Source organism: Lepisma saccharinum, chromosome 4, assembly GCF_977018435.1.
Source record: "Lepisma saccharinum chromosome 4, izLepSacc3.1, whole genome shotgun sequence".
Classification (NCBI taxonomy): domain Eukaryota; kingdom Metazoa; phylum Arthropoda; class Insecta; order Zygentoma; family Lepismatidae; genus Lepisma; species Lepisma saccharinum.
This window is the reverse complement of record NC_139232.1, coordinates 5508231-6661663: the sequence shown is the minus strand read 5'-3', so window position 1 is coordinate 6661663 and position 1153433 is coordinate 5508231. Positions and strand designations below refer to the sequence as shown.

Sequence of the window (1153433 nt, the reverse complement as noted above, 5' to 3'; positions counted from 1 at the left end):
AACTTGAGAACTAATTGATGTATTACAATGTAACAAACGCCATTCTTAATGATTTTTTCCGTACTTTCAAATGAACTGAAAATAAAACGGGGTTTCCATTAAAACAACTAAGTTTGTGTTGAAAATCGTACTTCCTTACGTACTTGAACGTATTGTGTCCATTAATTTCATGAGCCCCTCTGATACCTATATATCTGCGAAAGCACTTTTTCAATATTTATTGTTGTTTACGAAATATTTCGGGGTGGTAATTTTAGGTGACTCACCCTGTATATGATTGTTCCCTCTTATGTGCTTGTCAGTTATTCACAATTAAATTTACCATTGGAGAGCTAAATGTTGCTTCCAAGATGACCGTTGCCTGTAGAATACATCATTTGTTTATGTTTGGTTAGTAGTTGTAGCAGTAGTGTGAATTAATGGCTCTTATGGAAGAAATGTTGAAGTTACGCGATATTTTTAAATATTGCGAATGCGATGTGAATTCGAGAAAAGTTTAGGTATAAAAAAATTAAAACGTGATCATTAGAGCTCGGAAGTTTATGACCTTAAAAATGTCAAAAACGACCTTAGAGTTGAAAAAAAAATTTGCCGCAATTAAATATTTAATCCATTGCCAAATATTTCAGTTAAAAATAATATTGTGCTTTCCCATCGACCGTATTTTATATTAATGGGGAATTTGCTAAGAGGACCATCTCAGGAAATTTTAAATTTCACGAAACAACAGGGAAGGAGATAAATGAACCTCAAAAATAAAGAAAATGCAACAAAATAGGCAAAAATACTGACAAATGACCTAGAAGCCAAAAAAAGGCTGAATCATGCAAAAAAAATGAAAATAAGAAATGTTCGCTGGTTCTAACTGAAGGGAAACGGACTGATATCAGGTTTAGCATTGTTTTAAAGGCTCAGAAAAAGATGATTTTTCATCAATTTTCTAGACCTAGTGATTATGAATAACTGCAAAATCTCCCACAGTGAGAGTATCTACGGAGCAAGGAGTGCCACATCCCTTGCACTTTTCTCAAGGTTATGAAGGTATTTAGGTTAACGCCGACCACGGCCGACTGAACGCGTCTCACTCGAATTGCTCTCCTAATATTCATGCTAACTAAATTTCCAGCCTCCATTGACTGCGGTGGATCTGGACCACATCACAGCTTCCCTCGCTGCAGGTTCCGCCAGCCATGCAGAACGCTGCATTACGGTACACTAGCTGCTGCATTCACCGGGGTAAAAGGTACCCGTTACGGGAAAGAAGGGGTCTCACATATACCTTGGGCTTCTCGTATTAGCAGGGGGAAATTTCCAATTAATGTCAAGCCGAGAGAGGGACTGCTTTGTCAGCAAGTGAGAGGAGAGAGCCTTTTTTTAGCAGTTCGGTTTATGCAGAGTGCATAATTTTGAGACTAGTATATGGATATTTGATGGTGTCAAGGACGTATTTAGAAGAGGGGCCAGGGGGTCCAGATTCCCCCAAAAAACTTGCCAAGTATTAAAATCTAATAATCGAAATGTACTTTTTTCTTCTTCTACAATCGAATAACTTTTTTGACATTACACGTTAGTGATGAATGCGTGCTGTTATATCTATATTCTTATACCATCCAAGTGCCATCCTGATGGCGCAGTGGTAGCGTCGTCGCCTTGTAATCAAGGGGTCCCGGTTTCGATAACCGGTGGAGGCACATAGTGGTTCGGATTCCACTTTGAACTGTAGGTCCAGTCCCGATTAGCCTTACTGTGCATAAAGTGGACACCAAAGCAATCAATTATACATTCAAGTTACCTATTCATGTCAACAATGTTAATTAATTTACATGTTTTAATAATTATTATTTTGACCTAGAAATTATATTCACGTATTAATTGTAAACATTTATGTTATTATTATATCTGAAGCAATTGGTTCGGACTCCTCCTGAAATATACGTTTTTCTAGATACGTGCCTGGTTGATGTGCACACACACAGACACATATATTCCAAAATCAACTTCAACAACGGTTGATGTTTATGGTAGATACCATAAAACAAATAAGTTTACATTTTAAACATTACCTCGAAAATACTTAGTTTCTGCGCTATAACGCTGGCAATGTAACCTATGTATGTATGCAACCGAACACTGCAAACGATCGCTCTGACGTAACTTCCAGGCATGCATGGTAGGGTTAGCACTAGACGCACGGCCATGAAATTAGGCGGGTGGCAGATGTTCGCGCTGTTGCCACATCGGAGTACATCCCTGTGTGTTCGGAAGTTTAAGATGATGAAATATATCGTTGTGGAGTTGGTCTTTGTTATCCATGTGATTCATACTGACAGTATTTGCTCGATAGGTCATGGCTGACATAAAAGTGTCCCAGACAGAGGTCGGTCTGACGCTCGAACTAGGCAACGCAGCCCGGTTGACGTTGCCACACAGTGCGCAGGAACCAGCGACTTTTGTCCCGCTCTCGCTTTGTTTTCCCCATATGTAGCATCAGCGCAATTCTGCCCAGCCGCCTGTTTTCATGCCCTTGCGTTTAGCGTATATTGTTAAGAGAGACGATTTGAAAACAGCAACTTGGAGTCTTTTCAGAGCAAAATCCAAAATAGTAATAATACTTGCGATGGCGCCTGCAATGTTTCCCTTCAAATGACATCTGCAAGATTTAGTTCTAGTGTTCACCGCTAGAGTCCAGCACTTCGAAGGCACGTACAGACGGTTCCATTAGGTGGCCTCCAAGAAGTCTCGATTTAACGCCAATGGATTTCTCCTTCTGGGGCTACGTGTATTATAAAAAAAACAGTTCCTTCATCTTCTGGGCCAGCGAATAACGGCAGCAACAGAATAAATCTCTTAGCCGAGTGTGGTCTGAAGTAGAGTACCGATTTGATGTCTCTCGTGCTATTATTGATGCACACATTGGTTTGCACTTATAGGGAATGAAACTTGAGATATTATACTTTCATTTCATATGTGGTGTATGTTTCTGATTCTCAAACTAATCAAAGAAATTACCGAATTTGCCGGTATGTAATAATACTTGCGATGGCGCCTGCAATGTTTCCCTTCATATGACATCTGCAAGATTTAGTTCTAGTGTTCACCGCTAGAGTCCAGCACTTCGAAGGCACGTACAGACGGTTCCATTAGGTGGCCTCCAAGAAGTCTCGATTTAACGCCAATGGTTTTCTCCTTCTGGGGCTACGTGTATTATAAAAAAAACAGTTCCTTCATCTTCTGGGCCAGCGAATAACGGCAGCAACAGAATAAATCTCTTAGCCGAGTGTGGTCTGAAGTAGAGTACCGATTTGATGTCTCTCGTGCTATTATTGATGCACACATTGGTTTGCACTTATAGGGAATGAAACTTGAGATATTATACTTTCATTTCATATGTGGTATATGTTTCTGATTCTCAAACTAATCAAAGAAATTACCGAATTTGCCGGTATGTAAGACGAACTTTTTTCCTCTAAAAATAGGTCTGAAAATCAGGGTGTTCTGATACGCTGATACTCAGGTTACACAGAATTAGGAAGAAGTTTGTGAATTAGTCAACATTTCATGGGATGCTGTGAAAACTCAGGCAATGGTTGAATCATAAAGACGGCCGAGCAGGTTTACGAAACTAACCCCGTTCTGGCCCAGGCTTCTCGGCGGGAATTTTAAATTCGAACACTCTTTGGAGGAAAATTGTTATAACGCGGGCACTATGAAACCAATCTACTTCAAATAGCTTTTGTTTTTCAGCTGAAACATCAGCGCATGCTACCGTCTACAATTCAGAACGTCGAATCGAGGAAGGGGGGCTGGGGGAGGGCACGACCTCCGACTATCAATGGGAAAACATAAATATTCTGGAGTTTGCCCCCTCTTCTCCCGCTATTTTTGTGAGAAACTGTGAACTTTAGTATTTTTTTCAAAGAATGAACGTTTTCAAAGAGAATGAAACATGTTTCATGTTCCTGAGTGCCATACAAGTTGAATAATAAGCCAAAATGTGAAACTCTTGTTTTTTACGAAAAATAGGTATTGCATATTGCTCAAAAATTGTTATAACTCTGCCACTATGGGAGCAATCTACTTCGGATAACGTTTGTTTTGCAGCTAAATCTACAGAGTATGCAACCGTGTACAATTAAGAACGCCAAACCGAAGGAGGGGGATGGTTGGGGGGCTCGACCCCAGAATTTCAATGAAAAAAACATAAAAATCGGGAGTTAGCCCCCTCTTCTTCCGCTATTTTTGGGAGAGGTTGCAAACTTTAGTATTATTTTCAAAGAATGGACGTTTCCAAAGAGTATGAAACATGTTCATGTTCCTGGGTGCCATACAAGTTGAATAATGAGCCAAAATGTGAAACTCTGTTCGGAAATGGGGCATGGATATATTGCGAAGAGGGGGGAGGGGAGAAAGGGAGAGGGGGATGGGGAGGGAGTCATCAAGGTGAATTTCCGAGGCTTGCTCCAGACCTGTGTCAGAGTTTCCACCCAAACATAAGAGTATGAAGGTCCAAAAAACACATTCATTTCGTAATCAGCACCATGATACCATATGGGCCAGTACGACCTTACTGTTGATGATACCGTATGGTATCATCGGGCCAGTAAAGGTTTTAAGAAGTGTGGCATTAGTAACGCACTCGATAGTACAGAGAACAATTTGTTGCATGAGGACTCAGATTCTGATTTAGAAGATGTTTCAAGTGACTTCATTTAGCCGTGGAGATGAATGGCTAAGTTTTGACGAAGAAGATTAAAATGTATTCTTACCTATTTAAATTAGGTAAGTTATTTGTTGAAAGTAGACCTACGTATTACTTTACATTTGAAATACTGTAAATTAATTATAGTCTAATATTCACTGATAAAGCTATTTCCTCAAAAATGTGTACTTATATACGACGGCAAATACGTTAACCTCCAAAACCCTGGATTTTATTTTTCGGACACCCTGTAGAATGGAATAATAATTTACCAGTAATATGAAGATATAAACGGTATTTCTTTTTTTAAATTAAAATTCACGTCAGCACCTAAAGTTGAGATACGTTTTTCGGCTTTGTTAATGAAAATTATAAACTGGATTTGAATCATTCTTAAAATGATTACTGAATAAAAAAATGCAGACTTTCGGCTGATGTTTCTTTCTGAACGCACGCATATTAAGTTTAGTTTCTGGCTGAAATGTACTGAATAATCCCAGCAACCAAAGGCAAGCGTAAGTTTCGTGAAATCTCTATGGAAACAGTATTTTTGTGGGCGAAATCAATATAACTGAACTCGGTTTAAATCCAGCTTTTTGCATAGCAACGACTCTGGGAACGACGAAGCAATAAAGCCAACCGAGGCCCAGTTGGTAGACCATTACGGTCATGATTAGTGAAATTTATACCCTGACTCTTGAAAACTAAACGGTTTGTCTCCGTCCCATACTGGTTCAGAATAGCCACATTCCCAGCACTTTTTCCGGTTCTGATGTACAGGGTGTCCGGCTTAGACCTTTAACATTACAAGACAGTATAACTTTAGTTACATTCAACTTCAAATGAAACTTATTGTTTGTATGGGACTGGCAACTGTGGCCATTTGCAAGAATCGCCAGTACTTCTAGTTGACGTGACGCACATGGGCGTGTAACGCATAAATTCCAAGATGGCGGAGTGGACAGTTCAGCAGAAAGTGTTCTGCGTTCTTTCACTGGCAACAAACAAATCTGCGAAGCTTGTTCAACGTGCTTTTCGGTGTGAATTCAATCTTCAACGTCACGACAATGTTCCTTCCTATTTGAGTATTGCTAAGTGGGATAAACAACTAAGATGAACTGGAAGTGTTGTGTCGGTGCGCGGGAAGTACGCGAAGCGGAAGATGTCAGAGGAAAACATTGAAGTGATTTGCACTGTATTCACAAGAAGTCCAAGAAAATCAATAAGACGTGCACGTTTAGAGCTCAACATTCCTCGGTCTACTATCCATGACGTTGTGCACAAGAGGTTACGTCTACGGGCGTACAAGATCCAGTTAGATCAACGAAATTATCCTGATGATAAACCTAAAAGACAGACGTCTTCGGGCAAACTGTTAACCGAAATTGACAACAACAATGCTTTTCTGGACGTGTGGCAAAGTTAACAAGCAAAATTGCCGTATTTCTGAGACTCGCCAAAAGTTAATGTGTGGTGTGGGTTAATGAAAGAGAAGATAATAGGCCCGTTCTTCTTTGCTGAATTAACAGTGAGAGGAACGAATTATTTAGACATGCTTCAGTATTACGCTGTGCCTCAAATGCCTCCAGAAACCATTTTCCAACAAGACTGAGCCCCGGCACATTTTGCTATCATTGTACGATAATTTCTCGATGAACATTTTCCCAGAAGATGGATAGGAAGAGGCTCTAAACCACTTGCTTGGCCTCCGCGCTCGCCGATCTTCCCCCCCCCCCTAGACTTTTTCTTTTGGGGGTTCATCAAGGACCAAGTCTACAGTATGCCCGTCGAGAACTTGGAAGATCTGTGTAACAGAATTCGTCAGGCGATTAACAATGTGACCTCTCAAATGCTAGTGAATACCTGGACGGAATTGGAATATCGGTTCGGCATCTGCCGTGCCACAGGAGGGGCTCATATCGAGGTTGTGTGAATTGCTGGTGCTGGGACAAAAAAAATGCATGAGTTTTTCTACCAAAATGTAAATTTTGGTAATAAAATTGGGTTTCTCTGCAAAATTATGCTCTTTTGTAATGTTAAAGGTCTAAGCCGGACACCCTGTATAAGGTATTACGGAATGGCATAGTTTCTTAAAAGTTTCTTTGAAGCTCATTTTATGCTCAGATAGGCGAATCCACTGTCCGAATTAAGCTTTTTGCTTTAGGGTGGCACCCAGTGGCGTATTTGTGATTTCATTTCGGGGGAGGAAGGGTATTTTGGAGGGGGCGTGCATATTTGTATAGGTTACCAGGCAGTCATGACCTGGTGGTTCTAAGTACCTTAAAATATTAGTTATAACCTGGGCCAGTGGTTCCCAAAGTGTGCCCCGAGGCACCCGGGGAGCGGTGGCTGCCTTACAGGTGCGGCGTGAAATGTTCCAATATTTTCACTGAGATGATATGATTGTTCAAAATATGTACTTATTTAGTATTTTTTACATATAAAGTATTTCTGAATTTGAAATGTTTGTTTATTTTTTTAACTTAAGGCTAGCAACCTAACCACACTAACTAATCGTTGCAAGTGTTAGATAGGCCCACATTCTGACTTGAGGACCTAGGAAAAATCTTGAAACACCAAGGGTACCGTGAAACGAAATAGTTTTGGGAACCGCTGACCTAGGCCATTAAATCTTATGATAACATTTAAACCTAATTTAGAAACATACATATTATAACAGTGTATACTAATCGGTTCAACGCAATACTTGGTACGAGTGCATTTGTAGCCTTTTTTTTATCAATTGAAAATCAGTTTTTGACATATTTTGACAAATTTTTGTCGACGTTTTAGCGTTTAGCGATGTTTTTGTAAAATTTCCTATTTTTTCCCTTTTTTCCCACTCATACTTGGTACGAATGCCACGATCTTACGTGATATATCTTAACCTATTCATTTTTTTTTCGTGCTAACTACACGAGAGCCTCTACGTGCTTTGACCTACTTTAGAGTAGGACCATAAAGACAGTTCTGCAACCGAAAGTGAGGCTCGAAGTGAGGCTCGGTGAGGCTCGACTTAATGGTTTGCTCTTGTAAGGCATAAGCCTCATTTTCTCGTAGTGTTGCCAACACCTTACTCCAAATAAAACCTTGGTCTAACCTATGTTATTGAACTGCGTCGTCACGTCCAAACCCGCATGACTTCCGGACACTAGTGGTTCTATTCATACTTTTTCTTACGTATAGGTGTACATGATGAATCCCAAAACAGATTTTTCCTAAGTCTTGCCGTTTCCAAGATAATCCCACTTCCGGTCGCCATTTTGGATTTCCGAGCATAGGTTCTTTTCATACTTTTTCTCACGTATAGGTGTACATGATGAATCCCAAAACAGATTTTTCTTAAGTCTCACCGTTTCCAAGATAACCTCACTTCCGGTCGCCATTTTGGATTTCCGAACATAGGTTCTATTCATACTTTACTCACATATAGGCGTACATGATGAATCCTCAAACAGATTTTTCCTAAGTCTTACCGTTTCCAAGATAACCTCACTTCCGGTCGCCATTTTGGATTTCCGAACATAGGTTCTATTCATACTTTACTCACATATAGGCGTACGTGATGAATCCCCAAACAGATTTTTCCTAAGTCTTACCGTTTCCAAGATAACCCACTTCCGGTCGCCATTTTGGATTTCCGAACATAGGTTCTATTCATACTTTACTCACATATAGGCGTACGTGATGAATCCGTAAACAGATTTTTCCTAAGTCTTACTGTTTCCAAGATAACCCCCCTTCCGGTCGCCATTTTGGATTTCCGACCATAGGTTCTATTCATACTTTTTCTCACGTATAGGCGTACGTGATGAATCCGTAAACAGATTTTTCCTAAGTCTCACCGTTTTCAAGATAACTCTAGTAGTGCAGGTGCCCCGGTTGAACGTCATCATTTGGGGTTCAAAAATACCTCAAAAACTCACTTTCTCTCCACGTTCCGCGCCTCATTTATTGCGCTGACGATGTTTCACAGCGATGAAAACAGCATCAAAAAACTTTAAAAAAAACTCACTTTCTCTCCACGTTCCGCGCCTCATTTATTTCGCTGACACAGCGTGATGACTAAATGCACTCTCTCATCCTTGAAGGATGAATGCACCTTATCGTAATTTTTTTCCAAGTCCCGGCCAATGTTTATATATCGTGACCTTTGTAAACCTCTCGGAACGATGTGATCTCTCTGCCACACACACACACGCCTCTCATTATTTCTGTATTGTGACGTGTTTATTTTGGTATGGGAGGACAGAGGACACCTAGACGATGCTAATGCAAGAAATCCCAGCTCTTTATGATCATCCTTTCGAAAGTTACGAGCGATGAAAAAAATATTTTGGCAATTGGCTCTCCCTTGATCCAGGACCTCTAAAAAAAAAACTTTGTACACGTACTCTGCATCACCAATATCGACAAAAGGGTCAACGGGGAGGATTTTTGCACTATCTCTCTCTCACTCACTGTTTTTTGAGACATTAGCAATTTAACGCTGGACTTGGAAAATTTTTCGACAGAGGGGTCAAATTTGGTTCCATGACGACATATGTTTATTTTGGTATGGGAGGACAGAGGACACCGAGACTCGACCGACGCACTAAACCTGACCTCTCTACGACTATTTGTTCAAAAGTTACGAGTGATCAAAAGTTTTGGAGGGTGGTGGGCTAACTTCTTACCCCTTGACCCCAGGACCACCAAAACTTGGTACACGTATTCTACACCTCCAAAATCGACAGGGGGCATCTAACGATGCCGTATGGGGGTGTTTTTCGATATATTTTTTTCGATAACTCTTACCATTTTCGAGATATTTGCAATTTAAGATTTTTTTAACGCTGGACTTAGAAAATTTTCGATACATTTTTTTTTGTTCCATGACGACCTATGATTATTTTGGTATGGGAGGACAGAGGACACCGAGACTCGACCGACACACTAAACCCAACCTCTCTACGCGTACTCTACGTCACCAAAAAAAGGTTAAAGGTTCCAAATAACAATAGTTAGAGTTTCCCCAATCTAGTAAAGTGGATTGGTTGAAATCTCCAAGGCGTATTTAGCATTTTTTTTTCAAATATGAACACGTTAAAACTGAACTGTCTCGGATTTTTGAGTTTTGTATTCGCCCTGAGAAAATTCTATATAAAATAACATACCTGAAAATTATATTCACAGTAGATTGATTTTTTTTGAGTTTTGTAATCACCTGAAGAAATTCTATATAAAATAACATACCTGAAAATTGTATTCACAGTAGATTGAATTCTTGAGTTTTTGTATTCGCACACAAGAAATTCTATATAAATAACATACCTGAAATTCTATTTACAGTAGATTGAATTTTTGAGTTTTGTAATCACTCCAAGAAATTCTATATAAAATAACATACCTGAAAATTGTATCGCTATATACTAGACTTTTTGATTTCTGTGATTTTGGAGAAAGCAATGGCATCCACCACCAGTTTCAATCATAAAAATGATAAAACTGAATGTGTTACTTGCGAAAAATTAATATCTAAAACTAATATTAGCAAGCACAGGGCAAGATGTAGCGAAACAGGTTCGAGAATTAATCGTTCGTTACCTTCTAAGCCTTGTGCTCGATGCGGAAAAATGATCAGCATTGCAAATTTAAGTAAACACCTGAAAATTTGCAAACCATCGACCGGACAAGCATCGAAAAGGAAAATCGATGATCCAGAAACGGAAGCTTCCACTTCCAAGCAAATTAAATTATCCAATGAACGCAAACCAATTAGATCTGCATTCAACGACCAACTCCAGGATTTTTCAATTAAGTCAGAACCAGGCCGTGACATCCTTAGTTTCTTGGATGAAACAAAAACATCTGTACTAAATATTTTGAAAGATAAACTTGAAAACAACTCTATAAAAGTATATGTTGTTCTGTTTTCTGAATACGAGAAAGTTGATGGCACAACGAGTATTTTTTATCATCGTACAAAAAACCAGACTCTTCATTTGGCGGACGTCGAAAATTTAGACAACTTCTATTATAAAGTTTCCAACGAGCTGGTTAAGAAACATGACGATTTCGAGGCTAAAGGGTCGGGATGGTCTCTATGTGGAAGTCCTCACACGTTAACCGTTTACGTGAACCGATTCTCGCCTCTTCGCGCTTCCAGCTACGTTCCTCTTCCACCGAACATTCAACACAAGAGGGCTGTGTTAAATATACAGAACAGCGATAAAAAGTGTTTCCTTTGGTGTGTGTTGGCAGAACTTCATCCGATTCATTGGTCAAATCATCCAGAACAGGTTTATCATTACAAACAATACGAGACCGACTTTCAAAGTGTAATGTCTGGCATCGAATACCCGGTGACATTGTCGGATATAACAAAGTTCGAAAATCGTGCAGGAAAACGCATCGCTATTAATGTATATTCCTTCACGTCAGATAAACATGTCGTGCATCCCGTCAGGATAAGCGATATCGACGATGACGATGCTTGTGTAATAAATCTCCTTCTCATTTCCAACGAGGATGTCTATCATTACACGCTAATTCGTTCTCTATCACGTTTGGTCAGAAGTCAAACTACCAAGTATGAACATTGCATCGAAGTTTGCCCGAGATGCCTAACCACGTTCGACGATCAAAAACAACTCAATTATCGAAAATACACCGGACGTCAAATTGCTATCGAGAAACTTGCCGAACATAAAATTTATTGCGGTGACAACAGACCGGCTAGAATGTTGATGCCCGAAACGAACGAAGTCGAAGAATTCAAAATGCACAAGGCATTGTTGGAACATCCCGCAATCATCGTCGCAGATTTCGAGTCTTTCCTGAAACCACTTTCCTACTGCGAACCGGATCCTGAAATTTCCTCCACAACGCCGTACCAGCTTCATCAACCTAATAGTTTCGGCTATGTTGTTGTGCAACGTGATAAAATAAATGAAGCATATATATACACCGCGGACCAAATGTAATCGAACACTTCCTGGAAAAAATGGTGGAGGAGGTTGAGGTAATTGGTAGCGTACTGCTTACATCAAAACCGATGGCACCTTTAACTGAAAATGAACTTCAAAATTACAATTCCACTGAGGTGTGTCCGGTATGTGATCAAAGTTTCACTGATGAGAACAAAAAAATATTCCACCACGATCATTTCAGCGGAAACTACATAGGTGGAATTTGCAACACGTGCAATCTTAAAATCCAGAAACCTAAATTCATCCCCATATTCTTTCACAACGGAAGCGGATATGATTTTCACCACCTGGTGAGACATCTTGGCTACGATCCGAAACGTATAGGTGTCTTGGCCGAGAATGAAGAACGCTACATTAGTCTCAGCAAGCAAGTGTCGATTCCGGGAACGAAAAATACAATCGAGATGCGCTTCCTGGATTCGTATAGATTTCTCTCTGCAAGTCTGGATGCTTTAGCGAACAAACTCACCGACGATCAATTCAAAATAACTAGAGCTAGTTTTCCCAACGTAGACACAGAACTCGTTAGACGTAAAGGGGTTTATCCTTACGAATATGTTAGTGATGGTTCTAAATTTAACGACGATGCTCTTCCACTTCCAAGAGAATTTTACAGCAGACTCAGAGAGAAAGGAATCACGGACGAAGAATACCAACACGCGCAACTCATGTGGGAGAAATTAGAATGTAGGACACTCGGAGACTACCACGACGCATACTTAAAATTAGACGTGACGATACTCGCGGATGTTTTTCAAGCGTTCAGGAAAACGGCAACGAATATTTATAAATTAGATCCAGCGTATTTCTACAGTCTACCGGGATTAGCGTGGTCGGCAATGTTATTCCAGACAAAGGTCAAGCTGGAACTGATATCGGACGTTGACATGTTACTTTTCATCGAAAGAGGGATACGAGGTGGAATGGTGCAATGCGTACAGAGACATGCAAAAGCTAATAACGTACACATGAAAGAAGATTACGATTCAAATCGAGCATCGAATTACATCTTCTACGCCGACGTTAATAATCTCTACGGACATGCCATGGTTCAGAAACTTCCTTACGGGGGATTCGAATGGTTAGATCCCACTTCGATAGACATTATTCATTTCGACGATAGCGAGTGTGGTTTCTTCGCAGAGGTAGATCTCCAATTCTCCAACCACCTGCACGACACGTTTTCGGATTTGCCTCCGACTCCCGAAATCAAATGTCCACCCGACTCGGTTCAAGACAAGCTTTTGTTAACATTGGACCCTAAACAGAGATACGTCGTCCACTACAAGAATCTCCGGTTTTTGATTGGGAAGGGTGTTCAGATAGTAAATGTTAGAAGAATACTAAAGTTTAAACATTCCACGTGGTTAAGACCTTACATAGAAACTAACACACAACATAGAACAGCTGCCACTTCCGATTTAGACAAGGACTTCTTTAAATTAATGAACAATGCGGTGTACGGAAAGACCATGGAGAATGTTAGAAAGCACGTAGACGTGAAATTAATTTCCGATAAGAATAAATGTCGGAAGTGGATAGCCGATCCTAGATTCAAGTCGAGAAAAATTTACAACGAGAATTTGGCACTTTTTAATCTAGATATAAAATTGATGAAATTCAGAAAACCAATTTACGTTGGCGCAACGGTTCTCGACTTGTCGAAACTTTACATGTTTGAATTTCATTATGACGTGATGAAACCCTTCTACAATGATAAGATATCACTTTTGTACACGGACACCGACAGCTTTATTTACAGCATACAAACACCTAACCTATACGAAGACATAGAAAATCCTTCCATGCTTGAGTATTTCGATACTTCTGCGTATCCTCAACCCAACAGATTTGGAATTCCATCTCGTAACAAAAAAGTCCTAGGTAAACTGAAAGATGAATGTAACGGTGATATTATTGTCGAGTTCGCGGGTTTGCGTTCGAAGATGTATGCCATGAGAACAGAGAGTAGCGTCACGAAGAAAGCAAAGGGTGTGGGCAAAAATACGGTGGAGAACAAACTCACCTTCCACGATTACATCGATTGCCTTTACTCACAATCGACGATACTAAGTATAGAACAAAGAATCCAAAGTGTAGACCACGTGATTACAACAAACAAAGTTAGGAAAGTAGCATTAGATCCGCATGACGATAAAAGATGTATTTTGTCTTGTGGAATCCACACGTTCCCTTGGGGACACTATCGTTTAGAAATTAGTAAAAATTGTAGGCAATGCAAATGAAAAAAAATGAACTTAAATAACTATAACTAAAATAAAAAAAACTTTAACTATCTCACATACACAATAAATAACTAGCAAGGACAATGAATCACTTTGGTTTCCGAAAGCAAACAATGGAGACTGTACACCGCACGGCAGATCATGAATTTCTACCTTCCATGTTATCTAAACTCAACGGCCTGTTGATCAATCGATTTTCGGAACGCTGCTCTTCTGGCTGGAACAGTGACGATTTCGGATTCGCGACGATCGACGTGACGAGGAAACCCAACGACGGAAAATACAGCAACGTTTAGAAAGTCGTTGATTTTTTTTCTGCGAACTCGACAATAATATCACCGTTACATTCATCTTTCAGTTTACCTAGGACTTTTTTGTTACGAGATGGAATTCCAAATCTGTTGGGTTGAGGATACGCAGAAGTATCGAAATACTCAAGCATGGAAGGATTTTCTATGTCTTCGTATAGGTTAGGTGTTTGTATGCTGTAAATAAAGCTGTCGGTGTCCGTGTACAAAAGTGATATCTTATCATTGTAGAAGGGTTTCATCACGTCATAATGAAATTCAAACATGTAAAGTTTCGACAAGTCGAGAACCGTTGCGCCAACGTAAATTGGTTTTCTGAATTTCATCAATTTTATATCTAGATTAAAAAGTGCCAAATTCTCGTTGTAAATTTTTCTCGACTTGAATCTAGGATCGGCTATCCACTTCCGACATTTATTCTTATCGGAAATTAATTTCACGTCTACGTGCTTTCTAACATTCTCCATGGTCTTTCCGTACACCGCATTGTTCATTAATTTAAAGAAGTCCTTGTCTAAATCGGAAGTGGCAGCTGTTCTATGTTGTGTGTTAGTTTCTATGTAAGGTCTTAACCACGTGGAATGTTTAAACTTTAGTATTCTTCTAACATTTACTATCTGAACACCCTTCCCAATCAAAAACCGGAGATTCTTGTAGTGGACGACGTATCTCTGTTTAGGGTCCAATGTTAACAAAAGCTTGTCTTGAACCGAGTCGGGTGGACATTTGATTTCGGGAGTCGGAGGCAAATCCGAAAACGTGTCGTGCAGGTGGTTGGAGAATTGGAGATCTACCTCTGCGAAGAAACCACACTCGCTATCGTCGAAATGAATAATGTCTATCGAAGTGGGATCTAACCATTCGAATCCCCCGTAAGGAAGTTTCTGAACCATGGCATGTCCGTAGAGATTATTAACGTCGGCGTAGAAGATGTAATTCGATGCTCGATTTGAATCGTAATCTTCTTTCATGTGTACGTTATTAGCTTTTGCATGTCTCTGTACGCATTGCACCATTCCACCTCGTATCCCTCTTTCGATGAAAAGTAACATGTCAACGTCCGATATCAGTTCCAGCTTGACCTTTGTCTGGAATAACATTGCCGACCACGCTAATCCCGGTAGACTGTAGAAATACGCTGGATCTAATTTATAAATATTCGTTGCCGTTTTCCTGAACGCTTGAAAAACATCCGCGAGTATCGTCACGTCTAATTTTAAGTATGCGTCGTGGTAGTCTCCGAGTGTCCTACATTCTAATTTCTCCCACATGAGTTGCGCGTGTTGGTATTCTTCGTCCGTGATTCCTTTCTCTCTGAGTCTGCTGTAAAATTCTCTTGGAAGTGGAAGAGCATCGTCGTTAAATTTAGAACCATCACTAACATATTCGTAAGGATAAACCCCTTTACGTCTAACGAGTTCTGTGTCTACGTTGGGAAAACTAGCTCTAGTTATTTTGAATTGATCGTCGGTGAGTTTGTTCGCTAAAGCATCCAGACTTGCAGAGAGAAATCTATACGAATCCAGGAAGCGCATCTCGATTGTATTTTTCGTTCCCGGAATCGACACTTGCTTGCTGAGACTAATGTAGCGTTCTTCATTCTCGGCCAAGACACCTATACGTTTCGGATCGTAGCCAAGATGTCTCACCAGGTGGTGAAAATCATATCCGCTTCCGTTGTGAAAGAATATGGGGATGAATTTAGGTTTCTGGATTTTAAGATTGCACGTGTTGCAAATTCCACCTATGTAGTTTCCGCTGAAATGATCGTGGTGGAATATTTTTTTGTTCTCATCAGTGAAACTTTGATCACATACCGGACACACCTCAGTGGAATTGTAATTTTGAAGTTCATTTTCAGTTAAAGGTGCCATCGGTTTTGATGTAAGCAGTACGCTACCAATTACCTCAACCTCCTCCACCATTTTTTCCAGGAAGTGTTCGATTACATTTGGTCCGCGGTGTATATATATGCTTCATTTATTTTATCACGTTGCCCAACAACATAGCCGAAACTATTAGGTTGATGAAGCTGGTACGGCGTTGTGGAGGAAATTTCAGGATCCGGTTCGCAGTAGGAAAGTGGTTTCAGGAAAGACTCGAAATCTGCGACGATGATTGCGGGATGTTCCAACAATGCCTTGTGCATTTTGAATTCTTCGACTTCGTTCGTTTCGGGCATCAACATTCTAGCCGGTCTGTTGTCACCGCAATAAATTTTATGTTCGGCAAGTTTCTCGATAGCAATTTGACGTCCGGTGTATTTTCGATAATTGAGTTGTTTTTGATCGTCGAACGTGGTTAGGCATCTCGGGCAAACTTCGATGCAATGTTCATACTTGGTAGTTTGACTTCTGACCAAACGTGATAGAGAACGAATTAGCGTGTAATGATAGACATCCTCGTTGGAAATGAGAAGGAGATTTATTACACAAGCATCGTCATCGTCGATATCGCTTATCCTGACGGGATGCACGACATGTTTATCTGACGTGAAGGAATATACATTAATAGCGATGCGTTTTCCTGCACGATTTTCGAACTTTGTTATATCCGACAATGTCACCGGGTATTCGATGCCAGACATTACACTTTGAAAGTCGGTCTCGTATTGTTTGTAATGATAAACCTGTTCTGGATGATTTGACCAATGAATCGGATGAAGTTCTGCCAACACACACCAAAGGAAACACTTTTTATCGCTGTTCTGTATATTTAACACAGCCCTCTTGTGTTGAATGTTCGGTGGAAGAGGAACGTAGCTGGAAGCGCGAAGAGGCGAGAATCGGTTCACGTAAACGGTTAACGTGTGAGGACTTCCACATAGAGACCATCCCGACCCTTTAGCCTCGAAATCGTCATGTTTCTTAACCAGCTCGTTGGAAACTTTATAATAGAAGTTGTCTAAATTTTCGACGTCCGCCAAATGAAGAGTCTGGTTTTTTGTACGATGATAAAAAATACTCGTTGTGCCATCAACTTTCTCGTATTCAGAAAACAGAACAACATATACTTTTATAGAGTTGTTTTCAAGTTTATCTTTCAAAATATTTAGTACAGATGTTTTTGTTTCATCCAAGAAACTAAGGATGTCACGGCCTGGTTCTGACTTAATTGAAAAATCCTGGAGTTGGTCGTTGAATGCAGATCTAATTGGTTTGCGTTCATTGGATAATTTAATTTGCTTGGAAGTGGAAGCTTCCGTTTCTGGATCATCGATTTTCCTTTTCGATGCTTGTCCGGTCGATGGTTTGCAAATTTTCAGGTGTTTACTTAAATTTGCAATGCTGATCATTTTTCCGCATCGAGCACAAGGCTTAGAAGGTAACGAACGATTAATTCTCGAACCTGTTTCGCTACATCTTGCCCTGTGCTTGCTAATATTAGTTTTAGATATTAATTTTTCGCAAGTAACACATTCAGTTTTATCATTTTTATGATTGAAACTGGTGGTGGATGCCATTGCTTTCTCCAAAATCACAGAAATCAAAAAGTCTAGTATATAGCGATACAATTTTCAGGTATGTTATTTTATATAGAATTTCTTGGAGTGATTACAAAACTCAAAAATTCAATCTACTGTAAATAGAATTTCAGGTATGTTATTTATATAGAATTTCTTGTGTGCGAATACAAAAACTCAAGAATTCAATCTACTGTGAATACAATTTTCAGGTATGTTATTTTATATAGAATTTCTTCAGGTGATTACAAAACTCAAAAAAAAAATCAATCTACTGTGAAAATAATTTTCAGGTATGTTATTTTATATAGAATTTTCTCAGGGCGAATACAAAACTCAAAAATCCGAGACAGTTCAGTTTTAACGTGTTCATATTTGAAAAAAAAATGCTAAATACGCCTTGGAGATTTCAACCAATCCACTTTACTAGATTGGGGAAACTCTAACTATTGTTATTTGGAACCTTTAACCTTTTTTTGGTGACGTAGAGTACGCGTAGAGAGGTTGGGTTTAGTGTGTCGGTCGAGTCTCGGTGTCCTCTGTCCTCCCATACCAAAATAAACATATGTCGTCATGGAACCAAATTTGACCCCTCTGTCGAAAAATTTTCCAAGTCCAGCGTTAAATTGCTAATGTCTCAAAAAACAGTGAGAGAGAGAGAGATAGTGCAAAAATCCTCCCCGTTGACCCTTTTGTCGATATTGGTGATGCAGAGTACGTGTACAAAGTTTTTTTTTAGAGGTCCTGGATCAAGGGAGAGCCAATTGCCAAAATATTTTTTTCATCGCTCGTAACTTTCGAAAGGATGATCATAAAGAGCTGGGATTTCTTGCATTAGCATCGTCTAGGTGTCCTCTGTCCTCCCATACCAAAATAAAACACGTCACAATACAGAAATAATGAGAGGCGTGTGTGTGTGTGGCAGAGAGATCACATCGTTCCGAGAGGTTTACAAAGGTCACGATATATAAACATTGGCCGGGACTTGGAAAAAAATTACGATAAGGTGCATTCATCCTTCAAGGATGAGAGAGTGCATTTACTCATCACGCTGTGTCAGCGAAATAAATGAGGCGCGGAACGTGGAGAGAAAGTGAGTTTTTTTTAAAGTTTTTTGATGCTGTTTTCATCGCTGTGAAACATCGTCAGCGCAATGAATGAGGCGCAAAACGTAGAGAGAAGGCGAGTTTTTTTTTTTTTTTTTTTTTTTTTTTTTGAGGTTTTGGTGAACCCCAAATGAGTAAAGTGAGTTTTTGAGGTTTTGGTGCTGTTTTCTTCGCTGCGAAACATCGTCAGCGCAATAAATGAGGCGCGGAACGTGGAGAGAAAGTGAGTTTTTGAGGTATTTTTGAACCCCAAATGATGACGTTCAACCGGGGCACCTGCACTACTAGAGTTATCTTGAAAACGGTGAGACTTAGGAAAAATCTGTTTACGGATTCATCAAGTACGCCTATACGTGAGAAAAAGTATGAAACCTACCTATGGTCGGAAATCCAAAATGGCGACCGGAAGTGGGGTTATCTTGGAAACAGTAAGACTTAGGAAAAATCTGTTTACGGATTCATCACGTACGCCTATATGTGAGTAAAGTATGAATAGAACCTATGTTCGGAAATCCAAAATGGCGACCGGAAGTGGGTTATCTTGGAAACGGTAAGACTTAGGAAAAATCTGTTTGGGGATTCATCACGTACGCCTATATGTGAGTAAAGTATGAATAGAACCTATGTTCGGAAATCCAAAATGGCGACCGGAAGTGAGGTTATCTTGGAAACGGTGAGACTTAAGAAAAATCTGTTTTGGGATTCATCATGTACACCTATACGTGAGAAAAAGTATGAAAAGAACCTATGCTCGGAAATCCAAAATGGCGACCGGAAGTGGGATTATCTTGGAAGCGGCAAGACTTAGGAAAAATCTGTTTTGGGATTCATCATGTACACCTATACGTAAGAAAAAGTATGAATAGAACCACTAGTGTCCGGAAGTCATGCGGGTTTGGACGTGACGACGCAGTTCAATAACATAGGTTAGACCAAGGTTTTATTTGGAGTAAGGTGTTGGCAACACTACGAGAAAATGAGGCTTATGCCTTACAAGAGCAAACCATTAAGTCGAGCCTCACCGAGCCTCACTTCGAGCCTCACTTTCGGTTGCAGAACTGTCTTTATGGTCCTACTCTAAAGTAGGTCAAAGCACGTAGAGGCTCTCGTGTAGTTAGCACGAAAAAAAAAATGAATAGGTTAAGATATATCACGTAAGATCGTGGCATTCGTACCAAGTATGAGTGGGAAAAAAGGGAAAAAATAGGAAATTTTACAAAAACATCGCTAAACGCTAAAACGTCGACAAAAATTTGTCAAAATATGTCAAAAACTGATTTTCAATTGATAAAAAAAAGGCTACAAATGCACTCGTACCAAGTATTGCGTTGAACCGATTAGTATACACTACTTATAACATACATGTATAACATATTATACATTTAAAAACGTACATATACTTACATTCTAAGACAACCCAAACTACACAAAAGCAGCTATCGAACTAGTAAAACCGAAAACTTGACCAAATTCCTATTGTCAACGTACCTACAAGTTTCATGTGAACTTTAATGCACGTAAAATATCAGCACAATGCCATGAAAACTTGAAAAACAGCCTGCTGTTGTCTTGGTGAGGTGAAGTTGGTAAGTTGTAGAATGGTGTACTTCTTTAATCCACAAGACTGCATACTTTTCGGCAGGGAAATCTTTGATGACTGGACCATTAATGGACAGGAATGATTTTTCAATTGTGTTTGTTACATAGTTAAAAAATGGTATACAATATCAATTCCATTTTCTTTAAGGGGGATAAAAATATCCCTGGCAGGGACTTTTTTGCCAGTCATAATTTTTTTGTGAGAGGGAAATCCCCGACACCCCCGCCCCCCGTTAATTCGCACACTGGGCTAATCGGAACTGAGTCTACACTTTGGGCCAAAAGTAACGAACATGTATTATTTATATATTTTATTTGCAAGCGAAATTAACGTAAAAGGTTGTCGTGCTGAGAGGAATGTTTATTTTATGATTTGTAACAAAATAATAATAATAATAAAATATTGGAGTATTTATGACTGAAGAGCAAGATGCCCTTCAGTGCTTGAAGTGGAAGCTCCTGACTATAGCAGGACCAAAGGCAAAAGGACCTACACAGAACCTCTTGTCCTGTGCATCGTACTTCAGCATGCAGGGTTGGGATTTCGTGAAAAAGATGAAAATCCCGCATCTCTCCACCACGTAACGCAATGCTAATACCGCGTTGGGATCGAACTAGATACCTTTAGATTGTATTGGGTGGTGTAGTTATTCATCATTCATCATTCATCTTTCAGATGGTAATCACTCGCTTCACCTAAATGTGATATATGCAAGAGGTTATATTTAAAGGAATGGCAATAGAATTAACTTGTTATACGCGTATATGGGGTTTGTACTCTCCATGACTGAACCGATATGTAGGCTATTTGTCTAGAAAAGGATATTACTTGCCTCACAATTAGATGAAGGTTATTTATACACTTGTCCTCTCAATTGTCACATGTCTAACCTCCCTGTCAGAATTCACTCTGTTCACTCACCATTGTCCAATAATCGTCCCTCACTTCCGTTCTCTCTCACCATCCGCGATCTTTACTCTCTCTCTCGTATCCTCCTATTCCAACTCTCATGCCACATACGCCTCTCAAGTCAATCACCTAACATTTTCCTAATTGCTTATTCCGCATTCCTTTCTCTGTTTCCTGCTATGCTAAGAATGACGGAAGACTTGTCACTTCTACCCAATACCTTGGGTACGATACGATAGACTGAAGCAGGCTTCCTTATGGACAGAGTTGAAGCGATGGAGGGAAAGGTCCACTCAGACTTTTGGCCGAAGGTTTTTTTGTGTGTTTGTGGTCGCTCTAAAGAGGAAGGGATAGCTTGCCAAATTTGTGGAGAGGTGAGGCGATGCTTGTAAGGATCACAATGTAGAAAATGCAGTGGGTAGGGGTTGTCGATGCAAAATATTCTAGTGAGAATTTTTTTAACTAAAGGGATAGCATCCCCCACGACACTCCACTTTCAGCATTGCTTCCCTCCCTGGAAAAAAATCCTGTGGCACCGTTTGATATAATAATAATAAAATGAAGAAAATTTGGTTCATGTTTATTAGATTATAACAACTTTATTGTGTAATACTAATCATAATAATAATAATAATTATTAGTAAATTTATGTTAAATATTATTATTATTTCTACTATTCAAGTTTTTTTTACAGCCGTCCTCCGTGGCAGAGGCACAGCGCGCTACGACTCCAGCGGTAACGGGTTCGAATCCTGGCGTGGACATGGGTGTTCTTTATGAATGTCCCTTCATCAATTTCATCATATCATCATTCATCCTCATCTTCGCGATTAGCCCAAAGTGCGAAAATGCAAAGTAAAATTAACCAAATCAATCAATCAAATTTTTTACCGTGGTCTTCCCCCACTTGCAAAAATTTCTGGCGACGTTCATGTTACCTACCTTTAGTATCAGAACCTCAGCCGCTTTCAAATATACCAGAAGCCGTGTTTAAAGATTGGAACTTCCATTAAACAAAACCTTTTCCTTCCCCGTTCGCATCATTGGTTTCAAGTAAAAGAGGTCGCCGAAGCACCAGTCCGGAAAGTCAACGCGATAAAATATTTAAACGGATGAGCCTCTGCAACGAATCAATATATCATGAGGTTACCAAGGATCATCTGCCTCCAAAATGAACAAGATGGAATCCCCGAGTTTTCATCATGGAGATGGGAGTCCTTGCCTCATCTGTATGCATTGGCCTGCGTTTCTTTCGGCACTCACGGTGTCATTACTTTGCCATCAAATTCTGATTGAGCTGTGACTTCGACCTAACTGTGGCATCGTGAGGTTCATTTTCTTTGTTGTCCAAGTCAGGTCAGGTCTAATTTACATAATTGGACTTGATCTCCTCATGCCTTACCCCGACGTTCCGTAAGGGGGAATTCACACCGAAGAGACAGGCGACAAGTGTCGCTTGAGGATTCACCTGTCGAACGCAGGTTCTTGCGCACCCTGTCATGCCGCTTCGGTGTGAAATTTTTCTAGTGATCAATTCGTTCCCAAGCGACATGTGGGCCTCCTCGAAGGCGCAGTGGTAGCCTTGTAACCAAAGTTCGATACCCGATTGAGACACATAGTGCTTCGGATCCCAATGTAAACAGTAGGTCCAGTCCCGATTAGCCTTACTGTGTATAAAATCGACTTAAACACCCAATCAACCAACCAACCAAGCGACATGTGACAAACAACACGCTACAACGACATGCGTCAAACGACATGTGTCTCTTGGGAACCGATCATCAGTAACCAATGAAGTCGTATCCAAACAATATCAGGTCGTTGAAATTGCGGCGCCTTTCGTAATGCGCAAGGGGAATCCCCAAAGGAAATGGGGAATCCCCACTGCATGTGAGCGCAAAATGGAGAAAGACGACGAGGGAACATGCTGTCACAGGACGGTCGAAAAGTGACACATGGAGGGAGTCCCCAGAGGAGCGCATGAAGTGCGACAAATGGAACATGCTTGGACAGTGACTGTCGCGCATCCCAGATGGTACGCAAAACGGAGTGATGGATGTACACGTGCATGCTACGTGGAACGCAACGTGCAATTACAATTGCGATATGAACCACTACGTGCCCCTCCCACCGGGAATTCGTTGAACCCGGGACCTCGGGAGTACAAGGTCAGCCGGAAGTCAGCTCTCTGAGGAGCAGCACCAAATACCACGTGCCCCACGAATACTGGGACACGTTCGTATTGTTCTGTACTACATTACTGCAGAGCGTGTAGAGGTATCCCATGCGAGTCCGACGTTAGTCATTAACGTTCTCACGTGAAGGACATGGAACGGGAGCGACCAACCCGTACTTACTGACGTTCCTTCCCGTTCGTAGCCTCTGTGATGCATGGAAGGTGTGCGCTGACGTCATACTAGGAGTCACTCGCTATCCCTGGTCGAAGTTGACCCTTGCGCCCTCTGGGTATTGCAAGACTGTATGGAGAGAGCGCTGGACGTGACACATTGGTTGAGTACGTACACACGACGTATCTTCTGGGAACATTACGACGTTGTGGGTGTGTGTGGACGTGAAAACTCTCACGATGGTGCAATACAGTTTCGAGGAGTATGCAGACATGATGCTCATTTACGGGGAAGCGAGATGCAATGGAAGGGCTGCCCGTGCGATGTACCAGGAACGTTTCCCGGAACGTGTGACGCCATCACACACCATATTCGAAAAAGTGAACCGTCGTCTTCGTGAATCTGGAACATTTGTTGTGAGTAGAGTGGACACAGGTGCCCCAAGGACGAGGCGCACGCCTGCGGTGGAGGAGGCAATTCTTCATGCTGTGCACGAAGACCCTGGTACGAGTACCCGAATCGTAGCGCGGGATGTTGGTGTATCTCAGTCTGTAGTGTGGAATGTCCTTCATGATCAACAACTGCACCCATATCACCTCCAGAAGGTGCACGCCATGGGTCCCACAGATTTTGAACCACGTGTTCGCTTCTGCACATGGTTTGTGCGTCGTTGCGTGAATACGCCTCAGTTTCCACAGTTGGTGCTCTTCACGGATGAGGCGAAATTCACCAGAGAGGGTGTTTTTAATTTCCGCAACAGCTTTGTGTGGGATGAAGAGAACCCATTTGCAACGAAAGCTCGTGGGTTCCAGCAGCGAATGGGCATCAACGTCTGGGCAGGAATACTGGCCGGTCGTTTAATTGGCCCATACGTACTTCCCACCAATCTCACAGGTCGTACTTATCTGATTTTTCTCCAAGAGACATTGCCCGAGATGTTGGAAAATGTGCCATTGGCCATTAGGCAAAACATGTGGTTCCAGCATGATGGGGCGCCACCCCACTTTGCACGGGACGTACGGGACCATCTGACCCACAGATATGACAGGCAATGGATAGGGCGTGCCGGGCCCCCACGATCTCCCGACTTAACGCCCCTGGACTTTTTTCTATGGGGCGCATGAAGAGTCTCATTTATGAAACCCCCATCGAGTCTGAGCATGACCTGGTTGCTAGGATTGTGGCAGCAGCGGACTTCATTCGAGAGAATCCACTGGTCTTCAATCGTCTGTATGAGAACATTCTTCGAAGGTACAATGTGTGCATCGATGTTGGTGGTCGTCATATTGAGCCCCTGTTGTGAGTTTCCGTTCTGCACACGCCAAAGGATGTTTTCATACTGTCCTTCGCAGTCTTACGTGCTGCATTCCGAGTTCATCGTCGTTCCTTCATACCATCGGTAATGAACAGAAACATCAAGCAGCAATGATTCAAGATTTAGCACAAGTTGCCTATTTTTCAGGACAAAGGGTCAATATCTGTGTTACTGATTTTTATCTGTTTGTGCTACTCTCTGTTTTCCTTCCGCCAAAGTGATACTGTACATTCCAATGTGAAACCCTTCATACGTACGTGCCAATTTCTTTCCTTTTTTTTTTTTTTTTTTTTTTTTTTGTGGCTGTGCCTTTTAGGGAGGTGTCCCTGCATTCGTGGGGCACGTGGATATTTGGTGCTGCTCCTCAGAGAGCCGACTTCCGGCTGACCTTGTACTCCCGAGGTCCCGGGTTCAACGAATTCCCGGTGGGAGGGGACACGTAGTGGTTCATATCGCAATTGTAATTGCACGTTGCGTTCCACGTAGCATGCACGTGTACATCCATCACTCCGTTTTGCGTACCATCTGGGATGCGCGACAGTCACTGTCCAAGCATGTTCCATTTGTCGCACTTCATGCGCTCCTCTGGGGACTCCCTCCATGTGTCACTTTTCGACCGTCCTGTGACAGCATGTTCCCTCGTCGTCTTTCTCCATTTTGCGCGAGTTTCCGCTCACATGCAGTGGGGATTCCCCATTTCCTTTGGGGATTCCCCTTGCGCATTACGAAAGACGCCGCAATTTCAACGCCCTGATATTGTTTGGATACGACTTCCTCCACTTCCGCCAGAGCCGATCTTGGTATCTTTCGTGGTTCAGACGTTATTGCTCTTTGAAAGAGGTGTGAACCGATTTTCTCACGGCTCTGGCAGCCACACGGTGCCGTTTTCGTAATTTTGCCACATGGCACTTTCGGCTTGTTTTTCCTTCTAGATTCACCCCCCTAAGTTTGTAATGGGAGTTCGAAATCACCCTGTATAATGCTATGAATACTTTGAAGGTCTCACACAAAATTCAGTCTGAAATACCCTTTGCAATGCTTTAAATTAACTAGTTTGTCAGTATTTATGTACGAGGAACACATGCTCTTCGATTGTTTACATTGTAATCCATATACATTCGAGCCAACACTACCCTCTATGTACCTTGAACACTACCGAGATGCATTGTCGCGGAACAAAACAAATGAAGGTCACTGGAAGAATCCAAACCTATTGCGAGGGGTTAGATCCCGTTTTACATTATTCAAGGTATGTGCATACAAAATTTCAAGACGAACTTTAAGTAAATGGCAGTTTCATAGATAAAAGTTTGGGACCTCTAGCGAGGGAATCACCCGATATAATACTTAATCATCCCTTTTGAGAGCTGCACGTTGTCGTATAGCCAATGACCATACTACGTAATGTGCGTTTCAGAAGCAACAGAAAGAGTAAAGGGCAGGGGTGAATCCATTTTCGATATCAGTTTCGCCCTGCAAATCGTTTGTAGCTCATAAAGCTGTTATCTAGTTAACTCGACCATGAGACTAAATATCCGATTCTCTGCGGTTGCCTTTGAGACTGGAACTGCACACAGAGCCATTAATTGCTCGCTCCCATTGTTCTGCTATTTCATTTTCATGGAATCCTTTTGTTTGACCTGTTATCATTGCTCAACGCTCGCTTTCCACGTTGAAAACAGAAATTCGTTACAGACTATGTATGATGCAGTGAACTACGAAAGTTCCCTTTATTAGTTTTTTCAAAGTCAATGCCCCCATTGAAATTTAATATTAAAAACCAAATTATGGTATAATCATAGAGAGTATTGGTTCCATTACTTCCAGACTTGTCGACAAATTTAAAATTTGTTTCAAATTCGATGACAACGACTGAATCTAATGGAATGTTTTAGTTTCCTCTGGCCAATAATATTCAATTAATTGTTCGTAAGTGTTGATTTTCATTCGCATGTTCCTTTTCGAACACCGAAAAATTCCAATTAATTAGAATATTTCCATTTTATTATATTTAGTAATTAATATTGCTGCGCAAACTAAAATGGCCCTTGTGCCCGTCCGTCAACGTCCAAATGTGGAGCCGCAAAGCAACGCACGTCTTGGTTAGATCGTTAGATCGCTCATAGATGGCGCGTTTACTTGGTTAAGGTCCAAAATCTGAAGAGAAGAGAGCTTCCGCCACGATCGTGGGTGGGGATAAACCGAGGGCGAGTTGTTTTCGTCTAATCACAGTCAACTTTCAGCCAATGGGCGCAGCTGTCATTCTGCTCGTCTACTCCAAGTGGAGTCTCATTCACATGACTGTGGATATGCTGTTGCCGTACTTGCAACTTCAATGTGGAGACCGTGGGAAGGCGGAGGGACAAGGTGGCGTAGAGTAGATGTGTGGCAATACTGTGGGTTGAAAGTGAATGTTGCAACTGGTTGGCGCGCTCCTTGGACTTCAAAGCCAGCCAGTCGTTAACGTAGCTAGCGCGTCGACTATAACGAAACTCATAGGCGTGCGCACAAGGGGGCAAGGGGGGGGGGGCAAAGCCCACCCTAATCATAGACGTCCGCAGATTTTTTCTACTGAGGGACAAGTAAGGTATTTTTCCATGGGGCATATTAACCCGATAATATTGTTGCCCCTCAAAAACACCTCTTGAATTTGAAATTAGACTGAAATCAAATTATACGTGTCAAAATGTACTTTTAGGTTGACATTCGGTTTCTAAGGGGGAGATGTGGCCATCTTCGCCCCCCTTACAGACGTCCATGCCCCTAGAAATTTAGGAAGTATTTTCAAACCGATGAAAGTTCAAAGCAACTACGGGGGAAGGGGTTGTAGGTGGCACAACCACAGGGGGGCAGGGAGCGTTACCCCCTACCTTGGACGGAAATACATTTTAGGGGGCAAACATGCAAGGAAAGGAAAGCAAGACTAGCAGAATCTATACGAAATTAGTTTCCACGTCATTCTTGTATTATTTCTTCCAGACGGTCAAGAGCACCTGCAAGGGCGTGGGGGCACAGAGCTGCAATTGCTCCCTCGATTTCAAATTTTATACAAAAAAAAATACATTTCGTAAAATGTTCTTGCGCAATATCTAATTTCTTGAAGTCTTGTTCAGTGCAGAACCGTAGCTGGTGGTCGGCGGGAGTTGGCCCTGGACGCCGAATGATCTAAATGAAGAACATTGTAAAATTGAATGAAAACCGGGAATTATACTTGAATTTTATTATGGTCCTACAGTAGCCACCCTGACTAATCTATAGTGAAACCACGAGCAAAACAACCTGCGCAGACCCGCGACTCCTGTGCACCGTACTCCCGCGAGTAGGAGAAGGGGAGAGTGGGCCATTCTTCCTTACGGCCAGAGGTGGAGGGAAGAAGGGAAAGCTGCGCGGGGACTTTTCGTCCCAACGTTTTTTTCCCTTGTGGTCGATCTATAGCGAACGTCATGAAAAAACTCAACTATCTGTGTGCCATTATTGCATTGAGGACGTTTGAATTACAAGAATACTCAACTCTATGAAAAAACGTCAACTAAATCTACGAGTAAAGAGATGAAATAGGTCACGACAAAATATTTTTTTCTCTGATGACTCATAAATTTATATTATCATTTTTTTCTTTGTTGCGCATCAACAATTTTATTTTTAATGTTTTCTTTATATTATATCACATTTGCTTTAAAATTATTATTGTGATATAATTTAAACGTGCCTCATGTTTGTCACTTCTGACAATTTGTAATACAGTATATGTATCGTATATTTATTTGGTTCATTTCAATAAGGGTTGAATTTGACTTGATCTATTGTATTATATTAAGACACCCATGCGAGGGGGAGCAAGTGCAGGTGACCTGTTCCCCTGACTGATTTATCACCGCACGCCACTGGTATGTAGTATCTATATTATATATATATATATATATATATATATGGAGGGTGTATATATACACACATCCACCAATGCAATAAAACTTAAAGAGTGAGATAAAATTAGGTTTTCTTCCAACGACTGAACTTTCATCATAGCTTTTGCCCCCCCTCCCCCCTAATCAGATGGTCTGCGCACGCCTATGCCGAAACTCCGAGCGAAAGGTCATCTTTGTAGGTGGTTGCCAGCTTGGGCTGCAAGTGGCTTCGCACTTCCGGCTCTAACTCGAGAAAGAACAAAGCGTTAAAATTCCAAGTTGGAGTCTGCGTAACTGACTGTACCTTCTGAGAGGCTTTGATCTCTCACCAGCACTGACACGAAAGGATTTCCTATATCGCTGGTGAACCCCAAACGAAAGATCATCTTTTCACGTGGTTGCCAGCTTGGGCTGCAAGTCTCAAACTTGAGGAGAACCTCTCGCTGTCCGGCGTTTGTGTTTGGCAACTTCATACGTGCTATCAAATCAAATGAACGTTGAACGATCAGATAGACTTTTGTTGAATCTTCTGATCTTTAACACCAGTATTCTTACGTACAGTGGCGTAGCAAGGGGTGTGCGAAGTGGGCGACAGTCCGGGACCTCACATCTGAAGGGACCTCGCATTCCATGGGATTGATATAAAAAATGCAATAATAGAAATCAGAAAAAAGATGAAAAGGCTATTTTTATGGGCAATAAAATTAGAACATTGTTTTAAATTATATTTAAACTTTATAATTTGAATGAATACCTCAAATCAGGGGCATAATATACAGGTGTGCGGATTCTAAGCCTAAGGGTTCCAAGAAAAGTAAAAATGATTGTCGCATTTCTGATGTGAAACATTTACACGAAAATTCAAGATAACTTGATTGAACACTTTTACCCATTTATTATTTTATTAAATAAAAAAAAACACTTTGTGTTGTCTTTTCTTATTTCTCTTCACCTTGCACTCCCGATTATAATATGTTCATAACAAAGCGACTTCAACTTCTATGAAACAAGTGTGAGGCATTTAAATGCTTGCACTGTTTTCAACTTAAGGAGGGCAAAAATAATATTAGCAGTTTTTTCCTTCCTTCCTACAGCTTCAGATTTCTGCTCCAGGAAAAACAGAGAAAGACATTTTTAAGTTGAATAAAATTATTAAATATAATTTCCGTCAGCAATTTATTATTATTATTTAAATACAATAATATGCTGGCGTATCTCTGAAGATTTTGTTGGATTCACATTGATTGATTTGCTTTATTTTACTTCGCTTCTTGTGCCACTTTTGGTTAATTTGCGAAGATGAGGATGAGTGATGATATGATGAAATTGATGAATGGACAGTCACAAACATCCATGCCCAGGCCAGGATTCGAACCTAGGACACCTGACGTCGTAGCGCTATGTGCAAACCACTCCGACATGGGGACCAACGATTCACATTGAGATTTCAAATTTAAAGAACGGATGGGGGCCTCACATTCTAATTTCGCCCAGGGCCTCGCGATATGTTGCTACGCCACTGCTTACGTAGAGTGTCTAGTTGGTTGAACACAATTTCCATGCCCTAGCCTGACACCTAGACTGCACCTTTGTCAAGAAAGTGCAGCGAAGTAGACAGGCTAAAGACAATGGTGTCTCCACCAACTTGCACGCATGGCACCGCGATGACAAAAAAAAAATCACAATCCCCCCGAGATTTCTCGCCCTAATAACAAGTCCTCCAGAAGAGTGTCCACATGAACACCCCAGTCAGTTTCAGGTCAAAATGTTAAAAATATATAATTTCTGATTGATTGAACGGATTTATTTTACTTCACGTATCTGCCATTTTAGGCTAATTGCGAAGATGAGTGAATGGTGATAAGATGAGAGAGATGAAGGGACAATTACAAGCACATATGGACAGTGCACAACATGGATCTCATGGCCATGGTTCCAGACGCCAGAGCCTCGTTGGTCTGCAAAATGTAGTCCAGGGTGTACTACGTGGAAGGGACGTTGACATTTGGGTGCCTTGAAAAAGGACCACCACACCTTACACTCCGCATAATTCCTGCTAAATTGTATTTTATATTGCGTGGTTCAGATAATAGGGTAGACAATGTAATATTTTGTTAGTAAAATTCCGTTCTTATTATTGTGTGGAATTTCCTTATCATTTTGAGTTGCGAGACAACATTCCACGATTCTTACTATCATTATCATCACACGTATATGAAATTAAAGTAGAGAATGAAAACTGTTCAGAAAATCAGCTTTGTATAGTTATCACATCTATCGAGCCTATTATTATTTGCATTCTTCTGGAGTAATGGAAATGTTACGGGAAAAGCTCTCTGCAATGACAAAGCACTAAACTAACCAGATAATTTTTTTAAATTATTTTTTTGTGATGAGGCGAACCTACCTCACAGATCTCTAACCACCGCAGTGTAAACAAGGTGTCACGAGGTACAGGCAAGGCACGTATCTGTTACGGTCATTCAGTCTGCGAAGCTATGCACTGCTCTCAACCGGAAATTTTCTTTTGATGGTGCTTGGGGAATTCCTCCCAACAGTCAGCTCAGTGGTTGGTTTCGTTGTAGCATCGTATATTTTAAGGTTCACGTGAAGTATTATATTTTCTTCAAGATATTTTGATATGATACGAAGTGTAAACTTTTATGGCATCTAGCTACAGAAAATGTGTGAAAGCGAACGAAAGTTTTGGTCAGTGTTACCCCGTCTCTTGAATATAGTAAATTCATCACTGTACAATAACTCACAGAATACAGTAGACTGACAGAACCACGAAGTTATATTTAATACTAGCTGATTACCCGGCGTTGCCCGGGTATTTATTTATCCCACTCATCTATGAAAGTTATCCGTGGGAGAAACATGGCGATCATAAATCCACTCCACAGTAGACTATATAATAGACTGTCCCTGTGACTTGTTGATTGTGATCGAGAAATCAAGTCTCTCTCTCTCTCTCTCTGTCTCAAATGTCATCGTGAATGTCACCAATTAGCTTAGTGACTCCGAAAACTATGGATTCGACGCTAATCTATGTCATTTTTGACATTTTATTTTCACCCCCTCTCCCCTCCCCCCATTCCGATAGGTGATGAACTTGGAGTTGAACGACATTGGGAGTGTCGCTATTCATCTTAACAACCCCGAAAGCTATGGATTTCACACAAATATAGGTCGTTTTAGATTATTTTCACATATCACTCCCTTCCCACCCCACACCTAGGGGTGCAGGGGTGTTTTCCACCCCCCCCCCCCCAGTATTTCTTTCGAGATTGTAAGTCATATGTGTACCAAGTTTGATTGAAATTGCTCCTGGCGTTCGAGAGTTATGATGATACAAACATTCATATACTAGGGACGTTCAATATATAAGTTTCTCTCTGCTATAAAATATTGTATAAAGTAATGCCATTAAAACGAAGCACATGGTTGACAAGCGCATCCTTCGTCTACAAGGAACAACAATCGATTCGTTATCAGACGTGAAGGTGCATGCGCTCAAGTGCGAAAAGTAAATGCTTGTTTGGAAAACGCGGGCTCGCGTCATAAGGAGTTCAGAAGCATGGATGGTGCACGCGTGTTGGAAAGCTGGAGTAGAGAAGAAGGAAGAACAATTAATGCTGACCGTTATTGTTAAACATTGGATAAACTGAAAAACGCAATTCGACATAAGCGACCAGATCCCCCGTCAGCTGGTGTCATTCTTCTTGACGATAACGCTCGCCCCCACTCAGCAGTGCAAACACAACACAAAATTGAAGAATTGGGGTGGAAACGGCTGCCCCACCCTCCATACAGCCCTGATTTAGCACCGAGTTATTTCCATCTTTTTCCGGTGTTAAGTCTGAATTTCAAGGTTACCGTTTCGAAACAGATGAAGAAGTGAAGCAGAATGTGAGAATAATGCTCAATAGCCAGAGCCCTAATTTTCTTGCAAAGGGTATGGGCAAATTGGTGCAACGGTGCGACAAATGCCTGAATCTCTATGGGGATTATGTGGAAAAGTGAGGAAGGATCCTCCTACACATTATGTATAGCTGGACACATACTATGACCTACTTTTGTAGTAGTGTGAAACGGTAGGAGCTGGACACACACTTTGACCTACTTTTGATTTTTACGACCTTTTACGGGCTAAGCTAACCTAAAAGGAGAAAAAATGCACAGTAGAGACTCTGGCCACTCTTTTTAAGCTATTTTTTACCTCTTGCAAATTTTCGCCATGTTTTTTCTTATGCTGACCGCTTCCTTTGACCTACTTTTTTTTTGTTTTTACGACCTCTTACGTGCTAAGCTAAGCTACATGAGAAACAGTTGAGCTATACGTATGCACGTACTTGCTAATTCGAAAACGGTTTTGTTGACCAAGTGTATTCGATACATCCACTTCCGGTCGCCATTTTGAATTTCGGAAATCAGGGAGGACAGACGATGTTAACGCAAAAGACCCATGTTCCTATGATCATTCTTTCGAAAGTTACGAGTTATCGAAAAAAAATCGGCAGTTGGTCCTTGACCCCTTGACCTCAGAGGACCACCAAATTTTGTATGCGTACTCTATGTTACCAAAATCGACGAGATGTCAAAGGGCGGGATTTTTTCGAGTTATTTTTGCGATATCTCTTACCGTTTTCGAGATACGTCCACTTCCGGTCGCCATTTTGAATTTCGGATTTTTTTTCGGAAGGGTCACGGAATTTTGATAGGCGACGACAGAGCAAAACTCGGATGTTGAAATTTTCTGCGAACTTTTTTTTTCAGTAATTCAACTTTTTTTTATCTTTTAAATAATTTAGTATTTTGAATTTTTGACAACTTTTTGCGAATTTTTATGATTTCTAAAGTGGTGATACCTGTTCTTAATATTGAAACTTTTTTCTTATTCTTGGCGTTAGAACTGTTCCGTGACCCTCTCATTTTTTACATCTTGAACGAATGACTTCTCTGCCACCAGGATTACGCTGCACACGGTGTCGTCAGGGAGGGCGTCGTGAAATTCACACACTATTTTTACGTTGTAGCGATCGTTGACCACAACCTGCTTTCTTTTTGACGTGTTGATTACGAACATGGGTCTCTGTGCTGTGAATTCGCTTGGTGTGTAGTACATGTCCACATTACCCGTGGTCACTCTTTTGTACGCGGTGTATGCTTCGTATAGTTTGAGGAAATCGTTGGCGGTAATGTTGAGGTTGTAATTCTTGCGCGGGAAAACTTCGTTTCTTCCGTTTTTGAGGTAGGCGTTCTTGATTTTGCAGTTGTCGAACATGCTGGAATATTTTTCCTGGTTGTTATCGCGTCCGGTCTGAAAAAGCACAACCACGAAATCGGGCATGTCGAACTGTATGTTGTTGAACTGTGTCGTGGCGTCGAATTCGTTATGGTTGCCCAAAGCGGGTTATTTGATTTGATTTGATTTTAAAATTTTGGGTGCGTCAGCACTAAGGCTATTTTGCACCCGTCACACTATACGGGGTCCAGCCCCTTATCTTTACACATAACAACTCTAACGTTGCTTAATTAAAATCATAAAATATTAAAATGTTCTGACTTTCGTTAAAAGCTGAGGCTGCAAAGAACACTCAGCACACATAAGGACAAAGGAACAGGACAATACAAACAAAATTATACTGGCCATAGGGCCAGTCGCCAGAGCCTCGTTAGTCTTCAGTCCAGGGTGTACTAACTTGAAAGTGAGGTTGACATTTGGGTGTACTATGTGGAAGGTCACCCCTTACACCCCCAAAGCGGGTTATTACACGCACTGGTACCTGTAAAACTGAATGGGTACTAGTGGATTTTTCAAGATTTACGCTTTGTACTTGAGGGCGTATTTGGTTTCGTATTCTACTACTGGCATTCTCAACTCCATGCTATAAATGATGCATTTGGCAGCTTCGGGTAGGGTGTTGGGGAGTGGCGTGCCGTCGGCGTTCAAGTTACTGTATCGCATCAAAACATTGTTCTCGTTCGAGGATCTGCGAAAAGTAAATCTCAAAGCTCCGGTTTGATGTATTCTGAATTTGGTTTTAAGGTTGCGATGATTCCCGTTTGTTTGTGAGTGCCGATATTGTCTGCTTTGGTAATCATGCCTTCCGCTACGTTGCAGTGCACGTTCAAAGTCTCGATGATCAGATATTTGGGGATGTTGGCGCCAAAGTGTTTGATGCCTGGTTCGAGTTTGATGTTGTTCTCGAAACCAAAATGTTCTCCGATCGTACCCAGGCCCAAGGTTTCTGTTGCTTATACCAACTCAACTCTGTGGGTCACTTAATTTTGAGAGAGAAGTACTCCTTTTGATAATTTGGCTCGCAAGGTGGGCAAATTGTACTGTCCCGGCATGATGCTGAGTTTTTCGTTTCCGATCTTGATGGTGTTATTGTGTTCGGTGACGTTGGGAATCAGGTACATGCTGTAGAATGCACGAAGAGCTATGGATTTAGGATATACGATATCGTCGTGCAACGTGAGTTTCAGAATCGAAGTTTTGCTTCTGAGTTAAAACACTCCCATGATTATGTTACAGGTTCCACAATGCTTTCTGGAAATCTTTAATTGATGTGTTATTTATTGGAGACAAAAAGGCGAGCATGGAAACGCAAAGATGACCGCAGTTCACTTCCTCGAAACCTTGGATTCTCTCGTCATTGTAGTAGAGGTTAGAAGCTTTGAGATATTTTACTAAACCCGACGGTGGAACACCTCCGAAAGAATCGAAAACGAAATCGTTGTTTAAATGTTTGAGATAACACATCCAATGTTTACCTGGATTTTCGTAATTGTCCAAGTTGACGACTCCACACTCTTTTTTTCTTATGGCGGAGGGTAAAGAATCTGACTTGAAAAACCTTTCAGAAGTGTTTGATTCCCAATGGTATGATCAGAGATTCAATGTCGTGGTTACTGACTGGTTCTTCTTTTTTAAAAACTTTCTCAAAGCGTCGATTTTCTTTCTCTTGATGCCTTTACCTTTTTTCTCCATTTCCAAGTTGTGACGTTTTTGTTCTTAGAAATCCGCCTTGTTCTTTTTCGCGTCGAATACTATGTTTGCTATTAGATCTCTTCTTAACTTTTTAACCCTTACATCTAGCATAAGTATCTCGCTCGCATGATCCACGTTCTTCGTGAGTTCATAAATATCGTTAGGCATTTTTTATTACTATGGTTATTTATTTAATATCTGATACGTGATTCTCAATTCTATGAAGAGAGGAATGAGTTTGTCGTAATCTCAGAAGCTCTACATACAGGCAATCGTCGGCGGAAACGTCGTACGTGGTGGTAGTGTCCATCCTATCGTGTTTCATTCGGTAAATGTTACTCCCTGAGGAAATTTTGAGTTCGCCCACATTCTCCGGATTCACGATTATTTGAAGTTTCCCATCGATCGGAATCTTATAAAAATTTAGATTATTGTTGAAGACGCAAAACCTTTTCCCAACTTCGTCATCGTATTTCGTAGAAATGCTGTTCAGGTGAATAATTAACAGATCGTTGAGTTTTGATAACACGGAAGGCAAGAGGTTATTGAAGGCTGGTGATGCAGTTTGAATAGGCACTTCCATGACGGTTTGCTTTATGAATCCGAACAAATACATAGGCATGGTTATTTATTTATTTTTGTATGTAAAAAAATGAGACTCAAAAGTTTTGTTTTGTATGATGTAATGGCTAATTTTTCTTTTGTTTGTTTGATTATGGACATTAGATACATTTCTTGCCATCTTTCAAACGATAATGACCTCAAGGCAATGTGTGAATTCCACATGACAGGAAGCATTTCTTGTCATCGGGAGGATCCAGGGCCACTATTCGCACCTTGTTGGTCGTGAGGACGTGATCTACGCTTTGGATTCTTTCTTCGGCCCTCAATATCGGCGACCATGTGTTAAAACACTCTACATAGTCTTGAAACGTGAGTTTGTTCGCAACCGTGTTCCTACCAATACCCTTAGCCTTCTTGGTGACGCCACCTTCTGCTCGAATCGCGTACATTTTGGGTCGTAATCCAGCAAACTCAAGAATGATGCGACCATCTTTTTCGTCTTTTACTTTACCAGGTATTTTTTTTGTTACGGGACGGAATGTCGCACCTGTTTTGCTGAGGATATGAAGATGTGTCGAAATATTCAAGCACAGCTGGATTTTTATGTCACCGTATAGGTTAGGTGTTTTTATGTTGTAGATGAAGCCATCGGTGTCCTTGTAGAGCAGAGATATCCGGTTGCCATAGAGAGGTTTCATAATATGATAGTGAAATTCCAACATGTGAAGCTTCAACAAGTCGAGAACCGTAGCTCCAACATAAATAGGCTTATTGAAACAAATGATTTTTTCTCCATGTTGATCAGTGCCAGTTGATCGTGATGAACTTTTTGTGATTTGAATGTTGGGGTTGCTATCAACTTCCTGCACCTATTTGCATCGCACAGCGTTATTCATTAATGTATAAAAATATTTTTCCAAGTCGGAAGTGGCGCTCGTTGTGTGCTCCATGTTGGTCACAATGAAGGATTTCAACCACTCCGAATGTTTAAACATGAGAACTTTTCGTATTAACACCACTCGCACCCCTCTCTCCACCAAGAACCTGGGATTCTTGTAATGAATGGCATATCTCTATTTTGCTTCCAAAGTCATCAGAAGCTTTGGTTGATCGATTCAGCGGGACATTTAAACTCGGATGTTGGTGGTAAATCCGAAAACATGTCGTGCAAGTGATCGGGGAAATCAAGATCCACCTCTGCGAAGAAACCACATTCCCTATCATCGAAATCAAAAACATTTATCGAAGTAGGATCAATCCATTCAAAACCACCATAGGGAAGTTTCTGCATCATGGAGTGTCCGTATAAATTGTTGACATCGATGTAGAAAATATATTTGGAAGTTCGATTTGGATCATATTGCTCCTCACCCATATGCACATTGTTTGCTTTAGCATATCTCTGAGTGCACTGAACCATGCCACCACGTACAGAACTTTCGATAAAGAGAAGCATGTCTACATCCGATATCAATTCGAGTTTAATTTTTGTTTGAAGCAACATGGCCTACCATGCCATACCTGGAAGACTGTAGAAGTATGCAGGGTCCAATTTATAAATATGTATCGATACTTTGCGAAATGCTTGAAACACGTCAGCGAGGATCGCTACATCCAATTTCAGGTACGCGATATGATATTCACCAAGTGTCCTACAGCATAATTTGTTCCACATCAATTGAGCATGTTGGTATTCTTCATCCGTAATATCTGAACCTTTGAGCCGACTGTAAAATTTTGACCGTGGTGGAAGTGATTCATCCTCAAACTTGGAATGGTCGGTCACATATTCATAGGGATACACTCCTTTTCGCCTAACAAGTTCTACGTTCAAATTAGGAAAACTAGCGATCGTGAATATTAATTGATCATCGGTGAGTTTGCTTGCAAGAGCGTCGAGGCTAGCCGAAAGAAATCTATACGAGTGGAGAAAACGCATTTGCATGGTATTTTTCGTCCCAGGAATCGACACTTACTTGCTGAGACTAATATATCACTCCTCATTCTGGGCCAAGACACCTATACGTTTTATGGGCCTCCCTGATGGCGCAGTGGTAGCGTCGCCGCCTTGTAATAAAGGAGTCCCGGGTTCGATACCCAATGGAGTCACAAGTGGTTCGGATCCCACTTTAAACTGTAAGTCCATTCCCTATTAGCCTTACTGTGCATAAAGTGGACTTAAAACACCAACTCAACTCAACAACCTATAAGTTTTCTATCATAGCCGAGATGCTTAACCAGGTGGTGAAAATCATATCCTCTACCACTGTCAAATAATATGGGGGCGAATCTTCTTTTGGGTCTTCGAGTTTTGAGGTTACAGGAATTACATAATGGATTGATATAGTTTCCGGTGAAATGATCGTGGTGGGATATTTTCTTGTTATCAGCCGTGAAACGTGAATTGCAGATCGGACAGACAACGGCAACATTGTGAATTTTCAACTCTGTGGCAGATAAAGGACGCATTGGTTTCGATGTTTGCAGCACGCTTCCAATTTTCTCAACCACCTCGACCATTTTTTTCCAGGAAACGTTTGGCAACATCGCGTCAAAAATATACATAAGGTGTATTTTTTTTAACAGGTGAATCACGCCACACAACCAAATATCCGAAACTGGATGCTTCGTGTAGCTGATAAGATGTGGTGGAAGAAAGTTCGGGGTCCGGTTCGCAATAGGAGAGAGGTTTGAGGAAAGCCTCAAAATCTGCGATAATAATAACGGGATGCTCTAGCATTGCATTGTGCATTTTAAATTCTTCGACCTTAATCGTTTCCGGTAAAATCATACGTACAGGCTTGTTGACATCGCAATGAACGTTATGGTCGGCAAGTTTTTGAGCAGCAATTTGACGTCTGGTGTATTTTTGGTGGTTGAATTGTTTCTGATCGTCGAATACGGTTAAGCACCTTGAACAAACTTCGATATGACTTTTATGCTTGGTTATTTGGCCGCTGACCAACCGGGAAAGTGAACGTATGAGGCAATAATGGAACTTGTCATCGTCAGCAATGAGAAGCAGGTTGATTTCAGTAGTCATTAAAATTGCTTATCCTAAGAGGATATATTATGTATTTGTCCGGTGTGTAACCATACACATTTACGGCTAAGCGATTGCCATCCCGTCTCGCGCCGGGGTTTCAAACTTGACAATATCAGAAATAACAACCGGGTATTTGATACTAGACATTACACTTTCAAACTCTGTCTCATACTGCTTGTAATGTCCAACCCGCTCTGGATGATTTGACGAATGAATCGAATAAGACGCACCAGAGAAAGCATCTGTTGTCATTATTTTGGATATTTAACACGGCTTTCTTATATTGAATGTCCGGTGGAATGGGAATGTAACTAGATGCCGAAAGATGCTTGAATTGGTCCAATTTCACCTGTAATTCGTGAGGGATTTCTGAAAGAGGTGTGAAATAACTCACTCTGAACTCTAAATCATGATGAACTCCGCACAACGTCCAACCTGAACCACTAGCCTCGAACTCTTCATGCTTTTTAACCATTTCGTCAATTAGATTATCGTAAATAACGCTCAGATTACTAATATCGGCCAAATATAGAGTTTGGGTTTTTGAGCGATGATGGAATATGTCTATCTCAACATCGAAATTCCAATATTCAGAAGATAGAATGACATAAAATCTAATCGGACCGTTTTCGAGTTCGTTTTTCAGAAGGTCCACTACAGAAATTTCATTTCACTCAAGGCGCTTCTGATGTCAGAGCATGCTTCTGATTTGAAAATATGGAAGTCTTTGAGTTGTGTACCGAAAGCAGTTCGACATAGTTTGATTTCAATCCGAAACTTACTCTGTTTTGGTTTGGGTGCATCAGTTACAGCATTGACAGATTTTATTTTCTGAGAGGGTTTTGCAATTTGACTAGTCGTTGCTGCTTCGGGAATGCAGAATTAGATGACGCTTTGCACATCTTAATATGCCTTTTTAGGTTGTTAATGCTAATTTTCTTTCCGCACTGAGGACAGGGCTTAGAAGGTAACAAACGATGAATTCGTGAACCTATGTACTGATAAATTGTTTCTTGAGATTAGCTTCCCACAAGTAACGCATTTGGTTTTATCATGTTTACGAGTGAAACTTATCGGTGTCATTTTTTAATACTGTATTTATACGCTTTCTAGGGAATCAGACAAATCAAAGAGAATAAAAAGTCAAGTAAACACCGGTAGAATTTTCAGGTATGTTATTTATAGAGAATTTCTTGGGGGACAACACGTAACGCCCGATTAAGTCAAAATTCAATCTGGTCGACATCACTATGAAACACCTTCAAGAGATTCATTAAACTTGAAATATTTGGTTGAATATAGCTTTCAAACAACTTCAAAGACTATGGTCGCAATTACGATTGAATTTTCAGGTATGTTATTTATAGAAAATTTCTTGGGGACCTCACAAAACACCCGAGGAGGTTGATATTCGAGATAACAGACTAATTCACTATAAAAACACCTAAACACCTTCGAAACACGATTGAAAAAGTTATTGCTCAACTGTTAGAAGGAATGGGAAATTTTCAGGTATGTTAATTATAGAGAATTTTCTCGGGAGACACATTCGAAAAACAAAATGTTGACGTCCTGAAAAAAGTTGTCAGAAAATTCCAACATCCGAGTTTTGTTCATAGATGTCTCTGTCGTCGCCTATCAAAATTCGATCCTTCTTTTTTCAAAATCATAAAAAGTGGGAACCTGAAGTGGACGTATCTCGAAAATGAGAAGAGATAGCGCGAAAATAACTCGAGAAATCCCCCTCGTTGAACCCCCTGTCGATTTCGGCAACATAGAGTACGCGTACGAAATTTGGTGGTCCTGAGATCAAGGGGTTTACCAATTGCCAATTTTTTTTCGATCGCTCGTAACTTTCGAAGGGATGATCGTAGAGACAGGTTTTTTGCGTTAACATCGTCTGTCCTCCCTGATTTACAGTTCCCATGTAGAGTAGTTTAGTCCGTAAAAGAACTAAAAAAAATCCTCGTGACAGGTTACAACTGGAGTGAAAGAGAACGTTACCTAATTCATGAAAGATCGTAAAAAAAGTGAATAGGTTAAGTTATATCACGTAAGATCGTATCATACCTACAAAGGATGAGGTGGAGAAAAACGAGTTGCGGTGAAAATTGTACTGGAACGTCGTCGAACGGCATAAAATGCACAAAAATTCGTCATAATATGATACAACTGAGGCTAAACCCATAGATATACGGGCTACCTACAAAGGCTGGCGTGGAATCCGCTAATATACACTACTCGTGCGATATCTCCGCTATGGAAGAAGCTAGCTTCGAAATGACTTCAAGTTTTCAGAATTATAGTTACAATTACATTCAAAATAAGCAAGTTAATTGTCACAGGGAATGTTGGAAATGTTGTCCTCGTGCGTCTACTCGTTTTTGGAATGTTTTTAGGAAATTTAACGTAGCTTTGGTAACAAGACACGCTAAAAGGGCACTTAAGTTTCCTAACAGCTCGTGGCGCAGAGTGTCATATGAAATACATGGCATTGAGCATAACATTTGGATTTATTTCTTATCCCCATTCCATTTCAGTAACTTCGCAATCTCAGCTCTGTCGTATTTTTAAAGTGGTTACGTGTTACAAGTGGACTTAAAACACCAACTCAATCAATCAATACAACAAAACGTTTTTATGTAGGGTAAGGACGGGGCAAACGGACACTGGGGCAAACGGACAGTCCCTAAGGAAAATTAGAATAATTTGGCGTTGAAGTTTGCAACAGTGCATCGGTTGGAGTTGTGATATGAAGCAGAATATTGGCGAAAAAGTGTGTTGAACATCGGTTGAAATCTTGAAAAAGAACGCCAATCCAGCCCTGAAGCCTGACCAGGTAAGAATAATTGTACTAGCAAAATCCTAAACAGTAAAAATCTGTGTGCCGAACATAAGGATTGGGTGGATTATGATGGTCCCGTCAAATTTGCGCTTTGTAGTGTGGGCACGGCATTGCTTCCTCGACATACACAGCCTGTGTCAACATGCTGATGCCATGTGGTGGGCTTTTTCGAAAATGTAAAGCCCAAGGCTACAGGCGGGGTGAACGGACATACATTAAGTGCATATTTAAATACTATAAGGTATTATGTAATTCAGCAACTAATCTACATTTGACTCAAAATCGAAAAGGCATGTGTTAATTGTATGTAATGCATGTGTTACCCTTCAGATGTATGCTTTTCTAAAATAATGTGTCCTTGTTACAGGATTTGCGACATCGTGAACGAACCACAGACCGCTGTTCCTGGACAGATGAGAATATGGAGAAGGCTTGTAAGGCAGTACAAGATGGCATGCCTCTAGCTACAGCCGAAAGAACATTGTCTGTTCCGCGGAACACGAACATTGTCTGTTCCGCGGAACACTTTACGGAGACGTGCAAATTCCGAAATTTGGCCAGCACACTATGCTTTCAAATGCAGTGGAGGTACAACTGGTGGAGTACCTTCTGAAACTTGATTCTATAGGATATGGTTTGACCTATAAGGAACTCCGCAGTTTGGTATATCGGTATGCATTTACAAATGGTGTGCCACATTCCATTAATGATCTACAAATGGCAGGGAATAACTGAATACAAGGATTTCTAGCTCGTCACAAGGACCTCAGCTTGCGTGTTGCAGAGGCTCTGTCATATGCTCGCGCTAAATGACTGTCTAAGGCAAATGTTAACATATTTTACAATAATTTATCAAAGTTGCTAGACGAACACAATATGTGGGACAAACCTGCCAACATATACAACTGTGACGAGACAGGCTTGCAACTGATCTACAAACCAAAACGAGTCATATCTATGCGGGGCAAAAGAGAAGTCGTGAGCCAAACGAATTGTGAAAAGGGAGAAACAGTAAGTGTTATGGCATGTTTATCTGCAACTCGCCAGTATCTGCCTCCTTTTGTTATCATGAAGGATCATAGATATAATGAGAACTATAAAACTGGCATGTCTCCTGAGACGAAAATAGTTCTTTCGGATAGTGGCTACATGCAATGGGAAGAGTTTGCTCATTTTATGGACCATTTCATTAGTGTCAAACCCCCTGGTCCTGTTGTGCTCATTCTTGATGGACACGGATCGCATTGTTCAGATCCACCAACTCTGGAGGAGGCATTAGCCAATAACATGTACCTTCTGTGTTTACCTCCACACAGCACACACAAACTTCAGTCGCTCGACGTTTCGTTCTTTGGGCCACATAAAACATTTTACAACACGACGGCTGTAGAGTTTACGCGCGAAGAAATAGGGAGAAAGGTATCAATAAAGTGGCCTTTGGTGGCATTTTTGCAGAGGCTTGAAATCGTGCTGCCACAGTGGGGAATTCAGTAAATGGGTTTCATGTGTGTGGGATACATCCATTTAATCCACAACGCCTGCCTGAGCACGCATTTATTCCTGCAACTGTCCATGAAGTGAATGTTCAAGATCAGAGATCACCAGAACCTTTAGCGACAGACGATGATGCCTCATCCCAAATAAGTTTTCAAGAACTCAACCCCTTGCCATCAACTTCTGGGACCTCGAACAGGAAACGAAAAACGGGGGAATTGCACTTATTAACGGATCCTTCTTTCATCGCTCGCCTCAAAGAGAAAAAACTGACTGCAGCAAATCAAACAACAAGAAAGGCAAAGCATGTTAAACGTACCGCAAAAGATGTGTGCCGTGTATGCAACGGTGTGTACAAGCAGGGTCAACACTGGGTTCAATGCTTAGTGTGTTCTGTCAGGTTCCACGTAAAGTGACCAATACTTTGTGTGTTCTTCTTGTGAGAATGATGACAGTTCATAAGTGAGTTAGTGTCCATTTGCCCCTCTCACATGTCCGTTTGTTTACGCCGCAATGGTGGGGCAAACGGACACTGCTACACACACTGATTCATTTAACAATTTGGAAACCAACGTTCATTATTATGAATTATACATTGTACTATTAGTTAACTCAATGTTGACACTTTCTGTATCGACCATAATTGTAATTTTTCAATAAACAGTTTGATAGTTATTTTGCAATATATCCTTAGGGTGTCCGTTTGTCCCGTCCTTACCCTACGAATCGTATCTGATTACAAATTCTTGAAGGGATGTTCGTAGACGATTTTCAACATAATTCCCAGGTGAGCCTGTTCCACACAGAAATACGGTGCGAAACCTTGTGAAGCAATTGAAAACTAGAGTCGTTTAAATTTCTATAAATGAATTATGGGGAACGTTAGTGGTGGGGTAATTGATCCACATTTAATATTCTTCTCTAACGAAGAAAGGTTCCATTTACAGGAAACAATGGAACCTTACTTCTGTTGTTAAAATCTTTTGAATAAGGATATCTAGCCTTTTTTCCAAATTTAATTTTATTTGGAAAAGAACTATTCTTTTATCACATTTTGATAAAAAATTGTGACTTTATCTCTTCTTTGCCACCAACAGTGGGACCTATCGTCCATTGTTGAACTCGTTTTGAATAAAAGGATATCTAGGCTTTTCTAAATTTAATTTTCATTGGAAAAAAACTCACTAAGCTGCAATATTTTTATCCCATTTTGATCACACACCTTGACTTTATTTTTCCTTTCCCAGCAACAATGGGACCTTTTGTTCATTGAACTCGTTATGAAAAGGGATATCTAGCCTTTTCCAAATTTAATTTTCTTTGAAAATAACTCACTATCCTAAATAGAAAACTAAAATTGGTAAACACTGTAAGTGCCAGAATAATTCAAACACCGTTTTCCATGTTAAACTGTGAAATGTACCATGCTTTATAATGTGGTAAACGTGAAATGTGGCTGGTAGCCATGTAAGTAGTTCAAAGGGCGTGTAAAAAGGTCACTAGTATGCACGTTCTTACGGGCTGATGTGCGGAACGATGCGATTTCCCAACACTTTCACTTTTGGCATTTACAACGTTTACCACTTTTAGTCCTCAATACTTTTATCACATTTTGATCACAAGAATTGTCTTCCTTCATCTGTCTTCAACAATGAGAGAGAGAGCTTTTGTTCCATTGTTGTACTTTATAAGTTTCAGATTTGCTGCCTTGTATAAACTTAACTTTCTTTAATAATCTCGCATTTCTGCAATGTTTCTCTCACATTTTTATCGCATGTTGTGCCATTTCCCAGTTTGCCGCCAAATTTAGCGAAATCAACCGATTCAGTGTGTATGGCTACATGGGCGTAAGTGTTTGGCGCTTATCTCGTTACTCGAACCCACGACATCTCAATCTTTAAACTAACGTGGCTTCTTCTCCCGTTGCTCTTTTGTCACCCTGACTTATCTCTTAGTGTTAGTGGGGGAAATTGTAAAAAAAAAAGTCTATACAACAAACCTTCACACATTAGAAAAACTGAAGGAGAATATCAGGAGAGAAAAACTGTATCAATTCCAGAAGCTGAACTGTTGCGTGTAAATTGATATTTCCGGAAAACATGCCAAAAACGTGTGGATGCACGAGGACATTTCCAACATCCCCTGTGACAAGGTACGTGATTATTTTGATTGTAATTGTAACTGTAATTCTGAGAACTTGAAGTCATTTCGAACGGTTTCCATAGCGGAGATATCACACGCGATTTGACGGGAGTCGCCGTCTGGGCGGCCGTGAAGCGGGCAGCCGTCAGTCGCCCAAAGGGCAGAAATAAAGTCTCTGCGATTAAGAAAAGTTTTAATCATTATAGACTGAAATAATTCTCGCAAGTTTAATTACTAACTGTTTTCAAAATGTTACATAATTTTTATGAGACTTTTCAGTGTCCTATATTATTTACACCATCCACGGTCATCACTATTACAAATCTAAGGGAGGTTAAATAAGGGCTTATAAACAGGATGAGGATTGATAGGCACTAAAATCTCGCAAAATAAGCAGGCAAATAAGAACAAAATACAAAATAAGTACTAATCGTTCTGCACATCGCCCTACGACGCCATGGAACCCAGGTTCGATTCCTGCCTTGGGCATGGATGTTTGTGAGTGTCCATTCATCAATTTCATCATATTACTCATGTCCATCTTCGCAAATTAGCCAGAAGTGGCACAAAAATCGAAGTGAAATAAATTAAATCAAATCAAAGTAAACGTGCTGAACATTTTTCATCATTTTCATGGATTAGGCACTGAAAAATCTGTTATCTTCGAAAGAAGCACTTGTGACTAAAACAGTCACAAAATAACACTATACTTGTGAAACATGAATACCACTCACTCAGGCACATAGTGGTTCTGGTAATTTACAATGCATTACAGAGAACAATGATATTTTGCGAGCGAAGCGAAACGAGCAAGAAAATTTTTGGATTCAATTTTTTTGCAGGCTGTAATCAATTTTGATTTAATAAGGCGCAAATAATTTCACTGGACGCAAATACATTCTCTCCTTTACAACTTTTGTGCCTCCCGATAGTCTAGTGTTAACATCGTCGCCTTGTTATCAAGGGGTTCGATACCCGGTGAAGGCACAGTGGTTTGGATCCCACTTTAAACTTTAGGTCCAGTCCCGATTAGCCTTACTGTGCATAAAGTGGACTTAAAACACCAACTCAACCATTAATCAATAAATACCACTCAGAAATGTTTGTTTTTAAACATAAAGGCCTACATTATCTTGCCAAGGAACAAGAAAAGGCATTTTATGGCAAATCGTTAGCCTATTATTGCATAAAATTTAAAGCAAATCTCCGGGATCAGCCCTCATATTTCCTAAAACCGTGCCAAAAATGAGTGGATGCACGATTGTGATTTGATTTGGATTTGATTTATTTTATTTTACTTCGCGTTTTGTGCCTCTTCTTGGCTAATTTGCGAAGATGGGGATGAGTGATGAAATGATGAAAATGATAAATGAACATTCACACACAACCATGCCCGAGCGGGATTCGAAACCGGGACCCTTAGCGTCGCAGCGCGATGTGCTAACAAGTGGATGCACGAGGACAACATTTCCGACATCCCCCGTGACAATTAACATGCTTATTTTGAATGTAATTGTAATTATAATTCTGAGAACTTGAAGTCATTTCGAAGCTAGCGGCTTCCATAGCGGTGATATCGCATGCGATTAGACGGGAGTTGGCGACCGGGCGGTCGCCAAGCGTGCCACCGTCAGGCGCACAAAGGGGAAAGAAAGACCTAGTTTATGCGCATGATTGCGTGTTCTATTTAATTTGAACAATAGTTTTCTTTTATAATTTTATTCAAGTAAACACAGTGAGGAAGTTCTAATCAAGTTTACAAAATGTGTATTAGGTATTACATCCCCAGTTTTCCTCCTAGAGTTTTAAGTTAAAAACTTACATTAAATGCATGAAAAGAAAATATGTTAAAATTAAGGCTAGTCTGGGCCTTTGGCCGTAGCCAGGGCAGCTGTTTTCAAATTTTGCTCTCCTTTCGAAAAAGCACTATGATATACCAAAATCTGAAAAATGACGTCAGCTTAGAATTCCTTCTAGAGCAGTGGTTCTCAACCGTGAAGGATAAGCATGGACGCCGGCAGAATTACTTGTACCCACGTTATAATCATATTTTTGCTAACATCGAGCACTTTAAGAAGCACTCTTTTACGCTTGCGTAAACAAATTACACATGCTTCATTCTAGAAAGGTAATATGAAAATATTTATTTATTCTAGTCTAATACTTAACTAAACACACGCTGAAATTGCAAAAAATTTTTTTTTACTCACGCAAATATGATGTGGAGAACGGCATGAGCAACGTTAACGCCTCATCCAAAAGTTCAGGATACTTACCTCTTGAAGATATCCAAAACTTTGTTAAGTCTGAATCTAAAAATTTAGTTTTAATGCCAGAATAACACCTGGTATCACACAGTTGTTCTCTTAGTTTTACTGGCAATATGTTTGAACTTTCAAACTACGAGAATGGGTCTCGAATCCAATTGAATTCATTGTAATTTTCTGATTTCTTTCAGGAATGCCGAAACGGAAACGACAGGTATTCGATTCCATTGTAAACATCACACAGTAAATAAATTTTGGAGCCCGACTTCGCGACCCACCAAACGCTCCCTCGGGAACCAGCAGTGTGTCGCGCTCCATAGGTTGAGAAACGATGTTCTAGAGCATTGATGTGAATTTTCGTGTGGTTTACTTTTGCTGTTGCCTAGATATTCTCAACAGTTTCGTGATTACGTAAGTCTATTAAACTATTGAGAATATCTACACAACAGCGAAAGAAAACCACATAAAAATTCACATCAATGCTCTAGATTGAATTCTAAGTTGACGTAATTTTTCAGATTTTAGTATATCATCATGGGCGTATATATATATATAGATCACGTAAGGGGGGGGGGACAACTTTTGGTACAATTATGGTCCCTATATTTCATAACTAAAAATCCGGGATACTATTGACAGGAGGTTTGCTAGGGAGCGGGGCGGGGAGGGGGGGGGGGAAGGCCGCTCGACCCGATAAAGTTGTATGTATGTACTACAACATAATTTTCATTTGCATCCCACGTTGTGTGGGTACTTTGGAAACTGCGGACTGAACAGATAGGCACTGCCTCTTTGTAGTAAGCAGGTTACTATACAATGGAAGAGAATCGTAACTGAAATTCAGCACCGCTAGCAGACGGCGGCGCCATTGTGAAGTCAAGGATGTTTGCAGTACCTTCTTGTAACTCGATAACTCTTGTATTATGGAGAGGGAGCGGTGCGGTTCAATGTACACAGAGTTGGATTGGTTTGTGAAACGAGCATTTTAAAATTACGTCCACACATTTAAATATAAAAAAATTCAGGAAAGTACAGTCTTAATCATTTCTTCTTTCCCACCCGATTCCATGACATTTGTGCATCGTGAAGAAATTATTCGGGACACCGGGACACATTATACGAATCCGGGATTGTCCCTGAAAATCCTGAACGTATGCCACCCCTAGGTATCATCTGGCTATCACGTGAAAGGCCACAAATTTATTAAATTAAGTATATCTACGAACTTCAAACTTATCTACATAAAATGAGCAGAAAATGCTTTTGAAAGAGCTAATCTCAGCTGCTGCTCTTTGAAAACGAATTACAATGTTAGAATTAGTCTTTTCTTCCTTGCTACAAATTGAAAACAACATCATGGGTGTTAGTTTAATATTCGTATGTACACTTAACAGTGCAGGGCCCATCAGTAGAGAATTTCCCGTTGAATTGCGAGGACATTAGCTATCGGATGTTGAATATGAAACTGGCAGTGCTGCCAAGATCACCAACAATTTGTGCATATATGAGTACAAAAGCTTGTCACAATTTTCTGCTGCCTAAAATGCAGACCCTGGACATGTCTTTTTAATTACTCTTTGCCACATTTTTCATTCAGATTTGAAAATGTAGAAAAATATAAACCAGGCCATCCAACATTTTGACACTGTTGCAATGAATGAGGAATAGGCATTTCACATTGGAATAAGTTGTTGCAATTTTCAATGTGTTGACTGTATTCAAAGAAACTTGGGTTCATTTCTACTACAAAATGGTCCAAAAATGGACAACAGTAAAGTATCTACATACATTTCACAAGTAACCTTACTTAGTATTCATACTTTTCTGTCCATCTTGTGTCAAACAACTTGAGAACGTTACAGTATTTCCCTAGTTATCTTGCACTGAATTTTTTAAAACCAAATTCCTTTGAGAAAATTGATTGATTGATTTTCTTTGTTACTTCGCTTTTTGTGCAACTTTTGGCTAATTTGCGAAGATGGGGATGAGTGATGACATTATGAAATTGATGAATGGACACCCACAAACGCTCATGCCTAGGCCGGGTTTCGAACCCGGGCGTCATAGCTTGATGTGCTAACTACTCCACCGCGGGTGGCGGCTCCTTTGAGAAGACTCGAGGGGAAAAAAATGTAACCGATTTGACAGTCTCAATATCGCAGAAATTCCACAGAAATGGCCAACAGCCAGGGTTAAAAAATGTGCTGAAATTATCTATCTCTGAAATTCTCTATCTCACTCCCTTAATGCTACCACCCATTACATCAGCACCATCATATTCTTAAGCAACCGTTTCTTTCTAAATCCACACCCACCAAACCCAGAGAGAGTAGAAGTACTAATAGCTTAAGCTAACCCAGATGCAGTTACAATCTCCAATAGGGACAAATCGGAAAGAAAGTTTCCCATTCCGATCTAGACTTTCGGAAATGATTTATCGACTCTTCGGGATTATTCAACAGTTGAGATATTTCAAATTATAAAAAAATTAGAACCTGAGGAATACTTAATTCTTGAATGGTAGCACTCCATATCGGGAATTTATAATGAAATGATAATATTCGCACAATAAGTTCACAAACAGCTATTTCGGTCAGAAATTACATGTAGCATTATAGAATTTGCGAAATGTCAGAAGTTTTCTGAGAATTTTCCAGAGAAATTCCGAAACTATCAGGAAATTGTAGACATTTGCTTTGCATTTCCATCTGGTGTGTCAAATTATTGTCTCTCCCATCGGTATCCCGTTCTATACGCTTGTAATTTAGGAGAGCAAAATAAGTCTGAAGAAATTTTTACGAACAAGTCTCTGTTCATAGCGGATAGAACAGGTAATCTGGTAATTTTACTGAACCTAAAGGGGGTTGGACCCGTTGAACCCCCCCCCCTTAAATACGCCCATGTATATCATAGTGTTGTTTCGAAAGGAGAGGATTAGGTCCATGATGAGCCTTAAGGTGCCTCCACTTTATGCTAAATTAGGCGAATCGGGACAAGACCTACAATTTAAAGTGAGATAAGAAACACTGTGCAACGTGCCTCCACCGAGCATCCTTAGTGGCAAGGCGTCGGCGTTACCACTACGCTATCGGGGAGGTCTTATATGTCCTCTTATGGTAGATATATATTTTTTTCATTTGGCATATGCAAGTTCCTTCCAATTCCAATAACTAGCTATAGTTATCGTAGTTTTGTATTTTCTAGCGTAATCTCGGATTTATAACTTTTTCTTCTAACAGCGACGAATAGAATGAATGGTGACGCTGATCTCCGTGGCGGAGTGGTTAACACAGCGCGCTACGACGCCAGGGTTCCGGGTTCGATTCTCGGTCTGGCGTGGATGTTCTTTGTGAGTGTTCCTTCATCAACTTTATCATATCCACTCAACCTCATCGTCGCGATTAGCCAAACATGACAAAAAAGGGACATTAAATAACAAAATAAAAACATCATAGTGTGGGTTAGACGCAAAATGAAGGGACACTTAGAAAGGCACAGGCTCATGTCCAGCCTGGACCTGAACCCGTAACCTTCGGCGGCTAGAATTCGAGTCGGCCATCTCAACGCCAACGCTCTCGGGTACGGAGGCTGTCCATTAATCAGTGCCAGTATCGATTTAGAGAAAATACAATAGGATGTAGGCCTACGTATGAAATTACTTGTCAATAGAGCCTTTCTGTAAGTTACATGTTCATCGACAACCCTTGTTACGCCCGTCGGACATGGATGTCCATGCCATGATATGAAAGCTTTTGAGCGGTTTCCTTACTTAATTATTTCCCCCCGTTACAAGAAGCCATTGAATTCACTCCCATTTCGCTCCGGACCGGGCAACGAAGGAACATGAAACTGTAAGTCGCTAGGAAGATATTACTTGACCTTTTTGTTCATGTGGCAAAATGTTGCAGATTGGCAGCACAAATATTTTATCATCTCAATAATATATTTTTGAAATTTATTATATTACAGGGTTTTCCTTAAGGTCGTACGAGATTCCATTTATATATATATATATATATATATATATATATATATATAATATATATATATATATATATACAGGGTGGCTTGTAATTAGATGTATTCCCTGAAAGGGGTTAAAGTAGAGACAATTTGCAATAAATTTGACCATATGATACCCCGTCCGAAAATTAGTAGTTTTCGAGATAATCGAATTTCTATTGTATTTTTAAAAATGACAATTGTCCACATAAGAAGATGAATTGAGAAAAAACTGATCATTGTATGGAACATATTTTAGCGTTTTCTGACAGCTAACAAATAAGTGGTTCGTTGAAAAAAAAAGTTTTTCCCAAATAACAACCACATGTAAGTAACGGGTGGGTCTAAACTTACAAGTGATGATAACAAAATGCACTCTTAGTTTACTTGGCAACGTATTAATAACAAAAATGGTATGAGACGAAGCGTACAAATTACTTAAATTACTTCCTTGTGTCATCTGCTATCCAACAAGGTACAAATGTAGCTAACATTCACATTTGTGTACAAGAAATAATACTTCATTCATCTTCATGTGAATGGAATCAATGAACAATAAAATTAAAGAACATTACACGTCTTGCTCAAAGTGGGCACCTCCGTTACGAATGCAGGCACGCAGGTTTTTACGGACATTTGTTCTCTTAACTCGTGATGTGATGGTGTCCTTGATGTGTTGACCAGCTGTTAAGATCCTCTCCCTGAGCTCTTCTTGCTTCTCTACTTTAACCCCTTTTAGGGAATACATCTAAGTACAAGTCACCCTGTGTGTGTGTGTGTGTGTGTGTGTGTGTGTGTATATATATATATATATATATATATATATATATATATATATATACAGGGTGTTGCAAAATACCTGTTACAACGCTTGGGAGGTGGTTCGACAAGTAAAAACGAGGAAAAAATGTCATGTGAAAAAATGTCGAAATCGGCACCGTTTGCGAGTGACAGGCGTGCGAAAATCGCCTCACACCATGCGTAAAGTACAATAACTCAAGAAGGAAGAAAGATATCAATGTCGGAATAAAAGAATACAAACAAAATCGTGCCTGACGAATACAATGGTGCAGCAATTGAGGCCCAGTGTAAATTGCGCAAGGTGACTCTCAAAGAAAGTGGGGAATCCCGATGGAAAATATAGGAAATTTACTACTATTTTCTACATAATGTTGAGATCGGAATGTAGGCAGTAAAAAATGACGACGTATGTCCACATGTCCCACTACTGCTGGGACACCGTCCCACACTCGGGAAATAGGAAATTCACTCGAAAATGACGCTATGCCGTCAAATTACGCTCAGATTGATTTCAGCTAATTGGTACAGAAAGCTCCACTAGAGGCGCTGTGAGTGTAGGTCACCTGTTACGTATTAGTGTTGGTGGATACTACGTAGAGACTGTAGTCGACCGTTGTTTTTCCTGTCTTGTTCTGCGTCTCGCAGCGTGGAGTTTAGTCTGGCGTGTGTGTATGGTTGAATTGCGCTAAGGAATACTGTACGTAGAGTACGTATTCCCGTGTTCTTTCTCGGTTTGCAACAACTGCGTGGACACCTGTGTGACATTACGTGGGTGCTAATCACGGTAGTTGTGATCCGTCACTCGGAGGGAAAGTGCCCCTGTTTCTGGGCAGTTCTCGAACAAGACAATGGTGGAGTACTCTACCCACGAGCTTGCTGATATGCATCTCGTTTATGGAGAGGCAAACCGAAACAGCCGTGAAGCACGTCGTTTGTATCACGAACGTTTTCCCAATAGGCGATTACCAGCACATGCACTCTTTCAAAGACTTGATGCTCGACTGCGTGAAACTGGATCTCTACTACCCCGTAGGTGGGATTGTGGAAGACCCCGCACTGTGCGCACTGTGCAATTTGAAGAGGACGTGTTGGACGCGATACGAGACCGTCCTGACACCAGCACACGTGTCATTGCTCGTACTCAACAAACCCACCATAGCAATGTGTTCCGCGTTCTTCGAGAGGAGGGATTGCACCCATACAAATTGCATAAGGTGCACCACATACTACCCACGGACTTTCCCCTACGCATGGATTTCTGCCAATGGTACGTGCAACAAACTCTTTCCATTCCAGAGTTCCCAACAATAGTTTTGTGGACCGATGAGGCAATGTTCACCAGGGACGGCATGTTCAATAGCCACAACAGCCACGTCTGGGATATGGACAATCCGCATGCAATCATTGTGCGCCATCATCAACATAGGTTCGCAGTGAATGTGTGGTGTGGCGTAGTAGGTGACCACTTGATAGGCCCGTACATTTTGCCATCTACTTTGTGTGGTGGGAATTATCGGGTGTTTCTACATGACGTATTACCTGAACTTTTGGAAAACGTGCCACTGGCAGGTAGACAACGTATCTGGTTTCAACACGACGGCGCCCCCGCACATTTCGACCGGGGAGCCAGAGCCTTACTCAACGATATTTTCGGCGATCGTTGGATTGGCAGGGGTGGACCTTTACCGTGGCCACCTCGTTCCCCCGACCTCACACCACTGGATGTCTTTGTGTGGGGAGAAATGAAAAGGCTCGTGTATGAAACCCCTGTGGAAAGTGCTGAGGATCTCGTTGCTCGTGTTAGTGCCGCTGCTGGGACAATTGGTGACATGCCAGAGGTATTTGCACGTACCAGACAATCAGTGCTTCGCCGATGCCATCTTTGTCTTGAAGTCAATGGCGGACATTTTCAACAACGTCTCTGAGTATACCGGTGTTTGTGTGAGCCCCTATCAGCACCACATAGTGTCCTTTAGTGAAAGGTACGAGTGAAGATGCTGGATATCGCTGTACTTCATACCGTCGATCTGCATGTGCGGAGGTTGTGCGCTTCTCAGTGGAATCTCTTCCAGATGTGCTGTGCCTGGAAATGTTACATGCCATTGTGTGCGTTTTCTCGCCATTCTCCGTCTTCATTCCTTCGAGGATTACCCACTTTCTTTGGGGAGCTCTCTTGTAGTATATGTACAGTCCTAACGACATGTGGCCATTGTTTAACTTTTGTTTTTCGTACTGCAAAGTAGTGTGTCAACATTAAGGGATTGAAAACTTTTTTTTATGATTTTCCAGTATTTTTTTCCATTTGGGATGGTGTCCCAGCAGTAGTGAGACATGCGAGAAATTGGTTTCTTTTCTTCGAACCGCAATGTGAACCGTGTACAACAGGAGATTTGCAGTTATTTTCCTATTTCCCGGGTGTGGGACGGTGTCCCAGCAGTAGTGGGACATGTGGACATACGTCGCCATTTTTTACTGGCTACATTCCGATCTCAACATTATGTAGAAGATAGTAGTAAATTTCTTGTATTTTCCATCAGGGGATTCCCCACTTTCTTTGAGAGTCCCCTTGCGCAATTTACACTGGGCCTCAATTGATGCACCATTGTATTCACCAGGTACGATTTTGTTTGTATTATTTTATTCCGACATTGATATATTTCTTCCTTCTTGAGTTATTGTACTTTACACATGGTGTGAGGCGATTTTCGCACGCCTGTCACTCGAAAACGGTGCCGATTTCGACATTTTTTCACATGACATTTTTTCCTTGTTTTTACTTGTAGAATCACCTCCCAAGCGTTGTAACAGGTATTTTGCAACACCCTGTATATATATATATATATATATATATATATATATATATATATATATACTATATATATATATATATATATATACACAGGGTGTCCGTAGTGGGATTGACAGTTTTTAAAAGTGTGTTGTAATAATATGGTACGGAGTAGCTAGATACAAAAACATACATTTTACAGGTAAACTCACCAAGTTTTATTGGAAGCAGTTACAGCTCAGTATAGCCCGGTATAGTTCCACACGAGCTCCGTTTGTTGCATGTAGAATGTCCAGCCTGTATTCAATCTTCGTTCACGTGTTCTGTAGCATCTGAGGAGTTACAGAAGCAAGAGCATTCCGAATAAGTCCTGCAGTTCTTGTAGACCATTTATCTTTTAAGGAGAATACACCATGTATTTGATGTGTTCCCAACGAAAGAAGTCTAGAGGGGTAACATCAATCTTCTGCAGAATGTCTTTTCAGCTTGTCATCCGACTAAAATTCGTGCAACAACTGGACCCCCTTGTATGCGTACAAACGTAAGATTTTGTGCACGACTTCGTATACAGCGGACCTTGGAATTCCTAGCTGCCTGCAACTCACAAATGTAAGGTTTGGTGCACAGTCTCAACTGTTACCAGGACAGTACCTGTCAAAACGCCGTGGATGTGCAACCGAGTGCGAGTGATCGTGATATTGGGTTTGTGTGGGAAACATGTCGACCTTCAAACCAAATAAGGAGCATGTGCGGCATCTCCTGCTTTTCTTGTTCAATCAAAAGAAAAACGCGAGTGAAAGCCATCGTATCCTTATGGAAAGTACGGTGACAATGTCCTAACGCAAGACGCATGTTTGCGTTGGTTTCGATGATTCAAAAGTGGTGATTTCGACTTGAAAGACAAAGATCGCCCGGGCCAGCCGAAAAAAATCCAAGACCCCGAATTGCAAGCACTGTTGGACGAAGACGATACGCACACGCAACAACAACTGGCAGAGAAGTTAAATGTTGGTCGACAAAGCATATGTGATCGTCTTCATGCCATGGGAAAGATCCAGAAGGCAGCAAAATGGGTTCCACATCATCTGAACGACAGCCAAATGGAAATGCGAAGAGCGGTGTGTGAAGTGTTGCTTTCTCGGCATGGAAGAAAGTCTTTCTTGCATCGGATAGTGAGTGGGGACGAAAAATGGATCTACTTCGAGAACCCAAAACACAAAAAGTCATGGGTTGACCCAGGACAACCTTCAACCTTCATCGACCACAAAATCGAATCGCTTCGTAAGGAAGACAATGCTGTTCATTTGGTGGGATCAGAAGGGTGTGGTGTACCATGAACGTCTGAAACCATATGAAACAGTAAATGCCGTTCGCTACCGCCAATAACTCATAAATTTGAACCATGAATTGATCGAAAAGCACCCAGTTTGGGCGACAAGACACGGAAAAGTGATTTTGCAGCACAACGCCTCATCACACACAGCGAAAGGCGTCAGAGACACCATTTCTGCACTTGGCTGGCAATTCTTACCCCACCCGCCATACTCACCAGACTTAGCACCTTCGGACTACTACTTTTTTTCATCGATGTCTCACTCACTTTCCCAGCAACACTTCAACAATTACGAAAATGTCGAACAATGGCTTGCTGACTGGATCACCTCAAAATGTGAACGATTTTTCTGGAAGGGCATCCATAATTTGACGGACAGATGGGCACAATGTACAGCTAGCGATGGCGCATACTTTGAATAAAGCATTTGTTACCTTTCTCCCCAGATACACTTGTTTTCTTTCGGATCAATTAAGAATTATTAACCGGCACACCTGTATTTCTTTTGCAATGCTTTGTTAACAAAAAGTTGGATTTGTTGAAATTCAACTAAATGTAATAACTATTTAAAACTGCTACTTACAATCCGGTTACCCTGTATATACGTTTATGTATGTATGTATGTATGCATGTATGTATGTATGTATGTATGTATGTATGTATGTGTGTGTGTGTATGTATATAAAACACATACATACATACAGAGTGCTTATTTTAGAAGAAGGATTCCGCTATTCTCAAGTTGTTACAATTGTATGGTGTTCATCATAAGAGCCACTTAAAATATTATGTTATGTTCATAAGTGATCGTATATCTACGCATATTTATTTCGTTAAAATGTAATGTTGTTAGTTTTTTTCTATCCCCTATGAAAAGGTGCCTGAATGGCGTACCATTATACTCATATAAGATTAAATGCTATGCAATGTATTGTTGCCCTACGTAGCAGTAACGGCGATTGGGTGCCAAAACTGGCTCTGAACGACTCGCCTCACAGCCAGTATAATTCTCTGTGGGACTTGCGTTATGTGTATTTGTTACTATCCCTTCATCTCTTTCATCTGTTATCGCCATTCAGCTTCGCGATTAGCCAAAAGTGGAAGAAAAGCGAAGTCATATGAAAGGAATTAATTAATCAATGATGTCTCTCTCTTGATTATCTCGTCCCTTCCATCTGTGCCAGCTTTCAGAAAATAATTTTCAGTTCATAATTCAGTCCTGTTTCATGAATATTGAAGATTCCTTCCTAGAGCACCAATGCACTAAGCACTCGGTGGCAGAACTTTCGCGATTAATTCCGCTTGAACACCCGTGTCAATTGATTGAGGCTTACCAAAACTCCAAGTTTCCCGACAGTTTTTCTGGATTTGGCTCGTTTCTCTCAATGTTCGGTAATCCCCTTCTGATGGAATATTCAAAGAAGTGGTACCAACCAACCACTTCAATTTCTAACAATGTCTAGTGTTACACTTTTTTTAATTTTTTTTTAGATAAAATAGTGTAGAGGCTTAGTGGGAGAGGTTGGAGTTTCATAACCCTTTGATTGGTTTGGTTTATTTTACTTCGCTTTTCTGCCACTTTTTGAGTAATCGCGAAGATGGCGATGATTGATGATATGACGAAATGGACGAAGAAACACTGAAAAAGAACACCCATGCCCAGGCCGGGATTCGAATCGCGATCCCTGGTGTTGCGCTCTGTGCTAACCACTCCGCCACGGAGGACGGCTCAGAGCCCTTTCAACACCTTTTTTAAGAACCTTTTGAATATTCTTGTTCTTTTTGTAAAACTACTGTAAATTATTTGAATTTTACCCAGGATATTACAGTGCAATAGAAATTACTGGCAGTGATATCATGAAATAGAGTGAGTAATATTCTTCAAATCTTGGTAACTACAGTAGAATAGAAATTAATTCAAGTATGAACCTTTGCAGCCATGGGCGTATCCAGCGGGTGGTAAAGGGTGCATGTGATGAAGAATGTATTTTGATTCATTGTGCTCTTTACATTGGAAAGTAAAGTTATTAATGCTAGTCCCTTTTCAAATAATTCAAAATAAAGCATTACCCCAATTTCGAAGTGCATAGTCCTTGCCTTTCCTGAGAAAAGTTGGTAGTGTGTGTGCGTGGCTATTATTTTAAGGTATGTTCAGCTGTAGGCATTTTTCTATATCCTCTTCTTCTCTTCGTTTATTGCGAGTTCACAACTACCACCTTTATTTTATTTTATTTATTTGTTTGCTTTATACTAAATACTCGATATTACGTAAAACTGAAATTATTACACACACACACAAACAGATAAAATGTAGGTGTAGTTAACAATATTTTGAATAAATAGTGGAAATCAATCATACCTATTGGCTCACACCTAATTTTTATTTCTAGATACATCCTTGTTTCCTGGTGATTCCTTGAGCCAATAAGATTCTTACAATTTGAAAGCGTTCTTGAACCGTTGTATTTGCGCACATCAGTTCGTTAGTTTAAAATCGTTGATACCTAGAATTCGAGGAATTCCCGTCTGGCCAGGCATGGTAGCTACTCCATTCCGTGCTCGGATTCAGTCCTGAGTTGGAAACACGAATTCGATGCAGAGCTCTCCGAAATGCTCTTCGGCGGTTGAAAGATCGCACGTCATTTCCATTCCTATTCCCACCAGTGAGCAAGCATAACGTACTTTTCATCTCCCTCCCAGCAATTCATGCAATATTCTGAACCAGAGTGAAATTGCAGATGATGTATGTAAAACCCAAATAAACTACAAAATTTTATTTTTCTGCATTTAAATATACATATTTATTGTTGCCACTAGAGTAGGACTGGACTAACAACATTGTGAGCTCCATTTAATTATATATTTTATACTTTGTTATATCAAATGGATTGCTATATTTTTACCATATTTCAATTCTAATTTCTTTTTTATTATGTGATCCTTCCCGGAGAAATTTTATTCTGCAGATGAATGCCCTGGAATGCCTAGTATTGTTTTGTCGGTATCATTATTTGATGTCTATGACAAACCCCCCACCCCCCACACACACCCCCGGAGGAGAGTGGCTGGATTCAACACTGTCCGGAAGTGAGAACTGACATAAGTACCATTTGAGACTTACTTTAGTTGGTAAAACCAACCTTTGGCATGTTTCGTGTCCATGAGATCGTCCTGCTTTGCCCTCTCACCAGAGCTCTAATGGAGTGCTCTGGGTTTCCCGTAAACAATCTCTACACTGCCAAGTTGGTGACTTGATTGTTATCCTTGCTCCTCGCCCATTTAACTCCCCTCATTGAAACAACAATATATAAACAAAGAAGTCATGTCACGCACTCTGTGTTGGTGACTAAAAGTTTCGTGTCTTGGAGAGTCCTTAAAGTATGTGTGCTGACACTACAACTCGTATCCAATGTCTCCAGTTTTGGGAAAACCAAATTATCTTAATAACATCAAGGCAACATCTAAACGCATTGCAACTCTGGTGAAGTGTGAAAATGAAGGAGTTAATGATGCGGAACCATAACCAACCATAAATCATCAAGGTTTACTCGTGTAAATTCACCGGGAATGGATTTTAAAAATTCAGCATTGTCTTCGGTTTCCTCCTGAAGTAATCAACAATTGCTATCCTCAATTATGGGACTTCTGGTTTAAAGAATATCTTTAATCATATTCAAGTTGTTTGTGAAAGACACGAACAATAAATATTCATCGCCAATGAAGTAGCTAAGTTTACAGAATGTACCAAGAAAAGTTTAGCATTTTTACCTATTTGTTTCGGTATTTATGGTGTTGATTAACAGTGATAGTTGGAATTCCGAATGATGACGAATTATTCTGGATTGAAACTCGAAGTTAGTTTCTTTAAACATGGTTTTCAGTACCTAAGAGAGAATTTCCTAGGATTGAGATTGCACTTCATTTTATATGAGTTACTTTGAATTCTTTCTGTGTTCACACTTAAATGTGACAACGAGGGGAAAAGTTTGAAATAAATAGAATGGAGTTTAGAAAGTCATGCAATTACCTTATAATTCAAATATTCGCGGTATTCGTAATAAGAAAGGAAAAGTAATACAAATGCAAGACAGAGAAAATATGGAAGAAAATGAAGTAGAAAACGGGAAAGAAATTATAGAAATAATAGGTTATTAAAGGAGATGGAAAGTCAGCATGGACTGAAGAAAGGAAGGAAGCCTGAAAGAAGAAATAGGAAGAAGTATACAGGCTAGAGCCTACAAATAATAAAATGGAAGAGGGAAGGATAAGTATCCTACTTATTCTTATTCCAGGGTGCAATTCTCGCCCCTTGATCCTCCCTGTTTACGCCCATGGTCATAGCCATAAATTCCTGCTTTGATTTCATTCCCTTTATATATTACTTTTCAAAAGTCCATTGTTTTTAAATTTATTGCGCGTTTCGTTGTAAAATTCGATTATAATAATGTTCACAATATTCGAATCAAACATGTGTCCACATTTTCATTTTTACAAGAATCAGCACATTTACTGATACAAAACTGCTTGTCCATACAAAGCCGCTGAATAAAACCCTAAGAACATGATGTAGGTATTGTGCCACCCTAATAATATATGTACTGTTATTAAACTCTGATCTCAAATTAGTTTTTAAAAAGCCAAATATTCCAGGGATTGGCGAGCGCCAATTCAACTTCTGTGGGTTGATATTAGTACAATTACCTAGCGATGGTAAGAAGAAAAAGACGTATAGTTTCGGTAAATCCTTTTTTATCACAATATCCTGGTTATTCTTTTGTTACCATGGCAACGTCAATGTTACCAAGATTTAAAAGTTACACAACTAATTACAGATTTTTTTTAAAAAAAAATATTACACATTTTAAGTTTTAAACACATACGTGTATGAATGACATATTTTAAATTTACAATGAAAACATTGCAATAATTGATGTAATAGAGAACAGTCACATTATTCACCTCGTTTTCAGCCACAGTAAACTTGAAATGACTTGAGTCCATTAGTGTTGAGAAGAAGCTGTTCAAGAAAAACGTTCAAAGTAAACGGTTTTCCCAGAATTTCTAGACTCTGATGAACACAGTTGAAAAGAACTGCAGTCCAATCAGGGTAGATTGTTAGGCTTTAACTGGAAGCCGCCGAGCGACATAGTTGAGGACCCAAAGATAAAGCCAGTTTGTGTTGGGTGTCAAGGGCAATGAGCCAACGACATCCATTGTGCCGTGCTCTCCTTTCAGGTACTGTCCCTCTAGAACAGGCAAGTATCTAGAAATATATTTCAGAGGGGTCCGAACCAAGTGTATCAATAATAATAATAATAATAATAATAATCAGAGAAAGGATATTATTGTGCAAAATTATGGTCGGGAAAGGGAGAAAAAGGTCCAGAAAAAGTTTTCAATATGCTATCTTTTCTGCGCCTTCTGTATATTATTCGCGCGGACCGCATAGAGAGCTGTGATTGTGCCGAATAGGCTTTGTTGAAGTTTGTGTTTTCTCCCGTGGGTTTTGATGCATTATCTTAAAAACTATTGGGGTAGCAATGATTATATTCTGCTCTACAAAATGAGACTATAGGATGTTATACAGCTGCTCAAGAAGAGTGAAAATCATTTATTTTTTCTGTCCAAAGAAAAGGAAGGAAGCATCAAATAAGGTGTAAAAAGGGGATAGATGTGCTAATCTCACGAAAACGTGCAGCAAAGTGTGTTCATTTTTATTTTACTTGATTTCATGTCCTAAAATACATAACTCAAACGATCGGTATTAAAACAGCTATATTTTTGGAAAGGAGCTGCACCTTAAAATCCACCCCCTAATAATGATGATTATAATAATCATAATAGTTTAAATTAAAATAATTAAATAATAACTACATTAAATTACATTAAAATATTAATAAAGTATGTAAATTACTTGATATTGTATTATCATTTTTACATGAATAGGTAAAAAGACGGTATAAGAATAAAAATATCACATTATCTATCTTCCGTGTCCTTAATATCGCTAAAATTTGTCTAAAACAACTGCTCTGGCAATCAAATTATGTATGCTATCATAAGTAGTAATGTGCAGAAGTCTGTAGTACTGTCCTTCAAAGCAGTTATGATCATCGTAATCTTTTCCTTCCAATAAGTTCAGAGGAAGCAAATAACATCGATCAATCAATATCTGCTAAACAAGTGAATTTTCGTTATTTAATTTATGTACTTGTTAAGTCTTTTAAAGGGTCCGGATCCACCCCCCCCCCTTAAATACGTCCTTGCTAAGGAACTAACTTTACTTCTATGTTGTCAAAATAGTTATAAAAACATTATTAGAAAATTATCATTATTGTTTATAATGAAGTCGCGTTAAATATATGACCGGAGTTCGATTTTGCAAAGATTGGCAACGTTGATTCTGTTTTGTTTTACAGTAAAAACTGAATCAGGATTTCCCCAGATTTTTAAGATTGGGAGGACGTAACGCAGTTTCTCTGAGTGATGCATATATTTACAGTTTCATCAAACATTGTCATTGTAATTTATATATTTAAAATTAGGTAATTCTCTAAGTTTGTTCTTCTTATCTCTCTTGTCAGGTAAGTGAATGATTCGATGTGCGGGCACCACTAGGAACTACAATGATTTTTGCTATTGTGCGATGAGTGAGACAATGATAATAGCCTACAGGGGAAAGGACAATTAACTCATCCAGTAAACAAAAAGGTGAGTAGACTCACGCTTATAAGAAACGATTGGCATTACAATTTGTATTACTAGACGTGTGTCAACATTAATTCCTGATTGTATGTACACAATGAATGCCAATTCTTGATAAATAAGTATTCGAGGTCAATTATTTGTGAGTAAATATTCCTAAACGAAAATAATCAATGATATCATCCGTGGGGAACTTGAAGAACGATTCATGTCAGTGTGTTGCCTATTTTGTCAACATTAAACATATAGAAAAGATATATCGTTCAGACAGTCTACTAAATAAAATAGTTTCTACAGGGTGCGGCACGTAAAACCAGCCCGCTGTAATCCCGATGTAATTGCTTTGCTAATAAACATGTAAAACATCTAAATGAACATGTCAACAGAAGATGGCGTTGCATGAGTTACTAATTCTGTTTCTCACCAACAGGTGGCTTGTGAACCCGTGGTTGAGTGAAAGCAGTTGAGAATCAGGCCTTGTTGGGTGAAGCCGTGATAATGCGTATTTGATTCCTGAGCGTGTTGCAATTGTTGAAGCTTTTGTGCGCACCGGATCATTTGTGCAAACAAGGAAGTTGTTTCAGGAGAAATTTCCAGGACGTCCTGTCCCAGCAAAACGCACAATACAGGATTTGATTGGGAAATGGAGGCGTACAGGATCTGTTGCAAATGCTCCCAGGGACAGACGACCATCTGTCTGCACACCTGAATTACGGAGGCAGGTGCAGAACATAATGGCGAGAAGTCCTCGTAAATCAACGAGGAAATTAAGTCAACAGGTTCCAGCTAGTGAGCGAAGTTGTAGACGTGTGTTAAGGGCGCTGAAGTTAAAACCTTACCGGATAAGTGTAGTGCAACAATTGAGGGAGCTTGACCCGGGGAAGAGGGTGGATTTTTGTTCATGGCTATTGACGAATGTTGACAGTGGTGTTTTGGATCCATTGATGCTCATCATGAGTGACGAGGCGTGGTTTCACCTGTCGGGATACGTAAATTCCCAAAACAATCGCTATTGGTCGTCACAGAATCCACACGTAATCCACGAGCAGCCATTGCATGACGAAAAGATTGGTGTTTCGTGTGCCATTTCCGCACAACGCGTTATGGGGCCCATATTTTTTGAAACCACAGTAGACAGTAACGTGTATTTGGGAATTCTGGAAGAGTTTTATGAACAATTGACAGAAGAGGAGCGTCAGTTCTGTTACTTTCAGCAGGACGGATCAACAAGCCACACATCAAATGCTTCACTATCCCGTGTGCATGAAATGTTTACTCCAGAGAGAACAATTAGGAAAGGTCTGTGGCCTCCTCGGTCACCCGACTTGTAAACTTGTGACTTTTACTTGTGGGGAATGTTAAAGGGGAAAGTATTCGAAACAAATCCACACACAATTGAAGAACTCAAGACCTCCATCCAGAATATCATGAACAGCATCACCACTCAAGAATTAACAAAGGTGTACATGAATCTCCTGAAACGTGCTCAGACGTGTGTTGAAGTGGGTGGAGGACACTTTCAGCATCTATTGTGAAGGTGAGAAATCTTAACACACAACATTAAATTTCATTTGGTGTATTGCTTTTGTTTGATTTTTTTTTAATTTCACTTAATCATTCAAATTGTTCATCTAATGATATCTTATGAAGGGACGGGCTAGTTTTAAGTGCCGCACCCTGTAGATTGCAACATATTAAAATTGTTGTTCAAGTTTTTTTGCACAATATGCTCCTCTAGAATTACTAGCTTTTGCATATACCGAATCAGCGAATATGAACGTGAAGCATTTGGAAGATATGTCCAGTAAAGATCGAGATTTGATTTGATATTGTTGATAGTTATGGTGATTTGATTGAGAAATGGAAAGAATTATGAAAGGAATATAAGATTTCATGAAGAAAGACACATGTAAATATCTTAATAAAAAATCAATATTTCTACAAAGGGTAATAATTACAACCCCAGGACAGGAACCTTTTTTCTCGCACAATTTTAATTCGGTCCAAGTCGCGTATTATTTCATTTAAACAAGGTTCCTGGACCGAATTTAAATTGATCCGTAAAAAAGGGTTACTGGACCTTATTTAAATTGATCCAGAAAAAGGTTCCTGGACCTTATTTAAATTGATCCGGAAAAGAGGTTTCCGGGCCGAATTGAAATACTTTACAGATAGAAAGGATCTTTACGGTTCAGAACCTACTTACGCTTCCTGATTTTCTCTCCTGGACCGAAATTGAATGTATTTAAAATTCCTGTACCTTTAACAACCTTGCTACAGAGGTAAACGTTTCAACCGACCATAATTCCTGTGCTAAGAAACTTACAATCACCAATGGATAATTAAGATTGGTGTTGTGGCCTTGCACAAAACACATATAAGATATTTAGAAAGAGTGAAAAAAAAATATTTTTTTCTGTCAGAGAAAAAGACGATTGATTTCCAGGGCAGGATTTAAAATACCACCGCCCCTAAGTTAGGGTAAGAAATGTCTCACCTCCCTACTTTCTTTCTGAAGAAGTTGTGAATTGTTGATGCCCTACATTGCTAGCTTTGGAATAATATTTCTCCCCCACGACCTTTCTACACAATACTGCCATATACGTACATATATGTATAATATAAATGCTGCTTACCTGATTCTTCAAATTACCGCATTTTCTGTTTTTCATGTTATTATTTTTAAACGGACTTCCACTCATTGGTCAGCAAAATGCAAAACTTTTACTTGAAACATACGAAGTTTTACGTGAAAATTTAAGCAAAGAATACAGGTTCGACCAGGACTCGAACCGGGACCTCTAACCTATTGTCCCTCTTAAATTTCTACATAGCTAATTTCTTGTGTGTGCCATATTATAAGATAACGTTTTTTCTGTCTCTTACCTATTTGCTGTTTTGACAAGTTCCAAGGCACATTCTCGGTTAGGTAACATAAGTGTCATTTTCTGTTATTAGGAAATTAAAACGTTTTCAACTTTCGTCGAAAACACATTTCTGTATCTTAAAAATATCGAACGCTTGTAAAAACTCTCGGTAACGGGAAGACTCACAGGGCAGGATAATAAGCGGTAAACAGCACACTTTAATATTATTATTATTTCTCTTAGAGTTTACGGTTGTTAGAAGCATTTAAACACGTGTTTTCATGTAATATTTCAGGAGAACAAACGCTCCCGTTATCAAATATTTATTTTTAGTTTGATTGATGTTACAGTTATAACAATGTGGTAATGTAACAAAAAACAAAAAGAAGCAATTATACAATGAATCTTCTCAACGATATTATACTGTTGGAACCTAACAACTCAATTGTATAACAAGCACTGCTCTTTGTGAACATCTTATTAAGTTTTAATTGCGTATCCCAAATGTCATCGACAATTCAAAATTTTATTTTCTGCAAAGCTTCATAATTTCCTCGTTAAATTAAATGTCAAAGGTAGTGGCTTACCTCTCTTGTGAAAAAGACTCCATAGTGAGTCTATATTGCCATTACCGTCATTTTGTTTCTTGCAGTGTTTTTCTCCAATGTAACAAATATGTCTGTCGTCCCTTACAATTTTAATCATATGTTTCTCTCGATGATAAACATCAAATTTGATCGCCCAAAAGCACGGGCCTACTGGGCCTAAATCTAGCGCCGTCGATTAGATATTCACGAATTAATAATGCCGTTTGGGCCAACATCCGTAGCGGAGTGGTTAGCACAGCGCGCTACGACCCCAGGGGCCTGGGTTCAAATCTCGTCCTGGACACGGGTACTCTTTGGGAGTGTCCATTCATCAATTTCATCATATCATCACTCTTCCTAGCGCCTCCCTAATTGCGTAGTAGTAACGTCGTCGCCTTGTAAGCAAGGGGTTCCGGGTTGGATACCCGGTGGAGGCACATAGTGGTTCATATTCCACTTTAAATTGTAGGCCTAGTCCCGATTAGCCTTGCTATGCATAAAGTGGACTTAAAACACCAACTCAATCAATTAATCAATCAGATCACACTTTAACTGTAGGTCCAGTCCAGATTAGCCTTCCTGTACATAAGTGGACTTAAAACCAAAACTAGAAAAACTCATCCTCATCGCGATGAGGCAAAAGTGGGAGAGAAATAAAGCCAAGTTAAAGGAAGCAAATTAAACCAAATTAACAATGCCGTTTGGAGGGCAGCCTACCTTCCAGGCGCACCTGACGGAACAACCGCGTTCGCTTCTTTGGTGGATCCGTGGCCACCGATACAAGCCGTGCTTCATTGAGCCGTCTCGCTTCCGAGGTTCCATCCAGTGGACGCCGTCGCCGCAGGAGTGAACGGTGCCCGGGGAGGGTTGGCATGTTCCGGTCCGAGGAACGGTTGCACGGGAGGGGGGAGGGCGTTCGGAGACTGATTTGCTCGTCCATCAAGGAGGACACTGGCCTCCTCCCACCGCACCTCGCCTAAACGTGAAACAATTGTCACTCGTACCATCCGGTCTCGTTGGACGTCATTGCCGACGCGAGTCATCAACTTCCACATTGGACCTCGGAGACGTACACCGATGAATGTTGTGATACGTGCAGCTTTGGTGATCTTACGGTCAAACTGACCTTGCTACTGGCTAAAAGACAACGATAAGGGCGTAACTTTGCACGACATGCGTTCCTAGTGACCGTTCCTTGCTTTTGGAATCATGTTCTGCACTTTTCGTGATTTCCCATTGACGGACCAAAGTGTCAACATTACCTCGCAGCTTCACAACATCCCTGGAAACCACACGACAGTAACTAGTGTGTCAAACGGGTATTCGTACAATGCGTGGCAAGCGCCGGGCGACGTACTGCAGCGCTTCTGCCAACTCCATCCCGCGTTTACGTCCAGCGTCTTGGAGGATTACATTCGCCCCCAGTACCTCGACGGGGACATCGTTCTTGAAGTGGAGTGCGGGGTCAACAGGGGTCTCCTGTACCTCTCCAGACTGTGCCAGGGGTCGAAGGGACCTTGCATCCTTTTCGAGGGTTCCTGGTTGACCCCGAACGAGTTCCAGTACGTGAGCGGTCGGGAAACGGCCAAAGATTGGAAGCGGTCAATTAGACATTGCGGAAAGAGTATGAAGTTGTTACTCACTAAAGGGATTTTGACTGTGCATTCGCCGATGTGCGAATGTGGAGGCTGTCGGATATCAGCTCCCGTGGTAAGTACTTTAATTTTCATCATGTAACTTTCTTATTACGAGCATTCCACGAAAAGTGTTCATACTCCGTGTAAATAACAAAATGAATTAATCTGGAAGTTATTATTGTTTTTAATTGCATTAACGTTTAAATGTTTGTGAATGCATATTAATTGCATTATTATGTAACCTACATGCTTCACAGACAAAGGAAGTGAAACTTTGCTACATTTTAAAGTGTCACACACGTAACACATTTTCGTTTATACCTTTTATGCATTCAGGCTATGTCATCATACTAAAGTTTTTTTTTCATTTGTTAGCAGACACCCCGAAGTACTTCATAATTCTATGAACGTTAGAATGCACGATTATTATTTTATGCGCTACAGAATATTTACATACAAGCAATTTTCTTGCAAACACCATTTGACGTTGAGAGTATACTGAATGGACAGTTACCATGAAATCCTATTATAAATTAATATGTAGAATTATTTTTCCCTCTTGTTAAATTATTAGTAAAATTATTTTATCTCACTAAATTCTAAAACATTTATAATGAGATATAACTTTTGGACATTACATTGCACTTTGGTGGAAAGCGAATTAGCATGTTATTGTTTCCATGAAGAATGTTTATTACCTTTCTTCCTCCATAATATTATTATGCATGATGATTCTTTTAACTGAAAGAAACATTTATTGTTGTAACGTTGAAATATTTTTTGCATGAAAAGAGGCAAAAATAATACATCACACGAAAGCTAAAGTGTCTTACCACCGCACTTATATATATAGAAAGACACGATTTTACTGGATCATACGCTGACAGAAGTTAGTGTAAAATTTACAATATTTTACCGTCAGAACTTCATAGCATGCCTGTTAATTTACAAAGATGGGAGACAACAGTTTCTTTCGAGAGTGAAGATGTATTCATGTAATGACGTCTATCTGTATTTGCTGCGGCTAGAACGAGAAGCAAACATAGCGTGTAACTGATTGAAAAAATAAACAAGCAAGTGAAGATCTGTCTCTCTCTCTCCTCTCTCTCTCTCTCTCTCTCCCTCTCTCTCTCTCTGTGTGTGTGTGTGTGTGTGTGTGTGTGTGTGTGTGTGTGTGTGTGTGTGTGTGTGTGTGTGTGCAGTACTGTAGTACAGAATTAAGACATAGAGGGAAAACTTTGAAATTTAGATATTATATTATGCATAAAGATAGATGATGATTATAAATTGCAATTGTGTACACCAACTATATTCTTAAAACTCTATCATTATGCTATGAATTACTTATTAATACTTTAAAGAAGACCATGGCTGTCGTTTGATGGCAGTAGAATTTGACAGTCTTAGGTCGTCACTTATCTAGTCTTTTTCAGTGCATCCGCAGAGTAATTGATTGTAGTAAACTACCGAAAAATGCAGTGTATTATAATATACTTCATTTGTAATTGTAATGCATTAAACCACGAGTGTCGTTATTGTTGATTTATTTGGGCGACAATGCTGTAAAATTCAGTTGTATTTTAATACACCAAATATTTTGATTATTCATGAAGGGACTTGTTCCTTGCTCCCTGCCCCATTGCTAAACGATGCCCGTACTTTAAAATACGACTCAACCGTGAACCTAACCTTACATTTTCTCATCACGGAAATTTATCGAACACGTTCAGCTGGTGTGACTTTTTGAAAGTAGCTGAAAGACTCGATATTTCTATAGCAACGGTGACAAGTCATTGATGCATTCGTTTTTTATTCCCCTGTTTTTCCCGTTGTTTTTTTTTTTACGTACACAACCTTCCCTTTTTTATGGTTCGCAGATGTTTGTGGTTTATGCCGTGGTCGATTTTCTGTAATCCGCGGAATGTTTAGTTCCACTTTTGCAAACAGAATTCCATCTGCTATCGATTTGGTGGAGCATATCCGTAGAAAACTTTGCATTTGTTTTGTGATGCCCGCGGCTAGCATTGAAATTCACACTGTTAAAGCTCTAGAAAATTTTAACATACCTAGTATATTATTTAGATCATGGCAGTGTTCGTATTGAAGGAAGAGAAGGAAATCTCACTCTAAATTTCTAAATCCCTTCCCGATTGGGGGAGAATACTCCCCTCATAGAACGTGTATAATTTCATAGTTCTTTCTTTTTATCATTTGTCAATAATTTTCAGTATTGAAAATGTATTTTGAGGTAGAGAAACTCATATACTACCCGCATGTCAAATATTGGTAAAAATAATTTAATTACTCGATATGTAATTGATATTAAGTTATTTTATTAATATAAATTACCTAGGCCTTTTAATTCACAACTAATTACTAATGTTATTTCATGATACAATTTATATTGGCTTGTATTAAGTAAAATTATTACTATTGTATATGAACTTCAAAACGATATCCTTAATTAATGCAGTACTTGTTTATACATTATGCAACTTAATCATTTTCTGAAACTTGTTTCATTTTCAAAGGAAATTATTGTTTTACTTTTCTAATAAATGATTACGAATTAAGTGCATAAAATTCTGAATCAAAGTAACGCGATTAATTTCAATAAAAGAGATCTGCATAATTATGGAAAGTTAATGTTAATTAATAAGTATTGTCCTTCATTGCTATATGTGCAATTATGCATAAAAAATCTATAAAAATACAGTTAGTTTAACATGTAAAACAAAACATAAATATAACGCGTAAGGTACCTGAGATATTCCACAAGTCTATATTCCCTTACCACAAGGAAATAATTAATTTTCAAATATTATACTTATTTCAGAAAGTAGAGAGAGTAACATACTCCCCTTTTAGTCTTAAAGCTAATTCATGATTTTTTTGGGGATATACAAGTGAAAATTAAATTTAAAATTTGACAGTTTGAAGGCAAAGACTAATTAATTCGGAGGCTATGATTGCATGTAAAATATAAACTCGCATTAAATTGATTATTTCTTTTCCCAAGACAACTTCTATATCAGGTAAGCTATTTCATTTACTACTAGCTTTTTTATTTTTTGTAGATGTTAGCAAGCAAATTACTTGTAGTCCCATTTAATATTTGAGGATATCCTAACCAAATTTTCTATGGCTGTGAGTGCACGTCTTTATAACTGTATACTCCATATCTAAGATTAATATATCATTGTCAACCTCAAATGAAAAGTACTTACTTCTTCCTTTAAATTGACGATTTATGGTTGCGAGAAATCAAGGTGCAATTTGTTGATAAATTCTTAACTGTGCTTTCAAGAACATGACTACTAATTGCAAGTTTTTTCAAGCACTATAGCACGACTTACTTCAAGGGAACGTAAGCAAAGAATATATGATTTTATTTTGAAGACGAGATCCGTCACTATGGTAGAAAATCGCAGCGTAAAAAGAGTATAATCAAGTTCCTTAATGCTAGGGGTATATAATCTTACATCTATTTAAAATAAATTTTAATCTTCCTGACATTGTAGTCTCAATAACTTTCCTTAAAAATTATACATGATTCTTGAAGTCATATCAAACTTCAATGAATTTTCTATGCGTAATTGTTGGTGAAATTGGCACATATAAATCTTGTGTCTTTTTAGATAATTTTTTTATTATGAAATCAAGTTTAGTATCTGAAAAGCAAAATGTTTCAGATGATAGAAACTTGTTTATCTGTTGTATTGAGTTTGAGTTTTGATTCCACTTTATGCACAGATTGACAAATCGGGACTGGACCTAAAGTTTAAAGTGGGGTCTGAACTACTGTGTACCTCCACTGAATATCGAACCTGGTACCCCCTTGATTATCAAGCGACGAAGTTACCACTATGCAATCAGGATAAATTGTTTTGAACTATCGTCGATGAGGTTCTTCGTGAATGCGTTTTAAAGCCCTATCAAAAAGTTGAAATTTCGAGTTTAACAGTATGTTTTACAATATTTGTATTATGTAAAATATATTTTTTTCGAAAGTTAAGCCAATAACATAAAATGTTATTTGCCTACCTTTGTGTAGCAGCCTATTAGTTAAGGAAAGAAAATATTTGTTATTTCCTCCCAATCAAAGTAATCAGAAATTGCTATTGAATTGTAATGTCACAGTGATTATAATGTATCGCAGTATGTCATTGGAGCCACTTTCGATGGTTTGCTTTTAGGCTTCTTTCTTTCTTGGTATTCGATTCATGTCTTTACTGGACATCAATGACCAAGTGTATGTGACACAAACACAATGTCTGTTTTAACCAGTGAAAAATTGACACATACTCGCCAATATATATATAAGCTTCAACAATGGAAACGTAGTAGCACTAATAATAATGTCAATATATTTATACATGAACAGCACGAGATTCTACGGTGGTATACAATTGACACCTCTCAGGGCACGGGAGAATATTAAGATTTTCAGCCAAAACAAAACTCAGAACTTTCGTTTAACATATAACTTCGGAATCTATTTTTTACGACTATGCAGTTCATAATAAAAATGTACATAAGGGTACAAAGGCAAAATAATGTACACAAAATATATCAACTCAGTCAGAATAGACACACAATGACAAAATAATACATAGACAATATCACGCCCCGAGACAGCGGTCTCGACAAGGGTTTAGGGTTCGTGACCCGACGACAAGAGATTAAACAAAGTCGTCCGCGCAGAGACCCTCTATAAGTGCCTGAGCAAAAACGAATTGCGTACAAACTAGAGGCCCGTAGGGTGTATTGCACCCCACACTAGTCCTCCACACGAACATCACCCCTACGATCACCAAGGCATCTCGGGACCATGCACATGTCAAAATTCAACATTGAAATAATCACACAAAATGGCAAATATGCAACTACGAACTCCTCGGCGAGTGCCAGGGTACAACGAGTTGTGTATAGCAAGAGAGCCGTAAGGTATATTGCACCCTTCACCGGTCCTCCACACTAGCCTCACCCCAACTAACACCAAGGAGAAACTAAACAAAGCACATTAGACATTTATGCACTTCAAATTACAAATGAAAAATGCAAGGTACCTTTATAAGGTATGCCATTCTCGAGGTTCCGAGATTTTCTCCCATGATTCTGTGCGCGCTATGACGTCATTAAGAGGACAGAATGGAACTTACTTCGTTATCGTATACGAAAGCTTGAGATAAATGGGTCGATTATTTACTTATACACACCTTTTCTTGAATGCCGGTAGAATGAGAACAAATTACCCTGTTTGTGGTCTTGCCACGTGCAATAATAATAGAAGAAAATCGCCTGGAATAAAGTAACCATCGCTTCGCAAAAAAGAAGTTGCTGCAACAGGATTGATTCAATTTGTTCCTCCAAATTTCGGACTTACACAGTGGTGCAACCACGGGGGGGGGGGGGGGGGCATTGCACCCAACCTTCGACGGAAGTCAATTCTAGGAGGGGCAAACATTGATGGCCAAAGGCACCTACAGGGGGCACAAAGGAGCAATTGCCCCTTCTATTTCAAATTTTATACAAATAAAAATACATTTCGTAAAATTTTCTTCCTCGCTTCGCTTGCAGTGCCTGCTTTTCTCAGTCTCGTCAAGTTCAGAGCCGTAGCTAGGGGGCGGCGGGAGTTGGCCATGGGCACCAAATAATCTATTTTTTTAAAAAAAAAAAAAGTTGTGAAAGAGAGAAAGCCTTGGCGCCATGTGATATTATTTGTTCCCTATTAAATCAATATTGTTTTAAATTGCAAAAATTGGATCTAAAAATTTTCTTTCTCGCTTCGCTCGCAATATGATTGTTTTCTGTAATGTGATGTATTTAAATAATATGTTTTGTATATATGTAATGAGTAAACTTTGAATACGTACATAATTTAGTGTTAGCATCTTGCATATGTATTTTCTTATTTTATGTCGCTCCATGTTGCATATATGTAAAACATGAAAGTTATACATGTTATATGTACAAAAAAAATATCCTCAGCATGCATTTAACATTCATTTTCTGCCATTCAAAAATACAGTTTGTGCGCTTGTTTTCAATTATTAGCTAATGTAAAATTTCTGGTGTTAAAAAAAATATTTCAAATAGTTTGTTCCAAATAAATGCTTTAGCACAAACATCTACCTCCCTTTGCGTAATATATGAGGATAATAACGTCTTTGATACTACTACTACTACCACTAGTAATAATAATGCCATTATTAATGTTATTACTATTACTATTATTATTATTAGTACGTTTATCCTGGCACTTGCCCCCTCCAGACAAAAAATCGTGGTTGCGCCTCTGGCCTTACTTCCACACTCGCCTTCCATCATCACGTATGCAACTTTCAAAAACCTTTACACAATCCGAACTCAGTTTCTAAGTATTGCTTCATTGAATATTGAGTGCAAGATAAGATTTATTAGCTTTGAAATTGAAACATCGCCCACGAGAATAATAGGCTACTTTGAACATCTCGTAGGTAGCCAACACTAATTAACAATTGCACTGTGTTACTTTACTTTATGTGCGTTTGTTGAGAAATTGTGCTGAAAATATAATGTACGACTTACAGGACAGATGTTTCTCCCTGCATATCCTTTCAATCTTCTCGTCAATCAAGGAGAAGAGCTGTCATGTAAATAATGCCCAAGGAAGCTATTCAATATAAAGCATACTTATCAAAGCAAGGAAAAAATTATCAATGATTTTTGTATTATCAATATAATGTGTTGTATACACGTCTATTATATTATAATTTAAAGATATCGTACAAATATAATACTATTTTGCTGACTTTAATTAATTTTTTATGTGCTTTAAAAAGCCTCGTTGGTTCAGTCGGTAAATAATCTGACTGTCACGCTGAAGACGAGGATTCTGTTCCCAGGGTGGTTGGTCTCGAGGGGGATTTTCTCAGCAACGTGAGTAGCGTAATGCGTTCATGGAAACTTACAAAAATGACTGGGGGTCGTTGTGCTGACCACACGCCACCTCGTAACAGGTTGGATGATCTCCCGCCTCGGCAGGTTGAAGTGAGGCCGGCAGTCGGTGGGTAGGCCTTAGCGCTGTATTAGTACACATTTGAATACATTCCGCGAGAATACACATTATGAAATTTGTTTGACTCAACTCAAACATACTGCAGAAACTATTTCCATGTAGATTTAATAGCCGGCATCCGTGGGAGAGTGGTTAGCACATCGCGCTACGACGCCAAGGATCCCAGGTTCGAATCCCGGCCTGGGTATGGATGTTTGTGAGTGTCCATTCATCAATTTCATCATCATGACTCATCCTCATCTTCGCAATTAGTCAAAAGTGGCAGAAAAGTGAAGTAAAATAAACCAAATAAAAAAAAACTAGATTTAATATTTGTGTTGCTTGATTGAATTGGCGTTTTAAGTCCAGTTTTTGGACAGAAAGGCTAATTGGGACTGGACCTACAGTTTAAAGTTGGATCCTATCCACTATGTGCCTACACCGGATATCGAACCCGGGACCCCTTGACTACAAGGCGACGGCGCTACCACTAGGCCATCGGGGAAGCCATATTTGTGTTGCTTCACAAGACTTATTTTCTAATTGCGCACTGTATTATTAGTAAAACACATTTTATGTGTGTGTTGGATATGGTATGAGATTTAATTAGGAAAAGCGATGGATAATGTAATATTTATACAAAGTAAATTAATGTATTATGTTCTTACAACAAATGTAACTATTATAGAATAGGAAGCCAGTGCCGAAATTAGCCGTAAGTTTCTTTTAAATTCCTCGCAGTAGTAAATATTGTTACAAATAAAATCTAAAAATTTAGATCCTCAACTCAGGTGGATAAGAGACCAAATTATAATTCTCAGCTTGCATTTACCTCCGATTATTAGAAGCATCATTCGACCGAAAAGCAATCTCAGACTGTTGGCTGATAAATGTGACGTGTCTAAAATACAGGAAAACGTAACAGCATAATCGTTCCATTATTTTTGTTTTGTATTTGTATTGCTTTTGTTTTATTTCAAGTATAATTTACACCTTGGCTAATCGCAAAGATGACAATGAATGGTGAGTAGATGAAATGGATGAAGGGATGATCACAAATCCATGTGGATCACAAACATTACAGAGTAATACACAGATTGTTGGTTGTTGATTGTTGGATTGTTGTCGATCCCTTCGACCCTCGACTCGAACTAGCACTACACTGAGGCTCCGGAAATTCCGCTGTCGTTACCCATACAGCACAACATGGTTTCAGATATGTTACGGATACGTAACTTGTGAAACATTGTAACATTGCAGCAACATTGCGAAACATTACTGTGATGTTTCAGGTATGTTTCAGCAATGTAAAAATGTCCGCGAATCTAACATAACATTCGTAATGTTACAGAAACATATCAGTGCAACATTACAGAAACGTGTCAATGTAACATTGCAGAAACATGTCAATGTAACATTACAAATACATTTCCGTAAGGTTTTGTGATATTTCAGCTACATTACAGTGATATAATTATACATTACGGTTATATTGAATGGAATCAGTACTGTATTCACGAGTGAAATATTTAAGGGGGCCTATTGGTGTTAAGCCCCTTTATTTCAATATTTATTTGTAAGTCATTTCCTGAAAATAAAATTCACAATGTTTGATACCTAATTAGGAATGATATTTAATTATATTTATTTTACCTCTCCTTAAATGACCACGTATCTCAATTGCTACAATTATTCTCGAGGGGAGGAAAAGTGCATAAAATTACGAAATACACATTCATTCAAACCAGACAACAGTTACAACTAAAAAAAAAAGAGAAAAATACTCGTATTCGCCACCAAATCCTAAACTACCTTCAAATGTGTGTAAAGTTTTACATGTAATAATAAGCTCTCCGTGGTTTGTTGCACCCTGTCACAAAGAAGGTGGGGCCTCTCCCATGGCGCAGTTGTAGCGTCATTGCCTTGTAATCCCGGGTTCGATACCCGGTGGAGGCACAAGTGGTTCGGATCCCACTTTAAACTGTAGGTCCTGTCCCGATTAGCCTTACTGTGCATAAAGTGGACTTAAAGCACCAACCAACAAAGAAGGTGGGATTTGAGTGCTGTGATCAGCATAATGCTCCCGTCCCCTCTACTAATAGATGAGAAGCTGGAAGCATTTTAGTGTTGTATGAAATCCATTCATGATTCTATGAGTCACGGTCATCTGAAAATTCTACTCTAATGTGTCGGTATGAATAAAAACATTTTTCCTGGACAGAATACATGTTCCACATGTATGGTTTTCAACCTATATGGTGTTCGAACTTTCAGAATTACACAGCAATATTCCAAATTAATTTCAAACATCACAAATTGAGCACATGTCTTCAAATATAACTTTCGGATACTAAAATTTAGTATGTGACATTCTCACCTTTTACATATCTCAAATAAAAATTCAAAATGAATGTAATAATATCCTATATACTTACATAATGGGAGAAATGTAGATACACTTTGACCACAAAATAAATTCAGTAAATGAACCAGTAACCACAACTGGGAAATAAATATCAATTCACAAGTGCAAAATGGAGACAAGCTAAACTTTAGCAATTTTTAGGCAGTAACAATACGAATAATATAATTGAATAATAACTAAAAATTTATAAATCAATGAAAAGTTTTGACATTCTCTATAATATTAAATGTGCAGTGTGTATCAGAGGTTGTGGTTACTAGTTAGAGAAATTAATTCTCTTAATGTTACTTGTGAGCAATTTCCATTGAATTATTACTTCAAAGATATAATTATATATTCTCATTTCTATTATTTTTTAATCATTTATATTTCACCCACGTTTGACTTTCAACGTTGTTATAGTGGTTAAGATGGGTTGGTCAGTTTCAGAATACACTGAGAAATTGAATTAAGCTCCTTGTAATGAAGGGATTTCTGGTTCGAAACTCTGGTAGAGGCACATTGCAGTGATACGGATCCCATTTTGAATTGTAGGTCCAGTCCCGATTACCCTATTTATGCATAAAGTGGACTTAAAACATCAATTCAAAGAACCAAATAAATATAAATAAGCATACTTTGATACATTTTTTTTACAGCAGCGAGTGATCAGACACTATCCATGTCACCATTGAACTCTAAAATTGGACATGCATTATTATTATACATAAAAATAATATTTTTTCATAAAATATATTCTTTATTTGTCTAAATTTGTCAAAATACAATTGCTTCTGTTCTGTTAAGAAGTATTTCATTGCAGGTTCTCCGCTATAACCTCTTGTTGGAGTGCAGTAACATTCATTTTTTCCTGAAAGGAAATAATGTCATAATATCAATTCTGGTCAGAATTTTCATTTCAAAAAACAATATTTTGCACAAGTAAAATACACATCTTAGCCTTGAACAAAACTGCAAAGCAACGTCAAGAATTTACATTCTTCATGTCAGCACCAATCAGTTTTTTTATAAATGTAACCTCGGAGAATGCCGTAAAACAGATTGAATTTTGGCAAGAAAAATTGCTTTTACTTCATATTATTTGCTCAGAACTAGCATAAAGATTTTTGTGAATGCTCAATATGTTATGTAACATCCAAGTCGTTGATATTAGTGAAAATCAGTGTTTCCATCTACTTTTTTAGAAAACTCCTCGGCATTCCGCAGAAAAAAATGTCATGTTTCATCTTTCTTTAAGCATGCCAAGTTAAATACAACATCTGCAACTTGTGCAATCGTGCAGCATCATAATTTGATTTTAACCTTTTATTTTATTTCTGTCAATAATCCATAATTCTACTTACCTAATTACAAAGAAATGATGATTGAATGGATTTTTAGCATAAAAACAACTAAATATTACCAATTTTTTATCTCTTCAAACTTAATAACAACAATTGAACCACAAATGACCCAAATCTAGTATATTAAACTTGATAGGTAGTCATTTTTTTTATAATATACACTGTCTAGTCATGGCACTGTGACACTACTCGTAGTCATGGCATACTGTCACTTTCAGAGGGCTGTTTTTTTTTTAAGCCAGCATCATGTTTGTTTTGTTTATAATTGCGCTTCATTGTAAACAGAATTTTGATTATGACTGCTATGTTCATTTGAGCTATTATTAAAGGTTTTTTCATAGGATAATTTTATTCTTGATAGCTTGTGCAACCAATCGAGAGCTGATCTAACAAGTATGACCGTGGCTGTGGTAATGCCGTAGACTTACATTACGTAACGATGTCACAGAACAAATCAGTTGATTCGTAATTTGTATTAGATAGAGGCTCTGAACGTAACAACTTACGTGGTATTCTACGCCTCTTCACTACGCACAGGGAAGTGAGAAACAACATTTTTTTAAAAAGAAGAGGACAAACTTTGTGCAAAATTTACGGGGGGGGGAGTCATATATCGTAAACGAGAACTATATAGCTATTTTTAACAGTAAAAACATGCAGGGAAATACTTTGCGTCTCGACCATTCACTTTTTCACTACACACAACGCAGGCAACTTATTTCTCGCGATTATAGTTTCATGAAGTGGAGAAGTTCAGTGCTTCTTTACGTCCACATATTTTAATTAAACAAACAAAACAAAATACTTCTTTAAACACTGGCTTGAACTGTCTTGTTTCCACTCACTTTTTCACACACGTTACACAACACGGATTAAATATATAGCGTGCATAAGTATAACACAATTAAACACACTTTGGCATTAATAATATTCAACTTACCACTCAATAAACAACATTATTCTTCATAAGATGTGCACGACTCCCGGTCAGCGTTGAAGGTAACAACATGGCCGCCGCAGAAAATGTCCCGGATGGCCGCCACGCATGCATGATGACTGAATCCAACGTTGCGGAAATGTCTCTGAAACATTTCTCAGAGATGTAAGAAAAATGAGACGTTACAGAAACTAGACAATGAAACTATAACATTGCAATGTTTCAGAAACAAAACTGGGACTTCATGTGATGCTTTCTGTAATGTCAACGCGAAACCAGAATGTTAGAAACATAAATGAAAGATTGTAATATTTCTGAAATATGTCTGAAACTTTGTGTGCTGTATGGGTAATGTCTTCAGCTTTGGACTCCAACTGAAACTAGTAGTAGACTTCGTTACTTTACGGTATTTAGTCCTTTTCATCTTCGAATCACTAGATCTTATAAAGCCACAAATGGACACTGACATCACTAATCGACGTATGAACTGTCACACTTACCTTTGAATTCTCATTAACCGATTCTGTTGTACAGATCAACTTGGAAATTGAAGCCGCGTATTTTAACCTCATTATATTCTAGAACGTTCCACAGATAAAACGATTCGTTAATGTTGCCAGTAGTTCGACTTCTTCTCCTATTCAAGAATGTTCCCTCTCGCGCTTTACAGAGATTAAAAAAAATACAATGAATCGCCCTACGTGTGGCGCTACGTTTGCAGCTTCCAAATGCTGACAAGTCTTTACATAGTGCAGCGACAACACCGAAAGCTCAAAAAAAGTTTTAATGCAATATTATCAACAACAGGGTTATAGAACATTCTCCGTATGCCTTGGTAAGTATTTCTCTACTTATATTATCGGCACACTATTCAAGAAAACAAAAATCTAATTTTATGTAGTGTAAACTGAAAAAAATTAAGGGGGACTCCAGCCCCCTGATCCCACCTTGGATACGCGCTATTAACAATAACAGGGTTATAGAACATTCCGTGTCTTACCTCGATAATTATTTCTCTCAAATTATCATCACATTATTCAAGAAGCCATGAACCTAATTTTATGTAGCGTAATTTCCTGAAGGGGGTGCTGGAGCCCCCTGATTCCCACCTTGGATACGTGCTTGACTCGATAATTATTTCTCTCCTTAAATTATCGTCACATTATTTTATTTCCCACCACAAGAAACCAAATACCTCATTTTATCTATTGTAAACAGAAAACTTTTTGGGGGGCCTCGAGCCCCCTAAGCTCCCCCTTGGATACGTGCCTGTTGCGAGTGTCCCTTCATCAATTTAAACTAAACATCACTCATCCTGTTCGTCGCTATTAGCCAAAAGTGGAAGATGACGCTAAATAACAAAAACAAATGTATCCTCATCGTGGCGATCAACTGGAGAATCTTAAAAGTAGCGTAAAATTATTAATGGGAAATTCCAGGACATTCAGTAAAATTTCATATCAGAATATGCCCGGACAAGAACTTTCCTTAGAATTAGACATTTAAAATAAATGCAATAGGTTAGCTGGAAAGAAAAGCCGGCAGTGGACTACAGCCTACAGGGACAAGATATCACGCATATAATGTATGAAAAATAAACTATGCATTGTTTCGGAATAAGTGTATTTTTCTATCGCGTATTTGATCTCTTGTTGTCAAATTAAATTAACAGCTTTGGTGTATAATATCAAAAGATGCAAGAAAACACAGCGTTTCATGGGCCATCTGCTACATTCTACGCATAGCTTTCTTCCGCTCGTGTCCGCTTGGTGACGTCTCAAGCTCTAGCCAATAACGTGCAAGTCGCGGAGTGGCCCCCTCTGTAAAAAATTGTTCCGAATCTGGGCCGACTGGCTCGTATTTATACTCTTTTCGTCGCCACAGACGACTACTATCGGAGTAGAAATCCCTATGCAAAAGCGTGAAAAAAACATTAATGCATTATAACAAAATGCACAAAAGACACATGAACATGGTGAACCAAACAAGGCACATCAAGCTTCTTACATTGAGTTAGTGTTCGTGTTAATCACACACAGATACGGCACCAACACAACAGTTCGGCACCATTACAATGTGCAAGGGCAAGCTTCTCCCAACTAAAAAGAACACTGTTCATAATTCTGTAATGGGAAAATGAACTTCCTCTCGATCTCGGCGCAACCACAAGGGGGTCCCAGGGAGGATATGTCAAAATCAAATTTCCCAAATAGTAGCTTGTAGAGAGTGGTAACTAATTGTCCGAATAAGGGACTGTTTCAGGCTTCAGAAGAGAAATTCTACAGCGAATTCCTTGATCGCTTCGAGGTTTCGACCCTGTTTTTTGACACAAAACTATCGATGCAAAACGGGTCTATTTCATGGAGGTTTAAAGAGCTATTAGTTTACCGGCTCCTTATTTCACGAATATTCGAACGAGTAGTTTATTCACCAAAACTTCACTAACATGACATGTGTTTCTCCAATATGGCGACTGTGAGTCTGTGAATTATATTTATGTTTCTTCTTTTCGTAACCGAAAAAAAGAAACATACCGAGTGGCCGCGGTGGCTCAGTCGGTAACGCGTCTGACTACCATGCTCAAGGTCCCGGGTTCGATCCCCGGCCGGTTCAAATCCGGGAACTTTTCTAACGGTGGAAGCGGCCCCGGCGCCCACCCAGCGTCGAATAACATGGGTACCTGGGGGAAACCCTGGGGGGTAAAGGCGGTCAGGGGCGTGATGCTGATCACATCACCCCACTCACGACCGGATCAAGAAAGTGTGGGGCGTTACCCCCACACCCCCTATACGCCTTCATGGCGTGGTGCTATGCACAGGGGAACACTTTACTTTACTTTTTACTTTACTTTTCGTAACCGAAGCCATTTTAATTTTCAGCAAAACTTGTGAACTCAATGTCTCAGTGTTCTTCTTCAACGATTTCAGTGCAGCTTTAAACTTTCATTTCGCTGAGAACATGAGCATTTCAAGCACATTAAAGAAATTAACATGTTATTGATTGAGTTATGAGATAGCCGTCGGTGATGGAAAGTAATTATCATGATGAATATGTGATGTACTAAATCATAACCGTCACCTATACGAGTGAAGGTCCTCGAGCATTCCAATAATATGGATTCAATGGTGATGATAACTACTGTGTAATACTGAAACTTACAATTGACTTTTTTCCCTTTAAAATCATGCCATTCATATTACTTGTTCGAAGCAATGCATTATATCATATGTATGGTTGTATACTTTGAAAGTTTTGAGATTTCAGAAGTACCGTTTGGCCGGCGTATAAGACGCGCCCCATTTTTCGTACACATTTTTAAGGAAAAACCTATATCTCTGAATGTAAATGTAATTTACAGTATTTCAAATATAAAGTAATGTGTAGGTCTAGTTCAATAAATAACTTACCTATAGTCTAACTAGGACAGAAACCATTTCAAGCTGCTTCGTCACACACCGCAAGAAAGCAAGAAAGAAATCGTCTAATTCAGAACAGATAAATTTTCTAGAAATTAAGGTAATCAAAAACCGACTATCGGCGTACAAGATGCACCCTGTTTTACAGATCTATTTTTAAAGGGGAAAAGTGCGTCTTATACGCCGGCAAATACAGTAGTTGAAAATAATGTTGAATCTCTACTATACACTTTAGTTTACATGTTGTACACTCTTACAAATGCAATTTCAACAAAGATCTCAACTGTCTGAAGTGGAACTACCATAAAATCATTATATTTGTAGACTTTGGGTAATGTGCGCGAATTAAACTTTTTGCTGGGTGGGGGGTATGCTACGAAATCTGCTTTGTTTTGTGGGCATGGCATACAAATACATATTATTATTATTATTATTATTATTATTAATAATAATAATAATAATAATAATAATGCTATAATAACTAGCGATATTTAGCTTAAGATGATTAATAACTTGATAATAAATCATTTGTTTTCTCCCACACATCTAATTTTTTGTCTCGAATAATCGTTGTTTCACGTCTTGCTATGAAGAATTTTCATTTTGCATGCACTTTTGCACTTTAGTCTAGAAGTTTCGTTACACAAGAAAGATACGTGTTTTCTTTAAAATTAGTATTTAAATTCCTTGAATATTTACTGGAACTTTACAAACTTAACGAAAATAGCCCGTCAACTTATATGCGTAACAAACAAGTATAGGAATATGGTTTACGATAAAATGTTGATAAGATAACAATTTTATTAGTAATGTCTAGGACTAGGATTTTTATGACCTAAAAATCACCAAAATATGCTCTTATGACCTAAAATTGTACAAAATATGCACTATAATTTGAAAAATATGCCGTTATAACTAGACTGTTTCAAACATCAATATCTAACTTATGCTGAAATATTTTCATATACATATTATTTGTAGTTCACTTTATGGCCCCTAATGAGTTTAAATGCACAATGAATACTGTCTGTAAATTTTCAATTAAAAATAAAAAAAAGATTTGGCTGCAGTCAAAAAAAAAAACCTCTAGTGAACATGGGAGTAAGAACGAATCCACTTGGAAAATGACTGTATATTTTTTATTTTCATTTATTTTACCTAAAGTTTCAGATACAGTACTGAATGACCATTTCACACTGAAACAGTAACAGCAGGAAAATAACAATAACAACAAAATAGAGTACAAAATGGCACTGAAAACAAATCAAAATTATACATACATCGTTAAGAATTTTCTAAAACTTTGTTCTGGTAAGAATATGTCCACATTTGGAGGCAGGTTATTATATGTGCGAGGAAGCCTGTAGTAATTTTCTTGAAAATGCGAAAATATGCTTTATCACGTAGAAATGGTCAAATATGCCAAAATATGCCCTTAAAGAGCACCTTAATTCAATTAATTTTTTCATAATATGAATTTCTATATATTTAGGGAACACATCACCCTTATCAAAAAAAAATATGCTAAGTCATAGAAATCCTAGCCCTAGTTACGTCGATTTGGCAATTATGAGACTATAATTGTTGCCAAGACAACATTTTGTGTAATGGAATTGGGTTGAAATATTATTTAATTTCCATACAAAAATATCCTCATTGGCAGTTAGTTAAAGAAAATCGCCAACCAATAAACTTGGGGATATGCCAATATTCTGATACCCAGGGATCATATTGAGGTTACGTTGTGAATCCAGCCCCAACTTGTTTTCTTAACTGGCTGATAAAGTTGTCTTATAAATCAAAGGACTTAACATGCTTGAAAGCTTGGAATCCACAGTAGTTGCGTAGAATTCGAATCCTTTCTACGGCCTAATTTACCCTTGATTCGCAACATTATGAGCTTTCGGCGCTGCTCCCGTAACTAACCCTTGAGCCACGATGCTGCCACGCTGTGAAGAGATGCTAACGTGGAAATCAGAATCATCACGAATTGGTATCGTTTCCTTCTTTCTTCTGAACTGTAAAAACAAGTATTTATTATTTCCGCTCGCTGGACTGTTCAACTGTTTCGAATCGTCATTCTCCATTCATTTTCTTCCCGAAGTGAAACAATGTGGAAGTTAAGACTGGAAAAAATCTTCTGGCTAATATTAATATTTCTTTCGTAAAACTACTCTCTTTGCAAAACTTTGTCTAGTTTGCGTATAAAGTGGAATACAAAACGTATGACGTGCTTTCCTACCAAGTTTCGGGTAGAAAGGGTGCCATCTGAAATTCGATCTCTGTTCCACATAGTACACCTTAGAATGCATTTTCATACTAACGAGGCTCTGGCGTCTAAACTCACGCCCAGTATATTCCTTCGTGGGAATCATGATGTGTTACATACGTTTGTGACTGTCCTTTCATCCTAGGCTTCCCCGATGGCGCAGTGGTAGCGAGATCGCCTTGTAATCAAGGGGTCCCGGGTTCGATACCCGGTTGAGGCTCAAGTGTTTCGGATCCCACTTTAAACTGTAGATCCAGTCCCGATTAGCCTTTCTGTGCATAAAGTGGACTTAAAACAACAAATCAATCAATCAATCAATTGTCCTTTCATCCATCTCATCTTTTCACCATGCACCCTCATCTCCGCGATTAGCCAAAATTGGAAGAAACGCAAATCAAAATAAATCGAATCAATCAATCCTACCAGGTTTGGTGGAAAAGAAAACCACAGAGCTCGTAAAAACAGATTGATTGATTTGGTGTTTTAAGTCCACTCTATGCCCAATAAGGCTAATCGGGACTGGACCTACAGTTTAAAGTGGTATTCGAACCACTATGTGCCTCCACCGGGTATCGAACCCGGGACCCCTTGATTACAAGGCGACGACGCGCCATCGGGGAGACCTCGCAAGAATTGAAGCACGAGTTCAGGTTATAGGGTAGGCCCCCGGTAGGAGTAAATTGTATTATACGATTTCAATAAGTTATTGTTGAGGTTTGGTTTTTTACTTTGCTTTTTGATACTCGTTCGGTTCTCATTACAATATATATTAAAATTCACGCACACACACATACGCATAATAGAGTTTCCTGTATCTGCCTCAGAAAGATGCCAGACAGAGCTGCTGACCACTTCAGCGACATGAACATCCTTTTAAACTATTTTACCTTGCTTTCAACCTTCCACCACATATTATTTCTCCCATCCTTGCACACAGAAAATAAAATGCATCAGCTAAAAAAATGCATAGCGTCTGTAGATCAGGCAAAATGTTTTAAGTGCATAATTGGGAAAGAAGCAGAAAGGTGCATAAAAAACTCATGAATTGATGTATCAAAGTTGAAGAATTTAATTTTATTACAGAATAACAGAATTTTATACAACAATGATTTATTAATATATGCACGCAATGTACTTTGGATACGTATTACATTGTGCATAACTAACTAACTAACTCTCTAGCCTTCTTAAACCCGAAGGTTCATAGCTGCAGCAATACAGGCCTTCCATATGTCTCTATCTTTAGCAAGATCTATACACTCTTTTCCATCCCTACCGATTTCCTTTAGGTCCATCTCAACGTTATCCCTCCATCTTCGTCTTGGTCTTCCTACAGGTCTCTTACCATCAGGTTTCCCAACAAGAATCCTGTAAACTCTTCTTTCTTCTCCCGTTCGTGTAACATGGCCTGCCCACCTAAGTCTTCTTGATTTAATTATTCTAGTAATATCTGGACATGAATACAAATTATGTACTTCTAAATTATGTAACCTTCTTCATTCACCTGTCTCCTCATTAATTTTAGGTCCAAATATTTTCCTAAGGATCTTATTTTCAAATACTCTCAATTTATGTTCCTCTTTCAATGTAAGGGACCAAGTTTCACACCCATATAATACTACAGGCAAAATTACCGTTTTGTATATTTTAACTTTTAGTTTCTTAGATAATAAACGAGAAGACAAAAGTTTATGAAGAGAAAAGTATTTCATTGTGCATAGAATATATTAATATTTTACCGCAGTTTCCGTAATGTGAATGGATTTATGGTATTAATTTTTAATTTTATTACAATATAACGCTATTTTATACAGTAATTGAAGAATATTTACTTTCATTGCAATGTAAGGCAATTTTATACAAAAATACATTGCACTCGAATCTAATATAATTGATTCTAATGCTTACCTTACTTTTGAAGAAGAAATTTGTCCAAAAGAAATGCTTGTTAAAATGGCGCAAATCCCGTATTTCAAAACAAAATTAACGATAGTAGCTATAATTGAAAAATATGAAAGCTGGTATTAATTTCCCCGAAGAGTCAATTATAATGCATAAAATTCCGTTTTAAAAGTGCACAAGTTATGTCTTTACAATCGATTGATTGATTGATTGAGCTGGTGTTTAAGTTCACTTGATGAACAGTTAGGCTAATCGGGACTGAAGGTACAGTTTAAAGTGGGATCCGAACCACTATGTGCCTCTACCGGGTATCGAACCCGGATCACCTTACTTACAAGATAACGAAGGCCATCGGGGAAAATCATAATAAAATGATTTTTCCTGGTCCCTCTGCTGTGTTCAAATGAACGAATAAACTCTACATCTACATTCATGGACTGTATTGCTATTTTTTTTAAAAAAAAAAAATGCTTCACACAAATCGGGTTTAGCTTCTTCTAATCATTGAGTCTTCGTGTGCCCTATATTAATTTCTTAGGCTCTAGAACCTTAAATATTCTTCAAGAGGTTAAAAAACACTTTTCGTTTGATTTTTCTTAGATGGTGTGAAAGACCATAATTGACCTTGTAATCAAAGTGCTCAGGGCTCGATAACCGGAGCCAGCCTCGGATTCGAACGATTTTCAACACAATTTAACCGAAAAATGCAGGTTTTGAGAGAGACACTCTACACAGGTAAAACATCGACAGAGAATAATCGGGTGAAACTGGGCTGGCCCGGTAGTTCAGTTTGTAGAGCAATGGCATGGTATGTCGGAGACCCAGGTTGGAGTTCTGGTCGAGTCTGCATTTTTCGCTAAAATGTATACTTAACATAGGGTAAGGTGAATCGGGTAAAAAAATCAAACAATGTAAATATTTCCTACCATTTCTTTCAAATTTATAAAAGCAATTCTTTACTACAATTTCCAGTAACTAATACTCCCTCTGTCCCATAATTATTGTCCGGTATACTTTTGTTTGTTGCCACAAAATACTTGTCCGATATTCAAACTGTGACACTTGTGTATACAGAAGAAGAAAATTAAACACGGGAATGAGCCATACAACGTTATTACTCAAGGATCAGTACAAATTGGCCGATCAAGTATCCAAAAGAACATAAGTAAAAAGTTACCATTTTGACATACCGGACTATAATTATGGGACAGAGGGAGTAACTTTTTGTGTTCTCTCATTTTCCCCCACAGCATTTAGAGTTCCTACAACTCTGCATGATCCTATTCTCCCTTCAGAGTTTGGGTGAATCGGGTCACATCTGAGGGTGAAACGGCTCAGTGAAATTGAAATATGCATCAGTCTTCAATTTCCAATAAAAACCTTATGTTTAGAGTGTAGGACCTTATCTTTTGCTCGCACATCTTCCACAAATAAACTTTCTTCTTCCCTGTGCAATCACACATTTCCTGTGATGACCATCTTTAGATTTTCTTGCCACTCTATCCAATCAACCAATTTCACAGAAACAGGGTCGTTGTATTAGTACTTGACATTACAGAACACAGAAACAGTATTGTTTCCTTCATCACTGACGTTTTCCGACTCTGAACATGATGATGATGATGATGATTAGAGCGTGCGGGCGACTTGACAAATTCGAACGCAATCTATCTCACACCACTGGGGTCGAGGCAAAACTACACGAACATAATTGAGGACTGAAAGTGGTAAACGTTGTAAGTGCCTGCAAAGTTAAGCTTGGTTGGCCCACGTTGCCTAGCACACGACACACCGGCTCGGTCCCCTCGAAAGACCAAGACCGGGCGTCGCTGCCTACCAATTTCTCTTTCTGTTATAATATATGCCACAACTAATTCTCAGTTCCTGCAGGGCATGAGAGCCCGCATCCCAAAGTTCGGGTAAGGGTCTGCTTTTGAATAATAATAAAAATAATAATAATTTGTGTTTACTTAACCAAGAACCTTAACTCTAAAGTAGGTAACCTTCCTTACGCTTAAACTTCCATCGTGATCGCACCCGCATCTCACTGACCAGTGAGGATACGCATGCGAGTCGCGAGCGAAATCAGCATAATCTATACTGACTATAAAGCCTCCGCCTCACTGACCAGTGACGGCGGGACACCTCATCAAACCAAAAGGAGGCCAGTTAATTTTTACTTATGAACCAAATTTACTATAAGGAAATACCCATTAACGATTACAAATTTATTTACATCTCAAATTTCCAATAAACTTTCCAAAATTAACATGAAAGAAGGTTTTCCGTTTAAACCTTAATCAACTTATTCACAAATTCAAACATAGTTAAGTGAAAAATATACAAACTTGTGATCAAAAGGAAAACTACAACAATGCCAAAATAAAATTTAGATCAATAACGACATCCGTAACATAGACTGAAACTCGCTATAGAGTAAACATAAAACCCAGAAAGCACTCTCTTATATAACATGTCCATATCCCATCATAGAACTAACACAGCTGTAGCTTGGTTTCAATAAACAGGTGACAATTATTAACTAAAGGTCGACAAAATGACTATTAACCAAAACCAAAGAAAAATTTGCATAACATCTTTCCGTAAATTTCTATTCGTGCTTTAGTCATATTTTCACATCTGCATTATGTTCTCTAGAACTCATGAGGTAAACTACCAACTTCAGGGTCAACCTCCAAAAACATTCATAACAAAATATAAGGGGAGCCTTTCTCTGCCCAATATCAAAGCCATATCTCGGCCACAAATTACAAATGTCCACGTGGAATTCCTTAACATAATAGGGGACTCTATGTCTACCCTTTTGGCTACTCACATTGCAAAAGCAAAACATTAGACTTTTACATTAAATGAATTTCTATAAAAAACATATACTCGACCGGTCACCTATTATAGCTGTTTCAAAATTACATCTAAATAAAACCTAAATAGGAGAAACCATAAACCTTCCTCAACGTTCCGGATACTCAGACTTTAAAACGCACATGAAAACTATATAAGCTATCAGATTTAAAAGACACCCTCTGACCAGAGGTATGCTCTCGGATTAAACTAAAAAAGAATCAAATTTATTTAATTGAACCTCCTTACCAGGAGAATTCAGAATGATTTAGCACAAAAAAAATTTACTCTACGAGAAGGATGTATATCTTTGATGAGCCTAATTTATTTAATTTGAATTTACATCGGAGCCACACTGACCAGTGCCAACTTCGACAGAATTTAAAATTTATGAATAATTTCAAAGTTCAAATTATTAAGATTAAATATTTATATATGAATTAATTATTTATAAGCCTGCCAAAATCGCCTTTAAGGATCATGATGACCAGCACAAATCCTGAAAGGTGGCTTACGGAAAACCTCGGACATTGTGGAAGGGAGAGCTGACCAGCCACTCCCCACACAACGCCCGTATTCTCCCAGTCCTGGACCTCGACAAGCGATTTAATCACCTAAAGATTCCGGAATATACTGATCAACTGATTCCTTTGCCAGCGAAACGGCTGGTATTTATACTCGCGGGATTACGCAATCCTATTCCCTGAACAAAAGATTTAGACATATGGAAAGATATTTTTAGCTTAAACAATTGCCCCTTCCAAAAAGGCATATCGAGAAACACAATGGAGCAAAACTTACTTACAAAACCGCGCAGCGCCGAACGATTGATTGATTTAGTTTATTTTACTTCGCGTTTTGTGCCTCTTGGCTAATTTGCGAAGATGGGGATGAGTGATGAAATGATGAAATTGATGAATGGACATTCACAAACAACCAAGCCCGACCGGGATTCGAACCCGGGACCCTTGGCGTCGCAGCGCCGAACGAAAAAGAACCCATTGTTGATTAGAAAGAAAAAGAATGCAAGCTTCAACTTTCTTTGCGTTCTTTTTCGCTTGGCAGAAACAGCGTTACAAATTTTAACAAGGATAAAATATACATTCAAAAAGATTACACTACAAAAGAATTTATACGAGGGCTATCGAAAAGTAATTTGAATAATAAAGAAATTTACCAAAATTTATCAATCGTTACATGCCAAAAGCGAAAGTGTTCGAAACTCGCATCGTTCCACATCAGCCCGTAAGAACGTGCACACTAGTGACCTCTTTACACGCCCTTTGAACTACTTAGAGGACTCAAAGCCACATTTCACGTTTACCACATTATAAAGCATGGCATATTTCACAGTTTAACGTGGAAAACGGTGTTTGAATTATTGTGACACAGCGTTTACCAATTTTAGTCTTCAATTTTATTTACTTTCTAACCAGTCCATCCTTCTGATCAACGGTCAAAGTAGCTTACCCCCTTTTTTCTCAGGGATTTGTCCTGGTCACTCTGTATTCTTCTCTGAAGATATGAATAAGGAACACCAAACAGCATGTCGTTAGTTCCTACCTTTCCTAAATGCCTTAATCGCTTTCTACATGTCGTCCTCCTTCCAGGAAGTTGACAATTTCTTTGTATATTGTTCCATCTGTAGTAGACAAATTTATTTAGAAGCCTCTTTCAGGGTAAATGGGTACATCATGTGATGACCCTATTCACCCGATTTTTGTGACTCGATTCGCCCAAAAGTGCAAGGTTTTTCTGTTCATCAGTTGGATACACTGTATCAAAGACAAAGATTCAAACAAAAGGGAATTTAAAAAAAAAAACATTGACCCTGTGACCTGTGACCAGTTACCCTATAGCCTGTGTGTGCCAAACAGTAAGACAGGAGTGATGTTTCCACTGAAAAAGAATCAGCTGTAAGAATAATTGAGAATCGGATTTTCCAAATTCCACTTTTTCGAAACTTAAGGGTGAAAAGGGAATTAGAATGCAGTACTACCGTTCGAGTGATACAGAGCCAATTCTTGTGAGTCGGTTGATTAAAGTTTCACAAAGACATCGAAAGGGCACCTCTTCCTGAAAAACCGATCGATCCTCGAAGGCGGTGATGTTCGATGCGTGCTCTCTCGCGTATGACAATTGATTCTGCCCCCTCGGCAACTCCTCCTTTCATCGAAACGCGGCAAGTAGAGCGAGGTGCGAAAGCTCTTCGGCGCCGAACAACCTTATTTCGTGCCTCGGTTGCTTGCGAAAGGATCTTCTGGCAACAAAGGCCGGAGATCAAAGGTACAGGGATGCTCGATTGTAGTTGACTGCTCTCAAGTTCCTCTGCCTTTCTGATCTTGTTATTTCCAACCCGCTCGTGTGGTGAACCGCCGAGGAGCATCTGCTGTTTAGTTCTGTAAGAGAACTTATTATGTGTGTTGTTTTGCGAACATTATTTACCTTTTGTCCTTGTATTCTTCTTTATATTTTTTCAAAAATATGTTTTTCTTTAACAATTTACAAGTGTGAGAAAAGTACAGTAAAACCTCCTTAATACGGACCCCGATAAGCCGGACTTGGCTTAATCCGGACAGGTAAAAGGGAAAAAAGCAGAATGCAAGGTTTTAAATGTGGCTAGAAGTCAACAATCGCGTTCGTCATATTGCTCCGTAACGGCTTTACATTTTACTGTACTGTATAGTGTATTTAGGCCTATGCCCTTTAAATACACCGTAATAAACATGTTTTGTTGCTAGAAACGGAGTTTTAATGCACTTTCTACTGTTATTTTAGGTTATTTCAGTTAATCCGGACTTTCGTTAAACCGGTCAACTTATCCCCCCATTAGTCCGGATTAACGAGGTTTTACTGTAGTGAAGGCTTCGATAGCAGTGCAACAGTTTGTTACATACGCGTAGATACAAAAAATAATTTACGGGTCAGTTTGTCAGTTTTTTTATCGTTGACACTTTGTAATCAAGGGGTCCCGGGTTCGATTCCCGGTGGAGACACAGAGTGGTTCGGATTCCACTTTAAACTGTAGGTCCAGTCCCAATTACCCTTAATGTGCATAAAGTGGACTTAAAACACCAAATCAATCAATTAATCGTTTCTTATACAAAGGGTGTCTACAAAAGGTGTCACACATTTTAATCGGGTATGAAACAGAAATGATTGGAAATCCAACGAATATATACTCTGACCCGGGAATCTGGAGCAAGCGAACGAAAATATATCTCTGCGCAAGTAGGACTCGATAGGGCTCGACCAATGAATGCGTTAGAGGGGAATTGAGCGGATGGAGGGGAAAAGGTGGCTTCTGCTGCCGGCCGTTTGTTTGTAGCAGCGCGCATTACTTTGCTCCGCCCATTTTTCTGCCGTTTTGCACGGCTTTGCTTCACAGATTGCAGAGGCATGGATGGATAAATAAATAAACTAAAAAAAACATCTTTCGTTAGTACACTTGTACGTGTTCCATTTGTCGCACGGATAATATCAAGATGAACGTCTATTTCTTGTCAGGTTCCTGTCAGCATGCCAACATCCACAATAGCTATAGTTTTCTTATTATGTGTTTCAATTTATCAATGTATCTCACTCGCGTCGTATAAACAATATCTTTCACATATCCCCGGATGTAGACACCTGTTTATTTTATTATTTGATTTACATGTCTTCTCTCAATATATCTTATCTGTAAAATATACAGGGTAATTATTCCTCTGCATCTCAATTTCACGCAACAAATCTTTAAAATCAGGTGAATTTTTAGTCGACTGATGATGAAAAAAGTACAGTGGAAAAATATTGGTATCAACTAACACAGAAAACAGTTCTAGGAGGCCCACACAATTTCCTGGTCAATGTTTAACTTCATTGGTGTTAAAATAACGCAGCTAAACGGTTATACTCAACACTACAGAAGTTAAACATTGGTCAAAATGTGGCGTGGAGATCTTGAAATGTTGTTTTCGCACGTTGTGGAGAGACGTAAAAATATCTTACTGGTCCGTATGATTAGGCAAAATGAGAGATCATAGGATATAAAAATAAACTTGTGATTGTTCTCCACAGCACAAATTTATTTTACTTCTTATGTTCGTTTGTAAATGTACAATTACGTATAACTATTATCTATTTTTAACTTCAAATGTTAATGTAAAAGTTGATGTTTTATAAAGTTCGTTTTCTCTTTATGATAAATTGTATTACGTTAATGTGTTTGGCAACATTGTCGTTGCCATGGTAACAGAGATAACAGTCAAGAATTCGATGTAACAGTTGTGAAGTTTGTGAAAAAGTGATTTGCTGCGTTTCTATTTATGCTAATATTCAGGTAATTTAGATATGTAATCGGCCCACAGAAGTTTGGCTTCGCCTTCGCGAATTGTGAAGTATTTTTCATAACAGTACACGAATATTTAATCATCGACGGCAACAGCACAAACTGGAAAATAAATAATGACATAAATTTAAATTTATTAAATTTTAAAAATAAAGTAAATTTAAATTTTAAAAATAAAATAAATTTAAACTTTAAATATAAAATAAATTTAAATTTTGAAAATAAAATAAATTTAAATTTTGAAAATAAAATAAATTTAAATTTTAAAAATAAAATATCCCGGGATATATAAGAGAGTTGGTCATCCAATCCACTACAGATTAGCGCTCGTCCCAACGTGCGGTGAACGGCACGCTCGAGTTGATCGACGAACGGAACTGGTTTTCCGCCGCGAATCTTGGAAACAGGGCTTTGACAATGCTCGTCCTGTGTCTTGTCTCGTGACAGATGGCTAGGTCACCTGTGCTCTGTTACGCTGCTCTCTGCTATTGTTGCGTCAGGGAGCGCGTCAGTGGCCGCGCGCGTGAGTCTTTTCAAGCGACTCTTTCTCCATTTTTTTCTGCTTGGTCTTTTCTCGGATTTGTCCGAATTTTTTGTGCATCTTCAGTGGAAATCCGAACAAAGCAGGATCCTCTTTCCCCGTTGTTTGACAAATTCGAGAAGCGGCGGGGCAACCGGCTGAAGTAAGTGAAATCGTGACGGAAGGGGTGCATGCTTGTTACACCATTCACTCCACTTGCAAACTGCACCAGAACCTTCCCGTTGGTGTAGTGGTAGCGTCGTCGCCTTGTGGTCAAAGGGTCCCGAGTTCGAGCGCACGTTATGGTACGGATACCCCTTGAAGTGTATGCCCGGTCCACATTAACCTATCTAAGCAACAAGTGGATTTAAAACAAACTTCAACTTCGAGTAAAATTTAATACAAAGGGATGTACATTTGTGACGGAGTAGTCAGCGCGCTAAGACGCCATGGATCCCGGGTTCGAATCCTGACCTTAAAGCGAGGAGATACAGTTACGCACCATGTGTGCATTTATTTGAATATCGTCGGAATGGGCAATGCTACTGAAGAAAAACGTGGGGGTACAAGAGAGTATGAATTTCTCCACAAGTGGCAGGTCGAAGCGTTTTTCAAAGTTGATTATTAAGCTAGGTACGACCAGTAGTAGGGAAAATACTTAAGAGCTGACAATAGACCCGTTAATTGACATTAATGGTTTTTTAATTCATTTTCGAGGGGTGACGCTATTGTTATTTAATCTAGCGCCACGTGTCGTGGGTGGAGGAGGAGATGAGTCATCGATGACTCATGCACACGTGTGAGTTTGAAATTAATGGTTTTCCATTAGTGCACAAAAGACACTATTATGTATTCCGTTTTTGACCTAAGCTAACACTATTGTTGTATATTATATATGCGTTTCTGCCGGATATGAGTCACAGATGATTTATACAGACGTTGGAGTTTGGAATTAATGGTTTCTCCATTAAGGTACAAAAGACACTATTGTGGAGTTCGTTTTCGGACTATTCTAACACTATTGTTGTATATTATATATGCGTTTCTGCCGGATATGAGTCAGGGGTGCTTTATGCACACGTGGGAACTTGGAATTAATGGTTTTTCCATTAATGTACAAAAGACATTTTCGGCCTATTCTAAGGCGTCACGTCCGCCCATTTTGGCGTCGGTGGTGAGTCATATTTGGTATAATTAAGGATCCGGATTTACCCGAATTCAACCGGTGTCGACGCGTTCGATCGGAGGTAGAAGATATTATAACACATGTTCGCTTTAAAGGCGAAGAAATTGAACGATGTATCCTATATGCAAACGAAGTATGCGAGCGGAATCCATGTTAATAATATTAACCTGTTACGGAAGAACCTGTTATGTGGTTGCATTCATCGGCGCCCCCAAACCGCGCGCGTTCATGGATACGCGTGGGGAAGAAAGGGTCGCCATTGTTACGGTCCCCTTCGCTTGGTCTTCTTCCGAAGTTGAATGGAAGGCAAGTGTCGCCAAATTTTTACACACGAGTATTGATTTTCTTTGAGGTTCCAATTTTATTTGGCAGAAGTAATCTACGCGGTATTTCTGCCGCCTTTTGTAACATTGCAAAGACTATTTAACCTAAGACGTAACGAATTTGGCTGAACTAGGAACATTCTGTTCCAGTATCTACAGGTTAAAGTGGATGCGATCCACTATTTGCTCTTATTTCTGGGTTGCGAACCACGGCCCATTTGATTATTGGGTTATAAACATCAGGATTCATGTAAAATTGACCAGATGTTTTTACTGTTAGAGACAATATTTCGCATTTTTTGTGTATTACTCAGAAAACGCTATTTGAACGATTCAAGCAACATTTTTTATTAAATTTTGGACTCACAAAGACATTTTTCAACTTTTAACTTGTTATTTTAAAAGTTTATTTCCATTTTTTACTCTAATATCACAATATCAACTATTCTGGCAGGAGTGTTTATTGCAATTTTGGCTTGCAAAGATAATTTTTTCAACTTCTTTTATTAACTTTTCTATTTGTTGCCTTTTGTATCTTATATTTTTTAATTCTTAACTTTGAGTTGTTTTTTATTTAAAAAATTTCTCTATCACTAAGGAAGAAGTACTTTTAAGTAAAACTGTACCCACAAACTTTATTATTACTATTATTATTAGTATTATTATTATTGTTGTTGTTGTTGTTTTTGTTTTGATGTAGTTGTTGAATCTTGTTGTTGTTGTTGTTAGGGTTTATTGACTTCCACTACGCTATTTTTGGTTTGGTTCGTAGGAAAGTTTGCTTATTTTAGAGTTTCCTCGGTATTTTCTTACTGTTAGGGTAGGTATTATTTTTAATACTGCGGTGGTTTATTTACTTTTCAAGTACCTTTTTTAGTAATTCAATACCACTTTTTATAAATGAAACAAATGGTTTCTACACACGAAATTTTTATTTTCACAAACTAGTCTACTACAAAGTATGTAATACATCAAGTTTTTTCAATTGTTACATATCATTCTACTACAAAGTAGCGTTATACTAACGCTTTTTTTATCTCTAATATAATTTCTTCACAAGTGCGATATTCAGGCTGATTGTCTTTTACTGTTCACTCAAAATTCTGCTATCCATGTTCACATTTTACCCAAGTACTCTGAGGCTAATGAACCTCCAGCTACTACAAAGCTCTGTGCCCTGATTAGGGTCTCACAGCATCCACACTGTTGATAAAGTCAAGAAAATGCATTTGTAAATTTTTTTCTCACTATGCGGTCATTCTTTTTCAAATCTTTCCCAAAGAAAGATAGAAAGTATTCCATAGTTAGATTTCTGCTGGCATAATAGAGGAACATAATACAGTACAATCCGCACACACTGGACAATGGATTCTGAATAACTGTTCTGTTTATACACCAACAAAGGCACCTGCGTTTCAAAAACGCTGTCACAGAAGCACTGGGGTTTTCACCAAAACTGTCAAAGTATGTTCCGTGGCAATTCGAATCAATGTACAGGGCAGTCCAATGTATTCCCGGCCCCGAATCTCTGTCTGTATTGATAATCAGGGAAGCTGGAAGCTTGATATTTTTCGGTAATGTATTGTCTGCAAACACTCCAACGAAGCTTTCAGATAGAACACTGTCTTGATGTACTGTCATGGCAATGCTTATGGTATCCATTTTGCAGCCGAATTCAATGAATATAAGTTCTCGTCTGACGACGAGATGCTGCCTTCTTTGTAGTCTGATGACGAGTTGTTCTCGTCTTGGGTTGAGGCACATGCAGGTACAACGTGCTGAATGAAACTGTAGTGGTGTAGAAACTGACCGTACAGGTGCGCGTTTCTCAGAGCACAAGCTATTTTTCTCAGGCGGTGGTTCTTCTCACAGCAGGTATAGGTAGGGAAACTTAGTAGAGCTGATTTAGGGCATCCAAGCTGCTCCAAGTTAATCACAGCGTGTTGAAGTAAGGTAGAAAGGAAATGGCACTTTTCTGCGCCAAAGGAATAAATGCCTGCGGCATTTTCGGTACAGCAGGATAAAATAGTAGACATATTGGTAAAATTCACTTCTCCAGCTTGCCAAGAGAGGCCGTGCACATTTTGAGTTTCCCATAAATTTTCATTTTGTATTCTGATATCGAGATCATCCCATGCGCACGGAGGTTTAAATACCCATGATTGCAAACAATTAGAATCTGGATCCACTACAGCTATTTCTTTCGGAATATATTTTCCATTATTATCTCGAAATCCTATAAAATCGATAACGACTCTCATATTGTGATCCTACTTTGAGGCTGACACTCACTCAACTGAAGGTTTATTTGCTATAATCAGTATATATGGCGCGGTTCTTGTCAATTTGTACCAGAGAATCAAATTCTCCATAAATAACACAAGTGACTGAGGAGGGAAGTGCCGAAGCAAAAGAGACCTTTAATGTCACACTACTGTCGCGAATTAAGTCCCAGGTGGAATCAATTTCCATGGTTGGTGAAAGAATAAAGGCATACAGGGCAAATCCATTATCGTAGTCCTCACGCGATATACCGTTCCCACTATCAGAAAAATAAAGAGAAGTACCAGAGAATAATGAGTAATATGCTTGAACGATATTTTTGTCACTAAAATTGAGTGCCAGAGGCTGACTTGGGATAGACTTATTACCAATTTGAAACTGAAGCGAACTAAGATTGAAATGCTGAAAGTTGAAAGGGTTAGAGTCAAATCTACCATTGAAAGAGCTATTCGATACGAATCCTACTATGATACGTTTAGGTACTGTACCTAAAAAGATGTTATCCAGATTGTAGGAAGTGATATTTTGAGGCAGTGTGATTGATTTTACTTCTACTCGTGTTATAGGGTACTTTGCTGTTGCTTTTTCAAGGGCTTCACTGTGAGCTAAGCCTACATGAGGGCTAATTGTCACACGGCGAACAAATAAGGAGACATCTTGTAACTGAACTCGATATTCTGAATTCCCACTAGTTATTAAAGCAAACGCATCGCTTGTTCTGTGCAATTTAACTCGCATAGACACTTTGTTCATTAGAAGGCGGGGCTGAGAGGTAATATCTGTATGAAGCCGACCATACATTTCGAAACTACGGCTACCTGTTGCAAAAGACATGCGTTTCTCAATTCCTTTGTTTTCTGTTAGATTTTCTAGTTTTCCAGGAGTATCGCGATACCAGAGAGAGGCAGTGAGGTGAGATTTTTTAGCTTCGTTCGAGTAATTCAATAAAGTTTCAATGTAAGCACGGTAGGCATATGATCCAGAGGAGGATGAAATCAATTTGTCGTTCAACATTACGTCAACTTGAGAAAAGAGTGAATGTAGAAAATTGTTCACGGGGGAAACCAAGTTATCTGGAGCCAAATTTGCTCCATCCGGTTTAGTAATTTTACATCTCACATACAAATAAACATGCGAAGGGTCCAAATATTCATCGCCGCCCCCAACTACTGAAAATTCGACTGGAGAATCTGAAGTTAGCGTTGAAAGTGAGCGATATTCAACTAATGCTGAATTCTCTATACTTGTCTGAGTCGGTGGAATTGTAAACAAATCAAGTTCCGAGTTTGTACAATCACAGGAGCCAGGATGTAAGAACGACATGGTGGTTAGCTATCGAAAATATCTCTGTTTCCCCTACGCCTTCTCTTTTTGAACTGAGAAGGTACTAGAGGGATGCCAAATTTTATAGTTGCACCCTTCCGTTTTCTTTTTCCGCTACCAGAGAGAAGTTGAGAAACTTTTTGTTCTGCCTTGCCTCTCAATGTTTCTCCTGCTTCGCCTAACCGAGTTCTAATCGAATGCTTTACCGGCTTATTTTCCAGCACATCCCCCACTACTTGCATCCCAGTTGTCAGTGCTTGTTTTCCTAAAGTTTTAGCGCCTTGTTTGAGTAATGGAATAGCCAGACGGAACAACCCCTTGAAGATAGATCCTAACCCGTGTCCCCTTTGAAAGGGTGGACCTGAGTAATATGGGAGTCCCGAACCGGCCTGTTCGAGATAGTAATTGCGGTACAGTTCGCCTCTGTCGTATTTCATTTTCTCTTAAAATGAAGTTTAACGGTCAACTCCCCAAATGCAAATGAAGGTTTACGACCAGCATTGTCCCTTAAAAGGATTTCAATGGTGTCGAAATAATGCTTTGATGCTGATAAATAATGAACAGGATTGAAAATAATGCTTTGTGAACGTCCATACGGAACAGAAGGTATTGTAAACATTCTGAAAAGTGGAGCTTTAGTATCTCCTACTATCTGGTGACTTACTATGTCGCTGTACACCATAATTTGTTGTGGAACGCCAATACTTAAATTTGGTTGTTTCGAAGCTTGTGATTGCTTCACAATATTTCTATCTGGTTCAAAGCCCAACTGTAATGCTAAGATGGGCGAAAATTTGAGTGTGGATAATTGAGAATCGTAGTTTCCTTCGACAGAGTTTGCGGAGTAATTGCACCTGAAACGAAAAAGCCCTTCTCCTATGTGATTTTCATTCAAAACTTGTAACACAGAGTCTACAGTGGGATAATATCCAGGGGGCACCACCGTTTTTCCACTCTGCCTATTTGCCTGACCTGGCTGTGAGTTTTGAACTGTCCATGCAATCTCATTTTCCCCTTTCATAACATTGTAAAGACTATTAGTAAAGTGGACTTCAGAGAGCCCTACAACCCATTCTCCAGAATTTAAGTTGATTGGATATGCAAGTTTGGTACTAAAATGAGAAGGTGTATTGTTTCTGAAAAGTTTCTTGGACGCATTTGAAACCAAAGTGACGTAATATTCATTGTCACTGCCTTCAGCGATCATTGTTCCGCTTTTTTAAAATGTAATGTTACGCTCGACGCTCCAAACTGAAATGGGAGAGGGGTGCCGTGCTCTGATTTTAATAGTATTTCAATTGTTTCAATATATTGTTTTTCAACTTTTATGTATTGTCGTGGTTCGAAAATATAACTTTTCTTTGCTCCATATTCATAGTCTACAGTGCTGAATGATCTTATCACGGGGCCGATATTTGGTTGAGATTTCACAATATTTGAGCAAATGTGAATCTCGTGTGGAATATGAAAATCCATGTTGCATGGATACGTGGAACAGGTTCGTACTATCCCTGATCCCATATCAGAATGTATAAGTTCCTTTTTCTCTGGAACAGATAACGAATAACCAAACACTGGAACCAAGGAAGGCGACAAAAGTACTTTCATGCTTTCATCATGTTCCAAAGTTGTTTGCACGTAAATTGTGTGTTTATGTGCATCGTATCCTAAAGTTACATGTTGAGCAAGCACTTTTCGTTTTGGAGGAGGAATATTCGAAAGCAACAAAGAAATATTGGAATAAAATCCTTCTCGGACCACACTTTCACTGTAAAACACTTCGTCTCTGTTTTTAGGTTTATATTCATATATAATAATATTGTTATCTCCAGCTATATTATAGAAACTACATGTCATATGTACTTCAGCTACAGCAACGACCCACTTTTGATCCAATTCGATTGACTCACTCAACTTTGTACGAAAGTGAGCAATTGTGTTGTCTGGAAACAAGTCTAAACTTGCATTGGAGGGTAAAGTAAGATAGAAATCGTCTTGTGCCATAGTGTCAACTAACCTAAACTTGAGTAATATCAGAAATAAATACCCATGATCTCATGGCTCTGGGATACCCCCGCCAATGTACAAACGCCTTATTTCCTTTTCGCTTCAATATTTTTTCAATAATAAAAGGTCTATTTGGATCCAAGTTAATTTTCTGTAATTCAGGTTCGTAAAATATCCCTTCTATAATTTCTCCGTTCCAATCTTTGATTCTATACGTGGGGGGAACAGTACTTATTTGTTTGTCAACGACAAAAATTTCCTGTGTCCAATTAGGCAAATAACCTTTTTCGAATTTGAGCTTGTTTTTACTTATTCTTACATAATTACCAATATTAAATTTAAATTTGATATTTTCTTTTGGTTTAACGCGCGAGCGAGACCACACTTGCAAAGCATTATCAAAATTTACTTCTGCAGGCGCCATTTTTATGGATCTATGGTAAGAATGATTGTAGGATTTAACAATTTTAGCTAGAATATCAATATATTTGTAGGTATTATTTGCAGTGAAATGCTTATACAATTTTGATTTCATAGTACGTATAAATCTTTCGACCACGGCTGCTTTCATTTCAGAATTAACACTGTAATGTTGCACATTATACTTGTGAAACACTTTCTTCACATGAGCGTTGTAAAACTCTCTGCCTTTGTCTGTCTGACAATACACGGGAGGATATTCCAACATATTTATAATCTTTGTGATAGCCTTTGCCATAACCTCGCCTGATTTGTTTTTTACTGGGAGACAGTACGCTTGTCTTGAAAACACATCAATTGCACAAAGAATGTATCTAAAACTGTCGTTAAATCGAGCGATATTTTGCATGTCAGCTAAATCCATTTGAACAAGTTCAAGAGGAGTCGTAGCTTCGTAACGTTTACGAGGGAAAATTTTACGCGCAGGAACATGTAAGGTATACGCATCCTGTTCTGACAACCAGTTCTGAATTTGAGTTCTAGATTGTGTTGAAGCCTTAGATATTTTTTCACTATTAGAAAAAGAAGTAGGAAGTTTATGAGTATAGTACAAAGTTTTCAGATCCATGTTACAAGTCTTCCCAAATCAATTCAGTTTTCCTTTTTCTTAAAGGGGGTGGAGGCGTGTGTGTAACAATATATTCGCGAGGGATGTTTAAAGAGTGAAGAATGCGTTCGAACTGATCTTTTCCTATTGGTTCCCTGCTTTTTTTACGTGGGCGTACAACTTTGTTAATCAAATCGACTATATTGGAATTTTGATATAATTTCCCATGCATGGTGACTGTTCCTTGAGAATCCCAGCTTATGTTCCGAGAAGCAAGCAATCTTTTCAATAACAATTCTGTCTTTTTCTGGAGTGTTTTAGGCACCGAAGCAATAATTTCTTCTTTGAGTGTGGCAGTTTGTGGAGGTTCTTTTCGCTCTGTATCTACACGTATTTCTTGTTCTTCTATCACGGGTAAATATATCTGACTGGGACTCGTATGTTGTAAGTATCTTCGAAGAGCCTGTTGGTATAATTTCCATTTTTCGGGTTCACTATAATCTTGCCTTGCCAATATAGCATGAATATCAGAATCTAACCGCGATTCGTGCATTTGTGAACGAGCGGCAGAAGCTTGCATTGCGGCTCCTGCTTCTTCAGGTACCAGTATCATTTTTTTTACACTCATTTGTTAAACAAGGCACTTCCTAAGGCTGCGATAATAGGGCCAATAAGAAAAGGTAGAAATCCAGCTCCTTTTTGTATAAGCAACTTTTTCTTCTTTTTAAGCGAAGTGCTCTTTGCAGCTAGCTTTCGTAGAGTGACTTTAAATTTTTGGAGCTTAGACTTTTGTACTTTTGAAAGTGGAACATTCCCTTTTATTGTATTGGCAGCACATTGACCGAGAACGCGTACTAGATCGGGGGACGCACGGTGCAACAATAGTTTACGCAGCTGAGGGTTGGATTTGCACAAAACTTTGAGCGCTGGAGCGTGTTGGTTCAGTTGTGAGGTCATTCTGAAGTACGCACCAGAAATGACTTGTTTGCGTGCTTTCCTGCCGCATATATAGTTAATTGTTCGTCTGGAAATATATGCGCCCTCATTCTTAATATTTCGGGACTCTGTTGTGTCATATCGAACATTAAATAGCTATGAGGTTTCTCTGTTGCATCTTCGAATGCTTGCAAAACACTTCTACTTTCGTCAGGTTTGAATTGCCGTGCCAAATAATGTATTTGTTGCTTATCTCGAGGGTTCTTGAAATACACAATGTAATGCGCGTTCAAGCTTATATCCCGCATCTTTGCACCTTTATGAAATAAATTTTGTACAATAAATATAACACTCATGTTCTTGTGGTGAGAATACTTGGTAAAAATGTCTGCTACTGAAGAATCTTTTCCACTCTCGTTCATCAGATCGTCAATAATAATTAATCCTGGAGATTCAATATCCATATTAGCAATATCGGGTATTCCTTCAACAAACTGAATATTGGTGTCTTGACACAATTTAAGATTTGGTCTAACAGCACCATACGCCCAGAGTATCGATTTCGGTACTCGAGTAAACATTTCATTTTTATAAAATAGTAACTTATCCACAAATGTAGTCTTCCCGCTCTGAGAAGGGCCGCACACAATCATAGCAAACGGGTGACCAAAGCGAAAATCCATTGTAAAATGAGCTTTGTTCCAACGTGAGCGTTTATTTTATGTTCTCTTGCTTGAACAGCAAACACAAAATGGCTGACCTATGCGATGTAGTCAGTATAGGTGCCAATATTTTCTCTGTTGACTCTATTCGGCGCTTAAAATGCATTTTGTCTACAAAATGCGTATCCTTCCGACATTCACATTCCGGGGGAACATGAAATATAGTTTCTATGTTTATAGCAAAATGTACTTTTGACTTGTTCATTTTTCGTTTCAAAATAAAACTAATGCTTGTTACGTACATGCGGAACATTTTATCTTTACATCTCGTACGGTAAAAAGAGAGATGGGGAACATCTAAGTCTAAAATATACTCGAAAATACTCTGACATAAGGTTGACGGTTATCTGAGATCGAAATTTTCAGCTCATGCATAAAGTGGCTCTAGGACCCACCAAGCCTCAATAAAAATGGAAACATGCAGTAAAAGCCCTTGGAGAGTTGTGGTGATCACATCATATGAAAAACATGCAAAAACAAGAATATATGGAACCCTACTCATATATTTAGGAAACTTTACCTACCCTAACAGTAAGAAAATACCGAGGAAACTCTAAAATAAGCAAACTTTCCTACGAACCAAACCAAAAATAGCGTAGTGGAAGTCAATAAACCCTAACAACAACAACAACAAGATTCAACAACTACATCAAAACAAAAACAACAACAACAACAATAATAATAATACTAATAATAATAGTAATAATAAAGTTTGTGGGTACAGTTTTACTTAAAAGTACTTCTTCCTTAGTGATAGAGAAATTTTTTAAATAAAAAACAACTCAAAGTTAAGAATTAAAAAATATAAGATACAAAAGGCAACAAATAGAAAAGTTAATAAAAGAAGTTGAAAAAATTATCTTTGCAAGCCAAAATTGCAATAAACACTCCTGCCAGAATAGTTGATATTGTGATATTAGAGTAAAAAATGGAAATAAACTTTTAAAATAACAAGTTAAAAGTTGAAAAATGTCTTTGTGAGTCCAAAATTTAATAAAAAATGTTGCTTGAATCGTTCAAATAGCGTTTTCTGAGTAAAAATACACAAAAAATGCGAAATATTGTCTCTAACAGTAAAAACATCTGGTCAATTTTACATGAATCCTGATGTTTATAACCCAATAATCAAATGGGCCGTGGTTCGCAACCCAGAAATAAGAGCAAATAGTGGATCGCATCCACTTTAACCTGTAGATACTGGAACAGAATGTTCCTAGTTCAGCCAAATTCGTTACGTCTTAGGTTAAATAGTCTTTGCAATGTTACAAAAGGCGGCAGAAATACCGCGTAGATTACTTCTGCCAAATAAAATTGGAACCTCAAAGAAAATCAATACTCGTGTGTAAAAATTTGGCGACACTTGCCTTCCATTCAACTTCGGAAGAAGACCAAGCGAAGGGGACCGTAACAATGGCGACCCTTTCTTCCCCACGCGTATCCATGAACGCGCGCGGTTTGGGGGCGCCGATGAATGCAACCACATAACAGGTTCTTCCGTAACAGGTTAATATTATTAACATGGATTCCGCTCGCATACTTCGTTTGCATATAGGATACATCGTTCAATTTCTTCGCCTTTAAAGCGAACATGTGTTATAATATCTTCTACCTCCGATCGAACGCGTCGACACCGGTTGAATTCGGGTAAATCCGGATCCTTAATTATACCAAATATGACTCACCACCGACGCCAAAATGGGCGGACGTGACGCCTTAGAATAGGCCGAAAATGTCTTTTGTACATTAATGGAAAAACCATTAATTCCAAGTTCCCACGTGTGCATAAAGCACCCCTGACTCATATCCGGCAGAAACGCATATATAATATACAACAATAGTGTTAGAATAGTCCGAAAACGAACTCCACAATAGTGTCTTTTGTACCTTAATGGAGAAACCATTAATTCCAAACTCCAACGTCTGTATAAATCATCTGTGACTCATATCCGGCAGAAACGCATATATAATATACAACAATAGTGTTAGCTTAGGTCAAAAACGGAATACATAATAGTGTCTTTTGTGCACTAATGGAAAACCATTAATTTCAAACTCACACGTGTGCATGAGTCATCGATGACTCATCTCCTCCTCCACCCACGACACGTGGCGCTAGATTAAATAACAATAGCGTCACCCCTCGAAAATGAATTAAAAAACCATTAATGTCAATTAACGGGTCTATTGTCAGCTCTTAAGTATTTTCCCTACTACTACGACCTGTAAGAAATATGACGAATAAGAATTTTCTGAATCCCATGTATTCCTTATGGTGAATTAACTTCAACATCAAGTTACGGCTAATCAAATGGGAGTTTCGACTTTTCTGCTGGACAATCACTTCCTCAAACTGCCCTCTTCCCGTTGATATCATTTGCTGTGCCATCGGAAGTTTGATATTCCCAAGATAACAAATCAAAAAATACTCCCATATGGCCAATGCATTTCTCCTTGACTCCTCGCAGTGTTGCCAAAAGTTGGTCTATATGGGCCGGAACCAGTGATGGTACCATAGTGAGGCACGTGGACGGGTGCCCCATTTTACAGGCAAACGAGTGCACGAAAGAGCCAGATCTGGCTCCAAGAGAGCTAAGTTGGCAACACTGACTCGGAGCGAAAAGCCGGGCGGAGACTGTCTCGCATGCCCTTAACACACTTCGCTACAAGGCCAGGGATCCCGGATTCGAATCTCGGCCTGGGCGTGTATGTTCTTTGTGAGTGTTCCTTCCATCATTTTCATCATATCATCACTCATCTATCTCCGTGATTAGCCAAAGGTGGCAGAAGGGCGACGCTAAATAACAACAATCAAATCATGTATTTTCATCAATTCGTTGTGATTTTCCCAGAGATGTGAAAAGAGATGTAATATTTACAAGAAAGAAATACTTTAATTTCTAAGTTCTGAGCCGGACCCTGGGGCGGAGTGGTCAGTTCCTCGGTGGACGCCGTTTGTGTTGGACGTGCTGATATCGTTCTCTGGTAGTGTGTTCCCCGAGTGTAGCTAGTGAGTCAACTACGTCTGAAAAATTGGACTTGTAACATAAGAGACAAATCGATAAACCAGTAAGTACTATAGTGGCAAGTAAGAATAACGAAATGAATAGGTTAAATACGATAAAGATAAGCTTTCCGGTGAATGCTTCTAAACCGAGGGCAACGGATATACATGAATTTATTCACGGACAATTCCGTCTGCATGTTGACGAATTGATGGGTATACAACTCACTACAATTTTGCGTTGTGTGTATATTAAATTTGTGAGAGAAGCGACAATGAGAAAACTATTAGAACAACATGGGCCTGACATGGAGTTTCGTTACGCTGATGGCAATAGCGTGAAAGTATCATTAGAAGATGCGGGAAGGGAAGTGAAATTTGTGCGTGTCTTTAATCTCCCATTGGAAATGGGCGATGATAGCGTGAAAGAAAAACTGCGAGAATTTGGAACTGTCGATAGTGGAGACAAAGAACAATGGTCGGGGAACTTTCGATACCCAGTGTATAATGGAGTGCGAGTGGCTAAAATGGAAGTCACAAAACCAATACCTTCGTTTCTAGTAATACGCTCGTTTCAGTGTCACGTTATCTATGATGAACAGCAACGGACGTGCCAGATTTGTCACCAGCCTGGTCACGAACGTAGGATGTGCGACCTTCGTCAACCCACTGTCCTGAGAGTTCCGCTCAGGCACGGACGAAACTACAGTCAAGTGGCGCAACAACGAGAAGGACCATACCAAGAAGTTCCATCCAGTGAAACACCTTCTACTAGCCTTGAGAATCAGCTGGAATCAACTGAAATACATACAGAAATACACCGTAACCCCCAGAAGGACGGAACACCTACCAACCACGAAGGAAGCAGAAGTGGTAGTAGCGGCTTCAAAGTTCCAAGAGGAAGATGGTACACCATGTTTGGTCACTAAGGAAGAAAACTCCAAACCGGAATCAGTGAGAGAAGTAGTCGTAGAGGATGGCGTGGTACGCATCAATAACATTAAGGATCAGAAGACAGCAGAAAGACAGGAAGAACAACAAAACGCAATGGGAGACGATATGGATAGTGAGTTGATTACTGTTGAAGATAGTGAGAGTAGTAGTGTAAATATGAAAATAGTAGTGGAAAATGTAATTGGTACAAAAAAACGGACTAAAAGTGCGGCGAAAGTGAGCGACATGAACTTAGCGAAAAGAAGATCTAGGCGCAGGGTAGGTGATTTAAGTAAATCAAAACAATAATTTAACAAATAGTTTGGCCTTGATAATTGGCGTGAAATATTGCATATATAGCCAGAATAAGATTAAGGTAAAATGAACTGGAAAATAGTATTTTCTTATAATTCTATATATATTTATATATATATCTACATGTAATCCTTAGTTTTTCATTATACATTCATAATATGTTGACCTATACAGTAGCTACTATTAATTATAATAAGTCGTGTAGTAATGTTAAGCAGGAAGCTTTACTAGACTTCCTTAAAAAAGCATATGTGGATATAGCCTTTTTGCAAGAAATTGGAACTCCATATTTAGAAGACGGTAACATATATGATGTGTATAATAATTTTACTTCACAAAATCATGGTACAGCTCTCTATATTCGTAAAGGAATACCGATACAACAGGTACAATGTTACTATTCAGGAAGAATAATAACAGCAATATTAAATGGAATAAAACTTTGTAATATTTACGCACCTTCTGGCTCACAAAACAGAACACAGCGGAACCACTTCTTTCTAGAAGACGTGGCGGCGGAATTAAGTGGTAATATTACATCTATCATCTTAGGAGGTGATTTTAATTCAGTTCTAAGAACCATTGATCAAAAACCAGGTTACAACTACTTCCCAACTTTAAAAGCATTAATAGATGGATTACAATTAGTTGATACATGGGAATATGTTAAAGGAAATGAAGAAGGTTATACGTACATCAAACCAAATCATGCCTCGCGCATTGATAGAATTTATGTATCTAATAATATTAAGCACCATGTTTCTAATGTGCAAACTTTCCCTATTTGCTTTAGAGACCATTTTGCATATATCGTTAGGATCAAAATAGATTCAGATAATACAGAGTGTCCGAAAAGTCACGCAACCCGGTGTTTACGACCGTATAACGGAATAGCGAAACGGAATGAGAAGAAACGCTTTCTGCCAAGAGAATGCCCTGTATATTGGGAAAATTTAGAGAGACAAACATATGTAAGAACATGCATGTTTTAATAACAAATAAGCAAAGTGTTGCCAAAGTCGGAAAAAAAATATTTGCAAATCGTGTGTATTGATGCACAGAACTCATTGAGGTAAATTATTGCAACATTTCACAATACCAACTAACAATTTGGATGGCCATCTAATGAATTTGACAGAAAAAGAACTTTGACGAAGTTTCAAAAACATTGCAGAAGGGAATAAATGGGCTGGTCCAAAAATAGATGTTTTCACAATATTATGCAGGACACTGGCAACACTGTTGTTGTCACGTGTCACTAACAGATGTGTTTCACCTCAGGCTATCACACTAAGGCACTTTTAACGACAAAGGAGAAAGTTGGTTATTCTCGAACATATGCAATAAATTACATACACCTTGCAACCCTGAAATGTGGGTATCCCTAAATGCTTCTCTTACGCAAGAATATGACGATGTTCGGATATATTCTTCAACAATAAACACTCTTTCCTGTGTAGAATATGGCATTTTAAAAACACACACACGACGTCAGCATAAGTAGACACAATCTGGAATGCCGTTCGCGGCAAACAGCAACCACCTAAGGCACGGAAAACATAACAATTGATACACGTTCTTCTGTACCCACATTTCAGGGTTGCAAGGTGTATGTAATTTATTGCATATGTTCGAGAATAACCAACTTTCTCCTTTGTCGTTAAAAGTGCCTTAGTGTGATAGCCTGAGGTGAAACACATCTGTTAGTGACACGTGACAGCAACAGTGTTGCCAGTGTCCTGCATAATATTGTGAAAACATCGATTTTTGGAACAGCCCATTTATTCCCTTCTGCAATGTTTTTGAAACTTCGTCAAAGTTCTTTTTCTGTCAAATTCATTAGATGGCCATCCAAATTGTTCGTTGGTATTGTGAAATGTTGCAATAATTTACCTCAATGAGTTCTGTGCATCAATACACACGATTTGCAAATATATTTTTTTTCCGCCTTTGGCAACACTTTGCTTATTTGTTATTAAAACATGCATGTTCTTACATATGTTTGTCTCTCTAAATTTTCCCAATATACAGGGCATTCTCTTGGCAGAAAGCGTTTCTTCTCATTCCGTTTCGCTATTCCGTTATACGGTCGTAAACACCGGGTTGCGAGACTTTTCGGACACTCTGTATTTGTAGAGGACCAGGTTTCTGGCATTTGAATAATGCATTGATTCAAGACAAGGAATTCATAGTACGTTTTCAAGAAAAATGGAAGACGTGCTCAACAAAAACTACTTATAAGATAAATCTTGTGGAGTGGTGGGAGAGTTGCTTTAAAGTAGAATTCCAAAAACTTTGTAAAAACTATGGAAAACAAAAATATCAAAACAGAAATAGTATGTACAATTTTTACTATAGTGTATTGCATGAATTAAAATATCAAGTATTGCAAGGTAAGTCAGTATAAGATAAAATTAAGCATGTTCAGGCGATATTATTAGGATTCCATAGAAATAAAATAAAAGGTATTCAAGTAAGAAGTAAGGTACAGCCCTTTGATCATGGAGAAACAACCACATTATATCATGTAAAACAAGAACGAAATAGAGGTCAGAGAAAAATTATAAACAAAATTAAAAACAAACATGAGAAAGAAATTATAATCCAATCTGAAATTCAACAAGTAATAAAGGAAAATTTTCAACAAAAATTTGAAACAGAAACGATCGACATAATAGGTGACAACATAATAATAAATAATATACGCACAATACTTCAGGATGAAGATAGAAATATATTAGAAAAAGAGTTTACTCAGGATGAAATAACTAAAGCGGTTTTCAGTTTACGTGGAAATGTATCACCAGGTATCGATGGTATTACAAGTGAAGGTTATAAAAAGATATGGCCTACTATAGGACCCACAGTAACTAACTCGGTTAAAGAGGTATTTCACAAAATTAAGATAGGAAAAAATTGTAGTACTGGAGTTACTGTTTTAATACCTAAGGTAAAGAAACCGATAACAATTAATGAATACAGACCAATTAATCTAATGAATGTTGAGTATAAAATCTTAACAAAAATAATATCAAATAGGTTAAAACCATATATGTCATTGTTAGTAGGTAACACACAATATGGAATGCCAAGTGTTGGCACCATACACCAAGCATTAATGATAACTAGAGATATAATAGCAAGATGTGAAGAGAAGAATGACAATGACGCAGCTATTTTCACGCTTGACTTTGCATCTGCATATGATTATGTTAGCCATAAATACTTAAAATTAGTTTTACAAAAACTTGGATTTGGTGACAAATTTATTAGTTGGGTACAGCTATTAACTAGAAATATATATATTAAGGTACTTGTTAATGGGTTCCTAACATCGACAATACAGGTGAAAAGGGGAGTCTTACAAGGATCCCCGTTAAGTTCATATCTGTTCATGTTATCGTTATCACCTTTTCTGAACATAATTCAAACAAAATTGTCGTCTCTGAGATATTGTGAGTAGTGGTATTTACGGTGGGGACAGGACCGGAAAGGAAGAGCTCTCATCAAGCAGATTTGCTACACTTAAAACAAGCTCAACATGAGCATATGAGCTTTTTGCTCTAGTGTGGAACTTTGTCTAATCCAAGATTTTTGTAAAAATGCCCTCAAGAATTTTTCGGAAAGGAAGAGCTTTTTCGGAAAAGGAAGAGCCCCCTCAGATTGATTTGTCTATACTTACAAAAGGCACTTCTGTGAGATTGTTGTCCATAAATTTGTTAAAAATATGCCCCTCTTGATATTTTTTTTGCCCACACTTAAAATTAAGCCAAGATGCTTATAAAACCCACACCCACACCCACCTACACACACCCACCCACACCCACCCACACATATTTACTTCCGGTCCACTTCCGGTCTACTTCCGGTCCACTTCCGGTCCACTTCCGGTCCACTTCCGGTTTACTTCCGGTCCACTTCCGGTTTGCCTACTTCCGGTCCACTTGTGGCCAAGTTGTGGCCTATTTCTGCTTTTTTATCCAGCATAGAGTTTTGATTTGAACCCCAAGAAATTGTATATAAATACCAATGCCAAAAATATCAAGTGTATACACACATACACACATACACACACACACAAAGCACAGTGTTGAACCCAACTGATATTTTTATCCAGCATAGAGTTTTGATTTGATTCCCAGGAAATTTTATATAAATACCAAAGCCAAAAATATTAAGTGTATACACACCTACACACATACACACACACACAAAGCACAGTGCTGAACCCAACTGATATTTTTTATTCAGTATAAAGTTTTGAATTGAAACCCAGGAAATTGTATATAATAAACAACAGCAAAAATGCCAAATCAAAAATATTGTAATCAATGCAATAAGAATATATTTAGCTCTAATTGGGCCAGACACCAAAAAATTTGTAACCCGGACAAATACAGAACTCCCACAAAAATTTGCCCCAAATGCAATAGAAAATACAGCATGCAATACTTCACATATACACATAAAGATACTTGCTCTGCACAATCATCAATACAACCATCCACATCTGGTCTGAAAAGAAGACACGAAGCACCTGTTAATGCCAGAGCAGCAAAGCAGCCACGCTATACACCACCCATCCGTAGCAGTTTTAACGGCCAATTAAGGGATCACCGGTTTGAATCAGAGCCAAGATGTGGAATTGAGAATTTTTTGAAGAGTGTAAATTCTAATGTGCAGGCAATTCTAAATGCACAAAATGGCTCTTATAAGCTGTCCCTCAAATTGTTTACACAATATAAGAAACCAAATGGCACAAAATTTACACAGCCCCACATAACAGAAACTGTACCTGTATATTCAAATGCAGACAGAATAATAAGCAGGTTGATGGATCAATTGAATATTAAACACTCTGAATTTGCAGCAAAAGAGTCAGGATGGAGCCTATGTGGCTCTCCGCACAAGTTATATGTTAATATTTCTGAATTCAGCCCATTAAAAGGTTCTACATATCTGCCATTACCTGCCAATATCAAAAACAAAAGAGCCGTGGTTAATATAAAAAATAATGACGCGAAATGCTTTTTGTGGTGTATATTAGCTGCTTTGTATCCAGTTTCAAGGCATCCAGAGAGAATAACTTATTACAAACAACATGAACATGATTTTGACGATGCAATGGAGGGTTTAGAATATCCAATGTCTGTTCAGAATATTGATAAATTTGAAAAAAGGGCCAAGCACATCAATGGCAAACAATTATCTATTAATGTATTTATTTGTTCCACTGGCAATTGCCCGATAGCACCTCTCAGAATCAGTACAATTGATGATGAATCTGCTCTTCCGATCGATCTGCTCTTAATTGAAGGGGATAGCACATATCATTATACTCTGATCCATAATCTTGAAGCTTTAGTGAGAACACAACTAGACAAATATAAAAAAAATATTTAAGTTGTGCAGAAGATGCTTAACTGTATTTGATGGTCAAAAAATGGTGAAGGGGGTTCGGGAAGAGAGTGCAGAAATTGCAAAAAACAAGTTAATTGAGCATCTGAAATACTGTGGCAACCATAAACCTGTTCATATGGTGATGCCCAATCCAAGTGAAAATTGCAAATTCAAAAAGTTTGAAGCCTTGTTGAAACACCCAGCATGTATTGTCTGTGATTTTGAATCGAACCTCAAACCTCTTGCATTCTGTAGCCCAGATCCTGAAGAATCTGCAATTACACCATACCAGCAACATGAACCTTCCAGCTTTTGTTATATGGTTATACGGGATGGTGTTGTTATTAAAGAATATTCATACGTGGGAGAAGATGCCATCAAAATATTTGCACATAGAATAAAAAATGAGTGCCGTGACATAGCATCTAATGTTTCATTAAAATCAAAGCCTATGTTGCCTTTAACAGAGAAACAGATTGAGGATTTCAACAATGCAGAAAAATGCCCGGTATGTGATTGTGAATTTTCAGATACAAATATCAAGGTGAAACACCATTCTCATACAGATGGTCGATATAAACAGGCCCTGTGTAAAAGCTGCAATATTAAGATCAAGAGACCAAGATTTATCCCCATATTTTGCCATGGAGCATCCAATTATGATTTTCATCATCTGATCAGATACGAGGGGTTTGACAAGGAGAATTTAAATATTTTAGCTGAAAATGATGAGAAATATATATCTATTAGCAAGATAATTAAAGTTGATGGTGTTCCTATTCACATAAGATTTCTTGATTCTTACAGATTTTTATCGGCTAGCCTGGCTACACTGGCAAATCAATTATCTGATGATAAATTCAAAATCACACGTGCTATGTTTCCAAATCTGGACCTGAAATTAATTAGGCGGAAGGGTGTATATCCATATGACTATGTTACAGATTTTTCTAAATTTGATGAGTGTTCTTTGCCACCACAAGAAGAGTTTTACAGCAAAATCAGAGGATCTGGAATCACTGATGAAGATTATCACCATGCCCAGTTGATGTGGAACAATTTAAAATGCAAGACATTTGGTGATTATCACATGGCTTATTTAAAACTTGATGTGACCCTCTTAGCTGATATATTGCAAGCATTCAGAAAATCTTCCATGCAAAATTATAAACTGGACCCAATATATTTTTTCAGTGCCCCGGGCCTAGCATGGGCTGCAACGTTTTTGAACACTAAAATGCAATTGGATCTGATCCACGATCAAGATATGTATCTGTTTATGGAGAAATGTATAAGAGGGGGGATGGTGCAATGTTCCCAGAGATATGCCAGAGCAAATAACAAATATATGCCTGATTATGATCCAGCACGGCCATCAAATTATATACTGTATGTGGATGCAAACAGCCTCTATGGTTATGCCATGATGGATAAACTGCCATATGCAGGGCTTGAATGGGTCGAAGATTTCAATATTGAGGATCTTCAGGACTTTGATGACAGTGAATATGGCCTCTTCTTAGAGGTTGATCTGACAATTCCTGATGATTTGCACAATAAATTTTCTGATCTGCCCCCAATTTCCGAGGTTCAGTGCTCACCTGGCTCTAAACAGAAGAAGCTCATGATGACTCTAGAGCCAAAACAGGGTTATGTCACATATTACAAAAACCTCCAGTTCCTGATGCATCATGGTGTCCAAGTGACCAAAGTTGGAAAAGTTTTGAGGTTCAGGCACTCAGAATGGTTGAAACCATACATTGATACAAACACAGAGCTTCGAACATCTGCAAAGAGCCAATTTGATAAGGGCTTGTTTAAATTGATGGTGAATTCAGTGTATGGCAAAACTATTGAAAATGTCAGAAAACATACCGATGTTAAAATAATTACTGACCCCAGCCTGAGCAAAAAATTGGTTGCAAAGTCTAATTTCAATTACAGAAGAATTTATGATGAGCACATGGCACTTTTCAACATGAAGAAAACAAAAATTAAGTTTGATAAACCTATTTATGTAGGGGCTGCGATATTGGAATTGGCTAAATTACATATGTTAATATTGTATTATGATGTGTTGAAACCTTTTTATAAGGATCGTGTAAAATTGATGTACATGGACACGGATAGTTTTATTCTTGATATTAAAACAGAAGATGTTTATCAAGATATGTCACAGCCTGAATTGTTTCAATACTTTGATACCAGTGAACATACAATAATTCAACCCCACAACAAAAAGGTGCCTGGCAAGTTAAAAGATGAGACATGTGGTGATGCTATTGTGGAATTTGCTGGGTTAAGTGCCAAGGTGTATAGTTTTAAAACATGTAGTGGTGTTGCTGCCAAAAAGGCCAAGGGTATTGGCAAAGTAGCTGTGGAAAAAGAGCTTGTATTTGAAGATTATAAAAATTGCATCAAATCCCAGAGTTTAATCAAAACATCAGAATCCAGAATTCAGAGTGAGGATCACTTATTGACTAGCAATATTGTAAGAAAAGTAGCCCTGGACCCACATGATAATAAGAGATGCATTTTATCATGTGGCATACATACTTTACCTTGGGGGCATTGTGATTTGAAAAATGGGAATCAATGCCCAATTACAGAGCATGATTTGAAATAAATAAACATGCCTATGAACTTATTTGGGTTCAAAAAACAGGCTATTATGGACCTGCCAACACCACAACCCTCTTCTGATATGCTGTCTAAACTGAGTGGCTTGTTAATTATTCATCTGAACAGCATATTTACAGATAATGATGATAAAACAGGCAAAACATTGTACATATTTAACAATAATTTAAATCATTACCAATTACCTGTAGGTGGGCAATTACAATTTATTACAACCCCTGAGGGTGATGTCAAGATTTCAGTAGGGAGAAATATTTATAGAATTAAGCACTCAAACATGATTTCTGGCACTGTATCGTGTCATTCTATAGAATGAAGGGATCTGAACCAGTTAACTGATGGGGTGATGTAAACTACTCATCATTCATCCTCTTGATGAGACCACTCGTCATTGACATGACGAGTTATTGCTTGGCATGCGAAAGGTACAAATAACACAAAGGAATTAAACTACTGAAAAGACAATGGCAACTCGTTGGATTTTGTGAACCGTTGAACCTGTATCATGGCTGGGTGTAGGATAATTACCTGTCTAACTGAAGTCTCTGAGGTGAATCGAAAATAGCGAAGTCCTCTGTAAGCTTCTCTCTAAGTGTTGACCAAAGCGTGCTTCCACTATCGACCTCCTGTCTTGCTGACCTCCTCTCTCTACCAACTCAATTCCCAAAGTCCCGTCACTTCCCAGCTTGTCTCACCTCTATATTCCCTGGCCATCGAGCTCTTCCTCGATGCCGAATCGCCGAATCGTGTTTATTATAATTGCTACCATGCAAACCGCTGACACCAAACCCAGAAGTGTTACCTGTTTCCTGAAAGCTCAGGAGGTTTGCATGGCACAACACAACGCATTGTAAACATGCCTAAGAGGCTTGAGACAGCTGAGAAAAACAAGTGAATGCCCTGGTCAACATGAAGCGTTCAGAGAGACTTAATAAAATAAACATACAATCTTAGGGATTGTTACGTTCGCGCCTCCTAGGAAAAATTTTCTCCTTTGAAAATTTAAAAGTCAAATCGCAAAGCTTGACATGACTCAGGTTCGCCAATTCCATATATTTTCTTAAAAAACCCAAATATACAAAAAAAATACACCATAACTGTCTGTTGTTTACTGCATCCTGAAGGAAAGAAATTTTTCATTCCCTAAACTTTATAATGAATAATACCCTTAATACTAACAAATTCGTATGTTTATACGATGTAAAAAACAATAATATATACTATTAGAAGACTAGAAATCACAAAAGTTCATGTCATTAAGCGAGAAAACTCTTAATGTATCACATGTGCGTGTACGTAATGTGTATTATGTATAATTGCTCATCAACGTGCTCCTAGTCAAGAGTCTGTGATACCTCGCCACGCGGTAACGACTCTGTGTGTTCCGCGAGGCCAACGGCTGGAGCGTCTTGCAAGATGGAACGGAATTCACAATGTTTATTTATATTGTCACTTGATATAGACTCTTCAAATAAATAAGAAAAAAAACCTTAAAAAGGTGCACAAGTAAGTACACGTAAGTAAGCATGTAAAACATTGTCACTTCTCACTGTTTTGTCCGTGTGAAAACCTGATCATATCAAAGTGCGTATGTTTTACAAACTACGAAGCACTGCACTCCTAACATCGCCAAATATATAAACTTGCATGGCTGTGTTGCACATTCCAATGTATTATTATACAATATTCAAATGCATATAGTGAGTTACACTGAAAACTGTCGCTGGTAAAACTTAATTATAGCGTTCAATTTTCTTTTCTACGTTTAAACTGTACACTGTATACACATCTATGGCGTGGTGAATACCTTTGTATGACTGCACACAAAATTAATAATCTTCCAAATGACAAAACTATGTGCTTGAATTTAAATATCAAATAAATGTTCTGCGAACAAATGTGTCGCTTTCAATATTCCATGTTGGTGAGAAGAAAAAAAAAAATATATCACACTAATATCTGCATGCAACAAACATATGCATAAAATATTGTCACTAAAGCATGCTTTCTAAAATATTCGAAAGTGCTGGAATTATGTTTTTATTGCTTGCATGTCCGTTTATTATTCAAAGTGCAAAATTTCATCTTAAAAAAATTATGCACTAATTGCACTGGTCAATTGACACCACTGGTGCTTGTCGCTTCCTTGTAGTATGATGTAAACTTGCATGCATATAAAACTAGTTCTTATGCATGACACAAAACTGAAAATGTGTATAAGGGCTATGGAAAAGTATTGTTTCCCATAATGCATGTTGAATAACCAAATAAATACACATGATAGGAGCTCGCATGTGTATGTGTAGAAACACTGTAGCACAATTCTGTAATTATTGTTTGTGACCAGAACTGCTGTTTGTAGAAAGTACGTTTGCTATACTTCTTCTTCTTCTCTGGATTGCTTGTCGTCTTGACTGCATGGGGCAATGTAAAAATTTGTGGTAAATTACCCGTAGAACTTGGGAGATGGGGAAAAATTGTTGTTTGAACTGCAAACAATGTGGAGGGAAATTTTATCTAGCTCCATCACTAGGTGTTGTTGATAATGTGTAGTCCGCTATACTGGGAAATGTATGGTTGACTACATCCTTCCTGTAAAAGGTAGTCTCCGTGCAGTAATAAGTAGAAATGTCTGCATGTCTCCCTCGTAGAATGGTAATCAGTCTTTCTGCCTGGTAATAGACTGCCTGCGGATGTCCGTCATGAAAAATGCCCATGGATGGTGTAGGCATTGCTTGTCCATGGTGCTCCGTATAGACAGGTTAGGTTAAAAGGAAAAATTATGACAAAGAAAGGAAATTGCAATAGGATGGGGATATATAATTCAAGTATGCATGTACACAAAACCAACTTATTTCCACTGCCTTTTCTTTAAAATCAAATTAAATTGTCTCATCAAAATAAAATAAATTAAATAAATAAATAAAATAATTGCCATAACTCTTTGAAAATAAATAAGGAAAATTTAAATAAAATATCCAACCGTAATTAAAATATTAATGTCCATGATTAATGTGTTGCCTTAACCTATTAATTATTACTGCGCTGCTCTGAATTAATCTGATTTGCAAGCTGATGATGCTTATAAAAATAATATCCTAGGGTTGCGGTTAATAACACATTCCAAATAACAAAAACTAATATAGACATAGGCAAAGGGTTTAAAACTAATTCTTTAAATGAAATGTTCTTACTAATTGATTGATTAAGTTGCTTTAAAGCAAGTTCAAGCGAAGTCCATTGGGGAATAGTGAAATCAGATAAATTCTTGGGAATATTAGGTAATAACTCAATTTCCTTCATTTTGACTTGTTCGAAAGTTAAAATTCTTGTGTGTAAAATTTGTTGATCCACAATAATTTGCGAAAAATCCTGATAATTAAAAAATAGAGATTCCCCTTCGTTAAGCTGAATTGATCTGTGCGTATTCAAATTATTATTCAAATTCTAAATAACAATAAATTGACCTGAGCCTGATATTAAAATACCATTACGTGTCCTAATAAACTGAAATAATTTATTGTCAGTAATAGACTTCACTTCAAAATTACAAAATGTAGAATTAATAAACAAAGATAAGTGTTGCAAGCATGTTCTAAATGCTACTTCTGAGTTTCGTTGAAACTCCAGGTGGTAACAAATATAGCATCAGGGAATTAAAAAAAGTGATATTCAAATTTGAAACACAATAAAAATAATGAAAAACTTTCTCAATTTCAAATTTCCTTTAAACAAAAGAAATTTATCCACTCAAAACTTCTTGAGTCCGCCGTATACCTCAAATCACTTGGTCGTGTAAACAGACCCGCCGCGGAAAGGTATACTTGACTCATATAAGAATGGTGTGTCAATCCCTTAGGTATGTCCAAACAAAATAGATAGAGAATAGTTATGCTATATATTAGAATATAAATACAAATTAATAGTTATTACCTACTGTACTAACATTAACATGAAGTTAATCAGTAAGAAGTAATGAATTTATCGCTGCATTGTCGAATAAGGTGCAAATTGGGTAAGTGAGCTAAATTTCCTAATAATAAATATTAATAATATTACTCTAAGTGCATAAAGTGCTAAAATTGCCCTTTTGTAGAAATTTCCCTGATTTTATCAAAATTTCGTTGATCTTTATCCAGATTCAAACCAAATGTACGTCGATTTCCCAAAAAATTTACTTACTATAAATATCTCTATGAAAAACGGGAAAATTTTGCGAGAAAAACGCAAAAAAAATCGTCTTGTTGTTCCTTTGTAAAATTATTGGTCGTGATTAGTCTGAAGTGCATAAATGCGACGTTTTACGGAAATAAATTATCTATATAGAACAAAATATCCCTAACATTGTTTACATGAAGTTCTATCGTGAAAATCAAATTCTAATGGCTATATGCGTAACTAAACTGATTCCCTAAAATTTTAATGGATGAACGCCACTGATGCGAAAAAATATGCAAAGCCTATGGTAAGTGTTTTCTGACTTCCAGCGTGTTCAAAGTACTCGGGAGCTTCCGTGCGGAGAAAGGAATTTGCAAATTCAGCTGCGATGTATTTCTGCTTATCGTTGCATTCCGACGTTGCTTGTAAGGACTGAACTAATTTCTCTACAGCGAGGAAAATCGTAGGCTCGCTTGTCGTGTTCGGTCGACATCTTCGGGTAAGTTCGGGTTCCGTTCGGGATAGCGAACGAAAAAAAATCGTTGCTTTGGGCAACAAGCAAAGGTGCGGAAGAAGAAAATGCAAGGCGATGGTTCGCTGACGCCCCGAATGACGCGTACATGTGTACAAAACTTTAAATTACTACGAACAAAGTGTAGTAACAGCTGCGGGAGTTCGAAATAAAGTCAAGGTCTTTGAAATGACGTAATAAATGGGATGGAAAAAGAAAAAACTTCGTTGTGCTTGCGACAGCGTGTTTACATGAACACTTCCGCGCTCGTAAAATAACAACAGTTGGGAAGCTGTTAGCAAACTAAATGACTAATAAACCTTGCATAAGGTACAATCAAACGTAAAAAATGAATTATACTTAAAATTTAAATCGTAATTAATATAAAATTCTAGGCGAACGTGAAGTCGTAAAACATATGGTCTGTAAACGATACAACAGGTTCGGGAACCTGAAAATTTGGCTTACTTTCTGCTTTTAAAGTAACACTTGAAACTTTCTCGGCTTTTACTGGTGACTGATTCGCAAATAACTCTTTAACTTTTACAACTGGCTGAACACAGTGTGAAATAGGCAATTCACTTTCCATTTTGCGATTGTTTTGAACAAAATTAGGATCCTTGCTTACGGCAAATTTCTGAACTCTATCTTTAACGGATAAAATATTCTTCGGCAAATCTATACTGTCGTCTTTAGTGACTAAACTATTTCTGGATACATCTTGAACTTCTTGTTGTACCCTGGGTTGAATAATAATGGACTGAGGCAGTGGAGGCGGCAGTGGCGGATTTATTGTTTTCAATGGTACCACTTCAACAATCGGTGCAACATCGTCGTAAATCTGATCAATGGACGGTGAATCATTAAGTTTGCTTAACGGTAATTCGTTGGTACACTCATGGTCATAAATAATAGATTTCTTGCGTTGACATTGAAAATAACAGATTATGAAAATTATAAAAATACTAATAATAAATGTTGTTAATAATAAAATTGTAATTATATTATAAGGATAGTCAAAGGACTTGTTCAACAGATAAATAAAATTAGAAGCTTTTACGTATGGAAGAAATCCGTTTAAAATAACTAAAATCGCAATGATTTTCATGTTGCTTAGGCAATCAAAACAAACAGTTCTTCAAAACTAATACGTACTATAAGCCTGCCTAGTTTAATTAGTAGATAGTTTAACTCAACTTTTAATTATTTCTGACTCTAGGCTCAATTTATCTGCGTAATGTATTTATTTATTTATTCTCTAAATTTATTAGCACTGTTTAACTTATCTTATTTTGAATTTTACTGCAATTTATTTAATTTCAGGTGTTAACTTTACGTTTAAATTCTTTGAAATCAATCGAACCGTACTAAGGTACAAGGTAAGGAAAAAATTGAGACTGATTTACTCCTGACTACCTGAAATAAAATAATAACTATTATTTACGCGATCTTTAAATGCATTAAAATACTAACATCACTAAAACTTGAAGAATCTTTAATTCTCTCTACTCATTCTAAAATATGCTTAGCATATTATTGTGGCAAAGCTTTAAACTAAAACCGTTGTGGTTTAATCATTATCATTCTGCGATGGCAGAATGGATTTCCAGGATTATCGGTTGCAATCCATTATCCGAAGGAAAATACTTGTAACTGGAGCGCAAAAAATCTTGACGTCGACGTCTACATATTCATATAATATAAATATTCTCATAACTGGCGCTTAAAAATAAACTTTGCTAATATAATCATATACCTTCTTCTGAAGAGTAACTATAAAATTCTAGTGACGTATTCGCTGAGCTAGTATTGTTACATACTGCAAACACTTTTGTGCCTAAAGCACATTATTAAATAATAAGTCTGCTTTTAATTGTTAATATTATTAGTGCTATTTTATTATAAATTATTATTATGTCACGTGAGTGGATTTAATATATTAAACCTGTTTCACTTTAATAAATGCCGTAACTTGGAGCAAACTTGCAATATTTATATTTTAAGATTTAAAACAATCTGCATTTTAAAGTTTTTAACGTTCGAAGCTACAACGTGCTAAGGATAAATATTCAACTGTCAAACGAAACAATGTTTCGGACAGGAAAAAGAAATATAAATATATACTAACAAAAAAAAATCTCGTTAATATGTGAGAAACGTCCACGCCGTGTGATGCTCTCATAATTCTCTTCTAGTTATTCAAAATAAGTTGGCTGTGCCTAACTTTGCTTAAAGCATATAAGTATATGTATATCTGTGTACGGATTCATTCTCGTCACTACTGCTTACCTGTGAACGGACATCTCTCGTCACTGCAGCCTAATTATACATCTATTACTTCTCAACTAGAACTTTTAATTAATCGGGCGGTTTATACCCTAAATCACGGTACGCCACTCTAACTATATACGCTTGGCGTAATAGCGGACATAATTGTACAGCGTGTCGAGGAATATAATTAGCGTTTCGTTTCTTTACATATTAACATGAATTGAAAATTTTTAGGCAATGTATGCGTAAGTTAAGGTAACGTAAGGCAAGTGACTATCTCGTATAAACTTGACTATCTCCTTAATCTAAGCTCCCTTCATGAGGTGCTAGGAGACTTCAGTCATTAAGAATATAAATGAGTGGTCCTCGGGGCCTTATTCGTTCCCAAAACTATATATGTATAAAATGTAATATCCTCGTTGCAAAAGTCTTAGCAGTCATAGTTTAAGCATTCTAAATCCTTTACAAGTTACGGTCAGTTTTAAACCAAATTTAAATTAAACTTTTTTTAAAAAAATTCAATTAATAATAATAACAAAAACAAAATATTGACTCAAACAAGCATACTCTGTGCCATGACTCGTTAAAATGCACCATAGTGCCGATTGACTCTGACTCGGTGGCACTAATTTATTTTCCTCATTCATAAATAACTTTAAAATCCACTTTTAATCCACGTTATTAATTAATTAAAATGTTAAAGATAAAATCGTTTACTGTTCACTGTAGCTTACTGCATCCTCATAACCAACGTTGTAATAATTTTCGTATTCAAGATTATGTAAAAAAAATTCTAAAATCACTGTCAATGCAAGAAATCTTCAAATCTAAATGCCTTTTCCTTATTCCTTAATTAAAATTCTGGATGGTTAAAATTTTCTCAGGTGGGACTTTGTCGTAACCATGGTACCGGGTTCGTGAGTGAACCACAGAGCTACCAGGAGCAGATTGATAGGAAAACGTCCACGGACGTCCCTGGGCTGGCCACATTTTTGATGAAATGGGCCTCCCTAAAATCCGACATCGAACCTTCCGCCACGCGGAATGCCGGACGCTCCTGATACCAAAGCGCCAGCCCGACGCGGGCAACCGCGACGGAGCTAGGGCGCAGGTTCCTCCGCATTTTACATTTCGCTGATTACCGACCCAAACTTGAAGTCGATAAATTTAATCAAATTCATCCTCATGTTAGACTAAACATCTATCATGGCATATATAAATTCTTCTCCCCCCCATTAATGCAAAAAAACTTTAAGCCCTATGTATTTTCAAAATGAAATATGGCAAGGACATACTAAAAGACTAAATAAATGAGCAAAATTTTGGGGTGGGATTTGAACTAGCACTCCACTACGTGTCAAAATTTGGGGTGGGGTTGAATCCTAAACTGGTTAACAAACTTTTTTCTCATCACATTTCCGAAAAAATGCATGAGAAGCCCTAGCAAATCCACCACGTGTCAAAATTTAGCTAGGGGTTTAAATTTAAACTGGTTAACATTAACTGCAATTCTTTTCATTTCCGAAAAATGAAAAGGCCTCAAGCACTCCACCACGTGTCATGCTATTTTCTCATCGCATTTCCGCAAAAATGGATGAAAGCCCTAAGCACCTCCATCCACGTGTCATTCTATAGAATGAAGGGATCTGAACCAGTTAACTGATGGGGTGATGTAAACTACTCATCATTCATCCTCTTGATGAGACCACTCGTCATTGACATGACGAGTTATTGCTTGGCATGCGAAAGGTACAAATAACACAAAGGAATTAAACTACTGAAAAGACAATGGCAACTCGTTGGATTTTGTGAACCGTTGAACCTGTATCATGGCTGGGTGTAGGATAATTACCTGTCTAACTGAAGTCTCTGAGGTGAATCGAAAATAGCGAAGTCCTCTGTAAGCTTCTCTCTAAGTGTTGACCAAAGCGTGCTTCCACTATCGACCTCCTGTCTTGCTGACCTCCTCTCTCTACCAACTCAATTCCCAAAGTCCCGTCACTTCCCAGCTTGTCTCACCTCTATATTCCCTGGCCATCGAGCTCTTCCTCGATGCCGAATCGCCGAATCGTGTTTATTATAATTGCTACCATGCAAACCGCTGACACCAAACCCAGAAGTGTTACCTGTTTCCTGAAAGCTCAGGAGGTTTGCATGGCACAACACAACGCATTGTAAACATGCCTAAGAGGCTTGAGACAGCTGAGAAAAACAAGTGAATGCCCTGGTCAACATGAAGCGTTCAGAGAGACTTAATAAAATAAACATACAATCTTAGGGATTGTTACGGTATATACTGTTTCTGCTGGTGACTGCTTATATATTGAGGTCCCTGGGTCATATGACAAGCTTATACCCTTTTTTATAGAATTAAGAATCAGATATTCAATAATAAATAACCACTAAAACAAAAATGCCTAATGATATATTTGGCCATACAAGACATGAAGATCACAGTGATGAGATTCTGATGCTTGATGTCAGAGTCAAGAAATTAAGAAGTGATTTACAAGCTTTACAAACCACACTCAATGCCAGTCTTCAACTAGAAATTACAAATTTACAATCACAATGCATGGACCCTCATCTTAAAATTGATTCTGAACTTAAATTATTGCTTCAGAAATATACTGATTTGGCCACATTGGATAATTTTCAAAGTTTGGAAGAAGCTGTAGCAGCTCTTCAAGCCAAATTTAAGACCCAGGCTAACAACTCTGAGCAATTGAAACAACAATTGGAAGAGCAAATAAATAATGTCCAGGCACAGCTCCAAACAATTGTCAAAAGCATAAAATCACAAGAAGATTTTGATCTAGTGATTTCCACTCTAAAAGAACAGATTCAATCACTCCAGATACCTAATCTGGACCCTCTGAACAATGCCATAGCCGAGGTTAAAGAAAAAATTGAGACACTTGAAAATTTTATGAACAATTTGCCATCTTCTGATGCTTTGAATGCAATAACTCGGAGTGTTGCAAATATTAAGCTGCAACTTGAAACATATGAAGATTTTGGAAAAATTCAAAGTACCATAACCCATCTTGAAGGTACAATAGCAGCAGTGCAAAGTGATTTGGCAAATGTACTAGAATCCCGATTGCCTGGGATTGTAGATACACTTGTCAGTGTCCAGCACCAAATCACAAAGCTTGAAAACCTCAACACTGAATCTGAGCTATCTCATTTTCATCACTTGATTGATGATATCCAAACAAAACTTGAAATTTTACAACAATCAACACCCACTCAGGCAGATATAGCCCTGCTCCAAAATGCTATGCAAAATGTGGCTGATGCTTCTGAATTAAACAATGTAAAATTGGCACTTGAATCTTTGCAAAATACAGTATCAAATCTACCTACATCACAGGAACTTAAAAATATTAAGAGGGCAGTGAATAGGATATTGAAATCAGAAGATATCAAGAATATCCAGACAGAGATCAAACAACTCACTCAGACAGTGGCCACTCTACCAACCAATCAACATATTAATGAACTGCATGCCCTGTTTGAGGATATCAGAAGACAGGTCCATGATCTTACTGCTCAAAATTCAAAATTGGCAGTTGTTGAAAATTTGCAACAAATTGTAGCTAATATCAAGCAACAGCTAGGGACCATGGAATCCAATCAAGCAAATGCTTTGTCTGTTTTTGCCACCCAGCTACAAGAGATTGTGCAACAATACAAGAAACTTGTTGTGGACATAAAAATAAAGCCAGGCCATGATGATGTTGTTAGGACCATCAATGAGCACCTTGAATCTGTAATAAGCAGATTGCTTACAGCAGAAAAAGAAATAACAGGCATAATCGAGAATCCAAAACATACAGTAATTCTTGAATTGTACAGCATCCCCAACAAAGAATATGATTCACCATTTACACCAGGTGGCAAAATATATATGCTGTCCCCTGCACAATTTTATTACCAGTTTTTTGTTGGGGGCACACTGAGACCAATCAAGATCAAATATTGGCTTCAACCACAGGCACACCACTACCCCACCTTATCAATAACAAATGCTGACAACAAAGCAAAAATCACCAGTGTAGAGTTAGAGGATTTTACAGACCCCAATACATTAGAAACAGCCTATACTGAAGATGATGGCACTCTGGAATTTAATATACAAATAGGAGACAAATTATATTTAGAAAATCCTGCAGTCTCAGCTGCTGAACACACCATAGTTGCAATATTCTTGTTTACATATTATGTCTAGAAAAATTATTGTTGATGAATTACACAGACAAGCCAGACATAATTTTAAGAGACTCCCAGTAGTCACAAAGGGCATAGATGATTTATGGCAGAGCGACTTGATTGAGTTGGCAAGTGGACAGTTGAAAAACTTAGACAAAATCAACAAGGGCTACAAGTATCTACTCACTGTAATAGACACATTTTCAAAATTTGCCTGGGCTGTGCCACTCAAATCCAAGACTGGAAAATGTGTTACAGAAGCCTTCAGGACAATCATCAATCAGAGTGGAAGATCACCGCGCTATTTGCAAACAGATAATGGCAAAGAATTTTATAATTCAGTGTTCCAACAATTTATTAAAAGCCAGGCAATAAAACATTACTCGAGTTACAGTGACCTCAAAGCCTCAATTGTAGAGAGATTCAACAGAACCCTAAAAAATCTTATGTATAAACAATTTACCCTCCAAGGTAATTATAAATGGATTAATATTCTTCCAGAACTTCTCCATAAATATAACAACTCGGTCCATTCTACAATCAACATGAAACCCTCTGAAGTAACTTCATCTGATGAGCAAAAATTGATCAGGACTGTTTATTATCCTAGATACCAGCCAACAACAAGAAAGGCCAAATACAGGGTGGGCGATCAAGTAAGAATCAGCAAATATAAGCACTTATTCAAGAGAGGCTTTACAAGAAACTGGAGCACTGAATTATTTACAGTGGTTCAAGTTAAACCCGGGACCCTTAACACATATATAATAAAAGATCACCGAGGAGAAATTCTCAAAGGCAGGTTCTATGAACAAGAACTCAGCAAAACTAAACAGCCTGACACATATCTCATAGAAAAAATCATCCGCAGAAAAGGCAACAAGTTACTTGTCAAATGGCTAGGACTTCCAGAACACAGCTGGATCGATGCAAACAAAATAATAATATGAGCACCTGGGATGTTATAAAAAGGCTGCCAGAACCTGAACAACAGAATAAGAGAAATGGCAAATTGTTGCCTGAAAATATTAGGTGTCTTATTGTTGGGCCATCTGCTTGTGGTAAAACTACACTAATGGTTGATAATTTTTTATTGGCACCCAACTGGTTAGACTGGAAAAACAGGCACTTGTATATCTTCTCTAAGAGCTTGGAACAATTAAAATATCAGCAGCTGATGAAGCTTTATGATGGATTGGATATTGCCACTTTTGAACCAGATGTTAAGCCACTTCATGAATGTCTCGATAATTCTGTTGTTGTGTTTGATGACATTATACTGGATAATCAAAACAAGGTTAGAAATTTCTTTACACAGGGCCGACACAAAAACATCGATTGCTTCTACCTGGCACAGACTTTTTCAAAAATACCGAAGCAGCTGATCCGAGACAACAGCAATTTTATATGTGTGTTTCATCAGGATCATACCAACCTCAAACATATGCATGATGAATATGTAGGTGGGGATTTGAGCTATAATGATTTTTCCAAGTTTTGTAGCAGGTGCTGGAACCAGGACAGTTATGGGTTTGTCACAATTGATATGACAAGAACACCCAATAGTGGAAAATATAGAAATAAAATCAACGATTTTCTAGACGTTGAGACATAAATAAATAACCATGAAAAGGCCAATCATTGATGATCTTAAGTTAAGAGATTATCTTGTAAAAAGATTTAAGGGATGGAAATCAGAGAACCGGGGAATTTATGAAAAACACAAACAAACAGAACAGCCTGTAATTGATGCTATTAATAATTTAGGTAAGAATATCAAAACTGTTACAGAGCAGAATCAAAATTTGATCACAGAGCTTGTACCTGTAGCTGCTAGGAACATATTAGATTATCCATTCACCCCACTTTCCAGTATTCATACACCTAGTCCTGTTGCTCCTCGAAGAATTGAAGCTACTCAGGATCCTATTGAATTGGGTCTTCTTGCTCAAAAATATTTAACCACACCTAAAGACAACAAAGATGAGGTGTTTGGCTTATATGCTGACACAGAGCTTGATGGCAGCATCATACATAGAATTGGCAATTTCAGAGTAACTTTTATGGGGGATGATCTGATTGTTTATTCAGAATCTCGTCTCGGAGAAAAAGGTGCTTTTGTTAAGTACCCCGGCACACCTGGATTGTGGGAACTGATGACTCGGAAGAGGCCTGGCAGCTATACAGATCAAGATTATGATTATTACAAAGAAATATTAATAAAATCAGATGCTCTATACCAGAACAATGATCCCACACAAAAAAGAGTCAAGTCTAGCAGTGGAGCAAAATACAATAATTTAATCAAGCCCATATGGTCACAAATTAAGACTGGCAGTGGAATCAAACAATACAACACCCTGCCCAAAGAATTTGTCTGGGTTGATGATGTCAGGAAACTTGTAGATAGGTTATTGGTGATAGCTGGGGAGGAAAATGCTGGCAACCACAATTTTTACAATGAAAAGGTTGGAATTATGGACATGATAAGTACAAAATTGTCTAATTTTATAGTGAATGACACTAAGGGGATTGGATATCTCATAAAAATTATTAATACTCTACCCCCCAAATTTTGGAATATTTCTGAGGGTCGGGGCCTGGTTAATGACATTATAAACAAGCTGCCATTTGAACTACACATTCCAGGCTATCAGTATTGTGGTCCAGGCACAAAATTGGACAATAGATTAAACAGAGGTGATCCTGGTGTTAATCCCCTAGATGCTGCTTGTAGAGACCATGACATAGCATACAACACACATACTGATCTTGACAAGAGACATGTTGCAGACAAGAAATTAGAAGAGGCTGCATTTGGTAGATTTGTAAGCAAAGATGCTTCTTTAAGTGAAAAAATAGCAGCATTGGGGACCACCATAGCTATGAACACCAAACAAAAACTGGGGTGGGGGCTGTGAATATGTATATAATAAACCTACAATGAAGGCCAAGGGTGTTATGTATCAAATACCTTATGCAGGTCTCAAATCTCTTAAAACTATTGACAGTCTTTTGACCAAAAAGCAGCGCAAGAAAAAAAGCTCTTGTATTGCCAAGGGTCATGGTATGAAATTGTTGCTTAGCACCCCCCAATTAAAAAAATTACAGCAATCAAGAAAAAAATCACATGTGGGGGGATTCATATTTACTATCCCTGCCATCTTAGCAGCACTCGGGGCTGTTGGGAGCTTGGCTGGGGGATCAGCTGCCATAGCAAAAACAGTAATAGATGCCAAGAAGAATAAGGCAGAATTAGATGAGCAGAAGCGCCATAACCTGGCCATGGAGAAAAAAGGCAAAGGTGTTAAGAGAGCCATGAATAAGTTTAAAAAAAACAGGAGCCGCTTACAAACCAAGATATTGAAGCTTTAATCAAGCCACTGGGCATCAAAAATTTTAGGGGTGTGTACATGTCTGATTCTTTACCGGAACAACCACTCAACAAAGAGTGTGGCATTGTTAATTTGGATAAGTACAAAAATCAGGGAACTCACTGGATTTGTTATCTTAAATATTTAAACAATGAGGCATTTGTGTTTGATTCATTTGGAGGTGTTCCACCTGAAAATTTAATAAAATATCTAAATTCAGCTAATCTTTATTACAATAATGCCCGTGTTCAAAACTTCAAAGATGTTAATTGCGGACATTTGTGTTTATCTGTTCTCAGATATATGTCTCAAATAAATAAACCATCAATTGAAGATTTTCAAAAGGCCTTGTGGTATCTGAAACATCATGGGGGTATTCCATCTCACCAGCCAAAATTCAGTATTGAAACTCAAATTACATGATGACATAATGTATCCCAAAACAATAGCTCTCAGAGCATTTTATGGCATGTACCTGATCCCTAATATTACGCACCACAACAACAAAATTGCAGTAGGTGATCAAAAAATTGTCATCACTCCAGGGCAATATAATCTGTCCACTCTAAATGCTCAATTACCCAGAGGTATAGTATTAAGTCAAAATTCTGTCACTCACAGAGTAGAGATTGTGTCTGCTACAGAGACAGTGGATCTGGGTACTATAGGAGAGCTGTTAGGATTTGAGAACAACACAAAACTTGAAGCGGCCATCAAACACACTGCTATGAATATACCCAAATTCTTAGCCATAGAGACTCTGAATATTCACTGTAATGTGGCTGAGGGTATAATCACCAAATCAAATGGCATAGGCACTCACAAACAAACCGGCATCATTGCAACATTCAAACCTAATTCCGAATTCATGGAGCCCATCATCTACAATCCATCCCCAACATTATATTTTCCTGTGTGCCATAATAGAATAGATTACATTGAATTGATGGTCACTAATGAAAAAGAAGAATTAGTTGATTTTGCTGGAGCCACAACAACTGCAATCATAGAGATTAACATTTAAATAAAAATACATACAATGGAAAATATCGAGAGTTATGAGCTACAATCATTCCCCCCAAACAGGAGGACATTTGCAAATTTAAATCAACCCAACACAGAAATCGAGGTTGATCTTGATGTAGGGGATGGCTTTATACACCCCCACAGAGCAGATCTATACATCAAATTTGATGTTGTAAAGCTCGATGGAACAGATTATCCGGCAAATTCAAATATAAGATTGGTAGACAATTTTGTGCCGCATCTGTTCTCTGAAATTGAGATCAGAAAGCATGGCGTTGTTATAAACAGAATAGATTATCCCGGCATTACCTCCACAGCTTTGGCCACATTAAAATTATCCAAAACAGAGGCTTCATACTACAAAATAGGTGGATTTGAAGCTGGTGATAAGATATTAACCAAGAACCACACAGTGCTGTTCCCCATGCGCCTGTTGCCAGGATTCTTCTCAGATTACAAAGATATTATGTGGAAGGGTGGTTTAAGAATTACATTTAGAAGAGCTGCCAATGATAATAATGCTTTGATGAGGTACAGTGCAATAAACCCTACAGGAGAAGCTCTGCCTAATACCCTACCTGATGAAGGCAAGTGCATTATTCAGACTATGGAGTTAAGAATCCCGGTTGTTGAATATGAGGCCGGCTATGCTCTTAAATACAAAGCTGATATCCTAAAAAATCCACACATTCCTCTGCAATTTTATACATATCAATCTGTACAGAAGCCCGCATCTGGTACCTATTATGAGTTTGATGCTACAAATTCATTCTCCAGTATACAATACGACATGCCTGATTTTGTGGTGGTACTGTTTCAGACTGGAAGACACAATAATCAGGAAAAAAATTCAAGTAAATTTGATAGCTGCAACATCAAAAACATATATCTTAAAAATGGCAGAAATGAGGTATTCCCTAGAGAAAATTACAATTTAGACATTTCCAAGGGTGATTTCCTCAAATTATATGAGGCTTTTTCGGCTTTCAAAAGGGTCACTACTGGCAATACGGATATGTATTACACACCAGATGAATTCAAAGCACAGAGACCCATGTTTGTAATTAACACTTCAAAAAGGAAACAAGTTGTGGTGAATGACAGGACAAATATTAAAATTATCTGTGAATTCCATGAGGCTTTACCTGATGACACCATATGTAGTGTTATTCTCATATGTGAAAAATCATATGTTTATGATGTAAGAAATGAGAGAGTCACAGAGCAATTCTAGAAGATATTTGCTCTATTATCCTGTTGTACAACAACACACAAACCTCAACTGTATTATCAGCTAGCAGTGAATATCTTATGTGTGGGCAGTTGTATATATTTCAATCTTATATCAGGACTCGAACCCAAAGCCCCTGATCACAATGCAACAATATTAACACTTCTCAATATGGAATATGCCCACATTTTACTGGGTTCTGAGACCTTAATACAGACAAAATTGGATTTTGAACTGCCATAATATTTTCTAAGTCTTTGCCTAGGCTCATATTATCAGAATAGAATTGCTTTCAACATGAAGAGGGGCAGTTCATTGCCACTGTGTGAAAATATGTATTTTTATCTCAATAATCTTTGTTACACTTTTACATGTTGCAGACATGTTACACTTTTTCCCCTGTCGCACAGAAAGATTAATGGCCCCTTCAGTGAATCGTACAGAAAAATCATTAATGCTCCCTTCTAGCGTGTAGATTTTATCTCTTGCGTGCCGGCAAAACATGCAAACAATTAATTATGCTTACCCGCTCTTCTCCTATTGTATGGCTGAGCGGGTGGTTATAAAACATGAAAAAATAAGAAAAACTGAGAAATTCAGTTTTTATACAATATATTGTTGTAAAACACTTTTTACCAGGTTTTCAGATCTGGGAGCTATCAACTAGCAGTAATTATTCTCAAAATCTCACGTATGGAGTGCCACACATATTTCAATCTATCAGGACTCGAACCCAGAGCCCCTTGTTTATCAATTAAACTTAAACTGGAAGTGAATATGTATATATATGGGTGGGTGTGTGTGTGTTTGTGTGTGTATGTATGGGTTTTTGCTTAATTTCTGGTGTGGCCAAAAATATATCAATTTTTGACAAGTTTATGGACAAAAATCTGGCTGATGCAATTTTTGTAAGTATGCACAAATCAATCTGAGGGAGCTCTTCTTTTCTGAAAAATTCCCGAGGGCATTTTTTACAAAAATCTTGGATTAGATAAAGTTCCACACAAGAGCAAAAAGCTCATATGCTCATGTTGAGCTTGTTTTAAGTGTAGCAAATCTGCTTAATAAGAGCTCTTCCTTTCCGGTCCTGTCCCCACCGTAAATTACATGTATGTGGGTATATGGACGATGTAACAGCCTTGATTAACTCGAAGACTGACTATGAGGAAGTTATAGTCTGTCTAAATGAATACATGTAAATATCAGGTGCAAAAATTAATTATAAAAAATCGTATTTGTTGCCACTGGGAAAGCAAACAAACTTAACATATGGACGTGAAATTGTAACTAAAGATAAAGTAAGAATACTGGGGATAGTTTTTCAGAATAAATTACATTCGACGATCAATATAAATTTTGAAACAATAATAAATAACATACAAGGTTTGATTAAAACCAATGTGTTAAGAAATTTATCGCTTATATCACGAGTGCATTATTTAAACAGATACATATTTGCAAAAGTTTGGTTTGTTGCAGAACTCTTCCCATTGTCAAGAATTTTTGCAACACGTTTACGATCGCTAGCTACGTATTTCTTGTGGCAAGGTCAGGTTTTCAGAGTGGCTTATAACACTGCAGTGCAACAGCGAACTGTAGGTGGATTGGGACTAATGCACGTGGAATGGAAAGCAGCGGCATTGTTCAACACGCGTAATACGAGTCACTATTTATATTTTGAGCCTTGGCAACACTGATTAAAGTTAGGCGCGATTTGACGTTTGCACGGAATCGTCTGGCATTATTGACCATAACGTACTTCAAATGTATTGTCAATAGCTTCATTTGTGTTGTTTATGTTGCCTTGGATATTGCGCGACAACAATAAAATGAAATTAACTCGTGAACATTTTCGTGTGATGATTTTTTACGATTTTCGACGTGAATTATCAAGACAAGAGTGCATCGATCAACTTACTTCCACATTTGGCGATGAAGCCCCATCCTTTGCCACTGTGAAACGCTGGTATAACGAATTTAATCGTTGCCGCCATTCGCTCACCGACGAGATTCGCGAAGGTAGTCCAAAATCAGTTGTTCAAGAAAACATTGATGCTGTGCAAAACCTAATACTGCAAGATCGTCATGTGACATACTGTGAGATTGAGGCAACCATAGGCATTAGTTCCACCAGCATATATAAAATATTACATGATCATTTAGCTGTGAGAAAGGTATGTTCTCGTTGGATCCCACACAATTTGACAAAAACTCAAAAAGACGCTCGCGTCAATTGGGGCAAACAAATGCTCAATAAATACAATCGTGGTGCTTCAAAAGACGTATATAAGATTGTAACAGGTGACGAATCATGGATATATGCATAAGAGCCGGAACGTAAACAGCAGTCGACTGTATGGGTGTTTCAAGATGAACCCAATCCAACAAAAGTTGTTCGCGCTCGAAGCACATCGAAACAAATGGTCGCCTGTTTTTTCGGGAAAACTGGTCATGTGGCAACTGTGCCTTTAGAGGAACGTAGAACGGTCAACTCTGAATGGTACACAACAATTTGTTTGCCAGAGGTCTTCGGTCAAATACGAAAAAAAAAACGCCGTCGGATCATTCTTCATCAAGACAATGCCAGCTGTCACACATCTCGTCTAACAACCGACTTTATGAACAGTCAAAAAATCGAATTGATGGGTCATCCGCCGTACAGTCCTGATTTGGCACCCAATGACTTCTTCTTGTTCCCGAATGTCAAGAATAAATTGCGTGGACAACGATTTTCGTCGGCGGAAGACACCGTTGATGCGTTCAAAAACCATATTATGGAGGTGTCTCAAGAAGATTGGAAAAACTGCTTTGACAAATGGATCGAACGAATGCAAAAGTGTATTGACCATAAAGGAGATTACTTCGAAAAACAATAAAGCAGTTTTCAATGCCAAATTCCTGTTTTTTCATTGTTAGGCTCAAAATATAAATAGTGACCCTCGTATACAGATGCTTATACAACAACCAGATAGTTACACAGCGATAGTGCTACGCACGATCCTCAATAAAATTCCCTTGACCTTGCCAATGCACACAGCAGCTATCCCGAAAAACTTTGCTTATCTTTTACCATCTATTGCAGAATGTGTGTACAGACTGGGAGCAGGAAGTACGATAGATAACCTACAAGTCAATGACTTGACCTAAATACGCAGTCATCGAAAGTAGAGCAACAAACTCCCAATAAGGACTGGAACCTAGTATGGACGAATGTTTGGGCGAAACATTTAACTAACAAGGTTCAATCCTTATGGTACATATTAGTACATGATAAATATGATACCAAAAGTAAAAGACATCGACTTCAATTCAGTGACACAGAATATCTAAATGTCGTCACGCAAGTAGCATGTGGCAACAATTACGAAACATGTTAAGTAGAATATGTCGTACATCAACAGCTAATTTATACGATACAGACTGTAATTTTACCAGATTTTAAGTATTATCCTAAAACCAAATGGAATGCAGTACAATGGCTTATTAGCAATTCTATTTACTATACTTTAAACTGCACAAATATTAAGTACGCATGTAATTTTAAAGATTTCTTACAGCAAGAATTAATGCAAAACACTATTGTTTATAACAGAAAGAATTATGCAAATTTCCTAAAGGTTGTATATGAATAAAAAGAAGGTATCTTATTTTTAACCATGTTCATATAAAATGTAATTTGTAATAATAGTAATAAAAAAAGTGGTTAGCACATCGCGCTGAGACGCCAAGGGTCCCGGGTTGGAATTTGCGAGGGCTTGGTTGTTTGTGAATGTCCATTCATCAATTTAATCACTCATCTCCATCTTCGCAAATTAGCCAAGAGGCACAAAACGAGAAGTAAAATAACCTAAATCGATCAATCAATCAATCAATCTAAGTTCTGAGATCGGAAACTATAGTCTTTCCCGGTTATCACTGGAGCAAGGCTGCGCATAGCGGCAGAGAGGTGGGGGTGAATCGAGCGGGCTGATCGAAGCAGTACACGCTGCTGTGAAGGCTGGTAACTGCAGTGACTTCCCCCATCCACGCAATCCCATTCCCTCTAACGAGTCCATTGGTGGAGCCGTCTCGCGTCCCTACTTTCGCAGAGACTTGTTTTCGTTAGTTTGCTCCAGAGATAGCCTGGGACAGAGAATAATATCTAGTTTAAATTATTGATTCATTACTCCATAATTTCTAAACTAACAATTGGATTTTCTTCATTTTAAAATTCTTCCAATTTCTATTTGAAGCTTGATTTCTCCGAGAAACTTAAATAAAGAAAAACGTACTACACAAGATTAACGTTGAGGTCAATGGGAGGTAAAAGATCTGCTTTAAACGGGCGTAACATTGCACTTTCGTCCTACCTTGCAGAAGTTGACAGGCAAGATTAGATCACGTACTTCAACTTTTCGTCTTCCTCGTTCATGTGTAAACGTAAACTTCAACGTTTCGCGAATTTGCATTTGCTTCTTCATAGGGCAAGTGTACCTATAAATAGCATGAACCACAAGTAAATATCTGAAGGTGTAATTCAAGTTAAGTATCATTCAGGCAACATGTCAGCATAGTTTTTCTTGTACCTATGTACGTATTGCTTGCATTATACAGAGCATTCCCTGACATTCGCTACGAGACTCAGCGGCAAGCGGCCCGGCATCAGTGCTTGTCTTTCCTGGTGAACGGGACCGCGACAGTCGCACGCTACAGCCTGTTCTTTTTCGCTCTCCCTGTCTTCGCTCTCTTTCCCTTTCTGTTGACTTTGCAGACTGACGCCAGTATAATCTTCCCTCGGACGTTGTGTTGTGTCGTGTCCGTGTGTTGAAGATTGTGGCTGAATATGGCACAACACAAGTTTACATTACAACAAAGGATTTATCTTGTCGAGTGTTACTTCGGAAAGAGGAATTGTGGACAAGTGCGACGACGTTTTGCAACTAAATTTCCTCGTGTTTCCGTTCCACATAGGACCACTATATTAAACCTCGTAAAAAAGTTTAGAGTAACAGGGTCAGGGTCAGTTCTGAATAAAAGTGGAAAGAAAAATGGGGACATCTAAAAAATAAAGTATACAAAGACAAACCGCACACCATCCGTGAGATTAAAAAAAAAGAGTATTGTACGATTAATCGGGAGAATTACAGTAGACGAACTTGCACGTGTAAATGCCAATTTCCATCGGAGATGCCAGGAATGTGTTGCAGTAGAGAGACATCATTTTCAACACCTTCTGTAGTCAAGGTTAGTACACAATATTAAATCTGTAATTTTAATAGCCGACTCTAGAGACTGACGCGGACCCGTTCACCGGAAAAGACAAGCGCTGATGCCGGGCCGCTTGCCGCCGAGTCTCGTAGCGAATGTCAGGGAATGCTCTGTAGAATTATTTTCTTGTAGCTTACGGTTATTACAAGCATAAGAAAACAGTTTTTCGTTGTGAACTTTCAGTAGAACACACGCTCCCTTATCAGACATTTATATTTAGTTTGACTAAAGATACCGTTATAACAATGGTTAACATTTTTTAAACATTTTTTTTATCTGAAATAAAAATAAAATATACTGATTTTTTTCAGTTAAGTTGCTATATTACAACAATGTAACATTGACAACATCCATTATATAAAGGATTCTTAATGTTTTAAAAAATTGTTAACCATTGTTATAACTCTATCTTTAGTCAAACTAAAATTAAATGTCTGATGAATGACGTTCTCCTGAAACGTCACATCGAAAAACTGTTTTCTTATGCTTGTAATAACCGTAAACTACAGGAAAATAACATGTAAGCATGTGACTGTAACATTGTGTTGGCTGCCTTTACGTCACTTTTCTTTTGATTTTGGTTAACAGTGACGATTAGTGTTGCCCACGGGACGAGACGGGGCAGGCTTTTAAAAATTCGAGACGAGACGAAATTGACCATTTGTCATAAGACAAACGAATATTTACAAGACGAGACAGCATTTCCACGAGACTCTACGAGACGAGACAGGCCAAAGTCTCGTCTCGTGGGCAACACTAGTGACGATGAGAATAAAGGATGAATTCATGAAGAAACATTCACAAGGAACACCCATGCTAAGATTCGTTCTCCAACACGGGAACTTAGTTGACAAGCTTATTGTGCTCGGCCACCTAGTCGGCAGTCAACCTTTGTATAGGTGTGTTTCACCTACGTCACAAACTTCGCATTGTCGCTTCGAGCAGCCATGATTGAGGCGAGTTCTTGTAAGCAAACGGAATTCAAGCGAGCGGACGGAAGATACTAACACAGACATTCGTGATTAAAAAAAAAAACATGCAGGTGGTACAGATGTAACGAACATTACGTGGTGGATATTTCCTAGCAACAACAAGTAAAATTTGCCTTAAACATGGTGGCTGTGCGCATCATGACGTCACATGAAACCCATCTATTGGGATGGCTGGCATGTTGCAATTCTTGTCGAAGTGTTCAATAAATTGGAATCTAGAATATTCCGTAGTTAATTGAGAACAAATATTATCTCACCAGTACTTAAATTGTTTATTTGCTTTATTTTACTTCGCTTCTTGTGGCACTTTTGTCTAATTTGCGAAGATGGGGATGAGTAAAGATATTATGAAATTGATGAATAGACACTCACAAACATCCATGCCTAGGCCAGGATTCGAACCCAGGTACCAGTACTTAAATATAGACGGATAGGCTAATTGACAAATTACATATCTACTTCTATTATAGATTCTTTCTAAAAATGTTTGAAAGTATTGGGCTATACAAATATATTTGTTTTAATATTAAACGCGTGTTTCATGATAGCCAACATGGTTTTGTTAAGAATAAGTCAGTGACAACTAATTTAGCATGACTGACTGATTATACATGTAATTCTCTAAATAGACTTAACCAAGTAGGTGCTACATACAGTAGTACTTGGATGTTTCTAAAGCATTTGATGAAGTGAATCATCAAGCATTGATATGCAAACTTGCTGGATATGGTGTTAATCACCAATTATGCCAATGGTTTTTGGGTTACTAAAATGCTCGAACTTTTATGGAAAGAATGATGAAAGACTTTCTAAGGAAGGTTCGATTGATTTGGTTTATTTTACTCCGCATTTCTGCCGCGTTAGGCTAATGGGAGAAATATGGTAACTCTAACCTTGCACTATTTGCTACTACCACTGCAAAATTGTTTCCTTTTTTACTGTTTGAATTAATACTTTGATTTACGCTCCATGTGAACAACTTTGGGTCTGACGACCAAAGAAGACTTCATTCAAGTAGCACCGTTTTCACATTTCTAATAACTACATTTCGAGAAAAATATCCTCCAAAAAGTTTATGCTTCATCATGTAATTAAGTGAGCTGGAATACCATTTCCCAATAATGGTACAACAAAAACTCGTTTATCTGAATTTGATTTGACGATGCCGCGTCCATTTCGAGTAAGCGAAAATTCTGTATATGAAATCCAGAACTGTGGAAGAGAACTGCAGCTAAATTTTTCCAATCTCCCTGTGGCTACTCAAGTCGGGACCTGGGTTCGCGGGTCAATAGAATAGGGGTCTGCCTCGAGAGCTTCAACTGTATTTGAATTGCAAAAATTTTTCCACTAGGCTTGCTCTTCCGGGAGACCGAGTTTCGGAAATAGGAGAGCAGCACCCCATCCCCTTTCACCCGTAGTGGAAACAGCTGGCTTTCCGCGACGAGCACAGAAGACTTCGGAATGAAGCCTGGCATTTCGCGAAGATGAACACGAAAACCAAAATTTATATCATGAGGCATGTGTTGTCCAGCGAGAACAACGAAGAGTTTCGAATTGAGAACAGTTGCTGGAGATGATACTGTTTCCCCAGGACGTGGAGAGGAAGGGAAAGGTGGTCGGATGGATGGGCAGGAAAATCTAATATTGCAGAATGAAGGAAGCCACGCAATAGGTCAACAGAAAGAGCTCACTATATTCTCAGTAAGGGCCTCCCCTATGGAGCAGTGGTAATCAAGGGGTCTCGGGTTCGATATCTGCTAGAGACACATAGATGTTCGGATCCCACTTTAAACTGTAGGTCCAGTCCCGATTAGCCTTACTGTGCATAAAGTGGACTTAACACCCCAAATCAACCAACCAACTATAAATATTCGTAAAACCTCATAATAGCATTTTCTTGTCAAATATAAATGAGACAACTTGATCCTGAAATGCTCCCTTCGCTGCAAGGCGATACGTGTGTTCGGCTCTACTGCAGAATTTTAATTGTAGATTTTGAATGATAACTTCTACCAACGCCGTAGAGCTAAGCAACACGCATAACGCCTTGCAGGAAAGCTAATATTTCAGGATCTATGTGCTCCATTTTTATTGCCGTTGACTGTACATTCTTACGAATGGGATTTGAAGCAGGGAAAATGATTGGCGAGACAGGGGTTGGGCTGGGGGCGAAATATTTTAAATATTTTCTGGGGACAGTCATATACAATAAAGCATATTTGGACTAAATCAACATGTACTTATCTAGCTTTTAATGCTTGCGGGAGTGGAGCGGTGGTAATGAAGTCTTTCAACCCCTTTGAGGTGTAAGGAGTGACTGTTGTAGATGATACCCAAATGCCAACCTCTCTTCCACGTACTACAGTTCCGGACAGTTCTGGGTTGTCACAGTTCCATTGAAAGTCTTCGGAATCGTTACAACCCAGAACTGTCCGTAACTGTATATCCTGAACTGTATTTGCAGACTACCGAGGCTCTGGCACCTGGATCTGCAGCCAGGATAATCCACTGTAGGAATTGTGTTGCGTCGACCATGTGTTTTGTGTTTGTCCTTCATCCATCTTATCATATATCCATTAATTCCATCGTCGCGGTTAGCCAAAATTGGTAGAAAAGGTACTTAAAATAACCTAAATTTATGCATCAATAAAGTCCAACATCTATGCCCTACTGTGGCGCCCTCACTGATTTCCTGTTGCGTACTGCGTAACCTACCACTTGGAAGTTGATTATGATTATTGCTGTGTAGGATCCTTCTAGCATTTTTAACTTACACGGGAGGTTATCACAGAACTGTAGGATTGTCCGTACCAAACGCAAGTGCTATCGTGAAGGATAGTACTGGCAGATACTAAAGTGGGACACTTGAGATATGAAGTGCACATCACAGGCAAATACAGCTCTATGCTGTATGTGATCCAATTATATGTGCGCGTTCTTCCTATGCCATATTTACGTGGTTTCCGATTCAGATCCCCACTTCAATTTCTCCTCATCTTGACATTTGAGGGTTTCTCCCCCTAAAACAGTTTTTTAGCCGAAATTTTTAAAAAAAACAAGTATTTCTTCCTTTGGGCGCTTCTATACACTTACCAAGTTTCATGGAAATCGGACGGGGACACAAGGGTCAGATCCCAACTTCAATTTGTCCTCATCTTGACATTTGAGGGGTTTTTTGCCCCCTAAAACAGTTTTTAGCCGAAACAAAAAAACACGTATTTCTTCCTTTGGGCCCCTCTATACACCTACCAAGTTTCATTGAAATCGGAGAGGGACACTTAGATAACCTCCCTTGTTAGTCACAACTCACACAATACCACAAAAAGAAATAGCAACTTATATCTTCAATAAGATAACAAAATTAACTATGAGATAAAGTATTTTTCTGTATAATGATACTGAACGATATACTCAGTTACGTTTTAAAAAGGAAAATTAAGAAATTTTAAAAATGGAACTCAATTAGAACGTAGAAGGTACAATTGTAAAGTATTATATTCTCTGGTGCGAACATCAAAATATATGTGTTGGCCCAGATTCGTGATGATCATCTGTAGCTACTTGTCGCTATTCTTACATTTTTTGGATAATCGCGACGATGAGGATAAGTAATGTCTAGATGGAATTGATGTACGGACGCTGGCAAGAAACACCCAGGTCTGGATCTGAACCTGTGATTCTCGGTGACGAGATCGAAATTCAACTACTTCACTGATTTGCCAACGGGCTGGATGTGAGGATAATCAGGAAGGCAGCATGCTCTCGTATCCTGAATACCGAATAACAATGGCGATGGCATTCAACGTGCTGAACAATAGTTATCCATTGAAGAGCTGTATGGAAGGAAGATCTTTGCTCTGAATGCGATATTGCATCGTTTAGTAAGTTAGTAAATGTTGGATAATACTCGTCATTTAATCAACCTTGTTCGAAATTATAACAGATGCAAAATTAATTAATTACATGTATCAAATTTAAAATTATCATTTCTTGGTTAAATCAAGTTTTCAAAACAGGACAGTTATGTTATTTATTAATGCTATCAAACATTTAAAAATATTTTTTTATTATTAATGATAGCTATAGGCTATGTTATATTTTTTGCATACAGGGTTAGCAATAATGGTGTTTCCGATTTGAAATATATATTTGTCATGTTTACTGGAATCACGGTGCACAAAATTGGCAGGGATGAAAACATAAACCCAAATAGACCTACTTTATGTTGGCCTGGAATGCAGCTATATAGTATGCAGCTTCCAGGGTCGACATTACAGAAAATTGCTGTCATCAAAGATAGGATAGCTTGTAACTTGGCACACATCCGGTCTGTAGTCGAATTTCTGCCAGGCACGTTGCAGATTGCAGCATATCATAATCGATCGTTCCGATGGTTACTCTGATATACAGTCACATATCAAACATGGTTTGTGGTAAGGGCGATTTTCGCTTCACCGTTTCTTCCCCTAATTGTGGCCGGTCTGTTGACCTTCTATAACAGATGGACCCCTTCCCTTAAATTCAGAGTATCATTACAAATTGCATGCCCGCTGTATGAACATTCAGCAAGCATGGTTCGGAAATGTGGTTGCACACGAATAACAGACTTGTGGTCCTGGGAAAGTCTCTCCTGCCGTCGACGGAAGACATTTTCTCTACCAGTGCATACTGCGTGGCTGCAAGCTAGACCAACAAAAACTTTATGGTTTATTTTTCCATCCTTACCAATGCTGTGCACCTGGATTCCATTAAATTTGAGTAAGATATGTTTCAAATCGGGAACATCATTTATGTTTGCCCTGTATTGTTGTCTACATTAAATGTATATTTATTTTTAAATAATTGTTGTAGGTTTGATGCTACATTTCAGTGTGATATCATTTTTGTTTCACAATGGTAATGATGTATAAGATGAGTCATGATGTATCTTTGAATCAAGGGAGCATTACATATCAAAGTGTTCCCGAATCTCAATTTGTAAAAATAAATGCAATGCTGTAAGTTTATTACATCTTTTGAGTGAACAATTTAAAATTGATATTTGGATAAAATTTGAAGTATTATACATTATTAAGTTAGAAGGTAGAAAGGTATTTTTACATACACGTAGTTTTCGTTTATTTTAACTTGTTGATTTGCTTTTGTTTTCGATTGTGCCCCACCCGTGACTCCAAATAGCAATTAGTTTCTCCTTTAACTGTTCCATTTCCCCTTCAACTCCACTAGAATATTCAAAGATCAATTACCTTCTCTCTTAATCGTGAATAATTTACATCACTTGAAAATTCACAGAAATTAAAATAAATTTCTTATCAAGTAATAAGGCAGTGTTTATTTTTATCCGACCGTGACACAAAAGTATTGTAAGGGTAATTATGTTTAATCAACAATGTTTAGTTTCATATTTCATTGTACGTACAGAAACTGGAAGAGAAATGTTGCTTAAGTATGAGCAGAATAGTTACTTTAATATAAAAAATGTAATCTGTGCGTTCCATCCGTGACAATGGAATGCTCCCAAGTGAAAGATCATCTCAATAATATGTAGGTAGAATATCATCCAGAATATTTCGTTGAGACATTTGCAAGACAGCATAATTTCTCTGAACAGATGTATAGCTGGTGTCGTGTTGCGGAAGATGTTTTACGAACGATGTATGTATGTATGTACAATGTTATTGATTTTACGAAATCTCCTGTATCTAGTACTCACGAGTTTCTTAAACGTTCACACTTTCTTGTTTGGAAGAATGCTTGTATACCACGTCATCTTCTGACACCAACTGACATCGAACGACATTCTTTATCCAATTAAGCGATAGGTTGTTGCAACCGACCACAATGCAGGTGCCTTTGGGGGACAATACATTGGTCACGATAGACGGAACCTGGTAATTGATCAGCCGCAGTGGTCATCGGATGCTGGGAAGGATGACGCTGGAGAAACGGAGAAGGCTTTTTTTTTTTGCCTGTTCCTCTCTTCTCAGCTATTTGACGGTCGTGTGTTCCGTCGTCAAACACGGCTGGCCATGCAGAGCAACTCCAGTTGGGTGTGTGCGGCGGAACCTGATCAAGCTTAGAATTAAACAGTTAGCGATGGTTTCAGGGATCTTTCCAGCTTTAGCTACATTGCTGGATGGAACAAAAGAGCGTTCCTTGCAGCAAAGATTATCTTACTTGAGATCACTTTTTGGTCTTGTCTCGATGCGTTCTTAAATATGGTGGAAGTTAATTCCACAATGTGCACGCTGCTGATGTGATTCAATAACTTTCTCATCAGCCAAAGCAAAATAAATGCGTCAGCTGAAACAAAAAAAATGCATGAAGTCTGTAGCTCAGACCAAGTGTTGTAGTGCTTCATCCAAAAAGATGCAGCTAGGTCCATCAAAAATGAATTGATGAAACTTGATAGAAAGACTCACTCACTTGCATAACATGATGCATTTTGGCGTCACCTTTTCAAACGATATACATAACTAAATCAAACCTGATTCTTGACCATGTTCAAAAACGAACTTTTGTGCACCAAGTTATGTATTTCTGATGCATCAAATATATTTAATGCATTTAGTTTTCTGTGTGTACGATTCGAGAGCGGAGGTGGTCTAGTCGGTGGGGCGTCTCACTGTCACGCGGGAGGGTCCCGAGGTGGGCGGCCTTGTCCCCGCATAAAGCGGCTCCGGGACTCACCCAGTCTCGAATCAATGGTTGCCTGCGGGTTAAAGGCGGCCGTAGCATTATGCTGTCCACATCCCCTCGAAAATGGTTGAAATCGAGAATGTGTAGGGACCCTACTCCCACATCCCCTAAATGTGCCTTCATGGCACGGGGAACTTTACCCCTTTACCAGTGTGTACGATTCGGGAACAGGATGACCAAATCAGGATGAAATTTTCTCTGGATATCAGAAATAAATTTTTTTCTTGAAATAGTGGATATTTGTATTATCCAGATTATCCCGATGTATAAATTATCCAAATTGACTGGGCAGACTTCCGTAGAGAAGTGGTTAGCACAGAGTGCTACAACGCCAGGGGTCCCAGGTTCGAATCCCGGCCTTGGCATGGGTGTTCATTCGAGTGTCCTTTCATCAATGTCATCATATCATCACTCATTCTCATATACGCGAAAGTGGCAGAAAAGCGAAGTAAACTAAACCAAATTAATCAATCAATCAACCAAATTGTCTAATAATCCTTGCATTTCGATTGCCTGTTCGGATCGTCTGGATAATCTTGATGCCTGAATAACCTTGTTAACGAAGCAAATGTTGGACCCTCTAATTTCATGGCTAAGTAAAGACATCTGTTGATGTTTCCTTTGTTCGTATATTGTAATAGGAGCAGCTTTTGAGCTGACCTACCCAACACAATTCCAGTAAAAGAAAACAACAATTATTTAATTAGCTAATTACCCAACACGCGTAAATCAATCCTTGTGTCCATGGGTTTCGTGAACCAGTAAGGACATGCCACCTGGTGGGATTTTCAATATTTACCAACTAACTCGATACTAAATGCTGGAAGCGTGGCCTCCCCGCTTCAATGGCTCCCGATGGGTTTTTCTGAAGGTTGAGGCGGCGTGGGAACTGGAACAGCCATCATGTTCTCTGATTGTGACGTCACTTTGGACAATTTCCCCGCCTTCTGTGATATCTGGAGTGAAACTTTCCAAAGCAGGCGAAGGAACGAAGGAAAATGTCACACAGAGAAAGAAGCACAACGTCCACCAACCCCAGACCAATGACAATATAATTACACGATAATATACATGTTCTTAGTGGCACTCCAGAAATAATACAAAATTTAAATATTGCATTTATATATGCTAATATTATATGTTGTATGTTATTTTAAGGGTGGATTTTGAAGAGGGATGAGGATGGATGCTATTTTGTACTATTGGGGAGATTATATGCATAATTACATAATATCAAGATATGCTTCCATAGAATTTACTGGTATTTCCTCCACTGGTAAAGGTAAAGTTCCCCGTGCATATAGCACCGTGCCATGAAGGCACATTTATGGGATGTAGGGGTAGAACACCACACAATCTCGATCTCGGCTATTTTGGAGGTGATGTGATAAGCACCACACTCCGACCGCCTTATCCCCAAAGGTTGTCCCCAGGTACCATTGATTTGAGGCTGGGCTAGCCCCAGAGGTGCTTTATGCGTGGACAAGTCCGGAAAATTTTCGACCTTAGATTACCCGTCCCATTATAAACGAAGAGAGAATAGAAGAAGTGAGATCTTTCAAATATCTTGGATCAGTTGTAAATGGCGACAACACAATTGAAGAAGAAATTAGAGAGAGAATTATTCACGAGCAAAACAACTTGCGCAGACCCGCGACTCCTGTGCACCGTACCCCCGCGAGTAGGGGTGGGGGAGAGTGGACCATGCTTCCTTATGGCCCGAGGTGGAGGGAAGAAGGGAAAGCTGCGCGGGGACTTTTCGTCCCAAGTTTTTTTTCCTTGTGGTTCATCTATAGCATATTTCGCCAACTTAGCCCTATTTAAGAGCAAACTAATATCTAAATCTGCGAAACTGAGACTTTATTATAGCATAATAAGACCCATAACCACATATGCATGCGAAACTTGGACCTTCAAAGACTCCTGTAAACAGAAACTCTGAATATTTGAAAGGAAAATCTTAAGAAGAATTTATGGACCTCTGAAAGAACCTGATGGAAATTGGAGAATACAAACCAATGAAGAACTCAATAAGTTAATCAGGAATGAAAATATCATAAATTTCATAAAATCACAAAGACTAAGATGGTTTGGGCACGTAAATAGAATGTCTGATGAAAGATTAATAAGAGAAATATATAAATGGAAACCACTTGGGACACGAGCCGTAGGCAGGCCAAAGAAACGGTGGGAAGATGAAATAATTCAAGATCTGAAAGACATGAAAGTAAAGAATTGGACGAAGAGCATCCAGGATAGGAAAAAGTGGAGAGATGTTGTTGAGAAGGCCAAAACTTTCAATACATGAAGTTGTAGCGCCTCAAGAAGAAGAAGAAGATTACCCGCCCCGGGAATCGAACCCTGGTCTCCCGCGCGGCAGTCACGCACCGATTTCATCACCACAGATCACTGAAAACTTTGAAAATACTACATTGGTCATTTTGTGTAGCACTATATTGCAAACCTGCATGCACTCACTGTACAATCACTCGTTTGATTAAGGTTCTTTACCGAGTGTCCTCGATTAACGATTTAACTTGTGACGCCATATTAAATATTTGATATTCTGTTGTTATTTTTTTATATTAGTGGAATGAAGCTAAGTGTTGGAACTTCAAATTAAGCTTTTATACTGAATACGTTCCATGTAGAAAATGATTTAATTTTCAGTCGTAAACATGGCCCCTGGGAAGGAGAGTGTAAGGCATGCGGAAATAATGTAGAAATGAAAAAAACGAAAAGGGTCTATAGAAGTTCTAAACAATCTGGAGCGGGGAGAGGGTCTAAATTTAAAGAGTTAAATAATGGAAAAGCGGCAAGAAACTTTAGGAATGTGGCTTGGCGAAGAATAGAGCGTGTGAATAGACGGAAAAAGAAGGAACTGTGTTGAAAACTTGGTGAAGGAAGGGCAATGCTGGAAGTGAAGAAAAAAAAAAGATATTAGCTAGGACACTGGTTAAGGACCTGCTAAAAGACTCACTGGAAGAAATGTTTACCGGGACAAGTATCTGAGGAAGAAGAAGATATCAGGTGATGGATAATATTAAATTAAGTGGGCTGACATGAAGCGTAAGGCGTAAGATCTGAGTGCCTGGATGTTGCCGTGAAAACCTGCCTATTAGGGCAATGAATGATGAATGGCTACAAAAACGAGGAAATAATGGAAGAAACAGAGCTGAGGCTTATTTTAATGCAGAAAAATAATGTGGCTAATTGAACATATTTTGAATCTTGCCCCTCAATTACTCTTGTATGATTTTTGTATAATGTTATCTTCATTTGAGTCTCCTAATGTCGCTTTGTAATCAGGAGAAAACACTTCTGCCACAAGGGCATTAGAGAAGGGTTTCAGCAAAGGCCCTCTTCTCCGCAGCGGCTTCGATTACCGTTGCCAACTTAGCTCTTTTGGAGTCAGGTCTGGCTCTTTCGTACACTCGTTTGGCTGTGAACTGTGGCTCCGGCCCACAATGACCAAGTTTTGCCATAAATATATATTTTGTGCACGTGATATTGTTATATTGCCAGCGTCCCCCACCCTGTCTTATCTCCCCAGCTACTTTTTTTTATAGCTCCGTGTCTGAAGTGAAGATGACATAATATTGTTGTCCGGGAATGCTTTACTTTCGATTTCAAACGACCATAGGCGGATTATTGAGGTGGGTGATGCCGCCTGTTCTACACGGCGAAAACTAAAAAAAAAAATGTCATCACTTCAAAGTTAACTTTAATAGCAGCGTCACCCGCCCCCTTTGACAACCTAATATTACCCTAGGAGGCACTTAATCGAGTCTTCGAAAATCTAGCTCCTTGAAAGTTAGTCTTAACTCCAGTTGAGGTAAAATTTAGCTCTTTTATGCGCACCAGGTTTGGCAACACTGCTGCGGAGAGAAGAAGTGCGTCCTGAGAAATATATTGCGCTCGTGGGAGCATTAGTTTTATTTGTTCTCTCGGGAATATCAAACATCCAGGGGCGTAGAAAAGTACACGAACGGAAAAAGAATACGTTGGAAAAGGTTATTGTAGTTGGAAAAGTCGAAACTCCCATTTGATTAATCGTAAATTGATGTTGAAGTTCATTCTCCATAAGGTATACTTGAGATTCTGTAAACACTTATTCATCATATTTTTTTCACATCGTATCTCGCTTAATAAGCAACTTTAAAAAAACGCTTCCACTTACAACATGAGGAGGCATTCATACTCTCTCATACTGCTATCTTCATGCTCTCGAGTGATAAATGCATTAATATCGATTATCTAATTCTATATATAATGAAAATATCGAATTTTAAATTATCTTTATTTGTACAAACACACACTGTTGAAATCTTCTCAATTGTCAAGTAACACACACATAGTTTTATTTCTAATCCCTACATTGTGTTGCTTCTATCTGTCTAGGATAATCAAGAATATTTGGAACTGGTGCATTAATCAGGATGGTTGTAATTTATTCAGAATTTTTTAATTGGTAACGACATGTGGCATTTCCTGTTAGTATTTTCAATTAGCAATCATATATAATGGATTTTCAATTTGGTTGGCATGACAACATACCGCACTTGAACAATACTTCAGCGTTGCTACAACATTGTGTTGTGCCATAACAACGCCAATTTTCCTCGGACTGTGAAAGCCAAATCAAATGTTTATGAGGTCCAGAGTAACTTTTATAAAACCAAACAAAATTTCATGGCGCGACTGCCCTCTGAAGGCCAAAGTTCGCCGAACAGCTAGCTCTCTTAGTTTCATCGTGATCAGCTCATCGAGTCCCATCTTTCTGGCCTTCGAGACCAGAAGAATAAATCTTATATCGACGTTAAATTTTCAATCAAAACTAAAACATTAGATAGTGATTCAGAAGTTCTCGGACACTTATAAATTATAAGCTCTTTATCAAGACAAATCAAACAAACAAGTGTTAATTCTTGAGGGGAAAGGATATGGTCTTGAACCGTCAATTTCCAAAATTCAGATTCCGGAACCAGATCGGACACCAAGAACCAAGTCCTCCATCGAAAATAAGCACCGTTCTAGCAGGAAGTTGACTAGAGGCTGAAAAAGAAAAGTTGATAGTGAGATGACGTGATTTCGGGACTCAAGGCTGGATGTGGTAGAATATCTTCTCTGCTAACTTTGACCTAGGTCACTGTAGTAGCGTGCAATGGAGAGTCGTGATGCTGCAGCGGTGCTCACTTTTGATTGGCCAGTACTGGCTAGTGCACTCGACCGTGAACATCCCCCCTCCTCCCCCTCGAGTGCACAAGAGGACGATTTGTTTAAACTTTCCTCTTCGAACCACCTATTCTACCACTACATTTGAGGTGAAAGAAAAGTTCAAATTTCCATTTACAGCAGCAATCCGCTGTCATATCGTTAGAATTTTACGACAGTTGACTTGTGCATGGGTGTTCTTTGTGACTGTCCATTCATCAATTTCATCGTATCATCACTCATCCTCACCTTCGTGATTATCCAAAAGTGGCAGAAAAGCGAAGTAAAATAAACCAAATCAATCAATCAATCGGCTAATAAAAAACTATTAACATGTTTAATGAAATGAATGAGAAAATAATTATAAATATTTACCCAATAAGAAAATAAACGAGGTAGTTGCACAATATACAACCTCAAATACAAAGATTCTTGTTATTTTGACACAGTTTAGCAATAAGATAACAATACAAATGAATGGCTTATTGCAGAAAGGGACCTGAGTCACATTTTTGAGGTATCGGAGTCACAACTTTTTCATCTCCTCTGTCTCTAGCAGCATACTGCAGGAGGGCGCATTGAGGGTTGCAAAATTAACTATTCATTATGCTAAAAATTTGAGCCAACAACAGCACATTTCTTTCTTACCCTCTATATATTATACGATTTTTCTTGTTTTTCTCAGAATTGTGCAAAAGTGACTCAGGTCCCTTTCTGCAATAAGCCATTCAAATGTAATGTCCGAGAACTCAACGAATCGTCCTCGTAAGATATTTTGTCTTGGGCAGCCCGACACGTTTTGAGAGTATCGGTGTCACACTTTCTGTCCGTTGTCACTTGTTTGTCGGCGTTCGGCTGGACGAAGAAGAACGTCACAGTGTAGTACTATTAGGGCGATCGTGCATGTCGCCCAACGAGCTCCTTTTGTCAGGCTCACTCTGCGGAAATGTTCCCGATGACGAGTCGCCAACAGGCAAGAACAAACAGAGTAGCTGCTGTCTATTCATCCAATTGGAACGGGCATTTGGCCAATTCATTAGTTCTCATATAGCTTTTTTTCTCTCCTCTTAAGTGGTTTAGATGATGTTTCTTAGTTCATCGTTCAGCCTCGTCGCCGCGTTTTACTTAGAGAGGTGAAAAGATTAACCTATTATGAAAGGGCGACTCCAGAAATATGCCCAACCTCCACCCTCATACATTCAGGGGTATGTGCTTATCGCCCTGGTGCCTTTAAATGAAAACCTCTGTATCCTCGGAATTGTGTTTCCTCCGTTTACTTACGTTCTAATGAGTTTTATTTCATTTTGATTTTCAGTAATTGATTCTGTTACAATACAGAGTGTTCCAAAATGAATATCGGGGTTTTAATTAAGTGTATATTCTATTACATATACAGTACAGAAATGAAACATACCTTAAAGGGAAGGGTAACTCAAACAGTTTTTTGTCACAAGTGTTCAATGTGGGATCCCCTTGTGACACGGCACACATCTAGTATGTAGGCAATTTCTTCCCACACTGAAGCTAGCATGTCTGGTGTAACAGACTCTACAACTGCATCAAACCTGCGTCGCAATTCAGGAAGGTCGGCAGGTAGCGGTGGCACGTATACACTATCCTTTACATACCCCCACAAAAAGAAATCGCAAGGGGTGAGGTCGGGAGATCTTGGGGCCATTGCAGAAGAGCCACGTCATCCTCACAATGACGACCGATCTATCGTTGGGGAAAAACAGCAATCAACCAAATCCGTACTTCACGATGAAAGTGAGGGGGCGCGCCGTCTTGTTGCCAGATGATGTTCCTTTTTTGCTCACGATCCAGTTGAGGGTAGAACCATTGCTGGAGCATGTCCAAATAAGCAGTACCAGTGATAGTGTTTTCCACAAAGAAGAAAAGTCCATACACTTGTTCTTTGGATAGAGCACAAAAGACATTCACTTTTGGCGAATCCCTCATGTGCTGCACTGTTTGGTGTGGATTTTCAGACCCCCAAATACTCACATTATGGGTATTCACTCGTCCACTAAGATGAAATTAGGCTTCATCACTAAAGATCACACGTGTAAGAAAATCATCTTTTATGTCCAGCACATTTTCGCAGAAGTTGGCACGGGTCACATTATCTTCAGGCTTTAGGGCCTGTAACAGATGTAGACGGTACGCCTCATGTGCAGTCTCTTTCGTAACACCCTCCAAACAGTCGTGGACGGCACTGACAGTTCTCGACTCGCCCGCCTTACAGATTTCCTGGGATTCCGACCGAAAATGCTCTGACCTGTTCCACTTGTTCATCTGGTAGACGTGGTCTTCGGAGCTCTTCCCTTTGCACAGACATCCCGTATTCTTAAATTGATTGTACTATCTTCGGATGTTGTTATCCGATGGGGGATCACATATTCCCGCCGAAAAGCACGTTGCACTCCAATTGCTGAGTTACACCTTGCGAATTTCAAGACACAGAAGGCTTTACGCTCAGGAGTCATCTCCATCTTTACTACTAGCGCCGTACTGGGGCGGAGTTACGAAACATCACCTGCGAAGTAGAAACAAAAACTGTTTGAGTTACCTTTACTTTTAAGGTATGTTTCATTTCTGTAATGTATATGTAATAGAAGATACACTCCATTGAAACCCTGATATTCATTTTGGAACACCCTGTATATGGTGGTGTGGATTATTTGTTTATGTCTGAAGTGTTCGGCGTATATTCAGATATTTAGTTTGCAAGATAATACGTTTTACAATATATACGTATGTACCTAAGAGACGCATAAAAACAATATATACTATTTTGGAGCCTAATATAAGCTACTTCATAAGTCAACAATATATATCAAAGAGGTAAGGAAGGAGAAGAAGTTTGATGGACCTATATGGTTTGTAGAAAAGAAAGAATTTGTTGAGGATTTCCTGGAAATTCAGTATAGGTTCCTGGAAACGTCAGGAAAGGATGATTGTGTAGTTGTGAATGTATTAGAGTTTGATGCATGGATCAGTGAATTGGGATTCCTAGAGCGTCAGGAATGGATAATGAAGATGAGTTTCCAGAATTCAAGATTATTAGCAAGATATTAATAGGTGTTAGAGTAGTGGTAGAATGCGTAGAGTAAAGGAGGAGTTGATGCTTAAGAAGGTCTTAATCTACTAAATCTAACGAGGTGGTTCTTCTTTTTCTCTGGCCACTCCTCATCTCGTTGACATTGTGTAGACTCTTCTTTACGGGGTTAAGCTACCCCCTGCACATTGCAACGTGCCGTGAAGGGAGGAGGGGCGAGATAAGGTCCCTCACATTCAAGATTTCGGCCATTTGTGGAGGTGATGTGATCAGCACCACTTTCTGATCTTCTTCATCCCCCCCTCCAACTACCCAATTTTTTAGAGGCTGAGTAAACCCCCGGAGTCGCTCCGTATAAGGAGATTAACTGGGGAAATTCCCACCTGAAATTACCCACCCCGAGGATCGAACTCTAGTCTCCGTGTGAAAGTCAGACGCCCTACTGATTTTTACATCTACCACAATATGGAATTTTAACTTTCAAGAATAGTATTAACCCTTAAGTACTATGGATTTTGATAAACACACAGCTACTATGGATAGTGTCTCAGACCGATTTGATTTTGAATTGTGAACTAGCTGTTTTAATAGTTTCAATTTAGCAGTCTTTCCCAATATTTGAAGCCTCTCATTTTTGCATCTACTTCCTCCCAATACTTTCCCATTTCCCTAAGAACCCCGCACGTTGCCGTACCCCTTCCTACCCCCAGAACTTGTTTTAGAAAGTTTGCTTGTACGCAGTTTACCATTTCTGTTGCCCCCCAGATCCACAGTTCTACACCATAGAATAATGTGGCCTTGACTGTAGCTTCGTATACTCCCTCGAGTGTTCTGGTTGGTATATTTGGAACTTTGTACTTTAATTTTTTTAGTTTTACCCAGCGCGTACATAGCTTTTGCTTTGCTTCTTTGTGCCTGTCTCGTCCACTTACCCGACATTGTAATGACCACACCCAAGTAATCGTACTGTTTTGCCCTCTCTAAAGTGCGCGTCAAATCTCCTTCATATGGCGATAGCCAATAGCAGCCCACTGCAGCAGTGCCATGTTCATTATTTCTCTGCCTATTTTTGCCATTTGTGGATTTTTGATCATGGCCTTTGTGATCTCCGGACTTAAATCATGCCCTCCTGCAGCGTATCCGTTTTTTAGTGCTTACTGCCGATGCGTATTCACATTCCGTTATTTCCCCGTCTAAAACTGGGACAAATGTGCCCAGATAATTGCCACCGCCCTCGAGTAAGTTCCTCGGTCTCTTTTTCCCGTTATATTCTCTACCCTGCAGGTTACGAATTATTTTCCATAGTAGTCTGTATTTTTCTGCTGTAAAGCCTCTTTTATCATATTTACCCTTTCTTCCCCCATTTTTCCCTCTCGCCTTGTGGTGTTGCAGCATATAGCTTGCGTTCTGCCACGTAAGTTAATCTATTTGCTAATCTAATCAAGTTGCTGCTTGCTTTGAATTTTTTCAGTCCTTGTGTCATTATCTTTTTCTGCAGTTTACATGCTTCGTTCTACCACCATTTGTTAATTGTTTTCCCCTCCCTTCCCGTCAACTATCATGTGTTTAGCCGCCTCTCCGTGCAGTGATGTATAATTTTACGGCCTCGTGTATGTCCCTCTCTGATAATAATTCAAACAATTTACTTGTCATCAAATCCGATATCCCGTCTGATAACATTTAGGAAAATTGTTGCGAGCATTCATCCTCTCGGAATGATTGCGAGGGCAGTTGTTCCCACGATCTCTCCCAGTTCATATGTTATTCCCCCCCCCCCTCCCTTCGTTTCTCCACTAATTTCATTCCGGCCACCAGAGGAAGGTGTTTGCTCTCCGTCCTAATATCTACCTGAAAATCCGTTATATTTTTGAGTAATATCCCTGGACACTAGAAAATAAATCTATAATGCTTGTGCCATTTTCAGCAACGTAAGTGAAATTTCCCTCTCTGTCCCCCGTACATTTCCCATTTAGGAGAACCAGGATAAATGCTTCCCCAAGATCCAGCAATTTCGTCCCCTCGGCGTTTACAAAAGAGTATTTACTTTGACTGGTGTTATGCAACCACTCACTGCTGAAGATTCCCCCCTGCCCCTATCCTCGTTTCCTGCAACTATGTCGTCCGCGTCTGTTCTTGGGTTGAAATCCCCCGCTATAATGATGCTTGCGTCGGGATGCTTGTCTTCCACATCGTGCAAAAATATTGAAAGATTTCCAAGGAAGTTTTCATCCCTGTATTTAAAAGATAGAGACTGTCCATAGTAGTTAAGGGTTAAGGAAGTTCGCATATAAAGACTTTCGCAAGTATTGGGGTACAATAAAATTCCTGTTTGATATATATCTTGAATTGTTCATGAAAGTTCAGATTGTTATACTTGGAGGCAAACCGTACGCAGTGTTTTATCAGTCACTGTACACTAAGCATTTTCATTCCTGGGTAGTATAGTAGGCAACACAATATTATGCACAGTCAAACTTTGAGGGTGAATTCGGCATATCTTGCCTAGCGTTACGCACAAAAAAGTTTATCTGGTTCTTATACACTCACTTTACCAATGACTTGAGCTTCTTTCATTCACCGCGGCTTCAGAGAGGTGATACGTAGACCTCGGATTTTTAGATTCTAAAAAGTGTGCTTTTAGGTTTCTAAAATGGGCTCTAAAATTCCGAAAATAGGTTCTAAAAACCCCAAAATAGGTTCTAAAAACCTTAAATTAGGCTCGAAAAATCCTGAAATAGGTTGCAAAAGGACTTAATTTGGTACAAAATTTCTGAAAAATACTGATTAGGTACAATCGTTAAAAACAAAATTTCACAAGAACCGTAACAACCAAATATTAATTTTCTAAACAAATTTTCATTTCTTTATATCATTTTCAAAATTGTCTACAAATTATTTTAATATTACACTTGTGCTGTTAGAAAATGTTACTTGTTGATATGAAAAATGAATTACGTATGTATAATTTGCTGCACAATATCAGGGTGGTTACTCACTTGGAATTCTTTGAATTCCGGAAATTACACGTGAATTATTGGCTCCGGAAATTATTCATTATTGGCTCTGGAAATTATTCATGAATTTTGGCAAAACATGAAATAAGATACGTACAAGCGGATGTTTTATCTATTCCGATTTTTTCTCCGTAGGCGTGAAAAATTGCAACTTTAATTAATCCAAATCCCATTTGAATGCTGAAACATTACTTCGCAAGGCGTGAATGCCAAGAAGGACGAAACTGACACGACTGTGGGCAAGGCCACGCAGAACAGAAATTTGCACTTGGGACTGTGCAAGCAGTAGAGACGATTGGGTGCCAAAACTGAGAATGGGGAGAGGAGGGAAGGAGTTTACTTTATCTTAGTAGGCAAGGCTTAGAATTAAGAGTCTAGTGCAGGGGTAAAAAGTAGGGGGAACTGTCCCCTTTCTGACGTCACTGTTACCTGCAGATAACAGTGACGTCAGACATTTTTTGCTTTGTTTAATGCTTTGATAAAGCTCATATACTTGGAGGGAGGGAAATCGACAGAAAACATGTTTCAAACACGCCAGTCATTGCATTATTTCGCCACCAAACCTAGTAAATACCTGTGCGAGATATAAAAATCCTGTAAATCCTAAAAAAAAAGGTTTAATTTAGGCACATAAACCTAAAATTGGTTCTAGCAAGCAAAATAGGTTATTTTAGGCACTATAAATCTTCGTCAGTTATTTAGTTTTTTAATGAAACGCTGATATAACTTGTTATTACCTATTTACCTGTAAAGGAATAAAAATAGGCGAAAAACCTAAAATCCGACATCTAGTGTTAAGAAGACGTCAAATGCACAGAGCAGAGACTTATTCTTACAATTGATGACCAGGTAAGTTAATCCTGGCAGTTCGCTTAGTTTTTTGCATTTTCTCACGTGCTCACTTAAGAAAGGTTAAACATTGTAACATCAATTTGATTTCTTACGAAAATAAATAAATAACTTCGGCGTGCACAAGGGGATAGCGAGTCTTGCAGTGATTGAACACGCGTGATAGTCCTAATCTTTATATCCTTCTCGAAATGTAATCACACTCTTCTTGGCGTGTTTTTCTGCATGGTTTCGACTTCTCAGGTACTACTTTGAGAATTTTCAGTTGATAGTTAATAATTGTGCATAGTTAAGAACTGAGTTTGCCATGGTTGGTTTAGAAATTTCAGTTAAGCGATCGAGCTTACGCATCTAGCTACACATGTTGCAAATGGCATAATTTTAAGAACAATAAAGCCACAGTGTTCGGATTGAATTTACCAGAAATCAGTGGTGGCAATTGAGGGGCGTGGGGGCAGTTGACCCCCATTATTTGCTACTTTCGCTTCCAGTTTTGGCATCAAATAGCCGATACTGCCGGAAATGAAATCAAAGATCAAAGATATCAAGTACCAGGGTATTCTTCTCTTCACAGAAGAAAAGAAACGCTAGATACATGCAGCCAGTTACCCAAAAGATATGATTTCCATTTGGCGCTAGGTCGGGAATGTGTAGCTGATGGTGAAGAATATCGCACTGAGAGATGTAAATGTTTGCAACTGTCCCCAGTGTGGAGCAATTTGTTGCAATATTTTAAATAAAATTAACTTTTCAAATGTTACTTATCACATTAGTATATTAACCAATTTCTACAGTCACTATAGTAACGAGTAACAAACAAAATAACATCAAAATTGAACAGAGTAGCACAACAGAATTTTCTTCATTCTTTTCAGATTATGCTCAAAACTAAATAACAAAATATAATTGTAAAATGTCTTTGAATTAAAGAACTGTTGCAATAGCCTCCTCCTCCGGTTGAAAACCTTGACATCATACTTTGATGTAGAAATACATATATTTTTCAAACGTAACATCTTCAATGTATCATCTTCACTTCTTCTTCTACTACTTCTATGCAGCAATCTCATTCCTTTCACATCTTCTTTACAGCCATCTTCAGTAGATTTCTTTTTTACTGCAATCTCATTACCATTACTATTTCATAACCATCCATTTCAAAAGGTTTTATTCTTCACGAGTGCACTTCTTCCGTTTGAAACTATATGTGCAAATGAAGCCCTTCAATAAAAATGCGAACCACATTACATTCAACTTACATTATATATATTCCTTCTTATCATTCTTCCAGACACACTTTGTATAATTCTCCCTTTTTTTATTCGTGTCAACACTTTTCCTTGATACATTGACATACACCATACTGATGAGAATAGAAGCCAAACATAAGTTCTTACATAAAAGATAATATGATGATCAACAAAACAGAGATAATAAATTCATGCTGGTTTACACATGATAATAAAATACATAATGCAAACAACTGAACTCGGTTTTGCACAAAATTACAACAAATTCAACCCTTATGTACAATTAAAACATAAATCAGTATTTCTTAACAACTCCTTTCTTCTCTCCTCCGAACAATTAAAAGGTTTAATGTTTTCTAGGTTTTGTCTATCTTTTGTTCCCTTTCCATCTAGAGAAACTACAGTCGCACAATTATTTCTTACTTCTATTACCAAGAATGGGCCAATAAACAAATCATACAATTTGTAGATAGTTTTGTTTAAAGCAGAGCTCTTAGCATGATTTTTAATCATGATTAAATCTCCTTTGATGATATTTTTGGTACCAGAGCTTGTTTGAACACTTTTAGAATTTCTTCGTTGTTTAAGTTTTTCTTTTAGCTCCAAGTATTTTGCCTTCCAGGATAATTCTTCAATATTCTCAGGCCAACCGACAATATTAGTTATATTATCTTTAACTTGATCGTGTAAGAATAGTTCCGCAGGTGTAAAACCAATAGATTCAGAATATGAATTGTTCAACAATTTGACAACGTTTGTCAAATATTTAGCCCAAGATTTATGATTATCCTTGCAAAATAACCTCAGTAAACGCACAATCTCTTTATTGTAGCGTTCAATTGGATTAGCGTGTGGTGAATATGGCGAAGTAAAAATATGCTTGATGTTCTTGGAGGTAATAAAACTTCGCCACTCCTTAGATTTAAATTGTGAACCATTATCACTTAATATAATTAGACATGCAGGATAATGATGAAAATACGATTGGTTTAGTTTATTGATAATTTCCATAGATGAAGCTTTACGCAAAGGATAAACCATAATAAACTTACTTGCAAGATCCACTATACTTAGTATATATTGATAACCTTGAGAAGCTGGTAACGGACCAATCAAATCTAATGAAAGGAATTGATGTATTTTAGGAGTTAATATGTGAAGATCTTCTCGTGTGATATGTTGCACTCTCTGCTTTGACTTGGCACATTCAAGACAATTTCTCAGATATAATTTAATGCTGGCTTTCATGTTTGGCCAAAAGAAAAATTTTGAACACTTTCTGAACGTTTTTGAATAACCAAAATGTCCACATAAATCATGATGATCATACAGTACCTTTTCCACAGCTTTTTTAGGTACAAATATTCTCCAGTGTTCAGACGCAATAGATTTATAGAATAAGATATCTTCATGCATTCTAAAATGTCCTCTGATTTCGAACTTAGAATCTCCTTTGTTTATCGCAATTCTTAACTTTTGACACTGTTCATCGTTCTGTTGAGATTGTACCCAATATTGTGGAGTATCTTGGGATAGAAGATCGATATTTGTATTATTAACGTAGAGTTTCGATGTGAATAAATCTCCCTGTGCCCTTGCAGGATATCTGCTTAAGGCATCAGCCACAATATTGGTAGAACCTTGAATATGTTCAACAGTAAAATCAAAACTTTGAAGTTTTAATGCCCAGCGGTTTAGTCTTGAGTTTAAACTTCTAGCCGACTGCAGCCATGAAAGTGACTGATGGTCACAATGAATAACAAATGTTCTTCCACTAAGATAAACACTAAACTTTTCTACTGAAAAGAGGATAGCAAGACATTCAATCTCATGAGTTGAATAAGTTAATTCTGTACCACGCAATACTCTACTAACATATTGTATTACTAACGTTTCATCTTCATCTGATAACTGCCATAAAACTCCTCCAATTCCAACTTTGCTTCCATCAGTGTTAAGATGGAAAATTTTACTAAAATCCGGTTGAGCTAATACATCAGGAGATGTAACTAGTTGTTTCAAATCATTAAAAGCTTGGTGATGATTCTCCTTCCAGTCCCACTTGTTATTTGATTTTAGTAAATCATACAAAGGAGCAGCTATCATTGCAAATTTGTGAACAAATTTTCTCCTCCAATTTACTATTCCTAAAAATTTCCTTAGAGCCTTCTTGTTTTGAGGAACTGGAAAATCCATGATTGCTTGGTTCCTTTCAGGATCAATATGAATGGTTTCTCCAGAAATCACATGGCCTAGGAAATGTATTTCAGTTTGGAAGAACTTGCATTTCGACAATTTAATAGACATATTAGCTGTCTTCAGAGTTGATAAAACATAACGTAAATGTTCTAAGTGGTTTTTAATTGATGGAGAGAAAATTAAAATATCATCAATATAAACAATCAGGAAAGAATTTGTATGATTGCCAAATATTTTATGCATTCTATCAACGAACACACTCACGGCACTTTTGATTCCAAAAGGCAAAAGATGGAACTCCATCAAAATACCTCTATAAGAAAATGCCGTAAACTTAAACGACCTTGGTGTCAAAGGAATCTGAAAATAACCACAACTAAGGTCAATAGATGTGAAGTATTTTGCTCCCTTCAATCTTTGTAGTAATTCCGAGATAGGCTCTACCTGTGTCATCGGAGAAATTACGTGTTGGTTTAATTTACGGAAGTCGACCACTGGTCTCCATAAACCTCCCGCCTTTGGGACTATGTGGAGTGGATTCCTATAGGGAGATGTGCTTTCTTGTATGACGCCCCACTGTTGCCATTTTTGTAACTCTCTTTCCATATCATCCCGTCTAGCATAAGGAACAGGGTAAGTGGGTGCTATTATTGGCACATCAGTATCCAATTGTATATCGTAAGCTTCCACATTTGCTTTTTTAGGTCTGTCAGAAAATAAAACATGGTATTCGAGAAGAAGATGAAATAACTGATCCAAACAATCAGATGGAAGAGTATTGTTCATGTACGCTGCACGCCGAATATCTTCCTCCGAAGCGATGTCAGATGTTCCTTCAATTTGTGAAGTGGTTGAAATTGGTAATTTGCAAGAACGTACTATTCCCTTCATTGACGGAAGACTTTCTTCAGATTGCACTAAAAACGGAGTTATTATTTCCTGATCTAATGAATTCGAAAGTTTGACGGTTGCGTTGCTGTAATTTATAATCGCCTTATATTGCCACAAAAACGGCGAACCCAAAATTAAATCAGCGTGTAACTGTTTGACAATATACAGTCCCATGTGGAAAAATTCATTTGCTATTTGAACTGTTACATATTTGAAACCCATTACCTTTATACGTTGATCTCCTGCAAAGCAAGCCAATTGTATTCCTTCTAATTGTTCCAATTTTGCTCCTGGTATAATTGAACTTAGAATTGTCCAGATTTTATAATCTAATAGATTACACTGACTTCCAGTATCAATTAAACAATTTAAAGACAGATCCGCAATTTTACCTTGCATTTCTGGATTCTCAATTTTTGGTATTGGAGTACCGTTTTCTGACATAATCCACTCTGGTTCAGAATCGTACCATTCTAATAAAAATGCTACAGATAAAACTTTATCTCTGGTAACGCCTAAAGATTTAATTTTATTATAATCCTTCAGACATTCCTTAACATGTACTAAATAAGGGTTATTAACACGACCATCCAGCTCCTTTGCATTTATTTGTGGCAAGGTAAATCGGAGCATATCACCCTGCCTTAGTTGTTTAAGTAGTTAGAAGAATGTGCACTTGTGGTGGTAGTAGTAGTCGAAATTAGGTGTTCCATATTTGCAGAATTACGCTGCAAGTTGGTGCTGCCTACAGTAACACCATTTCCCTGTGAACTATGAGATGTATTACCATACTCTATTGGATGTTCGTTGTAATTTCCAGTTCTACTATATCTTCTGTTATCAGATGTTGGAGTATTGCCAAGTCTGAAATTCGAATTATTTACGTTATTATTAGTTCTTTCAGACCTTACAAACTGCCTTCTTGAGGGATTGCGTTCAAATCTTCTGGGAGATGGGCGATGATTTACATTGATTCCTGCATTTTCAGTCTGTGTTGTAGAATCATAAGAATTCCGCTCAACATTTACTTGCCTGACGAAGTATTTTGTTCTATCGAAACTCCTCTTCTTATTAGCCCTGTCATCAGAATCTGTATTATCACCGGGCAAAGATAAACTTTTATTCTTATCACTCGAATACAAATCAATTTCTGCGTCAGTTGCTTAAGATCTGTAATGTTATGGCAGCCCACATTCTTTGAAATTGACTCAGGTAGCTGTTTCAAAATCATTCGTATTACTTCAACTTTGTTTGGAGTTTCCACAAGGTTACAATAAGCAGAGTACGTTTTTAAAGCGTATGCTTCCAATGACAAACCTGAAGCTGGGTTGTATTTTCTAGATCGTAACAATGTCAACTGACTTTCTAATAACTCATTAGATGCAAACTGATCAAGAAATTTATGTACAAAGTCCTCATAAGAAATGAAACTCTTCTTTTCACTGTTGAACCAGTAAGCGCCTACATTATAAAAACACTTACGAATTATACATAATTTATACTTGGAAGGAACACCAATTATGTTTAACATTGTAGTTAGTTGTTCGATAAATTCTCTAGCAGACTGTTTTGAAACATCTCCTCCAAAACGTGGCAATTGACTGAGTTCACTAACTCGTGAAAATCTATTAGAGCATTTATCAGACTGATTATAAGAATTCCATGTAGAATCATTATTAAGCCACATCGGGTTATAAGTACAGTTTGTTCTAGTACAAGGACAATGATTTACATTTAAGTCATCAGGAAACTGATCATGGATTAAGGAATGACATGTACTTTGACGTTGGCAACCACATACTGAAGTTCCAAGACCTGTGAAATTTTCTTTATTATCACAAGCAACATAAGTTCTAGAAGGTATGGAATTTCTGTTAGATGTAGAACAAATTTGCTTTGATGTGTCTGTAGCACATAAAGAACTAGGTGCATTATTTTCAATATCACAAGTATGTACGTGCTCATTATCATACAGCAAAGAGTTGTTCAACGAAGAAAGACATGAATGGTTATTTAGTGAACATGTACAATGGATTTTGTCAACAGTAGGATTGCTATTAGTAAATTCAGTATTATCTAGAACACAATGCCGCAATGCATATGTATTTTTGCCTTGTGAAGTGGAAGCTTTACCAAATTTATTTCTACTTTTATTGTGAGCAGATTTGCCCTTGCACAATTTGGTTACATTTTCCTTTGCAGAATTCAGTTCAGCATCAGATGTATCATAGCCAGAAGAACCTGTATGAAATGTTTCGCATTTATTGTGTTCACTAAAAACAACATGCTTTAATTTAGAATTTAATCTTGTATCAGTTTGGCATGCTATGTGCCTATGTTCATTAATAAGTGCATCAACATTACTTAATTCTTTATCTGGTTGTGGAACGTCTCTAACCATACTAGTACAAATAACATCGCTTTGCTCTAAGCTAATGCATTTCTCATTTAAATCCTTAAGCACAGAATCAAATTCTTGCAACTTTACCTGCGTAGTATTCATATTTGTTTGTAGTGTACTTATAGAAGTTTCATGTTGGCACAACTGGTTTGATAAGTGTTGTTTTAACTCATCATCATGATGGTCTAGTTTTGATTCCAGATCACTGACTTTCGAATTTAATAACGTTACTTCATCATTTATACGTTCATTTAGTAACCTATTAGCTGATTGACAAGCATCAGAAACCTGCTGCAACTTATTTTCTACATGTTGGAGCCCTTCATTCAGTTTTTCAGTACTTTGCTGCAACCTAACCAATTTTGTGTCCCAAACTTCACAATTTGTTTGTAAACTTTCGCGCAGCGTTTCAGTGTTCTGATCAAGTCTATCTTGTAACCTATTCTCCAAAGCTTCAGTGTTCTGAAGTAACCTATTCTCTAGCGTTTCGGTATTCTGGAGCAACTTCTCTTGCAACCTATTCTCCAGAGTTTCGGTATTCTGGAGCAACTTCTCTTGCAACCTATTCTCCAGAGTTTCCGTATTCTGGAGCAACTTGTCTTGCAACCTATTCTCCAGAGCTTCAGTATTCTGAAGTAACTTATTCTACAGCGTTTCGGTATTCTGGAGCAACTTGTCTTGCAACCTATTCTCATGTTGGGCCAAACTCAAGTGAAAAGCAGATAAAATTTGGTCAATATTGGGATTTACTGTATCCAAGTATGATTTTAAAGTGAATGGATTGAATTTTGGATTGCATGTCTTACAGTAATAGTCTTCTTTCATAGAGCTCAATATTACCCAGTGAATAACTGTAAGAACTCTACAATTTACATGTTCCCATTTCTTGCATGACGTGCATTCAATCATGCGAGTGTCAGAAAATCTGTCCTTACAACAGATTAAATCCTCCATTTGCTTACCAGAAATGTCCTCTTCGTTGATTACTTCAACATCATCACTAAGATCCGGTTGAAGACACACGCTACCAAGGTAACTTAATATACTATAAGGTAGCGCCATCCGAAAATTGCCGATCATGCACGAACGCGTGACGTCATGTGGGAGGATCGGTTATGCTCGGTGCCCCTTCGGTTATGTTCGTTCGGGGCTTGGCAGAAGCAAACGGCCGCTATCATTTCTATGCGAGTTTCAGAGAGGGAAAGTGTTTCATTACTTTGAGGGGTAAATATTAATTATCATACTTCGGGATGGTATTGAGGTATTCCTTTAATGATTAGTAACATAATTAAAACATGCTACTTTTAAAAGAGGGGAAAATTGCACATGCAAAAGTATTGTAAAAATTCATTTTTCTGAAACATGATCGATATATTACAAAGAAGGTTGTCCGTGTTCTAATTAGGATTTCAGATTTCATCATTTCATAAATCGTATTATGATTTTAATAAACGTTGCATGCTAAAGAAGAATTGCATAGTGAAAGAGTTACAAAGAAAGAATTGATTGACAGATTTGGTTTATTTTTGCTTTTCTGTATTTTTTAAATATGAAAGGAAAACCCATAAGAGGTAGTCCCCCCCCCCTTCGATCTCTTTCTTTGTTTCCACAAACCGGCCTCCTTGGCGTAGTGGTTAGCACATCGCACTTCAAGGCCAGAGGTTTGGGTTCGAATCCTGGCTTGGGCATGGATGTTTGTGAGTGTTCATTCATCATTTCATCAGTCATCCCTATCTTCGCAAATTAGCCAAAAGTGGCACAAGAAGCGAAGTAAAATGAAGCAAATCAATCAATCAATATTTGTTTTCACATATACTATCACATTTACTAAATTCTCAATTTTCCCATTCAGGACAAATCAATATCTTGCCCGATTGGATTCGAATCCGGGACCCCTGGCGTCGAAGCGCGATGTGCTAAGCACTACGCCAAGGAGATCGACAGAGGCCTCCGAGGTACTACGGGCTCACAGAAAGTCACAGGAGTACTATCGGATTATAAATTATGGATATTAGAGTTTGGATAATAAATAAATAAATTATATAATATATAATCTATAAATAAAAAAACACCCGTTCTTTATTTATAGAATCTCAAAGAGAGCGATAGTTTGCCAAACTAAAAAATAATCCTATCTTGTTCTCACGATAATAAAAATAGAAGGCATAATAAAAAATAAATTGGTAACTATAGATTGACACAGAATTGAATAAGCTGAATTTTGATGTAACTCGTTTTTATGTGGTTCTACTGATTAACTTTTAATTGGAGTCCAAACTTGAATATCCGTAATTTCTAATCCGATAGTAGTCCGGTATAATCTATTTACAACATTTAACACAACGAACGCAGTACATATGCCTAATATTTAGTTTTCTGACTAAATAGTTCCTTCTTATTCATTCAGAACGTTGCAATCATTTCCAGGAACATTTCAAATTTTACATAACATCAGAAAGTATTAAAATTATACTGATATACTTAAAATCCAATCTTTACCATTCACCATAATGTAACTTTATTTTTGAAGTTATCAAGTGAAAGAAGCAATATACAATCTAGATAAATTTTTACTCTGCATTTGATACTTACTCTAAATTCGAAAGAATTCCCAACCTTCTTCATATATTTATTTACTGTATAATAATTTACGTACGGATCAAAGTTCCACATGCAAAATTTTTTTGAAAAGTTTTATGTGGAGGAAGAATGATGAAATACTTTGTAAGATAGTAGTTTCAGACTTTGAAAACGCAATTCCAGTTTGTAATTTGCAGATATTTTTAATTTTTCTGGTTCAAATTTGGCTGCAAGTTATCGTTGTCATAGTTCTAAAAAGTATTTTTTCGTATTAAGAACTGTACATACAAACGCGTGCAGAAGATGAGTCAAAGTGTACAAGTACTAATTTAACTAAGTTAACCTACTCGAAATACTTGATGAGTACTAGGAACATCAAACTTAAATGTCTTAACCTACTAATTCAAGCCTATAGAAATAGATTTTTGATCACACGGTAAATGAAACGCTTTGAGAATATCGATGAAAATATCTTAGTTTAATTAAACAATAAAGGAGAAAAGTTACATGAACTCACAATGATTGACCGTGCTAATGTACGAATTATTATTCGTTAAGGGACTTTGTCCGCAGATTTTCCATTTCCATTCCCATGTGTGTGTCTGAGTTGTATAACCCGAAAATATACTCCAAGGCTGATATGCGACACACATTTGTACATTAACGAAGTAACTTGCATTACACTAATCTTAGATCTTGCTCTTTTTGACAGAAATGTACTACAAAGAAATAATGTAACATCCCTTGGTTTATATTGAGTACAAGGGTACAAAATTATTCACAATATATTTGTGAAATACCAAAATTGAACAAAGTTGCAATCATTTTAATGATGGGTGTAATATTCACTTATGCAATATTTACCATCGTGCATACAACGCTATGTAACTCGAATTGAAGATGTACTAAGTGAATTTCATTTCGAATAGCGTGAAAGTTAGTACACGATCTTCGAAATGCCCATTTCCGACAACGTTTTTCACAATAATGTGAACATACAAATCACAATCAACATCGGTCTGTGTTAAATGAAATTGTTAATAATTATAAATCCGACTTACATAAAATGTACTTAACAAATCAGTTAGGCTCACTACGTACTTCGCACTAGTTGAACACATTTTCAAGATATTGATGACTTCTCTTGTAGTACTGTCGGTTAGGTTACGTTCTAGATTTTGAACTTTTTTATTTGGTTAAAGCGGTTGAAAGAGGTTGTGTGTAATCTTTTAATTTATTTGCTTCATTATGCAGATGTGTATTTCTCCTTTGTAATAGATCGAATATGTTTTCCAACAACGAAACATTGCTTGCAGTTTGTGTATATACCAACGTCTATATATTTTTCACTTTTTTGGCAGCATAGTCTTTAGCCTGTTTAGGGCACGTTTCCTTATTGCGTGTCTTTCGTAGCGTACAGCTCTGCAAACCTTATCAGCACGTCCTACAAGCGAAGCATATTGTGAAGATAAGTGTTTAGGAGAACTACACCATTTCCTCGATTATTTGGTACTAAAGTAATTGGATGTAATTTTAGCGATGGCACTGCAGTTGGCTTCAGCACGTTCTTTGGTGGAAAATACAGAAATTCTGCTTTTAGATCTCGCACATAGTCTTCTTCACAATAATTGGCACTGCACACTTGCATTTTTTACATTTCGTCTACAAGCATGAATCCACTGTTTACTTACGCAATTATCGACTGGAAATCTATGATATTTTATGTCAGTTCCTTTAGTTTTCTGGTTATAGTTTTCATAGCTTGCTACAGCACAATTAGACATGATTGCAGTCTAGAAGTACAAAAATACAATACAAATAAATCGAACGCTACAAAATCAACAACCTGCTTGTTCCGATTTTTGCGACGTGTTAGTAGCTAAATGTACCCCGCACAAAACTTACTGCACATAGCAATGAGCACCGTCAAACCCGATCCTCCCAGATGACGTAATGCATACGTACTTCACATAGCAACGAGCACCCCCTGACACGCTACTTCGAAGGACGTAAGGCACTTCTCTTTTCTTCATTATTGCATGATCAGTTCAGTTCTTATCAACTCACAATTTTCGAATCCTGGCTCTAGGTCGCCAATTTATTGCAACTGTCCCCAGTGTGGAGCAATTTGTTGCAATATTTTAAATAAAATTAACTTTTCAAATGTTACTTATCACATTAGTATATTAACCAATTTCTACAGTCACTATAGTAACGAGTAACAAACAAAATAACATCAAAATTGAACAGAGTAGCACAACAGAATTTTCTTCATTCTTTTCAGATTATGCTCAAAACTAAATAACAAATTATAATTGTAAAATGTCTTTGAATTAAAGAACTGTTGCATGTTCACAAGCGGCGTTACTGCGTACTTTTTTTTTCACAAACCTCTACCGGTCAATGTAATTGGGCAATACTAACACGTCAATATTTACAAGCCCCGTTGTTTTTTCAATGATATCCAGGTTTTACAAGTACAAGTAAAAAGGCATTACTCGCTTTCCCCTTGAGAAATACATCATTGGTATATGAATGTTTTACTAAAGATAGTATTGCTATTTTATCTGTTGCTCCATTGTTAGAATTGTCTTCTCCGATGGTGTGGTGGCCTTGTAATCAAGGGGGTCGATACCCGATGGAGGCACATTGCACAGTGGTTCGGATTCTGCTTAGCCTTAATGTGCATAAAGTGGACTTAAAACACCAACTCAATCAATCAATCAATTATTCAAATCCATTGTTACAAGGAGAGTTTGATGTTTTTGATTCCACTTTAAGAACAGTTAAAAGTGGAATCCGAACCAATATGTGCCTCTACAGGATGTAGAACCCGATACTCTTGATTACAAGACAACGTCATTACCACTACGCCAACGAGGAGGCCACTGTTATGTGGATAATTTGCAGATTTCGGGCAGAGAAAAAAATTGGATTGTATAGGACTACCCATTAGGGTGGAAGAAAAAAAAAATATTTTTCAAAAAAAATTCTAATAGTGTGGAAAAGTTGCCTTTTGATGTAAAAACGACAAAAATGAAATTTGATGGTAATCGGAACATGTCAAGTACGATAAAGTTTCATAAATTTGAAATTATTTTGCTCTATTTCAACCTTTTTGTCTCTAGTTTTTTTTGCGCTATAAAAGCCCAAAACTAAAACTTCGTACTTTTTATGCAATTTTATTAATAGAAGAAACGTTTCTTGGGGGGTTTACATTTATGGTGAGGATAAAAAAATAATTATTAAAATATTAAATTTAAAACCCCCCAAAAAACGTTTGTTCTATTAATAAAAAGGCATAAAAAGAACGAACTTTTTGATTTGGGCTTTTATAGCGCAAATAAAAAACTAGAGAAAAAGGTTGAAAGAGAGCAAAAAAATTTCAAATTTATGAAACTTTATCGTACTTGCGGCACCTCTAGATATGCTCCGTTTACCATCAAATTTTATTTTGGAAAAGGCAACTTTTCCGCACTATTATATATATATATTTAATATTTTTTTCGTTCCATTCTACTACCCATGTATCAGTGCTGCAGATATATGTAACATGTTCATTATAATTTCGCTTCCTCTGAAATTAATTATTTTAATGTTAACAAATTGCTGTATTTTTTAAAATAAATTAAATTTATTTAACCAGGTTGCACGCTGTAGTTAATCTTCATGTCGTTCGATTTTGATTATTGAAATTGTGCTCTATCGTTGCTTTTCAATCTCAAACGCTTCATGTCTTTAGAGATTGACTTTGTGGCTTTGAACTCACACCTAGTTTTGTTGCTAAGGTCCTTAAGTTCTCAGTTCACAATCTTACCAGAGGTGTTTATTCAATCATGTTTCATCGTCATCGTCGATTTTAACCAAAACACAACTATAATAAACAATTTAACATTTTTAAAAACCCACCGCTTAGGTTGAAAGTTATAAAAAGGTAACTAACGGATGTGCAAATTTCGTTTTTAGAATTAATGCTAGGGTAGCTAAAAGCACTGGTTTTAGAAGGAGGGTGTTCGGTAAATATCGGAAAGTGAAAAGAATGTTACACTGGCAGGCCAAAAAACGGAGTTGGTCCTTAAGAAATTCCTGCGTGTCTTCTAATATAAATACCAAAGAAACAACTGGGTATGACGCAAAAAGCCATCAGACAGCACTGCGTGCGTTGGTAATCAAGTCCATATACTGTATATGCGGATGATCTTCCGACATTTCTTGCCTATCATGTCCGTGACTTCTGCAAGTCACCGTGTTTTGCCCCGCGGCTGCGATTGAGCAAGTGACAATGAAGAATAAATTGCACTTATTTCTCGCTAATATGTATTCCCGCCACGTTGTTTGGACCCATTAGTTATGGAGCCGCCCGCCGCCAATCTTTCTCTGCCTTCAATCAGCTCGTCGAAGGGCGACGCAAAAAGATAATGAGGCATCCTTAGAAAGAACGCGTTTGCTGGTTGTGTCTTCGTGCCTGTAATGAGCCGTTCTTTTATACTTTTTTGGTATTACTACCAATAAATATGTAGACATCCCCGGATTTAGTACATTGACGAAAGCGACATAAAATAATCAAAATAGAGGTGTATACAGGGTGTTTCTATGACCGTGTTACAGACTTGCAGGGATGATGGAAGACAACAAACGCAACATAATGAGATAGTCAAATGTCCCAGTCAAAATTTGCAAGCCAAAACCTTCGAAGGGCACGCAACAACGATCAACGCGGAGGGGAACCATATAAGAAAAGGGAAATAATTAACTGCGCATGCGCTGCGCTCGACGTGTGTAGTCTACGAGGGTCACCATTTATATTTTGAGCCTTGGCAACACTGATTGAAGTTACGCGTGATTTGACGTTTGCACGGAATCGTCTGGCATTATTGACCATAACGTACTTCAAATGTTTTGTCAATAGCTTGATTTGTTTTGTTTATGTTGCCTTGGAGATTGCGCGACAACAATAAAATGGAATTAACTCGTGAACATTTTCGTGCGATGATTTTTTACGATTTTCGACGTGGATTATCAAGACAAGAGTGCATCGATCAACTTACTTCCACATTTGGGGATGAAGCCCCATCCTTTGCCACTGTGAAACGCTGGTATAACGAATTTAATCGTGGCCGCCATTCGCTCACCGACGAGATTCGCGAAGGTCGTCCAAAATCAGTTGTTGCTCAAGAAAACATTGATGCTGTGCAAAACCTAATACTGCAAAATCATCGTGTGACATACTGTGAGATTAAGGCAACCATAGGCATTAGTTCCACCAGCATATATAAAATATTACATGATCATTTAGCTGTGAGAAAGGTATGTTCTCGTTGGATCCCACACAATTTGACAAAAACTCAAAAAGACGCTCGCGTCAATTGGTGCAAACAAATGCTCAATAAATACAATCGTGGTGCTTCAAAAGACGTATATAAGATTGTAACAGGTGACGAATCATGGATATATGCATAAGAGCCGGAACGTAAACAGCAGTCGACTGTATGGGTGTTTCAAGATGAACCCAATCCAACAAAAGTTGTTCGCGCTCGAAGCACATTGAAATTAATGGTCGCCTGTTTTTTTCGGGAAAACTGGTCATGTGGCAACTGTGCCTTTAGAGGAACGTAGAACGGTCAACTCTGAATGGTACACAACAATGTGTTTGCCAGAGGTCTTCGGTCAAATACGGAAAACAAACAAACTCCGTCGGATCATTCTTCATCAAGACAATGCCAGCTGTCACACATCTCGTCTAACAACCGACTTTATGAACAGTCAAAAAATCGAATTGATGGGTCATCCGCCGTACAGTCCTGATTTAGCACCCAATGACTTCTTCTTGTTCCCGAATGTCAAGAATAAATTGCGTGGACAACGATTTTCGTCGGCGGAAGACGCCGTTGATGCGTTCAAAAACCATATTATGGAGGTGTCTCAAGAAGATTGGAAAAACTGCTTTGACAAATGGTTCGAACGAATGCAAAAGTGTATTGACCATAAAGGAGAATACTTCGAAAATCAATAAAGCAATTTTCAATGCCAAATTCCTGTTTTTTCATTGTTAGGCTCAAAATATAAATAGTGACCCTCGTAGAAGCACGAGTGTCGCGGCTGCAATCAGTGCCATGGAGTATATGCTAGAGGAACTGGCTGATATGGTGTTTGTGTATGGACGAGCAAATAGGAACTGTAGGGAAGCAGAAAGGTTGTGTCGGACCACGTATTCACGGCGCAGACATCCAGCGCACACTATGTTTCCCACACTTTTTCAACGATTACGCAAAACGGGGCAAGTGCGACCTTAATTCTACGAGCAAGGAGGACAAAGAACTGCAAGAACACCCGATCTTGAAGAAGCAGTGCTGGATCAGGTGGAAGGACAATCATCCATTAGTACACGGGTCGGGGCACGTAAAATTGGTGGGGCCCATAGTACTGTTTCGAAAGTTCTGAGGGAGTAGCAGCTGCACCCTTACCATCCACAGCGTGTCCATGTCTTGGGTCCAGCTGATTTCACATCCCGCGTCGTGTTTAGTGAATGGTTACTGCAGCGCTGTGTGGTCGACCCCCAGTTCCATGCCTGTGTGCTATTCGGTAATAAGGCCTGTTTCACGAGAGACGGGATGCTGAATAGTCGCAATAGCCATGTATGGGGCGATGAAAATTCCCGTGCCACAATCGTGAAGGGCCATGAAGACAGACTTGCTGTAAACATGTGAGCGGGCATTGTCGGCGAACATTTAAGAAGTCCGTATCTTTTACCGCCACGATTAACTAGACCAGTGTACACTGTGAGAGACACCCTTCCCGAGTTATTGGAACATGTCCCACATTTCGTTCGTCAACGCATGTGGTTTCAGCATGATGGGGCCCCAGCCCACTTCATAGCTGGTGCTCGTGATATTCTGACGCAGACCTTCCCAGAGCGATGAATAGGGAGAGGCGGACCTGTTGATTGGTCTGCCCGTTCACCTGATCTGACCCCACTTGATTTTTGTTTGTGGGGCCATGTCAAAAGTTTTCTCTTCGAGACACCTGTGAATAATGTAGAGGAACTCTTGGCAAGAATCCTTGCAGCCTGTGATCTGGTCCGAACGTCTCCTGGAATATTAGAGAGGATGCGACAGAGCTTATTACGACGCTGTCATGCCTCTATCGAGGCAAGGGACGTCACTTTGAACAACTGCTGTAATGATGGCTGCCGTTACTACTCATTAAAGACACTACAGTGATTCTTCTGTGTTTGTTTTCCACTTCCCCCAGTCATCTTTTATAGTTTCTCTCCGCGTTGTGCGTGGTTGCATGCCCTTCGATGGTTTTGGCTTGTAACTTTTGAGTAGGATATTTCCGGACCAGTGTTCCCTATCTCATTTTGTTGCCTTTGTTCCCTTCCATCATCCTGCAAGTCTGTAACACGGTCACAGGAACACCCTGTATATACACTCTGGACTGATGGTGATCAGCAGAATGTTTTGTGGATTATATCAGGTTGTTGATATAATAATAATAATAATAATAATAATAATAATAATAATAATAATAATAATAATCATGATCATGATGATGATGATGATGATGATGATGATGGAACAATCAAATTATAATTATTCTTATAATCTATGTGTTGTTATTATTAAAAATCATCGTTAAGAAGAAGACTTATTCAATTTTTGTATTTCAAAGCATCAATATACCGAGAAACATAGTTGTAACGTGTACCCATCTCAACCCAGGAAAATTTCTGAATGTTTAGGAAAATTTGATTCAAGAAGTTAGTTTTGAAGCTTTCCTGGCGACGAATGATGAAAAGATTCTCTCGGGCTATCGACCAGGTGAGTTGTGGAAAAGATTCCTAGCTTTCGACAGCTAACGTCACTCTCATCTTCAGGGTATATATACCCTGAAGATGAGACTGACGTTAGCTCTGTTCGATAGCCAGAGATAATCTTTTCATCATTGATTCAAGAAGTTTTTGTTGTCTGATGTTTCAGTTTCACATAGAAATGTCACTTCGTGAACTTGGAATACTCCCTCCATCAAGGAACATGAAAACATCTTGTTCTGGCCTCTCGTCTTCAAGTGAACTCCTCCACTCCCCTCCCCAAATGGTGGGGATCTAGCCCACAACGGTTTTATATAAATGCCCTCTTTCTCACTCTTTATTGTACCGTCACCGCCAATAAAAATGGGACAACTGAAATGCTTGCTTCCCTGCAAGGTGTTGTGTGTGTTGCCTAACTCTACGGTGTGGAATTTATAGCAAATTTTCAATTGCGACTTCTACCACCGCCTTAAGCGGGAAGCAAGTACAGTAATACCTCGTTAATCCGGACAGGCAAAAAAAAGCAGCAGAATGCAATGTTTTAAATGTGGCTAGAAGTCAACAAGAGAACTTCCCAAAGTTTCCCGCAGACTTTGTACTGTACTGTATAGTGTATTTAGGCCAATACCCTTTAAATACACCATAATAAACGTGTTTTGTTGCTATAAACGGAGTTTTAATGCACTTTCTACTGTTCTTTTAGGTTATTTCTGTTAATCCGGACTTTCGTTAAACCGCTTTAACGAGGTTTTACTGTATTTCAGGATCTATGTGTTTTATTTATATTGCTGGTGGCTTATTATTTTTTATCCATCATTCTCTCATGTTACTGTCATGTTTAATGTAGTATTACAAAGAAACGTTAAATTATAATGAACCAACCAACAATGCGACTGCATATCTGATGTACTCAGAAGCCTCACAATACGAACTCAACAGAAAATAGCAATTATTGTGATGTTTTTCAAAATATCATCCATCATACATTATTATGGAGTGATCGGACCAGTAAAAATGTGTCAGTATAGATATTTGCTGATGTTTTTCAGACTGCTTGGCGACGCTCGTGGACGAAGTTCAGGCAACTGTGGACAGATGGCACCCTCATACAGCGATGGTCGTGCCATCTGGAGGCGCTCTTGTCAATTGAATGATAGCGTCTAGCAAGTAAAATTTATAAAACTTTCAGACTTGTAACTCAGTACATATACATACGTATGTCCTTCCTATCTTAGCATCCATCTATCCTAGGGGCAGGCCCGTAGTCAGGAATTCTAATTGGGGGGGGCAAAGTCAATCCTGTAGGGGGCAAATTTTTAATATATTGTGTTGCATTGGCAGATATAGCAGGGTACAGAGGGGCACTTGTCCCCCTCCTCCAAAAGTGATATGTAACAGGAAAGGGATGATATCTTGAAACTCCAATGAGCAATAAAATAAATAATAATGATTACATTACATCTACACTTTGATGAATTGTGTAAAAACTTGTAATACATTTTTTGTATTACAAAAGGTTAAGGCACGTATCTCCGAGCAGATTGTTGTGATATAAGCAGAAAGGGTGTAAGTTTCGAATAAGGGGAGGTTTACGGATTTCAGCTGAGTGGCGGCAGTAGCATGCATGTAATACTCGAAAATTTCGCATACCATACGACATACTGTGTTGTTGTGGCGTGATCACCACCTTTTTGTTACCATGTACATTAATTATTTGAAATTAAAAGTAATTGTTTATCTTTTGTTTGTTGTAACAAAAACTCTCCTCCTCGAAGATTTTTTTTTGGGGGGGGATTTCCCCCCATCAACAATCTTGGCCTCAAAAGAGCCCATAAAGAGCTGTAGCGCCATAGTAGAAGAAGGGCGGTGGACCTATGGGGATTCCGAGCTTGAAAGGGTCAAACGTTTCACCTATCTAGGCATCACGCTGAGTATGGCAGGGGAGTGGACAAAGCACATCGAAGGCAGAAAGGGAAAAGCTTGTTATGGGCTGGGCAAGGTAGAGCGACTGCAACGGAAAGTCCCTACAGTCAGTGTGAGATTGCTGGACCAAATTTATGAAGCAACGGTGAAAGCAACCCTATTTTACGGCGCGGAACTATGGGGGAGGGTAGGGGGGCGAGTAGCAAATCAGATACAAGCGCGGTTTTTAAAACAAATACTGGGAACCAGCACGAGTGCAAGCACGTGTGGCGTCCTGAGGGATATGGGAAAACATAGGGAGGATGTCGAAGCGAGGATGAGATGTTTCAAGTACTGGATGAAGCTGGAACAAGGGGCCGGAGACTCACTGAAAGAACAGTGTCTGCGAGTTCAGATTGAGGAAGGGTTCGCACGCCACTGGGCAAGTGGAATTAAGGACGACTTATACAGAATGGGTCTGGGGGAACTGTGGGAAGAGGTGAGGGGCGGGAGGTGCGAAACTGGGATGTTGCAAATCATAAGGGAGAGGTTGGTGGACGGTAGCAGGCAAGACATCATGGCAGAATGTAGGGAGAAGGTAACGCTCGTCGCCGCACAACCGTCAGGGGTGTGGGTGGAATGGGGGAGAAAACGATATATTGATACGTGTACGTACCAGCAAAGACGTGGATTCGCCTGGTTCCTGCTAGGGGGGTGGAGGCAACACAAACTCAAGGGGCTGGACGGTCGTGCCATCTGCACGAGTGTGTTTGGTCGGCACCCCTCAGACAACGCAAATGGGGGGACAGTGCAAGGGACAACATTGAGCAGACCATCCAGGCTATATGTAGGGAGGAGAGGAGTGGTATAACGAATGTAAATATCAAAGCCCTGGGCTCCTATTTTCATGCAGTTTGGAGGGAGCGCAGGAAACTGCTGCAAGGAGTCAGTGAAAGTGAAGGGTACGGAACAGCAGGGGCTCAAGCATAGGTGAAGAGTGTAATGTAGTGTTGTGAAAATGAACAATCTCAAATGCAAGAAGAGGACCACATTGCTATTTATATATGTACATAGTATGTAATTATTTTCCAAATGTTTCTGTTTATAAATGTTTCTGAATGTATGATAAATGGGGTGCATGTTTAAGGTCGGGGTGTTTATGTAACAATATTGTAAGATACGCACAGCCGAAGGGCTCGTATCAATATCAATAAATATCATATCATTATCGTATTTGGCCTGCTCAATCACATTCTTCCATTCTTCTCTATTGATCCACATTTTTTCCAGTTCTGGATCTTCATGCATCTTATGCCATTTCTAACGTGGTCTATCCATCTGGTCTTGGGCCTTCCTTGTGATCTTCTAGCAATAGGTTTCCAGTTGTAAATTTGTTTGACAATTCTTTCTTCGGACATTCTTTCAATGTGACCCAACCAGCTCAATCTTTGAGCTTTGATGAATCTTCTTATATTCTGTTATATCAAGCTCTTCCTTTGTTTCCATTCGCCATATGTCATTAGACTGCCTTGTTGGGTCATATATTTTTCTCAATATATATCTTCCAAATATCATCAGTTTCAGGTTCGACAGCCATAACTAATGCGCGAGAATACCCAACATTGCAGTGCATCGTTGTTTCTCTCCACCCGTGGTCTTGATTGGTATAGTTTGAATTTTGTTTTCCTTGAAACTAGTTTAGATTGGAATATATTCTTATTTGCATAGTATGCTCTGTTTCCAGCTGCAATCCTTTCTTTAATTTCTTCTTCAATCAAATTGTTTCCAGTTACTATTGACCCGAGATATTTAAATGACTGAACCTGCTCTATTTGTATTGCATCATATTAGCTTTTTGTTCTTGGATTTTTCATCTTGTACACCTCATATATTTTGTCTTATTTTCATTCACTATTAATTAACCATATTTCATTGCCTGTTGCTTTAGTTTCACAAGTGAGTCAATCATTGATTACTTAGTTTTTGCAGTAATTACAGTGTCATCTGCATATGCACAGATCTGTCTTAATCTTGATGAAATGTTGCCTCTAATTTCCAACTTCTGAATCATTGCCTCCATGACTATGCTAAATAATATTGCTGATAATGGATCTCCTTCTTTTACTCCTCTGTTAATCACAAATTTCTCACTTAGATCTTTATTTATCGTTTAAATAACAAGGCCACGGCCACACCATGGAAAATGAATGTCAACATAAAATTATATATTTCACATGCAGGATTTCATTACCGTCACAGTAATTTATGTTCATTATTAGAAGGGTTTTGCAGGGACATAACTTTAAACTGAATGAGTGTTTGAGGGGGACAACATTATTATGGTAGAAAATAAGCCTCGCTTGTCCCCTCTGGATAAAAATCCTTCGGACGTCCATACCCAAAAGGTGTTTGAGAAAACAAGACAATCCATACTTATTCTTAGCCTTTTGTACTCGTTCCGGTACTTTAGTAACAGTGTCGGGACAAGGCAGACATCTCTCGTGATCTTACCAGTGGCGCCCCCCAACCATTGACAGCCAAGTGTACATGCAGGGGGCAGTTAACGCCAATAACTTAAAATTTTATGCAAATAAAAATACTTTTGTAAAATTTTCTTGCTCGATTCGCTCGCAGTACCTGCTTTTCTTAGTCTTCTCAAGTTTAGGGCCGTAGCTAGGGTGCGGCGGGAGTCGGCCCTTGGCGCCGAACGATCTAAATGAAAATAAGTTGTAATGAGGCTTCCCTCATGGTTTCTATGATTTCCCCTGGGCCTAACATGTTTCTATCATGACCAATTGTACCCAGCATAACTCCTTTACATTTTATAGGGGGTGTTAATGGACTTTTGACCAACCCTAATACATTGTAATGAGGCTTTTATCAGTAACATAGCTACACATATTATTTTGTATCTTCTGATCCCATAGCAGTCCGAGATTGATTTTTTAATATGTTTTAGGGAATATCTTGGTGCACCAAATATACTTCTTATACGATTTTTGGCGATGACATGTTTTGAAACTTTCAAGGTCAAAGGTCAAGGTCACGTGACAAAATTTTATTTTTATCTAAATGTTGGCTTGTTACATATCATTGGAAAGGTTGCTCAGTTTTCTGTATAAAAAACTTGATTTGAGCTTCCTAGGCCAAATAGGGGCAAAGTTAAAGCACATTTAGTTTAGTGTAGCTAAACGGGCTCAGAAAGGGCAATTTCTGCGAGCTTTGACGTTGAATAATTTGATAATTCCAAGACGCACGGGGCTCAAAATTTTCACAGTTACTAAGTTCCATGGATAGTTTCAACTACCCAAATTTCATGAAAATCGAAGATGGTCGGGTTGAAAATTGCACATATCTGTGTTGATTTGACGTGGAATGACTATAGCGGAATCGATACAGCAAATTGTTTATATTGAATATGTTATTCGCATTTCACCCACAAAATACATTTTACCATATTCTCGCGTCTATTAGACGAACCCCCTTTTTTGGCCTTAGATTTCAGAAAATAAAATTTCTCGTGTATAAGCCGCACCTCGTGTGTAAGCCGCACGATTGACTTTTTTTTTGCGTAGGTAGCCAATTTCAAGTAAGTATTTAAAAAGTATTTTAACCTTTATTTTAGCGCAATGATCTACATATTAATACCGTATCATTCAGCTTGAATCCTCAAAGCCCTTATTCACTGTCCTTGCTGCTACTCGTTGAAATATTTTCTGCACAAGAGGTATTTGTCATCTTCATCACTAGCATCATCATCCCACAACATTTTATCCTGGGTACCATCTAGGGCATTGGATATGCCGCACTTCAGAAAACCCTTCACAATTGTTTCCGAGTTTACACTTCCCCATGCTGCCAGAATTCATTCACACACTTGCTTGACTGTCGGACGTTTGATCTTTCCTGTTGCTGTAAGCTCGTGGTTTCCTGCACTAATTCAGTCATTATACAGACACCGGAACGCAGCTTTAAACGAGCGAATTACACAAACGTCTAGGGGCTGCAGTACAGACGTTACACCCCCAGAAATCACAGCTACATCCGTTTTCAACTGTTGGAATTTTGTCTGTATTCTGTCTGTTAGGTGACCACGAAAGCTGTCCCACACCAGCAAACTCTTTTGCTTCAGCAATGCACCAGACCTTCTATTCCACACTTTGTCTATCCAGTCCAATACCAGTTCTTCTTCCATCCATCCTTTCTGCTGGGCACGTATGATAATACCCGGCGGAAATGCCTCCTTTGGCACATTCTTACGCTTCAGCACAACATACGGTAGCAGTTTCCTTCCATCCGCGAGAATACCCAACATTGCAGTGCATCGTTGTTTCTCTCCACCCGTGGTCTTGATCGATACGGTGTGCGAGCCTCTCGGTGCAACTGTGCTGGACATAGGCATGTCCCAGTAAATAGGTGTTTCATCCGCGTTGCCGATCTGAGACAAGCTATAATCATTGGACTTTCGCATTCGAATCACGTATTTGTGAAATTTAACAATTTACTGATCAAAGTCTGCAGGGAAACGTTGCGCAACTGTTGTCCTACGGCGAAGCGATAAACTTTTCCTATGTATAAAACGTGAACACCATCCCGCACTAGCTCGGAAAGCTTGACGACTGATGTCTAACTTCGAAGCTACTTCACGAGCTTGAAAACGTATCATGTCTATGGTTACAGCATTTACAAAGGCCAAAACTCCTTCTTCTACCTGTGGAAATTTGTCTCCTTTTCAACGAAATGTCTTTCTCTTGCCACTTGTTGCAGCAAGTTGTTCCTTCTGATTTCTACATCGACGAATGTTGGACTCGTCCACATCGTAATATCGCGCTCCAGATCTGTTGCCGTTTCCTTCAGCATATCGTATCGCTTGAAGTTTAAAATGAGCATCATAGCTGATTCTTCTGCCAGACATCCTCCCTTTGATAGTACCAACCTTGACCTCAGGCCCACAACCTTCTTTATTCATTCATTCCTTTATTTGGAACCTAACAGCTTTTATGCCGTTTTTTGTCCATAACAATACACATATAAAATGTACACAATTGTTTTACAATAAAATTATCAGTCCTTCTCCCCTATTTTACAGATATTAAATATACAGGGTGTCATTTTAATGGCGCCCACGGACCACGGAAACGTATAGAGGACATCAAAACAAACAACTTTTCTCAGTAACATTTTTCTCGTTGGTGCGTCGTTTCGGCGCTACAGTTGTTCAAAAAGGCCTGTTTTGCCGCCTGAATGCTGGCAACAACACACATCATTTGATTGCATTTGTGACGTCATATCCCGTCGTGAAGCGATGCGTTCCAGAGTTGCCAGGAACACACATACTCTGTCAAAAATGGCATAGCTACAATCAGCTACATTATGTACCGTAACACAAAACGAGAAAACACGTTCTGTAACCTAACAGGAAGTAAACAAACGATACGAAAAATAGTAGAAAGAAAATAGAATTCAAGTGGAAGTGGTCATATCGAATTTTGTCTCAGCTTACATGTCAAATAATTGCAAATCTAGTTACAAAGTTGGCATCTACAATTTAGTGTATCCACTTCGTTCTTCTGATACTAGTTGTCTGTGACACACTGAACAGATGACAAAATAGAAATTAAAGAACTCAAAATTCCAAAAGGTAAGCAACAGATAATATAATGTATATTTAGAGCATTATGAGGCAAGTGACAAAAATGGTTGATAATACAGGTGTATAAGTAGTAGTTATAGAAGCTCTAAGACGACGATGTGTTTATCTATGCACCGGATACACATGTAATAGTTTGCAAATGTGAACAGGGCAGTATATTCGTTGCTGATTCATCATTACGTTGTTACTGTGGTTGTACGTGTTTTAGCTCTAATGTAACAACGTGAACCTCGGATACTTCCGTTATCAGCACAAAAGTACCGCATAGCATCTGGACACAAACCTGTAGATATCAACCTTGCAACGAGATTTGCAAATATATTTGACATGTAGTTGGGCGTAAACAGCCACGTGTAAGCTGTAAGTCCAATAACATTTATTTGTTGTTGATATTTTAGATGTAGGTGAGACAAAATCCGACATTGACATTTCATTTTGAATATGTTTTTTTACCATTTCTCATATCGTTGGTTCACTTTCCCCTTCCCCTGAGATGACTGCTGATCTTCTGGCTGGTAGGCTATGATGTTCGGTCTTCTGGACGCGTTTCTCGCTTTGTTTTACAGCTAATAATGTGGTTGGTAGTTTGTCATTTTTCACAAAATTTGTGTGTTCCTTGCAACCCTGCCGTGCGCTGTTTCGCGGCAGGATATGACGTCACAGATACGATCAAATGTTGTGTTGGGTTGCCAGCATCCAGGCGGCAAAACGGTATTTTTTGAACGGCTGTAGCGTCGAATCGACGCACCAACGAGAAAAATGTTACTGGGAAAAGTTGTTTGTTTTGATGTCCTCTATACGAATCTGTGGTCCGTGGGCGCCATTAAAATGACACCCTGTATATTTAGAACATTCCCTTTTACAATTGATAACAAACTATAACCAATCCGCACATCTGGATTAACAACTAAACTTAACAAATTTGTTGGAAACGGAACCTTTAGATTATTTAAAGTTTTATACAAGATATTTCTCTCTATATAATATTTTGAGCATTCCAGTATTATATGTTGTGCATCTGCACATTCCCAGCCACATTCACATTTCTTATTGTTCGTTATTCCAATTTTGTATAAATGTTGCCTAGTACACAAATGGCCCGTTCTCAGTCTATTAATTAATACAATTACATTTCTTGTAGCACTTACATGATGAAACCATGGATTTTGTGTTTTGAATTCAGCAAATGGTATGTATGATTCTCCAACAGTTGTAAGATCATTTCGACACCAATCAAACCATTCATTCAGAATTTTCTTTTTACTCTAGAGAGAAGATCCGTATACGAGTAGTATAATGATAAGTTCGTAATACTTGGAAGACGCACTGTTTTCTTTGCACATTCATCTACATGAGAATTACCTGTATGAGCTTTAACCCAAGAAAACTCAATGGTTTTTCCAGATGTTTGTATTGTTTGAACTAATTGTATACAATTTATAATATAATGGGATAATTTGTAAATACTCTTGTAAGAAGATTTAAGAGCCTGTAATACACTTTGCGAGTCAGTAAGTATTAAGAACTTTCGTAAATTTAATTTTTGGATATATATTAAAGCTTGGTAAATTGCGTAAGATTCTGCTGTAAATATTGAACAGACTTGTGGAAGCCGAAATAATTGGTCTGTTTTATGTTGTTGGTCGTACACTGCACATCCAACTCCTGACTCACTTTTAGATCCATCTGTGTATATGAAATAAAAACTTGGCCATTGAGTAAAATATTCCGATATGTGCGAATAACGAGGGAAATAAATCCAGTGACTGTTGAGGATAATCTAATGAAAAAACAGGCCGTGAACGCATCTGTAAAACATTCTGGTATTCTTGGCAAAACGAATTATACAATTCTATCCACATAGCAGCATTTCTGTTTCTTACTTTTCCTGTTTCATTTAAGTGTATCATATTTGTTAATACATTGTTGAAAGGATGCTCACAATATGATTTCACTTTGAAGAGCATATTTGCTGCTAACATCTTTTGTCTCCATGAAATGGAACATTCACCCACTTCCATGTATACTACTACATTTGGAGTGCTGTTCATAACGCCTAAACATCTTCTCAAGAATTTCCTTTGTATGACATGAATGGAATTCAATTTTCCTTCTGTCAAGTTACACATTGCCAATAGAGAATAATCTATCATAGGCCGAAAATAATTCTTGTAAAATAAAAGCATAACTCGAGGATGACATCCCCACTGAGTATTTGCTATTGCTTTGAACAAATTAAACATTTTTTCTGATTTGACTTGTATTGCTTTAATTTGGTCCTTCCAAGTTAGATTTTCATCCAAGATGACACCTAAATATTTTACTCTGGATGTAATGGGAATTCTTGTTTTTCGAGACATTGAGTGAACTATTGGAGGTGTTCCCTTTTTACTAAAAATTGTAATATTAGATTTTTCCATTGAAATCGAGAGTTTTTTAATTTCAAGCCACTTTTGCACTTCCAATATTTGTTCCTCTAAAACAGGAAAATCAGTATGAATTTGTGTCGTGGACATATAGATACAGATATCATCTGCATATTGAAGATAATTGACTGTTGGAATTAATTTCCTTTTCATCCCAATCATATATATGTTGAATAACAAAGGACTTAAAGGACTTCCTTGAGGTAATCCTTTGCAGGCTGAATACGGTCCTCTACTTTCGCTGAAAAAGTGGAAATATACAGATCTTTTACTCAGTAACTTCCATAATATCAAAACATAGCTGTTGTATTGTTTGGATTAGGATATTAATATCTACATTATCATAAGCTGCGCTTACATCTAAGAATGCAGCTAATACAATTCTGTTTGTTTTCAGTGAGTCGAAAATATACGAGGAAAGAGTGATTAATCCGTCCTGGCATCCTAATCCCTTTCGAAATCCTATTTGTTCGAACTGAAATATGTTTTGGCTTTCTAAAAACCATTGTATTATTTTTTGTATCAGTTTCTCAAATATCTTTCCTATAACTGACGTCAAAGCTATAGGTCTATATGATTTACCTACTTGAGGGTCCTTGCCTGTTTTTAACATTGGAAAAATCAACTGTTTGGACCAATCTTCTGGTACTTTTCCATTATTTAAGAATTTATTAAAAATTGTGCACATCGCCGTTAATGCTACACCTGGAAGGTGATTAATCATCGAATAAGTAATTCCATCCATCCCTGGAACAGATTCTTTAGTGTTGCCGATTATTTCATAGATTTCCTCTTTTGAAATTGGAGTTGCAAAACCTTTCGCCGAATGTAGTTTTGATGTGTAACTACATAATTCAATTACAACCTTCTTTAACAACTTCACTTTACTCAATGGTTTCCAGATCAATACGACAGTAAGGATGATTCGTGTTCAAAGATAAGATATTATCATATTGTTGCAAAAAAACCGTTTAAAGATAAGATATCATATTGTTGCAAAGATTGCTACAGATGCATTGTTGTTGGATTTGCTGTTAATGAATCCGTTATGTGATAAAGATAACAAAACCACGTACGTATTTTAGTATCCTAGCAGTAGCTGCACTTTCTTTCATTCGCGTGTATAAGCCGCAAAATGTTTTCTCATTCGTGTGTATAAGCCGCACATGCTTTTCTTAACATTCGCCTGTATGAGCCGCAAATGTTTTCTCATTCGTGTGTATAAGCCGCACATGCTTTTCTTAACATTCGCCTGTATAAGCCGAAAATGTTTTCTCATTCGTGTGTATAAGCCGCACATGCTTTCCTTAACATTTGCCTGTATAAGCCGCAAATGTTTTCTCATTCTTGTGTATAAGCCGCACATGCTTTTCTTAACATTCGCCTGTATAAGCCGCAAATGTTTTCTCATTCTTGTGTATAAGCCGCCAATGCTTTTCTTAACATTCGCCTGTATAAGCCGAAAATGTTTTCTCATTCGTGTGTATAAGCCGCACATGCTTTTCTTAACATTCGCCTGTATAAACCGCAAATGTTTTCTCATTCGTGTGTATAAGCCGCACATGCTTTTCTTATCATTCGCCTGTATTAGCCGCAAATGTTTTCTCGTTCTTGTGTATAAGCCGCACATGCTTTTCTTATCATTCGTCTGTATAAGCCGCAAATGTTTTCTCATTCGTGTGTATAAGCCGCCAATGCTTTTCTTAACATTCGCCTGTATAAGCCGCAAATGATTTCTCATTCTTGTGTATAAGCCGCACATGCTTTTCTTATCATTCGCCTGTATAAGCCGCAAATGTTTTCTCATTCTTGTGTATAAGCCGCACATGCTTTTCTTAACATTCGCCTGTATAAGCCGCAAATGTTTTCTCATTCTTGTGTATAAGCCGCACATGCTTTTCTTATCATTCGCCTGTATAAACCGCAAATGTTTTCTCATTCTTGTGTATAAGCCGCACATGCTTTTCTTAACATTTGCCTGTATAAGCCGCAAATGTTTTCTCATTCGTGTGTATAAGCCGCACATGCTTTTCTTATCATTCGCCTGTATAAGCCGCAAATGTTTTCTCATTCGTGTGTATAAGCCGCACATGCTTTTCTTAACATTCGCCTGTATAAGCCGCAAATGTTTTCTCATTCTTGTGTATAAGCCGCACATGCTTTTCTTATCATTCGCCTGTATAAGCCGCAAATGTTTTCTCATTCGTGTGTATAAGCCGCACATGCTTTTCTTAACATTCGCCTGTATAAGCCGCAAATGTTTCCTCATTCGTGTGTATAAGCCGCACATGCTTTTCTTATCATTCGCCTGTATAAGCCGAAAATGTTTTCTCATTCGTGTGTATAAGCCGCACATGCTTTTCTTAACATTCGCCTGTATAAGCCGCAAATGTTTTCTCATTCGTGTGTATAAGCTGCACATTCTTTTCTTATCATTCGCCTGTATAAGTCGCAAATGTTTTCTCATTCTTGTGTATAAGCCGCACATGCTTTTCTTATCATTCGCCTGTATAAGCCGCAAATGTTTTCTCATTCGTGTGTATAAGCCGCACATGCTTTTCTTAACATTCGCCTGTATTAGCCGCAAATGTTTTCTCATTCGTGTCTATAAGCCGCACATGCTTTTCTTATCATTCGCCTGTATAAGCCGAAAATGTTTTCTCATTCGTGTGTATAAGCCGCACATGCTTTTCTTATCATTCGCCTGTATGAACCGCAAATGTTTTCTCATTCGTGTGTATAAGCCGCACATGCTTTTCTTATCATTCGCCTGTATAAGCCGCAAATGTTTTCTCATTCTTGTGTATAAGCCGCACATGCTTTTCTTATCATTCGCCTGTATAAGCCGCAAATGTTTTCTCATTCGTGTGTATAAGCCGCCAATGCTTTTCTTAACATTCGCCTGTATAAGCCGCAAATGATTTCTCATTCTTGTGTATAAGCCGCACATGCTTTTCTTATCATTCGCCTGTATAAGCCGCAAATGTTTTCTCATTCTTGTGTATAAGCCGCACATGCTTTTGTTATCATTCGCCTGTATAAGCCGCAAATGTTTTCTCATTCTTGTGTACAAGCCGCACATGCTTTTCTTATCATTCGCCTGTATAAGCCGCAAATGTTTTCTCATTCGTGTGTATAAGCCGCCAATGCTTTTCTTAACATTCGCCTGTATAAGCCGCAAATGATTTCTCATTCTTGTGTATAAGCCGCACATGCTTTTCTTATCATTCGCCTGTATAAGCCGAAAATGTTTTCTCATTCTTGTGTATAAGCCGCACATGCTTTTGTTATCATTCGCCTGTATAAGCCGCAAATGTTTTCTCATTCGTGTGTATAAGCCGCCAATGCTTTTCTTAACATTCGCCTGTATAAGCCGCAAATGATTTCTCATTCTTGTGTATATGCCGCACATGCTTTTCTTATCATTCGCCTGTATAAGCCGCAAATGTTTTCTCATTCTTGTGTATAAGCCGCACATGCTTTTCTTATCATTCGCCTGTATAAGCCGCAAATGTTTTCTCATTCTTGTGTATAAGCCGCCAATGCTTTTCTTAACATTCGCCTGTATAAGCCGCAAATGATTTCTCATTCTTGTGTATAAGCCGCACATGCTTTTCTTATCATTCGCCTGTATAAGCCGGAAATGTTTTCTCATTCTTGTGTATAAGCCGCATATGCTTTTCTTATCATTCGCCTGTATAAGCCGCAAATGTTTTCTCATTCTTGTGTATAAGTCGCACATGCTATTCTTATCATTCGCCTGTATAAGCCGCAAATGTTTTCTCATTCTTGTGTATAAGTCGCACATGCTATTCTTATCATTTGCGTGTATAAGCCGCACCCCATTTTTTGGTGCGGCTTATAGACGCGAGAATTCGGTATATTTATGTGTTATAGGATTCGACTTTAAAGTGTAGGTCTAGTCTCGATTAGTCTATTTGTACATAAAATAGACTTAAAGTAACCTTAAACTTATTTGTTAAAGATTATTAGCTCTAATGGTAGTTAACCCTTGACGTAACAGCCCATTGAGAGTCCGGGCCTACCTGCCGACTGCCGGCCTCACTGCCACCTGATTCTACTCACTCACTCACCCGAGGTGGGAGATCATCCAACCAGATACGGGGTGACGTGTGGTCAGCCCGACGAACGCCCAGTCGTTGTAAATTCACATGACCGGGTTACGCTGCTCATTCGTAGCTCCCCCATTGCAGTTTCTGACTTATGTGCCTTTTCCCGAACACTCTAGAAATATCCCACTATACTGGAACCTTATGTTGCCTTTCACGTGGTCGGGGAATCAGTTTACCATAGAGAAGAATGCAGCAGTGTATTTTTCAAAGGAAAAAGGGACGAACATAATTTAGAGTTTTAGAGTTTATCTCCTACCTTTATCTTATGCCTGTGCAATGAGTGCGTATAATGCTTGGTAAATAGCCTGTCTCTCTTCCACAAGAGATAGTGCCGACACGGCTGTTTTTCCATTCAAATCAGGCGCTTGATTAGTAACCACGACTTCCATTGCGATCACACACACGATACCAACTTTTTCCTGTCCCATTCGACTGGTACAGTGGAACTGTTTAAATTGACCAAGGTTCCGCCCTAACTCCCATGTCTTCCTCCGGCAATACAAGGCCCTCGGAATGTGTCCGACTACAAGACTGCGGGATGAACAAGGTGACCACTTCCTCGAACGAAATGGTTGTTAATTAAAGAGATCCAGATCTACATATCTGTTCATATCTAACGACTCTTCAAATTGATTTAACCTTCCGAATAATTTATTGATACGAGGCCTGTCGCTTAGATAACATTTGATGGTCATTAGTTAATTAAGTTGCCTAAAAGAGCCTGGTGTGGAACGGAATTTGCCCGACGCTCCAGGGATATACTCGTCCAGTTGATGCAGTGCGCACCTACGTATCTACATTTCGTCTACTCCCTAGCAGTAAGTGTTCTTCGTTAGAGATAACGTACCTGCTCCGAAAGCTGATACCAGTGGGAGTAATTTATGTGTTCTGTTTTTGAACGCTTCGAAAGGAAATGATTTTAAACTAGAAATCGCTCTCGACTCATATATTTCAAAGGGCTTTTCGATTTCAAGTTATGTAATTCTTCATTCTGCTTGACACTGGGTACGTGTGGAGGTTCAATACCCTCTTAACCTTTCCGTACTGATGCACTGGGGTTACATGGCAAGTTGATGATAATCAGGGCACACTGGTAATACGTGAATTACCCTTCTGAGTATATTAACCTGCATATATGTTCATTATATATTCACCTATTCATTGTGTACTGTAACTTTCACAACATTTTTGTGACTAAACCTGTAGTCCGAAATGTTTCTAGCTGTAGTTTTGTCTATATACATATTACTATTTATGATATTTTATCATAATTGTATTCTTATATTTTTTCATGTAATATTCACCATTATGTACTGCAAAATTCACAAAATATTTTAACTGTAAACCTGTGAGCTTAAAAATGTTTTAGCTATAGTTTTATGTATACCTAGGTGTATATATACATGTAGGCTACAGTACATATTATGTGTATATGTGTGTACACACACAAATGTGTCAATAGATAAAAGTAATAAGCTGTAACAATTTTTTTAATTGACGTTTTCCATACTTTTTCACTAAGGGTCTACGGAAAAAGGACCAATAAATAAAATAAATTATCAAATTAACAACGCACATCATCATTACATACGTTTTCCAAATAAATAGTGGCGTTAGACGTATTCGTTGATTTGGGGGATGAATTACTAAGAAAAAAATAAGGGTTTATACATTCACTACATGCGGATAAATCCAAATCAACAATATTATATTCAGTGTGTTATTTTTCAGTCAATAGGCTAGTTTGTCATGAGCAGGGAACGAGTTTGTATGTAGTAAAAATGTGCTACATATGTAAATACAAATTTAGTTATTTTCACCAAAATTTGGAGTTAAATATGGGCTTAAAATTGTAAAAAAAATGCCTTTTTAATAGTATAAGATTACACGAGCTAGACAAAATACAGTATGCTTACATTGACATTAATTGTAAAATAACATAAAATGTCTTTGCATTTTCTGTTTCGAAAACAATGAATAACAAAATTTTGTTGCGAGTTTTCGAACGTGAATTTCCTTCTGTTGTCTATTAAAATTGATTTACATTGCCTAAAGTTGCGTTCAATATCGCAAGAAGTAATGGGAGTGTATTTGTCAGTTATTCGCAAGAAATTCACTGAACGCTTTCGGTCACACGGAGACATGTAGTTATTGCGCGAATATGGAGTAAGTATATGCAGAGAAATATTTTGAAATATGGAAATAATATGTAAAATAACTAAAATATGGAAAAAAATATGGAAAATAAAAACTGCATTTTTCAAGTCTACATCCCATGATGCGCAAGGATAATACAAAATATAACTGATATCAGCTTCATACATAAATATGTATTTACATATAACTCCGTTCCCTGCTTATGAGATTAGAGTTTTCTCGATAGAATAGTAGCTAACCCCAACACCTTTCGATTTTAGGTGTTGTCACATTTTAAACTGTACAATCAGCAGCTAAGATAATAGAAGGCAAATTTAGTTTTTTACTGCACATTTTTAAGAAAATGAATTGTTCTTATCTATATCGAAGCACATGTCTCTTGACTGATTGATTACTTTGTTTTCTTCTACTTCGCTTTTCTGCCATTTTTGCCTAATCGCAAATATGATGATGAGTGATGATATGATAAAATTTATGAGGGAACATTCACAAAGAACACCCATGCCCAGGCCGGGATTCGTTTCGAACACGGGACCCCTTGTGTCGTAGCGCTGTGTACTAACCAATCCGCCACAGACGTCCGACCAGATGTCTTCTACTTATTAATGTTTTCTCTTCAAGTCATAACCCTCACACTGTGGAAAAGTAAATTAGTTGATTGATGGACTGATTTGGTTTATATTACTTCGCTTTTCTGCCACTTTTGGCTAATCGCGAAGAGTGATGATGTGAAGAAATGAGCACTCGCAAAGCTTGGATTCGAACCTGTGACTCTTTGTTAACAACTCCGCCACGGTGACGGCCACGAAGTTAGTGAACATTGTAATGGGAATTTCGTATACTATTACTTTTTCCGTCGGTTACTACATCCATGGTCGTACGGAAGGCTATAGAGGTCATAATATTCCCTATGAAGCCTCCCCGATGTGGTAGTGAAAATGTGGTTTGATTTGAGTTTTCAAATCCACTTTGTTCACAGTTATGCCAGTCGAGACTGGATCTACAGTTTAAAGCGGGATCCGAACGTCTACATGCCTTCACCAGGTATCCAACCAGAGACCCCTTGATTACAGGGCACCGACGTTACCAGCTCGCCATTGGCGAGGCCTGGAAATGTAGTGGTATCCTATCGTGCAAGGAGTGGGCTTAAAATATATTTTGAAGAAAACAGGGCATTATAGTGTTTCAGTTTTCCTATTTTTGTAATTGATATTTTTTAGCAGTTCAAACATCCCCCACCCCTTTTCCCTCTTAAAAACTTCTGATGCACCTATGAGTACATCTGTATGTTATGTGAACTTCGTTGCGAGTTCATTTAAGCTTACGATATCGTGAAGTACTGTGTCTGTTGAATGCGTTAGGATATTTTACGATGCACCATCTCTATCTTGCAACCGTTCTTTGAACGATGCAGGTGCTAATAACATGAAATTTCTTGTCCTTCTCTTGCACCGGACAAAACTACTGCCAAATCGTTACCTTTGAAGATAATTACATTATGAACGGGCGATAAGAAAAGCCATTTACCATATGGAGCTAAGTGAGACAAGCCTACAAGCAGCGCGCAACGTGGTATTACAGAATGTAAACGATTCCCCGTTCGGAAGCTTCATTGACATAAATTAGTACCGTGCTCACTTAAAATGTTGTGTATCACCGGCGAGAGAAGTATAATTTCCAGCTGTTTATTTAGACTTCTTAGAAAAATGAAGTTACACTTTGGTCCCAGCGTGGCCAAAGCACCGATGCATCAAACAGAAAGGAAGAACCAGGCCGTATCCAATGCATGTAAAAAGACACCTCTCCGAACCAATATGTTATAAGAAACGTCTTTGTATTAATTAAGCATGTGCGGCACGTATAGAGTGCATAGCTTCACCAAAGAGAAATAAATAACGGCAAAGAGGCAGGACCTAAAAAAAGAATACTGGAGCAAGACCAAAGGCTGTGTAATGAAGACCTGCCGAGCTTCTCGGCCTAAAGATGTAAAGTTACATCAGGGAGTGTCCCCCTCAACACACGCACAGAATGGGGTGGAGATGTTTATAGCAGATACGGGAATTATGGACTGGCTGGGGGGAAATGGACATGAATAACTTCTTGTTCTTACCGCGTGCGGTAAACATAGGTCAACGCCACTCTGGGTCTTCCGAGGGGCCACACCCTGGCCGAGAGGAGTAGCAGGTTGGCGGCGGTGGCTATGGGGCCTTCTCTTCCACCGTTTAAATTGCTGCACATAGTCGGCTACCGTATGATTACTTCTGCATACGTAGGAGGCTGTGAATTAGACCATTAGGTGTACGTCTTCATCGAGATCGCTTCCCTATAGGCGTTTTCATCGGAGGGAGTTTCGTCAATAGGCGATTTCTGTGCAACGTTTCATTAGCGTATTTCTTTAACAGTTTCAACAGTCTACTTCTTTTGTTCTTCTTTGCCTTCCTGCAGCTTAATGTACTCATCTGTGCATTTTCCTTTGAAGTTAAGTCATCTTATTGCAGGACTTGACATGCCTTTTACATACCACCATGCGTGTGGTAAAGATTTTAAATCTGCAAGTCAGCTATCATACATCTTTCAGCATTCAATATAACCAACTCCATCCAAAGGTCCTACAGTTGGCCTCTGTGGCGGAGTTGTTAGCACATCGCGGGTCCCGAATTCCGGACTTAGAATGAGTGTTCTTTGTAAGTGTCATTACATGATTGAACTCGTTGAAAATGATTAATGTTGAAATGATATTTGGGAATTTTCGTATTCAATAATATTCATATTTCTGATGACATCATACTTGCAAGATGCTAATGTTTCACCGCCATATTTGTTTGAATTTTTGTTTCATGTACATTTTATGCACACATAGATTAACCAGGGTTGGACCTACAGTCTACAGTGTGATCATAACCATTCTGTTGTATGCTCCAACGGACTCACTTGCATGTAATTTTTAACTGAAAGTCTGTTGGCAATAATTTTCTCGTTACACAGAAATTTGTTAAAAATGAAACGAATGTTAATATGCTAAGTATATATTCGAATATTTTAAAGTTCCTTTATGTAATTGTGATGAAATATTGAGAGTACGTACAAGATTCAAACAGCGAGAACAAAAACCAAGAGATTTCTGTTTTGGAATTCAGTATAATTCAATTATTTTCATCGTGTACAAAATCGCGTCGCGTTTTCCGTCTCACTTTCAGTTGATAAGGGGCTTGCTTTATGGCGGTTCCTGAGCTATGTCAAGTCCATATAGGTAGCCCTACCAAAGAAAAAAAAATGCTCCCTCCTTCCCTCCGCCGGGTTGAGCTTAGTGTACTAGACGCCCAACGGGTTCAATTATCGCGAATATTTTGCTTTACGCGTGCCTTGTACTCTAATTACCTCACTGTAACTAAGTACCAAAGAAAGTCAACTGTACGAAAAGGGTTTCTGTGTTCGAGTTTCCTTCAGCACTACCCTGAGAAGGCTTTAGCAAAGTTCCTCTTCCAGTAGGAGCATCAGATAACGCAGCACAGAACGCAACAATTCTCTATTTTAGAATAGAATAGAATTTATTTCCAGTATGAGCCTTTACAGCTATACGTACATACGTACGTACATACCATACAAGTGAAAAATTTCCGTGCACTTTCCCTACACCCTTACTCCTTTTAGTCTGCTTCCACCTTCACACTGGTTGGGAGTTCACAAACACTATTTCATTTCAAATCTTTCCCTATACTTGCACTGTTACCTGAGTGATTCCTAAATTTTCTCAAATTTATTGGGAATTCTCTATTTGCTTCTTTAAGTCCATCAGGAGACGATTGTCATGCAAGAAAATACAAGTACTAGGTTCCTGCATGTAGGGTTGCACAAGTCTGCTGCATTGAAAATAGACCCAGTGCTGATCCACGTATTTTTTCAAGTCTGAGTCAGTGCCTGTATACCTCAAGAAGAAGATTATTTGGAATCTATGTGCAGTCACTTATGAGCCACCAACCTGCGTGCGGACTGAGGCCATTGTCGAACTGCCTCCTCTACTTGTAAACTTGCTGGCGTGGTAAGCATGCATAGAGATATTGCATTTTCATTTGTCGTAGAATGTCTATGAGGTTTAGGCTTCCAGAGAGCAAGAAACCACTGCTCTTCGCTGGTGCATGTGTATGAAGGATGCGCCATCTTTAAAATGACAAAAATGGTGTTGTAAAGCTCACTTGATCAGTGTTGCAGTCCGTAAATAACAGTCGATACCTCATGTAAATTTCAACTGTTTACAGCCTGTCCTGTGATTTTTGTTGGACTTTTAAGGTATTCATTTGACTCTCCCTCATACAATATATTTTACAGTTCTTAGAGGGACTGTCATTGGCTGTACCTGGGCCATTGGGTAACAAATAAAACAGTCAGATAGACGGGACATTGAACCTGCAGCCTTCCAGCTACCACTAGGCTGAATGTGGAACAATGAGATTGAGGGATGCTTCCAATAGTAATTAAAATTACATGATTTAAATAATGGTTAATGACATTTCGTCCTTTGATTCAAAGCCCTTATAATACCCTCAGCGACGTGACCCTCAAATCACGTACACAGACTAGAAACGCCATCGACCATCAGGAGTCCATTTTGTTTTTTTAGGCTCCTTTGAGTTTACGAGAGCAATATACTTTACGGTCGTTTGCCGACGAATCGTTATCAGTTCGTACAGCATATATTACCCGCTCCAATCACCCCAGTTTAAAGCAATGCAGCCCCTTTTTTTATTTTCTTTTGTCTCTGGCTGCCAGTACCATTCCGGCAGTAATCGTTCGATAATATCGATGTCGGTTTAATCGTCTCGAGGGGAAGTAGTTGCTCACTAACATTCCTCCGAGTGGCCACGCCTGTTCTACATGACCCCCGAGGCCAGCGGTGCCCGGTCACTGGGAGGGCAGAAGCAAAGTAGTCGGGCACCGTGTGGTTCTGGCCGGACTCCTTCTCTTGCTCGTTATGTCATTGCAACTGATCCCATCTCGGCTGCACCAGAACTCGAAGCTAGTCATCCATGTTGGTTTGCTTATTTCTATGCAACAATTAGAGCCCGAAAGTTCAGGCATTTATTTTCGTTAAAATAGGCATCAAAGAGGCACATATAATGTGAAAAATAGGCACCAAAGCAAAAGAATAGGCACAATAAACCACAAAGTGGCAAATTCCAAGTCACTTATATCTACATTTTTATTCAAAAAATTAAAATGTACATGGAAATTATATTATTACTTTACTTCGTTGTCTGGAGATAAACATTACTCCCTTTTCTTTTTTTAGACATTCAGAAAAAATGCCTTTTCGACAGAAATAATGGGACCATGAAAGAAACACATTGGATTCATATCCTCAAGAAAAGAATTTCCACCTTTAACAATATCACAAATTATTTTCAATGTTTCCAATTTTACATTTGCACTCATTACACGTTTGCACTTTTCTGTAACAGCTAACTTTTCCTCCTGGCACTTCAATCAGCTGTTGCACCGATTCCTCAAAGACTTTCATTGATGCTATAAGAGTTTCACCCATTTTTTTCAGCTTTGCAATTGTGTCTGACAGCACCATAATGTGCTAATAAATAACTTTCTTTGAAAGAAAAATAAATTATATAAATTTATTTTAAAAAATTCTAAAATTTGATTGAAAATGGCAAAAAAAAAGGTATTAAAAATTGGCAAGAGCTTCTAAAGCATTAGCAACAACATAAATAATGTATATAAAGAAACATTTTATCAATATATGCAGCAGGATAAAAAGGCATTTTACCAAACTTCCCGGCTCTGCAGGAAAAATACTTGGGAGAGTACCTAAATTCCTGTTTTCTTCAAAGTTATTTTTGACAATGCCCAATACAAATTTTATTAAGAAAATTTCGTTTATAGAGTCATTCTTCTTAACTACTCCATTGCTGAAGCCACTACTGTATTAATAATGATTATATTGCCATACCTCTTAGAATTTTGTGCTATAAATTGATATATTTATTCCTTGTGCAGGAGGTAGCCATCCATATTGGTTGAACTCGACGACAATAATGCATTGGACCAGGTCTACAAAAATCGCTCATTGATTCGTCTTTGTTTTAAAATTACTCAACTTTAGGCCTTGTACATTTACGTAACATTAAGTGTTCAAAGAGATGTAACATGAAACGTTATTTGTATTTTATACGAACTGCATTTTGAAAACCAACGAAGATCTGGCCCCACAGGCAGTATTATCTTCTGTGTGGTCTGTGTCGTGTACTGTGCATGTTTGTTTTTGATTGTCCCTGCATCAATTTCATCTTAACGCCTTTCTCATCCTCATCTTTGCGATTGCTAAAAGTGACACGAAAACTAAGTAAAAATAAATTAAACCAACAAATCAATCAAAACCACGAGCACATGGAAGTGGTTTTGTGGGAAATACTTAAATACACTATGAAGGTATTTTAACTGGAGTGAAGTTAAAATCACGACAGTTGCGGTTGCTTAGATATTACTCTGGCATAGACTTTTACACTCAGGATGCTTTGTTGCAGTTCTTTTGTCTTTGCGTTGAGGGTGTATTTCTTGTACTTCTTGTTGTATTGAGCACATACAAAAACTAAAGCATGAAATCTATTTGATGCACCAGAAGCGCATTGATTGACGCACTAAAGTGTGTATTTTGGCTCTTGCCAATAATTAATCAGATTTATGTTTGATGCATAAATGTATGTCAATTGAAAAAGGACCAAAGTACACCATGTAATGCAAGAGAGTATTTCTTTGTTATGTTATGTCTTTGTTATGAAGGTGCAGTGGTAGCGTCATTGCCTTGTAATCAAGGGGTCCCGGGTTCGAACCCGGTGGAGACACATGGTGTTTCGGATCCCACCTTACGACTATAGGTCCAGTCCCGATTAGCCTTACTGTGCATAAAGTGAACTTAAAACACCAAATCAATCAATCAAGTCTTTGTTATGTACTTTAATGCATCAGTTGCATTTTCATGCAACTTACTGCATCTTTCTCCATGGTAAACTTAAACACTTGGTCTGGGGTACAGGCTTTATGTATTTTTGTTTGATTTGATGCATTTAGTTTTCTGTGTGTGTAAGCCACTATGAGCCTCTTTCCGTTTCAGTCATTAGTTCCGTCTTGAAATTGTGTTATCAGAATAGATTAGCATTTTGCCGATATTAGCCTAGAAATTAAAGGTTAACATTACAAAAGCTAATGGTTATTTACAATATAAATATATACTTGGAAAACTGGAAGAAGAGTTTACGGGATTCTTCTTGTAAAATCTGATGGTAAGAGACCTGTAGGAAGGCCAAGACAAAGATGGAGGGATAACGTTGAGATCTGCCTAAACGGTAAGGATGGAAAAAATTGGATTGATCTTGCCCAGGATAGGGACAGATGGAAGGCTTGTGTTGCTGCAGCCATACACCTTCCGGTTTAAGAAGGCTAGAGAGTTAGTTACTTGGAAAACGGATAGTTTGTTTTAAGTTGAACCATATTTCAAATTGCATATCATGGGTGCCTATATCTGAAAGCTTGTGGTATAGAAAGTAACAAGATGCGAGTAGAATTAGAAGCTACTGATGTAGACGGTTCAAAAGAGAAGTTTGAATTATGTGATTTTATCGGGAAGACGGAAAGATAAGCCCTCAAATGTTTTAGTTTCTAAATGTAAATTGGTATAAAAAAATGAAGGAAGTGCTTTGCAGTGTATCAATGTTTCAATAACTGCTCTTCTCCATCGCGTGAGTTCATATATTATATCATATTTTTTCGTGTGGGTTGACATTGACTCTCGACCAGTGCGTATTTATATGTTTCAATTCGTGTCTTCATTAGGAGCTTTCATTTTTCAATGGGCACCAACTTTTAATAATGGAGGTGGAGTCATGTAAAATGGCAGTGACCAGCTCACATATATTACCGTTGGATGATACGTGAATAGCCAAAGGAGACCTTATGTAGATCTTCGCCTGATTAGATGGACTCTGAAAGGACATTGTGGTATGATGGAGATGAAAGATTCAAGTCGAAACTTCTGGAACGTTTGCTTAAGTCGTAAATGAAGTAGAGGAGAGAGGCCATGTAGCTGATGATGACGTTGTACGTCGGTGCCTTGGTATATATGACGGAAACGAACTTAAACTTGTACTGAACTAAGTGGCTGGAATATATAATATATTGCTTGCTTAGTCTCCAGTTGTAAATTCTCTTATACCCTTGGCTGCAAGATAATTTATGCGTTACAGTATAATCATTCACTTCATGGTCTTCGTGACAGTCGCGACAAAATATAGATGATTAACAATTACTCGATTTAAAAAGTAACACAGTTACAGTTACTGGTACTTGAAAAGTAACTACAAGATGCTTTTATTGTTACTTTCTGCTGCAAATAAATTACACACAATAATTGCACATAATTGTAATAAAATAAAGATGTGAAAACTTAAATGTATCTTATTTATGTTTCTGGTACATCATACGTCTTCATCTATCCATATTATTAATAAAGTATATATTATTTTATTGTAAAGTAATTGTAAAATGAACTGTTGATGACGTTACTTTTAACCCAAAAAGTAGCGTACTCGAATTTACGCATTTCCGGACCATTTATTGCTTTAACCTTTTTTCTTATCCCTACATACAGCGTGTCCCAAAATTATTATTACGGTTTCAAGTAGTTGGTATATTGCAACAGACAAGTGTGAATGTTTATATCGTACATGTACGACAAGAACGGTTGTGGAAGTTTGCTACGCTGAGCGCTTATCATTTGTTTCGCATCAGTCACAGTGGCGTAGATGTATTACAAGATGGCGACTCTCGTGCAGAAGTCATTGTGATGTGTGTCATTGAATTTGCAAGGTGTGGCTCTGCTGCTTCTGTTCAGCAAGCTTTTCGACGGCAATTTGGAAGTGATCCTCCGTCCGATGTCAACATTCGTCGATGGTTTAATATATTTTAAACAACTGCAAAGGAAAGAGATCTGGTTGCTTGCATTGAACATCTATAAGGTACACTATGTGAACTTGATAAGTTGTTTATTTCCATATAAGCTTTGTCCTTGTACCCAAAGTATAAGGGAAATTAAACGACTATGAAACCCCGATAATTACTTTTCGTATCAAGCGCTGTTATCGTTGAAGGGATTAGTTATATTTTTTACTGTAGTGAACTTTTCGTGAGGCCATCACTGTAGGTTAGGCTTTCTTGGGAGGAGGTGGACTACCTTCAATGATTGCTTCGCACTCGCACAGTGGAAGCCCTGAAGATATCGGGTTGCCTGTTGGAGGAATCCACGGTCTAGTTTATCGCTCTTTGATTATTGAAATCGTAAAAGCGTGCAGCGCAGGGAGCTGTCGTAAATATCCAGTGGCTTCCACACCTAAAAGAAGCGTTGAAAGCTACTGGGAGTGTCCTCACGTGTCGTGAATCGTCTCATAAACCATCCGGGGAGGAAGCAGGGAATCCCGTATTGGCATGAATGCACTCACACGTTCGACTCCCTGCGGCGCGCATTTTCTTTATATGCACGCTGGACCATCGCGCACGAAAGGGCCTCGTACCGAAATGGTTCCATAAACTAATGCAAGAAATTGAACCACTTCAGGCGAAGGCATTGGCAGCATTCGTGTCACACACAAAGAGGACAAAAGCGATTGTGCAACTATGTCGAGGTTTTGGGATCGCCTTCAACTCTGCGATTGGCAAATATTTTTGCCCGTAATGCTGAAGTTAAATTAGCGACGGTTCAAATATTATTGAAAACTATTTACGAAAATCCATATTTATATTCGTATTGGAGTTGTTATTATTTTAGGAAGCTTTTCTGTTCATATGTAGATCTTCGCCTGATTAGATGGACTCTGAAAGGACATTGTGGTATGATGGAGATGAAAGATTCAAGTCGAAACTTCTGGAACGTTTGCTTAAGTCGTAAATGAAGTAGAGGAGAGAGGCCATGTAGCTGATGATGACGTTGTACGTCGGTGCTTTGGTATATGAAGGATACGAACTTAAACTTGTACTGAACTAAGTGGCTGGAATATATAATATATTGCTTGCTTAGTCTCCAGTTGTAAATTCTCTTATACCCTTGGCTGCAAGATAATTTATGCGTTATAATGAGCAGGGCTCGAAAAATCCCGGTCGCAGGTCGCCATGGCGACTAAAAATTTCAGCCTGGCGACTGTGATATTTTGCTATAATATGTACGAAATTTTATGATTCTAAGTTAAAATTGCAGTACAGCGTAAGTTAGCAAATGTTTTTTTTTTTTTTTAATCAACGTTGTGAACATTCCAGAGAATGAGTAATAATTTGTTACTCTTTGTCCCCCAACACCCCATTTCCTATTTTCTAGAATGATTTAGCGATGTTTTGAATATCGTGATGCTCAGCTTCTTATACAGTGTTTCAAAAGTTGCACAACCCAAACTTTGAAAATGTATATCATGAAAACAGTAAGAGATATTTACACCGGGTTTTCTGCATTATAGTCTCATCCATTGAGATATTTTTCAATGCTTAAAATTATCAGTTTTCTCCATACAGAAAATTTAGATGAACTAATAACTTGCTAGCAGTCGAAATATTGTCAACAGACGCACGCCACATGTGTCTAAGTATTGGCTATACATTTACGTGAAAAATCATAAACCAAAAGTTTGTGCCGAAATTGGACTCTTGAGAGAATCGTAGTCTGCCTCTGTCCGAATTTTAAAATCTGCAGCGATATGATACAGTGGGCCATATATTAGAATGTACTTCATAGTTATTCACGCTGTTACCTGTTAAGCCTTCTTTAGGAAGACCACTCCGGCGCAAGAACTCATTACTTTTAATCCAATATTATATTACTTTAGTATATTAAATGTTCTAAGGTCAGATTACATACCTTATTTCAGTTGGATTCATGGCTTTCTTAGCCAGTATTTGAAAATAAAAGTTGACTCCTGAGAAAAAGGGATTTGGCACCTGATTTATAATTGAATTTGTCTATCCTGGTTATGAGTAATAGCGACGATGAATGCCAATTATCTTAAATGCGAGAAGCTACATTCAGAAACGCACATGTGCAGGGCACACACAGAATGCAACACTATTGACCATTAATACAGGCGCCAGAGCCTCGTTAACCTGTACTGCACGAAGTGAATGATACTTTGAAAATAAACTTAATAATTTTAATATTGGCATTAATTTAAATGATGAATTTGCTCTAATCGGATATTAGCGGTGCGCTTTTCGGAAGTCCTTGTAGTACATCTTGGAAAGTATACCGATAATATCCGATTAGAACAAATTCATCATTTAATGTATTTTCATTCACTTCGTACAGTACTGTGTCCTCCGGGTCCGTGCTGTCTAAGGCGCTGTGCTTTGGGCTCCCACTGAGGGACGGCATGGGTTCGAGTCCGCCTGGGTTCAGTCTCTGGGTCTTCGGCCTGTGTATAGGACCGGTGTCAACCCAGCATCGTGAGGAAATTGGGGAGTTACGAATGAGTAGCGTAACCCGGTCTCGGAAATATCCTACTACGGCTGGGGGTTCGACGTGTTGACCCCACGTCACCCCATTACCTGTTGATGAACTCCACACCTCTGTGTAGGATTGTGGGAGGGAGACTGGCAGCCGGGAGATAGGCCCAGGCCCTTTCGAGGGCTGTCGAACCATGGGTTATTATTTATCGTACAGTACTGTAAATTACTTGTTAGTAATCTGTGCTTTTTTCATGAGAGACAACTTGTCATTGCGGTGGATCTTATAACTAAGGAGCAATGAATGATTGAAGAAACTTGATCACGTGATTGTGTGCGCTAGTGTGACGGGGAATCTTGTATTCTAAGCGAAGAAAAAATAGTTATTTGTCGAAGTGAAGGATCACAAAGGGGATGGTGGGGCCAAAGAGAGAACGAGGGGTTGATAGGTCGAAGAAAATCAAAGGAAGAAGAATGAGAAAGAAGAGCAATAAACAAAAAAAAAAAAAAAAAAAAGATAAAATTGGAAGAAGTCAGGAAGAGATTGGAAACGAGTATGGGTTTTCCGTTAGTATGCAAGAGCGTTTGCAAGTGTTTGTACCACATTAATCACCATGGAATAAAGCAAAAACACGCTACGATTGGACCATGTAGAGAAAAAAAACAGGCACAGCTTGTTCCTTAGCCTTTTTATTTACACACCAAACGCAAAGGTAGCAATTTGATCAGAATGGGCGACGTCCCACTTCCTAGTTAGTATGCCCCACTTTGAATTAGCAATGTTTTATTGAACTCGCCATCAAAACCGAACAGCCAAGCGTATTATTAAATTGCCCTTTGTCGCCATTTTTGACAGTTTGATGGTCCAGCATTCAAAGCATCTGCAGAGGATTAATCATGTAATGAAGTTTTTTTCCGATTCTTACAACAGCCTCGCCTTGAGGTCCACGATGAGGCAAAAATTACATTGTGTTCTGCTCTTGTTTGCAAGGTCAAAGGTCGCATTCTTCCTTTCCTTCTGCTAATTAAGAATGCGACTTGAATCTTCGTCTGCCGGGAAAAGGAGGGGAGAGGGCCCGCGCTACCTTCCACTAAATTGGCTACCGTTGGACATGTTTTCATTGTGTGCCAAGTGAATTATGCACCGCGCCTTTTGCAGCAAGTACGTACGCTTCTTGGTTCATTGTTCTTATGCTTTCTTTTTTTACTTGAGAACTAGTTCTTTGTTCTTTCCGCTCAGTGTCGTGTTTTCGGGTACAACTTATTGTAAAAAGGATATACCGGTACTTTTGTTTCGTTGCCAAGTTCTGCAATATATATGATGCAGGTAGGAAGAATGGTTTTTTAACGTGATGTACTGTGCTGCATGCTCGTGCCTTCTGCAGAAGCGTTTAGACGTCCAGCTACTGTGCGGATGGTCGAGCTTCGTTGAAGTATATTTTGATTATGTATTCAACGACTGTCTTCTTGTCATCTTCACACTGTTCCCTACGAGATGAAGGACAGTTTCGGTACTTCATGCTAATAATATGTTACTGTGGGCCTTCGTGGTGGGCTGGTGAGCCCAGACGTGTGTTCCACAAATCAATTCTTCAGTTCGTCATTCATTCTCATCGTCGCGATTAAGCCAAGTGATACAAAGGACGTGAAATAACGAAAATAGAAAGTTAGCATAAGCTACACAGCAAGGTTATCTGGCTCGAATATAGGTTAATGCATGTATAGTATGGCCGGAAATATCGAAAATTCAGAACATGTACTGTTGTATTTTATTTTGTAAGTATGATGAGAATGCTACCTGTATCAACACATTTGAATCTACACAATACACACATTTGAACACAAACAGAACATGATTGTTGGTTGAATTGTTGCTTTAAGTCCACTTTATGCACAGATAGGCTAATCGGGACTGGACCTACAGTTTAAGTTGAATCCGAACCTTTATGTGCCTCCTCCGGGTATCGAACGCGGGACCCCTTGATTTCAAGGCGACGACGTTACCACTACGCCATCGGGGAGGCACAAAGAGAGCAGTCAGCATGCCTGTTCCTTGTGTCGTCCTTCCAACACCAAACATTTCTCATGGCGACCTTGCAAGTTCGTAAAAATTACCGCAATGTATTAATGCATTGGGCAGCACTTGCATGTGTAGTGAACTTTCGATCTCCGTGTTGTAGCTACTGGCACACCACAACAGCCACTTCCATGCCGAAAAAATGCTCTACAACAAACGCCTTCTCTCGAATACTCAAGCCAATTGAGGTTCATCTGAGATCCAACTTCACACTAGAGCTGCACTTCCTCGCTTCCCACACAATACCAACGATGCACAACCAATTTTCAGTATACTTTATTTTCGGTCAAACCGCATGTTTTTGTAGTTCATGCATACTATTCACCCTCTTCGTTGAGGTTGACACACAAAAGCGAGTACATTTCCTTTAAAATTGCAACCTGAATCCAGCAATGAATTCACCCCGTAAGCAAAATGTATTCGTTCACTGAGTACAGCTGCACCGATTCACAGGCCTGCATTTTTTAACTTCGTGTCTGCGGTTTGGAACATTATAGTTGATATTTACTAATTCGACCACGCTGAGTTCGAAAATGGCATCCTTTTCTCTCAATCACGTAAGGTATCTTCAGAATCAACATCATCATCATCATAATCATGAAATTTAGTACATATAAGGTTACTTTCAATGCTGATAAGCAACTTTTATTCACTCTAAAACAGCAACAAACGCACAAGTATCACATATTGAAGTTGCATTTAGTTGCCAGAATCTCAGGAAGTGCTATAACAATAGTCACAGTCATCATCATCTTCAATACTATAGCTGTTCTCTTTCAAATTAGGAAGTGTTCACATAATAACCTTTGTACAAGTGTTCAGTTAAAGTGAAAAGTTTATTTCACAGAAAAGCATACAGTTGAAGAAGTTGGAATGTTGCTTAGTTCTCTTACAGCAAATAAGATCAAAAAGCATCATGGAAAGCAGATAGACACTACATTACAACATATGCACCACATTACAAATAATGACATTATGTTACTGAGTACATTACAAACTATACAACACCATATTGCATTTGACATTATGTTCATGAGATGTGATAAAGTGAGTGAGTTTATTATTATGTCCACTTTATTTACAGATAGGCTAATCGACACTGGACCTACAGTTTAAAGTTTGATCTGAACTACTATGTGCCTCCATAAGATATGGTAATTAAAAAATCACAGTTCACTTGTCAGGTATGTTGCAAGTAAAGTACACTTCAGTTAAAGAGCCCTTTTGTTTTGGAAAATCATTCATCCTTGATTAACATTCTTATATCTGTGCCTAAAATGTAACTTCCTTCACCTTGGCGAAGGATACTGTGTGAAATGTCTTGCAGAGATACTGGAAACATTCACCAGTTCACTGCCAATGTTGTCACCCCTGCTTCTGAAATTCCTGACATAGCAAAACATTGGAAAACGTTGTTGCTACACCTACATATACTTACAACAACAAAACACGGAACTGTATTAAACGGAAAGTTCACAAAACACAATACATTGCAGCAGTGGCGACGATCAGGGGGCAAGGGACGCAGTTGCCCCGCCGCTTTGCCCCCTCACTATGCTAAACCTTATGTACTTGGTGCGTACTGAAAGTCGTGATCAACTTTTTATTTCAGACGTAAATGTTCACGTAGAGCGATGCGCTGTATAAGACAGTTAGAACCATCTATTGTGACAACATACACTTGAAAGTGGGGTGATCGGCGCAGTACGTATGCGCATTAGCGAGTAGCGAGTAATGACTCCGTTTGACACGTCGTTTCGCCAGCGTGCAGTAATTGAATTTCTGTTGAAGGAAGGTGCATCGGCATCAGATATCCACCGCCGATTGCAGGAAGTGTATGGTGATCAGTGTATGGCTGCCAGTAGCATCAGGCGATGGATAAAACATTTTAGAGGTGGAAACACAGACATCAGTAATCTCCCTCGCACAGGCTGCCCGAGAACTGCCTCGAACAACAGGAACGTGGCTCGCGTCCAGGAAATCATCCAGGGGAACAGGCGTGTTTCGGTTAGGGAACTTTCACACATTGTTGGAGTAGGGCACAGTGCTATCCAGGAGATGATTGGTGTACTGGGTTACCGGAAAGTGTGTTGCAGATGGGTGCCAAGGGATTTGAATGCGGCACAAAAACGAAACAGAAAAGATGTTTGCACGGAACTTTTGGCGCGGTACCGAGCAGAGGATGGAGGCGAGGGTTTCTTGAAGTGTTTGGTTACTGGAGACGAAACCATTTTCCACCTCTACGAGCCTGAGAGTAAACGTCAAAGCCTGGAGTGGCGACATCAAACATCACCAAGAAAGAAGAAACCGAGGACAATGTCATCAGCTGGCAAAGTAATGGGAACTGTCTTCTGGGATTCGGAGGGTGTTCTTCTCGTGGACTTTCTCACTCCTGGGGAAACAATCAATGCATCTCACTACGTGCGCACTTTGAGAAAACTTCGTCGTGCTATTCGTGAAAAACGTCCTGGCAGGGATAGTGTTATCCTCCAACACGACAATGCCAAGCCGCACACAGCACAGCTAACGAGGGATGAAGTTGCCAGATTTGGGTGGGAACTCCTTCGACATCCTCCCTACAGTCCAGATCTGGCTCCTTCTGACTTTCACTTGTTTTCTTTTCTGAAAGAACGCATGCGGGAAAACAGATATGACACCAACAAGGAAGTGGAACTCGCCGTTAGGAGAATACTCAGACGTGCCCGAACGGAGTTCTACAACAGAGGAATTTTCAAACTTCCAGAACGTTGGCAAAAATGTGTCGATTTAGATGGTGATTATGTTGAAGACTAATAAAGGTATGTACTTTAACAGGCATATATTAAAAAAGGATCACAACTTCAAACAAGCATCAAAATTATAGAAGACGTTAAAGAGGCCCTCGCCCAGGTTGAAGATCCTGTGTATGTACAGAAATTGGATGCAGTATTGAAAAAGAACAGTGGGTATGCAACAATGGCGAAAGTTTGCAAAATTCTGCATACAAATGGACAGAAAACGTGTGGTCGATCTGAAACTTGATGTGTCCCTACAATACAGTCCACTTGTATCTTGCGTAGTGGAACGTGTGTTTTCTGAATATAAGACTATCCTAGCTGAAAAGAGAAGGAGTTTTAAGTTCGAAAATTTAAGACATCATGTTTTTATCAAATGCAATCATGATCTTGCTGCAATGTATTGTGTTTCATTTAACGCAGAACCATATTAATTGAAAAAAAAATTGTAGCGAATGAGCATTCAGAATAATGCATAACCATTGCCTGACATGTAATCTTTCATAGTTTGTAATATACAGCATTTATAAATTAAACAGGTTTTTAAAGTGCATTTTTAAGTGCATATTTTACACTTTTTTAGTGCATATTTGCATACATATTTTGCGTTTTTTTAGTGCACGTGCCCCTCCTAACCTAACCACATATGCATTACTAGACCTAAGCGGAATGTAGGTTTGGAATTATTAGATTAGTATTAAGAGGGCCAGGTTTAGATCTCTTAGTATTTAGTTTTGACATTTGGTGTAAGTTAGATGTGCCCGCACCAGACCCATTATGAAACCTGAAGGTAATCTCTCTCTCTCACACACACACATCACTTGGAAAAAGCTTGAAATTTAAAGCTGCAAGTCGTGGACGACAAGGTAAATGTTAATTTATTAGATAATAACTCTGTTTTATTGATTCGAGGCAAGCATTACCAAAGCCAATTCAGCCAATTCAGGCTATATCATAAGCTTTTTTAACCCCTTCCTTCTACCACATGGCACATTAATTAGTGTAATTCACTGCTTGTTCTCAAGAAAAGCAAAAAGAACGAATGAGCAGTTCCAGCATTGTAACATTAAAAAAAAGAAGCAACAATGCTTCGCTCGAAATTAACATTAACAAGAGATAAGAAGGAAATGCCAATATTTATGTTCCAGGCATTCAATCTTTGTTCCTTTTGCTGCGAAATAGAAACCTTGACGTTCAATTTTTACCTTGTCGAATTGGCCACTCCGACGCGGGAACTAGTTTTTCCGAAGTCCCTTTCGTAACAACGCTCCAAGTCAGCGATGCCAACCCTAGTATAATAATGATAAACCTAGCACAATTTGATGTTCATTGGCACCTAGCACCTTGTGTTTGCATAATGGGAAAGTTTAGCATAATTTGCAAAGTTGCTTCTCTGGGAGGGAGAAATTCACTTCAAAACACGATTATTTGAGGAATTGTAAATCAAATTATATCCAGATCTTATTTCCGGTCCAATCACCCCCTCTTCTCTTCATCTTTTCTTTATTCTCCCCAGTTTATCTCGCGAGGAACATTTAATGCAAGATTGATTGATTTTTGATTTCATTATTTTACTTTGTTTTGTGCCACTTTTGGCTAATTTTCGAAGATGGGGATGAATGATGATATGATGAAATTGATGAATGCACACTCACGAACATACATGCACAGGCCGGGATTCGAACCCCTGGTGTCATAGCGCGTTGTGCTAACCACTCCGCCACGGGGGCCGGCATTTCATGGCAATAAATCGGTAGTTCAATGGTGAAGTTATCTCAGGAAAAAAGAATTATAATGATGAATTACTATTATTAATTATCAATAAGAGTAACAATTCAGTATTATCATTATAGGTCCTAGCGCAATTTATAAGCGGCCTCCTCGATGGTGCAGTGGTAGCGTCATCGCCTTGTAATCAAAGGGTCCCGGGTTCGATTCCCGCAGGAGCAGCATAATGGTTCGGACCCCACTTTAAACTGTAGGTCAAGTCCCAATTAGCTTTACTGTGCTTGAAATGGACTTTAAAACACCAACTCACAACACAATTTAAAACCATTTTGCACAATTTCACAAATTAAACAGAACCTTTTCATGTCTCGAGGTTGGCAACGCTATTCCAAGTCAATTATCGTATCGATACGTCGTCCAAAGAGGTCTACTGTGGAAGACATCGTCGCGGGTCGTATTCAGATTGTGGGACGCTACAACCTCGTCAATGTCACCAAGGAGGTTTTTCAGGGTGAAATATATTGGGCCCAGAACAAGGTTGTAAAACCATACATGGAGCGCTGAACCGGGGTTTTCTCTTACGAACAGAACGTTTCGAAAGATCGTGCCAGCATTGGTGAACGGTTTTGCACCACTAAACAACATAATTAACTCCTCAGTTCTCGACTTGGTGCTCTCAGCATGTATAAGTCAGCCGCACCTCCTACTAGTCTCTTAATAAAGCTGGCAACCAAGTGGGAAAAAATGGCGCCTTGCTGATCGGGTTCAGGCAGAAGAATAAAAAAAAACGAGGAGATGGGGTGAAGAAAAACTAGCCTCGAATTTCTGCTGCGGTCGAAGATGTTACGAAAATAAGCTCACAAGGAAATGAGTTTAATTCTAGAATTTGTGGTCGTGGATTGACCTGCAAAATGCGAACTCTTCCTGGACTGGAATTTCTCAGAGCAAAAATCGGCACTATTTTTTTTACTTGAAAAATAAATGTGTATAAGATCTTGAACACGGAAGTTCTGAAAATTTCTTCTTCCAGTCAGTGGCGAACAACTCTTCTTTAAAGAGAGGTAAAGTCGAAGCTACAAAACACCCACCCACGCCTTTCATATTTCAAATATAGTTGTTGATCTTTGAAAGAAAGATAATGCGGAAAATTTTTGGCCCTACTAAATTGACAATGAAGTATGGAGAAGAAATACTCGTACAAAAGAAGAGATTGAGTTGTTGATTAAGGGGAGGAGTTACAGTTACGCACCAGTTCTGCATTTATTTCAATATCGTCGGAATGGGCACTACTACTAAAAAATAACCTGGACGTATCCAAGAGTATGAATTTCACCCTATGTTGCAAGTAGAAGCGTCCTTTTATGCTGATTATTAAGCTAGACGCGATGTTTGAAAATTATGATGAATAAGAAGGATTTTTTATGGGGACTCAACTTCAACATCAAGTTACGGCTAATCAAATGGAAGTTTCGAATTTTCCTCTGGTAAAATCCATCTTCAAACTGCCCTTTCCCGTTCATATATTTTTCTATTCCATCGGAAGTTTTATATTCCCAAGAGAACGAATCAAATCATACTCCCATAAGATCAATTCTTTTCTCCTTGCCCCCTGTCAGTGTTGCCAAACCTGATGCGCATAAAAGAGCTAAATTTCACCTTAAATGGAGTTAAAACTCACTTTCAAGGAGTTAGATTTACGAAGGCTGGATATAGTGCCTCCTAGGGTAATGTTAGTTGTCAAAGGGGGCGGCGCTGCTAATATAGTTAACTTTAAATTGATGACAATTTATTCTTAGTTTTCACCATCTAATCCGGCGGCATCACCCATCTCAATAACCCACGTAATGGTCGTATGAAATCGAAAATAATGAATTCCCTGATAACAATATTATGTCAATTTCACGTCAAACACGGCGCTATAAAGAAGTAGCTGGGGAGAGAAGAGGGAATGGGGCGACGCAGTCAATATAACAATATCACGTTACGTGCAAAATGTATAATTATTACAAACGTTGGTCTATGTGGGCCAGAACCAGTGATGGCATCGTAGTGGGGCACGGGAGTGGGCGTCTCAGTTCACAGCGGAACGAGTGCACGGAAGAGCCAGATCTGGCTCTAAGAGAGCTAAGTTGGCACACTGCCACGGAAGAAAGCTTGAGAAGAGTACCGCAAAAATATTGCAAGAGAAATAAAAGCTAGAATTGCATGGCTAGGACACACAGAACGAATGCAGCATAAAAGAGTGACAAAGAAAATAGCTTCCTGTTTAAAAAAAATCTTAACAAGCCCGAAAGTAAGGCCAAAAATGTATTTGAAAATCCGAAAACAATGAAAATAAAGACATGGAAAAGATGTGCCCAAGATAGAAGACAGTGAATGAAAATCAGTCAGCAGGCCAAGACTTACATAGAGTTGTAGAGCCAAATGAAGAAAGAAAGGTGTCTATATACGTATTTAACTTTCTTTTCACATTCACTATGTTGACAAAAATGTTCAACATGAGCTGACAAACCTCCGCTAAAGGCGAATAGCCACACTACCTCTGGGTATATGGAGTGTTCGCTACTGAGGAAATCCAGTGACAGCCTAAGATTTAACACTGATATTCAAGACCGGCAGTTCCCTTGGAAATTCATGATATTCAAGAGCTTGATATTGTCCCCACCAAATTGAATGTTCAGTCCTTCCACCAAAATTCTCGTGACAGTTTAAGATATAATATCCGTACTCCACAATATATTGCTCAATACCTCTGCTAGAATTCCCGTGATAAATATACTTAACATTGTTATTCAAAAATATGATATTGTCGCCCAAAAGTTTAATGCTCAATCCCCAACCAGATTTCACGTAACAATTTATATTTTCTTGCCTTTGACGTTCTTTTTATCTACAAATACTAGGCCAAAGGAAGGACCCCCATCAACCCCCCACCCCCATCAAGTCCCCACTCCACTTGGGCACTTGGTTTGGATCCCACTTTAAACGTTAGGTCCCGTCCCGATTAGCCTATTTTTGCATGAAGTGGGCTTAAAACAAATCCAATTCAATTAAAAAATGGAATAAGATTTAAAAAAACCACACACATAGAAATATTGATGCTTCTTTGTGTTTATTTCCGTTTCTACGTGTATTTTATCATTTATCTTTATCATTACGATTAACTTACAGCAGATCTCCGTGGCGGAGTGGCTATCACAGGGTGCCCGGGTTCGAATCATGGGTCATGGGTGTTTTTTGTGAGAGTCACTTCAATTTCATAACATCACCCTCATCTTCACTAATAGGCCAAAGTGGCATAAAAGCAAAGTAAAATAAATGAAACCAATCAGAAACAACAATTAACATACAGATATACGATAAAACAACGTGACACAATGTAACACAAGGATAAATCTATATTTTTATATATAGAAAAATGGATGTATGTGTGTGTTTAAGTGTGTATATTTGTTCCGGCATAACTCTCGAACGGCTGGAGGAATTTCAACCAAACTTGGTACACGTGTCACTTGCAACCTGGAAATAAATGCTGTGGGTGTAAGACACCCCTGGCACCTCTAGGGGGTGGGAGTGGGAAGGGGTGACATGTAAAAATAATCGAGAAGTACCGATATTAAATTCCTCACAAAGAGACATCCGGGACTCTATGCAATCCGCACAACGATAGTGTTTCTCGGGTTGTCTAACATTCAGGCTGTGTTTGGAATGGAATCCATAGTTTTCGTGACACTCCCAATGCGGTGCAACTCCAAGTTCATTACCTGTCGGCATGGTGGGTGAAAGGGGGTGAAAAATAAAATGCAACAAATGACCGACATTAGTGTTCAATCCATAGTTTTCGCAGAAGCTAAGCTAATTGGTGACATTCACGATCACATTTTAAACTAGTTACATTTTACACTATAGTTAGAATTCATTATTTTCCTGTCTGATACAAGACTTGAATAAGTAAATACCCGGGCAACGCCGGCTAATCAGCTAGTATGCTCACAAAATCTAAACATAAAGTTGGAAAATTCCAGAACTGCACACGACCAATTGATTGATTTTGTTTATTTTACTTCGCCACTTTTGGCTCATCGCGACAATGAAAATGGATGATGATATGATGAGGCATTCACAGAGAACACCCGTGCCCAGACGGGGATTCGAACCCGGCACCCCTGACATCATAGCGCGCTGTGCTAACCACTCCGCCACGGAGGTCGGCAAACTACACACGACCAAGGAAGCAAATGAAGATATAAACCTTGAGGTTATCGAATTCAAAATTCCCTGTCAAACGAAGAATGGGAGAAATCTGGATCAATTTAAAGGAAATTAATGGCCTTCCTTTCCTAACTCTCATAAATTTCCACGTCTGGTGCTTATTTATGTATGGAGATCAAGTGTTCGTCTTTCGCATGCCGCAATATCCACCTGACGACGCCATAAAAAAGATATTATCGCAGGGCGCTGGTTTCATTCCGAGCATTCTCCAACCCGGCGCTACATGATACAGCCACCGCTAGTTCCGGCCGCCTGTATTTATTATCCTACTTAAAGAAAATGCAGTGGTAAAAAAAATTGCAGAAGAACGTCACTCTTCCTACTTGCTTTTCTGCTTTTTTATTATGAGTGTCACCATTTTTTTAATACATTTTGGAAATATTTCTTAAAAGGCATTCTAGAACACGGTATTTTGTTACATTCTTTTTCATTGTAAAATACAAGCACATACAGTACAGTAAACTTATATGAGCCCGTGAGGCTCGACCCCGCCTAATTATTTTCATATCATTATTATTATTAGTTTCTTAACTTTTCAGTTGTTGGCTCAGTGTGCTATTTCATTTTATAGTAAATAAAATTAACTCCCCAGTTTTAAATAAACAAACGCTTTTATAATAATTCCTGTTAATTAAGCCATACACTATTCCGATGATTTAATCATAAGTAATTGTTATTATGTAAACATTTCAATATCATTGCATTCCATTTGCAATATAAAGTTTTAGTATTCCTTATTATTTACATCATCCATGTTCAATATTATGCAAGTTAGTATATAGGGTCAATCCATGTGAAGTGGTTCAGCACTTCTTACTCGAACATTGCAGAAAATAATACCCTTACGTAGTTCAAAATTGATAATATTTATTTTCGTCACGTGTGTCTTAGTCATGGTGCGCAGTGAATTTTTCGTTTGTCAATGTATCAGAAACGGTAAAACCTAGACACTTGAAAAATAATAATCTGCGCATTTTCGAGTACACTTCCTGTTATTGTAATTTCTGTAAATCGCTTTCTGAAATAACAATTCAAGACCGAAATTGGTAAACGCTGTAAGTGCTACAATAATTCAAACAACGTTTTCCACGTTAAACTGTGAAATGTGCCATGCTTTATAATGTGGTAAAGGTGAAAAATGGCTGGTAGTCCTCTAAGTGGTTCAAATGGAGTGGAAAGAGGTCACTAGTGTGGATGATGTGCGGAACGATGCGATTTCCCAACACTTTCGCTTTTGGGACTTACAACGTTTACCACTTTTAGTCCCAATTTAGTTTAAATGTGTGCGTCATTTTTGTTACAAACTTCAATTTTTAGAACATCCTCCTATTCTCAGGGTTCGAATGTTTTTGTCCAAGGAGCACATTTACTACTAGTATTATTGTACTAAATGGAAAATTTGAAATAGAGTTATTTCTATCTTTGTAGATCCATCAATCTTCACATTTTCTCATTTTTTAACCATATTTTCTTTCAATTTTTCTTCTCTAGCTCCACTCTCAGTCGAGTCTCAATGTCTATAAGTTGTTTTTTTTTTTTACAGGATTTTACTACCATAGTGTACTTTAATGTAGAAAAATACGCGTATCAGATTGTTTTAGCAGTTTGCCCATCAGAGCTATTAGGACCAAAACTACCAGTATAGTCTGAAATTTATTTTAGAAAACACACTATACACGTGTCGTTTCAATATATATATAGCAAGGTCTTTTTCAGACTCGAACAAACCTTAAATCTTTAATCTTTAGTGTGTTTTCTAAAATAAATTTCTACCTTGATCAGCATTTTTAGTGTGTTACTAAGCATGGAACAAGGCTTAACAGTGTTATTATCAGACCCTTCATCCATCATCTAATCACCATTCAACCTCATCGTCATAATTAGCAATAAATGGCAAGGAAAGGACGTATAATGAATAAAATTAATCAATTTGAGAAAAAGTACCACACAACCTGAATCGCCATGCTGGGCTGATGGATAGTACAAAATGTCAACAAGTCTATTCTTCTGATCCGTCAAGAATTACAGCGATACAGTGGCAGACATAAGTATTACCAAGCAAATTGTCCATCACCATTTTAATTCACTTTGTGGTATGCAAGGAGAGTTTCAAAAATTAAACAAAGCGCCAAACAAGCCGCTGGCAACCTCTGCACCAGGACAGGTAAGAACACAGTCCTTAGAAACACGTACGATGCAAGAAAAAAATCAATAAAAATAGTCGTGGACAATTTCCTGAGCAATATTTTTGCATCCCACTGTACAATCTGAAATGTAAGGCTACTAGGCTTTCAATACATTTGAGTTTCATGGCGAATCAAATAACTGTAAAGCCGAAGAGAAGATATTTAGTCGCATGTTATTGGATATTAGATTACAATTACAGTAACGGGATACACTGAATTTTTGATTTGATCTTGGAACTTCAGAACATTTTTTCACTACATAACCTGGCCTCGACGAACCATAAGACAACTTTCATTCCTGCACCAATGTTGACTACAGAAAAATCCGTTCCACTCCTTCTCAATGATGAACACTCATTCTTTCCACCTTGTTTGTTCACTTGTAATTGTTGAAGAACCACAACAAAAGGACTACAAAGCTCTATTCATCAGCTATCCAATTGTAGATAGAGGCACGTGTGGAACATTATGTCAGAAGTTTGACAGTTAACGGTTGTTGCTCCACCCTTCCTTTCATCGGACCACGTTAATCACCATCTTCGTTTTCCAACTATCTCCGGGTTTCTTTCACACCATAAATATGAACCGAAAGATGATGGATGGTAAGACGGCAGTGCTGGATCCCAGTAGCTATTTTCACTATTATCTTTTAGTTGCTCTTATTCTGATTATCACAACCACCGGACGTGTTATTAACCATAATGAGGTGCAAGAAATTTCCATGCCTTCATGTTGTGAGTAGCAAGTTTTTTCCAAGGAAAGCATTTGATTATATTTTAACCCATGAAGGCTTTCAATTAAAACACACTTAAGCATAAAACGCATACCGATTAGTGTTGTGAATTTTTAACATGCTACTGGTTCTACATATAATGGGTGCTGAAAAACAAGAACCTGATCAGGTTGCTATAATCGTTCATTTTCCGTGATAGTGAGTTTAAAATTTAACTGTAGGTCAACCTTTTCTGATCTAAAATGCCAGACTGCCAGTTACAGTATATATATTTTCGTCTAAGGACCTTAGCTTTCGTCAAAAAACGTTGTTTTGATTTTGATTTTTTTCTTTGCATTTTCCAATATTTATTTTTTTTACTTTTAGATCATTTTCAGCATTTTTTGCAATTTTTGTTCGATCTCTTTTATCATTTTTAGGTTTTGTTTGCTCTTTCCTGTTGTTTCGTGAATTTTAGATTTACTAGCATACCTTACATATTGAAATTTTCTATCATGGTCTTTTTAGCATGTGTGCCATTAATTGAAATATGGACAATATTATTTTTAGCTGAAATATTTGGCAGTGGCAGTTGTTGTAATTTTATTTTTTCCCCAACAAATCTAAAATACTTTGGGTGAAGCATACTTTGAGGTTCCCTTGCTGGCCACTAGTGTCGCTCTAATCTGTGGTTTTAAAATAAAATAAACGCGAAATACAACTGCATTTTCTGATGCTCACCGACTACTGTATCCTGCAAGGCCCATTCTGAAGGACGTGAATGATTTTTTTTTTAACAAAAAGAAAAACCTTGCTGTGTATTTTATGTAACCTTGAAGTAAAAACCGCCAAACAACTGGTTTTATCAAATTATTTATCTACTATGTTGTAATTTACGGAAAAAATTAAGCTTTCAATTTAAGAGCGAAAATTATTTTTAGGTCAGTTTTTAATAATTTTAAGGACACTTTTTGAGATTTTTTAGGTCATCAACTTTCGAGCCCTAATCATCAAAAAATAGGTTTATTTCCGTGTATTGAAAGGAACAACTACTAAAATTATTTTCGGAATTTTTATGGAAATTTTGAGAAAGTGTGTATTTTGGAACAATTCTGTGCACCAGGAGGGAGGTTCAACTGACTTCAGTGCTCCCGCGTAGACCATGATGTGAAACTGCAAGTCCAAGGCAAACCTTCTAAAAAATTCTTATCAATAGCCCTATATTATAAGAATAAATGCTATACAATTTGCAATATACAGTACAAGTGTGTTCAAATATATTGTGGACAGAGAAGGAGATCTTGAACTCTAATTTGAAATTGTTACATTCATACAAGGTGATAGTGTATTAATGAACGTTTGTGACATGTATACAGGGTGATAATTGCATGTAAATAACAGCCACGAAGTGGATGCCTATGGACGGCACAATGTGGAGAGAGAAGGAGATCTCGAAATAGGAATGCAGGTGCGACTTCCGGTTGGGCAATGCCATTGCTGAGTAATGAAATGTGAGAGACATTGGCCGGGAGGAAGTCGTTGCTGATGAGGGGAGTGGCGTTTGAGAAGTGGCGAGAAAAATAGGTGCCATGAGAGTGGAACGAATTATACTATGGAGAGGAAATTAAGGTAATTGAGGTTGCCCCTATTCCTGTCCATGTTCGCGGTCCGCAATGGTGTTCTCAATAAAGAAAATATTGGGCAATGAAAATCGGGTTTCTATACACGCTGACATCCCCAGGTTACCAATAAGGTAGCTCAACAAATGTATACCCTAGGGCTGGATCTGCCAGTGTGTATGTGAAGAAACTTTCTTTTTTAAAGAAGAGACATGACAGAATGTAACTATTATTCAGTATAAACTTTACCCATAATGATCTGAAAGTTTATTTCCTGCATTTATTTCCTAACTAATTTCAAGCCCTGGACTACGCAAGTCAGTTGTAGATTTACGGTGAGATAATGTCAGAATGAGCAGTGTGTGAGCAGGTTACGTCAGGAGTGCTGGAACTCTGGCTAAATAATTTATACATTTCTGTAAAAAATATCATGCTGCTAGCAATCATGTGGGGTGTCAATCAAGCAAGAGTAATAGCTACATTTCTTTGACCGCCATTTTCTCTCGCTCTGCGCAAATATTATTTTTTATTCTTGAGTCTCGTGTGTATCAGTACGTTTGGAAACTGAATTTTTCGAGGTTTAATAGTAAAATTTGGCATCATGAAAGAGTGACTTTCTACATCGGGGCATTGGGCGAAAAGTTATTGACATGTTCTTCCAACACTGAAAGCTATAATTTTGGAAAAGGTTGTGTTCCAGTCTCCCTCAAGCACATGCTGGTAGTGAATGGCAAGGTGGGCTGATTCAGATAATTCATGTGTGTGTAAAAAAAAATTGAAAAAATAAATAAAAAAAAGTTAAAGAAAAGTTTTTCATGGAGTTGAGGCTTAAATGACCACCAAGTTGCCTGCAAAGTTCTACATACTGTTTCATTTTATCCTTCGGTTGCTTGTGTCAGTATTATTCACACGATCATTTTACTTTGCGTACTCTCGAGATGAACCTTTGCATGTAGTTGAAGTCCTGATTCGAACGCCAGGCCAATATCTTTTTTGTTGTCACTTTTACCTGCAGTATTCTAGACATCTAACACGAACTGCAATGACGTTTCTGTCCCAAGTGCTCTACATTGTATTAAAAAAATAGCACAACCTAGCAAAGGTAGATGCAATTTCTAATGAAATTGAATTGGCAACACATCTCATTTACTCCACGTGGACTTGACAAGTACTGCCAGTTCCTTGAACGGACGCTATTGGTGGGAAAGGTTGCTGGGGAGGATATACTTGATGTGGACTTGCCATATGGTTACCAGAGGAAGACTAATATTTGGAAATTTCATTGAAGTAAAGTGGCATTCGAATCAGGACTTCAACTTTACCGTTTGTATACTGTTCACATCAAAATATAAATATGGTAATATCATACATGATGTCGCCAGAATTTTTTCTTGGGAGGGGTTTCTTTTTATTGACTATAGGGAAATTATGTGGAAATAATATATACACACAGGGTAAGTCTGCACTAAGTAACACACTAATAAATTTCAAACTCTCAATCAGTACTCAGAAGAGCGCATGGGATAAATGGAGAGCTGGTATTATGAATGTATGTGGTTCCACGAAAGAATTGAAGTGGGTAAGTGGTTCGAGTGACTGCTCGTTTGATAAGTATCTTAATTTCAAGCAATTTTATAATCTTTATTTATTTATTTCGTCTTCTTTTACATGGCGAAGTTAAGGCTGTGGAGCCTTTTCTTCCACTTGACCATGTTTACAAAAAAAATTGAATGTGAAATAATTAAAATATTGAAAAAAGAAAGAAAAAAATATAAAAATTACAGAGAAATAAAAAATACAAAGAAACAGTACATATAAGAATGGTAATCTAACCTATTGATACGGGCACACACACTCACACTCACACATACATATTTTTGCCCTTATACACGTATAAGCAAATACATAACACTACACTACTTAAGCACAGTCCGACATTGCACGTACTTAAGCACAGTCCAAAACGGAATTCTTTGACGATTATTCATCTTAACTATTACGTTAAATAATTTTTGTGCCTTACGTCCTTCTATCATTCTCTGCACCCGCCACATTATTAGGGAAATCAAACATTTAATTTCCATTATAAAATATGTGTAACTTTAACAATTTTTTGAACGTCACAATTGAGGAAGAGACATGAATTTCAGGTGGAAACTTGTTGCAAAGGCCTGCTGAGGTAACAGTAAAAGAATTTGCATAAAAGTTGGATTTGTGGAGTGGAATGGATTTAGGGTAAACCAATAAATGGTCGTGCCCTTTAACTTTCTTTAGTTAATTTTGCGTAGCCTACTTGTTAGGAGAAATTTCACACCCAAGCGACACATGTCGCGCGTCCCTTGTGAATTTCGCCAATCGAACGTTGTCTTGCACAGAGTGTCGTTTTAAATGGTTGGTTCTTCTTATTTTGCGTCACTTTTCTGCCACTTTGGGCTTATCGCGACGATGAGGATGAGTGATGGTATGATGAAATTGATGAGGGGGTACTCACAAAGAACACACATGTCCACGCCAAGAATCGAACTGGTACTCTGCCGTTGTAGCACTCTGTGTTAACCATTCAGCCACGTAGGTAGGAGCACAGCGTGCCGTGTTGCTGCGATGTGCAAAGTTATTCATGATTGTTGCAGTCCCAAGTGACAGTTGCGTGTCGCTTGTCACTTTGGTCTGCAATTTCCTGTACACGCATGCGAGTTCCAGCTTTCATGTGGTTTGCTAGCTGAGTTATAATGTTGAAGACACAGTGCCTACAGTGTGTTGCGAGTCTGCTTTTCAAAACCATAACAGTAATCCATCAGACATCCCTCTGATACAGAGACAACCTGTTGCGGACATTTTGAATGCAAGTTTTGGATAAAATGAGCCTCGGGTGAAGGCGCATATCGTGCAGCGGGGAATGCAAAGCAGATCGTCGGCCAACAGAATTTTCTCGCGTCATCCCGTTTAACAAGCTGTTTTTTTTTACCGACAAGTCAGTACACATAATGTTTGCATCTGGTTAGCAATTTTCCGTCTGTTCTACAACAGAGATTGACACTTGATAACAGCCTCTTTGTTATTTTGTGATCTCATACCTGTTTGCTCCCTTTCGACGCTCCCGTATTGAAGTGGCAAGTGTCTGCTCTGCTTTCCAATGTTGCCAGATTTCGTTGCCGAATTGGAACGGTCGTTCTCCGTTTTCTTACCGAGAAGAGCTTGTAAAAATCTAGATTAGAGCGAGACAAGACCTTCGAGACTTGCCGACTCAGACGTCTGTAAAATCGATAGGAGACTGGCATTCTGAGTCTCGTTTGAGACTTTTGTGCGATAATCAAAAATTTACTTAAACTAGAATTATTTTACTGTGCTAGTTAGTCAGACATACCAAGTGGACACCTGCCTGATTATAATAATTATTTATAGGTAATTCACGAATTTTGTCTAAAACCATTCCTGGGCCTCCCCGATGGCGCAGTGGTAGCGTCGTTGCCTTGTAATCAAGGGGTCCCAGGTTCGATACCCGGTGGAGGCACATAGTAGTTCGGATCCCACTTTAAACTGTAGGTCCAGTCCCGATTAGCCTTACTGTGCATAAAGTGGACTTAAAACACAAAATCAATCAACCAATCAATCAATCTAAAAACCATTCCATCAGTGACAGGACCTATGTTCTCTGGTTACATATACATTAAGGAAAAATTCGTTTTCCGAGTTTTTGGTTTAAGTCCACATTATGCAGATATAGACTCATCAAGACTGGAACTACAGTTAGTTTAAAGTGGAATCCGAACCACTATGATGTGGCTCCACCGGCTATTGAACCCGGGACCCCTTGATTACTACGCAACCCGAGTTTTTTAGTTCTGGTAGCATCGAAACGCGTCGTCAAACAACTACAATAACAATAAAAAACGTTATTAAGAATAGCTGTTTCCGTGTGAAAGTTTTTGCGGTGACACGTTATACATGATGTTCATCCTATACATTTCAATCCCACCTGCGTGGCGGAGTGGTTACCACAGCGAGGCTACGACATCAAGTCGTATCCCAGTATTGGCATGGTGTTCTTCCCTTCGTCGATTTCATTATATCATCGTCATGGTCGCGATTAGACAAAAGTTGCAGCAAAACGAAGTAAAATAAACCAATCAATCAAACTAATCATTTCGAGACGTATGTTCATAAATCGAGGCAATACCTAGAGCAAGACAGGCCTTTGCAACTTGTGAACGAGAACGACCTCGTCACACACGAGACGAGATGAGATTCAGCCAAGCCTCGTCTCGTATGGATGTCAATCCTAGACGTTTAAATTGGATAGAGTCAGGAAACTTACGAAGCAACCAAAGATGTGGTAGCCATTATACAATGGGTAGTACGAACTCTACAACATCCTCTGTTTGACTCCTGATGACCTCCCACCTCGCGGAAAGTCAAGCATTTCAATTCACGGCTTTCGCAAATGTGATATCAAATACTGTTCTGCAAAGCGGCTACTTTTCTTTCCAACAAAACCGCTACTTGAAGCTTGGAATGCAATTGAAATCAACAAGACGCAAGCTCTATTGTGTTGCGAGATAGTATGCCCTCAATTATGGTAGCTCTCGAGCATATTTCACCGTTTAGCAAGAGGACCGTCTTCACTATAGAAGCTGCTAGAGGAACTCAATAGTTCTGCGATTGACCATCGTGATCGATGGTAGTGTTGCCAACGCAGGCGACTAGAAAGTCACTAATGCTCGGCATGAAGTCACCAAATGAAATGTCAACGCGATAGTAAGTGCTTGTTGAGGAGAAGTCATGTCCAAAAAAATATTTTGAATAACTTAACCACGAAGTCAAAGGTTCCAGGTTTGAACCTTGGTCATGTTATGGTGTCATTGTAAATGTCCCATCAGTTAATCCTCGTCGTCGCCTTGTAATCAAGGGGTCCCAGGTTCGATTCCCCTTGGATACTCATGGTGGTTCCGATCCAACTTTAAACTGTAGGTCCAATCCCGATTAGCCTTACTGTGCATAAAGTGGACTTAAAACACCAAATCAATCAATCAATCAATCGTCGTCACGATTGACTCAAGAGGTGGAGCACCGATGGAAAATGCCCGAAGGAGAAAGAACGAAAGATGCAAAGAGAGAATCACTATTCCTGTGCACTGCACCGTGCCATAAAGAGACATAAGGACGGGATGGGTTAGATGTGATGAGAATGCGACGTACCTCATAGTACCACGTAGTAGTACCACGCCCCAACCCTCTTTAATGCGTAGTGCCCAAGTTATTGCAATGAGGCCGCGGACTCGACAATGATTTCTTCCCGCCCAAACCGGTAGTTGAGCATTTAACAAAATCCTACATGGACATGTTTATTTATTTATCGAACACAGCAGGCGAATGCCCAATGTTCATTTCTTTACAAGTTCAGAGTTGAGCCGACCTCCGTGGATGAGTGGTTATCACCGCGCGCTATGACGCCAGGGATCACGGATTCGAATCCTATCCTGGGCATTTGTGTTGTTTGTGAGTGCCCATCAATATCATAATATCATCTCTCATCCTCATCTTCGCGATTAGCCAAGGGTGGCAGAAAAGCGACTTACAATAACTTAATTCAATCAACCAGGTTCGGACTTCCGAGTTGATAAATAATGTGAAATGTCTATAGAGTTATTACTAAAACAGCCTCGAATTAATAACTCAGAAATGGATTCTCGTATTTTGTATTGATAACGTCGTCGCCTTGTAATCAAGGGGTCCGAGGTTTGATACCCCGTGGAGGCACATAGTGGTTCAGATTTCATATTAGACTGTAGGTCCAGTCCCAATTAGCCTATTTGTGCATAAAGTAGACTTAAAAGAAACTCTAACTCATAAAAAAGTTCTTGTCGATCATCGACGAGTATCTAGCAACTTGCCATTGGAGTTGGCAACTCTGATCGCAACGCAAGAGGGCACCTTTCCTGGTAACCTTTAGCGATCGTGACTGGCAAAGAATGAAGCAGAGCCGATGAGAAAATTTGGGTTAATAATGCTAAGTGCACAGGTGCAGAAGTGCACACATACATACGTACGCACACCTGACATGTCATGCATGTGTTTCCGCCCCCTCCCCTCCTGAAATCTTCCACTCATCTCACCGTTTATCTCCTCCGAACATACAAGTTACCTTGTGCGCGTTCGGCGAAGAGGTCGACCCAAACACTTAGTAGGGGAATGCGAATTGAAGGATCTCCCGAGGTTTTCATTTACACAACACCAAGTGTTTTTGTTGTTCTTCCATCCCGGTGTTATTTTCAGGACACGCTGGCCAGTCGGTATCACCTGACCCCTCCACGTGATCTTCAGGCACTTAGACGTTCCGCTGTGGAGGATCATCATGCGGCACTTGCGTCGGGAATCAAAAGAAACGCCATTATTCCAATAAATGTCTGTCAAGGATGTTGCCACTTATGTAGCATTGAAGTCTGTGCAAGTACTCTATGTCCTTGTATTCCTTCTGAACCATTGTAGTGATGTGCGAGTTGGAAGTTCGACTGTCGATATTGGCTCTCATTTTTGCTATATTTGTGGGCCGCAATTCTAAGCATTATTATGGTAAGGAATAAAGACCAACGACCTAGCTAGTTAGAAGAGCTGCTGTCTCTAGTGTTGAAAGTTCATGACAGTCACAATAAACCAGGTTCTGTATTGAGCTGAGTGAGCCACATGGCAGCTTACCAACGGGAAAATCAAACCTGAAATTATTCGGCCCAGAATCAAACCAGGAACTCCTGTGTGGCAGTTAGACAGTGGCAGTCTCAAAGCAGAGTTGTTAAAGTCCAAACATTTTAAATAAATTCAATTCCGGTCCAGGGAGACAAAATCATCAAGCGTAAATGAGTTCTGGACCGTAAGGTAGCTTTTTATCTGTAAAGTATTTCAATTCAATCTGGGAACCTTTTCTCCGGGTCAATTTAAATGCAGTCCAGGAACCTTTTTTCAGGATAATTTTAAATAGGGTCCAAGTTCCGTATTGAAATTAAACATTACGCAACTTGGATCGAATTTAAATTGTGAGAGAAGAAAGTTTCGGGTCGTTTTATGAAATCCAATACAACCCATTAAGATGTATGGATTCCTGGTTCTTTATCAACCCTGTCTCAAAGATAACAATAATAATAAAGGGAAAGAGAGGGGCAGTTGCTTCATGTTCGTAATGACTAGGGCTCGGAAGTTGAGGAAATATCCTTTTTCTTCCTAGTGTCCGAAGACGAGGCCCAACATAATATATGTTCATTTTGGGTCATTGGAAGCCATAAAGAGGTGGGTTTTATTTGTCCTTTTTTGCCTTTTTTCGCGTGTTTTGGCTTATTGGTCCTTTTTTAGCCTTTTTTTAGGTCTTAACGGCTTTTTTTTTTTTTGCAACTTCACCTTCTTTCGGCTACGCTTTTACTGCCCATTCCCAATTCGAATCATCATCAGTTCATCACTTCTTTAACATCCTTTCTGTAGTAAAGATATAATATATATATACAGGGTGATTCTAAAGGTATAGTACAAACGAAAACCACAGATACCTCCCATGAAATTGAGACGAAAGTTCCCCTTCCACTTTGCCGAGAGATGCCTCCGTGAGGAGCTAGACAACGCCGAAAACGTGTGAAAATGAACTTCACACCTCTGTACAGCCAGTACCAGTGAAGATAGAAAGGCGGAACAAACGAAGTCAAAAGGAACACCAAAGTCGCCCATCCGAAAAACACTAGGCGGCAGCTGCGCAACGCATGCGCATGGGGTTCCACAAAGGAAATAGGAGTGTCCCGCAAGACAAGTGAAGGGAAAGGGTAGCGATCGACAACGGTAGGGACAAGAGAAGCTAAGTGGTACGATCGTACGTAGTGCTCCCCGTCGGCTCGAGCAAGACGGACGAAGTACGTGTTGTGGGTGAATGGGGCAAGAATGAAGGACGCTACATGTGTTCCACGATGACAAGGCCCCAGAGTACATGGCCCCACCTCACGGCAGTGGTCGGGTAGTGAAGAGCACAGGCACGGGTGGCTCAGGAACTTCAGCTGATTGTACCACAGCGCCGTGCAAACGTGTGGGCTGATTTGAAGTGCAGCGTCAGGGAGCGTGTCAGTGAAAGAGCCGGTGCGGTGGTGGTGTGCTTGACGTACGACAATTGAGTACGTTGTTTCGAAGCCGTTGTGACCAGTGTGTGTGTGTGTGCCACTTGTGCACTGCAGTACAGTATTCCATAATTGGCACTATCCTCACCGTACCATGGAACGCTACACATTTGTAGAACTGAGGGACATGCATTTTGTCTACGGCCTTGCAGATGGCAATGGCCGACCAGCTGCACGCCTTTATCCCGGACGGTATCCGGAGAGGCGACAACCCGACAGCAGGTTGTTTTCGAACGTGCACCGTACCCTTGGTGAATCGGGTGTGTTACGTGCAGGCCATCATGTCGGTCACCCAAGACATGTGCGCACCGCGGCGGTCGAGGAGGACGTACTTGCTCGCGTGGACGACACACCGTCCACTATCACCCGTAGCATTGTACGTGCAGTGGGAGTATCACAGTGGACAGTGTGGCTAGTCCTTCATGATGATCTGCTGTATCCCTATCATCCACAGCGAGTCCACGCGTTGCAGGCTGGGGATTACCCACGACGTGTGGAATTCTGTCAACGACTGTTGCAGTTTTGTACCGACGATCCCCGTTTTTTGCGCCATGTGCTTTTCACGGACGAGGCAACATTCACCCGTGAGGGCATCTTCAATTGCCGAAACAGCTATGTGTGGGATTATGAAAATCCACATGCAGCAGTCGAGGTGCACCATCAGACCCAGTTTGCAGTGAATATCTGGGCAGGTATCATCGATGAACAGATTATCGGTCCATACCTGCTGCCACCACGTTTAAATGGCCGCCTCTATCGCACCTTTCTTGCATCAGTCCTTCCAGAGCTGCTAGAAGATGTACCCCTCAACGTGCGACATCGTATGTGGTTTCAATTGGATGGAGCGCCTGCACATTTTGATGGCACAGTGCGAACCCTTTTGCACCGTACCTACCCACAGCACTGGATCGGCAGAGAGGGCCCCGTCCCCTGGCCCGCCCGTTCGCCTGACCTCACACCAATGGATTTCTTCTTGTGGGGCCATGTGAAAACACTCGTCTACGAGACCCCGGTGCCTGACAAGGAAACATTGGTAGCGTGGATACTTGCAGCATAGGCCGAGGTGTGTACCATGCCAGGGATTTTTGATAGGGTTCGCCAGAATTTCCTGCGACGCTGCAATGCCTGCATTGAATGTGGTGGTCGTCAATTTGAGCAACTTTTGTAACAACGTCAGTCCGGGGTACGACTACGTACTACGTACTATTCCTATCTGTAAGTGCACCTTTGCGTGGCAATAAACCTCCTGTGCCCGTAGTTGCTGTGTTTGTCCTGCTGGCGCACGACCTCTGTGTGACATCCACTCGGTGCTGCTACGGGGAATCCCTCGTCCCGCATTTGTTGTCTCCTTGAAAGGTACCATTCCCCGTGCGGTCCTCTTTCTCTTTTGTTGAACCGTGCTTTGTTCTTGCTGCGGTGTCTCCCCACTGTGTTTGGGGACTCCCCACGCGCTGCATGTGTTTGTTTCCCGCTGTGCAATTGTTACTTCATGCTTCATTGCTTCTTTTGTCCCTACCGTTGTCGATCGCTACCCTTTCCCTTCACTTGTCTTGCGGGACACTCCTATTTCCTTTGCGGAACTCCATGCGCATGCGTTGCGCAGCTGCCGCCTAGTGTTTTTCGGATGGGCGACTTTGGTGTTCCTTTTGACTTCGTTTGTTCCGCCTTTCTATCTTCACTGGTACTGGCTGTACAGCGGTGTGAAGTTCATTTTCACACGTTTTCGGCGTTGTCTAGCTCCTCACGGAGGCATCTCTCGGCAAAGTGGAAGGGGAACTTTCGTCTCAATTTCATGGGAGGTATCTGTGGTTTTCGTTTGTACTATACCTTTAGAATCACCCTGTATATTTGAACCATCCCTGAAACAAGAGAAAAATATTTTTGGACGACTGAAGCAGGTACGGTACAAGGTCCTTTAAGCGTAACTTGTCTGGAAGGTGTAAGTGGCAACTTTCTCTTGTTTTGAAGCTTTCAGTTTTTTTTCACTGTGTGTTCCATACCACCAGAATTTTTTTTATTTATTAAATATGTAATTAAAACTGAAGTTATTAATTAATTTAAATCACATTTATACGTCCTATTTTCCGTTATTAGGTCCTTTTTTTATATTTTTAGGTCTTTTTCTATGTCTTTTTTTTTTTGCAATTTATAGGTCTTCAACTTTCGAGCCCTAGTAATGAGGCTCGTCGACGTTTCATTGATGAAAACATGCAACGTACTTCCGGTAGGCCGGACAGTCTACAAGTCCTGCTACTCTTACACTATTATTGAGTACACCTCCCTCCGTTTCCCTCCCTCTTCCCAGGTATATTGATTGATTTGATTTATTTTGCTTCGATTATCTTCCACTTTTGGCTAATCGCGACGATGGGAATGAATGGGTGATGTGATGAAATGGATGAGAGAACAATCACAAACATATATTGACGTAACAATACGATCCTTACTGGCTGTGAGTACAGACGCCAGAGCCTCATTAGTCTGCAAAATACAGCACAGGGTGTACTACGTGGAAGGGATGTTTACATTTGGGTGTCTTTAGAAAGGTTCACCCACTACACCCCACCCCCTTCCCCGGGTCACGTTGAGATGAGTTTTCTGGACGGAAGCAGGTTTTGCAGTTACTTCATTTGATTGATTGATTGATTCAGTTTATTTTACTTCGCGTTTTGTGCCTCTTGGGTAATTTGCGAAGATGTGGATGAGTGATGAAATGATGGAATTGATGAATGGACATTCACAAACAACCAAGCCCGAGCGGGTTTCGAACCCGGGACCATTGGCGTCGCAGCGCGATGTGCTAACCACTCGCAGTTACTTGAAAAACGGCAGCAGAGCAATAAGAGTTTTAATGAGATATTAATAAGGTGCGATATTTCGTGCTCCACCCTGCATATCCGTGTTGAAAACATGTTAATCTTGAGATTATAGATACGAATGTGTATTTTAATGAACAACATAATTGTGAAATATGACATTATTTACTATTGTTATTATAATTAAACTATGTTAATTGACATGCATATTATTATTATTAGTTACAGGATACCTCTTCAAAAATTCCAAGGTGGCGCAAAAGTCATCACCTGATTTTCTTAGCCTATAGCATGGGTTTTAAATTAAACAAAGTAGTTTTTTTTTGTGTTAAACTTTTATTGATACTTGTAAGTTTTATGTCCTCAATGTTAAAAGATAACATCCAATAAATGACCACCATTCGAATTTATGCAAATTTGGGCTCTTTTTATCGCGTTTTCCACGGTGTTGGAAATCTGCGGAGAAATGTTTTCAATTTCATGCTGAATATTGTCCTTTAGTTGCTGTAACGTCTCTGGCTTATTCACATAAAACAATGACTTCAAATATCCCCAAAGAGAAAAATCTGGAGCGGTTAAATCGGGCGACCTGGCCGGCCATTGCAAATCACCAAAACGGGATATTACTCTGCCCGGAAAAGTATCACGCAAAATTGTCACAATTTTTCCACGTTCTTGTGGGGTATACTTATTCATTTTTGCACACATTAAATTTCGTGAGTATCTCTATTTAACTGACATAATACTACTGATATAAACAACAAGATGTCAAAATAAAGGTCAGTTCAAATAGGATTATGACATAACACTACTGATATAAACAACAATATGTCAAAATAAAGGTCAGTTCAAATAGGATGATGACTTTTGCGCCACCCTTTACATGTATATAAAACCCCAATCCCACTAACTCACTCACTCACATATCAAGCCTCCGAGCCAAAAAAAAGTTTCATCACGACCCTCCCCCCCCCTCATGAAATTGTTTCAAAAGACAGAGAAAATTCAAATAACGCTACTTTTCAATAGCTTTCAGGATTGAAATGCTCTTATTGTAGAGTCTTGTAATGTCAACTCACTTCCGAATTTACTCTAGTTGTAATGTTCATTTTAGTAGGTATTTAATGATGCTAACATGGTAATGGAAACATTATTTGCAAGTTCTAAAAAGAGAAAGATGTGATTCTGAATCCCCCTTCCCCCGTCTATACAGGAATTTTTGTGCATCGCTTGACCTGCAATTTGGTAATGAACTTTTTCTAATGTAGTTCGTAACTTAGACAAAAGGGGGGGGGGTGTAGGGACAAGGCACCGACTCGATTAAGCTGAAGTTGTCATTGTGCTGAGCAAACTTTAGCTCATTGAAATGAAATTGTTAAATACGTCACTGGGATAAATTAAGCAGGGAGGCCATATTGAGGGTACAAGAACTTCAATCGCTTCCGGCTACTCTTCCACGTCGCTGTCCCTCACCCAGCACAGGAGTCTCCCCATTTGCCTGCCACAAGAGCAAATCCACGGGACATAACTTATGCGAAAATTCTGAAAAAGAAGAAGAGGAAGGAGTAGAAGCGTTTCCCCCTCCGGTGAGAACTGCAAGCAGTAATCTATTTGCAGCGGCGTCTTTGGAATATTAAACACACACCACGGACCATGACAAGGTGGAAGGCTGTGTGATATGCACAGGAGAAACACTGGAGCATCCTCGCCGGCCTACTATTACACGTGGAACAGTGTTGCCACACTATGAGGGCACAATTTCCCTTTCCAAAAATTCCAAGGGACACAATTTTTCCCTTCATCTAAAGAAATAGCATAAGTAATAAATAATAAATAGTAGTAGTAGTACATAAAATTTTCATATATAAATATATCCATTGTAACAACTAAAGCCTATTCGGTAAAAGAACAAGCTTGAACATTATATTTTTGTATTTTCCGTCGAAAGGCAAGGAGGGTCACATGAACCGCTGAACCAATCGTCTCTGTCCAGTTGCCGTGGCGAGAGAAAATTCTCGTGGTATTCTGCGTTGCCAAATTTTTCGTTTCGAGTCGTTTTCGAAACAGGTGGCACCCTCAACAAGGCCAAGCACGGCGAAGCCTAATGGTTGCCGCAGCGCAGCAAGCGAATTGGTCTCCGATTCCCTGCCTCTCCCTAAAATACGAGCGAATGGTGCACGTGGACAGTAAAAGCTGTCGTGTACTACTGAACAAAAATCAGGCATGTAGCAACACCACTTTCCCCCCTTTGAAACTTCCACAACTGGAGGCGAAAAGCCTGGGTTTACTGAAGCTCATTTTTTGGCCGATCGGGATTAGCAACTGTGTGCTTATAACCTCTTACAGCTATTAACATTCTGAACTTCGTTATTTTATTTTGTATCTTACATTCTTAAAATTCAAGCCAAATTTCCCTGCAAGTGAGAAATTTCCCTTCGTGGAGCAACACTGACGTGGAGTGCGGCCCCTCCTTCTGGAGTACATTTGGACAGCGGTTGCAATTACCTGCCGGCACCGTGACCCGCAAGATGAACTCCTTCACGGAATTTTAAAAAAAGGTTCACCGACCGATTCGACGGGAGGCGCCTTTCATAAAACTCATAAAAGCGTAATCTCGGGCGCAGCGGGGGCACCGCTCCCAGTCTTCCCTTGAAACATTCAACAATATTGTAATCTTCACAAAGCGCTTCCTTGGCGGAACAATGGACCCCGAGCATAATTTCCCTCCAAGTGTTTGAATAGCCCTATGAAACACTAATGGCCTTCGCCTGCAATAAGAAGCGCAATTAATAACCACTCACCTTTCGTTGTACTAAAAGTTTCACAATGTCTGCCAGCACCAGCTTACCGGCGATATTGGATTTTAGTGGTTATGTTACATCATGTACTGTACCCCTAGGTTTACCGTGATAACGGGACCCGTAGGCGGATCCAGAATCTCTTTCTGGGAGAACTGCAGAAGTATATGGGGGGATTCCAATCTAAATTCCCTGAATCTGAATTTTTTAAATTAAATGAAATGTTATAACTTTATTCTATCTTATCAGTCAACAATCTAGACTTGTCATTTGGATATGATTTTTTATGGTAACAAGTTAGTTATTTTTTCTAATGTGAAATGACTTTAATAAACCTAGAACAATGCTAAGCAGTTCGTTATTTTCTTGTAACATGTCCTGAGAGGGCTCAGTGTAGGAGAGTCCCATAACTTTGCCGCACACGGGGATTGGACAACTACCGTGACGTGATAATTCTGTGGCTCCCACCATTCCACTCCACAAATCCAACTTTTATGCAAATTCTTTTACTGTTACCTCAACAGACCTTTGGAACAAGTTGCCACCTGAAATTCATGTCTCTTCCTCAATTGTGACGTTCAAAAAATTGTTAAAGTTACACATATTATACAATGAAAATTAAATGTTTGATTTCCCTAATAATATGGCGGGTACAGAAAATGATAGAAGGACGTAAGGCACAAAAATGATTTAGCGTAATAGTTAAGATGAATTATCGTCAAAGTATATAGTTTTGGACTGTGTTTTAAGTATGTGTAATATTGGACTGTGCTTAAGTAAGTGTAGTGTTATGTATTTGCTTGTACAGTCATGGACACTTCTGGGTTGTAACGATTCCATTAAAAGTTAATGGAATTGTTATACCCCAGAAGTGTCTGTGACTGTACGTGTGTAAGGGCATTGGCAAAAATATGTATGTGCGAGTGAGTGTGTGTGCCCGTATCTATAGGTTAGATTACCTTTCTTATATGTAATTTTTCTTTGTATTTTTTATTTCTCTGTAATTTTTATATTTTTTTCTTTCTTTTTTTTCAATATTTTAATTATTTCATATTCAATTTTTTTGTAAACATGGTCAAGTGGAAGAAAATACTCCACAGCCTTAACTTCGCCATGTAAAAGAAGACTAAATAAATAAATAAATAAATAAATAAAAGAAACTTCATTCTTGCAGTGGATGGAGAATAGTACTCAGATCTCTTGAAAAACTTAATGCTTATAAGCAGAGTATCTCCATGGTTATTCTCTGTTCTAACCCTGTGGAGTTTATGTTCATAGCTTACTTGCCTTATCAGCCTTTCGAAGCTTAATATTTACAATTCCCTCCCCTAGCTATCAAAAATCTGAAGGAGTGTCCCTCTTATCTGTAATTGGGTGTGCTCTTTTAGGTGGAGTTACATCGATAAGAAAAGTAATTCGAAGCCTCGGCTGACGCAAGAGAAAAGCTCACGGCACACGGAATGCATGGCTTAATGGAATGGAATGGAATACAATTCATTTTCTCGTGATAGAATCCTTTCCTAGTGAAGCAGGTGTTTTTATGATTACAGTCGTGACGGAGGTTTCCATAGCACCCATATTGTTATTCTCTCCTCATGTGATGGGAGCACATTAGCACCACCACATGCACAAGAATTGCAGTAGCAAGTGTGTGGTAGACTTTGCTATCAACGCCGGACTTCGTATAACATATACTGTACATTTATATCGGTTCTCTCAAAATGCTAGCCCTGACTTTGAATTTCTGAGTCGATCTCTGAGTCGATTAAAGAAGGTAGATAAAGCTTATTAAAATAAGATCAATGTGTTTTGACTCTCACTGTACAATGTTGACCCTGGACTGCATTTTGCAAACTAACGAGACTCTGGCGTCTGGACACATGGCCATGACCAGTCCATCATCAGGCGTTCATGAACGAAAAGGAAATTCAGTATCGTGTTACGCCATGAATAACGATCATAACTGCCATGGTAAATAACCAAGACGTTGTTATATGGAAACTAGCATTGAACCATGGAAAAACTTCAATGCGTTGCTAGTTATCCATTTATTTCTCGAGGCCGACCACTTTCGTTGTCACGATTGGAGTTTCTGTTGTAAGTCCGTTGGTATCTACACTACTATGCGCCTCTACAGGGTATCAAACCCGTAACCCCTTAATCACAAGCCGACGACGTTACCACTACACCATCGGGTCCTCGCGGATTCAGCGAGAGGGTCACGGGGTCACGTGTCTCTCACAAAAGGAATGACCAAGCATTATAAAATGTCATAATTATTTCCAAAGGGGCATGAGGTGTTTTATAATCTATGGAATCCGTCTACAGCTACTTTCTGTAATGTGCTTTGTAGACAAAAAAGAAAATAAAGTTTAGCAAATAGACTAATCGGGACTGGACATTCAAATGTGTCACCACCGTAAATCGAATCCGGAACATCTTGATACCAGGACACTAACGTGAATATTACAGGATGGGCAGTGCCCACAAAGAAGAACGTAGAGAAAAATATTGTACGTACAAAGATTGAGTCAAAATCTATCCTGAGAATGTCAAACTCAAGCTTATATATTTATTTTTTTTAAAATCCTTATTAATATTAATACAAGCACTGTAGGTAGCTCGTGGTGAAAACGAGGTGGTTCCATTTCATTTGAAAGTGAAGGTCTAGCCTCTATATGAGGCATTCCATTGTCACGGGTGAGACACCTAAACTACACTTTTGACATTTCTACTAGTTAAGCAGCATTTCTGTGCAATTAATTATGAAACTAACTTAAAATAATCAATATAAAATACTTTCCTAGACTTGTAGCTACAAGTGAACAATTTTGTGTCACGGGTGGGACAAATAAAAAACTGCCCCTTTACTTAATAAGAAATTTATTTTAATTTATGTGAATTTTCAAATTATGAAAAATAACTTATTTAAAACAAAGAGATGAGATAATTGTTTGTTTCTTTTTGTCTCAGGTGGGACACAATACAAAAGCAAAAGTAAATCAAAATGTTAAAGTAAACGAGCAAACGAGGGTGCAGTGGTAGCGTCGCCGCCTTGTAATCAAGGGGTCCCGGGTTCGATACCTGGTGGAGGCACATAGTGGTTCGGATCCCACTTTAAACTGTAGGTCCAGTCCCAATTAGCCTTACTGTGCATAAAGTGGACTTGAAACACCAACTCAATCAATCAATCAATTCTGATGTACTCCTGGTGCGACCTTCATTATATTTAATTAAAAATCAGGGTGTGTTCAATATCAAATTGTTACTTTAATTATAAAAGTGGCAATATTTAATCATATCCAAAACATAAATCTTTTTTTACTTATTTGTTTGATACTTTTCATTGGGTTTTGACGCTGTAGTGAATTTACATTGGTTGATATAAACTAATATTTTCACATCATAATTTCATTATGTAATTAAAAGAAGAATTATATATTAACATATTAACTAATTTTGATACAAATATTTGAACACAATTATCATGTAGTAGCCTGCTTTGTTTAGAATCTGATTTCCGTAAGTTTGGATATGTTATAATATGCTAAAATAGTCCAGGAATGCAGGATATATCATATTAGATATTGAATTTGAAGCACAAGCGTCCTATAAACTCGTAGAAAACCGTACTCAATTATTTATAACTAGCATGGCCACCTGAAAACCCCTAGGGCAGTTCTGCCACCCCAACCCCTTTTTTTGGGGGGGGGGGAGCGTCTCTGTGAGAATAACCGAAGGGAGTTGATTCCTCCCACCAAAATAAGGAAATGACTACCGTAGGCTGGTTTAATAAATTAACAGATTGTCCAACTAATTTTAATAGGGCAAAGCGGATTACCGACTCCCTTATAAACTATAGGAAGTTCGGCAACGAAGCGCGCGGACCTGAGCGAAATAACAAGATGCACAACACGTTGTCCGGCGGGAATGGCCGAAGCCGAAAGGTCGCATCCTATAACTCACGTCGCTGGGAAGCGAACTCAGCGGGTTCCCCGCATTAACTGCAATAAATCTCATCTCCGAGTTCCCCCCCCCCCCTCCCCGGCTCCTCGTCAACGCCGCTGCGGCTTCTTCAGTGGCCGTCGGATGGTTTTTAGCGGTAACAAAAAGGACAATAAGGATGCTTGTTTAGACACTTCGCGCTCGGTCGGTACTTTTGCCGTGTCCTCTTGCATTGTGAGTTATCATTCAAGATGATCCGACGCCTCGCCAAATCTTAAATGACTGCAATTCTTCTCTCTCGAGGTGAACAGCCTGCCGTTGCAAATACGAGAGAGCGCCATTTTACGCTGGTAACGTCGAAAAGATGCTCTTTAACAAGTTCGTCTGATGATTTTTCGCCAATGAAGGTGCGTCGTCAAATAATATTATTAGCGGTAAAACGCCGAGCACATTAATAGCAGTAAGGAATTGCTATAGCGCCACCAAGTGGTCGTTAAAAAAGCACAGATTCCTGAAGCCAATTGAGGATCTCTGGTGGTAAAATGGCTGAAGGAGTAAATACTGTAATAAATTAGTGCAAAAAAGCCTGGCTTCCTCAGTGGCAGATGTGTTTGTATCATCTCCTACATACGTTGTTGTTGTCTTGCATTCTGAGGTCATTCTTGTCTTCCTGCAGGGTTGTCGTGAAAAAAAAGCGAGGCCCTGTGCGAATGATATCCATAAGTAGCCTTGGAAGTTGATGACCTAAAAATTTTTAAAGAAAAAGCCTATAGAATGACCTTAAAATTATTAAAAAATGACGTAAAAATAATTTTCAATCTTGAATTGAAAGTGATTTTTTCATAATTACAAGAGAATAGATGAATAATTCGATAAAACTCATTGTTTGGTGTTTAAAACTACCTCTTTATTTTTAGTTCAAGGTTACATAAAATACGCCACAAGCTTTTTCTGTATAATATGTCATTCACCTCCTTTGAGTGCATGAGCTCAGCATCTGAAAATTCAGTTGTGTTTCTCTTACATCAGATTATATACGAGGGCGTGCTGAAAAGTAATGCCTCCTATTGTGACATAACATTTGTATTCTACGCAAAAGAGATCAATATAGGGTCAATCCATATGAAATCATACCAGCTGGTTGCTTGACCATTTTTAAAAAAGTTTATTTTTTGAGTGGTGTGAGCCTCATATATTGACAGTTCAGAACCACTCTTATTTTATTTTTACTATCACCGATTTGAAGATGGCGGGCATTTTTTCCTAACCGAAGAAAACCTCAGCTGAACACGAATCCGATGACCTCCATCAGTTCTAGTTCCTGGCCTTTCACTCCATTCTTTCACATAGCTGAGATTTTTTCAGCTGTGGGTTTTCTTTAAGAGCATGATAAACTCAAGATCGCGCAGTACTGATGTCTACACATTCATCCCCATAATATTCCCTCAGTCTCAGATGAATGTCAATTTGTAGCACATTTTCTGCGTTTAGAAACTCGATCACTGCACGCTACTTCAGGCGCTTCACCAACATTGCATGGTTACATGCTGCCATTTTCCTCGCAATAGTTCAGCACCCCCTGGCGATAGAAGTTTGAAACCTGCAATGGAGAAGCTGGAAAGTCTTATAAGTGCAATGTATGGTTGCTCAAAATCCAAAATGCGTTTACAAGGTAACAAAGAAAATAAAAACATAGGAAGCTTTACTTTCCAGCACGCCCTCGTATATATACTTTATTGCAAAGCCATTTCAGGATTGTAATGTTGTTCATTGACATTCCAAATTACAGTTTGCAGAATTTCAACACAAAATGTTAATAAGAAATGAAATTAGGCATGCCATATTTAATGCAAAATGTTGAATTTTTCACGAGTTTTGTATCTCCTAAACCAATTAAATCTCAAACTCAAAATTTTTACTGAAGTTACTTATCCTGAAGTACTGTATTGTGTACAAATTTCAGATTTTTAAACAACTGCCCACCAGAGATATTTAACCCTGAACTTGGATTTTTTTTAACAAAAAGTACATGTTTATGACCCTGTAGAAAAAAAAAATATTAAAGTCTCAAGCTTCAAGTAATTTTGACGTACTCTATTGGTACACAGGTACTTGCACAAAAAAATCCAAGTATCAAACAAACTGCCTTCCCCCCCCCCCCCAAAAAAAAATGTCCGAAAATGTCATTTTGAGCGATTAAAATACACAATTTTAACCTTAAAATTTATTATGAAGGAATAATATTTAGAAAATTACACAGAAATATAATTGTAACCTATAATGTGCTTAACATCACAGATTTTGTCTCATTGTCGTAGGACTTACCAGAGCTGAGAAAAAAAAGTTGCCGCTGATGCTTACGAATGGAAAAAATGACGCGCGCCATGATAAAAAAAATGCCCGCCATCTTCAAATCGGTGATAGTAAAAATAAAATAAGAGTGGTTCTGAACTGTCAATATATGAGGCTCACACCACTCAAAAAATAAACTTTTTTAAAGATGGTCAAGCAACCAGCTGGTGTGATTTCATATGGATTGACCCTATAGCAAAGAATACAACAGAATAACACGCTGAAATTAACCCTTTGTCTCAATTCATACATTGTTGAGTGGTATTTACAGACATTAAAAACATTTCGAACACACCCTTCTAACTTGTTAAAACTAGTATCCGTTTTTGTCCTTTTTGAAAAATCCTCAGATTTATGTTCCCTGTCGATACTGCTAGGCCCTGCGACATTACTTCAATTCGAATATTCTATTCTCCATCGACTGTAAAGAAGAAGTTAATGTAAACATAATCACGTGACTTCTGAGAAATAGTTATTTTCCTATTTGATAGTTCGGGTCGTACCTTGACCATAAACGTCTTAACTGTTCAGCTCATAATATAACGTTCGTCAATTTTAATGTAGCAGTTAATTTGAACGATATGCCTTTACCATATCCACTATATTCCCACGCGCAAAATTCGTGCGCAGCTATCATTCGAACAACCACGTGTATTTGTCTAAATTGACTTCATTCTTACACCGGACAGAGAATAGGTGATCCAAAGTATACTACTAGAATGTACTTTAAGCAAGTGACATATTTGTAAAAAATTCTTTCTAATTAAGTTTTGTTTCTTTTCTTACAGGTAAGTGTCCATTTCTGTAGATAAGAAACTGAGCAATATTCTTACAGAGTAAAGGTAAGCTTCAGGCAATGAATTATAAACTTCATGTGGTGAGCGAAGTTGGATATGTTCTCTGGTTTGGTTACTCTTTTATTATAAACTTTCCAATAAATGGTTGTATTAATAAAAACGTTTAGGTACTCGTGAGCACGTGCTCAAACGGTAGCCGAGCAGGTGCTCAAGAAGTGAGCACGTGTTCCATCATGGTATGAATAAATGCCTCCCTTCTACAGTTTCCAACTTAGCGACTTCTCATAGAAATATTAGCATTTCTGAGACCTGGCGATGTCTCGTACATAAGTACGCGCACACATGTAAGCATCTGCCCTGAAAACGTGCTTTTTTTTATATTGAACTGTGGATAATGTGCTCAGACTTTTCATTCACATGTGCTGCAGAAAGGTGATTCATTAGTGGGTACATATTCTTATTGACACAAATTGTTCGTATGAATAAAACTGAACACCTACTTATTTCTCAAGTTATTGAAGTACGTTCTCCATTTCGTAGGGAAAAAAAGGCTGAAAACCTGCTCATACAGTGATAAGTAGAGTTTGGATTTGTATGTAATTACATATTATATTCCTTTATATAGATACTCATACATACCTTGAACATGAAAATGTCAACAAATTATATAACCGACATGATTTTGCATAAGTTTATTTACATATATTTACATATTTGCCAGGATATTACATATTTTACATATTTGCTAAAGAAAACTTGTAGCTCATGTGACGTCACATTTTCTAATCAATGAGATGCATAGTGCTAACGGTCACCTAAAATTGACTGCCAAGTCGAAAGACGAAAAGAAAAATTCTGGAACTGTTATTTATCGAAGGATGCTGGAGTTTCTCCCCCCTCCCCTTTCTGGTTACATATTTTCGTTTCGCTTTTAGATTTAGGAAGCACCTAGAAACATGGCAAAGAAAGGTACTTTCCTGTACATAGCGAATTACACAATATGTTCGCTTGCACAAAACTACAAAAGGAGCTATGTATTTTCGTTCAATTTTTCTTGAATTCTTCTTGAATTCAGATATTCTACAATAACGTGTGATGTGAAAAGTAATTAATAGTTGTCAAAATTGGTTTCTTAAATATGTACACGTTGCTATGTCTTTTTTTAGTTTATAAATTTGATGCAAATTTTAATTTGAACAACCTATGTTCTTACAATTATGTTGAATACGTTCAAATAAAATAAATATCTGGCAGAATTCTTGAAATTGCTTGGATTATTATTAATATTATATATTCTTTGATACTACATATTTAGCTACATATTTTATCAATTATTGTTACATATTTATGTACTTTGATATTACATAATAATCCGAGCTCTAGTGAAAAGCTACTTCTATGAGTAGTTTCACCAGCGATTAGCATTTGCTCACATTTTCGTGTTAATATGAAGTAACGCGTTCTCCGATTGATTGATTTGCATTATTTTACTTCATCATTCTGCCACTTTTGGCTAACCGCGAAGATGAGGGTGAGTGATGATATGATGAAACTGACGAAAGAGCAATCGCACACATGGACAGAGCACAACGCAAGCTCCACAGAGGTTTATCCTGGCTGTGAGTCCAGACGCCAGCTCTTCGTTAGTCTGCAAAATGAAGTCCAGGGTGTACTACGTGGAAGGGAAGTTCACGTTTTGGTGCCTTTCGAAAAGGGTCGTCCATTACACCACAGAACGCGTGCGGGCGCTATACTGAACGCAACTCCAATTGGCGGCTAACCTTGACGGCAATATCTGGCTCTTTCTGCCACCCAATCATCTTCGGAGGTGTGTGGCCCGATGGGTGTCAACAAACTCAGTTGCGAAGTAGATGCTGAAGGGGTCACATCGCTCTCCCAACGTTGCCAAGCGTACTTCTGTTTTTCCCAGTTGTCTATTTGAGTATTTGCGTGTGAAGCTCCCTCAAGTAGGACCACGTGTGCAGTTGTAGCATTAACACCCGCTGATTTCTGGTGCTGGCAATATCGTTGCCAGAGAATACTCTCTCTCTCTCTTTACAGTACGTTTGGCAACATGTGGTGGACCCAACGCTCATTTGTTTCTTCCTGCGAACAACGTTCGGTACCTTGTGACTCGAAAATGCCCGATTTCAGTCGAAGAAAATTCAACTGATCGCTGATTCGCTGTTTTCCAGCCGCCACTTGGAGTTGCGTTCAGTATAATCATTTGGCTACGCTAAATCAATTTTAAAAAGACAACCAGCAACGCACAGTATATTGACGCATTGTATAGAACGACAGGATGTCCGATGTGAGGGACAAGGATAATGAATAAAGAATACGAAGACGATGAGATGAACACTTGAACAGGGGCGGCGCCAGAAATTTTCGACCTGGTGGGCAGAAGCTCCATAGTGATAGATTAGGGTGGGCAGTATAAATGTAAGACCATATATAGTATATATGTGTATGTAAGACGTATGTATCCCCCTCTCTCTTACACTCCCGATTTTCTTCTTACTTCTTTTCCCTTTCCTTGTTTTCCTCTTTATTCTTTTCTAATCTATTCTCGCATCTTGTTCCATTTCCTTTCGTGTTGTCTCTGATGGACACAATTATTTCAAGGAAGTGTTTACATATGCGCAGCCATACCCCAGCCATACATTCTAAATCACATTCTTTCATGCATGTTAATACAGTGAAATAAATGTGAATTAGGTTTAAGCTTGTGTTACAAATACAAGGCACATACTTGATTTTATGTATTCGGCGACAATGATAGAAAGTGCGATGGTAGACAATCTTGAAATTTCTCGTAATTTAACTGCATGTTCCTGAGCATAGTATTTTAATCGTATAAGTTTTTGACTGAAAGAGTTTTCTTACTCCTTGGGGGTTACTTTTCTTAGCTTACAAGGTTTGTACAACTGACAAATCTATCTGGATGTTTGTAGTAGCAGCGATTGGGTGCCAACATTTGAGGGGAAAGGACAATATACGCAGGGGTGCCCATCTCCCCCAAGGCCAATGGCGCATCCCCATAAAAATCATGTCCATGTCATCCGCCCCCCCCCCCCCCCAACAAATCATATCATTTGCTCCCTGAAACTATATCGTAATCCCTACACCGAAAGTAACTGTTTTCTTAGCTTTTTGTTCCAAATGATGCACCTGCTTTAAAATAAGCAGTATACCAAAAAATAAGCACTATATTTTAAGAACTGATGTTACTCATGAATATGGAGAATATCGCTCATGTCTTGTAATGCAGCTATAGCATAAAAATTCACATCCACCTCAGTAAAGCGCCAAACAGGCATTGTTGTAACAAACACATTATTGCGAGTGAAGCAAGCAAAAACATTTTTACATCCAGTTCTTTGCAGGCTTTCAAGAATATTAATTTAACGGGGTGTCAATACTTTCTTATAATCCCGGGATATTTAGTCTTTTTCAACTTCTGTTTTGGCACGTTCGGGGTCGAAAACGTGTGGATACCATATCGCTAAATACAGTCCCCAAAATTTAATGTTCAAACTCTCTCTTCGCTACAGAAATCCCTTGACAATCTAAGATTTAACACTTTATCAAGAGCTTCCTATCTACCCCTTTAAATTTAATACTCAATCCTACCACAAAAACGTCCATGCCAATTTTAGACTTACTTTTGATATTGAAGACTGGATATTGCCTCCTCCAAAAAATTAATTCTCAGTCTCCACACCACAATTTCTCAACATTCTAAGACAATAGCAATACACAAGAATTGTATACCTTAATGCTCAATGTCCCTCTAACTAAAATACCCGCCATAATCTAAGACTTAGAGTTGAATACTGTCCCCGCCAACGTTTAATTCAGAATTCCCCCAAGAACCCACGTGTCAATTAAGGCCTAATATATAAGAGTTGGATATTTATCCCCCCTTCCCTCTCGCACCTTCAATAATGACCTTAAACGCTTTCTTTTCTTCATCTAATGGATTAAATATGGTGAATTTAAGGTGTAAAATTTTTACCTGTATTTTGGAAAAATATATAAATGTTCAATTTTACATTATTTGAAGGGAAAAAATCCCCCAAAGAATCTCGATGGCGCAGCCTGCGCCATAATCCCCCCCCGTGGGCACCTCTGAATATACGTTTTCTTGGTGGAAAAGGTTTAGCATAAAGAGGCCATAGTGCGGGGGCAAAAAGTGGCAAAATGTGGCTGGGGAACTGCATCCCCCACTTCCCGCTCCTCCTAATGTTTGGATTAAAATGAACGTCTTATTAGGAATGATTTAAAACACACACGGAAAACAAATTATTTGTTCATTGTCCATTAAGGTTTCCTAGGCTAATGAAAGGCTATTTTGACAAAATATCACTCGTCATAAGTAATAAACAAGTAAGATTGAGAAATCTGTTCAGAATTTAAGAGATTATTAGTTAAGTTGCTCTTCGTTTTCTGAAGAACTGTCATATTACACGTATGGTTACATGAACATATTTTTTGAGGTAACAAAATGATTTAGGACACAAGGAATTCATCGAAGTTGATCATCGTACCAGTAATACTTCATCTATTTTTCATTGGATTGTATGGAGTGACTATATCGAACACTGTCAAAGTAATAATTTATGAGGGTTTGTATTTTGAGTGTCATTTGAGAATTTCTAAATAGGATAAGCCACTCGTTAGCAATTGAATAATTCTGTAGCTTTTTCCTTATAACTGATTTATTAAAATTTATTCACTTCGGTATTGTAGTGATTGTTGTGATTTCTTTTTATTAGTAGAACGAATATAAAGTTGATATTTCGTATACCATATTGATATTTGAAGATGACAGGTACATAAAAATTGTACTGTAAAAAAAAAGGGGACACTTCTGGAATTTCAATGCAGAGCTAATTAAAATTATATTATACTCTATAGCAGGCATGTCCAACTTCTACTTTTTATTGTCACAACAGGCAGTGAGCTACGATTAATCGTTAATCTTTGCAAAAATCTGTACCTACTCAGCCATTATACATTATAGAAGTTGAATTCAAATAACGTATATTCGTATAATTACAATAGATAACTGCGATCGACCAGCAAAAAACCCGCGATCGACCGGTCAATCGCGATCGACGCGTTGGACATGCCTGCTCTACAGCATACTTAAACCCGAAGGTTTATTTGAATTTTGAATTTTGAATTTAAAATTTTGGGAGCGTCAGCACTTAGGCCATTTTGCTCCCATCACATTATACGGGGGCCAGCCCCTTATCATTACAAATAACAACTCTAGCGTTGCATAACTAAAAATGTTAAAATGTTCTGACTTCTGTTAAAAGCTGAGGCCGGAAACGGGCACTCAGCACACACAAGGACAACAAACAGGACAATACACACAAAATTATACTGGCCATAGTGCCAGTCGCCAGAGCCTCGTTAGTCTTTAGTCCAGGGTGCACTACGTGGAAGTGAGGTTGACTTTTGGGCGCCTACGTGGAAGGTCGCCCCTTACACCCCTCCGAAGGTTTATGGCTGCAGCAACACAAGCCTTCCATCTGTCCCTATCCTGGGCAAGATCAATCCAATCTTTCCCATCCCTAACGATTTATTTTAGGTCCATCTCAACGTTATCCCTCCATCCTCGTCTTAGCCTTCCTACTGGTCCCTTACCATCAGGTTTCCCAGCAAGAATCCTGTAAACTATTCTTTCCTCTGTCATTCGTGTCACATGGCCTGCCCATCTAACTAAGTCTTCTTGATTACATTATTCTAATATTAATTAAAAAGTCGAAATAATTTATTGTGTTGCTGGTGGAAGTAACGCTAAGATGTTTAGATTTGTTTATTTGGAGATTATTTTAACCATAGCCAGGCCGCAATATATATACGTAGTGGAGGCCCGGAGCTGCAGCCCTCAAGTTCACCCTCAATTCTGATTTAATCGTGATCAGACCCTTTTGAGCCTCCTAAGCCTACTAGCTGCTTTTAAACATGTAAGTATTAATTTGATCACAGTTTTTGTTTCAACAATGACAAAAGTGGCTTTTTATGGGTTGATAATACGTGAACATTTCCAGCATAGATAATATTCACAAGTAAAATATACATGTTATGAACACCAGGTTACACTTAAATATTTAATCATTCATATATCCCCGAGTATATGAACTTATTGAATTTGATTGGGTGGGCAACCACCCCTGTCGCCGTCCCTGCACTTGAACAAAAAATGCCCCTTCCCTGTGCTGCTACGATTGCTACACTCTAAAAGTATGCAACTGAGTTGCCACCAAAAGTGGTGGTAACAGGACACCCCTTTTGGTGTTAATGCGAAATTGGCATTGTTTAACACCATTTTGGTGTCCTGTTACACCATTTGATGTCATACCACAAAGTATGGAGACCTTTAACACTCTATTAGGTGTTGTACTACACCAATTACGGTGTTACACCACTTTTGGTGACAATTCAGTTGCATATTTTGTTAGAGTGTACATTGACACACATAATACGTTAGTATTATCTGTGTTCCACACTAAACACTAGACCACCATGAAAAATGGAAGAAAATGATAAGTGATACTATGTAACTTGATTAGAAAATAATGATAATCAGTTATTAGTGATCTCAAGCAGAAATTTTTCCAAGAGCTCTCTGGGGTTCTCCCAACCTCTAATCAGTATGTACCTGGGAGCAATACTCAGAGGTAAAGGCGTCTGGAGAACTGTACTGATCACAGTACCTCCACTATGGCGAGATATTTATTTATCTTCATGCCACACTGTAATGCTCAAGACTTTACTTTTTATTGTTATTAGTAGGTATGTGTATTTTGCGTTGCTCCTGGCTTATCGGGACGATGAGGATAAATAAGATTGAATGAAATAGATAAAGGGATATTTCCAAGTAAACAAGCACGACAGGATTTGAACCTGGAACCTTCGGTAAGAAGATCCTGAGTCAACTGCTCAACATGCTTGGCTACCGATGCGGCTTTTTATTACCACCACTACTACTACTACTACTACTACTACTACTACTATTACTACTACCAGTGGCGGCGATTGGGTTCCAAAACTGGGGGTGCAAGGTGCTAAAACTAGGGGTGCAAGGGCAGTTTACTTTCCCTTGGTACATAAGGTTTAGCATAGTGCGGGGGCAAAAGTGACAAAAAGAGGGGCAACTGCCCCACTCGCCCCCCAATCGCCTCCACTGACTACTACTATGCAATATCTACTGAAATTTGAACATCCTTTGGTTACTGAAAGTTCTAGGTTTCCTATTCCATACCTTACGAGGTCGTGGCGGAAATGGATTGGAAAAGTTGCTGAAGCCATGAAAATTTGGAAGGCCCTACGTGCACACAAGCATGTAGATTGAGAGGTAAGCATCCTTGCTGCCAAAGGTCAACCTCACAGCATCGGAGAGGTTAATACCAGCTTAAAGTGTCAAAGAAGACAAGGACAACTTGTTCCTGTGTCTGAGTCGGTGAATAGGGAAAAGCTTGACTTGACGTGGTACTACACCCTCTTCAAGTAAAGAGAAGATAACAAAGGATACGTCTTTTGAGATTCGTTCGGGATAAGAATTGAATTATTTTCTTCCTGTTTATCCGTTTAAGGCTGGAAAGATGATTGAACAATAGCTCTTTTATGTGAAGTGATTTGGCATGTAATGCGAACGTATTGGTTTACAATGGACATTCACAATTGAATCTTACTTACTTTAAGCCACAATATTCTTTGCAGCCTCACAAGAATCTCATGTGGCCGACATCCGTGGCGGAGTTGTTAGCACAGCGCGCCACGAGATCAGGGGTCTTTGTGGGTGTCCCTTCATCAATTTCATCGTATCTCATTTCATTCTCATCTTCGCGGTTAGCCAAAGGTGGCAGAAAGCGAAGTAAAATAAACGAAATGAATCAATCAATATTATGTGGATTATATTGTAGAATATGAAGAACATACCCTGATTCCTACATTTTACACTATTGTTTTATTATCTAACGCATTTTTTTTACTTTGGATATTCTGTTTGATCAGGGGCGTATATTCAGGGCTATCTAGGCTATCTGCGAAGCACACACTCAGTGTCCAAAATACAGAAAAAAATATCTATCAGAAATGTGCATAAAATTGTTCATTTCAATAAGAAGATAAACCTGATTTCTTAGGAGTTGGCACCTTGATTTCTTAGGAGTTGGAAACATTGCCCGCTTGCTTTGAATTCACAAGGCGGCTGGCGGGCAACTCCACGGGGTGACGGGCGAACGTGACAGAGCTATCTTAAGGATCACCCGATCAGTGTTGCAAGCCAATTTTTCCCAGCATGTAATTTCCCCAGGAACGGCAAATTGTGGAGCCATACTGTTACACAAGAAGGAACAGGTTTGCATATGCCGGGAAAATTCCCTCTGAACTTCTTCATCAGTCTGGATCAATGTTGCAAACCAATTTTTCCCAGCATGTAATTTTCCCAGGAACGGGGAATTTTGAAGCCAAATTATCGCAGGCAAGGGTAAAGTGTGGCATATGGCAGGGCATCATTGAACGCTTGCAGACGAGTTGAAAAAGAGGTCGTTGACCTTCAAACAACTAGAGTTACAATAGCTAGGAGAAAATTGTTGGCTGACCGGGAATGATTTATGAGTGAATCTAAAAATTACCGAAATGACCAGGACCAGTTCTAGTCTAGATCGCGTCGAATGGTCTGTAAGTGTTCCTTGGTGCGTGGAATGTATTTAGAGGCAGCGTGTGAATACAGTAGTGAGTGGATTGTAATTTTGTGAATGATATGTGCTGTGTTATGTAGTGAACTGAAATAAGGTCATAATTAACAAGCTGTCTATTCGACGTACGTATGACGATAAGCTCCAAATCGTTGTGGATTTTTCTTTTATGTCCACTTTATGCGCAGTTATGCTAATGAGGATCGGACGTACAGTTAAAGTGGTATCCGAACCACCGTGTATCGAACCAGGGACCCGTCAGATTCAAGGTAACGACGTTACCACTGCGCCAACAAGGAGGTTCTGAACTTCAAATCTTGAAAATAGGTAGATAGAAGTTTTATATTTATTCTCGTATGTAGGCCTAACTAAATATTTCACAATATGGTCCTGTTAATTATGTAAATAAGAATGAAATTCTCGAAATTCTTTCTTTATGGACATAGTGTATATTTCCATATTTTATACATGAGGTATATATTTTTAATCACAATGGCACATCACTTCAAATACCTCCCCCCCAAATGAACTAAAAAAAAACATCCCAGCAGCAAATGTTTGTACATTCGAACACTATGATATCTTAATGCAACCTTATTGATGCGTTGGGATCGAACTAGAGACCCTGAACCGTCTATTGGGTGGCGTAGCTATTTATCACTTATCTTCCAGATGGTTATCACTCGCTTGGCCTAAATGTGGGATGTGCGAGAGGTCTCACTCGAGAAGAATGGCAAGAATTGATATATACAACGAATGTGTTTTATACTCTCCACGACTGAACCAATATGGATGTAATTAGGAAAAGGACTTTACCTGCCTCTTGTCCTCTCGAACGCAATCATCTCAATTGTCACCGTCACCACCCTGTCAGATCTCACACCCTTGCGCACTTCATCCCCGATCCTGTCACAATCCCGTTCACTTGCGAACTGTCCTCTCCCCGAAACACAGCCGTCTCTCAAGTCAGTAACCTAACGTTTGGATAATTACTTATTAAGCATTCCTTTCTCTGCTTCCTGCTATGTTAAGGATAATAGCAGACTTGTCGCTTTTACCCAACGCCTTGTGTACGATACAATATGGTGCGATAGCCCAGGTTTTTTACCCAGTATACGCCACTGTGTTTGATTACTAACTCGACGTTATTTCTGTCATTATTCATAAAAGTAGCAAAGTTTCTAATCTTTTGTAACTTCAAGTGAACAAAGCCAATTTCCGGGGGAGGGTCGACGGACTGGTTCGACTCCCCTCCATGATTTACATGTACTAAAAATGACCAAAGTATTCATGCAAATATGTATTGAAACCGTCAAAATATCCATTTAATTTTAGAACTTATTATGGTACTATGCTTTATGACTCCACCATCCCATACCGGGACGACGCCACTTCCCACTTAATTCCATGAGTTGAATGAATTCCTGTTAATAGTTCTTGCTTGTTTGCCTAATAAAATAGCTCAATATGGGTAGTAAGAGAATTAAAGCATTTCAATTACTTACTTTTATTTTGAGAAAAGAAACTGTTTACAAAGAATAATTTGGTGAATGTTGCTATGCCTTATTTGAGGTTTTCCTCAAATAACAGAAAGATCAAGGGCCTCTCCGATGACGTAGTAGTAACTCGTTACCCCGTACCAAAAAATGATTACTAGGTATTATGAAAAGTGTTGATAGTGTATTACAACAAACAACAAGAAAGTGAACACTCCTTTCCCAGATAACAAAACAATAAAGCAAAGTTTATCACAAATATACAATGTGAATCACCTAAAATTACCACCGGAAATATTTAGTGAACAACAATAAATAGAAAACTGTTTTCGCAGATATATAGGTATGAGAGGGGCTCATGAAATTAGTGGACACAATACGTTCAACTACGTAAGGAAGTACGATTATGAACACAAATTTGGTTGTTTTTTTTTTAATGGAAACTCCATTTTATTTTCAGCTCATTTGAAAGTGCGGAAGAAATCATTAAGAATGGCGTTTTTTACATTGTAATAGTCAAGTAATTCTCAAGTAATTGTAACCTGAAGTTGACGCTTGAAACAAACATTCTCATAAGTTGATTCGTGTGTCGTAACGTACATATCCCCCTTTTGACGCCATTCGTGTATCGTAACAAACATATTACTCTTCTGCATACTATGCGTTGTGCTTAGGAAAGTTGTTACGTTCAAAGAACTGCGGGTTACAATAAAATGTGTAGTTTGTACATAAGTAAGCTTTGACAAAGTATCTAAAAGGTTCTGATACATCTTTGTGAGTGAACAAATAATTGTTAATTAAAAAGTATAAATTTTAAACATTCCGCCATCAGTTACATACATATATGTTAGTACATTAACATCTTTCTCATTTTTAATTGGCTTTCATTTATTTACGTCATAAATTTTAGTACATACATTGGAACAATCAACTCTTCTCGTTTGGTCATGACAAATCTTTAAGTTTTCACCTTTGAAGCTTATACATTTTTTCCTTCAAATTGATTTATCAAATGTATGAAATAAAGCAAGGGCGTAACAAAGTGCACTAATTAACAAGACGTTTGTGATAGTGTACGTACGTCAGAACTGTTGCTGAGAAAATAGTATTTTCAGACTCTGAAAATGTATGTATGGCGAGTGTAGGAAAAATGCAGCACAAGCGTGCAGGCTGTATGCGCGACGGCATTTGCGCTCGACTATGCCGACAGCATATTAAAAGATGCGCCTTCACGCTCAACTTCAGGATACAATTACTTGAGAACTACTTGACGTATTACAATGTAACAAACGCCATTCTTAATGATTTTTCCGTACTTTCAAATGAACTGAAAATAAAATGGGGTTTCGATTTAAAAAAAATTAAGTTTGTGTTGAAAATCGTACTTCCTTACGTAGTTGAACGTATTGTGTCCACTAATTTCATGAGCCCCTCTCATACCTATATATCTGCGAAAACAGTTTTTCAATATTTATTGTTGTTCACGAAATATTTCCAGTGGTAATTTTAGGTGACTCACACGGTATTAATCGGCATTATATTTACTGAACACCGGAAATCGAATCAGGAATTTGTTGGTTATAAGTAGGGCTAGGATTTTCATGACTTAGCATACTTTTTTCGTTAGGGTGATGTGTGCCATATATATTCATTCATTCATATTATGGAGAAAGTAATTAAATTAAGATGCCATTTAAGGGCATATTTAGACTTATTTGGCCATTTCTAGGTGATAGAGCATTTTTTTTGTAGATTTTTGGTCATATTCAGCATATTTTCGCTTTTTCAGGGAATATACAGACATTTTCTAAGCGGATTCGTTTTTATTCCCATGTTCACTCAAGTTGATTTTTTACAATTTACGTCCAAGTTTTCTTCCTGAAAAATGGTGAAAAAATTTCTATCTGCTGCTATAGCTAGTTTTGAACAAATTGTGAATATAACTGTGAATATTTTACATGGTGCTTGTGGTCAAGTGGGATGACAAGTGTCAATGAAAATGAGGAAAGTTTGGGGAGGGGGGAAGAATGGGTATCATACATTGTGCTCTACTAAAAGAAAAATATTGCCAGAAATATTGCCTTTCTATAATGACAGTGTTTAATTTAAATATGCTCCTCCTGTGTCGGCCGAAGTAGAAAGAAGCTTTTCTCAGTGCAAGGCTTTGCTGGCTGAAAATAGGCAATCATTTTTATTTGAAAATTTACAGAAAGTATTCATTGTATATTGCATCTCAGGGCTCATAAAGTGAACTAAAAATAGTACGTGAAAATATCTCGGCATATATTAGATATTGATGTTTGAAACAGTTCAGTTGTAAGGGCATATTTTTCAAATTATAATGCATATTTTTTTAAAATTTTAGGTCATCAGAGCATTTTTTATTTTCCATATTTTGCTGAGTTCTAGGTCATAAAAATCCTAGACCTAGTTATAAGTAAGGTTGGGCATTCAGAATCCGAATTAACCGAATCCAAAATTATCAGAATCCCAATCCTCGATTCGAATCTTCAATGATTCGATTTCGCCAATCCGCAGGTGGTTGCCAGCTTGGGCTGCAAGTCATTTCTACCTTCCTACACTAACTCGAGAACGACCCGTCTCTTCCTCCCTTTGTTTTACGGTACATGTTGTGGCTGGTTGTAGCTATGTCATTTTCACAGAATATGTGTGTTCCTGGCAACCCTGGCACGCATCGCTTCACAACAGGAAATTACATCTCAAATGCAATCAAATTTTGTGTTGGGTTGCCGGCATTCAGGCGGCAAAACGGGCTTTTTTGAACGACTGTGGCGCCGAAACGACGGACCAACGAGAAAAATGTCACTGAGAATATTTGTTTTTTTCTGATGTCCTCTGTATGTTACTGTCTTGCAATTAAAATAACATCCTGTATATAGAGATATAATTGATTGATTTGGTGTTTTAAGTCCACTTTGTGCACAGTAAAGCTCATCGGGACTGGACCTACAGTTTAAAGTTGGATCCGAACCACTATGTGCCTCCACCGGGTATATAGAGAGATAAGTATGGCCTTTGATTATAACAAAAAATCTAAAAATTATACAGTATATTCAATTCAGAAATACGAAAATGGAAACATATATTGTTTCAGATTTCAATATTGTAAGTAAGTTTCTCGAAACGTCGGTGTGTAGGCTCACTTCCTCTCTTTGTCAGGGCACTGTCCGGAGCACAACACACACTCCTGTCAAAATGCATTTGTAAATTGAAACACCGATTGAAACGGGCTGCATATCTTCCTACAAGACTGTATACGGTGGAAAATCCGAACATGTCAAGAAACCAATTAACTGGAGCAATGATTGTTTCTCGAAAAGACCTTCCAGCAGTATAAAGAAATAAAAAAAATAAAAGAAAAGCGCCTGAATTCAGGTTGCGGCAGCAGTCTTGCATATGCAGTCGCGCCAATTACCTCGGACATACTGGAGCAATTTGACTGCAGGAGGCTGCCCATTAAATGGGATGGGGTGATTGATTTAGCGCAAGTTGATCTGTCAGGAAACCTTCATAATCTTGAAAATAATTAATCCAGGATGAGATTGGGAGAGAAAAAAAGCAGAATAATGATAATTACTACCCTGAAGATTAGCACGAACATGCTTCTATTAAAGAAGCAATCGTTTTCAGGTCACTGCAACATCCAGAATCATAACTCAGCGACGAAAGAAATATGTTCTACTATAATGTGCGATTTTGGATTCCATATCCGTTCTACCTCGTTTCTCCCGCGACCTCTCTTGCTTGTTTGTAAGTACAGCAAGACCTCGGGGGGAGGGAGAGGTAACGTTACATCTTGACATTTTGAATGGGAGATGTTCATAAATAAATAAACTCGCCTGGTTTCTCTAAGTCATATTATTAGCCGCGGCGGAGGATGGTTTTCGAGGTAGAGTTGTTATGAAGAGAGGCCAATTGGTACGTGTTCCTATGTTGCTAGATTTTCTTGGAAGTTGAAACCGGAACAATTATGAAACAAATACTACAGTAGCGTGTGTGACAATGCAACTTTCTTTTTCTTATTGTTTTGGTAACTATTGAATCGATTTTCTTATAAAAGTGGTGTATCTCATCAATTTGGACACTCCTTTTCTTTTTAGTATTGATTCAGATACTTTATACAGTCACAGACAACAAAAATGGGACACCTAGATCCTGAAATAATCGCTTCCCTTCAAGGCGTTAAGCGTGTTGCCTAACTCTACGGCAGTGGTAGAAGTTGCCATTGAAAATTTCCTATTAAAATCGCCGTAGAGTTAGGCAACACGCATAACGCCCTGCAGGGAAGGTAGTATTTTAGGATCTAAGTGTCCTATTTTTATTGCCGCTGAGTGTACAGTCATGGAAACTTCTTTGTTGTAATGATACCATTGAAAGTTAATGGAATTCTTACAACCCAGAAGTGTTCGTGACTGTACATAGGCCTACCGAACGGTTTTAAACTGGCGTTTGACGTGCTTCTAGTTTGCTGGATATTGAATTTCAAACTTTTGTTCTTTCTGAGTTGCACTTACTTAAAAAATAAATTAGGTGGCAGCCAGGTAATATACTTTGGCTGTCACAATTACGTTACGGTATTGCAAGTTGATATTTACTGAGCCTTTTGGCTATAGATTCGATGTCCTTGCGAGGAACTTAATCTCAAAATTTTATTTTCACATTTAAATGAAGTCACAAAACGACCATGTGTAGAAGTCGTAGCTAGAGATTTCTGCACACGAGCCTAGAATAGATTAGCGCCCACCCCCTGCTTGGAACAATTGGTTTTTTATACGTATTAGCCAGTAAACAACAACTCTCTCTAGCCTCTTTACGTATCCATAGCTAAAATTATATTAATATTGCCCTTCTATAATAAAAATCTTTTGTTTCTTAACCGTAGCGAAGGTTAGAAATTAAGAGCAAGAGCTTGCTAAAGAATCGAAGACATGTTGGAACATCGAGAAATATGGAGAAATAAGAGACTATTTAACCGATGAAAAAATTTAATTAAATTAAGGAGATTCGAAATTTACATTTGTCATTATATATTCCTGTGTTCTATTAGGTAATTTATAATGCGTTACTGTACAATATATTTATTACAATTATTGCAGCATACACAAAATTGTTAATTCAATAGCGTTTATTATATAAAACTTTGTAAAAATGAGGCAGATCTGCTTTATAATAGAACAGCACGACGAAGTATTATGACTTTCGTGAACGTACTTGAATAATAACTTCACTAAAATGTAAGAACGCGTTTCCAGATTTTTGACCGTTTTAGAGTTTCGAAAGGTTCTTGCACATAAGTTACATAGCGTCTCGCATGTCAACCTCCGTGGCTAGCACAGCGTCCTAAGACGCCAGGGGTCCCGGGTTCGAATACTGGCCAGGGTATGGGTGTTCTTTGTGAGTTCCCCTTCTTCAACTTCATATCATCACTAATGTTCATCTTTGCAATTAGACAAAAAGTAACAGAAAAGCGAAGTAAAATAAACCAAATCAATCAATACGAAGAAGAAGAGAAGAAGAACTAAAATTATTCTTTTAACAAGATGGTCAACAAATGGTCTGCAGTTCGTCATTAATAAAAACATAATTTAATACAAAAAATAAACAGATAAATCTTTGCAAATATTTGCCATTTTTTTAAAACTATGACTGCCGGATTGTGCTACATGTTTTACGCTAGAATGCAGTTCCATCTTTCAAGATACAACATGGCCTCCCTGTCAAGCGATCGACTCTGTTTTCTTTTTTCCTCCACAAGCGGAGATCTTGTCTCTTACGGTACCACCGTCATCCATCATAGGTGAGAAAAAATCTGTTGATTGGTTCTGTTGTGAGCGTAGAAATATATGATTTACATAGAGGCACGCAGCCTCCTGTTCACCGTTTGGAGCGAAGTGGGAGAAGGGAGAGAGATTCGTGTGGAGGAGCGACAGTCAGTCTTCCTAGTGTTGACGTATCCCGTGCTTTCCCTGCTCGCTTATAATAGGCAATATGTCATCCGTGAAGTCGGATGCTGTGGCCTCTATCATCTCTACATTCTGAATAGCCACACACACGCACTCATACGTGTTATTCGGTTGAAAGCCAGAGAGAGGCTAGAAGCATGCTGAAAATATGACGCCAATGACTCACCGGAGTAGTAAATGCTAAATATTCAACAGGTTGAAGTCATTCCTAGTAGGGTGTGCTTGTTTGCCAGTGCTCTCTGATCACAATAAGGCAACTGCCCTGTTTTTAGTAATTAGCAGAGGAAGGATGTAGATGCAACCTCCCTCTCGCGTAGTAAACCTTGGACTAAAATTTGCAGACTAAAGAGGCTCTGGCGTCTCGACTCACATCCAGTATAATCCTTTGTGGGACTCGTGTTGTTTCGTCCATGTATGCTTCTGATTGTCCCTTCATCAATTTCATATTATCATCATTCGCAATTAATTAAAATTGACAGAAAAGCGATGTGAAATAAATAAATCATTCGTTCGTTCGTTCAGTTGTGCAAGCATACAGTTAAACTGTCGGTGAACTGAATTAATAAGAATTCGGACACTTTATTAAAAACATTTTTCTAAGCTTGCAGTAGTGTTATTTGTGGTACTACTGGCGCGAGAAAGTATGAACCCCCCTCAGGCAGATTTGCCTACACTTAAAACTTGCTCAACATGCCCATATGAGCTTTTTGCTCAAGTGTGGAACCCTGTCTAATCCAAGATTTTTGTAAAAATGCCCTCGGGAATTTCCCGGGAAAGTATGACCCCCCTCAGATTGATTTGGCTACACTTACAAAAGCTGCATCTGTGAGATTGTTGTCCATAAGCTTGTTAAAAATAAGCCCCTCTTGATATTGTTTTTGGCTACACTTAAAACTAGAGCAAACGTATTAACACACCCACACCCACCCACACACACACACACACACACACACACATACATACATACACACACACACACACACACACCCCCCCCCCACACACACACACCCACCCACACACACACACCCACACAAGTAGTGTGATTTGAGGTACTATAAACTCACTTATAGGTGTAGAAAAGAAGAGGTCATTTGATTAAACAGCCCGATTTGCCCACACTTAAAATTATGCCAAGATCCTCTTATTCCCCATTTCTTCAAGTGTGATATGCTCTTAATCCCCAAGAATTTTGAATCCTAGTGTATAAAAGAAGAGTTCATATGCCCCGATTTGCACACACTTAAAATTATGTCAAGAGGGGGCATATAGCCCAATCGGTTATGTGTGTACATATTTAAATCTAAAGAATTTTGAATTCTAGTGTAGAACTCCCCTCAGACAGATTTACCCATGTGTGTAAAAGCTACATCTCTCAGTTTGTTGTCCATAAACTTGTCAAAAATATGCCCCTCTTGATATTTTTTTTGGCTACACTTAAAAACTAAGGCAAAATGCCACACACACACACACACACACACACACCTACACACACACACACACACACACACACACACACACACACACACACACACAAAGCACATTGTTGAACCCAACTGATATTTTTATTAAGTATAGAGTTTTGATTTGAACCCCAAGAAATTTTATATAAATACCAAAGCCAAAAATATTCACACACATACACACACACACACACTAAATATACAAAACACACTGCTGAACCCAACTGATATTTTTTATTAAGTATAGAATTTTGATTTGAACCCCAAGAAATTTTATATAATAAACAACAACAAAAAATGTCAAATCAAAAACATTGTAATCAATGCAAAAAGAATATATCCAGCCCCAATTGGGCTAAGCATCAAAAGAATTGTAATCCAGATAAATATAGAACTCCCACAAAAATATGCCCTAAATGCCATAGAAAATATAGCATGGAATACTTCACATATAAACATAAAGGTACTTGTTCTGCACAGTCATCAACATTGCCCCCACAGCCATCTACATCTGGTCTGAAAAGGAAGCATGAAGCACCTGTTAATGCTAGAGCAGCAAAGCAGCCACGCTATGCACCTATCCATAGCAGTTTTAACGGCCAATTAAGGGATTACCGGTTTGTATCAGAGCAAAAATGTGGTATTAAGAATTTTTTGAATAGTATAAATCTAGATGTGCAGGCAATTCTAAATGCACAAAATGGCTCTTATAAGCTGTCCCTCAAATTGTTTACACAATATAAGAAGCCAAATGGCACAAAATTTACACAGCCCCACATAACAGAAACTGTACCGGTATATTCAAATGCAAATTCAGACAAAATAATAATCAGTTTGATAGATCAATTGAATATTAAACACTCTGAATTTGCAGCAAAAGAGTCTGGATGGAGCCTATGCGGATCTCCACACAAGCTCTATGTTAATATTTCTGAATTCAGCCCATTACAAGGTTCCACATATCTGCCATTACCTGCCTATATCAAAAACAAAACAGCCGTGGTTAATATAAAAAATAATGATGAGAAATGCTTTTTGTGGTGTATTTTAGCTGCTTTGTATCCAATTTCAAAAAATCCTCAGCGGATAACTTTTTATAAACAACATGAACATGATTTTGATGAGGCAATGGAGGGTTTAGAATATCCAATGTCTGTTCAGAATATTGATAAATTTGACAAAAAGGCCCGGGATATTAATGGTAAACAATTATCTATTAATGTATTTATTTGTTCTACTGGCCGTGGCAATTGCTTGATAGCACCTCTCAGAATCAGTACATTTGATGATGATTCTGCTGTTCCGATTGATCTGCTCTTAATTGAAGGGGATGATACACGCCATTATACTCTGATACATAATCTTGAAGCTTTAGTCAGAACACAACTAGACAAAACTCATAGAATATTCAAGTTGTGTAGAAGATGTTTGTCTGTATTTGATGGTCAAAAAATGGTGAATGGGGTTCGGGAAGAGAATGCAGAAATTGCTAAAAACAAGTTAATTGAGCATCTGAAATACTGTGGCAACCATAAACCTGTTCATATGGTGATGCCTAATCCAAGTGAAAATGCCAAATTCAAAAAATTTGAAGCCTTGTTGGAACACCCAGCATATATAGTCTGTGATTTTGAATCAAATCTCAAACCTCTTGCATTCTGTAGCCCAGATCCTGATGAACCTTCAATTACATCATATCAGCTACATGAACCTTCTAGTTTTTATTATGTGGTTGTACAGGATGGTGTTGTTAGTAAAGAAGATTTATACATGGGAGCAGATGCCATCAAAGAATTTGCACATAAAATAGAAAATGAGTGCCATGACATAGCATCTAATGTCTTATTAAAATCAAAACCCATGTTGCCTTTAACAGAGAAACAGATTGAAGATTTCAACAATGCAGAAAAATGCCCGGTATGTGATTCTGAATTTTCAGATGCAAATATCAAGGTTCATCACCATTCTCATACAGATGGTAAATTCTTAATGGCCCTGTGTATTAGCTGTAATATTAAGATCCAGAGACCAAAATTTATCCCTATATTTTGCCATGGTGCATCCAATTATGATTTTCATCATTTGATTAGGTACGAGGGGTTTGACAAGCAGAATTTAAATATTTTAGCTGAAAATAATGAGAAATATATTGCCATTAGCAAAATAATTAAAGTTAATGGTGTTCCTATTCACTTAAGATTTCTTGATTCATACAGAATTCTGTCTGCTAGCCTGGCTACACTGGCCACTCAATTATCTGATGATCAATTCAAAATCACATGTGCTTTGTTTCCAAATCAGGACCTGTAATTAATTAGGCAGAAGGGTGTATATCCATATGATTATGTTACAGATTTTTCTAAATTTGATGAGTGTTCTCTGCCACCACAACAAGAGTTTTACAGCAAAATCAGAGGATCTGGAATCACAGATGAAGATTATCACCATGCCCAGTTGATGTGGAACAATTTAAAATGCCAGACATTTGGTGATTATCACAAGGCATATTTAAAACTTTATGTGACCCTCTTAGCTGATATACTGCAGGCATTCAGAAACTCTTCCATGCAAAATTATAAACTGGATCCAATGTATTTTTACAGTTCTCCGGGCCTAGCATGGTCTGCAATGTTTTTAAACACTAAAATGCAGTTGGATCTGATCCAGGATCAGGACATGTATCTGTTTATGGAACAATGTATAAGAGGAGGCATGGTGCAATGTTCTCAGAGATATGCCAGAGCAAATAACAAATATATTCCTGATTATGATCCAGCATTGCCATCAAATTATATACTGTATGTAGATGCCAACAGCCTCTATGGTTATGCTATGATGGATAAATTGCCATATGCAGGGCTTGAGTGGGTTGAAGATTTCAATATTGAAGATCTTAAGGATTTTGATGACAGTAACTATGGCCTGTTCTTAAGGTTGATCTGACAATTCCTGATGATTTACACAACACATTTTCTGATCTGCCCCCAATTCCTGAGGTTGAGTGTTCACCTGGCTCTAAACAGAAGAAATTGATGATGACTCTAGAACCGAAACAGGATTATGTCATATATTACAAAAACCTCCAGTTCCTGATGAATCATGGTGTTCAAGTGACCAAAGTTGGAAAAGTTTTGAGGTTCAGGCACTCAAGATGGTTGAAGCCATATATTGATACAAACACAGAGCTTCGAACATCTGCAATGAGCCAATTTGATAAAACTTTGTTTAAATTGATGGTCAATTCAGTGTATGGAAAAACAATTGAAAATGCCAGAAAACATTTGATGTTAAAATAATTACTGACCCCAGCCGGAGCAAAAAATTGATTGCAAAGCCCAACTTCAATTACAGAAGAATTTATGATGAGAATATGGCACTTTTCAACATGAAAAAACAAAGATTAAGTTTGATAAGCCTATTTATGTAGGGGCTGTGATATTGGAATTGGCCAAATTACACATGTTAAAATTGTTTTATAATGTGTTGAAGCCTTTTTATAAGGATCGTGTAAAACTGATGTACATGGACACAGATAGTTTTGTTCTTGATATTCAAACAGAAGATGTTTATCAAGATATAGCACAGCCTGAATTGTTTAAATATTTTGATACCACTGAACATTCAAAAATTAAACCCCACAACAAAAAGGTGCCTTGCAAGTTAAAATATGAGACACTTGGTGATGTTATTGTTACATTTGCTGGGTTAAGAGCCAAGATGTACAGTTTTGAAACATGTAGTGGCGCTATTGCCAAAAAGGCCAAGGGCATTGGCAGAGTGACTGTAGACAAAGAGCTTGAATTTGAAGATTACAAAAATTGCCTCAAATCATGTAGCACAATCAGAACATCAGAATGCAGAATTCAGAGTGTGGATCACTTGTTGACTACAAATGTTGTAAGAAAAGTGGCTCTGGACCCACATGATGATAAGAGATGTATTTTGTCATGTGGCATACATACTCTACCATGGGGTCATTGTGATTTGAAAAGTGGCAAACAATGCCCAATTACAGAGCATGATTTGAAATAAATAAACATGCCTATGAACTTATTTGGGTTCAAAAAACAGGCTATTATGGACCTGCCAACACCACAACCCTCTTCTGATATGATATCTAAACTAAGTGCTTTGTTAATTATTCATCTGAACAGCATACTTACAGATGTTGATGATGAAACAGGTAAAACATTGTACATATTTAACAATAATTTAAATCATTACCAATTACCTGTAGGTGGTCAATTGCAATTTATTACAACCCCTGAGGGTAATGTCAAGATTTCAGTGGGGAGAAATATTTATAGAATTAAGCACTCAAACATGATTTCTGGCACTGTATATACTGTTTCTGCTGGTGACTGCTTATATATTGAGGTCCCTGGATCATATGACAAGCTTATACCTTTTTTTATAGAATTAAGAATTAGATATTCAATAATAAATAACCACTAAAACAAAAATGCCTAATGATATATTTGGCCATACAAGACATGAAGATCACAGTGATGAGATTCTGATGCTTGATGTCAGAGTCAAGAAATTAAGAAGTGATTTACAAGCTTTACAAACCACACTCAATGCCAGTCTTCAACTAGAAATTACAAATTTACAATCACAATGCATGGACCCTCTTCTTAAAATTGATCCTGAACTCAAATTGCTGCTTCAAAAATATACTGACTTGGCCACATTGGATAATTTTCAAAGTTTAGAAGAAGCTGTAGCAGCTCTTCAAGCCAAATTTAAGACCCAGGCCACCAACTCTGAGCAATTGAAACAGCAATTGGAAGAGCAGATAAATAATATCCAGACACAGCTCCAAACAATTGTCAAAAGCATAAAATCACAAGAAGATTTTGATCTAGTGATTTCCACTCTAAAAGAACAGATTCAATCACTCCAAATACCTAATCTGGACCCTCTGAACAATGCCATAGCCGAAGTTAAAGAAAAAATTGAGACACTTGAAAATTTTATGAACAACTTGCCATCTTCTGATGCTTTGAGTGCAATAACTCGGAGTGTTGCCAACATTAAGCTGCAACTTGAAACATATGAAGATTTTGGAAAAATTCAAAGTACCATAACCCATCTTGAGGGTACAATAGCAGCAGTGCAAAGTGATTTGACAAATGTACAAGAATCCCGATTGCCTGGGATTGTAGACACCCTTGTCAGTGTCCAGCAACAGATCACAAAACTTGAAAACCTCAACACTGAATCTGAGCTATCTCATTTTCATCACTTGATCGATGATATTCAAACAAAACTTGAAATTTTACAACAATCAACACCCACTCAGGCAGATATAGCCCTGCTCCAAAATGCTATGCAAAATGTGGCTGATGCTTCTGAATTAAATAATGTGAAATTGGCACTTGTATCTTTGCAAAATACTGTAACAAATCTGCCTACATCACAGGAACTTAAAAATATTAAGAGAGCTGTGAATCGCATATTGAAATCAGAAGATATCAAGAATATCCAGACAGAGATCAAACAACTTACTCAGACAGTGGCCACTCTACCAACTAATCAACATATTAATGAACTGCATGCCCTGTTTGAGGATATCAGAAGACAGGTCCATGATCTTACTGCTCAAAATTCAAAATTGGCAGTTATTGAAAATTTGCAACAAATTGTAGCTAATATCAAGCAACAGCTAGGGACCATGGAATCCAATCAAGCAAATGCTCTGTCTGTTTTTGCCACCCAGCTACAAGAGATTGTGCAACAATACAAGAAACTTGTTGTGGACATAAAAATCAAGCCAGGCCATGATGATGTTGTTAGGACTATCAATGAGCACCTTGAATCTGTAACAAGTAGATTGCTTACAGCAGAAAAAGAAATAACCGGCATAATTGAGAATCCAAAACATACAGTAATTCTTGAATTGTACAGCATCCCCAACAAAGAATATGATTCACCATTTACACCAGGTGGCAAAATATATATGCTGTCCCCTGCACAATTCTATTACCAGTTTTTTGTTGGGGGCACACAGACCAATCAAGATCAAATATTGGCTTCAACCACAGGCACACCACTACCCCACCTTATCAATAACAAATGCTGACAACAAACCAAAAATCACCAGTGTAGAGTTAGAGGATTTTACAGATCCCAATACATTAGAAACATCTTATGCTGAAGATGATGGCTCTCTGGAATTTTATATACAAATAGGAGACAAATTATATTTAGAAAATCCTGTAGTATCAGCTGCTGAACACCCCATAGTTGCAATATTCTTGTTTTCATATTATGTCTAGACAAATTATTGTTGATGAATTACACAGACAAGCCAGACATAATTATAAGAGACTGCCAGTAGTCACAAAAGGCATAGATGATTTATGGCAGAGCGACTTGATTGAGATGGCAAGTGGACAGCTGAAAAACTTAGACAAAATCAACAAGGGCTACAAGTATCTAGTTACTGTCATAGATACATTTTCAAAATTTGCCTGGGCGGTGCCACTCAAATCCAAGACTGGAAAATGTGTTACAGAAGCCATCAGGACAATCATCAATCAGAGTGGAAGATCAACGCGCTATTTGCAAACAGATAATGGCAAAGAATTTTATAATTCTGTGTTCCAACAATTTATTAAAAGCCAGTCAATACAACATTATTCGAGTTACAGTGATCTCAAGGCCTCCATTGTAGAGAGATTCAACAAAACCCTAAAAAATCTTATGTATAAACAATTTACACTTCAATGTAATTATAAATGGCTTAATATTCTTCCAGAACTTCTACATAAATATAACAACTCGGTTCATTCCACAATCAACATGAAACCCTCTGAAGTAACTTCATCTGATGAGCAAAAATTGATCAGGACTGTTTATTATCCTAGATACTAGCCAACAACAAGAAAAGCCAAATACAAGGTGGGTGATCAAGTAAGAATCAGCAAATATAAGCACTTATTCAAAAGAGGCTTTACAAGAAACTGGAGCACTGAATTATTTACAGTGGTTCAAGTTAAACCTGGGACCCTTAACACATATATAATAAAAGACCACCGAGGAGAAATTCTCAAAGGCCGGTTCTATGAAGAAGAACTCAACAAAACTAAACAGCCTGACACATATCTCATAGAAAAAATCATCCGCAGAAAAGGCAACAATTTATTTGTCAAATGGCTAGGACTTCCAGAACACAGCTGGATCGATGCAGACAAAGTGATAATATGAGCACCTGGGATGTTATAAAAAGGCTGCCAGAACCTGAACAGCAGATTAAGAGAAATGGCAAGTTGCTGCCTGATAATATTAGATGTCTTATTGTTGGGCCATCAGCTTGTGGTAAAACTACACTAATGATTGATAATTTTTTATTGGCACCCAACTGGTTAGACTGGAAAAACAGGCACTTGTATGTCTTCTCTAAGAGCTTGGAACAATTAAAATATCAGCAGCTGATGAAGCTATATGATGGACTGGATATTGCCACTTTTGAATCAGATGTTAAGCCACTCCATGAATGTCTCGATAATTCTGTTGTTGTGTTTGATGACATTATACTGGATAATCAAAACAAGGTTAGAAATTTCTTTACACAGGGCCGACACAAAAACATTCATTACTTCTACCTGGCACAGACTTTTTCTAAAATACCGAAGCAGCTGATCCGAGACAACAGCAATTTTATATGTGTGTTTCATCAAGATCATACCAACCTCAAACACATACATGATGAATATGTAGGTGGGGACTTGAGCTACAATGATTTTTCCAAGTTTTGCAGTAGGTGCTGGAATCAAAACAGTTATGGGTTTGTTACAACTGATATGACAAGAAAACCCAATAGTGGCAAATACAGAAATAAAATCAACAATTTTCTAGACATTGAAATATATATAAATAACCATGAAAAGGCCAATTATTGATGATCTTAAATTAAGAGATTATCTTGTAAAAAGATTTAAGGGATGGAAATCACAGAACCGAGGAATTTATGAACAACACAAACAAACAGAACAGCCTATTATTGATGCTATTAGTGAATTAGGTAAAAATATCAAAACTGTTACAGAGCAAAATCAAAGTTTGATCACAGAGCTTGTACCTGTAGCTGCAAGGAACATATTAGATTATCCAATCACCCCACTTTCTAGTATTCATACACCTAGTCCTGTTGCTCCTCGAAGAATTGAAGCTACTCTGGATCCTATTGAATTGGGTCTTCTTGCTCAAAAATATTTAAGCACACCTAAAGACAACAAAGATGAGGTCTTTGGCTTATATGCTGACACAGAGCGTGATGGTAGCATCATACATAGAATTGGCAATTTCAGAGTAACATTTATGGGAGATGATATAATTGTATATTCAGAATCTCATCTTGGAGAAAGAGGTGCTTTTGTTAAGTAGCTTGGCACACCTGGATTGTGGGAACTGATGACTAGGAAAAGGCCTGGCAGCTATACAGATCAAGATTATGAACATTACAAGGAAATATTAATAAAATCAGATGCTCTATACCAGAACAATGATCCCACACAAAAAAGAGTCAAGTCTAGCAGTGGAGCAAAATACAACAACTTAATCAAGCCCATATGGTCACAAATCAAGACAGGTAGTGGAATCAAACAATACAACACCCTGCCTAAAGAATTTGTCTGGGTTGATGATGTCAGGAAACTTGTAGATAGGTTATTGGTGATAGCTGGGGAGGAAAATGCTGGCAACCACAATTTTTACAATGAAAAGGTTGGAATTATGGACATGATAAGCACCAAATTGTCTAATTTTATAGTGAATGACACTAAGGGGATTGGATATCTTATAAAAATTATTAATACTCTACCACCTAAATTTTGGAATATTTCTGAGGGTCGGGGGTTGGTTAATGACATTATAAACAAGTTGCCATTTGAACTACATATTCCAGGCTATCAGTATTGTGGTCCAGGCACAAAATTGGACCATAGATTAAACAGAGGTGATTCTGGTGTTAATCCCCTAGATGCTGCTTGTAGAGACCAAGACATAGCATACAACACACATTCTGATCTTGACAAGAGACATGTTGCACACAAGAAATTAGAAGAGACTGCATTTGGTAGATTTGTAAGCAAAGATGCTTCTTTAAGTGAGAGAATAGCAGCATTGGGGACCACCATAGCTATGAACACCAAACAAAAACTGGGGTGGGGGCTGTGAATATGTATATAATAAACCTAGAATGAAGGCCAAGGGTGTTATGTATCAAATACCTTATGCAGGTCTTAAATCTCTTAAAACTATTGATAGTCTTTTAACCAAAAATCAGCGCAAGAAAAAAAATTCTTGTATTGCCAAGGGCCATGGTATGAAATTGTTGCTTAGTACCCCCCAATTAAAAAAATTACAACAATCTAGAAAAAAATCACATGTGGGGGGTTTCATATTTACTATCCCGGCCATCTTAGCAGCACTTGGGGCTGTTGGGAGCTTGGCTGGGGGATCAGCTGCCATAGCAAAAACAGTAATAGATGCCAAGAAAAATAGGGCAGAATTAGATGAATTGAAGCGCCATAACCTGGCCATGGAGAAACAAGGCAAAGGTGTTAAGAGAGCCATGAATAAGTTTAAAAAAAACAAGAGCCGCTTACAAACCAAGATATTGAAGCTTTAATCAAGCCACTGGGCATCAAACATTTTAAAGGTGTGTACATGTCTGATTCTTTGCCAGAGCAACCACTCAACAAAGAGTGTGGCATTGTTAATTTGGATAAGTACAAAAATCAGGGCACTCACTGCATCTGTTATCTTAAATATTTAAAAAATGAGGCATTTGTGTTTGATTCATTTGGAGGTGTTCCACCTGAAAATTTAATAAAATATCTAAAATCAGCTAATCTTTATTACAATAATGCCCGTGTTCAAAACTTCAAAGATGTTAGCCTAATTGTGGACATTTGTGTTTATCTGTTCTCAGATATATGTCTCAAATAAATAAACCATCAATTGAAAATTTTCAAAAGGCCCTGTGGTATCTGAAACATCATGGGGGTATTCCATCTCACCAGCCAAAATTCAATATTGAAACTCAAATTACATGATGATATAGTGTATCCCAAAACAATAGCTCTCAGAGCATTTTATGGCATGTACTTGATCCCTAATATTACACACCACAACAACAAAATTGCAGTTGGTGATCAAAATATTGTCATCACTCCAGGGCAGTATAATCTGTCCACTCTAAACGCTCAATTACCCAGAGGTATTGTCTTAACTCAAAATTCTGTCACTCACAGAGTAGAGATTGTATCTGCGACAGAAACAGTGGATCTGGGTACTATAGGAGAGCTGTTAGGCTTTGAGAACAACACAAAACTTGAACCAGCCATCAAACACACTGCTATTAATATACCTAAATTCTTAGCCATAGAATTGGTTTGAATTGGTGTTTTAAGTCCACTTTATGCACAGTAAGGCTAATCGGGACTGGACCTACAGTTTAAAGTGGGATCCGAACCACTTGTGCCTCCACCGGGTATCGAACCCGGGACCCCTTGATTACAAGGCAATGACGCTACCACTGCGCCATGGGGGAGGCCCTCTTAGCCATAGAGACTCTGAATATTCACTGTAATGTGGCTGAGGGTATGATCACCAAATCAAATGGCATAGGCACTCACAAACAAACTGGCATCATTGCAACATTTAAACCTAATTCTGAATTTATGGAGCCAATCATCTACACTCCATCCCCAACATTATATTTTCCTGTGTGCCATAATAGAATAGATAACATTGAGTTGATGGTCACTAATGAAAAAGAAGAATTAGTTGATTTTGCTGGAGCCACAACAACTGCTATCATAGAGATTAATATTTAAATAAAAATACATACAAAAAAAATGGAAAATATTGAGAGTTATGAGCTACAATCATTCCCCCCAAACAGGAGGACATTTGCAAATTTAAATCAACCCAACACAGAGATTGAGGTTGATCTTGATGTAGGGGATGGCTTTATACACCCCCACAGAGCAGATCTATACATCAAATTTGATGTTGTAAAGCTCGATGGAACAGATTATCCGGCAAATTCAAATATAAGATTGGTAGACAATTTTGTGCCGCATCTGTTCTCTGAAATTGAGATCAGAAAGCATGGTGTTGTTATAAACAGAGTGGATTATCCCGGCATTACGTCCACAGCTTTGGCCACACTAAAATTATTCAAAACCGAGGCTTCTTACTACAAAATAGGTGGATTTGAGGCTGGTGATAAAATTATATCTAAGAACCACACAGTGCTGTTCCCTATGCGACTGTTGCCAGGATTCTTTTCAGATTACAAAGATATTATGTGGAAGGGTGGTTTAAGAATCACATTTAGAAGAGCTGCAAATGATAATAATGCTTTGATGAGGTACAGCACATTAAACTCTACAGGAGAAGCTCTGCCTAATACCCTACCTGATGAAGGCAAGTGCCTTATTCAGACTATGGAGCTAAGAATCCCGGTTGTTGAATATGAAGCCAGTTATGCACCGCAAGTCTGGCCCATGTCTCATCCAGTGTTACGATACGGCGTAAGAAAGCCTCACCTTTGCGCTCATAGCGCGTCTGAGCAGCGTCCTAACGCATCCATTTCTGAATTTCCGTCAACTCATGCGGAACCCATCGTGATGGAATTTTGCGCATGCCCAGGCGTTCCTTCAGGATGCGAAGCACAGTCGTATGCGCTAATCCGGTTTCGTGGGCGAGCTCACGAATCGTCATGCTTCGATCACTGTCCACTAACGCGGCAACAGCTTGCACTTCTTCTTCAGAGACGCTAGGACGACCTGCCCGATGCATGTCTGCCACAGTTTGCCGACCTTCGTTGAAGGCTTTTACCCACCGTGCCACTGTTCTGTACGGCAATGCCGATTCCCCGCACGCCTCTTGAAGCCCTTGATGACACTGTCGTGCTGTACGACCTCTGGCACATTCAATCTTGATCCAACTCCGCTGTTCCTGTTTGGAAAAGATAGTGACCTTCTCGTTAGACCGCTCGCTCACAAGTGACTGTGTTTCCCTCGATTGTGCGCCTGCCTGTGACGTGGGACGGGCGATTCCATTTGCCCGGAGGTAAGGTAGGTATGTCAACAACGTGTGCTATCAGCGCCACTACTACATTCCATTGCATAGTGTCTCCACAGCAGTGTTGCCACTATTTAAGTTCCAACCCTTGTATCAAGATGAATTTAACATTGAATGATGCCATTTTTATCGTCAATACCTTTTTACCAAATAAAACAATAACAAGGAAACGCTACTTGCAAGTATGATTAAAAAAAACAACACCAGTTTAATCCATTTGTACTAAAAGTCACAGATATAATGTGATATATGAACTTCACTCCACCGCTCTGTACTATTTGTTTTGTTCATTAAGGTTGGCACGAATTATTCTCGCCATGACGCCGTATTCTAATCAACAATCGGAAAATCCTGTGCCGTGAATTGCACCTTCTGTTCTTTCTCGGATAATTCTAGGATAAACGTGAATGCCTGTTAGACCTAAACAACCTAATATTGAACAAAGTATACCACCGTAAACAAGGTTCAAATCTCCCCCCGCCCGCTTGAATTCCGAATGTTTACAAGAACCCGTCACAATCATGGCTGCTCGATCTCACAATGCAACAGTTTGTGACGTAGATGAAACACACCTATAGTACATATTATACACTTCGTATTTCAGTAATAGATAAGTGGAGAAGTACTTTTCAGGGTTACAGCGAACAGTATTTTAGAATCTTGACTAACATATCTTATCATGTATCATTTGGTTTCAGTTTCAACATCTTCTGTTCAATAACAACTTACACACAATGTCACATGCGAATGTTCCAGGGGTCCCGGGTTCGAATTACGACCTGGGCATGGGTGTTCTTCGTGAGTGTCCCTTCATCACTTTCATCATATCATCACTCATCCTCGTCGTCGCGATTAGCAAAAATAAGTTGAAATGCAACGCTCAATAACAAAAATGAAATCAAACATAATAGAGCTATTAATTTTGAAAAGTAGAAATTAGTAATTTTTCGTGAGATTTGGACAAGGCCCCTCTAAATAAGTCCTTGTTCAGGGCCCTGAAATTGACATTTTTATTTTCATTTTTACAAAATTTTGAGCTTCAATATTTTGAAGCAGGCCATTACTACAAAAATGTAATAAGTGGTAAGAAGCTTCAGTGGTATGCTCAACGGAAGAATGAAATGTATCAGCTAAATATGTGAAAAAAAATTTAGAACTGAATTTTCAGGAACAAAATATTGTGTACTGTTAAGCTACGAGTAAAGAGGAAAGGGGAATTCCACTTGAAAATAATAAATCACCTTAAGTATCAATACAAAACAGTCTTTCATTTCCAATCCAAGCTCGACGTGTGGGGTGCCGGGTTCGAATCCCAGCCTGGGCATAAGTTTTCTTTGTGAGTATCCCTTCATCAATTTCGTCATATCGTCACTCATCATCTTCTCGATTAGCCAAAAATGGCAGAAAAGCGAAGTAAAATAAAGAAAATTAATTAATCAGTCAAAACAATCAAAGCTAGAAATAAATGCATATTTACACCAATTGGACAAATCTTCTATTATTATCGTTGCTACCACTTAGAGATTAGAGCACTGGTGCGCCTCTCATTCTCACTTGGCACTTTCTATCCCTAATTGTGGGGAAGCGCACATCGTCGCAAATTTCCGAAGTGCGAACACCCACTCGCAACTCCCTTCCCCTTCTCGCAGTGGCCAATTCTTCCTTCCTGCCCACAGAGGAGCCGTGCCGTGCCGAACCGTGCAAGTCCTCCACGTGAGCGCATCGTTCCAGTGCATCGGGTCGAACGCCGGAAGCGCAGCGGGAGCTGGGATACGTTCGTCACCTCACCTTCCGAACGCGGACGCTCGGGAAACTTCGTGCACGATCGTGCGAGATCGGCACGGGCCAGCAGACAGCTTCGCGGTAAAGACTGCCAACTTCAAAAACCCACCTACATCAACATATCGCTTCGAGGGATATATTTCCTTTTCGCGAATTTTTATTGTTATTATTTCGCGTGTGCGGAAAGTAGTGTTGATCGGAATCGGAAAGTTACGTTTGTGATGCAGTGCTTCGTTTTGTTGCATTTGTCGACATTGTAAAGGGATAAGCAGTGAAGTTTTGTAACAACTTGTCGTTTTCATTACTCAGTGACTCTGCCTTGTGTATTAATGGGGCGTGGAGGGCACAAATACATACACGCGATTCATAACAGTGTAAGCTGGTTTTAGGCGGTGCGAGTGACAAACAAGGAACGTCTTGACAAGAGGAGCGTGAGAATCAACAGAAGAAAGGGCGAAAACATCAGCTGGTTACGTAAAGTTCGTACAAGTACTAAGTTTCTCGTTTGACGTCGGTTACTGTGAAACATGTGTTTACAGCTGTTCACGTGCTGGTAACTAGTTTTGAGTGGTGCCGTTACGGGAGCCGCGCAAGGGACCAACCAGCAGTTTGGTAAGTAGGTCACGCTGATTTGTTAGCTTATTAATTTGACCTTAGCAATTTTTATTTCACTCTACAGGTGTCATTCAGGGCTCACCGCACTGTCTCGGTTGAATGACAAGGTCGCACTTTCAGAGCAATTCATGGAATGGGGTCAGTTCCTTTACGGGAAACCATTATTTTGTGAAAAAATGTAGGTGAAGTTAGTGCAAATTTTTGCGTGGAAAGAACAGGAATTTGTAGAGTTTTGTTTCAAGTAAGTCCACTGTATGCTCGGATAGGTTGATCGGGACTGGAGACTGGGCCTACAGTTTAAAGTGGAATCAGGATCATTATAATGTCTCCACCGGGCATCGATCCCTGAATACTTTGGCGTCCTGAAGTATCATGGAAGCCCGGGATTGGTTGACCTTTCTGGATTTTTCTTATTAGCGAGCGAGAAGGGATTGAATAGGATGTTATCGCCAAGGTAAAACCGTCGATGTGCATAGGTGAAAGTAAAAATAGATTTTTCGTGCATTATTTCGCCTTGTTGATCGAGTCCAATGTACTCAGACAGGAAACAGCTACAGTGGCATTATTTACACTGACGATTAAAACGTTTGATTGGGTTTAAGTTTGTTTAATCCTCATTGTGCACATATCGAGACTGCGCCTACAGTCCAAAGAGGAATCCGAACATCTATGAGTGTCGAATCCGGAACACCTTGATTACAAGACGACGTGTATTTATATTTTTTTAAATACCATGCCAAGTTAAATCAACGTAACAGGCAATGAAGATGACCTTATGAAATAGAACCCAAAGACCGGAAGCACTGCACCACGACGTTCAGTTGGTGTCGTTGCACTTGCTGCCAGACGCGGATCGGTGAGGTCATATTCTCCCTTAGACCCATCCCGATATTGTGGGAAGGGGCACCAGAAATAGCTTCCACCTGCTCAGATGCATTGCACATTGACCTTAGGCAAGTTACAAGATAACTTTTTCAAACATTAATTTTATGTTAAGTAATTGCGAAAATTCCCCATTCAAGAATAATGGTGTTGACATTGACGTTGTCAAGACATTGTTTTATAAAGGTGAATTTGATAGGGAAATTACTTGTATAAATAAAGCAATTTATGTAATGAATTGCCAAGGGCCTCCCCGTCGTCGCCTTGTAATCAAGGGGTCCCGGGTTCGATACCCGGTGGAGGCACATATAGTGGTCCGGATCCCACTTTAAACTGTAGGTCCAGTTCCGATTACTGTGCACAAAGTGGACTTGAAACACCAAATCAATCAATCAACGTAATGAATTGCCAGCTTGGCGTCCGGGCGCGTTAATTGGTCAACTTTCGATCTAGCCACCGAAGGTTCCGGGTTCGAGTCGCGGCCTGGGCATGGGTATTCTTTGTGAGTGTTCCATCATCAACTTCATCTAATAAACACTCGTACTCATCATCGCGATTAGCCAAATGTGGCAAAAAAGCGACGCTAAGTAACAAAAATTGTGTGATGACTACGTAACAATGGTTAAATGATCTACACTCAAAGTTGAATTTTAACAGTTCTTCCTTATAATCAGAGGGCTCTAAGGATCAGACCGTATTTGACTGCTTTTGATCCATTATTTTGTGTTTTTCCTTTTCTTTCCTTTAATAGTTCAATCTCTCCTGCAAACACGTAAAGTGGATTACAAGTAACGTCTGGATAAGGGCGTATTTAAGGGGTGTCCAGGGAATCAGTTTTTTTTTTACAAATTTTGCCTACCTTAACTATACGTAAGGTAGATAATACGTGCTGTTATATCACTATCCTTATGCCCTATTTTTCATGTAATAATAATATACTAATAATTTATTTGGATGTTTTAATTCTTACTATTTGAATTAAATGTATACAGTTATAATTATTTTAATTGAAAGGGTCGGGTGTAAAACATGGTAAGTGACATTTTGGTTATTAGAAGCTATACTGTAGATAAATTGTTTTCATATTGTGTTTACCAATTTCAGAAGGCTCCACTGAGTCCAATGCAAATTATATGACATGGCAATTGCACTTGAAAATTGCAGGATGGCACATTTTACTTTGTAACGCAAAAATTACCAAAATGTCACTTACCACCCTTTATTTTAAACATTATTATTGTTGGGCCTCCCTGATTGTGTAGTGGTAACGTCGTCGCCTTGTAATCAAAGGTTCCCGGGTTTGTTACCAGGTGAAGGTTCATATTGGTTCGGATCCCACTTTAACTGTAGGTCCAGACCCTATTAGCCTATCTGTGCATAAAGTGGACTTAAAACAACAAATCAATAAATCATATTATTATTATTTGAGACACTTGGTTCGGAGCCACCCGAAATATATTTCTAGATTCGTGCCTGAATGATACAGGAAAACAGGAAATACATATTTCAATACCAAGAAACAATAGAAGAAACCTGAGGTTAAAGGAAAACTTCAACATGAGAGGGAAAATAATCCTGTTAAATTATCTAACTTGTTTTGTATGTTGGTTATTTTAGCGTCTCTTTGCTGCAACTTTCTTTAATCACGACAATGATTTGATGAAAGGATATTCACAAAGAACACTCTTTATGGTATTTTTACATGTCTATTCCGAAACTCGAACCCGGACCGTTGCAGGCAAGCTCGAAAGTCTGCCACCGAGACCTCTCCGTGTTGTTATGGTGAAGTGTCGAGTGAGCAAATAATCTGCACGTTCAACTGAAAAGCAAGACTAAGAAACGTGAAATTCAATGGCGAATCGACAGGAACCGAAGTTGCGGAGGAGACAAGCTGAAGAAAATGAACGGCTCCTAGCGGAGGGTGAAGTAACCTTTGATTTGGAATTCCTGAAGGTTCATATATTTCCTTGTATGTCACTTCACCAACCTTTGGTTGGAATGTGTGGTTAACCGAAGACGTAGAAACAATAGTCTCGGCATGGGCGTTCGCGTAAAATTTTCCAAGGGGGGGGGGGGTAGGTGGGAATCGAAAATTTTTGTTCTCGGGTGACGTCATGTTTACGTGTCATCATAAGAAACATATTTCAAAGAGGAGAAAGAAGTACATAAAGGAAACCTTATAGAATAAGAAAGTGTGGGAAATATAAGATGTAAGGGTAAAGAGAATAGAAGCAAAGCAGACAGAGAGAAGAAGATAAAAAAGCGAGGCAGAGAGGAAGGAAGGATAAGGGAGAGAGGTAGAGAAGGAAGGTAAAGATGCGAGACAAAATAGAGAAGGAAGGGAAGAAAGAAACGAAGCAGAGAGAAAAAGGGACACAAAGCGAGGCAGAGAGAGGCAAGGGTGGATAAAGAAACGAAGCAGAGAGAGAGAGAGAGAGAATATGAGACAAGATCAATCCAATCTTTTCTATCCTTACCGATTTCCTTTAGGTCCATCTTAACATTATCCCACAATCTTCGTCTTGGCCTTCCTACAGGTCTCTTACCATCAGGTTTCCCAAAAAATTCTTCTTTCCTCTCCCATTCGTGCCACATGGCCTGCCCGCCAAAGTACTCTTTATTAAATTATTCCAATAATATCTGGACATCAATACAAATTGTGCAATTCTCCATTATGTAAACTCCTCCATTCACCTGTCTCATCAACCCTTTTAGGTCCAACCATTTTTCTAAGTATTTATTTTCAAACTCTGTTCATTTACGTTCCTCTTTTAATGTAAGGGGTCAAATTTCACATCCATATAATACTACAGGCAAAATTACTGTTTTGTATACTTCAACTTTTAGTTTCTTATATATTATACGAGAAGATAACAATTTATGAAGAGAAAAGTAACACGCATTTCCTGAATTAAGTCTCCTTTTTATTTCCTCTGTTGGTTAATCGCGATGGTGAGGATGAATGGTTATTTAAGAAAGGGACACTCACAAACACCCTTTCCACCGTCAGGATTCGAACCTGGGACCCAGTGTTGAGATCGTGAGTTTAGTGGTAAACGCGCCGGTCCACAGCGTACGAATTGGCTACCGCTGACTGGGTATAGCACTTAAACTGTCGGATAGACAGGTAGCAAGGACGTGGACGCCTTTTGATAACACTATCATTATTCTGACGCTCCACTTTCAGATGTGCTGAGGTCATTTATGGCTCACGTATGAAACAGGCAGCCCCGTGAGGACTGTGTGACACTTGTCTCTATTCTACACGTGGAACTTTAGTTCAGTTACAACTGGAAGTGAAGATAAGCCACGTGTGATACTAAAACTCCAAGGAAATTGAGCATGTACCTGTGGGTGTTTAAACATTGACATTATATACAGTAGGTCTATTATTTCCATCCGACATCTTAACGCAATTCTAAAACTTAACGCCCCATTGAGACGCGGGAAAACGTGGCAACGGAACTTCTACTGAAATCAAATGGTGTAACGCCCACTACAGGGAAATCCGCGGAACCGAAGGGGGAAATTCCGTGCCAGAAGTATGCAGGTTATCGCTCATTCAGACGCCGGAAACGCTTCTGTTGGGTTATGTGGCCGCGTCTCTCCGCGTTTCAGTGGGCGTCAAGCTTTAACCAGTATCTTGTATTTTTCTTGTACAGCGTCACTTTTCTGCTACTTCTGGCTAACCGTGACGATAAGGATGATTAGTAGGGCTCGGAAATTGATGAAAACCCCCCCCTTTTTTTTTACGAGTCTTGAAAATAATGCCAAACCTAATGTCAGTCCTTTTCCCATAATTTAGAACCAGAACACATTGTTTTTACACTTTTTTGATATTTTACGGCGTTTTTTGGCTTGTAGATCATTTTTTAGTATTTTTTGCCGCCTTCATTGCACTTTTCTTAATTTTTGAGGTTTATTTTTCATCTCCCCTGTTGTTTCGTGAATTTTTAATGCATTTGCTAGCTTAATTTATGTATGTAAATTTCCTGACATGGTCTTTATAGCTTAGCAAGTTCACTCTTAATCGAAAATACGGCCAATTTTTAACTGAAAGTTTCTCAATGGATAAAATAAATAAGTGTGGTAAAATTAATTTTCCTCCAGCACTTAAAATATTTTTGTTAGGCTCACTTTCCTGGCCACTATAATCGCTTTAATCTACGGTTTTAGTCACAGTATAAAAATAATATAATCTGATGTACGCGAAATACAACTGTATATTCAGATGTTGACCGAGTATTGTGTATCGTGGAACGCCCACTCTGAAAGGAGGTGAATGACTTACACAGAGAAACCTTGAAGCAAAAATAAACAAAAATTTCATTAACACCTGTTTTTTTCCCCCGTTTGCTTCAGATTTTGTCTAATTATTCAATTACTCTGTTGCAATTCATGAAATAATCAAGCTTTCATTTTAAGTGCGAAAATTATTTTTTGGTAATTTGTTTTACCATTTTTTGGTCATTTTTTTAGATTTTTAAGGTCATCAACTTTCGAGCCTTAGTGATTGATTGATTTAGTTTATTTTACTTCGCGTTTTGTGCCTCTTGGCTAATTTGCGAAGATGGGGATGAGTGATGAAATAATGAAATTGATGAATGGACATTCACAAACAACCAAGCCCGACCGGGATTCGAACCCGGGACCCTTGGCGTCGCAGCGCGATGTGCTAACCACTCGGCCACAAGGTCGGGCCGAGCCCTAGTGATTAGATTAAATTGATGAAGGGACAGTCAGGAACACCCATACGCAGGCAGGGACTCGAACCTATGACAGTCTGTAAGAAGTCGAATCCTGAGTAAGACATGGATGTTTGTATTGCCACGAATGTGAAAATAGAAAATGTGTAAAACTGACATATGAGAGAATTGAGAGATATTGACAAGGGAAACCAACGCTTAAATGTTTCTTTATAAAGTCTCCTGGGGGGGGCGTAACAACTTTTCTCCTGAGTCCGCCGGAATATGGGACCACCTACCATCGCGGAGGAAATTGGGGAGCTACGAATTAGCGTAACCCGGTCATGGAAAACCTATAACAACGACTAGGGGTTCGTCGTGCTGACCACACGTCACCCCAGGGTAGATGATATCACACCTCTGGAGTCGGTAGGTAAGAACTGCCCTTCACGGGCACGGGTTATTATTCATTTATTACATATGGACACAACGTTTCGATCTTGACCCCAATCATGGACGACCGGAACTGGGGCAAGGGAGGGCCGTACCCTTCCCATGGAAAATGAAAGTCATGCAAACATTATATATTTCATACATATAATTTCATTTCAATCACAGTAATATGTGTAACTTCAAACTGAAGCAATGTTGTTTGAGTGATTGATTTTGTGTTTTAAGTTCACTTTATGCACTGATAGGCCAATCGGGACTGGGCATACAGTTTAAAGTGGGATCCGAAGGACTATGTGCCTCCACCGGGAATCGAGCCCGAGCCTCCTTGATAACAAGGCGACTACGTTACCACTACGCCATCGGGGAGGCCAGCAATGTTTTTTGAGGGTAGAAGACTATTATGAGAGAAATTATGCTTCGTTTGTCTCCTCCTCCACCCCCCCCCCCCCGAAAGGATTCTGCGGACGTCCATGACCTCACTGTTTATGTCAACTTTTCTGCGGCCGTCCGTGTGCGTAATGTTTCATCGAATATGCCACCAGCAGCCATTCTTGTACCGTTTTCCTTCAGTAGTATTATCATTGTTGCTTTACAGCATGGAGACCAAGCATTGTCCATAACATCTTGTTCTCTACCCACACTGCACAATGATGCATTTTACCGTTCATGTCCAGAAAATGTTTTCCACGTTTCAGTCACGAGTGCATGCATCACCCTTTAGAACGGATGTTTGCATTATTTGTCCTGTAGCTAATGCCATTGTTTCAAACGCGACCTGACAATTACTCACACGACACAAAACAACAGATAAGAGGCAGTTTGCCTGCCTGTGATTTCATATATAGGCCTGTGATTTCATAAGTGCCAAGTTATATGTAGGGTGACCATACGTCCCCTTTTGTCCAGGACAGTCCTGATTTTGAGGCGTGTCCCGGCCGTTCCGTTATAAAAACATACAATTTGTCCAGTTTTATATAAGTCTAGAACTTAGCTTGAAAACAAAGTCTAAAGTTGAAAGACATTTCATGCGAGGTAGGCACTGCTGATACATTTTACAGTACCTGCTGAAATAGGAAATTAGCTATAGTGGAGCAGAGAAATTTCAGTGGGTTCTGCTGCAGAGTACACCCATGTCTGTCCGATACTCAAAGCCGTATTTCCAGAATTACTAATAAGGTAGCGAATGATTCTAGTTCAGAAGACGAAACAAAATTGTTCTATCAGTGACAATGTGCACGAGAAATCGTACATCTCCAAAAAGACTGGAAAGAAATCAAGGTTTGTCGGATAAATAGATACAGATTTTTGGTAAGTTGAAAATGGGACAAATAAAGTATGACGTCCTTCTGAAAACTGCGGAAATGGTGTTATACTTGTCCGGTACATCCACCTCTATTGAGCGTGCTTTTTTCAATCATGAACAATATGTGGAGATGTGAAAAATCTTGGTTACCAAGAATTGCGGGAAGTTTTATGAACGGTTTGGTGAAGAATAGAGCTTTTTTCAAGAATATTAGTCATTATGATAAATGCTTTTGGCATTCCTCAACTTCAGCGTAGACCTAATAGCAAAGTTGATCAGGAGGGAGCAAAAACACCATGTAAGTTATTCTGTAAAAAAAAAAAAAGTAAAAGTAAAGTGCTCCCCTGTGCTTAGCACCACGCCATGAAGGCGTATAGGGGGTGTGGGGGTAACGCCCCACACTTTCTTGATCCGGTCGTGAGTGGGGGTGATGTGATCAGCATCACGCCTCTGACCGCCTTTACCCCCCAGGGTTTCCCCCAGGTACCCATGTCATTCGACGCTGGGTGGGCGCCGGGGCGCTTCCAAACGTTAGAAAGGTTCCCGGATTTGAACCGGCCGGGGGGCAGGGGATCGAACCCGGGACTTTTAGCATGGTAGTCAGACGCGTTACCGACTGAACCACCGCGGCCACTGAGTAAGTTATAGTGAGCGTTAATTATAATTAATACCTTTTGATAGAGAGGATCATATTTTATTTCTTGTTTATATCATTTATGTGATCCATACTTTAATAAATAATAACATAGTAATAACACTAAAACTTTGTTTGTCATTTGCGATCCACACTTTAATAAATTACAATACAGTATTAATGATAATAAAAATTAATAATACATGTATAATTAGACCTTTCAGATTTTTCAGGAGTAGGATAAAGTGACCTCTTTGGGATGTCCCGTTTTTGGGTTAAAATATTATGGTCACCCTAGTTACACGTGTGGTCAAAGTTCAAAGTTCCCTCTATTACGTGTGGGAATTCTGGGAAATTAATAATAATCGAACTGCTGTTACTCAACAAGAACTTATATCGATAATTCTGACAGTGTTACTGTCGATATTCCTTTGGACGTTTCAACGTTTTAGTTTAATGATTTTATTTAATTTATTTTGCTTCGATTTCTGCCACTTTCGGTTAATCGCGAAATTGAGAATGAGTGATGATGAACACTCAAAAAACATCCATGCCAGGATTCGAACCCAGGATTCCTGGCGTCCTAGCGCGCTGTGCTCACCCAGGTCGGCGGGTACATATGAATTACTTATATACAATCAGATAATTAAATAACTACCAACAATAACATTATTATTAGTATTATTACCATCTAGCAATAAATGTGATGCATGACATGGAGCTATTAAGAATTACACATCTCACATTTGCAACTTATCAAGCATTTTATGTACGTGACAACATTGACCCTCACTACGTGCCATGAAAATACGTTGTGTATTGCATGACTGACAGGGCAATGGAGCACCAACTTTGTGGAGACCTACCCAATGAAATATTTACCAACATACAGGGTGCGGCAGAAAAACATGATGATTTTAAAAATTATATAACACAGTCGGTCACTGAAACTTTTCCTGTGGGGTTAATTAAAATTCAAAATGTACGCCGATAAACCACGTTCCTTACCTGAACTAGAGCAGCGATTCAACACGAAGTATCCGCCATGCCGAGAAACATGCTGCAAAATGCGATCCCGACTGACTCCAGCATTGTTTGAGTTCCTGTTTTAAGTCCACTTTATGACAGTAAGGCTAATCGGGACTGGACCTACAGTTTAATGTGGGATCCGAGCCACTTGTGCCTCCACTGGGTATCGAACCCGGGATCCCTTGATTACAAGGCAATGACGCTACCACTGCGCCATGGGGGAGGCCAACTCCAGCAGTGTGTGGACCAAACTGGGCGCAATTTGCAAGATATTATTTTCCGCACTTAATGTTGGTGTAAATCATAAGGCTAGCACATGAATAAAGACTAACGCTTTTTATTTACTGTGTTATATTAACAATTGTCAGGTTTTTCTGTCCCACCCTGCATAAAACGTCGAACAAAAGTATTTCGATGTGCAAATGGAAGTAAAGGAAAACAATGAAGGGAATTGCAGCAAATCAGACTAATGTAATCTCTGTTTATCTGTATTTACTGACTGAAAATCTCGAGGCGAAAGTACCTATTCGTTCCCTTGCACTTGCAAGGTTCAACGGCTTCGAAGGAAGTGCCGTGCGTGATTTCTTGGAATTAATACGAATGTCAAAATCAGTGTATCGTGAACTTCATTAACATGGGGCAGTAAAATTCAAGAGGTGCTTTATGGGACGTAAATAACTCTATTCGACATTGCATTGTATTGCCTTTCCGCAACTAAGTAAGACTTAGTAAGTTTTAATCAGAGCAACAATTGTGTTGTCGATGAAGTAAATATTTCATTGTTAATAACTACAGTGAAATTACCTTCGACTTTCATTGCGAACAGCCTAAGGGATGTGAACAAGCACATTTCAAGGATTTGGGGGCCTCCCCGCTGGCGCAGTGGTAGCGTCGTAGCCTTGTAATCAAGGGGTCTCGGTTTCGATACCCGGTGGAACCACATAGTAGCTCGGATCCCACTTTAAACAGTAGGTCCAGTCCCGATTAGCCTTTCTGTGCACAAGGTGGACTTAAAACACAAAATAATCAACATTTCAAGAATTTTATCATCATTCAAAAACAACATTTACGTCTATGAAACGTTTATTGGTTGAATTAAGCTAATTTACTTGGCTTCTCTGTCACTTTTGGCTAATTCCGACCATGATGATGAGTGATGATGTGATGAAATTGATGAAGGGACGTTCACAAGGAACACCCATGCCCAGGTCGGAATTCGAACCCGGGACCTCTGGCGTCCTAGCGCACTGTGATAACCACTCCGCCACAGAGGTCGGCGATATGTGAAACCCAAAGCAATTTGAAGTTTCCTTACTTCGAAATCCTATGAGCATACCTCTGTGAATTACGACTTTATTATACTTCTTCATGTGACGATTTGAATACTATTGAACTTTGCTGGCATAAGATGAAAATAGGAAAAACCACTTTGTCAATGAGTCGTCAAGGCTAACTACGCTTTTGGCACCAGGAGGAAAAATTGGATTTTCATTTAACTTGATTTGATTTGGTTTAGCGTAGCTTTTCTGCAACTTTTGGCAAATCGCGACGATAAGGATAAGGTATCAATATAACAATTAAAACTGCCTGGCGAAATGAACAATACATTAACGATATTTCAACAGAAAGAAATAAAATAATAATTGTCCACAAAATACACACACACTCAGATGGCACTGCAATTAATGGAAACCTTTAAGCCACTTTATTACACTCTGTATGTAACAGTATTGTGTCATAGTGTGACACCTTCTTTTATACAAAGAACATTATTTAAAATCAAACAATAAAAATGATCACATGAAGACTCGCAGCATTCACTTGATGACGGAAATGATCAACAATAGATATTGGTCCAATCCGACGAAAAACAAAATCGACGACGAACTGGAAAACTAGTTGCTTTATCGTTTGTTAACGTTAGGTCAATGTTACTGCTTGCCCCAGCTCTTCCTCTATAAATGGGTGAGTTGTTTGGTTGATTCTCCAGATTCAAATTTAGTTCTGCAACGAGTTCCTCAATTAAGATTCCCTAATCGTTTGTGGTGTTGCTGTGGTGATGATAATGATGAAATTGATGAAGGGACACTCACAATGAACACCCATACCCAAGCTGGGATTCGAACCCAGGAGATAAATATTGGAGGTCGAAGAAAGCTTGTTTAGTTCGCATACTTTCCTAGGGTACAGATATATTGGTGACACAATTACGAAGAGGCCAGAGAAAGTCCAATCGAAGCGCAGGTGGACGGTCAGATAGCTGAATTCAGGGAGGGTACACAACCAGAAATTATCGAACATGAAAACAACTAAGTATTTGCCAATCTGTCATCTTTTGGCATTAGGTGACACGCCTAGTCGAGAACTCAAGAGGCATTAAGGGAACACAACTGACTTCCCTCGCAATCCCATTACATACGGGTTATAAATCATCTCCTGCCATGATATCGTATCGGTTGGCAAGGGTTTTGAATGTTCTTGGTGACAAATGTATACTCAGAAATAATTTCAAACACGATCCTTCGAAACAACAGATGCCGGATCGGAGCAAAGTGGACGAACTCGATCCAGTATCATGCTGCGGAATATACAAGGGCTGAATAAAAAGTAGTAGCAACACTGCTATAATTCGTACCAGGCTCAGTCGGCAAAGTAAACACCAGATCCATTGCTTCAGTATAATCGCCTTCCATGTCGACCACCTGCCACACTTGTGAAAGGCGTCGTACACGTCCATCTCTGTTAATGTCGCGCAGTGACCCTATGGCACGGATGAAGGCTTCTCTTCTGTCGTAATGCTTTCTCCAAAGTGGTTCTTTCATTTTTGCGAAGAGGTCAAAATCACACAGTCGCACGGACTCAAATCGGCTGAGTGCGGTGGGTGTTTCAGTACATCCCATTGCCAGTTAACGCAGGAGATACGTCTAACCTTCGTTACCAGCTACGGCAACCCAGTTGACTCACAGACTAACGACTCACACGTGACAACAGGGTTGCCTCTACTTTTTATCCAGCCCTTGTACATCCGTAATCAAAGCTCTTGGCTGTGTGCATGCTTTCATTCAATTCAACCAGGAAGAGATACGTTCATTATAATTGCATATTTTAGTGGCATATTTTGTTGATTAGCAACCGCAACTGTCCTGAATTTTGGCAGCAGAGACAAACAACATGCACTCACACACTGACCATACAACCACATAAAGATAATTATAAAAATACTTCTCGAAAGATGTCAATTAACGAGAATTTATATACAGTATCTCTCACATTTTTTCATCTTATATTCACCCAGAGTTAGGGTTAGGCGACTACTGAATGACACTGTAGAATATTTAAGTCCTTGCTGTGACATTTTGTGAGATACAGAGATATAAATACAGTTCTGTTTATTCTCTACAATGACAAATTATGATGAAGTTACATTATAGGTGGTTAATATGAAGTAATGCACAAACTGTCTATCTGAATTAAATATACAGCATATATACCTTGTAGATTTTTTTCTGAAAGCACAGAATATGCCGTAAGCATATAAGATGTAACACTGGAAATATAATCTGTACATTTTTCGACATATTAAAAACATTCTGTTCTCGTTTTGTGTGTGTGTGTGTGTGTGTGTGTGTGTGTGTGTGTGTGTTTGTGTTTGTATGTGTGTACACATATAGACTATGATATTGACATCAAGCAGAGTTGTTATAGGTCCAGGAACCTATAAATTTTAATGGATTCTATTGGGTTGCGCAACAGGACCAGAATCTCTTTTCTAGCACAATTTAAATTCGGTACAAGTTGCGTATTGTTTCATTGGAAAAAGGTTCCAGGACCGTATTTAAATTGACCCGGAAGAAAGGTTCTTTGACGGAATTTAGTTGACTGATTTGCTTTATTTTACTTCGTCTTTTGTGCCACTTTTGGCTAATTTGCGAAGATGGGGATGAGTGATGATATGATGAAATAGATGAATGGACACTCACAATCATCCATGCCAAGGCCAGGATTCGACCCCCCCCCCCCCCCCGGAACCCTCTGCCGTCGTAGTGCGACTTGCTAACCCTCTGCCACGGGGACGGCTTGACCGAATTTAAATTCAGCCGGAAAAAAGGTTCCTGGGCCGAATTGAAATACAGGGTGTCCGAATTGAAACGCCCTAATTTCAACTGTCTGTAACTCCACAAGTATATGATTCTTTAGGACTATGTTTATTCCTTAATGTATAATTCATTTGGATGCATCAAATTCATGTGGAGTTACAGACAGCTGAAATTTGAGCGTTTCATTTCGGACACCCTGTGCTTTACAGACAAAAAGTTATCTACGGTCCAGAACCCATTTACTCTTGCTGATTTTCTCTCCTGGACCGGAATTGAATTTATTAAAGAATTCCTGGACCTTAAAAAATCCTGACAAGAATTCAATGACAAGGATTCGGTTGTAGGTATTTCGGGTCAGGCACACTAATCAGGATTGAACCTTCAACGTGGAATCTGAACCACTGTACAGGAAACGAACCAAGGATCCTTTTGTCTTAAGATGATAGCATTAGTATTTTTTGGTGGAATAGAATTATTTCTATGTTATTTGCATCAAAAATGATTACAGAAAGAAAGAAATTTGCTTTAGAATTCATTTTCTCGGGCGACATGGAATGTTTGACCTACATAGAATGCTCTCCCTTTGTGTCCATCAGTTAATGTTATTGTCTTGTAGCCAACAAGTCAAGTCTAGTAAATCTAATTCCGATAAATGTATTTGTCCTGCACGTCGTGTTATTCTTTTACCATAAGGGGAGGGCCTGCTGAAACATTTTTAATCGTTGTAATATATTTTTGTCAATAGTTTTTTATAATACTTAGTCATCTCAGTTGGAGGGGCAAGTGGCCTGTTGCCCCCCTAGCTAAATCCGCCAAACGCTCCTAGTAAATCACCTTCGTTTGGAATAACAATTGCTTTTAGACTTGACTTTTGCTCATTTATTGGAGGATCTACAAGATAACACAACTTGTACAGTCACGGACACTTCTGGGTTGTAACGACCCCATCGGAAGTCGATGCTATTATTACAACCCTGAGGTGTCCGTCACTGTACACCCAACGAATTTTCCATGAAAATGTCAGTAAGCAGAGGACAGTATCTGCTTCGCATCAACATAATATCTTATAACAACACAGGATACAGAATAAAATGGTAATGGACAATTCGCCTACTATTTTTTTTGCCGTTGGGTGTACACTATGTATGGCAGTGGGGATTGTTTCTCGTTTGACTCAATATTCATAAAAAAAGAATGTGGCAAAATATAGAAATGATTGCATACGAAGAGAGAACTAAATAAAACCGTCGCTACTAAGTTCATGGTCACTCTACAAGTGTGTGTGTGTGTGCGTGTGTATTAGGATAAAATTAATTGTCAGTCGATAAATCGGTGCATGGCGACCAATCACTTTCACTGCTGAAGACTTAAGAAGGTCTGAACTCCAGACGTCGACCAGCACTAATCTATGCCACAGAACGAAATGTCACTGTACAGGGAGGTCACAAAGTGGGCATCCACCCCCCACCGACTTCTCCGTATTTTCGACACTACGGTGGTTATGGTTGAATGCTTGATATAGACACATACCTGAGTTTAAGTGTCCAGAACATCGGTATGGAGACCGTGTTTTTCGTAGCACGGCCGAACTCTGCACCATATTTTGGCACACTTCGCGATGCAAGTGTGAATAACACCTTCTTCCGGGCGGTGACGTTCGCCTCAATACGTTCTGAAGGGCCTCCAAGAAGTTCCAGAGGTGGCTAATCAATGACACAGGTATGTGTTCATATCAAGTAATCCAACTATTATCAATGGGCCAGGGACTTTATGTCCTATAAAACTGTAAAATATGTATGTAATTATGTCATATAAATTGGAAAATATGTCATGAAAAATTACAAATATGTCGGAAAAATGCAGAAATATTCCCAGTAAAGCCAAAAATATGCACAACACTACTCTTGAATTTCTCCCATACCCGAGAGAGTAGAGTAGGGGCTGTAATGTACCGAATGTTATTTTTACTTTTGACTGATTTTTGTGAAAAGCGAAAAAGGCAAAGAAATGAGAACGAAACTAATTCACTTCCCGTGCAACAATGAGAGAGAACATTTTTCCTCAATAATGATTGCATGGCTATCAATTGTCGGCGGGATAAAAAAAAAAAGTGAGGTATTATTGTTCTGTACTAAGAAAAGACGGTACCTTTCTTCCTCCGCAATTTCCATATCCTGCAATCGACAATATGAACTATCCCTTGTGCTAAAGCTACGAAGAAAAAAATATGAAATAACCGATTATGTGCGAGAGAATTACGAAATTATACAGAAATATGTCTTAATACAACAAAATTGAAGAAATATGTTGTAGAAACGCGAAATTGGTGAAATATGTCAAAATATGATTTGTCAAGTTTGTCTGTTTCGGCTGATTTTGATCAGATATGTAAAGATCTCACCCCAATATTAGGTCCGAAGCCAAATGAAAAATATGTTATAACATAAAGTCCCAGGCCCTAACGTAGTATTGAAAAGAAAAGGGGTTACGCCCACTTTGTGACCACCCTGTACGCAAATTACATTCTACGTTTCCATATATGTGCAGCTTTATTAAAACTTCCTATTGAGCAAATTTGTGTCTTCTTCACTTAACACGATTCTTCACTTCACTCTTTTGCTTAGCAATTCGTCCTCTTCATTAATCACGTGCTAAATAAGCGCGATGGCCCGACGGGACGGGATTACCATTACATATGGTTGAAGTCGACGAAAAGCTTGCCGTTATGCATCAACGTACAAGAAAACTCGCGTTATTAAACGAGCATGTTCTTGAAATTGAACGGAGGCGAGGTTGAGAGGCGTACAAGCCATTGGAGACATTAGTCAGTCTCTCGTCAGCAGGGTACCAAGTTGATTATGCGACCCTCGCATGTAATTATATTATAAGAAGAACCATCTGCCAAGATATTCATGCATTCACCCACTTGTTTACGCAATAACAATAAATCATGCGCTTGCAAATCTCTTGAACTGCAACCGTAGGAGGTGGGATACTTTCAGAGCGCCTGAACCGTGGTCAGAAGGGAGAATTATAACATATTGAATAATTCATGTGCAGTTCTTGCCCTGCGCTATATGCAAAGTATGTAGTGCAAATGTACGAGCACTGTTATATATGTTGCGTGGTTGTTGGCGTCAACTGCCTGCTTATTTTGCCTGATTAATTCGCCCGAGTCGAAAACGCTGCTCTTCTGCTTGTAATCCTGATCTTTTTTCTTCGCGTCTGTACCTTTCGTGGACAAATTTGGGTAAGGGAATTCTGTTGTCGGCGGCAAATAGGAACCTTTTTTTGCTTCCTGTGCACATTATAGTGTGCGTGTGTGCTAAATAAATATGGCAAGGTGAGCGATCGCTTCTTGTCTTGCCCGAGCATCATATTTATGTCTCTTCGGACGCGTGAACGAAATTTCAATCCCGTGCTTGAGAGTTCAACTGAAGCGACCTGTGAAACAATTTTCTCTTGAAATTCCTAACGAAGCGATATGCACCAGTCCAGGAACGTGGCGTGCATTTAAGCATTGCAAGTAATGCTTACAAATAGGCACTGGCGTACGCAGAGGGGGGGCTGATGGGGCTCTGCATCCAAAATTTTGAGAAAATCAAAATTTTCAAATGAAAGCACCAAAGCACTCATGAAAACCAAAGCAGTAGCTGAAACCCGGCTTTAAAATGACCCCTAATTATATTGCCTTTTAAAAAACCTTTAAGACAAGTGTTAAATTTGGAATTATGAAATATTTTAGTGTGTACCCCCCTCATCCACTAGAATGCAGATATGTGATATCCACCTTCACAATTCCACCCCTCTGAAAAAGAGTCCTGCGTACGCCAGTGCAACCCCTGGGTGTGTGGGATGGACATTTTTTCGTCGGAACGGTGCATTTTTTAAATCCCGTCGTTCGGGACTGGCAAATTGCTCAGAAATACATGTTGTGATAAAACTTCCTCACTCGTCCATCTACATTTTGCAATACAAGAGATAATCATATGTTTCGGCCTCCCCGATGGCGCAGTGGTAGCGTCGTCGCCTTGTAATCAAGGGGTCCCGGATTCGATTCCCGGTGGAGGCATATAGTGGTTCGGATCCCACTTTAAACTGTAGGTCCAGTCCCGATTAGCCTTACTGTGCATAAAGTGGACTTAAAACAACAAATCAATCCAATTCATAATCATATGTTTCAGCAGCCCTTGCCACCTATCCTAAAACCATCAAGCTCGCCCCCCCCCCATCCTTGAGGTTTACACTAGCGACACTACATCAAGGTTAGAACTTCAGATACGCTATTGTATCTACACCAACGGCCAAATTTGATATATACAGGGTGGGCACAAAGTCGCTTTCCTCAATATATGAAGAAATCAAATCTTGGGGAAAGCGACTTTGTGCCCACCCTGTATTTAGCCGACCTCCGTGCCACGATCACGCTACGACGCCAGATTAAATTACCCTAGCCTTTTTGAAAAATTCAAAGTCCTGAATTCGTAAATTTGTCAACATAGCACTTCAGAGCCATCAGATAATATCCAACTTAGCAACAGTTTTTCTTTCTAAATGAAAACGCTCTTGTGATTTTTCTTCATTGATTCACATTCCATGAAGTTAGAAACCCTAAACCAGTAATACAATACGCAATTAAACAAATATCGTAATTTGGAAATAAAAACTATGTTTTTTGGAAACACTGAACTGGTTCTCCACCACCTGGAGAGAATTGACATCATATTTGAATGCAATGAAGCAAATTTCTCTCAATTTTAGACGAAATTACAGTAAAGATACCTTGCACAATACCGGACGATTCTACAAAGTGCGTCTTTTCCTTGATCTGTGGCGAAAAATGGTTTTAACTCCGACACAATTTTCATTCAACTGAGATCAACTTGTTTTACGGAGATTCATGTTAGTAATCTCCTGGAGCAGTTGGTTAGACGGTCGTCTTGCTATACTTTTTGGGGAAGAACGAAACATCGTAGGTTCAAATCCCACCCTCTCCTGATTCTTCTTATTGTTATTCACCGAGTACGAAGTGTTGTAATAAGATTATGTAAAATCACTGTAAATATTTATGCGATGCATACCTCGAGGAATGTTTCTGCTCATCTTCTTGATTTTTCAGTGATTGGCAGGATTTTTGGCAAGACTTCTTTTCATTCAGTTGTCAGAAGTTAAGTTAACACACATTAAGAATGTATATGTCATAAATATGTGTTCTTAAACAGGATGTTGTAAACAAGATGTCCCAGGTTTGATATCAGGTGGAGGCTCATTGCACAGCGGTTCGGACTCCTGTTTAAACTGTAGATCCAGTCCCGATTAGACTATCTGTGCATAGACTTAAAACAACAATACAAACACACACACATATAAATACAATGTTCTTTGTTTGTGATCTTCACTGCGGACCTAAAATATACGTCGGATTTTCCATGATACAACCACAAATTTTATGCTATATTCAACGTTTGAAATTACCCACCTCAGACTTTACATCGCATGTTTCTGCACATTTCAAGTTATGTTTTTCTTACTACGAACTTGAACAACAAATTGATTTTTTGTATGTTACAGTCGCATGAAAATGTATTTAGAGAGCCGTTTACGAAAAACGAACAGATTGACTAATATAAACCGAAATAACGGAAATAGTGGACAAACGTTTATCATAATTCCATAAAGAAGGTCCAAAATACATGATAATTTGTGAAAAAGTTAGCCACGCCAGTTACATGTTAACCAGGTTCTTCCAGCATTGAATATATCAGGAAAATCAGTACCGTCTCTTGATCCGGTGTTTATTTACCAGATCTTTGCACTAGCCACATTCCACATATTCCAAAGTAGGAACTCACTCATACCCTCTTAGCAGTTTACCCGGAAGGATACTTTGCTCGATGAAATGCAAGGCGGAGTACCTGAATAGCCGCTGGTTGTAACATGAAGGATGAGTTTGTAACCTCTGTTCTTTCATCGCGTGCCACCGACCTCTTCCCTGCTTGCAAACATTGAAATTAAAGAGCCACGACAAACCTCCCAGATATTCCCCTCCCTCCCGCCTTCTTTGCTTTGTTTTGAAGCAAGAATGTGAAAGTACAGAGCTTCATTTCTTTTCTTCTTTTTGCAGGGAGGGGGGAAAAGTCACCTGTGGCTTTCATGACAAACAATTCGAAAGGAATGTTTTTCGCTCGTGGTAAGCTCTTTCTTGTCTTTATACTTCCTTTGTTCCCCTTAGCTGCAAGATAAATGCTTGGCTTCAATGTGATCGTGGATTTCCTTGACCACTGGTTGATAAACTTTGCTTCCGTGGCCTTTGTTTTAATTGCTGTTTTTCTTCTGTTGCCGTGCGACATTCTATGAAGAGCTTCTAAAAAGAGCTCTGCCCTAACAAACATGGAAGAGAGCGTTGCAAATGTATTTACAAGGGTTTGACCTGGAAGCAGAAGTTTCTGGTGTACCATTGTCTCGGTAGTGGATATGAAAGGTCAAGGACTCCACGAGAAAGAAGTGGGCTTAACCTTCATTCCAATTCAATATTAGAAAAAATAGCATCAATTTACAAGCAGAGGCTTCAGCCCCAGCTATCCATACAAGATATCTCCACTGGGGAGGAGAAGTGGCAATATAATATGTTCTTTCTGGTAGAACATTTTCTTCGACCTACCTCTGAATATACACAGGGTGCTCAAAAGTCAGTACTCAGGCGACTGCCCGGTGCGCCCCAATTGGGTAGAACAAAAACCTTTTTTTGGTTATATAAGCGTGACTATTTGTTTTCAAGAAGTTGGGATTTGTGTAGACAAAAATTACTCGAGGTTACTGCGGCACGCAGCAATTTTAGCTAGGGATTAGTGTTATTTTGATTTCATAATGCATGCTTTAAGTATTAAATAAGTACATACCTACAATAAACGTGTTCTTTAATGGTAAAACTTAAGGTATTTAAAAAGTAAGGCTATAATTTTTCCTCGTTAAAAACGCAAATGAATGGCATGGTCATCTTTTTAATTGAGGGATCCTGAAAAGTAGAGGGAGTAGGGTCGAACGTTAGGGGCTGGTAAGGTAGAAATTAGGGGTGGGCGGCAAAAAATCACCTTGTCCCGATAATTTTTTATTCTTAGGCTGCTTCTGGTTTATCGGAAGAAACGAATGTCAGTGTCGGATGTTACAGATCTGTAATATGTGAAAATAACTACAAATCCGTACAGATCTGTGCTAGAACAAGCCACCCCTATCAAAATATGTACCTTTTCGTTCTATACACATGGCACAACGACAGTTCGTCTATCGTTTGCTTATCGTGTGGATTGCTTGTCGAGTTGGCGCTGGGGTCTAGGGATACTTTTCTGAAAACATTTCCACTCTGCCAAGGTAATTTTATTTGCCTTCTACCAATATTGCAACATAAACATACGCTGTTCTTTTGTTTATGCTACATTGTTCCACTGACGCACTCAGCACACCTGGCCAGTAGCTGGCACTTCCGTCGGGAAGCAATAGCAGTTACTGCAGTGTGGGCAACCATTACGACAATAATTGTTGTAATCCTTACAACATTGCATTCCATTTCCTTATTTTTTCTTTTGGTACACTGACTTTTAGAACACCCTGTATATGTTTATACTGATATAGTCCTACAGCATGCATGTTCATGGTCACCTTCTTTTAACCTTTGACTGTGTCCTTGAAAATATATATCAGGGAATTGAATAATTATAACACCAAATTAAATATTTATATAGACCTTCACTAGCTTGAAGCATAAAACACTTTATAGTTCTATGGCGAGAAATTTCCGCACTGTGACACAAGTGTTCACAATCGTGGCTTTGTGAAGTTCTAAATAGCTTCTACATTTTATGTTATGCTTATTTTTATTATTCGTATGTACTTTGTGCGTGCGTGTTTGTGCGCGTTAGTACTGTAAAATTGTCATTAAATGATTTATGGTCTGCGGTAGACTAACTTCTGATCTTGCACGTTAAAGAGTAAAAATCTGATATATATTTGTCATAATCAGACTTTTGCCCTTCATACATGGAAAAAAAGGACGTGCCTAAAAGCAAAATATACAGGAGGTTAGATAAAATAGAGAAAAAAATGGTCGTGACTGCTTTAAAAGAGATTGTTTTTAATTGTAGTTAAAGAATACCAGTTGCATTACACAGAGGCTAATCGAGAATTCTGCAATTTGACCATGTCAATCCTTATTTGCGCTAAAACATTCGGTACAGAAACGGTGCAAGGCGATTCCGCCCGAGGTGGCTCGAAATCCACTGCATTCGTTTTTTGGAATCTTCAGTGAGTGAAATGACTGATCCTTGAACAACGACGGATAACATCTTGCCAAGTGGCAGGACAGACAAAACTTTCTGTGGTAACTTTTAACCAGGAGCGTATATATTCCAGGCTATTTAGGCTATCTGCGAAGCCTGAAGCCTAGAAAGTAAAATACTGAAGATAAATATCTTAGAAACTGTGTGAATTAAGCTGATTTGAAAAATAAGATAATCGCGATTCTGAAGTTGGCAATCTGAATTGTTAGGAGTTGGCAACCTGAATTCTTAGGAGTTGGCAACGTGAATTCTTAGGAGTTAGCAACCTGAATTCTTAGGAGTTGGCAACCTGAATTCTTAGGAGTTGGCAACCTGAATTGTTATAAGTTTACAACCTGACTACCGTTGGGATGGCAACGTGGCGTCCTTGAAGACGTCAAGAAGAGTTCTCCCTTCCTCCATAGCCTAGGACCAGGTGTCAGTGAGATAGCCCTGGTCTTAGAGTCAGCATACGCCACTGCTTTTAACACAATCACCAAACGGTCTGGTTTGACCGCGAAAGGCGTTCTGTTGCTGCAAGACAATGCACGCCCGCATACTGCTCACCACACGATTTGCATACGACAGGAACTCGGCCGGGAGTTACTGAAACACATCCCCTCGCAGTTTTCTGGGGCCAACATTTCAGCAGTGACGAAAAGGTGAAGCAATCAATCCTATAATGGCTCACTACTTGCGCAGAGACTTGTTCTCGTTCGCCTGGTCTACAGTTAGCTGGTACGGGGTTTAGTAAGTGGTGGAGTGTTTAGCTTAGCGCTCTACGACTCCAGGGGGGCCTGGGCTCGAATCCCGGTGAATGTCCCTTCATCAATTTCATCATATCGTCACTATTCTCATCTTCACGATTTGCCAAAAGTGGCAGAAAGGGAATTAAACCAAACCAATCAATCCATACGTCCAAATATGTTCCGTTATTCTGCATATATAAAAATGCACACACACACACACACACACACACATACCCCCCCCCACACACACATATATATATATATATATATTGCATGGAGAATGAACTTTCAACCTACCCACTAAATCAAAAACGTTCCTGCGCGCTACTGTGTACTGCATAACCTTCTTCAATGATTTATTATTGGTTCTACTATTGTGAGGAGCCTCCCCGGTAGCGTAGTGGTAACGTTGTCGCCTTGTAATCAAAGGGTCCCGGGTTCGATACCCGGTGGAGGCACATAGTGGTTCAGATCCCACTTTAAACTGTAGGTTCGGTCCCGATTAGCCTATCTGTGTATAAAGTGGACGTAAAACAACAACTCAACTAATATTGTGAGAATCTGGTGGTGCAAAGGGGGTTCCCCTCTCCCCTCCTTCCATGGCCGAACCTCTGCTCCTTTGTGTTAGTTGGGATTGGGAATGATTGTAGTCCAGACAATATACTCTGTAGACCTGCTGCAACGTGCTTATTTGTGTTGTTTTCGACGCCCAATCTAGTGTACATAGCACGTTTGCCAACAGATAACACGTTTATTGAAAACACTGACTGACGCAAAAATGATTCACCCTCTTCCCTCCCCCCCTCCTCTTTTACTCCTGTTCTTGGCGAATTGGACGATAGCAAGGTGTTATCGTTGTTCGAAAAGCGACCCGTACTGTGTTCGGTAGGTTACAGGGTTCGCGAGGTGCTTCATGTGAACCAGATTGTGACATGAAGGTGCTTATCGTGACCTTTGGACGTGTAACTTGTTGAATCCCCTTCCCGCGTCTAAAATTAGCCAAGCAAAGGTGACAGATAGTGCGCAAAGGAGTGATTGTTCCTTGGAGAGGGGGAGGGAGAAGTTGAGACAGAACTCTTGATAAGAACTCAGCTGTGGGCAAGAATAAAAACTGTGGGGGATATTGCCAAATCGAGTACTGCCAGTACGTCGTAAGTGCTTCGTTGCAACATGGACGAGCAAAACAGTAAACAATAAACCGAATAAAAAATGGTTGTATTTATATAGCCCTGTAAGGAATCTTAGTTAAAGGTAGGGAGAATAGTTGTTGGTTCATCTCCCCTAGAAATTGGCATACAAAAAGGTATCTTATATATATATATATATATATATATATATATATATATATATATATATATACATACTACATACATACATACATACATATAGGGCCTCCCCGATGGCGCAGTGGTAGCGTCGTCGCCTTTTAATCAAGGGGTCCCGACACACGGTGGAGGCACATAATGGTTCGGATCCCACTTTAAACTGTAGGTCCAGTCCCGATTAGCCTTACTGTGCATAAAGTGGACTTAAAACACCAGCTCAACTCAACTCAACAATATCGTAACATAAATAAAGTTCAGTTAGCTGACACCAGGTTGGTTTGGCTTGTGTTCGGTTTGAGTTTCGTTTAATGCACAGATTGGGTAATTGGTAAACTTTGCCTACTGTTTAAAGTGAGATCCGAAGAACCAGTGTGTGCCTCCACCGGGTATCGAACCCGATGTCCCTTGATTATAAGGCGACAGAATTACCACTACGCCACCCGGGAGGCGACACCAGGTTTGCGTCGACCATATTGAGAGTCAATTCACTATCTCGACACCCGAAGGTTTCAAGTTCATATCCTGCGCTGTAGCACAGTCCCAACCTCGCGTAAATTTTAAAAATACTAATAGCTACAAAATATGCACTATCATTTTAATTTTCACCCCAAAAAAGGTTCATTAAATGTCAGATCTTCTCATCAAGATAAACATTGGTGAGACTTTTTATTGACAATAGTTTTAAGCAGATACACCATATAGCTACACCGTTTGCCCATAATGAACAAATGAAGGTATAGTTTCCCGACAGAAAACCATAGTAACTGTCGGTGTCAATCGTGATTCGGAACAGCATACAACAGAGAAAATGTTTTTTTTCGAGGGCTCGTGCCGTTGAAATGTAGCTTCAACAAGCAAGACGTTGCGAAGAGAAATTATTCATCTTGGTGTCCTCTACACACTGTGAAAGTTTGTAGTGTCCCTATAAATGCGTGCACACACACACACGCTCTCTCTATCTCATATTGAAGTGTATCGTAGAAACGGATCTTTAACGACAGAAGAAGACCCGGTAGAGTGGAGGAATAATGGAAGTCTGGCGCTAAGCGACACTAGTGACCCCCCTATTCAGTTTTCGCGCCTGACTATTCGATCAAGGGTCGTGGATTGTGTCATCTTTATCCTTTGAAATCAAGGCAAAAAAAGTAAAAAAGATAATACTGTAAGGTTGGAGCTTTTAGTGCCTCCATATCTACTTCTGCCTTGAGTCAACATTTATGACATTTATCTGGCCAACCTCTTCTGCCGAGTGTCGGTGTTTTTGAGAGCACTTTAACCCTCAGGTGATTTTCCTGCGCACTTTGGCCGCTCTGGGAGACGTACAAAGGCTAAGGAACGCACTTACTTCTCGTGTCAAAGGTGAAGTCGGGTAACTGGTTCAAGCCAACCAACAAGATGCCCAAGGTGCTTGAGTTAAGTTGCAGTGCAATGCCCGTAACAAGACAAACCAACTTGCAAATATTTGGGTCTTTGGTAATGAGTAAGGCCCGGATTTTATGAAATACATATTTCTCCTTTGCAGCCAAGCAAAAAATGACAAATGTAAGCGAATTACAATGTTGTGAACGATATACATCTACATTTTTCACATATTTGGGGGTATATTTTATATATTTTAGATTTAGAGCGCATTTTATTTTACATAAAATATGGTGTTTTCGCCATTTCTCTAGTTTTCATTTGGGGTGTAAGGGCTGACCCTTTCCAATCCAAAGGCACCCAAATGTCATCATCCCTTCCACACTGGATTGGATTTTGCAGACTAGCGAGGCTATGGTGTCTGAACTTATAGCTAGTATAATTCTCTGTGGGGCTCGTGTTGTGTCGTCCATGTATGTTTGTTTGGTTTGGTTTGAGTTGCTGTTTTAAGTCCACTTTATGCACAGTAAGGCTAATCGGGACTGGACCTACAGTTTAAAGTGGAATCCGAACCACTTGTGCTTCCACCGGGTATTGAACCCGGGACCCCTTGATTACAAGGCAATGACGCTACCACTGCGCTATGGGGGAGGCCCATGTATGTTTGTGATTGTTCCATCATCCATTTCCTCTTTTTACCCTTTATCCTCATCTTCGCGATTAACTAAAAGAGGAAGAAAAGCGAGGTACAAGCTATGAAACTAAATTAATCACTAATCACGCTAGTATTCATTGAGCAGTGTAGATGTGTTTGTTTCTTTTTGTTTTTATGTACACTTTATGCACAGAAGGGCTAATCGGGACTGAAGCTACAGTGTAAAGTGGGATACTAACAGATACGTCTCGTGAACGCATGCGGTGCATGCTGCGCATGCGTCAATTGAGGGAAAAAGGACAGCTTGCTCTGCGACGACATTCATGAGCATTTCTACATTCTAATCTCTTAATATAGAAGTATTTATTTTACACGAGAGCCCTGAACTAAGCCCGACCCTGTAGCCGAGTGGTTAGCACATCGCGCTGCGACGCCAAGGGTCCCGGGTTCGAATCCTGGTCGGGCTTGGTTGTTTGTGAATGTCCATTCATCAATTTCATCATTTCATCACTCATCCTCATCTTCGCAAATTAGCCAAGAGGCACAAAACGCGAAGTAAAATAAACTAAATCAAATCAAATCAAAATCAAAGCCCTGAACTAAGCTTATATTACATTTCTTGCATCTGAAGTGACGCATGCATCAATTGTGGGAAAATAATTATTACTTTCTTTCACTTCAGATCCAAGAAATGTAATACAAGCTTAGTTCAGCGCTCTCGTGTAAAATAAATACTTCTGCTATATGAAGAAATTAGAATGTAGAAATGCTCATGAATGTCGTCGCAGAGCAAGCTGTCCTTTTTCCCACAATTGACGCATGCGCAGCATGCACCGCATGCGTTCACGAGACGCCTCTGGATACTAATCAACATGTGCCTTCATCTAGTATCGAACTACGCCATCGGGAGGCGTATAACTTCCTTGCAAATCTTTTTGCGATTATAAGTTTGTATACATATTTTTTTTCTGTAATCAAGGATTATGATAATGTAAGTCTAATAATTCCTAGCCACGGGTATCTTCCAAATTATCTTCCCGTATACTCCATAAGTTCAGCTTTCTTTCCAATTGACAGAATGTGTTCTTCGCCTCATTTGATCTCCCTATTAACTGTTATGGTAATAAATGGATGAGCGTAATTTTGTTACGATCTGTTACAGATTTTTCCACTTGGAGAAAAAGGGCAAATAAATAACTAACCATTACTAAGTGCAAAAATCACACCTGAGGCGTGCAGAAAATTCTGTGCCAATATAATTAGCACATTCCTGGAATTCTTCACTGAAATTTCAGACTACGATATAGTCGAACAAAGGAACACCAAAGTGCTTTTCTTTCCCTCTCTCTTCAGTACTCAATACGTATTGTCCGCCAATACCGATCGAGATTTCGAAGTGATTTTTTCATGGGAAAGAAAAGCTTTAATGGAATCCTTGTACCAGGTCACTCAGTAAAATATCTTCATGCATGAAAAAGCATGTCGTACCAGCTAAAAGGACATACACACACCGAGCTCTGGAAGTCTCGTGAGCAAACACTTTTCTTTTGGGGTTTTTCCAACATGCTAACCTATTAGATGAAGTGTTTTGAATTTTTGCCACACAAGAACACTTTCCTCGTTCTGTTAAGATAACATCAAATATTTATAACAGATTAAACTTTAATGAGACGAGATTTGCACTCTTGGACGCAATTACCATTTTTACTCGGGTTTCTTGCTTGCTTTTTGGTCTGCACTGGTTTGAGTGTTGCAAGAAGAGACGAGCATGGCAGGAAAGAAGTTTGGTTTTGCTCAAGTTCGGAGCACACTTGTTCTTCCAACCGTGGTCTATTTGATAGGAGGAGGGGATCAGAAGGGGCCTTGTGCGAGTGTGTATATACACAACGGCATATATTTAGGGACGCCGGAAGTTCTGCAACTGCCATGTGCTTTCGTCCTCTTCACTATCTCGCATCTGACAGCGGTTTCGAGGAGCTCGGTCCAAGCCAAACACAGGTTCAAAGAGTGTCGCTGTGTGCTCGTTATGCTTTAAGGTCGTGTGTGGGAGGAAGGGGGGGGGAGCAAGCCTGTACGGCTGGCTAAATTAGCACCGTGTATTTTGGGGTGCTTAGTTGATGCAGAATAACAAAACTGCATCCTGTTTCTAGACCGACACAGAGATAAATATGATCAAGTTAACACTTCAAAAAGTTTTTTTCGAATTGATATGCGAGTGAAGCTAGCACTATGCTAAGTGAACCTATCCAAGATAATACATTGCTAGTAAGTCAAGAATCGATTTGAACATGGCTCCAAGCTTCTTAAAATCGTCGATATCAGGGGCGTCGGCAAGGGTGGAAAGGGATGGGCCATGCCCTACCCAAAATCAGACAGGTCCACATTGTCATAAAGTAACAATCAAATTTTATGCTCAAAATAAAAATGAACCTTCCTTGTTTGGCGCACGTGAAACTACGTTCAATATCAAAATACATTTTTATTTGAAGATATGACGCCCTGAAATCTTCTACACTCACAAATAATTATTTACATATTTATTTTCTACAGTACAGTCGCCGGCAAAAAAAAATGGGACACCTAGATCAAGGTGTTTCGTGTGTTGGTTCGAGAACGATATATCAATGACAATGTTTTAAAATTGTTAGTGTGTAAAGCGCCTTGTACATGATCAAATTAATCATGAACAAGTCGTTGAATTGAACGCAATTGAAAGTCGTTGAACAGCGTTGCTATTGGAAATCTTGAATGTCCTGAAATGGGTCATGTACACGATCAAAGAAAAGTTAGACAAGTTCACGTTTGACCAAAACGTGGCAGTGTGTACCGCATGGAAATAAATACATAGACAAGTGATTAGCCGTAACAGAGATAATTTTGAAGTAGGACATATTAGGAACTCAAAAGAAGTGTGATGTTGATGTATCTTCTAGAGTCCGCTTTATACGGAAGCATTTCCTTTAACATTTTTGCTAGCATAAATGATAAGTAAATGCTTTAAAAAAAATAGTACGATAGTACGTACTTTACACGAAAGCATTTCATGGAACATTTCGGCACAGAACTTCGGTTAGCTTTTCCGATTACAATGTATAATACATACAGCACGAAAGCCACATCGAGTTGTACCATCTACGGTTCACTCACCGTAGATCTTGAAAGAAACTAAAATATTCTTCCATACATGTAGAGTAAACACTTTAAAGTGCATATTTAATCAGCGCAATTCGTTTGTACCTAAAACCATTTAATACGAAACGTTATTCCTCTCGGCTCAATAGTTAACGTCTTTTAAAAATGTGAAGTGATATATTGTTTACATCTCACGCCGCCGCCATTACATCTGCATTCGTGAGCTAGAGGTCGCTCTTCGATAATCGATTTCAACAGCGTGTGCTCTGATTGATCCACAGTCAGGCTTGGATCGCGTTAATTAGAACCGTTCCTAAATAAAATACATTGACCGAACCTGGGATCCAATGAGAAAAATGGCGTTGTCTCTGACGTCATTTCCTTTTAAGCGTTCAATTCAAGGACTTGTTCGTTATTTATTTGATCGTGTACAAGGCGCTTAAGGGATGACCCTTTGTGCAGGCATCCAAATGCGAACCTTCCTGTTGTACTGTCCTATATGTTTGTGATCGTCCCATAATCCATTTAATCATCATTCATTCTCATGTTCGCGATTAGCCACAAGTGGTAGAAAAGCGAAGTAAAGTAAAGTAAATCAATCAGCCAATTAAAGTTGTTGGTTGAGATTTGCTTTCGATTAGTAGAAAGATTGACTTGAAGTCTGTAACGGATTAATTCAAGTGAAGTAATAGGTTATTAAGCATAAAGTACCTTTTTAATTCTTGCAACGTAGCTTGTTCATCATGAAAACCCAGTTGAATGCTGCAGACTTGAAATTCTAATTTCAAATTGAATAAAAAAATCTTTTCATTGTTTACGTATCGTATGAAGTAGAAATTCAGTGTAATGTTGTGTGACCGAAATGAAACACCCTCCCTTGCCCGGGAAGACAAATGCTACCACTACCTAGATAGAGGCGGCAAAATCTCCCTCGGACAAGCGAAATAGCGTTACGGTCCAGGTTAAGTTCGTGTGTAGGAACCGGTGACCAACAGTGCATAGTGATACGCCATATCGAATAAAAACAAAGACATATGTACTTTCAAATTACCACCTCTTTACCTGTAGCCGGGAAGCGGCTAGCTGCATACCTGAAAATCACGGGTAGCGACATGCATACGAAAATGATATAGCCCAAAATTAACATGAAAATAAAAAGTATATTCTATTTGTAACCAACAAAAATGGAATCATTACAGGTCCCCACACTTGCACTCTCACATTCTCTCTCAGATTCAATCCTCATGGGGTCATCGACATTAGAAATTATACATGACATGTACAGGTTTTATGACGACAAGCCCTAATTATTGCATTCTTAATTAATTTTATCTTACTTTTTGTCTAATCAGGTCATTTGTGATTTTGCTCCAGTGCTACTTAAATCCTAGCCAGCCCTTACTTAAGTTCACCTTTTGTTTTTAAAAAAGAAACTAGTCGGCGCGGTGACCATACATTACTTGACCAGTATAAACAAAGGCGTCTCAACGGCAATTACATTCACGTGGGCGGACGTTTTCCTTTTACAAGACCTCACGTGGTTCAAACATAACAAATAACCTCCGTTGAGTGACGCAAACATGTACTCTCTAGCAGGCGGGACTTAAACACTTCGCCGCGACGAGCAATTCACATTACCAGGCAAATACTTTAACAAATAATCACATATGCGACCGGACATAGCTAGCAGCGACACAGCGCTGACACATAAAAATGAACAAACCTCAAGTAGAATATGCAATTAAGCGGGCGGCGCTTTACTCTAATAGTACGCACTTTAAACAAATACAAAGGAGCACAGACAACAATGAATTTAAGATCATAAAAAAATATCACAAGGAATAAGAAAAATTGACCTGAGACGAATAGATTACAAATGACAAGCGCGACGGGAGTTTTGATGTAAAATTTCGAGTTGAGTGGGCGTTTTCCAAATGTCGACGAATTTCAAGGGCGTTCTTTAAATCAATCGGGCCGTCACGTGTTAAGGTTCACACAGATGAATACTTTACCATCTCTCAGCTCCCGGGGTGCATCCTGGCGTCTTTATGGGCGATTGAAAACACATAGTATTCACACGGAAGGTTCCTTTGGTCGCGACGATGAAGATGCGAGAAGGATTCAAACACCTAGTTTCCCGGCTCCTCTTCCTCTCGGGATCGGTGGATCTCCGTGGTATGACGCGGTTCGGACGTCGCATCTGAGCGGTCGTTGTAGGCGTCGTCGGCGCCGTCGGGGCGTCAACATCTCTCTCTACGTCTCTCTGTCGCGGCTGGTAAGCGTCGTCGGGACGTCAACGTGGCGGATGGTAGGCATCGTCGGCGTATCAATGGGGCGGCGTTCGACGTTCTCTCTCTCTCCATGGCGGCGGATAGGCATCGTCGGCGTATCAATGGGGCGGCGTTCGACGTTCTCTCTCTCTCCATGGCGGCGGATAGGCATCATCGGCGTAGCTTCTTCTGACATCAGGCGAATCGACGTAACGCCCTCATCTCCTTTCTTCCTCTAGCCCGCCATAGTTTCCGGTGTTCCTTGTTTCTCAAAAATTATAAATGGCGTAAGGTAATCACGGAAACACGTTTCGCTTCAACTTCCCCCAGCGGTTGAGGTAGGCGCACTCGTGTAGACTTACTGCCTATCACACACACTGGTGTTCGCACAACACAACAAAGTCCACTGTACACGGAAGGTAGCGCAAAGGTGCTCTCGTTCCAAGAATCGCGGCAAAAACTGTATCTGGAGAGGTAGCTCGGAGCTGCTCTCGCTACAAGGATCGCGGTAAGACTGTGTATGGAGAGTTAGCACGGAGCTTCTCTCGCTACAAGGATCGCGGTAAGACTGTGTAACGAAAAACCATGTCCTTCGTTTTATTTAGATTTTGAAAAACGACGCTATGCGCACGTTGGAGTGACGCTTCCGAAGGGGTCAGTCCACTTTGCTCTATTGTCTCCAAACTAGGACGTACCGTGTCCGAAGTTGACTTGCGCGGATTAAGCTTCCGCCTGGCTGTCGCCCATAGCTCAACTGCAATCGCTGTCCACAAACTGATCAATTAGAACCGATTTGATCTGGCGTCCGTAATTGTCGCTTGATCGTGACGAAACTCCACATATCCGTCCTTGCACACATGCCGCTGCGCTGGTATAAGTTTCACATGAATCTGACCGTTGGAAACCGAGATATTTAAATGTTTGTCATTACGGTCGAATTTCCTAAGCTTTAGACGCATAGCGTGACCCTTCAGGTGCTCGCCCTTAACACAAGCGGATGTCTCGTTCCTCCCGTCGGCTTGGCAAAAATCAAATATGTAATCTCACAAATTAAAACACTTAACACTTTGAATCAACTCGTCTTTTTACCGCTACATACATGAATAATAATGATAATAATAATGATGACGGTAAATCTGACTGTCACAATGTACAGTTGCACATTGATCAAAACACATCACAAATTGTAGTCTGGCGCCGCCACTGATGTACGTGCAATATAAACATTTCAGTTGTGATACGTCATAAAAATAAAGATTACCTTGAACAAGCACTATATTTCTTCTTGCTGCAAGTTTCGAAACACCAAAACACAGAGTTTATTCATATGACGATAAGATAGCGATGAGAGAGTTACTGTAAACATACTCGTAGATAGTGGTGTGCACAGTGTACTTCGAATAGGCATTCACGGTCGTTATTTTAAATTGAGAATCTCCCAAAATTTAGAAAGTTTAACTCTTGCGAAGAACGCTTCACTACTGCAACCGCTGCTAAATTATATTGTTGTGAAAGACAAAGAGAAATATAGTACTTTTTTCAAGACCAGTCTGGGCCTTTCGATGGCGCAGTGGTAGCGTCGTCGCCTTGTAATCAAGGGGTCCCGGGATCGATACCCGGTGGAGGCACATGGTTGTTCGAGTCCCACTTTAAGCTGTAGGTCCAGTCCCGATTAGCCTTACTGTGCATAAGGTGGACTGAAAACACCAATCAATTCAAGAACAGTCTCTAGTTAATGTGAAAATACCGATATTTGACACGGTTTGATTTATTTGATTTATTTGACTTCCCTTTTCTGCCACTTTCGGCTAATCGCGATAATGTGAATGGGTGATGTTAAGACACTGTGCGAATTAATCTTTTTGCTTTGAAAGTGGAAAACAGCCTCGGCTCAGAAGGGTTGGTCAGTTGCAAATGATTATCCTTCTGTAATCCACAACGGAAATCTTCAATGACTGGACTATTAACGGACACGAATGATTTTTTAATTGTTTTTTTTTACATAGTTAAGAAATTGTATGCTACATGATATAATCGCAATTTCTTCGAGGGGTTCGAAACATCCCTGGCAGGGATAAAAATAATTTTCGTTGGCTGGGAACTTTTTTTGTGAGAGGGACATGCCCGCCTCCTCCCCTCCCAGTTTTTTCACACGCAGTGATAAGATGAGCTGGATGAACGGACATTCACAAACATATAATGACAACACAACAATGCAGATTTATCCCTCTTCCTTGTAACTTCATATTCAATTCAAAAAGTGAGAATAACAGTTCAATTTACTTTCAACAATTTCCCCCCAAAATCACGCTATATTTGAAGTAATTCAAGAAAGACCTAGAGGAAATTGTTCCTCTCCCCATTAAAATCCTCCAGGGTTAGCGAATTGTTGCTAAAGTTTGCAACTATGTAGCACAGACCTTTTCGAGCCCCCCTAGACATGCCTTGCATATGTTGCACTCTGGTGCCGAATGTAAGAAGTATTGTCGCTTGCATCAGTGTTCGCACAGCGTTGTGAACATCTTTGGGGTATAGTGGCCAACAGCCCCTTAGCTGTCAGCTCTATGCAACACGCACAGCAAATGTGTCAACGCCCTCCGTGGAAAAACGTGGGAGTCAGTGTTACCAACCATCTAGAAGAGATGTGAAAGAAGTCTTGTCAGAGTAAATTGTTTGTATATACTCGTACATCAAACATAGTATTTTTTCGAATAAATATACGTATGGGTGTGTGTACATTTAATATGCACGTAATTTAAGACATATACACGAGTGTTCACGTGCTCATGCGAACATTATCAGGCGACGCACCTGCTCTACTGGCTATGAGTCCAAACACCAGAGCCTCGCTTTTGTGCAAAATGCAGTGCAGGACGTGCTACTTTGAACGGAGATTGGCATTTGGGTGTCTTCGCACTGGATTATCCCTTACACTCCGACACTGTTAACTAGCTTGAGGCACATTTTGTTTACCTTAGATGGTATGCACTTTAAATGATAATACAGGGTGACGCACGAAAAATACCCGCAAGTCAGTAGCATATACTGCTGACCTGGGACACTTTTTCGTGCAACACCCTGTAGAATGAGATTTCTGTAATGAGTAAAGGAAGAAGACGACATAACATAATAAACTAATTGAGAATCTTGGACTGTGAAACAAGAAGATAATACCACTACACATACGTAAAGATACGTCAACATTTGTAGTATATTAGTTAACAATGATCTGATCGAGTTTTTCGTTGGAACCGATGTAAGTAATCGATAGGAATCCTTCCTAGTAGTCGAGTATGAAAACCAAGGTGTAAAATGTCCATGATTGAGCCAAAGAGCATTACATTATAACTTCCTCATTAACTTGATGCCAGTCGTGACACCAGGGTGCGTGCTCTCCGCAATGGCCTCTGGGAATCCAATCAATCTGCCAGCAACATCCATCCTTCACATAAACCAAGAATTATCTCCCGATCGGAATACGAAAATTGAACTCGTCGGGCGATGATCACTGTTATGGAAGCGCTAATGGCGTCATTGACGCGCCAAATGGAAGCTTTGCACTTATTAGCATCTTCGATGGCTTTCTGTGCGAATCCACGAATGAACCTTGTACCTTTTCGCCGACTTGTAATCCCGTCGTTGTTTCAGGTCGATGCAACTCGCCTTTCCGATTTGTTCCTCGCTTTTCGCGTCACGATGTGTCTTCCGTTGCATTTAACGAGGTTTCTTTTAGGAGGAAGTCCCAACATTATCAATAACCAGTGACCTGTGTGACCGTAATTAAGTTCTCTAAAGATCGTGATCAGATACTTAGAACCTCATCACACTTTTCGGTCTTTCAGTGAGCGAGGCAAATTGAGTTGTCGATGGTCGAACGGGAGTTCTTGTCTGAATCAATTGCGGTGATAAAAAAAAAAAACTTCTTTTAATTGGTCAAAAGATTCCTCAGGGCTTTTTGGTAACTGTAAACAAACATAGACAATAGCTTTACTAAGTTGGGCAATTTTAGCTAAATTATTTGATAAAATTCTAAATTTAGAATTACTAAAGTTGTCACTTACCATGGTGGTCCAGTAGGTAGAAAGTCTGACTGCCCGGGAGACCAAGGTTCGATTTCCGGAATGAGTGATTTCAACTGGGTAAAGGTAACCGGAGCGTGGTGCTGATCGCATTGTGACCATTACTTTCAGATCAGGTATTAGTAGTACATGTAAACTCCGCCACTGTGTGGAGGCAGCACTGGCAAGTGGCAAAGCTGACAAGCAGAGCAGAGTAGAGTGCAGTACCTATTCACACGAGATACACTTGCTGCACATATTGTGAGGAGTAAACATCATAGGCTAAGCACGATGTTCTTTCAGTTTTCAGGGCCTCCTCGATGGCACAGTGACAGCGTCGTATCCTTGCAATCAAGGGATTCTGGGTTCGATACCCGGTGGTTTGGATCCCACTTTTAACTGTAGGTCCAGTCCCGATTAGCCTTTTTGTGCATAAAGTGGACTTAAAACAACAATTCAATCAATCAGTCAATTATTTCAGTTTTCCAAATGATATTCCTATGGTATGTAATTACATTATTAGTGAACCATAACTTCCTTTTGTTAAATAAAACTATTGTGCCACAAATGTGTTTTTTTTTCTGTGCAGTGATAATAATGTCGTCTCCGAAAAATTGTTCTCATAGTGAATGTGTTGAGCAATACTTCTACATAAGCCTATGTTCTTTCATGTCACGGTGTAAAGTGCACGGAGAACTTTACCTACCTTAGTAAAGAAAGCACTTAGAGTACAGGCAGGGCCCCTGGTGTAAATTCCTATGCGTACTGAATGCTTTTTACAGGTAGAAGGTTGATTTGATTGGTTTGGGTTATTTTACTTCGCTTTTCTGCCACTTTTGGGTAATCGCGAGATGAAGATGAGTGGTGATATGACGAAATTGATAAAGTGACACCCGCTCCCTGGCCGGGATTTGAACCCGGGCCCCCTGGCGTGCGCTGTGCTAACTCTCCAATGAGGTCGGCTTACAGACTAGAAGGGTCCGTGTCGCTTGTCTTTCCGGTGTGAAAGTTCTACCTACTTAGACTGGCGACTGGAACTACAATTCCTTGTTCCTTTATCGTCCATTCCGTTTTTGTAATTGCTCTTTTAATGATGATACGCTTTTTCCTGTTTGAGCTTATATCTTGGGTGGAATGATTTCATTTTCAGATTTGATCCTCTTTTGTTACTGGAGAGAAACCTGGCGGCACAACAATCCTTTGAGGGATCGAGTCCTACTTAGTAGTTTTTCGTTATGTTAGAACATCCAGTCCCATCGCTGCTACTATCTGGTCTTCTATTCGATTAAGCCCACCTTCTGCTCAGACAATACGGCACTGAACCTGCAGTATAAAGTGGGATTCGAAATACTGAGAAATGTGCCTCCGCCGATGATCGAACCTGATGCTATTAGATTACAAAGTGGCAGCATTACCACTGTCCTCTAGGAGAAGCCCATCTTCTACCCCGGTGCACGACGCTTCTCCTCAATTGTCCCCACGATGTTGGGTCTACACCAAAATTCTTGGGCACCCACAGAGTATCGAGGTGTCGCCCTAATTGCGAACAGTCCTAATTGCGAACACTTGCTGCCTGAATAGGAATGTACTCGAAGGGCTGTGTCCTAATCGCGAACACATTTTTCTGACTTGGGACCTACAACTTTCTCTCACACCTGCCGAGTCTATTTAACGATTTATTTTTAAAAAAAGCTACTTAGTTCCGGACTTGAGACTGGTCAGTGGTTTGTTGGATCATAGAAAATTCGACATGATAAAAGTAGTCGCCAAAGTATATATAATTTAATAGTAAAAGTGTGGCCACACTTCTTAACTGAAGAGAGCTTCGTCATTTAATATTACAATTATTAACTTTATCTAAATTTCAAATTCAAATTTCAAATCATGACATTGTTCTTATAAATTTAGGAATACCACCAATCTCCTTATACTTGTTAGTGCTCCTCTCAAAAAAAAAAAATCTTCCGTTTTACATCTTCCAGGCTCATTTCCATCCTAAGAATCATGACATTAGACTTTTCTGCCTCAGCCTTTGGGCTTTATATAAGGTCTTCCACTCTTGGATGTGACTATCTAGCTCACTGTTGATTTTGCGGTTCCATCCCTCCACTACGTTATTTGTCCGGTGCTGTCCGGTGCTTCCTGTTGAGGCACCAAGGGGTTATCAAGTCATTAACACACGAATGAAAGTTAAAATAGAAAGGGTGAAATGACCTTGGAGGTATTTTAAAGGAAGATATCATGATAAGTCAATCAGGTTGGCTATTGTTGTTAGTCAAACTAGCTGTCTCTCTGCGTCACTACCTTATCTGGTTTTGAAAACAGGTTTTCAGTTTCATGTGTTCGCAATTAGAACATGAAATTATTTCTCACTTTTATGTGTTCGCGATTAGGACGATTTAGGTGTTGTTCGCAATTAGGACACAACCGGTATCGGACCCAGGAGCGTTCAAACCGAAAGCTGTAGGCGACGCGGTCGTTCGTTCGGCTGGGCCTTTCTTTGGTCGACGCAAGGGCAGATTTTTTCGAATTTTTCTCTACTTTGGAAAAATCTCTGTGGCTACGTGATCTTAACGGCATGCGACACAGTCTCCACGGGACTCTTCCGTCCGTGGCAGTGTGCCAACTTAGCTCTCCAGGAGCCAGGTCTGGCTCTTTCGTGCACTCGTTCGGCTTTGAACTGGGACGCCCACCCCCGTGCTCCACTATGGTGCCGTCACTTGTTCCGGCCCACATAGACCAACTTTTGTCATAATTATACATTTTGCACGTGACATGATATTGTTATATTGGCTGCGTCGCCCCACTTTCTCTTATCTTCCCAGCTACTTCTTTATAGCGCAATGCTATAATATTGATATAATATTGTTATTAGGGAATCCTTTATTTTTGATTTCATACGACCATCGGTGGATTATTGAGATGGGCGATGTCGCCGGATCTAGATGATGAAAACTTAAGAATGAATTGTCATCAATTTAGATTTAACGATAATAGCACTGTTCCCACCCCTTTGACAACTAACATTACCCTAGAAGGCACTTTATCCAGCTATCGTAAATCTAGCTCCATCAGAGTCAGTTTTAACTCCATTTAAGGTGAAATTTAGTTATTTTATGCGCATCCGGTTTGGCAACACTGCCAGGAGCCAAGGAGAAAAGCATTGATCATATGGGAGTATGATTTGATTCGTTCTCTTGGGAAAATCAAACTTCCGATGAAATAGAAAATGATGTCAACGGGAAGAGAGTGGTTTGAAGATGCATTTCACCAGCGGAAAAGTCGAAACTCCTATTTGATTAGCCGTAACTTGATGTTGAAGTTGATTCCCCATAAGGAATACATGGGATTCCGAAAATTCTTATTCATCAGATTTTTCAAACATCGCTCCAGCTTAATAATGAACATTAAAAAACGCTTCCACTTGCAACATGGAGAGAAATTCATACTCTTGGATACACCCAGGGTTTCTTTTTAGTAGCAGTCCTATTCCGGCGATATTGAAGTAAATGCACAATTGGTGCGCAATTGTATCTCCTCCCCTTAATAAACTATTGATAATATCTAGACATAAGCGAAAGCAAACCAACCACACAAAGATTCACTTGAATGCTCTACAAGGAATTCTAAGCACATGTAGGTTTTCAGATTTTGGAATATCACAGAGGTTTTTCGAAAAAAGGAGAAAATCCGAAGTCCCGGGTTCGAATCCCGGCCTGGGCATGGGTGTTTTTTGTGAGTGTCCATTCATCATATCATCACTCATCCTCATCGGTGCGATTATACAAAAGCGGAAGAAAAACGACTGAAAATAAACTAATTGAATTTATCAGAATGTTTAGCCTGCTAAATTTTGAAACTTTGCCATGCAGAGCTTTTCTATTCCTTATTGACTCCACTTTATCAGAGGCCAACCTGGACTCCAATACTTTCACCAGGTGTTACATGAATCAGGAACTGGCGTCAGAGGTAACGTATGAGGGTCAGAGTGATAAGTTCTTAGTAAACAGGATGTCAAAGGGTCCGCTGCGGGTAAAGGGGAGGGCAGAGAGAAGAATGATACGAAATACCGCGTGGCAAGGTGCTCAGTCAAAAACGTCCAGAGTGACCTGGTTGAAATATGATTCTTGTCTCGAAATTTCCATCATCTTTCTAGGTAGGGGTGGTCGGATCTGGTTGACTGAAAGGGACATTGACACACGACAAATTAGTTAGCAGTGCTTTATTTTTTATTTCTGTATAAAATCGGTTTTGCAATGCGAATTTGCAACGATGATGAATTTTAAAAACATGCAAGTAGCTTCAAAACAAGACCAATATTGTATTTGTTCTAATACTAAGAAAAAGTTGTTTCACAAAATTGATAAGAACGGTTTGTTTAACAATTTGAAAAATAGATTAACGCAGAATTGAATAACCTAAATATTGATGTAACTCGTTTTATGTAGCTTTACTGATTAATTTTTACTTGGAGTCCAAACTCAAGTATACATAATTTTTCATTCGATAGTAGGTTATTTTACGTCGCTTTTCTGCCACTTTTGACTAATCGCGACGATGATATGATGAAGGGACACTAACAAAAACACCCATGCCCCGGCCGTGATTCGAACCCGGAACTCCTGGCGTCGTACGCTTTGCGATTACCACTCCGCTGCGGAAGTTGGGGTGACGCAAGGGGTGTTGGTGTTTGTTGCTCACGTTGTTTTTTATAAGGAACTGATAATTCCAAATAACACTGGTACGAGGGTCACTATTTATATGTTGAGCCTAACAATGAAAAAACAGGAATTTGGCATTGAAAACTGCTTTATTTTCTTTCGAAGTATTCTCCTTTATGGTCAATACACTTTTGCATTCGTTCGAACCATTTGTCAAAGCAGTTTTTCCAATCTTCTTGAGACACCTCCATAATATGGTTTTTGAACGCATCAACGGCGTCTTCCGCCGACGAAAATCGTTGTCCACGCAATTTATTCTTGACATTCGGGAACAAGAAGAAGTCATTGGGTGCCAAATCAGGACTGTACGGCGGATGACCCATCAATTCGATTTTTTGACTGTTCATAAAGTCGGTTGTTAGACGAGATGTGTGACAGCTGGCATTGTCGTGATGAAGAATGATCCGACGGAGTTTGTTTGTTTTCCGTATTTGACCGAAGACCTCTGGCAAACACATTGTTGTGTACCATTCAGAGTTGACCGTTCTACGTTCCTCTAAAGGTACAGTTGCCACATGACCAGTTTTCCCGAAAAAACAGGCGACCATTTGTTTCGATGTGCTTCGAGCGCGAACAACTTTTGTTGGATTGGGATCATCTTGAAACACCCATACAGTCGACTGCTGTTTACGTTCCGGCTCATATGCATATATCCATGATTCGTCACCTGTTACAATCTTATATACGTCTTTTGAAGCACCACGATTGTATTTATTGAGCATTTGTTTGCACCAATTTGACGCGAGCGTCTTTTTGAGTTTTTGTCAAATTGTGTGGGATCCAACGAGAACATACCTTTCTCACAGCTAAATGATCATGTAATATTTTATATATGCTGATGGAACTAATGCCTATGGTTGCCTCAATCTCACAGTATGTCACATGACGATCTTGCAGTGTTAGGTTTTGCACAGCATCAATGTTTTCTTGAACAACAACTGATTTTGGACGACCTTCGCGAATCTCGTCGGTGAGCGAATGGCGGCCACGATTAAATTCGTTATACCAGCGTTTCACAGTGGCAAAGGATGGGGCTTCATCGCCAAATGTGGAAGTAAGTTGATCGATGCACTCTTGTCTTGATAATCCACGTCGAAAATCGTAAAAAATCATCGCACGAAAATGTTCAAGAGTTAATTCCATTTTATTGTTGTCGCGCAATCTCCAAGGCAACATAAACAACACAAATGAAGCTATTGACAAAACATTTGAAGTATGTTATGGTCAATAAAGCCAGACGATTCCGTGCAAACGTCAAATCACGCCTAACTTCAATCAGTGTTGCCAAGGCTCAAAATATAAATAGTGACCCTCGTATCGTTGAAGGATCACCACTTCAAATTGAATAAGTGTTTGGGGCAAATTGCCATGTTTGACACCCCCTGCTCCTGGAAGTATAAGGGGTGTATTTCCCATACGCGCCTACATGTCAACCTTTCATCCACATAGTGCAGCCTGCCCAGCATTCTTGCAGGATAACGATGCTCCCGCGTCTGGACTCAGAGCCACTGCGAGGTTGTGACTGACCCTTCATCCATTATTACTTTCATCTTCATCTTCGCGATTAGACAAAAGTGTGAAAAAAGCAAACAAGGTGAGGAATTTATAAACATAAGGGACTGATTGTTTAGTAGTGTTGGTGGGGATTTCTTGCTTGCGGTCTGAGGTTCGAATCCCGTCCCAGCTTCGATCAGCCAACAGTGTCAGGAAAATAGACCGAATCGATCAAAGTCTTGGCATCTCCAAGGGAAAAATCCTGCGTTCAGCCCTGGCATCGCATACGTGTGTAGAACGTGAGCACCGCCTGCCTTTGCCCCTTGGCCCGAGTGGGTCGCCTCTCGACTGCTGGGGGCAAGCTATAAATACAGCCTTGGCCTGCCGGTCCACGAGGTGAGCCAGAAAAGTCAAGGGTCGTCGTGTGCGTGTGTATATATAGCAAGGACTGCTGCCATTTCACCGCGGGCGCATGCATTCACATATAAACATGATTTATGCCCCACACCCGCAACAGCGGAAGCGAAAGCGGCGATCCCTGCTTGACGGCAAAGGCCAACGTATAACACCAAATCTTGACTCCCTCTACATTTTGTTTTCTGCATCACTATTTTATTAGAGACCATCCCTAGAAAATACATTTAAGGGTGAACGGGGTCGGCCCTGTGGCATACAATATACGCAGGACCTATAAGCAAAATTTTTCAGATGTCTGAAAAGTCGGAGATTTTTGTTCCTTAGTGTGAAGTACAGGTATCCTATGTAATCAAAATACAAACATTTTTACAATTAATAAAGAATTTATGTATATATTTCGTATTATCTAAGAATTATGGGAGGCGAATTTATCTTTCTCTCTCTCGAATCCCCCCATCTTTTTCTTTTCTTCTCTCTCTCTCTCCAGAAGAAGAGAAGAAGAGAAAGAAGAGAGAGAGAGAGAGAGATAGGTGCCCCCCTCTCTCTCTCTCTCGTCTCTCCTTCTTACCTCTTCCTCTCCTTTCGGATAAGGAGAGAGAGAGAGAGAGAGAGAGAGAGAGAGAGGAAGGAAATAGGGAGAGAAGGAAAGAAGGAAGGAATCTCTCTCTTCCTCTCTCTCTCTCTCTGAATAGAGGAGAAGGAGAGGAGAGAAGAAGGAGATCCTCTCCTTATCCTTTCCTCTCCTCTCCAAGTGTCTCTCTCTCTCTCTCTCTATCTCTCTCTCTCTCTCTCTCTCTCTCTCTTTCCAGACCGACTTTCTCTCTCACTGTGGAGAGAGAGAGAGAGAGAGGGAGTGAGAGAGAGAGAGAGAGAGCGAGAGACAGAGAGAGAGAGAGATGTCTCCTTCCCTAGCCTTTCCCTCTCTCTTTTTGTCTCTCTTTCTCTCTCTCTCTCTCGGCGCCACCATGAGAAGGGTGGCGGAGTTCTGGCGGAGATGAAGGTTTTAAATTAGTATTTGTTCTTACTTCCCATGCGCTACTAGTATGATGTTCACTATATTTAATTAGAAAACTTAGTTTTCAGTATCAAACTATTATCTTACGTATGAAAGTGTGAATTTTTAATCATAAATAACATTCTCTGTCATAATTCTCTTTTGCGTGCTTTTCATCGAATTTTGACGCTGTAGTGACTCCACATTGTTTCACATGAAACAATATTTTCACTTCATGATTTCATTCTATTATTAAACGAATATACCATAAATATCTTAATGCAACATTTTTTGATTGAAATATTTGAATATGATTTTTTTGTGAATCTTTGCTTAGAATATAATTTCAGTAATTTTGGATATTTTTGAGTATGACAAAACAATTCACGAAGTCAGAATAAATCAGTTGAGCTGCTTAATTGGAAGCTCCAGAGTCCTATAAACTCGTAACAAACCGTGCACGAACAATTAATTTTTTTCTGGCGCTTGGCCCCCTGAAGCACGAGGCCTCAGACAGTGCCCCAATTGCCCCTACCTAGAACCGGCTCTGCGGGTGAGCCGTACATCTTACAAAAGTCCACACAAGTGCAATCAAAATATGAAAAATAAAGGAACTAATTCATAACAAGCTGAAATTTAGTATGTAGCGTCTTTACAGCATTAATAACAACATAACCAAAAGTCCCCAGCGATCACCATTGCAGCCATATTGGAAAATGGCGGACAATGAAAGTTTTCACGAGATAAAGGAATTATATTTCATAAGCTGAAATTTGGTGCATAGCTTCCTTATAATATTAATAACAACATATAAAAAGTCCCTTTCAATCACCCTGCCGTTAAGGACGGCATATTGAAAAATGGCGGATAAATTCCAGATTTCACTAACTAATGAACTAATTGACAATAGCGTGCTGTTGGATATATATCTTTCTTATAACACTACTAACATCAATTACAACATGTTAAGTTTTCTGCAGATCATTGACACGGTAGGTAACGGCACCTTATTGAAAGCACGGCGGATAATTTCAATATTTCGCATGAGAATGGAATTGACTTGTAACAGAATGAAATTTGTCAAATAGGTTTGGTATGTAAGGTATGACAATATTATTTAATATTTGCTGTCTCATCAGGCAGGCTATTGTTTTCACGTTTCACGATCTGTTCACAAACTAAATCAGTTTGTCACTATTGTAATGCACTCCTGTAGGAAACACACCAGAAAAGACATATCTGAATCAGAGAGTTCGTCCCTTTCATCGTTGTCATGTGGGTCATCGACGTCTTCACCATTGTCTTCTCTGGAAACACTGAAAACAAGAATGGAATTCGTACAGGAAACACCTTGGCAAGGGACACATAATCTGAAATATTTTAAGCTTGCTTGCATGCAAGTGCATCCTCCGTTACGGTTTTTTGTACATCCTTATGCAATTAAACTCAGTGTATCGTTTGGTACAGGATTTCAATCTTGACTTTCTTTTTGCTACAAACTTCTCTTGTCTGAAGCTATTAAGAGACGTCCTGTTCGGACGCACCATAAAAGGCTAAGAGGAATAGTTCACGAGTTTTGTAATTGCATCTGGCATTTCCGAATTGTCATTGAAAATTGACAAGCGTATAGTGTATTTGTTAAAACTTTTTATTTCTTTGTTTGAATAAAGAGGAAGCAGTATCGAATCCACTGGCTGAATGAAGGAATAAGATGTGGTTCTTAGCTGAGAAAGACGGATTATGCTGAACTGTAAATACCTTATAGTATCGTATCTTGCCCAGATTCCATATAAAATAACAACAAAGAAAATCACATTATGTTGTGAGTGAGTTAAGTCGGTGAGACTAACAAGCAAATCTGTACCTTAGAACCTCTAATACTGTGTACAGTGGTAGGTTGAACGATTAGGGCGTCAGTGTCGCCAGGGGAAAGTTTTACAGGAACGCTTGCCTCTACTAACTTTGAAGAAAGGTGAGTGATACATCGGGATTTGTTTCTATCATTTCTTAGAAATGGCATTTAACTGGCGAGAAATTCAGCTGCCACCTGAAACTAGAAGATTATGTTATAGCCCCTGTCACCACTTTGATACCACCTGCTCCAAACGATATACTGAATTTAATTTCATGAGGATCTACCAAACACTGTGATAGAGAATGTTGTTGCATGCAAGCAGGTTATGTGTCCCTTGCCAAGGTGTATCCTGTACGAATGCTATTCTTGTTTTCAATGTTTCCAGAGAAGACAATGGTGAAGACGTCGATGACCCACATGACAACGATGAAAGGGACGAACTCTGATTCAGATATGTTTTTTCTGGTGTGTTACCTACAGGAGTGCATTACAATAATGACAAACTGATTTAGTTTGTGAACAGATTGCGACAAGTGAAAACAATAACCTGCCTGATGAGACAGCAAATATTGAATAATATTGTCAAACCTTACATACCAAACCCATTTGTCAAATTCCATTGTTACAAATCAATTCCATTCTCATGCGAAATATTGAAATTATCCGCCGTGCTTCCAATATGGCGCGTGTCAATAATCTGGAGAAAACTTAACATGTTGTAATTGATGTTAGTAGTGTTATAAGAAAGATAAGATCCAACAGCAAGCTATTGAGTGAGTGATTTAGTTTATTTTACTTCGCGTTTTGTGCCTCTTGGCTAATTTGCAAAGATGGGGATGAGTGATGAAATGATGAAATTGATGAATGGACATTCACAAACAACCAAGCCCGACCGGGATTCGAACCCGGGACCCTTGGAACAAGCAATTGTCAATTAGTTCATTAGTTAGTGAAATCTGGAATTTATCCGCCATTTTTCAATATGCCGTCGTTAGCGGCAGGGTGATTGCCGGGGACTTTTTTATATGTTGTTATTAATGCAATAAAGACGCTACATACCAAATTTCAGCTTGGTATGAATTAGTTCCCTTATTTCGAAAGAAATCGTCTAAAGTAACTGAACAAATCCCTGCATATTACTGGATGTTCAGATTTAGTCTCCCTCGAGATACTTTATAATGTACAGTCAGTCACCCGTATTGGAAATGGAACACCTAGACCCTGGAATACTAGCTTCCTCCCAGGATGTCATGCGTGTTGCCTAACTCTAAGGTGGTGGTCGAACTTGCTATTGAAGATTGCCGTAGAGTTAGGCAACACGCATAACGCATTGGAGAGGGAGCGAGTGTTTCAGGTTGCAGGTGCCCCATTTTATTGCGTGTGTGTGTACGTTCAGATCGCCTTCGCATGGCACCGGAAAAAGATCTTCCTGCCCTTCAGTGACGTGCCCACGAATTTCTTAAAACGAGGCCGGGGGGTGTGAAGCATACTCCTCCTTTCCTTTGGCAGCTATATTTTCCATTTTTTCCCATCATTCGACATTTCATGTTACATGGTAGACTAGAATAAAAGCAAGACACTGAAGGTGTTAACATTTTCAACCGCCCATAACTTAGAACCCATAAGTGACATGGTGTACAGTGGGATCCATGAGTATTACCGTGCAAATTGTCCATCACCAGGTTCGTGCACTTTATTTGACCCAATAACAGCTTCAAGAATTAAAAGGAAACTCAAAACAAGCTGTAGACAACTAATGCACCAGGATACATAAAAATCCATCGCTTAAAAATCAAATAGGATGTAACAGAAACATTAATGAAAATAGTCATGTACAATTTGCAAGGTAATACTCATGGTTTGGTTTGGTTTGAGTTGTTGTTTTAAGTCCACTTTATGCACAGTAAGGCTAATCGGGACTGGACCTACAGTTTAAAGTGGTATCCGAACCACTTGTGCCTCCATCGGGTATCGAACCCGGGACCCCTTGATTACAAGGCGACGACGCTACCACTGCGCCATGGGGGAGGCCCGGTAATACTCATGGATTCCACTGTACAAACTTATATGTAAATAAAACAGCAATCAACTGAAAGCTTTCACTGTATTCAAGTATTTCTGTGCCAGTAATATTTTGATTCCAAGCACCTCCCCCCCCCTTAAGTCGTTGATCAAAGTCCCCCCAAAGAAGTGTTCATTACAACCCCCCCCCCCCACAAATATAGTTTATGTTTGAATGTCGATAATTTGATTTTTTTAAATTAAATTTTCAAAATTATAGAATTTTACAATTATCCAGTCAGTCGTAGCACAGGAACACATACAAGCGAAACAAATCGTTCCTGAAACATCCAACACTAAAACCGAAGTCCAAATGTCGGACGTTCCGAGCCGACTCGGAACAACCACAAATAAAACACCAGACATTGTTTACCACTGGCCGAGATGCCAACAATCGATAAACGCATGACATTCTAAACCTTTCATTGCAGTTGAAATTAAGAGATTATAGAAAGCACGGCCCACTTTCATATTTGCTACAGGAAATATTGTGTTCTTGTGGATGTCAAATCATGAAGTAGATGCTGAACATAATAACCATAACTAAAAATAATTAACAAGTCAATCAAACTAAACGATCCCCCCATTTTTGTGAGAAGATATGGTAACAAAACTATAAAATTTTGTCCCCCTCCCAAAATTTCCATGACGAAAGCGCGTCATGATTCTTCCTGTGGGCACCCCAGATTCCAAGATTTGTTCTCTAAAAATATGTTGTTCGCAGGTTTTCAATCCTGATTAGTGTATTTTACCCTTCACATTAAAAATAAATACGACTTCATTTTCATCCTGACAATGTATAGCTAACTAGCTGCGTCACTTTAAATGTTTTTGAGACCAGCAGTTAGTGTGTCAAAAATACGCAGGGTGTACATAAAGTCCATTAATACTTTCGAAAATGTATCGTAAATAAACTATTAACATTACTAACTGACATAGCACATTAGTTGAACGAGTCAAGTCGTACTTTTTTTTTTTTGGTGTTACAGAATTTCCCTGTAGTTCCATTTCTCGACGCTAGATGGTGGGAAATTTAAACTGGCGCCTTCTGGAGCTGAAAAGATTTTTTGTATGCTACATTTTGATAAAACAAAGAGTGCTACAAATATTGAACGGACATTTAGGAGCAAATATTGGAAAGAAGCACAATGCAGGAAGGCAATCTAAAATTACTTCGTTACTGATTAACAAATTCACGAAGTCATCTTCTCTCTGCTGCAATTCACAGCAAAACTAGTACCACCTTTCTTTGTCTTGGGGACATAACTTTTGCATTAACTGCAATCGGTACAGTTGCATACCTTATATGCAAAACACTCCACACAGTCATTGGTGGCATACCCAGCTCATGTGAAGCACTGCATGAAGATTTGCTCGGGCTCCTTGTGAATGCTTCCCAACGTCACCTGGCCGACCACTTCTTTCCTTCGCACAAGCACCCAGTTGTATAACAAAATTTCAATGCCAATCGTAGATTGCCTTCCTCCATGGTACTTCTTTCCCGTATTTGCTCCTAAATTCCCATTGGACATCTGTGGCACTCTTTTGTTTTATCAAAATGTAGCACACAAAAATGTCTTCTCGCTTCCAGAATGTGTCACCATCTAGCGGCGAGAAATGGAACTACAGTAAACACATGCAATACAAAACAATAAGAGCTGACTTTACTCGTTCAACTAATGGTTATATACCCTTATACTATGTGGTATAGTTTTAGTTCTCTTTAAGTAATGAATGAATAAATAAGTTTTAAAAATTGAGTAAGAAAGTGTTCTTGCCAGAAGTCTGTCCCTAATTTTGTTTTAGTTAAGGGACATATTCCTGTATTACGTGACGGGCAAAATAGTCTATGTGCTGTTGTGCCAATACTATCAATCATGAATCCGGGACCCCTTAATTACAAGACGACGACGTTACCACTACGCCATCAGGCGTGTCTTCCCGTTTTGCCGAATCGCCAAGAGGCTCATTATATCAGATTTTACACCCGAGTAGAATTTTCGGCGAAAGGGAAATTCCCGATTGGCCGAATATTTTGAAGGGAGGGAATTTTTCCTCCGCTGAGAAATTCCATGTGTTAGCCAAATTACACCTGATTCATTTTTTTTTTAAACAATCAGAACATTTATTTAAGAAGTTATAGCTATGGCGAAATATACCTAGAGAAAGGAAGTACTATTTATAGTACAGTAAAACCTCGTTAATCCGGACTATTGGGGGGGATAAGTTGACCGGTTTAACGAAAGTCCGGATTAACTGAAATAACACAAAAGAACAGTAGAAAGTGCATTAAAACTCAGTTTATAGCAACAAAACACGTTTATTATGGTGTATTTAAAGGGCATAGGCCTAAATACACTATACAGTTCAGTACAAAGTCTGCGGGAAACAGAATTTCGTCAGTGGTTGACTGCCTTTTCTTTGGGAAGTTCTCTTGTTGACTTCTAGACACATTTAAAACCTTGCATTCTTTTTTTTATGCATGTCCGGATTAACGAGGTTTTACTGTATTTGTAGATCTGAAGAAAGCATTTGATGGAGTGAATTGGATGAAACTTACGAAGATACTGAATAATATCGGTGAAGGTGTGGAAGAGTGAAGATACATAAGCAATCCGTTTCATGAAATGATTAATTAAACTGAGAGTAGAAGAAATGACAGAGGAGGTGGAATTGGGAGAGAAGTACGACAAGGATGCTTGCTGACTATCACCTACATCATTATACATCTACTTAGAAAAAATAGTAAAGAACTGTTTCCAGAATAGGGTGGGCTAATAATAAGAGGAAGAAGAACCAAATTTATAAGATTTGCGGAAAACATGACTGGTAACGGAAGACGAGAGGACGGTGAAAATTTAAGTGCCCGCTGTAAGCATTCGGGATGAAAATAAATATGAATGAAACTAAGGCTGTGGTTATTTGGAGAAAAAGCGAGGAAAATTAACTTGAGACTTTGAAGCTAAAGTATAGAACAACTCAAATGTCTAGTTTGCTGTTACATTAGGCTAAGGTGAGGAGGTAATGCAACCATCATCCACTCCCCGCTGCCTCCAGATAAAGTGTCGCAAGTGAAGGAATTGATATAGTTATTTTTGTCATAGTTTATTGCATATTGAGTTTTCAAACAATTTTTCAAGAATTTTTACGTTCCGCTCTACTGTAGAATTCGACACTTTGTTGCATTAATATTTACAACGCAAAACTTTCCTGTAACTGTTTCCTTTGTTTTGTCAATTCAGAAAATGTATTGTGTGTTGTGGTTGTGGACAATTTTACTAGTGAGCAACACTGAGGGTGTTTCTCTTTTCTTCGAACATTTACTTCGAGTTCACCGCCCCACTCGATTTCCGACGCTGGACTTCACCTCAAACGAGTATCCTACTTTATGTGAACAGAATTGTACAATACGTTTCTGAATTCGTTGAAATTATCTTGCACTCAAGTCCCTGAAATTTCCCCGCGGAGGGAAAATTCCCCTCCATTCGTCGAAATCAAAAGGGATTCGGCGAAACGAGAATTCTCATTTTGCCGAAAATTTTTCTTGGGTGAGATATTTGTCTCTGGAGCATTCGGCGTCATCAATTTCCCCATCAGGAAGGCCATTGCCTCGTAAACTTAGAGACTTGGAAAGGAGGTGAGATCGCCTTGAAGAATGCATCTAAATCAGACGCATAACCTCCTGATTCTCCAGACTACTATGATTAATGGCATGTCCGGAAATCAAAAACACTGTCTAACGTTTGGTCATTGTGTAGATGCTTTGGAAACCGCCATAAAAGGAATACAGGAGGCTAAGTTCATGGTTGGGCTTTATGAAGATCATGACTTATTTAATCCTGGACATCTTTCTGGAGGGGTTCACAAAGAGGCAATCTGTGAAGAGCACCCGGTTCGCAGAAAACCTTTTCTGAGGCACCTCCGGGCACCCAATTTCACTTTTTCTCTCCTTGTGTTACTTTAACCCACCTGCGGTCCACTGTCCGAGTTCCCCTGAACAATAACCCCACTGTGTCAGACTGAGTGTATGTAATTAAGTGCGGTCCCGGAGCCTTTGATGTCACTTTAACAGGAGCTCCCCATGGCGCTCAGGGAGCCTTTTGTTCGGACGGCGGAAAGGATTGGCCCTGCGAAGGTCATCTCTCAAGATCTGGAAGTGACATTGGAGAATAGATACATTGGGTGATCGTGATGGATCATTGGATTTTAGCCAATGGCTCAAATAAATTAATTGATAAATGTAAAGGAAAGTAAAATATTTCGTTCAGAGGTAAAAGTTTTGAGAGCATATTTCAAACATTCTGTTATCTTCTGCCTCTACGCATCTCGCGATTTGCCGAAACCGAGAGCAGGTATGGAACAGATAAAATCTAATGTTATTAACAAACAGGAATATTTGGCAAAATGCGGCGAAAAATATCTAAGCAGAACTCACACTATACTCTCTTGGACGATTAAAATCTCCTTACCAGGCACGTATCTAGAAATATGTTTCGGGGAGGGTCCGAGCAAAGTGTCTCAGGAATAATAATAATAATAGTAATAATAATAATGTTTAAAACAATTATATTAAATGAAATTAATACTAATTACAATACATAATATTATATTATTATTACACGAATAGGTAAAAAGACTGTTTAAGAATAGAGATATAACAGCCCATATCCAATACGTAGCTTACCTGTAGTTAAGATCGAAATAATTTACATAAAAACAAGTGCCCTAGCAATGAAATTAATGTCAAATACACTCTGTAAAAAAAAAATTAGCATCACTTCATTATTTTTGGTCGTCAGCATTTCGCTCGTAAATTATCAGTCGATTTATTGATTTAATTCGACTTGTCGATTTGTTTTCTTAACAATTATATAAAACACTATATCTGTACAATATATTTTTATTATTTAAGTCATAGTTGCATACATAATGCACTTTACAGAACTAATAACAAAATTATTGCAAATATAGCTTGTGGAACGTTTTCACACAGACAATTTCTACAAGTAAAAAGATTGAACAAAGGTTTTAAATGCATCATGATATGTCAATTTGTAATGATAGTAAGTAAATACATTTACTAGTACTTAGTGTGGCCACCCCTGGCCTTCCTAAGTGCTTCCAACCTTCGAGGAATGCTATGAATGAGATTTTGACAATATTCGTCCTCAATTTCATTCCAAACATGTACAATTGCTGCCATAAGTTCCTCTTTCGACCTGTACGTCTGATTACTAAGATGTTTGCACATCATAGCCCAAAGGTTTTCTATAGGATTCATGTCTGGAGAGTTGGGCGGCCACCAAAGTCTTTCAATATTCATATCATGAAACCAGTTATTCACCACCTGAGCACGGTGACAGGTTGCATTATCGTCTTGAAAAATAAAGTAGTCCAAATTCTGTCCAGAAAAATGATGTCCTGCAGTTTGTAGAACTTTCCAATTCAGGATTTCCAGATATTGATCAGCCTTAACGGTCCTTGCGCAAATATGCATCCTGGCAATCCTTTTGCAGAGAAACATGCCCAAATCATAACACTGCCACAAAACTTTTGAGTTTCTAAAATACAAGATTTTGCAAGTTCTTATCCCTTCCGCATCCACAGTTTAACTGAGCTGTCCCTCCCCAGCTTTTTAAATCGTTTTTCATCAGAAAATATCACATGTTCCCAATCTGTATCATTCCATGCGCCATAACGTGTGACAAACTCACGTCTAACTTTTGCATGTGCGTCAGTTAGTCTGAGTTTTTTTACGTGGGATGTGTTTAGAAACACCCTTTTTCCTTTGTCGGGATACTACAGTAGCATGAGTAGCATGAGTAGTATTCCCACCTCATTTTGAAGTTTATGTTCAATTTGGCGTGAACTCATTCCTCTGTTTTTCAGTGCCATGTCCTTTATCATACAATCCAGTCGAGGTGATGTATTTTTTCTTTCTGCCAAAGTGACTTCTCAGTGATGATTTTCCATGTTCTTGTTGCTTTTGCAGGCAGCGGCTAACTGTGGATTGATGCATTTGAAGTTGTCGACCAATTTCTCTCTGAGAATGACCATCCATATGCAAAGCAAGAACCATTCCTTGCTTACTTGGTGAAATGTCACACTTTCTGCCCCTTTTTGTCAAGAAAACATGCTCAAATACACTACACACAACCAGAACACTTCACAAATATGATAACGTATCCAAACTGTCAATAATGAACATGTAGTTTGCAACATAAAACACGTCAAAAGTTGCATTACTAACAATCATTTTACAGATTCCTGACAATTGATTACAAAGCTTTGCAGCAGTAACTGATTGCAACACCCTCCAGCGGACACTCCAAACACTAAATCAACAAAAGAATAACACCACACTACGCAGTGATAACAGATCAATGCTTCAATCAATTGATTTCAAGTTTTGCAGGAAAGATGCATGCATGTGAAACTCAAAATTGTCAGCATCCGTAATAAGAATACAGTGATGCTATTTTTTTTTTTTTACAGAGTGTAGATGAATAATTGAATATTTATCGAATTAAAAAAAAATTTGTTACATGTATTTGGAGAAAAGTAAGTTTCTGGTTAATACTTTATGCATATTCTATAAAGTTCAGAGGAAATTAATAGCCATCGATTATGCAACAAATGCTAATATTTTCATTACTTAATTTTAGTACAGAAAGGGGGGGGTCCGGACCCCTGGACCCCTCCTAAATACATCATTCCTGTCCTTCAAAGCTGTATGATTCCAATATAATCCTTGTCTTCCATTAAGTTCAGAGAAAATTATACAACAAAGGCTAAACGAGTATATTTTTCATTACTTAATTTTAGTACTTGAGAAGTCTTTGGGGTGGGGGGGTCCGGACCCCCTGAACCCCCCCTAAATACGTCCTTGCTTCTTACGTATTAAACGCTGAGGCTGTAAATAGGCACTCAGCACACACAAAGACAAACACAGGACGAGACAGAGAATTATCCTTGTCGTGGATCCAGACGCCAGACCCTCGTTGCCCTGCAAGAAGCAGTTACCGTAGTATACTACGGAGAAGTGAAGTAGACCTTTGGGTGCCTTACCAGAAGAATACACCTTGTTCCTTTATGTGCTCACTGCGCCATCGTACACCCAACGGCGAAAAAAACAATAGACGAATTGTCCACCACCATTTCCATTCGGTCTGTATTATACAGCGTGTCCACAAAAACACTCCTCGATTTTATTTGGTTATAAAATGAAAACTTTGAGGAATATTGTGTTCATTTTTGAGTAAACGTGTAAAAACTCAAAGTTTCATGTGATTGAATTTCATTACAGACACTCAATGTGTGCCCCACCTGTCACACGGCAAACATCTAGGCGATAATCTAGCTCATTCCAGACTCTGGAAAGCATATCGGGCGTGATTGTGTTTACAGCTTCTGTGATTCTGTCCTGCCGAATTTCAATGGATGCAGGTAGGGGAGGTACGAACACTATGTCTTTCATATACCCCCACAAGAAAAAATCGCAAACACTAAGGTCCGGTGACCTAGGAGTCCAGGGAAGAAACACCTGATCATGGCGTCCAGCACGACCTATCCATCTGTTTGGCAGGACCTCATTTATTTATTTAGTATATTGAACTCAACAGGTTTACACCAATTTACAGAGTTCACACTGTAATAGAATAGTACAATTTCTTATACGATACATAGAATAACAATATTGTAGAGTTTCATAACATATTTCCATCTATTTTTCTAGCCAATGTATTCATAACTGATTTCTTGAATTTGGAATACGACATTGTGAACAAATCGACGCTTTTATTCTCTTTCTCCATAGCATTGTAGACCGCACTCATTCTCCAAATAGGTGACCTTTTCATGATATTTGTTCGCGCTTTGCTCACATAGAAGGTTCCATGCTTGGGTCGCGTTTTTATGTTCGGAATGCGTATTTTGAATTGCGAAAGCCACAGAGGAGATCGAAGTTTGCCGTTAAAAATTTTCCAAAGTAGTATAAGGTCTCGGGCTGTCCTTCTGTGGTCAAGTCTGTCCATATGGAATTGCTCTATTAAGTTGGTATACGATTCGAACCTGGGGTATTCGCCTTCCAGTTTGAATTTCATGTATCGCAATAATTTTGACTGTACACGTTCTAAATTTGCTGTATGTTTTTGAACTTCTGTGTTCCATATGACAGAGCCAAATTCGAGTTTTGTACGCACTAGAGAATAATATAATATTTTTAGTGTTTGTGTACTTTTGAAGCCCCTGCCCGTGCGAATAATAAATCCAACAAGCTTGTACGCTTCGCTTATTACTTTGTCCAGATGATAGGTGAACGTTAATTTAGAATCAAAAAGTATTCCTAGATCTCTTGCCTTTTCCGCTTTCTTAAGGTTAACATTATTTATTTTATACTGATAATCTATAGGCGTCTTTTGCTTGGTGTATGTAACAGAGAAGCATTTTTTAACATTTAGGGAAAGTTTGTTATACGAACACCACGCACTCAACCTATTTATGTCGCGTTGTAAAGAGGCACAATCGTCTGCACTTGTTATTCTTTTGTAGAACTTTAAATCATTGAGAAAGTTACGGACGTTACGATGCCAGTGCGGTGGTGCCCCATCTTGCACCTCAGTAAGTTGAGGCATCAACCAGTTTTATAACACATCCAAGTAACTGTCGCCGGACACAGTTTCGCCTTCAAAGAAAAAAGGACCATAAACTCTCTGTTCAGATATGGCACAAAACACATTACACTTAGGAGAATCACGTTGTATCTACAGCGTGGCGTGGGGATTCTCCAATCCCCATATCCGCACATTGTGTCTGTTTACCTTACCATGCAGGTGGAAGGTTGCTTCATCACTGAAAATGATCTTCGACAGAAGATTGTCATCATTTTCCATTAACTGCTGGAGATCCGAACAGAACTGCTGTCGCTTTGGACGGTCTTAAGGTTTTAACTTCTGCACCAGTTGCAGTTTATATGGCTGAAAGTGCAAGCGTTTTCGTAACACCTTCCTAATCGTACTTTTTGGGATTTGTAGTTCAATACTCGCTCTGCGCACTGACTTTTTGGGGCTCCGAACAAAGGTTTCCCTCACACTCTCAACAACTTGCTGTGGGACTGTCGGTCGGCCAGAGTGCCCTTTTCGCTTGTCACAGATGCACCCTTCTTCGACGAAATCCTTGTAGCACTTCACTTGTTCGAAGGTGGTTCCACACCAAATTTACGCCTGAACGAACGTTGAACAGACACGACACTCTTTGTTGTGTGTAATTCTAACACACACCAACTTCGTTGCTGTTTTGAAAGCTCCATCTTGAATTTACTGCCCTCTAGCGGAAAAGTGGGTCAATTTCACAACATATAGGGAATAAACAAAAATATTTTGAGTTACTACACCTTCTGACACCATACCTACAAACATATTGCAAAAAGTTTTCATTTTATAACCAAATAATCGAGGAGTGTTTTTTGTGGACACGCTGTACAATGTGATGACAATGAATTGAAATAATAACGTCAATAAGCAGAGAACAATGCCTGCTTCGAACCAACATAGTTTCGTTCCTTAAAATAACACAGGATGTAGAATAAAATAGTAATGAAAATAGTGGTGAACAATTTGCCTACCATTATCTTTGCCGTTGACTGTACCAAAGCACATGGAGGATAGGGAGGTAGGAAGGACTCCACAAGTTCACGATATTGCCTTTTTGTATTTAGTTTTGAGTTGATGTACAGTCACGGACACTTCTGTGTTGTAGCAATTTCATTGACTGCCTATGGAATCTTTACAAGCCAGAAGTGTCCTTGACTGTACAGGTACAATAATACCTGTAATACTCACAATATGGCTTTTGACATACCTCTATGGGAAAACCTGTCTCCGAACTACAGTATTGGAACTGACTGACCTCTATCGAATTATTACCACACAACGTACCGTGAGGCGGATAAACAATCTTCTCAAATCACGACAACTTTTTACGTCGATTTCAGGTAGCATTTGAACGTTACTTTTGGCCCCCGGTGTAGAATGTTTTCCATAGTCCTACTGAGAATCGAATTATATTGAACAAGATCTTCGCAAAACTACCCTCAGGACTTTTTTTCTCAGAAGAGGGCAGCAGTGCTCAAAGTTGAAGAACGTGGATCCACGCTATCCCTCCATAAGCTAAGGGAATTTTCATTATGCATCCCCCACTAGGATAATTTGTATAAGCATCTCCACACCCACTGCATTTTCGCCATATTTATCCATACCAGTATCCCCCGCAACTTCCCCCAAACTGGACAAAGTATCCCCCTCCCCCAGCTAGGAACTTCCACTTCGAGCAATGGTGGGTATAGTAAGATTTTCATATCTTGCCCTTTATCCATAAAAACTCACATTTTACCTTTTTTATCGATTCATAAATCATAAAATTGAATTAGAATTGAAAACACCGTTGTGTTGTCAAGTTCAGACTTGAGTTCACTTAAATAGAAACTGAATTCGACTTGCTTCCTTTCCATAAACTTCTATTACTTTATTGTACAGTTGTTTGTCTTCATTAACAAATGAACTTTTTTTTTCAGATATCTCAGGGACAGTGTACATTTCCCTCTCACAAAGAAATTGTATCCTCGTGAAAATAAAATTATTCTATCCCTGCCAGGGATGTTTTTATCCCCCTCAAAGAAAATGGATTTGAAAGCATATATAAGATACCATTTCTTAACTATGCAAACACAATTGAAAAATCATTCGTGTCCATTAATGGTCCATTCATCAAAGATTTCCCTGTCGAAAAGTAAGCAGCCTTGTGGATTACAGGAGGACACCATTATGCAACTTGTAATGGTCGGATTGACCATTACTGGTTGTGGTATATTGTAATAATTAATTGCTGGCCATGTTTCCATGAGTGTACTTTTATGTTATTATTGCATGTAAGTGTATATGCTTATTGGATTGTGCTTTGCTGGATATTAGATTCCCCACTCACTCACTCACTCACTCACTCTCTGGCCTTCTTAAACCCGAAGGTTCATGGCTGCAGCAACATAGGCCTTCCATCTGTCCCTATCTTGAGCAAGATCTATATACTCTTTCCCATCCCTACCGATTTCCCTTAGGTCCATCTCAACGTTGTCCCTCCATCTTCGTCTTGGCCTTCCTACAGGTCTCTTACCATCTGGTTTCCCAACAAGAATTCTGTAAACTCCTCTTTCCTCTCCCATTCGTGCCACATGGCCTGCCCACCTAAGTCTTCTTGATTTAATTATTCTAATAATATCTGGACATGAGTACAAATTATGTAGTTCTAAATTATGTAACCTTTTCCACTCACCTGTCTCCTCATCCCTTTTAGGTCCAAATATTTTCCTAAGGATCTTATTTTCAAATACTCTCAATTTATGTTCCTCTTTCAATGTAAGGGACCAAGTTTCGCACCCATATAATACTACGGGCAAAATTACTGTTTTGTATATTTTAACTTTTAGTTTCTTAGATATTAAACGAGAAGACAAAAGTTTATGAAGAGAGAAGTAACATGCATTTCCTGAATTAAGCCTACTTTTTATTTCCTCTTTAATATAATTTTTATTTGTTAATATTACTCCTAAGTATTTGAATTTGGAAACTGGTTCAAACGAGTTGTTATCAATAATTAGATTTTGATTATTACCTAACACTTGGTTTCGGCCTGTAAGCATATATTTAGTTTTCTCTTTGTTAACTTCCAAACCTATCTCTTTAGCAGTTTTGAAAAATATTTTAGCATTATTCTTAATTGTATTCACATCATCCCCCAGTAAGTCTACATCATCTGCATATGCTAACAACTGAGTCCCCCATTGACCGACCAAAGAGGAACGTATCCTCAACTTTAGTTCACTTTTGGTGGCTAGACTTAATATAATAATGTAGCATTTGGTGTAAGCCAACCCCTGTTGCAGTCCCAAGTCCCCTTTTAGAAAAAGCCTTGAATATTTGGATATTTCCGTGTTGAATAATGATGCCCAAAAGAGTGAAGGCGTAAGGAAACTCATTTCTTATGAACGGAATATCATTTAAGCTGAGGGTAGGCCCGCAAAGATAGTTATGCTAACTCTGCTGTAAAGGAAGTGCCGATGGTGTAAGCCATAGGTGTGCAATTATGTTGAATTTAGGGAATTCGTTTTATGTAAATGCACACATGAAAGCAGTATGTAAATATGTATATATATAACAAGGTATAATAAACCAATATATCCTACTAGAAATGTTATGATTCAAAGAACTACGGTACTGTCCATTTTAAACCAGTTGTATATTCACTTGCTGTACATGTGTAAACGAACCAGGGACTAAAAAATATAAATTGTTACGTGAAATCCCCCTTTCGTAATTCCGGCGCAAATATAATCTGCTCACATGGCACCCAGAGTGAGGTGAAAGGAGAGATTGAGGGATTAAAGCAGGAAGTAATCCAGAGGGCCGGATAGAAACGAGGGATAGGGGGGGCCGACTCTCACAAACTGACCAACCTCACCGAGATAACAGTTTTTTCATGGCATAGTGCTGATATTTTACACATATTGAAGCGTTCACAAGAAACTTATATGTAGGGTGACATGTCAATAAAGATTTGGTCAAGTTTCCGGTGTTACTAGTTCGATAGCTCTTATTATGTATTAGTTTTTTTTACAATGTAAATATGTGTACTAAGCGTTTCTAAATTACAAGATTTAAATATTATCATAACATTTCATGACCTAGGTTAGTATTCTAAGGTACTTAGAACCTCAATAGTTTAATTCAGTGGCGGTGATTGGCTTCCAAAACCGGGGGCAACGTGCCAAATCTGGGGGACAAAGACAGTTTATTTCCCTTTATAGGTAAGGTTTAGCATAGTGTGGGGCCAACCGCGCCCCTTGCCCACATAATCGCCGCCCCTGGTTTAATTTACTGACTGGTAAGTACCCAAAAAACCTATGCACCAAAATGAAATCACAGATACGTCGCTGAGTGAGCATACCACTCCCCCCCCAAAATAGCTTAATTCCGAATGTGCTCGGGGGGCAAGTGCCCCTGGTCCCCTTTTGCAGGCGCCCTTGTCTCTTCCCTGCGAGTATAGTTTCTACAGTAACACACTATTTAGGAGCATGGAGGAAGATTTATTAATGCACCGAGAAAGTTCCCACTACCGTGTTTACGCATCGCAGAAGAACAAATGTGAGTTTAGTCGGAAGATCAACAACTCACAATTTTTCTGAAGTCTGGTACAAGCAAGTTTTCAGGCTCATGTGACTGGAGCCATTTATTTGGATGCAGCGCTCCCAAACAAGTCTCTGGTATTTGCATGCAGAATGTGAACACGCTGCGCATATTTAGAGATGTTTCGTGTTCACAAACCGGTTGATTATGTCAAGCGGCTCTGTATCTCGTGGCAGATTGGACGTTCATATTACACCCACTTAAGCAAATTATGTACCGCAAAGGACTGAAAGGAGGAAAATAACTTACGTTGCTTTTTTATCCATCCTCGTTCTGTTATTTATAATCTCCTTGGTAAGTCAGCCGAGACGTTTGTTTATATTTGCTTGCTTTATCGTGACGAGATTTTTATTAATTTGACACATCTTACTATCGTAATAGCTCTTTGCATTTGGTGTTCTTTTGTGTCACGTGTAACGCATTTGGACTCTCAACTTTGATACAATCAGAAGCGTAAAATTACCATTGTCATGTACTTATTAAAAAAAATTGTGAAATTCCTACAACTTAGCGTACAAATTGTACTTTTTTATTTTCGGGAAGGGGTGCCACATCAACTCGTAGGAATTCCAGATCTGAATTTCAAATTCTTGCAAGGAAACTTACTAATTGTCTGAATATTTGTGATAATAGTTCTTAACAAGCATTCAGTGTTATTTGAACATTATCCATTGCCTAGTGCTTTCAAATGTTAATTTTCTTATTATCGTTTTGTGCTTTCAAACGCCATCAGTGATTTTATTGATTGATTGATTTGGCATATTTTCCTTCGCTGTTCTGCCGATTTTGGTTAATCGCGAAGATGAGGATGACTGATGATATGATGGAACTGATGAAGGAAGAACTCCTTTACCCAGGTCAAGATTCGAACCCGTGACTCACCCCTGTTTCATGGACATTTGAACCTAAAATTTAACTCTTATCCAGTGCAATATTTAAATTAAGTTCCACTCCAATATTTAAACTACGTATTATCTTAATAATAAATTGCTTGTTTGGATCAGTTAAAGATGTGACACTACACTAGTTCCGAGTGGTATTTGGAGCGGTGTTGTGTCGTTTGCGCCGAGGCTTCTTATCGGTTCATTTCCGCCGTAACATATGTCAAGACCTTCCTTGGCTGGTTTTCCCACAATCCAGAGTGTCATCACCGCCGCGCACGTGTGTTTATGGGCACATGGTGTATAGTGCATAAAGTGGACTTAAAACATAAAATCAAACGTATGTATATGACGTTGCACAGCTGTATTTACACTGAAATGTTAAACCTATCCACAGAGTCAAATATGACTTTTATTTACTCTGTAACGCCCCCTCGAGGTTCGACCCCACGCACACACGCCCTCACGGCACAACGTTGCAGTTGCGGTAAAAATCAGAAACGGGCTTGACTGCAACGTACCGGGTTCGACGTTGTGACGGGGAACATTATTCAGTTTTACCCATGATGGTAGCTCTTTTCTAGCCGGAGATATGAGGTTCTTATACACTCAGGGTTCGGGTATATATATAATGAAAGTTATCGTCGACGTAAACAGTTTATTACACTGGAGTGAAATTAGATATCCGCACAAAACAAAGTCACAATATCTCCTGATAAGATTTCACCGCACTTATGTCGTTCTTGAAGTTCCAAGTTCGAATCTCCTCTGCAGAAGTCTTGAAGAGGGAGGACAGGGACCATTCAATTTTTCTCCAGTGGGGAATAAAGGACCTTATTTTTCTTTTATGGCATTGGGTCGCCTTTGTGCTGACTTGGGGACAATAGGGCATTAATTAAACGACTCAAGGAACATTTAAATCCGCTTTCCTAGTAAAGAGTAATATCAACAAAGCAACGGAAATTTACTATAAGCTTAGAAAGGATAGTGCTTAGTTAAACTTTATTTACTTTAATTAATTACTTGAATAATGCTAAGCTGTAGGCAGTAATAAAACACTGCTCGTTTTTCCCTTAATGAAAAATTAACTAACGATGAACATCACCCTTCGTATAATCTACCTGGTAGGCCAAGAAATATTGCTATCGCTCGTATAATCTACCACAGTAGGCCAAAAGATGACGTCATTTCTGCATCGACTGTTGTGAAATGTATAATCTACTAGTAGGCCAAAGAATACGGATACCCTTCGTATAATCTACTAGTAGGCCGTCTCCCAACAGTAAATATGTCCACGAGCTAAACCGTAACCCAATACAATGCGTATAATCTACCTGTAGGCCGCACAAGGAGTACGTTTCTGTTCTACAGGCAGGCCACACTGTAGGAGGTTGAGCTTGAAACAATGCGTATATTCTACCCGGTAGGCCGAGAAATATTGCTACCTCTCGTATAATCTACCAGAGTAGGCCACACTGTAAAAAGCCCTCTTGTATCCCTAAGCACCCGTGTGCTTGTAATGCTGGGCTATTTGCGGGAGCAGAGCTCGACCATGAGTCGCCGAAGAGTCAACACACAACTGCAGGCCGGGGCAGCGTCGCTGCTTATATACAATTCTGAGCGCCGCGCCAGCGCCTCTAGTGGATTCTCGTGAACTACGAGAGCGCTGCTTAACATGGACTACCATCTATACAGGTTAACAATGAACTATTAGAAACAATAACGCTCCCTAGTGAGATATGGTAGAACTACGTTCTCTACCAAGCATAGCAGTGAAACCCTATGCAGAAGCGATAACAAGATAGATAAGATTGCACAATGCTATTCAACAATGACAATAAACAGAACAAATGCGTAACTTGTGGCGATCTCGCAGGATCGTTGCAACTCATTTAAAAAAAAGTTACACAGGATTACTTGTATCAATTTTATTCCACAACACAAAATACATAAATCAGCATCAGCCTATTAACTATTAATAATTTGTCGTTAATCGTCAAAAAAGCATTGTAAATACAATATTGTTAAAATATTGCAAGAATTCTACAAGTACTACGTAAATGTACACTTGTTATGTTATTTTTGGCAAACATTATATAAGTAATAGCTACTTATATATAAACACAATATTTCGATACACTTGCACATGAACAGTACAAACGTTATTTGAATTCTTGTAGGTATGCAAATGCTCGAAGGCATCCTCGAAGATCGCCTGAGCTTCTGTACTTCGAGAGAACACACTCAACACCTTTGTCCATTTCAATGTATTGATATTTTCATATTCTCAGCCATCTTGTCGTCTCTTACAAGTCTCAGTTTTACATAAATACTAATTTTCCAATGTAGATCCCTCATATATACTTTCATCTTACATTCATTTACCAATCACCTTCCTTTTCAATCGAAGATAAACGTCATAAGCACAGGCGCGAGCGGTGGTAATGACACTCCGGATTGTAGGTCTTGACATATGTCGCGGCGGAAATGACTCGGCGCAAGCGACACGGACTCTCTGGAGCAAGAGAAAGAAAACAAGTCCTGGGCCTCCCCGATGGCGTAGTGGTAAAGTCGTCGCCTTGTAATCAAGGGATCCCGGGTTCGATACCCGGTGGAGGCGCATAGTGATTCGGTTCCCACTTTAAACTGTAGGTCCAGTCCCGATTAGTCTTTCTGTGCATAAAGTGGAATTAAAACAACAATTCAAAGCAAAGAAAACAAGTCCTCTGCGCAAGTAAGACTCGAGACGGCTCGACCACTGAATGCGTGAGAAGGGAAAGGGAAAACGCGGCTACAGCTACCAGCTGTTTGCAGCAGCGCGCACTGCTTTTGATCCTCCCACTCGCTTTCTCCCCTTCACTACCGTTATGCGCGGACTTGCTCCACAGACTCCTGGGACGTAATACGCAGATAAATGCCAATTTATAGTGTCCTGCATAATACATTAAATATTAAAGAATGTATGAGAGGTATGAATAATACAAATAGAGAACATGATAATGAAAGCTCGTAGATATAATGCAAGAGTACAAAAATAAAAAAAATAGCAAAATTGTCAAAGAAAGGACATTAAATCTTACAATAATGAAAAAATATGAAAACGTAAAATAGCAAAACTGTCAAATAGTATTTACACAAACTTTCATTGAAGTACTTTTCACCTTTTGCATATCTTTAAAAAGTAAGTTTGAGCTTCAGTTTTGAATTTACGTATGCCTTGGAAGTTATCCTCAATCATGTCTTTGGATTTTTTTCACATTCTCCGAATCGATGTCGCATCTGATGATTTCCTTTGATTGGTTTTCTTTTCAGGGTGAGGGGGTTAGTGTGAGTCATCCCGCCCTTTGGGCCAGTATTCCTGGAAAAACGAATCTCAAAGGCTGGAATAGATGTCAAAATGAGGACTGGCTACTAAAAAAAAAGTATCCTCGGCACGCCACTGTTTATTTTACTTCGCTTTTTCGCTTTTCTCCCACTTTTGGCTAATCGCGATGATGAGAATGAGTGATGATATGATGGAATTGATGAAGGGATGCTCATAAAGAACGCTATGCCGAGACTGGGATTCGAACCCGGGTCTCCTGCCGTCGCTCTGATAACGACACCGCCACGGATGATTTTTCTTCAATGTGAATATAAAAATAATTTTTTCCCCTGAAAATGTGGCCTGTCCAAATCATTGAATGGCACCCTGGGTTCTAGCCGCTGCAGAGGCGCCACCACTATAGTGCCCAGGAGGCAAATGCCCTATTGCGTTATGGGACCGTGTGCCCTTGACCGCAGAAGGAAACGGAATTAAGTGACCTGATATATCGGTTTTGTGGAGCGAAGGTCGTAATCGCGGTGACCACGTCACCCCTTTTTTTTTAACAGTGTCATAAACAAAACACTCACGTCGTAAAAGAGAATTCTTCCCCTCCAGAGCAGGCGGTGATAAATAGAGGAAGCCGGGGAGGGGCACAACCAGGTGATTTGCACTTCTGTCATGTTTCGCATATGCATGGCGGACGTCCGAGAGTAGCCCCGTAGGTGGGTATCGACCTGCTGCAAAAGACGGGGCCGGGTCAAAGGTGAGGGCGAAGCGGTTTGGTCAGCCTGTTCCAACGTCAACTGCCAATCTGGATGCGCGAAGAGCTGCGAACAGCGCGAGAGGATGATTTATTGAGGCCCGAAGAATGTTGCGGTGGAGATAGCATAAAGGCTGCCTGGCCTCGGGAAAATGAGGTGGCAACTGCAGCTGGGCCCTAACAGCTTGTTCGCTTGCGTAATGCGTATTTTAAGCCTTTCCGAAGGTACATTAGCACATCATCTGGGCTTAAAGGTTAGCGTATCGTGCTCCTTAGTCAGTATTTTGTTTTAAAGATTTTCCATCATTCATCTCCTGTCTTTGATTTGGTTAATTTTATTTCGCTTTTCTGCCACTTTGGCTAATTGCGAAAATGAGGATGAGTGATGATATTACGTACAAAATTATGAAGGAACCCTCTCAAAGAACACCCATACCCAGGCTGGGATTCGAACCAGGACCAGTGGCGTAGCATGAACATTTCGGGTGGGAACGCCAAGTCCGAAGGAAGGATCGGCCTTTTTTTGCTTAATAATTTACTTATGAAATTAGTCGCCACAGGTATTGTTTATTTGCCTGAAGTCAGCTGGGATTTTCAATAAAACATGATTCATGCATGTTTTAGCTAGAAAATGAAATGCCTTTATTTTACTTCGCTTTTCTACCACTTTTGGTAAATCGCGAATACGATGATATTGATGAAGGGACACTCACAAAGAACACCCGTGCTCACGCCGGGATTCGAACTAGGAACCTCTGTCGTCTTGGCGCGCTATGCAAAACACTCTGGCACGGAGGTGGGCGGATGATCCAACTATCTTACACTATACTGACGTAACAGTGCCGATTAGTAATTCAGACCACTGTTTATTGCATCTTAAGAATGCTGATAAACATTTTAAAATAATTTTGTCCAGAGACCATCTGATGTTAAGAGTTTTCAAATGAATACTAAACATTCCCATTGACACAATATTAAGCAGTTAGACAATAACGAAACAATAATGATAATAATAAAATAATAGTTTTGCGGCTTAAGGGTAGAGCAGCCACAGGCTGAACTTCTACCATGAGGACTTCATCAACTTATTTGAGAAAAACTGTGTTGATCTTTTAGATTTTAATGCCCATCGCTGTTCGTGCGATAAATTATATAATGCAGTGGTATATTTGAGTTTGGTAAAGTTACGTCAGTCAATATTGCGTATTGTAGCATGACACAGCACGAGCGCGAAGAAACTGGTAGGAATTCTGCTTCTGTCGCCTGTGTCTGAAGGCAGAAAGAGTCACATGAGCCCTAGAACCAATCACGTGGCTCTCTGCTCCGTACGCCGGTGTTCGAGAGAGCATTGCGCGCGTGCTGTAGAGATCCAAGCTTTCCCTCCAGATAGCCAGCAAGGAATATAGATAGAGTCGTTTACGCCGAACCTGCCCGTCGTCCGGCCAGGAAAGGCATTGAAAAAAATGCTAGAACGAGTGTTGTTAGTGGAGCGTTGCAAGCGGATTTCGAAAAATAGCTATTTTAATGCCATAAAGGTCAAACATATATGAAATTAGTCAAGTTTTACTTTATATTTACAGCATTTACACATTTTTGAAATTTTAAATCAGGGAACGGGCGTTCTATAACGCTACGCCACTGACCAGGATCCTGGTATCATAGCGCGTTGTGCTAACAATTCCGCCACGGAGGCTGGTCTCTCAAAGAAAGGATTACATTTAGATAACTATTCGGTATTTTTAAGAGTTACCTAGTAGATGCCGGGCTCCTGCGTAGTCAAAGAGTTAGCGCTCCCACCTTTGGTGCGAGTGGTCCCGTGTTCGGTGGGAGCCCTCAAACTTTCAGTGTTACCTCAAGAGTGGTGAGTACAATTACTTGAAAAGAAGTAGCGGCCTCCGGTCTCGAATGCCAGAAAACAGCGGTGATGGGACCCGATGCGCCGACAATCAAATGAAAAACCCTTTCTCGTAGCCCCTGGCCCTTTAGTGAGCTGTGAGCAGTATGGAGTTGAGTTAATCTAGTAGATGCGAGTTCAAATTAAGTCATGGGCCTTCCCGGTGACGTAGTGTTAACGTCGTCGACTTGTTATCACGGAGTCCTGGGTTCGATAACCGGTGGAGGCACATCGTGGTTCGGATCCCACTTTATAATATAGATTCAGTCCCGATTAGCCTTTCTGTGCATAAAGTGGATTTAAAACAACAATTCGAGTTCAACGATGATGACGGAACACTCACAAGAAACACCTATACCCAGGCCAGGATTTGAACCCGGGACAACTGGCGTCGCGGCATGCTGTGATGACAACTATATCAAACAGTTTCGAATCCATTATAAGCATTATATGGCACGAAAATATTTTCGAGAAGTTACTATCGATGGTGACTGTTTTAGGATAAGAAATTGTGATACCTCCGATGAAAGAGTATACCGAAACAACTTTCCATAGCTGAGAACAGAAGTCAGAACGAAAGGAATGTAGCATATAATTACACCGAGCTATGTATTTTTTTCTCTCAAATTCTCTGCTAAATTGTTACACTTGGAGCACACGACAGCGATTCTTGCAAGAGAGATCATGCGATACGAGGGCAAGGAAACTAATGATTGAAGGTGATACGGTAATGTCACACGTGATCTTGGGTTAATGTTCTTGCTTAGGAGGCACGACCCGTAACAATATGCTAATTTATTATTGTTTTCAGTGTGCCAATTAAACATGCCAAGTGCATGCATTTCATATTGCAAGACCATCCAATCTTTTTTTGCACGGTAAATGTAATCACAAAAACACAATATTAAAATGTATAAAAAATACATAATAAATTATCAATTTCTCAGATATGGGACGACATCGGAAGGCCCCCTATATAAACCTACCCTCCACGTAGTACAAGCTTCTGCTCTTTGGAGGCTCTGGCGCCTGGACCTGCAACCAGCATAATGATCCGTGGTATTGGGTTCTGTGCCGATTGTATTTGTCTTTCATCAATTTCCTTTTTTTTTACCATTCCTTCTCATCTTCACGATTAGCCAGAAGTTACAGAAAAGGGAAGTAAAATCAAACAAGTCAATCATTTGTTACACAAATTGCAGTTTTCAGTTTGCACTCATTGTTAGCACTTACTGTATGCTAGTGTAAATGGATTTAGTCTAAAATATTTTCCTGCTCTACAGGCTTTTTCCCCCTTTTTAAAAAACTAAATCAATCCAGTCACTGCACCAGGGTGGCGATCAGGGAACGTAGTCCCCTTTCCTTACCGCTTCCTCCTGTAAACAAGAATAAATCGATAAATAAATGTTCTCTGAAGCTAAATTTTCTCATGTTAATTATGGAATATGACTGCCCTACCAGAAAACCCAACAACTCTCTTACACCGCCACTATCAATCAGACAATAGCAGAGTCATCAACTGAGATTCCAACCTCCGTGGCGTAGTGGTTAGCACAGCGCACTACGACGCCAGAGGGTCACGGTTCGAATACCGGCCGGGGCATGGGTGCTATTTTTGAGTGGTTTTTCATAAATTTCATATCATCACTCATCTATCTTCGCGATTAGCCAAAAGTTTTCAGAAAAGCTACGTAAAATATGCCAAACCAATCAATAATTGAGATCTCACACACCATTGGGAGTAAGGGGTGGGGTGGATAGAAAGATAAAATCTCTTGTACTGATAACATACCAAGGAGAATTTTTATCGTTTTTCAAGAAAAAAGTGTTATGACATATGTACAAACCCAACATTCTGTTAAATGTTGTCATAAAACAAGAATTAGAATGCTTTTGCAGTTTCATTTCCTGAACTGTCCACGAGCAGAATTTGTAAGTACATTCACAATGCAAATCAGCTTAAATTTTCCACCTAATGTCTTAATTAAATAACATTTACCTCGTGATGCGTTTTCGGAGCAACTTTGCATTTTGAGAGGTACACATAAGATAAACAGAGCGGAAGGAATTTGCATCTCTGCATACTAGAGACACCTGCCACCTGCAATTACGAACCTTATTTTCAAATAAGAATTTGCATGATTACACTTCATTTGGTGAACACAAAACACTAACCGGGTGCCAATATTGTTTTTTCCTTTGCCATTAAACGGACGCAGCTTTCTGTTTTTTAAAGAAAACTTTCAGATTTATGCAAATTTTCAGTTACAAGGTAACACGAAAGAATAAAGCATCTGTTGATGCTAGGAAAACAAGTGATTGAGTGTTTGATGTAAAACTGTCTTGCAAAAGAATTTAAGGTTTGGGGGGTCATGATGTTCCTTTCCTTGTTTTTAGAAAAACTTATTTCCAGGCATTCAAATATATGTCCCTACAAATTTATAATGGCGAAAAAGTTTTGCAAATAAATTTTAAGATGTATCTCCGGCCTAGGACCAATGTAGTTGCGTTCAGTTTCACCTGCTAAATTAGTTGACGTAATTATTTCACTGGTATGTCTGATTCACACGAAGTAACACTCAACACACAATACTAACTACGTTTAATAATTACGCTCACAATAATATACAAATATGTATATACACTTGAATATTAGTCCTTGACACTGAAATGTTTGAAATATAGTAATACAAAGTACATATCATGTTGTGCGTTTTTCCAGGGTAGTGTTTGCTCACGAAGTACAAGAAAAATGAATAGCTGAATGCGAATGCGACAGAATCTTGAAAACAAAATTGATGTATTAACACGGGACTCCCAGATGAATTAGTTGTGACGTTGTCGCCTTGTAATGAAGGGGCAAACCGGTTTCCATACCCGGTGGAGGTAAATTGCACAATGGTTCGGATCCCACTTTAAACTGTTGGTCCAGTCCCGATTAACCCATCTGTGCAAAAAGTGGACTCAGAATAACAATTCACGATTCACATACATATATTAATACACATGCACACACCAGTGGCGTAGCATGGCCATTTCGGGTGGGAACGCCAAGTCCGAAGGAAGGGTCGGCCATTTTTGCTTAATAATTTATTGATGGAATTAGTCGCCACAGGTATTGTTTATTTGCCTGAAGTCAGCTGGGTTTTTCAATAAAGCATAATCCATGCATGTTTTAGCTAGAAAATGAGATGCCTCACTCAGCAACAAATGTTTTGAACTCTGGTGTTTTATACCTTTTTTATACCTTTCGGCATGACGCAAGTCATTAAAAACCTACCTCAATCACAAGCGCCTCTGAACAACAGTAGAAGTCATTGTTGTGGATGATCCAACTACTGATTGATTTGGTTTATTTTACTTCGCTTTTCTACCACTTTTGGTTAATCGCGAATATGAATATGAGTGATGATACTGATGAAGTTGATGAAGGGACATCACAAAGAACGCCCGTGCTCACGCCGGGTTTCAAATCAGGGACCTCTGACAACATTTTAAAATAATTTTGTCTAGACCGTTCGATGTTAAGAGTTTTCAAATGAATGCTAAACATTTCCATTGACACAATATTAAGCAGTTAGATAATAACGAAAAAAAAATAAAAAAAAAATAACATTTTGCGGGTTAAGTGGTAGAGCAGCGACAGGCTGAACTTCTACCACGAAGACTTCACCAACTTATTTGACAAAAACTGTGTTGATCTTTGGTGAAGTTACGTTAGTCAATATTGCGTATTGTACGTAGCATCACATAGCACGAGTGGCACGAGCGCGAAGAACAGGGTAGGAATTCTACCCCTGTCCTCTGCTTTATAAGGCAGGAAGGGTCACGTGAACCCTAGAACCAATCACGTAGCTCTCTGCTCCGCACGCTGGCGTACGAGAGAGCATTGCGCGCGAGCTGTAGAGATCCAAGCTCTTCCTCCAGATAGGCAGCAAAGAATATAGAGTCCTTTACGCCGAACCTGCTCGGCGTCCGGCCAGGAAAGGCATTCAAATAAATGCTAGAACGAGTGTTGTTAGTGAAGCGTTGCCAGCGGATCGCGAAAAATAGCTATTATAATGCCATGAAGGTCAAACATGAAAGTTTTACTTTATATTTACAGCATTTACGAATTTTTGAAATTTTAAATCTGGGAACGTCGGGCGTAGAAGCGTACTATAACGCTACGCCACTGGCACACACATACATGCACTTTTGGGCTATTTACATTTCGATAGACCAGCTTGTGGGGTTGGCGACTCATAATTTCACCATCAAAGAATCTGGGTTCGAATCCTGATTTCTGATGTATTTAATTTAATAGTCATTCAATCTCGTAGTAGCAATCAACCAAATGATGTAGAAAAGTTGCATAAAACAACCAACCTACAAATGCAGTTTCCAGCAAATTGGCACCGCCAGCGTTCGGAGCCAGATTTTTAGGATCTGCCTGCGATGTTGGATATATGTTGAAAGTGCACTTGCTAACTTTGCTTTCTTCCGCAATAATATTTACTGTTTTTTTTTTTTTTTTTTTTTTTTTTTGTTTAATTTACAAGTTTGGATTAGCAGAAAATTTAAGTGTTGTGCTTAGATTTTGTTTATGGATGCAGCTTTCTAATTCTGTTTTGTTTTTGTTCCAGAATCGTGGCAAGTTGTCCGAGGTGCGCAGTCGCATGAGCGATGGGAGTCCTTGGACCTCGCCAGAGCTAGAGCCGGAACTCGAACCCGGTAGCGAGAACATGGAATCGCCCAGGAAGAGGATAGACCAGACAGATAACGCAAGGTAAAGAAGTAGTTATAAATATGGGCTATGTGTGTCACGTTACAAAAATGTAGAGAAAAAACAAGTTGGAGTTTTGTTTACGTCGCCTAGTGACTATAGGGGCTATCCACCGGAAGAAAGTGCTTTCGCGCGGACGCCATAGTTGTAGCACAACAAGTTCCGGTTCGTAGGCACACAACATGCCGCTAAAGGGAGCTGAGTGAGATTGTGTTATGTAAGAAATGAAGGAATGGGTGTGTACAACGAGGATTAAACTACGATCAGGGCTAAATAATCTTTCACTTATCTCTTTTCATCCATTTCCTCTAGATCTAGGGCTCCAAAATTATTCCATTCAAGCTGCCAGCTTGAAAATTGAAACCTGTTAGCAGGAATAGACTCCGCAGTAATGACAACGGATGTGCAGGATCCCAAAAAGTCGGGATCTGAAAATAATTCCGTTCCAATCCAGACTTCGGAAAATCTAAATAATAGAGTTTAAAAGTAGTTATTCCCTACATATATTTTTTGGTACTTAGTGTCCGAAATTTATTGAAATTAGCAGTTTTTATTCCAGAAATGCAAAATAAATCACCCGAGGATGAAATTGTGTATATAATTAACATTTTTTTAGTTTCGGGTAATTTTGAATATTTTCCGCACCCATAATCTCCCAATTTATTCCGGAAATACCATTATTTTTTCAGTTTTGAACGTCATGATTTTAAAAATACCCCGTCCTGATTCCGTCCCGGCCAAAAATTTTGCGTCCCGCACCCTCTTGCTATTCATTAAAGGTAGAAGAGAAATCATTCAAATCTTGATTTTCTCTCTGTTTTAGTGATATGAGCAAAAATATTACTTTTCCTTTCAAAAGATGCTCGGTCATAGTCAGTTACGTAGGTTACACGTTACGTTGTTGAAGAGCACATGAACTGCATTAAATTTTTGTGTAACCAGAAAACTAAGTGCGGTTACTATTATTAATTTTCGTCTTTTGCAATGGAAATATCTTCAACCTTGATAGAGAAGAGTTCCTAGGTTTGAACACTGGAAAGGCAACAGTGTGTCATTGTGTTTGTTCCACCATTAATTTTTCCAGTTTGTTATCCATCTTCATTGTCATGTTTAACACAAATAGCAGAAAATTTACTTAAAATAACAATGAGCATTTTGTTCCCCTTTTCTTTGTTCCCCTTTTTATGTTCGTACATCTCGCACTTTTTCACTTAGAACATAAATGTATGCATCCAAGGAATTACATGCTTTAAGCGCTCTCGCTGTGTAGGAAAAATTACTTTTTATTTAATATGTGGTCTACAAATATCGCTAAATGCAACGACGGTCAGCAAATGGATCTCATCCTGGAATAATCCCGTATTACTTCCAAGTTGCTCATCCAATTGATGTGAAAAAGTTTCTACTTTGTCCACGTATATCTTCTTCTTCTCGTCGTCAAGTGCTTTTTATATGATCCATTTTATCCGATATACTCGTACAAAACGAGAAGAAAGGGCACAAGTACACGCTTGAATTACCCGGCCGCCGTGAACCGGAAGTTGCTGTGCTACAGTTCCACAATCGATTGTGCTGTTCGATATGTTTTTGTTTACTCGTGGATAGCCCCTACACAGCACATTCCTACTAATCGGCACGGTGGATGTTTTACGTTTTTTAATTTTCTGATGCCCTAGTAAAAAATATACATTTTAGGCAATTGCGTTTTCAGTTACGAAGTTGTACAAGCTATTGATAAGACTTGAATAGTAGAAATGATGATAATCATCATGGTTATTGTTATTGTTACTATTTTTTCTATACTTTTTCTTACATTCAACGCAGTAATTGTACTGAAATGCATAGTTATTAATTTTCTTATTCGCTTTTACACACCAGGTTCAACAGATAGCTTTAAAATTTAGGGGAAATTTTAGTCATAATGTTTATGTTGAGTGACCTCTCACATAAAGACTAATTTTAGAAATTTTGAAAACTGTGGACCATTCAGTCTTTGGATTAAATGGTAGATATTGGGGAATGAAAGACATGACTATTTTCTTTTAGATCTAACGCGGTTTTTAGAACTATTATTATTCTCGAATACTAACTAACTGAACTTTATTTCTATTATTAACAATAAAAATATCAAAAATGCCCCCGGGCTCCCCTTCAGCGACGTCCCTCCTCGGCAGTGTCAACGCAAGAACACAAGTGTCCATGCAACAGCCGCATACCTCGACAGACTCCGTTCCGGAGGTCACATTACGTAAAGCCGGTTGGTAACCAAGAGGAAACCGAGCCCGGTGCAGTAATTGAAGTTGGTAATGCAAAACAATTGTTCATTGTTCTGCTGCAAGTGTTCAATCCCGCAAACTTTTAGTCCGTGAAGCCGAGACGTGTGTGTAACAATAGCCGAGCCCGGTGGCCAAGAACAAGCTGTGTAGCGCACGGGTCACGTGTGCGCACCCGATATCTGGCGGGGCGACCGGGTTCACATCCGTGTTTACCCTTTCTTTTATGGCGATTGCCTGCTTCGAGAGAGAACTCAACGGGACCTTTGGCATCAAGGAAAATCCGTGTTGCATTTTCCACTGAAGCAGGGGCGTATCCAGAAACAGGGTCCCCACTCAGTGGTGCCAACGTATATGGGCCTGTGTGGCTCGAGCCCAACCAATAATTTGCCTGTTAATATATCCTATTTTGTATTAGAAATAACACCCCCGCGGAAGAAAAAAAGTTTCATTGTTATACATTTAAAGAATTCTCAGAACTTAAGGATGACTCTTATCATCAAAATATTTTACTATAATATGCCACATTTCCAATACGATTTTTTCAGCGTCGTATATTATTTACACTATCCGTGGTCACATTCTTATTACGAATGTGAGGGAGGAAAATAGCTTATCGTATAAGACACGGTCATTTCACAGAAACCAATATTACCAACTTAACTGTGTCAATTGATGCACCATTTCCAGATCTATGTGAAACACTTTTAAAATGTGGCTTTTCTTGCAACAGAAGCACTTGCATTTATATTTCAACCCTAAAAGACATGTTACAAAGAGTTAAAATAAGTTAAAACAGTACAAATTTCCATGGAAATTTATTTCAAAATGGCTCGAAAATCATAGTAAAGTAAGTGGAACCCTAGTAGTTTTCGCACTGTCCCGGAAGCCCAAATTAAATTTGGATCTTGGAAAAAAGATCTTGTTAAATTATGAAAAATAAAATATCGGAGTGTTTTGGCTTTGCTAAGCCTCAAGAATTGCAGACTTTCCGGAAAAGAGAAATTGGTGGATGAGGCTGATACATTAAACCTATTGAAAGTATATTCTATCAATGTCAGGATTTTAACCCATAACCTTCGGTGGCGAAATCGTGTGTCGACCACTAAACGCACCCGGCCACCGAGAAGGGTATTGGTTGTATGAAATCAGTAGTAGTTTGACCGTTGACCGACTATGGCAATCTCGGAATTAAACCAATGGTTCACTACACATAGCACCAAGTCAAGGTCGATGCTCTTTTGGGGCATTGAACACGAACAACGCTGTAAACAACAAAAAACAAATGCCACAGAAACAACAAAACAATCAGTCATGTTGCTTTCACTTATGTACGTTATTCCTCAAACAGGAAGTTATACGATGCATAAAACGTGTCGGTACTATATTCCAAAAGCTAAAATCAATTTTTCTCCAATTTAATTTCTCTGTCGGCAACACTGTTGGTTACAACTTTGTTCTTGTGACCGATTAAATTGACAAAATTATTATTATTATTATTATTATTATTATTAGGGTTACGATTAAACCATATTCCCTTTAAACAATATTAATATAGATAATGGCTTGATACCCCACATAGTAAAAAAACATACAAAAACAATTTGTGAGGAAAATCAATTAGATGAATTTTTGAAAATGAGATGAACGTGTAATTTTGGTTTCTTAGAAATAATAGTCCCTGATCGTCTCAAATGATCGCACGGGGAAGTAGTTTTATAAAAATACCCATTGTTGCATTTTGATGTACTGAAAGTGTGTCTTTAGCAGTTTGTGCAATTTGGTGTCTTACTGGAGTCAACGTATTTGTGTCAATTGACATATTTTTGGTTCTGTGTGGTTCCTGCCGTATAACTGCATCTTTCATATCGTATTCCATATAACGGTGAGACATTTTTGTGCTGTGATTTAGTAGCGTTTTGGTGCTTACCAGTGATACAGGAACTTTAGTCTTTAATTAGGTGGTGGCCGTGATCTCATTGAGCAACTGAGCACCTTTCCCCCGGATCTCTAACACGCACGTACATTCACACAACACACAAAAACTCCAGCCACACCCTTTGACCGTTGTTACGGGCTGTTCCTAGAAGGCATGATCTTCCTCTGGTGATCCCTACACGTCAATACAAAACAGCAAGGATGGGCTCTTCTTTCTCCTATTACATCCTTCCCCTCCCTTCTGTAATGAAGAATGTGTTTCCAATGAGACCCCGTTACAACACCTGTGTCGGTTGTTAATACTTGTCAACTGCATATCACACGTAATGACCTTACAGCTCATCGTTAGGAGATGCGGTTGTAATTACCTGTACTCAGCCTCTAATCCTTCCTTACAAGATATTGGACCCGTATCTAGATCACAGCTTTGAATGGCTGGAACCTCAGAGTGTCTTTCGAAACGCTTCCTTTTATCTTTCTCAGTGAGAGATGCAGGGCAGCGCACTCAGGACGTTGATATCGCCCTCTTCCTTGTTTGCGAGTCTTCGGCACGCGTTCTTCTGTTGGATCGACTGTTACTGTCAGGTGAATTAAGATAGGGCATAAGATTATAATGTAACAGGCGTCGTGATTCATTTCTGGGAGTACGTGGCAATGATCACGACCCTTTGTGACTCAGGGATTGGCGTCATGTACTTCCGAGTCAAGTGCAGGCATTCAGGCCAAGATGAGAATTGACGCGCTGAGTCTGCAGGAAATTGAACCCAGAAGGTCACACACAGAAACGTAAATTAGTTGAAACAAAAAATGCATACAGCTGTAGCTCAGACCAAATACAGGAAGATGCACCTTGGCGTTACCTTTACAAACTATATACAAAAATGCATCAAACTGTAAACCTGATACTTCGCAAAGACCAAAAAACACACTTTAGTGCGTCAATCGATACGTTTCTTGCACATCAAATAGATTGATTGATTTGTTGTTTTAAGTCCACTTTATGCACAGACAGGCTAATCGGGACTGGACTTACAGTTTAAGGTGCGATCCGAATCACCGTGCAATGTGCCTCCAACGGATATCGAACCCGAGACCTCTTGATTACAAGGCAACGACGTTGCCACTACCCCAACGGCGAGGTCCTACATAAAATAGACTTGATGCATTTAGTTTTTCGTGTGTAGTGGCAACCAGCACCCTCCACGGTTCCCAGAGTTCGAATCATGATCTGAGCAGAGGTGTTATTTATGACTGTCTATCAGTTTCATCATATCACTCATCCTCATCTTCACGATTAGCCAAAAGTGGCACAAATGTTATGCTAAATAACACAAATCAAGTCAATCAACCAGCACAGTATATTGGGGAAAGCCATGTGCTGCTAAGCCAACAGCGTTTTCAGAACATGTTGTTAAGTTGATTGATTGATATGCTTGATGGATTGAATTGTGATCAGATTTAATTTATAAAATGGCAGTCACAAACACACGTGAACAGGACACAACATCGCTGTGAGTCCAGACGCTAAAGCCTCGTTAGTCTGCAAGAATGCAGACCAGTGTGTACTACGTGGATGAGAGATTGACATTCGGGTGGCTTCACAAAGGGTTGGTGGTAAGTTGATGGAATATCTCTGATATTCCTAATTTTCGTTGGTTCTGGAACGAAGAGGATGTTCTTAGACTGGATGGAAAGTTCGTATGTAGCAACACAGACCCCCCCCCTCTCCGAAATGTCTACATCTAAGCTGCTTTTGTGGAAGGTATGGAGACATTGTAAACTACCTAGGCTGTTTTTATGGTCTTGCGAGTCAATTATATTTACTAATGACACAGTATATCTCTGTGACGCTACGAGAGCATGTTGATATCTTGATTACACATCTGGTGCCAAAAGCAAAACTAACTCAAGTTGTTCGAATTAGCATACGCGTGGAGAGGCGAAGTATCTTCAAACATCTTCCCTGCAGAGATGAAAGATATACAGAAACAACCGATTTAGAATTCAATTGTGAAACGCCTTCGGATAATAGCAGCTTCCGTAAATGCTATCACCATCCACCAACAAGCTTTCACCGCCATCGCCCAATGATAGGTTCTGGTCTGCGTCTTCCAGATGAGGCCAAACGCCGTTGACTCTGCGTCGACGCGCGTCTCCTCCCAGAAACAGCCGTCGAGGCAAAGGTTAAGCGAACCGCAGTCCGGGGTTGTGTAAGCCACGTGTAATTTCCGAAATGATTGTTACTTCTGCATTTGGCGTCATGACTCCTCACGTACCGCGAAGGAGCCAATCTTTACGACTTCTGCGAGCAGGTGATTTCGTAAGCGGCAAAGATGAGGTCGCCAGCAAAGGTCTCCAAGGAGCTTTTGTTTCCCGGTGCCAGCGAAGAAACCCATTACACCCACGTTCTTCTTGATGAAGGTTTTCGACGATTGGGCAAGCTCTGCCAGGGAGAAGTAATAGAAAAGATAGAGAGATTTGTCTTTCACAAGTCATTTGGGGTTGTTCATGCGTCAACCAATAAGACGGCTCATTTAGCGGCTGATAGAGATTGCATGACTCGGGAATTACTTGGCTTCTGCAAAGCGCCTTTCAGCAGCGGCCAAGGATGGAGGACCTTCTGGTTGGAGCAATAAAAAGACGGAGACCTTACAACCCCAGAGAAGATATGGGTCCTTTACCTGTTCGACGGCATGTTCAAAGAAGCTAATTCAATCCCAAGACTAGTCTTAGTGATCCTGTCGGTGACTGTGCAATATCTTAACAAGTTGGATCGACAATTTTGCCAGCAAAAGTACCTATAATCGCTCTATGCTTCAGAGTACAAATAAATAACCTGTGTAGGTATACATAGGGATGGCAATAGCAAGATTCAGATGGACATTTAGGAAGCTCTAACTGAATGTAAACCATTTACTTTTACATCGTACATCTAATTCTTTTTTTTCTTGTTATATCAGAAGGTCCCATTATACCATTCTACACCATCTACGTTGTAGAACTAATCATTGCACTAACTTAATATGTTTTATGTAGTAAGTAAAGCTGAGCCGTGGTATCGATATCTGTAAATATCGATTTAATTTTATTCGTCGATACCGATGATCTTGATTGACTAGAAGATCGACTAAGAGAAACAACTCATTTGTCAAAATTTGTCCTTTTACAAAGTTCGTTCACCCTTTCTTGTGACTTGGGGGTCCAACTCAGGAAGTTCCAGATTTCTGAGAAATACTGTGCCCTCCTGGAAAGCAGATGACAAGATGAAAGGCAGGACTAAAGTACTGCACCCAAACTTGACATTGAAGGGATGTAGAATAGAATAGAGTAGAATTTATTTTCAAGTATGAGCCTATACAGCTGTGCATACCATACAAGGATGGAAAAAAAAAATGTGCATTTTCCTACACCCCTCCTCCTCTCGGTCTACTTACTTCCTTTCGCACTGCCTGATAGTTGACAAACACCGTCTTTCATTTCCCTTACATTCACTACACTTGCACTATTTCACTACAGTATTTTATTAAACTCTTACCTAAGTGATTCCTAGTTTTTTCTTAGATTTATTTAGTTATTTACTTAGTAACCTCTTTTCACTCATTTTCGCTATCCCCACTGAGCTTCTTTGCTCTCTTTGCCCAAACATAGTAGAGGAAAGTTCCCAGATTCCTTATTTGCGCCTCCCCCCCTCTCGGTCTTTCCCTCCTAATAACGGTTGTCATTATATTCTCAATGTTAGCTTCATTTATTTCCTTGGTATATTTTTGCCTTGCCTCCCCTGTTTCTTTGCAATGGAGGCGAATAATGTAACTGCCTGGTGGGCAATGCTATGTGGAAATGAAATAAACATTCATTCGTGCGGCTGCTGGCCGATATCGACACTGCAGTGACTTGTTTTTTATTGCAAATGGCAGAAAAATGGACAGCAGGGCATAGACAGAGCTGGCCAAATAAGCATTATATATATATATATATATATATATATATATATATATATATATATATATGTATTTGTACATATTTGTATATGTATGTCACAATTTGCATTCGATTGTGTAGGTATGAAGATATTAATTTAAGCAAGTTATGAGAGAGGCCAAACCTAGACAATTTACTCAGCAATACATCGTGATCAAGAGTATCAAAGGCTTTGGCGAAGTCCATATATATTGCATCAACAGAATTCCTATCATCAAAGGAATCGGATATAGTCTGTGTGAAATTTACAAGATTAGTTGAAATTGATTTTCCAGGATGTATAAGGTTTAATATGGTTGTATATTCTGTTATATAAGATATATTCAAATATTTTTGAAGGAGATGAGATTAATGAAATAGGTCGATAATTCGTAATTTCGCATTGGTTTTCCTTTTTTTAAAACAGGACAAATTTTACTGATTTTCCAAAGATCAGAAAAAAATTGCGTTTTTAGAGTAATATTGTAAATATAACACAAAGGGGTGGCTCAGTCGGTAACGCGTCTGACTACCATGCTAAAGGTCCCGGGTTCGATCCCCGGCGCCCACCCAGCGTCGAATAACAGGGGTACCTGGGGGAAACCCTGGGGGGTAAAGGCGGTCAGGGGCGTGATGCTGATCACATCATCCCCACTGACGACCGGATCAAGAAAGTGTGGGGCGTTACCCCCACACCCCCTATACGCCTTCATGGCGTGGTGCTATGCACAGGGGAGCACTTTACCTTTACCTTTTTTACACAAAGGGGTATATAATAATTCGGAACAACCTTTGAATATGTATATTGGTAATTGGTCGGGACCACTTGATTTGGTTGATTTCAGTTTCTTTATGGCTTCATTGCATTCTGCGTTGGTGACAATGATTGAGATACTATCGTGTTATCGGATTGAAAGATGTTATAAGTTGAAGGATTTGAAGCATACCCTGTTTGAAAATATTCAGCAAAACCATTAGTAATTAATGCGTTCTTTCCAATCTACTTTGTACATCATATGAGCTAGTTTGCTATTTTTTTTTCTTGTTTCTTATAAAATTCCAAAAAGGTTTGGTGTTGCTAAACTTCATTCCGTGTATTTTTCGAACAATGAGACGGCAACACTGTTTGTTTGCATACGTGGAGTAGAACGTATTTTCATGTCACAAGACAATTTAAAGCGCTATAATGCTACATGAGAATAATTTGGGAGTTATTTAATGTCATTAATAGAATGTGATGTGACGAGTTCTTATGACTCGGTAACTAGCTTTTGTTATTTTAAACTGGAATTATGCAAGTGTCGGTATCGGTTGCAATCGATCAGGATATCGGAATCGGCTCAGCCCTAGTAGTAAAACATTTCTGAGACATAATTAACTCCGACGGACACGGCCGTGTGATCTTCGACGGGTTTTAAGAAACACTGTTAAGCTGATATCACAGACAAATGTACCTTTGTCTGTGCTGATATGTTAATGGTTAGGACCCTGGTCTTTATGTGCAAAAGTAGTGTAAAAAATTACCTTTTCGTGAACCTCTCTTCCACGTATCACACCCCTGTAGACTGCATTCTGGAAGAGTAACGAGGCTCTGGCGTCTGGACTCACTGCCAGTATAATTCTCTCTAGGGCTGTGTCGTGTCCTGTCCATGTGTACTTCACGTTGTCTTTTTATCTGTTTCATGTTTTCACTATTCATACTCATCTTTGCGATAATCAGTGGCAGAAAGAAATACTACCCCTATAAGACTACTGGTATTAACGCTCTATGGGCGGGGGGTACTTTTTCCCCATGACTGTACACACTAGAATATACACGCATCACTGTTCACTCATTCTTGCCTTCATCCCTTCACCCAATAAGTCGCGGGAGTGGAATGAACGTAAGAGCTACGCTAACGTGTTCAACTTTCCATTTCGCTAACCGTACATGGAGCGTATATAGAACTAATCCTTCTTCTACAAATAATTTTCAAACCGTGAATAAAGAAAATAATGGAATTAGTATGTGCAAAAGTTCAATTTGGGTTCGATGGAGTGGTTTAAGGGCGAAATAGAGGGATATCAGTACCTCTGAAGCTGACGTGATTGTGATGCAGCCTGATTACTTCCGGAACATCCCCAGTTGACCTCACAAGTCTAGGTAGCGAGTCTATTACGGATCTTACACGATCAATAATATTGACAATACCTTATCACATTGACAATAATATTGACCGTGTAAGGTGAAAAAAGTGGATTGACGGTCGATATTGATAGTGTGTTAAAGGAAATCCGGATTTTCTGTTTTTCAGGCATCAATACTGGAAACTGGAGGGGATATTGTCAATATTATTGACCGTGTAGGGGCGAGCTATCAGTAGTGTAGAGCGTGCGCAAGGCCGTTAGCGATAGGCACTAACTTGAGATGACGTCATCGGTTCGCTTGTTGATTGGAAGCTTCGGGAGATTGACTCGCTTCCAAGGTACAAATCCATAGCAGCCAGAGATGTTGCTTATACGGACCTTACACAATCAATAATATTGACAATATCTTTTCATATTGACAATAATATTGACCGTGTAAGGTGAAAAAAGTGGATTGACGGTCGATATTGATAGTATTGAAGGAAATCCGGATTTTCTGTTTTTCAGGCATCAATACTGGAAACTGGAGGGGATATTGTCAATATTATTGATCGTGTAAGGGCCGCATTACTGTCTGTCTCAAGATGCGAGACGCCATATGAGAAAGCTTCAGCACCTAAAAGGCTGGATGTTACTTCACAGGTGACTCTCTCACACGCTTATTTGCCTCCCCGATGACGTAGTGGTAGCATCGTTGTCTTGTAATCAAAAAGTCCCGTGTGTGACACTGGGTGGAGGCACATTGCACAGTGGTTCGGATTCCACTTTAAACTGTAAGTGGAGTCCCGATTATCCTATCTGTGTATCAAGTGGATATAAAGCAACAATTCAAACAAACAAACAAATCTCTACTTCCTTATTTAGTGCAAATCTCGGAATGCGCTCAAGTTACCCTTAGATTACTAAGAAGCTGTTTGTGGTTACCTTGAAAGTTTTATTAACCGACAAAGCTCTGGGGGTTAAAAATAGATCCAGTGATTTTGTCCAGTTACTCTCCAACAGCCAGAATTGGAATGTTATTCCAGAAACACCTTGCTGCAACGGAACCTGGACAAAAGAGCAAGAAATGTCCACGCCTTCCAGGGCATAACATACGCGGGAGCAGTCCAATGTTTTAGAGGCGATTTATGGCCATGCGCCATGTGACAGCTGCGATCGCAGGCGCTTCTTTAAATGTCGGCGCAGAAACCAATTACACCACTGGACAACAGGATCCATATCTTCCGAGATCTGCTTCACAGGATATTTCACTCGCATTCTTCTTCTTCTTCCTGTCTCGGAACGTCCTCTGACACCATCTTGATCCGTGGACGTTGCCCGTTGAACTCTCGCAACAGTGATGTTACAAGCAGGGAATTTCCCAGGAATGGGACATTTTGGAGCCGAATGGGAAAAAGGGAAAAACCAAAAAGTTGAAGAAAGAAGCAAATTAGTCATGCGTTAATTCACTACACAGTTGATTATTTTTCACTGACGGTTGTTTCAGTTATTTATGTTTTAGTGGAGTATAAACGCCTTAAATATCGTATTTTGTTTCAATCTAAACTCGGCTTATTAACTGGAATGAAAAGCGTAAGACCTTTCAAGTTATAAGTTTAATTAACAGCAGTGGCGGCGATTGGGTTCCAAAACTGGGGGTGCAAGGTTGAGCATTGTGCGGGAGCGAAAGTGGCAAAAAGTGGGGGCAGCTGCCCCCTCTCGCCTCCCCTAATCGCCGTTACTGATTAACAGTGAAGACTGAAGGTAAAAGACAATTTTGAAAATTTATTGTCTATTAAAAAGGAAATAAATTAAATACAGTCACAGTCAATAAAAATGAGACACCTAGATCGTGAAACACTCGCTTTCCTGCAAGGCGTTATGTGTGTTGCCTAACACTACGGCGGGGTAGAAGTTGCCATTGGAAATTTCCTATTATAATCTACTTATCGTCGTAGACTTTAAGCAACACACATAACGCCTAGCAGGGAAGCGGTATTTCAGGATATAGGTGTCCAATTTTTATTGTCGTGGACTGTACATAGTACAAGATTTGTCCACCCCCAAATTAAAATGCCAATCAATTTCTTTGTGACACACACACACAAAAGCCTAATGTGAAGCTATTTTAGCCCTCACACTCCCTAAAATTGTTCGTTCGCCTTCCTAAATCCCGACCGGCGAAAGAATAAACTTCTGGAAAACCAGACTTCTCGCCTCCAGTTGTGGGAGTTTCAAGGGGGGGCAAGCGGTGCTGCTACACGCCTGATTTTTGTCCAGTCGTACACGACACCTCTTCCTGTCCACATGCACCCTTCGCTCGCATTTCAGGGAGAGGCAGGGAATCGGAGACCCATTCGCTTGCTACGCGACGGCAACCATTAGGCTTCGTTGAGGGTGCCACCTGTTTCGAAAACGAAAAAATTGGCAAAGCAGTGTGCCGAGAAAATTTCCCCTAACCACGGCAACTGGACAAAGCCGATTGGTTCAGCGGTTCATGTGACTCTCCCTGGCTTTCGACGGAAAATACAAGAATATAATTTTGATGTTTGTTCTTTTGCCCAACAGACTTTCGATCGAAATCTCGGGATAAACCCTCAATAAGTTTTTGTTATTATTTATTGTTTGTGAAAGAGGGAATTTTAAGGTCAAAAAGGGAATATTTTGGTATTAAGACAGGGAAATTTCTCTCTGGGCCAGGAACATAGTTGTAGCCGTTTGTCCTCACACAGCTGTCGTCTTTGAAATCGCGTAAACTAGAGCAGTGACGCCATATTTCTAGCCATGGCTGCCGTCCGTCATGATTTTTAATTGCGCCGTGGAGCCACGGTTTGGCCCTAGGTGGTAAGGCATTGCCGCCAAGAGTCGGTGGACTTGACGTCAGGAATAAAACGAAGAGGATGACACGGAGTATGGAGGGGAAAACCGGCGTTGCCTTGAAAGAAATCTGCCGCTTGTTTCTGGAGCTGGATCGCCGATATATTGCTCACGATGGGAAGGATGGATAGCTGGGGAGATTTATATTTATATATGTTGGCCGAGGTTAATTGCCGTCTTGGCTTGTGGAACTTTAAGCTTGTTTTGCTCAGAGATCTTTCAAGATGTCGAAATAGGTGCGTGCGTGTGTCTCTGTGTGTCTAGGGCAGTGAAGGCGGGAATTTCCAGTCCTGGACACTTGCTTCATTCCTGGTAAAGTTCGAGTCCTGGTAAAGATCGGATTCCCTTCGACAACCATATGTCAAGTCAACGTAGAGCCCAGTAAATCTTTTCCTCAAACCTTTTCCTTTCCGTTTCCTTTTTTTTTTAAAAATATATTATATATATTTTTTATCGAAATATATATATATAAATGGTGTGACTCAGTTGTTAGCATATGCAGATGATGTAGACTTATTAGGGGATGATATAAATAAAAATAAGAATAATGCTAAGATATTTTTCAAAACCGCTAAAGAGATAGATTTGGAAGTTAACAAAGAGAGAACTAAATATATGATTACAGGCCGAAACCAAGTGTTAGGTAATAATCAAAATCTAATTATTGATAATAACTCATTTGAACCAGTTTCCAAATTCAAATACTTAGGAGTAATATTAACAAATGAAAATTATATTAAAGAGAAAACAAAAAGTAGGCTTAATTCAGGAAATGCATGTTATTTTTCTCTTCATAAACTTTTGTCTTCTCGTTTAATATCTAAGAAACTAAAAGTTAAAATATACAAAACAGTAATTTTGCCTGTAGTATTATATGGGTGTGAAACTTGGTCCCTTACATTGAAAGTGCAACATAAATTGAGAGTATTTGTAAATAAGATCCTTAGGAAAATCTTTGGACCTAAAAGGGATGAGGAGACAGGTGAGTGGAGGTTACATAATTTAAAAGTACATAATTTGTATTCATGTCCAGATATTATTAGAATGATTAAATCAAGAAGGCTTAGGTGGGTAGGCCACGTGGCACGAATGGGAGAGGAAAGAGGAATTTACAGGATTCTTGTTGGGAAACCTGATTGTAAGAGACCTGTAGGAAGGCCAAGACGAAGATGGAGGGACAACGTTGAGATGGACCTAAAGGAAATCGGTAGGGATGGAAAAGAGTATATAGATCTTGCTCAAGATAGGGACAGATGGAAGACCTGTGTTGCTGCAGCCATGAAGCTTCGGGTTTAAGAAGGCTAGAGAGTTCGTTAATTTTATATATATATATTGTTGTAATCCCGTTTTACCTGGGATCTGAGGTCACAAGGAAGTTTCATTTAAACATTTAGGTAGAGCTTAATAATATCTGTTGGCTGAACCTGCTCCGATTAGGAGGGTAGAGAAATGGAAAGTTGGTGTAAAGGTTATTCACGCTTGTTCATACCTGGTAGGTGTGTGTGATGTCTTGTCCTGATGCATCTCGCAGACCGAATAGTGACAGGTGCCAAGGTTCTATCCTTCGACCCTCAGCTCACCAAACCGAGCAATCCCATGCGACTTGTAGCATGCTAGGCAGCGGTAACTCCGTGTTCCATCGTCGTAGTTCAGCAGTGTAATGTGTTGTAAAGCAATCAGACTAATTATCCATGTAACGTCGATGAGTGTCAGAATCCAAAAGAGAGCGAGCTCCGGGTAGGAGCTTGCTTTTATAATCTCAGGCGTCGAAAGGTTGTTAAACCTTTCGAACACGATGGATCTTGTTTAGATCCACGCGTTTGCCTTTCAGTTCCTTGTTTAACGGAAGTTACAAGTTAGCGCATTCTTGGGATCACTCGCTGGTCGGACAAGTTCAGGAAATAAACAAGTGTGAATATTAACATGACGATGTTTTCTCGGTTTAATAATCTCCATATCTCTACATTCCCCTTGTTGAGTTAATCGAACCAATCTGTGATGGTCGACTACCTTCTTCGGAGTAGGTTATATTTAAAAATTATCATTTATTAACATATCAGAAACCGTAGAAAATCAATACATCAATCAATTCACCATAAAATTCACCATAAAAAAAAAAATTGATACCATCAGAGGAGTCATAGCATCAAATGATGCGTAGCACCAAACACCGTTGAGAAAAAAATATATAAAAACACGTAGAGAAAAAAAAATTAACTGTAGGTCAAAGCCTCTGGTATACTCACAGAGTACGAGCATCAATAACTAAGTCTTGAGGCATGGATAAAAAAAAAAGAATCATATAAGTGTGACACTGAACTAGTTTTGAATGAACGATGACAACACGAAAATACAAAAACACATGTCAGCACACTGGGAAGAAATGCCGTATAACGCACGTGGTTGTATTTACTGTTTGCTGAGTTCAAAGTACACTCGGCATAACACACACGATGTTGGGCGGAGCTTTGAGGTAAAGTTACCATGACAACGCTGTAGACTTCATGTTGCCATAGGCTGGACGTTCTTTGCAGATGACGATAAAAGAAAAACACAAAAGAAAGAGACGTATCTCTAATCCAGTATGGGCAGCACCCATGGTCACAAACTTTGGCACTGTAAATGACATACGTGTGTACTAATTGCGTGTGCCTGACGGTAGTTGAGGTAGCTGAGCACCGGAACACTTTGAGCCGATGAGAAGTAACAATGCGTATCATATGACGTCAGGAAACAAGGGCAGTCTGCACTCAGTGGGAGGGGCCTTGCCGATGTAGGTCGCCGTGACGTCAAGGAAGGGTAGTATGGAAGTCAAGTTTGCGATGGCGCTTCGGGGCAAGAGACGTCCTGAGTAAAGCGCTCCAGGTCTGCATCTCGGTCCGGAAGATGGGAAAAGCAGCTAATCGTTCCAGACAGGATTGGGTCCTTTGGTCCTTGAAGTCCATAAGTTCGTCGTCGTTCTGGGCGATGAGCCTAGGTCTGTCGCTCGGTGGCACAAGCAGGTGGTCGTCATGAGTCCGGTAGCATCCGTGGCGATGAGAATGAAACAAGCGCAAAAAGGGAAAAATTAGGAAAAATGTAAAAGGTAGTGGAGCAGATTTACAATAAATGATGGCGGGTGATAAATTCGACAGAAAAGGGACTTTCAGATAAAACTGGTGAATTATTTTGGGGGGGAGGGGAGGTAATATCTGAACGTAGTGACGGCGAAGGGGCATTGTTGCTGATATGACGTAGAGTTTTTAAGGGGACCTGTTTATGAGTGACAGGTTTACCTGAGGAAAGTTCGCCGGGGGGTGGAATGGGGGGAAATAGTCGGCTTAGCCGGGAATGAAATGAGAAAAGAAAGGAGAATTCAGCGATAATAGAACGAACTAAGTGATTACGAGACATTTCCTTCTGTAATATGTGTAAATGTCGTATATAAAAATAGTTGCAAGAATTTTACGTGTCTTGTGGTCAAAGGATTAAGCGCCTTCGATTCGCTGCTAAAAAAAAAATTGAAAAAGAAGTGAAAAAGAGTAAGTAATATGTTTATAGAAAGTTCATGGAAAAAGAGAGTAGGTTTTAATTTCATGGGATATGAGCTATACCATGTTGTATGCTATCAATATTTGAACTATAAAATTAAAGAGAGAGTGGGAACATTTGCCTATATTTATTATATGCTTTGTTAACATATTTAGTGCATTGCAGCTTTCAAAGAAGCAGTTCGCGTTACACCTAAGCGTAAATAAAAAAAAATGCTATGGCCAAAAAGCCAATTGTTCAAGCAAGTTCTACGCAGTTCATTTGTTATTTAAATCATTGATCTTGTTCTATCTTAGTTTCTTTGTACTTTTTTTCATTTGAGCGTATATGTACCAGCAAATGGGAAAAAAATGTTTGCTAGTTAGAATCATAAACGCGCTAAGTACTTATTAGTCAAATCAGCTAAGTGATATGTTCTGACTATTACTATGCGTTTAATCGCAAATTATAAAATAACATTAAAATATCAGTAAAAAATAATTATTAGGCAAGAGATGTATTATAAATGTTCCGACGATTGAGATAGCATTCTATAATCCTGGTCTTGTTAAAAAATATAAAAAGGAGTTCGTTCTAACGCAGAAATGCAGTGCGAGCACGGGAAGTGGAAAGAGGGGGGGGGGGTCGATGAGCGTGAGAAAATGCTGGATCATGGGATGTTAGCATGTGCAATGTACGCAACGAGGAGGCTAAAGAGAGTGATAACGGAGTGGAGTGTTAATGAATGTTAGCGTATATGTTAGTGGGGTTTTTATGGCACTAGTCGTAGCGGGCTTTGAGTCTAGAAACAGTAATCGTGTCAGTCTTTCGTTTATTCCTGCCGTCGATGAAAGTGACTTCATAGGAATTCTTATTAACTTTGCGAAGAATAGTTCCTTTATACTTATAAGAGGACGCAAAGGCTTTTGACACGCCTGGAGTTGGAGTGGCATCTAGAATCCATACATGTTGTCCTGGTGAGTACTGTATTTGCCTAGAAGTGCGCTCTGTGTACTTTTTCTGCTGTTCGTAACGCTTGTGTAAGTTGTCATGTGCGGTCTTACGTATGGATGTCAGGAGTTCTAGTCTTTGTGCGTTTGTCTGGGAGACATTGTCGGGGTTCGAAGGAAGGACTGCGTCCGCTAAAATCCTTGGGTTGTATCCAAACAAAGTAAAATACGGGCTCTGGAGGGATCCAGAATGGATTGTAATGTTGTGGCTGAACGTCGCACTAGCTAAATAGTCACACCACGAAGCCTTCTTTTCTAACACAAAAACTCTCATAACTTTCTTTAAGTAACTAAATGAACTTTCAACTAATCCATTCGTGAAATGGGCACAAGTATCTACAAATTTTAGTTGTACGCCTGTAATATTAGCTAACTCTCGTAAGAGTAAACTTGAATTGGGTATTCAACGATCTAAATAGATCGTTTCCGGGATGCCATGGACTAAAAAGACTTTCTCAACTAAAGCTGTTGCTATGTTTTGTGCATCATGATTAGCCAAAGGAGCTGTAATGACGTATCTTGTACAACTATCAACTACTGATAGAAAATATTTGTATTTGTGCGTTTTTGAAGAGACTAAACGACCACATACGTCAATATGAATTCGTTGGAAAGGAATTTGGGCTGGTTGAAATGTTTGCAGCGTATGCGGTTTAGAACCTTGTGGTTTCTTTGAGATCTGACAAGGGATGCAATGTCGAACCTTATTGTACACAAATTTCTTCATATTAGGGAAAAAGTAACGCATAAGCATTAAATTATATGACTTTTGAGCACCTTGGTGACTTCCATTCATTTTGTGTGCATGAATAAGGTCGAAAACTTGATTTCTTAATGCATGGGGAATACAAAGTCTATCCCTATAGCCAGTTTTGATTTTATTAGTCCTGTATAAGACTCCATTTTTGAGTACATAAGAATACGAAAGTTTCTCTAGCTTTGGATTACTAGGTTTGTCTTTGTTTTCTAATACGTCAATAATGTCTCTGAAATAGGGGTCTTTACGTTGTTCTGAACTAATATCAAAATCTGCTGCTTGTGCATGAAATACTTGATGAAAGAATAAGTCATCATCATCATCATCATCATCTTTCTTGTCATGATTAGTCTTGTCAAGCGGTAAACTTGTACGGGAGAGTGCATCCGCAAGTTCATTTTTACTAGCGCTGACATGCCTTATTTCGAAATCAAAATTCTGAAAATAAAGGGCTCTTCTTCCTAAAATAGAACTATTTTGTTTAGTTGAACGAAGATAGGATAAGGCTTTGTTGTCTGTGAGAACCACAAAATGTTGATTCATAAGAATAAATTTGAAAGTTTTCAAAACATAATATGCACCTGCAATTTCGAGTGAAAATGTGTCAGCTCTTTTCTCTGTGTCTGTTAAGGCTCGTGAACAATAGGCACATTAATGTAAATTTCCTTCTTCATCAGGCTGTAACAACGCTCCTCCAATGCCAATTCCGCTCGCATCAATGTATACATATGAGGGGCGCTTAGGGTCATAAGGGCGGAGGATAGGGGCGGAAGTGATCATTTCTTTCAGTGTTTCGAAGCTTTTCTGGTGTTCATTAGTCCATTGAAACTTAACATTCTTTTTAAGAAGCTTGAATAAACATTCTGTTGGTCCTGCAAAACCTTGCACAAATCGTCGAATGAAATTTACAAGTCCTAGAAAACTACGAAGCTTGCGTTTGGCGGTAGGGGTGGGATATTCCAAAATAGCTTTAAGAATATGCTCTGAAATCTTAACTCCCTTTTGAGACACCAAGTTACCGAGGACTTTTACTTCGGTAAAAGCTAGCCTACACTTAGAGGGTGATAATTTAAGGGATGCTTGTCTTAACTTTTGAAACACTCTGTCCAGAATGTTGATCATGTGTGGGAGATTTGAACTGTAAATAATAATGTCATCAGTGTAAACAGAAAGTTCTGAACTGTCTATTCCGCTAAGGGCAAGTTCGCTTACTCGGTTCATTACACCAGGGAATGTTTTCAATCCCTGGCATAACCTAGCATATCTAAAACTGCCAAGATTGTTAATAGAAAAGGCGGTAATGTCCTTAGAACGCTCTGTTAATGGAATCTGAAAGAATGCACTCGACATGTCTAAAATTGAGTAATATTTCTTACCAGCCATCTCTGTCATGATGGTTTTTATGTCTGGGGATTGTAAGGAAATCGGAGCTATTACTTCATTAAGCGCTCTCAAATCAGAAATAAAACGGTAAGTCCCATTGGGTTTCTTGACTAATAGAACTGGGTGTCGATAGGGACTCCCTTCACAACGCTCTATAACACCTTGGTCTAATAATTTCTGAAGTTCCTGTTTCATGGGTTCTCTGTAATGAAAAGGAATAGGGTAGGTCTTGGCATACACTGGGGTGTCATCAGTCAGCTTGATATCATATTCCAAAACATTAGTTTTAGTTAATTTATCCCCTGGCCAGAGAAAAATATCTGCATACGTGTATGCGAGCTTTAGGATTTTTTCTCTTTCTTCTCGGGGAATATCAGGGTTAACTGTGAGGAGGGAGGGGTCAAATTTCTGTTGACTTTCACTTATTTGATGTTTTAATGTGCTATTTTCATTACAAGAGTATGAAAATGCGACATCTTCGTTTTTATTCTCCCAAACGGAAGTAACGGCACTTAAAATTTGACAGGTCGATATTTCACCTAATACTGTGTCACTTTCCAAAGTGATTGTGGTTTCCGTAGGGTTGTGTATGTGAATGACAGGTGACTGAGGGTTTACTGTAGCATTGGGAAGAACTACTGGATGCTGGGTCATAAGGGAAGCAGATGGGGTAAAAAGTACTGGCTTAGGGGTGTTAGGTGTCGTAGTGGTGAGTTTCAAATTGATATAAGTTTTTGATCGTGGACTTAACTGAATTGTGTTTGAAAGGGTAGCTTCTCCCTCATACACATTTACATTTTCAATTTGGGTGAATATGTCATGTGACAGCTGGTGAGTCTTGTACTTTGATCTCAAAATACTATAATTTGGAGTACGTCCTAAATGATAAAGAGTTATTGTGTTGGTTTTTAACGACATTTCGCACCTCTGCGTTCGCAAAAAGTCATTTCCTAAAAGGGAAGGGACATTTGTTGAATCTACAATTCTAAACGGGTGCAAATATTTACGCTTTCCAATTATGATAGGAAGAACTACAATTTCAGACACACTCAGTTTCGATCCGGACACACCTTGGATTGTGGATTTTACCTTGTATGTTTTTCTTTCAGTAGGAAGGAGGTGGGAGGGATAAATTGATATTTGGGAACCCACGTCAATAAGTAAATCTACTTGTTTCCCTTGTATGCTACTATTGATAAAATATAGGCCATTTCTCTCAATGATAGGAACTTTGTCTAATCTACTATTATCCTCGATTTCGTTCCTGCAAGTCGAAGATGATGTTAGTTTAAACCACCGTCTCGTTGTGGCTTGTAAAAGCAGTTATCGCTCTCGTGATTATAACGACCACAGAACTTACAGGCTGATGTATTTGCTTCGTCGCGATTACCCTGATCTCGACGTTGAAACCTCTTGTTACCTCTGAACTGGCCTCGAGAGTTCGACCTAAAATTTCCTCTGTGATTAGCTCTATTATTATTATTCCTGTAAGAAGAGGAGTTATTATTCCCCTTGTTGAAAACTCTGTTCCCTTTGTCATGTGCGTGTTGATTAGCCGTTTTCGCAAATTCCAGTACATTTGAGCAAAGATTAAAAAGAGAAGCTGTGTTCATTTGCTCTTGCGAAAAGAGGGATATTTTCGACATTTGTGACGAAAGTTTATTTATTTCATCACTAGAGGTAGCATTTTGAGCGGGTTCCACTGTGGCTACGGCTGGTGGCGCCGCGCAGCGAGCACTATCAGTACTCGGTACAGCAAACATGCCAGATTGTGACGCTGAGAAACTGGCTGCTTGATACATGGTCTGGGAAGGAATTACAGGAGTGGGTTGTGATTGTAGACTTTGGACTTGATGAGCCGAAGGTGGGAGAAAAGGAGATGGACACTGGTTGTATGACGCAAACTGCTGACTCTGGTTGTGAGGATTACTTGGGAGGGGGGAGTAGACCTGTGCATGCGAACAGCTGTGAAGTGGCGTCGGGGTGAATGTCTGAGGCAAGCTTGCCTGAGCGATTGCCTGATCAATTTCCAATTTCTCCTCCATCATACGGGAATTAATCAATGACTGCTGGCGTTCGAAATTTTGTAGGTGGGCAATTAATTCTTCTGTTTTGACAAAGTGTTTATTAGTTAAACAGCCAATGTATTTGGCTCGCAGTCCAGTGATTATATAAGAGAGAGTTTGTTCTTCAGTGACGTTCGGGAAGTATTGCTGGACTAATGCCTTCTTAGCAATAACGTAGGTGTGAATGGGTTCGGTTATCATTTGCTTCCTTTGGAGTATTATCTGTACGGGATCTGCTGATAGGTACGAGCCTTTAAATAAAGTGCTTAGCTCGTTTTTGATATGGGTGTATGTCAAGTCTACAAAATTGGGTCGTTTCTGTATGTCATGAAAATAAGTTAAAGCGGTGTCAGCTTCCGACCATCCTGCGGCGTGTGCTACATTTTGAAACTTGAGGAAAAATGAGTTAATGTATTTTGGGTCATTTCCGCTAAATGGTGCCGGGTATAATGCAGTGGGGATTGGGGTGGCCATGTTAGTGGTGGGAGTTTCTACAGTTACGTTATCAGAGCTATTAGTAGTGTTAGAGGGAGTTGAAACGGGAGCTGGGGTACTTGCTAAAGGCTGAGGTTGGTTTCTGTTGGGTGTTTGCAGTCCAAGGACAAATTGAGGGTAATTTCTATTAGCAGACCTTAACCGTGTTAGTGGAGGGGAGGGAATTGGGGAGAAAGGGCGTGAATTTATTGGATTTGCCGTGATTGCAGTAGCTAACTCTGTGATTTGGTCGAGGGAGGAATCTAGGTGTTCGTGCAATGCTATCTGTGACGTATTCATAAACGAAGGCTCGTCGTGCTGACCAAAGAACAAATGAAAGTATGGTTATGCAGTTTTTTATGTCATTAATAGATCGCTTGTCAAATAAGTATAAGCAAGTGTTTTCATTCCTGTGTGAATGATGCTTGAATACATGTTATGCAGAAGAACTAGATTTTGTTGAAAGGGAGGGGGACTCGGCATAAAAGAAAAAGAGGGGTTTTTTTCCATAGGGTAATACACAAAATTGTCACTGGGTCTGACGCATCTTAAGCGTATTGCGGGAGTATGAGTTGGAATTACTAAAAATTTACTTTAAAAAAAAATGCTCCCAAAGTGGGAGGGAGGGGGGGAGACTAATTTAATTGAAAGCAATTCGTACAGAAGGGTACTTAATTGCAAAAAGGGCCTGAAACACCTCCACCATGTTGTAATCCCGTTTTACCTGGGATCTGAGGTCACAGGGAAGTTTCATTTAAACATTTAGGTAGAGCTTAATAATATCTGTTGGCTGAACCTGCTCCGATTAGGAGAGTAGAGATATGGAAAGTTGGTGTAAAGGTTATTCACGCTTGTTCATACCTGGTAGGTGTGTGTGATGTCTTGTCCTGATGCTTCTCGCAGACCGAATAGTGACAGGTGCCAAGGTTCTATCCTTCGACCCTCAGCTCACCAAACCGAGCAATCCCATGCGACTTGTAGCATGCTAGGCAGCGGTAACTCCGTGTTCCATCGTCGTAGTTCAGCAGTGTAATGTGTTGTAAAGCAATCAGACTAATTATCCATGTAACGTCGATGAGTGTCAGAATCCAAAAGAGAGCGAGCTCCGGGTAGGAGCTTGCTTTTATAATCTCAGGCGTCGAAAGGTTGTTAAACCTTTCGAACACGATGGATCTTGTTTAGATCCACGCGTTTGCCTTTCAGTTCCTTGTTTAACGGAAGTTACAAGTTAGCGCATTCTTGGGATCACTCGCTGGTCGGACAAGTTCAGGAAATAAACAAGTGTGAATATTAACATGACGATGTTTTCTCGGTTTAATAATCTCCATATCTCTACAATATATATATATATAATCAAGCATTCCTTGTAAACATTGGGAGTGTAACGTTGTTGCATTTCGTGTTGGATGTCTAAATACTGCAGGTAAAAGTGACAATAGTGCTTCTCAGAAATACAGATGCTGAGTAGAAAGCAGATACGCGTCCAATGGTATTCCTCAGGATATGTCAAAGATACCGAACTGGCGTTCGAATCAGGACTTGAACCAAAGCAAAGATGTATCCACGGTGATTGGGGAGATATTTGGAGGAGTGGGAGTATTCATTAGAAGTATTCACGATCTAGTTAACGCCTTCGTCACTTGTTTATGTTTCTTCGCTCTTCTGCCACTTTTGGCTAGTCGCGAAGATGAGGATGAGTGCTGATATGGTGATGTTGGAAGGGACACTCGCAAATAACGCCCATGCCCAGGTCGGGATTCGAACCCGGGATCCATGTGCTAACTACTCCGCCACGGAGGCAACCTTCGGCATTCTTTCTTTCAATATAAAATTATCCTTCTAATATTGATTCAGCGTGACTTAAATTAAAACAACAGAAAATCGCAGTTTGTGACTTACGTTCCTTTTCCCGAACACCCTAGAATTCATCTATCTTCACCTTTTGGCAGGATCTGCGAGTCCAGGGTGAAGGGTGAGAATGCTGCAGACGGTTTCCATCTTCATCCACTTGTCTTTTCGACGCAGACAAACCACCGTCTGCTTATACAAAAAACCTCCTCTCGTTTGTTTTATGAACAGGGTCTCCCCCTACCTGTTCCTTTCTTAACACCCTGTTTTTCATCCGTGGAAGGGAAGGTAAAAAAAAAGTGAAAGTCCTAGACTGTGAAACCTAGTGAATGGAACTGATGAAAGGGGATCCTCATAAACATGTTTCACTTTGTCCTGCTAATAAGCTTATTGTTCGTTGTTAATTTTTGTAACTTGTTTTCCTCGCCAAGGACGCACCGGGTGACCGCTTGGGCGCCCGTTGGATGCTAATCCTATGCCCCTCACGTCCTCATGCGTGTGGCCGTGTTTGGTTATGGCCAGCGTTCATGTGTAAATGTATATGTTTACTTCGGCTTTTTTGCTTACACTGAAGGCAGGCTGGTTCCTACCATCTCTATTAAGCAGATAAGATGAAAGAAAATACATTTTCTTCGAAAATACGATGTAGGTTTGTAGATTCAAAATAAAGAAAAACAGCAGAGTCTCGCAATTCACAATGTAACGCCCGAAAAAATAATGTAGCCTATAGTGTACTGTACACTAGAGTAATTAATGGAACCACTTTCGCTCGCTCGAGTCTCCCACTCTCGAGCGTATGCAATCAACGTGGAAATCAACCGGAGGGGGGGGGGATGTCGGGGATTTTCCCTACAAAAAAATATCTCGGCAAATGAAAATAATGTTTTATCCCTGCCAGGGATGTTTTCATCCTCCTCAAAGAGAGTAGAGTATGTGCCTCCACCGGGTATCGATTTCGGAACCCCTTCATCACAAGGCGACGACGCTACCACTGCGCCATCGGGAGGCCCTCCTCCTCAAAGAAAACGGAATTGAAAACATATAGTATACTATGTCTATATTATAGTATGTGGCCGAGGTAGCTCACTCGTGCCGGACCCTGTGGCTGAGTGGTTAGCTCATCGCGCTGCAACGCTAGGGGTCCCGGGTTCGAATCCCACTCGGGCTTGGATGTTTGTGTTCGTCCGAATAATGAGAAACAATGTGAATAAAATGGAAATTGACATGTGTGAAAGTGTACGAATGTGTGAATGACGGGGATACTGGCGAATAGGAGTATTCCTTTTATCAAAAAGAAAAAGTCGTTAGGGCGTCTGACTACCATGCGAGAGACCCGGGTTCAATCCCCGGCGGGGGAGAACCTGGATTTTTTCCACCTGTTCAAGCGGCTCCGGCGCCCACCCAGCGTCGTATAAAGTGGGTACCTTGAGGAAACTCTTGGGGATAAAGGCGGCCAGTGGCGTGGTGCTGATCACACCGCCCTACCTTCGGCCATGATCGAGAAAGTTTGGGGTCCTAAACCCACACCCCCTATACGCCTTCATGGCGTGGTGCATAGAAAAGGGAAGCACTTTACCTTTTTTATAGTATACTATCATCATTCGTGTCCATTAATGATCCAGTCAGGAAAGATTTCCCTGCCGAAAAGTATTAAAGATTAATTTAAGAAGTAATTGATTAAAGAAGGAGGCCAAAATCATGTTTACACTTTTTCTAAATTACGTTTAAATGTTACCATAAGATTTAATGACCTGGGTTAGAATCAAGGTACTTAGAACTGCAAGGCAATAGATTAGTTTAATGACTGCTAACATATATACGAGGGGCGATCAGGTTGCTCTGACCCTAACATAGAAAGAGCGGCAATAGGGTTTCAATTTTTTTATTATTTTCAACATACTCCCCTGCAACTCCAATGCACTTTTCCCATCGGTGCTCCAACGCCTGGATACCTTGCAAAAAAAAAATCTTCCGACTGGTCCTCCAACCATGAGTCCACAGCCCTTATCACCTCAGAAATTTCTTGCCCACGAATGTCATTCTTCAAATGTTTGAACAAATGGAAATCACTGTGGGCCAAATCTGGGGAATAGGGTGAGTGGGGCAACAATTCGAACGATGCATATGCGATAGCGGCCCTCTCAATGCGTGAGGTGGACAGGTGCATTGTCCTGGTAAAGGAGCACACCACGGGTCAACATACTACGCCTCTTTTTATTGATGGAATCACGTAATTTTTTGATTAGGTCACTGTAGTATGTGCCAGTGATGGTTTGGCCTCTTTGTAGATACTCCACAAGAAGGACACCCTTGCACTCCCAGAAAAATTGAGGCCATCACCTTCTTGGCTGACGTTTGCACCTTGACCTTCTTCGTTGGTGGAGAATGTGGGTGTTTCCACTCCATGCTTTGTGATTTTGTTTCTGGGTCGAAGTGATGGACCCATGTTTCATCCATAGTTACAAATCGAGCAAGGAAATCGTCTATATCAGCACGAAACTTGTCGAGAAGTTCTTGACTGATGAGCACTCGGGTGCGTTCTGATCTGGGGTGAGGTTTCGAGGGACCCATCTTGCAGCAATTTTTTTCATTTGCAATTTCTGGGTAATTATGTTTTTGACAGTGCCATATGACAGGCCACACATCTCATCAACAAGACGGATAGTGACTCGACGATCCTTCAGCACGATATCGTGGACTTTGTTAATGTTTTCGGTCGTCACGACAGTTTTTGGTGCTCCATCTGCATGTTCATCCTCACACGACTCTCTCCCACAATTAAACTCACGACACCATCTCTTCACTATACTGTATGAAGGAGCAGTGTCCCCTAGTGTATCCACCAAGTCCTCATGAATTTTGGATACCGTCCACTTCTTCTTCACAAAATATTTGATCACCGCTCTCACCTCAGTTTTCTCCATTCTGGCACATTGACACAACTTTACTCAGTGTAAAAAGAAAACTGTACGCTACTCAGACTTGCAATTCAGAATGAAAGCATATAAAGGATCACTGAACAATAACAAAATAAAAAATCAATCATAACGTCATTCCTTCTATGTTAGGGTCGGAGCAACCTGATCGCCCCTCGTATATTTGCATACCCCCAAAAAACCTACCTTCAGAAATGAAATCACAAATGCTCCCCTCAGTAGGTATACCCCTCAAACGAAAAAGCTTAATTCGCACAGTGTATGCAACAGAATATTTTTTTTGATGTGACAATAATCGCAGACACATTAGAATATCCGCCTTGCTAGTTTCAGCTCTCAATCATTTCATTTTCATACATCACCGTGTATTGGTAAGATACAGTAAACTACATTTTGACATGCAGATGGCACTGCGTCTTTCACTTCACGATTTATATTTGAGAGTTCGCTACCGCATATTTGGGACAGCGTACTAACCGGTGTGCAAGCACAGCGCAGAACGATTTTGACAAAATCCTGTTTTCCTGGTGGCTGCTTCGGAGAGGAGGGATTGCAATTTCGTCGCTTTTTGGCCCCAGCGGTGGGTCTAATTCAGGCTCGTAGCCAGGCTGGGCCCCCCTGGCATCATCGTCAGCCTCCCCTGGCATCGTCGTCAGCACCCCTTGCATTGCCCTTAGCACCCGGTCATTAGGTAAAACTATTGTATAATTTGTTTGTAGTGAAAAGTGAAAATGTAGACAGCGGATATGATATGGTCATAACTTGATGAAAGGACAAATTCACAGAACGAAGATCAGCTATCGCATTCCTTCATCTTGTTCCTGTACATGTATTATTGAACGTATCACGAAGTAACTTTGCAGTTTTGTACAGAAACTCAACAAGTTTTGTGACACATTACAAGTTATGGGAGTTTTCTGTTCGCCGTGGCGCCGTTGAGCATATTCGTGACTTTCCGGAACTCTATGCTTTTTGTGCAATCCGGCCTCCCCGATGGCACAGTGGTAGCGTAGTCGTCTTGTAATCAAGGTGTCCTGGGTTCGATACCCGGTGGAGGCACATGGCACAGTGGTTCGGATCCCACTTTAAACTGTAGGTCCAGTCCCGATTAACCTTACTGTGCATAAAGTGGACTTAAAACACCAAAGCAATCAATCTTTTTGTGCAATCTCAAAATTTAGAGTTTACGGCCGCTTCTTCAGCGAACAACCATTACAAAATACGGGTATCTCGACATGTTAGAAAATTGGCTCATGTCACAGTTGAAGACAGACAGTGAGAACTTTATCCACCAGTTGAATGGTGCTCCGCCGCAGTTCCATCACGATGTCTACAAAATCTTAACCACCCGAGTGTCAAACTGATGGGTCGGTCGTTGTGTAAATGATGATCAACAACTGCTGTCATTGCCTCACGGTGACTTTTTTGCGTGGGGGGTTATGTGAAGTATTTAGTGTTTGTGACTCCATTACCGAGTGATCTAGAAGAACTTGATTATAAAGTTTATGTCTGCAGAATCACGAAGAGGGGGCATATCGAACACTTGTAATGTGTCACAAAACTTGTTGAGTTTCTCTACAAAACTGTAAAGTTACTTCACAATATGTTCAATAATACACGTACAGTAACATCGTGAAACTGCTTCAATCATTTGTAGACACCCTGTGTTTAGTAGGTTGTATAGAGTTTAGAAAGCTCTTGCATAGCAGGGCCGTAGCCAGGCTGAGCTCCCCCTTGACATTAGGTAAAACTATTTTGTATAATTTGTTTGCAGTGAAGAGTGAAAATGTACACAACAGATATTATTTTGCTCACAACTTGGTGAAGGATAAATTCACAGCACATAAACTTAATCTTGTTTATGAGCTGAGGTCGAAGTAGCGGCAAGTATTTAGAAGATTCTCTAGACTATAGAATGTTCTTTCACAGAGGAGCTTCTTTATCCGTACCTTTGCTGCCCCTGTTGCGGTCTCCCGTTTAGACAAAAATCTGTGACTTTGACGTCATCATCCACATTCCTTCCATATCTGCATCAAAGGTCAACAGTTCCTAAGTTTTGGGGACGAAGGGAAGTTTTATTCCTTCAGCTGGGGTGCAATGTACGGTAGGCACTATGATTGAATATTGTGCATTTTTTGTATGATATAAATATCTGTATCATCAAAAGTAGTGTGTAGTATGTAATAAGGGATGATGTGAATATCAATTAACACTTCAAGAGACGTTTTAGACGATACCTGTAGAAAAATGTACTATTTGTGTGATATTTCTAAATTTTATATTAACTTAATGACCCCCCCCCCACACACACACACCCACACACAAATAATTTACCTTCATTTAACACTGTTAAACTTTTGAAAAATGGACTTGGTTTGCAAAGCCCCCCTGATAACCCGTGAGCCCCCCCCCCCTGGAGATCAATTTGAGCTACGGGCCTGGTCTAATTGGCTGTTTGACCGCGAGTTCCTTCGTAGGTAAACGCGGCAACAGAGGGTCACTGCCAGAAAGGCCGGTCCCGCGCCGGGAGTTAGCACGATTTCACTTATAGTATAAACAGTGCGTTTACTAAATTTTAGGACTGGCGTTATAAAAATTATAAAAAGTAGCCTATTTGTGTGAAAGAAATGGCACTTATTATTTAGCCTTCGACAAAAATCCCTTCTAACTGTAGACACTGGTTTGCACGGTCATACAACTTCTAGATACCTCTGCAGAAGTCGTTCTTTGCATTTGATTTTCATGTACTCATTAGGCTTTCTATAAAAATAATATATAAACTTAAGAAAGAAAACACAAGGTGATAAATTACAAATCCGAGGAAAGCTTCAGTTCATTGCATTCATTCGCAGTCGATATAAAGTATAGTATTTGGTAAATGGTTATGGAATTTCTTTTAACATCTGTTTCGTACAGTATTTCTCATATGTGAATTCTTGTTTCCATTCTGACAGTTGCAACGAAGCTGAGAAGAGGAGAGAGAACAGATTGACAACCATTATAGACCAATTACTCATCAACAAGTCTCGAACCAACGACCCTCAGACGCCCGTGGAGAGCGACGAAGGTAAGTGTCTTATGCACTTCAATTTATGTAGTCTTCATATTATTTCATACGCCAATATGTGATGTGGCATTATTTGTTGTTTGTACAGAATCGAAACACCTTCATACGTTTTAATTCCCTTCCAGAGACTATACAAGCAGGAACAGAGGAAAGAAATCGTGCATTTTTATATCATATCGCATGGCCTCCCCGATGGCGTAGTGGTAACGACGTCGCGTTGTAATCAAGGGATCCCGGTGGAGGCACAGTGGTTCGGATCCACCTTTAAACTGTAGTTCCAGTCCCCATTTTTCTATCTGTGCATAAGTGGACTTAAAACAACAATTCAAACAAACAATTGTATCATAACAAAACTGTAATCTAAACAATTTGGTTTAGAAAAGACCTTGATTTCAAATAATTCATACGTTGCATTATTGAGAGGAAAGTTACCTTTTACTTATTTGTTGTTCATAAATTTGCTATTGTTGCAATTGGTTGTACTTACTTATCCGGCAACTAGTTCTGGATGAACCTTGGTCTTCCCAATTACATCTCTCCACTCTTCTCTATCCTTTGCAGCATTTCTCCGATTTCTAACTCCTAGGGTTATCAGATCGCTCTCAACTTCATCTAGCCAGCGGTTTCGTGGTCTTCCTATTTTTCTCCTCCCTTCTACCTTGTCACGGTGAATAGCTCTTGGTATCCTTCCTTTCTGTTCCTGCATTCCTCGACATGTCCAATCCATCTTAATCGATTCGGTTTTACAAATCTCATTATATCTTCCATTTTTAATGTATTGTCTGTTTCCGTGCTGGCAGCAAGAAACCAAAGAAACCATGTACAATATCAAAACTGACAACTTTATCTGTGAAAGTGTTAAAAGTTACTAATTAGTGTAATCTGAAGGAATACAAGAATTTGTGAACGATATAACGGGAAAAGTTAAATTGTGAAGGATAAGAAAAAACACAAATTATTTATTTCTATTTCGTTAGTGTACGTCGCTTTTCTGTCACTTTTGGCTAATCACGACAACGAGTTTGAGCGGCGATTAGATAAAATTGATGAAGGGTCATTCACAAAGAACATCAGCGTGTGACGTGCCCGACATCTTAGAAAACATCAAAGTATAACGATAAAATCTTGCTAATTATCAGGTAAATCAATTAATCATCGTAATAAGCAATAATATGCATTGGATTGTGGCTGTTCACCGGGACTTGGACGGCAGAGTGCGAAGGACTAGCCTGTTTCCCGAGAGAAGAGGCCGAGCCTCGGGTAAAGAAATATAAAAATACAACTTTATTACCAATGGTCAGATTCAACTGAAATTAAAGACAGCCCAGCAGCAGATTATCATCGACGAAATCCCCAAAGCAGAATTTGATAGGAGATAAATTAAGCCCGATATTAAAGGTTAAACAGCTAGACTGGATAACAATAGTTACAGACTCCCTGGCACTGTCTTCGGAACGAACGTGCTGGTTACAATAGGCCCAGTCTTAGGGTAACCTCTACTCGAGGTGCTGCTCGAGAAAGGTCAAAGAACTCCAAATATACGGGCGAAGATAGCAGGACAAGAGCCTACGACTTGAGGACAATTTAGCAACGCTTGGACAGAGAGGGTACCGTAACGAACCTTTTGAATAGCAATTAAATAGACGCGCAGAGAACGGGAAAAGTTAAATTGTGAAGGATAAGAAAAAACACAAATTATTTATTTCTATTTCGTTAGTGTACGTCGCTTTTCTGTCACTTTTGGCTAATCACGACAACGAGTTTGAGCGGCGATTAGATAAAATTGATGAAGGGTCATTCACAAAGAACATCAGCGTGTGACGTGCCCGACATCTTAGAAAACATCAAAGCATGATTGTGAAACATTCCAAAACTTATATTGCTGCTTTAGAAAATATTTTAATTAATACAATATATTTAATATAATACTGTACATCTGGTTTTCCGTGCGATCTAGCAAAGGACAACTGAAGTGGTAAACAGATCAAATACATAAGATAAGCACAATCTAAATTCTTTTGATTACAAATTGCATTACAATTGTAGCTGAAATAAATGGATTATACACCTTAGGGCAACTTGTGACAGTAAATAAGTGTTTAATAATTATAGCTCGCTATGTATATTATTTATGTCATCATATTTGCATTATATGATAACATATGTACACAGCTGTTGACCCTAACCACAAGAAAATAAGGAAAAAATAAACTCCTTTCGTCTGCTGTAAGAATATCATATTACTCAATCTTAAATAAGATGTTTCAGCATTATATATAAGTTCGTCAACAGCTCTGTAGCAATTAGGCAAAAAAAGGATATCCTTATTATATTCTTACCGTATAACATTGGTGTAATTTAGATCGCCTACCTATAATTTGGAGGCACTCACGTTCCTCGGGTTTTCCTTGGGGAGTTTTCGTGGATCTCTTGGATGGATAACTGGATCCTAATGGATGGTGGTTACTTAAGCGTCTCCCCTCCCGAGTCACAAAAAGACCTGCGTGTCCAGTCTCTGGCCCTTATATTAGGCCCCAATTATTATTTTATCAATTGATTCAGCAACGCGTTTGAAATTCCATCGTCGGGATGAGAGAGCGACCGGGACCCATCATGCGTTTTAATCATACGTTGCGAGCATGTAATTTTCCTTCCACATATGTAGTTACGGTGTTGGATTTCCTCTGCGCTCGACGTTGAACATATGAGCTTGACTTCCTTGGGCCAACTGGCTCATGGCATACAAATGGCCTTTGTGCGTTGAGCGTGTAAAGCGTATATTCTTGCGAATATTAGTGCGAGCTTGTGGTCACGTTTAAGTTTTGTAATAATTTGAAGTTCTTGTTTTTTTCTTCTTCTTGGTTGAAAATTAAAGTTCATTTCTTGGATGAATTGCTTCTTAGTCGAGAATGAATATTGTTCTATTACCAGGGGTCGTTTCGTGTCAGCTAGGTTCATTTCGCATGCTTTAATCGATATTTGAGTGGTATGTCTCGACGCACTGGCGTATGCAGGATTTCTTTTAGGAAGGGGGGGGGGCTGAACTTCTAAAATTGGATGGAGCATAGGTGATTTCAGTGACGCAGGAACATTTTCCATTTGGGTGGTGTAAAATTCATCCTCCATTCACATATATATGCATCTACACAAACAAACACACACACACACATATACGGTATATATACATAATGTGTGGTTATGAAAAACTAAATAAGCTGACCAAGGCAGTAATTTATTTTATTAAAAACATAAAGTAAACGTAACGTTTCAACCTTCTAGCAAGGTCTTCTTCAGACTCTGCACCAAGTATAAATGTAACAAGGTACAAAACAGGACGATATATATACACAAAAATTACTCCCCTCCAGACTATTAGAAAGTTGTACTGGAACTTTCTAGCAGGTGGCTTTCCCTTGTCAACTGTACTTTCACCTAAAAGGCTAAACATATTTACTTCCATATAGAATGTAAAGAATGTCAGAGTGTGTACATAGGAGAAACGAAAAAGAGGCTGAAAGACAGGTTGAAACAACATAGGGATGATGTACGACTTAAGAGAGAGAGAAATGCGATATTTAAACGCACGAGAGAAACAGGACATGACATAGAGTGGGATGAGGCTAAGCAGATAGAAAGGGAGAAGAGAATGCTAGTGAGAAAATGGAAGGAGGCCAAGGAAATTAGAGCAGAAAGGTGAAGAAGACACAATGAACTGGAATGAGGGGCTGAAGTTAAACAAAGAATGGAAGAAGGTGTTAGAAAGAGTGGAAAGGACAAGAGAGAAAGAGGAGAGGAGAAGGAAGAAAAATGAAGGAAAAAGAGCTTGAGATAAAAAGTCCAACCACACTCTATATTGAAGTAAATATGTTTAGCCTTTTAGGCGAAAGTACAGTTGACAAGGGAAAGCCACCTGCTAGAAAGTTCCAGAACAACTTTCTAATAGTCTGGAGGGAGTAATGTTTGTGTTTGCCCTGTTTTTGTATCTTGTTACATTTGTACTTGATACAGAGTCTAAAGAAGACCTTGCTAGAAGGTTGAAACGTTACGTTTAGTTTATGTTTTTAATAAAATAAATTATTGCCTTGGTCAGCATATTTAGTTTTTTATAATCATGGAAACAAGGCTTAATGGTGTTATAATGTGTGGGTATGGAAGATTCCATTTTAAAAGAGCACAAATGAATTTCCTGTTTTTAATGGAAAATTTACTTAAATATTTTATTTTTATTTTTTAGAATTTTTGGTTATTTTAAAAAACAGATAATTCCGAAACATGTAAAGCTCTAGACCTCGTTTTGCGCTCATTTCGAATGTGATGGAACGGAAAACTAGATGTTCGTCATTTGAAAGTAGAATGCATCTATTCATTTGAATGCAGGGTGCGATTTGTTCGATACCCGATGAAGGTACATAGTGGTTCAGATCCCACTTTAAACTGTAGGTCCAGTTCCAAATAGCCTTACTGTGCATAAAGTGGACGTGAAACACCAACTCAATCAATCAATCAATCAAAAGGCAGGGTGCGATTTGAAGGGGGGATAGGAGAAATTACTCCCTCTATTTTGAACCATCAAACCACTGGTTATGAATGACATATCTCAATCAGGGATAATTATTTCCAGCTCATACTTGTAAACTATATCGTACTTGTAGTGTTCCAGTTCAGTTCAGTTACCGCACTATAGCTACGGTCAAAAATTTTGTTACGCAATTTATGGCGACTTTGTACAGTGGCACCAATTTATATCGACCCTTGGGGCCCGAGATCGTTCAATAATTTGTGTAATTTCTTTGGGAACTTATAATTCAAGTGTTCGAGCCCATCCAATGTTTTTGAAAAGTTGGCGCACTGGCTCTTTTTTATATGCTGGGTATTCGGTATTTTTATCAAGTTTCTGGTGTTTCACAAATACTTTTCTATCTCCTATCTATCCAATATTAAAACTTGGCTGTGTTTAGACGTATGTTGGGTCTCTTGGTCGTTTAATCCTATTCGAGCGCTTGTTGAGATCTATAGCATTTTGTTGGGTCAAAAAATAAGTCGAGATGGTCCTCGATCGACTCGTGAGAGGTCAAGTTTGAAGGATTAGTAAAACCATACACAAGGTAGTTATTTATCATGGAATTTGCTACTGTATATCTGAACTATAACTGAAATACTTCAGTTCTTAGAGCAAGCAATTGACATGGCTCCTCTTGAAACATTGAAAACGATTGATTCATCGTGTAGGAGGGCAGTAGTTGAGGAGTTAGAGGAAAACCACTTTTTCAATCTTTGGTGCACAATATGAATACCGGTTTGAAGACTTAAGTTTCTTTTCGCATGTAGTCCTATTAAATGCACACACATGGCATTATATGATTAAGAACGTGTGTTTTATGAAGACATGCCAGGTGAACTTTAATGTAAGCGAAATCGTATGTGCGTTACTACTTAAAGATATTCACATCTAAAGAAAATTCAAAACACATTCCACCTCACTCAAAGATTATGTGAATTCAATCGAAATTGTACCAATATCTACAGCTGAATGTGAATGCGGGTTCTGTTCTACACGTTTACTGATCAGAGTGAGATTAAATATTTGCTTGGATCATAGAATACGTCGCTGTAAATCAATTTCGGTAATAAGCCGTTGTTGATGTTTTTCTTTCATGAAATATGTGCTTCAATTACGATTTTAAACATTTGTTTTAAAAATTATTCGAAAACAAAAATGGTTGTCTGCGGTCATTTTAATGGTTTTCCCCCCAACTTCAGTATTGCCTTCATTTGAATGTTTTATTTTCTATAAATTTCGGGAGGGGCTGCACGTGTCGCTCGGTCTCGGCTGTTTCTTTGAACAGACCGTGCATCGTGTCGCCTCGATCTGTAGTTCGCGCATACGCAGTGAATGTTTCGCTTTAGACTGAAGGAGACCTTGTCGCTTGTCACTTGCTGCTTGCCGCTTCGGTCTGAAAGCTCCCTAAAACGTATCTAGAAATTGAACACTAAGGGAGCTTTCAGACCGAAGCGACAAGCGACATGGCGATTGCACACCGAAACGGCAAGAGACGAGCGACACGAGTCCCTTCATTCAATGCGCATACGCGAACAGACCAAGCGACAGGATGCACGGTATTGAGGAAACGGCCCAGTCCGAGCGACACGTGCAGACTTGTGTCTTCGGTTCGGAAGGCTTAATTTCCAAGCGACATGTATTGTTTGGCGCCTGTGGCATGTCGCTTCAGTCTGAAAGCTCCCTAAGTAATAATCACATCCGTAACATTTATATTTCAATTTACTTCGCCGGAAGTACCTGACTTGCCCCTTTTAATTTCAGTTCCGTGGATCACAGAGTAACGTTATGGTTAGCGCGCTTTTCTTTGGCTCAAAAGATCTAGAATTCGTTTCACTGCTTCACCTAGATATCGGTGCTCACCCTTACTTCAGGAAACATTTACGAACAATGATTTATATCGTATTTGGATGCAGAGGTTAAAACATTGTGTGACTCCTTACTAATATACCAACTGGCTTTGGGTTTGTTATAAAAACTTCGAATGCGTGTTGATTTCCAACAACAACATATGACGTGCGAAATTTACATGTCCCTATATGCCTTGGTTTCACGCCATCTCCTCGCACCGATTCTACTTACCGCATTTGCTCTTGGAGCTGGCCTATAGGTCTCTTTTGTTTTAAATGTTCAAGAACCAATTACTGAGTACATTATATGCAGCATGGAACGTATTGATTATTAGTAATAAAAGAAGTAAATGCGTCCTTTTGTCTTAGTTTTATTTATTTATTGAGAAAATTCCATATACAGCACAGCTGGCCAGATTACACTGAAAATGTCAAAAATGAAAAATCAATATATGTATATACAGGGTGATTGGAAATTCGACCTATTCCTGGAAAGGGGTAATACTAGAGCACATTTGCAACAAATTTGACCCTATGCACCGGGGGTCGGAAATCAATGAGTTTCGAGTTATTGCAGTTTGTAGATTTTCGTAACATATTCCGACTTGCGACCAAAAAACTACTAATTGTGAAAAAACTACTACACCCTGGGCACTTAATCGACATGTTGCTAACAGCTGACGAATGAGTGACTACTGGCAGAAAAATTCATGCCGAAAATTCCCCAAACCCACAGAAAGAAACAGTCATTGGAGCACACGTCAGGAAGAAGTTGGGAAATTATCGTTTAAATCGAAGAGGATTACTAAAAAAAAATGGTCACACACTTAGCGTAAAAATTTCGGAAAAAACTTCCTCGTTTCCCCAACCCGTGTGCCAGTTGACAACATTTGTATCGTTTTGGAGAGCTTATGAAACGAGGAAGTTTTTTCTGTAGTTTTTTCTGTATACATATATACATATATGAATATGAATATGAATATGTATGTATATATATATATATATATATATATATATAAATACAAAATAACACAAAAATGAATAAGTAATCAACAAAGATGAAGTAAAAGATGGCACTATTTGATATTAATTCTTCTGATGGAAGAACGAAAGGCATACTCCGTGGAAAATATATCAGTTCTTGATGGGAAGTCATTATGTTGCGTGGGAAGTGTCTAGAGGAGAGACATCTGAGGAGGAATTATGATAACGATTTAATATTATATATATTTATCATCTTTACCATTTTCCTGCTTTTCAATCCAATACTTGGAAACAACGATCTTTGTTCTGAACCGTTCTTTTTCATAGAAACCAAACGAGTTTCCTTGCTTCACTCAACCTGGCAGCAACTACCGTATTCTTATGGCACGATTCGATCCAATTTTTTTTACCCTTTTTTCCAGAAGTAGTTTTGGGTTCATATTCTGAGCTGACGTAGAAAGGCAGGCCCTGGCATGTCGTGAACACTCTAATTACGTTGCATCGAGTTAGAAGGCGCAGTCGAGTGTGAAATGCTACGGGAGAAAAGGGGCGGGGCTTGCTTTAAGGCCGTCGGGAAACAAGTTATTCTAAACACAAGAAGCTGAATGGATGCCAGGAGGAACCTCCGTAAATTTTCACTGTGCCAATTATGTGTTACAATTAAAATACCCTGGCGGAGGTCTCAAATCACGGAGGGGATGGGGGGAGTTGAAGTGGATGAGGAGCATCCATCACTTTGGGATGAGATAATTTTTGACGTGCACTATCTTCAGTCGTGTTTTGCATTGTGGTGTCCGCCTTTTTTTCGGTTTTTATTTTCCTCCACGTTTGCGATGTATCAAAAATAATGCATAATGGAGAACAGCGATGATTGTGGCACGATGCATAATACTGGTAATTCATATAATGCAAGTGGATGGTTCCGACTTCTCTGGCGGAGTGGTTAGCATACTGTGCGACGGCGTCAGGGGTCTCAGGCAGGGTTTTTAAAGGTCCAAGAATTTTAAATAAATTAAATTCCGGTCCTGGATTGAAAATCAGTAAGCGTAAATGGGTTCTTGACCGTAAAGAATCTTTTTATCTGTATAGTATTTCAATTCGGTCCAGGAACCTTTTTACCAGATCCATTTAAATACGGTCCAGGAACATTTTTTCGGATCAATTTAAATTCGGTCCAGGAACTTTTTTTTTTTTCAGTGAAACAATACCCAACTTGGACCGAATTTAAATTGTGCTAAAAAAGGTTGCGGTCCCGCAGCGGAACCCAATAGAACCTATTCGAATTTATGGGTTCCTGGACCTTAAACAACCCTGGTCTCAGGTTCGAATTCCGTACAGAGCTTGGATGTTCATTGTGAGTGTTCCTTCATCAATTTAATCATATCATCACGCATCTTCATCTTCGTGATTAGCTACAAGTGGCAGCATAGCGAAGTAAAATTAACCCAATCAATATCAACTGGGTGTTGTTTCTTTCAATGGTTACAGGTTATAGGTTACAGGTGTAATAGTAGTAATAACGCGTGCCGCAACAGCCCAATGACTGCCGGCCTCACCCCCACATGATCTTACTCACCCACTCACCCGAGGTGAACCGTGAGAGATCATCCAACCGGTCACGGTGTGACGTGTGGTCACCACGACGATCCCTAGTCGTTGTTGTAGGTGTGCATGACCGGGTTACGCTACTAGTTCGTAGATCCCCAATTTCCTGACGATGGTGGGTGCCCATTCCATTAGTCCCCATACATCTCAGGAGAAAAGTTGTTACGCTTCCTCAAGGAGACTCGAACCTGCGTGCGTCCCGTAGTACCGAGAGCCCAAACCATGACGCCTCAGACTGCACGGCCAGTGCCTCGTTATTCTTTAGTGCATTTAATTGCTCAGTTTCTAAAATATATCTATAGTGCACACATATAATCAATATTTATTTTTATGCATGTTAAAATATTCAAATTCAAATGGATAAATAGTTTTGTGTCCATTTTCTTTTAGACTGACTTAAATTTTAACAGTAGAAGATTGCAAATTTTACGGCAATTTCTAGCAATGTACCTACAAGCTCCCAAAAATACAAAACTTTTGTGTTCAATTACTTTTTAATCTAAACAAGGGAGTCACATCTTCCAATGCATAAAAATTAATCACGTCTAACAAAGGACATTTTGATAATTTCTGTCGCAGATAAACAAAGACCAACATTTCAAAATATCTTTATCGATTAAAATGTAATGTTGTTCATAGCCCATGGATCCTAGGTACCATGAGATAATTATGAGCAGGGTTCTGGTTCTGAGAAATTCCGGTTTCGATCTTGGTTATTTTCGCGCTTTGCTTTATCTCGATCTCTCTCTCGAATAATCGATTTCTCCTTTCGAGATGGTCTCCATAACTGGAATCATCATTATCGCTACAATGTATGTCTGTAATATTTTGTATAGTGAAGGCAATTCATTAAATTTTTCCGAATAATACATATTTGTTGAAAGCCTAAGGCAATTCCAAAATATTAAATTTAGTGTAATGTCTTTCTCTTCATTCTTTATTCCACGTCGCTTTTCTATCTCTTAATTAGTCGCATCGACATAGATGATTTGATAACATTTGTGATGGGACAAATACAATGATGCATTCATACCTTACCCAGGATTCGAACCTAGGTCTGTGTCCTCTTAGCGTTTTGCGATCACCACTCCGCCATGTAATGTTGTGGAATATAACTACTTTTGAATGCCAGAAAAAGCCGATCTGTACGATCTGCCGACTGTATGCAAAGTTTCGCCGTCTGTGTATGCAACCAACATAGCATAACGAAATCTCAGTCTTACCCCAATACAATTGATACGCAGAATATGCAGGAATTTTGTGTATTTTTGGTTGTGTCTGGATGTTGGTGGGGGACTTGCTCTTGATTTAGAGTTCTCAAGTTGCACATTTCAAGCATAAAACCAAAGATTGAGATGACTTTTCGTCACAAGATATTTTATTTTTTTCCGACGGAAGCTGCTTCCCTGCTCTCGTTGACTCCAGATATTATGAGAGATTTTTAAAAAATTACAGCAAAGGTTTAAACGCCTTAAGAAAAATAACTTTCATTCTGTCAGGTTCTCAGCGATATCCGAAATCCTCTGCTTCGGCTTTTCTTCTTCTTTGTGAAGTTTCAGTTCTTTCTGGTATCTTGTGTCAAAAACACATGAAATAGGTTTATGTGTTGAAAGCAAACTTTGGTTTTTCCAGAATTCTTTACTGCTTTTAGTTGAAAATGTTGATTTTCTTAAAATTTCTGGAGGAGGGTCTGTAGCCCCATTGTTTCTCCTTCCATACGCCAGTGGTTAAAATCGTAGTTTTCCATTAGAAAGGAGAACATACATGCACCCTTCTCTGTTCATCAATATCCTCGTTATGTTAATTGAAATATTTAACGGAACATAAACAGGAGCCAAGCTGTGTATCTCGGCTATTTTGTCTCGAAGACCATGCACACAACTGATGTTAAAATACATTATACAGGGTGTTCATAAAGTCCCGGTACCATTACAAAAAAAAACATAGCTCGGAAACTACATGCAATAGAACAATACTGTTGATTGCAAAATGAGCTACAACTCTCCACGTTTATATGCCATACACCTCAATGTGCGGCCCTCTAGTTGCTCTCAGAACATCAATTCGGTAATCCACTTCTGCCCATACACGCCGCAGCATATCAGCAGTAACAGTTAGGATACTCCGTTATTCATCTTCGAAGAGTAGCAACATCTGCAACAGGAGTGGGGTAAGCACAATCTTTGAGATACCCTGAGAAGAAGAAATCCAAGGGTGTGATATCAGGAGAGCGCGGTAGCCAGGGAATAGGTCCATCACGGCCTATCCACCTGCCAGGATAATGCCTATTCAGAAGATCTCGAACATCCTTGCAGCAATGAGGGGGTGACCTATCTTGTTGAAAAATTATGGTTGGCATATAAACATGGAGAGTTGTAGCTTATTTGGCAATCAACAGCATTGTTCTATTGCATGTAGTTATTGAGCTATGTTTTTTGTAATGGTACCGGGACTTTATGAGCACCCTGTATAATATCATCATACATATGTGTGTGTGTGTGTGTTTGCATGTGTGAGTGCGTGCGTGAAGTAGTGCGTTTTGGTTATACATATTATTACAGTTAATTATACGTGTAGTTGACCAGTTAGGCATGAGATCTGCCCCAGAGGTAAGCCATTAGGAGCGACATGCATGAACTCAATTCGTAGCCAACATCTTGATTTTTTTTAAAACGCCCAGATATGATGGCGGATTGGTACAAACACACATGCAGATGAAGCCCACGGGCGGTTTCCTTTATTAATATACGCTACCCACTTATGACATGGCATCGCATCTCCTTAGGGGCTGTGCTCACAAGAGGACGTGAGCTGGTTCAAGTCGCCACCATCTTGAAAGAAAACCGCGCCACATATCTTATGGGACCAGTCTCTGAAAAACTCAACCGTTGATGATTTCAAAAAGAGAGAGAACTCAGAAGTAATATAGACTTGCCAGATCGCATCCTTCATCTGATGAATGGGATGCTTGACGTCCCTCTTAGCCTCTCCGATAGCGTGATGGAGGCTGTTCATCAAAACGTCCTGAGTTCGATCCCACTCTAAACTGTAGGTCCACTCCTAAGTCGCCTTCTCCCTTGCTCAACAACCGCATATGGAATACTATGGGCCCTCTCACGTGGTGGAGTGGTTAGCACATCACGCTACGACGCCAGGGGTCCCGGGTTCGAATCATGGCCTGGGCATGGATGTTTGTGAGTGTTCTTTATCAATTTCATCATGTCATCGCTCATCCCAATCTTCGCAAATTAGCCAAAAGTGCCACAAGAAGCGAAGTAAAATAAAGCAAATCAATCAATCAATACTATGGAATACCCCCCTCTCCCCCCTGCACGTGTCGGAAACTGAGAACTAGAATATGAGCAGATTGCGGCCGGACAATTGGGTCCTGCTCTGGCCCTCAGAATCGGGAGAGGAACGAAAGTCTTCGTGTGTTTCACGAAATCCTACATAATTGTGAACTTTTATAAATTTTACCTTTTAGTACAATATGGAAATGTACTACACCTAATCTGTTCTGGTTTCCAGAATAGACAATTAACGGAAACCAAATCATTAAATTTTTGTTATTATCAACAAGCAATGTTAACATGCAATGTACTTTTTAAAGTACAGGGTTTCACATATTGTATCTACCAATTTGAGTTGGCAACCCTACCAGAATGCACTTGCACATATGTGGCATACCTACGTACATGCATGGAGAGTTGGGAGTCGGTCAATTACTATACCATGGAGCGTTGGCCGGTGCAGACTCTGATTCCGAGTGTGGAAGCAAGTATCGGGCAGCGGTCACTGCTGCAGAACAATGAAGATCGTCATGCACCTGTTGCAGAGACACGCAGCATTCTGAGGTGGGTTAGCCACGGGTAATGTTGTGAACCGTCAGTTGCTGTGAAATACGCACTATTCCACAGGACATGTTGAGACGCGCGTCATGAAAGCCTTCCCTCATCGCCTCGAGCAGTGAATCCAAGCAGAAGGAGAATATTTAGAAGACGTTATTTTCAAGGTGCTCTGATATCGGTATTGTCCATATTATACACTCTATTAAATGCCAATGTGTATATTTTTATTACGTAACCATATAAAGTTACTACAAGGACTCAACGTTTTTCTGTTGTCATTTGAATTTGGTAGATACAATATGCGCCACCCTGTATGTGCAATATATTCACACATAACTAAATTCACAAATCAAAATAAAAGAATAGAAACAAATATATGCATAACTCATTGTTACTAATTTTTCACTTACTAACTTCTAATTAATTACATAATACTAATTACAATTAAACTCTATTAACCAACTCTAATTGATTATATTAATATAATATATTATATTAACAAAAATTAATTACCGTTCTGGCTCCCATAATAGGTTAACATAAATTCAAACATGTATAATCTCATCAACAATATTGTACTATCATGTTTTTTGTTTATTTTTGTATTATATATTGTATTTTTCAAATAATAAACAGAAAAGAGGAAAAGGCGGGAGAACTGTTTCATTTCGTGCGTTAGGCATATTTCAGTTTCGCACTTATGTCTAGCCATTCACCAGGCCATGACGACAATAACGAGCAATTCCACATTGTAATTCCTTCCTGTAAGGAGGAATATTTGAGTTTGTAGATTTCGAGTACTTATTAAGAATAAACAAATTTGAAATTGCGTAATCTACGGTAATATCCCTCCTGCAGAAAGAAATAATGTGGAATTGCTCGTTATTGTCGTCATGGCTTAGCGAATGGCTAAATCCTAAGTGCGAAACGGAAATATGCATACATTACACGCTGTACAATTTCTAGGTTTTTTAAATATGTTTTTTGAGTAAAAATATTTAGTTTTAAGGTGCAGATTGGATTTTCTTAATAACAATTAATTTGCAACATTCATACAGAAGGCCTGCGACGCCAAGGGTCCCAGGTTCGAATCCCGCTCGGGCTTGGTTGTTTGTGAATGTCCATTCATCAATTTCATCATTTCATCACTCATCCCCATCTTCGCAAATTAGCCAAGAGGCACAAAACTCGAAGTAAAATAAACTAAATCAATCAATCAATCAAACAGAAGGCTTGACAGACCGTCAAATAAAAAAAACTAGAACAAAATATCCTAAAAGCTTAGATAGTTTTCCTTCGTTGTTCGTTTACGAATCGCGTTTTGATGAGATTATCTTCCACGTCCAGAACGAAGATAGATGCCATCGCCGCGAGGAGTAGTGTTTCCTGCAATCATAATCGTTTCTTTTTGAGTTGGACGAACCATTAAAGCCAGCACTAAACTGAGTTATTGGTGGCAACGGCGCTGATAACCGCAGTTACCTCCTCCTACAAGCTTATAATACTTATAATGGAGCAAAAACAAAAGCAGTGCGATTGTTTACTACCGCTGCTACAGGTGGACAACAAGAAAGGCACTTTTGTGTGGTCTTCTCAGCTTCATGCTTGCAGCGTATTGAACCGTGAGTTACTTTGGTATATAATCGAGAATAAAATTTACTTTGAGTATAAATTACGTCATTAATAGTGTGGATAGCCGTTGTAAATTATTATCGTTGTAGACGAGTTCAGTAGTTGTTTACCCAGTTAACGTCGGTCGGGTGTTTAGTATTTAGAACTAATTTGCATATATTTAGAACTAATTTACATATATTTAGAATTAATTTTTATATATTTAGAACTAAATCAATTATTTTCATATTCATATTTATAAGTGGAGATTCATTCATTCTTAGTTTTTTTACTTTTAACCACTGTGTTAATTTTAAAAATACCAACGTTTCGGAGGCTGATTCTGCCTCCGTCTTCAGGGTAGTGTGTAATCTACTAAGTCATATATACAGAATATCATCTATAAATCATATATATAGATGATTTAGTATATTGCACACTATCCTGAAGACGGAGGCAGAATCAGCCTATTTTTAAATTTAACACAGTGTTTAAAAGTCCAAAACCAAGAATCATATTTATAAGTTTTATGAATATATTAATGTTAATTTATGAATAATTAAGAAACATATGTAAACTAACATTCATATATTTATAAAACTTATAAATATGCATATAAAATAATTGATGTAGTTCTAAATAGTTAGAAATTAATTCTAAATATATATAAATTAATTCTAAATACTAAACGCCCGACCGACGTTAACTCAGTAACCAACTACTGAGTTCGACTTTGGGAAGAGTACTTAGCGAGCTTGAAGCATATCTTTTGTTCCTGTACTTCGAGCCGTAGATCGGTAGAAGAATACTGAAACCACTTACCATAAATCTTTCAATTCTAGTCAACAGAGTTGTGCCTTTTTTTCACGGTAGTCTTAAAAATTCATTATCTTAAACCATCTGACAGAGTAAAATTGTGATGTTACGCACTTACTAGCCCCGTCTAGTTTGTTGCACTGTTTGACTCTAGGTGTAGTGCAGGTTCTCCAAGTGTCAGGCTGGTGAAAGGAATTTGTGTTCAACCAAGTAATCGCTGTATGCAAGGATAGAGGTGTTGCATTTGATTCGTTAGTACGTACAACGTGACAACACCACACAGTACACCGTCTCAGAACGTAGTGCAATGGTGCAGACACCAAATATAGTTACTACGTAACACAAATGAAACGGAATATCATAGATAACTCAGTGTGGCGCTTTGTAACCAACTAGTTATTCGAGTGTAAAAAAGAGCCAAAAATTGCAGCAAATTAAACGAATCTACTGTAGTGTAGTCAGATTATGTTCACAATGTCACCCGTCTTGTTAGAGAGCCTACTGACCAATGTATTGCAAGGTGGAGATCGATAGGTGCTGGCATGAGATGATGTAAGTCACTCACCATGATCTCCTCTAGGCAATTGTAGGCTTGAACAATTGTGACTAGTCAATTGGAGGCTTGGACAGTTGTGACTCGATCTCAAGTTGAAAATGTCCAACAGCTAGAGATGTTAAGAATATAATCTCACTCTACCTTAGTTGACGTAAGAACTGCAAGAAAGAAAATTAGCAGTTATTTTCCCCATGATCTTAAGATATTTCTTGATGTTCAGTCTTGATTTGGTTTATTTTACTTCGGTTTTCTTCCACTTTTGGCTAATCGCGACGATGAGGATGAGTGATGGTGTGATGAAATTGATGAAGGGACTGTAACCAGGAACGCCGGGATTCGAACCCGGAACTCCTGGCGTCGAAGCGCGCTGTATTAACTACTCCTCTGTGGAGGTCTGCCCTAATGAACAGAGTGAACAGTGAAGTCATGTCCCCTTCACCTTCCAGTAGTTCTTTGTGTGGATTTTAAGCATCTACTACCTGCAGTATTCCTAAAAGGTACCCTATGTGTACAATGTATGCCAGTTGACTATCCTACATGGATTAATTTTTCGGTTTTGTTTCGGATTAACAAATATCAAACTGATATTTCTGATCGTCGAACTGATCCGTGACTGTCTACCGTAACCGACAACCTCCAGCGACCCACATTGGAGGGTGTACTTACTTTCCGAGACGAAAGGTTACGATTCTGCTATGGCCAGCGACAAGAAACTTAGATTTCAAATCAAACACTCGAAGGCAGTCTGTGGACAATGACTTCGACCGAGAGTTCATTGCTTTACGTGTGTGTGTGTGTGTGTGTTCAACGGTGTCGTGACCCAAGAGTGTTTCGGGGTCGACCGTCTCTTGTGTGCGTAAGCGTATTTGCTTTGGCGGCTCTGCCTGTACTTTGTATGTACGTGTGATAGTCTCGAACCTTTGGGTCCTCTGTTTACTGTCCACTACCGAACCAACCAACGCGCTGCTCTCCCTTTCCGCCTGGCCGCTTTATGTGCACGACCAATTACTCAGGTCCTGTTTGTTGGGAAGGCAACGCGTTTCGCAATGCTCGTATTGCCAAGGGTGACTTTGCGAACTACGGCATCAGAAATTAAAATTGGCACGTGAGCCGAGAAGGTGGTGTCATCCAAGGGCATCCAGGTGTCTATATGCTGTCCTTCTTGTAGCGAAGCATAGAAAGTGCTCAGTCAGGTGCTTGCTTTTCAATCTACTAGCAACGCAGGTGACCTCCAGTTAGGAATCGCGTCTCTTTTACTGGTGGACATAGATCATGGTCCTAAGGTCTCTGCTACATAACCACGTACCGTTGCCTTGTAATCAAGGGGTCCCGGCTTCGATACCCGGTGGAGACACATATTGGTCCAGTCCCGATTAGTCTTACTGTGCATAAAGTGAACTTATAACACCAACTCAATCAATCAATCAAAAAACATAACCACGTTTGCAACAAAGGCATCCAGGATCAAGAGACTGGTGACTTGTCTGCACGTATTATTTGTCCAAGTGGGGTTTAAAAGTTCATTTTTTTCAATGATTCAGTGGCGGCGATAGACTACGGGGTCATTGGATACGTGTCAAAGAATTGCGTGGGGCCACACATTCAAAAATACTTTGATGTTCACTTTGCTATTACTTGATCCAAACAAGGTTTCAATAGCTGATAGTAAGTTAAGATTTTGGAGTTACAAGTGAAATGAAAGTATGAAAATTCAAATGTTGCATTAAAAATGTATTAAATTTTATGTCCCAACACATTTCACAGCTCATCAATAATGAAAAACTAAGCTAATTAACACTGTAGTGAGTTTATGGGTAATACGGTAATATACCACATATCTCATTGACCCACTGGTTAGTAAACTGACCATGCGTCGTCTAACGAGAAACTGCTTGGCCGGCTTGCCCTCAAAAAACAACACAAGTCCGCCCGCAAGAAAAGGGGGGCAGTGTATGTACTTACCCCACCCAGAGATATCTGGAAAAAAATCATATAATTCGAATGATTAAATTGTAGCGATATTTTATTACAAATAATATTATTTTCTATGATTTACAGGCTGTAAGTTACAGCAATTAACTGCCAAGTCCGACAAAATATCGAGAGAACTTTTTCACCAGAGACATTACAATCATGTTGACTGCTTTAACAGGATTGTGCTAGACGGAAATTTTTTGGTCTGATCGAGATTGGAAAAGGAAGTTTTACAATCCCGACGTACTGGATTCAAAATTTTCACTATCTCCCATACTAGGTTGGGAAATTTTGTAAGTGGTTTGTGATTGACACCTGTGCATCGTGAAAAAAATACAAAAGCACCAAGTACTATGAGCACTATTCACCGGATGTTTACATTTCTGTGCTTTCTTGGCGCGGGCGGGGACTGCACTTCCGGTTTTGAAAAGAATAACATGCAATTCAAAGGTGTAAAGGCAGTGTCTTCGGAAAGGGCAACAATAATTGTGTGGCTTTTGGTTTCAACATGAGATGGAGAACAAATAATTGTTCTCAGATATCTATGCATAATTTTCAGACAGACCCGATACGGAAAAATCAGTAGATTTAGGCAGTAAAGGGAAAAGATTGGACACAAACATGAGGGAGTAGGGTCTGCAGTCGGCACTTCATCATATCAAATTAAAATATTATACGTGTTTCGAAAATTATAATTGTCTAACGAATATGGGTTGACTAAATTTAAAAGTTGGAACTATTTATGATCATATTAAAACGCATTTGCCTTTTGGTTGTTGATAAGCGCTCTCCCCATGGGCATCGGGAGGGGGTGTCGAACGGGTCAGTCGACCAGCCCCCCCCCATTGGAAATTGGCATCGTTCATTTCAAGTTGCAATAAAGCAGATGGTTTGTTGATTTTATTGTTAATAATAACATAAATAAAGTTCACTTGGTTAGTATTCGAACAGAGTAATCAATGTAAAATATCCATTAGATTGAAAAAAATGAGTGAAAAATACAGGAACCAGGTTATAGTTTCATATTCTACCATTTAATCCAAAGAATAAATGGTTCCACAGTTTTCAGAATTCGAAAAATTGTAATTTTAGATAAAGTCATACAATATAAACTTTGTGCGTATTTTTTTTAACTTCTAAAGTCCTTTCTTTAACGACACTTGCAAAAGTTAATAACAAAATACAGTAACTGTGCATTTCAGTATAGTAACTATGACATATAAAAGAATTAATGTAAAGTAGTTGTACTGGATATTCACTCGGCTTGTGGATCGAATAGAATGATAATAATAAACAACAACAACAATAATAAATTTTGAATGAAATTTATTTAATTTGGTTATATTATTAGTTTATAATAATAAATATAACCGTAGGAATTATTATTATTTCTTTTACTGTTGGAATCGAAGTATTTCAATGTTTATAATTAATGGAAGCTTCATTTCAACCCACAGAAGTCTTTTCAAAAACCAAACTGCTGGCAGAAGTTCAACATTGCCTTGGAATATATTAGTATTGTCTTGGCCAAACCGGAAGTTCCACCCCCGCCTTCGACAATGGAATTGACAGATCGATTTTTTTTTAAATTAATTCAGGAACAATTTGTAGATGAAAAGGAAGCAAAACGAATCCAGTTAATTTAAATAGTGGACTCAAGTCAACTTGTCAACAACGCCAAAAGTATTTTCAATTCAGTTTCATGATAGGTATAATAAGTAATAATAATACTACAAGATATAAATTTCTATGACTGAAGGGCAGTGGCGTATGATAACTCTAAAACCCAGGCTATCTCACTGTGACACCTGGTCCTAGGCTATGGACGAAGGGAGAAGACTAGACTGATTCTTGACATCTTCAAGGAAGGCACCTTGCCATCCGAACGGTAGTCGGGTTGCAAACTTATAAAAATGCAGGTTGCCAACTTCTAAGAATTCAGGTTGCCAACTCCTGAGAATTCAGGTTGCCAACTCCTAAGAATTCAAGTTACCAACACCTAAGAATTAAGGTTGCCAACTAATAAGGATTTAGGTTGCCAACTCCTAAGAATTCAGGTTGCCAATTCCTAAGAATTCAGGTTGCCAATTCCTAAGAATTCAGGTTGCCAACTAATAAGAATTCAGGTTGCCAACTCCTAAAAATTCAGGTTGCCAACTCCTAAGAATTATGGTTGCCAACTAATAAGGATTTAGGTGGCCACCTTCAGAATCGCCATTATCTTCTTTTTGAAACCAGCTTAATTCACACAGTTTCTAAGATATTTTTCTTCAGTATTTTACTTTCTAGGCTTTAGGCTTCGCAGATAGCTTCGAATATACGCTCCTGCTGAAGGGCAAGATGTGAAATCTTACTCTGCGATCGCCCTTGGATGCACAAAGGAGTTATTGATACGAATATATTCCCCACATTTCTCGACTGGTAATCTTGTCCACCAATAAGAAAGGGGAATTAAAGATCCCACCACAACTTTGGGTGATATCTCAGAAGGCCCGTTGTTGTGACAGGACGATGGTGTCGCGTTGGTTATCTGCATTAGCACCCACATGTTATCCCCTCCACCAGAAAGGCACGAACCACGTTTGCATTTGTCATGCTAAGCAGAACAAGCTGGCAACTCATTGTTTCCTGCTTTGGAAGGCGCTTCCGAGAGAACGCGTTGGATGGTCCACTCGAAACGGAACCTTGGCGTTATAAACTACCTACCACCTGTTGCTGTGTGTCTTTCGCGCCTGCTCAATAAATGTTCTCGTGATTTACCGGTCACGAGAGCGCAGCACCGTCACGATTCATTCTTGGGAAGCGTGTGCTGGCGAGGGCTGTAATGTGTCCTTTTAAACGGCTCTAAAGTATATTCCTTTCGCCTGTGGAATCCTTGTAATGTAACGCCTGTTATTCGTGCTTCCAGCAGGTGTTGTTGTTCGAGGTGCAAGTGAAGACATCCAGAGGATTTGTGAACCCTAGCTTACCCGAGGAGGGGGGGAGAGGGGGCTGTCAGGCCCACCGCCTCTATTTTTTCGATTTTTCAACTGTTAAAATTTTTAATAAAAAATTGAAAATAAATTACAATGTTCCCTAGGGTGCTCCCAATATTTCTGTATTACTTTTGTTCATAAAAATATAACCGTAATGTAAATTGAAGGCAAAACGCACTTGGTGGGCCTATCAGGCGCCATCTTTGAATGCGTTTTATTCGAGGCTCTCATGCCGGTGACATGTATAGATCGACCACAAGGAAAAAAACCTTGGGACGAAAAGTCCCCGCGCAGCTTTCCCTTCGTCCCTCCACCTCGGGCCATAAGAAAGCATGATCCACTCTCCCCCACCCCTACTCGCGGGAGTACGGTGCACAGGAGTCGCGGGTCTGCTCAGGTTGTTTTGCTCGTGGTTCCACTATACAATTGGTTGTTAATGATGGCAAATTTTATAATTATTATAATTAATGAAACTACACCCTTATAAACAGAAAATAATTAATGAAAAATCATTATGGGTTTTGTGAGTTTTAGTGAATTGTAAAATATGTGTGCGACACTCATGCAATAATTGGTTATTATTTCTCATTCATGATTTTTGTAATTAATATTTAACTGAACATAATTAATCAACAAAGAAAGCAGTAATTCATTAACAAAATGGTTTCTTGAATTTTAATTATAAAAAAAAGCTCTCCCTGTGAGCCCCCTCCCCTCAGGTAAGTACATTTCTCGTACGTTACGGGTAAACTAGGGTTAATGAACACGAACACTTATAAAACATAGGCCAGAAGACTCCTATCAACATGAAGTGTGCTCACCCAGCGATGTTCCCATTTAGCGCACGAACACCAGTCACATTTGCCTACCTATATGGCGAAGTGGTTAGCACAACGCGCTGCGACGCCAGGTGTCGCGGGTTCGAATCCGGACCTGGGAATATGTGCTCTTTGTGAGTGTCAGTTTCATCATATAATCACTCATCCTCATCTTCGCGATTAGCCAAAAGTGGAGAAATGATTTTAAAAAATCGAATCTAATTTCTGGAATGATAGCAGGGACTTCGGTTAGTTCAGAGCATTGGCGTCCACATCGGGGAGGGATTACATATAATACATTCGAGTTTTGAGCACTACTACACTTTCAGAAACTGAATGAAGAGCTTGGGGAAAAACATGGCAGTGACATTTCTTTTATTATTATTTGCCTATTATTTTTATTGGGTTGCAAAGTAAAAAGAGCCAGCCATCCTTCAATTTTTGCGTGTAATTGCCATGACAAGCAATTTTGCATTGGACTCATTGAACTCTTCTGAAAATGGTAAATACAACACGACAACAATTTATCTACAACATAGCTTCTAATAGCCTTTCTGCATAATAAACTCAATAATGAACAAAATGTCAATCACCATGTTTTACTGCTGAGTCCTTCGAATCATCAAAAATTACTGTTAGAAGGATCGAGAAATAATTGATAATTTGAAGTGTAAATAATGGTTTATTAACAAAGCTTTTTACGCGTACATACCTTGATGTAGAAATTCTTCAAGTTTAGGAAAATGGTCAATGCAACTCGATGTGTGCGCCTTGAATTGCACTGCAGACATCTAAACATTTCCTGTTGTCGCAGTCGCACTTAAACCTAAACGAAATCCCATTTTTCCAGGTGGTTGCCAGCTTGGGCTGCAAGTCCCTTCGCACCTCCGGCTCTAACTCGAGAAAGGCCCAACCGTGAAAATTGTAATTTGGAGGCTTTGATTTCTCAGCATAACTGGCTAGAAAAGATTTCCTCATATCGCTGGTGAACCCCGAACGAAAGGTCATCTTTGCCAGCTTGGACTGCAAGACGCGGCTCGATGAGACAGTGGCGGCGAGTCATCAAACGATCTAACCGGGGTGGTGGGGGTGCGGTTGCTTCCTGCCTACAAATTTTGAGGTTAATGGACAGGCACCACAGTCAATTTAACTTGCGCAGAATACGTGTATTGAAGTGGAAATATTGGCATTTTCTGGTGTCCGGAATGGAACATGCCAATGAAAATCAACGCTTACCAAATTAATTTAATTATATTGGTCAGAGGAAATTAAAAGATTTCATTAGACCCAATGGTTGTCAACTAATTTAAACCAAATTTTATATCTAACAACAAGCCAGGCACGTATCTAGAAATACATTTTGGGGGGGACCAAGTGTCTCATTAATATTATTATTATTATATGTAATTAAAATTAAATAATATAATATAATGTGTAAATTAATTGATATTGTATTGTTATTATTACATGAATAAATAAAAACACTGTAAAATAATATAGATATAACAGCACGTATTCGTCATCTAGCTTATCAAAATTTGTATAAAACAATGCCTGGCAAGGATATTAATGTCAGATAGATAAAGAATTGAAAATTTATTGAAAAATAAAAGAAGAAGTTAAATCCAATTGGGGAAAAGTAAAGTTCCTGATTAATATTTTATGCATATCATCATAAGTAGTAATAATAATCCTTTGCGCAACAGCCCTGAAGGGCCTTGGCTTACCTACCGACTGCCGGTCTCCCTCCCACGCTTTCCTTCGTCACCTCTAAGTAGTAGTGCCCATAAATCTTTAGAACTATCCTTCAAGGCCATATGATCCCAATTACTTGCCTTACAATAAGTTATCGGAAGAAAATAACCATCGATTGTATAACAAATGCTAAACAATTATATTTTGATTATTTAATTTTAGTACTTGGTAAGACTTGAGAGAGGGGGGTCCGGACCCCCTGGATCCCTCCCCTATATACGTCCTTGCAACAAGCCTAGACATGATGGAACTAATACTCTTTACAATGATGTCATTATTTTTTTATTAATATTAAATTCCAAAGATATACGTATATTAATAGTGTTAAGTTGAGAAATTGGAAAGCCATTTTCGAGTGAAATTGTTGGGATAGGGCGTGGACTTTTAAAAAGCAAATTTACCGGGCCAAAGGCTCCCGAAGATTGAGATCCACTGATGTAGAAGGTAATGTGTACTGTGTAATATAATCTAGAGGTACAGGGAGTTCTCGGACACCCTGTATGTGCATCATGCAGTAAAGTCTTTCCGAATAAATCAGGACAAAATGAAATGTTAATTATCGTAGAGATCTATTATGTAGTTGTCATGCTATTCTTGCACTTATTATTGAGATGGATAAGCGCGTGCCGTGCGCGAATTATTCACGGAGCTAATTTATTGTCGGAGGAACGCCCGAGGCACAAACACTCGCGGAGCAGAATCAACGGACGGTTCATTCATCGCAGCAGCGCTTGACCGCGTGCCAAGCGAGCGACGCAGGGGTGGGAAGTCGTGACGTTTGGCAGTCGGGGCGATCGGTAACAGCGGAGGATCTATTTGTTCCCCCTCTCTCTTCATAGACCGAGGCTGTCTTCGCCGGCTCATCTGGCAAGACGGATTGGACGCCACCGAAAATAGTCCCGCGTGACCTTTTCTCCTACCTGGCACGACCAGATGGGAAGGTGATGATCTCTGCCACGCTGGGAATAGACATGGCGAGGAGACGACTAATCTCGTCCCCTTCTCGTTGTGGTGTCGGGCTTCTAAGGCCGAGTTCGAAACTTGCAACACCGTACTTGAAGAGTGCATTATTCGAGAATGGTCCCGCAGTTCAATCTTGATTTGATTGATCGATTTACTTTATTTTACTTCGTTTTTTTGGTGCCAATTTGCGAAGATGGGGATGAGTGATGATTTGATGAATGGACACTCACAAACATCCATGTCCAGTCCGGGATTCGAATCCGGAACCCCTGGCGACTTAGCGCGATGTGCTAACCACTCCGCTACGGAGGCCGGCCACTTCAAACTTGAACCCTGGAAGCGAAAATCTTTCGAATTACACTCAGGCCTATATCTAGAATTGATCTCCAGGAGGGCGCACGGGTTATCAGAGGGAGCTTTGTAAACAAAGTTCATTTTTCAAAAGTTTAACAGTATTAAATATAGGTAAATTATATGTGTGTGTGTGTCAGAGGGGATCATTAAGTTAATATACAATTTAGAAATATCATACAAATACTACCGTTTTTTTTCCATGTTTTCCAAAACATCTCTTGATGTGTTAATTGACTGCAACTGACGTCGTCCCTTACTTCATACTTCTTTTCATGATACAGATATTTATATCAAACAAAGGAAAATGCACAATATTCAATCATAGTGCAACCGTACATTCCACCACTCTCCGAAGCAATAAAACTCCCATTAGTTCCCAAAACTTGAAAGCTGTTGACCTTTTACGCAGATGTGGAGGAAGGAATGTGGATAACGACGTCAAAGTCGCAGATTTCTGTCTAAGCGGGAGGCCGAAACAGGGGCAGTGAAGGTACAGATGAAGAAACTCCCCCGTGGAAGAACTTTCTAAAGTCTAGAAAGTCTAAATACTTACACTTCTGCTCACAAACAAGATGAACGAATGGAGCTGTTGTTCATATTCAGTGAATTTATCCTTCAGCAAGTTGGGAGCAAAATAATATCTGCTGTCTACATTTTTACTCGTCACTGCAAACAAATTAGAATACTAGAAAATAGTTTAACCTAATTTCAAGGGGGCTGGTGGCAGTGCCAGGGGGGTCAGTCACCCCTCTGGTCCCTGCCTGGCTGCGGGCCTGATTACACTTTGCCTTCAGTACCATGCATATACATGAATGAAAATCCTATGAAATCGCAAATATTTTTTTAAAAAAGTTTTTTTTTGATTGATTCGGTTTATTTTTCTTCGCACTTCTGCCACTTTTAGCTAATGGCGACGATGGGGATCAGTGATGATATGATGAAATTGATGAAGGAACAATTGCAAACACACATCGATAGGACACAAGCTCCACTTATATTGGCTGTGAGCCCAGACGCCAGAGCCTCGTTAGTCTGCAACAATGCAGTCCAGGGTGTACTACGTGGAACAATGGTTTATTTGGGTGCATTTTAAAAATACCAATCCTTATAAACCCAAAGCATATAATTATCACAACTAATAATTTTAGAAATATACAAGGTATCATTACAATGGCGCCCACGAACCACAGATTCGTATACTTCAAAACAAACAACTTTTCTCGGTAACATTTTCCTCGTTGGTGCGTTGATTCGACGCTACAGCCGTTTAAAAAATACCGTTTTGCCGCCTGGATGCAGGCAACCCAACACATTTGATCGTAGCTGTGACGTCATTTCCTGTGGCGAAACGGTGCACGGCAGGGTTGCAAGGAACACACAAATTTTGTGAAAACTGACAAACTACCAACCACATGATTAGGTGTAAAACGAAGCGAGAAACGCGTCCAGTAGACCGAACATCATAGCCTACCAGCCAGAAGATCAGCAGTCATCTCAGGGGTAGGGGGGAAGTGAACCAACGATATGCGAAATGGTAAAAACGTACCTATTCAAAATTAAATCTGAATATCGCATTTTGTCTCAGCCTACATGTCGAATATCAACAACAATAAATTTTATTGAACTTACAGCTTACATGTGGCTGTTTACGCCCAGCTACATGTCAAATATTTGCAAATCTCGTTTGCAAGGTTGATATCTACAGGTTTGTGTCCAGATGCCTTGCGGTACTTATGTGCTGATAACGGAAGTATCAGAATTTCACGTTGTTACTTTACGACTAAAATACGTACAACCACAGTAACAATGTAATGATCAATCAGTAGCGAATATACTGCCCTGTTCACAGTAGCAAACTATTACATGTGTATCCGGTGCATAGATAAACACTTTCGTCGGAGAGCTTGTATTACTACTACATATATCTCTGTATTTTCAACCATTTTTCCCACTTGCCTCATAATGCCCTGAATATACATTATATTATGTGTTACTTACCTTTGGAATTTTGAGTGCTTTCATTTCTATTTTGTCATCTGTTCAGTCTGTCACAGACAACTAGTATCAGATGGACGAAGTGGATAGACTAGATTGTAGATGCCAACTTAGTAACTAGATTTGCAAGTATTTAACATGTAAGCCGAGACAAAATTCTATATGGCCACTTCCATTTGAATTCTATTTTCTTTCTACCATTTTTCGTATCGTTTGCTTACTTCCTGTTAGGTTACAGAACGTGTTTTCTCGTTTTGTTTTACGGTACATAATGTGGCTGATTGTAGCTATGTCAGTTATCATAGAATATGTGTTTTCCTGTCAACCCTGGAACGCATCGCTCACGACGGGACATAACGTCACAAATGCAACGAAATGTTGTGTGTGGTTGCCAGCATTCAGGCGGCAAAACGGCCCTTTTTTTAACTACTCTAGCGCCGAAACGATGCACCAACGAGAAAAATGTTACAGAGAAAAGTTGTTTGTTTTGATGTCCTCTATACGTTTCCGTGGTCCGTGGGCGCCATTAAAATGACACCCTGTATATTTAGTTCGAAATAACGGAACTAGACGAATAAGAAGTTTCCTTGCGACGTATTGTGAGTTTTGAATAGGCGACTGTTTGAATTTATTTATTTATTTATTTATTTATTGCGTCTTGTTTATCATGGCGAAGTTAAGGCTTTGTAGCCTTTTCTACCACTTAACCATGTTTACAACAACATTTAAACCATTACATAGAAAGGTAAATTTTAAAATATAAAAAGAGAAATATAAAATTACAAAGAAAAAATTACAGAAAAAAATGATAAGAAAAAAAAATGCATACGGGAATAAAATCCTAACCTATACACACGAACATACAACAAAACACACACATACACACACACACACACAATCAGATATTCATGACAGTAGTCAGGGATTTGAAATATTAAGGTGAATAAGGATTTTCAGTGTTGTTCTGCGCTTAACTGTATGCAATTTATCACTAAAATATAATGTGCTAACTATTTGTGCCCAATAAAAAATGTTTTAATTGCGTCTTAAAGACATATACTGAAGATGAGTTTCGGATTTCGAGGGGCAGTGAGTTCCAAAGACGAGAAGTAGAAACGGTGAAAGATTTTGAATAAAAATTTGAGTTATGAAGGGGGATGAGTAGTTGAGTTCTCCCTCGCGATCTGGTGTCAAGGCTGTGTGATTCGGAAGGCATTGAGAATCTGCTCGAGAGATAAGCCGGTTCCTTTGAACTGATTGCCCTATAGAGAAGGGTGAGGTTGTGTACCTTTCGCCGATCAATTAATTTGAGCCAATTTAGCTTTGTAAAGAAAACGGATAAATGGTCCCTATATTTCAGATCGAAAATAAAGCGGACGCAGGTGTTTTGTACTCGTTGAAGACGTTGAGCGAGATCATCTGGTAATTCGGAATAGACAGAATCGCAGTAATCGAAGTGTGGAAAAACAAGTGCTTGCACCAGCTTGATTTTAATGCTAACGGGTAGAAAATGTTTAAGCCGAACAAGAGCGTGTAATGCAGCGAAGGCTCTTTTACTAGTTAAATTTACGTGATCTGACCATGAGAGATGCTGATTAAACATTACGCCCAGATTTTTGGCTGTTTTACTTAATTTAATAGCTTTCCCTAAGACCATTATGGGCGGGAGGGAAGAAATTTCAAATGCTGAAAGCATTTTTTGTGAACCTATAATATGCACTTGTGAGGAGACAGGCGTGAATTACACCGAGGAAGCAAATTGGGGGCAGGTGAGTCGGAATGCCAGGTTGCCATGTGAATCTGCCAGGAAATTGGGTTGAACTGAACATGAAGATTTTTTTATTGGACTTTGACTGTCCTTGATTTGATTTGATTTAGTTTATTTTACTTCGCGTTTTGTGCCTCTTGGCTAATTTGCGAAGATGGGGATGAGTGATGAAATGATGAAATTGATGAATGGACATTAACAAACAACCAAGCCCGACCGGGATTCGAACCCGGGACCCTCGGCGTCGCAGCGCGATGTGCTAACCACTCGGCCACAGGGTCGGGCGGACTTTGACTGTCAAAGAGAGAACATGTCAATTATCATTAGGGCACACATCTTCCGGAGTTCAAACGAAATTTATGTTTCGACGTGTAATAGGTACACAATGAATAATTTTCACTATTATAGCATAAATAACTTTACAACAAGATGGCGCAATGGTAACGTCGTCGGTTTGTAATCAAGGGGCCTCTGGTTCGATACCCGGTGAGGACACGTAGCGGTTCGATACAGTTCCGATTAGCTTTTCTGTCCATAAAGTGGACTTAAAGCGAACTGAAACAAACTTTATATACAGGGGGAAAAGGACTGCATTTTTCAGACTAGCGAGGCTCTGGCGCCTAGAGCTGCAACCAGGATAATCCTCTGTAGGAATTTTATCGTTCATGTATGTTTGTGATTGTCCCTTCATCCATCTCATTGTATATCCATTAATTTCCATCGTCCCGATTAGCCAAAAGTGGCTGAAAAGCGTAGTAAACTGATTTAATAAAATCAACCAATCAAGTTCGTGCCGAGTGAACTCTCATTATTTTGAATAACCATTTACACATGGTTGGTTAATCAGATTGATGTCATAAGTTATTGCGTAGTAATTTAGATTGAAATAGTTGCGTTCCATAATTATTACGAATGCATACGCAGGTGCATATCCTTATGCCTTACATAGCATCATTACATACCATACCTATTCTGAAAATGTACATGAACAAAAAATAACGTTATTTGGTTTTGATTTGGTTTCTTTTCACTTTGCCTTTCTGCCACTTTTGGCTAATCGCGAAGATGAGGATGAGTGATGATATGATGAAACTGATGAAGGGACATTCACAAAGAACACCCATGCCTCATGACCCCTGGCTTCGTAGAACACTGGGCTAACCACTCCGCCAAGAGCGTTAGGTACAGTGGGATCCTTGAGTATTACCGTGCAAATTGTCCATGACTATTTTCATTAATTTTTCTCTTACATCCGATGTGTTTTTAACGATGGATTTTTATGTACGATGGTGCAGAAATTGTCAACAGCTTGTTTTGAGTTTTCTTTTAATTCTTAAAGCTCTTGCTGGGTCAAATAAAGTGCATTAACATGGTGATGGACAATTTGCACGGTAATACTCATGGATCCCACTGTACAGTCCCTTGCGAATTAATCGGAACAAGATATTTTTATGCATGATAGTCTCAAACTTGACTATGGTTTCATGATGATGAATCTATGACAAATCGTGTAATACAAATTATATAACACAAAGAAAAACATATTAGCTATTAAGAAATATTACAAATATGCAATTTATTGTTTCTGAATAGTATAATTGATGATTTAGGGTATAAGTACAAAAAATACAATTAATTCGCACGGGACTGACTGTACGTGTGTGTGAATTTGCCCACTAATAAATGAATTTGCCCACTATGAACGTTGAGAAAATATTTCAAATGAAGTAGGCCAATCAGAAATGAGGTCTGCTAGAGTCCCGTGCGAATTCATTGAAATACGACAATAACTACACACTTTATGTATTTTTTGTACTTATACCCTAAATCATCAATTATACTATTCAGAAACAATAAATTGCATATTCGTAATATTTCTTAATAGCTAATATGTTCTTCTTTCTGTTATACAATTTGTATTACACGATTTGTCATAGATTCATCATCATGAAACCAGAGTCAAGTTTGAGACTATCATGCATAAAAATATCTTGTTCCGATTAATTCGCACGGGACTGTACATGAAATAAATCTTATTGTCAAACAAAAATATCATGTATTCTCTGCGTGATATTTCTGGGTATTTATGTAATAGAGAGGGCTAGGATTTTTATGACCTAAAAACCACCAAAATGCGCACAATGAAATATGCCCTTATGACCTAAAATTGTACAAAATATGCACTATAATTTTAAAAATATGCCCTTATAACTGTACTGTTTCAAACATCAATATCTAAATGCTGAGATATTTTCACATACGTACTATTTTTAGTTCACTTTATGGGTACTGAGTACCAATCCACAATGAATACGTTTTTCTAAATTTTTAATTGAAAATGAAAGCGATTTTGCTGGTATAAAAAACAAAAAAAAAAAACAAGAACGAGTGAACCTGGGACTAAGAACGAACCCACTTCGAAAATGACTGTATATTTCTTGAAAAAGCGAAAATATTATGAATATGACCGAAAATCCATCAAAATATGCGGTATCACGCAGAAATGGCTAAATATGCCAAAATATGCCCTTAAGAAGTACCCTAATTTAATTAGTTTTCTCATAGTATGCTAAGTCATGAAAATCCTAGTCCTAGTAATAGACTACGTAATATTGGCAGAAGTTACAAAGGTAAATGACTGCGTGTGTGATTTAGTCATCATTAGAGTTCTAGGATCTGTTTTGTCTTATTTTGATCTGTTCTTTTTCAGCACGGTTAATCTAAAGGTAGAAATATCCTAGTATAGTGACCGATTTTAGGCGTGAGAAGGCACTTTTTGACCCTCCTCTCCCAATTAAAATAAATACATAAAATATTGTTTATGCAAATCTTTCTCTCCAATTTGTCTGAAGTGGGTGGTACTGTACGCTAAGTACAGTCACCTGCAATAAAAAGGAGAACACCTAGACTCCGAAAGACTGGATTTTCTTACATGGCTTTATTACTGAATTTACTCCTGAAAACTTGTTATTCGCTCATCACTAGAGAACTAGGGAGCATAAATAGAGCTAGCTGTACAGGTGTCTCTTTTTTATTGCGGGTGACTTTACCTTATAGGACCGATTGAACAACAATGACAAATGAAAATTAATTTAAAACTTCTCGTAATGAAATAGGGACTCCCCGATGGCGTACTGGTAATCGCCTTTGTAATCACGGGGACCCGGATTCGACGCCTGGTGGAGGCACAGTTGTTCGGATCTCACTTTAAATTGTAGGTCCATTCCCAATTAAGCTCTATTAACCTATCTGTAAAGTGGATTTAAAGCAACAATTCAATCATTCAATTAATCGTAATGGAATGCAGTGTTTATTGATTAGATACTAACAATAATTGAGACGTATAATTTGCATCCCAACCAATCACAATCGTTCTCACAGCGTATCGAACCCAGGATATCTTGATTACAAGAAACTGCATTAAATTATTTGTCGAATCGTGTCTACCTTAATAGAATAGATAACCTTATTTGTTCTTCCGTACCATACGCGTGGGCACATAGAGAACTGGACTAAATCTTAGAAGAAACCCTCTATTATTTTTTTCTTCTTTCGTTTTTGAAATCAAAGCAAGCAGATCTGGAACATTTCCTCCAAGATTGCGTCCAAAGCAATTGTTCCATGGATCTGCTCATCTGACGAGGAACTCTCTTTCTTATATTATTTTTAATTGCGCACATTACTCAACTCCTCCTAAGTGCAGCTTGACACGCAGCCCCTTGTCATCTGATAATCATCTTAATGTGACAACGCTGATGTTTCGTCACGGTTGTGATGCGGGAGCTAAATGCGATGTTGACACCTGTCCTCTTCGTCATTTTTTGTCAGAAGTTTCCAGGCAGATAATCATCTGTTCTTACGAGGCGCGCTGGAATCACCTTGGTGACAGTTTTATGGATCCTTTGTCTGTCTTTGTTTGTCCGATTCTCTAACCACGGTCTCATTGAGCAGAATGCAGGGATGTTTTTCAAAGAAATATCGGATTGGTTGGCACAGTGCGCTACGATGCCAGGGGTCCCGGCGAATCCAGGGCAAGGCTGTTCTTTGTAAGTGTCCCTTCATCAATTCCATCATATCACGCATCCTCATTTTCGCGAATAGCCGGCAGAAAAGCGATGTAAAATGAACCAAATCAAATCAATCGGTAACCCCTTGCAATATTGATCACATGCACAGTGGGATGCATGAGTATTACCGTGCAAATTGTCCATCACCATGTTCGTGTACTTTATTTGACCCAATAAGAGCTTCAAGAATTAAAAAACCCTCAAAAACAAGCTGTTGACAACTTCTGCATCAGCATACATAAAAATCCATCGCTTATAAACACATATGATGTAAGAGAAAAATTAATGAAGGTAGTCATGGACAATTTTCACGGTATACACACACACACACACTAATACATATTATGTGTAGACACTAATACATATTATGTGTAGTATAAAAAGGATATGCCTAGAGTAAAGCAGTGAGACACGGACATAAAAAACCTTTCAAATTTCAATTTGAATAATTTATCTTGCACAAAGAGAGTTAATGATTAATAAATTGCAGTACTGCGTCACAAATATGTACTTAAAAAACTGTATCATAAAAATTACATTAACCACGGTTAACTATGTAATAGCTGTTAACACTTTAAAACCAGTTTCTCGTATTTTTTTACTGTAGTTGGATAGCAGTGGAAATTGACGGTTTTAGACCGTAATTTCTTCAGCTAACCTTTTACAGTGAGGAACTAAACTGTGGCGAGAATTCTACACTGAAAAATATAGGTGTGAAAACTCACCTTTTTTGGGTGAGTTTGGCTTGTCGCAAATAGGAGTCCTCAAAAGGTAAGTACTCACTCCATATTGGGGTTACTGTTATAAAATTGCGACCTCCGAGAACTTTTTGCAGGTATGTTTTAACTCAGCGTTTTCAGAATTCTCATCTGCTTTGTATAGGTTATGATATCAGCGGTACATAAAACAAATGTGGGCTTTTATAATGCCATGATTTGTTTGTGAAATATGTGCCACAGAGAGCGAAAATAAATTGAAGAAGAAAAATACCGTGATGGTCTAAATATGGGCTATGACATGAGGTCTAATGTTCAGATCACATTTTCAACAAATATTTGGATGTTTTTCTTAATTTCGATTTTTCCCATTCCGCGTGAATTTCAAAACAACAGATTATTCATAAATATGAATTTTATAATGTTTTAGCAATAAATGACTGCTCTTTTTAATTTTAATTGCTTTTTGTGATATTGCCACTAGTAGCCCATATTTAGACCACAATTTTGAAATACATCATTTTACCATTTTTTGGAAATTGCTTTTTTTTAAAAAAAAAAATGGATAACTTCTATACTTTAGCATGCTTTTACATTTAAGTATATATTTCATAGATATGCATTTTATAGGCAGGTGCTTGATATATTAATTTCTTTCCTCCGAAAATGACAACATAAAAGGAGGGGCCCATATTTATACTTTTTTCCTCTACTGGCCATGGGGAAGTGAGGTTGACTATTGGGTGCACTACATGGAAGGAGCCCCCCCCCCCTTACACCCCTATAACCCTTTGCCTTGACCAAAGTTTTCTGTGTACTTCCTCACACACGATAAAAAAGCAAAAGCATAATACCATAATATTTCTCTCCCTAAACATTCACTTTGAAATATTATTTTCCTCCATCAATATGAGGCGAATTCTCACTTAAGTAGAGAAATGCACCTACTTACTCTTGTTTTGCACAATACCCTATTTAGCTGAACTATTTAGGAGTGCTTCATGCTCTTCGGTGTCGTCGACATGTGGACCTTGGGCACAGGCGACTTCGAGTATGTACCACTTAGAGGACCGTGCCAACTTCCGCTCTGGCCACCAAATGATGTCACTCCTTCGTTGGGCATAAATAACTCGCACGGATATATACACTGACCTGGAAAACATTGACTTTAGGAGTGCTCGTGATACTTTAGTACGTATTATACGGACTAACTCATTTCTCTACGTTAAATTATATTCCCATCGCAAACGTAAGTCATTAACCTAACCTAACCACGTAGTACCATCAGGTGGCGAACGGCAGTGGCTGCATCTGGTGTCGACGCTTTCAACGAGCTTCTCGGTGATATAGCTGACATTTGGAAATCACAATTAACTAAAGGCTAATTGTATGAATTATATATTGTAAACTTTCAAATACAGTGTTCCTATTATGTCCATAAGTGTTTATCTTGCTTTCCAAGAAAACAGACTGTCTGAAATGAGGTAGTTCGTATGAAAGAGGCACGCTGGCATGGTTCAGATTAGGGGGTTGGAAACAACTAAAAAAGATAAACGAAGCCGGGGAAACGATATGTTCTTTGTGCGATGGGGAGGAGACGGAGGAGCATATCCTACTGAACTACCCTTCTACACGTGACCTAAGGGACAAATAAATGAAAAACTTAACAGGGAGGGAGGTGATAGAAGTGCTGGACGACAGAATAAAGATAAAGGAAGCGGGGCAGCAAGTGGGGAAATACCTGGGTGAAGTAAGAGAACGGCGGGGGAAAGCTATTAGAGAAGGCAGCGAAATGAGTGATCATGCTCCAGCCGAGCCATCTTTATAGAGTAAGTGTGTGTAAAGTAAAATGTATGCGTTTTTTCGTGAGAGTGCAGGAAAAGAGAAGTGGGGCGAGGAAGAAGGAAGAAAGACCGGAAGAAGAACTGTCGAGGGAGGGGAAGAATGTGTATATAGGGCACAAAGTAAGAGACAGCTTAAAAGAAAACTAAATGTAACAAAATATTGTAGAAAAAAATCAAAACTATGTAGTGCGTACAGCCTATGGCTCGCACAAAAAAGAAAATAAATTAAATCTAAACTACCGTGCTCGTTAGCTGAGAGTTAAAAGCCGGAATGAGTTAGGTTTTAAATTGGTTTAACGCCAGGTCCTCGTGGGAAATACCTTGAATTTTAACCGCAAGATGGCATTACTGCTTCGAAGCACATTGCACGTTCCTAACACCATAGGCCAACTGCAGGATTTTTATGATCCAGTCACAAGATAGATGTGCAATTCGCTTATCAGGATGAGTCTCTTACCGAAAACTCTAAATATAATATAATAAACGACACGAAGTAGCGATTTGAAAACTAGTTAGGGATACTAATCTATAACTTTTTTTTAACATGAGGATGGATGTACCATAGGTTGAATAAAAAATAATTAACCAACCCATATCCATGAATTATATTTTTATCTCCATTATTGTTACTATTGAATGTATTATATGATTGCATCAGTTAAACATATCGTAATTAATATTAATGAGTGCCATGCCAGAGGTAATAATAACATTGTTGTAAGTGTAAATCAAGTCTTGATTACAGTAAGTATTATTACTTTCGTAAGATGTCATGCACGAGGATACAACTCTACTCAGCCTGTGTAAATTGCAGTCTCAAACGTCAGTTTACACAACCTTGTAATGAGGCGTCTGCCTGTTGTGTTCGTAATAAATAAATAAATAACGTGTCTTATAATCAAGAAATCACGTGTTTGATTTGAATGATATCATCTGATGTTTCTGGGACTTACCTACATCAGTCTTAACTTGCAACCAAAGGTATAGTTCCCCGTAAGTATACACCCTGCCATGAAGGGGATGTGGGGTTAGGGCCCCACACATTCTCGATCTCGGCTATTTTGGAAGTGATGCGATCAGCACGTCACTCCGGCCGCCTTTAGCCCCCAAGGGCTAGTGGACGAAGCAGTACATACTGTTGCAAACGACTGGTAACTGCAGCTGCGCCCCCCCTCATGCACTTACTTCCCTCTCACGCGTTCATTGGTCGAGCTCTCTCGAGTCACTACTTGCGCTGAGGACTTGTTTTCTTTCGCTTGCTCCAAAGATTCCTCGGACAGAGAATAGTCTTCTGTTACATGCGTGTGTGCGGAATAACGTAAAGTTTTGAGCTCTAGGAGCCTTTTCTGCTTCTAGTGCGTGTAGTGTGTGTGTGTATTTGTGGGGGGGGGGGGTGAAGAGGTTGGCATCTTAAAATAATCGTCACACTACTTTATAGATCATTTTCAAGACAGATTTCGTTTCAAGATGTTAAGAGGGCGGAAAAATCTGTTGCAATGGCAAATACCAAGGAACGCCAGCTGTTTCTCTTTGTGATCAGAACGAAATTCCCCACGAACAATGCGGCGAAACTGGTTCTAGATTGAATTGTAAGCAACGACGAAAATGTGTCGTTGTAAAAGTCCTGTGGAGACGTCGACATGCCTTGCTACAAGGTAAGGAATGGGCTAATTGGTGATAGTTTCGTATCTTGCTGGTGAAACGGTTGTCACAGCTGATGAAGCTGTCAGGTATCATCCAGGTTTCTCGACACGTGATTCAGACTCAACAAGCATCCTGGTTGTTCTAACAGGGAATATTACTGGAACATATATTATTTCCTTGTTGTATTTTTACCATAATCACCAGAACTAGTGTCATAAATAACTGTCTGCAAGTATATAGGTGTTATATATACATATATGGAAAAGTTTGCGAAAATTCGAAATTATGTCAACATACTAGAAGCAATATTAGAGCATTGAAATCATGTTCTGACTTGTTATTGCTGATCTCCACTACGCAGTAATCTGACGTAAACAGCGATCATAGCCGGGAACGGTTGGCGTTGACAAATGATTTAAAGGAAATGAAACTATTCAGAACTGTTCACCTTGCTTCAGTTCGCACATGGCGAAACGGCCAGGATTCCTACCTGACAATTAAAACCGGTCTTTTGGCTTCGTTCCGAACCACCTAGACCACGCAGGAGTGGACAAAATCTTGCGTTGATGTCTGAGAAAATGGGCAGGGAAAGTGAAGAGGGACTTTTCATGGAAGTACCTATTCCTTTAAGACGTCTTCGATCCAAGGTCACCATATTCTTTCTCTCCTCTTCACGTCTGTGTTTCCGTTTGTCACCTTTCTCAATTCTTGTTTTTATCCCCCTTTCGCGCAAGATGCAACCATGAGCTCTCCACTTCAACTTCTGGTTGGTCCGTTGTCGTTCATAATGGGTTTCGTGCTTTATAGGCCCAAACGCTGAATCAATGAATGGACGTTAACAATTTAATATCCCATGGACAGAGTAGAAATTTATTTTTCAGGAACATAACCATTTATTAACAGTTTTTGCGTTTTTGGTCTTAGAGAACGTAAGGAAACAACCGTTGAGAGAGAGAGAGAGAGAGAGAGAGAGAAATGATCCGCGAATTACATTCGCGAAATACTGAAATAACTCCGAAATGATGTGGAATGATAATCTTACTATTTTGGTGGATTTTACATTAAATTTTATTAGTATTAACAGTCACCTTAAAACGATAAGAAAATTTACACTAATAAAGCTAATTACCTTGATAAACTGATTTAACAGAGGTTGTTTCTTAACGATTACGTATATAAAGAGTCAAATGCTAGCACGTGCCCTACAATAAAAAGTTAACTGAATACTTCGTTAGTTGCACTTTTCTGTGATCTGTCTCTCTCTCTATCTCTTGCAAGTACCCATAGACAAATCTTACTTACTGCAGCATGTACCACATGACTCCACTCAAAAACAGTTAAGTATACAAACTATCAGTATATCGCATTGGAATCTTCAACTTAAAAATTCCTGTATGCTCTTCCAGATGCCTGTATTGGTCGTATCAATACTGAGAGTGTATATATTCGTAAAATTCGACGTCCAGAACGAACCACTATATGGAATATGGTTTATGAAGGCAGAATGTGTTACGAGAAAACAGAAACCTCAGAATGAGGTATCAGCAGGATCCTCCTTCAGTAAACAGCATTAAGGCGTGGCAGCGCAAGTATGTGGAGACAGGTGGTGTTCTCGACAGGTAAAGAACTAGAAGACTCGAGACGGGGGAAGAACAAGTCAAACGATACTCATGTCAATTGATCAGTGTCCACGAACTAAAGTAGAGTTGCCAGTTGCAATGCAAAAATCTGCACGTTGCTGTCTTCAACCATTTTTGAGTTATTAATGACTGAAACGTCAGGAAAATCTGGGACACCCTGTATATCTTCATCTAATATAGGTTGAAATGTTCGTACAGTTTGCGAATACGAATTTTACTGTATTTAATGTAACATGAAGTGTTATATTTTTTATATTTGTTTACCCATAATTGGCGTGAGGGAGAGCAGAAAGAGGTCATCCGCCATCATCGAGAAGAATTGGTACAAACCGCACGCGATTTCCGGCTTAATTGAAAGTTGCTGAAAGCACATAACAATGGCAAAAAGTGGACTGCAATGAAGCATGCAGGTAGACGTTAAGTATGACAAAAGAGCTGGTAATAGAAATGTAAAAATATACATCAAGATTAATCGCAAGGCAAAAAAGTACCATTTCTTAATACGTTCAACTGGTATAAATTAAGAAGAAGAAATGTCCTGCCCTGATCGCATTATGTGTGTGGTCCTATTTAAATTCAGAGAAGGACGGTCTGTAATACTATATAGCAGTCTACCAATAGAAAAATATTAAGAATTGTCTGTCACTTTGAATTATATCACATGTATATTAACTTCAATTCAGCCTTCAACAACACGATGTATGGTCTTCATAAGTACACTAACGAACGTTAAACTTCTGGACAAATGGAATCGGATAATAATAAGACTTGATATGGTCCATATTCTGTCAGTAAATAGTTTGCCCATTACTTTCAAGTATATCCTGTTTATATTTAAGTTATTTTTTTTTACATAGATGATAATGAGTGGTGGTTGATTTTTAATGCCGCATACGTACTGTTATGTATGTTTGGACATATTTCAAAATGCAGTCTCTTTCACTATAGTGAAATAAATTAGCTTAAGTCTTCTTCATAATCAATTCGTTCTCCTCAATGATGAAGAACTATGATCTTGTGACTTAAATGTACCTATCCTTTCACTTTAGTTGTCAACTTATGGAGATCTTCTGTATCTGTAGAGGCCTTTCGGTAAAATGTTTAATTTGATCCATCTCCCTAATTGCTCTTCTGTATCGCTTTCCTTCTATACTTGTCCTTGGAGAACTAATTTCTAAAGACAAGTACTCACTCAACTGATGCATTTTAGTGCATCATGATAGTGCAGCTGATAAAAAATGCCCTCTGATGTATTTCTCTGTGTATTTTGATGCACCAAGAGTGCATCGTTTGCTGTTTATGCACTTTAATTTGCTGATGTCCACATATTTGTAATACAGGGTGCGGCAGAAAGATTGAGACGATTTAAATTTGCAAAACTCTATATTACAATTCAGAATAACAATGAAGACACTTACATGACTGGAAAGTACATGCAAAGCATTCCATGTGAACGTGGCAACGCGGCACACAGCGATGGCCGTTGAACCGTGAAAACTAGGGGCTCGCGCTGCGAGTCAATATGCTTGCGGTGTTGCCACGTTCTGCGTACAGGTTTACTCCGCTGAATAAAAATCTGTTTCGGCATGTGAATTGACAATGACGATGCATTTTAAAAACGGATGAAAAGAGCTTCAAAATAAGACCAATATTGTATTTGTAGGACTACCCAATACTAAGATAAAGTTATTTCGCAAAATTGAAGAAAACTGTTTTCTGACAAATTTTGAAAACTTGAAAATTACGAATTGTGTTTAAAACCTTTCTTCCTCCATTGTACTAAAATTTTACAACGATCGGACAAACAGTTTTTGATACAGAATTTCAAAGAGAGCGACCGTTTGCAAAACTTCAAAAAAGCAGGCATTTTTTTTCGTTCTCACGACCATAAAAAATATAAGGCCTGCTCCAAAAGCATTTGGTTATCATAGATTAACGCTGAATTGAATAAGCTAAATTTTGATGTAACTCTTTTTTATGTAGGTGTACTCGTTAATTTTTAATTGGAGTTCAAACTCGAGTATCTATAATTTTTAAACCGATAGTAGGGGTGATCCCTTATGAAGGCATCCAAATGTCAAACTTACTTTCATATAGTACACCTTGGACTGCATTATGTAGACTAGAGATTCTCTGGCTTCTGGACCAACAGCCAGTACAATTCTCCGTGGAGCTCGTGTTGTGTCGTCCATGTGTGTTTCTGATTGTCATTTCATCAATCTCATCACCATTCATTCTCATCTTCGCGATTAGCCAAAATTGGCAGAAAAGTGAAGTAAAATTGATGAGTCAAATAGGACTACACTCTGAATCTGCTACAACCACGGTCGAGAAGCCGATTCCTAGCAGCACTACATATTTTTTTGCAATCTTTGAAGAGTTTGAAAGCGGGTGAGCAGCCTGAGAACAAATTGATAGAAACACGTGTCTTCCTGTGCCATTGTGTGCCCGTGATGGACCTTGTCTCGTCTTCGGAGAGGTCCTCCCCAGCTCTCCTGGCATCCGCTAAAGAGAAGGAAGCTCTGTGAATAACGGATTGGATCCGGAGATCGGGACCTTGAATAGCTTCACGTGCCGAGAGTGGAGGAGGCCGACTGAGAAATAGAAAGGGTTCGAAGGAATTTCACACCAGTGTAAGAGGGATGCTGGAATGAGAGCGGTGACAAGTGCAAGACATATCTTTCCCTATTCCAAGGGCGCGATCGCTTTCAATGAAGCAGCCATTTTAAGAATAAAAAGAAAAGAACACTGACTGCATTATTTACTAGAAATACATTTTTCATTGAAAGAATCTCTATGGAGAGATAATACAATACCAGCTAATGGCAGACGTAAGTAAAAAAAAAAAAATGCTTATCTTCATGATCTCTCTCAAAGACGATCATTGTCTGTGGAGTATTTGCTGGTATTTATCCACACAGCACCAACACCACCCTAAACATTTACACAAGCACCCAATTTATTGCCATTTTGGCTCTAAAATTTACATAACCCCCCTCAGTTACGAACTTACAAATTCAAGGAAAACAAATTCCAAGTAGCGATTCTCAATTACGTCTTATAGATATCTTCTGGATATTCGTGTCGAAGTTCTGGATATCCATAGGATATCCAGGAAGGATATGATTTAGACATTCTCTTGATATTTTTAGATATATTTTGGACATTCTATGGATCATTTTTTGACACGTTTTGTAGATTTTATGAATCACTTTTGGATATTTTTCGGACATCAGTGCGACTTGGTTCACGTGAACGGGACGCTATCTGATTTTTTTCTTCTTTTTTTATTGAGCATAAGGAAATATATTCTGGACTAGTTTTGGACCTAATCTGGACATTATCCTGATATTTTTCACATATTTTGGATACGAAAAGAACATTCTTGAACTAGATTTACGCGTATCATAGATTTCGTGCACACATGTGTCTATAACAAATACTCCTCTCTCTCGGACACACGAACGTACGCATACAAACACACACACATCCAAAAAATGTTACACATTCACAAGCATATCCATGATAAGAGGAATAGGCGCCGAATTCGAGCTCATTCCTCACTAAAACGTTTAAGCACCTCAACGTCGTGAGTCGATACTGGCATGGAGGAGTCAGAAACAATGGCAGAGGACTTTCACCTGGCCTTGTGCGCATGCATAACTTGCTGGATGAGTAAACATGTAAACGACGCGATACCTTAGGAGGAACTTCGTGAGTTATTTGAGACTGCATCACAGAGTTTGCGTATTAACTTATTGTAAATGACTGGATGCTATGAATGAACCTTTCCACGGATATCAAAACATGTATGTCAACTTTTGAATTTCACGTGAACATATACCATGAATATCCACCACTGGAGATCTCATCGATATCCAGGACGGGACATCCTATGAACGTCTAATAGAAAAAAGAAAGTAAAATGCTCCCCTGTGCTTAGCAGCACGCCATGAAGACGTATAGAGGGTGTAGGGGTAACGCCCCATACTTTCTTGCTCCGGTCGTGATTGGGTGTGATGTGATCAGCATCACGCCCCTGACCGCCTTTACCCCCCAGGTACCCATGTTATTCGACGCTGGGTGGGCGCCGGGATCGCTTCCAACGTTAGAAAAGTTCCCGGATTTGAACCGGCCGGGGATCGAACCCGGAACCTTTAGCTTGGTAGTCAGACGCGTTACCGACTGAGCCACCGCGGCCACAATATCCATGCATCTAATCTGGACATTTGTTGATATCCTACGGATATCCCTTGGAGATTTGTGTTGTATGCTCAAAATTTATGAGATCTCCTACATGTATGATGCATTCTGGAAATATAGCTATCACATCCCAGCTTTACACACAAAACCCATAACGTGTCAATTGAGACACATATGTGTCATTAAAGCGGATGAGCTGCATGAAAGGGCACTCTTATCGTTGCTGTTGCCACCAGAAAGGCATAAATTGAGAACATCAGGTATGTTCACATTAGAGAATCCGAAATTAGAGGTTTAATTGTGGTATCACTTAATGCACCAAAAGTGCATCAGAATTGATTTGATGCATTTCGTGCTCTGTGTGTACTGTTCTTAGAGTAGATACGATTTTTTCATGGTTCAAGTATTGTTGTAAACATAAATTTCTGTACAATTATTTTTTTATTATTATTATTAATGTCTACAAAGTAACTATTATGAATGTTGTTGTTATATTTCCAGGGTTGTTAATGATCCAGGAAACAATAAATTCTAATTGGTTTTATTGGGTTCCGGAACAGGACCGGAACCTTTTTTCTCGCACAATTTAAATTCGGTCCGAGTTGCGTATTGTTTCATTCAAAAAGGTTCCTGGACCGTATTTAAATTCATCCGGAAAAAGGTTCCTGGACCGAATTGAAATACTATACAGAATATGCGCTTGCTGCTTCTCTCTCCCGGACCTATAAGAACCCTGTATATTTCTTTCAGTGGGATAGCGAACCTTTGCGATTAATGTATGGGGACATAGAGGCGTTGCCGAGAAAAACATTTACGAATGAAAAAGCACCAGTCACACTGCCTTTCACGTCCCTGTACATGGGCCCACTTCCTGGCATATTCAACCTAGGAGGATTCAGGCCCCAAGGCATTGCCCCTTACCCTCCAAACACTCGAAGCATCGATGATGATAACAATAAACCAATTCCCGAGTTAACAACTTCCTTGACAGGTCGTCCAGTGCTCCAGATTCCTCGTGGTTTCGTGGCGGCTGCTGACTCCCAGGGGTTCCTGTCCCGTGTACGTGCGAGGAATCTTGCCGTTCTGACCTCCACCTCCTTCGGGAAGGGGGGGGGGTTCCAGATTAGGCAGAACCCCGCGGTGCATCGAGGTCCGTTGCGAGATGCAAGGCCACGTTCCTCTGCGGAGTGCATTATCTGATGTCAATAAACTACGGTTGCCGTTAATGTTCTCCGGCCGAGGTTTTGCACTTTAAAAGATCGCGGTCGGTGATGTGAAATGAGCACTGCCTGCTTCTAGCAAACGAAGAGGCTTGTTTTCAAAGAGTTTTATACACAGAGGCTCCTGTAGTACTTTGTGAGTGTGAATGCTGCAAAGGCCGGCGTATATCCATCTGCCAATAGCAAAATAACGTTTCCTCAACTATAGTGACGGTGCATTTTCCGGACTGGACCCACCCTCCCTCGATGTAATTTTGTGTGTTGGCACAACCTATATACCCCGGTCACTCTATCTCCCGGCCCCCTTTCACAGCGTAGAACGGTTATTTCGACAAAATCATGTTTTCCTGCTTGCCGCTTCGGGGAGGATGGATTCTAAGGTTGCCACTTGTTGCCCTAAGCCTAATTGGCTGCTTGACGGCAAGTTTATTCGTAGGTAAACGTGGCAACAGAGGGTCACTGCCATAAAGGCGGTCCCCGCGCCAGGAGTTAGTTTGGCCGGACTCTATTTGAAGCAATAGAACTACTTAAATTTTGCAACATTATCAAATTTTACCCTTCAATCACATGCTAAGTTATCATACAAGTCTGTCCAAAAAGTAACGAGACATTTTTTTTAGGGGCAGGCAGAAGGGTCGGGGGATGGTTCTATTGTGCGGAGCGGTTGGTGTGGGATGTTAGGTATACAGTGTGGCACAACGCAGTTGTCTCGGAGCCATTCCAGATTCCAGACCGCCAGCAAAGTGAGAAACTGTCTCATATACGCGTCACGATCTAAAATGGAGGGCGATAAAAGTTTGCTTCATACTCGGTAAATCCGCTGCCGACACACTTGAAATGTTAAGACAAGCCTATGGAGATCAGATGTTGTCGATAGCACAAATGTGCAGTTGGCACAAGGCATTCAAAGAAGGAAGAGAAGATGAGGGGACGAACAACGCTCAGGGTGCCTATCAACGTCCACAACTGCCGACCTGTTTCCACCACGACTACGCACCATATCACTCATCACTGCAAGTGAGGGAATTTCTGGCCAAGAAAAATGTGACAACGCTTCCCACCCACCGTACAACCCAGACCTGACCCTGGCTGACTACTTCTTGTTCGGCCTCAAAGGACACCGTTTTGGGACGATTGAAAATGTTCAAATAGCCGTGACGAGTGCTCTGAAAGGCATCTGAGGTCAAGACTTCCTGCTCCGCTACGAAGAGTGACAGCAACGCTGGAACCGATGTGTGAACGCTCAAGGATCCTGCTTTGAAGAATATTAAGTGTACTTGAACCTAGTTTCGATAAAGCGATTTTTCCATAACTAGCCTCATTACTTTTGGGACAAGCCTTGTATGCATTACGTTTATATCTAGTTCTAGCTGTTATAATTCCATAGATAGCTCGGAAGCCAATACGGAAATCACCTTGCTGCTGATATCCCGAGGAAAAGTCTTTATCATTCGCCCCAAGGAGAGCTTCAAGAATTAATTCCTTAGATATCAGTAAGACAGAAGTCAGAACTTTCTCAGTTTCTGAGATACTGAGCGTTGGTGTGAAAGGACTGTCATATCAGAATACGCTGTTTTTAGTTTTAGCTATGATTTATCTTAGGAGGACCAAGGGAGGTCTTTCTTGTTATTTTGAATTTAAAATTCTGGTCTTTCTGGAACAAAATTATATCTCTCTTACTTCTAAATCAGTGCTCTACATTTGTATTTACTTGCGCTTCTCTGCCACTTTGGCTAACCGCGACGATGAAGTTGAGTTATGATTATATGAAATTGATGGAGTGACACTCACAAAGATTACACATACGAGGGTAAGTCATGGCAACCCAGTAATAATTCGACAATCGAAGGATGTATTAAAAATTTGTTATATACAACTGAAAGAGTATCCATTAGGGATATTTTGTTGGTAGGAATCATGAAAGAAAACCCAAGCAACCCTGTGACATACACATGTATTAATGTACAAGTTTCAAACACGTGTCTGACCCTGTGACATACACATGTGCACATGTTACAAAAACTTGTCTGATTATGACAAACCTTCGAAATAATCTCCCGCATTGTCTACAGCACGCTGTCATCGATGTGAAAGACGTCGAATACATCGGCAGCACCATCCTCTTCACCATGCCTGAAGTTTTTGTGATCTAGGACGTGCCGTTAGGGAGAAGCGTTAAGATCTACTGCATAATGAAATCATACTCCACGATAATGCAAGGCCACATAAGGCAGCTTGTGTACGGGACCTACTGCGCCGATGGGGATGGGAAGAGTTGGAGCACCCAGCGTATTCACCGGATTTGACAAGTTTTTGTAACTTGTACATAAATACATGTGTATGTCACAGGATTGCTTGGGTTTTCTTTCATGATTCCTACCAACAAAATATCCATAATGGATACTCTTTCAGTTGTGTATAACAAATTTTTAATACATCCTTCGATTGTCGAATTATTACTGGGTTGCCATGACTTACTCCCCAACCCTCGTATATGCCCAGGCCGAGATCCGAACCAAGGAACTTCGTTGGCGAGACCAAAAGTCGACCACTTAACCTGCTCCATCACTGAGTCGGCTGTCTTCTATACTAACATGCAGTGTCACTTTTGACTTATATTCACTTTCGGAGGAGGAGGCTTTCCCTCAAAAGCTTGTCCATGATTTTTTTTAAGTGTAATAAATACATGTAAAGTAGAATTTCTTGCAGTTCGCTGGGTCAGGTGATGTGTCCACGACAACAGCCCTCTTCTTCAGAACGGTCAGTTACCACACCACTCCCATTACACGACGATAAAGATAAAGATTTCCCCCGAATGAAGACAGCGGCAAACTTCTGACACGAAGATTTCTCATCACCCATTAAGGAAAGCACACAATGCCTACCAACATAAACATGCGAGTGAGTGTTTGGCACTGGCGAAAATAAACATCTTCAATAACATAATTATTTTTCTACCTCTCAATGTTTCAGTTCACTTTGAAACGTAAAATTTCAACGCGGTGTTCAACAGTGAGGATAAATACTTGTCGCTACTTGTCAATTGTTGTAGCATCCAGTGTTTATTGAAATCGGGGTTGCATCTTGGTTATTAAATGCGGCTAAGATGTAGAGTGGCTAGTCGCTTTAATGCATAGAGTGTGTCCTCGATTGGTTGTAGATTGGTTCTCAACACCATGACAACGTGGCTGCCGTTAGGATAATGTCTGTACTCACTCTCTCTCGTTCTCTCTCTCTCACACAGCATTTGCACTTGGACATTATTTTTGCAACCGGATCGGAAACAATAAATCAGAACCGTTGATGGCAATGATGAGTTCAGGGGGTGGTCCTGGCGGTCATATCCGGAAATTAAAAATCCCCCGAAAATTTCAATGAACTGGCAGGAAAAATTCGATAATCAGACTCAGTGCTATACTCTTCTGAGGCATGTTTACATCTTTTCTTCGAATCCATTGTTTCTTCAGAATTGTGTACCCCCCTATACAGAGAAACTGAAGATTAATTTCCTAAAACCAAACTTTATCATAATCAACCATTTTACACTCGTTTTAAACTCATTTTCATGCTCTTAGAAAAGTTTTACCCGAGTGTAAATCAAGTGAACTAACTTGTACCACAATGTATGTAGTACAATAGATTTACAGTAGATGTAATTTCGTAAATACATGCATGTATATATTTCCAAACGTTTTTGTGTTTAGCTACTAAAAAATAGTTTCTTTGAACAGCATCCTTTCTCCTGTCAAATTACAAGAGGGCGGTACAGTACCACCCTTCAAATATTTAGAGGGCTACATTCTATCCCTGTACCCCACTTCCTCCGTTCCTGCGTCACTGTTGCAGAACATTCGGACAATAGGTAAGAAGTTGGCAACCATGTTAATTTTGGCTGAATTTAATGTATAACATACTTTTCTGGCTTTTTCTTATTGATAAGCACTGATTCGATCCCCTTTACAATTAAAATTTACAATAATGAACTAATTTACATTATCGTCCGTTTGGATAACTGACTGCTGGCGTAGAAGGGCCATTCAGCACCTAGAATAGGGTGATTACAAAATCTAGAAATAGGATGGGTCAGAATACGCTTCAAGCTTCAATGAAGGTCAACTGAAGGGGACGAAGAACCCACTAATAGTTTGCTATAAATGTAAGTTATTGCATGCTATAGTATTATTTTATTGATTCTCATAATATCTCTCTTAAAATGATATTTAATTTAATTACACATCAGAGGTAACTGGAAATTTAAAAATATTAGCATTGTCTTATTAACATTATAAATTTGATATCTATGACATCTCGCGGAAGTTTGATATAAGTGTCTGGATTCAACACTGATTGGTGGAGCTCCCTGTGGGTTTACTCCATCATTAGATTGTGACAGTCAGATTTACCGTCGTCATTATTATTATTATTACTCTAACAATTAGCCGTAAAAAATGTGTTGAATCAAGGTGTTGAGTGTCTTTATTTGTATGAATATATATTTGATTTGCCAAGCCGACGGGAGAAGGAAAGGAAGTCGCGAGTCTGACGGGCGAGCACCTGAAAGGTCACGTTATGCGTCTAAAGCTTAGGAAATTCGACCTTAACGACAACCATTTAAATATCTCGGGTTCCGCCGGCCAGATTTGTGTGGAATTTTTACCAGCGCAGCAACATGTGTGCAAGGACGGATGTGTGGAGTTTCGTGGCGATCAAGCAAGAATTACGGATGCCAGATCGAATTGGTTGTAATCGATCAGTTTATGGGCACAGATTGCAGTTGAGCTCTGGGCGCCAGCGAGACGGAAACTTAATCCGTAGGAACCAAACCTCTAACACGATCCTGTTCAGCCTAGGAGACAATAGAGCGAAGTGGAATGACCTCTCCGGAAGCGTCCCTTCAACGACCGCCGAGCGTCCTTTTTCGAAATCGGGATAAAACGAAAGACATGCTTTTTCGACGCACAGTTTTACCGCTATTCTCATAGCGAGAGCACCTCCGCGATACCTCTCCGTATACCGTGGACTTTGCTTTGTTTTGCGAACATCAGTGTGTGATAGGCAGTAAGTCGTTACGAGTGCGCTTACCTCAATCGCTGGAGGAAGTCGAAGCGAGACTGTGTTTCCGTGATAATCTTACGCCGTTTATAGTTTTTGTGAAACAAGGAACATCGAAAATCATGGCGGGCTAAGAGAAGAAGAGAGATGAGGGCGTTACCCTCGATTCGCCCGATGCCAGACGAGAGACCGACCATTGCCTACAACACGCCAAGAAACGACGAGCTACGCCGCCTGATGCCTACCAGCCGCCACGAGAGAGAGATAGAGATGCCGAACGCTGCCCTGTTGACGTCCCGACGCTTGAGATCGTCCGACGGTGATGGAGAAGACGCCGACGAGCCAAGAACGACCGCCCACCGCCCAGATGCGACGTCCGAACCGCGCCAGACCACGGAGATGTTCACCGATCCCGAGAAGAAGAGACGCCGAGCTAATTGACGTTCCCGACCGACGCCGACGACCCATCATCACTGATCCACCGAGGAACCAGATGTATGAACGCTCTTCGCATCTTCGTCGCCACGTTCAAGGAAGAATAGGAAAACCTTTCGTGTGAATACTATGTGATTTCAATCGCCCATAAAGACGCCAGGAAGCACCTTGGAAGCTGACATTCATCTGTGTGAATGTCAACACGTACCGGCTCGATTGATTTAGAGAACGTCCTTGAAATTCGTCAACATTTTGAAAACTCCCACACCACTCGGAACTTCATACCAAACTCCCGTCGCGCTTGTCATTTGTAATTTATTTGTCTCAGGTCAATTTTACTTGTTTCTTGTGATTTTTTTAATGATCTTAAATTCGCTGTTGTTTGTGCTCCTTTGTATTTGTTTAAAGTGCGTACTACTAGAGTAAAGCGCCGCCCGCTTAATTGTTTAATCTATTTGAGGTTTGTTCATTTTTTTATGTGTCAGCGCTGTGTCGCTGCTAGCCACGTCAGGTCGCGTATGTGATTATATGTTAAAGTATTTGCCTGGTAATATGAATTGCTCGTCGCGGCGAAGTGTTGAAGTCCCGCCTGCTAGAGAGCATTTGTTGCGTCACTCAACGGAGGTTATTGTTATGTTTGGAACCACGTGAGGTCATGTAAAAGGAAAACGTCCGCCCACGTGAGCGTAATTGCTGTTGAGACGCCTTTGTTTATGCTGGACAAATAATGTATTGTCACCGCACCGACCTAGTTTTTTTTTAAGGTGAACTTAAGTAAGGGCTGGCTAGGATTTGAGTAGCACTGGAGCAAAAATCACAAATGACCTGATTAGACAAAAGTCAAGGTAAAATTAAATGTGAAGGCAATAATTAGGGCTCGTCGTCATAAAACCTGTACATATCATGTATCATTTTTGTGTTGATGACCCCGTAAAGAGAGAATTTGTGAGTGAATGTGTGAGCGAGAGAGGGGGAGATGTAACAAATTGAGTTTTGTTTTGTTATGAATAGAATATACTTTTTATTTTTCATGTTAATTTTTGGGCTATATCATTTCGTTCGCATGTCGCTACCCGTGATTTTCAGGTGTGCAGCTAGCCGCTTCCCGGCTACAGGTAAAGAGGTGGTAATTGAAAGTACATGTTTTTTTTGTTTGTTCGATATGGCTAATCGCTATGCACTGTTGGTCACCGGCCCCTATACACGAACTCAACCTGGACCGTTACGCTATTTCACTTGTCCGAGGGAGATTTTGCCGCCCCTATCTAGGTAGTGGTAGCTTTTGTTTTCCCGGGCAATGGAGGGCGTTTCACAAGATTCGTTTGCATGTAAAATGTGGACATAACAGTCTGACTGATTAAAATTTACTAACTATTGGCTAGAATAAGAAGCAAATATGACGTCGGTTGCTGTTTTGAATATTAAACTCGGATAGACCGAATTACATGTACTATATACGCACATATCGGGCTGTGGGGCTCGAGCCCACCCAATAATTTTCCAGTTATTATGTTTTATTGTAGAAAAAATCCCTGCGCTTAGCAAAATAAAATATTTCTTCATATATATTTAAAGAATTCTCACAAATTAATAATTTGTTATATTTACAGTATGATTCGTTGTTGGATAATTATCTCTATAAAGTAACCACGATATATCTTTTTATATATTCTTGTATTCGCAAATAACATAACTTTTCTCTTGCTCATTTTGCTATGCATTTGTTTCTATATAACCAATTGCTTATTTTGTGTATATCCAGTGCTTTAAGAAACCTGCACTCCCATTGGTCAGTTCATATCGGGTGCGGTGCCTAGTTGCCGCCATCTTTACGCGGTAGCTTAATTCCGCCAGTGTTCGTGCAGAAGTCACTCCGGCAACAGCCGAAAGTCACCGCGTTACGGATATTCATCATAAACGTAAGCCTAACGTGGCTACGTTTCCTTCGTCATATCAGTGAAGTGCAGTGATATTTAGTTCAGTTTCACAGGAACATTACAGTGCTGATATCATTCAGTGAAGAACTAGTGACGTGTTATTGTAACACCGGCTTCCAATTTCATATAAACAGTTTACTGAGGCAGGAGTGCAGGACAGTGTAATTACGTGTCATGTGTACATATTTATTATTAATATAAAGTTATAGTTTTAGTAAGTGCCTTCATTTTCTTTACACCTTAAGAAGATCGCGGTGAACTCAGCTCTATGGTGATACAATCCATTCCAGGGAGACAATCAGGGTCCTACCGGGCAGCAAACGCAAACATTCGTTTACGTGTCCTATATTTCCAATTTTTTTCAATTTTTTCAATTTTATTACTCCATATAAACCATATACATTGGTATTTGGAGGGTTCAGTACAGTTCATATAAAAGAAAAATATATAATTACAAATTTTCTATAATTTACAATCTAGATATTCACTAACACTATAATATTCCTTATTAACTAATAGTTTCTTTAATTTATTTTTGAAACTTGTCATACTTTCGGCTTTTATATCATTTGGTAAATGGTTGAATATTTTAATTGCCATCTGTTGGGGTCCTTCTTGAACTAATGTTAGCCTGGTGAAGTATGGCTTTAAGAGCTGTTTATTTCGGGTGTCATGTGTGTGTTCTATTGAACTTCGCAGCGCAATATTTTTTCTGGCATATAATGACATTTCATATATGTACAGAGAAGGGAGCGTTAATATTTTAAATTTCTTAAACAACGTTTTGCACGATTCCCTAGGCTTTATACCTGCTATAATCCTAATGGCTTGCTTTTGTTTTCTAAATGCTTCTAAACTTGCCGGTGAGTTCCCCCAAAATTCTATTGCATAATTTATTAGTGAATGAAACATTGCATAATATACCTGAATTAGTGAATTTGTTTGAAGTGTTTGTTTTAATAACCGCAGTGCAAATATTTTGGAATTTAGTTTTTTAACAAGTATTTTTACGTGGTTTGACCAATTTAGATTTTCATTTATAGTAACTCCTAAAAATTTTGTTTCTCTAACTAATATTACTGGAAGATGGCTATTCTTTACTACATCTTTAATTTTATTGTTTTGTTTTGTGTGAAATAGCACGTAATTTGTTTTTTGTTCATTCAATAGTAATTTATTACTGTCAAACCAAGATTTCATTTCTTCCATTGTTTTTTCAATGTTGGCTTCTAACTCGTTCACATCATTTCCCTTTATTATTGCGCTAGTATCGTCTGCGTACAACAAAATCTTTGTATTCTGTATATTAAATGGTAAATCATTTATGTACAAAAGAAAAAGTACTGGGCCTAATATTGATCCTTGGGGAACTCCATATTTTAATGTCTTTAGAGTGGATTTGTATTTTCTTACGTTTCCTTCTCTTTCGTGACTAATTTCAACACATTGCATTCTGTTTGATAAGTATGATTTCATAATTTCAAGCGCGTTACCCCTTATCCCATAGTGTTCCATTTTAGAAATTAATATTTTGTGGTTTACTAAATCAAAGGCTTTTGTCAAGTCGTAAAATATTCCGAGAACTAATTTTTTATCGTTTATACCTTGCAAGATGTTTTCGATTAATGTATGTGTTGCACTTGCTGTGCTTTTATTTTCAATAAATCCATGTTGTTCTTTCGATAGTATGTTGTGTTTATTAAGGAACTGTAGAAGGCGGCGTTTTAGTAAGTTTTCTAGAATTTTGCTTAGCACAGGTAGTAATGAAATTGGTCTGTAATTTTGAACCATGTTTTTACTTCCATTTTTAAATACTGGGTTGACTTTTGCTATTTTTAGCTTAGTGGGAAAGATACCATTCGCGATACATTCATTAAAGAGATATTCTAAAATGGGTGCTAACAACTCCTTGATTTCTTTTATTACTCTGATTGGAAATTCGTCTCCTACTGCCTTTGAGTCTTTTAAATTACATATCTCCTTCGATATTTCATTTGTTGTGGTTGGTGTTAAAAACATGCTTTCTAGAGTGCGCGGTTTAGAGTTACACAAAAGTTGCAATGGGTTTTTTGCATTATTTATATTTGTTACTAAGTTATCTCCTAATTCGGTGAAGTATTTATTAAATGTTTCACACACTACAAATGGATCGTCTATTTCAATATCATTTGTGCATAATTTTATATTGTTATTTGTTTTTCTCTCTTTCATTACAGTATTTTCATTTACAACGTCCCACATTGCTTTGCTTTTGTTGTTTGAAGACACAATTTTGTTCGCATAATATTTTTGTTTGGCATCTCTTATTTGTTTTTTATAGTAATTTATGTAAAATTTATTTACTGATTTATTTATGGGAGTGCGTTGACTTTGACTTATTAGGGATCTTTTTATTTTGCTATATTGTTTTACCTCTCGTGTTATCCACTGTTTTCTCCTTCCAGTTTTGGCTTGTATTTTTCTTTTAGGGAAAGCTTTGTCAAAAATATTGTAGAGTGTATTTGTAAAAATTGTGAACTTTTCATCACTGTCTATTTGACTTACATATATTTGGCTCCAAGATTCTATTTCTATCAAAGATTTAAATTTGTACATATTTCTTTGACTATATATTCTATTTTCATGCATAACAGGTTGTTTGGTAACACGTGTAGTTTTTACGTGCATTATTTGGGACGTGTGATCAGAGAGACCGTTCTTAATGTCATATGAGATGTCACCGTGATCGAGATTTGTAAGAACATTGTCAATTGCAGTTTCGGAATTAGATGTTATTCTGGTAGGTTTTTTAATTAAATAGTTAATATTATACGATAAAGTTAGTGTCAACAAACGGTTTCGCTCAGGGCAGTCTTTTAGAAAATCAACATTGAAATCTCCACAAACTAATACTTTTTTCTTATGAATATTTGGTATGTTATTTAGTACATTTTCAAGACGTTCAAGAAATATTTCTAAAGACCCTAATTGGCTTCGGTAGACCGAAAGTATGACAAGGTTCAAATTATCTATTGTAACAGCAGCACATTCAAAATTTAATTCCGAGGACTCGTTACACAGTTTGTTAGTTAGTCTAGCATGTGGCAGCAGAGAGTTTTTTACTAAAATTAGAGAACCACCTCGTTGGTATGTCACTCTACAAAAACCGCTAATTATTTTATAATTACTAATTTTCAAAAGTTTTATATTTTCACTGTTGAGCCAATGTTCTGTTAAGCATATTACATCTGGTTCCGGGTCGATCGTGTTGATCAATACTTCGAGTTCTGCTATTTTGGGAGTTAAGCTTTGTATGTTGTGCATTAGGATGGTAAAAATATCACTCTGGGTGCTTACCTGCTGTCCCGTTGGGGTCACCGATCTCCCGCTCCCCCTCTCTCACTTGGAAACACCCACCACTGCCTCTAACGGGCTCACTTTCACTTTCTCCCCCCCAAATTTTTCACTCACTCGAGGGTCACGGAAATTTAATCTTCTTTCAGGAATGACACCCGGGGCACATTCCTTGGAATCCGGCGAAATCTGGAGTCCTGCTTTGTCCCTCTCGTAGTCAATGCACTGTTGCAACGTGTACGCCACTCCATTCACGACGAGTTTGTCGTATCGCAAGTGAGCGACGGATCCATCTTTTCTTGCTTGCACCAAATGAGGTTTCAGCTTTTCCCTCTTTTTTTGCACACCGTCCGAATAATGTTCAGATACCGCCACACCATTCGTTTTGAGTTGGTTCGATTTCCTAAGGATCTCCTGTCGCTTTTTATAAGAATTGAGACGCACGACAATCGGCCTCCTCCCACGCACTCTGCCCATTCTGTGAGCTCTCTCCACCATATCTGGAGAAATATTCACGTCCGTCTTGTTCTTGATGAGAGCAATCACTTTTTCTTCTGATTCTTCCCAGCTTTCATTTTTTTCCGTGTTTTCTTCCACGCCGTAAAATATGATGTTGTTTCTCTTTGACTGCCCTTCGAGGTAGTCTACCTTCTCGCTCAAAAACAGGTTGTCTTTCCTCAATTGCTCCACGTCTCTTTTCGCCTCCACCACTTGATTTTCGAGAACAGAGATTTTTTCAATCGCGCTTTTTAGCTCCATCCGGAAATGCCTTATCTCTCTCTTGAGGTCCGCCTGTCCATCCTTCAGGTCTCGCAGCATCTTCATGACGTCGTCCATCTCGGGGCCTGGATTTGCTTCAATCCCCTGTGCCAGGAGCAGCATAATGATAAGGAATGCACTTATGAAACAACACTTCCCACTGAAATGATATTCCGATCCATCTCCACTTGTCTTCGTCGATGTAACACAGAAACGTATGCAGAAGCAGCCTATGGAGGCTCTCCATTGTTCCGTGCCGATACCCCTTTGGCAACGTTGGGTTTGTGGGAGCGAATTTTTCTACGTCTGCTCGCTACGGTGAACTGAACTGAACTCCTAACTGTCCGTGGTCACATCGTTATTTGGGAAGTAAAGAGGAAAGGGCTAATAACCAGGATGAGAATTTATAGCTACTAAAATCTCTCCCAAGTACTTGGGATTAGCCAAAAGTGGCAGAAAAGCAAAGTAAATTCAATAATCAATCAATCAAATAGGCAGGCAAAAAGCACCGAAAATACAAAGTAGGGAGTACATTTATGAACATTTGCTAACTTTTCATAATTTTCTCGGATTAGACACTCAAAAAACATTCTCTGAATGTGGTTTAATGTTAACTGGGTGTTTGCGTTCCGGACCGTACAGGACCAAAACTGAATGTAGAACCTGCCCGGCTGTGAAGGACCAGAAATGAATGATGATCCAAACCGGTAGGATCTAAATGTAAGTGAAATTGTAGGTACCACTTACATCTCTCTGGTATGGATTGTGTCGCTACAGGGCAAAGTTCACCGCGATCCTCTTGGTAGTTGTAAAGAAAACACAGGCACACACACTGATAACTATAACTATGTATTATAAGGTATATGCACATAACACTTGATTACACTTCCCATGCACTCCTGTCTAGGGGAAACTGTTTACACGAAGTTGCAGCTGGGGTTACAACAACGCGCCACTAATGAAACGTAGCCACGTTGGGCTTACGGTATCCATAATTGTCCGCGACGGTTTCTGGCTGTGTCCCGAGTGGCCTCTCTACGCACACTGGCTGGAAGTAACTACCGCGTTAAAATGGCGGCAACTAGACACCGCGCTAAGATTGAATTAGCCAATGGGAGTGCAGGTTACTTAAGGCATTTGAAATACACAAATAAACAATTGAAGCTATATGCAATATAAAATATATAAAGAAAGAATAAACATGGTTACTTTTATAGATAAATCTCCAACATACTCCCCCCCGTTGGAATGTTCACATCCAACCTAACACTAGTGGATACATTGTCAATGTTTTAGCTCATGGAGCGTCTTCTTCCCAATGTGGTAAAGGCACAATTTTGCTTAATGCTCTCTTGTAGACTCCGTCTCTAGTACGAACGGTGACTACGCGCACTAGGTTATCCCTTCCCGGAAACACTTCTTGGATGACGCCGACTCTCCACGAGAGTGGTGGAAGATTGTCCTCCTTTAATAGCACTGGTGTGCCAGGCTTCAAATTCGACTGAACGGCTGTCCATTTCTGTCGCTGCTGCACGCTATGCAGGTAGTCCTGAGACCACTCCCTCCATACTCGCTGCTGGAACTGCTGTATGCGCTGCCATCTGGATAATCTGTTGGCAGCCAGATCTGTAATGTTTGGTTCAGGAAATGAGGTTAGAGGACCTCCAATAAGAAAATGACCAGGGGTAATGTAGCGGAATTCATCATGAGAATCAGGGAGTGTGGAAAGAGGACGGGAGTTGAGGCAGGCCTCTATTTGGCATAGCAGAGTTACTAGTTCTTCGTATGTTAGCACGGCGTTTCCTGCTACTCTGCGAAGATGGTATTTCATAGACTTCACTGCACTTTCAAAAATCCCGCCGAATGATGGACTGCGTGGTGGAGAATACTTCCATTGGAAATTCTCTTCTGCTGCAAATCTGTTGATGTCCTTGTTGAACTCTTGTGATTGAAAGAGTTTACGTAATTCCTGCAATTCATTTTTAGCACCATGGAACGTCGTAGCATTGTCGCTAAAAATACTTGCAGACTTTCCTCTTCTCGCGGTGAAGCGTAGTAGAGCTGCGATGAAGGCTTCTGATGTCAAGTCTGAGACAATATCTAGATGAATTGCCCTTGTGGCAAGACAAGTGAAAACTGCAATGTAGCATTTTCTTGTGGATCTGCTTCTTGCGGCTCCGGTCTTGATGTGGTATGGCCCTGCGTAATCAACGCCTACGTGATGGAATGCCTTGCTGGGTCTCACTCTACTGGAGGGTAACTGCCCCATCAGCTGCTGGGAGGCTGAAGCCTTCAAACGATAGCATATGTTGCAATGGTGAATGATCTGTTTGACCACCTGTCGTATGCGAGGTATCCAATATTTCTCACGAAGTGATGATATGAGAAGCTGTGGACCAGCATGCATAAGTCTCTTGTGTTCTGATGCTATCAGAATTTTCGCGAAATGACTCTTCGGATGAAGAATAATTTGATGTTTGCTTTGAAACTCGAATTCACTGTTTTCCAATCTTCCTCCGACACGAATTACTTTTTCATTGTCGAGAAATGGATGAAGGTTCCTCAAAATGCTTTTGTTGTGTACTTGCTGCTTGTCAGACAAATCTTTGATTTCTTGAGAGAAGAATGCATGTTGTGTTATCTTGATGCAGGCAAGTGTGGCGCCTTGAATTTCAAAGGTGGTAAGGTCTTCACTCCTTTTCTCTCTTGAGTTTCTGCAATTGCTGATGAACCTTTTGCAGAGTGACACTACTCTCAGTAGCTTGGATAAAGTTGAATATCTAGATATGATTTCTTCTTCAGTTGTTACATGAGTGACCAATGTGGTAGCTGCTACCTTACGCTGCTCTGGAATAGTGTTGTCGTCAGGACGGAATGCTAAACTGGATGATGGCCACTGTGTCTCCTCTTCTTGGAGCCAGGTGGGTCCGTGCCACCAAAGCTGAAGTGATCTGATAGTTTTTGCATCGACTCCTCGTGAGATCAGATCTGCAGGATTGTCTTTTGACGGAACGTGCTTCCAATCACTGACCTGTGTGAGTTCCTGTACCATAGCAACCCGGTTGGCAACAAAAGGTTTCCATTTACTGGCTGGTGACGCCAGCCAAGCTAGGACGATTTTTGAGTCGGTCCATAGGTGAATGGTGTCTATGCATAGACGCAGTATGGGCAATGCTTTGTGTACCAGTTTGGCTAGTAGAACTGCCGCACATAATTCCAAACGCGGAAGAGTGGTTCTCTTCACCGGAGCCACCTTGGACTTTGAACACAATAAGTTCACACTTATGTGACCCTCTGAATCAATTGATCTTACGAAGAGAACACTGCCATAGTTTCTCTCTGATGCATCAGAGAAACCGTGAATTTGAACTTTATGGATGTCTCCTGGAGCCAAAACGAACCGTGGTACTTTTACTTCGTTAATACATGTGAGCTGCGAATGAAGACGACGCCATGTTTTCTGCAAATCTATAGGAAGCGGATCATCCCATCCTACATTGTGGAGCCATAACTTCTGCAGGAATGACTTGTATGTTATCACCACTGGCGATATTAGTCCGATTGGATCGAACACTTGTGCAATTATGCTGGCAACTTGGCGCTTTGAGAAGATCTTCAACGAGCCTACATCCACTGTTGTGGCGACCTTGCTGTCCATGAGAAATTCGTCCGTGGATGGGCGCCATGAAATTCCCAATGTTTTTGTGCCTTCTGTGTCGAATTGCACTAGGTCCTGTACTGCCTTCAATTCTTCTGGAATAGATTGCAACACTGCCTTGCTATTGGAGCACCATTTACGTAGATTGAATCCTCCCTTCTGGAGTAATTCTGTGAGACTTTCACGCAGCTTTATTGCACCTTCAATGCAATGATTTCCTCCCAGAAAATCGTCAACGTAGAAGTCATGTGTCAAGACATGAGTGGCTACTGTGAAATTTGATGATTCATCTTCTGCCAACTGCTTGAGGCATCTTGTGGCCAAGAATGAACTTGAAGTTAATCCATAAGTGACTGTGTTCAAACTGTAAAAATGAATTGGTTCGTCACGTGATGCTCTCCATAAGATGCATTGAAGTGGTCTGTCTTCTGAATGCATGTTAATTTGCCTATACATTTTAGCCGTGTCTGCAGTCAGTGCGATTTTGTGACTACGAAACCTGAGCAGGATTGAAAACAATTCTTCTTGTATCGTGGGACCAATCATTTGTATACTGTTCAACGATTCCCCCGTAGTTGTGGGCGAGCTTCCATCGAAAACCACTCTTAAACGTGTAGTTTTGCTTGATTCCTTAATCACACAGTGATGTGGAATGTAGTACCTTGTCTCCTTGTCTCTGGATACATCTTCCAATGTCCCAATTGGTTGCATGTGTTTGAGTTGTTGGTACTCGACCATGAATTCTGTGTATTCTCTTTTCAATTCCATGTTCCGATCCAGTCTTCTTTCTAATTGGTTAAATCGTGAAATCGCTGTTTGCAGAGAGTCACCAAGAACAGATCTGTCCTTCTTCAAGGGCAGCTTGACTGTATCGACCTTCTCGATCACGAGATGTAGTTTCCTGGAAATGTTTTTCACAGGCGATTTCTTCTGGCGAAGGCAACTTATCATGGAATTCCTCCAAATCCCAAAATCTCTGTAAATGAAAATTGACTGTATCTTCTGTGCGAACAAAGAATGACTTCGAAGGTCCGTTCGTAGATGGTGCATTGGGAATCCTTCCTGCTACAATCCATCCAAATTCAGTGTTTTGCAACGCTGGATAGTTTCCTGTTCTTGAAAGTTTTTCTGGCTTGAGAATCATGTAGAACACATCTGCAGACAGAAGTAGGTCAATGTTGCCAGGTGTATGGAAGCTAGGATCTGCTAAATGTGTGTCACTCGGAATTCCCCATGTGGAAGTTTCGAGCCTCTGCGCTGGCATCGAACCTGTGATGTTTGGCAAGATGGAACAAGATATATCCATGGTGAATCCACTTATGCTGGATTTAATCTGCGTCTCCATGGTGTGAAAGGCTTGGACTGTAGCTTCATTTATCCCTTGGATAGGTATTCGGCGTTTTTGTTTCTTGATGCGTAGCTGCTGAGCAAGGTTTTCTGTCATAATGTTACTCTGCGAGGCTCCATCCAAAAGTGCACGACATGGGAGCCACTCGCCGTATGCGTTCTTGATTTTTATGACTGCTGTGGCTAGGAGAACTTGCGAAGTTTCTCTGTTCTTGACAGAACAATATGTTGCTTTAGTCTGGGCATCATTATCCTGAAAACGAGTATCATCGCCTACTGCCGATTTACTTCTGGATTTACTGGACTGCTTCTGTGTTTGACGTTCTCTGTTGTTCTTATCTTCATGAAGAAGGGAATTATGTTTCTCGCCGCAATATTTGCAAGATCCTGCCTTGCATCCTGACCTAAATCCCTGGTGATCTGACTGTCCAAGACAATTGAAACAGATCTGGTTTTCTCGAAGAAATTTGTACTTCTGAGCTATAGTAGCTGCTTTGAAAGAACTGCACGCAAACAGCGGATGCTTATTATTCTTCATAGTATCCTTGCAATACAGGCATGAAGGAGATACAGTAGAAACATACGATCTTGAAGGAGAAGGATGCGCAGGTTTGTGACTTTGTTGTTTGGTGTTGCCACTAAACTGTGGTTTGAATGTTGATTTTTCATTGGAAATTGGTTTGAATTTCTCCAAAGCCTTGGTTCTGTGCTCTAGAAATTGAAACAAACTGTCAAGAGTGGTGAATTCAGAATCATTCACTTCTAATTCAAAAGCTTTTCGTGTGGTGGCATCAAGCTGAGAAGTAAGATGCTGAACTAACACTATATCTGATAGTGAACTATCTCCTGCTAATAATTTTAACGCTGAGATGGAACTGATAGCTGTGTTTGTGAACGATCGCAAATCTTCTGCGTTTTCTTTCGACACTGGTTTTATATGCAAAATATCATTGACGTGTGAAGCAGCTATGAGACGCTTGTTGTCAAAACGCTCTTGGAGTTGTTTCCACGCTACACCGTAGTTGGATGCTGTAATTGGTATGCTTTCAATGATTTGCAATGCCTCACCCTTCAGTGTGACACGTAAATACTGGAATTTCTGAATATCTGAAATATCCGAATTATCATGTATGAGCGAAGAAAATGTGTCTTTGAATGATACCCATTGGGTGTAATTTCCACTGAAATGCGGAAGCTCTATTAATGGCAACTTAACTTGAGACTTGCACGAAGCCCTGTGTTCATTTTCCGCGCCGTCTGTATTTGAATGATTTCCCTCAATTAATGTTAGCATCTGCGACTTGAGATCGAAATATGAAAGTTCGATTGTCTCTCGAACTGCCGTGTGTTCATCGTCTGTGGCTTCAAATTCAATGCAATCCTGAATTTCTTCTATCTTGGGCCATAATGTGTTCAGTTGCTCCAGCCGAACCTTGATCTGTTGAACGTTCGGCGCCTCTGGATCAACACTGCTAATGTACAGTGCTATCCTTTTGTATTTCCGGACGGTGGGGAGGGAAACTCTCCTTCCAGACAGGTAGGACGTTGTTCGCTCGGTACGAGCCAAGTAACGTCTGTGTTGAAAGGTTTCATCCACCTGACGCTCGTGAAATAGCAGGCGAACAACATTTGCAGAACCGGTTTCTCGTGCTGAATGGGTGGAGGGGGAGAGATAGATGGAGGTATACAGCGAAATAAACACCTGCGTGTTTGTTACTTTTAATGGCAGCACTGAAAAATGCACATGTATATTTGAAGAGCAGGAAGGCTTTAGATCGTGAGTTTGAATCCTCTGAAAAACACATTTTGATGCCATGTCAGCTTATATGCCTTGATAGTTCATTGGTATAGCACAAAGGAAAATCAAAATATTTCGTGTTGAGAAAGGAATCTTTAATGATTGCTCAATCCAGTTATTATTACAAGTATTTGCTAAGAGAAGAGGAAGGAAGCTGTAACAGGAATTTGACCCTCCAGTAGACTTGCCAACTTCAAAAAAATAAAATTCCGGGAGATTTCTTTGCAGCTTTTGAACGCTTTAGATTAAAATGTTATGGAAGATTAATGCCCTGAATGTTAGCTGTGGACTTTCTATTGCAGGGTGCGAAATCATATAAGACTGTTGGGGGTGGGGGAGAAAGATCTTAATCTACAAACGCCCCTCCCCACAAACATACATATAAATTATACGATATACATATTCATAATGTTATTAAAAGTAAAAATAAATTACTAACTTAAAAATGTATTATTAATTATCCATAAATAAATAAATTTGTTATTTTTAAATATCAGATATTATAATGTAGCAAACTACGTCCTTTACTAATTGGTTAAAGATGTTAATAAATTATGAAATAGTTGAAGTGGTTTTATTATGTGTAAGTTTTTATTAAGTTTTTGCTTTATGTTCATATAAATCAATTAGATTTCATAGTTATTATTGTTTTGCATTCTTGTTTTACTTTTATTGTGTGTATTGAAGTAGAATTGTTAATGATCTCTTGAGAGAGAAAAAACATTGAACACTCACAACTACACTAATTTGTGTATGTATTCGATATTATTCTTAGCACAGTATAGTTCAAATTAAAAGTAATTGCTTATCTCTTGTTTGTTGTAACAAAAACTCTCCCCGCCCCCGAAAATGTTTGGTGGGGGGAAATACCCCGTCCCCCAGGATTTTGAAACCTGTTTTATTGGGAATACAAAATTTTATCAAAGCAACAGAGCAACCACAATTTGTAACTAAACAGATCAAAATTAATGTACTCTACAGTCTTACACGTATAGGGCCTCTACATTCCTTTTCAAACTGACTCTTTTAACCAATCGAAATAACTATTCCACGCATTATTGAATTGCATTGTAGTAATACTTTATTTTCTTTTCTCACGATCTGAAACTGGTAATGACAAGAACTGATAACCACACTGTGCAATAACGAACTAAATCTGAATAAAGAACCAAAATTGGGTGCAGGGAAATAAGGAAGTCTCGAGACAATGCCTTTCTCTTCGTTTTCTGCCCGACCCTGTGGCCGAGTGGTGAAAAGTGTAAAAGTGAGAAAAAGAGTGAATGGTGGGGGATACCTCCGTGTAAGAAGTATTTCCTTTAAAAAAAAAAAAAAAAAAAAAGTGGTTAGCACATCGCGCTGCGACGCCAAGGGTCCCGGTTCGAATTCCGGTCGGGTTTGGTTGTTTGTGAATGTCCATTCATCAATTTCATCATTTCATCACTTATCCCCATCTTCGCAAATTAGCCAAGAGGCACAAAACGCGAAGTAAAACAAACTAAATCAAATCAAATCAAATCTTCGTTTTCTGCACCTGTGGTGTAAACGCTTTGGGGCAACAATATGTTTAAATTTTCTATCTCTCCTTCATCTCACTCAGATAAATATGGACTAATTTTTCATGAACCTTCGAAATAATATTTTGAAGTTTAATTGTTTCTTTTGCAATAACAAGTCTCTTAACTCTGTTAGTGAATACCAATTGAAAAAAGAAAAATGATAATAATGAAAATGTAATAATACTCAATCTTGTCATGCCGGGAGAAAACAAAATTTGTCCTGGAGACCGGGAGAGTGAGTTCGGTCCCAGGAGACTCTCGGTCATTCCGAGAGGGTTGACAAGCCTAGTTTCAAGTCAACTTTGTGCACAAATAGGCTAATCGAGGCTAGACGTCGGAGCCCCTTCGTTTTGTTACACTGGGGAGGACCTAGCTGCAACATGTGAACCGCATGTCAACTTCCATTATTTACCGCGTATATTTTATTATAAATAGTTAAAACAGTTGGGAAAATATACATTAAACGTGTGTATAATCAAAACCCATCTACGCCAAGGGTCCCGGGTTCGAATCCCGGTCGGGCTTGGTTGTTTGTGAATGTCCATTCATCAATTTCATCATTTCATCACTCATCCCCATCTTCGCAAATTAGCCAAGAGGCACAAAACGCGAAGTAAAATAAACTAAATCAAATCAAATCAAAACCCATCTACAATAAGATAATCCAACAGCTACAGCAACTTTGCTAGAGGCGAAATACAAAAAATAGTTTATTACATTGCGCAAGTCTACGTGGACAATATTTCCATTTTGAAATTGTAATGTAGGCAACTGTTTATCTACACTTGACAGTAAGTTTATTGCTGAGAACTAATATGTAAACATCTTTCTCGAGCAACGTATCTTCGCCATCGTAGAGCTACATTAAAAAAAGTAATAATGTGTTGATTTTGTTTAATGCTCCAATTAAGAAATTTTGGCGAGGAACTTTAACTTTGCGAACACGATAACACTAAGACTGAGCGGAAATTGTCATAGCTGCTAGATACTTCAAATGGTCGGTTGCGTATTGTGAATGAGAGAAATCAGTTGCAGTGTTTCACGACGCCAGAATTTAAACCTACTGCAACAAAATGTTAGCTCATACGTTTGGCGTGCATGGGAGTCGTCATGAATTTTATTAGAGGTGGTGAGTCCATGACATAAAATGTAATGATGTAATTTATAACAATAATAGATATCATTATAACTAATAAACTATCATTTTATTATATTTATTATTATTATTTAAAACTTTTAAAATGTAAAATGCTCCCTTTGCTTTGCACCACGCCATGATTAAGGCGCACAGGGAGTGTGGAGTTAGGGCCCCACACTTTCTTGATCCCGGCCTAAGGTGTGGGTGATGTGAACAGCACCACGCCACTGGCCGCCTTTACCTCACAGAGTTTCCTCCAGGTGTCCACTTTATACGACGCTAGGTAAGTGCCGGAGCTGATTGAACAGGTGGAATAAATCCCGGTTCACCACCGCCGGGATCATACCCGGGTCTCTCGCATGGTAGTTATACGCCCTAATGACTGAGCTATTATTATTATTGCCTTCGGACAAACTTCTATTCGAGCCACTACACGAATGAAAATCCGTTATATTTAGCCTAATACACTGAAATGCGTAGTTATTTTATTTTGTAATTAACTTTTACGCAGCTAGTTTAACAAAAATCTTTGAAACTAAAAGCAAAATTTTAATCATATATTTGTGCTTTGTAACTTGTTACATCAAAATCTTCATAATTCAACTTTTTAAAACTCGTGGATCCATGTAGAACTTGCATTAAGTAGTAGAATATGAAAACATGAAGTTTTGATTTGGTTCATGTATTTTATACTTTCATTACTCTGGTGGCATATTTATTTCGTTTATCGGTTACAATATTAACTAGCTTTTATTTTGATTTAAAATGTCATTTTCCAAGGTAGTTGCAGAAACCGGTTTGCTCCCCACCCCCTCTCCAGATGCCCATGTGTTAGATGCACCCAAGATATCTTTTCCAATGGACCCTTTGCCATGTTTTACAAGAGACCGGGAGTGGAAGTGTTTATTATAAGACGATAATGTAGGTTTATATTTGTTAGTGTATTTAAATATAGAATGAACACTTTTCTGTAGTCTGTAATTTAGTCCATAAATTAAAATCTTATTTATTAGCACTATAACCTATTTATTCTATTCACAAATGCTTCTCACTCTGTCTTTCCTGTTTCACTCATGAGTAAAATTACGAACATAATATTATAAAGCAAATACAAAATCAACACAGTACAAATAGAGTGAAACATGTTTTTGTCATCAAGTTTCTTTTTTTTTTGTATTGTTCCTATTCTTTCCCGTATTCACCAAATAATTATTACAGATTATTCTACAAACTACTATTTCAGTTAAGTCACACCCTTTACATAGAAAATTACAATTGCAACAGGAACTTTTCTTTGCTTTCTACACTAATGTTGTGTATTATTTAATAATGTGTCCACCATTCGTCACAATCTATAACCTCATTAAGTCTCTTAGGAACAGACTGAACTAGTCTCTGACAAATTCGTGGTCAGTTTTGAACGGTCTTCCACACGTCCTGAACATGGACAACCAACTCTTCTCTTCTCTGTTCTTGCCGTGGTTCCCACTCCCTTACAACCATCGACCAGATGTGCTCGATAGGATTTAGGTCAGGTGATTTTGGTGGCCATTGTAAAGTTGAAATTTCCTGGTGACTTAAAAGCCAATGCTTGGTTATATGAGATGTGTCGACACTGCTATTGTCGTGTACAAAATTAATGATGGGCATCTCCTCAACTGGGTATACTGTACGGACAGTAGGAAGCATACATTCTTCTAACACTGAAACGTACTCCTGTGAATTCATTCTGGGAGAAATTTCTATCAATTCACCCATAGTTGCACTGCTCATCCAGGCCCAAAATGCAGCACTCACCCTTCCACTTCTTTTCTGCGCCAAAACATGTTGTTGAACGTAACGAGTATTTTTTGGTCGCCACACCGTAAGTTGACCAAGTTGATCTGAACTGAACACCTTTTCGTCACTCCATATAACTGTGTCCCAGAATTCTGCAGGTTTACTCATATATTCCAGAGCAAATCCAATTCTTTCATTTTTGTGATAGGTTGTCAACATTTCTTTCCTTGCTGGCTTTCGGCTGTGAATACCTGCCGAATGAAGACGCCTCCGGACAGTTGATGCTGCGCATGGCAGGTACAGATCTTGACAATTTTTTGATGCTGGTAGAAATGGGTTCATTCTATTCATATTTAATATTTCCGCATCTTGTTCCATGGTGGTTTTTCGTTTCGGGCCTGATTTTCTGCGAGTTTTTAAACCATCTTGACCCTCCTCTTCATATCTTTTAATCCAATATTTAACACAAGATGGGTCTCTGCCAACAGCCATAGCGATATCTTCTACTGACCGGCCACATTCCGATCATTCGACCCCTTGTCACCTCACTTGTATACGGCATCACTTAGAAGTAACAAAGGTCTCTTCAATATTGGTGTATTATTATTATTAATATTAATGTAATTTTTCATTCATACAATCCGTCCTAATAGATAGGGGTAAAGTACAGTATTTTGTATGAGTCACCGACTTACGTAAGGCTACAATTTTATATTAATAACAAGTTCACGTCAAAAGAGAGGTTGGTTCCAATAGGTTGAGGATATTCTGACCCTTCATACTTTCCCCTGGGATTGCCTAGTTTTACTTTTCTCCGATAGCGGCGCCACTGTATGTCGACTGCTACATTTGAACCAACGATTTATATAAACATAGCTAAAGAGCACGAATACATTAGCTAAATATATAGAAGTTAACGCAATTTACAATATATAAATACTTGCGAAGTATAGTGTTTAAAACATTCATATTCATTATTTTTCACCCACCACTGTAAACTAATTTATGACTCGGCATGTTAGTTTAGGGCACATTTACTCTGTGACACGGTGTCTTACGTAATGTAAGAGCTCAGAAAAGTTGCCTACTACAGTGGTTCCCTCCCCAGGAGATCAATTTCAGCTAAGGGGGTGGAAATATAGTCTGATGATATTGAGATGTTTATATTCTTCCCCGGAAGAATAGCATTGTTAATAATATCGAAAATATTAACAAAACTGTAGCTTAGATCTTCATGAATAAAAATTCACTACCATTATCTTAGCTACGTTTTCAGTTCATTGTTTTGACTTATGAAATAATGCAAATCAACAAATTCATATCCAATCACCTAACACAGACTTGTTTCATTATTTTAGTAAATCGATCGTATCCCCTTTTCGGTTGTGTGTGTGTGTTTTGCAGCAATCACTACTTTTGTAGTCTTTTTGGAAACACGATTACTTAAGAGTGAAGTTATAATTTCAAATTGTTTTACCAGTTTGAATAATTTCTCGATCCTTCTCCTCAAAACACTGCGCAGATCGAAATAAATCTTTCAAATAAAGAAATATTTTTAGGTGGGCATATATCAAGAATACTAGGTAAATATTCTGTGTTAGTGTAATTCTAATTTCTCAAAAATTAATAGATTGGTTGGGAGTGGGGGGGGGCGAAGATTTGAAATTGAGAAACTCACTATTGTCTAATTCGTATGTGGACGAAAATTAAGGGGAAAACTAAAATACAAGTAAATGTATCATTTTCATGCTTTTTTTACACGCCAGCCAGTTTTATAAATATACACATATATGCCATACGGATAGGTGATCTAGTGTGTTAATTGGTTGACGCAGTCACACACCGAAGTTCCCTGTTTCGAATCCTGGCATGGGTGTTCTCTGTGAGTGTATTTTCAAATAATTACTCACCCTAATCGCTGTGATTGATTAAAAATGACAGAGAGCGGCGCTAAATAACAAAAATGCGTTATAAAAAACTTCAAGCGTCTATGAGTTTCAAAACTCGCGAAGCCTGGCCAGTTGTGCTACGACATTCACTATTTCGCAGTCGCTTCTAAATTTTTAATCAGAAAGGAAATCGAAAGTGCTCTAAATGTAGTATCTGTATTCGATTATGGGCTCTCAAGTATATGTTTTTTACCAAAATGTGCAGGCGTCACGGGCCGTTCATGTGAATCATCGCTTACTTTCCTTCCTGTCAACCATAGCCAGGAGCCTGAGCTGCCTGTGCGATATGACGTAACAGGCAGGTAGAACCACCTGACCAGGCTCGTCCCTAGCGACATCCACACAGCTGTCTGGAGAAGGAGAAGGAGAAGCTTCACTCCCCGCCTTCCGGTAGTTTAAATAAATCCCGCTGTACGACTGCAATCTCGTTATTTGCCCCCTGTAGGCGGCACGTTGCTTTAGAAGATGTGCTAAGTCTGCCATGCCTCAAGGTGGGAGGGACAAGCAATGCGTATTGAAATGAAAGGAAAAAATGAGGAAATATTGAACCAAACACTGTTGTACTCACCGATCTGGCATTCACTGGACCATCTGGGCATCTGAAATCCTGGTTAGGCTGCAACACTGCAGGTAGTCGTTGACACTGACGAGTACTGGAACAGCTGATGCACGGTCGCCATGGTGATGTCACGTCTGCACGCGTGGGCTGCTTGATGCAACTCTCCGCGATACGTTTCTCCTCGCTCCCGCACGAAAACGAACGAAAAGCCAGTCCCGTGAAGGAACAGAAAACTGCAATCTAAAAATAACTCAGGGACACACCACCGGTGTATGACGTCATGTCACTGGTCGCCGACCGAAAGTCCTCGTACAGCGCGAGGGGCGAAGGGAGCGGAGTGTGAAACGTCACTGACAAGCGAACAACGAGAGCGCTGTCGTTCGGGGAAGTACCGGGCGTGTCCTTCAGCCACGTGGAAAATATCTCGAGCGCTACAACGAATGACGTAATGCTATCAATAACTTGTAGTTACTGTACTTGAAAATAATGTTTGCACAACACAATGTCACTAACATCACTGATGGTAACGTAACTCATGTTCAATACAAAGGAGATCGCGGCCTGCGGAGGACCAAAATGTTTGCGTTCCGGACCGTACAGGACCAAAACTGAATGTAGAACCTGCCCGGCTGTGAAGGACCAGAAATGAATGATGATCCAAACCGGTAGGATCTAAATGTAAGTGAAATTGTAGGTACCACTTACATCTCTCTGGTATGGATTGTGTCGCTACAGGGCAAAGTTCAGCGCGATCCTCTTGGTAGTTGTAAAGAAAACACAGGCACACACACTGATAACTATGTATTATAAGGTATATGCACATAACACTTCATTACACTTCCCATGCACTCCTGTCTAGGGGAAACTGTTTACACGAAGTTGCAGCTGGGGTTACAACAACGCGCCACTAATGAAACGTAGCCACGTTGGGCTTACGGTATCCATAATTGTCCGCGACGGTTTCTGGCTGTGTCCCGAGTGGCCTCTCTACGCACACTGGCTGGAAGTAACTACCGCGTTAAAATGGCGGCAACTAGACACCGCGCTAAGATTGAATTAGCCAATGGGAGTGCAGGTTACTTAAGGCATTTGAAATACACAAATAAACAATTGAAGCTATATGCAATATAAAATATATAAAGAAAGAATAAACATGGTTACTTTTATAGATAAATCTCCAACACTGGGCATTATACTTTGTCTAGTGCCTTAAACTATACTTATTCTAACGCCACGTTTCGAAAGAGCACCTTTTTCTGTTATCTCCAGGTGAATTTCTTTTGCCGGTGGTGGGAATCGAACCTACGACAGACCTGCGATTTCACTACAAATCCAGCGCTTTAACTATAAAATTCATGATTCCTTTAAAAGCCTACATTTTCTGGCGAAGGATCAATAAAGGCATTTTAGGGCAGATCCTAAGTCCACTTATCACATATAGTATTGCATAAAATTCCACCAGATCTTTCTCCAAAGTTGCTGCTCACGTGATGACTGGCAGGTCTTCCAGCAGACAGAATTCAGTGGCGGGAAATGAACCAAGATAAACGTTCCGTGGTATATGGTCGACGGAGAATGATGCAGTCAAACTATGAAGGAGGCTTGGATAGTCTGACAGCCAGCAGCTGGCGTTGGAGCCATCGCGGCTACCTTGAAAGACGCCCGAACGTCTGCGAGAGCGGAACGCAGCGTAGATACCTTGCGTGGCTGCTTCTCTCCGAAAGGAACAAATTAAACTGTTAAGCCTTGATCGTGCGACAATGGAACGGGATGCAAAGGAGCTGCCATGTGGCAAAATATTTACAGGCTCCGTCAGCGAGCGCGGGAAACGCAGGGAGAAAGAGAGCGAGAGAGAGAGAGAAGTCAAACGACTTAATTGCCTCTACGGCGGAGGAAGAACAAGCGATCAAGAAAAACGAAGGGTTTTCATGATCGTAAGAAGGAAACAGATACTCACTTCTTAGCAGGCCAAAATCGAGCCAGTTGGCAGCGGACATTGCAATGCAACCAACTTAGCGACATCTTCAGCGCGTTACACCACATCGTGAAAAGACAAACAAGGACAGATAAGTCTGGTGGAAGAAAAGAGATTGGAAATGCAGGCCAGTGATGCCAACCCTAGCACAATGGTACTAAATCTAGCACAGTTTGAACATCGTTGGCACCTATACCGCTCGCAAATTCGGATATCCCTTACCGCACAACATTACTGCAACCTTGCGCTCTGACGTCACCAGGGACTGCTTTTATTTTTAGGCTAAATGCCCAAGTTGCTAGGTTTAGTTGTCTTAGCATAAATAATAAATTTGCAGTGTATTTATGCTAAGAAAACCAAAGCTAACAGACCTAACCTATTAAAAAAAATAACGTAGGCATTCCTCGTTGAACGTCAGAACACAAGGTTGCAGAAGTGTTGTGCGATAAGGGAGATCCTCGCAATTCCAACTGGCGGCTGGGAAACAACGAACCGGCGATCGTTCAATTTCTCTTCGAATTGCATCAGGCATTTTCGAGTCACAAGGTGTACCGAATCTAAGAAGCATCGGATACACAGGATGTTTCAAAACGGAGGGGAGGGGGGGGGGAGAGAGTTGATCAGCTAAGTTATTCCATAAAAGTTGTACAATAGTACACGAAGCACCAAGAATTAGTACACAAAACACCCAAACACTGCACAAACAAGCCAATAAATACGACTGACAAAAACAGACGTATGCTAGGCAACGTTGTAAGGGGAGAGCGATGTTACCCCTACATCTTTTACTTCGCAACTGAGGTTGTTGACACTCATCGAGACACACACCCCGAAGACAATTGGTAGACAGATGGAGCTATGCAGGTCAGCCGCCAGTTGTCCTTGCAATCAGTATAGCAGTAGCGAAGCGTAGTCTTACGAAGGAGGCAAGCAATGTTTCAGTACAACAAAACATGTAGTACAATGGCACGCCAAGAGGGGGATTAAAGGTTTATAGCCTCATTGGCCCGGTCGCTGGATTTGTCAAAATATCATAATAAAGTGACGGTTCTAAAAATAAACCATATGATCCTCAAACGTCACATTTACTTTCGAAATTCCAGGTAACGTTATTCGTATGGTAGTAAACGTCTTACATATGCGAACATTCCGCATACGACTAAAGGGGTACGTATTTTCTTATTTATATATTAGTACTTTTATTTGTTCATAATTTTTTAATGTGGACAAACGGTGACCAAACGGATTTAGGTAAAATAACTCATTTATTTAATTTACCTGTACCTGTACCTGTACCTGTATTGTAATGTAAGTATTGACATGTCCTATATTACCATGTACTGTAATTTGTACACACCGGTAGTCCTTGGACGCAAATAAACTAAACTAAACTAAACTACACTGCGTGATTGTAATTTAGGATTTGTGGGCACCCTAAAAATCGCATTCGGAGTCAAACATTAAAATAAAAAGTTAAACACAAACTTTAAAAAATCCATTTCAAACAAAAGAAACACATGCATAGACGATGTACTCACCACAAAGAATTCCAAACTCCTTTGCATATATAGGAAATTTCCCGCTATCGAACAATTCAACAAATCTTAGGGCTTCAAGGTTCTCAAAACGTGAAGACAGTCCCATGCTCTTTCCACAACTGGAAAGCATCCACGCAAGATCACTTTGGAAATCTCTGAAACGACCGAAAGTGATACCAACCTATTTCCTTAATTTTAACCCTCATGGGAAGGAAAGATATATCAGTATGGAGATAGAAATTAAGCGGTGGAATCAGAATCATTACACCAGAAAGAGTATATACATAATATTTAAGTAATAAAGTGTCATACAGAGGCGGGGCCGGGGCCGGGGGAGGGTTGCCCCCCCTTTGGCCCAGTATTCCTAAGAAAAGGAAAGTCAAAGGCAGGAAAAGATGACAAAATGAGGAGACTACTACAAAAAATCCTGGGAGCACCACTTGTGTCATAATAATAAAACTTAAAACATGTTCTTGTGTTCATAATGTGTACAATGTATACGATTTAATTGTGCTGTGTAAATATCAGTAGAGAGTTCTTTTTAGATAGCTTTATTTTCACCCCAAGTTTTATTCAAAAGCAGTCAATTTATTGAATGTGGTTGTAAAATTTGTGAAACAGCTCACTTGAATTACTGTGTAAATAATTTGGCAGTTGCAAACACTGGTGCGGTCAACACTTTTGACGTAATTTGAGCTGGACCGAGCTGGACCGAGCTGGACACAGGCTGCAGACCAAGGTTCGTCGAATCTTCTCTCCCTCCCTGGGGAAACTCTGGGGTGCAGACACCTCACTTCCTGGAAACACAAACCCCCGCCCTTTACCATCTCGCCCGAACTCCGAATATCCATTTTTTTACGCGTTTTACAATTCGCGAAATCTAAAATAAATTGTAATATAAAATGATATATATATATGGAATTTAGAACAATGATAATAACTTATTTTAGTTATTTTATGACTAAGAAATATTTTTATATTCGCGATCTTATTTACGTGTTCATGAAGACAAATATTCTTTACTCCTAGTTTTTGGTGGCAATACTATATCCTTCTGCTTTCGGTTGAGCTCGGCTATTTTCGGGAATAACGCAAGCTCAGCAAGCAGAGCTTTTGGTATAAGCGTTGTGGACGGGTTCCACTCGAATTTCACGCTTCGCCATGTGACTCCTTCGGGTGCGTTATTTTCCCGCAGAGCAGCCGCAAGCATTGAGGCTGGTGCTTGCTACAGAGCTGCTGAGGGAGTTTGCGGCCGTAATTTTTCGCTAAATCGAGTGCGATGGAAACGAAATAAGGCTAAAACATTAAGTACATTAAATGATATTCGAATAATGCAAGCAGTGCTTGCATTGCTTGTACTATATCTTCGCCTCTGCAGTATAGCAACCATAGCATCATCTGCAACCGCGAGTCCCTGAAAGACAGATGAATTGAAGGACTGTATTTTCCGCCTCCAGCGGACATTTATCAAACGAACGGTAGTATACGGACCCAGGAACACGCTTGGCTCATCCCCTTATTTTAATCTTATCTTCATCCTCCCTTACTTACCTAACGAGCTACATTTTTTTTTTGTAGGGAATCGGCAGAAAATTGTGGTTTCAAATAAAACAAGCGGGTCGCCGTTCGTAGTCGACGAATTTTCCCAAACCCTTTTCTATCGTTTATAAATTGAACCTATTTCATTTGTTAAACCATGGTAATTAATTCTATGGGAAAATTCCCAATATTGTTTAACTGTAGTAGGTCACAAGTACTAAAAAATAGATGCAAAAGTTGAAGGGAGAACTTCAGTCATCCGAAAATAATAATAATGCTTGATTGATTTGTTTTATTTTACTTCGCTTTTCTGCGACTTTTGGCTAATTGCGAAGATGAGGACGGCTGATAATAAGATGAAATTGATGAACAGACACTCACAAACAAGCATGCCCAGGCCGGGATTCGAACCCAGGACCCTTGGCGTCGTAGCGCGATGTGCTAACCACTACGCCACTGGGCCTGGCGAAAATAATTACAATTAATAACTAATAATAGCTAGATATATAATAAAATAATTATACTAATAATACTAAATCCCAGTACGATTTAATCGCATTTAGCATAATTTAATAGTTTAATCAGCACTTTTCCTGATCGGGAAGTTGGCAACACTGATGCATGCAGTTAGTTACGGAGCAGGCAGCAAACGCCTCTTTCCCTTTGCTGAACCGGTTTCCATTTCTTCTCCCCTTCCAAACCCTTTGCTGCCGTTATTCACCTCCAACTCGTCCACCCACCCATTTTGCCCGGCAGCTTTTTTCAACCTCCTGGGAGCCTTTAATTGATCGTAACTTTCTTCATCCTCGGCTGAATTACAGAAGCACCGATTTTTCCAGCTTCTTCCGCGGTTACCCTGTAATAAGGGAACGTGCAACGCCTTCGATTTCCCATTATCTGCAATTAAAGGTAAAAAGATTCCTCGTTAAGAACTTCGTATAGGTGTTCCACAAATCTCCCTTAATTGATCCTGTGTTTCCAAAGAAATTTAAAAACAAATAAGAAATGTGCTTAAATGCAGGCAGGCTGTTGAGATGGTATTTCTACCTTGAATAGTGTCTGCTTAGGACAACGTTGGTCTTTCTTCTTTGAAATTATGTTCTTATGGCAACAGATGAAGAGGATGTTTTACAGTTTTGTTTAACGGAGACACAAATTTGAACCATGGCTCGAGGGAAGTATTGGGACGGTTTTATTTCTTGGAAAAATACATACATATGGGACATTCCGTGTCAAACTGCCCCCGAATTTCAATTTTTAAAATTAAATGCAATACAGTGAACAACCTAGAATTGTCATTTACATAAAAATTCAAGTATTATATAAGTTAGAAGGTAGTAGCTATTTTTTATATTGTTTGTTTAATTTAACTTGTTGATTTACTTTTGTTTGTTATTGTGTCCTACCCGTGACACCAATAAACAATTAATTTCTCCATTAACTGTTATATTCCCCACAACTCCACTAGGAAATTAAAAGGTCGATTATCTTCTCTCATTGTCTTAAATAATTTATTTTCCATCCTTTGAAAATTCACAGAAATTAAAATGAATTTCTTGTTAAGTAAAGAATCAGTGTTTCGTCTGTCCCGCCCGTGACACAAAATTGTCCACTTATAGCTGGGAAATTATTTCAAGTGTATTTATGCTTTATCAGTCCTCCTCCGCGGACGTGCGGTCTAAGGCGCTGTGCTTTGGGCTCCGACTGCGGGACGATATGGGTTCGAGTCCACCTGGACGACTGAGGGTTCGACGTGCTGACCCCACGTCACCCCAGTACCGGTTGAAGTTCTTCACACCTCTAGGTAGGATTGTGGGAGGGAGACTGGCAGTCTGGAGATCGGCCTAGGCCCTTCAAGGGCTGTCGAGCCACGGGTTATTGTATTATTATTATTATGCTTTATCAACAGTGTTAAGTTCCGTATTTCATTACACAGAAACTGCAACTATCCGTAGAATAGTTACTTTAATATAAAAAATGTAGTCCCCGTGTCCCACCCGTGATGTGCATTTAGTCCTCAAAATTAATTCATTGCGTACATTCAAGAGAAACTTATTTATTTTTCCACAACACATGGTAACTGTGAATACCATTATATCTCTTGTTTCTTCGAAAAGGCGCCTCCCCGGTAGCGTAGTGGTTGTCAGCCTCTGTCACGAAGTTGTCCCGTGTTCGAATCTTGGGTAAGACACGTGTGGTTGTGTTCGTGTATCCTGAATGAAAAGGTATTGTTGGAGGGCTTCTTGAAAAGAAGTAGTAGCGGGCTCCGCTATCGAAAGCCTGATGAAACTTAATGCGCTGGGCACGTGTCACCCAATGAAAAATCCATTCTGGCAGGCTTTGGCTCTTGGAGGACTCTTGAGTTTTAGTACCCACGATTTTAAGTGGGATACTTTGATTACCAGGCGAAAGCATCAGCTACTTCCGTCTCTAAGAAACTCATATTGATTCTAATTTATTGCATTATTAGGGCTCCCGGGTACCCAAATGGTTAGCTCTTTCGCCTTTGGTTCATGTGGTCCCGGGTTCGATTCCCAATGGGAACAACAAACATTTCGGGGCTTACCCAGCATCCTGAATATAATTGTGGAGTATACTTGGAAGCAAACGCTTCAGGTCTCAAACGCCGAAAATAGCGGTTTCGATCAGCTGACCATTCCTGACTCAGTGAAAAAGATGTTTGGCAGGCCGCGGTCCTTAAAGAGTTGCTCCGAGGAGTTATTTATTATTGCATTATTATTATTACGTAACAAATTACTGCCTCTTTTTAGTGTTATCTTTTAAATAAACAACTGTTTTTAGCGCTGTGAAATCTTCATTAACTTATTATTTCTGACGTATTTCGTTTTGTGTTATTGTGCCTAGCTTTTCTTTAATTTTGCCTTATTGCAGAGGATGAATAATAATTGATTTGGTTTATTTTACTTCGCTTTCTTGCCACTTTTGGCTAAGTTATAATAGGATGAAATTGCTGAAGGGACACTCACAAAGAACACTCATGCCCAGGACAGGATTCTAACGAGACCTCTGGCGTCGTAGCGCTAACCACTCTGCCACCAAGGTAGGCGAGATGAATGGTGCTTAGTTCTAATTGATGAAGAGACCAAAGGAACGCCCATACACAGACAGGAACTCGCATTCAGAACCTTCGTTGACCACCAAGGCGGCTGTTATTGTTATTTTTTATTCCAAAAGATAGATCACGCTACAGCCTGACGCGTTTCTATGATGTCATGAAGTTGAAACGTGTCTACAATAGATATATCCACAAGCTCAATGTTTATTAAGAGTGATTTATTTTTGTTTATCGTTGGTGTCAACGTGACCTTTGGAACTGCAACCCAAATCCGTAACATCTTAGAACTGCTATTGTGTTTCTGTTTGTGAAGGAATGTGGCGCTATATTTCAAGATCAGCACACTTTCGCATTAGTTTCTGTGTGTGAGAACCCGTTGAAGCAAAGAGCATGAACAAGGAGACGATAATAAGAACCAAGTGCTTGCCGAGGCTTCGATTGAACTTCTAGGAAGCCATATGTTGATACAGGCAGTTTTTTGGGGAGGCAACGGTGACGTAACCCACATACCTGAGAAAAGCGAGCATGCCATTCGAGGGTTAGGATGACAAACCGAACGACCAGCGAATGTCAACACACGTTTTCATGGCCACGCACCCAGCTAATGGCAAATGGATTTTTTCCCCTCTTATTTGTCATGCGGAGAGCAAAGTTGAGATGTGCCTCCATGCACGGCGCCACTGTTGGGAGGTTAAAGTTGGCGGTGGGAACCTTTTACTGCTCTTCACGATTGTCAGAGGTTGAGAGGGGGAGCTCATTATGTATTCCACTTAATACAGCGATCGTACCTTTTACAGACTCGCGTCTGGCGTTGAGCTGCTTGAATACCGATGACATCTTGAGCAGCCGTGTGTGTGGAAGAGGTCTCGATGTGTTGTGTCCATTTCAACACAAGCACACTGGCCTCCCCAGTGGCGCAGTAGTGGCGGCGTTGCCTTGTAATAAAATGGGTCCCGGGTTCGATACCGGGTGGATACACATAGTGGTTCGGATCCCACTTTAAACTGTAGGTCCAGTGCATAAAGTGGACTTAAAACACCAACTCTAAACACAAACACACTCGAAAATCTATGCTACAGAGTTGGGTCCAAAAGGTGAGCAGCTTAGCAGACATCGCAATTGGTACAACACCACCTAATCGAATGTAAGAGCCGGCCTCCGTGGCGGAGTGGTTAGCGCACTACGTCAGGGGTTGAGGTTCGAATCCCGGCCTGGACATGGGTGCTCTTTGTGAGTGTCACATCAAGTTCATCATATCATCACTTATCCCCATCTTCGCGATTAACCAAAAGTGTCAGAAAAGCGAAGAAAAACAAACCAAATCAAATAACCAAAATATCAAATCTCCTCTTCTGGAAGTACCTAGGTACTGTACCATCTTTTTGTCGCATGGTCGATATCTACTAGTTTGTTCTTCATATGGGAAGGATGCAAAGGAGGGTATTGAAGCGTCGACGATAATTTTTCGCAAAACCGGTGACGTAAAATGACTGATAGTGAAAACGGTTGGAAATATGGAAAAAGTTATGTGAAGAAAAAACCTCCCTTACATCCAGTATGACATGTTTTGTTTGAAACTTCCTCCCGTATCTCTATGGGTAATGAAGTATGAGCTAGAAACCTAAAATTGGCCGCCATTTTCCAATATGGTAACAGTCATTCAGTATGTTATACTGGATAACGTTCATCTAGTAGAGAAGATCTCCGTGAGAGAGTGGTTAGCACAGCGAGCTACAACGCCAGGAGTCCCGAGTTCGAATCCCAGCCTAGGCATGGGTGTTTTTTGTGAGTGTCCCTTCATCAGTTTTACCATATCATCGCGATGTGCCATCTTTACGATTTTCGTCAACCCGCTTTTTGGCATTGGTGCTAGTGACCAAAGGTTTCGGTACAGCAACCCTGCCACGAATGATGGTCCTATGAAGTTCTCGATGGATGGTTTTGGTAGAAACAGGTTCAGGCAAACGTGTATTCAATTCTGCGGTGACTTTTGCAGCGGTGATTTTACGGTTTTTGTACGCAGTCCTCTTGAATACCCTGACGTCCCTGTCAGACAGCTTCCGCTTCCCCCGACAGTTACTCCTCCTGGATGTGGTTCGCTCTTCATTCTGGTATGCTGGCATGACTCTTGATACTGTGGCTCTTGATACCGTACACATATTCACACCGGCAAGACGAGCAACAACAACTTGCCCTCTTTGGAACTGTGATATGTCCCTCATTCTACTGCGCGAAACCGAATATTCGACGTACAGTCCATCTACTACTGTGTTAATGTGATGGGAGGCACACTCCTATACATGCTCGAATGTCCGCTACGCTGTGCATGACCAACAAATGACGCAGGCGAGCCCTCCTGCGGCGTGTTCTGTAATCACCGGTGTTTCAGTTTCAATGTCCATCACCTTTAGGTAACAATGTGAACATTTCTAAAATTGAAGCTCGATTTTCTCGCTCTCCGAGCAAAGTGAAGGTCTAATTCGACTGGGTTACATGTCAGAAACTATGCTCTTCCCAAATAAGGAGGAAGGACAGCCGTGGCAGCCAACTTGTACCAGCGTGTCAAATTTGCGCCAAGTGTTCTTGTCCTCTTCATTTGGGAGCAACTTCTGCTTCTGGTTCGCTCCGTGCCACTTGTCTTGTTCCCTGGACTGCCCTTTCTCCCCTCCAAGGTCCCGATAGGAGGAGGTTCTACATATCTTGCGACGGGGCGTGGTGCTGAATGCTGACCATATCTGCAACATCCATCATCTTGGCCGGTCCGTCCTGTCACCTGAGCGCACCAAAGGGGGAATATCAAGAGCCCCGCAGGCTTTCGCCCATGCACACACACACGCACTCATACGTGTAATGGAGTTTTCGCGCTGGTTAGCAAGATCGCTTGGTGGCTAACAGCTTGCTATTATTCCTCGGCCACTCCATCATTTGTGACGGGTCGGACATTCGGCGACATCGTCCACCCATTATTCCTCGGTGGTTGCGAAAGGACAAACAACCTTTTGTTGACAACGTTTTCATTACGGCTCTTGTCCTTTCACGGTCGCCAAGTGGGCCTTTGGTGAAAGCACGCCGTTTTATAGGGCAACGCGGCTTGGCTGCTCCGCCGGTGGTGGTTAAATACTGTCGAGTGTTATCTGAGGTCATTAGAACGGAACCAAAAGAACTTCCCGTTGTGGATTGAGTCTTGAGCACCTTCAGTTAGTTCCTCACTGATTACCTACTGCGTTATGTGTTCATTATGCCAAGCATGTTTTGCCCTTTATAAATGTAGATGCTTGAAGGTGGGTTCTGCTGTGGATATTCTCTTAGAAGAAATGTACGGTCAACTTGATTGTAGGGAATTCGGCTGTAGTGAACCAAAGTCACTAGTTCCGACCCAAATACATTACAAATTTCGTTCACAGTGGACCCACGACTTTGGTTATAGTGAACTGGTAACTAATATTCCTGATTCATTGATTGATACAATTTATTTTGCCTTCTCTTTCCTGCCACTTTTGGCTAAAAACGAAGATGAGAATTGTTGGGTACGTCAGCACATTAGGCCATATTGCACCCTCCAATGTACACGGGGAAATATTTTCTTATCTAAAATTCTTACTTAAAAATTTTAAACAAGGGGTGTAAAAAGCCTCTTGGGAAAAATTAAGTGCAAGGTTGCACAAGATTGATTGATTTGCTTTATTTTACTTCGCTTCTTGTGCCACTTTTGGCTAATTTGCGAAGATGAAGGTGAGTGATTATATGATCAAGTTGATGAATGGACACTCACAAACATCCATGCCCAGGCCAGGATTCGAACCCGGGACCCCAGACGTTGCAGCGTGATGTGCTAACCACTCCACCCCGGTGGCCGGCACCTACCCAAGACAAACACATTGAAATGTAAGAATATACTAAAAGCGTCCTCACAGACAGTGGAAGAGTCCAGCTCTTTGCAAGAAGCTAAAAGCATTTGATAAAACACTGTCGTCATCTCCCAACAGGGATGGCAAACGGTTGGGAAGATTAAAAGTCGGACTTAGGAAAGCAAATTCGGCACATTCAACAATAATATGCCGGATCGAGATGAAGATGAATGAAGGGACAATCACAAACATATAGAGATGAGCCCAACTGGCTGAGAGTCCAGACGCCAGAGCCTCGCTAGTCTGCAAAATGCAGTCCAGGGTTCAGTACGTGTTGCGTTTCTTATTTAAACACTGGACTGATTATATACACTATTTAATGTACACTGACACTGGACTACATTGGAATGGAGTCGACCACCGTGTAGCAATGTCTCTTCGCTGTTTTTTCGTACAGTCCGGGTATTTCCCGATATGTACCACGCCCTGCACAGTCTCCGAAGCAGAGTCTGCACTGTCCTGCCACCTAGTGGCGACAAGTATAATGAATACTTAAGATACACAAATTGTCACACATTGATAACACAAATAATAATACATACACTAATCTATCCCAAACATAGTCCCCCCTCTTGATCGAGTCGATCAACAAAAGTACAACTAATGATCTATTGGAAGAGGCACTAGTTTGTTAACTGGACGTTTATAAGTTGAAGATGAAGTGCGAACAGTTGCAACACGCACTAGTCCATCCGCACCAGGATGCACTTGTTCAACTATAGCAAGTTTCCATGTAAGTGGAGGTAGGTGATCTTCCTTCACTAAAACCACTGTTCCTGGTTCCAAATTCTTCTTTTGGGTGTTCCACTTGGTCCTCTGCTGCAGGGAATGCAAGTAGTCCTTTGACCAACGGTCCCATAGTTGTTGGTACATCTGCTGCAATTTCTGCCATCTGGATAAACTGGATTCTTTGATGTTAGTTAGACTAGGCTCAGGAAAACTAGTTAGGGGTGCACCAATAAGGAAATGGCCAGGGGTTATAAAACTGGGATCTGTAGGGTCATGTGACAATACTGTGAGGGGCCTGGAGTTAAGACAGGCTTCAATTTGAACTAAGAGTGTTTCAAGTTCTTCGAAAGTGAGAGCAGAGTTCCCTACGATTCTCCTCAGGTGATGCTTCATGGACTTCACTCCTGCTTCACAAAGTCCAGCCATATTTGGGCTATTGGGTGGTAGAAAATGCCATTTGAATCCTTCCTGAGCTGCATGGTCTTCTAAAGACTTGTTGAAGTCTGATGATTGGAATAAATTCTTCAAGTCTTGTAACTCACGATTGGCACCTACGAAATTTCTTCCGTTGTCGCTGTACAAGTTCAGACATTTTCCTCTGCGTGCCGTAAATCTTCGCAAAGCAGCAATGAATGACTTGGTGCTGAGATCTCCGACCAATTCTAGGTGTATAGCCTTGGTGGCAAAGCATATAAATACTGCTACATATGCTTTCAACCTTGATTTGCTTCTGGTGATTGACGGCTTGATGATAACTGGTCCAGCGTAATCAACTCCAGTGTTTAGAAATGGTCTAGTGGACTGTATTCTGGATGGTGGTAATTGTCCCATGAGTTGGTTGGAAATAGATGCTCTTAATTTGAAACAAATGAGGCACTTGTGCAGAATAGCTCTGACCACTTGTCTGGCTCTTGGTATCCAGTACTCCTGTCGTAATGAAGATATAAGGAGTTGCGGTCCTGCATGTAATAGCCTGTGGTGTTCTGAAAGAATGATCAATTCAGTTAAATGATGCTTCGGTGGCAATATGATTTGATGTTTGCTATCATATGGTAGCTGTGAGTGCCTAAGTCTTCCTCCAACTCTGAGTACTTGTTTGTCATCTAGGAAAGGATGCAAGTCTGAAAGTTTACTATCCTTTGACACCTGACTGTTAGAAGACAATTCTCGTATTTCCTTGCCATAAACTTCGTGTTGCACGCTTCTAATGCAAGTATGCAATGCTGATCTTAAGTCACTTGCTGACAATGATCCTATGTGTTTCTCTTGTTTGTTCCTCGCATTGTGTAGAAATCTCAAACAATATGCAATCACTCTTTGAAGTTTCAATAACGACGAAAATCTGCTGATAAATTCTATTGTTGGTGCATTTGTGACTAGACTTACTGTAGTTGTTCTTTGTTCTTCAAGTTCGTCGAGTTCGAAGTCATCATCCCTTGACGATGTTGGACTCGAAGGCCATGATGTTGTTGGAAGTGATAGCCAATCAGGGCCATGAAACCACATTTGAGAGGTGTGTAGTGAGTCTACATTTGTCCCTCTGCTGATTAAATCTGCGGGGTTCTGTGCTGACACTACATGTTTCCAGTACTGAGGCTTAGAACATTCTTGAATTTGTGAAACTCTATTCGCTACAAAGGTTTTCCATCGTCTTGCAGGTGATGCAAGCCACGCCAGTACGATCTTCGAATCGGTCCATAGATTGATTCTACTGACTTCCAATTGTAGTAGTTGTAACACCTTGTGTGTTAGTTTCGCCAACAACAAGGCAGCGCACAATTCAAGACGAGGAAGAGTGATCCTTCTTATAGGTGCCACACGCGAACGTGAACAAAGTAAATGTACAGTGGTTTCACCATTTTCATTTGTTGATCTAAGATACAAACAACAGCCATATGCAACTTGCGATGCATCTGAAAATCCGTGGAGTTGAATGTCAACCACTTTTCCTTGAACTAGCACAAATCTGTTAACTTGTATCTGATTAATGTTTGGTAACTGTTGAAACAAACGTTTCCACTCCATGTTGAGTTGATGTGGTAACTTATCGTCCCATTCCATGTTATGGAACCATAATTGTTGTAGAAATATCTTGTAAGAAATTACTATTGGACTCACTAGTCCCAAAGGATCAAAGATTGATGCGACAATAGAAGCTACTTGTCGTTTAGTGATGTTGTCTTCAAAACATGACAATATCTCCTTGTTATTTGCTTGCAATTTATCGGTGACTGGATCCCACGTGAGGCCTAAAGCCGTAACGCTTGCTCCCTTGTCGAACTGAAATGGTAGTTGCATTTCTCTATGAGTAGCTGGTACTGCTTCAAGAAGTTCTGGATGATTAGAACACCATTTCTTCAAAGTGAATCCTGCTGAATTCAGTAAATCGATTAGTTCTCCTTGCAATTGTCTAGCTTCTTCAACACTGTTAGCTCCAGTGAGGAGGTCATCAACGTAAACATCTCGTAAAACTTTGGATGCATTCGGAAACTTGGTTGCTTCCTCTTCAGCTAACTGCTGCAATGTTTTGGTCGCCAAAAATGGTGATGATGCCAAACCAAATGTGACTCTTGTGAGCTCGAACGTTTGTACTGGCATATCTGTAGATTTTCTCCAAAGTATGCGTTGAAACTTAGTGTCATCTGGATGAATCAGGATTTGTCTGAACATCTTCTCGGCGTCTGCCGTAAATACAACCTTGTGCGTTCTGAAGCGAAGAGCTATAGACTGAAGATCGTCATGTGTGGTTGGACCGACCATCAGTATATCGTTAATGAGACTCCATTTGTTGTTTTTGCTGATGCATCAAAAACAATTCTGGTTTTCGTGCTGCTGCTGCTAGGTTTGAATACTGGATGATGTGGTAAATAGTATGACACGTCATCAGCTTCATTTGGATCTGGTTGTACTGGCTTCATGTGTCCCAACATTTCATACTCCTCGAGTATTCTGCTATACTCCTCTTTCAACTCTGGTTGTTGTTGAAACCTCTTCTCTAACTGATGTAATCTGAATAATGCCTGGTTGTATGAATGTCCTAGCTCTGTATGATCTGATCGAAATGGTAGACGAACAATGAAACGCCCTGTTTCATCTCTGGTGGTGTGTTGATTGAAGTGGTTTTCACAAGCTACTTCTTCAGCTGTTTTTGGTTTCGAGTACATTTCCTCCAACTCGAAAAACCGCCGTAATTGAGAATCCAAATTGTCTTCCATGCGTACAAAACATGCGACTGTGGGTGTACTAGGTTGTACAGGCTGTTCCATCCGACCAGCTAAAATCCAACCTAATTCGGTATTTTGAAGGACTGGATAGTTTTCATCTCTCGTTTGTCTCTCAGGAAGAAGTAAGTGCAAGTAAAGTTCCGATCCAATTAGTAGATCTATCCCTTCTGGTTTGTGGAAATCTGGATCTGCTAACTCAATGTCTGTTGGTAGGTTCCAATGTTCATGACGAATAACTTGAGAAGGCACGTTCCCTGTGATGCGTGGGAGTATCAGACAAGTAAGTGAAGTCTGGAAGTCTGACACCTTTGAGCGCAGCTGAATGTCTACACTGTGCTTGGCTTCCGATGAAATATTATTGATTCCTCTGATTGGAATATGATTTTTCTGCTTTCGCAACTGTAGTCTCTGAACAAGATCTTCCTTGATGAAATTTGACTGAGACCCACTGTCCAGGAGAGCTCTACATGTATGTGGCTGTCCCCTAGAATCGATGACTTCTACTAAAGCTGTTGATAGCAGAACGTGTGATCTTGGTTTACTCTTAAATGTGCAGTATGAAGATTGTACTGAAGTTGTCCTTTCAGCTTCATTCCTCGTGTCTGGTGAGTCATTCCTTGGTTGGTCTTGCCTTAGAGGACCTCCTCGTTTACCGCCTTCGTCTGGATGCAACAGTGAATTGTGTTTCAATCCACAGCGTCTACAATTACCTGAAGTACAGTTCCTAAAATTATGATTCGATCTGAGACAATTATAACAAAGTTTGTTGTTGCGCACACACTCTTGTTTCTGCTTCAGACTTGCGCCTGCAAAAGACTTGCATGAATATAAGGAATGTGCTAATTTACAGAAATAGCATTGTGTATTTGTAGTTGTCAGGTAAGAATTTGACTGACGGATGTGTTTCTGTTTAGGGCTAACCTTGTGTTCATTAACATTTTTGTTTACGTGAACAGACTTCAATGATTCCAAAGCTTGACATTTTTGTTCTAGAAAGGTGAACAGTTCCTTTAGTGTAGGGAACGACTGATCGGTATGGCTTAATTCCCATTCCCTTCTTGTGTGAGAATCAAGTTGAGCCAAAAAATGATGTATCAAAATAACATCTTCTAACGGTGTTTGTAATTGAAGGGCTCGAAGAGCATTTAAGTTACTGGTGGCATCATTGATAAACTGACGTAATTCTGTGGGATTTTCCTTGTTAATTGCGTTCACATGCAAGATGTTATTGACATGACTTGCTGCTATCAGTCGTTTATTTTCATACCTATCCTTCAACAATTGCCATGCAATATCGTAATTTGAATCAGTCATGGGCAAAGTATCTATAAGTGTTCTTGCTTCAGATTCCAATGATGAACGCAAGTAGTGAAATTTCTGTATTTTAGGAATATTGTCATTTGTGTGAACCATAGCCTGAAATGCATCTGAATATGCTAACCAATCCTGATAATTACCGTGAAACGTGGGTAAAGATACCGTGGGTAATTTGATGTGCTTGGTGCCTAATGATGAAGCATTGTTTACAACATCGGATCCATCTGTAGGTGCAGCTTGTGCTTGTTTATGTTTCTCTATAATGGATTCCATTTTACCCCATACCTTGTAGTAAACTTCTTCAAAATCCTCCCTGTGAGGTTCATGATTTTCGTTTATATCTTCTACTTCTAAACGTGTTTGAACATCATCATATTTTTCCCACAAAGGTGTTAAATTCTGTAAACGGACCCTTACTTCTTGAACTTCCCCCGTATCTTCAAAGGAATTAACAAATGCTTGTGTTCGTGTTAACTGGCCCCTAAATCCAGCTCTCTTGCGTATCAACACTCTTTTCTCTTCTTCATCCATCGCGAAGGAAAGAGGGCAAGATGTGTAGGAAATAGTACGTGAGGAAAGAGTAAACAAAATATGGTGCGAGCCTAGCTAACTACTGACCTTGACCTGAAGCTTCCCTGGGTGTTGGCGATGACGTCACTTCAGCCGACAGCAGGATACTGTAGTGGAGGCTTGAAACTGTCCAAATTTATGATACTCAGTCCCGTGATGAGTTATCGTAGCAGATAACTTATTGTCCACTGAATACAACCGTGTATAATTCGGTCTTGTAACAAAACATTCGACGTACGCACGATAACGATACGGAATGTCTGTTCAAACCACCCGCGTAACGGTTGTGATCGAAAATTACACGTAATACGTAATAAGTACGGTGACACAGAAAGTTCTACGATTGAGCACATAACATGCAACCATATATTGACATAAGTACGAATGTCAGTACACATCTGTAACTGGAACACTGCATACAAAGTCACTTCGATACCGCGCGAAAACACTCGTTCTTTCCATGGCGGGCGAGTTGAGAAGTTTGTTCTGATGCGTAACACGTCATATCTCACAGAGATTGTTCACTTGGTAAACTAATCCTGCCCGGAGATGACCATAAAATGTTGCGTTTCTTATTTAAACACTGGACTGATTATATACACTATTTAATGTACACTGACACTGGACTACATTGGAATGGAGTCGACCACCGTGTAGCAATGTCTCTTCGCTGTTTTTTCGTACAGTCCGGGTATTTCCCGATATGTACCACGCCCTGCACAGTCTCCGAAGCAGAGTCTGCACTGTCCTGCCACCTAGTGGCGACAAGTATAATGAATACTTAAGATACACAAATTGTCACACATTGATAACACAAATAATAATACATACACTAATCTATCCCAAACAGTACGTGAAAGGAAGGTTCACATTTAGGTGTCTACTGAAACGGTCGCACCTTATAACCCTGAAATATCCATGGTACAGTAAAGATACCAAGGCAAACCACCATATTATATAACTTGAAGACTGAAGAAGCCACTGTTCAAGGAACAGAGGAATCTTTGCGAATGAACACTAATGGCAGTTGAAGATGAAACCCTTGTTTCTTCGTCGATCTCAATTTCCCTTGGATGCTCAAATCAATGTGAATTTATATTGTTTTTTCCACTGTTGAATGTAAGCTTATAAATGCTGTTTTTTTATTTTACATTTGTTTACATTAAATTAGCTTTTAGCACAAATTTTAGTTATTTTGACATAATTTCAACACTTTCAAGTTTTTTCCAACATACTTCCCATAAGCTTATTCATACTGAATTTTCTCTTCTTGCGTTATATACCCAATTTTCCGTTCATATGTATTCTGTTCGTTTTGTACTTTCTGTTATTTTAAATCTTGACAGTAGACAATGAATCTGTCGTCCCAAGATTCTTGTCAACAATAGAGAATACAATCTCAAGCTCTCGCGGTGAAATTTACTGAGTAGTATAAAAGTATATACTACTGGGACACTTATAGCGTACAAAAGAAGAGCTCATATGATTAAACAGCCCGATTTGCCCACACTTGAAATTAAGCCAAGATGCCTATAAGCCCCAATTCTTCAAGTGTGATATGCTCTTAATTCTAAGAATTTTGAATCCTAGTGTACAAAAGAAGAGTTCATATGCCCCGATTTGCCCACACTTAAAATTATGTCAAGTACCCATATGATTTTATTGTTTATAGTGTGTTATTCTGTCAAAATCCCAAGAATCTTGAATTCTAGTGTAGAAATGAAGAACCCCCCTCAGACAGATTTGCCCATGTGTGTAAAAGCTACATCTGCCAGATTGTTGTCCATAAACTTGTCAAAAATATGCCCCTCTTGATATTGTTTTGGCTACACTTAAAAACTAAGGCAAAATGCTTATATTCTCATGCTATACAACTTACAGATCAATACAATGTTTCATGTTCTTTCTAATCTTTGATCAGTTTCATGTCCCGGCCAGCAATAAATTATACACGCCTGGGAGATTTTATATGCTAGCATGCATGAGATATAATCTACACAGCTAAAAGGGGAATTATTGATATGTCTGTGCTTGCATGTTGTCATGAATGCCTGAACCCATTTCAGGTTTTGCCTTGTTCTGATAATATAAACAGGAGTGAGAAACTGAGAATATTCATTGCACAGTTCAAAATCCAATTTTGACTGTATTTAGTTGATATAGAGTTCATAGCTCTGGGTTTGAGTCCTGGTAAAATGTGAGGTCTCCTCTGATGGCAAAGTGTTAATATTGTTGCCTTGTAAACAAGAGCTCTGGGTTTGAGTCCTGGTAAAATGTGAGGTCTCCTCTGATGGCAAAGTGTTAATATTGTTGCCTTGTAAACAAGAGCTCTGGGTTTGAGTCCTGGTAAAATGTGAGGTCTCCTCTGATGGCAAAGTGTTAATATTGTTGCCTTGTAAACAAGAGCTCTGGGTTTGAGTCCTGGCAAAATGTGAGGTCTCCTCTGATGGCAAAGTGTTAATATTGTTGCCTTGTAAACAAGAGCTCTGGGTTTGAGTCCTGATAAAGTGTGAAAGATTGAAATACATGTGGCAAAATAATATCTCCACACGTGAGATTTTGAGAATATTCACTGCTAGCTGATATACAGCTGAGGTTTGAAACCTGGTAAAGTGTGTTGTACAACAGCATAAAAGAGCAAAACTATTTTATATTGGGGATCACCAGAGCCTAGTTATTGCTGTTGTTTGGGTATAAAAGCACCAGCTCAGCCACTAACTGCTGTTATAATTGTTTTGGCATATTGTCCATAGTTCTGTTTTTTTGGACCAAGAAATTTTATATAAATAAACAATAAAAATGCCAAATCAAAAACATTGCAATCAATGCAAAAAAAATATATCTAGTTCTAATTGGTCTAGGCATCGCCATATTTGTGACCCTAAGAAATGCAGAAAGGCTACAAAAATGTGTCCAAGATGCCATAAAATATTGAGCAAAGCATATTACAAAAGGCATAAGTGTATTTGTTCTGCACAGTCATCAACATTGCCCCCACAACCATCTACATCTGGTCTGAAAAGGAAGCATGAAACACCTGTTAATGCTGGACCGGCAAAGCAGCCACGCTATGAACCTATCCATAGCAGTTTTAATGGCCAACTTAGGGATTACCGGTTTGTATCAGAGCCAAAATGTGATATTAAGAATTTTTTGAACAGTATAAATCCAGATGTGCAGGCAATTCTAAATGCACAAAATGGCTCTCATAAGCTGTCCCTCAAATTGTTTACACAATATGAGAAGCCAAATGGAACAAAATTTACACAGCCCCACATAACAGAAACTGTACCGGTATATTCAAATGCAAATTCAGACAAAATAATAAGCAGTTTGATAGATCAATTGAATATTAAACACTCTGAATTTGCTGGAAAAGAGTCTGGATGGAGCCTATGCGGATCTCCACACAAGCTCTATGTTAATATTTCTGAATTCAGCCCATTACAAGAATCTACATATTTGCCATTACCTGCCAATATTAAAAACAAACAAGCCGTGGTTAATATAAAAAATAATGATGAGAAATGCTTTTTGTGGTGTATTTTAGCTGCTTTGTATCCAGTTTCAAGGCATCCTGAGCGAATAAGTTATTATAAACAACATGAAAATGATTTTGATGAAGCAATGGAGGGTTTAGAATATCCAATGTCTGTTCAGAATATTGATAAATTTGAAAAAAAGGCCAGGGATATTAATGGTAAACAATTATCTATTAATGTATTTATTTGTTCTACTGGCCGTGGCAATTGCTTGATAGCACCTCTCAGAATCAGTACATTTGATGATGATTCTGCTGTTCCGATTGATCTGCTCTTAATTGAAGGGGATGATACACACCATTATACTCTGATACATAATCTTGAAGCTTTAGTCAGAAAACAACTAGACAAAACTCATAGAATATTCAAGTTGTGCAGAAGATGTTTGACTGTATTTGATGGTAAAAAAATAATAAATGGGGTTCGGGAAGTGAATGCAGAAATTGCTAAAAACAAGTTAATTGAGCATCTGAAATACTGTGGCAACCATAAACCTGTTCATATGCTTATGCCTAACCCAAATGAAAATGCCAAATTCAAAAAATTTGAAGCCTTGTTAGAACACCCAGCATATATAGTCTGTGATTTTGAATTAAACCTCAAACCCCTTGCATTCTGTAGCCCAGATCCTGATGAACCTTCAATTACATCATACCAGTTACATGAGCCTTCTAGTTTTTATTATGTGATTGTACAGGATGATGTTGTTAGTAAAGAATATTTATACATAGGAGCAGATGCCATCAAAGAATTTGCACAAAGAATAGAAAATGAGTGCCGTTGCATAGCATCTAATATCTTATTAAAATCAAAACCCATGTTGCCTTTAACAGAGAAACAGATTGAAGATTTCAACAATGCAGAAAAATGCCCGGTATGTGATTCTGAATTTTCAGATACAAATATCAAGGTGGAACACCATTCTCATACAGATGGTAAATTCTTAATGGCCCTGTGTAATAGCTGTAATATTAAGATCCAGAGACCAAAATTTGTCCCTATATTTTGCCATGGTGCATCCAATTATGATTTTCATCATTTGATCAGGTACGAGGGGTTTGATAAGCAGAATTTAAATATTTTAGCTGAAAATAATGAAAAATATATTGCCATTAGCAAAATAATTAAAGTTAATAGTGTTCCTATTCACTTAAGATTTCTTGATTCATACAGAATTCTGTCTGCTAGCCTGGCTACACTGGCCACTCAATTATCTGATGATCAATTCAAAATCACATGTGCTTTGTTTCCAAATCAGGACCTGAAATTAATTAGGCGGAAGGGTGTATATCCATATGATTATGTTACAGATTTTTCTAAATTTGATGAGTGTTCTCTGCCACCACAACAAGAGTTTTACAGCAAAATCAGAGCATCTGGAATCACTGATGATGATTATCACCATGCCCAGTTGATGTGGAACAATTTAAAATGCCAGAAATTTGGTGATTATCACAAGGCATATTTAAAACTTGATGTGACCCTCTTAGCTGATATACTTCAGGCATTTAGAAAATCTTCCATGCAAAATTATAAGCTGGATCCAATGTATTTTTACAGTGCTCCGGGCCTAGCATGGTCTGCAATGTTTTTAAACACTAAAATGCAATTGGATCTGATCCAGGATCAAGATATGTATCTGTTTATGGAACAATGTATAAGAGGAGGCATGATGCAATGTTCTCAGAGATATGCCAGAGCAAATAACAGATATTTTCCTGATTATGATCCAGCACTGCCATCAAATTATATACTGTATGTAGATGCCAACAGCCTCTATGGTTATGCTATGATGAAAAAACTGCCATATGCAGGGCTTGAGTGGGTTGAAGATTTTAATATTGAAGATCTTCAGGATTTTGATGACAGTAACTATGGCCTGTTCTTAGAGGTTGATCTGACAATTCCTGATGATTTACACAACACATTTTCTGATCTGCCCCCAATTCCTGAGGTTAAGTGTTCACCTGGCTCTAAACAGAAGAAATTGATGATGACTCTAGAGCCGAAACAGGATTATGTCATATATTACAAAAACCTCCAGTTCCTGATGAATCATGGTGTTGAAGTGACCAAAGTTGGAAAAGTTTTCAGGTTCAGGCACTCAAGATGGTTGAAGCCATATATTGATACAAACAGAGCTTCGAACATCTGCAATGAGCCAATTTGATAAGACCTTGTTTAAATTGATGGTCAATTCTGTGTATGGCAAAACAATAGAAAATGTCAGAAAACATATTGATGTTAAAATAATTACTGACCCCAGCCGGAGCAAAAAATTGATTGCAAAGCCCAACTTCAATTACAGAAGAATTTATGATGAGAATATGGCACTTTTCAACATGAAAAACCAAAGATTAAGTTTGATAAGCCTATTTATGTAGGGGCTGTGATATTGGAATTGGCCAAATTACACATGTTAAAGCTCTATTATGATGTGTTTAAGCCTATTTATGGTGATTGTGTAAAACTGATGTACATGGACACATAGTTTTATTCTTGATATTCAGACAGAAGATGTTTATCAAGATATGTCACAGCCTGCATTGCTTGAATATTTTGATACCAGTGAACATACACAGATTCAACCCCACAACAAAAAGGTGCCTGGCAAGTTAAAAGATGAGATACTTGGTGATGTTATTGTGGCATTTGCTGGGTTAAGGGCCAAGATGTACAGTTTTGAAACATGTAGTGGTGCTGTTGCCAAAAAGGCCAAGGGCATTGGCAGAGTAACTGTGGACAAAGAGCTTGAATTTAAAGATTATGAAGATTGTCTCAAATCACAGAGTTTAATCAGAACATCAGAATGCAGAATTCAGATTGTGGATCACTTGTTGACTACAAATGTTGTAAGAAAAGTGGCTCTGGACCCACATGATGATAAGAGATGCATTTTATCATGTGGCATACATACTCTACCATGGGGTCATTGTGATTTGAAAATTGGCAATCAATGCCCAATTACAGAGCATGATTTGAAATAAATAAACATGCCTATGAACTTATTTGGGTTCAAAAAACAGGCTATTATGGACCTGCCAACACCACAAGCCGCTTCTGATATAATATCTAAACTAAGTGCTTTGTTAATTATTCATCTGAACAGCATACTTACAGATGTTGATGATGAAACAGGTAAAACATTGTACATATTTAACAATAATTTAAATCATTACCAATTACCTGTAAGTGGTCAATTGCAATTTATTACAACCCCTGAGGGTAATGTCAAGATTTCAATAGGGAGAAATATTTATAGAATTAAGCACTCAAACATGGTTTCTGGCACTGTATATACTGTTTCTGCTGGTGACTGCTTATATATTGTGGTCCCTGGATCATATGACAAGCTTATACCTTTTTTTATAGAATTAAGAATCAGATATTCAATAATAAATAACCACTAAAACAAAATGCCTAATGATATATTTGGCCATACAAGGCATGAAGATCACAGTGATGAGATTCTGATGCTTGATGTCAGAGTCAAGAAATTAAGAAGTGATTTACAAGCTTTACAAACCCCACTGAATGCCAGTCTTCAACTACAAATTACAAATTTGCAATCACAATGCATGGACCCTCTTCTTAAAATTGATTCTGAACTCAAATTGCTGCTTCAAAAATATACTGACTTTGCCACATTGGATAATTTTCAAAGTTTAGAAGAAGCTGTAGCAGCTCTTCAAGCCAAATTTAAGACCCAGGCCACCAAGTCTGAGCAATTGAAACAGCAATTGGAAGAGCAGAAAAATAATGTCCAGACACAGCTCCAAACAATTGTCAAAAGCATAAAATCACAAGAAGATTTTGATCTAGTGATTTCCACTCTAAAGGAACAGATTCAATCACTCCAGATACCTAATCTGGACCCCTTGAACAATGCCATAGCCGAGGTTAAAGAAAAAATTGAGACACTTGAAAATTTTATGAACAACTTGCCATCTTCTGATGCTTTGAGTGCAATAACTCGGAGTGTTCCCAACATTGAGCTGCAACTTGAAACATATGAAGATTTTGGAAAAATTCAAAGTACCATAACCCATCTTGAGGGTACAATAGCAGCAGTGCAAAGTGATTTGACAAATGTACAAGAATCTCTAGAATCTCGCCTGCCTGGTATTGTAGACACCCTTGCCAGTGTCCAGCAACAGATCACAAAGCTTGAAAACCTCAACACTGAATCTGAGCTATCTCATTTTCATCACTTGATCGATGATATCCAAACAAAGCTTGAAATTTTACAACAATCAACACCCACTCAGGCTGATATAGCCCTGCTCCAAAATGCTATGCAAAATGTGGCTGATGCTTCTGAATTAAATAATGTGAAATTGGCACTTGAATCTTTGCAAAATACTGTATCAAATCTGCCTACATCACAGGAACTTAAAAATATTAAGAGAGCTGTGAATCGCATATTGAAATCAGAAGATATCAAGAATATCCAGACAGAGATCAAACAACTTACTCAGACAGTGGCCACTCTACCAACTAATCAACATATTAATGAACTGCATGCCCTGTTTGAGGATATCAGAAGACAGGTCCATGATCTTACTGCTCAAAATTCAAAATTGGCAGTTGTTGAAAATTTACAGCAAATTGTAGGTAATATCAAGCAACAGCTAGGGACCATGGAATCCAATCAAGCAAATGCTCTGTCTGTTTTTGCCACCCAGCTACAAGAAATTGTGTAACAATACAAGAAACTTGTTGTGGACATAAAAATCAAGCCAGGCCATGATGATGTTGTTAGGACTATCAATGAGCACCTTGAATCTGTAACAAGTAGATTGCTTACAGCAGAAAAAGAAATAACAGGCATGATCGAGAATCCTAAACATACAGTAATTCTTGAATTGTACAGCATCCCCAACAAAGAATATGATTCACCATTTACACCAGGTGGCAAAATATATATGCTGTCCCCTGCACAATTTTATTACCAGTTTTTTGTTGGGGGCACACTGAGACCAATCAAGATCAAATATTGGCTACAACGACAGTCACACCACTACCCTACCTTATCAATAACAAATGCTGACAACAAACCAAAAATCACCAGTGGTGAGTTAGAGGATTTTACAGATCCCAATACATTAGAAACATCTTATGCTGAAGATGATGGCTCTCTGGAATTTCATATACAAATAGGAGACAAATTATATTTAGAAAATCCTGTAGTATCAGCTGCTGAACACCCCATAGTTGCAATATTCTTGTTTACATATTATGTCTAGACAAATTATTGTTGATGAATTACACAGACAAGCCAGACATAATTATAAGAGACTGCCAGTAGTCACAAAAGGCATAGATGATTTATGGCAGTGCGACTTGATTGAGATGGCAAGTGGACAGCTGAAAAACTTAGACAAAATCAACAAGGGCTACAAGTATTTACTCACTGTCATAGATACATTTTCAAAATTTGCCTGGGCTGTGCCACTCAAATCCAAGACTGGAAAATGTGTTACAGAAGCCTTCAGGACAATCATCAATCAGAGTGGAAGATCACCGCGCTATTTGCAAACAGATAATGGCAAAGAATTTTATAATTCTGTGTTCCAACAATTTATATAAAGCCAGTCAATACAACATTATTCGAGTTACAGTGATCTCAAGGCCTCAATTGTAGAGAGATTCAACAAAACCCTAAAAAAATCTTATGTATAAACAATTTACACTTCAAGGTAATTATAAATGGCTTAATATTCTTCCAGAACTTCTACATAAATATAACAACTCGGTCCATTCCACAATCAACATGAAACCCTCTGAAGTAACTTCATCTGATGAGCAAAAATTGATCAGGACTGTTTATTATCCTAGATACCAGCCAACAACAAGAAAAGCCAAATACAAGGTGGGTGATCAAGTAAGAATCAGCAAATATAAGCACTTATTCAAAAGAGGCTTTACAAGAAACTGGAGCACTGAATTATTTACAGTGGTTCAAGTTAAACCTGGGACCCTTAACACATAGCTATATAATAAAAGACCACCGAGGAGAAATTCTCAAAGGCCGGTTCTATGAAGAAGAACTCAACAAAACTAAACAGCCTGACACATATCTCATAGAAAAATTCATCCGCAGAAAAGGCAACAAGTTATTTGTCAAATGGCTAGGACTTCCAGAACACAGCTGGATCGATGCAGACAAAGTGATAATATGAGCACCTGGGATGTTATAAAAAGGCTGCCAGAACCTGAACAGCAGATTAAGAGAAATGGCAAGTTGCTGCCTGAAAATATTAGATGTCTTATTGTTGGGCCATCGGCTTGTGGTAAAACTACACTAATGATTGATAATTTTTTATTGGCACCCAACTGGTTAGACTGGAAAAATAGGCACTTGTATGTCTTCTCTAAGAGCTTGGAACAATCAAAATATCAGCAGCTGATGAAGCTATATGATGGATTGGATATAGCCACTTTTGATCCAGATGTTAAGCCACTCCATGAATGTCTTGATAACTCTGTTTGTGTTTGATGACATTATACTGGATAATCAAAACAAGGTTAGATATTTTTTTACACAGGGGCGACACAAAAACATTGATTGTTTCTACCTGGCACAGACTTTTTCTAAAATTCCGAAGCAGCTGATCCGAGACATCAGCAATTTTATATGTGTGTTTCATCAAGATCATACCAACCTCAAACACATACATGATGAATATGTAGGTGGGGACTTGAGCTACAATGATTTTTCCAAGTTTTGCAGTAGGTGCTGGAACCAGGACAGTTATGGGTTTGTCAGAATTGATATGACAAGAAAACCCAATAGTGGCAAATACAGAAATAAAATCAACAATTTTCTAGACATTGAAACATATATAAATAACCATGAAAAGGCCAATTATTGATGATCTTAAATTAGGAGATTATCTTGTAAAAAGATTTAAGGGATGGAAATCACAGAACCGAGGAATTTATGAACAACACAAACAAACAGAACAGCCTATTATTGATGCTATTAGTGAATTAGGTAAAAATATCAAAACTGTTACAGAGCAAAATCAAAATTTGATCACAGAGCTTGTACCTGTAGCTGCTAGGAACATATTAGATTATCCAATCACCCCACTTTCTAGTATTCATACACCTAGTCCTGTTGCTCCTCGAAGAATTGAAGCTACTCTGGAGCCTATTGAATTGGGTCTTCTTGCTCAAAAATATTTAAGCACACCTAAAGACAACAAAGATGAGGTCTTTGGCTTATATGCTGACACAGAGCGTGATGGTAGCATCATACATAGAATTGGCAATTTCAGAGTAACATTTATGGGAGATGATATAATTGTATATTCAGAATCTCATCTTGGAGAAAGAGGTGGTTTTGTTAAATATCCCGGCACACCTGGGTTGTGGGAACTGATGACTAGGAAAAGGCCTGGCAGCTATACAGATCAAGATTATGAGCATTACAAAGAAATATTAATAAAATCAGATGCTCTATACCAGAACAATGATCCCACACAAAAAAGAGTCAAGTCTAGCAGTGGAGCAAAATACAACAATTTAATCAAGCCCATATGGTCACAAATTAAGACAGGCAGTGGAATCAAACAATACAACACCCTGCCTAAAGAATTTGTGTGGGTTGATGATGTCAGGAAACTTGTAGATAGGTTATTGGTGATAGCTGGGGAGGAAAATGCTGGCAACCACAATTTTTACAATGAAAAGGTTGGAATTATGGACATGATAAGCACAAAATTGTCTAATTTTATAGTGAATGACACTAAGGGGATTGGATATCTTATAAAAATTATTAATACTCTACCACCTAAATTTTGGAATATTTCTGAGGGTCGGGGGTTGGTTAATGACATTATAAACAAGCTGCCATTTGAACTACATATTCCAGGCTATCAGTATTGTGGTCCCGGTACAAAATTGGACCATAGATTAAACAGAGGGGACCCTGGTGTTAATCCCCTAGATGCTGCTTGTAGAGACCATGACATAGCATACAACACACATTCTGATCTTGACAAGAGACATGTTGCAGACAAGAAATTAGAAGAGGCTGCATTTGGTAGATTTGTAAGCAAAGATGCTTCTTTGAGTGAGAGAATAGCAGCATTGGGGACCACCATAGCTATGAACACCAAACAAAAACTGGGGTGGGGGCTGTGAATATATATATATATATATATATAATAAACCTAGAATGAAGGCCGAGGGTGTTATGTATCAAATACCTTATGCAGGTCTTAAATCTCTTAAAATTATTGATAGCCTTTTAACCAAGAAGCAGCGCAAGAAAAAAAGCTCTTGTCTTGCCAAGGGCCATGGTATGAAATTATTACTTAGTACCCCCCAATTAAAAGAATTACAACAATCTATAAAAAAATTGCATACAGGGGGTTTCATATTTACTATCCCGGCCATCTTAGCAGCACTTGGGGCTGTTGGGAGCTTGGCTGGGGGATCAGCTGCCATAGCAAAGACAGTAATAGATGCCAAGAAGAATAGGGCAGAATTAGATGAATTGAAGCGCCATAACCTGGCCATGGAGAAACAAGGCAAAGGTGTTAAGAGAGCCATGAATAAGTTTTAAAAAAACAAGAGCCGCTTACAAACCAAGATATTGAAGCTTTAATCAAGCCACTGGGCATCAAACATTTTAGAGGTGTGTACATGTCTGATTCTTTACCAGAACAACCACTCAACAAAGAGTGTGGCATTGTTAATTTGGATAAGTACAAAAATCAGGGCACTCACTGGATTTGTTATCTTAAATATTTAAACAATGAGGCATTTGTGTTTGATTCATTTGGAGGTGTTCCACCTGAAAATTTAATAAAATATCTAAAATCAGCTAATCTTTATTACAATAATGCCCGTGTTCAAAATTTCAAAGATGTTAATTGTGGACATTTGTGTTTATCTGTTCTCAGATATCTGTCTCAAATAAATAAACCATCAATTGAAAAATTTCAAAAAGCCCTGTGGTATTTAAAACATCATGGGGGTATTACATCTCACCAGCCAAAATTCAATATTGAAACTTAGATTACATGATGATATAGTGTATCCCAAAACAATAGCTCTCCGAGCATTTTATGGCATGTACTTGATCCCTAATATTACACACCACAACAACACAATTGCAGTAGGGGATCAAAAAATTGTCATCACTCCAGGGCAGTATAATCTGTCCACTCTAAATGCTCAATTACCCAGAGGTATAGTATTAACTCAAAATTCTGTCACTCACAGAGTAGAGATTGTATCTGCTACAGAAACAGTGGATCTGGGTACTATAGGAGAGCTGTTAGGCTTTGAGAACAACACAAAACTTGAACCAGCCATCAAACACACTGCTATTAATATACCTAAATTCTTAGCCATAGAGACTCTGAATATTCACTGTAATGTGGCTGTGGGTATGATCACCAAATGAAATGGCATAGGCACTCACAAACAAACTGGCATCATTGCAACATTTAAACCTAATTCTGAATTTATGGAGCCCATCATCTACACTCCATCCCCAACATTATATTTTCCTGTGTGCCATAATACAGGGTGTCCCAAAAGTCCCTTAACAGCCGTCCTAGAGACGTGTAGTGCAGAGATTGACATGATTTGAGTATATAGTAATACTGTAGGGGTAGGGGGAACATGATTGCTGTGGGTGACCATGGCGGCGGCCATCTTGGTATCCGCCATATTGGATGGAGGTCATTTTTTTTAAATGGGAAGGTATATGTGTGGCACATAATTTTAGGCTAGAATTGCACCAGAAACAAGAATATGAAGTCAGTTTTCAGATATCTTTAATCTGTGAAAAGTTATTGCGCTACAAAATGTGCTCAATGTGCTCGCCATGCTCCCGTAAACACATCCGTAAGCAAGTCTCCCATGCACGCGAACATTCAAAAGAGTTTCGGGAGTGACAGCGGCACAGGCCTCAGTGATTCGTTGACGAAGGTGACGCATATCACGTATTGGAACTGCATAAACCATAGCCTTAAGATGGCCCCACAAGTAAAAATCAAGAGGAGTAAGGTTTGGGGACCTGGCTGGCCACTCCCTTGGTCCTCGTCTGCCAATCCACCTACCAGAAAATTGGACATCAAGGTACTGCCGAACAATGTTCCCATAATGAGGTGGTGCACCATCATGTTGAAAAAATTCTGGGAAAGACCCATCCGGCATACACACTGAAGGTAAGACAATATCGCGTAGCAACTGCAGGTAGGTCTCTGCATTCAGTGTCCCCTCAATGAAAAATGGACCTATGATTTGGGTATTATAAATTCCACACCACACCATAACTTTTGCTGGCCCAACCACGTTCACCGGGTTTAACCAGTGCGAGTTCTCAGAGGACCAATACTCGTACCGCATGTTTTGCCGGTTGACCTCACCATTGGTATAAGAAAATGCCTCATCGCTATGCTGAATGTTTCGCCAGAAGTCAGGGTCACTTTCAAGTTGCACGACACACCACTCACACAACTCCACCCTCCTATCAGGATCATCTTCACTGAGATGATGTTGCATTTGCATCTTGTAGGGATGCCACTTGTGTTCCTGCTAATCGAACTCTTGCTAACACCACTGGGCGGACAGTCGTCGAATACTTTTTTTTGGGTGACTTCACGGATGATGCCAGAACTGCCGTTGTTGTTTCTTCATCCGTGGCTGTTTTTGGTCTTCCCGATCGACGTCTATCGTGCACTGCACCCGTTTCTTTAAGCCGCTTCATCACATTGGCCACACTAACATGCGACACTGGCGGCCTAAGCGGATGTCTTTGATTGAAGTCATTGGCAATGTCCCGTGAACTCCTTTCGGCGGAAATGAGGATGATCTCAATTCGTTCCTCATTGGATAACATCATGTTCTTTGTCACTTACACTTGCAACAAAAGAGATATGATATCAGTTATCACAATTTCCATACTTTATCATACGTCATCATTTATTCAACATTGCATCAATAACTTTTCACAGATTAAAGATATCTGAAAACTGACTTCATATTCTTGTTTCTGGTGCAATTCTAGCCTAAAATTATGTGCCACACATATACCTTCCCATTTAAAAAAAATGACCTCCATCCAATATGGCGGATACCAAGATGGCCGCCGCCATGGTCACCCACAGCAATCATGTTCCCCCTACCCCTACAGTATTACTATATACTCAAATCATGTCAATCTCTGCACTTCACGTCTCTAGGACAGCTGTTAAGGGACTTTTGGGACACCCTGTAGAATAGATAACATTGAGTTGATGGTCACTAATGAAAAAGAAGAAATAGTTGATTTTGCTGGAGCCACAACAACTGCTATCATAGAGATTAATATTTAAATAAAAATACATACAAAAAAAATGGAAAATATTGAGAGTTATGAGTTACAATCATTCCCCCCAAACAGGAGGACCTTTGCAAATTTAAATCAACCCAACACTTGATCTTGATGTAAGGGATGGCTTTATACACCCCCACAGAGCAGATCTATACATCAAATTTGATGTTGTAAAGCTCGATGGTACAGATTATCCGGCAAATTCAAATATAAGATTGGTAGACAATTTTGTGCCACATCTGTTCTCTGAAATTGAGATCAGAAAACATGGTGTTGTTATAAACAGAGTAGATTATCCCGGCATTACCTCCACAGCTTTGGCCACACTAAAATTATCCAAAACCGAGGCTTCTTACTACAAAATAGGTGGATTTGAGGCTGGTGATAAAATATTATCCAAGAGCCACACAGTGCTGTTCCCCATGCGCCTGTTGCCAGGATTCTTCTCAGATTACAAAGATATTATGTGGAAGGGTGGTTTAAGAATTACATTTAGAAGAGCTGCCAATGATAATAATGCTTTGATGAGGTACAGCACATTAAACCCTACACGGGAAGCTCTGCCTAATACCCTACCTGATGAGGGCAAGTGCCTTATTCAGACTATGGAGCTAAGAATCCCGGTTGTTGAATATGAGGCCAGTTATGCTCTTAAATACAAAGCAGATATAATAAAAGATCCACAGGTACCTTTACAATTTTATACATATCAATGTGTACAGAAGCCTGCCACTGGTACTTATTATGAGTTTGATGCTACAAATTCATTCTCCAGTATACAATATGACATGCCAGATTTTGTGGTGGTACTGTTTCAGACTGGAAGACACAATAATCAGGAAAAAAATTCAAGTAAATTTGATAACTGCAACATCAAGAACATATATCTTAAAAATGGCAGAAATGAGGTGTTTCCTAGAGAAAATTATAATTTAGACATGTCCAAGGATGATTTTCTTAAATTATATGAAGCATTTACAGCATACAAAAGGGTCACTACTGGCAATACTGACATGTATTACACACCAGATGAATTCAAAGCACAGAGACCCATGTTTGTCATCAACACTTCAAAAAGGAAACAAGTTGTGGTTAATGACAGGACAAACATTAAAATTATATGTGAATTCCACGATACACTCCCTGATGACACCATATGTAGTGTTATTCTTATAGGTGAAAAATCATATATTTATGATGTAAGAAATGAGAGAGTCACAGAGCAATTCTAGAAGATTTCTGCATATTACCGGACCGGAAGTAAATATAAATGGGTGTGGGTGGGTGAGAGTGACTTTTTGCCTTAGTTTTTAAGTGTAGCCAAAACAATATCAAGAGGGGCATATTTTTGACAAGTTTGTGGACAACAATCTGGCAGATGTAGCTTTTACACACATGGGCAAATCTGTCTGAGGGGGGTTCTTCATTTCTACACTAGAATTCAAGATTCTTGGGATTTTGACAGAATAACACACTATAAACAATAAAATCATATGGGTACTTGACATAATTTTAAGTGTGGGCAAATCGGGGCATATGAACTCTTCTTTTGTACACTAGGATTCAAAATTCTTAGAATTAAGAGCATATCACACTTGAAGAATTGGGGCTTATAGGCATCTTGGCTTAATTTCAAGTGTGGGCAAATCGGGCTGTTTAATCATATGAGCTCTTCTTTTGTACGCTATAAGTGTCCCAGTAGTATATACTTTTATACTACTTTACTGCATATTTCAAATACACTCCAATTACTTCATGCGATATTGAATGTAGTTTCCGTCAATATACAGGGTGTCCGGAGTGAGTGTTGGCCACGGGACGAGACGGGACAGGCTTTTAAAAATTCGAGACGAGACGAGTCTGATCATGTGTCCCGAGACATACGAATATTTTCGAGACGAGACAGCATTTCACAGCATTTCCACGAGACGGGACAGGCCAAAGTCTCGTCTCGTGGGCAACACTAAGTGAGACTGACAGCTTTTAAAGGTGTGTTATTTTAATATGGGAAGGAGTAGCTAGAATCAAAAACATACATATCTATCTTAGGGAGATTCGTGTTTAGGAGATCCACTTTTCAGCACTTAAAAGAAAGTTTGGAAATCCAATGTTTTGGTAACGAAAAATAGAGCATATTTTGTGTTTGAATTTTGGATTACAATTAATTGTCCTGCAAGCCTAATGCATTTTATAGCGTAGCTAGGTGAGCCGCTTGCTTAGTGAAATTGCATTTTTTTACAATTGAAAGTCCACATTTAATTCCTTGTTTTGGATAAAATAACTAATATTTATTTACTTGTCTAACAGTGTTAACACTTTTTTACTACAAATAAATCTGGTCCGAGGAGAGTGCATCATATTGCTTGCCTAGTAGACTACCGTAAGGCCCACTTTAGAGGGAAGAATTTTCCTTAGAATTTTTCTGAACATTTGTGTCATGAACAAAGTGAAAAATCTTCTGGTATTTCAGATGCTGTGACATATTTCATGGCATTTCTCAAGGATAGAATCGGTCTTATTTTCGTGGCATTTGTCGTATCATAACCAATCAGAAGCGACCTCTAGGTCACGAGTGCAGATGTAATGGCGGCCGCGTGAGATGTAAACAATGCATCACTTCACATTTTTAAAAGACTATAACTATTCAATCGAGAGGAATATCGTTTACTATGAAACGGTATTGGGTACAAAGCAATGGTGCTGGTTAAATACATAATTTATAACATATACAGTACACGGAGGGAAGAATAAATTAGTTGTTCCAATTGTAAACACCGTGCACTCGCCATAGACAGGGCCGGATTAAGATTGGTGCTATTGATGCTGCAGCATTAGGCCCATTCCTGAAACTGAACAGACGAGAATTTTCCGAAAGCTGAACAGTTTTCTTTTGCTCTAGCCTATTAACCTGAAAATAAATCTTAGAATGAAATTTGGAGCCCCAATTTCGGAAGCCTAGACACAAGTAGTAAAATTTTCACAAAAAAATCGACGGTTTGCAGCATCAGGTCCAATTTCGTCTTAATCCAGTCCAGGCCATAGATGGTGTAACTCGACGTGCATTTCGTGCTGTATATACATGAAATGCTTCCGTTTAAGGTACTGTCTGGTATATGATTTTTGGAAGCATTTACATAGTATTTATGCTAGCAAAAATTTTAAATGAAATGCTTCCGTCTAAAGTTGGCCTAAGACGAAGAATTCTTAAGAACACGCGTCAAGGCACTTTACATCCAATATATATATATACGAGGGAGGTTCAGCATGCTCCGCCCCTGACCCATTTCCAGTGATAGTAGAGACCTGTAATTTTATATGTAACATTGTTCATTCTTTGGACTAATATCCACAAAGTTTCAAGAATTTACAACAATTTTTCTTTTTGTTACAAGTTGATGATCAGTAAGAAGTGTAGTCACATGTGAAGAAATGCAAAAATCTGAGGTCCGAGCAGTGATAAAATATTTACTCAGGAAAAATCTAACGCCGAAAGACATCCATGCAGATATGGTGGGAACTCTTGGGGACTCTAGTCCCTCATATGACCTAGCGAAGAGATGGTGCCGTGAATTTAAATGTGGTAGGCAGACCTGTGAAGATGAGCATGGTGGTGGCCCATCTGCAACGGTGACCACACCAGAAATGATTACAAAAGTGCATGACATGATTTTGGCAGGCAGGCGAGTGACTGTCCGCCATATAGCAGACACATGTGGCATCAACTGGCAGTGTGCATTCAATTATTCATAATAATTTGTTAATGAAAAAGATCTCTGCACGTTGGTTCCCGAGAATGCTGACGGTCGACCAATCGAGGACACGTTGTGTGACAAGTGAGAACCTGTTACGGACAATAAAGGCTGACAAGCCAAAGTTTCTGAAGAGATTTGTTACAATGGATGAAACGTGGGTTCACCACTTCGATCCCGAAAGTGAACACCAAAGCATGCAATGGAAACATCCCCATTCTCCACCCCCAAAAGAAATTCAAGGTTCAACCATCAAAGGGCAAAGTGATGGCATCTGTGTTCTGGGATGCAGAAGGAATTATTTTGATAAATTATCTCCAACAGGGAAAGACAATCGCAGGTGTTTATTTTGCAACCCTAATTGAAGAATTACGTACTGCCATCAAGGAGAAACGCCGTAGAATGTTGGTCCGTGGTGTGTTGTTCCATTGTGACAATGCTCCCGCCCACACATCCCAAGTTGGGGTGGCTGCAATTCATGCAGCAGGGTTCGAAATTGTCCCTCATGCCTCTTATTCTCCAGATCTGGCCCCCAGTGACTTCCACTTGTCCCCGAACATGAAGAAACGCCTTCGTGGAAAACATTTTGCCAGTGAGTCCGAGGTTATGGATGTTGTGAATGCTTGGTTGCAGGACCAACCTAAATATTCTTTTTCTGTTGGGATTGAAGCACTGGAAGGCCAATTGGAAAAGTGTGTTCCTTCTATATCAGGGGCGGAGCATGCTGAACCACCCTCGTATATAGCCCCAATCCCACCACTGACTCACTGACATAAATGTTCTCCATGAAGGAAGCCCCGGAGGCAAAAAATGCCCCATTATGACATCCCCCACTGAAATTGCCCCAAAAGTCCGAGAAAATTCAAAAATCGCTCAATCGGCCCTTCTTTAAGGATAAAAATACCATTCTTTCACGTCCTTAGCAACCGTTGCCACGGCCATTTCTTTTGCACACTTTTTTCCCTTCAATTCTTAATTGTTGAGATACATTATATTTCTCACAGATCAATAGCACACAGATGAATGAACTCATGGTTATGAAAACGTGCCTGAAACAAGGGTGACATCTACATAAGAAGATTCAGTCCTGATACTCAATGCGAAAATATCTACATCGTACTTGTTTTAACTAAATGTTTAGGGGGTATAATAACATGCTGTTTTTTTTTATTTTAGTTTACTTCGCGTTTTGTGCCTCTTGGCTAATTTGCGAAGATGGGAATGAGTGATGAAATGATGAAATTGATGAATGGACATTCACAAACAACCATGCCCGAGCTGGATTCGAACCCGGGACCTTTGCCGTCGCAGCGCGATGTGCTAACCACTCAGCCACAGAGTCCGGCCCGTGCTTGTTGTTGTCCATGGAAACGGACGTTGCTAGGGAACTTAAAGGAAGTTTATTTTCACCCAGAAAACTTCTGTAAGGGAATTATGGTAGACTTTTTGAATTTCAAAACATGAGCGTCAGAATTTATAACAGAGAAGAGGTAGAAATTTGATGGGAATGGAGGAAACCAATTATTTTTCAATTACGTTTACAAATGTGAAAATAACAAAAGACGTAAATACTGCCTTTCCAATATAGTGTCTCTATTCAATTCGTTTATATGAAATATATAACTATTTTGAAACGGACAATAATTACCCAGTTTATTATTATGAAAATAGACAATAATGTGTTGAATATTTGTACAATATTAGATAACACCATTAAGCCTTGTTTCCATGATTATGAACAACTAAATATGCTGACCAAGGCAGTAATTTATTTTATTAAAAACATAAACTAACGTAACGTTTCAACCTTCTAGCAAGGTCTTCTTCAGACTCTGTATCAAGTACAAAAGTCTTGTACTTGATACAGAGTCTGAAGAAGACCTTGCTAGAAGGTTGAAACGTTACGTTAGTTTATGTTTTTAATAAAATAAATTACTGCCTTCGTCAGCATATTTAGTTGTTCACAATATTAGAGTACACACATAGTTATTTTCTAATTTTTGAAGACGTGGCGAAAGGGCACGTCGAAAGTACGCGAGTCCAACCTATATAGATCTCACATGCCAGAAGCAAATTTCCAGTACAAGTTGTGCATACGTTTGCTTCATCACTGCGCTTCTGAGTGCAATTAGAGTGAATTATCTCTGCACCAGGGTGATATCCTGGCACAACGTGACGTGCTGACCATTGCTTGCGTACCTTTGATCGTGGGTAAGTGTGTGGCGAACCTCGCCAACTATTGTTTTGTCGGCGAACAGAAGGGTTTGATCTGATCAAGGCGCAGAGCAAACATCTTAACCAAAGCCGAGGACAGAACAAGAACTCTCGCAGGTAATTAATGGCATCAACTTGCAAGCGTCTTCGGCTGGGCGATTTCTTTTTGTGCAGCGAGCGTGGGACTGAAGCACTCGGGGAGAAAAAAAGTCCAGTCTTGCCTTTGCGATGTGCACGGTGACCAGCCGGCTGACTCAAGATCCCAAAAGATCAATTCATTTATCACCCGAGGAGGACGCGACTGCCAACTCCAAACGTTCTGTATCAACAAAACATCTTTTCGATCTCGAATGTCTTCTTCTTTTTTATTCAACCATGCGAGTAACATTCCATTTTGGACTGCTGTGATGCTCTGAAAAAAAAAAAAACCTCTTTCAGTTTTGGCTAGTTGATGATGTAGAGGGCATAGTTCTCGATCCGATCCTTTCTATCTTTGCTGGACTCTTTTCTTCACTCATTCTTCTTCCAAAGAACGAAAACTGCTGCTTTTGCTAATGAGGTGATTAGGGCAGATGGTTTTTCGTCAGTAGAATACTGGTACCTAGCAGGTGGTGTTCACTGTTTTGGGACACCTGTTCATAATGGTGAATACTGTCATACAACATAACTTGTGGTTCAAAGTTTCGTTCTGATGGTCCTCCAGCACTTTACGTGTGGATCAAAGTTTCATTCTGATGATTCTGCAACATCGTTCTTCTAGTTCAAAGTTTTGTTCTGATATTCGTGCAACATCTTCCTTCTGGTTCAAAGTTTCATTCTGATGGTCCTGCAACGTCTTCTTTCTGATGGATAGTTTCGTTCTTATGAACCTGCAATATCTTCATTCAGATTCAAACTTTAGTTCTGATGGTACTGCAACATCTTCCTTCTGGTTCAAATTTCGTTCTGATGGTCCTACAACATCTCCTTTCTGGTTCAAAGTTTCGTTCTGATGGTCCTGCAACATCTCCTTTCTGGTTCAAAGTTTCCTTTTGATAGTTTTGCAGCATCTTCCTTCTGGCTCAAAGTTTCATTCTGATGGTCCTGCAGCATCTTTCTTCTGGTTCAATGTTTCGTTCTGATGGTTCTGCAGTACCTTCCTTCTGGTTCAATGTTTCGTTCTGAATGGTTTTGCAGAATCTTCCTTCTGGTTCAGAATTTCATTCTGATGGTCCTGCAACATTTTCCTTCTGGTTCAAAGTTTCGTTCTGATGGTCCTGCAACATTTTCCTTCTGGTACAAAGTTTCGTTCTTATAGTCCTGAAACATTTTCCTTCGGGTTCAAAGTTTCGGTCTTCCTGGAAGAACGAAAACTTTTAAATCGACACTTCGTCGCCCCTATTAAGAATGTAAATCAGAAAGAGGCCGAAATTTGTGGAAATTCCTAACGTGCTGGCATAGTAGCACTATGTAAGTGAAAGGAAGTGCGAGAATTTTTATTGCCTTCCATTGTTATCTGATTTGGCTCGTCTTACTTTACTTCCCTTTGTTTTTCCACTTCCGGCCTAACCCGAAAATTAGGATGAATGTCGATAATACAAAATTGATGAAAGGATTATCGGAAACAACGCAAGCCCCGGAAAAGATTACATAGACTGTGGGTCCAGGCGATCTGGAAGAATGCAGATGATGTACTGCGCGAAAGAAAGATTAACTAATGAGCGACTTACTATTTTCCGTCGTCATCACTTCTGCTATCTGGTTTGTGCACCTTGACCTGTATTTGCAAAGCCATAAAAGTATACATAGTATCTGTGGAAGAAATTGTTGACGACAGAAAGTGAGATAACCATGTGAAAGGGTGGTCTCAAACGCAGCACCCCCGGTCGCACAAGATGCAGTGGCATTCCATGTTACCGGGTCTACCGCCGCGAAACCAACATTTCTCGAAAAATTCTATTCAGGAATTTAGCTTTAATGTATGCGAAATCGCTCAATAAATGTTTTACAAACTAATAAAACAAGCTTTTAAACCAGAATTTAAGTAAGTTGTTTAAAGAACTTAAAGACTGGTTTATACGCAACTGATCGTTGTCCATCGCACCCTTCTGACAACCTGGTTTCCTCGCGAGAGCGAGGCAGCCAAAGAAAAAGTGGGCGACCTGACACCGCTGGAAACAGCGTTGGCGGGAGAAAACTGCTTGATCCTTTCAGTTTCTGGGCCGCGCTTGGCAGAGGCAGCGTTGCGAGATGAAGGAAATTTTCCGTTGGTGAAGGGGAAGCCAGGTCCGATTTTCGGTGAAAAGGAAAATTTTATGAAAAATATCTTTTTTTGTTTTGCTTGGATGTCTGATTTGGTGTTTTATTTCTAATATATCTAATTCATCTGTTTGGGGTGTATAGTAAATATACTATACCAGAGCCGCCAACTTAAGATAAATTTGGGTCTGCAAGGGAATTTTTTTTAAGGGCAAGATCGGCATAAGCAATACTTTATACGTATATGTATGTAAATGTACATAAAATGTGTCCTTCTACGTGAATTGGGTGGGGTAGAAAGACCTCCCCAAAATTGGCGCCTATGTACTATACAATAAATAAAAATTGAGGACTAAAAGTGGTAAACTTCGTAAGTGCCAAAAGCGAATGTGTTGGGAAATCGCATCGTTCCGCACATCAGCCCGTAAGAACGTGCACACTAGTGATCTCCTTACACGCCCTTTGAACTACTTATAGGGCTACCAGCCACTTTTCACGTTTACCACATTATTAAGAATGGCACATTTCACAGTTTCACGTGGAAAACGGTGTTTGAATTATTGGGGCACTTACAGCGTTTACCACTTTTGGTCTTCAATTGTTGCGGTAAACCAGGTCAAGATTTCAGATTCACCACTGTGCCAGAACACTGTAACAAGCTCAAATTAGCGTGCCGGACCCCATGTGGATATAAGAAAATACTCCCAGCAGGAAAGATGTACAAATATAAGGCTGCTTGTAGGATGGCAACGAAAGAAAAAGAAGCAGCGCATAGCAGAAAAGATACCTGACTTCGAGCTAATAAATTTAAAATGTTACGAAATCGGACATGACCTTGAGCATGACCCTGCCGTTCGGCCACATTGGTATGTAAAACGCGATATTGTTGAATCGGTCTTCCCGTCATGCATCACGCGGGAGCAGCAATGGCCGCCTCGGAATACATATCAGTGACGGCATTGTCGAGGAATATCTCCACGATGAATGCAAATTTGGCAGAAGCAGATCGTTAATCATGTGGCAGAGAAAAGAGTGGACCCGGGGGCTGGGAGATTCTTAAATATTGTTAGAAACGAGGATGTTTAAGGAGTGAAAGCTACCTCGGTGGCTCTTTTGAGGACGTCACAAGCCTTCTGATTCAATTAGACAACCTTTCACCTTCGCGGTTGGGGCGATACGTTCTTGCATGCAGCGGCAGTCACCTCCCACACGTGAACAACATCCTATTCGCCATGTTCGTCAAGACAGATGTATTTTTAAGCTGCCATTTTTTTTTTATGGGCAGGAGTTGTCGTTTTCCAACCGCCATGGCTGTTTGCCAGGAGCAGAAACTCCAGTGGTGAAGAGCTGCGATTATAAGGAGACTACTGACTGCAGCCATTCTCTTTGGAGGCCTTAGTCGTCACCAGAGCGGGCCAGAAGTGGGCCACTGGCTCGCTCACCCTGTAAAATGTAATTGGTAATTTTCGTGAAGATAATCGAATCTAAAATTCAACATATTCTTAATGCATCATTTGAATTTATGTAATTTGTTATTACTCCAATATTAAACTTCCTATTATCGGATAAATCCTTGCCTTATTAAACCCGAAGGTTCATTGTTGCAGCAACACAGGCCTTCCATCTGTCCCTATCCTGAGCAAGATCTATATACTTTTTTCCATCCCTACCGATTTCCTTGGCCGCGGTGGCTCAGTCGGTAACGCGTCTGACTACCATGCTCAAGGTCCCGGGTTCGATCCCCGGCCGGTTCAAATCCGGGAACTTTTCTAAGGTTGGAAGCGGCCCCGGCGCCCACCCAGCGTCGAATAACATGGGTACCTGGGGGAAACCCTGGGGGGTAAAGGCGGTCAGGGGCGTGATGCTGATCACATCACCCCCACTCATGACCGGATCAAGAAAGTGTGGGGCGTTACCCCCACACCCCCTATACGCCTTCATGGCGTGCTGCTATGCACAGGGGAGCACTTTACTTTACTTTTACCGATTTCTTTTAGTTCCATCTCAACGTTATCCCTCCATCTTCGTATTGGCCTTCCTACAGGTCTCTTACCATCAGGTTTCCCAACAAGAATCCTGTAAACTCCTCTTTCCTCTCTCATTTGTGCCACATTGCCTACCCACCTAAGTCTTCTTGATTTAATCATTCTAATAATATCTGGACATGAATACAAATTATGTAGTTCTAAATTATGTAACCTTCTCCACTCACCTGTCTCCTCATCCCTTTTAGGTCCAAATATTTTCCTAAGGATCTTATTTTCAAATACTCTCAATTTATGTTCCTCTTTCAATGTAAGGGGCCAAGTTTCGCATCCATATAATAATACAGGCAAAATTATTTTTTTGTATATTTTAACTTTTAGTTTCTTAGATAATAAACGAGAAGACAAAAGTTTATGAAGAGAAAAGTAACATGCATTTCCTGAATTAAGACTGCTTCTTATTTTCTCTTTAATATAATTTTGCGCACGTAAAACAATGTGAATTTGAAAATACATTGTCTTTGAAAATGTGCTAGCCTGCTCGTTGGCGTATTGGTAACGCCGTCGCTTCCTAATCAAGGGATCACGGGTTCGATGCGCGGTGGAGAGACATGGCACAGTGGTTCGGATGCCACTTTAAACTGTAGGTCAAGTACCGATTAGCGTAGTGGTGCATTAAGTGGACTTATAATAACAATTCAGTCAATCAATCAATCTTTGAAGATATGGCCCATCCAAACCTTTGACAACCATCAGGCGACCCCCCACACCTGGCGCCGCGGCTGGTCCTCTATAAGTTATTGTATTTACGTTATATTTTTTTTTTTTACCTGGGCCAGGTTTGTTAAAGATCCGGGAACTCATAAATTCTAATGGGATTTTTTGGGTTCCGCAAGAGGACCGGAACATATTTTCTCGCACAATTTGAAATTCGGTCCAAGTTACGTACTGTTTCATTTCAATATGGAACTTGGACCCTATTTAAACTGATCTGGATAAAAGGTTTCTGCACCGTATTTAAATTGGTCCGGAGAAAAGGTTCCTGGACCGTATTTAAATTGATCCCCCAAAAAAAATTCTCTCCTGGACCGGAATTGAATTTATTAAAAATTCCTGTACCTGTCTCGGACCATAAAAACCACGCTGTGATATTTTCTGTCACAACTTGAATTACCATTACAGATTGCACACAGAATTCAAAATGATGTGGATCTTGATATAGAGAGGCCTCCTGTACCTAAATTTCTTGATGGAGGATAATAAGGTAAAATAGGTTCATGTATCGAGGTAGAACCTTTCTTTCTCCTGTTAATGAAATAAGAACGTAGAAGTTGCGTGAAGAAACACAGACAGGGGGAAATCTTGTGCTCCCGCTGCTACACACTAACGTTCGACAACCGGTGAAACCACAAGAATGCTAAAGAGATTGTTTTTGGGCTTCACCTCAATCCTGGCCATAACCTCTTTGATATACGCAAACGCTTTGACGCAAATTGATTTCTGTGAACTTCAGACTGGTGAGTGAAGTGAGCGTCTGCAGGTCCCAACCTCTCCGACTTGGTTATTCACGTGGCCAGCTCGATAAACAAGAACTTCATTCATGAATAATGAATGGGAAAGGAGGAACACTTTGTTGTCCTTGCCATTTGCCTCCAGAAGATCAAACATTGCAGCAAGATCCTCCATACTTCCACTCTTCCATACTACATGGGCAGAACTCTGCTACCTTACCTTTCCAACCTTTTGAAGCCGGTGATGTATGAATAGTGCCATTCAATTGGCCTTGTACTTATTAGGAAGTCAAACATGTGTTGTTGTTTAAACTTCCAATGAGCAACCTTATGACCTGCCACCTCATGCTTCATTTGCGGACCTTGTTTGGACTTGAGCCGTGACCTTGAGGTTGCAATGTGTCTTGCCACACGTTCATGTCAGCGACAGAGGAGTTTTCTCTTTTGAAAGGCAGCTAGTCTAACCATGCTTCGTTTGAAATGTAAATTGTATTTGCACATACCCATATATACAGAAGGGTAGACAAAACTGAGAATAATTCAACCCGTTATTCTCAGGGACCAGCTTATTTTTTCTTCTTGCAAATACGAGCTTAGAAACCCATGAATCCAACTGCCGGCCTCCGTCGCGGAGTGGTTAGCACAGCGCGCTACGACGCCAGGGGTCCCGGGTTCGAATCTCGGCCTGAGCATGGGTGTTTGTGAGTGTCCCTTCATCAATTTCAGCACGTCATCACCCATCTTCGCGATTAGCCAAAAGTGGCAGAAAAGCGAAGTAAAGTAAATCAAATCAATCAATCAAGAAAAAACATAGATCCAACTAAGATCAGTGTTCGAAGTGATGGAGGAAGGCGGGGGTAGCAATATTTTTGCAAGGCATCCCCCCAGTTGTCTCACTGTCATCATGTTAAATTATACGACATTCCCTCCAGATAGAAATTTCCACTTCAAGCGCTAAGATAAGCCATGGAATGTGCGTTTGAAACATTTAATTTATTAACTAATACAAGATTGGATTAAAAGTAATTAATTGTTGCGCCAGAGTTCCTAAAGAAGGCTCAACTGGCAACATCATGAATAATTATGCACCACATTCTAATATATGGCCGAGTCTACCATATATCGCTGCATATTTTAAACAATGTTAAAGTTTATAATGCAATTTTTATTATTCTGATTTAATTATGATAAACATGATACTGAAAACACACAAACAATAAGAAACACATTTTGTAGTCGTTATTTAAAAAAAAAGAGTAACAGAAATTCCCGTAAGCGAACTCAAAATAAAATAAAAATATTTATAACCGAATTTTAACCGGTGAAAATTTTGACTAACTAGCTACATTCAAAAGTAAGTGACCTAACTGTAACATAGTTTAGATACTTTCGTCTAAATCCGTTTGGGTATGGATAAAATAAAATGTATGTGACATTTTTTTGGTCAAATGTAATTAGGCTACCTCAGATATTGTATACAAAAGACTGAAAGATGGGAGTTTCTATTTTTATACACTACTAACAGTTGAACACAGTTTTCAGTTTTCTACATGGCCTCCAATGCGAACTCTGCACAACTCATAACGGTGATTCAATTCATTACACATCTGGTGTAACATCTCTGGGGTGATTCTGTCGAAAGCCTGTGTGATTTTGAGTTTCAAATCATCAATGTCTGTGGGTTTCTGTGAATAGACAGTGTCTTTAAACGAAACTCCAGACGAAGAAGTCTGGAGGGGAGTTGGGAGGCCAAGAGATTACGACTGCGACCCCCTGCGTGTTTTTTAAGCACTGAACCGGTTTCTTCAAACGTTCGATACCACAACAATATGGAATCGTATTTCGGTACTTTACGCACACCATTCTGACGACGAAATTCCCGTTGGACTTGTGTAACACTCTCACACTTAGCGTACCAAAGGACACATATAGCCCGTTGCTGGTTCGTAAACGCCATTTTGACAATAACGATAACAAGAACGAATCAGTTCAAACTTCATTGTTGCCAACACACTACAGCAAAACTCCCATGTTTCACGCACGAAAACACCAACACGAAAATTTTCCTACTATCACATTTACGTTTCTGTTAATGTTTTATTTTATCCATACCCAAATGGATAACCCTGTATTTCCTACAATATTTGTATTAGGCCCTTTTATGGATACGTATCCCTAAACTTACACCTAAACTGGGAGAGGAGTTTAAGTGGTGTAAAGTATTGTTCTTAGAAAATATTGGAAGTAGATCTCTAGCATTACTGTAATAGGAATGTAATTACTCTTATTGTAGCATAGCACCATCTACTATCTACCCCTATTTCAAACATAATTGTTTACATTAGAAGCCAGAACACGTGAGACCGTGGGTCGTGTACCTCTTTCGTCACCAACTCTGTGTCGGGAATCTCTGGAGCAAGCGAACGGGAATAAGTCTGTGCGCAAGTGGGACTCGAGAAGGCTCGGCCAATGAACGCGTTAGACCGAGTGAGTGCATGGAGGGGGAAACGCGGCTGCAGTTACCAGCCGTTTGCAGCATCGCGCACTGCTTTGCTCTGCCAACTCGCTTTCTCCCCTCCTCTAGCGTTATGCGCGATCGTGCTTCACAGATTCGCGAGACAGAGTGCCCGACCCTGTGGCCGAGTGGTTAGCACATAGCGCTGCGACGCCAAGGGTCCCGGGTTCGAATCCCGGTCGGGCTTGGTTGTTTGTGAATATCCATTCATCAGTTTCATCATTTCATCACTCATCCTCATCTTCGCAAATTAGCCAAGAGGCACAAAACGCGAAGTAAAATAAACTAATTTAATCAATCAATCAATCAATCAATCGCGAGACAGAGTGTATGTGCATATCCTATATCCATTCCCCCCGCTTTCTATGCATTTACACCCAGTGCCGTATAGGATTTATAAACCGCAAAACACTGCAGTGTGTGTAAGGGGGGGGGGGCGGAGATGATCAAGCCTTTATGGGGTCCTTGCCAAACCCTTCACATACTCAAATATTCTAGAAACTGCTAAAAGAAAAAAAGTGGCCTCTTCGATGGCGCAGTGGTAACGTCGTCGCCTTGTAATCAAGGTGTCTCGGGTTCGATACCCGGTGGAGGCACATAGTGGTTCGGATTCCACTTTGAACTGTAGGTCCAGTCCCAACAATTAACCTTACTGTGCACAAAGTAGACTTAAAACACCAACCCAAAGCTAAAAAATGAAATAAAATCTTTCCAGAGGTGTGTGTATAGCTATGTACACGCATACACACGCTCTCGCACACACACACGCACACGCGCGCATACACAATAACAGCAAAAGCTTTGTGATTTACTTTCACAAGCGTGTGTGTATTTGTATAGAAGGGGACCACAATTTGCAGATCCGGCACTGTTGACACCTAATCAAGCTTTGACATAAGGCAGTGAAATTCACAACACAATCGAAGTTACATTCACTGCCAATCTTAATAACATCGCCTCCCCACTCTTCCTCCTGTTCTCGCATCGCAGAAGCCGGAGGGTTCTTGCTGCGAACGCGTGCTTGTCAATGCATTCGAGGTGAGGGTTAAGGAACAATAGAGAGGCCCCACTCTTCCGTGAAGATACGGAAAATTAATTAACAAACCGTAATTACACCTTTCGACATGTCTCTCACCCCCTTCCTTTCCCGCGACTTGAATTAATTGCAGGTGGTTTGCGGGTGTGCGCCTCGCCTAAGTGCGTCGGGCACTGGCGGAGGTGTCAGGCGATGTAGCTTGTGGAATGAGAGCCTGCTCGGGTTTCCTTGAAATTCAGATCATAATAAACAACTTATCAGGTTTATTGTTAGAAAATTATCTGAAACACAGAACATTTGTAGCCATTTGTAGACATCCATATAAACTGGAAGTGTTACTGATTGATGCATAACAAATACGATTGTTGTATTCAATATAATAGTTTTGTCGAAATACATTATTAAAGCTGTTTAATCTTTTATGATTGATTGATTGAGCTGGTGTATTAAGTCCACTTTGTGCACAGTAAGGCTAATCGGACTGGACTTTCAGTTCAAAGTGGGATCCGAACCACTATGTGCCTCCACCGGCACCGGGTATCGAACCCGGGACCCCTTCATTACCAGGCGTCGACGTTACCACTACGCCATCGGGAAAGCTGTTTACTCTATTATGGTACACCCTGTGTAAATCTGATAAACGCTTAATGAGCCGCGATGGTTCAGGGCGTCTGACTGTCATGTGGAGACCCGAGTATCGATTCCCGGGGTGAAATCTATTCAATATCTATTCATGGGGGCTCTGGTGTTCACCCAGCCTCTAATAGATTGGTATCTGAGACTAACCAGATTGGGTTGAGGCTGGAGTATGTTTTTACAGTGCTCAAACACATTGTTGCATAATTTGATATTGATTGGATAGGTGTCGAAGGAAATGGGATATGCCTGGAAATGAGGCAGAAGCAAAACCTTTATTTGAAAGCAAAGGCGAAGTGTTTTATACGAAACAATAGGGCCAAAGTGTTCAGTAGCACCGTTACAAGCAAAACCAAAGCAACGAGGTGCATAATGAGTGTCTACAATCGCAACGGCCATCGCTGATCCAGTGTTTCCTCTTCAGGAGCCATGCCCCTCCCCGAGCACACATGGTAGCATCGGTGAACTCTTGCAGGATCTTCCTTCGGGAGTGCTCAAGCATTTTCAATTCAGTTGAGGTCGGGTGAATAAGCTGGCCATATGCAATGGATTCTGCAGGACAGGAGCTCAGAATTGTCGTCAGCAATAAGTGCCATACGTATCGTGTTTTAAATATATGGAACATTTTTTTTATATAGAACTGTATATGTCTATGCAAATATGTATGTTCTTATTTGATTATGTTTTTCTCAATCTTACATTTTCTTATGCTAATCTACCCAGTCGTTGCAACGGAAAATTTCAGATTTTGTAAGGGGAATTACGTTGCCAACCGGCTTCCTGTAAATGCTTCATTTTAGGTAACCGAGGGACAAGACCAGGCAAAATTTAACGACGACAAGCTAACTATCGTGTATCACAAAGCATCGTTGCTTTTGTTGAATTCAAAAATGTATTTTACCCCAAGTTCACAGATGAAACCACATGCGCCCGTTCAAATACCTCATGGAGGATTCAATTTAGGATTGCACACAGTTCAGAAATGAATTGCAAAATTCAAATTACATGCTACTATTATGCATAATAGTCTTATTCTTCATAACATAGATATGCCTTATTCTGATTTATATTCTTCAGTCTTCAACAAACGGTCAATGTAATCATTGATTGTACCCTTTTTTCATTGAATTAGGTATTACAATAGTTTATCTTTTGTGGTCCAAATAGTCTGTGTCTTCTTTTGGTATTACTTTTATGCGGCCCGTAGCTAGACATTCTGGCGCTGTAGGACCCAAACATTTTTTCCCGGATCAATTTAAATTCGGTCCAGGTTGCGTATTCCATTCATTGAGAGAAGGTCCCTGGACCGTATTTAAATTCAGCCGGAAAAAGTGCTCCTGGACCAAATTGAAATAGAGGTAAAGGTACTTTACGGTCCAGAACCTATTTACGTTTGCTTGATTTTCTCTCCTGAACCGGAATTGAATTTATTTAACATTCCTGTACCTTGAGCAAATCAGCTTGTAGGTCTATTTTGAGACTTGACAATTTAGACACCAGATGGTAGCATTGTTTTGTTTCTATTTCAAGGAGGGATTTTGTCCTCGTATCAATAATTTTAATGTGACGAATGGAGTAATTTAATTTCCCAATATTTTAGGAGAAGTGAATAGGTTGAACGTATTCAATACAAGTAAAGTCAGTGATGATACAGGTACAGAAACACTGGAACCAAAATATATCTTCTAGGCTATGTGCCACTAAAGTAATATAAATTGTTACGACTTGATTTTAATGCTATTTTGACGAGAGATTTTTTTCACAGAAGGCAGTTATTTATGTTCATTATTTTATTGAAAATAAAATCCTTAGAAAAATATTTGGACCTAAAAGGGATGAGGAGAGAGGTGAGTGGAGAAGATTACATAATTTAGAACTGCATAATTTGTATTCATGCACAGATATTATTAGAATGGTTAAATCCCAGAAGACTTAGGTGGGCAGGCCATGAGGCACGAATGGGGGAAGAAAAAAGAGTTTACAGGATTCTTGTTGAGAAACCTGATGATAAGAGACCAGTAGGAAGGCCAAGACGAAGATGGAGGGATAACGTTGAGATTGACCTAAAGTAAATCGGTAAGTATAGAAAAAGATTGGATTGATCTTAGAAGAATTTTGATGCTGCAGCATAAACCTTCGGGTTGAAGAAGGCTAGAGAGTTTGTTATGCATGTTGGATCGTCACTGTTTATAATATTTACACATGCCCAATATAAAATTATACTTATAATATTTTCTTTAATTGCGGAGTGGCTAGCACATCGTACTACGACGCCAGGGGTCCCGGGTTCGAATCCCAGCCTGGGCATAAATGTCTGTGAATGTCCATTCATCAATTTCATCATGACATCACTCATCCTCAACTTCGTAAATTTGCCAAAAGTGGCACAAAAAGCCAAGTAAAATAAAGCAGATCCATAGAAAAATCAAAACATTCAGTGATACTTAAAGGATATCGCAGTTTTTAAGGTAAGTGCTTTTTCCTGAAGATCATGGAATTGATACCACAGTTGCCAGCAAGTTTGCTCATTGCCTTGTCAACGTAGGCTCATTGATACTGCGTGTATTGTGAGCATATTAGTGCATTGTGTATGGACGTAACGTTCAGATTGACTCATTACATGCTATATCGACCGTGACTACTCTTGTGTTTGCTGAGACCAATTGGCTGTGGTTATATTGAAGCAAGGACCATGAGGTACGCTGATCATCAGCGATACACCTGTCACGCAGATAAACACTGAAACTGTACTTATCGTTTCAATGCTTACGTCACCTGCACTGAATAACGGTACATTATTTTTTGTATACAAACATAGTAAAGAGGCAGCTGTGATTGAGCACGTATCCAGAATATGTGTTAGTTAAATTATGTTCCCACAATGTTCCTGTGGCGGTGTAGTTGCATTTTCAAGCGAGCGGAGGGAGATGGAAGATGCACTCAGCTGCTTGCATCGTTCAAGTATTCCTACGTTGCTATATTGTGCGTCAAAGGCACGAGAGAAGAAAACAAATGACTGTGCGCTTGAGTTCACGGGAGTATTCTTGTCTTGGTTACTCTATTAGCTCCTGGGATAACCACGGACAAGCGGGTGAGCCATTTCCACGACATTCTTTACACTTTACAGCTTTCGCTCAAACAAATCCCTTTCCCTTCATTCTCCACCCCCAATTATTTCTGTTGATTCGCACCCTCTCTATTTCTTCTCCCCTCACTCCTCTGTTCCCTCCATCTTCTCTCCTATCTCTATTTCCTCTCCCACTCGCTTCTGTCTCTTTAATTTTTCTCTCACACTCTCTCTTAATCTCTCCAAGATAGAGAAAGAGAGAGCAACAGAGATGCGGACAATAGACAGAGAGAGAGAGAGAGAGAGAGAAACATTCTTCCTCTCTATCTCCCCCTTTCCAGCCGGCTTCCGCTTCAGAGTGTTTTAGAACAGCGCTCTACAACATCAGAGGTCCCGGGTTAAAATGACGGCCTCGGCATTGGTGATCTACGCCAGTGTCCTTCCATCAATTTCATCATATCATCACTCATCCTGATCTTGCGATTAGCCAAAAGTGGCAGAAAAGCGAAGTAAAATAAACAAAATCAATCAGTCAATTAATAAATTCAGCATTTGACACTTCTTTCACTTTGCATTTTTAATATGTAAATATTTGTGTATGAAAATTACCAGACTACGTATATACGTGAATATTTTTAAAAAAAATTACATAGAAAGAATGAAAAAGAAAGTTGCATACTTCGGTCTGACCTAACCACCGAAGTGCACGAGCTCAAATCATGACGTGAGCATGTGATATGATCCATATTTTTATGTGACGTCACCAGTAGAAAATATGTCACCAATATATTTATTTTTGTGAAAGGAGCGTATTTTCCTTGTTATTATATGTAATAATGCACCTTGTTTGCAATGTATATCTTTTGTTTATTGTATTTTATGCCCTATTATGAGTAGTTTAATGTATCTTCATGTTTGCGAGAGTCCACTATGTGAATTTGTATTTCTAAACATGTATAGGTGTCAGTTTTGTTGATAGTGTCCTTTTGTAGATAGTGAGTGATTCATCTGTACTTGAATCTGTGTTCTCGAAATAGTATAAAAGGGAGGATATCACGTAAAAAATAACACACTTTAGCCTCGGATCGACGAAGATTTTAAACCTAAAAAGAACTCCTCGGTGTTGTGCATACATCTTGGTATGGTAGTTCGGGGCGCAAGCTAGGTCTATGTGATCATAGGCATGCAGATAGCCACGCATTGAGTTTTATGCGTTTTAGTTGAGTCAATTCATCGACAAAGCGAAATCCTCGCCTTCGTCTCAAGTATATTCGCATTATAATTGCCATAAATAAAGAATAAAACCTTTTAGTTTATATATACTGCAGCAATGTGGTTTTATTTCTCTGTGCTGTGAATATTGTCTTTGCCTAACACTATCCCTGTACCTGAGAGGAGTCTGTGTACTTCACCGAGTCTCATCGTTCAGCGCTGAGTATTATTAAGTTATTAGTAAATATATAGTATAATAATTAATAATACAGGCTTGAACGTATCACATGGGTATTCATTGCTGAGCGTCTGTTCATCAATTTCATCGTATCATCACTCATCCTCTCGTTGCGATTAGCCGAAAGTGGCAAAAAACGGCATAACCAAATCAATCAATTAATCTCTCTCTCTCTCTCTCTCTCTCTTGCCTTCTCTCCTCTCCTCTCCTCTCTTCTGCTCCAAGAAACTATTAGCATCAACCGTAAATGACGTCTTCAATAAAAACCAAATAACGGGATAAACTCCTCCCATCCCCCTCCGCCATTTCCCTTTCTTTTCGCTAAGGTTGGGCCAAGGTGCTTGGGTGTTTTGACGTGCGCCTTTCTCCTGAATAGCCGGTAAGCCACCGTTCATTTCGATGCAAATCCCACCGTGTTTACACCCGTGAAATCATTCTGGTAATTAACATTGTTGTCGAGATAAGCATCGGCAGACGCCGTCGCGCGATGCACCATGAGTTATTGTTGCAAGAGGGTTTCATTAGCATAAAGTAAGACGTCTCCTGTATCTGATTACGCACGAAACGTAATTAGTTCGCCGATTCTTGACGGTTTCACTCTCCAAGAACTCGACGCGGTTTTCCTCGATTTCAGATTCTGGGGCTTTTGAAGACCGAAGACTGTTTGTTGTTTTGCAGAAGAGTTTACACTTGTCAAGTGTAAGCGCTCTGAAACAAACTCTGAAAAGTGTGGGGCAACGTAACGTCGACAGAGATTTTCTATCGGACAGCCACTGTTTCGGTGGTTGTGGCTGCGGATATCATCTCGTTCTCTCTCCTTTTTTCTTTCTTTCTTTCCTGTGTATTAATCTTTCTTTTCTCTCTCTTCTTCCGTTAGTCTTTATTTCACCTCTCTCTATTTCTTTCTACCTTTCTTAAGGTTCTTTCTCTGTTTATGATTTTTTTTAATTTCTCTGTCTCTCTCTCTCTCTGTTTCTTTCTACTTTTCTTAACGTTCTTTCTTACCCTTTCCCATTCTATGTTTTTCTTTCTTTTCTCTCTCTTGTTAGTTTTTCTTTATTTGATTTATCTTTCTTTTTCTTTGTTTCTACCTTTCTTATGTTTCTTTCTTTCCCTGATTTTGATTTTCTTTATTTCTGTCTACCTCTGTCTTTATTTTTTATTTTCTCTTTTTCTTTCTTTCTACTTTTCTTATATTTTTTCCCTGTTTGTGATTTTCTTTCTTTATTCACTTACAGATACTCTTAGCAGTTGATCAGATATAAGAAAATTAGACATAATAAGTATAGTTTAGCAATTAAAGTCATGTGTCTGGTTCCTTTGGTCTCCAGTCTCTATATACCTCTATTCCAATCTTTCAATTCCCACACAAACTCCCCCCTTGCACTATTTCTCGGGCTGCCTTTCACACTTCCATTCTCCCCATTTCCTTATGTGATAAGGGGTGTTAACACTTTACGGTACACTATAAAGATGGCTCGGTTTGAGCATGATCACTAATTTCGCTGTCTTCTCTAATAGCTTTCCCCCGCCGTTTTCTCATTTCCCACAGGTATTTCCCCACTTGTTGTCCCGCTTCTTTTGTCATTCTTCTATCGTTGACCACTTCTATCACCTCCCTTGCTGTTAAGTTTTTCAGAAACGTGTCCCTTAGGTCACGTGTAGAAGGACAGTTCAGGAGGATATGCTCGTCCGTCTCCTCTCCATCGCACATAGAGCATATCGTTTCCCCTTCTTGTTTCCATCCTCTTAGTCTAAATCATGTCAGCGCGCCTCTTTCCTTTACTCTTAACTGTTCCCTGATTGAGGACTTCGTTTGGCAGTCTGCTGTTATTTCTTGTCTGTCTATGTCCAGTAACCTATCTCTCATTTGGTTTTCTGTTGAAATCCGCCCCCTTCCTCCCTCTTCCCATACCCAACCCATTCCATTATTGTATAAGAGATTCTTCACTTCCCAACCCCATTTGTGAACGTTTTCCTCCCTTGTCTGTATTTCGAAGCATTGTCCCCTCAGCGTAGTTTGGCCCTCGTGTGACAATCGCATCCAATATATAACAACCCTCATCCGTGCTTGTACCGTGTCTCTGTTCAAGCCCAATTCCTTGAGGATCCCACAGTTGGCCGTACCTCTGCTTACGCCCATTACCCTCTTATAGAATTCTGTTTGTGTGCCGGTTATTGTGTTGAAGGGACACTCACTAAGAACACCCATGCCCAGGCCGGGATTCGAACCCGGGACCCCTGGCGTCGTAACGCGCTGTGCTAACCACTCCGCTACGGAGGTCGGCTATCGCTATACATGCCCGTAAATTCGGTAGCCTTTTGTAGTAATAATCACAATCCATACAAGCGGGGTCATGCATTTTTCATGCAAGATTAACAAACTTAAGAACTGCTAAGCAGGCGCTAAAAAGAAGTAAGAAAGCATCCGTTTGTATTCTGTGGACACGACCACGATAGATTCTTTTTTGTCGCTGGCGTCGCAACGAGACGTGCAAGAACTAAGTGGGAGAGGAGGAAAGAAAAATAATAATTTTAATCCTGTAGTGGAAGGCATTCCTGCCTGTACAAACATCATTTAAATTAGGTGGAGATATTCATGAGGCTCGGAGGACATCCGTACACACACTTGAACGACGTAGCTGGCCCCTGCTGCACGGCCAAGCGGCGATCGGTTTGGCGAAACCTTTCGGATCTCGGCTTTCCCAGGAGGACAACGGTGGACACTTCGGCGAGACGAAAGGAAGCCATGCATGCCGGCATAAAAACAAAACCTCTGGTGGGCGTTGAACCTTGTATCTTGAAAAAAAAAAAAATGAAAGAAAAGAGGTTTCACGTTGACCATGCAGGTGACGCCTCTTGTCCGGAGAAACCGGGTGTGGTCAGAGAGCGCTGAGGCGGAGATTGAACCCAAAATCCCCGGGTCACTGGTTCCGTCACAATCCACTGGCTCCGACCTCAGGACGTAATGAATTTTCAGCGGAGGTATCGGGTCGTTAGGAGGATGATCTCTGCATTTTAAAAAAAAAAATTCCCGCTGGAAGCTCACTTCCGCTTCCTACTTGATATTCTGGTTCGGTCGTCGTTGCAGGTATTCGCCTGATGGATCGCGGTGTTGGGTTTCTTCTCCTGGTCCGTTTGGGCGGGGGCAGTGCGATGGCATCTGTCTCTTCCTTGCAACATGTTGCTGTCTCTTCTCCATGCCCAGTCTTCTTTAGTCTCTTCTTTTTTTCTTAATATAGTTTTTATGTATCTTTCTTCTTGCCATTTGATACGTTGCTACCGTCATTCCCTCATTGGTAAAACCCAGATTTTACCCCATATCAGCGGCGTATACTCTGGGTCATCTAGGTAATCGCAGATGACCCGGCTGTATTTCTTTCTTTTTTTAAAAAAAATATATATATACATTTCTTCGCAATATTCTTCCAAACCAATTTCGATGCATACATTTCTTTGCTTCAAGCGCGCCGCGAATGCTTCCAACCGTTTGCCGCTGAATGTCCGGGAACCTTTCTCCAGCCGGTGGAATGACGTTAGGGAATCTCACCCTGACGTCATTCCACCCGCTTCTTTTACAACCCTTGGCGAGAAGAGAAAGAAAAGAGGGGGGAGGAAACTCTGCTTCTCAGGCGCGCCGATTCCGTGGCCAGGGTAAGCTCCTTCTGGTGAGAGTCCACCGGTCTCAACCCCTAGAGTTTGCCTTTCCTTCCGCTGGCGACCATTGACCTCCTACAACCCTCCTCCACAATTCTCTCCCGAAGGCTATGTCGTCGCTAAACATAGAAACTGTGTTTTTTATGGCAGGGACATTTCTCAGGAACGGGAATCTTGGGTTCACAAATTGCCTTCTGTAAGGCAAATAGGGAAAAGATACCCGGTAAAGTGCGAAGAACAGGAAAATATGAATAACATAGGCAAACCAATTCTACGCTAATTTTCACTATACATTTACTTCTGTCTTGCTGATGTCTGTTACAAAAGGAAAAAGCTTAAATATTGAAGATGAAGCAAACTAAATTAAAATTCAAAACTTAAGCAATTAATGCACCTATAAGCTGACTCCCCCCATTCTTGTATTTGCAAAAATAGTGATTGTTTCTTCTCTCTAATCTTCAAAAGCAGCGAGAGTACTTCCTTCACGGAACTGAATATTTTTTAAAGGTAAAAAAGGTAAAGTGCTCCCCTGCGCATAGCACCACGCCATGAAGGCGTATAGGGGGTGTGGGGGTAACGCCCCACACTTTCTTGATCCGGTCGTGAGTGGAGATGATGTGATCAGCATCACGCCCCTGACCGCCTTTACCCCCCAGAGTTTCCCCCAGGTACCCATGTTATTCGACGCTGGGTGGGCGCCGGGGCCGCTTCCATCGTTAGAAAAGTTCCCGGATTTGAACCGCCGGGGATCGAACCCGGGACCTTTAGCATGGTAGTCAGACGCGTCACCGATTGAGCCACCGCGGCCACACGAATATTTTTTAAAGGAAAATATATAAATAAATTACATATATTTTAGTTTATTTAAGTTACTATTCCACCTTTTTAGATTAATAGTGATGAAGATGAACGACTAAAACATATAAGGAACAAACACATCAGGCACGTAGCCAGGTGGAGGACTCGGGAAGCTGAAATCCCCTCCCCGAAATCATTCATATATCTAATTTAAAAAGTGTATAGTGGTAATTAATTTTACTTCATTTGCAGATTAAACACCTTGCATAATACGTTGTAATTATCTGAGATTTATCTTCAGAACTTCTACCCCCACTTTTTCAACTTTATGATGCGGCTGGTAATAAGGGATGAGTATCCTCTTCTCCACCCCACCCCAAAATAAATTTCTGGCTCAGGCCTGCACTGATTCGAACTTTTAAAACCTGTCATTGCAGGGAATTTGGAGCTCGGAAAGGGATTTTTTTTTTATCATTCATAGGGAATTTCATTCTGAGTCCTGGAGTAAGTTGAATTTTGCACTTAAATTAATAATGAGGGTTTCTATTTCACTAGTGCATGTCTTTCATTTTATATTTCAGTTTTTTTTTTATTTTGCTTTATAATACTGTCTTGTTTTATTATTTGAAATTCTACACGTATATTAAACTGCAATAATGAGAATTAATTGATTGTGGTCGCCACAATAAGACAAAAATTCCCACAAAATATTCCTAAATCCCATATGGATCCTGATATAAAATGCACGGAAACATTTATTAGTTTGATGATCAAGGGTCGGAGATTACCCACTCGTTAGAACCAGCATACGCCACTGCCCCATATGCGTATTTTCCTACATATTATTAGAATAATTAAATCAAGAAGACTTAGGTGGGCAGGCCATGTGGCACGAATGGGAGAGGAAAGAAGAATTTACAGGATTCTTGTTGGGAAACCTGGTGGTAAGAGACCTTTAGGAAGACGAAGATGGAGGGATAACGTTGAGATGGACCTGAAGGAAATCGTTAAGGATTGATCTTGCCCAGGAGGAAAGTCTTGTGTTGATGCAGACATAAACCTTCGGGTTTAAGAAGGCTAGAGAGTTAATTAGTTAGTTAGCCTATTTTTCCCATGAACATTTTGGAAGACTTTCCTGTTTCTCCCCGATGGCATAGTGGCAGCATCGTCGCCTTGTAATCAATGGGTTCAATACCCCGTGGAGGCACAGTGCTTCGGATCAAACTTTAGATTGTAGACCTATCTATACTAACTAACAAACTCTCTAGCCTTCTTAAACCGAAGGTTTATGGCTGGAGCAACACAAGCCTTCCATCTGTCCCTATCCTGGGAAATCCATTCCAATCTTTACCATCCTTACCGATTTTCTTTAGGTCCATCTCAACGTTATCCCTCCATCTTGGTCTTGGCTTTCCTACCGTCAAGTTTCCCAACAAGAATCCTGTAGACTTATCCTATGCAGATAGACTAAATTCAGTGAATCAGTCAACCTACTATTAGTGTCTACAAGTTTCTAAAATGCTTTAAAAGAGGTGATATTCGTGTTTGGGCTTTTCTTTAGGTTTTTCGACGGGCTTTTCTCCGTTTGATTTTTATTGGCAAGTGAACCAGCGTTATACTTCTGTAGAAATTGCTATGCCAAAATATTTTGGGAAGGTGAGAATATTTTCTTTCAGAATCCAAATATTTTTAAAGAGAGAGAGAGAGAAAGATTTAGCTCAGAGTTGCTTGCAACAAGCTTGGACATACATTACAAGTCTTCTGTTATTTCAGGAGGTTTTAGAACATTCAGAGAATTCTTAACTTTTTTCAGTATTGAGAACCAGTAAATAATGTAGAAATCTACAGGGTGATTCTTATAGAACCGGCCAGATAATAATGCTGCAGGTGATGCATATAACAGCTCACAATTACGACATAATAATCCATGGACCGTGCTGAATCGAATGTTGTGCAGATGATCTGACAGGTGGCAACAAGGTTAAAGGACACATAGTATTGCACGTACGAACGTGTTTGCAGTGTCCAGAGGCCCCCAAGATCCCCATCAGCCAGGATGATTTTTCTTGTGGGGTTTACTGAACGACAGGGTGTACGCAAACAATCCGCGTGCGTTACAAGCTTTAGAGGACGACATTTCGGCTGAAATCAGGAACGTCACCGGAGAAACACTGCGGTGGGTCACGGCGAATATGCAAACGCGGTGGAGGCGTGGTTTCTTGAAAACGGCGACACTTTCAACACATACTCCGACCGCAATAAACATCACACTATCCAATGTACGTAAAATATCTGTATGATATATTTCATTTTACAGCTCATTTTGTCTGGCGGGTTCCATAAGAATCACCCTGTATAATGCTCTTCACTCCTATTCATGCAAAAATTATACAACCTTCTGCCTATATTAGGAAATTAGGAAATTGTTAATGTTATGGAAATAATAAATTTTGGATGTGAGATATTTAGTGTCTTGAGCATTTCATTGTTCACAATTCTACAAAGTAGTTACTGCCTATTATGTTTTTTTCGAGTGCATATCCTGACTTTTTTCATATTTTTATTACCTTTTGTCTGATCTACAAGTAGCAGTTTATTATTCAGAAATCCTATGTATGGATATTGTTATTGTTTTTGAGGTAGTGGGCCCTACTTTTTAAAATGAGTAACTGTAACGCAGTTACATTTTTAGACCAAGTAACTGTAACTCCAAGTCAGTTACTTTTAAAAAGTAACTAACCGAACTCTTGGTATTTTCACCTAATCACCGTCGCGATTAGCCGAAAGACAGAAACTACGAAAACAAGGTGCATAGAAAGGTATTTGGAAAACAATTATGCTCACGTGACCGATCTTGACCGATCTTTGCCACCTTGTAGAGATACCGGCCTCTGTATGCGGAAAACAAAGTTGGCGACATGCGTAACGAGCATGAATATTATTTACCTTGTGGTTCACTCTGAGAAGATTCCACCAGTGTGTCCATGCCAGGCAGGTTGGCTGTGGGAAAGGATGACCGACTGCAAATCAGGCACCAAGCCTTTCATGGTTGGCTAGAACCACGAGATTAGAACAAAGCTGCATGTGCGACTGTGTCTTGCACACTTGACCTGCTCTGCTTGGACCACCGGCATGGCTGACGTCGGACGTTTGTTTGAAAATGACGTGGAAGGAAGTGACACTCCTTGGCTTGTCCCGTGGACGGAATAGGAAGATACTATTTCTGTGACGCTAACGCTCAGGTAGACGAGTACTGTGGTCCTTCTCGGCCGGACTGTGACTAGTTTCGAAGACTGACTTTCGCACTAATTGTGCATTTATTTCAATATCGTCGTAATGTGCACTGCTACTAGAAAAACTATGTACAAGAGTGTATGAATTTCTCCCCATGTTGCAAGTGGAAGCTTTTTTTAAAAGTTGATTACTATACTAAATACGATGTTTGAAAAATATGATGAATTTTCAGAATCCCATGTATTCCTTATGGAGAAATAAGACTACTCTAACGAAATGGAAATTTCGACTTTTCCGCCTGCCAAGCAAATCTTTAACCTGCCTTATTTCCATTGATGTGTTATTCTACACCATCGGAAGTTTGATATTCCCAAGAGAACAAGTGACATAATACTCCCATAAGCGTAATGCTAAGTTTTCTCCCCTCCCATAACCATCCAGCGCACAGACCTCTCTCGCAGGGAAAGTTCAGTGGGGGAGGAGCAGTTTAGTGTCCTCGCGTCTGGCTGGACACAAACTGGTCCTTCTGCCCTTAAGGATACTGTCTTGTGTCGGCAGTGATGGCAATTCACCTTTGCGCCTCACCCTCTATTTTATTATAAGCTACTTTTTACTGGCACGTTCCGTAACTGTATGCCAGCCAACTTTTGCACACCCTGTATAATTGTAAAAATGTACATTTTAAGGGAATTATACGAGGGCTGGTGCATAAGTCATGGCAATTATATTTTCCCTCAAAGTTAGCACCACAATGTGGTCGTATTTCTCGGAGAGCATGGCACTCCATAGTATGTGGACATGCCACTATATAGCAGTGTGATGAACGGTTATTGTACAGAGGGCATTGATGAGTTGACAGCCGTACCACGGGGTGAACAAAGTTCGTGTTTCAAAGTAGCCGTTGTTTCGGGGGAGAAATGGCACAGAGAAATGGCTGGTGGAAACTGTGGGGAATAGTGTCCTATAGGTCTCGCGCCACAACTTGAGCCCTAAGAAGAAAGTATTGGAGTTGACCGCGGAAGCAGTGACAACCCTCGTAAATGAGTTCTCCGCTCTTCAAAAGCAGTATTTGCAACCGCACTAATTTCTTGCTATTCTCAATATATGTTACCCGAATGCCTGTGATAACCAATAGCATTTCTTAGTAAAGCTGTATATACACTACGTTGTTTTAATTGATAAATAGTATGACCTTCTAACCTCTTACATCCATGTTTGCTTTGTGTGCAATGCTGCGAGCTCCTCTTCCCCCCATTTCCTTCTCTCTCCTTTTCTTAATGGAAATTATTATATACCTTATGGTATTCTCTTCTCGATATATATCTATTTGTTTCACTAAGGGCCCCAAATATTGTACTTGCGAAAGGCCACAGGAAACTGTGCAACGACGATGGTTGCCATTAGAAGCCTCTCCTTCCTTTTCCATTTGTAGTGGTAGAGTCCTTACAACGTCTTCGTCACACTGCCACGTTTTGGCACCGTATCATGTTCGTTTATGTATGTTTTGTCTAAATAGTACACTACTCTTCCAGTGTCATGAATTTCTCTAAAGAAATCGGCGCGCACAACAATAATATCTGCTTTCTCCATCAAAACCTCCTACTGATATCAGTTCTTTAATAAGGAAAATAAAGATCAACCAAACATTTTCACAATGTTACCCCAAATCAGAAATGGATTTTTTTCGCAACTTCTTTGATAGGTGTAGGTACAGTATTGTCCACAACGTAACCCTTTTTACGGATTGTGGCGGAGTGGTTAGCACAGTGCGCTTCGACATCATAGGTCCCGGGTTCGAACCCGGCCTGGGCCTTCGTGTTCATCAGTCACCTGATCTTCGCGATTACCCATAAATGGCAGAAAAGCGCAGTACAATATATAAAATCAATCAATGAATTAATAATTTCAGGGGCATTTCTTTATTACCTATATGGAGTAAAATTTACACACTGATCTTAAACCGTAGGATCCAGAAATGGACAGAAATATTCGATAAAATCTCACCACTACAAGCGGGCTTCAGGAAAGGGTACAGCACGTTAGACAACATATTCATATTACAAACTCTCGTACAGAGGAAAATAAAACAGAAGCGGGGGAAATTATACGCATGTTTCATCGATTTTGAAAAAGCATTCGACAAAGTTCATAGGGATGTTTTGTGGGGAAAATTGTATGAGAAGGAAATGTCCGCGCGCATGATCAGAGCACTGCAAGCAATATATGCGAGGGTAAAATTCGGAGTAAGATGCGAAGGAAACCAAGTCTCGGCACTGCAGCCTTCGCTCAGGGGACTCAAACAAGGATGCATCCTTTCTCCAGTGCTATTTTCACTTTTCATAGATTGGGTAGCGCATGAAACTAAAATGGACCAGGATTCTATCCCATGTATAGGAGTGCAAAGTATACCAGTCCTTATGTATGCAGACGACATAGTCATCTTGTCCGAGACAATAGAGGGTCTTCAAAGGGGCATAGATAGCATATATGAGGGGTGCATCAAATATAAAATGAAGGTAAACATTAAAAAAAACAAAAATTATTGCTTTCAAAAATGGCTACATATTTAGCAGACAAGAGACATGGACATACGGGGAGAGTTAATCGAGCGGGTTAAAAACTTCACATACCTGGGGGCAACACTCTCCATGACAGGGAGTTGGACACACCACATAAGGGCAAGAAAAACTAAAACAAAATTTGCAATAGAACAAGTCATAAGGACAATAAATAAGGCACCCCAAATGCCTTTCCCGGTCATTCAAAACCTCTATTCATCAATAGTGTTAGGTACATTAAACTATGGAATAGAACTGTGGGGGTTAAGGGGGGACAACACAATAATTGGCATACAAACAGAATTTTATAAGAGAGTAATGGGCGTAAGCAGAAGCACGGCTAACTGCGGGATTCTTAAGGAATTGGGCCTGAACAGAGACGCGGTACAAGCACGGATGAGGGTTGTTAAATATTGGATGCGATTATCACAAGAGGGCCAAACTACGATGAGGGGACAATGTTTGGAAATACAGACAAGTGAGGATAACGTTTACAGCTGGGGCCTGGAAGTGAAAAATCTCTTATATAATAGCGGAATGGGTTGGGTATTGGAAGAGGGAGGAAGGGGGGGCATCTCAACAGAAAATCAAATCAGGGACAGGTTACTCGACATAGACAGACAAGAAATAATAGCAGACTGCCAAACAAAGACCTCAATCAGGGAACAGCTAAGAGTAAGAGAATGGGGGAAAGCGAAATATATCCAGGTGGTGGGAAAAAACGAAACAGGCGCACTGGCATGGTTCAGATTAGGGGGATGGAAACAACTAAGAAAGAGAAACGAAGCAGGAGAAACGATATGTCCTTTGTGCGATGGGGAGGAGACGGACAAGCATATCCTACTGAACTGCCCTTCTACACGTGACCTAAGGGACAAATAAATGAAAAACTTAACAGGGAGGGAGGTGATAGAAGTGCTGGACGACAGAATAAAGATAAAGGAAGCGGGGCAGCAAGTGGGGAAATACCTGGGAGAAGTAAGAGAACGGCGGGGGAAAGCTATTAGAGAAGGCAACGAAATGAGTGATCATGCTCCAGACGAGCCATCTTTATAGTGTAAGTGTGTGTAGTGTGTGTAAAGCAAAATGTATGCGTGTTTTGGTGAGAGTGCAGGAAAAGAGAAGTGAGGAGAAAGACTGGAAGAAGAACTGTCGAAGGAGAGGAAGAATGTGTATATAGGGAACAAAGTAAGAGACAGCTTAAACGAAAACTAAATGTAACAAAATAGTGTAGAAAAATCAAAAATATGTAGTGCGTACAGCCTATGGCTCGCACAAAAAGAAAAGAAATCTAATCTAAATCGGATTCATTGATTTTCTTTATTTTACGTCGCTTTCTGCCACTTTTGGCTAATCGCGAAGATGACGATGAGTGACGATATGATGATATTGATGAAGGGGCACGCACAGAAAGACTACCATCTACAGGCCGGAATTCAAACCCGGGGCTCCTCGCGTCGTAGCGTGCTGTGCTAACCACTCCGCCACGGATATCGGCGAGTATCTTGGGAAACAAGGCTTCTCCCACATTTCTTGATTGGCTTCGCAATGCAGAACCCCCTTTTCTCCGAATTATGCAAATCTACATCTAAACTGATTGACCAGTTAATTGTTTACATCTGTAGATGGCAACATTGGAATTTTGCTCACACCAGCAAAACCCACATGGCTCCCTCGGATTTCCACTTTCCCCAGAGCTCAAGATGTCACGCGAGATCTATAATGTAGTATGCGCCTTTTTTGTATCTGTAATGTTAAGTATGCTTTCTGTTCTGCAATCACATGTGTAACGATGCTATCCTTGAGGATGTTTTGACCGCTTCTCTGTCCTGCACCTGGTATGATCTGCATTGTTCACACATTCCACAGTGCCATACACTGTCCCGTTCCATTTATATATTTCGGATTTTCGTACCGGTCCCGCATTCTCACGAAAAAATAAAAAATACAAAGGTTGGTAAAAAAGTAACGCATAATCCACTGTAGCTAGGGATTGGTAAGGACTAGGGAAATGAAATGTTGTAGGTAGAAGCATTGCTCCTTTGGTCCTTTGGAAATGTCACTCAGTGTATGATCCATGTGCTTCACTGCACTGCAACTATTTTTATTTCCATGACACGAATGTACGTTCGTGAAACTCATGAGGTTGGTCTTTAGACCACTTTTTCACACGCAATGAGCTCGTTGTCATCTCCAAACTGTTTCCCACGCAGATGAGCCTAGAAATAAATATAGATAGAAATCCGATGGCGCTAGGTCAGGACTGCATGGGGGTTGTGGCACCACTGTCCATCCCAGATGGCCAATCTTCTGACCTGTCATGAGTGCAGCATGCGGTCGTGCGTTATCGTGATGAAACTTTATGTCCGTTGCGCGTAACTCTGGCCTCTTTGTTCGTAAACTTAAGTGTTGGATAGGTGGTAAGGGACCAATGCTTCTACCTAAAAAATTTAATTTCCCTAGTCCTTACCATTCCCGAACTACAGTGGATTGTGCATTAATTTCTGACCGACCTTTGTAGTAGCCATGATGCATGCCCCCTCCCCCCTCCCCAACCCTCATATGACGCAATATTGGAAAAGCCTCTGCCATTTTCCTTTTCTTAACATTTTCGCTACAAAGTGCTACCGTGTAAAGTGAGAAATCTTATAGCATTTCAGATGCCATGGCACATATCATGGCATTTCTCTAGGATAGATATAAGATTTTTGGAAGCATTTACATAGCATTTATGCTAGCCAAAATGTTAAAGGAAATGCTTCCGTCTAAAGCCGGCTTTAAACTGGTCGCATTTCCAGCTGCTGGCTGACCTATTTCTGACTCTTTCTGTTCACCAATTGTCTCCGGATGTGCGTGGCTCGATGGGTGGCAACAGACTCAGTTGCGAAGTAAAAGCTGTAGGGGTAACATCACTTTCCCGATCAACGTTGCCAAGCATACTTCCGTTTTTACCATTGTGCAGGACCACGTGTGCAGTTGTACCATTAACCCCCATTGATTTCTGGTGCTGACGATATCGTTATTGGAGAAATCTCTCGCTTTGGAGTACGTTTGGCAACATGTGGTGTATCCGACTTTCATGTATTTCCTCTCATTATCAGCGTTTGGTGTCTTGTGACTCGAAAGTGCCCAAAGTCTTCTGAAGAAAATTCAACCGCTGATTCGATGTTTCCCAGCCCCCAGCTGGAAGTACGACCTGTATAACCAACCTGTGGTTGTGTTCACTTCGAAGCACACCTTTCTTGAGTACATGGCAGTGGCAACAGTTTAATTTACATGCAAGTGCAGGATTGCATCACCTTAGTAACACAGATGAGTCTGGTGCAAATCCTACCATCGGAGAATGGTAACGTGGACCGATCTTCGCTCGAGGAATTTGCATCCGACGATGCTTTCATTCACGTCACGTTAAGCCAGCGCTAATGATGACGGTGGGCGTGGGAAAAAAATCACTCAATTTGTCAACGAACATGTCAGCCGCGACGAGAGAGGGAAGGGGAGGGATCTCGGCACTAGATAAGCGCCCGTGAGAAAGTGTAACCCTAGAGCGTCTCCCTGGCCCCGGCGCTCCCGACGTGCTCGAAGGTCGGTGGCGCTATGTGATAAATGTCCCCACCGTTTTGAATAAGGATGAGGCGAACAGGTGCAAAGGGCGTGACATCAGTGCCATCTCTGGGTTTTTCTGGGAAATGCCCTCTGTGGGATGTTGCTGACCCCTCTTCTCTCCCTCTCTCCTCTTGACCCCCTTCTCGCATTGCCTTCAGATTAAAATTAAGAATAACTGACACATGTCTCCAGCAGAGAGCGAATGCGAGGGAGGGGGGGGGACTTGAGAAAAGATATCCACGTAGTACATCCAATTGTCAACCTCACTTCTACGTAGTACACCCTGGACTGCATTTTGCATACTAACGAGGCTCTGGCGTCTGGACCAGTATAATCCTCGTAGGGCGCGCTATCCTAACCACTCAACGGTTGGTGGAAAGTAAGATTTAATTGCACGCATCATGATATACGGGGATACGCCCCCTAACAAATAAAAAATTGCAAAGATAAACTCTTCACAAAGAACAAAAGCAATGAAGAAGAATACAATGAAAATAACCACGTCAATTATAAAGACCAGGGTTTTTAGGAACGCTCAGCGCACATAACACAAAATGCAGGACAACACAGATGATTGTTTTGTTTTTAGGTCCAGGTGCTAGAGTGGCATTGGTTGTAAATATACCGTTTCCATGGTAAGCTACGATAAAAGGAGGTTGACACTCAGCTACCTTTTGTATAGGTTGCCTTGCCCTTACACCCCACCCAACGGCTTGTGTTAAATGCGGTAGCAAGGGATTCATTTTCTCATTATGTTTCATTCGGTTATTTATTACGTTATTATGCCTTCTGATAAGGCACCAAAAAGTCAATCTAATTTCCTCCACACTCCGGTAACTGCAATGTTCCAGCCCAACTAGGCTCTGGCGCCTAGACCTACGACTAGCTCCGTATGGCTGTGTTGTCCTGTGTTAGATAGATAGATTTATTTTCTTTTTGTGCGAGCCATAGGCTGTACGCACTACATATTTTTGATTTTTCTACACTATTTTGTTACATTTAGTTTTCGTTTAAGCTGTCTCTTACTTTGTCACCTATATACACATTCTTCCCCTCCCTCGGCAGTTCTTCTTCCAGTCTTTCTCCTCACTTCTCTTTTCCTGCACTATCACCAAAACACGCCTACATTTTGCTTTACACACACTTACACTATAAAGATGGCTCGTCTGGAGCATGATCACTCATTTCGCTGCCTTCTCTAATAGCTTTCCCCCGCCGTTCTCTTACTTCTCCCAGGTATTTCCCCACTTGCTGCCCCGCTTCCTTTATCTTTATTCTGTCGTCTACCACTTCTATCACCTCCCTCCCTGTTAAGTTTTTCATCCATTTGTCCCTTAGGTCACGTGTAGAAGGGCAGTTCAGTAGGATATGCTTGTCCGTCTCCTCCCCCTCGCACAAAGAACATATCGTTTCCCCTGATTCGTTTATCTTTCTTAGTTGTTTCCATCCCCCTAGTCTGAACCATGCCAGCGCGCTTCTTTCATTTTTTCCCACAACCTGGATATATTTCGCTTTCCCCCATTCTCTTACTCTTAACTGTTCCCTGATTGAGGTCTTTGTTTGGCAGTCTGCTATTATTTCTTGTTTGTCTATGTCGAGTAACCTGTTTCTGATTTGATTTTCTGATGAGATGCCCCCCCTTCCTCCCTCTTCCCATACCCAACCCATTCCGCTATTATATAAGATATTTTTCACTTCCAGACCCCAGCTGGAAACGTTTTCCTCCCTTGTCTGTATTTCCAAACATTGTCCCCTCAGCGTAGTTTGGCCCTCTTGTGATAATCGCATCCAATATTTAACAACCCTCATCCGTGCTTGTACCGTGTCTCTGTTCAGTCCCAATTCCTTAAGAATCCCACAGTTGGCCGTGCCTCTGCCCATTACTCTCTTATAAAATTCTGTTTGTATGCCAATTATTGTGTTGTCCCCCCTTAACCCCCACAGTTCTATTCCATAGTTTAATGTACCTAAGACTATTGATGAATAGAGGTTTTGAATGACCGGGAAAGGCATTTGAGGTGCCTTGTTTATTGTCCTTATGACTTGTTCTATTGCAAATTTTGTTTTAGTTTTTCTTGCCCTTATGTGGTGTGTCCAACTCCCTGTCATGGAGAGTGATGCCCCCAGGTATGTGAAGTTTTTAACCCGCTCGATTAAATCCCCCCCGTACGTCCATGTCTCCTGTCTGCTAAATATGTAGCCATTTTTGAAAGCAATGATTTTTGTCTTTTTAATGTTTACCTTCATTTTATATTTGATGCACCCCTCATATATGCTGTCTATGCCCCTTTGAAGACCCTCTATTGTCTCGTTGTCCTGTGTTTGTCCTTCTGTGCGCTGAGAGCCCTTTTACAGCCTCAGCTTTTAATAGGTTAGGAGTCCTGTACAGGTCCGTAGCTAGAATTGATCTCCAAAGGGGCCCACGGGTCATCAGGGGGCTTTGTAAACCAAGTCAATTTTTTTTTAAAAAAAAATAACAGTATTGAAAGAAGGTAAATTATGTGCGGGGAGGTCATTAAGTTATATAAAATGTATAAATATGCAAATACTACATTTTTCTACATCTTTTAAAACATCTCTTGAAGTGTTAATTGGCTGATACTGAAATCATCCCTTACACATTCCATACTGCTTTAGATGATACAGATATTTATATCACACAAATAATGCACAATCTTCAATCACAGTGCCAACAGTACATTCCACCCCCGGCCGAAGCAATGAAACTCCCCTTCGTTCCCAAAACTTAGTAGCTGTTGACCTTCGATGCAGATGCGAAGGGAATTTGCATGATGACTATAAAGTCACAGATTTCTGTCTAAACAGGAGATCGCAACAGGGACAGTGAAGGTACAGATGAAGCTCTGGGATGAAAGAACTTACAAAGTCTAGATAATCTAAATACTTGTATTTGGACTTCAGCTCATGAACTAGATGAGCGAATGTAATAGCTACTGTACATGTTCTGTGGATTTATCCTTAAAGTTGTGAGCTGTCTACATATTCACTCTTCACTGCAAAAAATATTATTTTAATTTAAAATAATTAAATTTAATTATTTTAATTTAAGCATTATTATTATTATTATTGTCATCATGGCGTGGTGCTATGCACAGGGGAACACTTTACCTTTTTATCATCATTTCAACATGGCGCCTGCCTCTGATCACTGTGGAATTTGCTCCAAAGGAATTTATGGAAAGCAACAGGTATTGGCATGCTGTCTGTGTAATACAAGGTTTCACATTAAACCATGTTTGAAACTTTCTAAATATGAAGTTGAATTTTTTATGGTGAACGACACATCTACCTATAAATGTACGAAATGTTTACAACAGCGTAGCGATGAAACTCCTGTGACGCCACGACCCGTTCCGGTGAATCGTGTAGCTGCTCGCGATAGTGCCAGTGAAAACATGGACATAAATAGAGAAAATGATGAAGAAATGGCAATACATAGTGATAATAGTGATGAAGATGATATTGATCAAGAACATCAACTTGGAGGACAAAAACCAGGTAATGTAAACTGTTTCAGTTGCTGCCATGTTAAAGACATTATGTCAACATTGATCTCGACAGTGCAAAATTTAAGTGATCAAATTCAATCTCTTAAAGCCGAAGTGATTGTATTAAAAGAACAGAATGAAGTACTAATGAAAACAGAAGAAAAAAAGATTCTACAAAACACTTATGCACGCGTAATTCAAACAAATCTTCCGAAAGAAAAACAAAACACAATCGGAATGCCCTGCAGTATTCCTTGTTTACCTTTATCTACAGTAGCTCACAAAACTCACACCGATAAGGGATCTGATAAGTTTCTGGATCAATCAGTACAGTCGATAGAAAACAACCAGGTTTTAAATACATCGGGTTCCAAAAACACTCGTCAAGCTTCGACCTTGCAAAATGTAAACAAACAGGTGAACGACGTGAAGAAATCAGTGCAAGGTCAGAATCCATCTACTAGGTTAGCAGTGCAACGCAATGCTTTTCCTCAGAGAGCTCTATTTGTGACTCGACTTCATCCTGAAGTTTCAAATACTGACCTTCAGCAATATATTGCTGAAACTTCTTCCGTAAAGAAAATGGTATGTACAAGGCTGAAAACTAAATATGATTCTTACTCTTCCTTTCATGTAGCTGTTTCCCAGGATGACTATGATGTACTATTCGATGAAAATATCTGGCCTAAAGGGGTATTAGTAACAAGGTTCTATGGCGAATTGAAAAATGACAATATTGTTGCCAACAAAGACAAAAGTGTTTCTGATACAAATAGTAACAGTAAGTCTGGAGAAAACTCAACTTCAAAAAACTAAGTGGTTCTTTTCTTATTAATAATATGATGAAATGTTTTTATCAGAATGTTAGAGGAATTAACACCAAATTTGAAACATTAGTAAACAATATAAATATTGAAAATTATGACATAATTTTTCTTACAGAAAGTTGGTGTAAACAAGATAGAGATTATTTTATAGATTTAGATCCAATGTACAGGGTGATAAGAAAAGATAGAAATCTGGATTTAAACAAGCAGAAATCTGGCGGTGGTGGTTGTCTTTTATTTATTAAAAACAAGGTTCAGTTTATGATCTTGGAATCACCTTTTACAGAATTGGATGTAATTTGGTTAAAATTAATGTCTAATAATTCTGATCCAACCATAATAGGATTGCATTACTTGCCACCTGATTTAAACTGTGACTTGTTTGCAAACTACTTTGATTGGGTAGTTCAAGAGATGTTAATGAAACACAATAAAATAATTTTAGTTGGAGATTTTAATGCTGGTGGGATTGACTGGGCTACTGGAAATTTGTATTGCTGTAATTATTATGTTAAAAGAAAGGCTGAAAAAATTGTTGAAGTCGCAACACTTTCAAATCTAATTCAGCACAATGTGTCGTATGATCCTTCATTGTCTTTTAATGTTTTAGATCACTAACATTTCCACTTGTAACATTAGTTTTAATGAACATCCTTTATCTAAAATTGATAAGTTTCATCCACCGTTTTCATTTTATTTTGAATTGGATAGGTCTAAAAAAGACAATATAGATACAAGGGAAAATAATATTTATAGATGTCTTAATTTCACCAGAGGTGATTATGTGAATGTTTATAATGAATTGTTGCATTTACCTTATATGGTTGAAATATCTAATGATGTACAACAATCTGTTATGGAACTGACTAGAAATGTGTATGCAATATTAAAAAACAATATTCCTTCAAAAGTTAAAAGAACAAACAATCAACTGCCTTGGATGACAAGGAAACTAAAGAGAATGATCAATAAAAAGAGAAGGTATCATGATAAATTTAAACTTACAAATAAGTGTGAATATTACAGTACTTATTCCCAATTAAGGAAAGATGTTAAAAATGAATATTCTAATGTAAAGGAGCATTACTACTCCTCCTTAGAAAACAATGTTAATGGTGACAAGAATGCATTTTGGTTTCACTTTAATAGAAAGAAGAGAGAAAATACTATCACTGAAATTATTTATGATAATGATGTACTGTTCAATGAATATGATATTGCTAATGCTTTTAGTGAGCTTTTTCACAAATCTTTCTCAAAAAGAAGTCATGTAAATTTTAAAAATATTAATCTTCATTCATACACCAACTTAATTGATGTACCTGTTATCTTGGAAAAGGATGTAAGTGATACAATTAACAAACTAAAAGGCAGGTCTTCAATAGGTCCTGATGGCATACCTAATTTTATTTTGAAAGCAAACAAAGATGTTTTTGTACCATTGTTAACTAAAATTTACAACATGTCACTTACTTCTGGAATATTTCCAGATATCTGGAAAAAATGTGTTTATTGTACCTGTAACTAAAAACAAAGATGGAAAAGCCAATGATAATAATTATAGACCAATTACTATATTAAATTCCATGGCAAAGGTTTTTGAACACATAATTGCTGACTATTTGTATTTTTCGTTTAAACAATATATTGATGGAAATCAGCATGGATTTTTTAGAAAAAGGTCTACCATCAGCTATTAATTTACAAACTCGACCAAATGGGATTATCACCACGATTTCTGAAATGGTTTTCCAACTTTTTAGTAAATAGAAGTTTCTCTGTTAAGATTGGTGAAACAACTTCTTCTAAAAAAGAAATACTTTGTGGAGTTCCTCAAGGGTCGCCACTTGGCCCAATTCTGTTCGCTGCTTTTATTAATGATGTTACATTATGTTTTAAATCTAGCACATGTTTACTATATGCAGATGATATAAAAAATTTTAAGAGTATTTTAACAAATAATGATGTCGCTCAACTTCAGGCTGATCTCGATAGAATGACATATTGGTGCAAGATTAATGAAATGCAAATTAACATGAAAAAGTGTAAAGTTTTAAGATGTACTAAGAAAATTCATTATATAGTCTCCAACTATTTTATTTATGAAAATAAAATCCAAGTGTGCGACAGTCATAAAGACTTAGGAATAGTAATAGACTCCTCTCTCATATTTGATGAGCACACTTCAGAAATTTGGAAAAGAGCAAAGAGAATGCTTGGTTATATATTTTTCTCATGGAAAGTTTTTAAAAAGGAAGATACTTTAATATTCCTGTATAAAACGATAGTTCGTCCTATTCTTGAATATGCAAATGAATTATGGTTTCTGACTGCAACCAGTCACCTTCAAAAAGTTGAATCAGTTCAAAAACTTTTTATCAGGTTATTATGCACAAAGTTTAAAAAAATTACTATGACCAACATTACTCTGAATGGTTATCACAGTTGAATATGTTTTCCTTAGAAGAAAGAAGAAAAATGAAAAGGATAAATTTTGTAGAGAAGATATTAAATTTCCAAGTTGACAGTGAATACTTTTTGAATAATATAGCTTATAAAATTCCCAGATATTCCCATAGGTATATCTCAATTCTCACATGCCTAAACAAGGCAAGAGGTTTAGTAGCTGATCTTGTTGAAACCTACAATTTGAATTTATGTTGATGTATAAGATTGTAGGATCCACTCTTATATTTTATAATAATGTATTCAATTTTTTAATTTTGTATGACATAGTGGTTGTTTAATCGTTATCATCACTTCAATAAATATGATTATTATTATTATTAGAACAATACACAGTTAATTGCACAATATTATATAACAATAAACCATTATTAGTATCAGAGATATAATAGATCTCGTTGAAAACTGTAACTTGAAGTGTAAATATGCTAACTTGTTATGTTATGTTATTCTACAGCTTAAGTATTTGATTCGTGTAACTTTGTACTTTTGTATTTGACTTAGTGCTGTATTAGGTTTCATACTGTGCTCAACACTTAAAATAAAAGATTATTATTATTATTATTATTATTTGTGAGACATTGCTTTGGACCCCCTCCGAAATATACAGGGTTATTAAAAAAGAATGGTACAAAAGTAAAGTTAATTTATTTTTAAGTGAAAGAAAGCAATTCTGGTGGGAAAGAAGAATGGAAGGTTGTAAATTTACCTGGGCAATTACAAATGTTGGATATGAGCACCCTGGGTAACACGGCAGATGTCAAAACGATAATCCGTTTCTTTCCAGACGCGTTCCAACATATCCTTGGTTATGAGCTCCACTGCATGAGAGATGCGCTGCTTTAAATTATCCAGGTCTTCTGGTAATGGAGGAACGTACGCAGTGTTTTTTCTTGAATTTCGCACGAAAGTGTCTCTGAACTGTATGAACTGCCCCTGTTCGTGCAAATTCCATTACGCAATATGCTTACTCTACCTTCGTTGTTGCCATTTTAGCTATCAACAAGAAGTAGCGACTCTAGCGGATTTTACGTCAACTACAACCACAGGCTATAAATTTACAACCTTCCTTTCTTCTTTCCCACCAGAATTGCTTTTGTATCTCTTTTCACTTAGAAATAAATTAACTTTACTTTTGTACCATTCTTTTTTTTAATAACGCTGTACGTATTTCTAGATACGTGCCTGCCGATAAGCATAATGCTAAGTTTTCTTCTACGACCATCGAACTCACAGACCTCTCTTTCTCCAGGTCGCCGCGGGAAAAGGTCGGTGAGGGAGGAGCAGTTTAGGGTTCTCGCGTTTGGTGGACACAAACTGTTCCACGTGCCCTTAATGCTCTCGTATTTGAACTCCAGACACTTCGGTTCGCGACTACACATTTTTACATACGAAAATGTTACCCATACAAGGAATAAACCTATTCATTACAATGCAGATAATTGTAGCCAAGTCACTCGTATACCCATACGGTGACAAAACAATGTGAAAGTTCGACGATGAGCCGTTTACGGTTACCAAAAAAGCTTAAATAAACTTGATTCTTTGAATCAAACAGATCCGTTTTTCTCTGTGGATAGCTATATAAGAGGACATGTTTTATTTTTGCCCGATGGATTCCAACCCTAGTTATGTACAACCTACAGCTTCGCACGTGTAGAATAAATAATAGCAGTAACTAGTCCATAACTGGTGTAAGGGCACATGAGTCTGTGAGCAAGGACCTCCAGTTCTGGTTGGCTGGAAGGTGGCTAATTACTTCCAGTGTAAGAGCGCCTCGAATGGAGTCAACCGCGTCCAGCGGTGACCGGGGGCTTCAGCGACCCGTGAGTCTCCTTGACCTCCGGCGACGTCATCCGTGGTCACGCATTCGTCCGCCGGGAAAAGCCACTTTTTTTCCGAGGGAAAAAGGTTTTTTGCAAACTTCGCGATCTGTCGAGTTAAGCTTTCTGCGAAAACTTGCAATTTATCTCTTCCTCAAAGCACTGTGTGGGACTCGAACACACAAGAACTTGAGTATCCAACTTGATACCTATGGTTGGTTGATTTGGTGTTTTAAGTGTACTTTATGCACAGTAAGGCTAATTGGGACTGGCCTACAGTTTAAAGTGGGATCCGAACCACTTGTGCCTCCATCGGGTATCGAACCCGGGACACCTTGATTACAAGATGACGACGCTACCACTGCGCCATTGGGGAGGCCCCATTTGATATCTATGCTATGGAACATAGTGTTTTGATTTGTAAACGTGGTAGCTAGCATTATGAATGAAATATTGTGGGTGATTGCATTTCGAACAAGTTGTGTGATGTACTGAAATCACTGTACAGTCATGGAAAAAAGTTCTTCCCCATAAGGCTTTAATAGGAGCAAGTAATGCAGGAGGGTAGGCAACACATATTGCACCCTTCGATGATCGGGTGATTTTGCCTGTCTTAACACCGAGAAATGTGTTCCACGCGAAGGTCAACCTGACAGGAAAGCAAAGAGGGTCACGTGAGTATTGGTTACGTGGAGTGTTGTGCTTCTCCACGTCCCCAGTTCTTGATCCACATTGCAGAAAAAGTAGAGCTGCATGCAATATATGAAAATAGGTTGTTTTCAACTACACGCTTAATTATGATTTTCCCAATTGTAAATCTATCAGACGTGTCTCCCGATTTAGTCGGGAGTCTTTTACTTTGAATTCCTGTTTGTCATAGGCGTAACTTGACGGGAGCAGAAAGGGCATTTGTAACCCCCCCCCAAATAAATCAGGTTTCTTAAAGCTGCTAAAACAGGAATTAAATACTATGATTTGACGCGTCCAAAAAAAGTATTATATTGAAAGATTTTTCCCAAATACGTAGATAGAAATTTAATACTTTGAAAGTGTCTCAGATTTGTTTATTGTCACAACTTAGTGTGGCACAGGTCTACTACAAAAGTGGAATTTCGTAACAGAAATATGAACCCACTCCTTTTATTTCGTAGCCGATTTCATCTTGAAACTGAAATTAAGAATATTAGTTAATAATGTCATTGGTAAACAATAAAAAAATGTGTTAGACCCAATTCTTTAATACCTTATCATAATCTTTATCGCAAGTTTAAATTTTGTTGTAAGTCCACTGTATGCAAAAAAAAAAAAAAAAGGTAAAGTTCTCACCTGTGCTTGGCGCTACGCCATGAAGGCGTATAGGGGATGTGGGGGTAACGCCCCACACTTTCTTGATTCGTTCGTGAGTGGGGGTCATGTGATCAGCATCACGCCGCCCCACACTTTCTTGATTCGTTCGTGAGTGGGGGTGATGTGATCAGCATCACGCCGCCCCACACTTTCTTGATTCGTTCGTGAGTGGGGGTGATGTGATCAGCATCACGCCCCTGACCGCCTTTACCACCAGGGTTTCCCCCAGGTACCCATGTCAATCGACGCTGGGTGGGCGCTGGGGCCGCTTCCAACGTTAGAAAAGTTCCCGGGCTTGAACCGGCCGGGAATCGAACCCGGGACCTATAGCATGGTAGTCAGACGCGTTACCGACTGAGTCACCGGCACAGATAGACTAATCTGAAGTGCATACAGTTTAAAGTGGGATCCGAACCACTATGTGCGATCACCTGGTATCGTACCCCAGACCCCTTGATTACAAGGCCTTACCACTACGCCATCAGTGAGGCGCACACAATCTTTGTATTTTGACCTTTTTAAACCTATATGTATCATATAAGAGGTTGTTTAACGTTGCTATGCCTCTATGGATTATATTTAGCCAGTATTCGAGCACATAGCGTCAGGTTTCATAGAATATAAGCTTCTCTTCTATCTTTATGGTTTCCTGTCTGCAGTAGAAAAACTGGCAGGTTCCCATAGCTTTTCTTTCAATAGCCTTCCAATGGTTGCATATCATATCACTCAAATTTGATTCATTCGTTTCGAACACAATCCCCGATGGCGCAGTGGGTTCGTGGGCGCCTTGTAATTAAGGGATCCCGGGTTCGATACTCGGTGGAGGAACATAGTGGTTCGGATCCCCCTTTAAATTATAGGTCCATTCACGATTAGCCTAACAGGACATAAAGTGGACTTAAGACACCAAATCAAGCAACCAACACAATCCCGTTATTGTCCAGATTATCGAATCCAGAACCTTCGTCGCGAATAACATAAGCAGGAAGACAACGTGAAATAACCGAACAGAAACAGAACCTAAAACCTACATCGGATAGATTGGATTAAGTCGACGATACAGCACGGGTTCTGAAATGAAAAAGAATACGAAAGTTGAAGGACCTCTATACGCACCCACTTTTCCTCCACTCAATGGGGAAGATATCCTTCTAGCTGAGAAGCCTTTACGTAGGAGTGCCCTGAGGGAACTTCAAGGCCACGACGATAAAGTGCAATGACGGGACCAAAACATACGGCAGATAGCTGTTCCTCCTTATTTCGTACGCCATTGATAACTGGAACACGTGACCTCGTCTTTGGTAGAGCAGAAGCCTGCTTGCTTGCCACCACCCTTTAGTTCAGTGACCTTCGCCCGTAGTCAGCAAGAGTGAATGACTCACCAGATACTTGTTGTCTGTGAGGCTACACAAGAATAGATATTTCGTTAGTGGCTGTAAGTATTGTTTCATCTGCAGTTATATCAGTTAACATTTCAATAGTTTCCTTCGTAATGGTTACGTTAGTGATAAACATGTAAATTAGTTCTCGAGAGTGAACGTTTTATCTATTTGAACGGGGGATTTTTATACAGCCTTCATGTATTATTTTTTCCTGAAACAAGAAGAAATTCGAAGACGCAAAAAGAGTTGTATAAGAGTAGTTAACAAAAGTAAAAAAGAAGAAGAAATCGAAAATGTAAATGCTGAAATAAATTATGGTAGAGATCGAGTGAATAACATTTTGTCATGGGGCCTCCTCGATGGCGTAGTGATAACGTCGTCGCCTTGTAATCAGTGAATCCCGGGTTTGATACACGGTGGATGCACATAGTGGTTAGAATCCCACTTTAAACTGAAGGTCGAGTCCAGATTAGCATATCTGTGCACCAAACCAAAACTAAGAAAGAAATTGTCACAGTGTAAGAAAATTTCATGTTCAACCACATACGAAACACAAGGGAATAATATATTGCAGTTTGGAGTTCACATCTGTAGCATCTAACCAGCACAATTATGAATCGCAACATATCGTATCAGATCCATTTTTATTATACATGTATGATAATATAAGAGAAGTAGAGGAAAGAGAAAACCAAGCGAAACACGGACGCCTTCTCCAGAATTTCAAATCTCGTTACATAAGGTTCTGGGTTGGAGTCCCGAACAGGCATGACTTTCTTGTTCTTGCTCTTTTATCTGCTTCATTTCATCATAATTCATCGTTATGGTTTACCTGCAGGGGAAGAATACTGGCAATAATTGCCAATACAAAGCCAATGACAAACAGAACAACTCGATTACGGAGGTGCCAAGAAGAAACGAGACTTGACAGTTTCTCCGTCTCTCGGTTTGTCGAATTAAAAATTGCTCTCCCGTTCTCGGTCTCGATTAGTTAAATATAGAAATCGAAAATGTATGTGAATGAATATACATGTATTTTATATATTCCGGTTTTGTAGGAGATTTCGTGAGAGATGAAATAAGTACTCTTCCATCGTATTTATTTTTATAATTTTTATTCCCTGTTCGATGATCGCGACGATAAGGACGAGTGACCATTACATGAAATTGATGACGAAATAGTCAAATACCCCCGACAAGGACGGTACTCAAACCCGGGAACTTTGGCGACGATATCGAATGTCAATCACTTAATGAGCTTGACCACCGAGTCTGCTTAATGTTGTTTCTGTCAGGTAATTCGTAATAATATCCCACATTCACTATCATTTGCTTCATAATTTATCTTATTGTTGTGATTAACCTGAATTCAAAGAATTAGTTGAAAGGCAAAAATGCAAGATTGAATGTATCTGATGTTACTTCGTGCCGAATAATATGACGTGGTATTATGATATGAATTTATTAATCATATAATATGCCTATTCATTCCATTGATTGATCCCAATTGAGCACACAAAATATGCTGTAATGTCCACTCCATGTAGGAGTGGTTAGCACAGCGCGCTACGATGCCATGGGTCCCTGGTTAGAATCTCGACTTGGGCGTGGGTGTCCTTGGTAAGTGTCCCTTCATCAATTTCATCATAGCATCACTCATCTTCATCGTCGCTATTTGCCAAAAGTGAAAGAATAGCAAATCTAAATAACAAACATCCAATCAAAACGAACATCTCTACCGATTTAATTCTATACGGTACCGAATTCCTACTTTATTACTGCATCTTAAGTCATTTTACAGCATCTCAATTGTTTTCCGATTCGAAAACATTTGGAATGTTGTTTTGTGCAGTTGATTGTGCATTGTTTCGTTGTTTGGATTGTTTAATTAACGTCGCATTAATTAGTTTTAGACCAATCGTGACGGGGGAAGCAAGAGCACAAAGAAAGCAAGAAAGACAAGGAAGAGACCACGGCTTTCTTTAAAGATAGCATCCCGTGAATACAACTCAAGTGACTGCAGATTATTATGAATAAACTTTATTTCGCTTTTTCCTTTTATTTCTGTTTCAGTTATTTTACTTCGCTTTTCTTCTACCACTCGCGTTACTCGTGTCGGTGAGGAAGAATTATAAACTCGTGAAATGGACGATGGTACAAAAAAATATATGCCTCTCCCACGGTTCGAAACTGTCAGTACAAAATATTGTCTTATTTTTAAAATTTACGGTCAAATATGGTTTGTCACGTAGCAATTTTCGCTTATCTCTTTCTCAAGGGGTTCCATTGCCTCTCTGATGTCGTAGTGGTAACGTCTTCGCCATGTAATGAAAGGCTTCCGAATTCAATACCAAATAGAGAGACATTTGGTTCGGATCCCATTTTAATCTGTAGGTCCAGTGCATGAACTGGACTTAAACAATTAACGTGTGGCATGTGGTCTGTGATGAGAACCATCATTTCAGCGAACCTTCTTGACAATGGCTCTAATATCACTTGAAAGAATAGTATTTCCTTACGAGTAGCTCTTGTCAAGAAACCAGTTCCTGAAATTTTCTTCTGGAGGCATCGTAGCACCCAGCTGTTTGTTGTGGCTGGGGCACGAGTCATGTGACTCATGCTATCAAAGCTCAATCCTTCCCGAGAACTCAGAATCACCAGGCAAACTTAAGCGAATATTTTGTTATTTGGGTTGCATAAACAACAGGCTTTAAGACGTTACGAAATTCTACGTCCCGTGGCCCAGGTATTTTTTTCTAAGACTGTACAGTCGCATGATGAAAAAAAGACACGACTAAATCCCGAAATATTTGATTCCTTGTAATGCGTTATTTGTGTGGCCTAACTTAACGGCCATGGTGGAACTTGCAATTTATGATTCGCCAAGAGAGTTTGGACACTGTTGTAGGGTTACGTAACACACTTGAAGTGAATATTTCAGGATTCGTCTCATTTTTATTTTGATCGTGACTCTATATACATTATAATATCTATGCTGTGTGCCTGAGGAACTTATTAATTCTTATATTTCTCACCTTAAAATATGATTTCCTAGGTTTTACAACCACTCGTTTCCCTGTTTTCTCATGATGAAAGTTGTGCGAGTTCCTCGAATGTGCCGTTTTAATTTTCCCAGACAGATTGTTCACCTTACTAGTGATTTATCATCCATGTTGGGCGATGAGAGTGTTTCAACAAAAGTATTTAGCTTTGTAAGGAAATCGGGTCTTTACACTGTCTCTGTTGGAATTTGTGTGTGTGTTCTTGCCTTTTTAATAAGGCCGTGTGTGTCGTGTGTAGGTCCTTTTACAACTTCTCTTTTACCTTCATCATGAGGCTTTTATACACCCCTTACGCAAGTAAGGATTTTAGATAAGGTGATTTTGCCCTATGCATTGCAAAATGGCCATATCTGCTGAGGTACCCAAACATTTTAACTCATTCATTCATTCACTTCAAACTGTAGATCAAGACTTAAAAACAACAATTCTTTCTTTCAGATGCCAAGTTTAGGCTTCTGCATAAAGGTACAGAACCGTGAGGATATGCCTCAGAAAGGTCTTCACGAAAAACTGTTCAATATCCTTCATATGTGGCTGTAACACTTTGCTTTTGGAAACAGGGTGTCCGTAATGGTAATGTGTTTTGGATGGAGGGAGACGGTAACATCTTACTTCTTTTAAGTAACTGACCCATGTCTACTGAAGGGCCCTAGCTTACCCGTGTCCTACGAGAAACTTACTTACCTGAGGGGAAGGGGCTCACAGGTCCACTAAAATTCAAGAATCCATTTTGTTATAGAAACACTGCATGCTTTGTTGATTATATATGTGGAGTTATTTCTTAATTATAATAATTACAAAAATTACCATCATTAATAAAAATAATAATCAATTATTACAAGAGTGTCACACACATATTTTACCATTCGCCGTAACTCACAAAAGCACAATATTCTAAATTAATGTTCTTTGTTTATATAGGGGCAGTTGTTTATTAATTATAATAATTACAAAATATACCATCATTACCAACCAATTGTAGACTGTTAGATTAGATTAGATTTATTTTCTTTTTGTGCGAGCCATAGGCTGTACGCACTACATAGTTTTGATTTTTCTACAATATTTTGTTACATTTAGTTTTCTTTTAAGCTGTCTCTTACTTTGTCCCCTATATACACATTCTTCCCCTCCCTCGGCAGTTCTTCCTTCTTCCTCGCCCCACTTCTCTTTTCCTGCACTCTCACCAACAACGCATACATTTTACTTTACACACACATTTACACTATAAAGATGGCTCGTCTGGAGCATGATCACTCTAATAGCTTTCCCCCGCCGTTCTCTTACTTCTCCCAGGTATTTCCCCACTTGCTACCCCGCTTCCTTTATCTTTATTCTGTCGTCTACCACTTCTATCACCTCCCTCCCTGTTAAGTTTTTCATCCATTTGTCTCTTAGGTCACGTGTAGAAGGGTAGTTCAGTAGGATATGCTCGTCCGTCTCCTCCCCCTCACACAAAGGACATATCGTTTCCCCTGATCTTTTCTCGTTCTTAGTTGTTTCCATCCCCCTAATCTGAACCATGCCAGCGCGCCTCTTTCATTTTTTCCTGGATATATTTCGCTTTCCCCCATTCTCTTACTCTTAGCTGTTCCCTGATTGAGGTCTTTGTTTGGCAGTCTACTATTATTTCTTGTCTGTCTATGTCGAGTAACCTGTCTCTGATTTGATTTTCTGTTGAGATGCCCCCCCTTCCTCCCTCTTCCCATACCCAACCCATTCCGCTATTATATAAGATATTTTTCACTTCGAGACCCCAGCTGTAAACGTTTTCCTCCCTTGTCTGTATTTCCAAACATTATCCCCTCAGCGTAGTTTGGCTCTCTTGTGATAATCGCATCTAATATTTACTGGCATGAGTGTCTCGAATAACACGCATTCAAAAATGGCGCCTTATAGGCCCACCACGTGCATTTTACCTCCTATGTACATTACATTTATGTTTTTATGAAAAAAAGTTACACAAATACAGTGAGAACACCATGGGGAACAATGTAATTTATTTTCATTTTTTTAATAACAAATTCACAGTTTAAAAATCAAAAAAATAGAGGAGGTGGTCCTGACAAGCCTCTCCCCCCCTTCGGGTAAGCTAGTGTTAAGAATATTTGATATTTTGACATGACTACTCTTTTTTCCATTTTGCTTTCACCCTTCTGCTTTGTACCACTGCGTTATTCGCATTTTCTACACAACTGTATGTCACAAATACAAGTCGACAATTCTGCTTACCAGTGAAATGCTTTCAATCGTAAAGGACAACGTGTGGGCTTATTTCTTCTTCAGCGTCTGATACGACGATTGACATCTCCCGTTGATAACGTAGCATGAATCGAGGCAACTCCCCTCCTTCTCAATTTCCTCGGTCAACTTGATTTGGTGGGAACCGGGCTCTGAAGCGAAGTTCCTCGTCCACTCTCTGTCCCTTGAGAAGAGGAAGGAAGTGTAATGAATAACAATCCGGAATATGTTGCAGGAGCTCTTACGAATTAGTTCCGCCTAAAAGAAGATGAAACTGCTACGTGGATCTGCAGTTGTAAATCATAATTTAGTACAGATAGGATTTCCTGGACGTTCACCAACAAACACTTCCTTCGCAAGAGATAGTGGAGAGCGTGTATGTTCGTACAAGGGGAATGGAGGGGATTCTTCCTTGCACTAGAGTGTAATCGACTCCCTGTCTTACCTTCATTCCTGAGTTTACATGTACACTCACCAGCAATAAAAATGGAACACCTATAGATCCTATAAATATTCGCTTCCCTGCACCGTGTTGTGTGTGTTGCCTAGCTCTAAGGCGGTGCTAGAAGTTGTCATTTAATATTTGGTTTAAAATCCACTTACCGCCGTAGAGTTAGGCAATACACATAACGCTTTGCAAGGAAGTGAACATTTCAGGATGTAGGTGTCCCATTTTGATTGCCGGTGACGGTACGTTCTCGATCTCTGAGGTTCCTGATATCAAGTGTGAATTTTTCCGATAATCTCTGCACAGAGCGACTCTAGGGTTCACCCAGATTTTAATCAATAACTACGTGTTGAGTGATGCTAGCCACATCATCGCCTATATGTTTGTTATAGTGAATGTGGACTCTACTGCAACATACACACCCTATATATGCTGTCAGCGCACATTGCACGGTACATGGATTTTGATGGTTTTTTTTTTCAATTACACCCTCATTGTACAGGGCGTCCAAGAAGTTATCATGGGGTGTAAGGGGTACCTTCCACGTAGGCGCCCAAAAGTCAACCTCACTTCCACGTAGTACACCCTGGACTGCAGACTAACGAGGCTCTGGCGACTGGCCTCATGGCCAGTATAATTTTGTTTGTGTTGTCCTGTGTTTTGTCCTTATTTGTGCTGAGTGCTTCTTTACAGCCTCAGCTTTTAAGGGAAGTCAGAAGATTTTAATATTTTATGATTTTAGTTATGCAACGTTAGAGTTGTTATGTGTAACGATAAGGGGCTGGACCCCGTATAATGTGACGGGTGCAAAATAGCCTTAGTGCTGACGCACCCAAAATTTTAAATTCAAATTCAAATTCAAGAAGTTCTCATATCACTAGGTTATATTACATGGTACATATTACCCCCTAGATATGTATTTTAACTCTACAGAACGTTTAGGTAATTTCTATGTAGCATAAGTTCTGGTGCCTTGTATATTATCTACAGTGGTTGTTTTAAAAAAGAATGCTTCAACGTGAAAAATGACAAAATAACTATTGTTTTCTTCTTTACTTTTCAGGTTCAGGTGAGTGAGGCTTAGAGCCGTCAATAGAGGGCATTCTGACAATGAGAAAGGGTAACGTATAGTTTCATTTCAGAATAATAATAATATTTTCATTTACCGTATTTCACCGCATAATTGTAGCAGAATTTTTGCCAATTAGTTTTGCAAAAAAGTGAGGTGTGACCATTATGTTAAGCTTTTTCTTTTTAAAAAAGAAAAATGATGCCGGTGTTACCAGTACTTAAAACTAATTTATTACTATACTGTCTTTGGTGAAAGATTCGGATGCTCGTGAATATACCTTAAAATTGAATAGTTCATAATTTCTTCGTAGCAATTTTGGTGAACATTTCTCCGGTCTAAAAAAAGTTAACGCATTAGTTGTTAGTAATTTGTGCATTATACTCGAAAAATTAAATTTGAAAATGAAAATACTAATCGTGCGAAGTACCGACTTAATCTTCTGTGTCCGAATATTGTGCGCCGCTGCCATTGGTTTCGTTATCTGACACGTTGATGCGACGATTAAGCAATTAAAGGTTATAAACAAATTTTTGGAGAGAATGAACCATATACGGTAGTGACGATTATGCCGTGAAATATAGTAGTTCTTACTGTGTTTTTAAAGTACTAATTTCAGCTAAAACTGAAACAAGAACCCTTACAACAGCCGTATCAGTACATCTGTCCGCAGTGGCGCAGGAACGGGGGGGGGGTACAGGGGTACATTGTACCCCCGCAAATTTTTGAAGGGGGTACTGTTGTACCCCCCTAAATTCGTAAATCGAGTTGTACCCCCTGTACCCCCCTTTGGTAATTTTACAGCAGACGGAAGGTGCTACTGTTAAAATTACCTATTATCAATTCGCCCAATAAAAAATGTATTATTGTTTATAAATTTTAAGCATTATAGTCCTTACCACAGAAATTCAGAACATTTAATTGTAAACTTATTATACTACATTGTGCTTGCTACTAGTTAGTTCATTGACCTAAATTCTTGGAAACCTCTTTAACGAGATGAAAATTGTTTAAAATGTGTGTGGAACGATGGAATCAGATTGACTCTCAGACAATTACGCTGCAGACGATTGCTGCTTTGCGTAAGGGGGGGGGGGGGTACACATTTATAAAGCAGTGGTCGCGTCGATTCGAAGATAAGATACAAATCTTCATCAGAAGAGTATATGACTGACCCCATTTTCTTTTGAATATTTATAATGGAATTTTCCGAAACGGAACACTTACACGAACGAGACGAGACACGACAGACCAACTGGGGGAGGGGGGGGGGGTTACAATGCACTCCTGTACCTCACCCATATTTTTCATAAATTTGTAAGATGGTGTTGGGAAAACTATACTTAAACCTATATATTAAGATATATTTTTTTTAAAAAAAAATAGAGTGCCGATTAGCGTATCTGAGAATGAGGTAAATTTGGAATAAGTTTTCATAACTTCAGAGTGGAAACCGAAAGAAAAATAAGCACAAACAAGAACGAGAAGGACCTCACCACACAGGATACAAGATGAGGCTGTGACAATTCTCGACTCATCGCATCGCGATACCATTCCTAGGTGAAATGAAATCTTTCCTAGACATTTAAACAGGGTGCAATTTGAGATTTTATCAGAGGGGGGACTATTTTTTACCTATGTATTAGGTATACTTATAATTGGACATACATTGCTTAAAATCTAATTGTGATATCGAATGCAACACAAACACAACGCCATTTTATGTTAAACTCTAAAGTCAAATTGTAAGAAAATTGCATTAGTCAGATGAATGCACGAGATAAATGAGACTCACTGCAGGTTTTATTGGTAGATTTTGGATTGGATTTACAAGGTCTCTGGGAGTAAGATGGGAATATTTGATTGATTGATTTGATTTATTTTACTTCGCATTTCTGCCACATTTTGCTAATCGCTAAGATGAGGATGAGTGATGATGATATGATGAAATTGATGGACACTCAAAAATAACACCCATGGGCAGGCCAGGATTCGAACCTGGGACCCTCAGGCGTCATAGCGCGCTATGCTAACCCGTCCGCCACGGAGTACGGCGAGGTGGGAATGTGTTTTGGATTTTCTTTGTAGATGGGAAAATCTTTAACTGTGACGCGCACATGCTTCTGCTTACATTAAAGTTTACATTTTCACATAAACGAGAAATTGACATGTCATCCTAAAACACACGCATGTATCTGCATTTAATATCACTACATACGAAAATAAACCTTGGCCGGCTCTTCACATTGTCCACCGAAAATTGAAAAGAAAGAATAAACTTTTGAGGGTATGGCTTTCCTTGCTACTTCCGAGAGCTGAAGGATTTCGGTTTTGTAAATGAACCGAATGATATTACTTTCAGTACTTGAAGAGCGTCATTAGGTACAGCTAATTATATTACAAATAAATGATTTGTCATATTTTTCACAAATATTTTGTTACGACCTTGCTTATTTTGTAACTTTGCAATTCCGTGTTAAAAGAAAACTTGATATAGTGTTACCTCAAGTCCATTGTTAATGTCCGTGATACTACATGTTGTGACTCAAATATGAACGCGCCAATCAAGGCGTTGTTGAACTAATGTATTCACCTTTCTGTAACTATCAAATGAAGACAGCTCGCTTAAGACAACGGGCATTTATTATGATGTAAATATAGATTTGCCAATCAAAGATTATCCATGTTTGATGAACTAACCTAATTGTCATTAAATAATGGCGGAACATTTAAATTTGTATATTTCCAAAATGTAAGATTTTATCAACGTTAAAGAAATAATTGTTAACTCAAATGAATATGTAAACTTTCTTTGTAAATTATTAATTGCCAAACTATGTATTTTTCAAATATCTTTCTGTTGTAATTTAGAGTATTGTAATAAGAAATTACCTAAAGACAGGTGTTCGAGGCTGGAACTTTGGGTATAAATACGAAGGAGTTTGGTCCGTAAGGAGCAGCCCTGGCCCAAAACCATGGTAACGGTTGAAGTTTTTGCTTTCGATGACGTGCGACCGGCCAAGTGAATGCATCACTTCAATGTGAAGTCACGTGAAATGACAAAACGACAGTGTTGCAGTATGCAGATATTAAACACCAGAACAAGAACAATGTCTAGATGAGGATGTGTACTACAGGCTGTGGAAAAGGAGATGCGATAGCCACTAACGCCGTCAAACGGTTGGGCGGGAACTTTACGTCACATACCATGAAGAAGTAATAGGATCTGAGCTGATTATGTCATTTGCGACTAGTCCACTCAGAATTAGTTCACTTCATCAAATGATTTACTAAATCTCATCAATTTACATTGTCGAATTCATTATTTGAGTTTCTTTTTTTTTTGGTTTAGGTTCAACATCTTCTCCGAAGAGAAAATTATGCTCATTTCTTTGTTTTTCTTGACCCTGTACATCCAGGTGTGTTATATACAGTGTACGTACAACTATAGATTGAATTGTATATGATTGTATCTTCTCCAAATATGATGTATAAAGAAACAAACTGCCGGAGAAGTAAGTGAGGTCAGTGTACAATTTTATATTATATTCGTTACGCTATTATAGTGGAACCACAAGCAGAGAAACCTGCGCAGACTCGCGACTCCTGTGCACCGTACTCCAGTGTGGAGGGAAGGGGGAGAGTGGAGCATGCTCTCTTGTAGCCCGAGTTGAACGAAAGAGGAGGAAGGTTCATTTTCTTGTGGTCGCTCTTATAAGTAAGGGGAACTGTGATTTTCCATTCATCTATTTTATCACTTCTTCATCATCTCAATTGACTTAAATGGCCGGAAGAGCAAAGTAAATTTATCAAATATAAATACAAACACGTACCGTTTAATAAATAACCAAAATGGAATGAAAAGTTAACAGTTTGTATTTTTATTGCTTTATGTGAATATGTAGGGAAAAGCGAGAGAGAATTGTACACCAATGGCAAAGAAATGGTAGGCGAATTTCCCCATCACCATTTTCCTCCAGTCTGTTTTCCCCAATCTGGTGATTACAAATTGAAATAAGCAGAGGTAAACACCCGCTTTCCATTTTTTAAAACAACACAGGATGTAGAACAAAAAAGATGAAAATAGCGATGGACAATTTGCCTACTATTATCTATCTCTTCATGAATAAAAATGCGTATAAATTTAGAACCACAGTAAAGAGCTTGTTAATGTAACATTTGTTTTATAGAAGATTATTTGTGTCACATTTTCCATTACAAAATACACTAAATTACTTCTTAACTTTCTTAAAGTATTATTGTTTTTACTAATTAATAGATATAACTAGACTATAGGTTAGTACACCCAATTCAACAACCCAACGTCCACGGAGTACATCTTGGACTGCATTTTGCAGACTAACGAGGCTCTGGTGTCTGGACCTAAAGCCCGTATAATCCTCGTAGGACTGTGTTTGTGCTGTCCTGTGTTTTGTCCTTATGTGATGCACACAAAATGTTAGAATCACTCACTCACTCTAAACTAAAGAAATATCACAACGTAAATTAACATAACACAACTTAAACAGCAAAAATACAACTTTGATTGGAAATTAAATCTAAAAAATATAACGTATCGAAGATCTGCAGTATTTATAGGTGTTATGTAAACACGCCGACCTTACCCGGGTCACTTCTGGTAGGTAGGGCAAAGATGAGAACTTTGAACTTTCGGAACCAAACATAACAACTTCTCTCTTCTCATTTATTGTTCAACAATAATATCAGTCACATCTGGCTCAAAAAAATAGTTCATTCTCTCAGGTTACCGTGCAATGTCACACTCTTTCCACCTTTTAATGTGGAGTCTTTAATTTCTGGAGCAGAAACCAAGTGCGGCTTCTTGCATTGAGGTCCAAGAGAGAGCACGTCAAGGTCAGTGGAACGCGTAGAAGCTATCCATTTCCTTGCTTTCTTCCGGTGGTACGCTTTGCATCTCTTAGCTTTATCTGCGACGTTTAAATGCCTAATACGGATAAAGGTTCTTGTCCGTGCGTACACCTTTATAACACAAGGATCAAGTTCGGGGCTCTTGTCTGCTAACGCTTTGGCCAGTGTTTTGATTATTCCCCGTCCTTTAGCTACTGTTCTACCGTGCATAGTACCAAAGATAACTTCGAATTCCTTCACTTTCTCCAGCCATTTTTCTGATGGAACGATCAAACCGCCTCGTGATATTTTCTCGATCCAACCACTGGTAGAAAAATTACGTGGTGAGATCTGTAGAACCTCGCCAGTAGGATGCCCAAGAGTTTTATCTACTGTTCGGCATCGGAAAGCTACGTAGCCTGCCAAATATCGCAAGCCTTCCTCGCAACACTCACTTTCAACGACTGGGAAAGGTACGCACTCTAGGGTTAAATTGTTCACAGTAACATCGCGAATTTCTGTTTCGTCACTCTCAATCACAGAGAGGACCTGTGCCATTTCAGGAACCAGGCCTGTGAAAAGTTGGGAAGTAAAGTAGTCTGAGTTATTGTTGCACTCCATCGTAACAGGCGAAGTATTTTCCAGGATTATACTCCCTACATTCCTGCTCATAATAAGAAGTCGAAGGCGGTTTTTGAAGTCGACAGGGAGAGGGTTGTCGTGTGTCCTTCCGATTGCCCTGACTTGTGAAAACAAATTTTCCAGACAATCCTGATTTAACCGTGATGTTAATAAATAATCTATACTACAACTTTTCATATCATTGTATAGACCCAAGAGGGAGCGAATGGATGTCATGAATCCTTTCTGGAAGGGTAGAAGTGACAAGGATTTACCTACTTTCATATGCTGACACGTGTTGTAGAATTTTTTTAGCACTTCATCCTGAGCCTGATATTCAAGTCCGAAAGCACTTCCTACAGAAGCGTCAGCTTTCTGGGGGATTCTGCTATTCATTATGTCGAATGCATCGTTGACCAGGTGAAAGAAATTTGCAGTCTCTTGTTCTTCGGGAATTGTGTAGCTAATTGCTTCTGCAGTATGTTTCGAAAATAACTGGCAAGCAAGGGATACACGCTGTCGTTCTCTTCCTGACACAGATAGGTGATACTGTGTCAATTTAGGGCACAGCTTTATTTCTCCACAATCGATAGTTAAAAGCCGTTCAATGATTTCCCTACCGATATGCTTCCCTCCAGATAGAGTTAAACCATTATCTACAAAGTGGTTTCGGAGCAGCTTCATCATGTGTGGTATATCCGAAAAAACCCACACTCGTGAGTTTGGTTCTGTGGGATTCGTAAAGCAAGGATTCATGTATGTTACTGCCAAATCGTTCCACACTTTAGAGTTTTTGCCTCCCAAGTCACAAACTACAGCTACCACTTTAAATCCAACATCGTGCACCTCTGTAATTGCACTCTTTAGCAATGATCCTGTCATCTGCACATCAAAGTTATAATATATTGGTTGTTTCCAATTACTTATCAAACCACGTGCCATAATTACTTGCACTTGACTGTAAGGGCCATATACCTTATCTTCCTCTTGATCATACGACCTTCGAGAGTCAATGTTCATCTCATCAAAGCACAAAACACTTAATATTTCATTTTTCCCTAGTTGAAATGCTTGATTCTTCATTAATGTTAATACATCGTGTAAAAACCCAGTATTACAATGGAAAGAACGCGAGACCCACCTCTTAAGAGTCGATAATGCTGGTAATGGCATGTGCATTTTGGACCTCAAATAACTATAGCATCTTTTGGAAATGCATCTCAACGTTAGGGCTCGGCTTATGTCGTCCTTTTTCCAGCAAACATTCTTCTTTCCATTAACAAGATAGTCAACCTGTGCTTCCGTAAATATATTTGTCAATGTTTTAGTTGCAGTTTCTTTGACGTTTATTTTACTTTGCTTGATTTCATTACTTTTCTTTCTTAGAGTTTGCCTCAATCGCCTTGTTTGTCTTGTAAGTTGATCAACTTGATTTTTCAACCGCCTGTTTTTTATTTCTAGGTTTCTGATTCTAGTTTCTAATGCTTTTTGTATCAACGAGCTATGTTCATTTACCTGTATTTCTTTATCTCTTGTTTGCTTTTTTTTCTCACTCATGATTCCTCCATGTATGGGCACAAAGTTGGAATTGTCAACTTTAGTAAATGAAATAATTTCATCAGGTGGTACCAAATTCATCGTTGGTACTGCATCTTGCTTAAGAATCTTTCTCCGATGTAAACCTAAAAGTTCGCTTTTCAGATCACGTACATAATCTTGTGGGCAGAAATGCGCACTGCAGATTCTAGCATTCGCATGATTCACGTTAGAGTTTCCACAAACACGAATCCAAAGCTCGGTGACGGAAGAATCCTTTGGAAAAACGTGGTATATAATGCCTTTTGTTTTGGCACTGTAATTTCTGCATCCTACTATTGCGCACGAAGGCATTTTTCATTTTATACTGAGGACTGAGAACACGGTACAAAATCAGATCACAAATGACAATAGTTTCCAGATGTTACTATAGTGCTGATTAAACAATATAAAAAAGTCAAGACAGCGTTTGTAATTCTTCTTCTTCTTCTTCGTGACCCTCACCGCCGGGTGTGTGCCAGTCTTGGTCAAGAAGGTGTACAACACTGGGAATTGTGGAGGAGTACCATAGAATTGAATACGTAGTAGTAGTTGTGGTCATATAGTTATCGCAATACTATACTTCACTTCACTGAACTGTAACACTGATCACAAACTTGCATATACACACAAATTTTAAAATTAAATACTACTCTGACTGGCAAAACTATATAATATCCCCATTGTACGAGGGGAGGGAGACGATAAGAGGGAGTGTATGATACAGGAAATGGTATCTTGGCTCTGTGCGGTCTGTTAAATAGGGCGTGTCTGTGTTTGTTCCTTAACGGCCAATGGAACAATAGATAATTTGGCGTTTGTTTGATTACTCTTCAATCACATACAGGAGATTCATAACGTGATGTTCTTTTGATTATATGAAAAAAATACTGGTGATATTTTTAAGGATTCTATAGAGCATAAGTTTAAAATGTATTATACAAATTAGTAATAGTATTTTTAATATTTGTGGCAACGTATTCAATTCACTGAATTATTCTTAAAAATGTATACTACTATGTAAGACCATTACAGACACATTAACATTTATTTCATAGAACGTATAAGCTATATTAAAAAATACAATTGTACTTTATGACCAAGTTACAAAGCAAAAATTAAAGCATTAAGCTAAACTCCTACAGCTTATCAAAATCTAATTACGGCTTCGCAGTAACCAACTTAGCTTTGAACAAAACTTCGTATATATTTTGTGCTTATAAAATACCGACACGAAAGTTGTCGTATTAATCATTTTACACATCGGTAAGAAGCCACACTTGGTTTCTACTGCAGAAATTAAAGACTACACATCGAAAGGTGGAAAAAATCTGCCCTTGCATGTTGACCTGAGACTGCAGTGGCGTGCCCAGGATTTTCGAAAGGTTGAGGTTACGTACACTATTTTTAGTAGTCATCCCTCATTTTACCATCTTTTCCTACATTTGACGTTCTTTCTTTTTAGGAATACTGGGCCAACGGGAAGGGTTACAACCCCCACCAACTCCCCCTTGGGCACGCCACTGCCTGTGAGAATGAAATATTACTTTATGCCAAGTTTGCGTGAAAGCAAAGTTGTACAATATTACATTTCATGTTAGGCAGACTTTGATATATTCGCGGAAACATGTTGTGCACTGAAGAAAAAAATACAAGTGCATAGCCTAGTGTAAATATAGCGTACATAAATGCTCATTTGAACTTTTCTTTTCTGGTATGCACAGTACATTATGTTCAACGTACTTGGAAGATGTATCTTGTAATAAATAATAATAACAAGTGGTGTGCGCTATCTAGAAAAGTCGGGACCGGGATCGGAAAGAAAAATTCCGTCCCTATCCCGACTCCAGCAAATGACTTCCCTACTTTTCTGGATACCGAGCAGTCGGGAAATACCGAATGGTCATTTTAAAACGGTATTAATTCTTTTCTTTTCTACATTGCAAGTGCCTGGAACTTATCGGAAATTGTTAGTTTTCATTCCAGAAATGCAAAGACAATCAATTAAGGTGAAAATGACGTGTAAAATTTGAAATTTTCAGTGCCTCGGAAAATTTCGGAAATTTCCCGTCCCGAAAATTTCCCGACTAGTCGAGAAATTGCGAATATTTCCCGTCCCGAATGTCAGGATTTAAAAAAATTCCCGTTCCGATCAATAATATTCTGTCCCGCATAACAATAAGTACCTATCGATATTTATTTTCAATTTGTATGAAGCCACAAAATGTAAATGGGTGGAAATGCTCATTTGTGTACTCGATTTCGTGTTTTCAGTTTTTTGGTATGGTTTTCCTATCTGCATAGTGCAACACTAGCGCATAGATTTGGAATTCATTTCATGGATAAATTCACTTCTTACCGTCGTTTCGTCATTTCGAGTAAACAACGGATTGGCCCAACCTTACTTCTAATAACCTTGGTAAGGAGGTCTGTTCTCAGGGGGTGCTCGTTGCTATGTGAAGTACGTATGCATTACGTCATCTGGGAGGATCGGGTTTGACGGTGCTCGTTGCTATGTGCAGTAAGTTTGGTGCGGGGTACATTTAGCTACTAACACGTCGCAAAAATCGGAACAAGCAGGTTATTGATTTTCTCGCATTAGATATATTTTTATTGTATTATTTCTCTTGAAATGTGATTGTTTTGTTCATTCCACCTATAATCATGCCTAATTGTGCAGTAACAAGGTGTGAGAATTATAACCAAAAAACTAAAGGAAGTGATATAAAATATCATAGATTTCCAGGTGATAATCTTGTAAGTAAACAGTGGATTCGTGCTTGTGATCGAGAACATAATATTAATATTAAAAATGCGAGAGAGTGCAGTGCCCATTTTTGTAAAGAAGACTATGTGCGAGATCTAAGAGCAGAACTTCTGTGTTTGCCAACGAAGGAAGTACAGAAGCCAACTGCAGTGCCATCGCTAAAATTACACCATATTACTTCGGTGCAAAATAATAGAGAATGTGGTGTAGCAAATTCTCCTGAACCTTCCTCTTCAAAACATGAATCATTTTTAGGATGTGCTGATAAAGACTGTGGAGATGTACGCTACGAAATTTGTGAAATAAGGAAACGTTCCTTAAATAAGCTAAATACTATGTCGCCGAAAAAAAGAAAAATAGACGTAGGTACAGAAACTGCTAGCAATGTTTCGTTGTTGGAAAACACTTTTCATCGCTTACAGAAGAACAACACACGTTTACATAAAGAAATTAATAAGTTAAAGATTAAGAACAAGCTCTTGCAACTTGCTTTAACCAAAAAAACTAAACAAGTTCGAAATCTTCAACATAACCTAACCGACAATGTAACAAGAAAACTCACGAATATCTTGGGGAAAGTGTTCAGTGACACTCAAATACAATACTTAGTACACGGAAAAACGAAATCCCTATGGACTAAAGATCATATAAGCAAAGCGTTTACTCTTAATATATCGGCCAGGTATATTAGGTGATGTTTTGCAATTGATGAAATATGTGTGAACTCTCTCTAATTGTAAAGCACATTACACTAATAATTTGTTTAAAAGTTTGTTTTATTTAATTTCGTATTAATTATGTTCGGGTCTCTGAGTTCCATATTTTCGGAAATTTTACGTACAGCAGGATGAGGAAGTAGAGTGTAAGATTGGAATTTCGTGTTACAAAATTTGTGTTGTAAATAAAACCCCAAACCTTGAAAACGCAAGTCTAGTTTGTAATTTCCATAAAATGTTAATTTTCGATATCAAAGTGAGGTTGTACAAGTTACCGTGCTGATAACTTACAGTTGTGTGAAATCGTTTTGCATATTAAAAGCTATAATACGTGTACGTGCAAGCGAAGAGCGAAAGTGTACAAATACGAATGCAACACCCTTAACTAGCCGAACCTACTCGAAACTGGATGCTAAGAACACCAAACCTAATTCACCTAACATACTAATTCAACCGTACATAAAGGGATTTACGAACAGACAGAATATTTAGCTCATTGATAATATTAAGCAAAGCCAAACCGAGATGCAAAGGACAACACGGTAAGCTCACGTATAGTCAGGAGAATGTTGCCACTATTACTGCATTTTTTTGTTTTCAATTCCATATAATTTATATTCCTTTGCGGTGGACAAGCCAGGTAATGGTAAAAATCAAACAGTAATAATGCCTTTGAGGATAGGGCGTGAGATGTAGAAATTTCATGAAGTCCCTAACATGACAACGGCAATCTACTTCTGGCATACATACAGACATATAGTACACATGTACCGAAATCTTGTCATGCGATTTTGTGTGTAATGAAGAGATTATCACCCTGCAATCTAAACTTGGGCCAAATTACGAATTCAAAGGACATAATTAATTCTTCAGAGAATAGTTTTTCTATTAACTTTTCCATTTAATTGATAATCATTAATTAGATTTAACTTGATGTTCACTGACATTAGGTTAATAATGTTGATAATTATATTTCTCCCTTGTACATGTGACATTTAGAACAGGTTAAGATAATATATCTGAAGCATAAATGAAAATATAGCAAATAAGTTACAAGAAATCACAATGAAGGACTGTACAAGGGTATGAATCGTTAAATAGTAAAATTTCATTTTTGGACTTTGTCTTGGATTTTCCTATTACATTTCCAAATACATTTTAGACGTCTATAACCAGGAAAAACTATTCTATATTCCGAGCTCGTGGCACAAGTATATAGTTCGTCAACTACACCACGAAGAGCTTACTGTTTTAAAGAAAATTTTTCCATTAAAGTAGAGTATGACTTCCATTGTTTACACTGAGTAGAAAGGTACAAAATCATCCACATTATATTTGTGAAATATTAAATTGAACGAAGTAGTAAAACTTCATTAATGGGCATTATATTTATTTCATACAATGCTCAATATCGTGTGCATAATGTTATAAAACAGGAATATACATTTTATTCAAGAAGTGTAATTTCCTTTACTGTCGTTAGAAGGCAATTACGTGACATTTTACTATCTTATCTTCGCGATTAGCCCAAAGTGGCAGAAAAGCGGTGAAACAAATAAACAAAATAAATATATGAAACGATCATTTCTTTTTTAACTCTTTCATTCATGCAATTCTTCTTTAGCATGTTAAAATTATAGTATAGGCCTACTATGATTATAGAATTAACACATGATAAATGAGAACATGCGCAACTATCTTTGTAACACATCGATCAGAAAGTTTGAAAAGTATGGATTTTAACAATACGTTTGCGAGTTTTCAATTATGTTACTACTAGTGCCTCCCCGATGGCGCAATGGTAGCGTCGTTGCCTTGTAATCAAGGAATCCTGGGTTCTATACCCGGTGGAGGGACATAGTAGTTCGGATCCCAAACTATAAACCCAGTCCCGATTAGCCTTTCTGTGCATAAAGTGGACTTGTTGAAACACCAACTCAATCAATCAGTCATGTTACTAATCATTAAAGGAATGCCTCAATACCATCCCGAAGTTTCGATAATTAATAATTCCCCCTCCTCAAAGTAATAAAACACTTTCCCTCTTTGAACCTCGCATAGAAATTATAGCGGCCGTTTGCTTCGGCCATGCCCCGAACGAACATAACCGAAGGGGCACCGAGCATAACCGATCCTCCCATAAGACGTCACGCGCTCGTGCATGATCGGCAATTTTCGGATGGCGCTACCTTATATTAAGTTACCTTGGTCTGTTCTGGTGTCAGTCTAGGAAGAAGTGAATAGGTGCAAGCCGCTCTTCTGTAAAACCTAAATTGGCAATCTCGGGTGATAACTCCAAGTCTAGGAAGAAGTGAATAGGTGTATGCCGCTCTTCTGTAAAACCTAGGTTTGGGCTACCCTAGTTTGACCTTTCCAGTAAGTTTGAAATTATCTATTAACAATTGATCTCCAAGTTCCAGTTATGAATTACCTAACCACTGGCTGTAAGTATTCAAGCAGTAAATAAACATTTCATTAAATCTTCACGACGTTGGTTGGATTTGTTCTCCACCTACCCTGAAGATAGGTTTCAGTGTAGACCCTTAGAGCCTCAATGCTCCCGGCTATAGGAGTAAAGGGTGAGGAAAGTTACTAGGAACGTAACAATTTCAAAGTTAGACTTCTTACGAGTTGATTGGGAACCATCTGAACTCATTTTTTTTCTTTTTTAATACAACACCCTATAGATGTCTGAAAAAATACCAAATACATGGCTTCTAAAAGGCATTGGATATGGTACACACCTGCCATAAATTATTTAAAGATATTTTTATGCGTAGCTATGGGACTTTTAAAATTAGAATGAACGGAACTGAAGTGGAACTCTATATAATATAGTTTCTATATCCAGTGGGTGGGAGATGATTATTCCTGGTTGGGGTGGCTCAAGATCCCCCTCACTCCTGATTTTCTGTTCCGTGAAATCCAAATAAGCCCAGAATGAGGTCCAGAGCTTAGCCTTATATGTTTCAGAATTGTTATCTGATTTTAAAATCTGTTTTTTTTTGTTTGTTTTCTTAAACTTAAATTCTAACAAAAACAATGAAAAATATTTATGCATATTTTGCATTAAATAACAGGACATTCGTGTGTGCTGTTCTAAAAGAGAATATTTCTCATGGCTTCACATTATACCTAGGTATCAAGGACGTTTTTGTGGGGGTCCAGGGGGTCCGGACTCCTTCCCCCCCAAAAGACTTACCAAGTAGTAAAAGTAATTTATCAAAATATAATTGTTTAGCATTTGTTATACTCAATTTTCATCAATGCTAATACCATGCTTGAACAGCGTAACAATTAAACGTTAGGGTGCGGCAGAAATATCTCCCGGATTTCATTTGTGAATAACAAAGCAACGATAGATGTTATGCAAAACTTTATTGCACAGTTGGAAAGAACAAGGTTTACCATTTTATTGCACATTTGCAAAGAACAAAATGTTCCAATTATTTTTTACAAAATTGCCACAAGTCACAATTTTAGGTGACATAGTTGACTTTGTTTTAAAATGATATCGTCCAAATGCCGATCTGCACGGTGTACGCATTTCTGAAGTCTCGCCCTGAAATTCTGCATTACCCTCCTAGTCATGTCTGGTCGGTATTGCCGCTCTTTCCTGTCTGATACCATCTTTCAGATCATTGGCTGTCCTCGGCCTTCCTTGGTAAACTTTAGCCTGCAGGTACTCCCACAGAAAGAAGTTGCAGGGTGCGAGCTCGGGGGAACGAGTTGGCCATGGAAGGTGACTTCGAAATGAGATCAGACGCCCTGGAAACATTTCACGTAGCACGTTCATCGATACGCCTGCTGTGGCACCATCCTGTTGGAACCACACAGCCAATTTGCCACGTTCGTTCGATTGCGGCTGCAGGAAGTTGCGTAACATCCATACATAACGGTCAGACGTTACATTAACTGAGTGCCGTCTTCCTCAAAGAAGTTCATGGAGTTGTCTCGGTACATATGGGAAACAAAATGGTAATCCTTGTTCTTTCCAACTGTGAAATAAAATTTTGCATAACATTTATCGTTGCTTTTTTATTCACGAATGAAATCCGGGAGTTATTTCTGCTGCACCCTGTATACTCGATGGTTTTATCTGCTGAAACTTATTGGATGGCAAGGAATTTGGCTCATACGGCTTTGAAGGATTCCAAAGATTTATGCACACTACTAATGATAATATCCATAAAATATTAATCAGAAACTTTACTTTTCGTTAATTGGATCTAACTTCTTTTTTGTTATTCAATAAATATTCAATTCTTTTTCTATCTGACATTAAATTCCTTGCCAGGGCAGTTGTTTTTGTGCAAATCTTGGCGATCTTAACTACACGTAAGCTAGATAATGAATACTTGCTGTTATATTTCTATTATTTTACTATCTTTTACCTATTCATGTAATAATAACAATACAATTTTAATTAATATACATATTTAATTAATTAATATATTAATTTAATTAAATATAATTATCCTAATTATTATTATTGCGACACTTGATTGGACATATATATATGAGAGGCTGAATTTTGTACCCCCCCAAATGAAAAATGTTCCTGCGCCACTGTCTGTCCGTTCGTCCGTCTGTGTCAATCGTCCGAAGTAACGCTTTACCTTTTCGGCCTTTGTGTTGTACCTACCGCGCTACTGAAATTGCAAGAGTAATTGAAACGGTACTTTGTTACTTTGAGATTCTTTGATAAATTCAGAGCTGAATGATCTATATGTCAAAAGGAAACATGCTTTGTCTGGTTTTAAACTTAAAGTTGCATTTGGGAAAAACGCACTGCTACTTGTTTAAACAGTTAAATGTCCTTTTTGGAGAGTTTAAAGTACCCCCTTAAATTCTTTGATCTCAATCGTGCTCCTTTCTCCTCTGGGATTATTTGACACATGCAAGATACTTTCGTTAGGCCAACGAGGATCTGGCGCCCGGATTCGCAGCCAGTATAATCTGTGGGGATTGTGTTGTGTCGTCCATATATGTTTGTGATTGCCCGTTCATCAATTTCATCTGGTCGCCATTCATACCCATCGTCGCGATTAGCCAAAAAAGTGGGGAAAATGCTAAGTTAAATAAAATTAATAAATTGATGCACCAAGCAAGGCTGTCGTTCGAAAATTTTTGTTTTTAGGAGCAAATTGCAAAAGGTTTCATGTCCCCATATGCTAAAGATCCAATAACATTCAATAAACATTGTGCTACTAGTTAACTTACTGGATCTGAGCTCCTATGAAACATGGTTAGGAAGTAGAAACTATTTTAAATTAGTGCAAAATGATGGAATAGAGCGTAGAGCTCAACTGTTTCTGAATGGTACATATTTTAGAAACATGTTAAAAACGGTCCTCAAAATACCCATAAATGTTTTAAAAATGAAAGAAAATCTAAATTATTTTGTGAACGTTATTTTTTTATTGGCTGTACAAGTTTGTTGAAATTTCATTTCAAAAATTGAAAGTTTTGTGATAACACAAACACTCCACCCCCCCCCCCCCCCACATATACGAGTATATACACTAGCTGATTGGCCAACGTTGCCCGGGTATTTATTTATCCCAATCTTGTATTAGACAGGATAATTCTAACTATAGTGTAAAATGTAACTAATTTTAAATGTGATCGTGAATGTCACCAATTACCTTAGCGACTCCGAAAACTATGCATTTGAAACTAATTTAGGTCATTTGTGGCATTTTATTTTTCACCCCCCCCCCCCCATGTCGATATGTGATGAACCTGGAGTTGAACCACATTGGGAGTGTCACGAAAACTATGGATTCCATTCGCAACACAGCCTGAATGTTAGACAACCCGAGAAACACTTTCGTTGTGCGGATTGCATACAGTCACAGATGTCTGTTTGTGTGGAATTTAATATAGGTGGTTCTCGATTATTTTTACATGTCACCCCTTCCCATCCCACCCCTATAGGTGCCAGGGGTGTCTTACCCCCATAACATTTATTTCCAGGTTGCAAATTTGGTTGAAATCGCTCCAGGCGTTCGAGATTTATTGCTGAACAAGCATACACACATACATACATTTTTTTAATATAGAGATATGCAGCAATGAATCGGCGATTTTGCAACACTGGATATAGTTGTGGCGTCAAAAGTAACGCGTGACTACCGCCATTGCAACCCCTGTTTTACCATTTAGTTATGATGGAATCGTAGAACGGGACACACCGTTTATTATCTGTAAAGGCGTATTGCAAGAGCAACAACGGGGATATTCCTTGGCCCACCAGATCACCGGAACTGTTCGCGTGTGATTATTTTCTTCGGTGCTAATTGAAAGGAGAAAGTCTTTCAACCTACTCCCAGCACCCTCAATGAACTTAAAGATTGGATCCGGGGAGAGTTGGTTCAAATTCATATCCAGTGACTGATAGAGTGTGTGCAACGAAAATAGTCACCGTAGTAATGTTATTTTGAAATAGATCAATATAAAACGATTGTATTTGTATTTTCCTGTGAAATTTCTTCTTTAATGAGGAGAGGCAGGCTATATATCGAGGTTTGAAATTTGTACCTCGCAAATCAAAAACTACCCTGCACCACTGGCCCTTATTTTATGATAAAGTAACTGTTTCGCGTTACTTTTGGAACCAAAGTAACGGGATTTTTAACACAAAATAAGCATATTACCGAATCTGCAAGCATCAATGACTAAGAACTTATCCAATTTAATTAGGTTTTTGTTATTTAGCGTCGCTGTTGTGCTACTTTTGGCTAATCGCGACGATGAGGATGATTGATGACGTGATTACACCCATGTCCAGACCGGGATTCGAACACAGCGCGCTGTGCTAACCACTCCGCCACGGAGGTCGGAAAGGAGAACCTGCCTAATCTATAGAGTCTGACTCGAGTAGTGAGGCTTCTGACTCTGAATATACAAGCATTTGGGTGATCCTGGTCTACAGTGACATGATGAGATTTCTCTGCGTGCAAATGCAGAGAAATCACACGCCAACCCACAGATCCGGCGTCCATCTCGCATGGATAGTCGCTGTGGGAAAATGGAGCTGCATGGGGCATATTGGATGCACTTTTTTATCTTCCCTCCGTCGCCACCGATACATCTCGGATTTCCCCCTCGTGCGATCCGAAAGAAGAAAAAGATTTTTCCTTTTCCGCGGAAAAAAGAAGGGACACAGCGGAGAACAAAGAAAGGTTAGGACAAGCCCTGCGACCGAGAGCATAATAGATCTGCACGGCTGACCGACGGGATGGGAAAGTACATGGAGTCGTGTCACATATTACGGGGAGGGGGGAGGGATCGAAGTGATCGGATGGGAAATTGGCCGTGACGTTCGGGAAAGAAGCCACGGCGGCTGAAAACTCGAGAGGCCATGTAGAACTGCAGCGACGGGTGACCACAATGTCGGACTCACCCGATTCAAGGTTCGCCGATTTTATGTCATGTTCGCTCAACTGATAGCAGACGGTTTTCGTCTAATTTCCCCCTCACGAAGCAAAGGAAATCCGTTTTGTACAGAAAAATTCCCTGCCATTGCTACATGTGCAGATTATTTATTTAATTCACATTCAATATTAATCAATGAATCAAAGCAATACACATGGTAGGTCTACTGTACAGATTATGTATGTTTGTTTATTTGATTGATTTGCTGTATTTTACTGCGCTTTTGTGCCATTTTTGGCTAATTTGCGAAGATGGTAATGAGTGATGATGTGATGAAATTAATGAACGGACACTCACAAATATCGAACCCGGGACTCCTGGCGTCGTAGCGCGATGTGCTAACCACTCCGCCACGGTGTGATTGTGTGTGTGTGTGTGTGTGTGCATTGGTATGTTTTACATAATATTTTTCACTTTTCTTACAGTGTATGTTATTTTTTCGTGTTTTTTCTTTTCTTTTGTATTTTAATGTTTTTAGTTTTTAAATACTTAGCAAACAATTAGCTATTGTAATCAATTCGTAAGATCTCAAGTAGATGGTTGAGTAAAAGAAATGGCTTGCGCCTTAACTTCGCCTTCCAAATCGATAAATAAATAATCGAAATCAATGGCCCGAGAGCACTATCCATTTCCTTCAACACTTGTGTCCTTCATTCTAAAATACTGTTCACCCATCTGCAACATGGCTGTTCATTCTCATACCTCCAGGATCGACAGTGTTCTCAGTTTTTTCTTTCATTGATTTGGTTCAATTTACTTCGCTTTTCTGCCACATTTAGCTAATCGCGAAGATGAGCATGAGTGATGATATGATGAAGTTGATGAAGGGATACTCACAAAGAACAGCCATGTCAAGGCCGAGAACCCCTGACATTGCAGCGCGGTGGGATAACCACTTTGCCACGAAGGTCGGTTCAGATATTTCCTCTCCATCGTTCGATAGAGAGTACCAGCCCTGAGTCACGTACCTAAGAGAGATCTGCTCGAAAATTTAGATATTATGAAAACCCTGAATCTCATAGATACATTAGATGTATGAAATTACTATGCAAGATCATCAATGGAGTATAAGATGTAGCAGCCTACTTCACAAAGTTTCCCCTCAGAGTTCCTTGACATAAAACACGGAACAAGGAAGCTTTCCACACTGCAACTCCCAGACTATCACTTATACAACGTTCATTATTCCATAGGCTACCGAATCAGTTTAACATCTCAAACTTAATAGATACCTTTCATGTTTTATGATCAACCTAGAAAAATTGTGCATAAGTAATGCTATTGGGCACTGTTTAATTTTGGTGTTATTTTGTTTTGTATTGTTTTTAACACTATTTAGTCAACTGTTTTACTAATGTTATTTTCCGGTTTAAAATGGTTTCTGCTATAGTGCAATTTCATTAAATAACAATTTCGCGGCACGTGGAGAGAAATAAATTTTATTTTCTGGGAGGTACCAAGAAACCAAGAAGGTATTGAAAAGCAACAGCCAATGGGATTCTTCTTTGGGAAAGCCAATGAAGAAGAAGAAGAAACTGAAGGAAATAGTCATTTTGTAGGGCTCTCGCCTATTTAATCTACATTACTGAAACTTTTGAGAAATTTCACTCCCATTTGATTCAATTTGCTTCAAACTTTCCCTCTGCCAAGGCAAATTTCCCTCCAAATCCCGTCTGGCAACGGAAGCCAATTTTCGATGCTCTTGAGGGCCACGGACGAGTGGAGGTCGCGGTTACAACCCAAATCGCTTTCGTGGGATGCTAGAGGTCACGGCGGGAGGGGCGGGCGTGTCACAGGAAGCAAAAAGGGATGACCTTGAGTCTTGTGGCAAGGTCATCGGGAGCAGATCTTCCATGTGCTGCCTCCATTGTGACGGAGAGTGGAAACTTCACTTCGCTTCACAAGCTGTTAATCTAGTTCACTGGTTTTCGAAACTTTCTGAAGCTTCCATTCTCCGTAGTTTCCCCAGTCATAGGCATAACTAGGCGGGGGCAAAGGGAGGCACTTGCCCTCTCCCCCCACCAATAACCAGGTTTAAAAATTTAAAAGGCAAGGCTCGTCTGGATCTTTGGCCGACGACAGGGCAGCTATTTTCGAATATCTCTCTTTCGAAAACCACAAAGATATTAAAAAATCTGAAGAATTACATCTGCTTAGCATTCTTTCTAGAGTATTGGCGTGAATCTTCGAGTGGTTTGCTGTCGCCTAGATATTCGAAATAGTTTCGTGGATCAAAAATTAAGTTCAAGAGTCACTGTTTCTTTGTACAGTCACGGACACATCTGGGCATTGTTACAACTCAGAAGTGTCCGTGACTGTACTTCTGAAATTAAATATAGAGCACTTTACTTTTTCAAATTATTTTGAACATTAGCTATTTGAAGGTGAAAAGTAGTATTCTCTAACTTTTCAATTTTATGTGTCCCATTTTGATAAAAGGTACCATTCGATGTTAATATTTGCGAAAGTTATTTTCAATCGATCACTCTCATGCAAAGTATGTTATTCTTATGTCAACGGTCATATTTTAGTGTCTGTACTGTGCTTCCAAAACCTAAAAGAAGAAAGTTTTTGTAGTGAGTTGATTTTACCGTTCTAGATAAAACTCATGAACTTGATAGTATATGTGTGTGTGTGTGTGTGTGTGTGTGTTTGTAGTATATACGAGTGTTATTTTTTTAAGTAAAGTCCGTTTTGCAATAAAAACGAAGTAAGTAATTGTTTTTTTTTAAAAAAACATTTATTTTCTGAATTTACATACACCTTATTTCACCTTATACCTTATTTCCTTGCCGATTTAAACATTTATCGTAACGAACTACGAGTTTTTGGATACCCTCCTCATAGAACTCTGCCGCCTGTGACGATAGCCAGTTACTCACGGTCGTTTTCACTTCTTCATCAGTGTCTAAACGCTTGCCGCCCAGAAAGGTCTTCAGATGGCGGAAGAGGTGGTAGTCGCTAGGCGCAAGGTCTGGACTGTATGGCGGATGATCGAATACCTCCAAGCCAAAAGCATAGATTAGATCTTGAGTTTGAGCCGCAGCATGTGGCCTTGCATTGTCATGACCCAGATAGCACAGACAACTTGCTGCAAGCATGAAGCAAGCTTACCATGGCAAGCTAAGTAGCTAGCAGCAAGCTTGCCATGGCAAGCTATTAGCTGGATGCAAGCTTGCCATGGCAAGCTATTAGCTGGATGCAAGCTTGCATTAAGCAATCTAGTTACCACAATTGGAAGTTGCAGCAAGCTTGCCAAGGCATGCTTACATCAAGCTTTTCGTAACTAGCTGTAAGCTTACAGAATGCAATGCTCGAAGTAAGCCATAATGTGTTCTTCAGCTAAATTTATATATATATATCTCTGTCTAAACATGACATTGTATACACACATATGCATAACAGCAAAACTAGAAACAATTGGGGCTAATTAACAACAAACAACCATGTTTGTAATATCACATTTTCTCTTTGCAGCTTATAAAACTTTTTGATGCTCCCCAAAATAGGCAATAGTTAGGCTGAAGACTTCCACGAACTAATCAATCCCAAACTATACACTGGTAATCAATTTTTCTTTGCAGTACTTAGCTGCTGATTATATAGTCTGGGATAAATATATTTATCATGGGAGTTTCACTTATATTCACCACATTTTATTTTCTGATCTTTGTTGCAACTTCAATATTCACACATCTTTCGAAGGGTAATGAAACACATTTCTTTACTAACTACAATCAAAGTTACCCTTATTTATGTTACTAAAACTTGTTTGATATACATTTGAGTCGCACTGCCATCTAGTGTAAGCTACATGAAATAAAAGCTTTGGTGCTTTATTCACACTGGAAATCATTCACTGTATTTCGGTTTTATTTTATTTTGTCACTATTTTTTATGTTTAGTAAGTATCTCTGTTGTTATATTAAATGGGTGTCTGTATTGTTTTATTTTTTAAAAAATGCATCCTATCCTGCTAGTTATCACATGCATCAGGCTTACGTCCAGCTTGCCATATAAGCTTGCTTTGACAAGCTAAAAGGAAGCTATCGCAAGCTTGCCACAAGCTTATGTGCTATCTGCGGAATGAGTACGACATCGGCTGACTGCATTCCACGCCGTTAGTTCTGGATTGATCGACGAAGTTTTCTTAGGGTCTCACAGTAGGAAGCTGAGTTAATTGTTGTTCCTTGCGGCAAAAAGTCCACTAACAAAACACCCTGCCTATCCCAAAACACAGTTGCCATAATCGTGCGCTTTGAAAGTGTCTGTTTTGCTTTCACTTTGACCAGCAATGATGTGTTGACAATCCGCCATACAGTCCAGTCCTTGCGCCTAGCGACTACCACGTCTTCCGCCATCTGCAGACCTTCCTGGGCGGCAAGCGTTTAGACACTGATGAAGAAGTGAAAACGACCGTGAGTAACTGTGTATCATCACAGGCGGTAGAGTTCTATGAGGTGGGTATCCAAAAACTCGTAGTTTGTTGCGATAAATGTTTAAACTTGAAACGAAATTATGTATAAAAATAGAGAAGTGTATGTAAATTCAGAAAATAAATGTTTTTTTTTAAAAAGACATTTACTTACTTCGTTTTTATTGCAAAACGGGCCTTACTTAAAAAATAACCCGTACATCCACGCGTGTGTAATCTAGAGATTCACACGTTAGTCACTGGCAGTCGAAATCATGTCTTGAAGCACTGTCTAGTCCAGTGCTTCAAGACTATAAACACTGCACAACACTGAGTGGCAGATAAGTAGCGGGAATTTTGTTAAATTGAATGAATGAATGTCACGGTATCTAGTGACATGTGAAACGCTGTTCGATTTAAATTATTATTGTTTATTGATTCATTTTATGTTCAAATATAAAAGTGTGAGGTTCTTTATTTTGTGGATAAATTTGTATCCGAGCCAGACGTCGGGAGTTGGGAGACGGGTTTTTCCTGAGTGACAGCCGCCGCTTAGAAAATGACATATTTGCACCAACACGGAAAAAAGAAAGGATTATTTTCGTCGCTACCGGGCTTGAAGTAACAGCGGGTGAGCAAACCCATTTTTCACGGATGACCAGGAAAATCAGCTGGAGCCAAAGCCTACAAGGATCGAAGACGCCTCGGTGACCGCGTTTCAAGACAATGGAGAGAGGTCATTTCCATCCCCTCAGAAAGCGAAGCCAAGCTACTTGAGCGTGCCATTCAACGGACGAATTTGAATCTCTTATAAATATGCGGTACTATCATTCCAGACACAGTTTTTACCCGGATTTCATAGAGAGAGCATCTCCGCGCTACACTCTCGCGTGATTATTGTTTTGTGTCCGTGGACTTCGTTTTCTTATGTACCGTGAGCGAGTTGCAGATAGAGGGTTACCAGTGTGCGCTTTATTTTGGTGAAGATTACGCGGTGATTAGTTTTTGCCAAGCGTGGACTACATAACAATGGAGGGCTAAAGAAGATAGAGAAGGGGGGAGGTCGCCTCCCCGGCACCCGCAACGATGCAGAAGCCAGCCAGACGACGCCAAAACCAACCACTGCTTAAAGCCCGAAGGACGTTTCCAGATCGACGTTCCAACTGAAGCCCGTTACCAGAGAGAGAGAGAGGGAAGGACGACTCCAGAACGACGCCCGATCGAAGCCCGTTACCAGAGAGAGATGATTGCAGATCGACGTCCAATTGATGCCCGACGCTAGAAAGATTCCGGACCGGCGCGTGACCACGTACACCCGACGCTAGTGACAAGAGGAACGCCCGAAGTACTGAGGAGGTGCAAGTACACCATATCGTCGCAATTATTCTTCGTCGCGACCGACCTCGGAGAACAATTTCGCCACAAAGGAACCGTGTGCAAGTCCCGCGTCCAGGAGAGATGAATGACCACGCAATGTAGCAGAGTCCGGTACAGTATTCTTCAGAGGGTCTATGTCCATGTAAACGTGCATCGTTAGTATCAACACCGTACTGTTAACGCCGAAGTCTCACTTGTTTGCAAAGTGACTCAGGAACCCCGAACCTAACCCCCGTGTCTGATAATTTTTTGATATTGTTATAAAAAAGGGTTATTTCATGTTCAGATGTTCTAATTTAATTGTCTGCATTCAGAGTTAGAAGCTCCATTTCATTTCTTTAATATGTAGTGTAAATTGTCAAAGTGTGCTCCATTTTTTGTGTAACCGACCGCCCCGTCGCGCCATTTAATTTGTCAATACTTGACTGATGAGTCCTTTTTAATTGTGGAAAGCGTAATTTTATATTGCAAGGTCGTGCGCATGAATTAGTATTATTTGTTGCATAGTGATTTTTGATGTAATTTTTGCTCGCGCCGACGATTGATTTGTGTATTCCGGCAGCTGGAGCCAATTAAGTTTTTGCATCACTATGTAATTGTGTAGTTGTTCTCATTGGACGAGAGAGGCTTATGTGTATTACCCCCGTCCGAGAAACTTGTTAAATTTCGTGCTTACGACTGGATGCATACGTTCATTCGAACGAAAGATTTAACCACGCCGACCCAATTGTCTTAGTTAACCACTTTCCGAGGGCTGGCACTTAAGTTAATTTAAAAGAGCACAGGAGCTGGCAGACAAATGCCCTAAATTCACATTAAGGTTTAAAACTAAAGAGGAATGATATGTTAATGAGATCCATGATTTGTATCTATACTGCACATGTAAAAATACCTCAAGTGTGTGAAAGAGAGTGAATGAGGGAGAGTTTGAGGAGGCTTTGTAAACAGTTGTTGATTGCAATATTTTTTTGTTGTTACAATATATATTCACTTTTTACCATTCGTCAGTGTTGTTATTTGACGTTTTTCAGGTACCAGATATTATGCTATTAGTGTGTTATGATTGTTCGAATCTACATATCAAAGGTAAACAAAACAGTGTAACATTTCAAGGTATTTATCTCCGCCTCGCAATAGCACGGCAATAAACGACCGTCTCAGTACCGAACTTGATAACTGGACCGTAAGAGTCATGACCGGTTTCCCGTACACATAACGACGTTTGGCCCCATGCCGGGGTATGATTGACACGTCATTTCGGGGACCGTGAGTGCACTCGTTACATGATTATCATCGTAGGTGCTTTACTAATGGATGGTTATTAATTCATAAGGAAGGATAAGACGTGCTTTGGACAGTACAATGCTATATAACTCTAGTTTTGAGATGGCATTAAATGGACTATCTATCAGGGTGCAAGAGGCCTAAGGAGGAACTACTACCACCAATAGGGCTACATTGGGTTTCTCTGGAACACGTGCTTTTGTTTACATTCACTTCGTAGTGAAAAAAACAGACTTGAATTATATTTTTTAAAAAATATTTTGTTGACCTGTCACAATGGCTATATTCGGTAAAAAAAAATGTGCATGGATATTTAACAGTGGCTGCAACCGCCCCCTCCAAAAAGAACAGAAGTTCCGACCGTGTTAAGCGGTCGACGTTCGATCTCACCCCCGAAGTTCCAGGGTTCGTGTCTCAGTCTGGACATGGGTATTCTTGTAGGTGTCCCGTCTTAGCTTTCAGCTTATAGCCAATCATCTTCATTGTCACGATTAGTCACAAGCGACAGAAAACTGACGCTAAATAACAGAAACGCAAACGAAAGAATCGAGTACGCAGACACAATTCTAAGATCTATTACATATTAATGGTCTCCTTGCAAGAAACAACCAAGGTACAGAAATAACCTGTGTCAAAATGCTTGCTTGGTGTTAATCCTGTTTTTTCTTACATTTTTACCAACTTGAGATCCCCTTTTATTTATAATTGCTTCAAATATTCCCCGAGGCGAGGGAAATTTCTCTCAAATTACCACCACACGGCCAGGCTGGTGAACAAGATAATACTTCGGGAAATATGATATGATGCAAAAACAATCCCGACACGCCCTTTAGCCGAGAAATAATTAAACCACACACACGTAAAAAAGTTGTGCCCGCCATATTTTCGTTATACGTATCTCCTGGCCCCTCCAGTGCCTTGGAGTTAACCGAGCCTGTGTCAGAAAAGAAGGTGTAGGCTGTGAATGGACTAGTCTTGTTTTTGCAAAGCGAAACATACCCCTTCTGCCGAATTAAATCCCTCCACGGTCATAAGGTATGTTCTGACATGGCTCCCTGTTCATGTTCTAAGGGGAGGAGGGGGGGGGGGTGATAGCGATCTGCGCAAGAGATCACGATGGGCGGAGGCCCGTCTCGAGTGGGTCGGATCGGATCGGGTTTGTCTTCGATTCCACTTGGCTACCTGGCTGACTTGTTTGTGCGTCGGTCGTAACGCATTTTGGCCGCGTGTGTGAGCAGAGCAGCGTGACCCTCAGAAATCATGTGTGTCCTTATGTGATTTTCTCCCTTTTTTCCAGTTCAAATTTTCCAGTTGGGTTCCCCTTCGTAGCTCGACTGCGACGAAGGCAAGGACTTTGCGGTTGAGGTCTTCAAGCCCCAGATAAGGGGATCGGTCAATGTTTGCCTCTTGTATCTTCTATCCGTTCTCTTTGTATCAACTGACTTTTAAAGAGGTATCAATAATATCGCCGATTGAAATTGAGTGAGGAGCCTATAAATAGATTGATTGCTTGATTTGGATTATGGGGTGATCCTTTACGAAGGCACTCAAATCTTAACCATCCTTCCACGTAGTATATCTTTGACTGGCTTGGCAGACTATACTCTGTCCCGTATATCTCTGAAGCACGCGACCTAAGACAAGTCTCTGCGCAAGTTGACGCGAGATGGCTCTACGAATGAACACGTGAGAGGGAATGGGATTGTGGGTAGGGTGGAAAGCGACTGCAGTTACCAGCCTTCCCATCAGCGTGTACATTTTGCTCTGCCAACGCAACCCCCCTTTCTCTGCCGTTATGCAGGGCCTTGCTCCACAAATTCCGAGGATAGATGATAGCGATGCTTGCAACGTCCCCCGGTTGTACACCAGTCGTCAGAAAGTTAGTCCGCTACTCCGTTAGTCGGGAACATGAGAATCTTTGCAAATCATCAGGGCTTGCTGGGTAGAAAAGAAACACAACACAGTATTCAAAGTTAAACGCAGTTTTATAATCACTTATATTTCCTATCGTATGTGGACTTACAAGCAAGGTACAGATTTGCTCACGTTTCTGCCTGAAGAGGAACAATTAAATCACATCACAATCACTAAACATACTTGCATATAGAATTAACGTTGGACAAGACAAACGTAAATACACGAAAGTTTCTGTACTTAATTATTATTCCCGAGTATAGCCAGAATGAAACGAAAATAATTACCAATTACACTACTCGGTCATTCCATTAACCGTTACCACGTTTCTGTTGATTTCTCACCTTCACCTGTTTTCTAACTGAGTCTGTCGTCAGGTGAAAAACATTCAGGTGGGTTCACTTCCTCGGCTGAGATGAGAAAGTGACGTCAACACGAACAGATTATGACGTATTTCTAAACATATACACAAGTTCAAACCACAACTGGATCAATCTAACTATAGTTGTCTGTGACAACTTGCACATTATTTGAAGTAACAAACATTTTGAAAATCTTAACTTCTTAGAAATATAAAATCTTAAACTCTCAGGTTCGTTACATGCTCTGGCGTCCCTATTCACAGCCAGCTAGTGTTGTATCGTCCTTATATGTTTGTGATTGTCCTTTAATCCATCTCATGAAATCACCATTCATTCTCATTTTCGCGATTAGCAATAAGCGACAGAAAAGCGAAGTAAAATAAATCAACCAATCAAAAAATCAGTGATTTGGTACATTTTGCAAAAGCTGGGAGATATTATTTATATTCCTCCTAGTAACAAGACTGGTCAATCCGCCGTATTCGCGAAAGAGCTCTCTCGTATGCACGTGTGGGCTGCAGAGCGAGCAGCGGGACTGTACCGCTGTAAGAGAGACGAAAAGTTTTAATTGACAGATTCATTTGTTTTATTTTACTTCGCTTTTCTGCCACTTTTGGTTAATCTTGAAAATGGGGATGAATTGTGGATAAGGTGAAAGTAATGACGGGACATAAATATTATAATAACCAGTGGCGTAACAGCCCGTGAGGGTGGGAAGATAATCCAACCAGTTACGGGATGACGTGTGGTCAGCACGACGAACCCCCCAGTCGTTGTTGTAGGTTTCCATGACCAGGTTACGCTACTCATTCGTAACTCTCCAACTTCCTCACGATGGTGCGTGGTCCCATACACAGGCCGAAATCTCAGGAGAAAAGTTGTCACGCTTCCCTTAGGAGACTCGAACCTGCACGCGTCACGGAAATGTCCGGCAACAGAACTTCTCTTGTCTGCTTCTATTGAATTCAATTGGGGGAACCCCCACCACAGGGAAACGCGCTGAACCGAAGCACGGAATTTCCGGGTAGAAGTCTACAGGTTACAGTCTTAAAGCTTATCGCCCACTCAAACGCCGGAAGCACGTCTGTTGAGTGGGTGTCAGGCTTTAGACCGCACGGCAACGGTACGGGACTAAGAACGGACAATCATAATCGTATATGGACGACACAACACAGACCCCACATAGGATTATACTGGCAGTGAGCCCGGACGCTAGGGTCTTGTTAGTATGCACAATGCAGACCAGAATGCACTACGTGGAAGAGTGTATTCAGGCAGAGTCACATCTTACACCCCGAGGGGCAGAAATGAGGGAGTAAGTGAGGCAGGAGGCTTCGTCGGTCACGTTCACTCAATGGAAAATCTCTCGTCGTCTGATTCGTGAATAACAATGCAGTGTGCCATTGTAAACGTGGCAGGAGAAACAGAAGATGGTTCAATCAAAGGAGGGCTCTTCCTCAACAGTATTTTACCTCCCGCCCTACTCCTCTGCTGCTCAGTGGCCTTGAGATGGAGTATGCAGGCGGGAATCTCGCACCGCACGGATAACTCGCTGGCCTCAAGAAACGCAAGCGTGTTGCTCAAGCCTGCATTAGAAGCTAATTCTATAAAATTCCATTACAATCCTGATAGGATTTGCATCACATTGCAACATGCCTTAGCACATATTAAATTTATCCTTGCATACTTTCCAATTGCCCATTCACCTCATCTCTTATCTTTCTAATTTCGTTTTCAATCTCGGCTGCTTGATAATACCCACACGACATGCTGCCGTACGGTATTCCGAACGCATTAATCCTCTCATTCATTTGATTTAGAGGCCTTGCCCCCCCCCCCCTCCTCCCTCCTACATCGTTTCCTTTCCCTGGGCCCAACAAAGAAGGCTGGAAAACTGGAGTGATAAAAATCGGAACACATTCCTCTGATGTCACTGACTTCCACCGACATCTGTAACCTCGGCGGGGCAAGATCTTTGCCATCCGCGAGATCAGCCACTTCCTTCGCACGTTAAGAAGTCCAGTTTCTTCTCTACTCGAAGAGGGGGAAAGGGGGGACGAACGTGTATGCATGCACATGTTAGGAAGGGAAGGGTTAGAGTAATTGAAAAAGAGAACGAAGTGTTACCGGCCTGCAAATACACGATACACTTTGGCAGATAGCAAAAACCATTAAATTAGCCCTTGGCTGAAGAGACCCATCCTGTGTTCGGCTCCACCATGTCAGAAAACCTTTTCGCTTTCGGGTGTGTCTCACTCATCGCACACCGTATTGAGCACCTTCGTCTACTGACGTCAGCGCACATTGCTTTCGTTGTTAGGTTAGGCATGTTATTATTGATTGAGTTGGTGTTTTAAGTCCACTTTATGCACATTAAGGCTAATCGGGACTGGAATCCGAATCACTATGTGCCTCTACCGTGTATCGAACCCGAGACCCCTTGATTACAAGGCGGCGGTGCAACCACTGCGCCATCGGGGAGGCCCCTTAGGTTAGGCATTGTTATGTTTAGGGCTTTCAGCATAAATAATACCTATGTCGTCAAGACCCGGAAAGTGGCAGTGTATTTATGGTGTGTTTATGCTAAGTGCGCTAAACCTAACCATGGACGTATTTAGGAGGTTCCAGGTAGTGATGGGCATTAGTCGATTATTAAAACAATCGAAAAAAACATCGACTAATGAAAATTAGTCGACTGAAGAAATAAGTCGGCTAATATTAGTCGAACGACTAATATTAGTCGAGAAAGTAGTCGACTAATTTCTTCGACTAACGACTAATTAGTCGATGGTGCCCATTGCTAGTTCCAGGGGACTGGCCCCCCCTCCGAAAGACTTACCAAGAACTAAAATTAAATAATGAAAATGTACTTCTTTAGCATTTGTCGTATAAACGATGGTTATTTATTTCCGTCCAACTTATTTGCAAAAGTCAAGGATTATATTGGGATAATATGGCCTTGAAGGACAATATGGAAGCAGATTTATGCAGACTACTAATGATAAGAAATAAATAAAATGTTAATAAAAAACTGTACTATTCGTCAACAGGATCTAACAGTCTTTTTTGTTATCCAATTAATATTCAATTCTTTATCTATTTTACATTAATTTCCTTGCCAGGAAAGTTGATTTTATGCAAATATTTGCGATCATAACTACACGTAAGCTAGATAATGAATACGTTCTGTTATATTCTTATTATTCTCACTATTTTAATGCAGTCTTTATACATATTCATGTAATAATAACAATAAATATTAATTAATTTACATATCTTAATTAATATTTTAATTTAATTTACAATTGTTATAATACGTATAATTATTATAATTTGAAAATATATTATTCTGATTGATGATTTGCTTTATTTTACTTCGCTTTTTGTGCCACTTTTGTAATATTTGCGAAGATGGGGATGAGTGATGATATGATGAAATTGATGAATGGCCACTCACAAACATCCATACCCAGGCGATGTGAACCTCGGAGTGCTGGCTAAAGAAATAAATAAATAAATATAGGCTATATATATATATATATATATATATATATATATATATATATATATATTTCTGAGACACTGGGTTCGAAACCCCCTCCCCCAAAATGCATTTCTAGATATGTGCTTGAACCTAACCTAGCAACGGAAGCAATGAGCGGTGACGTCAGTAGACGAAGGTGCTCAATAAGTGTGCGATGAGCGAGACTCCTTTCGGGTGCGCCGCCCTCTCTCTCTCGCTACGTGCTGCTCCTGTTAATGCGATAGAGCAGAGAGAGTGCCAATAGAAAAAGAGGAGAAGTTAAGAAAGAATGAAGCCAAAGGTAGAAGAAAAAAAGGACCGCAGTAAAACGAAGAAGAAGAAGCGGAGCAGAAAGTTGACCCGCAGTACCTGATTAATGATCCAGTTCTTCGACCTGACTGCTGACGCTGTCCAGTTTATTGGTAAGCCGTTGGCCCCGGGTTTTGTCCACTTCCTCCGCCCTTTCGCGAATCTTTCATCAATGTCGACAAAAGACATTCATATGTTTGGATCCCGTCCATTGGCGTCGCCAGAAATTTTTGTAGGGGTTCAGGCCATTGATAAACACTGTATTGAGTTATAATTGTTTAGTGCGTTGGCACTTATGATTATTTTGCACCCTTAGGAAGTATACGAGAAAAAACCTTCTTCTCTAAAACCTTTATTTAAATTTTAAGAGGGGATGTAAAGAGCCCCTTCACCACTTACTCAATTTTTAAAACGAATTCATTCATTCATTGCTTAAGAAGATCTAAAATTATACTCTTTCGAGAACTATAATATCACTAATCGAGTTAAAAGCTGTGGCTGTAAAGGGGCCCTCAGCACACACAAGGACAGACACAGGACAACGCAACCATACAAAGGATCATCCTGGCTGTGGGACCAGGCGCCTGAGCTTCGTTGGCCTTCAAGATGGAGTAACCGGGTGTACTGCGTGGAAATGAGGTTAACTTTTGCGTGCCTCGCCAGAAGGTCACCTTTTACGCTCCGATAAAAACTTCAATAGTACATATAATAATTAACATTATTAATGCTGTTCTTACAAAATGAGAAATCATTGTAATTGTATTAAATCAATTTTATGACAAACATTATTATTATTACTTCTATTATCTTTGGGGAGACTTTTGTACTCGATCTACCAGATGTGAATATCCAACACAACTGTTCATTATTATTTAAAATTTCGTACATTTAATATACTGAAATACATAATTATTCCAGGTTATTATCACTCCCGATGGCGTAGTGATAACGTCATCGCCATCAATACCCAATGGAGGCACACAGCACAGTGGTTCGGGTCCCACTTAAAAAATTGTAGGTCCAGTAGCCTCTCTGCGCATAAACTGGACTCAAAAGAACAAATCAAGTAAAAATCAAAATCCATGTTGTTATTAATTTTTACCTCGTTCAAGAAAAAAGGCAAATGTAAGCCATAATTTTTATGTTGTGTGAACTTTCACCAGAGGCGCAAAGTTCGTGTAAGCATTGGGGGACAAGATCGACAACATTAATTTTTTGTATTATGTAAATACACTTCCAGAGGAATTTGAGCGGGGGACAGAAAGTGTCTTGCCCCCTAAAGGCGGCGCCCGTGGCCGTGCGGTCTAAGGCGCTGTGCTTTGAACTCCGACCTACGGGCGGCATGGGTTCGACGAGTCCGCTTGGATTCAGTCTCCGGGTTTTCGGCCTGTGTGAGCAAATTGGGGAGCTACGATTTGATTTTTGATTTGATTTAGTTTATTTTACTTCGCGTTTTGTGCCTCTTGGCTAATTTGCGAAGATGGGGATGAGTGATGAAATGATGAAATTGATGAATGGACATTCACAAACAACCAAGCCCGACCGCGATTCGAACCCGGGACCCTTGGCGTCGCAGCGCGATGTGATAACCACTCGGCCACAGGGTCGGGCAAAGGGGAGCTACGAGTGAGTATCGTAACCCGGTCAAGGATATCTCCTATAACTGCTAAGAGTTCGACGTGCTGACCCCACGTCACCCCATTACCGGTTGAAGAACTCCACACCTCTAGAATTGTGGGAGGGAGACTGGCGGTCGGGAGATGGGCCAAGGCCCTTCCAGGGCTCTCGAGCCAAGTTTTATTTTTTATTATTTTTTTATGGTGTTCACATAACAACTGTGAAACCATTTATTCTTTGGTTAAAATGGTAGGCTGTGGAAAAACAAAAGTGGTTCCTATATTTTAAATTCATTTATTTCAATTTATTGAACTTTTTACTTCGTTATTCTGTTCGAATACTAACTAACTGAACTTTATTTCTGTTATTAACAATAAAAACAAGTTTTCTGATTTTTTTTGGAACTTAAAACGAATGATGCCAATTACTCTGGCGGGGGGGGAGACAACAGATCGGTTCACCCTCCCCCCTGACGCCCATTACCTCATCGTAATTTAATCCGTCGTGTTTCTTTTATTCTTGTCTCCGCGAGTTTGTCGATTGCAGTGATTTTTTTTTCGTCCACTGTCCCGATGCTTTATTCGGATCAGGTAAATGTCCAAAGACAGACGCCCAGTCCGTGTCTGCTGAGCTTGTCCCTCGCCGTCTTGTAACGCCAGTAATCGGACGGCTATCTTGTTAGTCTTCTGCTCGTCTGCCAAGTGTTGAGATTTACCGTTGGCTTTCTCACTTCATCAGCAGAGATGTCGCGTTGAGGCGTCTGGCATTTATCGACTCTGGTTCGATTCACGTATTCCTTACTGAATGATCGATGAAACTGTGGGGCACGGTCGCGCATAACGGAATAGAAGGGGAGAAAGCGAGTTGGCGGAGCGAAGCAGTCTGGTAGCTGCAGTTAAGCTTTACCCTCTCACGCGTTCATTGGTCTAGGCCTCTCGAGTTACTACACACAAATTCCAAAACGTGTCAATTGACACGTTTTGGGTTCTGTGTGTATGCTGCTTCCATTTCCAGTTGGCGGCTGGGAAACAAGGAATCAGCGATCTGTTGAATTCATTCTCTTCGATTGACATCGGGCATTTTCGTGTCATAAAGCACCCGAACGTTGCGTCGGCTACATCGCATGTTGCCAAATGTACTGTAAAACGGGGGATGGAGTTGATCAGTGCCGTTACTGGATAAAAGTTGTACAATAGTACACAAAGCATGGAAAAATGGTACACAAAACAGCAAACCCTGTAAAAACAAGCTAATAAAGCAACTGACAAGAACAGACGTACGCTTTGCAACGTTGCTTTGGAAGAGCCATATAACCCTTACAGATTTTACTTCGCAACTGAGGTTGCTGTCACTCATTGTTGACACCCCCGAAGACGATTGGTGGACATGTATAAGAGCTATGTAGCAGAAAGTAGTTCAGCCGCCAGTTGGGCCCGCGATAAGTATACTTGCGCTGAGACATGTTTTCGTTTGCTAGCTCCAGAGGACGGAGTGTAAGCTTTGTGTTTTCACGTTTTGACTCCGGGGTGTGGGTGGAACGGGAGAGGAAACGATACATTGATACGTGCACGTACCAGCAAAGAAGTGGGTTCGCCTGGTTTGTGCTAGGGGGGTGGAGGCAACACAAACTCAAGGGGCCGGACGGTCGTGCCATCTGCACGTTATGCGGCGAAGACAAGACGAGGGCTCACATCCTACATGAGTGTGTTTGGTCAGCGCCCCTCAGACAACGCAAAGGACAGCATTGATCAGACAATCCAGGCTGTATCTAAGGAGAAGATGAGTAATATATCGGATGAGAACATCAAAGCCCGAGGCTCCTATATACATGCAGTCTGGGGGGGGGGGGGCACAGAAAAATCCTGCAAGGGGTCAGTGAAAGTGAAGGATACGGAACAGCAGTGGCTGAGGTATAGGCCGGGCGTGTAGTGCAGTGTTGTGAAGGCAGCGATAGTGAGCAATCTCATTTAGTAGAAGAGGGACATAATAATACCATTTATACATGTACATATGTATTTTTTCTAAATGTTTCTGTTTCTAAATGTATGATCAATGGGATGTATGTTTAAAGCTGTGTGTAGGCTATATATAACAATATTGTAGGATACGCACAGCCTAAGGGCTTGTATCTTAAACATCAATAAATATCATATCATATCGATTGATTCGAAACAGGTTTCTGTGACACTACTCTCGCCAAACTATTCTCTCATTCAACTCATATTTTGGAGGTTCATGATTTAACTGAATTCATATCTCGAAGATTTTTTGTGTTCAAAAGCCAGGTGGGATCTTAAGGCAATTATGTTGCCGTGTTGCGTGGTTGCATGAATACAGGATACGAAAACAGCTTTTTGGAGGGCTTGTGGATAACAAACGAATCCTAAAGAAGCAACTTATGGTTTATCAGAACACGACTAATGCGATTTATGAACCAGTCGTCACTTTAGGCGAAAGGGGAATTCTTGTTTCGCCTATTTCGCCTAATTTAAGCTGAAATGGAAATATTTCGAGCGAAGGAACCTTGGGGAAATTTTCTTCAGGCGGTCTTTGTTGCACACGAAGATCAACGTAATCATCAACAAATATGGAAGACATCCTAATAGGAACAATAAATGAAATATAGCCCAGTACCTTAGGTTAGGTTAAGTTAATTGATTGAGTCTGTGTTTTAAGTCCACATTTTGCACAGTAAGGCTAATCGGGACTGAACCTACAGTTTAAAGTGGGATCCGAACCACTATGTACAGTCATGGAAAAAAGTTCTTCCCCATAAGGCTTTAATAGGAGCAAGTAATGCAGGAGGGTAGGCAACACATATTGCACCCTTCGATGATCGGGTGATTTTGCCTGTCTTAACACCGAGAAATGTGTTCCACGCGAAGGTCAACATGACAGGAAAGCAAAGAGGGTCACGTGACTATTGGTTACGTGGAGTGTTGTGCTTCTCCACGTCCCCAGTTCTTGATCCACATTGCAGAAAAAGTAGAGCTGCATGCAATATATGAAAATAGGTTGTTTTCAACTACACGCTTAATTATGATTTTCCCAATTGTAAATCTATCAGACGTGGCTCCCGATTTAGTCGGGACAGTCTTTTACTTTGAATTCCTGTTTTTTCATAGGCGTAACTTGACGGGAGCAGAAAGGGCATTTGTAACCCCCCCCCCAAATCAGGTTTCTTAAAGCTGCTAAAACAGGAATTAAATACTATGATTTGACGCGTCCAAAAAATGTATTATATTGAAAGATTGTTCCCAAATACGTAGATAGCAATTTAATACTTTGAAAGTGTCTCAGATTTGTTTATTATGTCACATCTTAGTGTGGCACAGGTCTACTACAAAAGTGGAATTTCGTAACAGAAATATGAACCCACTCCTTTTATTTCGTAGCCGATTTCATCTTGAAACTGAAATTAAGAATATTAGTTAACAAGGTAAAAAGGTAAAGTGTTCCCCTGTGCATAGCACCACGCCATGAAGGCGTATAGGGGGTGTGGGGGTAACGCCCCACACTTTCTTGATCCGGTCGTGAATGGGGGTGATGTGATCAGCATCACGCCCCTGACCGCCTTTACCCCCCAGGGTTTCCCCCAGGTATCCATGTCATTCGACGCTGGGTAGACGCCGGGACAGCTTCCACCGTTAACAAGGTCATTGGTAAACAATAAAAAAATGTGTTAGACCCAATTCTTTAATACCTTATCATAATCTTTATCGCAATTTTAAATTTTGTTGTAAGTCCACTTTAAGCAAAAAAAAAAGGTAAAGTTCTCACCTGTGCTTAGCGCTACGCCATGAAGGCGTATAGGGGGTGTGGGGGTAACGCCCCACACTTTCTTGATTCGTTCGTGAGTGGGGGTGATGTGATCAGCATCACGCCGCCCCATACTTTCTTGATTCGTTCGTGAGTGGGGGGTGATGTGATCAGCATCACGCCCCTGACCGCCTTTACCCCCAGGGTTTCCCCCAGGTATCCATGTCATTCGACGCTGGGTGGGCGCCGGGGCCGCTTCCAACGTTAGAAAAGTTCCCGGGCTTGAACCGGCCGGGGATCGAACCCGGGGCCTATAGCATGGTAGTCAGACGCGTTACCGACTGAGTCACCGGCACAGATAGACTAATCTGAACTGCATACAGTTTAAAGTGGGATCCGAACCACTATGTGCGATCACCTGGTATCGTACCCGAGACCCCTTGATTACAAGGCCTTACCAAAACGCGATCAGTGAGGCGCACACAATCTTTGTATTTCGACCTTTTTAAACCTATATGTATCATATAAGAGGTTGTTTAACTTTGCTATGCCTCTATGGATTATATATAGCCAGTATTCGAGCACATAGCGTCAGGTTTCATAGAATATAAGCTTCTCTTGCATGTTTATGGTTTCCTGTCTGCAGTAGAAAAACTGGCAGGTTCCCGTAGCTTTTCTTTCAATAGTCTTCCAATGGTTGCATATCATATCACTCAAATTTGATTCATTCGTTGCGAACACAATCCCCGATGGCGGAGTGGGATCGTGGGCGCCTTGTAATTAAGGGATCCCGTGTTCGATACTCGGTGGAGGAACATAGTGGTTCGGATCCCCCTTTAAACTGTAGGTCCATTCACGATTAGCCTAACAGGACATAAAGTGAACTTAAGACACCAAATCAAGCAACCAACACAATCCCGTTATTGTCCAGATTATCGAATCCAGAGCCTTCGTCGCCAATAACATAAGCAGGAAGACAACGTGAAATAACCGAACAGAAACAGAACCTAAAACCTACATCGGATAGATTGGATTAAGTCGACGATACAGCACGGGTTCTGAAATGAAACAGAATACGAAAGTTGAGGGACCTCTATACGCACCCACTTTTCCTCCACTCAATGGGGAAGATATCCTTCTAGCTGAGAAGCCTTTACGTATTAGTGCTCTGAGGGAACTTCAAGGCCACGACGATAAAGTGTGCAGCGTGCAGCGGCGTATACTCTGGGTCATCTAGGTAATCGCAGATGACCCGGCTGTATTTCTTTTTTTTAAATATATATATATATATATATATATATATATATATATATATATATATATATATATATATATATATATATATTTCCTCGCAATATTCTTCCAAACCAATTTCGATGCATACATTTCCTTGCTTCCAGCGCGCGAATACTTCCAATCGTTTGCCACCGAATGTCCGGGAACCTTTCTCCAGCCGGTGGAATGACTTCAGGGAATCTCACCCTGACGTCATTCCTCCCGCTTTCCTTACAACCCTTGGCGAGGAGGGAGGAGAAAGGAAAGAGGGGGAGGAAACACTGCGGTGATTCCGTGCCCAGGGTAAGCTCCTTCTTGTGAGAGTCCACCGGTCGCACTCTCAACCTTGAGAGCCTTTCCCGTTCCCTCCGCTCAACTAGGGAAAACATACCCGGTAGAGTACGAAGAACAGGAAAACTGAATAACATGGGCAAACCAATTCTACGCTAATTTTCACTTTACATTTGCTTCTGTCTTGCTGATTTCTGTTACTTGAACATAAATTTATCAAAAGGGAAAAGCTTAAATATTGAAGATGAAGCAAACTGAATTAAAATTCAAGGCTTAAGCAATTAAAGCACCTATTTGCTGACTCCCCCCATCCTTGTATTTACAAAAATAGTGATTGTTTCTCCTCTCTAATCTTCAAAAGCAGCGAGAATACTTCTCTCACGGAACTGAATATTTTTTTAAAGGGAAACCCCCCTCCCCGAAATCCTACAAATATCTAATTTAAAAAGTTTATAGTGGTAATTCATTTTACTTCATTAGCAGGATTAAACACTTTGCTTAATACGTTGTAATAATCTGAGATTCATCTTCAGGACTTTTAACCCCACTGTTTCAAATTTATGTGGCGGCTGCTAATAAGGGATGATCCCCATCCCGAAATAAAATTCCGACTCTGACCTGCAATGATTCGAACTTTTAAAAACCTGTCATTTCGAGCTCGGAAAGGGATTTTTTTTATTATTCATAGGGAATTTCATTCTGAGCCAGGAACACAACAACAGAAGTTTGGCGCGTGAAACTGAATGCGTGTAGTCGTTGGCTTCGTGCTGTGCTTCGTGTTTATTATTTATTTAGGTGTTAGTGTTTGTCGTGATAGTGCTGTGTTAAAGGGTAATGGATGTGATACAAGATTTGCTGGTGAAGCCTTTTGGAACAAGATCTTTTCAGGAGAAGTTGCAAATTGTTAATACAGGTAGGCCAGTGTCATCGCTTGAACTTATTTCTACACACAAAGACAAAATCGGGAATATGTGAGACATTTTCGCAAGCAAATTATGACAAAACACCATGGTTGACAGGAAGTATAAGTGTTAATAAGCTTTGCATTTTTGTTCGCCGTGCTTACTTTTCGGGGCTGGAAAGAATGTATGGACGCGTGACTGTAATCTTTGCAACACTTGTGCCAAACATGAAAAATCCAAAAGTCACATAACTTCCTTTGTTAAGCTGCAATCTTTCGCCCAGACACGTATTGACGTGCAACTGGACAAACAGCGTGCTTTGGATGTGGTACGGCACAAGTAATCGGGTCCTGGAGTAAGTTGAATTTTGCACTTAAATTAATATTGCGGGTTTTTATTTCACTAGTGCACGTCTTTCATTTTATATTTCACAGGCTGTTTTTTATAGCATTATAATACTGTCTTGTTTTATTATTTGAAATTCTACGCGTATAGTAAACTGCAATAACGAGGATTAATTGATTGTGATCGTAGCAATAAGACAAACATTCCGACACAATATTCCTAAATCCAATATGGAGCGTGACATAAATTGCACGGAAACTTTTGGAGTTTGAGGATCAAAAGGTCGGAGATTACCCACTCGTTAGAACCAGCATACGCCACTGTCTACGTGCAATGACGGGACCAAAACATACGTCAGATAGCTGTGTTCCTCCTTATTTTGTACGCCATTGATAACTGGAACACGTGACCTCGTCTTTGGTAGAGCACAAGCCTGCTTGCTTGCCACCACCCTTTAGTTCAGTGACCTTCGCCCGTAGTCAGCAAGAGTGAATGGCTCACCAGATACTTGTCTGTGAGGCTACACAAGAATAGATATTTCGTTAGTGGCTGTAAGTATTGTTTCATCTGCAGTTATATCAGTTAACATTTCAATAGTTTTCTAATGGTTACGTTAGTGATAAACATGTAAATTAGTTCTCGAGAGTGAACGTTTTATCTATTTGAACGGGGGATTTTTATAGAGCCTGCATGTATTATTTTTTCCTGAAACAAGAAGAAATTCGAAGACGCAAAAAGAGTTGTATAAGAGTAGTTAACAAAAGGAAAAAAGAAGAAGAAAACGAAAATGTAAATGCTGAAATAAATTATGGTAGAGATCGAGTGAATAACATTTTGTCATGGGGCCTCCTCGATGGAGTAGTGATAACGTCGTGGATCCCGGGTTTGATACACGATGGATGCACATAGTGGTTAGTATCCCACTTTAAACTGAAGGTCGAGTCCAGATTAGCATATCTGTGCACCAAACCAAAACTAAGAAAGAAATTGTCACAGTGTAAGAAAATTTCATGTTCAACCAGATACGAAACAAAAGGGAATAATATATTGCAGGTTGGAGTTCACATCTGTAGCATCTAACCAGCACAATTATGAATCGCAACATATCGTATCAGATCCATTTTTATTATACATGTATGATAATATAAGAGAAGTAGAGGAAAGAGAAAACCAAGCGAAACACGGACGCCTTCTCCAGAATTTCAAATCTCGTTACATAAGGTTCTGGGTTGGAGTCCCGAACAGGCATGACTTTCTTGTTCTTGCCCTTTTATCTGCTTCATTTCATCATAATTCATCGTTATGGTTTACCTGCAGGGGAAGAATAATGACAATAATTGCCAATACAAAGTCAATGACAAACAGAACAACTCGATTACGGAGGTGCCAAGAAGAAACGAGACTTGACAGTTTCTCCGCCTCTCGGTTTGTCGAATTGAAAATTGCTCTCCCGTTCTCGGTCTCGACTAGTTAAATATAGAAATCGAAAATGTATGTGAATGAATATACATGTATTTTATATATTCCGGTTTTGTAGGAGATTTCGTGAGAGATGAAATAAGTACTCTTCCATCGTATTTATTTTTATAATTTTTATTCCCTGTTCGATGATCGCGACGATAAGGACGAGTGACCATTACATGAAATTGATGACGAAATAGTCAAACACCCCCGACAAGGACGGTACTCAAACCCGGGAACTTTGGCGACGATATCGAATGTCAATCACTTAATGAGCTTGACCACCGAGCCTGCTTAATGTTGTTTCTCTCAGGAAATTCGTAATAACTGTCAATATCCCACATTCACTATAATTTTCTTCATAATTTATCTTATTGTTGTGATTAACCTGAATTCAAAGAATTAGTTGAAAGGCAAAAATGCAAGATTGAATGTCTCTGATGTTACTTCGTGCCGAATAATATGACGTGGTATTATGATATGAATTTATTAATCATATAATATGCCTATTCATTCCATTGATTGATCCCAATTGGGCACACAAAATATGCTATAATGTCCACTCCATGGAGGAGTGGTTAGCACAGCGCCCTACGATGCCATGGGTCCCTGGTTAGAATCTCGACTTGGGCGTGGGTGTCCTTGGTAAGTGTCCCTTCATCAATTTCATCACAGCATCACTCATCTTCATCGTCGCTATTTGCCAAAAGTGAAAGAATAGCAAATCTAAATAACAAACATCCAATCAAATCGAACATCTCTACCGATTTAATTCTATACGGTACCGAATTCCCACTTTATTACTGCATCTTAAGTCATTTTACAGCATCTCAATTGTTTTCCGATTCGAAAACATTTGGAATGTTGTTTTGTGCAGTTGATTGTGCATTGTTTCGTTGTTTGGATTGTTTAATTAACGTCGCATTAATTAGTTTTAGACCAATCGTGACGGGGGAAGCAAGAGCACAAAGAAAGCGAAAAAGACAAGGAAGAGACCACGGCTTTCTTTAAAGATAGCATCCCGTGAATACAACTCAAGTGACTGCAGAATATTATGAATAAAATTTATTTCGCTTTTTCCTTTTATTTCTGTTTCAGTTATTTTACTTCGCTTTTCTTCTACCACTCGCGTTACTCGTGTCGGTGAGGAAGAATTATAAACTCGTGAAATGGACGATGGTACAAAAAAATATATGCCTCTCCCCCGGTTCGAAACTGTCAGTACAAAATATTGTCTTATATTTAAAATTTACGGGCAAATATGGTTTGTCACGTAGCAATTTTCGCTTATCTCTTTCTCAAGGGGTTCCATTGCCTCTCTGATGTCGTAGTAGTAACGTCTTCGCCATGTAATGAAAGGCTTCCGAATTCAATACCAAGTAGAGAGGCATTTGGTTCGAATCCCATTTTAATCTGTAGGTCCAGTGCATGAACTAGACTTAAACAATTAACGTGTGGCATGTGGTCTGTGATGAGAACCATCATTTCAGCGAACCTTCTTGACAATGACTCTAATATCACTTGATAGAATAGTATTTCCTTACGAGTAGCTCTTGTCAAGAAACCAGTTCCTGAAATTTTCTTCTGGAGGCATCGTAGCACGTTGGGGCACGAGTCATGTGACTCATGCTATCAAAGCTCAATCCTTCCCGAGAAGTCAGAATCACCAGGCAAACTTAAGCGAATATTTTGTTATTTGGGTTGCATAAACAACAGGCTTTAAGACGTTACGAAATTCTACGTCCCGTGGCCCAGGTATTTTTTTCTAAGACTGTACCTCCACCTGGTATCGAACCCGGGACTCCCGTGATTACAAGGCGACGATGCTACCACTGCGCTATCGGTGAGACCCTAAGTATGTAGCGTGTTCTGGATACTTTGAGTTACCTTTTTATTGCAACGCCCTGTACATAAAAATGAATATATCGGAGTGTACTACTACTTACATACCTGAATATGTTAGGAATAGGATTGGCTCCTCAGCTGTCCGTTCCAGCGACCAGTCGTTTAGTTTCAATTGTTGTTGACTTCTGTTCATGTATCATCATCTATGTGTAGCAAATGCCATCATTTTATATATTTTATCTTTCTACTTGATTAGGCGAAAGAGAATTCCCGTTTCTCCTAAAATGATGACAGGTGTCAAAAAAGATCACCTTGCACTCGTAAGCAACTAGAACAAAGAAGATCTACTTGCAAAACCTTGCAAAGAAACTCCTAGGGTCCCGGGTTCGAATCCCGACCTGGGTGTTATTTTGTGACTGTCCCTTCATCAATTTCATCATATCATGACTCATCTTCGAGATTAGCCTAAAGTGGCCGAAAAGCGAAGTAAAATAAACCAAGTCAATCAATCATTGTAAAGAAACTTTGCCTGTCTTGATGTTCTATACGCGTTGTGGAAGTTCGTTGTGCGACACCCAGTTAATATACACGCACAGAAACATTAGGTAATGGGCAACAATGAATGCCGAAATCCCTAATGAAGTATGATGGAATGTGGCACTTGAGGATGCCGGTCACTAATATCTCCCTGTCTCGGAGGCAATTTGAAGGGCAAATTTGTGAGCCGGCGATAATAACGGATGACGCAATGAGGGGGGGAACGTGTTATGAATCCCGCGGGAAACCTTCTAATTGAACGCCGGACGTTAATCAGCTGCTGAAGGCGAGAAGACGGGGAGGGGGGAGAAGGGGAGGAGGAGGCTTCGATTAATAGCCTCTCCGTTCGAAACTCTGCCGGTACGTTTTCTTACTTGGTGAACATGCATAAACTTCAATAGCGCCTGCAGAGCGGGGACAGGGGGATACTTGCCCCGCCCTGAGATATCTGAAAAGACTTAAAAATAATTTAACCATATCTTACCCGAAGGGGGCTGTCAGACACACCACCTCTGTTTGTCGATTTTTCAATTAATTTTTTTTATTAAAAAATAAAAATAAATTACGTTGTTCCCTAGAGCGTTCACAATATTTCTGCATTACTTTTGTTCATAAAAGCATAAATGTAATGTAAATGGGAGGCAAAACGCAATCGATGGGCCTATCAGACGCCATTTTTGAATGCGTAGCATTCGAGACATTCATGCCGGTGGCAGTGTACCAGTAGGTTGTTAATGATGGTAATTTTTGTAATTATTATATTTAGTGAACAACTGCACCTCTATAAACATAAAAGCATTCATAGAAAATATTATGTTTTTGTGAACTTTAGTGAATGATAAAATATGTGTGAGACACTCGTGCAATAATTGGTTATTATTATTTTAAATTAGTGATGGTTATTATAATTATTTCTTATTAGTGATGGTATTTTTTGTAATTATTATAATTATTAAATAATTGCACATGTAATCAACAAAGGAAGAAACAGTGATTTATTTAAATAAAAAATAAAAAATCAGTAAGAGTCCATCTCCACTCAGGTAAGCAAGTACGGGTAAGCTAGGGTTAAATTTTGGAATCCTAGCGTAAAAACATGGACGATAGGCACCGTGAAGGACAGCGCGAAAGAATAACTCCACGTTTCTTCCACTTTATGCACTGATCCCCCCCCCCCACGAGAAAAAAATCCTTCAGCGGCCTTCACGATTTACCTCCATGAAAAAGGTTGTGCCATTATTTACACTTTTGGCGTGCTGCAGGACTTTACGCTTCTTTCGTGTAGTCTTTGTGTTAATGACACGTTGCCGTGTCCACGTGGACGTCCATGTATTCGTGAAGGCGCACGTGGTTTGTTCGGTCCAATTAGGAATGATGAGATGGCAGTAGTGTGCTATGGAATGTGACGTTTTCAATCGAACGTAGCAGCTTAGCCTTTAGCTTGACGTTGACCAATGGCGACTTTTGACGTCATTTCATATCATATTACGCTATTAAATCACTTAGATTTGAGCCTTAATGTAAAGAAAAGATAATCACAGACAGACGTAAAAAGGAAGCACCATTCTTTATTTTAAATGTTTCATGTACTTGACTCCAGAGTGGATCATTTTTTATATTTTTAAAAAATATAGATCGGATTTTCAAAATTTAAATCGATTTTTTTTTAGAAAACAAAGCTCAAAATTGCTTGCATGGTTTTCGGCACCATGCGTATAGACATACGTTTTTTTTCGTTTTTTTTCTAGAAAGGCTTTTTCTCTAGTAAGCGACTCTGTAAAATATTTGAACAGTTTGATTAAAGTAAATGAAAAATATATGTAAATGTACATGTTTCTGTTTCTCATATTGTATATATGAACCTACTATGGAAATGTTTCTTGAGTGTGTTAGCTAAACTATAATAATTTCAGTAACATTTCTTCCAGTGAAAATAAAACATTCTAAATGTACTCTATAACTGGAACTTAAAATATTTTTATAGTCTTTGTAGCTGAATTTTGGCAATTTATTTAATGATATTTTTGCAAAATATCAGCTGCCATGTTTGTTTACAGTTTAATATTAATGACATTATTTACGGTTTAACATGATTAGTATTTTGTATAGCTATTTATCTACACATGATGTTTGCTATTTTTTCCCATTAAAATTATTGAAGTTTATTTGAAGAGAAATGTAAGTGTGTTTACGGTTTACATTTCCTTTCATATGAACTTCACACCATCAGTACATATATTTTTTCCTGTCTTTTTCTTTCTTAGAGCCTAATAAACACCATTAAATGATTACAAGGTTAATGTACTTTCACCAACAGTGATTCTGATATCTACAAAATCCTTATGTACATTATTCTATAAATTATTTATTCAAAGTGTTTTATATGATTGATTTAAAAGAAAAAAAATCTTGATTTAAATCGCGATTTAAATCAAACTGATTTTAATCAATCGACTAAAGTGCGTTTTCTAGCCTTTGCCGAAAATCCGGTTTACAGTTTGATGAATATTTGTACATCATTGTAAAGGTAACGTCAAAGTGAATCATGTGATGCAAGTGAGTATTTCTTTCCATGCACTTCGATGCATCATTAGATACATTTTGATGCACCTTCCTGCATGTTTCCCAATGATGCACTTAAACATTTGGTGTGAGATACAGACTTTATGCATTTTTTTATTCAGCTCACACATTAACTTTTCTGTGCGTTCAGGCATGCAAAAATGACGTGTGATGACATCTCTTATACGAGGGCAAATCGAAAAGTCTTTGCCCCTTTTTTTTTTTCTTTTACACAAAATAGTGTGATTGAGAAACCGAGATATACATTCAATGCAATAGGTTTTTCTTGGAACGGTCCAGCGTTAACTCTCGGCTGCTCCGCGGCACGGCGCTGCTGTCAGTTTGCAAAGATGGCTGTAGTAATCAACACGTCCAAGTCGTATGAGCAGCGAAGTCATATTCGTTTTCTATGGAGCAAGGGACGAACGCCCATCGAGATTCATAGAGAAATGCAGCCGAAGTATAGAGACAATGGCCGAGAAGAGCTTCATGACAATGAGCAGTCGGGGCCGTCCTCGCTCCTCGCTCACAACGGGAAGCATTGCTCGCCGTCTTCTTGGGGAGGACCATTCCTGATGGATTTCATGCCACGAGGCGACATCATCAATGCTGACAGATATTGTGGCACACACTCACGTCGGCGAGCTGCCATCAGGAAAAATTGCCAAGGGATTCTCGGTGTGGATAATGTGGTTATCCTCCACGATAACGCCAGGCCTCATGTGGCAAACAGGAGCATCGACAGACTTCAGTCATTCGAATGGGAGATTCTGGATCATGCATCGTATAGTCCAGACCTCGCCCCCAGTCATTTCCACGTGTTCGGTCCACTGAAGAAGTTCCTGGCAGGACAGAGGTTAATTTGCGACGACGAAGCGAAGACCGCTGTCCGGCGGTGGTTCCACGATCTACCGGCCGAATTCTACAACAGCGGCATCTCCAAACTAGAGGTGGGATGGGACAAACGCCTGAACCGCTGTGGGGACTATGTGGAAAAATAGTGCAAGGTACATAGAACAATTCCTATATGTTTGATTTCCTGCGTGTTTATTATTTCAGCTGAAGAGAATTGGGAAAAAAGACTTTTCGATTTGCCCTCGTATATTTTATGCGAATTTAGGACAATTATTTCTATTTATTATAATGATTTCTATTATTATTTCTTCCACATAGTACACCCAAATGTCAACCTCACTTCCACGTAGTACACCCTGGACTGAAGACTAACGAGGCTCTGGCGACTGGCACTATGGCCAGTATAATTTTGTTTGTATTGTCCTGTTGTCCTTATGTGTGCTGAGTGCCCGTTTACAGCCTCAGCTTTTAACAGAAGTCAGAACATTTTAAGTTTTTTAATTATGCAACGTTAGAGTTGTTCTTTGTTATGATAAGGGGCTGGCCCCCGTATAATGTGACGGGAGCAAAATAGCCTCAGTGCTGACGCTCCCACAATTTTAAAATCAAATTCAAATTCAAATTCAAATTCGTTAATGAAACCAGACCCGGATGAACGTGAATGTTTCATTAAGCTGAGAGTTCATATCCCTGCCGCTAGGCAACACTCAAATCACCCACATCACTCGGAGTGCTTTGTGCAATGTTTTGGTCCCCAAGATCACCGGACCTTACACCGTGTGACTTCTTTTTGGTGGGTATCATGAAAGACAGGATATTCGTCTCACCGATGCCGCATGATATCACAGCCCTAAGGGAGCGTATCATCGCAGCGATAGACACTAGCGACAGGCCAATGTTGATGCGACTGTTGGAAGAAGTATACTATCTTGTTGATGCGTACTGTGTCACCCATGGTCCACACATTGAACATTTGTAGATGTTAAAGAAAACTGAGTTCCTCGTTCGTTCTGCACTGATATCATTAACGAAAGTTCAATAAATATTTGTAACCCCTCAAGTATTTATGAAACACCCGGCATACGTCTCCTACAAGAGATGACTCCCAGTACCCCAGTTTCAGCGAGTAGTTGATGAATCAGGAGGGAAGTTGTAACATGAAAAGATAAAGGAAGTAGGATTATTAATTCCTTGAAAGAATCAAAGAATACGATAAAAAATATCAAGATAATGGAAGTAAGAACAGACAAGCAGTCAAGCTGCACAAAGAGAAATCCTTTATGTAGCTGGAAATGTTAGAAGTGGAAGAAATGAAAGGGAATTTCTTTAAATTTTAGCGAAAAATTTTGTTGAATTACTTGATTTGGAATGCAAGTAGGATGTTGTCTCTTTGATAAAGTCACGTGATCTCGGAGAGATCCTATTGGTGTATTTCGATGACGTCTGTTCCACGTGACCAGTCAGTAAAATTATGGACGAACTGAGCTGAAAATTACCCAATGAACAAGCTCTGAAGTCACGTACTTCTGTTCTCATTGACTTCGTTCTTGCTGAAAGTAGTTATATCCATTATACAGGGTGTCATTTTAATGGCGCCCACGGACCACAGGAACGTATAGAGGACATCGAAACAAACAACTTTTCCCGTAATATTTTTCCCGTTTGTACGTCGTTTCGGCGCTACAGTCGTTCAGAAAAAAAAAAGGGTCCGTTTGCCGCCTGAATGCTGGCAACCACACACAACATTTGATAGCATTTGTGACGTGAAACAGCTCACGGTAGTGTTGCAAGGAACACACAATGTTTGTTATGAGCTGTAAAACGAAGATAGGAACGCGTCCAGTAGACCGAACATCCAGGGTAACTTGCCTACCAGCAAGAAATCCAGCAGTCATCCCACGTTAAGGGGGAAGATAACTAATGATACAATAATTTAATAATTTGAATTTGACTTTATAGATTTGGGTGCGTCAGCACTTAGGCTATTTTGAACCCGTCACATTATACGGGTCCAGCCCCTTACCGTTACAAATAACAACTCTAACGTTGCATAACTAAAATCTTAAAATATTCTGACTTCCGTTAAAAGCTGAGGCTGTAAACGGCACTCGATAAGGACAAAGAAACAGGACAACACACAGAATTATACTGGCCATAGGGCGAGTCGCCAGAGCCTCGTTTGTCTGCAAAATGCAGTCCAGTGTATACTACGTGGAAGTGAGGTTGACAGTTGGGTGTACTACGTACAAGATCACCCCTTACACCCCTAATGATACAAGAAATGGTAGAAAAACAACGTATTCAAAAGGAAGTGGTGCTATCGTATTTTGTATCTTAGCCAACATGTCAAATATCATCATCATCATCAACAACGTATCTTATTGGACTTACGACTTTCATCTTGCTGTTTACGCCCATCTACATGTCAAACATTTGCAAATCTCGTTGCAAGGTTGATATGTACAGGTTTGTATATTCCTGGCAACCCTGGCACGCATCGCTTCAAAATAAGAAATGACGTCACAAATGCAATCAAATGATGTGTGTGTTGTTGCCAGCATTCAGGCGGCAAAACGGGGCTTTCTTGAACGACTGTAGCGACGAAACTACGCACAAACGAGATAAATATTACTGGGAAAAGTTGTTTGTTTCGATGTCCTCTATACGTTTCTGTGGTCCGTGTTCGCTATTAAAATGACACCCTGTATAAACCTTAATGGAGCATCGTTAAAATGTCCATGGTGTCAAGGCTTCCTGGGACTGATTTTGTTCAGAATACGCCGTTCTGCACTCGGTTATATTCCCGTTCAGAAATTTTTAGCTGCACACTAGATTTATCGGACCACAACGGACCACCTACGATAACAGAGGATGCATTTCAGCATGTGAATAAGGGTAGGCAAAGGGTTCACATGTCCGAAGGCACGTTAGGTCCAAACCGCAGCGTGAGGCTCTGGATGTCCAGAAGACGAACTGCAATGGCGCTTGTAGTCATGCATAAGAAGCACACTAGCAAAGCAGTAAAGGAAACGTAGACCAGAATAAAAGAGGACCTTATCTACCTTCTGCTTTATCTCCCCGACCGAATTAAAGTTTTCGCTTCGTCCATAAACACGGCACACAATTGGACTTGTCCAGTTCTTCCATGTTCCACCGATATATTTCCTCTCTCTCCCTTCCTATCGGACGTGGCAGTTTCAAATCTGCGAAAGGGGGCCGAATAATTTTTAACTCGTTGCGTGCATGTGTGCAACGTATGAAAAGCACACTCGAGACAATGAAGAGATAGTTTTCATTAGCTTCTGCTCGTCCTATCTCTGTCCGTTGTTTGCGACGGCCTCCCCGGCGCGTTTGCCGCCAGGGTTGCCAAATGCCAACGGAGAAACGCGCTAGATCGTATCTTAAAAATCACCAGAAATAGCGCTACATCACAAATAAGTTAATTATAGCATAAGATAGCATATTTTCCTTTATAAAGCATCATCATCATCTGACAAAGGCAACGTCTTTTTTATAATAATCTTGGGTTGTGGATAGTTCCTCAATTCCGAAACGTTCCGATTATATACACAACTTCCTGTGATAAAGTGGAATTGTGATGAAAGCCGTAGCTATGGGTAGTGGAAAGGGGGGGGGGGATTTGCAGTCGCCCCGGACGGCGAAGTCAAGAAGGCGCGAAAGGAACTAAAGAAAAATGGGAACAACCTTTCGGCCTAATTCTATAAAAATAATATTAAATGTATACCGTTGCCATTATGGAATAGTGATAATATCCGTCCAGTTTATTTGAAATACGTCGTTAGAAATGAATTGCATTACATTACTGTAGATTTTTAATTCTCCAGAGAATCTATTATAACTCATTACAAATTGAATATAACGATGAGATTCTTCGCACCAGAATTTAAACCAGAAAAAAACAATAATTTCGCCTTGGCACAGGCTCGAGGTGTCAAAGCACCAGATCTAGTGCTAAACGCACCCCACTGGCAACCCTGTTGTTGCATCTGCTACATTCAAATCTTGCGCTCCACTTTTTCCCTACCATTGTGGCCAGCCCGGGAGGAGATATCGGGGTAATTTATTGTCTGATAGAAGCCGTCAGATTCGCTTCTCAGATTGCACGGCGCGCATAAGATAAGCAGGGTGTGACAGCATTATATGCGCCATAACGGAGAAACGCACACGTGGTCGACAATGAGCTCCGATCTTCAATTGTTGTTTCTTTTTTTATCGTAAAAAAAGACCCTGCTCTCTTTATCCCGCCACCCCTCTGTCCTGCTTCTAGAAAGTTGTTCCACGTATGTAAATTGCTCGGTAGCTTTGGGATTGCTTAATTAGCTTTTCTGTTTGGAATAACCAAAAAAATTGCTTGTGGCAACCAAATCTTTGTTTAAATAAGCTAGAAAAACACACAAATGGTTCTTAACCAGAACAAAATTCTTTTGGTAATCGTGTGGTAACGTTGCCACAATAACAATGGGAGTGTTGCGGAAATTTTGGAAATGTGGTGTATAGATAAATCACTGCTCTTTGCAAGTTCGTTGATGCTGACGGCAAAACCCTATGTGAGTGTCACTAAACACTGCCCTCTAACCAGCGATAAGCGCGCATTGGCATTAGCATCTCCTCGTTTCCTCAGGGAGCTTCCCTCTCTTTCAGATATTTTCTCCTGAACACTCTCCTCACATTGTGTCTTGGTTACATCATTCCACAACATTTTCAACATTTCGACAACCGCATAAAAGTCCCTCGAAATAGGCTGAACAAGGCATTTACATAACCTCGGCTGCAAGAAGAGGCCTTTGTGGAGACGCTAACGGCAGAGGTGCCGTGACAAATGGACTGGACTTTCGTGGCGACTTCCCGCCTGGCCCTTGGAGCTCCTTTTCTCCATTCAGATTACATACTGTTCTACCTGCAAGCAAGGTCGCGTTTAGAGGGGGATCTATCGAATCCGGACCACCGACTAAAGACTTACCAATAGCTAAAGTTAAATTTGCAAATTATTCTTTGATGCATTTTGCTAATATCAACATTATTTTCTTCCTCCGAACTTACAGCCGGCATGGATCTTTCTGAGTGTTCATTCAATTTCATCATATCATCCTCATCTTCGCAAATAAGCCAAAAGTGGCACAAGAAGCGAAGTAAAATAAAACAAATCAAACTAAACAAACCTTCACCAATATCAGCAAATCATCAATCATCCATCTTTGCGATTAGCCAAAAATGACAGAAAAGCGAAGTAAAATAAACAAAACCAACAACCAACAAAATAGCGAGTGAACATTTTCACAAGAGACATTAAACTCTTGTTGACTGTCGTAACTCTAGGGAAGTGTTGAACAGCGAAAAGCCAGGAACCGTTCACCAAGAAAGTAATATGTGTTTATGGAAAGGAAGCAAGGGGATCTTAAGTGTCTATTTAAATAGTGGAATGAAGTATGAACTTGTCAATAATGCTAAAGTATTTTCAAGTTAATTTCAGTTTTATAATAATAATTACAACAATTATTATAATTGGCAAGATATGAAATCTTATTCTGCTCCCCGCAGTGGCATGCCTAAAGGGGTTTGGTGGGGGTCATAACCCCTTTGGCGCAGTATTCCTAAGAAAACAACGTCAAAAGGAGAAATAGATGGTTCAATGAGGGATAACTACTAAAAAATATATACGTAACCCCCCTTCGAAAATCCTGGGCCTTACCTCACCTTCCCCCGAGAAAAAATTCTGCCTTGCTTACAGGGTCTGTTTGTCTATTTGCATTGACGTCTATTCTTGCTTCTTTCAGGAGAGCCTTGGCATTGCCATGATCACCGAATCAGAAGTTCCTCGACAAAAGTAAACCCAGCTGCCATATCTCCCTAATGCATGGAACCTATTAGTGGAGCGCCGTGAAATTTATCCTTCCATAAACACCTTGGCCGTGGCATGCGGGATCCTGCCCGGAGATAAATCACAAGTAAACACTCGCTCGTCCTGGTCGCTCGGAGGGGCAGCGGGAAAGTGAATCTACAGCCTCGGTTAATTGGAGGCTGGCCTCCGATCAGATAGAAGCCATACTCTGGGATGGGCGTAGCGGCATCGCACGCAGTTCCTTCGGCAAAAATCGACGTTTGTTTCTCTTCATGTAAATTATATCTCTTCTGTCTTCTTCTTGGAGCGTGCATGACCAGTGGACCCAGCGATAAGGCACTGATTGGAATTGTGCATGCGTCAGAAGACATTCTTTCGTTTTGAAAAATCTGAAGAAAATCGAAAGAAACTTCTTTAAAAAATGCTCACGCTTCAAAACCTTTTCAAAAACTTACGTTTCAAATAGTCAGAAGCAATTTTTCAAAAATTTCTCACATCTCAAAGGATCAAGAAAACTTTTTTTTTCGCTTCTCAAAGAATCAGAAAATAACTTTACAAAACCCCCATATGTCTTAAAGAATCAAAAGAAAATTTTTCAATAATTTCTCAGGTTTCAAATAATCGAAGGAAACATAATCAAAAATTTCTCACCTTTCTAAGAATCAAATACAACTTTTCATAAATGTATATTGTTTTAAAGAATCAAAAGAACTGAATAAATTTTTATTTTTTAAAAAAAATTCTCACGTTTCAAAGAATCAGAAGATACTTAAAAAATTCCCCTTGTTTTGAAGAACCAGAGGAAACTTTTTCCAAAAATTTCTCACGATTCACAAGTTACCTTTTCAATTTTTTCTTACGTTTCGAAGAATCAAATTTAAGAAAAAATTGGTATTAGATTTCAAAGAATCAGATTTTTTTTTCAAAAATGTGTCTGATTCTGAGAAATCAGAATAAACTTTTATAGTTTTTTTAAAGCTTCGATGATTTTTTTTAAAAAAACCCTCCTGTTTCGAATAATCAGATGATTTTGAAAGTCTCCAACTTTACTGAGAGTTTTTGCCACTAAATCTTGTTCTGGTCTGGATTTTCGGTGGCCTGTCTCGTTCTGTCTCGTCTCCAGAAGTCTCGAAAGATATGGTCTCGTTCTCATCTCGTTTTTTACGAGCCCCTTCCCTGTCTCAGTATTATCACTAGTACAGACAGTAGGCACATGGCAAATCCGAGACATAATTAGTACAATCATGAACATAATTGATAGTATTCATATTTCGAAAATAGAATTTAAGCTAGCATCTTATACTCCTTCCATAATTTGTAAAACACGTGATAAATCAATTTCACTTCTTCAAGGTCCGTTCTTAATCCTACGCTGGGCGCCATGTCGTTTACATAACGCGTATTTCACAGTCTACAATGTCCACACGTAGATGTCCGATTGTTGTTGTTTGCACGCAAATGCGCATCACCGGCTGTGGTACACCGCGATCGCAAATGAAGATTTTCGCAGGAATTGATTGGTCCCGGAAGAGGTCAGCGCTTTCGGTCTCGAAGGCATTTTCTCCTGCCAGTGGAGCGAGACGCTCTCCTGCATCCTGTGGTGTCAATGATGATCCAGTGCGCCTTCGAGGGCCTTCTGCGAAATTGCTTCTTGGGTCGCCCGGGTAACCGTTACCGAGGTCAGCTGCTCAACACCTGTCGTAAGAGTTGGATTCCACTTGTTTCGATTTATTGCTTCCAGGGGGCGCAAATATTTCCTGCGTGCACATTGTGCACGTCATTCAGCCACTTTCAACATATAACGGTCAAATATTGAGTGACAAGTAATTAATCTAATTGCCCGTTAGTAGGAATTAATTGCAATTGGTATTATTAATATCCGTCGCGAATACAGGTGTCTAGCGAACTGCCTTAGCCAGCACTAGCTTGCTCAACCACCGTTTTTCGCCCGAATTCGGATTCACATGCATTCTTATGGGAATAACAAGAAAAATGCAACTTCTAAACCAATGGACCGAATTGGATGAGATTTTAACCAGCGGAAGACCACATCATGAAAGTACTGATTCCAAGATTTGAGCCTAATCAGAACAGAACTACGGGAGTTATGAATTATTAAAGATTCATCGCTGAATTGAAAGGGAGAAGCTACCCTACTGAGATGTCCTTGCTTTTCGTGACTGACTACAATGGAGAAAGAGTTAGCCTAATCTCTGCGCGAGGGGCTGCTGCCAAAGGTTAAGGACCGGAGTGAGCATTGACCAGGATAGGAGGACAACGGTCAAAGCACCAGAAACAATAAACAAGCACCTGATCATAGAGGGTAGCGCGTCACTACGTTCAAATCTGGAATAAAAGGGATGATTTGAAACAGTTTTGCACAGTTTGCCTACAATCGCCACCGGAGTGTGAGCTACGCGCGACCGAGCTGCGAGTTGCAAGCAGACTCGAGGTCTGGATTTGTTTTTCCTCGAGTGAGTGTTTCAGAGCCATGGAGTAGAGCAGAATAGAACCAGGGGGTCGTTACTCCCTCTTGCCGTCAACGCATCCGTGCACATACGTGTGGTTATGTGAGAATAACGCCAGACACGTCCACCCGTGTCAATCGTCCGAAACAACGTCCTAAGTAGTGAAAGTTAATACCATTTGATATCCATGTGAAACCGCGAATGGCTCATCGCGTATGTTCGTCTCATCGCCGAAGTCACGTATCTGTACTTACGAGTGATCGCGAAGAACTGACCTATTATTGCGCAAGTTGTCGTATGGAGTCGACAGTGAACGAGTGAAGCCAGGATCCGATGAGGCCAGATGGAGCTGCCGACTGATCCACTTTCGCCAACCAGGATAACCGCGAGGTGCAACAATGGAGCGTGGAGGCCTTCCAAAACTGTAGGACCACTTTCACCCAACCCAGGTCAGAGGGAATGCAGCGAAGGTAAGATCCAACCATGTGCGTGTGTGAGAAAGATGACGACTATCTACCGCGAATCTGCGTAAATCAAATCATTGCTTAACTTAAATCAGCGCTATGGCATCCCTAGGCATCGGTATTCCGGCGGAAGTAATCAATGTTAAAGATGAGAGTTTATGTTAGCCGCAAACGACAGTTCATGAAATATATTTATACCTTCAGAAAAGATAGAAGGGGTTCGCACAAGGAACAATTATTCACTTTATGCTTAAAATCCTAAACGATAAATTGTAAAAGGCAATGTAGCCAGACATAACAAGAGTATGGTCAAAGTAGTAATTAATCTAACCTTTGTAATTGTCATATTGTCGCCATATGCCATGGAATGAGAGTATGAATGTGAGATCGAGTGAAAGAGGGCAAGATGTAATGTGTATTTATCTGTGCTTTAATATATGTGTATATTCAGAAACACCGTAGTAATATGTAACGTCATTTCAGGTATTTAAAATCAAATCCTCCTAGGTTTATTCTCGGTAACTCCGACTGTTAGGCACTTATCCTGACCGTATTATATTTCATGTAATGTTTAATTCGCCCAGCAGGTGAGCCGAGAGATTCTTCGTTGTTGCGTTGCTAAGCTCAGCTCAGTTGAGTTAGTTGAGTTAATTAGTTTATTTATTAAATTAGCAGCCCGTAACAAACAGTGCACGTTAGCAGAATGAACTCAGTGTTGCTACACGAAGGGAAATTCCTGTTTTTGCAGGTAAATTCGGACCCAAGTGAAAATGGAATTCTATTAAATGTACCAAATTCACAGGAAAATTTGAAGAGATCAGATTTAAATTGTTATTACTTTCCACTTTCATATCCATAATTGTTGTACCACCACCTACTTTACACTCCTTTAGAGCAGGGTTGTTAACGGTCCAGGAATTTTAAATAAATTCAATTCCGGTCCAGGAGAGAAAATCAGCAAGTAAATAACCTTTCTCCGGATCAATTTAAATACGGTCCAGGAACTTTTTTACCGGATGATTTTAAATAGGGTCCAGGAACCTTTCTTTCTGGATCAATTTAAATACTGTCCAGGATCCATTTTTCCGGTCCACTAAATACGGTCCAAGAACCTTTTTTCAATGAACCAATACGCAACTTGGACTGAATTCCTGGTCCTTTTAGAACCCTGCTTTAGAGTAGATATAAACGTGTATGCTTACTTAGATTTCTGTTTTGTTCATTTTATGTCGCTTTTCTGTATCTTCGGTTAATAGCAACGATGAGGATGAACGATGAACATATGAAATGGATGCTGGAACAAACCTCTAAACTCTCTAGTAGCTTTTCAATTGTCCTCAAGATGCTTGGTCAACATCGATTTTCGTTTTAGCTCCTCCCCTTGAATCGAACCTGGGACTGCCCGCACCAAACTCGAGAGCGTTAAATTTGGCTACGCTGGAGTCATAAATTTCCCTAAAATGTTTCGCAAAGACGCAATTTATGCTCATTTTGGCACTAAATTTACCCTTACACCGCTCTTAAACACGAACTTACTCCCCCGCCTCCGATGGAAAAATTGGGGTAGTAAGGGTGACCACTTCCGAAGACACTCAAATGTCAACCTCCCTCCCATGTGGTACACCCTTGACTAGGATTGTTTAACGTCCAGGAACCCATAAATTCTAATTGGTTTTATTGGGTTCCGGAACAGGACCTTTTCTCTTGCACAATTTAATTCTGTCCAAGTTGCATATTGTTTCATTGTTAAAGGGTTCCTGGACCGTATTTAAATTGATCCGAAAAAAAAAAGTTCTTGGACCAAATTGAAATATTTTACAGATAAATAGGTTCTTTACGGTCCAGAACCCATTTTCGGTTGCTGATTTTGTCTCCTGGACTGGAATTCAATTTATTTAAAATTCCTGGACCTTCAACAACCCTGTCTGGACTCAGCCAGTGTAACCCTATGTGAGGCTTTTGTTGTCTACTGTCTATGTATGTTTGTGATTGTCCTCTCATCCATTTCATCTTATCACCATTCATCCTCATCTTCGCGATTAACCAAGAATGGCATAAAAAGGAAGTAAAATAAATGAAATCAAACCGTTGGAAAAAATTCTTGTTAAACCCATGGTTCTTCCTCTGCTGTCAGGCACGTATCTAGAAATATGTTTCGGTGGAGGGTCCGAACAAAGTGTCTCAGGAATAATAATAATAATATAGTAGTAATAATAATAATGTTTAAATTAAAATAATTATATTAAATCAAATTAATACTAATTTTAATACATAAATATTAATATTATATTATTATTACACGAATAGGTAAAAGGACTGTAAGAATAGAGATATAACAGCGCCTATTCATTACGTAGCTTACGTAGTTAAGATCGGAATAATTTACATAAAAACAAGTGCCCTGGCAATGAAATTAATGTCAAATAGATGAATAATTGAATATTTATCGAATAACAAAAATGATGTTACATATAGTTGGAGAAAAGTAACTTTTTGATTAATATTTTATGCATAGCCTATTATTTTGAGTAGTAGTGTACATTATTCTTTTTTGTAATGTCATTCAAAGCCGTATGATCCCAATATAATCCTTGTCTTCCAATAAGTTCAGAGGAAATTATACAACAAATGCTAAACGAGTATATTTACATTATTTAATTTTCGGGGACCCCCTTAAATACGTTCCTGGCTGCTGTTATGATTGTTTTAGACGCAATGGATTCACAAATGTATTGCTTCCCTTATTATTGCGTGCATATCTCGCCATATCTAGAATTCCTCTTGAAAAGAACAAAAGAGTCAAAATTCCTGTGTGAGACCTGGATGCTCCAGGGATCTTGCGAGCGCGCTCTGCTTTCGTGTTCTTTGTTCGAGATGCTTCGGACGTTCATGTGGCAGCCAGGGTCGCACCACACCTGTTCTTCCGCCCCGAGGGCAAGTCGATCGGAGCCGCCATGTTGGTCTGGTGACCCGAGCACCTGGGCATGACCCCTGGCAGGCGAGAACCGGAGCAGGGAGGCTGCGCCCCGGGGGCCACTCCCCGACACGCCCAGGCGCCGGGCTGCTCTGTTTTACTGCAAGTGCTGATCGCCAGAGTTGCCGGGCGCTGGAAATTCTCGCTCCAGAGGTAAACATTCTTTAGATTCGGAGCAACGCGCTACCAAGCCAGAGGTTCCAGGTTTGAAACCTGGTTAAGACATGGATTGATCATTCTGTCAGCCTCATCATCCATTTTGGGTGTAGGGGTGATCGTGGGCTTCAAGAAATTTTTTTGTAGAGGCTGTCTGGCCACTGATATCAAGTTTTATTATTATGCTTTGGATTTTTATTATACAATAATAAATATCTTAAATTAATAAAAAAACACAAATTTTGTTATAAATGTTATTATTTTTATTATTATCATCATCATCTTGTATTAGGGGGTATTTTTCTATTCCATTCACCAGGTGAGTGAATATCCAGCAGAACGTTCTTTGTTTTTCTTTTATTATTTTTACATTTCACAGTGTTATTGTACTGAAATGTATAGTTGGTTATTACGTTTTACACACTTTGTTCAAGAAAAACCTTTAAAGGTTAGGAAGGAAATTTTATTCGTAGTCTTAATGTTGTGACACGTTTCGCATAAAACTGTCTCTTTGTAATTCTGAAAACGTAAACGCATTTATTGTTTTGATTAGATAGTAGGCTATGAAATCACGGTGTTTTTTGAATTTTACACTAAGCCTTTTCTATTTAATGCAATTTTTTACTTCGTTACTCTGTTCGAATAATAACTAACTGAACTTTTCCCCCCTTATTAAGTGTAAAAATAACTAGCTTTACGTTTTTTTTGTCTAGCTGAAGTCCTGAACGTATCACCAGTTCGGCATCTTTGACAGAACCCCAGAGGAAGCCGACCGGACCCGTATCTGGTTTCGATCCACCACCTGTTTTTCGGCAAAGCGCTGTTGCCACTTTTACCTGCAGTGTTTAGACATCCATTCATTCAAGGTCTTTATATTGCATAAAAAAATAGCAAAACACAATAACACAACCTAGCAAAGATAGAGAACTGCAACCTCGCGTTTAGAAATCTCTAAAAAAACTGGATTAGCAACATGCCATTTAGTCCACGTGGACTTGACGAGAGCTGTCATTTCTTGGACGGACGCTATTGGTGGGAAAGGTTTCAGGGGACGATTTATTGCACTCCACGTGGACCTGGCATGTGGTTGTTAGGGGGAAAACTGATCTTTCGGAACCTTCTTTGAAGTAAAGTGAAGTTCCTTTGGGGACCAGCACTATAACTTCAAATGAACGATGCCAATTTCCAGGAGAAGTCGACGGACCTGTCAGGTTCCCCCTGCCGACGCCCAATGGGGGTGACCTTGTCTAAGTGCACTCAAGTATCAACCTCTCTTTCCTAGACTGCATTCTTGCAGACTAACGAGGCTCTGGCGACTGGACTGCACTCTATATAATCCTCTACGGGACTTGTGTTTGTGCTGTGCATGTATATTTGTCCATTTCACTACATTCAAGCTATCGACAATAATTTTCATCGTCGCGATTATCCAAAAGTGGAAGAAAAGCAACATAAAATAAGCACAATCGAGCAAACCAAATAGTGTTGCCCACGAGACGAGACTTTGGCCTGTCTCGTCTCGTGGAGTCTCGTGGATATGCTGTCTCGTCTCGTCCCGTGGGCAACACTAAAACCAAACCATCACCGTATTCTTCACGCAATTCTCATCATGATTAATCGAAAAAGATTCAGTAAAGGCGATGTAAAATAGGGAAGTAGAAGTAACAGTCTATAAGAGTAGCTAGCATAATCAATGAGAAATAGAGAGAGAAATAGAAATAAGATATAAGAAAATAATAGATTAAATGGAATTTTGAACATAAATTTTTGGAAAACTAATGAGAAAAGTATTTCGAAATAGATACTATAACATAATTTCAAAACCGGCTCTCGTCAACATAATAATGATAAAATAAATTGTTCAGAAATCAGATTTTTGCGGTCTTTAAACAGAGACAGAATTACGTGTTAAAATTAGAAGTGAAGAAATCTGAAATAAACGGAAGGTAGAAGCAATGGTAGATGAAATTTTAAAAAAATATTAGTTAAAGTGGAATCAAGAAGTTCTGAGGATTCCAGATAGCCGTTTGCTTGGAAAATTATTAAATTACAGACAAAAAAAATTGGAAGACCATATTGCAAATGGAATGATCAATTTTTGTAGTCGCAGAATGGGCTTTTCTTGCCCAGACCTGCAATATAAAAGATAATAAAATAATAATAATAATAATAGAGAGGAGAGAAATAAATTTTAGAATGTATTGATAGTGTGTGTAAGGTATTCACAATATCAGATAATTACATCTTTTAAATTATATTCCGCTCTTAGTGAGTTGGAAGCAATGAATTGAAACTTAATCACATCCTCCTGGCAACACTGATTCAGAAAAACTGGCACCCGTATCGCCTTGCAGGTCCCTCCCTCCCCCTGCCAACCATCCAGTACATACCAATTGACCCCTGCCGGCAATCTGGCGAAGGTCGAAAAGAATATCACCGCCTGGAAGCGAACCCGAAGCGAAATTTCCTGAGCATTGTAAAAGAAAAAGACGGGCTTCATTCCCGAATAAGTGGCTCTAAAATACTCGGCTGGGTTTTGCCGCAAGGTGGAGGAGAAGCTAAGAAATGTCAAGGTCATCTTCGCAAATTGTCGTCACCCAACACTTCATAGGGTGGTCCCTGGGGACAAAGCATGCCATTTTTCCAGAGAATGTTTGCTGAATTGCATGACAAAGGTAATTGGCTCCGTTGATGTTGTTTTTTTTCTGAAAATTACATTTGGAAACAATTTTTCAACTAGTTTTTGTTTGTTTAATTTGCCATGTCCTCTCCGATTTGCTATCTCCTGCTGTCCGTCGACTGTCCTTCAAAGCCTTATGATCCCAATTCCTTGCCTTCCAATAGGTTCGGCGGAAATGAATAACCATCGATTATATAACAAATACTAAAGCTATTATATTTTCATTATTTAATTTTTGTGCTTGGTAATTCTTTCGGGGGGTTGCCCGGACCCCCTGGACCGCACTCAATACGTTCTTGGTTATATTCCTTGCTTTTCGCGTCATTTTCCCAAAATTCGTGTTTTCGAGGAACAAGCTGTACTCAAGCTTAAAATTGTAAACAAAAAAAATATATATAATCATGCTTTTTTTAGGTCGTGTACGAATTGGCAGCTTCTGCCCCCTAAAGCAGTAGTTTTCAAACTTTTCAACCTTTGCCCTGTAAATGCCGCAGTGCCAACAAATTTACTCGTAAATAGCGTTCTAATTTTTAGAAAAACTTTATGCGTTAATTAATATGTACCCTTTAATTTAATATTAAGAAATAAATTATGGCATAAGCATAGAGAGTGTTAGTTCGATTATGTCTAGGCTAGTCGACAGATATAAAATTTGGTTTTGATAACGACTGGATCTATAGTAATGTAATATTTTAGTTTCCTCTGACCAATATCAGTAAATTAATTCGTTAAGTGCTGATTATCATTCGCAAGTTCCATTTCGGACACCGAAAATTCCAATTAATCAGAATATTTCCACATCAATATATTTGTTCATGAAAATAGCTCCTCAAACTAAATTGACCGCGGTGCCCGTGCGCCAACCTCCAAATTTGGAGGCGGGAAACAACGCGCCCAGCGGTTAGATCATTTGATAGCTCACGGCACTGTCATGAAAGAATTTTGTCTTATTGCTGGTGAACCCCGAACGAAAGGCCCTTTTTCCAGGTGGTTGACAGCTCGGGCTGCAAATCGCAAATTTCAGGAAAAGCTGTCGCGGCCCGGAATAATTGAAGCCAGAGCCCGGCGGTTGAGAAACACCGTCCCCTCCCTTGCGGAATCTCGGTACCGTGAAGCTTAACGCCCTCTGAGACGCGGAGAAACTTCGGCAACAGAATCCAACAGACGCGTTTCCGGCGTCTCAGTGGGCGATAACCTTTATGATAACCTGCAGACTTCTGGCCGGAAATTCCGCGCTTCGGTTCAACGTGTTTCGCTGCAGTGGGCGTTACACCATTTGATTTCAATAGAAGCAGGCAACGAAGTTCCGTTGCCGCGTTTCCCCGCGTCTCAGCGGGCATTAAACTTTATAGCGTATCGTACCCAAGGTATTGGGTAAGAAGTATAAAGTCTTGGTATAGCAGGTAGCAGAGAAAAGAATGCTGAATAAGTAATCAGACAAAGGTCGGGTGATTGACTTGGAAGGCGTATGTGGCATGAGTGTTGGAATGGTCAGGAGGTGTGATCAGTTGGCGAGAATACGAGAGAGAGTAAGGTCTGCGGATTGTGAGAGAGAAGAAAAGTGGAGAACGATTATTGGACGATGGTGTGTGATTGAATCGATGTCTGACAGGGAGGTCAGACAAGTGACATTTGAGAGGACAAGTGTAGGAACAATCTTCATCTATTTGTAAGGCAAGTAATATCCTTTTCTAAACCAATCCATATCGGTTCAGTCATGGAGAGTATAAAACCCATATCTAACCTAAGTTAATTTCTATCACCATTCCTTTAAATGTAACCTCTTGCATTTATCACATTTAGGCCAAGCGAGTGATAACCATCTGAGAGATGAATGAGAAATAAGTACATCACCCAATTCAATCTAGAGGTTCTTGGTTCGATCCCAAACGCAGCATGGGAGATGCGTTACGATAGTCTGAGTCCGTTGCATGGGTGGGGTTGGAAGGTTCTTCAACTCACTATGGCGATACGGTCGAGAGCCATTCCACTTTAAACTAAGTTCAGTCCCTATTAGCCTTTCTGTGCATAAAGTGGACTTACACGCAAGCTCAAACTCAAACGTAATATTTTTCCAGTAATCGAATTGGAAACTTGTTACAGGAACTATTTCCAATAATTAGTGCCATTGAGAAAGAAGGAAATGACATTAAATGCTGCCAATAACAACGGTATCTTCGTTCGTGGTCGTCTAGCCTATATGGTGCACTTGTAAGTACAGGGGTACAACATTCTTGGCAGCAGCCTCGTAAGAGTATCGGTCATCTTTCCTGGGAGGTCCAAGATTGCCACACTGGCAGTTCATTACCGTCATCGTCGTCGTCAGTCAATTAGAGGCCATTTGAGCAATTACAGAGATTCTGCCTTGAACCTGGAGTACGTGTTAGGGAGCAAGGTGACGCCTCCTTCGAAAATTGTAACAACATGGAAACCGCAGAAAGGCGTGCTAGGCTGGAGAGAGGAGAAGACCGTGGTGGATGCAGAAGTCGGGGACTGCTTCCAATGTCGTTTCCGCCAATAAAAGTTTTTTTCCATCTGCAATGCACCACAAAATCCAATCAGGAGTCACCAAAACACATATTTGGCTTTTCAACTAAGAACCTATCTTTTCTGGGATGACTTTCCAGCAAGCACCCAAATAACAACCTTACTCACACCCTCGTAAACTTCATTTCTGTAGGCCAACGAGGTTCTGGCGCCTGAACCCACAGCCAGTATAATCCTCTGTAGGGTTGTGTGTTGTCCTATGTTTTAGCCTCAGCTTTTAACTATAGTGATCGCGGGCACAACCGGCGGCTAACCTGCATAGCTCTATCTGTCCACCAATCCTCTTCGGGGGGTGTGGCTCGATAAGTGTCAACAACCTCACTTGCGAAGTAAGAGCTGTAGAAGTAACATCGCTCTCCCGAAGCAACGTTGCCAAGCATACGTCTGTTTTTGTCAGTTTTTATTAGCTTGTGTGCACATTGTTAGGGTGTTTTTTGGTATTAATATTCCGTGTTTTGTGTACTATTGTACATCTTTTATCCAGTAACGGAGCTACCAAATCTACCCTCCCCCTCATCGTTTTAAAGTACGTTTACATGAAGCTGTGTATCGGACATACATTTGCTTCTCCCCGCCAGCAAGTTTCGCTGCCTTTTGACTCGAAAATGCCCGATGTCAGTCGAAGAGAATTCAACTGATCGCTGATTCGTTGGTTCCCAGCCGTCAGCTGGATATGCAGGTAGGAAGATATTATTGTACTAAGTCTCTCATCGTAGCCGTGCGGTCTAGTGCGTTATGGTTTGGGCTCGGGCTACGGGACAAACGCTGGTTCGAGTCTCATGAGAGCAAGCGTAACAACTTTTCTCCTCAGATTTCGGCCTGTGTATGGGACCGGTGGCCACCCATCAGCAAATAGGGGAGCTACGATCGAGTAGCGACTGGGAGTTCGTCGTAACTGGTTGGATGCGAATAAAATAATGGGGGACCTGAACGCACAGATAGGCAAGGAAGAAATTTATGAAGAAACAATTGGAAGGCACATCACAGCTTACATGGAAATCCTAACAATAATGGTCAAAGACTCATTGACCTGGCAATTAGTAAAAATATAATAATAGTATCCACAATGTTCCCCAGAAAACAAATACATAAATATGCATAAATATCACCCGATGGAAGAACCAACAATCAAATAGACCATGTTTTGATAGATCGAAGGAAAGCAACAAGCATTATAAATGTGCGATCATACAGAGGAGCCAGTTTTGGAAAAGACCATTATATAGTCAGAATAGTCTTCAGAGGACGAATAACAAAATCGCAAAGAAACAAAACAGAACCGAATCAGAAGTACGATATAAAAACTGACAGAAAAGAAACATAGTGAGAGGTTTAAGAAGAAAATGGCGCACAAACTAGAACAAGTAGGCACAACCACCATGCAAGCAACAGAAGAAGCACAAGTGGAAGACACATAGGAGAGATGAAATCAAATATTGAGGAAACAGCAAAGATGGTGTTAGGACCAATGCAGTACAACAAAGGGAAGGAATGGTTTGATGATGAATGCAAAACGGCCATTCAAGAATGAGATACATTATATCAGTTATATCTAGATAGACCAACAAGAGCAAGGAAGCAAAAACTGGAGGAGATAAGGAAAAAGAGTTTATAATATATATCGTAGGAAGGAAAGAAAACATGTAACAGAGAAAATAAATGAAATTAATCAAGACTTTAAACAAAGAAATACATATATGACGTACAAGGAAATAAAGAACATAAGGGAAGGATTTAAACCAAGAACAAACATTTGCAAAGATAAAGATGAAAAATTACTGGGGAATGTAAAACAAATATGAAATAGATGGACTGAATATTTTGAACAGTTACTGAACAACATAGACGTGCAAAATGATGACCGAGAAATGAGACCAAGGATTGAAGACGAACCAGAAGAGCCATCCACACTAGCAGAAATTCAAAATGCTATTCGGAATCTAAAAAATAACAAAGCACCGGGGAAAGACAGGATACCAGCAGTAATATGGAAATACGGAGGGAAGAAGTTGTTAGAATCCCTACACTTACTCCTATGCTAAGTCTGGAGCTTAGAACGTATGTCATACGACTGGAAAGAGAGTATAATTTGCCCTATATTCAAGAAAGGGGATAAGCAAATGTGTGAAAATTAAAGGGGAATATCGTTGCTGTGTGTAGCATACAAGATATTGACAAGCATACTTATAGGAAGACTACAACCATATGTAGAAGATGCATTAGGAGAGTACCAAGCCGGCTTCAGAAAAGGCAGATCTACAATAGATCAAATACATGCAGTCAGACAGATTCTGGAGATGTGTTGGGATGGGAACATAGAAATAACACAAGTCTTTGTCGATTTTAAACAAGAATATGACTCCATTGATAGAACTAAAATTGGAAACATATTGAGTACATTCAGAATACCCGCAAGAATTAATTCGATTGGTAGCAATGACGATGCAGAACACCAAAGCATGTGTGAAGATACAAGCAAATATGGGAGAGAGCTTTTCAGTTAAACAAGGTCTCAAACAAGGAGATTACTTGGCACCACTCTTGTTCAATCTATCTCTGGAATATGTGATAAGGAAATTAATGATATTGTTTAGATAATAATAGATACCAGAAGAACATTAGACTATAAGTCGACGCAAATAGTTGGGTATGCAGATGCCATAACTATCATAGGAAGATCAAATGAGATCAATTAAGGAAGTAGTGGAAACACTAAACGAGAAAGGGAAGGAAATTGGATTACAAATTAACACAAATAAAACAAAAATATTAGTCCAAACGAAGAAAGCAAATTCTAAGAAAAATCATATAAAAATTGTGAAGAACATGAATTGGATGTGGTATCAAGTTTTCCTCATCTAGGAGTATTCATCACAGACAAAAATGATGATATAATTGAAGTTAGAAATAGAACACAAAGAGCCAATAAAGCATACTTCTCATTACTATCATTGATCAAATATGATGGAGTAAACCATAGAGCCAAAGTTACTTTGTATGAAACCCTAATTCGCAACATAATGATATACGGGAATGAAACATGGACCTTAAATCAAAGCGCAGCTGAAATGGTGCACTTGTTTGAACGGAAAACGTTGAGGAAAATATTTGGACCAATAAAAATACAAGATATTTGTAGAATAAGAACCAATCAGGAATTAATTAAACTTTACAAAGATGTCCCCATCTCAACTTATATAAGAGCTAAAATGCTAGAATGGGCAGGACACGTAATCAGGATGGATGACATCCGAATCCAAAAGAAGGTGTTGCAAGGAAGTTTTGGAGGGAAAAGATCAGTGGGGAGACCCAGAAACAGATGGGAAGAAGCTGTTGGAGCAGACGCAGCGCAACTGCTGACTACTAGGAACTGGAAGCCTTGGATAGTACGAGATGGAAGACGAAGATTGGGGAGGCCATGGACCGAATACGGACCGGAGTGCCATAGAATTAGAAGAAGGAGGAGCAGGAGGAAGGATGATCTCCAACCTCTGCTGAGGCATATGGGGGTTAGGCTGGCAGTTAGTAGGTAGGCCCTCAAGGGCTGTTCCACCACGGGTTATTAATAGTTGAGTTGTTGTTGTTTTAAGTCCACTGTAAGCACAGATAGGCTAATCGTGCGATTCGAACCACTATGTGCCTCCACCAGGTATCGAACCCAGGACTCCTTGATTACAAGACGATGACGATACCACTACGCCATCGGGAAAGTGGGTTATTATTTTTAAGGAGATTTTAGTCCTGAGAAACACGGCCGCATATAATGTGACTGGTGCAAATAGCTTAACTGCTAACGCACTTACAATTTTCACTTTATTCATTCATTCGCCTATCTTTTCTGAAAAACCTTTTGCAGCTATTATCAGCAATATATTTTTAAACATTGTATAGCTTTTGAAGCTTTGGAATTTAAGTCAACTTTTTGCACAGATCGGGACTGGACCCACGGATTCAAGTCGAATCCGAACCTCGGTTAATTCTTAGCTTGTAATCTTTTTTTTCCTTTCAAGTGTTCCATTTTAATTTTTCCTTTTAACAAGTAACTAATTGGTATTTTTCCATTTGATGCCCCCTTCTATATGTTCCCGTCAATCAAACGCACTCCAGAAAATTCGAAAGCGAAATCCGGCACACTAACCAGTAAAAGGCCCAACTATAATGTAATGAAATTAGTGAATATAAAGGAACGAGCAAAAATATGACTGCCTACTGTGAGTCAGACCACCCTAGCGTACCAGTAATTGCGGTTACAACAGAACCGCCCACCATATATGGAGTGTAACATTGCTTCAAGAGGTAGTGCGCTAACCGTTACACGCTACCTGTCAATTTGGTCCATCGGTGTCCACTGGGGCCATCTTGCTACCTGAAGCGCCCTCAGATTATAATCGCGCGCAATTTTCTTATTTGCAATGCTCAGCAATTCGGCGTGCTAGAGCGCGAATGCGGTACATTTTTCTTCTTCTATTTTGAAAAAAAAAATAGGGGTTCTACGGAGTGCATGTGTGACTAAAGGACTTCCACAAAGATTACCAAGTGCTTTAAACTAATGACAGCTATTTTGTGCCTGCATTGAGGGATGAACGGACAAAACAGCACGGCCTTTGTGCGTAAAGTGCTTGATGGAGGGGGGCAGGAGGGCGGCGGCTGTGAGGGAGGGGGCCTTTTGGAAAACCACGTTGATGAATAGTCAGCTCGCGATTCCTGATACAATCCATACTGACAGGCTCCCGGCCTTGTCTTGAACTCAGAGCAGTGTTGCTACATGGAGGAAATTTTCCCCGGAGCGAAATTCTGACAGAATTTTCAGCGAAAAGCAAAATTCGATTAAATATAGCAAAATTTCAGGTATATTTGATGAAATCAGTCTCAATATTAATACAGATTATACAGAGCATTCATTGACATTCGCTACGAGACTCGGCGGCAAGCGGTCCGGCATCAGCGCTTGTCTTCCCCGGTGAACGGGTCCGCGACAGTCGCTAGAGTCTGCTATTAAAATTACAGTTTTCATATTGTGTACTAACCTTGACTACAGAAGGTGTTGAAAATTATGTCCTTCTGCTGCAACACATTCCTGGCATCTCCGATGGAAATTGGCATTTACACGTGCAAGTTCGTCTACTGTAAATCTCCCGATTAATCGTACAATACTCTCTTTTAACTCACGTATGGTGTGCGGATTGTCTTTGTATACTTTATTTTTTTAGATTTCCCCATTTTTCTTTCCTCTTTAATTCAGAACGGACCCTGTTACTCTAAACTTTTTTACGAGGTTTAATAGCTATAGTGGGCCTATGTGGAACGGAAACACCAGGAAATTTCGTTGCAAAACGTCGTCGCACTTTTCCACAATTCCTCTTTCCGAAGTAACACTCGACAAGATAAATCCTTTGTTGTAATGTAAACTGTTGTGGTGCCATATTAAGCCACAATCTTCAACACACGGACACGACACAACACAACGTCCGAGGGAAGATTATACTGGCGTCAGTCTGCAACGTCAACAGAAAGGGAAAGAGAGCGAAGGCATTGAGAGCGGAAAAAACAAGACTGTAGCGTGCGACTGTCGCGGACTCCGTTCACCGGGAAAGACAGACGCTGACGCCGGGCAGCTTGCGACCGAGTCTCGTAGCGAATGTCAGGGAATGCTCTGTATTAGGGGTAATTATTGTTTCAGTTTAAATTGGCCAAATAAGACTATCTGAAATTCTGAGTAAATAAATATTAGGTCCTAGCTTTATATCCATATTTTTTTTGCTGTCAGTTCTTATTTCCACTTCGAGTGCCCATAACGTTTGTATTTCTATGTTGTTTACTTTACGTCACTTTTCTACATCTTCTGTTATTAACGACGATGAAGAGGAATGATGAACTTATGTCATGGCATTGGCGATGGTAGCGTCGTCGCCTTTTAATCAAAGGGTTCCGGGTTCTATACCCGGTGAAGGCATTTAGTGCTTCGGATCCCACTTTAAACTGTAGGTTCAGTCCCACCTAGTCTTACTGTGCATAAAGTGGACTTAAAACACCAACTCAACCAATCAATCAATGATATGGGTTATGGAAAAGGGCAATTGTACGTTCATGCCTGACCATGGTACCAACTTGTGACATGAGACCAGGTAGCGATACTGTATGTGGTTAATTTACCATATTTCATACATAGGAACATGGGCCACCCAAAATGCTGTACTTATCATTATTATTGTGTGATTTCTTTAAATGAAGTGAAAAATTGTCCCCTTGCATAGGGGATATTGTTCCCTCAGAGGTGATGGTGATGTCTCAACTCAGAAAGTCCGAATCCAGGAACTATGACGAAAGTTCGCAATTCAGGAACCGCTACCTCAGGAGGAAAGGGGAGATGTAAGGACTGGTTTTTGAGAGGTTTTTATCGTTAATGCACGTTACCCTGAAATTATACGTACATCTATTTGCAGAAAAAAGTACTGTGCTTTACGGGGAATTTCTTCTTTCCTCTAATATACATATTTTGAGTATATTGCAGATCTCTTGCTTTCAGGTTAGATTAGACAAGGTTCGATTATCAGCATGGACGTCGGAACCGGGGGGTGGGGACAGGGGGTCATCATGGCCCCCACTCATCATCGAGAAGCACAATATGGTATTTTTGTCCCCTCAGTCGCGCCATAAGAAATGTACTATTTTTTTTGCTCATTTTTGGTTCTGAATAAAATTTGAGAAAATATTATTATATTCGTCACATCCTATGAAGAATTCCTGGCCTCCCTCCTGCTGTTGCTGGGTGGGCGCCGGGGCCGCTTCCAACGTTAGAAAAGTTCCCGGATTTGAACCGGCCGGGGATCGAACCCGGGACCTTGAGCATGGTAGTCAGACTCGTTACCGACTCTTTTTTTTATTTTTTTATAAAGGAATACCCCCACGTGGTGGTATCCCCCGTCATTCACACTTTTTCAACTTTTTTACACTTTTCATTACCACCGAGCGCATGTGTGTTTATGACGTTGCCCAGCTCCAGCTGTGTTTATCTTCGATTGAAAAGGAAGGTGATTGGTAAGTGAATGTAAGATGAAAGTATATATGAGGGATATACATTGGAAAATTAGTATTTATGTAAAACTGAGACTTCAGAGAGACGACAAGATGCCTGAGAATATGGAAATGATAGAAACAACGCGTGGAATGCCTTAGAGCATTTGCATATCTACAAGAATTCAAATAACGTTTGTATTGCTGTTGTGCAAGTGTATCGAAATATTGTGTTTATATATACGTAGCTGTTACTTATATAATGTTTGCAAAAAATTACACTGTATTTATAATGTTTTTTTGACGATTTTATGTAGTGTATAATAATTAAGTGTAATAGACTGGCACATTTATGTTGCTTCCAAAGTGTATATTTTCGTAGTACTTGTAGAATGCTTTCAATATTTTAACAATACTTTATTTACAATGTTTTTTTTACGATTAATGATAAATGATTAATAGTTAATAGGCTGATACTGATTTATGTATTTTCTGTTGTGGAATAAAATTGCTACAAGTAATCCTGTGTAACGTCTTTTGAAATAAGTAAAGAAAAGTCATATTTGACTCTCTGGATAGGTTTAACATCTCAGTGTATACACAGCTGTGCATCGTCATAAATACACGTATGATTTTATGTTTTAAAAGTCCACTTTATGCATTATGCACCATGTGCCCATAAACATACGTGCGCGCGGCGGTGATGACACTCTGGATTGTGGTAAAACCAGCCGAGGAAGATCTTCACATTTGTCACGGCGGAAATGAACCGATAAGAATCCTCGGTGCAAACGACACGACACCGTGTGTAATATCAACTACTTCAAACGCCAATTCATCCTCCCCGATACAATTAGTAGGATTTCCTGAGTTGGAAAGACTTTTCACTGAAATATCCAACTGGTAAAACAGTTCCTGGGATGGCACTGTTTTCATTGAAATTTCCATTGTTCTTGAATTGGGAAGTTCTGACTCGGGAATAAATCTTCCTGAAATGGCACTGTCTTCATTGAAATTTTAATTGTTCCTCAGTTGGGAAGTCCTCAATCGGGAATAAATCCCCTCAGATTGTGGCAACACTGACTCAGTGTCTTTCATCATGTCAGCAGACAGGAGCTTCTTCCTACTTGCTTCCACCCTTATTATTATCCGCCTCACCTTGGTTTGCACCCCGAGGGCAGCAGTCGCCTCGGAACGGGAGCAAAGAGGTGGGTGGGGATGAAGCTTGACCGCTCGCTCCCCCGGGAGGAATAGACGGAATGGAAAGCAAGTCATCCCGACGCCGTGATTGGCTGTTCTGACCGGGTTGATGGACAGTTCGTCTTTTATGGAATGTGATAAAGCGGTGGGGGGAGGTGTCTCGCGGAGGTCAGATCAAGATGATGGCTTCAGAAAAATTTCCCTTGCGGAGGGATTTTTTTTTTTTTTCGGAGAGGGGGCGATTGTAGTTTCTGATAAGAGAAGATGGAAGCAGTAGCTTTGATGATGAACATCACGGTTCTCGACCTGGGACCGAAAGGGTAAAAACTACAATCTTCGCATGCGTGTTCGTGGATGGATGTTGTCAACGAGTTATTGCATGAGTTTGATTGAAATGAAAATTTTGGATGCGGCAGCACTTAGACTATTTGAAACCGTCACATTATACGGGGTCAACTCGCTCGCCATAACATCAAACACGTGTCTGGTGTCTCTGAGATATAACGGCCGTTTAGCCTTATCCCGTTTCGCCTTATTGCGTTTTCACCCCCCCCCCAATACAATTTCGCGTGATTTAAGTGACAAGAACTTTCTAAGGCGAAACGGGACATCCCATTTCGCCTTATCCTGTTTCCCCTTACACACAAAAATTTCCCACCAGGCAATATTATCGACATGAAGGGTCATTATTATTAATGTATTATTAACCTTACCAAACCAAACCTAACCTAACCAAACCAAACCAAACCAAATCAAACCTAACCTAACCTGGGGGTCGTGGTGGGGAGCAGAGGTGGTCATTTTCGTTCAACCTCCCTCACCCTCACACGCCCTCACCCTCACGGGTCGATCTCGCCCTCACCCTCACACACCCTCAACCTCACGGGTCGATCTCGCCCTCACCCTCACACGCCCTCACCCTCACGGCTCACAAGTCGCCCTCACCCTCACGATTTGCCTTTCGTCCTCGCCCTCACCCTCACAACTCTCCTTTCGCCCTCACCCTCACACGCCCTCACCCTCACACGCCCTCACCCTCACGAATCGATCTCGCCCTCACCCTCACACACCCTCACCCTCACAAGTCTTCGGAGGGTGAGGGTGAGGGTGAGGTCTGCCCTCATGAGGGTCGTCCTCCGGAGGGTGACCACCTCTGGTGGGGAGCCAAGGTAGACAACATCACAAGCTCTGGGCTTCCATTATGAATTACCCTTGAAGTCGATAATATTCCCAGGTGGGACATTTTTTGTGTTTAAGGGGAAACAGGATAAGGCGAAATGGGATGTCCCGTTTCGCCTTAGAAAGTTCTTGTCACATAAATCATTTGAAATTGTACTGGGGGAGGTGAAAACGCAATAAGGCGAAATGGGAGAAGGCGAAACGGGAGGACACGCTCCGAAAACTAAAATCGTCTTACCTAAGCTAAAAGTTGAGGCGGAGTGTAAGGGGTGACCCTTCCTCCAGGCCCGTAGCCAGAATTTTATTTCGGGGGGGCTCATTCCTTATCAACATGGGCGTCGCCAGAAATATTTGTAGAGGGCTGTCAGGCCATACATAAAACTTGATTAGTACAAGAAATAATGGCAATAATAATTATTGTAATTTTACAATAATAACTATTATAAGTTATAAAAATGTATACCAATATCAATCCAAATTTATTGTTATTATTCCATAAATGAAGAGGCTTGGGCTACCTAATCCACCGTATCAGTGAATAACTAACACTTGTTGTTCATTATTTTTCTTACATTTTGTACAGTTAGTGTCCTGAAAATCATAGTTATTGTATTTTGTTATTAACTTTTACACAATCGTTAAAAAAGGCTTTAACACTTAGTGGTAAATTTTACTCATAAAGTTTATATTCTGTGACCTCTCACAAAGAAAACTATAAGTTTATATATATAAGTTTATATATATACTATATAAGTTTGGTAAGCTGTGGATCCATCTAATCTTTGGATTAAATGGAAAAATATAAAAATATAACCTCGTTCCTCTATTATACACTAAACTTTTTTCGATGCAATGCAGTTTTCGTTGTGGTTATAACTTTATTTCTGTTATTAACAACAAAAATAACATTTAAATTATATATTTGTAGGATTTCGGGGGGCTTCAGTCCCCTTAGCCCTCACACTGGCTACGTACCTGCCTTCCTCGTACTACACCCAATGTCAACCTCACATCCACGTAGTACATCATGGACTACATTTTGAAGACTAAAGAGGCTCTGGCCAGAAGAATCCTCTGTTAGACCGTGCGTGTGTTGCCATGTGTTAGAATTTCCATTGTTCCTGAGTAGGGAAATCCTGCTCTGGAATAAATCGTCCTGGGGCTAACTGGGGCTAACATTTGTCATGCTTTTATCCATGACGAAAATCATCACGGACATTATCCTTGGGAAACAGGTGATCCCTGTTGGAATTGTGTTGATATCGAGTGTCTCTCCTATAAAAGGAATAAATACACTGTTAAAGATGGTTGCAAATTTATAAAATAACACGTCTTCTTTAGAATAATGAACCCTAATTTTAATATTTTACAATGTTCATGGAAATGAACAAATTATAAAACTGAAATGTATTTAAAAGTACGAGGTAATTAAATAGTAAGAAAATAATATTTGTTTAATTTTTGTACAACGAAACTAATTTCACTACAATTTGCAATGAAAGCTGTTGAACTATCGATATTATATTTCGTGAATTGGCCTACAGAACGAGCAATGTGTAAGGTGTCTTCCGAAAATCATGTTTCAAGGTGATTGGTAGGGTCTTCCTGATTGGCGTTTAAGGGGTCCAAGACACGATGCCCGGTGGAGACACACAGTGGTTCGGATCCAACTGCATGAATGGGGGGAGAGTAGCGGACAGGGAACCTTGTGGTCTTCTTCTTTCGACAGAGCAACCCTCCTTCCAGCAAAGTCTCAATAGGTCTCCCATGCAATGGATTTGCCTTCGAAGGGGGAAATGGAATCAATATTGGTAACACACCTGTCCGCTCAAAGTGATTGGTGACGCCATCTAACAGACTGTAGTACACCATGTTGTAGTACACAATCGCTCCACCGTTTATAACCCCGACATCTTTCCTGTGACAAAACTCTTTAAATCTGGGTAGGTCTTCTCGTTTCCCCGCTTCCCCTAAATAGTCCTTGGCTCTATTACATGTAAGTTGTATTGCTATGTTCGTCAAAGCTCATGGCCATGTCAAATTCAGTTTTACATTTTTGACAGAACTTCTGAATGTTGTCCCACTATAACTCCATGAGGCCTTAAAAAGATCGCTTCGCGGGCTTGCAGCAGACGACAATATGGGGGTGTGTCTGCGAGAACCAATCAGGTCCGCGAATGAGCGAGCCCTGTTGCCACAGCTAGCTCGCTGCACCCTTCTGGAAGGGTGAGTGACCTCTGCCTCTTGCTACCTCGGCCTGTTTGTTCGGCTGAGGAGCAGACGACACGAGAGTATCGGCAATAGTGTGCGAGCGACGTCTGTTGTTAGCCCGCGAAACGCTCTTTCTAAGACATCCTGCAGTATAATGTAAGTGAAAAAAGAAGTGATTTCACTAAGCAACTACTAGATAATCACCATTTAATGAAGCGATTACGCATGACTAACTTAAATTGATTCTCCACGATCGCGACACATTTACATTCACGTGACATTCATGATTCATGTGTACATTTTCCCCACCAAAACTGCTACTCTACTTCAGTCTTTACAATAACAGCTAATCAAGGGGTCCCGGGCTCGATACTCGGTGGAGGCACGTAAGCATTAGGATCCCACTTTAAACTGTAGGTCCAGTCCCGATTAGCATTTCTGTGTATAAATACAAACTTAAGCTCAATCAAATTATGATAGATTATCTTTTAAATGTTCAGAAAATCGCACTTGTAGGAACTCATTGTTGAAAGGCTCCATTTATATTAACACTGGACGCCGCTATTGTCTGAGTGTGCGAGTGTTGTATACATGCTCTTCAAGGTGGAATATCAAGAGAAATAACATTGATATATGTTTTTAAAACCTTGTCCGGAACATACGATTCTCATAAAATGCACATCCACTTTAACTTTTATAGAGAACAGAAGAAAATATCAATGCCGAATCGTTAGTGTGTTACATAAATACTCTTAAATAATCATAAAACATCAGTGTAGTTGAGAGAGAATGGAATGGCTGAAGACAGATTTCCTCCTGCCAATCGCACCCTGAACCTACCTTCCGTTGTATCTTGTATGAAACATAATTTGAACTTCTTTCCTTAAGTGTGACTGACACACCATAAGAGTAACATTTGAAAGTTTCAGTATGAATTTCCTAGCTTTTGTGCAGTTTCTCTCCCCTTAATTATTTTGTGCAAATGTCACATGCATTTGGAAGGCTAATGCCCGGTTCTGAGGGGTCCCTTAGCACCTCCTAGCCCCTACCTAACTACGCCTACGTTAGTGAATGAAATCTTTACGGATGTTTTTAGTTTATTTTTCAGGCGATAGAGTAACTTGCAGTCTGTTACATATGTGACATAAACATACAATGCTCTGCAGGTTGTCCACCTGAAATTTTCAGTGAACATTGATATGTTCCAGCAGGGTTGTAAACTTCCAGGCTATATCAAATACTACAAGTCGAATCATTTGTGGCCCGAATGAAACGACTAGAAGAACCTATGTGCAGAATATGTAAACATGAACGAACCATTAAGAATGTATTACAAGAACCAAATGAAAACTTTAATAGTCCAAAAAAATTGTAGGGCACACTGTATACAGTCAACTGTTATTTACAAAACGACCTCAAGGTTGAAACACCAATCAAGTGAGCTTCAAGACGCAATTTTTATTATTTTAAATATGGTGCCTCCTCTACACAGTTGCACCAGTGAGGAGGAGTTGTTTCTTACCCTCTGGCAGCCTAAAACCTACAGAAATTTCTCGACAAATGAAAATTCAGTATCTCAGCGCATGCTTGCCACACCAGCAAGTTTACAAATGTAGGAAAAAGTTCGACAGTGGCCTCAGTTCGCAGGCAGATGGATGTCCTTCGCAGTGCCTCATAAGTGGCTGCACGTGCACCCCAAAGACTTATTCTTCTCAAGGTATACAAGCACTAACTAACTCAAAGTCGAAAATATATGTAGATCAGCAATAAATAGGTCTGTGCTAAAATGCGGCAAACCTGTGCAACCCTAGATACAGAAATATACTAGATAAGAAAAAAAAATAAGGTTTACATTTGGCTCTCCCTTGTATAAGGACCAGAGAAACTTTGAAATATCTATGAATATGCTAGACAAGATAGGTCGAACTCAATCTCATAGTTTTACTGTTAAAATGTTTTGATTCAAAAGATTCTCATACTCAAATATGTTCATGTAAATTTTTCATAATGTGATATATTCTGTGAAGCAATTTTTTTTACGTTTAGATTGTCCTGTGGCCTAGAAGAGGAGAGAAATAAAACTTCTTATTTCCAGTTTAGTTCGTTTGAATAATGGCTTAAAAGTTAACATGCAGTATCAGGTTTGAATTATGGCTTCTTAAAATTTAACAGGTTATGGCCCCAGCCCAGGTGTTCATGAACTGTGCTGCAATGCAGTGGCGTACGCAAGGGGGGGGTTACGGGGTTTAAACCCCCCCCTTGAGCTTGTGAAATATTATGAAAAATGCTGTGGAAAAAAATTTAAATGGCCAATTTACCACAGTCAAAGATCTGGGACAATACTATTACTACATATACTACTACTACTACTACTACTACCACTAATAATAATAATAATAATAATAATTTGAATTATTATTTCCATGTAGCATGGAGAAAAGCACAGCATTCCAAGCACACGAGTCTTTCAGAGTGATGCCTTGAAAATAAGCACAAGTTCTTGAAAGTGAAATGTGAGGGTAACTATGATTTAAAAGAGAAATAAAATGTTTTGTATTTCAGTTGCAACAATGTTCAATACTCTGGCGTACGCAGTTTTTTTTGGGGGGAGGAGGGGCCGGATGTGGATAACACATGGCTTCGTTTTGGAGGACAGGATGCATAATAATATATTTCGTATTTTTTGGAGCTTTTCAGTCTATTAAAATTGTATTCAAAGACAAAAATGGTAATCGGGATTCACTTTAAAAGAGATTTCGTATTTACACATTTTGATTTTTTAAAGTTCTTAACGGATTTTTATTTGAAAATTCTGATTTTCTCAAAATTTTGGTAGCAAAATGTAATTTTATATACCGCTTTTTCACCGCTATAACAGCGAAATTTCATTTTATTTACAGCTTTTGAACCCGAAATTGACTCTGTTTTTATACTGAAATTTTTCTTTTTTATTTACCAAAAGTATGTGCCTCTAACCATCGGCCATGCCTCTACGTACGCCAGTGTTCAACGAACATGTATTTTTTTTGTGTGAACAATGAGAATTAACTAAAGAAAGTTCTTGGTTCGTTGTTAGAGGCTAATGCATAGACAAAGGCTAGGCGGACAAGAATACAGTCAGCAATTCGCCTTCCCATTATATTGTTTACCACAGCTCGTTTGAATGTCTCTCTTTAAAATGTCTCACCTTGTTCACTAGACAATTATTCAAACGACAATAAGCTTAACTATTGTAAAATGTTTTGTTGGCAAGAACAGGGAGACAATCCAGATGTGAATATTATCGGGGACATTTATGCGGGGAAGAAGCCGGAAAAATTCCAACCAATTTCGGGAATCGAATCCGGATCTCCCGCGTGATTGTCAGATGCTCTACCGACCAGACCACCGCAGCTTCTTGGATGAGTTCCATACTTTAATTATTTCAATTTATTTTAATGTATTTTCGTATTTTATGGATTTTCTTCACCTTGAAATGTCTCACCTCGTTGACCAGACAAAAAACAAAAACAAAAACAAAAAAATGCTCCCAGGATTTGATAAAAATCGAATGATTAGAAAGTAATTTATTTCTATTGTTTTCATAAATGGTATATTTATGTAGATCTCTACTACATAATAGTAGTAGTGGTATTAGTAGTAGCATTAGTAGTAATTCAGCTAATTAATTAATTATAAGTATTATTAATTAATTGTGATTATTATTATTTAATTAAAGTATAATAAATCAAAGGTAATGTGAATTTGGAGAAAGTTTTAGAAATAACCCCCCCCTTGACGAAATCCTGCGTACGCTACTGCTGCAATGTACTTTGGAGTTGCTTCATCACAGTGAAAAATTTTATCGTAAATTTTTGTGATGTACTCATGACTGATCACATGATATGATAATGTATGTAGTGCTTGTGAAGCTTTGAATCGAAATTTGTGCAAAGTAATTTTTTTTGTACGAAAATTACGGTGTCAAGAAAATTGAAACAAATTCGATACTACAATGACGACTCCAATCGTGATTAATAGTGGACAGCTAAACATTGAAAAACTGAAAGGTGTTAAGAATTACGCCACGTGGAAGTTCGTAATGAAATTAACTCTGATCGATAGTGATTTATGGTACTGTATCGAAGCTGCTACTCCAGTGGATCCAGTTCGAGACCAGAAAGCGTATGCCAAGATTTGTTTGTGCGTGCATTCTTCTTGCTACCCACATGTTAGAAATGCTGAAAGTGCAAAGGCAGCATGGAAAAATTTGAAGGCAGCTTACGAAAATCAAGGTATAGGTAGGCTTAGCAATTAAAAGAAGACTGACCAGAGTGCGTTATGAAGATTTTCCTTCAATGCACTTGTACCTTGGTGAAATCATCTCATTACAACAAGAGTTGGCGGACGTGGGTTGCAGTGTCGATGATGAAGAAATCGCCGAAATTATGTTGATTGGATTGCCTGAAGAGTTTAATCCTTTGGTAATGGGTATTGAAGGAACACAGACGAAACTTACCAGCGAGTTTGTGAAGTCACGGCTCATGCAGGGTGATTTTCGACGAAGTGAAAATGTTTCCAAGGATTCTGCATATTTAGCTTCAGATAAGAAGAAGGGTCCATTTGTACCTATTTGCCATCATTGCAAGAAGGAAGGCCAGATAAAGCCTAGATGTCCTCAACTACAGAAGTCTAAGAAGCGGATGAAGAAACTTACAGTTACGAAGCAAGGACCAAGTTCTTCGCAACACAATAATTCGTTTTTGTTGACTACCCACAGTGCTTATGCCAGTAAAATATTTAATGATGATGACTGGTCAGTAGATTCAGGGTGTACTTCACACATGAGTAAACGTAAAGATTGGTTTGATAATTATTCAAATTCTAAATCATCTGAAATTACCATTGCAAATAATCAAAAGGTGATCAGTAATGGAATTGGTGATGTGAAAGTAAAACTCAAAAATAATGTGCAGAAGTTAATATCTGAAGTGATGTATGTTCCAGATATTACTGCTAATTTGTTGTCTGTTAACAAAGTTACTGAAAAAGGTTATGTTATGCTTTTCGATGACAAACGGTGTAGTGGTTACAATGTATCTGATATTGAGGTTAAGGCTACTTCAAAATTTACAGCAACAAAGATAGGTGGCATTTATAAGTTAGACCAGGCTGAAAATTTGTCCATGATGAATTTAAATAATACTACTGTAAATTCTCTTGAAAATTGTGAAGAGACAGTAGCTATGTTGTCAGTTAATGCTTCACAAGATGTATGGCATAAACGTTTAGTTCACTTGAATCTAAAAGGAATGATATCTTTGAGAGATAATTTAGCTGATGGAGTATGTTTTCATGATGACACCCCAAAACAATGTATCCCTTGCATTGAGGGGAAGCAGAAAACTGCATTTTCCCAAGGGAGTGGCAAAAGGAGCTAAAGAAAAACTAGAGTTAATACATTCTGATGTTTGTGGACCAATGTCCGAATCAAGTTGGGGTGGTGCACGATATTTTGTTACTTTTACTGATGATTATACTCGCAAGAGTTTTGTATATTTTCTTAAATTTAAGCATGAAGTATTTGAAAAATTTGTAGAGTTCAAAGCTTTTGTAGAAAAGTGTAATTTAAAAATGAAGAAACTTAGATCAGATAATGGTACAGAATACTGTAACAAGAAATTTTCTGCATTTCTCAGTGAACATGGTATAATCCATGAGACAAGTGTTCCACATACTCCGCAACAAAATGGAGTTGCCGAAAGACTAAACAGAACAGTTGTAGAAAAGGCTAGAACCATGCTTCATGATGCTAATCTCAGTAAGAGATATTGGGCTGAAGCAATTTCAACAGGTGTATACCTGATGAATGTTTGTCCTACAGTTGCAATTAAAGATGCTACTCCAGAGGAAATGTGGACAGGACATAAAGTTAATCTAAGTCATCTTCGTGTATTTGGTTGTCCAGCATATGTTTTGACACCAGACTATAAACGAAAAAAGATGGATAGTAAGTCGAAGCCATACATTATGGTAGGTTACTGTGAGTTTACAAAAGGTTATAGATTAGCTGATACTTCTAATTCTGGTAAGGTTATTAAAGCAAGAAGTGTTATATTCCTGGAAAATGTTGCAGGGTCATGTGTCGATAAGACAGATGTCAACACTGACATGTCTTCTGATGTAATTTTACCTCTGACTGTACAGATACCATTTAGTGGATCACAAGTTAAAAACAATGACAGTCAAAATATTGTAGGTGCTAGACAGAAATCTGAAGAAAAGTCAATTGACACTTTATGTGTTGATAGTAATGTCGGCGAATTATCAGAAGTAACAAATTCAGAAACTGCTGAATGTTCTAATGTAGGTAGTGATTTTTCTCAAAATGTAGAACAAGAAAACGGTAGACCTGTTAGAAATAAGCAATTACCAATTTGGATGGGTGATTATGATTTATCCGACACATCCTTTATGAGTTTTGAGGAACCTGTAAGTTTTGAAGATGCCACAACATGCAAAGAAAATTCCAAATGTAAGAGAGCGATGGATGATGAATATAAATCACTCTTGAAGAATGAAGTTTGGGAATTAGTAGATTGTCCAAAAGACCAGAGTGTAGTTAAATGTAAATGGGTATATAAAGTAAAACAAGATGTAAATGGGGATGTAGATAGATACAAAGCTAGATTAGTAACACGGGGCTTTACGCAACGATACGGTATCGATTATGAAGAGATGTTTGCATCTGTTGTAAGACACTCTACTCTCAGACTTTTGTTTGCTATTGGTGTGGAATACAATATGGACATAGATCATATTGATATAAGTACTGCATTCCTGAATGGTGATTTAAATGAGACAATTTATATGGAACAACCACAAGGTTATCAGGTTGATAATAAAGTGTGTCTACTCAAAAAGAGTTTGTATGGTCTAAAACAAGCAAGTAGAGCTTGGAATCAGAAAATACATGATGTATTAATCAAAATGAAATATGATCAATCAAAATGTGAACCTTGTGTTTATACAAAATGTATAAAGGGTAAAAAAGATGATTGTAGCATTGTATGTTGATGATATTTTTGTATTTAGTGAAGATGCATGTGAAAAACAAATGTTGATCCATGTATTGAAAGAACATTTTGATGTTAAACTATTGGGACCAGTAAGACATTGTCTAGGAATGGAGGTTGACAGGAATAAGAAATTGAATACTCTAACTTTATCTCAAAAGCAGTATACTAAACAGTTACTTACACGTTTTGGTATGAATAATTGCAAAACTGTTTCAACTCCCATGGAGCTAAATGTAAAATTAGAAAAAGCTGAGAAATGTGAAACGAAATTTCCCTATCAGCAATTGGTAGGTAGTCTGATGTATCTAGCAGTTTGTACGCGACCAGATATTGCTTTTGCTTGTAGTAAACTCAGTCAATTCAATAATTGTTATGATGTAAGACATTGGGTTGCAGCAAAAAGAGTCTTAAGATATTTGGCAGGTACACTAGATTATAAACTTAAATTTCAAAAAGGTGGAAATGAAGTAAAAGTGTACACAGATGCTGACTGGGCTAATGATTTGGTAGATCGTAAGTCATACAGTGGTTTAGTTGTAAAATTTGGAGGCTCAATTGTAAATTGGGAATCAAGGAAGCAACGAACAGTTGCATACTCAAGTACCGAGGCAGAGTATTATAGTTTGGGTGATGCTGCCAAAGAGGCACAATTCAGGAAAAATTTGTTACCAGAGATAATTGATATTAAGGTGAGAATTTCAATTTTTAATGATAATTTAAGTGCTCATAAAATTGTTGAAAATTCTCAGCACCATAGGCGTACAAAGCACATTGATGTACGACATCATTATATTAGGGATGCTGTTCAACAAGGAGATTTTCATTTGGTTTATCAACCAACAAATGATATGATAGCAGATTTGTTAACAAAACCTGTATCTAAAATTGTGCATGACAAGTATGTATCACAGTTAGGTATAAAATAATTATGGTCACATGTATGTAAAGTATACCTATTTGAGTAAGGGGAAGTGTTAAAATGTTTTGATTCAAAAGATTCTCATACTCAAATATGTTCATGTAAATTTCTCATAATGTGATATATTCTGTGAAGCAATTTTTTTTACGTTTAGATTGTCCTGTGGCCTAGAAGAGGAGAGAAATAAAACTTCTTATTTCCAGTTTAGTTCGTTTGAATAATGGCTTAAAAGTTAACATGCAGTATCAGGTTTGAATTATGGCTTCTTAAAATGTAACATTTACCGTACATAATATTGTGTTGCCCAGAGACGCAACCACGATTTTTTTTTTGGGGGGGGGGCAAGTACCAGGATATATTTACCAATAATAATAATAATTTTTATAATAATGTTAATAAAGATAATGTTACTAATAATGTTATCATAGCATTATTATTGTTATTATTGATTTGTTTTATTTTACTTTGCTTCTTGTGCCACTTTTGGCTAAATTGCGAAGATGGGAATGATTGATGGCATGATGAAAATGATGAATGGATACTCGCAAACATCCATGCCCAAGCCAGGATTCGAACCAACATTATTATTACTCTTAGTAGTGGTAGTTATTATCCTCGTAAATTACGCAAAAAGGGGGTAGAAGTTTCTGCTAAAGCATTTGGGTTCGAACAAACGATTTGATTTTTTTTAACAGGTTCAATTTCACATTAATAACGGAAAACAAGCACATAAACTATTTTTGAAAGACAGAAAATGCTTGATAAATGCATTCCAAATATATATATTTTTTATACTAACATGTATAACTTTCATGCACGATATATGTTTCACACATATGCAACATGGAGCGACGTGGACACTAAATTGTGTACGTATTCAAAGTTTCTTTAATATAGTGGAACCACAAGCAAAACAACCTGCGCAGACCCGTATTCCCTGTGCACCGTATTCCCGCGTGGAGGGGAGGGGGAGAGTGGACATGCTTCCCTTATGGCCCGAGCGGAACGGAAGAAGGGAAAGCTGCGCGGGGACTTTTCGTCCAAGGTTTTTTCCCTTGTGGTCGCTCTATACAACATATATTATTTAAATACATTACGCATCCAATTCATCCATCTGACAATAAACCAACAGCAAATATTACATAAATTGTCTCTCAAATGTGGACGTTCCCTTTCCTCAAAACAATTGTTCATGCATTGAAAACAAGATCAAATAAGACAAGTCTTATTTCTGTGTGGTGATTTACAATGCATTACAGCGAACAAATATAAATTGCGAGCGAAGCGAGCAAGAAAACTTTTGGATCCAATATTTTTGCAGGCTGAAATCAATATTAAATGAATAGGGCGCAAATAATTTCACAGAACGCCATGGCATTATATCATTTACAACTTTTGTGCCTCCCCGATGGTGTAGTCGTAACATCGTCGCCTTGTGATCAAGGGGTCCCGGGTTCGATACCCGGTGGAGGCATAGTGGTTCGGAATCCACTTTAAGCCCAGTCTCAATTAGCCTTTCTGTGCATAAAATAGCATTAAATCTAGAGGTTCTTGGTTCAATCCCAAACGCAGCATGGGAGTTGCGTTACGTGGTGGAGGCTGCTTAGGGCTTCTCATCCATTTTTTTGCAAATGCGATGAGAAAACACTGCAGTACGTGAAATACTGCGATTTTCATCTATTTCATCCCGAAATATGATGAAAATAATAGAGCCTTCTAGCTTTTCAAATTACGTACGTGCGATATGGCGCCGGAATTTTCACTTGTTAGCGCTTCACGTTGTGTTAATTATCAATTGTTACCAAAGAAAGCCAAAGGTAGGCCCAGCAATATGCTACGCGGTAAGGCGCAAATAAATAAGAGTAGAGTTTTAACTAGGTTATTCGGCGATTGGCTTGTGAAAAGATGAGTGAACATTAGGATGTTGCATAAAGGTTGGTTAAATATTTTAAAGATGTGTTCGGTACTGTCGTCACTCTGTTACGCGATTGTTGAACCTAACTTATCAAATTTCCGGGAGAGTAAATAATTGCTAATAATGTCCTGTCAAAGCCACGGGGGGATGAGAAAAGAAAACAAGCAACTTAGTGCTAATTTTAAGCTAATCAAGCATTTTTCCTGCGCATAGGCTAATCATAGAATCATGGCGCAATCTAGATTTATTCACCCCAACATTCTCGAAACTATCCAATTTCAAGGTAACATTCACGAGGATGTATTAAAATTCATTGACAAATTTGAAAGTTTAGCTATTCTTAATGAGTGGCATGACTTAAAGAAAAGGCAATTGCTACCGGCATTTTTGGCTGATTCAGCATTGGAATGGTTCAATACTTGGAGTCGAACTCAGGAAGCACAGGATATAGATTTTGTAACTTTAAAAACTAAAATTGTGGAAGAATTTACGGAACCGGGGGATACTTTTCAATTAGAAGAACAAATCAGATTACGCTTCCATCAGGAAAATGAACCTGTTTCAAAATATGTGAGAGAAAAACAGTTATTGTTATTAAAATTAGATCCTGCCATGGACATTAGTGAACAAATTAAGCAAATAAGCGGGGGTTTACAACCTAACTTTATGAAAGAAGTTTATAACAGGGAATATGATTCAGTGCATGAAATGTTACGAGACCTGAAACATGTTGAACAATTCAAATATCTCGTGCAAAAACGTAAAATTCTAGAAACTGAATGTGAGACAATGAAAGCTCTGTCGTGTTCTGAATCGAGTCGAGCCTACATGCCGACTCAGCAAGCTATCACGTTGCAGCGCACGGTCAATGATCATGTTGACATAAGTTATTCTCAGGCTAATCGGGAGATCGAGGAAAGATTAAATGCACTGCAACAAGACCTTGATCAATTACAGTCGAACGCGGGACTCCAGTCTCATGAGTCAGATTTAGTTTTGCAATTTCAGAATCTTGAGGCTAAAGTAAATGCACTTGCAGAACATCGGAAAAAACATTCATTCACTGAGTCATCATTCTCATATCCAGTTAGAGAAAATGAACATAGAGATAGAAACAATAGGAGAACCTATTATCATAATAGTAATCATAGAGCTCAGAATAGAAATACTTGGCATAACAACCACAATAATAATCTCGACACACAGTCGCAAAGCTCGCATAGGGGGCGATGGCGTAATGGCGGTAACCCTCGATTTCAGCGTTCGCATTTTTCATCTTCATCGCCGCGAACATTTTTGGAGCAACAACAGGGGCGCGATGATACAAATAACCATACTAATCAGGTTGTAAATACAAATCATTCTCATTTTCGTCAGAACAGAAGCAATTTCAAACGAGTAAGACCTGCATATGACGGGGACCTAGGTGTAGGACCTACGGGGAAAACTCTAACGGTGTCTACTTTTCCTTCTGAAGATCTGATTTACATCAATGTGAAAGTAGATGGGGAAATTCGACAGTTCATCCTGGATAGTGGAAGTCAAATTTCGGTAACTGGAGATAAGAACATACCAGTCAATGCCAAGCGATTTAATATAAGTACTGCGATTAGAGGGGTCACTAATAGTCAACTGACGGTTAAGGAAATTGTGTTACTACCATTTTCTATACATAACCAAACATTTGTTCATCCATTTAGAATTGTTAAGGATTTTAATCAAATTACTATATTAGGAAATGATTTCTTGAAGGGACAAAAGGCTAAGTTAGATTTTGAGGAAAATAAGCTTACATTGCATAGATTTGGCACACCTCCTAGAAACCAAATTAAAAATGAGAATAAGAAAGCTTTTGACGTGTCAATCAAAATTTCCCATTTATTACAGCATGTTTTGCAACCAGAATATGTAGCTGCTAAAAAGATAAAAGTGAAACCCAGGACACATTTGTGCGTTCCACTGAAATTGGCTAATTCATATGACAAAGATAGAACCCTCTTGGAACCGGACCTACAGTTTCAAGAGAAAACGGGATTGATGGTTGCCAGAGCAATTATTAATCCGGATTCGAATCTCATTTGGATCACAAATCCTTTAAATTATAATGTTACAATTAAGAAAGGCACTATTATCGGGAAAGCTGAAACATGGGATAGGCCAATCATGAGTAACAATAATGATGAGAATAAGGATGAAATTGGTGAACAGGCACAGGTTTTCGCGACGGAAGAGTCAGGGAACGTCAGTGACGCACGGGCGGACCCTAGTCGGTTTGATGTGAATCCGAATTTAGAACCCCAGCAAAAGGAGCAACTTTTGGCTGTTTTAATGAAATATTCACATGTTTTTGCGTGGTCAAAGGATGATATAGGTAGAGCCACGAATTATAAACATAGAATTCAACTAAAAGATGACACAGAATTTCACTTAAAATCCTACCCGATTCCAGTCCACCTTCGTGATGAAATTAAAGATCAGATTGAGACTTTATTAAAGCAAGGTGTTATTTCTCCTACAAAATCACCTTTTAACTCTCCAATTATCCTTGTAAAGAAGGCAAATGGGGGTTATAGATTATGCCAGGATTATCGCAGATTGAATGTATCGTCTGTATTTGACGCTCTGGGTGTGAATAACATCAATGAAATATTATACAATATGGGGGGCAAGAAATACTACTGTACGGCAGACTTGAAGAGCGGATTCTTTAATATTCCTCTCACCGAGGACAGTAAGAAATATACAGCATTTACAATACCAGGAATGTCACAGTATCAAATGAACGTCGTGCCACAGGGCCACGTCAGTTCATCAAGTGCGATGACTCGTTGCATTCACCTTGCTTGCTCAAATTTAGATCCCAATCACTTTGCGCATTATGTGGACGATTTATTTTGCTTCGGAAATACCTTTGAAGAAATGCTCGTAACTCTGGAGAAAATGTTACAATGTTTACAGGCCGCGGGATTGAAGCTTGCAATAGAAAAATGTCACTTCGGATACACTGAGATTATTGCTTTAGGACATAAAATTTCAAAATTTGGCTATCGGATCAATGACAAAATCATTGATTCTATCAAGAAATATAAGACACCGACAACTGTGAAACAAGTTCGCACATTTCTCGGATTAACATCTTATGTCAGGAAGTTTTTAAAATCATATTCCGAGATGGCACTTCCCTTGCAAAAATTGATAGGAAAAAAGAAGAAATTTCTCTGGGGGGAAGAACAGCAAACTGCGTTTGAGAGGTTAAAAGAAGCTTTACTTACAGCTCCTGTATTAATGGCCTATGATCCATCCAAAGAAGTAAGGGTATATACGGATGCAAGCAGTAAGGCTATTGGCGCAGTGATTTTACAACCGAATGCGAACGGTGATTTTCAGCCTATTTCCTATTGCAGTAGAGTTTTAAAAGACCATGAAACTCGACTTTCAACCATCGAGCAAGAATTGTTGGCAATCATATACGCATTTAAGTCATTCAGATTCTTTTTACTTGGGAGACATTTCGAATTATTTACCGACTTCCAAGTCAATCACCCGACCTTTGCTTGATTACTTATTCAGCATTCCTTTCTCTGATACCTGCTATGCTAAGACTTTATACTTCTTGCCCAATACCTTGGGTACGATACGATAGACTAAAAAAAAAACAAATCAGTCAATCAATTTTACAACTTTTTTTCATTTAGATCCCCCTGCAGGTACACTTGGCCGTCAATGTTTTCCCCCCTAAAACTCATTTCCGATCAAGGTTGGGAGGAGGGGGGGAACAAAAAATGCGTAGTGACTAATTCAAAATTAAAATTAAATAGGAATTTTAAACCAAGGCTTCGTCAGTCTGTATACGTTAACTTCCATAATATTTTTTTAGCAAGTTAAAATTCTGCGTGTGCTAAAGCATTCATGTTTGTAATGTACGTACACTGTGTATGTGTAACTGATTACTAATTGATTGAATAGGAAAAAAAATGATTGATTGATTTTGTGTTTTAAGTCCACTTTATACACAGTAAGGCTAATAGGGGTGGACCTACAGTTTAAAGTGGGATCCGAACCACCATGTGCCTCCACCGGGTATCCACCGACGCTACCACTACGCCATCTGGGAGTCCCTGAATAGAAATGAAAAGTACATGAGCATACAGGGGTCGAGGGGGAAATTTAGCTATGGAGGGGGAATCTGAAGGGGAATTTCATGAGTGCGTCGCACCATGTGCAGCGATACAGAAGCGATAAAAAATGATCCTGTACATGGAAATAAATAGGACTGCAAGTCTACCCACGGTGAGGCCTACGGTGATACTCTTAAATCTTCCTTTGCGTACTTGATACGTTCTTGAACAGAAAAAAAATGCCATTACTTTAATAACACAGTAGGGACATCACAAAAACTTCCGAATTTTAAATCAACTCCACGAATGCGCACCTACGGCATGTTTCGATGCCAATACCGTGCCAGGTGGTTCTCTGCCATTAATTAAATCGAATCTCGCCAGGTAATGCAAGTCTGGAAGTGTGCTGAGAATATCTGATGGTTACTTTATGTGAGCGTAGTTTACTGTAGCCCCAGACGCACATGTTCCTTGCATGTAGTAGCGAGCAAGTGGAGGCAGCAAATAGCTTTGATAGGAATGGTGAAAATTCGGACGTAGAAGATACCGAAAAATATATAATATTCTGCCGTTAACATTTAAATCTGCATGTTAATTTACAAGAAACTTACTCTCTAGCCATCTTAAACTCGAAGGTTTATGGCTACAGCAACACAAGCCTTCCATCTGTCCCTATCCTGGGCAAGATCAATCCAATCGTTTCCATCCTCACCGATTTCCTTTAGGTCCATCTCAACGTTTTCCCTCCATCTTCGACTTGGCCTTCCTACTGGTTTCTTACCATCAAGTTTCCCAACAAGAATCCTGTAAACTCCTCTTTCCTCTCCCATTCGTGTCGCATGGCCTGCACATCTAACTCTTCTTGATTTAATTATTCTAATACTATCTGGACAGGAATTCAAATTGCGTCGTTCTACATTATATAACCTTCTGCACTCACCTGTCTCCTCATGCCTTTTAGGTCCAAATATTTTTCTAAGGATTTTATTTTCAAATACTCTTAATTTATGTTCCTCTTTTAATGTAAGGGACCAAGTTTCACACCACAAGAGCGGGACGCAACCGCTTTTATTTAAATTTTATTATTTTATCATAAATAAATTAAATACACCTACACATAATGACTATAAATTGCAGTCGCTTCCACTATAAATAAATGCTTAAAAACTAAATTGATTTCTCTGACTACATATAATGGCCATTAATAGTTTAGAAAAGGTTATGGTCACTTTTCATGGTAGTTGGATGGCTACGGAAACGATCTTAATTTTGGGGAAGTGGTAAACTTTGGATGTGAGATGTTGAATTTTATGCTGTCATTATTCACAATATTTCAAGTTTATCCCAATTATATTTTTTTAAATTTTTTATTGTGCCTTTCAATCTAATTGGTATAACACAAGATCTAAAACCCCCATATTGTGTGTGGTTTGACAGGAAAAACTGTGGTACACAAGCAATAGCTGAACCTCGCCCAGCAATAAAGTCAATTCAATTCGAACAAGAAACAAAGCATTGTGCTTAGCAACGCTATTCCATATTAACACCAAACGGAGTGTCCTGTTGCTACCAAAAGTTGCATGTTTTTTTACAGTGCATTTTTCCAAATTTTGACTTCATTTTTGCCTGCCTATTTGGACAGTTCATAGTGCCTAGAAACAATAATGATATACCATACTTAACATGCAGCCAGGCCCATTACTCTATAGTCAAGCAATGATGATGTCATCTGCATAGAGAAATATAATCTTTCTCGTATTTCACAGAGGTTATTCCTAACTAAACTTGCATGCATGACAGACAACGTCTCCTGCAGCTTCAAACGTACATTTAATGCCATTAAATCATGTAACTTCATCTCGCAAGTACTAGGGGGAACAGGATACTGACAGCCAGTCCTACCTCGCATGAAATGAGGAAAAACACCCAGGTGGCCATTGTCTTGCAAGGTCCTTATCTTTCGTCGCGGAATATATGAGCTATGCATTGACCTTGCGACGGAACGTTGGCTGCGTGGATGTCACGAGGGACATAGAAATGTCAACTCCTTGCTTGCTGTTACGCAATTTTCGGAAGCTCCAAGTCTGACGTCTTTCTTCGCCTTCAGCTTGACTGGGTACAGTCGGAGTAAAAATTCCTTGAATTTCAGCTCCTGACAGCTTTAGGTAAAAAGGTCCGCTAAGAGGATAAATGCCCATCAAGAGTTATTCTAGAGCAACGATTCTCAAAGTGGGCTCCGCGATGCTTTCCGTGAAACGACTACTTTCAAATCACGAACACACTCGAAGTACTTCCCAAATGCAATGGACCATATTAGTGTGACGTCACGCTGGAATATTGAGTCCAAACAAAGTAGCCACGTGTTTTTAGCCTATTCAAAACCATTGAATATTCCATCGCAAGGGGTAGCTTTAAGGATTGTGACAGCAGTTATGAAACAAAATTTGATGTGTATCGTACACTCATTTAAAAATGAGATTTCGGAGAATAGGTCTATATATTATTTACCATACAGAGCACAAGGTAAGGAATAACTGGAGTAAGGAAATCATGCATTTTTAAACAAAATCGAGCCATTCCGTTTCCGAACACAACCGAAGCTCAACCGAGCCAGATTCAGTGATGCTGGCGATATGAATTCTGCAAGTGCAGCACTCTCACGTGACTGCAGCGCTGCCGCCTATTGGCTGTCGTTTCGGATCGGAAGCCGGTAAGAGCATTCGCTTTACTCGATTTCCTAATAAATTTATTCTTTTTATTCTCCTCTGTAAGGTATGTGTAATATATCGACGTATTCTCCAAAATCGCATCTTTACATTGGTGTACGATACACATCACAATTTTGTTTCATAACTGCTGTCACTGAAGAACGATGTGTACCCCACAAAGCCATGGTCACTGGATGACATGAAACATGCGATTGACACTACCTGTGCTTCCCTTCCTGTGGAAACCATATCTGCTGTTTGTTGATTTGTCGATCTGTTCCATAGCATTGCACACCGAGTATTGTTGCCAATGGACATCTCTAACTTTAAGGTATGTGACACGTAAAAAAGTTCATACTTGCTGTTATTAGTGTACCCATTATTAACGTTCAAAGACTGTAAACACTATTTTGGGACACTCTGTATATGCTGCCTAACGCTACGGCAATAAGTGAATTTAAATAGCAAAATTCCAATGGCAACTTCCACCACCGCCGTAGAGTTAGGCAACACACTTAACGCCTTCCACGGAAGCGAGTTGTCCCATTTTTATTGTCTGTGAGTACATCGCAAGAAACCGTGGAGGCTCATAGAATGATGTGGATTGATTTGATTGATTTAGTTTATTTTACTTCGCGTTTTGTGCCTCTTGGCTAATTTGCGAAGATGGGGATGAATGATGAAATGATGAAATTGATGAATGGACATGCACAAACAACCAAGCCTTAGCGGGATTCGAACCCTGGACCCTTGGCGTCGCAGCGCAGGATGATGTGGAGTTGCATCTTGGCCATTGTGATATTTCCTCCATATTTAGTAATTGATCGACTACTACTTTCTCTCTGGCGCTAAAAATTATGCAAGGGAATGAAAAATGCATAGATTGTATGACCCAAACATTTTCCTAACAATCCCTTCAAATTCGATATGATAAATCTCTGCATGAAATTTATGATGATGATGAAACATTAGCACTTTTGGTATAGACATTGCCAGGACACAAGCCACGTCCAGAGACAAAATGGAGTTATTTGAGGAGAGGTTGAGTTTCACCAAAAGGCGGCTGTCAGAATTATTTTCATAGCATTTTCTCCCTTCCGACAGCATGCGAGGGAAGCACTCGACACTTGAAGCAGATGTTGCTGCGACGCTCCACGCCAAGTGTTTCTCCCGTGCCCGAGGTCGTGGGTGAGTTTCAAAGTGGCAGCTAGATAAAGAGCGGGAGTCTCCTGCCAAACTCCTTTTTGTTCCTTTTTGTCCCTGGTGGCCGACGGAGCATATAAATGTTACAATAACTGGCAAGGGAGTTAGGTGCGGATAACAAAATATTTGTATGCAGCGAGCGTCGCTGTCCAAAGGGCGTCGAAACCACTTCCAATTCTGTAGGAGGCGAACCAACTCGTTTCGTCCAATGGGAGGGTTGATTTTTTAAGGATTAGATTTATAGTTACTGCGTTCTGTATTGCACTTTTATTATTTATTTCCTTTTTCGTATTCTCAATCTGGCTCTCGAACCCCTGTACATTAACCACGCCGCGGTGCCTCGCAGACAAATGCCATATCGCCAATTATCAAGAGAATGGCGGCGAGATAGAATTGGCTCTCCTGCAGATTGGGAGCTCGGTGCACTGGGTGAGCGCTGCTCGAGGGAACTTGCAATTGCCGGACTGCAGGAGCCCCGCCTTCTGGGGATTACTTTTCTGGACGTGTTGCCAGCAAGGCCACTTACGGTGTATGGGCGCTCGTGCACCCAAATACACGCTCGGCCTGACAATGATTCTGGTTTTCAGCATGTCGTGATCTTCACAGCATTTAAATGTACGACGATCATTAAAAGAAAAAAATGTGATCACTCAACAATATGTCCACTGTTGTCACTGGTAGCAACAATTTATCGTAGATTCAGGTAATGAACCTCTGCACGTGATATGTCGTCCTTCCACAGATTGACGTGGGGCGGCAGCACTGCGCTGACTGTACCTGCGATGAGTAGTGCGCTCTAAAACAATCAGGAAAAGGACAAATTGCGTTCATCAAAATTCAAGTTGCACGTGAAAGAAATACTGTTAAGTGTCACAGACAATTTGTACACGCTTGTGGTGATGACGCACTTCAATATCCAACCGTGGTTAAGTGGTTCGCCATACTGATTCGCCAATACCGCGAAAGTTCCAACAAGCACCCAGCAACATTAAAGTGATGCTTCCTGTTGCCTACGGCTTCGAAGTCGTTTCCCTTTGTCCCGCAGTACGGAAGGGAGTTACAGTGAACAGTGAATAGTACAGTAACTTTATGGAGAATCACCTTCGTCCAACTATTTAAATACCACAAACGCTTCTGGCGAGACATCCTATTGTGCTGCACCACAACTCAAGGTGTGATGTTGCATATTCAGTTGGTAATTGTCTACTAATCGGTGGGATTGGGGAATGCTAAAGCGCCTCTACAGTCTGGACATGGGTTATTGCGATTATGACATGTTTTGGAAGCTATACGATCCTCTACGAGGACGTCGCTTCAAGACCATCGATGGTATAGTGCAGGCCTTATAGGGCGGTCTGTCAGTGATATACTGAAAAACGATTTCGCCGACGGCATCAAAAAATTCCCAGGAATTTTGCACATTTGCTATATTCGGCCGGAGACTATTATGAAGAAACCTCGTCTCGTCTTCCACTATTATATAAGTGGACAGTTATGAATATGTAATATATATTTTTTAATGATCCTCGTATATTGTGTTCATAATGTTGCTCCATTCACTTCATTGTTAAGGATGGGATCGAGAAGAGCCTCGGTCTCAAGTTATAAATGCCTATCTATAAGGTGCCATCAAATGAAAAGGTCCATTTACATGTACAGAGTTTATAATTGACATTCACTACACATATTTGCCATATGAGGTAAGGTATTTACCCCATTTGGGCACCAACTGATGAATGCCTTGGTAGAAGAAGTCCTTGGGTTGTGAGGCAAACCTGCAGATCTGCGTCCAAAGCAGAGGTGTTTCTTCATTGGGCCGAAAATGTGGAAATCACAGGGACTCAAGTCAGGACTGTAAGCAGGGTGATCGAGCACTTCCCAACCGAAGGAATTCAACAGGCCCTGTGTTTGAATGGCAAGTTGGGGACGAGCATTATCGTGCAGTAAAATGATGCCTATGCTGAGCTTGCCGGGTCGCTTATGCTTTATTGCTGTCCGCAGACGACGTGTTTTACAGTACGTGTCGGCATTAATGGTGTGTTCTTTCGGAAGGAACTCCACTAGCAGGGGACCACGGTCATAGAAGAATTCACTTTCACATCAGGAATGCGCTTTGTCAATTGTCCTTCAATGTGTTGCGTCCATTTCCTCACAGTTTTGTCCGATACACGTTTGTCACCGTATACAGCCTGCATTCTCCGGTTAATATCCGCTGGATGCGTACCTTCAACATGCAGAAAGCATATCACACCACGGTGTTCTTCCATGGTCATGTCGTGAGCGGCACCTTCATTGCTCCGTCACACAGCACCATGTTTCACTTGGAGGGCAGAAAGGGAAGTTATTAGCCAACGATCCAACGCCAACAGAGTCAACATTGCGCATGCGCTGATCCCCTGCCGCTGACATGTCACATACACCTATGGATATACACAGCACCCAAAAGCACTGTCGCAGGTAACACGTATTTCGGGATATTTTCCGTTGGACCTTTTCATTTGATGGGACCTTATATTACCAGTTGTAAAAGCTATCAATGTTCACCTTAAACCTGATGATCTCTTACAATGAATAAACTTTTCGGTTTACAGTAGACCGTCTCATGTATATTAAATACAGTACAGCAAGGAGAGAAGTGCCTCCTCAAACAATTACTGTTGCAAAATAGTGTTAAATTTTTAATTTTGTTTCGCCTCAACAACATCGGCTTCTAGATCTTCAAATTCGTCCGTTTCAAATTCGATGTGCTTTGCGCCATCTTGTGAAGTGTTGTACAATTTCTTAAAAATTAATGATTAATTTCACTAATAATATACTTTTCCATTTTCAATAAGACATACCATGTGTGTGTGCATGTATGTACTTCGCTGGTCTCCCCGATAGCATGGCGGCGAACAAATGTCTCCTCGTGATCAACGACCCCTGAGTTCAATTCCCCGTGAGGGCATAGTGAATGAAGTAAATGGTTCTCAATCCATTTTAAGCCCTAAGGACCATCCAGATTAGGGTATCTGAGCATAACAAATGCAGTTATCGTTATGTAACAATATGTAATTAGTTAAGTAAATTATAGGCACTGTAATATTTTCCCTCACTTGATTATAGTGATAATTGAAACGTTTCGTGTTGCCTCCATGAAGATCTGTGTCCACAGAAAACGAAAAATACGGAAGAAAGAAAAATGTAAGTACCGTCTGCCAATGACAGTATGTAGGAAGTCGTCAAGGAAATGCGGAGACTATGTGGTATATGTGGAGAAAGGGGATTTGCGGTGGCTACACGGATGCTTCCTTCCTGATATATTAATGTCAGTTTCACTAATGAAAGTAGATAAAATTACACTCGACAATATATAAGGAGATGTAATGATGTATGCGAACGTATGGCCACTAGATTTTATCGTAGTTTTTTTAGAAGGCGGATATTCTAGGATAGATATTAAATAATATTGATTTCTTCTCGAACTACTTGTGGCGTGTGTGAGAGAAAAGAGAAAAAAGGGGGGAGAGAGAATAGAAAAAGACAGAGGAAGAGGGCCTCTAAGATGGCGCAGTGGTAGCGCCGTCGCTTTCCAATAAAGCGGTTCCGGGTTCGATAACCGGTGGAGGCACATAGTGGTTCGCATACCACTTTAAACTGTAGGTCCAGTCCCGATTAACCTTACTGTGTATAACGTGGACTTAAAACACCAACTCAATCAATCAATCAAGACAGAGGGAGAAAGGGAAGTGAATGAGAAAGAGGGGGTGAAAAGAAGAAGAGATAGAAGGGAGAGGGAACAGAGCGAGGGAATGCAGAACACAGAGAGAGAAAATGGAGAAAAAAAGAAGATAGAGTGAATACAGAAAAAGAGAGAGAGAGAAGGGAGTTGGAAGTGAGACAGAGGAAAGTGAAGAGAGAAAATGAAAGATGGAGAAGAGGAAAGAGAGATATGAAAAGGAAACGAGGAGAAAAAGATGTGAGAGTGAAAAGAAAGAGAAGAGAGTAAGAAAGAAGATAGGAGAGAGAGATAGGAAGGAGAGGGGAGTGTGAGAGAGGGAAGGCACATATAGAGAGAGAGGAGAAGTGACATTGAAAAGTAGAGACAAAAGAAGAAAGAGAGAAAAAGGAAAGAATAAGATAAAAGAGAGAAACCTTATACAATGCACGTTTTACATCTTTTTATCAAGACATTTTTGACCCTACGAGAAGCACCGTGTGAGTTGCGTAACCACACAGGGCTTTGATGGTTAAATGATAATTCCCCCATTAAAATCTTCCTTTGCAGGAACACCCAGCAATAACTGTAAAACATGTAGTTTCTTTTCCTTGTTGATTTGAAGCCCACGAACGAGCAGGGGCTGTAATTTGACGGTGTGAGCGGCTTCAGAATAGAATAATGCTTTTGCGAGTGTGTTACACTACGATGTCTTCGTCGTAAATCCTAGAACCAGCACCATGGACGTTGCTAGGAAATTTTGTAGGGGCGGCCATGTAGTTGATAAGAATTCGAATAGTAGAAATGATTCTAATCTAATAACAATTGTTTTTATAAACGAAAAATAAGGTACACTGTCGAAAAAATATGCAACTGAGTTGCCACCAAAAGTTGTTCTGCCACCACCACTTATGGTGGCAACTCAGGTGCATATTTTATTTGAGTGTATCCTGGAGAGATATGTTCTACTCGAAATATCAATTCTTTCCCATTTCATACATATCCCTGTTAATGAATGATGAAACATATGTTGGATTGTAGCCTATAGATTGTCGGGTTACGACGCCAGGGGTGCCGGATTCGAATCCCAGCATGAAAAATAATACATAAATCTTCTGTTGTTATCAGAGTATGCACAAATTATAACAAACTTGTTCAAAAGGGAATTAAAGTAGACTTCGCGCTTCCTTTTATAGCATATAGTTCAATAATAAAAAGAAATATATTGTCATTGCCTAACATTTAAATTTTTAATTGTATTAAAATTATTCAGTGTTTAGTGAAGCTGTATTTGTATTATATTATTTTTATCGATACTATGTATTTAAAGTCATGCTTCATTTACTCTCATATGTATTTGATATTTGTACAATTTGTGTAATTAATCTTAGTGTTCATCGACTATTGTGCGATGTTACTCTGTTGTGATTGTACCATATTGTGTTTGTATTTTGTTCTGTAACTTTGTATACCATACCTACTGCCTTCTCTATTCTCTGTAGCTTTTTCTTTGTATTTTGTAATTTAGTAATTCTGTAATTTTTAAAATGTATATTTATTCTTTATTATAAATGTTTTTAATATGATCCTTTATTATTGGAACATTATGTTCTGTTAAGGATCTTTGCGAAATAAATAAATGAGCATGTGTGTTTGTGACTGTCCATTCATCAGTTTAATCATATCATCATCACTCATCCCAATCTTCGCAATTAGCCAAAAGCGAATTAAAATTTAGCAAATAAATCAATCAAACCTATGACAGCGTATTGGTCCCCCCCCCCCCCCAAAGTGGCTCTAAATACGATTGTACATCAACTAAGTCTTGAAGCTTTTCTGTCGACGAATGATGAAAAGAATCGCTCTGGCTATCGACCACGTGAGTTGTAGAAAATATCTCTCGACAGCTAACGTGACTCGCATCTTGAGGGTAGAAGTACACGATTGTACATGTTCAAAAACAGCTGAATTTCAGGAAAAGAGACGAGTGTTATTTTATACAGAAGCAACTAGTAATTGATGATAGGGTTATCTTGCCTTACCTTCGTACATCTACTGACTATCAAAATAATAGTAAGCTATTTTACCTATTTTCCTGATTTGAAATGAATGATGCTAATTTGCAGGGGGGGGGGGTGAGGGTCGACCTACTTACTGGTTCTATCCTCCTCCTTCACGCCGCTCTCGACCAGCACTAGAGCTAGAGTAAAGTAATGATTGTGGAAACAACTTATGAACGAGTAGATCATCCCGATGAATGGGAACAAACTAAGGTAATAAAAGTATTACATCTTCATACACTGATTTTCGCTTATAACTTTCGACTAAGTCGTTTCCGGACCAGGGTTCCTTATCTCAAATTGATACACGTGCCCTTCTCCTTCATCCCTGAAAGTTTGTATCATCAGCCCGGAAACACCCTGTATGTATTGTAGAAGAAAAATTCAAATGTTATGTAATGCGTACAGCATATGGCTCGCACATGAAAGAATAAACCTAATCTAATCTAATCACTGCATGTTTTTCTTAGTCAAATAATGAAAGTCGATTGGTCTGTGGACGCTCCCACATAAAGACACGTGGTCTGTTTGGAAGGAAATAGAGAAAAATGGAAAGAAAGAATGATAGAAAGAAATGAAACGAGAGAATCTGAGAAAATCTCTGTTGCCATGACAACCAAAGCAGAGGACACCTATAAATTCCTTCTCCCCTTGAGTCCACTGAAATTAAGTCAGGCACTTGAAATATATTTCGGGGGGGGGGGCTGAGCCAAATGTCTCGGAAATAATGATAATATAATTAAACTATTATTAAATATTAATTAAAATATGTAAATTTATTAATATTGAATTGACACGAATACGTAAAAAAGATGCTATAAGAATATAGATATAACAGCACATATTATATTATCTAGTTTGCGTGTACTAAGATCATCAAAATTTACATAAAAAGAAGGAAATTAATGTCAAAGAGATAGGGAATTGAATATTTATTGGATAATAAAAATGGATGTTCTATCCAGTTGACGAAAAGTAAAGTTAATGATTAATATTTTTTGCATATTATTATAAGTAGTAGCGTGCATAAATCTTCTTTGGTACTGTCATTCAAAGCAATATGGTCCAAATAATAATAAAAATCCATGCTTTCCAAGTTCATAGGAAATAAATAAACATCGATTATAGTACAACAAATGCTAAAAAAGTACATAATCATTATTTTATTAAATACTTGGTAAGTCTTTCGGAAGGGGGGTCAGGAGCTCCTGGACCCCATAAATGCGTCCTTACTGGCAACGCTGTGTTCTGGTCCATTTAATTATCTCACCTTTCAGTCTCGCCAGAGAAAAGAGAAGCGACATTAAAAGAAACACAAATGATATACATCAGCCCGTTCGCCTTGGTCCTCGCACACCCAGAATACATTTTAACCAACAACCACGAAACGACAAAAGTTCCAAAAACGTGGATTCTTTCTCTGCACGGCCTCTTTCTTTGACGTTAGGTCATCGCCGCTTTCATGCGTCCCTCATTTGCATAGTACTTGAGGCTCTTCTTTTCATCTTCATTCTTCGTTAGCGCTCCAATTTCTTTCCCCCGATGTCAGAATGCCTTATTTGGACCCACAGAGGTCGCTCGCTACATTCTGAAAGAAGCACCCGGGGACTTTTGCTCTTACAGATTGTCTTCTTTTTAAGAAAACGGTTCCTCCCCTTCCACTTTTTGTGCTCCGGTGATTGTAATTGGCGGTCAGCTCCCGAAGCAAAAATGCTGCTTGTTAACCGGTATTCTGCATCTCAACTGCGCCGGCCACCTCCAAGCTGCCACGCCCTGGGGCAGACCTGGGACACGCGTGTGCGTGCGTGTGTGTGTGTGTCTGTGCGTGTAAGTGCGCGTATATTGAAGGAAGATCGTTCCAATATTGCCAGATGCATGGATGTTAATCTGATGAGAAAATATTTCTATGATCGTTCTCCCTCATAATCGGACAGAAGATCCTCTCGCGCTTTATTTTGTCCACCTGTTGTTAAAAAATACATCGTAAGATACCTAACATGTATCAGAAATGTGAGAAAGTGTAGAACAAATGAATTGATGAAGAGCAATGCTCACAAAGTGTTACCAATATAGATGCAATTCAAAAATGTATTCTGTGAACTACTTTTGTGCGCTTTGTACACTTTCGACTCATAATAGAGTGTCACTATGTGAGGAATAAAAAAGGCATTTAGATTTTTTGTCACTGTAAATATAGTTCCGATTTTTTTACTTTCAAAAAAATTGTTCCCTTCACGGAATGGCATCAGATCAACATTAAGGGAAAGAGTGACAGTTCCGCACCAGTTGTGCATCTATTTCAATTTCGTCGGATTGGGCACTGCTACTACAGAATATCCACGCATCATTTGAGAATTTCTCTCCATGTTACAAGTGGAAGCGGTTTTTAAAGATGATTATTAAGCTAGACACGATGTTTGAAAAAGATGATGAGTAAGTATTTACAGAATCCCGTATACTCCTTATGGGGATTAATTTCAAGTTACAGCTAATCAAAGGGAGTTTCGAATTTTCCTACGACCAAGAAATTGTTCAACATGTCCATTTTCCGTGCATGTACTTTTCTACGTCATTGGATGTTTGATATTCCCGAGAGAACGAATAAAATAATGCTCCCATAAGCATAATGCCTCCTTGCATCACGACCAACCTGGCAGTGTTGTCAAACCTGATGCACATACAAGAGCTAAATTTCACCTTAAATGGAGCTAAAGTTGACTTTGAAGGAGCTAGATTTAGGAAGGTTCTTTAAAGTGCCTCTAAGGTACTTTTAGTTGTCAAAGCGGTGGGTGGCGCTGCTATTACCGTTTACTTTAAAGTGATGGCAATTTATTCTTAGTTTTCACCGCCTAGATCTGGCAGCATCACCCATCTCAATAATCCACCAATGGCCGTATGAAATTTAAAAAAAAAAAAAAATCTTGGGTAACAATATTGTCATCTTCACCTCAGCCACGACACCATAAACAAGTAGCTGGGGGAGGTAACAATATCCTGTGAAATGCAAAAGTATACTCTTTTCGGTGAATTATATGTTATATATTTATCGGATTATATATCAATGGGCAGTCTATGTGTTTCATACATTATATTGGTTAATATAATTTCGATAAACATGGTTTGTCTCAGAATGATCATTTTTTTAATTCAATATAATATTAGGTTGTTCTGGGGGTTCAATTTCCTAAACTTGAAAATTGAATGTTTAGTTCGGATGGGAAGGATATACATTTATATGTGTGATCGTAGCTTTACGTGTGCAAATTGCATAGTATGGATACCTGAGAACACTGGTCAACGTGTACATGGTAAGCAGGTACTGCAACGGGACATATTATCTGTATGAATTGCATATTCCCGGAGGAATGGGTGTTAATTCTAAACCTATATTCTAAAATGTATAAATGTATTTTTTGACGTTTCTAGACGATATATTTATTATAAGACGTATGGAAAATACGAGAGTCGAGTTAAAGTAAGCAGTTGGCCCAAGTACATATAACTCTAAATTCTCAAATTAGTCTCTACAAGATACAGATTAAGAGTAGTTATTTCACTCTGAGTTTTACACTGTTCCCAGTGACTTTTATCCAACATACCATAGTATTATTCTTAAAAACTGATAACCTTCTTACATAATTGTCTCTTACATAATTTTTCCTGTTTCTTCTAAGAAAGCAGTTTATTAGCGCTCGCGCCATCTCTGTGCACAATTATTGTTACTCACAAAATATTTTATACTCGTCAAAATAAAATTATTTTTGTCCCTGCCATGGATGTTTCCCCCCCCCCCCCCAAAGAAAGTGTAACGAACACAACTGAAAGGTCATTCGTGTCGAGGGCATCGTGTTACGACTCCTGGTCCAAATGGCAGAAAAGCGAAGTAAAATGAACAAAATCAATCAATCAATCAGTCCTGTCCATTAACGGGATGGACTACGGCCGCCATCTTGAAAATTCGTCCCATTCATTTACATGGTAAATTGTTACCATAATTGCGTTGCTCTGAAATGGAACTTCGACCATCTGCTTGTAGGGCCTTGTTCTTCGTAACCGTCCCCTGTGTTCTAATACTTCGAAGCATAAATTTTATAATTATATTGAGAGCAAAATAATCAAAAACTGACAAAATGCAGCTGACATGCCTTTCCACTTAATTTTCTTATTTCACAAGAAGAATATTATAAATCCAACATAATAGTTCACTAGAGGAAACATTTATGCTGCGATTGATGTATACTTGTCACTGGGAACTTTGCGTATTATTATGCAATTACTATAATATTCGATGTCTGCAGCGTATTTTTTTTCGCAGCATATTGTGCTGCCACCTACCATTACTCCTGGAACTTCCAGGAGGCGGAGGGATATTTGAGTTGGGCAGCTTCACGTTCGTCGAGTGCTGTCAACCAACACAATCGCCAAAAAATTGAGAAGATTGTCTCTATCAGGTCAGGGAAAAGAAAGACGAGGCCAGCAATTAACTTGAAAATTTGGCGAGAATAACAAAAACAATATAGATAAATGTAAATATGTATTTATATTACTTCCTGTAATGTAGATAATTTAAAACTGCGCAGTCGTCACGCGAACAATTTTGTCCGCAAATTCATGGGTCGTAGAAAACCTTGCTGGTCTGAAGCCTAGAAATTGCCTGAGGGAGGGATACCGCTATGGTTCTTCCGTCCCTCGGTAGGAGCGAGCTCCAAATGTTTGTCACTTCACTTGAGAGTGGTCAAGGTCAACTTTTCGGAATGACACAACGGTGTGTTTATTTACGATACAACAGATCCCAGTGATTAGGCGATACAACCAGAAACATTTCCTCTTTTTGGAAACCGTTACGTCTGTCCATTGGGAAAGGGTTTCTACAAAATGTGCGAATAATTATTGTTTTGATTGCACGATAAGCTGCATATTCTATTATTGTGTAAAATTATTTTCTTTCACCTAGATGCTTCCCTTGAATAATTTCACAAATGATAGTTTACGTTTTCTCACGAAATCCGTACTGCTTATGTACGGTATCCTACAAAAATAATTGTAGACAAAGGAGATACGAAATAGACTGACTGCAAGCATAGGTGGATGCATAAAATTTTCCTGGGAGGGTCACAAAATATGCCGTAAAGATACGACAGGATGTAATATTGAGAAGATTATGGGCAGACACAAGATTCCAGTCATCAAAGATTTCCATGCCAAAAAGTATGTAGCCTTGTGGATTGAAGAAGGGCCATTCTGCAACAAACCAACCTCACCAAATATGTATTAGTGTGTTCACAACAAACTTGTATAGGTACTTTAAATGGAAATTACGTTTGAACCTGGTAATGGAAATTTGGATAAGTTTTTGGTGAGCTAGTTCAATAGCTCTTTTTGTGTACGAGTTTGCAAATTAGTGTTATTTTTTCGAATTTTAGTTTTTAAAACTTTCTGTTATTTGTATATTCATTTAAACATTATTTCTAGGTGTGTACTACATTTTCCATCGAAAAGTGTTGTAAAATTTAAATGTCCGTGATGCGGATTAATAGGCACTACCTACACGAATAGGCACAAAAAACACTATAAAATAAGAAATTAAAAATGTGTAGGAAACAGTAATTTCCCACATTTATTGACTTGAATTTTTGTATTATGTTGTGCTCTGATAATGCTACCCTGTGATGTATTTATACGTGTATTTTGAGCCAACTTCCGTGTCGAAGTGGTTAGATAGCGCGCTACGACGCCAGAGGTCGCCGGGTTCGAATCCCGACCTGGGCATGGGTATTCGAAGTGTTCCCTCACTAATATTACTCATCGGCATCTTCACGATTAGCCCAAAGTGGCAGAAAAGTGAATTAAAATGAACAAAATAAATCAAATATGTATTTTGATTCACCTAAAGTGCATTATTAACAGTTTATGCACTTTATTTGCTGGTGCCAGCATATTTGTGTCATATTTGAACAGTAGTGATTTGTGAACAATTGACCCTGGCAATCTTGAACAAAACATCACACGACGCCGCACAGAATTACTGACATCAATCTATGTGTGTATAAGAGTTGTCACAGCCTCAGGAATGGAATTCTACTTTTACATAATCAGAATCCTTCCACGATTCGTTTTTGTCTTTTCTTTTTCACCGGTTGTCCAAACTCTTGATGATCTTATTTGCTTGTTGCCTTCCATGCCCTCGCTGACCATTTGACCAAGGAGGAATGTCTGGGGCCTCGGGGGTCTCGGAGTGTGCAACCCAATCTGGCATCTGCGTTTCACCCACCGAGGATTTCTTCTCGATCGAACAGATAAGTCGATTGCGACCACCCGAAGCTAGTCTCGAAAAAAATGAGAGTCGAGGTGGGGGGATATCGAAGTTGATAGAGCCAGAAGAAAGGTCCTTTGTATTTGGTCCCTTCGCCGATTCGGTTGCGTGGAAGAGAACAAAAGTGTACGTTTCGCTGTTGCCAGGACGAACTGCCCATGGGCTAAACTCGTACCTGGTTGCTCTCCGTCGTGTATAAGTGTTATGGGAGGAATTGAAGAACATCGCTGATGGAGGATATTGAAGAAAAGAATCTTGGTTCGTTAAGAACCGCTGTGGTTCAGTTGATAGGTCGTTTGACTGTTACGCTGCAAAGGCAGGAATCGAACCTTGGTCTGTACCAGCATAAAGAGGCTCTCGGGCTCACCTGGCCTACAATCATCTGTTGGCGGAGCGTGGTGCTGATGACATCACTTCAACGGTAGCCGAGATCGGGAATGTGTGAGACCATAGGCGCCGACTTTTGGAGGGCAAGACACTTTCTGCCCCCAAAATTCACGTGAAGGCAAAATATTATAAAAAAAATTGTTTATGCCCCCCCATTTAATTTAAGTTGCCGCCTCTGTGTGAGACACTTCTTTCAAACCTCCTTGTAGCGTACAACGTATAGGAGAGAGCATTTGTTTTTGTGAGTGTACACATGACATTTTATCATTATTATGGAGCGACCATAATCAAAAGAACCCATCGGCCAAAAGACTTCGCGCATCTTCCCCTCCATCCGTTCAACTCTGGGTATAAGAAAGCCTGTTCCAGTCTACACTTTCCCTCCACCCGCGGGTACCATTAACAGCACATGCGGTTCTACGCAGGGCCTTTCGCCTGCACACAAAAAACTAAATGCATCATATCGATTGATGCACCAGAATGCATCGGTTGATGCACTAAAGTGTGTTTTGTAGCTTCTTCAAAGAATTACATTCACATTTGATGCATTTTGGTGCATTTTTGTATGTCGTGAAAGAAACACTAAAATGCATCCTTTGATTCAATAGAGGATTTATTTCAGTCGAGATGCAATTTAATGCATCAGTTGATACACCTTCATGCACCTTCCTGCAGACTTTATGTAGCTCAGACGAAACGTTTAAGTGCAAATCAAAAAAGATGCAGGAAGGTGCATCAAAGCACATTAAGGTGCATCAAAACGCACCAGCTAATGCATTAAAGTTCATCTCGACTGAAATAAATCCTCTATTGAATCAAATGATGATGCACTTTGGCGTTTCTTTCACGACATACAAAAATGCACCAAAATGCATCAAATGTGAATCTGATTCTTTCAAGAAGCTACAAAACACACTTTAGTGCATCCATCAATCGATGCATTCTGGTGCATCAATTGATAAGATGCATTTAGTTCTCCGAGTGCGGTCCCACTATACTTTAGTTCCGGGGTTCTCAAACTATTTCGTTTCACGGCGCCCTTTAGTGTTTCAAGATTTTTCCGCGGCGTCCAAGTCAGGATGTGGGCCTATCTACATTTGCAACGCTCAGTGTGGTTAGGTTGCTTGCCTTAAGTTAAAAAAATAAACACATATTTAGTGGGACAGATGGTCCGATTGTGTGTAGACTAACAACTAAGTGTCAGTTCAGTGAAAATATTCGAACACTTCGCGACGTCCCTGTAAGCCAGCCACGGCGCATATTTTGCGGACCACTGCTTTAGGTTATGCAGATTTTTGTCACCATAGAGGATAAATCATGATCGAATGATTGGATTGTTGTTTTAAGTCCACTTTATACACAGAAAGGCTAATAGATACTAGACCTACAGTTTAAAGTGGGATCCGAATCACTATGTCTCTCCACCGGGTATAGAACCCGGGACCACTTGATTACAACGACGACGCTACCACTGCAACATCGGGGAAGCACTATGATCGAATGTTAAGATAAATATATTTGTTTGATTAGAACTCAAGAAATATCCTACATTCTTACTCCTTTCTGTTAAAGGTCTATATCATGTATCGCCAAACAGTCCATCGAGAGTTATCGTGATTGATTGGCTACACACTGCAGTGGGGTAACAGGGTCTCTCCTTGATAAGAAGCGAAGGGTGAAACGATGTGTGCTTACTGAAGAGAAACTAGACGACGTTGAAGCACGATTGAAACATACTCCTGAAAAATCTCTCCGGCGCCTTGCACAAGAACAGACATTTCATGACGTTTGCATGGCGAGCAACCAGGCTTTTAAACCTGAAGCCATACATTAGAAGAATTTAAAGAAAATATCGGAAGAGGAACTGATATGTGTTAGTGAAAATTTCCTAAAATGATGCCATAAATGCAGTAGGGCAAAATTTCCAACACATCTTGTAACAAGGTTCGTTTATTTTGATTTAGTTTGATTTAGTTTAGTTTATTTTACTTCGCGTTTTGTGCCTCTTGGCTAATTTGCGAAGATGGGGATGAGTGATGAAATGATGAAATTGATGAATGGACATTCACAAACAACCAAGCCCGACCGGGATTCGAACCCGGGACCCTTGGCGTCGCAGCGCGATGTGCTAACCACTCGGCCACAGGGTCGGGCGTAACAAGGTTCGTGCTCATTTAAATTGTAACTGTCAATGTAATTGTACAAGCTTATTTCAGTACATTGCTAGCGGTTCCACTTACTCGGATGTTGCATCCAGTTTGTTAGCAGGCGCGCTCTTACTTCCCGGCACGCTCCACGGCCAACTTGACAGTGGAAAGCACTGTACAATGTAGACCATATATTGCCAAACTTCCCACATTTGAAAATACATGGCGCGGTACAAAGAGTGGATTGAATTTATGTAGTCCGTCTACATATTGAGTTGGTGTTTTAAGTCCACTTTATGCACAGTAAGGCTAATTGGGACTGGACCTACGGTTTAAAGTGGGATCCGAACCACTGTGCCATGTGCCTTCACCGGGTATCGAACCCGGGACCCCTTGACGCTACCACTGCGCCATAGGTGAGGCCCTAGTCCGTCTGCATATGTCGTGACCATCGACGCAAGAGCGCATACGTTAACTAAACGAGTCCACTGGCTGAATAGGGGTGACGGCAGCAAGTGGAATGCGAAAATTGTCTTTGCTCCATTTCGATATGGTTTGGAGTTGTAGCAGCCTGAGCCATCATAAAGACACAAAAAGCGATCAATTAACTACTGAACGATTAGTAGTGAAATACTGATCTGAAACTTACAGCATGCATGCTTCCCCTTTCCTGTTTGGATTTGTCCATTTAAGCTGGGCAGAACTTTCGTGGCCAAACAATATGACGATTTCTTTTATCATAACATCTCATGTTCATTGTTTATGGTTGGCATCGGTAGAGGATTTCTTAAAAGTGCATTTCTTCAATCCTTGAGCAAGAAAATAATTAAGAACAACTTGAATTTGCCAACAGATCATACTGGGAACTTACTGTGCAACCATATTGCACAAGGCATTCCAGAAAATGCAGTTTTGCAAGTACTACATTACATCTGCATGACGCCCATGAAGGAAGAAACGAGTCACGAGTACAATAACGTTTTGGTTTCACTGCATTAGAATCGACCCGGGGTTTGAGAAAATTCAAAAGGAGATTTTGAAACGAGTGTTCAAAAGGGAAAACAATTCCAGGAAGCACTTCCAAATGTGTATCCCGCCGTTTCCGAAGTTGAGCGACACCTTCCACGGCAAAAATCATTTGTTCGGCTCCTTTCTCAGGACCCCTGCGCATGCCCTCTCGGCGGCCAAAGGGTCTTGTTAACTTCCATGAATCCGCAGAGTCGTGACGTGATCTGGATCGTCCAAAAACCCGCCCACTTAGTCGAGCACACAAGGAGATGCCCTGCACCCACAATGGCAGACAATTACCAGGAATTGCGGGGCCGGAGGTCGCTTCGTGGTGACTCTGTGTGCATCAAAGTGTCGGTCGGGGTCGACGCGTAGCCTTTGATTACCGTGGTTCCTTTCCTCGGATCAGATTTTGTCGCGGACTCTGGCTAAGTGCTTAATGCCTGCTTGAGTGAATCTAACGAGGCGATGATGGAAAAAAAGGGACGCTGTAATTTCTAGGGCGAAAGGCATTCGTAGCTGTAGGAGACGGCGTGAGTGTTTTAAAACGTTGGGACAAGCGAGAAAGAATGTTCTAGGAAATGAAATGTGACAGTCATCGCTAGTTTACAATAAAAGGGTTAGCTTTTCAATGATTCTTTTCTACTAGGTTTGCCACCAGCCGCCATCGCGCTACGACGACAGGGGTCCCGGGTTCGCATCCTGGACTGGGATCCTTTGTAACTGTCCTCTTCATCAAGTTCACGATTTCATCACTCACTCTCATTCGTGATTGGAAAATGGCACAAAAGCCACGTAAAACAAACCAAATCAGAAATCAGTCATTTTGCCATTACATATACTCTGTCCCACTTATCTCTTGAGCAAGGCCGCGTATAGCATCGGAGAAGCGGGGCGAATCAAGTGGGCAAAGCGAAGCAGTACCCGCTTCTTTATATATATATATATATATATATATATATATATATATATATATATATATATATATATTATAAAAAATGCTGGTAACTGCATTCCCTTTCCTCCCTTCACACAGTACCGATCCTTCTCGCGTGTTCAATGGTAGAGCCGTACCGCGTCGCTACTTGCGCAGAGACTTGTTTTCGTTCGCTTTGTCCAGAGATAGCTGGGACAGAGTATGGAAATTTTTTTAGTAGTACTGTGCTCCAGTGGCAAATTGTCGAAACAGTAATAGGTCTATCAGTGTGGACTTTCGAAAATATCAATGAAAATGATATTGGGACGCGTTGTTATGTGACCGTGCGAGCCATTATCGCATACCCAAGATGCCACAAACAATACTGCTTCCAGAGGAGAAGCGTCCGGTCATCGGGAGATGCGGCGATGACCAAGCAAAACAATGAAAATATTACATTTTATAGGTATATTTTAGAGAAGCAGTAAAAATAATAAGTCAGAATACTCGCATATTTGTGCGAAATAAGCCAAGCGACAGCATAAAACAGCCCGAAATACGCAAGAGATTCGCTAATCTTAGAGCATTGAAATAAGGCCCCAGTACTACCCCTCGCGCCGAACCCTCCCGCCAAGTTTGTTACCGAAGGCAATAGTGTTCGTCGGCCCAGCTCATCGCAGAACGGTGCGAATCTATCTGGTCTCTGCCGGTGCCGAGGACAGCCGAACGCTTCCGAACAGGCAGACAGGTCCAACGACCTGTAGTTTCCCCCACTCTTGAAGGTCTGGGTCATAACAGGCCCTTTTTTCAGCCCCCATCGCCATGTTTACAGCCACGGCAGAGTTTCTCTGGCGTCATCAAGATTCTTCCGAGTGTCCAGTGGCGTGCTCAAGGAGGGGCAGTGAGGATCATAATTCTGCTTAGGCTCAATATTCTTTGAAAAAAAAAAAGAAGAAAAGGCAGGAAAAGATCGCAAAATGAGGACTTCAGGAATGACTACTACAAAGTACACGTAACCCCCCCTCCCTTCGAAAATCCTGGGCACACCACTCGAATGTCTGCCATTTCCACTTGTTAAGAGGAAAAACACAAATTGAACGATATGAATATGCTTTTCATTATCAAAACAACAATTGGCGGCGAACCATAAAGGTTCTTCTTACCTTTAAACGCGACAATTGAGGTGCTTGTATTTCAGTTTCCATCATATTTAATCATTCTCGTCGTATGGGATAGAATTGTGTGTCTTTTGTAGTCGTAAGGTTTGTGGTATGAGCCTTCACATTGAATTGGCAGTGACCTTGGCGTTTATCGCAGAGAAATATTGTGTTCCATCCCCTCTCCGTTGAAATATCGACCCTGACGCTTGGCAAATCTTGCGATGACTACGTAAAAATGTCACGCTTCGCCACTGACTGCTTCTTTAAGCTAATCACAACCGACCAACGTGACAGAGTGGTCATCACAGCGCGCTACGACTCCAGGGGTTCCAGGCTTGAATCTCGGCCCGGGCACGGGTGTTCTTTGCGAGTATCGCATCATCACTCATCGTCGTGTTTAGACAAAAGTGGCAGAAAAACGACACTAAATAATAAATCAAATATTTAGTATGCTAATCGCCATGATGAGGATAAACGAAGATTGGATGAAATGGTGAAGGGACTCGCAAAGAAACACACCGGGACCCGGACTCGAATCTGCGTAACTCGTCGACAGCTCAACACACCCTTCACGGAGGTGGCACAAGAGTCTCTACCTATCGGAAGGAATGCGCAACCCAAGTAAATTTTAACTTATCCAATTTTGTTATGAGTTCACCTTATGCTAAGGTAGGCTAATGGTATATACCTATAAACTCTGTGAGAAAAAGGAGGGGCGGGCGTAATGGAAATTCAGAAAAATCTAAATGTGTGTTTTCTTCCATTTCAGGTGAGTAAGGAAGTGTTCGTCGTACAGAGACGTGAAAATAGAAGTTAATGTACAGGTAAGTTTAATGGATAGATTTTTCTATAGAAATTAATCAGTGCTTGTAAATAATAAGTGAGAGGCGATGTGAGTATATGACATTAGAAGGGCGACAGGAAGGGTGGAGGGGCGCGTTGCCGCTTTGGAAAATGAATGTCAGCCTAAAGTATACAAAGTGTTTTTGTAATATATTTCAATCACAGTAATTTGCGTTAATTATTTTAATGGACTGTTGAAGATTGTTACAGGAACATCATAACTCCCAACTGAAACAGAGGGTATTTTTAGGGGAGGGTGGGTGTTTGCCCCACTCTGGAAGAACTCTGGTTGCCCCTGAACATTGAGGTGTACCGATAAGAAAATAGTCATCCTCCGAAAAATCAAAATGGATATTGTTTTCAGTTAAACGAATCACCGAATTCAATTCATCCTTGTCAGATTGATTGATTTGCTGTTTTAAGTCCATTGTATGCACAGGAAGGCTAATCGGGACTGGACCTACAGTTTAAAGTGGATCCGAACCACTTGTGCCTCCACCGGGTATCGAACCCGGGACCCCTTGATTGCAAGGCGACGACACTTTCACTGCGCCATCGGGGAGGCCCTCATCCTTGTCAGGATTAATTTACACGACAATGGTGAACCGTATAACCGTCTGAAATTACGAGTGGTATTTATAAGGCACTGATGCCTTCATATAGCTGTAATATAATGATACTCTTGGAGACAAATAGTCTTCAATACACCGGCCAGAGAAAATTCACTTTGATTATTCCTCGCTCCCTTGCCAAGACAAAAACTTCCCATTCACGCGAGGACAAGAAAAATGAACCCTGTCCCAGAGTCGAACCAGGGAACTTTTGTGGCGAGAATGGGAGCTGACCATTCAACAGCTTCAACGATTTTGATAGATTCAATCACATTTGTGATAAATAAATGGAATAAACGAGGGGAAAGAAACACGATAGCCCCGTCTAGTCCACTGTTCTTTTTGACACTCGGTGTAGTGCAGGTGAATCCTCGTGTCAGGCTGGTGCGTAGACGAATAACGGTGTTCAAATTCAGAAGATTCAACAAATGCCTGTCTAGAAGGACACGCGTAACCTCCCTACCTATAAGGACCGACGGGTCATTTTGACCCATACGAATATTTTAAAGGATATTAATTGCTACGCACTTTCTTACATCACTCTGAACTGAATTATCCGAGAATATTTTATTTTTTATTTTTATGCAATTATTAATTTGTCACATAATTATGTATGTATTAATATATATTTGTCACTTTTATTATTATATTTATTCATATTTATTACAAATGTTATATCTGTTATACAATTTTACTGCTTCTGACAAAATCAAAAAGTGAGTAAATATTTGCAGTCTAGATATGTCACTGTATTATATTACATTAATACAGTATTACATATTGCACGTTCGTTTGTGAGAAAACAAATTTATATCTGGATTTTTACAGAACCTTATCACGGAAACAAAATAAGTTTGTACAATGTACATGAAATTACTTATAGTGAGTGATCCTCAACACACTTTGAGCACCAGATTTTTGTCGTACCTGTGCACTTTCCACACACACATTTTTGGCATCCCATGCACACATGACGAGTTTTGTTCCCTGAACAGTTTCCAACTTCACACCTTACTCGGTTTTCCATGATTCTTGGGTTTCTGTCCTCATTCAGCATACAGACTTGTTTTGAATTTGATTGGAACTGTTTCTCGTTTCCATGTATGAAGTTCGAAATTCCAGGGCTAGCTCTAAGATGAAACTTCTACTACTAATCCTATCGTGAGCTTATACAGGATTATCTGATTTCATCTTCTTCATCTGCACTTGATCCCATGTTGCTTTCCTGACTCCTCCTGTCAGGCGGTATGTAGTCCTCGCCTTCACCTTCTGAAACATTTTCATCCTTACTATACTAAGACCACCGGGTTCTTCACTGGAGAGAGAATAGTTGTATTGTAGTGCATCCTCAACAGTCTTCAAGTTTTGTTTGTTCATGATAAAACGTTCAGAGTTCAGAAATTGCTCTGAACACGACAATACACACACACACATGAAATGAAATAAAATGACTAATGTGAGCTAATACTGTAAAAAAAAACAAAAAAAAAAACAGACCGATGTCGTGCAAATTTACTGGCGGAAGAGTTTTACGTTACAGAGTCGCTTCAGAAGAAAGGAAATGACGGCACATCTTTGTGTCGTTCACGCCGACAATCTTTATAACAATTATTGATCGTGTCGACATTGTTTCTCTTGTGTGGCATAGTTGCGGTGTTCATTATTGAAAAACAAAGGGCACCGCTTATTGCCCAAGTAACCATCTGACTAATAAATAATGAAAGACATGACTTATAACGTAAAAGCAACAATAATAATGCTGCTGAATGCACTGCTGTAATTACTTGGGTCAAATTAACCCAGAGGGTCCTTTAAGGGAAAAATATGAATATCGCGAAGGTGGTATTTCGTGCAAATTTTAAAATTTATTTGCAGACACTTGACTAAAATTGATGAAAAGTCACGAAATATTAAAAACATCTTTCCATAATTAAAGCCGTAGGAAAGAAACAAAGAACTATATTGGGTCAAAATGATCCGTCGGTCCTTCTAGTGTTAAATGTTCATTCGATTAGTTAGCACGCACGTGACCATGCATTACACGCTACACCACTCCAGAACGTAGTGCAATCGCAATCGGTACAGACACCAAATACACTACTTGACACCAAATCGACGAAATAGACAAGTTTGTGTTGCACCGCGTAACCAACTAGACGCATCAGTGCAGAGAGAGTCAAGAAGTGCAGCGAACTAGACGGAGCTAGGGATAGAAAGAACAAACTTGTTGAATCTACGTAGGTTTCCAATTAAACATAGTCAATGGTTCTTCGGGGAACCAAACACTTGAACACCGATGACCGTTTGCGTGTGAACAGAAGACCATTGATCAACAGAATGCCACTTTCAATCAACTTATGTTCTGTACCGCAAGCATTCTACGTGGGAAGATTGGCAACATTGCCTCATGGTTGGGTGAGCCTAGGGCTGCAATATTCGGTTACAATCACGGAAAAACAGACACTTCCAATGGTATCGATGCCTGGATGAACGAAAAAAGAAAGATGCATAATGATTGCGTATCGATTTTCAAGTATCGACAAGACATGATCTGGCTATGTCGCCCGGTAGATGTTTGAGGCGTCATGTGGTCATGTTACGCGGTTGCTAAATGTGGTCATATGTCCTTTTTTCTTCTTTTCGATGGGGCATGCGAGGGTAGACACGTTCGGAATGGCCTATTGCACGAACCTCGATTGCGAGATATGGAGCGGGTTCAGAACAGGTTGCTGGCGGTTAACAGCAACGGAAGGTCTTGAACTTCCAATCACGTGGGGTGGGAAAGGAAGGGGGCGAGGGAGCGGAGAAACTTAAGGAAGAAACACTTCCTTTCGGAAATGGGAAAATTACGTTTAAATGATGTATTCTACGACTTGTCAGAGTTCGTGTGATGTATAGAATTTCAAATTACGAGTGTGATTTGGTAGTGATTTTCCGGGCAGAAAAGGATTTTACGAAGTTTTTCAGTTCACTTTATGCACAGATAGGCTCATGGACGTCCGCAGGATTTTTTCCAAGGAGGGGCAAGTAAGGTATATTTTCCAGGGGGGCAAACAAGGCACATTTTCCCCAAAAATAGTGTTCTTCCCTAAAAAAAATTGCTTTAATATGAATTTATGGTGTTCATGCAATAATTAACACAAACCGTTATGGCTAAAATGAAATTATATGTGTGAAATATATAATTTTTGTTTGACTTTCATTTTCAAGGTGAGGGGCGGGGCTCCCCTTCATTGCTCCCCCTTTCGGAAGCCCATGGATATGCTAATCGGGACTGGATCTACAGTTTTTAGCGGGATCTGATCTATTATATGTATCCGTAAGGCAGCGATCCCTTTATTACAAGGCGGCAACGTTACTACTACCCCATCAAGACAGATAGACTGATGAGTTCTGGATTTTGATATGATTTGATTTTTGTTATTTAGCGTCGCTTTTCTGCCACTTTCGGCTAATCGCGGCGATGGCGATGAGCGATGATATGATGCAATTGATGAAGGGACGCTCATGAAGAGCAGGATTCGATCCTGCGATCTCTGACGTCGTACCTTGCAGTTCTAACCACTCCGCCACTGAGGTCAGCTAATCAGAACTGCGCCTACAGGTTAAACACTCGGGGCGAGAATAAAATTCGGTGCCATATGCATAAATTTTTCTTGTTTGGGTAAAACATTTAATCTGTTATTGAAGATTCGCGGGCAATAGCAAGTTTTCTATCCTGTAAGGAGTCCGTGCTAAAAATCACGGGCGTCGTTAATCGGGTAACTGAGGGTACGCTTCCCATTATTATGAAAGTAATGCATGTTCTACCTATATACACCAAAAAAAAACTCGATGTTATAGTTGATATCGATAATTATCACTGAGAATATTTTTGTCTCTCGTAATGTCACTATAGGCCTACTCTTAATATATTCTCATATAACCATTGCATCAAAACGCCCCACACATATTTCCAATTTCAACAGTTTTCTATTTTCAGAATACCTAGTCATTACTGTGTGTCTTGTATATTTATTTGACGTCTAGCTAACCTCTGCAGGGAAGTAGATAACACGGTGTCGTGTCGTTTGCGCCGAGGCTTGTTATCGGTTCATTTCCGCCGTGACATATGTCAAGACCTGCCTCGGCTGGTTTTCCCACAATCCAGAGTGTCATCACCGCCGCGCGCACATGTGTATGGACACATGGTGCAAAGTGCATAAAGTGGACTTAAAACTTAAAGTCAAACTTGTGTTTATGACGATGCACAGCTGTGTTTACACTGAAATGTTAAACCTATCCAGAGAGTCAAATATGACTTTTCTTTACTTATTTCGAAAGACGTTACACAGGATTACTTGTATCAATTTTATTCCACAACAGAAAATACATAAATCAGTATCAGCCTATTAATCATTTATCGTTAATCGTCAAAAAAAAATTGTAAATACAGTATTGTTAAAATATTGAAAGCATTCTTCAAGTACTACGTAAATGTACACTTTGGAAGCAACATAAATGTGCCAGTCTATTACACTTAATTATTATACACTACATATAATCGTCAAAAACATTATAAATACAGTGTAATTTTTTGCAAACATTATATAAGTAATAGCTACGTACATATAAACACAATATTTCGATACACTTGCACAACAACAATACAAACGTTATTTGAATTATTGTAGGTATGCAAATGCTCCAAGGCATTCCACGTGTTGTTTCTATCATTTCCATATTCTCAGCCATCTTGTCGTCTCTCTCAAGTCTCAGTTTTACATAAATATCTTCTAATTTCCCAATGTGTATCCCTCATATATACTTTCATCTTACATTCATTTACCAATCACCTTCCTTTTCAATCGAAGATAAACACAGTTGGAGCTGGGCAACGTCATGAACACACATGCGCGCGGCGGTAATGACACTACGGATTGTGTTAAAACCCACCAAGGAAGGTCTTGACATATGTCGCGGCGGAAATGAACCGATAAGAACCCTCGGCGCAAGCGACACGGACTCAGATAACACATCGCGCTACGGCGTCAGGGGTCCTGGATTCGAATCCAGGCTTGGCATGTGTGTTCTTTGTGAGTGTCAATTTCATCATATCATCACTCATCCTGAACTTTGCGATTAGGTAAAAGTGACAGAAAAGCGAAGTAAAATAAACAAAATCAATCAATAAATCCATATTTGACGTCTCTGTTACAAGAACTATTTCATTGCGAGAAAATATTTACTAAATATATATCTTTGCGAGACGACTCAACGTTAAATGGGTTGACGCGAGGTTTTTTTGGAGTTTTTCCTCATTCGACGCCCCTTGTACCTCAGCGCCCGGGGCGACCACCTCCTCCCTACCTGCAGCTCTGTGTGGAGCCAAAAAAAGAAGCCATGTGGCTGAAGAAGAGACTTAGGATTAACATAAAATTGTGTGAAGAAGAACCAAGTTGTGGTATGAATCTTTGATGCTGGGTGCAACTCAGCAACATTTTGTGGAGCGGCCAGTAATAACAGGAGCAGGTTTTCGCCGCTGGGGGAGGTGCGTGCGATAAAGGCGTCGTCTATGGGGGGCGCTGCGTACCAGCAGTAGCGTGGCGGGGGAGAGGGCGACTATGTTACCCTCGAGGGGGGGAAGGGTCAGCTAAGGTGAGTCGGCCTTGGCATGAGATCAGACGTGTGCGGAATGCGACATGGGCGACGGCTGAAGCTACGTTGCACCGCAGGGTAGGATGTAATTGTATACATCAGTGTTTCTCAACCGCCGGTCCGCGGCCCTGTACTGGGCCCAGTCATACCCTTTGCCCGGTCATAAGAAATAAACCCTAGCTTACCCGTGCCGTACGAGAAACTCACTTACTTGGGGAGGGCTCAAATTCCCACATTTCTTTTTATCACTAAAATTCTAAATGACATTTTGTTATTGAATCACAGATTCCTTTGTTGATTAAATATGTGCAGTTATTCATTAATTATTATAATTAAAAAATAGCATCACTAATAAAAAATAATAGCCAATTATTGCGTGAGTGTCACACATATTATATTTTACCACTAAAACTCACAAAAACATAATAATTTTTATTAATGTTTTTTGTTTGTGAAGGTCATTATTTAATAAAATTGTCATATTTACAAAAATTACCATTATTACCAACTAATTGTACACTATCACTGGCATGAGTGTCTCGTTTAATACACATTCAAAGATGGCGCCTGATAGGCCCACCAAGTGAACTTTGCCTCATATTTACGTTATTTACATTACAATTATGTTTTCATGAACAAAAGTAATATAGAAATATTGAGAACACCGTAGGAAACTTTGTAACTTATTTTCATTTTTTTATAAAAATGTTCACAGTTGAAAAATCGAAAAAATAGAGGTGATAGGCCTGACAGCTCCCCTCGGGTAAACTAGTGTAATATGTCTTACAGTTAAGTTTTCGGAACACAATATAGTCATCCGTTTCCCAGTTAGTATTATCAAAATGCAAGATGCCAATGAAAGTCTGGCCTTTCAAAATTAATTTAATGATGTTGGTCTAATTGCATTAGATCAAGTTGCTGACAGCGAATTTAAACCTAATTTATCAGCCAACAGGCCTAGACATAAACGAACTATTACTCCTTATGATTGTTCCATAATTTATCGATTCATATTTAATATCAAGATACATGCAAGGTAACCAAAAACGTTCTTGCCGTTTTTGATCGTCAGAAAAAAAAAGGTATGTAGCAAATGTCACATACTGTTAGTCCTCAAATCAAAGTAAACCCCATCGGCATCCAGCACCTTTTGCCAACGTGCCTCCAGCTGTGCAATGCCCTGGCGATAAAACTCGGGGGTCTTGGATACAAAGAAGTCCGTGAATGCTTGCCGCAAGTCTGCCTCATTTGCGAAGGATTTCCGACGAAGGTGGTTGTCCAGGGAATGGAAGAAGTGATAATCTGTTGGTGGAAGGTCTGGGGAATACGATGAGTGTTTACCAGCCAAGTCACTGTATGGTATCCCTGGCCACCCGCGCCACATGCGGCCTGGCATTGTCGTGAAGAAGCAGTACACGCTTGCGATTAGCCAATGCTGGCTCCTTCTGCTTAAGTTCCTGTTGCGCACGCTCCAACTGCTGCGAGGAGAGGTTACCTTGTATTAATCTTTAACTACTATGGAGGTGTCTGTTAGACCCTTGCTTTGATTTTGAACTTTGAATTAGCTGTTTTACTATTTTCAATATCTGAAGCGTTTGTCGTGACTTGACATGGTTATATATGGTAGAAGATTATTGCAAAGCAGTTTTCAATTATTATTATTTAGTTAAAGAAACGTTACGTAATTTTTGCAAAGAGGAAAAGAATCGGTCAAAACTTGCAACATTGGCTCCTTAATTTTTTTGAAATTCCAAATTCTTAAAATGTCTAAATTGTTATGTTGTCAGAAGAAAGGTAGTTCAAAGTAATATTAACCTTTTGCTGAATTTGAAATTGAGTTATGAGCCATTTGAAACACACCGTAACTGCTACGGTACGTCTGTCAGACCACTGAATAATATTCAATAAGATTTGTGCAAACAAAGGCAAAACCTCGTGACCTTGACAGTGTGCAACAAGCCTCCCAACTGAAAGGTATGGAGAATTGTCCACTTATGGTGCGATTTCCTCCCTCCTGTAATGTGTTGAGTGAAGTAACTTATAATGTTTTGTTAAGTGAACCAGAATACTTCAAAAAGTACATTCTTACTATAAAACCAGAGAAATTTTGACAGGTAATGGGTAAAAATGGTAATATCTTGAGACCGGATATTGAAGGGAAGCCTTTCTTTATTTTTCAACACGAATCATGGAATAAATAACAACAGTGTTGATAATTATCTTCCACCAACAAGATTATCTTTTTTTGACTTCCCTTTTTCCCCTTTTTCAGCCCACATTCCCTTTTTTAAAATATTTTTCTTTCTGTTCCCTAGTTTTTCAGCCTACATTCCTTTTCCCCCCATTTTTTTTTAAAAAAAACATCTGCCTTGGTCCCTTTATTGACAAAATATCAAATATTTTGTACGACTGTTTTTTCCATGAACAAAACATTCAACAATTGTCAATTCTCTATTTGGTGCAATTTAGAGGAAAGAAAGAACAAGCGCCATCAACTTTACCTTCCCTCCATGAGTGCAGCGATTGTTGAAACAATATGATCTGGGCTTACGCAGCAACAAACACATTGTAAGCGGCACGCCTGTTGGGTTGAAAGTGTACTTACCTGCTAGATTTGGACTTTATTGTGAAAATTTTTAGAATAGTTTTAACTTAACTGTGTGACAGTGACGACAGTATTGAGTGCCAGTGAAATGGCGAAGTCAGGTATGGCAGCAAGCTATGGAATGCGGTAAGGTGTTGCAAGGAAGATTTCATCCAAACGAATGGTAAGATTATTCGCTGCACTTTACCTTCAAAAAGAGGAACTGAAAAACTAATATAGTTTATTTTTGCACTCCACTAAAAATATTATCTTAAATGAAATAAATGCGGCTTACAATGAGGTAACTCTGTCTCGTTAAGCCCGGGGTGACGACGACAAATAAGCCGAATATTTCACGTTCGGGGGTCCTGTAATTATCTTACGTAGAGTCGGTAATTTTCTCTTCTTCTGGGAAAGGTCATTTAACCACCTTAATTTCTACCTTGCGTAACTTCTTCGTCTTTTTTGTGAGCTCCCCTTTTTATGTTCCTCCTTCTTTTTGTTTCCCCGATCCGAAATGAGTCGAGGCCCAACGGAAGCATCAGAGTCCTCTGCCGGCAGCATCCGCGGCTACATGGATGGTCCAGTCACGACCTCAGCCCCTGCCACCCACGCCCAGGGCTTGGTTCAGGGCTACGAGGCTCACAATAGAAAGCAAGTGTTGCCAACCGTGGCACTAAGCCAAGCTAGGGTTTCATTGAGTTTCTTTCAGGATTTTGTTAAAGGTCCAGAATTTTAAATTAATTCAATTCCGGTCCTGGAGAGAAAATAAGCAAGCGTAAATGAGTTCTGGACCGTAATTTTTTTTTTTATATTTAAAGTATTTCAATTCGGTCCAAGAACCTTTTTTCCGGATAAATTTAAATACGATCCAGGAAACCTTTTCTAATCAATTTAAATTACGTTCCAGGAATTTATTTTTCGGGTAATCTTAAATACGTTCAAAGTTCAGTTTTGAAATTAAACAATACGAAACTTGGACCGAATTTAAATTCTGCGAGAAAAGAGGTTCCGGTCCTGTTAAAGAACCCATTAGAATTTATGCGTTCCTGGACCTTCACAACCCTGAGTTCTTTTTAAAAATCCAATTTATGCACAGAAAGGCTAATTGGGACTGGGCCTACAGTTTAAAGGGGGATCCGAACCACCATGTGCCTTCCATCGGGAGGGGGCGGCTAAAAGCAGGGTGCTATTTGAACAAGCTATGAGGAGGAATTTCCATATTCTGATTTCTGCACCCTCGTTTGGTTCCTAGCTTTAGGTTGACTGATTGGATTTTGTTATGTAACGTCGCTTTTCTGTCACTTTTGCTTAATCGCGACGATGAAGATGAGTGATGTGATGAAATTGTTGAGGGATGGTCACAAATAACACCCATGCCAGGTCGGGATTCGAACCCGGGTTAACGCGCTGTGCTAACCACTCCACCACGGGGGTTGGCGCGACAGAGGATAATTGACATGACGGACACCAAACAGTACTCCCTCAACTAGATGCTTAATGAGATGATCAAAGGAGCATCAATTTAAAATTCTCACTTTTTCTCGTTTTTTCTTCTCCCCACTCTTGTGGAATAACCTTGGTTATCCATTTCCCCTCTCCATACCCCTGTGGACGTGTCAGGCTCACCTGTTTTTTTTGCGCGTGAATCTCGCTTTGCTTTTCAAATGAAGAGGTGACTTAGAGCGTCGGTGCTAGGACGGGGGAAATTAGTAGCCGTTTGGTTTCCGTGCGTGATTTTCATATAAGTAGCGGCTGACCTATTGTGAGTCTCTCGTGGAGGGCGAGTTAGAGGCCAGATGTGAACTCGCTCCTGCTGCTTCGTTTCCTTCGTTTTGTAGTATCACATGGTTCAAGAGGTGCGAAAAAGTTTACTTGTGATGAGCGTTGGGAACGTATGGAATTCTTCATCGGCCACCATATATGTAGATGTCAGAAGAGCCACTTAATGTTACGAGACATTTAATATTTAATTACAAGCTACGTGGAACTTTTTTTAGATCAAACTCATTTTGATAATCCAATGTACAATTCCCTGTCAGCTGGTCTACCGTGTCACCCGACTTAACTTCTTGTAACTCTATCATAAAATTCCGCAGGGACGACGAGGAAAGCCGTAACTTCTCGAAACATGTAGATAAGTTAAGGAATCCTCCAAGCATCAACCGTGCCAACTGCATTTTCCAAAGCTTCGTTACGGGTGGTTTAAAGATCATCTAGAAATGCATCGACCTTGTTACCGCATCAGTCCTCTTGCTGTGACAATCTCAGCTCGTAACATATTTTCCGAAAGTTTTCGTGGTCGCACGACCTCTTTAATCACCATTATGCACTGCTCAAAATAATTAGTAGATCACTTTTTTGAAGAATCTACGACTTTTGCGACACTGTATGGAAAATATATTCCATGGCAGTTGCGACACCGTCATCTGCGACACAAAGTGTAAATAGCTTTCCTTCACATTTTATCCAGGCTTAGGACTGGCAGCATCATGGAAGCTGGTGGGTTTTTTAAAACCTTTATTAGTTTTCCTTCACACTGGTATCATGGAAGCTGGGTGTTTAAAAGCTGGATGTATTTATTCTTTGTCAAGGACGGATTGTTTAGATCCCTTGTCAGTATAGGAGCAGACTGCAATGTAGAAATGTAGAATGCGTCGTTTCTCTTGTAGTTGAACCAACATCTTACTATTGTCATTCTAATTTCTGAACGTACGCCATTCTCCTCAAAAGCATTGTTAGGACTGCATTGTTAGTGCTGTGCTGCTGTTGGGAGCAGTTCCACATAGAAATGTCGAAAACAGAGTTGTTAATCCACTGTTCAACGAAATAATCCAAAAATTTTCTCAATATGTCGTGGTCTCGCGCATCTTCCATCACACACAGCCATCCATCATCGACGTCAGCCACAGGGAGGTAAGCCAGAGCTGAACACGTTCTTATACACAGCCGCACGTCTGAATCTGTTTTGTAATCGTTTGTCAGTCCCAACTCCTGCACCTTTCGCCACAAACATTGGTTAAAGTGATAATTACAACCACTGATCTGAGCCTCTGGAAATACTTTCTTCACAGACGCTTTTGCTGCTGCACGTACGCAAATATCGCTAATTCTGGTAAGCAAATTAGAAATCGTAGGGGAAAATCCAAGCAGTGTCGCTTATGACGGGAAAAATCCAGTTTTTGCCTTACTGTCGCAAATGACGGTGTCGGAAATGTCGGAACTCCCTTTTTGAAAGTCCACCATTTTGTGTAGATAAGTAATATCACTTTATTTTATTTTTGTGCGAGCCATACGCTGTACGCATTACGTAGTTTTGATTTTTTTCTACAATATTTTCTTACATTTAGTTTTCTTTTAAGCTGTCTCTTACTTTGTCCCCTATATACACATTATTCCCCTCCCTCGACAGTTCTTCTTCCAGTCTTTCTTCCTCTCCCCACTTCTCTTTTCCTGCACTCTCACAAAAAAAATGCATACATTTTACTTTACACACACTTACACTATAAAGATGGATAGTCTGGAGCATGATCACTCATTTCGCTGCCTTCTCTAATAGCTTTCCCCGCCGTTCTCTTACTTCTCCCATGTATTTCCCCACTTACTGCCCCGCTTCCTTTATCTTTATTCTGTCGTCCAGCACTTCTATCACCTCCCTACCTGTTGCGTTTTTCATCCATTTGTCCCTTAGGTCAGTGTTCCGCAACCGGTGTGCCGCGGCACACTAGTGTGCCGTCACAAGGTGAAAAGTGTGACGCGAACTTTTACCTACTATTGTAATATTGTAAGAAATTAATTGTCAATTTTAAGTAAGAAGGTGCTTGTTTATTCTTGCTGATAACTGTTTGTTTATATATATAATAAATATAAATTAAATGTGATTTATTTACTCAATATTGTTATAGTTTGCTCATCTTATATGTATTCTCGCCTGTAATATTGGGCTGGTTTGATGGGTTCTTTGTATGTAACACTGCATCTTTTGTGTATGGCTGGCTGTTTTGTTCCTGTTTGTCGGCGCTTCTTAAACTTTATTGCTCTTTTCCTTCGCCGAAGGACCCACACATTGTCAGACAACAATTACAGTATTTCAGTTCAGTTCTATCACAGCTGTGCTCTGCAGTAGTGCGAATGTTGGATTGCTACACCAGTCTTACTATTTTATTTTTTCGATATGGATAAGTTCCTTGTACGGAGTAGTACGTCCTCGAGTGCAAGTAGTGAAACCATCGAGCCCGAAAAAAGAAACAAAGTGGTTCACCAGCAATATAGTGATAACTTACGTTTTTTTTTTTTTTGGTGTTTTGACCCTGAGTGTGTTGGGTGTGGTGAAAAACAGTAATGCTGCTATGGTTCCCAGTAAATTAAAACAACATTTGTCAACAAAACATTCCTCTCTGTTAAGTAAAGATGTGAATTATTTTTGGAATAATTCAGTTGTTGGAACAAAATAAAAAAAGACAAGTGACGCTCATGACTACGTCGGTACATGTTTCGCAAAAAGCACAGGAAGCCGAACTTATCGTAAATGCCAAAAAAGCACACACAATAGCAGAAACGTTTTTAATGCCCGCTTGTAAAGAAATGGTAAAAATAGTCCTGGGTTCAGAAGCTGCTACTGAAATTTCAAAAATTCCTCTCTCTGCTGACACAATCAACCGCCGAGTTAAGTGACATGTCCAGTGACATCGAAGACATTATGAAGGACGAAATAAAGAACAGTCGCAAGTTCTCACTTCAGATCTACGAGTCCACCGATATTGGCGGTCACGCACAACTTCTTTCCTACATAAGGTATGTTGATGGGGATGTAATTTCAAGTTGTTGTTTTTTTTTTTTTTTTTTTTTTTTTTTGCAAAGAACTACCCAAGTGAGCAACCGGTGAAGAAATATTTCGTACGACTAATGAATATGTGGTCCGTAATGAATTAACATGGGTAAATCCTAACTTACGAATCGACCATTGTCTCATTCACCGCGAAGCCATTGTTGCTAAGTCTTTGCCATCTCCTCTGAAAATTATGATGGACGAAGTAGTAAAATTCGTGAACTTCATCAAATCGTGGCCCCTAAATATGCGGCTTTTTAATGTTTTGTGTCAAGAAATGGGATCAGAGCACAGTACACTTCTGCTACATACAGAAGTACGATACGATGGTTATCTCGAGGTAAAGTGTTAACACGAATGTTTGAACTTGAAGAGGAGGTACTTTCACTTTTGACTATTGAGGGGCATGAGTATGTGGATTTATTTGCAGATGATGAATGGGTATCTAAGTTGGCATATCTTTCCGATATTTTCGTACACTTGAATGAACTAAACAGAAAAATGCAAGGTAGAAACGAAAATATTCTGACTAGTATGGATAAGATTCAAGGATTTATTAATAAGTTCAACTTGTGGGTACAGACAATTGAAAATGGATCGTGTGAGATGTTCCAAACTGTATGGCCCCTTGCTGACGATAACAAGGTGTTCATGGACTTAATGAAAGAACATTTAGTACTCTTGCAGCAGACTTTAAAAAAATATTTTGGAGAGCGCGTTGAAGATTTGGACTGGGTTCGTGATCCATTCAGTATGGATTCGAAATATCTTCCGAAAATTTACGCTAACAAGAGGAACTGGCAGATTTGAAAGCAGACAGAAAATTGAAATTAAAATTTTTCGAAGAGCCTTTGGATACATTTTGGTTGTCAATAAGCAGTGAATACCCGGCTATCTCCGAGATGGCAGTTAATGTGTTATTACTATTTTCAACTACTTATTTGTGTGAACTGGGCTTCTCGACGTTGACTGCAATTAAAACATCAAAGAGGGAGAGAGACTCAAATCCATCGATGAAGAAATGAGGCTTGCTTTGTCAACGTTTCCGCCGCGAATCAGCCATCTGTGTGCAGCTAAGCAGGCTCAAGTGTTACATTGAAGGTATGAGTAGAGTTATTTACTTTAAAATTCGTATTAGAAATGTGTATTTTCTACAGTGAATTAAAGTTAATACATTTTTAATAAATGCATAAATCTATTCATGTCTTATAATAATAATAATAACAACAACAATAATAATGATAATAATAGATTACATAACGACGTAATATTTTGTAATTATATTAAGATTCATATGATTTTGAGGGGACAGACATTTTGGTGTGCCGTGTTGAGTCTAGGCCCGTCTGGGGTGTGCCGTGAGTAAAAAAAGGTTGCGGAACACTGCCTTAGGTCACGTGTAGAAGGGCAGTTCTGTAGGATATGCTTGTCCATCTCCTCCCCATCGCACAAAGAACATATCGTTTCCCCTGCTTCGTTTATCTTTCTTAGTTGTTTTCATCCCCCTAATCTGAACCATGCCAACGCGCCTCTTTCATTTTTTCCCACAACCTTGATACATTTCGCTTTCCCCCATTCTCTTACTCTTAGCTGTTCCCTGATTGAAGTCTTTGTTTGGCAGTCTGCTATTATTTCTTGTCTGTCTATGTCCAGTAACCTGTCTCTGATTTGATTTTCTGTTGAGATGCCCCCCATCCCTCTTCCCATACCCAACCCATTCCGCTATTATATAAGAGATTTTTACCTCCAGACCCCAGCTTTAAACGTTTTCCTCCCTTGTCTGTATTTCTAAACATTGTCCCCTCAGCGTAGTTTGGCCCTCTTGTGATAATCGCATTCAATATTTAACAACTCTCATCCGTGCTTGTACCGTGTCTCTGTTCAGGCCCAATTCCTTGAGAATTTCCAGTTCACGATCTGTATCTGTGGAGTTGACAACCCCTGCTACTGCGCAGCCGGACTTAGTCAGGGTTCAACAGCTCGTCAACTCTAGGAAGAATTATTGAAATTGTAACTGTAAGACGTCGGACCAGCATTTAAGTAACCTGAGTTCGAATCTGAGAATTTCTTCGCAGTTGGTTATTTCCAACTATCCAAAGACCTTACACGGTTGCCTAACTTCATACACATAAGAAAAAGGCAATTTGGCTTTAAGAGTGAAAAGTTATGGATCTTTGTTTACGAAACACGTAAGTATGTAGTTTCAATGTAGCTAAGCATCCGTGAAAAATCCTGCCAGCGATGAGTAATGACAGGCAAAAAAATGTTTTCGTATTGTTGTTATTTCACGTTGCTTTTATGCTATTTTGGCTAATCCCGACGACGAGGATGATAAGATTCATGAAGGAACACTCTCAAAGAATACCCACGCCTACGCCGGAATTTGAACCCGGGAACTTTGTTGGCGTGCTCGATAGCTTAAAGTGCTACAAAACCGGCAGAAATTCCTTCCATACATTGTCATTTCAAAAATGTCATATTTTTATGGGCCACCCTGTATATTTAACTGAGAACCCTGCTTTTCTGATGTTTACACATGTTGTTGGTTGATTTAATTAACGAGACATGGAATAGGGTCCAAGCTGGAAGAAGAAGAACTAAACAGTGGGGGTGACTGTCTCTCCTGCGTTGATGATTGAAGCATTCGCCTGGAGTGACTGAGCAAAAACATCGAAAAACTTGAGTCAGAATGGGCCGCCGATAGATTTGAACCTGCGATATCGCGTTTCGCGACTTAACCAAACTCGTACGATAGCATTGCCGCAAGTGACTGTGTTGCTAATTACGCAATATAATGGATGATTGTAAACATAGTACTTATGTACCCAGCAGACACGCAATCAGATAAAAAGATAACCGGAATTCAATTAAAAACAACAAAAAGTGTCTTCACTGTTTCGCTTCTTCCGATTTGCTTGCGTTTAAAGCAATGCGGGTCAGGAAGTCTCCGCACATATCTGCACGATTAGAGCAGTTTATCATCTCGTTCGATTGCACGTTTCGTGGACGCTTGCCAAAAGAGTCCTCTGATTCTTCAGAGACCCCAATGGATAAATTATCAACAATCGAGACTGCGCCGTTTGCTCTCAACATTACATTAGGTGATCACCCTTTGTTCAATGGGGGGGGGGGGGTAAGGGGTGACCCTTTTTTCAAGACACCCGAATATGAACCTCACTCTCATGGAGTACACCCTGGAATGCCCTTTGCAGACTAACGAGGCTCTGGCGTTTGAGCCCCAAGCCGGTAAAATCCTCTATGGAACTTGTGTCCTGTCCATATGTGCTTGTCCCTTCATCTTGTTCATCATTCATCCTCATCTTCGCAATTAGCTAAAACTGGCAGACTCGAAGTGGAAATAAATCATTCATTAACTTGCTCATGGAAATTGAGCCTGCATCAAGTCCACTTTATGCGCGGAAAGGCTAATCGGGACTGGACCTACAGTTTAAAGTGTGATACGGACAAATATGTGCCTCCACCGGGTATCGAACTCTTAACCCCTTGATTACAACACGATGACGTTACCACTACGCCATCGGGAGTTCATGTCCCATGGATGTGCCAGTGATTCAAGTCCTAGGACAATCACCTTCATTGTTAGAAGTTATTCTACAATTTACAATTCAGAATTTAACAGTTTCCCTGGGATGCAACCATGCTCATTCGTGTTTTCACCTCTCAAGGAAGTCAACTTTATGCTTATATAGGCTAATCGGGATTAGATCTACGTTTGAAGCTGGATCCCAACCACTGTGCAATATGCCTACGCCGGAGATCGAACGCAGAACCGTTTGATTAAGGTCGACAGCGTTTGTCATGACCTCTCTGCGCTAGGACTCGATTGAGAAGCAAACATGGCGTCGTTAACCGCTTTGAATATCAAACATAAACACACTATGCATGTTGATACACCCTCCAGTACACCATTGAAACATACAAGAGAAACACCTTTACATTTAAATTTTAATATTTTTTCTTACAGAAGGATTTAGAATAATTATAAATTGCAGTTGTGTATGTTTATCATAATTATATATATACACACTAAAAACCAAAACTTATAAAAGATCCCCAAATCTTGAAATCGGCTATTTAACATCTGAATAGGAAAGAATAATGAAAGTCGCAGTATAAAAATTGCAACGCTTAGTCAAATCATTCAAAATTATACTACATTTAAGACAATCATATTTTCATAAGTTGTGCACCAGGAACACTTTAATTCCCATTAATATGTTCAGCGCCACTTTGGATCAAACAACTCTGCAATATGAGGAAATAAGATAGCTGGTAGTTTTTTTCCAAAAATAACTTACAGGAGCCGGGAAATAATTTGAAGCTTTATGTATTTTGATTGATTGATTTGGTTCATTTTACTTCGCTCTTCTGCCAGTATTGGCTAATCGCGATGATTATTTGATGAAATTGACGAAGGGGCACTCACAGAGAACATCCAAGTCCAGGCCGGAATTCGAACCTTGGGGCTGTGACGTCGTAGCAGGATGTGATAACCACTCCCCTACGGAGGTCGGCGAAGATACGCTTCATCTCCTCTCTCTTTCTCTGCTTAACTCTTCTTTTATTTCCCACCTCCCTCCCCCCTCTCTCTCTTTTTCAAAATTTCTCTCTTTTGTTCGTTCCTCTCTTTATCTACTTACTTACTCTCTCTCTTTATCTATTTACTCTCTCTCTATCTCTATCTCTCTCTCTTTATCTACTTACTCTCTCGCTCTCTCTTTATCTACTTACTCTCTCTCTCTCTCTCTCTCTCTCTCTCTTTATCTACTTACTCTATCTATCTCTCTTTATCTACTTACTCTCTCTCTTTATCTACTTACTCTCTCTCTCTCCCTTTATCTACTCTCTCTCTCTCTCTCTCTCTATCTCTATATATCTCTCTATCTCTCTGCCTCTCTCTATCTCTATTTCTATCTCTCTGTCTCTATCTCTATCTCTGTCTCTATCTCTATCTCTCTCTCTCTCTCTATCTCTCTCTGTATCTCTCTCTGTGTCTATCTCTCTCTTTCTCTCTCACACATACACATTGCCTACCTTTCCCTCTGTCTCTTTCCCCCTCTCTCTATCTTCCTTCTCTGTCTCTTTCACATTCCTCTCCCTTCCCCCTCTCTCGTTGTCTCTGCCGCTTTCTCTATCCTCGCTTCGTCTTGCATTATCTCTTTTCTCTGTCTTTCTGCCCCCTCTCTCCGTATGACAAACACACATACTGCAGCTGCATCATCTTTGCCAACACAACGTTATGCAATTCTCTAAATTATCTCGTTGCATAGCCCGCAGCAATTCCGAACTTGCTGTAACATCCTTCCATATATTGTTACTAGTGCACACACTATATACAAAAAGCATAGGTCACATTCTTCCCCTCCCCCCTCCTCTCCCCGTTCAGATGTCAGCTGGAGCACTCCCTTTTACTTCCGTGACGTCACGGTGCAACCCATGCAAGCCTTTTGCTTCCATTTTTATCAACCCGACCCCTGGAGGTCACAGGGCAGGGTCGGAAGCCAGGAGTTCGAAAATCCAGAAAAAGTAATGTGAAAAGGTTTTGGCAGGGGGCAAGGGCGGAGGTTGTGTTTGTCAGATGAACCGACGGGGAGAGATGCCGCGACCTCATTAGAGTCCTTCCTTCCTCCGCGATGGCTGCGAACTCGCTCAGTTTTCAACGGATCCGAACACCTCGTACCCCTTGGTAGAGTGCGCGTCGGGGAGGTGCGTGTGTGGTTTGTGTAACGTGTGTGCAGTGTTATTCCTTGATGCTTAATGAGGGGACATCTTTGCGAGCTCTGACGGGGTGAGTAAGTATACGTCATTTCTTCGAGAGCCCTGAAATGTCTTTACTCCATGTAGTATACCGCTGCTGTCTGAATTCTTGCAGGGAAACGACGCTCTGGTGCCCAAGTATAGACATTTTTGGGGGTTGTTTGTTTGATTGATTTAGTATACTTTACTTCGCTCTTCTGCCACTTTTGGTTAATCGGGAAGATGAGTATGAATGGTGATGAGATACATGAAAGGACAATCAAAAACATAAAAGGACGATGATACTTGCTGAGACTCAAGACGCCAGAGCCTCGATAGTCTGCAAAATGCAGACAGGGTGTACTACGTTGAAGAGAGCTTGACATTTGAGTTTCTTATGAAAGGGTTACACCACTTTTTACGGTTTGTGTTCTGTGTCCTGTCAATGTGTAGGGCCTCCCCTAAAGCGTTGTGGTAACAGTAATACCATAACCTTGTAAGCAAGGTGTCTCTGGTTCGACACCCATTAGAGGCACACGGTGGTTCGGATCCCACTTTAAACTGTAGGTCCAGTCTATTTGTGCATGAAGTAGACTTAAAACGAAACTCAACTGTTTCTGGTTGTCTGTCTCTTCATCTTATCGAAAATACATTATCTTCATCGTCGCGATTACTGAAAAGTTACGAAAAGACACGTAAAATATACCTAATTTATTAACAGCATATTTCATTGGTTTTCTATCAGAGATCGAAAATACCTTGTTCGTTAATTCTTCAGGAATTGCCCTGCAACGTGTTTGTTTATTATTGTTAGCAGCCTCTGTGTCTCAGTGTGTTGAGCTGTTCAGAGTTTGAATCTCCTTGTCATCCATTCGCATCCGTCACGATTAACGTAAAGCTGCAGAAAATGACGTAAAATAACGCATAGAGAACACAAAATTTATTGTTTTCAAAGCTAGAAACAGGCATTGGAAATTACAAAGAAATTTTGAGAAGGTAAACTTACTTCAATGCTGCTATTTATTTTCTTTTTGTGCGAGCCATAGGCTGTACGCACTACATAGTTCTGATTTTTTTCTACAATATTTTGTTACATTTAGTTTTCTTTTAAGCTGTCTCTTACTTTGTCCCCTATATACACATTCTTCCCCTCCCTCGACAGTTCTTCTTCCAGTCTTTCTTCCTTCTTCCTCGCCCCACTTCTATTTTCCTGCACTCTCACCAACAACGCATACATTTTACTTTACACACACTTACACTATAAAGATGGCTCGGCTGGAGCATGATCACTCATTTCGCTGCCTTCTCTAATAGCTTTCCCCCGCCGTTCTCTTACTTCTCCCAGGTATTTCCCCACTTGCTGCCCCGCTTCCTTTATCTTTATTCTGTCGTCTACCACTTCTAACACCTCCCTGCCTGTTAAGTTTTTCATCTATTTGTCCCTTAGGTCACGTGTAGAAGGGCAGTTCTGTAGGATATGCTCCTCCATCCTCCCCATCGCACAAAGAACATATCATTTCCCCTGCTTCGTTTCTCTTTCTTAAGTTGTTTCCATCCCCCTAATCTGAACCATGCCAGCGCGCCTCTTTCATTTTTTCCCGCAACCTGGATATATTTTGCTTTCCCCCATTCTCTTACTCTTAGCTGTTCCCTGATTGAGGTCTTTGTTTGGCAGTCTGCTATTATTTCTTGTTTGTCTATGTCCAGTAACCTGTCTCTGATTTGATTTTCTGTTAAGATGCCCCCTCCCCGGCTGGGCACGTTGTTCTTTGTGAGTATTCCTTCATCAATCTCATCATGTAATCGCCAATCCTCATCGTCACGATTGATCATAAGTGGCAGAAAGGCGACGTTAAATATCAACAACAATAGGGTAACTAGGGGTGAATCTGGTCAAAAAATCAAACTGTAAATATTTCCTATAGTTTCATTCAAATTTAAAATGATCGGGAATATGGTAATAAAGCAATCGTTTAACTATAATTTCCAGCCATTAATAATTTTTTTACTTCTCTTTATTTACCCTCATTTTCTTAGGGATTTGTCCTAGCCACTCCCACTCTGTATTCTTCTTTGGAGATACGAATAAGGAACACCAAACAGTTCTGTGGCATGTCGTTAGTTTATACCTTCCCTAAATGCCTTAATCGCTTTCTGCATGCCCTTCTCATTCCACGAAGTTGACGATTTCCTCATATATTTTTCCATCTGTAGGAGACAAATTAATTTAGAAGCCTCTTTCAGGGCAAATGGGCATATCTTGTGTTGACCCTATAATCACCCGATTTTCGTCACCCTATTCACCCAAAAGTGCAACATTTTTCTGTTCATCAGTTGGATACACTGTATTAACGACAAAGATGGCGGTAAATCTTATAATCTCTTCTGCGACAACTAGATATCATGTTATGCACAAATGGTCTATAAAATATCGGATGTAACGCAAATAAATACAAAGCGCCATTTTTAAAGCACGCTTTTCCTCGTCTACTTACATGTAACACGAGTACTATTTGTAGTTTTTGTCAGCTCCAAATACACTACTTCTTGGTAACTTCTACGTTCAACAGATACTACAAGTTCCAAACTTCACTGCCAGAGCGAAACATTTCCTTCAGTTCGTTTGGTTTTGAGTTGCGAGAGAGAATTTTAAAAGTGACCCGATTCACCCTAAGTTACCCTATATTTTAGTATGTAGTATGTAGCAGAGGGTAGAAAAACAGCTCCGCTAACCTGATCGGACGTTTACCCAAGACAACGTCAGTGTGCAGATCGTTTAATCGTTTCGGACACAACCCATCTTCCTTTTGGAAACACCGACTCGTGTGATATCTCAATTTAGAAAGGAGGTTGGAGGAAAAAAAAAAAGAAGCCTGGTTGGACGCAAATAAATTTGTAACAGGAGGAAAGAAGGAGAAATAATTTCCAGGAAGATGAACATTTGTGTTCGCGGTGGAAGCACGGCGCAGCACGTGTTTTTCCCGGCCTCTGTAATTACCATGTTCCCGGTTATTAATGAGAAGGTGGGAAGAACAGGAGGTGGGAGGTAACGGCACGATGGTCTCACTTGTTGCGCTGACGGGTGGGGTCTTGTTTGGGGAGGGGGGGGGGCTTTGTTCTGCTCAATGGAAGCAGCCGTAGCTTCCATACTTGGTAGCACGCTTCATATTTTAGCCATGAAACACGATTGGAACGAGTGACGACATCTATGGATTCGCACTGTTACTCCCTCTGGCGGGAAGGAAAGGCAGATTCTCTGTAGCTTTCTTTGGCCAGAGTGCACTCATAGTAGCTTATCTGAAGAAGAGAGAACTTCATGTAACTCTTCACCTTCAAAAAAAATACTGATCTCGCCAGGGTTAGAACTCACGTCACGAAGTTTCAGACTTCTAATTTAAAGAGTAAAACAAGACGTGTCAGCCTCACGACGCATGAGCTCTATACACTCATCGATTTTAGATTTATTTTCTTTTTTCTGCGAGCCATAGGCTGTACGCACTACATAGTTTTGACTATTCTACAATATTTTGTTACATTTAGTTTTCTTTTAAGCTGTCTCTTACTTTGTCCCGTATATACACTTTCTTCCCCTCCCTCGACAGTTCTTCTTCCAGTCTTTCCTCTCACCAAAAACGCATACTTTTTACTTTACACACACTTACACTATAAAGATGGAGCATGATCACTCATTTCGCTGCCTTCTGCAATAGCTTTCCCCCGCCGTTCTCTTACTTCTCCCAGGTATTTCCCCACTTGCTGCGCCGCTTCCTTTATCTTTATTCTGTCGTCTACCACTTCTATCATCTCCCTGCCTGTTAAGTTTGTCATCCATTTGTCCCTTAGGTCACGTGTAGAAGGGCAGTTCAGTAGGATATGCTCCTCCGTCTCCTCCCCATCGCACAAAGGACATATCGTTTCCCCTGCTTCGTTTCTCTTTCTTAGTTGTTTCCATCCCCCTACTCTGAACCATGCCAGCGTGCCTCTTTCATTTTTTCCCACAACCTGGATATATTTCGCTTTCCCTCATTCTCTTACTCTTAGCTTTTATTGCCGGCTCTACGCAAAATGCTCTTTATTTACAAAATGCTTTAAAACAAACAGGCGTGATCCAGCTGTTCCCTGATTAAGGTCTTTGTTTGGCAGTCTGCTATTATTGCTTGTCTGTCTATGTCGAGTAACCTGTCTCTGATTTGATTTTGTGGAAGGGTTTTTGTAAGGAACCTCGTTCTTGCTTCCTGGGGAGAAAGCCAGGTACGACGGAAACACGTGATTCCTTCTTATCTATTTGCTTTTAATTCCAAATACTAGGGGAATATTTCTTCCCATTATTCTCTTGTTATTCCTAGTTTTCAGTGGCGCTCCTATATAATTTCATCCAGGCAATGAGCTGGGCTCTGTACTCTGTCCCAGGAATCTCTGGAGCAAGCAAGTCTCTGCGCAAGTAATGATTCGAGAGAGCTCGACCAATAAACAAGTACAAAGGAACGGGACTGCGTGGAGGGGAAAGCGACTCCAGTTACCAGCTCTTGCAGCAGGGTGTACGGCTTCGCTCCTCGAACTCGCTTTCTCCCTTTCTCTTCCGTTATGCGAGGCCTTGCTCCAGAGATTATAGGTTTGCTTGTCATGGATGATACGATTCTTTCTCACACTCACACAAACACACTTTATCTCTGGCTCTGTATTCCTTCTCTCCTTCTCTGTGTCGATCTCTCGTGTTTGTTTTTGTCTGTTTTCTTTCTCTCCCTATATAATTAGGCCCTAATTCTTTCTCCCCTGTCTGTTTTACTCTCTGCTAATTCTTTCGCACTTCCATCGCTTTCCCTTAATTGAAGGTTTATTTTTATTATCTGCATCATTCTATTTAAATTCAAGATTTATAACCTATCTTAACAAAAAGGCCTCCCCGATGGCGTAGTAGTAACGTCGTCGCCTTGTAATCAAGGAGTCCCGGGTTTGATGCCCGATGGAGGCACATTGCACAGTGGTACGGATCCAACTTGTCTCGATTAGCCTCTTTGAGCATAAAGTGGCCTTAAACCAATAATTCAACCTACTATCTTATCTTAACAACATTTTGGAAAATATATTTTAGAGCAGTTAATGTGTGGAAGAAATATGAAGATTGTTTCGCACATTTCCATCGTCAACAACGCGAATATGTAGTTCAATTTTGTTCATAGGGTGCAGTTTTGTTTCTGCTGTTAAGTATGTGCAGAGAATTTAGATCAACGTATTCAATTTAAACGAGAGACATTTTAGTGCAAGTAATTGGTGCAACACTAGACTCAAACTCTAATGACAATTTGATTTTTTGATAGCGTCGCCTTCCTGCCTGCTAATCGCAATTTCATATGATGATATGATGAAATTAATGAAGGTTTGATTGATTGATATAGTTTGCTTATTTTACTTTGCTGTTCTACTACCTTTAGCTAATCGCGACGATGAGGATGAGTAATTGCATGATGAAATTTATGAAGGGACACTCACAAGGAACATCCATGCCCAGTTCGGGATTCGAGCCCCTGGCGTTGTAGTGCATTGTGCTAGCCACTTCGCCATGGAGCTCGGCTCTAATGGTAATTAAAGAACCAAAGACTAATGCCAATTATAGAGTCTTAACATGTTTCGCAGGAAATATCGTGGCGTATGTCGTGGTACTATTTTTCAAAAGAAATGTTACTTTATATGTACTCATTGCTAGAAGAGGAAGCAGTGTTACATATATCTGGATAGCTACTTTATGGAAAAAAAAACAGAAACCAGAAAATGGGGGAAGGGGGTAGCAGAAGAAGAATAAAATATGCTCTGTAGGATTTGAACGTTAAATATGCGGTTTGGAAGCCCGTACGATCATGCAATTGAAGGCACGATTTCGTGATGAAACTTTTTTCGAGAGGGGGGAGTAAAAGTGCGGGGAGAGGGTGGTGTTGCCAAGGGTGTGGGTGGTTGAGGCGAGAGAATGATGGTACTGTTGTTGCCCTGGAAGCTCTTTCCGCTCCCGCCTTTCTTCGGGATCCATCTCCCCCCTCTTCCCGCCATTATCCCTCAGAACAATGGGTCATTTCATCTCAGTGGGCCCCGATTCGTGGCTTCCGATGGCGAAGATTGTCCCTGTTCGTGTGGTGCCACCGGGGGGTATCTCTCCCGCCTCTCCCACCGAAGCATCTGCACGATTTTTTTTCTCCGCGGGTGGAGGTAGGGGGTAGAGGTAACGAGTTCAGGGCGTGCAGCTCCTTCTGTGTGCCTCTAAATACTCCAATGTTGATGTTTTGGGAATTTCTCAAGTGTCCGTCTCTGGCCTCTCCGATATCGCAGTGGTAACGTCGCCGCCAACTTATATCATGGGGCTCGAGCCCACCCCATAATTTGGCTATCATTATATTTAATTTTAGAAATGGAGTCCTCGCAACTAAGAAAACAAAAGGTTTCATAATTATACACTTTAAGAATTCTCACAGTGGTAGCAAAATATTTCATAATAATTGCATTTATTTCCAATATGATTCTTTCCAGTGTCCGATATCATAACTATCCGTGGTAACATCCTTACTATTAGGAAAGTAAGAAATGTTAAGGGGTTATAACCTGGGTGTGGATCCATAGGCCCCAAAAAATCTCAAAATAGACAGACAAAAGCACCACATTAAATCATCATATTAAATCAGATTTTTCGTTACTCAAAAATGGATTATATTCTAAATAGGCACTTACTAAAATAGTCAAAAACAGCTACTACAAAATTCAGAAGTGGCCTGAAACTGTTTTTAAAGCCTATATTTTCTGCCCAAAAGAAGCATTTTAGGGTAAATCCTCAGCCTACTTATATCATATATTAGCTACTGCATAAATTATAATGAACAATCTCAAATGTTAGAAGATGGCCATATTGCCTTTTATACATATACACACACACATATATATATATATATTCTTTTTTCTAAATGTTTCTGTTTATAAATGTTTCTAAATGTATGATCAATGGGGTGTATGTTTAAGGCGGGGTGTTTATGTAACAATATTGTAGGATACGCACAGCCCAAGGGCTTGTATCAATATCAATAAATATCAAATATCATTTCATAAATTATATAACAAACCCCTGCCCACCCAAACTTTTTCAAAAGTTGGTGCCACTGAGTCCTTGGGATGTACACGCACCATACAATATTAAGATTTACTCCGCCTTAAACACTACGATTGCCTTTGCAGTGCTGTCCCTACCACAAAGACGCTAAGTCACATTGATCATATGCAATAGCAACAGAAACATCTAAAAAAGATAATATACACAATTGCTAATAGAAAAATTAAAGAACAGATTTGGTTTCAATAGCAAAACAATTCTCTGGATGGAAAGTTTTCTCGCAAATAGAAAAATCTCAACGAAAGTAGGATGTTCACTTTCCACCGAGCAGTCAGTGTCTGCAGGCATTCCACAAAGCTCTATACTTGGCCCAAAATTATTCAACCTATTTATTGACGACATCACGCTAATAAATTCAGATTTATCGATTACTTTGTCCGAAGATGACTGCCTTCTCGTCCATGTTGGAGATACGTACCAGGATGTAAAGGAGAAAATGGAAAACTCATTCCCCAAAGTATTAACGTGGTACAACGTCAACAACCTGAAACTTAACGTTGCAAAGACGAAGGCCATGGTGCTTCACACCGGTAAGGGAATCCCAGCTAATACGATAAATATTACCCTTAATGACGCCAGAGTACCTTTGAGCAATCATTTAAGGTATCTCGGAATCATTATCGACCCTCAGCTAAATTTTAATTATCAAATAAATAACTATATTCGTAGCATCTATCACCATATTTACATATTTCGAAAAATTCGTAAATATCTCAATAGAAATCTGAGTAGACATTTCTACCTTTCATTTATTCGTCCCGTATTCGAGTATGGTGCTAGTCTTATTTTTGGCGGTAACATAACTCATCTGAAGAAACTTGAAACTATCCAAAACAATTGCTTAAGAATCATACACATGCACCCCCAAGAATATAATTCCCAACAATTGCGCAAGATTTACAATATACCTACAGTCACTTCGAGAATACATTACATCTACTTGAGTAAGGTATTCCATAGCATACATAACAAATCATCTCCATTGCATCATAGGATTAAGCTCCGCTCAGAGTTCAGCACCCGAAACACCAGATCGTCCTTACATAGAGACCTTGTAATCCCCAAACCCAACAAAAGCAGATTTGGTCAGAAGTCTTTCTCGTACTTAGCAGCGGTAACCTGGAATTCACTCCCGACGAAGATCAAACTCAGTACCAGCAAAGTGCAGTTCTGTCGTCTTCTACGTCCACATGTCTATCAATTCTAACTCCAGTAATATTATTTTCAGTGCTTACCCCCCCCCCTCCTCACCATCCCCCACCCACACACATATATTTAAAATTTTCATCCTTGTACTTCGAACAGCAATTCCATACACACTCATATCCAAACCCACACACCTTTACACTTTCTTTTCTTCTAAATGTGTATAACTCTCAAACTTTCTTTATTTCATTGCTACTATAGAACACTATATATGCTAATGTAAATTCATCACATTTTCCTTAGATGTATCTTTGCATTTTTCTTTTTTACTATATAGGGCATCAAGTCACTATTTGTATTAATTTTGTTCAAAATGAAATGTTGTATGGCTTAATTGTAACCCTATGGAAATAATAAATAATAATAATAATAATAATAATAATAATAAATACATATGTGACAATATGTCTTTTAATATTTAAGATGGTCCGCTATCACTACCTTCACAACTGTGCACTTCACGCCCGACCTATGCCTGCGTCACTGACCCTTTGTATAGCATATTTCTCCACTCCCTCCAGATTACGTGTAAATATGAACCCAGGGTTTCCGTTATCTTTCCTCTCCTCCCTAGATACTGCCTTCATTGTGTGCTCAATGCTGTCCCTTGCATTGACCCCCCCCCCCATTTAGACGGAGAAATGACAATTTCCACTGCCTTTCAACTTGTGGAAAAACGTTAGCGTAACAGTTTTTTAAAGTCTTAACGGCTATTGTGTAGTTTCCTCTAATAAGTGTAATTTTACGATTCAGTTTTTAAATATCGTGCATTGAGAATGTAAAAGTTCTATCTCCAAATTGTAAACAAATCGAAATATTTTGGCTGTGATTTATTTACGATGCAATTGTTTCATCTCTGCTATCGTCTACATACCACAAATATTGATATGTAGTATTCTTGGTTCATCTACAAATTTTGGAGCAATCATGATTATGAATATGTTTTTTCTCCAACTGCCAATGAAACCTTTCAACAAGTTCCCTCAACCAACCATAAGCGCCTTCTGAATACGAGATGAACCACTTGCATTCTAACCTCAGTCACTTGTGGGAGCTGTTTAGAAGCAGTAGCTCTGCTGGAATAGTGCACTTCGGGGTCTTACTTTGTATTTAACCGACAAACGTTTTGCGTAATAGTAGAATCAAAGTAGTGTAGAAAATGGAGTTTAGTAACGAACGTGTAGTTTGATTAAATCAGGACCTGAAACACAAATGGGAAGGTACTGTTGTGTGAAGAGAACAACTGCCTAATCGCATTTCTACAACGTGAGTGTTCTATCTAGCAGATGGAACACTGGCACTCTCAAATCAAAATTACTGTAACGTGCAATTATTCTATCTGAAATTTAAATAATTAATTACAGTATAAATACTTAACCAAATAGCGCTACGACGCTCGGGGTCCCGGGTTCGAATCATGGCCTGGGCATGGATGTTTGTGAGTGTCCATTCATCAATTTCATCATATCATTACTCATCCTCATCTTTGCAAATTAGCCAAAAGTGGCACAAGAAGCGAAGTATTGATTGATTTGATTTTAAGTCCACTTTATGCACAGTAAGGCTAATCGGGACTGGACCTACAGTTTAAAGTGGAATCCGAACCACTATGTGCCTCCACCGGGTATCGAACCCGGGACCCCTTGATTACAAGGCGACGACACTACCACTGCTCCATCGGGGAGGCCAAGAAGCGAAGTAAGATGAAGCAATTCAATCAGTCAATCAACTTAACCAAATAACTACTTTTTTTATAGAGGCTTCTAGATATCAGCCTTTCCAACTTTTAGCACAATGGTGACAATGTCCAATAGATGTCACATGCCAAACTTAAAAAGCTTCCCTTGAAACAATGAAAAAGTGGACTTTGAACATTTACATTTTGAGTAGACACAGCTGCAATTTATAGTAGGAGGGTGTGTCTGTGCATAACATTCCAAGGGATTACCTACGTCATATTTATTTCTCATTCTAGCCACAGCAGTGAGAGACGACAACGTAAAACTGTTGCGTTCAATATTCGTAAATTAACACACAGACTGTTAAATTATAACAGTAGAATTTTGTAGATTCCACGTTAACTTCTATTTCAGTGGGTCTGAAGAAATAAACATTAGAATTGTAATGGGGAAAAGAAGCTTGTTGAACTGGTCTCAGGAGGAAGACGAAGAATGAAGACATTAGTTCTTAGTTAACACGTCGATTCGATCTGAAAGTCGCAGGCAGGCAGGCAGCTAGTGGAGAGAAAACTGAGAAAATAATTTGGAAGAACAAAATTAGAAATCGGAATGTGAAAGAGAAGAAACATCACAAAAAGTAATTGAAAATTCTGTAGAAACCCTGTTGTAGCCAAATACATATTACACTGAGTACTGTAACTCCATTTCGACCTAGTAGCAAACCCCATATTTTGAAACGCAGACAATTAAGTGAAAACTGTTTAAATAATTCATTCGCGGATAGGAAACATGAAACTAATTGCGTCACGCACGCGAATTCTTCAATTACTTTCCTTCCTTTACAATCCTACCCTGCACAAGGAGCGGGGACCAATGGCGGAACAATCCTTGGTCTGACCTTGACATTGGCCGTTCTGCGATATGGCTCCTCGCTTCCGTTCCAATACTTCTCCCATCCTCACCTTTACCTTCGGGAGCAAGCCTTCGAGGGTTTTTACAGAAAACTGGAAATTGTGTTGCCGTTCTGGTGCGTGGCTTACGAGCACGAGCGAACACACTTTTCGGACCATGTCAAAAGCCATATCTCGAAGGTCACCGAGGCGCTATTTGCTGCTGAAAATAGAGCGAGGAAATATTACTCCGCAAGCCAAAGTAACATCCTTCCCTGAAAAACTCAATATGCTAACTAAGACAGATATTTATTTTATTATAAAACATAAACTGAACGTAACGTTTCAACCTTCTAGCAAGGTCTTCATGTTTCAAAGTCAAATGTTTGTACTTGGTTCAGAGTCTGAAGAAGACCTTGCTAGAAGGTTGAAACGTTACGTTCAGTTTATGTTTTATAATAAAATAAATTTCTGCCTTGGTCAGCATATTGAGTTTTTCATATCATGGAAACAAGGCTTAATGGTGTTATAATCCTTCCCTGAATATGAATAGCAAATGTTTCACATGCAAGCGACTGTGCGGTCACATGTCCACATGCGTATGCGATAATATGGTAGACAGTGTTAGTTCAGACATATTTAGAACGTGCAATGTTCAGGTGGCTGTTTTTGGAGAAGTATCAAAATGCAATTTTATTTATGAGGACGGGTTCAAATCCCTGGCCGGGCATAGGTGTTCTTTGTGGGTGCTCCTTCATCAGCTTCATCATATCATCACTCACCCTTTTCGTCGCGATTAGCCAAAAGAATAGAAAAGCGACGTAAAATAACCTAATTGAATCAATCATCTTATGAGTACCCTTTCTTCATTTTTGATAAGGCGTGTTTTAGTAGAGCTATATTGTTAATGCACATTAGGCGAAAAATTTCAAAGATCGTCCTTAACAATTATTACTTCTGACAGGACCCAGGCCGCTACAAGGGAATACATGAACACAAGGACAACAAAATTATGTATTTTCTAACTCGGAGTTTTATTTACGTAACTGCTCAAAAAGGCTTTAGAGTAGAATGATTTGTTTAAGGAAAGTACAAACCTAATTTAAGATAACCACGTGTGGGCCTCCGCAATGGCATCGCCTTGTAATCAAGGGGTACAGGGTTCGGTACCCGGTTGAGGCACATGCATAAAATGGACTTACACTCAAATACATGGAAGTCTTAGATTTAGCCCATTACAGGGAAACTGATGATTTTAAACCTAACTTAGACCAAAAGCAAACTTAGTATTTAAATCTAAATTCATTCCTATTATCCCTACGATTTAAGTAGGTAATTCTAATTTCAAGACCGAATACGGAATTAAATATTATCTAAAATTCTCCTAACAAGACTAACCCCATATGCTAATGAAATTATAGGTTTTAAGTCATAAGCATAAGTCTTATGATAATATGTAAACGTAAATTAGAAACCGTATATTTACGTTCTAAGAAAAGCCAAACCCCCTACACAAAAAGAGCTATTGAACTCATAAAGCCGAAAATTAGACCGAATTTCTATTGCCAAGTTCAATCCTAATGTCCATCTAACATACCAACAAGTTTCTTGTGAACAGTAAGTCTTGAAGCTTTCCTGATGACGAATGATGAACAAAATCTCTCGGGCTATCGACCAGGTCAATTCTGGGAACAGTTTCCAAACTTTCGACAGCTAACGTCACTCTCATCTTCAGGGTAGATTTCTAACTTCTAGACTTCTACCCTGATGATGAGAGTGGCGTTAGCTCTCGAAAGCTCGGATACTTTTCCAGATTTGACCTGGTCAATAGCCCGAGAGAATTTTTTCGACAGTTTAATACATGTAAAATATCAGCACAGCCTGCTGTTGTGTCTGCTCGGTGAGGTTGGCCAGTTGTAGAATGGGGTCCTTTTGAAATTCACAAGGCTACATACTTTTTGACAGGGAAATCTTAGAAGAATGGGTCATTAATGGACACGAATGATTTTCAACTTGTGCTTGGTACATAGTTAAGAAATGATATACTACATGCATTCTAAACTTTTAAACAACTTATTAGACTCCTCTCAGCTGCTTTCAGAAATCCCTTTTTATGTACCATATAATAAGGTAAGACCACGGAAAGAGCTGTTTCAAGTACCGAGAGCTCAAACAAAGTCAGCCAATGCGGCACCCACTCGGAGAATGTGTAGGTTATATAAAGAAATTGCAAAGACATATGATAAGATAGACATCTTCCATAGTTTTCGAAAATTCAAAATGGAAACAGAAACTTATTTCCAAAGCCAGACTTAATTTTGTTTATTAGTTCAGTCTCTTTATGTACAGGCGTAGAGTCCATCCTATTTTTCTTTTTTCTTTTGTGTTATTTAGTAATTACTGTCATTACATCTATATATCATCGTTTTTAAATGGAAGGTGAAGTACATATGTTTTTCCTTGGTTATTTTCTTGGTTATCATGTGTAAGTTCTAACCTAAACTATCAGGTTAATACTTTATACTTCTCTTTCATATCTAATCTTATATTAATTTTTATATTACTGTAACACATATTATCACATTATTGTACTTTTTGAATTCTTCTGATTGCATATTTTGTGTACCAAACAGTGTTATAATTTCATACCAACAAGACACTGTAAATGGGCATTTGCCTGTAGTGTCATGTCTTTAAATAAATACATAAATAAATAAATTCCATTTTCGTGGGGGATGAAAAAAATAATTTTCCTTTGCCGGGAATAACATTTTTGTGAGGGGAAATACCCGGCATCTTCCCTCCCCGCTCCATTATTTCGCACATTGCTAGTAAATGATTATTAGTGCATAATGTCATGTCCTAAACACACCTTTCATACACAGTAAGTCGTGAAATAACTCGAAATTGATCTTTTTAAAGCGAATTTTAGCGTTTCTAGTTAATAAAACTTTTTTTTCAATTGCTCTGGATCTCTTCCTTTCCTTTTTTCAATTAGCCCAATTATCCTCACGATGTTCGATGATCACCGATATTTTGGAGCTTACCGAAATCGAACCTTGGACGGCAACCGGCGAATCCTATTGGATTCGAATCTCGAAACTTGTGATCGTTACCCAAATCCTTCGTTATTTAAATCTTGAAAGATTCGGTTCCGCCCATCGCTAGTTCTTATGTAGTTTGCAAAACTAAATCAAGATCCTTAACAAGAAAAGAAAGTTTAGATTTCCTGATTTCTTCTTACCGAGGACAATTTCTGCGTAGGATCACCTTGAGGACTGTCTTGCGTAACACGGTGTTGCTCGGCGTGGTCTTTTGCCGTCGGGTCATTTGTCATTAATTCAGCAAGATAAGCCGTCAGAATTAGCACGGACCACATGACTGACTTCCCTTATCCGAAAATTATAGTTAGCGCTCTTGTAACCTCCACTGTAAGAACCTGCGCCGTGTCACAGCTGGCCTATTAATCAGCGGCGCTAATCTCTTGATCCTTTCATTAGACAACATTCCAATCTAAATTTCAGCAACGTGGCTCTCGTTTGGGATTAATTTATTTGAAACCAGTAGGGTCAGGTTTCACTCTCCATTTGCCTCACTTTGTCGCAGCTGCATTGTCCTTTTTTTTGCCTTTCAGGTTTTGGTCTCCCGTTTTTCGCTCCAGTCAGTTGCATTGGTTTTTACATGTTTATTTAGTCCAGAAAGTATGACAAGTTTCAAAAATAAATTAAAGAAACTATTAGTTAATAAGGAATATTATAGTGTTAGTGAATATCTAGATTGTAAATTATAGAAAATTTGTAATTATATATTTTTCTTTTATATGAACTGTACTGAACCCTCCAAATACCAATGTATATGGTTTATATGGAGTAATAAAATTGAAAATTGAAATTAAAGCATACGGTTGTTTTGCCTTTGAGCCCGCGCTGCTGTTTAGCCTTTGAAAGACTTGGTATTTTAAGGTAGTTCCTCTATTTCATTAAATGTCAATTAGGTCACAGACAACTTTATTAAGAGAGAATCAATTATTGAAAGATTTTCGGATTAAGTATACCCCGCGACAGGTTAAGTTTGCAGCAGGTTTTATGTATTAAACCGCGCTAGAACGGCGCTCAGCATCTGCCGTGCGAGTCTTGCCTCGACCGCCGAGCTGTTCATATCACAGACATTTAGAAAATCGGCAGTATTGCAGCGGAACTATATTCTGCGCGCACGTTTGGGTCTACATGGGCGAAAAGTTGCTGCAAACTTAACTTGTCGCGGGGCTTAGTAAGACTTAGGTGGGTAGGTCATGTGGCACGAATGGGAGAGGAGAGAAGAGTTTACAGGATTCTTGTTGGGAAACCTGATGGTAAGAGACCTGTAGGAAGGCCAAGACGAAGATGGATAGATAACGTTGAGATGACCTAAAGGAAATTGGTAAGGATGGGGAAGATTAGATTGATCTTGCCCAGGAGGGACAGATGGAAGGTTAGTGTTGCTGCAGCCATAAACCTTCGGGTTTAAGAAGGCTAGAGAGTTAGTTATTTTTTTTATCGGATTAAGTTTTCAAATCATGCCAAAGAGCAAATAAAGAAAAATGCCAACATTGATAGCCAAAGTTATATCACTGAAGAGCAATGCCCTGTATATTGTTTTGAAGGAGAACATGTTTACATTGTGAATATACAGTACATGCGTTTCTGAACTCTAAAATTTGTCTGTAAAAAAAATTACCTCATCAAGTACTATTCCACTAACTTTGATTCAGAAAATCGAGATTCATAGATTGCCAATCATGTTGTCTGTTACATTTAAAGAAATTTTGCTACTAAAGTGTCAGTCTATTTACCTCTGGAATTGCTCCAAAATCTCTTACCGGTGACGTCACACTAAAGCTGGATAGATCACTTTGATGGACCAACCTGGATATGTATGCAGTTTAAAATCTCCAAATTGTGACTAGTAATTCAATGAGCGATGGTCATCACATTACTTTGGAATATCCTATTCATGCAATAAAACAAACCATTATCAACGATTCATGTGCTTTTCCAATAGATTTGACTTCATTATTGTACGCACGAGATATTCGCAATGGATATTGTACTTCCTTTATGGAAACGAGCTAATATAAAATTATATTTTTTATAATGACTAAGTGAATGCAGAGAAGTTATTTAAGGATGTATTTGAATTTTATGTGTAAAATTTTACACCAAAAGTGCCTTTTATATGTTCAATATGTACGCTGAGCATAAAAAGCCAAATGTAAAGCTGTAAGTGCAATAAAATTTGTTGTTGATGATGATGATAATTGAGTTGTCAACAACCTGGCGATCTTCCAATCAACAAGTCAATATCGGGAAATCTGCATAAATACAGACGCAGATGCTAACTGAGAACCTATTTATCTTCTCCGGCTCTAAATGACTTAATCTAAAGATAAGTATCATAGTTTCATAGTTTGTAATAAAGTCTATGCGGAATAAATCTCTTAATAAGGTTTCGACTTTCGTTTTTACTACAACTTGTGAAAGCTCACTGCAACTTGTTTGAGTTTCTTGCTCACTGCTACAGGAGGAAAAGGCAATTAATTCCTTTCAGTCGTCACGCAGTATACTGTGCAAAAACGTTCACGTCCCAAATCATTGTGCTTTGAATACCTAAAGAGTAACGTTAGTTTCTATAGTGCCTACATATGTAAGAAAGAAGTTCTGTGATCAGCAACACGCTCAGGCGTACTTGTTCTCTTACTCTATTCTTGGGAAGGATCTATGAGATTCACTTGTAATAATGAAGCCATGGCGAGAAATTATCACTAGAGACCGGATTTTAAAGTGAAGTCCTTTATTATTTTTCAACACGGATCATGGAATAGATCCCTTTTCTTCCCTTTTTCAGCCCACATTCCCTTCTTAAATACAGTTATCTTTCTGCTCCCTTTATTGACTAGTTTCTCAGCCTACATTCCTTTTCCCCTATTTTTTTTTAAGAAAACATCTTCCTTGGTCCCTTATTGACAAGATATCAAATATTTTGCACGACTGTTTTTTTTTTTCCTAAACAAATCATTCAACAATTGTCTATTTGAGTTTAGAGGAAAGAAAGAACAAGCGCCTTCTACCTTATCTTCCCTCCATGAGTGTTGTGAGTAGGTTGCAGCGATTGTTGAAACAAAGCATTCTGGGCTTACGCAGCAACAAACACGTCGCATTGTAAGCAGCACGCCTGTTGGGTCGAAAGTGTACTTATCTGCTAGATTTAGACTTTCATTGTGAAGTTTTTTTAGAATAGTTTTAACTTAACTGTGTGTCAGTGACGACAGTACTGAGTGTCACTGAAATGGAGAAGCCAGGTACAAGTGGCAGCAAGCTATGAAATGCGGTAAAGGTGTTGCAAGGAAGATTTCATCGAAACGAATGGTAAGATTATTCGCTGTACTTTACCTTAAAAAAAAAAGAAATGAAAAAGGACTATAGTTTATTTTTGCACTTCACTGAAAATACTATTTTAAATGAAAGCACAATGTATACCATTCATGTATAAAAAGGATGCATTAATACGAAATTTAATGCATCCCTTTTTATATAAGAATGGTATATATTGCGCTTTCATTTAAAATAGTATTTTTAGTGGAGTGCAAAAAAAAAACTAGTCCTTTTTTTCCTTTTTTTGGGCAATAATTTCCCCTTGTTTGGTCCTTTTTAGATGAAAATTTTCTCCTTTAAAATCCGGTCTCTAATTATCACCTTTCGATGTGGAACCCAGTTTTTTCACGTGCTTTGTTGTGATATTTTAACTTAGCATGGAAGCTTACACTGGGAGAACCTTCAGTACAGTGAATGGATGTGATATTTATTTGTGTAAACAGGTAGATGTCTTTATGGTATGACAAAGTAACAGTAGCGCGTTAAAGTAACGGCAATTGTAAAGCGTTACTTTCTTGATTCAACTTACCCAACCGAGCAGCAGACCCACCTAAAGATGCTGGCTGCCAGACTGGATTTAATTAGCCATTTCGTATTGTTTGCACATGTTCTGAAGAAGTTGCATGTACATTGTAGTACGTACAGTGGTCTTGTAGCAACCAGAGACTAACGAATCTAGTTCTTCAATTCTCCTGGCAGGAAACTTGAATCGCATTTTTAAAGCATTTTTGTTGAATTGGAGCGGATATGACCTTCGCAAGAAAGTCGACCAGTTCTTCGTGTCTTCTTTAGGAAAAACGAGATGGGGGAGAAAAAATGGATGCGAAATTGGAAACCAGATATGACAAGGCTAAGGTTGCACTCTCGCGATATGTAACGCTAGATGGAAACCGTATTTGATGGACAAAGCTTATAATTACACACGTTTCGGCTACCAGGGATACGTGAGGTTGCCGCAGAGGAGCAGAAGAATCCGTAATAGCACAGGAGAAAACGAGGCTTGCAAGACGTGAAGGTCATAATAATGGGCGAGTTGGGAAGACTCACCCGGGGCGTGGTGTGGAGGAACCACCATAACCCTTCTGTGTGCGTCGGTGTTGCTACATAAAGGGAAATTTCCCTTTTGAGAGAAATCAGGGTGAATTTTAAGCGAAAAGGGAAATTCCATGAAAATATCAAAATTTGAGGGAAATCTGAAGACGCCAGGATCAATATTAGTACAGATGAAGTTACAGTTTTGTATCCACCTCTTTGTTGTCGCTTCTTATTTCTACTTCTTTGAGGATGACCCTATATCTATTTATATTCCACTTGTTTTTTTTTACGCTTTTGTACATCTTCGGATAATAGCAACGATGAGGATGAACGTTTAATGGATGCCTGACCAGGGTTCAAACCAGGAACATCTGACCAGCAAACGATGAGGCTGACATGTATGTGGTCAACTTGTTTAACATTTTTCATTCATAATAACATGGACCAACGAAAATACAACTACTACTACTGATGCTGCTGCTGCTGCTACTACTACTACTACTACTACTATTGCTACTACTACTATTGCTCCTCCTCCTACTACTACTACTACCCCTACTACTGCTGCTACTACTACTACTACTACCCCTACTACTGCTGCTACTACTGCTGCTGCTGTTGCTACTACTACTACTGCTGCTGCTTCTACTACTACCGATGCTTATAATACTACTATTGCTTCTACTACTGCTACTCCTACTACTGCTGCTTCTGCTGCTGTTGCTGCTGCGGGTAATACTACTACTACTACTGCTATTGTTGCTGCTGCGGGTAATACTACTACTACTACTGCTACTGTTATTGCTGCTGCTGCTACTACTACTACTACTTCTTATACTGCTGCTGATGCTGATACTACTACGTCTACTGCTGCTGTTGCTGCAACTAATACTAACACTACCACCATCACCACCTCTAATAATAATAATACGAATAGTAATATTAGTAATTATTATTATTATTATTGTATAATATGATATCTTTAAGTGAAGGGAAAAATTGGTACCAAAAGAGAAAGTGTTCCCTCAGATTGTGGCAACACTGGTATGCACAGCCTCACGTACTCTCGGAGGGAGAAGATTGTGTTTACATGCACGGGGGATTCCGATACGGTGTGAATTGTCGGACGAGGAGGTAGCAGCACCCTGAGGATGGCGCAATTAGCAAAGCGGGGGCACCATCCTGGTGCGACCACCCGAGAGCACCAACGGCGGGGTGCATAATGACCGTCACTGGTTTTTTTTCGTCTCGGCGCTAATGTGTGACCTCCTACCGCTACTGTTTCCAGCTCTGAGCGCTGTAAAAAAGCACCCAAGGACTTTTGTCTTTTTTTCAGTTTTCTCTTTTTGCACTTAGTTTTGTTCCCTCTTTGTTAAAAGTTCATGTTTAAAGCGATCCTGGGACAAACGCTAACACTTGTCAATATTCAAAATTTCCATAGCCTATGAATAGTAGAGTACAGGGTGCAGGAGAAGTAACGCCCCCTTTTTTTACCAGCATTGTCGAGATGTTTTAATTCCAACTGATGTATTGATATTTTATACATACATATTTTACAGCTCTATTTTAAGTGCCATATGAGTTATGTTTAGGTAAATAAGTGTAGTTACTGATTATTTCTGTTTGTTTGTGATAATAACATCTACAATCTGCGCACGTCTTGACTTTACAATTTGGACCAGACTTTCTTTCTTTCCCATCTGAAAATTACTCTTAAGGTGCGAGCATTCATCGAATGGGTCACTTGTAAACATCTATCTATGTATAAAACGAGGATAGTGACAAGTGAATGACGGAACATCTTAAAATACATCTGCTGATGTTCCTCACAACTTACTCATTTAATTTCAGTGGTTTTCTTCTTGAGAATATTAACGCTGTGATTTATCACACAACAATTTTCAATTTTAGCACTTGTTGTAAATATCGAGGCTTAGCAGTAACTAAAAAATCTCAATTTCAAGTAATCTCGAGTAACAGTCACGTTCTCTGAACGAGTAGTAGTTTCAATACATATTTTCTTATTGGCACGCAAGCAATAACAAAGTTTCAGGCTACAATTGTTGTAACGAGAATAAAATACATTATATAGCACCCATTTGGTAAGAAAAAATATTTTGGAGACTTGAACCTAGGATTTCAGCTTACAAAGCTGGCCTTTAACCGACATGGCCACAAGCGACGGTGAAGAAACCAAGCTATTCGAGTAATTTATCCATAAGATTGCATCTTTTCCTGTCCAGCTCGAAATTTTGATGTCGCTTCTCGCTAATTACATTAATTTGAAACCAATACGCTTCATCAGATAGGGTTCATATGCTGTACATTGCTTACAAAATACAAGTGAAGCTTGTGCATGAAAATTAATGAAATCTTTGGGAAATTGTGCCTTTGTGGAAGGTTAGTGTTTCCAACCCTAAATGATAACCGTTCTGTTTCCGTCAATATAGCGGATTCTGCTTTGTGACGACGAATCTCATTAACCAACGACACATAATTTGTAACGATTGAAAATTTTTTGGCAAATCTTTTTAATATTTAATAGCCCTCGTATAAATTAATTTGGAGTTTTAATCTTTTGAATGTACATTTTTATCTTTTATCTTTGTTAACATTGTAACGCAGTTTCGGCCCAACGAGAAAGAACGCAAAGCAAGTAGAAGCTTGCGTTGTTTTTCTTCCTTAACAACAATGAGTTCTTTTCGTTCGGCGCTGCGTGGGTTTGTAAATAAGTTTAGCTTGCAATGTGTTTCTGGATATGTCTTTTGGAAAGGGTAATTGTTAGATGCTAAAAATAACTTTATAGTTTGTCGAAATCTTTTGTTGAGAAATAGGATTGCGCAATCTCGCAAGTATAAATATCAGCGTTCTCGCTGGCAGATTAATTCAGTATAGCAGTAGATTCCGGAATCGTTAGGTGATTAAATCGCTTGTCGAGGTCCAGGGCTGGGAGAACACAGGCAGGCGTTGTGAGGGGAGTGGCTGGTCAGCTCTCCCTTCTACAATGTCCTGAGTTTTCCGTAAGCCACCTTTCTGGATTTGTGCTGGTCAGCATGATCCTTAAAGGGGATTTTGGCAGGCTTGTAAATAATTTGATTTATACATAATTAATCTTAATAATTTAAAATTTTGTTTCATAAATTCTATCGAAGTTGGCACTGGTCAGTGTGACTCCGGTATAAATTCAAGTTATACTTCCTTCTCGTCGAGTTATTTGTTTTAATTCTTAAATCATCTTGAATTCTCCTGGTCAGGAGGTTCATTTAAATAAATTTGTTTCTTTGATACTTAAATCCGGGAGCATACCTCTGGTCAGAGGATGTCTCTTAAATCTAATAACTTATATAGTTTTACGTCCGTTTCTAAAGTCTGAGTATCCGGAACGTTTAATGGGTTTTCTTATTTTGGTTTAATGTTAGATATAATTTTGAAACAGTTATAATAGGTGACCGGTCGAGTAAATGTTTTTATAGAAATTCGTTTTATGTAAAAGTCTATTGTTTTGCTTTTGCAATGTAAGTAGCCAAAGAGGGTAGACAGTGTCCCCTGTTATGTTATGGAATTCCACGTGGACATTTGTAATTTGTGGCCGAGAGATGGCTTTGGTAATTGGGTAGAGACAGGCTCCCCTTATCTTTAGTTATGAATGTTATTGGAGGTTGGCCCCGAAGAGGGTAGTATACCTCGAGAGTTCTAAAGAACATAATACTGAAGTGAAAATATGACAGAAGCACAAATAGATATTTACGGAAAGAAGTTTATGTAATTTTCTTTTGGTTTTGGTTAATGGAAATTGTCGATCATTACTGTTAATTTGTCACCTGTTTATTGAAACCAAGTTAAGCTGGGATATGGACGATATATATATATATATATATATATATATATATATATATATATAAGAGGGAGCTCTCTGGATTGTATTTTATGAGAAAGCAAGTTTCAGTCTATGTTTTTCGGAAGTTATTTGAACAGAAATTAAATTTTGGCATTGTAAATTTTTCTCGATCTGAAGATTGTATACTTTCTTTTATCCTAACATATATATGGATTAGTAAATAAATTTATAATCGTTATTTGGTATTTCTTTGAAGTAAGTTTGCCTAATAAGTATAAATTAACTGACTTCCTTTTGGTTGGAGAGGTGTCCCGCCGTTACTGGTCAGTGAGGCGGAGGCCTTATCAATCCAAAGGACTTGATTATGCTGATTTCAATCGCGAATCGTATGCGTATCCTCACTGGTCAGTGGGATGCGGGTGCGATTGCGGTGGAGTTCAAGCATGAGAAAGGGCTAATATAATTTGAAGTCTTGGTTATGTAAGTGTAAATTTAACTTTTGATTATATTATTATCTTGAAACAGACCCTTACCCGAACTTTGGGATGCGGGGTCCCATGCCCCGCAGGAACTGAGCGTAGTCGGGGCATATATATATTAATAACAGAAAGATATTTGGTAGGCAGCGACGCCCGGTCTTTGTCTGTCGAGGAGACCGAGCCGGTGTGTCGTGTGTCTTGGCAACGGGCTATCCGCCTACTTGTTGCAAATTTATTTTTTATTTTAAACTATTTATTTCAAAATGAAGAGTCATTATTCTGGAATCTACGGAGACATTCATTCATTCGGTAAGAATTTTACGAGAGTCACAATTCTATTTTTCTGTTCCATTACGAAACCAACGTGCACGTGTAAAACAAGTAAAGCCCGACAATTTTTATTTTACAAAAATTCCATTTACCGTTAAAGCTAAATGAGAGGACAACCATTGACTTATTTTTAATAGCCTGGATGACTGATGTGGGGGGGGGGGGGTACCTCCTCTGATGTGCCCCCGTGGCTGTGACATAAAGTCTTCTTCCTTTAGGATTTCTACTATTTTTCCCATCGCATATTCAGTGCCAACTTTGCGATTCTGTTTGCCAAAGTCTCTGGGGAAGGAGTTTATTTATTCTTCCAGCCTTCTCCTGGACTAAGATAACACTATTTCCGAAAGATTTTTTCTTGCACCATTTTCAGGATTTGGAACAGCACTACATATATGTTTCTCTTATTCTGATTGTGTTTTTTTTCCTTTTCGTTATTTAGTGTTGCTTTTCTTTCATTTTCGGCTACTCGCGACGATGAACAGAGACTCAAAAAGAACACCCATGCTCAGGACAAATTCGAAACCCGGGGCCCTCGCATTCTAACGAATTGTGATAACTACTGCGTCACGAACATAAAAAACTAGTTTCTTTTTAAAATAAATTTCGGGAATATTTCACATTTACATTATTTTGATTGTAAACGTGGAATTTCCAGTTAATTAATATTTACGCTGCAATCTTTCCGTTAGCCATTTTCTTTGAGTCTGAGAGACACAAAATTCCTTGCATATGGTTAAATTGATTGATAGTAAGCAACACTGCTGTTTTCCGAACACTTACTTGGCTGTACTTTCAGCCCACGAAGCTGAAGTGTGCCACTTTTTGTGAACAGAAGTGTACAGTCACCGGCAATGAAAGTTGGACACCTAGAACCTGAAATACTCGCTTCCTTCCGAGGCGTTATGCGAGTTGCCTAACTCCACGGCGGTGGTAGAAGTTGCCATTGAAAATTTACCAATAAAGTCCACTTATCGCCATAGAGTTAGGCAACAGAAGTGAGCACTTCAGGATCTAGGTGCCCCATTTATTATTGCCGGCGATTGTACATCCTGGCACCACAACCGGATCATTTCCATATTACAAATCGATATGGTCCATCAGGTTCTGGTAATGGAAATCTACTCTCAGGATCGCCGTGCCTCCCTCCTTTCACCTTCTCGGAGGGAGGAAAAAATGGATCTCCACCCCTCCTTCCGAGAAGCAGCCGCCCAAGTTCATGATGTCATGCACCGCCGACTGGTTATTTTGCAAGTTACATCACGGCACACATCGCGGTTTGGTCTGTGTGTTTCCAGGGGGCGCTGGGTCAGCCGGGGAGACCGGAGGCAGTGGTCGTGAGCGGAAACCGGGCTCACGTACTGTAATTTCCATTGACGACGCTTCCATGCACGTAGAGCGCTGTTCCTTTTTTTCCTCCATACATCGTGTTGTAAAAAAAACAGAGAAAGGGATCAGGGATTAGTGAAACAGTCCATTCTACGGCTGAAGGTGTATATCAACTGCACCGTGGAAGTTCTCACTTTTTCCCCTGGTCACTTTCGCAATCGGATTTCTTCTACCTCTTATTTTCTGATTGAGCTAAGCTGTGGAGCTTCCACATAACATCGGAGAGACACTCTCAGATTGCTCTAGTGACGTAAGGGGTGAATTTTTGAATAAATGAACGAATGATTTGCACTATATAGCCAAAAGTTTTGGATATGTTTCTCAATATATCTAAAAAGCAAATGGCACCTTTGTGAGGCTCTATCCAATATGGAAAAACAAGAAAATATCTATGAAGACCAAACTTCGTATTTTTGGAAGTAATGTTAAGTCTGTGCTGTTATATGGGTCTGAGACATGGAAGGTTACAAAAACGATCACCTCTAAACTACAGACCTTCATCAATCGCTGCGTAAGAAAAATTTTGAATATCTTTTGGCCGGAAGTGATTCAAAACCAAGAACTTTGGAGAAAGACTGGAGAAACCGAGGTGTCTATACAGATAAAGTGGCGAAAATGGAATTGGATAGGGCGTACGTTGAGGAAGGAAAATGAGACTGTCGAGAGAGAGGCACTAGGCTGGAACCCGCAGGGAAGAAGGACAAGAGGGAGGCCTAGACAAACGTGGCGAAGATCTGTTCACGCTGAGGCATTGGAGGAAGGAAAGAGCTGGAATGCACTGAAGAGAATTGCGGTCAGTAGGACCAGGTGGAGATGATTTGCTGATGCCCTGTGTTCCACAGGGAACAACAGGAATTAAGTCAAGCTAACAGTCACCGGACACCCTAGTGAACGTTGCGGTATTGTCTTGGTCTGTTTTTCTGGTTTGGGCTCGGGTCATTACTTTTGGTCCCTGGCAACACGAACAGTGGTGTTTATGAGGACATTTTAGACAGTTGCATGCTGCCCACGCTGTGGTAACAGTTTGGAATGGGTCCCTTTCTCTAGAAGCACGATAATGTTCCTGCCCAGAAAGCAGGGTCCATTGCATAGTGGTTTAATGGCAAATCGGGTGGATGGCCCTCTCAAAGCCCTGACTTGAACCCCATAGAACATGTTTGGGATGAACTGGAGTCTCGGTTGCGTGCCAGAACAACTCGACGGTAAACCACCCATTAAGTATTCACGAGACTACAAAACGAATGGAAAAAATCCACCAGTAATATACCAGAGCTTAGTGGAAAGCCTGCTCAGAAGAGTAAATGCTGTAATAATAGCGAAGAGAGGTCCGACAGCATATTAGTTACCTGGCTGGTATCTTTGCAATGAACAGCACTGGGTGTCCGGTTACATTTGGCTACACAGTGTATTTTACTTCGCGTCTCGGCCACTCATTGCGAAGATGAATGGTGATAGGATTAAACAGATCAAGGGACAATTGCAAACACACGACACAAGTCCCATGGTGGATTATACTGGTCATGGGCCCTGACGCCTCGTTAGTTAGCAAATTGCAGTCCAGGGTGTACTACGTGGAGGTGAAGTTACAGTTGGGTGTCTGAGGCACATAAAAGCTAACCTCACTTCCATGTATTAGACCTCGGTAACTTCGGTCTTGCAGGGCAACGAGGCTCTGGCGTCTGAACCTACGGCCAGTATAATCCTCCGTTGGATTGTGTCGTCCTGTGTTTTGTTCGCTTATTTGCTGAGTGTCCCTTTACAGCCTCAGCTTTTAAGTGAGTAAGGAGACTTTAGGCCTCAAAGAGAGACATTGATTTTAGCTGCGGAAGGGGGCAAGACCCCGTATAATGTGACGGGTGCAAAAAGTGCTGCAGCACCAACAATTTTAATTTCAATCAATTAATCAGATTGCTCTTGTTAATAGGGATTGTATCGAGACGAGACAAGACTTGGTGTGTGACGGATCAGTGTCGTTCTTTGCCTTGTCTCTAGTTGCATAAACTTATCTCATTGCCTCGGTGGTCGAGGACGTTGAGTGCTGGATTCACGATCCGGCCACTCGAGGTCCCAGGTTCAAGTCCTGCAGTGAGCATTAGTGTTTGTGTTTCCCTTCGTCAATTTAATCTAGTCACCATTCATTCTCATCGTCACGATTATCCAAAAGTGGCACTAAATCGACGGTAAGTAACAAGAAAAGTAGGCTAATACAAAAATACAAAAAAATATATCTATAGGATAAGCAACTTACACAGCGCATCACACACGCGCGTATAGGGATCATGTAGGCAAACAACTTTTCACGTTTTACGCCTCGTTTCGAACCCTCTAGAAAACTAATTTTATCCTGAAAGTATGCAACCCCGCTGCACAGTTTCACACTGTCACTGATACATTGACTTCGTGATTACTATAAACAAAATATATGATATATTTATAAGCAAAGAAACGGCAACGCATTACTTTTGGAAGTAAATTAACGGAAACTAGTTAATTTTAAAGCAAAGAAAACTATAACATGTTACTTCTTTTGGAAGCAGAGAAACGGTAACACGTTCTATTTGGAAGCAAATTTATGGTAACGTGTCACTTCGAAGTAAAGTAACGATAACTGTAATGCGCTACTGGTTTTTAGTAACTTACATCGACAAAGATTAAAAAGAAAATCACAATTGTAGTGGGTGTTCGCAGCATGTCTTCCCAGCAGATTTCAATTGTCTTCAACTTAGAATTTTCAGCCGTCCAAACAATCTGTCCAAGAAGAAACAAAAGGATAAACTGGCTTCTTTATGTTCAATACAGTGACAAGAAAAAGAGGGGAAGACGAAAGTAGTAATTTTCACTCCCCGCACGTTGCGATAGATACTCCTGCGGCCTTCCAATGGCGGTGGCTATCGCCGTGTAGAATCGACAACCACACTCCAAGACTTCTCCATACGTCCGAGCGTAATTGGCCTTGCATCCCATAATGCCCTGCCGAATTGAAGCTTCACGCCGAAATGATACACCCGGATAATGACTTGAGCAAATGCGGACGCTGTCCAGGGAGCCAGGGTCGCTGAAATTGGCTTCTTGGCAGCCGTGATTACATCCCACATCCATTCGAACGAGGTCCTCGATGTAAAGACATGTCGGCTGGGTAATGCGAAGATATTAAGGGATGGTCTTAATGTGTGTTATTTTCGAAAGCGCTTTATAATCTCTCGCGTCGATACTCCTGTAACTCAAGCACACTTGAAGCACATCCCGCAACAAGTCTGTCCTTTGTTAGGAAGCTGACTTATTTTACGTCGGTTTTCTTCCACTTTAGACTAATCGCGACGACGAGAAGCATAATGTGTTCTCAAAAATTTAAAAAAAGTGTGGGAGCTAACATTAAAATAATGAAATTAATATTAGTGTTTAAAAGAGTAAGGAATTTCCTTTCGTTTGAGATGTTTCCATCTCTCCCTCTTTCCATACAATAATCAGTAATCAGTAGTAAAGATGATTTTAATTTTGTAAACACGAAATATTTCTTAATTTATGAAAGACTATGTGGCATGAAGTTGTTTAATGTAAATTTAGAAATCTCAAAAAAACACTGTACTAACTCCTTTAAAGAAGTTTCAATGGCTTAAATATAATATAAGAAATATCAATTTTCAGATTTTGGTTTCTGGAAATCTACCGTTTAAAATAATATAAACACATGGTATTAACTATCAAGTGATCATGTAAAATATTATATTATATGCGCAATAGAAAACATGAAAAAAGGAACCTATATATTTAGTTAATGAGAGTGATTCAGATTGTACTACCTGTAGAGATTTTATTACATTTGTTATGTCTATTGTGCACCATTATTGATTTTCAATTGCATACTTTCGTTATTTAAGTAATATAAATATCACCACAATGATAGGAAAATCTGTGCTAAAGTGATACACATTAACTCCGAGACAATAATGTTAAATTTCATCTTCATATACCTAATAGGTTCTGTGAAAAAGGAACATGAAGTTAGTGAAATTAGACTAACTTTTTCCAGATAGGCGATTGAAACTCCCCTTCTGAGACCGGTGCGCAGAAAGCTTCTTTTTGACAATATAATTTTGACAGTTGCTGTAAGTGTAAAATTAGGAGAAAAATAAAACAGGTTGATAGTTTGTAGCGAGAGAAGAACCCACAATTAGTATGAAAGGTAAAGTTGAATATGTGAGGGCATAAAAAGAGGGGTTATGGGGAGGGGGGGGGGAAGAAGAAGGAAAAAATCTTCATTGATGTATGGAAATGTGTGTACAGCCGCAAGGGCTCATACTGAAATAAACCTATACTCTATTCTATCCCCAAATAATAGCCTTGCACGCCTATGATGAGAAGGGAAGGTGATTAGATGAGATGGGTGAAAAAACATGCACGAACATGTGTGAACTGGACACAAAACACAATCCCTTCTCTCGCCGACCTCCGTGGCAGAGTGGGCTACGAAGCCAGGAATCCCGGGTTCGAATTCGTACCTGGTCATGGATGTTCTTTGTGAATGTCCTTTCATCAATTTCATCATATCATCACCCATCCTCACCTTCTTCGCGATTAGCCAAAAGTGGCAGAAAAGCGAAGTAAAATAACCAAATCAATCAATCAAACAATCCCTTATGGAGCATCGATGGTATGCTAGAATGCCTTTTTCATGATATAATACGTTGAAGAGAGGGTGATGATTAGGGATAACATGACTTTGGATATTATTTTCGGTTCCTGAAATATGTAGAAATTATTATTATGAAAACGTTCTTAAATAGAATTGGTCTCTTGTGGCATATGTATTCATATTTTGTCATTTCTACGTGATTGAGTACATTTCAACGATATTTTGTTCATGTTCAACTAATTTTTGCCTTTTCAAGCTACAAATAACTTTTTATACAGTTACTAAGCAACTTCCGAAGTGCACTAAATTTGCTCCTCTTGAGTCAGTCGAAGATATCAAGATTATTCTAAGTGTAAGGATTTCTATACTGACAATAGGCTGTCATTGACATTTGAAACTTTGCATAAAGTGAACATTGTGCATTGAAACTCATAAAGTGATCTAGTAAGAAGTATGTGAAAGTAAGCATATGTTAGAGGAAGTGTACCAAAGGCGGGCCCCGTCCTTAAAGCGGGCCCCCTGCGCTTCTGCTCCGGAAGGTGCTGTAGCCTGGCGGAAATACATGGAGCTGGTAGCTTACGATATTTCCATATGCAGTGCTTGCGCCCATGTTGCGTTCATTGTTCTCCAATTAGCTCGTGAATGACTTTGTGCAAGTCGAAAGTTTTATTACTCCCACGTTTAATTGCTGTACTTCAGTCATTCGAGAGGCAAATGCGTCAACTCTTCTTTATACTTAATCCTAAGTATAGTAGCTATCTTTGTATGCAATTGGGAAGTAAGAGATGGGAATACGTGAGAAATACTTATCATGAAAAGATAACCCCTAGTGGTCCTAAAGTGGGCCCCCACGTCGTTCCTAAAGTGGGCCCCTTGTGTTGTTGTGCAACAAGCACAAAATGCGTTTTCGTCCGCATTCTAATCATGGAATTCTGGTACAGGTTTCAAGATAATAGATATGACGAGAACAGGGGAGAAACTAAGAACGTGGAATCAAGATAAATTGGCTATAGATTCTATACGAAAAAAAAAACGATGATCTTGAAGAAAGCTTGTAATACTGTCTGTTTAACATTTCAGAAAAGTTTTATTTTATTCCACAGCCTTTTGTTACGCCTTGCTTAATTTGATAAATTTGTTAAATCATTTATAAAGAAAGAAAGAGAAAATGTATAAGGTGCAAAGTTAAAAGTTGAAAACTAAGGGATATGTTATGACAAAAAGAGTGGAGTTGATTGTTCCGATAAACTAAATGTTATGACGTAATCGAATGAACGACAATTACAATTTAAAAAGATGCTGATGTACTAACCTTTATGTCAGAAACTAATGGCGGAAGTTTTTAATTTTACGTATACTCATCGATGTAGTACAAGTATTTCTTAACTGAAAACGATATATCAGAATCTTTTGGGTAATTTATCAAATCCAACTTGTGTATAATCTGCACATTTTATTGTAATTTAACAAAGTTTTTGTCTTCATAGCTAATCAGGGGTTCGAGAGTACAGAAATCGGGTATAAATTCGCAGAAATTTCATTGCTAAGGAAGTTGTTTCTTGGTATCCGCTCCTGCATGGGTGTGTTTACAGGCCTAGTATTGAGTCGCTCACACCCTGCAGTTGTGGGGAACGCAACACTTTCATGTATAGTATTTAAGCATATATCACTATAATTTATGCTGTTGCTGCTTTTAATTGTACTAAATATAAGGGGGGGTCACTTTAGGAATATGTTTTTCCATTCTTGAAAATTGTATATCTTCGAAAAAATAGAATTTTCACAATGAACCCATTTTATTGTAGCTACGGGAGGAGATATACTAAACAAGTACATAACGTACTACTTCAAGCTTTAGTACCGTTAATTCTGGCTTAATGGTTTCCTTGATATGCGCAAAAACAAAATGGGGGTCCACATTTGGTACAATTTTTGTCGAAAACAGAGCACTTTGCTCTGTTAAAATCCGACGGGGTTCCCTTTTTATAACATAAAAAAGGTCACGTCCGGGAACAAAGGACGTATGGGATCCATGTGGTAGAGCAGTAAGAAATTGACATCATGCGCGTCTCCTTTCAATTTGGTTCAGGCGACCAAGAGAAGACGTGTGCAACAAACTCATATCGCAAGGAAATATCATTTAGCGACCATTTAACCATTTTGTACCTGTTGGAGGTGATTTATTGGTCGTATAAAAGTGCTTCTTTATGGGTGCTTGTATATTTGCCGGTGCACAGGAAGTCCTCTACGAGTAAAACAAAAGACGAGCTGCCGAAGAACAGTCGACAAGTAAAAAAATCTTGTAGGCGATCTCTCCACACAAAGGTTTCCCTTGATTGCACTTTCATCGAACGATTTTATTGCTATTAAGGCTCCGTCGTTGAAGCACCTGTTCTCCATATGCCCCGCGTCCCGGAACACGTGTTCAGTGCACCCTTTGGGTTGATGGAGCGTGCAGTGGCCCTTCCCTTCCTGAAGCCCTTTTGGTCTTCTGTTTTTGTGGTCTTTTTCGATCCATAAACTTCGCAATGGGTGCGTTCTGCTCCCTCTGGCAACCTTGGAACGACGATGACCAAATAGCTGAAGGACTGAACCCAGCGTTGCCACACGAACAGAAGTTTTCATTTTTTGTAGAGAAATTCAAAACTGATTTTAAGCGAAAAGGAGAATTTGAACATTTCATAGTATGCTCTATCTCGGGCAGGGTGCGAAATCCACTCCACCAACAATCTAGGCCTCAAAAAAATACCCCCAACAAAAATTTCCGGCGGGGAGAGTTTGTGTTACAACAAACAAAAGATAAGCAATTACTTCTAACTTCAAATATACTGTACTAAGAATATTATCGAAAACATACACAAATTTGTGTAGTTGTTAGTGTTCAATGATTTTTCTCTCTCAAGAGATCATTAACAAATCTACATCTATACGCACAATAGAAGTAAAACAAGAATGCAAAACAATAATAACTATGAAATCTAATTGATTTATATTAACATAAAGCAATAACTAAATAAAAACTTACACATAATAAAACATTCAACTATTTCGTAATTTATTAACATCTTTAACCAGTTAGGAAGAAATATGCTACTTTATAATATCTGATATATAAATAAAAGTGACAGTTTTATTTTGTAATTAATAATAATAATAATAATAATAATAATATATTTTTAATTTAATTTATTTGTACTTTTAATAACATTATAAATATGTATATCGTATATGGGGGAAGGGGAGAGGTTTGTAGATTAATATATTTCTCCCCCACCAGTCTAAAATTATTTTGCACCCTGATCCCGGTAATCTCTGGAGCAAGCGAACGAAAGCAAGTCTCTGCGCAAATAATGACTCGAGAAGACTGGACCAATGATCACGTGCGAGTTAACGGGGTTGCTTGTAGGGGACGGGGAGTGACTCCAGCTACAAGCCGTTTGCGGGAGCGTGTACAGCTTTGCTTCGCCCACAATCTTTCTCCCCTTCTCCAACGTTATGCGCGGCCTTGCTCCAGAGATAATCTGGATAGAATATAATTGGCCGAAAAGGGGAAAATATGCCATTAGATTGTGGCAACACTGGCTGAACCTTGTTTTTTTACGTCGCTTCTCTTGACGCGGGATGAAGATGCTGAGTTCTTTACGATTTGTGAGAACGTGAGGCAATCCCGAATTAGGAAACCAGAGATGGGTGGCGGTGGTGGTGCCGTTGGGTGTGGAGAAGGGGGCACCCAGGAGATCCAGAGCTCTTTCCTCCTTTTTTTAGACGCTAGAGAACTGGTTCCAGCGATCAGAGTCCATAATGAGCCGCGGTACAGTTGTGAGCCCAGAGGATTCCAACAGTCGTATCAGGTCATCCCGTCTCATTAATACCCTTTGTGAGCGTCGCAACGATTTGGAGCTCGTGGATGTGATCTACAGGTTACCTTTGTTCTCTCGCATCAATGGCTTCCCTGCATGAGGCATCGGCGTAACGCCAATGGGTCCCTGGGGGCAGGCGCTGCAAATCACCGTTTAGGTTATGGTCCAGTCTATAAAACCTGCTACATTTCATCTCATTAAAAGTCTTTTCATTTCCCCCCAACGCCGTTTTGTAATTATAATGTAAGTTTCCGCTAATGACCTCCGCCCTTCTAAATGGTTGCCTGGATGCCACCAGCATTTGTAATGCAAAGGAGATTCCCGCCAGTGTCTGTCTTAATGAGGGGTCTAGAGAGTGTCTTCCGGCATAATACAGTGACACGTAGGTACGCACTTACAAAAGGCTAAAAGAGTATTTTTAAATGATCTCGTGACGATCACCATGTGGTATTTATCTCTCTGTCCATCCTTGAAGTTTTTATTGTGGATTTCGTGTGGATTATGTCCGATTTGTTCTCCTATTAGCATGCAACGTTGATTGGACATTACTCCATTACCCATTGTCGAGCGTTTTAAACTATACATATTCTATCTAACACCACGTTTCGTGTAGTATCCGTGGAGTAATTTTAATTTGTTAAAGCACAGTATTCGCAGTAAAATCAAACATCTGTCGTAGGTTCGATCCCCACCACCAGCAAATGAAATTTCACCTGAAGATGAGGGAGAGGAGATGCTCCTCGAAATGTAGTGTTAGATAAAATAAGTATAGTTTGAAACACTAGGCAATGGATAGTGTGCAATTTTGCTTGAGTCTTATCTTAATCCTTTTCAAGCAAGCAGGACACGTTCTCCTGGCAGCCATCGACATTAGGAAGCCCAGGCACATGGCAGACCGTTGGTTAAGAATGAGGAAAGGGGATATTCTAATTCTTTCCTGTTCTTTTCAAAATAAGCAAAAGCTGCTATGTTAGAAGTTGCCGTAAAAGTTACGACATTCTACCGTTAAAATTTACCTACTATGTCAGACAGAGAGCCTGTTAATTGACAAAAACGGGACGCAACCGTTTTTTTGTTTCGTGAGCGCAGGCGTATTCATGCCGTCAGTTCTCGGGTGCTGTGGCTAGAGTGAGAAGTGAACTTAGCGGGGGAGACTTTAATATTAAACCGAAACACACTTATACGTGTTACATAATATGCTATGTGAGCACCTGCGTAGCCAAATTGTTAGCGCTCTTGTCTTTGGTGCGAGCGGTGGGAGCTCCCACATGTCAATGTTGAACCAGCGTCGTGGGGACAATTGTAGAGCTACCTGAAAACGGCGATGTTGCCGCATGGAGTTGAAGTTCGTGTGTTTGTGTGTGTGTCTTGAGTATCTGTAAATCTGAGTAGTTTTTATCATGTAAAGATAGATAATGATTATGAATTGCAATTGTGTGTCTCATTAATATACAGACTGGCGCAAAAGTCAGTTTACCCAAAAAGCCCATTGATAATAGTATTACGATAGTGTATATGCTTCTTGTGCTAAGTAATATTTTTAGGTATACGGTTGGTAACATTGTCATGTGACACTGGCAACAGTGCACTCGCTATTCTTTTGTAGAGAGTAGTGATGTTCGATTTTTTTTAGATACACATTTGAAGAGTGGATAGAATGCTGTGGTACCATTGATTGGCCTGCGCGTTCTTGTGATTTGACGCCATGCGATTTTGCTTTGCGGGGAATTGTTAAGAATATGATATACTCATCATCACCGGCAGATTTGGATGCACTGAAAGACCCAATTATATACGTTTTATGTCATCAACAATGATACAAGTTTACTGCATCGTATTTGCAATTCTGTTGTTGATCGTTACACACAATGTATTGCAAGCAATGTAGGACACTTTGAACAAAACCACTGAAACTGAAATTTTGTGTATCTACTTGCATTTTGTATGTATACTTGAATTTTGTGTGTAAACTTGAATTTGTGTATGGGTAAACTGACTTTTGCGCCACCTTGTATTTTGAAAAACCGAATCATTAAAAATACATTAATTGCCGTTAACTTTATAACAGCTGTTACTACTTTCAGTACGGTCGGTCATATTTTACGGTAGTTGGATGGCGGTCATAGCCCCTCATTTCTATAGTCAGATTTTTACAGTGTAGGCTGTGTTCTTCAATGAACTAACCGAATATACCGCATATTCTTGCAACGTTTCTTTTGAACGTCAAGAAAATCTGCTTACACTAATACAAAGGAACATCAACGTACAGTCAGCAGCAATAAAAGTGATCCTGAAATACTCGCTTTCCTGCTAGGCGTTATCTGTGTTGCCTAACTCTACGACGGGGGGTAGAAGTTGCCATTGAAAATTTGCTATCAAAATCCCTTTTATCGCCGTAGGAATGCTATTATTTCAGGATCTAGGTGTACCTTTTTTATTGCCGGTGACTGTACGCTGAAGCACTGTCTTTGTCAGATTCGTTGTTTTTATTAGGACACATACGAGGGAAATATTGCAGTGTGTGAAGGATGGAAGAAAGTCAAAAGGAACAGAGGAAATATTTAGTGGAAAAGTGTAGACATTGTAGACATTACCAATTGCTTATTCGACTATTAAATTCAGCTAGCAATTGTAGACATATCACTCCTTGAAGAGCCAGAGCAACGACGCCTGAGATCTCGGGTTCGAATCCCAATCCGACCATGGCTGTTCTTTGTTGAGTGTCCCTTCATAAATTTCATCATATCATTCTCATCGTCGCGATTAGCGAAAAGTGGCAGAACAGCGACGCTTAATAACAAAAATCAAATCGAAACCACTGTGAACAAAATGCTGTGGTAACTTACTTCGTTTCCACCGTGGCTGGATATTTTCAGTTTTTTTTTCCTCCCGCGCACACACAGGGGTGAACAAGCCAGTTGCCCGCAAATGAGTTCTTGAGCGTTGCTCTCCACTCCATTAATGGGGCAACAATGATGGGTAATAATTTCAGCTGTGAGTGCCAATAAATCCTCCGGTCCGTTTTAATGAGGTCCACGTGCCGCGTGCAGGGACGCCAATGCGTCTCTGGTCGTTTCATTGACGCGGTTTTCCGACCGACCGACTGAACAGAACTTGCTTCAGTTCCAAAAGGTTCCTGACGGTACCTGCGAGGTGTGCCACCCACAGACAGCATCTGGTGCAATGGTGTTTGTGTGGGTGTTTGTTTCTTTGAGTGTGTATTCTCTCTCTTTGAGTGTGTATTCTCTCTCTTCCTATCTGAATCTTTTCAGTCACATTAATTCATAACACCAGAGCAACACGCGCCGTTACTACATGCTGAAGGGACCACTGGTTTCGTTGCAGAGTGTTCACGGCTCATTCGCCAGATTCTATACAATCTCTCTCATTCGGCGCAGTGGCTACAGCGAGCACTCGCGTCGGAAGTCTTCCATTCCATTGAGGGCCAGTGGTGCTCTAAATGTGGCTCTGAAGAGCCCAAAGAAGGTTTTCCCTTATCTTTTGCCAAATTTTACTTTTAGGATTATCACAAATACTACGTATTTACCCCAAACGATATTTATTATATTCCATTTCATCTTGCAGGCAAAGAATAAGAAAGGACAATGTTTCAGTAGGCTAGTTCAAATTAACTAAACTTATTATATATATATATATATATATATATATATATATATATATATATATATATTACTTTGATGACCTGTAAGCTTAGAACTTTCTGTATGTCTCAAATCTATAATTTCAAGAAGTTATCAAATGAATCTGAAGAGCACGAAGCCACATATGCACTTGGACATGTGCCTTGGCTGCTCCGAGGCCGTTCCCTAGTCGGAATGTGTTCCGGCGTCACCGAGCGAAACAAAGCGCGTACAGACAGCTTTGACATTTGCATATGTGAAGGCCAAAGAACGCTTCTTAACCTATCACTGCTATAAAACGTCGTTCAACCCGAAATGTCAAAGGGGAACCTGCGATCTGTGGTTTCTGTGGCTATATTTATAGTCGGGTTTCAGATTTTTTTTTGATTTTTTCAATTCCTCGTCCTCTTTTTCTGCTGCAGCAACACGCGGGTTTTGGTTCGCGCTGGTTGGTTCACCTCGTTTCTTTATGGCAGCTTCCAGTGAAGCAGTAACGGGTAGTAAAGTGGTACACTGTACTCCCCATACTGTTGGGAGGGATACAGTATCCACTTAAATCCTTTAGTCATAATTGTACTACTTGTAATCCTAAAAATTAGGGCTGAGCCGAGACCACTTTGAACCCGGACTGATACCGATTTCGATACCGGTACCGATTCTGATACCAAATCCGATACCAATTTCGATACCGATTTCGATTCCGATACGAGTACCGATTTTGATACCGATTCTAATACCGATACCAATCCCGATACAGATTCTGATACCAATTTCAATATAAGTGTGTATGCAAGACTAATTATATGCATCAAGTTACCAAGATTTTTGCTCTAAAATATTTGAGAATTACATCAGAATGTTAAACTACATGTTACATTTTCACATTTTTTTTTTCAAACAAAACTGGTGCAAAATGAAAAGAAACTTCGAATTTTGCATAACTCTCAGGATAATTAGACTCATCGAAAGCGTCTCGCGGCATTTTGCGGAGTCCCTGAAAGGCAAAAGTGTCGGACAAGCATCGGCAGGTATTGGTAAATGAATTCCAACCGATACTTTCCGACACCGATACCACTGGTATCGGAAAAATGAACATGCAACATATATAGAATACACACAATAAGTACACATATAAAATCACATTAATATAATCACCAAATAACCAAAACTTATGAAACTAAAAACTAGCCGTCTGAATAAAATAATAATTAATTAACATATAAAGTGATAGTAAAAATCTCATATTGTTACATATTATATTACAGACTTTATTAACCATTATTTGGCATGTAAGGTAAGACCAACAAGAGAGGAGGCAATTTTCAACACGATATCAAGTTTTATAGCCGACCACCGTGGTCTAGTAGTTAGCACAGCCCGCTAAGACGCCAAGGGTTCCGGGTTTAATTCTCGGCCTGTGCATGTGTCCGTTCATCAATAGCATCATATCATTCTCATCTTTGCGATTGAACAAACAAAACTGACAGTAAAGCTACGTAATATAAACCAAATCAATAAATATACTATATTTTTTATTATCAGAGTTTAACTCGACATTCATGATCGCAAATTTTGTATATTTTTAAATACATGTATATAAACAGTTAGTCTGTACAATATGTTATGTTTAACATAATTGGAAGATGTATCATGTGCTGAACTAATAAATAATTATAACTGAAAAATCTGGTTTCTACGGAGTACATTAAACTCGGTGGACTTCCTATCTATCTACTTTCTGCAAGGCCTCTGCGTTCCAGACCGTCAGCAAATAATCTATTGCCCACCAAATCAGTTCTGGAAATTATCTACAGCAGCGTATGAGCACCCAAGGCGAGAATACCAATTACCCAGCACTCGTGACGTCAGCTCTCGTTTTCATTTTACAGTACACAACCACCGGCAACGACCGCAAAGGAAGCACTTGGCTGCCGTATGTCGAATCATGAAAAGTGGCAGGCGCCATTTGCCCTATCTGCTCGCACGGTCAATGAACAAAGCTTAATACTGAGATCGCACAATTCCTGCTTTGTACGCTCCTTTGTGAACTCTTTCAGCGCCGAAGAGCAAACAGGTTGATTTCCCCTGCAGGTCCGGAATGGGCTCCCTCGAATGACCAACAAACTATAGAACCCATTGTTCCTTTTACTTAACTGTATCGACACGGTGGGTCGTGCCCGATAAAATTACAATAACTGTCGCCCTGGTATTGTGGAGAGATATACGGGCATTATCGATGGGCGTCTGGTGGCTGTGTTTTATGTTCTGTGGTGGACTTTTATATTCTTTCTGTATCCCCGAAGGTTGGTTCTGTCTGTTGTCGAAGCGCGTTTCGTCACTTTTCACTCCCTGTGAGTCTTGTGTTTCCGGAAAAGCTGCCTTGCTTCGAGCATGGACTTCTTGCATCAAAGGCGCGAGGGAATGAAGACAGTTTTTGTTGGTGAGTAAAGCTTAACGCGCACTCAGACGCGAAGTAACGCGGCAACAGAATGCAACAGAACCTCTATTGTCTGCTTCTATTGAAATCAAATGGTGGAACCGAAGCGGCATTTTCCGTGCCAGAAGTCTGCAGGTTACCTTAAACGTTATCACCCACTGAGACACCGGAAACTCGTCTGTTACGTTCTGTTGCCGTGTCTCAGTGGGCATGGAGCTTTAGACGTGCTGTGGCGTTCTCCGGCTGGAACTTTCTGCGGAGACAATTCGCTACAATAGTGCTTTCTCCGAAGCTACTTTTATGTACAGTCACCCACAATAAAAACGGGACACCTTGATCCCGAAATGCTCGCTTCTGTGTAAGATGTTATGTGTGTTGCCTAACTCTACGGCGATACGTGGATTTTAATATCAAATTTTTTGAATGGAAACTTCTACCAGCGTCGTTGAGTTAGGCAACACACATAGCGTCTTGCTGTGGAGCGAGTATTTCAGAACATAAGCGTCCCGTTTTTATTGCCTGTAATACAATGTGTCCGATAGATTGGTTTGATCGATTGATGTTATATTTGTTATTTGATGTCGCTTTTCTGACTAATCGGGACGACGAGGATGAGTGATAACATGAGGAAATTGATGAATGTACACTCAAAAGCTCAGTCCGCGGTGGCTCAGTCGGAGTTATGTGGTGCTTCCGCCAAAAGGTGAAGATGTAAAACTCTCTCAATACTTATATACACTGTTTCACAAACAGTTGCAGACACCGACTCACCGCATTGAAAAACATTTTCCCAATAACGTTTAAGGTAACCTGCAAAATATTTGGAAAAATTTAAATAAGAAATTTCTGGATACATCGGTGTATAGTGTTTGGTACAATGTAATACATGATATTATACCAACTAATGAACGCTTACATAATATCAAGAGACTAACAACTAATCAATGCCACATATGAGGAGAGATAGACCACTGAACATAGAATAGTAACATGTACTGGAGTACAGGGAATTTGGAAATGCCTAACGACATATCTAGGACAAATATGTCGAACAGCACCCAGTAATTTCAACCGTCTATGTGTACAAGACCAGAATTCAAATATTTTCCAGAAAAGAAAAACAATGCAGTAATTGGGTTAATAGCTAATACAATATATTATGTATTTTGTAAAAAGTATGAGAGAAATAGCATTTTGTTCACACTGTATTTAAAAAGAACTAGATGGAAAATGTTACAATATCCAAAAATGTATGAGTATTTTGAAAACTACCTCAGTGTTCTTTAGAAGACAATAATTGTCTACTTGTGGTGTGAAAGTGTAAACAGGTATTTAATATATGAAGAAATGTATATTTATATTACAGGTAAAAATGTATGTTTACGCCAAACATCTTGTATCAGATAGCGAATATGTTAAAAATTCTATACAATACTTTTAGCAGAATTAATGTAAGAAAACAGACCTATTTTGTATATATGCTGATAAAATAAAATTTTGTTAAAATAAAAATAAAAAGTCGGTAACGCGTCTGACTACCATGCTAAAGGTCCCGGATTCGATCCCCGGCCGGTTCAAATCCGGGAACTTTTCTAACGTTGGAAGCTGCCCCGGCGCCCACCCAGGGTCGAATGACATGGGTACCTGGCAGTGGCGTATGCTGAGTCTAAGACCTGGGCTATCTCAAATGACACCTGGAGGAAGGGAGAAGAGAAGACTAGACTCATTCTTGACGTCTTCAAGGAAGCCACGTTGCCATCCCAACGGTAGTCAGGTTGCAAACTTATAAAAATTCAGGTTGCCAACTTCTAAGAATTCAGGTTGCCAACTTCTAAGAATTCAGGTTGCCAACTCCTAAGAATGCAGGTTGCCAACTCCTAAGAATTCAGGTTGTCTACTCCTAAGAATTCAGGTTGCCAACTTCAGAATCGCAATTATCTTATTTTTCAAATCAGCTTAATTCACACAGTTTCTAAGAGATTTTTCTTCAGTATTTTACTTTCTAGGCTTCAGGCTTCGCAGATAGCATAGCTAGCCTGGAATATACGCCCCTGGTACCTGGGGAAACCGGCGGTCAGGGGCGTGATGATGATCACATCATCCCCCCCCACTCACGACCGGATCAAGAAAGTGTGGGGCGTTACCCCCACACTCGCTATACGCCTTCATGGCGTGGTGCTAACCACAGGGGAGCACTTTACCTTTTTTTTTTTTTTTTTTTACAAGCACCTATGCCCAGGCCGGGATTCGTACCCGGGACCTCTGCCGTCGTAGCGCGCTGTGCTTACCACTCCGCTACGGAGGTCGACAGTGTGTCCCATTAGAATACTACCAATAACAAATTCATACATTTCTGAAACTAATAATGCTAAACTAACGAGATTTATTTGCTTTTAAGAAATCTCATCAAGTTTCAGTAGATCTCTACACGTGCGCCTTCCGTTGTCCGACAAATACCAATACGCTACTCTATCTCCTCTCAAGTTTATTTTACTTCTCTTTTCTGCCACTTTTGACTAATCGCGAGTATGAATATTAGCGAAGATATGATAAAATTGATGAAGTGACACTCATGAAGAATACCCATGTTCAGGCCGGGATTCGAACTCGGGACCTATGGCGTCGTAGCGCGCTGTGCTAACCACTCCGCCTCTTGCGAAGTGATTTCAAGCATTCTCTGTCGAAGGTCACGTAAACCTAGTTTTTTGCGTGTACTAGAGTTTTTTGTGACGTAGGTTGGATGCCCTGTCGAATTTGAGAGACAGAGAGACACTCATCTGAGACTGAAATTCAAACACCAAAGACTGCATTAACTTTCTGTCGAATTTTGAAAGCTTCCATTATAGTCCTTATGTTTGGTCACTTGCCCACGCTCATCATACGTAGCAATTATTATATTTTATGGGTAGTAGTAAAACTCTGAGAGGTTCTGTCACAAAGAAACAACAAACATTATTCAAGCATTATTGGTTTAGTAAATATTTTCAATTCTTATTGGTAATATTTCTACCGGACAAGCTGTTATACTCGCTTCCGTGCAAGCCGTTGTGTGTGTTGCCTAACCCTACGGCGATGAGCGAACTGTACCTTCTGTGGTGTCCTGTTTTGTATCAAATTTCGAAAGATCACCATTGTTTGCAACAATAGACAGTTCTGTAAATAACGAGTCGGACACTTGTCTATTGTCCAGACGAACTTATGAAGATTATAAAATAAACTGTAATAAAGAAAAAACGAACAGGCTATTTAATCAGTTATGTATTAATAAGGTTTGCAACACTATATTAACGGCCGTGTGTATTCTAATTTCAGGCGCTGTCATCAGAGAAGCAGATGGTTATCTTACGAAACATCACATTGGATCCAAACCAGAAATCAGCTTGGTAGTTGGTGAGTAAGGAAATGCCTTTTTTTTAAAGTTTTAACTTTTTTTATGAAATACAAAATGCATTAATTTGTGTGGGTTTTCATTACTTTCTTATGCATTTCCGTTGCTTGTTGTACAAGACAGAGCATTTGAAATGTTGATACTGCAACTCTTTTTTTTTCCACAGAGATTTCACCACACATTTCAAACACTGCCCAAAATTTTACCCAACATGCCTTCTAAATTTTTTCTCACAACTTGATTTTTCGCAAACGCGATAACACCTAATTGTTTCAGTGTTTATGTATCTAGAGTAACATATTCTGAATACATTTTCCATTCGTTCTAAATCGCGAAATAATGCGAATTTTGTATAAAATGTGAATTGTGACCTTTTTCGCGGAAATTCAACATATTCCATGCTTGGGAAGAGAAACATTCCGCTAAAATTTAACTTTATTTATGTTTTAGACTTTAAAGTAAAATATACCATACGCGTACGTCTTACAAAATTGTATTCTCTCCCCCCCAAAAAAAATATGGCGCATGTTATACATGGAATAATTTCTAGAGCTACATGAAACTACGCGTAAATTGATGTTTCTTATGATGTTTCACCTATCGGAACGTTATGCATCACCGAGCAAAGTGGCGCAGTTCTGACGGAGTTCGAGTACGCACCTACCGTCACACGAAAGCCGTAACATCGGTATTTGTCGTCGCGAGAAACTTTTTGTGTTACCGAGCGATGAGGCGCGGTCTTGTCGGGGATCGAGTGCGAACCTATCGTCACACGGAAGCCGTAACATCGGCATTTGTCGCGAGAGAATAAATGGAAAATAACTTCGGCAAGAAATGTATCCAATGAATGAGACTGTCACAAGCAACCGTAGACCATGTGAGCTTCAAATTAAAATTTTAATTCAAAAGCACAATGAAGGTATTGATAGACGCATGACATGAATAATAATAATTTGTATTTATAACATGTTATTTATTGTTGTCATGGTAACAATGATTTACAGTACTGGTCCTCTTTGGATGACCACTTTATATCAGAGAAAGTTCCGAAAGATCAGTTTTCCCCCTGGCAACCATATGTCAGGTCCACGTGGAGTGCAATAAACGTCCCCTGAAACCTTTCTCACCAATAGCGTTCGTCCAATAAATGACAGCTCTTGTCAGCTCCACGTGGAGTAAATCAGATGTTGCTAATTCGGTTTCTTTAGAGATTTCTGAACGCGAGGTTGCGGTTCTTTATCTTTGCAAGGTTGTGTAATTGTGTTGTGCTATTTCTTTAATACAATATAAGCACCTTGGGAGTATAACGTCGCAGTGAATGAATGGATGTGTAAACACTGCAGGCAAAAATGGTAACAGCGCTTTACAGAAAAACAGGTGGTGGCTCGAAACCAGATACGCGTCCGGTCGGCTTCCTCTGGGGTTGTGTCAAAGATGCCGAACTGGCAATACGTTCAAGACTAGCACTATAAATGTATGTGAATGGCTTCCAGACATTAAAGTTGTATTATCATTTTGAACCTACGCTTTTTGTATGTCCTGCGTAAGTTTAGATAGAAATTACGCAAGGCAACAGTAATATTTTTCCGAAAAGCGTGCAAATATTAGAACTCGAATTTTGGAAAAATAACACCGAAAGGAGAAAAGAAACACATCTGGGAAATTAACATCGAAAAATCAGAACCCCTAACGTTAAATTTGCACCCTGTTCGCTAAACGCGCACGACAACCGATCTCAATAATTTCGCAGCCTCCTTCCACAATCGATGACCCTCCGTCATGAGAAGCGACCCATATCCGCGGGATGCCCACTTTCTCTCCATGTGTGGCTCGTACATCCAGTCCGCGCGTGGCGGTTCCCGTCTCCAGCCTGGAACGCAAATCACGGAGCAGCCGTGACGTCCGTCGTGACATGCTCCGAGGTGAAGTGGCGTAGATTAATAGCAACATCCAGGCGTTACATCATCATAAACTCTGACCCAGGGCCTTAATTTCTTCTCGTTTTTAATTCATGCGGCTGAATTATGTGTACTTTACCGTTCTTACCTCCCTGCCAGCGTCCATAAACGAGGAACGTCGGGACGCGGACCTGTCAGAGCGGGTACGGTATTAGTCGGATTCTGAGCGGGGCCACCCAGAGAATCCTACAGGCCCTGAGCGAAGAGGTGGGTGTTCGACCGCCACCAGGAATTACAAATGTAACGTGAGTGTTGCACAGTGTGATGGACTTACACAAGCGAGACCTGAAAGTAAATTGGGTAAGATTTTCCGTCAACAAATTTTAATAGAACACAGTTACAGCTGGTCGACCTACAACAAAACGAGTTCCAGGTTCGAAACCAACCTGGGCATGGATAAGTGTCTCTTCGTCAATGTCATCACGTTGCCATTAGCCAAAGTGGCAGAAAAATAACACTAAACAACAGAAATTGAATGAAAATCAACTTAAGAGCTGGAACTTGCCCCCCGCCCCTCACTTTTCCCCATTATTTCCAAGACCAGAATTGCATTTCTCTGCGGGTGATCAGTTGACAGTCTCAAGAAAATTGACAACATTGAACGAGTTGTCACAAAAGTCGACGAACGCTCGAAAACTCACTTCATTTTGCAGGATACGATTACAGCTTCAACGACGGAGGTGCCGGCCTCGGAGCCAGAGTGGCTAGCACAGCTCGCTACGACGCCAGGACTCCTGGATTCGAATACAAGCCTGGGTGATCTTTGTGAGGTTGCCTCCATCAATTTCATCATACCATCATTTATCCTCATCGTCGCGATTAGCCAAAAGTGGCAGAAAAGCGAAGTAAAATAACCCAATTCAATGAATCAATCAATTCAACGACATTGGTTAAGATTGCGCAGGAAATAATTCACACAATACTCGTTATTCAAAAGTTCCTACCTAGACTCTGCGCAGTCAAGGGCAATTCTACGTTGTAACAAGAACAACGAAAGTGTGCGAAAGTGTCGATGTGTCCACGACGTACAAAATGACATTCATACTTTATATTGTATTGTATGTTTGTACCTTGTACCGTAGTGAAATAGGCTTTGTTTCAGGAAGTACAAACGGACGTGAGCACAAAAAGGCATTTCACAAATTCGTTTTTCAGGGTAGGAATTATGATAGATATTGAAGGTTTGCTGGCGACATTATGCAAATTAGTGTTCTCGCGAAATCATTTTGTTTAAGACAGTATACTTCCAACGTCTCGAATGCATACATTACCGATTATGAAACTAACGGTGGAAGTAAGTGCATCTTAACCCAACTCATTTTCCGAAATCACTTCTTTGCATTTTGATGTGATATTGCTTGATTGATTTAGTTTATTTTACTTTGCTTTTCTATCATTTCTGTCTAATCGCGAAGATGAGGATGGATGATGATTGATGAAATTAGTGAAGCGACAGTCACAAATAACACCCATTCCAAGGTTGGATTTCGAACCCGGGACATCTGGCGTCGTAGCACGGTGAGTTCGCGGAGTTCGGCTGATATGATATTTATATTACTTCATTAAAATAAAATAAATAAGACAAATACACATTAAAAAAATCAAACAATATTTCGAAGAATTCCAATGGAGATGTATATCATTTGAAATTAAATTTTCGCTTCACTTTGTCTTGTTTGGGAACCAATAGCTTTTTTCAAAACTTTTAATATCTTCTTTTTGTTAGCGCTCATTTGCCAACTTTTCTTCATAATAATACTCTGTGGAATCTACTTGTTTACAGGCTAACGAGGCTCTGGTGTCTTCACTTTCAGCCAGGATAATTACGTGGTGTGATTGGAAAGTTTTAAGACTGGGTGTGTAATTTCAAAATAGCAGATCTTACAGGCTATTGTGATGGATCTCCTTCAAACTAGTCCTCTTCTGACTGAACACACCGACTCCAACGATGTTTCCACTTTTGGAAGCAGTCTTGAAAATTTTGTAAGGGTGTTATGAATCCTCTCCGAATTTTTCTGGATGACTTCAATTGAGTCAAATCAGTTACCTTCCAGCGAAAATTTCAATTTAAGGAAGGCATAGAAGTCGGCAGGGGATATATCAGGGGAATAGGGTGGTTGCGGAAGCACAGGAATTTGGCCAAAAATTCCATGATCGAGAACGTACGATGAACCGGTGCGTTGTCGTGGTGGAGGACCCAATTCTTGTCGTGCCAGATTGCAGGCCTTTCTTGCCGCACATTTTCGCGCAAAAAGTGAAGGACACTTTTATAGGATTCCTGGTTGACTGTCTGCCACCTAGGGGGCATATTTGTGATGCACGATACCCGTAGAATAAATAAATACATCAACATTGTCTACACATTCGACCGACTTTGTCGAACCTTTTTTCGGTCGTGGCGAACTTGGACCCTTCCACTGCGATAATTGTGCCTTTATTTCTGGTTCATACCCATAAACCCATGATTCGTCGTCTGTAATTACCCTGTTTAACAAATCTGAGTCATTTTAGGCCCGATTAATAGGTTCTTGGGACAATCTCCAGTTAAAATTGACTGAACCGAATAGAAACTTAAATTTAGTTCATCAGCCATCTCCCTAATTGTAAGTCTACGGTCAGAGCGCACTAAATAGCGTACTTTCACAATGTTTTCGTTGGTTTTTCAAGTGGAAGGCCGGCCGGACCAGGTGTCATCTTCGACCGATTCGCGGCCATCTTTGAATCTGTTGAACCAGATAAAAACATTTGACCGGGGCAGACATTTATCCCCGAAAGCTGTTTTTAACAGTTCATATCTATCCGAACCTGATTTCCCGGTTTTAAAGCAAAAATTTACACAAATGCGTTGTTCCGTTCTTTCATCCATTTTGCGACAGCAATAATCCGCCGAGAAGCGACAACACCTCTTCACTCACCAGGATTCCACTATCTACTGAACAAAGATATCGCGGTGATCTTTTCAGGATGCTTCAAGGACAAAACCTAGCCCCCCCTTATTGAGCTTGCTTTCAAGTGTGTTACTGCTTTATATAATGAAATTGATTTATGTTCATAAGATATTCATTTGTCAAAAAAGTATAAAATAACAATCGATATGACCAACAACACAAAATGAAATCATGTGCTACAAAGTGTACAAGAAGTGTACAGACTTACTTTAAACAAAAGTGTACAGAAAGCGTTGAAGAAGTGCACACAAGTTTGAATGTGTCCCCAAAGTGCGCAACAAGTGTACAAAATTTCGTCATATCAGGTCGCACACATCTAGAACACTTTAAGTACACTTTTGCAACACCTTCAGTATACATCTTGTGCATATTATATGCAAGAAAGTGTAGCAAAAGTGTACAAGAAGTGTATTTTTTTTACAGTACATATGCAGGTTTGTGTGTTATACTTATGTATACTGAGATGTTAATTACTTATGTGTACTGTAATTTTAGTCAAAGACTTCTATTGATTGTAGTTTTGGTAAGGAGTTCATGTCCACATGTTGAATTTTAGTTTGCAAGACATGTGATAAGATTAACTGTTGATAAGGGTCTTGAGCCTAAAACGCTAACGCACCCGAAATATTTTATTTCAGTCACTAAACTAATATTTTGACATATTATAATAATTGCAGTCGGTGTAAAAAATGTAATGAATTGCATCTAACAACCGGTGTTGGAGTTGCACAAGAATCCTTTACAACATAGTTCCCATTGCAACATCAATTTCTGTATTTGTTTTGCGATAATTACAGTTACGGTGTGCTTGAAAGACTCATTCTGCCTTATTACAAGACTGGTAGCAGGAGGTTTTTCTACGCAAGTGCAGAGATTCCCAACACAGCCTCCAATTAAAAACAAAACCAAACAGGAAATCGTGCCCATCACAGCCGACTTGAAGGATGTAGTGTGAGTTCGTGTCCTCCGAGATGGACCCTTCAGGCTCTCGTAGAGAAGTGGGAACCTGGCATTAACGTTCCTCATATGCACTTCATTACAAGTCATGCATCAGGGATTCTTCTGGAGTGTTCCTCGGAGAGAGAGAGAGATTTTATGCTTGGTCAATCACGTCACAACACCAATCCTCGTGACTTTTGTTCTGGTTTTCTTGTAGCTTTTTTTCCCCTGCATTGTTATCCTTCGAACGACGGAGGTCAGTGAGTATGGAAAGAATTGAACAGAGGAGAAGAGAAGATGCAATAATGATCACACAATGGAGAGTTCAGCACCTCCATCTATTTCGGCTTCCGGCGCGGATATTTGTATTGTTATTCGATTCGATTTACTCTTAACATATGTTTCTCTTTTTTCGTATTACCGACCTCCATGGTGGAGTGGTTAGCACAACGCGCTACGACGACAGGGGTCCTGGGCTCGAATCTCGAGCTGGGCATGGATGTTCTTTGTGAATGTCCTTTCATCAATTTCATCATCACTCATTCTCATCGTCGCGATTAGCCAAAAGTGGAAGAAAGCGACGTAAAATACCAAACCAATCATTTTATTGTCAATTGAGTTCTGGCCAAGAACCTTACCAGTTATGGTTCAGTTTGTGTTCTTGTTACAAAAACAACTTTATGCGTGTACAGTTTAAAGTACACTATGTGCCTGCATCGAACCCTGGACCTCCTTGAATACAAGGGGACGAAGCCACCCCAACGCCATTGGAGAGGCTCTTATGTTTAAGTTGTGAAAGGCTTAAGAATATTGTTCTCTATTATAGAACCAAATTATATTAAATTATTTCTTCGCTTGTTATGTTCGTTACATGTAGTACTCAAATATGCACCTAATTTTCAAATGTATGCTGCCGGCCCCCGTGGCGGAGTGGTTAGCACTTCGCGCTACGACGCCAGGGGTCCTGGGTTCGAATCCTGGCCTGGACATGAATGTTTGTGAGTGTCCATTCATCAATTTCATCATATCATCACTCATACCCTTCTTCGTAAATTAGCCAAAAGTGGCACAAAAAGCGAAGTAAAATAAAGCAAATGAAGCAATCAATCAATCAAATGTATGCTCTACAGAACTTTATTGGATGCATAATTGGTTACATGACTGTATAATACGTATATAATTTCATGAAGCTGGGCGAGAGAGGATGTCACAATTTGACTCTGTGTGTGTGTGTGTGTATGTATGGTGATATGAAATACTGCAAAGCAGATAGGTTGGCAAAGTTTGTTTTGAATTCATTTTATGCTCAGATAGGCTAATACTGTAGATTGAAAGTGGGTTCCGAACCACCGGGTAATGTGATTGCATCTACGATCGAACCTGGGAACCTTGTCACTAATATATTTACCACACAATAAAAAAAATCATTTGAGACCGGTTTAAAACATAAACACATTTTGAAGCTTTAGTTACTTTTTTCGTAAACTGTCCGCAAATTCTTCTCTGAAATTATTTTTGTATACAGGGTGGCGCATAAATCATTTCATAAAAATTCATTATTTATAACTGCCAACTGATTTAGGGCCACCCTATATTGTGAAACCTTGGCTGTAAAGTGTTATATATGTTTAGAAGCAGAAATGTGAAGTTCTTTATAAAGTGTCATAGACCTGTAGGTTGAGCCACTAGAGTTCTGTTGGCTTGTGGTTGTTTCTGCTACTGGGACCTCCTCGATGTGAATCTACACCTACTACTGACATGGACGTCCGGAAGGGAGGGCAAGGGGGGGCAAGGGGGGGACCGTGCCCCCCTGGAAAACGAAAATCAACCAAAAAATACATATTTCACACATATAATTTAATTTCAGCCACAATAATGTGTGTTAATTATTGTACGAACATGATAAATTCAAATTTAAGCAATGTTTTTTGAGGGATGAACTCTATTATTGGGGAAAATATGCCATGTTGGTCCCCCCCTGGAAAAAATACCTTCCTTGCCCCTCCCTGGAAAAAATCCTGCGGACGTCCATGACTACTGATGTGATCACCCTCTCACATTGTAATCAAGTGATCGCGGGTTCGATCCTTGGTGGAGGTTCGGATCCCACTTTCAACTTCAGGTCCAGTCCCGATTAGCTTATCTTAGCATAAACTAAACTTGAAACAATCTCTTTTTCTATTTCTACTACTCGTTCATTCAAGAAAACATTTCCACTCTTCTTCGCCTGTGTTGTATCTGCGAGAGTCCTACGAAGCGAAGTAGATTACACGATGAACTCCTCAACGCATTCTCTCTGTGTTGATCTCCCAGATAAGCCTAACAAACTTGCAACTGCCAGCGACTTGGCTCGGTCTCACCATCAAGGAGAACCCGGCGCCCTCTGACCTGCAGACAAGCAGCGAGCAGCAGCATGAGGAATGTCCCACGTGTGGAAGTGCAACCCAAACAAAAAGGAGATCCCGCCGAGAGAAAATCTTCGACCTGTTCTGTGGTCTCTGGCGTACACCCAACTTAACAAACCGAGCTCTTCACAATTTCGTCCGTGTCATATACATGTCTCATTAAGGCTATTAATAACCGTGAGTAAGAGGACAGGGCACTGGGCTTCCCAGATGCTAGGTAAACTCTGGCCATAAATCCTGGAGCATGGCTGTAACATGCTTCGGATCCGGGTCCCTACGGAGTACTAGTGCGGAGCGTTCCTTCTTTGTGGATTGAGGTTCGCCGCCCGTGGGGGGCTCCGATATGAAGACCGTGATCCAGATGGTCCTTGGGCAGCTTCCGCAAGCAGTGGGTGTGGGTGACGGCTGGCCGGAAAACGCCTGTTTTTGGATCAATGGATTGCTGATGAGTAGGGCACGGAAGTTGATGAAAAGTCATATTTTTTCTGGCCCTTGAAGGCAATACTCATCCTGATAGTAGTCCGTTAGAGCCAGAAATTAATCAAATTATAGTTTTAATTTTACATTTTCCGGTCTTTCTTTGGCTTCCAGGTGATTTTTCAGTACTTTTGTAGTTGTTTTGTTGCATTTTTTTATCATTATTTTGGTTTCTTTTGCGCGTTCCCTGTTGTTTCATGAATTTTTTAGCATAACTAGGAAATTTCCTAAAAATTACGCCACAGCATTACTCGAAATATGGTTAATGCAAACTTGAAACACTTTGAGGTTCCCTTCCTATGGTTTTACTCGCAACAAGAAATGGACTCCGTTAGTGTGACGTCACAGTAGACGACGAGCTGGGACTGAGTCTAAACAAATGAAAACGTGCTTTTTTCGCTATTCAAATACATTGAGTTTCCAATTGCAAACGGTAACTTTAAGAATCGTGACAGCAGTTACGAGACAAAAATGTAATGTGCATCGTACATCAATGTAAAGATGAGATTTCGGAGAATACGTCTATATATAATATATACCTTACAGATGAGAATGTAAAGAATAAATGGAGTTTGAAAATGAATAAAGCCATCCGGAATCGCAGCCAATGGGCGTCGCCGGTTCAATCACCTGAGGCTACTAGTTTCCCGTCATCCATAGCGGCTGCGTGACCGACTTGAGATCGGGTGAGCTTCGGCTGTGCTCGGAACTAGAATGTACAACTTTTGTATGAAAATGCATGATTTTCTTACTCCGGTCATTGTTTACCTTATTCTCTGTAAGATATGTGTAGTATATAGTCGTATTCTCGAGAATTCTCATCTTTACAGCGATGTACAATACGCACCATAATTTGTTTCATAACTTCTGTCACAATAATTACAGCTACCCCTCTCGATGAAAAATCCCATTGATTTGGAAAGGAAGAAAACACGTTTGCCCGTTGTTTAGACTCAGTTCCAGCTCGTTGTCTGCTTGTGACGTGACCACTAATGGACTCCATTATAATCTGGCGCACGCTTAACACAACTATATTTTCAGATGCTGACCAGACTACTGTATCGTGCAAGGTCCACTCTGAAAGGTGAATTACTTATACAGAAGAACTTTTATGTAAATATAAAAATTAAAGAAAGAAAAAACTACATTAGCAGTTAATTGTTTTTTCTTCTTTGCTTCAGTAGTTTAAACCGCTAAACCACGAGTTTTATCGAAATATTGCGCTCCTCCCTTGCAATTTATGAAAAATCAAGGATTCATTTTAAGAAAGAAAAATTATTTACAGGCAATTTTTTTTAAAAAAATCTGTCATTTTTTAAAATAATTTTTAGTATATTCTATATGTCATTTTTTTAGATTTTTGGGACCTATAATGAGTAATGTTCTTTCTTTGAGAATCGATGAATGGATACTCATATCCAATAGCCACATGCTAACATGTCTTCCGCCTCTTAGAAATCCCCGTTCCCCTACTTACATCTATCGTGTTGCGACTGTGCTGATAAGTTGCCGGCATTCTTTAATTTTCAACTTTAGATTCGCTTTATACTCACAGGACAGGCCTCCCCGATGGCACAGTGGTAGCGTCGTCGCCTTGTAATCAAGGGGTCCCGGGTTCGATTCCCGGTGGAGTTATATGGTGGTTCGGATCCCACTTTAAACTGTAGGTTAGTCCCGATTAGCCTTACTGTGCATACAGTGGTGTTAAACACCAAATCAATCAATCAATACTCACAGGACAGTTACTAGTGAACGAACTCGACCTGTTGTTTACAATCCCTACGACGTTCATGTCTTTAAGCGTTTAATATTATTTGAAAGTTTAAGTATAGCTACAGATGCGCTGAATCGCTATAATTTGCATTTATATTTGTATACAGTTGTTGTCATGGTAACTTGTTGATTTTGTTCGCTAGCAAGTATGTCATAATGTAAATAGATATATAATAATAATAAATAAATATGGCATGTGCATCTAGAGGTAATATGTAACATAATCTAGGAGTGTGGGGATATCTCGGACACTCTGCATACTAGGGTAGTTCCACCGTATTCCACCTAGAAATATCCATGAATTCGCGTTTTGTTTACAAGGATATTCAAACTGTCATGTTAAAAACTATCCAATTTTATTAATTCTCAAGTAAAAGGAATTACTTTTCCTGGAGTTTAAAGAATGATAATGAACCAGCAAATAAGAACAACGTATACATTCACCGATAAATTCAGAAAAATTCATTCGTTCAGCAGATAGTTTTAAGGTGCAGCTAACCCTGTGTAGCCTGTCACCCTAAAGTTGTATCTCGTTCTAATTAACTACCGCAGTATTTCAAATTCTGATAAATTACATCCATTTAGAATTCCTTCTCGAATTCGGAATATCTTACTAGTTTTTCAGATTTGGATACATTTTTGAAAGGATCCTTTGATAGGGCACTATATCCTGAGTGATGGAGGAATACAAGACGATAGAATACCAACTCCTACGCTTAGTTAGATGGGATTCCTCATGAGGAAGATGTATGGTCTGCGATACTAATTACTTGTCATCTATCAAACAAGCGCCAATATAATTACAAAACATTTTTCTCATGTTGCACAAAACAATGCCTAACCTACAGTACGAAATGACATAGTTCCCGTTGACTTTACTGAAACTACTACTGACACGTCAACCTGTAGTAGCATTTTTCAATTCACTATTTTGAAAAAACTGAATCGGACTCAAAACTTGTTTAAATCTTACAAAACTATACAAAACCCATTGATCATTCTGGCATGGGAAATCATAGACTTCAAGATGGTATTACAGACGTGATTGCTTGTGAATACTACAGGAAATTGCTCTGAAATATGGACACAAACGAGACAAGGCGACAAAATCATGCACTCGCGCTTCTGTTTGGTGATTTATATGTCTAAATGTGGGCTCAGTGGCCAATTTTATTGATTGATTATTTTCGACTTCATCACCGAAGTTCCTGGGTTTGATTTCCTGCCAGGGTATGGGTGTTCTTTCTGAATATCCCTTCATCAGTTTCATCTAATAATCAAGCGTCAGGGTTATTTTCAGATTAGCCAGAATCAGCAGAAAAGCGACGCTAATTTTCGAATATATAAAAAGAAAAATACAAAAAAGTACAAAAATTCATGCGAACGCATCTTGTTTTATGTGACTTGATTCAAGTCTTAGTACATTACGTCAGAAATTGGGCAAATGGTTTAAGTTAAATTATATGAAAACCTAGAAGCATTTATGTATCTTTGAGGTTAATCACAACTATAAAGATGAGTAATGATAAGATAAAATGGATAAAATAATAATAAAAACACAATGAACCGCCACTTGTCTTTGTTCGAAATCCAAACCCAGGCCTTTGGAAAACAGTTCGACTGGAAAGGAATGGGCCTATTCATGAAACAAGTTCCCGTGCAAGGTGAAACTTTAAGGACAGGGTTCTCCCAATCAATCAATCAAAATATATATCAATATCAAAATATTGACATTCAGTGGTGTGGCGTGTTAATAATTTTTTCTGAGTCTTGTAAACTTAATTCGACTACTAATTACAGCATAAATATGATGGGTGGGCTATCTTCATTAAACCGTAATTGCACAGGCTATTCTTCGCTAACTAAAACTAACTAACTCTCTAACCTTCATAAACCCGAAGGTTTATGGCTGTAGCAACCCAAGCATTGCATCTGTCCCTATCTGGGCAAGATCAATCCAATGTGTAACATCCCTGCCGATTTCGTTTAGGTCCATCTCTACGTTATCCCTCCATCTTCGTCTTGGCCTTCCTACAGGTCTCTTACCATCAGGTTTCCCAACTAGCCTATTCGTGCCACATGGCCTGCCCACCTAAGTCTTCTCTAAAGTTTGTTATGAAAATTTTCTTTGTCACTAAAATTTTGCTTCTTTTATCAAAAGGTGGTTCATGTACGTACAGTCACCTGCGATAAAAATGGGACGTCTGGAGGCTCGAATACTCACTTCTCTGCATGGAGTTTTGTGTGTTGCTGTGAGCTTCAATAGCAAGTTCCGCCGCCGTAGACTTAGGCAACACACATATAACGTCATGCAGGGAAGTCAGTATTTCAGGAGAGCCCTCCCTGATGGCATGATGTGGTGGTAACGTCATCGCTTAATGAAGTGGTTTCGGGTTTCTTACCCAGTGGAGAACCATTGCACAGAGGTTTGGATCTCTCTTGAAACTGTAGGTCCAATCCCGATTAGCCCCTTGTGTGCATGTAGTATTTCGGGTTTTTTGACAGGTTGTCTTCGAGTGGCAGACGTGTTTTCGCGAGCTCTGTTTGCGGCGTTGCCAACTAGCGATCTTCGGGATGGGAGTGGGGTTAGGGGTTTGGAGCGCGCGTGGGCCTCTGGAACACCTACAGAGGTCCAAGTGTGTGTGTCCGGAAAACGTGCATACGGAGGCAGTGATAAGTGCAATACTTATTATGACGTTGCTGGTGATTGGGGGTGTGGAGCTAAACCCGGGACCGACCACGAAGAATGAACTGGACTGCATTCTAGATAGACTGAAGCCGCTGGACAGTGTCCCAGCGGCGATCCGGAACATAAATGAAAAATTAGGAACTTTGCAGGATGTGTACGATAAGACTGCCAATATCGAGGCGGGGATGGCCGCAATCGGAAGGAGACTGGAAGAGCTGGAGAAAGAGAACGCAACGCCCCGAGAAGAGAACGACGCACTGTGACGGAGATTGTGTTCGATGGAGACGGAGGTGGACAAAGTTATGGGCCATTCGAAACGAAATAATCTTATTTTCGATGCTGTGGAAGAGAACGGACATGAGACCTGGCTTCAGTCGGAGAAGATCAGGGATCTGGCGAGGTAGAAGTTGAACGTGGACCTCGACGATCTGGCAGTGGAAAGAGCGCACAGGCTCAACTACAAAGTCTGACTTAGGTTCCCCATTTTTATTGAAGGTGACTGTACATTCACTTTCGTGGGCAACTACAAACAACAAATCAAGAATAGAAGGTCTTTCCTATCTCTGTAATATGAGCCAGGAGTAGCGGGTTCGAATCTCAGCCTGGGTGTTCTATGTGCGTGTTCCTTCATCAATTTTAATGTCATCATCATCGTCGCGATTAGCCAATAGTGGGAGAAGAGCGAAGTGAAATAAAGCAAATCGATCAATCGTCTCTGTAATGTGCCGACCTTTGTGGTGGAGTGTTTAGCACGGAGCGCTACGACGCCAGAGGTTCTGAGTTCGAATCCAGGCATGGGCATGGTTGTTTTTTGTGAGTGCCCCTTCTTCAATTTCATCGTATCATCACTCATCGTCGCGATTAACGAAAAGGTAGAAAAGTGAAAGAAAATAAACCAAATCAAGCAATATTTTCTGCAATGTGAATGTGAAATTCTTCCTTGAATGTTCGTTATTGAAGAGTCTTTAACGTTTCAACTAGAATTTTGACCAGCCGATAGAAATTTCATTCAGTATCCAAGAGGCTCGCTGGATGCCGATACATATCAATTGACCACGCTTCGAGAGGCGTGCGTGGAAGGAGGCATTGTGGAGAGCTACGTGCACGGTCGAAGAAATTTGACGGAAGCCTTCGGTTAGTTTGATTTGACGAGGCGCGGGTTAAAGAATGACCCGCTCTGGAATCGGTGGAAGGGGAGGGCAACATACAAAGACGAGAGAGAGAGGAGGGGGATTTGACCGCGCCCGTTCGCCCGGAGGAGTGTGAGATTGGTGGCTATAAAGGGGGGTGGGGATGGAGGGCATAGGAGCCACCTGAGCACGTACCACCCTCGGGCTCTTGGCAGGGTCGAACAGGGCGTTGTCCCCGGTGCTCACTCTGGCGTGGTCATCGGCCCACGAGGAGAGCCAAAAGAAACAAGGGAACGGAGCAGATCAACACAGAGAGTCTGCAAAGATCCCCCAAGTTCGGCGGAAGGAAACCATTATGCGGTTGGCTTGTCCGGCTAAATTATGAGAAATTTCGGAATCCGCAGGATTGAGGGGCGGGAGAGTCCTGGGTCACAGAAGTGAAGGTGAGAAGGGGCGCTGGAGAATAACAGCGAAGAGATTAAGCGCGATAGGGCAGAACAGCGAAATGTAACACAGGATTAAACGCGAGAGGAACAAGAGCGAAACTGAACAAACGCGAATGGAATAAGAGCGAAATGGAATAAGCACGACAGGAATTACAGCGAAATGGAATAGGCACGAAAAGAATTACATCTAAATGGAATAAGCGCGAAAGGAATTGAATACTAAAATTAGTAAACGCTGTAAGTGTCACAATAATTCAAACACCGTTTTCCACGTTAAACTGTGAAATGTGCCTTGCTTTATAAATGTGGTAAACGTGAAAAGTGGCTGCTAGCCCTCTAAGTAGTTCAAATGGCGTGTAAAGAGGTCACTGGTGTGCACGTTCTTACGAGATGATGTGCGGAACTATGCGATTTCCCATCACTTTCAGTTTTGGCACTTACAACATTTACTACTTTTAGTCCTCAATTAAAGCGAAACGGAATAAGCGGGAAAGGAATTAGAACGAAATGGAATAAGCGCCAAAGGAATAACATCGAAACGGATTAAGCGCGTAACAAAAATTGGAAACCAGAATAAGCGCGAAACTAAAATTGAAAACCGGAATAAGCGCGAAAGGAACAACCGCGAAACAAAAAAATGAACACAGGAATAAGCGCGAAACAAAAAATGAACACAGGAATAAGCGCGAAACAAAAAATGAACACAGGAATAAGCAGAACACCGAAATTAAACACCGGAATAAGCGCGAAAGGAATACCATCGAAACGGATTTAGCGTGAAACCAAAATTGAACAGCGGAATAAGCGCGAAAATAAAATTGAAAACCGGAATAAGCGAGAAACAAAAAACATGAACACAGGAATAAGCTCGAAACAAAAAAGGAACACAGGAATAAGCGCGAAACCGAAATTGAACACCGGAATAAGCGCGAAAGGAATACCATCGAAACGGATTTAGCGGGAAACCAAAATTGAACAGCGGAATAAGCGCGAAACTATAATTGAAAACCGGAATAAGCGAGAAACAAAAAACATGAACACAGGAATAAGCTCGAAACAAAAAGGAACACAGGAATAAGCGCGAAACCGAAATTGAACACCGGAATAAGCGCGAAAGGAATACCATCGAAACGGATTTAGCGGGAAACCAAAATTGAACAGCGGAATAAGCGCGAAAATAAAATTGAAAACCGGAATAAGCGCGAAACCAAAAATGAACATAGGAATATGCGCGAAACCAAAATTAAACACCGGAATAAGCGCGAAAGGAATACCATCGAAAAGGATTTAGCGCGAAACCAAAATTAAACAGCGGAATAAGCGCGAAGGGAATAACATCGAAACGGATTAAGCGCGAAACTAAAATTGGAAGCCAGAATAAGCCCGAAACTAAAATTGAAATCCGGAATATGAGCGAAATGGAGTAAGCTCGAAACAAAAAATGAACACAGGAATAAGCTTGGATCAAGAAAATGAACACAGGAATAAGCGCAAAAGGAATACCGTCGAAACGGATTAAGCGCGAAACCAAAATTGAACATCGGAATAAGCGCGAAACAGAATAGGTAAGCGCGAACGAAACAAGAGCGAAAAAATTAAGTGCGAAACTGAATAACTCCGGAGGAATAAGCGCGAGAGTCACAACAGCGAAAATTTCCCTTTCGCGGTTGTTCTGGCGACCCGGTGAGTGAGAAGATGAAGGAGGTGGTGCAGTTCCACACTGTTTACAAGTCTGGAATTTTTGGTCAACGTCCCTGAAGAAACCTGCAATCGCTGCTGCCGGAACAGAGTGAGTGCTAAGAAAAAATACCCGAGAGTTGATTGAAAAATGCTCGACTGATTGAAGCGAGAGCAAAGAAAGAAGCGCTGTATCGGAGGAGGGAAGGGAAGGAGTACAACTTCGTTACGGTTACGTTACGTATTTCCCATGGCTGTTTCCGGTACGGGGTCTTCTCTTTGTCTGATTGCAAGCCACCAGTTCGGGCCCCACCGCAAATTAGGATGTCCAGGCCGTTTTTATGAATGAAAATCTTCTTCGGTCGTTCGGCTCTTGCATTGGCGTAGACAGGCATGGGTTTAACGGGGCTTGGGCCTCTTTCGAATTTTTTTCTAAATTTCCCCCCTTCACAGGGCAATTTGTTACAGAAACAAACAACGTATCCATTTTCTAAAAGTAGATTTTGGGATGCTGAATTCAAAAGTGATACTAACCGTTGTTCATTACCTCTCGCTTGTTTTCATGTTATGTAAGTAAATGTAACTTAAACCAGTGTTTCTCAACCGCCGGGCCGCGACTCTGTACGGGGCCCTGGCTAATTATACTAGACCGCGAGAGATTCTCCTGAAATTTGTCATTTCAGTTTCCGCAGCAATTTTCAATAACAAATATTTTGGAAATATTCTCAGGAGAGTGTAATTTTCGTCGGTGTCCAAGATGTAACATGTGAATGAAAATAAGCATTTACCATCAATTTAATTTTATGATGTTGGCCTGAGAAAAGTACAAGATTTCATTACATTCAATTTGAACCTAATTTTATATTTGTCACCAAAACCTAGGTATGATCGAAGTATTATGATTATGCCTAATATATTTACTAATAATTATTTTAAATGTAAATAGACGTACAAAAGATTTAACTTCCAGTGGGAAGGCCAAAAGGAAGGTGAAGGATAACGTAGAGATGGACCTAAAGGAAATCGGTAAAGATGGAAACATCGGCGTAACTTGGCGGGGCAAGGGGGGCACTTGCCCCCCCCAAAAAAAATTCAGGTTAAGAGACCTGAGAAGCAAGGTAATAAAGAGTAATATTTGTGATTTCGCAAACGTCACAGTTATTTAACAAATAATCCTGGACTCTGTTTTTATGGGATGGAAAACTTTTCGATTCTCTTTCCGCAAATTTAAGCCCCAGGTTTGATTCTACCCCCTCAAAATTAGGTTCCAAGTTACGCCCCTGGATGAAATGATTGGATTGATCTTGCCCAGGATAGGGGCAGATGGAAGGCTAGTGTTGCGGAACTGCAGCCATGAAGATTCGAGCTTAAGATGGCTAGACAGTTAGTCCTAAATAATAAAAGTCAGTTAGTCCAAAAAGATAGAAAATTATTTCGGAGCAAAATTGTTGGAATTGTGGGCATTGAGTTTAAAAAGTAGAAACTCCGGGCCGCAGTCTCAGGAAAGTTGAGAACCACTGTCTTAAACTACCTGCAAATGTTGTCCTTTGCCCAATATAGGGACCTTGCTTTTCGTAATCGTAGTAGCTTGGTCGAAAATGTTTATAAGTGGATACAAATGACATGCTAAACACGTTCTTGTTCATATTAAGTCGCGAAATTTAGCATTTTCACATTAGGCGCCAGCAACGCTCAACGTTGGAGCAAAGCGCGGTTTCTAAGGTGGGTGTGTTTTATGGCATCTCATGGATGCAGAGTTGAGTAGCAGGGAGCAACAGCTGATAACAATTGACAATCATCTCGCGATCCATGCTTTTCGCACTGCACGTCAAACTATACTGAAGGGCTAGAAAAGTTAACAAAGATATCTATTTACGTTCATTTATATCAATAACCACGAACAATGTTACATAATTATGTAAGCGTTGATGTCTTTAATCACAAGCCATCTCCTTGTGCGTTATACCCTTGAAGCTACTCTGCTGGTGGTCTTTGTCCGCCATCTTGCCACCAGCAGACGACTATTATCCGTACCAGGCAGTCTAGAACAAGTCTCTGCGCAAGTAGTGACGCGAGACTCCTCCACCAATGAAAAGTGAGAGAAACGGGATTGCGTAATGGGCGACGGGAGTTACCCGATTTCCAATGCAGTGTTGCAAACTTTTGAAAAGGATAATACCGAACGCACATGGCAAACGGACCGTATTTTTGTCTCCAGGTCCGTACGATTGGTTTAAGAATTTCTTAGGGAAATATTAGGGATAGAACTGCAAGAGCAAATTTTGACAAGACGTGCATTTAGCGTACGGGCTAAGGTCTGGACCATACGTCCGTACATGTACGGTCAGGACCGTACGGTTGGCTACACTGCGCTTTCACCACTCGATTTTCCTCCCCTTCCTCTGCCGATATGCGCGTCCCTGATCTACAGTTAGCTAGGATAGGGTATATGTTGACCGCAGGTAGCGCGTTGAATCCTTGGGACCTGAAGCGCCCAGGTAGCAAGTGCCTCCAGTAGCCTTGCTGCATCGGTTTGCTCCTCCAGTGCAAAGAAACAGGGGAGGCAAGGCAAAAATATATCAGGGAAATAAGTGAAGCTAACATTGAGAAGATAATGACAACCGTTATTATAAAAAATCCGGAGATACCGAGAAGGGGACAGGCGGAAATATGGGAACTTTCCTACACCATGTCTGGGCAAAGAGAGCAAACAAGCTCAGTGGGGAGAGTGAAAATGGGTTACTAAATAAATAAATCTAAGAAATAATCTAGGAATCACTTAGCTAGCAGTTTAGTGAAATAGTGCAAGTGTAGTGAAAGTAGAGAGGAGGGGTTAGGGAAAATTCACTAAAAAATGTCATCCTTGTATGGTATGCACAGCTGTAAAGGCTCATAGTTGAAAACAAATTCTATTCTATTCTATTCCAAAGTTGAGCGTTGCTGGAGACACCAATTTATTTTAGCAAATTTTACAACATATTGCACATGTTCTGTGCAGAACACAACGCAAACTTTCTGTTTTGTGAACCTGTGAAATTTTTAAGCTCACATTAACATACCGATGGACAATCTGCTGCATTAATTTACGGAGTATGTTCATAAATTGATGTCCGTGAAGCAGCGTATCAACAACAGTAGAAGAGGGACAACGGCGTTGCATCGGCTGCGGTTGGAGGCTTGGCTCAGAGGAAGTAGTTTGGCTCGGAGGGAAACGGCTGAAATGACCTGTGCAAGGAGCTTCGCACCAGAACACGTAGCGCAAACGTAATTAAAAATGGTCTCAGCTTCCGTTGTATTTAAAAGCGAGCGTCCACGACCGGAGAAGGCGCAACAACCTCTTCTGGCGGGACAAAAGGAGCAGCCCCCCCCCCCCCCCCAGTGAAATGTAGAATCAGCATCCACATTGTTTGTTCGGTAATGGGTCAGGTAGCGGGCACATTAAGTAAATAATAGGGCTCCCCTCGACCGGCGACGTGTGTGGAATGTTTGACATCCCCTCGGGCCTCGTCTGGGAGACAATCTCGCCATCAGGGAAGGGGATGGGTTCGCCCAGGAGCGGCTTTACAATTGTCCAATCGTTCATGAAATATGCAATAACTTGTAATTACTTCTCATGTGTGGTCTGCCGTTTTTTGCGCCTCTTCTAGGACTTCTGTGCAAAAAGCGAGGTCGGAAAAGGGTCGTGAAATTAATAAACTTCGTTACAATAGGCCTTGGCCATTGCTGTGGTCATGCGACTTTGTGTAACCCTTTGGCTACTGTCTTCCAGTGTATCGTGTTGCTGGTGGGCAAACAAGTGTACAACACAGTCATTAATTTCTTCCATGGTTTTGCTTGCGTTGCAAAAACTACCTTCCTCATTCAATTGAACGGACCTCCGTGGCGGAGTGGTTAGCACAGCGCGCTACGACGCTAGAACTCCCGCGTTCGAATTCCGGCCTGGGCATGGATGTTCCTTGTGAGTGTCCCTTCATCAATTTTATATCGTCACTCATTCTCGTCTTCGCGATTAGCCAAACGTGGCAGAAAACGAAGTAAAATGAACCACAGGTGTAATATCCAGCCCGTACCTTACCCGGTAGAGTGGTCGTACTGAAAGTGAGAATGAGTGATCGGATTGAAAATTGTGGGTGTGTCAGCACTTAGGCTATTTAGCATCCTTCACATTATACGAGGCCCAGCCCCTTCCGGAGGAGTTGTTTTAGTCCGAAAATAATCGATCGACAAATTATTGAATAGAGCAAATTCATGGGTTTAAAGCTGCGATATTTTTCCTTAAGAAGTGGTTGTGTCCGAACTGAAATTTGAGGCTCAACTGGCTAACCCTATAAACTGTGCCAATTTGTGTGCATAGGGATGTACAATCAGACGAATATTGTTGCTGTTCGTGACTTATTATTGGAAAATAATATGGCTTCTCCGCTAAAAATTTCGTACGTGTATAAGATTACTGATTCCATAAAAACGACAAATTTCCTCCTAACTTATATGGATTTTCCTAGCATTTATAGGCCTAGCCTATAATCCTAAGCCCATAATCATTTATAGGCTATATATAGCACTGCCGGCTATAAGACAAGTAATTAAATATTCTTACGTCTTACTTCTTGCCTTTAATGCATAAACATACCACGCTCGTATGATTGGGTATCCTCACGGAATTCTGTCGGTAATTAAGAAAGGGCAGAAAGGATAAAAGTTCAGGGTGGGAGAGAGAATGCGTGTGTACACATTGTGTATGAAGGCGAGGCAGTTTGCTTTTGCCCCACCCATAAGTCAAGCGCGGTCGCAAGACAAGTGGAGAGAGACAAAGTCAATGGGATGTAGCTGAGGTGTTTCCTTGCCAAGGAAATCCCCCCCCCCCCTCTCTCTATCTCACCGTAGTGACTCTCGACTCTACCCTCCTTCCCCTTTCACCTCCTCTTCATGGACCTCTACTTTTTTCCACTGAACTGACGATTACGTCACCAAAAGCAAACAGTGGAAGTCGTTGAGGTTGAGATGAAGTTGACGAACATCGTGTGGAATGGACGGAGATGGAAATGGATACAGCCAGGTGCGTCTTTTGCAGCTGTGGGAGTAACGCTTGTCTTACGCCCCTGAAAACAGGTGCGGATCCACGGGGTGGGCGACATCTTGGTGCTGGGTAATTTTGGAGTCAAGGCTTTCTGGTGATAGGTAATTTTGGAGCCAGGACCATTTGGTGATAAGTAATTTTGGTGGGAGGAGGACCATTTGGTGCTAGGCAATTTTGGTGGGAGGACTATTTGGTGCTAGGTAATTTTGGAGCCAGGGCCTTTTGGTGAGAGGACTTTTTGGTGCTAGGTAATTTTGGTGCTAGACATGATTCTATTAGTTTTCTCTTTTCCACAGCCCTTTCAGTGACTGCGTATGCTCAATGTCTTCCTCAACACTTAGTAAATGTCTTTGTTAGTGGATACCTCTCATGATGGAAAAAAAAACTAGGCCAAGAATTATAAAGTGCACTGGCATTGCTCTCTCAAGCAGTCCAAGCCCTGCGACCACACTGTAAATGGTGATCGGGTGCAAGAGTACGTTCGTTTACTATTTCACACATATTATTCACATTGTGAGCCAGAGGTGAAGGGCTGTGCAAAATGAAAGGAGAAAGGCATCAAATGTTAAACACCAAAAAGTCCTGGTACCAAAATGTCCGGCACAAGAATGCCCTAGATCCGGCGATTTGGCAGTTTTTTTTTATATATTATTATTTATACATCTTATATTTTTGAAGAATCAGACGTTCTCTCTTGTGTTTAACAGGTTCCAGACTTGTTTAAGGATCCACTTCATGCTCATGATAGGCTGAACGTAATTGGACTTACAGTTTAAATTTGGATCCGAATCAGTGTGCAACTTCAAAAAGAGCCGAACACGAGACCAAGGGTGCCCAGGGGTTCCGCGCCATCAAACCTTTGAGGGAGACGTATCCATAATACAAAAATCAACATGTATGTCTTATTCTGAAATGTGTGTAAAAAAAAAGTTTACATCTTGGCACCAGTCTACAATATATGCGATGAGCGATCTGATGGGATGCGCCATTGTCCTTGGGGGGGGGGGAGGGGGGAGCATCAGGGTTGTTAAAGATCCAGGAATTGTAAATAAATTCAAATCCGATCGGGGAGGGAAAATCAGTAAGCGTGAATGGGTTGTGGACCGTAAAGAAACTTTTTTATCTTTAGAGTATTTCAATTCGGTCCCGGAACCTTTCTTTCCGGATCAATTCAAGTACGGTGTAACGTGAACCGAATTTAAATTGTGCGAGGAAAAAAATTCCGGTGGTGTTACGGAATCAAGTAGAACCCATTAGAATTTATGGGTTCCTGGCCCTATAACATCCCCGATGAGCACCCATACCCGAGATCCATGGAGATTGATTGATTTGTCGTTTTAAGTACACTTTATGCACAGGATTTGAACCACTGTGTGCCTCCCACCGGGAATTGAACCAGAGACCCCTTGATTACAAGGCGACGACGCTACCAGTGCGCTATTGTAGAGGCCCGAGATCCCTGGAAAGAATAGCTTTTTTTTTCTTTATTTATTTTACTTCTCATCTGATCTTTCAGTTTGTTGTGGCAATGGGATTAAGTACGATAAACACATACAAAATAATCATCTATTCCAGACCTGGACCCTATTTTTACAGTCAATACTCCAATCTCAAGAACATGGAAGTCAGCCTATACTCTGTCCTGGTTATCTGGAGCAAGCAAACGAAAACAAGTATCTGCCCAAGTAGTGACGTGAGACGGCTCCACCAATGAACACGTGAGAGGGAATGGGATTGCGTGGAGAGGGCAGAGACTTCAGTTGCCAGCCTTTCCAGCATCGTGTACTGCTTCGCTCTGACCACTCGATTTCTCCTCCTTCTCTTCCTTCTCCCCACAGATTCCGGGGATAGACTACAGTTCCTGTTTACAGTGCTATGTATTGTTTACGTAAAACAGTTGCAGATGCAGGTTAGAACTGATTCTCACTGAGCTGAGGTACCCGACCGAAACGTGCCCCATCCCAACTTTATACTCTATCCCCAATATCTGTGGAGCAAGCCCGCGCATAGCGGCAGACAACGGGAGAAAGCGAGTGGCCGGAGCGAAGCAGTACACGCTGCTGCGAAATCTGGTAACTGCAGTCGCCCATCTCCCTCCACGCAATTCCGTTTACTCTTACGTGCTTATTGGTGGAGCCGTCTTGCGTCACTACCTGCTCAGAGACTTGTTTTTGTTCGCCTGCTCCAAAGATACCCAAGACAGAGTATAACTTCTAGAGGCTCCCACGTAGACAGATGGTTAGTGCTCTCGGCAGTCCCGGGTTCGATTCCTGGTGGGAGCCCCCAAAATTTCGACGTGAGGACAATTTGGGAACTAGATGAAGTATCGGGTTTATGTCTCGCAAGCTAGAAACAGGGGCGATGGGACTTGATGCGCTAACAACGCGTCACCCAATGAAAAGGCGCTTGGCAGACCCTGGTTCTCAAAAGGTTGTTGCGCCACTAACTAACTCTGTAGCCTTCTTAAACCCGAAGGTTTATGGCTGCAGCAACACAAACCTTCCATCTGTCCCTATTCCGAGCAAGATCCATCCACTCTTTTCCATCCCTACCGATTTTCTTTAGGTCCATCTCAATGTTATCTCTCTTCGTCTTGGCCTTCCTACTAGTCTCTTACCATCAGGTTTCCTAACAAGAATCCTGTAAACTCTTCTTTCCTCTCCCATTCGTGCCACATGGCCTGCCCACCTAAGTATTCTTGATTTAATCATTCTAATAATATCTGGACATGAATGCAAATTTTGCAGTTCTAAATTATGTAACCATCTCCACTCACCTGTCTCCTCAAATATTTTCCTAAGGATTTTATTTCGAAATACTCGTAATTTATGTTCCTTTTAATGTAATGGACCAAGTTTGATATCCTTATAATACTATTGTCACGTGCCAGTTCCGACGACACATTGAAAAACACAAGGAAGAAATGTTTCCCGAGAGCGACGATAGATGGCAGCATGCCATATAAAGAAGAGCAGAGTTCATTGTAGAAACTAAGAGCGGAGAAGAGCGATTATATATATTATAGTAAATGCAAAATATATAAAGGAAGAGTATAAAAATTATAGAAGGAGTGAATAAAATGTTGTAAATAGCCAATTAAGATAATTAAGAATATGCTCGTATATGAAACAATTATGAAAGTTAATAAGCGAGCAAATTAATTCAGAAATTTATCTCCTTTTTGATCCTAGTGATCAAAATTTGATTTAATACCTCTGACGAGGAGAACATCGTCAGCTTTTGTATTTGTTCGTCCCTCGGTGGCGCTGTGTCCAAATTAGACGCCCCGAAGCACTTACTGTTGCGCTTCTTATTACACACACTGGGCCATAGGCAGCGCTTGCTGTTAGCGATCCTGGGCTATTCCCCTTTTGGTCGTTACATAGGAGGTGGCGTTACTGTCAGTTTAGTCGACCCTACTCTTTCTATAAGTATAGCTTGTGTCGTTTGTATAATGCCAAAGGAGCGGGGTAAACGAGAGCATATATGTAATAAATAAAATTACGCTTTAAAAGGAAAGACAATAAATTAGAAGAAAGAAAAGAAGAATAAGCCTTTTCCAAAAATAGAAGGAAGAAAAGAAGAGAAAGCCTTTTCCCTAATCAAAGATAGAGAAGAAGAAGTCTTTTCCCAAAATAGAAGGAAAAAAGAAGAAACCTTTTCAATAATCAACGATAGAAAAAGACGAAGAAGCCTTTTCCCAAATCAGAGATAGGAAGGAAGAAGAAGCCTTTTCCCAGAATAGAAGGAAGAAAAGAAGAAGAAGCCTTTTTCCCAAAATTGTGTGAAGAAAAGAAGAAGATTTCCTTTTAATTATACATATATTTATAAGAAGAATATAACCGACGTAAATTTGGAATCAGCATATATTAGGTATATTTCAATGTATAGATATACAAGCTTCGTTATATATGTTCTCTGTATTGTGTACAGTTTTCAGATTATAGATCGGCATTTAACTATATCCTCTTGGCTATAAAACGCTTTCTTATTTGGAATTCTCGAATAAAAAACCTATCCCCTGAGATTAAGATATCTGTAGCCGTGGTATAAGTTTATTTTAAGAAGTGCACTAGAGGGACGTTGCACTATCGGCAAAATTACTGTTTTGTATATTTTAACTTTTAGTTTCTTAGATATTATTCGAGAATGTAAAATTTTATGAAGAAGAAAGTAACACGCATTTCTTGAATTAAGTATGCTTTTTATTTCCTCTTTAATATCATTTTCATTTGGTAGCATTACTCCTAAGTACTGTAATTCGGAAACTGGTTCAAACGAGTTGTTAAGTAATAATCAAAATTTAATTATTGATAACACTTGGTTTCGGAATGTAAGCATACATTTAGTTTTCTCTTTGCTAAACTTCCAAACCTGTTGCGTCACTGAGTTTTTAACTGTAACTTCTCGACCCGCCACTGCCGGAGATGTATGTGCAAGCCAACAGAACTGGATGGATTTCCCCGTCCGGTAATAATCGGTTCCGTCTCGAACGGCGAGATACGAATCAGTGACAAGTAACCATCGCTCTGGTTTAAATTCTTCGTTTCCCGTCTTGCCCCAACAGGTCAAGCATCCTCCCTCCACGTTTTCTAGGTAGCCCTGTTCAACGTGAATACGAATTGCAGATTACTACGTTGTAACTCCAGGTCCGGAATCCCGGGCGAACCATCAAGGGCCCTCACCTTCATTGTGTGGCTGCTGCAACGTACGTATTATCTTTCGTCGACAGTTCCTGGTAGGTTGTTTGTTTGTTCCGAAGCGTTTATTTTTCTGGTGCAGGTTGCATTTTTCTCGCCGAGAAATTGCTGGAGTGCCAGACGTACTTTCTGGTGGTGCAGTTCGCGAAGTAGACAGAATGTGGTGCCGAGAGAGCTACTGCATTCTTAAGACTCGTAAAAACATATTGCTTCTGTGTTTCCGGTTGTATTGGGCATACGCCCTTGCATAACACTGCGTTCTTATGCGTCTCCCCTTCCCCAACTTTGTCTCTCTTTCACCCCCCCCCCCACACACACCGAGATAGAGAGAGCATAATACTTATGAAGCACAGTGACGTGAGCAGAGTATTCCTTTTAGCTATGTTCGAAGGCGTATGACTTCAACTGGGCTTTGCTTACCATTCTATGCACCTTTCTATCTTTTCCCTACCTCCTCTTCTCTCTCTTTCCTTCTTTTCCCTTCCTCTGTCACTTTCTCCACGTTTCTATTTTTCCTTTCTCTCTTTCTTTTTCAACCTATATTTTTCCTCCCTTCTCTCACTCTCTCTTTCAACCTATCTTTTCCCTTTCTCTCTCTTTCCAACTTTTAATCTTTTCCTTCCTATTTTCCTTCTCACCTCTCTTTTCTTCCTCTTTCCACATTTCGATCTTTTCTTTTCCTGTCACTTTTTCCGTTTCTATTTTTTCTTTCTCTCTCTCTCTTTCAACCTATATTTTCCCTCCCCTCTCTCACTCTCTCTTTCAACCTATCTTTTCCCTTTCTCTCTCTCTCTTTCCTTCTTAATTTTTCTTCTCACCTCTCATCCTCTTTCCGCATTTCTATTTTTTTCCTTCCTAGCTCTCTCTTCCTATCTTTTACCTTGTCCTCTCTCTTTGTACCTTTCTATCTTTTATTTCCTCTTTGTCTTTACACCTTTATTTTCTTTTCACGTTTGTGTCTTTCTTAATCTTTCTCTCTTTTTTCCTGTTTCTATTTTCACCCTTTCTTTTTTCTATTCTTCTCTCTGCCTCCATCTTTCTACCATTCAGTCCATCTTCCTTTTTGTTGGATGAATTGGAGTATTGATGTGCAGAACTGATATGCAGGCGGTGACAGACTGGCAGACATTAACAAACAGAAACTTTGGTGTGGAAAAATATATTTTAACATAAGCAATAACAGTGGACAAGTATCGGGAATTGGGGAGTGTGTTTTGTGTACAGCGAAATTAAACCACTAGAAGATTCACGTGCATGCTCTAGAAGGAATTCTAAGCAGTTGTAATTTTCAGATTTTGGAATAGCGGTTTTTCCAAAGGAGAGGAAAATCGAAGACATCTGCCCTGACGTCTACAAAAGGCCCAGCCGAGCCTTAGACGCAAGTCGTCCTAAAGTTAGTCCGCTCCTCCATGTGTCGGGAACGTGATACTCTATTTAGCTCGCAAGGCTAGCTGGGTAATGAGACAACAATAATTTTCCGAGATTAAACAATGTATATTAAATTCTATATGTAAGTGTACAAACATCCTGCAGATTGATATCCGTGGCTTCAGTCTAGCAACTTAACGTCAGAATGGATGAAAGAAGATCAAGTCTTACAGCATTTAAAAGACAACGAACTATAAAAGAAGAGCATTACAAATTAACGTTGTGCAATTCGCACGTAATTAGTCCCGTACTTCCACGTATCGACAAAAAAGGAAGAAAAATCAAAACTATTCTTGTACTTCCGTTTCAGTTACCATGTTCTTGTTCATTCTCCCTTCTTTTGTTTTTCGACCCATACTGTCGTTAGTTAGTAATATTCAGGTGGGTCTATTCACTTGATCTGGCGAGTTGGTGTAGTCCTAATTGCGAACACTTGCTGCCTAAACAGGATTAACCTCGAAGGGCAGTGTCCTAATTGCGAACACAATTTCTGCCTTTGGACCTACAACTTTCTCTCCCATTTCCTATGTCTCTTTAACGAATGTTTTAAGGGACTTTGAGACTTGTCGGTGCCTTGTTGGAACATAGAAAATTCGACATGATTAAAGTCGTTGCCGAAGCATAAATAATTTAATAATAAAAGTGTGGCCTACTTTCTACCTAGCTCACTGTTGATTTTGTGGTTCCATCTCCCCCCCCCCCACTGCATTATAAATTCGGCGCCTCCTGTTGAAGCAGTTCCACATCTGCTTTGGCACTGAGGGGTTTTCCAGAAATTAAAACACGAAAGTTCGATAGACTGAAAGGGTGAATTGACTATGGAAGGCTTTGCAAAGTACAGTGCGTCCCATTCCTTGCGAGGCCGAGAGATCGGGAGAAATGTGGCGGGCGGCGCTAGCGGAGATGCCGACATTTTCGACCAGTAACGTCCCGCTTATTTTTATGGACATATCTTTAGCATGCAGATATTTATATTAATATTGCAAAACGAGCATTAACCTGTGTTATAAGATTTGTTCAAAGTGATGTGCACCTACATTCACACATTTCTGATCGTTTGATGAAATTTTGATTCACGCGCAAAAGTTCTTCCTCTAACACTGCCCCAATTTCGTCGAGATTTTCTTCGGTTAGAATCCGTCTTTTTGCTTAAGGGTTCTAAAATTTAACGATCCAGATTGTCGTAATGTAAGGACAAGACGTCTAACCGTCTTTCTATCTGGAGGTGAAACGCCAGGGAATTTATGTGCAAATTGCCTACACACGTCTCGACACGAGTCTGTTTTCACGTAAGTGTCATACATAAAAATTCTTTGTTCTAAAGTGAACTTTGCGGCTGGCATTTCGATCGCCTCACTTACACACAACACACACACACACTGCAATTACACAAAGAGGTAGCACGGCGAGTAACCAAAAACCACACTCCTTCACACAGTACGAAATTAACACGCTCTTGGTTTAAGGTATGTTACTCACTCCATTCGCAGCTCTGTCCAGGTCACCTGTAGTCGCAAAAGAAAGAACAACTCAAGCTTGGAGCTTTCAGATTGAAAAAAAGGTAACGAAAATCATTGACTTTTAACGGTTTAGTCTGCAACGTAATCTTGATATAGTGTTGCGCATTCGAAACCTCCAAACGATTCCGAGCGAAGCAAAACGCTTTCGAGGGTAAACTTAAGCGTGTCGTTACTGGTCAAAAATGTCGGCATCTCCGCTAGCGCTGCCCGCTACACTTCTCCCGATCTCTCGGCTTCGTATGGAATTGGACGCACTGTAGAATACCATGATAAGTCATTCAGGTTGGCTATTGTTGCTAGTCAAACGAGCTGTCTATCTGGTTCACTACCCTTATTAGTTTTTGGAAACAGGTTTTTACAGTGACATGTGTTCGCAATTAGGACATGGAAGTATTTCCTCACTTTTATGTGTTCGCAAATAGGACGATTTAGACACTGTTCGCAATTAGGACACAACCGATGAGGTGGAACTGTGACGTAACTGTAAACTCGCAGGTTCATTACAATAATGAGAAACGAATGAATCAATATGTGTGTGTGTGGAGCTTGAATGTTGTATGCCCCTAACCAAAATCATTCCTGCGCCACTATTCATGTTTGAATGTGTGAAGAATGGTTTGTTGGCGGAAATACAGTCCTTGGCCTTCCTGCATCGCTTCAGGCGCAAATTCTTCGCGGTCTCTCTCCCCAGCAGCATGCAAAGTGGCCAGTTCCTCATTGTCTTCTAATTAACTCGTATCTCCGCCGGTATCGAAGCATCATTCTTGGAGACTGTTTAATCTTGGAAGCGGTCTGCGGGGGGAAACATCTCGGTGAGTGGCAGATGCACGGAGGCGGGAAAACGCCCGCTCGTGTGTGGGCGACGTGTGGACAACCATCTTAATTGTAATCGCGCAACGAGTCAACAAAGGCTCTTAAATGGACTCGTTTTTTTTTCTTTCGGCGACCAGGAAATGAACCTCCGAACGGAGTCCAGTGTAATTATGCACGCCGGAGTCTGATAAATTAGGTGTCGTGGTAGCCAATCTCTGGAAAGAAAGGTACAGAAGAGGTGGAGGATGTTGCAATTAGTTTCGTGGAAAACAAAAGCTTATATCGGATGGTCATCAGCTGACTTGTAGGTTGTGCTGGTTCATTCCATTGATTTGGTTTATTTTACTTCGCTTTTCTGACACATTTTGGCTAATCGCGAAGATGAGGATGAATGATGATATGATGAAATTGATGAAGAAACATCCACATAGAACACCCATGCCCAGACCTGAACTCGAACCCGGCCATATCCATATACAGGGTGCTCGGAAATTCCCCTTACAAACTTCTAGGGCAAGTAGAGGGGACTGAGTAGACAATATTTGGAATAGGAACCAATGTCCGGAAACGTACAGTTTCCGTGCTACAACCATGACAATGTGTCGGATGTTCCTGTGTTGGTATGCAACCGGGTAGGCAGTACATGATGTCAGAAGATCACCTGATGGCACGTGACGTCTACAAATTGTTGCGTTCCACTGTCGACACAGGTGTTGATCAATGAATACAGTAGTACGTTTCTTTTTTGTTCCCTTGGCATTGTTACCAAATAAATTTGTTTGTATTATGAACTGAGTCACACGTCATTCACTTCTGTACCTTACGTAACACCTCATTTGACATGGTTGTAATAAATGATTACCCTTTAGGTCATCAGGTGATCTTCTGACATCATGTACTGCCTACCCGATTGCATACCAACACAGGCACATCAGACACATTGTCATGGTTGTAGCATGGAAACTGTACGTTTCCGGCCATAGGTTCCTATTCCAAATATTGTCTACTCAGTCCCCTCTACTTGCCCTAGAAGTTTGTAAGGGGAATTTCCGAGCACCCTGTATATGTATTATATATGCCTATATACAGGGTGGCCCAAAAGTAGATATACAGTACGAGTGACTTATTCATCAACAATTAATGAACAAACAACAAGTTATGGTAGTACTACGACTGCGTACTTTCAGAATACCAGCCATCATTCATAGTATCAAGTTATCTGAAAAGAATAATGAACTTACAAACAACAATGCCAGGCCGACAGTGGTATATACTGTATACCTACTTTTTGGCGACCCTGAATACACACACACACACACATATACATACATACATACAGCGTGTATCATAGTAGAGTAAACAACTTATCAGGTTTATTATTAAAAAAATATCGGAAGCGTAAACAATGATGTTTATTGCGTAACAATGAGAAAATCTTGAAGTTTTGTTTTCATGCGCAACACTTTTGTAAAACTCGTTCATTGTGGCGCTGGTGTAGTGTTAAAAGAGAATGGGACTTTCACAGTTGCAGAAGAAGCAGGCTGTTCCCAGAACTTACACCCCTTAGACTTTTGCATTTGGGGCTTTGTGAAGGACCTTTTCTATGTGTCACCGTGCTCCAGAATGTGCAACAGCTAAAGGAGAGAATAAGAAAGGCCCTTGATTTGGTGGACGAGGAGTTATTTGTGAAAAGTGTGGCAAGAACTAGAATTTCGATGGGATGTGTGTCGCATAACTTGTGAAGCCACGTTGAACTTCTGTAGCCATTTGTAGACATTCATACAAACTTAGTGTTACTGATTGATAGCTACACAACAAATATGATTGTTGTATTCCACATAGTTTAGTCGAAATAAATTCTTAAAGATGTTTACTCTGTTATGATACACCTGAAACTGAATTATGTTATTCACAACTTTCATAATAACCTACTTATTATTCATAATTATTAACTTGTATACAGAGTATAACGTACAACTTTCATAATAACCTATTTATTATTCATAATTATTAACTTGTATACAGAGTATAACGTACAACTTTCATAATAACCTATTTATTATTCGTAATTATTAACTTGTATACAGAGTATATAACGTAAAATATAATTTCAATAAATACAATGTTGAATATTGAGGTATCTTTATGAAGTTTCTTATGTCGGATTGATGCCGAAATATACTAGAGTTGACGAGCTGTATCTTTGCGGGTGAACCCTGCCCAAGCCCGGCTGCGCAGTAGCATGGGGGAGGAGCTACCGGCTGCGCGTCATTATCCTTCCGTTCTGTCCTTTCTGTCGACCACCCAAAGGACGATTAGGTGGCAACTACATAAGCGTATCTCTCTCACACTCTGCGCGGAGTAGCCAAGGCACCCGCAAAGATACAGCTCGTCAACTCTAGTAAGTTTTCGTGCCGTGGAGGCCAATAGCGCGCGCGAGGGGCGAGTTGTGGAGGTATGGCTGCACAAATTCTATGTATCGACCATAGGAGAGGTGGTGCCATTAACACGATGCCTCAGCCGTCTTTACCCGATAGGATTGCTTTCGCATAATCACTCATTGATAAGAGGCTGAGTGAGCCCCAGAACCACTTGTGCAGTGACAACGATGGGAGAATTCCCAAGCCAGTGGTCCCGAAGCAGGGTTGTTAAAGGTCCAGGAATTTAAAAAAAATTCAATTCCAGTCCAGGGAAAAAAATCGGTTAGTATAAATGGGTTCTGGACCGTAAGGAACTTCTTTATCTGTAAAGAATTTCAATTCGGTCCAGAAACCAATTTTCCGGCTGAATTTAATTACTATCCAGGGACCTTTTTTTTCGGATTAGTTTAAATATAGTCCAAGTTCCGTATTGAAATGAAACAATACGCAACTTGGACCGAGAAGGAAGGTTCCGGTCCTGTAACGGACATTAGAATGTATGGGTTCCTGGACAACCCTGCCCCGAAAAAAAAAACAAGAAAGAAAAACCGGGCAGTCAAAATGACGATTATGATGTGAGCGTCAAGTCGTACCTTCTCCCAGGAGAATAACAAGAGCCTCGTAGCTAATTCGCCGCGGTGTCCACCTGTCCCGACACAAACTCTTGTCCTTCCTTTGCAAGGTGCGATAAGGGACGGGTTGTCCGCTTGGTGTGGATGTTGATGCATGGAGGTTGCTTAGCATAGTAGGCTGTCTGGTTGGGTGTTTCTTGCTAAGGACATGTATTAGAGGGGCCCTCAAGTTGTGGAGTCCTTGAACTCGATGCTCGTGACCTCTTCAGTTCCGTGTGGAGACACGAAAGCAAAATGTCGACCGTACTTGTCACCACTTGAGTGTTCTAGTTGTGGCAGAACCGTTTTGTAAGGGAGGAGGACGGAGAACTTACCTCGGGTGGGCTCAAAGGTAGACCTGGCTACTAAGATGTTCTCTGCTTCTCTTTCCCACTTTCTCATTCTTTCTTTTCTATATATTCTTTCTGTGTAGTTTCTACCTTTGCATCTTCCAATCATTGTCTCTCTCTTTTTCTACCAACCTTTCTTACTATATCTCCTTAATATTTCTTCTCCTTTTTCTCTCCTCTCTATCTCTTTTCCTTTCGTGTTTAATTATTTCTCTCTCTTTCTACCTTTCTTTCTATACCCCTCTCTCTATATCATCTTTCCCCTCTTTCTCTATCTTTCTCTTTCTTTTATATCTTGCTCTCTCTTTTCTTTTCGTGTTTCTATCTTTATTTCCGCCTTTTCTTCTTCCTTTCATTGTCTCTCCATTTCTCTTTCTTTATCCACCTCTCTCTCTCTCTCTCTTTGTGTTTCTCTTTTTTCTTTTCGTTTTCTACCTTTCTTTATCTCATTCTTGCTATCTTTGTTTCTTACTTTCATTGCTCTCTCTCTCTCTTTTTACATTTTTATCTCCCTCTCTTTCTCTTTTTCTTTTCGTTTTTACACATTACTCTTTCTACCTTTGCTTCTTACTTTAATTGTCTCTCTCTTTCTTGCTTCTTATCTCTCTCTTACCTCCCTCTTACTTTCTTCTGTTGCCCTGTTTCTCTCTCTTTTTCATTTTGTTGTTGCCCTGTTTCTCTCTCTTTTTCATTTTGTGTTTAGTTTCTACCTTTCCTTATCTTCCTCTGTCTACCTTTGCTTCTTCCTTCTCTCTCTCTTCCTTCCAAGTTTCTCGGGTGAATTCCACAAGTTTCTTGCAATTTTTCCACAAGTTTCTTGCATGGTTTTCGCTAGTTTCTCGCATGGTTTTCACAAGTTTCTCGCATGATTATCAAAAGTTTCTCGCATGATTTTCTCAAGTTTCTCCCATGATATTCACAAGTTTCTCGCAACTTTTCCACAAGTTTCTCGCAACTTTTCCACAAGTTTCTCGTAATTTTTCCACAAGTTTCTCGTAATTTTTCCACAAGTTTCTCGTAATTTTTCCACAAGTTTCTCGTAATTTTTCCACAAGTTTCTCGCATGATTTCCACAAGTTTCTCGATTGATTTCCACAAGTTTCTCGCATGATTTCCACAAGTTTCTTATGTGTTTTTCGCATGGTTGCATATTTTGGCAAGTTTTTTTGCATTATTTTCTCAAGTTTCTTGCATAACTTTCGCTAGTTTCGAGTTTTTCTTCACGCTTCGTCACACACATATGGATTTGCATACGGATACCCGCCTCTAAGAAGAACTTTCCTTTTCGCAGAAAATGCACACAATTCCGAAAAGATGGCGGAAAAATAAAGAACCATCGAGGAAGAACTGCGGATATCATTACGGCAGGAGTCACCAAAGCGTGTCGGCCTTCTCCGATACCACAAAGCTCGCAGGCGAACAGCCAGGTGACCGCCGCTTCCGCCATCCACTTTGTCGAGAACGGAGGAAACGTCCAGCTTCGATTCGAAATACACATCATTTGGCCAACCGCATGATTCATTCACCTGCTCCGGGGGGAGATTCAGGGGCGGGAGGTCTCTTGCGGCTTCGCCAACTGGGCCAGATTGCAATTTTGGTCGGCGCCGAGGGAGCAAAAAGACAGCTAAATAACAATAACGACCGTTGCCGCGACTTCAATGACTCCTGCAGTCGTTTGTAGACCTTGCACTTAACAGTTGTTGCTACTGCGGAGTTGTACCAGGCAAGAAGAAGAGGAGGAAGCAAGAACAAAGACGGGATCCGAAGTAAAATTGTGTCTCGACTGCAACTTAGATTAGACATTTCCCGTCTCCTCTCGTGATCCAGACAGGACAAACGAATATTTTCGAAGACACGAGATGAGATGGTATTTTTCCGAGACAAGACACGAGAGGGAGGACAAATGAATATTTTCGATAAGAGATGGCACTTCCACGAGACGAGACAGACTAAAATCTCGTCTTGTTTCCGAAACACGACACGACATTGTACAAACTAATATTTTCCAGACGAGAGTACATTTTCACGAGACCGAACGGGACAAACCAAAATCTCGTCTCATCTCGTCTAATTGGCAACACTAACGGTCACTTAAGTACTTGATGTTCGTTCACACTTGGAACCAGAGTTTCGAGTAACGACTTTGGTGGGTGGGGGGAGGGGGGTCAAGGGTACGAGTAGGAGTATTAATTTAGTTGATTGATTTTACTTCACATTACTGTCACTTTTGGCCAATCACGAACATGAGGATGAGTGATTTCGGCTAACTTTTCTCTTTTTAAAACTTGGAGTATTGCGTACGGTTCTGTACTGTTCAATACTGCTAAGAGTAGGAGAATGAGGGAAAGCGAAATATATCAAGGTTGTGAGAAAAAATGAAAGAGCCGCGCTGGCATGGTTCAGATTAGGGGGATGGAAACAACTAAGAAAGATAAACGAAGCAGGGGAAACGATAAGTTCTTTGTGCGATGGGGAGGAGACGGACGAGCATATCCTACTGAACTGCCCTTCTACACGTGACCTAAGGGACAAATGGATGAAAAACTTAACAGGGAGGGAGGTGATAGAAGTGGTAGACGACAGAATAATGATAAAGGAAGCGGGGCAGCAAGTGGGGAAATACCTGGGAGAAGTAAGAGAACAGCGGGGGAAAGCTATTAGAGAAGGCAGCGAAATGAGTGATCATGCTCCAGACGAGCCATCTTTATAGGGGAAGTGTGTGTAAAGTAAAATGTATGCGTTGTTGGTGAGAGTGCAGGAAAAGAGAAGTGGGACGAGGAAGAAGGAAGAAAGACTAGAAGAACTGTCGAGGGAAGGGAAGAATATGTATATAGGGGACAAAGTAAGAGACAGCTTAAAAGAAAATTAAATGTAACAAAATATTGTAGAAAAATCAAAACTATGTAGTGCGTATAGCGTATGGCTCGCACAAATAGAAAATAAATCTAAATCTACTGCAAAGTAAGCAGAAAGATCTGTTTACCATCCAATTTGCATGTCACAATTACTTTTCAGCAGTGAAGCACCTTTAAAAAGGGGGTATGTATTCTTTCGGGGTAGGTGTTACATCCAGTTGACGGAAAGGAAAGTTCCTGATTAATACGTTATGCATATTATTATAAAAAGTAGTGTGCATAAATCTTATTTAATACTGTCATTCAAAGCCGTTTTATCCTTTTCTAGTCCTACTCTTCCAATACGTTCGGCGGAAATAACCCTCGAATATGCAACAAATCAGGCCCGTAGCCAGGCAGGGGCCAGGGGGGCTCAGCCCCCCCCCCTGGCACTGCCGCCAGCCCCCTTGATATTAGGTAAAACTATTTTGTATTCTAATTTGTTTGGTTGAAGAGTGAAAATGTAGACAGAATATTTTATTGTGTTCACAACTTCGTTCGTTCATCTTGTTTATGAGCAGAAGTCAAGTATTTAGAAGATTCTCTAGACTTTAGAAAGTTCTTTCATAGGGAGCCTTCTTTATTTGTACCTTCCCTGCCCCTGTTGCAGCCTCTTGTTTGACAGAAATCTGTGACTTTGATGTCATCATCCACATTCCTTCCGCATCTGCGTCAAATGTCAACAGATCTCAAGTCTTATTACTTTGGCCGGGGGTGGAATGTACGGTAGGCACTATGATTGAAGTGAATACTGTACATTTTAACATGTATGATATAATTATCTGTATCATCAAAAATAGTATGGAGTGTCTATTAAGGAATGGTGTCAGTAGCAATCATTAGCACTTCAAGAGATGTTTCAGAAGATCTGGAAAAAAAACTAGTATTTGTATGATATTCCTAAATTTTATATTTTAAATTAACTTAATAACCAACGACACACATAATTCACCTTCATTTACTATTAAACTTTTGGAAAATGGACTTGGTTTACAAAGCCCCCCCCTAATAACCCGTGAGCCCCCCCCCCTCTTCCTGGAGGCCAGTTCTAGCTACGAACCTGCAACAAATACTAATGTCATTATTTAATTTTGGTACTTGGTAATTCTTTCGGAGGGTCCAGGCCCCCCTGGACTCCCCTCCTAAATATTTCCTTGCCTGATTAGTCCTCTTTTTGGCCACATTTTCTCTCCTTTTGACGTTCATTTTTGCAGGAATATCGAGCCGAAAAAGGGGGCACCAACTCTCTGCTTTGAGTAACGTAAAACTTAGCAACAGGTCCGCTCCCGCGTAGGTGTTAAACCTCCTCGACCCGAAGTGGGCCTCGGGATCGAAATCAATCCTTAGCCTCGTTTCATAAATCGCTCGCCGTCTGACATCCGCTTAAATAAAAAAAAGAAAGGTTGAAAATATTCGCAAATCGAGCGACCCACGCGACTCCAGGAGAAGAAACGCGTCCGAATTTCCTTGGAGGTAATTGGCGGCTGGGCGTGTGATACAGACAGATGAAGGAGAAATTATGGCGGCGGCAGAAGGTCGACACAATCGCTCCCAGTGACAGGCGTAGCTACGCACCGGGGTCTCCCGTCTCCTGACGAGTTTACCCACCAACGTAGACGGCTTGGCTGCACTTCTGGCTCTCGTAACTCGTGACAGAAGTTTCCATGCGTGGGTGTACTCAGCATTCAAAGGCAAGGGAATTTAGAGCTCCTGAGAAATCTAAGAACTTCAATTTCTTCACATTTCCATGTTTTTAGGTATCGTGTTTCATTCAAAAACCAGGGAACGTATTTATATGTAAATACATATTCCTTGTATGAAGCTGAAATCAGTTATATTTTGCACTAGCTGATTTCCCGGCGTTTCCCGGGTATTTATTTATCCCAATCTTCTATTAGACAGGAATAAAATGAATTCTAACTAGAGTGTAAAATTAACTTGGAGTTGAAAGGGATTGGGAGTGTCACTATTCATCTTAGCGACCCCGAAAACTATGGATTCCACACTAATATCGGTCGTTTTCGATTATTTTGACATGTCACCCCCTTCCCACCCCACCCCCAGGGGTGCCAGGGGTGTCGTACCCCCACAGTATTTCTTTCCAGGCTGCAAGTAATACGTGTAGCAAGTTTGGTTGAAATCGGTCCAGGCGTTCGAGAGATATGCCGGAACAAACACACACACACATACATCCATTTTTATATATTAGATTATCTTTGCACATCATGACATGTAGACTCGGAAACTTATTCTTTTCCGGCTCATATCTTACATATTTTAGTTATTTTTACATATTATTTCCATATTTATGAAAATTTTTCAATGTGCATGTGTACTACATCTCCCCGTGTGGCCGAATGAGTCGGGCGAATTTCTTGCGAATAACTCACAAAGTCCGAAGCGACGTTAAAGAGACGAAAGTTTACGACCTTTTTTATCCCCTCCAATTGCGTTAATTACAAGTTATGTGTCATTCAAACAATAACGGTCTCTTTCAGCTCGCAACTGTTTGCTTGCCATTTTAAAACACTTGAAATTCCTGTTTATTTACAATTGTGAATGAGACCTCAAGCATCGGCTCCTGCAGAGTCCCAAATCGAGCAGCCCATTGCTAACCCCTCCCTCGCTACTAGTTGCGCAAGATAAAGACTGAATTATACGGAATAGAGCTGGGATGGGTGTGGGAAGAGGGAAGAAAGAATTGATATGCAGATGCTAGGGGCCAGACTGGAAGACATTAACAAACAGAAAATTTTGGCAGAATTCGGCTCAAAAATATCGTTAACATCAGCGAAAATAGTGGATACGAATAAGAATGGGAAAGGAGGAACTACGTGGATTTGTGTGGGACAAAAGAAAGGTGAGGATTGGCCTGGTTCAGACTGGGGGGATGGACACAAGTTAAACTAAAACGGGATTTCACATTCTCCTTTAGTGCATTGAAACAGGGGAGGCAAGACAAAAATATATCAGGGAAATAAATAAAGCTAACATTGAGAATATAACGACAACCGAGAGAGGGGGAGGCGCAAATAAGGAATCTGTATCTTGGCAAAGAGAGCAAAGAAGCTCGGGGGGATAGCGAGAATGTGTGAAAGGGGGCTACTAAAATAAATAAATAAATAAATCTGAGAAAATTTAGGAATCACTCAGGTAACAGTGCAAGTGTAGTGATAAGAGTTGAAATGAAATAGTGTTTGTGAACTCCCAAGCAGTGTGATTGTGGAAGTAGACGGAGAGGAGGAAGGGTGGAGGAAAATTGCACTAAAGCGTTTCATCCTTGTAAAGTATGCACAGCTGTAAAGGCTCATACTTAAAATAAATTCTACTAGTTGCGCGCCCGACAGCAGCACCAGAAGCAACAATTTTGTGGCACACGTACGGGATTCGCTTCTGGTTTCTCTTCAAGTCAGCCGCGGTAATAGGTCCAATGCCCAGGCTGTATTTTTATACACTCGTGTAGTGTCTTATATTATTAAAAAAGGTATTTTTTTTACAATTTTAAGTCCATATTTAACTCAATATTTTCGTAAAAATTACTAATTTAGCTACAAAATTTAGCACATTTTTACTAAATGTAGCCTAAATCCGTTCCCTGTCAATCTCATCACCAAAGATGCCAGGTTCAAGTCCCGGCTGTCGCCTGAGTGGTTCCTTTGGTAGTGTGGCTCGTCATGAATTTCATTACCCCCCCCCCCCGACTTACTTGCGTTTGGTCAAAATTTGGATTGATTGATTTTGTTTATTTTACTTCCCTTTTCTGCCACTTTTGGCTAATTGATATGTTGAAATTGATGAATGGACAGTCATGCCCAGGCCTCCGGCGACATAAATTGCAGAAACGCGTCATACAATTACAATATAAACAAAGTATCATATTATTTGAGATATATTGGTTAAAGCACACCGATCATGACTAACCTTCTATAAAATGATCAACATCGTCACGATTAATCAAAAGTGGCATAAAAGCGACGCTACATAAAAAAGTAAAGATTTCTGTTTGTGATTCATTGATTTGTTGTTTTAAGTCCACTTTCTGCACAGAAAGGCTAATCGTGACTGGACCTACAGCTTAAAGTGGAATCCAAACCACTTGCGCCCCCACAGGGTATCGAACCCGGGACTCATTGATTACATAGCGACGACGTTACCACTACGCCATCGGGGAGGTCTGATTTCTCTTTGTGAATGCCTGTGAATATAGGTGTGTGTGTAGCACACTACAGATGATCTATTGTACCTTGGCCTTTCTTTGTAACGCGATCAGGAAATAGAACGAATTCCCTGCCGAAAGAGGTTCTGAAATAGGAGGCCAGACCTTTTAATCACGATATTTTGTTTAAAACTGTCAGATCAGTATGTCATTCAGCGTGTTTTGAATCGCTTACAAACTTTAATCAATGGTTTTTTTTATATATATTATGGCCATATCAGCACACAGGCTGTCCTATTGAGGACAGACGCCTAACAAGAAAAGAAAATAGATATGTAAAAACTTTCTAACTCAACTTTTAACTCATCCATTCATTAGTTAACATGAGCTAGAAACGTACTGTCTCCGAGAGGCCTCCCCGATGGCACACTGGTAGCGCCGTCGCCTTGTAATCAAGGGGTCCCGGGCTCGATACCCTGTGGAGGCACATGGTGGTTCGGATTCCACTTTAAACTCTAAGTCCAGTCCCGATTAACCCTACCGTGCACAAAGGGAACTTAAAAACACCAACTCAATCATGGGGGTCCCGGGTTCGGATCCGACTTTAAACTGTAGGTCCAATCCTGATTAGCCTTCCGTTCATAAAATCGACTTAAAAAACAAAAAAAACTCTTACTGTCGCTGGGGACTAAAGTAAACTGACTTAGATTAAAAGCTGAGGCTGTAAAGGTATACTCAACACACAGAAGGACAACACAACTTCACAGGGGATTTTCCTGGCCTTAGGTCCAGACGAATCCCCTACATAGACCTTCTGAATGAGTGGAGTAACTGGCATGGGAGGTGCTTGAACTCTTGAAATTGAGACGTGCAAATCACAAATAGCTGACAGAATAGCCATCTCTTAATTTTTTTTTATACTGGAGATAATTGAGCAGAAATGGAAAGAAATAACCTATAAACACACGTTGATTTATGAATTTCATGTTGCTGGCTGGAGTCCCCCCATCCCTTACGTAGGGAGCATCGTTATAGCGCTATGTTCGTCTTCATTGCGTTATACTTGCCTCATAATTAAAACCTCACTGGCGAAACTTGCCAACCGAGAAGATTACGATAATTATACGTTTACGTGAACGCTTCGCCTCTACCGTAATGATCGAGGCTCGGACATCTGAATGAAACCTCATGAGCCAAACATTTCTCTCGTGTTCGCGGTTGGTCTCTGATTACGCGAATTGGGGGGGGGGATTTGGTGTAATGTTGAGTAAATCTACTACCTGCGTGCAAGTCTCCCACTCCCATCCCTGTGCTATTAAGAAAGAGGCGATTTTGCTGCTTGTGTATCTAAGGTAAGCTAATTGGTGTCAGGGAGATTAGCGAACTTGCCAACTTGATGGAAGATGGACATCCTGGTCCAGATGCTGTCGATTAACTTGTTTCTCAGCTTCCTTCGAAGGAGGCGAATTTGCTTCTTACCTCGCGGAAATCTACTCCGCCCCCCTATTCCGAACCACACTGTAATCTTGGTTGTAGACAGTTGTCACATTAAGGTTAAACCGACACAGAAAGTATTCAGTGGCCGTAAGGAATCTTTACTACTTGTGCATAATCTCTTCATGGTTCATTTCATCTGTGAACATAAGCGTTGCATTGGTGTCTCAAGAGAATATCGTTTTGGTAGGCCCGAGGTTGCGCAAAATATTGTCCCTGCTTCGGTGGTTTTGGTAGCTAAGATGATAATCTTATACATATGTACCTTCATTTGTCTCTTTCTTTGTTCCATGCTTACTTTTCCGTATCACATTTTTTTCCTCTCTCTCTCTCTCCTTCTTTCTTTTTTCCTTTCATTTTCTTTATCTTTATTTCTCTTCTGTTTCTCCACTCTCGATCTCTCTTGCTTTCTTTATTCTGTATCTTGATTTTCTCTTTCTTTCTTTCTTCTCCTTCTCTTTCTCTCACTTTTATTTTATTTTATCTTTTATTTTTTCTATTTGCATTTCTCCCCTATTTTTTCTCCACTTTCTTGCTTTCTTTGTCTCGATTTCTCCATCTTTCTTCTCTCTTTCTCTGTCACTTTTCTTTCTCGTTTTTCTCTTATTCCTTCTATTTTTATTCTCTCTTTCCTCTCGCTCTTATTATACGTCCCTCCGTGACCGCTTCTTGCTCTTGATCCTAAAAACTTCTCATGTAAGGCGATTTGAATTGGCGGTGGGTCGGCTCAGAGTACATGCTTGCCCACTCGGTAGCGACGCCTGTGGATTGTTTAGGTCCTCTTTCTGCACAGATATACAAATAGAGAGCTTCATTTGCCTATTCTTAGTTCCTTTTCTTGCGTTAGGATCCGAACCTACTATCCTTGGAATTGGAGCGTGCCACGGTCTGCCACGGAAGCTGGCGCTAATTCGGAAAGCACGCAAGATGAAAGTAACTAACCTATCCTTCCTGTTACTAATATGAATAGTAATTTCCAATAGCAAGCTGGACAGCTACCGTAGAGTTAGGCAACTCTCATAATACCAAGACGGGAAGTGAGTATTTCAGGATCTGGATATTCCATTTTTATTGCGGATGACTGTACACTAAGCAAACAAAGAAACAAAAAAAGAAAAAGTAAGTTGATACTATCGGAAGTTCCGGGTTCGACCCAGTGCAGGCCCATAGTGGTTCGAAGTCTACTTTCAGCCTTAAGTCCAGTCCCGATTAGCCTTTCTGTGCATCAAGTGAACTTAAACATCAAACAATATACAAAGTTTTCACAAGATTTCTATTCAAATGACAGGTTCTCTAGTATCTTTTGCGCAGCCATTAAAAAGCAAAGCCAAACTGGACTGTAAAGAAAGAATTACTTGGTAATTAAGACAAGCGCAATAGTGATTAAGTAAATTTGTTAACAAGCCACGTTGTTTTTCCGGGTCCCATTTCTACATAAAAATTCTGCAGTCTCATTTTTCATTGTTCCCCATAATATAGTCTCGTTCTCAAAACTCTCCAAGGAAACGATTACAATAAGTATCGGTTTACAGTCGGAGGTACACGGTAGTTTTCCGCACCCTTTTCATTAGCCAATCGCATTTCGAGAAACGATAGCGTTGAGGTGAGGTATTAGCCCGAAGTGAAAAGTTGAAAAGTATACCTTACGCAGGTACACATTCTGCATTTTTTATCCTCAAAGGGTGAGGGGTGATTGAAACCTATTCATTGTCTACTTCTGGTTTCATCTGAAAAAAATCTTTCCGTTGGACTGAACTGGATGTATTTCCTCTTGTGAAACGTATAATGACAAGTCTCTGCTATGCTTTTCGATGATAATATAGTTCTATGTATTCTGTTGGCAGTATTTCCTTCAGAATTCGTACAATTTGTGTTCTGACATCCATTCCCCTCTTGTGTGTAGTTTAGCAGCAGTAATGTCAAACTCCGCCTATTTTCGCAACACCGCTACAATTGAAGCCAGTGCTTGTTCATAACTGATATTCACCAAACTACTAGCATGTCCATCTATACGCCAACTTCCATGCATGGGTACAGATAACTCGTCGAATTCCCTTTGAAATATGCACGGCGTTTGCAAATTGTACCTTCAACTTCTATACCTCAAAGACTCATTAAATTTCAAAGGAATTTCCTGAGCCTCAAGCGCTATTCTAATAAATAATCATGCTCAGAACACTGGAAAGCATTTAACAATCCTTTCAAATGACATGACATTGTTGGTCTCCTGTTAACGTTTGGACACGCGGTACCTTAACTGTTCCTTCAAATCTTTTAACTAAAGATACGGATGTGCCTTCCGCTTTCTTTTACGGTTCATTTCTTCCATATTTCGTCTTGTCAATCACGTTGGGGTCAGTATAACGGTAGGAATATCGCTGCGACAAGTAACTCGTGTGTGTGTTTGTGTGTGTATACAGTATATTTGGAACCATCTGTATACTACCTGGACAACATCCATGTTGTCCAGAAGAAATACAGATGATAATAATACCGTGAACAGTTACAGGGAGCCGTGTGTCTCCAATGTAATTAATTCTTTGAGGATGTAAAATCGTTAATTAAAAAGCCAGCTTCAGAGACGTTCCAAAGATTCCAACTAGGGATGGTCACAAAATCCGGATTTCAAATTATCCGAAATCCGTTTCGAGTGCAACGAATAATCCGCATATTCGGAAAATTAACATATGTGGATAATCCGGATATATGTAAAATCGGATATCTGTAATCCTGATAGATATTATCCGAAATCAGGAAATCTGATATCGAAGTAAAATTTTCTCCATATTTGGCCATTCCTAGTTCCTACCCTATCAACATTTTTCTTTACAAAATTGGTTCCGCAGAAGAAATGCCTAGCTTATAAGCTAATTCTGAGAAATTGCACCTGTTTACAGTCTTCCTATGTAGCATTATTGATGTTACAGTGTTTTTTAGGAGTTTTGTCGTTAGGAATGTGTGGAATGAGTGATACTTCGAAACGAGGGATATTGTTGAAGTAATCGGTGCTCAAATACTTGCAGGCTTATCGCGAATATGAGGCTGAGTGATGATATGATGAAGAATATCCATATCCTGGCCGTGATTCCAACGTGAGATCCCTGGCGTCGTAGCGCGCTGTGCTAACCACTTTGTCACGGATGTTGGCTGTGTGTATTTTGATACACCAAACGAACATCGTTAGCAGATCATGCACTTTAATGTGTCAACATATTTGTGTAAATTGTAACATTTTGGGTTCTGTGTGTACAGTCACGTCACCGGCCATAAAAGTGGGACACGTAGACTCTGAAATACTCGCTTTTCTGCAAAGCGTTATGTGTGTTGTCTAAGTCCACGGCAGTGGTAGAAGTAGCCATTGAAAATTTGCTATTGAAGTCCACTTACCTCCGTACAGTTAGGCAACACACGTAACACCTTGCAGAGAAGCTACAGGGTGTTCAATTTACAACGCAACCCGGAGTTGGGGATAGTACAATTTTTGAACCGGAAGTGGTACACATATAATCCTTATACCAAATTGAAGCCTTGTTCATGCATATTTTTTTTTGCCGGTGACTGTACATAGACGCAACTAGTGATTTACTTTCGGGGTACAAATTCAGTGAGTCTCGTCTACAAATTTTTTAGTACATGTCAATTGAGAAATTTCAGACCTGTATCTGAGGAGGAGAGATCGTCTTGTAAGTCAGATTGTTAAGAACCCTCCCCCCGCTAGTTACGTCGATACTTGTTTATATAGTAAAGCAAACAGCCACTTACAGGTAGCTATGATGCTGTCATCAGCAACCTTTAACGAACCGGAGCATCTTCAGAATTACGTGCTAGGTTAACAGTTTACATCGCTACTGGAACTTGAGGAGGTCGAAACCACAGACACGCAGGATAACTTTACTTTTTCTATGATCCATTCTTCTTCTTCTTCATCTTCTTTTGTCACAGTGTAGTTAATGGTCCTGGATGGAAATTGGAAGCAAGTTCCAGAGACCTCTGGTGGCTAAACAAGTCCTCTCAACAGCTTCCGGTGCGAGGGACCCGTGTAATTATCGCTTCGTTAATTCCAGCCTCATTACCTCCTTAAACTGTCGCCCGTTAATAGCCAATGCCCTTCTTGTTGTATAATGTTGCCCGGAATTGCAATGTGTGGAACGTCCTCATTAGGCAGCATTATATACATGAGATCACGTCTGGTCCACACTAATCGCTGTGATGATCGGCAGAGGTTTTATTATTTGCAAGTTTTTTTTTTTTTGTCATGAAGTTAATTCCACGTCGATTATAATAGACGCCATTACAAATAGTATAACGGTAGGGATTTTTCCTGTAACGGTGAGGGGGGATGATTTAGTTCAGTGGAGAAGCAAGGTGGAGGGAGCAAGAAGAAGGACTTCTTGTTTCCAGCGTCCGTTCTATTTTTTTTCTTTCAGAAAAGTTGATCGAAGAGAGGAAGCTATAACCACCACCAACCCATCCTTGACATGCCACTGGTCTTGCTTGTATGATATAAGGGCCTCCCTGATAGCGTAGTGGTAACGTCGTCGCCTTGTAATCGAGAGGTCCCGGGTTCGATACCCGGTGAAGGTACATAGTGGTTCGGAACCCACTTTAAACTAGGTCAAGTCCCAGTTAGCCTATCTGTACATAAAGTGGACTACAAAACTCAAGCTTGTATAACATTACTCCAATTAATTGCTGTCCATAGTGTTAGAAAACCCAATACCGTCAATATAAATCTTGTAGGGGAAGGGAGACTTTGCAACAGTGGCATACTGATAGAGGACGTACCTCCCCTCCCTTTTGGCCTGACATGACATGACATGACATGGCATAGAATGACAACTACAGTAGAAGTTGGCAAAATATAAGCCTGACTATTTTTTATAAAAGGGATCATAACTCTACACCCTTACGAAAATCCTGGGCATGCCACTGCATGGAAGGTGTACTGGTTCGAATCCCACCTTAAACTGTAGGTCCAGTCCCATCTGTCCAAAAAGTGGACTTGGGAACAAGCTCAGACACTCAAAGTGCAATAAATAATCTATAATATCCTGGGAAGCAACGACGAGGAGCATTTTTTCACTTGAGTTCTGCAGAGTACCTTGTAATTCTTCAACCAGTCAATCAATCAGGTTTATTAATAGTAGCATTAGTTGTGCGGAACACGTATGAATCTGAACGAAAGACTAAGAAAAGAAGAAAATGAACCTTATTCACAATGGAGTCACTGACGTCACACGCGTGCTCTCAGATTCTCATTTGTTTTCCAACCAATTGCTTATTTCCTTGCCCAATCCGACAGGAAACGAGAAGGCGAATAAAAAAAAATACGTGCTCCGAAGGGAAAAAGCTTCCACTTTACCATCGGCATATTTTGCCGACTTTTCCCAAGTCTACGCCGACGATATCCTGGTGCAGGCCGAGCGACCAAGCGAGCGAAACAGGTCACGGGCCACCGGTCGTGCCGCGTCCTCATTGGACCGTTACAGATGACAGGATGACCCTCGCCACCACGCCCACTCCCGAGTGACCTCGCTGGCGTGCTCTATGGTGGTCGTCAATCTGTTTCTTTAACGCACCACTTGGAAAAAGCGAAGTATTTTCTCCTTCTCTTCGGTGTGGTGGTTGAATGTCGATGATTATGGTGTTGTTTCTTTTTAGTTGTGGGTCACGCAAGAAGTCGCTGGTCTTGCACGCAATCTGTCGGTGCGATAGTGCTGCTTGAGATGCGACGCAAGAACCTTTCACATCGGTTGCTTATAGATCCCTGGAAGCAGTGTTGCCGCAACCAGTGACCAAAATGTTCCTTTCTCATGGATTTTTTTCCCCTTTACCTCAGAACGTCGCCAACTTGTAATCAATGAGTCCCGGATTCGACACCTGTGTTCAGATCCCACTTTAAACTGTCGGCCCAGTCCCGATTTGCCTATCTATGCATAAAGTGTACTTAAAACTCAATCTTTATCTCAGAAAAATGAAATGACTGTTACAAAACTGAATCAATTATAATTATTGTTTGTTTTGTGTCTTAAGCCACTTTTATGCTCAGATAGACTTAACGCACAGATAATATATATTATTTACATATATATATATATATATATATATATATATATATATATATATATATATCTTTAACTGTGCTTAAAGTTTAAAGTGGAATCCAAATCACTACGCAATGTGTCTCCACCGGATATCCAACGTTGGACTTTTGGTTACCAGGCGACGGCGTTACCAACAAAACTATCAGGGAAGTAAAGATAGGTAAATGCCTTGTGTATCGCACCGTGCCATGAATACAGATAGGTAAGTAAGTCTCCACACATTCTGTGTGTGGCTATACTGGAGATGCAGTGATCAGTACCACGCTCCGGCCGCCTTTAGCTCCTTCCCAAAGGCTGCCCCCAAGTACTCATTGAGTAGAAACTGGGTAACCTGCATCCGTTCTAGGCAGGGACATTGTTAGAAAACTTCCCACCTGACATACACACCCCGGGACTCGAACCTGGGTCTCCTTCGTGGCAATCAGATGTCCTACGAGCCTAGGAAACCCAATTTTTCAATAAATACAAATCAATGAAAAGAGAAGGGGAGAAGAAATAATATTAATGATATTTAATTGCACACGCTGAAAAGTATACGAAATACGAAAATGTTCATGACAACAATATTTGCTGTACGATTACAAAGTCAGACAATCTAAAGGTATTGATTTTCCCAAGCTCTATGAAAAAAAAATTACATTTGTATTCATTCATTAAATTTACGAGACACGTAGTGATTCGAATCCTACTTTAAACTGTATGTGAAGTACCGAGGAACAGATCTGAATATGACGTGGGCGTAACACAAAACTCAAAACTGTAGTCCATTTGAGGTTGGGGGTGGAATACACGACGAAAGGAAGGACAACTGTGTTTCGCACTTCAAGATACCTTATCTTTATAACCTAAAATTTTCCCTCCTCCAAGTAAAATTTCCCTCCCTGAAGAAACACTGCCTGGAAGCCGTGTTTTGCAACTGCTTTTATCGCGAGAGTCATCGGCGTTCCGGCTGCTCTTTCTGGTTCGTAGAGGTGAAAGAGAACGAAGGTGGTAGTTGACCATTGTGTGGAGAACCGTGCACGAAAGTACATGAAAGATTGGGGAAGGTGAGGCTTTACGCATTCTCGGTTTTGGCAGAAGTTATCCTTCCTTGTCCACCTTAATAGCTACCTTCATTGCAGTCTAAATTCATGGTCTAGGACATTGCCGAGCCATGGAGCTGGTTCCCACATTTGAAAATACAATGGCGGTTCAAGAAATCGTTAAGTTTTACCGGTAATGTTTTGTAGACTGGCAGACGAGTCAATCAGGACCTTTTAGCCGACCTCCGTGGCAGTGTGGTTAGCAGAGCGCGCTAGGACGTCAAAGGTCTCGGGTTCGAATCCCGACGTGGGCATGGGTGTTCTTTGCAAGCGTCCCTTCATCAATTTCATCATGCCATCACTCATCTTTGTCGTCGCAATTAGCCAAAAGTGGAAGAAAGCGACGCAAAATAACCCAATGAACCTTTAAGTATATAAAATTTTAAGATCTTAACATTTATTGTTTTCAAGATATCGACACATCACTTGAGATTCATTGTTGTCTCTCACGGCCATTCAGACAGGCCAGCCAGCATAATTAATAACGTTGCCTGGAAGCACTGCTAGGTCTATTAGTAAGGTAACAACATGGAAATTGCCTGTAATATTACTATGCGCATTTACTCAAGGAAACTCGATAATTTTTCCAGTTTACTTGGGTTAAAGCACATAGTAACATTACAGGCAATTCCCATGTTGATGAGTGTGCAAGGAAAGGAGCGTGCCTTCCAAATATTACGAACTTATCATTATACCATACTGATCTTTTCCGTAGAGTAAAGAACATTTTAAATGAATGGCTTGATTGGTGTTGTAACGACCGCCATGTTAGGCAGATTTAAGTTGTATATTGGTATTTATCTTATTCGTATACTTTCAAGTTAAGAACTTGGATTAAATTATTTATACTTAATTGTTTTTATAATTCATGTATATATTCACGATTTATCTTATGTTATAATATTATTCGCGTATTTTTGCAACATTTATTCAGAATTCATAGGCTAATAATTATCCCAAATAATATATGCAACGTTTTCATAGTTTAAGCACAAGTTAAATACATTTCTTCTTAATATCGATTTTTGTTCAACAATGTACAAGATTGAAGTAATTTGTCTTCGTTATAAACTAAATCTTTATTTAATCATTTTTATGTGCAAGGGCAAATATGATTCATTTGATAAAATCAGTTTAGTTATTTCTATATAGTTTAATATTGTAATATTATAGCAAAGTATATCTCCCTCGTTTTCTAAAAAATATCGTATTCCTATTAGCTGTTTATGTTAGGAGTGGGGGAACCACGCTTCGTGTTCTTGGCGATGTAAAAACGTCCACGTTGGCATTTTTAATTGTTGCCAACCACAATCAAAGCTTACTATCGCTAATTAACATTGATCTGTTATACAAATTATCAGTTTTTCTTGTGTTATTTTATGTTATGAGTTTGTATTGTATGTTAGAACAATCTGTTATGCTGCGCCTCGCGCTTGAGGTAGCAGTTGAGGTCTTGCTATTAACGGTGAAGGCGGTGCGCGGATTCTGTCGTGATAAATAAGTTACTCATCACTGCCTACAAGCGAGCAGGACCCAACACATTATATTTTTGGCTTGTGCGAATCAGTATGTACGCGCGCGATTCGTAATTAAAGATTTTGGACATTTTAATTATAAAGTATTTGAATTATTTTTATTTACTGTCACGTGTCGCAATTCGGTGGTTTCCTTCCTGGAGGAAGGGTGGATCTTCTTAATCCCGAACCCTGGGTGAGAACTGGTGCTCCCAACTGACCAGCCGGAGCAAGGAGTGGTGGCACGTTGCATTGTCGAAATGAATTTATAACAGTTGGAGAATCATACAGACATTTGCTGAATTCATGCCCCACGAACCATGGTTTCATGTCAGTGGTACAGTGTCTCTCAAAAGTTTTAGGACAACGACATTTTAAACTAGGCAACCCAATTTACACAAGGCGTTGGTGGGTTGCATGTAGAGTTAGGCTCAATTTCAGGGTTGCCACATGCACATTAGGTATTTATAAAATACGCGAAAGAAAGATATCCAAATATTATTGCATAGAACTAGTATCGCGATGTGCTAACCACTCCACCTCGGGGGCCGACACCACTACACCACGCCCTTACCTTCCGTTGAATCAACAATGTTTAAGTATTCTGTTCCTCCAATATTGTAAATGTCCTTGGATATACATGTAGTTGAATTTTACTTTAATTTTGAATTGTTTCTTGTGGTATAGCAGCTATCTTCGAGAATATATTTTGGAAGTGATGAAGAAGAACAAGAATATTGGTAGTTGTTGTGAAAATGCTAGTTACTTCTTCTAACTTATTATGTTGATTAGACATTACTAATGAAAAATATCTTGAGCCTTGAACATTGCAGGGCGATGTTCTCTTCTTGTGATACTGCAACATATGAAATGCTTGTTTTCTGACGCAAGTCTCGTGTCCAGAACAGTCTTATGAAATGTATTTGCTGTTACGTATGGTAACATGAAATAATTACAGCGTTTGCAAAAACGTTTGCGAACTGCTAAATGTGCGAGACGTTATACGTCAACAGGCGGAAAATTGTATTCATAAAATCACATCACATTTGACAGTGTTAGTCAATAGAGAGTCGTGGAACAGTGTGTTAAGGTGTTGGATTAAATCCTACTTATTTTACTATTTCGAAGAACAACAATTTTTAAGGTAGAACTACAGTCATTCCGTTCCGCTCTTTATTTCTTTTAAATTCTTACACGTCCCTTTAATTGATTTAAAGAATAAATAAAAGTATTGCTTGCTTTTCTGTCATTGGCCTAGACAGTGGAATTATGCGTGCAAAGTTCCTGAAAGCTCGGATAGGTTAAACCGTTTATTGACAATCGTGAACTTTTCGTTTAATAGATAATATTTAATTTTATACGACGGGAGAACATTGGTTGAATTTCCTGTCTTGCTCTTTTGAGATAATATATATATATATATATATATATATATATATATATATATATATATATATATATATATATATATATATATATACTTCTACAGTAGCAATCGTGTTCGGGAAAGGTTAAAAAATGACTAGGGATTCAAAGGCAGATAAGCTTGGTAACCTAGCTTGTTCGCGTTCATGAGTCACGCTTCACAAGGCCGCTTCTTATCGCAAAACATTGTGCGTCGATGCCCAGCGTCTACACCCAGCAAATTACAAGTAACCAGAGTCGAATTTTAAAGAAAATCTGAAGAATAATAGATTTCATCAGAGGCGGCTGGCTACGTGGGCACTATCTCAACATGCAATAAGTAATGATTCCTGCAAACTGAAATGCTTATTGAATGAGTATTCGGATAGTAATATGTGCTTTATCGTGTAACATGTAAGATACTTATTGGGATTACCGTGTAGTAGGGCAACCGATCCATGAAAAACAAAATAAAATTGAATGGTTGGTTTAATATAGATATTTTTTTTTTAAATTTTTCGTCATTCCCTTGTTTTTCTTATTTTAATAATAACAATAACGCATGGTTCAAGAACTCTCGAAGGGCCTTGGCCTATCTCCCGACTGCCAGTCTCCCTCCCACAATCCTTCCTAGTGATCTTCAACCAGATGGGTGACGTGGGATCAGCACGTCGAACCCTCAACCATTATAGTGGTTATTCACCTGATGTTTACATTTTCGTTCCTGTTCGGCACGGTCGGGACCCTACTTCTGGTTTTGAAAGAGTAACATGGATTATAAAGATGTAAGGGTAATATCTTGCAGAAAAGACGACAATCATTGCGTGGCTGTTGGTTGCAATATGAGGTCCAGAACGAATAATTTTTCTCAAGTATCTGTGAATCTTTTTTCGACACACCAGATACGAAAACTAAGTGGATTCAAGCAGTAATGCAAAAAGACTACGAACCACGACATGAGAAACTACGCCGTAGACACGTCACTTCATCGCCGTTAAATAAACCCAATGAAATATTTAAGTGTTTTTAAGTTATAATTTTCTAACGCACATATGTTGGCATAACAAATTGAAAACGTAATTTTTTACAACCATGCATGTTATTATCTGTGGAAGAAAGAACAATTAAGAGAGCTGTGTTCTAGTAGATACACAATGTCGAAAAATTATCCATTCTGATATAATCAGAGTACATTTCATTTTTTTTGTTTTAAGTACACTTTATGCACAGTAAGGCTATTCGGGACTCAACCTAGAGTTTAAGTCACATTGTGCCTCCACCAGATATCGAATCCTGGAACACCTTGATTACAAGGTAGCGACGTTACAGCTACGCCATCGAGAGGCTTCGAAGTATTTGAATGTTTATAAATAATGTAAGCTTTATTTCAACCTGCCGAATCCTCCTGCATATTCGTATCATGTGTGGAATTGCCTGTTGTTGTTTTTTTCGTTTTCGTGGAATTAAAAATCAACTGGCGTAGCTATATATGTTAATGATTAATTAGAATGATAATTATAAAGAATGAGAAGTGGCCAAACATAAATTAGAACCAACATAAAATACACGCTTATGTAAAAATTGATCTGTGGTTTTATTAATGAGAAATAAAATGTGCACTTTATAACTTTTAGGTTAAGTAGAATATCTTTGTTTTTCATCGGTGTATTTAATCTTCCTTTTACCTTTAAGAATTTATTATTATTTACTTCTTCTTTAATATAAAAAATCTGTAGCTTAATTTATAGGCGAATGAACGTTCTTGTTTAATGTATATACCAACGAAACCATTGGGTTCGATACCCGGTGGAGGCACATAGTGGTTCGGATTCCACTTTAAACTGTATATCCAGTCCCGATTAGCCTTAAGGTGCACAAAGTGAACTTAAAACATCAACTCAAAACCAAAAAATAACAAAACGAAACCATTGGTATAGATGATCAACATTGTCTCAGTAAAGATTTCTATTGTTCCATAAATCATCATCCAATGACTCCGGGAACTGGTCAATTTCTTCGAGGTATCTTTAATTCTCTGTCACTTAAAAATTTCAAGTGATCCATTTTCTATCCGCTCCTTTTTAACAAAGTAAGCTCGAAGACAATCTGTATTCCACTAACTTATATTGAAAACTTGGTCAAACCGGAAGTTATTTTATCGCTTTCGATAATCGAATTGTTTGATCGACTATTTTTTGTTTACCCAGGAACATCCCCCATAGGAGATTTACGAGACCGGGTTACGCTACTCACTCGTAGCTCCCCAATTTCCTCACGATGGTGGGTTGCCACCGGACCTATAGGCTATACAAACCGAGAACCCAGACACTGAACCCAGGCGGACTCGAACACATGCCGTCCCGCAGTCGGAGTCCAAAGCACAGCGCCTTAGACCGCACGATCACGGAGGAGGACTTTTCTTATTTTACTTTTGGCTAATCGCGAGAATGAGGATGAATAATGAATAGAAAAATAAAAAGAAGGTCACGCACAAAGAACAGGACGGGTCTTCAACCTCTTAGGTGACGAGTTCAAGCCCTAAATATGAGGATTTCAACCTTAGACCTAAATTTTTTTTAAAAAAAAATATAAACAAAATTACTATTTACACTAAACTTATTATCAAGGCCAAAATAGTTTGTAACTGTGAAACTACCCTCTGAATGCAAATTCACAACATGTTTTTTTTCTTTCTTCATGTGAGTAAGAATTAAATGTGTGGCACACAGAGATACTTCTTGCGAAAACAATTAATTGTGCCCTGTCCCAGCATGTCTGGAGCAAAGCAGCGCATAGCGGAAGAGAAGGGGGAAGAGGGGAAGGGGATCGAGTGGAAAGAGCGAGGCAGTACACGCTGCTGGAAAGGCTGGCAACTGCAGTGGATCTCCTCCCTCCACGCAATTCCGTTCCTCTCATGTGTTCATCGCTGCTCAGATACTTGTTTTGTTCACCTACTCCAGAGATAAGTGGGACAGAGTGTAGTTCGCATACATGTAGCAAGTAAGGCAAATTATCTCAGAATGAAAATTCCACAGAGTTTCCAAACGTTTGTTTGAGCAATGATGACTGGACACGGATCTAGTTGTTAAAATATCATTTGAAAACTTGAATGTATCTCTTTACAGATACCAAGTTATAAGGAACTATTTCGTAGATGTTCATGTAACCGTTATAAAATTACAAATAAAATATATTCACAACCTTAGATATACTAATACGAAGAAAGAAATTCAGAGTAAGATTTCAAATGCATGTGTATAAAGTAATTATAGAAGTATAGAGCAATATGAGAGTATTGAACTTTTTTTTTTTTTTTAAAGATAACGTTTACAATATTGAGGCGAAAGAATAATTAAGGATGTAGTGTATTGGTTAGAGTTTTTGAGAGCATTGTAAGCGGTCCGAAGTTTGATCCTCCATACGAGGTGTTCTTTCTTTTTCTTTTTAAAAATATTTCTCCTTCTATTAAACAAGAGCATGGCAACATTATTTGTAATAATAGTGTATAGTAGCTAGATTGTCCTAAAACTGGAATTTACTAAAAAAATAAACAAATAAATTAATTGACACACGATTAAAGGGATATTTTCACGTATCAGATCTTGAATTATGATACTCTAACGATAATTGTGTTCTGCTTCAAAGACGTTGATTGACAAATATTAATGAAATAACCATTATATTTGTGGCAATTCAGGACACACTAATATTACCCCTTTTTCCAGTCGAGTTCAATGCAAAGATACCTTCACAAATATCGACTGAAAAGTTTCCATCATGTGGAATTCTCCATTAAATGTTTTCGCCCAGTCGTATTACCTTCGTTTTCTTTGTTACAAACAAGTATTCTTTGCACATGACATGTAAGGAGGGGGGTTTGGATCTGCATTTCACATTGGTCAGCTCCTTCTACCTGTGTTCAGGAGCGAAAGCTTGTGGGGTAGTGGTTACCGTTAAGGATTGATAATCTGATGGTCGTAGGTTCAAACCCCTTCGGTGGCAGAAACTTTTCGTACGCTTTAGACATACCCCATTGCGTTCATTGTCCACGCCGTATGAAACGGAATGATTCAGATTGGAATTAACGATGCGGGGAGGGGAAATGTTAAATAAAAAAATTTCAACGAACCGAGAAGAGGAGAAAAATTGGATAAATAAGAAAATTACATTCATGTTTTTAGTGGTATAATCGCAGGTAAAATCAAAGATCTTACGTGGAAGATTTTATCTTGCTCTGAACTCGGCCAAAAGGAATTTCGCACCGATCTAATACATTCTCCAATACATTATAAAATGTTAATGAATGTTCCATGTCCATAATTTTATCAATGCATCAGTTCTTGACGCCGAGACGTATTTTCTGCAACTACCCCTTCTCACCTCTCGTCTCCAGTCCCTTCTGATCTTAACTTCTCCTTCTCCTTCTTCTCTCCCGTCCTTCTCCTCTATTTTTATCTCGTACCGCCTTCCCTACTTTTCTCGCCTCTTGTCTCCATCCCACTCTTCTCCACTCCTCTTATCTCCTCTCCTGTCTTATATTTCCGTCTCCACTGCACTCTTCTCCTCTTCTTTTCGTTCTTCTCTTTTTCTCTCCTTTACTCTACACTCCACTACCCTCTTATTGTCTACTCCTCTCCTCTCCAAACTCCTTTCCTCCTCTTCTATTACCTCGCTTTCCTTCCTCTCTTCTCTCCTCTTTGCTCCATTTTCCTCATCTCTCCTCGCATCTTTTTCCTTTCTCCTCATTACTTCTCCTATCCACTTCCTCTGTCCTCTATTTTCTTCCCTTCCTTACTTTTCCTCTTCTCCTTTTGCTTTCTCTTTTCTCCTCTCCTTTGTTCCCTTTCGTTTCCTCTCTCCACTTTTCCTTTGTGTAGACTCATCAACAATGAAATACTATAAAATCGATGTTGTTTCTTTCTGAGAGTATTGCAACAAATGTAATACTGATTTTTTTCTAGTTCTATGCAATAATATTTGGATATCTTTCTTTCGCGTATTTTATAAATACCTAATGTGCATGTGGCAACCCTGAAATTGAGCCTAACTCTATATACAACCCACCAACGCCTTGTGTAAATTGGGTTGCCTAGTTTAAAATGTCGTTGTCCTAAAACTTTTGAGAGACACTGTACAAGAAATGTAATTGTATTAATCAACAAACTGAGATCGGGTCATTTATGTACTAAGCAACATTTATTCAGAATTGGAATAGCGAACAATAAGAGATATGAATAGTTTGTTAACATTTTTAAGAAAGTATAACAATTGTAACGGAAAAGTTTTTATCCCCCTTTTAAATCCAATGTCTGTGAAATAAGGGGGAAAGACGGATATTTTTAATGTAAAGCAATTACATATATTTTGTATTGGTTGGTTGAATTGGTGTTTTAAGTTCACTTTATGTACAGTAAGGGTAATTGGGACTGGACCTACAGTTTACAGTGGGATCCGAACCACTGTGCCTCCAGCGGGTATCGAACTCTGGACCCCTTCATTACAAGACGAGGACGCTACTACTGCGCCATCGGGGAGGCCATGTATATTTTATATCTAATGGCGCCCTCTGTGCATGGTCCAAGTCTCCTCGATGCAAGGAAACTCTTCGTGATGGCTCAGCCGTACATCTTCACCGCTTTACCCCTTGGTATAAAAGTCATACAAGAACCCACCATTCATAAATAACCTACACACAAAAACGTGTCGAAACATAACGCACATTCCTAACAACCAACAACATCGCATTGTGTAACTAAGGTTGTCCATGTTTCACGATTGCTCCGTGGCAAGTCTTGCGAATATTTGCAAACCCAAAAGAAAACAAAAATAATCAGGTAAACGAGACTTAAAATGCCCAGCAGCCGAGGATGGGCTGTAATTACACCATTTCTTGCACCTCTAAAACGCTTTACGTGCAGGTATTTACAACCCAATCGCTTCCTGGCCCCTACAACAGAATCCTTAAACGGCGGACCGCTTGTGAGGAATCGGCTCTGTCACGGACAAGTGGCAGCTGCTTTTTCTTAATTTCTGCTTCCCTGTTGACGATGATAAACTGTTCTGCTTTGCTTTTTTGGAGTTCGTTTCGTTTTGTCTTGTTCCTTTTCTTCCCTTGTTTTCCTCTCGTCACCTTAGGCTCTGTTATACTTAGTCCTTCTTTTGTTTCTTTTCCGTGGTTTTTACTTCGTCCACTCCGACCTGCCAGTTCAGGATATCAAGGTGAACTCAAGTCCAGAGCAGGTAGCTCGAAGGGGCGGATCCCCTTCCTTGTGGCCGCACCCTTGAACCAGCCGTGGTCACCTGCTCGAGAGAGAGGCCTTCATGGGAACAACGTGGACCTGTCTTGGAAAAGGACACGGGATTATTCCCCCAACTCGACCTGCAGGAATCTCTGGAATGGAAGTAGTGTGGGAAAGGTGGCCGGAAACGGGACGGGTAACACTTGACACGGGAAGGTTGTGGCTGTGCCAGGAAGAACATACTGAACTAGGTTCGTTCATATTCTCGTCTTTCATCATCGAAAAGCTATATCATCTGCGTACGTGAAACAATCAATGGAAGATCCTGGCTTCTTCACTAATTTACTGTAATAAAGGGCATCCTCGATTACATAGTGGGTGAGCTGTCCTCGATGGCGTAGTGGTAACATCTTCGCCTTGTAATCAAGGGATCCACAACTGTTGGAGACACATGGAATAGCGGTTCGGATCCCACTTTAATCTGTAGATCCAGTCCAAATTAGCCTATCTGTGCATAAAGTGGACTTAAAACAGCAAATCAATCAATCGATCGATCGATGACGTAGTGGTAACGCTTTTGTCTTAAAATCAAGGGTTCCCGGGTTCGATATCTGGTAGAGGTATGCCACAGTGGTTCGCATCCCACTTTAAATTTTAGGTCCGGCCCCGGTTAACCTATCTGAGCATAGAGTGGACTTTAATATACTGTTGAATTCAATTGGACGGAATTGATTGTCCCTTCATCAATTTAATCTTATCCAATCATCCCCATCTTCGCGATTAGCCAAAAGTGGGAGGAAAGCGAAGTCAAACATAACAAATCCATCATTCATTCACACACTTATAGCTCGATGGTTAGGCTTCTCGCTCTATTTTTTTTTTGCGCACAGTTCAGTACAACGAAGTACGAAGTCCGAGGTTCAAAATTCGAACCTTGAGTAAAGCATGGATGCATCATTGTGTTTGTCCTATCAATTCGGTAAATTCATCATTCATCCTGATGATTACAAACTATAGCAATGATTCTTAGTGGGCATATGCGCTCATGTAAATATAGATATAAGCCAGGAGTCCCAGGTTCGAATCCCGGCCTAGGTGATGATAGATGCTCCATCATCAATATCATCACTCATCCTCATCTTCGCGATTAGCGAAAAGTGAGAGAAAATCGAAGTAAAATAAACCAAACCATAGAATTCAGCCTAACCTCAGACTCGTTTATATGTTATGGCAAAGGATAAACACCACGTATTATGAAAGTGGTTGAAGGTTCTTCATCGCGTTTCTCATTCTGATTTCATTCAAATTAGTCAGTGTAATTTGACCTGCTGTGGTCATTTACCAGGAAGTGTTCTGCCACAATTATCTCTTCTACCTCTGTGCCAGTGTGTTACGGTTCCCCCTGACCTACACGCTACTCCGTACTCGCTCGCTTTTCATATTGCATCCACTCACGTGACCTTGCAGAACGCTCCGCTACGTGTCTAAACTGAATTATTCTTTGTAAATTATGAATATTAATTTTTCCTGATACTTCACCTTCCCACTTTCTTGTTTTGGGTAGCACCCATTTTTCTCTCTCGCGTCGACTCTCGACTAATGGAGGTCAATGTAGAGTACAACACTAATACAGGGTAGGGTGCCCATAAAGTTTGGGACTAAAGTGAGAACTGACGGACAGAACATTTCCTTACTGTAAATCGTTCTCCACTGCTTGCTTGATTGATTTGCTTTAGTTTACTTCGCTTCTTGTGCCACTTTTGGCTAATTTGCGAAGATGGGAATGAGTGATCATACGATTAAATCGATGAATGGACACTCACAAACATCCATGCCCAGGCCGGGATTCGAACCCGGAACCCCTGGCGTCGTAGCACGATGTGCTAACCATTCCGCCACGATCGTGGTCCACTGGATCCGCCATCAGAATGAACACAACGTTTCAAATGTCCAAAGGGTTCAGTGCGTTTCCTTAACATTGTCGTCTTGTAATCAAGGGGTCCCGGTGTTCGATACCCGGTGGAAGCGCGTGGTGGTTAGGATATCACTTTAAGGGGTGTAAAACAAGGATTTTCCTCGGGGGGGAGCAGCAGCGATCAAAGTTGGGGGTCGTTTCGATGCTATCCTCCCAGTTATGAAAATCCTCATAAAACATCCCACCAGTGGGATAATTTGCATAGGCCCCCCACTGCATTTTCTCCAAGTATCACTCCAACTTTCCCCAGCTTGGCAAATCATCCTTTCCAGCTAGGAATGTCCAATTCGAGCGCTGGATGGCAGAGTTAGATTTCATACGTATGTTATCCTTCATTAAAAACATTCATATTTTACCTTTTAGGGTAAAAACACAGTGAAGCACATCGCTCATCGCACGTCGCCAGAAACTCGCAGGGACAAGTTTCCAGTAATTCAAAACCATGGAGTTAAACGAGGGAAAACATAGTGGAGCCCCGCTCATCGCGAGAGGTTCCCAAGAACAAACACGGTTTGATCTTGTGTCCCTTGTTTCAAGTGGAAAGCTCTGTGATTGGTCCACTCAAGGTCACTTCTTCCTTTTTTGGAACACACCCTCCTTTTTCCACACTTTTTTTTGACAGAGTTGTCGTTTGCAAGCTTGTGCGATGGTGTTCAAGGTGCCTGTCCGACAGCCTGTTCATTCATTATATCCTGACTTGACCGGACTCCGTGCAATGAGCAAGGGTCCCTGTGCCTCACCATGTTTATACCCTTAGTGTTATTTTTTTTTACAAATCATAAAAATCATAACATTAAAATTGAATTCAAAATGCCTTGGCGTTGTTGTCCAGTTCCGATTTGAGAGCATTATTTAAATAGAAACTGGATTCCACTTTTTAAGGATGCACAGATATCAAACAGAGACCACTTAATCTGTTGTATTTCATGGCATCTCTCTTCCTTGTTTTCACGTTCACGTTTCGAATTGTATGAAGCTTTTCCTGGTATCTCAGGAAAGGGGTCAAGTGCCTGCCTGTCCCCCTCTGCGGACGCCCTTGGTGTAGTATACACGTAGTATACATCCAGGACTGCATTTTGGAGACTAACGAGGCTCTGGCGTCTGGATGCACTGCCAGTACAATGCTCTATGGGGCAGGTGTTTGGCCCTATCCATGTGCGCCTTTGTCCTCATCCGTTTCATCTTATCAGCATTCAACTTCATCTTCGCGATTATCCAAAAATGGCAGAAAAGCGATGTAAAATAATACAGATCAATAAATCAGTTCCACTTTAAACTGTAGGTCCGGTCCCGATTAGACTATAGCCTAATATACAGCGTTATTAAAAAAGAATGGTACAAAAGTAAAGTTAATTTATTTTTAAGTGAAAAGAGATACAAAAGCAATTCTGGTGGGAAAGAAGAAAGGAAGATTGAAATTTATAGCCTGTGGTTGAAATTGACGCAAAATCCGCTAGAGGCGCTACTTGTTGTTGATAGCTAAAATGGCAACAACGAAGGTAGAGCAAGCATATTGCGTAATGGAATTTGCACGAACAGGGGCAGTTGTTACAGTTCAGAGACACTTTCGGGCAAAATTCAAGAAACGACAACCACATAGACACTGCATTACACGCTGGATACAGAAGTTTGAATCAACTGGATGTCTGTCCAGTAGAAAAATCCCCTGAACGTCGAGTGAGACAGTGGATAGGATTATCGTTTTGACATCTGCCGTGTTACCCAGGGTGCTCATATCCAACATTTGTAATTGGCCAGGTAAATTTATAACCATCCTTTCTTCTTTCCCATCAGAATTGCTTTTGTATCTCTTTTTACTTAAAAATAAATTAATTTTACTTTTGAGTCATTCCATGCCAAATCAACACAGCTATGTGCAATTTCCAACCTGACCATCTCCGGTTTTCATGAAATTCGGGGAGTTGAAACTATGAATGAAACTTAGTAACTATGAAAAGTTTTAGTTTCGTGCGTCTTGTAATTGTTAAATTATTCAAGGTCAAAGTTAGCATAAACTGCTCTTTTTGAGCCCGCTTAACTATACTAAATATGCTGTAACTCCGCCCATATTTCACCTAGGAAGCTCAAATAAAGCTTATTGTACAGGGACTTGAACAAGCTTTCCAGTGATATATAACAAGCCTACCTTTGGATAAAAATATAATTTTGTCACGTGACCTTGACCATTGACCTTGAATATCTCAAAACATGTCAGCACCAAAAATCGTGAAAAAAATATATTTGGTCCCTCACACCATACTCTAAAACATATCAAAAAAATCATTCTGGGACTGCAATGGGATCAGAACATACAAAATAATATGTGTAACTATGTGACTGATAAAAGCCCCATTATATGAACTATGACGAGTCAAATGTCCCTTAACACCCCCTACAAAATGTAAAGGAGTTATCCTGGGTATAATTGGCCATGAAAGAAATAGGTTAGGTACAGGGAGATCCCTAGCTGTGTGTGTCAAGCGCAGGTCCGGTATATTGTTGACCGCCATATTGAATTCAACGCAAAAATTTCAAAGGAAAGGGGGTGATGTGATATATCAAATCAGGCTAGAATTTCACGAGAAATGAAGTGACGAAGGTTTTTCCAACGTATCTTTAGCCAGCAAAAAGTTATAGGCATATATTTCACTTACGATATATGCACATTATAATGTTGTCAATGTTCCTGTGAGTACACTCGTTGACGTCTCTCACACTCACTTAGAACATTTGGCAATGTAGCAGGTGCAACATCATCGCAAGCAGCAACTATGCCTTCTCTCAGATGGTCAATATCATGACTTTTAGTGCATGCACCATTCTCTTTAAATGTTCCTGAAGGTAAAAGTCCTCCTAAGATGTTAGATCTGGGGAATGTGCAGGCCTTTTAATAGATCCCCGTCTACCCATCAATCTACCTAGAAATTTACCATTAAAAATTTGCCAAAACGTCCACATAGTGTGGTCACACTCTGTCCTATTTCCAAACTCTGGAAAAGAGCCATATCTCGTAAGGAAGGATGAAAAACCTGTTCACTTAACAAATCCAAGAAGCCCTCATCATTTAAGGTTCCGTTGTTGAATATGGACCAACCATTCCCGTTCTCCACACTATATACCACATCATTAGCTTACCAGCAACAACCATTCGGCTGGCATCTGTCTACTGAAGATTATCAAATCACAGGTATTGCATATTACTTTTATTAACTTCACCGTGAACATAAAAATTAGCCTCGTCACTGAAGGATTTTTCATTACAAAGGAAGTGTCACGTAATTGTTTGAGATACTTTTCCCAGTATTCTTCACTATTCAACTATTTGGTGAATGTGGCTGATTAAAATCATATGCAATGGTACGTATACTTCTTTCTCTCCCAAGATGGCAGCGTGATCTCGATGAGTTCCTAACACGTTAGGAGCATTCCAATGCTTTGTTTTTAACACCTCGAAAAGGAGAAAATGGTTACAAGCATGCAGTAATAATTTTTTGCTGGTTAAAGACATTTTGGAAAAACCTTCGCCGTTTCATTTCTCGTGAAGTTCTAGGCTGATTTGTATATCACTTCACCCCCTTTCCTTTGAAATTTTTGCGTTGAATTCAATATGGCGGTCAACAATATACCGGACCTGCGCTTGACACACACAGCTAGGTATCTCCCTGTGCCTAGCCTATTTCTTTCATGACCAATTATACCCAGGATAACTCGTTTACATTTTGTAGGGGGTGTTAAGGGACATTTGACTCGTCATAGTTCATATAATGGGGCTTTTATCAGTCACATAGTTACACATATTATTTTGTATGTTCTGATCCCATTGCAGTCCCAGAATGATTTTTTTGATATGTTTTAGAGTATGGTGTGAGGGACCAAATATATTTTTTTCACGATTTTTGGTGCTGACATGTTTTGAGATATTCAAGGTCAATGGTCAAGGTCACGTGACAAAATTATATTTTTATCCAAAGGTAGGCTTGTTATATATCACTGGAAAGCTTGTTCAAGTCCCTGTACAATAAGCTTTATTTGAGCTTCCTAGGTGAAATATGGGCGGAGTTACAGCATATTTAGTATAGTTAAGCGGGCTCAAATAGAGCAATTTATGCTAACTTTGACCTTGAATAATTTAACAATTACAAGACGCACGAAACTAAAACTTTTCATAGTTACTAAGTTTCATTCATGGTTTCAACTCCCCAAATTTCATGAAAATCGGAGATGGTCAGGTTGTGTACTGTGTTGATTTCATATGGAATGACTCTTTTGTACCATTCTTTTTGAGTAACCCTGTATACTCAGTCCCAGGAATCTGTGGAGCAATGCCCCACATAACGGTGCAAGGGGGAGAAAGCGAGTGGGCGGAGCAAACTGCTGGTAGCTGTCCCCCTCCTTTCTCTATCAAGCGTTCATTGGGCGACCCTCATTGAGTGACTACTTGCGTAGAAGGTTTGTTTTTATTCGCTTGCTCTACAGATTTCTGAGACAGAATATAGGTCCGTGCATAAATTGGACTTCTAACACATTCAAACTCGTATTTTCTTGGATTCTTTTCAAAATGTGAGGATCCAGACTTGCCGTTGCAGTCGTTACCCTTTCCCAGAGTTGACCCATCCAAGATTTTCACAACATACAGCTAACGTTTCAAAATCCCCCATATATCGAAATCCATGTGGCTGTGAACGTGGTGGGGGGTCGGTTGCCACAAAGGAGAACTATCTTCACTTTGCTGTCTTTTGTCAGTGCCATAGCTTCACCTGTAATCAAAGCAATATTACCATTGGTTACATACTTTACGGTGTTTAGGGGTTCAGATTCGATTCCCGTCCTGGACTTCGCATTTTATAATCGTCACCATTCTCCTAAGGAGTCAGAAAAGCAATGTAAAATATGAAAAATACTGTGTGCTTATCCTCGTATTGCGTGACGGAGAAAAATAGCCTGTGTGCTGATGTGCCTTAGAAAAATTCAGGGTCGGCTTAATGGCCAGATGACTTCCCAGGTCGCTGTCCTTGAATAGCGCCAAAACCTTAATTTTGATTACAGTGTGCCTATTTGTTTTGTTTTTTAAAGTTGCTACGAAGCAGATATTTCATATTGGAAACAATAGCACGAGATGAAAAGAAATTAGTTTTGGAGAAGAAAAATAGATGGCAGCACAAGATAAAATAATATAAATAAATTGTTGGAGGATAAGCATCGATTTAATATAAGTAAAGATATGGTAGAAATATTTTGAAAATTTGAAGGAGATGTATAGAAAATAAACAATAGATGGAAAGAAAAATAGAAGTGGTTTTCATCATTCAACATGTTCAAGCCTACAATCAATTATTAGACACGCATAAAGAAGTATTTAACAAAACTTTCGAAACTTTAGAAGCACAGTTCATGATAATTTTTTTTTTGCGATTATCCTTCAAAAAATGATATACCTGAAAGTATACTGCATAACATAATGAAGGGCAAAAGTTATCATCCTATTTGATTTGATTTGATTTAGTTTATTTTACTTCGCGTTTTGTGCCTCTTGGCTAATTTGCGAAGATGGGGATGAGTGATGAAATGATGAAATTGATGAATGGACATTCACAAACAACCAAGCCCGACCGGGATTCGAACCCGGGACCCTTGGCGTCGCAGCGCATTATCATCCTATTTGAACTGACCTTTATTTTGACATCTTCTTGTTTATATCAGTAGTGTTTTGTCAGTTAAATAGAAGATACTCACGAGGCCGAGTGGTTAGCACATCGCGCTACGACGCCAAGGGTCTCGGGTTCGTATCCCGCTCGGGTTTGGTTGTTTGTGAATGTCCATTCATCAATTTCATCATTTCATCACTCATCCCCATCTTCGCAAATTAGCCAAGAGGCACAAAACGCGAAGTAAAATAAACTAAATCAATCAATCAATTAAGAAGATACTCACGAAATTTATTGTGTGCAAAAATGAATAAGTATACCCCACAAGAACGTGGAAAATTGTGACAATTTTGCGTGACGCTTTTCCGGGCAGAGTAATATCCCGTTTTGGTGATTTGCCATGGCCGGCCAGGTCCCCCGATTTACACGCTCCAGATTTTTTTCCCTTTGGGGATAATTGAAGTAATTGGTTTATATGAATAAGCCAGAGACGTTACAGCAACTAAAGAACAATATTCAGCATGAAATTGAAAACATTTCCCCGCAGATTTCCAACACAATGGAAAACGCAATATAAAGAGTCCAAATTTGCATCAATTTGAATGGTGGTCATTTATTGGATGTTATCCTTAAAAATTGAGGCCATAAAACTTACAAGTATCAATAAAAGGTTAACATAAAAAAAACTACTTTGTTTAATTTAAAACTCAAGCTATAGGTTAAGAAAATCAGGTGATGACTTTTGCGCTACCTTGTACATAGATTGCAAAACCACGTATCAATTTAAGCTATTTTATATTGATATTAAATGCATACCTACTTGCAATAAACGTGTTCTTTGACAGTAATACTTACTGTTAGAGTATTTAAAAACAAGGCTATTATTTTCTTGTTTAAAACTGTAAATATGTAAAGTGGCCAAGGTTTTTTTTATTGGGAGTCGAAATTAGGAGGACCGGGGAGGAAAGTAGTGAGGGAGCGCTAATAAATCCACCTCACCCCTGTGACAATTTTATCTAGGGCTGCACCTTTAAAAATCAGTCAATCAAACACAGTGTCGGCGCCAGGATTAATCATCTAGGGGTGCTGAGCGGGTGCGGAATGAAATTTTGTGGATGCGATGTTGAAAATACAAATGAAACATGCATGCATGTTTTAGCCACTAAATCAAATACTAATCAACTTTTAATATCATCTATGATAATATGCCAATGTAACTTATGAGTACTAGCAACTTGCTTCGTTGCTTGATTTTAGCACAAGAACGACATGTTTAGAAATGTGAAGGGAACAGCTTGTTCAATGGAGGCCAGTGGCATACATGGACTACAGGAGGATTTTTTCCCCCAGTGAGAGGCAAGAACAGCTGTCTCACTTCAATACCTAATATTCGGTGCTCAATGTATTAACGGCGGCATGGCATAATATGACACCGTAACAGTTAGTGTTTTCAGTTGAGCATAGGTTATGAAAAAAGGGTGCGGAAGAAAATCAAGAGGTGGGCAAGCCCCCCTTCACCGCCCCCCCCCCGGGTGCTGCCCCTGATTATGGACGTCCGCAGGATTTTTTTCCAGGGAGGGGCAAACAAGGTAATTTTTTTTGCAGGGGGGCAAAGGACACATATTTTCTTCCAAAATAGTGGTGCCCCCTCAAAAAACACTGTTTGAGTCTTAAATTATCATGTTCCTTCAACGAATTTATAATAATTAACATAAATTACTGTGATTGAAATTAAAGTATGTGTGAATTATATAATTTTTAGGTATACGTTCATTTTCCAGGGGGGCCTTGTTCCCCCTTCCGGACGTCCATGTCCCTGATCAAACAGGTAAACCACTTTGACTGGCCCATGTGCGGATCATCGTTACTTTCTTTTTTTCATGAAATATTTTGTCGATTTTTCACCTTGATAAGCACGAATATGCCATGTGGACGGTGACACCAGAGAGCAGGTGACATTTTGCGGATGTCACTTGATAATACATCGTCAATCTTACGTGGCCAACCCAGATAATTGGTACGTGACGATGGTACAAACTTGCAACAAGGCGGCGGGGGAAGCGATCGGCCGGACGGTAGGCGAGAAGGGGGGTGTGGGGGGAGGGGGGAACGAGCCGAGGTGTCGACACAGACGACCTGGCCTTGCACCTAGCCGCCGTGGAGGCCAAGTAGTCTCCCTCCCCTTCTTCCCCCTCCCCCTTCCGCGAAACAGGTGCGAAGGTCTCCGGATTGGCCCGACCCCCTTCCTCCCCTCCCGCGCCGGCTCCCAGCGCCACTCGTCACGGCCCGGTTCGTTTCAGCGCGCGCTGCTTCCCGCGATCGGTTCACTACAGCGAAGGCCGAGGAAGCCTCCGTACGTGAACCGCGGTGCCATTCGATCACCCCCGTTGCAGCTACGAGCTGGGCGAACAGGTGTTTTGTTTACAAACCCCAGATTTCGTACTTCTGCAGAAGCAAGGATCCCGCCGAACTCCACCGTAGCGACAGTTCAGTGCGTCGTGTGCCGAAACATATTGATGTTCGCCGGTGAGGTGTCACGTGTTCAGTGAATTACCACCCCCCACCTTTTCCTCCCCTCTTACGTCGCCCCGGCTGCTGACACAAACAGATAACGGGGTAGTGTTGTTTCTTCACGTTGAATTCCTTGGTGTTGTATTTGTGTACATTGTGGGGATGGTTCGGTGATGCGAAATACCTGCTACGTCTGTCTCTTTCTTTACCTTTGACCCCTGGCTACCCCCCACACCTGGTGAGCAGCAGTTCGTCCACGGAAGCACGTCGGGAACACAAACATGAGAGAGCTAGACACGGTTAGCCCTGTTGTTTGGCCTGCTTGGTGTTACACCGGTAAGTAATTATCTTTACATGTATAATATGAACGCCATTTAAAAAATCACTCTTTTTGAGAAACTAGCGAGATTTTATGAAGCGTGTGATGTTAGAATTGAACGCATATGTTGGAAAATCAACTACGATTCAGACGCCACAAGCGAAAGAAACTCCCAATATACCAAACGCAAAAGTTAATTCCCAGTATTTCATGCGTAAGTCTTGCTCATGTCATTCCCCGATAATTCTCGTATCTCTGACAAAAAACAACACTGTTTCATGTCTGCGCAAGCCAAGTTGAAGCAATGGCCTGTAGTTTTTGTCTCTGGTTATTTTCGTTGCTTGTTTAGATCCGTTGATTCATCGCGACGATAAGGATGAATGGCGAGTTGATGCAATAGCTAAGGACCAAATACTGCTGCATGTAAAACTTTACATAACCTATGTAATATTACATTGACAAGGGATATGTGCCAAGACAAACCTACACTGAAGCTCGCCGGCTTATTAAAGCAAATGATCTTTGATTTTGTATATTGATTTTTGTTATGTAGCGTCGCTTTCCTGGCACTTTTGCCCCAGGCCTGGATTCTAACCTGGGACCTCTGGCGTCGTGGTTGAACACTCAGCCACGGAGCTCGGCTAAAGCAATTAATTATTATTAATCGCCCCATGCCTTACCCAAAATTCTAAGCTAATACCCTAGCCTTCGTAGCGCGATACGGTGACCACTTCATTACCTGACGTCCATTATTTCATGCTTCAAACATTCAGTGGTTCATAGTTCAACAATATTTTTGAATCTTGATTTGCTTGAACACTAAATGCATGTTTTCAGGTTTCGGGAGAGGGGAGTTTCTGGAGTTGGTGTTTTAAGTCTCCACTTTGTGCACAGTAAGGCTAATCGGGACTGGACCTACTGAAATCCGAAGCACTATGTGCCTCCACCGAACCCACGATCCCTTGATTACAAGGCGACGACGCTACAATGCACCATTGGGGAGGCCCTCGGGGGAGGAGTTCTGATATTTGTACGCTTGTATGTCGTTTATTTTACGTCACTTTCCTGCCTCTTTAGCCCAATCGCGCCGTTGTGGATGAAATATGATTGATGAAGGGACACTTGCAAAGATAACACCTATGCGCACGCCAGTACTCGAATCGAGACCATTTGTGGCGAGTCCAGCACTCAGCTACCGACGTGGCTCTAATGTTGCAACCGAACATTGCACACAGAAAACTAAATGCATCATACCCATTGATGCAACAGAACGCGTCGATTGATGCACGAAAGTACATCATGTGATGCAAGTGAGGATTTATTTCACTCGAGATGCATTTTGATGCACCTTCATGCGTTTTGGTGCACCTTCCTGCATCTTTCTTGATGATCCACTTAGACATTTCATCTGAGCTAAATAAAATCTGTAGCTCAGACGAGACGTTTAAGTGCATCATTGAAAAAGATGCAGAAAGGTGCATCAAAACTCATCAAATGATACGCTATAATGCATCTCGACTGAAAGAAATCCTCGCTTCCATCAGCTGATGCACTTTCGTGTTTCTTTTACGACATACAAAAATGCACTAAAATGCATGAAATGTGAATCTGATTCTTCGCAGATGCCATAGAACACACTTTAGTGCATCAATGGACGCGTTCTGGTGCATCAATCGGTATGATGCATTTAGTTCTCTATGTGTGTGCGACTACGAACTCCCGTTCTGAAATCGTGCTGCCAGCCCCCGTGGCGGAGTGGTCAGGGTAACGCTCTACGAACTCATTCATCCTCGTCGTTACAACAGCCCAAGAGGCAGAAAAGGTACGTAAAATAACCGAAATACAAAGAAAGAAAGAAATGAAATCAGGCCTCACATTTTACAAAGCACGGTGAAATGAACCTATGTGATAGAAATGCTCGGACAAAATTTGTGGAGGAGTTGGTCGAAGTAAGTCCCCTCTAGCAATTCTCCGCAAGTTCGTCAAAGCTCTTTGCTTTTGTTTTCTGTCTTTTTTGTATGCGGGCCACCCGCGGTTACATCCGGCCGAATGGAAAAGCTTCTGGCACCTGTTGCTTCCAAGCGAATGACACCGTGCCTCCCCGGGTGTTTTTACGAACGGAATTTCTTTCACAACAAATAAACAGTTCTTCGTCATTAAACTGGTATAAGAAACTTCTAGTAATGCCTTTTCACCCTGAATGACTACTCGATTTCAATGCAATACTTTTTTTTTCGAATTTTGCATCTCGTTAGGTTAATCGTGGCAACGATTGATTGATTTGCTTTATTTTACTTCGCTTTTTGGGCCACTTTTTGGCCAATTTGCGAAGATGCGAATGAGGGATGATATGATGAAATTGATGAATGGAGACTCAGAAACATCCATGCCCAGACCAGGATTCGAACCCGACACCCCTAGCGTCGTGGCGCGCTGTACTAACCACTCTGCCACGGATTTTGACTAATTTACATCTTAATTAATTAGCACTTTAATATGATAAAACAAAATTTTATCTTTGGAATATTTGTTGTCAACTAAGTAGCCAAATCATGTAAGTGATGCTTCACTAAAATTATTATCTAATCTATATTTTACCCGCAAAATGTATGTCTACTTTTATTGGTTACGGATAGGTCGCTATAAAGTTGATTGTTGGTTTGCGACTCCCATTGACAGACGACCAGATGGATCCGTAGTGAGCTGCACTGATATTCTTTGAATCCACAAAAGTATATCTTTTGTTTTGTATTAGTTTCCGATCATCGAAGCGCTCTATTGTTGATATCAACAGATACGTGGACAGACCAATCAGGAATTTACTTCTGATTTATTGAAGCTTAGGCATAAATCGACTGTTGACTTTTAATTACTTGGCCCCATAGAGAAGCGAACGAACCAATTCATAATTTATGTCGCATTAAACCAGTATTTACTAAGACTTCATTTAGCCGACCTTCGTGGCGGTGGTTATCACATCAGCGATCCCGGTTTCGAATTGCGGTCTTGCCATGAGTGTTCTTGTGAGTGTCCTTTCATCCATTTCATCTTAGCATCCTCGTCGTCGCCATTAGCCAGAAGTGGGAGGAAATCGAAGTAAAATAAACCAAATCGAACCAGCGAACGTCGGCCACCGAGTTTGCGAAATACGGTATGATAAAACACAACAGAAAAGTTAAATTTTTATTTTACACTGCCAATGAATGTAAAAAAAACCTTTCCAGTATTGAAGAAAAAAAAAAATAATATTCGAAACTCTTTCTTTGAAACAGTGTTCAAAACTTGTTAATTTTTCTCTGACAATCTTAGTTTATCGTTTTTGTCACGAATCAGATGTATTAATCGTTATTTAGGCAAATCGGTAACTTCAACATGATTTTATGACAACTTCACATTACAAAACTCCATAAACAACAATCTCATTGACAAAGAACAATCTATACTGACACAGTCTATCTTCACATTTACTTCTTCTTCTCAACTTCTGTCAATAGAAGTTGCTTATTTCAGGAATTTGCGTCTTATTTCGCGATACCTTCCACAATCAAATCCACACTTCGACATTCATGGAGAAATTTTGTCGCACATCTTTTTAAGCATTATTAGCTGTCAAAAAATTAATTTGCTCTTTTTGTTCAAAGCTTACAATTCGTACAGTTCCTCTTAACATGATCATAAGATTTTTGTAAATGTGTAATTTTAGTTCGTGCCTCTTCAAGGATCAAAAATATATGTTCCTGCTTCGACTTTTGTTTCCTATGCCCTGACGTCCTGGAATTCTCCAAGGATGGAGTGAGACTTCATTCCCTTCATGGACATTTGAAGCATGACGTAGAAAAAGTAAAGATAGTGATAATAGTGCAGGTTCGTGAAAGTCGTACGATTCTGTAGGGATATTTCGTTGAGTTATACCAATATCTTGTTAATGAGACTGCGCGTGTTTCTTTTTACCAGGGAAACCGCCGTCAAAACTTACACACTGTCGGAAGACTGAGGTACAGGGTGAAATTATTAGTTTTTAGCGGACCTCCTCACGGTTGGCTGAATTGAATCACACAGACTCAAGTATATCAAGTGATGCAAACGTGTATAATTATCTTGACTCCGGTTATCTGCATCAAAGGGTACTGGTATCAGCTGCTGTCCTTTGTGATGCACTAACAATGCATCATTTCAACCTATCAGACACAATCATGTTTAAAAATTGCGCGTTTAATTGTCAGTTGATGCACCAATAGTGCAGCAACGATAATTTGATGCATTTCCTGTGTGATTAGGGGACAATTATAAGCAACGACGTCCACCTGTCTGAAATATAGACGTGAGTTTAATTAATAGCTTTGTACGACCGAAGGAAAGGGGATATAATCGTAGGATTTCGAGCTTTGACCACGGCTTCTACAACAAAGCTGGAGGCACACCACGTTGTCCTTGCCTTTTGAGAAAAAATATCAACAACAACATTGACGGTGTAAGAACAATAAGAATGTCATGTAGTGGCGAATGAACTGTAAATGTAATCCTCGAAAGTAGTCTTTCATTTTTTGGGATAATGAGGTGCAATAGTCTGTTTGCTTCATTTTGCACATGTGAAGTTCATTACATTCTTCGAAGCATAGAAGAGCATGGGATTGAAAGTTTGTACGCTAATACTGTCACACCGGTTACAGCAACCCATTGCAAATATAATTGCCATTCGATTATGTTTCAGAACTTGCAAGGTGAAACACAACACCATTGATGGTGTACGTAATAGGTCCGTGAGACGTAAAGAAAAAGGTTTCAAATTTAAATTCAATATTTTATCTTGCGTAAAGACAGATAATAATTATAAATTGCACTTCTGTGCTCGAAAATATTTAAATGAAAATGAAATAACAACAACCATTAAAATTACATTAATTATGTACCTAAAGAAGATTAGAAGGCTTGAACGGAACTAATCAGAGATCGGTTAGTTCATACGAAAACTCCAGCCTAACTATTATTGCCTATAGCAGGAAAAGGTTTATTATCCCTTTGCCTTGACTCATCTCACTCACCCAACAGGTCGGTAGGTGCCGGGGCCCTACCTAGATGAGGCCTGCTCGAAAAAGGGTTCTTAAAATATTAGAGGAATGTATCCAATAAGGACAACGTTAGAACATAAGAGCTATACATCTGATTCTCATGTTTGTCTGATTGTATTGAAAATGATTTAGGCTATGCCCTCCAAACGTCATGAATTTTCATCATCCTTGTGTATATTCTAATAACATGAGAATGATATTTGTTATTTAAAATATATTAATACTAAATACATAATGCTTGTTTTTATCTTCTTTAGCAATTCAACTTTTGTAACCAGTATTGCTATTCCGTCGTTATCCTATTTTTGCACTACGTCTTGAATTTCACGTCTGTTAAGGACTTTCTTATGGTCATTCTCTTAGAGTAAGTCAGTCCCTCACCTTTACCCTGAATTTCTTTCTGAAAAAATCTGGCGATTTGTAGTAATTGTATACCACATGAAAGCTTCATATTAAGATTGTTTACTATATACTTTTCTTCCTCTTTTGTAATGCAGTAAAAGGTTTACTGAGGGATGACGGTAAGACCATCAACTACAATAAAATAGGGCCGTGATCGTGTTTATATCATTAACTGTCATTATATAGCTGCTAGCTATACTGCCGATGTATGGATATCGGAAAGTAGCGGTTGGATTTTATTTATCGATACTTTCCCGGTATTTTAATCGTTCACGGGGTCCGCTGAAATACCGCCCGACACTCACGGAATCCTATTTGTTCCGGAAATTATGCAAAATTCAAAGTCTCCATTGATTTTGCGCCAGTATTGTGGGACAAAACTGTATTTTGTGATTATATAACAGGTATTTTAATATTTTGATATAATTTTTAAATAATAATTTTTAAATATTATAAAGGAAAGCTCTGTTAATTTGATGCTTATAATTGGAGACTCACTCGCTAATATTAATTAATATTTTGAACAAATTTTAATTGAAGAGATCGGGGGTAAAACATGGTGACATTTTGATTTTGATTTACAAAGTAAAAAGAGTCGTCCTTCAATTTTCGCATGGAATGTCTCTGTCATTCAATTTTCATTGGAATCATTGAACGCTTCTGAAATTGGGAAACACAACACGAAAACAATTTGTATATAGTATAGCTTCCAATATCAAATGTCACTTAACATGTTTTACTGCCGAGCCCTTCAATTGTTAAACTTTCCAAGCATCGGTATAGGTGGGAATCGGTAAGAAAGAGTATCGGCTCAGTCCTAATTGTTGCCCTAACGGATGGAATTGTATTTAAATAAAAATCGGCCGTGTCTCTTTTTTGTAAATGAACAGGCAGACTGTTAAATTTTAACGGTAAAATATTGGAAATTTGACAGCAATACGCGGTTACTTCACGATCAAAGTATGCCTCTGGCGTGGCAATCCGAAGGCAAGTGAACCCATTGCAGTCTAACGTATTTCCAGAGACTAATAAGGGCCGAAAGGTGACGTGTATTATTCCTTGATACATTATTGAAGGAACGGATATGGTGGATCAGAAAGCTGCCCGACAAGTTGCACGGAGGGACATGAAAAGCATCCAGACCCTTTGACGTATGGTCATCTTGGAAGTAACAGGCAAGTGCATTAGGTTTATCTTAATCGCCGTCCAGAGAGTAATTGTCCGTGGAATGGGGGAAATGTGGTTCTGAAGTTCCGGCATGTCTTTGAGTGCACTCGGTAACCGATAGGTTTAATTTAGCTGAGTTACGTGCGCGCAATTTTTATTTACTCCATAATGCAATGTAGATGCGTCGTTGGTAACTTCGGTATGATGTGGAAAATGTCGTTCAGTTTCTTGTATATCGGGCAGGAATAACAACATGCACTGTACTTACAGCGAGTGTTGTAATGATTCGTCGAAATTTGTCCATAACTGTGGCTAGACGCAGAAAAGAATGTAACTTTTTATTCATACATTAAAATATTGAAGAAAGTAGTCTGAATTTTGAATTTATTACTCCATATAAACCATATACATTGGTATTTGGAGGGTTCAGTACAGTTCATATAAAATATATAATTACAATATTTCTATAATTTACAATCTAGATATTCACTAACGCTAGTTTTTTTTAAATTTGTTTTTGAAACTTGTCATATTTTCTGCTTTTATATCATTTGGTAAGTTATTGAATATTTTAATTGTCATCTGTTCTGGTCCTTCTTGAACTAATGTTAGCCTGGTGAAGTATGGCATTAGAAGCTGTTTATTTGGGGTGTTATTTTTTCTCGCATATAATGCCATTTCATATATGTACAGTGAAGGGAGGGTTAATATTTTGTATTTCTTAAACAACGTTTTGCACCATTCCCTAATCTTTATTCCTGTAAGAATGCTAATGGCTTGCTTTTGTTTTCTAAATGCTTCTAAACTTGCCGGTGAGTTCCCCCAGAATTCTGTTGCATAATTTATTAGTGAATGAAACATTGTATAATATACCTGAATTAGTGAATTTGTATTAAGTGTTTGTTTGTATGCGTTTAGAGTATTAGATTGAGGAGGGGCTATGGACTGGTGTAGTCGTGTTCATTTGCAGACAAAACTAAAAAGTGATTCAGGCGCCAGCTCTTTTTTCTCAGGAGACAGTTTTTTTCCCCAAATACGGGCTAAGATAGCCATGAATCCAAGGAAGATTCACCTTAAAACATTTAATTAATTAATTAATACAAGATTGGATTAGAAGTAATGAAATAAGTAAGAAGGCTCAACTGGTAACAGCATGTAAAACTATGAAATACATTCTAAAAAAATGGCCGACTCTCCCACTGCAGCTTTTAAAATTGTGCTAAGCAACAGTGAAAACATTTATAATACCGTGTTTATTGTTCTGATTTATTGATACACGTCATACAGAAAACACAAATATTAAACACATACTGTACTCGTTTCTTTTTTTCTAAAAAAAGACAATGGAGAGTTCTGTAAGCGAACTCGAAATATTAAAAAAAAATCGAACTGAATTTAAACATTCAGCCGCCCCGTATTTTTCTGCCCCTGGTCGGGTGCAACAGGTGTGACAGCCTTGAAGAAGTCCACTCAAATATAATAGAATAGAATTTATTTTCAAGTATGACCCTCTACAGCTGTGCATACCATACAAGGATGAAAAAGAAATGCAGTGCAATTTTCCTACACCCTTCCTCCTTTCAGTGTACTTCCACATTCACACTGCTTGGGAGTTCACAAACACAGTATTTCATTCCCATTACTTTCACTACGCTTGCACGGTTTCATTACAGTATTTCACTAAACTCTTACCTGAGTGATTCCTAAATTTTTCTCAGATTTATTTATTTAGTAGCCCCATTTCACACATTTTCGCTATCCCCACTGAGCTTCTTCGCTCTCTTTGCCCAGACACAGTGTAGGCTACTCGGTATTGGAATAAAGTCCAAAGGAGGGGATCTGAACCTGTTTTCGTCCCCTTCGCCTGAGATCAAACTTGACACCTTCCTTGATTGCAACTGAACAGCGTTACCACTACCATCGGGAAGGTGCTTCGGCATCTCTGGACTAAGAAGGGTAGACGAAATAATTCGATTCAATTTTGGTATTTAGCGTCGATTTTCTTCCACTTTTGGCTAATCGTTACGATGAATATTAGTGATGAAATTGATGAAGGGGCATCTACAAAGAACTTCCATGAAGGGATTTGAACCCGGGACCTCTGGCGCTGTAGCAGAGGTCGGCAGTTTCCGTGCAATACAGGGAACAAATGGACAATTGTGATCGATGTGACAAGAAGTGAGAGGAGCATTTCAAATTATTCCGAAATTGCAACGGAAATTTTACCTTATGGGAGCGGAAAAGAGAATTTCCTTATTGGGATATTCTCGCTCAACCCACGCACACGAATGCAGAGGTGCGTCCGTGCCTTTTTCCTTATTGTCCCATTTTCCGTGATGTCGCATGCGCCCTCGACTGGGCTCCTCAGTCCAACTATGTCTAGAAATGTTACCTCCATCACGGAAGTGGCAAAAGTTGGACATATGTAAATCAAGTTGCCGTCCGTCACGGATGACATTGACATGATGACCACCTGTTATGCCCCAAGTTAGCTCCAATTTAAGCCCCATAAATTTAACGTCAACGAAACGATACCGCGGTGACTGGCTTACAGTGTAATAACGCAGGTAACCTGGCATTTTATGGCGCTAATCTGCTTAATCCACGTTTCGTGACCTAAATAGGATGCATACCCTAAATAACAGGTCGGCGGACAATAGCTTTGTAGCATGTCAGGTCGGATTGAGAACAGGAAATACAAATTTTGTTAATTTGCGGACATTTATGATAAAGAAATGCTCAAATGTGCCCAACAGATCAGTCTTGGAGATTGGTCCCTGCCTTAACCAACTAGAACCGTAATATTTAGGGAATTTTAATTCAAACAATTGCTTTAACTTTGCGCCGAACGCCGTGGCGGAGTAGCCGGACAATTGCGATGAACATAGTTAGAAGTGAAAGGGCGGATGGACAATTGCGATGGCATTTTAATTCTTGTTTCAAATTGAAGGGTGACTTAACACGCCGTACAATACCTCTTACAAGAGAATTATGTGAAATATTGATATTTTCGGCTGGGAATTTGGTCCAATCAAGTTTTTGACCATGGGCTAGAGCCAACAGACCATCTTTTGAAGTGACCCGTTTCCTCACATGTGCGAATACAATTTCCAACTCTCTCGTAACGTTTCTTCCTTTCCTGACCTTCAAGATTAAGTTCCATCCGCATGTAGCCTACTTGATGTTGGTGTCTTCTGCTTGTCTCTTGAGGCAGGCCAGAACATCATGGATGCGGTCTTCCAAGCCACCTATTTATTTTGTTGTTCCAACCTTCTACAGCATTATTAGTTCTGTGGCGCCTTTCGTTAGGTTAGGCTAAGTCCTGGTCGTCGAAATTGTCCTACCATGAATTTATAAAATGACCTTCACCGTCAAAATCATCGCAATTGTCCGTGATTTTGGCTTCATCGCAATTGCCCTAGATTCGTTAGCACAGCGGGATACGGGGCCAAAGGTTCCGGTTCGAATTCCGGCCTGGGCATGAGTGTTCTTTGTGAGAGACCCTTCATCAATTTCATCATCATTCCTCATCTTCGCGATTAGCCAAAATAGGCAGAAAAGCGAAGTAAAATAAATAATGCTGAGCCGTTACCAGTTTGAACCGATACGATGCCGAAACTCTCGCCGATTCTCGATATCGATGCTTGAAAAATGCAAAATTATTAAAGGTTGTTGAAAATATCGAACAATATTAGTGTATACGCAAGACATTCTAATTATAAGCATCAATTTACCAAGATTTTTGCTTCAAAATATTCAACAATTACATTTCAATGTTAAATTACATGCTGTGTTATCACAGATTTCAGCTTTTTCTCACGGGGCGGTGGAATAACCGCGAAACGTAACACATGATTATACGCGAAAGGAATAAGAGCGAAACGGAATAAGCGCGAAATGGAATAAGAGCGAAAAGAAGAATCGCGAAACCAAAATTGAACACCGGAATAAGCGCGAAACCAAAATTGAACGCCGGAATAAGCGCGAAAGGAACAACCGCGAATCAGATTAATTGCGAAACCAAAATTGAACGCCGGAATAAGTGCGAAAGGAACAGCCGCGAAACGGATTAATCGCGAAACCAAAATTCAATACCGGAATAAGCGTGAAAGGAATAACAACGAAACGGATTAAGCGCGAAACGAAAATTGAACACCGGAACTAGCGCGAAAGGAATTTGAGCGAAAATATGAAACGCGAACGGAATTACCGCGAAACGGATTAACCGCGAAAATTTCACTTTCGCGGTTATTCAGGCGACCATTTCTCACAAAACTGCTGCAAAAGAAAAAAGCAACTTCGAATTTTGCATATTTTCCAGGATGATTGGTCTTCCCGAAAGCGACACGCGTCCATTTTAGCGAAGCCCGTGAATGTATGGGCCACTGTCGATCCTATATAAACTCCAACCTATACTTTCCGATACCGATGCCGCTGCTGTCGGCATAAACCAAATCAATCAAGAACTCCAACTTTGCAAAATTCCGAAACCGTTCAACCACATACGTACGAAATATGCTGTATTTCTTGTGCGATTTTAGACCTCTTCGATCTGTCTCCCGATCCTTCCACTTGTTGGCTCTGTGGAGGAAACACTTTATGGTGTCCTCTTTGGTCGACCATTCTCCAAAATTATTATTGCTACCTTTTTGTCCTTTTTACCTACATTTCTGCTTCGGGGCGTTTGGGTGGTGAAATTTTTATGATTCTCTTTCACTTTTGGAAAGTTGAGGGAGCTCCTTTTCAATGTCCCTTTGGAAGAGGTCGACCGACCTTCCGGTCTTCTGTTATGGCCACTTATCTTGCCATCGGCTGCCTGACCCAAGGTTTCTTGGGACCGGAATTGACAATTCTCCACCGAGCAGAAAGGACGCCGCCGCCTTTGGATTTTGGAAAAGTCCTGACCCCTGGGTTGTAAATGACCCCAGCATCTACCGTGGTATGCTGGGTAAGAGGTGCTTTCAGGGAAAGCTTTTCTGTTTCCAGGCCTCCAATGTTCGTTTCCCTTGCCTTTCGGTGGATGAAGATGGCCGTTTATGTTGCTGGAGACAAAAGCACTGTCGGAGGGGTTGTGCCATCAAGGAAAACAGTGTTAACGGTGAGGTCAATGCCCTGGCAGGCAACGGGGGTGCTGAATGGTCCCGCTTGGTTTTATGAGGGTTGGGGAAGGGGCAGGTTCATATTCACCAACCCGAACAATGTAGATTTCTTCTCCACCCTGAAATTGATGAGTTTACAGTGTTGTTTTTAAAATTGTTGTCCCTGAGCACTAGCGACACCAACCCTATCCTAATGATGCTAAATCAAGCACAATTTTAGCATGTTTGGTACGTAGCACCAAGGCACGTATATAGAAATATATTTATGGAGGGGGGGGGTCCGAAAAAATGTCTCATAATAATAATAATGTTAAATTAATTAATATTAATTAAAATGTTCAAATTAATTAATATATTATTACATGAATAGGTGCAAAAATCAGTATAAAAATAGTGATGTAAGAGCACGTATTCATTGTCTAGCTTACGTATCAATAAGGCCGGTAAAATGTGTAAAAAAATAGCCACTGACAAGGAAATTAATGTCAAATAGATAAATATTTGAATATCTATTAACTATCATAAATGGATGTTGATCCAGTTGACGAAAAATCGTTCCTGATAACATTTTATGCATATTATTATAAGTTGTAATAAATCTTGCAGAAATGTTATTTCGTACTGGCATTCAAAGTTGTACGATACCAATATAATCCTTTGCCTTTCAATAAGTTCGGCGGAAAATAAATAACCCTTGATTAAACAACAAGTATAATTTCATTGTTTAATTTTACTACTTAGTAAGTCTTGGGGGGGGGGTCTGGACCCCCATCCCCTAAATACGTCCTTGCTATAGAGCAACCACATGAAAAAGAACCTTGGACGAAAAGTCCCCGCGCAGCTTTCCCTTCTTCCGTTCAGCTAGGGCCATAAGGAAGCATGGTCCACTCTCCCCCTCCCCTCCTCACGGGAGTAGGGTGCACAGGAGTCGCGGGTCTGCGCAGGTTTTTTGCTTGTGGTTCCACTATAGCACCCTATGTTTGCATAATAGGAAAATCTAGCATAATTTGCAAACTTGCTCCTCCGGGAGGGAGAAATTCACCTCAGAGGACATTAATTTCAGAAATTAAAAGTAAAATTATAACCACATCGTATTTTCATTCTACACAAGCTTTACCACACCCTCTTCTCTTAATCTTTTCTTTATTCTTCCCACCTTTCGGCACTCACGCTTTTTCTGTCACATGAGTACTCACGCGTTGTATTGTTTACAACACCCACTATTGACAGTGATACAATTGTAATTCTTCAATAATGTCGTTTTTATTTATTTTCTTAATATTTATTAATTGAGACATTGTATCTCAAGCAATTTACTCTTGGGGATGGAATTGAAAAAAGAACACAAGAGTACTCACGCATTGTAAAAAGTACAACAGAGACACATTCACTGTTTCATTCTTCTGTTGTAACTTGATTTGTTTGATTTGTTGTTTTAAGTCCAATTTTATGCACAGTAAGGCTAATCGGGACTGTACCTACAGTTTTTTTTAAAGTGGGATCCGAACCACTATGAGCCTCCACCAGGTATCGAACCCGGGACCCCTTGATCACAAGACTTCTGTTGGAACAAAACGAGTGACTAATAAAACCACATATTTAGCAGTAACTATGAGGAAGGACCAACAAACGAATACGTTGGTGGAATCCATTGTTGATGACCAAGCTTTTCATTTTACTTTTAAAAATTGTACATTGTTGTACTTTTTACAACAGTGCGAGTGCCGGAAGGATTCAATTTTTCCTCAGTGAAAGTTTGCACTAATGTGCCAGCTAACAATTTCAAGATAACTTTGGTATAAAAAAAATTGGTATGGCGCAGTCCTAGCTGTCATGATAAATTATTTTCTGAATTCGAGTTCATAGAGTTCACATATACTTGAGACAGAGATAAGAAGAGATGTGGTATACACCTGTTAAAGACCACAAAACATGTGCTGTCTTTCTGTCCTTTCCCAAACATGAGTAGTTTATAAAGTTAGATAAAAATGCTTTGAGTACTAATCGTTATCGACTTTTTTTTAGACGATACGTTATCAACATGTGATAGTAACGAGATCACCCCCTTCCCCCACGAACGTCCTCTGTGCGTGTTTGTGGTACTCAAGCTTTTCTCGAATCTTTTTGTAATTTAAAAAAAGTGATGGAAATAACAGTATTCACGTGCCTTACAAATTAATTTTAATTAATATTTACCGTCTGTCTTATTAAGGGCTTGAATAAGCAAGGTTATGGACTAGGAATAAAATGCGCATGTCTCTTTATTTGGGGACTCTTTGATGCCAGTTGCTCAAGCAGCTCGTCAATTGTTCTCGTGATACTGGACCTAAGTTGAAATTTAGGTCCTGAGTGTGGATCGAAATCATAAAACCGCGATAGCGTTAATTAGTTATTACAAATAGGTTTTTGATTGATTGATTGAGTTGGTGTTTTGAGTCCACTATGTGGCTCCACTGGGTATCGAACCCGGGACTCCTTCATTACATGGCGACGACGTATTACAAGTAGGGAATGGATTTGTATGTGCTAAACAAGTGTTGCATATGTAAATATATCAAGGACGTATTTAGGGGGTCCGAACCCCCCAGAAAGACTTACCACGTACCCTATTTAAGTAATGAAAATATACTTTCTTTTGCATTTGTTACATTCTCCACGGTTATTTATTACAGCCGAACTTATTGGAAGGCAAGAAATCGGGATCATACGGCTTTAAAGGACAGTTCCAAAGATTTATGCACACAATTACTTATAATATGCATAAAATATTAATCAGGAACTTTAATTTTCCTCAATTGAATCTAACTACTTTTTTTGGTATTCAATAAATATTCAATTCTTTATTTGACATTAATTTCTTTGCTAGGCCAGTTGTTTTATACACATTTTGGCAATCTTAACTTCACGTAAGCTAGATAATGAATACGTACTGTTATACTTCTTTTCTTTTACCATAGTTTTACGTATTCATGTAATAACAATACAATATTAATTAATTTACATATTTAATTAATATTATTTTAATTCATATAACTAGTATATAGAAACCTATTTCTAGATACGTGCCTGATATACGTGTGTGTATATATATATATATATATATATATATATATATATATATATATATATATATATATATATTGTTGCTTTAATCAAAATATGGAATTAAATATCATTATAGGCTACTTAACAATGTGAGAAATGAGAATTTTCATTGCGCAAGCGGCTCACCTTCCTAAATGAATTGCATTAGGATTATACGACATTGTGATGCAAAATTCAAATACAAGACGTGCTTTACTTTTGGTTGCCAAGACAATGTATTACTAAACTTCATACTGAGTGAAACTGCGTTCAATATCACATGGAGCATTGGGAGTATATTTAAAATATGCAATGAATTTCATAGCTAAGTTTAAGCTTGCATTCCCTAATAACAGCTGCATTGTCCATTGTGAAGATTTAAAATAAACCGAGAGTACAAAGCGAAGAGAATATAGATGAACGAGAAACCTTTCTTTTTAACACAAGAATTTGAAATATGTGTCGGAAAATATTTGAAAATCTGAAAATGATATGTAAAAATATGTGCTGAATGTTAATATATGTAAAAATATGGAAAATGAAAATAGCATTTTTCGAGCTTACGCACCACGATTCGCAAAGAGAATACAAAATAACATTGATTTTAGCATCGCATGAAGATATGTATTTACGTATAAATCCGTTTTCTGATTATATCTAAGCTACGCAGGAACCTGGCTTGCCGGAATTTGGTTGCCCACGGACGGGAGAGTTAATTTATTCTAAAATTTAACTTCCTATCTTGTGACACTAAAAATCACCACTTTAAAACGGACAGAATATGTTATCAGTGAAATATCATGCATATTTCTGTAGCGTACCTACCCACACCCTATCCGTTTTAGGACATGTAGAACTGAATACATCGATGTAACAGTGAAAAGCCTGACTTCAGAATTCCACTACTTTAGAGTTTTTATTTATTTATTTTAAACCTTCTGTGCACAGGCATACATGCTATTTCGTCATGATTTTAGATTCGTTCGTAAAAATATATCTCAAATCTCGCAAGGCAACCATGTAATTAGATTGCTACTTGATCATTCAGGGAAAAAGCGTGTCTCAAAACTTCGAGAAAGGAAGGTTTTTTTTTACGTTCGGCATCTTTACGACCATGTGTTAGAAGATCTTGATTCTCCGTGGCGGGTGGTTATGCTTCGCACTACGACCCCAGGGATCCTGGGTTCGAATCTCGGGAATCTGTGGACTCTGATTTCGTGGTTAATTGTTATAGTAGCTTCTATCGCGTGACTGCATCAAGCCTGATAGACCACCGCGCCAAGCAGCTGGAAAATGGAAAAAGGCATTCCAGCTTAGTTTACCTGCAGTGAGAATTACCATAAACAGCACATTGCCTATAGAGCTGTTTCTTCGGTATTTTTCAAACAGGTGGAGTACTAACTTTTATGTGATACTTATTTTTAACAGCTGACGTAATCATTGTTATCTTCTCGCATTGATTGAACCGTCTGCGAACCTCAATACTGTAAAAAAAACTACTTGATCTGTCAGGATTCAGGTGAACATCAGCAGATCGAGACGCCTCTTGAACTTTGTACCATTTCGTCAGCGCGAACAAGGTATTCCAACACTAGGTTTTTCGCGATTTAGATAATACCATGACTTTAGCGGAAGGGACGGTGGCTTAGTCGGGTTCTGATCAGGACGTTAGCGGCATTTTGTGTTTTTGGTGAGTGTTGTTTCTTTATTCCCGTTCTTAGGGGTAATTTGTTGTTGAGTAACGTTCATGGTGTAGCATAGGCTTCAATCCTAGCTAGCATTTAGATATTGTGCTGTGTTTGTTAGTTCTTGTTTCATCACTTCACTCAGCGCAAACAAGATTTCGTTATTGTCATTGTAGAAAAACGACTATTTAACAATGTAAATATAACACTAATAACTGTTGGCTGTTGAATGTGCAGTGAATGCAGTCCATGTAGGCCGCGATGATTCTGTATTTTAAACTATTTTCACTTTTCTCACTGCCGACCTCCGTGGCTGAATGGTTAGCACAGTCCGATATGCCACCAGGGTTCCCGGATTCCAATCCCGACCTCGGTATGGATGTTCTTTGTGAGTTTGTCCTCATATCATCACTCATCCTCATCGTCGCGATTAGCCAAAGGCGGCAGAAAAACGAAGTAAAATAAACCAACTCAATGCAATCTCTCTTTCTCATTTTCTTGCCGATCTCGAGACTGAAGATTGATTTATTTGGTTTATGCTTTCTTTCTTTTTCTACGAGTTTTGGCTCATCGCGAAGATGAGGACGAGCGATGACATGGAAACACACCCACAAAGGCAAAGTTCACCGTGCATTTAGCATCGTGCAATGAAGGCACATTTAGGGGATGTGATCAGCACCACACTCGGGCCCCACAAAGTTGCCCACAGGTACCCATTTATTTGAGGCTGTGTGAGCCCCAGAGCCGCCGCTTTATGCGGGGACAAGGCCATGAAAATTCCGACTTAGATCAACCACCCCGGGGTCTCTGGCGTCGTAGCGTGCTGTACTAACCACTCCGCCACGGAAGTCGGCAAGTGGACAATTGAAGCGATCGCTTAGGGTTGACAATTCGACGTCAGCGCCAACCAGAGCAGCAAATGGACAGAATATGCAAAGTTTGACTCTGTAACAACAAGTTATACGGAGTGCGCAACAATAAGCGACCAGCAGTGGCCATCGTCTTTCCACTGGTGCTTTGCAATCAGTCACGTGCGTCTGTGGATAATGTGACATCTTTTCTGACGTGAGTGAGGCAGCCATTAGCATTTATTATTCTACAGCAAATGGCAGCAAGTTCTTTTCTTTTTCCTTTAACAAGTATTTGTACCGTTTAACGTTCCTAAATAAAGCTTGAGTGAAGGCCCCTCCCGGCCATCCAGTCGGTGTTCAATGAGACGAGAAAACCAAAAGTACTAAATCCTCTGGGTCGTTCTTGCAGTAAATGCCATCGCCTTTCAAAGAAGGGATGGAAAAGTAACGCATGAAAGCAGGTGGAAGAATGCTAAGACCTGGTCTAATGTCTCTGCTATCAAAAATCATTAATCAAGTACGGAAGCGTGAAAAGAGTCGGGGGCTATTCCATACTCATCTGTCACCTGTCAACAGATCTATGGAGCTCGACAAGGCAACTCGTTTTTCAAGTCTGCTGAGTATATTATAATAGCAAAAGGATAAACAACATGGACTGAAAGGAACATCCTCGCATGTACCAGCGCAGGTGGCCATATGAAGAACAGAGCAAGGAGTCCTTGTCCATCAGACCCATGGATCGGTTCGGTTCAGTTCTGCATCTTTGGAATTTACCACCCTAGACCAGTGGTGCTCAACCTTCGGTAAATTAGTTTTTTTTAAAGTTGATGCCCCGATGAATAATAATAATAATAATATAATTACAATAATTATTTAATTAATTTAAAATGATATGTAAATTAATTAATAATGTATTATTATTATTACATAAATAGGTAAAAAGACTGCATAAGAATGTTGATATAACAGCACGTATTCATTGTCTAGCTTAGGTGTAGTTAAGCTCGTCAAAATTTGTGTAAAAACAACTGTCCTGGGAAGTAAATTAATGTCAAATACATAATGAATTGAATGTTTATTGGATAACATAAAAGGTGTTTGAGCCAGTTGAGTTCCTGATTAATTGATTGATTTGGTGTTTTAAGTGCACGTTATGCACAGTAAACCTACAGTTTAAAGTGGGATCCGAACCACCATGTGCCTCCACCGGGACCCCTTGATTACAAGGCGACGACGCTACCACTGCACCATCGGGGAGCCCTTGTTCCTGATTAATATTTTATGCATATTGTCCATAGTAATAGTGTGCATAAATCTTTGGAACTGTCCTTCAAAGCCGTATGATCCCAATTCCAATTGCCTTCCAATAAGTTCGGCGGAACTGAATAACCATCGATTATATAACAAATGCTAAAACAATTATATTTAATTTTAGTACTCGATAAGTATTTCGGGAGAGGGAGCTAGGGCCCTCTGGACCCCCATAAATATGTCGTTGGCATCAATCTCGGGCACACAGCAAAATACTACATTATGAAAAAATATATTGGAAAGAAACTGAGTTCTTTACAAAATCTCTTTCTTGGAAAACCATGCTGCCAGAATTTATTGAAGCATACACAAAATACTGCAGAACAATTCAATTGACATTGGAGATGGGGAGGTCGTCAGCAGGGTCTGTGTCTGAACCAAAACCGTTCATAAAGCGACGCCTAAACAAGGCAAATCCTTGATGTTCCACCCCACCATGACATCAACCGGAATGCGTGAAGTACTAATGCGTTTTCAATCACGAGAGCCACAGAATCTGAGTCCGCGGGAAAAGGCGCACACAATCATATTTCACGGACATCTTACGCCACGAAGAACGAAGAGCATGACTTGCGAATGCGAGATTCTCTCGACAGTCGTGTGGGTTAGCACTAGGTGTGTGGTTTCAGGTGATTCTGCGAATGAAGAGGCCAGAGTTCGAAAGGTTGCGGAGCGTACATGACGAACACGTCAGCAAGATGACGCAGCACCCGTGGGCATAAGGTGGGGGGAACTTCTGGTCATTGTATAAGGCCCGATTTCTCCAAAGGTTCTTTTCAGTGCTTTGGGGATGTTGCTGCCACTGGCTTTGTAGGAAGAGAGAACCTTCTACCTTGACCTCCGGGAAAAATGATGACGGAGCAGCGGGGAGACGAAAAAAAGATGGCACGACCAAAGAAGGACCAGAGGCGAAAAACGCACCTTAGAAAAAACTGCCCCTTGAAGGCATGTGAATACTCCTGGTCATCGTTTATTGTATCAAAGTGCGGCTTGAATGCACGACGGTGGACAAGGAAAAGCAACGTGCTGATCAGCGGTGCCAACCCTAGTATAATTATGCTAATACTAGGAAAAATTAAGCACCCTATGCTTGCATAATGGGAAAATCTTGCATAATTTGCAAATTTCCTTCTCTGCGCTTTTCTTTATTCTCCCCAGTTTACCTCGTGAGGAACATTTCATGGCAAGAAATGGGTAGAAAGCTTTGGGGCACAAATAAAACAAACGTTCCGCTTTGTAGTCGACGAATTACCTAAAACTTTCTCTGGTTCAATGTTGAACTCATCTGGGAAAGTATATTCATAACTTAAAACTACTATCATCCGAAAATTAATTATAATTATAAATTACTATTACTATTATCAATAACAGTAATAATTCATTATTATTATTATTATACATCCTGGCACATTTCTCATCATTTAGCATAATTTCACGGATTAAACAGCAATTTTTCTTATCTGGAGGTTGGCAACGCTGGTGCTGATGCGTCTTCCTGAGAAGTCAGTCAGCTGGCAGGGACCGTGGGTGGGTGTTTGCGACCGCTCGCTGTGCAGCAAAACTATAATTGCCCGGGAGATGTGGTTCTTCATGCCAAGTCGAAGGAAATTCCCCTCCGCCTGCTGTTTGTGACGGGCCGTGTTGCTTACGGTCACCTGTGACGAATGCCACTATCACGAGATGTCAAGGGACTTGCAAGCAGCTCCTGAGAACTCCATTCCTCGGAGGGTAGACGCCAAAACCTTCCTTCTTCTTCGCTGACTTCGAATGCACGGGAACAGCAGGTGTCGGGGATCCACCCGTCTTGTTTGTTGGGGTTTTGAACGCTTTTCACTTGTCTTTTCTCCTCTCCTGTCTTCATCTTCACTAACATCACCGCAGCATCTTCTAGAGATCAAGGTTGTTAAATGTCCAGAAATCCATAAATTCTAATGAGTTCTGCTGGAGGTCCGGAACCTTCTTTCTCGCACAATTTAAATTCGGTACAAGTTGCGTTTTGTTTAATTGAAAACAGGCTCCTGGACCGTAGGCCCTATTTAAATTGATCCGGAAGAAAGGTTCCTGGACCGTATCTAAATTCATCCAGACAACAGGTTCCTGGACCGTATTAAAATTGATGTGGAAAAAGGTTCCTGGACCGAATTGAAATACTTTGCAGATAAAAAGGTCCTTTGTGGTCCAGAACCCATTTACGCTTGCTGATTTTCGCTCCTGGACCGGAATTGAATTTATTTAAAATTCCTGGACCTCTAACAACCCTTCTATACCCCGCGACTGGTTAAGTTTGCAGCAGGTTTTATGTATTAAACCTCGCGAGAACCGCACTCAGCATCTCCCGTGCGAGTCTTGCCTCAACCGCCGAGCTGTTCATATCACAGACATTGAGAAAATCGGCAGTATTGCAGCGGAACTATATTCTCCGCGCACGTTTGGGTCTACATGGGCGAAAAGTTGCTGCAAACTTAACTTGTCGCGGGGTATAGGGATGGTTAAATCTGGAATTCCGAAATGTCCAGATTATCGGAAACATTCAACACATGGCCATCAATTTTATTCAGTGCAAAGTGTTTGTGTCGTCATGAAGGGGGGAAAACCGTGCGCAGCAAAAACAGAGACATAATAAATGACGTTGTTAAATTTTTTGATAACGAGGTAAGAGAGAAGAGTTAGGTGGCAGAACAGCCTCAGGCTGAACCTCGCCCACGTAAATAAAGAATTTGAATTTGAAAGTGGGGGACTCTCGGGCAGAAGCAAAGGGGAACATTTTCGTCTGCGGTGATTGCGAGGGGAGGAAACAAATAACTGTGCACTTTAGTTTGCTAATTGGCCGGGGTATTTCTCTTCTTGGTTCGAGCGTAGGTTTACGTGAGCATTCTGTTCGTCTGTGGCTTTTATTTGTCTCCATACTGGACAATTAGCTTCATATTTTTCGATTTTCTCGAGTACTCTACTTGTAAAGTAATTAATTTCATGAAAAGTAGTAAATTTTTTATCCTCTTAAATCGTAGAGCAGCAAGAGAGGAACCTCGGCCAGCAATCAATTCAATTCACATTTCAACTTCCCGTGAATGCACGTGGCGGGAAGGGGTGAAGTTAGGTACCCTCGCATTCAATGGGCGAACCAGAAGCTTCTCCATTGCTGGGGAAATTCCCACCTGAAATCACCCACCCCTGGAATCGAACCTAGGTTAGGTGACCAACGGACTGGACCCATGGTTTATACGTACAGTTTTTTTTTCCCCCACACACTAATATTTCGTTTGGTCTTTTCTAATTTCATTCTTGAATTTTTGCCAATGTCAACGATACCGTTTTCGAAATCGCCGACTTCCGTAACATTGTGGTTAGCACACCGCCCTACGTCTTTGTGAATGTCTCTTCATCAATTTCATATCATCACTCATCCTTATCTTCGCGATTAACCAAAAGTGGCAGAGAAGCGCAGTAAAATAAGCCAAATCAATCAGTCAATCCACTTTCTTGTTCATTTCATAGTATCCAAAATTGACTAAATTGTAAAATAAGCCAAATCAATCAATCAATCCACTTTCTTGTTCATTTCATAGTATCCAAAATTGACTAAATAGTGAAATAAGCCAAATCAATCAATCAATCCACTTGTTTATTTCATAGTATCCAAAATGGACTAAATATTATCAATACTATCTCGGCTACAATTAGCCAAAAGTGGCAAAAAAGCGAAGTAAAATAAGCCAAATCAATCAGTCAATCCACTTTCTTGTTCATTTCATAGTATCCAAAATTGACTAAATTGTAAAATAAGCCAAATCAATCAATCAATCCACTTTCTTGTTCATTTCATAGTATCCAAAATTGACTAAATAGTGAAATAAGCCAAATCAATCAATCAATCCACTTGTTTATTTCATAGTATCCAAAATGGACTAAATATTATCAATACTATCTCGGCTACAATTAGCCAAAAGTGGCAAAAAAGCGAAGTAAAATAAGCCAAATCAATCAGTCAATCCACTTTCTTGTTCATTTCATAGTATCCAAAATTGACTAAATAGTAAAATAAGGCAAATCTATCAATCAATCCACTTGTTCATTTCATAATATCCAAAATTGACCAAATATTCTACATAATTCTATTAGACTATATTATTGAGAATAGTAGATAGTAGTGAAAGAAAAACCACACGAGGATTCACGTGAATGCTCTAAAGGTAATTCTACGGATATGTTAATTTTTTAAAAGAGAGGGAAATTAGAAAACTGGCTCGCAGGCGTCTGCCCAAGATCCAGCCGATCTTCTCCGACGCACGATAAGTTGCGAGCGCGAAGATAATATATGGCACTCTCAAAACCAACATACATCATTCTTCTGCAACACACTCTCTTGCACGCAGAAGACTGAATGCATTACTCGAAACGCATCATTAGCAGCCGAGTCCAAAAGCACCGCCGCTCAGCACCGGGAGGACGTTCAAATTAATAATAAACACGTGCACCTTGACCAACTCTAACGCGGGCATAATGAAATCGACGGCCGAACATTGGAGCGCAGTCACGTGATGTGGCAGATTCCGCCACCGTGGAGCGAGTCGAGACAAACGAACGTGTCAATCCAGACAGAGAGGCGAGCGAATCAGAACCCGCTAAGCGCACGGACAAAGAAGGAGCAGGCAGATGAGGGTAATTTCGTTCGTTCGGAGGACAATACCGCTAATTCCGAATCAATGCTCTCTCGGTCCGGTTGGAGGTTAGCATTCCGGTGATTAATATTATCTCTCGCCCCGGAGGGATGCTGGTGGATCATCCGAAGATGTTTCTTCCAACCGTGATTGGCCGTTCTCTTTGTTCCAGGCGAAGTTCGCGTAGTGATGCCCCAGAGGGTAATTTCCCTGTCCAAAAAATCCCTCTTTCGCAGACAAATTCTGAGAATCCACGTATTGAGGGTTGATTTCGATCTAAGAGGTGTGCGAACGAATTTAAAGGGCGTAAAAGCGAATTTAGCAGCAAACACATGTGGATACTTTTAAGGGTGCGTGTCACATTGCGGATGGATAAATCTTGTACTTGTATGGTGAAGGACAGTTCTGTGTTGTAACAATGGGATAGTTACAAACGAGAACAGTCCGTGACTGTACAATGTACTTAACCTGAAGGTTGTTAAAGGTTCAGGAATTTTAAATAAATTCAATTCCGGTCCAGGAGAGAAAATCAATAAACGTAAATGAGTTCTGGACCGGAAAGAACCTTCTTATATGTAAAGTATTTCAATTCGGTCCAAGAACCTTTTTTTTTCGGATCAGTTTAAATGTGGTCCTGGAATCTTTTCTCCGGATGAATTTAAATACGGTCCAGAAACCTTCTTTCCGGATCAATTTAAATCCGGTCCAGTTTCCATATTGAAATGAAGCAATACGCAACTTGGACCGAATTTATATTGTGCGGGAAAAAAAGTTCCGGTCCTTTTCCGGAACCCAATAGAACCCATTGGAATTTATGGGTTCCTGAAACTTTAACAACTCTGCTTAATTTATTTCCTTTTTATTAGACTTTACATTTACACATTTGCTTTATACCTTCACACTTCTCTATGAATTAAGGTTATACTTGCAAGTTCTTACAGTTTTTATTTCAATTAATCAGCTTAATCAGCTATTGAAACCAGTGGCGTATGCTGAGACCAAGATCAGGGCTATCTCCAAATATAGTAGTGTTTGAATTTTAAATGAAAATGTGTCCGGCAAAAAAGAGGGGGGGGGGCTCTTCCGCATTCATTTTCGATTTTTTTTGTTTACATCGATATCTTGCCATTAAAAACAACAATAGTAGGCAATGGACATAAACTAAAGTATTTCATGCTTATTTATAAAGAGGAGCGGTCTATAACATGCAATATGTAGGACCTTCATGCGGGTATGAAATAATAATTAACTTCTTACCTTACTTGAAGGTAAACTCCATTCTTCTCTCCTTTTCCGTGAATTTTTTTTTTTGTCACTTTATCGAAGAATGTGTCCTCACATGAATTTCTGATGTTCATTAGAACCCCTTTCTCAATAGACATTATAGCTAAATTGCTAAGCCGCGCTTGTCCCTGTGTTGCTAATTGTGGCCCCTAAATGCACATTCTTGCTTCCCCAGAAATGCTATTGCATCAATTAATCTTCTTATAATAATTCTGTTTTCCTTCACTTTTTCTTTATGCAAACTGTCAGCAATCTTCTCTTGCAAATTCAAGGAATGATCAATTCTTTGAGAACCGAATGTCTGTAAGTTACTGAACGCACGTATATGACTAAGTGATTTTTGGTGTTTATCGCAAGCAGTTACCAAATAGTTTAAATTACTAAATCCTGTTGTATTCTAAGGACTTTTGTCGGTAGAAAAAAAGCAAACATGCCCAGCAATACGACTTATTAAGTGCACTCGACCCAGTCAACCAAAGATATTTTTGGTAGCTGGTCTCGTGAAAACGCCTAATATATACCTTATTTTTGTCTTTCTGCACGACTGTAAGGTCCGGAGGAGGTGGAAGAGGCCTACCTGTCTCTATTATTTGCATCCTATCCTCGTAAGGAAGCCGTGAGAATCGCGTCTTGGAGACAAGTTCGGTGATTAAATCCATTTTCACACGCTCACGGAACAAAAACACAGCACAACAAAAGGATTCCCATCCATGAACACGATACGCGGGCGACACAAAGAACTCGGATCTCTGACACAAGTTTGACCATATATCCCTTCCTTTTGCGGAAACCTCCACCGACCCGCGTGGTTGAAAACACGTGCGTGAATGGTTGCTATGACAACATGGATTGTTTATGTTGCCAAACGTATTTCATTAGGATGACTCGGGCCAAAACCCCCACCGCGAGGGCGAAGGTTTTGACATTTTGACAGCGGGGGGATGTGGGAGGGGGTATGCTTGAAACAGAAGTAAACAGGATGGCAACATGGCTGACGTCATCGGCGACCGGCTGCGACCACAGTCGAATTTCATGGAGAAGCAGAGTGCCACCTTCAGGGGAAAATCACTAAATTTGGCGGATTTATAATGCTTGTATGTGACGAAATTCATGGAACTGTAAGACAGACGGGCAATGCTCGAAGGGATGGAGAGGGGGGGGAGGTGATGTAATTTTCATGAGGCATCCCCCTAGCTTGAATAATTTGCATTGACACCCCCGCCTATATTTTTTTTCCCCAGCGATTTAGCGAATTTCGTATTTCCATTGTTGGCAACACTACAACATCGCCAGGATGCAGCGAAGTCTTCACTCTCCAGCGCTTGGGGTTGGAAGCCAGCACCAGGGACCACCAAGGTCGTCCCTGCCAGCACAAATACGTCATGGGTTGAAAGGACCGCCTGCTGGTTCAAAGACTATTCCCTCAGACGAAGAAGCCTGGCGATAAATAAAGACGACCTTACACTAGCGCTTTCCACCGTGGCCGTTACGTGAGAGTGAAGCATCGGTTAAATTTGCTAGTCTATTATTTCCTGTATTTTAATATGGGCTTCGGCGATAGCCTAGGTAGCCTAGAATATACGCGCCTGATTGAAACAATATTTGAGCTATTTATAGCTACTCCATTGAAAGAGAAATAACTGAAGCATGGTGAGTCAGCAATTGCGTATTGCATTAATGCATGACTAATTTCCCTGTTCCTTGCACATTTTTGGACGGTTCTCCCTTTCGGCTCCAAAATATCCCGTTCCTGGGGAAATTCCCTACTGGTAAAATCACCGAGTTCGTGGACCGAGACCTTGACAGATATGGATGGACCCTCGGTGCTACGGATCCAGAGTTCTCGAAACCAGAATTCGAAACAAGAGAATCGTTCTTTGATTACCCTGGCGATGGGTCTTCCCTCCCGGCGCCCTGCATGTTTGGAGATCTTAATTGAGCGAAATCAGGGGGTGCATTCAGGCGGAATGCAACAGTGCTGGTCGTTTCCACGTAATGCATAAAAGAGTGACCTTTGTGCGGTCGAATTTCTGACAGCGTGCGCCAGATGGCGTACAGCTTCTCGCCTGCCGGCATTCAAAAGCTTTAGGAATGTGTTACAGATGGATTTCGAAATCGACAGGAAGTAATGAAACTGAGGAAGGCATTTTAAGTCCACTTTATGCACAGATAGGCTAATCGAGACTGGACTCACAGTTTAAACTGGGATCCTAACCACTGTGCAGTGGCCTTAAAAAGGGTATGGAACCCGGCATCCCTTCATTTTAAAGCGAGAACGTTATCGTGGAGGCTCCTGTAATAGCTATATAATCGCGTAGCCAAATGATTAGCGTTCTTGCCATTCCTGCGAGCGGTCCCAAGATCGATTCTCGCTAGGAACCCACAAAATTTCGGCGTTCACTCAGCGTCGTGAGGACAATTTGGAAGCTACTTGAAAAGAAGTAGCGGATTCCTGTCTCGAAAGCCAGAAAACAGCGACGATGGGACTCGATGCGTTGACCACGCGTCACCTAATGGAAAAAAACATTGTGGCAGGCGTTGACCCTTAGAGGGCTGTTGAGCACGGCGTTGACTCGGGCTACGGGACGGGATGCGCGTAGATTCGAGTCTCGCGGGGTAAGCGTAACAACTTTTCTCCTGGGATTTCGGCCAGTGCGTGGGACCGGCGGCCATCCACCATCGTGAAGAAATTGGGGAGGTACAAATGAGTAGCGTAATCCGGTCATGGAAAGCCTTCAGCAAAGACTGGGGGTTCGTCGTGCTGACCACACGTCACTCCGTAACAGGTTGGATGATTTTTCACCTCTGCTGAGGCACGTGGGAGTAAGATCGGCAGTCGATAGGTAAGTCCTGGCCGTCAATGGCTCGTCCGCCATGTATTATGTATTTCTATTTGCGGCATTATTTTAAATTGAGTTCGACACATTGAAGGTTCTGAGTTTGTGACCAGTTAAGTTAGGCGTGCTCCATTGTATTAGTGCTTTTATATACATATCTTCTACTTTTCCCGCATAATCGTGGCGTTGAGGATGAATGGAGAATTGACGAAAGGGACGAAGAAACGCACACGCAATGGAGCCTTGCCCGTGTTTCGAACATGGGACACCCAGTGCTCTCAGTCATTACAAATATCGAACTGTGAGCAGTTTCCGTAACCTAATGTTCATTATCCTTGCACATTCTTATTTTATTTGGTTTATTTTACATAACCAGTTTTGGTTAATCTCGAGTATGAGGATAAGTGATGATGGGATGAAATTGATGAAGGGACACTCACGCATGACCAGGCCGGGATTCGAACCCGGGACCCGTGACGTCGTTGCGTTCGGTGCTAACTACTCCGCCACGGGGGCCGGCACACTCACGCAATGCCATGTATGGTTCGCCACAGGAACCCGGAAGGAGGCTAAAGGGCTAACTCTCTCGCCATCAACCTGACCCCTAAACGGGCTACCGAAGTTATCGGCGTTACGCCGATTTTGAAAACAGTGTTGGTTACTTTGGGAAATAACTGTCTGCTAGACACTTTAGAAAGGCGGTTGAGAGGGGGTCAGAAGCAAAGGTCGTCGACGGAAATGATGGAAGAACGTATCACCTGGAGCATCTTTGACTGTCGAAGGCCTCCAAGAGAGGAACGCCCTGAAACAGCTGGCGTACGGCGAATTCCGAGGTGTTGAACTTCTGACTTCCGAGCAATAAAACCGAGAGCTGATATTAATCCAAATTCATGAATGCACGCAGGTCGGTTTTGCATTGCAGGTCGTGTTACATGCAGAATGTTAATCAAAGGTTTGATTCGGCGCTGGCGAGAACGAGCTTAGGTTCGCGAGGCGGTTTGGATGTTGGTATGTTTGGTTGGTTGGTGCGTAACCTTTGTTTGTCGAATGGTTGGAATGTAAGGGCTTATTCTTCACATTCCGTAAAGTGCTGCTCTCGTCTGTATGAGGATCTGTACCAAAGGGTTACAATTGCCTCGCGTGTCCCCACCCAGAGAATAAAATTGCGGAGTTAAGTGTACACTTACCGGCAATAAAGATGGGACACCTTCATCCTGAAATACTCGCTTTTCTGCAAGGCGCAATGTGTGTTGCGTGTTGCCTAACTATACGCCGGTTTTAGAAGTTGACATTGAAAATTTGCTATTAAAATCGCCGTAGAGTTATGCAACACACCTAACGCCTTGTAGGGAAGCGAGTGTTTCAGGATATAGGTGTTCCTTTATTATTGTCGGTGACTGTACATTCTATCACGAGAAAAACTATATATATCCTTATTCTGGTTACCTTATAATCAACGAGAACTTTCATCTCAACAATAATAATAAGTCAGGAAATAAAGTTAACACTACATTGCGATAAAGACAGTATATTTTTCTTTGTATATACGGTTTTGCATAGTGCGGGGGCCAAAGTGGCGAAAAGTGTGGGGCAACTGCCCCACCGCGCCGCCACTGCGTGCGACAGATGAAGTCGAGGAACGAACATTACAAACATGATGTGCTCGTTTCAGTCTGTAACAATTTGTTTGGAAATTATATCTTGGAATGTAGTGTACCGTATTTCTAATCAAGTACGTCACATAATTCTGTGCCAAGGCCGTTTTTCATTTTATTGCAAGAACCCTTAACATTACTTTTTTTTCAGTAAGACAACACCCTGTTTATTTTTACATAAAAGAGAAGAACCATGTTAACTTCTGTGTAACCTCACACAAAGAGCTCTAATTCCATCAGATCAAGTTTGATGCAGTTTTAACCATCGACTGACACAATTTTCGTTTCGTCGAAATGATCGTGTCTGCTCTTAATTGAAGCAAGTTTAGTGCATCACACTGAACAGCGGCAGTTCACAGGCATCGCCTGAAACACTACAAACGATGATATCACAATCAGCACAGCACACACACACAAAACAAAAGTGCATATTGAACTGCAATACATTTTTAAGCATGGAAGCTGATATGAGCAATTAAATTAATACAATGCATTGTGTGATCATCGGATAACAATTTTCGTACAATTAGCGATTTACCTACTCGTAACGACACGAGAAGTGACTGATTAGGGAGGCAGCGTGTCCAATGGCATTCGTCTTGGATAAAGAATAGCCAAGGCAATGCTTATTAAGCCACATGAGCTGTTGTGTGAACTCAATGGATGAATAGTAACAGTGGTCAATTATCGGATGATTTCAGTTCTCGCATTTGGTCAAAAGCTTGTTTTAGATGCACTAAACGAGAATAATGCGAACTGCAATCGAAGTACACACAGTGTGCGAATTAATGGGGGATGACAGGATTTCCGTCCCCAAAAAAAGACAATTATTTTTACCCTACCTGGGATGTTGTTATCCCTCTGAAGTAAAATGGAATTGAAAGCATACAGTACACCATAGAGTTCTGCATCGAGGTTCTTTTTCTCGATTGTCTAATAGTTCGCACGGATGACGCTAGATGGCCTACGAATCGACTGTTTCTTCGCTCGAGCGAATAACGCTCGAACAAGCAAACGATCGGTATACGCTCGAAGCCCAGTAGCTCACGTACAACCGTAATTTGTCTGTGGTAGTGGGCCCTCAAATATGCTTCGTGGAGTGAAAGACGCAGTGAAATTGAAACTAAACATAGTCATCATTTCCAGGTTAAAATGAAATTTAGCCCATCTTACCAATACATAGCAATATACGAGTATGAAAATGAATAGATGATTATGGGCTGAAACTTCCAGCACGAATTTTACACATGTATTTGTAGGATTATTGTCACATTGAAATGATAATTGATATTCTATATATTCGAGCATACCAAGCTCGAGCGTGGGAGATTCGATCGAGTATTTTCGAGCGAAAGTTGTCCAATGCAGTATGCAACAAACACAATTGAAAAATCATTCGTGTCCATCCAGTTATCAGTGATTTCTCTACGGAAAAGTATGTCGACAAGCACACAGTGATGTGCGTCTACGCGTAAACAACGATATTCTACATTCTACACGTAGACAACTTTATACACGTAGATGACGTAATCTATGTAAACAACATGGCGAAAGGTGATAACTTAGCAAAGGGCGCCGCGGAAGTAAAACAAAATTATACTGTGTATCAGTTGCTGATGTGTGAGGAGAACTTTTCATACTCTTTCTTCCAAATTCGAACAATTTCTCACCTAGGCCACAACCTAACATAGGAAATATTCTAGTGTTTTATGGGGAAAATACCACTTTTGCCTCTCGACTATCTGTTGTTTTTCTTGCATACTATTTATCTTCTTCCTTAGTTGATAATAGAAATTTTGTTGTAAATAGGATTCTTTTCATTTCGTTAGGAACCAATATAGTTGAAAATGTCACTTTCCTTTCATGAAACCCTTGAAAATTAATTTTAATGCACTTTAGGTTGTCTACGTAGTCTATGTAAACTACAACCCAATGTAATCTACGCGTAGATTACGTGTAGACAACGCATGTAGACGTAAATTTATAGTCTACGGCACTGCACATCACTGCAATCACACCATTCTGCAACTGACCAACCTCACCGAGCTTTGGCATAGTGCTGATATTTTACCTGTATTAAAGTAGGTATAGGTTATATGGACCTTAAGCTTGAGCTTGCCAATGCAAATTTGGCCACGTTTTCGGCAATAATAGTTCCTTAGCTCGTTTTGTGTACGGGTTTTGATTGATCGATTTGGTTTATTTTTCCTCGCTTTTCTGTCACTTTTGGATAAGTGATAATGAAAATATGATGAAATTGATGAATGGACACTCACGAAGAGCAAAAAGCTTAATTCGCACAGTGAGTACACACATATTCGCACTGCACTGCAGGACGCCTGAAAATATATCGCGAGTCAGACTTCGTTCGTAAGTAAACTTCTCTGATAAATTATCCACCACAGGAACAGTTCTATATTTTTTGTGCTAGAATTATTAGAGACTTTCGTTTGTTATTTCCAATATACATTTACAACTTTGATTAGAACTTCTTTTATATATATATATACTTAAAAGCCCAATAAAGAATGTCGAAGCTACTGTCGTTTGAAGCGGTGCTGTGTTTTTCTCACCCCGAACATCCTGCTAACACGTCCCAAATTTTCTCAACCCCCCCGAATTTTAGCTCTAAATATACCCTACACACCCGCTCTAAATACGAACTTCACACCTTACGCCTGCAACTACCTTAACTCCACAAAATCCGTTGAGAGCATTATTGTAAACTTGTAATTATGCAAGATGAATTGACTCGATAACCACATAATGTACTGTAGTATGTACAATGTGTAATTCATGAAGAAACTGAATTACCAAACTAATTTCCTGATCATGGGAAAGCTATTTTTTAAAACGCTGATTATAATTTTTTTCAAATTTAAGAATGGAAAATAAAAGTGTTAGTTTGCATTGTGATTGGGTCGTTAAATATATTTTCTCTCCAGAGAATGGTCTTTACCACGTCATGTTCATATGTTTATTACATGAATAATGTCAGCAGCTACCTTGCAGAATAGAAAATATGATGAATAAAATAATAATAATTCGTTCTTGGTGGTACTAAAATTTACAAATTCGCATGAAAATCAATTGTGTGCGATTTCGAATGAATGGAATAATGTTTAATGTTTTATAACTCAAACATTCTAGATTTGATTACCGTTGTTCAATAAGTGTTTAGATTGCAGAACTGTAAGTAAAAGTCGGGAAATTCAAGCATTTTACTCAATCATTGTTCTTTACTTTGTCAATAAGGTGTCGGTTCTCCGTGTCGTTTGTGTTTTGCCATAATCTGTAATACTTTTGTTTATTTCATTGCGGAAACAATAGCCAAACGTAGGATTTTCTTTTCGTGATTGTGCCTTGCCCTCCCGAAATATAATAGCGACTACAAACCAGGGTTGTTAAAAGTCCATGAAGACATAAATTCTAATGGGTTCTGTTGTGTTCCGGAACAGGACCGAAACCCTTTCTCTTGCACAATTTAAATTCGGTCCAAGTTGCGTATTGTTTCATTGGAAAAAGGTTCCAGGACCGTATTTAAATTGATCCGGAGAAAGGTTGCTGGAGCGTATTTCAATTCACCCGGGAAAAAAGGTTCATGGAACGAATTGAAATTATTTACAGATAAAAAGGTTCTTTTCGGTCCAGAACCCATTTACGCTTGCTGATTTTCTCTCCTGGACCGGAATTGAATTTATTTAAAATTCCTGGACCTTTAACAACTCTGCTACTACAAACTGGTGCGAATAATACTTCTTTTCCGTGCCTATGTATGGATTTTTATTGGTGCTTCTGAATTTCATAACTATATCAAGCAGCAGTATAAAGAAGATAATGTTCTCCTTGTCCGGTCGAGTACTTAATTTCAATGTTTATGTACCATAAGCTTCCGACGTTAAAGTTACGGCTATCCATATCTACGTGTGAGCCTTTCCCGGCACGCGCATAACCTGGTTCCGCTATGGCACACTTCGATGGACATGGATGACCTCCTCCCTTTTATTTTTCAGGATTCTGACATGAAGCAATTGTCTACACGAGCAATTTTTGCCCGTAAAGGCCTTTTTTTTTCCGTGCTCGGTTAGTTGGACATTAACTGATTCAGGTTGGAACAGACTGCGATTCGGACATGTCTTGTGCGATCGGCGACATACTTTGATCGTTCCCGAAGATTAACGAAACCTCGTTCGGGGGCAAAGATGGGTTTAGAGGGGGCGCTGGCATTCCACGCGATATCAGGTGTCGTTCCGGTATCTTTCTGTGTATCGTTGACACGTTGTGGGAGTAGAAGAAACTGGGTTATTCCGGCAAAGTGATGTCATGCATGGCGTATGTGGTGGTTGCGGTTTGAAGTTCAGCTTGTGCCAATGTGTTGATTGAGTTGCTTGACGTCCAGCGACTCTAGTGGCAGACCGTGACGATGTCTTGTCTAAAGTCAGTGGCCTGCTCAAGTGGAAGTTGGTGGGGTGATACCCCCCCCCCCCATTGGCTCAGTATTCCTAAAAACAAGAACATCAATGTCAGAAAAAGATGCAAAATAAGAACTCCATGTAACGCCTGCCCCAATCGAAAATCCTGGGCACGCCACTGGGCATTGGCATGACTCGCGCTGGGATTCATGAATTGCTTAATATAGAGGTTGATGGAAACACAAATGCAAAAACGATAATTTCGCCTCCGTTTCCTTCGTGGTTGGGCTTTTCGTAGGCTATTCGTTACGACACTAATATTTTGTGGGCCTCATCGATGGCGCAGTGGGAGCGTGGAGGCACATAGTGGTTCGGATCCCACTTTAAATTGTAGGTTCGGTCCCGATAAGCCAAATCAACCAACCAACCAACCAACCAACTAATATTTTGACAGGATATGCGTGCTTCGTCGGGTACTTCACCTCACAGAGAACCAATTTTAATGTAAACACTTGCACTGTTTTATGTGATCAATTTATAATACTAAAAAACACGAAACAAGCTAACTTTTATGCCACTGAGATCAGCGTATTGTTTTGCGAAAGTAGGGTCCAGGGCCTTGATTAGAGAGTTATTGTTTTATGTAGTTGATATAATTTCCCCTATTACCACGTTAAATTGAACGACGAAATATGAGAAGTGAAGTGCATAAACAAGGAAACAAAAATCTTTTCTCTCAAGAGGACCTCGGGTTCGATCCCCTTTTGAGGCATATTGCACGAGACCAAGACTTATCTTGGCGGGTTATGTTATTTCGAAGTTTCGACAAATTTGTTGCCCTTCCCTCTAGTTCGTATTGTGGCCTTATATCCATGTCTTGGTTGCAATTCTTATTCTTGTCTCTTCCTGTTTGCACGGCTGTCGTGTTACTTGGGTGTGGGAATCTTGAAACATTGTGTTATAATTTCTATTGCCACGTATTGCCTTAGGACCAGGTAATAGGGCAATAGTCTTAATCTAATTTACTCCGAACATGATGAGTTTTTTGTAGTAAACTTTTAATTAATAGTAATTGAAATGTTTTGATTCGGTAAACTAGACTGTCACTCATCCAAGTATTTTCTAGACTGCTTGATTTTCCTTCTCGATTAGATTACATTATAAACTGGCATATTAGATTTGTTTCTTAATTAAGTCTAGGCATTTTGTGAATGCGTCTTCTTGGATCTCGTTCGCCTATCGTATTTATCAGGCGTGTATATTCGAGGTTAGCTAGGGAATACAGAAGAAAAATCGGTTATAAATTATGAATAAAATTACTCATTTTCATCATTGATGGTGATTCTGGAGTTAGCAACCTGATTTCTCAGAAGATGGCAACCTGATTTCTCAGGAGTTGGCAACCTGATTTCTTAGGAGTTTACAACCTAGCGGACGTTAGTATGGCAGCGAGACTTTCTTGAAGACGTCCAGAACGAGCAAAATAGGCGTGTTTATCCACTTACACACGGTGTTCAGGTCCTGCTTCCTACATAGCTTAGGACCACGTGTCATAGTGAGATATTCCAGATCTTGGACTTAGCATACACCACTGGTATTTACGGTCGTATTATGGTGGTGAGGTTGTTGTACCCAGAATTTCAACCTTTCGCATTGAATGAATTCAAATAGCGTTTCTTGGTCTAATGCTTCTCTTATTTGAATGTTAGGTATGTATCGGTCTGCGCCAGAGGTTATTCTTAGTGTCTTGTTCTGGATACTTTGCAGTGGCCTTTGGTAGATTGGGACACTGTGCTGCCACACAATGCATGCATAAGTTAACATGGTTCTTAGTAGAACGTTAAACATCGTCAGACTATTTTTGGTTGTAAGTGCCGTGGTTTTCCATATTGGATATAATTGCCCTAGACGTATGTTTCCTTAGTGCGGTAGGTTCTTGAGGTGTTCTTTAAATGTACAGTGGTCCGGATCAAGGACGTATTTAGGGAGAGCGTCCAGGGGGTCCGGACCCCTCCCTCCGAAAGACTTACCAAGTACAAAAATTAAATAATGGAAAGATGCTTTGTTTAGCACTTGTTGTATAATCGAGGGATTTTATTTCAACTTATTTCAAGGCAGTAAGTATTAAGTTTTTATAATTGCTTTATTTGACATTAATTTGATGTCTCTGTGTGTGTGTGTAAACAAAAGCTAACGAAGTACAATCACTCCTTTGCTGCATAACAACAAAATAATTATTTTATTGGGAGACGCTTGAGACTAAACTATCCTACCGCACTGTCAGAGACGTTTTTAGGGGCGAGGCTCATGGGTCCGTACCCCCCCCCCCCTTTCTCCTGAAAGACTTACCATGTACTAACATTAGCTAAACAATGATTATATACATCTAGCATTTGCTGTATAATCGAGGATTATTTATTGCCGCCGAACTTTGAATGGCTGAAACTAATTTTCGTCAACTGGATCTATCATTCTTTCTTGATATTTATTAAATATTCAAGTCTTTATCTATTTGGCACTAATATCCTTCCCAGGGCAGTTGCTTTCATACAAGATTTAGCGATCTTAACTACACGCTAGATAATGAATATATGCTTTTAAATCTCTATTCTTACACAGTTTTTTTACCTATTAATGTAATAATAGTAATACTATATTAATTTAATATTTATAAATTAATATCATGTTAATTTAATATAATTATAATTCTTTTAATTTCAATGTTACTACTATTATTATTATTATTATTATTATTATTATTATTATATTCCATATTCCCCGATGGCGCAGTGGTAGCGTCGTAGCCTTGTAATCAAGGGGTCCAGGGTTCGATTCCCGGTGGAGGCACATAGTGGTTCGGATCCCACTTTAAAACTGTAGGACCAGTCAGAATTAGCCTTAGTGTGCACAAAGTGGACTTAAAACTCTAAATCAATCAATCAATCATATTATTATTATATCTGAGAAACTTGGTTCTGACTCCCCCTCCCGAATTATATTTCCAAATACGTGCCTGGTCCGGATGCAAATTTAAACTATAGGCCCAGTTCTTGTTAGCCTATCGTGAACAGAAAGTGACTGAAATCAAACTTTAAAAAGTATTCTCGAGGCTGTTAAACTTTGTGATAAAAGACACCATGTTAGTCTTCAAAAAATATTAGTGATAATAATATTGTTATCCGAAAACCTGGCAGCTGGGAGGGGCCCTCCCTGTGGATCTGGGCCCTGACCCAGCGTGGTCACCTTCGGAGGCAAGGTTTCAGAAATAGTCCAAACGCCGTTGTTCTCCACGAGCGAAAACCAACGTTGAGGCCAGCACACAACAGAACATAAACCAACACACTCGATGGAAAAGCCGTGTAGCGAGGGAAGCTTTGGCTCCGTTGCAGTTCATGAAGGTGTCTGTCGAGGTTCGGCAACACGAAGTCCGCAGCAGCGCTTTTAATTATATGCAAGGGGTCACGGAGTCCTGTCCCGACTGCGATAAAACCCAGCGCCTGCATCGGCATTAAAGCCTTCGTGCTCGACATGTCACGCAGGGCATGCATGCACCGCTGGCTTCCCCGTACGTAAAGCATGTTCGCAACGACATGTGAAGTGGCTATTTTGTTAGCTGCACTTTTTTTCCCATTTTTTTTATTTACCCTTTCGTCTGCGGAAATCTCCTTGTTTTCATTAAAAAAAAATCGTTCCCAGCCAGTTTCCATACCCTTTAATACGTACACGTCAGTGTTGAGGACCAAGGAGTCCGGGTTCGATACCCGGTAAAGGCACATAGTGGTCCGGGTCGCACTTTAAACTGTAGGTCCAATCCCGATTAGTCTTCTGTGATAACAGTGGACTTAAAACCCAATGAATATGTGAACCCTTATTCCTGAAAACTTCCAAGTCTAGATAAATGCACATTCGCTCTTGGGTGGGAATTCAAATTTCAGTCTTGATTCATCGTCGTGACGAGAACTTGAGAAATCTAGTACAAAAGAGTTTGCGGGCACCTGTCAATATTGTCAATCTGAGCGTCGATGGCAGAGTTATTAAATGTCCAGGAATTTTAAATAAATTCAATTCTGGTCCAGGAGAAAAATCATCAAGCGTAAATGGGTACCGTAAAGAACCTTTTCATCTGTAGTAAAATATTTTAATTCGGTCCAACAACTTTTTTTCCGGTTCAATTTAAATGCGGTCCAGGAACCGTTTTTTTTTTTCCGGATCAGCTTAAATAGGGTCCAAGTTCCGTATTGAAATGAAACAATACACAACTTGGACCGAATTCAAATCGTGCGAGAAAAAGTGTTCCTGTTAGGAAACTCAATAGACCCCTTAGAATTAATGGATTCCTGAACCTTTTGCACTCTGGCCGATTGGATTCCATGTTCAGATCACGCGCGCTCAACTGCTTAGCATGACGTCTTTTGCCTTCATACTTTGGTCTCCCACTTGAAGCACATCGCTACGTGCAAGAGTGAATGGGATCCTCAGGTGTTATCTTCGAATGCCCGCCTGTCTTCTGCTGACACACGGTCTGCGTTTTATCAGCTTCCTTCCACTCATTTCCACGACTGAAGATAAGACTGCACGTTGGGCAACGCCGTTTCCTTTTGGCCTTGGATCTCCGGTGATGGTTCTACGGAAATCCACGGTTAATTTTTTCTAGGGATGGTTTAGTTTGAAAATACCGACATTCTGCAACTCTGTCTATCGTATATGTACGTTTGTTATGGTTCGAGTCCTCATTGGAACGCCACTTATTAGACACAGATCAAGAGGAAGCCGACTGGACGCGTATCTGGTTTTCAGCAAGCACCTGTTTTTCTGTTGTCACTTTCACCTGCAGTGTTTAGACATCCATTCATTCATTGCGACTTATACTACCAGGGTCTTCTTCTTGCATAGAAAATAGCACAGCACAATAACACAAGCTAGCAAAGATAACGCAACCGCAACCTCACTTTATGAAACCTCTAAAGAAATTGAATTAGCAACATCTGATTTACTTCACGTGGACTTGACAAGTTCTGTCAGTTCCTAAAACGGACGCTATTGGTGGAAAAAGCTTGAGGGGAGGCTTTACTGGGCTCCACGTGGACTTGTCATGTGGTTGTCAGAGGGTACTGATCTTTCGGAACTTTCTTTGAGGTATGGTGGCGTACCAATGAGAACTCGAACCATATATATCCATGCATTGTTTGCATTTGTTGTGCGGTGCTATTCGATAGGGCACCTGACTTCCACGCAAGGGAGCCAGGTTTCACTTCTCGGGTGGGTGATTTCAAGTAATGTGGCTGTGTGGATTTTGTGTCTAACCAGCATCGCGAAGACAACTTGTGAGCTACTTGAAAATAAGGCGTAATCTCAAAACCCAGAAAACACCGATGGGACTCGATGCGCTGACCACGTGTCATCTAATAAAATGGCCGCTTGGTACTCCCTGGCTCTTGGAGTACTGTTGTGCCTTGGATTTTTACTCCTGCATGAAGAAGCCTTGGGGTCTACCAAGCCTCTTGTAAATAAGTGCCTGTGGCAATTCTGTTGGGAACGGGCAGGAGTGGTGCTGATCAATTGGCCTAGACTATGAGGTGTTTATGCAGTCAATTCTTCTGTACATCTTTACTACATTGGCATTCGTCGTCACCTTGTAATCAAAGGGTCCCGGATTCGATACGCGGAGGAAGCAGATAGTGGTTCTGATTTCGCTTTAAAACTGTAGGTCCAGTCCAGATTAGCCTTTCTGTGGATAAAGTGGACTTAAAAATACTCAAAAACTCAAAGCAAAGTGTATTTGTATTGGGCTCCTGGTGAGGTTTTTCGAGAATAGTAAGAAATTAAATTTTAGTATTTTTCATTATTTTTATATGCAAAGCCGGGCCTGGAAACAACCATTGTTTGCGGAGGCACTGTATCTATGAACTGAGGTTATTTATAATTTCGGTCCGTTGACCTCCTGAATACGTGTTTGTTAGCGCATTTTTTTTTTTTTTAAAAAGAGACTTGTTTGACAGTGAATAGAGCGAGAGGACCTTTGCGCCTTTTTCGTGCATGCGTCTGCAATCGCTCAACAAGTGGCGAAATGATGCGTCTCCCGATCGGCGCGAGGCCACAAAGGGGCCTGTAATGAATTTACAGGACGTAGGATTGAACGCGCGCGTCGAAATGAATATGCATTCAAGGGCTGACAGCTTCGATTGATCCCCGTCGGCGGTCGATGAGTGGAGGAAGACGTCGAAAAATTTCCATCACGGTTTTTGAGCAGAGAGAGAGAGAGAGAGAGATAGAGATATGCCAATTTCCGATGTGAAGACTCCGGGCGTGCCGAAAGTGGATGCTATCGCATCAGTTTCATTTGCAAAAGGTCTGGGTCGCATGCTCTCGTTGCTACGTACCGTTTCCGGGTACCTTTTCGCACATACGAGAGCATGCGTGGGGCTTCTTGCCTTCGGGTCAGCGATATATCGTGCTCGTACGAAACAGTGGTGGTCAGTGCCCGGTATGGCCATAAAAAGTAGTCACTTACATTTTACCATCTTTTCTTCTATTTGGCGTTCTTCTTTCTTAAGGAATGCCGACCTAAAGGGGTTATAACCTTCGCCCTCTGCACGCCACTGCTTCATGGGGGGTTCTAGCTCAATTTTCCCGTGGATCTCCTCGGAACTTTCATTGCAATGTTAACTTGTGATCAATGTTTGCGAAAAATGCTTGTATTTCATTCATTAGGCTTTACCAAACCACCCAAAAGACCCGTTTCGTATTCGAAGTAAGTCCGTTTTTGATTTATCCAGTATTTTCAATGAGAGAGAGAGGAAGGGGGGGGGGGGTAATGGGGAGCGTATTACACGTAACAACTTCCGCATGTGTTACCCCACATGAATTTCCTCACCACGGGAAAGCTATTGGAACACTGCTGATACAACCTTCATATAATTTTACACATCACATCATTAAAAGATCTTCATATTTAGAAAGAATATCCTATAATACTATTTTATCTGAATTTGGGTTCTCTTCATTACAATCAAGAAGAGAACTAGCCAAACATATTTTACTTTATAAATTTATAAATAACTTAATTGATGCTCAAGATTGTCTTCAGTTGATAGGATTCACAATTAAACCTAGAACGTTGCGTTCTTATTTGCCATTTTCTTTGGTTAATTCTAAAAATATTGTACATCAGAATTCAGTAATGGTTCAAATATGTAAAGCTCATAATGTACTAATACAAAATAATGTTAATATTGATTTTGCTATGTCCTACGAGAGATATTTATCTGTTATTAAACAATTTATTCATAATTAGTATTTTGTCTAAAAAATTGTAATTTTATATTTTTAGTTATTTTATCAATGCTAAATATAATTTTATAATACAATATAATATAACACAAACTGAAAATAGGCATTAATATCATTTAATTAATTGTGTATATGCAATTGGTTTATGTGTTTGTATATGTTAATATTTGTGTTTATGTATATGTTAATATTATGTTTATGTATATGGATATTATGTACCATAGTTTATTTACTTGTAAGCCCCCGTTGTAAGTGGAGCAATAGCTCTGTTATGGGGAGTATGTATAAATAAATAAATAAATAAATAAATAAATTAGCTGACGTCCGTGGTGAGCTACGACGTCAGGTGTCCCTGGTTCGAATCCCGGCGTAGGCATGGGTGTTCTTTGTGAGTGTTCCTTCTTCAGTTTCATCGCATCATCACTCATCCTCATCTTCGCGATTACCAAAATTAACAGACAAGCGAAGTAAAAATAAACAAAATCAATCAATCAACTATATTAGTTGATCAATTTCTTCAAACATTAATGTAATTATCAAACACAAAACGCTGTTTATTGGAATACAGCGTGTTAAAGCTTTAAATTCAGTACTTTGTTCCAACCAAACATGTGTGTCTTACGAGATATTCTACTAAAAAGAGCAGAACGGTAGCATCCGTGACAAGCTGGTATGGCTCAAATCTATTCAAGTTTGACGACCAGTAGCGTATACTGGGTTCAAAACTTGGGCTTTCTTATCATATTGTAGTATTCGAATGGACAAATATTTGCGGGAGAGTCCTTTTCGATCATCATTCGAAAGTGATGTTCTTGGCCCAGAAGGGAATTTCTCTGTCATAAAAGCAACGCCCTTTCCTGTAATAGTTTCGCTCCAAAATTACCCATTGCTGGGAAGATGCCACGCTGGTAACAATGAGTTCGCAACACTAACGGCATCATGGAAGGAAGACTGCAGTCCCCTGCGGATTTCAAAGAAAGCGGGCAATATTGCCAACTCCTAAGAAATTAGTGTAACGACTTATAAGAAATAAGTGTGCCAACTCCTGATATGCCATCATCTTCTTATTGAAATGAATAATTTTAGGCACATTTTTCGACCAATTTTTCTTCTCTTCTGAGCCTGGGCTTCGCAGGTAGCCTAGATCGCCTGGAGTAGACGCCTCTGTTGACGACATTTTTGGCAACTCTTGTACGGCTTTTCTAGGATAAATTATAAAATATGTCCAGAAGAAATTGGCTTTTAATATGTCAAATATGTACATTAATTTCCATTTCTTTACATGCGTATTGAATAACGTCCCTACAACCAATGGCAATGCGTGTCTTAAAAAAATGTTACGTCTTGTCAAATAAACTCTCTAGTTCTGAATTTACCAAGGTAACGCGAAGTAACGTTAGAATTACTTTTGTAATTTCGGTAAGCCGTTACTTGCACTTTCTTACTCCCCAAATCTGACCATAAGTTCAGTGGCGTGCGCAAGCGGGACGTAGCGGGGGATCATACCCCTCTCCTTTGGTCAAGTATTCCTGCAAAATGAACGTCAAAGGCAGGAAAGATGGCAAAATGTGGACTGACTACAAAAAATAGTACATGTAATCCCCCTCCCTTTTCGAAAATCCTGGACTCACCACTGGACAAGCCATTGATCTCGCATAATAGAATCCAAACCATATAATAGTAATAATAGCAATAAATCGAGGGAAAGGGGAGGGGGATTTGCCAAGGCATCGCATCACCTCGTGCAGTCAAACGAAATTAATGAAGGTGGCAGTGATAGCATCGTGACACCCAGTCGCTGGCAATAACCGTGACACACTTGTAATGAGATTCCGCGGGTAAACAATAAAGCCCCGTTTCCCTCGAAGCGTACCTTATGAGGCTGCTGGTTGTCAGGTGGCGTTCTTCTTCGCTAAGCGCCGGACCAAGGTTAGTGGGTGACTTGGCGCATGGGACTGTATTGAGGTCGTGCATTTATGAGTGGATAAAGTAGCTTTGTCCAAGGAGGAGTCGAACTGTTGATGACCAAAACAGCCAGCATTCAAGAAAATAAATATCAATCTTTCATCAACCGTTTAATGTAAACTTTAATTAACAAAGTTGAATATGTAATTCTTTTTCTTATTACCCCCCCCCCTTCTCTATTTTCTTAACTATAAACTTCCAAATTCCGTGGAACAACAGTTCCTCAAGGGTTTTTCGTGGGGCACCTGGCATTCTAGACCGAAGTCCGCCACTCTTGCTTGATTTGATTTAATTTTTGTTATATATCGTCTCTTTTCTGCCACTTTTGGGTAATCGTGAAGATGAAGATGAGTAATGACGTGATGAAATTGATGGAAGAGATAATTACAAACAACACCCATTCCCAGGCCGGGATTCGAACCCGAGAACCCGGCCGTCGCAACGCGCTGTGCTAACCACCCCGCTGTCGATTTTCGAGTTCTCGGGTTTGAATCCCGGCCTGGGAATCGGTGTTTTTTGCAAGTGTCACTTCATCAATTTCATCTCATCATTACTCATCCTCATCGTCATATTAGCCAAGGCCTCTCCGATGGCGCAGTGGTAGAGTCGTCGCCTTGTAATCAAGGGGTCCCGGGTTCGATACCCGGTGAACGCTCATAGTCGTTCGGATCCCACTTTAAACTGTAGGTCCAGTCCCGATTAGCCTTTCTGTGTATAAAGTGGACTTTAAATACCAACTCAATCAATCAATCAATCGTCATATTAGCCAAAAGTGGAAGGAAAGCTATTAATGTGTAAAGTAAGGAAAATAGAAATACAAGATACTATTGTAGATTCCTGCCAAATTGACTTTGGAAAATTAATATTGAATATTTGCCTAAGCTTATTATTATTATTGATTTCAAAATAAGTTGATTGATCTGCTTTATTTAACGTCGCTTTTCTGACATGTTGGGCTAATCTCGAAAATGAAGATGAATGATGATATTATGGAAATGATGAAGGGACACCCACAAGGAACACACATGCCCAAGTCAGGAATTGAATCCGGGATCCTCGCGCGCTGTGATAACCACTCTGCCACAGAGAGTGGCCATAATACGTTGAGAACCACTGACCTATACATAGACAATAGCGATTGCACGTTATACATATGCAGACTGCATCATGCCAAAGACATGAATGACATTTTATATACTGTTAGAGGAGAGCAGCGTCCTCCTCCGTGGCCGTGCGGTCTAAGGCGCTGTGCTTTGGGCTCCGACTGCGGGACGGCATGGGTTCGAGTCTCATGGCTCAGTCTCTGGGTTTTCGACCTGTGTATAAGATCGGTGGCAACCCACCATCGTGAGGAAATTCGGGAGCTACGAGTGAGTAGCGTAACCCGGTCACGGATATCTCCTATAACGGCTGAGGGTTCGACGTGCTGACCCCACGTCACCCCATTACCGGTTGAAGACGCGTGGTTAAGACATAGTCTTAACATGTCCCTTCATCGCTATTTTCTCGCTTTCGAGACGGATGTCCACCACTCTTGCTGGATTTGATTTGACTTTTGTTATTTATCTTCGCTTTTCCGCCACTTTTGGCTAACCACGAAGATGATGATGAGTGATGATATGATGAAATTGATAAAGGGACACTCACGAGAAACACCCATGCCCTGGCCGGGATTCGTACCCCGGGAACTCTGACGTTGTAGCACACTGTGCTGTCGACTTTCGAGTTCCAGCGTTCGAATCCCGACCCGGGAATGGGTGGTCTTTGCAAGTGGAGTGGAAGCCATTTAAACAACTTTCACTTATGCACAAGAGTGTATCACGTCTCAGTGTAACTTGCGGTCGCAGTAATGGCATGGAAACAAAATATTGGAAGCTCGTTCGCTCTGACAACTGGAGAATGCACATTTCCAGCTACCATCCTCCCGTGCCCAGTGCAGAGTCCACAATATACACACATCCGGCTATAATTTTGACGTTGATTGCCCAAGCTACCGACGGCTACATAGCTGGAAACATGTCTGCAAGCAAGGGAAAACCGGTCTCTGCTCCTGGGATGATGTATTTTGCCCCAGCGCTCCTTCCTTGTCGGCCGAGGGTTGTGGGAGTCAACCAAGGTCCTCCAGCTCCATCCGTCAACCATTGCGATAGAATCTAGATCTCAGTGTGGCCAACCCCGAAGCTAAAGTGCCAGATGTGGCAAATTTGTAAACGATTAAATGTACGGCCTTTGCTGAAGTGTTGAACCCGAAGCAATTGCACACATGCAGAGCTGGGCAGAATAACGCGTTAACATTTCCTGTGATTGGGCCAGTAACGCTTTAACAAATTATTGTAATTATACTTCCAATCATGTTTGTTGTGTTGTTTTAAACTTGTGTATGTGGAGTTAACACTGGAAAGGATACACTAGGAAGAACAGACGTGCTTTCAGTTTTTGTGTAAGTCCACTTTATACACAGAGAGGCTAATCGAGATTTGACCTACAGTTTAAAGTGGTATGCAAACTATTATGATCCTCCATCGTGTCCAACCCCGGACCTCTTGAATTACAAGGTTAGGTAAGCTACAGACCTCGTGCATATAGAATAGTCTTTTTATTTTCTACTGAGCTAGGTTCAGCCTAGGGCTGTCCTACCACCTAACTCAGCACCGTGCCATGAAAGCATATTTTAGAGGATGCTGGGGTAGGGCCCCCACACATTCTCGACCTCGGCCTTATTAAAGGTGATACATATTCTTAGAATTCCTTCGCGTGAATCTTCATGGAGTTGGCTAGATATTATCAATAGTTTAATGGACTTAAATAACCACAAAACTCTTGCGAATTATGTCCTCCAGGCGGTGTGCGGTCCGCCTCGGTTCAGTCTCTGGGTTCTCAGCCATGTGTATAGGACCGTTGGCAACCCACCATCGTGAGCAAATTGGGGAGCTACGAGTGAGTGGCGTAACCCGGTCTGGGAAATGTTCTATAAAGGTTGAGGGTTCGACGAGCTGACCACACGTCATCCCATTGAAGATCTCCACACACTGGCAGTTGGGAGATAGGCCAAGGCCCTTCCAGGACTGTCGAGCCACGGGTTATTATTATTATTATTGAGAAATATACCGATGTCTGGGCATTAACTTTAAAAAAGTTAGTAGGGCTGTTGGAGCTTTGTGGATAAGATCCTGCGTACGTTGGCTTATGCCATGAATGGTTTCCAGTGGCGTACCCAGGAGTTTCTAAAGGGGTCGGTTACGTATACTATTCAGCAGTATTCAATGTTGCCATCTTTAACAGCTTTGGCGGTTTTTTTGGGGGGAAGGGGAATACTGGCCCTAAGGGAGGTTATGATGACCCCCACCAACCCACCTTCACCCTTGAGCACGCCAGCGATGGTTACTAACATTGCGGTGTTATTTTCTTTCTGAAATCTAGTTTATGGATATACTTTGATGTGTCTCTTGCCAGATATCTAGTTCTGGATATTGCGGTATTGGGCTGTCTTAGATATCTGGTTTCAAATTATTGTTTCGGTTGCTTGCACCCGAGCTTGTTGGAAACACTGCGAACTCTGGCCAGCACCGGGCACCAGAAATAAAAATGGCTCTTCCTGGCTGCCCTGCCCTGCCTTGCCCCCAGCGCTACACCAAAAACTTGGTCTGGTCATCTCGAAAGAACTCGATTTGCCAGTAAGAACGTTCCACACAAGAGGATTGCTACACAAAACAAGAAAAAATGAGAGGTTGTGCTGCTTCCCTCGGTCCACATGTTGCTCGTTGTCTTTATCGGCGGCGCAAGAACTGATCTTAATCGATGGATCGCCTTCCTTCCAAGAGGTCGGCTCTCCTTGTTTTTTGGAGCATGTTTTCCCGATCTTCCAGTTCTCCCACTCTTCCTTTGTCATATTTTTTCCGTCCGTGTTAATTATATATGTCGACAATAAACATATCTCGGGTGCCATCTTGAAGGATGAACAGGATATATATTAAGCTCGGCGCTGAATAGTTGAAACCGAGAACCCAATTGACTTTGGTTACATGCGTGGTTAGTTATAGACACCGTATACGTACGCTTTCATCGTCGAGTCACGACGTAGACTGATTCCACGTCAAATAATGTCATACTGTTAGCATTTTTAATGAAACAGCAAGCGTTTTCTTTGCCTACGCCTATCTGGTGTGGTAGTACGGATATGGAGCACCCTGAATTGATCTTTACTAACTCATTTGACAATTCTGGCGAGGTTTCATCTTGTGACCTTTGATTACACTGTCCAACAATGGTTTTGTTAAAAGTAAAATTTCAACGGTTCTCTATGTTTTGCCACCTGCTGATTCCGAAAATGAGGTCAGAAATTGTCAATCACCCACCATTTTTTTGTAACAATAAAAATATAATTCTGCATTATTATTGCAGCATGCAGTCCATAACAAGCTGATTGGTAGGCAATATTTAAAATATTTTTATGTCTTTGCTCCAACAATACACTAGTAACTTTAGGCCATTGATGTCTGCATGAATGACAACAATTAAACTTGTTAAACAATCTAACTGAAAAATTTGACAACAATTAACTTTTCAACACAATGCTGTGATTTAACTGTTATGTCTACTTCTCATATCAGTAGCAAGTTGTCTGGAGGATAGAAGCTTTTCCTGAGTGTTCTTCAGTTCCAATGGCATTTGTTGGAGAGTGACACTAGAGTTACTTTTTTCCGGCAATGCCAAAAAGACTTTGTAGGTATGTATGCTGAAGATAAGGACCTTGTTTTCTGTTGTAACATCGATGGTCTATTAGAGTCACTAGGTGTTGTCCATAATAGTGAAGAATGGCGTTTGTTTTTAGACTCTCCGAAAACAAGTTTGAAAGGAGTGTTACTGCACAATGGAAATAAATATCCAAGCATTCCCGTACTATATTCCTGGGGCATGAAGGAAAGTTATGAAAACATGAAACTGTTATTAACAAATATCCAGTACTGTAAATACTCTTGGCAGATATGTGGAGATTTAATCCTAAGGGGAAAGCAACTAGGTTACACCAAACTTTGCTGTTTCCTGTGTAAATGGGACAGCAGAGAGAAAAAATCATTATGTTAAAAAAAACTGGCCGAAGAGAGAGTCACTCATCGCAGGACAGGAGGATTTTCTCGGAAACTACAAGTCAGAAAATTACAGAGAACTTATCAGTAATTTTATTCAGAACCATCATGCTCTGGGGTGTAATATGTCTCTGAAGATACACTTTTTAGACTCCCACCTTGACTTCTTCCCACAAAATCTTGGGACAATGAGCGACGAACATGGAGAACGTTTCCACCGGGAAACTGGTGAAATGGAAAGGCGCCACCAGGAAAAATGGGCTCCAAATATGTTGGCAGATTATTGCTGAACACTAAAAAGAGATGTTCCTCAAGCAAAGTACAGCCGAAAATCAAGTTCGAAGACATTTCAGATATGCCATTGTGAATAATATTGCATCGTATCACTATGAGGCTATGTAAGATTTGTATGTACCTGATATTTTGTATGTACCCTGTTACTCAAACTTCATGGGTGATGGAAAAAATCTGTAATTAGATTTGAAATCAGCACATCAAATTCAATTAGAATCACCCCCAACTTCTCTTTTAACAGAGAAAAACTTCAATTTTGTTGGACAGTGTTATCAAAAGCATGTCTTGGACGGCTCTTGACATTTCTGACCTTGCCCGTTGTCTGCTATAGTTAAATTTTACAGTGATTTTTGCCTGTAGTATTATACAGGGTGTACACAAAAGAATATCGGAGTTATAAGTAGCTATTGTGGCTATGCAAGCCAACGTACGCATTTGTAGCTTAAATGCAACAAAAGAGCAATTGTGGAAATTTTGACTGCCAATATTGAAAAGCTGTTTTCTCACCCCGCCGCGTGACAGCGCCAATGTTCAAGATGTCGACTCCTCAGCAGAAATGTATTTGTGTTTAGCAGTTTACGAAATGCAATTCAGTCGTTACAGTTCAACGGCCAATTACACGTAAATTTGGAAGGATACTAATTCAGGACTTTAGACGCTAGAATGTACAGTGTGTTGCATCCATTACGCCGGAGACGCTGACCAGAATGTGTAACTACCGTTGGATGTGTGCTGTGTAACGAAAAGTTGCAGTGTGTGTGTGGAGTGCGTATAGTAGGTGTTGTATCAACTTGAAGACTTAGTCTCACGTATGGCTTATTATTGCATGCTGCAGATAACAGAAATTACACAAATTTAAAACTCCAATATTATTTTGTGTACACCCTGTATAGATGCGAAACATAATCACCTTACACCGTTTCAGACCGAAGCGGCACGCAACAAGACACACTGATTGCTTTGAATCGAACCCACAGGGAGATTTCAGTCCGAAGCGCAACCAACGTTGGGGGTTCACACAGACAATAAGCGAACAAGCACTTTAGTCTAAGAAAGCTTTCACCACGCATGCGCGAACAACAGACCGAGGTGACACGATACACGCTATTGAGAAAATGGCCCAATCCAAGCGGTAGGCACTCCCCGATGACGCAGTGATAGCGTCGTCGATACATGATGGAGGCACAAGTGGTTCGGATTCCACTTTAAACTGTAGGTCCAGTCCCGATTAGCTTTACTGTGCATAAGGTGGACTTAAAACACCAAACCAATAAAATTGAGCGGCATGCAGCCAAAAAGCGAAAGGTGCAGCTTGTTGCGTCATTTCGGTTCGAAAACTTGCATTTATTTTCCAAGGTTTCCAATAGCCACATGTCGCTTGTTGCTTCGGTCTAAAATCTCCCTGAAGAATCGAAGAACCTTTCGATCGAAAAGGCACGATAAGATGCGCTTGTCGCTTCGGTCTGTTGTTCGCGCATGCGCTGCGAATGTTTTGCTTCAAGGAGAATTCACACCGCAGCGACAGGCTTGAGGATTTCACCAATTAAACTCAGGCCTGTCATGCCGCTACGGTGTGAAATGTCCATGTTGCTTGTCGTTTTGAACTGAAAGCTTCCTAAAAGAGCTTCCTTACATTTGTAAGGGTTAGTGTTGCCCACGAGACGAGACTTTGGCCTGTCTCGTCTCGTGGAAATGCTGTGAAATGCTGTCTCGTCTCGAAAATATTCGTTTGTCTCGGGACACATGATCAATCTCGTCTTGTCTCGAATTTTTAAAAGCCTGTCCCGTCCCGTCTCGTCCCGTGGGCAACACTAGTAAGGGTTTTTTGCAAACAAAATAATTTGAAAAATATTTGAACCTAAAATCTATGAAGTAAAAGGGCAAGAAGAATTCTATGTGCATGGGTAAGGATGGAAGAGTTCACAGGTACAGTCATTTTTATAGATGTAAGAGTCGCTTCTTACACCTCTAAATTTTCAATAAGTGGTATCGGAAAATGTAGGTCTACCGGACAGCTACTTGACCATTAGCTTCTTGGATTTTTCATGTATGGCCTGTTGCATTCACTCGGAAGTGACGTAAAACCGAGAGGAAGGTCAGTGGAGAACTTGATTAATTGCTGCGACCTTGGTACGAGTTTCCTTTCTGTTAAAAAGAAAAAAAAAATCGCATTTCATAATGGACCTGCTGCGGTCACGTGCATGGTAGAAGGAAGAAAGGGCACTGGGTTGCACTTTAATTAGATATATAATGTCGGTTTTCTGTCTTGTATATTAATTGCAGTGATGAGGATGAATAATGAATTCGCAGGGCCTCCCCGATGGCGTATAGCGGTAATGTTAAAAACATTCATATCATACTACACATGTTATGTGTCATAAGTTTTTAATAAATTGTTGCAGGTTTTAATATAGACGCTCATACAGCTAAAAGGATAAAACTGATTGTGATCCATATGATTGGTTTTTCTTAAGCATATAATTCGGAGCATTTTTATAATTTAAGTAATTTTTTCGTGCAGGTGGAACGTGGAAATTTCGGAGAGGTCTGGTGCCCTGGGCCTTCCCCTGTTCTGAGGGCACCGCAAAATTCGAATTAAAAACCGTGTAAAAGTTGACTTTATAACACTTGGTGGCTGTGTATGTTGGAGCTGAAATAACAGCGCATCTACCTGGGTATAATGATGAATTTTGTTAGGTGAATAATGCTGAAACCTATTTTCTATTTTATTTTTTCGCATTGCATTTCTGCCTCTAGCTTATATACGCACCCTTAATTGAATGATTTAGTTTATTTTTCTTTGTTGTTGATGATGATGATGAATGGTGATAACATGAGATTGATGAAGGGACAGTCACAATCATATAGGGAGCACTGAACACGAGCCCCACAGAAGATTATACTAGCTGTGAGTCCAGACGCCAAAGCTTAGCTAGTCTGCAAAATGCAGATTTACCACGTGGAAGTTAGGTTGATATTTGGGTGTCTTCGGAAAGGGTCACCCTTTTCACCCTTCGCAGCCTTGAGGATGATTGATCATTACATACATTTATGACGGGACACTCATAAAATGTCCTGATTTATTGATTGATTGATTTGCATTATTTTACTTTGCTTTTTTGTGTCACTTTTGGCTAATTTGCGAAGATGGGGATGGATGATGAATGAACACTCACAAACATCCATGCCCAGACCGGGATCCGAACCCGGGACCCCTGGCGTGATGTGCTATCAGGAGCGTATATTCCAGGCTATCTAGGCTATCTGCGAAGCCTAAAGCTTAAGAAGTGAAATACTGAAGAGACATCTCTTAGAAACTGTGTGAATTAAGCTGATTTGAAAAATAAGGTAATTGCGATTCTGAAGTTGACAACCTGAATTCTTAGGAGTTGACAACCTGAATTTTTAGGAGTTGGAAACCTAAATTCTTAGGAGTTGGAAACCTAAATTCTTAGGAGTTGGCAACCTTAAATCTTAGGAGTTGGCAACCTTAATTCTTAGGAGTTGGCAACCTGAATTTTTATAAGTTTGCAACCTGACTACCGTTCGGATGGCAACGCGGCTTCCTTGAAGACGTCAAGAAGAGTTCTCCCTTCCTCCATAGCCTAGGATCAGGTGTCATAGTGAGATAGCCCAAGTATTAGACTCAGCATACGCCACTGTGTGCCATCCACTTTGTCACGGGGGCCGGCAGTTCGGGACTCGAGACCTCAACCTTCTGCAGCGCTTTCGCGAGTCCGTCACTCAAAACGCCCGGCCACCGAGATGACAGATGCTGCATTGTATATGGTGGCTGCTGTTGAAATAAGGCTGAAATACTTTATGCATGTCCGAGTCCCTTTGTTCAGGTTGGAACGATGCCGCACTGTAGAGAAAACATACGTGAACGTATCACGCGGTCACGAGTTGTGTTCGGAGCTGATGGGAGCGGATCCCAAAGAAGGGCATCCCGTGATTGCGACCGCAGATAAATACGGGAAGATTCGATGACCCAAGGGAAATGGCAGCGATCAATCAGAAAAGTGTCGTCCTTGAATCCTAAGTTTGGTCAGAGGATTCTACCGGATTGAAGTTTACGAGCTCGGGGTCCTGATTTTGAGCATCTCGTCTTCCATAATAATGTCTTTTCCTTCTTCTGCCTTCCTATCATGGGCGTCGGAAGGGGGAAAGAGTCGAACCGGTCCATCGAGCCCACCTAGAAATTCCTACCTTACATTTAAAGTTAAAAAAAAATAAACATTGTGTTTTTAATTGTTAATAACAGGATAAAGCTCAGTTAGTGTGTGAACAGAATGAGGTTAGTAAACAATGCGTTAGATTGAAAGAATAGTGTAAAATGCAGGAAGCACGTTATGTTTTATTACATTTTACCATGTAATCCATAGTTTAAGTGTTTAAAAATTCAATAAATGAAATGTTTGTGTGAGAGTGTACGGAACATAAGTTTTATGACTAAAATTTTCTCCTGACTTTTATAGCTTTTTCTTGAACGAGGTGTGCAAGAGTTAATAACAATGTGGAATAAGTATGCGTTTTAATACACTAACTGTATAAAATGTACAAAAATAATGGAAAAAGGTTGTGCTAGATATTCAATCATCCGGTGGCTCAAGTATAAATGTCTCCCCAAAGCTACAAAAATAATAATAATGATGATAATAATAAAGTTAAAAAGTAAAGTGCTCCCCTGTGCTTTTCAACACGCCCAAGGCGTATAAGGGGGGTGTGGAGTTAATGCTCAACACTTCCTTGATCACGGCCGAAGGTGGGGGTGGTGTGATCAGCACCACGCCCCTGGTCGCCTATATTCCCAAGGTTTCCTCCAGGTACCCACTTTATACGACGCTGACTGGACGCCGGAGCCGTTTGAACGGGTGGAAAAAATCTCGGTTCTCCCCCGCCGGGGATCTCTCGCATGGCAGTCAGACGCCCTAACGACTGAGCTACCGCGGCTCTTATTAAATAATAATAATAATAAATTAAAGTAAAATGTGTTGATTTTATTAGTTTATAATAGTTATTATTTTAAATATTAATCATAATAGAGGTAATGACATTATTATTTGTACTATTTAAATTTAACCAGAGGTCTGACCACCTGTACAAAAATTTATGGCGACGCCCATGCTCTCTATCAACCCTTTTTTTCCTTTCATCCGAAGAGTGGTCAAAAGCAGGTAGTAATCGGAAGCTAGGAACGGTTGCATATAGACATGATGGCCGGTTCCTCGCAGAAGGCATCTCTCTCTCTCTCTCCGCATGGCGAGACCGATTTATGACCAGGTTCTAGTTCACATCACCCGGAGGGGGTGACGAACTGCGCCCCACCCCTCCCTTCCCCTCCCCTTTTGCTCTTCTGTCGAACTCCACCCTGGCCACCGGAGGGCACGGCGGTTCAAGTCCTTCTTCAGAACCCGTCCAGTGACCTTCGCGAAACCTACCCTCAGGTGCAAAGAGGCGTGGACATATCTTCTCAACTAGAGCTACACGCACACACACACTCGCATAACCCGTACGTGCATATCAGTTTTTTTTACACATATGCAAATGTTTAATGCTCCTCTTCCCCATTTCTCCTAACATGGAAAATATTCTACCTCCAGGACGACTAAGAAGTCAGGAAAATCCTATAAAAGCTGCTGGTAGATCTCTTTCCTTTTGTTACTTAAATTCCTAAAAAAGTACAATATGGGGAAGCACAGGCCTATCGGCGTTTCCTCCCCTTGAAGCACGAAATCATAGGAAATATCTTAACTGGTGTAGGGCATATGGTAACTACATAATCACTCAACATTTTTTGATCTTCTGCGCATGACACTGCGCATCTTTCTCTGGGGCTCAAAGCTTTTCGTTCCTTGCGCATGATGTCGCAGAAAATGCTCCGCCCATTCAACGCATTTCGTCATTCGGGCATTCGCACTCGACTACAGCGCAGGTCACGGCATTATTGACTGAAAGACTAACTTTAAGTAAGTTTAAATTCACATATGCTGTGTATGTTCACGTGAACAGAGGAAAAATACCACCATGGTGTCAATTATTTGGACTTATTTCTCTGCAGGACTAGTAAAGTAAGCATGGTGCGTTCACCTATTATGACATCGCGCGAAACATGAGGATTCATACATGTCGATAATCACAATAAAGTCCATATATTTCCACTTCAGCGTTTGCTAAACATTACCTACGATTCAAAGTGGGCAGTTATTTCATAAGAACTAGTTGATTATTGTTCTGTCATTAGAAGACATTGCGCGCGCGTGTAATGAAGGAATTAGCCTGATTTACGCAGCATTGTGAATCTGTATTTTCTTATTTTGCGCCGGGCTTCGTCGATGGCGTTGTGTAATCGTCGTCGCTTTGTAATCAAGGGGTCCCGAGTTCGATACCTGGTGGAGGGAATAGTGTTTCTGACCCCAGTTTAAACTCTTTTCAGTTCTGCATACAGTGATTTTTAAAGAAACGAAATTCAATAAAGAAACGAAATTGAAACTAAAAAAACTCTGATTTGGAGTCATTATTCTGTCCATTTTGGCTAATCACGACGCTAAGGATGATGAGCCGACCCCCGTGGCGGAGTGGTTAGCACATCGCGCTACGACGCCAGGGGTACCGGGTTTGAATCCCGGCCTGGGCACGGATGTTTGTGAGTGTCCATTCATCAATTTCGTAATACCATCACTCATCCCCATCTTCGCAAATTAGCCAAAAGTGGCACAAAAGCGAGGTAAAATAAAACAAATCAATCAATCAACTAAGGATGATGAAATTGATGAAAGAAGAAGAACACCCAGGCTCAGACCAGGATTGCAACCCGAAATCTACTATAGCGAGATCGTGAGGCGACCACTCAACGCACTTGGCTATCGAGTCTTCACTTTCGCAGCAGACAATGTTAATCTGTAGGCAACGTTGGTCTAACGTATTTGCTTATGCATATTTTACACAACATTGAAATTATACGTTGGTTTGTTTGCTTGTCAGTATCGGATGCATGTTACTTATAACTAGAGACCGGATGTTTAGGCCCTAAAAACATATAAAATATGCAGGCAAATAAGCACTTATAATTTTCAAAATAGGCAGTAAAATAGGCATTAAAATACAAATAGGCAATGAAATTTAACTCAATATAATGAAGATAGACATACAAAAAGAAATAGGTGTTTAAATAATATAGAAACATACCTGTAAATTCTTTATAGTTGCTTAAAATAAACCAGGAGCTCATCATTAGAGACAGCAGTCCAATATTGTACTTAATAAATCACTGCAAACAGGAGTCACGTCAGCCCAAAATTTTCCATTGTATAATGGCAACACACAATAGTCTGACATAAGAAATTGTTGGCTACTTCCAACCAGTTCGCAAATTATTTAAATATACACTTTATCACTGCACACAGGTTTATTTCAGTTAAAAAATTTACAATATATATTCCACACAGCAGTTCGAACTAAGAATCTGTTTAAATGCATTTCAAGTTTGTACTGTACGGTTTGGCAGTCTCTGAATAAGAAGCACTAATTGCGGTTGCACATCACAACAAGGTATTTCTTCAGGTGATCAACCGACAAGTTATGTCTGCGATCGGACAACACATTCTTTAGAATTGAAAAAGATCTTTCAACCTCCACAGATGTTACCGGAGCATACTTAAAGCACGCCAGAACATGTGGATCTAACTCAGTTCGTAGATTTTCACCTTTCGGAACTTGTTGAATTGCCCTTAATTTGTCAAAGTCCTTATTAGCTGCAATGACTCGCTAACTGTTATTTTCAAATTTCTTGGAAGCATCGGAAACTAATCCTGGGAACAGGAAATTGTATGGACAGAGTTCAGTCATGTCCCGATTTTAAAGAAAATGCCTAAAATAGGCAATATCTGGCATTTATGAAATAATGTAGGCAATATCGTATGAAATAGGCAAAATAGGCAAAATTAAATTGCCTTTAAATAAAGCTAATCCCTCCCCCTGGCCTTCGCAACATTAGTTTTCATCATATCTCTAACAGGAAAGAATAGGCATTTTGCCTAACATCCTGTTTCTACTTATAACCATATAAAAAAAGAATCTTCGTAGATATGGCCTCCCCGATGGCGTAACGTCGCCGCCCTGCAATCAAGTGGTTTTGGGTTCGATACCCGGTATTGCACAGTCATTCGGATCCCACTTTAAACTGTAGATCCAGTCTCGATTAGCCTACAAGTGCATAAAGTGGACTTAAAACAAAAGCTTAAAGAAACAAACCTCTTCATAGAGATATATGGGACTGCATTACCGTCAAGGACTTGAACTGATGACCAAACGTTTTAGATTTTTTTCCTGTACATGACGATCTTCGACCTCCTAAATACTTGTCACATTGCATTGTCCTTATATTCTTTTGTTCATTCGAATCCTTTGCTCCTGTTTACTCCATTTTTAATGACCCTTGTCTATATAGTATTCCTGCAGCCTGACCCTGGCGGTCATCAGCATCGAAGGAGCTGGAGAGCGAAAGGGGAAGGGGAGACGTCGTGCAGCATTCTTACGTTCTGGCATTCTCACGTGATCGCGAACGAAGGCAAAGACAAAACAGAACAAGAATGGTAGCTTTTGGCAAAGGTCATCAAAGGTTAGGGCGGCGCACTACATCACGACATCCTCCGGTCTTCCTCACGGGCTTTCCGGACGGGAGAGTGAAGGCGATCTACAGCCTTCACGGTTGCCAACTGCGTGTGTTTATCCCTAGATGTATTTGTGTAAGCTAGCACGTTGCAACCGTTGCTAGTGTGCACATAAGTTCCCGAATTTACCTCTGTTTTTCTCCGTCAATCTTATCTATGATAGGCATCATGAAAAAAGTTAGTTCGCTTGCAGTTAATGCACAGAAAATGTTGTCGTACGACAGGACGCATTTAGAGAGGGCAAGCCCCTCCCAAAAGACTGACCAAGTCTAAAATTAAATAAGAAAATTACTTGAATTTCTTTAGTAGGACAACTGTGTTTATACAAATGTTAGTGATATGAACTACACATAAGCCAGATAAAGATTTGATTGATTGATTTGGTGTTTTAAGTGCACTTTATACACAGTAAGGCTAATCGGGACTGGACCTACAGTTTAAAATGGGATCCAAACCATTATGTGTCCACGGGGTATCGATCCCGGGACCCCTTGATTACAGAGCGACGACGCTACAACTGCGCCATCCGGGAGGCCTGCCATATAAAGAATATATGACTTTCTTTATCTGTTCATACAATAATAATAACAACAATAATATAATATTTATTAATTTACCTATTTAAATATCTTCAATGTTGTTGTTTTAATATTATTAATGTATTGATTATGTACATTATTATTGTTATATTATTATTATTACATGCAACACACTTGGTCTCCCGAAATTTAGTTCTAGATATACGTGCCTGCAGTACGAGTTATATCGTATCCAGAGCCGACCTCATGACGGAGTGCTTACCACATCGTTCTACAACACCAGAGGTACCGGGTTCGACTCCTGGTAATATCACTCTTGTCACAATTAGCCAAAAGTGGCAGAAGAGCGAGGTTAAAGATAAAACTCAAATATTTTATCTAGAAATAAGTGACAGTAGCCTGAGCCGAATTATTTACCAAAACGAATAACTGTAAGTGTGTTACTCTTTGACCAAATTGACTGCAACTGAGTTACATTAAAAAGAAAAACACGAACTTTCGGAAGCCCATCGTTTGATATCCTGGACATCACAAGGAACCTTACTTGGCAACACTATTTGCAGTGCTAGTGGCGAGGGAGGAGTAACACCGGTGAAATTCCGTGAGAACCTTGGCCTTTGTTTCCGAAGCGACAGAGGAGGGCCGGACAGTTCGCAAACAGCATACGGCATACATCTTCGCATTCCTCGCTGTCACGGGCCTCACGGAAGCCCCCGCCGCGTTCTGAGCGATTTATTTCCCAAGGAGGACCCTCCACGCAAAGAGTGACGACAGCTCCTCCAGCAACGTTGCCTTCGTTTATTCGGTCACGGAAGCAAGCAATGGCAAACATGATCTCTCTCTCTCTCTCTCTCTCTCTCTCATGTATTTTCGCATACTCGAGGAGCTACAAGGACCTCCCCAATGACGTACTGGTTGCGTCATTGCCTTGCAATCAACGGGTCCCGGGTTCGATACCCGGTAGAGACACAGTTGTCCGGAACTCACTTTAAACTGTAGATCCAGTCCCGATTAACCTTTCTGTGCACAAAGTGGACTTAAGGGGGAGAGGGACAATTTCCATCTCGGGCAGCTGGGAGCACTGTGGCAGCAGCTCCGGGCCCACATAAACCAACTTTTGCCATGAGTGTACATTTGCACGTGACGTGATATTATTATATTGGCTGCGTCGCCCACGCCCTCTTACATCCCCAGCCACTTTTATATACAGGTAGCGCCGTGGCTGAGGTGAAGATGACAATATCGTTATCCGGTAATCCCTTATTTTCGATTTCATACGAAGATCAGTGGATTATTGAGATGGGTGATGCCGTCAGATCTAGGCGGTGAAAACTAAGAATATATTGTCATCACTTTCAAGTTACCGGGAATTGCAGCTCCCCACCGCCTTGACAACTAAAATTACCATGGGAGGCACTTTATCCAGCCTTCCTAAATCTACCTTCTTGAAAGTCAACTTTAGGTCAATTTAAGGTGAAATTTAGCTCTTTTATGCGCATCAGGTTTGGCAACACTGCCAGAATGACCGTAGGAGACAAGGAGAAATGCATTACGCTTACAGTGGAATTATTTTATTAGTTTTCTTGAGAATATCAAACTTCCGATGGCGGAAAAGAAACATATGATCTGGTAGAGGATCCATTGAAGATGATATTTTTGCTAGAAAGCGTCGAAACTCCCATTTATTTAGCCGTAAATTGAATTTGAAGTTGTTTCTCCATAAGGAATACATGGGATTCTGTAAATACCTATTCATCTATATTTCAAACACGGTATCTAGCTGAATAATAACTTTGAAAACCGCTTCCACTTGCGACATGGGGAGAAATTCATACTCTCAGATTATGCGTGGATTTTCTTTAGTAGCATGGACCATTCTGACGATATTGAAATAAATGCATGCCTGGTGCGAAATTGTCACACCTCACCTTAAAACCACAATTCAGGTCAGCGTTCGGGGGAGCTACAATGGCAAAACGTGGATGATAAAAGATGCATTATGGGACAGACACAAGCACACACAGTGGCACAGAAACTGGGGCATGGTGTGCACAGGGGTAGATTATACCCACCCCTCTAAAACCGTAGATCGAAGTTCTATCCCTTGTACTTCCTCAAATTTGACAGAAACAAGGTGCTACTATAAAAAAACAAGCTATTTTGTAGTAGCTGAGCACAAAATGCCCTACACTGAATTGAATACATGTATCATTGTTCGCAATATTCACATTACAAACTTCTGACTTTCCATTCCATTAAATTCAAAATTAGCCCACAACGAGACCCAGATCCTGTACTTTGAAACTGTTATCTGTTCTTAAAACCTGTGTGTAAAATAACCATACATTCTTTTTAAAAATATAGAATTATTGATGCAAATTTTCCATTGAAGATCAGAAAATACGAGGGCAAATCGAAAAGTCTTTGCCCTGTTTTTTTTTTCAGCCGAAATATTAGTGTGATTGAGAAACCGAGATATACATTCAATGCAATAGGTTTTTCTTGGAACGGTCCAGCGTTAACTCTCGGCTCCGCGGCACGGCGCTGCTGTCAGTTTGCAAAGATGGCTGTAGTACTCAACACGTCCAAGTCGTATGAGCAGCGAAATGTGTCATTCGAATGGGAGATTCTGGAGCATGCACCGTATAGTCCAGACCTCGCCCCTAGTGATTTCCACCTGTTCCACTGAATAAGTTCCTGGCAGGACAGAGGTTCTGCGACGACGAAGCGAAGACCGCTCTCCGGCGGTGGTTCTACGATGAACCGGCCGAATTGTACAGTCACGGACACTTCTGGGTTGTAACGATTCCCTTGCAAGTCAGTGTATTCAATATAACCCAGAAGTGTCCGTGACTGTACAACAGCGGCATTTCCAAACTAGTGGTGCGATGGGACAAATGCCTGAACCGCTGTGTTGACTATGCGGAAAAATAGTGCAAGGTACATAGAACAATTCCTATATTTTGATTTCTCTGCATATTTATTATTTCGGCTGAAAAAAATTGGGGCAAAGACTTTCGATTTGCCTCGTACATGCGTGTTGTTCCAAAATGGAATTTCCCTACACATATATATATACCCCCTTGGGGAAGAGAACCATTTTGATCCCCTCCTTCTTTGGTCTGCCAGTCAGCACCCTGCAAAACATTTTCCCCAACGCATTCCGAGGCAAATAGAAATAAGCAACTCTTTTATAAAGATTCTGCTGAATTATATAGCTCCTGTGTGTCGACCCTGGCCGGTGTTCAACAACAATTTCTCACTGCCAGGCTGCTGAAAGCCCACATTCCGAGCTGCGCAAGTCTGGAAGTCCCAAGATGCCATAATTGTCCGAGAGGAGCGAAGGAAGCCCTTGGAAGGGTCGCGAAACCTCGACACCTGCCACTCCTCGCACTCCCGAAGAACTGACGAACAGGTTGAATGACCCTCGTTCCATAACTGCAAGCAATGGTGAAGTATGACGCTGCAACTCTGGACAGAAGATGAGGCATTTGGCGTCCCGTTTTCTTTGTCCACTCTTTTCACACTGGACTTCCGCGGAGATTGATGCGATCGTGGTTGACCACTACAATACGGTACGCGGTGCAATTGTGAGGGGCAAAAGGCTACGGGCCCTTCCATCAAGTTCTCGACAATCAAGTAACGGTGGAATAAATTGGAAATGCTCACGAAATGAAGGTTTAGTTGTATGTGCAACTTACCGTTCTGATTTCGGATATGTCGCTACTGCCTTTTCATATTTTTACAAAAGGTATATTGACAGATATGGACCTACAAGTTTATCAGCAGCAACAGACTGGGACTTCCATTATGTTATCTCATTTATGGTAACCTAGCAATCAGAAGGAGAGTAATCATACCTTCATTTTTCTAAATTTACTCTCTTTTAGTATTGACCATCACCTCAGTATCTGAGGTTACCCTTTCTAATGGCACCTAAATGTTAACCTCTCTTGCACTTAATATACCCTGGACTGCACTTTGCGGACAAACGAGAGTAGATGTATTTACAATAGGATGAGCGCGAGAAAGTACGAACCCCTCTCCAGCAGCTTTGGCCATACTTAAAACTTGCTCAACATGCCCATATGAGTTTTTGCTCAAGTGTGGAGCTCTTATAATTCAAGATTTTTGTAAAAAATGCCCTCGGGAATTTTTCAGAAAGTACGAGCTCTTCAGATTGATTTGTGCATACTTACAAAATTGCATTAGTTTGTCCATAAACTTGTCAAAAAGTGATATATTTTTGGCCACACCAGAAATTAAGCTTATAGTATGTTTTTCTGTCAAAATCCCAGGAATTTTGAATTGATATCTATTGGGTTCTGAGACCGAGTGGAGTGTGGTGCATGGTTTTTATTGCCTTGTAATCAAAAGGTTCGGGTTTGAGTCCTCATAAAATCTGATGGCAAAATGTTAATATTGTAGTTTTGTAAACAAGGGGCTCTGGGTTCGAGTCCTGATAGATGTGGCATTCCATATGTGAGATTTTGAGAATAAATACTGCTAGTTGATAGCTCCCAGATCTTAAACCTGGTAAAAATGTTATACAACAGAGCAAAATTATTCTCTATTAAGAATCACCAGAGTTTTGTTATCTGGGTAAAATATCAGCTCAACAATACGGGGCAAAACTGCCTGATCAATACAATAGAATGGAGGTCAAGTAAACATTGCATGTTCTTTCCAATCTTTTGATCAGTCCCATGTTTCTGCCAACAATTAATCATGCTTGCCCGGGAGTTGTATATCAACAGATATAATCTATATTGCGTTCTTTCAGAGAGTTATTCATCATCAAAGAGTAATTGCCTTCTTTCTGTATGCCTGAGTGATTATATCTGTTGATATTACCTGTACTGTGCCTTTTCCGAGGGAAATTACATGTCATTTGTCATGGAACTCAAAGAAAAATTCTTATCTACACTATGCACCCTTTCAGGGACCATCCATCATATTGAGGAAATTCCTTCTCGGATGTCATGCAAACCGAATTGCGGGTTTAGTCTTGTTGTACACAAGTCTTTAACTTACAGAAATAATCATTGCAATATTTTTGTATTTTAGCTTTTGGCAAATGTATTGTATTTTGGGTAGGTATCTGCCACGAGCAGAGGTGGTATAAAATGGGTAGGTAATATATTTTCTGACGGTAAAGTGTTGTTTTATATCCAAAGGGCCTCTGTGTTTGAATCGTGCTTCTAGAACTGCTCCGTGACTCTTTCATTTCTTACATCATAAACATATGATTTTTCACCTATGAGAATAACGCTACATATGGTGTCATCTGGTAAAGCCTCGTGGAATTCACAGATAATTTTAATGTTTGTCCTGTCATTAACCACAACTTGTTTTCTTTTTGAAGTGTTAATTACAAACATGGGTCTCCGTGCTTTGAATTCATCTGGTGTGTAATATATATCAGTACTGCCAGTAGTGACCCTTTTGAAGGAAGAAAAAGCCTCATATAATTTAAGAAAATCATCCTTGGAAATGTCTAAATTATAATTTTCTCTAGGAAATACCTCATTTCTGCCATTTTTAAGATATATGTTCTTGATGTTGCAGTTATCAAATCTACTTGAATTTTTTTCCTGATTGTTGTGTCTCCCAGTCTGAAACAGTACCACCACAAAATCAGGCATGTCGTATTGTATGCTGGAGAATGAATTTGTAGCATCAAATTCATAATATGTGCCAGTGGCAACCTTCTGTACGCATTGATATGTGTAAAATTGCAGAGGAATTTGTGGATTTTTTAGGATATCTGCTTTGTATTTAAGAGCGTAACCGGCCTCATATTCAACAACCGGGATTCTTAGCTCCATAGTCTGAATAATGCACTTGCCCTCATCAGGTAGGGTATTAGGCATAGCTTCCCCTGTAGAGTTTAATGTGCTGTACCTCATCAAAGCATTGTTATCATTTGCAGCTCTTCTAAATGTAATTCTTAACCCACCCTTCCACATAATTTCTTTGTAATCCGAGAAGAATCCTGGCAACAGGCGCATGGGGAACAATACAGTATGATTTTTAGATAATATCTTATCACCAGCCTCAAATCCGCCTATTTGGTAGTATGATGCCTCGGTTTTGGATAATTTTAGAGTGGCCAAAGAAAGCCGTGGAGGTAATGCCGGGATAATCTATTCTGTTTATAACAACGCCATGCTTTCTGATCTCAATTTCAGAGAACAGATGCGGCACAAAATTGTCTACCAATCTTATATTTGAATTTGCCGGAAAATCGGTACCATCCAGCTTTACAACATCAAATTTGATGTATAGATCTGCTCTGTGGGGGTGTATAAAGCCGTCCCCTACATCAAGGTCAACCTCTATTTCTGTGTTGGGTTGATTTAAATTTGCAAATGTCCTCCTGTTTGGGGGGAATGATTGTAGCTCATAACTCTCAATATTTTCCATTGTATGTATTTTTATTTAAATGTTAATCTCTATGATTGCAGTTGTTGTGGCTCCAGCAAAATCAACTAATTCTTCTTTTTCATTAGTGACCATCAATTCAATGTAATCTATTCTATTATGGCACACAGGAAAATATAATGTTGGGGATGGATTGTAGATGATTGGCTCCATGAATTCGGAATTAGGTTTGAATGTTGCAATGATGCCGGTTTGTTTGTGAGTGCCTATGCCATTTGATTTTGTGATCATACCCTCGGCCACATTACAGTGAATATTCAGAGTCTCTATGGCTAAGAATTTGGGTATATTCATAGCAGTGTGTTTGATGGCCGGTTCAAGTTTTGTGTTGTTCTCAAAGCCTAACAGCTCTCCTATAGTACCCAGATGCACTGTTTCTGTAGCAGACACAATCTCTACTCTGTGAGTGACAGAATTTTGAGTTAACACCACACCTCTGGGTAATTGAGCATTTAGAGTGGAGAGATTATATTGCCCTGGAGTGATGACAATTTTTTGATCCCCTACTGCAATTTTGTTGTTGTGGTGCGTAATATTAGGGATCAGGTACATGCCGTAAAATGCCCTGAGAGCTATTGTTTTGGGATACACTATGTCATCATGCAATTTGAGTTTCAATATTGAATTTTGGCTGGTGAGATGGAATACCCCCATGATGTTTCAGATACCACAAGGCCTTTTGAAAATTTTCAATTGATGGTTTATTTATTTGAGACATGTATCTGAGAACAGATAAACACAAATGTCCGCAATTAACATCTTTGAAGTTTTGAACACGGGCATTATTGTAATAAAGATTAGCTGAATTTAGATATTTTACTAAATTTTCAGGTGGAACACCTCCAAATGAATCAAACACAAATGCCTCATCGTTTAAATATTTAAGATAACAGATCCAGTGAGTGCCCTGATTTTTGTACTCATCCAAATTAACAATGCCACACTCTTTGTTGAGTGGTTGTTCCGGTAAAGAATCAGACATGTACACACCTCTAAAATGTTTGATGCCCAGTGGCTTGATTAAAGCTTCAATATCTTGGTTTGTAAGCGGCTCTTGTTTTTTTTAAACTTATTCATGGCTCTCTTAACACCTTTGCCTTTTTTCTCCATGGCCAGGTTATGGCGCCTCTGCTCATCTAATTCTGCCCTATTTTTCTTGGCATCTATTACTGTTTTTGCTATGGCAGCTGATCCCCCAGCCAAGCTCCCAACAGCCCCGAGAGCAGCTAAGATGGCAGGGATGGTAAATATGAATCCCCCTGTATGCAATTTTTTTCTTGATTGCTGTAATTTTTTTAATTGGGGGGTACTAAGCAACAATTTCATACCATGGCCCTTTGCAAGACAAGAGCTTTTTTCTTCCGCTGCTTTTTGGTCAAAAGGCTATCAATAGTTTTAAGAGATTTGAGACCTGCAAAAGGTATTTGATACATAACACCCTTGGCCTTCATCGTAGGTTTATTATATGCATATTCACAGCCCCCACCCCAGTTTTTGTTTGGTGCTCATAGCTATGGTGGTTCCCAATGCTGCTATTCTCTCACTCAAAGAAGCATCTTTGCTTACAAATCTACCAAATGCAGCCTCTTCTAATTTCTTGTCTGCAACATGTCTCTTGTCAAGATCAGAATGTGTGTTGTATGCTATGTCATGGTCTCTACAAGCAGCATCTAGGGGATTAACACCAGGATCTCCTCTGTTTAATCTATGATCCAATTTTGTGCCTGGACCACAATACTGATAGCCTGGAATGTGTAGTTCAAATGGCAACTTGTTTATAATGTCATTAACCAGCCCCCGACCCTCAGAAATATTCCAAAATTTAGGTGGTAGAGTATTAATAATTTTTATCAGATATCCAATCCCCTTAGGGTCATTCACTATAAAATTAGACAATTTTGTGCTTATCATGTCCATAATTCCAACCTTTTCATTGTAAAAATTGTGGTTCCCAGCATTTTCCTCCCCAGCTATCACCAATAACCTATCTACAAGTTTCCTGACATCATCAACCCAGACAAATTCTTTAGGCAGGGTGTTGTATTGTTTGATTCCACTGCCAGTCTTGATTTGTGACCATATGGGCTTGATTAAATTATTGTATTTTGCCCCACTGCTAGACTTGACTCTTTTTTGTGTGGGATCATTGTTCTGGTATAGAGCATCTGATTTTATTAATATTTCTTTGTAATGTTCATAATCTTGATCTGTATAGCTGCCAGGCCTTTTCCTAGTTATCAGTTCCCACAATCCAGGCGTGCCGGGATATTTAACAAAACCACCTTTTTCTCCGAGACGAGATTCTGAATAAACAATCAGATCATCCCCCATAAAAGTTACTCTGAAATTGCCAATTCTGTGTATGATACTACCATCAAGCTCTGTGTCAGCATATAAGCCAAACACCTCATCTTTGTTGTCTTTAGGTGTGGTTAAATATTTTTGAGCAAGAAGACCCAATTCAATAGGATCCTGAGTAGCTTCAATTCTTCTAGGAGCAACAGGACTAGGTGTATGAATACTGGAAAGTGGGGTGAATGGATAATCTAATATGTTCCTAGCAGCTACAGGCACAAGCTCCGTGATCAAATCTTGATTTTGCTCTGTAACAGTTTTGATATTCTTACCTAAATTATTAATAGCATCAATTACAGGCTGTTCTGTTTGTTTGTGTTTTTCATAAATTCCCCGGTTCTCTGATTTCCATCCCTTAAATCTTTTTACAAGATAATCTCTTAACTTAAGATCATCAATGATTGGTCGTTTCATGGTTATTTATATATGTCTCAACGTCTAGAAAATCGTTGATTTTATTTCTGTATTTGCCACTATTGGGTGTTCTTGTCATATCAATAGTGACAAACCCATAACTGTCCTGATTCCAGCACCTACTGCAAAACTTGGAAAAATCATTGTAGCTCAAGTCCCCACCTACATATTCATCATGTATGTGTTTGAGGTTGGTATGATCTTGATGAAACACACATATAAAATTGCTGTTGTCTCGGATCAGCTGCTTCGGTATTTTAGAAAAAGTCTGTGCCAGGTAGAAACAATCAATGTTTTTGTGCCGCCCCTGTGTAAAGAAATTTCTAACCTTGTTTTGATTATCCAGTATAATGTCATCAAACACAACAACAGAATTATCGAGACATTCATCAAGTGGCTTAACATCTGATTCAAAAGTGGCTATATCCAATCCATCATATAGCTTCATCAGCTGCTGATATTTTAATTGTTCCAAGCTCTTAGAGAAGACATACAAGTGCCTGTTTTTCCAGTCTAACCAGTTGGGTGCCAATAAAAAATTATCAACCATTAGTGTAGTTTTACCACAAGCAGATGGCCCAACAATAAGACATCTAATATTTTCAGGCAGCAACTTGCCATTTCTCTTATTCTGTTGTTCAGGTTCTGGCAGCCTTTTTATAACATCCCAGGTGCTCATATTATCACTTTGTCTGCATCGATCCAGCTGTTTTCCGGATGACCCAGCCATTTGACAAATAACTTGCTGCCTTTTCTGCGGATGATTTTTTCTATGAGATATGTGTCGGGCTGTTTAGTTTTGCTGAGTTCTTGTTCATAAAACCTGCCTTTGAGAATTTCTCCTCGGTGATCTTTTATTATATATGTGTTAAGGGTCCCGGGTTTAACTTGAACCACTGTAAATAATTCGGTGCTCCAGTTTCTTGTAAAGCCTCTCTTGAATAAGTGCTTATATTTGCTGATTCTTACTTGATCACCCACCCTGAATTTGGCCCTTCTTGTTGTTGGCTGGTATCTAGGATAATAAACAGTCCTGATCAATTTTTGCTCATCAGATGAAGTTACTTCAGAGGGATCAGAAGTTGATTGTGGCATGAAGGCATGTTGATTGTGGAATGGACCGAGTTGTTATATTTATGTAGAAGTTCTGGAAGAATATTAATCCATTTATAATTACCTTGAAGTGTAAATTGTTTATACATAAGATTTTTTAGGGTTCTGTTGAATCTCTCTACAATCGAGGCTTTGAGATCACTGTAACTCGAGTAATGTTTTATTGCCTGGCTTTTAATAAATTGTTGAAACACTGAATTATAAAATTCTTTGCCATTATCTGTTTGCAAATAGCGCGGTGATCTTCCGCTCTGATTGATGATTGTCCTGAAGGCTTCTGTAACACATGCTCCAGTCTTGGATTTGAGTGGCACAGCCCAGGCAAATTTTGAAAATGTGTCTATTACAGTGAGTAGATACTTGTAGCCCTTGTTGATTTTGTCTAAGTTTTTCAACTGCCCACTTGCCAACTCAATCAAGTCGCTCTGCCATAAATCATCTATGCTTTTTGTGACTACTGGCAGTCTCTTAAAATTATGTCGGGCCTGTCTGTGTAATTCATCAACAATAATTTGTCTAGACATAATATGTAAACAAGAATATTGCAACTATGGGGTGTTCAGCAGCTGAGACTGCAGGATTTTCTAAATATAATTTGTCCCCTATTTGTATTTTAAATTCCAGAGTGCCATCATCTTCAGTATAGGCTGTTTCTAATGTATTGGGATCTGTAAAATCCTCTAACTCTACACTGGTGATTTTTGGTTTGTTGTCAGCATTTGTTATTGATAAGGTGGGGTAGTGGTGTGCCTGTGGCTGATGCCAATATTTGATCTTGATTGGTCTCAATGTGCCCCCAACAAAAAACTGGTAATAAAATTGTGCGGGGGACAGCATATATATTTTGCCACCTGGTGTAAATGGTGAATCATATTCTTTGTTGGGCATGCTGTACAATTCAAGAATTACTGTATGTTTTGGATTCTCGATTATGCCTGTTATTTCTTTTTCTGCTGTGAGCAATCTGCTTGTTACAGATTCAAGGTGCTCATTGATGGTCCTAACAACATCATCGTGGCCTGGCTTGATTTTTATGTCCACAATAAGTTTCTTGTATTGTTGTACAATTTCTTGAAGCTGGGTGGCAAAAACAGACAGAGCATTTGCTTGATTGGATTCCATGGTCCCTAGCTGTTGCTTGATATTAGCTACAATTTGTTGCAAATTTTCAACAACTGCCAATTTTGAATTTTGAGCAGTGAGATCATGGACCTGTCTTCTGATATCCTCAAACAGGGCATGCAATTCATTAATATGTTGATTGGTTGGTAGAGTGGCCACTGTCTGAGTGAGTTGTTTGATCTCTGCCTGGATATTCTTGATATCTTCTGATTTCAATATGCGATTCACTGCTCTCTTAATATTTTTAAGTTCCTGTGATGTGGGAAGATTTGATACTGTATTTTGCAAAAATTCAAGTGCCAATTTCACATTGTTTAATTCAGAAGCATCAGCCACATTTTGCATAGCATTTTGGAGCAGGGCTATATCTGCCTGAGTGGGTGTGGATTGTTGTAAAATTTCAAGTTTTGTTTGGATATCATCTATCAAGTGATGAAAATGAGATAGCTCAGATTCAGTGTTGAGGTTTTCAAGCTTTGTGATTTGTTGTTGGACACTGACAAGTGTGTCTACAATACCGGGCAGGCGGGATTCTTGTACATTTGCCAAATCACTTTGCACTGCTGCTATGGTACCTTCAAGATGGGTTATGGTACTTTGAATTTTTCCAAAATCTTCATATGTTTCAAGTTGCAGCTTAATGTTGGCTACACTCCGAGTTATTGCATTCAAAGCATCAGAAGATGGCAAGTTGTTCATAAAATTTTCAAGTGTCTCAATTTTTTCTTTAACCTCGGCTATGGCATTGTGCAGAGGATCCAGATTAGGTATTTGGAGTGACTGAATCTGTTCCTTTAGAGTGGAAATCACTAGATCAAAATCTTCCTGTGATTTTATGCTTTTGACAATTGTTTGGAGCTGTGTCTGGACATTATTTATCTGCTCTTCCAATTGTTGTTTCAATTGCTCAGAATTGGTGGCCTGGGTCTTAAATTTGGCTTGAAGAGCTGCTACAGCTTCTTCTAAACTTTGAAAATTATCTAATGTGGCCAGGTCAGTATATTTTTGAAGCAGCACTTTGAGTTCAGAATCAATTTTAAGAAGAGGGTCCATGCATTGTGATTGTAAATTTGTAATTTCTAATTGAAGACTGGCATTGAGTGTGGTTTGCAAAGCTTGTAAATCACTTCTTAATTTCTTGACTCTGACATCAAGCATCAGAATCTCATCACTGTGATCTTCATGTCTTGTATGGCCAAATATATCATTAGGCATTTTTGTTTTAATGGTTATTTATTATAGAGTATCTGATTCTTAATTCTATAAAAAAGGGTATAAGCTTGTCATAAGATCCAGGGACCTCAATATATAAGCAGTCACCAGCAGAAACAGTATATACAGTGCCAGAAACCATGTTTGAGTGCTTGATTCTATAAATATTTCTCCCTACTGAAATCTTGACATCACCCTCAGGGGTTGTAATAAATTGCAATTGCCCACCTACTGGTAATTGGTAATGATTTAAATTATTGTTAAATATGTACAATGTTTTGCCTGTTTCTTCATTATTATCTGTAAGTATGCTGTTCAGATGAATAATTAACAAGCCACTCAGTTTAGACAGCATATCAGGAGAGGGTTGTGGTGTGGGCAGCTCCATAATAGCCTGTTTTTTGAACCCAAATAAGTTCATAGGCATGTTTATTTATTTCAAATCATGCTCTGTAATTGGGCATTGTTTGCCACTTTTCAAATCACAATGCCCCCATGGTAAAGTATGTATGCCACATGATAAAATGCATCTCTTATCATCATGTGGGTCCAGGGCCACTTTTCTTACAACATTTGTAGTCAATAAATGATCCTCACTCTGAATTCTATTTTCTGATGTTCTGATTGAACTCTGGGATTTGATGCAATTTTCATAATCTTCAAATTCAAGATCTTTTTCAACAGTTACTCTGCCAATGCCCTTGGCCTTTTTGGCAACACCACCACTACATGTTTCAAAGGTGTACATCTTGGCACTTAACCCAGCAAATTTCACAATAACATCACCACATGTCTCATCTTTTAACTTCCCAGGCACCTTTTTGTTGTGGGGTTGAATTATTGTATGTTCACTGGTATCAAAGTATTGAAACAATTCAGGCTGTGACATATCTTGATAAACATCTTCTGTTTGAATATCAAGAATAAAACTATCCGTGTCCATGTACAATAATTTTACACGATCACCATAAAAAGGTTTCAACACATCATAATACAATATTAACATATGTAATTTGGCCAATTCCAATATTACAGCCCCTACATAAATAGGTTTATCAAACTTGATTTTTGTTTTCTTCATGTTGAAAAGTGCCATGTGCTCATCATAAATTCTTCTGTAATTGAAGTTGGGCTTTGCAACCAATTTTTTGCTCCGGCTGGGGTCAGTAATTATTTTAACATCGGTATGTTTTCTGACATTTTCAATTGTTTTGCCATATACAGAATTCACCATCAATTTAAACAAGGCCTTATCAAATTGGCTCTTTGCAGATGTTCGAAGCTCTGTGTTTGTATCAATGTATGGTTTCAACCATTCTGAGTGCCTGAACCTTAAGACTTTTCCAATTTTGGTCACTTGAACACCATGTTTCATCAGGAACTGGAGGTTTTTGTAATATATAACATAATCCTGTTTCGGCTCCAGAGTCATCATGAGCTTCTTCTGTTTAGAGCCAGGTGAGCACTGAACCTCGGGAATTGGGGACAGATCAGAAAATTTGTTGTGCAAATGATCTGGAATTATCAGATCAACCTCTAAGAAGAGGCCATATTCACTGTCATCAAAATCCTGAAGATCCTCAATATTGAAATCTTCGACCCATTCAAGCCCTGCATATGGCAATTTATCCATCATAGCATGACCATAGAGGTTGTTGGCATCTACATACAGTATATAATTTGATGGCCGTGCTGGATCATAATCAGGCATATGCTTGTTATTTGCTCTGGCATATCTCTGGGAACATTGCACCATCCCTCCTCTTATACATTTCTCCATAAACAGATACATATCTTGATCGTGGATCAGATCCAATTGCTTTTTGGTATTCAAAAACGTTGCGGCCCATGCTAGGCCCTGGGCACTGTAAAAATACATTGGATCCAGCTTATAATTTTGCATAGAAGATTTTCTGAATGCTTGCAATATATCAGCTAAGAGAGTGACATCAAGTTTCAAATATGCCATGTGATAATCACCAAATGTCTTGCATTTTAAATTGTTCCACATCAATTGAGCATGGTGATAATCTTCATCAGTGATTCCAGATCCTCTGATTTTGCTGTAAAACGCTTCTTGTGGTGGCAGAGAACACTCATCAAATTTAGAAAAATCTGTAACATAATCATATGGATATACACCCTTCCGCCTAATTAATTTCAGGTCCAGATTTGGAAACAATGCACGTGTGATTTTGAATTGATCATCAGATAATTGAGTGGCCAGTGTATCCAGGCTAGCTGATAAAAATCTGTAAGAATCAAGAAATCTTATGTGAATAGGAACACCATCAACTTTAATTATCTTGCTAATAGATATATATTTCTCATCATTTTCAGCTAAAATATTTAAATTCTGCTCCTCAAACCCCTCGTACCTGATCAGATGATGGAAATCATAATTGGATGCTCCATGGCAAAATATGGGGATAAATCTTGGTCTCTTGATCTTAATATTACAGCTATTACACAGGGCCATTAAGAATTTACCATCTGTATGAGAATGGTGATGTACCTTGATATTTGTATCTGAAAATTCACAATCACATACCGGGCATTTTTCTGCATTGTTGAAATCCTCAATCTGTTCCTCTGTTAAAGGCAACATAGGCTTTGATTTTAATAAGATGTTATATGCTATGTCACGGCACTCATTTTCTATTCTATGTGCAAATATTTTGATGGCATTTGGTCCCTTGTATGAATATTCTTTAATAACAACACCATCCTGTACAACCACATAACAAAAGCTGGAAGGTTCATGTTGCTGGTATGGTGTAATTGAAGATTCTTCTGGATCTGGATTGCAGGATGCAAGAGATTTGAGATTTGATTCAGAATCCCAGACAATATATGCTGGGTGTTCCAACAAGGCTTCAGACTTTTTGAATTTGCAATTTTCACTTGGATTAGGCATCACCATATGAACAGGTTTATGGTTGCCACAGTATTTCAGATGCTCAATTAACTTGTTTTTGGCAATTTCTGCATTCACTTCCCGAACCCCCTTCACCATTTTTTGACCATCAAATACAGTTAAGCATCTTCTGCACAACTTGAATATTGTATTGGATTTGTCTATTTGCTTTCTCACTAAAGCTTCAAGATTATGTATCAGAGTATAATGATGTGTGCCATCCCCTTCAATTAAGAGCAGATCAATCGGAATAGCAGATTCATCATCAAGTGTACTGATTCTGAGAGGTGCTATCGGGCAATTGCCAGTGGAACAAATAAATACATTAATAGATAATTGTTTGCCATTGATGTGCCTGGCCCTTTTTTCAAATTTATCAATATTCTGAACAGACATTGGATATTCCAAACCCTCCATTGCATCGTCAAAATCGTGCTCATGTTGTTTGTAATAAGTTATTCTCTGAGGATCCCTTGAAACTGGATACAAAGCAGCTAATATACACCACAAAAAGCATTTCGCGTCATTATTTTTTATATTGACCACGGCTCTTTTGTTTTTGATATTGGCAGGTAATGGCAGATATGTAGATCCTTGTAATGGGCTAAATTCAGAAATATTAACATATAACTTGTGCGATGAGCCGCATAGGCTCCATCCTGATTCTTTTGCCGCAAATTCAGAGTGTTTAATATTCAATTGATTTATCAAGCTGCTTATTATTGTGTCTGAATTTGCATTTGAATATACAGGTACAGTTTCTGTTAAGTGGGGATGTATAAATTTTGTGCCATTTGGCTTCTTATATTGTACAAACAATTTGAGGGAGAGCTTATAAGAGCCATTTTGTGCATTAAGAATTGCCTGCAGATTAGGATTTATACTGTTCAAGAAATTCTCAATGCCGCATCTTGGCTCCGATACAAACCGATAATCCCTAAGTTGGGTATTAAAACTGCTACGGATGGGTGCATGGCATGGTTGCTTTGCTGCTCTGGCATTAACAGGTACTTCGTGCCTTCTTTTCAGGCCAGATGTGGATGGTTGAGGGGGCAATGTTGATGACTGTACAGAGCAAGTATCTTTATGTTTATATGTGAAATATTCCATGTTATATTTTCTATTGCATTTGGGGCAAATTTTTGTGGGAGTTTTGTATTTGTCTGGATTACAAATTTTTTGATGCTTGGCCCAATTAGAGCTGGATATATTCTTATTGCACTGATTACAATATTTTTGATTCGGCATTTTTGTTGTTGTTTATTATATACAATTTCCTGGGTTTCAATTCAAAACTTTATACTGAATAAAAAATATCAGTTGGGTTCAGCTGTGTGATTTGTATGTGTGTATATGTGTGTATGTGTGTATACACTTAATATTTTTGGCTTTGGTATTTATATAAAATTTCCTGGGATTCAAATCTAATCTCTATGGATTAATATTAATAATATTAATCTTATGACAGGTTGTAAAGCCAATAGCCCACAAGTATAAAATCATTCACACCAACCTTCCGCAAATACCTGCACGGACATGCATGTCTTGAATAGCAATAACCTTGTTATGTATAACACGCTGGGACAAATATAAGCTTGACTCTAAATATGAGTGGATTACAACAAATATCAGATTTTATATTGTTCAATATGAATTTAAACCTGTAAGTATGAGAAGTACTGTATCAACACATCTGTTCTCCTCAGTCAGTCTCACAATACTGAATGATGCAATACTCGGGAATTTCTGTAAATACTGGCGCTGAGGAGAACATGCAAAGCAAAAATCAATACTACCGTCTCGGGAATTCCACACACTGACACAGAGGAGAAACATGCAAACACGAAGCGATTCTAGAGGTAGGCTCTGCATATTGCATTGTTTTAATATTAAATAAGCAAATTAAATGGTATCCAATTGAACTTAAACCTGAAGTAAATATGTATAGGTGGGTATGGATACAAGTTTATAGACAAACTGATGCAATTTTTGTAAATATGCTTGAGGGGGGTTTGATATTTTCCGAATTATAAAATTCTTGGGTTAGGCAGGTGCTACACTTAAACAAAAAACTTATATGAACATGTTGAGCAAGTTTTAAGTATAGCAAATCTGCTGGAGAGGGGTTCGTACTTTCTGAAAAATTCCCGAGGGCATTTTTTACAAAAATCTTGAATTATAAGAGCTCCACACTTGAGCAAAAACTCATATGGGCATGTTGAGCAAGTTTTAAGTATGGCCAAAGCTGCTGGAGAGGGGTTCGTACTTTCTCGCGCTCATCCTATTGTAAATACATCTACTAACGAGCCTCTGGTGTCTGGGCTCACACCCAGTGTATTCCTCTACGAGGCTTGTGTTGCGTCCTGTTCATGTGTGTTTGTTCTTTCAGCAACTTCATCCCTCACCTTCGCGTTTAGCCAAAAATTGGCAGAAATGTAAAGAAGTATAAAGCAAATGAAATATCCCCAATTCCTCTTGCTTATTTTCACGGCTAATTCAGTTTTTGATGATGATGATAACCATAATTGGCGAAGTTTATTGAATGGTCGACCCAAGATAATGATCTGAATTCAAGCCCAGGCAGAAGAATAGTTGTTACTTTGTGCGTGTATCCCTGCATCGCCTTCATCATTCATCATCGTAATCACAAGCGTAAAGAGGCAGAAAAGTATCGTAAAATAAAAGTACGAAACGAACAATCGCAACAATGATGATGATAATTAAATAATAAAACACATGCTCTTTTCGTAAATTATTAATATATTTATGAATTAATATCTGCCAAAGTGACCGAAAATTGTTAAATGCTTCTTCAGAACAGAAACAACACCAAACGATATATTTATTCGCTTTTCAATATAGTTTAGAATTACGCGAAAAAAACCCAAAAAAACACGTGCTTCGCCACCGAGCTGATTACTATGATTTTTTTAGTAAGCTGCAAGAAATATTATAACAATAGTGAAAATAGGATGAGAAGTGGAGAGGACCATGTTCTTGGATGCCACCGTGAGAACAGGAAGACAAACCCGAGGACCGAGAAGAAAGATGGGGCATTGTCCAGAAGGTCAACAACAGGTGTCGGCATTTAGATGGACGACAGGAACCAAATGAAGAACAAACCGTGGCGACCCGAGTTAAAGTTTGAATTTTATGTACATAGAAATTACGTCTGGCAGGAAGCGTTGTAAATTACTTGGCAGTTTACGCTTGCAAATAGCTATATAATTACTTCGGGCCCTCGGTCCTTTAATGTCGAGAGGGACCCCGCACCGAAAGCCTGTTGACTGTGGCACTCGCCGCTACACTTTAGCGCCGTCCGTGTTTGCCTTTTACCTTACTTTAACTGGGTTATCGTTGCAAGATGACCACTGAGTAGCTTGGCCTAGTAGTCAAGACGACAAAAGCTCTGGCGGCGCGATTGTGTTCGGCTCGCAACAGGATGTCTGCTCTCCCTAACCCATCGAGACAACAGCAGCATCTTTGATGTTCGAGGCTTGAAGCGTCGCTGCCCATAACAGGAACATCTTGAATTGCAAACATGACACGCTATTGTAAACTCGGGAAATCTCAATTATTCAATTTTGACAAGGATTTTCTATTAGCTTAAGTACTGTTAATCTATTCTCTTCTTCAAGCAAGCCGGGTTCGTTCAAGCGGTCATGCAAAGGTGGATATAGAGGAGTTTAAATAGCATGTGATCTGTACAGTGAAAAGATGCTTTCGGTCTGAAGAAAAATGAACTTGTTAAAGTAAGATGTTCTTGCCTATATATGTAGTGAATAGCAAAGTTGAGACTTGTGAAGAAAGAAAAGTTTGTTTCTAAATATTAATAGTAAGTGACTGTGCAAGGACGTATTTATGGGGGTGTCCAAGGGGTCCCTGACCCCCCCGAAAGATTTATCAAGTACTAAAATTACGTAATGAAAACATTAGCATTTGTTGCATAATCGATGGTTATTAACTTCCTCTGAACCTTTTAGAAGACAAGGATTATATTGGTATCACACGGCTTTGAATGGCATTACGAATAAGATTTATGTACACTACTACTCAAAATAATATGCATAAAATTTTAATCAGAAACTTACTTTTCTCCAACTACATGTATCATCATTTTTGTTATTCCATAAATATTCAATTATTCATCTATTTGACACTAATTTCATTGCCAGGGCACTTGTTTTTATGTAAATTATTCCGATCTTAACTACAGGTTAGCTACGTAATGAATATGCGCTGTTATATCTCTATTCTTATACAGTCTTTTTACCTATTCGTGTAATAATAATATAATATTAATTTATGTATTGCAATTAGTATTAATTTGATTTAGTATAATTATTTTAATTTAAACATTATTAATATTACTATTATTATTATTCCTGGGACACTCTGTTCGGATCCCCCCCGAAACATACTTCTAGATACATGCATGGTGGCTGGTTACTGAATATTTGTTTGAATTAGTACAAAGAAATGTTTGTTAACACGTACCATTATTTTTTTAATATTTATTATTATGGACGTGAAGTTTTCGTTTTATTTTCCCCTAAATTTCGATGTTCTTTTTTACTTCAATTTGGTGTCATTTTTCGCATTTTAGGGTAAAACTCGGTATTATTAATTTAAAATCGGTGTTAATTTTACATGCATTTTTACTGTTTCTTATATGCTTAAGATTTTCACATTGTTTTAGTTCTGGAAAATTGAGACAAATTTTAGTTTTAATGACAAAATAAATTATGGCTTACTTTTGTGAGAAATGACCAAAGTTCTTCCATTTGAAAAACTATTAACCACTAAATATGAAATGTTTAGTGAATGATAACACCGAAGTTCTTGAACACAAACGTACACATCGCATTTCCCTAACAATGACAAGATATCCCTCTGCGACCTCAAAGTTCCGTTTTGTGTACACACACATACAAGCCCCCCCCCCCCCGAGACACAAAAGTTCTCCTCCCTGAAAATTTTCCCGTTCCTACGAAATTTCCCTTCCTTCCCTTCTAGGAAGATCTCCCCGAGCGAATTCTATTTCAGGATGAGGTTAAACACTGTCAGTCATGTCTGCGTCAAACTGCAATAAATGAAGCGTGATAATTTCTTTTTGAACTATCACCAGCTAAACTACAAATGACAGAACTCATAGCGCTTCAGCTATTTCTTTTTCAACAAAAGAAGTGTTATCCACAGTTTATATTGCATATTTCGCGGTGTTTTTCTCGTTAAAGTGCAAAATTCGGTGTTATTCTTTAAAATTGCAAAATTCGCGTTATTTCCCGATTCCGAAACTTCCGCGAAAACTTGCCTCCTTTGCTTACTTATCGTTAAAACGAAATGTTCACGTCCCTATTTATTATTTATTAATAATCCTCAAGAGAGGCAGAAGATAAAACGATTATATTTACTTATGTGAGTTTCTACAGGGATAACAATATCGTACAGTTTTCGGTGAAATTATTATTTGGTTGGTATATCTTAGTGTGGTCGTTGGTGCCTTCCAACATATGATATGATCTGCATTAACATTTATGAAAAACCATCATATGTACATTTACAACATATGATACGATATTTATTGACATTTACGATCCAAGCCTTTAGTTTATGTATGTCATACAATGTTGGGAAATTGCCTTTGCAGCAACGTCCTTGATACAGAGATACTAATCACATCCATCATACGCAATAATAACAGACACATTGAGAAGCTATATGAATATGTCCATATGACTATCTTCCAATATTTAATACTCCCCCACCACCCGGCCTATGCCTGCGCTACCTTCTGTATCATCTTTTTGCGCTTCCCATTGAGTGCGCCGACCTTCGTGAGTGTCTCTTCATCAATTTCATCACATCTTTACTCATCCTCATCTTCGTGATTATCCAAAAGTGGCAGAAAAGCAAACCAAATCAAAACAATGAATCCGATTGAGTACAAACATGTCCACAGGACTCTGGTATCTCCTCCCCTTTAGTAAAGCTTGTCGCCCAGCAAGGCGTCCCGAACCGTAGTGATAACTACGGCTAGGATTTTTATGACCAAAAAATCACGAAAATATGCAAAATAAAATATGCTCTTATGACCTAAAACTGTTCAAAATATGCACTATAATTTAAAATTTTCCCTTATAATTGGACGGTTTCAAACATCAATATATATTTTTTATTAATTAAATTCGTGTTTTAAGTCCACTTTATGCACAGTAAGGCTAATCGGGACTGGTGGACCTACAGTTTAAAGTGGGATCCCTTTGTTACAAGTCGACGACTCAACCACTGCGCCATCGGGGAGGCCACAAACATTAATATCTAAATGCTGATATATTTTCACATACTATTTTTAGCCTGAGTTGCAATGCATAATGAATACTGTCTGCAAATTTTCAAATAAAAATTAAAACAATTTTGCAGCAGTCCGAAAAAAAAACTCGAGTGAATATGGGATTAAGAACGAATCCACTTCGAAAATGGCTATATTTCTTGAAAAAGCGAAAATATGCTGAATATAACCGAAAATCCATCGAAATATGCTCTATCACGTAAAAACGGTCAAATATGCCATTAAAAAGCACCTTAATTTAATTATTTTCTTCATAATATGAATGTCTATATGTTTAGGGAACATGTCACCCTCACTTACGAAAAAAATGTGCTAAGTCATGAAAATCCTATCCCTAGTGATAACATTTCAGTGCACTCGCGCTGTATGGTTTTGATACGTACAGCCAGCAGCTTGAAAATATGAGAAATAATGTACCTTAGATTTTTTGTATTTGTATTGTTGTTGTATTACCTTTGACTTTATCGCTGAGGTTGCGGATTGAATGTTTGTAATTGGTACAACCCGAAGCACCACTAAAACTACGTCGTCTTCTCTTCTTCCAGGTGAAGGTCAAACGGAATCGGAGACCAACAACGTGACGGAAGCTCCAGGGGCAGGTGGCGGAGGAACGGCGCCCACCCCGACCCCCAAGTCCAGGAAGAAGAGGGTCGGGAGAGGCGGTGGCGAGGTCGTCAACGGGCTCCGGGAGCGGATGTCCGCGGGGGACATCGAGGCCTCCCCGCGCATCAAGTCCGAAAGGTTCAGCCCGGAGATGACGGAAGGCTCCAGGAGCGGTTCCCCGGATTCCGCCCGGAATCGAACTCCGTCCTCCTTCCCCGGAACTCCCCCCGAGAGGGGGAGCCCCGCCGGCCAGCCCGCCCTGAAGCAGATGGAGCAGATGATGAACAGGAACTACAGCGACTTCATGAGGAGCCTGGCTGCCAAGTACAACAACAGCAACCCCAATGAGTGAGTGTTTATTTATATCCTTGGCCTCTACGCTCTTTGAGGCAGCTGCATGATGTTTTCTTTCCAAGTGAAGATCCCTACGCTACCATCTTCAACGACCTAGGCACACACAGAAAACTTAATGCATCATATCGATTGTTGCACCAGAACGCATCGATTGAAGCACCAAAGTGTGTTTTATGGCATCTGCTGAGAATCAGATCCAAATTTGATGCATTTTGTGCATTTTTGTACATCATACACCAAAGTGCATTTAAAAAAATCACTGATATAAATCAATTTAAATAAATAATTTATAGAATAATATACATAAGGATTTTGTAAGTATCAGAAACACTTTTAATGAAAGTACATTAATCTTGTAATCATTTACTGGTGTTTATTAGGCTCTAAGAAAAAAAAAAGGAAACAAAAGATATGTACTGATGGAGTGAAGCTCATACGAAAGAAAATGTAATATGTAAACTGTAAACACACTTAAAATTTTCTTGATTTAAAATTCAATATTTTTTATAGGCAAAAGTAGCAAACATTTTGTGAAAAAAATATAGAAATTACTAATCATGTTATACCGTAAATAGTGTCATTATTATTGAACTGCAAAAAAAATGTCAGCTGATACTTTGCGAACTATCATTAAAAAAATTGCAAAAATTGAGCTAGAAAGACTAAAAAATTCAAGTTACAATTATAGAGTACATCCAGAATGTTTTATTTTCACTGGAAGAAAAGTTACTGAGATTATGCATTATAGTTTCATTAACACACTCAAGAAACATTTCCACAGTTAGAAACAGAAAAATGTATATTTACATTTGTGTTAATCGAGCTGTTCAAATATTTTACAGGGGCGTTTACTAGAAAAATACTTTCTATAAGAAAAACAAATGTATATATGTATGGTGCCAGAAACCATGCAAGCAATTTTAAGCATGTTTTTTTTTTAAAAAAAAATATTTAAATCAAAAATCCGATTTAAATTTTAAAAAATCATCAAAAATGTATTTTTTTAAAATAATAATCAGGATTTTTATCTACCCTGCAGACTGCTGATATTTTACACATATTGAAGCGTTCACAAGAAACTTGTGGTAGGTTAGGTGGACATGTCAATAAAGATTTGGTCAAGTTTCCCGTGTTACTAGTTCGATAGCTCTTATTGTGTATTAGTTTGGGTTTTCTTACAATGTAAATATGTGTACTAAGTGTTTCTAAATTACGTGTAAATGTTATAAGATTTAATGGTCTAGATTAGAACCAATGTTCTAAACTACTAGGAACCGCAGGTCAACAGTTCAGTTTACTGACTGGTAACATGACACTTTCTTTAGTCAAATGAACATGATTTAACTAAAAGAGCAAATAATCAGTTCACATGAAAGACTCGAAAGCATTCGCGTGATGCCTCTCAGGGTATGGGGTCATATATCTCTGTTAGTTCGTCAAATAAAAATCAAAGTTAAGTTTGCACTAAGAAAAGGGAAGTCTATTTTACTTCTTTGCAAACTAAATACTTATATGCCTAACATATAATCCATGTCACTCAAAGAAATTAAACTTCTTATAATTCAACTTGGGTAAATTTCTCGTAAGGGACAAACGGATTTCATCAAATTTACAGGAGAAATTACGTACCGAATGCAGTTTCTTTATACTTCTGGAAGTTCGGGGAAGTGTTTTCCCGCATCGTTCATTGAATTTTGACGGTAAATCATCTATTTTTCGATATAAATGTGTGACCGATGCACGGAAGTTCTTGCATCCATTTACTTCCAGGTGGATGTAGCCTGTGTGTGATGACGCAATCCTGGTCAGTGTTTCCAAACATGTGTTTTTGTAACTGAAGAAGATACGTTTCCACAAATGGTTTGTGGGGCTATGTGTCAATGGTTCGTGGGCCTATGCGTCAATGGTTCGTGGGGCTATGCGTCAATGGTTCGTGGGGCTATGCGAGAATGGTGTGTGGGTCTACGCATATTTTTTTCGAAACCAATTTTTAACTATTGTAACCTATAGTGACCCTTCCTAACCTAACCTTACCGGAAATGGTTCGTGGGGCTATGTATGAATGGTTTGTGGGGCTATGCGTCAATGGTTTGTGGGCTACGTAGGTATTTGTGGGTGCAGTGGGGTGGAAATACTGCATGCTGAGTACGGTAGTGAAACTGTGATCGCCATTTTGCGTGTTACCGAAGGCAAAAAGAAAGGAAGAAAACTTACTCAATATGTCGCAAATAGAGCTTATTTCCGTGAAATAAGTGAAATGCCACCTTCAGCAATGTTTCTCAATGCAGAATACGTAAGTACGAATATTCAAATTAAATAAACTAGCAAATTTCAGCTGTTTGTCCTATACGAGAAATTTACCTTCAACTTGATCACTCTATTCCAAAACCGAGCCCGAACTTCTAAGTCAAGACAAAAGACACTCGTAATTGCCATTTTAACAGCCCTTACAAGATAAGTATATACAGGTTAGTCACTGTCCTGACATTATCAGTGATAGGTAAATTACAGAAATTAAGATTAAAGAACAATAAACATTTGCACAAGAGAAAAGATAATTAATAACAATAAATATTAACAATAAATATCAGTGCAATGGGAAAGGACGTGTCAAAGGTATTATACAAATATTGCATACCCAAAAAACCCAACCTCTCGAAATGAAGTCATAAATATGCCAATGAGTGGACTCCACACCCAAAGCAAAAAGTTTAATACGCACAGCGAGTCAGTCCACTTTACGCACAGATAAGGTTAATCGGAACTGGACCTACAGTTTAAAGTGGGATCCACACCATTACGTTTATTCGAAAATAATAATTTCCATTTAAAACGTAAACATAAAATCCGTGGCGTAATTTTCATTGGTAATCTCCACGACTGGTTTCTACGTTGATGCAGGATTTAGAAACAGTCGATTGGGCTCAGTCTTATACATCATTGGTTTGAAACCTCGTTAAGAAGGTGATTTTTTTAAAAAAATGTATTATTATTATTTTTTAACATCTTGACGTGCAACTGTTCAAAGCGTGAACGCTTATACGCTAGAATGAACCTGATTAATTCACAGTAGTTGAATTTAATCGGATTTAATTAACTGTAAGGCGTTTTATAAAGCAGGTTTTGCACCAATACAACATGAAGGGACAGTCAGAATGAACATACGCATGACCTGGTCGGGACTTCAATTCTCTTTATATCTTCAACGCAATCTTTCAAGTAATGAAATTTGTGTTTAGCAATAATAAAATGAAACGTCAAATATATATAAAACAGATAGTTTACATTTTCTTTACGAGAACTTCTAATAACAGTGTATTTAAAGTTTACAATACACTACCGTTAAAATTGAAGTCTGTCAATTTACATAGACGACACAACTTTTAAAAATTTTAAATTTGAATATTTTATCGTGCATAAAGATAGGTGATCATAAATTGCATATTATATATATATATATATATAATTTTGAAAACTGCGAATCATTTGTTCTTCAGATGGAATGGTAGAATATAACCTTATTCCTGTATTTTTTCACTCAATGTTTTCAATCCAATGCATTTCTACACTGATTCTGTTCGAATACTAACTAAATGAACTTTATTTCTGTTCTTAACAATACTCGTAAGAGTAACAAACTTTTGGGTTTCATGTACATGTAAATGAACGATGTCAATTTCCAGGGGGGTTCCATCGACCCGTTCGACTCCCCCTCCCGACGCCCATGGTCTTAGACCATTATTTCTCCAGTCGACTTTTTACAGTGTATCTGTATGTATTGGAGCCATGGTAGTGTAATCTGTAGGGCACCTGACTGCCACACGGGAGACCAAGTTTCAATCTCCCAGAGTGGGTCATCTAAGGTTGGAATTTTTCCGGCCTTGTCCCTGCATACAAGGGGCTGTGGTGTTCACCCAGCCTCAAATATATCTAAATGGATAGCTGGGAGTAACCCTGGGGGTAAAGGCAACCCGAGCGTGGTGCTGATCACATCACCTCCAAAATGACCGAGCTCGATAATGTGTGGGACCCTAGGCGCACATCCCATAATCGTGGCATGGTGCAATAGCTATGCACGAGAGATCCTTACCATACCTTACCTGTATTTGCACAGAGAAAGAAGTTTGTTTGGAATAGCTTCTGGCAACCAAACAATCGTTTAAATCTGCGACAAACAAATGATTATTCACCAGAACAAAATTATTTTAGTAATCGTTCACATTTGTTTAGAGTTAGCAAAAATGTAGTCAAAATTACCAAATTTACTAAAGGCTACCAATTATTTTTTTTTGTTTATACCTACCAGAAACCGCTAATTCAAATATTTTTTCTGTATACATATGTGAATAATAATTGTATAAATATTATGTTATTAAAGTACACTGTTTCGTTTCTTTTTTACAGCTACTTCAGCACTCCGTCCAGAAACGGTTTCCTCGGCGGTTTGGACAGTCGGTTCCCTTTCAAGACGGCGACGCCGCTCCTGGGCCTGGCGCCGCTCGCTGCAACGTCCGCGGCGGCCGCAGTGGCCACGGCGACCTCCACGTCCTCGACGGCGAAAGACGGCGGCGACGCCAAGAAGAACGACCTCCACCAGCAGCAGTCGCCTCTGCTCGCCGGGGCGGCCAACTTCAACGCCCTCAACAGCTTCCCCCTGATAGACATGAGCTCGACGCAGGCCCTCATCAACATGGTGAGGTCCGCCAGTGCCCAAAGTGCCTCGCAGTTGGAAACGTATCTGAAGGGCGCCATCAAGAGGCCCTCCGAAGCGTCGACGAGCCCTTTGGACCTTTCCTCCTCGGTGAGCAAGAAGCTGAGGACGGACACCAAGTGCTTCCTAAGTTCCGGTGGTAGCGTGTACGGTGCTTTCAGGCAGGGCGACCTGTCGGTGACTCCAACGACGGACGTCCTCAAGAAGGAGAGGAAGAGTGTGTCTCCGAGACCGAAGACCGCCGCGAGTGCGACGGTCAACAGTGCGGGCAGTGCGAGTAGCAGCAGCAGCGGCGGCAGTGGAAGTCTTCTCGGTGCACACACACCCTGCCTCTCCTTGTGCACGGACAAGCCATGCTCTTCGGAAAACCAAACGGTGTCTCATTGGACGGTGGACGATGTGTGTCAGTTCGTGTCTTCCATAGATATCTGCGCCGAATATGCCGAGGTAAGTGCACTTTCCATTGTTTTATGTGGTGTCTTACCTGTCATCCTTTTCACAGACGTACAATGAATGTGACCTCCTACATCGAGAGGAACCTTCTTACGTCTCTCTATTCAGTGATCATGACGGTGATCATTGATCACAGAGAATCTTTCAGTTATCATACAGAACATATCATACAGTTAATGATGTTATCTTTCTGTAATTATAGAGAATCCTTCATTGATCGTAGAGGATCATTTAACGATGATAAATAATCTTTCCGTGATCGTAGATGATCTCTCAGTGACCATAGAGAATCTTTCAGTTATCATAGAGAGCTGTTAATAACGATACATCTTTCTGTAATTTAAAGTTATCTTTCTGTAGATTATCAATGATGATAGGACTTTTCAGTAATTACAAGTTACCTTTCTGTAATCATAAAAATCATCTAATTATATACCAGGATATTTCACTGGTGATAGCGAACCTTTCAGTGACTGGAGAGAAGCTTTCACTGATCTATAGGAATTTTCAGTGATTGCAGAGGATCTTTCTGTGATCGTAGAGGATATTACAGTGTTCGTAGAGGATATTGCAGTGATCATATTGATCACATAGAATGTTTCGGTGAGTATACAGTATATTTCGGTGGAATTTTTCAGTAACCATAGAAGTTCTTTGAATAGTTACAGAGGATTTCCAAGCGCCTAGAGGAACTTTAAGAGCTCATACGTGATATTTCAATGATTGTGAATGTTCCAGCCGTAAGAGATCGGTAATGAATAATTACACACTGCGTCCAGTTTATATAAATTTTACAAAAACGTATTTTCACCAAAGAAAAATAATTCCAAATCCAATCAATAACCACTGTATTCCAAGAGAGTTCAAAATGACAGAGGAAATCTGATATCTTGTTACGAAAGCTGCCCAGCGTGGGTATTAGCTATATACGATATTCTTGTTATAATTTATGTCCGTGAGCAACAAAGAAGGAGCGAGTGGACATGTAGAAGGTAGCGACCAACAACACCCATTCATCTTCCACAACTTTTATTTTGAATTCGTTTTCTGTACCGCCGGGAAAGTGGAACAAGAGGAGGCCATTGTGGCTGGAAGGCCTTGATAGGGTGTGGAAATTTATGGGTTCGAAGCACTTGTTCTTATTTCTTTTCTGCAGCAGGAGGTGAAAATCCATTGTGAGGCAAATGCTTGTGGTCTAGTCACATGTCTCAGGCATGCATTGGCCACCGCATGATTATAATGTGATTGTGGTGGTATGTTGACATTGTAACAGCGTGATCTTGGAGCGGAACAACAACAACAATAGTACTAGTACGCACCTATTAAAATGTCAAGATAAAGTTGGATCTCTGAAGATCATTGGTTTGGTCCAAATGTTTGCCTGTTGCAAGACTTACGGAAGTTCAGACCGAAGTTATAAGCGACACGTGCACCTTCAGTCTAAGGGATATTTCACATCGAAGCGACACGCGACACATGTCGCTTCGGAACGAGCTAACCAACAACAGTGTTTCACACCGCAGCGGTATGATAAGCTGCACAAGTCTGCGTTCGGTTGGTGAAAGTCGCTTGTCACTTCGGTGTGACATCGCCCTAAGATCAAGCATTTACTGCGCATGCGACACGATGCATGGTATATTAAGAAAACTACTGCAATCTATATGTGCAGCTTGTCGCGTCGCTTCGGTTCCGATAGTTGCATTTTTTACTGAGACTCCCTTTCTTGTCGCTTGTTCCTTTTGAAATGAAAATTCCCTCAAGACTCGGCCTAATTTTGAAAATTAGTTAGTAACACGGCACTGAAATAAATCCTATAAATTCTCCAGCATAAACACTCTTACTCAGTGTCGACGAAAAATAGGATTTATTTGCAATTTGTCTCCACTGTTGGAAACAAGCCAATGCCAGGCGCAAGTTGGATGGGAAGTGCGGCAAAGCGAAACTCTTTGCTCCCAAGGGTCCCCCACGTGTCTTCAGAAACAGGTAACATATGTGACGAAACTGACTAGTTCTGGGGAGAGAGAGAGAGAGAGAGAGAGAGAAGACGGTGGGTGCATGAGATTAACACTAAAAGAAGATGAATTACGGATAATCGTTACCTGTTTCCAGATCATCTGAGAGGGGGGGGGGGGGCAGTAAATTCACAAAACACACTCGTCAAGAATTATGAAGTTCTTGCCTAGACAAGTCGTGAAATAGAACTGACCAATGCAAAGCATTTTCGTCTCCAGAAGCCTCGAGACTTCTTGAGCGGGAACTGTTTTATGCGGCTCCATTTCTTCCCCGCGCTTCATCTTCTCAACTTACGCTTCTGCCGCGACTGTCGCTTTGGCGCTTCCGCTCCATCGGGAGCCCAGCTATTTCCTAGATATTTGCAATAGTCCAATAGGCTTATGAAGCCACGAATCTATTGGCAGTATATAGACGAAAGCAACCACACGGAAATTCACGTGAAGGCTCTAGAAGGAATTCTAGGTCGATGTAATTTTGAGAATTTGGAATATCGTGGTGGTCTTTTGAAAGGAGAGGGAAGTTCGGAAACGGATTGGCTAGCGTCCGTCAATGGTCCAGCCGAGCCTTAAGGGGATCGAAATTAAAGTTGCTCCATTCTTAACTGTGTGTTTGTTAATCAATTAATCAGCGTCGTTTTTTGTGTATTATTAGATTGCATGCGGAGGTTACATATGTTGGAGTTAGCGACGCGTGGCTTTCCGCATAGTATTTTCGGCTCAGCACCATCTTTGTTGCTCTGGTTAGCTTAAACTGGAACTAAACGACGTTTAAATCTCACATTAAATCCAGGAGCACAGTTCGCACGGCAACCGCAATCTCTCTCTCGCGGCGTGGTGCACCCTCCTTAAAGACTAATTTATATACTTTCCCCCGTAACATCCCGAGCAATATATCCGCATGCGAGCAACGTTCTCCGGCAATAACCCTAACTGTCATCGTAATGTTTCCGCGCCATGGAAAGTAATCGTTGCTCTTCGGCGCCCGGGGGCTCTTGCTCCCTCTTGTATAACTCAGTGTCGCAGCAGCACCACTTAAACGCCGTTTAAAGAGTGGCTGGAACCAATGAAGAGATCGCGTGCTCCGAATGGCAAAAAGGGGGACCAGTCCTGCCCCGTTCAATAATATATTCCTCTTGGCGGAGTTAAAACTTTAAGCACCGTCTCCACCCAGGATCCTTTGATGTCTTGTATGAGGATTATTAATACCTCAGGGGGCCCCTGGCGACTACTGGCGGCGATGGGAAACCCCGGTTCGTGCAGAAGTTGCAAAAATGGCTGTGATTACGGCTGCATATTTGACTTGCCTTTCAACCTTTCCCCCCAACCTCATGTCATAGTAAATATCACGGTAAAGCACACACAGTCGTTCTGTAAAATAAAGGAACCATTCTTTTCGTTACAGGAGACCAGATGAATTTGTCCAGCACCTATATATGAGGCTGTTTCTTTTTTCATTATTATTATCCATTTTCTATTTTTACAAAAATGAAGCATTTTCTTAGTAAAACAACCCTGTTATCAGTGACCCATCGTTCTTCCTATGCTAGGCCAAATGTAGCTAACTCTTTTATAATGAGCCTCCCCGATGGCGCAGTGGTAGCGTCGTCGCCTTGTAATCAAGGGGTCCCGGTTTGGATACCAGGTGGAAGCACATAGCCTAGTGGTTCGGATCCCACTTTAAACTGTAGGTCCAGTCCCGATTAGCCTTCCTGTGCATAAACTGGAATTAAACAAACTCAAACAAACAAACCCTTTAATAATAGATAAGGCATAACTTAAATCATGTGGCATCATTTCACTAAGTAGCTGAAATCCAGTTTTCGCCACATCATGTGGCTTCTTCAGGAGTTAAGACAAGAATGGTCAAAGCGTATATCACATAAGTCGCCAGCCTAACATGAAGTAGGAAGCAGTGACAGGGCTCTCAACATGTATTTTGCCTTCTACGTATTTTGAAACTCTTTAACTCAACTTATCGTAATATCTGTAGAAGTATGAGCGAAAAAATGCAGGCTCGACCAGAACTCGAACCCGGTGATTTTTCGCTAGCGCTGTTTTACCTGTTGGAGTTGTCTGCAAGTGCTACCGCAACGGGATATGTTGCATTGGAAACACTGTAGACGTCGACGTTGCACGTAGCACGTGCCTGGATGGAGGAACCAGGCAACGTCGACGTCTACAGTGTTTCAAAGGCAACAGATCCCGTTGCGGTAGCACTTGCAGAGACCATTCCACGCAGCGCTAGCGAAAAATGAGGCGAGGCCAGCGCCAGGGCGGCTCGGCAGCTCAGTGGTTGTCAGCCTCCGTGGCGGAGTTAGTGGTTAGCGCAGCGCGCTACAGAGCCAGAGGTCCCGGGTTCGAATCCCGGCTAGGACACGGGTGTTTGTGTTTCTCCTTTATGAGGAAACCGAGAATTAAGTAAAAATTGATATGTGAAAGTTGAGTACAAGATGAATGACGGGGAATACTACCGCGTAGGGGCATTCTTAAAAAAAAGTAATGAACTTTGACTATTCTTGTCTCAACGCCTGAAGAAGTGGCATAAGCTTGAGTAACTAAAACAAGAAAATACATACCTAAACTGGATTTTAGCTCTTTTAGAATAGTTTGTATATACGTATATGTTTTCGCAACCTCAATTTGACATGTGTATCTTCATTAATACAGAGATAATCTTTATGGGCACAGAAGCTATCGCTATTACTTGAAGCTATTACTACTTGAACGTATTAACACTTGTAGTCTCATATGGTGACGTATCCAAAGTGGAATTGAATGATACATTCCCCTTTTGTCCGCCTCCCCGCCCTCTGATAGCGTAGCACGCAGAATCGGTGCCCAAGCGCATGAAGGAGTCGATTAGTTGATTAATTTGGTTTATTTTACTTTGCTTTTCTGTCACTTTTTGCTAATCGCGAAGATGAGGATGAGTGATGATATGGATGAACACTCCCAATGAACATCCATGCCCAGGTCGGAATTCGAACACTGGACCCCTGCTGTCAAGTGTAAGCTTTCGATAAATGTCGACACCTAAGTTCCGGGATTCGAGTCCCGGCATGGGTGTTATTTGTGAGTGTCCAGTCATCAATTTTATACCACCCGTTCTCATCGCCGCAACAGCCAAAAGCAGCAGAAAAGTGACGCTAAATAACAATATTACGTGATAGCGTAGTGGTTAAATTTTACCTTGAAATCAAGGGACTCTGCTGTTGTGTTGTAACGACATCTACCACCGAGGTTTTTGAGGCATTGCCCTTGATACTTGGCTTACCAACGAGTTGACTTCTAAAGAAATGGAAAGCTTTTCCACAAGTTGGAGAAATCCTACTCGATCCCTGCTGTTCAAAAGAACCAGCGAGTTTGATTTCGCCGTTTTCCCCCTCAGACAATCATTACGCTTTATTTGCATTGTAAAAAGCCCGAGAGAACTAATACCGCTTGGAGTTAAGTGCACTCCAGCATAGATTAATATTTCATCTTGTAAACAAGCTTACTGCCTGGAAGACTTTCGCTGCGCTCGCTTCCTGTGGGCTCCGTGACGAAGAGAGACCAACCTTTGCATACAATCTCGGTTCCAAGTGTTAGTCTTTGTATGCCTCGGTGACAGTGAGACGCTGTGCAACCTGCGCCATTCCAAGAACCACTCAAAAGAAGTTTTGGGAGTGGATGGCCCACAACCGCCTTGCCTTCTTTAAATTACACAAAGGCGAATAAATAGGAATTACACGCCTGAAGATTAATTGCGACAAGTTGGTATCGTCATCTTTGGTCTCCTGGCGAATCCAAGAGTAAAATTCTCGCCGGGCAAAGTTCTAGGTTCGAGTCCCTGGTTGTCTTATTGTATTCTTTATTTTATTAATTTCATGTCGTCATTATTCATGCACATTGTCGCGTTAACCTGTGGTCAGCGCATCGAGTCCCGTCGCCCATCTGGCTTTCGAGACCGGAGCCCGCGACTTCTTCTTTTCAACACCTTAATTTTGGAAGCCCCACACGGAATCGAACCCAGGACTTGTTTATGCACTAAAACAGTAATAATATCAGGATAGTGACCATAATTTATCTTTGGAATACACACCTTAACACACAACAGCCCGTGGGGACCAGGGCCTAACTAGCGCTTGCCAGCCTTATTCTCACCTGCCGAGGTGGGAGATCATGCAACCAGTTACGGGGCGGCGTGTGGTCAGCACGACGAACCGCCAGTCGTTTTTATAGGTTTCTACGACCGGGTTACGCTAATCATTCGTAGGTCCCCAATTTCCTTACGATGGCCACCGGTCCAATACACAGGCCGAAATCTCAGGAGAAAAGTTGTTATGCTTCTCCCAGGAGACCCGAACCTGCACGCAGAGGTAACGTGCAGACTACTGGCACGTAAATACCGCGCGTTTCCCTGTAGTGGACGTTACACCATTTCATTTCAATAGAAGCAGACAACTGAAGTTAAAGGCGTTAAGGTTTAGACCGAACGGCCACGGACCTTAATATACGTATAAGAAGGTTAAAAAAATGACACGTTAATCACTTGACAAAATATACAGATATTGATGGAAACTGCATGACGTCTTGAAAAATATACTCTTCAGTTATGACGGTATAAGGCGCTAATTGCGATGGTGAAGGAGGTCCTTGCGGGCCGTGGCATCAAAGGAGAGAGTACAGAAGCCGTTGTCCTTACGTCGGCGTGTCACGTATGAGGGATTAACACGCTCCATTTTTATAATTTTTACCTGTTCGGGACCTGTACTTGTTTGTCTCAAGCACCGCAGAAGAAACTCTCAGATGGAGCGGTAATGAGTACAAAGTGTGGGCGGCTAATGTAACCAGCTCTGCATGTTTTTACTTTTTTCCACTGTTACTTTCAAAACAAGGTAATGCGCCGTTGTATGGGAGTGGATGGAAAATCTCACGCTAATCTACCTGTCAAGTCTATCTTAACACTTGATGTAACCATCTTGATTCCATCAGGGTTTTTTTTTTTCGTTCGGGCTCACGAGTTTTGACTACGGTGCACGTCCAAATTTAGGCGCCTTGATGTGTGATGGAAGGCAGAAATCGTGCGGGAGAGGGTGGTTGCAGGAATTGGAGCACCGAGAAAGTGTAGGTGCTAATGATTGATCGTGAGATCGAGAAGCGGAGGCTGCCCCCATGCGGCAGCACGCAGGAGCAGGTTGGCGCGCGGGGCCAAAGGATGCGGAGTTTTAAAGCAGTGGTACCATCCCTTGCATAATGGCGCTAAACTTATCATAATTTGAGCTTCCTTGGCTTCCAGGTTGTGGCTCGAGAGGCTTCGCCCAATCAACGCGCGAGAGGGGAAGTGAGCGCGTGGAGGAGAAAAAGCGATCTTCCACAGATTCCCGAGACAGAGTGTACACCGTGTGTTTGGCATAATGCAAATCTGGCCTAATCTGAAAACGCTTCTCTGCGGTATTGAAGTTGTATTGAAACCAAGGGGTTTGAGATAATAAGAATTAATTATCTCCAAACCTTATTTCTACTTCTCCAGCACACATGTTGCAACCAAAGAATGTATGCCGACCCAGGGACAAGCTTTCCCCGCCACATTCGAGTCAATCCTTTTCTTTTCATCCCTGGTTTTTTCTCAATTTAGTTTGCGATGCGAGCAACATTTTATGGCATGAAATCTGCACAAATTTTTTGTTCACAAATGAACCAGTGTGTTTCTGTTCGTCGTGTCAGAGAGAATATTTCAAGTCTATTGCTGGACCACTGTAAAACCTTGCACTACATAACTATAGTAAATAATTAGTAACGCGTAGATCAAAACTAGATGTAACCATTGAATTCAGAATTACAGCCATCCGAAAACATAACAATTTTGCATAATTTCTCACAGTTGCGGAATGGTTAGACCCCAGGGGTGCCGGATTCGAATCCCGGTCTGGGCATTGGTGCTTGTGAGTGCCCATTCATCAATTTCATCAATCATCACTCATCCCTTTCTTCGCAATTAACCAAAAGTGGCAGAAAAGCGAAGTTAAATAAACCAAATCAATAATTTCACGATTTTTACAGCGCTTTTCGTTATCTCGAGGTTGGCAACGCTGGTTCGAAGGAGGCCGCCGAGGGCACTGGAGTAAAGTGAAAGTGGTGGTGCAGTTTCGTAATTCATTTTTCGCTCCTTCTCTCTCTCTTTTCGGGATCATCTTCATTCCGCTTTGTCGGATCACGACCGTGCACGCGCGCTTTCGCAGTCCCAGAGAGTGGCACAACGTGAACGGGCGAACCCAGCACGTTGAGCGAATCGCTCCACCATGACCTCTCGGTTCTATCCCCCCACCCGCACATCTCCCTTGCAACACATACTCACGCATGTAACTCGTGCACTTTCTCTGCTGATCCCGGTCTCCTTCGGAAAACCATCATATTAGCATGCCAGTCACTTGCTAAACACTTCTTTGGGAATGGAATGAAGGAACGCTGTTATGACGTTTGTTCTGAATGTACTGCACGATCTACAGTAATTGTATCGCGTCTGTATTATTTATAGTTCCTAATTTAATAGAGACTCACCTAACCTAACCTAACCTAGTGTTGATACTGTATTGTTTTTGGTAGAGGAAGGTTGAATCTTGGACATCCTCCGTGGCGGAGTGATTAGCGCAAGAGTCCCTGGTTGGTGCTCTTTGTGAGTGTCCCTTCATAAATTTCATCGCATCTTTACTCCTCCTCATCGTCGCTAAAATTTGAAGAAAAGCGATGTTCAATAACGAAATCAACGGGTCGCCAGAACTACCCCGAAAGGGATTAAGCGCGAAAGTGAAATTTTCGCTGTTAATCCGTTTCGCGGTTGTTCCTTTCACGCTTGTTTCTTCGCATTTATTCCGTTCGCGCTTAATCTTTTCGCTTTTATTCCTTTCGCGCTTAATCTTTTCGCTTTTATTCCTTTCGCGCTTAATCCGTTTCGCGGTTGTTACTTTCGCGCTTATTCCAGTTTTCAATTTTGGTTTCGCGATTAATCCATTTCGCGGTTGTTCCTTTCGCGCTTATTCCGGTGTTAAATTTTTGTTTCGCGGTTAATCCCTTTCTCGGTTATTCCGGTGTTAAATTTGGGTTTCGCGTTTATTCTGGTGTTCAATTTTGGTTTCGCGCTTGATCTGTATCGCGTTTGTTTCTTTCGCGGTTGATCTGGTGTTCTGTTTTGGTTTCGCGCTTAATCCGTTTCGCGGTTGTTCCTTTCGTTCTTATTCCGGTTTTGATTTTTCGTTTCGCGCTTATTCCGTTTCGCGGTTGTTCCTTTCGCGCTTATTGCATTTCGCGCTTATTCCTTCACCTTTATTTCGTTTCGCGGTTAAACTTTTCGCGCTTGTTCATTCGCGTTTATTCCGTTCGCGCTTGTTCCGTTTCGCGGTTGTGCTCTTTCGCGCTTAATCCCTTATTTCACCGCCCCAAATCAACCAATCGACGGTTTAGTCTCAGCAGTGTTTATGAGACATCATCCGTATAACAACTACGTTTCGAACCTACGACAGACCTGTGATTTCACTGCAAGTCCGGAACGGTACTCAACAACTCCACGGCGCTCACTGCAATCCTCTGTGTGTGGGCCATGTGTTGTGTCCTGTCCATGTGTGTTTGTGATTGATTCTGGACCTCCTCTGTCCACTGTATTAAACCAGTGCCCCCCCCCCCCTCGAACTCAGAATTGGTTCCACAGAACCACCCACTATATCATCAAAGTCGGCACACATGGCAAATTAATAAAGGGTGTCGTCCAGGCTAGAGGTATACAAAAATTCACACACATATTTTAGCATCTGTAAAGTTTATTAACTTTCTTGTTCCGGTTTTGTTCAAAGTAGCTCAGAACGTTTTTTATGTACGCTGGTAAACCACAATGTGGACACCATTTGTATCTCGACAGACATCCAAACGATACTCAAGCTCGTGCTAAGTGTTGATCAGCATTTGAGGAGTTATTAGCGCAACGATACGCTGTCTCAAATCACCCAAATCGTGAACTTTCCTCTTGTGCACATCATGAATTAAGCTCCATGCCAAAAAATCTAATGGTGTCAAACCTGGTGATCTCCGTGGCCAGGCAGTTTCTGCACATGCGTGACTCAACAGCACGATTGATCATACAGGCGGCCTACCAAAATCTAGGATCGATGGTCTATCGACTGAACTTCGCTACGAGATAAGAAGTAGTTTTCGCATTATAAGTAGTTGTTTTTGTATACCTCTAGCCCGGACACCGTTTATTATCTTACCGTGAAAACAGTCTAACGATTTATCTGCAAACATATTGAATGCTAGTTTGTGACGTTTCGACTATTCACTCAACAAAGGCACTGAAGTGCCGAGGAACAAAGTTGTGAGTTGTTTTGAATTCCGAAGATTCTTTGCAGGCGGATGGCTGCAGAAGGCTTGTAAACGCATGACCTGGCTAAGGTGTGAGTCGGCCGACTCTCCTTGAGGATGATTACAAACATCGCATCAGCGGGTTGCACTGTACAAACAAGACGCTGGCACGGTGCAACCCGGTGGTATGTTTTGTTGACGTAGTTCTAGCTTGTTTTCACCTTCGCTCCTCAAGGACGGATGTGTCGTGCGAGACTTGGAAAAACAAACGGGTCATGCATTTGACGAATTCTGAAACTCCAACGCTCAGCCTTGACCCCGATGCCGCGAATTCTATGTCAAGTTGTGCACAGAAACTGGGAATTTCGGAGACAAGCGTTGTAGTGATGTAGTATTTTGCATGGTTCATCCTGTCCCCCAATTTCCCCTTTCTCTGTACGAAACGTTTTTTGAAAGTATTCAAATGAGGTGGAGGCCATGCTTAATGGCCACGAAGGCTTTTGTCATTTCTCTCTCTCTCTCTCTCTCTCTCTCCATAAATAAATAAGTAAATAAATATGCCATTTCTTAGAACAGTACCACATGCAAAATGATTGGAAAACCACACAAGAGCATAGTAGGCTGTGCTCTCGCAGGGCATTGAACCTGCCAATCAGGTTTTCGGACTTCAAAGTATCCCGCTTTCCTTACGGCAGCTATTTTTGGTATGTCCCCCCTTTGTTCTCCTGTTCATGACTTGTTTTCCGCGGTGCTTTTACCATTGCGTTAGATTTATTGTACTTTTACAAGTGAACGGACAAGCACTTGGAGCGTCATGCCACGCCGAATTGTCTGGGTGATCCTCAGAGTAAGTATTTTTGAGGCCCGTTTACCGCCAGTAGCATACTCGCAGTTTGGTAGGAGACCACACTTATGAGATCCATTGTGCCTGACCTTTCATCTGTCCCAGCTAATCATCATTCATTAGTATCGTTGCGTGTGGTCAGCACATAGAGTCCAAATGCTGCTAGTTTCTGGAGCCCGTTACTGTTGTTTTAGTAACTCTCCAATTGTGCTCTCGACGCTAGGTCGACGTCGAAATTTTCCACATCTCGTCGAGTATCGAACCCGGAACGTTCACTCCGAAGGCGAGAGAAGTAACCATTATGTTTCGAGGAGTTCTAAAATATCCCATTTTCTCAGTCTTCACTACTGTCCTAGAGCCGTTGTCTGTGGCGGAGTGGTTAGCACATCGCGCTACAACGCCAGGGGTCCCGGGTTCGAATCTTGGCCTGTGCATGGGTGTTTGTGAGTGTTCCTTCATCAATTTCATTATGTCATCACTCATCCTCAACAGTGTTAGAAAAGGGAGGTAAAATAAACCAAATCAATCAAGCAACGAATAATCTTGTAGGGCCCCTGCTTGTATCATACCACATCAATGAATGTGTTGCTAAACTTTGTTTCTCATAGTGTGGTTTAGAACGACGTATTTCATATTTGTAGTTGCCCACATGGTGGCTCTCTCGTAACTGAAAAGTTTGCGGTCTCAGCTTTGGTGTGGGAAATCCTGGAATCGATCCTCAGCAGAAGCCCCAAATTGTCGGTATTCACTCAGTATCGTGATAAGACAACTGTTACGAACTCTGGTCTAGAAAGTGGTGATGGGACCGCGCGTTATCCTGCGAAAGTCTCTTAGAAGTTTTTGGCCCTCAGAAGCCGTTGCGTCACGGAGTTCACAGTACTCCAGTTCTTTCGTCCATTGCTTTGATTCCATAACATGAAAGTGATAAACAGAAGTATAGTACTGAGTTGCCATTATTCTTCATGATGGCTCCTTGTTTTTCTGCTGTCATGGTAATGAGTCTAGCGTTTACAAGTGAAGACGAGACTCACTTAGTCGACCTCCGTGGCGGAGTGATTATCACAACATGCTACGACGCCAAGTTCCCGGATTTGATTCAGGTGTGTGTTCTTTTCTGAGTGTTGTCTTCATCGTCGCGATTAGCCAAAAGTGCAGAAAAGCGACCTGAAGGAACAAAGACACAACATATCGAATGACTACTTGTTACAGAACCCACACCATGATCGGTACAGAAGCAAAATTATGTCGTTTTTACGCTCTTGTTGAAATTAATTTCCACGTATCCTTACATAATCTCGAATGATGTATTTCTTGTAGTACCAGATTGTTAATACGATATGGATTTTGTTGAATTCCAGACGACTGGAGAAGCCGACAACGTAACTACATCAATAACATTCGTGGCCAAATTTTTATTTTGAGTTTATAACACATGGCAGTAAGGCAAAATGCTACCAAAAATACTTCTAAAGCCAACAGAATCTGCACATTCTTACGGTCCTCATACAATACTTAAATCAATAGAAATGTGAAAAGAATTCGTATGAATAATCACCAAACATGATTGATTTGGGAAGCTTCTGCGAGAAGTTACTTCCAATCCATTGATGAACTTGTCACGTTTGCGCTGCCAGATATTAACACATCTCCTCCTGGTCGTCAAAGGTTAACACGATGGCCTTATAATCCTCCAAAGAGGTGTTGAAGTTCTCTCAGTAAAAGGCACCCTTTCCGTCGAAACTCTGTTATTACCGAAGATGCATAATGCTGGAGAGGTATGGTACTTTTCATGTAATTCCAGTGGTTCATCGTCCAGGCCTGGAATCGCGGAGGTCATTAAATGAACCTCATTTACCGGAACGACCTTAATTTCTCGCCGGACTGCAAAGGGTTCGGCTGCATGTTCTTCGAGGGACGTTGAACCCACCCTGCTTGGGGATTCGCTGCTCTGGCATAGTTCACGCAAATAATCTTCCCACCATGACACACGCTTCCCGGCATGCTTCACGGCTCTAAGTATGCGCATAATTGTCAACTGTAGAGGTTAGTGCGAGCGCCGGGTAAATCTAACATTAGTCTGCTGTAGTTTGTATCATGAGAACATGCAGTGCCATTGCCTATAATGTGACTTGGCGAATATGATGAATACAAATCTTCCAACAGTTGTGATATTGTCTGTCATTTCCTAAACTGAGACAAATATGCTGTTGAGGAAATCATACCAGAATTCCTATTCTTTCCGAGATCTTGGTACTCAGTCGTTATGGCGTCTGTCTACCATACGAGAGAACCGGGTTCGATCCCCAGTGGGACATTTGTTCAAGCGGCTCCAGCGCCCACCCAGCGTCGTATAAAGTGGGTACCTGGAAGAAACTAAAGGGTAAAGGCTACCAGGGGCGTGGTGCTGATCACATCACCCCCAATCTTTGGCCGTGATCAAGAAAGTGGTGCAAGCACAGGGGAGCACTTTGCTTTACCTTTTTCCGAGATCTCCGCCTGTGTATAATGCGTATAAATATTACGTACTTATCTGCGACTTTGTGGAACCCGGAATTTTTTTCTTTAAATCAACATCGCATGTTTAAGAAAATCCTGTGAGGGGCAAGTTTTAGTAACTTGAAACGTAGCAGCCAGGAAGAGGTGTAGAAACCAGAGGGTGAATTCTTCCTAGTACCCCTTTCCAATACCACACATAATAGCGTGTTATTCCGTGTAATTTGATTTTCAACAGTAGTAGGTTTAACCTAGCTGGTAACCCAACAACACTTTTTCGAGTTTTTCCCTTACTTTCTAAGATTTTTGTTGAACCACGTGCGTAAAAGTTAATACGAAGACGATGAACTTCAGTATATCAAGAGCATGAAAAAATAAAGGAAAACGGTTGTTCTGGATATCAGCTCCTTTGTTGTCTTGAGTAGAAGATTCTTCTCAAGGATAATAACACTAATAAATAGGCGTTAATAGTGGCCTTAATAGAATAGTTTATTACTTGGCTGTTCAATTTTGTATCAATGTCCTGACCCTCCCCTCTACGTATTTTTCTGGAGGCTTTCATGTTGTTGGGGGTGACTCTTGAGAGGTCTGTAGTGGTATGGCAGTAAATATCGACGAAAATATTTACAGGTATATTGCAATAAAGTAGTTGCATTTAGGTAAAGCCAAGTCGAAAACTCAATCTATATGATATTCTGGGATCCAAACCTACATTACGGTCCAAGCAGGGGGTCCTTTTTATGTCGGCAGGGGCCGCGCGGACCGTTGCTTGTTTTTGTTCGAAATATTTTGACACCGCCGAAAATAGCCAAAATATAACGGTTCTACGGCGGGAAGTCGTCAGGCCATCGCCGAACGGGTTGAAAGCGAAAGTCTCCTTGGAGGATCTGAAGCAATCAATCTTCTCCTTGAGCTAGCGAAGGTTGACAGCAAGCACGCCTTCTCTGAGTAACCACAGAATGAATATCTTTGTCCAAGTATGTGTGTGTGTGCAACTGGAACTCGTGGTTAATCTTGGGGTAGGCGATTACCGTGCTTGGAGATAACGGTGGTTCAGCTTTGTTCGTTGAAGTAGTCCTTCATTTAATCATCTTTCATTTTCTTAGCTCATACTTTGTAACACATGCTTAATTTGCACACTTTCTTTTCCCGATTTTTTTTAGTTTTTTATCCCGCATCTCCGATGATGTTGTGGTAACGTTCAGGAGCGTATATTCTAGGTTTGCTGCGAAGCCTAGAGGGTATAATACAGAAATGAAATCGATTAGAAACTGTGCATAAATCTAATTTCAAAAAGGAGATACTGACGATTCTGCAGTTTGCAACCTGAATTCTTAGAAGTTGGCAACCTGAATTCTTAGAAGTTGGCAACCTGAATTCTTAGAAGTTGGCAACCTGAATACTTAAAAGTTGGCAACCTGAATACTTAAAAGTTGGCAACCTGAATTCTTAAAAGTTGGCAACCTGAATTCTTAAAAGTTGGCAACCTGAATTCTTAAAAGTTGGCAACATGAAATCTTAAAAGTTGGCAACATGAAATCTTAAAAGTTGGCAACATAAATTCTTTGAAGTTTGCAACCTGCCTCCCGAGGGGATGGTACCGTCCGTGGCCTCATTAAGAACGAACAAAGTGTGTGTCTAACCACTTATACCGGGGGTTTACGCGATCGTCTTTTCCCTTCCTCCATAGCCTAGGGTCCTGTGTCATAGTGAGATAGTCCAGGTCTTGGAATCAGCATACGCCACTGGTAACGTCGTTGCCTTGTAATTCAATGGGTCCAGTGTTCGATACCCGGTGGAGATTCACAGTGGATCGGACCCCACTTTAAATTGTGATCCCGTCCCGATTATACTATCTGTGCATAAAATGGACTTAAAATTCAAAACACTTTTTTTTTTATCTTGGACTTAACCTTTGGGTTAAGCCATCGATAAATCGACGCAGTTGAAAAACTTGCTAAGCAATCTAATCATAATGTTTTGCTCCAAAAGTTTTCAGCGCTGAAAATGTAGTATCTTGACCTCAACTGGCCATTGGTATGTGTTTACCTCTGGTGTTGCAATCATGACTTCCATGCCACAATACACCTGCAACAGTTGAGCAACGTTTGCAGCAACCGCTAATTGCGAAGAAGTAGGTAAGTCGTCAAGAAACCCATCCACACATGTTTCGTCTGCTGCCGATTGCCTCCGAAGCACATACGTGATGCACGTGATCTGTTTTCCCCTACCCAAGATTTTTCGAGTCACGAGAAACTCCCGATACGAAAGTATCACATTTTACCAAGCAGGGATGTTCCTCGACTGCGTGGTCACCTCTGGACCGCTACGTTCAACCGAACATGAGCGCCCCATTCTTCTGATTGCACGAAGTTCTGCGCTGTCCCAGTGCCATGCTAATGAAGCAACGATGTAATCATCTCCAATTGGCAAACTCCCGTGCGTTTTCATTATGTCTCATGTGCCAGCCACTGGCTGTACGCACCACAAACACACACACTCACACAATATATGTATTTCTAACACTTGGTGCAATATACGTAGTCCTAATATTCTAAATAAAGGCCTAATCACACGGAACTGGATATCCAGTAGGAATGCCCAAGTTCACGCTACACTGGCTACCTGGCTGGAAATGATGGTTTCCAGGCTGGCTGCTAGACTGGTTTTAACTACTAGATCGTGTTCTAACTGCAACTGACTTCCTCTGCTAGATTCTGTGCAATAGCCAATCAGAGCGGAAGTCCGGTCATGTAAAGATAATCTGCGAGTTTGGAAAATTAAAGTTGTTTGTTTGTGGTTTCCGAGTGTTGGATGATGTGCATTCATGTTTAATAACATTTAGGAATTTATCCAACGCGATGAGATTTGTACACGACAAATGTTATTGGCCCATGATGAAAATCCTTATCATTGCCAGTGTATTAAATGTTTGACATATGTAGTTTAACAAAATATTTTTTAATGAATGAATCATGCGAATCTCGTATATGATAATACATGCCACAGTTCATTAAAAAAAACTTGTTGAGTACACATTGATTAAATAACAGCAATAGCTATTCTACAACGTTCTTCATATCGCTTGCCCAACTTTTTTAGCTTGTCTACTCTGCGCAATGCCTTGCGGAACAAAAGCATATCGACAAGTACTGTAACAAGTATGTGAGGCGAAAACTAGGTGAGCCAGTACCACACAACTAATCCCAAGTCCAACTGGAAAATCCAGGAGAAAATCTAGCCTCGTGTGATTCAGGCATTACAAGGATATTGGACCCCAGATGACGTAATTTCTTTGCACACGTACTCGTACACAAGAAAATGAATGCTGTTCCTCGTGACAAAGCTGTACGAACCTTCCAATTTCTACAGGGGAAGAGGTTACCTTCCCGCCAAAACAGCAGACGACACTTTGGTGGTGTATCAAATTTGCTCAACAATTAGTTCCAACACTCTTTCCCTACTTATTCCATTCAACCAGAGCGCACCTGTCTTGACATAAAGACCCGGTATCTCTCATTTGCCTTACTTGGTACATATTCATACGTTCCTCGAGTTTGTATCCATCCCCTGAGCCTTAACCATGCTAGCTCGCGCCTTGCTGCCCTACGGGGCAAGATTGATCAGGCCAGAAGGTTAGACCGTGGTGCTTGATCGTGTAGTTGGGTTCGTTATGGTGGTGGCGGCAGATCTACCTACCGAGAAAGGGAAGGTCAATTAAGGAACTATCGGTCCGAGAGATGGCGTGCGGTCATTGTGAAAAAAAAAAAAACGCGAGGAAGGAAACCATAAACTGGAAACTAATAACCATTTTCTCTCTCTCTCTCTCTTTCGTAAAGAAGCGAATGCTTCACACCGCTCTGGGTTTCGGACCTTGAGGACGAGTTCACTGGGTTAATAACGCATGCGCATTACTTCTTTCTTTTCTGTCTCGTGATATAATAACCGTCGAGAGAACGTTATGGTGTTTTTATAGGAGAGGGTGGGAGGGGGGAGTCACGCATGATAGTTCAGTCTTCTTCCATAATTTGATTTTTGATCGATTGATTTTGAGTTTTAAATCCACTTTATGCACAGAAGGCTAATCGGGACTGGACCTTATAGCTTAAAGTGGAATCCGAACCACATATGTGCCTCCATCGGGTATCGGACTCGGGACCCCTTGATTACAATGCGACGACGTTACCACTACGCCATCGGGGAGGCACAATTTGGTTTTTGTTCTTTAGCGTCGCTTTTTATGCCACTTTTGGCTAATGGCATCGATGAGAATGATTGATGTTATGGTGATATTGTTGTAGGGACGCTCAAGAACACCCATTCCCAGGCATTCCCATTCGAACATGCAGCGCCATGACCTCATATAGCGCGCTGTGCTAACCACTCTGCCACTGAGGTTGGCGTAAATACAGGGTGTCTCATAAGTAATAGCGCAAACTGACACAGTTGGAAGTACACGATAATAGAAGCAAAAGGTCTCAGTAAACATGGGTCTGCAAACGAGCCGTTTTCGAGATAATTGCGAATGTGTGGTTACAAGCCGCCACTGACTTCATTGTTTGTAAACGTCGTCCTAGTTGGTAAAGTGTACTCTTCCTTGCTGTAAGGTTCCATTTCCAGTACGCAGTACAGCACAACTGACGTGACTCCCACAGTACGATTAGACTGTGTACTGATTGTATCCATACAACGCCATCTCTCGGAAATGTTCTGTTTTGTAAACAAAGAGCAAACTTCGGACCGCGCAAAGAGTAAAGCACTCTGTGTTTACCAAATGCAATCAGTGACGGCTTGTAACCACACATTCGCACACATTATTAGCATTTTACCAACTAGAATGACGTTTATAATGAAGTCAGTGACGGCTTGTAACCACACATTCGCAATTATTTCGAAAACGGCTCGTTTGCGGACCCATGTTTACTGATACTTTTTTGCTTCTATTATCGTGTACTTTGAACTGTGTCAGTTTGCGCTATTACTTATGAGACACCCTGTACACAATGTTTTTCATGGCATATAACGTTTCTGATGTGTTAGTTATTTGATTGACACAGCTTTTGTACATCGTGATAGATAGGAATGAATGATTGATTGTTCTAAGTAGGTAAAGGAACCAATACAGCCGGCCTCCGTGGCGGTGTGGTTAGCAAAGTGCTCTATGACGCCAGGGGCTCCGGGTTCGAATCTCGGCCTGGGCATGGCTGTTCTTTGTGAGTGTCCCTTCATCATTTTATTATATCATCCCTCATCCTCACCATCACAATTAATCAAGGAGTGGCAAGCGAAGTAAAATAAACGAAATCAATCAATCAATCATGACCCAATACACAAAAGACTCCGGAGATACGGGGTAACCGATTACCTCGAGAGGCGAGCTAGTGAGTCGAACACGCAAAGCACTCGTCCACCGAGGCGGCTGGAATAAGTGAATGACGTAACAAAGTTCATGTATATGCATATATGGCCTCGAATGTGTAAGCGTGACCTTCGAACTAGTGGAAGCAGAATTGGTTTACGCTTCCTTCCAGTGCCGTGGTCCTGATTGTGCGGAGACGTTAGTCAACGTCACTAGGCCTGAAGTTTCGCATCATTTTCCCGGGCCGAAGGGGAGAAATCGGGCGTCAGTTCACGCCTCACCCAACCGACTGGAAATCGGCGCAAGTTATCGACAGTGTTGCTACAATCTAGGAGCATAATTTCCCTATCCAAGGGAAAAATTTCCCTTTTCGGACCAATATTTCCCTTCACCTAAACAAATCACGTACTACTACTACTACTACTAATAATAATAATAACAACAATTATTATTTTGGTAGTAGTAGTACTGATAGTAGTAACCACCAGTAATAGATAGTAATTATTATTATTATTATTATTATTATTATTATTATTATTATTATTATTAGTGATAGTAGTCGATTTTCCATTGGTCCATATTCGTATCAATAAAAAATGTTAAACAAATTTTTCACATCGCTTCCTGCCAAACGTTCCAAGTTTGAATCCTGGTCAGGAATCCATTAAATCGTTAATCACCATCGTTACTATTAACCGAAAGTGCAGAAAAGTGACGTACAATAAACTTAACAGAAAGATAAATGTAAATATATTTGAAGAAGAAGAAAAAAGAAGGAAAAGCAAAATAAATAAATAAAATAAAATTAAATTTAAAATGCTGATATGAAATTGGAACTTTACAAACTGTATTCATTTATTGATTGACTTGCTTTATTTTACTTCGCTTTTTTGTGCCACTTTTTGGCTAAGTTGCGAAAATAGGGATGAGAGATGATATGATGAAATTGATGAATGGACACTCACAAATATCCATGCCCGGGCCAGGATTCGAACCCGGAACCGCTGGGGTCGTAGCGCGATGTGCTACAAACTGTATTAATGTAGAGTAAGATGTCTTCAAAGTTCCCTGAAATTGTTGTATTTTTCATGGGATTTTCCCCTTTCGCTTAAAATTCGGTCCGAATTTCCCTGCGAAAGGGAAAACTTCCCTTCACGTGGCAACACTGCTTATCGGGCGAGAGATGATGTCATTTGGAAATTGATCTTCGGCGTTTCGCCTTTGCCGTCAATCCATCCCGCACGAAGGCAGTTGCAGATCTCTGCTGCCCCGACACGTTTACCTGCATCACGAACATCCACCCACGAAAGCCAAGAGGCCTGGATGCGACTTGATTTATCACCGGGGTGAGAGCAGGGGCATTGCGCAATAGCCACGATCCGACCCTCCATTGCGTGGACTTCCTTGATATACTTTCTCGATACAACACACGGTTTTCATTCTTGCTTTACGCGCCAATCGGAAGACGAAAAAGAGAAGCAAACAGGAAGTGAAAGGGTAAAATGTAATACGGGCGTGTATCTTTGCATATATGAATGATGCGAGAGCATTATGCATAAATCTCTGTCTCGTCGAGTCGCTATGAATCATGGCTGGTGGTAGGCAGACGGCGGAACCTGCTTCTTGTTTATGTGGGGACAGACTGGTCCGTGGCTGATGCTGACAGTAGCTCTTTGCTAGATTTCCAGTTGGTGTTGGACCAAGCGGTGTGGTCTTGCTCATCTGCTAGTTGTCGTCGTTACCGTACTTCTTGGTGGACTTTTGTTCCGTAGCCCGTCACCGTGGCGGAGTGATTAGCACGCTGCGATACGACGCCGGAGAAACCAAGTTCGAATCCCGGCCTGGGCATGGGTGTTTGTGAGTGTACATTCGTCAATTTCATCGTATCATCATCAATCATCCTCATTTACGCGTTTGCCAAAAGTGGCAGAAAATCAATCAATCAAGTTTTGTTCCCACAAGGCATTGCGCAGAGCATCCAAGCTAAAAAGTTGGACCAGCGAGACAGAACGTCTCAAGCGAATAGCTAGCTATTATTCTCCTTACAGTTGCTAAAATTAAGGGTTGAGAAGAAAAAGGAAAGCGAAAGAAGATATGGCAATCAATGTGTTCTCAACATTTTTTTTAATGAACTCTGGTATGCGTCAGATTCGCATGATTATTTTATTGTAATAAGATTTTAGATGGCTTTAGTCAAAACTCAGGCTCCTTACTTTAGTCACATCCAACTGGAATAAACTCTTACAAATCTCTAGAGACAACAATAAATCTGAGGGGTCTCCCGATGGCATAGTGCCAGCCCTGAGACACCTACCTAAGAGAGATCTGCTTATAAACTTAAACATAAATACTCCAGAATCACGTAGATACGTTGCAGATATGAAATTACTACATAAGATCATTAATGGAAACCTAAGATGCAGCATCCCACTCCACGAACGCTCCCTCAGAGTGCCCAGACATAAGACACGGAGCCAGGAAACTTTCCACATTGCAACTCCAAGACTCTCACTCATTCAACGTTCATTATTCCATAGGCTACCGAACCAATTCAATATCATCTCAAACCAAGTAGATATTTTCAGTTCATATTAGTCTTTTATCACCAACTTAGAAAAAATTCTGTTCACCTTGGTACTGTCGTGGCTTGCTTATGTTTATATTTTATTCTATCTTGTGTCGTGTGTTCTTTTTTAACTCTAGGGTACTGTTTTACTGTTGTATCTTTCCGGTTTAAAATGTCTTCTGCTGTACTGAAAATTTCAATAAATAAATAAATAAATGTCCTTGTAATCAAAAGGTCCCTGGTTTGATACCAGGTGGAGGCACATGGTGGTTCGGATCCCATTTTTAACTATGTCCAGTCCTGATTAGCTTTCTTGTGCATAAAGTGGACTTAATAACCAAAACTCAAACGATAAATCTGAGGTCGTATGGGGCACTCGGAGCATATAGAGAACAAAGGATTATCTTGGCGTAGGTCCAGTTGCCCGAACCTCGTTAGCCTGGGATGAAATCCATTTCGAAGGTTTTGTGGAAGAGAGGTTCACATTTGAGTGCTTTTCCAGAGGGTCAATCCTGGCACTCTTAAACCGTTAAGGAAAACCCACGTTTTATATCTGGAAGATCCACAATGCGTGTATTCTTTCCAGAATTCAAACCAGTCACCGTTCTAATGTCCAAATCTTCAAGTTGTGAGTACAACATACATGGTCTTGCGTTACACTAAAATGACCACAACAGGAAGAAGACATCCTGTTTGTAATATGAATAACTTGAACTTCAAAGTTCGACCAAACCAATGGAGGACGAGGAATGCGTTAGTATCATATTACCATTTCAACCTTTCTACTTTCTACAGTCGTATTGGATTGCCTGTATTCAGAACATTATTACTGTTCCCCAGTGTATTAATTATTGACGATATGTGGGAACCTAGTTTTTTTCGGTGTTAATTTTTTCTTAAAGTGGTGTTATTTTCCCCAAAATTCCTTTTTTTTATTTTAGCGCACTTTTCTAACCAAATATACCTAAAATTATACTTTTATTGTTTTTTTTAAAGGAGTATTTTAAGTTGTTCGTAACAGTTTCATACACTGGAAACTAGTTTTGAGGAACTTATTTTCAATTATTTCTCGCGCGACAAATTCCGATGTTACTGCTCCCGTTTGACGGTTGGTGCGCACTCGGTTTCCGCCAGAACTGAGCAACTTTGCTCGGTGGGGGAAAAATTCGCAATTTATGCAAAAATTGCGTTATTTCGCGATTTTCAATGGATGAAAAAATGTTGAGAACAGGTCACTCATGTACATAAACACTTTTTTTTTGCCGCAGTTGACATTTTTGGTGTTATGGCGTTTGCGAAAAATTAATGTCCCTAACAATATGACAATAAACGCTATTAAACGAATGGATCACCAGCATATTGGTGGCAAGAACATCAAGGTCAAAGCACCCTCCCCTGTCTCCAGCATAATTACATAATGCGATCGTGTCTTGTCCATTCGCCCCTCGGAAACCTCCGTAGCTGGTTTTATTGAAACATGAAACCGAGAGCGAAAGTGTTCCGCAATTGAATCCCCCATTTACAATTGCTATAAAAAAATATTGCAAAACTGGGTTTCTCATAGTCGTGACGGAAAGGGCAGCATCCTAAGGTCACCCCGAGGAAAGTGCAGCTACTTCCCTGCGCGTCCTGCGCGACACGAGTCACGAAGCCGTTCGAAGTTTATGTTTTTGCCCTGGTCATTTGTTGCCGACTTCTCTCTGTGTTCTGAAAAAAAGGACCACGTTGTAAAATATCCAGATTCATGCCCGAAAGTACCTGTTCGGTGCTGATTTCATGCCGGCACTAATTTGAAGAGCATGACATGCTCTTATCCAAACAGCTTGTCCTCTTTTTTCCCATAACATAACATATTTTTCCACGTTTTGCCTTTTTTCTGCCCAGTCCATTGTGCAAGGCATTGCTGTAAATCGAAATTTGCATATCGACAGTTGCTGAAGTTGTTATTCCTGTGCCTAATACAACACATGTTTCACTTGCACCAAACACGCTTGACTGGGCTTTTTAAAGCCATGAAGAAAAACGCATGCAATCTTTACTATTGGGTATTTTAACTAAATTGCTAATTCTTAACAATTTAACCCTATTTGGCAGTTGTCGTATGTTTAAAGAAATGTTTCGTCCTCGGCACTTATTATATGATTTTTCAAAATAATATTTATTGCAACATATAAATATTGTAGATCTTAATATTAGGCTATTTTATCATAATGCCTTAGTTCTTCGTATGTAGTGGGACTTTATAATGACGGAAACAGACGAGGTCAAACAAGCAAATCAGTTTTTATGTGTACTAACCTAAATTAATTCATAATATAAAACAGCTTATAATAATTGTCTTGTACAGTGCAGACGATCCATTTTGAAAGATAATGTTTTTTTTAAATTATATTTATTCCACGAAGAACCTATTTGTGTACAAATTAGCCTCTGCATCCATAAACGATTGTTTTATGACGCTTTTGTTTCGGTGTCGGTCTATAAATAAACTGCTGAATTCACTGGCGTACGCAGGGGGGAGCTTGTAGGGCCCATCCTAAAATTGTGAGGAAATCGAAAGTTCCAAATGAAAACTACAGAGAACTCTGAAGCAACCAGAGGGTAAATTCAAACCCCCATAAAATGACCACCGATTACTATTTCTGTCTTTGAATTTTTGAAACTAAGGTTATAACGGTAATTACGAAATATTTTATTGTGTATAACTCCCCCGAACGCAAACATATAGTATGCACTTTTACGATTTCATCCTCCTCCGAAAAGAAACTCCTTCGTACACTAGTGACAGTGACTGAATTAGTAGATTGTTTTCTCACGTGACGCATACATGTTCATTTATGTCTACTTGATGTCTCTTGATGACACAGGCCTCCTGCCAAACTCCCGTAACTGCTGTCCACCATCTGAATCTCTGTTGCCTCTCAACTGTTCATTTGTATGCGGTCTGTCCTATGCCATTATGTCATTTGACGAAGTTTTTCTGCCATTCCTACCATTATAATGCATTTAGATGCTAATTTACTGTGATATTATATTTTGTTTGTTGATTTTCATTCGATTCTGTCATGTTTTTTTGTGTTACATACCTGGAGTAACTTGTTTTTTTTTGCCTTTGGCGGGATTAACCTATATCAGATAAATTATAAAGCGAATGCCGCTTATTTATCATTGCATCTCGTTTCTTTTAATGGTTTAGTAGCACAAAATACCTAATTTGACACCTGTTTCCATTCTAAGCGAAACAGGAATTACCGTTTCGTCTAATCAAGTTGAAATAGGAATATTTCAATAGATGATTGTGTCTTAAAAATGACATGATCGTTTACTGATAAGCCATTAGGCGAAACGGGAATATATGCTAGTTATGCACGATCGGTTTCAGAAACAAAAGGGAGCAAATGGTTCCTGGTCTTATGACGAAAAATATAAATACAAGTGCAGAATATTCAAAGTTCCTTCCTCCTTACACTGAGTTGTCACCAATTAGTAGCAACTGAGTTGTCACTAATTGGTGTAACATAACACCTACTCGAGTGTCAAAAGGTTCCATACTAGGTGTGGTTGAACGGCAAATGGTGTAACAAGACACCAAAGATGGTGTCAATAACCGCCAATTACGCATTAACAACAAAAGGAGTTTCCTCTTGGCACTACTTTTGGAGGCAACTCATTTGCATTTTTTAAGGCCTGCTGTAGACGAAAGCATTTTCTTTAACATTTATACCATGACCAAAATGCTACCATGTAAAGTTAAAAATCTTATGGCATTTCAGATGCCATGGCACATTTCATGGCATTTCTGAAGCATAGAATCGGCCCTATTTTCGTGGCATTTGTCGTAGGATAACCAATCAGAAGTGATCTCTAGGTCACGAGTGCAGGTGTAATGGCGGCCGCGTGAGATGTAAACAATGTATCACTTCACGTTTTTAAAAGTCGATAACTATTCAACCGAGAGCAATAACGTTTCCTATAAAATGGTATTAGGTACAAACCAATGGCGCTGCTTAAATACGAACTTTATAGCGTGGTGTACGGACGGTACACGGTTGGAAGAATATTTTAGTTGTTTCAATTGTAAACTCGGTGTGTCTTTCGTGCTGTATATGTTACACATCGTAATCGCTAAAGCTAACCGGAATGACATGATATGCTTCCGTGTAAAAGTACTGTCCGCCCGCTATAAGATTGTTTGAAGCATTTACATAGCATTTATGCTAGCAAAAAATGTTAAAGACAATGCTTCCGTCTAAAGCAAGCCTTAGAGTACGTAGACAGAGCGACGACCACATCAAATGCTCTCATATGACACACATGCAAGTACATGCTCATTCCCATGACACGAAGGAGGAAGAACATCTCCTCCTATCCAGTTTCTTCCCTCGTTATCTTCTGCGTCTCTCCTCGGGTCTCACGTCCGCTCGTACCTGCTCCAGTTGTCTCCCAGGGTTGGGGCGCCGTCTCGGTCACGTCCTAGCCCACGCCTAGGGCGACCTCTGTCCCCACAAGGTCACCTTCCCACCCAGGTTTGTCTCCTCCTCTAATTTTCTCCGTGGAAGAAGCGAAGGCAACGAGAAAAAAGGAACTGGCAGGTAGAAAGAAAAATAGGTCTTCCAATAGCTCCCAATCCATGACCCGACCGATAACTTCTTTGCGAGTCTCCTGGACAACGTGGCTGTCAGGCGGAGCGCTGCGAAGCCAGAAGTTAATGGCACTCCTGTGCTGTGAGGTAATCAGCAATGACTTATATCAATTAATTACAATGTCAAATGAATTCTTTTGTTTCATGTTCTTAAAGTCCGCCATGTTGAAACCCGTTGGTTTGATTTTGCCCAGATACTAATGTGGGCTAGTACTCCGTGGCGTAGTGGTTAGCACAACGAGCTACGACGCCAGGGGGTCCTGATTCGATTACCGGTTTTTTAATGGGTGCTTCTTCTACGTGTCCCTCCATGAACTTCATGCTTTCATTACTCATCCTCATCTTCGCGACTAGTGCGAGAAAAGCTAATAGTAACACACACTTAACCCTTGTTTCCATGTTTAATAAAACACTACAAAATAATGACCAAGGCAGAATTTATTTTAAAACAAATAACTAGTATTTAGTACGTACGCTGTACACACTACATACATTTTAGTTTATAACCCCTGTTAAAGGGTGGAAGCGTTTCGTTTATAGTGCGCAATTTTACAATAAATTCTGCCTTGGTTAGCATTTTGAGCGTTTTAGAAAGTCGAAGTAAAATAAACCAAATCACTCACTCAGTACTCCACGGTATCTAGCGGCGAAAATATAATCTGCCCAAAGGTTTCAAATTTATAGAATAGTATAGAGGTTTATTTCAGCATGAGCCTTTGCGGCTGTACACACATTTCCATATAACAGTGAGTTTTTTTCCTTTATTTTTGTTTTCCCTATCCCCCCTCCTTGCAGCAATCAGTGTGGTCTTAATATTGACAACTGCCTTCCCTAAGCCGCCTCACCCTCCTTGAACCACTCGTTATATGGTCTAAGGTATTATTACCAAATTGAATTCTAAGAGATGGTCTAAACGTCTTGCTCTGAGAATATAGTCTGGAGAAACTTTCGAAAAACATTACTGAGGCTGTTGCAAACAATATACATATTCGTGTTCTACACATGCTGACCTTTGTGGCGGAGCGGTTAGCACAGCGCACGGGTTCGTTCTTTTTGAGTAAGCGTTCATCAATTTCATCTTATCATAACTCATCCTCATCTTCGCAATCAGCCAAAAGTGGCGGAAATGCGGTGTAAAATAAACCAAATCAATCAATAAGTAAGTATCCAGGACGTTCACACTCATTAGGGTTTGGTTGGTTTGATATTTTAAGTCCACTTATACACAGTAAGGCTAATCGGGACTGGACCTACAGTTTAAACTGGGATCCGAATCACTATGTGCCTCCACCGGGTATCGAACCTTGATTACATCGGAGAGACCCAAACTAGTTTATGTTAACGTAATATTGTACGTGGCAATACTCCGAAAACAACCTCGGAGTCTCTTTCGTTGTCTAGTACAGTAGCTTTTGCTAAATCATCAGAGACAAACCGAGGTACGTTTTCACGTGTCTCAAAAATACCTCAAACAAGTTGTAACGGGGGAAAAAAAAACTCCTGCAATTTTCTCTACCTTTGTGCCAGAGTGTCTTGTTTTGTGTCTTATAATTGAGACTTTGTACGTACTTGTCGCCGTTTTGAGCTTTGTCCGTTTTTTGTTACCGCTCACCGCAATTATGCTCCTTGGCTCCCGAGGCAACTCTCAAATGAGAAGCCAGGGTCTGTGGAAGGCACAATGACAGTTTAGAAATTGTTAAGGTCACGGGTTGAAGGTTACTTGCCCGGGGCAGCGAGTCGGCTTGTCAGGTCGGTCCGTAGCTTTTTCTAATGATAACCGGGAGGGGTAACAAAAAAAAATGAGGAGGCCGAGACAAAATACAAGAGATGGCGAGATCGCAGGATATGCTCCCGTATGCTTGTTGAAGAATGTTCAGAACCGGAGGCAATATTTTCACTTATTCGTCTTCACGCTGCTGAAGAATGAAGATCGCGGTCGATTAGCTTCTTTCGGTTTGTGTTGGAGTCTTTTGTTGTAACGTTCTGCCCTGACGATACGAATGCTTTATTTAAACGCAGCATTTTGTGTCCAACGCTCCATGCGTCTTCTTGTCGTAGTGGTGAATATCTTGATAAGCAAACCGGAAAAATGGCGCAACATGCACTCTCTATTGGACATTGTCCATTGTTTTCAGTTGTCTTCTGATCTTGCGTCTCAGCCGACCTCCCTGACAGAGTGGTTAGCACACCGTGCTACGACGCCAGGGGTTCCAGGTTCGAATCTCAACCTAGTTACGGGTGTTCTTTGTGAGTGACCCTTCTTCAATTTCAACATATCGTCAGTGATCCTCATCGTTGAGCTTAGCCAAAAGTGACAGAAAAGCGACGCTGAATAACAAACATCAAATTTTGCGTCTTATTGCTTCTATATTGTTTTACGTGAGGCAAAGTATGTTTGATATGTAATGGTTACATTTGTAGTGCATGTACAGTATGCGCACCATCTGTTTGAATGCATGTTTCAATTCGATGCTCTCAGTCGGGTAAGACGTCCACTAGTGTCGTGTTGGTGATATCAACTATGCGACCTGACTTTTGCCTCACCCTGTATTGTATCTCGCTAAAGCCAATATCTTTTCAGTTCCCAAATGAAGGACAGCGTAACATTCCTCGGGATTAGGTTTACGTTGCTACGTTTTTGTATTTCAGCCCTCTTCCACTTGCCTCCTTCTGAATGTACCACTGTCCGTTCCACGTAGATGTCCTTACGAGAAATGGCAACATTGAAAGGACATGCGGTGGCTACACGCTTCTTCACGAATTGTCAGTATCGTGAGGACGATAAGGTCGATGATTTTTTCAGTTTGTCCATTGGTTTACTTCGCAGTGCTGCGAAATGATCTTTAAGGCCATCTGCTACTCCGGCGAAGGTTTGAGCATTTTCCATGTAAGCTTATGGGGTAACTTTGGTCACGATTATCTCGAGAACCAGTCGAAAGAAAATTTTCAAATTTTAACTTAAAACTGAGAAAGAATGTTTCTAGAGATCCACTGATTGATATTTTCATTTGTTGCATCAACGTCCCGAAAATTAATTAATTAGTTTTACTCTTGAAATGTATTTTTCCACATTTGTTGACCGGCCTGCAGAGAGCCCTGTTGACTCCCCATGGACCCTCGTTCGCGACTATAGGTATTTTCAGTTCTTACGGCGGGCGCTCTAGAAGCTGGTAAGGGAAGTGGGGAGCGGAGAATGTGCAGCAGACCACCCAGACAACAGCGGTGGCGCCGAGACTTACGTCGTTGAGATAAAGAACTACTACGTGCACCTCGTTCTACAGGCGGCTTCGTTTCTTATCGCGCTGGATTGGTCTCTCCCCCGCTCCCCACTTCCCTTGCCAGCTTCTAGAGCGCCCGTCATAAGAACTGAAAATACCTATAATGAGCAAACCCCATCAGCCACGCAAGTGTAGCCATCCAGCCTACCAACAGTGTAGAGCGGGAGCAAGAGGGTTAGCGATAGGTGGTGGATTGAGATGACGTCATCGGCTCGCTTCTTGATTGGAAGCTTCAAGAGTTGTGACTGGCTCCCAAGTTCCCTAGCTATCGAGCCTATCAACAATGTAGAGCGTGAGCAAGAGAGCTAATGATAGGTGTTAAGCTAAGATGACGTCAGCGACTCGCTTATCGATTGGAGGCTTCGAGAGTTGCGAGTCGCTTCCAAGCTGAAAATGCAGAATAGCCAGAGACATTACGAAAATAATCTCTACCACTGTAGTTGCTTAGAAGGGGGAAATATTCTCCAAACGTATTCACAAGTTAGAAAAATCTTAATAAATATTTCATGGTCATCATCAACGAAGTGGTTTTAATGAATCACGCTGTGGTAGGTAGTAGGAGCACATATGCACACAAGAACCTTCCACGTCCTTACCTTAAGCTCGATGTTTTCAGTTACGCAGAAATGGAGCAAAAACAAAGCGACCTTTCCACTTTCCAGAAAAGGCCAGTGAACCTCTAATCAACCGGCTTCTGCCCGCTCTGCTTCTCTCTCTCTCTCTCTCTCTCTCTCTCTCTCTCTCTCTCTCTCTCTCTCTTTCTCTGCCTCCGTCGAGCTTTTTCTTTCATCCGCCTCGCCAAAATAATTCGACACACCTTGTGCTGGGCAGGTACCAGTTCTTGCATACGTTCCCTCTCATTATCCGAACTGGATCAACTCGGTTGTCCGAACCAGTAGCCGAAAAGTGTTCTCTGCTCACGAAAACATTTGTGCCGTGTTTACTTTTTTACGTCAGTTCCCATTTGTCATGCTGCTTTAATTAAGTTTTAAAAACTTGATGCACAAAAAGTGAGCGTATTGTTGCATTGAAAGAGGCAAGCTGTCACTGTTAAATCGATTTGATAAATAATAGCTTTCTTACTTCCTATAGATACTACTGGCTACCTTATGTGCATTGTTCACCAACATAAATTATAAGACGTGCTGTCATTTTTCCTTACTTGTGTACGCCTTACGGCTTGTCATGGTGTTCCCGCTTAGTTCACTACACATATAATGCTACTTTCACAATATAGAAACCAAAATTTGTTAGACCTTTAGTAAACTGTAACGCTAGTTATGTGTAAAATATTGAATAATTGGCATTTCCAGAAAGTGAAACAGGTCTAGAAAAAGGTGGTTACACACGTGTTCTGAACACAGAGAGACAACATGTTACCAAATGTGATTAATAAGCACAAATATGTTGACTCCAGAAAAGCATTAAAGTCCATAAACTGGGAATGATGCATCTTTGAAGCTTCAATATACACAGAGAAATGCATAAAACGGTACTTTATCAGATGCTGCTATAAATGCGAACAACACTATTTTGGTGGAAAATGTGCCTTGTTTCCCCCTGGAAACAACCTTCCTTTCCCCTCCCTGGAAAAAATCCTGCAGACGTCCATGTCTTCAGAATGAAAATAATGGGGATGCTTGGGGCTCGCAATCACCGATAAGGTTGGGGAGGGATAGTAGTTGTAAGTCCCAAAGCCCCATTTCTGAGTCCATACATCCAGGACCATATAACAGTTGGGCTGAAAAGTTCGTAGGCTAACATAGTAAAAAATATTTTTTTGACAAAATTCGATTTTATTATTCAATATAGTTGCCTTCGAGGGCGATACAACGATTATAGCGGTCATACAATTTTGCGATGCCATTTTTATAGTACGATTTCTCTTTAGCCTCAAAATAGGCCTCAGTTTCGGCGATTACCTCTTCATCAGTGCTAAATTTCTTTCCAGCGAGCGGTCTGCAAACAGGAAAAAGTCACTGGGGGCCAGATCTGGAGAATATGGTGGATGGGGAAGCAATTTTATTACAGTTGAATATCGCTAAACATTGCTCCGAATCATCAAAACGTTGTTGCTTTTGATCGATTGTGAGCACGCGCGGCACCCATTTTGCACACAGCTTTCGCATGTTCAAATATTCATGCACAATATGTCCAACACGTTCCTTTGATATTTTTAAAGTCTCAGCTATCTCGATCAACTTCACTTTACGATCATTTAAAATTATTTTGTGCACTTTTTTGATGTTTTCGTCGGTAACAGCCTCTTTGGGGCGTCCACTGCGTGCATCGTCTTCGATGCTCATTTCGCCTCGTTTAAATTTAGCAAACCACTTCTCAACGGTTGATTTTCCTGGTGCAGAGTCCGAATAATGTTTATCAAGCCAAGCCTTGGCTTCAACAGTATTTTTTTTCGCCAAAAAGCAATGCTTTATTAACACACGAAATTCTTTTTTATCCATTTTTTCACAATAACAAAAGCTGCTTCACTCACAATGCTATATCTCACGAACTAATTATCCGGCAGCTGTGAAATTTATACACGTATCTTTTGAAGGTTAGTACTAAGTAAAAATCACATGGATTTAATTCTAGTAACGCCATCTATGACTCAGCCTACGAACGTTTCAGCCCAACTGTTAGAACTCGGTCCACGGGACTTCCGCGACTCATCCAAGAACTTCCACGGTCCGCTGGAATTTGCTCATACATGCAGCGAACCATGTGGTGATTTTTCCTCAACAGGTGCGGTACTTTACCTCCAAGTGTGGACTGGAAGGTACATAACATTAATCCACACTAATTCGACGGCCAAATATATAAAGGGAACTTAGAAACTGATGTAAGCCTCGGCTGCACCCAAACGTGACGACAATCTTAGGACTCGAGCGGACATAAATCAGAATACCAAACGCACCGAGCCATCTGATCAGCTACTTGTAAACACGTTACACGCAAGAGTCGCGCTGGGAAGAGGCGTCCGCAGTTGTTAAGCAACAAATCACTTTCGTTTGCTCCACCAGAACCAGCTACGACCAGAAATGCGCTTCGTTTCTGCTTTTGTCCGCTGCTAACAACATCGGAAAAGATCGTTCAACTTTTCTTCTGATTTATAAGCTTTGCTGTTAGAGCTTCAATTTCGGCCTTCATCATCAGGTCGTCTTTTCTTCGAGGGTGGAACGAATCGGAAAACAGCTTACGCATGGAATGGCCTCGGAGATTGATGCGCACCCCTCCCCCTTTATTTTTTCATCCTTTCATCAACGCTGAACAAAAGAATGTGATGACAAAGTTATCTTTTTTTGAAAATTCCTTCCTCCTTCCCCCACCTCTACATATGTGCCTTCCCTTCAAGGGGGTTTCTAATTTTGAAACACTTATCCTTTCTCCTTGGCTATCATGTTGATAATTCTCTTTTCATAACCTTATTATCCTGTCAAATATTCTTACAGTACCTGCGAACGGATTGCCCGACTGATTTCTTTTTGTCACTCAAGTCCTTCCTACCTTTTACTAAAGATGAGTTGGACACTCGATCAAGAGGGCACGTATACAAGTCATTCGTCCACCACTATTCCCAAGTGCTCCAACTCGTTGGAATTCATCAAACGAATTGCAATCTCGCAAGAGTCCGTGAAGGGCAAAGGTCTGTCAAGGGGCTTTGCGTTGTGTGACTCGTAGTCAAAGCGTCAAGTCCCATCGCAGCTGTTTTATGGCTTTTGACACCGAAGCTGAGACAGTTGTTTCCTACTGCCGACCTCGAAGAGGTTAACACAGTGCCATATGACCTCCAAAGGGCCTGGGTTCGAATCCCGGTCTGGGCATAGGTGCTCTTTGTTTGAATGATTGGTTTGCTTTATTTTACTTCGCCTTTTGTGCCACTTTTGGCTAATTTGCGAAGATGGGGATGAGTATTGACATGATAAAATTGATGAATGGACACTCACAAACATCCATGCCCAGGCCTGGATTCGAACCCTGGACCCATAGCATCGTAGCGCGATGTGCTAGCCATTCCGCCACGGGGGCCACGGTGCTCTTTGTGAGTGTCCCTCCATCAATTTCATCGTATCATCACTCATCTCGTCTTCGTGATTAGCCAAAAGTGGCAGAAATACAAAGTATAATAAGCCAAATCAATCAATGAAGTTCTTTTCAAGTAGTACCCCAATTGTCCTCTAGATGCTGGGTGGACACCAGACTCGAACCCGGAACCACCCGCTCCAAATGTGAGAACATTAACCATTAGGCAACGCGGGAGCTCTGTTTCCGCTTATCTTGTTTACATTATATAGAGAGCTCAAGCTTAATGGAGGTGAAAACTACGTCCTTGAGAAGTTAGAGGATTTTTAGTCTAGTTTTGGGTTAATTGTCTGTCCAAGTTATGCTCACACAGGCTAAACGGGACTGGACCTAACGTTTAAAGTGTGAACCCAACCACTGTAAAATACCCTTCCTGGAGAACAAACCCGCGATCACTTGATTACGATGGGACAGCGTGATCGGGAAGGGCTTGTTTTGAGATAATTGAAATGTGCGGCAAGATTTTTTATGACAACATTCCGCGTAATATAGCAAAATCCAACCGATCAACCATTTGACTGTTGCCTGTTTGAACTCATCTTTGAACACCAGTGCCTTTTCTTGTTGGGTAACCTTTGATTTCTAACTTCTGCCAGGTATTTATTGTGTCTCATTGGTTCCATAATTTCTTCTGGCTCTAGATACGTTTGTGTTGTTCATGATTTATGTAGTCACAATACGTGAACTCATTGCTTCCTCTCGTGCCCTTGAGGTTACCTGGTGTCCCGCGTGGCGATATTTATGAAGTTGCCCTTCGCCCCCCGTGCCCCAACCACCTTCGCCGGAATCGCCCGCTGGAATTCCTCTTTCCGGGGGCGAGAGAGGCGACGCTTTTGTCGTCGGTCCCTCGGTGGACGCAGCACAAAGAGACGAGATTAATGACTTGCTGCAGCTCAGCGATTAATTACTTTGCCTCTGAATGAAGCCGGTCCGGTGGGCCCCTCCGCGCCTCGGCCTCCTACGCCCTCTATGGGCAGCCTGGGCAACTAAACGCGGTCCTCCCGGTGCCCTCCGGCGGCACTTCGTAGTGTTTCCAGCTCCCGAAATTTTTCTCCACGATTGGTCTCTCTGCGCAGAACCGCGTGGTGCAGGTTTCCTTGTGGCCCGAGTTGAACGGATGGAGGGGAAGATGCGCGAAGACTCTTTTGTTTGTAGTCGCTCTGTAGTACAGCGCGGTACGACCCCAGGCATCTCGGGTTCAAAGCGAGGCCTGGGTATGGGTACTCTTTCTGAGTGTCCCGTCATCATATCATCGCTCATCCTTACCGTCGCGGCAGAAGTCAAAAGTGGCAGAAAGCGACGTCGAATAACCTAATTCAATCAGCCAATCAAGATTAGATTATTATTTCCGTTGGCTGGGTAACCCGAAGTTTTGGAGTTCGAGTGCTGGACCGAAACCATATCTTCATCATCTTTCATCCTCATCGACTCGAGCAAAGTGGTAAAGGGATGTACAATAACCGAAATACAAATGCCTTGTAATGATTCCATTGTGCTCTCAAATACTGACACGTGCGAGACAGTTCTCTATCTCTCTCTCTCTCTCTCTCTCACACACACACACACGAATATATTATTTACTAAATCTTATGACCTAATAAATCCAGGACCATCAAGACTTCCCTATGGTGCAGTTGCTACTCTGTCACCTTACGAGCAAGGCGTCCCGGGTTCGATCCCCGGTTGAGCCACATGCGATTTTAAACTGTAGTTCCAGTCTCGATTTCCTAAAGAAGACTGTTCAAAAAACGAACTCGGATTTTGATGACGGCCAGTACATTGAAGTATGTCTAAACAGTAACAACCTCAATCTGTATCCTTTTGATCCGGCAACACACATTACATATCGAATAAAGCGGGTTGCCTACCATTTAGAGGTATTCCGTTTTACTTTTCTTAAATACAAGGACTTTCGACTGCGACTGTACACAATGCGTACACGATAGTAGCAGTATTAATAATAATACGCATTTCGTTATCAATATGTTTTAAACATATAATTTCACTATATGCTTGGTGGAATGTAGTGTGATTTTGTCACAAGTGAATTTAGATCGTACAAGATAATTCAGCACTTTTTGAAGTTCACATATGGGATCGCTGCAATATGAAGCAGGGATAATTAATATTTAGTGTGTTGACGTATGCTTCTTTACTTTAATCTTCCCATATTTACTAAAATAGAACCGATTTCGCCCCACTGATAAAGGGTGTTCTGGAAAAAGTACATAAGTCACATGGGATTTTCTATTGCCTTCATTCAAGTCACCCTGAATCAATTAAAGAAAATATTATAAATTGAAGTTGGGCATGTGTAGAGATTCTAAACAATTATGATCCAATATGTATGTCAGGTGTGCAATTATTTCTATTATAAGAATAACATAAATAACTGTGTGCTGTAAAATTGTCGTTTGAGCAAACTGACAATGCATAACGAATGAAAGCGGAGTCAAATTTCCTTTATTTGGTTGCTGATCAATTTGCTAAGATGGCAATACTGAAATGAGGCAACATCCTCCCTGTCGGTGGCCAAGGAGCAGCTACAGGGCCCCCTGTTACGTCGGATGCATCCATATAGTCGCACAGTGGAGAGCTATCTACACGCGAGCTGGTTTTGGAAAGAATATATGTAATATTTCTAACACATTCCCCCTCTCCCCACGTCTCCAAGAAATTTCAATTTGTAGCTTGAATGTAGATGCAAATATAAGTATTAACTTGGTGCATGGTTGTTTATGTAATACACAGGATTGTTTGTTTAGTGAGCAATTAATAATGTAATGTTTAAAATTTGAATTCTGAACTGAAGCTAGAAAGCACTATAACGTTTCTCCGCCTCAGGGAGCTATCAGGACGAAGTGAAGAGCTACAGAAGACAAGTGACACGCGACACGGCCCCTTTCAGTCTGTAAGAAAGCATTGACTGCACATGTGCGACCAACAGAGGCGCAACAAAACATAGTTTTGAGATAACGGCTCAATTCGAGTGTCCGACAAGCGACGCGTGCAGCTTGTGTCAATCCCTTACGAAATGTTGCGTTTATTTCTGTAGCTTCGTTTCCAAGAGATACTCGTTGCTTGTTGGTTGTCATTTCTGGCGAAAGCTGCCTTTAGGGCACGAGGAGCATTTTCCATGTCCAGCCAGACGCGAGGACCCGAAACCGCTCCTCCCCCCGACCTTTCCCCGCGGCGAGTGGAGAAAGAGAAGTCTGTGTGCTGGAGAGTTGTAGGAGGAGGGAGAAAACCTAGTATTACGCTTATGTTGCTTGTTCTCTTGGGAATATCAAACTTCCGATGGCGTAGAAAAATACATCAACGGGAACAGAACAGGTTGAATATTTTGTTTGTTGTAGGAAAAGTCGAAACTTCCATTTGATTAGCCGTAACTTGAAGTTGAAGTTGTTTGTCCATGAGGAATACATGGGATTCACAATATATTTTACAGATCGTATCTAGCTCAACAATCAACTTAAAAAACCGCTCCACTTGCTACATGGGGAGAATTCATCATAGTCGTGCGCACGGGGAGCAAGAGCGGGTAATTGCCCCCCCCCCCCATAATCATGGACGTTCCAGGGGGTAAAAGAGGCATATTACCCCGATAATAATGTAGCCCCCTCAAAAAATCACCAGCTGAATTTAAATTATCGCGTTCCTGCATCTCCACTACAATAAATAGTGTAAATTATTGCGACTTAAATCAAATTATACTTGTGGAATATGTACTTGTAGGTTGACATTGGTTTTCTAAGGGCGGGGGTGGCCATATTTGCCCCTATTTCCAGACGTCCATGCCCCATATTATTCTACTTTCACCTAGAAAGTTAGTGCCGTTATTAAACCATATTATATTCTTAAAGAAAATGAAGTATTTGAAAGATCAAAGCGACTACGAGGGGGAAAGGGGGGGGGGGCATTATTTCCTACGTAATTGAACTATCCCGCGTCGTTCTCTGGCTAGTCTCTTGTTATTTTCAGTCTCTGTTGCAGCATATATATATATATATATATATATATATATATATATATATGTGTGTGTGTGTGTGTGTGTGTGTGTGTGTGTGTGTGTGTGTGTGTGTATACAGTAAAACTAAAACAGTGAGATGCAATGAGTTTTTTTCTTTCCAGTCTGAACTTTCATCAAGGCTTTTGCCCCCCCCCCTAATCAGAGGTTCTGCGCACGCCTATGAAATTCATACTCTCTGGAACGTTTTTTTAAAATAGCAGTATCCATTCCCAAGATATTGAAATAAATGCATGACTGGTGCGAAACTCACTCTTCGCTTTGCCTCATGATTTCAGAACGACAACTTTAGCAAATATGCTATGGCGGAGGGCAATGTGACCATCCAATTCTAATATAACATTTCAACATTAATCACTAATCACCAAAGTGCACTAGAACTAGTGAATTAATTACTCTTCTGTAGTGGCGTGCCCTGGATTTTCGAAGTCAGCCCTCATTTTGTCATCTTTTCCTGTCTTCGGAGTTCTTTTCTTAAGGAACACTAGGCCAAAGAGGGTGGTATGACCCTCACCAACCCTCCTTTGGGCACGCCACTGCTATTCTACCCTTGGATACCACACAACTAAGCCAATCTTTTTTAGAGGACAAGAAGTTATTCAGTCATTGATTCGTCCCTGACCCAAGTAGCTTTCTTTTTTAGGCTACGAGGGAAGGGGGCTGACTTCTTTCTTGTAATGAATGACCCTTTCATTGGGTTGGCATCTAAAAGCAATTAATTCGGATCATAATTGTGAGGTCTCCGAGTGAAACCTTGGTTCCTAATTGCGTGCTCGGCGCAGATGCTGCTGGTGACGAAACATTTCTGGACCACGGAACCACACCTGCTTGTTGCTTCTGCTGAATCGTCAGTCTATAGAAATGAGGGTCGATGCAGTGTTGCAACATAATGTTCCCCGATTGGAACCAGATATCTTATGAGTCGGATCGAACTTTCCATCTAATTGGCCCGTGAAAGAACTGGCTGAAGCTGAGCTGTATAATTTTGAATTTTTGTTTTATGGACAGAAAGGCTAATCGGGACTGGAGCTACAGTTTAAAATGAGATCCGAACCACTGCGTCCTCCATCGGGGAGGCCTTGAAGTGTCGACTATCGAGCTCCTGAGTTCGAGTCCCGTCCTAGGCATGGGAGTTCTTTGTGAGTGTCATTAGCCAAAGGCGGCAGAAAGCGACGCTCAATATCAATAATGCAAATACTAGAACTGACTGAAAATTGAGTCTTACATGTGGCGCAACGACACCAAGGGTCCCGGGTTCGAATCCCGGCCTGAGCATGGGTGTTCTTTGTGAGTTGCCCTTCTTCAAATTTATCATCACATTACTATTCCTCGTCGCGATTAGCCAAAAGTGGAAGAAAAGCGACGCTAAATAACGAAAAACAAAAATAAATCTATAGTTTGAGATGAGTGTGACGTATATAAATGTCAGTCTCAGCTCTTCAAATTGGAGGGGGGGGGAGTTACGACTGGTACTGGTATTCTGATCTGCTTATATGCATAAGTGCGAAGTTCTTTGCAATCTAAAGTTACATTGAAAGTCGTGCAAGAATTTACAAAATAGCAATATTAGTGTAGTCATTATGGCCTTCCTATCGATTCCCTGAAATGGTTGTCTGATGTGGGTAAAGGTGACCAGTAACCCAATGTAGATTCATCCCACCTTCATCAATTGACCTTTTCATATAAGGTCACATAATAGACACTAAATCCAGTGCAGATTATAGTGTCGCTTTTGTACAAATAAGTCTTTGACAGATATGAGGTTGTTGGTCGGTAACCTTCAGTGATAAGATGCTGATTCGATTCCCTAAACTAGATAACTATATCGTAAGTAAACACAGGAATGTGTACTAACATGAATTCCCCTCTAACTGTTTTGTAATTTTACAATACATTAATTGTGAACACAGATTCCGTATTTTTGGGATTCAACACGTTGCTAATTTTCAATCTTTGTAACTGTGAATATAATTCCTAATTTTTAACGATCTCATCGTCAGTTCTAGAGATCATAGGTTCGAATTCATTCAAGGTGACTGCAGCCCACTGTAGAAAGCCAGATAACAGATGCGTTGGTAAACGACGAGCAGACTGCACCTCATTTTAAAAGAACAGTTACGCCTTGGTGTGGCTGTTTTCGCAATGTCCATGGTATCTTATGTGCAATATTTGTTCGAGTCTTCATCGGACGTTGCTTTTTCGTTCTGCGCATGACATTGCGCACCCTTCTCCCAGTCAGAGCTTTTTCGTTCTTCTGCGCATGACATTGCGCACCCTTCTCCCACTCAGTGCTTTTTAGTTCTTCTGCGCATGACATTGCGCACCCTTCTCCCACTCAGAGCTTTTTCATTCTTCTGCGCATGACATTGCGCACCCTTCTCCCACTCAGAGCTTTTTCGTTCTTCTGCGCATGACATTGCGCACCCTTCTCCCACTCAGAATTTTTCGTTCTTCTGCGCATGGCATTGCGCACCCTTCTCCCACTCAGAGCGTTTTCGTTCTTCTGCGCATGACATTGCGCACCCTTCTCCCACTCAGAGCTTTTTCGTTCTTCTGCGCATGGCATTGCACACCCTTCTCCAACTCAGAGTTTTTTCGTCCTTCTGCGCATGAGCAATTGACTGTAACACAAGCCACAGCGAATCTGTTCTATGAGCAGACTATATTGTACAGTCACGGATACTTCTGGGTTGTAATGAATACATTGACTTTCAATGGAATTGTTACAAGCCAGCAGTGTCCGTGGCTGTACAAACTGTTGAGGGTTCGAGAAGTTACAGATGTGGGATACGTTCATAACTGCGAAAGGTCTAAGGCCAGTTCTGGTTCTCTTTGTTTAGACCACCACATTCCGCTCCAACAACATTGTCCTAGCAGGTCTCGGGTTCGAATCCCGGCATTATCATAGGTGTTCTTTGTGGGTGTCTCTTATTTAATTTCATCAACATCGCCGCGATTAGCCAAAAGTGGCAGAAAAGCGACGATAATAATTAAAATCCTCCAAGAATCCAACAGTAAGAGGCTCCTAAGTTTCGGACTAGCTAATTCATTCGCCACCATCACCACAAAAAGCGAACTTGGAAATCGTCATTCGACGTTGTTCGAGAAAAGTGTTGTTGATTTGAGAACTTATTTATCAACTTAGAAACACTGTTCCTCCTCCTATTCTCTCTTTCCCCCCTTCATTCCCCTCCTCCTTTTCCCTGCTTCTTTTAGAACCCTCTCTCCCCATCCCCTTGACCCCGCAAGGTGAGCAGAGTCCGCCCCCAAGCCTCTATTGTCTCGGAGACTTTAATGATGCCCCCACCACGACCTCTTCCATTAGCTACTCACAGCATGGGTGATGGTAGCCGGAACGTGATAAACGAAGACCAAAGGTCAAATTGCACGGATTGGTAACTTTTCACGGTTTTTGCCTCTTGCAGCGTAAAGATGTGGTTTTCCTCTCCGGTGTACAACGCGGAGAACAGCAGCTTTTGTCGTACCGTGGCTGCGAAAGCGGACATCCCACCTTTCAACGCCTCTATTGTTCAGTTACGGTTGGCAAAGAGAAATGACATCCCCTTTTTCTCTCTTTTTTTTTTGGTTCGTGGTCGTGTACTCTTGTGAATAATATGTGCATCAAGTGTATGAAAAAGTCCATTTCGGTGTTAACGTTTCTGAGATTGCTGCCAGTTTGGCGATTTGTCCATCTGACTGATGTACAGTCAGCGGAAAGAAAAGGGGCACTTAGATCCTGAAACACTGGCTTCTCTGCAATGATTTGTGTGTGTTGCCTAACTCTCTGGCGATAGTAGAACTTCGTATCGAAAAGGTGCTATTGAAGTCTGCTCGTATCCATCTGCCCCGCCGTAGAATTAGGCAACACGCACAACATGTTGCAAGGAAGCCAGTATTTCAGGATATAGGTATCCGATTTTTAATGCCGGTGACTGTACGGGTTACCGTAACAGGTGTTTCAGGTTCGAATCCAAGGACAGTTTATCTGGTTATCGCGTTTATTTCACCGTATTGATTATTTAACAACTTAGAAACACTGTTCCTCTTCGTATTCTCTCTTTCCCCCCATCATTCCCCGTCCTTCTTTGCCCCTCCTTCTGTTAGAACCTTCTCTTCCCATCCCCTTGACGTAGGTCTACCAGAAATTTCAGTCAGAAGCGACACGATAAGCTGCACGTGCCGCTCGGAATGGTCCGTTTTCTCTGTGGTGCGCTTCGGTCTGTAGTTGGCGCATGCGCGGTGAATGTTTTGCTTCGGACTAAAACGGAAGGTGTCGCTTTGGTCTTAAAGCTCCCTAAATCAGGAGCATACATTAAGAATATAATAATAGCCCGTGGTTCAACAGCCCTTGAGGGCCAGGGCCTAAAAACCAACAGCCGGCCTCACCCCCACATGCCTCAGCATAGGTGGGAGGCCATCTAATTAGTTGCAGGCTGGCGTGTGGTCAGCACAACGAACCCCAGTCGTTATTGTAGATTTCCATGACCGGGTTACGCTACTCATTCGTAGCTCCCCAGGTTCCTCACACTGGTGGGTGGCCACCGGTCCCATACACAGGCCGAAATCTCAGGAGAAAAGTTGTTACGCTTCCAGAGGAGACTCGAACTCGAACTAAAATTTCGCATCTCTAGGGGCAATGCACAGGGTGTCCACATGAAACCTCCCTGATTTCAAATTACAATTATTAGGAAACTATTGGACATAGAACCTTGTGGTTTGCGGCATCATGTAAAGCCGTATTTAGTAATAACAGCACATTAGAGAGCACGGTGCGTGATATGGTATGCTGAAACGAAGTCGCCAGTTTCAGTTCAAAATTATTTCAGATCTGCGTCTAAACGGGACAAGTTTCTAGCCACTGAGAGTGTTAACCGATAGTTAGATTCTGGCAGAAAACGTGCATGTGATGAAACGGTAGAGGTGATCAGGGAGGCCTTCGAGAGAAGCCCGCCAAAATCAGTTCGCACAGCGTCACCACAACTGAACATCCCACGATCAACAGTTCACACGGTGCTGCATAAACATCTTCATCTGTATGCATACAAAGTGCAAATTGTTCAGGCTCTTCAGCCACAAGATAAACCGCAACGCAAACAGTTTGCTATTGCTAGGCTGGACCTAATCGGGCAAAAGCCCGACTACCTGACGAATAGGAATTTCAGTGATGAAGCAACCTTCCACACACACACACACACACACACAAATTGAGATGCTTTACATGATGCCGAAAACCACAAGGCTCTATATCGAATAGTTTCCTCACAATTGTAATTTGAAATCAGGGAGGTTTCATGTGGACACCTTGTAGATCATTTTTCTTTCTACACACCGGCACATTTCTATATTACATTTATTGTGCGGCCCTCCCCGATGACATAGTGCTAACGACGTCACCTTGTAATCAAGGGGTCCCAGGTTGAGGCACAGAGGTCCAGTGCCTATTAGATTATCTGTGCAGAAAGTGGACTAACACTCAAAACTTAGAACATTCGTAAATGTTTCATTTTGCAGTTATTTCTGGAGAATTCCGCCTGCTCATCTTTGTCCACTGGCGCTTCCCTCGCAAAAAGAGTGGCCGGTCGACTCCTCCTTTCATTGGCCACAGAAAAAGAGAAGCCGACGAGCAAAAGCTGGGATTGCTTCCAGGGATATCGGGTTTAAATGGACGCACGGTAACAAAGTGCGGTAATTATGGTGTGCAGACGCTGTCGGGGGAATTACAAACAGTGGAGCAGACGTGCTTTGCTTAGATATCAACCTAGGGGAAGCGGACGAACAAGTGCATTTCGGGATCGAGCAAAACCTCCAGCTGCAGATAAAAGAATTGAGCGTCTTAACGAAAGTTGCACAAGAAGTTGTACAAGTGAGAGGATTTTTCTTTTGACCCTTCGAACATCGTTAAATCACTTGGTCGGGATGTTTTTCATATCACTTTACTGGTTGGTTCATTTGAAATTTGATAGTTTTGCTTTGCTGTAGTTAAGACATGTTTGTCGCAAGACTTGGTTCAAGTTAATTTCTGAACTCGTTCAAAAATGTGTGTAACCTGTTTAATCCCTTTAAAAACTCGAAGAACTTGAGAGAAATGGGTATGCCATCAGACACATACGGGAACAGACGGAAATATGGTAAGTCAAAGCCTTGAAAACGATGGTTCTAAACTAAACGACGCTAGAAGGCCCATAACCCTTGAAGGCCCAAGGTTTGACATGCAGCTTTTATTTTGGTGACGCGTTGTTGCGTTGTAGCTTTCTGAACACGCCATTGTTAGTTTTTCCACTATGCTGAATCACCTAAGGACATTTTGAAACTTGAACGAACCGAAGTTCGAACCCGGCCACGCATAGTGGCACAGAAATGGGGGAGAGGAGTGGGCAGAGCGAAGCAGTACACCCTGCTGCGAACGCTGGTAACTGCAGTCGATCCCCCCTCCACTCAATCCCGTTCCCTCTCACGTGTTCATTGGCGGAGCCGTCCCACATCACTATTTGCGGAGATATTTATTTTCGTTCGCTTGCGTCAGAGATACCCGGGACAAAGTATAGCTCGAGCTGAAATGATAGTTCTACTCTTGATATAATCAAAGATCCTGTTGTAAATATATGGATTTTCACATAGGTTCAGTAATATAACCGGAGTTACCTGTAAGGTGACGTTATATTAGTGTGGACACAATCGTTCCCCGTGGAGAAAGGGAAGGTTCGTGCCCTATTCTCCTAAAGAATAGACAGAGAGAATAGAACACAAGATACATACGTGAAAAGGTGGTAAAATACGACCCAATATCGCAGGGATTATAGTGGAGGGATCAACGTAATGCGATGTTAAATCAGAGGTCTGATGTTCGAATCCTAGGTGTATCATTATGTTTGTACTATCATCCATTTCATCAGCTCCTTATTCATCGCCACAACCCACACTGGTGCCACAGTTTCTGGTGTCAGTAGGCCACCGGATGGCTTTGAAAATTTTGGATGGACTACATCCTCAAATAAAAATTAATTTTAAAATTCATATACTAGTTACTACCTGATCCAAAAAGTTAATTATTATTGAATAATAAAATAAATAGCGGAGTAAAAATTACACAAATTAAAGTGCTGCTGTTAATAGGTTCAGATGTCCATAATACATGGATTAGTAGAGTGTGATTTGCAATCAGAGGTTCTGGATTCAAATCTTCAATGGTTTCCCATTATAACTTTAATTTTTATCACGAAATCTGCTAATTACATTTTGACAGCATGGGCCATGGCCCACTGAGGCCCATCCTTGGTGCTGCCCCTACACTGTGGTGATTTTCCAGTGAAAGTCTCCAAATTTCAATTCGAATCTTATCATCATTATCGGGTAGTTACTCGATAGCAATTTTAAAGAACTCCGGCCTAGAAACAAGATATTAACGGCGATGGGAGTCAATGAGAAAGCCGCTTGTCAGATATTGGTCCTCCAAGACCTGTTGCAAGAATGAGTTTACCGTCCAGTTCAGGGACTTCTGACAGACCAGTGACCTGGGAATTCAGCCGCTGCTTCTGGCCAAAGGTATCTTCGGTACAGCCAAGAACTTGCTACGATTTATTGCCGAGTGGCGTTTTTTGTGTGCACAAGAGTTCCTTCCTGCCGCGATTTGGTACTTGGCCGGACCATAGAGCGAGGCATACAAATTGCCCGTCCTCGTCTGTTTGGCAACTGTCTTCCGGAGCGCTCTTAATACAAAGCTCAATTAAGATTGATTGCCGCTGGACCACAAGATGTCTCCAGGGAAGGTTGCTGGACACTGCCTCTTTTCCCACGGGTCGTATTCGGAAGGCCGGTCCCGACTTGCTATTCGGGAGGGCAGCCGCGCGTACTTCGTCAAACGTGGACGGAGGGGTCCATTGTTTCGTGGGCTGAATAAACGTGGCTCGCAACACAAGGCGCATAAAATTCTTCCACGCTTTCATCGCCGTATCCTCTTCATGTCATGGCCTGGAAGGCTCTTCCAACCTTGGAACACCCGTGCGTATTGTCGACCCCGTGGTCACAGCGTCTGAACGTTTGTCCATCCTTGGTGACTAGAAGGCTTTCTTCTCTACATCTTTTGGTTCTGTTTCAAATTCTTTATTTGCGTGGACAAGGTTCAGCCTGAAGCTGTTCTGACACCCATTATCTTATTTTTAACGAGCGACTTGCATTTGGAGAAAGTGTTTTTTCCTGAGTTTTTATTACACTTCTTTGTACTAATTGCCACAGTAGGGAAACAGGCCAAGCGCCCCTCGATTACAACCAAAAATATTAAACATAACTGAGACGTTGGATATGCAAGATATCAAGGGCCTCCCCGATGGCGTAGTGGCAGCGTTGTTGCCTTGTAATCAAGAGATCCGGGTTCCATCGCAGGTGGAAATGCATGACACAGTAGTTCGGATGCCACTTTAAACTGTAGGTTCAGTCCCAATTAGCCTATCTGTGCATAGAGTGAACTTAAAAACAATCTTTGAAACCGAGATGTCGTGATCATCGAGACGATATATTCCGATATAACATATATATGAGAATGTATCTTCCCAGTCTCTGTCAGGTTCTAGACTAGTGGCTTCGTAGTTTCTGAGCATATCGAACAAATTGAGGTGCGTGGATAACGTAAAAGTCTCAAATCTATGAGGTTCCAGGTTCAAACCAAGCGCCCGCTCATCCATACTGAGGTTTTCCTTTGTTTTCTTAGTAACTCCAAATGATTGCAATGTGGTACTTTTAACGAAGGCCTCGGATGCTTTCTCCCCTCTTCCGTGTCGTCTCATCTTTCCGCCGCGATGAGATTAATAAAATCAACCAGACAAAGAGTAGGTTTTTTTTCTAAGTTAATCTCGACAATGGGGAAGAATTAACTTTAAATTAATGATAGAACTGCCAACACACACACATACACACAATAGCACCAATGCTTTACCCGAATTCTTACGATCTCTAGGACACCAGGAGTCTCAGGTTCGAATCCCAGTCTGGGCATGGGTGTTCTTTGTGAGTGTCCCTTGATAAATTTCATCATATTATCACTCATCCTCGCGATTGGCCCAAAGTGGCAGAAAAGCGCAGTAAAATAAACGAAATCAGTCAATAAATCAATATCTCTACTTTGATAGGGCATTACGTTAGCCAGTAGACCCGACGATCGATCAGCTGAATTTGCCTTAAAATCTAAACATCTTGCACGAACAACTGACAATGCTGCTTTTGGTTGACTGATAGTTCTTCTTAACTGAGCTGAGCACTTTCTGAATGATAGGATTTACTTTTTGTTCTAATAGAAAGTTGTTCCCTCTTCCCTTGTTTTTTTAACAGTGAGAGAGGTACAGCACACAGAGGAAAAACTAAATGAAATTGCGCAAGGCTTGTTACGAGGTAGCACGGAAGACCATCTTTAAGAACACATTCCGGAACGCCTTATGCATGTGCACATCTGGTTTAATAGACTGCAACACGTTTACGATATGAACTTTCCAGATTACACCGGCGAATGTTGTTCTTCCATCTGTACGCCGTCATTAACAGCGGTAGATACTCGAGGCAGTAGCCAGAGGTCAGTACCATCAAGGCCTGTGAGCGATCAAGCCATAAATTGTTTCTTTTTTCCATCTCTCTCTCTGGAGCTTCCAGTGTAATAAAAAATACCATTCAACCTTGCCCCGTTATGCACTGGAAGCGTCGAGGAGTTTGGTTCACCACGGTGTGAAATGTTGGAAACAATTTTCCGTTTTATTTCCTTTTTGTAATTCATTGACAGTTTTACAATTTTCTCGAAGAACTTCTGGTCCTCTTCTCTTTAATCGTCGTATCCTCCACTTTTTCTCTGCCAGTGGATGGCGATGGTGATTGGTGAATATGGAGGGTCACTGGATTTTGTGGGTGTCACAAGACGCTTTGATTCGACTCTGTCTCAACAGTCAGGAGTGACCCGCTCAGTTTCTGCCTGTTGGGTTTCAGTCCAAAGCCTGTTCGCTGCTTGATGAATCTGAGAGATATTTCCGGCTTGTGCGAAAAAGTGGGATCTCTTTCGTTAGCAAAAACGAGCGAAGCACAATTGTTAAGTGCTGGCGTTGGATACGGACCTCCACGGCATTGGGCCCTGGCTTTTTTCTCTGAAGGAGCGTCTAGAAGGAGCTACTATAAAGCAGACTTGGCCACATAAATTAATGCAAAGTTCTTTCTTCACGAATTCCTCTCCTTTCTAAAAACCGCTAAGATATTTCAAATTGTGAACAAATACACCTGTGTAGAATCCCTTCTAGAGAATTCAAGTCAATCTTCGTTATTGCTTTCGCTATTGTTTAGATATGTGTGATAGAAAATAGGCTTACGGTGCCACGAAACTTCCACAAATCTCTAAGACAACAGTGAAAGCCAACCACATGAAGATTCTGTGTATGCTCTCGAAGCAATTATGAGAGGATGTGTTGTTTTAGAAATGGGAATGTGACAGTCGATTTTCTAAAGAAGAGGAATATTCGCAAATGACTTTGCTGGCGCAAGCTAAAGGTCGAGAGTGGATTTAACCTTCTTACTGTGGATGTCATCTAGGATTCGCTATCCTAGTACACATGTTTCAAAACTCATTAGAGAAACTTATGAATTAATTTTTTTGCACATGGGAAACTTTTTGGTTGTTTTGAATGGACACACCATACTGCTCACTGTGAAAGAGTGGAGGGTGCTTGTAGAAAATATTATATTAAACTTCAATATTATGTAGTTTGTATGTCTTATGGTAGATATTAGATGCTCTGTGTTCAAACAGGACAGCATTGCAAGAACCTATTAGGCTTCCACTGTTTTCTTGATAAGGGTTAGCACGAGTTATCCCAGCGTACGTAGATTTTAACTCATCAATGCATTTAAATGGTTTAATTATACACTGTATTGAGATAATATAATATAATATGCCGGCCTCCGTGGCTAAGTGGTCAACCAACGTGGATGGAATCCTTGTTTTTGGCATGGATGTATCATTGTGTGTTTTTAAACTTACATCGCAATTAAGATAGAAAAACGGCGAAAAGTAAGTGAAGGAAGAAAGAAAATATTTACAATCCACAATTTTACTTTAATTTACTATCGTTTAAAATCTTTACATCACTCAATGTAGAGATATATGAAAGCGAAGCACACAAAACGGCAAATCAAGTGATGGAATTGAAATCAAAAAGTCAGCTTCGATCAGCTTGAGTGGCAGCACCACGAAACAAATCCCAATTAACGATCAGTTTCGAAAATCGATTCTCCGAAATCCGATGGTAACAGCACCAACATATCCATTGTATTCTGGAAAGGCGGTGATGGCAAAAACCACAACCAACACTACACAATAGACTGGAGAAAGAGAGATTAAAAAGAGACATTCCCCCAAAGCATTGTGAAATGTAAAGGAAAAAAGATTATCTTCTGGAAACAATGCTGAGTGCAATAACAGGAGTTAATAACATTTGGCGTCACAGGTCATAGAATATCGCAGAGACATTACTTTTGTAGTTTAAGGAAAATTCGGCGTGACAGACGAACAGCATGAACGAATTATTTGCCAATTGTGCTGCTCGGTGAAAAAGGTCAATAAAGTCATTGTTCTCCACGGACATTCAACATTACTTAACTGTCTCTTCATTATCCGTAAAGCTGTCGCGTTCTGCTTAGGTTCGGTCAACCATTTTCCACAGTCAAGAGCATTCACTGTCACTAATGAATCATTTCACTCGGAATGTGATCAGGCTTTAAAAAAAATAAAGAACAGTTGATGAAAGACGCATTGGAGCTGCGGTATGGGATCCTACTGATCCTGTTGCCTCAGTAATTGGTCATTTCTGAAGCGAGTTCACCAATTAGATATCAAGGAAAGAAAGAGGCTGTCAAACGAGTCGGACAAAGTGACAAAAAATCGAGACCAGGCGGAAGACGTTTTCTAGTCGAACTTTTCTGCATTTGGAGGTTTTTTTTAGTCGGTGACTGTGAGTTGGTTCACCAAGAGTTCGGGCAACATTAGGATCCGCAAGCTGAAATTTATTACAGCACCTCACAATGATGTATGTGCTAGGCGGACGATCTGATTAGGAGGAACACCTCTTTCATTACACAACAACAACTAAAAATATCTCTCCCGCGCAACAACCGTGACGATTCTAGTTTCCAAAGTTTGGTTTCGGCAAAAGTAAGCGATATAGAAACATTGATCAGTTTCGCAGAAGTGCTTATCTGAATCAGTACCACAGTCGCCCTTCCGGATGCTGTGCAGCGAAGATGCTGCTTGATTCTTGGTGCTTTGAAAATAGTTTCTTTTCAGAAGTGGGCGACTATCGTGGCAGAGTGATTAGCATAACGCGCTACAACGCCAAGGGTCCTTGGATCGAATCCCAGCCTGGGCACGGATGTTCTTTGTGAGTGTCAATTCATCAATTTCCTCATATCACTCATCCTCATCTTCGCGATTTCCCAGAACTAGCAGAAAAGCGAAGTAAAATAAACCTAATCAATTTTCAAATTTGGAGCGCCAATCTCCATGGCAGAGTGGTTAGTACAGCGCGCTATGACGCCAGGAGTCCCGGGTTCGAATCCTGTCATGGGTGTTATTTGGTAGTGTCTCTTCATCACTCATCTTCATCTTTGCGATTAGCAAAAAGTGGCAGATGAGCGAAATAAAATAAATCAATCAATCAATGAATCAAACTTGGAACGCACACAGCGCAAGGAAAAATCAACCGTCTCTTCGTCTACCATGTGTACCAGGACCGTCTATTCCGCTGCTATCCAACCACCATAGAAAAAATACTAAGACCGTTTCAAAAATATTAACTTGTCATCACTTAGTTACCTTCAATGATTTTTTTTACCCTTAAAAATATGTTTGTGGTGCAATAACTGCAGTTTATAATCATTATTTATGATTGTGCAAAATAAAATGTTCAAATTAGATTTTTTTTTCTCTTATCATTTGGAATTGTAGCATCAAAACCTGACTGATATTTCGATTTGTCTTGCCCCTATGGGTAGCAACCCTGTTGTGACTGGTCCGCTGAAACACTGCCGGACCCTTCAAATAAGAAACCCGCCTGTGTTTCATGAAAATGGAGAAACAAATCGTAAACCTTTGAAGCTAAAGAACGGAGTCATTCATCAGGATCGCAGCTGACGTCAGCCACAACTTCAGCCAAAGCCTACAGTGGTAAAATGGGGGTGAGAAAGGTACTTTGTTTCGGTCTGTTTCAGAAGGGTCTCTTGGAACGACCAGGAGATGATCCGGTTGCTGGCCGTACCAAGCTGCAGACTCTCTTCCAACTTTCTTCCCGCGGATCAGTTTTTTTTTTGTTGTTGCTTCTTTCCTCTGACATGTTGAGGTCAGCGACCACTCCCAGGAGGGAGTAAGGGGTTAGCAAAACTAGGGTTTCGACCAGAAAGTAGGCGCACGAGAGGGGGGAAAGGTTATGGATGGTTCTGGAAGAAGTGGGCGGGCTTTTGTTTTTGTTTTTCGGCGAGCGAGATCCAGACGTCTGGTCTTCAATCAATGTTCGGGCCCAAAAGGTGGATTACTCTTCCTTGTATCATCTTCAGGCACGCGTCGTCGTCACGATCTCTGAGCGTTGCGATGGGGACACGAACCGGTGATTATTATCTTGGGAGGCAGGCGCACCATAAAAATGCACCAGGCTGCCTCACAACACGTGCTGGCTGTCGCATTATTCGGGATCATGTTGCTTCATCCGAGCTCACCACTCCTTCCGAGTTCTTCATCGACCAGGATGGTGAGGTGGATAAACGATCCTTGAATCAATACGTAGGCGGGATGATGATGATGATGAAAAAGGGGAAGATGATGAGGAAACGATTGTGGTGCGAAGGGTGGGATAGGAAAACGGGTTTTCGAGGCAGAAGACGAATTGCGGAAGGAAATATCCCAAAATGGGGCCAACGGATGGTTGGATTCTCGCCCTCCCCTCCCCCTTTGCTTATGGCCGACTCTCTCGGATGATGAATGAAACCGTGTTGCGATACCGAGCACACGCCCGCGCGTGTTTGCTGTCAAATGTTTCTTGAAAGTCCTTTGTTGGAGGCCGACAGTGTGTTCGAGGTTGAGGCAGGAAACGAGGGGAGAGTCCTGACTGCTCCGCTCTTTCTCTTTTCGCGGATGGGAAGACTCTTTGGCAGAATGCAGTTTGGGAGGAAATGCTCAACTCAACCCGGTCTCCCATTATTTGTTATTTATTGCTTGCACCGTTTGCCCCATTTTTCTTACTCATTTTCTTTTCCAGAGACCCGAACGAGATGCCGATCATATAACTTGTTAATTGAGCTCACTGTACCCGGATTCTAAATACAAGAGCAACCACCCTCCTTGGAGGAGTGATTAGCAAGTCCTCTACACAGGACATCAGGGTTTGATTCCCGCGATGGGCGGTCTAAGGTTGGAATTTTTCCGGCCTTGGCCCCTGCACAAATGCGGCTCTGGGGCTCACTCAGCCTCAAATCAATGGGTACCTGGCAGTGTTGCCACAATATGAACAAACAATTGCCCTTTCAAAGAGGCAAAATTTCCCTTTTTGGACCAATTATTCCTTTCACCTAATCAAATTATATAATAATAATAATAATTAGTAGTAGTAGTAGTAGTAGCATTATAAGTGGTGGTGGTGGAAGCAGTAGTAGTACGTAGTTAAGTATTCCGTTGAAATCGTTCGTTTGAATAAAAAAAAATATTTTAATCAATTTTCATTATTTCCTGACATAGATGTCCCAGGTTTGAATCCTGGTCAGGAATCCATTTAATCGTTAATTCTCATCGTTACTATTTATTCAAAGACGCATAAAAGCAACGTACAATAAACTTAAAGGAGCAGAAACAAGTAGGAATAGCAAAAGAAATAAATAACATAAAAATGTGGATATGAAATTCGAAATTAACATAAACTGTAATAATGTAGTCAGATGACCCTAAACTGTCCCTGCAATTGTGGTATTTTTAATCGAAATTCCCTTTTCCGTTTTGGCTAAAATTTCGGTCCGAATTTCCCTTCACGTGGCAACACTGGTACCTGGGTGCAGCAACCCTAAGGTGCGGGGGGGTGGGGTGTAAAGACGACCGGAGCGTGGTGATGATCACATCACCTCTAAATGAACGGCACTGTGCTATATGCACGGGGAACTTTACCTTCTTTTTAAGCATAGCTTTATAGTACAAATCCGCGGTAGCTCACTCGTTAGGGCGTCTGACTACCATGCGAGGGACCCGGTTTCGATCCCCGGCGGAGGAGAACCGGGATTTTTTCACCTGTTCAAGCGGCTCCGGCACCTACCCAGCGTCGTATAAAGTGGGTACCTGGAGGAAACTCCGGAGAGTAAAGGCGGCCAGGGGCGTGGTGCTGATCACATGACCCCCACCTTCGACCGTGATCATGAAAGTGTGGGGCCCTAACTCCACTCCCCCTATACCTACACTTTACTTACTTTATAGTACAAGATGTATTCATAACATCACGTGGACTGTTAATCCTCCTGATTTCCACCTTACCATAGATTCGAACCTATGCCTCTGGCTTACCACTCCGCCACAGAGTACCAGCAGATTGATGCGGTCAAACAGTTGGGTTTTTCTCATCTTGTCATAGCTCCCATACCAAGAGAGCTCACACGAGCGGGCAGAGAAAGTTAGAAACATCCCTCCTCCCTTCTCAATTGTAGGCCTGACATGGTCGTCTCGTAAAGGTACCTTATTTCAGTACTGATTAATGACCTGAAATGAACATCTTAATTATTTGCAAATTATTGAAAAAACTTCGGAATTTCGTCACCCTTTCTTTGAAGCTCTAAAGTACAGTCCAACGCATTTATCACTTCACAAGTAAGTAGATGATTCCTGATATTCTTGGCCATCTAAAATCTTGTAGCAAATTGCCTCGTTTTTCGTTCATGTTCTGGTCTTTGTGTTTGCCGAAACATCTATTGTAGATCTTTGATACCTATATTTTGCACTCCAACGTAGTTGAATGATAGCGCTCTTGCCTTTGGTATGAGCGGTTCCTGGGTCGATACCCGGTGAGAGCTCGAAGATTTCAATGTTGTCCCAGGGTAGTGAGGACAATTGGAGGGGTACCTAAAAAGCAGAAGTAACGAGCTCCGGTATAGAAGACAAGAAACAGCGGCGATGGGACTGTTTCCACGTGCCACCAAACGATAGCGAAATGTTTGTTCTTAGGTTCTACGTTGCTACAATAGAATCTTTTCCATTTGATTTGTACATTACTTTTTTACTGGTTGCCTTCGCACCGTGGTGGAGTGGTTAGCACAACATGCCACGACGCCAGGAGTTCCGGGTTCAAATCCCGGTTTGGGCAGGGGTGTTCTTTGAGAGAGTCCCTTCATCAATTGCATCGTATCAACAATCATCCTCGTCGTCGCCATTACCCAAAAGTGGCAGAACAGCGGCGCTAAATAACAAAAAACACACCCGACCTCGTCTCCAATGGACCTGGGTTCGAATTACGGTCAGGTGATGTGGTTTTACTTATATCCTCTCATCATCTTTCATCTTCATCATCGCAATTAACTAAAGAGGCAGAAAAGTGACGTTAAATAGTAAGAACTACACTGGGTGTCAGCCTGGCTTTCCTGCCAGTGTGTTTTAATGATATGTTGTTTCATTGGCTTTATTTTACTTCGCTTTTGTGTCACTTTTGACTAATCGAAAAGATGAGGATGAGTGATGATATGATGAAATTGAAGGGACGTTCGCAAACAACACCCATGACCAGGCCGTGATTCGAACCCGGAACCTCCTGGCGTCGTAACGCGCTGTGCTAACTACTTAATTATGAGTTGGGGATGATTCAGTAACAACGGCAAAATGTTTCCCAACGGCAACAACCTTGGCGGAAGACCTAATCTAGCAGCGTTGTCTGTTTGTCAGCCTAGATACCCTACGCCGAGTATACCTGACGGCACCGCGGTACGTGCGACATTAGGCACTGGCCTTTACCCGCCTCGCCCACGCGGGCGTCCGTTCTAACCTGATAATTACACGCTCGATCTGATTTTGCAGAAACCCGAGCCGCCCCAGCCCCGTGACCTGTGACCCAGTTTGCCTTGATCCGGGCAACAATGGAACCCGGATTTGCGCGCACTCGCGGCGCGTGCGTGTCTTATTTCCGATCGGCTGGATATCATGCGTGACAGGAATGGCAAGAAAGAAGATGATGATTCGGCAATCCTCACGTAGCGTTCGTTCCTCGCTGAATCGCAGGGGAATAGATCGTCGTGCTCTCTCCGCGTACGGCTGTGATACTTCCCTTGCTTTCAAGTTCCTTTTTGTGTGTGTTCCTAACCCCTTCACTTGTCGAGGAAATGTTCCTTCTAGCATTTAGGAAGTACGAGAACCTGTCTTTCAGAGCGTTGCTAGTCTTTTTTTTTTTAAAAAAAAAAAAAAGTGGGGAGAGGGAGCCCCGAAAAATGCCCTCCTCCAGCCCATAGTGCCTCCAGCCGCATACATTCGGAGGTATGTGTCTTAAATTATGCCGGAACGTTAGTGACGCGAAATATTTACCGGATTCCCCCGTTTGTCCTTGTTCTTTATCCTTTATTTGTAATTTCCATTTTTTTACATGATGGTATGAATCAACATCATACCAGAAAAAGGACCAATGATTATTCGGAGACCAGAGTAATCATGGGTTTACCCTAATAGTGTTAGTAGGGTTAAAATGTTATTGTGTTACCTCTACAATTATTGATTTTAAGATCTTAAAGTTCGTGAGAACAGGTTAGTAATCGGAATGTCAATACTAGTGTAAAATGTATGAAATGGTATAAAAGAGTTAATAGGTTAGGGATTCAAAGTTGACAAAGTTACTAATTGAGAGTGGTAGGAAGGTTAGAAGCCTCTATTTGTTGTTAATTTTTATCTGTTAAAAGTTCTTCATCACCATGAATTAGTAAAGGTCTAGTAAGAAGTGTCGAGATTAGTAAATTCGAGACGATAAAGGAGGCGGGTGGGGAGAGGATGTCTTACTGGAATCGGAGTAGGAGAATTGGGTACTGGGGAGAGACTACGGTTTTATTTGGGACAGGACCAGGGGCAGCTTAAGGGCAGGGTGACCCGGGCGACTGCTCGGGGCACCGCCTTCGGGGGCGCCAAACAGAGCTATCAGCGCAGAAATCTTTTATTTCCGATGGCATATCTAAGCTTAGCTATTTGTTTGAGTTTATTCTCGAGTCCAATTTATGCACAGAAAGGATACAGTTTAAAAGTGGTATCCGAAGCGTGTGTCTCTACCGCGTGCATGGCTATTTCTTTAAAAAGTTGGATTCATTGCTGACAAGAATTGATTTATTTAGATTTTTGGTGAAAAAAACTTTTAAAAAAGGGCACACACCCCAAAAATTAAACAAAATGTTATTCTATCTTTATTTCAATAAATTAGTAAGTAAATTGCAATAAAGAAGTTTATAAAAAAGAAAGAAATAGGGGCAGTGGAACTGCCATCAGCCCCCTTGACATTAGGAAAACTATTTTGTATAATTTGTTGCAGTGAAGAGTGAAAATGTAGACAGCACAAATTTAAGGATAAATCCCCAGAACATGAACAGCAACTATTACATTCGCTCATCTTGTTTATGAGCTGAAGTCTAAGTAGCTGCAAGTATTTAGAAGATTCTCTTCTCTAGACTTTAGAAAGTCCCTTCATAGCGGAGCTTCTTTATCTGTACCTTCTCTGTCCCTGTTGCGATCTCAGTTTAGACAGAAATCTGTGACTGTTACCATGCAAATTTACTTCGCATCTGGCTGGCCCCCGTGGCGGAGTGGTTAGCACATAGCGCTACGACTCCAGGGGTCCCGGGTTCGAATCCTGGCCTGGGCATGGATGTTTGTGAGTGTCCATTCATCATATCATCACTCATCCCCATCTTCGCAAATTAGCCGAAAGTGGCACAAAAGGCGAAGTAAAGTGAAGCAAATCAATCAATCAATCAAATCCTTCGCATTTGCGTCAAAGATCAACAGCTCCCAAGCTTTGGGAACGAAGGGGAATTGCATTGCTTCGGCTGGGGGTGGAAGGTACTGTAGGCACTGTGATTGAATATTGTGCATTTTTTGTGTGATATAAATATCTGAATCATATATAGTAGTATGGAGCATGTAAGGGATGATTTCAGTAGCAGTTAATTAACACTTGAAGAGATGTTTTAAAAGATGTAGAAAAATGTAGTATTTGTATATTTATATTCTTTTGTTATGACTTAATGACCCCTCTCCACACACACACACATAATTTACCATCATTTAATACTGTTAATGTTTTAAAAAATGGACTGGGTTTACAAAGGCCCCCCCACCATGATAACCCGTGAGCCCCCACCCCCTGGAGATCAATTCTAGCTAAGGGCCTGACAACCTCGTTACTGATAAGAGGGTACTTCTCCGTCGCTCGTTCAGTTGTTTACTGGAAACAATGTAGAACGCAACAGCCGGAGACGAAATATCAGAATGAGCTCTTTCGGAAGGAATGTAGTTTTCTCGGCCGAAAGATCATGAAACCATTGGCCGGACGCCTCCAACCACGCTGCATTCCTCCTCAGCCACCCTCCGGCGTGTGCTGGGCGGCCGGCGGGGGCAGGGCCTGTGTTTCCACGAACCTTGTAATAGCCGCCCGCCCGCCTGATATGTCAATTATCACAGCCTGGGGCCGCGTGGCACATCGCGTGTTCGATCCGAATCACTTGTGGCCCCGTGTCTCGGGGAGAAAAACAGAACTGGAGAAAAAGCTCTCGGAAGAATGCGTTTTAGAAGTGGAGGAACGTGGCCCTTCGTGATCCCCGGGAGGGAACTTTGTCTTCGAAAGCATCCCCGTTCGGATCCTCCTCTGTTGCTATGGTTACCTTCCGGCCGTACCTTCGGGTACTCACGAGTGCGCCACCAAAGAAACGTGACACTGTCATATTGCCAAAAATCTTCACTTCAGACCACCACAGAGTTCCAATCGCACTTCCCTTCCGAAGACAGGAACTAAAAACGAATAGAAAGAAGCTGTTACAAAATATTATTTTCGGTCACCACCACAATAGCATTCATTACGTCAGACCTGTACGATATTTCGTGACGTACTCGAACCGCCAAAATTATACTCATTGTCAAAGTTATGATAATAATTAAGTAAAAGGTAAAAGTTCCCCGTGCCGTGAAGGCACATTTAGTGGGATGTGGGTGTAGGACCCCACATATTCTCGATCAGCCGCCCTCTGTGACGGAGTGGTTAGCACATCGCGCTACGAAGCCAGGGGTTCCGGGTTCGAATCCCGGCCTGGGCATGGATGTTCATCGATTTCATCATATCATCGCTCATCTTCATCTTCGCGATTGCCCAAAAGTGGCAGAAATGAGAAGTAAAAAGCAAATTTATCAATCGATCTCTGCCCCTTTTGGAGGTGATGTGATCACCATTACGCTCCGGCCGCCATTACAATTTAATGGTACTTTCGTTATGCTCCTCTGATCTGAAAAGCAAAGTAGTGAGTAATCTTTATGATTTCGCAGAGGTTGGGCTTCACATTTTCACGATCTCGTTCGTTAGTGATGAGATAAGATGTTGTCCTCAGGGTACCGAATAATTGGAGGCAAGGTGAGCATCGGAGTGTTTTTATGTAGAGACATTGTAGGACATGATATCACCCTCCACGGGAATCGAACCCGGGCCTTCCATGTGGGAGTCAGACACCTTACTGGTTAGACCACCAATGCTCCCAGTAGAAAGATAGCATATTTACATTTTGAGGTTTTGTTTTATGTGCACTTTATGCTTTAAACCTGGACGCTATTTTTTTTATGGGATAGAAAACCTTTTGGTTTTTTCCCCCAAGGTTAAGCCGAAAATACGATTCTGACCCCCAAAATTAAGCCGAAAATACGATTCTGGTCCCCAAGGTTAAGCCGAAAATACGATTCTGGCCCCCAAAGTTAAGCCTAAAATACGATTCTGTCCCCCAAAGTTGAGCCCCAGATACGAATCTGTTCCCCAAAGTTAAGCCCCAAATGCTATTTTGGCCTAAAAGTTAGGTCCTAAATTACGTGCACTTCAATATAGTAGCTACGTCGAGTGAACGCATGCACTATATTCCTACGGGCAAGGTTCCTGCACAGCTGCCATTCGAACAACCAATAGGATTTCTCAGAAGTCACGTGTATTTGTTCACATTAACTTCATTCTTACAGCGGATAGATAATAGTTCGGTGCTTGTAAATTAGAAGACCAAGGACTTTTGAACTATCGCCATTACGTAACATCAGTTGCGTGCGTTGTGGTGCGGGTAGAGAAGTCCTATTTACACCTCCGCGCCAGATCGTGACTGCTAAACGAAAGGATGACCAAGTTGAGTCGTGAATTGGAAAACGCTTGCGTAGGTCTTATGAGATGCAAAGGTCAGACGTGGTTGGAGTTCAGGTTGCAGCTCCTGAATATTCTCCAGACTGTGTCTAGGTTTCTGGATGTTTAGAATGCTTCATGCTTCATGCTGAAATAAAAATTGCAACTTATGTCTTCAAGTTGTAGTATCTGATTTCGGCTAGTGTTGGCATTGATGCACTAATGCGATCAACATTACATACAAACAATAGGATTTGGTTCTTGTTATTTAGCATCCCTTTTTTGCAATTTTTGGCCAATCGCAAAGATTGAATTTTTTTTGGCAATATGATTAAATTGATTAAGGGACGTTCACGAACTCTCAAGCATAGACCGGGATTCGAACCCGGGACCCCTGGCGCTGTGCTAACTGCTTCACCGCGGAGGTCGGCTTTGGTCAAAATAAGCTCGTCTTTGTCAGGTCTCCTAAGCTACTAATGATAAGAAAATAGAATATTGAAAAGGAGGAAAATTCAAAATGCTACATGTGATACTGTTTTTTTCTGCGCTGTGGAATCTCCGGAACTAGAACAGCTACTGCGAAAGCTGTGTGTTGGTGCATAAGGTCTGTTAACCTCACGTGATCATGGCACTGACTTCAGTCCCTACATTGGTTAATGTGCTTATATGTCGCGCTGACATATAACGTTAGCAGTAGGCCCAGGAATTTTGCAACAGCGACTATTTTTAGTTTTATTAACCTAACCTAACCTACACTCGATGTTACAAATTTGGAAACTTGAGAAATCAGAGGATATAACTTCCTAAGGAAATCGTCTCATATGTCAAGTTCGCATGTAAATCCACTTATCACTTATGATTATGAAGTGTATATATTAACCTGGACTGAACATACAGCTTCAAGTAGAATCCAAACCGATAAAATTTGCCCCCCCCCTCCCCCCAGCTGCGACTCGAACGCAGGAATCCTTGATTACAAGGCAACAACGTGTCCTCCCAACAACGTGTCATCATGGAGGTCCGTAACCACTGTCGTCAGTGTGAGAAAGAGTGCAGGGAACTATGGACATTAGGACTGAAATCTGAAGTTTAATATCAAGTTCCAAGTCGAATCTAGATGACTACCCCACTTATAAGATGCAACTGCAAAAAACTCCTTTTACTTACAAAATTACCAACAGTGGTATTTTTCCAGTTTCCTGTGCCATCCCAGTCCCCAGGGGTTTCCTGTGCCGATATCTTTTCTTCCATTATTGTTATTATTATCATTTCCTCCTTAAGCACACGTCCATTGTCTGCCATCCTTCTCGTTGACCCTTTCTGCACCCTTGATTACCTCCAACTTCCTCCATCCTCGGCGTAATGGTGGACTTCCGCCGGGCATTTGTTGTGTTGCAAGTCCCTTTGCTGTTTGATACCTTTAATGTGCTTGTTCTCAGGGTGGGAAAATTCCACCTCCCCCCGCGAGCACTCGACTGGTGGCTTGCTCGTGTGTGTTCATTGTCTGTTGCTCTGGTCGCGTGGATCGGCGTTTCCGTGGCGTGTGCTGTTTTGTTATGCGTCGGCAATTACCGGGTTGGGCAGTGTTTCCAACTCGACCCGTTTGAAGCCAAGTGTAGTGGGGAGAAACTGCCGGTGCTCGTGCAAGAACTTTTACCCATACAAAGCGGACAGTCTCTTCTGTATTTACTGTAACAGGTTCCCAAGTCCGCTCTGAGTGGTCTACTGGTTAGCGTAACGCTGTGAATCTATCCAGTATTTGGGGAGTAAGGGAGTAATCTCCCGGAAGGTAGTCAAAATTGCAGTTGGCCTCTGTGGCGGAGTGGTTAGCGCATCGCGCTACAATGCCAGGGGTCCCGGATTTGAATCCTGATCTGGGCATGGTTGTTCTTTGTGAGTGTCCCCATCAATTTCATCATATCATCACCCATTCCCATTTTCGCGATTAGCCAAAAGTGGCAGAAATGCGAAGTAAAATAAACCAAATCAATCATTCAGTCCACGTAGTGCATCCGGTAACTGAAATGTTTCAGGCCAGCGATGCTCTGGCGTCTGGACCTGCACCAGTGCGCTCGTGTTGTGTCGCCCATATGGGTTTGTCCCTTTATTCATCTCATCACCATTCATCTTCACCTTCGCGATTTGCCAAAAGTGACAGAAACCCGAAGTAAAATAAACTAAATAAATCAATCAATAAAATGAAAAGCTAACCTAAATTTGTATTTTTTTTTATTTAGCGTCGCCTTTCTGCCACCTTTGGATGTCGCGACGACGAGGATGAGGGATCATAAGATGAAATTTATGAAGGAACACTCACAAAGAACACGACTAGGCTGGGCCTCGAACCCGGGAATTTTGGTGGTGATATCAAAGGTCGACCACTTAACGCGCTCGGTCACATAATGTCCCCAGGTTCGAATCACGAACAGGGTTTGGGCTAAGGGGTGCCCTTCCACATAGTACACACAATTGTCAACCTCACTTCCATGTAGTACACCCTGGACTCCTTTTTGCAGACTAACGAGGCTCTGGCGACTGGCTCCATGGCCAGTATAATTCTGTGTGTTGTCCTGTTACGGTAAGGAGCTAGACCCCGTATAACGTGACGGGTGCAAACTAGCCTAAGTGCTGACGCACCCAAAATTTTAAATTGAAATTCAAAATTCAAGAGCAGGGTTTGTTTCTATGGTTCTCTCATTCATTTCGTTTTGTTTTACGTTGCTTTTCTGCAACTCTTTGCACACACACACGTAGCCTTGTCGTAAGAAAATAAAAGTTTGAAAGGAATATTTTAGACGCAGCGTAATAAAGTTGGACATACTGTTAAGTTATTCGCAACGACAGCAGTTAGTGGCTATATCCTTTTATCCAAAATATTATAAGTATCTCGGTGAAAACTCGATCTCATATCCTCATAATTTAACCACGTCCACAAGGGTCCTCGGTTCGAGTACTGGTCTGGGAATGGGCATACGTTTTATAAAAAAGACCACAACGTCAGCTGGCACTTTCCGCGAGAGTTTTCAGCTTTGTCATATTTATTTATAATGGAATAAATGAAGTTGTGAAAGCTTTGCGACATAGACCGTCCCCATATCCATTTCAAGGATATATTGATACGCCTATTGCCTGGAAATCGCGACTCTTACCGATTAGCCTTTCTGCATAAACTAATACAGAAACGCAGGCATAAGTATGGCTCTAGAATTGACAACACTGCTCGAGGATGTTACGTAATAGTCAACCTGCTGGTACGTCAATGGCTTTCTTGACTGGCAAGTGGAGAGTTCAATTTCCGGAAGTTGTCTTCTGAAAAGCACGCTGCGAATCTCGGTCGAACCACAACCGTGAAAATGCCGTAAGCACGGGTGTGAGCATGAAGACTGTAGATTTCCCACCTCCAGAAGACTTCCTGCGGAGATGAAGGCGCCTAGCGTGTGGCTCCTGTTAACATGTCTGTTATCGCTTCAATCCATGTCCGCTTAATGCGTTCAGCCATTTTTGCGCCGGTGGCTTCTCTGGAATTGTGAGTCAAATCGCGGGAGGCTGCGAGACGATCAACGGTGCAAGATTGGCATGGAAAGGCATTCCTCTTTGCACATTTGCCAATTTTCTTTGCCGTATTCTAATGCTCGTGACAATCAGGAATAGTGTTGACCAGGAGACTGTAGTCTGTTCATGGACATCCGCAGGAATTTTTCCAGGGAGGGACAAGGAATGTAGCTTTTCGGGAGGGGGGGGGCAAAGACGATACGTAATAGCTTTGTCTTTGCTGCACTTTTTGAGTCTCCCTGCACTCAAGCGTCTAAATTTAGTTGGTTACACGGTGCAACACCGACACCGTCTACTTCGTTGATTTGGTGTCAAGCAGTGTATTTGGTGTCTGCACCGTTTGCACTACGTTCTGAAGCGGTGTAGCGTTTGGTGTATGGTCACGTGGTGCGTACTAACTAATCAAGTTAACGTTTAAAGCAGCAGACAGGCATTTGTTGAATCTTCTGAACTTGAACAACGCTATCCGTCTACTTGGTTGAACGTCATTTCCTTGCACCAGTTTGACACTGGCACACAGCCAAAAAGTGCAACGAACTAGACGGGATTACTACCCTGTTATAGTCTTGTCACCTCAAGAAAATTGCTTCAGTGTAAAGTTATCACGTTCCTGAAATTATCTTTCAATAAACATAGCCCGTGGTTCTAGAGCCCTGGAAGGGCCCAACTGCCAGTCTCCCTCCCACAATCCTACCTAGACGTGTGGAGATCTTCAACCTGCAATGGGGTGACGTGGGATGAGCACGTCGAAGCCTCAGCCGTTATAGGAAATATCCGTGACCGGGTCACGCTACTCACTCGTAGCTCCCCAATTTCCTCACGATGGTGGGTTGCCACCGGTCCTATACACAGGCCGAAAACCTGGAGACTGAACCCTGGCGGACTCGAACTCATGTCGTCCCGCAGTCGGAGTCCAAAGCACAGCGCTTTAGACCGCGCGGCCACGGAGGAGGACTCTTCTTCAATAATTCACACATGTTACTGTGACTGAAACGAGGGTCTGTCTCGTATAGAAAATATTCGCTTGTCCCCGTCTCGTGTGAGCAGGAGCACAAACTAAACTTAAATCAAAAGAATCAAGAATTTAAACATCGTAGCGCCAAACGCTAACCACTCCGCCAAGAAGGTTGGCCAACCACTTAGAGAGAAAGAGTTCACCATATGTCACTGACATTGGCAGCGTGAACAAATAACTACACCTGCTGCGTTTTGCTTCGGCGTCAAGCAGACAGAACCATATGGTAGATTGATCCTGGCATTTTTTTATTATGCTGCAATTAATCCCCAGGGCAATAAACTGTATACATGATTTATGCAATATGGGATGACCTAATAGCATGAAATAAATTGCCTATTATGAGCAGTTACCTTTGATGTATGGAGAGGAAATGAATGACGTAAGTTTTGTCAGCCAAGCGTTTCGTTAACACAGGTCGGTATGACGTTTTCGAACCCCGGCCAGGGCATGGGTGTTCTTTGTGATTGTTCCTTCATCAATTTCATCTCTACCATCACTCATCCTCATCGTCCCGATTACCCAAAATAAGAATAAAGGCGACGTAAAATAACCTAATGCAACTAATCAACCAAACCAGTCTGTAGGGAGTCTGCCTGCCACGCAGGAAGCTCAGGTTCGATTCCCGGCGTGGGTGATCAAAGATCGGAATTTTTCCAACCTGGGGTTCATCCAGCCTCTTAAACGTGGCTGCGGTGCGGTGAGGAGTATAGGCAGCCGGAGCGCTGTGCTGATCGCATCATCTCTAAAGAAAATCTGACCTCCCCATGTCTAGAAACGTTGCCTTTACACAAGGGAATTTTTGTTCAAATCACCTAAAACTAACAGAATGACTGTTACACCTCTTTTCCCCGTCTTGGAGTTTAAAGTTACACGAATACCCCTGGACCGATGTCCTTGGCAGAGTGGTTATCACAGTGCGCTACGACGCGAGTGATCCTGGTTTCGAATACCGGCCTGCACATTGGTGTTCTTTGTGAGGGTCCTTCATTAATTTCATCATATCATCTCTCATCTTCGTCTTCCCGATTAGCTAAAAGCAAAGTAAAATAAACCCAATCAATCATCAGTCATACTCATCGTTGCGATTAGTCAAAAGTGACAGAAAATTGGCCTAAAATAACCTAATTCAATCAATCAATCAAATAATTCCCCTGGAACGACGTAAGTCTCGGTGGGACCAGTTAAAAATGCCATCACTCTCAGACAAGAGAATGTAGTTAATCCATGGCAGGATTGATATTTAGAAGTTATCTCTTGAATGTTAAAAAAAAAAAGCTCATATAGACATAACTACTAAGTGTAGAGAGGGGTATGGCAACATGTGGGACACTTAGTGAAATGGGAAAATTATGAGAGGAAGTGGATGCCAAAATAAGGAGCATGGAGGGGGAATTTGAAGAAACTTGTGTACAATCACAGAATAAGTGGGGGTGATGGGAGGCAATGGGCAGCAAAGATAAGGACGGAATTATACGGAAGAGGGCTAGGATGGGTGTGGGATGGGGGAGTGGAGGGGAGAATTGATATGCAGAGGCTAGGGGCCAAACGTGTCAGACGAGAAGACATTAACAAACAGAATTTTTTTGGCAAAATGCAGGACAAAAATATTGTTAACATCAGCAAAAATACTGGATACGGATCGAGAATGGGGAAGGAGGAACTACTTGGATTTGTGTGTGTCAAAGGGAATGTCAGGATTGGCCTGGTTCAGACTGGGTGGATGGACCCAATTTAAACTCAAACGGGAGAACGGGAGCGTAGAATGTCTGCTATGCGGTGAAGACGAGACGAAATTTCACATTCTCCTCCAGTGCACGTAAACAGTGGTAGAGAAAACAAAAATATATCAGGGAAATAAGCTAATGACAACCGTTATTAGGAGGGAGAGACGGAGACAGGGAGTGGCGCAAATAAGGAATCGAAAGGGAAATGAAAGAAGGTGTTTGTGAACTCCCAAGCCGTGCGAGGGGTGTCGTCCAAATTGCGAACACTTGCTTCCTAAACAGGAATAAACTGGCAGGGTTGTGTCCTAATTGCGAACACATTTCGTATGCCTTCACTTCCTGTGTCTTTTTAGCGAATTTTTGAATTGATTCAGTTCCATCCTTGGCTTATTTTTACAGAAAGGTCTCCCACTCTTGGATGAGACTTACCTAGCTCACTGCCGGACCCTGTGGCCGAGTGGTTAGCACATCGCGCTGCGACGCCAAGCGTCCCGGGTTCGAATACCGCTCGCGCTTGGTTGTTTGTGAATGTCCATTCATCACTTTCATCATTTCATCACTCATCCCTATCTTCGCAAATTAGCCAAGAGGCAAAAAACGCGAAGGAAAAAAACAATCAATCAATCTAGCTCACTGTTGTTTTTGTGGTTCCATCCTTCCACTGCATTATTCGTCCGGTGTCTTCTGTTGAAGCAGTTCCACCTCTCTTGGCAATACTCTTATCTGTGGTTTCATGTGTTCGCAATTAGGACACAACCGTGCGAGGAGGAGGGTTTAGGGAAAATTGCACTAAAATTTTTCATCCTTGTATGCACAGCTGTAAAAGCTCATACTTGAATATCAATTCTATTCTATTCAACTAACATCATTTGATTAAAAATCGGAGCAGTCTGACTGGAGACTTGAACGCAAGGCTGGAAGCGTCGCTGGAGTCTTTGCTTTGGATGGAAAAACCCTGAAGGCTTTGGCAAATTCAGCGTCATTCAACGAAGAACTCCAACATCCACTCGACGCGCCCCGCTGCCCGTCGACAGCCATAATGATTCCCCGTCCTTGGTCGAAGAAATGGGGAGGGGCATGAAATCTGTTGCTTCCTCTACGCATATTGCCGACTTCCCCGGGTCACTGGCTGTGTCACACGAGAAGCGAGAATGTGCAACGGATGGGGCCACCCCGGGAAGACGGCGATTACGGTGCCAACGGGTGTTTGTGTCGTGACGTCACATGGACAGAAATGATGCGGAAGGGAGGGAGGGGGGAATATTTTTTCCGATTTTAGTGAACACCGCCGGACGCAAAGGCTGAGCGATTTTTTTTAGTCGTCAAAGGACCAGAGTGGATTTTTTTTTTTTTTTTTTACCTATTTGGTTTTCCTGCTTTTCTCATCGAATTTGTCCTCTTCCATTCTCATTTGTCGAGAAATGCCGGCGTTTGTCTTTGTCCCTTCTGGCAGAAATCTTTTTTAGTTTCATTCATTGTTGTTCATTAAGTAGCCCATTTTTCTTATATTGCTGTTGATTTCTTGTGTTTTCGCATGACCCTTAAAACCAATCTTACAGAACGAAGGAAAACAATCCTATAATATACCCATGGTCATCAGCGTCCGGAAGGGGGGGCAAGGGGGGGCCGTGGCCTCCCCCCTGGAAAACGAAAGTCATCCAAAAATTACATATTTCACACATATAATTTAATTTCAGCCACAATAATGTGTGTTAATTATTGCACGAACATGATAAAATCAAATTTAAGCAATGTTTTTGAGGGATTAACACTATTATTAGGGAAAATATGCCATATTGCCCCCCCCTGGAAAAAAATACCTCTCTTACCCCTCCCTGGAAAAAATCCTGCGGACGTCCATGCCCATGGAAGTATGTTCGCCACCTTTGCTGATGGAAAATTTCAGTAGCATACATCGACACATGCATTTTCAGCACTATACATACATGAAAAGCAAAAATAAAATTCTATCCAAGGATAGACAACATTGAAAATAAGGCGCCAGACCCCTTTTTCTCAGGAGACAGATTTTTTTTCTTTCTTTCGCAAATGCCGATTAAGATAGCCATCCATGCATCCTGCTAACATTTTGAAAGCGACCTTAAAACACCTGATTTATTAATAAATACAAGATTGGATTAAAAGTTAATTGTTGCACCTGAGTGGCCTGGTAACAGCATGATTAACTATGCAATACATTGTAATATATGGCCGACTCTACCATATCACAATAGATTTTAAAATTGGCTAGCAACAGAGCAAAACATTTATGACAGCATGTTTTTTTTATTATTCTGATTTGTTACACGTGATACAGAAAACATATATAGCACTCGTTATTTTTTTTTAACAAATGACAATGGAAATTTCGATAAGTGAATTCCAATAATTAAAAAAAATCAGAACTAGATTTGAAAATTTAGACGCAATGGTCACTGGCCGCCCTGTATTTTATTCCTCTGTCATAAGCTTTAGTACAGTTTAGTTCAACCGATATCCACTACATTTGACCAGCGAGAAATTCTATGTTACTTAGCGTCGCTTTTCGGCAACTTTTGGCTAATCGCTAAAATAACGATAAGAAATTGATGAAGAGACAATCACAAATAACTCCCATGCCTAGACTGGGATTCGAACCCGAGCCCCTATCATGCTAACCACTCAGCCACGAAGGTTGGCTGGAATGGGAACATTGTGGCTAGTGTACATAAAACCTGAAAAGCCAGAGAATGTCTTCTATGGCTTGAGAAGTAAAAAAAAAAACTGTGGTCCTTACGTGACCGAAATCATTTTTTTTTGTCTTCGCCAGACAACACCCTTTTTTCGTTGGAACTTAATTTTTTATTGAATTTTTATGAAAATATTCTTTCCCGTGACCCGAGGCGTTGGGACGAGGAAGTTCCAAGTAAATGATTTCTTGAAAATGGTCGCTTTCCGCTCCAATACTCGCCGAAAGGATGAATTGATTGGCGTGCAATGGCATATCCTTTGTGTAATGGACCTGGACTCTTTTTCCTTTTTTCCTTCCTCCGTTCGCTTTATTTTTGCCCCCACCTCGAAGAAAGGTTGTGGCCTGCAGGAAATTTCTTTTTCTTTCCTTTTTTCTTCACAGCTGCGGCTTGAACGGGCCTGGGAGGTTTTGGAATACAGCAATTTGGAAAGCGGTGTAATTGTAGTGTAGGCAGGCCAAGGCTCTCAGTATGTGTCTTTTGTGTTGGCCGAAATTATTTGTCTTGGAATCAGTTCGACCTTTTCTAAACTTTTTAGTATTGTCTGAAGCACAGTCTTGACATTACGCACCATACGAATATATCAACATTAGAATTCGTAAATTTTGAGCCGACTTCCGTGGCAGAGTGGCTAGCACAGCGCGCTACGACGCCAGGGTTCCTGGGTTGGAATCCCTGCCTCGACATGAATGTTCTTTGTTAGTGTCTATTCATCAGTTCCTGCATCTTCACGATTATCCAAAAGTGACAGAAAAGCGAAGTAAAATAAACCAAATCAATCAGAAAATTTGAACAAGTTTATTATGTTCTTCGGTATGGTATAGCAATATTTAGTAAGAGGCAATTCAATTGTTTTCCCTGGTTTTTCAAGAAGTTGAAATTCCGAAACATTTTTGTTGCATTCTCACACTATGTAATCGACACTTTTATGCCTTCTTTGTATAATTGCAACGATGATGATAAATTATGAGTATGCATATATACATACATAAACTCCGTGGCGCAACAGCCCTCGAAGGGCCAGGACCTGCCAGAGCGGATTTTTATTGGGTGACGCGTGGTCAGCGCATCGGGTCCCGTCGCCGCTGTTTTCTTGCTATCGTGACCGGAGCCCGCTACTTCTTGAAGTAGCTTCCCAATTGTCCTCACGACGCTGGGTCAACGCCGATATTTTTGGGGTTCCGACCTGGAATCGGTATTGAAATGATGATAGTAAATATCAAAAAACTAGTCCTTAACATATATTATTTCACCTGAACAAACAAGGTATGTACATAGAAAATAACTGAACTGCTAAATAACGTCAAATCTTGTTTTCAAAGTAAGTTTCAATTTCCCTTTTGAACTTTCGTAGGCTTTGAAAGATGTCCACCCCAATCGGTCATTCCAGATAAGTGCTCTTTTAGTTTGAATATGCATATTTGTGTGGTATTTGAGGGATACAGCTATAAAATATGACCGCCCCGCGCATCTTTTCTGAAGTCATCACTGCATGCAGCAGAAGCTGAGCATTGTTCTGATCATTGGCATCTGAAATATGACAATCGGAGGTACGCTTCTATAAATGGAAATTCCTCGCGTTCTTCGACCTTTTTCTATCGCAGCAATTGAACTACCAAGTGTTTATTACGTTCTGAGAAACTGTTCATAATGTGTTTACGCCACAGGCTCAATCTTCCGGCTCCCCCTCCAACCCAATAAAAAGAAATCAAGAAACCTTAACAGCCCGGTCACCGAAGCTCAGTTTTCGGAATGGAGGAAGCGTAAAAATGGGATGCAAAGAAGTGGATCTCACGGAGAGTCCACAAAGGAGAAGTAAGATAAAACTCGAGAAGAGACATACAAGACGAATCGCGTCGTCAAAGCATGAAAATTAGAAGTCTTCTGGGAATCGCGACAAAGACGAAGCTGCCGGACAAAACGGACATCACTGACGATTCGATAGGCTTCTGCCGAGTTCCAGGAACGAGCTTGTTAACAACTTATCGGGCGCTTTCAATGCGACTTGGCGATTGGAAATTCGCTCCTATTGTTCTCTTAAGCGGCATCTCTTTCTTTCTTGGATTAATTCCCCCTCTCCCTCTCCTCTGCTTTGCCCTTTCGGTCAGCTGCCGATAGGTTTACAAGCCTCTGTGATCAACGCAATCAAGCTACCTCGCTCGGTTCAGGCAGGCCTTTCTGGAACCATGGGCGGTGGTGGCCAGCCAACGGAGGTATAGTTTGGTAATTCTGGCTTTTAATAATACCTGCTCGCTAATTGCCTATTTATAGTAAATGAATTGGGGTAGCCCTCGTTTCATTGACCTGTTCGATAACTTTTGTTGATCTAATTTCGTTCGCAGCTCGTTATGAGATCTTTCTAACTTTTATTTTGGGGTGTAAGGCACCCAGAGTCAACCTCACTTCCCCTACACCCCGGTAATTGCTTCTCGCAGGCCAACGGGGCTCTTGCGGCTGGAACGACGGTCAGGATAGGCTAATCCTATGCAGAGTCGTGTTGACCTGTGTTTGTCGTTTTAGTTTTAAGTCCACTTTATGCACAGGAAGGCCAATCCGGACTGGACCTACACTTTCAAGTGGGATACGAATCACTGTGCCATGTGCCTCCACCGGGTATCAAACCCATGACCTTTGATTACAAGGCGACGACGTTACTACCACCCTATCGGAGAAGCCCTCGTGTGTGTGTCGACGTATGCGAGAAATGTGCGTAATCAAATCTTGAATATGTTTATTCTGATGCGTATTGACCTGAATTTTCAGTAAGGAATAAGCCTGACCAATGCTCTGAGTTTCTCTATTGATCACATCTCGTTACGACGCCAGGGGTCCCGGGTTCGAATCCCGGCCTGGCATGGGTGTTCTTTGTGAGTATCCCTTCATCAATTTCATCGTTGCGATTAGCCTTACAGCGTCGGAAAAACGACGCTAAGCAACAAGAATCCAATCAAGTATCATAGATGTGTTGACGGAATGTGAGGCCTCTGTCTAACGTGACTTCCAAGCTGGGTTGTTAAAGGTCCAGGAATTTCAAATAAATTCAATTCCGGTCCAGGAGAGAAAATCAGCAAACTTAAATGGGTTCTGGACCGTAAAGAACGTTTTTATGTGTAAGGCATTTCAATTCGGTCCAGGAAACTTTTTCCGGATGCATTTAAGTACAGTCCAGGAGCCTTTTTTCAATGAATCAATGCGCAAGTTGGACCGAATTTAAATTGTTCGAGAATAAAAGTTACGGTCCTGCAGCAGAACTCATTAGAATTTATTGGTTTCTGGACCTTTAACAACTCTTGCTTCCAATTAGCGAACTGCTTCCTGGAGTGTTGGTACTATGTATCGAATTGGGTGTATGTGGTTAAATGTTTCTGCATACGTTCCAGCCAGTTCCCTAGACATTTGACTGTCTATGAAGTACTGACAAACAAGGAAGACCTAAATTGCTGCTGACACAAGAATAAGGGGACATAGAGTAAAGAAGACAAATCACTTTGGACACACGCATACTTACGGAAAATCACGCAGGCTCATTTAGCTGCATGCATCCTCCAAAACATGCAAACTCTGTGGATGTTGCTGGTATTTGCAGACACCATCCGAGGACATGGGGCACAAATATGGTCGTTGGAGAGAAACACAAAGCAGTGACCATAGGTCGTTGTGATTACGTCATTGTTTGTTTCGTTTTTTTATCTTTAGGTCTTGAGCAAGTGTTCTGCGAAATGTTGTCGAGTGGTTGATAAAGGGGAGTGGACGCAACCTTAGTTCGCCTCACAAGCCAGATAAAAATAAAGAGGCTGGCTGATACATTGGGCGTTTCCAGAAAATATCAACTATTTATTCAACAATATGTAATCAACTATATTTAAAATTATGATTGGAAAGATAAATCACAATCAATGACAAGCACACAACACCAAGTCTTACAGGGGTCCAGACCAGTGGCGTACCCAGTATTTTCGAAAGGGAGAGGTTATGTATATATTTTCTTGGTAGTCAGCCCTTATTTTGTCATACTTTCCTACCTTTTACGTTCTTTTTTTAGGAATACTGGGCGAAAGCGGGGGGTTATAACCCCCATCAACATCCCCTCCTCTGGACACGCCACTGATCCAGACGCTAGAACCTTGTTGGTCTGCAAAATGCAGTCCTGGGTGTTTCTACGTGGAAGTGAGGTTGACATTATGGTGCCTCCCGAAAATATCACCCCAATTGAAAAAAATATATATCGGCACTGAAATTCGATACATTGAAGAAGCTTTGCAATGCTAAGTTTGAGTTGAAGGAAACTCAATATGAAATGTATTATTAGTCTTTTACTGATCACATCAATTCTGTATTGAAACTAACTGGATGAACAAATTCCTCCTCATAGTCTCTGTCTCCGTGCATGTTGCGTGCTTCTTATAATTTCCTCTGATATTGGCGCTTCGATGATACTTTTCGCCAACCTCCGTGGTGGAGTGGATAGCACAGCGCGCTATGATGCTAGGCGTCCCGGGTTCGACTCTCGGCCTGGACATCGGTGATCTTTGTGAGTGTCCCTTCATCAATTCCATCATATTATCACTCATCCTCGTCGTCGCGATTAGCCAAACGTGGCAGGAAAAAAGCGCTAAATAACAAGAATTAAATTGATCGATGACACATTTGTGATGATCGATATTATTCCGGTTTTCAAATGATATGTGGGACCAGTGGCCACCCACCATCGTGAGGAAATTGGGGAGTTACGAATGAGTACCGTAACCCGGTCACGGAAATCTACAACAACGACTGGGGTTCGTCGTGCTGACCACATATCACTCCGTAACTGGTAGGATGATCTCCCTCATGGGCTGTTGCGCCACGTGTTATTATTTCAATAATATTGTATTAATAATAGACGTTTTTATTCTGACACGTATTGATTGTTCTTACGCGATATAATTATCCATCACAACGTACTACGTATCATATAAGAACAGGTAATACGTGTCGAGATAATAAAATTTCTTCGCCTGCCAATGAAGAAGAGATACGATCATTTGTCAGAACATGTTCACATATTGTGATATTGTCACTTCTGCCTGTATCCATTTAAATTCTACACGAACTGGGCGTGAACTTGACACAAGCCGTAGAAGCAAGTCACCAGCCAACGAATCGCACACCTGTGACCTTGAGCACTAAACATGTCTCCTCGTACGAACGGATGGATATGCTCTTGAGGGTATTACTTGCAGATTTCCCGGACAGACAAAAACAATTACACAATCAAGTCTTTATTCCTGCAACAACACGCGGGACACCTTGGAGTAACTTGCTCGACGAAAACACGGCTTCAAGCAACCAGCGACTTTACTCTCGGACAGACCGCGTTCAGGAAAATTTATGTCAACGTGGTTCGCAAGACGTAAGTACGGAATATCAATTATGACCACTTCTATCCTACTCATCTTCCAGGCGACTGGATCAGTGTTGCCAGAATCTAAGGATTCGATTTCCCTTTTCACCCAATTTGTACTTTCACTTGCAGAAATAAAGTAATATTAACACTGTAAGTAGTAACTAACTACAAACACTCTCTGGCCTTCTTAAACCGGAAGGTTTATGACTGCAGCAACGCAAGCCTTCCATCTGTCCCTATGCTGAGCAAGATCTATCACTCTTTTACATCCCTACCGATTTCCTATAAGTCCATCTTAACATTATCTATATTGGACTTCCTACTGGTCTCTTACCATTAGGTTTCCCAACAAGAATCCTGTAAACTCTTCTGTCCTCTCCCATTCGTGCCACATGGCCTGCCCACCTGTCTTCTTGATTTAATTAATCTAATAACATGAATACAAATTATGCAGTTCAAAATTATGTAACCTTCTCCACTCACCTGTCTCGTAATCCCTTTCAAGTCCAAATATTTTTCTCTTTATTTTCAAATACTCTTTCAGCTCCATCTTCACATGTATGGAAAATGTTAAAGAAAATCACGTACATGTCAGCCTACTCGCTACCAAAACAGATGTCTCTGGTTTGAATCCTGGTCAGGCATCATTGTACAATTGTTTCTTCCATCATCCAGTCGTCACTTATCCTCATTATCAGTGGCGCCAACTTATATGGGCCAGAGCCTACCCAATAATTTGTCGTGTTGTTATTATTATATATTTGTTATCGTGATTTTTGGAAGATTGGTTATTGAAATCAGTAAATAATAGATTTTTTAAAAATAAAACTAGTAATGATGCATTGTTGGTATATTAATATAATGATACTTGGATGGGAGAATTTATGGGATTTTTGGTGAACTCTAGTGTTTGAACCCACACACTGTTTTTGAAAAGTTGGCGCCCCTGCTCATTGATACATGAAGATGTAGGAAAGCTTCGTACAGTAAACAAATACTCAAAGAGTGAATACAAGATGGAACAGCAAAAAATTGTAGATATGAATTTGAAACCTAATACAATTCGTATTACTGTCGAGTACAGACATTTTGTTACATAGAGTTTTCCTTTACGCTTAAAATTCGTCCCGAATAACCTTCCAAAGGGAAATTTCCTTTGATGTGGCAACAGTGGTCTGTATGCTTCGGGAGCGCCCTGTGCGTGTCTTGCGAACGTTCACGGCGACACCAATCGCTTCACCTTGCACGCCGGCCTACACGCTCGTCCGTCTGCTTTTGCCGATTCTTTATTTGACAATGCTTTTGGCGGCCTCCCTTCCTCCACAACGTGCCCCACACAATGGCTCTCCTCGTTACACCTGAGTAACAGCCATTGTTCCATCAAAGTCTCTTCATGGGACTCCTGCTGGCTCCGTGGTGTGGGCTCGACGCTGGTTTGGCAATCTGATCCTCATTCCTCCTGCACCCCATTTATCTCTACCTTGTTTTGCCTCGCAGTGTTCCTAGATCAAATCTCTCGAGACCGTTACACTTACTTACAGCACCTTGTGCCTCTTCGCCATACATAAAACTGAAGTATGTCTTGAGTGACCTTCCTGCATTGTTAAAGCGATTTGGTTAAACAGAAACTAAACTACCTTTTGATTAAATCAAGTGCTTAAAAGTGACACTGCCGACCTCTGTGGCGGAGTGGTTATCACAGCGCGCTACGACGCCAGAGGTTCCGGGTTGGAATCCCGGTCTGGCCATATCACAGCGCGCTACGACGCCAGAGGTTCCGGGTTGGAATCCCGGTCTGGCCTTGTGAATGCCCTTTCATCATATCATCATCTTCGCGATTAGCCAAAGTGGCAGAAAAGCAGAGTAAAATGAACCAAATCAATCGATCAGTCATTTACTTAATTATCACAATATCAAAATAGTTGCCATTGTGATATTAATCTTCGAATCACAGTAAATAATTCGTGAATGTATCAATTGATACGAACCACCTCTTCTCGGAATGTTCCATATCTTGTTCCGTGAAGGCTGTACTAATTGGTTGTCTCCTTCATTAGGAATGCACTACTTTGAAGCAACTTGGAAACGGCTTGCCAGAATAAGACCACCATTGTAAAAGAGAAAAAAAATCACCTTCAACTATGTCTCTGGATTGTAAATTTGTATTCAGTAATATTACATCTATATATCATCGTTTATATGTAAGGTGAAGCTCATATGTTTTTCCTTGGTAATTTTCTTGGCTATCATGTGTAAGTTCTTCATAGTATTGTACCTTATCAATTCTGCTGATTGCATATTTTGTGTACCAAACAGTGTTATAATACAAGACACTGTGGGCATTTGCCTGTAGTGTCATGTCTTTAAATAAATAAATAAATTTCCAGTGAACTTATTGGAAGGAAACGATTATGTTGGAGTCATACGACTTTGAATAACAGTACCAAATAAGGTTTATGCAAGATTTATTGCTACTTATAATAATTTGCATAAAATATTGCAAGAAACTTTACTTTTCGTCAACTGGATCTAACATCCTTTTTCAATATTCAATAAAAAATATTCAATTCTTTATCTATCTTACATTCATTTCCTCTGTCATGCCACTGTCCTTATACCGTCTTCTTACCTATTCAGAATAAATTTGTTCTTGGGAACTCATGTTCCTGTTTTTGCATTTTTTTTTCGTTATTTCAGCCGGCGGAGTTGTTAGCACGTCGCGCTACGACGCCAGGGGTCCCGGGTTTGAATCCTGGCCTGGGCATGGATGTTTGTGGGTGTGCATTCCTCAATTTAATCATATCATCTTCATTCATTACCATCTTCGCAAATTTTCCAAAAGTGGTACAAAAAGCGATGTAAAATATAGCAAATCAATCGTTATTTCACTCCGCTTTTCGGCCTCTGTGGGTTAGTTTCAAGGAAGAAGACTGGTAATTCGATGAAGTCGAAGTAGTGAATGATAGAAGCAAACATAAACCCCTTATCTTGCCTTGGATTCAAACCAAGGACCTTGGCTTCGTATGGCGGTACAGGAACATAATTCACTCAGTCTGGTGTGATTTTGGCGATGGTGGTGGTGATTTTGCAGAGATCTGCCTATTGGTGCTAATAGCCCCGTATAGTTTTTGACACTAGGTGTAGTGCAGATATATCCCGGTGTCAGGCTGGTGCAAGGAAATGACGTTCAACTAAGTAGACAAATAGTGGTGTTCAAGTTCAGAAGATTCAGCAAATGCCTGCTGCTTTTAAACGTTCATTTGATTAGTTACAGTAGCAGGCACCACACATTACACCACTCCAGAACGTAGTGCAAATGGTGCAGACACTACTTGGCACCAAATCAACGAATTAGGCGACTGGGTGTTGCAGCACCCAACCAACTAGTCGTGCGACTGCAGAGAGAGTCAAGAACTGCAGCGAGCTATACAGAGCTAATGTCTTCGAGGGTTCCGTGCACCTTGAACCTCCTGTGCTCGGACTCGTAGACTTATTTGATAGACTGGTTGATTGATTGATTTTCCCTCTTCTGCCACTTTTGTCTAATTCGCGAAGATGAGGATGAATGGTGAACACATGAGATCACAAACGTACACACAGAAAAGTATATGCATCATATAGATTGATGCACTAAAGTGTGTTTTATGGCTTCTTCAGAGAATAAGATTCACATCTGATGCATTTGGGTGCATTTTTGTATGTCGTGAAAGAAACACCAACGTGCATCAGTTGATGTTCCTTGATGCACCTTACTGCATCTTTTTGGATGATGCACTTAAACGTTTCTGTAGCTCAGACGAAACATTTAAGTACATCATTAGCCCGACCCTGTGGCCGAGTGGTTAGCACATCGCGCTGCGACGCCAAGGGTCCCGGGTTCGAATCCTGGTCGGGCTTGGTTGTTTGTGAATGTCCATTCATCAATTTCATCATTTCATCACTCATCCTCATCTTCGCAAATTAGCCAAGAGGCACAAAACGCGAAGTAAAATAAACTAAATCAAAATAAATTAAGTACATCATTAAAAAGAATCCATTCTGGTGCATCAAAAAAGATCCATTCTGGTGTATCAAAACGCATCAACTGATGTATTGAAGTGAATCTCGACTGAAAGAAATCCTCACTTGAATCAAATGATGCACTTTGGTGTTTCTTTCACGACATACAAAAATGCACCCAAATGCATCAATCGATATGATGCATTTAGTTTTTCTGTGTGTATAGGGACAGCACAACACACGCCCTACTAGGGATTATCCTGGCTGCAGGTCCAGGCGCCAGTACCTCGGCAGTCTGCAAAATGCAGTCCAGGGTTTATTTGAAAGAGTAACTTTACTCAGATGCGTTTTCAAGATGATGTCCAATTGTGTGAATTCACAACGAAACTGCACAGTTTGGCATCAAGAACTCTACTCGAATGTCACGGAAAATTAAAAGGGGTAATTGCCTCGCAGGTCTTTCACCTCCTCGGCCAGTTCGATCACAACTGACCCACGCACCAGGAGACCAATCGCTTCTCCCCTCAGCTTCCTTCGGCTGGAGGTGTTTTCCAGGGCAACAGGAAGGAGATCGCGAAACCGCTGGAAGCTTCCATTTGGCCCTTCACTCGACGTGACACGCCGCGAGAAACCGGCAACATAAAAATTCTACAAGTCGAATGGTAAAAAAGGTGGGACCCAGTTGTTCGAACAGTTTTATTTTCTCTTCTTTTTTTATATATGAGGCGGATGAAGAAAAAGTATGCGAACTGTGATAGTGACGGCAACCAAGTTGCGTGTTTCAATTAAAGCATGATGTTACGAGTTGGTCGAAAAAGTATTTCTGCTTCTGGAAAAAGCGGATCGAACAGGTGTTTTCCTTCACGGCAGGTTAGTTGCCTTTCAAAATGGCAAGATCTTTGCGCCTCCATACGCTCTTCAAAGTTATCAGTTTGAGCAAAGCTTGTTGGAAAGTAGCTTACGGGCGGTTCCGCATTTTGTAAAAGTAAATGGGATCGCCGAATTGTGCCTCGGGGGAGTGGCAGAAGTGGACATGCTGTCGGTTTGCTGGAAACTATGCAAATTAGTAGACATCTAGTGCACGTATTTGCAAAATGCATTTCCTTTCGCTGTTCCTTTGCTAGCAGCGAATGTAAAATGACTGCATGTTCTACAGGAGGCTTTAGAAAGAGCGTTTCGCGAGCTAACAGCAGACGTCGCTCGCACACTATTGCCGATACTCTCGTGTCGGCTGCTCCTCAGCCGAACAAACAGGCCGAGGTAGCAAGAGGCAGAGGTCACTCATCCTTCCAGAAGGGTGCAGCGAGCTAGCTGTGGCAACCGGGCTCATTCGCGGACCTGATTGGTTCTCGCAGACACACCCCCATATTGTCGTCTGCTGCAAGACCGCGAAGCGATCTTTCTAAGGTCTCATGGAGTATAGGTCGAATTGCACGTCCTAAATGATACGATACCTCCCGTATTCTCTTCGAATCCCGGTCTGGGCATTGGTTTTCTTTTTGAGTGTCCCTTCATTTGGTTTGGTTTGGGTTGATGTTGTATGTCCACTTTGTACACAGTAAGGCTAATCGGGACGGGACCTACAATTTAAAGTGGAATCCGAACCACTATGTGCCTCCACCGGGTATCGAACCCGGACCCCTTGATTACAATGCGACGACGCTACCACTGCGCCATCGGGGAGGCGAGTGTCCCTTCATCTATTTCATCACTCATCCTCAGATTCGCGATTAGCCAAAAGTGGCAGAAAAGCTAAGTCAAATCAATCACTCCATCAACCAACATCCCGAACTCTCGTAAGTACATAGGTTCCAATTTTTAGTCCCCCAAATGTTAATAAAAACTACTTTAACGTGATTATTTGGTAGGCCAGCTTTATAACATTAATTTGGACTTGCGCAATAACATTGTATCATCATTTAATTGACATTTTTGTTAATTGGCCTTGATTTTTTGACAATTGTGGCTATTCGCAGCGGTGACGATGAGTGATTTGATAAAACTGATGGACGCTAAAGAAACATGCATGCGCATTCCAGGGTCCAACCCGGGACCCGTGGTGTCATAGCGCGGCGCTGTGTTAACCACTCCGCTACGGAGGTCGACGGTTAGTTGAAATCTCTTGAGCATGGATTCTTGAAGATTTTTTCCAGACTATTGACTTTCCTTTGTAGACTCTTCATAGTACAGTTTCATTTATTGTATAATTTGTTTCGTGATAAGTGCAAATAGTTACACACTGATCATTTACCCTGTGTTCTCGCTCTCTAAGCTGTTGCGAACCTACAGACAGTGGTCGCGATTAAAGGGGGGGCGAGGGAGGGCAGTTGCCCCACTTTTTGCCACTTTTGCCCCCCGCACTATGCTAAACATTATCTACCAAGTGAAATTTGCTGTCCTCGACCTCCCCCCCCCCAGTTTTGGAACCCAATTGCCGCCACTGCCTACAGCCATTGCTATTGCTTTTCACAGACATAGAAGTCCTATAAGAACCGCGAAAACACATAGTTCAATTTCTGGTCTGGTTCATTTCAGGTGGGAATTTTCTCAGCATTATTCCTGCATGGGGTGCCTCTGGGGTTCAGCCAACCTCTTATGAAATGGGTAACTGGGGAACTGGAGTGTGGTGCTGATCACATTATCTCCACACTTGGCCGAGACTGTGAATTCCCTGTATGACTTCACTGCATTTTGCACTGTTAAAGAGGCTTTACCTTACAACCAGATATTATACAGCTTGAGATTTAACATCTTTACGTTGATTTAACCGATTTTGATTCGGTTCACGACCAGCCTTTATGAAAAGAAAATCGTCGAGCTGATATATTGTAATGGTATTGCGGCCATAATGTCCGAATTGGAAAGAAGGTTTGATGGAAATGAAACTTTCAATTGCATTATTTTACTTCGCTTTTTGTGCCACATTTTGGCTAATTTGCGAAGATGGGGATGAATGATGATATGATGAAATTCATGAATGGACACTGTCAAACAATGCCCAGGCCTGGATTCCAACCCGGGACCCATAGCGTCGTAGCGCGATGTGCTATCCACTCTGCCAAGGGGTCCGACAAATTTAAACGAAGCCTGAAACAAACTTGAAATTACACATTATAAACAGTAAACATGCTAGAGGAAGAAATGGCTTCTGAAACAACTGCTGAAAATATTTCAGAGCCACTTCAGCCTACTGTTGTGATCCTGATCTTCGAAGGCCAAGCGCCTCAAGCGGATTGTGGACCAATCAACACTTTTAATACGTAGTCAGTGAGGGCAAAGCATACTGAAACAGGACCAAAACATCGAGATCAACCTGCTTTTAATCATGTTTTTGTCAGTGTCTTATTCCGGGGCTATTTTTTGTATACATGAAGAAGTGATTTCCGTGAGAGCTATGTTACCCAACTCGTACGTTCCTGGATGTCGATATCGTCATGTTTTTTTCCTCCGCCAGAAGTAGTCCTCGCACATCTTGAACATCAGCCGTAAATAACTGTGGCCGAGAGAAGCCGTAAATTCCAAACAAAGTATCTCCCATTTTTTTCTCTGATCTCGAAACAAAAAAATATCCTTGTGATTGGAAGTTTTTTTTTTTTTTTTTTTTTTTGCCAACACCAGCCTCGCCTTAATTAGCAAAAGAGAATTTGGAACGTATTCTGGCAGTTTTCTTAATTTATGATATCGTGCAGGTTGTCAAACGCAAGGGGGGAGAGAGGGGCTTCGGGTGACAAGAGAGCAGAGGTAGCTGAAAACTCGTTCTGGTGGATGTTCCTCTGCTTGTTAGGAGCGGAGGCAACGGCAGTGTTGCCACAATCTGAGGGCATAATTTCCCTTTCCAAGCGGCAAAATTTCCCATTTTGGACTAATTTTTCCCTTCACCTAAATAAATCAAATAATTATAAGTAGTGGTAGTAGTATTGTCGGTCCATATTCGTATGAATGATAAATGTTAAATAAATTAATGACATACATGCCCGCCAGGCACGTATCTAGAAATATATTTCAGGGGGTCCGAAGCAAGTGTCTCAAAATAATAATAATGTTTAAATTAAAATAATTATAATTATATCAAATTAATTAATATATTAATAATCCATGAATAGGTAAAAAGACGGAATAAGGATAGTGATATAACAGCACGTATTCATTATCTAGCTTACGTGTAGTTAAGGTCGACAAAATTTGTATAAATAAAACAAAAAAAAACACCATCCCGGGCAAGGTAATTAATGTCAGATAGATAAAGACTTGAATATCAAAAAAAGGATGTTAGATCCATTTGACGAAAAGTGAAGTTACTGGTAATATTTTATGCTGTAAGTAGTAATAAATAAATCTGGCATAAATCTTATTTGGTACCGTCATTCAAAGTCGTATGATCCCAATATAATTCTTGCCTTCCAATAATTTCGGCGGAAAAAATAACCCTCGGATTGAACATCATGTATATTTTCATTATTTAATTTTAGTTATTTCATTATTTTCAATATTTAATTTCAGTACTTAGTTATGTCTTTCGACGGGGGTCCGACCCCCCCTTCCAATACGTCCTTGATTACAGCCTCATCGCTTCCTGGCCAGATGTCCCAGGCATTCATACATTGTTCATCCTCATCGCTGTTATTAGCCGAAGATGCGGAAAAGTGACGTAATACAAACAAAGTCGAAATGTAAATAGATGCATAGGCTTATATTCAAAGGGGTAGAAGGAGCCTCCCCAATGGCGCAGTGGTAGCGTCGTCGCCTTGTAATGAAGGGGTTCCAGGTTCGATTTCCGGTGGAGACACATAGTGGTTCGAATACCACTTTAAACTAAACGCCCAGTCCCGATTAGCCTTACTGTGCATAAAGTGGACTTAAAACACCAAACCAATCAATCAAAAGAGTAGAAACAGTGAAGGAAGAAAAAATGTGGATATATGAAACTGGAACTTAAAATAATCTGAACTAATATTAAGCCCGATGTTTCAAATGTCACTGAAATTTTGATATTTTTAATCGAAAATTCCCTAGATTCGCCTAAATTTCCCTTCAAAGAGGGAAAATTCCCTTTATGTGGCAACACTGCGCAACGGACGTGGGCGACTGCTCTGGTTTTCCTACTTGGTATGTGGCTGGCGCTGTGACCTCGAACCGGGCGAGAGGGCGGGGCACAGGCGGGTCAGGGCCTTTTACCTGGCCCTTGTGACCGCTCCAGGGAACCTACGACGTTTGGCACCGAAGTAAATTTCGCGATCATCAATATGCTCCAACAATGCAGCTCATCCGTTTTCAGGTTAGTTCCATCAAAGGTTTCTCGCGAGACCCCCAGTGGGAATTTCTACAAGTCATTACCACTTATGACAGCGATGTTTGTCTTCGGCTTGTTCTTCGGGTGTCCCTTTTGCGCCTTATTCTTTGTTGGACGTCCTCGCATGCCAGCCTCCATCCTACTGTATCGGAGAGATGCCAAAGTTGTTCTTCTTCACCCTTTCTCCCCGACCGGGCGGCTTCTGTGCTCCAGGCGATATCAAGCTTTCATTTGGCGGCACCTCCTGCTATATATTGCGTTTACGTCCCTGACTTCTGAGTTGGGAGAATCTCTTATGGTTATTTCAGCCAACACCTTAGCATCAATCGGTTGCCTAATTCGAGGTTCGGCATTGCCTGCAAAACGTTTTTCAACCATGTGAATCCATACGAATGTAAGAGTACATGTTGATTCAAAAGTCCCTTAAGGGGAAGAATGACAATTTCGCACTAGTTGAACATTTCCTTCAATATAGCCGGAATGGGCACTGCCACCAAAAAACCTCTTCACTATACAAGAGAGTATGAATTTCTCTCCATGTTGAAAGTGGAAGCGGTTCTTTAAAGTGATTATTAAGCTAGACACGATGTTTGAAAAATATGATGAATAAGTAATTACAGAATCACATGTATTCCTTTTGGGAAATCAACTGCAAGTAACGGCTAATCAAATGGGAGTTTTGACTTTTCCCTACGAATAAGACATTGTTTAACGTGTCCTCTTTCCGTCCATGTACTTTTCTACATCATTGGAACGAGAGAACGAATAAAATAATGATCCCATAAGCGTAATGCATTTCTCCTTGCCTCCTATAGCCATTCTGGCAGTGTTGCCAAACCTTATGCGCATAAAAGAGCTAAATTTCACCTTAAATGGAGCTAAAGTTGACTTTCAAGGAGCTAGATGTAGGAAGGCTGGGTAAAGAGCCTCCTAGGATAATTTTAGTTGTCATGGGGAAAGGGAGGCTCTGCTATTACCGTTAACTCTAAAGTGATGACAATTTATTCTTAGTTTTCACCGTCTAGATCTGGCGGCATCACCCATCTCAATAGTCCATTGATGGTTATATGAAAAAATAAATGATTCCCGGATAACAATATTGTTATCTTTAACTCAGCCACGGCGCTATATAAAAGTAGCTGCGGATGTAAGAGGGGGTGGGCGACGCAGCCAATACACTCTATAACAATATCACGTCATGTGCAAAATGTATACTCATGGCAAAACTCATAGCCGGAGCCAGTGATGGCATAATTGTAGGCCAGTGTGGGGGCGGGGGGTTGTCGTCACAGTTCACAGCCAAACGAGTGCACAAAAGAGCCAGATTTGTCTCCAAAAGAGCTAAGCTGGCAACAGTGCTCCCCAGCTGCCTCAGAGAGAAGGACCTCAGGGAAATTGTCACTCTTCCCCTTAACACCCCCTAGAGAATGTAAAGGAGTTAGGTTCGGTGCAAATGGCCATGATAGAAACATATTAGGTCAAAGGGGGGTGAACCATATTGGTGTGTTCCAAACGGACGTCCAAAATATTGAATTCAATTCAAAATTTTTGAATGGGAATGCGGTGATGTGATATTAGAAATGAAACGGTGAAGTTTTTTCGACGTATCTTTAAACACTAAAAAGTTATTAATGAATCCTTGTACTCATTTCCGGGTTGGGTCCAGGCCTGCGCATGGATGTTTGTGAGTGTCCATTCATCAATTTCATCATATCACCACTCATCCAAATCTTCGCAAATTAGCCAAAAGTGACACAAAAAGCGAAGTAATATAAAGTAAATCAATCAATCGTTTCCTCCTTTTCGAGCTGACAGAAAAAAAGCATTAAAATGCATCTAACGCGTCAGTATCACATCGAGATTATACTGACGTGTAGGGTGCCATGATTTTAATCAGGGGATTTCCCGAAGGTTTGAATATTGTGAATGATTGTCTCAAACAATTACAATGTGACGCTTCCATTGTAATGAAAACTCTTCGCAATGACGAAGCTAATGTTTATGTTCATGGTGAAGTTAACAGGCCTAACCTGTTTCTATCATGACCATTTGTACCCAGCCTAACTCCCTTTGCATTTTATTGAGGGTGTTAGGGGACTTTTGAATCACCCTGTACTTATCAGCAGAAACATGGAAAGCTTGTATCGTTCTTGAAAATAAACTATTTAAAACTTCCTGTTTACAGACCGATGAATATGAGTTGGTCAAATTAATACATTGATATATTTCCGTGTTAGATTCGAAAATTTGCGTGTAAGGGGAGGTTTGTGGAGACACTCAAAGGTCAACCTCACTTCCTGGTAATACACCCTGTACTGTATTTTGCAGGCTAGAGAGGCTCTGGCGACTGGACTCACAGCCAGTATAATTCTCTGTGGGACTTGTGATTGTCTCCTCATCTTATCACCTATCATCCTCATCTTCGCGATTAGCCAAAAAGTGGCAGAAAAGTGGGAATAGAGTCTTTGTCGATCTGTTTCTGAACAGGTAAATGAGCATTGCCCCTTCGGCTCCACTTTCTTCCTCTCTTTGTTCTACTTTTCCGTTTCTCCAATTACAGTAAATCACCCGGACGTTTCCATCTTTTCGCCGAACCGTGCTTGAACCGTCGGAGGTCTGTAATAGCGCTTGCAAAGGGGTCGTACGCCCTTCGGCCATCGGGCCCCACCTTGGCAGACGAGGAACGAGAACTGCAGTTCTCGGTAAACATCGCCATTCCAAGCAAATCACAAAGAACACACGGCAGTGTTGCCAGATGAAGAACGAATTTTAAGTTAAGAGGGAAATTTGATGGAAAATTACCAAATCTCAGAGAAATTTGATTTGGTTTATTTTACTTCCCGTTTCTGTCACTTTTGGCTAGATTGCCAAGATGAAGATCAGTGGTGATATGATGAAATTGGCGAAAGGACACTTACAAAGAACACCCCATGCCCAAGCCGGGATTCGAACTGAGGACCCCTGACTTCGTAGCGCGCTGTTCTAACCACTCCGTCACGGAAATCGGCTCAGGGAAATTTGAACACATCTGTCTCAATATTAGTACGAGTACAAGTTATATTAGGTTTCAGTTTCATATCCATATTTTTTTTGCTGTTTCTTCTCATGTCAACTACCTATAGCTAAGTTATATTTTTATTTTGTTTATACTTCCCCCCTTTTTTTTGCATTATCGGATAATAGTGACGATGAATGAGGATAAATGATGTACTTATGAAATGGATCATGACTCAAACACTACTGTGCATTCGGCGACGTTTATGGCGGTGGTTTACACAACCAGCTACGACACCAGGGGTTCCGGGTTCGATTCCCAGCCTGGGCGTGGGTGTTCTTTGGTCAATTTCATGACGTCATCACTCATCCTCACTTTCACGATTAGCAAAAAAGTGGCATAAAAGCGAAGTAGAATAAATCACATTGATTGATTGATTGTATTACGTTAATTTAACACCCATAACCAGGTCGGGCTTCGAACCCAGAACCGCTGGCTTCCTAGCGCACTTTGCTAACAACTCCGCCACGGAGATCAGCAATAAACTTATTAGGATTTCATGTCAATCAATCATAAAAAAACAATTGTACATTCCCGTCTGGGCAGGTTTCGAACCTGGAACATTTGGCCGGGTAGCGATGAAATACAGATCATTGTGACATTAATTTGTTCACATGTATATGAACGCGGGCCAACGAAAATAGTTTTTTTCCTTAGTGTTTTGAGTCCACTTTTATGCACAAACAGGCTAATTGGGACTGGACCTACAGTTTAAAGTGGGTTCCGAAGCACTATGTTTCTCAACCGGGTATCGAACCCGATACCCCTTGATTACAAAGCAACTACGCAAATCAGGGAGGCTACTGGCCAACAAAAATGGTTGTGCTTATTAGGATTTCTTTAGATGAAGGGAGAAAATGGGATTTTTTACCCTGACAAAGGGAAATTTTGTCCTTAGATTGTGGCAACATTTGCACACGCCATCAAGTTGAAGAGAGGTGGAAACCGCCTGTGTCCACAAGGGATGGGCGTATTTGCCTCGCGTTGAGGCTTCCAGAAATCATGTCCGCTTGATGGATGGACGGGACCGCAAAGTAGAGGTCAAGTTCCAGGTACTTTTGGACTCAGGTAGACTTCCGAGGACATTAAAGCCCCCTCAGCGACCCCTCGTCTCGCTCTCCTGACCCCCGGAGGTGCAAAAGTCTCGCCTTTCTACATGCCGCCACTCGCCAAAACGGAACCGTGCACGTTCCACGACCCTCCCAAATTAGCCTCCCAGGATTTAATAAGTGGATGATGCCTGGTCTCGTGAAGGGTCGGTCCCCAAAAATTCTTTTATTTCGCGGATTTGGCTACAGGGTACCGAAAGTCAATTACCGCGCGTGGTGTATGAATTTGGAGGTTTCTGGCGCCTGGTGTCCCCACGGGTTTTTTTCAGAGCTTGTCCCTCGTGTCTCCTGTTTTCTTTTGTTGCCTTTCCAATCGTAGGATTTGGCCGCTTCAGAGACAAGAAGAAACGAAAAACAAGTTCCCTCCCTTCAAGGGAAAGAACATATTTCTTCCAATGCAGCAATTTTGAGGAGGAAAAAGTTGAAAATGTAATTCAGACGACTGGCGTTCTGTAATTGTTGCCCGCTGTAGGGCTAAGCAGCCTTGGCGACCTCTATCATTTTGCAGCGCCCTCTCGTTTCTTCGAGCGTCTGGAATCAGCGTTCTTGATCATTCTTTTATAATTGTGTTAGTGTTAAATTCTGTGTTTGCCGCGGAGTTATACAGTGGGTCCGGCTTAAAAGTATAATAAAAGATAAATCAATCGGCGTCACATTCCGGATTGCAGCCAGTGATGTGCCGTAGACTATAAGTTTACGTCTACATGCGTTGTCTACACGTAATCTACGCGTAGATTACATTGGGTTGTAGTTTACATAGACTACGTAGACAATCTAAAGTGCATTAAAATTAATTTTCAAGGGTTTCATGAAATGAAAGTGACATTTTCAACTATATTGGTTCCTAGCGGAATGAAAAGAACCGTATTTACAATAAAATTTATCTTCTCTTCTATTATCAACTATGCAAGAAGATAAATAGTATGCAAAAAGCAACAACAGATGGCAGTCGTGAGGCAAGAGTGGTATTTTCCCCATAAAGCACTAGAATATTTCCTATATTAGGTTTCTTCCTAGGTGAGAAATTGTTCGACTTTGAAGGAAAGAGTATGAAAAGTTCTCCACACGCATCAGCAACTGATACGCAGTATAATTTTCTTTTAATTCCACGGCGCTCTTTGCTAAGTTATCACCTCTCGCCATATTGTTTACATAGATTACGTAATCTACGTGTATAACATACTCTATGTGTAGAATGTAGACTATCGTTCTTTACGCGTAGACGCACATCACTGATTGCAGCACAAACGCAATGTCGCGGATCAGAAAGGTCACGATCTTGTGTTCGGTGTTCGATACTCTCATGGGCGTCGGGAGGGGGATCCCCCCCTGGAAATTGACATCGTTCATTTAAAGATACAAGAAAGCCGAAAGTTTGTTACTCTTATTGTTAAGAACAGAAACAAAGTTAATTTAGTAAATATTCGAACAGAATAATCAATGTAAAAATGCATTGGATTGAGAACATTGAGTGAAAAATACCGGAAAAAGGTTATATTCTACCATTTCATCCAAAGAACAAATGGTTCCACAGTTTTCAAAATTCTAATAATTACAGTTGTAGGTGAGAGGTCACATAACAAATTATGTAGAGAATCCCCCTATAATTGAAAGCCTTTTCTTGAACGAGACGTGCAAAAGTCAATATCAGAATGCAGTTCAGATACTAACTGCATAAAATGCAAAAGAAATAATGAAAAATACTTGTGCTGGTATTCACTCGTTTTGTGGATCGAGTCTCCACATTTAAATAATATGTAATATTTATTATAGCATAATGACATTAATAACCGTGGTAATAAAACTTATTGTTATCTTTTCTGCAATTCAACTTATATCATTTGCCTGATCCCCCTACAAAAATTACTTTACAAAACGCCACAGAAAGAATCAAACAGAGTGACGTCCATAGTAGTCTCCAGTGTACCAAACATGAGTTCGTAATCTACGACGTCGCATCCGGAATGTGACGCCGGTAATGCTGGACAACAGATGCGCAGAGCTTGAATACAGGTTGGACATCTGTCGTGCTACTAATAGTGCACATATCGAGATGTGAGTTACTCTATAGATAGAAGAAAACTGTACTGAAATATTTTATTAAACTTAAAAGTTATTAGGATGTTAATTTTCAGCTTGCATTTGTGTCCTAATCAGTAGTCGAAGTGGAAGGGGATGCGGGGAATGGTATCTCCCGCAGCTAGCTTCAATGCTCAACCTAGCACATTTGCAGCTAACAATTTCCACTTCGTGCACCGGTCATAAAGTTTCCTAGTCATTCAGCTGATACAAGGTTTGCGAAACCTTGTACAGTTACGGATCCTTCAGGGTTGTGACGATTTCATTGAACGTCAATGTATTCGTTGCAACCCAGAACTGTGCGTGACTGTACCTCATATATTGGACACCCCAGAATATTGAAATTGCCAGTTTTAACCATAGCGATTATTAGCAGGAAAATCTTAGAACTGAAGGACAGATTCGTAGTGGAATAACAATTCAATTGGGGGGGGGGGGTGTGCTGAACTTGGTGGCAGAAAGCACATTTGAGGGGCAGGGCTGCCAGTTCCACCTCTCTCTCTCTCTCTCTCTCTCTCTCTCTCTCTCTCTCTCTCTCTCTCTCTCTCTCTCTCTCTGACAATATCTGCGTATCGGCTGTGAATCCGGCCCAGGACCAAGAGTGTCACCTTCTGTGTCCTTTGTACATCGACCCTGTCGCGCACACCGTCATTTAAATAATAATTGCAGTAGCAAGAACAAAACATTTTCCGATTTCTTCCGGATTACGACAGCAGCGCCTCCCCATTTCATGCCAGAAATTATTTTGTCATGTCTGGCCTTTCCCCCTCTCACCATCCTCCCGGTCGCATTTTCCAATTTTCTTTCATTTCCGTCCGCACCGTAACCTAAAAAATGGAATTCCGCTGCCCCACCCAAGACTCGGCGTGTATAACCACTACTGTTGCTGCCCGTTTCTTGTTATGTCTTTGTCACGACAGTTGAACCGTGCAGCAGCCGTTGGTCGGGTCATGTCTGAAAGGCCTTCCGTTGCTTCTTCGTGCCGTGGTGTCTTCGTGTGATGGTTCTTGGAGCATGGTGGGTGCTGCTTCCGAACCCTGGGCGGCGAAATTTTCTTATGCAGAGAGAAATTAATGCACGAAACCATAAGGTCTTTGTCCGGAGATGCTGTTGGGAGGAGAAGGGGCCGTTATTTGCATCTTCTCTTCCAGAAACTTGCGATACGCAGATGACACTAGCTGAGATTAGCTCATGCAATCAATTTTGCCCCGTTCATTTGCTGTCCCAATCTTACTGCCGCTTCAGGACTCGATATTTACTTTAAGTAAAGGCTGCTTACTTTTCCAGTTCCGGTGCAGACTTCCTTGATTTGTTGTTCATTTAGGCTAATAGCTTTTACATCTCTTTTGTTCCACTTTTGGTCAATCGTAATGATCTATTTTGGTAAGATGAAACGGATGAAAAAACACACAAGAACAGCACAAGTCACACAGGGGATTATACTGGCCGTAAGTCCAGACGCCAGACCCTCGCTAGTGTGTAAACTACAGTCCAGGGTGTACTGCGTGGAAGATAAGGTAAAGTCATAAAAGTAAAACTAATTGCAAGATTCAAAAGAGGGAACATTTCTGGACGTTTACTGACAATTGGAGCTGGTTCCAAATAATAATATGGGTGCAGTTTAGGCAATATTTCGTTACATATGCACCCAATTTGGCCTAGTAATATATTTTGTTCATTCACATCAAAAAATGCAACAGAAATTCTAAAGAAAGTATCACAATGTTATTTTCATAGGTAGATAAGTGTATTGATACACTTATGTTTTATTTACATAATGACACATGAGATATGCACAAAGAAATAACAAGGGAGTGAAATGTGACACAAATTGTTACCAGAAGGCCATGGATTACATATCACATTCTGGGCAAATGAAAGGTCCTTCATCATCCTTAGTGACTCCCAGACGCTCTACGTGAACATAAGAGTAACAAATGGCACATTTGCAAATGTTTTTCACGATATATTCCCATGTAGGCCATATTGAGTCTACCTTACATAGTGTTTGTTTTTCCTTCGTTATAAACAGGACTTTAGATTAACGTCTAAACTAAGTATATTTTTGTGAAGTACAAATTATGAGCTACCATGTTACGGACTAGAGATATAAACAACTATCACTTGGAAGATGCAGTAAGTAATAACATATGCAATATTAGATCACGTAGAATACAATCCCGAGGTCCAGCTATTTCGCTTCTTTGTTCTCAAGTTAACTATACTATAGTTCCAACAAACAGGTTAAAAAAAGTCATTCGAACAGTTTAGAAAGAAATGGCATACTAACGTCATCTGTGGAATTCACCATGTAATTACTTGAAAATAGCAAATATACCATATTGGGTACTAGGCCTTATTGGATTTAGGTACCTTAGTTTGACTTTCTGGTACCTCCAAGTTTACTTAAAGCTTTTTTGATCAACCATACTCACTCAAAACTCAATGATTTATCATTATATATTTCTAAACTCTGTACCAGCTAACTGTAGACCAGGAGTACGAGAATAAGTCTCTGCGCAAGTAGCGACGCGAGATGGCTCCACCAATGAACAGTGAGAGAAACGGTATTGCGTGATGGACGACTGGAATTAACCGCTTTCCCTCCTTCGCTCTGCAGCGTTGCAAACGTTTGAAAACGACAATACCGTACGCTCATGAAAACGAACCGTATTTTTGTCTCCAAGTTCGTAGGCTTGGTTTAAGAATTTCTTATGGAAATATTAGGGATACAACAGCAAGTGCACATTTTGACAAGCTGTGGCATTTAGCGTATGGACTAAGGTCTGGATCGTGCGTCCGGCCGTACGGTTGGCAACGCTGTGCTTTCACCACTCGATTCCCCTCCTCCTCCTCTGCCGCTATGCGCGGCCCTGCTTCATAGTTAGCTGGGACAGTGTATATTCTCTTTGCACATCCAATTTCAGAAAAGTAATTTGTGTGCAAATACAAGCTTTTTAGTTTCAAAACAACCATTTCTTTCCAATTACAACAAGTACAGTCACAGACACTTCTGGGTTGTTGAAAACCAATGCGATAGTTACAACCTAGACGAATCCGTAACTGTCCTCCGTGGAGGAATGGTTAGAATAGCGACACCAATCAAATGAACGTTTAAAGCAGATCTTCTGACTTTAAACACCACTATTCTTGCCTGAACATAATATCCTTGTATTAGCCTGACACTGAGATGCATCTGGATTCTAGTGTCAAATAGTGCAGCGAACTAGACTGGACTCTTGACATAGGAAGTTGGTGGATATGGACGCAAGATCGTTCTAGGTTACACGCACACTCCCGCGCAAACAACACACACTCATCGGCAGCAGTCGAATGTGACTCCTCGCAGCGGGGGACTTGTTGCGGAGAGGCGAGGGTTAAGCGAAGGTCACCGCCGACACGCTTTCCTTGTTCTTCGCGAGATTTAAGGACCGAAATAATGATCTTGTGCTGTCGGACACACGGTTTTGTAACCCTGTGTATATTTTGCATCCTCGTCGGCTTTGTGTGTGCCAATGACGTATTGTAGTGCCGCTTTTCACACCCAAATCTTCCCACCTATGTGAGCGCAGCTATTGGCGACCGTTCAAAGATCAAATTTGCTATAGCAGCAGCAAAGTTCCAAGAAATGTACGCACAGAACCTAAACTATGTTAAATGACACAACATGTGCATAATTGTTTTCACTCCACTAAGTTGCACACTGTCATATACGGTGTATATGAATTTGTTGTAGTTTTCAAGATACACCGAAATGAGGTGTAGTCAGAAATATAGCATTCAGAAAAAAATACCTTTCATGTCTTTGTAATATATTTTAAATTGCAAGTGGTTTGTAAATGTTTTCATATTTCGGTCCACTTGAAGACTATAAGGTTGTTGGTTTATTGATGTTGTTTATTCTATTTCGCTTTTTTGCCACTTTTGGCTAATCGCGAAGATGAGGATGAGTGGTGATAGGATGAATTGATGATAGGACACTCACAAAGAACACACGTGCCCAGACGGGGATTCGAACCCGAGACCCCTTGCGTCGTAGCACGCTGTTCTAATCATTAGCAAGAGTAGATGTCATATACATGGCGTACATTCAGTGGCGTGCTCAGAGTTTTCGAAAGGGGGTGGGGGTTATGTCTTACTTTGTAGTAGTCAGCCCTTTATTTTGCCATATTTTCCAACATTTAAAGTTATTGTATTTTAGAAGTGTTGGAACAAAGTTCACGAACCCCCCTTTTGGCACGCCACTACGTACATTATATTTATAACATAAGCTAACCACTGTGCATTGTACCGTACCATGAAGGTACTTAGAAATTGTTGAATTGTTTGAGTTCACTAGAAATTGTTGAATTGTTTGAGTTCACTTTACGCACAGAAAGACTAATGGGAACTGGACCTACAGTTCAAAGTTCGATCCGAACGACTGTGCCATCTGCTTCTACGGGGTATCGGGCCCGGGACCAAGAAGGTACTTAGGAGGTCGCCGCTCTATTTAGGGACATTTCTTGCAAAATTCCCACATTAGATCAGCCACCCTGGGAATCGAACTGGGTTCTCACGTGGTAGTCACCAGCTATGCAACTACTGTATATTGCAACAGAGATTCTGCTGTTGAGACTTACACCCGCTACAAGGAATGCACAATACGACGAAAATATTTCTTACAAGCTCCAGCATCTGTTGCAGCCAAGCGAGCGTAAAATCTGCACGAGGAACATGAACAAGCCATGTCCAGGGACCAGAGTCCATTATTCTCTCTAGTTGTTAAATACAATGACAAGAATGTAGCAGGACGGTGCATTTCTGCGTGGCAATGACACGGAATATTTGTCCAGTTCCCAACCTCTGGAGAAGTCAACAACCTTCAGATATGCCTTCTGTTGCGTCCATTGTTACCGCTGCTTGATGTCTAACTGACAGAGATATGGAACCGAGATGCCCATGGTTTACATTGGAGGTGAGAAGGCGTGATGCGAGTCTCAAGCGTAAAATTCGTGGTTGGCGATCGCGCCACGACGCTATCCCGTCTTCCTGTGTTGTTACATCCCATTGTCGGATGCTGCAGGCCCCGCATTTATTCCCCACGACCTCCAGGACTCAGTCGTCTGTGACAGCGGAGCTTTTGTTAAAAATCGCCAGATGGTCCGCTATGCTGGTCAACCTCTAATCTTTTCTACCTCCGTAGCAGCCTCTGGAGTGTTGCGAACAAGCGTCTTGAGTTGTTGCGACCATTCTTCTTCCAGTATCTTCCCTCGCCCCCTCTTTTTTCTCCAGGAAAGATGTGTACCTCGCTGAAGGACAACTGAAGGAACTGGTAAACAAGATGTGGCTTAACGTCTCCTTTTTTGAATGCCCTTGTCTTCGCTGTCCTTTTTTTGTCTCCTAGGACGCCATTGCCTTTGGTGATGGACCGCATCTTCCTGTATCAGGTCATCATCGTACTCACTTAACCTAGCACCGCATATACAACTTTGATGCTTAGTGAAACAACATTATACAAATATGTGAGAGCTTAGGGTGGATCCATAACACTGGATTCTCCATGTATTTTTTTTGTCTCCCATAACTTCTGCAGGTTCGGATGATTACTGTACATACAGAGTATGGCTCGAAATGATGTAGAGATGATGTCAAAGCTCAGTTGAACCTCCGGGAACCCAGGCGATGCCGTTTCTAGAATTCCTTCTACAGCATTCACGTGAATTGTTCGTGTGGTTTGCTGTCGCAAATATTTTGGCAGGCGAAATCCCGAAACGGGACTTGTCGATGGATTCATTTTGTTAATTTTCCTTCGCTTTTCTGCCCCTTTTGGATAATCGCAAACATATAGGGACCACATAACACAAGCCCCACACAGGATTATACTGGCTGAAACGCCAGACGCCAGAGCCTCGCTAGTCTGCAAAATGAAGTTCAGGGAAGGGAGGTTGACCCAGGCCTCCACGATGGCACTGTGGTAAAGTCATCGCCTTGTAATCAAGTGATCCTGGTTTCGATACCCGGCACAGAGGTTCGAACCCCAGTCCCGATTATCCTTCCTGGTTGACATTTGGGTGTTTCGTAAAGGGTCCTTACACCCAAGAAACAGGAGACCGAAAATTGAGCCCGACAACTATTTGGAGCATTCAGTTTCAACTTATCTAAAGTGAAGTGCAATTGTAAGATTGCAGACTCATACACAGTGTACATCAGCACAAAATAGTGAGACATACCCGTACCTGGTTTGACTTTATTTGCTTCCTTGATAGTAGCTCATAAGGAAGGAAGGGAATCAAATTATTATTTAATTGGAGGACCCGTGCGCTGGCCTTCTGTAACTGAGACCGCAAAGTAGCTGCCACATTGGCAATCCAACAGGTGTCGTCTTTCTGGGTATCTTTTTATCTTCCGTCCGCAGCAACACCTGTTGCCGCTCCGGAGGCATCGGCGAGGTATGCCGCTCTTTCAAGGCAGTTCACGAGAATAAAGGGACAAGTTCAGTCGTAGTCACCTGCTACGGCACCAGATGGCGAGGAAATCTCGGTGTTCCCCCTTTGCATTTTCCACCAAGGTAATTTTTAATGGTGGGCAAATTACTCCACGGCAAACACGGTGCCTTATGGGGCATGGTTGGGGGATGGCCTGGCATTGACCTTCCCGAGGAAACACGCTGTTTAGTAACAGATTGTGGTCGGGCGAACTGGAAGCTACAAGCTGCCGTCCTCCGTGGTCGCACAATGCCTCCTAAAGAAATGCTGTTAGCCAGTGCCTATTGTAACGGCAGTGAACCTAATATGCCATCACTTGTGCAAAGATCCAAAACGTTCACGCACAGGGAGGGTATAGAATGTTCTTACTCTGTGTATTTAATGGATGCATTTCGAAAATATTACTTTTTTGGTTAATTTGGCAAGCTTCATCCTGATCCTCCCGGATGGCGCAGTGGTGGCGCCGTCGCCTTGTAAACCAGGCGTCCCGGGTTCGATACCCAGTGGAGGAACATAGTGGTTCGGATCCCACTTTAAACTGTAGGCCCAGTCCCGATTAGCCTTACTGTGCATAAAGTGGACTTAAAACACCAAATCAATCAATCTTTGATCCTGATCGTCGCGATTCAACCACATAAGTTTTTCGTATTCCATTTTGCAATTTTCGGCTAATCTCAACGATTAACGATGAATAATAATGAAATTGATGAAAGAACACTCATAATGACCCATGCCCAAGTTAGGACTGAAATCTGTAACCCTTGGTATCGAAATGGTGGCTGCCCGAACCTTTGGCAACCTAATGAGCGATTTTTTTTCAAATTTTCCTATCCATTCGAAACACCTCTTGGATATTTCAAAATATGAAAAATTACGTACGCTTAGAATTCCTTCTAGAGCATTGACGTGAATTTTCATGTAGTTTTCTTTCACTGTTATCTGAGACGACCGAGAGAAGTAGAAATTCAACGTATACAAATACAAAACACATTCTTTCTCTAATTTTAACATAATTTGGTTTTGATTTTTCTTCTTTACTGCCACTTTTGGCTACGCAACGACGAGGATGATATGATGAAAGTGGTGAAGAAAGAACACCCATGCCCAGGCTAGATTCGATTCTGGGACCCCTGCGGTCACCAATCCGCCACGGAGGTCAGCTCATTTTGTTTTCGACATATTACTTAAGCCTTACTAAATACCTTTTCCATATTGCAGGATATGCTTATATAGTAGTCAATATGCTACTACTTTGAGTGTAATTAATTTTCAATACAAATTTGTGAAATATGTATTATTTTAAAAGCTTCTTGATTCTCGTATATTTGTATTTTCTCATCAATTTTACATTATGAAACAATTTTACTGGTACCGTACGTAATCTTTGTGTCTCAACATTTACTGAAACTTTCTGTAATAAAGTATGTTCATGATTCATGATGTTGTTTTGGTGCATTGTCCAGTGTAAAAACCCTTGAAAGTATGTTTTTTCTCATTTTAATTTGCAGTAGTGAGTGCATATTATCGCAACAGAGTCGCCTCGTTTCCTAAAACATATCCGTTTTCTTTGTTTACTTTCAGAAATTCCGAGAACAGTCAATAGATGGTGTTGCCCTGCCGCTCCTGACGGAAGACCACCTCATCAACAACATCAGCATGAAGCTGGGCCCCGCTCTGAAGTTGCGAGCCGTCCTTGCCCGTCGCCTGGGCCACTGCGCCATCTGCCTCCACTGCGTCCACTGCCACGGCAACGCGCCTCCTCACAACGCCAGCACGAACGGGCTCCGGCCCTCGAGCACGGGCAACGAACCGCCACAGGCCGCGACGCCGACCAGCATTGGGTCGAACCCCGACAACAGACCGGTGTCCGGGTAAGCACCAGCAGAGTGAGGCTTAGTAGCAATGTACTGCCATATTGTTGTTTTCTGAACCGCCACGATCCAACGAAGCTTTACGGTTACGTTCAGTGCGTTTTGGTTCGACCGTTGCACACATCACTAAGGATCTGCGTGCAATTAATTAAACATATTTTGTGGATATCAAAGAAATCATCGACATTTGGGTCTGCAGTGTGGTATGTCAGTGATAAATGCTCCGTCGCAGCAGTGGGGTAGTTGCAATACACCACCAGCTTGTTGCAAGTTTCTGCAATTAATATGTGACTGAATGGAAGATTTCCAACTGAATTCTGTTGTATTGTTTATTCAACAAATGTTCTTCAGGTCGTAGTAAGAATTGAACAATCATGTTTCCTTCAAGGAGAAGAACGATAGTCAATCAAGCAATATATTCCAACATCCAAAGTACTAAAAATACAAATCGACCGCCAAATACAGCGAAATCATTATCTCTGGTTGTTACAGCGAAGCCATTTTAGGGGAGAGGCCATGTTTGTTAAGTGACGTTTGCAAAGATCTCAATGGTTTTCTTTTCAAGTGTATTTTTTCACAATTTTCTCCACTGTCACTGTACTAAAATTAATATTTTTCATTCGTACGAAACAAATACCTACAAATATGCAAGTAAATTGCCACCAAAAGTGCTGAATCACCCTAATTGGTGTAGCACAACACATAAACTAGTGTTAAAGGTCTCCATCCTTGGTGTATTTTGACAGCAAATGGTGTAAGAAGCCGCCAAAAGGAGTGTACTTACTAATTGTACAGTCGATGACACTTCCGGGTTGTAGCAATAACATTGACTCAATGAAATCGTTACAACCCAGAAGTGTCCGTGACTGTACATCTTTTTTTAAGATACTCTGTTCTTTGTTTTCGCTGCAATCTTTCGATTTTTTGGGGGGAGCAAGAAAAGTATCTCTCTCTTTAGTTCATACGTATCCATATTGGGACTATACTGATAGATCTCCAATTTGTTAACAGCCCTATTATTATTGTACAGTTTTGCGAATGTACATGGCAGCATATAATTGTGCAGTAGAGTCGATTCATCGCAATGCTATCCCCTAATCTGGTCACTCCTACCATCTGCATTTCCAGACATAAGGGTTATCACCGGACAAGACAGTCGCACAGCAAACTCAGGGAGGGTACACCCGTCCAGCAAATGATAAGAGGAAAAACGGTTGGACAGATCTCAAGCCCTGATCACACCTGAAACATATCTTTGACGTGATTTAGTACTATCGTAGTTCAAAGCTTGCAATAAGTTATTTTGTTCGCAGTTTCCCGAAGGCGGGAAAAGCAGTACATTTCAAGTTTTAAAAATAGTGCGGTATAAAGTTATGTCCTTTGGAGACTTTATAAAGAAATGTGTCTTCCATGTTAAACTTTTTTTAACTGCTAAAGTTTTTTGTATATACACTTAATATGTACATATGAATGGCTATTAAAAGTTAATTTTTACAAATGTGTTCCTAGAGTATGTGAAGATGTGTTTAGAAAATACAAATCATTTTTGGAAATGTATTTCTGATTTGTCTTCCATGTTTATTTTCTTTACTTCAGTTGACAAGTAAATATCCATGTACTTAAATCTGTCTGCATTGTGTGTGAGTGTATATATTTGTGCATACGTCTGTGTTTATATGTATATAGTAGTTAAAATATGAACTTTGTGCAAGTTTTTATTGTGGAACGATTTTTTTTTAAAAAAGTGTGATTTATATACGTAAACAGTTGAATTAGTATTCTCATAACCATGCAGATTGTGCGGTTGTGTGTGTGTGTGTGTGTGTGCCTGAAGCAAAGAAAATAATTATGTTATGAAGAAATTATGTAGTCAGTGCAATATTGTTATGGGCCCAAGGCTTTTAAAAAATGCACTCGCTTTTTATTAGAACATTAAGTCATTTCTTTGTTTCACATTTCCGTTATAGGTGTGCAAGTCGAGAAAAACAAGGTAACGAAATGTTAGCTCACAATACAAGCTCATTAAAAATAAATTGTGTGAATATACTATTCACACTCTCTGTGATAATGTAAATTTATTTATTGACTTTGTGCCTCAAAGTGGTTAAAAAAATAGTACAATTTAAGCAGTTTCGTTTTTTGGTAAATTTTCATTTTGAAAAAGAAAAAAAATAGTTCGTACTGGCAGGTAAATTGTGCAAAATTATCACTGGTCGGTAACGTAGCACATTACATTGTCAATTGTGGATTCTAGTGTGGCTGTTATACCAATTGAAGAAATATCAGTTGTGAAAATATATTTGTTCTCGTATGGAAACAGCCACAAATATTGTTGAAAATTACGTATTTAAGGACGTACAAAAATAAATCGTAAAATGACAATTCTAAAAAAAAACAACATTTTTTTACCATGTTATTTGGCTTATTAGTAAGTTAATCTACACATTATAAACGTTTATTAAATTTGCAGTAATTAGCATTCACAGCGAATATTTCTTCAGTTTTTGTAACTTTTAGTTGCTAATTCATGCATACGTGTGAAACTTCTTATACAAAAGATACAAAGTAATAACAATAGCGAGAGGTAGCTACACTAGAACATTTACATTAGTTTCAGTGTCATCTTGATACATGTCAAAGCTTAGTTTTTTGAAATTACATATATATATATATATATATATATATATATATATATATATATATATATATATATATATGTGTGTGTGTGTGTGTGTGTGTGTATGTTCAATTTCGTAGTTGAAATTATTGTTAAGTATAAATGCAAAATCGAGCCTTCAGACCTTTAAATGTACGAATTATACTCTATATTCTGATACGAATCACAAATCTTTACGTCAAGCAAATTGACTTCTGAGACAAATATATTTTCTTCATTTCGAATGTGCATTTAGACACATTTTATAAATTTACAAGTGCCAATATTATTTTCATCGTGTTCTGTATGAGAGTATAACAGGCAATCAAGTATAAATGCGTATTGTGTGCGTTCATAAAAACATCCTTAGAATCCACATGACCAGTGATAATGTAATGATCAATAGTATATCATCTCATTGGCAGTATTATTTACAATAATTGTTTGCAATATTGCTGAGTTTTAACCTGTTGTAAAGGGTAAATAAACAGTCAAGTCATTCTTTGAGTAGCGAACAGCAGGACGAAGTGTAGATGAAGTACTTATTAGAGTTTAGTGTACGAAATATTTGCAGTTTAGAGCCGTGAGTGGTGTGAGAATGTTGTGATGACCACTGTTCTCTGTGAAGGTTGAAGTTCAGGCTTTCATACAACAAAGAGGTAAGCTGGTGACAAGTAGTGGTGTAATGTACTTTGTTAATGTACAATAAATAAACGTTTTCTTAACTAGGGCATTTATTTCACTTAGATATAATTATCCCATCCATTTGAATTCAAGGTATTAATGACGAAATAAAAATCAAGTTATGGTAGACCCAGCTTTTTCAGATTTGATTTGGTTAGTTTTACTTTGCTTTTGTGGCACTTTTGGCTGGTCGCGAAGATGAATGATGATATGATGACATTGATAAAAACACTCACATTGGTGCATGCCCAGGCTGGGATTCAAACCCGGGACCGCTGGCGACGTAGAGCGCTATGCTAACCACTCCGCCACGGAGGTCGGCTGCGTGGCATGGTGGTTAGCGTAACGTACACAACTGGCGCTAGTATCGAATTCTAGTGAAGACGTTGATATGCTATTGTGTATTCATCTAACGACAAACTATCAGAAATGCAATTACTGGCACACAATTTGTGATTCAATCTTACAATTTACACAGAATCCGACAAGAGATTAATCAAAACAGGCTAATCAGGAGTGGACCTACAGTTTAAAGTGCGATCCGAACCACTATCCACTGGGTATCGAACCCTGGACACCTTGATTACTATGCCACCGGGGGGCCAGACATCTTTTCTATGTACCTAAGGGAACTCGGTAAAATCATTATCATCACACATGACCATATGTTAATTAAATGGTGTTTAAAAAAATGAGTATGCACACACATACCGTCTCTATTGATGAACGCGTTATGTGGTAGACTCTCGATGTGTCCACCCACGTTCGGGGTTCGAATCCCGCTCCAGGCTTGAGTGTCCGTTATATTTTTTGCTTCGTAAGAAGAGTCCGTCAGTCATTTCAACGTTGGTTGCATGAAAAACGGGAAGTTCACAGCTTAGAACAGTTTACGTGCAAATAATTCGATTTATTGAAAGGTGAGAATGTCAAGGCAATTGGTTTCGCTGAGCAAATCTTCGAGCCCAAGTTGGTGTTTTAAGTCCACTTTATGCACAGTAAGGCTAATCGGGACTGGCCCTTCAGTTTAAAGTGGGATCCGAACCACTACCCTCCACCGGGTATCGGAACCGGGACCCCTTGATTACAAGGCGACGACTCTACCAGTGCGCCATCGGGGAAGCTAACAACTCGTGACAATAGTAATTTATTTTCTTGATTCATTTTGTTTATTTTACTTGGCTAATCGCGAAGAGAGGATGAGTGATGATATGATGAAATTGTTGAATGGACAATTACAAAGAACACCCATGCCCAGACCAGGATTAAAACCCGGGACCCATGAAGCTCGTTAATTATTTTTAAGGGAGACCAACAACCGGTAGCATTCCCCACACATCAAACTCATATCAATTAATCTGTTCTGTTTCTCATTCAGGACAGCCGAACCCAAACATCCATGTATGAACCTGGATTGGAACCGGGGACCCGTGGCTAGAATTGATCTTCGGGGGGGGGGGCCTCACGGGTTATCAGGGGCTTTGTAAACCAAGTCCATTTTTTTAAAAAAAATTAAATGAAGGTAAATTTTGTGTGTGTGGGGGGGGCTCTCATTCATTTATAAATATCATATACTACATTTTCCTACATCTTTTAAACATCTCTTGAGTGTTAATTGACTGATACTGAATTATCCATTACACACCCCATACTATTTTAGATGATACAGATATGTATATCACACACAAAAAACGCACAATATTTAATCATAGTGCCTACAGTATATTCCACCCCCGGCCGAAGCAATTAAACTCCCCTTCCTTCCCAAAACTTGGGAGCTGTTGTTGATCTTTGACGCAGATGCGGAGGGAACTTGCATGATTACATCAAAGTCACAGATTTCTGTCTAAAAGGGAGGTTGCAACAGGGACAGTGAAAGAAGACAGGTACAGATAAAGAAGGTCCCCTATGAAAGAACTTTCTGAAGTCTAGAGAATATTCTAAATACTTGCAGCTACTTCTGCTCGTAAACAAAATGAGCGAATGTAATAGATACTGTTCATATTCTGTGGATTTATCCTTAAAGTTGTGAGTTGTCTACATTTTCACTCTTCACTGCAAACAAATTATGCAAAATAGTTTACCTAATGTAAAGGGGGACTGATGGCAGTGCCAGGGGGGCTGAGCCCCCCCCCCTTCTTGGCTACGGACTTGGGCTCACCTCTCCACCATGTAGGCCGACTGATTTATTTACTTTTGACTATCATTTTCAACAGTGTGTGTGTATTTATTATAAGAATGCGCTGTGTAGGGGCTAGGTGTGTACCTGTTGAGTTCAATAAATACTAGTAATATACATTTATGGACATCTTTCTGCATTTATCAGCAAAAAGAATAATGCACCAGTGTGTCGGGTAGTCAAGTCACACTGTGTATGTCCTCAAGATTTACAATGAAATCTTGGTCTTCACTTAGGCCTAGTCCACACGTAATGTTTTGCCATCAGTCTTGTATGATAAGGTAAGTTTGACAGATAAGACTGGCGCAAAACAAGCGGCTACACTATTCATTCTTTCTGTCAGTCGTTCGAAAGACACCATGGATGAAGGAAGCACTATTGATAAATAGAATTTCAATGTATGCGGTTAGATTTAAAAAACAAAACAAAAATGCTCATGGTGGAAGGCTCAGCTGGACTTTTGCCCGACACCAGGGCAGCTATTATTCGAATTTTTCCCTCCCTTCGATAAACAGCTGATATTCGAAAATCCCCCCCCCCAAAAAAAATCATCTGCTTACGTTCCAGAGCATTCACGTGAATTCTCAACAGTTTCATGATTACGTAAGTATACAGGGTGTACAAAAAAGAATGTCCTGGTTTTAAATTGTTATAACTTCTTGTAGAATACGTGAACAGTGTTCATTCATGACTTGAATGTTTAAAATTTTGTTGGTGTTCATTAGTTCTCAGTTTTCCAGGTTGGCAGCGCTGGCGTAGCAAAGGAATAAATAGAATACGTGAGCTGAATGCACATTTCATGTTTCGTGACATGTTAACACACACAATGTTCGTATTTGGGGGACCATAAAACCTCACGAGTTCGTGCAATGTGAACGAGACTCACCTAAACTCAATGTGTTCTGTGCAGTGTCTCGAAGTCACGTGTATGGGTCGTTCTTCTTTGCGGAAGAAACTGTGATAGGATATGCTTCAAGAATGGTTGTTCCCACAACTTCTAGCAGCTAAACCAGAGAACTTTATCTGGCAACAAGATGGTGCTCCCCCTCACTGGCACATTTGTGTGCGGGAATGGTTAAATGATGTGGTCTCCGACCGCTGGATTGGTCGTACTGGAAAGAATGACAAAGCTTGCTTGTCATGGCTCCCCAGATCACCTGATCTGACCCCTTTTGATTTTTTTGTGGGATTTTATTAAAGATGCTGTATTATTCATACCTCCCTTTCCAAATGATCTACCAGAATTGCGACGCCAAATACGAACAGCTGTAACCTCAATCACTACAGATATACTTGTTAGAGTGTGGGAAGAGCTATCTTATCGTTTGGATGTGTACCGGGTCACAAAAGGGTCACACATTGAACATTTGTGAACCAAAAAACTTTGAGTGTTACTCTTTCGTTTAATATATATATCATTGTTGTACGCCAAATATGTATGAAATAACAGAGGTTCAAAACTAGGACATTCTTTTTTGTACACCCGGTATATTAAACTATTGAGAATATGTAGACGATAGCGAAAGCAGACCACACGAAGATGCGCATGTATGCTCTGTAAGGAATTTTAAGCAGATGTAATTTTTTTTTTGGATTTTGGAATATCATAGCTGTTTTTCGAAAGGAATAGACTATCCGTAAAAAGCTGCATTGCGTCGGCCAAAGTTGCAGCCGAACCTGTGGTTAATTTCCACATTTCAATTTGCTCCGTGAATTACGGCAGGAACATGAGGATCGGCATAAATATTTACGTATGGATATGCAAATTATTATTGCTAGCAACCCCAGAAATTGAAAATCAAGACATTACTCGTCCAACATCAACGCGACCCGGCACAAAATTAAGCGAAGTTTGACCGATTAGAAGGATGTGCGTCTTACATGCAACGACTTGTCTTCCTTCTTGCTTGAAAACAGAACTCCAGCGTCCGTCCAACCTCATTCAGGTCACGCAAGACGTCAAACTTACTGTCCGCGCGTAATGTTTTGTTTGATCTGTCTGGATGATTGTGCGAGACTGAGGATAAAACATTACGTGTGAACCAGGCTTTACTTCTGAAACCTCGTTCTTGGGCTCACACGTAGTATTAACGTTTTTCAAGGCGTCTGCTGCTTACGCGACGACTGCAACGCTACCTAGTTAGGTTGAAGGTCCTGTGCGTGGTTGGTGCCTGCTTTTCATCACTCCCGTTGTGCCGTTGAGTTAGTAGCTTGCTTGAATTTTCCGGGTAATCTAAACATAATCTGTTGAAGAGTTATTATTTCCGTAAATGTGAAAATGACATCATTAAGTGAGTTCTGTGGACGTTCAACCATCTACGTTCTAGGTAAGTACTGTCCGTAGAATAAGCCCCATTTTGTAATCTATCAATGTCTTAATCGTGTTTAAAAGTGTTATAGTTTCTTGTAGGGTCCCGTGCTACAAAAAAAACATGTATAATATTAATGTGAAATATTGAAATCGTAGCCGCGAAATAGTGCAAAAAGGCAATTGAAGCTTATTTACGTAATACGAGTGAAATTGGGCAAATCTGATTTTGAAACTTAGAACAACTATTTATTTTTTTTAAATCTCAAGATAATGGTAACAGGATACTCTCCTATACTTTAGCTTACGTAGTTTCGTGAAGTTTATATACTAAAACGCTTTTGCTTGTTTTTTTTTCTTTCTTGTTTTGTCATTTTTCTGTCAAAACTTGACACAATAAAAGTTTGCCTCAGTTGTGGATTACAGATATTCGCTTATGTTCAGCAGGAGGACATATTTCGTTACGTTTATTATGTAGTAACCACGGTGGTCGGTTGTTTTATATAGTCTATTCACCCTCTCGCCACCTAAGTTCCGGGTTCGAGTTCCAGTCTCGTTATTTATTTCAAAGATTAGCCTCAAGAGGTAGAAAAGCGTTTTAAAAAGTATGTAGAAAAAAGCACACGAAATGCATTTGGTAACACTTTCATATAGGTGTGACGGATTTCTTACTTTTTACAGGGGAAAGTACTTACTCAAATCATTTTCTGTAGCGTTGTGCAAGTTCGTCAATGTAGTTTTGATCAATTTTAATGCGAATGCATGTTGTTTTCTGCGAAAATCTCTGTCCGACACACTGTTGCTGCTACCGGCATTTACTTTCTGCACGAGAGCACAATGTTCCGTGTGTTAGATGACGTAAACCCCGTAGTCAGTGTTTCAAACCTCGCAGTGTTTTCACTATAACATGACGTGTCGAGTATTTTTTTAATTATTTTTTTTAAACTATGCTTGCTTAACCTAACCTTACGGGAAATTGTTTGTGGCGCTAACACGAATGGTTTTTGGGGCTAACGTCAATGGTTTGTGGGGCTAATGTGAATGGTTTGTGAGGCTAACGTCAATGGTTTGCGAGGTATTAGCATAATTTCAAATCCAGGCACGAAAGTAGGTATTTTTCTGTGAACAAGGTTGCAACACTGCATAAATCGACAAAACACTCGCACAACGCGCGATGGACCAGTACGCTATCGCCATAATGTGTGTTACTAAATCGAAATAACGAATAACAGTAAGTACTCGTAAATGTAAGAAATGGACATTATTTTCGTTAGAAATTCATTATTCACTTAAAGAAATGTTCTGCAATGCAGAATAGTACGTTATCAATGTAAAGAAGTGCGAAATAAATGATTTATAGGTGTCACACCTATATGAAAGTAGTACCATGCATTTAATTTTGTAAGTTTACAATGTTGGCAAAAGTTTGATTGGAGGGCACGTCATGCTCATGCAGGCCAATCTGAACTAGATTCACAGTTTAAAGGGGGTATTTCAATCACTTTGCAGTGCAGTCCCCTGCGGATTGCTTGATTACAAGGCAAAATAAAGGCGAGGAGATACAATTACCCACCAATTGTGCACAAAATAGCATACTTATTAGATTAAAAACAAACTTTCTGAAGCAGTAAAGTATTGACTAGGGCTGAATGATTCAATTACTGTAAAATATTAGTCTCAGATTGAAGTAAATAAAGTGTAAACAATACCATTTGTTTGTAAAATAGGGTTGTTAATTCCTCTGATAGCAGAAATATCAACTTGTACACAGTAAATTTGAGAGTTTTAGCAATATTTGTCCTGAAATGGATATAAGTGTAACGTGCCAAATAAGAAATATTTAAGGCCCGTATTCATAGTCGTTTCTCAAGAAAGGAAAGCGTCTTGAGACCTCTCTTAAGACGCCATGCTGTTTCATAAACGTTTCTCGAGATTTAGCCCAAGAGACGGTTTGCTTCACCATCTTGGGTAAGAAGAATCTGTGCCAAGAGACGTTTTTTCCCGTTTCATAGTCCCCTCTCAAGTTCCATCTTAAGATTCGCTGTTTCATAGACACTTCTTGGCAGCGTAAGAGCGATATTCGGTCTCTTAAGATCCTGTATTCGCCAAGAGAACGAAACAGGTCTCTTGAGATACAGAAAGTTCTCTTGACAAAATAAAAATGGACGTTGCAGTTCGAAACTATGATGAAGAGGATGGATATTTTGAAGATTTTTCTCATTGCAACAGCTGTTTTGTCCAGTTTTTATGCGTCAGTTTTGCATCAGGTATGTAAATTGAACTACTCTCTACGTAATGATCCTAGTTTGAGGAGACATAAACTTGTTAATTGGTTGTACTGCCTCTCTTCCTTCTGTTTATTGATTCATAAAGAAAAGTGTAGTCCTGTATTATAATAATATTGCTTCTGCATGAACATTATTGGATTCTGAAGTAATGCATCGATTTGTTACTCAGTTATGTAGCAAAATAATGGAATAAAATAGGATTTCGGGGCCGTTAACCCACTGTACTCCCTCGAGAATTGTGTTTGTTTTCTTTTTAATGGACAGATTTCGATGTTTTACATAATATTAAATTGGTTCCAACTCGCGGAAAACACAAATAACGGATGTATTTGATCCGGTAACACTTTACTATACCAGAGACGGATTTCTTCAAATTTACAGGAGAAAGTACTTACGCGAATCATTTTCTGTAGCGTTGTTGATGTTCGGTAATGTAGTTTTGATCCATTTTAATGCGAATGCATGTGGTTTTCTACGAAAATCTCTTTCCGACGCGCTATTGCTGCTGCCGCTATTTGATATCTGCACGAGAGCACAATACGCTCTTGTATTGTCCGTATATGCTAAATTGAACGAAAGGAGTGCTAATGGAACCTAACCTAACAGGCCTAACCTAACCTAGTAGGCATACCTCGTCCCCGTGATGGTTCGTGGGGCTATCGTGAATTTTTGGGCTACCCGTGGATGGTTTGTGGGAAATAAGGAACAACAGTAAGTACTCGTTAATGTAAGAAATAGACATTATTTTCGTTAGACGTTCATTATTTCACCTAAAGAAATGTTCCGCAATGCAGAATAGTTCGTTAGCAATGTAAAAAATTGCAAAATATATCATTGATAGGTGTCTCCGGTATAGTAAAGTAGTACCTTTGATCCTAAAGTATGACTGGCGTAAGTTAAAACCTTCCATCTACGGCTACTTTCGCCGCCTTTTATAAGTAAAAAACCGTTTATGTGCACACAAAAATAGCGAAAGAACACGTCAACTCCAAACCTAACACTCCTAACTTAACGACGAAAAATTTCAGCTGCTGTTGTGGAATGTCGTGCTGGGTGCAATATTCACTTGCACGAAGCCCTCCGGCTGTTTCACAGAAAGGTAACAGACGTACTTTATTTCACAGACACATCTGTGCTAGCTAAACATAGTGAAAAACATCTACATTTTACATAATATTTATAAACCATGCAAGGCATTTACTTTCTTGAGGGAGTACAGATTGTTAAGGGTACCTAGTATTTCTATTTTGGTTGCAACTACGGGCACAATGTGGTGAGACCAGATATATCTTTCACACATTTTCAATGTAGGTATGTCAAATTACTCACACTAACTTGGGAAAATAAACAAGACAATAACACTTAATCAAACTACCTAACCTGTGCACTATAGAAGTTTCTGATTATTTTTAGACACACACATGGAATACCTAACTGCCCTCCCTAACATGCAGTGCAAAAGATAGAATGCAAGAAAATATTTGTGTCATAAAATAAATTTCCACAGTGACAAATCACGAGACCTGGTGGAAATAGCCCCAAAGCTTGGTTCATCACCTGGTGAATGAAGGTAGTCACTGATTTCATTTCATTACTACAGTATATATGATTACACAAAAATATATGATTTAACATAAACATATTTAAACAAGCATAATTGTGAAATCATGAATATTTCTCTTCTATTTTCCATTCCAAAGGTGTACACAGAAGAGACTGTATCCCTTCGGATAATTTTTATTTGACATAAATTAATACAGGTCCAAACTCTGATTTTGTAATTTCGATATTCTCATAATACACACATGCATTTACATAAATCATATTCTACATGTGCCTATAAGCAAACACTGAACAGGTTTTCAGATAAGAACAATTTTACCATCCTGCTTGTGTGTACTTATGCGAGTAGTTTAGGTAGGTAAGGATAGGTGCTATAGTAACGTTAACTAATTGTATATTTTTTAAGTATGTAGCAATTGTTTAAATTTGAATAATACTGAAAAACTTTTACAAACACAGTTATTTTCATGTTATGAACTTCAGCAATGAATATTTTTTGCATTTCAAAATGCATGAGATATAAACATTTCAGTAATCAGGTATGTGTATTGGGGTTATTAACTTCAGAAATGAATATTTTCTGCATTTCAAAATGCATGAATATGGACATTTTAATAATCAGGTATGTGTATTGGGTTAATTTGTTGTTAGGCATTAATTTATGGGGAATGAATTTTCTTTTTCAACTTTCCATGTTCTTATTTTAAATTGTGAGATCAGTCTTAAGAATATTTTGTTATTATTTTTTCAGGTAGTGGCAGGTCCCAAAAGAGAGTTCTTGACTTTGTGGCTAGTCGGGCAGGAAGTATTTATGATAATTCGATATTCCAAAGGACAAGATGCACTTCTTCATGGCAAGGGATATTCAGCTCAGCTCGACCATACCTCTACAGTCCATTCCAAGACCCACCAACTGATCCTGAAAGAGGTACAACTATGCCCATGCTCAGCAGAGGAATGTTGTGGAGAGTACCTTTGGGATACGGAAGCGACGTTTTTCACGTTTGTCCAGAAGACTTGGAAACAGTTCGAGACATTGTTTTTGGATGTCCAGTTTTCCACAATATTGGTATCATATACAGTGACAATGTTGAAATTTTCAAGGAACCTCAGATAACATGTCTGTAGAAATAGAGCCTACACGTGTGCATCGTAACAATGGTGAGCTGCAAAGGAGCTTCTTGTGAATAGACTGTTCATATGAATATAACAATGTGGTCAGCTTATATTTTGATCAAAGACTATTCACTCAGTTTTCATTGTTTCTCTTTTTGTCTCGCACACAATTTTCTGCGTCAGCATGTGTGTGTGACAGTGAATTATAGTGGTACGAATCCTAGTTTTATGAGATGCCACCCGGGTATCTCTTCGTTTGTGATTTTTATTGTGAACACTGTTTTAGCATTATCCATGATGTTAAATTCCTATTCATCCAAGTGCTGTGTGCATTGATACTATTGATTGATACTAAAAATATCAAAAAGTTATCCTGCAAAACTGTATTTTCCTTAAAACATGCATTTTATTAAATGATTTTAATGTCACCAAAAACATGTGTATTTTGTATATGTGGGCAACATAATTTCATTTAACTTGATTATGTTCTTTCCCCTTTTTTGAGAGTCAAAGAAAATAATGAAAAGTGACCCTTTATGTAAGACCAGTGAATGAGATTATTCTCAAAATAAATTAGTGCTTTACCTGTAAATTAGTTTTGATTTTTTATTTATTACACAGTTTAATGTTTCTCAGTGATGTCCATGCATCTAGGAAAATTATCTATCTTAATTTCTTTGGTTCTTTTATGAATTTGTGCCGGACCCTGTGGCAGAGTGGTTAGCACATTGCACTGTGACGCCAAGGGTCCCGGGTTCAAATCCCGCTCAGGCTTGGTTGTTTGTGAATGTCCATTCATCAATTTCATCACTCATCCCCATCTACGCAAATTAGCCAAGAGGCACAAAACGCGAAGTAAAGTAAACTCAATCAATCAATCAATTTTATGAATTTGTAACATGTGGATATTCTTGGAAGCCATGGGAGGGAGTATGTATGCACCATGTGCACACACGCACGGACAATCGATAAAAAAGTAACAAAAATCTGTGATATCACGCCAAAAATTATTTACAACAGGAATGGTATGCTTTCAACTATTCAGTATAGCCTGGTACAGTTTAGAGTTACTCAGGTAAGAAAGTGCATCAAATTCTCTAGATATAGTAGTGTAATTGATGCTACAACCAGCGCGAGAAAGTATGAACCCCCCTCAGGCAGGTTTGCCTACACTTAAAACTTGCTCAACATGCCCATATGAGCTTTTTGCTCAAGTGTGGAACCCCGTCTAATCCAAGATTTTTGTAAAAATACCCTCGGGAATTTCCTGAGAAAGTATGACCCCCTCAGATTGATTTGCCTACACTTATAAAACGCACTTCTGTGAGATTGTTGTCCATAAATTTGTTAAAAATATGCCCCTCTTGATATTTTTTTGGCCACACTTAAAACTAAGCCAAAAATGCTCATAAGAGCCACACCCACACACACCCACACCCAAACACACCCACCCATATTCACACATATTTATTTCCGGTCTACTTCCGGTTTAAGTTCAATTGGATACCAGGTTCAATTTGTTTATCTATTATTAAAACAATGTATTGTGCAGAGCTCTTCTAGAATTGTTCTGTGACTCTCTCATTTCTTACATCATAAACATATGATTTTTCCCCTATGAGAATAACACTACATATGGTGTCATCAGGTAATGCCTGATGGAATTCACAGATAATTTTAATATTTGTCCTATCATTAACCACAACTTGTTTTCTTTTTGAAGTGTTGATTACAAACATGGGTCTCTGTGCTTTGAATTCATCTGGTGTGTAATACATGTCAGTATTGCCAGTAGTGACCCTTTTGTATGCTGTAAATGCTTCATATAATTTAAGGAAATCATCCTTGGAAATGTCTAAATTATAATTTTCTCTAGGAAATACCTCATTTCTGCCATTTTTAAGATATATGTTCTTGATGTTGCAGTTATCAAATCTACTTGAATTGTTTTCCTGATTATTGTGTCTTCCAGTCTGAAACAGTACCACCACAAAATCCGGCATGTCATATTGTATACTGGAGAATGAATTTGTAGCATCAAACTCATAATAAGTACCAGCGGCAGGTTTCTGTACACATTGATATGTATAAAATTGTAAAGGTACTTGTGGATTTTTTATTATATCTGCTTTGTATTTAAGAGCATAACTGGCTTCATATTCAACAACTGGGATTCTAAGCTCCATAGTCTGAATAATGCATTTGCCTTCATCAGGTAGGGTATTAGGCAAAGCTTCCCCTGTAGAGTTTAATGTACTGTACCTCATCAAAGCATTATTATCATTGGCAGCTCTTCTAAATGTGATTCTTAAACCACCCTTCCACATAATATCTTTGTAATCTGAGAAGAATCCTGGCAACAGGCGCATAGGGAACAGCACTGTGTGGCTCTTAGATATAATTTTATCACCAGCCTCAAATCCACCTATTTTGTAGTAAGAAGCCTCGGTTTTGGATAATTTTAGTGTGGCCAAAGCTGTGGAGGTAATGCCGGGATAATCCACTCTGTTTATAACAACACCATGCTTTCTGATCTCAATTTCAGAGAACAGATGCGGCACAAAATTGTCCACCAATCTTATATTTGAATTTGCCGGATAATCTGTTCCATCGAGCTTTACAACATCAAATTTGATGTATAGATCTGCTCTGTGGGGGTGTATAAAGCCATCCCCTACATCAAGATCAACCTCAATTTCTGTGTTGGGTTGATTTAAATTTGCAAATGTCCTCCTGTTTGGGGGGAATGATTGTAGCTCAACTCTCAATTAACTCTCAATATTTTCCCTTTTTTTTGTATGTATTTTTATTTAAATATTAATCTCTATGATAGCAGTTGTTGTGGCTCCAGCAAAATCAACTAATTCTTCTTTTTCATTAGTGACCATCAATTCAATGTTATCTATTCTATTATGGCACACAGGAAAATATAATGTTGGGGATGGAGTGTAGATGATTGGCTCCATAAATTCAGAATTAGGTTTGAATGTTGCAATGATGCCAGTTTGTTTGTGAGTGCCTATGCCATTTGATTTGGTGATCATACCCTCAGCCACATTACAGTGAATATTCAGTGTCTCTATGGCTAAGAATTTAGGTATATTAATAGCAGTGTGTTTGATGGCTGGTTCAAGTTTTGTGTTGTTCTCAAAGCCTAACAGCTCTCCTATAGTACCCAGATCCACTGTTTCTGTAGCAGATACAATCTCTACTCTGTGAGTGACAGAATTTTGAGTTAATACTATACCTCTGGGTAATTGAGCATTTAGAGTGGACAGATTATATTGCCCTGGAGTGATGACAATTTTTTGATCCCCTACTGCAATTTTGTTGTTGTGGTGTGTAATATTAGGGATCAAGTACATGCCATAAAATGCTCTGAGAGCTATTGTTTTGGGATACACTATATCATCATGTAATCTGAGTTTCAATATTGAATTTTGGCTGGTGAGATGGAATACCCCCATGATGTTTTAAATACCACAAGGCCTTTTGAAAATTTTCAATTGATGGTTTATTTATTTGAGACATATATCTAAGAACAGATAAACACAAATGTCCACAATTAACATCTTTGAAGTTTTGAACACGGGCATTATTGTAATAAAGATTAGCTGATTTTAGATATTTTACTAAATTTTCAGGTGGATAACCTCCAAATGAATCAAACACAAATGCCTCATCTTTTAAATATTTAAGATAACAAATCCAGTGAGTGCCCTGATTTTTGTACCTATTCAAATTAACAATGCCACACTCTTTGTTGAGTGGTTGCTCTGGCAAAGAATCAGACATGTACACACCTCTAAAATTTTTGATGCCCAGTGGCTTGATTAAAGCTTCAATATCTTGGTTTGTAAGCGGCTCTTGTTTTTTTTAAACTTATTCATGGCACTCTTAACACCTTTGCCTTGTTTCTCCATGGCCAGGTTATGGCGCTTTATTTCTTCTAATTCTGCCTTATTCTTCTTGGCATCTATTACTGTTTTTGCTATGGCAGCTGATCCCCTAGCCAAGCTCCCAACAGCCCCAAGTGCTGCTAAGATGGCCGGGATAGTAAATATGAAACCCCCCACATGTGATTTTTTTCTAGATTGTTGTAATTTTTTTAATTGGGGGTACAAACAACAATTTCATACCATGGCCCTTGGCAATACAAGAACTTTTTTTCTTGCGCTGCTTTTTGGTTAAAAGGCTATCAATAGTTTTAAGAGATTTAAGACCTGCATAAGGTATTTGATACATAACACCCTAGGCCTTCATTCTAGGTTTATTATATACATATTCACAACCCCCACCCCAGTTTTTGTTTGGTGTTCATAGCTATGGTGGTCCCCAATGCTGCTATTTTTTCACTTAAAGAAGCATTTTTGCTTACAAATCTACCAAATGCAGCCTCTTCTAATTTCTTGTCTGCAACATGTCTCTTGTCAAGATCAGTATGTGTGTTGTATGCTATGTCATGGTCTCTACAAGCAGCATCTAGGGGATTAACACCAGGATCACCTCTGTTTAATCTATGCTCCAATTTTGTGCCTGGACCACAATACTGATAGCCTGGAATGTGTAATTCAAATGGCAGCTTGTTTATAATGTCATTAACCAACCCCCGGCCCTCAGAAATATTCCAAAATTTAGGTGGTAGAGTATTAATAATTTTTATAAGATATCCAATCCCCTTAGTGTCATTCACTATAAAATTAGACAATTTTGTGCTTATCATGTCCATAATTCCAACCTTTTCATTGTAAAAATTGTGGTTGCCAGCATTTTCCTCCCCAGCTATCACCAATAACCTGTCTACAAGTTTCCTGACATCATCAACCCACACAAATTCTTTAGGCAGGGTGTTGTATTGTTTGATTCCACTGCCTGTCTTGATCTGTGACCATATGGGCTTGATTAAGTTGTTATATTTTGCTCCACTACTAGACTTGACTCTTTTTGTGTGGGATCATTGTTCTGGTATACAGCATCTGATTTTATTAATATTTCTTTGTAGTGCTCATAGTCTTGATCTGTATAGCTGCCAGGCCTTTTCCTAGTCATCAGTTCCCACAATCCAGGTGTGCCGGGATATTTAACAAAACCACCTTTTTCTCCAAGATGAGATTCTGAATATACAATAAGATCATCTCCCATAAATGTTACTCTGAAATTGCCAATTCTATGTATGATGCTACCATCACGCTCTGTGTCAGCATATAAGCCAAAGACCTCATCTTTGTTGTTTTTAGGTGTGCTTAAATATTTTTGAGCAAGAAGACCCAATTCAATAGGATCCAGAGTAGCTTCAATTCTTCGAGGAGCAACAGGACTAGGTGTATGAATACTGGAAAGTGGGGTGATTGGATAATCTAATATGTTCCTAGCAGCTACAGGTACAAGCTCTGTGATCAAATTTTGATTTTGCTCTGTAACAGTTTTGATATTTTTACCTAATTCACTAATAGCATCAATAATAGGCTGTTTTGTTTGTTTGTGTTGTTCATAAATTCCTCGGTTCTGTGATTTCCATTCCTTAAATCTTTTTACAAGATAATCTCTTAATTTAAGATCATCAATGATTGGCCTTTTCATGGTTATTTATATATGTTTCAATGTCTAGAAAATTGTTGATTTTATTTCTGTATTTGCCACTATTGGGTTTTCTTGTCATATCAATTGTGACAAACCCATAACTGTCCTGGTTCCAGCACCTACTGCAAAACTTGGAAAAATTATTGTAGCTCAAGTCCCCACCTACATATTCATCATGTATGTGTTTGAGGTTGGTATGATCTTGATGAGACACACATATAAAATTGCTGTTGTCTCGGATCAGCTGCTTCGGAATTTTAGAAAAAGTCTGTGCCAGGTAGAAACAATCAATGTTTTTGTGTCGGCCCTGTGTAAAAAAATTTCTAACCTTGTTTTGATTATCCAGTATAATGTCATCAAATACAACAACAGAATTATCGAGACATTCATGAAGTGGCTTAACATCTGGTTCAAAAGTGGCAATATCCAATCCATCATATAGCTTCATCAACTGCTGATATTTTAATTGTTCCAAGCTCTTAGAGAAAACATACAAGTGCCTATTTTTCCAGTCTAACCAGTTGGGTGCCAATAAAAAATTATCAATCATTAGTGTAGTTTTACCACAAGCTGATGGCCCAACAATAAGACATCTAATATTTTCAGGCAGCAACTTGCCATTTCTCTTAATCTGCTGTTCAGGTTCTGGCAGCCTTTTTATAACATCCCAGGTGCTCATATTATCACTTTGTCTGCATCGATCCAGCTGTGTTCTGGAAGTCCTAGCCATTTGACAAATAACTTGTTGCCTTTTCTGCGGATGATTTTTTCTATGAGATATGTGTCAGGCTGTTTAGTTTTGTTGAGTTCTTCTTCATAGAACCGGACTTTGAGAATTTCTCCTCGGTGGTCTTTTATTATATATGTGTTAAGGGTCCCTGGTTTAACTTGAACCACTGTAAATAATTCAGTGCTCCAGTTTCTTGTAAAGCCTCTTTTGAATAAGTGCTTATATTTGCTGATTCTTACTTGATCACCCACCTTGTATTTGGCTTTTCTTGTTGTTGGCTGGTATCTAGGATAATAAACAGTCCTGATCAATTTTTCCTCATCAGATGAAGTTACTTCAGAGGGTTTCATGTTGATTGTGGAATGAACCGAGTTGTTATATTTATGTAGAAGTTCTGGAAGAATATTAAGCCATTTATAATTACCTTGAAGTGTAAATTGTTTATACATAAGATTTTTTAGGGTTTTGTTGAATCTCTCTACAATTGAGGCTTTGAGATCACTGTAACTCGAATAATGTTGTATTGACTGGCTTTTAATAAATTGTTGGAACACAGAATTATAAAATTCTTTGCCATTATCTGTTTGCAAATAGCGCGGTGATCTTCCACTCTGATTGATGATTGTCCTGAAGGCTTCTGTAACACATTTTCTAGTCTTGGATTTGAGTGGCACAGCCCAGGCAAACTTTGAAAATGTGTCTATTACAGTGAGTAGATACTTGTAGCCCTTGTTGATTTTGTCTAAGTTTTTCAGCTGTCCACTTGCCATCTCAATCAAGTCGCTCTGCCATAAATCATCTATGCCTTTTGTGACTACTGGCAGTCTCTCATAATTATGTCTGGCTTGTCTGTGTAATTCACCAACAATAATTTGTCTAGACATAATATGAAAACAAGAATATTGCAACTATGGGGTGTTCAGCAGCTGATACTACAGGATTTTCTAAATATAATTTGTCTCCTATTTGTATTTTAAATTCCAGAGAGCCATCATCTTCAACATAGGCTGTTTCTAATGTATTGGGGTCTGTAAAATCCTCTAACTCTACACTGGTGATTTTTGGTTTGTTGTCAGCATTTGTTATTGATAAGGTGGGGTAGTGGTGTGCCTGTGGTTGTAGCCAATATTTGATCTTGATTGGTCTCAGTGTGCCCCCAACAAAAAACTGGTAATAAAATTGTGCAGGGGACAGCATATATATTTTGCCACCTGGTGTAAATGGTGAATCATATTCTTTGTTGGGGATGCTGTACAATTCAAGAATTACTGTATGTTTTGGATTCTCGATTATGCATGTTATTTCTTTTTCTGCTGTAAGCAATCTGCTTGTTACAGATTCAAGGTGCTCATTGATGGTCCTAACAACATCATCATGGTCTGGCCACAACAGGTTTCTTGTATTGTTGCACAATCTCTTGAAGCTGGGTGGCAAAAACAGACAGAGCATTTGCTTGATTGGATTCCATGGTCCCTAGCTGTTGCTTGATATTAGCTACAATTTGTTGCAAATTTTCAATAACTGCCAATTTTGAATTTTGAGCAGTAAGATCATGGACCTGTCTTCTGATATCCTCAAACAGGGCATGCAGTTCATTAATATGTTGATTAGTTGGTAGAGTGGCCACTGTCTGAGTGAGTTGTTTGATCTCTGTCTGGATATTCTTGATATCTTCTGATTTCAATATGCGATTCACTGCCCTCTTAATATTTTTAAGTTCCTGTGATGTAGGCAGATTTGTTACAGTATTTTGCAAAGATTCAAGTGCCAATTTCACATTATTTAATTCAGAAGCATCAGCCACATTTTGCATAGCATTTTGGAGCAGGGCTATATCTGCCTGAGTGGGTGTTGATTGTTGTAAAATTTCAAGTTTTGTTTGGATATCATCGATCAAGTGATGAAAATGAGATAGTTCAGATTCAGTGTTGAGGTTTTCAAGCTTTGTGATCTGTTGCTGGACACTGACAAGTGTGTCTACAATACCAGGCAGGCGGGATTCTAGAGATTCTTGTATATTTGTCAAATCACTTTGCACTGCTGCTATTGTACCCTCAAGATGGGTTATGGTACTTTGAATTTTTCCAAAAATTTTCATATATTTCAAGTTGCAGCTTAATGTTGGCAACACTCCGAGTTATTGCACTCAAAGCATCAGAAGATGGCAAGTTGTTCATAAAATTTTCAAGTGTCTCAATTTTTTCTTTAACCTCGGCTATGGCATTGTTCAGAGGGTCCAGATTAGGTATTTGGAGTGATTGAATCTGTTCTTTTAGAGTGTAAATCACTAGATCAAAATCTTCTTGTGATTTTATGCTTTTGACAATTGTTTGGAGCTGTGCCTGGACATTATTTATCTGCTCTTCCAATTGCTGTTTCAATTGCTCAGAGTTGGTGGCCTGGGTCTTAAATTTGGCTTGAAGAGCTGCTACAGCCTTTTCTAAACTTTGAAAATTATCCAATGTGGCCAAGTCAGTATATTTTTGAAGCAGCAATTTGAGTTCAGAATCAATTTTAAGAAGAGGGTCCATGCATTGTGTTTGTAAATTTGTAATTTCTAGTTGAAGACTGGCATTCAGTGTGGTTTGTAAAGCTTGTAAATCACTTCTTAATTTCTTGACTCTGACATCAAGCATAAGAATCTCATCACTGTGATCTTCATGCCTTGTATGGCCAAATATATCATTAGGCATTTTGTTTTAGTGGTTATTTATTATTGAATATCTGATTCTTAATTCTATAAAAAAAGGTATAAGCTTGTCATATGACCCCGGGACCTCAATATATAAGCAGTCACCAGCAGAAACAGTATATACAGTGCCAGAAATCATGTTTGAGTGCTTAATTCTATAAATATTTCTCCCTATTGAAATCTTGACATTACCCTCAGGGGTTGTAATAAATTCCAATTGACCACCTACAGGTAATTGGTAATGATTTAAATTATTGTTAAATATGTACAATATTTTACCTGTTTCATCATCAACATCTGTAAGTATGCTGTTCAGATGAATAATTAACAAAGCACTTAGTTCAGATATCATATCAGAAGAGGGTTGAGGTGTTGGCATCTCCATAATAGCCTGTTTTTTGAACCCAAATAAGTTCATAGGCATGTTTATTTATTTCAAATCATGCTCTGTAATTGGGCATTGATTGCCATTTTTCAAATCACAATGCCCCCATGGTAAAGTATGTATGCCACATGATAAAATGCATCTCTTATCATCATGTGGATCCAGAGCCACTTTTCTTACAATATTGCTAGTCAATAAGTGATCCACACTCTGAATTCTATTTTCTGATGTTCTGATTGTGCTACATGATTTGAGACAATTTTTGTAATCCTCAAATTCAAGCTCTTTGTCAACAGTTACTCTGGCAATGCCCTTGGCCTTTTTGGCAACAGCACCACTACATGTTTCAAAACTGTACATCTTGGCTCTTAACCCAGCAAATGCCACAATAACATCACCAAGTGTCTCATCTTTTAACTTGCCAGGCACTTTTTTGTTGTGGTGTTTAATTTTTGAATGTTCAGTGGTATCAAAATATTTAAACAATTCAGGCTGTGCCATATCTTGATAAACATCTTCTGTTTGAATATCAAGAACAAAACTATCTGTATCCATGTACATCAGTTTTACACAATCACCATAAAAAGGTTTCAACACATTATAAAACAATTTTAACATGTGTAATTTGGCCAATTCCAATATCACAGCCCCTACATAAATAGGCTTATCAAACATAATATTAGTTTTTTTCATGTTGAAAAGTGCCATATTTTCATCATAAATTCTTCTGTAATTGAAGTTGGGCTTTGCAATCAATTTTTTGCTCCGGTTGGGGTCAGTAATTATTTTAACATCAATATGTTTTCTGACATTTTCAATTGTTTTGCCATACACTGAATTGACCATCAATTTAAACAGGGTCGTATCAAATTGGCTCATTGCAGATGTTCGAAGCTCTGTGTTTGTATCAATATATGGCTTCAACCATCTTGAGTGCCTGAACCTCAAAACTTTTCCAACTTTGGTCACTTGAACACCATGATTCATCAGGAACTGGAGGTTTTTGTAATATATGACATAATCCTGTTTTGGCTCCAGAGTCATCATCAATTTCTTCTGTTTAGAGCCAGGTGAGCACTTAACCTCGGGAATTGGGGGCAGATCAGAAAATATGTTGTGTAAATTATCAGGAATTGTCAGATCAACCTCTAAGAACAGGCCATAGTTACTGTCATCAACATTTTTAAGATCTTCAATATTGAAATCTTCGACCCACTCAAGCCCTGCATATGGCAGTTTTTTCATCATAGCATAACCATAGAGGCTGTTTGCATCCACATACAGTATATAATTTGACGGCAATGCTGGATCATAATCAGGAATATATTTGTTATTTGCTCTGGCATATCTCTGAGAACATTGCACCATGCCTCCTCTTATACATTGTTCCATAAACAGATACATATCTTGATCCTGGATCAGATCCAATTGCATTTTAGTGTTTAGAAACATTGCAGACCATGCTAGGCCCGGAGCACTGTAAAAATACATTGGATCCAGCTTATAATTTTGCATGGAAGATTTTCTGAATGCCTGCAGTATATCAGCTTAGAGGGTCACATCAAGTTTTAAATAAGCCCTGTGATAATCACCAAATGTCTGGCATTTTAAATTGTTCCACATCAATTGAGCATGGTGATAATCTTCATCAGTGATTCCAGATCCTCTGATTTTGCTGTAAAACTCTTGTTGTGGTGGCAGAGAACACTCATCAAATTTAGAAAAATCTGTAACATAATCATATGGATATACACCCTTCCGCCTAATTAATTTCAGGTCCTGATTTGGAAACAAAGCACATGTGATTTTGAATTGATCATCAGATAATTGAGTGGCCAGTGTAGCCAGGCTAGCAGACAGAATTCTGTATGAATCAAGAAATCTTAAGTGAATAGAAACACCATTAACTTTAATTATTTTGTTAATGGCAATATATTTCTCATTATTTTCAGCTAAACTATTTAAATTCTGCTTGTCAAACCCCTCGTACCTGATCAAATGATGAAAATCATAATTGGATGCACCATGGCAAAATATAGGGACAAATTTTGGTCTCTGGATCTTAATATTGCAGCTATTACACAGGGCCATTAAGAATTTACCATCTGTATGAGAATGGTGTTTCACCTTGATATTTGCATCTGAAAATTCAGAATCACATACCGGTCATTTTTCTGCATTGTTGAAATCTTCAATCTGTTTCTCTGTTAAAGGCAACATGGGTTTTGATTTTAATAAAATATTAGATGCTATGTCATGGCACTCATTTTCTATTCTATGTGCAAATTCTTTGATGGCATCTGCTCCCATGTATAAATATTCTTTACTAACCACACCACCCTGTACAACCACATAATAAAAACTGGAAGGTTCATGTAGCTGGTATGGTGTAATTGAAGATTCATCAGGATCTGGGCTACAGAATGCAAGAGGTTTGAGATTTGATTCAAAATCACAGACTATATATGCTGGGTGTTCCAACAAGGCTTCAAACTTTTTGAATTTGGCATTTTCACTTGGCATTGGCATCTCCATATGAACAGGTTTATGGTTGCCACAGTATTTCAGATGCTCAATTAACTTGTTTTTAGCAATTTCAGCATTTTTTTCCCGAACCCCATTCACCATTTTTTGACCATCAAATACAGTCAAACATCTTCTGCACAACTTGAATATTCTATGAGTTTTGTCTAGTTGTGTTCTGACTAAAGCTTCAAGATTATGTATCAGAGTGTAATGATTTGTGCCATTCTCTTCAATTAAGAGCAGATCAATCGGAATAGCAGATTCATCATCAAGTGTACTGATTCTGAGAGGATCTATCAAGCAATTGTCACGGCCAGTAGAACAAGTAAATACATTAATAGATAATTGTTTGCCATTGATGTGCCTGGCCTTTTTTTAAATTTATCAATATTCTGAACAAGCATTGGATATTCTAAACCCTCCATTGCCTCATCAAAATTATTTTCATGTTGTTTATAAAAAGTTATTCGCTGAGGATCCTTTGAAACTGGATACAAAGCAGCTAAAATACACCACAAAAAGCATTTCTGGTCATTATTTTTTATATTAACCACGGCTGTTTTGTTTTTGATATTGGCAGGTAATGGCACATAAGTGGAACCTTGTAATGGGCTGAATTCAGAAATATTAATATATAACTTGTGTGAAGATCCGCATAGGCTCCATCCAGACTCTTTTGCTGCAAATTCAGAGTGTTTAATATTCAATTGATCTATCAAACTGCTTATTATTTTGTCTGAATTTGCATTTGAATATACCGGTACAGTTTCTGTTATGTGGGGCTGTGTAAATTTTGTGCCGTTTGGTTTCTTATATTGTGTAAACAATTTGAGGGACAGCTTATAAGAGCCATTTTGTGCATTTAAAATTGCCTGCACATCAGGATTTATACTGTTCAAAAAAGTCTTAATACCACATCTTGGCTCTGATACAAAACGGTGATCCCTTAATTGGCCGTTAAAACTGCTATGGATGGGTTCATTGCGTGGCTGCTTTGCCGGTCCAGCATTAACAGGTGTTTCATGCTTCCTTTTCAGACCAGATGTAGATGGTTGTGGGGGCAATGTTGATGACTGTGCAGAGCAAGTACCTTTATGATTATATGTGAAATATTCCAGATTATATTTTCTATGGCATTTAGGGCAAATTTTTGTGGGAGTTCTACATTTGTCTGGATTACAAATCTTTTGATGCTTAGCCCAATTGGGGCTGGATATATTCTTATTGCATTGATTACAATATTTTTGATTAGGCATTTTTGTTGTTGTTTATTATATAAGATTTCCTGGGGTCCAAATCAAAATTCTATGCTTAATAAAAAATATCAGTTGGGTTCAGCAGTGTGATTTGTATATTTAGTGTATGTGTGTATGTATGTATGTGTGTTAATATTTTTGGCTTTGGTATTTATATAAAATTTCTTGGGGCTCAAATCAAAACTCTATACTTAATAAACCTATGACAGGTTGTCAAAAATTCTGTCTATTAAATCAAATAGATTTGTAATTCAATTTATATAAATTTGCAATATTTTTGTGTTTAAAAAAATATGAGCAGCACTGCAACAACACACCCTTACTCTTCAACAACTCTCACAATACTGGCTGATATGCAATGCAAAATCTCTTTATATAGCCTAAGCACAGACCGCATTGAAAACATCTGAAACAATAGGCCAATCAGAATATAACACATCATTACATTATGTCATAAGCAACCAATCAGAAAACAACACATGTCTAATAATTTGTTTCTTAATATTGGGTAATAATTTGTTGCAAAACATGATACAATATAAATAAACCAGAAATAGGCCACAAGTGGACCGGAAGTGGACCGGAAGTGGGCAGAAATGGGTAGAAATGGGCGAAAATAGACCGGAAGTGGGCCGGAAGTGGGCAGAAATGGGTAGAAATGGCCAAAAATAGACCGGAAGTGGGCAGAAATGGCCAGAAATGGACCGGAAATGGACCGGAAGTGGGCAGAAATGGCCAGAAATGGACCGGAAATGGCCAGAAATGGACCGGAAATAAATATGTGTGAATATGGGTGGGTGTGTGTGGGTGTGGGTGGGTGTGAGTGTGTGTGGGTGTGGCTCTTATGAGCATTTTTGGCTTAGTTTTAAGTGTGGCCAAAAAAAATATCAAGAGGGGCATATTTTTAACAAATTTATGGACAACAATCTCACAGAAGTGCCTTTTGTAAGTGTAGGCAAATCAATCTGAGGGGTCATACTTTCTCAGGAAATTCCCGAGGGTATTTTTACAAAAATCTTGGATTAGACGGGGTTCCACACTTGAGCAAAAAGCTCATATGGGCATGTTGAGCAAGTTTTAAGTGTAGACAAATCTGCCAGAGGGGGGTTCATACTTTCTCGCGCTGGTTGTAGCATCAATTACACTACTAGATATCATTCATTAATGGGAAAAAGCCTTATGATAGTGTACCATCAAGCTAATGTTAATCTAATTAACTGGGTAAAAAATATACTTTTTATACGATTTGAAAAATAATGAGTAACTTATGCAAGAGAAATGTTCATACGAAGCAATTGAAGGGATCGGTGTGTAAAACATGCTAAGTGACACCTTAGTCATTTCTGAGTTCATTATGGAGAAAAATATTAGAAGCTATGCTGTAGACAAATTGTTTTTGTGTTGTGTTTACGAATTTCAGAAGGCTTCACCGAGTCCAATGCAAATTGTATGACATGACAATTTCACTCTAAAATTGAAGGATGGCACATTTTACTTTGTAACTCAAAAATACCAAAATGTCGCCATGTTTTCCACCAAAGCCCTTCAATTGATCATAGCTCTCTGGAACATTTTATTGTGACCATGGACTGTTACTTTGTTTCTATAGCCTATGGTACAGCATAAATGAGCAAGGTAGAGAGGCTGTGATTAGGCAGTGGGATAAATTAGTTTGGTAATGTTTGTACATCTCACATTTATGTGAGAATCCCATAATCTTGTACCTTCTGTTTTATGATGGAATAAAAAACACACCCAGTGTATTGTTACACACTTTTGCATTAAACTTTGATACATCTCAGATATTCAGTAGATTTATTTTGTCTTCTGTTAAAAGTTTAGCCCTTAACATATTCTGAATATTTGATGTTGTTTGCTATACACTCATATTGTGCATAAATGCCAGGCTATAATCACTCCGCATCTCTTGTTCACGTGTATTGTAACCACCCATTTCACATTCCAACTTCTAGATGTTACGCTTTCTTCGTTGATGAATTTTACTTGTACGTGTGTCGAATTATGTCATTGCATTTCGCTTATACTCTTGAGAATATAGAAAAAAAAGGTAAAGTGTTCCCCTGTGCTTAGCACCACGCCGTGAAGGCATACAGGGGGTGTGGGGGTAACACCCACACTTGAGAATAGGAGTGAACAATTTATGTGCACATTGTGGAAATTCATTATGAGTATTCCGCTTCGGATTTCGAATCCATAGAAGAAGTTTTTAGTTTCTTTCATGATTTCTTCTATTTTATATATGTGGAAAGAGGACACAAGTAGATTTCAGGAAATAATTGTAAATATTAACAAAGTGAACAACATCTGTTCTATGGTTTTCTGAAAAAAAAACAAAAAAAAAACATGACAATGTGCAGGTAAGTTTGGACTAGATAGCCCTTTCTCGTCTGTTGCAATTTGATACTTGGGTAGAAAATGGAGAAGCATCCCAGTATTAGACTGATTTAAGGAAATTATGTTCAAACAGATTGATGCTACAGTGAAAGAGTGGTAAGGTTGGTAAGCTTCAAGTTCATAAGATTCCTCAAATGCATGCCTGCAGCTGTAAATGCCCATTTTGCTCAACTAAAACTTTTTTTTATCTTATGCTTATGGATATATAGCTATTCACAAATGAATTGATTTTTCTAATATATAATGTATCAAATTTGTGTCCCAAAAAAAGTTGAATTGAAATGGTGCTCGCATATCTCAATGCAGCGATGTCCCTTGAACCATAGAAACTGCAGGCTCTTAATGCTAACAGTGTTGGACACGTTCCATGTACATATTTACTCCAGGCTGTCTACCAGTCAAGAAAGTCAAGAAATCATGCTTGTGGTCAAGAATGTTTGCTATTTTTTTTTTTTTTAAAGTGTAGAGAGTTAAATTGTTATATACCTGTCCTGTGATTTGGAAATTTAAATTGAGTTGTGTTTAAAATTTGTTTGGTTCTTAAGAATTACATTCTTGTATACATGGTTTTGTAAAAATATTACATAACGTAATGTGGCCATTCCTCATCTAAGATGAAATATGGAGCATTAATTTTTACATGCATTAATAATTAAAGCAAGTCAAGCACAGCTTCAGTTTTCATCTTCACTGGCCTTCTGGTAAGGGTTTTTCATTGAATGTAAATATCTAAATTTGCAACTATGCCTAAGTAGTGAACGATTAAATAAGGTTAAGAAAAAGGGAAGAAAGGTCAAGAATTTTGGATTTGTTATTTTGGTAGATTACCCTGTACTCCGTTGATTAAATATCTGTTTTGCAACGTGAATTGACAATGATAATGGATTTGAAAAACAGATGCAAAGACCTTCAAAGCAAGACCAAAATTGTATTTGTAGGACTACAATATTATAAGAGAAGTAGTTTCATAAAAATCGATAATAGTATTTTTGACAAATTTTAAAAATCTGAAAATTAAGAATTGTTTAAAACCTTTCTGGTTGCACCGTAATAAAATTGGCAGTGTCTGCTGCCACGTTCTTTTTCTGCTAGAAATTCAAAAGAGATGCGCGTGGCAGCAGACTCGGTCTTTGTTTTATCGTGATTTCATCATGCTATGTATGCAATTACGTCTGTAACACATACTGTGAAGTTGTAACGATTACTTTCACAAAAATGTTTTAAGATTAGGTCCCTCAGCATTCTTCTAATAATAAACCTAAATGCTCTCGTGGTTAGGTTAGGTTCTGTTAGCATTAAAATAATATCGCTAAATGCTTTCTAAATAAAAAAGTTCTAAGTGACCTGTACATTCATTCCCACTAATCATAAACTTGCATTTTTCTCGTCTTCATCTGTTCTTAAGATGTGTAACATCCTCTTAGCAGACGAATTACGTGGCAGGAGCAAATTTTACGCTTATTCTTGCTGCTGACACGTGCGTGGCAGCAGACTCGGCCAATAAAATTTCATTACAATCGGACCACCCATTTCTTTTTTATAGAATTTCAAAGAGAGCGATCGTATGCAAAAAAAAAAAAAAGGCGGACACTTTTTTCTCAAGATAAAAAAAAATTGCTTAGCATAGATTAACGCAGAATTGAGTACGCTGAGTTTTGATGTAACTCGTTTCTATGTAGACTAATTCCTGGTTAATTTTTAATTTGAGTCCAAACTCGAGTATCTATGAGTTTTAATCCGTGAGTAGATAATTCTTTTGTTGTTGTTGTTTCTCTTTCGTCAACGTATATGAACAACAAAACATGAACAATTATAACTCCATTAAGCCTTGTTTCCATGATTATGAAAAACTAAATATGCTGACCAAGGCAGTAATTTATTTTATTAAAAACATAAACTAACGTAACGTTTCAACCTTCTAGCAAGGTCTTCTTCAGACTCTGTATCAAGTACAAAAGTAACCAGATACAACAAGAAGGGTAATATATATACACAAACATTACTCCCTCCAGACTATTTAGAAAGTTGTTTGGAACTTTCTAGCAGATGACTTTCACTTTCCAACTTTACTTTCACCTAAAATGCTAAACACAATTACTTCCATATAGAATGTGGTTGGACTTTTTAATCTCACGCTCTTTTCCCTTCATTTTTCTTCCTTCTCCTCTCCTCTTTTTCTCTTGTCCTTTCCACTCTTTCCAACATCTTCTTCCATTCTTTGTTTAACTTCAGTCCCCCATTCCAGTTCATTATATATACAACATATAAAATATAACAATAGGGTTAGGTTAGGGTAAAAACGGAATACATAAGAGTATCTTTTGTGCACTAATGAAAAACCATTAATTTCAAACTCACACGTGTGCATGAGTCGAGTGGCCGCGGTGGCTCAGTCGGTAACGCGTCTGACTACCATGCTAAAGGTCCCGGGTTCGATCCCCGGCCGGTTCAAATCCGGGAACTTTTCTAACGATGGAAGCGGCCGCGGCGCCCACCCAGCGTCGAATAACATGGGTACCTGGGGGAAACGCTGGGGGGTAAAGGCGGTCAGGGGCGTGATGCTGATCACGTCACCCCCACTCACGACCGGATCAAGAAAGTCTGGGGCGTTACCCCCACACCCCCTATACGCCTTCATGGCGTAGTGCTATGCACAGGGGAGCACTTTACCTTTTACCTTTTTTACGTGTGCATGAGTCATCGATGACTCATCTCCTCCTCCACCCCCGACACGTGGCGCTTGATTAATTAACAATAGCGTCACCCTCGAAAATGAATAAAAAAGCCATTAATGTCAATTAAAAGGATGATTAATTGCTCCCAAGGGTAATCCCATCTACTGAAGTTATAGGTTTGTATACCTCATGGGAAATTTTTTTAGAAGTACTCTACAAGCTTAGTAACTATTGTTACAGAGCTGGGACATTAAATTGTCTCCTAACTGTTGAATAACCCTCGGATCTACAAACTTTGCCCCCCCCCCCACCCCGAAGATAATACCATACAGCGTCTGTGTTTTCAATGTGTGTGTGTGTTTGACATAAAATACACGTAGCTACGTGTCAAAGGAAATTTCAAAGCTTGTGCTGTTATTGTTCCTTCAGTACATGTGAAAACACACACACCGTAGGAAATGAGTAACAGTGAAAGCTTTGATATGCACGTACGTACATCAAACATAATATGGGGGAAGGAAATGCATTATTTTGAGGCGTCACGCCTTGGGTATGATAGCTAAGATTTTAAACGAGAACTGTATAGTATGATTTTTGTAATACCGGTACATAGCAATCTCAATTTGAAAATTAATATGGAAAGCATTATGTTGTTTGAATCGATTTACAGCGCGTTCGTTTTGGCTCTGGGCCGAGAGAGCGCGTGACATGGCTCAGATGCCGGCATTTTCGTCCCGTATAGTCTCGCTTATTTACGCACATATCTCTAGCATGCAGACAATTATATTTATATTGAATAACGAGTATTAACATGTGTTATGAGAGTTGTTCAGCAGTGTACTTTGGAATAACCCTTTTCACATTTTCTTGTTTTTCCTACTACTACATTATACAATACAGATAAAAAACCTAATGAATTTAGTTCTTGTAAATGTCATTCTTGATATTAGGTTGACAAAGTCACATATAAGTTATTTATTTCTCCAAAGCAATAGATTCTTTGTGATTTATTGCCAATAATAACAGATTTATTAAGTTGCTCCTTGCATTAGGCGATACTAAAATTTATTTTGCGTTAGGTTGGGTATGGGATGTTTTCCTGGCCCCTAATGTAAATATCATTTCGTTCCATCCACAGGTTTTTCGTCTCTTGCTGCATCGTTTTGAACTAGTAAAACCGTTTCACCTCTTAACTCAATTGTATGTATAATCTCAACTAGTAGCACCGCACAAGAGCTAGAGAAGAAAATATCGTGGTTAGAAAGAAATTAATGTTTAGTCTGTAGTACGTATAGCGCTAAACACATACTTGAAACACTTACTTTCATACACGAAACAAAATCGAACTATCCAAAGAACATAGACAATCACAATTACAATACCAGACAAAAAGACAACTTCCACATTTCCAAAGTGCGGCTAACTGCATACCAAACGGGACCTTTTTACTCAGGCATCCAGTTATACAATATATTACCAAAAAGTTACAAAAATTTTGAAAGATCCACAATCTTTAAAAGTAAAGTGAAAAAATTGTTATTGGAATACACATTATATTCAGTTCAAGAATTTCAAGAATTAAATAACTTTATAAAATAAATTTAGATCGTATACACTATATAATATGTACTTTTACAGCACTAGTTCACTTCAAGAAATAATTTGTCAATGTATGTTTTACTATTATATTATGTTATATTATAAAAACATTCTGCCAAATTGATGTATAGATATCGTATCAATCCCTAAGATTATATGTTTATTTTATTAAGTCTCTCTGAACGCTTCACGTTGACCAGGGCATTCACTTGTTTTTCTCAGTTGTCTCAAGCCTCTGCGCTATGCAAACCTCCTGAGCATTATAAACATTTTTTTTAGTTTTACTAGCTCTTTGAAGGGTCCACGTAGAGTTCCAATGTACAGAAACATTGTGAACTACGGTTCTCCTTACGAAAACATTTCAGCCATTTGCTTGGCGATGGAGCACAGACTAATGACCACGCGCTTGCGATTTGTAGAAAACGAGCAATTCTACATCAAAACAACTTACGCACGCATAATTTCGTTACATCGCGAGTTATATCACTTAATGACATAAAATTTTGTAATTACTAGTCATAAAATCATACATAATATTGTTTTTATATCATATCGACGTGCGTACTTGTTTTTATTGATTGTAATGTTTTAGGGAATGGAATTTTTTTTTGGGTTAGGAAATCAAAAGAAGGCTATGTTTTGTTGTTTTTTTATATATATTTTTGTATGTTTGTTTTTCTAAGAAAATACATGGAATTGGCGAACCTGGGTCATGTCAAGCTTTTCGCTTTGACTTTTAAATTTTCAACATGGAAAATTTTTTCAGCCGCGGCAGAACGTATCAATCCCTAAGATTATATGTTTATTTTATTAAGTCTCTCTGAACGCTTCACGTTGACCAGGGCATTCACTTGTTTTTCTCAGTTGTCTCAAGCCTCTGAGGCATGTTTATAATGCACAGTGTTGCGCTATGCAAACCTCCTGAGCATTCAGGAAAACAGGTAGTTCCTTCTGTTTATGGAGTCAGCGGTTTGCATAGTGGCAATTAATAACACGATTCGGCATAGAGGAAGAGCTCGATGGCCTAGTGATATAGAGGTGAGACAAGCTGAGAGGGGACTGACTTTTGGGATTGAGTGGAGAGAGAAGAGGTGTTTAGCAGAGCAATAGGTCAGAAGTGGAACGACGCTTTGGTCGACGAATTGGAGAAGCTAACAGAGGACTGCGCATATTTTATTCAGCTTAATACTTCAGATAGACAGGTAATTATCCTAACACCCAGCCATGATTCAGGTTCAACGGTTCACAAAACCCAACGAGTGACCATTGTCTTTTCTGTAGTTAAGTTCCTTAGTGTGATTTTGTACCTTTCGCATTGCCAAGCGTTAACTCGTCATGCCAATGACGAGTGCTCTCATCCGAGGATGAATGATCACCCAGCAATTAATTGCACAAACACTGGTTCAGATCCCCTCATTCTTTAGAATGACACGATATATATTATGTGCGATGTCAACATGTTGTATTTTGTAATGTACATGCACCTCGGGGGTACTTTCGGTGTGAAAATTGCTCAATAAACTCAAACTCAATAAACTCAAAGTATTAACTGGAAAACGGCTGCATGTTAGGCAACCTAAAATGAATAACAAATCATTTCATCTTACAATATTAAGGTAGTGTTTTTTTCCTTTGCTCTGCGGTGCTGGGCAAACTTTTACGTTAATTGTTTTACATACACATATCCGGACCTGCTTCTACATCTGAAAATCGAACAAAAGCACCTTTATCCAAAGTTACCGGAACTTCAGAGGAAGGCTGCATATTCCTCTGGCCCACAGATCGGCTACTTCAACAGCAATTTTAGTCACGCTCGCGCCGGCATCTTGTCTGGTGGATCCTGAGGGGGTTACCGTCGTGGATACTCGGGAAGTGTTCTTTTTTACTTAACAGATCATGAACCTGTGAAACCCCCTTGATTTGACTAAAGTAGCCATTTTAGTGGGTTCACAAGCACGGTTAGTTTACACTCCATGTTTAAACAATGAAATAAAATCATGTTAAAGTATTTTTTCGGCTCATTTGCCAACAGCAATCCTACAAACCATATTTTGCTATCCCTCCACTTCTACCTGCTCCTTTTATTTATTTATAAAAAATAAAATAACAACAGCTAAAAAACAACACATTTTCCCCTTTGGGTATTGTTGTTTGACTGTAGCAAAGTCGGAAGAAGGTGCACGAGCAATGCTCTTGCCGTCATCTATAGGTTCACATGTCTATAAATTCGGAACTCACAAGCAGTTAATATTGTTTCAGTGCTCCTCCCTCTCTCTGTATTAACATTTTCATCCTCATCGTATGAAGTGCCTGGTAGCGTAGTGGTAATGCTTCCCTTGGGATCAAGGGATCTCGGATTCGATGCCCGGTGGAGGCATAGTGGTTGGGATTCCAATTTAAACGGCCCAGTCCCGATTAACCTATCTGTGCATAAAGTGGACTTATAGTATCAAAGAAAGAATGAGTGCATGATTCCAATTTTTTGTCAGATTTGTGTTTCGGCAAACTTTACATCCATGTATCTCCAAGAATATTAAAAATCTTGATTTTTGTAACGACCTCATGAGGAATAAAGATAGTAAATTTGAAGAAAATCGAAGATGGTGGGTTACATTTTAAAATCTGGCAGCATAGTTTAATCATTACCGATAATTATGAGACACCCCTTGTAATCATTAGGGTTGCCTTTCTCCACTTTCCGCTTGTAGATCGAGCAAATGGGGGTGTCCGACCATCTCTCCGGAAACACCCCGTTACGATAGGACTCATTCATGATTTTCTTGCCCGCTTTTGTTATCTGGAGTAGGAATGACCACAAAAACCGGGTAACAGATATCGGATTTCAAATTATCCGATATCCGTTTCGGATGCAACGGATAATTTGTATAGCACAGATCTGATCAACGATTTGTAGAAAATCGTACAGTGAAACACGAAAATGACGAACATAACAATATGTGGGTAGCCCGAAACGGATAAACGATAAAATTGTCCGGATAATGCTCACGTTCGGATATCCGGACATTTAAGATAATCCGTATGCGGAAAATTCGGATAATCCGAATATGCAGATAAGTCAGGTAATCCAAATATCGGATGTACGGATATCAGAACATCCGATAGTCTGGTATATGAAATTCGGATAGAAAATTATCTGATTTTTTTTTTATTTATTTAATTAAAGTTTCAGATACAGCACTGAAAGACCATTTTATACTGAAACTGTAGCAACAAGAAGAAAATAAAAACAATAATAAAAATAAAAATAACAAAAAAAAAAATACAATACAAGTTGGCAGACGAAAAGAAGAAATTGTTACACGTACATTCTTAGCGATTGTCGGAACCTGTGTTCTGACAAGAAAATATCGGCATTTACAGGCAGGTTATTATATAAGTGGGGCAGCCTATAGTAAAGAGACCGCTGTAGGGGAGAGAGCCTTGTAGCAGGAATGTGAAATAGTTTTACGTTGCGAGTTGGCAGTGTGGGAACTCGTAGATGAAATTGGTTGATAAGGAATTCGGTTTTAATTTTGCCATTAATGATTTTATGCAAAAATTTCATGTCTGCTAGTTCGTGACGAGTGTGTGGTGACTGGATCTTCAAAATAGACATAATATCTGTTTTATGGAGGTGTCTGAGAGCCGGATTTCGCCATCCCTAATCTGAAGGTCACTGTTTGTGGGCTTTATAATCTCAGGGGTTAAATCACCTCTGCTTGCTGGCTTTCCATTTTTGAGTGAGCTTATCGTTAGGAAATATTGGCAGTCGGTTATGTCAACCAAAATCGGAACAAAGTAATTGTCCAATTTACAGAGTACATTTATTACTACTCCATCATTTTGTTCCCATTATTTCCCTCAAAAGTTGTTCTAATGTTACAGGGGGAGGGAATATCCGCTTCCTTGTACTCCTTCCCTCTTAGGTTCCTGGTTATATTTCAGTATTATTTTCCTCCTGTAGTCCCGGGTTCAAAGCCCGGCATGGCGTGTTTATTTTTGTAGGTATCCATTCATCAATTTCATCATATCACGCATTCTCATCGTCGTAGTTAGCCAAAAGGGGCATAAAATATTCGCTAAATATAAAAAAATTCAATTAAATCAAGTACAGTAAAACCTCGTTAATCCGGAGTAATGGGGGGGATAAGTTGACCGGTTTAACGAATGTCCGGATTAACTGAAGTAACCTAGAAGAACAATAGAAAGTGCAGTAAAACTCCGTTTATAGCAACAAAACACGTTTATTATCGTGTATTTAAAGTGCATAGGCCTAAATACACTATACAGTACAGCAGTGGCGGCTGGCAACTAGTATGATGGACAGGGCCAACGTTATCAAGAAATCGAAAAAAAATCGCTAGTATATGTCATAGAAACCTAATGAAAGAGGTAATTTTAATGGAACTTTGTTTACTAATATTGTAGACAAAAATTCAGACTTCCTAAAATTGGTTTTACTTAGCATTTGTACTACTTTTGGCTAATCGCGAAGATAAGGATGAGTGAACACTCACAAAGAATACCGATGCCCAGGCCGAGATTCGAGCCCGTGATCCCTGGCGTCGTAGCATGCTGTCCACGGAGGTCGGCCAGAGTTTCTAGGAAATAAATGCCACTATTAAAATTTCGACGCCTGTCGCCTTTGCCACTTTTTTTTTTTTAAAGTAGAATTGATGTTTAAATCTGGCGTGTGACGGTCAAGTTGTTTAACTTTTGATTTGGTGTAACCTTGGAAAACATGTGCATGTAATAATGCTCTAATCTGACTCATCTTCACTGACTACCCTTCCTTTCACACACCATCGGACACTTTCACTTCACTAAACAGAAAAACACTGGACAATTAGAGACACCGAGTCGATCGGTATTCTCGCCTTGCTTTGTTTATAATTTGCAACCCCAGCACGGCAGATGGTACATCAATGATCAGTGTTACTAACAACTGAAATATGATTATCTGCTAAATGAACTGTGGATCTACAATTTTTAAAATTCAATGCAAGAAATCCAAGTGAAATTCTTATACTGATAGATTTTCCGTGTGATTTTTTACAAATATTAAGGTAAAAAATCCCCCGGTGATGCGAATTCTCTTTGATATTTAGACAATTATTTTGTACAGAAAATGTCTTCAATATTGTCAACATCAGTTGCAACACGTGTGTCTTCTTGAGGAAGAAATCGATAAAAAAAAAGTCTGGATGGCTCTTTAGACGCATCTATCTACATGGTTATATAAATTTGGGGAAGATATTACGTTCGTTCTTGTCAAGTAGGCAGGAAAGTATCTTTCTCGCGAATTACTTCTCCAACGAGTATTACAAATCGGTCAGGATTAGTCACTTCTCTATGAAGTTTACAACTATGTCAACACAATGCAAAGGCTCTCGCGTCGTGCCAGCCGAAAATGGGCACGGCTGGTTGTCTTACGGCTACCACTTCCTTTCCCGTTTCCGGCAGAGACTTTTTCATGCCTCCACGCATGCCTATGCGCAAAGGCCACACTATGCTGGCCCAGAGCAAGTGAGAGAACAGCTGGGGATGCGGCGCAGAAATTGAGGCGGCTGTAAGCTCGAACGCTTAGGAGACTCGAATCTCCTCGTTCGTAAATGTATTAATTTATCTATATTTTGGCGAAGCAAGTGCTTTTTCTTTTTCTGAGGGTAGAGCCATACCACGGCAGCTCTCCCCTTAGAGCCGCCGCTGCAGTACAGTACAAAGTCTGCGGGAAACAGAATTTCATCAGTGCTTGACTGCCTTTTTTTTGGGAAGTTCTCTTGTTAACTTCTAGCCACATATAAAACCTTGCATTTTGCTTCCTCCCCCCCCCTTTGCCTGTCCGGATTAAGCGAAGTCCGGCTTATCGGGGTCCGGATTAACGAGGTTTTACTGTATTGTGTTTAGGACTGAACCGATATCGATTTCCACAGATACCGATGCTTGAAAATTGTAAGTTGTTCTAAATATTTATTAAATTTACGGGGTGGGATTAATTTCTGCTCCATTTATAAGTATCAATTTACCAGAGTTTTGCTTTAAAATAGTCAAAAGTTGCATCATAATATAAAAATACCTGTTATGATCTCAAAATAGTTTTTGTCATGAAAATGAACCGATACTTTTCCGATACCGATATATCGGTATCGGCTAAGCCCAATTTATTTCCCTTAATAATTTTCCAACACACTATTTGTTATCAAACTTGGGGCACGCTTCCAGGAAGATCATTGGCACAGAGCACAACCTATTGTCACTGGCGTACGCAGAAAGGGGGGGCCATCTCCGAAATATTGAGAAAATCAACATTCTCAAATAAAATAGGCTAAGTGAAGAACTTGGAAGATGGCAACCCCCTCTTAAAATGATCCCCGATTGTCATTTTTTGAGAGTGGAAAGTTCTGAAACTACGAGAAATCTTATTGTGTATTCAGCCCTCCTACAAAGCAGCTATGTTTACAATTTCAGCCCCTCCCGAAGAAGAAAAAATCCTGCGTACGCCAGTGATTGTTGTTATATGTTGTTGTCGTCGATTCCTAAGCTGTTAACGTTTTCATGCCCAATGCTACACCAACACAATCCTCTTTTTGCAGGTCGTCATTTGGATCGTTCGTGGATTTTCATTACATTTCTTGGGTCACACACCTCTGCCTTCATGAAAGTCCAAAGCCCGCAGCGCTGTACAAACAAGTTTAGCCGCTCCATTTCGCGGTGCGTCTTTCAAGATAACCACCGACCATATATACACACTCCACAATGCAGCCTTAATAACTCTTTCCCTGGACGCTAAACAAGCACCTCTCGCTATGTGTTGATTTGTCCATTACATATAGGTGTCTCGCCACTCGAGAGAAAGTCTACCTCGTAAATATCCTCCCTCTTTGTTTCGTATCGGACTCTCAAACATGGCTGCAGGAAGGGTTGACACCAGTGTTGCCACAATCTGAGGCCATAATTTCCCTTTGCAAGAAGCAAAATTTTTCCCTTTTCGCCAAATTTTCCCTTCATATAATAAATCTCAATAGGTAAAGTTCCCGGTGCATGTAGTACCGTCCCATGAAGGCACATTTAGGGGACTTGGGGGTAGGGCTCCACACATTCTCAGCCATTTTGGAGGTGATGTGATCAACACCACGCTCCGGCCGCCTTCCCGCACCCAGGTACACATTGATTTAAGGCTGGGTGAGCCCCAGAACCGCTTCATGCAGGGACAAAGCCGGAAAAATTCTGATCTAAGATCATCCACGCCTGGAATCGAACCCGGGTCACCCGCATTGCAATCAGACGTATAATCATATAATGAGAACAACAATAATAGTAGTAGTAGTAGTAGTAGTAGTATTTGCGTTGGCCCATGCTTCATGTATAACAAAATAATCACGTGGATCATATGGTTCTTACCCTAGTCAGGCATTGTCCATTTCATAAGTTCTTCACTCGCCTTATCGTTGCTATTACCCGAAAATGTAGATAAGTGACGTAAAATAAAGAAATTATAATTACTGTGGACTCTCTTTAATTCGAACTTGGATAATTCCCCTTGAAATCATCTTTAATGACGTGACGTTTTTGTTTATTCGGATTTTGGATGGTTCGATTTTTTCGTGTCCCTTTGGAGTTCGAATTAAAAAGAGTCTAATGAAGTAAATATATAGGCTTATACTTAATGTAGATATAAGAAGGAACAGCATACAATGATGGACACAAAATTGGAACATAGCAAAATCTGTAATCTACCCATACATGACTGACTAGAAGACATTACAAAGCAGAAAATTTTGGCGGCTGAATGCGGCGCAAAAATATCGTTAACATCAGCAAAGAAAGTGGATACGGATCGAGAATGGGAAAGAAGTAACTACGTGGATTTGTGTGGGGGGAAAAAGATCAAGATTGTCATGGTTCAGGTTGGGGAGATGGACACAAGTTAAACTAAAACGGGAGCGTAGAATGCCCTCTATGCGATGAAGAGGAGACGAAATTTCACATTCTCCTCCAGTGCAAAGAAACGGCAGAGACAAGACAGAAATTTATCAGGGAAATAAATTAATCTAACATTGAGAAAATAATGACAACAGTTATTAGGATCGAGAGACTGAGAGGGGGAGAGGCGCAAATAAGGAATCTGGGAACTTTCCTTCACTATGTCTGAAAAAGAGAGCCAAGCAACTCAGTGCGGGGGGTGAATATGGGTGAAAGGGGGCTACTAAATAAATAAATCTAAGAAAAATCAAGGAATTACTTAGCTACGAGTTTAGTGAAACAGTTTAAGTCTAGTGAATGTAAGGGAAATGAAGGACGGTGTTTGCGAACTCTCAAGCAGTGCGAATAGGAGGTAGACTAAGAGGAGGAGGTGTTTAGGAAAATGCACTACAATTTTTCATCCTTGTATGATATAAGCTGTGAACAGTGTTGCACAGGATTTTCTTGCTAGTCAGCCCTCATTTTGTCATATTTTCCTACCTTTGACGTTCTTCTTTTTTTTTAGGAATAGCCTATTGGGCCAAAGGAGGGGTTGGGGTTAAAACCTTCAGCCCCCCCCCTTGGGCACGCCACTGGCTGTAAAGGCTCAGACTTGAAAATAAATTCTATTCTTCAAATTTTTCTAAAATGTTGATACTTTTGTACCCCTTTGATACAAAAATTAGTACAGCATTTCCCTGCAGAAAGGAAAATTTCCCTTCGTGTGGCAACAGTGGTTGACACGGTCTGAGGAAGATGTTATTTCTGGAACCGGACAGTCGATCCCATGTTCTTTATAGATCTTCTCTTCGTTGACCTTTACTGAAGGTCTTGGAGCAGTCGGTCGACAGGTACCATTTTTTTATGGTGTTCTTTTTTCTGTTGCCTCCTCCCATGGCTGCCGCGTCGTGTGCTCTACGTGACTGGAGCGACAAACAGCGGAATTTGAAATCCAAATGCAGTTGTCACGAGGACGGGCCACCTGGAGGAATGGTTTTTGTCAACGAATACAAATGAAGACCCTCTGGTCATTCATACACCTACCGCCACTCTAAGCAATCGTTCTCACCCACTCAAAGACATTTGCTGCAGAGGACTCAAAGGGGACAATGCGAAGGCTTTAATGGAAGCTGAAATGTGGTAACAGCCCAACGGTCCTTTGTCATAAGCCATGAAGCTACGGAGACAAATTTTTCAATTAGCACCCCAGAGAAGCCACTCTGTTGGCAGGTGGTGTTTCATTATTTTCTGGTAAAATTATAATTAATGGCTGTTTTGCTTGCCGTATTCCTCGAACCGTAAAGTGCTTGCTTGTAGCTATTTTGCATGGTCATAAAAGAGGCACTGCCAAGACATACACAGTATTACGCAGGGTGAGGTTCTAAGTATTTTGTGAAAGCAATCAGTGGCGAAGCGTGACATCTTCACGTAGTCATCGCAAGATTTGCCAAACGTCAGGGTCGATCTTCCAACGGAGGGGAAGGGGGGGGGGGCATAATATTTCTCTGCGATAAACACCAATCTAATTTCCAATTCAATGTAAGAGCTCATACCACACAGCTTACAACTACAAAAGACACACAATTCTATCCCATACGATGAGAATTATTAAATATGAATATATCGTTCAATATGTGTTAGCAGACATTCGCAATAGCGAGCGTGAGCAGGATTTCCGAAGGGAGCTTACGTGTACTTTTTTAGTAATCATTCCTCATTTTGCCACATTTTTCTGCCTTTGACGTTCTTTTTTCTTCTTTTTTTTTAAATAATATTGAGCCTAAGCAGACTCACCAACCCCTCCTTGAGTCGTCACTAGACACTCGGAAGAATCTTGATGACTCCAAAGAAACCCTGCCGTGGTTGCAAACATGGGGATGAAAAAAAGGCCTGTTATGACCCAGACCTTCAAGAGTGGGGAAAAACATTTGTTGGACCTTGTGGTCGTAGGGTCTGCCTGTTCGGAGTTCGGCTGTTCTCGGCACAGGCCCGTAGCCAGGCAGGGGCCAGGGAGGGAGCTGAGCCCCCTGGAACTTTCGTCAGCCCCCTTGACATTAGGTAAAATTATTTTGTGTAATTTGTTTCTAGTGAAGTGTGAAAATGTAGACAGCAGATATTATTTTGCTCACAACTTTGGTGAAGGATAAATTCACGCAACATGAACAGCAGCTATTACATTCGTTCATCTTAATTATAAGAAGTCTAAATAGCGAAAAGTATATGTATAGAATATTCTCTTCTCTAGACTTTAGAAAGTTGCTTCATAGGGAAGCTTCTTTATCTGTACCTTCGCCGCCCCTGTTGCGAGTTGCGACCTCCCGTTTAGACAGAAACTTGAAACTTTCACACGTGGAGTTTTAATGTTTTCGCCCGGGCGTGGAATGTTCGCTAGGCACCATGACTGAATACTGTCAATTTTTCTTGTGTGATATAAATATCTGTATCATGACTAGTAGTATGGAGTGTGTATGTAGTAAGGGATGATTTCAGTAGCAGTAAATTGACACTTCAAGCGATATTTTAAAAGATATAAAACTATAGTATCTGTATGATGTCTCTAAAATATATGTAACATATTTACCTTAATTTAATACTGGAGATGAATTCTAGCTACGGGCCTCTGCTCCGGCAGAAACCATAGGGATTCGTACCATTCTGCGATGAGCTGAGCCGTCCAACACCATTGCCTTGATTATGAAATTTGGCGGGAGGTTTCGGTGCGAGGGGTGGTTGTATCGGTCCCTTATTTCAGTGTGCTAAACTTTAGCGAATCTTTTGCGTATTTCGAGCTGTTTCATGGTGTCGCTTGGCTTATTTCCCACAAATATGCGAATATCCTGACTTATTTTTTACTTCTTCTCTAAAATACTTTGCTTGGTCATCGCCGCATCTCCCGATGACCGAAAGCCTCGCCTCTGAAAGAAATCTCTTGAAAAGGATCGTCTTATACCCTTAGAAGCAAGGTGGGTTGGTTTAAATCACTTTAAATAAATAATTTATATAATAATGTACATAAGGATGTTATAGATATCAGATTCAATTTTTTTTAAAGTACATTAATCTTGTAATTATTTAATATTATTTATTAGGCTCCAAGAAAGAAAAGGAAAGGAAACAAAATATATTTACTGACGGTAGGAAGCTCATATGAAAGGAAATGTAATATGTAAACTGTAAACACACATCTCTCTTGATTTAAACTTCAATAACTTTTATGGGCAAAAATAGGAAACATTTCGTATAGAAAAATGTACAAAATCCTAATCATGTTAAACCATAAATAGTTTCAATATCATTAAACTGTAAATGAACATGGCAGCTGATATTTTGCAAACTATCATTTAAAACTTGCCAAAATTCAGCTGCAAAGACTATAAAATATATTTTAAGTTACAATTATAGAGTACAGACATAATATTTTATTTTTACTGGAAGAAAAGTTACTGAAATTATTATAGTTTCAGTAACACACTCAACAAACATTTCCATAATAGGGTCATACATACAGTATCAGAAACAGAAAAATGTATATTTACATATAATGTTTTATTTGCTTTAATCACAAACTGTTTAAATATTTTACAGAGCCGTTTACTAGAAAAACATTCTATAAAGAAACATATATATATGTGCATGGTGCCAAAAAACACAGAAGCAATTTTAAGCGTGGTTCTTAAAAAAAGAAAAAAATCGATTTAAATAAAATCATCAAAAATGATTTTTTTAAATATAATGATTATTATCCACCTAGCTTAGAAGCATCGTCTACAAGCAGACAATATTCCGGTGCGAAAACAACTAGCAGCTTTGTTAAGACTTGATTAGTAGTTATTCGCAGTACAAATCAGTTTCCCATGTTATGACGCCAGGGATCTCGGGTTCCAATCCCGGCCTGAGCAAAGATGTTCTTTGTAAGTGTACCTTCATCAACTACATCATATCATCACACACTCTCATCGTTGCGATTAGCCAGAAGTTTTAGAAAAGCGACGTTAGAAACAAAAAATCAAGTCAAAATCAAAATCAGCTTTCTTTCCACACAGTCCACCAAGTTTCGTTACACATCGAGTTACTAAGCAATCGATATGTATCAATCAGTTCCAATTACTTGCATCTGTCCCAAAATAATATCATACGCAGTTTTAAATAGTTCTCAATCGAGTTTGTTCATTTAATTGTAAAAATAAATAGTTAGAGGTAGCAGCTAGGAGAACAAAGATATAACACGTAGTGCCATGAAAATATGAAAAGCTATGTCACAATGAAATTCCACATCATTTCTCAAATACTTCTACTGCCTCCCCGATGGCGCAGTGTATTCAAGGGGTCCCGGGTTCGATACCCGGTGGAGGCACAAGTGGTTCGGATCCCACTTTAAACTGTAGGCCCAGTCCCGATTACCCATACTGTGCATAAAGTGGACTTAAAACAACAAATCAATCAATCAAATACTACTAGATTAAATATTGCTAATGCTCTTCAGAATAGAGGTTAAAAATTAGTTTCTCATGAAATCTTTGTGCAGTATCTTCTACTCGTAATTTGCGTTACTATTCTCAGAGTACCTAAGGGGAAGTCAAAACTAGAAAAGAGGCTTCAACAATAGGGTAGTGGTAGCGTCGTCGCCTTGTAATCAAGGGTTTCCGGATTCGATACCTGGTGGAGGCACATAGTGGTTCGGATCCCACTTTAAACTGTAAGTCCAGTCCCGATTTAGCCTTACTGAATATGAATTGGACTGAAAACATCAAATCAATCAATCGATCAATCAAAACGAGAAAAAAAAATCAGTGTCCAAGGGATCACTATTACACCTACGTCACTGGAGGTACTAGATTCTCAATACTTTGGTCCGCACCATTCCATTCAATATTTGTCTTTATTATCCAATTAGTTGCAGAGCAACCCCCACCCCACCCCACCCCCCTTCGGACTCTGAAACATTATTTTGTTCAAGAAAGCGCGCTCTAAGCAATTTTCAGACTAACACAATGATGGGAAAGTAATAAAAAGTTAATAAATTATCACTACAACATGTAAAGTCACTTGAGAAATTACGCTCAAGTTTTCGACTTCAAATTATTGCACGAATGCACACCAATTTCACACTTCATACATATCCAGTAGTTGGCAACACTGTACCGAACTGCAGGCGATGCATCTCCCATGCAACCTTATGGTCGATATGGGTAGCCTATAGTTCAGGATAAATTTGTATCTGTAGGACAGATGTGAGGAACTGTTGCACTTGTGGAAGCCAATGAACTTGGAAGTGCGAACTTCCCGCCTGCACACTAGACCTTAACGCTAGTAAACTGCACAGTAGGAGTGGGGAAGTCGGGTCGTTGAGAGGTAAAATGCGATGTAGGTAAACCACACCCTGTTTCCTCTACCATTATTATAATGCAACCCTCTCGGATCAGATGACTAGAGATTTTCCCACTGCACGAACGCGACCGACGAAGCCTCCTATCCACACACCCCTCATTTCCGCCCCTTTTACAACTCTACAGTACCGCTGCTCACTCTGCAGTCCACACGTGCACACGAGAGGTTTCTCCCTGCAGGAACGCGACCGACGAAGCCTCCTGTCCTGCGCACCACTTCTTTCCGTCTGTCTTACAAGGCTACAGCACTGCTGCTCCCTCCGCAGTCCATATGTGTATTCGAAAGCTCTCCTTCCAGATTGGCAACGTAGAGAGAGTCAAGTGACTCGAATATCGTGATTGCTAAACAGCATATATTATTAGTAACTTCTAATATCTACCTATATAGGCGTAACTTAGCGGGGACAATGGGGTGCTCCCCACAAATTGAAAGTTTATTGCGATTTACAAGGTAAGGGTATTTATGTTAACCTCCTGGCACCGGAAGAGCAAAGTAATGAGTATTTTTTAGCATTTCCAAAATTTAGCAGTTGTTCGGAAAATAGTCCTGGACGCTATTTTTATGGGATGGAAAACTTTTTTTGATTCTGCCCCACGAAAGTTAGGTTTCAAGTTACGCCCATGTTTATCTTGAAATATCTATTGTAATTACATTTCGAATGCTGTGTCATGCAAAGTAAGTAAATTTCCAGGTACAATAGTGTAGTTGTATAGCTCTGCAGTTAGTGTGGAGTCACCCAGGTCGGGATTCGAACCTGGATCACTCCGTCACGAAGCCGCACCTATCAAAATCTCTTATCTTTCTTCTTCATATCCTAAGAAATTGCCACAATTCTGGAAACATCTTCATTTTCAGTTCAATTTTTCCAGTTATTTAATTGACTTAACGTGCGATTTGTTGTACAGACTGTCATTTGCACGATTTTTCAATATTCGCAACAAAGCGTGCAGACGTAGATGTAGTTTCATGATAACTGCAAGTCATCCATTTTCATCACAGCCGCACAAAGCAGCACTTGATACCCTAACCCGATCATGCATGTAGTTGGTCCACGTATACGCTCCCTACACACTGGTCTTCCTTTTTTGCTTCCCAAAGCATAACAAGACTTCCCCGCTTCAAAGAAACCAGCAAGGCACTGATGCAGAGCAGCTGTCACCGGGGGAATATTGTGTCAACAATCCTCATGACAAATCCGTTAATTCAAAATGCACAAATAAAACAAAAACCTCCTTCTCCTTTTTAACTCTTCGAGGGCCATGCATTACCTCAACCCGATCTGGTTCAGCGGCTAGCGGACAAGTGCTTCGGACCATTACAGTTTCTTTACACAGAGGCAAGAAATCTAACGTGCATTCACATTTTTTTTTTCGTCTTGATATTATTATTGCCCTTTTTAAAAAATATATATAACTTGAGCGTTGTTTTGCTTCTTTGGATGGTCCGTGTCAGGATCTACACAACCTTGTGGTTGAGGACACTCGAGGGACATAGAGAGTCGTGAGTCGTTCTTGAGCCACTTCAAGGGAGCCACCTGTGTCCTTCAATAACAGAGGTCGATGGCCATCTCTAGCAAACACTCGGAATGGCCAGCGCCAGATGAAAACCCAATGTTTCCATTGTGCCACGGCGAAAATATTCATTTCTCTTTGATTGGTCTTTTCCCACATTGGTCCTCTCTCGGTTTTTGGTTACCGTCTTCCTTTTTCTTCCATCTCGACTTCTTTCTTTTCCATTATCGATCTCTTGGTCCTTTTTGTCAATGACACGTTGACTTTTTTGTGTGAAAGTTTCTCAGCTTCTACCAAGAGAGGATGGTTTGTGGTTCTAATGGTTTTGGTGTTAATGGGAAGAAAAATGTTTCAACGAAATTTTTTTGTGGATTCAGTCAAAGTGCAGAATAAATACGTGTCGATTTCTTGCTCGTTCACGAACAACCTTTCCAAATTTTTGTCAAGTACGACTCCGCCAGTGCTGCCCTCTGTTAGTGTCGGATTGTTTTTCTTTCTACCCAATCACCCATCAGGCTTGACGGGGTCTATTGGGGGGCGATCGCCTAATTTTAGACGTCAAATGAGAGGCGATCGTCATTTTAACATTGAACATTCTTATATTACCAAATACTCCTGTATTGACGATTTGGAGACGTTTCTTCTGGGTGATCCATTGATTTTAGAACTCAAGCAAGGCGGTCGATCATCTTTCTAGACGTGCAATGGAGAGAAGTGAAAGGGTGGGTGGTTAGGAGGCTATCGTCCACTCAATCCTATTTAATCATCCCCCCATGGTGTCTGTGGAACCAACTTGAAGTTCCTGCTGTACACTGTAGATTGGTATACCGCTCGCATTTCCAACTGGCGGCTGGGAAACAACGAATCAGCGATCAGTTAATTCTCTTCGACTTACATCGGACATTTTCGTGTCACAAAACACCGAAAGTTGCTATCGGGACGAAACAAATGAGCATCGGATGTCCCGCATGTTGCCAAACGTACTGTAAAGCGAGCAAGACAGAGTGAATGACGAGCATTATGGTGCCATATAAAGAGCCAAATCACGAAAAGTAAATAGTACACAGAGCACGCATAATTAATACACAAAACACGCAAATAAAAACTGGCGAACATGAGGATGAGTGATGATATAATGAAATTGATGAAGGGACATCACAAGGAACACCTGAGAACTAGAGATTTCCACAAAATCCGGATAACGTATATCAGAAATTCAAATTATCCGATATCCAGTTCTGATCGAACGGATAATCTGCATATCCAGATAATCTGCATATCCGAATATTACGGATATCCAGATAATCCTGATAGTACAGACTTGATGAAGGTTTGTAGAAAATCCGCAGAGCTAAATTCGAACATGACGAACAAAATAAGTGGATACCCCATAAATCGGATAAACGACAAAACTGTCCTGATAATGCACACATTCGGATATTCGGACATTACGGATAATCCAGATATCCGGCAGGCACGTATCTAGAAATATGTTTCCGGGGGTGGGGTCCGAACCAAGTGTCTCAGGAATAATAGTAATAATAACAATAATAAAATAATAATAATAATAATGTTGAAATTAAAATAATTATATTAAATCAAATTAATACTAACTACAATACATAAATTAAAATTATATTGTTCTCACACGATTAGGTAAAAAAACTGCATAAGAATAGAGATATAACAGCGCATATCCAATACGTAGCTTACCTATAGTTAAGATCGGAATAACTTAAATAAAAACAAGTGCCCTGGCAATGAAATCAATGTCAAATAGATGAATAATTGAATATTTATCGAATAACAAAAATGATGTTACATGTAGTTCGAAAAAAGTAAATTTCTGATTAAAATTTTATGCATATTATTTTGAGTAATAGTGTAAAATCGTCTTTGTAATGTCATTCAAAGCCGTATCATCCCAATATAATCCTTGTCTTACAATATGTTCAGAGGAAATTATATAACAACGGCTAAACGAATAAATATTTCAGTATTTAATTTTAGTACTTGATAAATCTTTCGGGGGGGGGGTACGGATCTCCTTGACCCCCTAACGTCCTTGATATCCGGGTAATTCGAATAATTCGAATATCCGGATATTTGAAACTCGGATAGAAAATTATGCGATGTCCGGATAAAGTTTTATTCGGAATTGGCCAACCCTACCAAGATCCCGAGACTTGCTAACCACTCCGCCACGAAGGCTGGCTTTTGCAACTAGAGATCTCTGCACAAAACATGCTCTACGACTCATATTCCATCATCGTGGTGTCGGCAATAGTGTACTGAATGTGTCTGCCCAATCAAGAGCAAGATTAGCGAGATCTTAGGTTTGACTGATTGATTTGTTGTTTTAAGTCCACTTTATGCATAGTAAGGTTAATCGGGACTGGACCTACAGTTTAAAGTGGGATCCGCACCACTTGTGCCTCCACCGGGCGAGATCTTAGAAAAAGTCTCATCAGATTGGCCCCTTCCGGCAAAATTCCTGTTCTTATTTGGGCGGCGTCCTGAGGATTGTGTATTTGACACGAGAGCGGTAATATAACCCAATTAATCAGCTTCGGGGGGATCTTCCTCCTGTTACCGCCGCAGGGTAACCATTGCGTAAAGGCCCTGGAAACCTGCTTCGGTCTGTCCGTAATTGATTTTCAATGAGCCTGCCCCTCGACTAATTCCCGCACTTGATGACATCCTCTGGAGATAGAGTAAACGATGGCAGCGACTCACGTGGAAGCAACAGGTGGTCGCTGGGCCATATCGACCCAGCTCACCTTCCGAGCATTACGATTTCCGGACCCAACTTCTTGTACGTTCATTCATATCCTACCACATGTCCCCTGCCTCACCCATGCTTCTTATGCTGCACGTAATTCCATGCTCTTTGTCTTTCTTTCACACTACCGTTTCCTGTCGCCTCTTCTTCTCCCCTTCATTTTCAATGACATCGTCAGCCACGGAAGAGCAAAATTTTTCCCAAACGCGGCTCAAAAATCACAATGATCCTGTTTGCTTTTCCTCAAATTGTGGGAACGGCGAGGTACGTGATCTCTTTCTTCTTTCTTTTATTTGTCCGAAGATGCTTCATTCATATCTGCCTCCCCCTCTCCTCCCACAACCCACAGGATGCTCGCTTGACCGTGTACCGCAATCACGTGCGTTGGTTTCCGGCCCTGAAGTCGAAAATTGTGGCATTGAGAGTGCGTTACTCTTGCACTGGGGCTATTGGAAAAAGCATTGCCATTGATGAATCTTCATGCCTTGCAAACTGTACAGGCAGAAAAACTGAATGCATCAAATCTATTTGATGCACTAAAGTTTGTGTTTGGCCTTTGCCAAAGATTAGGTTTACAGGTGAATGCATTTTTTTACATGTTTTGTAAAGGTAACGCCACACTCAATCATATGATGTGAGTGAGTATTCCGGTGGATGTACATAGTGGTTCGGATCTCAGTTTAATCTGTAGATCCAGTCCCGATTAGCCTTACTGTGCATAAAGTAGACTTAAAAGACCAACTCAACTCATTTATTTATTTATTTATATGTCTCTTATTTATTTGTGGCGGAGATTAAGGCTTATGTCATTTCTTACACTCAACCACATACAAAAGTTCATAATATAGAACATATTCATAAATTGATTCATATATAAACATTGAAAATAACGATTACACATATACCTTTCATATCAAACCAACCAAACCAACCGCGGTAATTCAAAGAAATACATAAAACATATATATACATGTACACACACACTCATACATAGGTTTTATATACGTACGTAACAGGCCACTACAAATATTTATTAAACATGTATTAATTACTTGACAAAAACAAAAAATCAGTCCATAAAACTTTCTCTTGATCTTCTTTTGAAGATACCTATGGAAATGGATTTTCTCATTTCATGTGAAAGTGCATTCCAGTCCCTAACCACTGATGCAGTAAAAGAGTTACTAAAAAATTCAGTTTTGTGAGTTTTAATTGTTAGAAGATTGGAACTTTGGGATCTTTAGTATGATAACTCTAGGTTTCCTAACGGAAGCAATCTGTCGGTGGGATACAAAGGACTTCCTATATGAAGTAACTTATACAGAATAGCAACACTATTTTTCTGTACCTCCGCCTTTCTTTCATTTTAATCCAGCCTAATTTATTATAATATTCAGTTAAGTGGTCATACTTCTTAAGGTTAAATATATATCTTATGCATGAGTTCTGAATTTTTTGAATTCTCATTGCCAGCATTTCATTACAATCATTACACAATAAAAGCAAGTTAGTATTTCTTTGTATGCCGAATATATTTCTCAATGATGCACTTAAACATTAAAATGACTATGCTTACTTAAGTTACTTAAATATTAATTTACCTTCCCCCGTGACATAGTGGTTTGCCCGTCGCACTGCGACTCCAGAGGTCCCGGATTCGAATCCCGGCATGTTTGTGAGTGTCCATTCATCAATTTCGTCACTCATCCCAATCTTCGCAAATTAGCAAATGTGGCCAAAAGAGCGAAGTAAAATAAACCAAATCAATCAATCAATTAGTTTAATCAATTTCACTGCGTCTTTCACTTCACGATCCATGTTGTTGTTGTTGTTGTTGAGTTGGTGTTTTAAGTCCACTTTATGCACAGTATGGCTAATCGGGACTGGACCTACAGTTTAAAGTGGGATCCGAACCACTTGTGCCTCCACCGGGTATCGAACCCGGGACCCCTTGATTACAAGGAAACGACGCTACCACTGCGCCATGGGGGAGGCCCACTTCACGATCCATATTTGAAGGCCCACTACCATAGACAAATTACGGTTGTACCAGGAGCGTATATTCTAGGCTAGCTAGGCTATCTGCGAAGCCTGAAGTCTAGAGAATAAAATTCAGGAGAAAAATCGATCAGAAATTGTAAATAAAATTATTCATATCAGTGACATGATGCTGATTCTGGAGTTGGCAACTTGATTTCTTATGAGTTGGTAACCTGATTTCTTATGAGTTGGCAACCTGATTTCTTTTGGGTTGGCAATCTGATTTCTTTTGGGTTGGCAACCTGATTTCTTATGGGTTGGGAACCTGATTTCCTATGAGTTGGTAACCAGATTTCTCATGAATTAGCAACTTGATTTCTTATGAGTTGGCAATCTGATTTCTTATGAGTTGACAACCAGATTTATTATGAGTTGGCAACCTGATTTCTTATGAGTTGGCAACCTGATTTCTTATGAGTTGGCAACCTGATTTCTTATGAGTTGGCAACCTGATTTCTTATGAGTTGGCAACCTGATTTCTTATGAGTTGGCAACCTGATTTCTTATGAGTTGGCAGCCTGATTTCTTAGGAGTTGGCAACCTGAATTCTTAGGAGTTGGTAAATGAATTTCTATTCATAGCCAAGGACCACGTGACATAGTGAGATAGCCCAGATCTTGGATCCAGTATACGCCACTGGGTTGTACGTATACTGCTGGGCTTCGAACGTACACCGCTTGTTTTGCCTGGGGAAGCTCTCTATTTCGTACGCTATCTAGCGTTGTCCGTACGAACTATTTGGCGCTGAGCGAAATCCTTTCTCTCCCTACAGCACACTAGGGTTGATCGACACAGAAAGAAAGCAGAAAAGCACGCACGACCAAACTAAATCGTGTAACTATCGCACTACAACTATGTTGTATAAACAACAAACCTTTGATGACCAAGGCTTACCTCTGAGTGGTCAGAGTATCGTATCCCATCACTACTGCTATCTAGCTTTATACATTTCTCATAACTACCAATTTAGCATTTGTCAAAAATTGTTTCAGGTACATTTTACAAGAGGGAGGCAGGCGCGTAGCGAGGGGCAGGCTATTCTATCCCCGGAATCTCTGGAGCAAGGACGCGCATGAAGGTAGAGAAGGGTAGAAAGCGAGTGGGCGGAGCTAAGCAGAAAGGCTCTTCCCCCCTCCGCACAATCCCGTTCCCTAGCGCATGTTCATTTTGTGGAGCCGTCCGGAGTCAGTACTTGCGCAGAGACTCGATTTCGTTCTCTTCCTTCAGAGATTCCCGGGACAGAGTATAGGAGGGCTGAAGCCTAGGGCGTCATCCAAAGATGGCGCCATCCAAGTCATTTTTATATACAACAAAGTCAGAATATGCGAGAGAGAAATTTGCACTTGTCAGATATCCTTCAGACACTAAGACATGACTGAAATATTCCTAAATGCGCTAAACTACGAACTTTTAAATACAGGGTGCCCCACGTAAAACCGGCCCGCGCATATTTCCATGCACAACATTGCCGTATTTAGAGGTTGGTTTCTAGGGTTCAACCCCCCTCCCGCCAGAAAATTCTCACATGTTGGAATAATGGAAGTTCAGAAACCAAAATCTGTAACTCATTTTCAAAAATTTATTCGAAGTTTCAAAGAAATACAACAAGAAGACAATGTTGAAACGATCCATCTAGAATTTTCATACATTTGGAATTCTGAAACTTGAGTGAACAGTATTTTTTCTCGGAATTGCAGCCCACCCACGCGACCCCTCCAATTTCACTTCTGCTGTCCTCTTACCAGTATTATTTCTGGCTGGGTAAGACTGAAAATTCCCTAAGTTTTTAAAAAGAATAACTGGTTACATAGTTTTCAAAATTCCAAAAATTAAGTTTTAAGCTAAAACAACAAAAAATTCATGACTAAAATTTCCATCTAACTTTTAAAGTTTTTTCTTGAAGGTGTGCATTTCAGTACACACTGTATGCTGTCTGAAACGTAAAAAAAATATTATAAAAGGAACTTGTGCTGGATATTCACTCATCAGCTGGACTAAGCCTCCTCAAGGAAATAACAGCAATAATAAAAATAATAATAACAATTATAAATAATAAAATTGGTTTATAATTATATTTTAATTATTATTATATAATTATTGTCATTATTTCTATTATTCAAATTTCTGGCGACGCCCACGAGAACAATTATGAATGAACACCCCCCCCCCGAATTTTTTTCCTGCCTACGGCCATGATGCAGAACAGACGGGGCGGGTTTTACGTTGGACACCCTGTATAACCTAAAATATTATTTAATGAATGTTGTTTTTTTGTTTCCTAATTTCAAATGTTGTAGGATGTAAAGATCACAAACCATGGCATAAGAAGAAAATATCGAAGGTCGCACGTAAAATGTCGGTGCATGGTAGTACGGTGGATGGGGGGGGGGGGGCGCTAAACCACAATCCTGCCTGGCTAGGGTAAGATACTAAAGCCATACTAGCTACTGCACTTCTAGTTACTTTGAAAAAAATCAATTGACCAACCTTACGTCATCTGCCATTCACAAATACCCATATCAACCAACCTGTATGCATATTTACGACTTTCGTACTTGTACGCTCGCATGCGTGACCTTCGGCCACGTTGTGGGCGTAATTATATTATAGATGGGGTAAAATGTCTGCATGTTGTATCGGGTGAAGGGGAACTAGTGTACAAGTTCGCTAATTTGCAAATTTTAGTGGTGCAGAGGTTTTCAGTAACTTATTTAACGTTTTGTTTCAATACCTGAATCTTTCGTTGCGTAAAATGGAACCAGAATAAACATGGTGTGTATGGGCTCTAATAAGGTACAAATATTGAAAATATTATTGTCTATTTTATTAATAATGAACTGAGTAAGTATTAACTGTTTCAAAATAATTAGTTGGGTGTTTTGCTTAAACGAATTCAATAGCGACTAAATTGAAAATGCAATATTTACGTCTTTTGTCATTTTCACATTTTTGAACGTAATTGGATAATAAGCTTTCCGTCATTGCCCTCAAATTCCTACCTTGCCTCTGTAATAATTTCTGATGCTCGTATTTTGAAATTCGAAAAGTCTAGCATAATTCCCTTACAGTAGTTTCCGGGGTGAAAATGAACTTTATTTAAGTTCCCTAGCAACGTCCGTTTCCATGGACAACAACAAGCACGGCAAGCTCTGAAGAATTGTTTGTTATCATGCCTCGAAACATTTAGTTAAAACAAGCACGATGTAGATATTTTCGCATTGTGTATAACAATATATACGTAATTGTGTCTGGGCTGAATCTTCTTCTTTTGTAGATGTCACCCTTGTTTGAGGCACCTTTTCAAAACCAGTTCATTCATCTGTGTGTGATCTGTGAGAAATATAATGTAGCTAGACAATTAAGAATTGAAGGAAACAATATGTGCTGCAAAAAATGCCCGTGGTAACGGGTTGCTAAGGACATGAAAAAGGGCATTCTCACCCTTAAAAAAAAGGCAAAGTGAGCGATTCTTTAATTTTCTCGGCATTTTGTGACAATTTCATGGGGGAGTCGTAATCGGGCATTTTTGTGGCTCCGGGGCTTCCTTCATGAAGAACATTTATGTCAGTGAGTCAGTCAGTCAGTGGTGGTGGGATTATACTGGGTGTCATTTTAATGGCGCCCACGGACCACGGAAACGTATAGAGGACATCAAAACAAAAAACGTTTCTCAGTAACATTTTTCTCGTTGGTGCATCGTTTCGGGGCTGCAGTCGTTCAAAAAAGACCGTTTTGCCGCCTGAATGCTGGCAACCACACACAACATTTCATTGCATTTGTAACGTCATATCCCGTCGTGAAGCGATGCGTTCCAGGGTTGCCAGGAACACATATATTCTGTGAAAAATGACATAGCTACAATCAGCCACATTGTGTACCGTAAAACAAAACGAGAAAACACGTTCTGTAACCTAACAGGAACTAAACAAACTACGTATACGAAAAATGGTAGAAAGAAAATAGAATTCAAGTGGAAGTAGTCATAGCGAATTTTGTCTTAGCTTACATATCAAATATTTGCAAATCTAGTTACCAAGTTGGTATCTATAATATAGTCTATCCACTTCGTCCTTCTGATACTAGTTGTCTGTGACACACTGAACACATGACAAAAGAGAAATGAAAAGACTCAAAATTCCAAAGGTAAGCAACACATAATATGATGTATATTCAGGATATTATGAGGCAAGTGACAAAAATGGTTGAAAATACAGGGATATAAATAGTAGGAAAACAAACTCTCCGACGACTGTGTTTATCTACGCACCGGATACACATGTAATAGTTTGAAACTCTGAACAGGGCAATATATTCGCTTTTGATTCATCATTAGATTGTTACTGGGGTTGTACGTGTTTTAGCCTTAATGTAACAACGTGAACATCAGATACTTCCGTTATCAGCACAAAAGTACCACAAGGCATCAGGACACAAACCTGTAGATATTAACCTTGCAACGAGAGTTGCAAATACGTATAATTGACATGTAACTGGGCGTAAACAGCCACATGTAAGTTGTAAGTACAATAAAATTTATTGTTGATACTTGACATGTAAACTGAGACAAAATCCGATAATGACACTTCATTTTGAATACGTTTTTTACCATTTCTCATATCGTTGGTTCACTTTCCCCTTCCCCTGAGATGACTACTGATCTTCTGGCTGGTAGGCTATGATGTTCGTTCTACTGGACGCATTTCTCGCTTCGTTTTACAGCTAATAATGTGGTTGGTAGTTTGTAATTTTTCACAAAATTTTGTGTTCCTTGAAACACTGCCGTGCGCTGTTTCGCCGCAGGAAATGACGTCACAGATACGATGAAATGTTGTGTTGGGTTGCCAGGATCCAGGCGGCAAAACGGTCTTTTTTGAACGGCTGTAGCGTCGAATTGACGCACCAACGAGAAAAATGTTACAGAGGAAATTTGTTTGTTTTGATGTCCTCTACACGAATCTTTGGTCCGTGGGCGCCATTAAAATGACACCCTGTATATAGTTATTGAATTATATCTGGCAAAATGACACTCCGTTACCATGACAACAACGCTCTCATATGTTATCGAAAAGTTACCACAAAAGGGCCTTTAGTACAGCCTTTAGTACAGTGGGATGCATAAGTATTGATCTGCAAATTGCCCACGACTATTTTCATTAACTTCTCTCTTGCATCCTACATGTTTCTAAACAACGGATTAGGGTAGCCCGGGGCTATATCGATCACGGGGCTATATCGATCGACGAAAGAATATTCGATCCTAACGCATTGGTGATGCTCGGGTTGGCAAACTGCATGGCATCAGTGGAGAAAGAGAACCTACACGGTTGAGATGCGCACGACACTGATGCTGTTTGTAAATTAATGTGCCTGTAAAAAAATGGTTTTGGAAACACAGTGTGTACTCTGCATGTGCATTTTCGCATAGTTAAACAGATAAGCATTAGAACGTAAGCTGTACCAACCACATTATTATGAGTAAGTGAGTAACTATATATGTAACAATGGGGTAGGTATATTTGTTGTTAGTCATTCGCGTTTGTGGCGCCAAAGTTGTATAGCGCAGTGTAGCCAACCAATGAAGGAAATATCGGGAGAGGGACAATTTCCCCGAGGTCCTTCTCTCTGAGGCAGATGGAAACACTGTTGCAAACTTAGCTCTTTTGAGGCCAGATCTGGCTCTTTCTTGCACTCGCTTGACTGTAAACTGTGGCACCCGCCCCTGCCCCACTATGCATCACTAGCCCCGGACATAGAACAACTTTTGCCATGCGTATACATTTTGCACGTGACGTGATATTATTATATTGGCTGCATCGTCTCACCCCCCCCCCTCCTCTTACCTCCCCAGCTACTTTTATATAGCGCCTTGACTGAGGTGAAGATCACAATCCATTATTTTCGATTCATACAACCATCGGTCGATTTTTGAGATGGGTGATGTCGTCAGATCTAGAAGGTGAAAACGAAGAATAGATTGTCATCACTTTAAAGTTACCGGTAATAGCAGCGCCCCCTCCCCACTCCCTTGACAACTAAAATTACCATGGGAGGCACTTTATCCAGCCTTCGTAAAACTAGCTCCTTGAAAGTTAACTTAGCTCAATTTAAGGTGAAATTTAGCTCTTTTATGCACATCAGGTTTGGCAACACTGCCCGGATGGCTGTAGGAGGCAAGGAGAAAAGCATTACGCTTATAGGAGAATTATTTTACTCGTTTTCTTGAAGATATCAAACTTCCGATGGCGGAAAAAAATATGATCGGGTAAAGGATCCAGTGAAGATGATATTTGCGCTAGAAATAGTCGAAACTCCCATTTGTTTAGCCGTAACTTCAATTTGAAGTTGTCTCTCCATAAGGAATACATGGGATTCTGTAAATACGTATTCATCACATTTTTCAAACATGGTATCTAGCTTAATAATCAACTTTAAAAACTGCTTCCACTTGCAACATGGGAAGAAATTCATACTCTCAAATTATGCGTGGATTTTCTTTAGTAGCAGTACTCATTCCGACGATATTTAAATAAATGCATGCCTGGTAGCACATCGAGCTGCGACGCCAAGAGTCCCGGGTTCGTATCCCGCTCGGGCTTGGTTGTTTGTGAATGTCCATTCATCAATTTCATCACTCATCCCCATCACTCATCGCAAATTAGCCAAGAGGCACAAAACGCGAAGTAAAATAAACTAAATCAATCAATCAATCTTTCGTGCACTCGTTCGGCTGTGAACTGGGACGCCCACCCCCCGTGCCCCACTATCATGCCATATCTGTTTCCGACCCGCATAGACCACCTTTCGTCATAATTATACATTTTGCACGTGACGTGATATTGTTATATTGGCTGCGTCGCCCCACTCTCTCTTATCTCCCCAGCTACTTCTTTATAGCGCAATGTTTGACGCGAAATTGATATAATATTTTTATCAGGGAATTCTTTATTTTCGATTTCATACGACCATCGGTGGATTATTGAGATGGAGGATGCCGCTGGATCTAGATGTTGAAAACTAAGAATAAATTGTCATCAATGTAGAGTTATCGATAATAGCAGTGCCCCACCCCTTTGACAACTAACATTACCCTACAAGGCACTTTATCCAGCCATCGTAAATCTAGCTCTATGAGAGTCAGTTTTAACTCCATTTAAGGTGAAATTTAGTTCTTTATTGCGCATCAGGTTTGGCAACACTGCCAGGAGGCAAGGAAAAAAAGCATTGATCATATGGGAGTATGATTTGATTCGTTCTCTTGGGAATATAAAACTTCCGATGGAATAGAAAGAGATGTCAACGGGAAGAGGGCAGTTTGAAGATGAATTTCTCCAGCGGAAAAGTCGAAACTTCCATTTGATTAGCCGTAACTTGATGTTGAAGTTGATTCCCCATAAGGAATACATGGGATTCCGAAAATTATTATTCATCATATTTTTCAAACATCGTGCACTTGCAACATGGAGAGAAATTCATACTCTTGGATACACCCAGGGTTTGTTTTAGTAGCAGTGCCCATTCGGGCGATACTGAAATAAATGCACAATTAGTGCGTAATTGTATCTCCTCGCCTCCAACGAAAGGTGCTGTTAAAGGTGACTGAATACGATGTCAACGATGCAACACTTGGTTTCACGAAATATATGCCGTAGTTTTGGAAAATTTTGCAATGTGTAGTGTTTCACTTTTTCCATTTTTACAACTATCAGAAATATAAACATATAATTTTAAATTGTGCACATTTGTAGCCAAAAGAATGGTGTTTCTGAATAAATTAACAGTTTTGGGAGGATTTTTTTAATTTTTTTTTTTTATACGCTGTTCAATGTGAAATGATCGATATAGTCCCGGGCTATACTATTACTCATACTGGTGCAGAGGTTTTCGTAACTTATTTAACGTTTTGTTTCAATACCCGAATCTTTCGTTGCGTAAACTGGAACCAGAATAAACATGGTGATGGACAATTTGATTGGTAATATTTATGCATCCAACTGTACAGGTGAGAATTGAAGAGGCAGCCAAAGAAGACCGGATTAGAATTGAATACCGAAGTTTGTTTTAAGTTCATTTTACGCACAGATAAGCTAAATGGGGACTGGACCTACAGTGAATATGTGAACCTAAACCACTATGTTCTTCCACCGGGGATCGAACCTGGAAACCCTTGATTACAAGGCGACAGAGTTACCAGGACGTCATCGGGGAGGCTCTACAATCAAATGTAGAAAAAAGTACATGAAACTAATGTAGTAAGGCAAACCAGATGAACAACACATAACAAGATCATTAACATCTGAACAAAACAATGTTGAACTTGAAATCAGGGATAACATTTCAACAGGTAACTGATATCTTCATGGCTTTCGCAATAATAGATATTAGAAGTCTTTGAAAGTCTGAGTGTATATGACCAATCACATTGTACGGAAGTGAAACATGAATATGTTTGGATAGAACTTGCATGCTATATCACAGAAATAATGCTTTTTTCTTCAGTTTCAAGAAAACATGATTTTGAAAACGATATTGCAAGGGGGGAAACGACAAAAAGAATGCTGAAGAGCCGACCTACGTAGCGGAGTGGTTAGCACAGCGTGTTGCGACGTCAGGGGTCTCGGGTTCGATTCCCTGCCTGGGCGTGGGTTTTCTTTGTGAGTGTCCGTTCATCAATTTCACCCTAATCGTCGCGAATAGCCAAAAGTGGCAGAAAACAACGATAAATAACAAAAAAACAAATCAAAATCAGAATGTTAGAGAGTTTGCAATGGAATCGAAATTATGTAAATCACTAATATTTCTAAGTGATATTTACCCCCGGCCATTAATAATGGAACAAGGGGATTGGTATGAAGAAGGGGAAATTCATCTCACTGCTCACTTCGCATGTTTTAAAAATATCTATAACAGTTAATTTATACAAAAACTTATATTTTGCAAAGCTCTTTTAGCAACTCTTGACATGTCTCATGTAAAACGAAACTACATCTTCGATACAAACACCTACAATAATCTCAAAAACACCTGACCTAACAATAACAACTTGTTTACGTCGAGGTTTTTACTGTTCGTCATAATCGCTTAGTGGCTTTCTCTCTCAGGTTCTGTTGAAATTCCCAAATTACCCGTAAGATGGCAGTACGGATGTGTAAATTCGTGCCATCTATCGGAGAGAGCCAGTACCACTTGCTCGTGAAAGAAGAATTTATCAAACCGCTTCCCAAATTTAAGCCTCGGCTGGATGTTGAAAGAAATCCAAATTTCGCGAGTGTCGTTAGTTCCGTTCTAACAACAGTATCAAGGGAACACGAGGGAGGCGCTGACGTCGCTTTCAAGAAATTCTTCTTTTTCCCAGTCACAAATTTCCCATATTCTTACCATCGTTACCCAGTTTCAGCAACCCGACCTCGCTGCTTTTACGATCTGGCAGGGAGAGGGGGAGAATGAATGGTCGTTCCCACTGGCCATTGACAGATGTGCCGAAACCCTGAAGAATAACTGTTTTCCTTTCCTTAGTTGAAAAAAACCTTACACATCGTCCTTTGAGATTACCAGCCTATGCACTGTGAAGCTGCATGTTTCTTCTTGTTTCCGTCGGTACATTCCTTTTGTTACAGTAAAATGGCCAACTAACATAGATTATGTAGTAAAATACCTAAAATATAAATTCTCAGCTTTGGAATCAGGATTCTGTTGTTACTGTTCTCGTACAAGAAGCTACACACTTTGTGTTATCAGGGCCTCTCCGATGGCGTAGTGGTGACGTCGTCGCCTTGTAATCAAGGGACCCAGGATTCAATACTCGGTGGAGACGTAGTGGCTCCAGTGGCGTAGCAGCCACCCCCGCAATCCCCGCAACGCGCGGGGGGGGGGGCGAGGTGTAGGAGCCCCACAATGCGTTCTTGAATTTTTTATATAATCGCAGAAATTCCACATATAGTGTCGCTTATAAAAAAATCGATTTAAGAAACAGAAATCTGGTTCCCAGTAACATCATATACGACGTCTGCGATAACAAGCAGTGACGTATTATCTCAGCCAGAGGGGCCCCAGTAACTTGTCATATGGGTCCCCCTCCGAAATGCAGAATTAACTTACTTGCTCGCAGATGTCCATCGATAGGAAAATATCCCTCATCTCATTCCTTTGTATCTACGCAGTTTGTCGTAAACGTAGTGTAGCGTGTCAATTGTCTACAGTTATGAATCCAGTAGAAATATTCAGTTGCTCAACCAGTCTATCCTTATTTTACAATAAACATCAAAATTGTTAATTCGTAACCTTTTAGTTTTACACGTGATATTTAAAATGTAACTTCCCACCTAATATTTTCAAGGGGGGTCCAATTCTTTTCATATTGAAATAAGAGCTGAAATGAATTTTCCATATTGTCTACACTTGTTACGTTTTACTTCAAAGGGACCGAAAACCTCAGTAAACCCATAGTAAATTATCCCTTTGCTGTAAAGACCATTATCCCATCCTCTGCCACGCAGGGTATACAACGTATGAGTTAAATGTGACCATTATTTTGTGTAATTTTGTAAGTTCATTTTTCTTACAATTTGGCATTTTGTGGACATTTCTGTCGAACTAGTTCTTCTTTTCCAACGTGTTACGATTTTTTGATCTGCAGTGTTCGAAGGGAAAATTCCTCGCTGCAAATTTCCTTGTTCGCGTTGGGGATAGAAAAAAGGAAAATTCGAGCACTGATGGTCTATTAATAAAAAAGTTCTTGTTTCATGAAAAAGTATTTAAGAAAGTATGATCACTGGTCTATCGAAAAAAGAATGGCAGCATTAAAATTATGAATAATGATGTTGAGGTCTACTAACCTGTGGCAACCTTCTTTTATTTTGTTGGGGGGGGGGGGGAGGTTTCAGTCCTTCCAAGCTGCATTTCATGGAGTGACAAATTTTCAGTGAATAGAGTTCCTTCGCAGCTTTATTATCTATCACTCAAGACTAGAGTCTGCAGTTATTTCTTCGTAGCAGATTGAAATTTACCTTGTGATAGGTTACTACCGACAATCTAGATATCCGGTTCAACCCCCTTTACTGAAGGATAAGTTTGTTGCTTGAGTATATTACTCACTCAGTATTTGAAGGCTAATATGAGCGACTCTTACGTTGAATCTTGGCCTGGAGGAACCAGGAGATGGTTTAGGGGCTGAAGGCACGTCCACCTCAAAGTCCAAAAGAGGAGTGTTTACTATCTTTTTACAATTCCACCAAAACAGTATTTTTTAATATCTGTGTAATATATGTAACTTCATTAAAAAAAAATATTTCAAGCAAAAATACAAAGCATCAGGAACAAAATATATGGCAGCGGGAAGCTTCCCCCTCCTCCAAAAGTGATTCCTGGCTGTGTCCCTGCGTTGAATTAGAGAAAATATTTCCAGATTCTTCTTCCAGTTATTTTTCAGAGCTTCAGACCATCCTGATTTAGTTTCAAGAAGGTACTACAGTGATATAAGTCGATAACAAAAAAATGGGAAGGCATAATATTTGAGGCAAAAGTTGATTTCTTGTACAACGAAGGGGGGAGAACAGATAACTATCTAACTATTGTACCTCCGTCCCACTCTGGCATATTTTTTTTGTGACACTAAGGGGGCCCCTCAATATTTTACTTGCGGGGGGGGGGGGCAAAGATCTGCGCTACCCCACTGAGTGGATGGGATCCCACTTTAAACTATACGTCCAGTCCCGATTTGCCTTTCTGTGCATAAATTGGTCTTAAAACAAGTTTAACAAACAAACGTTTTGCTATCAGTTCACAATCATAATTGGCTCTGCTCTAATAGTTGGAGATATTGATAGATGCACGTAAAGAGTGAGGTATTTGCAAAATTTCCGGCAACTACTCTTGAAGCATCGATATATTATAAATTGTACATATATAGTCTCCCCACAATAACCAAACATTAGCAAGCAGATGGAGCACTTCCCCTTCACTTTCAAATACCATTCTGTACATAACCGCCGAACTCGGGACCTTTATTACTCAAGATTAGTCTGTCCGATACCCGGTGGAGGCAAATGGCACAGTGGTTCGGATCCCACTTTCAACTGTAGGTCCAGTCCCGATTAGACTTCCTGTGCATAAAGTGGACTTCAAACAACAAATCAATCAATCAATCAAGATTAGTCAAAAGCAGGCACGTATCAAGAAATATATTTCGGGGGGGAGAGTCCGAACCAAGTCTCAGAAATAATAATAATATAAATGATGAAATTAAAGTATTCACATTAGATTAATGACATTAATTAAATATGTAAATTAATTAATAATGTATTATTATTATTACTTGAATAGGCAAAAAGACGGTGTAAGTACAGGGATATAACAACACATATTCTTTATCTAGCTTAGGTGTAGTTAATATCGCAAAAAAATGAAATGAGAAATGAATGTCAAATAGATCAAGGATAATATTTATTGAATATGAATATGGTCCTATTAAATACACACACATGGCATTTAGACGATTAAGAACGTGTTATTTATGGAATCATGTCAGCCAAGACACATTTTCACCTCACTCAAGGTCAAGGATTATATGAATTCAATTGAAATTGTACCAATATCTACAATTGAATGTGAATGCGGGTTCCGTGTCATGAATCTAACCTTTACTGAACAGAGGCAGATTAAATATTTGGTTGAATCATAGAATACATTGCCGTAAATCCATTTCAGTGTTGGTGTTTTATTTTCATTTCGTATGAGCTCAAATTACCATTTTAATCCTTCGTTTTAAAAGTAATTCAAACACAAAAATGGTTATTGGGGTTCATTTTGAGTTTTTTCGACTTTATTACTACCTTCATTTGAATTTTTTTATTTTCTAAAAATTTCGGGGGGGGCTGTAGCTCCTTTAGCACCCCCTCTGCGTATGGCAATGCCCTCTGGATCTCCCTCCCCTAAATAGTCCTCGGCTCAAAAGTGACAGAAAAGCCAAGGTGAACTCCATTTTATAATCTCTAATTCTCCGAAATTATTCATTTTGGAATGAAAAAATAGAGATTAAAGTTGATTTCCAAAAAAAAAAAAGAAGAAGAAGAAGAAGAAGAAGTATTGAAGGACAATAACAGGGAAGTTTTCCCTTTGTAAAGTCGGCTGGGCGTCTCACTGGCCTGCTGGAAACTAAGATTAGGTTCCTGGGCGTGTTTTGTGAGGTCGGATTTTTGCGGCCTTCTCTCTTCATAAAGCGGCTCTGGGGTTCACCCATTCTCAAATAAACAGGTACCATTGAAGGACGACACCCCAAGGGGCGGGGTAGGCTAAAGGAGGCTGGAGCGTGATGCTTAAAAACCAAAGGATAGAGAATGAAAGTGAAAATAAAGATTGATTGATTGATTGATTTGTGGTTTTAAGTCCACTTTATGCACAGAAAGGCTAATCGGGAGTGGACCTACAGTTTAAAGTGGGATCCGAACCACTGTGCCATGTGCCTCCAGTGGGAATAAAGAGGCAAAACAGACTAAAAGAGAGGAAAAGGAAGAGGAAAACCAACCAAAACAGACTATAATAACAGAGGAAGGGGTCGATTGAGAGAAATGAAGATAAACATTTCTCACGGTGGAGTGAGAAAAGGAACAAAGAAAAGAAACAGTACAGAACGACAAAGAGATAAAGGAAGGAAGAGAAACAAAAAGATAGGCATACAGAAAAAACTATAGAATGAGAGAATGAGAAACAGAAGCAAAAGGTAGAAAGCGAAATAGAGAACGAGCAAGTGGAGAGAGAAAGAGAAGGGCAAGAAATGAAGGAAGCTCTATATCTGAAGAGACCTAATCGTGAAAAAGATACTATGGTTTTACACACACAGAGATAAAAGAGTTATAAATAAAAGTTAGTTTTCTGTATTACAAGTTCTAGACTCTCCCAAGTATCATTCCAGCTCAAATGAGGCGAAAAAAAAAGTCGCCCTAGCTTCGAGTGTAAGTGAAATTTTAAAATTTTACTCGCTAAACTGCTGGAAAAGGAACACAATTCAATTGTATTCAAATATTATGCATTACTAAGGAGGGCTTCCCAGGTAGCTTAAAGGTAACACCTTGTAATCAGAGGGCCCCGGGTTTAATAGCCGGTGAAGACACGTCTCTTCCGAAGGAGTGGTTTGGATCCCACTTGTAACTAAATATTAAGATTTCTCCAGATTTCTGACTGTGATGCACCGTAATGTCATAAGTCCTATAGGCTCGAATGTCAGTTAATGAATGAATGCTTCCTTAGTTAATGTTACCAATGTCAAGTCACTGTTCAAATTAAAGGGGATTCCAGGTAAGTGTCTCCTGTCTCATTTTCCCCAGCCTCTACATCTTCCAACCAGTAACATAAATTTTCCCCTTCGTAATTTTTCTGTTATTTTTGTGTAATTTGTCATTTAATTTTTAGGTTCATTTAACGCCGACACGTCAGTCAAAATTGTCAATTTTTATATAATCTTACATTAATTTTTGTATTAAGTCCTATTTTATGCACAGATAGGCTAATTGGGATTGGACCTACAGTTTAAAGTGGGACCCTAACCCGGGAACCCTTGATTACAAGGTGATAACGTTACCACTATGCGATCAGGGAGATAATTAATTTCAAATGAAATTCATGATTTGGAAATAAATTTATTAAAATTTTGTTACTCCACACCAAACTCACACAGAGCATTGTCGTCCTATTAAATTTTGCGCTTTACGTTTTATAATAATAATAATATGATGATGAACGTTAATTTAAATGTTTATTTTGTTATTTATTTTGAGCCTCAATAAATTAAAATGTCAGTTCTTGGGTCTCAGCGCGGCGCAAATGATTTAGTATAAGTATAATTATTGTATTAGGTAAAAACAAAAGTCAAAATGCGAAAATGGGAATCTCTGAACCACCCTCTTCCATCCTACATTTTCTTCAATTCCCATAATGATGCATATAACCTAGATATGTAAAAAAAATCGGATAGAATCACAGAGTAAGTCAACGAAGTAACTGGCTTTCTTGTTTCGGATCAGACTTGTACGAACCGACGTAATTTGTGTAAACTAAGTGAAGGCGATTCACTTCCTCGACTTCCAAGACTGTCTGTCTTGTATTTTGAAAGTAGCCACCCACTGAAGGAATGAATGCACTTCCCTGAGTTTCCAAGGTCTTTGCGCGGACAAAACATAAACCAGATGTCAAAGCAAGATAAGTTTACAAATTGCGGTGTGAAACCATCCCCCTCCCCCTCCTCCGCTCCGAGCGGCACATGACCGGTGCCGCAGATGGGAGAATACACATTCAGAGGGTTGCTTGCCCAGAAGCGACAGCAGCGACATAAGCGGAAAATCCTCGAACTTGCAGAAGGCGTGGGAACTAAATACTTGTCTTTTTTTTAATAAAATTATGTAATTTCTGTTGAAGATATTGTGCAAACGCTTAGAATTATCTATATAAATTCACGACACTAAGATGCACAATATTGAACTTAAATGCTAAAATGGTTTTAAACTCTTCAAACGCCCCATTTAAAGCTGGTTTCAGATCCAATTAATGCTGAATTTCCAATTTTTTGTACGCTAAACTAGAATCCCAAATTGATTTTTGTATCATTACATCCCTCCGTGTATCCTTCTAGAAAAGCCTTGCAGAGTATCATCGAAATTGGAAGCATATGTTAGAAGATTTTGTCAATAGAAGGAGAAGCAGTTTTCAGCTGTTGAGAGAAACATCCAGCCGAGGCTTAAGCGATATTCTTTATGTCTTTTATTGACTCAGCTTACGAAAAAACTTAAATCAGAGTCAACAGTTTAGGTAATTTCTATTAGGAAAGTAGTAAAGACGGGGCGGGGGGTTCTGACCCCCCCAACATTTTCCGTGACTTACAGGAAATTATTACTTTAAAATTCAAAAGTAAAACTCGTTTTTTCTCTTTGAGAAAACTTTGTATGTAGCCCACTATCGCTTCCATATTTTTAAGTTATAGTACTTGTTGAATTTAGTTATTGCAAGGGTGCCCACGGGGGGGGGGGGGGTAATGGGACTGATCACGTCATCAAAATTGGGGATGTTTTCATTGGAATAGTACTTAAACCAACATGTGTACATTGTCTACAATGCATGTAAATAAGTTTATAGCTTGACACCATGCTGGAATACTGTACGGTGAGTCCCGGGGGATCAGAATATATTTTCTTAATAATTAATTTACTTTAGCTTGTTCCGGGGTGTAAGGTGTGACCTTCAACGCAGTACACCCAATTGTCAACCTCACTTCCCTTCCACGTAGTACACCTTGGAATGCATTTTGCAGACTAACGAGGCGCTGGCGACTGGCCATATGACAAGTATAATTCATGTGTTGTCCTGTTTTTTGTCCTTATGTGTGCTGAGTGTCTCTTTCCAACCTCGGCTTTTACTCGAAGACAGAAGATTTTAGTATTTTACATACACAACATTACAGTTATGCTATTTTAGTCACGTGACGGGTGCAAGATAGCTTAAGTGCTGACGTACCGAAACTTTTATATTCAAATTCAAAACTTTAGCTTGTTTCAAGTCACTTTTGGTACTAAGTGCACTATACTTAATCCGTTAGATAAAGGAAGGAAAGAATGTATGGGGGAGCAGTCGGATTTAAGTGCCCAGGAAATGACAATTGGTCGAATACCATTACTAATTACATACGAAATTAGAAATAATCGCGTCCCTCCTAGAACAATATGTAAAGTGCGATGCATAAGTATTACTACGCAAATTGTGTATCACCATCTTTATTTTCCTTGTTTTACTCAATGAGGGTTGGGTGGTAGAACAGCCGCAGGCTGAACCTAGCCCTTTAATAAAGGAAAATTGAATTGAATTGAGAGCATCACGAGTTGAAATAAGACGCCAAATATTAAAACTCATTCCTCAAAAACACGTGATGATTTCGAAGCCTCACCTTTACTCTTAATCTCCATACTATAAATTCTGCTTAGTTCTTTCTTTACCTCGTCAATTCCTGATTCTTTTTAATATAACTGTGATAAAAGGACATAGAAAAATGTAATCAAAACTCACCATCAAGGTCGTCTCACAGTGGCACAGGACGGGGGGTTACAGGGGTACATTGTACCCCCCTAAATTTTTGAAGGGGGTACTGTACACCCTAAATCCGTAAAATGAGTTGTACCCCCTGTACCCCCCTTGGTAATTTGACAGCAGACGCAAGGTGCTACTGTTAAAAGAACCTATTTTCAGTTCGCCCAATAAAAAAGTGTATATTGTTTATAACTTATAAACATTATCTTCCTTACCACAGAAATTCAAACCATTCTAAACTTATTCTACTATTGAGCGACCACAAGGAGAAAACCTTGGACGAAAAGTCCCCTCGCAGCTTTCCCTTCTTCCCTTCAGCTCGGGCCATAAGGAAGCATGGTCCACTCTTCCCCTCCCGTCCTCGCGGGAGTATGGTGCACAGGAGTCGCTGTTGTGCTCAGATTGTTTTACTTGTAGTTCCATTATACATTGTGGTCGCTACTAGTTAGTTCATTGACCTAAGTTCTTGGAAACCTCTTTAAGGAGATGAAAATTGTTTAAAATGTGTGTGGAACGATGGAATCAGATTTGCTCTCAGAAAATCAGGCTGCAGACGAATGCTAGTTTGCGTAAGGGGGAGGGGGGATACACTTTTCTAAAGAAATGGTCGCGTCGCTTCGAAGGGTATATGACTGATCCTATTTTCTTTTGAATATTTAAAATGGAATTTTCCTTAACGAAATACTTACACGATCGAGACGAGATACTACAGACCAACTTGAGGGGGTACAATGTACTGCTGTACGTCACCTATATTTTTCATAACTTTGTACGGGGGTGTTCGGAAAACTATACTTAAACCTATATATTAAGATATTTTGAAAATAGAGTCCCGATTAGCCTATCTGAGCATGAAGTGAATTTAGAATAAGTTTTAATGTATTCCGAGTGGAAACCGAAACACAGGAGACGAGATGAGGCTGTGACAATTTTCGACTCATTTTATCGCGATATCATTCCTAGGTGAAATGAAAGTTTTCCTAGACATTTAAACAAGTTGCAATTTGCGATATTATCAGAGGGGAAATTATTTTTACCTATGTATTAGAATGCAACACAAACACAACACCATTTTAAGTTAAACCCTAAAGTCAATCTGTAAGAAAATTACATTAGTCAGATGAATGCACGAGATAAATGAAACTCGCTGCAGGTTCTATTGGTAGATTTTGGATTGGATTCGCAAGGTCTTTGAGTGAGATGAGAATGTTTGAATGATTTATTTCGTTTATTTTACTTCGCATTTCTGCCACTTTTGGCTAATCGCAAGGATGAGGATGGGCGATGATATCATGAAATTGATGAACACTCACATGCCCAACCTGGTACCTCTGGCGTCAAAGCGCCCTATGCCAACCCCTCCGCCACGGACGCCGCCGAGGTGGGAATGTGTTTTGGATTTTCTTTGCAGATGCGAAAATCTTTAACTGTGATATTAAAGTTTACCTTTTCACATAAACGACATGTCACCCTAAAACACACGCATGTGTCTGCATTTAATACTACTACATACGAAAGGAAACCTTGGGCGGTTCTTCATATTGTCCACCAAAGATTGAAACGAAAAAAAGAAACATTTTGAGCCTATGCCTTTCCTTGCTTCCTCTGACATCTGAAGTATTTCGGTTTTGTATATGTAACGATAGTACTTTCAGTGCTTGAAGAGTGTCATCAGGTACAGCTAATTATATAACAAATAAATGCTTTGTCAAATCTTTCACAAATATTTCAAAGTTAGACTTCTTTACAAGTTGATCGGGAACTATCTCAACTGTTTTTTTTAAAAAAATTTTATTATTTTTTATTTTTTTATTTTTAATACAACGCCTTACAGATGTCCGAGTAAATACCAAATACATGGCTTCTAAAAGACATTTGATGTTGTACACATCTGCCATAAATTGTTTAAAGATAATTTTATGCGTAGCTATAGGAATTTAAAATTAGAATGAACTGAACTGAAGTGGAACTATAAAAAAAAAGGTAAAGTGTTCCCCTGTGCATAGCACCACGCCATGAAGGCGTATAGGGGGTGTGGGGGTAACGCCCCACACTTTATAAGTATGATATATTCATAATGTGGTTTCTATATTCAGTGGGTGGGAGATGATTATTCCTGGTTGGGGTGGCTCAAGATCCTCCTCACCCCCTTTAATCTCAACCTGCATTAAAATAAATACATGTATCTTTGTTTGCAATTTTCACATTACGAATTCCTGATTTTCCGTTACGTTAAATTGAAATAAGGCCAGAACGAAGTCTAGAGTTTTATATGTTTCAGAATTGTTGTCTGGTTTTAAAATCTGTTTAAAAAAAAATCTAAGAAAAACAAAGAAAAAATAGTTATGCAAATTTTGCATTAAATAACAGGACATTCGTGTGTGCTGTTCTAAAATAGAATATTTCCCATGCCTTCACATTATACCTAACTATCAAGGACGTATTTGGGAGGGGGGTCCGGACACTCCCCCGACTTACCAAGGAGTAAAAGTAAATAATCAAAATATAAATGTATAGCATTTGTTATTTCCGCTGAACTTATTGGAATGCAAGGAATTTGGCTCATATGGCTTTGAAGGGTTCCAAAAGATTTATGCACACAACTAATGAAAATATCTATAAAATATTAATCAGAAACTTTACTTTTCGTTAATTGGATCTAACACCTTGTTTTTTTATTCAATAAATATTCAATTATTTTTCTATTTGACATTAAATTCCTTGCCAGGGCAGTTGTTTTTATGCAAATCTTGGCGATCTTAACTACCCGTTAGCTAGATAATGAATATATGCTTTTATATCTCTATTATTTTACTATCTTTTACCTATTCATATAAAAACTACAATACAATATTAATTAACTTATTTAATTAATATTTTAATTTAATTAAATATAATTATTATAATTATATTTATTATTATTATTATTATTATTATTATTGCAACACTTGGTTGGACCCCCGAAATGTATTTCTAGGTGCAGTAGTATTTGTGTATATGGGAGGCTGAATTTTGTACCCCCCCAAATGAAAAACGTTCCTGCGCCACTGTCGTCTCATTTTTGTTCCAAAGATACCTAAATTACAGTTTACAACAATCCTAACATGCTATTTTCACTAGCTTTGTTGGGGAGTTTTGTTTGTTGTTTCCAGTGCAGCTTCACACCTGTAACTATGAGATCCTACCATATTTCGCTGCATTATCGTCGCAGATTTCATGCCATTTTATTTTTTTTTCCAAAAAGTGAAATGCGAACATTACGTACGTAAATTTTGTTTTTTAAAATAGGCCTACATTACACCGAAATTACAATTAATTAAATTAAAATGCATTTATTACTAGGTAAACTATCTTTGGTGCAAGATTAGTATGCACGGAATCTCGTGAATATACGTTAACATTGAATGGTTCTAATCGACGCATATCATTCCTTCGTGACACTTTAGCGAACATTTCCCCGGCCTGAAAAACAAGTTAACTCTTTACTAATTTAGTTGTTATTTATTTGTGTATTATGGTACAATATTACACTTGAGAAAATATACTTTCAGTGTTGCAAGTATAGAGTTACAAATTCATATTTTCTGTGTCCGAAGATCCTGCACCGCTATCTGGTGTACTTGATGCAAGTTTATAAAACCACGTTTTGTCCTGAAACGACAGGGTGCCACCACAGATAAGGGTATATACCACGATTATGTGGTGAAATACGGTATTCCAGATTTTGCAGATATTTGTTGTACTTGTCTGCAACACTGCATTCACAAGTAGTTTCGTAAATGGTACTGGAGCAAAACAAGTAGCTACACAAAAATTAATGGCATTACAGTAAATTACGATGGAAAAGTATGGTGAAATATTATTTTAAATTTACGTCTCTCCTTTTTTCTGTTATCTGACGTGGTCACCTGAAACGTCATCCCTGTCCCCGCGTCGCAATGGCGTTAGTTACATCACCGATGTGACCGGTGCAACGTGCAACATAAAAATTAATGGCAATAGTCATGGGCAATTTGCCGATCAATACTTTTGCATTCCACTGTACGAGCCGCAATTGAGGTAAAGTTTCCAAACACTCCTAAATACCTCTACAACATTTTGCCCGACCCTTGGGCCGAGTGGTTAGCACATCGCGCTGCGACGCCAAGGGTCCCGGGTTCGAATCCCGGTCGGGCTTGGTTGTTTGTGAATGTCCATTCGTCAATTTCATCATTTCATCACTCATCCCCATCTTCGCAAATTAGCCAAGAGGCAAAAAACGCGAAGTAAAATAAACTAAATCAATCAATCAATCAATTCTACAACATTTTATTCACATAAGAGTATATAAAACATACAGTTTCGAGCACCAGAATTTCATACAGTACTGCTGAATGCATCTATCAGCATTTTCTTGTACAACTCTACATCGACTCGCTCAAACATCGTGATATTTTTCTCCTTGCCAAGTTTGTCGAGACGATCCAGCACCAGCTGCCCTCTCGTGGCCGAACCGTGAAGTTCTACCGTTGCATAGAAGGAAGGCGACGACAGTGCCACCTGTGGGTTGAGCATGATAGCAGCCGCGTAGGGATCGCAGCGCCCCCACGCTCCGTACAGTTCGTTCTCCAGGAGAATTCTCTCCACTTTGTTCATGAGTTCAGCTTGAGGAGTTTGAATCGCACCGAGGACATTTTTACGCCATGCCTGAAAAAAATTAAGAGTTAATTTTCTGATGCTAAACTACTTCTTTCTGTTCAAACCCTATGTTATACAACAGAATCGACTTTGTGAAACCAGTGGCCGGGGGGGGGGGAGGGGGGCAAATCCCCCCCCCGCACTATGCCAAACCTTAACTGCCAAGGGAGGGTAAATTGACCTTGCCCCTCCAGGTTTGGAACCCAATCGTCGCCACTATGTGGAACTAATATTTAAACTTATTATAATACTTTCTAGAGCTTTGTGTACAAACTTTCGACAACAGTTCATATACTGGGTGAGTCTGTTAAAAGAGGCCCCGTGGAAAATGTGCTCCTTGCTTGTAGGCAACCCTGGTACACCGGTGTCAGGAAAAATGCGCCCGGGAAAATTGCGCTCTGGCAATAAAAGTGGGAAAAATGCGCCCTCCCAAGAGTAACCACAATGAAAAGTGGGAAAAATGCGCCCAGCACAGACGACCTTCATCATATGATAATATGTTGATTAAAACAACCTTGACGCAGCTTTCCCTTACACTTAACACAGGCTTGGGACTGTCAGGAAAGAGAGTTTTTTAAAAAAAAGTACAGTAAAAATATTATCTTTTCTGGCGTGTTTAGAAGCTGGAGATGATGTCCTTTGTCAATTTTTTTTTACTTTTGTAATTTCTATTTAATATGTTGTAATTTTTATTTTATTTGATTAAGGTTTTTATTTACATTTGTATTTCCATTTCTTGTGACCTCCGTTGACGATCTTTTACTCCAGACTTCTCAGGCACTTGGTAAGGTCCTTGGGTGTGCTTGTTTTGTAAGTATGTAAAATTTTGCTAATCTGTTCATCCAGTTTTATGTACGTTCGTTTCCTCTTCGTTCCTTCCAAACCGATGCTAGCCCTGTCATATTTGTATCCGCTGTATTCCGCTTCCTGCTTCAGCGTCTTCAGAAGGGTGTAGAATTTGGGATGAAGTCGAACTTTCTCCTGCAGCTTTTTGTTTCGCCCTTCGACAGCATTGTTCGTGCGGTGCTTTGCATCTCCACAGTGCCACACATCAACTGGTAGATTTGGATTTTGCAGGCATTGTTGTACAAAATAGTCAAGAAACGCTGTCAGCTTCTCTCCTGCTGGCGCCGTACTATGGATTTGGAGCCACCCATCTTCAACGTCCTCGCGGGGGATCATTGCCAGAGCGCTGCACATGCGGACATGAAGCCTTACTTCTTCGTCATTCGTGTAGTCCGGTACCAATCCAACGTCTTGAACTTTGCGCCACAGACTCGCTTAATTGTGTGCTGGGCGCATTTTTCCCACTTTCTAATGTGGTTACTCTTGGGAGGGCGCATTTTTCCCACTTTTATTGCGAGAGCGCATTTTTCCCGGGCGCATTTTTCCCTGATTCGGTACACCGAAGAGAAGAGCGGGGCAGAGAACAGTCCAGGATATGTCATGTCATGTCATATTGTCGAATATGCTTGGCACCGATATCCTGGACTGTTCTCTACCCCGCTCTTCTCTTCGGTGTACCAGGTTTGCCTACAAGCAAGGAACACATTTTCCACGGGGCCTCTTTTAAAAGACTCACCCACTATTTATTGTGATCATTATAATTCCAAAACAAATTCTAATATGAAAGTAAGTCAACAAGCTGAAATTTTGGTATACAGGGTGTCTCAAAAGTAATAGCACAAACGGACATAGGTGAAAGTACACGATAATAGAAGCAAAAATGTCTCGGTAAACATGGGTCTGCAAACGAGCCGTTTTCGAGATAATCACGAATGTGTGATTACAAGCCGCCACTGACTTCATTGTTTGTAAACGTCGTCCTAGTTGGTAAAATGTACTCCTCGTTGCTTAGGGTTCCATTTCCAATACGCAGTACAGAACAACTGACGCCACCTCTCGGAAATGTTCTGTTTTGTAAACAAAGAGCAAACCTCGGACCGCGCAAGGAGTAAAGCACTCTGTGTTTGCAAAATGAAATCAATGACGGCTTGTAACCAGTGGCGGCTCGTGGTCTGGCTTTATGGGTGTGCACTTCAGCATTGCGTCCAGAAGAAGTGTTTCATAACCCTACTAAATACTCGCTCTTTTTCTTTTGCGTCCATAATTATGCTAAATGTATTGGTAACCCAAGTTATGAACACCTTTTACTGAGAAATAAGGCTATGGGAGAGTTTTATTTCATAAAAAATATTATTTTTTACAAATTTGAAATAACGCGGAATTTCCCGTCGATCACGAAAAGAGCGATGCTATTGGATATATAGATAATTCAACATTCGATAACCGACAAAATCATTATAAGCATAGAAATGCCGATCTACAATATTCAATTTTATTGTCGATTTGCAAAATATTTAGTAAAAACTTCCCCTCTCCTTCCAATGATAAATGAACAAGAATAATTACATTTGGATACATGAAAGAAGGAGGATCGGGCGACTACCCAGGGCGCCAAACCGGGGCATCCTTCTCGATTAGAGCCAAATCCTAAGCGTGAGTTTATTTTTTAGTCCACTTTATGCACAGAAAAGCAGAGACAGACGATCTATAATTTAAAAGGGGTCCAAACCACTATGTGCCTCTACCGGCTGCGTGGCTATTTGTTTTCAAGAGTTGGATTTTTATTGACAAGAATAAATTGAACCTACTGCTGAATAACTTAATAAGTATATTGCAAAATCATCTAAGATTAGAGATTATTGTTGTTTTGATGTCATTATGTAGGTATTCAATAAACACATAGCTACCTACAATAAACGTGTTCTTTAACAGCATTATAGTATTTTTAAAATAAGGCTATTATTTTTCGTCAAAAAAACCGTAAATATATAACATGGTTAAGATTTATATTGGAGGAATGTGGAAAGTAGGGGGAGCCAAAAATTCCATCTCGCCCGGGTGAAAATTTTATCTTGAGCCACTCTTGCAAACAAGGTACTCGATCCAACGACCACATGCAGAAAATCAGTTGTAATCTATCTAGCAGTTGTTTATTTCTAACGACCGACTGACCAAACCAACCAACTCCAGCGAAATCAAGAGAACAAAAAAATTAAAGAAAATGATAGTACTCACTCAGTCCACACTACCCTTCTTCGTTCTTCATAATTTGTCTTTCCCTTCCGCCTTATCTGTCTTATTACTGCAGTCGCTGCGCGCTTTGTACAAGTAGCTAACTTCCCTCCAAATATTCAACAACGTTAAATATTACGTATCTGCTTTCGCTATGTACAGTTTTCCCTTTCATCATGCTCACTTTGCAATGAAAGAGGAACGAGCTTTTTGATAGTGTAACAATTTTGCCACACAATGGAAAGAGCTGCTTGATCCATGTCTCCCCCCTCCCTCCCCCCTGCCTGAGCGGGAAGATAATTCGACTACAGCGCCACAAGAACAGTTTATTTTGGCCAAGCAAAGGCAATGCAAGACATTGTTTCGCGTTTCGCTTTCAGCGTTGTCCTCCCCTCCCTTCTGTTTTCTTCCTTGCCCCTGTCATGCTCGGAACAGGGTGGGAGAAGATACCATAGCAATGTCCCTTTTCCAAAAAAAAATCCCTCGTTTTACGGTGATGTGTGTGCAGCCTCTACTCCGCCACACGATCTCGAATGGAATGGGATTGTAACACTGCTGTATCGTGAACACAGCACTAGCAGTGCGAGTAAGCCCATAATACCGCGATCTAGAAGAGCGAATACCTTCTCTTATCTTGCGTGCTGCAAACAGCGGCAAACGAGCACACGGCGGCTTGTGTGCGAAGCGAACATATCTCAGCGGCAGACACTGGTAAATCGAAACCGATGGGGTGATTGGGCTTCGGAACGTTTGATGTTTTGAAGGAGATAGTGTTCAGTGAATAAGTTTAATAAAAATAATTGCATTGCAGATATAAATGGGTGTGCACGTGCGAATAGGCAGCAGCCGCTACTGCTTGTAACCACACATTCGCACACATTATTACCATTTTACCAACTAGAACGACGTTTACAAACATTGAAGTCAGTGGCGGCTTGTAATCACACATTCGTGATTATCTCGAAAACGGCTCGTTTGCTCATGTTTACGGAGACTTTCTTGCTTCTAAATTATTATCGTGTACTTTCACCTGTGTAAGTTTGCCCTATTACTTTTGGGACACCCTGTATAGCCTAACTGGTTGATACAATGCAAACGGGATGTTTCGTTATAAAATGCGTACATTTGCATTAAAAAATATACGGGTGATTTTTTTAAAACTCATGGTTTTCTTTGTTGTGTAAAATTTGTAAATGAAGTATTATTTCCATGCGGTTTGTGGCAAATGAATAAGGAAGGATGGGAGATTTATTGGAGTATGTTTACCGGTTCATATGCATTCTGGGTAATATCGCCCACGTCTCAACAAAAACAGCAAATATTCACCAGTGTACCCTACAATAACATTGAAGTATTGGAATTTTGCTAAACTGAATTAATGAAAATGAGTTCTTTTTTTTTTGTATTTACTCAAACATAAATAAAACATAAAAATTATGGCACAGACATATGACATAACATCTCACCTTTAAAGAATGTTCTGAAAGTGTCGACCTCCTTCCTGTAAACAAAGTCGAACACACCGTTCCATGTTAAGGGCTGTCTGATATAGTGTTTCTGCGCTAATGTTTGCAATTTCAGTGATAATGTTCTGCTTCAACATTTCCAGGGATGTAGGGTTGTTTGTGTACACACGTCCCTTTAGGAAGCCCCACAGAAAGAAGATGTAGGGTTGTTTGTGTACACACGTCCCTTTAGGAAGCCCCACAGAAAGAAGTCAAGTGAAGTTAAGTCTGGAGACCTCGGAGGCCACAATCCCTTTGAAATAACCCTATTCGCAAAGAAACTTTCAATCAGTGCCATACTGTCATGCGATGTATGGCATGTAGCACCATCCTGTTGAAAATAACACTGTGTGAGTTCAATGTCGTCCAAACTTTCAACAAATTCCATGAATATTGCCCTGTACCGTTCTGTGTTCACTGTTTCATTGAAGAATATTGGACCCACTATACGTGATGCTGAGACAGCACACCATACCCCAACTTTCTGTGAGTGCAATGGAATTTCGATTACACTATGTGGATTTTCAGCTGCCCATATCCGTGTATTCTGAGAATTAACCCAGAGAGATGAAACCAGGCTTCATCAGTAAACCACGTTATTTTCAGAATATCAGGATTACGCACAATAAACATTAAAAACCAATTACAGTAATCTACACGTTTAACTTTATCTGGATCCTTCAATACTTGAACAGCTGTAGTTTTGTACGCCCTTAGTTTCGCAGTTTTCGCTTCCTTTTGACATGTTGAATAGCTATAGCCGGTTTCTTGTGACAAACGACTGAGAGACTTCTTGGGCGATCTCAAGAGTCATGCACTGACATCTTCCACAACACCTGCCCGCGGGGTCCGATGCTTCCCTGTCTCACTCAGAAGCGATCCTGTTTCTTCCAGTTTCTTCACTAGCGACAATATTGTGTTCCTGTCTGGGGCAGAATGTGAGGCAAATTTGTTTCTAAATGCCCTTTGCGTAGCAACAACTGAATCAGTTTTCCAAAAACTTTTCACGATAAACACACGTTCCTGCAAGGAGTACACCATTCTTACTGTGTGTCCTGATCACAATAACGCAACTTTTCAGCACAACAATTACGCAAAAGCACACAACTTTCCAGCACAACAATATAACAGCTCAGTTTCCTGGTTATTGTTGACAATGACAACGGTGCTATCTACAGGAGGAAACTTAAACCTCCGCACTGCATCCAAACCCCCAGACCATATAGACGCGAAAGGTACACTGGTGAATATTTGCTGTTTTTGTTGAGGCTTGGGCGATATTACCCGGGATGCATATAAACCGGTAAACATACTCCAATAAATCTCCCATCCTTCCTTATTCATTTGCCACAAACCACATGGAAATAATACTTCATTTACAAATTTTACACAACAAAGAAAACCATGAGTTTTAAAAAAATCACCCACGTCTCAACTTCTTATCTCCGTATTCTGCTTCCATTTCGTACTAATTATATGAATCCCTTCGTTATTGTTTGGTTTTTAAGTCCACTTTGTAAACAGATGGGCTAATCGGGACTGGACCTACAGTTTAAAGTGGGAACCGAACCAATACACTCTGTACCGGGAATCTATGGAGCAAGCGAACGAAAACAAGTCTGTTCACAAAGAGGAAGCGGCTGCATGGAGGAGATATACCCAATCCCTTCGTTATTACGAATGACACGCATAAAATTTTCCACATAGCAGTGTTTCTGAATGTTGCGGCCAGTGGACGATAAACTGAAGTCACTTGTCTTTTCTTTACGTTGTGCGTTGATCACTCGCGACGATGAGGATGATTAGATGAAGTTGATAAATGTACACATCAGTATGTACACAAGTTCAGACTGCCCAGCCTAGTGGTTAGAGTAGCGTGCTAGGAATTCAGGCGTCAGAGTTTCAAATATTGTGCAAGGCATGAACTTATATGCAGTTTTGAGGGATAGTTCAAATTTCCTAATCCACTTGTGAAGTCTCACCTACCTCTTTGTAACTGCAATAATTATTATTATTATTACTATTATGTTATAACAAAGAGTGAAATGAAGACACATTTCTCAAAATGCACCTAACATGCCGAAAAACACATTTTGTAAACTTCGTTACCAAACAGTATCGCGTTTTGTTGTTTTCTAAGCATTTTGAGCCATTTTCCCGTGGCTTTATCTTATATTCAGATCATTTTCTAGAGAAGTACTTACGTAGGGTATGCTGCCATACTTGTAAGCAGTTTCCCATGGAAAAATCTTGATTGGGCACTTCATGTTGTGGACGACTATATGGGCTGCCTCCGGGTCACAGTAGAAATTGTACTCAGCGCATGCGGTGACATTCCCAATGCCTGAGGAAAATAATGCTTAACACATTTGATCTTTATATTTACAATTATGTAATGTATTAAGAAAAGCATAATTTTCAGCAACTGTGGCTTGTGACGGTTGATATACAGGGTGTTTCTAAAGGTCGTTTACAACGCTTGGGAGGTGATTCCTCACACGATAACAAGCAAAAAGTGTGAGTTCCATTTTTACGACTGAGGCTTCGTTTCCGAGATAGGAGCCTCGCAAAAGGTGACAAAGTGAACGTCACACCTAACTGGGACGATTACTATCACAGATAGAGGGGCGGTTCCAAGGGAATCATAAAGGAATCGTATGTGCTCAGTCCGGAAGTCACTATGAAAAGTTCACTGAACGCATGCGCAATGGAGTCCTCAAAGGAATTGGGGATTTCCAGCAAGAACAATGCATAGAAAGGGTATGTAACGCAGCAAAAAGGACCGTGACAATGAGAAATGCGTTAAAGACAACACATCCCGACCTCAAACATCAAAACATGAGCACGGAACACAAAATCCGAAAAGTTGAGCATGGTTGCATACCCCAGTTACACGCGAGGAATGAACGAATATTGTTATGTGCCATACGAGAGACACATTACTCCACCAGGAGGAGGGAAAGAAAAACACAATATCAGATGATTGCGACAACGTGTATTTTTACACGCGACAACTACGTAATACCCCCTCCACACAGACACAACAAACAACAAATGCTACAATGTCTTACGCACAGACAGCGCGTGTCACTGTACACCAACTGAAGATGTCAGCAGTTCGCTCTAGGTTGTCATACGCATTGAAGAGTACTAGTATGTTGTATTGAAAGAAGTTGACGTGGTAGAGTGGGCAAGTCAAGTATCGCAACATTTGGCCTGTGGTGTTCGTACAGTGATACGGCCAATTTGTGCAGTGTGCCAGTGTTAAACAAAAACGATACTTTGCAGTTCCAGCTCCATATTACACAGATGGCTGCGTATACGACCCAGCAGCTAGCAGACATGCATCTCATGTATGGGGAGGCACGTGGTAATAGCCGTGAGGCAAGGCGTATTTATGGAGAACGCTTTCCACATAGACGTTTACCGTCTCACGCCTTCTTTCAGGTAGTGGGCTGTCGACTGCGTGAAACATGGTAAGTGTTACCACCGCGGCAAGAAGTTGGAAGACCCCGAAGTGTACGCACACATCAGTTTGCAGAAGATGTGTTAACAGCGGTCGCAGAACATCCAGGCACTCGCTCGGGCACGAAACACGTCTCATGTGAATGTTTGGGGGTTTGGCGAGTGTTGTCAGAGGAAGGAATGCACCCTTTTAAACTGCAGAAAGTACAATAACTGTTACTGTTACTTTCGCCCTCGTATGGAGTTTCGCCAATGGTTGTTGCATCAGCTGGACACAAACCCTCACTTCGGGGCAAAGGTATTGTGGTGCAAAGCCTGGTGCAAAGCCATTTGCACCAGGATGGATGTCTTCAATAGTAGAAACAGTCATGTCTGGGACTTTGACAACCGACATCACCAGCACAGGTTTTCAGTGAATGTGTGATGTGGGATAGTACGTGATCATTTAATTGCACCATACATTCTCCCTGTTCGCCTGAATTTTCGCACGTATCATGCATTTCTTAGTGAGGTTCTGCCGGAACTGTTGGAGACCGTGCCTTTGGCACTGCGGCAAGAAATGTGGTACCAACACGATGGGGCACCAGCTCATTTCGATCGTAATGTAGTACATTTCCTGCATGATGTGTTTCGCAATAGGTTCATTGGTGGGAATGAGCCTGTGCCTTGACCACTGAGGTCGCCAGATCTCAACCCTCTCGATTTTTTCTTCTGGGGAGAAATGAAAACCCTCGTATACGACACACCTGTCACATCAGCTGAGGACCTCGTTGCTCTCATCAACGTCGCCGCCGCGACGGTAGCAGATACACCTGGCTTGTTTGCTCGTACTCGACAATCCTTGATTCGTCGCTGTCACCTCTGCGTAGAAGTGAACGGCAGACATTTTCAAAACCGGCTGTGATTATCGCCCTCGGCAAATCCCAGTGAGAACACTCTTGGTATTGCTCCCCACACCCTTTGTGTGGTGAAAGTGACATCTTCAGTTGGTGTACAGTGACACGCACTGTCTGTGCTTAAGACTTTGTAGCATTTGTTGTTTGTTGTGTGTGTGTGGAGGGGGGGTATTACGTAGTTGTCGCGTGTAAAAATACACGTTGTCGCAATCATCTGATATTGTGTTTTTCTTTCCCTCCTCCTGGTGGAGTAATGTGTCTCTCGTATGGCACATGACAAGATTCGTTCATTCCTCGCGTGTAACTGGGGTATGCAACCATGCTCAACTTTTCGGATTTTGTGTTCCGTGCTCATGTTTTGATGTTTGAGGTCGGGATGTGTTGTCTTTAACGCATTTCTCATTGTCACGGTCCTTTTTGCTGCGTTACATACCCTTTCTATGCATTGTTCTTGCTGGAAATCCCCAATTCCTTTGAGGACTCCATTGCGCATGCGTTCAGTGAACTTTTCATAGTGACTTCCGGACTGAGCACATACGATTCCTTTATGATTCCCTTGGAACCGCCTCTCTATCTGTGATAGTATTCGTCCCAGTTAGGTGTGACTTTCACTTTGTCACCTTTTGCGAGGCTCCTATCTCGGAAACGAAGCCTCAGTCGTAAAAATGGAACTCACACTTTTTGCTTGTTATCGTGTGAGGAATCACCTCCCAAGCGTTGTAAACGACCTTTAGAAACACCCTGTATATTTTATAAATATCATCCCTCTACAACTTCACTCTCCTCTTGATATACGAGAGTGAAGTATTCCACTCGCCCAAATGAGTCACTGATAATTACGTAACATATCAAGTTGCGCAGTCTTCTCGATAGACGGCGTTTTGCTTCCCCGAGAGGTAACTCTGCGCATGCGTAGATGTTCTTGTTGATCGGGCAGCGCTGGGAAGTCAGTGAAGAAGTAAGAGACAGCACTGACAGAGTAGACCAGGAATAGACGCCAGCCGGAGCGGAGAGACTTTACGTTAGTTCGTGCAACAAGTGCCCGACCTTTTACCTCCCCTTCGTTACATAATTGGCATGGCATTTAGCTGACGTTATACGTTTGAGCTGCCATATCTTCCAAGTCGATCTGGATTCTGCCATGTTACGTAACGGGGAAGGAAAGGGGTCAATATGGGCTTTTGTATTATCAAGTTTTTTTTTTTTTTTTGTAACTCGCTAAGACGAGATGTTTGCTGTTAAGAGATTTAATATTTGTTCTAGATTCATGAGTAACTTTAATTGACTTCTTTGGCTACACAAAAAAAAATCAATCAGTCATAAATAATTTATTTTGTGTCTCTACTCCGAACCGGCGCAATATCACGTAACAATTTTACAAAAAAAATCTATCAGTGACTTCTTTCGACAATACCTTAGTAGTGTAAGTATAATTGTTAGGATGTATTTCAAATGAGTGTATACATACATACAGGGTGGGAAATAACCTTTTGCTAGGGGTCTGCAGGAAAAAGTAACAACAATTAAGAAATTATGGTAATACCAAATGTTTACTACGACAATTGTGGTTACAAAAACAAAATTAAAAGTTGGTTCACGACAAAGCACCTTGCTTCAAGGCAAATGCTAAAACCAAGACTTTCTTCGGCGAAGTGGCATTGACTTCTTAAGCAGTTCTGAATGGCTGGGTGCAACAACGGACCTGAATGCAGCGAAGCACTTTGGGGCTATTCTGAAGGACGCAGTTGAGTCCTTGATGATAGTGGAACGCGGACCGGACCGCTATTTTCGGCCAACACTCCTTGCACATCTGGAACAAGTCCTCCGTGACATGGAATGGAATACGGACTGTTTGCGAATCTTCTGAGCTCCTACCCTGATCGTCTTCGTGCTGTGAGAGAAGCAAACGGTGGACATACTAACTTCATAACTAAGGTCATGTTAGTTAGTTCATAATTTCTTAATTGTTGTTACTTTTTACTGTGGACCCCTAGCAAAAGGTTATATTAAAGAGGAAATAAAAAGTAGGCTTAATTCAGGAAATGCATGTTACTTCTCTCTTCATAAACTTTTGTCTTCTCGTTTAATCTAAGAAACTAAAACTTAAAATATACAAAACAGTAATTTTGCCTGTAGTATTATATGGATGCGAAACTTGGTCCCTTACATTGAAAGAGGAACATAAATTGAGAGTATTTGAAAATAAGATCCTTAGGAAAATCTTTGGACCTAAAAGGGATGAGGAGACAGGTGAGTGGAGAAGGTTATATAATTTAGAACTACATAATTTGTATTCATGTCCAGATATTATTAGAATAATTAAATCAAGAAGACTTAGGTGGCTAGGCCATGTGGCACGAATGGGAGAGGAAAGAGGAGTTCACAGGATTCTTGTTGGGAAACCTAATGGTAAGAGACCTGTAGGAAGGCCAAGACGAAGATGGAGGGACAATGTTGAGATGGACCTAAGGGAAATCGGAAGGGATGGAAAAGAGTATATAGAACTTGCTCAAGATAGGGAAAGATGGAAGGCCTGTGTTGCTGCAGCCATGAACCTTCGGGTTTAAGAAGGGTAGGGAGTTAGTTAGTTCATAATTTCTTAATTGTTGTTACTTTTTACTGTGGACCCCTAGCAAAAGGTTATTTCCCACCCTGTATATTAGCTTTTAATCCTTATGATTTCCTTGAATGATGAATTGAGAGGGAGAGTCTGTGCGTGAATGCACAGAAGGTAAATTTCGGGAAAATAGATCTCTATTTATTATAGGCAGTATAGAAAAGAACAAAATAAGAAAACTAAAAAAATAAGGGAACGGGAGAGCGTAAATTGTAATTGAGGTCCACTTACGGGTAAATTGTGAACTTTGTTGACTCCGTAAAAATGTGTTCGTTGAATTGTTCTATTCAGGGTATTTAAGAATTTAAACTTTATTGTACTAGTCAAATCACTGTTTTTGTTTTACATAAGAAAACTATTCATGAATAAAAGCCTGTTAATTTTGAGTAACTTTTAACGAATCAAAAGATACTAAAGTCATTACTGTTCTATAAATAAGTCATCGACGTAGAAAAATCTTGTGTGAATGAGACCGTCTATCTGGGTTATTTTGGGCGTACGTAATTTTGTTGGGAGGGGGAACTAGACGATTCCCCCATTTCTCAACAAGGTTCCGTTAACCCAGATTTGGGCACTCGGGCATTTTGAGTTATTTGTTTCCTGCGAGCAACCCAAATCGATCCACATAGTTCAGGGTATAATATTGGGCTGGGCGATTAATAACTGAGGTAGCACTTTCCTAAATTTATACGCTTCAAATATTTATTTAGATAAATTGAAGTGCTACTAAAAATATGATAGTATTCGCCACAGGCTGCTTACTGGTTAAGAAGTATTTTAAACGCAACAAAATACAGTTCAAAGTGTCAATTTTTCCCAAGTAAAGGGTTACCGCTCTAGCCTTTGGTGCATTCGGTTCCGGGTTTGATCCGTGGTGGGAGTTCGAAAATTGTGTTCGTGGCCCACCGCAGTGAGGTCAATCATTGTGGAGCTACTTGAAAAGATGTACGGGAGACTGGAACACATTTGGACATGGCAAATTTCCCGGAAAAGCGAAGTTGTGCGAATTTGACACCAGCGGCAGTAGATAGCAGCACTGCAGATGCGCTGTTAGCCGGTAGTCGGACCATTCATCAAAGTTCAACTGGTTATACACAGAAATTTTTCCGAAATATCACCGGGAATAGATCCCGGGACGCTCACAACAAAGACGATAGGCCTAACCATTTGACTCCGTGGGAGTGCTATATTTTCCAGCCACTGTGCACACTTTCCGAGTCTGTTAATACAGACACCCTGTCTCGGAATCTGCGGAGCAAGGTCGCTCATAACGGTAGAAAAGGGGAGAAAGCGAGTGAGCGGAGCAAAGCAGTGCGCGCTGCTACAAACTGGTAGCTGCAACCGCGTTTTCCCCTCCATGCACTTACTTTCCCTCTCACGCATTCACTGGTCGAGCCTTCTCGAGTCACTACTTGCGTAGTTGTGACCTGTTTTCGTCCGTTTGCTCCATAATTCCCGGGAGAGAGTGTAGTGACAAATATCCTCTAGAAGGAAACTATTCATAATCGAGTTTCTAAAAAAAATAATTCTGTTCGTACATTACGATATCAATAATTATGCACATCGCGCTACGACGCCAGGGGTCCCGGGTTCGAATCCCGGCCTGGGCATGGATGTTTGTGAGTGTCCATTCATCAATTTCATCATATCATCACTCATCTCCATCTTCGCAAATTAGCCAAAAGCGACACAAGAAGCGAAGTAAAATAAAGAAAACCAATCAATCAATAATTATATCAAATTTTCACCAGTGAATAACTTTGTAAGCATGTGTAGTGTACTTAAATGTGATCATTAGGGTCTAGGACTTTATGTTAACATATTCTTTATTTGGCATTGTAACGAATACTGGGGTGAGATCTTTACGTATCTGATGAAAATCAGCCGAAATAGACTTGATGAGGCATTTTTGACATATTCTACCAATTTCGCGTTTTTACAACATATTTCTTCAATTTTCTCGTAACAAGACATATGTCTGTACAACTTTGTAATTGTCTTGCATATAATCGGTAATTTTATAATTTATTCTTTGTACCTTTAGCGAAACGGATAGTTTATATTATCGATAACAGGATGAGGCAATTGCGGAGGATGAAATTAAGTGTAACTTGTTCTGACAACAATTTTTAGGCTGTTTTTCAGATTTTATATAGCTAGTTATAAAATCTGCTTTAAAAAATTGTGTTTGTGTATTGGTTGCCTAGATTTACCAGAGTTGTAGCGAGCTGCCAATTATGCTTTAGTTTCCACAAAAATGTAAATCTGACATAATAGTAAATGAAACTTGGGATAATGAACCTCTCAATATTTTCAGTATTTTCCCTCTACATTCTTCGGTTAAAGGATTCTGATTTGATTTAATACTCCATCCCTGCCCTAGTCGATCTTCCCTTGAAGATACTGACGTCCCATATAATGAAAAAATCGAAAGTATAGTTTTGAATATCTTTGGCTATAATGGAAAAATTTCTGCATTTTACTGACATATTTTAAAATTTTTTAGGACATGTTTTTTCAATTTTTTGACATAATTACTAGTCTTCGGATTTTTAGGTTCAAAAAGTGTGCTTTTAGGTTCCTAAAATAGGCTCTAATAACCCTAAAATAGGTTCAGAAAACCCTAAAATAGGTTCTAAAAATCTTAAGTTAGGCTCGAAAAATCCTGAAGTAGGTTCAAGAAAACTTGAAATTGTTAGGTATAGTCACTGGCAATGAAAATGGGACACCTATATCCTGAAATACACACTATCTTGCATAATGTTGTTGCCTAACCCTACGGCGATGGCAGAACTTACCATTGGAAATTTGCAATTAAAATCCACTCTTCGCCGTATAGTTAGGCAACAATCTTTTTTTCATGTTATCCACAGTCAAACTCCGCAATTTTGTCTGTAGGATCATCTTATATGCTGAAAATAATCTTTCAACAAAAACATAGCCAGTGGTTCAAACTTCAATGCTGAAATGTTAGTTTGGAAGGCGTGAATGCACATAGCACCGAAGTGACGTGAAAGTGAGCAAGACCACACAGATCAGACCACTTTGGATTGTACAGGTAACAGTGGCACCAGACATTTTGCTTTGTTTAGAGCTTTGGAAAATCACCATGGACTTGGAGGAAGGGAAATCGACAGAGAGTACGTTTCAAACACATCCGTCATTGAATTTTTCGTGATCAAACAAAGCAAATGCCTCTGTGTGACATAAAAATCCTGTCAAACTTTTAAAAATATATAAAAACCTAAAACAAAGGCTTCATTTAGGCGCATAAACCTAAAATAGGTTCTAACAAGCAAAATAGTTTTTTTAGGCACTATAAAACTTCATCAGTTGTTGCGTTTTTTTAACAAAACGCTGACATAAAGTATTATTACTTACGTACATTTAAAGGAAAAAAATACGTATTTTACAGTTTTATAGGACATAAAGTTCCGAGCTCTACTCATCATAATATAAATTATATGTGAGCGCTACTTCAAGTAAAATTACCTGCAGAGAGAACATTTAAATATCTAGCAAATTTGCTTTGAAAACGATTATCTGTTTAAACACACATACTTCTCACGTATCGTTTATGTAAATCCTATTACCGAACTTGGCCCACAGCAAACACATTGAAGTTTAACCAAGGTAATTTGAAAACGAGATGCATATTTACCTGACCAAATGCACATTCTTTTTTAAGTTGACGCGTTGGATTAGGGTGCTTGCGAAACTTACCTTCAGAATTTCCACCCATGATGACCACTTCCTTCACATTATGACAGAAGGACGGATCCATTCTGATGGCCATGGCGACATTCGTGAGAGGGCCAAGGGTTAGCAGGGTTATTTCTCCTGGAAGGAAAAGGAATGTTTTAGGGAAATTCACTGATGCAATATCTCAAAGCATATATCACTGTTAGATTTAACCGTATAATCTACAAGGGGAGAGTGAAAAGTTCTGAGCCTCACATGGAAGGAGTGATGCTAGGTAGTTAAAATGTTTGCAACGTCCCCCGGTTGTACACCAGTCGTCAAAAAGCTACTCCTTTAGTCGGGAACATTAGAATCTTTGCTTGCTGGGTAGAAAAGAAACACAGCACTGTTTTCAAAGTTAAACGCAGTTTTATAATCGCGTATATTTCATAATCACTTACCAATAAAACACTAGAACATTCAATACTAACGTTGGGCAATTCACTCGCATATAGCGAAAGTCAAATTACATAATTAATTGCTTACTTTCAACTTATCGGCCAGAAGAAAACTTGAAAACCGAAAATCTATACTTGAATTCTCTCAGTTTCCAAGTTCTTATTGATCCTTCACCTGTTTTCCAAACTCAGTCTGTCGTCGGGTGAGAAACATTCAGGTGAGTTCACTTCCTCTGCTGAGATGAGAAAGTGACGTCAACACGAACAGATTATGACGTACTTATAAACATATATACAAGTTCCAACCATAACTGTATCAATCTAACTATAGTTGTCTGTGACAACTTGCACATTATTTGAAATAACAAACAATTAACAATCTTAACTTCTTACAAATATAAAACCTTAAACTCTCAGGTTCGTTACATGTTGGAGGATGTAAGGTTTGACTTTTAGGACACTCTGTGCGAACTTTTATGAAATTCACATGTTTTCTTCTATTTTTTTGTCAGTTGAAAATGAATGAAGTGTCAGAGAAGAGAGTGGCCGACAGGGCGTGATTCGGTGTCTCTGTCGGCAAGGCGTCACTGCAACGGCTGCTTTGGTCGAGTGTGGCTTCACCGCACTTCCCCATCCACCTTATTCCCCCGACCTGGCCCCGTCAGATTTTCATCTGTTCCCCTGCTATGAAGAATTCACTTCGAGGACGTCACTTCCACACGGACGAAGGCGGTCATTCAGTGGTGAGACTCAGGACAAATCATTCTACCAGATGACTGTAAACAAATTGCAGGACAGAATGCATAAGTGCATTGATCTGGGGGTGATTATAGAGATTATGTGATTATGTAGAGAAATCATAATGAAAAACTATAGCTCAAACACCCCTTCCCTGTGAGGCTGAAAACTTTTCATTCTCCCCTCGTACAATATCCTAACTTTAAAATGTAACAGTCTGTCTGTCAATTCACAAAACGTGACGCAACTATTTTTAGGTCTGAGCTTATATATTTTCAATTTTCGCTGGGAAGAGTATCGGTTCAGCCCTAGCAAAAAAGCAACCTAAACTAACCAAATGCATAAATACAAATACAATTTTACTGGATAATTATTTCCCTTCCAATACTATATACAGGGTGTCCATCATTAAAGTTGCCCAACTCACATCCCTCTGGAGCCCGTTCAAAGCAACGGATTGCGCTGAAACTTGGTATAGAGTCTATGGAGACCAGAGGAAGCGAATGCTGACGGAAAAAAGGATTAGTTCAAATTTTCACCACCAGGTCGAAATGTGGCGCTGAGATCTGGTGCACAATGAACAACTTCCCGGGAAACGCTTCGTGCGACCATTGTTCACACCGCCTTACGCTTCCAAAGTGTCATTCACGTTGACAGGGGCATATTGAACACTGCTGCACCGGAAAAAAACTCAAATAACTGGTTGATGTCACTTCAGCGCCACATTTCAACCCTTTGCTTCCGTTGCTTCGACTGAACTCCAGAGGTTTCTGAGTAGGGAAAATTTAACTCTAAGCGCCACATTTGCACCTCGTGGTGAACATTTGATCTATTTTTCGTCCTCAATCTATTGCTTCGACTGAGCTCCAAAGAGTAGGAAGAATTTAATTCTAAGCGCCACATTTGCACTTGGTGGTGAAAATTTGAACTTTTTTTCCCCCACCTCATGGTGAAAAATTTAACTGTTTTTCTCGTCAGCATTCGCTTGCCCATGGTTCCCATAGCATCTGTACCAACTACCAAGTTTCAGCGCAATCCCTTGCTTCGAAAGGGCTCCACAGGGCTCGGAGTAAGGCAACTATAAAATTGTAGGGCACCCATCACAAACCAATATCAAAATTATTTCGTTAAGAAACTGGCAACCACTTTCTTATCCAGTATAAATGGTATATTTGATTTACCTGGATTCTCCGCTACTATTCTAACCAGAGCGTTCACTGCGTGCTCCTTTTGCAAGATGTTCACATCAGGTGGGTCAGGGAAATGGAAATCCCCAAAGCCATCTGAGCCGTGGATGTTCTTTGCTCTTTGGAATGTGTGGACAATTGACTCGGCCGTCCCTTTGAATACCGGAATCTACAATTTAAGAGACTTATTGCATTAATTTTGTACCTGGAAGTTAGAATGAGTGGTGAATGTGTGAAAGAACAATGCGTGTGAAAGATCTGCGTGTGCGTGTTAGACTTGCTTGTATGCATGCACGTGCATCTGTACACTCACCTGCAATTTATTTATTTATATATTTATTCACTTAAGGTTTCAGATACAGTACTGAAAGTTAATTTTATACTGAAACTGTAGCAACAAGAAAACAACAAAACTAGACAATGCAAGATGGCACAGAAAAATATAGGATACACGTACATTCTTAGCGATTGCCGGAAACTGCGTTCTGACAAGAAAATATCAATATTTACAGGCAGGTAATCTTCTTCTTTCTTCTAATATATAAAAATGTATGTATGTGTGTATATATGTGTATTTGTTCCAGCATAACTCTCGAACGCCTGGAGCGATTCAACCAAACTTGGAACACGTATCACTTGCAATCTCGAAAGAAATATTGTGGGGGTAAGACACCCCTGGCACACCTAGAGGTGGGGGTGAGAGGGGGTGACATGTAACAATAACAGAAATCAACCGATATTAGTGTGGAATCCATAGTTTTCATGGTCACTAAGATGAATAGTGACACTCCCAATGTCGTTAAACTCCAAGACACCCCTGGCACCCGTAGTTGTGGGGGTGGGAAGGGGGTGACATGTAAAAATAATCAAAAACGACCGATATTAGTGTGGAATCCATAGTTTTCGGGGTCGCTAAGATGAATAGTGACACTCCCAATGCCGTTCAACTCAAAGACACCTCTGGCGCCCCTAGGGGTGGGGGTGGGAAAGGGCGACTTGTAAAATGACCGATATTAGAGTGGAATCCATAGTTCTCGCGGTCCCCAAGATGAATAGTTACACTCCCAATACCGTTAACTCCAAGTTCATTTTACACTATAGTTAAGACTTCATTATTTTCCTGTCTAATAGAATATTGGGATAAATACAGTGCGTTTCTAAAGTCCCCGAACTCTGACTTTAAAAATTTATTGTTGAGCAACAATGCCATTTTTTTAGAAACTGTTGCTTGTGATTGTTTGTTGGTGTTGTTGGAACATACAAATCAACACTAGACGCCAATGAACAACGATGCATGCGCAGTAGGCAGCAAGAATGAAAGCCAAAAGTCCAGTTGAAAACGCGCCCGAATTCATCGTCAGCAGACGACCATCATTTTTCACAGAATACTTTCTAATGGATGCATGAGGATTTTCTGTAGCCCATATCCGAGTATTCTGACTATTCACGTATCCACACAAATGGAACCAGGCCTCATCACTGAAAAATGTTTTGTTCAGTTTGTTGACCACATTGTTCCGCGTAAATCTGTTGAACCACTGACGATAATTTCTGCGTTTCTCGAAATCCAACGGGCATAGCTCTTGAACTACTCGCACCTTGTATGCTCGGAACTTCAGACGTTTTGCAGCCCTGTGAAAAGATGACAAAGATTTTCGTACCTCTTGTGAAAGTCGCCTCAGAGACTTCCTAGGGGAGTTCTGCAATTTTTCATCAACATCCACAAGAAAGTCTTCGGTGAAAATTGATGGTCGTCCGCTCCTTGGCTTATCTGCAACGTTTCCTGTTTCGCGAAACCTTTTTATTAAATCATACACTGTTGTTTTTCCAGGTGAAGGAGCGTTGGGATATCTCCTATGAAGGATCTCTATACAGCGTTCGTATGATTTAACTTGAAAGTCAGCTTCCAAAACAGCAACCCTCTGCTCCCGTGTAAGACTCATGGTGAACTGAATTCGTGTGCGTTTTCAACTGGACATCTGGCTTTCATTCTTGCTGCCTACTACGCATGCATCGTTGTTCATTGTCGTCTAATGTTGATTTGTATGTTCCAACAACACTAACAAACAATCACAAGCAACAGTTTATAAAAAAAATTGCATTGTTGCTCAACAATGAATTTTTAAATTCGGAGTTCGGGTACTTTAGAAACGCACCGGGCAACGCCGTGTAATCAGCTAGTTTATTATATAAATGGGGAGTCCATAGTAAAGAGACCGCTGTAGAAGGGAGAGCCTTGTAGCGGGAATGTGAAAGAGCTTTATATTGCGGGTTAGCCGTGTGGGGACTCGTAGATGAAATTGGTTGACAAGGAATTCGATTTTAATTTTGTCGTTGATGATTTTATGCTAAAATATAAAGTTTGCACCGAAATTCTGCAATGCTTATTTGTAATGCTAACACAAAGCAACATTCTTGTTCATGCAACATTATGCTAACCCTTCATTCCAATGACGTCACTTTATTATGTGAACCAACATAGATTACGATGAACTCCCTTAGACAACGCCGAAGTAGCACGACCTTCTGTTTCGAAGGCAGGATAGGCATAATGGAGCTACTGGAAAATACGCATTCGTTCGCTGTAAAATTCTCATTCAGTGACTTTTCACTAATTTATTCCCACTTCCTGTTGCATCTGCCATAATTACAATGCCGCCCTTTACGGCTACTCGCGAATCAGATGACGAGAGGTTTTCCACTACATGAACGCGACCGATGTAGCCCGCTGCTTGCTCGCTCTGCAGCCCACTCGTGCATACGGGTGCGTTCTTTCACAAATAATCATAATTAACCATACTTTTTTAAATATTTCTATGAGAAGGAGACTTCCAGAAAACCTACTGTATACTACTAACTACATTTTGCCATGTTGCTTTCCCAGCTCAACCGCCTGTCGGTACTTACATCTAGCCTGTTAACAGTCTTCAGAGTCTTCAAAATGTTGACGCAGACGTGGTCCAGGGTTGTGTTCCCGTGCACGGCAGTGATCCCCATTATCTTCACATCTCCAGCCTTTTCGGCGTGAAGGCATAGGAGAATCGCGATGGCGTCATCGGATCCTACGTCCGTGTCGATAATGATCTTCCTTCTGGACATTGTGCTGTGAGTGACTGGAGACTGGAAAAGACAAAGAAAATTTAAAAAGGGATATTGATAATTACATCAGGAAATACACATTTATCACATTAGTAACTATCGTAACGTAACGCAACTCCCATGCTGCGTTTGGGATCGAACCTAGAACCTCTAGATTTAATTGGGTGGTGTAGCTATTCCTCATTCATCTCTCAAATGGTTATCACTCGCTTGGCCTGAATGTGATAAATGCAAGAGGTTACCTTTTAAAGGAATGGCGATAGAAATTAGCTTAGATTAAATATGGGTTTTATACTCTTCATGACTGAACCGATGCGGATTGGTTAAGGAAAGGATATTACTTGCCTTACAAATATATGGAGATTGTTCCTAGCTTGTCCTCTCAACTAACACTTGTCTCTTGTCACACACCATCGTCCAATAGTCGTTCCCCACTTTGCTCCTCTCTCACAATCCGTAGTCCTTACTCTCTCTCGTATTCTCGCCAACTGATCACACCTCCTGACAATTCCAACACTCATGCCACATACGACTTCCAAGTCAATCACCCGACCTTTGCCTGATTACTTATTCAGCATTCCTTTCTCTGATACCTGCTATGCTAAGACTTTATACTTCTTGCCCAATACCTTGGGTACGATACGCTCCTCTACCCCCTAAAGAAAATCTTTTGATTTTCACTTAAATATGAAAGATTTAAAGTTGCATTCCATATCGATTCATTCTATGGAGAGATTTTTTTTATTATTATTATAAAATATAGTATACTAAAAATATTGTAATAACATACCATTACCCAGAATATATGTAAATGGAATAATATAGATCCTGAAAAATATAGATATATCACGAGTCCCGATAGAAACAAAGTGAAGAAAAAAAATACATGTCTGCGTAAAGCATATAAAAGGTAAACACTGGCACGTGAGTTTGTTATGCTAACCCGACAATCTGCTCGTGCGCGTATTCATTGAGAGGCTTACGCTACACATCTGAGTTCCAATACTACATGATGACGTAGCGAAGTCCGTGCATAAGCATGCAACACTCTGACACCACGTGAGAAAATTATAAAAGCATTGTTCCACAAGAATGGATCTTGTCAAAATTTATGTCTCAATGACACACTAGCGAAGTAGTATGTAATTGATCCTGTAAACACTGACACTGCACAACACTATTAAATATTTTGAAGTTAATATTTACAAAATCGGCAAAGTTTGTGATACTCATCCGAGTTACACTTGCACACATATGTCATTATCGATGTAAATTTCACCGTCTCTTATTTTATTGTATCATTTAAAGATCGCTGTTGTTTTTATTTATAATATATGTCAACTATCACAATAAATATTTAGTTAGAAAATTTGAAGTTAATCAAAATATATACACTGTATCAATAACTGTCGTTGAATAATAATATATGTACATGAATTTATGTATTTGAAAATAAGAATATAATAGTGTTCGATAGATAAAATCACAGCACTAACATTTGTCCATAAAATAATCCTTGAGTTTTCCTGATTCTCACAAAGAGTTCAAGTAAAATACCATAATTTTACTCTTGTTAACATCACTTAATGGTCTCTGCGTATAGCAATGAAGTTTCTTCTTGAACCAAACCACGTATATATGTATATATTAGTTCCTTGTGGTCGTGAAAAATGTTTTTCACTTTGATGCATTAACTTTGCAGCTACAAATATTGTCATTGATGAAAACGTACAGTAGAGAACTGCATATCGTCGAATTGTGAATGTGAAGTATTTAGTTGTATGTAAATATTCCTTCAAATCAATGTATGTATTATCAGCGTTGAATATCAGGTCTCACTACTACTTGACTTCAGTAGGAGTTAATTAGAATAGAATGAAGGAGATCCGTGTTAAACGATTTGGTGCTTATCAACTGATTTCGCTGAACTGCGTAATTAAAATTGATGAAAGGTCTAATTGTAATTCCTGTTTCCACGTGTCGAAAAATTAAAAGAAAAATCTCAGAAATAAAACTCTTGAGAAATTCTCAAAAAATAATCGTAGGACAAATAATTACTCTGCGTCCTTCAGGTGTAATTCGTGTTGATTTCTTATTTCTCCAAGGTTTTAGCTGGTGACCATCTCTAGACGTTGACATCTGTGAAAAAGCTGAACTGAGGACTGTTAATATGGTTTCAAAATATTGTTAAAATGTTCATTTCACCGTTAAAATTTGAATTATCTGTGAGGCAATTCAGGTAGGTTTTGGAAAGGAAATTTGCATCATATACCGAACAGACATTTCCTCCTGATCGTAAGTGTAATGTTGTTTGTGAGAGAACTTAATATGTCGGTATGTGTAGAGGTTTTGTTGAGACAAGGGCGCCTCTAAGTCACCCTTATTTTTTAAAAAAAGTAGTACTTGTAAATATTACAAGTATGAAAAATCTTGTAGTCGAGGGTTGTTATATTTGAGGAAATGGAATTTGAAAAGGAGTACCGATTCAGTCATAACATTTACTCTTACTATAAATTACCCAAATTCTAATTAATGCCATCCTTTACACACCAGTTATAATTAGAATCTTGAAAAGAGAAAAAAAATATAACTACTAATAATTACTGAAAACAAATTGAACTTTACATATGAATAGAATGTAATGCTGTAAATACTCTTGAAGATGTTATGAGTGTATACTGTATACTACTGCAAAATTTAAATTATAATTGATTTCTGAAAATATATGAACTCTTAAATTAACTGAAAATATTTATAAATAACAATTGAATTGAATGAAGTACTTTAAATATTACTAAAAATAATGTGTTGATCAATCGTCCTTCTGTTTGTATAATATTAATAAAATATCGTCATTAATAAAGATTAATTGTAAAATATCCTGTGCACTTGCTAATATTGTCCACATAAATTGAAATACGTAAAATAATATTCTAAGAATTCGAAATCTCGTTGTCCATTATTGACTCTTTCCCCACTAATGATATTGTTATCAGTCTAAGAATATTAAAGATATATATACAATTGTGTATACAAAAAAATATGGAGACAAAAAAATGAAAGTTGACAATAGGTAGTGTTTAACTATATATATATAATCACCTAAAATTAAATGACATAAAATGAAAACTTAATTGCAATTTATATTCCAAATGTTGCCAGATGAAGAAATATCGTTCCGAACGGACATAAGGTTGCATGTTCTTTTGTATCCTTGAAGTCGGTAGCCTGAGTTGAAAGAATGCTCTGTCGCAGTTTATTCAGTTCGCCGGCTAATGTGGAATGTGAGATATCTGCTGTTTAATTTGCAACGTGTTGGTTACTTCATGCCAAGAGAATTTCTATTCTGAGCTCTATGATTACTATTATGATAATAGGTTCTTCTATTGTTTCTATCTCTATGTCCATATTCTCTAACTGGATATGAGAATGATGACTCAGTGAATGAATGTTTTTTCCGATGTTCTGCAAGTGCATTTACTTTAGCCTCAAGATTCTGAAATTGCAAAACTAAATCTGACTCATGAGACTGGAGTCCCGTATTCGACTGTAATTGATCAAGGTCTTGTTGCAGTGCATTTAATCTTTCCTCGATCTCTCGATTAGCCTGAGAATAACTTATGTCAACATGACCATTGACCGTGCGCTGCAACGTGATAGCTTGCTGAGTCGGCATGTATGCTCGACTCGATTCAGAACACGACAGAGCTTTCATCGTCTCACATTCAGTTTCTAGAATTTTACGTTTTTGCACAAGATATTTGAATTGTTCAACATTTTTCAGGTCTCGTAACATTTCATGCACTGAATCATATTCCCTGTTATAAACTTCTTTCATAAAATTAGGTTGTAAACAACCGCTTATTTGCTTAATTTGCTCACTAGTGTCCATGGCAGGATCTAATTTTAATAACAATAACTGTTTTTCTCTCACATATTTTGAAACAGGTTCATTTTCCTGATGGAAGCGTAATCTGATTTGTTCCTCTAATTGAAAAGTGTCCCCCGGTTCCGTAAATTCTTCCACAATTTTAGTTTTTAAAGTTACAAAATCTATATCCTGTGCTTCCTGAGTTCGACTCCAAGTATTGAACCATTCCAATGCTGAATCAGCCAAAAATGCCGGTAGCATTTGCCTTTTCTTTGAGTCATTCCACTCATTAAGAATAGCTAAACTTTCAAATTTGTCAATGAAGTTTAATACATCCTCGTGAATGTTACCTTGAAACTGGATAGTTTCGAGAATGTTGGGGTGGATAAATCTGGATTGCGCCATGATTGAATGATTAGCCTATGCGCAGGAAAAATGCTTGATTAGCTTCAAATTAGCACTAATTTGCTTGTTTTCTTTTCTCATCCCCCGTGGCTTTGACAGGACATTATCAGCAATTCAATTGTTTACTCTCCCAAAAATTTGATAAGTTAGGTTCAACAATCGCGTAACAGAGTGACGACAGTACCGAACACATCTTTAAAATATTTAACCAACCTTTATGCAACATCCTAATGTTCATTCTCATCTTTTCACAAGCCAATCGCCGAATAACCTAGTTAAAACTCTACTCTTATTTATTTGCGCCTTACCGCGTAGCATATTGCTAGGCCTACCTTTTGCTTTCTTTTCTTGATCTTTGGTAACAATTGATAAGTAACACAACGTGAAGCGCTAACAAGTGAAAATTCCGGCGCCATATCGCACGTACGTAATTTGAAAAGCTAGAAGGCTCTATTATTTTCATCATATTTCGGGATGAAATAGATGAAAATCGCAGTATTTCACGTACTGCAGTGTTTTCTCATCGCATTTGCAAAAAATGGATGAGAAGCCCTAAGCAGACTCCACCACGTAACGCAACTCCCATGCTGCGTTTGGGATCGAACCTAGAACCTCTAGATTTAATTGGGTGGTGTAGCTATTCCTCATTCATCTCTCAAATGGTTATCACTCGCTTGGCCTGAATGTGATAAATGCAAGAGGTTACCTTTTAAAGGAATGGCGATAGAAATTAGCTTAGATTAAATATGGGTTTTATACTCTTCATGACTGAACCGATATGGATTGGTTAAGGAAAGGATATTACTTGCCTTACAAATATATGGAGATTGTTCCTAGCTTGTCCTCTCAACTATCACTTGTCTCTTGTCACACACCATCGTCCAATAGTCGTTCCCCACTTTGCTCCTCTCTCACAATCCGTAGTCCTTACTCTCTCTCGTATTCTCGCCAACTGATCACACCTCCTGACAATTCCAACACTCATGCCACATACGACTTCCAAGTCAATCACCCGACCTTTGCCTGATTACTTATTCAGCATTCCTTTCTCTGATACCTGCTATGCTAAGACTTTATACTTCTTGCCCAATACCTTGGGTACGATACGCTATGGTGCCTTGCTGCATTCGCTTCAGATGCACACCCAGCCTCAGAGGCGCGTCCACGAATTTTCGTCAGGGGAAGGGGGCAAGTACCAGGTTAAACCTGCCATCATCATCATCATCATCATCCAATCAATCATCATCCAATCAATCATCCAATCAATCAATCAATCAATCAATCATCATCATCTCAATCAATCAATCAATCATCCAATCATCCAATCATTCAATCAATCATCATCCAATCATCCAATCAATCATTATTATTATTATTCCGAATACAATTCTGTTTGTTCACATGACATATATAATTTTCATGTGCAACATATGTTTTACACATACGCAACATGGAGCAACGTAAAATAAGAAAATACATATGAAACTGTGTACGTATTCAAAGTTTCTTTAATACATATATTTTAAACATATATTATTTAAATGCATTACATAATCAATTCATCCACCTCATAACAAACCAACAGCAACAATGATATAAATTATCTCTCACATGTGCGCGCTCCTTTTCCTCAAAACAAGTGTTCATGCAATGTCTCCCCCTGCTCCCCCCCACGTGGTTGCGCCACTGCCCAGTCTTGCCCGAAATGTGAACGTGGAAGAAAAAACTGATCGTCCCATCAGCAGTATCTGATTAAATAAACGTGACCGTAACTGGAACTGAAAGGATAATGGAAGTTAAAGTGGGAAGAATTATCCCAAGCTTTATTTGATCGTAGCATCCCAGTATTTGCCTGAAGTGATAAAAGCAAAACCAGAGAAAGACCTCAGTCGGGATGCCTGGCTGAGAGATTTGGACCAGCGACGTCCAAAAAGCAAATCCATCACCTCAAAATTGATAGTCAAATAATGCTGTGCACACTGCTGGGTTAATCGGATTATAGCATCCCTTTGGCCAAAAGCTTTGATATAAAAATAATTTAGAAACCTATCTAACGTTGGTATGTATAGTCACTGTACAGGGGAGGGGTGGGGGGGGGTAGCGTACGCATATTTTTCTTAAGTTTTTTTTAATTACTATTGATAAATGAGGAGGTATTGCAAAGAGAAACATAATGAAATGAAAGCTACATGTTTCATTACATCTACTTGTATGCTTAATCTTATAGGATCATCAATAGACAATCAAATAGATCTGGACGGGTCTTCCGGATATGGTGCCTACTCAAGTAAGGGTAGAATGTCCAATACTACACCGTTAATACAGGGAGGTTATTGCAGCATGCCACCGCTTCAGCATCGGCCGCTTGCCGGCCCAGTCATGCAACAGGTGCCGGCAAATTGCGTAACAGATAGCCCGTAACAGAAACCGCTTGTTTTGTAATGTTTCCACTTTTCACAATTACAGTTACAATTACAATTGAAATAAGCACGTACCTTGTCGCACGGATGCAGGAAAAGGTGTCCTCCCAAATACAAATATTTCCGGCACCTTATTTCTGACATCTAATCTTAGATTAGACATCGCTACTTTATCCTCAGTTGACAGAAAGGGAAGACAGCATCCCGGCGCATAAAGCAAACCGAAAGCGTAAAATGATATTTAAAAGTAATAATAATGATGATCACTAACCTCCTGTGTTATAAGAGATGTTGAAAATGACTTCCTTCAACAGCAATACAACACGTTTCTTAGGTTCAAGAGATCCTGTCTATCGTAATCCCTGACCACTTTTCTGCAAGAATTCGTTTTCACGTAATTATCGTACATAAAAACTCTATGTTCAAGACTATATTTGTTTAACGACATAAGTAATGAATGAATAACAATTAACACACAATAAAGCACTAGCACACCAACTCAATAACACAGTATAAACAAAACGCGTACTGATAAACGCGAACAGAAGTGAACATGAATGAGCGTAGACTCACTGTCTGGTAGCCGACAGTGTTGCTAACCATTTTTCGGCAATGTCCCTACAGACGTAGTCAAAATGTCCCTACAACTGACCAAATGTCCCTACGCCAAGTAAAGTGACTAAAAAAAAAACACCTCATGAGCATGCAAACAGAAGATAAAATATACACATTTACTTACCAAATCTTTCTGCTCGGTGCTTCCACAATTAATGAAGGAGCGAATTTACAATACAGGACCTCTCCCCGATTTTTTGTAATATTTCGCATACTCACTAATTGAGGCCTCCTAATCACGAATTTGAAGTTAAAATTTGGGGGGTCACGTGTAGAAATTGCAAAATAAGTGACATTGAGTGGTCCGCGATCGGCACGATTGCTTATTATTTACCGGAAGATTTTGTGTTTCCAATACTTAAAAAACGAAATATACATTCCTGATATTACTACGACCCCAAATTTTAACTATGTTTGCCTATCCTAACCTAACCTAACCGTACCTGAATGGTTCGTGGGGCTATCCGTCAATGGTTTGTTGGGCTACCCGTGCATGTTTTTTTCGAGCCCAAATTTTAACTATGTTTGCCTAACCTAACTTAACCTAAACTTACCGAGAATGGTCAGTGGGGCTATTCCTGAATGGTTTTGCGGTAATTGTGATTACGAACCGATAAAAAATATTATTTTCGTAGCACTTTAACGGCAAACGTTCATCATCGAAGGCCATTTTCGTATCCTGCAATTTTATGATTGATGTACTGTTGCCAAATTTACCTGTAATCAAATCAGTTCTTCTACATCGTGATTGTCGCTGTCACATGTAAGCACGTTCTTTGGGCAATATACTGAAATCCATAAGTTTATTAATTAGCCCACAGCCATCCTCCTGCACACTCCACCTAACAATCTGTACAACATTAACAACTTTTTTAATGTTCTCTTCCGCCATTCTTACACGATCCATGCTCTCCAAGTATGAAATCAACAGTGTGGCAACGCTGTAGACAGCGTAACTAATTTTAATTTGTTCATATCAACAAATATGGCTACCATACTTGTATACGGAGAATCATTGCGAGAATTGAAAAGCTTATTTTACAACTTCTACACGTTAATGAACATTTTTTCCCCCTCACCCCAACATGTTAACTTGAGATAAATAATCACGAATAATTATTTCGTGAGTATAAGACGTAGCATAGAAATTACAGAAGGGTCCGGTATTGTAAATTCTTGCCTTAATGAATAATAGGGGTGTGCTGGACAGAATTTTTTGGGTCGGGACGGGATCGGGACGGTAATTTTTTTAAATCCCGACATTCGGGACTGAAAAATTTGCAATTTCCCGACCAAGTCGGAAAATTTTCTGGACGGGAAATGTTCGAAATTTCCCGAAGCACTGGAAATCTCGAATTTTACAAGTCATTTTCACTTTAAGTGATTGTTTTTGCATTTCTAGAATAAAAACTTACAATTTTCGATAAGTTCCAGAAACTTACAAGGCAGAAAACGTCGAGAATTAACGACTTTTTAAAGTAAAGAATCCAGCACACCCCTAATGAATAACGTTGAGTCGTTTACTGTTGATTATGTTATTTGAAGTCATACATGCTGCTGCTGTGAAGAGATAGATGTTGGTTGGTGATGCTGTATTTCCTGCATTCTTTAACAATTTTGGTCCCATTTTATTTCCCTTTTTTGTTTTTGTATCACTTAACATTGAAAATATTCTTTCCGTTTCCGCGTTAGAATGCGGCAATGTTAGCACTATTTTCGCGAGAGTGGAAATGTTTTCAAAAAGGAACTTGCCTTGAAAGTTTTTGGTAACCGATAACATGTTCCAAAATTCTGATGGAGATCTGTTAGTTAGTTCTTTTTTCTCCTCCTCGCTAAAGTATCCAGATAAACTAATTCATAAAATGTAATTTACCAAGATTGAAAAAAGTACCTACGTTTTCCCTCATTTGGCAAAATCTGTCCCTACGTTCCTACGCGGGCGAAATTTAGTGAAAAGTCCCTATGCGTAGGGACATGTCCCTACGGTTGGCATCACTGCCGACACGTGCAGTATGAAGCGCCATCTCGCGGCTGACAACTCACCCAACCCCCGATAAGCTGCAGGCGCTGTCGCGACAACTGAGAATAAAGTAGCGATGACTAATCTAAGATTAGACGTCAGAAATAAGGTGCCAGAAATATTTGTATTTGGGAGGACACCTTTTCCTGCATCCGTGCGACAAGGTACGTGCTTATTTCAATTGTAATTGTAACTGTAATTGTGAAAAGTGGAAACATTACAAAACAAGCGGTTTCTGTTACGGGCTATCTGTTACGCAATTTGCCGGCACCTGTTGCATGACTGGACCGGCAAGCGGCCGATGCTGAAGCGGTGGCATGCTGCAATAACACTTGGAACCATATATTGCAATGAAGATATCAGTGCAAACGTTTAGGGGGCGATTAGGGGGAGCGAGGGGGGCAGTTACCCCCTCCCTTTTTGTCAGTTTTGCTCCCGAACTACGCTAGACCTAATGGATCGAGGGATAGCAAAGTGTTCTTGCCCCCCAGTTTTGGAACTCAATTGCCGCTACCGGTTCTAACTATAAGTTTAAACTTACTAAATTGTCCCGCACCGTGGCCGTCCGTTCTAAGGCGTCAGGCTTTGGGCTCCGGCTACTGGACGTTCGCTGGTTCGAGTCTCCTATGGGAAGCATAACAACTTTCCTCCTGAGACTTCGGCCTGTGTATGGGACCAGTGGCCACCCACCACCGTGACGACATTGCGGAGCTACGAATGAGTAGCGTAACCCGGTCATGAAAACCTACACAAACGACTGGGGTTCGTCGTGCTGTCCACACCTCACCCCGTAACTTTTGAGGCATGAGGGAGTGACACCGGCAGTCGGTAGGTAGGTCCTGACCCAATTTGTCATATAGTAAATAAGGAAATTTAATACAGAAAAATATGAATGGAACATGGAAATAAACCCAGAGTCCAGACACCAGTACCCAGCTAGTCTGCAAATTGCAGTTGAAGATGTATAATAAGTGTCTCGAAAAGAGGTCACCCCATGCACCCAAAAAATCATATGTTCGCATTATAAGTGTGAAGTTGTGTGGTCCTACAAAAGGCAGGGAAACAAAAATTCAGTATACATATTAGCATAAATTTACGATCAATCAGTGCAAAAATATAATATCTTCGTAGAAAAACACTACACTATTAGCCCATCTCAATTATCAACTTCATAGTCTATCGGAGTCACGTCACTATACAGCATGCCTTTTTCACTTGGTCTGTGCTGGTTGTGCATTCAACTATTTCTGTTTTCCTAACACATTATATAAAGTTAATGAACCTCTGTATTATACAGCGTTATTCGTAAGTCCGTAAAACATTTAAAAACAGTTATAACCAGGGTGGTTTTGTAGGGGGGATGGAGGGGAATTCACACCTCTGGATACTTGTCCCCCCCGTCTGCTTGATAAATTTTATCCCTGGGGGAATGTTATTTGGGGGGGACAACATATTATTGGCAATTTAGTTACTTTTTCACACTTCCCCGTTCAATTGCAAAACACTTTTCTGTCAGGCACTGGACGCTCCATTTGGCGAACACAGATGTGGCCTCAAGCACTGCTAAATTTCTGGAGCTGTCAAACAAGTGGCCAGGCTCTAAGATCACCCCCCCTCTTCCTTTTTATGTAACAATAGCATGCAAAGATAGCCTACATGGAATTTTTGACGCGAACACGATAGCCCCTTACGAAATATTCTTTTAAAGAACAGTGTTTTTTTAAAAAAAAAAGAACAATGAGCTACATTTCTTCGTGAAGCTAGAATGTTAGTGAAAAAAAGTGAACATTACGAGTTTCAGACACTGAAATATTGGGAATCTGCCTTCAAAACTAACGAAATCTGATAATGCTGGTGGCGGTAGACGGTGTTGGACAAAGGATCGGTTCTGAAAATTTGCAAGAAGAAGGCAGTAGTAGTGAAGAGGTGAGTGTTAGATACCTATTGAGTTGTGGAAAAAATAACAAATGGAAAATTACGCGGCCATGGCTTGATGTATCTAGTGATAAAGCTACACATACATGATCTTTCAACATCACTGAATTAAAACACATGAGGCGAGTTGGAAGGTGGTATTTTATGTTGAAAATATTTTTTTGTATAGTTTAGTATGTGTTTTCAAGTTGGTCGTAGTGTAATTTTGCATCGAGCTAAACACATTTGTAAAATATCATGACAAAAAATACAGAAAAATCGATATTGATAAAAATTGATCATGAGATAACGTACACAATGTTGGGTCTTAGATATTAGGAGTGGTAATCGCTATTGTCTTGTATTCAAGGGGTCCTAAATTACATAAGTGTAACTTGGCGGGGGTACTTGCCCCCCACTCCCAATAACAAGTTTTTAAAGAATTTAAGCTACTGGTATTTAAGGAGCGAGGTAATGAGTAATATTTACGATTTCGTAATTTCAACATTAGTTTAGCGCAGTAGTCTTGGACGCTGTTTGTATGGGGTAGAAAAACTTTTTGATTCTGCCCGCCCAAAGTTATGCCGAAGTTCGATTCTGATCCCCAAAAGTTAGGTCCCATCTTACACCCATGTCGGACTACATTTCTGGTGAGGGGTGTCAATTCCCACTTTAAAAACATCGTCAAGTGGACTTAATCTCTTTTCTGTCAAGATACAACCTTTACCTTGCCGAGGGGGTTTGTCAAAAAGAGGCCTTTGGCGCGAATTTTAAATTCGTACACTTATTTGACAAAAAATGTTATAACTCGTAGACTATTTGACCAATCTACTTCGGGTAACTTTTGTTTTGCAACTGAAACATCAGGGTATGCAACCGTGCAAAAATCAAAACTCCAAAGCCAATAAGAGGGGTTGGGTGGGCCGCGGCCCCAACTTTCAATGAAAAAAATCATAAAAATGGGGAGTTTGTTTCACATATTCGATAATGTAATGCACCCAAAAACATGAAATGACTTTCATTCGGTTGAGAAAAGACCATTCTTTAAAAATAAGGCTAAATTTGCGTCCCCTTCCAAAAATAGCGGGCAAGAGGGGGCAGGAAGGGAAGGCAAACTCCCCATTTTTATCATTTTTTCATTGAAAGTTGGGGGCCGCGGCCCACCCAACGCCTCTTATTGGCTTTGGCGTTTTGATTTCTGCACGGTTGCATGCCCTGATGTTTTAGCTGAAAAACAAAAGTTACCCGAAGTAGATTGGTCAAATAGTCTACGAGTTATAACATTTTTTTTTGTCAAACAAGTGTACGAATTTAAAATTCGCGCCATCTTCCATACGTAAATTTGGAGTCGGGGGGGGGGGTGCATTCACATGACGTACCAAAGCTTCGTTTAACCCACTGTAAGTGTTTCTGACATAACAGAAAAATATCAAGATAAATAAAAAAACAGGAATTTTGTAATCAGCTGCATGGTCGAAAAATCGACCAAAATACGAGTAGCACCTTATTTTCGATGGTCGAAAAATCGACCATAATACGAGTAATTTTTCAGCAATTATTAAAAAAAGTTTTCTTCATTTTTTTTCTTTTGTAAGTTAAGTGACATAAGTTACATGAAGTTACGAAGTGCGGTCTGACTTCATTTCACATTTAACATTGTCGAGGTATCCCCATGCAACCCCTCTAGTCCAGTGGTCCCCCACACTGTTGTTCCGAGCAAGAAAGAAGGTGGGGGGGGGGGGGGAAGGAAGGGGGCAACTGAGAGCGAAATGCGTGTTTTAAACAATGTCTTGCATTGCCTTTGCTTAGTGCAGCATCTTGGTCAAAGAAACTGTCCTTATGGCGCTGTAGTCGATCAACGCGAGCGGGGGGATCGTTGCAGTCAGCTGTTTTCATTGAGTCCAGTTCATGCGTTGCAAAAATTGTTATACTGTCAAAAGCTCTTTCTTGTTTCAGTGCAAAGGGTTTGATTTCATGATGAAAGGGAAAACTCTACACAGCGAAAGCATATACGTAATATTTAACGTTGTTGAATATTTGGAGGGAAGTTAACTACAAAGCGCACAGCGACTGCAGTAATAATACGGATACTGCGGAATGGGGAAAATATCTGAAATACGAAGCACGGCAGTGTGGACTGCGTGAGTATTGTTATTTTCTTTCATATTTATTATTCTCTTGATTTTGTTATTTTGGTCAGTCGGTCATTAGAAATAAACAACTGTTGGTAGATTACAACTGATTTTTTGCACGTTGTCTTTGGATCGGCTACCTTGTTTGCATTAGCGGCTTCAGATAAACTTTTCACCCGGGCGGGGTGTTGCCCCCTCTTTTCCACCCTGGTGCTCCTACTTTCCACCTTGCTCCAATGAAAATCATGGTCATGTTATATATTTACGGTTTTGATGACGAAAAATAATAGCCTTATTTTAAAAATACTTGGAGTCTTACTGTTAAAGAACATGTTTATTGTATGTGTTTATTAACCTACACTAGGGTGACAGAATAAAATAGACACCCATGATACGGAACACCAACATTTATTGGCAAAGCAAATACGCAGGTGGTTGCTGTGAATGTGGAATCTTAATACTTGGTTTGTCCACCTTTGTGAGCCACCAACGCCTGTAACCAACATGGCATGGTTTCAATCAAACCGTCAATGACGCCTTGTGGTACACTTCCCCATTCCTCCGACACATGTTCCATTAACTCATGTTTGTTGCAGAGCTTCTGGGACCTCTTGTCCATGTTTTGTTGCATAATGTGCCACACGTTCTCAGTTGGATTCAAATCTGGCGATTGGCCAGGCCAAGGCAAGATACGGATCCCTTGCTGCCGTTGCCAAACAGCTGTTTTTTTTGGCTCTGTGGCATGGGGCCCCGTCTTCCATAAAAACACACCGGGTTTTATCCAGAATTTTGTGGAACACTGGAAGCAGTCCATCGTTCAAGATGGTAGTGTATTTTGCTGCATTGATATGTCCATCACAAAATATGAGTGGCGAACGTCCACCATGCCAAATTCCCCCCACACCATCACACTGATGCCGCCATATTTCACCATCTGCTTGACAAATCTGCCATCCAGCTGACTCGAGGCACGCCTCGACACCCAAATCCTCCCGCTATTACTGAATTGGCAATACCGGCTTTCATCCGAGAAGATGACAGTTCGTCAAAAGTTGTCACCGTGCGATGTTATGTCATTTGCTTACTTGCAACGTCTGTTTGTGCCGCTTGCGCGACGTCCGCCACACTAATCCCTGGATTTCTGAGGACGTGTCTCACTATCGCTCGTCTGACACGTGCCGATGGGCCTGGTCGGTCGGGTTTATGATATACACTTGTCTTCCTGTCCTTTTTAAATTTTACAATCACCCTGTTCACTCTTGCCAATGGTATGGCCAAAGACGTACTAATTTCTCGTTGAGGTGCGCCACGGTCCCATTGCCCAGTGATGCGCCCTCGTGTAAAGTCGCTAATATCCTTGTCGCCTGTCACACGTGTCATGGTTCACAGTATCCCTTCCATCCTTCCTGATGTTTGTTCGAACTTGGAATGGAAAACATCATCAGTTAGAAGCACCATTGTGGTGACGACGCTCTGTCAGCAGGTGTCTATTTTATTCTGTCACCCTAGTGTATATAATGACAACAAAGTAACAGTTATCTTTTAGCTTAAATTCCTAAATGATTTTTCAATATGCTTACTAAGTTATTCAGCAGTAACTTCAATTAATTCTTGATAACAATAAATCCAACTCTTTTTAAAAACAAATAGCCACACCCGGTGGAGGCACATAGTGGTTCGGATGCCACTTGAAACTGTAGGTCGTGTCTGCTTTTCTATGTATAAGGTGGATCTAAAAAATAAACTCAAACAAATAAATAGCCAAGGCTGAAGTGCACACCCATAGAGCCAGACTACCAGCCTCCACTGCGTACAACACAATATGTCGAGTCTCCAAGAGCTTTGTCCCATCTCGTCTCGTCTCGTAAAATTAATGTAGGATATCAGGATATCATGCCAACAAAAGTTAAGAGTGGGAAAAACATTATTCCCTAAACTGGGTTAAACCTTTATAACATTTTGTTCAGTGTACAATCAGAAAAAATAAGGTTTGTTAAGTTAACTACAAGGACATTAATATTTAGTCTAAATAAAGTTTGTTGATTACCAATAGCTAGATAGTTTATGGAATCTGCCTTGTATTTCTGACGTCCATCCACTCTTTATCCATCATACACTAAGGGAGCTTTCACACCGAAGAAACACGCGACAGGAGACAATTCGCACGGTGGGGTTGTAATCTTACAAAGTTACAAGCGACACGAACGAACCCCTTCCGTTTAGGCAAGTATTCACCGCATATGCACCAGCAACAGACCGAGGCGGCACACCGCACAATGTTGAGAAAACAACCGAGTTTCAGCTACACGTGCAGCTTGTCGCATTGCTTCGGTTCGGAAGGTTACATTTACGGAAGTTTCGTTTCCAAGAGCCTGTTGCTTTGGTCTGCAAGCTCCCTTAAAGTGAAGCGACAAGCGACAAAGGCCTCTTCAGTTTATAAGCAACTTTCACCGCGCATGCACAAATAACAGTCCGAGTGAACACGACACGCGGTATTCATAAAACGGCCTAATCCGTACAACACGCAAGCGACAATCGACACGAGCAGTTTGTTGAGTCGCTTGGGTTCGAAAGATTTCATGTAAGGGAGATTTGACACCGAAGCGACAAGCGACACGCGACCCATGCCGCTTGGGAACGAGCGCATTAACAGCAACATTGCACACCGTAGCGGCACGAGAGGCTGCACAAGCCTGCGTTCGATTGGTGGAATCCCCAAGCGACACGGGAGTATCGCACCGAAGCGACAAGCGCCAAAATTTCATTTAGTCTATTATGGGCATTCCCCGCGCATGCGCTACCAATAGACAGAGGCGGCACGATACACCGTACGGGTAGCTATTAGAAAACGGCCAAGTCTGAGCGACAAGCATGCGACAAGCGACAAGTGCCGCTCGTCGTGTCGCTTCGAAGGTTGCATTTATTACTGAGTGTTCATTTCCAAGGCGCAGATGCTGCTTGTTGCCTGTTTCATGATTCTTCTTACTCCTTTGACTTTAGGCAAGATATCTTATTCACGTCAACGCACGTATCTAAAGCCCGAATTACACGGAACTGGATTATCAGTAGAAATGCTCTAGTTGGATCTGGACTGGCTACCCATTTGCTTGTTTTCGCCTCACACGATACTTGTTAGTTGCTTTGTTACTGTACTTGTCGATAGACTTTTGTTCCCATTATTCATTGCGCAGAGCAGACAATCTGTAAAGATAGACGAGCAATTTGAACAATATTATTGCTTTGTGCTTTTATTAAAAATTAAAAAAATAAAAGTATGGACTACAAATATGGTAAAAATATGGTAATCATTGCGTACCGAACAAGCTTTTTGATGAACATGAGATTCGCAGGATTCATTGTGGAAAAAAAAAATGTCACGTACACATCTCATCGCTTTGCATAAATACCTAATATTAATGAACTGAACAGGAATGCACTGCACATCATCTCTTTTTTTTTATCGAGAAACGGAGAAACTAACAAAAACAGCCAGCACTCGAAAACCACAGACAAAAAAATCCCCTTTTCTAACTCGCAGATTATCTTCACATGGTCAAACTTTGCTCTGATTGGCTGTTCCACAGGATCCAGTCGAGGAAAGCCAGTAGCAATTAGAACATATCCTATTCCTCCAAACCAGTCAAGCAGCCAGACAGGCAGCCATCACATCCGAGCAGGTAGCCAGTTCAGCTCCAACTAACTGGATGTCCAGTTACGTGTGATTCGGCCTTAACTATTTGTCTATTACTAGGTCCTCCTCGATTGCATGGTAGTAGCGTCGTCGCTTTTTAATCAAGGGGTCACGGTTCAATACCCGGTGGAGGCACCTAGTGGTTCGGATCCCACTTTAAACTGTAGGTCCAGTCCCGATTAGCCTTACTGTGCATAAAGTGGACTTAAAATACCAATTCAATAAACCAATCAAAGAGTCAATTTCTAGCTTGTTAGTGCGAAATTTTTGGAGTTTGCAATCAGTATACTTGAGGGGGCGAGGGTGTGTTGATTTTGAGAAGAGGGGTCGCAATGAAAGAAATGTTTGTCCGAGCAAGAATTTTATGACGATTGTCCCCAGCATGGCTGGACAAGACCTACAGTAAACAATAGTAGTGACTACCTGCACATCGCTTTGCGCAAGGATGAATGGAAGGAAGCGCCTGGGGTAATTTTAGCAGATGGTTGGCAGATTTAACGGTATTCGGAGTAAATTTCAGTAGGAAGATAGTGATCTTTGGAAGTAAATATAGTTGGGACACGAGGTTAAGGTCGGGGCAGATTCGTTACGGACAACGTGTGAAGAATTCAGATTTGCAAGGGGGAATCTTGCAGAATATAACTAGCAAGAGCTTGCTAAAGAAACGAAGACATGTTGGAACTTCGAGAAATATAGAGAAATTAGAGAATGCTTAACCCATGAAAGAAATTACATGAAAGTGAGATACTGATATGGAGACTCATAGAAAAGAACTGTTTTCAGCAACACGCAAGCGACACGTGCAGCTTGTCGTGTTTCTTCGGTTCGGAATATGGCACCGAACGAATGTTCGTTTCTAAGCGACATAGGTTGTTACTTTGGTCTGGTCATTTCTTATTTCAGTCTGACCTATGTGCGACAGGCGAAAAGCGAAAAGCAAGAAGTGTCGCTTGGAAACGAACCTACAGTAATGAATGCAATCTTTCGAACCGAAGCGACGTGACAAGCTTGAGAGGATATCGATCACCCAGTGAACTTATTGCCCCAAATCGGTCCCTTACTTTTAATTGATTATATCTCTTCACTGGATTAAAGCGTTCTTTTCTCTATCTTTAGTTCCAGACCGCGAGGTGTGGGGGGAGGGATTACAAACAGCAAGGCAAATTACAGACCTTGCTTTTGGTCAATTCCTTAGATGACACGATTTTATGTGGAATTTCTGCAATTCCTTATGTGGGAATATATCGTGTGGTAACGATAACAATTATTATATGCCTGCCTTACTATAGGTTACGCGTTATAGCAGTAGTTTATTTTTACTTTGAAATCGTTAAAAACATTCCAGCTGTTTTAAGGATAAACAAATAATTTCATTAATATGGAAAAGCAAACAAAGCCCGCAAATTTCTTCGTAAGGTTTATAATATTTTCATAAATTTCACACTCAAAGAAATTATCGAGGACAGTTCTATCACAATATTTTTACAAAGAGACATCTGAATCCGTATTATAGTAATGTACTTGAATCTGAAGTACTATTAAAACAAAATTATTAAGCTTCAATATATTGAAAAATTGCAGTAATGCTGGATTTCGAAAGAGTGTTAAAAATAAGTAGGATAGCCTTTTTTGGATGTAATACACGTTGATTTGGGTTTCAAACAAAAATGCTTTATTCCGAGTAAATAATTACTTGGAACTGATTAATTGCTTTGTTTGTATTTTTTTCGAGACTTCCGAGACAAGACGAGACTTTTCATGAGCCGTCTCGTCCCGTCTCGTATCCCGTCTCGAACTTCAAATTTTTCATGATAATTATTAATTATACTCCGATTTTGCGGATCGTGCGTAAGACCAAAACTCCCGAAAAGTATCGGTCGCCGGCCGGTACCGGTGAACAAAATACAACCGATACTTTCCGATACCGATACATCGACATTGGCTCAGCCCGAATATAAATACATATACAATTATAAATATATATAATTACATTACAAATAAATAAAAAATTAAATTATATATAAATATTATGTATATTATATATATATTCGCTGCAACAACCAACATTCCGAACCACGAGCCGCCACTGAGTTCTGTCGAACCATTCCGAAACGCAAATGTGTTTTTAGTGACGACTTACAAAAACGGTTTCCTGACTTTAGGTCTGCAAGAAAAAACTTCAAGGCAAAATGTCAATTTATGTTATTCTTTTAAAGTAAGGGAAGAAGTTTCATAACAGTGTGCACAGTGAATAAATATTATAATATTCAGACATTTGCCTATAATGAGGCCTATTATTAGTTATACGGAAAGGGTGTAAAATTGTTTTACAGCGGTGTGTGATCTACAAGCTCACCAAAACACCAGTAAGCACAACACTTGTGTTCGAAGTGCTGCATCTTCGTCGAAAGTTAACTACATATTTGTAGTCTAAAAAATTCCTCTTTTTTCAAATTTGTCACCTGGTAAACCTAAAGTCGTACCCACATAATTTTTTAAAAATTATTTGAAATACAATCTATGTAATGCACAGGATAAGTAATACAAAAGTATTCTGGACACTGAAAAAAAAGCAGCAACCTGTTGCCGCAGACAAACGCTCTGTGTGATTGATGCAAATCAAATCCCGCTCACTTCCAAAAGAACGCCAGACAGCAGCGGGATACATTCTGCTACCCCTAAAATCTGCAAATGGACTGGTCCTTCCCTTTACCTCCGCACCCCGTCTCCCCTCGTTTGGGGATCTTCTCGTGAGCTGACTACTGTGTGTATGTGTTTGTGTGTGGGGGGGTGAGAGAGAAGGATAAACGGATATTTTAGGTGTATTATCATATGCTGTCTCTAGACAGTCAGTAGAATTCCCCCCACTGGAAATTTATTAAATACCACATTGGTCATAACTAGAGTCAGGATTTATAAGCACAATCAAACAGTAAAGTAAGCAAGTTAATAAGCACAAAAAATGAAAAAATAAGCACCAAAATAAGCATAAACAAATACAGGAAAATCTGAAAAAATATTTGTTTATTAGATCTCTTACCTTATTCAAAGCTGTTACAGTATGTAAGGAAGGTCATCCTGAGATTTTCTTTTGTGAAGCTCCTGCGTCTGTCAGTGAAGAATGATTTGTACAGTGAAAATGTTTTTTCCACTTAGCATGACATCACAGGCGCATGTGAAAAACACCACAGTTCTTCTTCGGTGAATTCCTCTTCAATGTCTGTTTCTTCACCAGCAATCTTTTTATAAATATAGTACAGTATTTTGTAACCGGGATTTTTCAGTAATTCCCGACTGAGCTTGTCGGACACAATTTTACCAACACCGTGAGTTTCTGAAGACAACGTTACTGAAATTTCATCAAGAAGAGAAAGCGATGGCTCAGTCGGTAACGCGTCTGACTACCATGCTCAAGGTCCCGGGTTCGATCCCCGGGCGGTTCAAATCCGGGAACTTTTCTAACGGTGGAAGCGGCCCCGGCGCCCACCCAGCGTCGATTAACATGGGTACCTGGGGGAAACCCTGGGGGGTAAAGGCAGTCAGGGGCGTGATGCTGATCACATCACCCCCACTCACGACCGGATCAAGAAAGTGTGGGGCGTTACCCCCACACCCCTTATACGCCTTCATGGCGTGGTGCTATGCACAGGGGAACACTTTACCTTTTACTTTTAGAAGAGAAAGCGAATGTTGCAATGTATTATTTCGAGCTTTCAACTGTGTTATAATATCAGGTAATTTGGAAAAATGATTATGGATGGACTGTATCTTTTCTAGGATGCCGTTTCTCTCGTGCGGCTATTTAGAAGCATTAATCTCGTCATCCCGATGCCGTCGTGTGATTGAAATAGGATTGAAATATGACAGATTTGAGTAAAATATGCTATTTTAAACCAAAATCATAAAATATGCAAGCCTAACAGTTTCCTGCAGAAATAAGCATTTATAAGCACTTTCAACTTTGGTTAAATAGCTCATCAAGGTATGTAATACGAAGTATAACATTTCTTCTTACCATTAGAAGTCTGGAAAAGAATATGCATTTCGGTTATAAATCCGGGCTCTAGTCATAACAATTAAACTACTTATTGGATTGTTAGAGTTGTGACGTCAATAGAGACAAAAACAATGTAAGTTTTTTATGCAAGCAATGATCGGTGCGGCGTTCTTCTTGAGTCTGCAAGAAGTTCGTCCCCCAATTTAACCCCATGTGACTTTTTCTTGTCGGGGTTTGTTACGGATACTGTTTGTGTCCCCACTGCCCACTAATATCCAGGATTTCAGGGACCGAATAACTGATGCCGTTAGCAAAGATATGCTAACTCGTGTCGAGATGGATTATCGCATAGACATTTGCTGCATCAGTAAAGGTGGACACATAGAGCATTTGTGACTTGTGGTATTGGAAACAATACTTGGAGAGTGTATCTTTATTATGAATATAAAATGTTTGTTTTTTGTTCAGTAGTTCATGTCTTATGAACAGGGAACGGATTTATATGTAGTAAAAATGTGCTAAATATGTAAATACATATTTTCACCAAAATATGGAGTTAAATATGGACTTAAAATTGTAATAAAAATAAAATACCTTTTTAATAATATAAGACACAACAAAGATAATACAAAATATAACTGATTTCGGCTTCATACATAAATATGTTTTTACATATAAATCCGTTCCCTGCGTATGAATTTTTCAAATGTTTCAAGGACTTATGAATATCTACATATGTAGTGTAGTGATTTAAATTCTTTCTTGACAAAGTTTGAGGTCTGACCTAGTTACACCAAGTTGTTCCCCGTTTGATGAGATCGTTCGAGTTCTTAGATTTTCGATCAACCTCGATTAATTCCAGAGAAAACAGCTGCCGGGTAACTTGATCCACCCACGACCTGATTCTTCGAAGCAGCAAGAGATCCAACCAATGAAACCCGTCACTGGCACACTTAACCTACCTTCCCTTTTTGTCTTCAATATTCTCTCATGCACCAAGAATCCCAAACAAAAAGGTTCAATAGACGCGGGTCCGCACAGACGAGAGCTTATGCACACTTTTTTCTAGCAATGGTTTGATCCTGAGCAAGATAGAGTAAGCAGCCCGAAGCAATGGGTCTAAGCTCTGCCTTTTCCCTCAGCACTTGTGTTAAGAGTAAACACCGAACCAAAGTTCTCAGTTTTGTCTTGGAAATCACCTGATAAGATGAAGATTTGCATAGTAACAGATTCACTCCTTCCAACTGATACCTTGGCAGCTTGGCTATCGGATCAGAGTTGCTAGCAAAGCCGAAATGAACCATCGAAACATGCCCCAAATGTACTCACCACATTTGGGCCATCGTATCTCTCTCATTTGTATTATTTTCTATTTATCTCAGTTTGCAAGGCGGTATCCAGGTGGTAAGTGCACATGCACAACGGAAAATATGAGAGTTAACCTCTTATCTTTTCGAAACAACAAGAATAGGGCCCGTTATTTTTGTACAAATGTACACAGATTTTCATTCTCTTTACGGATACATTTATTAAACCCTCTAAAAGTAATAAGTAATGAAATATATTCAATACCATTTATGAAGATGAACCAGTACCCGCGAAAAAAGTTTAAAAAATAAATTCTAATTCGTGCTTTAAAATTTCATTGAAATTAGTGCACTTCTAATATATTCAATGTAAATATATCTTCACTGAGCATCATGGGAATAATTTATATCATCAATACCAACGAAGAAAGCTTAAGAATCTAAAATTCAATGTGGCTTTTAAAATTGAATGCTAGTATAGCTAATTGTATTGGTACATAAGTGCACTTAATTTCAATTTAGGTAAGCTATGTCTTTTTTTTCTAATGTATTCACTGAATTCAAAATGCATTTAACTTTTGTTCATAATATTGGAATTAAAGTACTACTTGAATTAAAATGCAGCAAGGCTTATGAACATTTTTCATTGCACACAGAAAACATTAATTAGCATCTTACAAATGTGTTTTTTCTCTGGTCTGTATAAGGAAGAAATTGTGCAATTCTGTCAATTAACAGTGGTGTTAATTTACTTTTATTTCTTAAAAAGTGCCATTCTACTATAATTTGCGACTAAAGTTTCTTCAACTGCAGGAGTAATTTAAATATCAGTTGGAAGTTACCGTGAAATTTACATTATTCTACTGTTATAATTTAACATTTAAAATAAATTAATATTTAATAATTAAATAAATTAAATGAATTCTTGGGATTTCTATTGCACACAAAAGTTTGGCACAATTGTTGCCACATTTCGAAAAGTGTGTGCATAGCAAAAGCGTTATGAGGTCATTGGCATTCTGTGAAATTGTCCTTCAATTTCTTAAGCAAATCGAAATGGTGTTATGCATATTGCATCAATGACTTAAATTGATATTACTTCATTTACTTAAGGGAGGAAGTGGATTTTTAATTTGAAATTTCGGTAGAGGTACGTACATTGTACATAGAAAATAGTTCGTTTGGAAAAGAAAGCGCTTCTGATTCGTTTATATAGGCGACAAACAAATGATTGTTCGGCAGAACCATATTCTTTTAGTAATCATACATATTATTAGATTAGTGTTACCAATGTTTTTTGTTCATGTCTACCGGTTTTGTTAATATTTTGCCATATTTTTCTAAATTTGACGTTACAATGATTATAATTATTATTTTAGAATGCTGGGCCAAAAGGCGGTTAAGACCTCTACCATCCTCCCTGGGCACGCCACTGTTGTTATGTAACACTCAGTGGCGTAAATAACACCCCGCAACCCCCACGGCTGCGGGGGGGGCGCAGTAAGAATGAAAAATTAAGAAAGAACGATAGTTCACAAAAGTTTTCCTTTCGGCGTTAAAATATATTTTCAACCGAACACATTATATTTGTATGCCCCTACAACTGCAAACAGAAAATGTTAATCACTAGAAAAGTAGAAAGTGAAATTCTAGGTTAGAAGAAAACCTTCAATAGCTGAGTAGTTCAAGTCATAGATTACGTCGCCGAAGGGTAGACGGCAGGCAAGGAAATGTGCTGGAAACGCTTTCACCCCTCCCCGGCCCTACTTAACTGTGCTGTTAAGTTTCTTTCGTAGTTGTTGTAGGGGAGTCTGCTACAATTTCTGGTGGAAATATGAACAAGATCTTGTACTATAGCTACAGAAATTGTTTCATTTCGGAATGTAGAATCAACTGAAATCACAAGAAGTACGCTGCTAAGTATTGAAAGCGATCGTGCTCGAAAACTGGACTTGACGAAATTAGCACAAGAATTTGCTTCCATCAAAAAACGCCGAGGACTGGTAATGGGCATTTTACAATATCGTAATTTTTGTAGTAACAGTGCATTTTCATTTGTAATTGAAACACAATGTTTTAGTTTGTCTTTTATAACATTTCGTACCAGTTCTTAAATACATTCCAATTACATGTATGTATTTTCATATTTGTGAATACATAATATAAATGCAGAAGTGAATTAATATTTTAGAAAAGAAAAAAAGTTTTTTTTAAAAAAAAATGAGTAGGGGAGCACAACTGTAAGTTGTGGAGGGAAGGGGGCGCAGAGCGTGTTAGTTATGTTACTGGCAACACTGCAACAAAATCTCCCTCCGATTAAATTTCTGCTATTATCAATTTCATTGTCACAGAAGTTATTTCTACTCATTTCGAATACGTAACAATACCAGACAATGTTTGATTAAGCTTGTGAAATGACGTTTTGTCAAACACTGTTACAATGTACAATGGCAAGTTCTGTTCAGGTACTCGACTTTTAGTTGGCATTTACATCGTACTTTTTTTGATCACGCAGTGCCGGCGATTAAGGAGGGGCGACAGGGCAGTTGCCCCCCCACTTTTTGTATTTTGCTCCAGCACTATATTAAACCTAATCTCCCATGGGAAAGCAAATTGTTCTTGCCTCCACCAAGCTTGCCACCTTGCCCCCTAGTTTTGGAACCCAATCGCCGCCACTGATCACGAGCTATGTTGTTATATATCTACGTTTATGATGAGAGGGACTGATGAAAGATGAGGATAAACACAATCAAAACTGCATTATGCACATAATATTCGATTCATTATACTTGCATTAAGATGCCCGTGTAGGATTACTTCAACAGAAAAAAAACACAAAGGGTTGTATTATTTCTTGACGTTATTAATTCTAGTTTCGAATCCGAGGTTAGACATTGATCTGGATGTTCGTTGCCTTGTCTGGTCGTTTTGTATCACTTTTCAACCGGGTAACATAAAAAAATAAGTGTGTCTAATGCAAAATTGGGGGCATAGGCACGATATTTTTTTTCAGAATAAGTCCAAACTTCTATAAAGTACTTTTAAAAATGTAATAATACTGAAAAAACAAATTGAAATGTAATTTTCACTCTGTGTCATAATCCTGATTACTTTATTCATAGAATAATACTTTTTATAAAATGTTATCGACCACGTTGAAGTAAAATGGAGAAAATTTACGATTTTTCAATGATCTTCACAATATTTGTGCTAACATTTGCGAGAAACGCACAAAATCAGGTAAATGCTATATTTGCAGTATTTCGAGATATATTAACAATGAGAACTGAGCTTAGCGTGTCGTTTTACACATTTATAAACCAATCTGAGCAACAATTAAGTTCTTCGATTTCATAAATAAGATTTCTACAAATAGGACATATGATAAAACATATGTGGGCACTTTCATTTGCATAAACTTGCAATCACGACAGTAAATATAATTTTCTAATGGAACATCCAGAAATCTATACTTTTGTTACTGTAAAACGCATAGTATATTTGCGCTGTTTATTTGGCAAATTTCGATAGTGGCCCGGGCCCCGTAAGCCTATGTCTGACTACGCCAATATGTAAAGTTATTAACCTACACATAATTTTGAAAAGGCCGAGTCTGCTGCCACGCACGTGTCAGCAGTAAGAATAAGCGTCAAATTTGCTCCTGCCAGGTAATTCGTCTGCTAAGAGGATGTTACAAATCTTGAGAACAGATGAAGATGAGAGAAATGCAAGTTTATGATTAGTGGGAATGAATGTACAGGTAATTTAGAACCTGTTTCTTTAGAAAGCATTTAGCGATATTATTTTAATGTTAACAGCACTTAACCTAACTACGAGAGCATTTAGGTTTATTATGAGAAGAATGTTAAGGGAACTAATCTTAAAACATTTTGTGAAAGTAATCGATACAACTTCACAGTATGTGTTACAGACGTAATTGCATATATAGCATGATGAAATCGCGATAAAACAGACAGAGTCTGCTGCCACGCGCATCTTTTTTGAGGTTCCAGCAGAAAAAGAACGTGGCAGCAGACACAACCTTTGGAAAAGCGTCATAACGGGCCCATGTAGAATTGATCATTAATAAAGCGAGTGTAGTGTGCTGCCATCAGTGGCGAAAACTACAACCTCCTCGTTGTTTCCTCTTCCCGCAGTCAATGCTAAACGCGTGACAACAAACTGGTTACGAACTTAACAACTTCAAGTTTACACGTGACGTGACATTACATTAACAACTAGCAATTAACATAGAAAAAAATCGTGCACTCTCATGCATATAATACAGGGAAACCTTACCTCGGCTCAGGTTGTTAAATCAGCAGACCGTTTCACATTAGCAGATCACGTTGAAACTAAACGCAACTGCGCATGCTCGCAGTGTTTCCATCTCCTGATCTCCAAATGTTACTGTACTGGAAAAAAATAAAATTAAGTTGTTTTAAGTCTACATATATGCTAATCGGGACTTGGCGAACATACATTAATATGTTAAGCTATAAAAGGTATGCTAATAGTTCATGAATATACAGAATATGAAAAATATTTATTTATTTCTTGTTTTGGATGGCGAAGTTAAGGCACAAGCCTTTCCTTCCACTTAACCATCTCAATTTTACAATTTATAAATTGATTTTTATAGCTACCTGTTTGTGAAATATATGAAAACCAAAAACCTTAAGGTACCAAATAATGAAACATATAAAAACTAAGAACATTAAGATACCAAAAACATAAAAAAAAACACAAGAAAAATAAAAGAAAAACGCGCAAAAAAACATAAAAAATAAAAACAGAAAAATACATACACACTAAGAAAAGTAAAAAAAAATGCATGTAAAACATAAACACACACACACAACAAACATACTCAAATTACAGAAAAAGGCGCTGGGTGTTGGTCCTACCAGTTTACACGAAGGTTTAATTTTATTTCCCTGTTTTCAGTACTGGTAAGTTGACTTCAGATGATGATCTTTTAATTTTGAATTGAATTGGCCGAGGGAAGAAGAGTTTCTTATGTCATTAGGGAGGTCGTTCCACGCTCATAAAATTCCCCTTTCATCTAAAATTGGAACTCGATTCCCCTTCAGCAAAGAAAATTTCCCTTCATGTAACAACATCGCCTCTGCCGATCGCGGCACAGAAAGCAGGAAGGAACAAGCAGTGTTCTCCAGCTAGCGGTGGAACTGAGCACGCAGTCCACATGTTTTCAAATAGCCAGTCGTCCACTTTGTCTTCGACTCCCGCGCCCTTCCCACTTACAATCAGGGAGGACCCCAGTCCTCAGAAGGGTACGATGGAGAACGATCAGTGACGTACATAAAACAATATTTTAGTTCTTGAAATAGTTTACTTAGAGTCGAGCGAAGCAAACTGTCGGCGCGGGACCCGCCTATATGGCAGTTGCATTTACCTACGAAGAAATAAACTTTTTCCATATTTTTATACTTTAGCTTTTATTTATGGATGATTCCTCATTAAATAGTGTGCAAAGTATTAAACCTAGCCTATATTCCAGAATTTAATGCAGTCAAGCAAATTCCTCCATTCATAGCGCAGAACGGCTATTTTGGCAATATCCTGTTTTGATGCTGATCGGTTCGGGGAGTAGGGATCCTAAGGTTGCCGCTTGTTTCCCAACACGGGGCAGCGGTAGTCCTAATCAGCCGTTTGACCGCAAGCTCCTTTGTAGGTAAACGCGGTAACAGAGGGTCACTGTCATAATGGCGGGTTCCGCGCCGCACCCTTCTGATGGTTTACTCCCTGATTGTACGTGGGCGGTGTGGGTACCAAAACAATTAGGTGGGGCAAGGAGAGTTTACTTCCCCCTGGTACACAAGGCTTAGCATAAGGGGCCAGAATGTCGAGGTAAAAAGTGGGGGGAAACTGCCGCTCCACGACCCCATAATAGGCGCCACGGGACACTTGGAAACCCATCTCAAAAGTACACTGCACAGAAAGATTATCGCTTCTCGTTTGCGTGTCACACGGATTACAGTAGAACATTCTCTCAATAGCGTGCATCGTATCGTCTTGGTCTGTTATTCGCGCATGCGTAGTGAATGCTTTGTACAGACTGGATGGGCTCGTGTCGCTTGTTGCCTCGGTGTGAAAGTTTCATAAGGGAGATTTCACACCGACGCTACACGCGACGCATGCCGCTTGGTTTGTTTGATTAATTGAGTTGGTGTTTTAAGTCCACTTTATGTACATTAAGGCCTACAGTTTTAAGTGGAATCCGAACCACTATGTGCCTCCACCGGGTATCGAACTCGGGAAACTTTGCATGCCGCTTGAGAACGAGTCAATCAGCAGCAACGTTTCACACTGTATCGGCATTACAGGACGCACAAGCCCGCGTTCAATTGGTGAAACCCTCAAGCGACACGTGTCGCTCGTCGCCTCGGTGTGAATTCTCCCTAAGGAAGATTCGGACCGAAGCAACTGGCGACACAAGTGCATTTGCTACCAACAGGTCGTGACGAGTCGATGCACGATATTAAGCAAACGGCAAATTCGAAAGGTTGTTTTTATTACTGACGGTTCGTTTCCAAACTACACGTATCGCTTGTCAGTTTGGTCTGATAGCTCCCTTAAGTGCTCTGACACTAATTAGCACAACGAATAATTTTAAAACATCGAGTCACCGAACACAGAAGCTGTGTCAAACTTTATCGTGCGATTTGGAAAACACGGTTAGCCAAACGGTAACTTTCGTTGATGACAAAATCATGTGTTTAGCAACACTGCCTTCACCTTGAAAAAAAAATCTGCTTTTGCTGGAGATGTGCCAAAGACGGGATCACAAGCTATTCCTCGCATAGTTTCAACTGTTTAATTTGCTTATCAGTTCTCTTCTAAGATAACGCCTTTCTTTTAATTGTTGTTGAGCACTGTTGCCAGCCGCTGAAAAAAGCAAAGGAAGAATTTAAAGTGTGTAACAGATATAATTTATAGTCTTATAATGTAGGGTAGGTTCTCGCTTGGGTTCGATTTGAAGGTGACGTCGACGCCAACACGATCTGAAGTCTAGGGGAAAGGGGGTGCGTATGGGGTGCGAAGCGTACTGTGAGAGATGGATATTTATGTACAATAGAAAAAACTCTGCCATTTTTGCATTAATTAATTCTTGGAAATACTTTTATTGCCTGCAGAAAGCTTTTATTTATGCTTATATGATTATTTTCCCACCTTTAATTACTATATGTATGAGCCATTCGCCCTCCGTACGTAAAACTAAAATATTAATACATACGTATTACATGCTAACCAAAATATGCATCATGTAGCGATCAATAACAGAATCAGAAGCAAGCATAATGAGAGCAATTTGAAAATAATTTATACAGGGTGTTCGAAAAGTCACACAACTGAGACTTTCAACGTGAGAAAGCTGTGGAGACATTTTAGACTACTTAAAACAGAGAATGGAAGAAACTCATTGTGTGTCTGTAAAGCATAATTGCTTTGGAATGGCAGTTAATAAACGTTAATTGTGTTACACAGAGGTTAATTGGCATTAAACCTACAGTTTGGACATGACACTGAAAACAAAGCGGTCATGATTTTTTGCCAGATTGTACTATAATAAACATGCATTCTTGTTTTATTTTTTTGTGTTAATATGATTACTATGGAGATGAAAATTAAGGGTGCTGATCTGAGATCAAGGGTTGTTAGGTCCAGAAATTTTAAAGAAATTCAATTCCGGTCCAGGAGAGAAAATCTGCAAGCGTAAGTGGGTTCTGGACCGTAATTTTTTTTTATCTGTAAAGTATTTCAATTCGGTCCAGGAACCTTTTTCCCCGGATCAATTTAAGTAGGGTCCAAGTTCCGTATTGAAATGAAACAATACGTAACTTGGACCGAATTTAAATAGTGCGAGTAAAAAGGATCCCGGTCCTGTTGCCGGAACCCAATAGAACTCATGTTCCTGAACCATTAACAACCCTGGCCCAACCCAAGCACCCTCTCTCGGCGCACTGTGGTCGTCTATATAAGGGGGTAGCCAGAGAGTTCCTTTCGCTACTTCTCTATTTTAAAACCATGGTCAATGTTTTACCACCTTTGCCTTTTAAATTTAGAGTTGATTTCTAGCTGTAAATTTCAGAGGTGAAAAGTCGAAGCATTATACAGTCAAGCACTCTACTAGAGAACCTTAGAGTATGGTTTCTCAGCAAAGAATTTCCAATTACTTCAACCCACCGAGGCTTCTCTAATCAAGCCTTCTCTTTTCACACACCTTATTCTCCGCTTTCTGGCCAATTCGATCGTGAAATTATTTTTAATTAGTTTCACGAGATAGCCATGCTTCGATATTTGAATTTCAGTGGTTGCAAAACAAGGGAATGCTCATTTTTCAAAATCATGACGTCTTATTGTTATTCTGAAGAAAATGTGAACCTTTTCTTTCGTGGAACGAGATTCTGTAAGGAAACGTAATGCTGTGAACTAGCGTACACAGGACATTTTTCCGGAAGGGGCTGAAATTGTAAAGTGAATATCACAAAGTTGGGTTCTACACTCTGTCTCAGGAATCTGTGGAGCAAAGTCGCGCATAACGGAAGAAAAGGGGAGGGAGCGAGTTGGCGGGGAAAAGCAGTGCACGCAGCTGCACACGGCTGGTAGCTGCACTCACTTCCTCTAATAATACAGTTATTGTATTTAATTTTGGTAATATTGAAATATTCTGTTTCATGAGAAAATAAATATAACTTTGGTTTACATATTTCATATGTAAACATATTTCATATGTAAAGAATTTAACTACCAAAAAGACAATATACGGTTGAAACATTACGTGTTAAGTGGGTTTTTTATGTAAATAAAGACTTTCTTTGTCAACTTGTTATTTTTTAATCATAATCTATATTTATGCATGATAAAATATTGAAATTTAAATAAAAAACTGTAAATTCATTTCTCGTTTGTGCCTTTGGGTATCTTGCCAAACGAGTACGTGTCCTATGACGATGCCATGTTGCTTTCGACACTTGTCACGTAGTCCTCGAAGTGCACAATGCCAACCGCTATGGACGATGGTCAGTGCGTGGGAGTTTTTTCATGTCACGTAATATTTCACCTTTGGACACGCTTTATTTTGTACCTTGGAACAAATAAATGCCACGCTTGTTTTGTTTTTTTGTTTTTTTCCTCTCTTACCGGCGATGTCCCCATGAGCATTTTTTATGGGTCCTGACAAACATTTTGGCACCTCCAAAACTTTCTGCCGTATCATCCCGCCATAAATTTTACAGAAATACCAAAATGTATTATCACATTTGTTAATTTTATCTTTACATGCTCCTATACGAATTCACTTACACCTTCACGAATACACAAATAGGGTTATTTTCAAATTTCCAGTGGTGTGAAATTCCAGTAACGACACTGTGTCGGGAATCTGTGAAGCAAGGCAGCGCATGACGGTAGAAAAGGGGAGAAAGCGAGTAATGATGCTCGCGTTCATTGGTCGAGCCCTCATGAGTCTCTACTTGTGCAGAGACTTTTTTCGTTCGTTAGCTCCAGAGATTCCCTGGACAGAGTGTACTTTTGAAGCATTGTGATATTATATAAACTATTTCTCCATCCCCAAAGTGCTAAAAAACCGCAACCAAAGGAGGAATTCCCCCTCATCCCACTTCAAATTCCATGCGTGCATGCATACACTCCCCCCCCCCCACACACACACTCCATACACACAGAGGTGGAGAACGGGAGACAGATAGATACTTATTTTAATTTTTTTGCTACAGATTCCCGAGCTACCAGCCGTTTCCAACAGTACACACTGCTTAGCTCGGCCCACTCGCTTTCTGCCCTTCTCTACCGTTTTGCGCAGTGTTGTCCACAGACTCATGGGAAAGTCTGTAAAGTCAACGATGGATTCAGTTTTTCCATACCGTTACTACTGCCAAAATGAATGATTTATTGCATGTGGACCTTTTGTGCATTGCGATGTTTAGACCTTTCTATTGCGAAAGTTGATTCCGGACGAAGTGTTGCCAGAAAAGATGGAGGAGGGAAGGTACATTGTGTCTAACACAAGATCAATATACAATCTCACAGGCAGGTAACGGCATATTAAAAATATCATCAATTATTCTTGTGTGTGCTTGTGATTTACACGATGCGCGTCTCTGTTTCGACTGGCATTGTCTGTGAGGAGGACCGTATTACACCATAGGGCTTGGTTCTTTACGGACGTTTAGCGATAGAACACTATATTTATATTTATCAATATTGTATTTGCAAAGTAAAGACAATACAGTAACGAATTAAACTTTTGCTGCTGCAAATATGACACACAAAGACAACGCACTGGGTATGTTACGCTATTTTTCAACTCGATCTTCAGTGGTATGAGTAATGGAATCTACAAAACTGAAAACATGAGATAATACAGTATCTCAAACTGTACTTTCGAAACCTAGGAAGTAGCTATTAACAAATTTTACATGAAAGTAGTTTATTTTTCTTCCGGAAGATGACAGGCAATAAATTATTAAAATATTATTTTAACATGCATTATTAATTAGTTAAGGGAACGAACTAGATACCATCCAAATGAGTGGAACAAACATTATTTCTAAAAATATGAAGGTTTCATTTTCTGATTTGAAAACGAAATTAATTTGCCTTAAACTTTGATACACTTCTTCCCATGAAGAATAATTTACTTGTAGATATCAGAATCACTTTTGGTGAAACTCCATTCATCTCGTAATTGTAATTTTTTTCTTAGACTCTAAGAAAAGAAAAGATAGGAAATGTACTGATGGAAATATAATATATACGAAAGGAATGTAATATAGCTATAAATCATGTTAAACCGTAAATAGTGTCATCATTAAACTGTAAACAAACATGGCAGGTCAGTAGCGTACGCAGGATTTCATCAATTACTACTAATAGTACTACTAATGCAGCTGCTGTTACTACTTATATCACTACTATTATTAAGTAGTAGAGATCTACATAAATATATTTATGAAAACAATAGAACAAAATTACATTCTTTTGTTTCTTTGTTACGAAATAACTGTCTAGTCAACGGTTTTTTGTATATGATATGTGAGACAAGTGTGAGAAAATCCATAAAAACAAGCAAATATATTAAATTTATTGAAATAATCAAAATATGAAACTCACTCACGGAGCTGCGGTGGTCTAGTCTGACAACCTCGTGGGAGATCCGGGTTCGATTCCCGGAATTGGTTGGAATTTATCCAGCCTTGTCTCCGCACCCAGCCTCATATCAATGGGTACCTGAGAGCAACCCTTGGGGATAAAGGCTGTCGGAGCATGGTGCTGATCACATCACCTGCAAAATGGCCGAGATGGAGAATGTGTGTGGCCCACCACACCACTACGTATGCTATATGTACGGGGAAATTTACATTACCTTTACCTGCGACGAAGCAAGGAATTTTCCCAATTCTCGCAAGAGTCACTGCGCGACTTTTTTGCAAAAAAATTGCAAAATTGAACTTTGCGGTCGCTTAGATTGTGTTTGGAATGTGGTGTTTTTCTCCATACTGCATGGGAATAATAATTCAAATTATTATTATTGGTAGACTATTATTATTACTGTTGCAGATCTTTGACTATGATAAATTAGCCACTTTTAATTCTTTTCTACAGCATTTTCCATAATATTTCAAAAGCTCAAGGGGGGGGGGTTAGACCCGGTAACCCCCCTTGCGTACGCCACTGGGGCAGGTGATATTTTGCGAACTATCATTAAAAAAATTGCCAAAATTCAGCTACAAAGACTATAAAATAAATTTTAAGTTACAATAATATATTACACCCAGAATGTTTTATTCTTACTGGAGGAAAAGTTACTGTAATTATTACAGCTTCATTAACACACTCAACAAACATTTCCATAGTAGGTTCATAGGAATATAATGTATAAGAAACAGAAACATGTATATTTACATATAATTTTTTATTTGCTATAATCAAATTGTTGGAATATTTTACAGGGCTGTTTACTAGAAAATAAAAACTTTTATAAAAATACATACATCTATATGCATGGTGCCAAAAGACATACAAGTAATTTTAAGCGTTTTAAAAAAAAATCAAGAAATCGATTTAAATCCAAAAAATCCAAATTAAATAAGAAAATCTTCAAACATGATTTTTTTTTAAAAAAAATCATGATTTTTATCCACCCTGTCTCAAATCAACAATGTAAAACTTTGATTCCTAACCTAAAATTCCGCTTAGTTCTTATAATGCATATGTGGGTAGGTTGAGAGAGGCAGGTTGCAATTAGTTTTAGTGAATGTTAGCGGCTGGATGTGCCTCGCACTAGACACCGTAATAATATTTTCCATTTGTACGCGCTTTATTTTGTTTCCTACCTTGGAACGAACAAATGCTATGCTTTATTTTTTCTTCTTACAGGCAACGTTCTCACTAACAATTTTCTTCGCATTAATTTTCTTTCTGCCATATGGACCCTCCATAATTTCACACACATGCAAATTTTATAATAATTTTTGTGAGAATTAGCTTCATATGATCGTTTACGAATTCTCATAGCGTAGTATGTGAAATTTTTGTGTGTAAGGAGATTCCAGTAAATACCTCTTGAAGCATTGGGATTTTATCTAGATTATCCCACCCCCACCACTGCTAGAAATTAGCAACCTAAAGGTAGGGGTTGCAGAAACCAAAGAAACACTTCCCTCTCATCTCATTCAAATTCCACCTCTCCTGTTGTATTTGATTTGATTTGATTGGGTGCTTTAAGTCCACTTTGTGCACAGTAAGGCTAATCGGGACTGGACCTACAGTTTAAAGTGGGATCCGAACCAATATGTGCCTCCACCGGGTATCGATCCCGGGACCCCTTGATCACAAGACAACGACACTACCACTGCGCCATCGGGGAGGCCCCTCCTGTTGTATTGTTATTATAGTTATCATGAATTGTCATTATTCTATGTATACCTATTCAAGAGCACATCGCGCTATGACGACAGGGATCCCGGGTTCGAATCCCAGCCTGGGTATGGGTGCTCTTTGTGGGTCCAAACTGGCACAGAACCGAAGTTTGATTTGATTTATTTAATTTCACATTTCTGCCACTTTGGGCTAATTGAGAAGATGGCGAAGGTGAATGATGAAGGGACAATCAAAAACACATATGGACAGCACCACACAACATAGGTCCCATAGAGTATTATCATATAAATACAATATAAATACTAACCTTTGGCCCAGACGCCAGATCCTCGTTAGTCTGCAAAATGCAGTCCAGGGTGTACTACGTGGAAGTGAGGTTGACATTTGGGTGTCCTGAGAAAGGATGTACAGTGGGATCTAAGAGTATTACCATGCAAATTGTCCATCACCATGTTCGTGCACTTTATTTGACCCAATAAGAACTTCAATCATTGAAACAAAACTCAAAACAAGCTGTTGTGAACTGCTGCACAAGCATACATAAGAATCCATCGCTTAAAAACACATAAGATGCAAGGGAAAAATTAATGACACTAGTCATGGACAATTTGCACGGTAATACTCATGGATCCCACTGTACACCCCGAAGAGCGTAGTAAAATAAACCTAATCAATCAATTAATAGAACTGTAGCCTGGGGCATATGAAGAAATATATGTATTACTGAGACGCAATTGAAGCACTACATGAAATATCTCAGTGCAAGCTTTCAACGCATATAAATTATCGCAATGCAAGACGGGTTTTGCGACGCTTGTTGTTAAAGTTGCTCAAATGAAATTGATACTTCCTCAGGCTTACGTAAGCACATGACATCACACGATTGTAAAGCACAATGATTCATGCTGTAAACTTTCTCAAACATAATTTGAAACAGTTGAGTAACCAAGTGTATTTGGTACTCTGTGAAGTGTGAGAGCGCGTGAATAGAATCATGTAATGTCTCTAAACATAAAGAAGAGAAGTCTTGTAAGCTTGAAAGCCTAATTAGGTATAAAAATAATCCTAGTTTATACATTTTGAAGATGAACATTAGGTAAGCAGGTGTTTTTTTCTTCAAGGTATGTGCTGTGAAAGAGTGACTGAAGAAATGACCAAGGCCGTCACTTTCCGCTGCCACCCAATTGTCGTTAAAAATGATCACGAACGTTTGAAGATTTAACGTCCAGTGGCGGCGTTAGGGTGTGTGTGTGTGTGGGATGGAGGCATTTTGCCCCCTACTTTTTGCTTCCGCGCTATGGTCTCTCAACCTTAAACCCTTCTCCACTGTGCGAATTAACAAGGGGGATGACGGGAATTCCTTCCCTCACACAAAAAAAAAATATATATCCCTGCAGAAAAATATTTTTTTATCCCTGCCAGGGATGCTTTCATCCTCCTCAAAGAAAATATAACTGAAAGGATATAGAATACCATTTCTTAACTATAGAACAAACAATCGAAAAATCAGTCGTGTCCATTAATGGTCCAGTCATCAAAGATATCCCTGCCGAAAATATGCATGCACCGAGTCCAGACGTTCCACTTACGTTTTCATGGCATAGTGCTGATATTTTACATGTATTAAAGTGTTCTAGGTTAGATGGAGATTAAGTTTGAACTTTGCAATAGAAATTTGGTCAAATTTTCGGTGATATTAATTCGATAGCTGTTTTTGAGTATCAGTTTTCTTAGAATGAATATTGTTAAAGTTACACATATTATAATACTCGTATAATGAAAAAAATGTTTGACTTCCCAAATAAATTGGCGGGTGCAGAGAATGATAGAAGAACGTAAGGCACAAAAATGATTTAACGTAATAGTTAAGATGAATTATCGTCAAAGTATACCGTTTTGGACTGTGTTTAAGTAAGAGTAATGTTATGTATTTGCTTGTAGGTGCGCATGTGTACATGTGTGTATGTGTAAGAGCAGTGGGAGACGATTGGGTTCAAAAACTAGGGGGGGGGGCAAAGACAGTTTATTTCCCCTCGTATATAAGGTTTAGCATAGTGCGGGGGCAAGAGTGGCAAAAACTGGTGTGGCAACAACCCCCCCTCGCCCCCCTAATCGCCGCCACTGTGTAAGGGCCAGAATATGTTTGTGTGTTTGTGTGTGTGTACCCGTATCTAAAGGTTAGATTTCCAATCTTATATTTATTTTTTCTTTGTATTTTTTATTGTAATTTTTATGCTTTTTCTTAATTTTTTCAATATTTCAATATTCCACATAGCCTTAACTTCGCCATGTAAAAGAAGACGAAATAAATAAATAAATATATTGTTACTAAATTGTGTAAATGTTATCGTAAGGTTTAGTGACCTAGGTAAAAACTAATGTTCTAAGGTACTTAGAACCGTAAGGCAACAGTTTAGTTTACTGACTAGTAACATATAAAAATCTGAATACCCCCAAAAAACCTACCTTCCGAAATGAAATAAAAAATACGCCACTGAGTGGGCATCCCCCAAAAGCAAAACGTTTAATTCGCACGGTGCCCTTGTTTACCAAGATGAAGTAAACTGACTTTGTCCCCCTTCCTCCCAGTATTGGCACCCAATCGCCGCTAGTGTTAACGGCCATTCCATGGTCACAACTACTTAATGTTATCTTAGTGATTTAATTTTAAAGAAAATATATTTATGCTGAACTCAACTGACTGTAATTTAGAATCATTTTCTGCTTTCTCGATTGCGGGGGTAACGTAAACAAGGAATCTCGAGTTCAGTACTAGGTGGTGAAGATGTGATGAGCAGCACGTTCCAGCCGCCTGCACAACCATGAGGTACCCATGTATTTGAGACTGGGTGAACCCTACCTGAAATCGCCCACCCCGGGGATCGAACCCAGGTCTCCCACGTAACAGTCAGACGCTCAACCGACTTTTTATATTAATGTAATAATATATAAGTTACAAAATTTAAGTTAACATGATTTTGTTGTGATAATACCTTTCTAATACTCGTATGTAACCTTCAGAAATTTATAATTGCTCTCGTTTTGTACAATAGATATTTGCATTAATCCTTAAGACTACATGATTATTTGACACTCTTGTAATTTAATATTTAGTAGAATTGCTAATGAGCCATTCTAATTAACGCAATTTTTAATTGTTGCCACATGGTACTTGCTTGTTGACATGTAGTTATTCTATGGTCTACAGGATCTTCTTCTTTACATAAGCTACGTAAATGCGTGTTACTAAATTGTAACGTATAACTTTTTTGTGTCGTATTTATCATGAGCTGAAATATATCACAAGGATTGAACTTTATTTTTTAAATGCTTTGCCCAAATATTTTGCCACACCATGTTCCTCGCCCTGTTGGGAGTTTGTTGCTCTACTTCAGTCAGTTGTGTATTTAGGTCAAGTTCGTGTTGATACAAGTCGTTGTGTCGTGCTTCCTGTTCCCAGCCGATAAATACGTTCTACAATTGGTGTTGAAAGATAAGCATAGGTCTTTGGTACAGCTTCCGTGTTCATGGGCATGGTCAAAGGAATTGTGTCCAGTATCGAAGAACTTTTACTGCAGGGGCGTAACTATGGTGGGGGCAGCCGGGGCGGTGCCCCCGACGTGAAGGGATTTTCTTGACTTATGGTTTTGTTAGACTGGCCTGCTTTAGGCTGTTGTGTGAGGCCTGAACCTGGTGGTTTCGTATAGTTGCACGTTTGCAGTAATTGCGCCACGATTTCCTACTATGATATTCCAGGAATGCCAGCGGCGTAAAGTTATGGACGTTTTAACACAATTAAGTGAGGATTGCATTGCAGGTCAGGAAATTTATGTGAGTACATATAATAACCCAAAATTGCATTAGTCATAATTCAAATTTCGTTCTTACTGCTGTAGAAGGTAATCGTGAAAGACCCCTGTTTTTTTTGTAACAGTTCAGATTGTCTATGATTATTTTGGTTACAGTACTCTGCGATGTCAAGAGTTAAATTCTTGAGCAAGAAATAAGCCGAACCCAACTCTCAAAACACATAACCCAACATAGGGGCCTCCCCGATGGCGTAGTGGTAGCGTCGGCGCCTGTTAATTAAGGGGTCCCGGGTTCGATACTCGATATATGCACATAATGGTTCGGATCACACTTTAAAACTGTAGGTCCAGTCCCGATTAGCCTTTCTGTGCATAAAGTGGACTTAAATCAACAATTCAACCATGACGGGTAGGAAGATAAGAAGTTGTGTGTTCTCTTAAAGAGAAGCTTTTTGATGTTTTGAAAGCTTTTTCTTTTATAATATTAACAAGCATGAAGACAATTGAAGGAAGTGGGGCTATTGGCAATAAGGGAAAAATTGAATGCTTCAGTTTCATTTTATTATTGACTGAAGTCGTGGAGCACCATTCCTACGTCATTACAAGCAGAATCTATTGATATGGCTTCATATGATATCGGAGAGTATATGCTCTCTTAGCAATGTCTGAGCTTTGGGGATCATTTGAATCACTTGTTGGAATAATGAAAATACAGGGTGGCGCAAAAGTCAGTTTACCCGAAAAGCACATTGATAATAGTATTATGATCTACTTAAATTTTGTGTATAAACTTGAATTTGTGTATGGGTAAACTGACTTTTGCGCCACCCTGTATGTGCAAAGTAGGAGGATTTCAAGTAAATTCTCTGAAAAAAGAATCAAATAGATGAAGAAGCACCTTGACGAAATCTGTACAAGGAACTTGCCAACTGAGAGAGTTTGTTCAAAATATCAATATTTTATGACCCGATGATAGACACAACTTGCTCATAACTGAACACACGTCTTAAAGGCATGAAAGCAGTTGTCGACATATAGAAAGCGAAACGAACTTCTTTCGGCCAAGATCTATAGACACTGAGCTTCGCAAAAATATGAAAAATTGCAAAAACATTTCCAAGGCTTTTTTTCAGTCACAAATATTATCAGAAGTTCTTTCAAACACGAGATAAAGGGCATAAATGATGTGAAAGAACTTGCTCATCTCCTTGTGACTTCCAGTTATCCTGATGCGTGCACGGCTTGCTTCATGTACAGTCACAGGCAATAAAAATGAGACGCGTAGATCCTGATATGTGTGTTGCCTAATTCTTCGGCGATGAGCAGATCACTAGCGAATTTTTAATGGAAAGTTCTGCTTCGCCGTAGAGCTAGGCAACACACATAACGAATTTCAGGATCTACGTGTCTCATTTTTATTGCAGGTGACTGTACGTTACTGTTCCTCTCACAGTAGCAAAAGCAGAGAAATCATTTGCTAAATTTGAAATCAGGAGAAACTTATTTACGCAGTCTAAGTATGTATAAGGCAGGAACTCTTAGTGATCTGGCTTTCCTTTCACTGCCTTTCAAATTACTTTACTTTTACTTGACACAGCCAGAAAAATCCAAAACAATGTGGTATTTTATGTAATCAGTAATCACGTAGAAAAGATGATGTTTTTTTACTTTATCAATCGCACAGAGCTACAAATCGGACGGCACTTGTCCCTCTCCTAACACAGCCTCGATTGCTAATGCAACCGTCTTCAACTCACAAGGCTTTTCTATTTGTTTATTTAGACTTATACCTAACAAGAAGATTGCAATAGCAATAAAAACTACACCCACAAGAAAAAAAAATCATATCGATTTATGGAGGGAGGAGCTCTGTGCAATTTATAGTGATAATAATAATAATAATTTAAATGAAGTCAAATAGTAATTATGAGAAGTTGTTTTTGTCGAGTAAGGTGGATAAATATTTGATTCATTGATTGATTGATTTTGCGTTTAAATCCACTTTATGCACAGTAAGGCTAATCGGGACTGGACATACAGTTTAAAGTGGGATCCGAACCGCTATGTGCCTCCACCGGGTATCGAACCCGGGACCCTTTGATTACAAAACGACGACGCACACTACGCCATCGGAGAGGCCCTGTTTTATGATTTATCTTACAGTGGACCACGTAAGTCTGAAGTAGATAATAATACAATCTGAAAATATATATTTTTTATAAATGTTAGCCACTGTCAGTTCTGCTATGATAAAAGCATTAATAGGCTGATTCAGATAATGACTAACGTTGTCCAGATAGGCAATTGAATGATTCCCGTCAAGGCACTCTCAAATAAATTGGTCTGCGCATGCCTATAGCTAACATTTTGGTATTCGTGGATCCAGCCACTATAATTGCAGTAACTGGGAGCCCTACTTGAACTGTGTAGCTATCTAGCTGTTGTATTAATGCCTGGAGATTACGCGTGTTGAACAAGGCCGCTACTTTCCACTCCATGTGCGTCAGGTCTAGGTCACCTGACTTTTTCTGTTGCACTGCTGTGTGATATAAAACTCTGAATATCTGACCTTGCCACAAGAAATAGGTAGCTAACGATCGCAATCGACTGTTGCAAGTGTTCTTGGCAGTGGAAAAAGTGCTGCCAAAAGCCAAACATTTGCGAAGACGTATCTATTTAAATACTCCCTCTGTCCCATAATTATAGTCCGGTATGCCAAAATGGTAGTACAGGAATGACAGTCGAAGAGGCAGATGGAAAGCACAATGTGTACTGATCCTGGAGTAATAAAAAGTTGTATGACTCATTCCCGTGTTTCATGTTCTTCTTCTGTATACACCAATGTCACAGTTTGAATATCGGGCAATTATTATGAGACAACAAACAAAGATGTACCGGACAATAATTATGGGACAGAGGGAGTAGTTGATGTTCCTGAAGTGTGCGCCGTGGCCGGCTTGTAGAGGCGTCGCGAAATGTTCCAATATTTAATTTAATTCCTATATTGATTTGATTGTTCCAAATGTGTGCTTATTTAGTACTCTATACATATAAAATATTTCTGAATTTGAAATATGTGTTTATTTCTTAACTTAACCCTCGGAATACCAGAGGCGTATATATTTGTGGCTATATTTTATCTGGTTTTTAGTTCTGAAACTGGGATTTTTTTGGTTTAATGTAAATGACAAGCAGTAAAATGTGACCTCTCTTGAAAAACAAAGATGCTATATAAAAAAGGTTCTTTGTGTCTGGGGTCCAAAATATACCCCTGGTATTCCAATAATGAAAGTAAATACAGTGTTTTGGGTATTAGAAAAGTTGTTTGTCAACTACATTTTCATGGATGACGTGTTTTCTTCTTGTTTGTTTCTATTGTATCATTCAAAATCATTAATCATTAATCCTTCAAAATCATGAAAGTTACGTATAGAACACGAATACAGAGTGTCCCACAAAAGGGTTTACAATATTTGAATGTTAATAAGAGAGAAAGTATTACAGATAACCTGATGGAACTTTTTGTATCTGGATCTTTCATGATTAGTGCTTGTTGCCATTCATTTGTTTTTCTTTAATTTCAGTTCAGTTGCCAGTAGAGTCAAGTAATTGACAAGATGGCTGGGAACCTTTCCGTTGAGCAACGGAAGTGGATTTTAAAGCGTTTTTGGAAATGTGAGAAAAGGAAAGAAGTGCAGAGACGATGGCGGGAAGAATTTGATACTGCGCCACCTTCACGTGTAACAATTACGAAATTACGCGACAAGTTTGAGAGGGAAGGAACTGTGTGCGATCTGGGACGGTGTGGCAGGAAGAAATCAGTATCAAGCAAAAGAGGTGGTACAAACTTTCACAAGATCCCCCAAGGAGTCCGTCCATACATCAAATTCTTCCCGCCATCGTCTCTGCACTTCTTTCCTTTTCTCACATTTCCAAAAACACTTTAAAATCCACTTCCGTTGCTCAACGGAAAGGTTCCCAGCCATCTTGTCAATTACTTGTCACTACTGGCAACTGAACTGAAATTAAAGAGAAACAAATGAATGTCAACAAGCACTAATCATGACAGATCCAGATACAACAATTTTCATCAGGTTATCTGTAATACTTTTTCTGTTATTAACATTCAAATAGTGTAAACCCCTTTATGGAACACACTGTATAAATGACTGTGATTATTATATATTATTTATACTGGTAACTTGGGAAATAAATTATAAAAATACTCTCTGTATGTTATTTGAAAAACCCTAATTTTTAAACGCGAAACAAGCAAATCATTGGGTTCCAAAATGTACCCCATTGGTATTGCTTGGGTGTTGTTTTTCTTGGTATTTCGAGGAAATCAAACAACTTAACCACACTAGCTGAGCGTTGCAAGTGTTAGATAGGCCTTTATTCTGACTTGGGCGCCGCGGAAAAATCATGAAACACTGAGGACGACGTGAAACGAAGATGTTTGGGAACCCCTTATGTAAGCGATAGCTTTAGTAACACGTATATTTTAATCAAATCACTGGACAACCGCAGCCCTGGAGAAGCAAATGACAAGATGTGGATCGATCGATTTGGCGTTTTAAGTCCACATTATGCACAGCAAGGCTAATCGGGACTGGGCCTACTGTTTAAAGTGGGATTGACAAGATGTGGAGAAAGAGCGAAAAAAGAGGAACGAGAGACGAATATAATGCTTGTCCAGAAAGCACGTAGTACGTATATGTAGTGTGTAGAATCCACTTTAGCTGTGTGAGCTCCCATACAAAAGCAACCTCTCCGCCTAGCATTGGACTGCAATTGGAAACAACACTTGACAATAGAGCATCTAGATTGTTTGTGGTAACCAAGATACCTTTCACTCACTCACCTACCTACCCTTTCTGTATGTTGCCTTTTTTTTCGATATCAATTTCCGATGACCGTCGAATGAAAATTTTCGACCGGAAATTGTGTCCCAGTTATCTTCAAAACTCTTCGGACTGGCCTTCGTCGTTATTTTTGATGGACAATACTTTTTTTCATCAATTTGCTTCCCACTCCTGCCGTATTTTTTTCTGAAAGCAACATTCTTTACAACCATTCCATTTTAGAACATCCTACCAGGCAAAGGCACGGCTAGAGATAGTGGTTTCGGGGTTCAACCCAACCCTAACCCATATCTAAAACTGAAAATTCAGAAGAGCCAATGAAGGAACAGAAAATGTTTGCATGTAATTTATTTGTGACTAGTTGGTATATTACTTTAAAGTTTTCTACTTATTGTTAATAATAATAATAATAATAATATTTAATAATGTATATTTTTCCTCACACCCACAACTTGAATCCAACAGTGGACTATTAAAATTCCATATTTTCTTTAAATATTGATCAACAGTTGAATGTGGCAATATTTATTACATGCCTATATAGAAACCACAATGTATTCTGACATCCGTGGCGCAGTGGTTAACACATCACTCTACGGGCTCCCAGGTTTAAATCCAGGCCTAGGGATGGGTGTTCTATGTGAGTGTCCATTCATCAATTTCATCATATCATCGCTTATTCTCATCGTCGCGATTAATCAAGAGTGGCAAAATAGCGACACTAAATATGAGAACGTTGAAATCAAGCATTCGGATGTTACATTGGCACGTAAATCATCATTATTATTTAGGATTTTCCCAGCGAATGTTGCCTTATATGATTAGGTCATAAAGGCTTCCTTCTGTTTCAAACTGGACATTTCCTTTGTTTACTCTACCGAAACGTACAAAGTCGATTATCTGTTCCCCTACTATAGCCCTCGCCACGAAAACAGTCCAGTCAAGGTAGGAGCTTCCCCTTGCCTCCTCCACACCCTTGTCCCTCCAGGGTTGCCACACTTCTTCTAAGTTGCTCAGTCGACACTTCGCGCGTTGTATGTATGCGGTTGAAATTGTTGCTTATTGGCAACACTGAAGGTGGGTGGCATGACCTTGACTGAACAGTTTTCGTGGCTAGAGTTCTTAAGATCTAACCAGGGCTGTAGTCGAAGTATATGGAGGTATACGCAATTTTACTCATTACTTAGCATATACCTTCTGATACGATGCGTATGCCTATACCGCGTTTGTTAGAACCTGTCCCGTTTCCCGCGCTAGCGATCGCTCGACAGTTCCGGTGCCAATGAGAAACGAGGAAAAAATCGTCTGCTGGGCAGCGAGGAGCGAATGGAAGCCAGAAGAGAGGCGCTTACGTAGACGCTGTTGCGACGTTGCGTATTTTAATTGGCTGCCTGGCTTTGACTTAATAGCCAGCGATCAGCTAGCGCGGGAACCGGGACAGGTTGTAACAAACGCGGTATAGGCTTACCATACTTTCTGGAATAGCCCGGACAGCCCTGTTTTTTTTAGAGCTGTCCGGGATTGCAAAATGTCTGGGGTTTTGAGAATCTAAACATGAAAATAGCTACTGGTATAGAATATTCACGACCAAAATTTATTACCGCCAAGGATCGATTATACCTTTTCTGATTTACAAGAGAGTGCACAAGTTATTAATGCAATTGTAAAAGATGCCGTAAATATTGATGACCTATTTGATGAACAAGGTAATTCAAAACCAAAAGGTAGGTTGTGGTTCAAGTTCTGAAAATGTATCAGATACTATTGAAGTGAAGTGGCAAGCAATTTTTAAGGTGTTTCAAAAGACTGATATTTCACGTAACAACATTTCTAAAATGGTTGAGTTTGCTATGTCTTTGCCTAGAACATCTGCTCCAGTTGGGAGAGTATTTTCAATTATGGGGAATATTTGGTCTGCAGAAAGAGGTAGACTTCTAGTATCCACTGTTAAACATCTGCTAAAAGTTAAAATTAATTCAGAACTTTCATGTTGTGATTTTTATGATGTTATTAAAACAAACTAGCCATTTCTGAAAAAAAGTCATGTCTAGTGAAAAGTTCAACTGAGTCAACTAACAGATAATGCTACCTAGAACAGAGAGGCTTCCTAAACATCAGAAAATGTATTATTCAATTAAACATTTGAAAATTAATTAATTGATTTTAGAAAATAATGTTAATATTTTTTTGTACAATTTATAGTTTAATGTTCCAATAAAATGTTAAGGCTTTTAAGTCATTTCAATTTATTTTTCTAAAAAAAACCTGAAATTCAGCAGTAACGAGTTGATCGCGAATATGTCCTGGGTTGGACCAAAAAAAATATGGTAAGCATGCCGTCCACTTTCGTTTTGTTTCTATATGTTTTACATATCATCAGGGATTATCATAGTATCATTCCCCCCAAGGCCCATGACGCGCTCCCCCCTAAAAAGGTAGGACTTTTACCCCCCTTTATGCCGAATTAATTACTCAAATTGTTTTTGTCAGACAAAATTTGCGGAAAAATATAATACCAGACGTGCAACCACGAATTTTTGTCTGGGGAGGGCAAACCAGGAAAAACGTACCAATAATAATAATAATAATGCCATTATTATTATTATTATTATTATTATTATTATTATTACTAGTGGTAGTAGTAGAAGTAGTAGTTATTATCCTCATTAATTACGCAAAAAGGGGGTAGAAGTCTGTGCTAAAGCATTTGTTTGGAACAAATAATTTGAAATATTTTTTCAACACCGTCAATTTTACTTTGGCTAATAGCGGAAATCAAGCACACAAACTGTATTTTTAAATGGCAGAAAATGAATGATAAATGCATTCTGAAGATAGACACATGTGTAACTTTCATGTACAAAATATGTTTTACACATATGCAACATGGAGCGACATAAAATAAGAAAATACATATGCAACAAGCTAACTCTAAATTGTGAACGTATTCAAAGCTTATTCAATACAAATATACAACACATATTATTTAAATACATTACATTACAGAAAACAAGCAGATTGCGAGCGACGTGAGCAAGAAAATTTTTAGATCCAATTTTTGCAATTGAAAACAATATTGATTTAAAAGGGCGGTAAGCCTCAAGTATCTAAAGTAAACATATATTGCTTAAATATGTCTTTATTATACAGTGACGCAACCACAGGGGGGGCAGGGGGATCATTCCCCCCCAACCTTTGAAGGAAGTCAACTTTTGTCTGCTCGACTAATCTTGTATTAATTCGAATATCACCCCTCCTCCATCCAAACCGTTGCATATTACCTGCATTCATTTCACATTAATATGTGTAGTTCCATTATTTCCTCAGTAGATGGCTCTGTTTAGATGGTGGAAAAATAATTTTCTACAATACAAATACTTCAATTTTGAACTGTAAATGAATATACAATGGTAAACATTTAATCTTTGCAAAAAAAGCTGCGTGGACTTTGAGTACATAAGTTTTATTTTCGAAATCATGCATAAAAATTTCCTTCCTCAATGTTATAACATGGTAGGTTGATTGAACTTAGTGAAGTAGGAAAAATCAGGACCTAGGTAAATAATCTGACGTGATGGCTAGAAATGGATGTCATTTCCGTGATGAGCATTCAAAATACAGTAAAACCTTGTTAATCTGGGCTCCGATCAGGCGGACTTCGCTTAATCCGGACAGGAAAAAGGGGAAAAAAGCAGAATGCAAGGTTTTAAATGTGGCTAGAAGCCAACAAGAGAACTTCCCAAAGGAAAGGCAGTCAACCACTGATGAAATTCTGTTTCCCGCAGACTTTGTACTGTACTGTATAGTGTATTTAGGCCCATGCCATTTAAATACACTAATTTAATAGACGTGTTTTGTGAACGGAGTTTTAATGCATTTTCTACTGTTCTTTTAGGTTATTTCAGTTAATCCGAACTTTTGTTAAACCGATCAACTTATTCTCCCCGTTAGTCCGGTTTAACGAGGTTTTACTGTACTTCCAGAATCATTTACTGACTTGAACACTTCCGATTTCTTTTCCAAAATGCAGGGCCGTCTTATGGTTAAACGGTCTGTATATCGCCATGAGTAGTTTATCAACAGCATGTATTTGTGCAGAAGTTAAATTATTATTTCCATATATTTAATGGAAACATAATCCAAAGTTAATGTAAACATACGTAGTTTCCCCTTATTGTTTCACGACACTTACCGTATACCTGTGAAACTTTATGGCCAACCACACTGGTTGTAACTAGTGTACGGGTGAGAATCAGAACAAAACGAGTATATGACATAATACGGAAAGCATTTAACTAATTAATATTTCCAGAGAATTTGGGAACTTTTGACAAATATTTGAGCAAAATTTTAATAAGAGTAAATCTGTGCCCGCAAGAATAATGACTATACCCTGTGTCGGGAATCTCTGAAGCAAGCGAACAAAAACAATCATCATTTGGCTTTCCAACAGATGGCAGGCAATGCATGACTAAAACATTATTTTAATATACGTTGTTAATTATTAATGCAATCTATTAAACCATATTTATGTAAATGGAGAAAAAAGTACTTTTAGAAATGGAGAGATTTTGTTTTTCTGATATAAAAATAAAATTAATTTGTCTTAAACTAAGATAAATTTCTTACTTTAGGAAGTTTGACTAATTTCTTTAAATAATGGAAAATGACGTTTGTGTGAAACAGCAGGGACGTAACTAGGTTGATCAGTTCGGGGGGGCCCAAAACTTAAGATTTTTTTCTATCAAACCATTAAAAACTAACAAACTATTAATATACCATATAGGCCTACATAGGTATATGTATATATATATATATATATATATATATATATATATATATATATATATAAAATCTTGTTGGAAGAGAACATTATTTTCTCCTGTAGCCCCCAAAAATTACGGATATAGACTCGCGAAATCCATGGCCATTAAGGAATCTAAATGCAGAATGAACTTATTAACTTAATGGCATCTAGACAGTCTTTAAAAATCCATGTATTTTCTCTTATGTCAGATTTTTGAGACACCAAGAACAATGTCATTAGTCCTTACTCCTTAGATTTGTAAATTTGCTCGAAGAGAAGTAGAGAAAACCCTCTTCCGTGGGTTTAGATATAAAAGGGTGCTGGTATTAGGTGTACGTACAAGTATGACAACGGTGCAAAAATGAAATGTTTGTGTAATGAGTTCAAGATAGGCATCCCATGTATATTGTTTATACCAGAATCGAATCCGGCGGCCTTTAGTGCAAGGCGACACCCTTAACCACTATTCTATGGGACATGCACGAGTCTTTTGTGGCGTCGTACTGTACACATTGGAGAATGATGATATAAATGACATTTTATGCACACATCTAGTTTCTTAAAATTAATCTTCTTTGCGCGTACAAAACTGAATATATGATGGCAATAGAAACAACAAAATTCTCGTGCGCTCAAATTATTGCGTCCTAGTCTTTCAAAGTTCGATCACTGGTAGAAACTCCAAAATTTCTGTGATGGCCTAACATCGTGAGGGCAATTGAGAAACTACTTGAAATCAATATGTAAGCGAATTCCACTCTCAAAACTAGATGGGATTCGATGTGATGACCACTCGTCACCGAATGGAAAAACACTTCGAGGCTTTGTCCTTCAAAATTAATTTTACTGAATAACTGTAGTTTTCATTAGAGGACCTAAACATGGCTTTTTTGCACAGTACAATGTTGTTTTCTTTCACCCTACTTTTATAGTTTTTCATTCAAAGGATTCCACTCCAGAAGCATGAGCATGACGCACTACGAAACCAGAGGTCCAAGGTTCGGACCTTGGACAGGAGGTGTGGTTGCATCATGTCTCGCATCGCTATTCCTTCGGATCATCATTCAATCTCATCGTCGCATTCAACCCAAGAGGTAGAAAAGTGGCGTAAAATAACGAAATAGAAATGATTGATTGACTTGGTTCAGTTTATTTCACTTTTCTGACACTTTTTGGCTAATCGTGAAGATGAGAATGAGTTAAGATTAACTTGATGAAAGGACCATCACAAAGAAGACACATTCTCAGGCCGGGATTCGAACACGGGACATTCTGCTTCGTAGCGTAACCTCCTAACCACTCCACCACGGAGTTGTCGGCCCAAATAGAAATGTAAACTAGAAAATGGCGTCTTGAATTTCCAGGAAGCGAGTTCACCAGCAAGGGCAAAAGATTTTCGCTCCCACTAGGATAGGCAAATAACAGAAAATGCTTGATAAGTAATTTGGCTCTCCGTATTTCATGATGTTATTATGTAAGTAACTATTATTCGCTATATAACTTTGGATTGATTTTATTTTTATGTCTAGTCAACTTTCCCGCCTAAGCACTAAGCAGCAGCCACAGCGCCTGCATTTGCGGGTGGAGGCCAGAGTTGCTAAAGGTCCAGGAATTTTAAATACGAGGGCGATTCAATAATTATTGTCCCCGGCATACTTAAAGGATATGAATTGCAATGAATGATGGGGATATTGTAGCCTAATGTCTTAGATGCCTATATGCAAAATTTCAGAACCGTAGGTGCTATAGTAAATTTGTTTTTCGCATTTTAGGTGTGAGAGGTGGCACTTAGTTTGAAAAATGGAGAAAACCGAACAACGAGCTGTCATCAAGTACCTCCAGAAAAAGGGGCTAAGCCCAAAGGAGATTCATGAGGACATGGTCAGTGTGTTGGGTGATGGGGCTCCTACCTACCAGGTGGTAAAAAACTGGTGCCGCGATTTCCGTTGCGGCAGGGAAAGCTGTCAACAGGCCCCTGGTGCTGGTCCTCCAACAACAGCATCCACCCCAGAAAACATTGATGCTGTGCATGACATGATTATGGCTGACAGAAGAATCACGGTGCAACAGTTAGCAGACATCAGGAACATCTCTGTAGGCTCAGTGGAAACCATTGTGGATGAACACTTGGGATTCAGAAAGGTGTCAGCGCGATGGGTCCCCAAAATGTTATCCCGTGAACAACAGAAAGACAGAGTTCAATGTACAAGGGCTGGTTTGGAGCTGATGGGGGCAGACCTGAAGCAGTTCTGTGATAGATTTGTGACAGTGGATGAGACATGGCTCCACCACTATGATCCCGAGTCCAAACGACAGAGTATGGAGTGGCGGCACAGCAATTCACCTCCCCCCCGCAAATTCATGGTGCAAGCATCAGCACGCAAGGTTATGGCCACAATTTTTTGGGATGCGAAGGGTGTGCTCCTTATTGACTACTGGTGGGACACACTGTTACTGGGGACTATTATGCAGCCCTAATCCCTAAGTTACGCGAAGCAATCAAGGAGAAACGGCGTGGGATGTTGCGGCGAAAAGTGCTGTTTCACCATGATAATGCTCCAGCACACAGAAGCCATGTTACTGGTGCCGCAATCCATGCTGCTGGTTTCCATGTGTTGGAACACCCTCCCTACTCACCCGACCTCGCCCCTAGTGACTTTCATTTGTTCCCGAAGTTGAAGGAGAACCTCAAGGGGACGCATTTTCCCTCAAATGCTGTTGTTATGGACGCTGCGGAAGAATGGCTCACGGCTCAGCCACAGACATTCTTTGAAGCTGGCATAGTGGCTTTACAGCATAGGTGGAAGAAGTGCATTACTGTGAAGGGGGACTTTGTGGAAAAATAATACCGCTTATATGTCAGGGACAATAATTATTGAACCACCCTCGTAAATTCAATTCCCATCCAGGAGAGAAAATCAGCAAGCGTAAATGTGTTCTGGACCATAAGGAACCTCTTAATCTATAACGTTTTCAATTGGTCCATGAATTATTTTCCAGATGAATTTAATTTCGGTCCAGGATCCTTATTTTCTGAAGAATTTAAATACGGTCAAGGAACATTTTTGTCCGGATCAGTTTAAATAGGGTCAAAGTTCCGTATTGAAATGAAACAATTCTCAACTTGGTACGAATTTAGATTGTGCGAGAGAAAAGGTTCCGGTCCTATAATGGGATTAGAATGTATGCGTTCCCTAATCTTTAACAATGCTAGGGTTGTTAATGGTCCAGGTATTGTAAATAAATTCATTACACATCCGGGAGAGAAAATCAGCAAGTATAAATGGGTTCTAGGCCTCAATTCCGTCCAGGAACATTTTTTCCGTATAAATTTAAATACGATGCAGGAACTCTTTTTTCGGTAAAATTTAAATACGGTTCAGGAACCTTGTTTTCCGGCTGAATTTAAACACTGTCCAAGAACCTTTTTTCCAGGATCAATTCAAATTTGGCGCAGGAATATTTTCCGGATCAATTTAAATACGATCCAGTAACCTTTTTTTAATGGAACAATACACGGCTAGGACCGAATTTAAATTGTGCGAGAAGAAAGTTTCCGGTCCTGCAACGGAACCCAATAAAACCCATAGAACTTATGGGTAGATGGACCTTTGACAACCCTGGTAGAAGCTAAATGAAGAAAAATCACAAAATATGCAGAATTTTGAAACGTATTATTTCTAGAGCATGTACTCTACTATATAAAGTTGACTACATACCTCCTTTCCTTCCTTAATTGAAATGTGGCTTATTCTTCATCACATGTGAGATCAACCGCCCTGGGAGTCAAACGCGGTCGCCTGTGTGGTAGTCGGACACCAATTTAGAAAGTCAATATGTTGGACATTTGGTCGATCGATCGATCCTACTTAATTTTTTTCGAGAGAAAAACGAGCTGGCAGCTTCACACTCGAAATTTCACTTCGCCTATCCCCTGGTGGAGTGGTTATCACATCGTGCTACGATGCCAGGTGTGCCGGGTTCGAATTCCGGACTGAGCATGGGTGTTTGTTGTGTCCATTGATCAATTTAATCATATCATCACTCATCCCCATCTTCGTAATTAGCCAAATGTAGCAGAAGAGCAAAGTAAAATGAACCAAATCAATCGAAATTTCACTCGCAATGCATGAAAATGAGATCTCAAGCACTCCGTGATCCTACCGGAATCTCACGTTTACAGAAGCTAACTATGAAACTACTTCTAGGATCAAACTGTTCTTCGTACTAGTTGGCAGTTATCAATTGTCGACCAATCAACACAGTAGGGCAAAAAGAAGCAGATGTTTCTTGAAAATGAGTGGAAAGTTACCAAGGAAGGATATAAACTGGATACATTACAAAGGCTTATTATGGCCTTTCCCTTCATTGCAGGTTTATGAGCACAAGGGTTGAGTGTGGGAACCTGAAGGTACCGCAACATCTTTGTCATTCATCTCCCGCCAGAAAAGGGACAAACAGTAGATTTCTTTCTCTTGCAATTTGAAAAGCCTATGTCCATGCTGAACCATAAAGTAATTAACCCACAAAGTCCTAGCTACCTGCAGTGCGTTTCGGCGAGGCCGATAACCAGAGCCAGACGAAGAGAAGATTTTGTGGGAGGGGGTGACCTGGCTTAGGCCCCCTGGTGTGCATGAAGGGAAAGTGAGTTTTCAAAAGGTCACTGACTTCCCAGAAAGGGACGGCCCATAATATCACTGCATTTCCTACCAATGCATCCGTTTGTGTTCAACCAAAGTGTATGTCACCATGGGATCCGAGCGCATCGAGCTCTGTCGGTTGCGGGACTTCTTGAGTCTTTTGTCAACATGGTGCCAATCAGAGTTTCTTTCTGCCAAGGTCGTTGCACCTATGAATCGGCTCTTCAGCTTGAGGGGCAAAAGACATGTTGTACAGAGAAAAGTTGCACCGGAAAAATTACCTTCTTAAATACGATGAAACCTGTAAAACATCCACAGATATTTATTCGGGGGTGGTCCCTTTGACAAAACATCAATATTCTCAAAATGCTTTGAACGGACTGTGTAAAACATTCCAATACTGCAAAAGCTGAACCTGATCTGCAACACAAGGAAAATGCCTCATTTAGCAATTAATGTGCATTGGTTAAGTTGTTAAGTTCAGTATGGCACTACATTTTAAATAATGCTGATGGAATAAATCAATAAAGTTTGTTAAATGACAACGACTCCTTACCACAAGAATATAATAAATAATTCTTTACGGATATTCCCAATAACGGTTGGGGGTTCGACGTGCTGACCCCACGTCACCCCATTTCTGGTTAAACATCTCCACACCTCTAGGTAGGATTGTGGGCAGTCGGGAGATAGGCCAAAGCCCTTCCAGGGCTGTCGAACCACGGGTTATTATTTATTTATAGATGCTTAAATATATGTGCAACCAGACATGTCTATCCAGTGACTTATTTCAAGGGTTGTACTTGACTCAACAAAATAAGCTTACTGTGTGAGGCAGATTCATACGAACCAAAAATACCCAAAATAATAACAATAATAATAATAATAATTTATTTCAAAATTACAAAAATGTATTTACTTGTTCTTGTTTAAATTTTCGATTCTTTGAAAAGTTTGTTAAGGAGTTGAGTTGAGTTGTTGTTTTTAAGTCCACTTTATGCACAGTAAGGCTAATCGGGACTGGTCCTACAGTTTAAAGTAAGATCCGGACCACTGTGTACCTGCACACATGTATCGAACCCGAGACCCCTCGATTACAAGACAACAATGTTATCACTGCGCAATCGGAGAAGCATCGTTTGTTAAGGAGGATTCCCAAAATCGGTCTTCACGATATCGAGAAAAATATGCGACTCGAGAAATCGTACAGTTTGTGAAGATAATTACTTTTAACACGTTGCGTGTTTTAGACTGTTTGAATAGTAGAATAGATATTTGGTGCTAATAATACTACTTACCTGGAGATATGAGGCATCCTGCCACCATTATACTTATTTAGCGTGTATTGCGCTCTGATTCGGGACCAGTTGTAACTGTTTGCATATATGTGGTTTACCGCTGCACAGGCGGTCGTTCTTTAATCTACTCAAGCTCAAAACATTGTTTGGATGCAACGGCAACACCCAACGCCCAACCGCCTCCCCGATGGCGCAGTGGTAGTGCCGTCACCTTGTAATCAAGGGGTCCCAGGTTCGATTCCCGGTGGAGGCACATAGTGGTTCGGATCCCACCTTAAACTGTAGGTCCAGTCCCGATTAACCTTACTGTGCTTAAAGTGGACTTAAAACAACAAATCAATCCAATCAACGCCCAACCCTGCCTGTTGTTGGCCTGCGACTGCTAGGGGTGGAAAGACCGCTCCCTCAAAATTTCGAGAAACAACGAAGTTCTAGGTTCCTACACTGACACCCACTATAGCTAGAACCAGGAAAACGAGAAAGAAATGTGGTTTTGGGTTCGTGCCACTCAAGAACAGTGTTTCTAACTGAAAGAAAAAAATACTGAAAAACTATTTTGCAATATTTGTCATGAAAGTAAAATTTTCAGCAAATGTAGAACAGTTTGCCGGGGCCACGTGAACGTTTCGGGGGGCCAGTGCCCCCTCGCCCCCCCTAACGACGTCCCTGTGAAACAGATTTCATTTAATAATTCACAATGCTTGAAAGGTACGTACATTGACGACCTGAGAAAATAAAATACGTTTAGGAAATGTTGCATTTCGAAAGGTGTAATATCATAGACCCTAGACATCCTAAGCTCCAGAACAAGATACTAGCGTCTCCCAAAAAACATGCGACATAAGCACAAAGTTATTAAGAAAAGAGAGAGTGCAAAAAAAAATTTGAAAATTCAGTATGAAACTTTCATGTTACTCTTGTGGTATGATTGTTAAAATTTTGCTTTGATGTTTGTGATTGATTTGGTGTTTCAAGTCCACTTTATGCGGGACTGGACCTACAGTTTTAAGTGGGATCCGAACCACTATGTGCCTCCACCGGGTATCGAACCCGGGACCCCTTGATTACACGACGACGACGTTACCACTACGCCATCGGGGAGGCCCTTTTGCTTTGATGTACAATAAAAGTTAAAGTGCATGTGCATTTTATGGGGACCATGTGTTACGGACAAATTTGAAAATTTGTATTTATAAGATTGGTTTTATTCACTTGATATTCCACCTTGGAGCTCATCGTTACATCCAAACAATAGCGGAGTTGCCTCAATGTAGCCCGTTGTCCCCTTCTATACAAGGTGTCCCGAATTCGATACCCGGTGGAGGCACATAGTGGTTCGGATGCCTGTTTAAACTGTAGGTCCAGTCCCAAGTTGTCTTTAAGGGGCCCTGGGTTCGATACCCGGTGGAGGAACATAGTGGTTCAGATCCCACTTTAAACTGTAGGTCCAGTCCCAAGTTGTCTTTAAGGGGCCCTGGGTTCAATACCCGGTGGAGGCACATAGTGGTTCGGATGCCACTTTAAACTGTAGGTCCAGTCCCAAGTTGTCTTTAAGGGGCCCTGGGTTCGATACCCAGTGGAGGAACATAGTGGTTCGGATCCCACTTTAAACTGTAGGTCCAGTCCTGATTAGCTTTACTGTGCATAAAGTGGACTTAAAACAAAGAGTCAATCAATCAATCCAATGTAGCCTTTGAACAATGTGTTCCTAGAATCGTGTTTTTATGAACATTGAAAGTAGAAGCTGTTGTTGTAGTTCCCCCCAAACTTTCTTGCACCCTCGCCCCGCACTATGGCCTCTTAATACTATACTGTGTCCCGGGAATCTCTGGAGCAAGGACATGCAAGAGAGTGAGTGGTCAGATCGAAGCAGTACACGTTGCTGCGAAGGCTGGTAGCTGCAGTCGTTTCCCCCTCCACACAATCCCGTTCCCTCTTACGTGTTCATTGGTCGAGCCCTCTCGAGTCACTACTTGCGCAGAGACTTGCTTTTGTTCGCTCGCTCCGTAGATTTACGGGATGGAGTATAAGCATTGTCTACCAAGAGAAATACTTGCTTCACCAGTTTTGGGCTTTTGGCACACAATCGCTGCTACTCTAGTCGCGATCGTGTAGAAGTGATTCAATCGCGTGTAATCTCTGTATTGAATGATGAACACAACAGTTTATTAGTGAAATAACTTATTTCCAAGTATTTTGTTTACATTGCACTATATCACACGCGAGATTCTCCATTCTACGAGTTGAAAGTTGAGGTGTTCTGTTGAAGTTTGTGGCCAGGGTCACATAAAAGTTGTTCCTTCGAGTATCCTTATTTAAAAGTAATTTTCAGGATAATTAAATAATATCTTATCTAAATTCCAACCATAATTTATTAGTGCATATTTTGTATAAGTATGTTCGTTTTTATATTTTGTTTCATTCAGACCTTCTTTTCAGGAGCAAGTGTTTAAAAAAGGTTGAACATATCCTTAAGCTCATATAGAGCCCAAGAATAGCTCACCTCTCACAAATAATTTAGTAATTTACAAGGTTCTCAATTTTGTAATAGTCAGTTATTCTTCGTTTCCGTAATTCATCTCTTCAATATATATTTTCTAAGTTCCGAAAACATCAAGTTTAGTTCAGTTCATTTTAGAGTCCAATATTTACATATAAAATACACATCGTGTAGTAAACGTCATCGCCTTGTAATCAAGGGGTCCTGGGTTCGATACCCGGTAGAGGCACATTGGTTCGGACCCCACTTTAAGCTACGGTACAGCCCCGATTAGCCCATCTGTGTATGAAGTGGACTAAAGACAACAATTTAAGCATTATATCGTTCAGCATTTTATTTAAGATTCATTCGCTGCTCGATAAATGTTGGCGAAACTTATACGTTGCTGTTCATTCTTATTTTGTTTCTCATTTGCCAATAGGTTGGTAGCTGCAGAAGCGTTATCCCCTTCACGCAGTCACTTTCCCTCTCACGCGTTCATTAGTCGAGCCTTCTCGAGTCTTGTTTTCGTTCGCTTGCTCCAGAGCCTTCGGCGTGATACGATATGGACAAAATTATACAAAAATTAGAATGATTAATTTACCCTTTTCTTCTGACCCTATAGGAGTCATTTACAGGCGGAGTTTCGCCTGTCCACTTGAGGGAGAGCTAACTAAGGCTAACATTATTCATGCATTTATCCATTACAAAAATCATCTAACCATTCTCCTTGGAAAACAGGTGATTCCCATATCATCGTGTCCAAAGAAATAGAATTGTTTTAATGTCGAGTGTCACTTTTATGAAAGGAATACATACACTATTACAGATGGCTGCAAATTTTTCAAAGAATATATATCTTCTTAACGTAAAGAAGGTAAAATTTTAGTGGTAATATTAATTGGTTATTCTGTGTTCATGATAATGCTTTATTCTGTCTTGCTCCACTCGCATGTTCTCTACCCTTCTTTACCGTTATGTGCGGTTTTGCTACACATATTGCCGATACAGAGTGTAGGCTATTTATTATTAATGATAGGAATTTGTCTGTAATACATAGAATCGGGGCGCATTGCGTAAGGTGGATAACATTTGGTACAGCTTGTAAAAGATAAACTGTTTCATTAAAAAAAAGCATAATGAAACATCTATTATATACTCCAAAGATCTTTAGTTGTACATCTGTCATAAACCTTCCCGAATAGTTAAGTGTAAACGTAAGTTAAAGTGAAAGATCCCTGCCATGAAGGCACATTTAGGGGATTTGGGGGGTAAGGTCCCACACATTCTCGATCTCGGCCATTTTGGAGATGATGTGATCAGAACCAAGCCCCGGCACACTCCAGGTACCCATTGATTTGAGGCTGGGTGAGTATGACCTCCAGTATGACCGAAATCACGTACTTGTGACACCTTACGGTGTAATACACAGAGGATTTTTTAACTACAAGGCATGTTGCATACATTCACCAAACATGACACAACATAAGATTTTAGAATCGTACAGTGAATTCTGTACTATTTAAAAAAAATATACCTATAACCTGTACGTACATTTCAATATGCCTTGAAGGTATGAGCATGAGGGGAGCTCCGGCCCCCTCTCCCCGAGGTTTGTTCCCAGCAGGGTTGGCAAGGTAATTTACTCGTTACGCGTAATTTACTTCGCGTAGAAAACCAGTTTTGTTACGCAGTTACGCAAATGTAAAAAACTAATTTTCTTTCGTAAATTAGTAATATACAAACTAATTATATTAGCTACATATTAAACTTTAATTTTCTTACATATTTCAGCACAAAACCATTATTTTCTGAAGATTGTTTATGCAGCCACTTCGGGCCCTCATCCTCAATAACAGATTTTTAAAAATAGAACTGTTATTTCGCATATTTTTAAAAATAGAACTGTTATTTCGCATACTTTTAAAACCTGAGGGAACTGTTGATAAACATTGATATGAACCGGCTCTGCCGAGACGCTCTACCGACTGAGCCACCGTGGCACTCATATAATATTGATTATATTGCAATAATTCTCATGGAAAGTATTTTAAATAGTGGTGAAGATAACATTAAATTAAAAACTTACGTAAGAACATATCAAATTCACTTACATCAACTCTTGATACTCTTATTATATTTTTCGCGAAGAAAACATTAAAACTGCAACCAAATGTTAATTGCAATTGATTCTGCAGTTTCTAGTTAATCTGGCCGCTTTAGCTTTGGGGTTTCCCTAGGAGAATAACGCGAGACAACATTACATAACACTAGAGATGAGAACATTACACAACATGAAATTGACATCATTCCCTTCTCGTAACGCATTGTGATTGATTTGATGAAATGATCTGCCTGGGACAAACCGATATTGCTGAAGTGAATTAGGTACGTGAAATATCATATGGCACAGAGGATTTGCGTCAACAATTTTTTTCAAGCTGTTAAAATTGAAACTTACTGTGGTCACGTGGTACAATATTGAAGTCATATTTTTGGGTTGTCGCAAGATATCACAGAGAGAGAGAGGGAGAGAGAGAGAGAGAGAGAGAGAGAAAATATGTACATATGAAAAATAAAATGGACAGAGAGAGGGAGAGAGAGAGGGAGAGAGAGAGAGAGAGAGTAAGAGTCCAGGAGTTCTGGAATCGTTTAATGAGTTATTCCTAGTGCACGACTTGGACTCGATTCATGTAATGTTACTAGCGCAAAATTCTGTAAAATTTGTTATTTTAGTGGATTTGACTCTAAAGGAGTTTTTACTGTATTTATAATGTGTTGTAACTGTCATAAATTTGAACAAAGTAAGATTCATATCTTACCCTTTAGTCATAGAAGCTTACAAGTTCTTTTATTATTACTACTATTATTATTATATGTATTCAATTCTGTAATTTTGTATGTTCTGCTGGCATTCTTTGTACAGTATCTTATGTACTCTGTCCAGTGTTTGTGTATTGCGATTTACGTACGTAATTCCTCACTTTGAAGTCGGAATTGTTTTGGTCGCCATTTTGAAACCGGTCAGTGGATTACAAAATCATGTTCGCATTCTTTTCACGTTTTCTGTGACCTTTAAAACGAGATATTGCTCGACCCCCCTTGCCATTTGAAATTTTCGAGTTCTTCCCTAACTTTAGACCCCCTTTTTTGGGTCACGCGGTTTCATCCTTTTTTAGTCCCGCAGTCATCATGTGGCATATCGCTGGAAAGCTTGTGTCCTGAACTTTCCGAAACTGTTATGATGCTGCACTTATCTTAATTGTTAAGCTCGGTATACTCGATTTGGCTCACCTTCCTTTTTTTGCAAAACCATTTTCTACACGGAAAACTGTTGGTGGTACAGACAAATGTTTGATATGACAATCGTATTTTCTCCCCGCCTTTCCGAATCTGCATTCCAAACATACCCTTCCCATTTGAAAATCGCACGAACGGGGCATGTGCCCCCACTAAAACCAAAAAGGGTAGCTTTCGGGCTGTTGCAAGTACTTTCTACGGATTCTTTGGGCCCAACTTAGTATCTCGCGTTCTCGAGAAAAAGGTAGTGTCTGGATCGCTCTGAAACACCCTGTATATATTATACGAAAGAGTAACACTCACAGATTTTTTGGTTCACAAATGTTCAATGTGTGACCCTTTCGTGACCCGGCACACATCCAAACGATAAGACAGTTCTTCTCACACTCTAACAAGAATGTCTATAGTTATTGAGATTACAGCTGGTAGATCATTTGGAAGGGGTGGTACGTATACATCATCTTTAATAAAACGCCACAAAAAAATCACAAGGGGTCAGATCAGGTGATCTGGGGGGGCATGACAAGCAAGCTTTGTCATTCTTTTCAGTACGACCAATCCAGCGGTCGGGGACCACACAATTTAACCATTCCTGCACACAAATGTGCCAGTGAGGGGGAGCACCATCTTGTTGCCAGATAACATTCTCTGGTTTAGCTGCTAGAAGTTGTGGGAACAACCATTCTTGAAGCATATCTAGGTAGGTTACCCCTGTCTTAGTTTCTTCCGCGAAGAAGAACTGCCCATACACTTGACTTCGAGACACTGCACAGAACACATTGAGTTTAGGTCAGTCTCGTCCACATTGCACGAACTTGTGAGGATTTTCGGTCCCCCAAATACGAACATTTTGTGTGTTAAAATGTCCCGAAACATGAAATGTGCATTCATCTCGCCTATTCTATTTCTTTGCTACGCCAGCGCTGCCAACCTGGAAAACTGAGAACTAATGAACACCAAAAAAATTTCAAACATTCAAATCATGAATGAACACTGAATGAACACTGTTCACGTATTCTACAAGAAGTTATAACAATTTAAAACTAGGACATTCTTTTTTGTACACCCTGTATTGTTTGTAATAAAATATTGCTACAATTTCACTTTTCGAATTACGTGAATTTTTCTCATATATCTCAAGGGGGCATTTCTCCTCTCTGTCCCCTTGCGGGAGTCCTTTCCCTTGCCTCCTTGACTAAATGCGATAGTCGGGGAGTTGCGGTCGTTAACCTTCAGTGCTCTATTACTGGCTACTTCGACGCACCTTCCCAATCCGTTCTACTATAATATAATATAATGTTCTTATATTTCTCCCCGAAAACAAGCGAGCTCAATCATCCCCCTTATTCCACAGATCTATCCCTCCCTTTCCTTACTTACTTTATGTTCCCTTAATTAAAGTTGTGTCTGAAAGGACGCACGTTTTACTATTTTGATGACATCCAACAACAGGATGCTCTCACGTCGAGTTCTTAGATAATACCAATAGATGTCACCTCAATCGGTATCCGAGTATGTCAATTGCTGTAGTGATGAAGGAGGGACAGATTTGGACTAGTAAACAAGAGTTTTCAAACATTTTATTTCCCTTCTTCTGGGTTAAAATTTGCTTCATTATTTAAGTGCCGGACTTCATTAATTATTGACCGGTTTAAATACTCTCAATTAGAAGTAAGAAGTGATTATTAATTTGCATCTACCTCAAATCATTCTTAAACAAGCTACACATACGAAGACTCCAATTTTGTTTTGTAAATCTCCAATTTATTTAAGTGATACATGCCGGCCACCTTAGTGGAGTGGTTACCACATCACGCCACGACGCCAGGAGTCCCGGGTTCGAATCCCTGCCAGGGCATGGATGTTTGTGGGTGTCCATTCATCAATTTCATCACTCATCACCATATTCGCAAATTAGTCAAGAGTGGCACAAAAGCGAAGAAAAAATAAAGTAAATCAATCAGTCTAGTGATACGGCCACTCAAGGGCACCAGCAGGAATTTTTGCCCTTCAGTCATAGAAACCTATTATTATTATAATACAAATTTTGAAATTAAATTGAAAATACTTGATCGTTGTTGACAAGTTCACACTTGAGTCAACTGTATTTACAAGAACTGAGACTGCCCTCCTACATGATGTCTACGCGTCGAAGGAAATTAAAAGGAAAAAAAGCGGTAGGTGAATTGTCAAGGTTAGATCCCGACATTGGGAAATGATTTCCCGACTTTTCGGGATCCCGAACAGTGGACAAATTCCAAAGGATCGTGTTAAAGCTGGTTAATTCTTGGTATTTTCTGAACTATAAGTATCTAAAATTTCTTGAAACTGACATCTTGCAAAAACAATCACTTGAAAGCAAATAGTGTGTAGAATTCGAGAGTTTTACCGTCCAGCCCCCGTCCAGCCCCGAAATTTTCACAATGTACTCGGAAAATAGCGAATTTTTCAGTCCCGAAAGTCAAGATTGTAAAAATGTTCCTTCCAAATCTCGTCCCGAGCAAATATTTTCCATCCCGCACATCCCTAGTTACGGCAGTCAACATGGTTCTATTAAAGTCTGGTGAAATAGTTCTCTCGCTATTATCTTGCACATGGTAGTTAAATACTGTAACTTACAGTCTGTATGTCAGCATATTACGATATATTTGTAATATCATATTGGAATTATGCCATTGAAATCAAATAAAGTTTTCCCAGATACCTCAGGCGGAAGGGGCAAGTGACCCCCTCTGGCCCCCCTTGGCCATTCTCGGTCATTCTCTTTCTCTAACTTGACGTCTTTCCTTTCTCCCCTCTATCTTTCTATTTTTTTCGCTGAATATTTTCCCCTCTCCTTCTTTCTGAAGCTCTTTCTCTCCTGTTTCTCCTTCTGACCTTCTTGCTCTTTTCCTTCTCCAGTACTTCTATTTTTTCTCTTCCTCTCTCTCTCTTTCTATTTCTTTCTCAGTCTATCTCGCTTTCTAACATTCGCTTTCCCCATCTGCTCCTGATTTATATTTCTTTCTCTTCCTCCGTTTCTATCTATCTCTCTCTCTAACATTCTCTCTATCTTCTCCTACATTTCTATTTTTTCTCTTCCTCTCTTTGTTTCTAACATTCTATTTCCTTTTCGCTCTCTTTCTTTCTGACATTCTCTCTTTCTGCCCCTACATTTCTTGTTCTATCTCTTTCTTCCTCCCTTCCTCTCACTCTAACATTTGTTTTCTCTTTTTGCTCCTGTATTTCAATTTCTTTCTCTCTGTCTTCCTCCATCTCTATCTCTTTCTCTTTTTTCCACATTATTTATCTTCTTCTGCACTTGTATCTCCAATTCTCTCTTTCCTCCTCGTTTCTTCATTCGATCTTCTTTTCTCCCTTTCATTCCTTACATATTTTTCTCTATCTACTAATCTTCCTCTATTTCTCTGTCTTCTCTCTTATCGTCTTCTATCTCTCGCTTTCTTTATTTCTTTCATTCATTCATTCTACCTCCTTCTCTCTACCTTTACTTCTCGATCTAACTTTCAGTACTAAATTATCCTGAAAGTTTTTTATGTACGCTATTGAGGTGAGCAGAATGGTGGGCTAAAACGACGGGTAGGATCACACCCTTGGCCACACGGGGGAGACGCCACTTTGTACCTCTGGATGTCCTTTTCCACCCCACTTGAGACGAGTCGTCACGCCGATTGTTACTCATGTTTATTGCCAACACATCAACCGAGTGAAAGCCGCATAAAAGCGACGATCAAGGGCACGTTGTCAGATTTACGGTAAGTAGTTTCTTTGACATGCGAAGACCGTAATCGTATCTCCCCTTTCGTTACTTCGTTCTGGTGGTTTCTATCTAGATTCTCTAAAAATGTAAACTATAAACCTCTGACGTGTGAATTAAGCTCGAAGACGTTCCTGATAAATATTATGACATTTTCTGAAATCAGCTGGAAATTCAAAGTAACTTTTCGGATATCTCCCATGAAAAAGTCGTTATGACAGAGTGATATTTTCCAGTACGTTGTGATAACCGTATATTTTGTATATTTCATTCCCTGTTCTGTGCCGAGTTATATGTCACATCATGTATTCAGAAAAACGAGAGTAGAAAAATAATATTTGTACGTCTGTAGGGATTTTTATGACCTTCTAGAACGAGAAAAATTCAGAAATCAAGCCAATCCACCAGAAATTGTTGAACTTCACAATGATCAGCATCCTTATTTATTGCCCCACAAGAAACGAAAAGGCAGCTGAATTTAATGAGAAGCTGATATATGTTATTTTATTTGTGTAGTAATATCTCATTTCATATGAAATGGATTATATGAGTATGTTTATCAACAAGTGAGCTTTCGTTGTTGAGGGGCATCTCTCACTCATGAATAGTGTCCTAATAGTACCTAAAGTATGCACTAAAAATGTGCAAAATACGAAAATAAATATGTACTTTACAAAAACACCTTACCATTTTTAAATGTTTTCTTTCAGTTACTGCAAAAACCATACATGTAAGCAGATATATGTCTTTTCTTAAACTCGTAGGATTTAGCACGTAATAATTACGTATAAAAGTTGCAGTTCTGAACTCTTCAACGCAATCTCATTTACTTTACACTATTAATAGAACTATTAATGAACTACAAAGGAAAGAAAAATAAACTACTTACAGAGCATTGATTACAACATTTTATCTCAAAATTTTCAACCTCGATTTAGTCAGACGCCCTAACGACTAGACATACGGGGATCCTCACAGCACCTAGTTAGTAATTCCATAACTTTTGTGGGTTGATTTTGTCACATATTGTAGCTAACAATTCTCTTTCCAGAAATATTGTTTCAGTTTGAGGTTTTGTTTTGAAGTCAATTTTTTGCACAGAATGGCTAATGGGAACTGGACCTACAGTTTAAAGTGGGATCCGAAACACTGTGTGTCTTCACCTGCTATCGAACCCGGGAGACATTGATTACAAGGCGACGACGATACCACTACACCATGGAGGAAGCTCAGAAAGAGTGGTAACGCCATCGCCTTGTAATCAAGGGGTTTCGGGTTCGATACCTGGTGGAGGCACATAGTGGCTCGGATTCCACTTTAAACTGTAGGTCCAGTCCCGATTAGCCATTCTCTGCATAAAATAAACTTCAAAACAAACTCAAACACTTTGCATAAAGTTTGCAATATTTCTTTTTATTGATTGCATTGGAGAACTTGTCTAGTCTGATTATAAATATGGGATAGTATCGAAGCGGTTAAGTTGCAAGACCTCTTTACGAATCTACTTTATATAGCAAATTAAAATCGATGGATGGAGATTCACCCATAGCTTATCAAAGCTTCGAGCCTATGATAGATTTCTTCATAGTGCGCTACGCTAACCACTCCGCAAACATGCTGGCTCCACAGAACAGTAAATTGCTCACCGACCCACATACGTTTCACGCAGTGACGAGACTTGCTAGACGGTCGATTATTGTCCGTCCAGAACGTCGCTTCGTAAGCTCCTTACCGGTAATGAAATCATGCGGAAGCACCTAGTAGCAGGAAGCAGGCAGACCGTGGGAACTTCTTGCGAGACGCTGTGTTCCAACCATAAACGACCCCAGCTCCCCCTGTTGCCACAGAAACCTTACTCTTCCCGCAATGAAGTTTTCTTTTGAAATTTTAATAATAGGGTCGTTGAACTTTCAATAGCCAGAAGCTAGCGGCTCAATATAAAATTTTCATTCGAGCGAGATGGATTTTTTCGTCCTCGCTACTTTCCACTCATAATAATAATAAAAAAATACCATGTTACATATCTACGGTGTTAAATAAGAAAAATAACAGTCTTTTGTTTAAGTGTTATTTTTAAGCAATACCTTTATTGTAGGGGTACATTTATTTCATACCTACATAATTATATCAAGATGATAGTAATGTCTTAAATTGCTACATGATTTTGTAATGTATTATGTACGTGTAGTAGTAAATTCAAGTACAGTATGTAACATTCTTATTCGTACACACAGATTTTCAAAGAAAAAGCTTTAATATCTGAAAGGAAATACACTCTTTTGAAATTCTTTCTTTACAATTCAATAACTAATATCATTAGGAACATAAAATCTTACCCAAATTCTGTATAACCAATGACAATAATAAATTAAATGAAACTGAAAGAGAAACATGCCATTTTTTGTACAACTTTTCTATTCGTACACTTAATAATATAAAAGAAAAAAAGTATATTCAGAGCAAATTGACTGACAGTTCTAATACTTTGATGCTTATCCTTTGGCTTTAATTACTGCTTGACACCTGTTCTTCATAGAATTAACCAATTTCCGACATGTTTCAGAGCTTATTTTATTCCACTGGGCTTGCACAACAGTTTTCAAATCTTGTTTGGACTTGACGCCTGCTTTATGGATTCGCCTTTTTAAAATTGCCCATAAATGCTCAATGGGATTTAACTCTGGACTTTGAGCTGATGTTTGTAGTAGTTTGGGCACATTCCATATTAGCCAATTCATGTTAACTCGCGCCTTATTCTTACTGTCATTGTCTTGTTGGAATCTGTAGATGGCCGGCATGTCCATTTTTTGAGCATTCTGTTTACATTGTTCTTCAGTATGTCCAAATAGATATATGAATCCATGATACCATCAATAAACTGGATGGTACCAAAACCTTTGGACGACATACAGCCCCAAATCATTAATGACCCACCACCGTGTTTAACTGTTGGAACTGTGTTAATGTGATCATTGTTTTTATTTGATTTTCTCCATACCCTATTTATCCCATCTGACCCGTATATATTAATCGTGGACTCGTTTGACCATATGACACTATCCTGCGATTCACCTTATTTACATACGGCCTCTTTCGTGGTATTCTGCCATGATATCCATGCTTCCACAAGGCACGTCGGGCAGTTTGATCGGACATCATCTTGCCAGCAACATTTTCTACTAACGGTCGTAACTGAGGAACACTTAGTCGGGGTTTTTCTCGCACTCTTTTTAAAATAAAGCTTTCATCACGTTTATTCAAGCGTCTCTCTTTTGGTTTTCTCGGCACATTCTGTGCTGAACCTTAGTCTCTAAATTTGTTTACTATGTATTGAACTGTGGAGTGTGACTTATTGACTGTTCGTCCAATTTTTCTGAACGAATAACCTCTAAGAGCCAAATTTATAATAACATCCTTCAGATCGGAACTAAGTTCCTTCACCTTGCCCATTTTGAACACGCTGATAGATAGACGATAGGCCTACAACAATACCTACGACAGCATTCCGCTTGACGGGGAGCGCGCCTGCATGTTCAAACTTGTTACAAAGTTGCAAACTGCACGAAATCGCCCGAATAGCGGTAGCTCTGTATGCGAGGAAGATTGAAACTCTTGCCTGTACGAACAACAGTGTTGCATGAAACAGCGTGTTTTGCTCTTTTCACACAAATTATGTGCTCTGTTTATACACTTTGAACACACATTTTTATTGACATTTGTTGGTGAAACCTTCATTAACATTAATTTCGAAGTACATATGAAAATTATTATATTTACTAGTAGATATGACATTTTTTCCTCGGAAATTCTATGTATACGAATAACAATGTTACATACTGTATTTCATCATGTATACTGCTGGAGTTCAGAAATTGTTTCTTTGTTAAGTTCTTCCTTATGCGTACCTAATAATTGACTAGAGGCTTAAACTTGTTTAATGATGAATATCACTTCCATTTTCCATTCCATCTATTATATATTTTCTGTACATTGCATTTTCATACATTTTCTGTCATAACTTTGCTTTCATTACATGGATACTTATCCTTCAACAATTTATTTATATTATTTTTCCTCGTGCTGCCATGTATGTTCCTTTTCGGATACTTCTTTCTTTCGTATTTACTGAACTATTAACAAAGAAACGTCTCACATCAGACATAATTGTGGTTGCGGAGGTGGAAAAAGAGAGGAAGCTGACTTACTTTCCCACTGTACAGATAATCTCACATACTTCCTTAAAAAAATGCGATTCCTTTCCCGTTGTATAAATATTGTTTTTATTTTGTAATCTCTAACAGTACATAAATGATACATTTGTTCAATATTTTAGCCTAGTTCTGATGACATCATGACTATTGACGCGCCTGTCATGTCTCCAAGGTGACACAGTAACTTTCTTGTGCTCAATCAATGACGTACTGCTGGTAAGGTTAATATATCACTAAAGTGTGAAACAATTAAACGACAGTGTTGCAATATGAATGGAATTGGTAGATTCGCGTCCTTTAACTGTAATCCCAAAACTTCCCACTATATTTTTTGTCTGCTAAGTCTACAATCCAGTTAAGAATAAGGGAGTAGATCGAGTTACGTCTTCTGTTTCGAAAGGCTGCAACACGAAGATCAAATTCAGACGAGTTCGTGAATTCCAAGTTCTCGGAAATTGACAGGGAGGACGAATGGTATAACCACTGCTACAGACTTTGTAATATCTTTCAGCTCACACTACAGCATAGGAACAACAAAAGTTCAAGATTTTGTTAGAGAAATTAATCAACAGTTAATCACGCTGTTACCTATGTAATAAGCACGAAATTTGTTTACTTTTGTTTCCAATAAATTTCTGGAAAAATGAAGACATTGACATCAGAACTAAGGGGAAGAACTAGCCGTAAGGTCAAGTTGGCATTTGTTCCTTGGGATCCTGTCCGAAGGTATGTTACACGGACCCTATTAACCACAATAACCTATTACTATGATATTCAAAACAACACGTGTAGTTTTCACATAATTTTAAATCGTTGTTCACTTAAGTCAATATCAATAATAAATTGGAAATCCGCAAAAGGTATTTATTACCTGTACTTGTATTTTTGATGGTAGTATTTTCATTAATATGATCTTGCTTATATTTACGAAATAGCAAGTTCGTTGTATGTATGAATATACGTAATATTATATGAAATTGCAGAAACGGTTCCTGTGCAAGAATTTTCTATGAGCATGATGAAAGAACCTAGTAGCAGTATATTTTTTTTCATACAGCCTTTTCCCCAGTAACATTTATTAAAACATCATTTTTTTTAAGCCAACAGCAACAAATACTCTAAATATTATTAAATATTACTTGATGAGCTGATAAATACTGTCAGTTCCTCAATAGTAAATGTGTTGTCATCGTGTTGCATTTATGGCATTTGAAAGCAGAAAACAATAAATATTTTATGAAGAAGTATACATTTAAAAATCTCACAGGAATATTTGTGTTGCAGTAGATATTATATATGATAATTATGTTGTTTGTGGAGAAGATAAAATTGGTCAGGAATATAGATTGAACTTTGTTCCTGGGGATACTTGTGTTTAGCAACGTGGATTCAATGTACTCCACATTAATTCGTATTTTGATTGTTTCACAATCATATTTTCAGTTCTTTTTCACAGTATTCATTACAAAAAGCTCTATTAGAATTGTAACTCCATATTTTTCATTTCTCTGGAAAAATGCTTGTTTAATTTTTATTAAATGAAATGTACAGGAGAATATTTTCAATATAAATATAAATTTAGACCAAAGTGTCGATGTAGCTATTTAACGTTCTAGATATTTCTGCAGTATTATTAATTTATCGTTCACGATTTATAGTTGTACTTTGTGACTGTAAGTAGCCTACGAGTTCTTACCGATTTATGAAGAGCAGTTATGTTGATTTTATATGCATTTTTCGACCTCAGATACACATAGGCACAACAACACAACACTGAGATCGATGCATAAAGCAGATTGCACCATTGCAATATCTACACTAATTTGAAATGTATTCAGTATATTACGACACAGGGAATGTTCGCTTCTCGTTCAAGTTGTAAGAACATATTTGTCCATTAAGAGTGAGTGTTATTCCATTTGCAGTGTGGGAAGTATAACAGAGTACCCAAATTCCATATGGCAAAATACATTTTCCTGAAAATTTTCTATTTTTGCTTCTACTCAAACAGAAATCCGATACACACACAAATACATTTTCCTTTGGTGCAGTAAAAAGAAAATAAATGTTGGTTTTGCAAAATATTGCAAACCATGAAATGTGGTAAATTTAACTATAGCTACAGTAAAAAGAAATATTTTCAGTGAAAATATGTTACTTTATTATCTCTCTTGTAATACATTGGATTCTGTAGAAATGATGTTCATGTCTATGGAACATGCATACTGGAAATAGCATAATTACAAAACACTCTTGAACTGATTGATGCTTTCAGCTATGCTTTCATGAAGACTGACGTAGCCTTGCTTTTACATAACAGCTAGGCATTTAACCATAAAATCCTCCAAGGGCAAATACGGGAAATGATGGGTAATGGAAATCGGTTCGTTGAACAAAGCTTTTACCGGTAAGTCCACCTGTAATACAAAATATATGAAATTAACAGGCAAGCATGTTTCACATGGAACATATGCATTGAATTATGGTTCAAAGATGATGACCGCCACCATATTAGTATATGTTTAAAGTGCATCAAAATAACTTACCAAAAATAGGGGCAGATTGGGCGCTCATAGCTAATCCAAAAATGACAGCAACAATCATAATCTGGAATAAATGACATTTCTGCGTTAGTGATTGATTAATTAACAAGTTTACATTACAAACTTGTAATTTAACCTTTTTTATATATATCGTTTCTCACATGGTGATTTTATTTGTGTCTTGTCGACACTACGAATGTAACGCACTGAAACATTTTGTTACATAATATTCATACATACTTGAATGTATAAAGCCTATATTTTCTAACCATTACTAAGTATGTGTTAAATTTTAAGCCATTTTTAAAACCTGATACTGTGTAAAAATTAATACGCTGAACTGAACTTTAAACTAGAAGTTTTATTTCTGAAGCCACAGAACAAGATGAACCATATAAAATTGAGTCGGCTCACAGAATATATAACATGTGAAAAATTTGCGTAAACATATTTGAGTATGAGAATCTTTTGGAACAAAACATTGTAACATTATGTACGATTTAACTTTTTATGTAAATATATATTTTATGTATAAAATAAAATATTTGTAATATCATACACATAATTTAAATCCTGACCAAATGTATGAATACAAATGATTCACGTGTTGTTATTTTTTTTGGCAATTTCTTTAAGATTTGAATTGCGTAATTGGCCATAGGGTATTTCATTCACTACAATACACGGCTCAACATAATTTGCATTTAAAAGGGAATAGACTCTTGAATGGAGAAAAAATATTCTATAGCAAGATAGTATTTAAGAATGTCCAATTCTAGAAATTGTGTCGATATAATTAATTACCTATTTGTTCTATTTTCTGTGAACTGAAATATGAAACCTTACTAGAATTAACTTTCTCTTGTTCAGTAATCAAACATTCTTTGTACTCCAATGCAGTGTTTGATAAATAGTTAGAATATACTTACAACTTTGGTAAAGGCCATTTTTGTCTTGTGATTAAGTAACTACCCCGAGTCAACTGCAAGTAGTGGCGATGTGAAGCATATATATACACTTCAGAAACCTTTGAAAATGTTACCGATGGAAGCATTTGTTTACAATGAATGAAAATAAACACTTAATAAAGTAAGGAAATAATATTAGTAATGACTACACTTCCGACAAGGAAACTCACAAGTGGCGCAACAATTATTACACTTGAATAATTTCCACATGTTTCGCGCTGTAGGTACTAAGTAATTAATTACAAGAGAAAACTGTTGTCAATTCTAAAGGAAAGCAGATAAGTCAAGGTTTGTATACAATACCGTTAAGTGACGTAATACGAAGCCTTAAAATTTTGCCACCTTGTACTTTATGTAACCAGTATAATCTAGTTCTTTGTTATTAAAATATGTCAAACTTTGAACTCAATCTACTCCATCTTTTGAAACGAAACTAATTTATAAATCTGAGACATTAAAAACAGTATATAAAGCATTATATGGAACGCAAGTTTTTCTTTGACCTTGCAGCATTTGTTGTGTAGAGAGGCCGACTTACGTGGCGGAATGGTTAGCACAATGGCTAACGGTATCGGCATTTGCAAAGCCCGAGATACAAGTAGCCCATTCGCTAAAGATTTGGAACCGTTAAGCACTGAAGTACTTCAATTTCATAATTAGGAAAGCGAAGATCATGTAAAATAATAGTACGTACATAATGGTAAACATTTGGCTTTCAATAAGATTGATGAAAACAGGACATTGTTAAAAAGTTTCCATGTCTGTGCAAATTATCACCCATGATTGGCTGTGCACAAACGCACATTCACAGACGGAGAAAGGAACACGTAAATTTTTTCCATAAACTACCCAGTTAATATCTAATAAGACTCCAAGAGAAAACTTCCAGGAAACAAGTTTATATGAATATAGCCTTCCACGGGGAGACTTGAACATATAACCAATGTTCTGTTATCAAATTTAAGTTTCAAAAGTACTTTAATTTTATTTTTCTGCTTTAAAATGTTTACATGTACTAGAAGATTGTTTCTTGTTTATTCTTGTATTAAAAAATAACAAAACAATTTGGCTATGAAATAAAACAGTAAAATTTGCGCAGTGTTCAAATGTATCCCATTATATTACTATTACGTCAACACAACTAAATTACTTTTACTGATAGATATCTCAAGAGAATAGCAGTTTCATTTTAAAACTTGAAAAAATCAAACAAATTGGAGAAGGAATAAAAATATGTCTGAACTAGAGTGTATCGACAACTAAACACAGTACATATTATTATGTAAGCATGAATGTTTCCTCCTGGACTCACTTGGCAGACCTAGTAGAATCTGGGGAGCCGAAGTGGTTTAGTCTGTAGAGCGTCTGACTACCACGCGTGTCAGATTCCCGCCGTGGATGATCTAAACTTGAAATTTTCCGGCTTTTTACCTCCATTAACCGGCTCGAGGATTCACCCAGCCTCAAATAAAGGGGTTCCTGGGGGGGGGGGGAACTGTGATGGCTAAAGACAGTCGAAGCGTAGTTTCTGATGACATCAGCTCCAAAAATAATCCTGCCCTGGTATCTGAAGCCGCGTTTTCCCCTCCATGCACTCACTTTCTATTGCACGAGTTGAGCCCTCTCGAGTCGCTACTTGCGCAGACACTTGCTTTCGTTCGTTTGCTCCAGAGATTCCCGTGACGGAGTGTACCTCACGTACCCCTATGTGCCTGCATGGCATGGTGGAATGTGCACGTTGAACCTTACATAACCTTAAATTCCAGTAATATCTTATTTACACAGTGAAATATTGATACACTTATTTCAAATCTTTGCAAATTTTGTTTCACAAAGTAGAATTTCACAGAACGAAATAGAAAATACGATTTAAATCCGACCGAGAAATAACTATTGATCTTTACGAATGTTTATCTTGATATTATTGACTTACCAAGAAAAGTATATGTCATTGTGAGAATTGCACCAGAAACTTATGTTTTCATCAAAATTTAGTCTACAAAGATATGATAAAAAAGCATGTAATCAGAAAACTTGATTGGTATAAAAATTTACGTTACATCTTCACAGTGTTTATATTTATATGTTTTAGTTCATTTGCATAAATTAAAAAAAATATCTTGGAAGAATTACATGGTACTGAAATGTAAGGCACAAGAGGAAAGCTCAAACAAGGAAATTTCAACAATGCAAGAATAAAATGAGCAAGACTTGTAAAATTCATTTTCTAAGAGTAAGATGTTTGAAGAGAGTTTGAATTGGCAAGTACTATCAAGTTTTGAAAAATATTATAAATCATTAATAGTTACGTATTTAAGATTTCATTTACGGGGCTGTTTTTGTGTTATGTCTCTTTCGTTTCTGGTCTTCTATTGCACTAGTATAGTTTGCCTTCGAACTTTAAGTAGTGTTGTAAAAGCAGGAATAGCAGATAATCATAGTAAGACATTTCCGAGGGGACTAATTAAAAAATTAGAACACACAACAATTAAGCTACAGTTTAACTTATATTATTGTTAACTTAATTATTTGTGTCTTGGACGTTCCTAAGCAAACAAATTTTAAGTTTGATCAATGCGAGAAGATAGCGATATGAAATGTTAAGTTTTTGTTAGTTTTCTGGAATCCAATTGATGGTTGGTTGATGATACTGCGGTTAATGTAAGTTAATAGCTAAATGTAACTAAAATACATGGTTTCGCATACATTTTCACTAATAATATTCATGTACAATGATTTGATGGCAATTACCACCATATCACACACTGTTGGAAACTACATTTCTACCCAGGTAAAAATAGTATATTCTCCATTTCTTGAGATTCGTTTAGATCTGTTCTTTCTTGTTCTGAATTAAACTCAAGTTGGAGCTGTACCATTCAGATTCATATTAAATTGCGGTCTGATTTTTGGAAATTGTCAATCATGTTAGTTTATGTTTTTCGCCAAATTTTACAAAAAACCGTGAATATTCTCTAATATACGCAAAGCAAAAAAATTAATCAAATCTTAACTTTTCATTGTTTTACTTCCACAGATAGATCGACGTGTCAATCAAATTCACCCATGTTGCTTGAATTGACAGACAATTTCAGAGAAACTGTACACACACACACACACATACACCATCAAACACACACACACCCAAAAACCAGCTACCTACATTTTTACACAGGTTACAGGGATATACATTTTCAACCGAAAATACAACGCTAAAAATATGTGTATATTAGGAATTTTATATCCTCAAATGTATTTCATATTTTATTTTCTATTCATAAAATTTGGTGTAGATTATGGGAAAGACAATTGCAATTGATGGCAAAAATATAAACTTCTTATATGTGTTAGTATTGACTACTGAGCATGCTGACCACACGTCACCCAGTATCTGGTTGGATGATTTCCCACCTCGGGTGAGTGAGTGAGTAGAATCAAGTGGCAGTGAGGCCGGCAGTCGGCAGGTAAAGCCCAAGCCCTCAACAGGCTGAGGCGCCACGGGTTATTATTGAAAGACAATTTAGAAATATCAATAATATTAACTATGAAGTTGAAGAGATCAATGTTATGGATTAGCTTTAATTATTTTCTCCTGTATTTGTATTAGGCTATTTCTCGCTCGGTGGTTAAGCTTGTGTCGACCTCCTTGACGGAGTGGTTAGCACAGCGTGGTATGACGTCGGTTATACGTCAAAACATCGACGCAAATACATCAACAACAAAAACATCGCCTACATTTCATCGACAGTACAAAACATCGACGGAACAAAACATCGACGGAACAAAAACATCCACGGCAAAAACATCCACGGCAAAATCGTCGACGGCCAAAACATCGACGGCCAAAACATCGACCGCAAAAACATCGACCGCAAAAACATCGACCGCAAAAACATCGACGGTAAAAACATCGATGGTAAAAACATCGATGGTAAAAACATCGATGGCAAAAACATCGACGGAAAAAACATCGACGGCAAAAACATCGACAGAAAAAAACATCGACGCCAAAAAAATCGACCGCAAAAACATCGACGCCAAGAACATCGACGGTAAAAACATCGACGGTAAAAACATCGACGGTAAAAACATCGACGGTAAAAACATTGACATTAAAAACATTGACATTAGAAACATCGACGTCAAGAAACATCGACAGCAAAAACATCCACGGCAAAAAAGTCGACGGCCAAAACATCCACGGCAAAAACGTCGACGGCAAAAAAATCCACGGCAAAAACGTCGACGTCAAAAACGTCGACGGCAAAAACATCGACGCCAAAAACATCGACCGCAAAAACATCGACGCCAAGAACATCGACGGTAAAAACATCGACGGTAAAAACATCGACGGCAAAAACATCGTCGGCAAAAACATCGGCGCCAAAAACATCGACACCAAAAAATCGCTATTTATTTTTTGTCATTAAAACCGTTAATTTATAATGCACTCATGTTTTGTATTGGAGGAAGGCGGAAAGTAGGAGCAGCAGAGTAGAAAGACGGGGGTGAGTAACAGGGTGGAAAGTAGAGGGGCGCTAAAACTCCAACTCGCCCAGGTGAAATTTATATCTTGATTCGCTCCATGAATAGGATTTTGTGTTGTGATAATAGCATCATGAAGCTATAGCTAGCTCTTCTTTGTTTCGACCAAACATGCCTACATTGGTCGATCTTGGTTTTAGATTTCTTATCAGGCATGGTTGTTGCACAAGGCCGGAATTTTCATTGATTCGATAATTTCGCGCTGCACGCGCACCTTCTGGCATCAAGACAATATCATAATTAGCACCTGATTCTTGCCCCAAAGCTCAAACAAAGGAATCGTAAACAATGCAAAGTGTCATGTTTCCTTCTGCATTCTAGCAAGCTGCTTTAAACTTCATATACGGGATAGTTGTATGCTCGTTATATTGTTGATGTGGAAGAAATGTTCCTTGATGACTATGGTACGAAACAGACTTACAGTCGGGACGCGTTAAGAAGCGGTGTGCTATCAGAACGCAAAACGGCAGAACGTGACCAAATTCTGTCTCCTCGTTGGCTGCCATGTGGCTGGAGATTTTCTGCGTTGCCACGTTCGCGCAAACAGGCGGACAGGCTAATCAGCTGTTCTGTTGGCAAGCTCGGGAAAAAATAAAACGTCACGCGAAATCAAGCACGTACGTATCAGTATGCTAATATATATCATTTCCGTCGTAAAGTGAGAAATTAACGAATCTAGAAGTTTGAATCTGAAGTTTCTTATAGGTTAACGTTAACTTCCCGTATGAATTTTACTTTCTGGCAAGCATGAAACATTTTCTCTTCCTGCTCTACACAGCAACCGAAAACCTTCAATGAAAGAACCTTTCTTGTGTTTTTATTATGGTACGTTGCAAGCATCAGCTACCGGCATCTTTTTAATTGTGTTGTGTCGTGTCACAATTACCAACAAAAGAAAATGCGTCTTGTGTTATGAATAACTGTGGCAAATCGTTCTCCTTTCATTTCATGCCGCCTCTCTTTGCCTTCTTTGTCACGCCGCGGCGTTCGTCTTGTTCGCAAATCGATACCGACCGAAGCTATACCCGCCTAATGTTTTTGTATACGAAACTCGTTCTTTATTTTGTGAAAACATGGAATTTATACTTCTATAACATTGTTGAAGTTTCAGAACGTACAAATGAAATGTATTTGTTGAAAATTAGGGCGAATTACGTATAAACAAATTACGTACAACTTGGTTTCGTTAACACGTTTTTAAATTATATTTTGCCGAACCTACAAAAATTCACCTCTAAAACAGAATTTCACAGAACTGAGTTACTGTATTACGGAGAATAATTTATGAAGAACAAATCAATTGTGTGTGAATTAATTGATTGAGTTGGTGTTTTAAAGTCCACTTTATGCCCACTATGGCTAATCTGGAATGGACCTACAGTTGGAAGTGGGATCCGAACCACTATGTGCCTCGACAGGGTATCGAACCCAGGACTACTTGATTACAAGGCGACGACGCTTACCCTACCACTGTACCATCGGGGAGGCACATGTGGGTGTGTGAAGTGAGATAATTTGGGAACATACATGAGAATAAATTTCTGGCAATACATAGTTCAATAAATTATAACGAAACGCTTGGCAATTGCTCGATTTTCGTAACATTAATGATACATTTGGTACATGTGTTTTCGAGCTACCTGTAGGCTATGTAAAAATATAAAAAAAATGAATGAAAGAACAGACGTAGTTAACGTTGTTCCTTCAAATATGAACAAAGTCGGAATGAGAACAATGGAAGGGTCCCGTTGTTGACTGTTTAACCAGATGTTTAATCCTACACGTGTTTCTGTGGGCTCGCGAAAATCCTGAAGTAGGTCAATCCGGCAACGGCGCGTCACTACCAGCGCGGGTGGTTCCACGCCGGTTGCCAGCGCGTCCCGACTGTAGGGCCCTTTGCTTTACTTCGCCCGCCAACCTTCACATAGCGTTATCTGCAGAGCCCTTGTGACAGCCACTGGACAGAAGCTTTCAAAACATCGTCTCTCCAAAACATCAGCGTTTATCCGCAACTGATATCAATTCACACCAGAAGGGTTGCTAGAATTTTTTTCACAAATGTAGATTGTGCATGAAGAGGTTTTAACAAACAACCTGTTTTGCTTTTCAAAATACACAGCCTTATATGAACATAAAAAAAGAAGGAGAATAATTTAAGGAATTGCGTCTATTGGAATTTATTTAGCTGTAATTTTTTGCTACTAGTTTGTGTTAGACATTATAACATTAAAAGTTGTATTTAGCTTAAGAATGAGCTCACTGCTTTCGTTCAAGCTAAATAGGATTTTCAGCTTTTTACAAAACCTGATTTGCTATATAAAGCAGAAAAGAAAATAACCTTTTACAAACTTTTATTTCTGAAGTTCTAATTAACAGTAAACAATTATGAGGAGGTCCTTGGTAAGTCTCCTTCACCTGATTTATACTGAAACGTTCAGATAGAGGAATTTACGGAGAGTGCCCCGATTGTATCTGTGAAGATTCAAAAATGTAACCATACTTAAAGACTAACACAAGATAGAAGCTAATATAACAGATTGAGCTATATTACTCACGGTTGTATAGTTCAGCGCTGTACTTTTAACTTTGTAATGATCGACGCTAAAAAGGCCATATATTTGAGAGCTCTCAACACTTAAAGAAGACTCACTATCAAAATCACTGAGCACTTATAATCTTCAACTTCTGGTTAGCGCTTCCACTTCATTCCTCCTGCCTGTATCCTTAAAAAGTTCCGTTAGAAGCCACCTCTCGCCGATTCATCACATGACAAGTCTTGTCGTTTTTCAAACTACAAGTTCACCATTCGTGTTCTCTTTTGGGCTCGAACTATCTATGCACTTTTGTGTTTCGCGGTGACGAAATCTAAAAAAATTAAACAGCTCGAACGACTGCAAACTTTTCGCGTTTTTCCAGCAACGCGTGCGCGGACATCCACCACAAAGACTAGACGCTGTAACTCTCTTTCGCCGACTGTTGCAACAAAACCCGCGCCCAAAATTCACGACCGCTTATTTTCTATTGTCTTTGGGACTCAGTCTATTATTTAAGAGGGGAGTGGAGCAAGCCTCTTTCATCCTCATTCGTTCCGAAGAATATGTCCTACAAATACACAGGTTGTCGCCATACACATAGGCGGATATAGAATTTGTTTCTGGGAATGGCTGGAATGGCAGAGAAGAATATACTGTATATAAGTTATATCCTGGCCTAGGCATGTGTATTCTTTGTGAGTGTCCATCAATTTCATTCATAATATCTCTCATCCTCATCGTCACGATTAGTCAGTCAAATGTGGCAGAAAAGCGAAACTAATTACCAAAAATAATATATACCTATTAGGGCTGAGACTTTACCGATGTTGTTGTATCAGTATCGCCCGATAACAATAGTATCGATATCGGAAAGTATCCGCTGGATTCAGTAGTGGCGATTGGGTTTCAAAACCGGGGGGAGGGGCAAGGTGCCAAAACTAAGGGGTGACAAGGACAGTATATTACCCTTTGTAGATAAGGTTCAGCATAGTGCGGGGGCAAAAGTGGCGAAAAATGGGTTGGCAACTTCCCCCGTCAGCCCCCCTAATCCCCGCCACTGGCTGGATTTTTCTTACAGATACTGGCCGATACTTTTCCTGCGTTTTGAGAGTTGGCGGGTCCATAAAAATACAGCGCGACAATTTCGCAGAGTCTAATTTTCTTGGGTGTCCAGCAAAATTTAAGTTTCCACTGATTTTGTACCAATATTGAGTGAGAATTTTGCGATTACTTAACACATATATTTATATACTGGTACAATTTTTTAATAGTTGGATGTATTTGGTGGTTGGGGGGTTGTTCTTTGGTCGGAAGTTCAAACGGTGACGAATAATATGTGCATATACACAGTGGCGCAAGAACGGGGGGGGGGGGGGCACAGGGGTACATTGTACCCACAAATTTTTGAAGGGGTACTGTACCCCTTAAATCCGTAAATCGAGTTGTACCCCCTGTACCTCCCACCCCTTAGGTAATTTGACAGCAGACGCAAGGTGCTACTGTTAACCTATTTTCAATTCACTCAATAAAAAAAGTGTATATTGTTTATAACATATAAGCATTATCTTCCTTACGACAGAAATTCAAATCATTGTAACAAGTGGTTCGGATTCCACTTTAAACTCTAGGTCCAGTCCCGATTACCCTTACTGTGCATAAAGTGGACTTAAAACACCAAATCAAAATCAAATCAAATCAAACCATTGTAAACTTACTCTACTACATTGTGCTTACAACTAGTTAGTTCATTGACCCATGTTCTTAGAAACCTCTTTAAGGAGATGAAAGTTGTTTTAAATGTGTGTAGAACGATGGAATCAGATTTGTTCTCAGAATATCACGCTGCAGACGAATGCTCCTTTGCGTAAGGGGGGATACACTTTCTAAAGAAGTGGTCACCTCGACTTGAAGATAAAATACAAATTTTCATTAGAAGATTATATGACTGACTCCATTTTCTTTTGAATATTTAAATGGAATTTTCCGAAACGAAATACTTACACGAACGAGACGAGACACAACAGACCAACTCGGGGGGTACAATTACTCCTGTTCACCCACATTTTTTCATAACTTTGTAACAGGGTTTTCGGAAACCTATACTTAAACCTATATATTAAAATATTATTTTGAAAATAGAGTCCCGATTAGCCTATCTGAGCATGAAGTGAATCCAGAATAAGTTTTAATAACTTCAGAGTGGAAACCGAAACAAAAATAAACACAAACAAGAACGAAAAGGACCTCATCACACAGGAGACGAGTTGAGGCTGTGGCGAAGCCATATCATTCCTAGGTGAAATGACATTTTCCCTAGACATTTAAATACGGTGCAATTTGCGATTTCATCATAGGGGGGGGCTTATTTATACCTATGTATTAGGTATACTTATAATTGGATATTAATTGCTTAAAATCTAATTTTGATATCGAATGCAACACGAACACAATGTAATTTTAAGTTAGACCTTAAAGTCAAACTGTAAGGAAATTACATTAGTCAGATGAATGAACGAGATAGGTGAGACTCACTGCAGGTTCTATTGGTAGATTTTTGATTGGATTCACAAGGTCCTTCAGTGAGATGGGAATGTTTGATTGATTTATTTGGTTTGTTTTACTTCACTTTTCTGCCACTTTTGGCTAATCGCGAAGATGAGGATGAGTCAGGATATTATGAAATTGATGGACACTCACAAATCCCAAGTAACACAATCCCCGCGATTCGAACCTGGGGCTTCTGGCGTCATAGCGCACTATGCTAACCCCTCCGCCACGGAGACCGGCGAGGTGGGAATGTGTATTGGATTTTTTTTGTAGATGCGAAAATCTTTAACTGTGACGCACACGTGCTTTTGCTTATATTAAAGTTTACCTTTTCACATTAACGAGAAATTGACATGTCACCGTAAAACACACGCATGTATCTGCATTTAATACCATTACATACAAGAAAAAACTTTGGCCGGCTCTTCATATTGTCCACCAACGATTGAAAAGAGAAAAAACTTTTGAACGTATGGCTTCCCTTGCTTTCTCTGAGATCTGAAGGATTTCGGTTTTGTATATGTAATGATAGTACTTTCAGTGCTTGAAGATTATTATTAGATACAGCTAAAATAATATAACAAATAAATGCTTTGTCAAATGTTTCACAAATATTTCAAAGTTAGACTTCTTACGAGTTTTTTTCTTTTTAATACAACGCCCTATTAATGTCTGAGAAAATACCAAATACATGGCTTCTAAAATTCATTGGATGGGGTACACATCCGCCATAAATTGTTTAAAGATTGTACTTATGCGTAGCTATGGGACTTTAAAATTAAAATGAACTGAACTGAAGTGGAACTCTATAAGTATGATATAATGTGGTTTCTATATCCAGATGATTATTCCTGGTTGGGGTGGTTCAAGATCCTCCTCACCCCCTTTAATCTCAACCTGCATTAAAATGAATAGATGTGTCTTGGTTCGCAATTTTCACATTTCGATCTACTGATTTTCCGTTCCGTTAAATTCAAATACTGTAAATCCGGAACGAGGTTCACAGTTTTATGTTTCAGAATTGTTATCTGGTTTAAAATATTTTTTTTTTAAAAAAAAAGAAAACATGAATTCTAAAAACAAACAAAAATATTTATGTAAATTTTGCATTAAACAACATGACATTCATGTATGCTGTTCTAAAATAAAATATTTCTCATGGCTTCACATTATTTCTAGGTACTAATGTTGTATTTAGAAAGGTTCAGGGAGTCCGGACCTCCCCGAAAGACTTACCAAGTAGTAATGGTAAATAATCAAAATATAATTGTTTAGCATTTGTTATAATCGATGGTTATTTCCGCTGAACTTTTTGGAAGGCAAGGAATTTGGCTCATATGACTTTGAGAGTTCCAAAGATTTATGCACAGGAATCAGGAACTTTTTATTTATTTATATAATAGGCATATTACCCATTAATGGCGTTCATTATACAAAACTTTTGTGATAACATTATTGAAATATTGCACAGATGAATGTAGTATATAGACAGAAAACGTTTAACAAACATACAAGTCATAGGTTCTATCGTAATGTATGTAATTTTAGTATATTTCTTTTCAAAATTGCGGTCGGGCAAAATAAGTCCACACTGTTTTCACTTTTGATGGTATCATTAAATGTTTTACACATATTCCAAATTGGGGAAATTGCCAGAGTGTTGGTTCTATTACGACGGAGGCTGAAGAGTTGCCTTCTTGGTCGTAACTTCACTTTTCGCTAATTGACTCTAACTCCTTTCTTTGTTATTCAATAAATATTCAATTCTTTTTCTATTTGCCCTTGCCAGGGCAGTTGTTTTTATGCAAATCTTGGCGATCTTAACTACACGTAAGCTAGATAATGAACACGTGCTCTTATATCTCTAATCTTTTACTATCTTTTACCTGTTCATGTAATAATAAAAATACAATATTAATTAATTTACATATTTAATTATCATTTTAATTTAATTAAATATAATTATTTTAATTGTTATTATTATAATTATTATTGCGACACTTGGTTTGACCCCCGAAATGTATGTCAAGATACGTGCCTGATAGGTAGTGTGTGTGTGTTTATATATATATGAGGCTGAATTTTGTACTCCCCCAAATGAAAAAAGATCCTGCGCCACTGCATATACAGCTAAATGTGTATAATTCCCCTATAAATCGAATAGCTATTTTTAGAATAGCTCTAACAGGTGAGAAAATATTTTTTATAAGCAGGAGGACGTTCAACATCTAATAAACCTTTAAGCTTCATTTCTGTTTGGCCGAGTCTGCTGCCACTCACGTGTCAGCAGTTAGAATAAGCGTCAAATTTGCTCCTGCCACGTAATTCGTCCGCTAAATGGATGTTACAAATCTTAAGAACAGATGAAGACGAGATAAATGCAAGTTTATGACTAGTGGGAAATAATGTACAGGTAATTTAGAACCTTTTTTAGAATGCGTTTAGCGATATTATTTTAATGCTAACAGAACCTAACCTAACTACGAGAGCATTTAGGTTTATTATTAGAAGAATGCTAAGGGACCTAATCTTAAAACATTTTTGTGTAATTGCTAAGTATGTGTTACAGACGTAATTGCATACATAGCATGATGAAATCACGATCAAACAAAGACAGAGTCTGCTGCCTCGCGGATGTCTCTTTTCAGGTTACAGCAGAAAAGGAATGTGGCAGCAATCATTTGAATAAATAGAGCACTCAACCTCTAGTTATACCAGTTCCATTACGAAGGTACCCCATGATATGCTGTAAAGTAGAAAAATGTTCTTTCACATTCAACTAGTGAGCCTCCCCCATGGCGCAGTGGTAGCGTCATTGCCTTGTAATCAAGGGGTCCCGGGTTCGATACCCGGTGGAGGCACAAGTGGTTCGGATCCCACTTTAAAACTGTAGGTCCAGTCCCGATTAGCCTTACTGTGCATAAAGTGGACTTAAAACACCAACTCAAACCAAATCAAACATTCAACTAGTGGCGGAGATTATGGGCGCGTGGGGGCAGTTGCACATTTTGTCCCGCACTATGCTAAACTTTATGCACCAAGGGAAAGTAAACTGTCCTTGTCCTCACCCCCTAGTTTTGGCACCTTTCCCTCCCCCCACCCAGTTTTGGAAACCAATCGCAGCCACTTTTGGACATCATTTTGCCACGTATTATCTAGTCCGTGAGACACATTTTTTTGTTTTGACGAGGAATTTCTCTACCCAAGTTCATGAGCGTAACTTGGAATCTAACTTTAGGGGGTCACGATCGAACTTGCCGCTTAAACTTTTGGGAAGGATTAAAAAGTTTTCTAGGCCATAAAAATAGCGTCCAAGATTATTTGTATTTTGTGAAATAACTATCACATTTGTGAAATCATAAAAATTGCTCCTCTGGTCCAAGGAGGTCAACAAAAGTACCATTGACTTGTAAATTTTAATAAACCTGAAAATTTTAGACGGCCAATGCTCCCCTTGCTTCCGCCATTCTCATTTGCGAAAGCAGTCCTCTTCTATTGCCTTCACTTCAGTTACATTTGTATTTGAGACTATTTCCTGATGTCAAATATTTACGGAAAGATTTTATGACTGTCATAGCATTCGCACAGCAAGCCCATCTTGTTACAGATAAGATATTTAAAGAAATTGGTTTCTATCTTGCATCTCTTAAGATGCTTTCGAAGATACCATGCCTTGTTGGACTACAGTACTTGCAATTAAGCTATATATGTATTGCATTATTAAAAAAAATCAGACTGTTTAAATTATATGTGACTTTAAATTAGTCTCTGAGTATAACTCCATTAAGCCTTGTTTCCATGATTATGAAAAACTAAATATGCTGACCAAGGCAGTATTTTATTTTATTAAAAACATAAACTAAACAACTTTCTAAATAGTCTGGAGGTAGTAATGTTTGTGTATATATATTACCCTTCTTGTTGTATCTGGTTACTTTTGTACTTGATACAGAGTCTGAAGAAGACCTTGCTAGAAGGTTGAAACGTTACGTTAGTTTATGTTTTTAATAAAATAAAATACTGCCTTGGTCAGCATATTTAGTTTTTCATAGTCTCTGAGGTTCAGATTCAAAACAAATACACATAATTTTAATTTCCAAGTACATATAAGCCATTTACTCGCCAGCCACATTAAGCAACACAGCTCACAGCTAACGAATAAAGTATGAGTGAGTGTTAATAACAAGAAAGTTTCTAGAAAACGGAGTGGAATAGTTCAACTATATACAAACTATATATATATATGTACAAAGTAATACAAGCAACAGTAGTTGCTTGGACATTTATCGGCTTAAAAATAGGTAACATTCATTTATATTTATGTATATTAATATTATAACTGCAATAAGATTACATTACAAGTCGGCCACCCTTGCCTTCCCGTGCGCACGTCTAAGAAAATGAAGCTTGAGTGTTTGTTAGGTGTTGAACGTCCTCCTACTTATAAAAAAATATTTTCGCACCTGTTAGACCTATTCATAAAACTAGTGATTCAATTTTGTAGCAAGTTTGGTGAGTTATGATTGACCAAATGGAAGTTTTTAATGGAAAATATTAAGTGAGAAAACTTCTAGTTTTTCCTATTTTTGGTCGAAATGCGTCTAACGTACTATAAAAATCTAGGGGAGAAGGGAACCAGAGATGTTTTGTGGGGCTTCTGTTCCCTAGCCCGCCTGGAGCGCCTTCCCTGGTAAGATGGACATAATGGAAGAAGAGCGAATATTCTGAGGGAAAGTGACTCACTAGATGGACAGTTTGGTTCAGTTGGTCATTGATACACACCCATCAGTGTAACATTTGTAACAGTGCAGTGAAAAGTTTTAAAATACTTTCAATCACCAGTTACTTTATTTGTAGAAGAAACTCATTTTTCCAATTGTCTCCGCAATAAACGCAGTATTACCCTGTAAACAAGGGGTCCCGGGTTCGATACCCAGTGAAAGTACATGGTGGTTCAGATCCTATTTTAAACTGTGGATCCAGTCCCGATCAACTTCTCTGTGCATAAAGAGGACTTAAAACGAAAATTTAATTTTTTAAAATTATTTTCTTTATTTTTATGGGTGCACATATAACATTAAAATTTTCGTTATTTGGAATATTACTTATTTTGTCCTGTATATTTAATTTTAAAACTGAAACATGCAATTCGTAGTTCTATACAACATCAATTGTTTGCAAATATATGTATATATATATATATATATATATATATATAGTTGTAATCCCGTTTTACCTGGGATCTGAGGTCACAGGGAAGTTTCAATTATACATTTAGGTTGAGCTTAATTGTATCTGTTGGCTGAACCTGCTCCGATTAGGACAGGACAGGTTTACATGAGGGAAGTTCGCCGGGGGGGAATGGGGGGGAATTTGGTGTTGGAATAGCCGGCTTAACCGGGAATGAAATGAGAAAAGAAAGGGGAGTTCAGCGATAATAGAACGAACTAAGTGATTACGAGACATTTCCTTCTGTAATATGTGTAAATGTCGTATATAAAACAATTGCAAGAATTTTTACGTGTATTGTGGTCAAAGGATTAAGCGCCTTCGATTCGCTGCTAATAAAACAAATTGAAAAAGAAGTGAAAGAGAGTAAGTAATATGTTTATAGAAACTTCATGGAAAAAGAGAGTAGGTTTTAATTTCATGGGATATGAGCTATACCATGTTGTATGCTATCAATAATTGAACTATAAAATTAAAGGAGAGAGTGGGAACATTTGCCTATATTTATTATATGCTTTGTTAACATATTTAGTGCATTGCAGCTTTCAAAGAAGCAGTTCGCGTTACACCTAAGCACGATTAAATAAAAAATTGCTATGGCCAAAAGCCAATAAGTTCAGCAAGTTCTACGCAGTTCATTTGTTCTTAAAATCGTTGATCTTGTTCTATCTTAGTTCTTCCTTTCTTTATTTCTTTGTACTTTTTTTTTCATTTGAGCGTATATGTACCAGCAAATGGGAAAAAAAATGTTTGCTAGTTAGAATCATAAACGCGCTATGTACTTATTAGTCAAATCAGCTAAGTGATATGTTCTGACTATTACTATGCGTTTAATCGCAAAATATAAAATAACATTAAAATATCAGTAGAAATTAATTATTAGGCAAGAGATGTATTATAAATGTTCCGACGATTGAGATAGCATTCTGTAATCCTGGTCTTGTTAAAAATAAAAATGAGTTCGTTCTAACGAAGAAGTGCAGTGCGAGCACGGGAAGTGAAGAAAGGGGGGTGGGGTGGATGAGCGTGAGAAAATGCTGGATCATGGGATGTTAGCATGTGCAATGTACGTAGCGAGGAGGCTAAAGAGAGTGATAACGGAGTGGAGTGTTAATGAATGTTAGCGTATATGTTAGTGGGGTTTTTATGGCACTAGTCGTAGCGGGCTTTGAGTCTAGAAACAGTAATTGTGTCAGTCTTTTGTTTACTCCGTCCGTCGATGAAAGTGACTTCATAGGAATTCTCGTTAACTTTGCGAAGAATAGTTCCTTTATACTTATAAGAGGACGCAAAGGCTTTTGACACGCCTGGAGTCGGAGTGGCATCTAGAATCCACACATGTTGACCTGGTAAGTACTGTATTTGCCTAGAAGTGCCGTCTGTGTACTTTTTCTGCTGTTCGTAACGCTTATGTAAGTTGTCGTGAGCGGTCTTACGTATGGATGTCAGGAGTTCAAGTCTCTGTGCGTTCGTCTGGGAGATATTGTCAGGTTTCGAAGGAAGGACTGCGTCTGCTAAAATCCTTGGGTTGTATCCAAACAAAGTAAAATACGGGCTCTGGAGGGATCCAGAATGGATTGTAATGTTGTGGCTGAACGTCGCACTAGCTAAATAGTCACACCACGAAGCGTTTTTCTCTAACACAAAGACTCTCATAACTTTCTTTAAGTAACTAAAGGAACTCTCAACTAACCCATTCGTGAAATGTGCACAAGTATCTACATATTTTAGTTGTACGCCTGTAATATTAGCTAACTCCCGTAAGAGTAAACTTGAATTGGGTGTTGAGCGATCTAAATAGATCGTTTCCGGGATGCCATGGACTAAAAAGACTTTCTCAACTAAAGCTGTTGCTATGTTTTGTGCATCATGATTAGCCAAAGGAGCTGTAATGACGTATCTTGTACAACTATCAACTACTGATAGAAAATATTTGTATTTGTGCGTTTTAGAAGAGACTAGTGGTCCACAAACGTCAATATGAATTCGTTGGAAAGGAATTTGGGGTGGTTGAAATGTTTGTGACGTATGTGGTTTAGAACCTTGTGGTTTCTTTGAGATCTGGCAAGGGATGCAATGTCGAACCTTATCGTACACAAATTTCTTCATATTGGGGAAAAAGTAGCGCATAAGCATTAAATTATATGACTTTTGTGCACCTTGGTGACTTCCATTCATTTTGTGTGCATGAATAAGATCGAAAACTTGATTTCTTAATGCATGGGGAATACAAAGTCTATCCCGATAACCAGTTTTGATTTTTGAGTACATAAGAATACGAAAGTTTCTCTAGCTTAGGATGACTAGCTTGATCTTTGTTTTCTAAAACGTCAATAATGTCTCTGAAATAGGGGTCTTTACGTTGTTCTGAACTAATATGAAAATCTGCTGCTTGTGCATGAAATACTTGATGAAAGAATAGTGCATCATCATCATCATCATCATCTTTCTTGTCAGGATTAGTCTTTTCTAGCGGTAAACTTGCACAGGAAAGTGCATCCGCAAGTTCATTTTTACTGGCGCTTACATGCCTTATTTCGAAATCAAAATTCTGAAAATAAAGGGCTCTTCTTCCTAAAATAGAACTATGGTGTTTAGTTGAACGAAGATAGGATAAGGCTTTGTTGTCTGTGAGAACCGCAAAATGTTGATTCATAAGAAAAAATTTGAAAGTTTTCAAAACATAATATGCACCTGCAATTTCAAAGGAAAATGTGTCAGCTTTTTTCTCTGTGTCTGTTAAGGCTCGTGAACAATGAGCACATGGATGTAAATTTCCTTCTTCGTCGGGCTGTAACAACGCTCCACCGATCCCAATTCCACTTGCATCAATGTATACATATGAGGGTCATAAGGGCGGAGGATAGGGGCGGAAGTGATCATTTCTTTCAGTGTTTCGAAACTTTTCTGGTGTTCATCAGTCCATTGAAACTTAACATTCTTTTTGAGAAGCTTGAATAAACATTCTGTGGGTCCTGCAAATCCTTGCACAAATCGTCGAATGAAATTAACAAGTCCTAGAAAACTACGAAGCTTGCGTTTGGTGGTAGGGGTGGGATATTCCAAAATAGCTTTAAGAATATGTTCTGAAATCTTAATTCCCTTTTGAGATACCAAGTTACCGAGGACTTTTACTTCCGTAAAAGCTAGTCTATACGTAGAGGGTGACAATTTAAGGGATGCTTTTCTTAACTTTTGAAACACTCTATCCAGTATGTTAATCATGTGTCGGAGATTTGAACTGTAAATAATAATGTCATCAGTGTAAACAGAAAGTTCTGAACTGTCTATTCCACTAAGGGCAAGTTCGCTTACGCTGTTCATTACACCGGGGGATGTTTTCAATCCCTGGCATAACCTAGCATATCTAAAACTACCAAGATTGTTAATTGAAAACGCGGCAATGTCCTTAGAACGCTCTGTTAATGGAACCTGAAAGAATGCACTAGACATGTCCAAAATTGAGTAGTATTTCTTGCCAGCCATCTCTGTCATGATGGTTTTTATGTCTGGGGATTGTAATGAAATCGGAGCTATTACTCTGTTTAAGTCGCGAAGGTCAGAAATAAAACGATAAGTCCCATTGGGTTCCCTCTGTCATGTGCGTTTTGATTAGCCGTTTTCGCAAATTCCAAAACATTTGAGCAAAAATTAAAAAGAGAGGCTGTGTTCATTTGTTCGGTTGAATGTAAAGCTAAATTCGATATTTGTGACGAAAGTTTATTTATCTCATCACTAGAGGTAGCACTTTGAGCGTGTTCCACTGTGGCTACGGCTGGTGGCGCCGCGCAGTGGGGAATTTCAGAACTTGGTACATGATACATTCCTTGATACATTGCGTGAGAGTTATTGACGTGAGCGGGATTTGATTTCAGACTTTGGACTTGATGAGCCGATGGTTGGGGGAAAGGAGATGGACTCTGGTTATATGGTACAAACTGCTGACTCGGGTTGTGAGGATTAACTGGGAGGGGGGAGTAAACCTGTGCATGAGAACAGCTGTGATGTGGCGTCTGGGTCAATGTCTGTTGCTGCAAGCTTGCTTGTGCTATTGCCTGGTCGATTTCAAACTTTTCCTGCATCATACGGGAATTAATCAATAACTGCTGGCGTTCGAAATTTTGTAGGTGGGCAATTAATTCCTCTGTTTTGGCAAAGTGCTTATTAGTTAAACAGCCAATGTATTATCTGTACGGGATCCGGTGATAGGTACGAGCCTTTAAATAAAGTACTTAGCTCGTTTTTGATATGGGTGTATGTCAGGTCTACAAAATTGGGTCGTTTCTGTATGTCATGAAAATAAGTTAAAGCGGTGTCAGTCAAAAATAAAGGCAACATCTCTTTACGCTTAGCTTCCGACCATCCCGCGGCGTGTGCTACATTTTGAAACTTGAGGAAAAATGGGTCAATGTGTTTTGGGTCATTTCCGCTAAATGGCGCCGGGTACAACGCAGTTGGGATTGGGGTGGCCATGTTAGTGGTGGGAATTTCTACAGTTACGTTATTAGGGCTATTAGTATTGTTAGAGGGAGTAGGAACGTGAGCTGGAGTACTTGCTAAGGGCTGGGGTCGGTTTTTGGTGGGTGTTTCCAGTCCAAGGACAAATTGAGGGTAGTTTCTATTAGCAGACCTTAACCGTGTTAGTGGAGGAGAGGGGAGTGGGGATAAAGGTCGTGAATTTATTGGATTTGCCGTGATTGCAGTAGCTAACTCTATGATTTGGTCGAGAGAGGAATCTAGGTGTTCGTGCAATGCTATCTGTGACGTATTCATAAACGAAAGTTCGTCGTGCTGACCAAAGAACAAATGAAAGTATGGGTATGCAGTTATTTATGTCGTTAATATATCGCCTGTCAAATAAATATAAGCAAGTGTTCTCATTCCTGTGTGAATGATGCTCAAATACGTCCAGAGTGAATGTTATGCAGAAGAACTAGATTTTGTTGTGGGGGGGACTCGGCATAAAAAGAGAAAAGAGGGGTTGTATTCCATAGGGTAATATACAAAATGGTCACTGGGTCTGACGGATCTTAAGCGTACTGTGGGAGTATGAATTGGAATTATTAAAAATTTACTTTTAAAAAAAATTCTCCCAAAGTGAGAGGGGGAGACTAATTTAATTGAAAGCAATTCGTACAGAAGGGTACTCAATTGCAAAAAGGGCCTGAAGAAAATCCACCATGTTGTAATTCCGTTTTACCTGGGATCTGAGGTCACAGGGAAGTTTCAATTATACATTTAGGTAGAGCTTAATTGTATCTGTTGGCTGAACCTGCTCCGATTAGGAGGGTAGAGATATGGAAAGTTGATGTAAAGGTTATTCACGCTTGTTCATACCTGGTAGGTGTGTGATGTTCTTGTCCTGATGCTTCTTGCAGACCGAGTCGTGACAGGTGCCAAGGTTCTATCCTTCGACCCTTGGCTCACCAAACCGAGCTATCCCTTGCGAGCCGTAGCATGCTAGGCAGCCGTGACTCCGTGTTCCATCGTCGTAGTTCAGTAGTGTTAATGTGTTGTAGAGTATTCAGAGACTACTTATCCATGTGAGCGTCGATAATAGGTGTAGTTCAAATGAGCGTCAAAATCCAAAAGAGCGCAGCGTCGATGATAAGCGTAGTTCCAATGAGAGCGAGCTCAGGGAGTGAGCTCCCTTTTATAATCTTAGGCTTCGAAAGGTTGTTAAACCTTTCGAACGCGGTAGATCTTGTTTTGATCCACGCGTTTGCCTTTCAGTTCCTTGTTTAACGGAAGTTACAAGTTAGCGCATTCTTGGGATCACCCGCTGGTCGGACAATTCCAGGAAATAAACAAGCGTGAATATTACCATGACGAGGTTTTCTCGGTTTAATAATCTCCATATCTCTACAATAAACAGGGTGATTTGGAACTCCCATTACAAACTTAGGGGGGTGAATCTAGAAGGAAAAACAAGCCGAAAGTGCCATGTGGCAAAATTACGAAAACGGCACCGCATGGCTGCCAGAGCCGTGAGAAAATCGGTTCACACCTCTTTCAAAGAGCAATAACGTCTGAACCACGAAAGATACGAAGATCGGCTCTGGCGGAAGTGGAGGAAGTCGTATCCAAACAATATCAGGGCGTTGAAATTGCGGCGCTTTTCGTAATGCGCAAGGGGAATCCCCAAAGGAAATGGGAAATCCCCACTGCATGTGAGCGGAAACTCGCGCAAAATGGAGAAAGACGACGAGGGAACATGCTGTCACAGGACGGTCGAAAAGTGACACATGGAGGGAGTCCCCAGAGGAGCGCATGAAGTGCGACAAATGGAACATGCTTGGACAGTGACTGTCGCGCATCCCAGATGGTACGCAAAACGGAGTGATGGATGTACACGTGCATGCTACGTGGAACGCAACGTGCCATTAGAATTGCGATATGAACCACTACGTGCCCCCTCCCACCGGGAATTCGTTGAACCCGGTACCTCTGGAGTACAAGGTCAGCCGGAAGTCGGCTCTCTGAGGAGCAGCACCAAATATCCACGTGGCCCACGAATGCAGGGACACCTCCCTAAAAGGCACAGCCACAAAAAAAAAAAAAAAAAAAAAAAGGAAAGAAATTGGCACGTACGTATGAAGGGTTTCACATTGGAATGTACAGTATCACTTTGGCGGAAGGAAAACAGAGAGTAGCACAAACAGATAAAAATCAGTAACACAGATATTGACCCTTTGTCCTGAAAAATAGGCAACTTGTGCTAAATCTTGAATCATTGCTGCTTGATGTTTCTGTTCATTACCGATGGTATGAAGGAACGACGATGAACTCGGAATGCAGCACGTAAGCACTGCGAAGGACAGTATGAAAACATCCTTTGGCGTGTGCAGAACGGAAACTCACAACAGGGGCTAAATATGTCGACCACCAACATCGATGCACACATTGTACCTTCGAAGAATGTTCTCATACAGACGATTGAAGACGAAGACCAGTGGATTCTCTCGAATGAAGTCCGCTGCTGCCACAATCCTAGCAACCAGGTCATGCTCAGACTCGATGGGGGTTTCATAAATGAGACTCTTCATGCGCCCCCATAGAAAAAAGTCCAGGGGCGTTAAGTCGGGAGATCGTGGGGGCCACTGCACGGGCCCGGCACGCCCTATCCATTGCCTGTCATATCTGTGGGTCAGATTGTCCCGTACGTCCCGTGCAAAGTGGGGTGGCGCCCCATCATGCTGGAACCACATGTTTTGCCTAATGGTCAATGGCACATTTTCCAACATGATACAAAGATTTTTATTTCCTAAACAGTATACAAGATATGGTTACATAGAACGATTATTATTTTTTATGTATACGGATAAAAGTAGTCAAGCTACTTTCGGAGGTATGTGCTTATGCCCTGGTACCTGAAAATTAACCCAGGGCGTCAGTTCCGTGAATTTTTTACGGATTCCCCCGCTTTTCTTTGATTCATCCTTGATTTCCATTATTTTTTTAATTACAATAATTCACTGTGACATTGGCAAAAATGTCCCAGTGTGAAGAACCAAATTTGTTCGGTTTTCCTGAACAAAGTTGGTTTCACATCATTCTACAAGGTAAGAAGATTAAGATAAAGGTTAGAAATAGTAGGAAGTAAATAAGTGTTAGTGTTTAACATTAATATTATTTATGATCACAGATACGAAATTACATAAGTGTGTAATTGGGCGGGTAATGTTTTCTTAGGATAAGTTTTATTGTGTGTCGTGTGCATTAGTGTTGATGGATGAGATGAGGAATGGATATTAACACGATTCTATGAATGTTAAGCAGGGTCTATGTTCTAGTATGTTATGTTTGAGATAGTGAGAGTATTATTGGCTTTGAGATGTACGTATTAATAGTAGGAAGAGATATGAAAGAACGAGTGGTACCTGATGCAAGGAGACTTGCGGGAGACCAGCAAGAGTTGGTCGGACTGGGATGAACATCGGTACGACGGTTGGTACCCGGGACATCATCAGGAAGGGAAGAAGTAGGGAGGGATTTCCTGGGAAGTATCGGGTACATTAGTACGTTCGGTAGTGGAAATATAGAGAATTGTCAAGAATCAGTGAGAGAAGTTTGCAGTGTGTTTAGTAACGAGAATAAAGAAGGGGGTATAAGATTACAGTTTAAGAAAGAAACGAAAAAGAAAAATCTGGGTTAAATTCGGTTGGTTCCTGGGTCGAGTCCTTGCAGTGTTATCCTTTGCCTTTCTCCGGGGAGGCGTAACCTTTTTTTTCGTTTTGGCGTATCACTGTCTTGTGTATTAGTGTCTCCTTCTTGATGTTCCTGTGGGAGGTTCTGCTTCATTATCCTCTTGGTGATCTTAGTACTAAGGAGGGATGTCCTGTTGTTGAGTTTGTCGAAGGTGGATTCTTTGTGATCCTCTGGGGGGTATATTACATTCCGGAGGTAGGGGTTGAATGGGGAGGTGAGTGATGCCGGATTTGAAGAGGGAATGTTCCTCTTTCGACACCAGGTTTGTTAAGTCGTTTAGTGACGTAAAGTGCTCGGGATTTCTTATTAACTGGTACGTGTTGAAGTTTGGTAGCTTTCGTCTTAAATCTTCGATTTGTTTGTTTGATGTCTGGCAAAAGAAGGCTTTATGTTCCGGTGTGTCCGTCTCGGTTTTACATTTCAGGCATTTATCAGTCTGTCTGAGGTTGTGCTTATTTAGGTGTTGACCGTAGGGACCGTGTCCCGTTAGGAAATGTATGAGACCTCTCGTGGGATGGAAATGGTCCATCGAAAGTCGTTCTTTTATGTTTGGAAGGAAGCTGTGAAGTCTCCTTCCTTGCGTAGCTTGTGTCCATTCCTGTTGCCAGACGCTAAACAAGTGGTTGTAAATTTCTGGTACCGTGGCAGGGCGTATTCCAATTAGTTTATAGATTTCGTCCTCTTGTCCATTTCTAAAGTAATACTTTGATGCTCTAGTTTTAATAACGATTTCAATAGGCTGTAGGCCCGCAATCATGAGAAGAGCCAGGGTTGAGGTTGTTCTGAATGCACCCGTTAGGCGAAGTATCACTTTGCGTTGTGAAGATCTCAATCTGTTTTTAATGTACTGTTTACTGGTTTCCATGGCCCACAGGGGCGAGCCATAGGAAATAATAGAATTATATATGGTAATGAGATATGTTTTTATGTGTGATAGTGGAAGGTTGTAGTTTGCTGAACTCAATGTGGCTAGACTGTTTATAGTTGTTTCGGCCTGGGTTGTTGCCAGGGCTATGTGTCTGTTAAAAAACATCTTCTCTTGAAGAGTAATGCCAAGGTATTTAGCTTCTCTTACTCTTTTTAAATTTCTTTCTCTGAGTTTGATTTGAGGGTTTCTTTGTAACTTCCCCTTAAGGATAATATAATGAGTCTTTTCCGAAGCAATTTTGAGTTTAGCATGATCACACCAATTGGATAGCATATTGATTGCAGTGGATGCTTTATCTTCGATTTCCCTTCTTGAGTTACCGGAAGTGAGCATGGTAATGTCATCCGCATAAGCTATGATCTGGTCTATGTCTGGATGGTCTTGTAGTTTCATAAGCGCAGGCTCCAAGTTAGTATTCCAAAGCTCGGGTCCCAGAATGGAACCCTGAGGACAACCTTTTGACGTGATCTTACTCATTTGTAGATCCGGATATTTGATGCTAATTTTTCTGTTAGAGAAATAACATTTCAGAAGTAGGAAGAGTGTACCTGGGCAGTTCATATTTTTAAGTGTTTGAAAAAGGCTGGGCCACCACAAGTTGTCAAATGCCCCGGCGATGTCCACCATGATTCCAACCATGTACTTGTTTGGAGTGTTTTGTGTTGTAGACGATAGCAGGCGTAATGCATCGTCAGTGCATTTACCTTTCGTGAACCCAAATTGTATCCCTGATATGGGTTTGAGCAGGCGAAATTCTTTGAGTCTTTTTAGGATAAGTTTCTCGAAGAGTTTTCCCAAAACGTTGAGAAGGCATATTGGTCTGTATGAATTGACCCTGGTTTCATCTTTATTTGGATGTTTCTTGATGATTATTAAGTTTGCTTCCTTCCAGGTCTCTGGGAATATCTTCTGAACAAGGCACTCAGTAAATAGTTGAGTAATGTAAGGCGTAAGTACTGGGGTGATTTCTTGTATTATTTCCACAGGAATTCCGTCTGGTCCCGGGGACTTCTTCATTTTCATGCTGCTTATTTCGTTTTCTACTTCCTGGGTAGTGAAAGGTAATATTGGTGATTTTGGATATGGCTGGTGATAGATTTTTCTTGTATCCTTATTTTCCTCGGTGTCGTTTTCAGGTTTGTCGTCTGGTATGAGATTCTTCATTAAGAAGTTGATGGTTTCTTCCAAGTCCTTTGTCATATTCGTGTTGTTCTCGTCATTAATTAAGGTGGAAATGGTTTGCGGTTTTTTTATTTTGCCGGTAGCGATTTTATACGGGGTGCCCCATTTATTTATTTCCAGACGTTTTTCGATGAAGATATTCCATTGTTGTGTCTTATAATTTAGTAGCTCGGTTTCGTATTGCTTTTTTTTGGCACGGTAAATTTGGAGGTTGGCATTTCTGTATTGTGCGATGATGGATTTTTGATATAGTTTCCTGGCTTTTTGCATTTCTTTCTTAAGGTTGGTTAATTTCTTTGGCCATGGCTTCCTCTTCATTTTCCTTTGGTTATTTCTGGGTGATGAATTTTCAATTGCTTGTCTGATGTTTGCAGAGAGTTCCTCTGCGAGCGTGTTGAGTGATTTTTGTTGGTCCAATTGTTCAGGGATAATGAGCTTTTCTAGGAATTTTTGATGATCGATTTTTCTCCAGTTCAATATGTTCTCCTGGTTTGTCTGTTCAAGCTGATGTTGCCTGTAGATTAAGTCGAATAGTATTAAGTTGTGGTCGCTTGTTGTGGCGAGATCTATAACTTTCCAACATCTCAGGCAATGTCTCTTGGAGAAAAATCAGATAATTACGACCTGTGAGATTGGTGGGAAGTACGTATGGGCCAATTAAACGACCGGCCAGTATTCCTGCCCAGACGTTGATGCCCATTCGCTGCTGGAACCCACGAGCTTTCGTTGCGAATGGGTTCTCTTCATCCCACACATGGCTGTTGCGGGAATTAAAAACACCCTCTCTGCTGAATTTCGCCTCATCCGTGAAGAGCACCAACTGTGGATACTGAGGCGTATTCACGCAACGACGCACAAACCATGTGCAGAAGCGAACACGTGGTTCAAAATCTGTGGGACCCATGGCGTGCACCTTCTGGGGGTGATATGGGTGCAGTTGTTGATCATGAAGGACATTCCACACTACAGACTGAGATACACCAACATCCCGCGCTACGATTCGGGTACTCGTACCAGGGTCTTCGTGCACAGCATGAAGAATTGCCTCCTCCACCGCAGGCGTGCGCCTCGTCCTTGGGGCACCTGTGTCCACTCTACTCACAACAAATGTTCCAGATTCACGAAGACGACGGTTCACTTTTTGGAATATGGTGTGTGATGGCGTCACACGTTCCGGGAAACGTTCCTGATACATCGCACGGGCAGCCCTTCCATTGCATCTCGCTTCCCCGTAAATGAGCATCATGTCTGCATTCTCCTCGAAACTGTATTGCACCATCGTGGGAGTTTTCACGTCCACACAGACCCACAACGTCGTAAGGTTCCCAGAAGATACGTCGTGTGTACGTACTCAACCAATGTGTCACGTCCAGCGCTCTCTCCATACAGTCTTGCAATACCCAGAGGGCGCAAGGGTCAACTTCGACCAGGGATAGCAAGTGACTCCTAGTATGACGTCAGCGCACACCTTCATGCATCACAGAGGCTACAAACGGGAAGGAACGTCAGTAAGTACGGGTTGGTCGCTCCCGTTCCATGTCCTTCACGTGAGAACGTTAATGACTAACGTCGGACTCGCATGGGATACCTCTACACGCTCTGCAGTAATGTAGTACAGAACAATACGAACGTGTCCCAGCATTCGTGGGGCACGTGGATACGTATTTGGTGCTGCTCCTCAGAGAGCCGACTTCCGGCTGACCTTGTACTCCCGAGGTACCGGGTTCAACGAATTCCCGGTGGGAGGGGGCACGTAGTGGTTCATATCGCAATTCTAATGGCACGTTGCGTTCCACGTAGCATGCACGTGTACATCCATCACTCCGTTTTGCGTACCATCTGGGATGCGCGACAGTCACTGTCCAAGCGTGTTCCATTTGTCGCACTTCATGCGCTCCTCTGGGGACTCCCTCCATGTGTCACTTTTCAACCGTCCTGTGACAGCATGTTCCCTCGTCGTCTTTCTCCATTTTGCGCGAGTTTCCGCTCACATGCAGTGGGGATTCCCCATTTCCTTTGGGGATTCCCCTTGCGCATTACGAAAAGCGCCGCAATTTCAACGCCCTGATATTGTTTGGATACGACTTCCTCCACTTCCGTCAGAGCCGATCTTCGTATCTTTCGTGGTTCAGACGTTATTGCTCTTTGAAAGAGGTGTGAACCGATTTTCTCACGGCTCTGGCAGCCACACGGTGCCGTTTTCGTAATTTTGCCACATGGCACTTTCGGCTTGTTTTTCCTTCTAGATTCACCCCCCTAAGTTTGTAATGGGAGTTCCAAATCACCCTGTATATTTAATATCGAAATAATTTAGTATTTGGCGTTTTAGACCTTTACTTTAACATTGTATATTAAGAGCCCAGTCTCTAGCACCGTGTGACCCATGAAGGGTTAATCGGAACTGAACCTATAGTTTAAGCAATCCATACGACTGTGCAACTTTCCTCCACCGGGGATCGAACCTCGGACCCCTTGATTCAAATACAACAGCGATACTAATACACAGTGACGGCGCTTCGTGGTGAGGGAGGTCGTGAAAAATGTCTGGAGGGGAAGGGGGCGAGAAAATATTGTAAGGGGGCAGTTATATTACTTGCACACGGTGTAAACGCGTGCATGTACACGTAGTAGGTACATGTGACTTGAAAGGAAAGGTAAGTTTGCTTTGTCTTACTGAAAATTACGTGTACAATGTTACTCACGTAGCTCGTTTTGATAGCAAGAGGCCCATGCTACAAGGTATACCAGTGCATGGACCGAAAGAAAGTCACTACGGAAAAGTCAAACTGTATATTGGTCCTTTCGGTCTCCTGCGTCTAATAAACAAGGAATAACAATACTCATGGACGTCCGCAGGATTTTTTCCATGGAGGGGCAAGGAAGGTGTTTTTTTCCAGGTGGGGCAAACAAGTCACATTTTCCTCAATAATAGTGTTGTTCCCTCAAAAAACAATGCTTAAATTTGAATTTATCATATTCATGCAATAATTAACACATATTATTGTGGCTGTAATGAAATTATACGTGACAAATATATAATTTTTGGTTGACTTTTATTTTCCAGGGGGGGCCACGGCCCCCCTTGCCCCCCTTCCGGACGCCCATGACAATAGTCGGTGGTCTTTTTATCTTTCACACGGAGGAGCCTTCATTTCCCTTTCCCCCGACCACAAACGCTGCCGGCGAGAAGTGATAAATGGTTACCAGAACTAAATAATCACGATCACTGCGCAATCTCATTGTTTGTAATCTTATCAATGACTTGTACAGTGTCTCTCAAAAGTTTTAGGACAACGACATTTTAAACTAGGCAACCCAATTTACACAAGCCGTTGGTGGGTTGCGTGCAGAGTTAGGCTAAATTTCAGGGTTGCCACATGCACATATAGATATTTATAAAATACGCGAAAGAAATATAAACAAGTATTATTGTATTAAATTATTAAAAATATCACTATTATATCGCAAATGACAAAATTCTTTCTGAAAGAAAAAAATAGGTTTTCTAGTATTTCATCGCTGATGAGTCTACAGTAAGGAAAAGAGGTGAGAGGAAACGAAAGGTTACAAAAGAGAGGAGAAAGAGAAAGCGAAAGGAGAAGAGGAAAAGTAGAGGAGAGAAGAAAGATAGGATAGACGAGAGGAGATGTAGTGAGGAGAATGGAAAAAAGATTCGAGGAGAGATGAGGAAAAAGAACAAAGAAGAGAAAAGAGGAGGAAAATGAGAGGAGAGGAGAGGAGGAGACGAGAAGACGGAAGTGGAGAGTAGAGTAAAGGAGAGAAAAAGAGAGAATAGTGCAGTGGAGTTGGAAATCTAAGACAGGAAAGGAGATAAGAGGAGTGGAGAAGAGTGGGATGGAGATAAGATGCGAGAAAAGTAGGGAAGGCGATATGAGATAAAAGCAGATCGGAAAGAGGGGAGAGAAGAAGGAGAAGGAACTGGAGAGAAGAGGTAGTTGCAGAAAATATCGTCTGAGCGTCAAGAATGGATGCATTGGTCAAATTATCGACATGAAACATTCAATAACATTTTGAAATGTACTGGAGAATATATTAGATCGGTGCAAAAAGCCTTTTGACTGAGTTCAGAGCAAATTAAAATCTTCAATGTAAGATCTTTGATTTTACCTGCGATTACACCACTAAAAAAATGAATGTAATTTTTAATATTTATAAGAATTATTCAATTTTTCTCTACTTCTCGGTCCGTTGAAATGGATATTTTGTAATTGAATATTTCCCCTCCCCCCATCGTTAATTCCAAACTGAATCATTCCGTTTCACACGGCGTGGACAATGAACACAACGGGATATGTCTAAAACGTACGAAAATTTTCTGCCACCGGAAGGGTTTGAACCTACGACCATCAGATTGACAATCCTGAACGGTAGCCACTACCCTACAAGCTTTAGCTCCTTAAACCAGGTAGAACAGGGGTTTCCAACTGCGGCCCGCCATGCCTTCTTTTGCGGCCCGCGAAGCCAGTTTGCAAAATACATTAATTTTATGTATTTTTATTAAAATACGTTCTATATTTACTGAAGGAACGGAAGCTCTGTGAAGAAAGACCATATCACAGGTAGAATTTATTTTGCAGTCAATAATGATCATCAGGAGAATCTAAAGTGACGTAACTTTCTCTTCAACCCCTTCGCTATGCGGAATGAATGTTTGAAAGTGTTTGTTCTTCAATTAAGTTCATCAAGAACCGCTACAGAAGCCGACTGGTAGATTCTTCACTGCTTCACCTTCTGAGACTTTCAAATACAGAAATTCAAATACAACTTTAATAAAAGAAGCAGATCGGACTCAATTTTCACATTGAACACTTACTATGAAGGATTCTTATTTGTATGGTCTGTTTTTCATTTCTTTCAATTCATCCATAAGTATTGTTTTTTTTTGTGAAATAAATTGTACTTATACAATTTTGATTTGTGATTCCATTGTTTTTATTGCCGCATCTTAGAAGTTTAGGTCATGCGAAAGTACTACATATTTTCAGTTCAGTACTTACAATTTTTGTAATTTTAATCCCCCCCCCAAAAAAAATGCGGCCCGCCAATCAACTGCTAGATATAATTTTGGCCCTCAGACCTTTTGAAGTTGGAAACCACTGAGGTAGAAGAACCACTACACCACGCCTTTACCATCGAATGAAACAACAATTTTTTTTAAGTATTCTGTCCCTCCAATATTGTAAATGTCGTTTGGTATACGTGTAGTTGAACTTTTACTTTAATTTTGATTTGCTTTCTTGTAGTATAACCGATATCTTCGAGAAATAATTTTCGAAGTGATTAAAAACGAAAATATTGGTAGTTGTGAAAATGTGAGTTATTTCTTCTAACTTATTATTGTGATTAGACATTACTAATGGAAAATAACTAGAGGCTTGAACATTACAGGACGATGTTCTTTTCCTGTGATACTGTAACAGACAAAATGCTTGTTTACTGATGCAAGTTGTGTCCAGAACAAGTCTTATGAAATGTATTTGCTGTTGCGTAAGATAACACGAAATAATTACACCGTGTGCGAACTACCAAATCTGTGCAACGTTATACGTAAACAGGCGGAAAATTTTATTCATAAAATCACTTCACATTTGACAGTGTTAGTCAAGAGAGACTCGTGGGACACTGTGTTAAGGTGCTGGACTAAATCCTTCTAATTTTTCTTCCTCGAAGAACAACAATTTCTAAGGAAGAGCAACAGTGATGATCTTTCTTATTCCTTTTAAATGCTTACACTTTCCTTTAATTGGCTTTAAAAATAAATAAGAATATTGCTTGCATTTCTGTCATTGACGTAGACCAGAGAGAGAGAGAGACAGACACACAGACAGATATTACAAAATAGTTCATATAGTGCGAGCACCATTAAAAAGTCATGAAAATTCTGTGTTGCGTACTTAGAATTATTCATACAATAAAGAACATGTCTAATTGTGAGTTAACAAAAAAAAAACAATAATAAAGAGACATTTTCGCATCACGATTGCAGTTCGAAAAAGTCGGGACAGGAATTGAAAATAACGTACTGTCCTGACTAAATCGGTGAATCGGACGTCTGGTAGCATTGCATCAATGATTATAAAACTAAAACCACCCAATATTGCAGCTTGAAGACTTTTGCGCAAGAAACAGATTGATTTATACAAGACCAAAATTGAAATTTTTACACATCCTTGCTTTCAACTCAAGTGGGAAAAGGGGTAAAATTAGCATGTCCTGAATTGCCACACATATAAATAGTTATTTCATTAATATTTGTCAATGTCTTTGAAGCAGTATACAATTATCGTTAGAGTATCATAATCCATGATCTTATATATAAAAATATCCCGTTGAACGTGTGTCAATTCATTTATTTGTTTATTCTTTTTTATAAATTCCATATGCAGAACAATGTAGCCACTATATACTGCTATTACAAATAATGTTACCATGCTCTTGTTTAATAGAAGGGATCTAGTATGGAGGATCGAACGTGGGACCGCAATGCTTTCAAGAACTCTAACCAATAAACTACGCCCTTTGTTTTCTTGGAGCTACTGTTCCTAATTATTCTTTCGCCTCAATATTGTAAACGTTATCTGCAAAAAAGAAGTTAAATACTCAGATATAGCTCTGTACTTCTAGAATTACTTTATGCACATGCATTTGAAACTTAACTCTGAATTTCTTTCTTCGTATTAGTATATCTAAGCTTGTGAATATATTTTATTTGTAATTTTATAACGGTTTCATGAACATCTACGAAATAGTTCCTTATAACTTGGAAAAATGGTGAATAGATATGAATTGTCTTGAAATTAATTTTCGACCACTAGATTTTGGCAAGGGAATTATGTGTGATCCGTTTCCAGTTATTCATTGCTTAAACAAACGTTTTAAAACTATGTGGAATTTTCATTTTGGGATAAGTTTCTTTACTTGCTACATGTATGCGAACTACACTCTGTCCCACTTATCTCTGGAGCAGGTGAACGAAAACAAGTATCTGAGCAGCGATGAACACGTGAGAGGAATGGGATTGCATGGACGGAGGAAAGCCACTGCAGTTACCACCAGCCTTCCCAGCAGCGTGCACTGATTCGCTCTGTCCACTCGATCCCCTCTCCCCTCTCTCCACTTCTCTTCCGCTATGCGCGGCTTTGCTCCAGATATGCTGGGACAGGGTACAGTTAATTGTTTCTCAAAAGGTATCATCTATCTCTGTATGCCACACATTTAATTCTTACTCACATGGAAAAAAAATGTCAATTTGTATCCGGGCGTAGTTTCACAGTTACAAACTATTTTGGCCTTGATGAGAAGTTTAGTGTAAGTAGGCATTTTGTTTATAATTTTGAAATTGAGGTCGTCTAAGGTTGAAATCCTCATATTTAGGGCTTGAACTCGTCACTTAAGAGGTTGAAGATCGTCCTCTACTTTGTGCGTGACCTTCTTTATTTTTATATTCATTATTCATCCTCATCGTCGCGATTATCCAAAGGTAAAATAAGAA

The 1153433-nt window shown here is 39.8% G+C and overlaps 3 protein-coding genes across 6 annotated transcripts; 2 read left to right on the top strand and 1 right to left on the bottom strand.

The window, feature by feature from the left end:
• Positions 1-43201: 43201 nt before the first annotated feature.
• On the top strand, positions 43202-43819 carry LOC145986835 (uncharacterized). The gene has a single exon (XM_083121309.1). It carries the CDS (start codon positions 43202-43204, stop codon positions 43817-43819), a length of 618 nt encoding a protein of 205 aa, XP_082977435.1.
• Positions 43820-272625: 228806 nt separating this feature from the next.
• Positions 272626-956372, top strand: Samuel (SAM-motif ubiquitously expressed punctatedly localized protein). Of its 3 annotated transcripts, XM_083120258.1 has the most exons (7): positions 272626-273205; positions 344396-344538; positions 374625-374739; positions 702507-702588; positions 851120-851525; positions 855936-856689; positions 953688-956372. In XM_083120258.1, exons 2-7 carry the CDS (start codon positions 344429-344431, stop codon positions 953979-953981), a joined length of 1761 nt encoding a protein of 586 aa, XP_082976384.1. In that variant the 5' UTR covers positions 272626-273205; positions 344396-344428; the 3' UTR covers positions 953982-956372. The 3 variants fall into 3 exon arrangements, with proteins under 3 accessions (XP_082976384.1, XP_082976385.1, XP_082976386.1); XM_083120259.1 differs by lacking the exons at positions 272626-273205; positions 344396-344538; positions 374625-374739 and adding an exon at positions 699098-699201 and having other exon boundaries at positions 702511-702588; XM_083120260.1 differs by lacking the exons at positions 272626-273205; positions 344396-344538; positions 374625-374739; positions 702507-702588 and adding an exon at positions 770799-771301.
• A 71303-nt stretch (positions 956373-1027675) lies between these two features.
• LOC145987086 (nucleoside hydrolase-like) lies at positions 1027676-1075518 on the bottom strand. Of its 2 annotated transcripts, none has more exons than XM_083121554.1 (6): positions 1075446-1075518; positions 1048583-1048795; positions 1045670-1045844; positions 1043335-1043451; positions 1034838-1034977; positions 1027676-1028059 (listed from the first exon to the last, which is right to left on the bottom strand). In XM_083121554.1, exons 2-6 carry the CDS (start codon positions 1048772-1048774, stop codon positions 1027730-1027732), a joined length of 954 nt encoding a protein of 317 aa, XP_082977680.1. In that variant the 5' UTR covers positions 1048775-1048795; positions 1075446-1075518; the 3' UTR covers positions 1027676-1027729. The 2 variants fall into 2 exon arrangements, with proteins under 2 accessions (XP_082977680.1, XP_082977681.1); XM_083121555.1 differs by lacking the exon at positions 1075446-1075518 and adding an exon at positions 1070802-1070910.
• Between the last annotated feature and the right edge of the window lie 77915 nt (positions 1075519-1153433).

Coding starts and splice junctions, on each gene's coding strand:
- LOC145987086 (XM_083121554.1), bottom strand. CDS start 1,048,774: ATGTCCAGAAGGAAGATCATTATCGACACGGACGTAGGATCCGATGAC. Junction 1,043,452..1,045,669: donor AATAGTAGCGGAGAATCCAG/GTAAATCAAATA, acceptor TTTTCCTTCCAG/GAGAAATAACCCTGCTAACC. Junction 1,034,978..1,043,334: donor CATGGGTGGAAATTCTGAAG/GTAAGTTTCGCA, acceptor TATTTTCCTCAG/GCATTGGGAATGTCACCGCA.
- Samuel (XM_083120258.1), top strand. CDS start 344,429: ATGAGCGATGGGAGTCCTTGGACCTCGCCAGAGCTAGAGCCGGAACTC. Junction 344,539..374,624: donor GACCAGACAGATAACGCAAG/GTAAAGAAGTAG, acceptor CCATTCTGACAG/TTGCAACGAAGCTGAGAAGA. Junction 851,526..855,935: donor AACAACAGCAACCCCAATGA/GTGAGTGTTTAT, acceptor TCTTTTTTACAG/CTACTTCAGCACTCCGTCCA.
- LOC145986835 (XM_083121309.1), top strand. CDS start 43,202: ATGTGGGACAAACCTGCCAACATATACAACTGTGACGAGACAGGCTTG.